Source organism: Falco cherrug, chromosome 2, assembly GCF_023634085.1.
Source record: "Falco cherrug isolate bFalChe1 chromosome 2, bFalChe1.pri, whole genome shotgun sequence".
Lineage (NCBI taxonomy): Eukaryota > Metazoa > Chordata > Aves > Falconiformes > Falconidae > Falco > Falco cherrug.
In genome coordinates, this window is record NC_073698.1 from 53,782,827 (window position 1) to 54,769,665 (window position 986,839).

The following is a 986,839-nucleotide window of genomic DNA, read 5'->3' on the forward strand; positions in this document are numbered from 1 at the left end:
ACAAATAAGCCTAAACATCATCAAACCAATGCAACATAATTCCTTTCATTTAGAGTGCCAATAACCTGATTCATTAAGCACATCTAATGTGTGTCTCCTCCCAATTACTACTGCAATTATTTAAAGATTACAGCTCCCTAAAGGTGCACAATATGATAAACTATAGTAATTCCTCTAAAATTTGTGGTCTGAAGTTATCCCACTGAACTACGGATAATGATTTATGGTCTATTGGTAAGAGATGCAATTTAATTGCACTTTGGAACATTCCTAAAGCAGCAATCATCATGTCACAGAGTACCTGCAAAATGTCAAAATCTAATTATTTCCATGACAGTGTTTTTCAGATTTTACTCTGGTAATCCTTCACTTTGAAGGCTTATCCACATAAAATGAAACATCAAATAAATTATGCTCAGCTGTCATCTTTACCATGTGCCATTTTGTCTAAATTTTACCAGAGTGTGAAAACAAGGAGGTGATCTGATCTGTTATGGAGCTAATCCTGATTCCCTTCATACTTATGTAGCTTCAGTTGGTTTAGAAAATTGTTCCTGGGAATTGATAGGTAGAATAGAAACTATTCATAGAAACTATGTTTATTTCAGGAAAATGATAAACTCCTAATTTTTAGCCCTGTGGTCAGATTCCAACATGCTTTCCTGTATTTTGACACCTATGGACCTGTACTGCTATTAATGGAATGAAAGTATACGCCAATGTATATCTGGTGAGAATGAAGTCTACCTTACTCAATTTCATCAGGAAAAAAAAGAAGAAAACAACCACCAAATTAGCTACTCCATGAAATTCTCATCCCCTTATCTCAAAGTCCAAGTTTGCAAATAAATGAATTCAGTCTATAGTCTTCAAGCAGGTTCACTGGCTCTCTCCCAGTGCTTCTCTAATAGTTGTGGTGAAGTCTCTGATGCTTTTTTCCCCATTTGAAAGTGTCCCAGAGATTTCCCCTCTATCTCACAGTTACACTTTGACCTTTCCCTCACAAGATTAGCTCCTCAGCCAGTGCTGCAGGTCCATGCTGTGATTGTCTCTGAATACACTCCCAACAGTAGGCACAGAGATTGTTCTTGGCTGTCCTAGAGGCATGTTACTCACACCAGTGCAATTCAAACAGGAGCCTGAGGGCAAATCTTCATTTGAAATTCAGTAATTGTGAGTCTGCATGAAGTTACTCCTCATTGTTGTATTCATGTCACATGTCACCAAAAAACTACTCTTGCATACACACCATAAAATTAGAACACAAGAATAACAACCTTGAAAGGCCTACAATCAGAAGAAATGGAGGAAGACAGGAAATACTGTCTGAAGGTAGGAACAAAAAACTGTGGAAGAAAAGCGCTAGGACTTCACTGAAAGCAATAGTATTTTGTGTCTGAGCAGTGCACATGGCTCTGGGATGAGACACTGCCCCCGTACATATGCTTTGCCCCGGAGTCACTTAATCACAGATCTCAAAGGAAACAGAATTAGTCCTCTTTTCTAAAACCAGTGACAACTGTGTAATTCGATTTTTAAACTATTGAATATTACATGAAGAACTGGTGGAAATGCAGAGGTCTTTACTATAGAGACATGTGCTTATAACAGTTTATGCAAGGAGATCTCCAAGAAATGCCAGAGTCAATTTATACTGTATTTCTTATTGCATGTAATACAGCTTGGTTGCAAAGGCTTTGAAGTTATTTTATATGTAAAGTTTTTTGTAATCAAAGATAAGCAAAATAGTCTCTTTGCAGGGCTTAATGCTTAGGTGCCACCTAAGGATTCTGAGTGAAACTTGCATCATTTGTTAGTACTCTACCACTGGGAAACTGAAGACACACGGGAGGAAGAAGCAGACTCATTTCACATTTATCTGAGAGGTGGGCTGACTCACCTGGTCCTTGCAGGTGAGAAAAGTGGAGAAAGGGTCCTGGTTTTGCATTCCATGGTGGTTTAGGCACTGTGCTGGTCCCTAGTGAACTGCACAGCCATAGAAACGCAGGAGCACAGAGAATTTTACCACTGGCTGCATACTGGGTATTTAAGGTGGTACAGATATTAAACAGGAATTTTGAGAACCTACCTTTTGCATATGAATCGCCTTATTTTCTTTGCGATTCTTCCCTTTATTTCTTACTTATGGCACTTAAAAAGACCTGGTCTTACTTCCTGTATGTTTATGTATAGGGAGAGAGAAAGCAAGTCAACATTCTCAGCTGTACCAAACAATTGGCTTTCTTACTATCCTTTTATGGATGAGCTACCATTGTAACCCTTAAAAGAAGCAATTAAAAACAGTTTGAGGCAACAGAGGTATGTTGCAAGACAAGAGGATATGTCATAGAAAAGTGTCCTGTAATGTAATGTTAAGCTTTAGAATTTACGGCTGTTTTCTTCCTTGTGGTGTTTTTCAATACACTTTTATTACAGGCTCTAAATTATACTCTTACAGAAAAGGTCTCTCTTCAAACCTTTAGGTCAGAATTGTTCAGATCTTTTCACAATGAATCAGTCAGTTTTAAAGCTGGCACAATCCTTGGCAGGCTTGTAAATCTTTCAAAAGATCTTATCCAATTACCCTTCATGGTCCACAAGTTTCTACGGTGTGACTGTTTCCTTCTGTGTGAGGAATTAAGTGCTCGTGAAAGGTTAGGACCCAATGGAGTTGAAAAGTAAGCCAGCATATTTTTCTACAGTTCAGATACTATGGCTATATCTACAGAGACAGTGTAGAGATCTATAAAGAAATTAAGTCACAGTCAACAACATTGATGGTCCTTTCAGACCAGAACAGTGCAGCCAAAAATTTTTAGTTTATTTGTTTGTAAAAGACAGTCAGTTATGTTACAACTGGAAAACTCTGCATACACGTCTAAGGCCTTAAATCTTGCCTAGGACCACAAAATATATTTCAATGTATCTGTACCTATCATAAACCTTGGTCTTTGTTATATGTAATACAGCTTCTTCAGGAAAAGTGACAAGAGGTCATAGACATCCTAGGTTTTTTAATATGAAAAGAAATATTGTGAAGGGCAATCTCTGAAGAAAGTGCTTTTTTTGGTTGTTACTTTATATACTTACTCAACACCTTTATTAACTAAGGGAATATAAAAGATAAATATTTACTAAGATGTTTGTTAATATCAGAAAGAATTTTAGATCTAAGCAGTTTTTAAACACAAATACGCAGTGACATATAAATTGCAATTACCAGGCTGTAGCAGAATGGGAAGAAAATCACTAAATCAGTTTCACATGTAGCATAAAAATATTATTTCATCTTACTCTGTTGGTCAGGATTACTAGAAAAATGCCCCTTCAAAAACTTTATATGGGTAATAAAATCAGTTAAGAACAAATGAGAAAATGCATGCTGTCTCTTTGGGAGAGAGCTTAAAAAAAATCTTTTCTTTGTAATGCAGAAAAGGGAGATTGCAGGGAGAGAAATCCAGCTTCATCTTGAACCGGTGTTAGTGACATGCAACTAAACTTTGACATGCTGTGATTTCCCTAATTTATATATAAATACACATATTAAGGTATAAACATTCATTTTGTTGGTACACACATATATATAATGTTCATTTTTTTCTACTTCTCCTTCTCACAGTGAGGACTTTCACTTCTCAACTGAAGATCTGAAGAATTACATTGCAAACAACTGCTGCTCCAAACCCTTTCTATGTCTGTTTTTCAATTATATCTTTTGTAATTATTCATTTATGTTTGTGCAAGACAGAGGGATCTTGAAATGTGAAACTTCACACAGTGGAACTAACTAAAAAGCAATCAAGTCAAGCAGAATTAGCCCCTTGTTAGTTCAGTTGTTTCTGATACACTCAGTTCTGAATAGGGAAATTAAGTTAAAAGGAATTTTCCTGTGCAGCATTTAAAAAGCTTTCAGTTTTACAGCTTGTGTGCTTCATTGTATTGCTACCTCAACAGATTTGTACTCATTTTGAACAACAATCTGAAATGGAGGAAATAAACTAAAAGCTTAATATGATCCCAAAGTCTATGATTAAAGGGTTCACATATGTAAGGAAAACACTGTTAGTCATTAAAAAAATAATTATTGAGATGCTGTGGGTTTCTGCAGAGTTCAACCTTTCTGTGACTTTCATGTTTATAGATAAAAAAGTATTCCATTTAGTGAAATTTTGTCCAGTTCAGATTCCAGAGAGCTTTTCAATGTCATGTCTCCGAAGACTAAATTGCATTTATAAACTCATCTGTCAAATAAATAAAAGGTCGCTGCCTGGTTTCCAGCAAGAAATTGCTTATTATTTAAAAGGAAGCTTCCAGATCTAGTGGGAGAATAGTGCTGCATTCTGAAGAAAGTGCATTACTAATTCTGTTGCTCATGGTTATTTCACAGAATTACAAATTACAACACAGAGTTAGAATGAAGCAGGCAAGTTCTTTGCTATGCTTTATTTACCAGTGCTGTACTTCTTTACATTTTGAGTAGCCACCGTAAATTGCTGACAATTGCACAAGGGTTTTTTGCATATGGTGTTTCACCATAACCTTGGAACTTTTCATCCTGTTCAAACCAGGATAAGAACAAAATGGTGTAAAGAGATTTGCATGGGAACAGCAGACTCAGATTATAAATTTGGTCCTATTGGCTAGATGAGGTATCTGAAACTTCTGAATACAACTGCACTTTGCTAAAATCACTTGCATAAAGATTTCACCAGCTAGTGATACGTGTTACAGTAGGATCAAGAATTAGATGTATGATAAATGTAATCAGTCTGGTAAAATGTAGAGTTTGTTAAAGAAAAAAGAATATGAAGAAAAATGTTTCACTTTATGAATTCAGAAAGGAACATAATTTAAAAGCCAAAAAATATAAATACTTCTCCAAAAATAATATGTTGATGGTTTTATTCCTCTTTTATTTCCATCTTTTTTTTACTTTGAAAAAAGGAAATCAGTACTGCATTCTGTAAATATTTCTCCAGCATCTTTCATGGGTTTGATTTTTCAACAGATTATTTGAATAATGATCAGTTAAGAGAAAGAACTGAAGACCAAATAATCAGTTTGATCTTCATACTATTTCAATGTATAAAAATTAATTCCATGTCCTGCATTTTGAAGGCCAGATATAACCACTCTTGCTTTTCCTCTGACCAGAGATCCTTAGTAATGAGTCAACGAACCTTGCCCGATACTCTCTATAACAGAAAGAAGCACTACCATGAACCTGAGATTAAGTCTCGGACTAGTAATTCACTTTACTGTCTTCTATCCTACTGACTCTCTTATTGCTTCTTCAAGTTTAAAATTTTAACAGACGTTTACTCCTTTAGGAGTGGTTTGCTGAAACCAAATGTATCCGGATGTTTCTATCAGTGTTCCTTTCCCTGCTATGGTATCATGTATCATGAAAGATTGCAAGAAAAGATGGGTATAAGATGACAACTTTGCTGACTTCCTTAAACATCTTTCTTTCATCTTTTTTAAGTTTGGACTTGGTTTTCATGACAATGGGTCAGCTCAGTTTATTCAAAAAATCTTCTTAATTTATTCAGAAAAATTAGGTAATATTTTGAAATATTTTTGTAAACATTCTTAAATTTATTTCTGTTATCTAAGGCTATGAAGATTATGGTTGAAATCTAAAAAAGTATCACAGAGAAAGCCATCAGAATGAAGTGAGCAACTGAATATTCTAGCCTATTTTTTCTGTTTTCTATACTCTCAGGCTCTTGGTCAACTGATTTCAGTAAATGTGGAAGCCTGAAGTGTAAAGAATTTACATCTTACATCTATGGTTGTTCTAGTCTCCATACAAACTGCCTATGTTAAGACATTTACAATGCTCAGTTATCTGACTTCCACTGTGCAGATTTCAAGATTAATTTATCATCTACTAGATATGGTTTGGGGTAATAGCTTTTATTATTATTTCATCTCTTTCCCTGGCTTTGATTTGGCATTGCATAAATACTTACTATACTACTTCTTCTGGTCATACACCCTGAAATTACTAATGCTTGATGTAAAATCATGGTGCCATTCCAAAGATCATATAACCATGTCAGTCATAAAGATGGGAAGTGTCTGCTCTTAATGTTAGCTTTTGCTAACATCTCTAATCATTTGCAGCATGGGGTTTTTTTATTCCACTGTGGGCTGACAGTCATTGTTGATGAAAATGTATAAACTGCCAGCTCAAGCTACATGCAGGTATCTGTATGTCATGGGAAATGCTCTACACCTTGAAGGATTAGTCAATTATGACGAGAACATACACAAAAACAGAGGCATATCTGGCCAAGCAAATGAGAATTATTGCAGTTCCTAGTACAATTCAGAATGTATTTTGAGCTAGTCCAACTTCTAAGTGGTTACTTATAGCTCTAGAGGCATTCAATGATGGCTGGGGTTTTGGAAGACCTATTTGTATGATCCCTGGCCCAGTGAAACAGCAGTTATTCCTGAATTATTTCTGCAATGTGAACATTCACTGTGAAAATGAACTGAGAAAATCTAGTTATCCCCCAGAGACTATTTAAGAGGTACAAAGCTTTTTATTCACACCTGCTACAGTTTTGAACTGAGCTGTCATTTTTATTGTCAAGTTTGAATTAAATTTAAGATTTAAAAATCATTCCATATTTTGCCAAAGTTATGATTGACTTCAGTAATTACTCTGTTGGTTGGTGTTGTTTCATTTCATCTGTCTTTTTGATTTATTAAACTGTGACTAGTACAAAATAGAGTAAAATTTATAAAATGTCAAACAGCTTTTAAATAAGATCATTCAGGTAATCAGGATCATTCATTTATTTAATCGTTAGTATTTCAGAAGACCTGAGGTAATTTATTTTTAATTTAAAAGTGTTCATTTCTTGTGAAATCCTGATTCTCTTCCTCATGCTTGTCAATAAAAATCTTTTACGCTTCCCAGGGCTCGTGTGAGTAAAGACTCATCTTCACTTCTATATCACAGAATCACTCAATGGTTGAGGTTGGAAGGGACCTCTGGAGGTCATCCAACCTAATCTTCCTGCTCAAAGCAAGGTCAGCTAGAGTAGGTTGCCCAGGACTACGTCTAGGTGACTTCTGAATATCTCCAAGGATGGAGGTTCCACAGACTCTCTGAGAAACCTGCTGCCAGGGTTTCATGGCTCTGACAGTGACAGAGGGTTTTTTATGCTTAAATGGATTTTCATGTATTTCAGTAATGGTTGTGGTGAGTTAACCTTTGCTGTCTCCTAGGTTCCCACCAAGCCACACTCCCACTCCTCCTCCTCAGCAGGACAGGGGGAGCAAATAAGATTTAAAAGCTCAAGGAATCAGATAAGGACAGAGAGATCACTAACCTTTACCATTACCATCAAGGGCAAAACAGACTCAACTTTGGGAAGCTTATTTGAAGAAGCTTATTTAGCTTATTTATTGCTAATTAAAACCAGTGTAAGATAGTAAGAAACAGAAACAAAACTCCCAATCTTCTTCCCAAGCTCAGCTTCAGTCATTCATTGCTGACTCTTCTGCTTCACCTCTCCCACCCCAAATGGTGCAACAGGATAGGCAGGGAGGGCTGCAGCCAGATCTTAGCACTTCATCTCTGCTGCTCCTTCCTCTTCATGCTCTTCCCTTGCACCAGGATGGGGTCACTGCTACATGATATAGTCCTTCACAGACTGCTCCAGCATCAGTCCTTTACACAGGCTGCAACCTTTCAGGAACAGGCTGCTCCAGTGTGAGCCCCTGCCGTGGGCCACAGTTCCTGCCAGAAAATCTGTTCCTGCATAGGCTTCTTACCACAGACCACAACTCCTGTCAAGAGCCTGCAGTTTCCTTCAAGATGGATCCACCTGCTTCAGCATGGGGCCCTCCATGGGCTGCAGGTAGATATGTGCTTCACCATGGTCCATTATGGACTGCAGGGGCACAACCTGTTGTGTCACCATGGTCTTCACCACGGATTGCAGGGGAACCTCTGCTCTGGCACCTGGAGAACTTCCTCTCCCTCCTTCTCTGGCCTTGGTGTCTGCAGGGCTTTTTCTATCACATTTTTCTCAATCCTCTCTCTCCCAGCTGCTGCTCAGCTTTTTTTACCTTTTCTCAAATATGTTACCACAGAGGCATCACTGGCTTTGCTGACTGGCACAGCTTTGGCAAGTGGTGGGTCCACTTTGGAGCTTGCTGAATTGTCTCTGCCTGACATGGGGGCAGTCCCTGGTCTCTTCTCAGAGTCCACCCCTGCGGACCCCTGCTACCAAAACTTTCCCACGTATACCCAATAAACTTTTCTTAATGCAGCCCAGGAGAACAATGTCCTTCTTTGTCACAAAAGCAAGTTGTAAGCTCATGTCCAACTTTCTGGCCACCAGGATGCCCAGATCCTTCTCTGCAAAGCTGCTTTCTAGACAACCAGTCCCAGCACGCTGTGGCATGGGGTTGTTCCTCCCTAGGTGCAACACTTTACACTTCTCTTTACACTTTGAACTTCATGAGGTTCGTGCCTCCCCATTTCTCCAGCCTGAGTTTCCCTCTTCACGGCAGCACAACCTTCCCGTGTACCGACCACTACCCCTAGGCTTGTGTCATCTGTGAGAACTTGCTGAAAGTATACTTGGTCCCATCATTCAGGTCATGAATGAAGACGTTAAACAGAAATGTCCACAGTATCAACCCTGGATCACTCCAATAGGACCTGGCCTCCAGTTGGACTTTGTGCCACTGATCATAACTGTCTTGAGCCCAACAGGTCAGACAGTATTCAATCCACTTCACTGTCCATTTATCTAGCCGATGCTTCATCAGTTTGTCAGTGAGGATGTTATGGGAGGCAGTGCTGAAATCCTTGCTAAAAATAAGGATAAAAATTTCTGCTATTCTCCCCTCACGCACCAAGACAATCATCACATCATAGAAGGCTACCAAGTTGGTCAGGCATAGTTTTCTCTTCATAAATCCATTCTGACTATTCCCAGTCCCCTTCTTATCCTTCACAAGTTTGTAAATGGTTTCCAGGATTAGTTGCTCCATCACCTTCCCATGGATCAAGGTAAGGCTGATTGGACTGTAGTTTCCCACATCCTTCCTTTCACCATTCTTGAAGAAAGAAGTGACATTTTCTTTCTCCCAGCCCTCAGGAAGCTCCCCAGATTTCCATGACCTTTCAAAGATAATTGGGAATGGCCTTGCAGTGACATCAGCCAGCTCCCTGACGGGTGTACCCCATCAACTTCCACAGACCTGAGTATGTACAGGCTGTATAAATGTTCCCTGGCTTGGTTCTTCTCCAGCAGGGGTAAGTATTCTTTGCTCCAGACTCTCCCACAGGTCTCAGGGGACTGGGATTACTGAATGCAAATCTCACCAATAAAAACTGAGGCAAAGAAGACAATGAATACTTTGGCCTTTTCCATGTCACTCGTTACCAGATCCCTTGCTCCATGCAGCAGGTGGTCTCTTTTCTCTTAGTCTTCCTTTTGATGTTTATGTATCAATAGAAACCTTCCTTGCTGCCATTCACATACCTCATGAGGATTAACTCCAGATGGTCTTTGACTTTTCTTATCCCTTAACCTGCATGCTTGAACAGTGTCTCTATATTCCTCCTGGGTCATCTGTCCCTGTATCCATCCCTTGTATGCTTCCTTCTTGTATTTGTGGTTTGTTCACCTGTGCAGACTTCCTGCTGCTTTTGCATGACTTCCTGTTTGGGGTCATGGACTATTCCTGAGCCTGGACAAGTTGATCCTTTGAAAAATAATCAGCTCTTCTGGACCCCCATTCTCTCCAGGGACATTGCCCTGTGATTCATCCAAGATGATCTCTGAATAGGCTAAAGCCCTTCTCTGCTCTCCTGAAGTCAGGACTGTAAAGTCCAGGAAAGCACCTTCTGTCATCAGCTCCTTGATCATCTGTGTCAAGGAAGTTCACATCAGTCCACTCCAGAAACTTCCTGCATTGCCTCTGTCCTGCTGTATTTTCCTTCCAGCAGATGCCAGTGAAATTCAAGTCCTCCATGAGGACCAGGGCCTACAAACAGGAGACTTCTTCCCATTGTCTGAAGAAGGCTTCAGTCACTTTTTCCCGATCAGGTGGTCTGTAGCAGGCACGCACTACATCACCTGCAATGGTCTGCCCACTAATCCTGACCTCACTTTGTCAGGTGGATAATGTCTCTTACAAGTAGTCCTCAAAGAGGTTTCCGTGGTCACAAAAAACAAATCCCTGTTGTTGACACCAGTTGCACAACTAGCTGGATATGCAGGATCCATCCACTCTTCCACAAGCCTTCCCCCCTTCACCAGAAAGACTGAGAATACCAAACTTTCAATTAACAAATAAAGCACTACTAAAATGGAGACAGAGATTCTAATCTGAGTTGCGAAGCTTCAGATCTCATTTTAATAGAAATGCTTTTGAATTATGCTGTTGTAAATCAGAATCTTCCCCCTGAACTACTGAATGCAACAAACCAACTAGAATTTCTGTTTTCCTCTACTGTCAGTTCTTTGTTGTGAATTTTCTTCTTGGACTGTGAACTTGCTATTGATTTTTCACTATCTGCACCGCTCATTCAATAAGCTTATCACAAAACTTGGCCCTAAAAGATGCTTGAAGCAAATGAGAAAGTGCAGTATCTATTCTCCTTCAGTAATGACTAAATTCTTTGTTTCAGAGGAGTCCTTCTGGAAAAAATTGGACTCCAGCAAAAAGTTGGAAGATAGATTCAAGCATCATATTCACCAGCATGAGTACATGGGAAGATCTAGTCAAAGGACAAAAGAAACAATTTTCATGGATATATCACTGAAAGTAATAGGCTGATAATTAAGGTTTACTGGTTCTCCCAAAGGTTTAAAAGCTGAAAATGCAGGAGTCTGTCTCAACATAAGTGGGTAGATTCTTTATATTATGACATAGGCTTGATCGTCTCATAACCTAAAATGGAAAAAGCAAGGAAAGGCCAAGATCTCCTTACAGGGATCCTCTAGGATCCCATGGCAAGGGAGATGATGTACTGTCTCCTGGTGTGTGTGTGTGGGGGGGGGGGGGGGGGGGAACAACCCACAACCGAAAAAGTACCAAACAAATACATGGAGAGCCCCTTAATTTTAGAAACACCCCAAAACTTGCATGCATTTGTGGGTCTTTTGCCTCCACACAGGCACTCATAACCCCCCTGTGATATTATGATTAAGACTTTTGGGGGGTTTATGTAGAGTATTCCTAGGCTCTAGGTTTTCAGTGTGTGACTGTGTATTTCAAACCACATTAAAAAGAAACCCTCCCAAAATTCATAGTATCTTTAAACATTTTTATAAATGTAAGATAGCATCAGAAGTATCAAGATGCTAAAATCTGACTTTGTGGTCACTTTCAGATATTAGACAGCATCACAGAGTGAGGGATGTGTGTTAATTAGAAAGAAAATGATCTATGACTCAGTTTAGTTGAAAAAATGTGATTTGACTGAAAGGAGTTGTAAAAGAAGAAAGAAACCAGAAATAGACCATGTCAGAGAGAAAAGCTCAGAGGCCCAAGAAACTTTAAGAGATGGAAAGGGTGAAAACTCTTTGATTTTTACCAGTAGGGTGATCAACTGATGTCTCCAAAGCCAGAGAAGCAAGCAAGGAAACAAACAAAAACTGTTCTAAGTGGCTAAAACTTCCAGCCTACATAGAGAGAGAGAAGAAGATTTTGAGAAAGAGATACTGATAAATACGAAGCAAGGAGCAGAGGGGTGGGAGCTACAAGCCATCTGCAGCAGCTTTGGCTTGGTAATAGCGGAGGTGGTACAGAAGAGATGCAAACATATCCAAGATGTGTACTCTGTGGTTATAACCCAGTGTCGTTGGCTGTGCTCCTTTGGGTGGATAAACAGTACATCCATTTAGAATGAACTAATCTGGATCACTTTTAATCAGCCCACAGGCTTCAGGAAAGAAGCATCTTACAGATGATAATTACTGTTAGTAGGCAGATATGGTCATTATGTGAGAAGATGGAGGAGGGCAGTCATATTTGGCATTCTTTCTGTGTAACCCTGACAGAAGAACAAAATTACTGGGTTTACAGATATGTGCTCCAGATTCATCTCATCTACAAAACATACAGGTGGAGATTTGACGGTTGTAGGTAGTGTTCAGGTGGGCTAGGGAGAGTTCATACACTAAGTTGTCCTGTAGGTGGTTACATGAACTAAAAATATGTCTCATTTGTCTCTATTTCTAAAACATTTTAGAACTCTAATAATCAATTATTTAGTATGCTTGGAAAAAGGTCTTTTATTTACAGAAAAAAATTCTATGCAGGTCTTTTTGGATATCTCTTACTGTTGAGTAGCTTCTGTGTTCAATAAAGCACTGATTCAGCAGCAAACCCTCTATAGGAAAACTCTCTGGGATTTCTTTATGTGGGGCTTTCTGCAAGATTAATTCTGGCTTCTTTTTGTGACCATTTGTTCAGTTTCTTGAACACATCTTTATCTACAGACAGTATTTGATTAAAAAAAATAATACTCTGAAACAAAAGCATTTCTCATTTAATCCCAGAAGTTGAAGGAAAACAGTTTTAGTGTTTATTTCCATGACAGTTAGACTCAAAATTTGTTATAAGTTATTTATTTTGAGATCCCTTCTATCCAGTTTTTATTTCTGGATACAAACATTTTAGACATACTTATGTATATGTGCAAATTTATGTTAAAAAAACAGAAAATATATGCATTCTTAAAACTGGACAGAAAATTATAGTTGTGAGGAATTCGGGTAGGCTTTTCTACATAGTAATTGTATTTATTCAACACAGTTCTACTGGTATGCTTCGGAATCAGAGGCAATAATTAATCCAAAATACCAGTGCAACAAGTCTTGCTTTGATGCTGTAGAGGCAACCACACATTCAGGAAGTTAAAAATGCAGAGCTAAGAAGTCCAGTAACAACCTACATTTAGGTAATCATTACTACACCTCCTACTGGCTTTCACAACTTCAAAGGAAAAACTTCTATAAGAACTTAGCTAGGATTCTTTTGTGCTGGTCAATGACTTGCTTATGTGTAGACATGGAAATCTAAAGAGTTACAGATGTGTGACCCCTTGATTTCTAAAGAGTTACAGATATGTGACCCCTCGATTTCAGTACTGAACCAAATTTGACAAGTCTATTGTCAAAAGAAGAGTGAGTTGGGTAAACAGTTCTAGCACATACAAGTAGCATAGAAGGTTTAGGGCCTGCTATTAAGACTTTTCAAGGCCCAGACACTCCAGCTTAATAACATGGAAGATTAATGTTCAACATCTTTGGGAAAAAGGGCTTTTATTGTGGCTAGCAAGGCAAATGCTGGTCTATTTCTTATCAGGCATTTGCAGCTCGCTCAGTGTCCAAAGATGGTCACACATACGAATACAGATTTGTGCAGGATCGGTTAAACTCTCCAGAAAAAAAAGAAGGGAAAAAAAAAACCACCAAAAAACAAAACAGTGAAATGAAGCAGTATCAATATTTTTTGATCTTACAAACTTTCTGATAGCTATGCTTCCGAGTATATAATCATTATTTGTTGTACTGTAGTGTCTAAAATCTTTCTAAGGGATAATGAAAGGAGGAGTCTGTTGTGTCAGGAGCAGTCAAATTCAAAACAAAATACAGCCACCACTCCAGAGAATTTTCTACTACAAAGATTAGATCAAAAAACTTTAATCTATTTCTCTTACCTTAGTAATTTTTTTGAAAACATAAGAAGAGGAATTACATACTTATAGTACCAGAAGTAAACCAGCTGAGCTAAAGTATCCTGTGGCATGTCAATCATTTTCTCCCAACAAAGAAATAACCCACTGCTGGAGTGTCACCTGTGATCCAGGAAACTACTATCAAAAAATAAGGCACTGAATATGGTACATCACAGTGGACAGAAAGAGCCATCCAGCAAAGGATACCTAAGGAAACACAGATAAAACCTCACTAGAGATCATCACGTTCACCTGTTCTGATGAACTTGCCTCCTTAAGCCATTTTAGCCTTGGATAACTTGTTTTATTCCCTACTGGATTTAAAAGAGATCCAGCTGGTGTTAAAAGAGAAATGTGAATTGTTCATTTACTTGAAAGCCCTAAAATAGCAATGTTCTCATGGGGTGTAAGGAGAATGAAAACTCTTTTTTTCACTCATTGCTTCAGTAGGACACATTTTCACATTAAGTCATTTAAAATTCATAAACCAACAAGATGCTAACAGTATGAGTTACTTCTTTATATGATCTTTTCCAGATCACCTGACATCTTCCCTCAACAGTACGAGAAAATAGTCACTCAACAGTATATCCACTTTCTCAGGACAAAAGAGTATCACACCTCAGATTATATTAATTATCTCTACTAGTTATCTGTACATAATGAAGATAGTGGCATAGAACATGGTAACAGCATTTTACTTCCCCTGGATTTTTTACTTAGTCAGCTCTAGGATTTTTCTTAGGTAAGCTGGAAAACTTTCAAATTCACAGGAATAGATAAAGCCCATGATTTTTAAGAAGGCTATAAAACTCACATGCAGTCTTCATTAAGATTTTCATTTACCTTAATGGAAAACAGATTATGCAGAGGAGGAGGTTATGCAAATCTGCAATATGGAACATATCCTTCCCATGCCCATAAAATATCACTATTTTGGGGAAATTCTTCAAAACTAGAGGACAAATGGTCTGGGGATACATTTTACTTTCCAGAGAGAAGCAGTGGCAAAGACTGTTCATACCTGGCCAGTTACAATCATGACTTAAATCTATGGTTATCCCTTGCAGCATGATTTTGCTTGCTCATTATTCTTGTGATAATCTACCCTTAATTTCATTTATCTGAATATTTCAATGGTCTTTAAACATTTTGAACTACCAGAATTGGACATTGGGAGATTCATGGATTTTAAGTCCATACGTGACAACTGGATACAGCTTTGATCTTTCCTTAACAGACCACTAATTTTCACCTACTTCTTACAGATCTTAATAACCTGCCTTCATTATATCACTTTCTTGAAAGTTTGTTCTAGCATTCATCTACTCTTGCTATGCAAATCTTCTGCTTAACCTTCCCTTTGGACTTTCCTGATCATCTGCAATAGGAAACTGCAGAGCACGGGCTATCGTTTTTCATGTGCCTAGGTGAACAGTGCCAAGCACAGTATACATGGTCAGCACCACTGCAAGTCTGTTATCACCAATAATAAAAAGTAAAGCTCTGAGCATGTGGTCTACTCCCCATACCAGCGCTGCAGTCTTTTGGAGGGTTAACTGATGCCAAAGAAACCTAATTTAACACAATGAATTTGTGGGCACGCTCATTTCCTAGGGATGAGCATCCTCACTTAGGCTGTTTCCTTGAACACAAGGCTACATTCAGGTTTCTTGTGATCAGACCAGTTCTGGAGAGGTCAAACACTGCTGCAGTGTCAGCCTTTGAAATTCGAAGTGCAAGGGAAGCTGCAGGGAGTCAGGCCTCTCCTGCAGTGAAGAAGGCAAAACTGCCTTTGCTCTGTATGCGCTACGGTTTGATTATTGTTTCTTTTGTTCTCATGTTGGTGAGCCTGGTCCTCCCCACCTTCCCAGAGACAACTGCCTTAAAGTCAAAGAATTTTTTGCTTTTCAGGACCAACAGGTTTGGGCATAGGCTGTCTTAGTGGAGTGAAACAAATGATCCTGCTTTGCAACACAGTGATCTGTTTTCTGTATCAAATGTAGGTTTATTTTATTTTCCTTGGGAATATATTAAGGCAGTATTTAAGGAAGTGATAGAATGATTAAAAACTAATGAACATTTTTTTTATAATGTGTAGATTCATTACTTTAAAGAAATGTATATATTCTATAATATAGATTACATCTAAAAATCGTAAGTTTACTGACATATTAGGAAAACTTTTTACTAAGCTTAATGAGACATGAATATATCTGTGTGACAATATTTGAATTTAGACTTATTTGTCACTAACTAGAGTTAAGAGAGTTAAATTATCTGTTACCTTTGTTACAACCAACAATAAATACTCATGAAGTGACAAGACTACACCACTTCTAACCTAATATTTTAGAAAGGGTAGCCCTGCAGCAAACTAGTAAAGTAAAAAATGGTAAACTGTGCTAGTATGGATTACTAAATGACAGTGATTCAAAAATCTTACTGGACTATTCCTGTTGATTTGATGGAAATCCTGAAGTATTTTACTACTTATGCTGAATTTCTAAAAAAGTCTACATTCCTCCAGAAAAAAAATGCACAGAGGGGAGGGGAGGTTATCTTAAAGTAGATTTGAAACTACTTCATCTGGGTTTATCTACAAAATGAAAGGTTTGCTTTGTGCCTGGAGACTAAGCACTAGTATGGTAGTTTTTCTGTTCCTCAATGTAATGCAAAGAGATTGATACTAACATTAATGTAATTCAGAAGAGGCAGCATGAATAAAAATGAGAATTAAAAAATGGAAATACATTCTACCTAAACTCACTATAATATGTTTTTGCTTTTAGAAGTCTGCCTTAGAAAGATTAATTCACCTCTGTAACTGAGCAGCTCTGTACAGAAAACAAGGCATAAGTACACACAGAAGTTTATAGTTCATCTGTGGAAGGAGTGCCAGGTGCTAGGGAGTATCTTTTCAGACTCTCTTGGCATGCAGGAATAAGCAGGAGATCGGACGCTCAAGGAAGTCAGCAAGGCAGAATCTTAACCTTTTTGTCTTTGCTCCCCTAAATGGGAAAGTTTCAAAGGCAGCCACCATTGTAAACCTTGTTTCCAAAATCAATGTGAGAGGATCATACCACAGGCCCCTAAAAGAGTAAGAGGTTTTAAACTGAGTCTGATGTAAGCCAACAGCACATATTTGGAAATAGATGATTGCACCTGAAAACCACATTCTTACATTTTTTCAGCTGCCAATCTCTTAAAAAATGACATTGCTTCTGACCTGAAGTAAAAGCATCTTGAACGTGAACTTGACCTGAGAATAACAGAGAAGACCCAATTAGCAAGGTATAAGCAACCTGTTCTTACATGAAAATTTTAAAGTAAAACTGTGTGTTAGTTCATCATCACATATGCCCCTTTTACCAAATGAGAGAAGTAAGCATTTTCAGGAGCTGATATATCTAATTTTAAGACTGATGTGAGAGATAGATGTATGCCTTTTAGAGGTGACATTTTTTCTCTCCATTGATCACTAAGGTGACCTAGGATGAACTAGATCATGTTTTGATGTCTGCTTTGTAGGTAAGTTGAGAAGAAATGTTTCTCAAGTTAGGTTTTTGCCATTTCTTTCTGAAATAAAATGTTCCAGTCCTTGCAATCACAGAGGAGTCATGAGAAATATTTTTCTTTAAGACGTATTTCTCTTTCCTGGCAATATTTTTAAATGCCCATTTGCCCTTCAGGAAACAAATCACATAAATTACCAAAAATATAATGAAAATGCTTAAAGATAATTGGAAATAAAGAAACACCTTTCACCCCAAACCCACAATTTTCTCAGCAATAATAAAAAGCCTCTCCCCATCTGTCTTCTTCCACAAGCATATTAACAGTTTTAGAAGACCAGCTGTGACAGAGTCCTGAGATATTGCATATGGTTCCTTCATTCATTTGAGAAAACACAAAGGATTCTTACCATGTTGCTGTGTCTTCATTTTCCCAAAAGAGTTATATAAAAAACAGCAAGTCCCATTGAATATTGAATAGGTTGTTCGCTTACAACAATCATGGATTCACTAAAAAATCTATTTTAAAACAAAAATCTGATTCCCAAGGAATCAACAAGGAAATGTACAATATTTACTATATGTAAACATTTTTCTACCTAATTTATTTGCTAAAATGGTGGTGACAGAGAGCTAAGGGATCATTTGCTATTGTTGCCCCCTTTCCCAAATTGCTGAAGGAGGAATTGAGGAAACTCAGTTAATAACCTCAGCTGATGTTTGGTTGTTAGTGTAATGTGGTGTGCTGGTTTTGGCTGAGATAGAGTAAATATTCTTCATAATAACTTGTATGGGTCTATGTTTTGGATCTGTGCTGAAACCAGTGTTCATAATATAGAGATGTTGTCATTATTGCTGAACAGTGCTTACACAGCATCAAGGTCTTTTACGCTTCTCATGACACCCCACCCCACCAGTGAGCAGGCTGGGGGTGCACAAGATGTTGGGACACAGCCAGGACAGCTGGCACCAACTGACCAAAGAGTTATTCCATAAAATATGATGTCATTCTCAGGACACAAAGACTGGGGGGTGGGGGGCATCCAGAATTATGGCGTTTGTCTTCCCAAGTAACCATCACATGTGCTGGAGCCCGGCTTCCCTGGGGATGGCTGAACACCTGCCTGCCCATGGACAGTGGTGAATGAATTCCTTGTTTTGCTTTGCTTGCACACGCAGCCTTTGCTTTACCTATTAAACTGCCTTTATCTCAGCCCACGAGTTTTGTCACTTTAACCCTTTCAGTTCTCTCCCTCATCCCACTGGTGGGGAGTGAGCAAGCACTTGTGTGATGCTTAGTTGCCAGTTGGGTTTAAACCATGACATGGGGCTGTGTGGCCCTGTGTGGATTACAGAGGCTTTGACCATGTTTCAGTTTTCCCCCTCTTCATTCTATCAACTTGTTCCAGTCTGGGCTGAAGTGAAAACTAGGTCAAAACCACAATTCTTGCTATTTCTTGGTTGTTGAAAATGACACTTTCAAATTAATCTTACTTCTTGTCTGAAACGGTTTCTTTTAATATCCTAGGATCGTTGCCAGAGCAAGTTTCACCAAAGGAAAACATCTGTTAGGAAGTCGGAGGAGTTTTAGACTGTCCTTTTTCGAAACTAGTTTCTAGTGGCTGAATCTCACAGGCAGTTCAAACTCAGGTAAACTAAAAAGCCACTTTTGGTAAATGTAGTATAAACTCACCACAAGCTGGGATCGTGAAGACCTTTTCTGATTAGCTTTACACTTGAGACAGAGGTGTACTAAAACAAAATGAAACCAAACAAAAGCTGTTTCCTGCCATTCATTACAAGAACCTGAGGGCTTCACATCAGAGTCAGGCTACTAGACCTTATTAGTTTCCTCTGTGGTGGTCACTTTTGTCATGTTTGATAGTTCCGTGTCAAAATGCTAGTGATGACAATGGGAAGTCTTCATAAACTACAATCAAAAAATAAGGTGTAAATGGTCCACTGATGTAAACTGTCACCTCTATAGAGTAAGCAAAAAAAATCATGAGCATTTGTAACAGCAGAAGAACTGCTTCCAGTAAGTATGCTGACCTGCTTTAAAATGGCTTGATAGGATGGATGAACCCAGTATTTCCTTAAATTTCTGAATGGATGGATTTTCCTTTCATACGAACAATTTATACAAGGCTTAAGAAAGAGAAATGGATTCTATCCAGACTCAGGTCTTTATGGTAGGTCTTCAACATGGTTTGAGAGGCTTTAACTACTGAATAAATTCTTATGATGAAATTATTTACTTAATTTAGAAAACCAAAGAATGTAGCTAGTTGCTTTTGATTTCTTTATTTAGAAGGATCATTTCACTGTGTTTAGTGCAGAAAAGAAGAGTAGTTGTTATTCCAGCAGCTGAAATGTCCTGAGGAGAAAAAAATGTTAAATGCTTCTTTTTTCCCTAAGAGAATGCCTATGGCATTCCCCTCACCAAGCTACTGCTTTTCTTAAAGGGGGGGGGGGGGGGAAGAAGAAGAAGAAAAAAGAAAGAAAAAAGAGTAGTCTATGTGTTTGAAGAATTCTGTGCAGTTCTTGGTTGGTAATGGTTATATTCAAATACATTCAAATGACTGTAAATTTTCTTGGCATGAAAAATCATGCAAATATTGCCTAAATGTGAAAAAGAAAGACTATATTTAATGGATGTCTGCCTTATTTCTGCATACACTGCTGCCACTGTCCTTTGCAATGATACATTATTTATTGACACACTTTTCGTGAGAAACTTTAGCTTGGTGTTTTCAATATAGTAGTCCAAAACTAAATTTTTTTTGTTTGAAAATTTGTATTCTCTAGAGACTAGGCATTTTTTATGGAATTACGATAGATAGCATATACTGGAGAGCTCTTAGCCTGACTAAGAGAAGGAAAGAAAAAAATATAAAATAGGGGAATCAGTAGCAGAAAGGAAGGACAGACATTAATTCTTATTTTCTTCTTTCACCATGCATTCTAACTTTTTCTTAGCCAGAGGCTACAAGTGATGAAATAGGTTGCCTTTCTCTTCCCAGAGTATGGGAAATTGAATATAAATGTGAATATTTAATTTTAAATTTTAGAATTTAGTCATAAAATGTGTGATTTGTAAAAGGAAAACTACTTTGCAGATTCAGTTCATCCTAAAGTAGACATTTAAAAATAGTCAGCTAAACAGACCCAAAAAGTCTCAATCATGGAATTATAAAATGGCTGAGGTTGGAAGGGACCTCAGGAGGGCAGCTGGTCCAAACCCCCTGCTCAAAAAGGGCCACGTAGAGTCAGTTGTCCAGGACCATGTCCAGATGTTTTTTTAATGTCTCCAAGGAAAGGGACTCCACAACCTGCCAGGGCAGCCTGTGCCAGTGCTTAGTCACCCCCCCCAGTAAAAAAGTGTTTCCTGATGTTCAGAGGGAACCTCTTGCATTTCAGTTTGTGCCCATTGCCTCTGGTCTTCTCTTTGGGCCCCTCTGAGAAGAGTCTGGCTCTGTCTTCTTTGCACCTTCTGTTTAGGTATTTACATGCATTGATGACATCCACACTGAGCCTTCCTTTCCCCAGGGAAACAGTCCCAGCTCTCTCAGCCTTACTTCATATGTGAGGTGCTCTAGTCCCCTCATCATAAGTCTATTTTCTCTATTTTCTCTCCACTTAATCTTTAAAAATTCTAAGATTATTAACTCAGACATATACAATTGGGAAATCTACAGTTAGTCAGACTCAAGAGCTGAAATGACTATACTTCTTAAGACAACATTGACTTGATTGTATAGTGCAACTGTTAATTTCTGCCATATACTTTAGACCTATTACCATGTTCAAGAGAGAAAGCTTTACTGGAATCTTTGGCATATATAACATACAGCTATTCAACCGGTTGATGTTTTGAAATGTACGACCCTATTTCCTGGCTCTAGAGAATTTGTTTTCTCAATGTTTCAAAAATGCTATCTTTTCATACAATTGCCTTCTGATCACCACAAAGAATACTCACATAATTTCTTAAAAAATACTAGTTTGTTCCACACCAGTGGATGATCTGGTCCCTTTGAAACTCGCAGGCTGAGCCATAGACAAAATCCAACCAAGTAGCTTAACATGACCGCTGACCTTTCCAGAAGTTCCACTGTAATAACCTGGTCGTGAAGACAGTGTGAATACTGATATCAGCCTTATAACATCTTTGGACTTGACAGTCTGTATAAAGCAGAAAAAAGGAACATATCAGTCTAATATAGAACTTCTTAGCTTTGACATTTAAAAAAACCTGAGGGATTAATAAATCAAACATATCAGAAGAAAGTAGATTGCAATTAAAGAACTTCACAGATACAGGGAAATTAGATTACTAGCAATGTGATATTACATTTTTTAAATATTAAAAAATCTAAGAATATTAAAGCTCAATCACATTGAGTTCTAAACATTAAAATGACACCTTTTTTTTAATGGTTATTGTTCTTGCATTTATGAAAAATCAGATGAGGTAGTGATGTGCTTTTGCCTCATGCCCCATTACACCACTAAGATGTGCATAAAACTGCACTACTTGATGCTTTGCCTGGCCTTGCCCTGATTACTTAAATGAAGGTTTATTGAGAAGACTATAGTAATAAAGACTAAGCTGTATCTCTGAAGCAATCCTGCAGTGTATGACATTACAGGAAGATGCTCTCAGGGGGTTTTGATATGCGGTTTCTTTTAACCCTGTAAAAAAAAGGAGAAAAGTGATAAAAAAGTAATGTTTAAAATAAGAAATAAACGAATGTATAGAAATACACAATGCCTTAAGGTTTCCAGCGGTGCTGCAAAGGTACTGTCATGTAAACAGTGCCATCTAATGGGGTTTTGGGATTAGTTGGCAAAAGCATTCACGAAACTTGATTTGAGCAGCATCCTCATGTTGTGGCAGAGCAGCTATCTGAACAGTATTAGGAACATTAACAATACAATTTTTGGTAGAATCCTGCACTGTCATAATTTCAAATTGAAATATAATTGAAAATGTTATTTTCAGTATAATCTTGTCGTTTCAGGCACTGTTCTTATTTGAGTGTGTAATGTTTAATCTTGATTTCAACATGAAACAATCATACAGCTATTTATTTGTTTTAAAAATAAACTGCACTCATTTCAATATTGAAACTATAAAAATAAATTAAAAAATTTGAAACCGTAAATAATTATTTTTTTAAAATAGAGATTAAAAAATAAAAGGTCAGATTGGAAAACAGAGGAGGTATTGACAAAGCAGGACAACAGGGAGAAACCTCTGAATTTTAGTGGTTTATCCCATTCTTAGCTAAATGTAAGAAGGGAACCACAATACCCGACAGCCACTTAGTTCTTCCCTACTCCTTTCAGTCTCTCGCTTCTTATTCTATCTTCCTTTAACCCTTTGACTCTTTAAAATACATACAGGGGTGTTTTTACTTCATTATTTTATTTCAAGTTTATTTTCTCTGTGCAACAATATTTTCAGTGTAGTGATCTTCATGGAATTTAATATTAAAAAATGACCTTTATATACAGCAAGAATTCCACAGCAGGAATATGTCTTCATTGCACTAAAATGTCTTAGAATGAACAGAACAAGAAGCTTCCCAAGGAGATTTAAGCCACCCTATAGAATCCAGTATTCCTGTCACTGAATGCTGTAAAAATCTATAGGGATGATAACAGACTCTTAAGCCATACAGCATTTTTTTGCACAGGAGGAGAAAAAAAAAAAAAAAAAAAAACGGAACTGTTGTCACAAAGAAAACCAAGGATGATCGCTATAATAAAACTACAGGCCATGGTTTATGAAGCTATAAACACAAGCTTCAGCCACAAAATAAGCTAGCTGTCTTTAGACTACTCAACAAACAGATACATTTCCAGAGCCTATAAAATATCTCTGAGATTCTAATTAATAAAATTCCAAGCTATAACCTGTGCAGTTCAGGTAATTCAGTGCACGTGTAATAATGATGTGTCCTCGATGCTACTGATACCTATATTACAATATCTAGAGGAACTTTCACAGCATTTAATGAATTGTAATTATGGATGACCTCGTCCTTGACAGCTTGAGCTGTGCGGGCATTGTGCATGCATTGTAAGACAAAATGCCATCATAGCATTTCTATTAATGGACCTTCAGTGTTCTGCTCTCCTTCCACTAATGTTAAAGGAATATGAAATAATATGTACATAGACACACAAAAAAAAAACAAACCAAAAAACAATCATAACTTACTTCGTATCTTCCATACTGAAGAAATGAAGGTCTGGAAGATATTTCAAGAGACTAGAAAGCAAATTCTTCTCTAAACTTACAGTATGAAAGTTCAGTGAAGTACATTCCACAGCCTTACAGTGTCACACCATTCTCAAACTTAGAATAATTTTTCTCATACTAAATATAAAGCTGTTTTTTCCTACAAATTAAAATAGTGTCATACTCTTCTCTATGCTTACCTGCTACATACAGGGAATAACTGATCATTTCCTAGTAATTACAATCTTAAAGATCTGAAAGATGAGACTGTGCAAACCAGGCTTCCCCTGCACCCACACCCACACACCCCTGGCCCCCAGCAGCTCATGCTTTCCAAACCTTTTAGTATTTTTTACTTCACTGAATTCTGCCTAAACCGTCTATGTCTTCTTTAATATAATGTCCCCAAAGCGGAAAGAGTACTCTGTCTCCCATTCAGGTTAAAGTGTGATAATTAATTTCTCCCCACGGTTCACATGCAGTGTTGCTGCTAACACATCTCAGAGTGAGAATTGACCGTTTTGCAGCACACAGTGCGGCTGTTTCATTTTTAATTTGTGTTCAAGTATGATTTCAAAATTATTTTCTCCAGTATTGCTGCCAATCCAGGCTTTCCTCATGGCGGTGCTGATCAGAGTGGAGGTCCAGGACATGGACATTTGCAATCCCACCTGAAACTAACTCCCACTTTGACCAGAATTGACCAGAACCTCCTCTTTGTCGATGTTTTTGTGACACATTGTCCACTAACTTCATGGTAATTTTATCACCATAATGAAACTTTGATTCATCACCACAAATCATTTTTTTGTGAGAAGAAACAAGATGGAGAGCCTTGTTCAATCAAGAGAGGGCATCTCTTTTTTGCCCCCTATTGAACAAGCAGGTTGTGTTCATGAAGGACGAGGTTGCCCTGGTGTGCAGTTGGAAAGTCTTGTTTATTAGGGTTCACCTGCTCAGAGGCTGATGTCTTAGCAGGTTGCTCTAGCATCTTGTTAGGAATTAAAATTTGACCAGCAGTTGTGTGATGGGTATATAGTCAGATAGATCTTGAGGTAAAAGGTCCTCCTGAAGTAAGTGTTGCTAAGATTTGGGAGTGACTCAGCTGGGCAAATTGTTTTGCTGTTGTGCATCAGCATCTCATGAGTCAAGCAAATAAATTGTCATGACGCATTTTGAAAATGCGGGCACCGAGCAATGACTGCATAGCTTATTTCATCATTGTCAATTACAGAAATAATATGAAGCTTGAATTCAAAACGACTAGTAATTTATTTTTTTTTAAATACTAGTAAGTGGCTGAAGGTGAGTCAGTTAAATGATCAATATGTCACTAATCCAGATCCCTAAGAAGTGAAATCTGTTGTTTTGATGCCCGGATTCTTTACTGAAAACTCTACGATCACCCATGCTTTTACACTAATCTCAATCGTTTTTTCTGGCATTCCCTGTGACCTCTTCAACTTTTACTCCTCATGCTAAAATTTGTATATCCTTTATTCCTTCTACCTATATTAGTATTGTATCAAGACTTTGTTCCTTTTCCCTGTCTTCGTTCTCATGGGGTTTTATTCATCTCTGTTGTGGAAGCATGATTTGCCCTTGCCTTTATCCCTTACACAAACAGAGATCATTTTATGAAGTCATACGCCCTGGAACCTCCATACACTTCCAATAAATATTTAATCTGAATTTTCCTTCAAAATAGGAAAATAAAACCTAGAAATAAATGTTTCACATCATTTCCCGAGGGTCTTTTTTCCTTTAGTAAAAGGCAGTCTTAAATCTCTTGATTCATGCTGCCATCTAGCGTCCTTCGGAGAAATTAAAAACCGCTTCATTCAAACAAACGCACTCTCCCAGCTCCCTGACCTATTTAAGACCTATTTAGCTTTTTTCTTAGACTCAATTACTTCAGAGCAGACATTCAGTGAAGTGTGTAAAGAGTTAGCTCCAAAACTGTCATTTAACATTATATTCTGGTTTCATGTGATAAATTTAGGTTTTGTGCCAAATAGTGCAGTTACTAGAAATATTTTTGGGTTCATCTCCTGTAAAGTAATATATAGACAAAATGAAAATACAAGAAATCAACAATTTGCTATTTAACAGGTATGTAACTATGCTTATCCTAACGCTTTGTATATACTGGGTTTTCTTGAATGTCTATCTTTCCCACCATCAGTTTATATGCAAAAGGATTTTTTCTTATAATCTGTGAAAAGTAAAACTACAGACAGATAAATACCATTGATTTCAGGGGATCAATAACAAACTTATTTCAAAAGATATAAAATTATTGCAAACATTTTTATTTTAGAATAAATGTAAGGCATGATTGTTCCAACTTTTTCATGGTAAGAGATCTGTTTTAACAATTTATTAATTGTATTCGTCTTCTCCCAGGATAACTTCATTTGTGTCTACATTTGAAATTAGAATACCAAACAAATAACTCCCAGTTGTCTTTCAATGACATCTGCTTTTCTGCATTGATTTTATAGGTAGCTAAACATTTGCTTTAAGAGGACTGGTTCCTAAAACTTAAAATGCCTGACTCCAACAGAATCCCTGTTAGACTGTATTTACCACTAAATAGCTCTGGCATAGGTTAAAAGCATTTGCCTACCAACCAGTACTGCACTGCTTGCAAGTGTTTATGCCTGCACATGGGTTGGCAGGCAGATAGTTTGGTGGACTGAAGATAGCTGAAGTGCTGAACCTCTTCTTGGGCACAAACTGGCTGAAAGATAATAAAAAGATTACATCTCTGAATGAATATGCAAAACCTGAGCAGAATCTACTCGTTATCCTCCTAAAGAAGTTACAATTTGTTCATTCCAGAACTTTATCACTAAGAACATTATTGGTCTTTCTCCTGTATTTCTGTGTTGACTTCCCTAGAAATCCAATCTTTACTCCAATTGCTGTATTAGTAAACAACATAAATAATGCTAGTGCAGCTGCTTGTCATCAAAAAGTCCTCTTCCTGAATTCATACAGTTCTGGGATGGAAAGGGGATCTATTTTGTAAAAGCCTTGTTTCCATACACTTCTGTAATGTAAATTGAACAGTTTTATAAAATTATACTATGGGTTAACTTAGCTATAAACCTAACTACTTTAGATACTTTTAGACCTAGTCATAATACCATGAAACATTATCATTGTGCTAAACAGCTCCTAGAAACTAACAAGGGTAAAAGAGTTCAGTACATCTAATAATTAGATTTTCATTCAGATATGTTGTTTTATTCCTTCCTTTCTGACAACCATCAAAATAAAACTAGCAGTAGGCGCAGTTCATAGAAAAGGGGATGGGGAAATGGCTGTTTCTATACTTAATTCCACCATTTTATCTGCAATTATGAGAATCAGCTGTCAAGTGAGAAAATTGTGACAGGCTCAGAGAGAGGACTGGATGAAAGGGGTGAAAAAGATCTCATCGAAAAACTAGTGAAACCTTTGATATGATGCCACATTGAAAAGTTGTTCATTTAACCAAGGACACTGAGATTAGCAGATTAATTAGTAAATTAGTCGAGCTCAGTAAATAAATTCATAAATTAACTAAGGGACTGGCCAAAATGGAGGGGGAAACAAGTTATGCAGAAAGGGAATTTTCACCTGCCAGGTTGAAAATAGGTGAAAAATGGATTCTTCCACATCACTCTTGAAGTTTATTTTATTTAATATTTTGATTGTAGGAGCCTCATGCTAAAAGTTATGAGCTGTAGATGGAATCTGAACATGGTGTAAAGGCTGGAGATGTTCAATACTGGTATCAATATCAAAGGCTGGACTAGTGAAATGGGAAGAAGTATAGAAATAAGAAATGTTAGATCATGCATTTAGAGATGCATACAAGGAAGCTGATATTGTGAACTGAAAATTTAGCAACCTAAAATGACAAAGGAAGAAAACCAATTATGTCTCCCTGAATCCTAAGGGTTGGCAGTGTAGTGTAGCCAAAATAACACTTTTCAGCTATTAAACTATTATTTCTGCCATCCTGCTGAGAATTCGAGGTACTGTACATAATTCTGATAAACCCATTGAAGAAGGATGAACAAAGTTTCAAACAGATATAGAGGAGATCATGTGGGCTTAAGAAAACAGGAAAAAAATCCCAGAAGACCAGGTTTACCTAGTTTGGTGAAACAAAGGCTGAGAAAGGATATAGTTCATGGACCTTTACTTCTCCTACTGGAAAAAAGTGAACAACGAGAACTTAAGTAAGTGTCATTCCTTTCTGATTAAAACCAGATATATACTTCTATTCTGCTTAGTTATCTTCTACTGAAGAGAGAATTCAAGGGGAGAAGAGGAAGTAAAAGGCTAGCAGTTTTGGCCTGACAGAATGATCCCTGAGCTATCATTCCACCTGGCATCACATTAAAACTAATTGTAGCTTTTCTTTAAAGCTATTTTTTGCACTGTGCTACTAGGATCTTGGGGCTTTCATTTTTCAGCTGTGCCTACCATGAGCTGAATCACAATGTATACGCCTAACTATATCAACTAATGCCATGCATTCAGATTGCAGATGTCTCAGCTAGTCACTTAAGGCTCCCTTTACAGTCAACAGAAAGAAGTGGGACTTACAGGCACAATTTTTATCTGCCTTATCTTAAATTCGCGCTGCAATATCAGATAAATGGCACCCCAGAAGTGCCTACTGAATGATTAGCTCTGAAATGGGCTTCTAAAATACAGTAGTTGTGATGAATCTCACTCTATGTTTCTAACGTACACATACTAAAACAGAGGCTGTGTGGAGTATTGCACTCCCCAGGTACCACAGACTCAGGAGAAAATGAAAGCCATTCTGTGGTAAAGGTGGAGATAGAACTCAGAACAGCTGTGGTTTGAGCCATTTATTTAGTACATACTATAGTAAGAACTGCACATGCTATCTGCAGTTCTCACAGAATAAAAAAATAGCTCCAGAAAAAATACAAGGACTGAAATTATTTAGAGAGTCGTTTTATCATCATAAGCTATCATTATGAGAATACAACTGAAATTAGTTTATATGAATCAGCAAATCCAAAGCAATTAATGTAGCTATGCATGCACTTTGGGAGTGTATCGTGCCTTTCATAATTTTTGTTTACAGCTTGTCATTCTGAAGCATCATATAAAAGCAACAGCCTTTACTGTTCGCTATACAGGGCTCTGAAATGCCATGAAACACTAAATTGAGCAAGAATGAATACTCCCCATTAAATTCATTGATAGACACATTCTGTCCTTGCAAGACCATTACATACAGACTATGCTTTTGATATTTTTCTTTTTTTACGCACCGCCTGCAAAGTGATGAACATTTTCCTGTGTTTATAGCTGTGATCACAAATTATTTTAACCTCCTTTTGTTAGCTGTATCTAAACAACAACGCTAATGACTATGGGTTGACAGATGAGCAAAGAAATGAAAACCTTCCTCTGCTATTAATAGTTGTTTAATCAACTCTAAGAGAAATTAAAAAAATTACACTGAAAAATAGTCAGTTAATAATCTAAGAATTTCCATAACTAGTAATTTTTCCTTTGTATATGCATATGAAATGTGGGTCACTGGAACTCTCATTTCACAATGGTTTTACTGAATTCAATGCAGCTGGGGTTTTTTACTGGATACAAAACAAAATAATCACAATTATAACTGTGAAAGCAGCGCATCCAACCACATACACCTGTAGATAAAAGTGCTTAAGTGGGTATCTCCCCATTATCTGTTTCAAGAATTCTGGGGGGCTGTAAAACCAGATTTTCTGACACTCTATTTTCTATTTTGAGTAGTACACGAATTTGCTATTGACAATTTTGCTGAGTTAATTTCTTGTCATGTCCAATGAACCTCAGAAAGAAAAGTCATGGTTTTGTGAACACAGTGACTGCCTAAGTCACCTATGATACATTTAATTGAATAAAATCCCACAAATAAGGGAGCTATTCTTAAACTTATTTTCAAGCACCTTATTGCCTTTTATTGAATTAAGTGCATTAAGATATACCACTTCATGCAGTTACAAAATATGTGTGTCTGAGTAGCATATGACATCTGGAACTGAAAAATTATATCTTCAGCATCATTTTTTATAATTTTTGAAAAAATGGGTTTCTGATATACTGGCAATGTACGTAAGAGTTCAGCCATCAAAATAACATATGTCAATGTGAGATACTACTGTACTATTTTAGAGCAGTATATCTCCATATACAAAATTACCTAGGCATTTAATTCCTCTGAGATCAATAAAAAGGAGCTTCTTTATGTCAGCTAAGGAGTTGATCTAATATATGAAAGTCATAAATTTAAATATTCAATTGTCTTATCTCTCTAGTTAACAATGACCTCATATATTTAAAAAATAACAATTTTATTTTAATTTCCTAAAATTGTCAGCTCCTTAGCTTCAAGGAACTTAAAGACCAGCTGTGCTTCTGATACCAACCCAAATAGATTTATATGCACATTTCTCCAGATTTCATGTTAATCTAAGATGTTGAATGACCAATTTTGGTAAGGTTTTCTGAGATTTTTAGGACAAATAATATTCTGAGTGTGAGGATTTTCTTCATCATAAAGTATTTGCTGATTAATGGAAAGAAATTTAGGGAAAAAATATTTCATCTTGTAATTGCATTATTAAAGAGTAAATGAACCAAGACTCCGCTCATCACAGAAAATTAAAAAAAAGAGAAACTTACATTTTGATATCCTGAACTGACTGTACTAAAGCTATTGATATATCTTAAATCCAGGAAGTTTTCCCACGTGTACTTAAAGTTCTGGTGTTATGCTTAATTTATTTATAAAACTATAATGATGTAAAATGTAACGTATTATCTAGCTTCCATCATTACTTTGTTGTTTTTGTATGATTGTCCCAAGTTTTAATGGTAAGTCAATGTTAAAACAAAATAATCCAAAAAAAACCACAAACCCCCAAAACAAACAAACAAACAAAAAAACCACCCAAAAAGCAGAGAGGGAATAAAACAAAATAAACCATGGATCAAGTCAGTTGGTTTTATATTTCATATGAGACCAGAGCCGAAACCTAAGCAAATTCCTCTTTGATCTCCTCTCTTGCCCAGGTTACCCTGTCTAGAAACTGCATAGCCAGGAACAAATACAAGTCCGTGATGTGACTGATGTATGGGCCATCAGTTTACATGATATGAGCACCTTAGGTGGACTTTTTTGGTACTTGTATTGGAAAAGAGGAAAGAGGTGAACTTTTTGGTATTTGGTTTGGAAAAGAGGAAAGACTTCCTTTCCTCAGCTTCTTTTCAGTTCTTATTTACAACTTGGAACAGTTGGAAATTATGTTTAACACAATCAACTACAACTATCCAATTCAAGCATTAAATTATTATACTAGCCTTTCACACCTGGAAATGCAATTTTAAAGTCCTGTGATATAAAACATGAAAATGGATCAGTAGATGAATCCAGGGACTATTTCTAGCTACAGTGCAAAAATATCTAGCTTTTAGGTGTAACTGGGAGTTTTGTTAAGTCAAGACTCAGGAATAGACTAGAATTCAGTTATGTCAGGACTGTTAGCACAAAGTGCCAGCTTACAGTGGACTTGGCCATATTCATAAGAACTCCACAGTTTGTCTATGTTTTAGTTGTTTCCTCCTTTAAAATAGGAATGCATTTTCAAAAGTTTATAAAATAGTAAAAGGAGCAGGAAATTGTTCTCCAAAACATGCTTTCAAATGTCTATTACACTTAGTATCTGTATAGAATTACGGTAACACAAAATATTTACTCCAGAGAAGCCAGGACCAGCTTTTCAGCAGCTCTCAATAATGTAACTTCCCTGGTCTGCAGTTAAAAAAGGACAATTTAGAAAGAAAATTTCTTTCTTCTAATTCTCCCAGGACTTCAAACCAGCTAAGGGACTTTGCTCTTGGTATATACACCAAGTATGAAACACTTCAGCTCCAAAGGGAAATGTTTCAGAAAGTTATGAGAACACTGGGATATCATGGAAATTGTTCCATGACCTTCACAACAGTAGAGACAAGTAACAGCTGCTGCAATTAAGGAGTCCAGTGGAAGCAAAGTTACAAAAATCAAACTGTGTCCTTTTTGGTCTCTGTACAGTTCTGATGCAGAGATAATAAGCATGTAGACCAAATTCTATCACTGTGATGTTGAGTTTCTGAAGAAACTCCCATTATACATATCTGCAAGATAGTTAACACTTTGGGTCACACTGCCACCATCAGCTCTGACTTCAAGATAACTATTTGGTCCATTAGCACACATTGTGTGTGATGCATTATGTTCACTTCCATGAAAATAGATTTGTACACTGACAGATCTCTCAACATGAAAATCACACTTCTGTTTGTTGTTTAACTGCAAGTTAGAAAAATTCCGACAAGTCAGAAAATACTAAAAAGAGTATAGGATAGATGCAAAATCTAAGCAGCTATGTCAACATCTACCTAAGAAATTTTTGACATTCTTTATATTCAAGTTACTCATGTTTTGATGATTTTTAGTAATTTTGATGATTAAGTTTTTTTCAATTGCTAAAGAAGCTTAAACTGAACTCTGACTACTCTTTTTTTTCAATTCCATCACTCTATATTGTGTTATTTTCTTGAACAAAATTGTTGATATTTTCTGTACTCCACTTCTTGGATTTTTTATCACATACAAAACAAATCTATCCAGAAGTATAAGATGTATTTATTCTGCATATTATAACTGGAACGTTAGTATCTTTCTTAACTGCTTAATTGTGAGTATGGTCCAGCTATCTATCAAAACTAATAACCCTAATAATATCTAAACCTGACCCTGAGATCCCACAGCTGAGACTCTGTGCAGGTAGTGCCTGAATTGTAGTTATTACTGCAAAGGATGATTTCAGATGTGCTGAATATATGTGCCTTCATGCATAACTCAGCAGCTCTAGAAGATGTGATGTCTTACTGGCATTTGCAAATGCTAAAAAAATTGTATTTGCAAAAACTTCTATAAAAAATCTAGAGTCCTGAACTGACAAATGGATTTTTTGCCAGTGATAATCCAGAAAAGATTCCCAAACAATAACAGGAAGAGGAATCCACCTGAAGTGTCTTGAAATATGAAAAATTATGAAGTTACACCACTGATGCAATGGATTGCCTTGTTGTGTGATTCAATGTGTTTTCCCTCTGTCTCACTAGGTGGAAGACTCAAGTGGCTCTGCTTTGAAAGGATCATCTTTTCAAGGGTCAGAAGGGACTTTAATTGTTACATAAAATATTGTTCAAATACCCAAATGTAAATGATTTTTTTAAGACATCCACTTAAGCTGAACCATTTAATGAATACTCAGCCTCAGGTTACTGTGCATTATTTAGCAGAGTAACTTCCCAAGACAGTTTATTACATCTGGTGGATTTTTGGCACGTGTCCACTTCACAAATCCTGTGCAAAAGGCACACTCTGTACTACATCTTGCACAAAATAGTCAGTCTTACCCTTAAAATAACTAGACATGCTTCCAGCATTTTGTTAAGGGCTTTCAGTCTCATGTAGAAAGACTGGCCTTAAATGACACTGAAAGAATAAAAATAACTGTGGCTACTGTCTTACCTGGAAAAACACAAAGAGCAAAACTTTTTCTTTTTTTCCTACTACTGTACCAATTTTCACAATCTTTTTCAGGATTTAAAAATCTTGAAGAGAAAACACATTCTGCTCTTAAAACAAATGAGAACTAATAAATTAGTTCCTTGCAAAAACTGTGGGTCTGAAAAGTTGTTGTGTTAATTTAGTGTTCCCATGCTCCCACTCCAGGCTTGCAACCATTATCTGATAAATAGGTTTTAAACTGAGGATTTTCAAAGCTGTGAATGTGCCCAAACTCCCATTACTGCTAATGGAAGCTACCTACACACTCCCTGGCTTTTTTTTTTATTATTATTTTTTAGTTTTCTTGAAAAGTACATTATCTAAAGCACTTAGCACTGTGGTAGCTAATAGCAAACACAATTTAAAGAGAGAAGCACTAATAATGTGTAAAAAGGGAATTCAGTCTGTCTGCTCTACATGATTCTGTGCTTCCACCATCTTCTGTCACGTTTTTTCTATGATATGAAGCCTTTTAATTTACACTGAATGTATAAATGATACAAAAAAGCAAAATTACCAAGAGAAATAGCTTACTGCCTGGTGAGGGAAAGTGCTAAGATTTATGGCCATGGCTTAGATGCTTCCTGTTACCTATTTTAAAATTGCGTAGCTCCACTGACAGCAGAAATTTATAGCATTATCAGTGGGATGGGAGTCTGAACCTGTTTCTTTAAGCAGATAAGTATTGTCCTACCAGCCTCAGCCAGTGTGACCCAAGACGCTGTATCCACATGGGGAATGTCCTCCCAGTAGTACAGGGCATTACCCAAAAATCTTCATACACCTTGTGCAATGCTTCAGCCAAGCTGCATTACTAGAAGGACATGAAAACCCTGTATCATTAATATGAGTATATGGCAAGGTTTTTGTAATAACTACATACCTCTAGATGTACCAGCATAGGAGACAGACTACCGCATCACCTACACATAGCCTTCAAGAAACCACTTTTTTTTTTCTAAAATACATAGATGAATATATTGAGTTTACATGTTTGTATGTATCCTCCCTTCCTGTACACAATTTTCTCTCATCTTTCTGTTTACTGAGGGCATGTATCATGAGGAAGCAATCCCCCCTCCCAAGGCCATAACGAATATTCCTTGCGTGGCACAGCAAAGATGGTAGTCTTTTATTGTGTGGCAATTTCCCATGTAAATCTTTAAAAGACCATCATAGAAGCTGGACTGGCAGGCTTATTTCCTCCCAAAGAATAATGCATATCTCTTTAAAGAATCATAATGTGGAACCTGTGTAAGAGTGGAAAAGAAAGAGGTACAGAGACAAAAGATTGTTTATTCAAAGGAATTGTGTATTCTTTTATGGTGTGCAAGAAAGTGCTTTGATTCAAAGTGCAATAATTAAGCATGTATTTTTTAGTATAAATTATCTTCAAGTCATATTTCTAAAACTGCTCCTTTGCATCTTAATCTAATGTATGTGGATAATCTCAAGATATGCAAAACTATTTACAAAGATAACATCTCAAATGAGCTGTTGGTGCTGCTGGAAATGAACCAATATTAATTGCCGTGCCAGGCTCTTCCCAACAAAACAAAACAAACAAACAAAAGCAGAAACAAAAAATCTTATTTCAGGTATCTCTTTAGTACAACACTGCTTATTTGCAAAGGAAGATTACAGAGTCTCCTTTCTTCAAAAAGAATAAACAATAGGAGGCCATATCTTTATTCAAAACCCCACGTCTGTTTTTGCAGTCAGCTCTCTGCCTAAAAGAAGCTCTGTCTCTCTTGGCTTCCTCCTGGAGCGATGCTCACACTGCTTCCCTCACTGTTGAGTTCATTTCAGACCCACGTAAATATGCCCTGGCTTCATACTTGCTTACACATGGATATGGATGTGTGAGCACATGCATTGTTTTGTTCATTTTGATTTAAATATTGCAGTTATTGTCTCCATTTATGCAAAAGAAAACACCTTCAGCTACTCGTGCCAGCTTCTGTTCACAACTTGTGATGCTGACCTATGTCTGGGCACAAGTGTCCTAACATTTCAGGCACCAGTAAAAAAAAAGCACTTAACTGTACTCTCAAGTAGCTTGAATAAACCAGGGATTAACAAGTTATTCTATGCATGAGACTAGCAGCAACATCTTTTAACACCATGATTTCCATCTTTCTGTCTTTCCACCATATCTGTCTGAAGCCATGCATTTAAAAAACATTATTTATTATGCAGCACGTATGAAATACATCTGTATGAAATTCAGCCAGCATACAACAAAACAGCTGATCTAATTTTTGCTTGATTATTTCATTAGAAGGAAAGGTGATTTACTGGAAATGACAAAAAGGTATTTTCTTGGGGGAAAAAATCTGGTTTACTTTCCTTTGCATTCTTTATTACTTTTGTGGAACAACAGTGGAATGAACAAAGGTCAAAAGGAGTTTGTTATATTGTTTAGCTCTCACTTAATGTCTTTTACTTAGAATTAGTCATTTGCTATGGTGGTGTGCATGTGTGCCTAGAATGGACACTAACTGCGGGACACCTCACCTATCCTGTCTGTTTTCCCCAGATGTTTTTCATATGCTGCTGTGATAGTTTTATCTCCGTCCTACCTCTTAAGTCCCTGTACCTGCACAGAAAGCACTGGCCTCTGACCCTGGGCATATCTGCTGACTTCAGGATGTTTCTTTTAGCCTAGTTATGCTGTCTTGATGATGCCATGTAACCTTTCATGCCTTCTGAGGAAGGATGTCTCTGCATGTGATAGTATTCTGAGTTTGAGATGTATTGAGACATTGACCCACAAGGGAAAAAAGGTAATTTACTGTTAATAATGTAGAAACAAAAAAGAAACAAAAAAACCCCGACAACTATATTAGTAACTGGAACCTCAAAGCTGTTACTTAAATAGTTGACTTTGACATAGGCTTACTTGCTTTTTCACGTTTATTTGGTTTTATTCCTGTCTTATCAGTGCTTGATCTTGGTTACAGAATTGAACTATTTCCTTGCCAATGTTTTAGCTCTAGCCGTCTATTTTATTTGTTTTCATTCAACGTCAAAGGGTTTGAAAACATTGGAGTTTTCAGATGATCTTGTAGATCCTTTAGCTCAAATATAAATCACCTCCCCAAAAAAATCTCCCTTTCAAATACTAAAACTCTTGTAGTGAAAAAAAGAAAGAAAGAAAGAAAGAAAGAAAGAAAGAAAGAAAGAAAGAAAGAAAGAAAAAGAAAAAAGAATTATGACAAGTAATTTTTTAAGTCAGTTTTAAAAAAATAATTTTAAAAAGGGCCTGAACTATTCTCTGAAGAATACTTGAGTTAGGAATGAGAGAGCAGGAGATATATTTACTTTTTGTTATATTCACATGCACAGCTCTCCTCTTCAGCATGTCCATGAAAGCCAGACACTTTCTTGACCTCATTTCAGACCTTAGTACCTCTTGTTCTATTGCTTTACAGCTGAGAACTGTGGAAAATGGATTAGAAGACATGGATGAGAATTGCTCTGTGTCTAGAAGCAGCAATGGAGCAACGAAAGAAAAAAGGTAATTAGCAGGTAATGAAGAAAGATTTGGCAATCAGCAAGTTGGTTTTATCCCTTTGAGTCTTGCTGTGATGCATGTATCTTGCATGTGATGCTGTATTGATTTTCCATCCTTAGCAAGCAAACTGCAATGCAACACATTCAGAATCTACCTACAGGTAATACTATATATACTTCCTGTGACACCCTGGGCTGAAGAAATTCTAGAAAGGTAAGTTCTACATCTTGTCAGTGGTGCAACCAGCCAAAATGCCTTTGCTATATCAAGTGACAAGAGCATTTCCTTACTGGAAGAGAAATTCATAGCAATCATCCCTTAAAATAAGCTGTCTAGCGAGGACTGAAATAAACACCTTCATTTCTAAGATCACCAGTGATGTTTTTCTATTATCATATCACTCTGTTAGGAGAATCTGACAGAAGATGAGCACAACTTTTATCCTTCAAACAAGTGTTGTCATTCAATTCTGAGAATTTAAAATAATCAGTAGTCCTGCCTGTTCCTTGAAATTGCCATTGGCTTTCTATTTCACTTTAATTGCCTTTTTTTTTCTTCCTTCTCTTCTCTAAAACATCAGTTGAGCCAAACAAGTCAGTCTTGCAATTCATTCAGTTTCCAAGGTCCAGTAATTACCAGATATCTGGGCATGGTCCGCAGATTGGTGCCTGTACGGTTTAGAATTACTCACCAGTGCTAGGGAGAAGTCCATCTGGGTCTCAATCTATTTAGACACCAGTGCACCGAAGACCATGCCTATATAGACACGTACCTATGTTTTCATATGCTGCAGTCACCTGTTAAACCAGAGTAGCCCTGGGGCTGGAGCCATTGAGCTAGCCCACACTGAGATCATGCAGATCAAACATGCTCTTAAAAGTTCAGCCTGCTATGGAATAGTTGTTACTGTAACAGTTTCCTAATGAAATATTAACAGAGGTAATAGATTATTATGAAAGTCAATGAGACCCTTCACATTAAGCTATTAACATACACTTTTCCCAATGGAGTTCCTATGAAGTGTATATGACCTCGACTGTTCCTATATAAAAGTTCTTATTATGCTATTTAATTTTTCAGTACTAAATTTGGTTTATTTTTATTTCTTACTGTTACTTAAAATACATTTTCCCTCTCTTTCACAACCTGGCACTGCTGTTGCAGGACAACAAAGTTCAAAGGAAATGGGACAAAGCCAGGCAGATTTAAAAATATTAATAGTTATTTAACAGAATATTTAGCAGTCAATACTGAATCTATAATAAGTATAGTATTCAAGTCACTAAAGTTTCCTGCATCAGTACAGGTAATGTTGACATGTGAACATACAATTATTTAATCCAGCTCTCAGTGATGAAAATTTAATTTTTCCCCTTATCTTATCTGGGAATTGGAATTGGCCTATGGATAAAATTGCAGTTAAGACTATCCTGATGTGCCTTTTGCCCTGTCAATCATTTCCTGTATATGTGCACACATCATTATGCAGATACACAGACAAAACCTATCATTTTTCAGTCTGTAAAATGGAAGAATGAATATCTTCTCATCTCATGTGGTACCAGGAATTTAGGACTACTGTATCTTAATTTGTTTTTGAGAATCATGGATTCTAGTAATGTAAATGAAATTACTGTGTGTACCCTACATCAATGAGGTCCTTAAACTGATCTCATCAGGCCTCTACTGATTAAATAGGTAGTAACATATACATAAAATGTGTCTCTCTCTAAATAATAGGATGTACACAGAGGACACAAAGTAGTTAAAAAATCCAGCATCAGATGCTGACTTCTCAGTGTTTTTAGAATGTACTATTGTACTTGGATTTTATAAATTCAGCTTCTTTTTGTGAGCTAACACCATCAAGTTATAGTAATTTTTATATACTGTTGAAAAACAACCATTACCTTGGTTACTGTAGGTAACTGTTGGATGCTATATTCATCAAGAATGTCCATTATCCAAGCTGCATTAGTTGATTTTACATAGATAGACTAAATATGTTGTTGCTTCCTTTCCTATTAGCTAAATATACAGGATGTACGACGGATTATTTAAAGGAATGAGCAACACTGGACAAGCTTGTGCAGTCTTGATCATTTTATGCACAGTTAATAAAACACACAGTTCTTAAAAGTTGCTAGCTAGTTAAGTGTGGAGAGTCCAAATTCACTCTTATTGAGAGAAGTACGTGTAACACTTCTTTTAATTTCCTGTGAATGCACTGATCTATTTTCCATTCAGGTCTTGTCAACAGTAGGGGAGGAAATTAAAAAAAGAATTTTGAAATTTTACTTCTTAGATATTTTTTAATTGTTCTTTGTCGAAATTATACTGAAACTCAACATTTTTAAGGTATTTTTAAAACCAAATCTTTTTTTCTTAACTTTTGGAGATTTACAGAAATATATTAATTCAACAGAAGAAAAGACTGAAGTGCTTGTTTAAAGAATGTCAATAGGTAACTTTTTTGTCTTTTCTTTTTTTAATAGGAGCTCATGATTCTTCACTTAATGTATCTGTAGAAAACCTATAGTTGTTTATCACTATCTAATTCTGAACATACAACATGAGATGCAACAGGAGTGCAGTACCAGATACACCTAGCACCCCTATTTCATTGTTAACTAGTTTATGTAGCAAAAAGAAGCCTCATGAAGTTCTTTCTCTCCTTCTTTTTTTAAATTATAGACTTACAATATTCTCCTACCTTTCAAGACCCTGAAATATAAACTACTTTTGCTTTGTCTATAGAATATACATATATATATATATGTAAATGACTAGCCTGCAGTTAATATAACGTATTTACTCTAGAGCAAAAGTCTACATACATACACCAGCAGTGGTTTGGAGCATTACAGTACTAAATTAAAAATCTGTATAAAAAAGGAAAAGAATAGCATTATTCTTTAATATCCATGCAGTTTCTTTGAAAATGTCCCTGGAAAATCCCTTCTGTGTGTCCAGGTCATTGTCCATGCCTCAGTTCCTTCAGCTTTAAAAACGAAACAATAGCTGCTGCTGTGCTATGTTCGGCTGCGAGTTAAAAAGCCTAGTTTCTCATCTTTATCTCTACTACTGTATTAAAATTTTATTCAAGTCCTAAATATTTATCCAGAGGTTGTAAAAGTTTTCTTTCTGAGTCAATCAGATGTGACTTGTACGTAATATAACTGAACTGAAACCCCCTGTCCTCCTGGAGACAACAGCCAGCAGTAGTCAGATCCGGTGGTAACAGTGGTCTTCTGGTTGTGATTGACATGCTTCTCACCACATCCTTTAAAGCTTCCAGGTTATAAAATTACTTGGTTTTGAGGGTTCAGTTATGAAATTAAAACAACAGTCTTCTTTTGTGTTTACATAGTTTAGTTGGAGATGCTAACTAAGCTAGGTAGCTAACCAGCTAACTAAGGCTAAGACTGTTAACACCTTCAGGATTAAGAAGATCAAACAGTTTAAGTATACATAAATATATATATAAGTATAGATATATGTAGTTCAAAAGCAATCTAAAGATCATCATGGTACGTGCTTAACAAGACCAATTAAGTGTACTTAGCTTTAATTTATTAAGCTTCATTAAGAACAATGGAGAACAGCCAATTATTGGTTTTATCAGCTAGTTCTAATTACAATAACTAGGAATAGGTTCAGGGAGCAAAGAGATAAGGGTCTTCAAGGACAGAAAGAGAAGTATACACAGATCTTATTGGCAAGTAAACATGTCAGAAACGAAGAACAACTATAGTAAAAAATCTGACGCTTTAATTCTTTAATGAATTCAGCTGTGAAAAACTGATGGAAAACAGTACTAAATTGGAAATGAGACGATTTGTTCCATTACAGTCAGTAAACATAACAGCTACAGGCTTCCATAAAGCCATTAACTCATCAAATGCACAAACTATTCATCAAGGTACACAGCAGTCCAGTCGACAGTTGCAAACACTTCAGATCCACAATACTGGTAAACTCTTATTGCTATGGAAACCTTAATTTGCATTCTCCATTTATTTTTATTTTAGGTTTACAATGTAAATAGCCTATAATATTTTCTATTACACTTTTTCTGCACCACCCTCCAATTAAATTACAAGGAAAACAAAAAAATTACTATAAGGCGGTTTACCACAGCAAATTATACAAGTATTACGTTTCCATACACTTTTCTTCAGTCTCAGCCCACAAAATATTAGTTTTTCTCTTCTTTATGGGCGCAAGTCTCCCTCTTAAGATGCATTTCCCCCACTTAAAATAAAAAATATAAGATTTAGAAAAAGGAGAGAAATGGGAGGTATTTCTTTAAATACAGAAAAATGACAGGTTCATGAACAAAGGTGAAATTGCCAGCTGGATTACTAACAGGCCAGAAAAAAACTGAAAAAGCTATTTCACATAAAAGATAGAAAGATGGGTGTAATGGGACTTCAGAATCAGTGAGGAATGCAAAATTCTGAGTTTAGATTACCACAGATTTTCCCCAAAAATATTGTTCAGGAATATTTTCAAGGATTTTTTGTATTTCAACAGACTTTTGGATAAATTGCAGATAATGTACAGTAGCCCCACCAATATATGGCAGACCCAATTGTCCATACTAGGTGGCTGTTTCCATTGTAAAATCCTCAAAGGCATAAACTTGCTGTGCAGGTGGGTATATTGCTGAGTTACAGACTGATGCCCCCAGGAAACTGTTTTTTTTGTGTAATGCACAGGTTGCCTGCACATCCACTGGAAGTTCAGTGCTTACAAGTGTGAATTCACCAGCCATGAAGAGAAGCACCTGTGCGCTGCATACACGGTACCATACATTGAACTAATGCCATCTGTAGCATCCAGATTTATTGCACATGATTTTCTAAAGCACTCAGCACTGTTTCCTTCCGGGAATTCTCACAGGAAACATTCTAGCCTTAGCCTGTGCCAAGCACTGTTGAACACATGCAAACAAAAATCTATCGAATTATGCCAATGTAGGGACAAACCCCAGCATCTCTTTATGTTTCTTATTTCATTAATTAGGGCACATCCCTAATGTCCTCTAAAATCTGAGCATAACTTAAGATGGTAAACCCTAATCGCACAATTCACTATAACACAGGTTCTTGCCACTTATGGACAGCTTACGGCCAAAAATAAAACAAACCAAAAAAAAATCAGGTGTGTCTGCTCCATGTTCCCAGCACTTTTGGTTTTGGCCTGAAGATAGTCAGAGCTTGCTTTCATGTCTCTGGCTTGGTCAGTGCTATCTTTTGAATCACAGTGATCTGGTTTCACTGCTTTCATGTTAACCAATCATCAGGAAAGGAGGAATAAGTACATCTACCACCATTACAGAGTCCTTAAATAAAATCATGGAATGAATCTGCAAGTCTTATGTAAATCTTGCAGTCTTTTTACATTCATAAGAAAAGGTTTATTTTTTCAGTTAAATCAGATAGACCACAACTGTGAAACTCTCATTTTATTGTGACATTTTGTTTTCCAGCCAAAACTGAAAAATCTACGACTTGTGAAAGAGAAATTAAAATATTTTCCAGATCTTTGGTATTTTTGCTTTCTTTATTCTCATTGAAATTCACATCCCAGCAAGAATTCTGTTCCACCTAACTGCCTGCTACTTCTTCTAATCATTTCACAAGTTTCCTTAACCTGGAATATCATAAACAGGAAATGCCTTGCCACTCTCAACTAAATGCGTTCTCGGATCTGGAGGCAATGATGTTAGCAGATAATACATCAGAGCAGATGGCAGTTGGTGTTCAATGCAAACCACAGGTCAATGTGGTATACTGTTAGTAGCCATAATAAATCATTAAGAGGAACTACCTATGACACTTCCAGGATGTGTGTTAGCCCTACATGGAATTTTTATATCACAATCCATAAATATCTTCTTAATTACCTGTAAAGTGACAAAATCATGTGCAATAATCTATAGCTGTTTGGGTTTTAACTAGAAATTACTGGGGAACAGAAAAGAAAAGCCTTTCTGTTTTCTGCCGTTTTAACATTTCAGGCTAAAATGCTTGACCAAGGCCATTTATCTTAACTATTAAAATGAGCTCTTGACCTATGTGCGACATGTACAGTCCATCTCTTAATTTCTGCATGAAAACTAATTAAATGCAAATTGATAACAAAATTGCCAGTAATTCATATAAAAATCTTGTGTATAAAGTCTTCCAAAGCTGCCATCACATTTCTGTAGAAATTAAATGGATTTTTTAACACCAGGAAATGGCATTCCTAGGTGTGATATTGTAAGACATGATGGTTTTATAAAATAAAGCTTTGTCTGAGCAATAGCGAACACTCAGCAAGTTCCTAGACTCTAAGCAGCTCAACTTTATCATTAATGCAGTGCAGAAGAGCCAGCCTTCACCTAAATTAAAGGGCTTTCCAGACACATGTACTTGTGCTGTTCATTCAGTGTTTGGTGTGTATGCTCCCGCATGCATACTGTAACCAGTCGGGGTGGACTACCCTTGGTCTGTGAGGGACATCCCGAATCTGTGTTACCCAAGGGGATCAACAACCCTGTAACCACTCTGGTAGATTTTGGCATGAACTAAATATTGACTAAATACTTTTTATAACCATTTTTAATGGATAGAGAAGTTTCATCATTTTGGACTAGTTAAAAAACTTTTGGCATACTACTTATATAGTAGTTAATTATTGCAGACATTTGTATTTCAGTTATATTCTGAGATGCAGCCTCTGCTCACAGGGCAAGTATTCACTCCCAACCTTCCTGTTGGCCATCCTCTAGGTTTGCCCCAGTCTGACAATGCCTTTCTTGCTCTGGGAGAGGATCTGTATGCAGTAGTCTATATGTGGCCTGAAAAATGGAAAACAACAATCTCCCGGCTACAGTCACACGAGTATGTTGTTAGCCTTCACTGCTGCCTGGGCATGCTGCTCACATCTGTTTAGACACATATCACTTCCAGAGCTCCATGATTTTCCCAGAGACCAAAGGAAAGAATGTTCATCTGTCAAAGGACCACCCTCTAGTTCACCAGATACTGTCTTTTTTCCTCTTTTAGAAGATGGGTGCAACAGTTACCTTTACCAATCATTGGGCACCTTCCCCAGTCTCCACAACCTTTCAATTACCATTGAGTAAAAACATCCCAGATGTTGCAGAGCAACAAAATTCCCATGAAATCATGTCTGGATGGCAGATGGGTGCCTCCATCTCCTGTAGGAGGAAATCTCTGACTTCTATTACCCTCCACTTCCTTTTGGAGCTTGTGCTCACAGAGTGCTTTGAAATCCTAGTCAGCATGCAAAAATTTCGAAGTATAATTCTTTTTTGAAAGCCTTGAGCTATGGCTTATATCTGTTGCTTTTGAAACTGAATTACAAAACCTACATTGACCATGAGAAAACGTGTTAGATCAAAACTAAGAGCCCTTTGCAAATTCAACTCTGTGTGCGCAAGCCTCTTCTATCATTTCAGTAAAATAGTTAGCAACTACTTCAAAGAAATTATCATTATAATTTTAGTCAAAAAGTTTTAACTAATTCTCACTTCAATGATTTCACAGTAAAAGAGGAAAAATCACATTTCCCTGCTGTTTGCCAATGCCTGTGTAGTGTGACTAACTAATGTTTCTCCATGTGTTCCATTTTCAAGTCATATTGAGCCCACAATGACTAGCTATTCAGACTTTTCTCCTATCAGATTATTGTTACCTATACCTTTCACTAAAAAAACTGTCAGGCTCATAACTTCAATGTGCCACAAATTTTACTTTATAATCTCCACAACTGCTGTTGAATGGCTTGACTTCAATGGTCTGTAGAATCTGCTTGAATTCTCTTTGGAGAACGTTGTATCAATCAAATACAAACACTTTGTCTGCGCAGGTTGTCCTAGTAAGATCTATGAGACTATTCATATTAGTAAAGGAACTTATCCACAGATCCTGATTAAAATGAAAAACATCTGTTTCATTGTATGCATTGTAGTCAGTCACATTCTACAAATGCATAATTTAATATAAATGGTGCCTATTAGCTAATTGGTTTTATTTAATTTTGTACCTTTTTTTCTCTCAGTTTTTTTTACAGCTATCCAGGACTATAAAATCTCTAACAAATGCAGTTCTGGTTTCCCCACTCAATGAGTATATATTCAGTCACACTATCTAAACCCTTCTAAACTTCTAGGGTTATTCTTCATTTAAATTGTAGGGTTTTCAAAATATAAATCCCCTTCACTGTGTGCATGCATAGGGCCTCACAAATGACTGCCTTAAAAATAGGCATTTTTTTCCTCTGCCCAAACAAATCTTTCTGAAAGTGAATTCATCCCATAGATAATGACAGGGCATATTTCGTCTTCAGTTTTTACATCTATTGCTCTCTCTCAAAAATAGCATGATAGAAATATATTTAAATTGAAGCAAAGAGAATGTTCCTAAGAGAAACAAATCTTCTTGGCTCCATAAGGAAGCAATTGCACTGGGAAACAAAATAAGAGAAAGAAAGAAAAAAACCCTGAAAAGAAAAAAAAACCCACACAAATTTCAGAACATTGAAGATATAATATATACTACATTTCTTCTTGGTGACAGTGTCTCAAAAATATTAAAACCATATATAACCAAAGAAGTAGACAGAGTAAGAAGTATTCTAAAAAAAAACCAAACACTCTGATAGTTACAGTTTTCCTACTTCTTAGCCTTCTAAAGGCACCTGGAGACATATCATCTGGAATACCTCATAATCAATATATAGTGAGTTTAATTATTTTTCCAAATCAAGATTGTTCCACTTACCCCTGGGATTTCTGGAGGTAGCCACAGTTCTAAGGTCACACTGTAATACATAACTAGAGTTTATATAGTCTAGTTTCTTACTGGTTTTCTTCATTTCGTATTCTATTTAATGCTTGACCTTCAGGTTGAGAATATAGCTCTATCCATTTCTATGGATATCGCCTCCTGCAAAAATAAGAGAAAGCTTCAGAAAGGAAATGTGTATTGGGTTAAATATTACCTAAAAGGTTGTATGTCCCATTAAACAGTTTATCAGATGAATAAGTAAACTTCACCAGCTAAGAAATGGACTTGCAATTTTAAAACTTTCCCATTTGTCTTCATAACTGTCACAGCTACTGTGAATTATTCAATTATTTGTTACAAGCACAAGTTTATCCAGATATTTATATGGACTCTAAATTTACTGTGCATACACCTTAAACAATAGGCTTCTTAGGCACTTTCCTGGAAATCATTATTATTTTTTTGCATCTCATTATTTCATTATTTTGAACCCATACATTTAGCCAAGATTCTTCAGATCTGAAGTACAGATTTGAAAAGGATAATAATGTAAAAACTATAATTCTTCCAGAACCGTATGGAATAAGGCTGAGCCTTGCCTTCAGTGATTTTGGTCTTTTGTGACTCACAGACAAAAGACTCGCACAATGACTACAGCCAGTGACTGATCAAAGTCCTAAACACATTGTGTTCTTGCAAAGACATAAATATGTTCTGTATTCCTACTTGCTCTAAGGATAGTAAGTATAATAGGACTACTCATGTACGTTAATGCAAGCATTTGCAGTTTCTTAGCGCTCTCTCATTGCATTAACCCTAATTAATATTCCCTTCTTTTACAGGACTACTTTTCCTGCTCACTATTGTCACATTCAAATTGAAATTATGGAGCGTTTGGATTTGTTTGCGTACAATTTAGCAAATCTCTAAATTCTCTTGAACTACATTGATGGGCTTTAGATCACATCTTTTGCTCCCAGTCCCAGCCCAGCTAAATTTGGTATAATACACAGTACATTGCTTTCCTAAAATATCCCTGTCAAATCAGTAAAAGCAAGATATAATGTCAGAAAAAAGTACATTTTTAACTGAAGGGGTTTTGTTTCTTAGTCCATGAGATGGGCTTAAACAAATAAATAGAAAGAAGAACTTGTGCTGAAGAGCCTTTTCAATTTGCTTCAGTTTAGCTAAAGTGGCAGATGGCAGCTATCTCTGTTCTTCTCCCAGTCCTGCTCTCTGTATGGCTTCTCTCTGCTGTTCAAAGGAACTCCACACTCTATACAAATTATTTCAGAAAAAGGAATATTAAGGTGCTGGCTGAAAGAAGGGCTTTCATGAAAAGCAGGAAGCTGCTTTGAGGAGAAAAAACAAGCTTGTTGTTAGCAAAACAGGACAGGGCAGGGGGCAGAGCCGCGTGGGTTTGAGTGGCAACAGAATGTACCAGAATTTTAGTATCACCCTCAAGCACTTACTAGTGCTTCTGAATAAGCCTAAACTACAATAATATTGAAATAAAAATTGATGCAAACATTTCTGAGTCTTTTACTACATTAAGAACAATTGCTCACCTCACAAGATGCTATGAAGAAAAGAAAATTCAGCTGCTTCTTTTCTCAGGACCACTTGTATATTATTTTTTTGTGAATGTTCATTTGATTTAAAAAAAAAAAATCAGTTCCATGTGCTTCTTTGGTTCTCTTTAATTGGTATCACAAATCCAAATTCAAGGCATTTCTTTCAAAGCAAGTGTAAAATTCTGATACGAGTATGTATTGGCTTTAAATACTAGCTCCTCAGAATTTGTTTAAGTAAAAAAGTAACTAAAGTATTACAGAATTTTTTATATAGATAGTTACATACATTTTCAATAGGTAGCTTCTACCTTACTATTTCTACCTATTTTTTTCCACTACAAAATAATTAAAGATTTCCTTTTCTACTATTGTTTCACTTACTAACAGTTTGCTTCTGGCATATCTAAGGTTTTGAACATCATCCAGATTCCACTGTGTTGAGTGCTGTACCTATGCAATAATAAGACATCCTGAACTACCATGCTTACACTAAACACAGGAAAAAGCTAAGAGAAGAATGGGAAAATATTATTTTTAAGTTGCAAAACAATATAGTTAAATATCAATTATGCAAAATGAATTTGCAAAATATTATTGTTTTGAATTATTTTGTTTCTGATTTTGAAACAGTAATGCTTAAAGGGGATTTTTTTCCCTCCCATGGTCACATTCACTTTTCCATTAGAAAGCTATGAGGCAATTTTAATAAAAATGAGAGAACAAAACCAAACCACTTATTCTTTCCCTTTTTCCTCACCAAAAAATAAAAAGTATAACGCTCAAAGAAAACTGAAAGACAGGATAAGGATGAGAAGTGAAAGGTAAAAGTGGGATCTGAAAGGAGTGTTTATAATCAATTTGTCAGGAGATAGAAAAGGGAGGTAAAAGCATGGAAAGAACACTTAAAATCTTCAGTTGGTCTCTGGTTATGTTTTCCCACAAATGCAGCTTCTTCTCTAAGCTAAAGAAAAATAACCATGAGACAGAAGGAATCAAGAGAAAGACAAAGAAGCCCTGAAATTCCAAAAGGAGTTATGGTTTTAAAAATAAGTACATTTCCCCATTCCAAATATTTTTTTCATTTTTTTCCCCATTTAAAGCAAAAAACAATTTAAGATCAAAATGCTGACTAGAATATCTTAATGTGATTTACCTTTCTCATTAAGTTTATACAGGTACACTCATCCAATATTATTTATGTTTGCAGCGGATCAGGACATACAAAGCTGAAGGAACAAACAGAACTGTTTCATCATTCAATTAGAAGACTCAGAGGAAAAAAACAAACACAAAACCCACAAAACCAAATATGTTTATATGTCCTTTTATGTTCTTTTTTCCATATGAAATTTCCTAAGACGTAATTTTCAGGAATCACCTGATGAGAGGGATCAGATAAACAAATTCTGAAATATCAAAGCATCCCTTTTTTTTTTTTTTTAAAGACATTTAAGAAAAACAAGCATGTGTTACCAGTGTTTGAGTCCACAGCTTTGTCCATAAAGAAAATTTATCCTTTTTTCAACCCGAGCTATTAGCCAAACCTAAGGTCTTATATGGTTTTTATTTTTTCTAATAAGTAACATAATATTTTTGTGGTACAATAGTCTTTATTCCTAAATTATATAAATAATACCTTTTCTCTCTAAATATCAACAAATTAAAACAACCATTGCTGCTTAGAATCCTAAATCTTGTATTTGCTAGCACTCCAGTCTCTTGTAGCTAAGCAGTGGGTCACAAGATAAAGGCTTATGTGTCTGTCTCTGGGTCATCTGTGATGTCTTCCTTATGCAGGTAATTTTTCTAGCTTGTCATACATATAGATCCAGCAAATATTGGCACAGTGCCCCATTTGAATTTCTGTCTTAAGGAAAACCTTCCAGCAACAGAATTTACTTCCACTTCTGTCAGCTGGTCTGTGCTTTGAAAGCTGGCTCCTACTTTTTCTTTTATCTCTTCCACAAACCGATGTATTTACCTCTCACATTTATCCTGAATATATGACAAAAGTTATGCCCATAAGCTTCAGAAACATTTCTATTGACCCTGGGGGCAATAGTTGCCCATATTTCAGGGTATGCTTTTGCAGTATGGCCTGAACTGAATAGCTTTCTCTTTCCGAAAGGAGAAACTTTTACTTTTTGCTTCCATCTGCACTACCCCACACTCCTATAGCTTACTTAGAACAAGTGCTGGTGTTAATTTGATCACAAGATAAACTGATTCACCTCATTAAAATGGCAAAAACCCCTAACTTTGCAGAAAAGAGAAGATAACAGGGGATGCAGGGAAAGGGCTGGCCAGGTTAAAGATTTGAATCTGCTGCAATCACACAAAATGCTAAAGCCAGCAAAGGCAAGAGTAACTAATGTAGCTGGTAGCAGGGACAAGTAAAAGAAGGAACCAAACAAAAGATAAACCAAATAAGCTGTTAAAAAGGGAAAGATTTTTTTTTAATTTCTTTTTTCTTTTTCTGCTACTGCTAGCCAGTAATTTGGCACAAAGGTAAAGAGAAATCAATACAAATTAAACGGAGCGGGCGTTGTCAACTCATATTTAGCTTTGAAGTTCGTTGCTTCTACACCAGATTTAAGAAGGGTTTGTATGTTCTTTTCCCAGCTATACAGGCTATTCTAAGAAAAGATATTACCTCTACCTACAAGCCATGTTTTTTCTCAGCACAACTGACAGCTTCATTTGGTGACCATGACAGGACTCCTAAGGCTGCCTGTGATATGCCAATGTACGGGCAATACATTAAAATTATTAATTTTTGTTGATGTTGTCAAGAGTTTCAGCTGAAGGCATTTAGGCAGTGGCAGTTATGTCTTCCTGATGAGAGACAAAGCCTAGGAGTCAGATTTTTTATGATTAGGGACTGTGACAGTTTGCAGGAACTAACCAGTACTGCTTAGGGCGTCTGTGAAACGATGCATGTAGCACTACCACTGTGTTAGAGAACTCAGGGCTGATGGCCCGTTCTTAAAAGCTCTGTAAGCAACCTTCCATCCTGTCTGAAATGTAGGAGAGGACATTTGGGTGTCACTAAGAAAAAAACAGGTGTAAAAAGGTTGAAGATGCAACTGAGGTACAGGGTTTGTTACAAATGAAGAGCTAGCTGGGAAACTACAATAAAGAAAAGTGTGTCAAGCAATTGCAGAAGTCCTGGTTAGCTGAAAAGACCTGCCAGTTCATCTCACCACAGGGAAACTGTTGATACTTTTCTATGGGAGCGTGTGAGAAAAACTGCATCTTGCTGTCAGGCAAAAGAAACTGATGGTTCTGCTTTCACTGATAGGGACTGAAGTCTCACTGCAGAGAAACAGTGACCGTCTCAAGTCACCTCTAAAATTAACTATTTTAACCAACTATTCAACTTACCTATATTGCCAAATTCATTTGATGTATATTCTGTTCAGGAAATGTCATGGAGAACAGTGTGCCAGTGATGAGTCCCATTGCTCTCCCCTGTGGTGAGAGGCCAGAAAGGTTCCAAGGTCCTTACTATGGGAATGCTAAAGGTCATCCTTGGAAATGCATGTTTGAGAAATGTTTCATAAATGGATTCTCAAAGCATTGCAAAGGCAAGTTCAGGAGAACAGAAGGAAACCTCAAGTTTATTGATCTGGGACAATAGTCAACAACAATCTTCTGTGACCCAGAGGGAGTGAAAGAAACAAAATGTTGACAGATTCTGCATGTTTTTTTCATATGTGTAAAAAAGTTCTGTGTTCCATTTGATCAGTCCTATCCATGCTATTTCAAAACTGCAAAACTCTTGACTATAGTCTCAGAATTGCACTATTTGCTCTTAGTTGAGCAAAAGATACATGCTGGGGCCAGCGTTAACAGAAACTGACCTCCTCCAGCTTACAAGATAGCATTTTAGGTGACAGTTACAGAGCCTTTCCACTTGCCAAAGCAGTATTGTTTGCTATTATACATCTACTACATATTTGCCAAACCTACTTTTAAAAATACCAAGTATTCCAGTTTTTGCAGCTTCCCTTGAGAGACTTTTCAGCAGCTTAATATATTTAGCTGTCAAGAGGTGAAAGATTAATTTTGAGTATTTTCTGTTTCAGGCTGAATCGTTTGTACAGTTCTTCCAACATTCATATGCAAGCCTACACTGGCCACTTTTTATCCTGAAAATTTGTTTCAGAGTTTTTCTATACTAACATTGCAAGTCCTAAATAATACATGAGTAACCCACATCAGGGACCAACTGGAAGTACTAAAGCTGGAACTGCTGACTGTTTCTAAATATTGTATAATCTTGAGAGAATGAGAGGAAACACATTTTCTTTCAAAGGCCTCTGCAGAGGAAGACCTCAGTATGTGTCAGATTACATCTCTGACATCCCTCTGGGTGAGCCTCAACACTGTTTAACTTCCTTCCAGAGCAGTATGTAGTTTGATGTAGATGTTTACTTTTTTATAATCAAACTGTGTGCAGGTTTTTTTCATAAATTCCACTATAGTGTCTTTTTCAGTGTATTAAATTTAATACACGTTGAGAGTCATTTGGAAATTAGGTCCAGTCAACTTGAATGAATTGCTATTTCGTATTTTATTTTTTCAATCTAAAAATAATAACTAAAATTTGATACATATATTCAACATAATCTTCCACAAGTCATCCTCTCAGTAATCCTTTAGACATATGAAATACACAGAACAAATGACCCTTTTTTTTTTTTGATCTATTTTGAATAACTTTGTTCATTCACTCTGTGCTTAGCTGTTTTGCCTTTAACAACTTGGCATTACCATTGTCACCTATTCATAATCAGGTATTATGTCTTAAAACTTCACTTTTGTAATGGATTATTGGGTTTTTGTACACATTTAAAAAGCAAACAAATTACTTTGTCATGTGATCCTTTCAACAAGTCAGAAAAATATCATCATAAATTAAAGGGATTGACTTGTACCATCTAATTCCTGTTTTCAGGCTAGCTGAAACATAGTACTGATAAAGTGTTGTGTCACTGCCAGCTCTTTGGAGCCTTAGTGGCATGTGAAGGTTCAAATTTCCAATCTGATAGCAGCTAATGTCTACAAATGAATACATTCTAGTTGATCAGACCCCAAGTTTTGTTTCACTCAATTTTAGAAATAAGAGTTTGCCATGAAATGCAGTTTTGGGTTATCCAGAAGGAGCTGACCCAACCTCAGAAGATGCAAGGAGATCTATCTGCTGGTTAGCAGATGACTTTCATCATTGTCAGTTCAATAAAGTCAGTAAATGAGGTTTTTGGACCCTTTCTTGAAAAGTTCACTGTTGAACTGCTCGTTGCTTAAAAACAATTGTATCTTTTCTGTGGGTAGTGAGATAAGTGTTCCCACAGTTTCATTCAGCAACTTAAAGTTATTAAATGTATTTTGATATACTTGAAATACTAATATTACATTAATCCTTTCAAGGATTTCTATCTTGTTCTAAATGCAGAGAAGATTGTCTTATTACTTTTTTGTGAATAAACTGAACTTGTACCTTCCCAGATCTGTGGGTTTGGACCTATATCTCAATATTAAGTTTAACTGGAGGAAACCTAGAATATTCCTATAGAATAATCTGTCCTAGTACCCTGTGAACAATTGTAATTTAAACTCTTGCCAGTAACTGATATTAAGGTTAACCACCTCCTCAGGAATTGCATTAAGCCTGAGGTTGATAGATATAGATATAACCAAAACCAATTTGAGTAAAGTAATTTAACAGGCCACAGATTATACGCACAGATGGGATTTCCCAATTGTGTCACTTTAGGGATAGACCTAATGTTATGAAAAAAATAAATCACACCTTTTCATGAATGCTTTCCATAGGAACTCCCCTAAAGAACACTGGAACTGACAACATTTTTGTTTCAATACATTTAATCAATGCTTTTTGACCTGGAGTGGAGAGAAGAGTAGAGAACCTTTCCAAACAAATCAGCATTTAATCCAACTTAATTTATGCCTTTACTTTGGGACAGTAATATGTCCAAACTACAGATAAGCAGAGAAAACATATTGATTTAGTTGCCTTCTGTGATTACTTTTTTCAATCAAATTGTTCACCTTTGCCTCACACGCTAATGAGCAACTGTTTCACTTAAAACTCCTAGCAGATCACCTGTAAGTAAAATTAACATCTAAAATTACATAGTTTACATGTAACAATAAAAAAATCTGTTCCAAAAACAAAACCATACTTTATTCTATTTTTTGTTTATTATATTCTATACAGCTCATCCTGGAGGTCATCTCAAAGCATGTGGACGAAAAGGTTATCAGGAGTGGTTAACATGGATTCACCAAGGGGAAATGTTGCCTGACCAACCTGATAGCCTTCTGTGATGGATGGAATGACTGGCTGGGTAGACAAGGTAAGAGCAGTGGATGTTGTCTACCTGTACCTCAGTGAGGCTTTAGACACTGTCTCCCACAACACCCTCATAGGCAAGCTCAGGCAGTGTGGGTGTTGTGAGCAGACAGTGAGGTGGGTTGGGAACGGGCTGAATGGCAGAGCTCAGAGGGTTGTGGTCAGCAGAACAGAGTCTGGCTGGACGCTGTGGCCAGGGGTGTTCCCCAGGGCTCAGTGCTGGGTCTGGTCTTGTTCAACTTATTTGTCATGCTGGATGAAGGGACAGAGTGTGCCCTCAGCAAGTTTGCTGGTGATACAAAACTGGGAGCAGTGGCTGACACACCAGAAGGCTGCGCTGCCGTTCAGCAAGGCCTGGGCAGGCTGGAGAGCTGGGCATACAGGAACATAATGAAGTTCAACAAAGGCAAGAGTAAGGTCCTGCACCGAGGAACAACCCCATGCACTAGGACAGGCTGGGGATGACCTGCTGGAAGGCAGCTTGCAGAGAAGGACCTGGAAGTCCTGGTGGACAGCAAGTTGCCCATGGGCCAGCAGTGTGCCCTGGTGGCCAAGAAGGCCACTGGGATCCTGGGGTGCATCAGGAGGAGTGTGACCAGCAGGTTGAGGGAGGTGATCTTCCCCCTCTCCTCTGCCCTGGTGAGGACACATCTGGAGTGCTGTGTCCAGTTCTGGGCTCCCCAGTTCAAGAGAGGTGGGGAACTACTGGAGAGGGTCCAGTGGAGGGCTACAAAGATGATGAGGGGACTGAAGCATTTCCATTATGAGGAAAGGCTGAGAGAGCTGGGCCTGTTTAGCTGGAGAAGAGAAGACTGAGAGGGGATCTTATCGATGCCTGCAGATCTCTTCAGGATGAGTGTCAGGAGGCTGGGTCCAGGCTCTTTTCAGTAGTTCCCAGCAACAGGACAGAGGGTGATAGGCACAAACCGCAGCACAGGTACTTCCATCTGAATATGAACTTCTTTACTTTGAGGGTGACAGAGCACTGGAACAGGCTGCCCAGAGAAGCTGTGGAATCTCCAGAGGAGACATTCAAAACCCATCTGGATGTGATTCTGTGCAACCTGTTCTACAAGAACCTGCCTTAGCACAAGGTCAGACTAGATGATCTCCAGAGGTCCCTTCTAACTCTGACCATTCTGTGATTCTAGGTGTATAAGTACATATACAGAAAAGTATACAATTCTCATTGACTTTCAATGTTCTTGTCGTGTAAGGGTATGATTGTAAATATGATCTAGGAATTTGTACCATCAAAACCAAAATATAAAGGACATAAATATTTATGGTCCTTATATAAATAAATACAATTGCTTATATGATACAGCAACAGAAGATCAGGGTCCCAATCCAATGTGCACAGTATTCAATGTATACAGGAGAAAACATGGCATATCCCCATTCCCCAGAAGCAAGGATAAGAGCCCTCCTCATAACTTCCCAATTTTGAGTATTTACAGTTTTGTCAGCAACTGTCTTTGTTTCTTTGTTTGTTTTTAAAATCACACATATAAGACAAGGATATTGACTATAACAGTACAATATATCCTAACAGAAAGACACACACATCCCTCCTTGCCCTGCTAGCTGAAACACACATGTTTCAGCTTACAAAAAACTTACAGTCTAGGGCTTGTTCACACTGTGGGTTGTGCTTGACCCCAGGCTTCACACAAAGTGTTCCATACAACACAGCTGGAACCCACTCCAAGCCATAGCTAAGATTTACCTTTAAAATAGGCTAATGTTTGGTCAGCAACAGGGACTTTTAAAATCATTATCACAGTCCAATTTACAATGATAATATTGACAGAATATACCAAATCATGGGAAAGCTAGTTTACCATTACCATCAGCTACGTATGGGCAGCAGTAGATTATTCATAAAATCTTGAGCGACTGCTGTTTTGTTGGTATTTCAGATAAGGTTACATTACTGTACCTGATTCAACCTTAAAATTCTGTTTTCCCTCTCTCTGAAGTAGACTGAAATATTGGCACTGCTTTGCAATATGCAATTGCTCTTTAAGCATCCTAAAAACTTTACCACCCTATGAACTGTAGAGTTTGCTTTCCCTGCTCTGTACAGCAGGACAAGTCTGGATTTTTCAGTGACAGAATATAATGAGCCTGATTTGTAACCACATTTCCCAATTTTATGACAAATAGGGCTTCACTGAAATCAATGAGAACCAATTGCAACTCTAAATTGTTCTTTGATGGCACAGTGCCATCTGGAACAGGGAGGTATAGGCTGTAAATGCCCTGTTCCTAGCTATGCTCACCTATAAGGGGAAACAAGGCAGGTAAAGAGCCCTCACAGTGTATGTAATTGTGAACTTGAACTGAAAATTTGGTGTGTTATGTTTACACTTGATTGTAAACTACACCTGCTCAGGAACAAATGCAGTTCTGTTCAGTACAATGCCATGAGAATGGCAGGCTTTGGGGAAAAAAAAAGTGGTGTAGACCCAACCCAGCTAAATCCACCCACATATTTGAGTCACTGTGCTGGCAGTTACAGCTAACTCTAGAACTCACACTGAATCTCTCTCATTCTGATTCTCTTGCAGGAATCCAGAGGCTTCTTTTTTAAAAAGCCATAATACACAGATTACCATTCAGTTTAATGACTAAAACAGAAATCTTATCAAGTTGAATGCTGGTGTGTGGAGTGTGTAATTGGAAGGTAATGTCTATAAACACTTCTTTTTATCACATTGAACCTTATTATTTTTCAGATATAAAACAGAGGGGAAATAGAAGAAGAGTTAAGTACAAAAGAAAAAAGGGACTAAACTGATAATTAAAAGGAACAGAAGGACAATTAATTAGCAAATGCTTTCACTGTACTGTCTTCATAACAAGAAAAGAAGACATGTTCATATGACTGAGGCGTTCATTTTGCCGACCAAATTACGTTAGGGATATTCAGTAACCTTTTTGCACAATGGTGTTGAAACTGGCATTAGTAATAGACAGTACTGCACTGTGCCATTGCAGCTGGGTATGAACCCGAGTGCTAGCTTTTTGAAAACCTAACAAAGCTTCTTTTGGACTCTTTACATTTCAATTTAGCTGAATTGAAGTACTGACACATTCCAGTTCATCTGCCATCCTTTCTGCCAACATGGAAGCTTTAGCAATAATGGTTATTGCATTTTCCCTGGGTAGTTGCTTAGAAAACTTTAACATTTTCCCTAATTTTGGCTTTTAATAATGTATCAAGCAAATAAGTTAGAATCAAGAACTGCTTTTAAAAGAATACCAAACAAAACCCACAATGAAATTCTGTGTACTAAACATATAAATGTTATATAAACATATAAATCATAAACAATGATGCTAGAAAATTTCCCCTCTCCCTTAGCCATATCGTAAAGAACTTCATATACACGATTGAAAAATTGTTCTGATAATGTTTTCTAAGGTAGTAAAAAAAACAAAAAAACTTTTTAAAATAAGATGTGGAAAAGATACACATTAAGGACAAGATTGCAACACCCTTACTCACTCTGAATAGTAATGTTCATCATAACTGGTTCCACTGTAGTCAAAGGGGTTGCCTACCAAAAAAAAGGCAGTTTTTATCTGAGGAAGAACAATCTAGACCTAGGAAATTAATAAGATTATGTGACTGGAAAAAAAACACATAAATACCATGGTGACATTTACTATTTTCTACAAATTGAGTCATGAAAAGCTCTTTCTATAGGCAACCAAAACATATTGTGACCAAAACAGATATTTAGAGAAAAACATATACTCCATATACTCATCAAAGACAACACAAACACTTTATTTTGTTTTGTTGCATCACAGAATGAGAATGAAAGTATAATGGGGGGTGTGTGTGTGTGTGTGTGTGCCACCCAAAACACAGACATGTGCTCTTAATCTTTTAGTCACAGCAGCCTCCACATGACATCTCTTACAAGACAACTTGTCTTCATTTTGAAAATGATTATATCTAAGGTGTTGCTCAAACACAACTCCCTCTTGGACTACCCTGTGTTCAGTGCATTCTTGTCAGCAAGATGCAATAAGCAAAAAGCTGATGTTGAGTACTGCCAACTCATTTCTTGCATGGCAGAGCACTGTAATTCCTGACTGCAGGTGTAAATGCACAGTTCCCTGGAGTAGCTACATGGATGGTAGCGACTAGAGGTAGTTTAACTATACCCAACCCAGCAGATGCTTCTTGCTTCCTCACTCTAAAGGAACTGAGCTAATAGCTAATCCTAGAAAAAGATCAGAAAACATTTATTTTTATTTTTATAATTTTTATAATTATTTTCATCTTTTTTAAATGAAGTTTTCTAACACTTTGTGACTTGTTAGCACCTTCCTGTAACACCCTGGCATTGAGAAATGCAGCCCTTGCTGATCTATGCTACAAACAGAAAAAAAACAACCAGCCTTATAAATTCTAGCTACACACACTTAACTGTATCATCTTTCTGTCAGGATATGCTGCACTGTTCACTCATAACAATCTCGTAACGTTGACATTTTCATCAAGTTCCCTCTGGTTCCCTAATCACCCTGCAGCAAGTCCACATGATACACGTATCAATGCCCAAACATCTATTGACAGCAACAGATTACTTTTTAGAAAGCAGTCTCTGTCTTATTAGCTAATCTCTGTTCCTGTAGCTTTGTTCTCAGCCACACTGATTATTGGTCGTTCAGACAGTTCTTACAGACCCATAGGAGCAGGCTCAGAATCCAATCAGTTCTTGTAATGTCACGTTATATACTCAAATCAGCCCTTTCCAACATTTTTGCAACTAATGGCAGGGCTACTCCTGCTCTTACATGTTCCCATTATGTCTCTAATAGATCAATGGCAATTCTTCAAAAAAACATGAACTTTTCCAGCTGTAAAGAGGAGGTTGTTTCAAAGTCCAAATTTCTTTGACCCCTTCAGTACCTCACACAGAGTAGTTGATGAGTTTCTTTGGTCAAACTCATGGACTGGGAGCAGAGTGGCACACAGGGTGTTCTTGTTGGCTGTATACTGGAAACTCAGTGGAAAGAAATGCAGCATACCAGCCCTACAAACACATGCCCTCTTCAAGAGGAGGGGTCTGCTCAACCATTCAAACCCTGCTGAGCCTTTTTAAGCACCATCACAGTGTAATGTCAATGTGAATTAAAAAAAAAAAAATCAAACCCTAGTGATTTCTAGGTGACTATTTGCCAAATCACCTTCCAATTTTTTTAGCACAATCCTGTCTTTGGTAAATTTTGATTTCTCTGAACACCATTCCTGCAGCCAGCAAAATGAAGCAGAAAAATTTTCAATTCTGAAATTGTAGGACAAGAATGGAGCTTTTCTGTACCTGTGTAAACATCTCTTTCAGCAGTTCCTCCCTTTCTTGCTCAGAGCATTACAATTAGTGTCCCAACAAAGCGAACCTTATATCAAGTCTTTATGTATATTTTAATCATTAAACTATAGGTTTTTTCCAGTCTCTTCATGAATTGCCCTTCTCATTATTCCTGTATTTAAAGATCCATACTGAGATGCATGTTTTCCCCTGACCACAAACCTCCTCTCATGCAAACAGCAAAAAAAGTGTTCCCCAGCTTTCAGAAGGGCTGGGAACTCTCTTTCATAGCACAGTTTAAGACATATATTAGGACAATTTAGAATTGTGTTATAAATATCCATCATTCTTGCAAATGCTTTCAAACTATAAGGAACAATATTTGTTTCCAATACAAATTCCTGAAACAGTCACAGGAGTACTAGTAGTAACAGTCAAATCCAAAACTCTTACCTTAATCTTTTAAAGGCATTGTCTCACGCCCACCTATGCAATGGTTTTGCCACATGGACAAATGCACTCTGTCCATTTCTGTAACGTGTTCAACAAAGTGTGTTTGAGAGTCTTCTTGTGCTGCCCAGTGTCAGTCTTTTTTATATTATTTTTTCAATATGTATTAATGACTTTTTTTCTTGTAGATTGCTCCTTTTCCTGAAGCAATTTACACTGCAAGGATTAACTCCAGGTTAAACAATTGTCTGTGATCAACAGTACGGTACTACACTGGGCCACTACTAGCAGTCCTTTTCCAAAACTGTAAAAATACCATGATCTGATAGGTTGCAACAAATACTCTTTTTTTAAAAAAAATAACTGCAGCTAGTAAAAATAGTCAGAGAAACAAAAAGTGTAACTTGTTCCCCATTTCACACCTGTTAAGGTTTTGACAGATTGGATTGTCAGAGATTCCTGACCTTAAACCAGAATTTCAGCATTCCAGATAAGGAATATATAATAGCTCCTGCTTCCCTGGACTCATTAAAGAAAGGTAGGGGAGTTTATACTTCACCTTTTCAACATAAAGATGACTTACTAACCAGTTAAGTTTAGGCAATAAGGAGGAAAGACAGAAAGGAAGAAAGGTGGAAAGGAAAAATGGAAGTAAGAAGGAAAACAAGAAGGAAAACAAGAAAGAAAAAGCATTAAAGAAGGAAAAAGAGAGAGGAAAGAAAAACAAAGACAGAGAGAAAGAAAGGGAAAAAAAGAAAAAAGAAAAAGAGACAGAGAGAGAAAGAGAAAGATTCCACATCTTTGAATCAGAAACAAAACCTAGTTAAGAGGAGGGTCAGGCTGTCTTTAATTGCACCCATGAAAATATTTTTAAGAGGAGATTGCCTGTAAGAGCTGGAACACTTGACATCATGAGGAAGGCAGGCAGTCAAGCAAGAAGGTTGAAGGTAAGGACCATCATGTTGCTGAAGCAGACTTTACATAACTGTAGTGTAACTAGATTAATTTCTTCCTTTATGTCTTTTATAAAGAAATGCTGCTTCTTTTTTGTTTTTATTTCTTTATTTATTTCTTTATTTCCTTAGCCTGGCTTGGTTTAAGAGAATTGGGTAATAATAAAATATTCTTCACTGAAGGGAGTAACAGAGGTACGAGTTGGAGTGCACTGGCTCTCCAGCACGTCTCGCACTGTAGCCACAAGGTGAGAGTGGCATCTCAATTGAATAATATGAGCCAGGAGAGCAGCAGGTACTATGGGCATCACAGAGGGCACAAGTATCTTCCAGTGACTGTGACAGGGAGTAGAGAACATCCACAAACATCCCACTGAACCTCGAAGATCCCAGAGGACACTGTAATATGGTTTATCTTATCTGCTCAGATTTCCTTTCAAATATGAATTTTCAGGCAGACCACGCTCTAGCTTTGCTCTTTCCACGTATGACCAGTTGAATGGTTTTCTTTCATAACTATCATTGAGCAGGTCATTAATAAAGCAGGATCTAAAATCTTCATTCTGAGCTTGTCCAATATTTTTTAATCTTTCCAAGATGCTGCTACGTATTTCTATCATTATCATTCATCTATGAGAACTTAAATAAAAAAATAACAACAGAAGGAAATTACTTGGCCAGCCTCTGCTCCTCCAGGTTTTGCTGCTGTAAGATTTCTTAGAAGCTAATAATGTTCAGGTCTGGCTGACTCTCTATTTTTAACAGCCCTTTTGTGGATATATTTTCATCACTTACCAACTCTCAACTGTTATGTTTCCATTACTGCTACACTCCCTTGTTCCACAGATTTGATTTAACATGATTTGTATACTCACTCAAAAAGCCAAAATAATTTTGTCACAGGGCTGCACTTCTAAGGTTCGTTACTTAGCAAACTGCACAACTCAGAGTGATCTAATCTTATTTTCAATCAATTTCAAGTGCAATTCCAGTTCTACCTAAATATTTAAAATTGATTCACTGCAAATTGAACCTGTTCCAGCAAGGTCTTAGTCTACAAAAAAAGTAGGTAACAATTGCAAAATACCCAATCCTATGCAAATTCTTTGGGTGGTCCAAATGTCAAACCAAGTAGCACTTTTTCCATAAAGATCTACGACTCCATCTTCCAAGTCTGTCAATCTTTCCTGAAGTTCAACTTTGTTAGCAAATTGACCAATTTTTTTCTTTGGAGAAAACTTTTCTAAATGGTTGTTAGATTGCTGGCCACCTATTCTATCTGCCTGGTTTACTGGAATTTTTTCAGTTGTGCTTCCCTGGCCAGCTAAAGGAAATGCTTACTGTGGGCCAGAATTTTCAAGAGATTTTTTTCTTAAAGATAATACATCTCCAATCTCACTGGAACACCAAGTCAAGCAAGATACCTCATGAAAATGCAGAACCCATCCAATAGGACAGATAAGACACAGTGTAGAAAAGTGCCTACAATACTTTTCCAGTCTTGCTTTCAATCTAGAAACTTCCAGTGGTTTTCATCGGTTGCAAAAAAATGTACACACTTCATCTGAGGTCTTCACACCTAGGAAAAGCCTCTTGACCAGTGTGTTGAGTCTGACAACTCACCTGCTCAATCTAGCTTTTCTGGCCACCCAGAGAATTTTCTTTGACAAAGCATGAAGCAAAAAGCATCCAGCAAACAAATAAAGCAGATGCCATTAATCATAGTGCTCCAGCAAAGACTTTATTGCACTTCTTGGGTTTTTGGGCTGTTGTGGGGTTTTTTTGAGGAGGGGAGGGGAACTGTCAGATTGCCTTTAATTTCCTTTGGTCTTCATTTGGATAATTTTTAGCTTCTTTTGCCCATTTTAGATTTCCCCAGTCATTTTCCCTGAATTACTTGTCCATTTTGGTTCAGCAGAACTTGCTTCCAGGTCTGTATTTTTTAAATAAGTCAGTGATGGTTTTGTTATCCCTTCTGTGAACTAAACAGGTAGAAAAAAAAATCACAAAAAACCCTGTTGACATTCAGAAAAGAAACTGATAGTAGAACCAGTCACTTCTTTGGTGTAATCCTGTTTTTTCTTATAAAGGATGTACAAAGTCTTCCTCTCTAGAGTTAGAAAGTTGGAACTATTAGCATTCAACATAAACACTCTCTTTCTTTACCTTTTCCTCAATGGCAGATACACTATCAGATGTTTCATACCACGCTTTGTTACTTCCTTCTTTTATGCTCTTGGGGATTTTCTTTCTCTAAGGGTGCGGTTCCCTGACAGATATGTGCCCGTTGCTGCTACAGGAGACGCTGTGGACACCCAGCCTTTCGCCTTGACTTCTGCCAGCATACTCAGCTGTGGAGCTCACACCCCCTTTCTGCCATGTCTCTGGCTCTTCCAGGAAGAAGGTTCAAGAATCAACCCTCTTGGCTGATTTCAGCCCCTAAAAGACCTGAAAACTACTCTCTTCTTTATTATGTTAATTTATCAAACAATCTGTTTAGCATGTTTGATAAGTGCCAGAGTGGATGCAGAGGATGGAACATCCCACTTTGGTGGCAGTTGGATATTACATTAGTCATTTTGTTGATCTGTATCATGTGCAGCTTTTCACTAGAACAATATTCACAATATCTATACCTACTTTATTTACATTTCTGTGAGATAACCTCACACTTGTGTCCATTCTGGGTGCTAACATGCAGGTATGTTTGAGCTGTGGGCTTTTTGTTTTATTATGGGCAAGTAATTATGAGGGATCCAAAAAGGCCCTTAAAATTAAAACTTTTTTAAATGAAAGACAAAGCCTTCACTCACACACTTCATTCAGTGCACATTAACATATCCAAAATTTGCTATGCTCTGATCAATGAGGCCAACAGTAGGCATATGTTACAAACCTTTGTTGATAACAAACTACCACCACCACAGGCATTAAAAAGATTAAAATAGTACCCCCAAAATAGCATGGAAATAAATATACAATGCCAAAAATGGATAACAGTAAAGACAAAGTGGTATTTAATGGCAGTATAAAGGATGATTTGCAGAATTCTCTACTTGGCCACGATATGAGATACAGCACCTCTCCCATTTACTTCCACTGGGAATATTTTATCTTTGACCATGTTTTATAACCTATTCTGGTTTTGGATGTAGTCCCTTGTCTTTTATTCATTTTTGGACCATATTACTCCCTCCTTGCTGTTGTTATTTTCTTTGAATGCTATTGTTTTTCTTCTTCTGCCAGCTTTAGCTCTTGCTTGATGCAAAAAATTCACTGTTTTGTTCTTTCTATTTAGCAATAAAATACAGCATTTAGCTAATGTGTTTGTGCCAGATATAGGTGGAAGAAGCTAGCTGCAGGCTGGATTTTTGTTCCCTGAACTGACAAACTGAGGGCTCATCTGTGTGCTTTTGAGCTGTGTGGTGTTATGCCATTATGTATAAAACCATACACAAATAGAATTTTGGCACAGCATTTCATCCATTGCTTATATTGTATCCTTTTCTTTTGATATTTGTACTGATTTACCTTTTTCAGAACAGGATTAACATGATAAAAATAAAGTAGATCTCAATAACTAGAAAACCAACATTTGTCTTGGGTGGTTGTTGTTTAACACTCTGTATTTTGTTTTCCTCAACTTTTGCCTCTTAAAAGCAGGTAGAACAGATGGGCTTGTTGCTAGCACTGCTTTCTTCTGCTTTAATAATTGGTATCTTTCATAAGACAGATTTAGCAGCTGAGGCACTGTGTTAGGAATACAGTCAAATGAAGAAATACAAGTTCCCTGTGCACAAAGTAGAGAGAAACAGGCAGATTTAAAGGGTGATTCAACCCAATTACAACTAATCTTGTCTTGAGAGAGATTTACTTCTTTTAATTGTATATTCAGCGAGATTTGAACAATTACACTCTCAACTAGGCAATTCTTTTAAAGTTAGCTGGGTCAATCTGTATTTAAGCACTGTTAGAGATAAAAAGCATCTTTGCCTGTTCCTTTGCTAATCAAAGCAAAACTCTTTTTTTACAATTATGTGTTCAAATCTTGTCCCATGATGGTCTGTTCTGTAAAGAAATGAACTTCTTTACTGTCTCCTAAAAGAAAAATCCATTCTTAACATATGGAAGATGAAGTTTCCTTCATAATAATCACATGTCATGTAGTTTCTGTTCTATATCAGGAGCATGCCACTCCATTTTATGTCAATTTAATTAGTTTCCATGATGTACAAAGTTTTACCAATTCTCAATTTGTTTTCACTTTTACAGATTGATTGATACTTACATATTTGGCAGAATATTTTGGCAGAATATTATCTGAGTAACATACTCAGCTCTTTGGAACACTATTCATGTAACACTAACTTGAAAAATTTTCCATCTGTGGATTTCAAAGTATTTCCTAAATATTAGTTAATTATGTCTCTTTATACCTCCATGAAATATCATTCTCATTTTACAGCTGAGGAAACTCAGGCCCAGATCATTGCAAAAAAACTTACAGAAACACATTCAAGTATTCTGACTTTTAAAGTATGTGACCTTGAAATAACAGAAATTTTTTTCTTCCCTCCACTAAGCAAGAAAGCAGCAACTGATAGCAACTCAATTAAAATAAATTGAACTATTCCAATACGTTTTATTTACTATCTAAATCTGATGTTAGAATAATTTGTATTTTATTATCTGGCTCTTACTACTGGGAACAGAACCCCTTGGCATATAGTTCTCTTAAAAAAATATCTGAAGTTATAAAATTTTCCATCACACCTTCTAGGCAGTCCTAATAATCTGTCATATATAATTACCATAGGAAAGTAAAAGTTGAGTATTAACCAATACCAGTAGACAGACAGAAGCTCAAATGGGAAAAGAGAGGAAGAGGTTGCTGTCTGACCCACTGGGTTTGGGTTTTTTTCTTTAAATTAGAAGTATATTGTCAGAATGCTCGACTGATTTATCTTCCTTTTAAATGTGCAAAAGGACATTATTCTGAAAGTTTTAACACTTTTTTTTCCACAGGGAGTTTTAGTAATATGATGAGAAGAACACACTGGCTGAGTGAAACTTTGAACTATGCCAGTACAGACTAAAGACAGTTACTTCAATCTAAACTAAATTGACTTTGCTAAAGAGAAGGTCATCCTTCCCTCACTCCAGCTGTCTTCCTTGTGCATACACAAGGATTTAGGCACAGAGACAGCTCTGGGAACTGACAGTGCTGCAGCCAACAACAAGCCCTTTCTGTGTGGTGCTAAGCCTCTGCCAGAGTTAACTCTCTGATTTGGCAATGGTCTTGAAAACACTAGTACCAGCAACAGCAAAGCAGTGCAAATTGTGGTGCAGGCAGGGGAAAGAGGAGAAAAACCACTTTTGGAGGAGAAAAACAAACCACCGTTTTCTCATCAAAGATGTTGAAAAAGAAATCATTCACAATTTGGTTTAATACTCACACAAAGCAAACTTCACATTTAAGCATCCAGAGTACACACATAGCATAAATTGGGCCATACTGTACCTTATCTACCTCTCTGGGTGGGGATAACTGCATGCAATCCTCTGGCTCAGAAGCTGGTATCATCTGAAACAGCTCAGCTGGGACACTGTTACCCCAGCCTCAGAATTTCACAGACTCTGGTCAAATGCCAAAGGCAAGTCAGTCCACTTTAAGTTCAGTTACTAGGTCAAATGAGCCTATAGGTAAAGTATAGAAGGAAAAATCCTTTCCAACTTGGGTTGCAGAAAGCTGTCTAGGACTTTAAGTATTTTTTTGAATCTATAGATGAATATTGGTACAGGTCACAGTCCCAACAGCAGCCACCTTCCAATAGCATCTGCCCCTCAAAAGCAATGTGGAATTTTACTAACACCTGTGATTTCACCCATATGTTAGTATTACACATAAAGTTCAGCATCCATCTTACTTTCCTTTTAAATTAGTCAAAGATGTTCCACACTTTCTAGAAACTACAAGTCCCTAAATATGTATAGATACTACATGAGACCTCTAAAAATATAGATCAGACATTGTGAATTTCAAGAATGATACATTCCCTGTTGTGTTAGATTTAATACAAGAAAAAAACAGTTCTTCAAAGGGAATCTACACTATGAAATTATCAGAAAGGATTTTTTTAAGGGGAAAAAAAAATAAGTTTCTCAGTCTATAACTGTATGATAACTATTCTAGCATTAACATAAAAAGTCAGATTTCTTAAGGAATACTTAGTTCACAAAAGTAGTTTCTCCTCTGAGTATGGAATAAAGAACCAATTCTTTAATTAATTAATTCAGTTTTGTACAAGCTTTTGCAGCAAGGTGATATCACTGTTATCTTTCTTGCCCTTTATGTCATTTACTACCCCTCTTCAAAACAAGCGCTAAGCGAGTAGATATTGCTGTTTTACAGCATTTTACACTCAAACTTAGCACAGATGGAAATGAGTTTAAAAGCTTCAAGGCAGTGCAGTATTATTTTCACTGCATATAAGGGTCTCTCTTCATTAGAGAAATTTGCATGTGAAAATATCTAACAAATTCTGTTGCCTTAATGCAAACCCCAATTTATAACAGGTTAGCAAGCATGTATTACAAACTGGTACTATTGCAAGTAAAATAGGGTGACTTTATTAATGTAGCAGACATTATGACAACATTGCAAGCCAGCTCTTCCCCAATTTAAACTGCTGTAGCTTTATTATAGTAGTAAAAAAATTTCTCATTTGTGTATATGTTAGAGCAGTTACAGATACATTTTTTTTGACAACACATATCAAGTCAGACTAGGGTTGTTCAGAGCAGACACTGAGTGAGATTCACTTCACCTAAATTTAGTGTCTAAAATTAGTCAATAGAGAGAAATCGTCACTTTCTTGTCAAATCTGTCCTAAATGATTAATTTAAGATGAAGTTCATTACTTTTTTGATCTTTCTGTTTTTTCACAGTAACAGTTAAAGAAGCCTGAGGTAGAGTTTCAACAATAGATGACTACCTCTTAGAAATCCAGTTTATCCAGATGAATCCCAACCACCACTCCTATGCAGCCACCTCTGGTTTATAGCTGAATTCCAAATAATATATTTTTATAATTATCAATTAACACTTTGGCATAATAATTCCCTGATCTAATCTCTCTAAGTAATATAAATGCCAAAGATGGTGGCGATAAAGACACTTTGATGTTTTTGTTACACTGCTTATTAGTTCCAGAGACAGAAAAAAGTGACAAGGTCTCAGTACCGACAGGAGAAGCCTGAGACTTGCAACTTACCCTGCAGGGCTGATCTAGCAGCTAGGGATCACCACAGTTCAGGAGGTCTCCAAATACATTTCCCTTAGGCTATGAACAAAGAAAGGCTGTATTCAAAGAGCTGCATCACACCTGGGTATCTGTACCACCCTAAATCCTGAAGAAAGTAGTCTTTTGAATCACGGGAGGAAGAAATGAGACAGTGGAAAGAACAAGCACCTGGTAGTTATATGTCTCTATTCTAGACCAGCGATGGACATTTCCTTTATCCTAGTCCTTTTTACTCTCAGACTTGCTTTCCAGTAATCTTGGATTTCCAGTAATCAAGGATTTCACCACAGAGCTCAGCTCCAGTATTGCCTGTACTTGCAGCACTTAGTTGCTGGACACCACAAACAGGCTCCAGAAGTCTGCGTACACCACAGCAACTTATTATATTCAACAGTTTCCTAAACTGTCACCATTCGGGGGGGGGGGGGGGGGGGGGGGGGGCGGGATTTTGCATTCTAACTAGCTAAGAGGGACCCTGGAGTTCCACCTTTTTCCCTTCTTCCTGCACTAACTTCCCTGCTTTACTAGCATTTTGTCCACAGGAAGATACATCTATCTCCCTATGCTTTACCCTGAACAGCTCAGGCACTCCACTAGTCTTTTAACCTTCAGGTTTTTATCTCACAGAAACCAGGTAGCAAACTCCAAACTCCTCCACTCTTAACTCTTACATATCTGCAGCTTTTATCTGTTTGCTGCGGTGAAATCAGCTAGCATTTTTTCTACTCTTGTTCCTTACTTGAGTCATCTTAAAATCTGTAGTCAACCGTTAGGTCCTCTTCATCTTTTTGCCATCTCAAAGCAAATGCCCACAGCTTTCCCACTATCAGTATCCACCTGTGCCTTCTCCTTCTGTATTTATAGCCTCAGGTACCACCTGTTCCTCCTAATTAGATCCAAAAACCAAACAATACCAGTTCAACACAAGGGTTTTAGACACATCCTTTTCAAGAGGTCAAATATAAAGTGATGAGAAATCTAGCCCTAAATCCACATGTTTTTCCTGAGGCAAAGTATATAATAACTTACATAAATTTGCAGACACATTGCCATAAAACTGCCATTTCAGCCACCTTTTCCTGCCCCTTCCCATTCTGTCTTATGGCCATACTTCACAGCTGGTTGACCTCCTCAGCTGCAGAACTTGTCCTCAGTGTCCTCATAATCATGCCACCAGGTCGTGTCCTTACCTAAGAGAAATGAGGGAAAAACATTTCTTCTGAGTAATTCCTCAGGAATCAGTACCAGAAGTTTCAGGGGAAGATAAACGATGAATAAACCTTCTGGGTTGATTTACTTCTCTGACAGACTCTGCTGAAAAGAGTGAAGGAAAAAATCTTCCAACAAAGTATCAGTATTTATATTTTTACAGAGAAAAAATCAAACAAATTTATGTATAGAAAAAAGGCTATCTCAAGTGAGTTAGTATAGTTGAATTTAAATAATGTCTCCATTTATTTTTCAGTAGGTGCAGGCAGTATTTTCGAAAAGCAGACATATAAACATATAAGCTCCAGATTCCTCCTATATGCTGGTGCATTGCTATCATGAAAATCCTGAATTTCTATTTAACATTTTCAAGACAATACAGTCTATTTTTTTATTACAGTATGCTAGAACAGAAAAAAAATAGCCCTAAAATGTATGGACAAGGGGAAAATACAGTGTTACTATTTTTGACTGAGATGCCTGGAAACATGTTTATTTTAATGCCCTGCTTATATCAACTGGTGTAAGAAAGATACTACCCCTCTTGACAGATTAGTTCTTGTTATATTCTTAAATCATCACATCTACAAAAACATGGCTACCTCTAATATATTGCACTTCATTTTCCATAGAAGTATTAATCACAGTTTTGGAATATTACTTTTGCTATACTGTATTTTAATTGGTGATCAAAACAGAACATTTAATGAGACAATATGGAATTTTGAAGTCTTGATATGGAAACATAAAAGACCCATTTCTTCCAGTAAAAAATGTGAAAAATAATAATACACCTGGGAAATAAATATACAGGCTACCTTGATGTAAAAGTCCACGTGACCATTGGTTATAGCTAAGTATTTAAGTATTGCATGTACTATATCTGATGGTTTTAACTCATTTACTTCTTCCAATTTTTAATCTATTTTCTTCATTATCTAATGTGTTACATTTATCAACCCTAAAAACAAAATCAAGTGAAAAGAAGAGTATTTTCATTTTAAATACCTTCTGGAGACTTTCAAATTCAATGCTTAAAAGCACTGCAAGCAGATTGACAATATTTCTTGCAATATATTGCCATCTAGAGGAAAAAATGTATGTTGCGGCAAAATAAATACGACGGTTTAATTTATAATTCCTATATTTTCACGTGAAAAACATATATTGTGTTTTCTAGGCGACGTAATGTGTCATAGTCACAAAATCAGCTGGATATAAAAGTATAAGCATAAAACACACAATAAAACACATGCATGCATACGTTGAATACCGTATGTGACCCATATATGTATAAGCCAAACAAATGTTAGTGGAATTTTCAGTTTGTTGTAGCAAATAAAAGAAAAAGCTGTTCTAAACAATTCACTTTGTGCATCCAAAACCTGTAACTGAATTTCTAATTAATACTAAGTAGTACTCTTTTTAGATAGTGGCACCAAAAATATTAAACTTGCTGATTAGATGAACAGAAATAAGTGAGATGCACTGCAGGATAGCTGTGTAGCTACACAGTTGATTGCATGTAGAAATAAATGGAATATGCAAGTCTAACACAAATAACTGAAGGTATTAGGTATGAGTTCTGATTCTCATATGACATATAATAGGAATATACATTTTATAATACTGAAGCAGTTTAGACACTGAATTCATTTGGACTGTCAAGGCCTCAAAATTAAATTATGTATTTAAGTACTTTCCTGAATCAGGACCTCTATTTTCAACTGTTGTTCTTAATCATAAAGGTGACTACCCTAAGCAGATTTAGATATGAACTAATGGTAAAAGAATTATTATGTTTCACTTACAATCCCTTTGTATTAAAGAGTTCTAGTTATTGTTTTAAATGAATAAAAATTACGTTCAGAACATGTCAGGAAAATAGCAAATGGAGCATAAAAACCTCTAAACCAGTATGAGGTCAATTAGTGCAACCTAACTCACGTGTAGCAAACTCCATTGCAAGTGCTAATCTCAGACTCCTAAAGTGCAGTTAAACGCAGGCTGATCTGTACATGCAAAGCAGTGATCCTACTTTCTCAACATGGCAAAAAGTACAGGTATTAACCGTCTCAAAGAAGCAAGAATGTGAATTGCTTCTACATGAATAAATAAAATAAAAAATAAATTAAAAAAAAAAAAGAAAATACAGACACTAACATTTAACCTCATAAGGTTCCACAAGGGAAAGTGTAAAGCCCTGTGCCTGGAGAGGATCAGCCCCTGGCACCAGTAGAAGCTGGGGTCAACCAGCTGGAAAGCAGCTTGGCAGAAAAGGACCTGGGAGTCCTGGTGGCCACCAAGTTGAGCCTGAGCCAGAAGCAAAGGTGGCTAACTGTATCCTGGGCTGCATTAGGAGGAGTGTTGCCAGTAGCTTGAGGGAGGGGATCCTTCCCCTCCATTCACCACTGGTGAGGCCACACCTGGAGTATTGGGTCCAGTTTTAGGCTCCCCAGTATGAGAGACTTGGAAGTATTGGACAGAGTCCAGCTAAAGGCCACAAAGGTGATGATGAAGGGACCGGAGCCTCACTCCTATAAGGATGAGTGAGTGGGGACTGTTTGGTCTGGAGAAGAGAAGGCTCTGGGGGATCTCATCAGTGCATACAAATACCTGCAGGGAGGGTGCAAAGAGGACAGAGCCAGGCTCTGCTCAGTGGTGCCCATGACAGGACCAGAGGCAATGGGTACAACCTGAAACACAGGAGGTTCCCTCTGAACATCAGGAAACACTTTTTTACTGTGAGGGTGACCGAGCACTGGCACAGGTTGCCCAGAGAGGTTGTGGAGTCTCTCACTTTGGCCATACTAAAAAAACATCTAGGCATGGTCCTGATAAACCTGCTGTAAGTGGCCCTGCTTGAACCAGGGGGTTTGACCAGCTGACCCCCGGAGGTCGCCTCCAACCTCAGCTATTCTGTGGATTTGTGATATGACTATGCATAGCTGGTATTCTGCCACTTCAAGAAGAGAAGAATACATACTGACAGCCAGCGCAGTGGGGGAAACATCAGCCCTCACTGCTTTTTATTATTGTCTTAGTATCTCTCTGAGGAGATGAGAACTCACTAATTTTCACTTTTGCCTTCCTTCTGACACATAGCTTATAAACTTACTAAATTCTTTTTCACTGAGGCAAAGCAATACAAGCATATAATTTTATATTTTGTCAGGAAATAAAGAAAATCATCCATTGACAGCAAGGAGTTTGGTCAGAGGCCATTTTGCTCCTGAAAAACAGAGTGAAAAGAACTGATGTCTTTTATAGATTGTTTCCTTGCATTTGAAGCTGTTTGACTTTCAAAATTAAGAACCAGGCCACAAAGCAGTGTGAATCTGGGTAGTCTAGCAGGAGACAAATTTAATGATTTTTGGATTAAAACACTTAAGACTTTTTCAAAACAAAGGAAAAGAAAAACTTTCCTTTATTGACATGAGTACTGCATTTAGAATCTGGATGGCCTCTGGAAACTAAATTATTCCAGTTATGTTTCATTCACTTTTCTCAAAGTTTTTATTTTTATAAGATAATCAGCATTAACTTAGGTAATAATATAACAATAATACCTGTAACAGAGACTTCATGAAGTTTGTCAGTATCTGTTTGTATTAAATATTAATGTTGTTATTATTATAAAAGACTTTAATCATAAACATCTTATTGTTTTTACTTAATTAAAAGTCAGATAAAATAAAATCTTATGTTTAATTGTCTAAAAATATCTCCAAAAAATGACATGTAATGGGAGTTTTCAGTGAACAAATATTGTAGCTAGCAGTACAGCTAGCTGAAAGAGATGGGGCAGGAGAAAAAAAAGCAAATAGAAAGTCTAAATATTTATTAATTTCTTGTACCATTAATAAATTAAGTAATTAAATAATTAAGTTTAAGACAGAGGACAATAAATAATATACTCAAGAAAACATAAAGAAGAAGACAAATGAAAATAGAAAACTATTTTTTAGACAATATGCAGAGACTTACTGTCAGGTGATTAATACATATTTTAATACAAACCAGAAGTCTAGGAGACTAACAAAAGGCACAATTTATCTGAAATAGTTTATTCTAACTGTTAGATCGTGTGTCTATTTAGATATATTAGACACAGCTTCTGTTACAGGTCTGTGGACATGAATGAACACAGTACCCACCTAAACAAGATGACAAGAAAGTACATTTTCATAAATGGTTAATATTGGTTTCTTAACTTGCTTATGTGTGTTTTGGCATTGCTAGTAACTAACTTAACCATGTCCTGACAGCAGTTTTGAAAATACCAGAATTGCCATATTTTGTGATCCTTTATAATTTTCCATAATATTATCACCTTGTTTAGAAAATATATATTGTATGCGCATTGTATTTATTCCTGTGTTGTTATTACCAAATAAAAATTACAGCTGTATCTAAACTGAAGAGAAGTTCACTCACGATGTCTCTGCAGTCCTGATCCTCCGCCCTCCAGACCAGGATGCCTGCTGAAAAGCACTTCCAGCCATGCAATTTTTTTCAGGGGCATCCAGAAGGATGTTAGGAAGTTAGGGGTGATGTATAATCAGTTCTTACTGTAAATGCCATCGATCCACTGAGACTTGTTAAAAACAACACATGATTTGTCTTGATTGCTGTAATTTGTACACATGAAGAGAAACATAAAGAAAATAAATGGTTTATATTCCAATATTGAGTGATTGGCTAGTCTTGGTAATACCCATGAATTTAAATGATTGGCTAGTCTTGGTAATACCCATGAATTTAATACCACTGGTGTATCATAAAAACCAAACCACAGCCATTAAAAGCATTACTTTGCCAAGTTTAAGCAATCTTTGCTTGCAGAGCATATTCTGATAGTCAAATCCAATTTTTTTCAGAAGTTACTTTTGGCTGTAGTGATGTGGCTGTTCGGTCCTGAAACTGAGATGCTGTAACAGGATCTAACTAGAATAGATAGAGAATTAATTCTGACACTGAAGGTGCTGCCTAAGGGCAAGCAACCAAACATATGGAAAAAGATGCACAGCGTTTGAAAAACTAGTACTTAGACAACTTGTCCATTCCTGAAAGCAAAAATGTATATAGTGTGTGTTTATGTGTGTGTGTGTTGGGGGGTGTGTGTGTGTGTATAGGTATGTAGTGTGTGACTGAAGCACACTGAGACTAAGTGCAATGGAAGTTCCTTCACATTGTTTAAACCTCATCTCTAAACTTGCGTCATTTCACTGGGTCTCCAAAAGCACCCCTTACTTCCTCATCAGTTGTTTTAGTGATTTGAAAAAATAAGACAGCATGCTTGATATACATAAAAATAAGCAAACTCATTATATTCCATATATTTCTTCTTTTGTCACACCAAATCTAGATTAGCACAAAGGAAATATTTTCTTTTTTTTTCAACTCAATGTAAAATATAATGGTAATTAGACATTTGATAATGAGTAACTGGCTATCATATAGGGTGTCAGTGAAAGAAGTGACAGCCAAGAGCTTCAAACATTTTTCTAACAAAAACTTCCTTTCCAAGAGTCCCAAGTAACTCATGAGGTCTCATTCCCTCATATGTCACTATAAGCAATCTTCCCCTTCTTGCTGTCTCTGCATATTTTTCTTCAAAGTGTTTCATGGCAACATATATTTTGTTCCTTGACTTCTTTTCTGTATCTTTCTCATGTTTTGTGTGCCACCTTCTCTTTGTACTGTCACTGTTCCTCTGGGACTGTATTTGCTGTAAAATTTCACCTGCACTGCTGCTCTTGCTGTACATGTGTAATTAGGGATGGCCTACTTCAAAATTACTGGAAACAATTGACTGCAGTAGCCATTTTTCCTAGTAGAAAACCAATTTCCTTCTCCTTTGAATTGAGAAAAAATGTGTCAGTTTTAGCTGAAACCTCGTTTCAGTTCAACTGAAGACACTGCAGAAGTACCTGCTCTAGTAAAGGCACGCAGGAGAGATCCTGCCACTTCTGATACTACATTCAAGTTTAAAGCAAAACAAAACCCCAAAGCCCACATAAAACCATGTCACTCATGGTAGCAATGAAGTATTGTCCATTTTCCAGCTAAATTTTACTATTCCACCACTATTTCACCACTTGGTATCATTATAAGCATTAATATGGACCTCTTCAGAAAAAAATCCTCCGAATTTCATAGTCAACATGAAAGGGCAGAACATAAATACCTTTTAGATAGATAAATATACTTTAAATTACTACTTACATGTCATTGTTGTTTTATTTAGTACTATATTATTTTAGTTGCAGGTTTTGAATAACAATGAAAAGCTGGTTTCAATACCAAAACTGAGCTCATCCTTGTTGCTTCCAAGTTAATTGACATTTGTGTGCACCATGAGAGGAACTGCAGGTGATAGAGGACGTCTTGATTGAAAGAGAACGTGGGACTAAATACCTGGTTTTAACAGTCACATATAAAAAACCATGACCATGGCAGGGATGAAAGAAAAAAACAAAACCAAAACCAGATTAAAGGAGAAATATCAGTCACAACCTTACTTACAATGAAGTTTTAACACTTCATGAAAGCTCTTGAGTCCTTAAGGAAAATCTAATTTGCCCCTTGTAACAGTTTAATCTAATCAGGCCTTCTTTGTCCATAACTACAGTATGTGAGCATCTGGCCCTCCTTTCAAGGAAACTCAGTAAATAATATGGTAAAGCAAGTAATTAATACTCCTTTTAGCATTAAGGTAGCCAAAACCACAGAACAGCTGCCTGTAGATTTTGTAGAAACTTAACCTTAGTACAGAAGCTATCCCAGATGTTATCCAGTGCCCAGATACCCTTTGTTGGGCAAGTGTTGGTGACCAGACTTCAGTAGCTTCTGTCTTTATTCCTTTTTGGTCAAGGCTGAAGTGGGGACATACCAGAATGAACCCCTTGTGTTGCATATTGCAGGTGTGGAGAGACACAGTCTGAGCAATTTATACAAATATATGGGAGGAAATGAAGAAGTGCTCTGTCATGTGGGTTTTCTTTTTTTGTTTGTTTGGGGTAGATCCCAGAATATATGCTTCTTTATGCCAAAATTCTGAAGTTTTGAAATTAATATTTTATGCAATCCTACATACTGCATAGCATGCACAGCTCAGAAAAAGCATGCAATCAAAAAATGTTTAAAAGCACCCATAACAGAGTGGAGGATATAGCTCTTTCTTGTTCTATGCTTCCTGTATATTCTTCACAATTATTTTTTTGCCTGAGAGAAATAAGAAACTCAAAATCAACCTTTAAACTGAAGGAGTGCTACAGTTTGGACCTAACTGACGTCCTGTAAGACAGCTGCAGTAGCAGTTACACTTTCAAATAGAACTGGAAACCTTCAGGGACATTATAAAGGTCCCAATCTTAAACAGAAAGTATTTACTGGTTTGGAAAATAATCTACTTTTCTAATATTTTATTTCATTCCAAAAATGAATGACTAACCAAATTTTTTCAAATTTTAAGTTTACTGAAAACCTGGGAGTGAAGAAGCAGGAGAACTGTTTCCAAAGTGAAATACTAATGCTTGTGGTTCCTGGAGAGTCAATATGGTTCTGCTGTCCTGGGGCCATAGGAAAACTGGGATTGCTCCAAAAAGGTCATTCTGTAGGGCTCCTCAACTGCTGTTTCTTTAATTCTGAGTCAAAAGTTCTGGTACTCAGGATCCCAAATCAGCCCAGGTCTAAATAGTTAAGAAGCTACTTCCAAAATTGCCAGAGAGCTAAAGAAGCCAAGTTATACTGGGGCAGGGCAGGGGGGGAGGTGGGGGGGGTCTCCAAATGGCAGGACATGTTACGTAACTACTTATCAAAGTGTGTCAAATTTACTTTTATCTTGAGCATATTCAGATCAAGAGGTAGAATCCACCCCCTTTTTTCTTCTGGTTTCCTGTTATTGTTGCTGCAGCTGTATATTTCTTCTTCCATTTCACTTTTTGCTTTCAATAAAGAACAAAGTTGTGACTCGGCTTAAAACTGTGTTAAAATTCTGAATGTTGGTTTTGAATTACTTTACTGGCGGAAGATCATTATCAAAATGACTGCTTCTTCTTAAGAAAAGAGGTAAGAATGTATCTGTTCTACCTACATCATGTTCAGATTCTTGAAGTTCCAGGAAACTCTCTTGGATTTGGCAAATTGAATTTGGAGTGATTGATGAAAAAATATGCTGACGATAAAATGTCTCTCCTCATAATATTTAAAACATCTTTCTTTAAAGTTTTCAGTTTATTACTAGAGCAAGTTAAAGCTTTCTTCTCATGAGGATTTTTTTCTAATCCTACCATAGAACCATAAAAATGTGGTTAGGTTGGTAATATCCATAGGAGATTGCTCTCATTTCCACTGTATTTTACTGGCAATTCTTCTACAAGATAAATAAGTTTGGTATAAAGCAAACAAATATACATATGCAATCTTCCTTGCTACACGTTTTTTCAAGGAAAATCGTTACAATTCATTCTAGACTGTTCTTTTGTAATATAACCTAGACAAATTCACATTCTTCAGTTTATAATATAGACAACTAAAATTGCCAACAACTGAGAAATTTTTCTTCTTTCACAGCATCATTGAAAATACATCTCTCAGTTGTCAGTTATGGCAGACATCTTCAAGCACATGTCTATACACAAATGTACATGTACATTATACAAACAAGAACATTTTCCACATTAAAAGTTTAACCATTGTAGGAAATGATTTATTTGTTATACTTTCTTGGGGGGGGGTTGTTTGGTTAGGTTTGACTTTGGACGGGTTGTGGGGGTTTTTTTTGTTTTAATATCTTTGAATATCATTATACCTAGAGCTTTTTGTTTACTGTTCTCAAATTAAGTAGAAGTCATTTGCTGTGGAATGCTGTGGAATAAAATATTCCAGGTTAATGACTGGTTGAAAATTATTTCAGAAGAAAAATAGTAGTACTTTCTAGGGAAAAAGAATTACTATGTATTTCCTCAGTGATCAGGAATTTGGAAAAGCAGTAACATTTGGAGTCTAGAGTAAAAAGCATACCACCTCCTGTTTGGTTACAGCTGAGGACTCAAAGTCTTTTTTTTTCCCATTCCTTCAAATCTATGACTTTGATTCTCTTCCAGATTATTCATCCCAAGGGGAAAAATACAACTCCTTTTAAGTATAATTACAGCTTGGTCTCCTACTTCAAATGCTTTCAGGCATAATATGACTTCCCCTGAAGAAGACAAACCCATTGAAATCACCATCCCTCTTATCATTTCACATTAGTCTGGATCCACATTAGCAGGCATACTGTGAGAAGGAATGATTGTCTATCTTAATACTTATTAAAATATTCAGAAATTCAAATTCCATGCATGTGAAACTCAAGTGCGATACATATGATGAGGCTGTTCTGTATAGCTGATACTTTGTTAGGTGTGTAGTAACTGGTACCTATAGATGATACAGGTAAAGCCAACAAAGTTAGGAATACTGAGCCATGAGAGGGTCTAAACAGGTTGTTCTCTAACAGGCAGCTGCCCTCTGCATCATGTTCAAACCGCCTAGCCTAGACTCTTAATTTTCACTTTGCAGGACAAGAAGGGCAGCCATCTAAACCCAGCAACCCGAATCTTAGCACGTGAATTAGAAGCCTGTATTCTGAATATAATCTGTAGCAAAAAAACAACACAACTGGTTCTTGAAGAGGCTTTGGTTGAAATTTACCACCCACTATAACCAACTATGTGTTGTTCGTTAACATCAGAAGCTGGGATGACTAAGACATCTTTCTCCTCTCACAAGCCATTTTTCCTGAATGTTTTTTTCCTACTGCTGTTATGTGAAACATTCATCAGAGTTAAAAACATTAATTCAAATTCTTTACTAGTCTATCCATGAAGAAAACTCTACAGCCTCCTCTTAAGGCATCTCTGAGATCCTTCAAAGAGTAATTCAGTGTTTAAATTAGGAGACAGTCTCTCTCCGCTTACTGTAAGCATCAGTGTCTGCAGAAGGATGGAGTGCTACTATGCTGCACAGCGAGTTTCCCAAAGCAGGCCAGAAGATGCTAGGAGCAGAAGTGCAAATGAAAAAAGTCCTGACTCCAGGCTTCACAACACTCCTCTTAGGAGGCAAAATCTTCCTCCCAGGGTGTGGTGTAGGAAAAGCAGAAACATTGGGGGGGGGGGGGGGAGATGGTTACACATGGTTAGAGCATCCACATGGGGAACAGGGGACCTGCAATGCTGGCCAGCCTCCTTCAGAAGGGATTTCAACCAGTAACTTTTCCTGGAAGGTACCTTAAAAGCATGTATGGAAAGGCTGCTGGGCTGCCCCATGGGAGACAGTACCATAAGCTTGAGAGAGAAAGCCAGTGAGAAGCAGCCTCGTTCTCCAGTCTCTGGGAAAGCGGAAGCCCTGGGGTCTGCTCACAATAACTGAAAAGAGCAAGTAGCTTGTGACTGGTAGTAAAAACATGATAGCTGGCAGCGATGGTAGCTGGCATGAGAAATGTGAGCCAGGGGTATCGGGGAGCGTAAGGCAGGTTGCAGTTGTGATTACAGGGCTGCAGGAGCCGAAGTAGAGGGTGAGTTTTGGCTTCCCTGGGTTCCCAGCTGGTGATGGAGTACTGCTTTGCACTGCAAAGGGGTGTTAAAGAAGCTGCACCCCTGTGGACAGTGAAAACTGTGTTTCCTCCTCCATCCTGAAGCTTGAGAAAGGTCTATAAGCTCTTTCACACCACATCACAGCTTGCATGGGAATAAAACAAATCATGATGAGCCTTCACTGCAGTCATTCTCAAGGGTTTATGAAAAAAGAGGGAAACATAACCCTAAATCCTTAAGTATACACAAGCTAGACCCTGACCAAAATTACAAGTTTTGCTTACTTTCTCGAAAACTACCTTTTCCCTGAACTGTATACATAGATTTCTGAATTAAAAAGAGATTTAAATAAGTGTAGGTAGTAGAGCGAATCTGTGGTTTCCCTATTACAGAGGAATAAGGTATCATAAAACACCTCCTACTTGCCTGCTGGGCAAACAAGAATACGTGAGGCAACTTTCCCTTTTCCCATGCATGTGGGCATTGGGTGGGTTGGCAGGGAAAAAATAGGAGAACAGCTGATTGATACCCTACTGAAAAGGCAAGATAGACTAAATAGGACCAAAAAAGCAATTAGACGAAAGGTAAAGACAGACAAGTCTGCCTAGTGCATAATAGGAAGAACAGAAATAATCCATTGGATAATACTTATCAGACAGTTACCAGAAGCTTTATTTAAAGTCTGAGCTTGTTAAATAAAACAAAAAACTTCCATCTAAGTAAGAATTATAAATGAGTTAAATATTGGTGGTTTTATCCAGCCACTTAAAAAATAAAAAATTGTACAAAGTGAAGCAAAATATCATGTGGACAAAATTCCTCCAACAAACTCCCTTAACAGTAATATTGGTGTCCAAAATTAATGTTAATTTGAGTAAATTACTATATGGTAACACCAACGTTAGGTGGGACTCGTGTTTGATTTATGCCATCTGTTCACAACTCGGGTGTCACTTTCTCCAGCTTTCAAATAGGGAAAACAAAACCAAAACTTACTCTTCCCTACCTCGATTAAGGTTATTTAGTGAATTTAGTTGAATTTCCAACATTTACTGAACTGTTTCTTTGAAAACAGCACTGATGCCTTAATGTTGAGTTACACTTAACACAAAACGCACACTCAGCAAGGTATCAATGCTTTAAAGAGAAGGAAGGAGTAAGTATTGTAATTAGCAAATGTTTTGCTATACAGCTAGAAATGTACATCCACTCTGTAGACTTGTTGGAACGTAAACTGCTTTTCCCCTACATCTGGTATCCATAAAAAAAAAAAAAAAAAAAAAAAAAAAAAAAGTGACCTAGCAAGCAGACTTTACATATGGCATTTTAAAGAGGCAGTGCTCGGTAAGTGACCCCCCTCTCTCGGCCGTGCGGGACCCTCTCCCTGAAGCAAATACGTAGAAGGAACAGACCGGTGCTTACTCGAAGAGTCGACCGATTTAGGTATAAAACCGCTGTAGATTTTCATTTTGTTGACAGCGGTTTGAGTCAGCGATTACTGGCGATCATAGTTTGCACGCAGGATTCCCTTCTGGCTCAACTCCTTCGACTGCATTTAGTTCCCCTGATCTCATCTGCGCCGTTTCTCCTGAGGAAAGCCCGGTGCCCCGGCAGCCCTCCCCTCACCGCAGGCGGGGAGAGACCGCGCCCCGTGAGCAGCACAGACGCCCGGCCCGGTGCCCTCCGCACCGCCCGAGGGACGGGACGAGCCGAAGGGGCCGACCGCCCCGGCCTCCCCGCCAGCCCTCCGGGGCCCGCCGCCCCGCCCGGCCGCGCTTCCGCTGCGGCCCGACGGCCGCTGGGGGGCAGCAGGCGGCGGGCCGGGCCGGGCCGGGCCGGGCCGGGCGGCGGGAGGGGGCTGGCTGCGGTCTGGCCCGCGCCTCCCGCCCGTTGTCTGTACCGGCGGCTCCCCGTCTAGGCCAGGGAGCTCGTGTCCCGGCAGGAGGCGGGCTGTGGCGAGCGGAAAAGGGCGGCGGGGTCGGCAGTGGGCGCCGTTTCCCGGTCACTCTCGGCAGGTTACAGCCTTGGGCAGCCAAGAGCGAACATCTGCCACGCCCGGGGCACCCCATGCGCCCCGAAACAGCTCGCTGGTGGCGCAGGCCTACCACCGCGCTGCTTTCTGCTCCAGGAACAAAGAACTCTTACATTCAGACAGGAATCGCTTAAATATTTCCCGTCTGGTAATGCTGCTGGAGTAGTTAGCGCTGTGTCAGGTCACAGGCCAGAAAGCTCCCAGGTGTGGTGGGGCTGACAGAAGCCCCCTGGGGCTCACCCAGGGGAGGGCAGAGGTGGGCACCCAAGATGGCTTCGCCCCTCAGCCCCACTGTGCCCCGAGCAGCTGGCCTGCGCCTGGCCTGCAGCAAAGTGTCGGCCGTCACACCAGGTGCCATGGCCAGTGTGAGCCCAGGGCGTGTTTCCATGGGCCAGCCACATACTAGGCGCCATTACGAGAAGGACAGCCAATAGGTTGAGGGAAGTTGCTGTTCACCTGTACTCAGCACTGGCAGGCAGGAGCTGCCATACCACAGCCAATGTTGGAGCGCCCTGCTTATAAGAGAAACTGGGCCAGTGATGGGTGACTGAGATGGCTGAGGCCTAAAACATACCCTACCAAAAAAAAATAAATAAAGGGATTGAGGGACTGGGCTTTTGTGGTCTTGGAAAGAAGAGGCTAAGGAGGAACCTAGTAATTGCTTCTAACTATTTGAAGGGCCATTACAAAGATCGCAATAGTGCCAGATGGTGTAAAGAGTGGACAGAAACAGCACATTTTGTCTTGAGAGGTTCAGTTTGGACGTTAGAGGAAAAAGTCAGGAGGGCTGTTCAAGACTAGAAGAAGTTGCCAGCGACATCAAGGATCTGTCCTTGGATGGTTTCAGACATCATAGCTGACCTGGGAGTGGGGTAACGGTCCTGTTTCAAGTAAGGGATTGGACTCAATTTTCTCCAGAAACCTCTTCCAACCAATATTTAGCAACTCCATGATTGGTATGCTTGTCAAGTTTGACAGTTCTGGCTTTCTACGCAAATTAAGAGTACACAGAAAAGCACAAAAATGTACTGCAATTTACAAATAAGTTTTTGTATTTTTGTTGTACAAAGTATACAGTACAACACACGGTTTATTACTGTTGCACATTACTGCTCTATGTCCCAGCATCTATAAATGCATTTGTAGCTGGGTGAATGAGATTAAGCATTCATTTGTTTTTATGCTGGAATAAAATTCCTTTGGGATAAACCTTAACACAGGAGTTATTAGCTTATAAGCATCCCTGTCCTGCAACTACTTATGAAATAAATTAGTTGACCTATTTTGAATCTCTCGGCTCAATAGGTATGGGTAGCATTTTTAAAGCACTTTAAATCTTAGTATTAAAGAGACCATACTTTGCCTTAGACAACACATGCTGTTACAAGATATTAATTCTGTGAAATAGGTGTTATATTATGCCTCTTAGTTGCAAGATGTACATCTCTGAATATTTACTAGGAGTAATCAAATGGTAAATCTGAATCCAGACAACACAGAAATTTTACCTCAGTATCATCAAGGACCAGCACTACTGATGAGAACTGTAACTATTATCTCAACTACAGAGCCTAATTTATCCAGGTGCCATATAAACCACAAAATTAATTCAATTTGTGGTAATACACTTGACTATATTCAAATGGCCTCCTCCAGAAGCAGATGTGAGTCTTGAACAACAAAAAGTTAATCTAGCAAATTCCAGTTTAGTCCTGAAAGGTATGGTTTTTCATGCTTTACATCTTATGAAGTAAAATTGAGTCAGTTTTCTCAAAAACTGTAGCTTCAGTCAAAAGGAAAAATTTGAAGCATTACTGTTGGCACCTATAGTAAAAAATATGCAACTGCAATATTTAGCAAAGAAGGAAAGGGTAAGCAGCTGAAAACTCATTACGTTTTTTGCAAATGGTGCTTAACTGACAGTCAAGAAAGTAGGGTGTTTTTATCAAATCAGTACTGATTGATAAGTAATAGTCAATACATGAAAAGAGCATCCCAGGTTTGCTGCGTTTTAGCCATTTAGTGCTCTTTTGTAGGATCCAAAGGTGTGAGAGTTCATTATTAAAGTAACAGATTTGATACAAAGATTTAATCTGAAGTTATCTCTTTATGATTCAACAGTCATGGACTAACCATACATTTAAATGTGTTAATAAAAAAACCCAAAAAACTTATAAATTAAATCTACAGCTCAGAATATCTTTTTTCTTGTTCTTCAAAAAGCTCATTTACATTAAGTGACTTAACATAGCTTACAGTATTTGTTTCTTCAACATCAAAATACCTTCTGATAGTTTTTTTAGGATTCATGTCTCTGTGTCAGTTGTAATGACTGGAAGTAAAAATTAACTCATATTGAATCTCATGCTAAATAATGTTTACTGTTTCATTCTACATCATCTCTGTGTTCTGAGCCCTCAGTTTGCTTCCATCAGGAATGCCATGGCTTAGTCTGTTAATGTCACCCACAGAAGATCATGAATATCAAGTTTTCCTTAGGAAGCAGATACTACCTACAAAAGCTCGTTTTCTCAATATGTAAGATAACTAAGCAAGAAACATGTACTAACACATTTTTAAGGGGTGAAGAATGGCCTAAGGGAATTCCTTACCCATGGATATGATGCCAATTCTCAATCCTCTCTAAAAGCAAAGTGGCAACAGAAAAAAAATAGCATGACTGAATGATGTTTTTCTTTGCCTTAGTGACTTACTACTGTTCTACAGCCTGTACTGAAGCACAAAAAAAAAATGCATGCAGATTTTATTCAAGCACTATTAGTGGTGTTAAGCATTTTTGAGGAAAGACAAAACCTTTCATGCTGCCAACATAAATGGAGATATATGGGAATATCTGAAAGCACAGAGTAGCATCAGAGAATGATAAAGGGTGGAAGGGTTGTGGTCCCAGGCACACAGCCTCTGCAGGGAGCCAAGGAGTGGTTCTTCTTTTGCAGATGGTGGGGTCATCTCCCTCAAACCTTTATAGAAGCCTTGGTAAAAACTTTATCATGATGTCTCACTTCCATCTTGTGCTAAGCACACGTGCCAGCAACAAGCCTGGCACAGCAACACAAGGTAATGAGATGCAAACACCAGAGAAGGTGTGTACTGTCCTCCACAGGGATTTCGCCAGCTGTTTCTAACATCACAGAGAAAGGCACACAGCAGCTTAAGCTAAACAAGAAAAAAGGGAGCACAGGTAGAAGTTATCAAGCTTTTTACAGGATAAAGGACATTTTTTATGTTTTCCATGTAAAACAACTGAATGTTCTCATTTTGCTAGTGTTTTGATAAAATGAATAACCAGTACCACTTGTGCTTTGTACAGATTTGTTTTCTCAAACCTCTGGTGTGGATACATATTCCCATGCATGCACAAGTAGACTACAAAGTTTTCTGCTAACAGCCATATAGTCTTACACCTAAAAAACATTAGAACTGCCAGTAGAGTGAACTATCTCCAAACCTGTATCTGGCTTTGTTTCAGAAGAAAATGGGTGGTTTTGGTGTTTTGGTTTTTTTTTTTTCTAGAAGAAAGCCTATAAATGAGCCAACATTTACATTGTGTGAATGATAAAGAGATAAAAGCTCAGTAGTGGACTGGGGAGGTATGCTATTTGATACTGCAGATGTACCTGTTAAAAAATTTCCACAGGCATCCAAAACCAAATTTAAATAAGGTTTAATGGTTTACATAGTTGGGGGGTTTTTTCAGCTTTTCAAAATGGTAAGGAAATACCAACACACGAATGATCAAGTTAACACATAACTTTTATAATGGAGAATAGTTGAGTGCTTCTGGAATTAAACACAGTTGACCTGTAAGTAGCCTTAAATGGGTGCTTTTAATGACATTTGGGCAGAGATCACTTTCCGAGTTACACCAAATGGCAATTTTTGCTATTGATAATGTTGGATTCTACATTTTTTACATTAAAGTTGTGGTTTTGAGGCAAGTCTGTAGACAGAGTGCTTTTATTTTAGAAAATTTCCAGTGGTTACTTAATAATTGCAACATCCAGTCATACATTAAACTTGGAGCAGCTTCCTGATAATCAAAGGGTTATTCTTCATATTTCAGAATGTGCCAAAGGCCTTATGTTTAAAGTTTAAGAAATTAATGTAACAAATACCACCTCATGGGTTTACTGAAATACAATATATACATATAAAGATGGAAGAAATTAGGTTTAATGAGAAGTGTAATGTTGGATCTCTTCCAAATATAAACAGAATATAAATAATTTTTAAATGGTATAAATAATTTTACAGACTATATTATGTATTAAGACACCAAAGTTGTGCTAATGCAAATTAACTAAACAGTCCTTATTAATTATGTGGACCAAGTGGTAATTAAAAAGGAATTTTAGAAAAAGACATATTTGAAAAAATTATTTCAGCTATATTTAACATTTCAGTGTTAACTGTGTAAATAAAACAAAGCTAATATCCCCACTTCATCCCAGCTGCATAGAGAGCGTCATTATACTCCATACATTATGTGCATTGCTTTGAAAACAGCTGGAAAATAGTACGAGCTTTTTCAAAATAAAAATAAAAAAATATTTTTTTTTATTAAAACTGGAAAACAAACTATTCTTTCATTAATTGGTTACTTTGCATGTTAAATCAATCTCTGAATTAATAAATTCAGGTTTCATTTGAAACCTTCATAAAGGTTTCAAATTTTTTACATTTAAAACTTTCAAGTATATACAACTGAAAAAGCTTCATTCCATAGTGATTGTCCTCTCAGAAGACTTTAGGCATCAATTGTGTAAATGATTGCATCTGAGCTAGTCATCCTAGGCTGTCCTCGTAACCAAAGGAGAGAAGAACTTTTGGGGTACAATTAATCTGGCCATCTTAGGTTTCTTTATTAATGCGTGATAAATTACACCAAAGAATCACCTGTTTCTGTCCACTGATTGCAAAAGAAACGACTGGAGCACATCCTGCCCTTTGTCATCCAGCTGTACTTTCGAGCTTTGCCTTGCATTTTAATATAATCAGTAGAGTGGATTTTGCCTGTTTTTTCTAGAAAGCTAGATTTATTGGATTATGTATTTTAATGTGTAACAGTTTCACCATCATTTGAGTTAAGTCTATCGGAGCCTAAATTACTGTGAAAATACACCAGCATTAATTTTATCTACAGTACTTTGGATTACTGAATGTTAGACTTTCTTTTTTTATTTGGCGGCTTGTTTTTTTTCCTCTGTGATTTTCAACAGTTGTTCTGAAATATTTACAGATACTATAAAGTCATTTCTATGGATGTCTGTATGCATCAAATGGAAAACTTCATCACTTCAAGAGAATGAATGCATGCACGAAACCCACAATTCATACAGAAATAGCTGAACAGCAAGATCTGTGTATGTAAGTGGAACTGTGCTATATGAACTAGCATTTGAATGTGTGTTGTACTAAATACTGAGTTTGGGAAGGACGTAATGTAACAAGAGCATGTTCCAAAGCTGCATTTGCCTGGGGCTCCTCTGTGCTTGGAAGATGTTACTACCTCAAAAACATACATATAAAAACAATACAGCACTCACAGTGTGTAATTTAAGGTATAGCTGATCAGTATAACTGATAGACATATCTGTTTACAGAATTTTACCTCATAACTTTATCCTCACTAATCATGTTCAGCCTTCCACTAATAAGCATGAGAAGCTGTTTAAGTTTTTGGTTTACAATACATCCATTCTGTTAATATTTCCCCTAGTGGAAAAAACTGCAATATCAGGTGATTATAGACTGAGATCTACTATAGACATAGTCATAGCAGATGTGGAGTGATCCATCAGATGTCAATTTGAAACAATGATTAATACATTATTAATATTTTCATAGATAAATACATATATCTTCTCAGGGCCAAACCTTTAATTTCCCACCCTTGCAGCTCTAAAATTTTCAGTAGCTCTGTCATCTTCAAGTGACATCTTTATCAAAATATTGCCAATAGAAACTTTAAAAAAAACTTTAACTTACTAGTTTTCCTATTTTTAGAAAGTAAAATTATAGAACTGACAAAGTATGTGCAGTGACTGTTGCTATGTCTGTTTGGAAAAGTCATTTCATTTTGGCTGGCTTTGCTTACTTCACTTACCCTAAAATTTCTGTCTTAAACAAATGGTTGTCCAGAAACCAAAAACTCCATGGATCAGTTTTACTCCACTTCAGACTGCTTGAAATTTAGAGTGGCACTAGTAAATAGTTTTGTCTGAGGAATTAACAGCCTAATATCATATGTATCTGTTAAGGATGCTTGAACTCATTAGAGAAAGTATCATGTATATGACATTACAGACAAAACTCTGCCAACCAAAACTGAATTCTGGTTGAATAATTTGTTAGCTGTTCCTTTCCAATGTGTAAAAGAGAGATCCCAGATATTATTGAAACCTTATATAAACGCTGAGTAAGATTAAATCCTGATTTGTAAGTTAGAATCTCAGCCTTCAAACAGCATTGACAGTAGAGGCTCATCTGAACAAAATTCTTTAGAAACCTGTGATGAGCTAAAACTTTTGATTTTGGTTTCCAGCCAAATATTGCACTACTGAACATACAGTGTTGAAAACACAGACCTGCTTCCAAACACGTCTGTTCTGTGTATTTCATTACTTTTTTCCTAAAGTATAGAATTTGATGAATGCAGCCACTTGTGAATACTTTAAAATATTTTAGGTATTTTGTGACATACCATCGCTAAGACAATTAATATGTTGTACATCATAAATCAAAGTGATTATTCTGAGTATCTTAAGAATACAGCTATCTATAATGTAATGTAATTTAATATGTGTGGGGTTTTCTCTCAGTACCACTAATTAATAAATCTGGTCTAATAAATCTGGTCTTTTTAGTATGTTTTCAGTGAGACTTTCTACATAACTCCACTGCTGTTCTTTTTTGGAGGTTGATTTTGGTTTTATATTAGAAATAGTGACTCTCTATATTAAAGATCACTGTTTCACTTTATTTTTTCCTAGTATGCCTTTGGAAGAAGGAGATGGAGGGGAAAAGCAGGCTTGGAAGGAACCCTAAAATATTCTGTGGAAAAGTGAATGGTATTGATATTTTTCTTTTAGCTCTACTTAGCTACTAGTATGGATTTCTATTACACAATAGATACAAAAGCTGTAATAACTTATGGAGATTAAGGAACCAGAAGTGTTAAAAAAATGCTGTCCCCTGAATCATGCCTGGACCTTGCTGCTATGTCTGTACTAATTAACAGAGTGAGGCCATATAGCACTTGCTCAAGTGCTACTGGCACGCAAACTCCTGTACAACGTGTTTTGCTAGCATATAAGCTCCTATGCTTTTGGTCCTTGTTAACTAAGGCTCTATCAGACAATATCTAGGTGCTGTCTAGGGAATACCACTGGGCAGAGACTGTTCTTTGCTAGGCAGTAAGCAAGAGGCCACCCTGTGTGGGAATGAGAAATGGTTTTAGCTTTATGAGTGTGTTTGCCATTGGCATTGCCTTGTCCTTTTTGTTTATTCAGATAGATGTAGCCTCAGGGTTTGCCCTAGATGATTGGTAGCCGGAGGATAACCAAAAGAAAGAGCATCACTTTAATAGGAGTGCTTGTGACTTGTTTTTCTGCAATTCTGCTTGAAGTTGCAGACAAGCCTAAAGGAGGAAACAAGTTAGTCCTAGCAAAGGAGAAGGATAAACTGCTGAACGAAAGAATTTGAAACAAAGTTAAAAAAGCCATTAATTATTTTTTTTAAAAAAAAGGCAAATTTAAACTATACCTTAAAATAACTTCTTGAAGTCTTCTCATGGTTGGCCATAAGGATTTCCTAATGTGTGTGTTAGCCATAAAAACTGAGGAAACAATTCAGCTACAGCCCATCCTAGAGTATTGCCTTTTTGGAATCAGTTTCAAGCTTCCCCAGGGACAGGAAAATATTGCCATTTCTCCCAAGCCTCCACAGTGCTACAGCCTTGAGCAATTTTGTTTCCCTTTGGTACAAATGTATCCTCTCTTTCTTTTCTTTCTTTTTTTTTTTTTTTTCTCTCATCTGCTGTTATTCTTACCCTGACTTATCCTGCAGTTCAGAGCAAATTCATCAAGTAGACCTCATCTTACTTCCAGGGAGGTTGTGTGATTCCTACTGTATTATTTGTTTACATGTTGCTTCTAGCTTAAATGACCTTCTAGTTAAGATGGTTTCAAAACTCCTATAATGTTTTATGAATGTACCAAAATAAGTATTTTTACATATATCTATATACGTGATATGTAGCTGTAGCTGTGTGTATATACATACACACACACAGCCTGACATTCTTAAACTTTTGTTGAAATCTCCACAGAATAAATTATGAAGGTGTGCCAAGCAAGGGGCCTTATTGAATATAGCACAGTTTCTTCTCTACTTATCCAAAGGCCTATAACTGCTGTCATCCAATTGGGAAGCAGCTGGATTATACACCTGGATCCACTAGTTGGGAAATGTTCCTAGATTCCTCAATTTAGACAAGTCATTAATGTTAATAATACAAATTATGTTAATGATATGGGTGAAAAATTGGAAGTTTTAGAATGTTTTGTTTCTTCCTGCATGCCTTTTGTCATTTTTTGATCTTCTGCCATTGTGGTAACAGATGGTAAAAAATGACAGTATAAACATTAATTTTAATACTACATATTAAACTTTAATAGTTCTAACGATGTTAAGGTTCTTCACTGAACACCAGAACTAATGAAATCTGAAACAGAAATCTGTTCAACTTCATTAGACATCTTACACATAAATGCCCCGAGTTTGTTGAAGCAATCTTTCTAAAACAAGTGCTTAGGTTTCCTGGATAGTCAACAGTAAGGGTTTGTTTCACGTAAAAGTCTCAAGAGGGTGATTCTGCCTCTGTCAGTTTAATGAGAAAAGTTAAGCTAATTGGATTTCCTTATGGTATCTTCAAAAAAAACTAGCCTTCCTCATTGACTGTACAAGGAACACAGGTGCCCTGAGAGCAGTTCAGTAGCTTACAGGATGGGATTAATCATACCTAATTTAAACTGTTTAAAAGCTGATTGTCTAGTCTAAGCGTATTGCTTACATTTCAACTATGATCAACAGCAGAGGTAAGTCTTTCCTGGGATAATTCATCTCATCCTCTGGAGATGTCCGTTAGCTCCACTGACTATAGATACTGTACTGTGAAATAAAAGATTGTCAGGGAATGAGCTCAAACACTGGATACCTACTTACTCACACTACTTAATTATTTACTGTGTTCCTGGAAGTGCCTTGGATTGTTACAACTTGTTTTCTCCCAGCCAAATCCACTGTATAAGATGTGGATGCAATTAATGACATTTAAGTTGTTCAGTGAGCACCAGAATCAATTAAAATCTGAAGCAGAACTCCATCCATCTTTATTAAATATCTCACACCCAAGTATCATGTTTGTAGAAGCAGTCCTTGTCAAACAAGTACCTAAGTTTCCTGGAGAGCCGACAGTGCTATTAGTCATGGCTATTCAGTGCTACTCACATTCAGGGCTGGGGGCTTGTCCAGAGCTCTGTTTCATTCAGCACTACAGACATAACCTATATGACTAGTTTGGGTAAATAACTAACTCTCAGATGGCCGGTGCTGGTGAGGTATAACTCTTATCTAAGCTGCAGGTGGAAAGAAGTTGTCCAAGTCAGGTAAATTTCATTCTTTTACTGACAAGTTTGTAGCTGGCAGTGAATTAAGAGCCCTTCCCAGAGCTGGCTGGTTGGTTTGGTTTTTTCCCAGTGGTACACACACATCTCCAATCATACATCTCTTTCCCCTCTGCATTCCCTGGCCTTTATGATGGGCTGAGTTCATGCTGCGGCCTTTCTTCTGTTGAGATTAATATGGTCTTCTCTTCACAAGTACCTATTGCTCTGAAAGCCATAAGAACTTACGTATTTTTGGTACTTGCAGCTCTCTGTCAAAAGTGACTGACATTCAGCAGTAAGTGACTGAAATTAAGTTAGTAGCATACACATTACCATACCCACACAGGGAGTCTTGTTTCTTAGGGGTTCATATGAAAACTTTTTACTAATAATCTGTAAAGGCAGTAGCGATGTAATGTCCTGCTAAGTATTGCAACTGTTTTATTGTGGTAAAATAAGTACCCTTGTTCATTTTGGAAACTTTAAAAAGTGTTATAGATGTAACTATTAAAGTGACAGTAGTCGAGAATCTATGGCCTTTTGTTGGGAATGATGACTTTCTTTCTGGCATTTCCTCTTTACTGATAGCCGGTTTCAGGTATTTGTGAAGAAATAAGTGTTCTTTCATGATGCCTCCACCTTTTATGAGACTGCATGCACAGTTGCCCAGATAATTATCATGTCTCATGCTCACTTACTTATACCAGTATTTTTATAAACTGTGTTTATTTTGAAAGAATTGAAGAAAAAAAATTATTGGAATAGTAAAGCATGTTAAACATACAAAAATGTATCAGGCATTATATAATAAACATTTCCAAAAGTTATCATCATCCACCTCCACCTGTAGAGTCACAGGATGGGTCGTTCTGAAGGTTTTCTATATATATTCACTTAAGCTGAGTGTTTGCAAACTGTTACAAGTGACAGCCCAACAGGGTGATAATAGACTCAAACAGCAGCAAAATTTTTCCAAGAATTACAGCAAAATGAAAGCTTCATAAGTATAGTTGTTTTGCATATCACAAAACACACAAAAGCCCTGAAATGTGCTTTTCTCTCAGCTTATCATGCTGTGAGGTTACTGACTCTTTGAGACCTTTCAACTTCAGCTAGTGTCATTTATACCATTTCATAAGACCAAAGTCTGAAAATGTTGTAACCAGCTGCAAGCAACAATGCTTTAACATAAACAGATCGGAAAAGAATTTTTTTGCTTCCATTCCTTCCCATAAAACTTCTGTCTAAAACAATTAATTTTAAATTCTCCTAACTTCAGTTTCATGGTTTATTCTATGCTGGCTTTTATGTCTGGAAGAAATTAATATGAATCATTGAAATATTTCTTTCAAACAAAATTTTATGCCTTTCAGCAGAAAACCATGTTATAATCAAATCTAAAATAAGATGCACACCAATTTCAAACTTGGTCTTTATACTGGAAATCTGGGAAATTTTCTGTTTGGACTGCATTATCTGTCTAATTGAACTGCTTTCTGGGCAATGCAGACTGTGGTGAAAGGTGCCCTCTAGCAAGATGGCATTTCTAATTGACTCATCTGAACTGTAGCATCATTGCTGTCTTTCATTTGATTGGGTCATGGTGAGTACATCAGGATGCTTATGATCTTTAGGGAGGCTGGATCACCTTCCTAAATTTAGGATGTTATGAATTATGGGCTACAAAAGTGTCGCTTACATACTACCAACCAAATGAATTTCTTCCTGACATGGTCTGTTACTACAGAGACATTAGAGATGCTATTTTAAGTCACATGTGCAAGCTGCCGGGAGACTATAATCAGGATGAATAATCAGGTGGCATAGCAAATTTGGACTGTTGTATGGTACATTGAGTCCTCTATCTTTGTATTCAACTCTAATATTTTTTACTTACTAAGAAAATAAAATCTCCTTTCTCTTCACTTCCATTTAAATTCAGTTCATGTAGAAAAGTGGGTATACAGTTGCACTAAACTCTTGTCAGTTATGTGTAAGCATCAGGTACAGGATAAAACCTTGTAACTAGGGGCTGTTATAAGCATTATTATACTGCATCTGCTCTTATTTCAGAGCCTTGAATAAAGATAGAATGAAGTCTGTATTGCTAATGGTTTGTTGGTTTGTGGTTCATTTGCTAGTTCTCCCTTTCCAAAATATTGCTTGCATATTTTGTAGTCCCTGATTATGCAGAAACAAAACCACAGATGTATTACTGAGGTTTCCCTTTTCTATCTGCATACTCTCTTTAAGCATGTCCTGTGAAAAAGAACACGTCTTACCCATTCATTTCATAATCATGTTAGAGGTCTTCTGGAAGCAGCATTTTATGGTCTTTTTGTGATTCTCCTCAATCTCTTTGCCTTCCACTCTTCATTTCATTCTTTCCTTCATGCCTCCTATCTCATTGGCATGTCTGACTGCTGGCAGCACTGTCAAGTCATCCATCCTCTCGTTGCTCTGCTTCAGATCCATGATGCAATTGCTGGAGTGATTATCCAGCGGCCAAACCTTGGCTTGATGTTCCTCACAATGTCAAACCAGTCCCAAGTGGCACAGTCATACCAATGGTAGATACTTTGGAACAAAAAAGTTTTGTTGTCATTCTCCAGAAATACAATATGAAGACACATGAAATTCATTTTTGTCTTCTATCTAATCAAAATATTTCTGGAGGGAAAAGGGTTTGGGAAGTGTAATAAATAGGAGTCTAATTCCTGAGAATGGAATTAACACGGTCCAACTGTAGCAGTCTAAACCTGTAGCTGGCCTATACTAGTCATCCAGGCTTGTCTGTGTAGAGAAACAGGAACATCTAAGGGTGCTGCATGCCAGTTATCCTGGCTGTCTTAGAAGACAGGAGTCATCCATTTGAAAGACCATGCATCACTGGCTATAAAGGGAACTAGCTTATATTTCTAGTGGCATCTGCAACCTTAAAACAATGTTCTCCTTCAAGAACCAGTGGAGGAAAGGCTAATTATTCCAGACATCTTATATGAGTCTTGGGAAAAAATGTAACAGGAAGGCATTTCAAGTTAGAGTGACAGCAAAAGGAAGCTTGCTTTATCAAATAATTTCAGAATTCATGGATCTCTTACTGAGTTAAGAAAGCGTATTTTATCACTGTCCAGAAAACGGCTAGAGTGAGAATAATGACAGAGCAACTGCTACACTGGCAAGAGGCTGTTACATTATTCAAGGAGCCTGAGATAATACTGAGTGTATTTAATCACACTTTTCTTGTAATTTATTGTTTTCTAAGGACATAGCCATATACTTTTAAATATTTATATATTATTGTTGTTCTATATAAATATTGTTGTTCTTTCCATTAAAGCATTATTTTTCTCTTTAGTTTCATAATAATCTTGAACTACATTTTTCTTTCTCTAGACTGAACAGCATAGCTGAAAGAAATTAAAGGAAGTGGAGAAAGGACAAGCTTCTCAGTACCACAGCTACCCCCATCTGATGTAAAGATTGCAAGTTAGTAACATGCCATATTTTGTGTAATGCTGTCCACAATAATTTTAAAGAAAATCCCTTCTTTTTATGAGAATGAGGTTCCAAGCCGCTGCCATATTTTTCAGCCTGAACAATTTCTAACAAGTTATGTCATACCACATCTTCACAATCATTCAAGTTACAAAGCTACATATTCCCTTGCTTTAAGTGGAGCGATCTGCTCACCTCAATGTTCTCCACAACTGATCATAAAACTAACAATGGTAGGGCACCAGAAGGTCATTATTTCTGCCTCTACTCCTTTCTGGTAACATACCTTGAACCTCTTTATATTCTTTCTACAGAAGCATTCTGTCTGTATAGTCCTAGACTGAATCTGCAGTGGTATACTTGGACATGATTCAATATTCCCTTTTAAACTTTTAAAACTGTATGGTTTCCTCACTTCAATTTGAAGCTCTTCAAAATTCTTCTATATGCAGACATTAAGTACACTGATGTAGCAGCAATGATCCTGTTGCTTCAAACTAACAGTACTGTTGGTTCAAACTCTAGAGACAAAAAACCTGAAGAAAGATGGAGTGAAATGGGAATGTAGACACTAAGGAATTTGGAAGCTGTATCATATTTAGTCAGGGTTCAGATCAAATATAGTATATTATACGCCAAGTCATAAAAGAGTGTTGTTCAACAGGTGTCTGGAAGGAGTTTGAAGATCCACGATATATCACTTATTGTGAATGCCTACACACAGCGTTCACCTTTTGGGAACAAAGTGTGTTCAAAGGTACTTGTGGCTTGCAGGGCTGAAAGCTACTTTTTTAGATTAGATCTTGGTTGCTGATATGCAGCTATATGAACACATGCTATTTTGAGTGGAAAACAGAACAAAACATTTTGCCAGTATGCAGTAAATATGTCTCATGCAGTTTTAGGTATCTGCAATACCTAAACTTAGGCTAATCAGCGTAGACTTCCTTTATAAGTAAAAGAAAGGCAAAGGCACTTTTAGGATTTTTTTATGGACTTCAGCATGTAAAAAGTTCACTCTAGAAGAAACTGTTCTTCTTTACTGCATAAAAAGGCAACCTAGATGTCTAGAGCAAGTGTAGATACCTACAGTTTACATAGATGTATTTAATAAGGTGAATCCCAGCAACAGTGTTGGAGCTGACTTCACCTGTGGCCAGCAAAGGTCTTGACTTATATTGGCTGACCACCTGATAGTAACTAAGTACTGGAATTGTTTCTCACTTAGTGACTGATGAGGAAATGGATTGGATTTCACATTAACTCTTGATATATTTTGGTGCAGGAAATATTTAACAGGTGGTTGGGGGTTTGGGTTTTTTTGTTTGTTTGGGTTTTTCTCATCTAGTTTGCAGGATGAACATGAGCAGATAGTCTTTATTAAAAACCCACAAATCTGGCATATATACAGCTAATGAACTTCACAAGAATATTAGGAGGTAGAGATAAACCCTATCTCTAGATTATAGAGAAAACTTAAGATAAATTCTGCACAGGGTGGCAAAAGATCAAGAGAAAAAAAAAAAAGATCAAGAGAAAAAATACTTGAATTTACCAAAAATTTGGGATGTATTAATGGCAACAAAAGGAATCATTCTGTAAAAACCAAACTATAGTACTTCCCAGTTTGTGCAGCAGGATAAAAAATGGGCAGTATAAAATTCACTGAGTATTCAAGATCCACATTGAAAAAGTAACTTTATGTGGCAAAACTTAATGTCTTCATATCTAACTATTAAATGTGTGAAATGGTATTGAATGTACTAAGCTAGGCTCCCTCGGTGCCAATCAGAAGGACCTATGCTCCTATGAATGAGCTAGACTATCTTGTACACTGAAGCAACATTTTGACAATAGACATGGAGGTATGTCATACCAGCACTATTCACTTATGTGGTAGTTCCTTTCTTTTTTATACTTTTTTCTTTTTCTCTCCAGAAAGCTGAGGATTAGATTCTTACTAGACTTAAGAACCCAAATCTCTCACTCTGTCTAGTCTCTGACCACTGACTAGTGGTGTAATAATGTAGCTTTAGCAACAGGCAGGAACCAGCAACCATATTGAATGATAGAAATCACGCTTGCAACCATTTCTGTTAAAGGTAGTGCCATCCATGTAAGTATTCTTCTGCAATGTAGCTGTGGAGACACTTTGTTTGTCAGTCTGAAGCGGTGGTAGACAGGACAGGTGACTAAATGATTTCCCCTGAACTTCAGTGTTTTCAGACTTCAGCATTTCAGCTACAGGAGCACGTCTGGCAGCAAAATGAAGATACATTTTTAGACTTCACCTTTATCTCTGATGGTGCTTGCAAGAACTCTATTTTATTATCTCTTGTTCCAAGCCAGTAAAGATAGGATCTTTATGTTGGACATCCAGGTTCCTTTCTGTGAAGCATGACCCTGAGAGGCCCCACGTTGTCTTTTGTAGCCAACTAAAATGTAACATGCCAAAAGCTAACATTAACATAATTCATGATATGGATACTTATAATCAACTCAACACTAACCACACTAACACTGCACGAAAGACCCCTCCAGAATTTGAGCCTTGCTGTAGCCTGGAGATATTAAGCCCTGGTGTACTGAAGCTGTGCAGTCCCACATATTCTGAAGCTTTAAGGGTTAATTTATTTCATTTGTCCACTTATTTATCCACAAGTAGAGATGACTCTAGCACTCTTATTTTCAGTTTCTGTTGAACAAATGTCAAGAGAAGACAAAACATGCTTTGAAAGTGCCATTCCGCAAAATGCTAAGTATGGACTAGAATCTGATTTGCCATCAGTTTTTACCAAGTACTTTAATAATGGTCACATTGCATTGGATAAGGTAAATGTGGACTCGTGCTTGCATATCTAAACTTATATTTCAAATCAAAGAAAGCAAATTCATGATCATTAAATCGCAATCAGTCAAGCATCTATAACAACAGGCCAGATGTGCACTCACCTATTTAGCTTCTAGTTGAGCTACTGCTTGAAAATGAGAAATAGTCTAGAACAAGTAAAATGGTCAGGTTTCTATTCTAGTTTAAAGAAATGTGGAAATTATGTATATGCTTTGTGAGCATTTTTCTTCTGTCATCCACATGGATTCTTTCACCTCATTTCACTTGTATGTGGCCTTTAGATTCTGTAGCTGTAACTATGAATAAACAAACTCCATATTCTCAGGGTACAGCAAAGCATTTGCTAGATCTTCTTTGGCAATAGTGGTAATTGTTTTCTTATTAAAGTCAGTTAATAGCACATGTGTGTGTCCCCCCCCCCCCCCAAATAAAGAAGCAGAAAGTTACATGCGTGAAATAAAAAACAGAAATTCTTCTCTATTTCAGCTTGTGGATGCTCAGGTATTGTTAATATTGATGCATAAGCCATGTGTTCTATTTTATCCATACAAAAAGGAGATGTTTCTAAGCATTCCTGGAGTCATCCAACAGCAACTTAGGGAACTGCATACATTTTCATAGTAGATCAGCATTTGGACATCTAAATTATCCCTTCAGTTTCTCAGCTTTTCCTAGCTGAAGATATGAATCTTGCTATTTGCTTTTCATTTTACATGTATTTATATGTAGCATCCAGTACGTGATGGAATACAATGTGCTTGAGAGTTATTTTTTTATTCTCTATCCATTTCAAGCTAGGTATGTATAAGGACAGACTATTCAAGCAGGCCGTCCAGCATGTCTGGGAAGCTCAGTCCTTAATGGCAGCCTCCAGTATCATAAGCAGCAGTCTTCTCCTGTTTTTTCCATTTTCAGGGTTTATAAGTTTTCATCTGTTATCAAGCTAGATATGCATATCCATATATCAATTAAATCATCATTTATAAGAGGTGAGACATCAATACCAAACAAAAGACATAAACTCACAAAGATGAAGAAACATCAGTCAAAACCTGAAATCATACTGAAAGCCCAAATTGTTAAGAAACCAAAACATTGATGCAAATAAGAAGTAATGTTCTTTTTTTATTTACATTCAGTTTTACAGCATATAGGGCTTCAAGTTTTATTCTGCATCCAGGAAGATAAGAACTTTTTAAAATGAAAATTGAACTATCATATGATTGAAAAGGCACCTAAAAAAAAACTCCTACAAAAATTGTTGTATTTGGGAAGCCATGGAATAAATCAATGAGACAGCACACCGTACACATTTCAAATTCAGCTTTACTTAGCAGCAGTTTGTAATTGGAGAACAGTTAATTCTCAAAACCATGGACTGAAAACACAGTGAATTCAGAGAAAAGCCATAAGTAATTTCATACAACATCTTCCATACATTTCAAGGAAGTAGGTAAACCAGAAATGATTATGTAAAAGATGCAGGAACAAGAACAGCAAACCTTACATATGGGAAATGAAAATACATATTGGAAAATTTACCGTTGAAAACCTCGAAAAGTAGAGATTTGTTGATACTAAAAAATTCAAGGATTTCAAAATAAACAATATGAAGACACCAGGAAAAGTAGCAGCATCAACAAAAAGGGCTAAAGGTGTTGAGACAGTAGATGATTTTTGGTGATGTAAGGAAAGATGACAAAAATAAAAGGACTAAAATAGATAATTCTGTTTACTGACTTTTAAGGTCAGGAACTTGCTTTTAACCTCCATGCTTGCTATGAACGTAGCACTTATTTGTTCTGCAGAAGATTCGTTATAAAACAATGGGGAAGCATATGCTGGTTTTGAACTCAAGGAGAATATCAAAGCAGAATGTCATAAAAATAGGCTGTTTGTAAAGGTCAAAACATTTGAGTTAAGAAGACAAAAATATATTTAACTATTTGAATATAAACTTTGTTTACAGAAATTTATAGCAATTTCTGTATGTGAAAGGAAAAACCCCACCATTAGTACCTTCTGAAAGCCAATGCTCTCATAATGTCTTGTGTCTTTAAGTTTAAATGTATATATGCATATGCACATATATAATTTCCTGAATAGATTACTTTGGAATTTGGTTTCCATAAAGCTACAGCATGGCCATCTGAAAAATTTCCATCCGTGTATCATCGTCTTTTCAGAGAACAGTAGAGGTTAATGTTTCAGTGTGTGTATACATCTATGTTTGGTGTTGATTTTATTTGTATATATTTGTGTTGGAGACCCATAAATGCTGTCATTGTAGCCCATTTGATGCATCTAGCCCATTCTATTTGCCTTCGATAGCTGGCAACAGATGTTACAACTTGTAACAGATGTTGTATTTCCTGTACATTAAAGTAGAACTGGTGCTGAAGAAATCATCAAAACAGAAAGAGAAGGTAGAATCTGCCATTCCCAAAGAACATTTATTGAGATCCACAGGTCTGGATAACAGCACATGCCAAGGGAACTATTTAGCTTTCTGTTGTCGATCTCTTTATAACAGACTGTAGCTCAGTTCTAGCCTAACATTCTCATCTTTGTTTCCTATCTGGTCACCTCTGCTGTTTTAGTTTGGTTGTCCCATAGCATGGGATTTTTGATAGGATCATCTTGTCTCATTGTTTTACCACACTATAATCAGAACCAAGAATTCATAATTGTAATACAATTCCAGTTTAACTAATTTATTGAGCTTCTGCTGAGGTTGGAAGTTTTGGGCAGGGTTTTTTGGTATTTGTTTGGGGTTTTTTTTGTAGTTGTTTTTTTTTTCTTTCACTTGTATAAGGACAAATAATTAAATGCTGGTTTTTTAAAACAAAAACCTGTAATTAAGTGGGAAATTTCTAGAAGACACATTTCAACAGAGTTTTCCAAAGAGCTATCTCCTCATTCTTCCTCTCCCCCCAAATCAGCATACTGGAAGTATGCATTTGTTCTGTAGTAATGAGAAGTTAATTTACAGTTTCTTCATTCCTTATTTGGAGAAATCTATATGAAGAGGGGAAATTATTTTTGGTCTAGGAACATATGGGAGAAATGGGAGAAATCACATCTCACATTAACCATGATCTTCTAACTCAGAATAAAGACAAAGATACTAAAGAGGAGCTATCTGATCATCTTTGTATCTTTTGAAAGTATAGTTAAATAGCATCACGTTTCTCCCATTGTTCTGTCTAGTTCTCCTTATTATTGTGATTACATCTTCAACATTCTTATTCTCTTCTGTTGTCTATGCAAGTTGATTTCTCAGTTTGATAGAGCATAAGGACTTGGGCTGTAATTCACTTTATATTGTCAATATCAGTTTGACTACACCCTCTTCTACATTCCACAAGGAATTTATTATCTTCAGTCTTGCATTTGTTGGATCAAGTTGCTAGATACCATAAGGTGTTAAAAGTCTACTAAACTTCTTCTATTGATAAATCTGTTTCACAGTTACTGCCCAGAAAAAGCTATTGAGAACAGTCAATGTTATACTAAATACTTTGCTTAGATACTGGGTTGTGGAAAAAAATAGAGCGTGCAACCTTTTTTGGAAAAGCGGTATCTTAAAATGGTTTAGATTACAAATTTCAAAAAAACCAATTGTTTGTACATATTGTCATTATTTCATATTGCTTATGCTTCTTATTCACAAAACTTTGAACCTCAGGTTCTCAGTTCAGGGGTCCTAAAAAGCTTCTATCTTACTGTGATAAAAAGTAAACCTTTTTGCAGCATAGGTACATTTCAAAACCCAAATATACCCAGTTCCTCCTATACAAATGCAAGAGTTTAAGTTCAGATTACTTTTAAGCTGTTAATATTGCTTGTCTGCTCACCAGAAAAACTTACTGGAGGAAATTGACTGGTTTAACTGACCAAAGCTGAAATAATTTTGTAAAAATAAAAGGTATGGATAATTTTCTGTGCTGCATTCATCAGAGAAAAATGAGACAGTCTCTAAAGAAAAATTCTGCTTTCTAACCACAATTATCACTGCAGATTTCTTGTCATCAATGTAAGTTTATCAATAACATATGCATACACGCATTGTGAAAATATATTTTTGTATTTTTCATTTCAACATTACATCAAAATACCATTTTCAATCTCCAAGACTGAAAGGCACAATCAGACATGCTGATCATATCAGTGTGCAAAGACAGCTGTGTGATAAATATTCTAAGTAAATTTCTGAACTTCATAATAACAAAGATGCTGTGGTCAAATTGTTGTGCTCAGATTTCTGAATAATTCTTATTTGGACACGCAGGGAGGCATTGAGTGTATTCACACCCCGACATGAGCAATCAGGAGCAGGGTGCTTAGCACCTTGCAAGTTACTGGTGCTCAGCACTTTTGGAAGAAAGTGCACTTTTGCAAGTGTGTCCACAGGGTACTATGATGCAGCATGATGCTGCAATACCTAAAGTAGCTGTTACTAACTTAGTTTGTGTACCAGAAACAGTACTTCCACGTTCATTATGCCTGGGCTAATTATAGGGCTGAAAAGTCTTTTGAGGGAAAACCCTAGAAAGTGTGATGCACCTGGAAGGAGAGAAGATGATGGAATAAAATAAAATCAGAAAATATTTTGAAGATAAGTAGAGGAAGTATAATTTGAGACTTTTCTTGACAACTTTTTTCATTGAACACCTCTTATCTTACAAGGTGGAGCAAGATTTGTTCATTTTAATTCATGGGGGGTTGTTGGTTTTTCTTTTAAAAAAAAAAGAGGCCAGGGTATTTTTTGATAATTAGCATTTGATCAGAGCTGAAAATATAGAATATAATATTGTTTCTCATGTAGGGAAATGGTGCAGCCAAGGTTAAAAATAGCTTTACCGTTGCTCAAAAGGAACATGACTAAGCTGAATTAATGTGTAATTCTACAAAACATTTTTTAAAGGTGTATCTAACAGTCATAACTCTTATATGTGTTAAGGACTAAAATAATTTCTTAGAGAAGGATAAGATATTTTTATTTCTTTCTCTTCACAAAAATTCTAATTTTACCTCTGCATTTGTTTTGTATTTTTCCCATTTAAATCATAATGTTAGGTTAAAGTATATCAAATTATTTGGCACACCAGCCAAATTATTTAGGGCATTTTTAATTTTTAGTGTATCATTCCATGACAAAAAGAAAGATGCCAGATTTCTTCACTGTGTAATGTCTATAGCTTTTTTCATTTTAATAATTCTGAGTGATCATAGTCTACTTATTGAACTTAACACTACTGTCATATTTTTTATTGTGAAAATGACCAAACAACTGAAGCTGCAACAACTCATTTTCAAAGCTGCTTGATATCTCTTTTCACATGCACACGTGTAATGCTGACAATTCATCATTATTAGCTTCATTTTTTAATATCCCAGTTAAGATTAACAGTTGTAACACATTGCTGTGCAAGTTTCTAACTTTACAAATGTGCTTTCTTTAAGAAAAATCATCACTTGAAATTTACATAGTTAAATTTTCCTAAATAAAAGGATGAAGATAGCAAATGTAATTGTTTGCATAAAAGTTTGAGGGTACTTTTAATCTTAAAGTAGTGGCTTGTGATTGTTGAAATATATGAAACTATGCTGTTGGTTTATTTCCTGAAGAAGCAAGCAGCTTTTACAAATTAAACTCATTTAACAGCTCTGTTGACAATGACAACAAAATTGGGAAAAATATACCACTATCTCTCATGGACACTTTTTTCCTTCAGGTTTAACGAATAAGGATTATATCAAACAGATCTTGTTAATCAATAGTGTAGATATGACACGGATGATATACAAGAAGCAGATCCACTGAGTAAGCAGTCTATTTCTACAGTCACACTTCACACTGTAAAATAGATTGGTCAAATTCAATCCTATTGTAACGAGAACTCCCTGGCAGTAGAGTTTTGCTTTCTTCCACTAAAACAACAGGCTCTCTCATCATTTTGGAAGACATGCATAACATACTAAAAAGAAAAATTTTAAGCCTATGTTTAAAAGATATTATTTGCCACAGAATTTCAAGGAGTCTCTTAAAGCAAAACAATTAACAATATGTTTGAATAAATTACATTTGTTTAAATTTAATTAAGGCATATTATGGCATTTAATAAAAATATATCTGTCCTCTCAACATGCAAGTTTTCTGCGATTTCTGAATTTTTAATTTTCAAATACTATTTCTTGGATCCTTCAAAACAGCATTTGTTCATTATAATTATATCTGTAGTTTCGTTCACTCCATACATTCATATTTGTAATTGTTCCTATATTTTGCTATTTTCAGATAAAATTATGAGATTAAAAAGTGTGGATTTATTTTGTTCTGAAAACCCAGTAAGATCTAGATTCAATTTTTTTCAAATTTACTCTGCTAATAAACACCATATGTAAAGGGCACGAAAGTGACTTGTAGTATCTGAAAGCTTGTGGAACGTGACATTTGTTTTGCTGTAGTTCAATATTTTAAGTTGCATGCTACAATTTGGCACAGCTCTTGAACACACATATGATATTCAGTTAAGATGAATCTCCGTTCATGAAAGAATCTGGACTAGCTTCTGCTGTCTGCAGACTGTACTGCAAAAATGTAACTGAGACACAGCAGTGATGTGCACAACTGGAGAAGGGTTTGCTGACAAAAGGTGATAAAATTTGCCTAAATGTAGTTGAAAATACATCTTTATTTGCTACCGATACATACGCATCTATCTGCACAACTAGACTGCATGCCTAAAATATGTGTCACAAATGGTTGTCAAACTCATTAATCAAAGGTGCTGACACTGAACCACTTTTTCTCCTTTTTCTCCACTCTGCTACTGCAAATGTTAGCGGACCTGATAGCTCTTGTCCAAGCCTCCATCTCTGGCAGACATTGAATTACCTTTTCTACTGAAGCAATGTGAATCATAGAAAAGGAGACATGCAAAATGGCAAGTTGTGTGTTGTCAGCACAGTGACAGCATCTAGTTCAGTATCTCATTTCTAAACTTCTCAGTGGTTTCCCTACCACTTTGAGTAGGAGGAAAAAAGAGCAGGTAAGGAATAGTCATAGAATTAGGCAAAAAGTTGTCACTCTACACTTACTGAGGGTGTGGGCTAGTCAAGAATACCTTCCAAGCAACAGAGCATTCCTCAATTCAAGTCAGGTGAACTGAAACATACAGACAACTTGTTATTTGCAACATCTAGTGAAAATCACCATTAGAATAATAAAAATATTTTTAGTTCAGTGCCTGAAGCCATCTAAAATGGGAATTAAGCAATTCAGAAGCATTTCCTCTTATGAAAGGTCCTATCATCCTCTCTTCTAGAACCAGTGTATTCAACACAGCTTGTAACAGTTCTAAATTCTCACAAGTTGATGACCTGACAAAAGGATATTCATCTATGTGCACACTGATGTCACCAAGAGCCTTCAGTCTCACTAACACAAAGCTAGAGAAATCTACAGTCTTGACCAAATATTCCACAGTAGACTATGGCAAGCTGAACGCTTATGGCGTGACTACCATTTTTTATTGGTGTATACATGCATCCACACATATGCTTATTTTAGTATAGTATTTTAAGCACAGTCCCATAATGAAGGATGGAGTCACCTGTGGCCTTCGATATATATGTATGAACAGCCATCCACTTGAATTTACTGTGACATTTCTCACTAACAAGAGTGAGTGCTTTTGAAAGTCTGCACACAGCTAGCCCAGATGCCCAGGTGATGCTGAAAAGAATGAAATTACTGTATTTCACTGCACTAGAGTAAGATGGTTGAACTAAAGCTACATTAAAAGGGGAGGAAATAAACACCTGAAGTTTGTTCCTACCTTGACTAAGGTCTTAAAATTATTTAAAATAAGGAGATACAGTTGCATGTATATCCTTTTCATCTATACCCTTCTCACAACTCCCTACCTCAGAAAAAGGGACGGTTGCATCACAGGGCTTTGCAGGAGCTGAGGATGGAGAGGACAAGAAGGACAAATCATCTGCAGAAGTGCAAATTAAAGGTAGGGAGTGACATGATGGAGAGCATGCAGCTCACAGAGGCTGGCATGCACTTCCAGATGCACCCCTAAGGAGGGGTTGTCAAAGGATGTCTTGGATGTGTAACAGTCATTGCCCATAGAGATGCAAGCAATGAGTGGAAGTATAACATTTAATACTGCCTGTTGTCTGTGAACAGATGTTTGTTAAGTCATCTCAGTCCATTGTGCAACCCTAATATTCAGGACTCTGGTTGGACAGCAGAGTTTGGTCAACAAAGTTGTCAAATGCTTCAAGAAACATTAGCATTGGCTCCTCTCAGGCATTACTTTGGTCCTGGTGCCATGTGGTGCTTTACTCATTGACTAACTTCAGGGTCAAAGGCCACCAACAGAACAGGGATCTCAGAAGGACCTGAAGTACAATTTAACATCAGTTCTGCAGATTCAGAGGACAGCCAGAAGCATAAAATTCTTAAATATAAATATGAAAAAGTTTACAGATATTTTTCTGAAGAATATCTATAATAATATCTACAGGTGTTATTGTAACATTCAAAAGATCCCACTGTGTCTTAGTATTCAGCCAATGCTCTCACATGAACATCTAGTGTCTCTGAAATCCCCATTCTTTTCACTACTCATAATTTTACCTTCATTACACAGTTAAGTCCCTCTTCCACACTAATTCTCACTCTCCCTTAGTCTATTTCTCATTATATTCCCAAATCCTTACAGTACATGTGTTGTCCCAGTCCTTCCATATACTGTTTTCATCATTTCCACTCCTTCGTTATTCATCTTCATTCTCTAATTAATCCAAGAGACGGGTAGCTGTATGAAGCATAAGGGTTAGCTAACCCAGGCAACAGAATCCCCCCAAAATAACGTCTCTGTAACTGCACATATTCCAGTATTGTTCTTACATACCTGTGAAGGTATATTACATAATTATATGCGTTAATGCACCAGGATTCATTCGTATGCAACAGTGGAAAAACTATGCCATGAAGTGTGGAGAGGGGATTTTGGGAAAGGGCACAACAGCCATTTTGTTTTAGATCTCCTGGCATGTTCTTTATTTAGCCTCGATAAAGCACCATGAGGCTTGAAACCATGCTCTTAGTCATTTTGAATGTTCACAGAGCAGAAAAAAAAAAAAAAAAGGAAAAAAAAAGCACATGCTTTTTGCATGGATGCAATGGGAACAGAAGGCAAGAATTACATCTACCAGTACCTAGAAAGTCTACGGTATGGATGGATTTATTGGACATTTGTAAAAACAGTGTCAGAGCACAATTTTATCCTGGAAAGATCCTGTCCCCTATCACTCTCAGGCTTTTCCTCCCTCTTTTTTTGAGCCTCCTCTTTAGCATCTTGTTCTTACTTTCAAACTACTTCTTTTTAAAGACCACTCTTACACTGTGCTTCCCCCCCCCCCCCCCCCGTTTTTACATTCAATTTGTTCAGAAGTAAATCCCGTGGCTTCTCCTATTTTCCAGCTGTTTAGTGCATGCTACCTCTCTCTAGACTGAATATTTAAGAGAGCACAGGGAACTTAGGTACTGAGAAAAGGAAAGGCAGTGAACAGCTTGAAACAGTAAGCAGTGTGAGAGTTTCAATAGCCGAGAAAGTAAAATTGTGAGACAGAGGACGGCGTGGTTTAAGACGAAGCAGCTTATTTTCAGTCCTCCTTTTCCCAGCAACACGTTTGCTTCCTATAGCTAAGTCTGGATTGCACTAACAGTACCATCTCTCCAAATTATTTCGGAATAGCCCAATATCCTAAGAAGGAGTATTTCTGTAAGAGTTTCTCATCAGCATTCTCAAGAAACCTAGAGAACACCTTGCAGCAAAACCTGGATCCCTAAAAATCACATAAGCAGATGCTTTTGGCCAGTTTAAGGGGGTGGGTGGGGGGTAAGAGTCCTTCTGCCTGTGCCCAGCCACTCCACCCTCAGAGCACGCAAATCTTGAGCCACAGAGGACAGAGGTAAGAGAAACACTGCTGTAAATTTAACACTTTCCAGTTATAAACATTCCTTCTTTCCATGCCGCTTCATCTCTGCAGATGCTGAAATATACCTGTGAATTAAGAGATTTCTATACCTCAAATGAAACTGATGGACAAAAGGAAACATTTTTACAAGTGAAATGAATAGGCGAAGTCTGTGCAAACACAGATCTGCAGATAGGATAACATTATAAACACCAGGAAATAAAATCAATGGTTGAATGACAACAGTACCAAACTCCCCAAAAATAATGGTCAGCTATAGCTGTTTAACTGCCTGTGACTGAGGACTCTATCTTGTTATAACTCAACTCCCAACAGAGTACATGCCTCCTTCTAAATATAAGTAATCAAAATCATGATTTGTGTGTACTTGTGTATGATAAAACCTGCAGGAATTAAAGGCTTGATTAAAAAAACGGTATGACTGGAAAGTGTATTTTAATCCTAAAAACAGAGAAGTCTCTCTACACCACTTTGTTTGCTGTGTTGTCAATTCTATTTAGCGTTCTTGAAACTTTAAGTGGAATAACAAGAATTAGCTCTGAAAAATCAGTTAATTCCAAAATGTTTTGCTTTTAGACAAGTCTTTTTTGAAAAAAATTGTAACTGGCTCATGCATTAGCAGTGATAAGTAAATATAAAATGGCATTTGGGTTTTTTTTCATCCTGTTTTCCTCTTTCTGACTGAAATCTACTAAAGCCGTCACCTCTGCTAAAGATGAAGTTTGTAAATTTCTGAAATAATAATACAATTTTTAAAAAAAATATTTTTTTTAAAGTTGGGAGTAAAACGCCAAACTAGAGCACCTTCTGTTGGTCTGTCACTAATCAGTTGTTATTTTTTAGAAACAAACAACCCTAAAATCACCCAAAAGAATGTTGCAAACTTTTTTTTAATAATTCTCGCTCCCTTTAGTCTAGGAACTGCAAATGGACAAGGAGCTGGCATCACTACTACATATCTCATTAAATAATGATGTTTGTTTAACAAACTTATGGAAGTTTTTACTTCTGATTTTTTTCTTTTCTTTTTGGGGGAAGCTTGCTAAATTAGCTAGTTCCTAAGATTTCTTAGTAGCATGTGACTTGAGTGATGTACAAAAAATACCGATTTATTCCATATTCTTTATAACAACTAAAATAGAGAAGACTGGCCTTGGCTAAGGTGTCAGCCTTGGCTTAGAAAGATCTGTTCTGCTCCTTATTATAGCAGATTCTTACTCTGTTACGAGGGAATAGTAATTGCCATGTCACAGTGTGCTGTGAAGGTAAATATTGTGATAAATGTAATGTACAGCTACCGTCGTAAAGAAAAATAAGATGGGCAGCACTCTCATAAAGGACCAACAGATGAGTTAGCACATGCTAAAGGAGAGTGGCCTTAGGGCCTCCATTTCTGAGTATTTTCTGCAACCTACGAAACAGTGTTCACTGCTTAAGGAACTTCCACTTTAAGGAAATTCATAGTTGTGTCAGTTTTCCTCTTTGGAAATCTGTTCACTTAGTGGAATCTACTCCCAAGTATTCAAAGAAAGTTAGCCATAGGAGAACCCACTAGAGCTCTGAAACACAAAATTCAGCCACATGCGTGCTCATGGATAACCCATGTGCCCAGGGGCTTTATGAAGACCATTCCACTGGTTTCAGTGGAAGCCAGACTGGATCCTAGAAGCTTCTGGATCTGTCAAATACTACATTTAATTTTCTTCATCAATGCCATGTTTCTTCTAGGTGTGGTGAGAGGAACACAGACACCTAGGTCCTGAATTTAGTGTATCCCTTCTGTTGCACATGAATAAAGTCACAGAAAAAATATCAGTCTTGTATTCTTTCTCACGCTTTTGTTGGCTCAGAGCACAGTTTCGTATAAAGTGATGCTACTTTCCCTATCACTTAACTTAATCTAGATTCTGAGGAGACAAGATACTTGCCCAGCTCTGCGAAAGCAATCTGGAATCTTTTGATATGAGAAACAGATTTAAATCTTACCTGTTCAATCAGCAGGACTATTGCCACCAACTTTGGTAAGGCCTGGAGTTCATCCAAAGCAGTAAGAACAAAAATATGCTTATACTTGCAGCTTATTGATTACCTTTTGTTGGCCTTTTTGCCAAAAGTTACAAGAGAACAGAATGAAAGGACAGAGAAAGAAAAAAAAAGGGAAAATAAAGAGAAGGGGTGGTAGAGGTGGTAAATCGGGTTGAGGAGTGAGAAAGGAACATCAGCTGCATGGGAGAATAACTTCAGTATTACTAAAATACAATACAAAGACTACATTTTGTACTACTGTAGTTTTAAAAAGCAGTTTTTTCAAACTTAAAAAAACTTTTTAAAAAAGGTTTTCAGTTCAAATGGTCCTTTATCAAGTATAGTATTATAAAATAAATGTTTGTGTATATCAGTAAATATTTGAGCTAAAAGAAAAAAAAAAATCCCAAACTAGAGGATGTGGATGAAAAAAACAAACAGTCAACTTCCAGGACATTTGACATCCCATATACATGCTAAAAAAAAAAAAAAAAAGAAAAAAATACCCTCAAGTGTATTAGTTATTGAAGGCTCAAACAAACGCAGCAAAGCTACCTAAAAGATGATGATGCAGTTTTAATGAAATGTAGTTATAAGCTTAGGAACAACTAGCGATGTATTCTGAACAACTACAAAACAAAACAAACTGGGAACAGGCACACTTTTCCTGCTATGTACTGAAGGTAACTAGAGTAACTGATAAAAGCAAACACTCTGCTGCCTGCAGAAATCATTGGAATGGTACGACAACAAACAAAACCTCAAAGCGCTTTGGAAATGGTAAATTCATACAATTTTTCTGGTTGTTTTATTCGGAAGAATAAGTGATTTCTCCATCTGTAATAACATAAGGAACTGTAGAAATGTCCATCTGCAAGTATTGTCGTTGTATAAATCACTCATAACTAAAGGCACTTTCACCTTTTACAATACGAAATGAGCCTTTGTAAAAGCATCACCTATGTAATGGAAAAAAAGTAGTTTGATCTCTTTTTCTATCTGTTCCGAGTCCAGAAAACCGCGGCGAAAGCAACGATGAGAGAGGGCCATAGAAAACCTAGTAATTCTTTTCGCACACGTCACTGAACACAGTTCCCCCCCCCGCCCCCCATCTACGCAGCTTCGCCACAAAGAGCATCCCACAGGTCCCGGCACTGCTCGCCGCGCTCCCGCCGCACCGCGCTGCCGCGGCCCCCGCCCGCGCCCCGGGAGGCCGCCGGTAATGGTGGCTGCAGGAAGGGCACGGCGCGAGGGGAAAGGCGCTGCCGCCGGGAGGCGGCCGGAGCCCCGCAGCCCACCTGGGCTCCCAGGCGGGAACGGCGAGGCACGGGTGGGACCGGCGGCCCGGCCCGGCGGGACCGGGTGCTGCCGCTCGCCCACCCGCCGGCCCCCGCTCGCGTCCCGCCACCCGGCTCTCCCGCCTCCCTTCGGGCCAGGCGCAAGTGCAGCAGCTTCCCCCGGACAAGTGCAGCCACGCGCGGGACCACCCCCCACCCGCTCCGCGGGGGCCGAGGACGCGGGCGGGGGCGGGCAGGCAGCGGTGCCCCCCGCGGTCCCACCGGGCGCAACTTCGCGGGGCGGCGGTGACGGGCGGGCCCGGCCCTGCCCTGCCCCGCCCGCCCCCCGCGGCCAGGCCTCCCCCCGGCCCTCCCGCGAGCGCGGGGCCACCATGTGCATCCCCCACCCCGCTCCTGCCCTCCCCTCCCCTTCCCCACCGCCTGCGCAGGCAGGCTGCGCGCGGCACCGCCAGCCCCCAGTGCGAGCCCTGCGGGAGCCCTCGCACGGCGCGGCGGGCGCCACGCTCCCCCGCCGCGGCCCGGCACCCGGCGGAACGGCGGCGATAAAGTTTGCGGCGGCGGCGGTGCCCGGGCGGGCCGGGCGGCGCGGCGCAGGCCGGGCGGGCGGCTGGCTGGCTCGGTGCATGCCTGGTGTGTGGATGAATCGCAGCAGGCGGTGGCGGCGGGCGGGGGCGGGGGGCCGCGGCCGGCGATTGGGCGGCGCGGCGCTCGGAAGCACTTTGTTTTCTATTCTAATGAGGGCGGAGCGGGGCTTGTGGATATTTACGTTGAGGCGGGAGCCGCCGCCCTTCATTCACCCACATGGTCCCCGAGCCCGGCCGCCGCTGCCGCCAGGACCTGCCTTCGCGCCACTTCCCCCCCTCCCCCCACCCCCCCATCCGCCCCGCCGGGGAGCGGCACGGTTCCCTGCGGCCGGCCGCGCCGCGCGGGGCGCCGGGGGCCGCGGGCGGAGGGAAGATGGTGGCGGCGGCCGCCGCTGGCTGGTGAGTGTCGCTGCCGCGCGCGTGTCGCTGACAGGAAACCTGTTGTGAGGCGCCGGCGGCCGCCCGGCGCGGGGGGCGAGCCCGGGGAGGCAGCGCGGCAGGGGGCGGGCGGCGGAGCGCGGCGCGGAGGCAGCGGCGGCGGCGGCGCGGGGGGTGCTGGCGGGCCGCTGTGAGTGGCCGGGGCGGCGGGAGGGGGTGTGGGTGGGCGGTGGGGGGGGGGGGGGGGGGGGAGCGGGAGCAGGGCGCATGGCAGCGGCCGCCGCGGCGGCGGCGCCTCCCGAGCTCGCACACGGGGCGGGAGGGGCCGGAATGAGGGAGATTTGAAAAAGCGTGCGCGCCGCTCGCTGCTGCAGTGAGTCCCGCCGCCCCCTTCCCGCCCCCCACCCCCCCCAACGCGCTCCGGGCCCGGGGCGGCCTGCCGGGCCGGCGCGGGGAGCGGCCGGCGGCGGCCGAGCCCCCGGGGCGGGCAGGGCGGCGCGCGGCACAATGGCAGCTGCCGGGGGTGGGAGCGGGCAGGCGGGGGCTCGTGCCCCCCGCGGGGGAAGGCCCGTCCGGGAAAGTTTGCGCCCTGCTCGCGGTGGCTGCGGGGGGGAGTTGGCGGCACCAGAACAAAGCCGCACGTGGGGCAGAGGCCGCGGCGGCGCGAGGGATCCGCTCGCCGCCCACGCCCAGCTCGGGGAACGGCAGCGGCGGTAAAAGAGGCGGCGGGCGGGGAGGGAAGGGCGGGGGGGCTCTCGGGGAGTTCCCGGTGGAGGCGCTTTGTGCTCCGCTGGCCCCCGGGGGAGGGGGCGCGGGGCCCCGGGGAGGGGGCAGCGCCGCGGGCTGCTAGCGCGTCCCGGGCCCCTCCGCATGGGCTTTTGTTCGCAGGAGGGGCGGGGGCGGCGGGCCCTCCTCTTCCCCCCACCCCCCCCGCCCGCCCGCCTGCCCCGCTCCGCTCTTTCCTCGCCGGGGCGCGGGCGGCCGGTCGCGGGCTCCTGGCCTCTCCCGGGCAGGCGAGCGGGGAGCGGCGGCCGGGCCCAGCGCCGCCGCCGCCGCTCGGGAGCCGCGGGCTTCATTACGAAATCGGCGCGGCGGCAGCTGCGGGGCCTCGGCGGCGCCATGTTGCTGGGAAGGGGGAGGAGGCGGGGGACATGGCGGCGGCTGCGTGCTGGGGCCGATTGTTCCCTGTTAGGCCCGGAGCCGCTTCCCCTCCCCCCGCCGCGACTCCCTCGCGGCCTGGACGGTCCCCCGGAGCGGGCGGGCGCGGCCTTTCGCCCCTCCGCCCGGCCTGCGGTGCTCGGCGAGCCCGGCCGGGCGGTTGGGGGCGGGGGGGGGGGGTGGGGGGGGCGTCACGCCGTAGCCGGGCTGTGACCTCCGCGCTGCTGGCGGCGGCGCCCCCTGGCGGGCGTAGGGCACGCGGCCGCCCCTGTGTTCTCGCAGGAGCACGTGCTGCGCCGTGAGGGGAGCGGGCCCGGGCCGGCCTGCGGCGCCCCCCGCCCCGGCCTGCCTGCGTCGGGCCGGGCTGCCGGAGCGGCGGCGGCAGGGCCGCGGGGGTCTCGGCTGGGCGGCGGCGGGGTCACTTCTCGGGGAGCGGGTCAGCCCACGTGGGGGGCTGTCGCACGGGGCGGTTTCTGGCCGCCTGAGGGGGTACCGGGGCGTTCGGCGCCCTCCCCCGTGGTGGAGCGGGGATGGCGAGCCCCGGCCTCCGGGAACTTGCTCGGTGACTTTGTTCTCTACTCGGCAACAAAAAGCAAATAATTTGGTGGGTTTTTTTGCAGTATCGACACGTGCAGCAGGAAATAATGAAGCGTTCTGTGGATGCTGCAGCAGTGTATTTGTGGAGGAAGTTACTTTTTACGGGAAATGGTAAGTTTTTAAAATTCATAGTAGTTTACCTTTTAAAAAGGTAGAGGCAGAACCAGTGCTTTTGAAGATGAGCCTGAGACTTCGGTTAGGAGCACTGAATTCCAAAGAGTTCCTTGGGACTGGAGGCACATGTAGCAGTCCACCGTTTAACTCGTTCAGAGGAGAATAATGCAAGTTTTGCAGACGCTCATTTGTCCGACTAAAGCAGCTGGACAGTGAGGAGGTCTTCAAAATATTTAAATTCTGTACTTGAGGTATTTTTTTCTTTTGCAGCAAAGCTCCTTTTTCAATCTAACAAAGTTAACAGTTTTCTTGTAGTTTCAAAGTATTATGTTAAACTTGCTCTAAGTATCAGGTAAAGAGAGGCTTTATGTTACATGATCCTTCAAATCCATATTCCTATTAAAGAAGGTATAAAATGTGCTTTCAGATTTTGTGTATAGCACTGTCCTGCTTTACTGAACTTAGGTCCTGTTATAAGTACCTGTAGTTTGGTTGCAGTAGTATATTTATTTTACAGCCATCACTAAAACTTGTTTTTTGTTGCTAGGTAGGCCGATCTGAATACAATCATAGGAATTGTGTTTGAGGCAGGGTATCCGTGGCAGTAGCAGCAAATGTTCTAATCTGCCAGCAAAGTGAGAATTGGAAAACTTGGAGAGCACCTGGCATGTCATAAGGTGCCTTCTGGACTTCAGAAAGCTGATGGTGTGATCTATTCAATATAACTTTAAAATTCTCATTACCTAGAACTAGGCACAAACTTTGTTTAAATACTTACTGGCCTTAACTTTTTTTTTTCCTTATTGAGGAGGGGCGGTGGGATCTCTTAGCCTGTTTCAGATTAGTCTTTGAGAACTAATAGTGATTTTTATCTCTCCACAAGTTGTGATGGCATTCTGAGAATCATATGGGAGAAGCAGTTGACTTGTTTTCACAATTGGGCTCTCCTACTGTCCATCAGCATTGATTTTCATACTCCTAGTGTTGTGGATGAGAGTCCTGGATTGGGCTAATGGCACTACTTCAGCTTACTCTGGAAGTCTTAGCCCAGAAACAGCGTGTGAATATTTGTTCCAAAGCTTGATTGTCAAAGGTGTGCAATTTGAAACCTGATCAAATACTCACTTTGTTTTTTTCTTTCAGCAGGTACAAGGTAGACAACATATGTTGAATTACTAAAAATGCTGGTTGCGTCAGAGTAATGTCAAAGTGCTTACAGTGCAGGTAGTGATATATAGAACCTACTGCAGTGAAGGCACTTGTAGCATTATGTTGACAACTGCCTCAGGAGATCTTGCAGGACTTCAGAGATTGGAAAGGTACAGTGTGGTGGTGTCAAGTGCTTTTTGTACTAAGGTGCATCTAGTGCAGATAGTGAAGTAGATTAGCATCTACTGCCCTAAGTGCTCCTTCTGGCATAAGAAGTTATGTCTTCATCCAGTCACTCAGGTTAAGACTGTAGATGTTCCAGTAGTTTTCTGCTTTGCAGTCTTCTGTTAGTTTTGCATAGTTGCACTACAAGAAGAGTGTAGTTGTGCAAATCTATGCAAAACTGATGGTGGCCTGTTATAATCTACATCAAGGAGTTTGAATGCTTTCTGCTGGTGTGGGATACTTTATGGCCTGCCTTATTTAACAGCAGTCTAGTGAATGACAGCTCTTGTAGCACTAAAGTGCTTATAGTGCAGGTAGTGTTCACTAATCTACTGCATTATAAGCACTTAAAGTACTGCTAGCTGTAGAACTACATATTCAGCATGTCTGAAAATTTATTTGTTGTTTAATTGAACACTGTTCTCTGGTTAGTTTTGCAGGTTTGCATCCAGCTGTATGATACTCTGCTGTGCAAATCCATGCAAAACTGACTGTGGCAGTGACAATTCAGTCAGTGAGTGTGGAAAAACTGTACCCCTTTCTACACAGGCTGGGATCAGTTGCAATGCTGTGTGTGTCTGTGGTATTGCACTTGTCCCGGCCTGTTGAGGTTGGTGGGGATAGAGGCTGAAAGACCTTCATAGTTTTGAGGAATTTCTTCTCCTTCACTGATCCAGGAAAGTTGGTGTGTGTTTTTTTAAGTTTCTTCTTGAAAAAAAGTGATGTAATTTTCTGTGTAACTAGACTTTCATTTTCTGTATCTGGCTTGTTTGTATGTACTAGATTTGTTGCTGACAATGTGTATTTACTGAAATCCTTGAGTGTGATTTATTTTGTTCATTTAAGGCTGTTGTTAGCTTTCTATTAAACTGAGGTGGATCCCTGTTTACAGTTTCTTCATGAATTTGTTGGGAAGAAATGGATCTTAGGTATCAGAAAATCAGATGAAAGTTCCAGCTTGTTCAAAGTAAGCTTGCTTCTCAAATTCAAATTACAGGAAGGATTTAGCAGCCTTCTTTTGTAATGTTTTTTAGTATATTGAAACTCTTACCTTTGAGCGCATTTTTAGCCTTAGTTCTTCCATCCGGAATTTGTCAAATTCAACAGTAATAAATGATGTTACAGGTGGGGCCTTAACCATTCCTCGGCTATGGAATTTTAATACTAGTCAGGTGTCCACTTCTTGTGGGGTATCTGCATTTGTGGTGAGTTTGATAGTGGTCGGCTCATAACCTTTGGAGTGAATCACTTGGCATGTGATGCATAGCAGTGAAATAAAACATCTTTTGAGCTACCTGAAGAACTTACCTGGGGGAAAACTCATCCATGTAAGTGCTTCAAGGAAGCTGAGATTGGTTGGGGAAGATGGGGTAACTGGCTCCATAAGGAAAGTGTCATTGTGAAATCTGCAAGTGGAGCATTCAACACACCTTGTTTTTCAAATGAGCTGTGTGTTAGTAAACTATGCTTGTAGTCAAATGTTAATGGTTTTATTTTCTAGAAGGGCTTCCAGAGGACTAATGCTGTAAATTCAAAGTACTCAGTCTGTCACTTATAGCTGCTGGAGCATATATAGTATTGTAAAGATCCTTTGAGGTAGGAAAATTAAGAATATTTGGGTCAGTGCTGCCCGTGCTTCAAATTAAAATGCGGTACTAAGCTAAATGGGTCGTTGTTCCTAAGAGTGTTGAACACTTCCAGAGTCAGTTAGTGTCAGTTAGTCAGTCAGTGCTGCCTTGGAACATGATTCTGTTTCTTAAATGGATTTGGCATCTCCCAAGTTTCTTTCTGAAGTAGCCAAGCCAGCTTAGGTTTTACTATGTGCTACTCAATTTCTGCCTCTTTTTTTTTTTTTTTTCTTTTTTTCACTATTCCTTCAGAATGTACTGCTGAGATAGATTTCTTACCCAAAATACTCTTTACCAAGCTTTTTAGTCTTGCTGAGCAGAGACTTGTGTCAGTGAAGTCAGCAGATGAAGACACCTGTCTCCTGATTTCCATACAATAAGTTTCCACAGTAGTCTGCTGGTGATGGCAAGTTTAATGCCTTTTTGAGTGTAAAAGCAAATCTTCACAGGAAGTATTTTAATATGTGATCATGTCTATGCTGCCCTTGTAAGCATCAGATTTTGAGATACCTGAAGATACATATTACATTTACAGTGAAGCTGGGTCAACTGAGTGTGTGCAGAAGCAGTTTTTATGCCCATGAAGCTTTAAATTGTCCATCAGGGATGTTGGAGTGTACCTAGATTCAGTATCTTTGTTTGAAAACAAACTTTTGTATCTGTTAGCATTTCCATCGTTTAATCTTACAATTGCCCAGACTCCAAAAAGTACTTTTATGTGGTGCAAGTCTGTGAGGAATAATTTTGTAACTGTCTTAAAGCATTTTGAAGATGTGGTAAGCTGTGCTTCAGTCAAGGGACAATTACAGCAATGTCTCTGTAAATGTAATTTCAGTATTTGCATGCTTTACGTAGGGCTTTGGCTTACTAATTATATAATTTACGTTATCGGAAGTTTCAAGTTTATCATGCATGCTCTTTTTTTCAAAAATATCTGATACTTCTCTGTTTAAACTCATTCTAAAGTATTAGTAATTTTTTCCATGGGTATGTAATAAGTATTCATGCCTTGTACATGAAGTTCCGTGTAAATTATTTCTATGAGCATCTCCTAAATGGTCATTAATCCTGTGTTGTGTTAGTTTCAGGGTAGCTGAGACATTGAACTCTAGTTGACAGAAAGTGGTAGGGAGAGAAGTAATGCTGCTAAGTTCAGTTGGTTTTGCTGAAATAAGCTGAGCCTCGTAAGTGATGGCTCTAGAAGGCTGACTGGAGTAGAGTGGTTAGGTAGCTAAAACATGGTGGTTTAAAAATCTTACGGAAATAAGCATTTTCTGCACATGTGTTCAGCTGAGTGTATTAAAGCACTGTCATGTGGATGAGAAACTTATTTCTACTGACTTTGATACAGGTAATAATTTTTCAAGTGAACGGCTATGACTTGGTCTGAGCCATATGAACTTCTGTGAGCTTAGCCCTAATGAAGATAAGCCTGCATGGATTTTTAGGAATGGTCTAAAATGAAAGGGGCTTTTTTGTGTGTATTATGCAGGAAGAGCATAACTTAGTCTCTCTTTCTAAACCAAAAGCAAGAAATTCCAAGCAGTATTAATACTTGCCTGAGGTTCTAGTATGGAGCCTTATAAGGAAAACCTAGTCTGTTTAACCATAGAAAATTTTCTCTGTATACTCTTAATATCTGAAAGCATGCTGGAAAATTAAGCAGGTTTTTTTTCACTAGTTTGTCACTGGATGATACTGAAAAAATCAATTCTTCACAATTTACTTTCTTGTGTTGACTTTAGAATATCAAAGCAACTGGTGAGATGACTGTCGGGAGCAGACATTTTGAGTAATAGCTAGTTCATAGGCATTAAATGAATATAGGACTAGGAGGGGACAGCCCCTGCTGTGGTGGCACAGAGTTGTATTCCTCCTGCATAGCTGACATACTACCATGAGAAAATGAATGCAGTAGTCAGTGTTCTGCTTTTCACTAATTCTTATCTTTAAAATATATCACTGGTACTTGTGTAGTGCGTAAGTGGTCTTGACTGCAAAATCTTACAAAGAGCCACAGCTTTCTTCAAATCTGAGACTTGGCTTATGAGAGTTTGTGTCCACACCACCTTTCTCTTCCTTTTTCCCCTCCCACTAATGACATCACTAGACTAGATTCCCTGAAGCGTTTTCTCTAAATGTTTGGGTTTATTAGCTTCAGAATAGTAGGCAAGTAGCATTTGGTATATAAAATGTACAAATGTGGATACAGGAGATAAAGCAATTGATCATAAAGCATCATGTTGCGACTCTTCGCTGCAGCCTTGCTATGAAATCTACAGTTTTGTTCTCAAGAATCTAAATTTCTGGTCGTTTGCTTTCCTCTTTGCCTTTTTGGATGAGGTCTAGATGAGAAGATAGTGGGGGGGAAATAAAAATGTGCCATTAGAATTCTTCTCCATTTACTGCATACTATCCTGATGGATCATCTGCTGCCCTTGCCTTCCATGTCTCCGTAGTGATGTTAACAAGCATCTGTCTTAGTTGATAACGGTCAGCAGGAGAAAGAGTTGAGACTGGTACCTGTTAACAGAGCCAGGTAGTCATCAGTCTGAAATCAGTGAGGCTAGAGACACATTCCTGTATTGTTGCATGATACCAGTTCTGAAGCATCCCGTTTTGGAAGGTGGTTTGAAACGGGACAAACAACAAATAAGTGCATACACTGAGTGAAGTTAGGTTTTTAAAAGGCTTTAATACAGGACTGTTAATTGCTACAGCCTAGGGTTCCTGGCTAGAGATGAGCCGACTAACTAGTGGCTTTGTGTGTAGAGACTAGAGTTGCAAAATAGATCTCTCCAGTTACTCTAGATTTCCACCTTTCTAAGAAAAAATCAGCAGTTAGCAACCCAGGCGTGGCATTTCATTCTTGCTGTTAAATAAAACTTAAATTTGTGTAGTTTAACAGTTTTGTCAATTCAGGCTGGTTTTGGGCTCACCTGTTGGTCTTGGGCTTTGGGAGGATTTTTTTTTTTTGTTTCTTGGGGTGGGGTGTTGTAGCTTTTTTTTGCTACACCTAGCTTGGTGACGTGACACATGAGTAATTCTGATCTTTGGTATCCAAATACAGAATGATTAATAAGCTGACCAGGCTCCTGGGGAGCTGGTTCACGTTCTTTAAATGGTTAGTAAACCGTACAGACAAAGCTGCAAATGCAAATAGCTGCAATTTGGGTAGTTTTAGATATCTTTTTGTGACTTAATAGATTGGCAATTTCGTTCATCACTAGAAGGACTGATTCCTTTAAGCATCGGTAATTGTACCAGTTTTAGGCATTCAGTGTGGCCAAGGGAAGAAATCTTCCTAGTTATTTTTTTTTAAAAAAAATACTTTTGGGTGTGGCCAACATGCTTAGCATGGAACAGGATTTTTACATGTCTGGTGAAAAGAGCTGAGACTGTTTTAACCGAAGAAATGCTTATTTTGGTGATGGGTATTTGTGCATACCTGGGGTTCAGACCATGGTTTTGATTACTGTCAGCTGGGCTAGCTGATTAATACTAGCTGTTAACCTATAGTTTGAATGAGTGGAGCAGTGTTTGAAAAGACAAAAAGTTGTCTTATGACACAGGCTTGAGTGCTGCTCTTTGTATATTGTAGTCCCTGGAAAATGGGTGCTGTCCCAAGTTCAGTTGAGATGTTTTGGGGAATCTGACCTGCAGTTAAGTGGTGGTTGGTCATGTCCCACTTGAGCAGAAACGGGCAGGCCTGTTCTCTGAAAAAGTGTGATATTCCCTGGGAGATGGGAAGCAATTGAGTGTTACGTTTAAAGGTAGAGATGACGAGAACAATAGTGGAAGGGAAAGAAAAAGAGAGTAGAAAGCTCAGTTAAGGCAGGAGACTAGTGTAACTTGGGTTACTTAAGCTGTATTTTCTATGCCTTGTACACTGCTGTGGCTGACAAGAATGTTAGAGCAACTGTCCTGCTGTGGGGCATGTCAGCAGTTTGGATAGAAATGGCCTGGATTTAACAATGGATAAGGCACTGTACAACAATAGGAAGTCCTTTGGGTGACATGTTATAGAATCTTTAAAAGATTCCAGATACCCACATCTTTTAAGTGTGTTTATGGCAGTGCTTTTTCCTGCTATATAACAAATTAACTAGTTCCTGTGTAGTGTACTTGATGGGGAAGAAAAGCTGCTTGTACTGTTGTACAGGACTGGTACTTTCTAGTCACATCTCTAGTTCTTTAATTGTCCTCTGCAGAGATGTAAAATAGAAGCACTTGGGAAGTATTGAGTCAGTAGTTGGTTGTTTTGATATGTGTGTATCTTACCCCCACCCACCCCAGTTTCGCAAAGGCCCATGTTTTATATGAGAGATTAACCTTAATTTTGTAGTTTCTGAACATTGCAGTAATGCTTGGAAAGCTTATAAATGCTTTGAAATAGAAAACCTTTATGTGTTGATGTCTGCACGCTTTACTTTCTTAGTTGTTTTCCAAAGACAGACAAAGTACTGTGTCTTAAAGAGAGGCTTCTTTTAAGTGTTTCATTTTCTACAGTAAAATTCTAGAAATTGGCATTTAGTAGGTACTGACCAGATTTTTCTTGGTAAAAACATTGAAACAAAAGGCTTCATAATGAAACAAGAATGGCTTAGGGACAACTTCCTTCACTGCCTAAGAGTGTCAGTGTGTGTGTCTGATAAGCTCTGCTAATGAATTTTTAAAGTAAAATCTCCTTAATTCTCATCTAGCAAAAGCTTTTAAAAACATGCTAATAGAACAGTAATTGATACCTAGATTTTATGATTGGTAGTCATTACATACAGGGTGGAGCTTTGTGGTTTTGCATTATGTTAAAATAGTTCTTGATACGATGTGTAATGAGCAAGATACTATAGTTCTGGGATGTGTTTTCTTTCATATGCATAAGTGAGTCATGAATGTGTGTCTCTGGGTCTATCAAAACAACTTCCATTGCAAGTCGTGAACCTCTTTGAAATTACATTACGTTTAAGTTGTCAAGATGTGTCGCAGGAAATAATCTTTCTTAGCATTTTGTGTTAAGAAGTGCCCCTTTTCAGCTGTCACATAGAAATTCCGTAAGCCGCTGTTGCAGTATGATATTGCACAGGGTGGTTAACTTTCATGAGCAAATTTTGCCCTCTGAACTGCTGAGTTCGTAATTTGGTTCCAGTCTGAAGGTCACACAGCTGGTTTTTAACATTCTTATGTATGTCACCAAATAACATGCTCCTTGTATTTGTCAGCATGGTCTGTTAGAGATTTAGCCCTGATCTTGTAGTAGCAGATAACTAGTGTTCCTAAAAGTGTTGGGCTGGATTTCTCTGCAGGTGAGTATGCTGTGAGAGCTGGTTAAGTTTTAGAAAGCCCAAATACACTTACTGACGTAATTGCAAGAATGAATGTAGAGAGTATTTTGGAGTTGTCATGATTAACAAAAATACCAGGGCTCCTTGGAGTATTTTCAACAGTCAGCCTGCAAGCTTGGAACACCACCGATTTTGTGGCAGACTGGGGAGGTGCTAAAAAAAAATTTGGATCTTAATTCTTTCTGCCTTGGTCTCTGTGCTGTAATACCTAGGTGCTTGAGGAAGCAGTCAGGGAAGTAGTTCCTTCACATTCTCCCCGCTTACATCTGCATTTGCAGAAACTTGATGATGCCATGTGAAATCAAATGGTTGAATTACAAATAGATCCTAGTAGGCCGCATTTGAGAGGCTGCTTTAGCAGGGTAGCAAAAGCAAGTTTTGTTCAGGGAGGCTGCATGAGCAATCTGTAATATGGGTTATTCACAGACATCAGTGCAAACAAAAGTGAGCATGTTCTTTGTCTGGCCAGGTCTGAGTCAGCTCCTGTTTGAAGCTGTATTCTGAATTAGGATGTTTCTTTTTACCCGTATTTCCTAGCAACTCATGTCTAAGGATTGTACCGATCACTTTGACAACAGATGTTCACTTGCTGGTATCTTACTATTCAAGTTATTTTTGTCCCTTCTTAAGGTTTGTTTATTAAATTCATCCAATAATTAAAACCCACAGTCAGTAGAAAGATGCGTGGATACAAATCTGTACTGCACTTGGAATTTGCAGGAGAAAAATACATTTATTATATTAGTGTTAACACTAGTGTAAACATGAGAGGAGGTTGAGGTGGATGGGGGTTAAAACTTAGAGTTTTAACTCAGAGTAGGGGAGGAAAGGGGAGAAAAATAATCACTGGAAGAGAACCCTGTGTATTGGGAAGGCTAGAACTATGCTTTGTCCAACAAAGTATTGAGGTAGACTGGAGTGACAAGCAGCACTTTGCCACTCTGGGTTTATAATACTGCAACAGTTGTATATGGTGTAGACCTGGTTTCATTAAAAAGAGATTGAAATTTAATTTTGTGCTCTTAGTTTGGGTGGGTTTGTTTTTCCAGAGAAGTAAGGTGAAAAAAGCTGGTAGAGCCACTGGTATGCTGGACCAGTGGACTATTCTCAGTTCTTATTGTCATATCCTAACGTGGCTATTGAGTGTGCCCAAGAGTATTTTGACTTTTCTAAGGTATGCCATTCTACTCTGATTTATTATACCCAGGGAGGCTTAGTGGTTATGGTTTTGGGAAGGGTGTTTTTGGCACTTAAGAGGAGGAAATGTGGGAGCATTGTAGTTTTGAACTATTCCATGAAGAACGTAAGTGAAGAGTTCCCCTTCCTTGTGATGTAAGCTGGTTTAGTTTTTTGGATACTGAAAATCTTTATAGATCACCTCTTCAAATTGCTTGGTCTCAGATTTTTATTTTTTTTTCCACAAAATAAACTTTTGTCTTCATATTTCTATACTGTGAGAATGGAGGGTAGTGATTAAAAAGGTATCAAAGCCTTGGAGAATTCATTCTGCAGTATTTTGTGATGGTGTGTTCTAAGACTGTCCTGGATTCCAACTGAAGAGAACTGTATTCTCGTATTGATGCTACTTTCTCACCAAATTGTCAAGTTGTTTCCTCGCAGCATAGCCTAATATGTCAAAAAGTAAGCCTTACACTGATTGGATGCTTCTCTTGGTTACTTTCATTTAGCAGTTGTCAAAATATCATGTCTGGACACAACCTGAAATTTGAGCTCTACCCTTCATCTACTGGTATAATTCCCACCCAAACTCGAGCAACATCACTGGCCTTGACAGACATGCTTCATGCTCAGGCACGTGAGTGATGACCTGGGGAAATGGTTTGTGGGCACTATGAACAGTACTGTATATACTGAAGCATTCAGTATTGATGCCTGGGTAAACAATGTTTGTATCTGAGCCACGTTCAGGTGTCTGCAACCATGTGGAGTTAAACTTTAAAATTTGCTCCATCTATGTGTATGTGTACTTCCACTTGGTAAGTGCTGCTTAAATATTAAATTGATTTGGTCTAAAATGTATATTGTTGTGTAGGCCTGTTCCCCTTTGGGGATAGGGAAGCTATAGTTAGTATATTGGTGGTCACCTACTTCTGAAAATCTGTAGATTTCTAGGACGTTTAAATTAGATTGCATTCTACCTTAGCTGCTTTTATAAGAAGCATGGGGAACCAACAAGAATGTAAGCATATTCTTAGAGGCATTGCACAAACAAAAGAACTGTCTAGCATTCAAGAAAATGCTTTATTCTAAAACATATGGACTACATATTTCAGAGTTCTGCTAGTGATAAACTGAGTCTTCCCTCTATAGCCTGAAGGAGCTTGGAAAGTCTGCCTCTTCCTCTCTCCTTTATAAAAATTAACAGCAAGGGAGCCTTTGCCAAAGAATCTAAACAAAAAATGGGTAAAAAGGCAGTTTACTAGTGATCCTCTAGAGAGTTCTGATAAATCACAGTGCAACAAAATCTTGATCAAAGTTGTAGAAGGTAGTAATTTGTTTCACCATTTCTGGTAAGTTTCAGAGAAGCGTGAATTGGCCAGTGACTCCCATCTGTAGAAGGCAAGGGATGGTTTCACCTCTGACAGAAACAGCCTGTTGGTTTGTTGTTGTTTTTTTTTTTTTTCTACTGAATTACTTTGCTGCTGGTTTAGTGAGTTAAATTGACCCAGGGCAGGATCAGATGTGTGCCAGAGCTTGACTGGGACCATGTAACTGGGAAAAGGAGAGAAAAAACTGCATTGGTCACATGCGTTTGGGCAGCAACGAGCCACATGGTCAGCTCAACTGTAACAGGTGATCTCATCCAGTGCAAGAAGCTTGTTGGGAACAGTTTCCTGAAAACTGTATGTAGTTAAAATAAAAGGAAAAAAACCCCGCAAAAACAACTAAAAACAAACCAAAAAAAAAACCCCAACCCCAAGCTCTTGCTACCAGGGTTCCCTGGCTAGGTCAGACAAGATCTGATGACATCGTGTGGTTTGTTTCTTAGATCTAGCTTGGCTTTGCAAACGACTTGCTTTTATTTATGTAAGTCATAGGAAGTCCTTGGGGCATCTGGGTAAAGGAAGGTGTGTAGGACTGGATTTGTGGAAAGCCTTAAACTTTCCTTGCTCATGGCAAAAAATCGCACCGTCTTGGTTGAATAGCATGTCCCATGTGCACTTTACAGTAGGCTGATTATAGCCAAGCGTCATGAAATAGATACATTTTGTAATGCAGAGCCTTCACAGGTACAAATAAAGAGTGGTGTTAAGCTCAGGAGGAAAGGATGGGCTACCCAGGGAAGTGGTTGAGTCGCCATCCTTGGAGGTATTTAAAAGACATGTAGATGTGGCACTTAGGGACGTGGTTTAGTGGTGAACTTGGCAGTGTTAGGTTTATGGTTGGACTTTGTGATCTTCAAGGTGTTTTCCAGCCTAAATGATTCTATGATTCTGTGAAAAATACGCATCTGTATTTCTTCACCATCTGCTGAGAGAGAGGGAAAGAAGGAAGTAAGCTAGATGTTGTAGTGGGGCTACCAAAGTAGTGTTAAGGCTACTTGGGAGTCTGTCAGCCAGACTCCATGCAGAGCCACTTTTCTTGTGGGTGGGGAGGAGGATGCAGGGGGGATAGTAAAGGTACCTCCTTGGAGACTGGATTTTGTTTGGTTGTAGCAAGTCACCTTAATGTGCTGGAAGAAGAGCTGTGAAATTAAGCTGAGAATTACAATGCCTGTCCCTTTGTTGCTTCTCAGGTTTGTGGTTTTGGTTTTGGTTGTGGTGGGTTTTTTGTGATTTTTTGGGGGGTTGGTTTTTTTTTTTATATTGGCCTTGGGCAATGAGCAACAGTGAGGAACCTGTCAAGTTTTCTTTTGTGTCCAAAGCAGAAGGCTTCAGAGCCATCACCCTTACAATTGCTGTTGTAACAGCTCTTGTTACAGCTTCTGCCAGATGGTACTCACAGACCACTACTCTGCATTGGGACAGGATGCTGCTGTGGCAGAAGAATTCCTTCCATTTAATTGGACCTTGCTGTTGTGAGACCAGCTCCATGCTTGGCAGTGTGACTTTTCAAAGTCTCCTGCTCACCCAGGTTGCCTTGAATTTCTTGTTTGCGGTGTTTTTCAGGCTGATGATGTCCCGGTTCACTGGTATTCAGAGAAATAAAGGCAGCACTTCAGTATGCCAAGCACTTGAGCTGGTGTACAGTGTGCTAAAGGTACCAGAGTGCCCCTTTCATAGGGCAGCAACACCATCTTGCGGTTGGCAAGCAGGGCATGTGCAGTATTCTTTGATCTGGTAGCTGTAACCTGTAGAACTGGTGCATTAAACAGTAGTTGAATCTCCCATATCATTTGAGCGCCCTGTCAGAGCCATGAGAGATCTATTGCCGTTTTACTCACTGGGAACATCCTTGTGTATTGGCTTTTTATGGCCCAAATAATATCAGAACTTCCATGGTGTGTGGTTCTCTGATGTGCTCCAATGTATTGTTGGGAAGTTTGTGTGTGCCTTATTCTGAAAGTCTCATGAATGGTAGGGAAATAGACCTTAATAATCCTGATTGACCTGGTTGTTCTAGTATCACAGTTACGTTTGCCTTTTGCTAGGTGTTCTCAGACTTCTTTTCTTGTATCTGCCAGCAAGTCTGAAAGTACAGCATTTGTATCGGTCTTCCACAATTTTATGTTTAAAAGTGATGAGTCCACTATGACACTAGTGTAAAAAGGAGGCTTTCTGCCTAAAATACTAGAATACTAAGGATGCTTCTTGGGCAAATGTGGAGGGAGCCTAAGGACCAGTACTACTTTTGTGTGCAAGTGCAATGGAATGTTGTAGCACTGTCCTAACCATAAAAATGAGTTGGGGGGGAAGTTGGAAAAAAAAAAAAAAAAAAAGGGCAGGGGGAAACTTGGAGGGAGCGTGTTAAGCAAGGGAGTGTTGATAAAGAGGAGTATCTGTCCCGTTTCTTACTTTGCTGAACAACCTCTAGCAAAGTGTACATTAGATCTGCTGACCTAGAAATGATGCTGAGATTCCTTCATTCAGGCAGCCTAACGGGCAGGTAGAATCACAACTGGCTGGTGTCTGTCTAACATGTTGTTTCCGATGTAAGTACCTTTGGAGCTTCCAGTCATCCCAACTAATATGTCTAGGGAAACCAGGAATGAACTCGAAGATATTTAGGTATGATCCTACATACTAAACACTTGGGTCTTCATCAAAAAAGCACCTTTTTTGTCATATGGTTCCAAAAATGCGCTCTGATTCATTAAGGTGAACCTAGAAAGATGCAAATAGCATATGTTGTAATAAGCCTACTTTTATTTAATGAAACTCAGTTACTTCTAAGTTGATCAATCCTTTTGATTAAATGCTTGATAGAAAGCTTTTACTTTACAGTTACCAAATTGTCACATTGAGTCACAGCATCCAAAGTTGTCCAGTACTTGGAGCCAGTGGTTTTGTGTTCATATATGGGATTTGCACAACAGGAGTAACAGGCTGCAAGGTTGTAGATTGGAAGGTTCTGTATCAGCTGTATGGAGGTGTGAGCTGTAAATTGTTTGGTAAAGGTATATATCTCTTCCCCACAGGTTGTGACTTCAGAATTCTAGGATTGAGGTTGAAAGGCACAAGTAGAGAATTTTCTTTCTGACTCACTGCTGTGTTTGGTTTTATTGTTTGTTTTTAAGATATTGGGAATCTTGATTTTAAATTCAAATACAACTTTAGAAGTTGACCTTCAATTAGCTTCAAGTGAATTAAATTATTGGACCTAGGCACTGCTACCATTTCATACTCCACATGCTTCTCATGCCACAGCCATGCTGCTTCAGAGTCAGAATTTCTCATTGCTAGAAGTGCTAATGTTGTTCCCCTTACCCATAGTTATTTGTCACACTGTTCGTGTATAGAAAATTAAGAACTTTTTATAGCATTGTTTAGTAGTATTAAAATGTTAGTTTAAACTTGATGTATGTTAGACTTTTTAATAACTACTGCGGATTCCAGACAACGCTTTGGGGAGGCATTTAATAAAGCTACAGATACTTGCAGTTTCTCTGATATTTTTTCTTTTTTTTTAATTTCTCAGATTTCCTCTGATTTTTTCAGGGCTACCCTTTCCCTGAGCATACCAGGTCAAAAAGTAACTATGCTCAAAATAGGCGTTACATGTTTGTCCTTGATGGGCCTGAGAAGTGTGCTATAAACATGCGAGGAGCTTTCCTACTTTCTTCAGACTTCAGGACATGTTCTTCACAGCTGCTTCTTGTTTCCCTAGTCTAGTCTTTTTTTCTTTCTTTACAGTATGTGTATGTGTTTCTGAGCTTTTTTGCCTTGGCTGGATTGCAAAAATGAAAGATGCACAAGTGTGTTGGGAGTGGTGAGAGGTGAATGGGACAAAACTGGGGCAGGGGACAGAATCCATTGAGGGATGTTTAAAGAAAGGGCAACCAGCAATTCAAGTAGTTTTGAAGTCACAAATAGCTGGAAGGACATAGAGGTGAAATGTTACATTGTTCCGTGGGAATCTGCTGCTACAGTTGGGATACTGAATGAACAGAGCTGTAATAATGACTTTGTCATAGCTCTTATAGGCTCATAGAGGAGTCTTGTTTCTCCATCAAGGAACTAGGTGGTCATGCAATAGTAACAGACCTAGGATGGCTTCAATAACTGAAGAAAGATTTGTATCTTGAAACTTCTTACAGTTGATCTAATAAGGTATTTTTTTCTTGCTGTGGAGTCAGTTCTACTTATATTAATTTTTCTTAGATGCTGAGCTATTACTTCATAGTACTGACTGTGCTGTTGTGTTAAGGCAAACTAAAACTGATCTGGTTTCTAAGCTCTGGGCTTCTCATAGCTGAGGGGTATGGATGACTTACCTAGTAGCTTCTGCAGTTTATTTGTTGCCACGTCTGCTACCTCAAAGACCACAGTGCTGTAATATAAACTTAGCTTGTTCCAGGATGCTTTGCAAACTGGAATTGGCACTAGATACTGTTGTATACTGGTTAAAATTCTCAATAACTTTTAAAAGCTCGCATTGTCCAGGTATTCCTTCTACTGATTGAATTCTGGTGAAAATAGAATAGTTCAGTTGGAAGGGACCAACAACAGTCATCTAGCCCAACTGCCTCACCACTTAAAAAAAAAAAAAAAAAAAAGGTGTTATTAAGGTCATTGTCCAAATGCCTCTTAAATACTGACAGGCTCAGGGCATCAACCACCTCTCAAGAAGGCCTGTTCCAGTGTTTGACCAGTGCTTCCTAATGTCCAGTCTGAACCTCCCTGGTGCAGATTTGAACTATTCCTAGATGTCCTGTCGCTGGATCCTAGGGAGAAGAGATCAGCACTTCTCTCTCTACTTCCCCTCTTCAGGAAGCTGCAGAGAGCAGCGAGGTCACTCCTCAACCTCTTCTCCAAACTAGACAAACCCAAAGTGCTCAGCTGCTCTAATAGGATGTTCCTTCCAGCCCTTCCACCAGTTTTGTTGCCCTCTGGATCTGTTCAAGGGCCTTCACATCCTTCTTAAATTGTGGGGCCTAGGACTGCATGCAATACTCAAGGTGAGGCCGCGCCAGCGCTGAGTATAGTGGAATAATCACCTGGCTGGTTATACTATGTTTGATGCACCCCAGGATGTGGTTTGCCCTTTTGGCTGCCTGGGCATGCTGCTGACCAGCAGCCTCGGATTCCTTTCTGCAGGGCTGCTCTCCAGCCGTTCCCAATTTATTCTGGATCCCTCATTTGGACTTGTTAAATTTCATTCCATTGATTGCTCGGTGCTCCAGTTTATCTAGATCCCTCAGCAAGGCATTTTGTCCCTCGAGAGAGTAAACAGTACCTTCCAGTTTGTATTGTCAGCAAACTTGTGAACGGTGCATTCAGCTCCACAGAATGGCAGGGCTTGGAACAGCTGAGATATTTGGCTGCCTCAACTGAGTTGGTACAGCTCAGTGACAGAAATTTATGGTTAAGGCAATGAAATGGGAATGAATACATATCTAGGTTTGTAGATAAAAGTTCAAGGTGAACTTTAAAGGGAAATTATGGACAATTGTGTTGAGGAATACTTTGAGCATAACATGTAGGGATTTTTTACCAGTATGCTCTGAAGTGAATTTGTTTCCATTTTGCTGATTATTAAGTAACTTTTAGTAAGTATTTGAAAATTATAGATACAATTTTTTGCAGTGATATATGTGTAAAATTCTTTATGAAAAGCTTGTGTAAACTTATTTTTATGAACTGGTTCACAAGGAACTGCATGTGCTGTCTGTCAGTAACTTTCATTTGAGTATCTAATTGAAGGAAGAACTGGAAGACCTTCTTAGGTTCATGACATACCTTTAGACATATATAATCATTTGACATAAATATACTTTTTTTTTTTAAATACAAATGTGTCTTAAGTAATGAAGGAAACTCAGTGGTGACAGAAGTTACTTTGCATGTTGTGTTTTGTATAAACTACTCTGGAATAGAAGTTAGATAGCTGTTGCCATGTTTGAACAGTTGGTGGCTCCAATGCTTTGCAGCTGTCACTATACATAATGCCAAAACAAGTTAATTCAATTCTAGCTGTATTGAACTAGTCAGAAATTTAAAAAGAAAATAAGAACCAGGAACTTAGTAAGTAGCCAAACACTTCCAATTTGCATTTTAAGCCACTATGTAAATACTCTTCTTAATTCTTAAATAAGTGTAAACTCCACTATTCCTGTCTAGCTTAAGTTAAAATATAAGGCTCCTTTGCAAAGTGCCAGTTCAGAATCAGTAGCAATATTCTTGAAACCAGCGTAACTGACAGAGCATTTATGCTCCATATTGCAGGATTATACAGGCAGCTCTCCTTACCAAATCAAAAGAAAAAAAAAGAGGGGGACAGGTATAATCAAAGAATGAATTTCTGGAAAAGATGCAGAGATGAGCAAATACCACATTTTAAAAAACTGAGACTCACACAACTGCTTCTGTACTTAAAAAGGGAAGTGCTTTTGTTTAGACTTGGAAGTAAGTGGAGTTTGATACAGCATGATAGCTTAACAGAAGAGCAGGTGCTGATTGAGTGTCTTTTCAGTCATTGCAGGAATGTTTTATAGGCACAAGAGCTGAATAGGATGGACAACTTTGTAGAAAGCTTGTCCTGGAAGTCTGGAGAAAGCCTTGGATAAATACGTAGCAATGAGACCAGAAACTTCCAGTGATTACTCTTTCTGACTTTTTTTGACCCCAGAAAATATGATTGGAGAGGTGGAAGATTCCTCTCTGAGTTTTCCATGTTCTAGGGAAAAGGAAAATGTAGATTTCCTCCCCCCGCCCCCCCCCCCCCCTTGTTGTAAAACTACAATTTTTCTATTTTAAGTGAAACGTTTGTATTATGCCATCATGGACTACTATAGGTACCCTATGTTACTGTTTTGCTTTGTGCCTGATATCTCTTCTGGATTGTATTACCATGCTTGATTCTTGAAACTTCTGTAGCTGATGGTGGGTACAGTGCTGCAGGTACAGCTTAGATTTAGGAATTAGTGGGGTAGAGAACAGCTTGAGAAGACACAGGCCAATAAAAACACATAGTGATGCAAAATTACGTCTGAGTGCAGTCTGTGTGGCGTTTTGTTTTTGTAGAGTTGGATGTGATGGGCTGGTGAAGTTCCATCTAGGACTCAAAAAAAAAAAAAGGGGGGGGGGGCAGGGAGAGAGGGTGTGAGGAGTATTTTCAATATGCAAACAAAATTCCTTACCAAGACTCTTCATTTTTGTTCCCCTCAGTCTCCTGGAGGAGACAAAGGAACAAAAACAGCCCTGCTGATAAAAATTTGTATGTCAGTTATGACTACTCTATAGCATCATACTATCTTATCAGTGTTTCATCAAACAGTACATTCTAGCAAAGTGAAGCCAAAAAAATGTATTATTCCAATACCTAGCTTAACTTTTCATACCTTTTAAAATTAAGATTTATTTTTTTTTAACTAAAGTCATCTAACAGTTGCACTTGAAGACAGGCTGGAATGTAGTTAGAGGTACAGTATTTACTGGAGAACTGCCTTTTCTTCTGAACCTATAAAATACTTTCCAGATGTGTTCTTTGATGATTTTTGTTTAGTTATTCCTAATATTTCTGTTGTTTTAAGGTACTACATGTTCATAATACTACATAGTTTCAGTAGAATTTAAGATTAAACTTACATGCCTGTGTTGTCCTTACAGTGCTCTGGAACAGTCAGTGAATGACAGCAGGCTAACCTCTCAAAATATTCACGTGCTGCAGTGTCTAATTTTTGTTCCTATAGTGGACTTCTAAGCCTCTCACATGTAATACACAGTTTCCGTGAAATGTATGTTAATGATACGGCTAGACAGGAAAAAAGTGCAATTTGGACATCCTACTCTAGGATATGCCTTGAGCTATGACCGGTCAGCTCACTAACAAGGAGCAGTCTGGCTCTAGTTTGTAAACAGATTTGTTCCTATGTATGAACAAGTATGGTTTCTTTGGGTGGGGGTAAGATGTGATATGAAAATTGCTGGTGTCTAAATATCTCCTTAAGCACCCTTTTTTATCTTTTTTTTTAATGAAAACCTGAGCGTAGCTGTTTTCATACACTAGTTTCTTCTGTTAAATATAAAGTGGGAAGTGAACTTGAAGCTTCAAGTAGTTCAGGGTCAGCAGAACTCATGAAACCTTGTTGTGTGGTGATTGATACCCAAAGTAGTCCAATTTCCACATGAAGCTTTTTCTGTAACTGGGACATTTCTGTTAGCTCATACCTTTTAACACCAGAGAAATACCCATTAACAAGGTGTTAGGGGCAGGTAGGCACTAACACTGTGAACACAGTGTGGCCTTTTTTTTTTTTTTTTTTAGATGTAAGGTTGAAAATTGACTTTTTGTTAATGAAATTCGCAATACAAAATTCATAAAGGTTTTGTGTACTGATGGAAATTGCATCTTACTAAATATAGAGTGATCTATAAAAAGAGCATGTGATGTAGTTAGGGAGAAGGTTCAGCAGCCTTTCAATAGGAAGTTATAGCTGTGTTTTGTGTATTTATAAAGCAGAAAGGTCAGTGCTAGCACTTTAAGCTGCAATTTCTTGGGTCATCTGTAGAAAGAGATTGGAGCCCACTACTTCCTTCCAGTACCCCAGCTTGGTAGACTAGGGTTCTGCTTTCCCCTACACCAGTTGCTGTAACTACTGCAGTGCATGTTGGGATAACCTCAGAGACTTTATTGTGTAGCTGTCACTTTAAAAATACATTAATATCTTACATGTTCACCTGGGAGAGGTGTGAAAAGTTTGAATCTGTCAAGCAGACAAACAGCCAGTCACTTGCATCTTGAATGTGTGAATGATATACAGGAAATGAGGGTGTCTGCATCAGTTCTTTTTTGTACTAATTTACATAAGATGGGACCAAATTACTGCTTTTTGGCCTGAATTTGAGATTCGGTAGGCATTCTTTCACTTGGTTTGTCAATTCAGGTGGGACCTATCGGCGAGGTAGGTAACCTGCTCAACACTGACAGCATGTAGTTATTAATGATCTAAAAATAAGTGCTTGACAGTCATTACTGATGGAAACTTAAGCCCTTACTGACTTGTAAGAGTGCCCAGGTTTGCCCTGATCTTTAAATGACTGAATTCTGGACTTAGTACCAGTGAGGCATGCACCTTGGACTGCGTGGATTACACTGCATGAATTGAGAACTAGAACTTGGTGGAAAAAAAGTGAAGCTCGGTGCAGGATTAAATTTGAGAGCTGTGGCAGGATCATTTTCAGTGCTGTTCTGTGGACAGTAAACAGCACTTTGAAAAATGTGAGAGCTGAAGGAAAACAACAGTGTTGTATCTCTCTTGGTAAAGTTTTTCAGTGAGAACCGAAATAACAGTATGGGCGAGCACAGTGTCTTCAAACAGCTGTTTGGGGTAGCTGTGTTTGAAGGGCTGCAGGGACATGAAGAAAGAACATAGACACCTATCTTTGAATATCAGTTTGTAAGACTGTATATGACTAGTAGAAGTGGCACGCTAATTATAGGGTCTGGAGTTGTGAAGGAGGCTGTAACCTGCAAATGCAGGTTACTGTCTTACAGGAATGTCCCAAGAGGCGTATTTTTTCACTTTACTGTTACGCTAAGTAGAATGAATGTGACTTAAGCTTAGTACTTACCTTGGAGCTTGTATAGTAAGATTCACACATAAAATTGCAAGGCAAAACTGAGACATTTGAGATTTACAGTTGTTCAGAACTTAGTGAATCAGTAAGGACCTTTCTTTGCATGTGTGTGCATCTTTTTGGGTGCTTTGGTGTCCCTCACCTGCTTGAGGGAAAAAAAGAAAACTAAAATCTGGTACACTGGAAACACTTCGTTGCTCCAGTTGCAGGAAGCTGAAGCATCAAGTATGTTCTGTTTAGATGCAAGTCATGTGGTTTATACCTTGTAGTCATAGTGTTTAATAAGTGTTTTACCCACCAACAAAAACTGGGAAGCTAGGCATCAAGAGTTAGAGTAAATGCTTCCCAAGTTGCAAGGGCATGAGGTATAATAACAGAAGCTGTGAGTGACACCATTTAGAGGAGGAGTGTTGACATGTGCATATTGACTTACCTGCTAACTTATTAAGGTGGTGCCTGGTTGTCTTGTTGAACAAGTAGTTTCTGATTGCAGGGTCTCCTGGGATTCATTGTTCTGATGAAGGAAAAAAACATTGTGAACATCAGATATGGACTAAGAGAAATGAATTTACATCTCTAGGCATGACGAAACTTGAATGTGAGTTCATAAAATGTGCACAGCTGTCCCTTTGTGGCACACAGGGAAAAGAACATTACCTCAGTATAATCTGTGTTTAGAGATGACCAAAATAGTGTTGACCTTTTGTTGTTGCTTCAAAGAGTATTTAAATATCCATAAAAGTCTGGCTTTTTTTAATACTGATGATGCTAAACTGAAACTGATAGTATAGATTTCTTTCATACTAGGATCAGATTGCAGAACCATACTTCCAGTTACACAACAGATTCTTTCTCAGTGTTACATGCCAGTATTTTGTAGAAGTTGCTGCTTTTCTTTGCTGCAGTCTCCTCTACTGAGCATTCCCTCTTAGGTGTTCTTTCTGTTAATGTCTTCGTTGGACAGCCTGAGATAACTGTATCCTGCAAGGAAGACAAATGATTATAATGAAAAAAAACCCAAGAGATTAAGTATGTTCAGCCTAGAATATCTGAGAAAGCAGCCATGGAAACAGTGCACCTAGCAGTTTGAAAATTACTCCCCCTTACTGCTAAGCTATATCTGAAGTATGAATTATTAAATAAAACCTTTATGAAAATACATGTGCAATTACATTCTGGATACGGTACTCCGAAGTGAATGCTTGAACTTACGCAATTCTTACTGTCAAGAACTGAAGCTCTTTCTATGCAGGATGCAGCGTCTGCCTTTTCCAAAGCTTTTCCCTTTCGCCTGAAGGGGAAAAGCAGTAGTGCCGAGCTTTGACCAATACGCTTGGGGGTGGGGGGGTGGGGCGGGGGGGAGGCGGTGAGGGGACCCTTCGTCTGCATGGGGGTGGTTTTCCCGCTGTCTGCCGAAGCGGAGCGAACGCGTCCGGCGCAGCGGCCGGGGCTGCCCGCCCGCCCCACGCTTCCCGCGGGCGCCTCACGGGGGCGGCAGAGCGCGGGCGGCAGCGGACCCAGCGCGGCGGCCGGGCCGGCACCGTTAGCGGGCAGCGGCGTGGCCGGTAATGCTGCTTCGGGTCTGCCAGCGTTCATCTGGGCTGGCAATGGCTTGCGGATTTCACCGGGATGACGAAGGACGTGTGAGGAGTTACACAGAGGCAGGGAACTGGGACGCAAGGGATGCCGTAGCCATAAGGCACTGGGGGAAGCAGCATGTAAGTTTAGATTGGAATATAGAATAACAGCAGCATAGCCTTTATCATGTGCTAGGGAGCGGGGGCAGGCAATGGTGATGGCCTGTGATACTACTCTGTGACCTGCAACTCCTTCCCCAGTGTTCTGCCTCTCATCTGTCCCTGCCTGAGGCCTCTCACCTGACAGTTCTCTGTAATTGCAAGCATGAAGCAAACTACTGTTTTCTCATTAAGGCTTCATAAAGATTTTCAGTTAAAATTCATCATTTATTTAAAGGGAGGGGAAAAAATGCTCTTTGAGACTTTATCACCAAATTAGGTCAAACTTTTGTAATACTAGTATCAAGTCTTTCTGAGCACTACAGGTAATGGACCCTTCGATCAGTTAAACTTAAGAGTTGCCTCACTATGAGTTTATGGGGTCACTGTGTGGTAGTGTTATGAATCCAAATGCTTTTAGTCCTAGTTTACTAACTTAATTATGTCAACCTAAATAAGAGGAGTTTTTACTTACCATAGTTACTATGGAATAGTTCTGTGTAACTGAAAAAAAACTTGGTAGTTTGTTGTTTTGGGTTATTTTTCTCTTCTGTGCTGTTGCTGTAATTTCAAGGAGTTCCATTTGAATGCTAGGATCCCCACTCTTTTCAAAGCTGTATAAAAAGCAAAAGAGTAGTATCAGAACCAAGAGCTTACAGAAAGCATACATTAGACTGGAAATAAATGGGTAGAATTTGCCACTGGGACATGATGTGAACATACTAGTTGACCAAACAGTCCATGTTCCTAATGAAAAACTTCCTTAATTGCTATGATACATATAAAAATGATAGTGGAAAGATTCATAGTAGTGAAAACTTTGAGGAATTACTTAGGAGAGTGAGGCAGCTTAATGGATGTTTGCACTACTTTTAGATATGAGATGAAATAGGGAGATAGCATTAAAGTATTTGATAATTTCCGAAGCTGGAGATTAAGACAGGTGCTGTAGTCCTCTGGAAGTGCAAATTCCCCTTTGCATCCTGAGATGGGAACAATAACAGGATATGCAGTCAAAGTTAAGTGACTTGTGTTTGACACAAGGAAGAAGATGTCGTCAAAGCAACTCTCATGGTTTAACCCTGGCTGGCAACCAAGCACCACGCTGCTCACTCACTCCCCCCTCACCCAAAGGGGAGGAGAATCAGAAAGGAATGTAGAACTCGAGGGTTGAGATAAGAACAATTTAATAGCTAAAGGAAAAGCCGCACACACAAGCAAAGCAAGGGAATTCATTCACTGCATCCCACAGGCAGGCAGGTGTTCAGCCATCCCCAGGAAAGCCAGGCTCCGTCACGCATAATGGTTACTCTGGAAGACAAACGCCATAATGCCAAATGTCCCCCTTCCTTCTTCTTCCCCCAGTTTATATACTCAGCATGATGTCCCATGGTATGGAATATCGCTTTGGCTGGTTCAGGTCACCTGTCCTGGCTGTGTCCCCTCCCAATGTCCTGTGCCCCTCCAGCCCTCTCACTGGCAGGGCCCAAGGAACTGTAAAGTCCTTGATTTAGTATAAACATCACCCAGCAACAACTAAAACCATCAGTGCCCTGTTAGCATTGTTCTCACATCAGAGCTGAAGCACAGCACTGCACTAGCCACTAAGAAGAAAACCAACTCTATCCTGGCTGAAACCAGGACAGCAACAGGTCAGGAAGGGTTATTTTTGTAGTAGCTCCCTGAAAGGATAAAAACAAGGAAGATGGCACAGCCATATAAAGTGTTTTCAATAGTTACAAGATGATTGTCCGAAGGAGAACGTCATCTGTGTAGCTGAGCAGGAGACTTGGTGATGTGTGCCAAAACAAATAGAAGATTTCATTTTAGCTTGATGGGATTCAGAGGGGTAGGTTGAAGGTGTAACCTCTTCCAGCATTATTTGTGCCCGCATTTAGGTAATATAGTGGTATTGTTCATGATGATTAAGAAAAGGAGGCATAGGGAGAATCTGTGAAAGTGGGATTCTTTAGTCATCTTGAGCTGACAGCTAGATATCCATGAGGAGCCAGCAAGGGCGCACGTTAAGGCCTTGGTCAAGAAAAGAGACAAATCTGTAGTCAATGTTAATGTTATCTCATAACGTCCATATATATATATATATATTCACATGTTAAAATGGGAGAAGTCCCTTTCTTCTGCATATGGCTGCAAATACGCAGGAACATTTTCCAGGATATTTGATGCATTAAACTTGTTAGCTAAAATACACGTTTTAACACTAAAATCAGGGAAGCTTCAAAGCATAAAACCAGGAAGAATACTAAATTTAATCTCATAATTAAGCCAAAGTTAATTATTTCCTTTAGAGTTCCTATGCCAAAATTATTAAACCAGAAACCAACCCCCCAAAATCCCCCAACAAACAAACAAAAACCCACCCCACCTTTTGGACTAAACTAGAATCTTGGTCATCTTGAAAGAGCTACTTAAAACATATATATTGAATTTCTTAGCAAAAAGCTCCCTTTTTTTCCTCAGGCTGTAGAATTGGAGGGTAGAAGTTTCTCTGAATTGCTGCTAGTGGAAGATGGGAGGAAGTACTGATTCAAATTAAAGCCATGAGGTTCTAGAGTTTTCCCAACACTGACTGTTGCTGTTGGCAAACTTTTGTATGGTTGTGAGGTAAATGGGGAAAGCTTTTTTTCTTTTAAAGTAGGAATACTTGTCTGTATTTCTTAACCTGCAAAAATGTCCCTGTCTCCTAATACTTTATTTTCATAAGTTTTTTGTGGGTGCTGCACATTTTGTACTAGGTGTAGAGGTATGATTTCCAGAACTTCCTCTACGATATTTAAGTTGCTGAATAAGATCCTGTGTTCCCTGGCTCCCATATTTTGGTTGTTTTTTCCCGGTGACGTTGTTTAATATTTAAAAACAAGCGTTCTGTTTAAGAAAGGGTGTTTTACTGACTGACAAGGGGTCTGCTGCCTACTACCATTTTCCATACAAGGTATTTAATTTTCCATTATTTCTATTTTTTTTATCTAAACCAAATCTTTTTATTTGCAGTGGGACTCCCTGGTCTGTTTTCCCCACTGTTTCCTCATGCAGGGCCTAAAATGTTTCTTTTTTCTGTACTTTGCTTTATCAAGAAGATTGTAACCTATCACCCATGTTCCCTTTTTATACATCAACAGTATAAGAACAGTAGAACAAATTCTATTAAAGGATATTTCATATTGTATGTGTTGGAACTTGCTGACAGAAGGAAATTGCCAAGTCTGGGATTACGGATGATTCAAAAAAAGGGAAATGCTAGTCCTCTCCACTTCTTACAAACTGTCAGTTAGTAAACTGGATAAAGTTACTGTAATGCCATTTTTCTATTGCTTTGCTCAGCAGGGAAATGCTTGATCTCTAGTGCAAGTTTGAATAACTTACATGTCAATTTGTTACTTGTATTCAAATGGATGCATAGAACAATTCACACTTAGAACTGCTCTTACAGGCTTGTGTTGAAATTGCTGCCACAGGTGAAAGATTTATTTTGAAGTGAAAGCTGGGATAGACTAACACTGTACAGTGCTGCATGACCACCAGCAGCTTCAAAATAGGCTAGGAACAATTTCCAGCTGTAAGGGGTAAGGTGTGACATTTAAGTTAGCGCATGGAGGTGGTTCTTTACTCTGGTACCACGAAGCTATTTAAAAGATAAACTGATGAGTCCCAGCTGCATCCTTGGCTGCTCTGACAGACACCGTAGCACTTTGGCTTGTAGGCATGAGAGGGTTCTGTAAACAGGTCCTTTGTCGCTTTTGCCTAGGAAAACGGAATCTTTTGAAGACATTTGGAAGACAGCTGAATTCTTGGAGACTTGTCGGAAAAGCAAGTTTGGCGTTTGAAGCCAAACTGAATTGTGTGTGTTACTGCCCGTTTGTAAGCCTCTTGGGATTAGTTCCTAAAAGTGCCGCAAATTATCTTAGGGTCTCTCTTTTTTCCGTGCTTTTTCGGGGTTGCTGCTCACACACCAGTACCAGTGCATTTCTCCCCTTCCCTGCAGCTTTCCCCCCCGCCCCGGGTGTACGTGGGGTCCCCTCCCCTCCCCAAACGGGCCGTGCCCACCCCCACGCCCCGAGGGGGCGGCGTGGAGGCACCGGCACACCGGCGGTGGCAGCGCCCTCCCCCTGTCGCCCCGGCGTCGCGGGCCCCCTCCTCGTGCGAGGAGGGGCGGCGGGCGGGGGCCGGGCCGGGGGAGGGTCCCGGCGGGGGGCGGCGGGCTCGGGGGCGCCTGGGCCGCGCTCCCTGCGGCAGCTGCCGGCGACCGGCGGGCCATGGAGGGGAAGCGCCTCAGCCTCGGCGTCCTCGGCGTCCTCGGCGTCCTCGGCGTCCTCGGCCTCCTGCTCCTGGCCGCCGCGGCCGGGGGTGCGGAGCCGCCGCCCAGCTGCGAGGGCGTCCGGAAAGTTTTCCAGCTGCGGCAGCTCGGCCCCCTCAGAGGCATCCCGGAGTCCCCGCGGGCAGGTAAGGGAAGGCTGGCGGGGTCGGGGGCTGCGGCCGGCGGCTGCCGCGCTCGCCCGGGGCTGCCCCGCCTGTCACCCCGCCCGGGCCGGGCAGCGCCGTCGCTGCTGCGGGGGTTGACGGGGTCGTTCTCGTGGCGGCGGGGGATGCCCGGCGCCTTACTCCAAAGAGAAGACACTCTTCTTGGGGTGCGGGAGCTGCAGAAGCTGGAGCACCCCAACACCTGCCTACAGTTCCCTTGTGCCCGCTCCCTGCCGTGCGGCGTGGAGGGGGTGAGCTTCAGCCGGGGGCACCGTTCTGCCCGCCGTCCGTCCGTGGGCGGGCGCAGTTACCTCGGTGCCGCTGCGGGCGCTGGGGGAAGGGGCGAGCCGCCCAGCTGCGGCTTGGGCTTCTGGAGTTACTCTTGTGCGAGATGCGGATGGTTTACACCGCTGCAAGTGGTGGATCGGCACGTTTTCTCTAACGGATCTGAACGTCCCCCTAACTGAATAAAATTCTCGGGGAAGAATATTGCCATAACGGCAATCTCTGTCAACAATGAAACTTCTAAGCAGATACAAAAACGTATTGCAAAGCCATGTATGTAGTAAGATGTACCTTCTTAGAGTTGGGGTTTCGTTCCAGCCTTGTGAGAACCTCGTTATTTCCGTGGTGCTAATCACAACACTAAAATTAATCGATTTTTATGGTCAGCAGTATGGCAGTCCTGGGTTGGACTTGATGATCTCAAAGAGCTTTTCCAACCTAAATGATTCTGTGATTCTGTATAGGGTTGGAAAAGACTTTTCTTTTTTTTTTTTTTTTTACACATGCGTAAAGTGTGTTCGTGTTTAGATGGTAAGTTAACTAGTAAATGTCAGTGCTTTCCTGACATTGAAAACGACATCTCAAGGCAACTAAAGCTGAATTAACACTCCCCCTCACTTTAAATATCAATAGCCTCTTCCTGTTTTTAAGATAATCTGTGCAGTTTTTATTAACTCTGCAAGTTGAGATAAGGCATGCTATGTTTATTCCTAAAGGAATCAATTCAAAATACCTTTTTAATGACTAGTTTTAAATATAATAGATAATCCTAATCTTAACACACTTAATATTGCAGTGTGCAGTTTACAAAAAGTACTATATTAAAGTTGCCAGTACATTTGACAACATACGTTGTCTTCTAACATTGTCCTGAGCTAAAGATTTTTATTATTGTCTTCACTAAAGAGAAAATAAACACTTTAACGGGAAAGCCTGATTGGGTAGGTACTGTGCAATCTGAGTCAAAGCCCAGTTAGTGATGTAATAGTGATGTAGGTTTTTGTGCTGATGATTTGGGCGAATAACATCAGCAGGAATTATATGGTATCAGTTTGTCTGTGTTCTTCTCATTCTGTAGTCTAGTGTAACTATTATACTTTCTCTGCAAATGACATTTGATACCATACATTCACTTGTATACTGGGGATAAGGAGAAAACATGTTGCCTCAATGGGGAAGAACTATGGTATGTTATGCATATTTCTTCTGCCCTGCTCTCTGATCTTCTCCCTTCCCCTATATCTCTTACAGCACCACTCTCATTTTTTTTTTCTTTTGACTTTTCTGTATTTCCTGTTCCTGAAACAAAAGCCAGTTTTGAATTGTAAGAGTAATAAAAGAATTCCTCTCTCTGCTGCTGCCCCTGCAAGCAGTGGTCACCAGGAGGTGCGGTACAGCTGCGTGGTCAGCAGCAGCCTTTCACTCTCTGGAGGAATGGTATTGCTGTGGGCAGCCCGGAAAACGCCAGCCCTCAAGGAGCCGAGTACAAGCATCACAGTTCTTGCTTTCAGTAGCTTTAATCTCAGAGGTACACGAAACAAAAAATTGTGAACAGTAAAATCTATCCAGAATTGGAGATGACAAGAAAATTAGGATTAAATGAGTATTTTAGAAGGTTTAGGTGTGATTAAAAGTATTTGTAGGCTGCAAACAATGTGAAGAGGAAAGAAATGTCACTGTTACTACTGATCTTCTATATTAAGCCTTCTTTTGAGGCAAGAAGTGAAAAGTATTTTAAAACCTTTTCTGATGGCACTTAGCAATGTGTTTGTGCGTAATATACACTCTCACTCTTTCTGTAGGTGTCTGCTTGTGAAAATAGGTGTCAGAGCTGCCTTTATAAAGTTTAATTCGGTTGCTTAAATGTAGGCATCTGGCATCATCTGAGTTTCCCTGGAGTCTCTGGAATATTCCTATGGGGCTGGCAGATGTGATACCTCTGGGAGACTTGCATCTTTCTGGAGTGGCAGTGGGTGGGATACCTTTAGCATCTCAGATGTTCCCTGTGAGCAACTGCACCGCATGGTCAGTACAGCCAGCGGCATCTAGGAACTACTCAGCTATGAAATGTTTCATGTCAGCTTCAGAGTGAGCTGCGTAGGTCCTTTGCCTCTATGGTATTTGCTTATATTTCTTTTAGTGGTACATAGTTTGTATAAGGACATCTTCATTTAAATGTCTTAAGCTGAACCACACCTTTTATGTGGAGAAGGATCACTAACTGAAAAAGGGTGGGAATGTTAGCTGGTGGTGGCTTATATACAGTGGGAAGCTACCCCTACAGTCAATAAAGTTAAAGGGAAGAAGTTGGCTTATTGGCCTTGTTTATATTGTGTATATTAAAACAAAAACTATAGCATTCACAATTGTATTTTTTCCTCTTCATAGTGGTAATAAAAACTGAGCAGCCTTATATCAGTAAATCATGCAAATTGGAATTATTTTTCATTTGGGGACTGCTACATGTCCGTATTTTGAACATACATTAGCTCAAAAAATTACGCATTATTTTATATAATTAGGTTTGCAGCTATTATATGTAGTTCATGTCTTTAAATGAGCAAAAATATCTTTATCATCATGTGCAACAATGCCAGATACATGTGCAAAGGTGATCTTGAGGGATATGGGAACCACAAATTTGAGTTTGTGTAATCATTCATATAAAACAGGATGTCACAGTGTTGAAATTGGCAACTAATAATCAAGGTAAATGAATATCCCTAACACAACCAAGATTTTTATTTTTACTCCCCAGCAATGAAGATTTGACTAACTGTGCTCAATCTTTTGTAGCAGTGATTTGTGAACTATCATACAGAGTTACGCTCAGTCCCATCACAAGCTATATTGAAACATTTACCACCTTCATACCAATTTTAAATGTTAGTTGCATAACTACTTTGTTTTTTCCTGTTGGGTTCTGTGCTACAAGTGCAGTGTTGTGTCTGTGAAGAAAATCCTCAAGAATTAAAAATCATAGAAGACCCTTTTCATTGTATGGAGAATCAAACAATAGGCAATGCATGAATCAAATATAAAAAGGCCTCGAAAGTTTGGTTTGGGTTTTTTATTTTGTTTTTGTGGATCTGTATGAGTTGGATTATTAAAAAAAAATCAGTGTCTGCAAAATACTTTTTTTGCATATTTTTATTTCCTGTCCTCGATTACTAGTGTTGTAACCTAAACAATTTTCTTGAAGAATTCCACTCTTTTACCCCATATGTGTTAGTAAAGCTAGAGTTTTTAACTGGTTTCAGCAGCTCATTTTTCAGACAGATTACATGGGACCTCTCAACTCTCCTTGTTCTCTTGGTTGCAAATAAGATTTCTTCTCTGGTTTCCTTCTCTTGGAATATGTAGAAGAGCAGAATAGGATGGGCAGTAAACCAATCACCCTTGCCCTCTCGACAAAGGGCTTCCAGTAGGTACATCAGTGAAAAAACTGTCAGGCTTCTGTTGGCACCAAAAAGCTGAATTCCATGGCTTCTTGAAAAACGTTACATTTGCTGGAACTGTAGAATAAACCAGTTCCCAACAAAGTGGAAAAAAGTGATGGAGATATTTTTCCAGGTTCTCAGCAGGTTTTTTTGCTCCTTTTTTTTTTTTTTTTTTTTTTTTTTTTTTCCAGGAATAGATCTAGGCTTCTTTTCAGCAATGTTTGGGAGGTCACGTATGTGGTTGTGAGAACAAGATGCACAAAAAAGAGTGAAGACTGTGATTGGTATAAATTTTATTGCAAAGGCTTCTTGATAGAGAACAATTATGCATATTGTCGTGGTTTAATCCCAGCTACCAATCAAGTACCACCCCCTTGCTCATTTCCCCTTCCACTGTGGGCCTAAAATAATCAGTGTGTTATCAACATTGTTCTGATAGGTCCAGAACAGCACTGCACCAGCTACTAGGAAGAAAATTAACTCTATCCCAGCCAAAACCAGGACACATGTGATATATGTGAAATTGAATAAATGAGACAAACTGCTTGAAGGATGAGGTAATCTCAGAAAAAGCTGGCGTGTAGTACTCTTCAGTTCACCCTTAACTTTAATTCAACTTAAAATATTCTTGCTAATTCAGCTAAAAGTAACAATAGAAATCAGTTTAAAATCCAGACCAGATTACTTTGATGCAAATCCAAGATAACTTTGAATTTTAATTTGTGTTTCTAGTATGATTTTCTTTCAGGTAAGTGGGATTTTGGTTCTATCTGAAATCAAATAAATTTCTTTTTGGTGTGTGTAGGCAGGGACACTTCTAATTACTCTATTTGTCTAACTTGTTGCCTAAACTCCCCTCTTGCCAAACTCTGAAGTAGTTAAACAAGAATGCTCACAAAGTTTCGGTGGATGACCCACCCTCTCAGGTCGTTAATGCTCAAGTACCCACAGCCTTGGGAAACAAAGAACAGATGAGGGTAAGAGCACCAGTATATAAATCATGCAGGAAGAAGTCTCCAGGTGAAAAAGTTCTGGCTGCAAGAGGAGACAAGCTGGTAAGGAGTTGTAATCGTTGATTGCACTAGAAGGGAGAAACTTGTAGCCAATCCTGTGCGTGAATGAAAATACACCTGCTATCAACATGCAAGTACTCCACTGTATGTAATGTGCACCCTCGAGTAACTCGGTGTGCCCATTAGGAAGAAAGATCCCATATGCACCCAGCTGCAATAAACTAGTGTTGGGTTTCTGAACTGTCCTTTGCTGTGGAGTTTCCCTGGCTAGGATTTTTGGTAACAAACTGACATTAAGGTCCTTGGAAAAGAATTTAAGCAGAGGCAAAAAGTGAGTTGCTCTGTTGTATCAGTTATTGATGTTCATTATATCATGTCTGTTTTTATAAAGGACTGTTGCCTACAACATAATTTTTTGTCTGCATGAACATATACTTCTGGTCTTGGAGGATGTTAGGAAGGAGCCAAACCTGTACTACAGTGTTGCTTACAGTGTCCTCTGAAAGCAGTATACAGAAAGCACCATCTCTAGAAGTGCAGCTGAGAGAAATACTGGTGCCTTCTGAACAGCGCCACAGAAAGAGGTGAGGTGGTAGTTCAGCACTGTGGACAGTCAGGGCCAGGTGCTCGAGACTCATCCCTGCCTCTTTTAGGCAGCAATGCTGAAGTACTTTACGGGTAGTCGGGTAGTCGCAATGATGGTGATCAATGCCAAGTCTGGAGTGTCCTTTGTAACAAAAGGGAATTAACAGATATTAAAGGCGAATTAACAGATACTAAAGGGTGAGCATGGGAAAGTCTCATGTCTGATACAGGTTGCAAATCCATTTTACAATAAACTGCTGCTACAAACAACTGATTCCAGACTCTATGGCTGCTTGACTTTTAAAAGACCGTTTATCCTGACAACCCTAGGCCTGTTTCGGTTTTTTTCAGACTCTGGATTTGATCTCTTGGAAGTATTTGTCTAAGCAGATAGGCAGAAATTTACCACACATCTGGTATTTTTGCTTCCTGGAAATTAACATCCTCATCCCGTCAGCACTTGTTTATCTCAAGGTACTGAAAACACGGATTTGTATGGCTGAGACCATGAATGAAATTTTGAAATCAGTTCCAGATCATCTGGAAATAATTAAACCTATGCCTTAGAATAATCACATTTTATTCTTGCTGAACTGTCTTTTCTGCACCCATCTAGATTGTTTTCAGTAGTAATCCCTTTCCTATACTAGAACTGTTTATGTTCATTTTTATTTTAATCTATTACAGGCTAAGTTATTTCACTTCTTGCTGTCTTGTGATCTTGTCTAAAAATAGATTGCAGTGTAGGGCCTCCAGAATTTGGTACTGAAAAGAGCCAATATTCCTTACTGGAGCAGAAGATGTTTTTTCACTGTATTTCAAAATAATTGGTTATCAACGGAAGATTTTTAGATATGAAAGCACAGAAAATGTGTGTGGGTTTTTAACATTGGTTGTATTGAAATGGAACGACCTGTTTCACTTGCTGGTTTAAATACCCTCTTCTGAAACATTATCTGTAAGCTGTAGGCTGTCCTGTAGCTCTGTAAAGAAACAACTACAAAGCCACTCTGGATGTTGAGTAGCTACTCCATTTTTAGTCACTTGGGTTCTTTTGAATGTTGTATTTGGTTACTTTTTCCTGGCCATTGAAAGCAGCTGTGTTTAATGAGCTGGAGTAGAAGTAGGTCAATAAAACGTAGTTTATGTGTAAATGATTAGCATTCTTAAAAGTTCCCTTAGGGTTGGGAATTACATCCATGTTAAAAAGATGCTGCTTAAAAAAAGACATATTTACCATAAAATCAAGGGAATAAAAGGATATTGAAGAGTCATCTGAAACCATGAATAAATATTCATTATTATTTTAGAGTTTTGCTAAAAGTCTAAACATCTTGAAGCTATACTAAAGCCCATAGTAAGCCTAGTTAAAATTTCATATTAGCTGCTGCTTTACAAAAGGCAAAGTAACAAAAGTGTGAAAGCTGAGTAGTGCCTAACATTTTTTTAAAACATTAAACACTGTGGTACTAGAGCTAATCTTTAGGTTATTTAATTTTAATACTAAACAAGTATTATGCATGTCTGTGCCTATATACACATGGAACTCCACATAGGCAGATGCTCTGTATATTATTTGTTAATAACTAAAATGTAGTAGTTGAAAGGCTGTACATACTGGAAAAATGACACAAAGGTTTTGTGCAAGATCAGCTTTTATGAACCTCATAGGAGCAAGGGTATCATTGCTTCTAGGAAATGAAGCTACTGTTTACTTGCGAAAGACACACATGTCAAGTCAGTAGGAGAATGAGGAATAGTGCATGTTCTATTTTTTGCTTGGTTTGACAGCTCACCTACACACTTCTGATCATGAAATTATGGTTTATTATAAAACAATGACATTGACTAAAATCATGCTATGTGCAACACTCTTATTTGTGTTTCAGGCAACTTGATAATAATACTTTGCCACTTCTTCTCTGTTATGTTTTCAGTTTCAAGCAGAGGGAGGACATTAATATGTTGTTACTCTCTGCAAAGATTTGGAGGGTAAAGTAGATCATCTTGACATAGATGGCAGTGATGTGTTTTTTTACTTTTTTTAAATACTTGGCAAAACAAAACAAAAAACCCCTCCCCAAACCCACCACAGCTATATTCTTTATTGGGAATAGCTGTAAGTCTCCTGCTGGTATTTGGGCCCATATACAAGCTGTGTTGAAGTTTGGAGCTTGAGCAGTTGTACTGGGGAAGCTTCCATAATGCACAACATTTTGTCTTTCTAGTAAGTCACTTACCAGAAAACAGTAAGACTATGCTGATGTCAGAGAACAGTAAGAAGTTTTGTACAGTCCCACAAGCCCCTTGTGCTATACATATAAGTTTCCCTGAGTCCCAAGTATCCAACAATGCTTATTAGTCTTGTTTCAGCTTCCTCATGAGTTACGATGTTCAGACTGATCCTCTCTTAAAGGCTCTGAGTTCCTTTATAGCCCATCAGTCAGTGGCTGACAAGTTCTGGTCTTTGTTACCATCCCTGTTACCACCTGCATTTTAGTGTTTGTGTGTCTGTGTTTCTTGAATTTGTCATTTTACTTGTTGCTTGCCATTTCTTTTATACTGAATAGTCCATAACCAGGCAACTTAACAGGCCATATACCATTACATTCAGATACCATTACATGTGGGCTGTGTGCATTTGTGTACCTGCACTGGAAGTGGGTCCCCTTTCAACCTGCTTTAGCCTTCCTGAGGGTGCTCTTGCACCCGTCTTTGGGCTACATGTACTTACCATTGCTGACCTCCCTTCCCATGGTTGTTTGCAAACTCTTATCAACATCCCCCTGACGTGCCTGTATCAGAGCCCTCCTTGCCAAGTAGGCCAGCCTCTTGGCGAAGGTGTGCCTACTCTGCTTTGTTAAACAGATCCCATCTTTCACTAACTTGACGTTCCTTCCTTAAAGAGGCACCCAGGTTCATAAAAGCCAAAGTGCTGTGTGTGATACTTCTAGGGAAAAAACTGCTCAGTACAAGTAGCCTATGACAAATCAGGATGAGAGTGGTTTGCTGTTTTTTAAAAAGACACCTGGCAATCAGTTAATGTTCAGGATCAGTGTCAGTAATACAAGAGATAAACACAGTACTAGGCACAAAATGTTAATAGACACCTGTAAATTTCTAAGCACTTTTTTTTAATTCCAAAACTTTCTAACCTCCTCTCCCCACCATGGTTACCTGCAACCCCCACACTGGCTGTGCAGGCTCCCATGGGTGTGCACCCCTTCTCGGGGAGACATGGCTGCCCCAGATTTTTTTGCACCCCTGCTGCTCCCAGCACCCCACTGACGCACCCCCCAGCACCCCGAGGTGGGGTCTCTGTGTGCTCCACCAGCCCACTGCTGGGTGCAGGCTGGTCCTGGTGCCCCATGGGGAGGCTGTGCTGCCCAGACTGGGCAGGGGTTGGGGTGCTCCACAGACACTGCTGGCAGGGACAGACTCCCTGTGATGTCTGCTGCTTCCTCTCCAAATGTTTGTGCTTCTTGCCAAGGTCACTCCTTGGTTTCAAAAACCTTGTAATTCCCCAGTTCATGTTTGGTACAGCAAATTTTTTTGTTCAGCATCATGAGTTTTGGGCAAATGGTTCTGTGGTTTTGGTGCACCTTCCTGGTATTAGCAGCTGCTGTTGTCACAGATCACAGAACGGCTGAGGTGGGATGGCACCTCGGGAGATCATCTAGGAGAGTCTCCTGCTCAAAGCATGGTCATTTCCAGCAGGTTGCTCAAGACCATGGCCAGTCAGGTTTTGAGCACCTCTGAGGATGGAGACTCCGTGACCTTTCAGGGCAACCTGTTACAGTGTCGGACCATCCTCATGCTGATGTTTTTTTCTGGAGTGGCTGCTTTGCCAAGGGTGATAAAACATGTATTGCATATTTAAATTAATAAATAGGTTACAGGAAAAGCAATACATTAAATTAGTTTTCAATAATCGTAAGCTGCATTAACTTAAATTACAACACATCACATATTGCCTAAATTGTGCTTTGCTTGTTCTCTTTTAGGTAAAATTTGAGACAGATTGTAGTTTCAAGAAATCTGTACCTTTTAATTAAAAGAAAAAAACCCTAAAAATTTATTAACTAATCTGATTCAGCCCTGTAAAATGTGAATGCTTTTATGTTGTTAGTAAAACAAAACGGTGTGTGTTACAACTGCGGGTAGCATCAGGAAAACATGGCGGTTTTTTTCATCTTTTTATTCTGCCTATGAATAGAATTGAGTTAAATGTAATGACCTTACTGTGATAAATGTATTCTCAAATGAAAGTCAAAAAGAAGAAAAATTAGTTTTGATCAGGAAATCTAGAGCCTAAAGCCGCTCAGGAGGGTATATGGTTTAACATTGTACATTTTCAGGGGAGAGGTTTGGGGCAAAAGCACAGTATCTCTGTGTATATTTAATGTCACTGACTTTAATCAATGCTAGAAGCTAAACTACTATAGCATTTTCCCCTTTTTAACATCAGTGAATTAATCTTCACTACAGTAACAACTATATATAATAGTCCTGAAATTACACAAGGAGAGAAGGGAAGTAGAGAGGCTGTGTGCAGATATCATGGCAGTTCTGTTCATCTGCTGGCTGATGTCTGCCCCAGCTCCGTCACAGCCTGTGTGCGTGACAAATCTTCCTGCCCCTGTGCTGGAGGGGGATGTTAAGCACCTGGAGCTCAGCATGGAGCTGAAGTATCGCCAGCATGCATGTGAGGACTCCGTATCTGCAAGTGCTGTTGGATCCCACAGCTGAGATGTGCCCAGGTCCAGACAGAGCCGAGACCAATAATTACCTAAGAGAATTTGTGCTTGCCGAAGAAATCGTGAATGAAATTATCCTGAGATCCCACTGCTGTGGTGCTCGCAAGGTTAAAATTCAGGAACCCCTTTTTTCTACTGATGTGCTCCGATTACTATGCATTGCCCTTCTGCACACATCTCAAAGCAGAAAAAACAGGAGCAGGAACATCACAGGTTTTGAATTATCAGCTTCAAATGAGTGCTTTGCATACTTTGAAGGGTTGCTACATTAGCTGGGTTTTTGTTGTGTTGTCTTTCTTGCCTTGTGGCTGCTGCCATCCTTTTTCCTAAGGGGCAGCAAGCCAGAAGTTTTACTCTGGTTCTTCAGTAATAGTAGAAGCAATTTAGCTGACTGCTGATTTTATATAGCTGATTACCCCAGCACCCATATAGACACACACACAGAGAAAACCCACAGAGGAAAAAAAAAAAAAAAAGAGAATGGTTACAGATGTCATTAAAAAAAAAAAAAGAAGAAAAGGCATTGTCCATGTTCCATTTGCTCCAGACTTACTCCAGCCACCTACAAACCTCACTTCTTCATTTAACAAACCAATGGCTTGTTGTAGTCAGAATAGTTGTTTGTAGTACTTTGAATGCCATGGAAACACTTGCCTGATGCTTTAGAACACATATACTTGATATTTCATAGTAGTATTTAAGATCATAGACCTAGTTCAAAACTAGTCACTAAAGACCGTAATCAGTCTCTTTGTATGTGTCCCTAGAGAACAGCTAGAAAATTTTTGATGATGTTAATACAAAAATGTCCAATTTTAATTTTTTTATTATTCTTCTGGTTCTTACTGCTTTTCACTTTACCTGGTCCTATACTAAAGTAGCTCACCTAGCCCTGAAAAACAGACTTGAGTGTATTCTTTATGTTCCACCTGCAAATTAACAGTCCTGCCTTCACAGTTTTTCACTTTTAAGATCTCGTGTGCTTTATTAATTCGTGAATTCTCTTTGTGGCCTTGAAAATGTATTCCATACTGATATGCTAGCTTTTTCTGTCTAAGTTAATCTCTGAAAAGTATGTATATTGGACATTCCATCACTGCAAGTTGTGAAAAGTGTAGCGTGAGCCTTCAGTGTGACCCTGCATAGTTCTGCTTTCTTTGTAATCAAGTTTTCAGCTTGTGAAGAACACAAGAAAATCCTAATTTAGACAATGCTTAGTAAAATTAGATTAATTTATCCTTCTCTTTGTTGTTTAATTCTGGTTCAGACTACTGTGTTTCTTATTCTAACAGATTTGTTAGGCTTTCAAAATTGTGCTTAAAATTTTCTGAGGTTAGGAAGAAATTAAGGATAGCTTTGCATATTAAACTTAAAAAGTGAAATCAAGAAATACAAAAATTACTGAGAATTGTGCTAGAAGAAAAATATTTGGTTTTTTTTTTTATAAATATATACTTATATTAAATTGTTATGAAAATAAGAGGTACATGAGATGAGTGGATTGGGGTTCTCAGACTGCTTTGTGGAATTGGAATTGACAGGAGCATGTTGAGAAGGATCACTGCCAGCATCTGGTAGAATAAAACGGGTTTGGAAGCCAAAGCTATCATGAGGAATCTCTCAGCACTAATGGTAAATTGAAGGAGCACATTGCAGGAAGAGCGGAGAGATCTTTTTTTTGAATAATGTAGGAGCAGTGGGTTATCTTCTGGATATCTAGAAATGAAATAATTTGTTTAGTGGTTTTGTTGCCATAAAACTGATGTAGCTTTGAGGGAAAGCCAAGCTCAGGGTTGTTCTGAGTTAGCTTCTGTGTCAGTCTCTTAGAGTAGGTGCTGAGCATGTTTATTGACAAAGATGGGCTTTGGGCAAGGTCAGACATGAATTTATCATACAGTAAAATTGCTAATAGCTCTAGAGGCTTCAGCAACATAGTAGTTCATAATTTAATCCAGATGTTACTCTGGTTAGATGAATTGACTAAATGATTAATTTGTGCCTAAATGTTCAGCTTCTATTTCTTGAGGCTATCTTATAGGACAAAGATATTCTCAATTTTAATAGGATATTTCCATTGTAGATTCCTAATTCAGCTATACTTAATGGATATATTGGTTACTAAATGTAAATTTGAGCAGCAGTATTAATAATGATGTACCAGACACTTCAAAATTCATGCATGTGGGTTAAAACCTCTTTCTGTCTTAGATCTGTAGTATCACAAGTGACCTCTGTCCCCCTTGCACTCTTTCCTCATAAGTCGTGCTGGCTAGAACCTTCTTTATGAAGATAAAAGACTTTCCTGAAACAGCAGAATTGGAGTTTTAAGAAAATACAGGTACTGCAAATAATTGTAAAACTGCTTGGTTTGTCACTTTGAGACAAACACTAATGGATCAGGTTATATGACTAGTTCTTTCTTTCTGAGCTCTCTGCTGATTTGTTTGAAGGTTAGTAAAGAGAACTCATGCACAAATAATAAAAAAAAGAAATAGAGAATATCTTTTTAAATAAGCAAACATAAATAAAACCTTTCCTTTTCAGAAAAGAACCTAAAGAACCTATATAGGGGAATAAAGTATACAATAAGTCTGAAATTGGTATGGCATCAAAATGTGTCTAAACAACTTAATAACATAGTTCCTCTCTTTTAAACCGTCTGTTACATGACAAACATGCCTTTTCACAACAGTAGTGAGTCGGGTTTTGTTACAAGCAGAAGATAGCATTCAGTAACCAAGTAGGAAAGAGCTGTTTTAATGCAATACTGTGATACTGCTATGGGTATGAATACTTTTCCTCTTGATGTTTGTTGGGTGTATTGCTACTGGCATAGTACAGACTACCTTGGCTTGTCTTGTACTGTGGTATTTTTTGTGTGATAAACTCTTTGAGAATAAAAAAAAAAAATGGAGAGAGAGAACTGCCTGTCATACCTGTGGATAGACTTTTCTGGTATGATGAGTAAATATTGCTGCAGGCTGATTTATCATTCCTTTATTTATTTGTAGGTGAGTGGTATATTAGTTCAGTTTGCTGCTTGCTGTTTTAACAGTATGTTATTTAAAAATTCTCATTTACTGTAGCTAATATTTAAATTAATTAGTACAGTGCATCAGCATATGGACCTAATCACAAGGAAGAGGTTTTAAAAGGATTAATGGAAACTTGCAGTGTTGTATTTCCTTAAACAATGTTAATTTAGACATGTTTTGCATTAAGAGTTATTGCACCTGAAGTTATATGTGTTTTATCTACTTTCAGCATAACTCATCTCAGGAACAGGTAGTATTAATATAGCTTTAATCCTTAAGTTTCTTGAGTCATGCACCACTGATTTGTTCTCTTAACCCATACATTCTCTTGAGTAACCTGCTTTGTCTTTCTAGAACCAGTTTGCTGAAGCCATCGCCACTGCCCTGATAAAAAGATTTAACTTCTAAACAAGTGTTGTAAGAGCTACAGCTATAGGTTGCAGAAAAACAAACTTTCACGTAGTTCAAGTCCCAGCTTTGCCTGTTTTAAATTGTAGATATGGCCAGTCTTAAACACAAGCGTCTGAAGTGGTTTCTTGTGTTCCCATGACTTGGTCCATTCCTGCTGCTGGTCCTTCCCCACTTTTTAATGCGTTTTAGCTGCACTGCAGCAATTGCCCTCTGCAGAAGAGCCTGTAATGCAGTTAATCTGGAAAAGTGGGATGAGAGGAGGGGAGTCAGCAGTATTTTAGAGGTAGTGTCATGGTGTCTGAGAATGGGAATGTGAGAATGCTGTAGGAAGGTAGGGATGGTCAAGCAGTGCAGGGGCCTGAGTTTGGAGAGCTGGTATGGACTGGGAGGTTGGAGTCATTGGGGTCAAAGGCTTGAAGTCTGGCTTGGGGAAGTGTGGGGCATGCAATGGAGATTGAGGAAAGGGAGGCTGTGTATAGGTAATTACAAGGACTCTGAGGTTGTAGGGCACTGGTGAACTGTATTTTTAATACTCAAAAGTAATTTTAAGATGCTCATTAATGTTGCGTGGAGGTAGGCACCTTTGTTAAAGGATGACTCTGATGCTAAGCACTTTCTTTGGCATGCATAGTAGTAGCTAATAAATCGGTAATTTAATAGACCACTTTAATTTTGCAGCTTTGTTTTCATTCTTTTGGAATGTCAGGGTGGAATATTAAAGTTTTCACATGGCAAGAGATTTGTAAAGGCAGCTGGCCAGGATAAATTAATTCATTTGTAAATTGTAAAAATGTACATACTGAAGAACATGGAAATTGTATTTTTAAATAAATAAATGATGAAGATAAATAATGTTCAAAACCATCAAGCTCTATGAAGAAAAAGGTATCTTGTAGCAATACTGAAACACTTAAATAAAATTTCTTAATAGTCTCAGAAGTTCAGAGATTTGTACCTGCATTAGAATAGTGTTTTAACTTTCTCTTGTGACTGTGAAGGTGTTCAGCTTCCTGGGCTATGGCTTGTAGGTGTACTTACCACTGTGTGTTATGAACTACTACTGGAAACCACTTCAAAGAGATATACAGGGATATCACTTGCCTTAGTTCATTTTCACACCCAGAGCTTATGTTCTTACTTTTTCATGCTACCATGAATGCAATCTTAGATTTGTGAATTCTGTGTGGTAGCAGGATTTCTTAAAAGTATCTACTGCTTTTCCTTTTATATGATAATATTTACTGCTTCTTATGTCTGTGAAATATAGTTATTTCAAGGCACCAATTTTTAACACAGGCAGTAAATAGTTCTTGTATATATGGAGTCAGACTTTTGTCTTCATGATTATGGAATTATATGAATTCCTGAGCAGCACTCCTCACTAAAATTAATTAGTTTTGCCTGAAAACTTACATTTATGACTGAAAGCATGAAGCAGCAAAGATCCTTTAAAAATCAAGAGAAATTCTCTGGTATTTTAATACTGAGGGTTCAAAGTTATCCTCCTTCCACACCTGCTTTTGGATGGAGGGACCAGGAATTATGAAGATGGAAACCACTGATACCAGAAGGAAATGTTAGGCAAATCTGAGACCATATTATTTTAATTTGTTATGGGAGTCAGATTACTTCTGTGTAGTGTTGTAGCAACACGTGTTCATCAAGGACTCTGATAACTCCCCCCTCCCCCTTTTTTTTTATGTGCCATATAATTTACCTGTATCGTTTTGGTTTCATGTTTTTCTAAATGTGATTCCTAAGGAATCATATGGATATATTCTACCTGTCTAAATATTACACAGTGGATTCCTGCTTCAGGGCTGGGATTGCTGTATGGAAATAGTAAAATTTTTTCCTACTCTGAAATGAAGTTCCAGGGCCAGGAATCCTTTCATTAAGAGTTCTTCAACCAACACATGGATAAAGGGATATGAGTTTGATGCAAGGAATTTTTTGAAATTTTGCTGTTCTTCCAGAATGCTCTGATCCAGCCCTCAGTAGCTTAACTTTTCTTTCTTAGCTTTCTGGAATATATTATTTAAAATGCCTAATTCACAGAAGATAACTAATGGAATATTTAGGGTTCAAAATGTCTCTGGGCTCCCTTTCCCCATAACTATATTCGTACTATCTTAGAATGATTGATCAGAGAAAAAAAGGGGGAAAAAAGATCTAAAAGGAATGTTAAATCTTGTAGGTTTGATGATAGGGCAATAAAAAGTAAAGTACAAAGAGGTGCTGTAAGAGCTGAAAGCAAGTTTAGAGACAAGGGCAACGTGGATTTAGGTTTTGACTTCTTGATTTCTTACTTTTTTTCTGCCAGTCATGATCTTCTATTTTTACCTATTATGAAGAAAGAGTAATGCATGTACACACAACCACATAATTAGAATTTAGTCCACAGAGCAGATAAAAAAAAGTTTCTCACAATGTTTGCTAGAAACCTTGTGACATTTGCAGTGAAACAGGATATCTGAGAACAGAATTTGGATTGGACCACAAAATTTTGTATTAATATAATTTAAATTATCACATCTTCCTTCTTTCATGAAAAGTTTGTTTTCGCATTTTAGAAAGCATTGTTTAGATACAGTGTAATACCACATCATAACAAGGAAGCTGAATAAGGTATTTTCACCCTTGATTATGCTCCAGTTATATATATATATCTATAAAGCTATAAATACAGATATTATATGTAATAGTATATGTAATATTAATAATATATAAAATAGCAGTAATATAGCTATTATATAACATTATGTAACTATATATATAGTTATGAAAAAAGATAGCTTTTATAACAGTACTGAATTGCCCGTTTTGAATTCCAGCATCTCCAAAATTTGAAAAGGTGTTCCTTTCTAGGAATGTTTCCTGACCTGTTAGTGCAGTAGTAAATTGGCATGACAGATACATGGGAATGTTAGACATTAGAGAAAGGCACAGTAAGAGAGATTAGACTGGAACTTAGGACTGCTCCATATAAAAGTTAATATGAGAATATTAATTATAAACCTGTCAGGAGTGGGCTTTGCACTGGTGTGTTTGTAATACTTAGCAGTCGTTAGCTTTTTAAAGACCAAGAATTAAGATGAACAAGAGTGTCAGGCATGAGCTGGCTCAGCAGTTCAGTATACTAGATGATCACAGAATCATAGAGTAGTTTGGGTTGGAAGGGACCTTTAAAGGTCATGTTCCAACTCCCCCTGCAATGAGCAGGGACATCTTCCACTAGATCAGATTGTCAGAGCCCCATCCAACCTAACCTTGAATGTTTACAGGATGGGGCATCTACAGCTTGTACAATGATGTACAATGCATATTCAATGTATTTTACCAACATCAGTTAATAATATTCACAGCTGGATAAGATTACAGTGTCAGGGAAGAATATTAACTGTAAGAAGTGTACTCTTCCCATAAAATTTTAGTTAGTAACCCCTTCTGTTTTTTTGTGTAACCAGACAGATGCCTTTAAAGCTTTGGGTATTTCTTTTTTGTGTCTATACCTATGTAAAAAAAAAAAAGAAGTAACTTTTTAATGTATTTGTGTATTGTCTACTTGTGTTTTGTAATAATCAATGTAATTATCTCTTTCTGTAGGAGCTGATCTCCAGGTTTGTACTTCTAAAAATCCAACATGCTGTACCAAAAAGATGGAAGAAAGGTATCAGACTGCAGCAAGGCAAGATATTCAGCAAGTGCTTCAAACATCAAGTGCTCCATTAAAATTTTTAATATCTCGTAATGCAGCTGCTTTTCAAGGTACGGCCTTCTGCTTCTTATTTCGAAACTTGTTCATACTTTTCTTGTTTTTCATCTTTGATTAGTTGATACATGTAATAAAATTTATCTGTTAATTTTTAGTTTCTATGCTTTTATGCTTTCAAAGGAGGATATTAAATCATGGAGATGATTAGAAATGGCATTGCTCTTAGAATTTGTGACTTCTAAAAAATTATATTTGAGAAAAAGTAATAAACAGTTTTAGTAAGATTTTTTGATCTGATTGTAAACCAGTAACTTGGTATTCCTCTTGAACTTCTTTAACTTGGACAACACTAAAATGCCAAATTATTGCCTGGAGTGTTACAAAGGAGAAATTTCGTTATTCTAGTATTTCTGCCTGCTGTATTCTTTGTCTTGTTCTAATAGAAATACTTGGGTAGTTTGTTTCTGACATTAATTTTTTGGATCTAGTTTTATAAGCTTTTTAGTTCATAAAATTTTTTTTCTGAGTTTCTAAGAATAAGAAAAAAAAACATTGGAGGTTGAGTAACAGTTGTTCCAATGCACAATAGGAAGTGACCTGATAAACTAATAGTTTGGGTTGCTGGTGGGATTGCCTTTTAGCAATTAACCATCATAGCATTCAGTTTTCTTTGAAATAATAAGGGGTAAATTAATGCAGAATTTGGTTAGGAGCTGAGAAGATGTGAGAAATAGTGGCAATATGAGGTTGTATCTGATAGAAAGGGTTATAGACTTCACATGTGCTGATGACAAAGCCCTGCAGTCTTGTCATTTGTCTGTTAATGTGTAGTTATGGCCTTAATGGCCACTTGATTGGGCAGGATAAGATGGTAATTTCGTACAGGCTTAGGAAGTTGTGCTTCTGGTGACTTGTTTTTAACCTGTGAAGCCAAAATGACTAGGAGAATGAAAACAACTGCTTAGGTTGGTAAAATGGGTAACAAAGTTGGCTCTGGGGCTCTAAAGCCTTCCCTTTTTGAAATTTAGGCTGTCTAATGTTGTGTTCTACCTTCTGGGAGTATTGCCATTTAGCTTGCCTAACAGCTGTCAGTGGGTGTCATGATCGGGAGATCACTGGTAAAATGTACAAAGAAATCTCTCCCTCCCCGTCTTCTGTCTGTTCTTTCTGCCAACTTCTGTATATTAACTCTGTTTTTGCACCACAGTAGTACAGTATGTTGTATTGCTTTGCTGACCTACAGCTGTAGACCCTGTAGAGCTCAGTAACCAACTGTACTTCCCTTAAGTGAGGGCTGCACTCTTTTCCCCACCCCTAGAAAAAAACCAAAACACACAGAAATCTCCTTAGGTATCTAGATAACATACTTGTGCAATCCCAGGATTTCTCAGTCTTCACAAGCATGGGATTTAAGTGACATTTAAGTGAAGGTAAGTGAAATCAGGACCCAGAAACTACATTTCTGTTGCTTTTAAGTCCTGAAGGGCTCAGTCAGTGGGGTATTTTCAGAGTGCGTGCAGTGTACATCTCCCCCGTAGGTGAGTCTTCCCTGGAAGACAGGGACACACGCATGGCTTTGAGGATCAATGGTTGTGCTTTCCTCAGGTACAATCTGAGCAGTTATATTCAGGGTGTGGGTTCTAGGCCATTCTCAGCTTGTAAAGATTGAAGTTGTATTGCCTGCCAGTCCAGGAGGATGCCCTAAACACCAGTTTGGAGGCTAATGTGGGACATCGGCACTTTTCACTCTCCCAGTAATGCTATTTTACAGTGCAGAAAGGAATTCAAGAAGCAGTGACCCAAAGAAAGGAGCCTGCCTCTGTAGCCTAGTCATGATACGTCCTTCCTATAGAGAGATGGTTTCAGGACTGGTTGAGAATTACAGCTTTTCATCTTTTTTTGTGAAACATGTGAGCAGTTCTTGTTGCAGGAACACAAGCCATCTTTCCCAAATATGTAGCCTAACAATAATTACTTCTTCCACTGACTCTGTTTCATGATTTGCTTTTAAACAAATATTTTTCAAAGCATATACTTTAAAATATTTCTATTTTCCGTATCTTACATATTTCATATATTTTTGAAGTATATGCTTTAGTACTTTTGTCTTTAATTTCCTTTTATGTAAAGAAGTATAATTCAGAGAGAATGTTCCATGGATTATGGTATTATTTAGATTTTAAACCTTTTTTAACCTTTAAGTAGTTATTTGTGGAAAAACATGCTGTCGATCATACCACTCATTTTTAAAGAATAGTTGCCATTGCTAATTAAAATTCAAGCTAAATGATTTCAGATTCAGAAACTGTAATAAGATGCTGCTGATGTAATTTGGGGTTTGAAATCTAGGGACATAATAAGACATTACACCCAGTCTGAATCCAGTTTTGACCCTGCTTTATGCAGGAGTTTGGTCTGGAGGCCTCCTGAAGGTCCTTTTCAATGTGAATTATGGTATGACAGGGTGTCTACTGGCCTTCACCACCAAGTCTTTATACATCCCCCATGTTTAGCAGAGGCTGGGATGTGCAGCTAGGAGTGTGATTACCTCTCTTACTACTTTGGCATCTGGGCAGACATCTCAGCAATTACGCAGAAAGTGTGAAGGGGATTGTTGGGGTGTGTACAGAGGGGAGGGGAGCAGGTGGTGTGGTCTTTGCTGCTGTTCTCACCTGCCTCTTTTTGAAGTCTTCTGGAGTTGAGTATCTTGGCCTAAAGGAGGTGGACTGGATCCAAACTGAAAAAATAACTTACGTTTTCTCTCAGTTTCTTACATATTCAGTAGGGAGAGGCAGACAGTTAAAATAAGTAATCTGTATATGCCTCTGGAGATATTCAGAGGTGTATTTTCTATCTGTATTAGATACAGTCTAGAAATCCTGAGTACTTCAGATGACCCAGTACTTTAGGATGGCTGTGTTCATTAAATGAGGCATCTGTCTACCTGTCTGATCTGTCTGTTAACAGTATGTTTGTGCATGTATCTTTATATAAGAGCAAATATAGATATTGACATATTTTTGTCACCTTCTAATGTTTGTTAAAATCCTGTTGTCTTTTTCACTGTGAATCTTACTTCTTTTTAATACCTTTGAGGAGTGGTAAGGGAACAGAAGAATAGGTGAGAGTGAAGTTAAATAAGGATTTAATCTGGTAAGTGGGAGATATATTATAGAGAGCAAGAAATAATTTTTCCCTTGGGAAATGTGACTAGAGAACTTAAGGTGTATGATAATCATGTTTCAAGACAGTTCTTTTGGTAGGATAACATTCATACATGTCACTGCATTTTAATATTTATTATCTTAATGATAGCTGAGGAAAAGATTGTGAATGCTGTACAGGGATTGCTGTAACATCTCCGTTCTAGCGGTAACCATAAAAACAAATGCTTTTTTAACCTTTAGACCTAGCCCTGCCCCACCCCCCCACCCCCCATTTTTGCACAGTTTCTTAGATGTTACTCAAAGTTCACACTTAACCTTATCTATACTTCCAAACAAAAGAGGAACAAGCACCACCAGACTCAGCTCTTGTGTAGTCACAATGCAGTGCCAGTTTTTGTGTAGGAAAAAAAATCCCTATGGTTTGTAACAAATTGGAGAGGAATTGAACAGTCACCTAAGAATCTGGTGATTTGGAATGGGATGAAGCTCCATGCAACAGAATAGCAGATCTTGTGTCATTTCACTGTTTTTCCACACAGAGAGCTCATAACACTTTAAGAAGTGTCAGGATATGACATAAAACAAAGTAGTATGTTGTCTGGTTGAATTGGTGCAGTGGTTTAACCCCGGCCGGCAACCAAGCACCACGCAGCCACTCACTCACTCCCCCTCACCCAGAGGGATGGGGAGGAGAGTTGGAAAGGAGTGTAAACTGAAGGGTTGAGATAAGAGCAATGTAATAATTGGAATAGAATAAAAATGAAAGAACAGTAACAGCAATGATGACAACAACAATTACAATGAAGAGGGTGGGTGGGTGGGTAAGAGCAAAATCAGGAAGAAAGAGCACGTAATGCACAATGCAGCTGCTCACCACCTGCCAACCAATGCTCAGCTGGTCCCTGAGCAACGACCTGCCCGCCCTGGCCAACCTGGCAGGTATATATACCAAGCATGATGTCTCATGGTATGGAATATCCCTTTGGCTAGTTTGGGTCAGCTGTCCTGGCTGTGTCCCCTCCCAATTCCTTGTGCCCCTCCAGCCCTCTCGCTGGCAGGGCCTGAGGAACTGAAAAGTCCTTGACTTAGTATAAAGTCAATACTCAGCAGCAACTAAAACCATCAGTGTGCTATCAACATTGTTCTCACATCAAAGCCAAAACTCAGCACTGTACTAGCTCCCAAGAAGATAATTAATTCCTTCCCAGCTGAAACCAGAACAATGGGAAATTTAGAGGTAGTAATTGGGCTGTAGAGTCTGAAAGAAAATGGACTTTTCTTTATGCTACTGTATTTGGCAACTCTAGTACTGTACAATTGATTTAAAAATATTGAACTGTGAATCATTTATTAATGTGGCAACCTGTCACCAGAACAGTGGACTTGGCAAGTGTTCCTGTTTAAGAAACAGGTAATAAACTGCATTCTTGAGTGCGGCGTTTTCTGACACTTTTCATACTGTGTAGGAAAATTCTAATGACTTTGTGATGGAGTATATTGAATCAGGTTTTCCTGATGTAGTTTCATGTTTTTCTGTGAACTTATTATTACACAATAGATCAATATCCACTTTATCCTAGAGCAGAATTAAGTGAAGTCAAACTGTTATATTGTTTGAGGTCACAGTACAATTACTACATTTAAATATGATAAAGTTGTAGTCAGTAGCTAAAATAAATTGTGCGAACTAGAAAATGTGTTGGAATATTCTGAGCTGCTTTCTCAGGTAGCATAGTAAGCCATAATAAATAATGAAATATTTGTTCATCCTTGTAAAACTACATCTACCCTGGCACTAATTCAGTTGTTTTCCATTTATGAAGTTTTCTGAAGGATGATTTGAAGATCAGAAAACTTTCAGCAAGAGCTGCTGTATCTCATTGTTTGAAGTGATACATTGCCCTCTAGATCATTTGCAAAGCAAAGAACTACTTTGAAGTTCTAACATTTTCTTCTTTCTCGCCTCCATAATCCTTTATATTTCAAGTGTGATATAAATACGCTGAAATCCAAATACCTGTGAATCCCAACTTTATTAATTAAATGAATGGTTCTATTAAAAGTAAAAAAAAATAAAAATGGACATGCTAAGAGACCTGATTGTCACTCTGTTGTTATATCAAGAGGTGAGGATCTCAAAAATGCCTCTGGTTCACCAGAGTTATGCGCCTTGTTCTCAGTTGCTCTGCAGACCTTCCCCACAGCTACAGTCGTGTTTCCCTATGGGACTGAGAAAGTATGGAATTTTAATAATGCAGGAAAATGATTATACCCAGTGGTTGCTGTAAGGACAAAACTGTTACACAAACCTTAAGTTCAGAAACCATCTATTCAGATGGTATTTTGATTCCTTTATAATACACAAGCAGGATAAATAATATGCTAGCATAAATTAGAATTGGAGCCAGTATGTCTGTATATACATAAAACAGCATTAAGGCGCTGCTGTAAGTGCAGAAATCTGGAGATTCAGATTAATACCTCAAATTCCAATATTAATCCTGAGTTTTATTTCTGTATTATTATATTGATAAAGTCTTTTATCATTCTGGAGGGATTTACTTCCATTGTATCTCTTGTCTTTTAGATACTTATTTACATGCATGTATGCTGTGCTACAGGCATTCCTGGGGTACATATGCAGAGGCATTTAATGGGCTTCTGTAGTTTCCACCAAACCAGTCTTTCCTTAAATTGTACATTTTCAGCATGTACTTGTGCTCATGGGTTCTTGTCTCAGCCTATGCTTATTTACTTAACTATCTAAATAATCACTTAATTATTTCTCCTAGTTGCAACAATACCTGAGTTACAATTAGGCTGACGTAGGTACACTGTTCAGATTCACATACTCAGTGAGGACTTAAGATTTTTTCATAATCATATTTTTGTTAGTACCCAGATAAAAAATATTTTGGTTTACATCTGTGTAACAGTGATTGATGTAGACATGCTAATTTTGAAATTTTATACTTTAGATAGTGCTCATACATTAGAAAAAAATTGAAGTACAAATTTAAAACATCATTCCCTTGGGAGCAGTGGCTATGGAAAGTTTGCCTTTTCAGAGAACTGTGGATGCCTGCTTCCTGCTTATTCTGAAAATTTTGGGATACTGTTTGCTTGTGTAATGTAGGCGTCTGAAAGAACACTGAACTCCAACAGAAGTAGCCAGTATAAAATTGGTAGTTTTGAATGAATTTTTGGTGTTGTTTCAAAGATAGCATTTTCTGAAGCCTTTGGATTTCCAGGTTTTCCAAGTACATATGGAAAAGTTTTCACTCAATATTTTTATTCTGTCAAGAAAAAAAAAGAAGTCAGCAAGTCAAGTCCTGTTGAAAGACAGAACTCAATATTAACAAGTTGGAGGGAAAGTCTGAAAAATGTGTTGCTCAGTAGGAAAAAATGCAAAGTGCTACGTTTAATTGGGGAGAAACAGTGGAAAACATAACAGGCTGGGGGATAACTTGCAATGGATCTATTCAGTAGGAAAAGTTCTGGGAGTAATGACGGATCAAGATAGATCAAAAGCTGACAAAAGTCAGCAGTTTCATGCTGTTGTGAGACTTAAACAGAAAGACAGCAGAGACTTGTGAACTGAAAGTTTTCTGTTTTGCACTGGTAAACTGGAGAACCGTGTTCAGTTTTGGGTAGTTTACTTGAAGATGGACATGGACCAATTGGAAAAAAGAGAGCAAAAATATGCTTTGAAATCTAAACATATAACCTAAACCAATGGACAACCCTATCCCCTTTAAAATGAGAAACAGGGAAGAATTACGCTATTTCTTAAAAAAAAATAGGTGACAACTACATAGAAGAAAGTAATTATCTGTACTCGCTCATGTAGCAGATGACAAACAATAGTTTTGTACTGTAGTGAAGAAAATGTAGGCTCAATATGAGGAAATACTTCCCAGTGACAACATTAAAATGCTTTTGATTCAACTTCTGTGTAAGCTGGACAAGGTAACAGCTGCCAAGAATTAGGTTGGAGATATGACTGATTCTGCTTTGGGGCCCGGGGTTAGACTAGACTGCTCAACAGACTTTTCTCAGCCTTATGACAGATTTAAAATGTGATTTACAAAGAAAGGCTGAATTAATTGAATGTTATAACTAGGTTTAAGCTTAATCTGTGGTAATATGCTCTAAGAAAAAGGGTTTATTCTTTAGTTTCTCACCAGGAAGATAACATGGTTCTTTACTATAACTGGATGGACTGCTTCAGTCATAAAGATGCTTGCAGAATGATTTAAATTTAGAATGTGGTTTAGAATTTAGAATTCCAGTATTAAAAGAACATGAAATTGTTCAAAGATTTGTACATGTTTTTTTTCCCATTATTTATTATTCTTACAATGGAACTGTTGTATAGACCTACTGTCACTTGAACACATACTTAGTCATTATGCTATTACGGACTACATATTTCATATGGGAAATTCAAGGAATTTTGCAGTCTTTATTTTTACCGCAGTTTTTTTCAAATTGCGTGTCAGTGAACCTGGCATACTGCTTAGGAGAAATGGAATCATGTAATGCATTTTCAAAGGTGCTGTGGGAGGTAAAACTGATTTTCTTTCCCAGCAAAAGTAAACTGAAATTGTCTGGGTTTAGGTGGAATTTTTAAAGTAAGATGTGTTTACATCTAAAGCAGGTGAATCTAATAGCATTTCAAGTGGCCTTTTAAATTAGAAAACCATCTTGTCAAAACGGCAAAAAGAAAAAGTGAGGGAGACTACAGTTGCATCAAATTAGAATTAATCAAATAAACATTAAAATAAAATATTATAAAATTTTTCAAACCTAGTACTGATTGTCAAAACAGCAAAAAGGAAAAGTGAGGGAGACTACAATTGCATCAAACTAGAATTAATCAAATAAACATTTAAATAAGTATTATAAAATTTAACAAACCTAGTACTGATTTTTCCTGTAAATAACTACCCTGTACTTGAAAAAGTAGATGATGTGCAATAAGGAGATATTTAAACCAGGAAATCTGCAGAAAAAGAACTGTACGAGTAACCATAAACCTGGGAGTAGAATTTTGCTCCTATGGAGAAAAAAATGTATTTTAGAATTTATTGCTAGATACCTTGGGGCTTCTCAAATGTCACTAGAAACTTATGGTTAGGCAACTGAGCTGAGCCAGTGTCACCATTGACTGCAGTGAAAGCTCAGGCACTTAGTTAAATTGAAAATATTTAAATACCTGCACTGAGGTGTCTGAAGCTGTACACCAATGTGTATATTATACACATCAAAGTAACAGCCCTCAGAAGTTCCCTAGTGTCTGAAATCTTACAGCCACCCTGTCTAATGTAGCTCAAGGGTGTGAGTAAGGTCTGGGAACACAAGCAGGTTATTGAGCAATAAGCTAATATTTGGTTTCCAGCCTATCAACTACTGGGAGGTGATTGCTTTTATCATGAAGTAAATGCAAACTGCTTGGAGCAAACTGCGTCCCTCCTGCCAGAGAGGTAGAAATATGCAAGTAGTTTCTGTGCACATAATGCAAAATCTATTGTTCACCCCTTTGGTTATCATGTGGCAATTTTCTTACGTGCAAAATAAGGAAATGTTTACCTACTTTTCTTTCTGTTCTTCTGGAATCAAGTGAAACAGTATGGCTGTGTCATGTAATGGAGTTGGTGGCATAGTGATTTTAACAGTGGTAATGAAACAAACTTTTAGTAATACTAAACAGGTCATCAGTAGGTGTAGGTAACTCTACTTTGAATCTTGAAAGAGCTGTTGATACAAGTAGTGTCAATTTTTAATAAATGTACGAATCTCAGCTTGCATTAAGGGCTTGAACTTAGGTCTGTGCAGACTAGAGGAGTGCCATGATAGAGATGTGCTGATCCTGGAGTTCCAGAAGAGAATGTTTTATGTTCACTATTTTAAGTGCATTTAAAATGCATATACGTAGCAGGTCACAATACAGAATGGTACAGATTTACTGTAGATCGGCTGCATAGCCATCAGCACATGTACAGTAGCCATTTTTGTAGGGTTTTTGGATAGTTTCTAAAAGACCAACAGATTATTGAGGAGAGTTGGCTGTTTTCTGGGTTATTTATTTCGCAGTGTATAATTCTTAGACTTCCCTCTTGCAGCTGTTCTGGTCTGTATAACTACTTAATATTCCTTGGGTCAGAAGCAAAGTGAAAAATTAGGTCTGTAGTTCAGTGGTTAGGGTAATCATCTGCCACAAAGGAAGGTTGCATGCCACTGCTTCAGTGAGTATTTTTAATTATTTGCATCACTTATAACTATACTCTGCACTGGCATAGTTTCACCTGCCAGGCCTGAATCACTTTAGAGCAAGTGTTTTTCAAGGCATGTATGAACTCTGGGCTGGATATGCTTCCAGTTGTCCATATTTCATCAATTTTGATGCCCTTTTCAATGGATCCTGTGTGGTCACCAGGACTTTAAAAAGAAGGAATTATGTGCTGAATGGGAGCCAATTAATTAACTTCTCTTAAAGAATGAAGAGAGGTGCATCGAAATTCCCGTGGATGTTCCCCTTCTTTACCACCACTGTGATAGCTGTGGGCTGGCTGCTCGTTTTGCCTGAGATAAACTTGTGCAAAGTGTAGCATAGGTATTTTGCAGGATCAGGCTTATTATTTGGCTGAGAAAAGTTCTTTCAAATCAATTTGATGTGGTGTTTTGATACTGGAGTACAGCATGTCTTTGTTCTGTGCTTGTGTAAAATGCATTTTGTATGTATAAATACATTTATTTATTGTTAGGTGTCTAAACATAATTAATTATTTGAACTATTCCTTGCTCTTTATGTTGTGCCAACAAGATCTTTATGATTTGTAAGATGGAGTAATGTAGTTATAGTTTGCAAGGCTTGTAGATATACAGAATGGGACTAGAAATTTTAAGTTATGGCATGGCTTTGCATTGTGCTCCCATTTTGCCATGACAGTTTTAAACTTCAGTAGTTTGTACGTGGGTTTTCTTGCTTTTGCTTAACACAGTTTTAGCCTCATGTTATTTTAAACAAATCGCTGGTAACATAAAATATCTGATTATCACCAATGAATACTTGGTTTTGTCACTCCTGGTGTGTTACTTAAAAGCTGCAAGCAAGAACCTGGTAAGCGAAGTAAGGCCTAGTTCAACCATATTAAAATTCTATGTACATTTTAATTTGCTTTCTGCTATGTGACTGTGCTGTACTGAAGCTATTACCTGGCTCAGTGGTCCCCACAGACAATTTCCCTTTCTCATTCTGATTTTATTGTAAATGATTGTGAGCACAGTAGAGGAGACTGCAAATTCAATTTTGATCATTCCCATGAGGACTTGATTCTTCGTGACTTATTCTTGCTGTTTAAAAAAAATATGGAAATAGCTATCTAATTTAAGGGTTTCCTTCAGAGCAGAGGATTAAGATCTATGATTTTTTTTTATGCAGGGGCTTTTCATTTATTATGTTAGCAGGTAGAAGCTAGTATTTAAGGAATTTTTGAGGTGACTACCCCCTTGGGAAAGATATATATTCTTCATTAAGTATTTCCATTTTATATTTAATGGTTCATTAAGTTGCCTTTTTTCTTTCTTTTACACCTGGTGATCATAAACCTGCTGTTTTCTTTTAAAAATAAGTATTTATTATGATTTAAGATTTAAAGACAGCCCTTCCTGCACTTATTGTTCTTAGTCCTTACTGTGAAACAGATTAATGACGCCTTTGGTTTAAAGAACTTTAATTTTGCTTCCTCTTTCTGTGCTGTGTTGCTGTAAGACACAATAGCCAAGAATGTGGAAGATGAAATAGTGAGAAGGGGACCATGAGGAGAAGAGAAGGTAACTGCATTAGAACAAAACAGGTTAGTGATACAGTGCAGTGTGACCCTCCCAGAGACAAAGGTGTTAACAGTAAATAATTGGGAGGTGATTCAGGGCTTGATTCAGCTGCTCAACAGGCATCTATCTAGTGCTGGTTTAGCTGTTGTAGGGTTTCCTGTCTGTCCTCCAGGCCTACCTCTAGAGAGAGGTGGTGCTAGTCCTGTTTGTCGTCTGTCGTATCTGCTGATCCTGTGGAGGGTGTCCTGTATAACCACGACAAAAGGAAATGACACATTATTTTGGGCAAAAGATTCAAGTTCACTCTCTCAGACTGTAGATGTCCGCATCTAGTATCTACATGTGAGGTAGAGGCATTTGGTCCCATAATGGTCAAAGGGAATAAGATCAAATATGTTTATTTTAAATGAAGTAACTCCAGTGACTACACCTAGATTAACAGTTTTCAGTTACATAAACTTTATATAGTATATATTTAAATTTAAAAAGGGACAAAGTGATATTAAAGCCTTAGATGATGTCACTATTATAGAACAGTCACTGGAGCCTGAGGGGGAAAAGATAACAAAAATTACAATTAAAATTTCTGCGCTTCAGGAGCGTCACATTTTTGGTATTAGATACAGAACAGACAAGGTAGTAGGGTGAAAAAAAGTCATGATCATAGGTTTGTTCTTGCTTCTAGCTACAGATTTGTTTCCCTAGCTGAAGTAGTTCTTTGATAGTCAGCTTCCCTCTCTGCAGTTGCTATGATACCTAATGCAACTGGAACAGGAGCATACTGTTGAGCAGATTTGGTAAGATGCACTGAGGCTCAAGCTTTTTGAATATCTTCTTAAGACTCAACTCCTCTTATAAAACCAATCAAGAGCACTTATACTAGTGACATAAATAAATAAAAAATCCATGTTGATTAAAGATCTTTAAAAAATATCCAAGCATCAGCTTATCCCTGTGTACTGATCAAGGCAGTCAATTGGGGAGTGGATTAAAAAAACCAAATAGACAAGCCAAAAATGAAAAATCCTAAAAAGCGAAACCTTGGAGCAGTAATGAGAGAATATAGAATTGAGGCATTAGGGAGAAAGAAGCAGCAAGAAAGGGGGAAATAGGTGTAGTCTTTTTCATTTCTTCTTTTCTGTAGACCATGACACCCTCAATTCCCTCATCTGCGCAGCATACAGCCATAACTAACAGTCCTTTCTTGAGGAGATTACAACCTAAAATCACTGTAAGCGTCAGAAGGAAAGGGGGAAGTCAAAGACAATTGAGAATTCAGTGTATCCAATTAATCAGCTGGTGGTTATGAAGAATCTGGAAAATTCTGTTTTGCTTTTCAAATGAGGACACGACTGCTTATGTAACCTGAAGAAAATACAATCTGATTGTGTTTTAGAGACTATGATTCCTCTCCTCTGCATCATCTAACTTTAGATGTCAGTGAAACCAACAGTACGGCTGGAAGCTGTAAGTAGTAGTTCCCTAACTTAGTCCATTTACGTGCAGGTATCTTCTGTAACACCGAAAGAAGGCCAACCATGGCATCTTCTCACTGTGTTTGTTGAGAATTAGGAACAAGTGACAGTTTTTTGACTTATAATTTGAAAATGTAAAATCTCATATAGTATGAGAACAGCATTACAACATTTTCCTGAAAAGTTGAAATGAAAATTCGCAAGACCAAGAAAAGTCTATTTGATGTTCTAGCAAAATGAAGCAAGAAACCCATTCTAAATACAGCATGTCAAGTTTAAGTCAAAGCATATGTAATTTCTCAAAAAAAAAAAGAAGCTGCTAACCTGCTTTTGTTCCCATAATAATACAGGCGAAAGTAGAAGTGGTTACTCTGACTCAAAACCTTCAGAGCTTATACACATTCTGGTGAAAAATGTGCTGTTTTGCTCTGCGGCCTGCATCTAGATTTTCCATTACCTTAAACTTTAGAAGTCACTGCTATCTATTTATTAGGGAGATGCAGTGTTAGTGGCATTCTTTTGCTGTCACTTTGTATCCACTTTCACAGAGTAAATACTCAGCAGAAGGGCGCACCATATGAATCCAGTCAGTGTGAGCTGTTAAGTAAACCTACACTGGTAAGTGCATCTTCTGGGCAGAGTGATCTCTGGCCGTGGGGAGATACCCTGCTTGGTTGAGGTGCATACGCAGTACCCAGGTGTAAGCAGTTATCTAAGCCAGTGCTTCTACAGCATACTAACCATGTCCCTGTGCATAGCATTAAAGCTGTACCATTTGCTGCCCTTATGTTCTGTAATGTGATGTTCTTTTCACAGATTAGGATAGTATCTTGTAATAAAAACAGAGTTACATGAGGGGATAGGACCCTGGAGGGAACAAAGCAAGACAGCCCAAGAAAGCTGGTTGATATTCAAGGATCACCTCCTCCCAGCTCAGGAGCAGTTCATTCCAAGAAGCAGAGAGTCAGACAAAAATGCCAGGAGGCCTTTGTGGATAAACAGGGAGGCCTTTGTGGATAAACAGGGAGTTTCTGGTAAAATACAAACACACCAAGGAAGTATACAGAGGGTGGAAACAAGAATTAATAACTTGGGAAGAATACAGAAAAACTGGTGAAGTATTGACTAGATGAGCAGCTAGTGAAGTGGATTGAAAACTGGTTGAACATCTGGGCCCAGAGAGTGGTGATCAGTGACATGATCTCTAGTAGGAGGCCAGTAACTATCAGTGTACCCCAGGGATCCGTACTGGGTCCAGTCCTGGTTAACATCTACATTAATGACCTGGATGATGGTGCAGAGTTCAGTTTTGCTGCTGATACAAAACTGGGAGGAGTGGCTGATATGTGAGAGGATTTTGCAGCCATCCAGAGGGACATGGACAGGCTGGAGAAATGGGCTGATGGGAATTTCATGAAGTTCAGCAGAGACCAATGCCAAGTCCTGCAGCTGGGGAAGAATTATGCCATGCACCAGGACGTGCTGGGGGATGACCAGCTGGAAATCAGCTTTGCAGAAAAGGGCCTAGGGCTCCTGGTGGGCAGAAAATTGAACATGAGCCAACAGTGAGGTGTTGTGGCAAAGATGACCAGCAGCCTCCTGGGCTGCATTAGGAGGACTGTTACTGGCAGGTCAAGGATTCTGATCATTCCCCTCCACTCAGCACAGGTAAGGCCACACCTGGAGAGTACTGTGGCCAGTTTTGGGCTCCTGTGTACAAGAGAAACATGGATGTACTGGAGGGATTTTGGCAAAGTGCCACAAGGATGATTAAGGGACCGGAGCACCTTTCATGTGAGGAAAGGCTAGCCAGAACTGTGTAGCCTAGACTCAGCTATAGCTAATATTGCTGTGTTGTTTTATGCTTTTAAGGGTTCAGAACTGGAGGAAGTGAATCTTTCCATAACATCGTTGGTGATTGCACAAAATCTGACTGTGCTAGCATACCTAAACATAGGGGTGGGGTTCAGATGACTCAGTAAAAGGTCCCTTGTGTAACTGTCCCTCTGTAACCCCCTTGGTTGCCTCCTCTGCAGTCCATGGTTTGGCAGGCTATGTGCCAGGGACTCTGCTGTGGCAGAGTTGTGCATAGTCTTAGCTCTGACTTCTGAGGATGTTCCCTGTACTGGCAGACCCCTCCTGTAGCGTGCCACTGCCATCACTGCTTTGGCTCCAGCAGTCCCCTGCATGGTTTCTTTCCATCCCGTCTGCCAAGTCCACGCTAACTGCCCAATCCACTCTGGCATGCATTGATGCCAGGGCTCCTTCTCTCTAGTTCTCCCTAGGCATTTGTGGAAGAGGAAACCAGACACAGACCTGTTCTGCCCTGCTAAGATTGCAGGCCCAGCGGGGAACTTCTTTTACTGTCTGGTGTCTCCTAACCCAGCAGAGATAGACCCACTGTGCAAACTCCTATGTAGGTTGTAAGTTGATGGTTGGGGTCCAAAAGGGACAGAAACCCCTTAGCTGAGGTTCCCTTCAGAACAGACATGCCTTTTAAACGTAATGAAGAAACTGGAAGGGATTTATTTCTGTATTTTGATGCTTGAGGAGCATGTGTCTTTTACGCACTATGATAGTTTGACTGGTGAAGCACAGCCAGACATACACAAGTTGGTCCATCTTTATAGCTGAGCTGTCTTCTGGTAGGCTTTAGTAATGGAGGATTTGCAAAACCTATCAGTTAAGCTTGGAATGGATTTTAATAATAACTGAATTTACTGTCTGTTAAAACAGAGAGAGTCAGGAACTGACTGTAGCAGTGCTGGAAGAGTTGAGTTACCCTGTTGGATTGCCTTTTGAGTGCAGATTTTTTCTTAGCATGACACTGTATGTGCAAGACTCCTTAAGAGCAAACCATCATATCCCTGGTCCAGGCACTAGCTCTTCAGAACAGACCTGTGACTAAGTATGGATTTGGCTTAGCTTATCATAAACCAAAGGAATTTTTTAAAAGGAAATTCACAGAAGAATCTAAGTATCATAAGCTTCAGAAACCACAGGACTGATTGCCATGACAGCTGTCATTTTGGGAGAGCACAGCTGTGACAGTGGTTATATAAATATATATATATGTATGTATCAGGTGTTACGGAAAGGTCTGTGAGGCCTATGGGCAGGTAGAAAGATGAAAAGGAAGGTTAATGTATGAGAAGGAGCTGGCAGTGGTCATAGGGAACTGTAAGATGACTTTGAGGGGCACAGAGCACTTATCCCTTAATTTGGGATTCAGGAAAAAAATATTTTTTTAAATCAATATTTAGGTTTTTGAGTGTTTTTAATCATTTTATTGTGTTTCCTCTGAGTGATGCGTGCAAAGAGTTAATCCATTTGTCTTGGTTTTAACGTATCTTCAAGAAAACAAGCCATGTTTTAGGTGTTTGGTATTGTAACAACATGGACATCCAGATCTCTTCTGTTGCTGCTTTTTTTCTGTGTACAGCACAGATACCATATCCTTCCTTGCCTGAGGAGGCCACAGACATCTGGCTTGGCTAAGGACAAAGCCAGGCCCCTGCAAAGAGGAGTGCTTGAACAATGAGCTAAAAAGTGATTGAAAGGCTAGTTGCTAAGCTGGAGGGAGAAATGTGTTCTTAAGGGAAGATTAAACTTCCTTCCTAAATGCTGTCCTCAGAAACTCTGGCATATCCAGCTTCAGGAGAACACTGCAGTGTGTGTACAGACCCTTTGTTGTGATAATTTTCCTTTGTTTCTAACGATAAGGTTGTTGTGTTGGTTTTTTTGGGGGGGTTTTTTTGGTTTTTTTTTAGAAAGAGGTTGTGGTCTGTCTGCGTCATCTTTACGCCACTTTCTGAAAATAAGTCTATTGCAAATATAAAGCCCATTATATTGCCAAGGAAACAAGTGGTAGTAACTCTAAGGTTAGAGAGATTCCTTGATAATGCCTTTGATAGATGTGCTGAGTTCCTCAGCAGAAAATATGGGAGGACCAAAGACATCTCCAGTCACAAAAAGATAACAGTTCGTAGCCCACTCACAGAGCATGAGGAGTCCTGGTTCTTTTTTTAAGTACTTTCATTTTTTTATCTCAGTTGTACTTCTTCAAGTTGAATACTTCATTTTCTTGCTCATGCATGTACATTTCCTGTCTGATTTTATGTGGTGTTCCTTCTTACGCTCTTAACTTTCTTTTCTATATCTATTTTTATTTTGGTTATTTTTAGTTAATACTTTCATTTGACTCTGAGATTAAAATTGGTAGTATTAAAAGCAGAGCTGTTCTGTTCTTGTATATTAGACAAATAAAGCAGGTTTTGTGATTTTATTTCCTAAGCACAAATATCTAATACTATATCTGGTGACCTGGAACTTCTCACCTGGCCTCAAGGATTCTTCTGGAGAAGCGCAGGTCTCCTGTGGATCCTGTGCCATGTCTTCCTGGCTATCAACAGATATTTTGGGGCCCTTCCAGTGGCACTGTATGCAATGTTAGATAGCTGAATCCCATTCAAATTGCTTTTAAGGAGATTATATTGACAGTAGTGTTGATGGCAGTGGAACTGATGGATAATAGCATTTTTAACACAGATATTTAGGAATTAGCTGAATGCAATGAGACTGGGAGAATAAGCTATTCTTTACTTGGCAGGCATGAAAGCTTAGTATAAGTCTATAGTTTACTGTAATGCATACAGGAATCTGGCTTCTCAAGGAAGGACAAGAAAGATATATAATACAGTGTCATCCTTCTATGGTGGTTCCTGAAGTTACACATTTGTTTTGCCTCGTTAAGATGCCAGCAGTCAAAGGCCCATAATTTCTAGAAGGTATTTTGGTACCTGCAAATAGAGATTTGATGTCAGAGGTAGCATTGCACAGACAGGCTGATACCTAGTCAGATATTTTTAGGAAGTTTTCCTTTTCCAGATATTGTTGCTCATTAAAATACCTAGGAGCCAGATTCAAATCCTGTCAAGGGGAGGGTTGGACAGTGCCTTGATGTGGATCAAGAATTGAAACATGAATTTTGTTTGACGTGCCTTATGTAGTAATAGAATCACAGGTTCTTAAAGTTTAGTGTTGAGGTATCAGAAACTCACAGTAGCGTAACTGTATTTTTGTTGTTTCACTGTACTTTTTTTTCTAAATAAACACCATTTTGTTTCATCATTTAGGTAGTTCTGGTGGCAGTACTTATGGTTGCCTTTTCTTGCATCCTCTCTCAATAACGTTTAGAAGTCAAAAGAAACAGCATTTTCTTAGGTGCTTAGCATTTTCTTTAAAGAAAATAAAGAGCTCTCTTTTTAGACTATGAGAGCATTTCAGTCAAAACTAACTTGATCATACGTAACAGGTGACCGAGATTATAGCTGCACTTTCACAAGACAGCTTTGTTGATGGTGTGGAAGTTGAGCAATAATTAGTTTGCTTTTCAGACTTCTCAGCTGTTATTCACAAGGAAAGTATTATGAGAATTTCTACTCCTGCCTTTGACCCTTTAATTCACACTTACAAGTACATGAAAGTGAAAACCAACGTTCTCTGTTCTTTATAAAATTTCCACTTAAACCTCTCTTAACCATGAAAGTTTGCATGTAATGGTTTATATGGTTTCTCTAATACTGCTGTTTCGAGAGGAATAAAGAAAACCATTGTGGTTACATTTGCTTCAAAAGTTAAAACTATTTGCATTGAATGCCTGTAATATCAGTCTGAAGGAGAAGTAGTCTGAGGAACATTTATAGCTGAACAGTTTTTCCTACTGTATCTCTGAATCTACAAGCACAGTAATCCAGCAGTGTTCAATTTATATTGTCTCTTCTGGTACAGAAAAAGTGGGAGTTTTTGCAGCATACATGGTTGTGTTCAGGTTATATCTTTTTTTTTTTTTGTTATTTTAAAAAAGCCCTAGTAGAAAGAATAGGTTTTTGTCGTACCCTCCTGTTCAAACACTGAATGTGTAAAGACTTTGAAGTCCAGGATTTGTATTTTTTCAGCTGAAAGGTGGTAAAGTGGAGGGTACACCTCACTGAAATTGGTTTGATAGTATGATGATTTGGCATTGAATCACTCACGACAGCTGAGTGGTGGAATCACTGAGGTAATTAATTCATCTTGTGGATGTGCTGAAAGGCTTTTCTGAGACAAGTAATCTTGATTTTTCCATTGAAAGGTACCTTTCTCTTACTGTTGTCTGCTCATACCTAGTGATTGTAAGTTTTAGAAAATTTACTAGAAGTAATTATGCCCTAAATTAGGTGTTTTAAACTCCCATATATTGTGTGGAGAGAAAGGATAATGCAGTGCACTGAAGTCAGACTCTGAGGGATACCTTTCTTTATTAACAACAGAAAGAGCCTAGGGCCACTAGAGTCCTTACTGTCTGTACTTAAGTGGGGTGCCTTTGAGTGGCTTGGCTAAATCCACAAAGGTATCAAAACCCACCCTCCTTCTGCTTAACTTGGATACCTAAGTTAGGAACCTTAGCTTTCCTGGGCTGCTTTGTAGTCAACAGTGAGAGAAAGCTACTTGTAGAGAAAGATCAGCCTAGTTCTTCATCTCCTACCTCAGTGCTTCAAGTGGTACCTGAAGTTAGACAATATGAATTGAAGTATCAAGTCCCATCAATTTCAGTAGGAATTGGGTTGCCATTGTAAATTTGGGTATTAAGAGACCTACTCACTGTCTTCAAGTATTTTGGTTTCTAACATCTATATTCAGACTCTTTGTGCAAATAGAGGTTCAGCTGATTCCGTTAGGAACCTGCTGCTCTCTGTTGGCTTTGTGGGATGCCCTACAGTCCTGACTTCCTTATTTAATATAGGTTCCAACGCTGAAGTCAGTGTGGGTTTCATCCTTTTGTAAACATGGCTTTTATTTTCAGTTTCCATGCTTGCATATAATACCTCCTTACCTTGTAAGTATCTGTGGCACTGGCAGGATGAAATACATTCAAAGGCTTGTGAGTCAGCAGAGTATTGGAAATGTCTTTTAACATAAGTAGTTAGTTTTGTCTCATTTGACTTGCTCCACTTCATTGTCATTGATTTGTATCAGAAGCATTTAAGCTGAGGAATAGTATTCTGTTGAAACAGGATAGGATAGCTTTGTCTGGCAGTTGTTCAGTTAAGTACCAGTTTTGATAATGGATATTCATAAAGCCCTATTTAATTTTCTATTTATTTATTTTTAGCATCAATATGAACTTTAACTTAGTCCTGTTCTTTGCTTTATACTCCTGCCTCTTTGACAGCATGTGCTGTGTTCTCTGCTCTTTGTAGTAGCCCAACCACTTTTGTGGCTGCTTTGTGAACTAGAGTGGGAAACTAGTGTTGGATAATTTTTCCTTCTTTATTATATTTAAATTGGATACTTCCCCTGATCTGCTTCATGGAGCAGCTGCACAAACAGTTGTGTGCCTGTCTGGTACTGCAGCCAAAGACTTGTGAAACCATAGCCTAAGTCACAGTGCTTTCGAGCTACTTCCAGTGCTTATAATAAAAAGGCAGCTGTGATTACAGGTCTGTCATAACTTTTGTTTTTTCAGTCTTTCATATTATAATAGATACTCACATGCATCCCAAGATGTAATTATTAACCACATCTGTTTTACAATAAATCAAATGGGCTACTTTCAAGTTCAGGTAAGGGAAGCAGAAGTCTTGCCACTTCAAGTGCTTTGTATAAATAATGCTAAAATGTTTTTAATTAAAAGGTTTACATAGTTTTTCTGAGTATAGTATAATTTATATTGAATATTTATAATCAAGTAAATGCATCAGAACTATATTCTGCTTCATAAGGATTCCTTTGCAGATTTGTTGCCTGAGTTCCATACAGTACAGACTGAAAATATAGTTGTGTTATTAATTAAACAAATTAATTATACGAATTTATCTTAAGGCAGTAGACAGCAACAATTCTAGTATAAAATGTGAGTGATCCACAAATTAGATCTATAAGTTACTATAGAATTTCTGAACTGAACTCTGAAATTCAGCAGAACTTAAACTGAGAATAAATACTAAGGTGCATTGAAGTTACAGTGATGGAAGATATGACTGATGTTTCATTTAAAGTATTTCTTCTACCCCTCAAAGCTGCATCCATCTGAAGATGAAGATTTTGAAATTTAGCATCTATCTAAGCTTAAAGGTAATAGAGATCTGGGTTATTCAATATAAATATTCAGATTTAAGGTGATAAGTAATAATTCAGAAGACAGTTATGAATCATAGGAAAAAGGAAGATGTTTCTTTACTCTTGTAGGTGACCAGAAATATCTCAGAAGTGGCTATTATTCTATAACCTTATATATATTTAGAAATTAGCCCAAGTAGCTGCAGTTCTTTGTTTTGACTTTATTTCTGTTTTATACATTTGTTTTCTTGTAAGTCTTTCCTATCTACCTTGGTTCACATATATTCTAGACATTCTGTGCTGGGAGCTTTTGGACAGCAGAAGCTTTTGAACATATATATGTTAAGTATCTTCACTTTTTGCATCAGGATATAAAAGAGTTCTTATATTTTCATTGTATCAGTAAATAAGCATACATGTGTTGTCCTTAGTTAAGGTATATTGCGTAATGTGACTATCAGCAGATTTGTAATAATCATTAGTAATGTTGTACCTGAGTCTGCTTGGCTTTAGGTGTCTTTGTTTTCATAAGATTGTATTCAGATTTTATTTCTTACAAATGAAGAGTAAGAAAGATGGCTCCCGCCCCAGGGGGAGCTAGTGGTGTAGGGAAGCCTTTTTCTAGAGAGATATTAAAAGCAAGGGAAACGGATAGGCAGATGTTTATACTAGCTGCTCTTGTAAACATCCTTTTTGATCCAGATGTGGCATCTCCTTCTAGGTGTCTGTTGTCCCAACCAAGAAAAGTCTCTGCTGCTTACAAATGCACCAGCTCTCAGCTCTTTGCAAACAAAACTGTACCAAATGACTGAAATACGAAATCTGCAGGCTTTCAAACAAAAAGAAGCATCATTCATCTAGAGAGCACAAGGGTGGGTTTATGTTGACAATTCTCTGTACGGGAGAGGTGCAACTCAGACACATACTCACACATGGTCACAGAGATGAGCGATCACACCATGGCCATGCCTTCAGCACCCAGGTGAAAATACTGTGATCTTTGGCTTATGTTCATCCTCCCTAGCTTTTGTTTGAGCTGTGTCTGTACTGCTATATGACATATAGCCTGGAAAGAAGATTGAGACTGTTATTTACCTGTGTTGTCTGAGTGTTAGTATTTTCTCTGGTAGTGTTTTGAGTCGTGTTATGTTGTGCTCTCTGAGAATGTTCATCACAGAGACCAATCCCTAAAGGCCATTTGGGTGAGACTGTAGTAAGCTTGGCTGTCTTCACCCTACATAGACCTCAGACATTACTGTCATAACACATGCTCTGTTATATACTATGAAAAGGCACTGCAATTGGCTGTGATATACCTCAGACACTTTTGAACAAAAAAATGAAAATTAAGTGCTGATGCCATAGAGGTCACCAGCTAGTGGGTGGCCAGGGCCTGTGCTTTGGAGCTTTGGACCACCCAAAGCTACCTGCTCTCCAGGATGCCTCTCTTCCTTCATTGGTGCAGAGGCAGTCTTGAAGTGGCTCTGGTCTTCGTTTAGGTACCCCAACCCCTATTTAATGCCAGATCAACTGTTTTATATCTGAACTTGCTTAGCTTTATGAAGAGCTTCCAGTGTATATAAAACTTGGAAGACTGAGTGATACTGGCATATTTTTCATGTGTGTGCTTCCACCCTATTATGTATAAGAGCTTTCTGGTTTTCTGTAGAGGTCTGTACTTGAGGTACCGACTAAAGAGGAAAAAGTATATTACCATGAATACCGGTTTTTCAGAGTGACAGGTGGAACTTGTCAAACACTTTAGGTTGACTTTAACATCAATTTCCAACATTCCACACACCCCCCCCCCCCCCATCCTCTGCCCTCTCCCTTCTCCAAAAAAGGCTCAGTTCTAGGTGAGTTCTAGTTCTGCTAGATAGAAGCTGAGATGCCTGTTTCCATTGATTCTGCAGGGTCTAAAATGACTTGCTCAGATGTAGTTGTCTACACTGGAGGCTTCTACAATCAAATAAGAGGGATCACATATGATACATCTGGGCATAACTTTTTGTCATCACATTGGAATTACTGTTGCTAGTGAGAGAAAAGATAATATGTTGTGGATAATACGGATCTGCACTTGAAATTGTAGTTACTGTGATGTTAAATAACTTAGCAATTCACCTGAGAACAATTGCATGGTATTTGCCTTTATCTTTGTAAGTCAAATCAAAGAGACTTTACCCTGAAGCAGTGATAGGTGGATTCTTATCAATTAATAAATAGGCAATTCATGTCAATATCTGTACTCTTAAAATTATAAACAAGTTGCAAGCTTTGCTAAACATAAGGGAGTAGTGCTAGATAAAACAAAAAAAAAAAAAATTGGCATCAGACATCAGAAATCATGAGGACCTAGAACGAGCTTATACGCTATGGTGATGAGTATGAATAGGTAGAGAACTTGACCTTTCTTTTTTATCCTTACTGCATTTTGTGGTTAGCATATTTTAAGTATTCCATTAAATATTTTTTTGTTAGGTCAGGGATATCTGATTTCTTGCAATCACCACGTACTTTCATTTTCCACTTATTCACAATCACACCTTAACAGATGCATTCTTTTTTTATTATTTCTGTTAAAGTTTTTTCCCCTAGTCAGTTAATTTTGTGACTTTTACTGAATCTAGCATCCTAACTTTATTAGTCTTACTGTGCACTATGCAGATTCAGTCACACTGCAAAAATTGGTTGTAGAGCTGCCCTCCGAATTAGAAATTATTCCTAGACTAGTAAAAAATACACAGGATCTTTTTTTATTCGTGTTAAAATCCTGTGGATCAAAATACATGAATGAATGTTCCAGGGAATGAAATATCCACATAGGAGAAAAGGCAATTAAAGAAATACTATGAGATGGATTAAATGTGATAAGAACAAGGAAGTAAATTCCTATTTTCTGTTGTAGTAACTACAAGTGTTCATTCACTTAGAGCTGTAGTGTTAATGTACATTTTCTGGACTGTGAATTTGAAAGGACATACATGCTAAATGAGGTCAAGCCTTCAAGGCTGAATTATTCTTCTTGTGACCATTACTGTTTATACAGAAATCCAGATATTTTAAGACACATATTTACAATACTCCCTGTGTCAGTTTGGATGTGTTTCTCCACTATAGTACTAATGCATAACTCTGTGGCATGTAGCTAGTTTGCACTTTTTGAAGACCAGCTGTAAGTTCTGGGGAGTCACTACCACTTTCACCAGCTGCATGTGAGAAAAGTGTATTATTCTCCCACAAACCTGCTAATGTAATTTCTTACTTGTAGTTTTTGACAGCTGGAGCCTTGTCTGAGCTGTGATAAAATCTTTCACTAAGGTGTATCGGTGTATACCAGACAACATCTAGTCAAACATTATGTTTTTATATCTATATTGAGTTTAATAAGTAAAATTTAGCAAAAACTGTTTTCTGGAGAGGTGTCCAATTTTGGTTTGAAGTTGTCAGGAGGAGATAATGTACCCATTGTTTTCTTTGATAATTTGATCCAGTAGGTAATCACACTGCATGTGAACGTCTTTTTTGTTAAAGAGCCCTTTAATATCCAGCATGTTCTCCATATGAAAGCAATTATATCATTCTCAATAATAGTTTCAGTAAGCTAAGCAACTCTCTAAGTGCCTTATTGTAAAACATTTTATCCTATAATCAGATAGTTTTACTGGTGTAAATTATGTGTGATTTTATGATACAAATCACCATAGTGCTATATATAGAAGTTAAATTTTCTCTATGCTCCTACTGCATTCTTATTAATACATATTTGTATATACCTGAGCTTCTTCCTGAACCTGCCTGTGGTATTTGTTACCGTATCTTGTATTGCAACTTTTTTTTCCATGATTAGCTGTGTCATGAGGGGTGGCTGCATTTCTTCCTGTACAGTGTCAGCTATGGTGGTTTTGTCTCAAAGACTTAAAGCTCTCACCTACTGCTCAGTGGAGCTTTTGAAGAGCTTATAAGGAACAATGCCTGCAAAGTACAGATAATGTTACTCTGCTCTGATCCTGAAAATATGCAAAGCAGAACTGACACTAATAAAATGTCAAAGGTGGAAAGCTGAAAACCCAACCCAGCTAAGTTACATACAAATGAAGTTACTATCCTAAGTCAAATAAACTGCATTTTTTTTCCTCTAACCAAGAAGTAATAAGCCCCCTGAAAACATGGTTGCTGTGTGGGTTTAATGGAAGACTGGTTGTGAGCTTTGTGCATTCAGGGTGAAGGGAAGATGGGATGACAGTGTCCTTTCACTGTCGTTAGGGGCAAAAATTCCCGTTGTCCCTTCCTGACATGAGAAATTAAGTACCCTTGCAATGCATCCATGTTCTTCCAATGGCAAGAGAATGAGAATTCCGTTTCTTGGCAATGTTTCCAACTTCTTTGAAGAGGAACCAGCAGGAAAATGGGACCTATATTCTTTTTTCTAGTGGGTGTGAGGAAAGAGGAAGATCCCACATCAGATGAAGAGAAGAAGGCAGGGAATCTGCAGGACTTTTTACATTGAAAATATGTAACAACAAATTCTGGCACCTCTAAGGTATAAAGGAAATCTGTATTCCTGGAATTTTCTGCAAAGGTGGTAGGTGAGAGGTGAAGAAACACTGCTTGTTTTTTACATTTCATGCATGCAATGGAGAAGAACATAGACTAGGGACCTTGTGAGGAATCAAGCTGAAAGTCAAGATTTTTGAAATAAGGACAAATATGGAGAGCAAGGAAGGGTAGACCTGGTGAGAGGCTACCCAAGCAGTTGAACAACTTTTGGCTAGAAGCCAGCTCATGTCGTATATGTGTGGGCTCCATCTGTAGGCAAAGCAAACTCAGATCACTCTGCAGGGTCCTGTGTGGATGTATCCTTCCACTCAGATTCATTCCTCCCAACTGTAGTCATGTAATTTATCAGTATAAACACAGTGGCTTTAGTTGTTCAGCCTAAGGAGAGAAGTAGACAGGGCCATTAGGGCTGTGGGCAAATGGCTAGTCCCTGTTCTGAGGTTGAGATAATCAAATGGGATGTTAGAAACTACTGGATATGACATGAGAAATAGGCATTTGTGACAAATGACAGTGTGTGAAGCTGACAGAAATTGCAAAGAGGGATGGCTGTATTTCTTAGGTAGTTAAGGGGGAGTTAAGTGAGAAATGGCTGAATAATTGGAAGGGAGCACAGTGAAGTGTTAGAGGAGCTGAACCTTGCCAGGCTGGCCGTACACAGGTCACTGTACCCGCTGTGACTGCCTAGGTAACGATATCAGGTGATCCAAATTTGGGAAAGGGATGTAGCAAAACGGGGATCAAAAGGAAAAACTAGGGATGAGTTGGGTATGTGGGAGGAGACTGGGGTGGAGAAAGGGAGACTCAAGAGTCGTGAAAAGGAGTGCAAAGAAATGCAGAAGGGATAAGAAGCCATGCAGTTCATGTCATAGATGGTGGCCGGGGGCACCTGTCAGACACCCTGTGCCAGGTCACTGCGGATGGAGCAGGACTGTAAACCCTTTTTTTCTGACAATACCACAGGCCAAACTTCTGTGGCGAGGAGGACTGGACTAGGGAAGCGTGCTGATATATTCTGTTTAATTTTTATTTCTCACGAACCTTTCATGATGTTTGCAGGCTTTTTATTGACAATTCCCTTCTGCAAATTTGGCACACTGAAATCTGATTTATTTGATGACTGGTCTACCTCTGTGAACAGTTATGCATCTGTTGGTCTTGCACGGTAATACGTTACCAAAAGCTCTCCTTTTTAGGTTCCTATTACAAGTTTTTCTTCAAAGAATATATTCTGTCTGCGTCTTAACACATTCATCTAATTCCCATTCATTTACACTTCGTTTTATTGTAAGTGTAGCCTTTGCCCTTAACTATTGCTCATCTTCCTTTTAACAGTCTGAATGAAAGGCATTTATACATACATCATAGTAAATGAAGAAGCCTTTCTTTTGTAGGGGAGTATTAATGTCTTCTATTTATTAATTTACAAAGCTCTTCTAATCCCTTTGGGAAAATATGATCTTTTATTTTCATTACAGTCTTGCTAGGTCCCTTTATCTTCTGACAGCTTTAATCTCTAAGGAGAATATTGTATAACAAAGTAATGTTTGTCTGTAAAACATTCTCATAGTCATTTCCTTCTGGAGTTTCTGGTAGTCTATATTTATTTGTCAGATGCAGGATGATTTAGAAAATTTGGATCATAAGCTAATTGATATTTCTGGTAACAGACTTATTTTTGTGTGGTTTTTTATAATTTATTTTAAATTTTTAAGTTATTTACAGTAACCTAATTGCTCAGGAATTCACACAAAGAGTAATAGTTGGTAAGGATCATACCTTTAATGGTGCGTGTATGTTTATGCTTTGCATGTCTGTGAAGAATTCTTTAGGTATTCGAAGGGATAAACCATTTATCCTTACAAAGGTCAATGAATATTCATTAATAACTAAAGAAATGTTTCTCTGGCATCTTTTTCTTCTGAAATATTATATATGCTAGAAGTGACCGTGGTTTGGCTGTTCATGGAGATTCATTTTTCAGTTAACAGAAATCTCAGAGAATAGCTAATAATGATTAAAGCCAAACAGGATGGAAGAATCTAATGTTACACAGGATATATACATACAGGATGTATGTGCAAGAAGGTCTTGCTTGGATTTGGGTATACAAATATCCTGTGTGTATGTATTTTGTTGGCTTTGACTGCAGTGCTGGCAGTTAATATAAAAGGTGGCTTACTATCGTAGACACAAATCCTAACTCTTAGCCTTAGATCTTCCCTGTAAGATAGACCTTTCAGAGTTTCAGTGGATTTCTGTTTTTTGTTCTGTCCTTTTCAACCTGTAATGATTAAACAAAGTATGTTTTAGCTCAATGTTTCATTTTTTAGAGAACATGTCAGTTATTTCCATAGAGGGCTAATGAGGCCATTTCCAAAATCTTTATTATTTTTAGAAAACATTTTTGCACAGTGGAAGAAAGCATGCTTGAACTGATAGTGGCAACTGGGAGTTAGCTTGCTAGCTCAAAATTCACTGAGTTTGTCCTGTTTTTTATAAGTTAAAAGACATTCATTCATATGAAAATACTATCCTATGAGTGTTTCTATAACAGAAGATATAAACAGAAGTGATGCTGCATATTTATGCAAATCTCAGTGAAGGCTGACAAGTTACATTTATTACAGTATTTTCTAGTCACTGTGGAAATGAATTTGGACTGAGACACAGAATTTTTGAAACCAGTGATAATGTGAGTGAGATGCTGTTAACACAAGACAGAAAGTATTGTAGCTTTCCAGAAAATATTGCAGAGGGAGGTGGCAGGTTTTAGTTGGAAATAGTGTGAAATCTGATAAAAAATATGAGGACTTTTAGTTGCTGAATCAGAAGAAGGGGGAACTTCATTTTTATATTAAAGTTTAATCAAGATGAGCTTGAGGAGCTATAAGGAAATGAATGTCAGAACTGAAAACTTGTTGATTTCTGTTTTCTGTCTTCAATCCACTTGTCTTCTGTTGGAAATCTGCCACAGTATTTTTCAGTGATTTATGGGATACTTCTGGAAAGCTGGCTGCTGTTACCAGTTAATGAAGGTACGATCAAGTGCTGATATGTATTTTAGAACCACATAAAATAATGTGTGAGAAGCAATTCTCGGTGTCTTTGTACTGAATCGAGTACTGTGATTTTCTGACAAAACTACAGCTGAGAGTCTTAGTATAAAAGATGGAGAAAACATTGAGATTTAAAATGACCTGAGGTTTCTCACTGTAGAATACCATTTTATTTATAGATTGATTTGTGATTTCAACCTTTTAGTTTGAAAATAAGTTAGTCTGTTCTTTTAATATGGGAGCATAGGTTATAGCCGCCCTGAGGGAATTAATTAAGGGCAACTTAAGTAACCAGCCTTGCATCAAACAGTGTATGGAGTTATCAGTGCAGTGCAGAACACTTTCAAGAAAGAAATACTTCACATCAACATGTAAAGAGAATCCTGGATATTTTCATAGAAGTGCTTAACACTGTGCTGTTAGAATGAGCACATATTAGCACTGTGCCGCTACAGTTGAATATTTTATTGCTTCCACTGGACTGTTGGTTTGGGGATTTTTTTGTAGTGTTTTTTGTTGTTGTTGTTGTTTACTTGGGATTTTTTTTACAAATAAATGTAAGAAGAATGTGTGTCCTTGAATTATGCGCTGTAAAGTTTTATATAGTTGTATCAAGTGTATGTATAAGAACATGTTGGCTCCATAATAGGGTTTCATTCACACTTTTGGTTTTCAGCTTGTTCTGTGTGCCACCAGGACTGATACAATTTGTGAAACAGGGAATCAAGAGTCATATTACAGAGCTTGGAAAGTTTTCTGTGTATTTAGGGTCTTCCACAATCTTTTCCATTCAGCTTAGGGTTTGCAGATACTTTTGATATGAGAAAGACTTTCCTGGGCAAATTAGTAGATGCTGTAATAAAGAACAGAATTAGTGAATACATAGATGAGTAATGTCGTGGGAGAATCAACATGGATTTGTAGAGAGGTCATTCTTCACATTTATTGCAGTATTTGGAAGAAATCAGCAGCTAACTGGATAAAGGAGATAGAGTGGGTATAATCTGCTTGGTTCTACGAAAGACTTTAGACAAATAACTCAGCCATAATTAAAATGCAGGTTCTTGTATGGATAAATAATTGTTTAACAGATGAGGAATAGGGTATAAAAATAAATATTTCATTCTCAGAGTGGAGAGAGGTTATCAGTGGAGTTCTGCATAGATAGTTTTGGGATACATTTAATCATATTTCTAAGTAATCCGGAAAGGGGATAGCAAAATGACAAATTTTGCTTATGATACCAAGTGTTTCAGGGTAGTAAAAACAAGGGCTAACTGTGCAGGTCTGTGGAGGTGTCTTTTGAGAGGTAGAGCAACTGAAGTTAGAAGCCCGGGTGGCTCTCAGTGTAAGTTTAATAGCATTACGGAAAAAAAAAAAAGAAATGTGTTTTATGTAAAACATTAGTGGCTCTGAGCTGTTTCCACTCAGTTCTGAGATACTCGATTCAATATGATAATTCTGTGAGTATGTGAGTTCAGTGCCCCAGAGTGCTTGGGGGGGAGGGCGGGCAGCGGGGGCACTCAGAACAAAAGAGAAAACACAGCATTAGGATACTAAAGAGTAAAGCCATAGTAGGTTTGCATTTTGAAGACTTTGCAGCCCTTTTCTATCCATCTCAAAATGGATATGTAGACATTAGAACTAGAAAGGGTCAGAGAGAGAAACGAAGTAGTCACAGTTGTAGAAAGGCATCTGTATGAGGAATGACAAGGTAGTTTTGGAATAGCCTTTAGTAACAACTCCTTGGCCTAGAAAATGAATTAACAAGGAAGAATATGATAGACATGTCTAAAACCCTAGACAGGATAAACAGAGATTAATTTTTCACTCTTCTCCAATACAAGAGCTAGGGGACATTAAATGAACTCCTTAGAAGGTGGTTCTTCTCACAACACATAAACTGTGACACTAGTGGCATCAGGATGGAGTGGTTTCAAAAAGTTTACATCAGCTCAGTTCCACAGAGTAGCTGACTAGTAAACGCAAAGTTATTGCCTCTGGCTAAGGAAGACTTCCAGTCTTAAATTGTTGGAAACTGGGAAAACACTGGAGAATGACTGCCCTGTTTTATGAGTTTGAGTAGGGATCTATTCCACCACTTCAAATAGGATATTGATATAGCTGGGTCTTTGTTCTGATCCTGTCCATATAGTACTATAAACTGATGCAAATGGATCATAAAGTTTAATAAACTTTAAGTAGATTAAGGGTAAAGTTAAGGCAATGACATTGTACTTTGAAATTGAACTATTTAAAGACAGGAAAATAAAAATTGATGGAGTTCTTTCTTACAGAGGTCATTAAAAGATACTACTTTTTATTTAGCAATTTTGATAAAAAATTAGTTACCTTAAGGTATATAATAATTGAATATCCGTTATATAATTATTTACACACTATAAAAAATATTTTCCATCAGGGGTTTGTAATTATTATATCCAGCAGATTAACTTTTCTTTTAGTTACCAGCACTATTACCCTTTCTCCAAAATGCAGTTATTTTTGCTCGCTATTTTGAAAGACAAGCATGCAAAATCTTGTAAACTCTAGCTAAATCCATAGTCTATTCCAGTAAAAAGGTATGTAACATCTTGCACTGGCATGTTGCCAGTATTTGTCAAAAAGAATCTTTTAGAAATTTTAGCAAATTATAATCACAAGAAGATTTGTTTAATATTTAGTTTGAGTGCGTACTGATAAATATTTTTAGATTTTCATATTGAAATATTGATTGATATATAACTTGTTGAAAAACTCACTTAAATTTATTCGTTGGGGTCAGATCAAAAACAATGTGCAGCCCCTACTTACAAATCAAGTTCTTCAGTGCCTAATGTTTTTACTCTAGCCCTTAGAGAAGACTTAAATACAGTTTGCCTTATGGAGTTGAGAAAGTAAATTTTGAAAGTGTATGTATTGATTTGGGACTGCCTCATATTTTTTGCCATGTGGGTACAAGATACCAAAAAATATGAAGGAGATGTATCTGATCCCTTGCCCATTCAAAGTATCGCTGGTGAAGTGAAAATAACAAGAAGGTATCTCAGTCGAATAAGATGCAGTTTAGACTTCTCTATTGACAGCAGAAACCTTAATCTTTCTTTTTTTTTTATAAAAAGCATCACTATTCATTTTAAAGAAAAACAGAAATAATAAGGGAAGGAAGATCTAATATTCTGCGTTGTGGATGAGTGCCCTAACCGTACCCAGCAGATCTCCCTTGCATTTGTATTTTCTATTTCATGAAGCTCTTGTTCTTTTTCTGAAGCTTCATCCAAAAAGTTTAATGGACTTTTCACTTTCCCAGCCCTTTTCTTTGCCTCTCTGAATGTCAGAGGTAAGAAATTAATGTAGGTTTTGACATCCCTTTCATTGGAAAAAGGTTTTACCTGTTATATCAAGTATAATGCGGTTTTCTAATAGACCTGTAAAACCCCAGAAAGCAGGATTCATAAGTTCAAGCTGTTTTTCTTGTAATATGATTATTAGCTTACACATTGAAATACAACAATTTAAAATATCAATACTATGAACTGTTGGTTTTAACAAGGATAACTTGTTTTCATAATCATGTAGAATTCATTTGGATCCATATGCTTGGCTTAAATAATGGTAAAATGGGTAGTTTGATACAGATTTCAAATCTGTTTCTTGCAAAACAGAACATAATAAACAAAGAACACCATTAGTTTGTTACTGGGAAAGGATAATTTATTCTGAGGTGAAGGATCATTTCTGTTAGCACAGCTTTGCAGGAAGGATCATATGTCAGATGTTAAACTTACCAGATCTTCGTGATTTGGGCAATATCCTTTAAAGCTCATAAACCCCTTTCCTTGGAAAAGCAAGAGAGTCTTATTCAGCCTCTACATCAGCAGCAAGGGGAGCATTTCAACAAAGATATTTTTTTTTTCTGTAAAAAAACACTTTACAGAGCATAAAGCAGAGTCAAGGGGCTCCCCACTGACATCTTTATATGAGTATCTTAGGGTGGAAAAATATTTTAGCAGCAAATATGTGAAAAAGAAAAGGAAGATGGAAGTGTTGCATTTTTATTAATAAATTAGTTAGTCCACAACCCCTTCAGTTATGATAGAAAGACTGGAGCCAGTCAGGCTGTTATGAGATTAAATGGAATCAAGATGCTATTTATGTTCCTCTGAGTGGAAAAATCATTATTTTCCTGTATCACACTTGTGAGAAATACACTGAAAAATTAATTTAATCTTCTTTCAGATTAAGTATTGTTATGTTTGCTACATGCTAATTGGGCACTTGCACTGTAAGTTAAAATCACAATATGTTAAAACAGGAAGTAATCAGACAAAATATTTATGATTTTAAAATAGATACAATTTTTAAACGATACATTTTAGAAATTTAGGTTTAAATTCGGCTTCTTCAATGTCACTGTATTCAGTTGAGGGCTAATTTGATGAATTCACATGGAAGTCAATCACATGTGTATATTTACCATAATTTACGCTTCATATATTTTGCTGAAGATTTTAAAACTAGAATATGGTAGTCATAAGTCATGTTACAAAGATTTTTTTTTATTTATAAGCATTGGGTGGAGTACTTACTAAGTACATACTACATTAATGTACTTTTTGTCAAGAATACCTAAAATTAAAGTACCCTTCAAGAAATTTCAAGGGACTGTTGTGGTGAATGATACTTTCTCTTGCATTTACGTGCTAATTTGTAGTGTTGTAGGTGTTCATAACTGTTAAGCCAGATATTATTGTGAACTAACGAGATTCTGTTCTATAACAAAGTCTGTCAAAGCATGACTTCTCTCTTCATTATGTCAGAGGTCGGTAGGTGCTTATTAATGAAAAAACTCAAGATGGCAAGTTAGAATGCGTTTGGATTGCTGGTGTCATGCTTTGATATGTTTGTCCTTATTTACTTATCTGTTTTTTACTAAATTAATTGTTTCAGCCTACTGACTATATCCTGTGTGTGTCCTGTGAATAACTAATTTTCTTGGGTAGGGTACATACCTTTTTCTTTCTCTTAGTGGTCAGTAAGGACCTGTTTCCTTTTTGGTATATTTCAATTACTTTATTTAAAATTAGCTGTATGTTTTAAGTTGCAGATTTCTCTGAAATGAGAATTAGAAATATAATGCATTGTCTCTCAAATAAGTAATGACCAGTCACCCCAAATTTATTTTGTTTACACAGTAAAAATTCTCCTTTTCCTTGAAAATTAAATCATAAGAATTTGGAAATGCAAGCTGCTTTTTTTTTTTTTTTTTGAGCACAGGGATTTAATGTCATGCTGCTTTTTCCCTGAACAAGGTAGAGGGTTTGTACACTGCTACAGCCACCACCAGTGTAATTTTAAGGCTTAATCTGTTTGATTCAGAATTTCAGAAAGTGGTTTTCGGTTATGTGGCAAATATTTTTGGCAAGTAAGCAGAGATACTTCATACAAAATTCTGAGTCACTGAAATGCCACAGAAGATGAGAACTCAAAAATATTTTTGTGTTCCGGGTTTTCCAGCATTTACTCAATATAAGTTACGTTTTGTGGGTTGTGCAGCAAAGAACTCGTCTAATCAGTATTAATAAAATATTAGATCATTCAGTATTAAATCATTGTGGAGTTGAGAGGTTTACACCTATCCCTATTTGTGTGTGGTCTTGGTCACTTACTGCTGTTCCTGTGAATCACCTTTCCAAGTCAGGGACCTGACTTTTAAATATTGTGTAGTCTTAAGTTAAAGAAGCTGAAGCCTAAAGCAGTTTTTCTGGATTCATCATGGGTGTATGTTTACTAATGGTTTTCCACTTGTCAGTCTTGACCTGTGCTCCATCCAAGTCCCAGCTAAGAACTTTAAGTCTATGAAAATTAAAGCTGTGTTTTTATTAATTGATCAATCAGAGAGTATCAGGGCATGTGCCTGTGTTCAGGCATTGACTGTCTGTGCTGTTTAATTGTCTGAACAGTCCCTTGATTGCTTCTTAGCCATGCTATCTAGCAAAATACCAAAAACTTCCCTGGGTATAATTCTGCTGTTAGTATGGATCAAGAACATCTACTGTTGGCAGTCAGCATGCAGGTTTGGAGTGGATGTGGGTCATTCCACATAAATTGTCTTCAGTGACAAAGGGAAGTCACAGCCGTGTTTAATTCATTGGTAGAGGTGTAGCTTAAGTGTCACAGATACCTGTAGACTTGAAGTTCTGGAAATTACTCTTACACCACTTCGATCAATCTATTCATAGTCTGCTTTTAATAAAACACTGTTATACCATCACAGAATAATTTGAATTCTTGGAAGTTTAACTACTAGCATTTGCATTTGGGGCTTGTTGGGGTTTTTTTTGAACCGCAAGAGGTTTGAAGCCATATTTTAATATGTGCTGAACTGTGCTTTCTTCTTGCCTGTGATATCTAAAGCAAAAAGCTTTTATGTGGATTTTTATCAGAAGCTGCATCTGATTAGCAATTGTGCTAATGCAAATTTCAGATTAGGTCTTTTCTTTTTTGCCTTTGGTCTCTTGACTCACTGTGGTAGAAATTGACTACAATGATGAAATGCTCTAGTTTTAATCTTCCCAGTAAGAATCAAATGATCAAACTGCTACCAAGCAACATCTTGGCCAATTGAATAAGTCTCCTAGACTTCCCAAAAGAATGTGCTGAGCAAACGTGAAGGGTTCACAAAGCCATTTAATAGCAAACTGCTTGCAGAGCTGTTCATTATTGTTTGAAGTAATCACTGCTGAAGTGTACTGGTCAAAAGCTTTGTGTTTCATAAAGGCTTTTAAAACAATCCTCAATCCAAAGGTGAGCCTGACATTGTTCAGAAAAGATTTGTGAAATAGCATGTGATAAACCATAGCTCAAAGTTTCATTAACTTTAGTGGACTCCTCCTATCATTCATTTCTAATATAAAAGTGATTAAGTCTTAAACGTAATCCTGATGAAAAAGTAGTTCATTAGCAATGGCACTACATTCTGTCTGCTTCAGAAGTGAAGAACCAGTCATGGCTGAGAAAAGTAGGGGAACAGTCAGCTTGTTTTTTCTGGTAAGTTCTTGGAAGTCCATTAATTTCTATTTATTTAATTAATACATAGTTAAATATTAAGTTATATATAATGATTTAATTATTTCACAGTAATTAAATGATGGCTTAGGCGATTCTTGAGCCTCTTGGGAGGCTAGAGACTATCTAATGGTAAATCACTCTGCAGTCTTTGCCAAAGAGATGGAAAAATATAAAACTTGCATTACACTGAGAGTGTAGAAAAACAAACATGAAAAGTACTTGGGTTTGCCATCACATGTAGAGTGTGTCTAAAAAGAAAACATGTAGCAGTCTGCAGTAAGTCTTTTCAACTTCAGCACATACAGGATCCGGAATGGTTGCTTTTGTGCATATTCTGTTTTCCATTGAAGTTAGCTGAGGTGTTGGACATGACTGAAGTAGGATGAAGTTACACATTTTATTTATAATCAAAGGATTTGACCTCTGAAATGAGAATAAAGAAAAACATGGAATTGAAAGTATTTGCTCTCACATGAGGATTCTCCAGGTATATATTAAGCATTCTTGAAAATAATTATATACTTTTATAGCCTGTAAGGCTTAGATGATATGGCTTTTCTGTTTATTAGTTTCTTTATGACATACTTGTGGCATATATATGTATGTTGCATAGTTGTGGCACCTCAACATTTTATCAGGACTCACTTGGTTTAATATTTCTATAAAATATACAATTAATATTGAAGCATAATACTCAGAAAATAGTCTAACCAACTAGAAGAAAATGTATCCAAATAGGGTGAAGTTCATAAAACAGTGTTTGCACTCACAAACTGTTCTTAATTGTCTTGATTATTGGTAAAAAGTGACTGGACAAGGAGATTTTCATACAGGTTATTTTAATGAGATATATTTGCACTGTTTAAAAAAAAATCAATCCTGCTGATAAAGCAAAAAAAAAATCAATGATAAAAAAGCATAAAGAAAATAAATTTGCTTTTTAAACTTGGGATGAGAGATTAAAAGGAAAAAAAAAAAGAGTAAAATTAGATTGATCAGGTATTGTGACCTCAGTCCTTGACTCCCTGTCAATACTACGTGCAGAAAGAGTGATGACTTAAAATGTCTTGCTTGTTTTCTTTGTACTTGAGATATTGAGACACTGTGTTACTGTCATCTGCACAAAGTAATGTCTACACAATTGATCTCTTGTCTTATTTCTGTATGTCTTTGACAATGATTGAAGCAGAGATTTCTATCACTGCAGAGAAAACACGGGACTTTGCAGGAGAGAATGTCAGGTACCTGAGTTATATCTATTTCACCTCTCAACCCTGAACCTCCAGTTTATTTGTAAGCTTTGTGATTAGTAGCAAAACTTGGACGTAGCCGATACAGGATAAATATGTCTCCTTGTAGTGTGAATTAAATGTCTGGAATTGATTGTTTAGGTTACATAGTTGTATATGCTTTATCATAACATGGTTAGTCTTGTATATGCATATAAAATCTCTCATAGGTTACCAATATTAAATACAACTTCTAGGAGATGACATTTCACAAGTTATTTTGTCAGGTGTTGCTGTAGTTGTCATTGTCCTTAACGCTGGCAGAGTAATTTATTTTTTTCCCCTTCCTACCAAATCCTTACAAAGAGTCATTTTTCTCTTTACTTGGAGGAAAGGTAGTTTCAGTTTGTGTTACAGCCTCATTCATATCACTTCTAAGAAATTCCAGATTCTAACTGCAATCTTGTATCAAAATGCACCTTAAAACAGGAAGCAGAAAAAAATATGAAACAGACATATGAAACAATTCCATTGAAGAGTACGTAAGCATTCAGATATATGTAAAACATTTTAGACTAATTTTGGTATTACTAAAGGATCTGTTAATCTAAAGGAGGTTCATATCTGAGCTACATGTCCAGACCATGTAAAGTCACTGGAGAGAAAGAGGCACTTACGCAGAAACATGTTTTCCCATATTATTTAGGAGGAGATTAATTGTGCTTTAAAATGCAAAGTTCTCCATATTGATTCTACCAGTCTAGTATGATTAGTTCAGATGTGGATATTTGCAGCAGGACAGATGATCCCAGTATATCTCTCAGTTTCCGTATTTCTGGAAAAGACTCTGGAGCTGCAGAATCATCAGAACTTTCCAATGATCAAGTCATTTAACCTGTTTCAAAACAGAGTGAATTGTCTTCTGGAGGCATCTCTTTCCCTTTATTACTATAAAGTGAATGTATATGACTGATTTAGATTAAAAAACCCCTATTAAACAGCTATATTAAACTAGTTGATATGAAACTCATCCTGTGCAGCTGATTTCTGACAAGGATGGAGATAGTTTGCATTTTTTTCTTAAGACAGAGCTAATTCAAATGCCTGGAGTGAAGGCTGTTGTTCTTTGAAAACCTAAAAATCCAACTCTGTTCAACTAAAATTAGTCTAGTGGTAAAATGTAGCACACCATGCTAAGGCAAGATCCAGAGGTATCAGAATGAGGAGAAATAAGTTAAAAGTACTCTGCAAGTTGCTACCATAGTTCATGTTGTGGAGCAGCAAGAGATAATCACTCTCCTCGCTGATGTTTAAGCTAGGAAACTGCTATTTCCTGCAATCAAATACTTTTTCTTACACTTTTCTTACTTTAAAGTACTCTAAGGTAAAAGGAAAAAGTTGGAAGAAATCATCAGAGAGGGCAGAAGCTGGCAGAACATCATTACAAGTAACTTTGATCTGCTGTGGTTGGACGATAATTACATGGTTGCCACAGAGAGGAGAACAGGGGAGTTTCACTTATCCAGCACATGTGAAAAGATACTCAGATACAAGAGATACAGCGATACACATAGGGTTCAGTATAGTATAGGCCCCTATGTACCCAGTGTGACCACAAGCTGTGGCTTCAAAAAGAATCTGACAGGCACTGTGTCATACCTGCCAGTCTCATGTGGATTTCACTCCTAAAACAGCTTCTGTTGTTGCTTAGTGCTTTAGAGAACTGGACATACTCTCTTGGAACATTTTATTAAATGTCCTTTTTCTGTTGCTCAGGTCATAGTCAAACCCAACTGAAATAAAGCCAGAGATTTGCATTTAAATACATAGCATGTCAGATTTCATTTGCAGGTGCTGTAGTTAGGCTTGTTGTGTCAGTCTTTCCAGTCTCAGCAGGCAGAACTACTTAAGTGGTGGGCTCCTATTAAGGATCTTACTGATCTATTTTGTAGATTGTTTATAGATAGGGAATGAACATATCCTTGATTATACTACTTTACAGGGCGATACTTACAAAATATGAAATAAAAATTATTCTTACTGTTTCTCACTGTCCATGATAGATTCACTTGATTGGTCATTCTATAGCCTATCCTTCCGTGAGGTTTCTGGGACTGAGATTTTTCAAAACCACATTTTATTGACTGAACTATCTGTTCAGACAGGATGTTATTTGGTTTGGTACCATGGGCAGAAATTTCCTTGTCAGTCAAGACTGTCATGCAGAAAAATGTCACTGACCAGAATAACTCACTTTTCAATCTGGAAGTCTCCAAATACTTAAGCAGGATCTGGACTGGATGCTGTCACTAATGTCAAAGATCCATAAATACTTTGTGCACTTAAAGCGGGCCAGGCTCATCACTAAGTACTGACAAATTTCTTCCTGCGTGCTACTTACCCCTGTAGTTTGAAGAATGCCTTGCTTTGTTTATTGAAGGATTTAAGTGTGTGTCTTGGAGGTATAATTATCTTAATAGATCATTGAAAGTAAACACTTCTCATTAAATTACTCAGTATCTTCTCCTCTGTTAAAAACATGAAGTATTCTCTGTTCAAAATCTGGTATTACATGTGATGTAAATCATTATGATCTGTGCAAAGATTCTGTTACAGGGTGAAGAGGGAAAATGTGAACAGCACCTTGGCAGTATGCAGTAGCCATGAAATTTAACTATTGAGTTTTTAAGTGATATTCAACTCTCTTTATTTCTTTAATCAGACTTGAGATATACTGGCTGCAGTGGCAGTATGGCATGTCTAGATTTTTAAAAAATGAAGTGTATGCTAGCAAATACTGAATTTTGCATCTTATAGGTAGGTTTACCTGCCTGATAATATAATATTTATGGTAGGAGTCTAGTTGAAACCTAGATTGACAGGGAACAAGCTTTTCGCAGGGAATTTTATTTTTTAATCAGCCCACAGATGATCTTCCCAGTGTCATCCTTATTAATAAATCTACTAGAAAAACACAAAATGCAGATTTGCAACACGTAACAAAAAATTGGGAGCAGGTAATTTCAGGAGAGAAATTTGCAAGTTCTTTGCTTTCACTTCCATATCAGTAAATGTTTTATCTGACACCAGTGGTGTTTTATCTGTTCTAACAGTATTGAAGTTTTTAAAAGGATTCTTACTGTCTGTGTACATGTCAGATTGCACCTTGTCTGAAATCTTGATGTGAATTCTCATGAGGTTCATAGTTTTTAATATTTCTTGTAATATTCCTTGTATCATTTCACAGTTTTCTTAGCTGGAGCAACCAAAGATTACAGGCACTTAAGGCTGATACACCCTACACAAAAGTTTACAGAGATGAGAAAATGCTAACAACTAACCTAATTGCAAAAATGGTTCCTGAATTTAGAATCATAGAATCTTAGAATTATTTAGTTTGGAAAATACCTTTAAGATCATCAAATCTAGCCATTAACTGCCAAGTCCACCACTAAACCATATCCCTAAGCACCACATATTTTAAATACCTCCAGGGATAGTGACTCAACCACTTCCCTGGGCAGCCTGTTCCAGCCCTTGACAACCCTTTCACTAAAGAAATTTTTCCTGATATCCAATCTAAACTGCCCCTGGCACAGCTTGAGACCATTTCTTCTTGTCCTGTCACTTGTTACTTGGGAGAATAGACCAACACTTACCTGGATACAATGTCTTTTCAGGCAATTGTAGAGAGCAATAAGGTCCCCCCTCAGCCTCCTTTTCTCCAGGCTAAACAACCCCAGTTCCCTCGGCCGCTCCTCACAAGACTTGTGCTCCAGACCCTTCACCAGCTCTATTGCCCTTCTCTGGACACGCTCCAGCACCTCTGTGTCTTTGCTGTAGTGAGGGGCCCAAACCTGAACACAGGATTTGAGGTGCAGCCTTGAATCTGAAACAAATGATCTTCCCAGTGTCATCCTTATATGTTTCATTCTGTATGTTATTTCTGAAGGTACACTCTTGATGTCAACAGAAGTTGTTTGTCCTGGTAATTTCTAGTTCTTTATGGCACAAGGTCAAAGGATCCACACTGTTCATGCTTTGTTTTTTAGCTAAAGGTTGACATTTGGAAGGTGAAGTCATCTTACTGCAGATTGTGAAGCACCAATTTCCATGTAACTTATGTTTGCTTGCTCTTGAGTGTCTTTCCTCAAGCAGATTTGCTTTCCCAGAACGTGAGCATTACACTTTGGACTCAACAGAGATTTGAGTTGAAAGTGTAAAAAGTTGTTGAAGCAATCCCAAATTCACAGTTTAGGCAGCTGCTGTCTCATTTTATCATCTTGATGGGTACTGTACAACAATAGCATGTAATTAGCTTACCTTTTCTGAATATATATTGAAGAAAGAGAAATTATCACCTCTTGTATCACAGTGTGGCATCTCTGTTCATGTTTTTCAAAGTCCCATCACCACCAGGGCTTCAAATAATGAAATAATTAAGGGACACACATATGTGGTCTGTTCTTTATACTCTCAAGACAGTTGCATGAGGTTGTTATGAAGAGACAGTGCTATTTAGAAAACTGTGATCACGTTATTTAGAATCCACGTGAGAAGGTAGGTAGTAATTTATCAGAACAGTGACTCCCTATAGGCATAATTAATGTTGAGATCACAGTAAATCAATTGCAGTCAGTTACTGACAAAGATAATTGCTCTCAACTGGAAGCTCAGGGAAAACGTTTACTGTATTTACATGGTCTTGTACTTCTTGGTGTTAAGGAGACCTCTGTTGCATGCTCATTAACTGAAGAAACATTAAGGACACTGTTTTCACCCTGCAGTTATTTCAACAGAAGTAATGAGTAAAGCTTGGGCTTAGAACCTGGCTCATGCAGTTGTTTAGAAAAATAACTTGCATGAGGAAGCTGATATATGGGGAAGATAATTAAGGAGGTTACTTTTCACTTGGCAAGAATTATTCAACAAAGTTGGGTTTTGATTTTTGTTGGTGGTCTTACTCTCTCATTTATGTCATAAATTGAGATTCTTCAGTGTTACATGAAGGAATTAGAATAGAGGGATTTAGCCTGTAGGAGATAAAAATTTTCAAATTAATTAAAAATCAAGTAATTAAGGGAATTTATGCTGTTTCATGTCACTCTTACCTGCCTACAATTCATCCTTGAGTAGCAAAAAACCCCTTTGAAAGCAATGAGATTTTTCAGTGATGACTACAGGAAAATAATGACATTTTATAGGACTTTGATGTTAGAGGAATTTGTTGTACAAAGTATCTGGGAAGTTCTTTGAACCACTTAAAAAAAATCCAAAGAGCGATAGGAGTGCTGAATGTCATGCAAATATTAGTATTGTTATTTCCTTCCTTTATGCTTTTTCTTCTCTGTTCCAGATGGTTTCTGAATTTTGCGAGGTGGGAGTTTTAGGAAATTCAAATAAAGCAAAAGCTCCGCATATAGTTGATGACTAAAATTAGGAGAAAAACAACCTAGGGGTCTCATTTTATTTTACTCCTCATTTCTTTATTCATTGTGATTGGGGGGGGGGGGGGAGGGAAACAAGAAAGGTTTTAGTCAAATTAGCGGAATATTATAAATTTGGAAGGTAGAGACATAAACCTTATTTGGTGGAAACTTACAATTAAATGACTTTAAATCTGCTTCATTTTCGTGATCATAAAAACTTCCAGTGACTGTACAAATACTTAATCTTCAGTTGGGTTGTCAGGCCGCTGTACATGAGTGATTTTAAATTAGGCTGTATCTTCAGAATTTTCTTGATGTTAGAGGTAGCACATGTATTGGTCTACACTTGGCTTTACAGAAAAGATTTATTAATATGGCCATCTCAAGCATGAATTAAAATATTGTTTAATTAAAAATCATTGTAAACATGGTATTTTTTATTAGTTTAAGTGATTGCCTTGTGGTAGAATTAGTTTGATATGAAAATTCTTATTTTCATTATAAACATGGTGTATTGCAAAACTGACAAAAATCAAATTTTCTAAGATCTTGCCCTAAATTTTTGAGGTCATTATGGGTTAATAGGGGTTGATTTAGATTTGTGGAAGGTGTTCTATTTGCTTTTTAAGAAACCAAAGAGGAAAAAAATGTTCTAACTTTTTTTACCATCAGCCCATGTAAGCCCAGGTTTGTTACGTATCTTTTCCTTTTTAAGTTCTATTACAAAATAAAAAATGGTAGTAAAAAACCCGATTGCTTTGTATCAGGTAAGGGTGAACCTCCTGGAATGTGATTGTAGCTTGCTTTTGTCCTGAGAGCAGGTGAGCACACCAGCTTGGGGAGTCGTCCAGGATGCAGGGAAGGCCAAGCTGAGGAAGAAATATTCAGGAAGTAATAAGTATACAGAGAGGATAGGAAGTGAGAAGCAGGTATTCAGCCAGACTAAAAAAATTAAAAAAAAAAAAAAAACAAACAAAAAACCCCCAAACACCAAAAAACACTTTTCTTGAACTGTTGTGGCAGTAGACCTTTCTTGCCAATTCTTTCTCTTTCATTGAAGAGTTATTCTATTTTATAAAGTACACTGCTGTAGTAAAATAGACGTATTAAGATTCAACCCCATTTTGGTGCCTTTGGGATGTTTACTTTATGGAAAAACTACTGGCAATCCAGTCTCAAGACTATAGGTCACCTAACTACTGTAGAACTCAAATGTAATCTGTCTGTTGGCATACTGGGCTCTATTTTAGCTCACATAAGTTCACCTGTTGCCCTGTAAAAGTAAAATCCGTCATCACATAAAGAGGTTTATAGCATGTTGCTGCGAATATTGTATTGTCCCTACTAAATTTTCATCATTGTCAGTTACTCACAAAGTTACATATTCAATATAAATTTGACAGTGCAATAATGCCAGTATCTTTTTTTGTCCTGATTTGTAGCCTTTTATATTTTTATGTTTCCTGGCTTCCCTATTTTCAATTTCAGTTCTCGCTGTTTTCCTTTTGATATTTTCTGTGTCACTTTTAGAAAAGCTAAGACTTAATCAGATTCAGTTACACATTATCTGTGGCTTTGAGAAACTACTGTGTGCGCTCTGACCTGTGTAGCAAGGACTTTGACATGTGATATGTTTTTATAAAACGAAATAAAACTGAAAGTTCAAATCTTTATGTTACCTTCTTTATACAGTTTTGTATACATATCTTTGAGATATACTAGAAGAGGACCTGGCATTTGTTCTGCTGATGCTGAATTATTGAACTGCTGATTCTCATTCCTTGGATAATAAAATGAACCTGAACCCCTTTAACTCTTGTAAGGCCATGCAGCACATAGCTCGAAGTTTTAATTAATAAGGTAACCTCATGGAAAAGAGAAAAGGTCACATAATAGATACAGATTCAATACAGTTTGTCTAATTTAAGATGCTAAGCTAGGCATTGTCTCACTTCAAGTTTAGGTTACTTAGTCCGGGAGTAGGGATAATCCAGTCTCCTGTGGAAAACTCTGTATTTCTTACATAATATGTTAGGGAGTTAATGGGGTTAATGGAGACAGTGGCCTCAGGCAAACAGTGGAATCTGTCTAATTTTGGTTCTTTTTTCAGTTAAAAATACCGAGTCTGTGTAAGTGTTCAGGGTCCAGGAAGATTCATTCTCCTTCAGTTTGCATAGGAGTTGGAACCTATTTCTGACATCAATAAAAAAATATTATGGAAAATTTAGGTAATACCTGTTACCCATCCTGCTGCAGATGACACAAGTTTTTGGGGTTTCGCTAGGGATCTTTGCTGGAGTGTGGATGCCTGTCTACCTAAGCATGTATTGAAATTCCTTTCTAGGCAGGAGAAAAGTGGAAGACTAAGAAATAAGCAAATGCAGCAGATTGTAATTAAGTGGCAAAAGAGCTTCCAGAGCAAGAGGCTGCTATGCGAATTGGCACTCACAAAGTTAAGCAGACCCAGAAAGCAGGGGCTTGTATCATGTTCTGAAATATTTTTGGTAACTTTGTAGAAACATAGAGAGGATTTACATAAAGTAGTTCCCATATCCATTTTCTGTCATTAGGTCAGTGAAAAATTTTCATTTAGGAAGCAGATGAATCCATATATGGTAGGCGTTTTGCTTTTATTTCAGGACTGGTCACTTGGCTAATGTGAGCAATAGTTAGTATTCATGGCCATCCTTTTAGTAAGTGACAACTTTTTAGTTTCCAAAGACGACAGTACCATGGAAAACAATGTCCCTCACACTCTTTTTGCTTTCCATTCTCCTTTAAAATTTTCCAAATATTGAAGGCGCATCTGAAAGCAAATGATAAATTTTATTAAGAGAACTGATGAAAAATGTCTTATAATGAAAACAAGCTACAATGTTGTTTTTTGTTACTTAGACAGGTCTGTAGTCATCTGTGGCAACCATCACTCCTCAGAGTCAGTTGGCTCACAAAACTGTAACGACAACATGTTTACAGTGCCAGTACTTACATTTTGTGTACCTTGACTGAAGCTAAATGTAAGAGAGAAAAGCCAAAAGCTATGCTTAATATTATTATGAGGATCTATGTAAAGAATTTCACTTCCTTGCAGACTTTCAGATGTAGAATTTTGAAAGAATTTGATAATTCTTGCAACATTTTTCACTCACTTTATTTTTCAGTATGCAACATGATTACACAGTGTATATTTTTTTAAGTTACAAAAAGTACACTTCAAAAGTCCATGATGAGAAAAGGCTTTCAATTTGTTGCATTATAAAAAGTAAGGGGTTATACAGCAATGCAGATGCTGTTCTGTCAGAGTTTGGTACAAGCTCATAATTTTACTTGTTGGCGATTAATAACTGTAATATTTTTATATCACTTTCTTGCTGACCTCAGGCCCCAGTGAAGCTGAAAGACATCAGCTGTTGTGAATAATGCCACGATAAAACCTCCACTGGCTCCAGCACTGACACTGAGACCCCGCTGGCTCCAGCAGCTAACATCATGGGCCAGGCGTGCCTACACCCCTGCTGTGGCTTTGGTAGCTGCCCCCAGATTTCACCGGCTTGCACTCAGGTCTCACCAGCAGCTGGCACTAAGTTCTTGGAGTGTGCACACGCACACAGAGACACACACGCAATACAGTGAGGTTACACAGAGAGAGTTAAGAAAAGTTTTAATAAGAAGATAGGACAGACTGTGGTGATGAGGTACAAGCCTCCGCCAGACAAGCATACTGACCAGCTCTAATTAACATGTAGTTGGCCCCTTTTATAGGCCTTTCTCCCTACCCCCCTTCTTCTGTTCTTCCCTGTTCCCCCTTCCCCTGCTCATTTGCCTTATCAGTTGGCAAGTCACAGACTCCCTCTAACATGCAGGACCCCCAGGTGATTGCAAAGTCCTGATTTGCCTGCAGTTTCTTGATAGCCCATCAATTAGTATTACTGACCAGCTTTGTTTCTGGTTATTGTTTGTTAACAGTAATTGGCCAGGTTTTATGTCTCTGTGTTTTGTCTCCATCTTGTTCCTAATTCTCCCAACTGAAAAAAACCCCACATTCTCACACTCTAGATATTCTTATCAATTCATGCCACTGAGCAGCTGCATTCTTACCATCACCTCCCTTGTCATGTGTTGGTCAGGTCTTTATGGCTCCTTTGGCCAGATACTCTCAAAGGAACAGAGACACCCCCCCTTCCAGGTACCCCGACAAGGGCATCCACCTGAGGTGGAGAATTTGTGTTCAGACTTTATCAAGCTGAAGAATTAGAATACAGTTGTCTTACTTCCTGGGAAAATGATCTAAATCTTGGTGGTTAAGCAAAATTGTGTCTAACTTGCATCACTTCATGGGAGGTGTAGGTGTGAATAATGGGGGTTCTTTCAGGCATTTAGGTAGGAGGAGGATGTCATTTGATTTGACATTAGATTACTTCGGAATGTAAGTGGGAAACAGCCAACTGTGTTCTTGGTTCAGGATGCTTCTGACCTGCAAATATCAAATGATAGCTATCCAGAAAACTGTCAGGAAAACAGAGGAAGCATGTAAAGGAGTGTCTGAACCTGTAAGATTAGGCAGAGCTGGAAAGTAAGTAGAAGGGCTCATTTTGACTATAATACCTATTGGATGACATCAAAGTACATATTTCTCTGGGATTCCCATGCTCCTGGTGTTGTGCAGACATGTGATAAGGGAAGTCTTAATTGTAAAACGTTAAAGGTGTAACTAAATGAGAAAGAGAAGCAAAACACAAGCAGTAAGATTGCTTCCTTTAAGTCCCACAGGTCATCAGTGGCAGATTAAAGAATAAAGCCTGTCATTTTCTGAATTTCGATCTAGTGTCCATTACTTACATTTCATTATGTGTACGGTCTTAGTGTTATTCGATTCTACACCTCATATTCTTAAGAATGATGCAATGTAGTATGAAATGCAGTAGAGGTTCCCCCTAGCAATGCTGGGTCATTCACTTCTTTCAAAATGTTGTTGCATGCATATTAAAAAGTGATGTTTTAATAGCAGCATAGTTTGGTCTTTTGCATGTCTTTGTAGTAGGATTTTTACTAATCTTTCCTGTCAAAGCTTGGCTTATACCTGTCATGCTTCATGTAGATCAGCAAAGACATTCTTGTAATATTGCAGAATCCCTAAGCATTTCTTTGCATCTTTTGAAATGCATCAGGCTGGGTTTTTTTAGTTCTTTTGTTCTTCAGATTTTCTATTGAGCATGGAATTCCTTGAGTAAGCAAAGACTTTTGTCTAATACTGGAGGGTAGTAGGAAAATTCACATCATTGTGATTAACCGTGAGAACTTCCAGTAACAGTTTGTGACTATGTCATTAGAAAAAAGTCTTAGTTTGAAAATGTTGATGTTAGTTACTTGTAAAGAGCAAGCTTATTACCAGGTTGTCCTTTACATGCCAACACAGCATGCATCAGTGTTTCCCTGCAGTGGAAACTATGGCTGCCAAGTCCTGTTTCCTGCAAGACAGCAGACGTTCACCTTCTGTAACTTGCAAAGATGTGGAAGTTCAGAATATTTATGGTTAATGCAAAATGCATGGTATACAACAAAAGATTCTTAAATCAGATATAAATAGCTAGACTGTAAGCTAGACTCCAGTGTAGCTGACTGATCTATACTGTGGTAGGCTTCTGTATTTGACAAACAAGAGGAACACATTGTGACCATGAAAATAATTAGCTGTTAGCTTGTTTGTGGTTTTATTTTTAACATATAAGTGAATTGCTGAAGGTGAAATTTTATGGAGTTTTCATTACAGAAATATGAAGGAGGAGTAGAATCAATTTTCAGTGGCTGATAACATTTTGGGTGTGTTACAAAATATTATCCCTCTTTTGGCTGTTAACTTGTCATCAACCACAAAATACTAGTAAGCTAGTACTGGAACTGAAATTGTAGTATATATGTGAATCAGTTCTCCAGAATACTCAAAGTGATAAATAATGTCCAGAATGTCCTAGAAAGTAAAAAATTATATTGAGTCCTGTACTCTGTCTGTGTTCCTATGTGCTTGGGAAAAGAACAAAAGAAACAAAATTATTTGCAGGTCCTTCCCATACTGTAGCCTTACACCATCTGGCAAATGAGCCAAAGGCAGCACCCAGAGATTTCCACTGGTGAATGTATTCTCCCTGATGTGGCTAACTACTTTGGAACTAATTTTTACTTTTGGTCTTCACAGCATCCTGTAAGAATGAGATGCAATTATGGACTGTATGAAAAGCACTTGCTTCTGTTTGTTTGATTGTGCTCTGTGGGGCATCTCAGGAAGAAGTATACCCTCATGTCTGTGTTAGTAGTTAAGAAGACTCATTCTTTGTTCATCTTCTCATGATTCTATACATCTCTGTTTGTTCCCACCCTCGTCTTGTTTCTCTTTTCTAGATTGAAGAGCTCTGGCCTGTTTAATCAGTGTGGAGGACAGTCCATACTTGTTCATTATTGCTCTCCTCTCTACCTTTTCCAGTCCTACCATTTCCTTCTGTATATGTGATGATTAGCTGAGTACAGTATTCATTATTTGTAATACTTTGTACCTAATAATTTATGCTGTGAAATATGGTATTAGTTGGTTTCTTTCTTAATATCCCATGTTTGACAGTTGCCAAAAAACTAGTCAACACTTCTGGCAAATGCCTCACAATGATTCCAAGATCTCTTTCCTGATGTATAATCATTAATTTAAAGTCCAGCAGTGTGTTTATTTCCCTACATGCATATGTTTGCTACTTGAATAAATGACATTAAGATTTTGAAATAATTCTGACACTTTTGTATCAGTCATGGTTTTGTTTTCTGAGTGAGGTCCAGGGGCCTGGACTGTGCCATGGCACGTATCTGTGGAGGCTGCAGCTACATGTCTTTTAAACTTAATTGACCTCAGATATGGTGCTTAGTCCTGCCAGTCTGGCACTGGCACACCCTGCACTAAGGGCAAACCCTCTGCTATAATGGGGCTGGAAGGAGGGGTGGAAACAGCCTTAGCTTGGGATCACAGGATCCCTATCCTGTGATTGGGAATTGGAGCCTGAATGAAATTCTGAATGATTCAGAGCATTATAATAATTTTATTTTGAGGTGATTTTATTTGACTTGCTTTTCTAGAGAGAAAGAATGATGCTTTGCATCTCTGGAAAAGCAGTATTAACATATTGTTTCATGAGGGAGAAGTGTAAGAGCATGGCTAATTTATGCTGTACAGATGTACTAGTAATGTAAGATTCCTACCTATATATTTACTGTCATCTCTCATTTACATTTGTAATTTCATCTTTGGGTTTGTACATCTACGTAAATCTCTTGGACGTAAATAATTCTTTGTGCTGTTATTTATTGTGTGTCTTTTTTACCATTTTGTCTCATCTTCACACCTGTTTGAATACCGTCCAAATGCTGTCCTTTATGCATCCTTTCAGTGTCAATCCTATCTTTCTGCCCCACAGCTATATTACATTGTTTTTGTTGCTCCTTATGACAGCAGCCTGCATATTGGTTAGAAAATGTTACTTTTGTGGTGTTCTTCCGGGAGTTCTGGTGGACAGCAAGTTGCCCATGGGCCAGCCGTGTGCCCTTGTGGCCTTCTTGGCTGTCCCCCCCCCCCCTCCTCTGCCCTGGTGAGGCTACATATGGAGTGCTGTGTCCCATTATGGGCTCCCCATTTCAAAGTTCAAAGGTAATTTGGGCCTATAGACAAAAACACTGAAGAAATGTACAGTTTATTCTCATAGTCATATTTATGGAAAATAGAATTGTTTTTTCTGGTAGGATTATACTTCAGTAGAACTGTTACTGTTGAAGCTGCACGTGAAACATTTATATGCCTATTTCTGTACATGAAATCTCATGTTTTTTTGCCATTTTCTATTTGAGATTTATACAGCAGTATACATAAATTCTTTGTATCAAGCAGGTGCCATTACCAAGGCACAGTGAGGTCCAGCTTCTCCTTAACTGCACTTGCAGTTCAATGCTGCAAGTTTTTTTCCAAGGAGAAAACAGTCATTTTACAGGCTTGCAAGGTTCTATAAGTGTCTCTTAAAAATGGAAGAGAAAAAAATAATTTCATCTTGCATGAAGATTTGGGCTCTGTGCCCAGAATATTCCAGGTGTAAAATTACACTTCAAAGAACAACTGTTGTGTAAACTACATCTTAATTCTTGGAATCAGCATACATTTAAATCTGCAGAGTTCAAATCTGCGTTAATTTCATGCTGCTTTTCATCACTTATATACTTTATATAGGTTTTGTAAAATTACTGTGATTTCCCATTTTATTTGTTAAAAGATACTACTCATTTATTTATAATTTGCTTGAAGAATGAATAGATCCACAATTAGATCAGAAAAGGAACTGCCGTAACTGAAAGTTGATCAAAACTGAACAAGAAAACTGCAAGTTTGTTGATTCAGTGTCACATTTCTCAGCCCATCTTACTGTTTTTATAAATCTGCAGCCCCAAAATCATCTTGTTGCACACAGGCCTTTCAAACCATCTGTATCAGCTGCTTTCAGCTGCTCAGGCTGCAGCTATTTCAGCAGGTACTTTGCTGGGTGACCAGCAAGTGGGTAATGGGGGTAGATGCTGAATGTGTAGAGCAGTAATGCAATTGCTGTGTATGCAGTCTTTCACTCTTTTATATAATGCATAAACATAAGACTATGCAAAAAGGAAGCAAGTGACATTTGCTTAGTCCAGTCATGAGGTGCCTTTGCATGGACACAGTGTCCTTTAAAATTCAGGGAAAAGGTAAGGATAGCAAAACATAGAGCAGATTAGTGTCAGCCAGAGCAGTTAAGAGTCAGTAAAATTTTTACAAGAATATCAAAGGAAAATGAAGGACTTGAAAGTAAACTTATTAATAAATGAGAAGGTAGATTAAATTAATGATTAATAACTCTTAAGTAGCCAAGCGCCAAAGTGATGTTTTAAAAAAATCAGTTGGAAGGGAGTGGGGAGGGAACAAAAGGAAAGTCGAGCAAACAGGAGGGGGTTGTCACATGGGGATCTACCCCAAGTCTCAGACGAGACACAGTTGTACAAGCCTGGGTGAAATCAGGTACTGAATCAGGAGGCCAAGATCTTTAGTCTGGCCTTGGCTTACTTTTTGTTCTCAAATCATGCTCATGCAGTGAGCACTGCCAGGGCACCCTGTTTCAGCCACACTGATCTGCATGCAGTGCAGTAAGGAGTGACAGCTGATGAGGTGGCCGCAGCCTGCTGTTCAATACCTGGGTTTGGTTGATCAGGCAAATTCCTTACACTGCTTTTCTCTCTTGCTGCCGGCACTGTGGTCTGGCCCTTAGCAAACAGGAGGGATAAATGGCAGTTATACTTAAACCAAATCAGACAAAAAGAAATTTGCAAATTGTGTAAATTTGAACGGACCCTGTGAATTTAAACACAGTTTCTTACAGGTGTAATTTATTCTAAAAAATAAAAATACCCAACCTGTGAAGGCACAGAGGATTAAGACAGAAATCTAAGGTGGCATTGATCTTCAGAAGGAGAAGGGATAGGAGAGAAATGATCCTCATAAATCCTGTTTGGTTAGACTAAATTAAATCCTTATGGGTGAGAATACCCTTAGAAACAAATAGTAAATTAAAGAGTAGTAGGCAGCTGGTTTAGAAAAAAACACATGTGCGTTAAATAGAATGATATTTTTAAGTAATGAATCACATTCCTAGAATGTTATTACTGTCAGTCATTAAAAAAGAAAAGAATTAATTAGGAATAGATGTAATGTACGTAGCCATCTCCCTCTCAGATGGCAATTCACCCTAGCGGTAATTTTCTTCAGAGCTGTAAGCCGTCCATAATGAAATAACCAGAAGGCATATGTCACCCTTTATTCACTCAAAGCATTTCTTTTTAACACAACTTAGTTTTGCATTCATGTATGTATATATACCTATGTCTACATATAGGTTAGCACTGTATACTTGCCGTATTTCTCAGGCTGTGCAGCTGGAATGGGACAGTCAAATTAATAATATTAATAAGTTGTAATAAATAACCTGTTCATTTAGTAAGGAAGAACACAGAATAAGACAAATAGGTTTATTTTAAATCAACTTTCAATTTACATATTTATGAATATTTAGGTTTAGAGTATGCTAGGTTATAAACAGTGCAGTGGGACTGAGAGAGGTTATTTTGGAAAGAAAAAGAGAAATAATAAAAACAAAACCAAAAGAAAATCTCAAACACAGTCAAGAGTGAGAACAGTTTTATTGGAATTGGCATAGGAACTATGCTTCTCCTTAAACATTAACTTACTCCAGTTACATCATATGGTTTGGTGCTTTAAAAAAACTTAAACCTACATTTCTTTCTGTAATATTTTATTAATCTTAAAAAATATTTATTGAAACAGACATGTCTTTTTTAGCAGATAATACTGAAGATCATGTCTTTGCAGATTTCACAAATATTGAGAAATATTTCTAGGAATAGTAATAATCAAGGAAATTCAAGTATCTGTGAATTTTCCAGAAATGCTTACTGTGCCAAGTTTTACAAGAATGTACTGCTAGTTTTCTTGTTAAGGCAGCCAAGTGCATGACACACTGGGGAAACCACTAGCTACAGTAACTAGCCAGTCATTTAAGGGTAAGTCCTACAGTATTACTAATAGGTCTTTTTGTTTCGTCTTCAAATAGTGAAGGCAAAAGTAGAAAGTTGTTAAGTCTTTCGTTTCCTGTTTCTTAAATTCAGTTACTCCCTTCTTCACTTTCTGTGCAAAGTGCTCTTCATAACCAACAGCAGTGCTCATGCTGCTGAAACTAACAGTATTACATGCTTAACCTCACTTCAAAGTACAACATGATATACTTACTACATACGCTATTATACGTATGTATCGAATGACTAAAGCCTTCAGGCACTTGGTTCTTCTTACCTTTCTCGATTACTATCAGTTTGCATCATCTATACGTCCTTCTGAATGTTACTGGTGGGCTTAGGGTCATTACCTTAGGATAATATGTATTCACAGTAGTTTCAAATTCAAAATAGACAGCAAGCATCAGAAATTAAAATAAACAGCCTTTGTTTTAATGTACTTAAAATACCTTTTTTTTTCTTTTAAACTGCTGTAATTAGATAATTAGCTATTAAAAAACCACAATGAAATAACTTGAGAAGGAATATATCAGTTGCTTTCCATACTGAAAACTGCTTTCCTGCATCATTCTCCTGGAGAAACGGGCCACTCATGGCTTGGACAGGTGTATGGTATGGTGGGTAAAATCCTGGCTGGATGGCTGAGCCCACAGAGTGGTGGTGAGTGGACTAACATCCAGCTGGCACCAGCTCACAAGTGCTGTTCCCCAGGGCTCAGTACTGGGGCCAGTTCTGTTCCATCTCTTTTATCAATGATCTGAACAAGGGGATTGAGTGCACCCTCAGTAACTCTGCAGATGACACCAAGTTGGGTGGGAGTGTTGGTCAGCTTGAGGGCGGGAAGGCTCTATGGAGGGATCTGGACAGGCTGGATCAATGGGCCGAGGCCAAGTATATGCGGTTCAACAAGGCTCAGTGCTGGGCCCAGCGTTTGAGTCAGAACAAGCCCACACAACGCTACAGGCTTGGGGAAGGGTGACTGGAAAGCTGTCTGACAGAAAAGGACCTGGGGGTATTGGTTGACAGCTGGCTGAACATGAGCCAGCAGTGTGCCACAGTGTGCCAGTGTGCCCAGTGCACCCAACATCATCCTGGCTTGTGTCAGAAACAGTGTGGCCAGCAGGACAAGGGCAGATGTTCTGCAACAGCAGTCTGAAGGGTAGTGTTATGGACATAAACACTAATGGATTAAAACTTTTTCCAGGGCTATGGTTTTAAGTTGTTGTACCAAGTGTCTTCTAGGAATAAAAGTATGTAACTTTTTTACATCAATCAACTATTGTATTACAGTTCTCCAAAAGAACAAGCAGAACTCCCAAATACTTTGAGACTGACTCAAAACACTTGTCATGAAACTGAGTGCAGCAATTTTTTTGAGCCTTTGCTATGCTGTTGGATCACAACCATCAAACCATCAGGCATAACCATCAGGCTTTTTACACAAGCTGAGTTGCTTAAGTATTCATATAACTGCTGTCATATAGCTCATGCAGCTTCTCAGATTGAAACTGCAGAAAAAATAGCCAATACATGTAATCTTATCACAAACCCTGAGAAAACTGTGAGACACAGCAAGAGTTAATTGCTAGAATCTTAATTGTCTTGCAAATGCTTTCCCTAAAGGAAGCAGAAGAAATCAGAAGAGGATTCAGTCTGTGTGTTGTTTAGGCCCCTAGTTGGCCGCTAAATTTTAGGTGAAGTCTCCTTGTTGTACTTGTTACCAGTGAGGAAGTCTATCGCAAACGTAGATATAAAGGGTGTCAGTCATTGAACAGAAAAGGGTAATTCTGGTTCAGTAGTTTTGCACTGATTCAGTCATGAATAGTTTGTTTGACTTTACTTTAAAGACATTATTTTACATTAACATAACTGGGACCAGACTCCGGTCATTTATCTTTGATTAGTATTTCTTTTATTTCTGCTGCCAATGTTCTCCTCTAGATGTTTTTGTACAAACATCCTCTACATTTTGGGGGACATGACAAATAGCGAATTGCCCCTGTTTTGCCATTTCAAATGCCATAGCATCTAATTAAATTAAATTATATTAACATCAAGTGTGCCATCAGTTTAAAACAGAGAGCAAGCTGATCCCACAAAATCAACTCTGATTTGGAAAAGGATGCCATATTGCCCTCAAAATAATGCTGAATTAATTTGTCTTATATAACAATATAAAATAAATATAGTGTACAGTATATGTAAATATGTAGTGTATAAATTTATTTATTATTTGTAAAGACAGTATTTAGAATAAATACCGAGTTTAAATGGAAAGTATCTATAGATAGCCTTTTGAAATTTAATTAATATTCATCTGAAATTAAAACTTCATTCTATGTATCAACCATGCAAATCTGGGTTTCTGTGTATCATGACATGTATAGCATGCATATCCTGTTTGTATAGACCAAAAAGATACATAGCATATGCATGCTATAGTGGAAATATTATTAGTAACATTTAATAGAGCAAATAAACAGTGGAAATTAATTGTAATAGGACACGGTAAGTACATTATAGTATCACCGTGTTCGTGAAGCTAGTGTTTGCATTATCACTGAGGACATTTTCCAAGTAATTAATTTTTTTACGTCAAAGTTTTTTCTTAAATATCTTAGGTGCATTTTCCTTTATCAGTTGAGTTTACATAGCTAAAAATCCATTAACTGTATTCAGGAGAACACATAAAATCTATGTGGAATTCAATGAGGACTCAAAAAGAAGCATAGAACTAAGTGTTTTATATATTTAGATTATATACTGCACAATATTTTGGTAATGAACTGTATCTAACGTCTATTTAATATTGCTTAGCATGATGAGACATTCTGATTGAGATGAATGAGTGCTGTTGTAATAAAAATAAAATTTACTTAGGCAGTACAAAAATACTACCGAGAAATTTAGAATGAGAGAGATGAACTATGTTTCATCTTGAATGATAATATTGAAGAATAAAATGAATCGATTTAACAGAGGTAACAATCCAGTTTTTTTCAAATTGTGCTTCAGTGATCTTATTACTAAATCATAGTTGTCAAGGCTTCAAGTTTATGTTTTTTAACAACCTTTAGCATGTTCCTGTTAATGAATTAAAAAAGAATTCATGTATGTCAAATAGATCCCTGTTCATTTACATAGTAAGCAAGATGATTCTTATGGAGCTACAGAAGTGATGTTTTTTTCTTAAATAACCCAGAGAAGCTAATAAAAGTTTCAGATTAATGGCTTTGTTTAATTTCTGTGTGAAAGCAAAAATCTCATACTAAAATAATACTACTGGGTTTATTGTAAAACTGTTAAACTGAATTAACTTATTACAGGGGGTCCCTCAGAGCAGCTGTATATATAAAAAAACCATAACTGAGTCAGTAGTTCTGTTTTCTTTGTTGCATGTTAGTGGAATTTCAAATGAAAAATTGAAGAATCTCTCAATTTTGTCAATTTAATTTCTGTTCATGTGTCGGTTTGCTAAAATCTATTCTCTACAAGATTTTTTAAATGATTCAGATATGGGGCAAGAGGACACTATAATTTTGTTCTAGCATTACAGTCAACATCAGAAGACAAATTTTTAGAAATCAAGTTGTGAAAAATGACGTGATGAGTTATACTACTCATTGAAAGATAGTGTATTTTCAATATATAATTTTATAACTGACCTTTACTGGTGGAGATCACCAGTAGACAACAAACCAATTTTATTTGCCCTGGTGATTCAAGATGTGAACAATTCTGAGTTTATGCATGACACATGCTGTATAAATTTTGTAGGATCCCAGTCTGTGATACACACTTAATCAAACATACAGAAATTCAAGGGACCCATTTGTGCAGTGAAAGATAAACTAGGTGCTTTTTTACTTGCTTGAATGTTGGATTATTTCTAGAACTAACATTGACTTGAATTTTTTGTGAGAAAAACTGTATTGGCCAAAATGACTTGAAGATCTAAAAACTAAAAAGAAACTAAGATCTAAAACTACAAGCTAAAGCAGAACGAAAATAACTCCCTTTTCTTATGTAAAACCACTTACATTTTGGCTTTTCAGCATATGATTTGGGTTCTGTAGCTGTCTTGGTAGCAGCGTGAAAGAGTGCAAATAAATGCTGGGAGACAGAGGTGGACATAAGGGAGCGCTTGTATGTATATATTTGAATTTTGTCCCAGCTCTTGATCAGAGAGAGTTCAGATTATAAATCTGAAGCGCTGGCTGAGTAATGTGTAACACCTGAGAGACAAAAATACACAGTGAATATACGTTGAAGGAAAAGGGCTACAACAATAGCATACCCTGGAAAGAAAAACAGCTAAAGGTAACAGAACCTAAACAACAGAGGTACTTAAACTTTTTCATGAAAAGATAGCTATCAAGTGGACTTGAGAAGTATATTCACATCCAGAAGCAAAGAGTCAGATCCTACGCGTGGAATTATACATTAATTTGGCATCTTTTAAGCTCCTAATCGTGCAGTCAGCTCATGCAAAGGACTCCATTAAGTTAATGATATTGCTCAAGAATTTTCAGGATTGGGACCCTAATCAGCATTTTCCTGCTTTCTCGCTCTTGCAGCATGTGTGCAGCTAATTGGTGTTTTGACTGAGTCAACAAAAGAATAGTAACACCAATGAATCAAAGGAAATTGTTCTCATTAGAATGTGAAGCTGAAGAAGTACTGCTTTCCAGAACAAATATCCTCAAAAAATATTCTCATTAAAACAAATTGCCCTTTGTGGCATAATAAAATGTGTGTAAAGAGAAACATCTGGCAGAATCATATAACCTACTGTAGTGTATAACATTTGGAATGAATTAATTTATTTTATTGTCATAAACTGCTTTTTGGGCTTCTCGATATTTTGTCCAGATTTAAATGTATTGGTGCATTGCTTCATGTCATTTTATCATACTCAACTTGTATTTTTTTAAAACCATTTTATTCTGCACGTAGCAAACCCTGGAAGATGGGATACGTTGGAATTAAAGTTCAGACAAGGTTTGTAGACCTGACAGTGTACAGTAGCACATTTCATCACTAAGTGTTCTACAAAGCTTCCAGAATGTAGAATCACTAAAGTGCCGGTGTCCCAGTGTTGAGAATAAAGTTTGCTTTACAGTAAGCAATAGGAAAAATTATGTTCAGGAACTTAATCTAGAATTTCTCAATTTTACCCTTCATGTTTATAATACAAGTAGTCTCCACTCCTTTTTACAGTCAATAGAAAAAATGAGGCATATTCCAGACATACTCCACTGGAACTACGTTAGATGCCACTGTAAAAAAAATCCAGAATTGGTACTTGAAATGCATGTCTGTACTGCAGATCTCTATCCTTGCTTAGATTAATCGCACCATGAATTTGATGAAGAGATGAGTTAAAGGGGTGACTTTGATTTTTAACATTGTTGTGAAACGTGCTCAGAAAGGTCACAGACTTTTCACCATGTGTCTCAGTTGCTGGCCACTTAAAAATACTTAGCTCCTACAGATTAGAAAGATACCAGAACCGTGTGTTGAGTAGATACCTGAAGTGTTTATACACAATAATAATATGGAAAGTAAATAATGTCGAATAATACAGATGCCAAAGAGATGCCAGATTAACTGACTGGATTTTATACCTAGTCATCTTGGTGTTTCAAACCTGAACCTTAAATCATCAGGCTACCCACTTCCCAAGCAGGGGGGAGCAAGACACATTGTTTATCCATCTCTGCCATATGAGCTGCTGGTATTGTGAGTTAAGCACTGGTTCATGATACTAAGTGCCAAGAGAAAAAAAATTATTTAGAAGAAAGAATGATGGGTTGAGGCAGAGGTGAGAAATCCAGAAAGATTTAAATTCCGTATAATCTAGAAAGCCAAACAGAGCAATGCTTTCTGGACCCCTCTGCTCCATCAATACCCAAGGACAAGAAATGTTAGCTACATCTGTTAAGTGGAGGTAAAAGGGTATTATTCAGAGCAAAAGCACTGCAAGGTAATAATAGGTTGTCTCAGTAAGAAAAATACATTATGTATAGTGAAGCCTTTCACACAAGGGCAGTACTTATATAAATGAATAAGTTGACATAACCAGCATATATACAAAGGCATTCCTCAGCACAAAATTAATTTCAGTTCTCTGATATCCTTGAACATGCTTTTAGTCTGCACCTCTTAACCTTTTATCTTACCTAGAACAGCCTGTTTTACAATCGAAATCACTGCTCAAAATATATGAACATAGTAATTAAGATACACAAAAATATTTTCTGAACTACATTTTATAAAAGTTCAGGTGTTTGTCATATTGGTGGTGGTTTACTTCAGTTAATAAAGTGCTATAAGCTGTGTTTCCACTGAGTGTGTGTATAGTAGTTCAGATGCTGTAGAAGTTATACTTACAAAGCTATTTTTTGAGAGGAAGGAAAGGGAGTAAAATAACAATATTACATTATGTGAAGTAGAACTCTTTGTCTATTGTGTTTTCTAACAAAGTCAGATCAGACATCCCACCATTTACCTTCTCAATTAAATTGGCCATCTATTTTCCTTTCAAGTGTTAAAAAAAAATATTCCCTTGTTAACAAATCTTCAAGAACCATAGAAGCTTCTCATCATTCAGAATATTCATCTAATAAAACATTTCTTCAAAATAATCATATATGCCCAGATTCTAAATAACTTTTCATCCTATAAATGCCTTTCATTTGCCGCAGCTGGCAAAGAAGGAAGTGAGTGTCTGTTTTCTCACAGTTGCTGTCTGTCAGGCTCCTCTGAGCTCTTCAGCCAGCCATGCAAGGAAATGAAGAAGCATGATGTTGATAAAGCAGCTGTGATGCAAGAATTTAGGGTACAAGAAACCTCCACTAAACAACTCATATAATTAAGACATACGTGCAATTATAATGTCATAATGCTGTTCAAGGACATGCCAGTAGATTAAATCCTGATTTTTTTTTTTTTTAATAATTTTTATATATACATACATACACGTGCTTTTTTGGTGAACATATAAAATGAGTTTAATACATGAAATTTTGTGCACTTTGCACGTGAAAAAATATTTTGATATATATTCATGGAAGAAAATTTTGTCTTCTAATAGTATTCCTCAGTGTGATATGTACACACTACTTATTCAGTGTATACAGAAGGTAAAAGCAATTATAATGTCTGGTCTGAAGTCTGTTTAAGTCAGCAAAAAGAATTCCGTTAGCTTGAATGGGCTTCAGGGACAGAGCCCTTTCCACGTACATTTGTAATGTGACTAGTTAGCATATACAAGCCCTGTTCAAATCATTCTTCCTAGGAACGTGAGTAATTTCTGTAGGAATTGTTCAAAGTTTTTTTTTTTTCAGTTCATGATAATTTGACCTTAATCATCCTACTCCCCATCTTAGAAGACCTAAGGAGTATTTTGAAGTAAGTAGTGTGAATCCTTTGTTGTTGGCATCTTTAGTAATTGTAAATGCTTCTAGCAGTCTCTGGCATACTATGTCAACTAGTGGAATGTTGTGTGAATCTGAAAAGTTTGAGGTGAAAACAGATAACTGCTTTTTCAGTAACTGAGTAATTTTAAAGCTAATTTTGTCATGCATTGAATATTAATTCTGAAGCAAACGTGTTTGAGATGTTCAAAAAGTAAGGTAATGATGTTTTTAACAATTTGTTGGATTATCTTTACTGTTACTATACTTATTATGCCTTGGCATCAAGAACATGACTGCATATGACATAGAAATGAGGAAAGGAGAATGCATGTTTAAAAGATCTTTCAATATGAAAAAAAAATCAGAGTATGATACTGAAAATGGTATCTGAAAACAGCACTTAGGCTTTATGATTTGCCTGTTGTAGAAAAACTCTGGAAATACAATTTTGTGAATTCAAGATGTTTCATTTAAAATGCCTTATATAGAGGAGTAATTTCAGATGAAAGATGTTATATTATCTTGGATTTTTAAAGTGCAGAGTAAGTAATAAAGAAAGTATGTCTAGTAAAGAGATTTAACTAAATATTGTGGTGGCTTTTCATAAACATTTCTGATGATTGCTTTGCCATTTTCTGACAAAAGTAAGAAACAGGTGTGGAAGGGCAGAAATCTAGCTTTACAAAGTGGTTGCCACCCATTGAGTAACTGAATACACAACTGATTCTGCAAAGCACAGCAGAGCAGTACTTCCAAATAACAGTAATAAAGCAAACGACATAATGTTATTAGTTAATGAGAGAAATTTCAATCCAGTATTGTAATAACAAATGCATGAGGGAGCACTAGCAGCTGCTGTTGGAATGTGAAACAGAACAGCTTCTGAAGCACGATTTACTTACCATCATTAGCTTTTCTGGGTGATAAGCAGAAGTCGTCCTATACTCTTAGGGTCTCACAGGGATTCATTTATTGGCCATGTGAGTGAAAATTAACTCTATTAATACAACAAAGAGCAGTAGCAAAGTTTTACAAATCAGCTTCTCTAATATGAATTTTAGGTACCCAAGTCTAAAGGCAGTCACTTGTTTGTGCAAGATTTGCCTCCATATTTAATCAAGACCTAGGAGCCACTTGTGGTTATGCAATTATAGATAATAACCAAACTAAGTTCACATCAAAATACGAACATAATAATAAATTTAGCTTAAGAAAAAATGTGATCTTTGACCATGTACTCAGACTACAAGAATCTTACTGATATTTAATTTTTATGACAACCACAAAAATACACCTATGTAATTGTAGCATGAATTCATGCATTTTTTAGGCACATAGCTTAATAACTAATGTACATGAATGATTCTAATAACATTTTTAAAAGTGGTTTTATAATGTAAACAGCTGGGATTCAACTCATGTAATTATAGATGTTTTCAGTTCAGTCTAGGTTTCTGCAGCTGAGGTAATAATTTTTGTAGTTGGGGAGAGAAATAGACATCTGCAAGTCATGATTGATGTACTCCATGTTAGTTGTACATTGTAAAGTGGGAGGATTGATACAGGAGGGTTTTTTTATATTTCTGTCCATAACTAGAGGCTATACAGCTAACCCGTATCTTGAAACCCTGAAATTATTGGGGGAGAGAAATGTTCCTCATAAGTTAAAAGTTCAGCACAGAAGCTTTTGAAATTGCGGCATCCCTCTGAGAGTGCAATTCAGAGTCCTGTATGAGGTGAAGTTATCATATTTCCTATTAAGGGGAAAAAAAGAAAAGGGAGGAATGTGGAAGGAAGGTAAAGGCATGCACAGTAGTTTTATGCCAGCTCAAGGAGGAGCTGTGTGTGTTTGTGATCCCTCTTCATACCAAAGTCTTGTTTTGCAGATGGTTAGAGGGAGACAGAAGTTTTAAAAACTCATTATTCTCCTGACACAGAGCCTTTCACATACCAAATCATGATTATTCTGCCTAGAATTGAATGATCACCACAGTTGCTCTAGAGTCTTGAAGACTTTTTAGTGTAGAGGTTCACTAAGTCTCATGTAAGTCTCACTGTCCTGCTGGCTCTAAAGCCTAGGTTTCTCTAAATTAAAGCCCCGCAACTCTTCTTAATCTCCTCTCTCCCAGACCACCCAGTCTGTTCTGTCCTGAGACCTTATCCCACATTCTTGTGAGCCCTCTAATACATCACAGGGCTTCCCCAGTACTCCAAATCCATGCCCTGTGTTTGTACAATAAGTACACATGCTTATTGCTCACCCCAGGACCAGCAGCAGGGCTGCTCAGCTCCTCCTGACTCTTGTGCTGCCAGCATCCATGTCTGTGCCCCCGTGCACCACTGACAGCTGCTGTGCGCAGCCATTGAGAAAAATCATCCCTAAATTTGGTTCTACCAGCTCAGATTTTGGGGCAGGAAAGGAATGCAGAACCATTGGGGAGAAACAGCCAAACATCTGTGTGACCCATGGCCCAATCAGCCCCATAATTATCTTCACATGATAAGTGACATGAATAAGAGTGGAGCATCCAACATTAACAGTCAAAAATGCTTTTTCATTTCTTTACTCAAATGTTACTTGCATTCACTTAACTGAGACTCTTGTCGTACCTGAAAATAATAAAAACTTCATTGCCACCTAACACAAGTCTTTAACCAAGAAACACAAATCTTTTAACAAGAGCTTGTGAACTGGTATCTTTCAGACACTTATTAAGGCTTAATTAGCAGGAGTGACAAAGGTCCCTTGCACCTTGTTGAGATCTCATTCCACTGCAGAAAACTGCTTTTCAGTCTTTTGGTAGGGGGAGCAGTTTCACTGGGAAGTGCAGAGCCAGTGTTGGTTTACACATTCCACAGTCACACACTGAAGAAAAACTTTGACATCAACCCCAGGAAGTGGCCTTCTGGAGTTAACCTGTTTCTGGTCTCATTTTCTACAAGGCTACTGCAGGTTCTATGGACTTTGGATCTTGTGACTAATTTGCTCCCTCTTTAGTACTGACCTGGCTTCCAAGCTCCTCACTGTCCTGTGATTATCCATACTGAAGAGTTCATTTATCAGATGTCCTGGCTGTCAGGCTGCTGAGCTCAGGCAGACCCTTGGTTTTGTATTGGCTGGGCCATTTGCTAACCCACCTGTCAACCTCTGTTTCTGATCTCCCTTGACTTTGTGACCAACAGGCAGCATTTCCTCCTAGCATTTCCTTCCCGTCTCTATGTGCTCTTTTGGATCACCAGAATTCTCTCCTGGTTTATTCATGAGGGTACTGAGCACCCCAACCAGCTCAAGAAGTCAGAAAACTGTAGTCTGGGAAACAAAGACAGCATTATGTTTTCAAGGTAGAATCTCTCAAAAGTTTGTAGGTTACAGAAAACAACAGGCAAAACTGGGCAGCTTTTGTCTAGCTTGTTTTTTTAAATCTCACTGATGGATACTCTTCACCCTCATAAGGGAATCTGTCCAGACCATAGCTATCACTTCTAGTAAGCTTTTCTTTATGTCTAAATTAATCTCCCTTTCCAAGGTAAAAGCTTATTATTATTGTACTACCCACAATGGACATGAAGAATAGTCTATTATATTCCACTCTGCAGCTACCATTTATCATGTCCTTCCTCAGTTTTAGGCTCGATTCAACTTCCATTACTTACATTTTTTGTTACAAGTCATGTTTAAATCATCACCTCTGATGATTTTTGTTGTTTTGCCCTCTAGTACTTATAGAGTATCCACATACTTTTGGAATTCTGGTACCAAAATCAAATACAATATTCCAGGGAAAGATGTCTTAAAACCAGCTACAGCATAAAGATTATTTACTTATTTTACAGGCTATGCTCTCATTTTTATACAACTAATAGCAGTCTTTTCCTTTGTCATGTGGCATGGAAGACACATGTTCAGCTTGATGTCCAGTAAAGCCTCCAGATGTTTTCTTTCCTGCAGGCAATTATTCTAGAGCTTGGATTTGTGCCATTGACTACTTTTGCCCAAGTGTAGTATTTTTCACTTCTCTTTAAGGAAATTTATCCCATTTTTACAGAAGAAGTGGCCAATATGCAGTGGTCATTTTGAATTTTAGTTCTGTCTGCAAAAATGCTTACAGCTAGCTTCAGCTTGGCAACACCTTCAGATTTCATAATTTCACATTTCTTAAAACATTCATTTTATCGTATTGCTTATTAAGGGAAACACTGATTAGGTCAACAGTAAATCCCCAGGAATCTCAAATTGTTATATTCTTGTTTAACAGGGAACCGTTGACATATCTCTGAATATAGTTTTCCAGCTGGTTGTGCATATAAGAGTAACTTCATTTAGACCATTTTTAGTCAACTTATGAGAACAGTATGTATTAGAAGCTTCACTAAAGCTTTTTGCCTACTAAACACGTAAAATCTTAGTTTACTCTCTCTCATGCTCACCCCCACACCTACACCCCACCTCACCCCCCACTTATAGAAATTGTATTTGAAATATTATTATGGCTCTTAGTCGGCATCCCTTTTGCTGAGGCTTGCAGTCTTTTTGTTCGCTAATATATTCCAGTGTTTTTCTAGAAAGGGAAAGTAGTCTGACTGATACATAGTTTCCCAGCTATTTTTGCTTTTCCTTTTTAAGGATAGATAGGTGACTCGTTTCATTTTGTTCCAATCTTCCAGAATACCATTCATCATCCATGAGTTTTTTAAGTGTTTCTGAAATTGCTTCAGCAAATTCTCTATAATCCCTGAATTTCATCATGTCTGAATGATTTAAAGCCAACTAACTTATGTTTTATTGTCTAACCTCTTTCCTTTTTTCTATCTTAAATGCTTTGTTATTTGTGTTAATTTTATTATCTGCCTGGTTGCATCTAACCTTTTTAGTGAAGACTGAAGCAGTAAATGCATGAAACATTTAGGTTTTTGTTAGTGCCATGACTTCATAGCTTTTTTCCCTGTTGAGTAGTGGACTGGCTTTTTCCCTTTGTCTTCCTCTTGCAACTAATGTACTTACTGATCTTTTTCTTTGTTTATCTTGCATGTTCCTTACTAGTTGCTTCACATTTTGTGCCTTCGCTTTTCTCAGTGTGTTGTTCCTGGTAGTTGTGCTATTATTTGTTCTTTCATCTCTCACGTTAGTGATTTGAATAGTACTCATCTTCTGTACATATTCTTCTGTGTCTGAAGTAATGATTTTGTGACTTTACAAAGTTGATCTCACACAGTTTCCATCTTTCTTCTGTGCTCGATAGCTTGCTGTCACATTTTAAATAGAATTTCTTCAAGGAGGTTCTTAGTTGAATTTTTTCGCAGAGGATCTGAGTTTCCTGAACGAGTTAGGTTGCTGTTTGTTTGGTTTTTCTTAATGTCTTATGTATTTATTTTGTTGTTGTTCCTCCTTTGCATCCTAAGAATTGAAAATGCTATTATTCTATGGACACTAACTTAAATCTCTTACCGTCTGTCTTTCATAAGGTCTACGTCTTTTCGCTTTCTATTTTGTGTAACAAATTATCAGTCCATCCGAACAGTTTGTTGGATAGCCTGCATTTCACTATATTCCTTTCCCAAGAAATATTTAGGTAGATAAAGATCAAAATTATTTGGTTTTATGTTTCAGGCAGTATTTCTTAAATGCTTGTAAGAATTATTTTTATCTGTTCTGTCTTCCTGGTTTGGCGGTAGTGCAATAGCCCCCCACCTTCCTTTCCTCGTTGTTAGAGAAAATAGCAGATAACAGGAGAAGCATTTAATAATAGAAAACTTGATAGAGACATACAACAAGTCATATGCTTTATTTATTTAATATGAAAACAAAGATGAATATTAATGATGTCTCAGAAAAATTTCATGGTTTCTTATAGTCATAAGAGTAACCAGAATTTTTATGGCACTTAATATCTGGAACATGCTGATCAAATAATAAATAATCCTCACAGTCTCCTTCTCATGCAAGTAAGTATATTATCCTGACATTGCAAAGGAATAGAAATAGAGGGAATTACAGGACTTCCCCAGATCTTCACAGTTAGCCAACCTCTGGCCAGTTTGGAGTTCCTGGAAACTGAGGCTTCACAATTCCCAATACTATTCAGTCATCCAAAATACCCTGCATTATTGTGAGAAATACTATTTTACTTTTGTTTCCATATCCTGAATTCTTATTGCTAGGCAATATATCATACATTTCAATCTATTATCTCAGAAGATAGCTTCCCGCTGTTAACAACTATATTGCAGTACTATGAAAAAGATTCTGTACAGTACCCTATTGTAACAGCATATATGGTAAGACTACCTACTAGTTTTGTATAGTATCTGCTAGTATTTCTGTTACTGGAACAAGTAGTAAAACTTACTTGAAAATCAATCCAGTTTTGCATGATCCAGAAGTCTCCTTTTGTTGGAGGTGGTTTTTTACAAATTAATTGCTGCTAGCACAAACAAGGTTCTAATGTATCCGGTCTTAGATTTGGTAGCTTTTAATAGTATAAGCAGTCTAACCTGTTCACTCAATGAAATACACAGTTCAAAATGCCATTTAATTGCTCACTAGCTGTACCTATGACTGAGAAGTGATTTGTGTACTGTATTGTTTATTATCACACAGTAAGAAAACCAGAATTTTTGCTCAGATTTTAGTACTTGACATTCAGTGAAAGTAAAGCTTCCAAGTCTGTAAATAATTTTTAAAACATTGGATCAAGAAGCCAAGTCCAGAGAAGCAATTAAACATCAAATGTGGTAGTTAAACACCAGCCTCCATGGGTTCAGGCTTCTTTCCCATATTAAGATCTGACACACAAATTTTGGTGTGATGTGTGACAACCTGCTGAAGCATATAGTCTATAATCAACCTGTAAACTGGCAGACATTCTTGATACAAGTGAGTGGATGGGCTTAATGTGTGTAGCTGATAACTGACCTTCATGTGATGCCAGGAAGAAGTCAAGTCACATTGAACAGTAATGTTTGTGGATGACTTATTCACAAACTTATCTTTGATAGTGAATACCAGAAGCTGGATAAAATTGGATTGTGTACATTCAGCACTGTAATCTTAAAATCTGCTGTTTAGACAGTACCTAACTCTATAGGTGTTGCAGCTTCTAAATTCCTGAAGGTGCTTAAAAAGTATACTTCCATAAATATGTAGAAACACTTCTGTTTCTAATGTTTTAAAAGCTTTAACTTAACTGTAGTGGCATACAAAAGTGAGAGGTCCCCATGTCAAAACCCCTGGTTCTCACAGAATATGCAGCGTTAGGCTTACTGTGAAATACTGTAGCAGCCCTGGCTTTTCTTGGAGACTCCCATGGAACTGATAGTCTTATTTTGTGTACTAATCCATAACACTGATCGGAATATAGGAGATCCAGGTACACTTGCTTTCTACCTGGAGGAATTAGGGAAGTTTCTTCCACTATTTTTGACTCATTCAGCATGAAAATGCCAGCTGGAACTCAAGCAGCTTTGAAAACTTTTCAAACTGCATTCTCCAAAATAGATTTCTTTCCTGCCTGCTAAATAAAAGAACAACACTGTTCTCACTATTAATCCCAATAATTTATTTCCTTCAGATGAGCATACTTCACACATTATTTGAAAATACAGTACTTTTTCTTGTCAGCATTTGATCCAGGATCTCTCTGGCTAGCATCCCATGCTCATTTTATTATTCCTGCTAATAAGTAATCACTGAGTTCCACTAACACACAACATGAATGAATTTCCTGTGTGTTTCACAGTCAAGGATCAGAACACAGTACAGCACCACAAAAAAGATCAAGGGCCGGTAGCATCAATAAACAGTGACTTCCTTATCACTATGAACAGTATGAGATTCCAAGCTCATTCGCCCCCTGGCCTTTGAGATCAAAGATCAACAAATGATTATGTGATAAAGCAGAAGTAGATGATCCAACCCAGCAATGACTTGCGTCATTTTTCTCAGAGGAACTTAGAAACTGTTACTGGGTAATTTCTCTTCTGGTCTGAAAACCATTATCTACAGAGCGTTAGTGGATCCAGGCTATTTATTCTGTCCCATGCTGTACAGGAGGTCACTGTGCAAGACAGATGGATGCCTCAACCTTGGCTACACTTAGACATTAGCAATACATTACATCGTGTCTTATTTTCTACTGATGCACATAACTAACAGAATATCTTTGGGATATTAGCTTTTTAATAATAAACAATCACCCTCAAGCAAGGTAGAAGTGATGATCAGAAAAAGAAATAGTCTGTAGAATTAGGCAACTTTTTACTTCATCTTCCACTGAAGGTAGAAATCTCTGCTGGCCCAAGTGTTAGTAAAACTCGCAGTCTTCTTCAGATTCTTGCTAAGTTAGAAAGACAAAGTAAGTTTGCAGAAAGGTTTTATTTCACCTTCAGTGTGCTAGGATGCTGCTTAGAAATCTGTCTGTATAGCTGGCTCAACTCTAGTATACAAGCATTGCTGAAAAGTTGAAGCATTACTGTTTAACAATCAGTGGCTTCCTGCTTTCAGGTCTTGCCATCCTGGATGTTTTAATCATGGGTCTTGTTAGGCAAATAATTTGAAGTTTATTTTCTGGGACAGGGAATTGCTGCATACCTGGATTTTCTCCCAACACAGATTCAGGAAATAAGCTGGTCATGCAACCAGACCCAGGAAAAAAAATAGTTCTGGAGTCTTAATGCATATGGAGATAAAGATACTCAAAATAATTAATTGCATGTAGATGTTTTGGAAGTAAAGAAGTAGTTCAGAAAGTCATTTCAAGTTGGACTACAACGGAAATAATTGCTTGCTACAAAAGGTACCTTAAATAAAGTCATCACAGTACAGACTGTTTTTTTTCACTGCAGTATTTCTTTTCCAGTTACCTGTTTCTGTGGGGTGAATCAGAAAAAATCATATCAATATGGTAGAGTGTTCCTTAGGAAAAATATTGAAATAACAGTGTGCTTCATCCTTCCTTTGGGAATGGAAAATGGGTATTATTAAATTCTTAAATGGCTGATAATTGAACTGTATATAAAGGAACACACATGCATTAAAGTTGAAAATAAACATAATACTGGTAGATATATACTAAATAATTACAAAACACTAAACCTGCTAGGATATGTTTAATAGTATATCACTGAGTTGGATACATTTAATAGGATATCAGTAAGAGTTTCCTCTGCCCTCTCTCTATTGTAACCAACATTTCAGGGTTTGACTGAAGAAATTGTTAGGGGTAGGATATTTTATTAGTGCCAGACAAAATCAGTATAGCCAGCAGGAGCAGATTTTACCAGATTTTGGGTTTTTTTCCCCTTATGATTCCTGTGTTTTGGGGAATCTGCTGCAAGTAATTAATCGATGGGCTAGACCTTTTAGTCTTCATCAGGAGTTAGCATATAATCAGGTGAGAAGCAAATTTACATTTTGTAATTGTGTTAGTCATTTGCACTTGAAGGCCCTTGCAAAATTAATTAAACACCCAAAGATTACCAAACAGTAGAGAATCTTACAGTAAAATATTTTTGCTTTTTTGGTTTTTTTTTTCCATACTTTAATTCAAAGAATATATCTTTGTGGCAACTGAAGACCCATGAGGTAGGTAAACTCAGTACTAAATTCACCTAGCACCTGATTGAATTTGCAGACCCTATGAGTGAGATTTATCTTTTCTAATTTTAGCCACCTATAAAGTAGCTAAAAGAGTATCTGGTCTATTGCTTCATTTAGGCTCAGCATAGTTCATGAAGGAAAAAAAAGGAACTCCAGGGTGCAATTCATCCCATCCTAAGGTGGATGGTTGCCATGATCAGGATGAATTGCCCTTTGAAGTTGTCTGGCTGAGTGGGTACTATGGCTTGCACAGTTAAAGCATCTTTTAAATTAATTAGTAGTCTTAGATTTACCTCAGGGGTAAAACATGAGGAGGTGCCTATCTGAGTCCACTGATTATCTAAATAGCTAGGGTAGATGAAGTATTTGAATTTTCAATGGCCAAAGTAAGGTGAAATGAATCCAGCTTTATACTTTGAAAAGATGACACTTTGGGAGGAATTGTGTCATTATTATGATAATACAAATTATCATTCTCAAACGTATGGAAGGAGAAAATATTATCTACTTGATCCCACATCCCCCCACACTCACACCCACACCCCATCTCATAACATCACTAAAGAAAAGTACAATTGTCTTGTTGTCTTACATACCTGTATAAACTATGCTATCCAGGAGAAATAAAGAAACAATACTTATTTTCTTATTTATTATTGAAGACTAGAGATGTGGTGGGATTGTAGCAGCAAGTTATTAATGGTACTTAAAGTACTGCATCAACAGTTAATAGGCAGAATAAAGCCAGAGCTTTGCAATTTTTAAATTGTGTTGTTATTTATTGTAGATTTAGAAAAACTCAAACCAGTAAAGTCCAAGAAGCAGGGAACATTCTACCTGAAAGAGAAATTAAAAGAAAAAAAATGCAATTTTTCTTTTGTATAGATTTATGGGTTTTTTTTGTCTTTTTTCATTTTTCCTCTGAGTCCTTTTTTGTATGTGCCATCTATAAAGACATATGACTGTAATATGAGTGTTCACAGACCTGTGTCTGCTCAGTGGAATGTTTTATGTTATGGTGCATTTTTCCACAAAAAATAGTTATGGGTGTCATCTTTCCCCATGTAGATGAAAGTTTCCCAAGTACCATGTTTCCAGTTGATCCATAATGGTTCTTAGAATACTACTTTCCTCCATGGGTCCTAAATGTCCAATGATTATTGCTCATGCCATACAGAAAGTCAGTTAATTTATGTAGCTGTACCAAACCATGCAGAAAGATGTCAAGTTAAAAAAAAATAAATTGAAAAAAATCCTCATGGTAGCAATAAGTCAGAGAATCTAAGAAACAGTTGTTTAACAAATGTTCTGATGCTCAACTTCAGATCAGTAATGCTCATTGCAGCTTCAGAAGCACACTTCAGTGCTATTCATTGCACATATGCTCTGTACTTGAGCCTCCTAGCATGTGACTAGTTACGTATTTATTACAGAACAGCATTAAGGTATGTTGAGGTATATTAATTTGCATTGTCTGCCAGCTAGAGGAAAAAGGGATTCCTTCTGTGCTGTTTGCTTCAAGTCAAATGACAGCATTCTGAGGGCAATTTCCCACCCTCAGGGAGAGTCCTTTATCAGCAGTCACGCTAGTTTGAGGAGTCTTCTTGAACCATTGATAACAACACACAGGAGTCTTAAGAAGACTGAGATGGTCTTACATCTCTGTCATAAATGTCATCCCACTAAGGCCCACAAATAAAGAGAGAGAGGAAATTAGTTCTGACAGAAGAATATTCTTGTAATATTTAATATGTACAAACCTCTGATATGAACTCCTGGCCACAGAAGAGAATAGCAGGGCACTTCTGAGTGTCTCAGGAGACTGAGAAGTTCCCTGGCTGTTCACCTTCCTCTTGTTTTCATAGTGTATTATTTGCTAATTTGATAAATGTCCTGTGTTCAAGAGTAACAGTCTGTCTTCAAGAGCTGCAATTGTTGCTCATCCCTTAGGATTAAAGCAGGACTAATTTACATGGCTTTCTTATAGGAGAAACATACCATTGGAACTGAAATGGAAGTTTTCTTTCCTTGGGTGGTCACAGCAGATCAGTGTTCTTGGTTTTCTTTCCCCCACCCCATTCTTCATGGACTACAGTCTGGAGAAGGGTTGTGGTCACATACATTTTGTCACTGCTCGGCAAGTGGCCAGTTCAGGAAATAGTTTAATATGTGATCTTCTTGTGAAACTGGATTTGGCAGGGGATTAAAAGGCATCTGCTAAATTGAATCTAGAATAGGGCTGCTACTTTCAGTCTTTAGTAGATGGCACACAACTTCTATTGCTTTTTTTCTGCTGTAACTGTTTAATCTCTTTGATCTCTATTAGAGTGTGAGGGAGCTCCATCAGCAGTTCTGGAACCACGTACAAAAATTCAGAAGCGAGAGGAAAGGTGCACAAGAGGGAGAGGACATTACAGTACTGTCTTCCAGATTATAGAAGGAAGATTGCCCAGAACTGGACACATTAGCTATACCAGCGTTGCTAAGTATGCAGGTCTAGGGAGGCATTATCAGACTGCAGGCCAACTAATTGTGTGGCTTGTGTCCACACCGCTTTAGGGCTAGCTCTTTCTAGAGCAGAATGACCACATCCTTTTCATGTACCACTTGGCTGTGTATGCACTCTTGATTTTACATGACCTCTTTTTTTAATGCATTTTTTCAGTCGGCAATAATACGAAGGATGCACCTCACCCACCAAAATGAACCCAAGGTGCTATGCTATATGCCCAGGTGTGACAGAAGGATAAATGGAATGGGAAGCTTTCTGTAACAATATTGGAAGAACGTGAAGGGTGCCAAAGCTTCCACAGTTTCAGCTATAGTGGTTTTTTGTAGTGGTCCCTGTAGTAGACCTGCCTATAGCACCACACAGCTTATCTTGGAAAGAACTAGTAGGAGCAATCTGAAGCAAAGCTGGGAGTAAGCTGTTAGTTATGGGTCCAGTGGTCAATATGCATATATAAAAGAAGATATACACACACATCTTATGTGACTCTTCGGTCAGCATTTAACTAACTGTAGACATAAAAAAGAAATGGGACATCACTTCCAATTTGCAGAGGTATATTATTCAGCTTCTGTACAGGATGTATATATTTTCTCTAAGAGCTCATTACTTCCATGAGAAATTTGTTCTGTTGTGGATTGCATTCGTGCAGTTGAAGTTAGATGAACGCATCATTTAAAATACATATCTTAACTGCAAAAAATAATCTCTGGACAAACAAATCAATGGAGGAGACAGTTTGATCTAATTTTCTACAACGGAAATTCAGATACAGCTGTTACAAATCAATACTTTGGAAGTTATAAGTGAATTTGTAACTAAGATAACCAAGCTGCACAGGTGAAACAGCAAAAACAACTGGTATATTGGAATGCATTTTTGAGCTTGTCACCATCAGCTTCCTCAAGAGAAAATTAAGGGAGAGAGGCACTTTTTTGACATGATTCATCTCCCCATAAATATTTTGGCATGATTCATCTTCCCATAAACATCCCAGATAGGTCAGATGAATCATATCTTAAACATCTCCATTACTTTCCACTGTTGAATAAAGGACGGTATGGTATTTAGCTGAGGTGGTAGTTGAGATGAATCACCACCCTGTATACTTGTATGGTAGGTGTGATAAGCTGATGTGATCTTTCGCTGCCCTTTTTTTCCTTGTGCATTTTGGGTTTGGCATTGTTATTGTTTAGCAAACACCACTGCTTTCATCAGTATCGACATGCATGGTTAATATATAACCATGGCAGGTTATATATGAACTGAACAGTATAAATTGGAAGGCTCCATAATGAGGCTTGTGTTTTGTGTTGCAGAGGTAAAATAAATCAGATTCTTACTCAGAGTCATTAAAAAATGTGGGAAAGGGCAAACTGTTCTCACATGGCCTACCAGGTTCTGCTGGAAATAGTTAATTCTGCTCAAGCCCAGCTATCACCAAAGCTGATCAGACTGTTAAGAGATAAAGGACCTCTTTGCACAGCTATGGAGCAGCCTTGGTAAGATGTAAAGGATGGTCACTTCAGAATTGTTTTCCACTGTGTTTTTACCGATTTGTTTCTTTTGTCACTATACACATTCTGAAGTGCACTAGTAGTTGTCTTTGGATTTGTAGAGGTAGTAAAAGACTGAAAAGGGAAATTTTTGTTGTTGTTCTTCGTGAGCATTGTAGGCTGCGTAGCTTAATTTCAGTTATTTGGAATAAAAAGCTGAAATATTTAGAAGCCAAATACAGTAACATACGAAGTTCCTAACAATGAAATGGTATTTACTGGGGATAAGTTTGGTCAAACTAATCTAATTTTCCTGTATGGAAATGGAACCAAAATGTGGGTATGTGAGAAGCACAGATGTTAAGTCACTTGTTCTTTCCTAACTCTTTTTACACTATTCAATATGCCATTCTCAGAAGTAAGTGGGGAATTGTCTTGATTACTACTGAACAGCTGCAAAATCTTTTGGAAACCTGCATTTGATTGGTTAGCAAGTGTTCACAGTCAGGATAGAAAAACACTTCAGTTGCGGCTCTTGGGCAAGTACAGCCACTATTGTCACTGCTGGGTTGAATGGTGAAATGATCAGTGTGCTTTCAACAGGTCAGGGAGGGCAATAAGAGCTCATGTGCAGGCTGGATAATAGAGCTAGAATTCAAAATAGCAGGACGCTGTTTGATGGGGGTATATGCAGGTTCTGCATTTAGGTGGGAATAACAGGAGCTGAAGATTGGAGAAGGACTAGCTCAGTAGCTGTTCTGTTGAAATGATGTAGAGAGTTAGAAATGCTATTCTGAAATAGGTTAACAAAACATTTTTGAAGTACCTAGTTAGACAGAGCTATACATGAATTTGGAACTCCTAAACATATAGCTTGTCCTCTTAAGCACATAACTGGGACAATTTAGACTTCCCCTTGGAAGTCTTTAGGATTAAGTTCGACTGCATAGAAGCAGAATGGACTCCCTTTATGACTGAAAGAAGTGGGACAGTTCATTTTAATAAAAAGAAGAGAAAATAAATTTATAACAGTTTTCAGGAGTAGATTCATCACCTAGCTTCTCTGAACTAATCACCCCCTTTCTCTGTATAAATAGAGGAGAAAGGCAGCATGATTCATCTTATTTCCATTTGGACACCTAAACTAGGTCAGATGAATCATGCCATCATCTCTCTGCTGATTAGCTGAGATGCAGACTCATCTACTTTGGAGATGCATTTGGTCTTGGAAATGTCTGCAATCAGGTGGGGAGGATCTAATTGGAAATACCTACCTGAAATACCTCTGAAATATCTAATTAGTGAGAGCAAGTGAGAGTATGGTGAAGCACTGGAATGATGTTCTTTGAGGCTGCCTTTATTACTGTGCATTTTTTAAGAATAGGTTAGATAAATATGTTAAAATACGAGCTCATAAATATAGTTGAGCCAGCCCTGGGTTCAAAGGTTGTATTAGAGAACATCTCAGGTTCCTCCTAGCCCCATGTTCCTGTATGGTTTAATTATTTAGTGTCAGATAATACAGTCCTACATAAGCTAGGATACATAGCTGTAAAGGAAATGGGGAGGTAACTATCCAGTTTTGAGTGGTGCAAGAGATGCATGTGCCTTGTCACATTACGTGATGGGGCAGATCACATCATAGGGTGGAAATCACAGTGGGGTTACAATGTGGAAGAGACATATTTCCAGCAGCTATTATCTCCGTCTCTTTCCTGGAAAACATTACATGCCGTGAGCATGACATGTGAGTCAGCTGTGCTGCAGCAGGAGTTGCAAAATAGGGTTTAGCAGGCCATCTACAAATAGACATAGGATGAAAGGCTATTAGCACCTCCAGTAAAGCTGTATAGTAAAAGAAAGTAATGTACTCATTATACTCATGATCTCTGAAAGTAAAAAAATGCAGCATTTAAAAAGACAAATTATCTTTTGTATATTTGGAAAGAATTTGGTGAAGGTTGAAGAGCATTAAGATACAAAGCTTTTCAATTCCACGGACCCATATTTATGTAATTATTCATACTACAGTAAACATAATTGATTTACATTTAAATCTAACGTCTGTTGTTCTTTGGTCCACTCAATGAGCTCTAACTAAACATCAATAGTCATTAAAAAGTATCTTGCCAAACAACGTCAGAAAATAATGAATGAGACAATCATGGAAAACATTGGATTGCTATTAAAGAAGAAGTCTTCAAAATTTTTCATAAAGTAGATTGCGTCCGGCCAACATACGTCAACTATAGAAAGAAATCCAGACTATATAAAGAAATCCAGGTTTTGACTTCTTGTTCATTGGTCCCATGAGGCCAGAGAGCTGGACTGAAAAATCAGATGGGATTTCTCCTTGGCCAAAGCTGTTCTAGCTGATACAAGCTACAAGTGTGGTGGCTCCCCCAGAAAGTATAGGGAGAAACATCGCTCTGCCAGGTGTTTTGTTTTTGTTTTGTTTTTCTTGTTTTCTTCTTTTTCCCTACAGATATGCTCAGTGGGGTATACTCAGCAGTCTTAACTGACTACATGGGAACCTTACAATATGTAATGTGCAGTATGTAGTTGTGTTTTTAACTTTTTCATGGTAAAAGCCAGTCTGTTAGAACAGTTTGAACATCATGGAGTGTATCCACAGCTTTCACCTCAAGAACTTCTGTTGCAGGTTTGAATAACTGCACAAAAACCTGTAAAAGTGTTCGTGGGGAGCAAGCAGAATAGAAACGAAGGGGATTAATCTGTTTTTGCCCTTCAGCTGTATCTACATTCAGAAGTGTCTATGAATTGGAAGTGGAGCTAAAGGCAAATCTCTCATAGGAGACTCCCTTCTGAAGGGAGCAGAAGGCCCAATGTGCAGATCAGACCCACTTCTCAGGGAATTCTGCTGCCTCCCTGGGGCCAGGGTTAAAGATGTGAAGAGAAAGCTTCCTGCCCTGGTACGGTCCTCAGATTATTATCTATTAGTGATTTTTCAGGTAGGCAGCGATCCTGAAGTTTGAGGACAATCAAGAGAGACTTCAAGGCCTTGGGACAACAGGTTAAGGGATCAGGAGGACAGGTGGTGTTCTCCTCCATCCTTCAAGTTGCAGAGAATGATGAGGGAAGAACCAGGGAGAGCCAGCAGATCAATTCTGAGCCTGGCGTCAGCAGCAGAATTTTGGGTATTTTGATCATGGCTTGGTGTACGTGGCACCAGGCCTGCTGGCAGCATGTGGGTGGGGTACACGTCTCAAAAGAGGAAAAAGATCTATGCACAGGAGTTAGCAGGGCTCATTGGAAGAGCTTTAAATTAGAATTGAAAGAGGAAAGGGACAAAACCAGGTTCACTAGAGATAAGCCTGGGGGCAGCACATCAATATTTGAGGGACAATGTGCTAGCAAGGTCCTTCAGTCTGTCATCTCAGTGGAAGTAGGAGATGGAGAGTATTCTGGTTTCAGCTGGGATAGAGTTAGTTTTCTTCTTAGTAGCTGGTGCAGTGCTGTGGTTTGGATTTAGTGTGAGAATAATGTTGATAGCACACTGGTGTTTTCACTTGTTCCCAGGTGATGTTTATAATAAATCAAAAGACTTTTCAGCTTCTCAGGTCCTGCCAGTAAGAGGGCTGGAGCGGCACAAGAAATAGGGAGGGGATGCAGCCAGGACAGCTGGCCCGAACCAGCCAAAGGAATATTGCATATCATCTGATGTCATGCTGAGTATATATAAGCTGGGGGAAAGAGAAGGAAAGGGGGGGATGTTTAATGTTATGGTCTTTTTCTTCCCAAGTAACCACTATGCGTGATGGAGCCCTGCTTTCTTGGGGATGGCTGAAGACCTGCCTGCCAGTGGGAAGTAGCGGATGAATTCCTTGTTTTGCTTTGCTTGTGTGCATGGCTTTTGCTTTACCTTTTAAACTGTCTTTATCTCAACCCACAAGTTTTCTGACTTTTACTCTTTCAACTCTCTTCCCCATCCCACCAGGGGAGGAGTGAGCAAGTGGCTGCATGATGCTTGGTTGCTGGCCAGGGTTAAACCACAGCAGAGCACCATGCCGCAGCAAAGACACAAGGATTATTAATCTGTTAGAAACCATGGAAGCACCTGAGAATGTTCACGTAGGAATTAGGGCTTCCCCTACAAAAAAGGTGGTGGGATCAATAGCCCAAATGAAGTGCATCTACACCAATGCACACAGCATGGGCAACAAATAGGAGAAGCTGGAAGCCATTGTGCAGCTGGAAAAGTATGACATAGTTGTCATCACAGAAACATGGTGGGATGACTCATACAGCTGGAGTGCTGCAATGGATGGCTATATACTCTTTAGAAGGGATAGGCAAGGAAGGAGAGGTGGTGGGGTAGCCCTGTATGCTAGGGAGTGTTTTGACTGTTTAGAGCTTAGTGGTGGTGATGATAGCGTTGCGTGTTTATGGGTAAGAATCAGAGGGAAGATCAACAAGGCAGATATCATGGTGGCAGTCTGTTATAGACCACCCAATGAGGATGAAAAGGCAGACAAAGTATTCTGTAAACAGCTGGGAGAAGTCTCATGATCACTAGCCTTGTTCTCATGGAGGACTTGAACTTACCATCTGTCTGCTGGAAACACAGTACAGTGGAGAGGAAACAGTCTAGGGGGTTCCTGGCGTGTGTAGGAGATAAATTCCTGACACAGCTGGTGAGTGAGCCAGTGAGGGAAGGCACCCCGCCGGACGTGTTGTTTGTGAACAGAGAAGGACTTGTGGGTGATGTGGTGGTTGGAGGCCGTCTTGGGCATAGCGGTCAAAAAGTGACATTTTCAATTCTGAGAGAGGTAGGGAAGGGGGGTCAGCAGAAGTGCTCCCTTAGACTTCTGGAGGGCAGACTTTAGCCTGTTTAGGAGACTGGTTGACAGAGTCCCTTGAGAGGCAGTTTTGAAGGGCAAAGGAGTCCAGGAAGGCTGGGCATTCTTCAAGGAAGAACTCTTACAGGCGTAAGAGCAGGCAGTTGCCATGTGCTGAAAGACAAGCCGGTGAGAAAGAACACTGGTCTGGCTGAACAGAGAGCTATGGCTGGAACTCAGGAAACGAAGGAGAGCTGATGACCTTTGGAAGAAGGGACAGGCCACTCAGGAGGACTGCAAGGGTGTTGAGAGGTCATGCAGGGAGAAAACGAGAAGGGCCAAAGCCCAACCAGACCTTAATCTGGCTACTGCTCTAAAAAATAAAAAATGTTTCTATAAATATATTAGTAACAATGTAAAAAATAAAAAATGTTTCTATAAATATATTAGTAACAAAAGGAGGACTAAGGAGAATCTCCAACCTTTACTGTGTGAGGGGACAAACACAGTGACAAAGGATGAGGAGAAGGCTGAGGTACTTAACACCTTCCTTGCCTCAATCTTTAATAGTAAGACCAGTTGTTCTCTGGGTACCCAGCCCCCTGAGCTGGAGGGCAGGGACAGGGAGCAGAATGAAGCCCCATAATCCAAAGGGAAATGGTCAGCGACCTGCTACACCACTTAGACACACAGAAGTCTATGGAGCCAGATGGGATCCACCCAGTGGTACTGAGGGAGCTGGTGGAAATGCTCATCACTTTCATTCATTTATTAGCCAGAAGTTGTGGCTAACTGGCAAGTCCCAGTTGACTGGACATTAGCAAATGTACTGCCAGTCCACCAGAAGGGCTGCAGGGAGGATCTAGGGAACTACAGACCTGTCCGTCTGACCTTGGTGCCAAGGAAAGTTATGGAAAAGATCATCTCGAATGCCAGCACACAGCATGTACGAGAGAACCAGGTGATAAGGCCCAGCCAACATGTGTTTAGCAAAGGCATGTCCTGCTTGACTAACTTGATCTTCTGTGACAAGTTGACCCGCTTAGTGGATGCAGGAAAGGCTGTGGATTTGTTTACCTGGACCTTAGTAAAGCCTTTGATACTATTTCCCACAGCATCCTCCTGGAGAAACTGGCTGCTCGTGGCTTGAATGGTCGTATTCTTTGCTGGATAAAAAACTGGATGGATGGATGAGCCCAAAGAGTGGTGGTGAATGGAGTTACATCTAGTTGGTGGGCCAGTTCCATTTAATGTCTTCATCAGTGATCTGGATGAGGGCATCGAGTGCACCCTCAGTAACTCTGCAGATGACACCAAGTTGGGTGGGAGTGTTGATCTGCTTGAGGGTAGGAGGGCTCTACAGAGGGATCTGGACAGGCTGAATCAATGGGCTTAGGCCAAGTGTATGAAGTTTAAGAAGGAGCAGTGCCGAGTCCTGCACTTGGGTCACACCAACCCCACGCAGTGCTACAGGCTTGGGGAAGAGTGGCTGGAAAGCTGCCTGGTGGGAAAGGACCTGGGGGTGCTGGTCAACAGCTGGCTTAGTGTGAGCCAGCAGTGTGCCCAGGTGGCCAAGAAGGCCAGCAGCATCCTGGCTTGTGTCAGAAACAGTGTGGCCAGCAGGACTAAGGAAATGCCCTGTACTCAGCACTGGTGGGGCTGCACCTCAAATCCTGTGCTCAGTGTTGGGCACTTCAGTACAAGAAAGACACTGAGGTGCTGGAGCGTGTCCAGAGAAGGGCAACAGAGCTGGTGAAGGGTCTGGAACACAGGTCTTATGAGGAGCGGCTGAGGGAACTGGGGTTTATCCTGGGGAAAAGGAGGCTGAGGGGACCTTATCGCTCTCTGTAGCTGCCTGAAAGGAGGTTGTAGGCAGGTGGGGGTCAGTCTTCCTTCCCATTAAGAAGTACTAGGACAAGAGGAAATGTCAAGCTCTGGAGCAGGCTGCCCAGCGAACTGATGGGGCCACCATCCCTGGAGAGATAGGTAGATGTGGTGCTCAGGGGCATGTTTTAGTAGTGAACTTGGCAGTGTTATGTTAACAGTTGGTCTCAATGATATTGAGGTTTATTTCCAACCTAAATGATTGTATGATTGTCTAGGTGCCAAAGCTGCTAGTGACAGTGGATCATTTAACATGCATTGTTTAGTTCATGGTTTGTAAAGAATGGGTTATGAGTTGGTGCAGAAATGAGTTGTATTAAAATCAGGAGTAGTATTGGGTGAGCAAGAGTGCGTTAGAGTGGACTATTCTAATCTATATCAATATTTGATACTAAGCTGTTATAATCAAAAGCAGGTACACAGAATATTCTGTACAACTGTCTTTTAAAAAAAGGTTCATCTAGAAAAAAAAAAATCTCTATCCTGAGACTTCTTTAGTGTTGAAATATCTTTTGAATTTCATCTAAATTCAATAGGCTTATATAATAAAAGTGTATTATCTCTACCTAACCAGTTTAGAGATCTGGATTTTTATGTTGTTTTTGACAGGTACTGTTTTCCTTTTGTAATTGGGAAAGAGTGTGTTTGTCCGCCTGAGTATCCACCTCCTGAGAGTTTCTATCTTGTCAAGTTAGAAATGGTAGTTATTAACCTCTCTGAAACTTGGAAGCGCATACTTCAAATTCATTCCTTTTTACAGCATTATGCAAGCTAAGTACTGAAATATATGGCACAAGCAAAAATGCTTTTGCATCACCTACATTAAGCAGAATTTTGCACATATCACCAATCACTAATACCCATTAGATCACTAATCACTAATATACCAGAGCTGTGCAGAGAGACACTTTTTCTTCTTGATAACTGGTTGTTAGAGAGAAACATAGAGCTACCTCAACACAATACAGATCCAGTCATAAACTTAATTGTTCCTGAATCTTCTATGGAAGACATGGATGCTTGTTTAAAGAAATGCAGTCTTAAAGGTAATTTTTTCTCCTCTCTTTTTTCTCAATAATAATGAAGTGAAGGAAAGCAAAGCAAAGCAAAGCAAGATGAGAGATTTATGAGAGATAATGAATCTAATCCCTTACCAAACTCTTTGGAGGCTCTTTGAAACCCATGGCATGTAGTCATATGTTAACTAAACAAACTCTTCAAATTTCTGTGACTTGGTGTGAGGATTTTTACTGTGGAATTCCTCAGACTGTCAGGTGCAGGAATTCACCAAACCTCAACCAACACTTAGAAGAAAGCTGGCAGATTAAATATTCAGTGATACAAAATAAATACATTTACTTGTTTGATGTGCAAGACATTTTGATCTGTAGTGTGGCATCTGTTAGAACCTGATTATCATTTCACTTCAACTGGTATAAATCAAAAAATTGGCTCACTGAAGTTTAGTCAGTATTGGCAGCATAAAACTGGGATAACTGGGAAAAAAATTTAGGTTCTAAACTTTCAGATACAAAGACAAAAGATTCGTCTGATGTCAATCTTCATCATAGCTATATGGAAGTCTTCCTGAGGTTGAGGTTATTCTTTCACTTCATGTGTAATTCCTCTGTGATTCTCTGCTTTTCATTAAGATCTAAAAATCAATGAAGCTGCAGAGAACTCGAAAAAAGATAACTTTATTCCAGCATTTTATAAAAAACAAATGCAAGACTTGGAGATCATAGTGTCAGATCAGCTGAACATGAGTGCTGTTATAGTGCTGGGCCTGTTCTTGAATGTATAAATAGGAAGATGGAGAAGAAAAAAAAATAAAACCTGAATTTGTTGATTTAGAAAGCATTTTAAGTTCTACATGGCAAAATAGTATCAGGATTACTAAGAAAATATTAACACTGAGTGATGATATTAAGTAGATTATAAAATAAGAATAAGAAGTGCAATTATAATTTCAGACTAGCAGAAAGATGTGCCACAATTGTGAGTGAAATTCATCTCATCTTGCTTTGGGACATGTTTTTCTAGATTCTTCAGCATATTGAATTTCCAACTGAAAGTTAGATGACTTTTTACATTGATTAAATCAGGAATGAGTTTCATATGAATCCTCACAATTTAATTATGGGCAAAAAGGAGAACACACCTTACACATTGATCCAAGAGAATTTGCTTTTTCTCTGATTAATGGTTTAACACCCTTTCAAAGTGCAACAGGTCTTTTTAGTGTAGTTGTAGTGACACTAATGCTTGTAGCCCAAATTATCTATAATTGCTGATTCCTATTAATATTCCAACTAAAATTGTCATACACCACCTTCCTGGTGTCTTTGTTTAACTGCTCATGCCTCCTGTGCATTGGTCAGATGGATCATCAGTGTTGAGCTGTCCACTGAGAGGAGTATGATGCCATTGATGGAGGTTTCTTCCATGATGGTCTTGGACCCACTCAGGTTTAATTTGGTTTGTTTCACTCCTGCTAATGGGGTACACTATTACCTACCTTCTGGGCCCCTGGGCTTAGTTACACCATGATTACTTCATTTTTTTGTAGTCCTCGATGTAGTAGTTTGAAGAGAGTTATGCAGTTTCACAAAGCTAAAAACAAACAAACAAAACACCAAAAAACCTCCACAACTAAAAAAAAAAAACCACAATATAACTAAAGAAAGCTTCCAATCACAGGATATGCAAGAAGGTCCTGACATCTGAGTACCTGAGTAATTTGCTATTGAACACAGGACAACTTAGGCAATGGTCAACTGGTTCTAAGTCAAGTGTCTTTTTTTTTTAGAGAGCCAAAAAAAAAATGCAAGTCCAAACAAGACCTGACAAATTCTAAAGTCTGTTATGAGTAGTTTTGGCTATAAAGCCTGAGGTGAATTACTAACACTTGGCAACACAATGTTGGTAGGGCTACAGTTTTAATCTGTTCTACCTGTTTTCTTCCTGACTTCATTAGTGAGTCTGTAATCTATGAAATTGATTAATTTGAAATACGTAATAATGAGGAGCAGTTGTAGTGAGTCTCAGATATCTTCTGCTGGCAATTATCCTTTTGATCTCTCTCCCATATAACCTTCACAGACAATGCCCTAATGAGTTCATTCTTTATAATTCATTTATGTGTCTTGAAGACTTTATTATTCAAGCTCATTTTTCTGATATGATAAATGATATGGTGATTTTGCAGTATTATCTGGCACTGTGTGCTACTTCATAGTTAGGAATAACTACATTGAATTTTCCACCTATATGTATTTCCCTGTTTGATGTATTTTAAACAAAGATGTTATGTATGTAATACTGGGTAGATTAATTTATTTTCCATAATTATTATTTTCCATATTTTTAATGGCTTTTGTTTAGTTTTTGAATGCCTTTTGTACCTGAGACATTCCCCTTTACTGCAGCAGGACAGTGTATGCAAGATACATTTGATTGGACTAGAAAATGTTAGGAGACAGAGTTTTATGCTTCTTGATTATTTGCACTTCCCACAAACAGGACAATGTATGAGATCACTGAACATTAATGGCAACTGGCAACAGGCTAATACTTTCCCACGGGATTTTTCAACTCATGATAAATTCATAATATTATTAGGTTTTTCAGCCTTTGCTTGGATTTAGTTATCTGGATTCCTGTGTATTATGGGCAGATAATTAAGGTAATTCAGGCTCATCAGTTTTGGATTCCCTCTGGACTTTGAAAGGCATTCATGCTAAATACTATGTCCATAGTTCAAGGAAGTATTTAAACCTGTCTGGTTTTAATTTATTGAGTTTTAAATGTTACCTTGATTAAGTGTGAATTAATTATAATATGTAACATAGGCTGGTGAATTATTACTGAATTATAAGACTTCACAACTTGTTGACCCACTCCTACTACTGGATTTTTAGTTTATTAGATTATCTTTGTGTTAAGTACTATGGATATTTCAAAAGGTAATACTCAGAATGTAAATTTCCTCATTTAGCAGCTTGTATAGAACATTTATCTGTGTGAAGAAAGGGTAAACTTAAGCAAATGCAGTTGCTTTTGTAACAACATGATTCTGTAGAAAATTTGTTTTAAATTAATTTTCTAAAGTACCTGTAGTAGAAAGACATTTTGCCAAAACTGTTAAGGATGAGAATTGCAGGTTTGGTTTAAAATTCAATCCAAATTCTATTTCATTCTTTGCAATATTTCCAGTAAATCTGATTGATTTCCAGGAAAAGAAAACAAGATTTCTTTTTTGTTCTGTCAATTGTTCTAGTAAACAAGATATGTGTATACTTTTGTGTTGTCTTTTAAAGCAAGTAATCCACTGGACTGATTACTACATTGTGGTCTTTATGATTTAGAACTACCCATGGCTCTCAGAAACAGAAAGGTTAAAAAAAGTAAATGAAAGATTGAATATCTTTTAAACCATTATCCAAGGTAGTGCTGCAGAAGGCATCTGTAGGATATTTTATAGTGTTTACTACTGAAGATCTCAGAAAGGATGGATATAAGAGGCACTGATACTGCAGATTAAAATATATTGTAAGAACATATAAAGAGCTGGTGTGGCTCATCTTGGTTACATTTAAAATGTAGTTTATATTTATTGGATTTATACTGATTAAAAACTCACCAGTTCTTTCATGTGACTGAATAATTAAGACTGATGGTGTTAGTCTGGGCCCATAGATGTAAAAGATAGAGAAGCACATTGTTAAATCTATGATAAGCTTGCAGTATTGAACCAGCATATCTTGATTTGTCACTGGAGTCTCCAAACATGTTGTAAATGACATAGATTGCCATTGTAAGGTGTTCACAGGAGCTGTTCAGTATTGAAAGTAAACAGGTCTGCTTTGCTGTCATTCTTCAAGCTGTCAATGAGCAAACCAAATCTCTGCAATAGCTTTCGTGGTTGTAGAGTAGGAAAATGCCAGCAGTATAAACCCGATCAACAAATTTTGTAAGAAATCCTAAATTGATAATTAAACATCATGATGCAGAATTGTAAACACAAGTGGCCATTATTATCATATGCTGTTTAGAAAAGCACAAATAGCCGATAAATCATGCGGTCGATTATTGTACTCATTCATGTGTGTGTTGCTGGGGTAGTAGCAATGTAGTTCAATCTTGAAAGTTTGTTATTGTTTAGATCACATTATAAAATCTATTGATTATCTATGTGCAGTGTGATTTATTACTTCATCCAGTATTTGTGCTCTTGGTAATATGATACTGCAGCCATGGATTGTAACAGACATTTTGGATTGCATACTTTATGGTTTTTATCTAGGAAAAAGTAATAATAAAAAATAGAGAAGGGTCATAAAAACCTTATTCATGTCATTCTAAAGAGATTATTTTAACATGATTATTTTACTAACATTACCTACTTCAATAAATTTCATCTGAAGCATTGGCAATATCTGTGTAAATGACTGAATCTACAATTACAAAAATAGCCATTTTCCTAGGAGGCTTCAATACTCTTCACACTTTATTATTTTAAACCATCTAAACGAAGAATCAATTTGACTTCAATTTTTGTCTTTGTTATTCTGGCTGCTCCAAGCTTTTACATGAAGGACTCTTGAATCAGTGGTAACTAGGTATCTGGAATTTAGTTCAGTTCTCCAGGCACAGCCATCTAGTGCCATTCAAAATGCAGAACATCCACACAAGTCCTGTAGATGTGGCACAGGACCTGCAGGATACCCCTGCCCGTCCAGACAGGTAGATAAATGGCATCTACCATTGAAAATGGTATTAAACACTCTTAGGCAACTAAATAAAGCCTCCGTAGTAGGCCTGTACTTTCTTTGCATTCCTTGTTCCCTCCAATAAAAATAAGACATAAAGTACAGTAGGATATTAAGGGCTATAATTTGGCTGGCCAGGTATATGTGCCTTCATGTGAACTAGGTGTCCAAACTGCCTTTATAGCTGGTGGAGATCTCATCCTTAGTTCAGTTCGCCTTAAAGTGGGTATCTTGACCCATCTAATAAGCCCTATCTGGTATGTTGTATCTCATCTGCAGCTCCAGAAGGACATGGGTCTCCCATACACATGTGCATACCTACAAACATGGGGTGCAGTGCAGGTGTCTCTGGTGTGATCTGATGTGGGGTGCTGAGGTTGAGAAAAGTCCCAGAGCCGGTGGTCATGCAGGCAGTTGTAGTCTGTATACAGAGTTATTCAGCTGGCACTTCTGCATGTCAGCTCACAGGATAAACTGAAGAGCTTTGCTGTCTCGAACAGAACTCCACTGGTGGAGCCTAGCTCCATGCAGGGTCCTGACTTTAGGAGTCTGACTTTTGAAACAAGTCAAAACCTTTGTTGAATCACTGTGATATTTGGCATGTAGGAACAATGATAGTGAAATTTGCTTCAGGAGAGATGCACATGTGTACGTCCTGTAGACAAATGGGACGCACTTCCCTACTCTTTACTGTGGGCAGCCAACACTTTTTTTCTTATTTAATGTGAATGTTAGAGGAATGGAAAAGAGAGAGATAGTAAAATCAGTCTTAACGATTGTGTGAAATATGAAACTAGGAGTTAATAGACAATAGCAGAGGAATAGAGGTAATGACTGATTTATAAGAATGTGTCTCATTTTTGTTGGATAAAACAAAGAATGCATAGAAAGTATAAGCAGATTAGTTCAATATGTCTGTGATCTTTTCACAAAGTGTGCATTTCAAACCCACTGAGGTCAGTGAGAATCATTTCACTGACCTGAACAAGCTTTTTATCATAATAATAGTAATTTATTCTTATGCATAGATATATTAAAGGTGTGATAGCCAGTCTTGGTTATTGTATTAAAAGTATTATGCAATTTCTACTATTCCTTTCAGTCAGTGACTTAGCATCAGACTTCAGATTGCTTCAGTAATTGCCTGACATAGTTTGACACTATTTGATTCTGCCTATTTTTAACATCACTGTTTGGACAGTATGAACTGTACTTCATGCTTTTCCTCACTTTATTTCTATAGAGTCCCACTATTAAAAATAAATGTGAAAACATAAATACATGAAAACTTGTAAAGCTTGGATGAATAAAAGTTAGTGAGTCATAGCCGTTCAGTGCTTAAAAGGAGTTAATACTTATGTGTTTCTATGTATTTTTATGCTCATCTCTAAGGTAAGTACTTTTGATCTATACATTGCTCCTTTGCCTTCCCTGAAGTGCAGGCTTCTCAGGTGGATATAGGAAATTCCTCAATGTGAACACTCTTTTTCTGTTCTGAAAACCAGCATTTTTCCTTGCCTGCAAGTCATAGATAAGTCAGGAGAGAATACTTGTCCAGTATACTTTAACTGTTCTGTTAAAAACTACTCAATGTACTTAATGATTGCCACCTAACACATGAAATTAAATACGTTTGTCCATTCAGGCGTTACCAGTTATGCAGATCTTGAGGCTTAGTTAGGGTGTATCCATCTCAGTGCCTGAGGAGAGCAGTTCTGCACATTCACACACTTTGCTTGACCATAGCAATTGCCAGGTTGAACAGTGCTGTTCAAAGGCACCTTCTCATGTGTGTTTGGTACATCTCCTTCCTTTGCAAGACAAGAAGACAAAACTAATCTTTTAAAAGTTAAGTTTTACTGGAATAGAAGAGTTGTTTAAATAGTTTAATGTTACTTTTGCCCATTGATGTAAGAGGAATGACTTGGAGTGGCTGACAGCATTTAACTTTCTGTTGCAACTTGCAGAATGAGTTGTGAGATGAGAGAGCTAATGTATGTATATATGTAGACAGATATAGTAGGGCTTTGCTGTATTTTCTAACTTAATAACTCTGCTTACAGTTTATTTCCTTTTATATTTTTTTGGACTCTGTTTAATATATCCTGCCAGGAAAACATATAGATTATTAATTGTGTTGTAACATAACTTGTAAAGTGTTTGCCTATATACGAAAGGTAGTTGTCACGCTTTGTGAGAAGTTTGTCTCCATAAATCCTAAATACATAAATGCATTCGGAATAAATGTCAAGATGTCCTGATGTAACTGTTTTAAGCTCTTGCTCTAATTTCTTATTTTTTAAGTCTTAAAAATAATGAAGTTCTTTTTTTTATTACAGAAACCTTTGAAATGCTTATCAGATTGGCTGAGAATTACACAAGCACACTTTTCTGCAATGCATATAGAAACATGGCTGCTGAGGCTACTACACGTGTTCAGGAGTTTTTCACAGATGTTGGACTCTTCATATTTGGCACAGACGTTAACACAGAGGAATTTGTCAACAGATTTTTTGACACCCTGTTCCCAGTAGTTTACAACCACGTGATTAACCCTGGTCTGACTGACATTTCACTGGAATATGCGGAGTGCCTCCGAATGAAGAGGAGAGACATCAGGCCCTTTGGTAACATTCCCAGAAAGGCCATAGGTCAAATGGGAAGGTCACTGTTACCCAGCCGGACTTTCTTGCAGGCTCTGAATTTGGGGATTGAAGTGATCAATACAACAGATCATCTGCATTTCTCTAAAGACTGCAGCAGGGCTTTACTGAGAATGCAGTACTGCCCCCATTGCCAGGGGCTCACATTAAGTAGGCCCTGTATGGGCTACTGCCTCAACATCATCCGAGGCTGCTTGGCTAACGTAGCAGAAGTTGATCTTCACTGGCGGGTATATATTCAGTCCCTGGAGGAGCTCTCAAGTGCCATGAGTGGAACATACGACATTGAGCACGTGCTTCTGAACTTTCATTTGCTTGTTAATGATGCTGTCGTACAGGCTCACATCAATGGGCCAGAATTATCTGAGCAGGTAAGAAGCTTTTTTTATCTACGCTTACTGCAAATGTGACACTAAGGAAAGTAACATTGTTAAGTACTACTCGTTTGGTCATTTTTATGGTGATGAACACATCTGTGTCCAAGTTCAGCTTTGTTTGACAACACATTTTTCCAGCACTGCCAGTTTTTATTTTAATCATGCACATGACCTGGTAATTTCCCATATTCTATTCACAAGTTTAGCGTCACATGGAGATTGAATATTTTGGCAGCATTTACAGTAAAGGCTTTTGAAAATGAGAAGAATTCTGGTGTGGAGTTTATCTTTTCCCATTTCCCATGAAATCACAGCTTTTTTCAAAATTGTGCTCAGTGAAAATTATTGTTGCACAGTCCAATGGAAACTTCTGTTCCTTCACCCTTTTTATTTAGTAGTTAACATTTTCAGTAGATGCACTGAATAGCTTTAAGTTTTAACTTCACAAATGCATCTGTTAAGTTCTGCTGAGCAAGAGTGAACAATGAAATGTGTCATTAAGTTTGGAAACTTAGAATATTAATGAGAGGAAAGTGTTTTATCTGGTGAAAAATAATTCCACAAATATTCTATAAAAACAGAATAATACCCTGACATTTGTGTAAATGACAGTGTTAAATTTCAGCAATAATATTTCTTTGCACATTGGAAACTTGTTATACGACAGGATAATTTTTAGGAGCACAAAAAATGTTTTTCATGAATATAAGAAAATTGTTTAATCCCTTCATTGTGATCTTATACGCACATAATGATAAATTTAAACCATACTTCTTACAGATACCAGTGGCCTGTCTTAGTGAACCTAAGACTTTGCATATATTATTTGCATTATTTTGTAGGTGTCAGGGGAAGTAGCACAGTTTGTTTATAACATGAACTAAGTCCTTCCTTAGATATACTCAAGAGAAAAAAACAAGTTATGTGAGAGCTATGTTAGCTATGAATGCATGAATTAAAGATTTTTAAGATACTGTTAGGGAAAATATGTGTTATTTAGCTATACATTAGAAAGAAAGCTAGTATATCTGCAAATTTTTTAAAAACTAAATCTTCCTATGTTACATCTAATCCACAATAAATTTTGTAATTGTGTTTTTCTCTTTATTCTTACATGCAGACTTCACTGACAGTGACATATTCTGTATTTAATGCTGTATTGGATGTCTTGTTCTGGGGAGATGCTTTTAGTTTTACAGTATACACAGACATAAACAGGGTGTCTGGGTGTCACTGGGGTGTGGCATCGGTTGAGGTACAGTAATACTTCTAAGACTGCCACAGCCTGTCTCTTTATGTGACTAGCTGAAGTTGAAGCAGCATCTTTTGCTAAGCTGCTGATATGACCTCTGACAATAAACAGCTTGACCTAATACAATAAGTAGAGGATTCTTCATTTTGTACTAAGACCCCACAGTCTATCAAAATGGGTTCTTCACCCTGCTTGTAGTCAGTGAGTAACAGGGAAATTGCCCATTTCCGTGAATTTACTATTTTATTTCCTTTATACTAGCTAGAAACTCCAGCTGCTGTACTTCCTTGAGAAAAACTGTGGGTTTTTTTTCAAAGGGTTTTTCACTAACAGTTTGACTCAAAAGTGGCTCACTGATATCGGTCTAATTCCTACTATTTTTTAGAGCAACAATTGCCTTTTAGGGATATTCCCTGTTCTTCCTCAGATTTTGCGGGGAACATTTTTCCTGCAATTTTCAGGATCAACCTAGAATACAAAAGTAAAAGCTTAAGGGGAGGATTTCTGTTTCCTATTTCATCCTGGGTCTTTTAGTTTGAAAAGCTTTAGACTTGGATTTTCAACAGTGAACTGTCATTGGCCCAGACTTAGAAGTCTTTCGGCACACTCATGTTTTCAAAATGAAAGTTTTTACTCTCCAAAATAGTGTATTTCACTCAATTTTAGTAAAAATTTAAATGTGTGAAGAGCCTTCCATCCAGTGTTTTGGCTTCATGAAAATTTCAGATTGACCCAAAGAAAAATGCTTTATTTTGATATTCCTGAAAACTCTATATGCCTTCCTTCTCCCCCTCCCTCATCCAATGTAAGGAATACTAACATTTCTTATGTAATGATATTATGTGCCACTGTCTTCATCTGAAGATCAGATGTTTACTTCTGTTGTGTTAAGATCTTCTCATACAGAATCACTTCCAAACTCTAAACCTAAATATTTCATTTTTCACTTAATCTGCATCAAACCTATGCATTTAGACATGTCTTTCAGTTAAGCTCTATGTTATAATTGACCAGTCCTTTCTCTCTTTGATCTATAATTTGGTCATAGAAGACTATGATGCATTCATCCCTTGAAACATGGTGATCTACTTAGTCAATTCTGATTTGCTGAATATGGCTTGAACATGTTTCATATTTGCCCATACATTAGGTATCAAGAACTAATTCTGGTGTGTAGTAAATACAGTCTTTCAGCTTTAAGAGGCAGAGGACATGAATTCTGTTGGAATTGGTTCATTAATATTTATTTATTTTATCTTTAGAGTGACTCATGAACTGTTTCAAATTCTGATAAGCAATTAATGCATCAGTGATTCTGACAGACACAGAAAAGATGATTATGAGCCAGCAAGTAATGGCTTGCTTAGGCACGCAGCAGTCTCTGCAGTTTTAAAAGTGAATTTCACCATAATAAGTACTTTTATGAGTTTTAAAGAAGCAGAGAGAAAAAAAAATTAAATGTTTGGAAGTATTTTTTATTTATATATGCAAATGTTGTCATGAGAATCAACAGTCTCTTTAGCGATACATGTATTTGTAGAGCTCTATCTAATCATGTTATGTTTGTGCAAATAACTATATGTAAAGGATTTTCTTCTAGTGTGTTGCATGGATATCTATATTTAAATCTGATGTATGGAAAGACCACTAATGCCTATATAACATGCCTTCCTTTCACAAAACTTTTTTTTTTTTTTTTTTTCCCAATAACTTACAACTTATTCCCTTTTCTACTTTGGTCAGCAGAGTAGTGCCATACTGTCTTCAGCTGGAATGTCTCTTTCCCTTTGTTCTTCCTGTTTCAAGTTCACACCTTTAATTTCTGCCTCACATAGCTCCGCTGACTGACCAGTAAGTGAGCAACCGTTCATCACCTCTATATCTGGGCATTATTTTACACAATTCTGCAGAATCTAATGGAGATGTGTGGGCTGTGCAACTATCCACATTTATATATATGTTTGCATATCTATATACACATAGTCATATATTTAATAACAGTTCTGTGTTTCTGAAGTCTATATATATACATTTTTGTTACTGTTTATGCTCAGTGTATAGTGGACCCTATGCTTTTTAGCTGGTAAGAATTGGAACAGATTTTTTTTTAGCAGACGTGCATATACAATGTAACAGGTTTAAGAGAGCTGCATGGTACAGAACAAGAACAGCATTCGTCATTAAGATAATCTGAAAAAGGTGATATGTAGTTCTTCAGCATTTTCACCTCCTAAACAGTGCTTATTGCTACAAAGGACCTTGTAGATTCACCCTGTACTTCTCTTTGTGCTCTGCCTGAGTTGCCACAAGCTGGTCCTTGAGCTTGCATATATAGTCAGGGAAATCCCCATTGAGGGCAACTGTGCAGGGATGAATGCACAAGAATGTTGCAACACATTTAAGCCTTATTTAAGAAAAAACAAAGAAGCAAACAAAAACCTATGGAAACCTTTTACAAGTTATCCTAAATCATTTCATGTTACCTCTGTTCTATTATGCTAGTCACTGTCAGTGTTACGACAGAAGGAGAAAGTGAGATTTCAGCAAGATTTACAAAGATTGGTGTGGGTGGAGCCTGCTATCCCCAGCATCAGAGCATGTTTCTGTTCCCTTTATGCTTGGGTTAATGGCATGGCCCTGAGGCATGGAAGAGCAAGTTCCTGTGTCACTCACACTGTGGTTCAATGGCAGCTTAAGCCAGTCTCATCCTGGGTTGCCCAAGTGCACCATCCTCAGCTGTGTGTTTCTGCCCATTTCCCTGTGTGCATGCTGCTTTGGCAGCTGCAAGTCAAGCTGGTTGAGGGAGCTCTCTGTTAGAGAGAATCTCTCTCAGCTGTGGTTTCATTTTGGTGTGTGAAGACTTGTGCGGTAACGCGTTGGATAACACAGCAGCTGAGGGGTCCATTGCAGTGGAACAAACAAGGAGGTAAATAGGTCTGAGGCAAGAGCTGAAGGACAAGGGGAAAGAGACAGAAGAGAAAAAGTCACAATGCTTTATAATTAAATCATTCCTCCAAACTTTACATTAAACTATTTTTCTTGATTCCCAAAAGACCAGTGGTGTTTGGATTAATATTGAATAAAAGAGATGAAAAAGAATATTGATTAGTTGTTCATTGTGTATTCTGGGCACTGATGATTGGGGGATCTGGAGGACAATCAAGTACGTGACCATGATATTAAAAGCTATATATGCATGTAAAAATGTGGGAATCAGAAACACAGCAGAAACAATTAAAATCACACAGACAAATTCTGGCATTTCCTGATTTTGAAAGTGAGGAGTTTATACTATGGGTTTGGTAAAATTCTTGTATGTATTTTGGTACGTAATATTAGCCTACAAAATTTTGGAATGGAATTTTCAAAACCAGTATGTCTTCACTGTGTTCTAAGTTGTGGACTTTCATCAGATCAGTTTTCCAAACAATTGGAGATAATGAAAATGTTAAACTTCTGCAAATTCTCAAATCCTTTCACTGATCTTAATCTAATCCTGAAAGAAGATCTAAGTTACGTGTCTAAGGTGTGTGTTATAGCAATAATTATATTGTATGAAAAGAGACTTTTGTCTGACTTTTTTTTAAAATCTGTTGTTAATACTACAAACAAAACAAGATCTTTCTTGTGTCATAGAATGCTAGCAGGAAGAAGAATTTAATAGACTGTATTTAGAGCTTTATTTCCTTATTGATTATTTTTCCTTGAGATGACTAGCTATAAACACTTCAACAGTCAGAACTGCTGTAATAGTGACATTTTAAATGTAATGTTCCCATGAAGAGACATACTCACAAACATTATGAATAGAATATTTGTGTGTGGGCGTTCTAAGCCTTCTAGTATCTGTTTTCTGTAACTACTTTTTATTGGGATCTCTCTAGTGAAAACTCATATAGCCTTATTCCAAGCCATTCCAGAAAATGAAATGCTGTAGAAGTGCACTAAACCAATTAATGTCTTATATTTAAAAAAGGAATGGAATGAAAGTGATGAAAAAGATCCTTTGATAATCCCAAATACATACAAAACATACACCTGGAAGCTATGGTATAACTGCAGGTTTTAGTTTTGGAAAGGAGTAAGCTTAGTTGTCAACAAAAGACCAGATTAACAGCATTTCTAACTGGGGAGTGCTGTGCCTGGGTATTTGGTAACTTTTATAGCTTTACAGCTTAAGGCACTTAAAGAGGTGCATGAGGTGACCATCCTTTGAAGTAGCTAACCTGTGAACCCAATTTCTTAGTATCTAAAATCTAATTTATTTACTTACATGGTTATATGCCTAGAGATACAACAGCTTTATGATCCCTGCTTCACAGCTACTGCATTTTGGTTGCTTGGTTAGAGTGCATTAGTCAATCAACTGAAGTAAGTTCACAAGCTATTTGAACTTACATTAAAAAATAATTAAATTTGTCACTCTTTTAAGAAAAAAAATAATATTAGAAAATGCTTGTTATAAGCCTTTTGTATAAGTCAGGTCATGAAAGAGATCTGAAATAACTTTAAAAGAAAGTTGGAGATATCATAAAAAATTGTACTCAGCACATCTGAACTGGACATCTGTATTCTTTATGCATATTAAAATACGCAGTAAAATGTTATCCAAAATATTTATTGATTTGATAACAGAAATATAATTACAGTATTTTGCTGTAAATATTAGGCTGGACTTTCAAGCATTATTTATAATGATTTTTCTTGAAAAACTTAGGAGTTATCTAATAAAAATTCAGGAAAACAGAGGAATGGAAGTAAAAAATAAGCATTTCCATTAAAAGTGAAAATTCAGGAAAATAGAGTAAAGGAAGAAAATAAGAAACATTTCCCCTAAAATAATTCAGTCTGTCTACACAATGCCATATAAATGTCTTCTAATGTTATTTCCATGTGTTTCAGTGCCCTTAACAGTACATACACAGAAGGGACATACATTCATTATCAAATTCAGTGACTGTTTTACCACTAGCTTATCTTATTTTTCCTCATTAGTAGAGGAACCTTTCATCATTCTTTGATTTTCAGGACTACGAATGCTACATACTCTTTAGCAAAATGGGTAAGGGCTTTAAAATCAATATTGCTTCTTTGGATTTTGTTTTCTTACTTGATAGTCTTGGTATTATTCATGACTCCTTCTTTTGGATTTTGAAATTTTATAAATGGAAAAAAATTACATTTACTCTTGCCACCTTAATTTTCTTATTAACCTAAAATGAAATAAGAAATATAACATTCGGAAGTGATGCATGCAAATTTTTGTTATTTATTAAATAAATATTAATACAGTATTTCATGAACGGGGAGGTTCAGACTTGATATTAGGAAACATTTCTTTACTGAGCAGGTGGTCAAACGCTATGGCTGGTTTCCTAGAGAGGTGGTCGATGCCCCAAGCCTGTCAGTGTTTAAGAGGCATTGAGACAGTGCCCTTAATAACATCCTTTAATTGTTGTTTGGCCCTAAAGTGGCCAGGCAGTTGGACTAGATGATCGCTGTAGGTCTCTTCCAACTGAAATAGTCTCCTCTATTCTTTTCTATTCTGAATGCTTTTATGAAATGGCATAGGCTGAAAATCAAAACCCCGGTTAAAAAGAAAGAAAAGCTATCCACATAAGAATTAATTACATGAAAACATAGTTTCACAGCCTAATTTACTGTATGTACTAAAGTGAAACTGCCAATTGTTATAAAATAACCTAATCACTTATTATTTTACCATTTAAGGAGATTACACAGCACTGTATAATTTATGACTGCTTTGGCTTGTTGTCCATATTGTTTATATTTAAACTGCACAGTAAATTTCTCTATTGCAGACATTCTAGTTATACTTTATCTGATTGGCAGGAGGTAAGTTTAGACAAATATCTAGCTGGCTCTTCCAGATAGCTGACTGCATTTGTCTGTGATTCATCTGCTGCTGTGTAGAAAACTTTTTCCAGCATTTGTACAATTCAGAGACATACAGGTGGCATCATTCTGAGGGAGCTCTCCAGTGCTGCATCAAAAACAAGGCAGCTTGAGGGCACGGACAACTTACCCTGTTTGGATCTAAGACTTCCCTCTCTTTCATGCTTCTGTACATACGTGCTCCTGCTCCTTTGTCGTGATTGCTATGATTACCTTGGAGTATCAATCACTCTCCCTTCATAAGAGAGCCCTGTTTAACACAAGGCACCAGGTGCACTTGACGTGGGCAGGAAAGAGAAGTACTGTCGGTGCTGCAAGCAGAGTTGTGTGCCTTAGGATGGCCCCAGTATGGACAGCCCACCTGGCTCCACTAGCTCCTCTCAAACTTTGGTCCTACTGCAACCAGCGGACAGGAAAGCAGCAGGGAGACATGATAATTAACAGTGGCCTTTTGGCATCAAACAGCCAAGCCACTCTATGTATATGTAAGTATATATGTATACTTGTGTAGTGTGTATGGTGGATTACTGGCTTGCAGTTTCTCACTGGGAAAGAACAGGAAGATTATCTCTGAAATAAGATGCAGAAGAGTGGGGAGAAAGGGTGAATGAATAAGGGCGAGGGAAGTGTATTTGGGTCCTGGGTAAGATGTGCAGGTCCTCCACACTGTTATCGACCCTCTAGCTTTTATGGGCTTTGGTTACAACAGCAGCACAGGAGCCAGAGCACTGCCAGGTTTCACTGTCGACAAGACCGCATAGCTTATAAAAATGCAGTGTACATTGCAGGTGGGGTAAGTTGTAGCTGGTTTTAAGCACCTCATTGATATCAGCCAGGGAGAATCCATCACTGGCAAGTCTCTGTAACTGCCGGGGAGAGCAGGAAGGCTGGGCAGTTGGTAATGGGGTCAGCAGAGTACCCAGCACCAGGATCCCTCTGCCAGAGCACACAGCTTCCACAGGGAGATGATGTACACACTGCTGGTTTTCAGAGAAGACCCCCCATCCAGCTACAGACTGCAGTCTCCACTGGCAGAGACAACATGTGATCTGAAAGTTAATAGTAGCTCAGATGTGCTGCATCTTCTTCTTTAGCTATTCCTCTCATTTTTGAGATTATATGTGATACAAACTACTTCACTCGGCTTTTGACTCGTCTCTCTACCTGTACTGTTTCCTTTAAAAGCAGACACCTGGTTGTTTTCATGCCTTGTTTCCATGGCAAAGTGTGTCACGCCTTTTTTTATCATCCACCATACCAGCTCTTGAGTAGCATTGTGCTGCTGCCACCAATGCTCTGCTACAGGATCTATTAGGACTGCAAGGGACTAATTGTTGAGCCTGTCCCCGTTCACCCTTTCTTGCTCCTTCTGCCTGGACTGTTTTCACCTTCTTCCTTGTCCTGGTTTCATCTGGGATAGAGTTGATGTTCTTCTTAGCAGCTGGTGCAGTGCTGTGTTTTGGATTTGGTAGCACACTGATCTTTTCAGTTGTTTCTAGATAATGTTTGTACTAGGTCAAGGACGTCTCACTTTCTTGGGCCCTGCCAGTGAGAGGGCTGGAGGGGCACGGGGAATTGGGAGGAGACACAGCCAGGACAAGTGACCCAAACTAGCCAAAGGGATATTCCATACCATATGACATCATGCTGGGTATATAAAGTGGGGGAAGAAGGAAGATGAGGGTATCTGGCATTATAATGTCTGTCTTCCCGAGTAATCGTTACACATACTGGAGCCCTGCTGTCCTGGGGGTGGCTGAACACCTGCCTGCCCATGGGAAGTGGGGAATGAATTCCTTGTTTTGCTTTGCTTGTGTGCACAGCTTTTGCTTTACTTCTTAAATTTTCTTATCTCAACTCTTGAGTTTTACATTCCTTTCTGATTCTCCTCCCCATTCTTCTGGATGAGGGGGGAGTGAGTGAGTGGCTGTGTGGTACTTAGTTGCCAGCTGGGGTTAAACCATGACATTCCTCTAGGCATAATGCTTTTGTTTCTTGCTGGAAACAAGTGTACAGAATGCTGTAACCACTGAAGATGTCATTGACACTTTCTAGACCATTTTTCAGGGCACTGCCAGGCTGATGCAGCCAGTGTCATTGTGTTTTCAGGATGCCAAAAGCCTTCATTTTTATGGTGATGAGGGCGCAAGGTCATAATTTCATTTTTAAATAGGTAAAGAGGGTGAAATATCTCAGCTGGAGGGAATAGATAGAGTCTTCTATGGGCAGACTTTCTTCAAAATATGACATGAGAGGACCTGCGGATAGATGACACTATCCTGCTGATAGTATTCAAGATAAGTGTGCTGCCTGTCAACCTTTTCTTGCTTCAGATGTTGATTTGGAAGGAACACACATCATGGGGGAATTATAAACACCCTGGTATCTGCTAGAATGGACAGCACAGTAGTGAACAAGCAATCTAGCAGGTTTCTGGAGTGCGTTTGCAACAACTTCCTGGCATAGTTACTGATAAGGAAGGGTGCTCTGCTGGACTTGACACTTAGAAACAAGGAAGAATGTGTAAGGGATGTGAAAGCTGGGAGCAGCCTTGAGATGTTAAGAGTTCAATATCCTAAGCAGTGCAAAAAGGAGGACCACAGCCCTAGATTTCAAGATACCAGATTTCAACCTCTTCAGAGATCTGCTTGATAGAATCCCGTGGGGTATGACCATGGCGAGTAGAGGGATCCAGGAGAGCTGGTTGATATTCAAGGATCACTTCCTCCAAGCTCAAGAAAGCTCTGTCCTCATGAGTAAGACATCAAGCAAAGACATCAGGAATCCTGCATGGTATAAGCAAAGAGCTCTTGACTGAACTTACAAAAAGAGTGTTTAAGAGGTAGAAGCAGGAGCAGATGACCCAAGAGGAGTATGGTGTTAGTGTCCAATACTGAAGGGTTAGTGTTAGAAAAGCCAAGGCCAGTCTGGAGTTGCATCTAGCAAGTAATGGGAAAGGCAGTAAAAAAGAACTCTACAAGTATGTAAAGAGTGGAAGTAAGACAAGGGAAAATGTTTATCTGCTGCTTAATGGGGCAGGGGATCTGGTGACCCAGGACACAGAAAAGGTTGAGGTATCTATTTCCTTCTCACCTCGGTCTTTACTAGTAAGACTGGCCTTCAGAAATTCAAGGACCTGGAGACCAGGGGTAAGGGGTAAGGGTAAGATCAATGAAGACTTACCCTCAGTGAAGAAGAACAAGGTTAGGGCAGTAACGTTAGAACACTTAAACTAGACACACACAATTTTATGGGACCTACCAAGTAGCACCCACAAGTGCTGAGGCAGCTGGCTGAAGTTATTATGAGGTCACTCTCAATTATCTTTGAATGGTCTTGGCAACTAGGAGAGGTTTCTGAAGACTGGGAGATAGCAAATGTCACCCCTATCTTTAAAAAGAATAAGAAGGAGGATCTAGGAAACTACAGGTCAATCAGCCTCACCTCGATCCTTGAAAATGTGATGGAGCAACTAATCCTGGAAACCATTCCAAACACATGGACAAGGAGGTGATTGGGAGTAATCAGCATGGATATACAAAGGGGGAAACCATGCTTAACCAACTGGATGTCCTTGATATGACAGCCAACTTGCTAGGATATGGATGCGATGGATAGTGTTTACCTCGGTTTTACTAAAGCCTTTGATATTGTCTCCTACAACATCCTTAAATATAAGCTGACAAAGTGCACAGTGAGGAGGACTGAAAACTGGATGAGTGGCTGGACCCAGAGGATTGTGACTAGTGGCACAAAGTACAGTTGGATGGAAGTCTCTAGTGTTGTACTCAGGGGTTGATACTGGGGCAAATACTGTTTGATAGTTTCATTAATGGCCTGGGTGATGGGACAGAGTGCACTCCCAGGAAGTTTGGAGACAATAGAAAACCGGGAGGAGTAGCTGATGCACCAAATGGTTGTGCCATACAGAGGGACCTTGGCAAGCTGAAGAACTGACCTGAGCAGATCTCATGAAGTTCAACAAACAGAAATGAAAAATCCTGAACCTGAGGAGGAATAAACCCATGCACCAGTACATGCTGGGGGCTGACCGGAAAGCAACTTTGGAAGAAAGGTCTTAAGGATCCTGGTGGACACCAAGTTGAACATGAGAAATGCACCTCCACAGCAAAGGAGGCCAACAGCCTCCTGGGTGGCATTAGACAAAGTGTTATGAGCAGCCTGAGGGAGGTGATCCTTTCCTTCTCCTTGGCACTGGTGAGGCCACACTTGGAATAGTGTGTCCAGTTCTGGGCTCCCCAGTACAAGAAAGATATGGGCTGACTGAAGTGAGTTCATCCACGAAGATGATTATGGAACTGAAGCATCTTTCATGTGAGGAAAGGCTGAGATAGCTGCCACTGTTCAGCTTGGAGAGAAGAGGCTCAGGGGGAATCTCATCAATCAACATGTATAAACACCTCAAATGAGCCAATGAAGGATCCAGGCTCTTTTCAGTGGTGCTTACTGACAGGACAAGAGGCAATGGGCAGAAATAGTAAAAGAATGGCATTCCATGGAGCAGGTTGCCCAGAGAGGTCGTGAAGTTTCCATCCTTGGAAATATTCAAAACCCAACTAGACATGAATCTGGACAACCAACTGCAGCTGACCCTGCTTGAATAGGGATGTTAGACTACATGTCCTCAAGAAGTCCTTCCCAACCTAAACAATTCTTTGATTGTTTTGAAATTACTTGCAAGGTGGGTGCATGAGGGCAGTATTCTTACGGAGGAACCAACCATCTTTGAATTGGTAGCTGTGGTGGGATAGGCCCATAAATGGGTGTCGTGGACAAGGCAGGAACCTATCAGGTTCATGGTGTTCTTCTTCTAGTGCAGGATGTGGGCACTGGCTTCATGTTAAGGCTGATGAACATTGCCATGCAAGGTATTCACTACCATGATGTTAAATCCAAGTCTGCACAAGTTAGTACGCATTGTCTATTTCACAGATCTTTGGTCAAAGCAAAAGTGAGTGAATTGCTCCTTACACAATCTGGAAGCCTGGATGAAATTCCTCAGGATACCCAAGTTAACAACATGCCATATAGTTATTCATACTTTTTCAAAAAAAAATTAAAAAAATTAAATACATAATTTTCAGCAAAGCGGACTTTGGAATAAAATGTGAGGTTCTGCCTGAAGCTTTTGACATTATGTCTCTGCCAAAGTTACTTTGCTGGATTTAAATTACTTGATAAATTGACGAATTTAAATTACTTCACAAGATCGATACAAACTGATTTGTGGAAACTGCTGAACAGTAATTGGATTTAAAGTCCTCATCTTATACATGTCTGTATTCTAGTATCATTGTGTTCTAAAGGAAGGTTTGATATCAAACCTAACACACGGTTGAACACCATCACCTTCCATTTCTCTTCCTTCATGGATATGCATCCAGCTGTAGCTGTGAAAAACTGTAGTGCTTATATAATAAAGAACAACATATTTTTATACGTCTTTTTTTTTTTTTTTTAAATGTAGCATGAAGTAACTGTACTGCAGTCATGACTTCCGTCTAATTCAGATTCCTCTAGTGTTATATTTCACTTCCCCATTGTTTTGAAGTGGAAAAGCTCCTTGCTGGTGTCAAAAGGTTTTCTTCTGAGGCTAATCTGGGCTTTGTTCATCAGAAAAGTGGATGGAGAACTTTGAAAACAAAGCAAAAATAAAACAAATGTTTATGGCTTGTTTCTAACTAATGAGAAGTTGTTTTCATTAAATAGTAGGCTTTCTTCCTACCTGAACATACTTAGTGGTTTGACCATCTTTTCTGGTTTGACCTGTCCTTGCTATGTATTCCAGTAGCTTGGACCTACTGAGGTCTGAAGTATTACCCTTATTTCTGTAGTCTTGCCCCTCTTCCACACACTATATACTACCCCTGTAAATGCCCATGTGGTTTTACAGATTTTGTAACTAAAATAGGTGTCTTCCAAATAACAACAATATATATGCTACAACATTTAACATAAAAATAGTGGTAATCCCATCCTGGAGCATCTCTTCTATGTTGGAATCCCTGTTGTAAACTCTGTGCTGCAGAATTCTGCTCAGAATTGGTGTCCTTTTCCAGTGCAGTTGGTCCACTTGCTTCTAATGTGTAGAGAAAGGGGTTTGAATCATGCATAGAGTATTGGCAGAGGCAGTAATATGTCCATAGTTATTCCCACATTTTGGAGAAATGTGTGCTAGTGTATGATCTGCTCCTTTTTTTTTATCTGGGCATTACTTCTCAAATTAGAAAGACAAAAATTATACATGTTGCTGGGCACACACTTGCTAATACTTTGTTAGTGTCTTTATTTTAAGGTTTGTGATACACTGGCAAATTTGTGGCAAACACTGAAGCACTCGTTTCTGTCAAGAATTTCTTAAATATAATAGCAGAACACGAAGCCATGAAACCATGTCTGTCTAAATAAAGTTAATTGCTACATTACTTAGCTTCTCAGCATTTGAGTATGTGGTGGCACAGCTTTTGGTGCCTGTTTCAGGATACATCATTCCCAATTCCTCTTCTTTTGGCCAATTATCCTTTAATTTATGGAAATGAAAGGGGACGCATTTCTCACCTGTGCTGAGAAGAGCTTCAAATCCAGCGTCAAGTTCATGTCTCACAGTTTTCTGAAAAGTGCTTTTCTCAATTAATTTGCCAAATTGCCCAGGTTCCTCCCAGCTCCTGCAGTGGAGTTACTTGTATGGGGCGCAGGTGCCCCAGCGCCGGTGGGGGCTGCATGGCCGGGGCTGCCCCAGGCCGGGCACGGCCAGCTCCAAGCCACCCACCTCAGGGCCAAGGCGGCGGAGGCTTGGGGAGAGCATGTGTAAGAAAGTAGAAAAATGATATGTGGCAGTGAGGAGCGAGGGGGGAAAGTAAGACAGACAGCCCTGCAGACACCAGGACTGGGGAAGGAGGAGGGGGAGGAGTGCTGCAGGTGCTCAGGGCAGATGCCCACCCTGCAGCCTATGGAGAAGACCATGGTAAAGCAGGTTGTGCCCCTGCAGCCCATGCAGTAGAACATGGTGGAGCAGACCTCCACCCTGCAGCCCATGGAGAACCCCATGCTGGAGAAGGGGAAACTGTGAAGATGGAGTGGCAGAGAGAAAGTGTTATGGACTGACCACAGCCCCCATTCCTGCAGCACTTGGAGGGGCTGAGGAGAGGCAGGGAGGTTGGGAGGGAAAGAGTGAAGCTGAGCCAGGGATGTTGGAGGAGGCTAGAGAGAGGGTGGTTTTAGTTTTATCTTTGTTTCTCACCACGGTACTCTGTTTTTAACTAGCAGTAAATTAAATTAATCTTCCCCAGGCTGAAGTTGTTTTGTCCGTGACAGTAACTGGTGACTGATCTCCTTGTCTTTATCTTGACACATGATCTTTTTAATCTTATTTTTTCCCCCTGTCCCGTTGAAGACGGAGAGTGAGGGAGCAGCTAGGTGGGGGTCTGGCAGCCAGCCAGTCATAGAATCATAGCATCATTTAGGTTGGAAAGTACTTTAAAATCATCAAGTCCAACTGTTAACACAGGACTGTCGAGGTCACTGCTAAACCATGTTGCTAAGCACCACATCTATGTGTTTTTTAAAACACTTCCAGGGATGGTGGTGCCACCATGTCCCTGGACAGCCTGTTCCAATGCTTGACCACCCTTTCATTGAAGAAACTTTCCCTAATAACCAATCTAAACCTCCGCTGGCGTAACTTGAGGCCATTTCCTCTTGTTCTGTCACTTGTTATCTGGGAGGAGAGACCTACCCCCAAAGGTCAACCCATCACACTTGTCAACACACACACAGAGCTTTGGCAAGCAATGATGAGTGCAGGTTTGCATAAGGTATGTTCAGTATAGACTGCCAAGTAGATAATGTAGGAACATATCATAGCATGCATTATGCATTCCTGTTTAATGTATTTAGAGCAAATCCACTTCACAAATTGAAATTACCTGAATCTTTCAGTTTGCTGCACTTCCTTCTTAAGATTGAGATCCCTTTTGTCAGGAAAGCATAGGATCTTTAATATAACTCCCTTTTTTTCTGTCTTAATAGAAGATTAGGCAAAATTTGGGCAAAGTACACAGATCCAAAATGGCCGCCTTCTTTCCGTTGACTGCATAGGGACCCTGAGACCTGTGGAGTAAGCAGTCAAGGCTGCCATCATGTTCTGGTTTTAGGTGATGTGCCGGATGTCTAACTGCTTTGGCACCATGGCAGGCTTGTCTGAATGTGTCCACTGGGGACCTGAACTGAAGGTAAGGAAGATGCTCAAAGAGGCTGAACATGCTGCAGTCTGGTTCTCTGTATTTGAAGAAAGAGAATAATAGAGGCTTTTCACTCCTTTCCCAATGTAGAGTAAGAGGCACAAACAAATGTAAAGGACGAAGTCACCTCAGAATCCTTTCTGCATGCTATGTGTTTTTTCTGTGCTCTTCCTTTTCATTGTGAAACAGAGTAACAGTTCACTACTGAGCTCAGTAGACTTATGGTGTCTCCTTTGGCCCTTAAAGCACTAACAATCCTTTGTATTGGAAGAGAAAAGCTTTGTGATTTTAAAGCAAATGAGTTTTTCTGACTGAAATGATATGAACATGTATGATTAAGTGGCAGTCTTGTACATACAGAAGATCTTCAAGAAAAACTCATTTGTCCAGGTTCAAATAAGAGGATGAGGAGACACTGAAACACTTAATGTAGAGATACAGGAAGCAAAACCACCATCTCATAAGGTGTAGTTTGGAATGGGGGAGAAACACATATGTTGTCTGAAATGCGGACTAACTACATAGTGGTTTTTTTCCCTCATCTCCTCCCCAGCCCCACCCCCCCACCCCCCGATTGTTTTTGATTCTTTATTATCATGGAAAAGTGACCCTCTAGTTACTTAAAGAGTTGTTGACAGTGCCTTATGCTAAATGAAATAATATATTATGACTGTTACTGTAAGTGTGCATGATTTCATTGACTTACATACTTTTGTTGCAAATATTACATTCAAAACTGCTCTCCTTTTCACAATTTTGGAACATAAATCGCAGCTTGCCACAAAGTGTAAATACATCATGCAGATATGCTGATGCAGCCAACTTGATTTGCTTCCACAAACTCTTTATGTATTGTAAGTTGTAATATGCTTTTTTTTTTTTTAAGTGAATGACATGCCTGGTAAAGGTTATAGAGCCCCATTTCTTCTTTCATTGATAGTCACATTCCCACTGCATTTCTTTTGGTTTACACAGGTGACCCTGGGTAGACTTAGATTTAATGAACAATTCTGCCTGTATCAGACAAGAAGGCATAATACTAGCCCTCTACGTCAGACCTGTACTTGCAGGGCACACAGAAGTAAGGAGCAATAAAGTGTATTTTAACCACTAAAGAGCACAGATAAATCAGTCTAACTACACACAGGCAGATGATCTTTGGAAGGGGCTACTGCCAGTTTTATATAATTGCATTTCAGAGAAGAATCACAGAGTGTTTTCACTGAACATAAATGAAACACCTTGGCATCCACTGAAGCAGACTTGGATTGGGAGAGCTGGCAGCCTCTCACAAGAAGCAGTTTTTGTTGAACTGCCTTTGAAGAGTTTGAACTGGCAGTGCTGTATTCTGGCTGCAGGGTAACTTGGCTGAGAACATTAGGATTTCCCCTGACATTAAGACATTAAACAAAAAAAAAATAATTTCCTTTCCTCCCACCCCCATTCAGAAGGATAAACTATTTTTACTGGCAGACTTGCTGAGTGTTAGTCCCTCATGAAAGGAGCAGCAGAATTAAAACCATTTAAGGTTTTAGTAATTAAAGAGCAGAAGACACAAATTAAAAGTATATTAAGTAACTAATATTTAAGGAGCTATTAGATTTTATTTTACAATCAGAAGATGCAAAATTATGAAGGAAATCAGAGATAATTAAAAACTGACAAGATATGAGGACAGTCTCAAGAACTTGGGCTGGAGCATTGGTTTTGGTAGATGGAGTGGTAGGAGGAGGATACGAATTGCACTCACATGAAAGTTGTGGATGGTGGCTCCCAGAATCCAACAGCTTGGACAGCAGTCTTTTGCAAAACTGTATAAAAAAATAATCACTGATTAAAAAAATCTAGTTTGCAAACTCTTCACATTTTTGTGTCTTCCTTGTTCCTCCATCTTGACTGTAGATTTCCCCCAAAAGGTCTACATTGATGCCATTGATACCACACTAAGTGCCAGAGTGAAATAATTAGTTCAGTATCTCAAAGTTGTGCTTTTGTTTATGTATCACAGGAAACGTTTTTCCTTTTTTTATTGCAACATGTAATCCTCTGGTTTTTCTGGTGAGGCTCCCACCGGTGGGTCTGCATTTTGTATATCTTGCAGTTTGCATTTGTCTTTGCTCAGTACCATCTGGTTCTGTGTGGGGCAAACTACTACATTTAACAAGGTTGCTTTGAATTGGGTTCGTTATTTCTTGAGCTTGAAACAACTTCCAACTCTATATCACTTGAAGAGTTCTAAATGCACTTCTTCATGTTTCACCTGAGCTTTTAATTACAATTTTGAATAAAATTGCTTTGAAATTATCATCATTTGGCAAGTCCATTTAAGGTTTGTCTTGCAGGTGATTATAAATTGAGTGTTTAATAATTTGTGCAAGCATTATTCTAAGTATCAGCTTTACTCTGTAATTCTCTAGGCTGTCATTCACAGTGTTTGCCCCTTTCAGCTTGTCTTGGACTTCTCCTGCAAGTTCCGTAAAATTATTAAACCCATGTGTGAAACTTAGCAGTTGCCCCTGTAACTCCTGAGCTTGCATAGAGTTCTGGGTGCCTAAAATATGTTGCCAAGAGGCTACAGTGGAGAAAGAGACAAGTAGTCACAGAGAAAGAACACAAAATTTACAAAGAAAACAAAGGAATTAATACAGAATTTCTGCATGGTTTTCCTGAGTTGTAAACACTGGTAGTACTCCACGGCTCTTTCCTAAAACAGTCTCATTAACATCTTGTTTCCTGTTCTGAAGGGAAAACGGCCTGTTGTACCAAATGCTTGCTCTTCTTGTTTTCAAGAACTTTTAATTTTGTCTCAGTAATGAATACTTCAGTCTTCCATGCACATGTGCATGCTCTCACATGTCAAAATACATTTTTCTTTGCAACAGAAGCCTGATCCTAAACAAACAGCCGTTTCAAGCAGCAAACGGTGACAACCTGCACGAGTGCTTGGAAATACTGAGATACCGGTGCCCCCTCTTGCGGTGTCACTAGATGAAGACAGAGGAGGGAAACCCGTGCTGAGTGGGGGGTATATTGCCTCCTGCAGCAGGAGCTCGGCTGGAGAGTGTTCCAAATTAAAAGGAGCAGCTAATCTTACTTTGAGAAATCTTTGTTTTCACCTGCTTAGATGATCAGAAGGTGCCAAGCCCCTGTGTTGGCTGGTGACAAGGAAACTGTCTGCTCCTGTGCTGCTTGCAGAATGAGGTGCAAGAAAGAGCATGCTGTATGGGTCTTCTTTTTCTCTCCTGTTTGACACACAGCCAGCTATCTGAAAGTATTGCACATCCACTTGCAAGGATTAAATCTGAAATTCATAAACATTTAATGCATTGTTTTTCTGGATGAATATTTTGGGTAGTTTGATTAGTAATCTATTGCTGGAAGTGCTTGTGACTCATCAAGAATCTGTTTCTCAAGAAAGTATTCACTTGTGTGTTCCTAGAAAATAAAACTCAGCCACAGGGGTTTTTTTAACAAATGTCCATCCCTGCCATCAGCTATCCATTTGCTCCTGAGTGTCTGAGGAGACTTAACTGTAAGGGACGATGACAAGATTGTGATCTGATAGCTAGAACTGAAAGCCACAAGACTAATGACTAACTAAAACATGCATTAAATAAAAGGAGTTTTAAATGCCTGCATGGTCTATGGCCACACTGATGGCTTACGGGTCTGAGAGACCGTGTCAGTCTAGTGAATACTTGACACATACCCCATTTACAGGAAATCCTATATATGTATGTATCAAAAACTTACACTGTTTGGTGAATGTAACAAAACAAGCATGAAACAGTTAAACATAGAAGATGGGCAATTTTCAGACTCCTGATTCTGGTACCCAGCTAGAGCCGAGTCTGAGCCCAAGAGGTTTTATATCTGGAGAAGCATTTTCTTCCCTGTTACAATGCACAGCAGTAAGAACTAGTGAAACAGACTACAGGCTGCAAAACTAGAAGATGCTCATCTTTTCTGTGTATTTCACAACAGCCTGTGACCTGAAGTGGAGCAGAGAGTCTCTCAGGACTCCTGAGGCTTATTTCTGGCACAGTGGCAGCGTTTAAAGATTATGGTATAGCTAATCACTGAGACTTGGCATATCTAATTTGAAACACACCACAGGACTGTGCATTCAGTCTGCTTCAGTCATTTGGCATAAAGTCACTTCAGCAGAAATGCAGAGGTCAGAAGGAACCGTTTCGATGATGGAAAAAAACCCCACAAACAACAAACCAAACCTAAGAATGTGACTGATTTCTTTTGAGCGTGTGAACTTAAGAGGACAGTGTCCCACCATTATCAATATGATGCTCACATAATTTTCAAGTCCTGTGTAAATGCAAAGGTTTATGATGCTCTGGTTTTCCAAACTGTAAGTAACCGTAAGTAGATGTTATATGGAATTGCACCAAGCAAAATCAAACTGCCATAAAGTTCATGTGTGGCACTAATTGGAATTTAACTGCATGGTTATTACAAGAGCTTTTAATTAACCCAGTCATCATACTGTGGCATACAAATTGTGCATAATAACAGCATGCTGAGTATAATGAGAATAGATTCGTCTGAATTGTGAAAATCGGGAGTTTTATCATTTTTTGAGGTTTCTTATGCCTTTAAATAGTACGCAATATTGAAGAACACTTGACCAAAAAAAAGAAACCCCAACCCCTCAAAACCCCTACAAAACAACAGACTCCCCCCTAGTAAGTTGCTGAAGCTTGTCTGTTTTAAAATATTACAGCAGTCTTTAATTCTTCCTGAAACTCAGTGAGGTGTGTAATTCTCTCCTGAGCAATATTTTTGGTCATTTTTCAATCTCACTTTTCCCAGGGTATTTGTGCTCCCCTTTGAGAATAATTTTATGCACTCTTTGAGGATTTTGTGTTTGAAGCCAAGAAAAATGCTCAGTTTGTGGAAATATTCAGTGGGAATACCCTTTCAGTGAAACTGGAAGGTAGTAAGAATACATTCCCATCAGATATTGCTGCAAAATGGTCATTTGTTAGATCATTAGTGTAATGAGAGCATTCCCCTTCTCTCAAAGTTTTGATTCTAGTCTGTGCCTCTCAAGACTGGTGGTAATAGCACTGAACAAATTTTTACTTGGAAGGTAAATTTTGCAGCCCCAAGACTAAAAATTTAGAAACAATGTAGCTTATGGTTTGTAGTCTTTCAGAAAGCATGGGAAATACAACTAAGTGGTGTTACATTTATACCATCTACTTATTCCTGGAGACATAAGGAATGCATTAAAAAAAAAAATAAAAAGCAGCAGACTTTATTATGGGAAGTATATTTATCTATTTTTTAGACTATCATTAGCCATGTACTGGGAAATGAGATACTGACATTTTGGTTCTAAATTATTTGGGTCAGAGACAGAACAGGCACCTGAAGGCAAGATCAGACTATATGACCTTTTTCATGTGCACAGGTTTACTGAAGAAGCCAGGTGACAGGGAAGACTGGGCCAGTGAGGGAGACAAAAGTTCATTTGCCATGCAAGTACTGTTAACGGTTTAAACATGACACAAAAGTGATGGCCACTAGTGAGCAGTTAGAAGATGACAGTGGGTTCAGCTGTGTAAGTGATACAGGTGTGATGTACCAAACACAAAAAAGAAGAACCAACACCACACAAAGCCAGTTGGTCAGTTAGTGGTCCCAGGGGTTTAAATATCAGAGTTATGAGAAAGGTAACAGGTGATAATGTCATCATTTTACATGCTGGAGTAGCTAATCCTTCAGAAACTGTGTCTGAAGAAGTAAGTGACTTTGCTAAAGACTGCTGAGCTAACCTTCAGCTGTGAGAGCTGCTGCTGTCATAAACAGAACTGAGTTCTCAGCAGTATGATTACTGACGTGCACTTTGTGGGAATGGCAGAGGTGTACATGGTGCTGTACGCGCTTCGGGATAAAAAAAGTCAGTTCTTAAACACACATTTCAGATAATGACTGGATTTTTACGGTATTTATATATGTAAAGTTTACCCAAGATTAATTTTTTAAGGAAGATTTTGTATCTGAAACTAAGGTTTATTTTTAAAAATACCAGTGAATGCAAATTTCCCACTATAGCGCAATGCATTTCTTGAGTCATTCACTCAAAAAGCATAAACAGGCAGAAAGGTCATTACACAGTATTTTGAAGCAAATGTATAATACATATAAAACAGCTATCATCCATATTCCAAGCCACTATGACTGTAAAAATTATATATTTTCTTTATTTGTTCATTTAAGTCAGAGTAAAATACAATGAAATTTTATTGTAAATTCAGGAAATAGAGGTAGCTGTGGATTCTCCTGCCTTCCTAGTGGGGTTGAATAAATATATTTTTTCCACTTTACTGTAACTGGTGCCAATTTTTTTCCTTTTTTTCCCTGACACGAAGGAATGGTACTCATCCGCTTAGGGTCTGTATTAGCCAGTGAATCACCACAATCTTTCTGCTCCCCTCACAGGCTCCCTGCCACCCTGCAGTCATTCTCTGGAGTGCCTGGACACCTAAGGCGCCTCTTTCGGGTATGCAAAGTGCCTAAGACCTACAACAGTCTACATGCCTAACCCATGCCTGTCATGAGACAGAGCCTCCTTCCCTCTCTTAGAGCCAACAGTGATCTCCTGTCCCTTTTTCTTTTAAAAAAGTTGACAAGTTTTCATAAATCACATACAGTGCAAGTTTCTCAGTAGTGCATGCATGCTGGCTTACACAAAACGTGCTGTTCAGTCTGCTTAATATCTTGTCTGATGTGATCCCCAGCATAAGGTATCTCTTATTTAAGAAATATGTATTGCCCTAATTATTTTTATTCAATGACTAGGAAGAATAATGAGCTACAAACATGAATTGATATACTCTATCATGTAAAATAATCAGTATCACATTTTTCAAAGAAGAAAATAGGTTTTCATGTGAATTTGTATCTATTGACATCTAGTTCAGAAAGCCAGACAAATAAAATCCGTTGATATTTTCAACATCTATGGTCTGAATCATTAAACTTACATCTTGGATCATTAAATGTACATCTTGCAACATTGTAATGCAAGTTTCCACCATGCTGACTGTTCACTGTATGCTCTGGGTAACTGTGCTGAACATGCCATAATAATTCATCAACCCTGAAAGAAATCACAAAATTCAATGCATATTAAAAATGTGATGGGGGTATGTTACAGAAAAGATGGAAATGTGCTGCTGTTCACAACACATCATGTTCTCTGAGGTTGCTGTTACTATCTGCATGACAATACACTTCCCTTACAGGAAGAAAAAAAGCCACAATCACTAAACTACATGTGGTGTCTTGCTTATACACCTGGTATTCCTTCAAAAGGAGTGATTTTGTTGGGTTTTTTTCCTACTGTAACTGTGTTTACTGCATTTATTATGGATATAGTGTTAGAGAAGTATGATGATAAATTTCTTATATTAATGTCCATGGAACTTTCTCTCTTATTAAAATGGACTTAAAGTGACTTGAGAGAGACATAATATTTTTTTGTTTACATCTGTTCTTTTCTTCTTGTGGCTTTTTTTCCTTTTAGGTGAGCAAAGTATGTGGTCCTCCTGTAAGGAAGCCTATACAGTCTCCAGGTTGCTCCTTTGATCAGAACAAAGATAATCAAGTATTGAAGATGTTCTCAAGAGACAGTGAAGAGACCCTCACCAACAGAAGAAAGTAAGACATTAGTTTTACAGCCAGAAAGACATACTGAAGTAAGCCAATAATTTTACAACAGAATAGATTATATTCAATGCAGTGGCATGCATTACTAGAGAATGAATTACTAAATACAGACTGCAAAGAATGAAGCATTTCAGCGATACAGTCTGTTACATTTTGGAAAGAGTAATTTCATGATTAGATTTTGTTTTCTGAAATAACGGATCTATGAGCAGAGTCATTTGGTGTGGGTTAAAGTATTTAAAAGAGTGGGTAACACCGATAGATTCTGAACGTTAGCTCTATCTTCATGTGTGAATTTTCAAATTACATTTAACTTGCACATCAGCAGACATTATTAGATCTGTCAAAAAGTGATTGTGACTTTTGTCAGAAGACTTATTTGTACAAATTGATCAGACAAAAGAAAAAGAATGTTCAACCATACCTCTGTACTGTAAAAAGTGAGAAAAGTAAAAATTTGGGGCTAAATACTGAAATCCTCGTTTAAGCAAGTCCAGTTGATTTTTTTTTTCCCTCTGGCTCTTTTGCCAGTATATAGTGAATTGAGGTGATTGCAAAGACATTGGAGATTTCATTTATACCTGGCTCAGCATTACAGGGTAAAATTTGCCTAACTGCGTATGAGCTAGGTGTTAAAACTGCAAGTGTAGTGGATAGGGCTGAATTCAGCTGCCCACAGAGCTACAATCATCCAGTGCCACTTGAGGATACCCTCTGGTATCCCAGCTGATGTTCCGCTGCCAAGAACGATGCAGGTGTCCTGTAAGTTGTATCATATATTCCAGCCTTCTGCAGATATCCCGGATAGCGGAGGGCATCTCAAAGGCCAGTCTATCTTTAGACAAATGAATCAAGTATTTCATGACTGTAAGGAGTAATAGCACTGTAAGGAATAGGGATAGTCTCGTTGCGTTGAGACAAAAGGCCCTATTACGCACGTGAAGTTAAAATCAGAAATTTCATTTCTAACACAGTGTACTAAAACACAGGTTTTCTTTGTCCCTTCTTCCTTTCATTTCACTGTGCAGTGCAGAAGGAAACTGACGTGAGAGGATTGCAGGGAATAATTTCTCACTCCTTATGTCTGGAGAAGAAAAAGTGCCTCTGAGGTTCAAAGGCAGACCATTCTTGTTAGTGAAGGTCCTTCATGTTCCAAATAGTGGAGGAAAAAAAACCCAGACAAACACAGGATTTAGAGAACGTTGTGGGAATGGAAAGAGAGGCAAAACAGAAGTTTGCTGTAGCTAGCACAGAAGTCCATCAGGGAATACCCATTATATAGGAATATTTTCTCTTTTATGTAGCTAAGCAAGTTCTTGATGTTCTGATTGCTAGCACTCTGCAAACATGAAACTGTACTCTAAAATCTGGGGCTGTTCCATGTTTCAAAATAAATGGTGTCTGGACTGACCTCAGGGAGATTACCCAAGAGACCTTAAGGGGCATGAGAGGCAGTGGGCAGCACAAAGCAATGTTGTTTTCCCATGATTTCTGCCTGCCTGAGATGCTGGAAGCGCTTGTTTTATGGCATGCAACAGGCGCTTGCTACACTCAAAAGGCAGAGGAGAGGGGAGAAGGTTTGAGATCCACTGACACAGATTTCAGTTTAACAACTTCATAGTTCACATCATCTTCATTTGCTGCCTCCGGGATCACCTCCTTCCTTATTAGTCACAATCACTTTGTATTTCATGTTATATTCCCGTGGCAACTGTAACAATTCCTCACATGGAAGAGTGACTTCAGCAAATGCTTCCAGCCTGCTTTTAGGAAGCGCTGTTTTCTGCGTCTAATGCCACTTTATTTACCTCCCGTGGACTTCTGGCAGCAGGCTGCTCTCAGCATGTTTCACAGGCTTTAGCAGAAAAGAACAGGTTTCTCCCAAACAGCATAGACTTGGTTGATGTCAGTTATCTGAGGGAAAACAAATGAACAAAAATATTCCATTAAATGTGTGACTCCCACGAGTTCCTTGATTTTCTAATATTTTTCAAATGCATGTCCAGACTAAAGTTTACATTTTGAAGTACATACATGGTGAATTGTCTCTGCCTGAACTTTTCCTAAATTATTATTACCATCAGACCTAAGCTAGTATTTTCTAGTACTGCATGGTACAAGAGGAAAAAGAAATTTCTCTGTGCTTTTGACAACAAAAATTGTCAGATAAATTTAAAAAAATTCTAAACAGAACCTTCCATAGTAACATACAAACTTGAAAGTATATAATGTTTTTTCCTCCAGAACTTAACATTGCAGACAGCTTTTAGCACAGAGAATAAAACTGTAAAAAAATGAACAGATAAGAATTTCCGAATAAACAGATAAGAAGTATCTGCAGTTTCCACTGACTGTAATTGTACATTTGTGCTCAGCTGCCTATAATTACATGCTATCTGGTCTCGAAGATGATGATGTGAAAATTGACATTCATACCATCTGCCCTTCTAACTATGGTCAGACATAAACAGGGGCTGAAATCAGCTATTACTTCTGTATTAACTTCAGCTCTGCCTCAGGATGTATTTACTCATAAACTGAATGACCTTTCTGTTAGATTGCAGTTTGTCACAAGATATTATGGCAGCTATATTTATTTTAATTTCTGTGTTATACATGGACTGATTGTGCAGAAGAGGAAATTCCAACTGTTTGCTGTGAGAGGACTCTCTGAACACTAGTTTTCATCCAGAATGTAAGCCCAAAGCATAGACAAAATCAAAATCAATCCCACTCAATGGGAAATGGAGGAAAATAGCAAACATACTGTGCAGTTTTGGGAATGGAGAAATACAAGATATGACTATTCATATATGGGAGAGTGTGAATGAATCATATTTACATATTTAAAATATATTGCGCGTAGGCAATTATATGATGTATACTCAAAATTCACCTGACCTGAGACTTTCAGTACTGCAGTTTTAGACTTGCACTTTTACCAAATTTAGAAGGCATAGTAAATCTCAGTCACTGTGGTTTGTGTAAAATATTTGCCCTACAGTTACAAGACAGAACATGTGGCTTTTAAAATGACAGACTGTGTATAATCACTCATGTTTTATCTGTTTTAATTTGGAGTAAACAATACTTAACAATTTGATTCCTTATGCCTACATTAACTAGATATAGAGAAAGGTATAGAATATTTCTGGCATTTTTTCACAACTCCATACACCGTACAAGAGGATAACATAAAGTGAAGCTTGCTGGCTTACAGAACAATGAATACAGCATCTACTGGTGCCTGCTTTGTGCCTGTGGGTCATAGATAACTCAAGAATAGTGTGATGTTCTAAACCAGAATTAATAAATATTTAAATTTTCACAGCAGGAATGGGTCTCCCAGAGGGAGATTTTTTAATACATAGGCAAAGAATTTATAAACATAAGTATCACAATCCAGTTAAAAACATACTAACCAGAAAGTCATTAATTTGTTTTAAGTACAAAAGCTTATCATTAGCTCTGGGCATCTTGACATATATAATATAGCAATACATAATTTATAACCTACCAGCACAGCACATGATAAAACTGATGTCACTTCTCAGAGAGTTATTTAAATATCCACTAAATATTTAACACCTACATGTTAAACCCATCTTACCTAAATCTTGAGCTGCTCCATAACTAACAGATACTCTCTGTAGTTTTTACAACACTGTGTAGGGGACTAGTTGATCGCACTTTTGAAAAACAGATGACTTATTCATATGTACTTACTTTTTTATTTGCTATGCATTTTGGGGGGACATTTTTCAGTATATTTGTGTAAGTGTAGCACTGCAAACTGTATCACAACCAGGCAAGAAAATTTCTGGTTTGGAGGAAAGTAATTTGTGTTGCATAGCATGAATAAAGTATTATTTTGTTTCTACTTTGACCAATGAGAGTATCAACTTTGCAAACTACTGAAGAAAATCAAAGTTATCTAACAGGAAATTGACAAATTGATTTAAATAATCATTGGAACCATTGAAGAGTAATAGAATAAGCACATTCTTTATCTTCACGTAGAAACATACAACAGCAGTACTGCTTAATGTTATGGATTGACACTGTCAATTATTTCCCGTGTTCCCCTGTGCAGAGAATTTATCAGCCACCTCCGGCTCTACAGAGCCTTTTACGGTGGCCTGGCTGATCAGCTGTGCGGCAATGAGTTGGCAGCTGCTGATGGACTCCCGTGTTGGAATGGAGAAGATGTTGTAAGAAGGTACCTTTCTGACTCGCTATTGTCTTTTGTTTTCTGTGTTTCTCTAAAAGTAGCTTCCAATTCTAGTCAAGTACATTGTTTCCCTAGGTATGTGTCAAGGTTAGTTCGAAAAACAAATCAGCATGGGATTCCTTCTCTCAGGCTTGACCTGTGAACAGTGAAAAATATCTCCCTGCATCTCTGTTTTGAGAAGAAAAAAAAAAATCTACTGTTCTTCGTTTCATTCAGACATTTTTATTTCAAATTTATGGCACCTAAACATATACTGAAGAAGCTGGATTGGCATTTACAAAATACAGTTGGAGAAAAAGAATATGGGTTTTTGTTTGAGCTTGATAGTTATAAAATGCTCCTTTTTATACAGATTGTGTGATAACAGACTAAGCCATTTGCTTAAAACTTCCTCTGGCTCTGAAGAATGAGGTGATCTCTTAATATGTATGGTTTCTCAGGAGAGAGTTAGAAGTTAAAACACGAAGATAAAACATTTTAAAGGTGAAACACATACACTGTTTTATGTATGCAGTGGCTTGGGAGACATCATTCAGCAGCAATGGCAAATAAGAGATAATAATAAACTGCTATGCTTCTGGATGTATATCTCTGGAATCAATATATTTCACAGCTTACAAAACAGTAGCATTTGTGGATGTCAGAAGGACTTCCAGAGACCTGATCTCTGTGTTTTTGCTTTACTGCTGTCATCACCAAAACAAGTATTTCTCTGAACTGGAAGTCCTTGTGATGACAGAGACCAAAATATTAAAAGCTTCATAGCAATTTTTTTTTACAAAGGTCGTGCTGTTAGTACAGCATTTATTAGTAGTTAGTATCAAAGGTCATATCAAAGATGGTGGCTAAAGGCTGTCAGGTGAGTTAATAAAGTGGGAGATGGCTGGTACCAAGTAGAAAGAACAGTGAAGCTTGCACCTTTAGGAATCCCTAAAAAAGTGAAGCGGGAGCTGTAATTTATTGATTAACAATACCTAAGGAAACCTAATGGACACCCTTTCAGCAAACAACTACAGGCTTACTTTTGTTTATCTTCTTGCATAGTCCAGTGCTCTGACAGCACAAAGTCCCAGTGAGTGCTTGACTCCCTTGATAGTCTCATTGGGAACATTTGTTCTAAGGTTTCAACAATCTTCTCAAAATGCCTTGTTCCTTCTTTAGATATCTATCGTTGAGATTTAATCTCAACTTCACCTCTGGCTTTTGTTTTGCTGCCTTTCCCCAAATCTGTTATACTATTCCTAACAAATGTTTCAGTAACAATTTGAAGTAAGCATCTTGTAATTACAGATTACCTAAGAATAGGGTTCTTGTATCATTACTTTTGGCTGCTTATAATCTTACTATTAATATATCTTTTCAAACCTATATTATTGTGTTATACAACACTATAATATTTTAGTCATTACTATATTATATTATTGTACTATTACTATGTTTCTACTGAACAAGTTTATTTTTACTGAGGTCGTCATACAGAAATGAAACGTTCTACTAAATTCTAGACCGTAGTGTTTTTAAAAGTAATTTAATTTGACAAAAGATATTTAATGAGTGCAATTTATTTATTTGTGGATAAACCTAAAGATATAATTGGTGACAAAAGCACTGTATCTTAAAAGTAAGACCACTTTGGTATCAGTTTAACTTAAAAATTCCCTTATTAAAATATTTTGGTTTCACATGTGTATTAATATATATATGTATGCATATTTTTGGTCAGTAAATTTTAGTGTTAACTTCCTGAAATAGCTGACATGCAGATAATATTTAGAAGTACAGGGTGCTGATTAAAACCAAAAGAGCAGGATACTCTGAGTTGCTTTAGGTTACCAACTGGAGCTGAGACCTGCAGATTAGTTCCTAGATCTCAATGCATCTGCTTGTACACTAAATATATGATGGTACATCTTCTCCTGCTTCAGTAATTATATGAAGGTGCTCACATCTGCCCTCTTGCTGCCTTTCATTTTTCCTTGTTACTCGGTCAAAATGTTCTTTGTTCAATTTTATTTGTTTATATTTGCTCTTTTGTAACTGAAGGTGTGGGGGAAATCTTCCCTGCACTTTGAGATTAGGGTGGTTTTTTTTGCTGCTGCTGCTGCTGTTGTGATTATTAGCGTTCATTATTATTAACTTATTATCATCATCATCATTATTATCATTATTATTATTGAACCAGGGAAAATGGGCAGTCTTGTCTTTTTGTGCTTAGGCACATCTGTGTGCCTATTATGAATGTAAGGCACATGTGACATGAGCATGTTGGAGAGGAGCACAGACACTGGGTGTGCATGCATGCAGTGCCTGGAGATTTCTGTTGGTTATGGAAGGTCAAACTCAGCCTCAGAAACACATTCATAAATAAAATCTACAAAATCAGAAACAAGGAGGTTGTGTTTGAGCAAGAAAAGGTCCTGATCTGCCCCCCAGGTTGTGCTGGGAAATGACATTTGAAATGGATGAATGAATGAATCAGTTAGTGATCTAACGGGAGATGATTAGCATTGGAAGTGATTGTGTTTTAGGATTTGTGGAGGGAAATGAAGATGTCAGAATTTGGGAACGTGGACTGGAGGCAGTGCGCCTCACCACTGTGCAGGCAAACCAGATTAGAAGGGACTAGTAGCATGCAAAAACCAGGGCAAGGAATTCAAAATGATCTTGATGAAACTCATCCAGACCCCAATTTTAGCATTTTCAGGAAAAATGCAGCATACGCTTTGAGGATTCCCAGAAGTATTATGAGATCAGTCAAGAACATAGAAAACTCGGTTTACAAAAAAAGGAGACAAAGAATTAGATTTGTTTAACCTGGAAAAGAAAAACTGTTAGGAGAAAATGCAAAGTGCAAACAGGCTGTTGTTAGGGATAAGAAAAGTATCTGTTATCTTGTTATCTACTTCCATAATGGCTAAGACACATAGTAAATATTTAAAATATGTTCTGATTAAATATTTGGGAGAATTTTCTAGTGACAAGAACAATAAGGGACAAAAATAGGTAGCTTTGGGGTCCAGCATCTGCCTGAAGGAGGATGTTTAGGAACAGGCAAGGCACTGAGAAATGATTCAGCAAAAGCTGATTTTTGCTTAGAGATACGGAGATAAATTGAATAACCTCTTAAAATTTTCTTCAGCACTCTGATTCAGGATCTAGGATTATCTCAGTCCTATGTTGCTCATCTTCTGGTGTCATGATGCCAGGATACTGTGACTTTTTAGACGCCATAATGACATGAGCAGGCATCATTGCTTTTCTCCATAAATACTGAAGAACACCTGAACCTGTACACTCACTCTCTTACTCTTTTTTTCTTCATTCCCCCCACAACTAGTGTAAGAATAAATAAATATATTGGTGAATTCATCTATGCAGTGTTCCTGGCACAGATGGGGAAAAGTCTGTATTGTTCAAATTAATTAAAGATAAATAGTTTTTACCTGTTTTGGGATTCTTCACCATTTCTGTTGCCTTTGCTTTCTATTTAAAAATCATGTGCCATAGCTGGTGATGACTGCAATTTTGGGCCTGACATGGGAAAGCAATGTCATAAGCTACATAATGATGGTGTGAGTGTATCAGGACCTGAAGAGATTGCCAAGACTGTTCGCTGCATCTGTGTTTCAAGCTGCAAGTAGCAATAAGTCCTGGAGACAGAAGATAGATATGTTTTTAAAAAAAACCTTTGCAGTTCTTCTTTATCCTTTTCTGTGCATTTTTCTAAAGGCAGTAGTTCAAGGTTTTAACAGTTATAATATCATATCTCAGATAAATCTTATAACCTTTGCCATCTCTGATACCATCTAAGAGATTATGAAGCCTGGATCGAAAGGTCAGAAAAAGGAAAAGAGGGTATTATTGAAATGAAAGCTTACCTAACAGTTTACATTTCATTTGCTTCAGCCGTTTCCTTTTTGGTTTAAGCCTTCCCCCCCAAACTGTAATAATAGTAATGTCATGGCAATATGGTTCTTGATTCTGAAACTGGAAGTTCTTCTGAATCCAGTCTGTCACACAGCGCAAGCTCATGCTTTTATTGAAAGCTGAGACCAGAACCTCCAAACTCCTATATTCATGTCACAGAAGTTTGGTAGTGGGCAGGACTTACAGGAGCAAGGCTACTGTTACAAGGTCCACATCACTGCAGGATGAGGGAGACGATGTCTCAGGAGTCTTCAGCTCTTCCACTGTTTTACTCAATTGTGTGACTACAGTGGTGGGGCATGACATTCAGACTTCAAAGGCATAAGTGAGCGCCACAATGAAGTACCTGGAATTCAATGTTATGGGATTCATTAGGTTCAAAGGAAAAAGAGGAATTGCAATTAACAAGCTATGTACTACCAAAGCATGCAAGAATTGCATGAATCAGTTCAGAATTTTAGTGGCATCTTGGCATTAAAGCTAAAATAATGGGAGTTGTGCAAATAGACTGAGATTGTTCTCATTCATGAACATAAAGTGGTTTAACTGACATTTATAGAGTCTCAGTAGTCCAGTGTGCCTGGCTAGAATGTGAAGAGAGATGGATTAAAAATCCACAGAGGAGAGCAGAGTATGTACTGTACATCTTAAGACCCGTGATTCCACTGAAATAAAAATAGGTGTGACAGAAGAAAATGTAAAATTATGTGTGTTGGAGGATTCAAGATTAATGGAGATTATTAAAAACAGCTAATCAAGTCTGGAAGGAAGAGTTTCATACGTAACACATAGCTAAAGTATCCAAATTAAGAGGCATTAAACAGCATGATTGATTTTAATTGCTGAGCAAGTTGTGTGTTGTTAGAAAGTGATTATAATAAGCATCTATCATCAAGTAAATGCTTAGCTTTAGCACAGCTCTTAGGCTGGGGAAAGGAATTATCTCCTTTGATTCTTAAATATTCTGAAACAAGAGTACAATCCCAAATCTGTTCTTAGCCAACAAAAGAAGATAAACGGTGATTTAAGGAGTTCTAATGAATTCCTTTTCGTTTCCATCTATTTGGGCTAGTCTTCACTTTATAAGGAGGCAGAATGTGAACTGCCATCAAAGCACCACTTGCCACCTATGCAAAGGATTTGCCTGAGCAAATTGAAATGTAGGAACAGCCCATTATGGCTTGTATTGCTTTGCCTAATATGCTATGGACAACAAGGTTCAGCAACAGATGACAGATGGGTAGAGAAAAAAAACAATTGTAAATACATACTTCCTCACAATATGCAAATTTGGGAATGCCTGACCCAGAACTGTGAAGGTTCAGTCTTCTCGGGAACTCATACCTTAACACAGATAGCCTTCCACAGCAAGTTCACTAGAAGTTTTCAAATACCAAAACACTAAGTCACCTTAAGAGGTAGGTGGTGGACAAAGATATTTGTAGGCTGAATGTTTTGTAAAGAAAATGAAGATTAAATAAATCATTGAGTAGAAATGCCTGAAATCTGAAGTATTTTTGTTTTGAGTTGCTGCTGCCCCTTTAGGGATGCTTGGAAGTGAAGTCACCAGCATACGGCATATGGGCTGTAATGGAGAAACGGGTCATCTGGCCTATAAGAACATGGGTCTCCAAAGATCCTCCCTGAATTCAGGAGGATTTTTTCATTACAATTTATACATTTTCGTTTGGAAAATTGCTGACATCAGGACATGTTCAAAGACTAATCACCAGCACCATTGATTTTGCCACTGCATGCCCCCAATCACAAATAATTTCTTACTAGTCCTGCTTCACTTGTCAAAGGAATGAGAGGGCCTTATGATATGTTTTTATGTGTTGATGTAGAAGACAAAAGGCATTTCTACTTCTGGCATCAACATGTAATTGAATAATTAAAAATAATTATATTCTTCCACTTACTGGTTTTCTGGAGGTAACTTCTTGTTGTCTTTTTCTCTGAGAAGCCTTAAACATTACTTTTAGGTTAGCTTAATAAATTTAGCAATTGTAGGGGAGAATATAATCTGAACTATTTATTCCAGGAAAAGACAAATATTTGGAGAAAGAGAGATACTGGCTTGGTGATAGATTATGTAAAACCTAGGTAGTTCATATAAAAGCTGAAATTCAGATTGCTGTGTCAGTTGGCTTTAGGACATCCAAGTCTGACATTAGGGGAAAAAATGAAATGTCATATAATCCCTTTGTTTATATTAATTGTGGGGTTTGTTCTCTGTCTTGTCATGAGATATAAAAGTAAAATCATTCTTGCTTTAATAATGGTAATATCTTTTTTCAATGTATGCTCAGATAAATCTCATGACACTTCAGGATGGAATTTATTTAATTAAATAAAAGCAGCAAAATAGTATTGCATTTGATTACCTCAAATGAGGTAATAAATGAGGTAAATAAATGAACTATTATTCCTTTTCTTTGCTTGAGCAAATACATAATTTTCTCTAGTGTTTGTCCTAGAAACATTTGAGTCATTTATCATGCACAGCAGGGGTTATAATAGAAGGGTTCTTTTTATTAAATCGGTAGTAATTCACAAAATGTATTGATTTTTAAATTGAAAAACATTATTAGAACCATGTTAAATAATTGTATTAAAAAAGAGCATTTATAAAGTCACAGAAGAATGTTGAAAGATAGGCATGAGAAAGAACATGACCAAAGATATTCTAAGAGTTTAAATTATGGCATCATTGTATCTTCATTTTGGAATGTGCTTTTCTTTCATTGTACACAGCCATATAAAAATAGACTTACCTCAGAATTTCGTATTAGTGATCTGATAACTCTTAGAGTTTTTCCTAGGGAATTCAGGACTACTTTACATAGTTTATAACATGAAACAGGAGGCAAAAAATTAAAATAAATCTATAATTCCCTTTCTGTGTATTAAGGTTTCATATTAATACCAAGGAAAACTCATGCAAGAGGCTTTGCTGAATAGTTAAAAAATATGACTAATACGAAATAAGTAACTATGAATCATAGTGGATTATACTGGACAGAAGATTTGTGTATACGTGCCTCATTGAAGTTCTTATAAAAGAAATATGATCTAACTGAATTCACCTTTGATATACAAGATATCTTTCAACTAATAAGTTTAGTGATATTTCACAGTGTGTCCCCTTTCATACAGTGTTGTTCTGAAACATTTTGTATTTCTAAAACCAAATTATTTATCACCTCTATCCAGGGCAATTTAATACAGAAGCTCTCAGTAAATAATTTAAACAATATTTTGGGTTGTGCAATATCTTCTGTGGGGTCCTATTTCACTGTAACGTTCACAGCAGTCCTCTGTAAACACTGCAGGCTAACCAGCCCAGACAGGGAACTTCTGGTCAGCACTACAGCATTTACCGATGACCCTTTCAGCCTTCCTATTGCTCTGTTGCATCTGCTGAAGAATTTTCTCTTGACAGCTATAGGTCAGATTTTCATTGAGCATCCTGCACTGACTGTGAAAATACACTACAGAAACTTAGACTATGCTGGGAGGTTTTTGGTTTTACATTTTCACAGCTGACTTCAATACTCAAGCTGGGTGATTTTAGAGATCTGGAAATTGGTTGAATAAACCAAACCTGAGCTACTTTAATTCGGAAAGAATTTGAATTATTAAAGTGTAGTATCCCACAAAGAAATTTAATGATGTTTTGCTAGCCCACTAATACATTTGCATCTTTAATATGTCCCAAGTGATGTATTGAGTTTAGCCATGTAGGCAAGCACATGTCTGCTATGAGTGCTTCAGTGACAACTGTCTCTGGGAAAAGTCTGAAGTAAGAGGTAATGAAAAGGCAACATGAACATACATATGTATGCCATGCTGCAGTCTTAGTAAATGAACCAGTCAAGCACTTGTGTGAATAGTCATGTCCAAATCGGAAAGATTTTCATGTCTATGTAATGCCTAAAATTTCATATGAGAAGTTATCACGAAGAACTGATCAAAGCAGTAGAAATAAGTTGTTACAGTCATACAACAAGAAACTGCAGATTCCCTAATACATACTTGATGTCTATGAGGCAGAGAAAGAAAATCTGAAGCATAAAACACAGTCCAAACTCACAAATAACTGTTTTTTTCTTCCACAATAAAAGAGAGCTCTCTGCTGCTTCTGATAGGCAGGAATACCAGCAAGGAATTATTATGTGTATTTGAGAAAATGCCATCCCTACGGTTGGAGAGATTGCACTATCGCATACTGCTGTGTCTGAAGATGTAGCTTCTCCTAAGGAGTGTGAGGAACACTTTATGTCTTATGTTAATAAGAGCTAGCCATGTTAAAACTTGTGATATTCTTCATCTCTTCTACTCCAGTTTGTGAAGAAATGCACATCTGCATGGGCCTCTTGGCTTGTTTTTCAGTAGAGATAAATGGATCCTTGTTGGATGCAATTCATTTGGTGTTCACGTAGTTGGATAGAACTTCTTAGAAGGACTTGTTTCTCCTCCTTGGCTGTAAAGGCCATCAGTCTAAAGGTAGGGGTAGGATTTCTGTCATCTAAGTTTAGTATATTTAGAAACTCTAACTAATACAAAGTATCTATGCTAGGATTAAAAACCAAAATACCCAGAACACTAAGTGTTAAACCTGGAAGATTGATCCAGACCATTACACCTAAGTCTTTGAGATACTTCACCAGAAAGCAAGGTGTGCATGTTGATCCATATATTGAAAGTAATGTCATATAGCAGTGTAGAAGAATGGCTGCAGAAGCATGGCCTTAGAATCTCTGAAGATCTGCACAATCCAGGCCTGGTATTAGAATAGGCCTGTAATCAGAATTGTACTGAAGTTGCTGTGCTGAAGTTAACAAGAAAGGTAGCCTTGAGCTATTCTTGAATCCTGAGACCAAGTAATTATGCTGTGCCAACAGGCCGTGGCTGTAACAAGCTACAGCTGCCGGGAAAGCAGGTGCAGGGCCAAGAGAGATAGGGAGCAGTATGGGAATATAGGGAGTAACAAACTACAAGGCTGAAGCATAGCAACACAATTAGCTACATGGATAGAATGCTTATTTTAGTCATGATAATTAGGGGTGTGAGAACCGCGCGTGTTTAGAGACTAATAACCAATTATATTTCTGCTTTACGAATATGCATGTGTATCGGTTCTATATAAGTAGTGTTAGAAACTAATAAAGTTGAGCAAGATGCATAACTCATATTGAGCATCTTCTTGACTCTGGCGAACCCTACTTCCAACATAGCAGTGTTGATCAATTTTTGCTAGTGCTGATCTTTTGGTCAAAGTGATATTTGAAGGTAACTGGGTTAAGCAGCATGAAGGTTTGTGCAGGACCAAGCATGACTCTGGCTCTTTCTTGGTACCTTTGGTCAAAGATGGAGCATATTCTTCAATAAGATATACAACTTTCTGTTTTGCCTTGTTTCTTGAAGTTGTTTTATTTTAAAGGTTAGACAAAATTGGGAATGGATTTAGAGAGAGTTAGGTGTTTCTTTATGGAAAGAATATGAAATTTTCCTTTCTTTTTCCCCTCTGCTTCCTAAGCCAATTTTCACTGTAGGAGAAGCTATGGCATCTAGAACTCTAGGTTTTATGTCTCTCGTTTTCATAAAATGCTGTAAAAACTGTTATGTTCATGTCCTTTTTCCAAATATGATGACAATATTTCAGAGAAGCTTATGTTCCTGTACACTGTGTATTATGTTCCTACTAATCCTTCTTTTAATATGTCTCACTTTCATATCCTGATGTCTTTAAAACCTCTGAATCACACGTAAGTACAACTATGTAACAGAGGAAGTAATAAATCTATCCTATATTACAGTCTAATAAAACTGCATTTTTTGATTGTTTAATGAAGTACTTCTGGAATCTACAAAGACAGCATGGCAGATTATTACCTTTAGTTCAAACATCAAGGCAACATGTTCTGTTCTACTTAGGGAGGAAAAATATAGTATTCATGCCTCCTGAAGTCCTTGTAGAGAAGCTATTTAAAATAAATAGAAACTAATTAAGAAATCCTAACAAACAGCATTTTTTACAAAAGGATGTTTCATTTTCCATCAAAAAGTGTTAAACATGGTCTGTTAACATGCTGCAGTACTGAAAGGTAGAAGAGCAGTACTGAATGGTACAGGGTTCTAGGCAGCAGCTAATGGAAAGAGACTGCATAAACAATTATAGTTCTTTTTTGAGCAAAAGCCTCTTGTATTTGCAGATTATCACTATATTTTCTATAATTCCTTGAACAGGAATCCCAAGGTAAGGGCAACTGACTCTTGACTGCATACATTTCTAGCAGAGGGAAGATTTGACTATGATCCAAACCAATGAAAGCTTGTTTGGGAACACTGCCCTTCAGCCTTTTGACAGCACAGACTATTCACAGAGATCTTGGCAGTAATAATTTAATTTTAAATCCATATTTTTATATCTAGAGAATTAGTTTTTCAAAGGAGAATTTTTTACCAACCAGTTCAAGATCTGATAGCTAGACTCTGCCATCTCTTCTGTATGTTGACTTGCTTAGTAAAAACAAAAAAAAAAAAAAAAAAGTAAAAAAGTGGGGTCAAACATTCAGAAGTTTTTTATTTATTTAGACACCTTTGAAAGATTTAAAATGAAAAATAATTCAGCTCATGGTTCAGTCAGTACAGTTGATTCTTTTGGATTTATAGGATGATAATGCCATATTTGAGTCTACAAGGAAGACTTCATTTTGGGAGTGAGGTTCAGCTGACTAGCTATGCAGAACTTAGGGATCCAACCTGGAGTACTTGTGTCTGTATTGTCAATGGGGAGAGACACGTCCTACTTAGTGCTCGTGGACTGGCTGTTTCTAACCACTCTAATGACTTGGAGTGAGCAGCTCAGAGGAGCTGCGTAGCTTAGATGATCTCAGTCTTGCCCTCAAGGACATGTAAGCCTGATGGAAAAAGGTTTGCACTGTAAAACAAGTTTTCTGAACATAGCTGAAGCTCATTGAATTGCTTTTCACTGCTTCCTTCTTTCAGATTCCTCTAGGCTTTGAACTCCTCTGTAGAGAGGGCTTACGTGGCAGATGCTTCAACACTGCTATTGGAACAGTTCACAGCGATAGATACAGCACATATGATGAGTCAAACAGATGCTCATGACAAGAAAAACTCTTGTCTCAGCTGCGTACACAAATTGTAGTGGAATACATGAAGAGAAGCCATATGTAAAAAGATCCTACAGTTGTTCAGATGAGCAGTTTTCTCTAATACTTCTATCACCTCCAGAAAGATTTAAGCTATGTGGGATCTGCATTGCCTTTTTTTTTCCCCTCCCATAAACATGACGTAGAACTTGACTAGATAAGATTATAATTTTGTAGAAAGAGAACAGATTCTTTCTCTAGGGACAGAACAACTCATGTCCTAGGAAATCTCATCTCCTGATAAATAGGCAGTGTAATAAGTTCATTTTTCTCATTTATACACGTGTGTAAAATAATTCTGAGCTTATGTGTTTAAATTTGTGTGCACCTGGGAGTAATGCTGCTTCACCTTCACCTGTCTGCCTGCAATGAAGAGGTACAGATATGTAGTGTAGTAATATTTTTTTTTTCCTGTCAGTTAGGTGTTGAACACAATTAAATTCACTCCATTGGGAGGAGCTTTTTGGGAGATGTGAAGCTAGGTGAATTCCCTAACTATTAATTTGGGGGAGGTAAATGTGGAGAATAAATGAAATTCATCAACTGGAATCTGCTGAGATGATAGGACAAAAGTAAAGATTTCACTCTGAATTTAGTTTCCATTTGGGAAGCTAAGCCTGAGGACAGACATTGTCAAATGAATAGATGCCAGCTATGGGAAACTATATTAAAAGTCTTGAGATCAACTGGTAGTTGAAGGGAACACTTGGAAAGCAAGCCAGGTTTCCAGTAAGGCTTGATATTTTTATTACCCACATCTGTCTCAAGATATCATTGCTGTTCTATAAAATATGCATTTAGTAACATTAAAATACATTTTGCTTTTACCATAGTATTTGTAGTGAGTTCAAACTAATTATAATACCTTGATAACAACAGAAAATTTTGGACATAGAAAAACTTGCTGCTGCAAAATTTTGTTTCCAAACAGACAAAAAAAAATAAATCAGCACCACTGTAATCAAAATTAAACTAATCCATGATGGATCCACATTAAAAGGTGTTATGTTATGGCATGTTAACACTAGCAACCCTGAGGCATGTTTATTCATCACAAAAAAAGGCGGGGACACACCCCAGGACAATAATCTGTTCTTCTTTGACAATGGTTTTCTGTTCAAATGAGACCACTTTCCTGGAACATTTGCAGATCTAACTCCAAAAAATACTTCCAGCACATAAACTTGAAAAAGTGAGTAGGCAATAGTCCTTCCCAGTTACCAACAATAAATGATGTCTGGCCAGCAGACTAAAAAAGGAAGGTACTTACATCATTAAATCACAGAATCTCTGTCCCAGGATATTGTGGAAGTCCACAGTGTATCTGCATTCAAAGAATGGCTAAACAGATTCATGGAATAATTAATCAAGGGCTCTTGATGAAGTTACAATATAATACTGCTTTCTATATATTGCCAGAAACTGGGACTGTACCCAAGGGAAGGGGAGAAAGAGTAGCAGTGATGTTTATTCCAAGTCCCTGCTGGCTAACCCTAGAAAGTGGTTACCTGGAGAGTGGAACTTTTGAGTGGAGACATTTCTCTATTTGAACTTCTTCTCTATGGTACTATATTGGGTATTCCTGAACCATTTCCTTCTTACAAAAAGAGAAAAGGTATTGTTGGGCACTCAAGTGAATATAAAACAGCTGTAATTAACAGTTGCTCACACTGGTGCATTCACTATAAGGTGTATGTACCGTGGATCCACAATGTCCTGCTTTGCAGCAGTCCCTCAGAACTAGAAGGAGAGCCAGAAGTTATAGCAGAAATGTTTTGAAGTTTTATGGGCTTTGCCACTGTGACAAAAAGATAGAAACTTTTTGTGCTTTAATTTCATACAGTATTAAGAGCTCAAACTTATATATTATTTCCTGTTATTTCTCTGGAGGAAAGTACCAGTGTGATTTTTTTCTTTCGCTCCCTCTAATCTGTCATACTTCACTCATTTTTCATAATTTTTTACTTTACCTTGTATTTGCACACCTTTCTCATCCAGTATTTTTCACATCTTTTCCCTATTTATTTCCATATTCATGTCTCTACTTTGTCTTCCACTTCAAGCCTGTCTTCTTTGCACTCAATTTCTTTACTTTCACTTCATTGGAGTCACATTAATCATAGTACAACAATGACAAAGTAGACATTGTCATTTTATTATTCCTGGGTTTTTTTCTTTTGATAGCCACAGAGTAACTTCAGAAAACCAATTGAGTCTGCTTACAAGTATTTGGGGGGGAGTCCTTGTTCTCAGGAATTTTGTCAGCAGAAGACCATTCTGTATTTTAAACAAATCAGAGTTGTAGCGGGTTTTTTTCTCTCTTTGCGTCTTACATTTTCTTACTATTAATTCAAGTGACTGTTAAAATCATTGATTCTTAAAACATTACAGAACTGTAGCCATGATGCATGTAGAGAAACCACTTATCACAAGTCAGCATTAGGTTCAAACCCTTGTAACGGCAACCGTAGTTCAAATTTCATAACCCTATTACGACCAAAAAGAAACAAGCAAAAAAATGGGGTTCTTTGGGAGCTGTATTAATGCTTGTTTGAACTGCATCCAATCTGATTAGGCCATAATCAGTCACCTTTGTTCAAAGTTTCTTTTTTCCCACATGTTCATAGCGTTGCCAGCTGCTACATCAACAGAAGCAAAAACTTTTTTTTTTTTTGGTGGTCCTCCGGAGAGCGCCGTTCTTTCCGTTGCTGCATCCTAGGTTGCCACCCAGTGGAGAAGACTGAAAATGCGCCTTGTCCCAGGCCCAGAAAGAGATGCCGCATGACTCGGTGGCCGGCAGCTCTTTATTCTACAAGGAAATACCTCTGGGTGGTCGTTTGTGAAAACGCTGCTTTCTTTTGTTGTTTTCAGTTGCTTTAACTTAGATTTAAAAGGTGAACTAGCAGTAGCGTGGTATCTTAAAATAAAAGTCTCTGGGGTTTGCCTGTTTTCTCTAGATACTTGCTGGTTTTGACCAGGGTGTTACATGTCATATAACAGCCTGATACAACAATGCAGCTCCATCTATATTAGTGTATAAACTGACTAATATGGTCAGTGGATCAGAGCTGTGATTTGCAACGTCTTGAATTCTACAGAACGATTACATTATTTTCAACTTCTTGGGATATGCTTTTAAAATCTCTTCTAACAAACTTCATTTGGCCTTTTTTTTTTTTTTTTTCACCTTGTGTGTAGAACTTCTATTCATATTCAGGGCTCAGAAACAGAAAAAAAAACCCCTGCGTTAGGAAGGTGTTGCCTAAACTCCCCTCTTACCAAACTCTGATGTAGTTAAACAAGAAAGTTTTGCACATGTTTCGGTTGATGACCCACCCTCTCAGGTCGTTAATGCTCCAGTACCCACCTTGTCAAGTCCTCAAAACTGGTGACTGCAAGGACTTCTCATCAAGGGAGTCAGCCTTGGGAAACAAAGAACAGATGAGGGTAAGAGCACCGGTATGTAAATCATGCAGGAAGAAGTCTCCAGGTGAAAAAGTTCTGGCTGCAAGAGGAGACAAGCCAGTAAGGAGTTGTAATCGCTGATTGCACTAGAAGCGAGAAACTTGTGATCGGTCCTGTGCGTGGATGGAAATGCATGCGCGGTGTGCGGTGTGTGGTGGCCGTGCGGGTGTGCTCGGGGAGGCCCTCAGATCCCCTGGCTGGGTGAGTTTCTGCGACAGCTCTCTGGGATGTTAACAATGTTACTCTTAAACACTGAGGTGGTTTACAAATATGTCGTATTGGCAGGGGCTAAGAGTCCCCCCAGTGGGTCAGAGCCCTGGAGCCGGGGTCCTGGCAATGTGAAGCTGCTAGAATTTGAAACTTTACAAATATTGTTTGCTGGGGTTTGGGTACTGGGAATTTGAAACTTTGTTGGGTGTTGGTTGCCAAATCTTGTGTATTGGTAGTTTGAAGCTTTGCTGGGTTTTGGTGACTGGACTTTGTCTCCGTCGAGTTTTGTGTGCCGGATTTTTCTGTCGGATTTTAAGTATTGGGTATTTGTGGGTTTGAAACTTTGTAACGTGGGAACTGGGCATTCTACTGGGAGTAGGGGTGTCCTTAAGAGCTCTCCTTTGGGCTGTATATTAAGATATTGGAATAAGTTTGGGGGTGACCCCCTCACCTGGAAAAAATAAACTATTGGTAGAATCACTGGTGGCCCTTGTATACCTTAGATGATCAGGATAAATGGGTTTAAAACCAGAAGTATAAATTCTAATACAGTATTACAATTAATGTTGCTTTATGGATGCAAAGGAAAAGGAAGTCTCATGTGTGGATTTGGGTTTTTTGCCTTGAGAAACTATCATGAAACAAGAAAGAAATGCAAGTTGATGATATTTGATTCTAATGCATTGATGATGATGGAGGGATAAAACGAAACCACCTCAGTGTTTTTCTGCTTGTAGTACTAGGAAAAGGTGTTGAAAATGAAGAAGAGGGTGTGCAATTAATGGTTTCAGGACAGTGTTGTTAATAATAGGGTGAGATTTTTGCCTAAGGAAAAGGAATGGTTTGGAGAAACCTCAGGAAGAGAATGAGAGGACTTACGACTTTGTGGGACAGTCTGCTCTAGATAGAAGAAGAAATTTGTGAAAAGCATGTCTGGAATATCAATATCTTAGTTGATAGAAATTGTTTATAAGGTTTATAATAACACAGAGAAATTGGGGGGGACGGACAGGGGTTCAACAACAACTTGTAACCAGTCCTGTGTGTGAATGAAAACGCATATGTGAAGTGCTATGAATACACAAGTACTCTACTGTATATAATATGTACCCTCAAGTAGCTTGGTGTGCCGGTTAGAAGGAAAGATCCTGCGTGCACCCAGAGCTGCAATAGATTAATGTTGGCTTTCTAAACTGTCCTTTGATGTGGCGAGTTTTCCTGATTATGATTTTCAATAACAAAGGGACCTCTGGAATTGCTGGTTCCAACTTCAGTAAGAAGCCAGGGCCATCGACTAGGTTATTTAGGACTCTTGTCAAGCTGAGTAGTATCTTCAGTGATGGAGATTTCACCAGTTTTTGGGCAGCCTATTCCAGTGTTCAGTTGATCACAGAGTGCATGTTTTTATATATATAGCCAGACAGTACTTCCCCTGAGCAACTTGTGCATGTTGTGTCTTGTTCTTTTACTGTGCACCTTTGTGAAAAAAGTATCCCTTCCTCCTCTGTACCTATGTTTTACGTACTTTATAAAGTGTATTACGAGATTCACCATAAACCTAGTCTTTCCCAGGCTGAACAAATGCAATTCATTCAGTTTTTCTTCAAATGTAAGTTCTCCAGGTCTCTAAACATCTTCGTGGCATCTTAATGGATTTACTTTGCTTTTCAGGCCTGTAAAGACCCATATGTTACCATCACACTTGCAGTTACTGTTTTGATTTGGAAGCACGCTCTGAAATCCACTGCTTGTCTTTAACATGACCTCTGTCACACTTTGGACATATATCTGGATGATCAATCATTTTATTACTCTATTTCATTAATTGCCAGAACTAGTTAAATCATTATCCAGCATTCAGACTATTGTTATTCATATATGTACTTTAAGATTGCAATACAGTGAAAAAAATAAAATAAAATGTGGGACTTATGCTTAATTATTTTGTTTTGTTTTTCCCCTGTGTGCTTATAAACACAGCTGTGTAAAGTATGGCCAGATATGATTAAAGTTTGATATGTAAATATATATAGTAAATGATTAGTAGAATGCAACTGAGAAATTCAACAGTCCACAGCTAAGATGTGGGAGAGTTCTCAGAGGAGAAAAAAAAATTTAATCCCACCCATTTTAAATCTTGTGTATATGTACAGAAACTGTAGAAAAATTCTTTCCTCATAAATTATGGACATGTTACCAACCTGCTTTCTACTTAAGATGCAGATAGAGATGTATCTACATTAGCATTTTAATTTGAATCAGGAGAGTGCTTTTGATGCAAATCTCTCAATCATCTTCAGTTCATGTTGTGGAATAGTCTTGGAGCAAATAAACGGGATTCCTTTCAGGTGAAACTCAATGGTAAGGTGTACCTCAAGACTGCACCTAACGCACCCTAACTAATAATGGGCATTCAGTCTGTTGGGATTAGAGTAGGTCTGATGAAGTATTCTTTCACCTCCAAATACAGATATTGTCGATATTGGGCCCTAAGCACCAAGTTTTTACAGAAACAAATTTCTCTAAATTTGTGGTTACAGAATTTAACTACTTGCTGATGTTGGACATGACGTGTTATGGCTCACCACAGGGAGCTGTGCATGTGTGCGTGAGAAAGGGAGGCTGGCAGGAAAATCAGTGTACAAAGCCTGGCAAAGCCAGGCACGTAAGGGGAATTATGTGGATTTTTTTTTTTTTTAAAGTGGGGGGGGATAACACGTGTCTTAAACATTTCTATTCAGAATACTGCCTGTTTATTATTCTAAGACTCATTAATTAAATCGATTATATGTAATAATTATCAAGATTCTTTTAAAAAAGAATGTTATTTGTATGGAGAATTAAATTGTTAAATTACGTGCTTGATTTGAAGGCTTGTAATTGTTTGAAATATTCCTGTTCATAGCAGCACAAACCTTTTAACAGGCGTGATGGACTGGGACATATATTTCAATGTAAGAAAACAAAGTGAAACACTTTTCCTCCAAATAGGATACATGATCTGTTGTTTCAGTGGGGCAATCATCATGTACAAGCAACTGTATTGGCATGTTTTTCAGCCTTAATTGCCCTGTCAGTTACAATTAGAGGTGTTAATGTAACTGGGAAATGCTACAAATTACTTGTGGCTTTTGCTCCTTGTGCATTCTCAGCTTGTCTTGCAGAAAAAGATATCAGAATGACTGAGATCTCTTGCTGAGTCCGTTATTAAGGTTTGTTTGTTATACTCCCTGGGTACAGTTATTCTCTCAGTGTGGATTCAGTATTATGGGTGTAAAGATGCCTGCAGCAGAATGGTTTAATCTTTTAAAGTAAGGGGGAAAATCTTAATGTATTAGGCTTTTCTGTTTTGTTTTGGGTGTTTTTTTGTTTTGTTTTGTTTGTTGTTTTTTTTTTTTCCCCTGAAATAGCTGCAGCTGTAATAGCAATATATATAGCTGTTCTGGTTAAAAAAACATGTTTACTAAAGTTGTCGTTAGTGTGAAAACCTATGATTTTCACAATCTTATTGGTGCTTACTGTTCTATAGATATTTGCCACTGTTTTTTTCTATTATAGTAAAGGAGTTGATGCTTTTCAAAATCCTGCCACTGTGCTCATCTAGAATAAGGGGATCGTCTTAGCAGAATGACATAGAAATTTTTGACTGTTGGAGGAAACATGAACTTGAAAGTGGGGTACTGAGGGTAGTGATTTGCTAGTCCTTTTATTTCCGTAAGCGGTATCAAGGTTACCCAGTCCAACACTAATAAATAAAGCAAAGGAAACAAATCAAATAAATGAATGAACACTATGATACTGTACTCTGTAATAGACAAAAAGATGAATTGCAGGAGACTCACAGAAGGGTGGCCAAGTGCTGGTGGCTCTGTGGTCTACTGGAAAGCTACCAAGTGCAGTCATTCAGTGGAGTAACAGAATCCTAGAATCATAGAATGTTTTGGTTTGGAAGGGACCTTAAAGATCACCTAGGTCCAACCCCCTGCCATGGGCAGGGACACCTTCTACTAGACCAGGTTGCTCATAGCCCCATCCAACCTGACCTTGAACGCTTCCAGGGATGGGGCATCCACAGCTTCTCTGGGCAACTTGTTCCAGTGCCTCACCACCCTCACAGTGAAGAATTCCTTCCTAATACCTAATCTAAATCTACCCTTTTTCAGATTAAAGCCATCACCCCTTGTTCTATCAGTACATGCCCCTGTAAAAAGTCCCTCTCCAGCTTTCTTGTAGGCCTCCTTTAGACACTGGAAGGCTGCTATGAGGTCTTCCTGGATCCTTCTCCAGGCTGAACAATTCAACTGTCTCAGCCTGCCTTCATAGGAGAGGTGCTCCAGTCCTCTGATCATCCTTGTGGCTGTCCTCTGGACTTGCTCCAACAGGTCCATGTCCTTCATATGTTCAGGGACCCAGAGCTGAACTGAACACAGTACTCCAGGTGGGGTCTCACAAGAGTGGAATAGAGGTGGAGAATCACCTCCCTCAACCTGCTGGCCTCGCTTCTTTTGGTGCAGCCCAGGGTACAGTTACTTCATCTTGTCTTGAAACAGTTGCCCTGCATTTCTGAAGTCTTAGAAATTGCATTGCTTTTTGAAAGGTTAAATGTTAAAGGTTAAAATCTCTGACGGTGGATTAGACTCCCTAGTATTTGCTTCAGAGCTGGAAAAAAACCCCTTAAACTATGGGATGGTTTTATCCTCTTGCATGAAATCTTGGAACACTGAGTAAATTGTGCACAGTGAGGGGCCCTTCAGTGTAATCGCCAAATGATGGATTACTAGATAAAGTAATGGATCACCTGTTTTTTCAGTTTTGAAGTATATATACTACTTAGTGAAGCAATTTAAAGTATCGCTCATCATTGTTTCTTTGGTTTAACAACTGATTACTGAAACACATAATTTTTAAGGCAACTTTTTAAAAGGGATTAATCCAGATGAAATAGTTTCTCCTTAATATCTTTTTGTTCTTTGACCCATGCAGTAAAAGTATCCTGCTAAAATAAATGTAAATGTAATGACTGTAAAGCCTGAGTGCTAAGATCTTTTCTTTCAGCTTGTGCTTACAAGAGGAGATGTCAGGGTTTGAAAAAGTTTTGAAAACAGGAAAAAAGAAATGAATCAAAGACATTAATGTTTTTTAGGGGTTTTTTTTGAAGGCATGTTTGTATGTTAGGGAAGTTTTTATCTTATGTAATTTTGTCATTTTTCTGAGCCAATCAAATAAGCAATTGATAAAATTTTGTAACTGTTAAGAATTGTAAAGAAAAAATTGTTTAAAACAATTATTTAGGCCAGGCGTAGTAGTGATACTTCTATAAAATTAGTAACTACTAAGACTTTATTTTTTGCATAATGACAAGTACGCATTATTTTAGAGATGGAGTGGCACCGAGTCTTTGTGTGCCCGGTGACACATCTGATGTAGGAAAAAAGGCAGTTCTGTAAACTGAAAGCATTAATATATTCACCAAGTAGACTGAAATGATTGTATCTCTGTGATGTGACATAGTATATAAATGAAATCTGATTGATACCTCAGAAGGCTGTGCTGCCGTTTAGCGAGACCTGGACAGGCTGGAGAGCTGGGCAGACAAGAACCCAGTCAAGTTCAACAAAGGCCAGTGTAAGGTCCTGCACGTAGGGAGGATCATCCCCATGCACCAGCACAGGCTGGGGGTTGACCCGGTGGAACGCAGCTCTGTGGAGAAGCACCTGGGAGTTCTGGTGAACAGCAAAGTTGCCCCTGACCCAGCAGTGTGCCCTGGTGGCTAAGGAGGCCAGTGGGATCCTGGGGTGTGTTAGAAGGAGCGTGTCCAGCATCTGCTCTGCCCTGGTGAAGCCACATCTGGGGTACTGTGCCCAGTTCTGGGCTCCCCAGTTCAGGAGAGGTGGGGAACTACTGGAGAGGGTCCAGTGGAGGGCTACAAAGATGATGAGGGGACTGAAGCATTTCCATTATGAGGAAAGGCTGAGAGAGCTGGGCCTCTTTAGCCTGAAGGAGGCTAAGAGGGGATCTCATCAATGTCTGCAAATCTCTTCAGGATGAGTGTCAGGAGGCTGGGTCCAGGCTCTTTTCAGCAGTGCCCAGCAAAAGGATAAAGGGCAACGGGTACGAACTGCAACACAGGGAGTTCCATCTGAATAAGAGGAAGAACTTCTTTACTTTGAGGGTTGTCACCCTCAGAGCACTGGAACAGGCTTCCTAGAGAAGTTGTGGAGTCTCCTTTTCTGGAGACATTCAGAACCTGCCAGGACGCCATTCTGTGCAGCCTGCTGTAGGTGAACCTGCTTTAGAGGGGGTTGCACTAGATGATCTCCAGAGGTCCCTTCCAACCCTGACCATTCTGTGAATCTGTGATGATACTTACCAACAAAAATGTTATTAGATGAATATGTAATTTCCATATATGTGTGTTTGAGTATATGTTTGTCAACTTTGCATATTATTAAAGACCGGGTATGAAGTTTATCTGACTTACAATATGTAGGAGTTAAAATTGCCTAACATTGTAGCTTTTTATATTGTAACACTTTTTGATTTTCAGTATTTCTTAGCTATATGAAGTGTTTTGAGGACTAGACTGCAACACTGACAGTATCATCATAAATATACTTTCTGAAATATTTTTCACACTGAAGGGAAATGTTTCACAAACTGACATCTCTGTATGCCAGGCCAATGAGAGAAAAAGAAAGCAGAATTTTCTGTTTTAAAATGTCTTGGGAATGAAGCTTTCATGTTTGCTTCTCTAGGACATTACATAGTCTCTAGCCTAGCCAGAGAAGTAGGCTTAAGAGTCTAAAAAGGCTACATTTTTGTACTACCACAGAGGGGTTTTTTATGTGTTTCAGTTACTGGTCTGCAAACACTAGGAATAATGGAGAATGGTTTTAACCTGTGCTTTAGGCATCTGACTTTGGGCATTTTCCTAGGCTAATCTTCTTAGTCTACCTAAATAGCAGAGAGCTGGACAGACTCTGCAGGAAGGTGATTGGGAAGCTCCAAGTTAAGCTTCTTCTCGAAGAAGCTCTTTTGAGGAAGCATCTACCTTTCTCCTATGGTAAGATAGGAAGCGTTGCCCAAATCCCTCCGATTCCTGTTTCTGGCAGGCTTCCTTTCCCTTGACTTTGTCATCTGCTTAAACTCAGACCACAGAAGGGCGTTTTGGAAGGTAAAGGCAGTCAGAGGAATACTGCTGAAATCAAAGGAACTGCTTATGTGTGTAAGGACACACACACAAAAAAAATCCTTGCAAAGCTGGGGTGTTAGACAATGAGGTCTTTGAGGAAGAAGCTCTCTTTTTTTTTGGAAGAGTTATTTGTTAAATAAATAGTAACCAGCAGGCTGTACTTCTGCAATCAATACCAAATTGCATTTCTTTTCGTGTTTGTGTTTAGATAGAAATGTATTTATGCTGAAGCTCTTGCAAAGATTGACTGAAATTTTAAAAGCCACACAGTCACTCAAATATTTCACATGTGCTGTTCACTAGAGGATGACAGTTTTACATCGGTGTAAAGGGTCTTATGATAAACAGAGAAAGAACTATGCTACTGTATTTCATAGGTATGGGTGTATTTGTAAAGAATTTGCAACTATAATGCCACGTCAATGTGCATATACATAAAGACATTACTTCCGTTTATTTAACACTACAGTTTCAGATACTGGACAGTTACGCTTGACCTGTTTCTGATCCCTAGAGCAGAAAGCAATTAGCTGCAGCTTTTGCTCCACGTCTTGCTTGGAGATATCTAGAAGAAAGCTATAAAAAGGCCTATTCAAGGGAAAGAAAGAAGGTCAGGCACTGAATCAGACTGTAAGGGATGGGATTACTGTCAAACTGGAAATCTTTACTATAAGATATTATTTTCTGATATGTTTTTTCTATTATTCATATAAAATTAGCGTAGGTTTTGTACCACTTTCCTTTTTTGAATCTGACAGAAAGAGCAGATTAAGCTGTGGAAGACTAATGGCACCCTGAAACGGGATGAAAGATGCAGAATTGATGTGCTTCTGGACAGGAAAAAGCTCTGTATTGAAAACATGACTACTATGGATGTTTTGCTACTGCAAGGACTGGACAAATTGATCTATCAGAAAAACCCCACTAAATTACTGTTTTATTTTATGTATTTTTTATAACAGACATTTACTTTCTTACCAGTTTTAGATGTGCTCACTGGAGCCAATGGGTGCTGCAAGCAGAGTGTGAGGCAACTAAGTCCTGATGTGATACAATATTAAAGGAAAGCAATCCTCTCCTCTGTGCCCCCTGCCTCCCCCAAGAAAATTAAGAGACCACAAGAAAATGTTTTATTGTTAAATGCATATTTTTTTCACTTAATAGGTGTATTTACTTCTCTGCATTGAAATTAATAATCATGAAACATTTCATATTCATTAGCATCTGGCCTGAAATTCTCATATTTACTCATAAAATGCATGCAGAAACACATCTTTTATACTGTGCCCTTGGCATATGCTTCATCCACGAAAGTGAAATTAGGAGTGAGATTTTCTAGGTCTACCCCATAGCTGGGCTGCATGTTGACACAGGAGATGGCAGGAAAGAAAAAGTTATAATGAAATAGGAAACTCAGTGGGACCTGTACTGCACACACATTCTGTCTCAGTTATGTAGATCAGTTAACAATGTTGGTCACAGTACTAATCAATTAGATAAGATGGAATTGAAAGGTCTCTAATCCAAATTACTACACTCTGAGCCTTCCTTTCTTTAAATCCTGCCTCAGCTTTCTTTTCAGATAGGAGTTTCAGATCTGATATTTTCTTACATTATTTTTCAAATGTCATATTCTTCACACATAAGGTGGCATCTCTCAATCATCAGGCTTTATCTGATATAGCTACTTTTTTTTTTTCCTAGTGTTTTTGCATCTTCGTGTTGTCCATGCTTTGCGTATTTGTGTAGGATCCCTAATGGCTCATGGAGTGGAGGACACCACCAAAAACTTTAAATGACCTTGGCACACTGGAGAATATATCTGAAACAGAGAATGAAATTTAATACAGAAAAATCCAGCAAGCTACAGGTAGATGGGAGTAAGTGCTGTGTACATACTGGATGAGCTGATGAAGTAGTACTTCTGCAAGAAAAGGTAAAGAAGTTGTGCTGGATCAGGGTCAGAATATATTCCAAGAGAGACATGCTGTTGGGAAAGCAGCAAGCGTGTATCACGGTACTCCAAGCTGTTGTGTATTTTCAGCTCTATTCATCATTATGAAAGGCTCAGTCAGAATAGTGTGGCCATCCAGGGTAAGCAGGGCATGAAAAGAGCAAGTTCCTGCTGACATCTGTAAGATTTGATGTTCACACAACAATGTCAGGTAGTGGCATGCTCACAGAGTTTTGGGCCTGTTTAGTAGTTCGCTCTTTTGTGTCATTTTGTTATGATACCGGCACCATAGATACTGACAAGTGAAGTTAATGTAAGGGAAACAGAGAAGGGTTACTGTGGGAAAGATACGGAAAGAAGTAACACTGGTTATGTTGGAGATAAATAATGGTAGTTATGTCTGAGAAAAAAGTGGTGATTTATGGAAGCTTTACATATCTTAGTTCCATGTAATTTATTCTGGCAGCACTCCATTTACTCCACAGTAAATTAAGTATCACTGTAATAGAGTTAATAGGTATAATGGCACACTCTTTGTATAAAAGCAGAAGTCTTCTCTAAGTTCAGAATATCAGAATATGCAAAACATTAAAGGTACAAATTGCTGTATTTTGGTAGTCAGTTATTATCCCACAGTTATTTGCACAGGTCAGAAAAGTCTTTGTCTGATTTAGGATAAAAATCATTGTTATTTCTTCACGTTTTCTTTGCAAAAGAAAAAGCCAGCAGGAATCCTGTACTGGCAGCAGTTGCTGGTGAACAGCACAAGAAGTCCTTTGGAGTCAGCTGTGGCTCAGGGTTTTATAGCTATATGGCAAGTGACTACCCTGGGGTCATCACAGCCTCATAGGGTGGTTGAAGTGGCCTCTGGAGAGCATCTAACCCAGTCCTCTGCTCAGAGCAGGCTCACCTAGAGCTGGTTGCTCAGGGCTGTGTTTTGCCTGGGTTTGAATATCTCCAAGGATGGAGACTCCACAACCTCTCTGGGCAACAATCTCCAGTGGTTCACCATTCTCATGGTGAAAAAAGTTTTCCGTATGTTTAAATAGAATTTCTTGTGTTTCAGTGTGTGCAGATTGCCGCTGGTCCTGTTACTGGGCACCACTGAAAAGATCCAGGCTTGACCTTTGCACCCTCCCTTCAGATATTTAAAATACATTGATAAGACCAATGGTTGACAGTGGTCTGTCAACCACTCCCAGTTCTATCAGCAGACTTCTTAGGGATGTGTTCTGCATCATTGTTACGAACATCAGTAAAGTTGTTTAAACCATATGGGTCCCAGTTTTGACCCTTGGGTGTGCTCTGCTGGTGACTGCTCTCCACCAGGACTTCATGCCACTGATCGCAACCCTTTGAGCCAGTTCAGACAGTTTTGAATTCACCTGACTATTCACTTACCTAGCCAATACCTCTTCAGTTGTTCATTGAGGATGTTACAGGAGACAGTGTCCAAAGCCTTGCTGAAGTAGGGATGAACAGAATCCACTGATTCCCCTTATTCACTAAGCCAATCATCATAGATGGCTAATGGGCTTCTCTATGTGCATTTTGTTTAAAAGTCTGCATCTGGCCCTTCTCCACTGAGGGTAAGCCATCCTTGCTATAGATTTTTCCGTAGTCCTCGAGGATTTAGGACTGCAGAAGGCCAGTGTTACCAGTAAAGATCAAGGTGAGGATGGCACTGAGTGCTTTGGCTTTTTCCATGTCCTTTGTTAGTGTGTCCCCCACCCCATTCAGCAGCAGTCCCATGTTTTCCCTAGGCTTTCTTTTGCTCCTGATGCACCTGTAGAAACTTCCCCTGTAGCCTTTGTGACTCTCCAGATTCAAGTCCAGGTGGGTTTTGACTCTCTTACCCCATCTCTATCTTTGTCTGTGGTGACATGACTCTGCTTCCACCTTATATAGAGTTTCTTTTTGCGTTTGAGTGTAGTCAGGTACTACTTTTCATCCGTGTAGGTGTCCTGCCACCTTTGCTTTGTTTCTTGTACAAGGAGATGGGCCGTTCTTGAGCTTGGAGGAGGTGATCCTTGAAAACCAACCAGCTTTTCTGGATCTGTTCTTTCCCCAGAACCATTCCCATGATAATTGTCCAAGAAGATCTGTGAATGGGACAAAGTTTGCTCTCTCTTCCATTCTCCCCCATTAAGCAGGGCTCTTGAGATTAACAGAAAGCATGTTTTAAGCTACTTTGTGATCTTTCAGGTGCCGTACATGGGAGCTGAGCTTCAGATGTTGCTACGCAGCATGCAGGATTTGAGTCTGTGTCCTGTTTCTTCTTGTGTCACGATCAACCCCACTTTTAAATTGTGGTTATATACCTCATGTCCATTCACAAGCAACTATCTTCCCTTAGCCAGTGTGTTGCCCTGCTATACTAACGAAGGTCTTTAAGGACATACCTTCACTGCTCAAAGGAGTGCAATGCAGAAAGATCCCAAGCTAGTGCCTAGTCAAGGTGTCATGTCTGCCCTGCACTGTATGGAGATGCCGATCCCTGGCAGCAGTATAGCTTCGTGCAGCATTTCCTAAATTATTAAATTTCTTAAAGCCATGCCTACTGATGTTCTTTCCACTGTTGGATCTGAAGATCAGATTTTCATGGCTGCAACATTTGGTAGCTTACTGTGATTGTGCGATCAAGGACAATTGATAGGGATCTAAAAGAATTTCTGTTAAGTACCTGACCCTAAGCTTGGGAAAAATACAAATATCATGAAGTGTAATAATATGGAGCTCTATTACTCAATTTCTGACTCTTTCTACTATACTAATATTTATCACCTGTGACACTCTCTGGTAGAAATATCTGACACACAGTGCAGGCAAACCAGGCAGAATAAAATTAATGTTTACGTTTCCATTATGAAATTGTATTTATGTGGCATGAGCTGATTGAGATTATCCAAAATATACCTATTAGGCTTTCTGTCAAAACAATTTTAAAGCACTTTAAAGAATTTTCTTTCTGTTGTAGATTAAATATCCATTCCAGGACTCCAATGCCATTAATTTCTCACAAGCTTTTTAATTACAATGCACATTAGTTTCACAAGAAGAGTAATTTTTTTTTATTGTATTGATACAGTTGTCATATGTAAAATAAAGATTTGAATATTGTTCTGAAAGCATAACCTCTATATTTTGTAAGCCCCGAAGGAGACTTAGAAGTGATTAAGGTGATAAAGGATCCAGAAGTTAGGATTATATTTGCCCAAGAAGATTAATCTTTTTTTCTGTTAAAATCCTGTCCTATTTGCTCTTGCTGTCACAGAAAGCAACGTGAGTTTTTCCCAGTGCCTTTACTAGTAGTTAGATGGCATCCATATGATTAATTCGACTTTTGGAATTACTGTTGGTGGCAAAAATATTAGAAGATGAAGCATCTTTGAAGGCAGATGAAATAAACATAGAAATTATGGAATTTAAATGTCAGTCTCCTTGAAATAAACGCTAAAAATACTAACTCATGTGAAGGTGCAATTAAATTCTTGAAGTTGTTCTAAGTGTTTTCTATGTGGTTGCAGGGAGTGAGGTTCAGAGAGTAGTGAAGTATTACCTGAAAAATTGCTAGTAGTGGGAAATTGTGCCCAAATTAGAACCTTGAGAATATTAAAATTGAAGTTGGTGATTTGCCAATCTGTGGGAAACAGCTTAAATGTTCTGTCTGAGATATTAAAATGTGCTCAAAAGATTCCTATTCAAATATTTGTTTGAAATCTTTAGGTTTTGAGAATTCCATGTTCCTTTGTTAAGTCTATATCTTTTTATGAATTTAGGATCTTTCTGTGCTGAATTGCAGTATATTGCTTTTTGTATTTTGTTATTATTTAATTTTCAGCTATAGGTTTTCCTCCATTCTAGAAGGAAATGTCAATCTCTAATTACAAAAGCCAGCCAAGAAAACATTAAGTCATAAAACCCAGTTCTTAAACTAATTTTCCTTATCTTCTTTCCGTTCCTCCTGCCTACTGAATCTGTCAGTTTACCTGGAGAAAAATATTTCAACATGTACTAATATTTCCTGATCATTTTCCCCAAAATGCTAACTATTATCTCAAGTAATAGAGTGCAGACAAAAAAAAAAATCAAAATAAAATCAAATACCTGCAAACTTTCAATCTCTGCAATATACTTGCATACAAGTGTATATGAACATTGGGAATGTGTATAAAACTGTTGTGAAACATTTGCCTGTTCATAGCTGAAATAGCCAAGGTTGTAAATTTAATTTTTTTAATACATAAAAGTAATAATTTAATACCTGTATGTAAATTATTTACATATTATTTATGGTTAAGCTTGTAACTGTCAAACATGCAGAATGGGGACCTATACTGGGTTCCTTAAATTATTGGATTAACTATGGATTAAATCCATCAATTGAACAAAAAGGTTAATGGAAGTGCTTCCTAGATTCACTTGTAAATATCAGCTGTTTCCTACCTCCCTGACAATAACATAAAACCCCAACACAGATACTGATGTTGTGCAGCAGTCACACAGCTGCAAAACTATGTTTATATCTATCTATAGTAATTGAGGCTCAAGTCACTGAAGGTTTTTGGTCGGAGTACAGCTGGATGTGGCATCTCATATGTTTATGTAAATTATATTTACGTGCACTAACTTTATTATTCTTGCAGAAACCTCCATAAGTCTGCTGAATATCATACCAGACGCTATTTGTTTTGAATAAGTTTGGTACAGAACAAGATGTTACAAGTGGACTGAGCAGAACCAGAAAGCATCTATAAGGTCCAACACCCCCAAGCTGGCTGCCAAAATCCTTGCGGTAGGGTGATGTGTACACACAACGCCGTAGCCTGATGAAATCCCAGGCCAGTCAGAGCACTCCAGCACCTGAGTATGTGATCAGTGGATCAGCTGTGGTCATGCATAGTTCCAGTCATTGGATGGAAATGTCCTGCGGGAAGACGCATGGCTGAAGTTACAGCAGAACTTGCATAGCAAAACTACAGTGGGAGTTAGAGCAGAACTGGAGACTATTGTCATGCTGTAGCAGGTGGGAAAAAGAACACATACGTAGGTTTTCAGTACTCCTGAGATGGGGTACAAAAGACGAAAGATACTCTAAGACAAATTATTAAAAGGTTGGAGGGACCACTTATAGAATGGGGAGAGAAGAGGAAAGGAAATTGGCTTGAAAAAGGCCCAGAAAGTTAGTCTCTGTGTTGAAAACTGTTGTAAAGTGGCAACTGTTCTTTAAATCAGTTTCTCTAAATCTGGCATCCTTTCATGGTTTTAACTAGCTGCGTGAAACAAGGGATCGCATACATATTTTTAAAACTACAGAAGACTGGTGAGAAATCAAATCAACTTGTCAACATCTTGTGGAGTTCTACATACATACACTATATATCATAATTTCCCAGGGAGTACCAACAAGAAGAAAAAGTACAGGTAATGCAGAGGCCATTAAGCAAATTTAATGACTGAACAGTCAGTGATGCTTACAATGTACAGCCTACCAAATACGCTTTTTCTTCAGTATTTGTGTGAGAGAGTATTTTGTAATGATTATTTCTTCTTGCAGACAAAGATTCCTAAAAAGTAAGAACAGATGTCCCTGTATATATTTAAGCATTGATGTGGTACATTAACTCTTCTGTATTAGCCACGTCAGTGAAAACAGAATTGTGCATTACTTTGAAAAATGAGGGGGTTTGTTTCCTTACTGACTTAAGTCCTATTAATTTCTATCAGTTTGCATCTTTCAAAAGTAGCCTTTTGACAGTCAGCTCAGCATTTTAAGTGCCTTTCTGCTTTGCTTGGTAGCATCCATGTTTGCTCTAGACCTTAATGAATCATTGAAGATGACCATCCAGTCATCTTTTAAAAACATACATTGTTGGAAGTTTTTTAGCACATTAATAGTTAGTGGTTCTGGCTATTATACCTAAATAATAGCACATTTCATACAGTAATTTAAAATGTGAGGGATTAATATATTTCTGTGGATTTGCACATGTAGAACATCTAATTCTTTCTACAGCATGTTCAATTTTTGCGTTTCTGTCTTTATGGGGTTTTCTTCGTAAACATAATTTTTTGAGTTTTATAAAAATAATCATTTTTTTTCTTGTATTATTTTTCAGTTGTAACCTGAAAGGTATCCCCGTGTGAATATAAATTCTTGTAATACACTACATATGTGATAGATGTGAGAAATGGGAGTGTAGAACACATGATGTACACCTGTCCCAGTGAAGTATTCATCTTAGCTCAGTTTTTTTTTTATTTGAAGCAGTCTTTAATGATACCAGGGAAAGGATGATAAGAAGGAAAAGGAAAGGATGCATTCCAGAAAATGAAAAATGTATTTAATGATTTGTAGCTCATTTATGTTCAGTTTCCTACAGTGTCCTCTAATGTTTCTTTTATATCTGAAATAACATGCTAATGACAGTGCTGCAAGCTACAATATGGAATTCTCAAGTGTGCAATCTCAGAATAGTCCACTTTTCCCCCTTCTCTCTCTAATGTAATAAATTCCCAAGAGAATTGGGAGAGGGTACTTTCAGTAACATGATCTCCAAGGTGCCTTCATTACTAAATGTAGTGCAGGCATACATTTTAAAGACTGGTTTACTATTGATCAGTATTTTCGTTATATGTTTCCAAGCAGTTCTGTATATTTATATTGCACCTGTCATTCTGATACCGAAATAGCCAACAATATTGAATACTGCTAGTTCAAAGTATTAAGTAGCATTTTCATCTTTTCCTGTTGTGAGAAACAGGGAATGGTTATGTCTGCAGTTTGCTTAGTTGCAATTTTTGAAATAGCAGCGTTGGTCTTAGGGTTGAAAGCTGGTTTGAGGTTGTTTAAGGATGTAGAGTTAGGCCATTCTCAAAGAATATTTTGTGGATAAAGATGGATGCAGTAGGTCTTTCAGTGACCATTGAGATTTCTAGGTCCTCCCTTTAACCTGGAAGAGAGCTCACTAATTTTCTGAGAAAAGTTGCATTGTGCTGTGATATCCTTTAAAATCTGGATCTTTTATAGAAGTGTGACAAGTAGATACGTTCAGTGAGAATTTGGTGTTAAGCATCGCAGTAAAGTGAGAAACAATAGGCACTGTTGGTGAGATTCATGGAAATTTTGATATAAGAATGCCTGAAAACTAAATAACTTCTTGTTTTCTTTCATGGAATTCACTAGTTATAAAGTAACAGCAATGAAAAAAACACAACCTATGCAAAAAGAAATGAAGCTTATTAAGAAACAGTCAGAGAATCCTTTAATAGTGTATGTGTTAGTACCAAGTCATCTTTCTATCTTGTCTCAGCTGATGAAATCAGGTGATTAAAAACTTAAGGAACCTGGCATGCCTCTAGGTGCATACCTTTTTATTACTGCATGATAGATGTTATAAACTGTCATTTCAAATAGCAAATAGTTCAGATTCTATTGTTCTGCATTTAACTAAAGGCTTAAAACTGCATAATCTGAGTTTTGTCAAGCAGTATGTTTGAACAATATTACTGCTTCATGGGTTTTATACCTCTTGAAATGATACAGGAGATAGGTAATAGCTTGGTATAACTTGTCCTCATGTATTGTTTTCCTCCTTGCTGCTTGGCAAAGCCATTTTTTTTTGTTTGTTTTGTTTCTCTCAATGTTATACACCCTTCTGAGTCAATATTGAAATTCTTCATCGTCCTATGGGTTCCTAAGTTACAATATTTTCTATGGCATGAAATGTGATAGAATGATAATATGAAAGGAAGTTGATCTTGCATGGTGCTTATAATTAACTTTACATTTACCACAGATTTCAGTGGGAAAATACCTCTAATCCATGTGTTACGTTGAATGATGACAGTTGCAGGATTGTTCCTAAAATTGCTTGTGGTTAGCTGTGGTTGGTTTATTTTTGAGTTGAAGGGCACTATACATATGCAACATGAAATTCTTAATGAAATGAAATTGTTTAATGTAAACCGATAGTGCATCATGAGATTTGTCAGAATGTTATGTTTTTCATAAAATAGTATATGGAAACTGCCTTTGTAATCGAATGTGATTTCCTGCTAACATCTGCATTGATAGGTTTTGTAGTGAAAGTCTCTTCCCACACATTCGTTTATAATGGACATGCTCACATGCATGTCTGTATGGAAATATAATAGTAATGGTTAATTTTTCAAGAAGGGTTAAAAATAAATATTTCGTCACTTAGAATGGTGGTGTAAGATTTAATTTGAAAGGACTGTGTGGGAAAAAGTTAATCATGATCACTTGGGCTAAGGGGTACATAATGCACTAAGAAAGAGTATACTGTTTGGTAGGACTCTGCTGCAGACTGTAGGTTGATGAAATATTACTGTCTTTCTTCTTTTGAGTGAGTTGAACCAAACTCCATTGACTGTATTAACTAGAGACCTGGTTCTGCAGAGTAAAAAATGTAGGTACCACATACCGATTGAGGTGCCAAGGGTATCCAAAATATTGCATGGGGCTGGCAGGTACAGAATCATGCAAATACCAGCTGGAAAGGACCTCTAGGGCTTGCCTGGTGCAAGTCCTCTCTTGGTGGCAGAAACCTGATAGACCCAGGCTTTTTTGAGTCCTCCTGGTAGCTGGAAGCCATGCATGATACCATCAAATGGCACTAGGTGCTTCTGTTCAGCTTTCTGAATTGAACCCTAGATTTTCATTTACCGTAGTGGGAGTGTGGATACCTACCTCCAACACTTGTGTGTCTGCAGTCTGGAATTAAATCCCTTCCCCACTGTTTGAAGTTGGCAGTGTTGGAAGCAGAAGAGGGAGGTAAAATTGTAGGCAGGCTACAGCTGTGGTAAGAGAATGGGAAGAACAAAGGCTCTAAGTGAATTTTGGGAAATACACCTTGTGTTAAGAACAATCTTCTAAGCAAAATGATAAAAAAGTGATTTGTGGCTTTTCGTGGTTTCATGGGCACCTAATAAGATAAATTGATGACAGGGAATAGTTCTGCAGTAGCAGAACACAAATCAAGATAACCTAATAGTCTTTATTATTTTCTGTTATATTGCTTTTTTATTTTTCTTTTCAGTTTCTATCCATCTTTCTCTTAGAAGAAATAATGTTTAAATATCAAGCGATACCTGTGTTCATGTCTTCAGAGTTGCTTGCGGAATAAATGTACTAAATAATTTTTGCCTCAAGGGCTATCAAATTAAAAAATACATGAAAAAAAAATTCATTGGACAAAGAAAAGTTGTGGAGATGTACTGCTGTTATTACTTTAGGTATTTCCTGGTTCGGATTCTGATATATCAGAGATCTCTGTGAAAATTGCTTTGTAATTAGGTTATTTACCTGTACGGTTTTCAAGTACCCATCAGTATTATACTAACATTTTAAGAATTTGTTCTCTTATAGTGGCACCTGGAATTTCTTCAACTGTCTGTCCCCAAATATATGTTAGTTTTTTGGTTGATTATACAGTTCCTTACAGAAAAACTCAGTCAGTACAGTATTATGTGCATGTGGAAAACTTAATAAGGTTATTATTTGATGGTTTCCAACAGTTCTGTTGTGCTGGTGTACTTAATGTATTTATATTTGTAGCACAGCAGAAAATTTAACATTTTGCTTATTACTGAAACAATAGCTAAGAGTTTTGTTAGAAATTTTTATAATGTTTGACAAAATCTTAAATATATAGTAGCTAGAATATTTTCTTTACTTAGAATGTTGTGCATACTAAAATTGATCAGGATGTAAGAGGTAATTAGACAAATTCTAGAAGATAAAGCCTTTGAATTATAACAAATATTTAGAAGCAGATTTGGGCTTAGTAGTCTGCGCTGAAAGCAGACAGAAATGTTGGGGGCAAACTGATGATATATGTGTTCACTATGCTTATTCGTCCCTAGTCATCTGTTTAAGGCCACTGTTGGACAAAGAATAATGGACTCTGCCTTCATTCAAATGGCTGTTCTTATACTCTTACACTATTTTAGGAAATGTTTTCTTATATGTTAAGTAATTCTTGGTACTCTTAGCCCTGATTTTGAAAAGTTTCATATTTATTTCTGAATTTGTGGAGGTACATTACTGTGTTACATAGTGGAGTCCTACTATTTCCTTGGAGAATGTTGTAAAACAGTGATATATATTTTATCCATTTTTCTAGCATTTGGAAAAGCATCCTCTTACTTGATTGCTGTAGGAAGGAAAATTCTATACTAAATTATTTTTAATAATATGTTAATATTTCTGAAGATTGAAGTCATATGTGGTATTCAGAAATGGTATCTGTATCTCTGAAAGATCTGAATGTCTTCTCTTTCAGAAGCCAGCTGACACTGTCAAGCTTTGTATGAGTCTGTGTAGGCCATAAACATGTTGTCGGCATTTATAGTTTTTATTACAGAAAGGCAGTAACCCCCCTCAGTCGTAAGGTGCCTCAAGGAAATCCTCCCCTACTGACTCAGGTTGATAGGTGTCCGCCTGACCCATGTGGCTGTTAGGGGACAGCCCTGGAATGGCTGGGGCAGGGGCTTATATCTCTGGACTGGGCTATGGGGGCTCCCCTGCCTGGCCTCACTCCTCTTCTGTGCTCCTTTGTGTTGGTAGAAATGACTCTTTAATTATAGAACCTTACATGAACCTTACACGAACTGAGGAACTTACCTTGATTTTTTTTTTTTTGTAAGTTTATACTGCTGTGCTCTACAGAAATAATTCATAGGTTGTAGGATTTTTGCTTTGTCTCCTTTTCCTCTTTGAAAATAGCAGGGGTGGGGGCTTTGTGTACAGTTATATAATGCTTGGAGCACTTGGATTCAGTGCTTTCTTTAGCTTTAGGAATTTAAGCCCTATTTCTTCTGCCTGACAAGGAGAGTACCCTAAATCAGGAGGATGGAAATCTGCTAGATTACAGACAATGTCCATTCTTGTATTGGAACTGTGGGGGGAAAAAAAACCCAACAACCCAAACCCAAAAAGCCAGGTTTCTGAGGCCAGGAGGAGAGAAGGAGAAAATAAGCATGACTGTGTTATGTTGATTTATGAGTGAGGAGACCAAGACTGTGCTATTTTGGTTTATTTTTTATTTGTTTCCTTAAACAGATGATTGGTAGCGATGGAAACAGGCATTCTGCTGTTTTTCTCTCTTGCTCAGCTGTTTTTCTCCCTTGCTTGTTCTTCCTCTGACCTCAGGTGCATTAATATCACTCTGCTTGGGGCCTGCTCTGCGTTAACTGGGTAGCGTAGGGCCTTCGATGTTCCTGCATTGACCTTCTGGCTCTTGGTAAAAGCAAAGCATTGCTGAGGCAGTTCTGGTCAAACTGGGAAGAAAGCCACTGATTATCTTTGAGATCAAATGCCATATTACAAGTATTTTATTAGAGCCTTGGAGAGGACCTCCCACACACCACCACCCCCCACCACCCCCCCCCCAAAAAAAAAAAAAAAGCCCAAACAAAGCAAACCCTGGAAAGGAGCTAATATTGTTAGGCAGCAGAATAAAATAATCTCTTGGAAGTAAAAATACGTCTTTCAAAAAATCACTTTTTGGTGGTGGTGGGTTTTGTGGGTTGTTTGGTTGTTTATTTTTTGTTTGTTGGTTGGTTTTGTTTTCCACCACAAATAAAGTGATAAAGGGCATAAATTTGGATGTTGAGGAACAACTAGTGAGAGAATGCAACAAAACAGGAGATGTATTTGTTAGTGTGAAATTCTGTGCTGGATCTCAGAGCTTGAGAGAGGTGAGGCTGCTGCAGCCCCGTGCCTCCAGCCCAACCAGCAACAAGACAGCCTGTGTTTCCTGTACGCGCACACACGGAGCACACATCTACGCATGTATCCAGAGCATGCCATGCAGACCACAGGCAGACACACAAAGCGCTCACGTGGACACAGGTAGCACCAGGAGGAACATCCTGCTTTTCTCTCTGGCTAAGCAAGGTGGAGGTCTACTAGTGAGAATACATATATATGTGTATTCTGTGTATTCATATACCTGTATATAGATCTGTATGTACAAAGTGGACCGCTCCAGCATCTGTGCTCAGGCACAGTCTGCCCAGCAGCTGCCCCCAGATCCCCTAGACATAAAAGCCCCTGAGGCTGCAGCCCAGCTCCAGCAGTTGGTACAAACCTCCCCACCCCCTCAGCGGGACTCTCCTGACCCTCAATGGCCAGACAAAACAGGAGAGGCATTAATGAACCTTGTTTCAGTATCATCAGGAAATACAGTCTCTGGAAAGAAGCAGGGGGAAGGGTTTGAAAGTACAAAAATGATCCATATATTAAATGGATTCCAAGGAAATTAGAGACAGAATAAAAAAATCTGAATTCCTCATGTGTCTTGGTGTTCATGATGGAAGAGCCACAGGCAGAGTATTCACCCCTGCACTCTAGCAAAGTGCTGATGTGATCATGCTCTGTTGCAGGTGGTGCAGTTGTACTTGTTGCTTAGGGATGTGTTGGTGCCAGATAAATGGAATGTGGCAAATGCAGTTTTACAAATGCCTCCAAGCTGGAGCCAGGGTTACTTCCTCAAGGGGGGAAACCAAGTCTGTAAATACCTCTGTGCAAATAAAGGAAAGCAAATGTCACAACAGTGTCACATCTTACAGATAAATACAGAGCTTCCCAATCTTTTTGAAAACTGCTGACACTTGTCTACAAACTGTTTACATGTCTATAGTTAGACATAGAAATTTATTTATCCTTCTATATATTTGTAGATCTATGAATGTATTTATTTATATATCTACTTACATCTTGAAGCTAATAGAGAAATATTTTCCTCGCTTCACCAAACCCCTTCTGTTCTTAGGGAAGATAGCTGTTTCTGTGAGAGAAGTTTTATTATTTTGTAAATTATGCATTTCAAAATAAATAAAACCTATTAGAGCTAACAGCAAGTGTGTGATTAATCTTATAAACTTTTGACTTGCATGATGTACACCATTAGCCAGTATTGATGAGGGTACCTTTAGAGTCAGTGGATGAGTGGTATTGCAGAACTCAATTCACCTTATCTACTTTCCATATGAGATTCACTTTCCTAAATATAGGCACCCAGGGTACCATTTTAGATGCCTAAGGTATCTTGCTTGGCCTCTATGTGCTACTCAGGTGTTTGATCACTTCTGTGTCATGTTTGCCAGCCTCATGGAAATGTCTCAAGATACCCTATAGCATCTGGAATGACTTCACAGATACTTATGGTTAGGCAACTGAATTCCACTCTATATATCAATTCCAGGATAAAAAGCACCCTCTAAATCCCCTCACTGTTAAAAAAGCCTAGACAACCGATTTACTTGGAGATACTCAATTTGTAGACATCTAGTTTTGGTCAGATGAATCCTACCAATCTGTTTTTAAAACAACTATTTTAACAATTCTTGACTTTGTACTATTGTGAAGAAAATGAAGGGTTGATTTAAATTCTGATGTAAATGGATACAGCTGTACTGAATTTTGGGGTTTTGTTGTAGATGCTGGCTTGTTTCTGAGTCTCATTTTCTGCTTACTCAACTGGAACATTCAATAAAACATACTTTCAGTGGTACTGTACATATGGAAGTCCAATCACAAGTATCCATTTTGTTACTGTGTGTGAATCACACCACTTCCATTTACTTTTTTTTGTTTCATCATAAAGATAAGGTATGTTAAATAATAGAAAGATATGGGGCTAATATTCAGAAGCTGGTTAATGATATTGTAAGGTATTTTCTGAAATATGCTTTGAAGTATATTCAGTCTTCTACTGATACCAGCTTTACATTTCCAAAAGTTAATACGAAGAAGTTCAAGAATTCTAGATGGCAGAAGGAAAACTATTAATGCTGGTATTTTATCTTATGCTTTATATGTTAAATAATGAAAAATAGAGAGATGGTGGTGTCTTAGCCTCTTGTTATTGAAATCTCATCTTAAAATTAAAAACCTATGCCATAATAAAATTAGAATACTTCAGGGCATTTTTAGTGAAATGTTAAAGTGCTGTGGATGGTTGAAGACAGCTGTTTTGTTACTTTATGTCTCTGAACCTACCCAAGGCATATATAAATAGATGAGCCAAACACGCCTTGGGGCATCCTAACAATTTATAGATGCTGTATTAAAATGTTGTTGGGGGAGCAAAATGGTTATTGATACCCAATCCAGACATTGCTCAAAAATTAATGTTGTTTCTTTACAGTCCAACCTGTATATATTGGTGCTGATGGGGTAATATTTACTCTGTAGGAAAAAGATGGGACAGGGCATGTATGTGATAAGGAACACTAATCTAGGCATGATTTCTTCTCTAGGTAATCTGCAGCACAAGAGATAACTGGTATGACTTGCCCTTATATGAGCTCCCTCTTTTGTCCACTTTCCAAAAACTTTATGGGCTTTCTCTAATATATAATATAGCTCAGGTGACTACAGGTATAGAAAATACAATATTTATTTTAGAGTTGATAGTATATTTTTGAGGGAACTTGAAGAAATATAAGCTACATGTATCCTGCACTCTACATTTTGAACTCTAGTTATTTAATAAAGTGCAATTGAAATCAGGAACTAGGATGCAAATTCTAATTTATTTTATTTAATCACTTTAAATCCACATTCTGCCTATGAAAATGGAGACATCATTAAAGGAGTTTGTGAACACTGATGGAAAAAAAGTCAGGATTGAAAAGAAATATTCAAAAGACAGTTTCAAAACTAAATATAAATAAAAGAAATGCACAAAACGAGTAGCAGAAGAAAGTCAAGTTTTCATTTGCCTATATTCACAGTCAAAACTGATTTTCAACAGTTTGATTCCTTCAGCTCTAGGTAAAGTCAGAGAAGGTCTCATGATTGCACTGCAAACTGAACCTTGGAAGTCTTGTAGTGAAGTTCTCAAAATATGAGTTTTATCCATGAGCAGATAATTTTAAAGTCAACTAGAGTTAAACCTGTGAGGGGATTTGAAGTCAGATGAATGCACAGCAGGAAAAAAAATGACAGAAACTGAGAAGAGTCTGAAGTAACTAAGTGCTAGAGATTTTAAAAGAAAGGGAGGAAAAGGAAAGTCATACAGGGGACAAGAAGTCCAAAGAAAACACTGTATGACATGAAATGAAACAGGGATGAGTTGAAACTTCTAAGAATTAAACATATGAGACAGGAGAATAACAATGTGAAATAAAAATAGAGGAGAAAAGGTAATCTGTCAAACAGATCAAACATTAAATTACCTGTGAGTGGCATAGTTTTTGCTATTTGGAAAAAAACCTTCTCTACATTCACTAGAAGACACAGAATAAATACGCCTATTTGCTCAAATACATCCCTCCTCTGGCCTTACTCGTATCCCCAAGCGTATACAGACAGCTCAGCCGTGCTAATTCTGCTGAAAATATTTTTCACTGTTCAAGCAAGGTTGTCATTTCTATCCCCCTGCCAGCTGGCCCTCTACTGATACACTGAAATAACCTGTCATCTGAATGACAGCTGGCAATAAGGGAACGTCTGGTGATTGAGTTGATTACTAAGCTTCATTGACAGAAATACATGTTTTTGCTCAGTCTTTCTCCAGCCTCCCTTCCGGGCAGGAGACTAAAGATAAATATTCATTGACAGACTTGTGAGTTTAATGAGAATACTCAGCCATGTGGATTTTTTCCCTCCTTCTCCTCTCTCTTTTTAATTGGGATGATTTGGGGGGGCAGCCTCTACATGCTTTAGAGAAAATTTCCTTCTGTGATGCTGTTTTTGTGCTATTTTACAGATGAATATATACATGCTATATTATATGATAATATAATATAGTGAAGGTTATCTCTTCCTTTTCAATACATTACTTAGATACCTCCTGTCTCTAAAACACAGAAACAAAGCCTGATTTGATATTTTTTCATGCATTCCGAATGAATGCATGAAAACCCAAATGTTTAATTATACAAAGTAAAATACAAGGCATATTCACAGCCTTTGAAGGCATGAAGTAACTGTGGAAGATAAAAGGAAATTATCCACTCATTGCCACTGAAAGATGCTCCCAAAAACATGCAATCAGAGAGCTTATAAAGAAGGGTATGGATGTGATTATCAGTGGAGCTTTAAAAATATTAGACATAGTTTTTAATTACTTCAGCAGCTATCTTGGGTAAGTAAATCCACAGATACAAAGGTAATAATATTTTAAAACTCAGCAAAGCTAGTGTTTCCTTTGCTTAATATTGAGCTGGCAACCATTACATCCAAAAGAATACTAGTGCATAATTTTGAGGCTTTTCTTTTTAAAACCATTTGTCTTTCTTTCATAATCTTATCTATCTTCAAAAAATAATTCATTCTTTCTTCTAGCTATACTTGATTTTCCTAAAAAGCTTTCAAACCTGAAATTGTTCAAGCAAATTCTTCAAAATGAGGCAGGTGGGAGATAGTGCTGTACCCCTTACATCAGGATGGTGTGCAAGAGGGAGCCAGTCCATAGCAAGGAGCATGCTGCAACATGGCGGATAAACAGTTCTTGATAAAGCTTAACTCCAAGGCAGTGTTTTTGGCATCATATGAACTGAAGTGAAATGTAGTCTGTGACTGTGTTCTTGTAGTCTGTTTTTGTACAGCACATACATGTGTTGAAATTTTGTTAGGTATTCTAAAAATGAAATTAAGAAGTTTGGACACATGATTTAATGTTTAGGATCTTGGATGTCATTCTAGTTATTAAATACACTGTAATCATAAAAACAGCAGAAAGAAGACAGCATTTTGTTATAATGCTCCTGCTAATGGCATTTTCAGTGATGGAGAGGACATCAACGGGTTCAGTAACAACAACTACACCCAAAGCCCCCAAAGTGCTCTCAGAATGAACAGACTGGCTTAGAAAACCGATGTTATTTACTATGGTCTCTTTTATACACAGTTATTTCAGATGATGATTGGAAGGAGTATATGTTTTATGTTGCTGGTGTGCTTTTAAAAAGGAAATTTGAAACTGTAATTCAGGCCCAGTTTTTAATTCACTGATACCAATTGCAGAACTAAACATGAACAGGAAGGTATCATCTCAGCGCTAATGCACTTACATTTATATGTTGTAAAAATATTATCCCTAGTATCAAAGACTTTAATATGGAAGAATTATGTTACATTGTAAGAGAGACAAAAGGCAAAATTTACTGTTGTTTCATATAATTCATTGTTGTGCACAAATTTAATACTGTAAATGACAAAAAGTAAATTTACTTCGTAAAAATTATTTGCATGTTAGTAAATGATATTAAAAAGTATGGATGACTAATAAATGTGGGAGGAACTATAATCCAGGAGACTGCATATAGGGTCATTTCAGAAAAGGTCTGGTTTTAATCTTGATGCAGTGTTAATTCATTGTACAGCCATTCACGACTCATTTTCCCTTTCTCTTTTGCCCTAAATAAGGATAACAATACTTACCTATCTGTCTTAGGGGGGTATAATGAATGTTGATTAAATCACGCTCATAAAGTATCATTACTCTTTTAGTTATTGTAAGGATAACCAGAACCAGGTGACCAAAATTTTACAGAACATTGTCAACTGATACAGGAAAAGACAGGATAAAATTTGTCATTGATCCTTAACTTCATACCCTTGTCAGACTTTGCAAGCAGACTCAGGATAATGTGTGATATTTCTTATCTGGACATAGCAAGCTGAATGAAGAACAGATTGTCAGCCTAATATATATCACAGTTGCCCCAGGGCAGAGCAAATCTTTATGGTCAATTTATGAATGCCTGAAAGGTTTAACTAGGAGTAAAATAATGCAAACTGGCAACCTTAACTGTATTGTAATTTCCCAGTTGAATTTTTTTTTTTTTTTGCTTGAATGGATCAGTTTGGCAAATGGTAGCACAGAATTAACTGTATTCCTAAACTCTCAGAACATTCATCACTTTTGCAGTTAACAGTGAAGGAACTTTTAAGGCATTGATTCTAATAGGTTGTTTCAGTAAGTCCTTATATAGAGTGAACAATGGATCTGTATTATCTCCAATCACCCTCGGGGAATATTAGGATTTAAATCTGTAGTCCAACTTTAAATTAAACAAGCCTTGTACACACATATAGATAATAGAACAAATAGCCTGAATGGATTTACCTTTAAGCTTCTAAAAGAAATAACTCACCATAAGAAAATAATTGTTTGTAAGAGAATTTAATGATCAATGATATGTAATTCAAAGTAATACATTTATCTTGTTTAGCAGATTGTTCCAGCGGAAAAAGCAATCGTATTTACATATTTTACGTATTTAAAATATTCACAGATTCTCTCCTTATCAGTCCATGAATTTGTCTAAAAATGGAAAGCTGTTCTACTAGGCAGACGTATCTTTTATCTTTCTCAATAGTATATTAATTGTATTTACTTATTTATTGCGGTATAGTGTTTTATAAAGAAGTATCATCTCACAGGATATAAAGAATCATTAAGCTTCTTGAAGTTAATATTGTTAAGTTCCTGACGTTACATTGGAAAAAGGTCAATTAATAGATTCCGTTAGCCTGTGATCTTTTCTAGTGGAGAGGAGGCTACGGCCAAGGCTGTTGATGCCTAACTGGGGAATGTCTGCACATAGCAACTGGAAAATCATTGGAAATGTGTCTCTCTCCTTCAGAATATTCTCACATTGGCCACATTGTGGAGCTACAACTAAATGAGTCAGAAACTTTGAAGCACTGTTCCAGGTTCACTGAAACAGCAGTACGTGAGGCAAAGCATTAGATAATGTGTAGTGTGTGCAAATGCATTTTAATTTTTTTATGAAGTGTCTTTTTTTCTTTAAAATCATATGGTAATATAAATACCATCTACTATTTTTAAGACTGAGATAAAAGACTCTGGAAAAGTAAAATGCACCTTAACTTTCCTCCTGACTCATGCAGCTATAGTTTGAGAATAAGGCATGTTCCCATAAACAAGCAGTGTTACAGTACCAGAAGAAATCTTCCTCATATCATCAGTTTATGCACAGAGAAAGAGAATTAACAGTCTCTTCCTTAATTGCTATAGTTACCAAAATTGCAGTTACTGTTCTTACTCAAACATTTAGTCAGTTTTAGAGAAGATTTTCCTGGAAAATTCCTTCAGTTATTTTCCAGAATTGTTTGCTTTTTCTTGTTATATTTACTGCATTTCAATATATGTGCGTTACTGATTTTCTGAGGGTATACTTGAGGTCTTTAAACATCTGCTTCAGCTTTCAATAAAACCCACTTCAACCTGAGATGCCCTGGCTCAGTGGCCAGGTTGTTGGCTGAAGTGGTAGCAGCTTGGAGGAACTCAGGTCTTTTAAGAAATGCCAGGTGTTTGTTTTCAGAAGGTTCTGGGTTTTGATCTGGAGGTGAAAAAATTATTTTGACTTACCAGACAGGTTTTTTGAAGTATTTGCCATGAAAAGTCATTTCTCCCCAGGCCGACCACTTCAAAACATTGTTCCCTCAGCAAGCCCAACTTGGCTTGAAGTCGATGGGTTTGTAAAGATCCCAAAGTATGCAGGTTATAAATTATTATTATTATTTTTCTAATAAATAACTAGGGTTTTGGGATTTGGCTTTGCTTTGGTGGTGCTTTCCCCCTCCCCAGTCTCTGATAAGACGTAGTACCTTCATTTTCCCTTTTTTTCCTGTCTTCTTTCTTTCAAGAGTCAGAAGTAAACAAAGTGGTTAAAGTGGTTAAAGTTTGTGAAAACCAAGGGGGGAGCTCTTGCTGCACTGGCTGTGATACAGAGGCGGGAGGCTTGTGCTGCTGTTAGCACCACGGGAGATTTTGGAAGTGTTTTGGAGTGATTGATCTCTCTGGCCACTTCTCTACTAACCCTTACCTTGCCAATGCGAGTACTGATGAAGTTACCAAAAGGTTCATGCTTGAGACAATGCTTTGGACCAGCTGGAAGCACGCCATGCAGAACTGAGTTTTCCCTCGCTGTTGGATTCCTTCCTGAATCTGGCTACTTTGTAAATATTATATAAAATACACATACTTATATAGAACTGAAAGCATTGGGTTTGATTATGTTTGTGATTGGTCATTTTCTTTTCAAAATTATGTACAATAATAGTATCAGAAAGCTTGACTTGCGTTAATTTGGAATATAACTTTTTCTTCACAAAATATAAGACATAATACAAGACCCGTTTCTTAAGTGTATTCAAGTCTTGCATTTTAGGTTAATAAACCAGACATTTAAAAATCATCATAGTTAAAAATCATCATGACATCAATCCACAGGTACGTGGAAATTCATATAATTTTGTTGCAATTTTTCTGGCGGTACATGAGGAATTGTAAATATACAACACAGTACCTATGCAATGTGGTATCTATCCAATTCCCTTTGCATCTGCAGACTGAAAATATAGCCCCCTTTTTAAAGATCAGACTGTGGAACAGCTAAATATTTGCAGTTCAGGAGGCATTTACACTGCAGGACACAGAATGCCATCCGTGTTTGTGTGTTTACTCTTCAGTCCTGACAGACTCTTAAATGTTTAATGTGAGAAGTATTTCTTCTGCCCTTAGGAAAGAAAATAAAATCACTTTCCCATCTCTGCCAGTTCCTTTAATAGCAACAACCTCCTGAGCATTGGAAAGGACTTTTTATCTTAAAATACATAAACACTATTCATAAACTTTTAGTTATCCCCAGAAAAAAAAGTTTGTGATGGTTTTGGTTTTTTTTTTTTATTGGTGGTGTTTTCCTTTTTACTTAAATGCTTCTGTTGTGATCCCACTGACAACCCTGTCACTTTCTACAGCTCAAAGAAGAGCCTTGTACCTTTGAAATTTTCATTAACTTTTGTCTGGCTGCCAAGATTTCTGCTACTGTAGTCTGGTGATGCAATAGCAGTATCTTGTACTGCCAGCCCAGAGACTCCAGATCAGAGGGAGAGAAGCTCCAGAATGGAGCAAAGGTATCAGCATTCATCATTTAAAAGTGTATTTTCACTGACTGATTGGTTGCAGGGGCTAGTTGCAGAAGAGGGAGGCACAGCTTACTACTGACATAGTTAGGCACCAAAAAAACCCATGAAGCAAAACAAAAACAAAAGAAGAAAAAAAAAACCCCAAAAAACCCAACCAAAAACCTAAATCTTACTGCATTTAACAGTGACTGAAAAAATTTTTGCTTTGTCAGATGTGAAAGGAAGGAAAAAGTTGAGGACATGATGCCTGCTAATGGGGATGGACACAGTATGTAGCATTGAATGATGTATATATTTAACTACCTTCTTGAAACAGATGAATGAAAAACACCAGTGGTGTTATTGATGGCTATATCTGTATTACATTCAAGGACATGACTGCAGTTCACTGTCCAGTATATATATATTTGTATATATACTGAACTGGTTTAAAGCTAGGCAGTGTGGCATCCAGGACATTTTGGATTTACCTGGGAACCTGGATGAACAGGCCAACTCCTGCAAAAAAAACACTACAACTGCATTCCTGTCAGGTTTTGGGTCATCTGAGTCTGTGAGCTGTAGACATGCCTGTGATTACACCAAGTGGTAGCATTAGATTAGATAGTTACTTGCTAAAAAGCATCACATGCAGATTGCCCTCCACATAATGCCATTAAACATGAGTTGCTTCAGAGTGCCTTGTCATTCAGAGGAAACACAACCACTGTTTAGAGCAGGATTACGACCATGCTTGGAACGGAGAGCAGCAGACATAGCTGAGGCAATGGCCGTGCAGTCACAGTCCTTTCATCTCTATGTTATAAGGAGTAATGATGCTGATAATGGCCTTGCAAATGGCATATGCAGTGCAAACTTGGTGAAATCACTCTTCGAGGACACTATCAGTAAGCTTTTGTTTTTCTATATTTTAAAAAAACTTATTTTTTTTTAGTTTTAGATGGTCCTCTCCAAAGATTGCCAGTCCAGGTTTTGTGTATATCCCTTTTCAAAACACAAGAAAAAGCAGGTACAAAACAAACTTGATCAAGCCAGCAGCTTTTTGCTTTCCTTCCAGCCAGATGGTACTCATTAGCAGTGAACTGACTTAAAAAAATTCCCACTGCATCCCTTCTTTTTCCCAATAGGAATTCCACCCCAGTGCAGGCTTGAGAAGATGGGCTGCGCAGCCTTTTTGAAAGATTGTGGGGGCTGTTAGATCCAGGTATAAAGGGAATCTTTCAAAGGGAAGGGGATTGCATGTATGAAGTTGCCTTGGCAGTCACCTCTTTTACGTGTGCAGGGAATCTTTTACCTCCATTGCTTATCATAGCAGCGATGCTTAAAGTGAGGAAAAGAGCAGTCTGTCAAGTGAATTGCAAGACTTTAGCGAATTTATAGATCAAAAAAGAAATTATGTGCTCTCACCAAGATCCAGATCATTTACGTATAAATATTCTTGCAGAAGCTGACATGCACCTCCCCTGCTGATAGTTTTCTTTTTTATTTATTCACGGTGATTGCTCATTTGGTATTTAAAAAACGGAAACAGATGAGTTCATATTATTGTTATATTCTATACCCGTCACTCTGTTCCTCACCAGATAAACTATGCTTCTATAAATAAAAGTTCCCAGTTAGAACAGGCTGAGCTGATATCTGTTCCCAAGTGTCCTGCTTCCCTGTTGGCAATTCCCAGTGCAGACTGACAGAAGAAGGTGAGTAAAGCAAAATAATCTTTTGAAAACTTTCACTGGAGTTTCTGGGATGTTAGGAGCTCCTGGCCACGCAGAACTTGTGGTCATGTGAGCAATATGTATTTTTGTTTGTACAGATATATATATATATATTTTAAATATATAAAATAAATAGTGTTCAGAATGTACCTCAGTATTGGAAAATGATCATCTATCCTGTTGAGTTGTTAGAACAGTCCCTGGAAGGGTTTTGATTTGTGTCAACTGGCATTTTCCCAGATAATTCCCAAGCATAATTTGGGTGTTAGAAGGTTCTAGGCACTGTTCCCAATAAGCGATATGCTGCGGTCACCCTGTTTTGAAGGCTAAGAGACCTCACTAGCACAGACAAGGGCTGTTCCACACCTGTTTATCTCGGTGTCAGGGAATGTTCATAGCACACAAATGTTGATTTATTGTAATACAGATAGAATAAGTATACCGGAGAGTGAATTAAAATGTTCAGGCTCTGTGTGTGTTGAATACTCACTATTTCAGAGTAATTCTCTTTCCTTCAGTTGTCCATTTCCTAAACTGGCATTGTCTTCGCTGGAGACTAACATTTAGTTTTCTAATTTTTTTCATTAAAGCATTAAAGCAGATGATTACAGTGTATGCTAAATTGAATATAACTAAACAGATGTGTTCTAAATTAAGATGGGGCAACACCATGTGGTAACAGCAGCCATGGTGTCAGTATTAGAAAACACAAAATCTTTTTTTCCCCCTTTTATTAGCGATACAGAGAATAGAATTGTATGATAACAAGCTGATGTAGTATGTTTAGAATAATGAGCTCCTTTTTGCTTTGGAAGTTTTTGTTTTGCACCCATCTTTTTAGCTTCAGAGCTATATTTGTAGCAATAAAGTAACTGTCTACATCTGGAATTTGCTGGAAAATGCCATGATTGCTATCTTGGGACATATTAATGGACTTCCTTTGGGAATGGTCACAGAGGGAAGTAAGAGGGTGGACAGTGTGCCCTTTTGTCTTACCTTGTAAACATTTGCAATTCAAATACTGAACTGCACTTGAGAACACACCGGTGTTTGTGGCTTGCATAGTCAGTCAAAGGGTGTATATATATATATATTTAGGCAGTCATTTTCCCGTTAGCTGATTTGTCTTCCCAGCATTTCAGTAAGAGAAAGACAGTATTAGTGCCACTCTACAGATGAAAAATAGAAACAGGAAGAAAATCAGTCCCAGGTCATGGCTGGACATACTTGGGATAATTTGGAGTTAGCAAGGGTGGAGAGGACTATTCAGAATAGTGAGTTTACATATGGCCACTTGCGTCTTAGAGCTCGAGACAGCTTCATCCTACAGATCTGACTGTTCCCATACTGGAGGATCAGTAGGAAGAATTGTTCTATTAATGCTACCCAGGTACGCTTACTGTTCTTGGTACTGTTCAAGGTACCTATTTCAGATGTCTACCTCAAGCTAAGTTAAATTGAACCTTAAAATATGCTACAGATGTTTAAATACCTTGCTGATTTGGTCATATGTATAATCTTCAAAACTAGATATGAATGCAAACTTTATGGCATACAATGTCCTTGCGTTTATTAAGAAGGAAGTATTTAATACTTAAATTTAGCATGAGATGCATAATATAAAAGTAGATTATGAACTTTTATTTTATGATTTCAATTGTGTAGTATGTGTTTAGGAGGGCAGTTAGTACAGTGGCTCTTTATAGGCATGCTAATACTTCCTCAGAGTATTTTAGACACTTCCATTAACACTGATTCAGACAGATTACAGAGGTAATATTCCTCTGAATGGTTTTAAATGACTTTCAGACACTGATATATATGTATTTTTTACAAACATTATTCAATCTATATGACATCTAGCTTCAAGACCTTGTTAAATCATACTTGTTAAAGACTAGAAAATAGCTGGTGCAAAAGCTATGCTTATGTCAGTAATCTCTTTAAGATTTAAAATATAATTGAATGCTTACAGTAAAATGATCCTGTATAATAATACAGTTCTGAGAAGTTCAACTCTACAAGTATCTGTCTTTCATTCAAATTTACAAATACATTGATTTGGATAGAGTATGATGGTTGTGGTCGGTTTGTAGCAACCATATGAATCTGGGTATTTAGAGATATGAAATCACGAAATTGTTGTCGACGTTTTCACTTAATGTCTTCTTTTTTTGTATCATGTTTGTCTTTCCTCTTAGTTGTTTTGCTGCATCTTTTTTGTTTCATTTGTAAATTAAACATCAAATTAATCTGAATAGGAAATTTTCTAAGTAATTGACCTTTTATAATTTACTGACTGAGGAGTTTTCTGCCTAAAAAAATGATTATTGTTGAAAACCTTGGATTTAAATATTACATAACAACTTCAATCATTTGAATTTCAGAAAAAAGCCTCTCTTTCTGATCACAATGATGATTTGACCAATAGAAGTGTCAGTTTGCAATCTGAGTCTGCCCAGCACAGTAACTTCAGCCTTCACTTTGTCATTGTGCAGGTCACAAGATTATTTTGCACTTCTGTCTTTAAACAAAGGCTAACTCCTTTTTGAGTTCAATCTAAGTTTCTTCGATTCTTTTGATTTTCACAGACTTTATTGTGCAAATGGGCACATCAGTGCTCTGTTCTCAGTATTGCTCCTTACCAAGATTTTGTCTGAATTGTTCAATTACATAGTCATTTTCCTGTGTTTTCTAATGAACTGGCTAGCCAGTGCATTTTTGGGGACAGTTTTTCCTTTTCTGAATGCACAGTTAAGGAAACCAGGGACTTCACATTTGTGCTATAGTAGGTTTTTATACATGCACGCATCAGCTGATTCTCTCTGTCTCTCCAGCAAGTATATCCCAGTTGCTTTTCATCATATGAGCTGTAGCTCTGACAGCTATCTTTACATCTTTAGCAATATAATGTGGAAAAAAGGAAGAAAATAATTTATGCTCATAGCCTTTTCTTTTATAATATATATTCTAACTACATACATATGTCTACTCAAAAAGCTTTACTAAAACCTATCCAAAGTGGGAAAATTTAACCGTTTTCTTCTTTGCTCTGCTATAGGAAACAAAATAGCCTGTTTCATAGCTCAATCATTTAGCAATTACAAAAGAGGGATGTATTAAGAAAGTACACACTTCTTCATAATAGTATGCTATAAAGAAATGGCATTATTTGGGTAGTAACTATCTGAATATCGACTTTTCCATGTCGATGCACTCAAAGATTAAGGGTGCAGGATTTTTTTTCCTTTCAACCAATTTCAACAAAACGTTAGTTGTCACGACCACGCTATGAAGAAGTACAGGGCAAGGGTGGAACAGCTTGTGCCTCTAGTAGTGCTAAGGCATAGACAGCTCCTACTTTGAAGCTGTAGGCACCAATGCTTTCTGTTACAAAAAATGTGTTTAAAGAAAAATGTTACCTTCACCTGCTTATTAGCTTTGGACATTTCACTCTGTATTTTTATGTACTCTCTTTTCAAATCCTTTTTATTTAAGAACTTTCTTGGTCTGTCTCACAGAATACATCCTTACAGCTCCCTACATCATGAATGCAGTTTGTAAAAGCCTCTAATGATTCCTAAAAATGCACTTCCTTACAAAGCCAATCTGTTAATGAGATCCTAACCCCTCACCCAGGTCTAGATAGCCCTAGCCTATAGTGCAAAATGAGGCTTCAGCTTTGAAGCCACTTTGGCAAACAAACATGAGAAGTGTAGGATTGGAATAGGTGACTTTGATCACCGTATGCTTTTTTTGTCAGCAACAACTCTGATAAGTTGACAACTGAGGTAAGTCCTTTCATAATTTTAATAAGTTCTAGTAAACTAGAACTTATCCTTTTTCTTGCATTTCATGTTTGGAATACTATTATTAATTGTGTTTTACTAATGGTTAATAGCTAATTAATTTTTTTTTATGACCCAGTTAATTTTTTCTTTTGCCAACATTTCCCTTCTGTTTAAACAATTCTCTCTTTCTATAGATACAACTGTAATATCCTATAGGATGTTTACTCCTTCCATCTTATATTGTTTCTGAGGTTTGAAGAAATATCTTTCTTGGCTGTATTCTTGATTTAGTGGCATTAATCCTCACTTCATCATCCTGGCAGCCATACTCTAGCACTGTTCTGACTGGAATTCATCTCTCCAACATGGTGATGCTGTTAGGTACTCTACACATTTTTCCAGAGAAGGACTTCTTCATGATGAAATGTTTTTTTATCTCCTGTCTAATGTGTCAGAGTTTTGTATGTCTTTCTTCCTAATTGCTTTGTTTAATTTTCTTGTGTTCAATTGTATTCAGTTTTTTCTTTCCTTTCCACCCATGAGATCTCAGTTTATATGAGTTGCTTATTTTCCAATACCTCTTAAATCCAGCAATATTTTCTGTTTTAGTGATCTCTGTTGCTACTTCCTTCTTTCTCTCCTATATTCCTTTTGCTTTCCTTTCCCTACCCCACCTCCCCCCCCACCCCTAGTTTGCTTCTCTCGCTTTCATGTTAATGCCCTTTTGGCTAATCATGTTCTTCCTAACAGCACATGTACATATACAAATACGGTGTGTACCTCTAGCCAAACAATCACCAAACATTTATATTGACCAGGATCACACTAAATAGTGGTGTTAGATGCAGGAACTGACTCTTACCTATTTGAGATACCTGACATAATGGAAAATTCGTCCAGGTTTTAGATGTTACTAAAGTATCAGTAGAAATTTTCTAGTCAAACTCTTGGCTCACATCTTGCTTTATGTTATTGTATGTATTTAAAGGAGAAATTTAAATAAACAGTTCTTAAATTTCCATATATATCCAAAGTAAAATCTTGAAAAATAGCGTATTTAGCTATAATTTTCTTTTCTTAATAAGCTACAAATCAGATAGTTGATCACAGTGTCTATCTGTGGATTTCTGTGTTGTGTAGGGGTCACCTGCATTATTTGCTGTTAAACTCAGCCAGGAGTCTCCCAGAATGGGCCAAACAGTTTCATGAATTCAGGTTAGTTCAGGAGATTAGGATTTCAGGGTTTTTTTTCTTCTTCTAGTTTTTAACCTGCTAATATGAATATTGGATTTAATAATCAGGAGTCCTGTATTAAGATATGTGCTTGTTATACTACGGCTTCTCACAGTAACAGCTGTATGTTCAGAATACATACCAAGAAACCAGCTGATCCATAGAGTTGCCTAGCTAGAAGTGTTAGCAGAAATGAAAGCATCTCTGTAACAGATAAAATATGAAAGAGACGCATAACAGTGAAAAATTATGTAATGGTTTCCCTAAATATAGGAGAGGGTCATTTGATTCTGTTTAATGTACAATAAGATCCATGGACTTTGTGATACACTAAGACTAGTTTGAGGTGTTTGTAAGCCACAGTCATTACACAACCTAGGAAATGGCAGTGAAATTAGGTTGTGTTTTCCAGATATTTTCACTTTTATTAACACTTGGATTGTAATGACTTTATCTTGCAACAACTGCACTGTTAAGCAGTAGAATAAGGCATATTAAATGTGAAATAATTATGCATGGATAAAGTAAATGCATGTACAGTTTACACAGATTGGGGGTACAAACAACTTTGTTACACAGAAAAAATAAAGTTTCATCAGCAAACCCATGTAAGAGTCATGGAGTAATTTAGGTTGGAAGGGACATCCAGAAGTCCAACACCCAGCTCTGACCAGGGACAGCTTGTGTCAGGTTTTTCAAGGTCATGTCCATTTGAATTGTGAGCATCTCTGAGGACAGAGTCCACAGCCTCTCTAAGAAACCTGTTCATGAACTTTTTTTTGTGTGTGTGTGTGTAATGTCCTTCACTTCACCATGCATCTGTTGCTTCTTGTCCTATCACTATGCATTTATCAGAAGAAGCTGGGTCTATCTTCTCTACACTTTCCCATTAGGTAGCAGTAGACTGCAATAAGATCCCCTCAAGCTGCCTCTTTACCAGACTGCACAGACGCACCACCCTCAGACTGTATTGCATGTCTTGCATCCTAGCTCCCGACCATCTTGTAGATCCTTTACTGGTCTTCTTCCAGTATGTGCCTGTCTCTCTTGTGCTGGACACAGAATTCCACATGTGATCTCACAACTGCTGAATAAAAACAATCACTCACTTCCCTTGCTGCGCTGACTCAGTCTTGCTGATACAGCCTGGGATGCTGTTGGCCCACCTTGCAAGGGTGCACTGCTGACTTACTGACCTTGTCCACCAGGACCTCCCGGTCCTTTTCTGCAGAGCTGTTTTCCAGCCCATCAGCCCCCAGCCTGTACTGAGGCATGAGGTTATTCCTCCCAGGAGCAGGACTTTCATTTGCCTTTCTTGAATTTCAAGGGATACCTGCTGACCCATTTCTCCAGTCTGTAGGGATGCCTCTGAATCACAGCTTTGCTTTCCAGCAGATTGACTGCTCTTCCACAATTTGACATCACCCAGAAACTTGCTGAAAGTGCATTTCCTTTAATTGTTAAGGTCATTAATGAAGCCATTAAAGAGCATCAACCCCACCATTGACTCCACTGAAGTGGTTCCCAATTTTGTTTGTTCTACTGATCACAACTCATTAAATTAAGGCTAGTGATCCAGCCAGTTTTCCGCCTACCTTACAGTCCATTTACCCAAACCATATCTCACCAGCTTGGTTATAAAATGGTATGAGAGGCCTTTTCAAAGGCTTTGCTAAAGTCAAGTTAAGTAACATTTGTTGTTCTCCCTGCATCCGCAGAGCCATCATCGCAGGTGACTACCAGGAGGGTCAGGCACAATTTGCCTTTGGTATACATGTGCTGCCTGTTCTCAGTGCTGCTGTTTCTTTCTCATGTTTCTACCCATACAGAAAAAGAGGTTGTGAATATAATGCCTTTGAAAAGTTTGACTTTGTAAGCAGCTCATATCATTATTAGTAATAAAGGATGCTGAATATATTTGCATAGTTTTGTTTAAAAGAGTACAACCTCAGAGCAATGAGAACACTACAATTTTGTTCATGCATTCAGGTTTCTGATATAATGACAATTTCACTAAAAATTGCAAATAAAGAGTCTCTTTTGTGAACGATCTAGTAACTCTATCTGGGTTTAGGATGGTATTTCCAGAAATAAACACAGCTATGGTTTTTGCAGTGCAAAGTAGATCTAGAACAAAATGTTAGTGACAGGTGAGATAATGGAATTGCCTAGGGGATGTAATGAAGGCTAAGAGAAAGAAAATAAAAGCCATAAAACAAAATCCAAACCAGATCAGACTGCATTTGTTTAATCTTAAAATAGAGATAAGTGAGCGGAAGAAGAACCTTTCAAAGGTTGGGATGATCTGTGAACATAAAAGCAATGCGGGTCTGTGCCTGAGGGTATGCATTACAGGGCTAGTCTCTTCTTGGCATTTTTCAGGTAAAACTGTTCTGTTGAGATAATCTCAAGTGAGAGACAGTGTGCTGAAATGATGTATATGATGTAGCAGAACAGTTTACCTCAGAAGGGTTTGGTCAGTCTGTACAAAGCAGATGAATTGAATCGTCTGTGCAGGAGGGAACAGTTTGTCTTGTGCAGCAGAATTTGAGGAAATAATTTGGTCTGCAGAGGGGTGGGTGTTTTGGGGGTGGGTGGGTGTTACAAAACCGAAAACCTGTTTCAGAGCCTGATTCAGTCTCTGCTGAACTGGTGTGAGCGTTTTATTTTATTTCAGTCAAGGGGGATCTGATCTCCATTGGCTAAGCTATTAGTATTCCAGTCATAGTCAGTGAAAGAAACATATTAATTTAAATCCAGGAGAGAAGCTTCAGAGATTGAACTGGATGTATTTAGGAATGCTTTTACACATGTCTGTAGATGGCATCAGTGTACTGTATGCAAGGCAAAAATAATTATTTATGCTGATACATATTTCTTCCCTGACTTCTGTTACCAAGTAATCAACGTGGAGAGTTGAGCAAGTGCTCTAACATCTAGGATACCAATTTTCTGAAACAGAATGAAGGTAACAGGAAAACTAATGCATTCTTTTTTTTGTTACAGATAAGCATGGACTCCCTCCATATTGTTGGTGTCAGCATTTTTCGTGAACATTGTCTAGCAGGCACTCAGAGAGACAAGTTTAACATTTATTGATTTTTCTCCTGTTGCATTATAATACCAAATTTTTCCTGGACTCTGATTTACAAAACCAGAAGATAGACTTGTTCTAAACTACAGTCTATACAAATATGTTTATAGAAACAAATAAGAGAATAAATGCTTTTTGTCCTCTTCCTACCCTCCCAAAAGTGAATATTTTTTATAACGAGTAAAATATCAGGGAAGAGCATTTTCAAATGAAGCTTGTAATAGTAGAGATTATGTTTAGGTAGAGTGTATATTACCCCCTAAGCGGGCCCCAGGCATAAGTCTTTTTCAGTGGCAGCTGTGAAATCTCCTATAGAGCACATAGTACAGTTTACCACCAAGTGGGAACTAGTGACCTGTCAGGATCTGCACTTTTGACCCAACAACAAAAAGATTTGCAAGCTTTAAAATAGGCTGAAACATGCTACTTAACCCCTTAAGGGCACTGAACATATGACCCCTAAAGTTGTGACTTTAGAAAGTGTACATTAATGTGCAGCTCATGTTAATTAAGTCTCACAGTACGGAATCTGTACTGTGAGATGTACAGACCAGTTTTTCTTAAGGAGAGGACAGATGCTGCAAAATGCTGGAAGAAATAATCAGTCTTTTTATATTAATTGGATTATTTGGAGAGTCTTCTTAAGCAGTCGTAGAATCAAAGAACTGTTTAGGTTGGAAAAGACCTTTGAGATCATCAAGTCCAATACCGTAAACCTTTCAGAGCAGGGTGCACAATATCATCATTATGCTGTATTAGACTTAATGCAGTTAAAGCACACAATTAGTAGTTGATAGTTAGGATTAAGGCTCTTTGCAGATTAGTATAGCAAGGATTTCCACCCAGTATGGTAACAGTAAGCAGACTCTGGAGAAATACTCTGAACTCCATGCTTGCACTGTGGACAGCCACCTCACTTTGGGAAGGAGGAGCAGATAGCCATATGGACCTGTGTCGTGCTACTTTTTCTGAGGACCAGAGGTAGGTTTTGGTCCAGTTTATTTACCAGTAGGGGGATAGTCAAGATGACTGGGATGCCCATATGTTCTCAACTGCATCAAGGAGCAAATGCTTTTTTCTAATACATTCAGCAAATCCAGATGCCCTAATTAGGGTGAAGTCTAAGAGGTAGAAAAGTAGGTATCTCTAATTGTGCTAAACTCTTATGTTTAGGCATCTTAATCAAACCCCAACTATCCAGGCATAAGAATGTAGTCGTAGAAAAGGTTTGCTGAACCTCAGCTGTTCCCTGCCATGAAAACAAAATCACATTATCACTGCTGTGTGCTTATCAAGGCCTGTGCTGTGAGTGGTTAGGCAGTGTAATCTCTCCACTCTCTTGAAAAGGTGGGGTTTTTTGTTGTTTTTTTTTTTTTAATTTTCATTTTCTCATTCAAGTTATTTCCAGGAATTTGTCCTCAGCAAATCAAACTATACTAAAATATAGTATTACTGATGCGTGTTTCAGTGATCAGAAACACTGATATTTATACGCCTTCCTGCCTCCTGTGCCTTTAGCTTTTCTAGCTGCCCACCATTTTGATTGATTTCCTATGCACACGTGGACTTACCCTTTCTTTTCAATAATAAATACTCAATGTTGTAACATGACTTAAGTCATAACCATGAGCTTAGTTTATGTGACATCAGTCATTCCAAGTAGTTTAAGGTGATACTTTTTGCTGTTTCAGGTGGTGATTTTTAAAATAGCTCCCTCAAGTAGTAAATCCGTGACCTTAACTAAGTTTATCTGTTCTAAATGAACTAGATTGTGTCTGTTCCTTTTTCTATAGTAGGGCTGAACAGTATTTTCTAATGCCAGAATTTTCCATTTATACTTCCATATAGTTTTTGCCATCCTGAAATGTCTGAAGTGCTGGGGCATCTTTAATCTGCTTTTGATTTTCCCTTAACTGGCAGTTAACAAATGACTATAATCTACCAAGGTTACTAGGAGGTAAATTAATTCCTAATAGTCAGCATTTGCTGATGAAAGTGAGGTGGTGTAGAATCTATTTGTTTTTTTCATTGTTCCTTGCAGATGTTTTAAGAGTTTTTGAAAAAAAAAAATACTATACCACTTTCTCTTGAGTATTGCAAATATACCTGTTCAGTGTAGTGTCAACAAATGCCTAGTGGCTTATACAGAACACCAGCTGTGTTATATAAATTTGTAATAAGTAACGCAGGGACAGAGATTGCTGTAATCTTTACAGAAAAAAACGAAGAACTTACATACAATCTCTATGCACTCTCCAGCATAATGGAAACACAGGTATTCCAGTCACAAATTTCAGAACATTAGAAGCAAAAAAAAATACTAAATAAGTGTAGCAATTCCTTTTACATTTGGCTTTGACATTTTGTCACAGCCTTAACCTGCTTGCAGCTATCAAAATACTGTTGTCCTAGAAGCTGCCTGCTTTATTTAGTATGCTCAGGATTTTAAGAATGTCACCGTTACGGAGAAAGTGGGGCTTCAGTCACACTTGCCAGGCTGTGAGGCTCATAGGGGATTTCCCAATACATTACTTCCACATTTTCCATAGAGCAGTCTCTTGCTCAGGTTTCTGTTTAGCAGCTTTATTCACATTACACACTTCTCTGTATCCTGAGATAAAGGACTGTTTTCACAGGAAAGTATCCAAGGTCATAGATCTTATTTTCCTGGCTAATAAAGGGAATGGAATACACTCAGCACAGCAAACAAGGTTAGCCAAGTAGAAGGAATTTGCTATAACGAGTGGACTACATTATTGCTTGGTGTAAACTGGCAATGTGTGTGCTCAGAAAGTGGCCTAGGTATTGCAGATCTCTCCTAAATGTAGTTCCAGATTACTAACGAGACTGTAAGACTAAAATAGCTACAATAACTAGGATCACTGGACTAACATGTCTTAATTTTGCCCTAGTAGTTCATTCTGCAAAGATCATTTTTTTAGATTGTCCGTCAGCTTTGGTCACTCTTTCTTGGTCTTCCGCCTTCATGTCAGGTCCAGTTACTCCATCACCTCTCAAATGGTGCATGCATTCATTAGTACTGATGTGGAGCTTCACAGCGAAACTGAATATGCTGGTTCCAGCAAAGTACCCAAATATTTAAATAAGCGTATCTGGCAAGCCACTTGAAAAACCAGACGCACCAAAGTCCATGGTTGGGTCTTTTTCCGTGACCATACCAATACCTTGCTGATGGCACATCTGTGCTACATCCTGATGAAGTCTTGTGAGAGACCAGTCCCCTCAGAAATAAAACTGGGGGACATTACCCAGACAGGCTCAACACTGTGCTCAATTGCATGAGTAACCTGAGTAGCCAGGGCCCTGGACACACCATAGCAGGTAGGCACAGGCACATTCTCCTTTAATAGCATTGGTGGCTCTAAGAAAGCTTGGCTATTAAATTGATATGCAGTCTCGGAGAGAAACAAAAGAAAATGTGAATTAGGATTGAGGGGACATGTATTTCATCCACTGTTTAAAACCATAGCGGTTCTGCTGCTGTCTGCTCTCTGTTTGTAAGGAAGGCAAAGGGAAAAAGCGTTTAATATTGTTAGCGTCTTCATTGCTCATGCTTTAAAATCCATATTTATGTTGAGCTGTATGTGTTTTGGGTGTTTTCTTTAGCTCTGTCCCCAGCATTTTGCAATACTGCTGACATGAGTATGTATGGCTTAATGAAAAAAGTATGAGTGGATCTGAAAAGTGAATAGTATGACTGAGTGTTTGTCATTAGCAGTGAATGGACTGTCTTGGAAATGTAGAAAATAGATTCTGTTTGTGCATTGTTTCAATAAGGCTTTCTGATGAGTTAAAAGTTTTATTGTAGCAATGACAGGAGAAAACCTATTTTTTTCATCTACTATACAGTGAATATTTTTCCTATGTTCTGACGAGTTTTGCTTTGATATATAGTAATAGGTCAAAAGGTATAAAAATAATGCTGCGCAGATGGTGTCACGATGATTTAGTGAAAAGAAAAATTTTGCATGTTCATGTTTTATACAGCAGTGTGTGTACTACATAATGGATTTCCCCCTTGCTTCAAGATGCCATTAAAAAAACATTGGGACAGAAGCGACGAGAAGGATCTGGATTGATCTCACTGCATGTTTTTTAGCCCTTTCATGCTTTTCAACAGTTTTGAAAAGTGAGCCAATGGAAATCTGTAGTAAAATGTAAAAGTGTCTAAGTGGATTAAATTAGCAAATTTTCTATTGAAAAATAGCTGAGTCTACTCAGAGGTCTTCAGGCAGCTTCTTTTGAGCATTGCTGGTCATTTTCCAAACTAGGACATAGGGTTTTGTGTCACTTAAACATGGCTGAAAATTACTCTTGGATTTGTGTGCGTCATAATTATTTTTTATAAAACTTTCTGTTCCAGCTTTTGCTGTCTTCATTCAATGATCAGGTCTCTAGGGACTGAGGAATATGCACAAGTGCATGAACATGCATATAAATTGATTGGTGCTGTGATTTAGAAAGGAGGTCAAAGTTGGTGCCTATCAGCAAAAAAAAACCCAACAAAAAACATAAACCAAAAAATCTTTGAGCCACATTTGTTTATTTATGTTTATATTTTTATGGATAACATCTGTAGCTCATGTGATTATTGTTCATGCTCAGTATCATCTTTCAGAAATAAGTTAAATTTTTCTCTCAGTCTTCAGATGTTGAGCTCAACTGATTTAATAAAATATCATGAGGTAGCAATAATCCAAAGAAATTTCTCAAGTGCAGTGGATGGGTTTAGATAATACTGCGGTTAATATCTATTATCAGGCTGTTGTTTTGGTGGGGGTTTTTTTGTTGTTTTTTTTTTTTTCTTCTGTGATACTTGCTATAGGACAAGATCAAGTAAAATAAAATCTGTGTTAATGCTAGGTACTGATGAAAATTATCTTGTTACATTTTGAAAAGGAAAGAAGCTTTACAGCTATTCCTATCAGGAATGCATTCATCCTTTGAATATCTTCCCTGGCATGAACAGTTTTTTAATTTAATTGGCAGATCAAACTGCACATTTACCAGTGGAAAAGGTTACTGTACAGCCTATAAATTAAAGGCCATCTAGCAACCTGTTTCAGGATCAAGTTTGGTATTAAGTTTATATAAGATTTTGAAAACTAATTATTTCAGCTGATATTAATGTTTCAGCTATATGTAAATTATGCATTAGAATGTAACTGCAGAACAGGGAGAGATCAAGTCTTCAATTTTGGCTGAACATAAATTACATTTACACTCACTGAAAGTCCCTTTAACACTGTCAGTAATGTGTAAATGGCCTTCATTATAAATGAGAAACAGGGTCACTACAGAATTTTGTTATAAGGAAGTCAAAGCTTTCCTTTTTTTTTTTTTTTGTTTAACTTGAGAACCTTAAAGATAAATATTTAAAGGGAGGAACTAAGGGTACAAACACTGTTACTTGTTCAGGGGTTGTTTCACATACATATACTAAATATATTCAAAATAAAACTTTTAAATGTTGCCTTGCACTGGTAGCCAAATCTTTTCACTTCCCCTTTCCCCCTTGTTAATTCATGAACTTTAATAATATTATTATAGGAAGAGTATTTTAAGATAGTCTTTCTAAGAACCTCATTATGTACTCTACAGCACTCTGAAAGTGTTTATTTTGAAACTGAGAAAGCCAAACTGAGTAATACAGTACTGCATTATAATATGTAATGATGGAGTTACAGCTTCATGTGTGTCGAGTGCTTATTGGAAATCCATCAGGAATTATTTTTCTTACACAATTTTAATGGAAGAGAAGGCTTCTTTTTTTTTGGGAACAATTAGAGCAATTTAAAATACGGCTTTTCCCAAGTTTGTGCCCTAAGGACCATACTGTTTTGTTTCTTTTTTCTATGATAACTTACAGATTTTTCAATGTAAGAGTACATTGTGAGGCGCTTTCAGTCTAGGACAGTTTGCTAAAATTGTATCTATTTGTTACATAGATCCAAGAGAAGGGGTGTGCCTGTTGGTCTATCAAGTAGAAAGAGTCAAAGAATTAATCTTAATAATTGCAGTCCACATATCATAATAGAGTAAATATATTAATTTAGGACAAGCCCAAATGTTTCAGAAAATTCTTGTCAGAGTTGTATGTAAAAAAGAATATGCTGTACTGATAACAATTTTAAATGGCTTTCCTAGGAGACTCTAGTTTAGCTAATTCTTCTGTTTAATGTGACTCAGAAGACTTAAAATCGAATATTCACTATACTGTGTGCTGCATTTTACAAATAAATAATATCTCAGATGAACAAGTACAAACACGATTCAAAATATTGATAAGACAGTTTGTGGGCAGAAGTGGTATGTTCTTTTAAATCAAATTATATACCTGATAAAATAGACATTTTTTGAGGGTATAGATATGAAACAGTTGGTCAAATAGAAGTTGTGTTGTCCTCCAGGGAACAAACATGGCTGGTACTCATCAACTGTCTTGGCCTTGACCACAGTACCACTGTAATATGTGAAAGGGTTAAGGCCCAAGAACAAGGAAAATGTCCTAAGCACCACAGATACTTACCTGAACAAAATAATACTTACTTGAATAGAAAAGGCTCTGGATGGTTGTAAGATAAGGGATGGGTATAAGATAAGGTGTCACCAGGATAATCAGATAATCTCAGGGTAGACAACTCAATCATGAGAACTTGAGAAGGAATAATTTAATAGCCAGTTGTTTTTAAGAATTACCTGTCTTGTAGTCAGAAATAGTATACTTTTTTCCCTCCAAAATGTTAAGAAAATTCATTGTATTGTGAATATTACTTATAATTGTCTTATTTATCTACTTATCAATCTATGTATGCATTTTTAATAAAAGCTGAAGAATCATTCCACAAACATTTTTCTGTGGGATTCCATTTAAGGTTATTGTATTTGTAAATTAAAAATTCCTTCCATTTTGTTGTCTTCTTTCTGGTTCTCAGAAGAAAACCTTTTTTCTGTCAATTATCACAAGCACTTTTTCATTTGTTTTTCTGGTGTGAACAGTTTTAAACATTTGGAGACAAATGCAACAACTTTAATAACTGTAGATATTTAATAACTGTAGATATTTATATATCTACATAATATAATAGGTTAAATAACTGTAGCTATTTAAAGCACATGCAGGCTTCTTTTATGTAGAATGCACACACATTTTTTGCATCATGGCTACTTTTCTAAGAAAAATGAGCAGCAAGGAGTTAATTGTCTGCCAGCAACAGCAGTGCAAAATGTTTCAATTTTTCAGTGCAGGATGAACACTAGGTTTGTGGAATTTCATTATGCATACAGAATTATCCATTAAGGTAGTCTGAAACAGCGTATGAATGGGGCTTCTCAAAGAAACAGATCAGTTAAGGTAGTGTCTAACAGGATTGTTGTTACACTTCTGATAATATAAATGGATATTTAGTGCAGGGTTGGAAAATACATGGTTTTTGAAATCACAGATTAGGGTGTAGAATTCAATGAGTTTTGTCATAAATTGAATGCAAACCACATCTAACCATGCCTTGCAATAGATGAAGTGGAGATAGGGCTCTGTGACAGTAGAGCGTAGTAGGTAAAGAAAAATGTTTGGTATTTAGAAAAGGTGACTTTGGAATTAAGGTAAAAAATTCTATGTATATATTACACTCTGCTTCATGTGTCATGGAATTTAATTCATTAATGCTGGCCAAACGCTTTTGGATCCTGCATCTAAAAAGCGGATTTGGTGCTTAAGCAATGTGGTTAATGCTGCCTAAATCAGAAGCCTGTGCTCACCGTTGTGTTGGTTTTTTTTTTTTTACCAGAAAGTGAAGTGCCTCTGACAACCTTTAAAAAAGTAAATCAGAGAACCTGAGGTGGGAGCTTTCTTCCCCTGATTGTGTGTTAAGGGAGCCTGGGCTCTGTGGGAAAATTCAAGGCTGCTTTTCTCTCAGTGGGGAGCCAAGTGGCACTGGACTTAAAGAACAGCAGTAATGATAAGCTTAAAACAGCTATGCATTTAACCCTGAGCTAATGAACAGGATGCATATATTTCATTAAAAATTTAACAGAGGTGGCCGCCAGATACCTGTGGTACCTTATGGAGAAGGATATACTGATAGGAGATGAAATGGGAGATGGTTAACTATGGCACATCAAGATAAACAGCATGACCTACCTATGCATGTAGTGTTACTACTCAGGGCTGTGGAATGCTTGTTCTTGTGGAAAATGTGTTGATTGGAACATGAGATATTTTCACAGGAGCATAATAGTCTATAGAATCCTTTGTTGAACTGATTAAATATATATACACACACACATATATACATAAGAATTGTATATTAGATTTTTTGACCTGAGATTTTCTCTTCTCACTCTACTTCCTCTACGCTGCAGAACAGTCATCTACTCTTAGTTTTGTAGTATACAGTGGTACATTTCCTATCTTCCACATGGCCCTAAATAAGGAAACTTGTGAGTGGGCTGCTATTTGATATGACACTCAACTTTGGTATCTATGTACATACATGTCTACAGGTGAGTTCAGTACCTGAACTTCTGTGTTAGCCAGATGAACTGTCAGCTTGGTCAGTGGTACCTGGAGAATGATGCAGCTGGTCAGACACCTGAGACTTTACTGAGTTGTCCAAAGAGAGGTGTTCAGCACCATTTGAGTTAGTGTAGTGTTTCTTGCCAAGCCTCTAGCTGTGGTTCATAAGGGTACAGGTTAGGTTCTGGGTCCCATTTGACAGTCTCATGCAGGTGCATTGTATATACTGGCTCTCACATAATGCCTAATGCTTGTATTTGCACAAATGAATGGAGATCCCATTGTCTCTAACATAGCCTGCATATAGGCAATTAAGTTTACCCATCCTGATCTCAGGCTGAATCCCAGCCTTGTAACAAATGAGTTATGTTTTGAGCTGAATCTGAGCCCTGAAAGTGGTGGGATTATACATACGTAGCGGAGCAGTCAGTATTGACAACGGATAAATGGGCAGTGCAAATACAGGACTGATCATGGACTCCATAATGCTAATAGTTTCTTGCAGCCCAAACAGAGCTGGAAAAATCTACACCTTGGATTTTAGGCTTTGGTAGAAAGTCCATAAACAGTAACGTTAATAATAATCTATAGATCACGCAGGCAAATACTTGTCATATACTAATTAACTTTCATTTATTCATTGAAAGCAAGCTATAAAAGTACCCTTATGAAGTTTTTCATTAAACAAAGGAAATTGAAACACTGGTGGTCAAGTAAGACTCCAGGTTCTAACTATGCGGAATTTTGTGAGAGTCTAATGAGAATAGAACTGTCTCAGAAAAAGCCTTATTTTCCTGAATAGTAAAACATCATTTATTTATACTGATTTAAAACAGGGTTGTTTAATGCCTCATTTACCTGTCTACTGAGGTATGATTCTGCTTTCTTTAAGGGGACAAGTTGCTCTTGAGTAAGACTGTCTTGCCTTTACTTAGAACTGAATGTAATGTAAATCTAAGCATATTTAAAAGGTGTTAATGTATTTATTTTAATAAAATCCTTTTTTATCTATGTAGAAAACATACAGGTGGAATTTAAATTCATGGTGTTTTTTTCCATAATGCAGAACAACTGTGTTGGGTTTTGATGACCCCAGTTTTTACATGGAAGTGGAGTGATAAACACCATATTACATTTGATCACAATAATTATATTTGTGATGGAGAAAACTTTGGTTTTGGATTTGGGAAAATATGCCAAGACCAATGTGACTATGTAGCCTGTATAAACAGAATGATTTACTATACCACTGTATGTAGTCACAGAAAAGCTTTCATTTCTAAATATAAAATGATAAACACATCATTTATAATAAGTTTGCATTGTAAGGAGTTATAATTAATTTGTGTATATTTTACGTCTATAAATATGCATCTTGTGGCTTATGGAAAGCACTGTGCAATAGATGATTACTAGCATTGTGATGATGTTATTTGCAGCCTGGCATATGATAAACAATACTGTAGTTAATGGTATGTCTGTAGAGTATAAATCTTAAATTTACTTTTTTATATATGGTATTGTGCAGGACTTACAGTTGTGCTGTAGTATGTGTGGAAAAACAAAACCATAATGATTGTTCCACAAACTTATGCTGTAAAAGTCATATCCTATATAATGAACATCTTTTTTTAAACTCCAGGTAGAATCTGAGTTGAGAAAACATAATAATCAGAAGGATGCAATTCTGTGTTTATTCAGTTTTGACTTTTTTGCAAGGATGATAAGGATGATATTTTAGACAGAAGGTATTTTTATGCATATAAAAATCGTGATGATAGAACTATCACTGAATAGTCTTGAAAAGATGTGTATTTTTTTATAAGCAGAATAATACAAAGGGTTTGCAAAAAGCAAAGGCTGGTAGCATAACGTGGGCCCTAAGGTTTAGGAATATAGTCGAGAAAAAACAAGTTCAGGGACATGATTCAACTACCGTAGGAATGTAAAGAAAATCTGAGGGGAGTGGGTTGAAAATGCGTCATGTAGGCAGGAAGTGACTGTTGTGCTCTATGACCATGTTTTTTTTCCCATGTGGTCAGAAATTCCAGAGTTCCAAAGGCTGCTCATGTGGTATCGCCTGTAATGAATAGGTCAGAGAGGGACAGAAGAAACCTTTAGAATTCTGCACCTCATTGTAGTCTGCACCATCAAAGATCCCTGATGAAAGATGGAAAGTTTCAATTGTTCTCTAAAGACTGGAAAAGGTCTCTGCAGGCATTTGCAATGAATAGAACAGGGGGAAATTACAAGTCTGCTAAAGAGAAGATTGCAAACTGAAAATCCTTGCTAAAGAACAGTTAAAAACATGATTTGACCCTGCAGGATATATTCTCTTTTATGTTACATTTCCTACCTAGCTAATTATGTATTACCTTGCAGTTTGACATGGCAGAAGGAATAATCTGTTATGGTTTTCTAAAACGCATCTGAAGAGAATATGAACATGAAGCAGGGAGGCTGTATCCTTCTTTATATAATCCAGTGATATTCTGTTCCTTTTCAATACCCAGACATCAAAAAGATATGACCAGTGTACAGAGAGTTCAGTTTCATTTTGACTAATTGGATGTGATAACAAACTTTGGTATTGAAAGATAAAAGAGATTTGTTTTCAATGTATTGTAAGGAATATAAAGGCGATGAAAGTAAGAAATGAAAGATACTCCTATTGAGAGAGAGATCCTCTTATAATTTATAACAAAATGGAGAAATTTCATCAAATAACATACTGTTAACTAGCGTCAATATGCTAGAAGAAACTGTATAAAAAGTGTGTTCTTGCATTAAGTGGGAGATATACTAAATGTTATGACAGGCATCTCCTGTTACTTTTTATTTCATTCTGTTTTTCTTTTTAAATATGGTTTTGTGTTTTGTTATTATAAGATAATTTATTTTGATTTAGGTTAATCCAGAAAATGTCTGTCAAATGACATTTACCAAGACAGACCTGGTATAATTAATTATGATCTTGGCTGTAAAACAAGTGGCCATTCAGATTTCTGCTGGAGCACTGAATGCAGAATAAAAGACGAGAAAAAAGCCAAGTACCTGCATAACCATATTGAGCATGATCTCTTTTAGCACACATGATTTCTTCTGAGTATCTAAAGGAAAGCATGTGATAAATGTCATTAGGGTAAAGATACACTGAAGAGCTGCTTTGCAAATGAAGCATTTTAAGATATAGATACTACCTTGATTTTTGGCAATATTGCAAGTAGTTGTTTCAGCTCTTAAAGATTTTATTGCCAGTTGGATTAATTTTGTTAATCTTTCAAGTACTGGAAATGAAAAGCAGATGAATACATGATGTGCTCAATTATCTGTTGCTTTAAATAGCTCTGTTAGTTGAAATAATAGCAAGAATATTTGATAGCTGTTCTGTTGAAGCTGTTGCTTTATGAGGATAAGATGGCACACTGGGACAACTTGTGTTCCCCAAATGAGTCTCCCAAACTTTAATGTGGGGCTGGAGGAGTATTCATTTGCTATGTCTTTTGCTTAGCAAAGAGGATAACATGGGCTCTTTGCATTATAGCGGATGACACTTTGGTAGTTGAACAAAAACAATGCAAAATTTTTAGATAAAATCTGTAAACTTCTGTACCATTCATAAAAGTCCATTCTGCCATGTTTCCTGTGTGAAATTCTACAAGAGATAATGTTGCCACACTCTTGTTGGCAACTTGTATGACTTTACAGTGGCAAAACCAATGCCAAATTAGCCCCCATACAGTGTTCAGTACTAAACTGGCTACCAGATTGGAAATTATTATGGAAATTACCAAACAAGTGTTATGGAAACCAGAATTCTTAAAGGCTGGCAGTCTTTTTCAAAAGTATTTGTCAACTGATGAGCCTGCAAAATTCAGATTATCACCCTTGTTCTGTAAAATGGCAAAATAACAGAAGGAGAAGCAGCTGGAAGAGGAGGAGCAACAGCAGGAGAGATCATAAAAGCACCAGTTTGGGGGTGATTTACACCCTGCTCACTGGCTCCAACATACTAGTAATTGCAGAGGGGACTTGAAGTGAGAACATGAGCATGAGAAGAGCAACAGAAAGCATTAAGCCATGACCATAGATAGAAGTGTTCTGAACTGACAGGTGATACAAACATATTTTTATAATGATCCTCTCGGGTGCCTATTTTTAGACAGATCTTTTTGCAACATACCTTAACTGTTCTTAGCTTGCATGTTAAGGTTGGGATATATGCAAATGAAACCTTGCTGTAATTAGAAGTCGTAATTATTTGGGGCAAGGGTATCTCAACAATTCATGATTAATTTTGTAGCATATGGAATCTGTATTTACTTTGTAGCCTATTAAGTCTGGAAATTGAGTTTTTCTTGCAGTAGGATTTGCTGTACTTTTGCTTTTAAACCAAAAATAAGTGATTTGCAAGGTGATAGGACTGCTTTTACATGTGAAGGTACTTTTTCTAACCTAACCTCTGTTTTACTTTAGTTATGTTTAAACATATAATGCATTACAAGGTGGAGATTGTAGTAAGACCTTTCTGTCTTGATGGAATATACTGAAATATAATGAAGACAAGTTTTCTCAGCCAGTGTCTGCTTTTAGGGATGCTGCCACCTGGGAGAGTTTTGAGGTTGTGTCTAAGTGGCTCTTGTGATGTTCACTTCTGCTTGGGTTTGTCATCCTCAAATAAAAACCTGCATTAAAAAGTATTGGCTTAGCTTCAAGGTCATACAGTATGTACAGGCTTTATATGGGCTTGGTCTCAGTGTCTGTAACACATCTAAGGACCTTGTCTCTGAAATGTATGTGAAAATTTTGGTTCTCAGACCATAGATCGGCCTAACTGCAATGTCCAGGATCCTGCAAAAATCTGTAGTGCCAGTCTGTACCTACTTGGGGATTTTAGCAATGATTATGATGATGATAATAGATAATAGGTAATTGATAATATAGAATAATAGAGATAATAAAGATTAGATCATAATAGAGAAGAGGTAATTTATAATGGATAATTGGTAATTGTTAATGGATGCTTAATAAATAATAATGTGAGGCTGAACTGGACAATAAGGTAATTTTGATGAAGAGGCAAAATTCACAAGCTATCAGGAAGAGCTAACAAGGCATAGAAAAATGCTAAAAAGTTTCCCCATAATAGTACCGCTTCATCAGCCCACAGCAGACCTAAACTGTAAATAACCAATTGTGCTGTATTTCAGCCTAAAATACCTCTAATGTTTGGGGCTGAGGTAAGCACCTTATGAATACCCTCTTCTTTCTTCTAATCCTTATCCCTGGTTTAAACAAGAAATCTGGTGTATTATTACCTATATACATAAATACATATATATATACACACACACATATATAGGAGATATATATACTATCTGCTGGGCTCTAACAGAATAATTTCTCTTGTTTTTATGCTTATTTCTTTATGAAAGACATTGCCTGTTCCTTCTGCACTACCTTTCTGCTGTGTTTGATGTTCACCCAGGTGTCTGTCCAAACCCACACCACTCAGAGCAGCCACAGGGGTGCCCGATAGTAACGCAGATGTTTGAGATTCTCAGACTTTGCTGGTCCTTGAGTGCTCTGCAGTATGACTAAGAAAAAGTCAGCTGTACTCATGGATTGGGCTGTGTCACACAGCCTTCCACTTCTGGAGTGTGTAAAGTGCTAAGCAGGGGGCTGCTAGGAGGAGGAGGAGGAGAGAAATGATGACAAGATGAAAGATGAGAAGACTATGTGGACTCCTGTGTACGGTGCAAGGACAGGGCCCCACATACAATGGAGAAAGCGTATCAAGTGTTTGAGAGAAAAATCCTATAGCAAGCAGTCAGCTAATCAGAAAAGGCTGGCAGAGTAGTTGTTCACATGGCCTGAAGTCAAATAATTTTCTGGCATACTGCTAAAAGATAGGATTTAATGGGCCTTTAGACAACATGCAAATATAATTTAATTATTACAAACATAGAAAGAATAGTGAAAAGCAGAAATATACAAACAGACCAAATGTGGGGTTTTCTAGTCTGAAATATTTATTGAAAGCAGTAAAGAAGAAAATAATCAAGTTAGGCTGGAAAGTTACAGGAGTATCTTATCTGCCTTTCTTGGCAAGCAGTACTTCTAGCAAGGGATGCAAATGCAGCAGGTGAGAAATTAACAAGGTTCAGTCAGCAGTAGATCCATGCTTGGACACGAGCAATTTCTGCAACTTGCTATATATATGGCTTTAGAGACAGAAGTGGAGTATGAACTATTTGGAGCAGTCTTGTAGACATACTTTAAAAAAAAAATAATTAGAAGAAACAAGAAACAGTCACTGTCAAGTCTTTTCCCAGACACTGAAGAAGCAGCTCATACAGTCTTTTATCTAGATCGGGCTGAGCGAGCAGTCATTCTTTACAAGCTGCAGAACAGAGCAGTTCCTGTGGATACAGGTTGTGGGCATGGCACAAGCGATGGAGGAAAGTGAAGGAATATGCAGGCTTTGGCTGTGAAAATTAGAGAGGATTAAGGCCAAACTGAATAAGAGCTCCTGATGGATGCATTCCACCCATGCAAAACCTGCTTTTGTGTTTGATACCAAAACACATGCAAAAGAAGAAAAGTAGCAGTTATGGGGTTGTTGCTCTTCAGTTGTTCAGTTTTTTTGACTCAGGAAATGAGGAGTCCTGAATACCTGACCAACATACAGCACTTTATCAAACAGATATCCCATCAGAGCTCTAGGATTGGTTCTTTACCTGTTTAACTGCTCTATACAAATACCCTGTGCATATCTTCCTTGTCCTGAGTGCTGTGTGCAACCTCCATGGGTATAAAAGGGTCTGTCTGGCATTAATGTGAAAAGAAAAAGGCAGATGGGTAATTTGCAAATCACTGACTGACTACCTTCAGGCTGACTTTTCTGGGCCCAAGTGAAACATTCAGTTTCATTGAATCCTTTCTAATGATGATTGTACTCATATAATCAGGTTTATTCTGTTCTTTATTATATATGCTATTTTGCACATGACTTTTTAAAACAAATTTTACCTAATTAAAAGACACTCCTTGCTTCAATAGGTTTTATTTTATCTTCACTGGTAAAAGAGTACATGAAAGAGAAAATGAGATAAATCACATTCTTGGATTTATCAGACCAGTCTTGATGTTTCACCTTGCTGTAGTGCTGAGGGCTTGCATTGAACCCACTGGTTATAGCTAAGATCCAAGACCAAGCATGTGCTTGAAAATCAATGATCTCATTTAGTCTGAATTTGAAATAAGGTTGGATGATACTTAAGATAATGTATCCTATATTTATTTACGAGCACTTCAGTGTTTCTACCTTTTATCTTTAATATTTTTCATTATCAAGCATTACATTTTATCATGACTCAAAAATAATTAAACTTATAGTAAATTTAACTGGAAAAAAATATATTATTTGTTTGTATTTCAATTAAATATTGCATTTTGGCTCAGCAGGAATGAATGTGCCATGTAGAACTTTGTTCCATGGTTTGGAACCGTGAACATTGCATTCACAGTGTGTCCTGTGAGTCAGAATAAGCTACAATACAGCTCAGACATAATCTGCTTTTTTCACAGCAACAACTGATAAAGAAGGCTATTTTTGCTTGAGAATTTGACTTAGGTATGTCTCTGAGCAGTAGGAGTGGATGGTGTTTTTTTTTTTTCTCCCTTGCTGACTTGAAGTTAATTACTGGCATAGCAACATGCATGAATTGACTGTGACAGCCCATAATGTCTTCAACAGCTAATGAATGAACACGAGAGTTTAGTCGGGTATGGTTTTAAAGGGTCTTGCATGGCATTTAAGTGCCTTTCGGCAAAACATAATTTTCCTTGCCTTTATAATGCCTGTGCTCTTCAGCTTGCAATATTTTATGGATTTTTAATATTAAACGCTTTCTGTTAGATGAGTTTTATAATTTTCTGAAGTATGTTTCAAATGGTCAGTATTTAGCTGATCCATGTTGGAATCAAAAATATTAAGACATTCAAAGGCCTGTACTATAGAGAGTTGTTTCTAGGTCATAACATTTTATTGTGTACAATCACAAGATGTGGTGTGGTTGGCAAACCCTGCATTGGTTTCTGAAATTACTGTGCTACCAGTATGTTCCAATCAATGAGAACCTCTGAGCCATGAACTTTTATTGATTTGTATTCTCCTGGGTAACATGAATGGCCTTCCTTATGTCTTCCATTTTCACTATCATGATTTTTTTTTTTCTGAAAACACAGCTGAAAAGAATGACAGGTTTATTTATGCAGTTGCTTTCTTGTTCAGCTCTTCCAGAGCCTGAAACAAAAGTGCTACAGTAGGAACAGAAGCACAATGGTAACCATATTTTTGATTTCAAGACCATTGGTTAGGATACCTATGCAGCAGTATCTGACTTCTAGAGATATATAATTGCAGGAGCGGGCTGGAAACTAGGACCACGCGTGGCAATCAGTTAGCTGAGGGGAATGTGCTTGAGCTTGTCTAGACAACAATTAACATGATGAGGCAGGTTTACAGAGCACGGGGGAGGGGGAGGGGGAGACGGATGGCGCCAAGGAAAGGTAACACCTTGCTGTTAATTGCTGGTAGTTAACCACCAATCAGGGATTGCCTAGGATGCAAGGCTTAGCTTCAAGGACCAATCTGTTTAAAACGCGCAGCTTCTGAAAGTGTATAAAAACGCGTGCTTCTGTACAATAAATTGACATTTGCTTGCATCAAGCTGCGTCCCGTCTCTTCATTCGCCGCAAATTGGTGACCCCGACGTGATGCGTTTAAGGATCTGACGTGAAGGGCTCTCGAATCGCCTATCTGAGCGACATGCAGCGAATCCCACAGAACTTTGAATGATCTGCTGAAAGGAAGCAGGAGCCGGCCTGAAATCCCTCCGGAGTTGAGAGGAGAGCTGTGGGAAATCCGTAACGGGGAATCGGGCTTCGTCCCCAGAAAGAGACGTATATGGACTCATGAAGGGTCTTCTAGTCAGATCAGGGAGTCCGTGCCTCAGTCTCCTCAAATGGTGACCCCTATGGTGGTGTCCCGAAGCCTTGGAAGAATAAGGACGGAAAAAAGACAGCTCGTGGAAGAGGGCTGCGTTCCGGAGGAGACGGCTTGGCTGAACGATCGTCTTGCTGTCTGGACCAGGCGGACAACCTAAACCCCGAGGATAACGCCTGTATGCATCGAGACAGGTGAGCAGCCAAGAAACCTTAGAGACTTTGAAAGAATGAAAGTGTGTACATACAGCAGCCAATTGTATGATGCTGCCGCGGAGGGGAACTCCGTGTCGGGAATGCATTTAGCACCTTGGTGGCAAATTCTGACTCCTCTTTGCCAAGTGTGGACTAATTCTGCTAACGGTGCTAAACCAGAGGAAGCTGTAAATTCCACCGACAGCGCGACTCTTCTCAAGACACCGTCAGCGACGGCGAGTCTGTCCACACCTCCTCTGCCCCCAAAGCTTCTGTCACTGATTGCAGCGACCCTCACAACACAGGACCAAGCACGGGAACAGGACAACTCGGACAATGATTCCATTGACACTGATAAACCTTTTGATCCAGGTCCTATAGATCTGGAAAAGGAGCTATTCCTTTCCCCCACCCCCTTGTCTCTCCTGATGCATTGATTGTATTTTGGGGGAGGGTGAAAGGGGGTCTGAGGGATTGGTGGCAGGAATGCAAGTGGGAAACAAGCGAGGGGATTTGGGAGTCGCTAGGGCATGTTCAGTATTTTGTCAGACAAATCAACCTGCAGAGTGGCAGCCTGTGCAATACGAGGCTGTTACAGAGTTAAGCAAAGCAGTGCGGGAAGGGAGGATTCATAATGAGAGAACAACTAGGTATTGTGAAGGAGACTAGGAAAGATAAACATGGTTATCTAGTGTTTAATAGGTGTCTGCACACTTGTAGAGATATAGTTATGTAACTACATGAATGGTTTCTGCCCTGAGCCTGGTGGCGCATACAGCTGCGGTTTGTGTCCGGGCTCAGAGATGTAAATAGGGGCTTCTCTGTTATGGTAAAAGTGTTTCTCTTTGCATAAAAAAGAGAAGGAATGAAGGGAATGACCCCGAGGTATGTTCAGAGAAGGCATGCGATGTTTCGAACTTTTTGACTGAACCAGTTCTTGTTTGGTGTGCCCTTCCACCCATGTATAATGTTAATCCAAAAGAAGCTGATATTCTTTACACTTTGTCGATAATTGTCTTTCTGTAGATGCTAATGTAGTAGGAGGCTATGATGGGAACGTGTCATTCGGTTCTTCTCTTATCCAGAGTGCAGGGAAAGCATTAAAGAGTTAAATCACCTTGTTTGGTAGGCAGTTCAGAATGTGAGTCAAAATTGCCACTGCTTTTTGTTGTTGGCTCAAGGGCATGGCTGTGAGGATTTTGATGGTATGCGCTGCGTGGATTTTAGGCGCCCCATTGCAGCAACATGTTATCAAAATCTGAGAAAATTTCAGCCTTTTTGGCATCCATTCACTCAGTTGGCAGTATTGTTTGTTTGCTATTGCCTTGGTTGCTGTCATGTTTGCAAGGGCCCTGCAGAACATGGCAAACCTGGTACTAGCTGTTCAAAAACAAAAAGGGGAAATTGTAAAATTGTACGGAACAAAGACAGTGGGTTATTTTGACATTGATAATGTGTCTTAGTTGGTTTTTTATTTGTTCTATTACTTGTGCCTTGTTTTTGCTCGGTTTCAGGTGTTCTTTTGTGCAACAGGAAGGGGGAGATGCAGGAGCGGGCTGGAAACTAGGACCACGCGTGGCAATCAGTTAGCTGAGGGGAATGTGCTTGAGCTTGTCTAGACAACAATTAACATGATGAGGCAGGTTTACAGAGCACGGGGGAGGGGGAGGGGGAGACGGATGGCGCCAAGGAAAGGTAACACCTTGCTGTTAATTGCTGGTAGTTAACCACCAATCAGGGATTGCCTAGGATGCAAGGCTTAGCTTCAAGGACCAATCTGTTTAAAACGCGCAGCTTCTGAAAGTGTATAAAAACGCGTGCTTCTGTACAATAAATTGACATTTGCTTGCATCAAGCTGCGTCCCGTCTCTTCATTCGCCGCATATAATATCACATTAAACCTGTGCAGCCTTTTTGGAAACGTTCAGTTCTTCATTCTTTGACTTTCAATATGATGTTTTTATGACTTTTAACTGAAGAAATGTCAAAAAAAATTCTAGTCATCGTACTGCTTTGTTTTTATTAAAGATATTTAAGCAGCAAATTTCAGCTTCACAGCTCAATCCTAGTCAATAATGCCAAAGACCAAGGGAACCACGGCTATCTACTATGGGAATGAACAACTTACTGTTCTGATGTACAGGACTCAGCGGAGCCACCTTCCAAGATCCCATTTGCTAGACATACTTATAATAATGAAGTAGCAGCTCTGTAAAAAGTAAAATTTAACCAGAAATACCATCTGGGTTGTGTCTGAATCAGAATGATGGAATTGTCTTCAAATAATTATTTGGTTCATGTTGAGCAGAAAAGAAGCTAATTAAATTGCTTATTTTTTCATTGAGAAAGATCTCATAGCTACTAGAACTTTATTTAGATATTTTCAGTCTTGGAATCTGGCTGATGAATTACTGGAAGAGAAATGGAGTGAATTAGCTTCCAGAGAGTTCTGTGTTTCACAGGTCTGTCTGGGTGTGTGCAACTGCACTGCTTCAGAGTTTGCTCTGGTTCATTTAAAAGAAAGCTGGAGACAACGACACATAAAAATAGATCTATCCAGCAGGACTTGGTGAAGGTCACAGAAAGTTTGTGACAGACTGGGGAATTAAACTAGCCATTCCCTTAATTCCAGATCAGGTCTATAATCATGAACTGCCTTTGCTTCCGGGTATCCAGTCAGTCCCTGCCTTTGCCAGAGATTTTCTGCATCACAGGTCGGTTAATAAATTTGGTTCTGATCCATAGAAGGATTTATGTGCACGTGTAAGAATCTGTGATCATTAAAATACCTATATTGGCACAACAGTCATCAGAAAATTTAACTGGGAATCAGAAGTTCTGCTTCTGTGCATAGACAAAATTATCTTAGGCAATTTCAAGCTGAGCAGCTATGTGATTATCTCATGTCAAATCCAAACAATGATCATTAAATAAGGTTTTCTTCTCACTAAATGCCCTACGGGCCCTATCTGAAGACATGTTCTTACACACCTATCAAACACGTTCTGGATGAGATCCACACCTAACATGATAGTGATAACCAGTTTTATTTTTTAAAAAAGTGGTAACTGCCACTAGCTCTGTTAATTCTCTTAAGTAATAGTTCCATAGCTCAGTACTGTAATGAAATTCCATTTTTAGTTTGGGAATAAAACTTACAGTAGTTTCCCCATTTACTGTTATAGCTTATAACATCTTTAAGCAAAGTTCAATCTTGCTTTATTTTTGCTTTATGCTCTATATAAGAGAACAAAGACCCAGTTTGCATTGAATTATTTAAGGTGCTCTAAATGGTTTGCTGAAACACATTATGACAGTAATACTCAGTCTGAAAATTGTTTGCTATAAGGTGTGTAAGGCAGCGTATATATGTAAGCTTATATAGATGTGTATCAACAGATAGATAGTTTCTGTGCCTTAAGGGAATGTAATAAAAATATAATACATTTTTAATTATCTATAACTGTGGGCTTGAAATAATGTCACAGATAAATATATATATTTCTTTAGCTTTTGAAGAAGAGAAATGTAAAATTTTCTTTGTCGATGCCATGTTTTTTAAAGTCTTTTAATAGCATTTTCCACTACAAATTACAACTGTTCTCATTTACATATCTGTCTTTGGCTTTTGAGTTCTTATATGAGCCAGCTTTGTTTCCATTACTCTTGAAGTTCGTATTTTAGATTTTCTTTTCAAATAAGAATTTAAAATATAAATTTGTCTTTTATTTTTACTTGTTTGGTAACCATGTTGATAAATCCTATATAAATTTAAGAGTTTGTCATACCATAGAAGAAAAATGTATTACTGCATCTTTATTCTAATCAGTATTTTAGCTAAATTATTTGCTTCTCATTTTAAATGGCTTTTAAGGATATTTTTAATTGAAAACACAAATCTACCTAGAAAAGGTCCTACATCTATTTCTTCATCTTTCAGCTGTTTTCAATGGTTTATTTAATCAAGAATTTTTCATTTCTCTATCTGTTTTCCTACCCAATAGTCACAGCCTGCTGATAGGCCTAGTGCAGTCTTTAGAAATGCACGTATGCATGGGGCTAAATTCCTTTAAACCTTGTAACTGAGAGTTCTGTAGATCTTCATTATATGAAGTGCACAGAAGTGGAGTGGCATATATGCGAGGTAACATATGGTGTTGGTATGAACTACAGTGGTTGTACTGACTATAGATAAAATTAAAAATTCAGGAATCCGGGGCAATCAGTTCATTGGTCTGTAAATTACATGATACTGTGATGATTTTTTTCCCTGCATAATATATGGTTGCCCTTTCTTTACTCCCTTGAATCTTCATATTAGAATAAGTTATTTTGACAGCCAGAAATGATTGCTAAAGTGCAACTCCTGTACTGATAGTAATGTCTGTCTTTTTTTATCATAACATGCAGAACACTTCCATTTTCTTTAATGGGATTAAAATAGTTACACATTCTAGAGTGTATATATTGGCCACCATTTGCTCACATTGCTATCAGGAAAATGTCTATTACTTGATAGGGGTAAGCCCCAGTTGAGACAAAATGTCTTTTTTTCTCATTTTTTTCTTTTTTTTCTTTTAGTTGTTTACTAAAAGATAATCACCCACATAACATCATAAGCTCCCCCAAAAATGCCAGTGTACCCAGTATAGAGGGAGACATCCATTTTAAAAAATGCTGCTCAAAGTGTCATTATATTATATTCTTTCCTAAATGACTGTACCTATTGATCAAACCCAACTATGTGTAGTCCCTCAAACCCTATTAGCACCATGCTACTTGAATTCCAGTGACCTGAATCCTGAAGATCTCATTTGGCCCACATTCATCAAATCTTAATTAAATGACTTGCCTGTCTCCTAAAACAGGAGCCTATGTGTCCTCCTGCCTCTGAGTTCAGTGGTGTCGGAGTCCAGTACTGTATAACCAGGTTCTTTTAGATATTCTGCATGAGGGGAGTTTGATGTTTAGTGTCAGATTTACTTATCTGAAGATATTTGGCATTACATGGGATTTTGATTATTAAACCAAATTATTAAATCAAAGTGATACAGCAATATGCTGAAATCACAACACAAGCATAATGTAGTGATTGTAATATACAGCTGAATCACAATAAAAGCATGAGTCCCAATACTGGTCCCTATACGCTCACCATCAAGACACTGGGTGTCCCCCGTCGCTGGGAAAGAGTATGTGGGTAAAAGCCCACATACTCTTCAAGCCTGTTTCTCTCTTCAAGGTTCCTTGCATCAGTTGTCCAGGTTTTGTACTTTATGTTGGGTTTATCCACATATACCTTTCCCCCTTGCCCCACGCTGGTCTGGCTAGCTCAGGAAGACATTACTCACTACTAATTATCTCAGGGAAGGCTGGTTATACAGCCTGCAGACCCACCGGTACAGTCATATCTGCAACAAAGGTTACCCTTCAGTCCCCTGTGTGATGGGTATGTTCAGCTTTCGCTGCCTTCTTCCCTGAGCTCATCTTTCTTGCCTATGTGTTTTGAGTCTTACATTGTGGGGCTATGTTGATTCTCACAAATGGAGAGACAGAAGCACTTATAAAAGCTGAATCAGACTTAGATGCAATGATTTTCCCTTCAAAGTTGCCTCTGTCTTCACTGACTACAGGGGGACTCACGGGCAACTGGGCGTATAGCATTTGCGTTTTTGACCAATTTGTAAGGCAGAATTAACCCAGGCCTATGTACCTCCAGGTAGTGGCCTCCCACTGGCGAGCTGTCTAATAGTTGGTAATGGCAGTTTTTTAAACACGTCAAAAGTAATTTTTTACTCTATATTACAATCACTGTTTGGCTGCTTTATTCTATACTTTGTTCTGTTAACAGTACATTCTAGCAGCGTGTAAAATCACAAACAGTACATTCTAGGTGTGTAAAATCCCTCTTAAGGTATTTGGTCAATTACCATATTTTTAGTTTGTTAGACCTGTGTGTCTATTCATGAATATACGTATGCATTCCCCAGGTATGTACATGTTCACTGTATGTGTGGGTATTGGACAATTTTTTTATATGCTAGATGGTGAAAATATCATAGGATTACATCACAAGACATCACAAGCTTCAGTGTAAGAAGTTTGTGAGAAACAAAGGAGATTCAATATCTCTGCATTTGAATAGATGCATATTTTATTTGATACATTTCCTGGGATTACTAATTTATATAGGAATCAAAATCTGATAGCTTTTTTTTGCCTGCTAAGTATGAAGAAGTTGATTGGCATAAACTTACATAATTTTGCTGTAAACATAAGGAACTGTTCAGCTGGATGTTGATAATATGAAATCGTCAGGTGTTAAAAACACAGTTGATTGTTTATTATGTTCCTTCATACCACATTTAAAAAAAATATTGTATTTTGACTTTTTGACATCATGCTCATATAAGGAAAAAAAGTATCTTGTACCATTTATTCCCTGTACCCAAACCTGTATAGTGGCAGATGAGAGCAGGAAAACTGCCTTTTTGTATGTAACAGAAAGGGCAGCATCAATAGAATTAATGTTGATTAAGTTCTTAATGGATTCTGATTAGGTTAGCTAGAACTAAAAATTTTGGCTGTATTCATCCTTTCTCAGTCACTAAAATTATTGTAAAATGTCACAGGTTTCTTACTGCAGAAATCAAGTAATGAGTTGATGTTACTTTGAGTGTCAGGCTGTTACCTTCCATCAAAAAACAATGCACAGCCACAGACAAAACCTTCTCAAGTCCTGTTATTTATGCTTATATGCAAAATCTTGTTTTCTCCTGTAATGCGGGTTGAAAAAATGGGTTGTCATCAATGGATAAATATGATTTCTAATAACTGCCTATTGCATATTCAATTTCCTGCAAATTTAATTTTCCAAACATTTATAAACCGTGTAAGTACAAAATAAGGGAATTACATTCTCCACAGGTCATTCAATTATAATTTTTGTCAAATCTGTATAAAATGTTGTCTAATTAAAATACATTATTATTTTAACTAAAGTGGCTTTTAAAATGCCCACTTGTGAAATAGTCCAGATATCAGGTGCACACATTCTAATAAATAAGCATTTTTATCTTTGTACCTCATCCCCAGTTAACATAGTCTCTCTGGGTAAAAAAAAAAGCTTTATGTGTAATTCTTATATCAAGCAAGCACGTTCCTAGATCTCACTGAGCCTTTATTTTTCCTTCTTGCATTTCTGTAAAGTTAGAAGTGTTATTATGTCAACAAAGGTCTCTTGATATATGCCATATTTATTCAAACATTAGCCACAGATGTTTTCAGAGCTTTTGCCCTTCAACACCTGGCTGGGCAATTTATGAAGTGCTGGGAATCTGGTTTGTTGCAAGTTGCAGCATATCTTCTTGGACTTTTGCAGACAAACCTATACTCATTTCACTTGTGCTCAGAGCTGGCGAGAGGCCAGCAAGCTTCCATCTGAAATTGTGCATCTTTGTTAGCATGGTGCTGTACTCTCGTTAGGATTACCGTATTAGCTTGAGCCTTCAAATCAGGGCTGGCTGGCATCCATCCAACTTGGAGCACAGGCAGAAGAGGTATGCAAGACCCAGAGGGTAATACTGAAAATTAGAGAAATTCTCATGTGAAGGTTACACAGATATCTACAAGCAATACAAACGAAGAAACAAACCCAAAACAAAGCAAGGGTTAAATTTACATCTAATTTATTTAAAATTGTTCCTTGAGTGCTATCTTTTTAAATAATAAGTAAAAATCAACCATCAAGTCCAATATAGATGTTTGAAACTGCTGAATACATTAATGTTAGTTTAAAACTATGTTTAAACATGTCAGGTTTTCCCACTGTAGCTTAGGGATTAATAATACTGAGGTTTTGTTTGGTAAGGTTTGATGCCTGTGAGGTGTTATTTGCAGTAGCTGGAATCACTAGAATGACCTGCATGGAGCAGGTAGATATACCATGGGAAATCCTCACTGTTCTGGAGCAGCAGGTGTTGCTCAGATGTGATACCTGACAGCATCTCAAATAGCATTGGGCACCCATGTTTAGATAATTCAAACAAGTCCCTAATCAGTAGAATTAGTGGTGCTTACAAAATGGTTCAGCTGATGAAGTGTACTTTTGAGGTGTGTTGCTTTCTTGATGCCACTGAGGGTGTCACTAGATCTCCAGGGCATGATTTTGTTCCTACTCGGCGTGATAGTGGAGGCAAGTACAGGTTACCAGGTATGGCATATGGCCTGTAAGGTACTTCTGTGTCTGGAACAGCAGCAGGAAGATAGTCGTCTTACCTAAATTTTAGTGTCTCAATCAGAGGCTGACTTCCATCAAAATAATTTAAAGCTGCCAGTTAACCATTGTGTTAGTATACAATATTTAGTTTCATAGAGTTAATTTATACTATGGCTTGTGTTTTAAGTGCAAATTCATTGGTCCCAGTTCAAAATGTTAACTAAATTGATCAAATTAAGGAGCATTTTGGGTTAACTTGAATACCCTTTAATGAGCTAATTTATTTGACTGTCATGTGTCATGTCAGCTCATCTTCAGGCACTAGGAATGTCTGCAGGGTACAAGTTCAGTTCAGACATGTAAGCAGGTATGGCGTGGGGCCTACTAAACTGAGGTAGTCTCGTGCCTTTTTGACATTCTTCCAGTAGTCTGTTACCTACATTGGTGAGATCTACAGGGCTGTCATGCAGAGTTTGCTTGAGGTACCTCATCTTCAGTGCCTTGTACCCGTTGGAGGCTCTCTGAGTAGCCTGCATCCATGTGCTGTGCCAGAAGGGTGCAGGTCTCTTCTAGCACCTCTGTCAGATCTGAAATCTGGTCTGTTGATGTAATGAATCCTAGGCTTTCAAATGACACTAGGCAAATGTGTGTGAGGATTTGAACTGCATCCTGGCTGTCTGCAGATGAGCTAAGGCACCCTAGGTATAGCTGAGGAAGAGAAATAATACTTCTGGACATGGTTGATCTTCTAATTAAAGGAAAAGGAAACAGTTAAGTGAAGTGGCCTAAAAGCTTTTCAGAAAGAGTTTAGCTCTTTAGAAAATCAAATCCTAGGTCATTGTACAGCCAGGATTGAGACTGCATGATCCATGCTGTTTGCAAGACAAGCCTGTATCTGGTATCTTTAGAGACTGTGAAACTCTCAAAACTTTTCCATTCCTCCTTGATTTTATTTTCCATATGTCTGTGGTGGGCTGACCATGACTGGATGCCAGGTGCCCACCAAAGCCGCTCTATCGCTCCCCCTCCTCAGCTGGACAGGGGGAGAAAATTATAAAGAAAAGTTTAAGGGATGAGATAAGAACAGGGAGAGATCACTCAGCAATACTGTCATGGGCAAAACAGACTCAATCTGGGGAATTTAATGCATTGTCACTCAAATCAGAGTATATAATGAAAAATAAAACCAAATCTGAAAACATCTTCTCCCCACCCTTCCCTTCTTCCCAGACACAATTTCACTCCTGGCTTCCTTCCCTGCCTCCTCCTCCCGAGCAGCACAGGGGGACAGGGAATGGGGGCTGTGGTCAGTCCATCACACATTGTCTCTGCTGCTCCTTCCTCCTCATGCTCTTCCCCTGCCTCAGCGTGGGGTCCCTCCCACGGGAGAGAGTCCTCCATGAACTTCTCCAACGTGGGTCCTTCCCACGGGCTGCAGTTCTTAATGAACTTCTCCAGTGTGAGTCCCTTCCACAGTGTGCAGCCCTTCAGGAACAGGCTGCTTCAATGTGTGTCCCCTCTTGGGGTCACAAGCCCTGCTAGCAAACCTGCTTCAGCCTGGGCTCCTCTCCACAAGAGGTCCTGCCAGCAAACCTGCTCCACTGTGGGCTCTCCATGGGGTCACAGCCTGCTTTAGGTGCAGCCACCTGCTCCAGTGTGGGGTCCTGCACACACTGCAGGTGGATATCTGCTCTACTGTTAACCTCCATGGGCTGCAGGGGGACAGCCTGCCTCACAATGGTCTTCACCACGGGCTGCAAGGGAATCTCTGCTCCAGTGCCTGGAGAACCTCCTGCCTCTCCTTCTGTGCTGACCTGGGTGTCTGTGGAGTCGTTGCTCTCACATATTCTCACTTGTTTCTCTTCAGCTGCAGTTTTTCAGCAGTTCCCCTCTGCCTCTTTAAATGTTATCACAGAAGGGCTACCACCACCGCTGATGGGCTCAGCCTTGGCCAGTGATGAGTCCGTCTTGGAGCCAGATGGCACTGGCTCTATCAGACATAGGGGAAGCTTCTAGCAGTTCTCACAAAAGCCACCCCTTTAGCCCTCCTGCTACCAAAACTTTGCGACGCAAACCCAGTCCAAGATCACAATGTGGGCTGCAATATAATAAGGTGACACAAGTGGCTGGAACAATTCTAGAAGCAATTAAAAATTAGTTAATAACCACATATTAGAGAAAGGCAAGCAGAAATGCTCAATCCATGGTTGGGAAGCAGAGTTCATGTTAGTAAGCACTTCATTTTAAGTTTCTCAAGTTGGTCCCTCAAAAATGAAACTTTTAAATGTACTCTTGTCAGAGAGAAATAGAGTCAGTCTGACCTTGCCTTTCCATCAGTTTCCATCTTTACTTGGTCCTGTGGCAGATCTCCTTCACATACAAAATTTGCGATTGCTTTGGCCCTTGACAACTTTGCGAAATGTGTCTCCTGGTCCTATTTATTCATCATAGTCTACAATTACTAGTTAAACAGCACGAAGCATAAACTAAAGAAAAAAATGTTACGTTAATTAAGCTGATGGCATCCTTAGGAGCAAACAGGCAAAGACAACTAATACATAGTTAACATGACATGTACGATATATTCCTGAAATTCAATATAGAACTTGACTTAGTTCAAACATATTTAGAAATCATAGAAACATATATATATATATTCTATATATTCTATAAATTATATTAAAGACTGCAGTCAAGAAACACTTAAAATCTTGATCCATTTTTGTATTTTGTATTCTCTCAGGGCTTGACTATATTACATCCAGGTTAAAAATAATAAAAAAAAGGAAAAACAAAAGAAGAAAAAGTTCCCCAAAGAAGATAGAAGAAGAAAAGGTAGCACACCTCACTTACTTGGTAATAGATTCTCTTTCCATTTACAAGAATAAAATAAAAAACAAGTGGAAAAATACATTCAATGTAACCATGCCTGAGAAGAAAATCATGACCATACACCTAACTTTTACCAAATGTCCAATTTTATCTTAATATTTGGTAAATGATTTCTGTAATTAATTTCCTTTTTTATTGGGGAAAAAAGATTTTCAGTCGGGTGATGATTAATTTTTTAGACTTCTATCACCTCATATGAATTTTAAAACTACAAAACCACTTTTCTGCAGAGATAAAAATTAAATTTGGTTTGTTTGGTGTACTAGCCAGTAGTTTTAATGGCTTTTCTTTTTTTCTATACCTGCCCCGCCCCGTGGCCTCCCCCTCCCCCCAGTAAACTAGTAAAATCACAGAAAACAGAGGAATAAATGTCCAATGCTTAGGTCGCAGCTTGAGAACTGAGAAATTTGAGTTCCATTCTTCATTTTATTCTCACTTTCTTTCAATCTCTTTCTTCAAAATATTTTTTGGTGTTTTTTTATGTATACTTCTCTCTCAAATATCGCCAAAATGAGAGTATTCAAAGGCACTGACAGTACCCTCCCTGCGGGTCTCTGCTGAGGGTTGGTAAAGCTATTTGAGACATATTTGAGGTAGAAGATCTAAAGCAGAAGTCTGAAACTACTTCTTACCATCTGAAAATGGCGTTGATTTCATAAACTTGGGTGATACCGGTCAAAATTCACCTAAGACAACAGAAAATTGGAGTCCTAGGGCAGGACATGCATATACCTGTCTTGGTGGGCAGCACACTCATTAGTAATATCAGAGGCTGTTTAGGAAGTCCCTGTTATATCTTCTGTTTTATAATATCGCTGTTACATTTTAAAAAAGCACTCCAACAAATAAAAAATCAGAATAGATCAGCATGTCTTTATTTCAATATTTGTCTAATATGTCTAAAACAGTGATATTGCAAAAATAATCTTATTTACAATCAAAGTCTACATTTTCCACTCTCTGCTTGGAGAGAGGCCTCTTTGAATAGAGTCGTTGAAAGATCAGGACCTTAAATTGAAAATACCTTTGAATCAAGAGCATAAGATTGGGTCTTGATTGTGTCAGAAAATATAGATTGGATTAATACCACTCTCTGTGAATGCTACAAACTAAAAAAATTATTCAGTGCTATTTGGGGACTCACTCCTATTCTGAAAACAAAGTAGGAAAATCAATGATCTGAATAATGAGTATTTCTGAGATGTGTTCTGAATACTTTGACCCAGGTGTTCTTTCTATGGCTTATTCACTGTGTTCCTTCTACACTGGTTGAAATGGTATATCCTAATGAAAAATACATCCCAATGCTCACTGAAAATGTAGGAAGTAGCCCAAAAGGTTGAAATAACAGACCATGTTACTATAATACTTACAATAACAGGCACATTGGAATTTTGCCTTACTGTTTTGTGCATAGAGCTTAGCAGTACAGATGAAACTGCTGCTTCCAAGCCTTGTTTGTTTACACCAGACTCGTGGCAGTACAGGATTGTCAGATTCAAATCACGAATGGGAACTTCAGAACTTTTCCAGTGCTTCACAGTACTTGTGGTGAAGTTTCCCTAATAGCTTATGTTGGTGTTTTAGGCTTTCTTATACTTCAAAGTGAAATGTCTTTTGTATAATCAATAGAATCAGGTCTTATGCTATAAGGAGGATGCTAAAGGGAAAAAAGAATAATTTTCTTCATTTCTATACAAATAATTTTAAATAGTCTGAATAATGTTGTTTCAATTGGTATTTTATTGGCAGCCTACAGTCTCCTAAGGAAAATATAAGCTCAGTGGAGGAAACCCCCCAGTCTGAAGAACGGCCTTAAGATGGTGGGGACTAAGGCCCACTTACACAACAGTTCTAGCCCCAGGAGAGGGAAAGATTGTCGGTAGTGCTGCATTTAAAGAGGAGAGCACAGCAATAGGTAAATGTAATCAGAAACCCCGAAGCAGGAGAATAAGCATGGAAACAGCAGCTGAAGTAGTCTAAAATGCAATTGGGTTTTCTTTCACACACACTGACTGCAGTATGTGTTACCCTGGTTTGAAAGGCCTGTGTTGGTGGGGTTATACCAGTGGGTAGTGGGACAATGAAAGGAAAAAAGGTAAGATTGAGCTATCAGTCTACAGAGGTGTCCTGGTTTCGTCTGGGGTGGAGTGAGCTTTCTTCTTAGTAGCTGGTGCGGTGCTGTGTTTTGGATTTGGTGTGAGAACAATGTTGATAGCACACCGATGGTTTTAGTTGTCGCTGGGTAATGTTTATACTAAGTCAAGGACTGTTCAGTTTCTCAGGCCCTGCCAGTGAGAGGGCTGGAGGGGCACAGGGAATTGAGAGGGGACACAGCCAGGACAGGTGACCTGAACCAGCCAAAGAGGTATGCCATACCATGGGGTGTCATGCTCGGTATATAAACTTGAGGGGTTAGCTGGGTCCTGGGGATCATTGCTCGGGGACTGACTGGGCATCGGTCATGGGTGGTGAGTGGTTGTACTGTGCATCACTTGTTTTCCTTTCTCCCTTTTCCTTTGGATTTTATCCTTTTCCCCACCTTTCCATTATAACTATTATTATTATTGATGTTGTTGATGTTGTTCTTTCCTTATTTCTCCTCCCCACCCCTCTGGGTGAGGGGGAGCGAGCAAGCGGCTGTGTGGTGCTTGGTTGTGAGCTGGGGTTAAACCATGACAAGAGGCCATCAAGTAGTAAGAAGTTACCAGAAAATAACTAGAGTACATTCACATCACTAAGTAAAAGATGCCTAGGCAGCAAGGTGGAGTACTGTCATGCTTCCTCCTCATGGCTAATTTGTTAGCCCACTCTCTGACTTTACTTTGAACCACTCAGATATGCACAGTATACGACAAAGTTCACTTCAGGGACCATTCCTAAAAGGGAGTAAGGCAGCAAGTCTGCCTATGTCCCCACACCCCTGAGGAACTACCTCATCAAGTGTTGTGTCATTAAATGCCTCCAGGTACCCTGATGGTACATCTGTTGCATACCCCTGGTTTCATGAAATAAAATACCTCTCTGGCAGGTTGCCACTTAGTACTCACAGGGTTCCCGGTCAGTCTTATTTTAAAAATCACACAAAATAACAACAGACCCAAGGACCCCAACAGACCAAAAAGAGGCTCCAGGATCAAATTCTGTGTAACGTGGACATATACAATGTGCTCTAGAGAGGGTGATCCTTAGACTTTTGGCTACAGAAACCTTAAGTGCCATTGGGCTTACGGCCAGCAGTTGGTCACAAGCCTCTATTATTTAACAAGTTATGTTGAAGAAGTAAACTCCTTAAGGAATGAGAAGAAATGCCCTTTGAGTATAAGAAAAGATGAAAAAACTTCAGTTCTTAAAAAATTGTTCAGATAACACCCAGGAAGAGTATACCAGCAGTCAGATGAAAAGCCACACCAGTATGATTTTTAGGAAGGAGCAAAATCTGATCTGGAAAGTGAAGGCCTTCCATGAGCTTTCGAGGCTACAAATAGGAATTTTGGTGACAAAATGGGATTTGTCCTCACCTACTACTAAGAACTTAAATAAGATAATTCTGCTATCCTGGATTTTGGCTATCCTCAGAATGGCAAGCATCACCATGCTATTCAGACAAATTGGAATATATATCACAGAAAAATTTCAAGTCTGTGCCAGTGGACCTGTGCAGTAAACACACATATACTGAAAGAAGACCAGGTGACCTGACATAAACAGAAAATATTTATTTCCAGGTATGAAATGAAGAACAAACTCATGAGCAGGAATGGGGAAAGCATGTTTTAGAAAAGTAGAACTGCTATATGGGACAAATAAACAAAAGACTGAATAGAACTAGAAGATACAATTCAGATCTCTGTGAAGCATATTCAAAAGTATCATAATTAAATAATAACCAGAAGCTCTGAGGAACTTTTGGAGGAAGAAATGTAGAATTCAAAGTGATGTTTTTCTGAGAGACAAAAGTTTTCTTTATGAGGTAGTTGTGGACTGACTCTTTCAGAGAATGAATGAGAAATGAAACTTCCTTATCTCATATTTGCATTCTGAAAAGTACTGTATCAATATTGTGAAGTTTTCTAAAGATCTGCTAGTTGCTCTGAAATTATTTGGTAGATTTATTCATAGTGAGAACCTCAAAAACAAGCAGAAAATATGCACTGTTAACTTATTTTCTTGAAGAAAGATTTTAGGGTCTTGAGACAGGGACTGCGTTACTAGCACACAAATGTAGGTGTTTTCCCAAAAGCATGCACCCTGCGGTTCAGAGAACAAGCATGAAATTAAGGGTTTCCAGGGATTCTGAAAAGAAATATGATTTGAATATGATTTTTTAATATTTTTTTTTAGTGAATGTATCCTAATTCCTTCTGTGTAGTTGCAGGTTAGATCCTCTGTATATTCATAAATCAAACTGAGAATTATATATTAGTGATGCTTTTGGGTTCAGAGTTTTTTTCATCTTTTGTGTATAAAACTTGCTGTCAGTCTATACTACCATGGGAAAGATGCTTTCAAGTTGGATGGATTGAATCAAACATCCTGTCTGCTTTGCTGGAGGGCTTAAGGTAGTGTTTAACAGCATATAGGAGAGTTAAGGATAATTTAAGGGGAATTGAAGAGTTATGCTTAACACAGAGCTTCAAGTATTTGAATGTCTGGTTGAACTGCAGCCAAAAAACTTAATTAGTGCACAGAGTCTGGCCTAATTAATGGGCAACATTGACAGGGTATTGGAGAGCTGGCAGTATAATTTTCTGTTCTGTGCAACCTGTTCACCAAATTCTTTGTGCATCTCAATTACTATTCGTAATCACAGAATTACAAGCTAGCTGATATGCTAATACATGTTTGTTATTAGCAACAGGTAAGAATAAGCAAAAGCTGTCTGATGAGGTAATTTTCTATAGGAGAAATATGGTTTGTCAGAAATGAGACATTCATAGAGTCTAAAATTTCTTCTTTGTGACCTAGTCCATTGAAAACCCTGTTGACCAGCTTTCTGCTCTGTTTTCTGATTTGTGGGGTTCTGGGTTGTTCTTAGTACCTGTGTGATTTGACAGGCCATTTTTCTGTGCTCTGACCTCCCAGACAGAAAGAATTAGTCACTCTACTGTGACAAGGATGCCACTCTACAAAACAAATAATTCAGTAGTACGTAGGTCCTCGTGTCGTAGAACTTGCCTGGCAGTTACAAGAAACCAAAGTTCCTAGACTGTTTAGCATCCCATTTTATTATTTAGGATAATTATTTTCGGCACAAATCCCCTTAGCAGAATAAACTGTAAAGTGATCTGTTTTGTGAATAGGCTGTTCTATTTTCTGACTGTATCAATTACTAACAAAGTAGCCAAATAGTTGGTAGCAGGCCTAGAATTTTCAGGAAAAAAAATCTTTCATTAATAACATAGAAAGCCTATATTCTTTTAGTCTTCTAATCTGAAATAGAATTTATGCACACACAAAAATATTTTTTCTGCTCAGGGAAATCCCAATTACCACATGGTTGCAATGACTGATCTGAAGATTGCCAATCAATAATGAAGAAAAAAATTAGTAACTATACATTCATATAATCACAGAGCAATTGATGTTGGAAGGGATCCCTGGAGGTCATCTGGTCCAACCCTTCTGCTCAAGCAGGGCCATCTAAAGCCAGTTGTCCAGGACCACGTCCACAAAACTTTTGATTATCTTTAAGCAGAAAGACTCCACAACCTCCCTGGGCAACCTGTGCCAGTGTTTGATCACTTTCAGAGTAAAAAAGTGGTTCCTGATGTTCACAGGGAACCTCCCGGGTTTCAGCTTGTGCCCATTACCTCTTGACCAGTCACTAGGCACCACTGCAAAGAGCCTGGCTCCCCGCTCTTGGCACACTCCCTTTTTATTTACGTACCTTGGTAAGATTCCCCCTGAGCCTTCTCTTCCCAAGGTTAAACAGTCCCAGCTGTCTCAGCCTTTTTTCACGGAAGAGATGATCCAGTCCCTTCATCACCATCTTTGTGGCCTTTTGCTGGACTCTCTGGTATGTCCATGCCTCTGAGGAGCCCAGAACTGGACACAGTGCTCCAGATGTGGCCTCACCAGTGCTGAGTATAGAGGAAGGATCACCTCCCTCAGCCTGCTGGCAACACTCCTGATGCAGCTCACTTTGAGCAAGGGTGCATTGCTGTTTCATGTTCAGCTTGGTTTTGGCCCCCAGGTCCTTTTCAGGGAAGCTGCAGATATGTTATCTTCCATTACAAAATACTTGCTAACAAAAAGGGATATATTACTAAACAATTGTTCATTCTAGATAGATTCTGAAGTGTTATTGAAAACACTGATGGTCAGTTCAGGTTATTAGAAGATACTGAATATCTGCCTTTCAGGTTATTGTTCATCTCAGTGCATTCTATAGACAGTTGATCTAGTCACATCAGACCTTCAATAAAATGAACGTAAGAGTGTTCCTTGAGATTATTATCACTTAGATTCATAGACAAATGATAATATGTTCATTTTAAGCACTATAAAAATAATAAGAAAGTTATATTCTGAATTGGGAATGCATGTATATTACTTGAAATGAGTCTAAAGAGTGGCACTTAAAATTCTAGAGTAATGAGGTCATCTTTAGCAATCGCATTTTTAAATATCAAAACAATTGCTTCTGAGCCATATATTACTGCTGACCCATGTGTTTGCCTCTCAGCCAATAAATATATGACTATATTTATCTCACTGTATAAGCTAGAGACTTGAAGGGGTGGAAGGGAAATTTGCTGGGAACACAAGCTAAATATGGTTATATTTGTGAGATGATGACCTGAATATAAAGGACTCAATATATATTAAAGACTCAATATTCTACTTTTCCTTTCATTTTTACTGTTTAGATCCAAATCTATAATGACCATCCTGGTTTTCAAAAATCTCCATGAACTTAATTTTGTGTTGCTTCTTTGATGCAGCCTGATCATTCAGAGCTACTCTGTTTTCTTCCTCAGTACCTCAGAAGTTGCATGGCTCCATCTGTTTTTTGCTTGCCTTTATACGGCACTCCCTCTTTAAACCATTTGCCAAGTTCCGTTTCATCCTTGGCTATTAAAAACCTATTTCAGGGATAAGAGTGTGGAACAGCTGAATTCTGGCTCAAGCACCAACCTATTTGGGCTTCACAATTTAAAAAATTTGGCTGTTTTATGTGCTGTATGCAGTATGCAATCTGTTAAGTGTATCAGAGCACGTGGAACTGATTAGGATGCATTTAAAATAAACAACAGAAAACTGAGGAGGATCTGAAGGTAGTTTCCTACTTCCTTTAATTCAGCAGTTAGGAACACGCCACCAGGGCAGGGAGTACAGGTAATTTCTAATGCGGGTGGGGTGCGGACCACTGCTTGTCTCAAAATCCACAGGGATATAGGCCATTGCAGGCATGAGAAAAGACAGTTATCAGCCTGTCCCACTGATATTTCTTCAGTTTGTGTGGAGTAATTTGAGATTCATGACTTGAAAAAACATTGCAGAAATGACCATGGGCCTCTAGCCTAATGATTAGGATGGCTTGCTAGGAACTAGATGTCAGTCACAGTACTTGCTGTCATGAATATTTCATCATTTTATCAAGAAAAACAAAGAATATGTACCTTTGTATAGATACAGAAACTTTTATCTTTCTCCATTTCCTCCCCAACTGCTAACAACAAGCCACAGTCCTTTTTCTCTCTGGCCAAATTAGTCTCTAAATGAATGACCTACTGATGTGACTGACTGATTAACGCTCTGTCAACAGAGAGGAGATTTTCCTGTATCTAGCTCTTTCTTGTGTTACAGCATTGAATAAATCTGAGACACATCAGTCACCTGAATCATTATGTTTAATCATCTCAGTTGACAATGAGGTAAATTCCATAGAACGAATAGTATTTGTATAAAACAGCCCAGTGAAGAGAAATATTTTTCAGGTGGCTTGAAATTTGTGTGTCTGATACAGGCAAAATGATGTTTAGCTCAAGAAACTTATTAATTCCTGTTTACCAAAACTGACTGTGATGGCCATTGTGAATCCCTTTCTTAAACTGATGTCTTGCCAGAGATTTTACATAAGCAATTAGGGTGTGGTTTTCCTGACGTCAGCCACTGACCTAAAACTCATGAATAAAATGTTACTGCAATACTCCTGTAGTGTTGAAGACCTAGTTTCCAGTTGCTTGTTCAATGTTAAATCAGGAATACAGAGATGCAAGTGAAACCCTACTTTCCCAAGTCCTGTGATACTGAAGCATCTTTTTTTCTTTCAGTGAAGGTCCTCATTATTTCAATGTTATTAAAATCCAGCCATTGTTCATAAACATTCTGATCATTTCATTAAGGTCTGTGATGCAGGACAAAGATACTTAAGTTTTGTTCAGTATGTAGATCATAACAGAAAAGTACATGTCTGTACCTATATGTGTATACATATACATGCAAATATGTTACTATACACAGGAATTATATGTATTTTTGCAACACAAGATTCATTTAATGTTTTCAGACATGTAATACTTGCTGCAGGGTGCTGTTTCCCAGAAGAATGTTTTTAGCAACACTTTGACCCCATTTTCTTGTCTTCTTTTGACAGTTTTTCCCATAGCGAAGATAGCCAGTTTGACTTATATTATCCTTGACCCCCTTGTTACTTACTTGACATTAATTTCTGTAACCAAGGCAATATCACAAGTAAAGTTAAAAATCAAATCTCTGAGAACAGCTTTGTCTAGATTGATTCTTCTCTCAGACTGCATACTAAGCAGTCACACAGAGCTTCCAAACTTAAAATAGACAATAGACTTCCTCTACTTCTGATCCTAAAGGAAGAAAGTAGAACCCTTCTTTTCTCAGGAAAAGCTTTAGCTTCCAGCAGTCCATTACAATCTTTATAAATGTCTCATAAATTTTGTCCTTCAATTTTTCAGGTTCTATTGAGTATTTTAGTAAATGAAATACTTTGAGCTCTTTAGGAACAAAAAGAAAGATATAAGTTTGTCACTAGCTGCACTGTTTTCTAGAATGCACTGAGCGGCATGTTCCAGAAAAAATGCAAAGTTCTTTGACATCCTACTGATGCTTATGTACGCAAAATGGCTCCCATTACTGCAATAGCTAGACACATCATATTTGACTCTTGTCTTTTTGTATTATCTTCAGTGATACAGATAAGTAAGAATAACAATGACTTTGCAAATGGAAAACTGAAACCCAGGGGGAATAACAGGCTTGATGCAGCAAGCTTATGTCTTCAGCAGAGTACCCCAAGGCTAATGCAATCTCATTTCAGTTTAGTTATTTAAAAGTTCAGTATTGTGTCTAGACTAGTTGTCTAGGAGGCATGTCCAATGGGGATGGCAAGTCATTATTTCATCCTACAGTAGGTGCTGTATTTCTCTCAAGAGGCCCTTCCCTCTCTTTTCTTTCTCTGCCCCTACTCTGTAAGGCAAGCTTAGGCAATAGACACCTTATTTTTAAACAGCTAAAGACAGTAAAGTGGAATACAATTGATAATTATTTTGTCATCTTCCTTATTATGGGGGCATTCTCAGGGGAAAACTATGTCATATTTGTCTAAAGTCTCTATTAAGATTTGGGTGAACGAGCAGAAGGGGAAACTGAGTCACTGCCACATTTTCATTGTAATTTTGTCACAGCAGGGCAAAACAAAGATTGCTTACAGAGATTCATGTGACAATGAAGCTGAACCAATTATTTTTATTAGGACGTGGAATTATGACCTTGTCCATCCGTTAAAAATATTTTTACATTGTCCAGTGAACCCTTATCCTCTGAAGAGAAAATAAAGGCATTTACATCCACTCATTTATATCTAAAACAAAATAATAATTCTATGTGAAAACTGAAAATTGTAAAAAGAAGACACAAAAAAGGGTGGTTGGGAAGAAAGAGAAACCCAGAAGTTTATTGAAGCTCTTAAGCCCCCGATACAATCGCTATTTTTAAAGACTTTAACATTAGCTGTGAAGGCTTTCTCAGCTCATATATTTATTGATTGTACCAACAAAGGGTAAAGGAGGAGTTCATCTGTTTAAAGAACCATTAAGAGGTATTGCTACATCGTACCTGAAATCAAGAACCATTGGGCTGAAATGTTGCAGAAAACAGAAACATTCTCAAATGTGTTTTTATCCCTTTTTATGTCCCCCGTACCATGATGTGCTTTGTGTATAGTGTTTACATTATTCCTATTTTGTCTTGATATTAAGAATGTGCGTCTAAAATATGCTTTTGTAGTACTGATACAATTTTGTGTAACAAAAACTGAAATGAAGAATACATGTCTTAATAGGCCAGTTCAAATACTTTCCTAGTGGCTTCACAAACAGCCCTTCAGCCTTCTCCAGACAGTTGATTAGGCTGCTACAAGTGGCTTCTAAAATGTGAGCTCTTCATGCATATGCTACTGTCTTTGAATATGACTTTATTTAAAGCCCGTATTCTTTGTGAGTTGTCCTGAAATACTTCAAAAATTGCCCATCATGCCTGTCATGGAGGGTGAAAAGCATCAAAGGTTATGGCAACCATATTTGTCTTTGGTATAAGGCTAGTTAATGACCAGTTCAGAATGAAACCTTTACTCAACTGCAATTGATAAAATACGGCATTCTAGAAAGCACATAATTTCCCATAAAGATTAATTAACACTAGCACATAACTGGCATTATACTGTAGTACTTGTTTCTGTTTTTTAATAAAATACAGCATGCTGTACAGCTGCTGGTCCTTAACTCTGTATTCATTCTTCACATGAGCTATTCAATGCACTCTGAAAAGAGGCAATGCAGATATTTTGCAAATCAGGTCATATGAGTACATCCAGCAAAGGTGCTGTGAAAGAAGAAAACAGTTACGAGTTAGTAGCTGAACAATCATCCAGCTGCTGAGAAAACTTTTTCAGTATAATACCTGGTATCTTTTGTATAAAACCAAAACTAAACCAAATTGTATGGTAATATAGCTGGGGACTGATTTTCCTCCCACACAGATGTACATGAGGTAAGCATGCTTGCATCAATGTAAAACTGGTTTGAACCAAGAGAGAATTACACCCTATATCTCCTCAAGATAATGTTACATTCTCTAGTATTTAACAGTACTGAAAATGGGAACAGGTTAGAGGGAAATGTTTTATTTGGGAAAACCAAAAAAACAATCAAAAAACAACAACCAACCAATAACTCTGCCACCCCACACAAATGATTAAGCACATAGATGTCATAAAACAATTAAGACAAAAAGCCTTAAGTGTTGGATACATGTCATCGATTCCCAGTTTGCAGCATCATCATTCATGCACATTTAGATAAATTAGGAAGATACAGTGAATCCAAAGCCACAGAGATGGATTGGCCACTTACATTGATTTATTATTAATTCACCAATCTTTTGCTAACTCTGAGTGTACTCTGACAACAGAGAGGGCCAGTATCTGGCAGCAGCATCACCGCCAGAGGGAATTTCACTGTTTAGAATAAACAGGAAAAGATCTATCAAGTGGCTCATGTCAGTGACTTTGCTGAAACAGCATTTCACTCTTGGCATTGCACAGCAAGTTAGGTTGGTTCCTTCATCTGACCTTTATTTGCTGCATGACCTTCTTTTCTTTTGTCAATAATCATATTCAGGTTTATTATCTGCTTGGTAGTCCTTCACCATAACTTAAATGTCATTTTGTGATAATTTTCCATAAATTACCTCAGAAAAAAACCCACCACTCAATGAAAAGGAATGGATTGTGAGAGTGAACCTTTGACATGATTTGTAGTGGCATAGTCCCCGTGTGGCTGTGAGATAAATACTGACTGTGCAGGCACTGTGTCAGGTATCAGTCCCAAAACTATCAGGTGCATTCCCGGTCCCTAGAGGATACTTGGTTTGTGTGCTGTAGCATTATGTTGGACAAAATATGCAATGTCAGGCATCTGTCTCCAAGGTTTGGTGTCCTACATACTGCCATATTCACGTGACCCTTTTGCCATTTCCAAACAGAGATGTTTTAGTGTCCTATAGGGGAAGCAGGTTTCTCAATTTGAGACTAATTAGGCTTGACAGCTTTGTGCTTCCAAGTTGTTTGGATTGTTTTTCCAAGATAATTCCTTTTGTTTTGCTAGCTGTTTGCTGTAAACATTTATGTGCTTGTTTATGATAATTAATGTCTCTCATTTCCTTGCTCCACTAAATGAAGGTGCAAAAGAATTATTAAGGTTTTAAGATTTCAAGAATACTATAAGAAGGAGAGATGTTGTCCTCATTTATCTAGATTTAGTGTACTTGCATATGTCTGCTATTTAGTTATTTTCTAATGTAATAAGAATTTATTTTCTCAGTTTTAAACATGTGACTTACCCAAGGCACCTAGTTTAAATGACATATCTGTCTCAAAGCTCCTCTTCAGTTCCGTTCTCTTCAACGGAGCTTGCAATTACTTGAACACATTTACTTGTTGAGGTGCATTACAGATTGATAGTAGCTCCCTCTCAGATGCTTTTTCTTTTGCCTCTATGGAGATTTTGTACATTATTAGAGTGAGGAATTCCCCCTACTAGTGTGTGATGCTCAACAGACTTCGTTTCTGTTTGGCAGAACAGAGCTGTTGTCTGGGATGTTTGTCTTGCTCTTTGTGGCATTAATTTTGATTCATATATAAAAACAGTGTCTCCATCTAGAACTTAGCAATGTACTGCGGAGCTACATACACATAGATTACTATTACGGTGGTTGCCATTAACCACCATTATGAAGGCTAATTTCCATGGTATCTTTCAAGTACAAATTCTTCAAAAGTTCTTGAACTTTTGAAACATTGTAAAGGCTAAATTTTGAAGCAAAAAAATATACATTCTCAGATGTTGATAACATGATATAGATATTTTCTTTACAGTAGGAAATAAAGAATAGTTATGGAGAAATATTTTTAAGTTTTCATAACATTTGGGCAGAATTCTTCTAGAATTCTTTGAGTTAATGTGGACTACTTCACTCAGATGATATCCAAGAAATGGAAGAAGGAAAATCAGCAGAAAAAAAAAATAGTATTTAAAAAACATTTTACCTAACCTTAGCTTGAAATAGATTACCTGAAATAGTTAATGCAGATCCAGGCAAATTTGGAGTATTTCAAACTGTCACAACTGTGCTACTGATCGATTTTTAAGTGTGATCAGAATTTATTTGTTGTGGTAGAAGAAAGCTTCAAAACATAAGTTTTCAGTGTGTAGATTATAGCATTTCTTCTGAAGAAGAAAAATTAGCTTTAGTAGCTTTCATTTAGTAGAAGTTGCATTCTTTGCAAAAAAGGATACTTTTAACAGACACATATCCATACCACATTTCAGATGCTTAGTAAAAGAATCCTTCTAAATCCTGGTTCCGTACAGAGCAACTGAAGAGAAGTTGGTGATTTTGGAGGTCTCCGGAGGAAGACCTCTCTGCCTAATGCCTGACCAACCAGATAGCCTTCTATGATGCAATGACTGGCTGGCTAGACGAGAGGAGAGCAGTGGATGTTGTCTACCTGTACCTCAGTGAGGCTTTAGACACTGTCTGCCACAACACCCTCATAGGCAAGCTCAGGCAGTGTGGGTGTTGTGAGCAGACAGTGAGGTGGGTTGGGAACGGGCTGAATGGCAGAGCTCAGAGGGTTGTGTCCAGTGGCGCAGAGTCTGGCTGTAGGCTGTGGCCAGGGGTGTTCCCCAGGGGCCAGTGTTGGGTTCAGTCCTGTTCAACTTACTCATCAGTGACCTGGATGAAGGGACAGAGGGTGTCCTCAGCAAGTTTGCTGGTGATACAAAGCTGGGAGCAGTGGCTGATACCCCAGAGAGCTGCACTGCCATTCAGTGAGACCTGGACAGGCTGGAGAGCTGGACGGAGAGGAACCCAATGAAGTTCAACAACAGCAAGAGAAAGGTCCTGCACCTGGAGGGGAACAACCCCATGCACCAGTACAGGCTCAGGGTTGACCAGCTGGAAGGCAGCTCTGCGGAGAAGGACCTGGGAGTTCTGGTGGACAGCAAGTTGCCCATGGGCCAGCAGTGTGCCCTTGTGGCCAAGGTGACCAATGGTGTCCTGGGGTACATTAGGGGGAGTGTGGCCAGCAGGTGGAGGGAGGTGATCCTCTCCCTCTCCTCCGCCTTGGTGAGGCCAAATCTGGAGTGCTGTGTGCAGTTCTGGGCTGCCCTGTTCAAGAGAGGCAACATCTCCTTTATGAGGAAAGGCTGAGAGAGCTGGGCCTGTTTAGTCTGGAGGATACTGAGAGGGGATCTTATCAAGGACTATGAATATCTTAACGTCAAGAGAACGGGGCCAGTCTTTTTTCAGTAGTGTCCAGCAATGGACACAAACTGCAAGACAGGCAGTTCCATCTGAATACAAGGAAGAACTTCTCTACCATGAGGGTGCCAGAACACTGGCACAGGCTGCCCAGAGAGGCTGTGAAGTCTCCTTCTCTGGAGACATTCAAAACCTGCCTGGACACAATTCTGTGCAGCCTGCTGTAGGTGACCCTGCTTTAGCAGGGGCTGGACTAGATGTGGACTAGTCCCTTCCAACCCTGACCATTCTGTGATTCTGTAATGAAGCCTTTGGGATATCTAGTTATCTAGTTATATCTAGGGATATAAGTAAATACACTTATTATTGCTTATTAAAAAAATTATTCTTGGAAGACACAACTGACGTCAAAGCTATGATGAACTGGCTTCCAACCACTATATATAAAATTCTCTCAAAAATGTTGGTCTTCAAGTTAAGATCATGAAGGATTGTTGGGTTTTTTTGAGCTTTAGAGGAGTGATTGTAGGATTAGAACATAATGGAAGTTATTATTGAGATGATAGAATTTGTGCTGTATAAAATAACAGAGGTCTGGGTCAAACTTGCAAATTCATTAGAAGAGATATTCTGACAGGCTCTGTAATAGTTACTTCATTACATACTTCAGTGTGATTTGTCTTATTCCCATAAACCTAGCTCCAAATAAGCAAGTTTTTAATGAAATACCTATTTAAAAAAGAGTATTCCAAGGACATGTCACCTAGTTTTCAAATGTAGAAAAGCCCTCTATTTATATTCTCACTCTCTTTCTCTCTCTCTCTCTCTCTCTCTCTATATATATATATATATATATATAAAGGCTGACCTGCTATTTTTTCCTTTAACAAGGCAGGTCTGGTCAGTGATCAAAAGTTAAATACATATCTTTTATTAGATGTGTTTCAGGCTAACTTACTACAGGAAGTAGTAAGCACAAATAACAACTTTTACTCAGCTGTTTTTCTACACAGTATTTGCTGTAAATGTAACAAGTGCATATGCAATCAATTTTTTTTCAAATATGTAACAAATTACACATCTAAAAATAAAATCTAATTGAAGAATTCAAAGGCATTTTATTTTCTTTTAAAATAAATGGTGATCAAGTAAAAAGAACTGAAAATGTCTAGGACAAATGGAATCTGTCCTAGAATTACTATAAATACTCTGTTAACTAGGTGTAAAATATTTTTGACAAGTTTTCTGAGGATAACTGGAATGTCTACTTTTTAAAAACTATGTAATACTAGACAAAGATAGCCAACACACCTGTCCAAGCTCCAAGCATTTTTTATGATTATTGTGATTCTTTGATTTTTTCAGCTTTGTTAACTAAAATTTGCACCACTGAAGGCTCTTACTCATTTGTTGCTGCACATGTTTACTTTTTACTAGTATTCAGGTAATTATTAATTTCTTGAGTAGGAGTAGCAGTTACCCAGAATTTTGAAATGTCCAGCAGCGATGAAGATGCTAGCAATAGCAGGTGTAAACCAGCAATTATCAGCAATCATAAAGCAAGCAAGCTGAGAAGGAGGTATTAAAAATTATATCCCAGGTTTGAAATCAAAGAAAATGTAGTGGGCACAGTGGGCTATTTTACCATTCTTAAACACAGTGAGACTGTGTAAATACAGGTGCTTGCTTGTAACTTGTAAGTGCCAGCAGCCTAAACTGTGAAGTAATTTAGAATTCAATTAATGTAAGAAGTTGAACAAAACAAATCCCTTAGCAATGCCAGTACACAAATGCCTACTTTTCCAAACTAGAACATACAAACAAGAAAATAACAGTTGTGAAGGAGAAGCATACTGCAAAACTTGCATCTTGGTTACTGCTTCTATGCTAGTTAAAGAAGATTAATACAGGATAGTAAATACAGTAAATAGATTATTTTTAAAATTAAGTTATTTTGTCTCTTGCATATTATACTCTTTGTCTGGACCTTCCCAAAGAACCCACAGGAAGTAAACACCCAGTTTCAAACTACTTCCCTGGGATTTCAATGCTTACTTCAGAGTCAGCTGGTAAAAATCAGCACTGTTTCATTTACACCAAATTAGTTTCAAATAAAGACAATTAAGTCAATGGAGAGACTCCTGCATTGTTACCAGAATGAGGAGTTAGTGGTTGTTGTCTGCTTGGTCTCATGGAGATTATGGTAATGCTATCAGTTAAGATTTCATTTGAGATGAAACATCACAAATGGAGGTGTGAATCCTATTGCCACAAATTGACAAAAAGAGTAAGCTTTGTCAGGCAGTGTCTCTGTACAGCTGCAAGAGCTATGAACCACCTGAACCTTCTACAGCAGTGTGAGTGCCTGATACACATGAGTATTTCAGAGGTAAAGCAATGCACCCCATTGATTAAGCCCTTCACAACCAGAGCAGTTGTCTCAATATCAAGACCCTGTAACTTGACAAGTTAACATAGAGATTCCTGAATAGCTCTTTATAAAATCAATTAAGCCAAGCACTGAAAAGCCCAAGAAGGTGGTAGTAGAAGGTAATGGTAGCAGCTTGCAGAGGGACATCAAGATGGGGCAAACAGCTAAACTTGCTAAAGTACAGGACATCACCAGGTTTCCTGGGAGAAGCTTGACTGCCAAGATGCTTAGGGTTGTTCTGGAGAATAGTATTTACTGTGATAATATACCTTTATTTTGTGATAATATACCTATATTCTGGGTAACTGCTACTTGAGAAATTAACAATTATCTGAACACTAGTAAAAAGTAAACATGTGCAGCAACAAATAATATACCTTTCGCTAATTTAATCTACCAATTGGAACATTGTCCCAGTGCCTAAAAGCAGCTCAACAAAATTTATTCCAAGAAGTAACAAGTTTGAATCCCACTCAGTATCCTCAGTTCTTTTTATGATTTGCTTGCTTGATGTCCTAGTGAACCTGAAAACATTAAGGGCAAAGTTAGTTCCTCTGTCTTTCACTTCTTATCTTCAGCATTTGAAAAGTAGCAGGTCTGATGCAAAACACTTGTAGCACTGGGAGCTGAACTCTGAAGTTTGGATCTAGATCAAAACTTCATGGCTCAGACCCATTTTTAGCATTGATTTCTTTATCTGTTCTGTGCTGATATTACTCTACAAAGCTAATGTGAAGCAATGGAAAATCATATCAGTTCCTGACAATTATTTATGATGTATTAGTATTTGTTGTCATCACAATATAATATAGATTATTTGTGTCGGAGGGAGAGGTACAGATCTGCTTTAAGCACAATGTTCAAAATGGCTGATTCGTATGAGAATGAATATATTCATTACTTCTAATAGCTTTTCCAACTGCATGTACCAAGAAGCCAGTGATAGCCAATAGAACATCTTCTCTTTTAACAGAGATATTGATACAATCAAATGTAAAACCCACTGACTGTACTCAGAGATACAATAGAGAGTAATAGGAAATTTATATGAATATTCATGTATTAAGCTCAGAAAATGGGCACCTTGTTATTCATCACTTTAAAACATGTTTATAGAATACAAATATATTGGTACTTGGGTTTTTTTTTTTCCTAGTGCTGATGAAAATGAATAGTACTTGGGGACCAAGTCTGCCTATTAAAGTGATGTGATACATTACTATGCTTGTACAGAAATGAGCACAGATGGCGGGTCTATTACTTCTCTAGCAAGAAATTCGTCATTTCACCACACACACACCCCCAGGATTCAAATCTAAGCAACACTTGCTCAAGTCAGGCTACCTCTGCAGGGATCCTTAAAATGTTTTTTTCCATTACTGGTACATTAAGGGTAAAAGAAACAAAGGCGATCAATGCTGTATTAAAACTTTATAATGAATGAAGTCTCTCAAATCAAGAGCCTGAGATTTTTATATTTTTCCCCCAACTAAAGGGAAACATTTTGCATGTAAATGTAAGTCAACAGGGATGAAATTTTGTGTACCATGCTCAGATTCCCAATAGCCCATTTCACTCTGACAGATCATTTAGTTCACATTAGAATGTTTGAGGATGTTAGATTTATAGATGTTTGTTAGTTAAACACAATGATATATAGAAAATACCAACATAGAAGTAAGTTTATATTTTTCGTATGCAGAAGACATAATTTCAAGCAGCAAAAGAGTATATTAAACAGAATTTGACTTCCATAATCTTACTTTTATGATAAGAATCAATAAAACAATACTTTATAAGGCTTTGTCAATGCCTTACACACCTGAAGGAAAAAAAAAAAGGCTTTCAACCTGCCTTGTGACTTGTCAGAGCCCATAATTACGAGAGTTGAAGTTATATGGTAGTTTTTAATGTCAGTTGATCAAAGCCAGATCACCTTGCAATGAAAGCAAATTTAATATGGGTTAGATTTTCCAATAACAGAAAAAAATGCAAACATATTTGTTTATTTACTTCGGTATGTTGAGTGTATTCACATTTGGGGGTTCTATACTGAGACCACCATCATTTAGCAGTGCAACATAACGTGAAAAATGTCATTCAACATTTATGCTGTGAGCTAGTACAGAAAGCGTTTACTGACCCTGGCTGGATGCCAGGTGCCCACCAAGCCGCTCCATCACTGCGCCTCCTCAGCTGGACAGGGAGAGAAAAATATGACAAAAGGCTTGTGGGTTGAGTTAAGGATAGGGAGATCACTCAGCAGTTTACTATCATGGCCAAAACAAACTCAACGTGGGGAGTTAATTTATTACCATTCAAATCAGAGTAGGATAATGAGAAATAAAACCAAATCTGAAAACATCTCCGTACCCAAACCCCCCACCCCCCCATCCCCCTTCTTCCCAGACACAATTTCACTCCTGGCTTCCTTCCCTGCCTCCTCCTCCCGAGCAGCACAGGAGGACAGGGAATGGGGGCTGTGGTCAGTCCATCACACATTGTCTCTGCTGCTCCTTCCTCCTCATGCTCCTCCCCTGCCCCAGCGTGGGGTCCCTCCCACGGGAGAGAGTCCTCCATGAACTTCTCCAACGTGGGGCCTTCCCATGGGCTGCAGTTCTTAATGAACTTCTCCAGTGTGAGTCCCTTCCACAGTGTGCAGCCCTTCAGGAACAGGCTGCTTCGATGTGTGTCCCCTCTTGGGGTCACAAGCCTTGCCAATAATATAATAGAGTTCCTCTACCTCAGAAGCAGATACGTATTTTGCCTTTGAGACAATATGAAAAGAACAACTATAAGAGTGACTAGGTGTGGGGGAGAGAGAACCAAATTAATTGCTAACACTTTTTACTGGTAATTAAATCCAATTATTCCTTATGAACCACAGCTGAAGAGGAATTTAGAGGATGACAGGTCTAAAGAGGTGGGGGAACGTGACTGAAACTCTTTAATATGTGGTCCACTTACAAGAGAGTATTACTTTCCCAGCTACTTTCTCTCATGTGAAAGAAGGGAGTTAGTTAGTCCTATGGTAAATACCAGCTGTGCAGGGGTGTGGATTTTGTTGTGGAAACAGCTGAAAAAGGAATGATGGTCAGCCTTGAATGAGTCATTGCCAGATAATTCCCAGATGAGCTAAATTAATGAAATTGTAGCCTAGGCAAGTCTCAACTTCTGTATGATTTATTTCTTCCTGCATGGATAGAGAAATGAGTATTGTCAATTCAATGAAAGAAAGAGAATAGGTATTATTTTTCACGTAGTTATGCAATTCACAGGAAAATGTGTCATAGTTGGGTTTGCAGCATTTGAAAAAAGGTGTTACTTGAAGAATTCTGAGTGACAGAAAGTGAGACCATGGCTTTTGCATGCTGTGAGACAGAAAATGAGAGCACTGTGTAGAAAGGATAGCCGTAACATTTAAGATATTTTTTTCTAAATAGTGTTACACAATGAAGGGAATTTGCTGTATTGTGCTAAACCAGTGTGTTGAGTTAAACATGTTGTCCATCTGGTGACTGTAGTATTATTCGGCTGGAAAGGGGAAGGAAGGAAGTAATTATGTATTGAATTATCTATTTTGATTTAGACAAATGACTGTGAAAGAAGGATTTTCAAGGAAAACCTTGGAGAAGGTTTTTGGGTTTGGGGCAGGGGGGTTATCCTTAGAAAGAAGCTACCAGAAGATTTGTTGACCCTACTCAAATTACTGTGTTAAACGTTTCCCCAGGTCTAGCAAGCAGGCTGCAGATTTTGTACACGCCCCTATAAGAAGCATTACCCCATCACTACAAGCTGGCAAATTGCCCTGTCAGTGCAAGGCAGCACAAAAAGCTGTCGGCTATAAACCAAAATACCACTTTGTGAAGAATATGAACCATTCATATTCTCAAGGTGTTAAACAGTGCTGTGAGGATTTTTTTAAAACTCATTTCAACTACCATGTTCCAGTGAACTACATTAAGTACATTAAGCCTTGCTGTCCTGATTGTGCAGCATTAACATCCATTACAAGTAATAGTATGGCTAGTGAATCAGTAAAGGGTTCCATAATGGTGTTTAGTAATGAGCTTATTATTTTTAGTATTTACCTTTAGCTGATACAGTGTCCTGAATATTGGATATAGCTGACTATTTTCTCAAATGAAGAATGAATAAAGTAGAATCTTTAACATGTGACTAATCCTAGGAGATGATTGCTGTGGTATCTTGATACATAATTGATTTTAAATTTTATATCTGTTTTAGTGAACTTGATTGCTTGCAAAAGAAATATAGTACACTTGTCCTAAATAGCCCGTGAAAAGCTGTATGTAGAAGGTCTAGAATTTTAGTATTTACTGTGTAAAACTGAATGCTTTAAAGGACAAGCAATGCTGGATCTTGATACCTTGAAAGTCTAGGAGAACGTGGCTGGGCCTTAGAATTAGTTCACTTTTGCAGCATTTTGCAGAACATGTAGTCCAAAAAGTGTCTTTGTGTAATGCCTAAAGGAGCTACTAGTTTTTGTCACACATATAGAAGGCAAATCATGCTCTCTGGGACCTGTAGAAAACTTGTTGTCATTTTGTATGACAAGGTTAATTTATATGTATGAGCATAGCCAATGTCATTTTAAGAATGGTATCTGGTCTGTGTATGCTTCCTTAGGAATATCTTCAACCTCACTTAAGGTGATATTTAAGCAAAGATCAAAGACAAAATATTGTTGCTATGTGGCAACCTTGTTTTAATAAACAGTATTCACTGTGTAGCATACATAGAAGGTTTTCTGCAGAGCTAAGAGGACCTGCAATATTTTTTCGTAAAACAGATTCTGCAAAATTTGAATAGGCTGTGTTGTGTATGCTCATATACAGGTCTAACAGGCAGGAATTTAGTCACCACTTCTCACCATTCCTGGTAGGGTTCTGTCCATTATTTTTCTTACAGCATAACAGCTGGCAAAATATTTTTGAGACAGAGATATATAGAGCTATCCTCTTTAGGGTATGCAGACAAAACATAACATATGGAGGGTATTTGCATAGTGCACAGTATCTGTGATGAGAAGGTAGATACTCAGATTTTCTTGGCTAACTTGAGTATTACATATAACATGGGAAGTTGAATGAAGAATTGTATCTTAATAAGCCACAGAATTCTGCTAGGTGGTTAATTTTGGTCTCTGTATCTTGTGTTTTGATGCATTAGAAATAATGTTCACAGCAGTTCTTTCTTGAATGAACCTATATCAAGTTTCTATTGTTTCTTTTTCACATATCTAGCTACTAAGTAAATTTTGGCCTACTCTACTTATATCAGTTATGTAATTCTAAATAATTTATGCTTAATTTGTCTGTTGTCCTGCAATAAATATTTTATCTGTATCTGTGTTCGCAAAAGCTCTACAAAACTTCAGGTGTAGTTCTGAACATACAGTGTGTATACAATCTGGAGTTTGTTGTAAAAATCTGAAATGTCATACATTTAGGCAACCACCATGTAGTTATATTTAGCAAAAGAAAAACAGAGGACAGTCTTTGCACACACAAAAAAACATCATAGGGCTGAATGTTTCTTCCTTCAGAATGTAGATAACATTTTTCTTGTTGAAGTTTGTAGTAAAATTAAAGCTATAATAAATCATACAGCTCTGTGGAATGTAGTAATTCTATTATGCTGTATTTCCTTTCTGTGAAAAATATGTGCATGAAATTAATGTCTCTCATTAAAGTGGAATTTTGGTGCCATAAGTGTTGATACAAACTGGAAGATGACCCTCTGAGAGCAGAATAACTTACTAAACCATTTTTGTGTATGTGTTTATGTATTAAACTAGCTATACTCATCGTGTCGTTGGCAGTGGAATCAAAGCTCAGTCTGCAAATCCAGAAGTAAAAGTGAAGGGAACAGATCCTGTAATAAGTCAAATTATTGACAAGCTGAAACATGTTATTCAGGTAAGTTGCTTTTACATATAGATGTAGAACAGTACTAAAGACAAGTCTAGTAATGAAATTTTAAGTTACTTTATTAGTTTACTGTACATTAAAGATTAATTGTTAATTCAAGTTACTGCTCAGTGCACATCAACAGCAAAACACTACTTGCTCTTCTTTCTCCCTTCAATTATTAAGAATTATTTCGTTAAAAGTTTCGCATATGGTTGATGAGCGTAGGAAGTCAGACTTTGCCACCTGGGCTATCGGTACCTGTTAGTACTACAGCTCAGCATTACAGTAAATGTACAGAAGCACAAACAGTATAATTTAGGGATCTTAGCTGGGTGCATATGTTTAAAAAACAATAAAACATAATTTCCCTCTTCCCACTTTACTAAATCTAGGTTCTTTCTTAACTAGTCTTGCTGTGAGGTTTTCTGCTTAGATACCACATAGAAGACCTAGGAAGTTTGAAGAGGAGTACCATGCTTGCTAAAGGAGTTGGTGCTCATTACCTGATGTACCTATCTGTGTTACTAATTTAAGGTTTACAAGGCATTCAATTTTCAGTATGTTTATGCATAATCGTAGTATTGTAATACATTTAAAGGATTACAGGTATATTTTATTACATGCTGTATCTATATGCACAGATAGCTAGAACTGTGGGAGAAAAACCTGGTTCTGTTGAAACCAACCATTATTTTGCTGACAACTCTATATTTCAGTTGAAAAATATAAGTTTCCATTCTGGTACAAAGACTCAGTGATAAGATATTTCTACTGGCATTTCTTGTCAGTGACCCATCTAACTCAGTATCCTGTCATCTGCACTGGTAAAAGTAGAGGCTACTTAGAGCATGCGAGCTTGACAACTTTATGGTCTCTACTTCCCTTCTCTACCTTATTCCCCAAACATGAGTATTAGATGGCTTTTCCTTGCCTAGTGCATTTCGTTCCATCTAAGGACTTGCTTTAATTTTGTTTTTCCATCTTCTTGGCAGCTTTTAAATAGTTTCCCAAACGGTTTCTGGAGTTGAAATATTACCGATAGCTTCATGGTAAACTCTCTCAGTCTTATTTCTCTATTTGTGAAAAATAACTCCTCTCTGACAGCCAAGGAAAGAGTGGTGAAATAAAAAAAAAAACCCAAAACCAAAACATAACAAAAAAAAAAACCAGAAAAAAAGCTTTTCTGTCAGTAGGGTTGTTTTCTGGGAGAAGTGGCATCCAGATTGAAGCTCAAAGGCAATCATTATTCCTTCCTCCTTAAAATAAGTATCTTTTGTAGCCCTCCAGCTTCAGTATGCTTTTGTCTCTTTTTCTTCATTAAAATGGTGAATACAGTGGTGAGAAAATTAATACAATTTTCCATCCAAAGAGATACTATGTCTTAATTAATTACACTGCAAGGAAAAACATTGCAAATATTACTTGGGTAAGTCTCAAGGTCTTTCATCTATCAGGAATGCCCTCCTCCTTTGATATTAGATCTGCACTGTATAGTTTATTGTGTTGTTTTCCTCTAGAGACTAGAAGTTGTGTTGTTTCCTCATTGAGTGAGGATCTAAAAGAGTGGAATAGAACAATTCCATTATAAGGTATTTCATTTTGAGAGCTTATTTGCCCTTGTCCCAAAAGACTAGAGTGGGTCTTGGGGGAGAAGGACGTATAATTTACATACTGCAAGTCTTACTATCTTCCAAATATGTTATATTTCTATGGGATATTTTCCTTTCTTGCAGCTCAAAGTATGGAAATAGGGTTGGAGGATAAAGAAAGAATCAAATTCCTTAGAGACCTAACATATATCCGCTTTTCCTCAGATAAAAGAGCTGAAGAAACTGCAGAAAAAGCTTTCTTCTTTACCATTTACTGCTTCGGAAAGGAGGACGGGGAGTGTAAATTAGAGATTCAAATACAAAAGATCACCTTTTTGTCCTTTGTGATATGAAAAGGAACAATCACATATTAAGCTTACGATGAACAGATTAAAGGGGAACTTAATGGATTGTCAGAGGTAGATGGCGTCATACTGAAGTCTGGCACTCTATCCAAACAGTATTATTGCACTGCAAAAGTTCAAATAGCTAATCTAGTAGAAAAAAACCCACATATTTGTCCTGTTTTCCAGAACTAATCATTCCTGAAATCTGTAAAAGTTTATATACTTTAATTTAACTTAAGGTGACACAGATTGGCAGGTTGATATATAACTTGCTATTCATGGAGACAACTATATATTTTTTTATTTTAATTCCATGTTGCCAAACCCGTGCGTGCTAAACAAGTACTTTTTTGTTATTTAGTTGTGTTTTGTACGTAGTTATTTAATCTGTATTAGGAGAAAGGAAATGAGTGGTAATTCAGGTTTATATGACTTTTCACATCAGTTTTGGAATATTTCAAGATACAGGACATCAAAGCAGCATTTCTCTGTCTCACGATGTCATGATAAGATACGGTCCTTCCTTCTCAACCACAGTTGGAGCTCTGTATATCAGTGGTAAATGGTCATGGAGCCAAGGTCTTCAGGACTGAACAGTCTCTAGCAATTTGTAAATATCAATATGCGGCAAAGAGACAGAAGCTTTGCTTCTGGTACTTTTCACAGTAAAAATGGTGAAATGCGCTGAAAGTGTAATTTCATCAGTGATAACCTGTGGTGTTTATCTGCAGCAGGGGTGGAGTTCAATTCTTTGATCAGACATCTGCATTTAGGTGTTTAAGCTTTCTTGTATGTAGATTTAATCAGTGGACCTCAGAGAGTTGTTCATTTGGCCATATGTAAATGTAGGCTTCAGGATAAGAAGACTAGTTCTTTAGTCTTGCATAATATAAAAGGAGTTTGGGTACATTGCTCACATGTGGGCCTTACACTGTAGACACTTGCAGTTATGTGTCCGGTCTGAAGAATTTCACTCATGTCATGTTTCTGAGCCCTTTCCGAGAGGTTGTCAGTTTGAATGTGCAAACTAGAAATGTATCATTTTCTAAGGAGAAATATTTAGCATATATAAACATTTATATACACATACACATGCATTTGGGGAACTCTTAAAAAAATCTCATTTTATTATATATTATTTTCTAATGGTTAAAAATTATTATTAAACTATAGAAGGACTAATTTGGAGAGGATGACTGGTTTTGCATTTAGGATACATAATTTAAGTCAGATGATTGAAATAATCAGATGATTACATTTTGTCCTGCCAGCCAGAAAAAAGTAATTCTCTCTGGTAAATCCAGGGTAGAAAAACTCAGTTAGAAAGCTTCATTGTTTTCTGAAACCTTGTTTGCTTCTTGTCGTCAAAGCAGATGACCCCTTTTCTCACCAAGTACACTACATTTCACTTTTTTCTTTCAAAAACCCCAGCATGAGGGCAAGAAGGAAGTGAATATTCTGAGATGTAAAGGGAAGGCCCATTTAAGGGAGCATCCAGTGAGGTGACAGAATATCAGACTGTACATACTTACTGTACAAATTGCTAAACATTATCAAATAGGGAAAGAACAGATATCTTAAAGATCCCTTCCTGCTCATCTTTAATGTATACATACATAAGAAAACAGATCAAAGACCATTCTGCCCTGCATGCAGAAGAGATGTTTCCTAGTATCTCCTCTTTTCTTGCAAGATAGATATACAAGTCCGTGAAAATCCCAAGCAAAGAATCAGCTTTAGTATGTAAATGTGCAATACTTAAACATGCACTGTTTTCTAGGTTCTATTCTGTTAAAAACTTTAAACCAATGAAATTAAAATTGTTGCATAAGTGACAATATCTCTTTCCAGCAGGCTGTGGTTTCTGGACCCTTCTTTGTGAAAGCCTCACAGTAATCCTTTTTTTTCTTAAATAATGGATTTACCAAAAATCAATAAAACTTTTTGATTTTATTGGACTCTGACTACTATAATCTGTGCTCTGGTCTCCACAGGTTTGTATTCACAGCAACAAAGTGCAATAAGAAGAACTAACACGAATTCTGCTGAACCAGTCAGTGCTGAAAATGGCTTGACAAAGTCACCTTCTTTTGTAAAAATCCTTACTTGTAAAGACTGGTGTTTTGGAGAGTTTTAAATTATGGGCTCGTCTTCATTCATTTATCTTCACGGTAGGCAAATGATGGGTTCAGTGCATATTCTCTTATGAACTGCAATCTGCAACTATCACTCTAATAGGCAATCATGATAAGCGAAGTCAGTTGCATATGGCAGCAATAATAATGGTAATTATTTTTCTTTCTTCCCCAATAATTTAAATACATAATTCATTTGTCTTTCCTGCAAGTGCAAATACTGAGGTTATGAAGTAAGTATGATATTTTGGTGCTGCGATTACAGGCAACTGGACCTTGGTCATTTCAATGTATTTCTTTCAGAAGACAATCTCACAAAGACACTGCTTTTGGAAATAATAGACATTACTTGGAGCTCATATTTAAAGGTGAAATAAAGACTTCCTGATTTTAGGAAATCCTGCCATAATAGAAAATACCCTTCTGTCTGTCTGTCTGTCTAGGCAGACCAAATCTCCCTGTGGAGATCTCCAGAGGCACGTGCCACTCTATTGAGTATACCAGAAATTTAATTGCTTCTATTAGGATAAATTATTTCCTATTTCTAGGTGCTACAAAAGATGTGCCTGAACTTACTTGGAAGGGATTCCATCTTATGCTGCTATAGCACTCAACTGCTAGCTGGTATACATGGAATAATATTTACTTTCTCCACAAAGGGCTGAAAATTGTCACTAATGAAAGGGTTGCCTGCATCTTTTAAGTGAATAGAGCCCACTACTTCATAAGACATTAAATGTAGGTCACAGTCCAATTTTTCCTTTACTCATCATTATTATGGCCTGGTAAGCACTGTGTTTTACCATGCTATCATTTGCCCATTTACATGACTCAAAAAGGTTACAAAAATTGTGAGATGAGATAAGGTTTTGTTTTTACACTGATTTGGCATACTAACAACGAAACTTCCCAGCTGTGTTTTTTAAAGCTTTTATCAATGTACCGCTGCATGGGCAAATTAATACGTGTTTTTGTAAGAGCTGTCCGAGTACATACTGGAAATAGTGATGAAATATATTACCTGAGTCCTCATCTGCACATACAAAGAATCATGTTTTTAAATTATTCATATGCAAGATGTGGCACTTGCAGTTGTGCTTCCCTTTGATCACAGATATCAAGCTTGTGCCTTCTTTAGTGTTACGATAATCATCTAATAGTTAAAATCCCTCTGCCTCTTAGAATAGTTCAAACTGCTGTATAAATTTAATGAATTATACATTCTGATGACTCTGTTGATGACTGAAATGCAATTCTTGGTCATGGGATGAGAGAATTCTCAAGAGTACAGAGTTTTAACAGTCACAGATTCTTAGGGCCTCAGTTTGATACACTGTTCAGTAACACACTCATGGAGACTCACTTTCAAAACATTTTTTTTTTCCTTTCTCCTCTTAAATGTTTTTTTAGTTGATATATTGTATCCTGCACTTTGCACCATTCAATAACAAGTATCCCATAGAGTTAATTGGGAAGTAAAATTTCAGTGCACTTTGAGCAACAGCCGTTCAACATTCAGTGGTGGTAGAATTGCTTTCAGCTGTGTTTGCTCCTGAACTGCCTATTTATTATTTTTGTTGCAATAGGAAAGGCTGCCTCACAAGTTTTCTTTTGTTTGGTTTTTCATATTAGAAATGCATGTCTGAATGTTAATTTTGCTTTAGATTTCATTTTTACTGCCTTTTTCACTTTTTAGGGTTTTTTTTTCTGAAGTTAGAACAATCCTGCAGGTACAGAATAGCTCAGTATCTTGATTATGTTAATTTCCCCCCCAGTGATTTGTTGGCTCTCCCTTTTATATTTGATGTGTTGGCTCCTCTTGCTTCACTTCTGGAATTAATACAATGTTACTGGCTTTTTGAAATCAAACCCTTGGACAAATTCTGTCTTTGGCAAGACATGATAGCAGAGTATTAGGGTGACGTGTTGTATTAGGATATTCCTACTTGACAGAGAAGCCTATTTCATGTGCATTGTGTGAGCTGTTCCTGTCTTTTGGCACATCTGCGGGGAGCTGGTTTATCACACTGTATTGACATGAGCTCCTTCTGACTGCTAGCTGGTACCCAAGAGTACTTGAGTATTACCATTGCATGTAAGACATTGGCATGATTTCTGTAAAGGTATTAATCACCTAGAAGTGAGATGGTAAGTATTTTCTGAGTTTTGTCCTCCTCCTTTTAAAATACAGTTCAACTTCCAACCCCCCAAATACACTTTAGAGTGCAGGATCGCTGATGCTTTGTTTCTTTTGAGAGTGAAAAGGTTTTCTTCACAGTTCTGTGATAATAATGAAAGTATATGCCCTTTTTGTTGCTATCAAAGGTGGTGTTTTGGCATTTGTAAGTCAAAACACTAAAAGTTATATGAACATTCTGGGATGACTGTATGTCCTGGAAAATTGTGTGTAAACTCAAAACTAGATATGATTTACAGGGAAGGAAGAGAAGGCAAAAGTGATTAGGAGGGCATGAAGTTGAGCCCTTGTGTCTCCCAGTGTTCACATGCCTAGGAGGTAAATTGAAAACAGGTCACCAGCCAGATAGTTCTTTTTGTCAGTAATTTAAATAAAAATCAAATGATCTTTTTTCCTGGTTTGTTTTATTTTTCACTAACTAGCTCTACCAAAATTATTGAAGGCTAATCAGAGTCCCATTCATTTAGCACAGATGATCCTCATTTTTGTGTTCTACCTTTTAAAATAGGATTTGTGCTTAAATGAAAAGCTTTTGATCTCTCTTGATGTGAATAACAAAAGGGAAAGAGTGTATGTTGTACGAAACTAAGTTTAAGGTTCAAATATGTGTAAAACTAAATGATGAACTAAGTAAAAAAATCCCTAACATTTATATCTTTGCTATTTTTTATCTTCCATTGCTTATAAAGCACTGCACATTACACAGTGAGAAAACATACACATTGATGCAACAGGGAGATACTGTCAGTTTGTATCATTTTAGTGCAGACAACAGTGGCACAGAAAATAAGACAGTGTTTTCTAGCTACTTAGGTGAATAGTGACACTAACTGAAATATTCATTATGGGGCAGATGCTCTCTACAAAAGCCTATTTTGCACCTAAATTGCTTGCTGCTATAGATGGTAAAACCTGCTTGTGTTAGGGTTCCTTAGCAAAACGGGAACATTGTTCTGTCTTCTCATTTTTAAGTACAATATTAAGTGAAGGAGAGATTTGAGATTTTGTAAGAGTTATAGCTATGGCAAACAGTATGATCTGGGACACAGATTTTGTGATGCTTACTTTAGAAATTCTTATCTACTTTACTGTTTGCTAAACTGTGGAAAGGAAATTATTTTTTCATATTTATAATATATCATTTATGCTCCTTCACTCTCTTGAAAATTGATTTTTATCTTATTTTTTAATACTTTCTTTCAAACTTCCCACAATTTTGGCTATAGATCTTAAAGAAAACAAGCAGTTTTATCCCACTACCCCATGGAAGCAGTAGCAATTCAGAAAATGAAAATGAGCTTCTGATGCCCTTAATTCTTAATCACAACTTAGAAAAGGAAAAGAATATATATATTGATATGTAATGGAGACAAAGTAGAGAGTTCACGAGGGTTTCAGGGCTCTGATACAGCAGTCACAACAGTATTCACTCAACTTCTCATTAACTTTGGTGGCTCCACAGAGGCATAGGGGTCAGTTTGTGAAGGCTAGACATTTTTGTTTTCTTCTATACTTTCATCATAGAATAGAAAATCCCTTCTTTTTGCAGTGATGTAGTACCCCATTAGTTGTTAAGTGGATGTGACATATTGCATAATATCTGACAGTGGATACATTACCAGGTTTTTAGCTAGCTACCTGGTTTGGGATAATCTCCCATTCAAAATATCTTGGGATTTTTTTAGGGCATGTGTGCTTTTTGTTGCTATAAAAAAAGGCAAACATTTCCTTAAATTTATTGTCTATTTCAGTTTTATTAGAGGGAGAGAAAACTGTCAATACCTGATTTAGTAATTTAATTGGATAACAATTTATTTAACCTCTGTGATTTCTGTGAGGAGGGAGAAGAAAAGTGGTATAGGAAATGTGCTTAACTTTGAACGCCAGTTTAAAAATTGGCTTGTCTTTGAATACTTTCAATAGAGGATTGTTTTAGGCAGCAGCATTGCAGATTACTTTTGCTGTTGGCCTTCTCATTTAGACAATCAATTGTGCAATGGCAACCATACCACTTAGTGTATAATCAACTAGAAATAAGTTCAAGAATTCAACTTGCAAATGTCCTGCCTAATGGGATCTGGATTTATGTAGAGAGACTTTCTTATGATTGAAGAACCACATCCTTTTTTTCTCATGTGGAACAATAATTGGACTTTGTAGAGATGCATACAAGCCTCAGATATTTGCAGTACAAACAACATTATTCATTCTTTTTACATTCACGGGTCAGGTTGACAATGATGGAAGTGATGTGCCCATAATAGAAAATAAAACTGGAAGGACATATCCTATTAGTAGGTATTTACTGGTATTTTTCACATTAAAAATAATAAGAATATCAGTAATAATCTGATTAGACTTCAATACAGTACAGTGAATCTTACATAAACTAAGAAGTGTTGGGACTGCCCTAGCTCATTCAGCTACAATCTGCTAACTACGCTGGAATACATACATGCCCAATATTGTGGAAAGGGAATATCTGAGTATCAAGTCGTAGTTGTACTGGCTTGTGCTGCTCTTATACAGCAGTAGAACCATTATTTAGTTAGTTTCTTTGCATAACGTATTTTGCAGTGTGATGCAGTTTGCTATAAAATATTGTTATCCTAAATGTCTTCTGAAATATTAACCTGGTTTGTTTTTCAAATATGTTATATACAACTTTGAATAAGCTTGATTACTCTTAAAAAGGTTGGTTCATCATATGAAGAGAGTTTAAGTATAAGAATTCAATCAGTCTTTACTTTTGAACTGTTTTTCCAGATTTGGCCAATAAATTAACAGAAGTGATTCCAGAGGAAGTTGCCTTAATTGAGGTTGTTATTTGCATCCAAGCAAATAAAATTTGTGGTTGTTTGACTTTGGCTGGCTGCCAGATGCCCACCGAGCTGCTCTCTCACTCCCCCTCCTCAACAGGACAGGGCCAGGGCTCATAAGATGAAAAAACTCATCAGTGCAGAGAAAGACTTGGAGATGGCTTACCTATTACTGTCACAGGCAAAACAGATTCAAATGAGGGAAAGTTAATTGAATGTCTTGCAATTAAAAGTAGAGTAGGATTCTGAGAAACAAATATAAGAACTAGAAACACCTCTCCCTCAGCACCCCCCCCCCCCTCCCGCTTCTTCCCAGGCTCAACTTCACTCCTTCATTCCTGGCTCTTCTACCTCTGCACCCTGCGTGGTGCAGGGGGATGGGGAAGGGAGTCTGTGGTCAGTCCGTAACACTTCATCTCTGCCGCTCTGTACTCCTCATGCTTTTCCCCTGCTCCAGCATGGGCCCCTCCCATGGGCTGCAGTCTTTCAGAAACAGGCTGCTTCTGCGTGGGCCTCCACCAGCCACCGTCCCTGCCAGGAGCCTGCGTTGCCATGGGCAGACCCACCTGCTGCAGCGTGGGGCCCTCCATGGACTGCAGCGTGGGTATCTACGCCACTGTGGTCCTCCATGGGCTGCAGGGGGACAACCTGTGTCACCACGGTCTTCACCGTGGGCTGCAGGGGAATCTCTGCTCCAGTGCAGGGAGCCCTGCCTCCCTCTTCTTCTCCGTACCTGGTGTCTGCAGGGCTGTTTCTCTTGTGTTTTTCTCACTGCTGTCTTTCACAGCTTCTGACGAGTGTTTTTCACCCTTCCTTAAATACACCTTCCCCAAGCCTCCATCACCCCCTGCAGCCCCTGCCCCACCAGTGCCAGGCCACCTGTGCCCCGTACACCATTATAATACCTACTTCTGCTTGCTACATTAATAAAAGAGGAATATTCCCAAAATGGCATGCTTGGAACAACATATTTGGTAAAAAAGGAAGAGAACTGTAGACTGATATCAAATGAAACTCCGAAAGTTAAGCAAAGCAGGAAATCGACTTTCTAGTCAGGAGTGAAAATCAAATTAGAGGTTCTAATTTATGAAATCTGATACGTACCACAAACCCATCCCATAGTTGGCTTCAGTGATGGCCTATTCTGTGTAGAGGCTCGGCAACTAAACATCACATTAGGATGGAAGTTATCAACAAAAATTGGAGAAGCAGCTTACTGTTCCTGTTAGTTCTAATTAATGACAGATATAGAGTGTCAATATCATAAAGACATTAACAAAAACCTTTGTATGCAAGCAAACACATTAAAAGGGAAAAAAAGAGTGCAGCAGTAACTGGAATTAAAGTAGGTACCATTAATATCTAAGTGTCATTTAGGTGGTCTTGTAGTACTGGTCTCACCAGTGCTATCGAAATTACTGAATGAGCAGTTCCTCTAAGCTGGTATCTCAAGGGAATGAGAAAGGTGACTGTACTGTATGTACATTTCTATATTAGCACTGGCTGATTGGTGCATTCCCCATATTAGTGTACTTGGTGTGGATTCTGTACAGCAGCAGAGATTAATTCAAAACTAATCAGATTTCTTGAAGTGCTGATAAAATGGAAATGCATTGCCTCTTGTCAGTCCAATTGAGGAAAAAACTACTGGGCGGTTGGGGGTCGTAAAAGGTGACCTTTAAAAAGTCCCTTCCAACCCAAAGTATTCTGTGATGATACAGTGTGATCTCATACTTGATAACAGGTAATACATGTGGGTACAGTCGTCATAAATGCTATGGCCATGAAAACAGGTTGTCATAAACTACAAACCACAAAGCATTAAGGAAACAGGCTACTTTATCACCAGTGATCATAAGACCATTTCTTAGAATACGTGCAGTGCTCACTGTGCTAAACTATGATGTCTAAACCAAAACAAGTACCACAGTAGTACAAAACACTGTAAAAAGGAAATGCAGCAGTATTTCAGTGGTGTGCGGTTAACTGCCCAGACAAAAAGTTGATGTCTGCAGAATCTCTGGCTTGAAAAGTGCTATATCCTTTTTGAACATATTGAATGTTTCCTATTTGAGACAGGCTGTTTCCTTTCAGTCTCAGTCCTGGGAAATCCTCCGAGTCAGTGGCCTGTGGACAGCAACCCGCAGCAAGGCATTTGCTGCAGGTGTCATCATAATTTGTTCTCCTTGTCAGTTTGTACAATAAGCAATGCATTCTGCAGGCACAAGAAATAGCGGTCTGGAAAACAAAGTGTTGCTCGGAAGTCTTTTAAACAGAGGTTCTGTGTTGTCTATGAGGACTGTCTGTTGCTTAAAGAACTCATCTGCTTAGTCTTCTGCTCTCTGTAAGTGTATGAAATTGTAGAAAACAGCAGTGTAATATGGTGGATTAAACTGCTTTTTACTCCTGTAGTGTGCATTTGAAATCAATGTGGATAACACAAACCATATCTGAAACTGTACTATATATTTTAAGGGCACAAATTTTGCTCAGCAAAACCCTGGTGTTGTCTTGAGGGAGTCAGCCAGCAAATGGTTGAAGAATCAGAACCAAAGGGGAAGTATGTAATTAACATGAAGCCTCAGCAAAACTGTTCAGCACTATGTATTAAAGAGAAATGTCAGAAACAGGCTGTGCTATGCAATTGTTAATTTAGGTTTTGTTTCAAGAGATAATACAAGCAAATACAAATATGTCCTGGCAGAGTATGGTTGGTTGTTAGGTTCTTCCAGAAAGAAAAATATTACACTGCTCTGTATTTAACTGACTAAAAAAAAACCAACCCAGACAAAACCACAAAAAAAGCCTGATTCTAAATTCCTTCTTAAATAAGCACGTAATAACAAAATGCATTCATAGAAGAAAACTTGTCAAGATTCATTGCATATATAACAAATCATAACTTTGACAGTAATATGATTGAATAAACATTTATGTATCTCTTTACAAGGCAGATTAGTTACTACTTTTGAAAAATCTTTTTCAGATTTTGTCTTTAATATGTAATCAGACCAATCTTGATCTACTTTATTAAACAGATGGTGCACTCTCATTTAAATTTACTTTAATGCAGTCATTTCTTTAAATGACTTTCCAAGACTTTACATCCTAAGAGTAATATTATTTGTTGGCTTAAAACCAGCATACTTACCAGTTTCTTAATGCTCATAAATTTTCCTGTCTCTTGCCCTTCTTAACCCTTCTCTGTTTCTTGTGGGCCTTAGCTTTAAAAGCAGACAGATGTAAGTTTTTGGGAAGATCTAGACATTCTACTGTCAAGGACCCACCCTAAGTTGTTTGCAAAGTTAATTATCTCCATCCCTGTAGGTTATGCTTTGTAGAGAAAATGGAGATACCTCTTTTTCCTTCCTACCCAGGAGCTTGTGGTAATTGTAGGAAGTGCTGTTCTGGTAGCGGGACATTGATGAGGCACCTCTGCTTCCTCTTTTCCCTGGGCTTTTTTTATCTTGGGGGCTAGTTCAGCCTGATCTATAGTCTGCCTCACTGCACTGACATGGAACAGCTGTAGGAGAAAAAATCCAAACAACAAACAATGAACTGGATGTGTAAAGAGCCCTAAAACAATCCTGTTATCTATCATTTCTTAAACACAATATATAGACCCTAGTTTTTCATGTATGGTCACCATTCTGATTAGAAGCTTTTCTTGTTCTAACTTGCATGTTACTTCAATTAAGCAAAATTGTTATAAGTAATCGCTATCCATATCTAGTGTTACTTGACATGTAATTACCACATAAATCTGCCCATCAGTAAACTGGTTGTAAATCCTGGCTGTGCAAATCATAAAATATATTTTTTGGGAACTAAAGACTTTTACTGATAGACTTGCTAAGTTAATTTTAGGTAAATGTCTTTTCTTCTCTGCCTGTTGGATGGGATGTATATTTGCAGTGAAGAGAGGAATGTCCTACCCTTCTCCCATATTCCTTAAAGGACTATTTTCCCAGATCCAGTCTCCCCTTACCAACTTCTTGGTTTTGTTTCCTGACTCTCCCCAGTTCCTTTTCTCACCTTCTTAAAGAATCCCAGGGTTTTCACCTCACTCCGTAAAATATTCAACTGTCTTACACATTTCTTTTAAGGGTTTTCTGCCCTTCTGTTTCCCGTTGGTATGCAGGTCTGTAACAGTGACAGCTCAGCTTGAACACAGAGATGTTGCTTCTCAGTCAGTCACGACTGTTAACAGGAAGAACTACTTTTAAATATCTGAATTAAAGTCTTACCGTTAGCTAGTAACTATTCATACAGGAAAGCAGGAGAAAAAGTGTATTTTAGCCTCTGAAAAATTTGCTTTGATTGTGGTGAGAGATAGGGAGGCATTTTGAAGTGCAAATAATGAATGACTGTGATAAAACCATAGTGATAAGTTTGAAAGAGGTTACAAAGTTCAAATTCTGTTACAGTTTAAATGGTAATTTCCTTCTTAACTCTAGCTACTTTGCCCTGACTCTGCCTTGCAACATAACTATTTACTCAGGTCTATGTTAAATTTGTTCTCTTTGAGCTTTAATGTCAAAGCACACAGATCTGTGCAAACACAAAATTGCAGCACAATATGTCAATAAATAGAACAATATTACTTTTTTAGTAAGAATATGCAAACTTCTGTAGCAGACCTGTATGACAGTAAGGCTGCGGTTCATAACACTAGCCATCATTACTTTCTGTATTTCTTCATGGCGTGATTTAACTCCCTTGTAATATGCAGAGATGTAAGAATCTGCTTTCTAAGTAAGACTCATACTGATTTTAAACAGTTCGATATCATCATAACCCTGGAGCGTGACATTCAATAGTGTCATGGAAGAACTTCAGGAAGTGATTTTATTTATTATAGTAATTTGATCCATTCCATCTGTTCTTCACTTTCCATTTAACTATTACTATCTGTCTTATCCATCACCAGAGGTCCTTCTCTAAACCTCTGCACCTCTGTGCCACAGTTCAACACGTTGTATCTAGTACATACTTTTTTGTAGCTGTCAGCTTTTCCCCATTCTTCTGTTTCAGAATTCCTTTACAATCTTTACGAAGCCTTGTTTGAAGTGCCAGCCATCTGGTTCCCTCACAGTTCAGCTGCAGTTAGTCCCTCCTGTAACAGCTCCCTTAATTTCTGAAGTGTCTCCTGTTCCTGATTAATCTGAATGGTTTTGACTGGCGTTCTTTCTTCAATTGTAGATTAAAGCTTTGCCTCTCTGCTTCAAGTTTTGGCCCCATGTCTGGTACTGAAAGTATGTCAGTAAATGCTACTGTGGAGGGCTTGGTCTTCAGTTTCGTTCCTAACAGCTGAAGTGTTGTCTCCAGACCCTTTTTCTTTCTTCCTTCACACACACCACCACCATTCTCCCCACCCCCCCACCCCCCCTAAAATCTACATGTACCATTAATACTTGTTCCTCTCTAGCAAATTTTAGGTATCTTATTTAGACAACTCAAGGGTTCCCCACAGCCAGGTAATTTAGGCATCACACACTGAACTGTTTGCCCACCATGTTAGCCTATGTCTAGTCCCTGTAGGGACCCTTTCTTCCAGGGAGAGGATGACTGCAAGAGGATGAAGAGGATCTATCATTCATCTCTCTGAAATTCTTCAGTTCAACAACTAACTCTCTTTTAGGTCTATGGGTTACTTAGGCACTACATACTCATCTAGTGCCTACCCCAAAAGCAGGTGATCATGTAGACGTATGATGGGTACTAAATGCAGTTCATTAGGAACTCTACTGCATCTTGCTGGGGGTCTGTCTGCCTGAGGGCATGAATGGCTTAATATACTTCTGTATCTGATTGATTCAATTGACTTCTCTGTTTGTGATAAGCCTCTGAGATTAAAGAGAGAGAATTTTTTTTCAGAAATTTGTTTGCCTAATTCCTCAGGTGTGGAAGTGCTGGAACACTTCTTCCTCAAGGTAGTTTCTTTAACTGCCTTTCCATTTCTAGCAGATTAACAATGATCAATCTGAACAGCTAGCTCTCATTTATCCTTTTTATTTTAACTGTTTCACTTTCCTTAAAAGTCTTTTTAGTTTTGTTAACTCTGTTATGGTCAAGGAGACATAAAGCCTGTGATGAGGAAGACATATGGCTCATTCTGTGCAAGACTGGTTAAGAGCTCTAAAGATATTGGAGTCACCTAGGAATTTCAAGAATATTTCTTATTTTCTCAACCATTAATATTATGAAATGGGTCACTATGGCTAAGAGTCAAATGAGCAGTCAGCTTCTTCTGGAATCCTTGATATGTTTGCAGTGAAGAATATGCACTTACTGAACCTTGTAAGCCAGAATATGAACCACAAAATGCTTAAGAGCCTTTAGGAGACAGTCCACATATTTTGTTCATGCACAGAATTCCATTTACTTAGTCAAAGGGGCTAAGATCAAAAAGAACCTAGGGTTTTCAAATCTCAAGCATTTCCGATCAGGAGTTCAGTAGCTACAGACTATAGCTGGAAAAATGCTAGGAACATCCAGTCATGATATTCTAATACCAGTATCACAATGCAAAAAAAGTAGCATTGTTTATCTAGATATCATTGGAATGGTGGGGAAAAAAAATCCCCAAAGAACTGGTGAAAGCCTTGATTGCCAAGGATTAATTAGTTACTATGTATAATAGTAAGATTGCATTTGTGATTGCTTATATTTCTTATTCTGGCATTTTGTGCAGGTCCTTCAAGAAACCACTTACTATGTTAGATTTTCTTTCCTCTCTTTTAAGGAAGTGTTTTTTGAGGAAGTTGCTAAAGTCAGAGTCTAAAGTTAGGATTTAGCTGGTGAAGTGCAGACATCTCCCTTTAGCTTGTTTCCAGAACATGCCATAATAATCAAGGAACAGACTTGTCTCCTTTAGCAGTTCCAGGGCACTGGTCTGATCAGATTAAGCTGTCCTTTTCTCTTGCATGTAGACAAAGAGAAATGTGTATTTTTCACGTCTAAAATTAAATAAAATTAAGCCTAATATTATACTCAGTTTGATATATCTTGAGGGCATATATCTGGAAAGGTCACCTCAAAAAACTTCAGTTGTAAGAAAATTTTCATATGCATCAGTAGAAAGATTTGCATATTCCTATATAGAGGGACATCTCTTCAGTTAGAAGTATTTACAGGACAGAAGTTTTATCAAGAAATGACAGCGTATGAAAACTTAGCAAATAATAAAAATGACACTTTGGGGGAATTTTTTGAGGAAGCTTTTATTTGGAAGTTTTTAAAAGAGAAAAATTATTGCTTTTAAATAACACTTTTAATTGAAAAGATTGTTTTCACTTCATCTACTTTTCACTGCCGCCTTCTGTTTCCTATTTAATTCAATTTCTAATTTTTCTGAATACTGTCTTTCAACATGAAGGAAAAAAATCCCCTCACCTAGAAATAAATGATTGAACAGAAACAAAAATCTATTTAATATATTTCTTGAACAAAAGTAAGTGAAAATGTTAATAATAAAAAAAATTGACAAATAAGAAGCTGTGAATATTTAAATTCTTTATTTGATGTTTGTATTATAGTTTCTTTTAAAACCTTTTTCCCTCAGCCATTCTTTTGGGGTTTTTTTATTCTGTATTCAGTTTTAAAAAAGAAATAACTGATGATTTCTAATTTTGACAAATTTACATATTTTAGCCCGATCTTATAATGAATTGCATGTCAGTATAATTCCCGTTTTATGTGTTTTCATTATTATTTTCACAATAGCAGTAGCCTGCATTTTCTTGAACATTCCAGAATTTTCAGTTGAAGGCCATGTGAAAAAACAACAACTTTCTATGACTTTTCTGGGAAAGATTTCAAATAGTTGTATTCTTTTTTTTTTTTTTTTTAACTATTATTCTCAAGAAAGATACTACTGCTTCCCATTAGGATGTTTTATTTGATGCTGAGACTTCACTAGTGCTGTGTATGAAATGCCCAGAATACGGACAAGATATAGTGCCTTTGAAATTCTGAGTTCTAGTTTTCCTTGATATGCTGTGAATTACTAACCTTTTCAGTTTGTTCGTATGGCTTAATGATCTGTCCTTTGTGTTCTGCCAGTTTGTCTGCCTACTAAATTACTATTCAAATTTTTCTGAACTGCCCAGCCTGCACATCAGGCCTTTAAACATACTCTTTAGGTCCCTTGCATGTAGTAAGTTGTGTTTACCCATCTCTTTATGCCCCAGGTATAAAATTTTCCACCTTAAGCATTACCTTAACCTAATGTGAGAACTGAAAGCATTACCCCCTGTGGTGGTACTTCTTTGTCTCCTGGAAATGCTATTCAGAACCATCCCTCATCCCCTTCACTTCTGTCACCACCAGGTTCTCATCTTCACTAGATTTCATTACTCCCCATTCCCTCCCACTACAAACAGCCTTTAGTTGGAAAGAGCGTAATCAGTGGGATGAAATGCAGCTTTCCCCATGGCAGTAGTGGCCAACTGCTACAGAGCACTCGCCTGGCTCAGATAATTTCGAAATTGTGGGCAATGGAGAAGTAAGGGGAAAGAAGTATTTCTCAAGAACCTAGAGGAGATGTTTCTGGGCATAAAGGTCTGTAAAATAAATACATAAATAAAAAGCGAGGCAAGTGGAAAATTCCTTTTTTCATCTTTAGTGTTCTTAGATGTTATTTGTAAGAAAACCCCTCAAATGGTTTTGAGAAAATGTTTTTGCATTTTTAACTGCTGGTGATCTGTGTCATACCAAAATAGTATATTCTTCAGTTTTTCTTGTTGTTGCTACTAAATACGTTAATTTTGCTGTCCTTTGTCTAAATAAGCCTGCAAATATTCTGGGGAAATGGAATAGGTCTATTTTAGGAGTGAAATTCATGGTGTAGATTTTGTGGAACTGGATTGAAGTAGTGAAATTTAGAGGATATGTCTGTAATAATTTAAAAAACATTTTAGACAGTTTTTCTAATATAATAAAAAAAGTGTCTGTTTACAGAGCACCACAAATGATAGGAAATTATTTTCATTACTATATATTATTTTTAGAATTTATAACTAAAATCTCATTTGATTACTTTCAAGGCTATTGCTCATAAGACATTCTGGTATTGCAGATCATCTGTAGACCCTGAGATTTTATTGTTTACCTCTGTACTTCTATATTGTACAGGAACTGGTGGCAGAGGTGAAAGGCTTAATTTCATAAAATTCTTTTTACTGCTTTCTCTTTTCCCCTTCCTCTTCTTCTCCTTCTCTCTTTTGTTTGCCAATGTATTTAAAATAATAAGAAGTTTCAAGCACTACAATGATTATTTTTGAGTCTTACCTTTATTGCTTTCTAACTTGTATGACAGTTCTGTTATTAGGGGTGTGAAATATGCAAGTTCCTTCAGGATAGGAAAATAGTATATTGGTATTGTGTGCATGTCTAGAAGAAAAAGAAAAGTAAAAATTACATGAATAGCTATCATTACTTTGATACTGAAAGCAAAATTGTAGCCTGGGCTCAAGCCATTTTGAGTCATTTAAATCAATTGCTGAGACTTTCCCTGTAACAAAGGGGAAAAGAAACCTCTAGAAGCAATTCAGATTTGAGATGGTCTGAATCACACTGTAGAATGCTTCACTTTTCTATTTTGACATCCTAGAATGACCCCAGTCCAAACTGGGATATCTTTCTTAGATACATTTGACCAGACATAGAATCTCATTGATAGTGGGCAACACCAAGTTCTGTTTGCATCTGTTCATGTGGACCTTAGACACCATTCCAGAACAGACTGACCACTTTTCAGCACTCCAAAAGATCTGCAAATTCTTAAAACCTATTAGCAGCTCCCCAGACATGTAAAGTTTATTAAAAAAACCCTGATGAACTGATTTCTTGGGAGTAATTTGAGTGTACTTAATTAATTCAGGATAAATTTTCACAACACAAAGCTTTAGCAGAAATACTAGTCTTAAGGATTCCCATCTGCAAGACACCTCAGTGCTCTTTTCCTCATTCTGGTTTGCAGAATCTTTTGTATAGCTGGCTTGGGGTGATAGGCAGGAGAGGACTGCTTTTACCCAGCTCTGATCTGCTGTGCAGTATGGGACCCCAGTTAATTCAGAACTGCTGACATAAGAAAATGATTTTTTTAAACCAATAATGTTGCATACTACATCCTGTGATTGTAGTGAATTAATTACAAAAACCAGGAAGAATAGGGTTGAGATCACATTAGGTAATTTCTGCTAATAAGTTGGTTGTTACAGTGCTTGCTCAGGAAATGTAAAACTGCAATTGTAAAGATGGTAAAGAGTGAATCCCAAAGTCATTCTATAAAGAGCTTGGGGTTCTGTAAGTCCCAAATGGAATTGATGGAATTTATTATGATGGAGTTATTTAAAAAAAATCATAGCATTTATAACAACAGAAGTTTACAATACTAATCCAGTAATGTATGTATTTATTTAGTGGCATGTGTTATCTGGTTTTCAAGAAACAGTAATTATGGACGAAGGGTAAGCAAAGATAAAATGTTATGTCACTCTACTAAGGTTTTTGTACAGTCTAAACCCTATTCACCTAAAAAGATGGCACACAAATGGGCTCTTCTTTACTAAAACAAATCTAAATGTAGTCCTGCACGCTTTGCTGGCAGTGACATCAGATGATCATTTCCCATGTTACTGAGGAGCTTTAGACACCTGAAAAAGTTTTTTGACATTTTACATTAACATCTTGCCAAAAAAGTTAGAAGCCATTCATCCACAAAATCTCTGTAGCTAACATATTTCTTTTTCAAAAAGCAAACTGAAAAAATTAGGGTTATGAAAGAACTCCACTAAGAAATTAATGAATTTGAATACAAAATTTATCTGAATTATAGAAACTGTCTCTTATTTAAATGTCAAGAAAGAAGAGGAATAAATAAAATAACAAAGTGGACATCCAAATCAAAATTGATAAATTAAAATGCAAAAACTTATTGGAAATCAGGGACCTGATGGAAGACTGTTAGAAAGTGCAGGGTTTACCTGGAGTTGCCAAAAGTCAAGTTGAGTTCAACTTGTAGAGAACAGTGGAACAATTAGTAAGAAAGATCTTCAGCAAGATTAGAAAAAGCCAGTATGAGAGAACTGAGCTTCATTACATCCATTTCCACTAACAAAGGCAGTGTTGAATAAGGAGTATAAAGGGGAATAAATGATAGGAATGTGGTCATGGAAATAAAGTGTAGATGATCCAGATGAAATGAAAAATGTTAAGCCTCATTTCAGGCTTCTATATACCTAAAAGATGGACCACACCACCACGAATCAACTTAGGGAAAAATGGGGAGGCAGGGAGAAAACAGAAAATATGCGAAGTGACAACATAAATTTACAGAGAGCCTATTGTGGCAGAGTAATATAATATCTTGTCAGTATTCTATACAAACATGTTGTAGAAACTTTGCTTGCAGGAGTATCATAGAATAACTTCTGGCTGTCATAAAATAGTCGCTAAAATATTATATGAATTAAGTTTGGCCTAGTTGGAAGGATAAGTATTGTAGAGTTTGTAATTAAGAAATTAATTTAAAAATAATAGTAATAAAAAAATAAAGTCTGCTGTTTGTGTTTAAAGAGCAGTTACTGGACTAGATTAAGATTACTTGGAGAGTTCTTCAGGGTTGGTACTGCAGCCAATATTAAATGATCTTGGCTTAAAAAAGTGGTGTTTTACAAATTTGGAAATGACATGATTTGGCAATCAGAAAAAAATTCAGATCATGTAGAAACGATTAAGGGTTTTAATAATAAAAATGGGATGAAATATAAAAATGTGAAATGAGAGTCTATGTATAAGACCCAGCCTTACAGTTAGAATTAAGAAATTCTCTGAGGTTGAAGCACATCAGCTGGAGGCAACTGAGGAAGGTAAGACCTGGGTCTTGTAACTGATCAAAAGATGAATTTGAGCCACCTACATTCCCCAGTAACTTGGATTCATAGAAGGTTTATTATTTTTGGCACAGCTGTAGATCCAGGGACAGATTCATCTTCATTCCTCTTCCCAATTATTTTCAATGTAATATTTAAATATGATGACATAGACATTCAGGGAAGGATGCGATTTCATTGCTTTCTTTAAAGTTACTTCATGTTTAAATATTCTTTTAGAATTACAAACCATATAAGATAAAATTAACTACATTTTCTCTGGAAATTCCATATGCTATTCTTTATAGTTTTTTATTTCTATACCTTATTTTATAAAAGATTGAATAGTATTATTATTAATATAGTAGTATATTTCGGTGTGATGGGTGAACTTTTGCATAAACATACTGATTATTTCATAACCCAGTTGCACTATAGAATTAATTTCAAAATTTCCCAATTGTTTTTCAGATTCTGTATTTGAACTTTCCATATTATTACAAGGAAGAGTTGTTAGTATAAATTTATACTTTCAGTTTTTTCTGCTTCACTTAAATATTTAAATTTTTCCAATCCATATATAAATATTGAAACTATTTTTTTCTATTCTAAAATTGGTTATGATAGACTGCCTCCTGAAAATAAGAGATTACAAATCTTTTATCTGCTTTTCCATTATTAACAATGAAAAAAATGTTAAAATGAAAAATTTTAAAATTAATTTTTTTTTTTTTTTAAACTTGGGTAACGATGATTGTGTTACTTTGAGGAGCTTTTCATGAAACCAAGAAGATAATAATGGCTGGGACTTAGAGCAAAATCAATACTACTTTAAAAATGACTGTAGTAATATCTTCCACATTCTATTGAATGGTTTTGAGATGCTGTTGATGAACTGATTTTATTTCGGAGTTTATTGCCTTGACAGAATCAATAATCCTACTGTTAGGAAATTCAGTAAAACTAAAAGGCTCAGATTATTCCCCAAACGTCACACACGCACCCCCCCACCCCCCCAAATATATAAAAGGTTTTATTAAAATTGAGTACCTGCTGACTCTTGAATAGATGTGTAGATTTATTTTAACCATTTTCTGCTCTATTGATATTTCTACATGTAAATTCACAATTACATAGGTAGAGAAAGGTAGAATTGAACCATAAGGAACTGCTTCTTCCTCCATTGATCTTTTCATAGGAAAGAATTGCAATCAGAAATATCTCATAAAAGCTTTTTGTGAACATTTAATTTCTTTTGCTATCTTGATTGGCCGTGAACATTTTAAACTGTGGGAGTGGTGAGATTTGAGCCATATTTCTTGTAAGTGATGTGAGACTTTGCAAAATGAAAAAGAAAAAAAAATCGTCTTGCTTTTGTCCCATGTCTTGATAAGCCAATATATGTTTTTTCCTAGCTGAATACAGTCTAAAGGCTTCAAAATAAAAATCCTCCTTTGTCTTTGTAGAAATAGAAATATCATCCAAGGGGAAAAAAAAATTACATTATACTCCCAAGGTACTTTCCAACACTTAATTGTTTGGTTAAACAGTTATGAGATGGAAAAAAAGTGCAAACAGGCTTTGAAAGAGATGCTTAAGTATTTATCTCTTGTGTCTTTTTTCATTCACATCAGACTCGATTAAAGCTTTGTCTTTCTCACCCCTTATTAAGCTTAATAACAATGAAAAGGATTAATTATAGTATCTACTACTATTAGCTATGGCATTCAATGGTGCTTTTATTTTTCAGTGGATTATGCTTAATGTAAATCTGAATCTCGATTATTTTTTTCAAATGCTTTCATAACTACTAATTATGAATTTAGTATTAGAGAAAAAATATTGAAAATGCAATTCTGAAGTAATTGTTTTGAATTATGAGTGTCTCAACTATTCGAAGTTCATTCAAATATTATTATGAATACTATAATGAAAAACATCTAGTAGTAATCTTTGTTTTTAGTAGCAAATATTCTGTAGATTTACACAATATCAAGTCTTAAACATTTACGAATGTTGACAATTTTTTCTAAAAATGTTTTTCGGTGTTTCTCTTCTTACATTTTTTTCAAACTGCTGGTGAATTTTTTTGTTTATAAAGAATGCAGGAAATTAATTCATAAATCCCATTGCCACTGAGGGTTTCCAAACTACTGATTTGTAAAATTAGCATAGCTTAAAATGACTGGTTTTGCAGGCTATTCTCAAGAAGACCCTGAAATCTAAAGTAAAGTAAGATAAATGGAAACCTTTTTCTTCTGTAATTTTTTTTTCAATAAGTACTGACATCTTACATGTATTATTACCTGTGTTGGAATAAAAATTACTCGGATCTATATAATCACACTCCCTTTACCATATTTTTTTTCTTGAGAAATAATATTTGATATCTCACTTTAACACAAGGCAGTTATTATTAGACAATTAAGTTAGTATAATTATTGTTTTTATTTTTAAAATGTGAATATTAACCCATTATTTATGAAAAAGCATGCAGTTTCTTGTGTCTTTATTGCAATTAGTTTTCTACTGTCAAGAACAAACTTGGTGTTTGTCTTTAATTTCTGATTTTAAAGGAAACTTAAAGTGTATTCAGTAAGACAACATAATGTGTGTGTAGTAAAAAGAGGCAATAAAGGACAGTGTTCTTAACATGATCTGGAAGATGGAAAATTATTGGTTCCTAGTAGTTTGTGGAATTCAGTTTATTGTCTGTGTGTAAAGCTTTGATCTCTTTTGCCATATATTTTCATTTAAGCTTAGTTCTGTACCATCATTTAGCTTAAAGGTATATGGTGTTTACTCCATAATGATTCATATTAATACTTCTTTCTCCTTACTTTGGTTTGCTTGTTGTTCTAAGATGCTGTTTTTTCACATTGAATCTGTTTAGACTGTGAATTATGTCTTTCTGCAATTTGAATTTCTGTTGGGGCTTTTGTTATGGATGGTATTATAGTTTGGAAAGCAGTTACCTCATTAACATAAAAGGCAGTGATGACAATGTTGACTAAAACTAGATAAACTATTTTCCTCCTACGATGTATATATAAGGTGGGCACGTACACACTAATGAGATAGGATTATACTGAACTCAGAAAAGTTATGAGAAAGATAAATGGTAATTCAACGGCTCAAAATGTGCTTTTACACACCACAGCCATCCCTCAAACTGTATTGCCACAGCACAGCAATACGCACCATCCAAGTGGAACTCAGACTAAAACCGCTGGAGCGTAAGACAAATTGCCGCAGAATCACAGAGTGGCTGATGTTGGAAGGGACTTTGAGATCATATGGCCCAACCCCCCCGGCTCAAGCGGGGTCACCCAGAGCAAGTTGCCCAGGACCATGTCCAAACCACTTTGAAACACCTCCAAGATGGGGACTCTACAACCTCTTCAGGCAACCTGTGCCAGTGTACAGGCACCCTCATGATAAAAAAAAGTGTTTCCTGATGTTCAGAGGGAACCACTTGTGTTTCGGTTTGTGCCCATTGCCTCTGTCCCTGTCACTGGGCACCAATGAAAGGAGCCCATCTCCCTCTTTACACCCTCCCTTCAGATATTTGTACATATTTATGAATCCCCTGAGCCTTCCATAGGCTAAACAGTCTCAGCTCTCTTAGTCTCTCCCTATACAAAAGATGGTCCAGTCACTTAATTGCCTTAGTGGTCCATTGCTGGATTCTCTTCAGTAGCTCTCTCACTCTTTTGTACTGTGGTGCCAAGAATTGGACCCAGTACTCCAGGTGTCACCTCACCGGTGTTGAATACAGGGGAAGGATCACCTCACGTGACCTGCTGGCAATGCTTCTAAAGCAGCCCAGGAGACTCTTGGTCATCTTTGCCACAGGTGCACATTGTTGGCTCATGTTCAACTTGGTGTCTACCAAGACCCCAGGTCCTTTCCCGTCAAACTGCTTTCCAGCAGGTAAGCGCCCAGCCTCTACTGGTGCCATGCTTTATTCCTCCTGAGGTGCAGAACTTTGCACTTTGCTGAACTTGCTGATGTTCCTGTCAGCCCATTTCTCCATTCTGCTGTTGAGGTCCCTCTGGATGGCAGCAAACCCCTCTGGTGTATCATCTGCTCCTCCCAGTTTGCTGTCATCAGCAAACTTGCTGAGGGCACACACTACCCCATCGTCCAGATCATTAATGAAGATGTTGAGCAGGATTGGATGCAGTGTAGATCCCTGGGGTAAACCACTAGTTATATCCAGCTAGACTTTGTGTCACTGATCCCTACTTTTTGTGCCTGGCTGTTCAGCCAGTTTTCAATGCTCCTCAATTGTCATTGATTATACAGTCCTCTGACAGTGTGGTTCTCCTGTTATTATAATGAAGTCCTTCTGTTTAAATTTAAAATGTTCTCACCAAAAATCTTCGCACTTTACTATCGCTTTTCTTAGATTTTTTTTTTATTGTTTGTTTGTTTGTTTTGTTTTTGTTACTGTAACTTTCACATGTTTTGGAGCAGGGTATAGCTGTGAGTTCATAGGTTCATATAGTCATGGCTTGGCAGCATGTCTAATTGCACTGTATTGTTAGAAATGGATCCACATACTTAATAAATAACATGAACACTAAATGTAACTCATTTCAAATTTACATTAAAATATTTTGGAAATGGTGAATATAGATGTTGCATCTTCAGAGAGGAAAATATCTAGGTCAATATTCAATCTAAACTCCACAGGTTATAACTGTTCATAACAATTGCAGCTCTACCTCTCCAGTCCATTGCAGTCTTTCTCTCAAAGAAGAAGAAAAAAACAAATGCACACAATTTCCAGTGCATTAGTAACAGAAAATAATGAGAGGTGTCCTCCAGAAGTGTTTAGTAAAGCAGTTGTCTCTGCAATATGGTATCTGACATGAAGAGGGGAAAAAATGCGTGCCTGAGTGTTTATAGCACTGTTCTCTACTAGAAAGAGCCTGATAAAAGTAAAAGGTTATCTTTAGAAGACCTTTATTACAGTGGTCACAGAGAACATTCTATTGCTGTATTATTAGCAATAAAAAAAAAAGAATAAAATGAACAGTAGGAAACAAATAAGATAGTGAAACTACTGTTAAAAGATCTTTAACAGTATTCAATCTGAAAAATCATTAATTCAACAGTTTATGCTCCCAAATTTTCTTAAAATGTACATCTGCTTCACCAAAAGAAGGGGATTTGATTCTTGCTATGCCATTTTTCTATTATTGTAGCACTCTCTTTTTATGCTTTTTTTGATATCTGAAAGCACCCAAAATGTAGGTTTCATTTTGCATACCTTGTTAGTGAGAAACCAAACGATGGTGAATACTGAGGTGATACCCAAGCTAACCAAAGTGCAGTCATCAGTGGCAGCTTGCAGAGTAGTCCGCAAGGACAAGGCCACAATGGTCTCAGTACAGGCTGCCTTCTGTGGAGTGTTGCACAGCATGAAGTCATGGGGAACAGAGGTGACAGAATATTTAGAGGTTGGGAAAAGGGCACCTGTCCAAACAGCATACTTGACAGTTCACCAACAATACTCTTTGACCTAGAGTTTGAAAGATCCTTTAGACTTTGAAAGACTGTTTCTCAGATGTCTTAATGACATGGTTTGACAGAATTGTAGAGATCTGCAGGTACTTGGCAAAAAGTACCTCTGCAACACCCACCAGCTCTCTGTAACTTTTGTATTACCATTTGTAATGCGGTCTAGACATAATTTTTTCTAAATAGCCTAGCTGATTGGAACAAGATTTATAAAATACACTGACAGAGTAAAATAAAGCACACCACGATCTTCATATAGTTCTTGTCTTTTTTAGAAAAGCAGTTACAAGAATTTTATTTTTGGGAGTACATCTGCATTCTAGTGCATTTACAAACAATGTTCTACCATTTATCTTAAATTGTAATAATTGATACTGTGTTTAATGCTACCTTGTAAAAACCCAAATATATTCAAAATTTTTAAAGAAAATGCTCTAAAGACCTCTTCCTTTTAAAAGCAGCTACAAATTATTCTCTTCTTTTAACCCAGAACCTCTTCTAAATACTATATTGGCTGTTGTGCCAAATATGAGTGGTGATAAATTTGACAATTATCTGATATGTTCAAGGGAAAAAGGAACCATTTTCATTTTCACATGTGTGATTGCCCAGAGATGTATGTTCTTTAAGAGTGCAAAGAACTACACAGGGTTCTCTCTGTCTCTTCCTACAGTTTTCTTGTGCTGCATTTGTGAGTGCTATACATGACTTTTCCCTCTCAGGAACACAGGAAACACCAATCGGTGACCCAGAAAACTCTTGTGCCAATGTTTCTTTGCGCTTAGTGCTGAATCTGACTGTATATCTATCTTTTTTCATTAGATTGTACTATTATTACATATCCAGCTGATGCAGGAAGAGACCAACTAATGTAAACAAGCTTATTTCCTCCCACCTGCCTAATCATGACCTTTTAAACAGAATGTATTCAAAAAACCTTGTAGTAACTACAGAGCAATGCCAGGACACACACACACACTCCGACATAGTTGTTGCATTCATCACAATAACTGATTAATTATACTTGTCCATCCTTCTTATTTTATCCTGTGTCTGATCTCCATTACAATATCGACACATTAGTTGTTTTCTGTGTTTGATGTAGGCTGTTTGCCAGGATCAAGTTTTCTGCTCAGATGCTCTGATGTCACAATATCATAGCTCAAGATCTTGAAGCCGTATTTTACTATTTTTCTTAAACTATGATATCCTGAAGAAGACTAATTTCTAAAAGGGATTAGCTGTTCATCAGCAGTTAATTCAGCTTCAGGAGCCAGATAAAATACCAATTTTGAAGCCATGAGTTCATGAATTATTATTACAATATGTGCTATTATTAACGAAGTTTTATCATGCAAAACTATTCCATGATTGTTATATTCTCTTTCATTGAAACTAGCTGTCTCACAGACTCTTATGGGATGAAATATATTGTAGTATATACAAGCATAAAGAAATTATAGTTAGTGTCTGTTTCTGTAAAGGTTATCTTCTTATCAAGTTACTTCTCTTTATCAAGTTATATATATATATATACATGCATATATAGAAATAATTATAGATACACACTCACATATACTATACAATCTGCCTGCTTCTGTGGCTAGAGATATATAGGTATGGTGGAACTGTCCTCTGCCTGAAGGTAGCAGATAACAGAGGCCTCTTATGTCTTTTCTCTGAGGGAAAAGAAATCAGCATTATTTGAAGTTTTACATATATACTTCTCTCCTGTAGTAGTGCCAGTCCAATAGCAAAAAATTAAATCGTTTTGAGGAATTTTAGCACAAAAATCCACTTCCTGTAGTTCAGCGTTTCCTGAATAATTATTTCTAATCAGAGAAGATAAAGAAAAAAACTCTTTGGCTACTTGTTCAACTCAGTACCCAATAACTTCTGCTTCAACCACAGCTTTACTCAGCAAGCCTAATATCTTGCACCTTGCCAAGATACCATTTGTCTGCACTGGGGGGAGGAAAAAAAGAACTTAAAGGCCAGGAGGGAACAGCTTTATGTGGTGATTCTTGTCAAGCCAGTACTATGTACATTGGAAGAGTGTTGCTTGCTAGAGTACCTGCCACAAATACCTGAATACATGTCTTTATGTATTGCCCCCTAAACAATTCTTTCATTCTCTGAAGGCTGATTTCTGAAATAGTTCTGTCTCTTTTCTGAGCTGTTTTGCCTGGAATGGAAAATGTTTGCATTTCTGCTTGTTTACTATGTAGGATCCTGCATACTTTCTTAAATTAAGTTTGACTGTTGCATTTAATTTCAGGAAGGCTTTAATACTGGTGAGATGGCCTCACTTTTCAGTCACTCCCAGTTAGAGTCATTTAATCATTCACCTCAGTGCAAACAGTCCATCAGGTCTTTAACAACAGAACAATGACACAAAAAAATGGAAATCCATATTATGAAAGAGGTCCTAAATCAACCCTTACTGATTAATTTCCCCTTTATTCACAAAGCCTAACTCATCCTGACTGAATCAATCAAAAAGCTATTACCTTCATACTTGCAAGTGTTACTTTCAAAATCAATAAAAACTGAGTTCATTTTTAAGATGCAATATATTACCAGAATAAAAGTTCGCATTTACTTTGCCTAGAGATTCATCAAAAGCTGTGGGAGTTGGTAAAATCCTGTTTGTTGGCCCTGTATATTTTTTAGTGTTCTGTAATTTTCAACTTTGTCCATTTTTTTCAGTTTCATTTACTTCAATAGCTGGATTACTAGTAGTTTTGTGAATGCTTTTTTCTGCTTCTGTACATGAGTTCTCTTGATGATTTCACAGGAATTCTTTCTGCCCCATATACCATGTTTTCATTCAGTTTTTTAACAAGGTCACAGTAAAAATGGTCCAAATTTGAGGACTGATGGTTAAAGACAGGACCCACCTGGCAAAGCAGAGCAAAAGCATCTTTTTCCAACAACCTGACAAACCTGGTGAGGAGAGCTTTAATCTATAACCAGTGGTGGTGGGAAATTACAACCCAGTAAAATGTGGAAGCAGTGGATGGGGTGGAGAGCAAGGGGTGCAAGGGGACAAGAACAAGAGATGCTCCCAGATCAATAAAACAGGACAAAAGTAAACCCTCCCAAAATACATGTGAATACATATATCCTTGGAAACAAGCAGGAAGGACTAAAGCTCCATGTGCAGACGCTGAGTTGTGACGTTATTGATGATGCACTAACAGATGTGGTGGGATAGCTTGTATAACTTGAATGCTGCGATGCATTGATACAGTCGCTTCAAGAAGGGCAGGAAGTGAATAAGTGTGTAGAAGAGTTGCCCTTGATGTTAAGGAGCACCTTGAAGGTTACCTGTAGCTATTCTACACAGCAGACAGGCCAGTTGATGGCTTGTTGTAACCTGGAATTAGAGGAGAGATCAGTGAGCATGACACAGGTGAAAAATTGTTCTAGATCACCTGGTCAGTGTCAGGAAGCCAACAAATTCTTCTTTAGAGAAAGTCTACGTATCACAGACCCTGGCTCTTACAGGAGAGTTTAGACTCCCTTCCAGCTGCTGGAAGGGCAAAATGGCAAAATGCAAGCAAGACCTCCACAGGGTGTCAGGGATAGCTTCTTAGTACAGGTACCAAATACACCGGCTAGGTATTGACTCACAGCTGGAACTGCTATTCAGTAACAAGAACTTCCTAGGGATATGGCATTCAGTAGCAGCTTTGGCTGCAATACCCATGAAATCATGGTGTTCAGGATCCTGAAGGGAGTAAGGAAGGACAATAGCATACTACAAACCTTGGACTTTAGTTGGACAAACTGTGGTTTATTGAGGAAACTGTTAGGTGGAATTCCATGGGAGGCAGCTGTCAAGGGCAAAAGAGGTCAGGAAAGATAACGGGTTTTAAAGACAGGATTTTTCTAGCACAAAAACAGTTTATCATGATGCTCAGTAAAACAAGTATACACCACTCTTGGCTAAACTGGGAACTCATGAGAGCTCCAGTGCAGAAAGGCAGCAAACCAAGGGTGTAAACGACCAGCTGCAAGAGAAATTTACACACCCTCCACATCCTTGAGACCCTATAGCAGGCGTCCTCAAACTTTTTAAACAGGGGGCCGGCACGCAGATTAAGTGGCAGGCAGTCATCTGTGGCTGCTTGGTTTCCCCCCTCAACCCCTGGCAGGTGTGTGTGTGTGTGTGTGTGTGTGTGTTGTCTGTAAATACCGGGGGCTGGATTGAGGACCCTGGGGGGCCGTATCCAGCCCGTGGGCCATAGTTTGAGGACCCCTGCAAATTGTTATGAAATTTGGCTGATGTCCTTGCGAGGCTGCTGTCTACCATCTTTCAAACATCACAGAGACTTGGGCAGGTACCCAGTGACTGGAAAAAAGAAAAGCCAAAAGGTCAATCCAAGGAACTAGAGGCTCAACAAGTCTACTTTGTTCCCTAGGAAAATCATGAAGTTGTCTTATCAGGAGTAAGTCATGCCTGACCAACCTGATTTCCCTCTGTGATAAAATGGCTGCATTTTCAAAGGGAGAGTGGTGGATGTCATTTACCTCAACTTCAGCAAGGTATTCAACACTGGCGGCCATAATACTTTTGTATCCAACTTGGGGTAATCTGATCTGTAATGGTTGGGTACCAGAGGAGACTTCATAGCTATTGATCCAAGCTTAAATGTAACAAATATGTGAAAAAAATATTTAAAGTGAACTGGAACAAAAGGAAAAGAAACAAAATGTTTAGAAGTTACCTTTACATAAGTTGAAAATTATGTTTTCAGGTTTTGTTTGCAGAAGTCCTATTTATATTTTTCTGCGCTGTTGATAACAAAAAAATAAATAAATATAAGAACTTCCTGAGAAGAGGCTTTATATTTTGACAGGGTTTAATCTAAGTTCAGGATCCTAACTGTTTTATCCTTAAGTCACCAGTCACATTCTTAAACAAATCCACAGATCTATGCCATTAATCATGAAAGTGGATTTGTCTTTTTTTTCCCTATCTTCTCATGGCTGGAACACCTCTCCTATGAAAAAAGGCTGAGAGAGTTGGGGTTGTTCAGCTTGAAGAACAGAAGGCTCCAGGGACACCGTATTGCAGCCTTTCAGTACTTAAAGGAGACTTAAAAGAAAGATGTAGAAAGACGTTTTGCCAAGGCCTGCAGTGACAGGACCAGGCACAATGGATATAAATTTCAAGAGGGTAGATTTAGATTGAATATAAGGAAAATACTTTTTGTACAGAGGGGGTCAGACACTGGAATAGGTTGCCCAGAGAAGTTGTGGATGCCCCATTCCTGGAAGTATTCAAGGTTGTGTTGGATGATTTCTAGCGCAACATGAACAATTCTAGCGCAACACGTCCCTGCCCATGGCAGAGGAGGTGGACTAAATGATCTTTAAAGTACCTTCTATTCCAAACCATTCTATGATTCTATTCTAGCCATTGGTATTTTCTCCACTGAGAATATCAGAAGCAGCAAAAGATAATTTGTTAGATCAACAGCAATAGAATTCTTTATAAGACAAGGGTTTGATTGATTTGAAATGAAAAAGATGTTGATGTCTCCATCTGTTCCTCCAGTGAATTCAACCAGTGTGGGAACCCATGCTGGAGCAGTCTTTCCCTGAGGGGCTGCACCCCATGGAAGGGACCCAGGCTGGAGCAGTTCATGAAAAACTGTAGCCCATGGGAAGGACTCACTGTGGAGAAGTTCACGGAGAACTGTCTCCCATGGGAGGGACCTCATGCTGAAGCAGAGGAAGAGTGTGAGAAGTCCTCTCTCTGAGGAAGAAGAAGCAGCAGAGACAATGTGTGGTGAACTAACCATAACCCCCATTCTCCATCCCCCTGCTCCACATTGAGAGAGGAGGTAGAGAAATTGGGAGTAAAGTTAAGCCCTAGAAGAAGGGAGGGGTGGGGGGAAGATATTTTTAAGATTTTGGTTTTTTCTTTTCTTATTATCCTACTCTGATTTGAACGGTAATAAACTAAGATCCCCAAGTTGAGTCTGTTTTGCCTGCGATGGTAATCACTGAGTGCTCTCTCCCTGTCCTTATCCTGACCCATGAGCTTCTTGTTATATTTTTTCTCCTTGTCCAGCTGAGGAGGGAAGAGATAGAGTGCCTTTGGTGAGCACCTGGCATCCAGTCAGGGTCAAATCACCACAGTCCTAAATTCATGCATACAGGTGGTATAGCATATTGCATGATCTGACATGCATGACCTATTATGATTTTATGAAAACTAAAATGCCATGTTCAGTAAAGAAAAAAATAAATGCATCATTTAAACTTCATGTTCTGCAAGCTTATTGTTGCTTTAGGAAGAATGTGTTTTACTTATTGATTATGCTTCTTTAAAAGGAAAAATGCTAAAAATTAAGAATAAAACCCAGCATGTTTTGTATTATCTCCCTGCTGGATTTACTTCCAGTGTTTAGAGAGAGTTTCTTTTCACACTAATAGGGACAGCAGGTTATTTAGTTCTATATAAGAGTATATGCGAGCATCCCAGAGGAGAAGGTGAGGAGATGCTTCTCATTGCTGGCCCCATGTCCTCTTTCTGTTGGGTTTAGACAAGGTGTTATAGGCTAGTTTCTCCTATTACACCAAATACATATGTGTAATTACTGTCCTCATACACCTATCTATATTGCACTTAAAGTCAGAGTACTCTACGCTGGCTACATCGTATGTTACTATTTAAGAAAGCTATTTTCTGCATTATATTGTGTTAATATATTATTTTTTAGGGTAAAGATAATCTCTTAGCTGTTTCAGGGAACGCACATACATTTTCTATTGCCTACTGTGAACACTTAGGATCTTTAGTCATACTGCTTACAAATGGCCACAAAATGTCACTTTTAAATCAAATGAAATTATGTGCCCTGGGATGTAAATGAATCATTTCTTCTGTGCTCTCAGGCCTTTCTAGTTTGAGGAACAAGAAATACAGTGAAGCATCCAAAATTAGTTTTCCTGCTGTGCACTAAGAAAAGAAAGCACAATTAATACATGCTACACATTTTGTAAAAAAAAATTGTGGTGACTGTGGTGAGCAATTTCAGTGTATGTTTTAAAATGAAAAACCTAAATAATGGAACCTATAGGATTTTTAATTTTATTTGATTAAAGGCTGTAACTTCTCAAGTGAGGTGCTTTTGAGAAAAGTAACAGAACTATATATATCTTGTTACCTCTCAAACAAAATTTAAAAAAATAGGATTCTTTAAGAGTGTGCTAGCTTTCTTAGGTCTCAAGCAGGGAGGAACAGACTAGAATTCACTAATGGTTTCTGCCTCTTGCACATTCGTGCAACCAATGAGTTTTTTACAAAAACTTACATCAAAAAGTCTGGAAAACTGAAATTCAGTATCCCCTGACCACTTATAAAAGAAAATGTTCAGAAGTCATTTCATTTAATTACAGTATTAATTCTTTTGTAGCTGATTGTTAATGGCTTCTTTTAGCTGGAATTCTGAAATTACCTTACCAAAGCTTCAGAAATCACTTTGTGCAATTGTATGGACTTTGTAGCTTCTTCTTCTTTTCCTTTCCCTGCACAAAAGTGAGCAAAAAGCATACAATGAAAGTATAGTTATTACTGTTGCCTTTTCTCTGTAGATGGGAACTGGATTGTGTTTCTCCTGTCTCTACCCTGATGGAATCTTAGGGCTTTTAAAAGAAAATAGCTGCTGTCTGGTACTCAGGACCCACTATCCTTGAACTGTCCAGTGGCTTTATTTGGGATAACTGAAAAAAAGAGAGTATGTCAAAGAGTTCTTAATAGGTAAGAACTTTTAAATACTTCCCTTTACAGAGAAGTATTGGGGTGGGGGGGCAGGGAGAAACAGAATATGGCTTCCTTGAGGTTGCACGTATTGTCAAACCAAATTATCTCAGAGCATATCTACAAACTAGGACTGGCTTTAAGGCTAGAGAATAATCCTGTCATTTCAAATTTAAGCTCATTACACTTCTTTCTATTTTCTTTAACAGTACTATGATATTTTTATACATAAGTATGTGTATATACACGTATGTATATAAGTATCCATATAAGTATATATACACATATATATATATATACTTGCATCCCTAGCTAACTCATCAAAGCTCTTTTTCCTAATTTCAAATAGCAATGATTCATGTCTCTAGCATGTTAAAGCAGTAAACTGCAGAAATTATGCCATTATCAACATCATTAATATCCGGTTTCTAGAGGATATACAGACCTGCTTCTACACCCAGCCTTTATCCAGCAGTGTAATCCTATAAAGCTGAAATGTGAAGGCCTTACTTAATTCTCATTCAACAAAAACTTTCATTAAAATCTCTAGGGGTCTGCCTAGTACAAACTGATAAGATTCTATGAATTTTTGACCTGTGCTGGGAGTATTTACATGATAAGAGCTTTGTGCAAATAGATGCAAAGTTAATTCCTTATTTATTGGCTAGTGAAATGAAGGTATGTAGGAAAGAATACTTGTTTGCTTTTTCCTCTCAAGATTTTAAATTTCTCTTTCATTTTGTATTCTAAGTTGTAATTGTAATTAAAAAGAAAATGCTTTTATTTTTCAGTGTCAATATATTACGTTCAAATATAGATGAATCCCAGGAGCAATAAACATGAGCTGCTGTCCTATGCATCCAAATGACTTTATACAGTTTAGGGGATATAGAAACCATGTAGGGAAGACAAAGTTGTAACATAGGAACAAACAGACATGATACTGATGACACAGCTCATTGTGGTGTTAAAGGAAGAAGTGACAGAAATATGCACCAGATGTTCCTTTGCTCTACAAGGGCACAAATGAATCCAATGCTGCAGCAATTAGTCTGTCACCTAGCTGCTCTCCTGAATAGAATTGATGAGCAAGACCATACCTTGTAGGTTTTTGAAACACTTTAGGAAACTGCTGTTCAGGTAAACAGAACTATCTGTTCCTTCCATTCAGTGAAAAGCATGTCTGATTCCCAAACTCCAGGCAGCTCAGAAGACAAATATTTTACTTAGCTTTGCTCAGTCATCTGTGGGTTTTTTCCTGAATAGCTTTTCTGCATTGTTATAGTAGGTTTGTGAACTTACCAGTCTTATTGTTGCTTTTGCAATTTTTCACATTAGAATTAAAAAAAATGAAAGAAAAGAAGAAAATGACAGAATTTTGTTTTTTTCAACTTATGAAAAAATGAGTAATATTTTGTGACGTGATGGTGCTAAGCATTGAGTAATGCATTATTAAAGGGGGTTCAGGGAGCAATCCTCTGCAAGGCAAGGGACTTTAAAAGGGGATGTGATAGCAGAATATAGATGGGATACTGGAAAGGAATTGTGGGTAATGCACAACCCAGCATAAGGTATTTGAAGTATATAAAATTATTATAAGTATTTAGAAGTCCTATTCATTCCCTCAGAAAGAAGGTGAGAAAAGAAAGCATAAGAAAAAATATCACTGCCTTAAACTATGAAAAAGCCAAGCAGGAAATACTTTACCACTTGATTTCCAAAAATGAAAATATTTTAAGGGTTTTTCTTTGTTTTTTTAAATCTTTTAGCTCATTAAGATTTGTGAAGCATAATAACCTCTGTACTTTCCAGATTACTGAAGTTTCTTGGAGCAGCCACTGTCAGATGGTAGAATTTATAACCTTTCTATGGAATATCAGAATTTGAGTGAAATGCTGTTACTTCAAAATGCATTGCTAAAGCTGATACATGACCCAGTATCCTTCCATGTTATTTTAGTATATGTAAACAGTATGAGACCTCACACAGCTGATAAGCACAGATGTTCCAAACATTTATTATTTTTTAAAAAGAAAATATCTCCAGAAGATTCACTGCAAAATTTCTGCATGAGAAATTTTTCTTCCATGAGAATTTTTTTCTCTGGGATATATTTTTCCATTTTTTTCTGTAACTCATTTTCAAGGCAGACTATGTACTTTACAGATCTCCACAAGGACAATTATTTAAATCCTGAAACTGAATTCCCTAATCAAAGTGATTTAAAAAAAAAAAAAAAAATCAGCAGAAACTACTGAAAAATTAATGTTTTCCATATGTTGCCCAAGATAATATGTGGTTCTAATAGAGAAAAAAAATTAGTTTGATTTTTGGCACACAACCAAACCAGAAGTATTTTGGGACACATAGCCTTCATGAAACAGTTAAAAGGAGACCCCTACTCACAGTAAAGTTTGGCCAGAATTTAAGAGGAATGTATGTAGTATGCTTATGGAATAAATACATCTTTTCCTTGAGGAAGCATTTGGCTTAATGTAAGATACTCCTTTTTTAAAAAAAAGGAGTATTAAAGTCTTGTGTGTATGTGTATCTGAACCAGCTTATGAGTCAGCTAACAGATTTCAGCTAACAAGACTCCCTTTTACCTTAGGCAGGGTAGTTCCCTTCCAGCATGCTAAACCCAAGTTTTCTGGTTTTAAATAAACACATCCAATGTCCTTAACTATTATATATTCTATATAAGTTTATTATATTTAATTCCGTTATAGAAACAAAATAGATACAATAGCATTACCTTGAATATACAAAATCACAGCTATCTGCTTTTATTGCAAGATGGTAGAGAAGGGCAACTATGAGTAAACAGTATCTCTTGAACTCTGAAAGAATCACCTGTAGGGTAAGTGAAATAAATTCTTCTGACCAAAGCTTTGAAATAGAGCAAACTCTTGCAGAACCTGAATTTCAAGCTCATCAGGTGTAGAGGAATGAAGGCAGTGGGCTGATCAGCATTGCTAACATGCAGCTGTGGCCTTGCCTTGAAGGCAGTGGATTGACTGACATGGATGATGTGCAGCTGTAGCTCATCCCTACTAAGCGGTTAAATAGCCCTGAGGAGTATTGGAGGAAGTGGGATGAAATAGGATTCTGGAGAAGAACAAATCCAGATGTAGCAGAGACAAGGAGCAGAGTAGTCTGGCCTTGGGAGGATGAAAAAACAGCATGGACAGTAGAATCTGACCTGCAGTAAAGCCTTGTGGCAGCTTGCTAGTTTTGTTTGTGCTGTGACAATTGGGAATGGGTTTATTAGTGCTGTCACCTTCTGCCTCACCTTTAGCACGCATCAATGTGGTTCTTCTCCTGCTGCATGGGACTTGTTGTGGGTACTGCTGCTGCAGGTGTGTTCAGAAGTTAAAGTTCTAGATTTGCAGCTGTTTATCTCTGCTGGTATTGCTCCACTGAGGAGGGCAGTTTTTCTTCCCTATCACAAGATACTGAGTAGCACTGAACAGAGCATTCCCTACAGATTTGCCTATGCACTAGAGGCATCTAATCTATGTTCACGTCTGCATTCATGCACAAGGCAGCAGGAACATAGGCAGCACTTGACTTCCTAGAAGACTTCTTATCGGATATTAAATTTCTTTGCAATTTAGTCATATCAAACTCTGACTGGCCTTTTGGTGGATTCTAAGAGTCACAAATTAATATTCAATAGAGACTTCACTAACCTTGTTGCTATCTTTTTCTTTTCTTGTCTCCATGACCAATTCTGAGGAAAAAAGTGACTTTCTAATGGATAGAAACTTGTGTTCTAAACAATCTGATACTGAATTGATGGTACTCAAGCCTAGACTTCTTTAGAGTGCTAGTCTGAAAATATAGAAAGGCTGACTATATTTACTAATTAGCATTCACTAAAGTAATCTACAGGTCTACCTTCTGCTCCTTGATCGGGAATTACTTGAGTTACATACATTCAAGAATGACTGCAAAGTGTGTTTATCTGAAGATTTTCCAGTGGATGGAGGAGGGAGAAGGAAGGTTAGAGTGGTAGGGATTTTGCTAAGAGACTTATGGTTGAGGACTTATTTATAATTAATGTCAAGAATGCTTCTGGATGTTTTAGAAGATATCAACACTCTTTGGCAATTCGAAGTATTAACAATCTATACACATTTTTTTCTTTGTGCATCTGGTTTGTTTTTGCATCTGCATTTTTTGTTTGCTTTAGGAGTCTACTGGCTCAAACATACATAAGTACTTGTTTTAAAAACTTCGTAATTATTCCCATTCAAGAAAGAATACTTTTTATTATTTTTTTTCACAAGGTCTACCTCCTAGATTCTTTATACCTCTAGTTCCTTTGCATTTCCTGGTTTCTTATTTATTATGACTGTTTTATACCTCCTACTACATTTTTTCAGACAGTATTTTGTAATGTGTAGAGAAAATAGAGTGATATGATGACATTGTACAGTGATAAACATGTATGTAAGATGAACTGGGCAAAAATCAGAGATGCTTTAGAGAACAATGTTTTCCTATTTATGTGTCTGCCTATTGCTGTAGAAATGTTTTAATCTAAGGAAAACATTAGAGATAGACTGTAGTAAATTTATTTTCCTTCTGGGGTTCTTTTGAAAGAGCACTGTAGCAGAGATTTTCTTAAGAGGAATTAAACAGTCACTGATATTTATTTTATTAAGTAGAGGAAATACTGTCATGTATATTTTCCTTCCCATGCCAATGCTGTGCTGGTTAACTTTAGTTTTTAGAATACTAGATGCTGCTGTGGTTTAGTGATGCTGACTGAACAGAAACTGCTCATTTCTTTGCAAACCTTTTGTGCCCTTTAGGAAACATTATTCTAATGATAATAATAAAATAAATAATAATATACTAGTTTCTATTATCAATGTTGTATGACATTTACTATCTATAAACCAGATTTGAATTTATGTGAAGAGCCAGCAAAGTCTTGGTCACTCTTTATTTATTTTAAAAAATGACTTTTGGCCACCCTAAAATGGCTTTGGTCACTTCTGAAAAGAATAGTGTCTGAGACTCCTGGCTCTTGTTATAAGCTTTTGCAGAAAAATTATGGAATATGCAACAGCTAGGTCTATTCTTAGATAGTAATATGTTTCTACCAATGAATTGGCAGAAGCAAACCCACACATTTGGTTTGTGCATACAGGATTTTAGCCAAAGTAAATGAATCAGATTTTTAATTCACTTGGGTTCAAATTCATTTAGGCTTGTCATATTGAACAAAAGAAAACCATCAGCCATAAAGGAGCAGTCAGGCATGATATTAAACAGCTGAACTTGTCAAAATAATCAGCATGTAGTTATGAAATTGCATTCAGTACATCACTGCTTTACAGTTATTGCTATTGTGTTTGATTTTTACATCCTTTAGACAAATTGATGTAGGTTGTTGGGGCCTTTTTTATTTTTTTCTTCCTTTACTTGTACAATCATCATGGAATGCAACCTTTACTTAGCTTTTGTCCACTGAGCTAGGGTATTGTTAACTGTTTTAAATTTGTCCTGTTTGCATAGTTCTCCCATTTCCCCAAAGGCACACTGATGGAAAGATGCCCTTTTGTTATCTATTGTTAGCTATGGCCAGTAGATAAGGTATTTACAACCAGTTTTTCTGAGCTTTGCATTTACTTGTCATAAAGTCATATTACTCTGCTGAATTTTCCAACCAAATAAAAGTGTGTCTTATGTGTGCATGTACAATTTAAAATTAACACTTTATTCTATATAGCTGTACGAGAAATAATTAAGTTCTAGGTCATGTATTACTATTCTTTTTTGATCTCAGTGCCCTGTTAAAATCTTAACGTTAGACTTTTCTTGTTAATACCATACTGAAGAGTTTCATAAGCAGACAACTATTATTAGTAAGTTACTTCATGAATGGTAAACGGCTTCGCTGCAGTTCCAAACCATGTATTTTCCTGTCAATACTGTTTACAGCATGTTGTGCTCTGCCTCATCAGAAGAAAGGAGGACAGCTTTATGTAATATTAATAAGAAACTCATTTGTAGATAGGAAGTTGGTAATCTTTGAATATTAATTGGAATCATTCTAAAGGAATGGGTATAAAAGACAGAAAGAAGACTCCTTCCTTCGAGTGTTGAATAGCGCATTATTTTTTTGGACTATAAATTATTTACATGGAGTTACTGCTTAGAGCCAGGAATCTTTTATCTTTCAGTCCTTGTTTTAAGCCCGATCATCAAAATGACATCTAACGTCACATTTCCCCTAGAGCTTGACAGTCATGAAAGCACAGCTTTTTTTAGGCAGATGTTTGCAGTTGATAAGATGCATTAAAGCATGGACCATTAGCTGAACTGTTGTGTAAGTCGTCAAAGATTCGGGTTGTTTAACAAATTGATATCTATGCAGAAAACAAAAGACAGAGAAGGTCTAGAATGCTGCAGTAGTTCTTACTGACTGTCTGTGGGATCAAGAAGAAGTGCTTGGGCAGAGTACGAACAGAATGACAATGGGGCATGTTTCAAAACAAGCTTGAAACTGAATGAATTAAGTAATATATCCCCTCACTACAACTCCCAAATATGCTGAAGCGGATTTTTTCTGCCTAGTCTCATCTATTGCTATTATATTTAAATGAATTCAACTGTTACTTAAGCTTTGCAGAGAAACCTGTCCTAAAACTAGCATGTGATACATATATGTATGTGCTACATGCAGTGTACAACTGCACAGGAAGAACTGCATGACCCCCTAGGAAAGTCTGGTGACAATAAATATTACAAATGAAAACTGAATAGTAATAACTAAGTAACTGAATGCAAGAGAAACAAAAGGGAACAGTGTCTAGAAAAGCATAAAAGATGAATAGAAGTGAAAAAGACTTACAGAAAGGTAGATAAAAAGTGTGGCGAGACTCAACAGAAGATCTAAGGGCAGAAGGGGAAATAGGAGGTAAATGCTGTAAATATTTAATGGGGCAAGACAGAAAAAAAGAAAAAACACTGGATAAAAATGGAAGACAATATATGCCCCAAAAAGAAAGAAAGGGATGAGGTTGAAAAGAAAAACTGTGCAAGAGAGGCAGGGAAAAAAAAGAAAGAAATAGTTAATTATGCTGTGTGCACGTGCCTTCAGGGATGAGAAATTTCCTAGTAACATGCTGACTGTGCATATACACATGCACATGTCACTTCATGACAGTGACCTTGACTGTATATAGTTTAATTTTTTTAATGTCATCATGCAATTGCCCAATAGAGCTCAAAGATAAATTTGTTCTGCCAGATATTTTGACAGATCAAGTTATTTTCCTGTCCTGGCATTTTTGTATTGGTGATCTTCAAGTATAGTTCCAAGTTGGTGTGTGTATATAAATACCTTCCATAAGAACCCACCTTTGTAAAGAATGGAACTGGTTAGGAGCTTAAAAAAACAATAAATAAAAAAAAAATTGGACAGGGATCAAATGGATCTTTGCAATTGTAGATTAGTGAGGTCATTATGGTAGTCATGCTAAGCTCAGCAATATCAGCCTAAAGTTTCCTGTTTATTCCTCTAGGTTTTGGATTGGGGCCTGTATCTGGTAAATAATATATGTTAGCTCTGGACTTATTCTTGTCTTATCTTTTAACACTGTATAGTTTTTCTTCCTTGTCTTTTTGCTACTAGAATCCATGATTGTAGATAAGGGGATAGATGATTACATTGGTTAAACATTCATTAATGCTGACGACACTCATTAAAAACACTTCGAATTTTACTGCTGCTTTCAGCAGGAGTAGAATGGGACCCCTTATACTATTGTTATGAAACTTTGTTTACCTTAATAGAAGAAATATTTTTTGAAAGGGCATATACTTAGCAGGTTACTTTGTTCTAACTCAGAGGCAAAAGAAACTAATTCTACAGTGTAAACATTAGGAGAAAAGCTGAGGAAGGTATGGAGATGGGAAAAAAGTTCAGTTTAGGGTTGCAGAACAGTACTAAGGCCTTCCTTCCCCCCCCCCCCCCCCCCCCGCCATCTTTTCAAATCTGGACTATTCCTACTGATGCAAATGTGTAAGTTCACCCAAGCCTATGTTCCCCTCCTCTTCACATTACTTTTGTTCCTACATACTATCCTAAAGCTTCTTTAGGCTGCCTCTAGCTGCATGTCTGCCTCAGTATTTTTCCTCAGTTAAAAATTATATAGATTTTATACCCTTCACATTGCTCCAGTCCATAAAAGTTTATCCATCACACAATCTAGTTAAAGACATTTGCTGTGTTAACTGATTTTCTCTTAGCTCCCAGACTTCTCTGAAAAAGGTTTTCACTGATGTCAAAGGCAAAACTCCTATTAACCTCAGTCGTAGAATGCTCCATTCTAAATAATTGTGTTAATGGGTAGTTAATTGGTTGGGGAAAGCTTCTTATAAATTTTAGAAGATTTTAAATGTAATTTTCTGGATTAAAGTAATTTGCTAACTCAAATAGCTCTCAAAGAAATGGTCGCGCTAGACAGCTAATTTCTATAGCAAGCCTCTTAAAGAAGCGAACAGAGGAACTTTCTGTCTAAAACATCATTCTTCCAGAAAATTTCAAGAGAAAATGAAATAACAGCAGAATTGGATGCAGAGTAATGTAGTTGTGAATGCAATTCATAAAAACTGCCTGGGAGCAGATAATATGCAAGCCTATGTGTTAACATTATTTTTAGTTGTATAAAAAAACCCTCAAAGCAACAAAAAAACCCAAACCTTACACAAGTTTTCCAACAGACTTCAAGATCACTGACTGAGCATTTAATTGTATAACTGACAAGGGCTGTACACTAGAGGCTATATATCAAGCATTAATTGTCACTTTGCAAGCAGACGAGATAACAGTCAGACTTGCACAAAAATTACACTGTCTTAAAAAATAAATGATTCCTTGGAAAGCATAAATGAATTGATAATCAGGCAGCTAGACATTAGTGTGAAGAAATAAGCTCCTTGAAACATCTCTGCACACTGTGAGAGAATTTTAATAAGATATTACAGGCTTCAGTAACAGAAAACCAAGCACCAACAGAATGGAATCTGCCAGAGTGATCTTCTTAGTCCTAATTGTGTCTAGAGAAAATCTGCTGGGATTCCTCACAACTTTTCTGCCCCTTCCTTTAAATACATAATTGAAAAGAGAGTAAGTTGCTTAGCTATACCACAGCAAGACTATTTTCAGATTTCCATTCACTAGACTTTTTATACTCTAGCATAAAGTCATAAGCATTGCTAATAGTAGGTGTGTCAGAATAAAGCTAGAAATTTGGTGGTAAATAAAAGAAAACTTGTTTTGTTTAACCTCTGCAATGTCATCATGTAAAATGGCTTAGAAATCAGTATGATTCCATGACTACTAGAACTATTATGGGCCAGATTCAGCCTCACTGAGGCAGAATATAAACCTTTTCCCTGATCTGATATAAGCTGTAAGACCTTCTATACAGCCACTTGGCTGACACAATAGCAGCCTTTCCCTCAAACCCAGGGTGGTGTAACCTCCCAGAATAAAGGCATATGCTGGCAGGCATGGAATAAAATTTTCTTTGTCCATTTTTTTGGTGGAGCTCAATATTTCCCAGAAAAGAAGAGGGCTGAAGAAAAAGAGAGAAAAGGTAGTAAGACTGCAATATAGAGAGATCTAGGCAAAAAAGATTTTGGATCAAGTGTTGCCTGAAAGAGATTTGATGCGAAATACAGAGTGTCTCCTTTGAATTCTGCTGTGTCCAGGGAAAGAGAGGTATGTATATTCTTTGTAAATAAACATGTTTGCATAGGGCCTGTTTGACCCCACACAGCTCCAACATTTGGATAACCAAAGAGATCAAAAAGGGCAGTACTGATGTCAACTTTAGGATTCAGTTTCCATGGAGACAATGCATGAGCTTGTACACTGATGAACCAAAATGAAACAGAAAACAGAGGATGGAGAATTCAGGTATTTCCCAGAAAAGTTAAAATAAGACTTAAAGTTAGTTGAAGGCCTCACAAAAGGAATTAATGCAAGGTCTGTATATTTTTCAAGGAGACAGCAATAACTCCAGACAAACTCATTCTTCACACATTTTAGAAGGACATTTCCACCATCTCTTCTCCTGTATCTTTCTCCAGAAGCTGTCCAAATGAACCCAGAGGTGCCAGATGCAGGTACATGCCAGCTACTCCCAGTTCATAGTTTGCTATATTTATTTAAAGCAAAATCAGTGGCATAGGAAAAGGATGTGCCAGGCTGTGAATCGGAATGCTTCAGCAACCAGCACACACTCTGATTGTCAGTAAGTTAGGAACGGTAATCTCTTGCACAAGGACAGATGCAGCTGGGTGGAGAAGTTATTCCAATCAGTCAAATCAAAACTTGCCTGGGAGCATTCTAGGAGGTAACTTACAATCAGAGATGAAATCTTTGTTGAGACAGCAACTGTAAAAGTCTAGTCACTTAAGGACACTCTAGCTGCAGCAATGTCAACCAGGAAGCCAGGGTATCTGTAACATGGACTTACAGAACTGAGAAATCACTGGGAGAACAAATCTTAGAGGCAAAGGTCAACATGGAAGTCAGTTTTAGAATGAGAAATTGAGTCAGATCACATATATGGGTAAGATGTACTATTTACAGCATTTTTTTATCCTCATAGTCTCAAAAAGAAGAGCCTTGCCAAGTGCCCTAGCTTTTGAGAAAAAGTGCATAAAATGTTTGAAATTATATTGATAAAAACAAAAAATTGTAAAATGAGGTTTCCATGTTCCATGAAGCAAATTTTTAGTGTTGTACCTTACCCTGAGAAAACAGACTAAGCTACCTTGTCCATATATAGGTTCTTAATATGTTATCTAAAGCTAACCAAAAGTCTAAGTTGCCTAACCCACTGATGACTGATAGAAAAAAGGCAGGAAAAAAGAATCCTGAATTAGGAGATCTTAATTTCTCATATAACCTGACACTAATGGGCACTTACTAGCTATAGACAGCTAACTCAACTTGGATATGCAGCTTAAGCAAAAAAATACAGAGTGCTGTAAACCTTTTGTTTCACAATGAACCAGCAAGGAAGCAGTTATGAGTGAAGAAGATGGAAACTAGTGCCCAAGAATGTCATGGATACAACTGTAAGTCCAATATGGAAGAGGGGGATTCTGAAGACACTTATCTTGTGATAAAGAAAAGCAATGCATTTAATTTGTGGAATAAAGGAAGTAGGCATTAATCCAAATATTAAGATAAGAAGTTCAGTAAACTGAAAACTCAGCAATTCAGTTGATATTTTAAAGAGAATTCCACCAGGAACAGGATCACTGCAAGTACAAATTCAGCTCAGTTAGCAGAGCTTAATGACAGTTTCTTTCATACTGTAAAAAAAAGCCCCAAACAAACAAACAAAAAATATGGAGAAGAAAAGCCAAAGGGGCAACCTTGGTGCTTGCAGAATAAGTTTCAGAGTTCTTCTTTTGATCAAAAAGGTTAAGGGGCAATGAAGAAAATTTTGCTTTTTAATATATAAAATATTGCTGGCACTACGTCAAATATATGTAGTTTGAATAGTTATACTGCAAAAAGAATGGATTAAGGCATCACAAAGTGTATCACCTGTTTGCAGTCAACATAAAGAATGACTGAAGAAGTTTTGCTTGTCCAAAAACTAAAAAACACTTTTCATGTTGGATCTTTTAACTTTTTCATAAAAAATCTGAATAGTTGAAACAGCTATAGAGAAAGTAAAAAATGCCCTGAATTTTGGCTAATTATTTGAATCAAAGAAGTACTTAGCAAAAAGCAAGGACATGCTAATTAAAGGAGAAGGTGGTATTTTCACAAGTCATTTAAATTGCCTGTAACTAACAACAAGTTTCATCTCCAGATTCAGATATTATAAACATGGGCAGGTACACTGCAGGTTTCTACATAAACCTGCATATAATTGGTGAAATAGCTTTGTCAGCTGCAACGGGCAGGATTCGGTTACCTGAAAATACTTACCTAGTGATGTTTCAAATGCCCTCTTTAAGGTAGTATCTGCATGGAGCTCAGACACCTTGCGAGTGCAAATCCTGGAGGAGATTCTTATATTTTTGTAGGGACAGCTGGGGCCTGGATAACCTCTAGCACTTGAGGGGACAGTAGACATTTAAGTTCAGGCTTTGAGTTGAGAGTGAGTTGAGCTTTAAGTCCCAAGTTCAATTCATTTTACTGCATGTAGGTGTCTTGTGACATCTGAAATGCCTGGCCCCTAGCTACCACGACAGAAGTTCGTGGGTAGGTCACACACCCCACAGCATGTCTGCCAGACCTGGCAGATGTTTTGGATATGCTAGGGCACTCTTGGATATCCTAAGGCATCTAAAAAACCACAGTGCTTTTGCAGTAACTCCCATTGTAATGGTGCACAGTGGACAAATTACCATTAAATAAAGAATCACATGAATTATTATAGGTTGTCTTCTTTTCTCAGAAGCAAAGGTAAACACGGCCTTTATGTTAAATTTCTCTTTCCTCCAACATATTCTTAAACACATTCTTAATTCTATTATGTTGGTAATGCTGAGCATCACTACCTAATCTAAATACACACTCAGCAATATTTTAGGATGAATAAAACAATATTTAGGTAATTTTCTTGACATCAGCATAAAAACATCTTTTATATTTTTTTAAAAAAAGTAGTTTCCTTTATATTTAAAAAAAAAGTAGTTTCCAAGTCCTTTGCAGATACTGATTCTGCTTTTATATCATCAAATCTGAATTAGAAAAAACATATTAAACTCTAATTGTTAGTGTCATTTATAGATAAATCTAGTCCTTGCATAAAAAAGTACACTTTTAGACCCTAAGTCAAAATACTTCAATTAGTCATTTTGTAGTTGAAAGTGAGGCACAGAGCTAGCAATTAAAAGACTCAAATATACATAACTAAAAATAGAATTGATTAGTTTCTTTTCATTGTCATAAATAAGTGGTTCACAAATTGCATTACTACTAAATGAATAAGGCTTCTGAAATTAAGTTTTAATAATCTAAAGTGCTTATTATACTGCTTTTTTGCATGTTAGATTTTGTAAAATCTAATAATGAGGGTTATTTTAATGGATGTTTTGGGAAACATTAACTTAATCCTGTTTTGCTGGTTTTAGATAAATACTCAAAGCACACCTAAAGCTTAGATGTTTAAAGTTATAAAATTTACAATTGAAGGCTGCATTTTTAAAATCCTCCAAATAAAAATCTGCTGTCATGTTAATTTATACCTGTGACATAGAAGAATTTTGTTCTTACCTTGCCCAAGCTTCCCAGCTGTAAAAGATTAATGGCTGCCTCACGTAGTGTGTACAATACAATTCCCAAATATAAACAGCTAAAAGCCCACTTCTGTATGTTCCAAATCATACTGCAAGTAATTAGAGCAAAACCAGTAGAAATAATTTATTTACTTAATGGAATAAAAATATGTAATTTTTGTAGTAAGTTCAAGTCAGTCTTATCTATGGTTATGACTGCTTAATTACCGATAGTGAATATTTCTGCATCCCAAATACATTATTGTCATGCTAAAAGAATGCTAAAAGTGTGAATATTATCAGTGACCTTGCTTTCTCAGGCTATGTCTAAATAGTGGTAGTTAATGTCTTAGTTTCATACAGTAAACTATTTTCTGGGACTGTAACCAGAAGATAAATTTTTCCCCTTGCCTCCCAAACTCTGATTTAATGACAGTACTTGATAATGAAGCAGCTTCACTGTGTCCCCAGATCTTTTGGTCTGGGTGGCAAGGGGAGAGGAGAAGTGTGAGGGGGAATCAGGGTGTGCCGTGGAATTCACCTCCTTTGCAACTCAATTACCAGTGTTACCAATAACCAGTGTGGACCACCAGACAGTGAAGCCTCAGTTTGCCTGCTCAGAAACAGACTTCTGAAATGACTTAGCATATCTCATACCTGCATGCGCCTGGCAGATGTGTCATGGCACCTGCAGGTGTCATACAGGAGCAACAGCTGGAGGCCACAGAGGACACACTTTGCCATTTCAGATGACACTAAATCAATACCTGCGGTCAAGTGAATTGAGCCCCTTGTCAGTACACCAATAGTGTCTGGGGAACCAGCTGATCAAATGTCAGTGTCTGGTTTTACAGTGACACAAATAGCTTTGTAGACTCTATTGATTGTACTTATAGGATCTTCATTGGCTGTTATGATAGTTTGGATTCCTAGCTGAGAAATAAGCACTTGTCTGTGACGCATGCGCTTTTAGCGAGATCTGAATTCTTGCATAAGTGAATTTTCTCATGCGGAGGATGGAGTGAAGAATATTGCTCTAGCTAGGGAAGGTATTGGCTTCTCATGTTAGTCTCCATCTTTGCTCCATGCTGTAACACGAGCCGGGCTGCTTTTTAGAGTTTTACAAAATCTCAGTGGCACCCAAAATCTTTTAGATTAAGTTGAGCATCTTAAAAAATTCTCATTTCTGACCGACCTGAGAATATGAATCATTCTGTGGCAGTGAACTGGTAGATGCAAGTTACATACTTCCATTTCCTCCTTCCTCTGACTTTGCCCAGGAAAAAACCAGAAATTTGTTGTGTATTGGTTTGCAGCTAAGGTTTTTTGGTTTGGATTTTATTTTAAATGATGTAGTGACATAAGCAATAATATAAAAATAAAATATACAGAACTGAAACATTAAATTCATCTTAAGAAGCTGCAGAAAGGTGAGTTATTAGGCCATTACCCTTAAAACATGTTCTGATGTATTACTGCTACAAGTAATCTGTGAGTGAAAATGAATTGCAGTCTTTTCACCAGCTAAGGTCATTTTATTCATTGCTAATAGAAAGAAAAAACCCAAATCATGCCTTAATGTGTCTTGGTTTTAAGTAATATTAAGGAAACAATTAATTGAAGCCAGTGTCTCACTTTTGTGTTGTATAATTATTGAAAAAAAATACTGATATACATATATTCTCAGGAAGTAGACCATACCCACAGAACAGGTGACTATGCCTTTACAAGTGGTACCCCTGGAAAAAATGTTTCGTGGTCTTAGATTACAGGAAGTGCAGGCAAGTTTAATGTTATCCTTGAAAAATAAACAAAAGTGTGTACAGTAGACAGGAAACAGTATTTTCCATTTAAGTGTGTCATTAAGGAGACGAATACTACAATGCAGAGCTGAAGTCAACACTTGAAAGGGGTGTGGAAAAGTACAGGATACAGAGGAAGTTGTGATGTTTAGAAAAGATGACCCTCGAGTAGAACCTGTTATTTAAAAATATTAAGCCTGCTATTTAAAGCAAACAAATATGAGGGTGATTTGGGAATTCTTTTCCTAGTGTATAACCATTTTCAGAATGAAAATCTGGTGATTCAGCTTTAGTTTGGAATTTTTGAAAAATAATAATGAGAAAAAAGGAGCCAGACACTTTTGAGGGGAAAATAATGTTTAGTAGTAAAGGTGGCTGATGAATGCAGTAAAGTGAAGATAATTCTTCATACTAAGAGATGAGGAACTTGTGAATAAATGCTTTTCTGCATTGTATACTTCAGTCATACTGAAGTTAGTGGGTTTATTCCAAGCTCAAGTGGTTGAATCTTAAAAGCCTGGTTAAATAATTTTTTTAACTACAAACCTATGCATTGTGATGTTATAACTATTGGTTGCCAAAACTGCAGAAAAGGCAGTGTGAAATAACTTCTCCAAAGAAATGTGCTCTATCTTGGTTTTATTGGAGATTCCTTTCCTTGCACTTTAGTTCTCTCAGCAGTGTTGGCTCATTACCCAAGAATCTTCATTGCCCTTGATTGATAAATCATTCTGATTTCTTAAGTTTTAAGTAGTATAATTTTGAGATCAGTAATCCTTGTGTTTAAGCTGACCCATATAGCTTTCTACATTTAGTGCAGGAACCAAAAATGTAGTGTGTGAAAGGTTAATCTAAAAGCCTGGGGGGATCAGTAAGAGAGCTAGCTGAGCTCTCTGTCAGTGTTGGGTTTTTTCCCCAAATATTTTTACAACACTTTTCTTGTTTTGAAAACTGTTTTATCATACTTAATTTAAAATATCAATAACCTTTTTTTGACCTGCCCCCCCCCCCCCCTTTCCCCCCAAGAAAGCAGATCACAGCACTTTACAAAATGAAGTTAATATCAGCAGTACCTCTGGGATGTTTTTAGCCATTCTCTTCTTGGGATTTTCAAACTTCAATATTGTTTTGCCTATAATTACCATAATGTGTAAATTTTTCAAGGTCTGTCTTTTCCACTTTCTCTTTCAAGTAATCATTTTTAAATTAAATAGGGTGCCCCATTCCACACCCTTATCTCATGGCTACTTTATTTTGTAATGGTTCACCTATTTTCTTTACAGATTACTATGAAAAATAGTACTTCTCTCAAGCACCGCTAGTGACAAATCCCACCCTTCTGACATTCACTTCTCTCTGGCATTACAATTTTGTCACATATTCACAGCTTGTCTTCTATGTAATACATGAGCTTCCACTTAATACTCAGATAGGTGAGCCAGAATGAATGTCTTTCAAAACTACTGATCTCTCATCTTGTCCTCACAAGTCTGCAAAATGCACAAGAATTCCAACTTGAAAATTGTTGAAAAAATAGAAGCTGAAAAAAGTAGCAAGAGTACACTGATGAAAATATGTAAAGTTGCATAAATAATTTAAAGTAGGTAGAGCTGTGTTTGCCCTAGGGACACTGAAAACATAGGAAATCATAAGTCTTAGAAAAACTATGGTAAATCCAAGGAGCAGGCAACTTTACAAGATACCACCTGTGTATTCAGCAATCGTGAAAGATTCCATTTGATCAGATCAAAAAGCATAAAGATGATGACACATGGGGGATGCCCTTGGGAGTTCACTCTGGCTACCACGGAACAGGGTTTTCATTAAAATTAATATTTCCACAGCTAACTGCGCCCTACAACAAATCCAGTAGCAGCTCTGACACATAGCTAGAAGTTTCATTTTGTTAAACTTGTCACATTGAACCATTTCATTTTTCTAAAGGTTCTGCTGCTTTTTGAAAAACCTAAGGAAAGAGGTAAATAATAGAGAGGGAAAATCCAGGTCTATGGTGTCTATCACCTTTTGAAAGACTTTGAAAAGTGTTTTTGATAATTTCTCATTCATCTAGTATATCAACTGGTTTTAATAGAACTGAAGCGTAAAGATCTTTGCAATTATAATTTTTTTTTTTTTTACCTTAAACATACTACTTGTTTTTTACTTCATTTTTTCAAAAGGAAACAATTTTCTGGGAAAAGAAATAAAATAATTCTTAAGGAAATCTTCCTTTTTCTTTCACAAATATCACTCATAGAATCATAGAATCATTTAGGTTGGAAAAGACCTTTAAGATCATGAAGTCCAACTGTAAACCTAACACTGCTAAGCCTACCACTAAAACATGTCCCTAAGCACCACATCTACCTATTTTTTAATACCTCCAGGGATGGTGACTCAACCGCTTCCCTGGGAAGCCTGTTACAATGCTTGATAACCCTTTCATTGAAGAAGTTTTTCCTAATATCAATCTAAACCTCCCCTGGTGCTACTTGAGGCCATTTCCTCTTGTCCTATTACTTTTCACTTGGGAGAAGAAACCCACATCTACCTGTCTACAACCTCCTTTCAGGTAATTGTAAAGAGCTATAAGGTCTCCCCCTCAGCCTCCTTTTCTCCAGGCTAAACAATCCCAGTTCCCTCAGCCGCTCCTCATAAGACTTGTGCTCCAGACCCTTCACCAGCTTCACTGCCCGTCTCTGGATGTAGTGCAGCACCTCAGTGTCCCTCTTGCAGTGAGGGGCCCAAACCTGAACACAGGATTCGAAGTGTGGCCTCACCAGTGCCAAGTAAAGAGGGGCAATCATTTTCCTGGTACTGCTAGCCACACTGTTCTGGATACCAGGATGCTGCTGGCCTTCTTGGCCACCTGGGCACACTGCTGGCTCATGTTCAGCCGGCTGTTCTCCAACACCCCCAGGTCCTTTGCTGTCAGACAGCTTTCCAGCCAGTCTTACTCAGGCCTGAAGCGTTGCATGGGGTTGTTGTGATCCAAATGCAGGACCCAGCACTGCTCCTTGTTGAACTGCATACAATTGGCCTCAGCCCATTGATCCAGCCTGTCCAGAACCCTCCATAGAGCTTTCCCACCCTCAAGCAGATCAACACTCTTACCCAACTTGGTGCCATCTGCAGAGTTACTGAGTGTGCACTCGATCTCCTTCTTCAGATCATTGATAAAGAGATGGAACAAAACTGGCCCCAGTACTGAGCCCTGGGGAACAGCACTTGTGACCAGTCACCAACTGGGTTTAACTCCATTCACCACCCCTCTTTGGGCTTGGCCATCCAGCCATTTTTTTTACTGAGCAAAGAATACCTCCATCCAAGCCATGAGCAGCGAGTTTCTCCAGGAGAATGCTGTGGGAGATGGTGTCAAAGGCTTTACTAAAGTTTAGGTAAACAACATCCACAGCTTTTCCCTCATCCACTAAGTGGGTCACCTTGCCATAGAAGGAGATCAGGTTAGTCAAGCAGGACCTGCCTTTCCTAAACCCATGCTGGCTGGGCCTGATTGCCTGGTTGTGCTCTATATGCCTGTGGTCGGTTGACCTTGGCTGGATGCCAAGTGCCCACCAAACTGCCCTGTCACTCCCCTCCTCAGCAGAATGGGGATTGGGGGGAGAAAATAAGAGGGACACCCCCCCCCTTGTGGGTCAAGATAAAAACAGTTTAATGAAGCAATAGCAAAAGTCACACATGCAGAAGCAAAGGAAAACAAAAGATGTTATTCTCTACTTCCCATCAGTAGGTGATGTTTGGCTGCTTCCCAGGAAGCAGGTCTTCAGTACATGTAGTGGTTGCTCCAGAAGACAAACATCATAAATAACAAATGCCCCCCAGCTTACTCACCCTTTCTCTTAGCTATTATATCTAAGCAGACGTCACGTGGTATGAAATATCTCTTTGGTCACTTTGGGTCAGCTGTCCCGGCTATGTCCGCTCCCAAGATCTTGCCAGCCCCCAGCCTACTGGTGGTAGGAGAGGAAGGTTGTAGAGATGGCCTTGATACTGTGCTAGCACTGCTCAACAGTAGTCAAAATACTCATGTGTTATCACCACCTTTCCAGTTACCAATACGATCACAGCGCTATGAAGGCTGCTATGGGGCTCAGCCAGACCCAATACAGTTGCCACATGATGGCACTCAAGATGATCTGCTTCATAACCTTCTCCAGCACTGAGCTCAGACTGACAGGCTTGTAGTTCCCCAAATTCTCCTTCTGGACAGTCTTGTAGATGGGTGTCAACTTTGCTAACTTCCAGTCAACTGGGACCTCCCCAGTTAGCCAGAACTGCTGATAAATGAAAGTGTCTCAGTGAGCTCTTCTGCCAGCTCCCTCAGCACCCTTGGGTGGATCCCATCCAGACCCATAGAATTGTGTGTGTCTTGGTGTAGCAGTCACTGACTGTTTCCCCTTGGATTATGGGGGCTTCATTCTGGTCTTAGCCCCTGTCTTTCAGCTCAGGGGGCTGGATACTCAGAGAATAACTGGTCTTACTATTAAACATCAGGGCAAAGAAGGCACTGAGTACCTCAGCCTTTTCCTCATAATTTGTCACTATGTTTGTCCCCACATCCAATAAAGGATGGAGTTTATCCTTAGCCCTCCTTTTGTTGTTAATGTATTTATAGAAACTTTTGTTTTCTTTTATGGCAGTAGCCAGATTAAATTCTAGTTAGGCTAGAGTTACTTTCCACATAAAAAGATAAAGAACATTTTTGTAGAGGAATTTTTAAAATACCGAGGACATATGTTACCATTGTCCGATTTGGACAACCCAGGCCTGTTAGTTGAAACTGTAGAGCAACTTTAAATTGTCCTTGAAACAAGCAGTGTGAGAAAGAAAACAAGCTATGCACAAACAAGAAGCCAGGTGCAGAGCAAGTCCTGGGAACCGCGAAATCGACACATTCTCATCGGCACACTCTGATCAAGCGCCTGCAGCATGCTCACCAATCAGCGACAGGGACCCCACGTGGCCAGAGACTTTTATCCAATCACCTGTGTGTAGAGCCGCGTGAGCGGTTGGTTTAAGTTATAAATATGGCCTGTTTGTTTAATAAAGTGAGCACGGCATGTAGCCATATCGGTGTGATTGTCGTGACTTGGCTGACTCTCCATGGGGGACCCTCTTTACATTTTCATGATCCTTTTTCTGTTATGCATAAAAGGCAAAATATTCCAAAATTTTCATTGCTTAATCAGATTTAGTTTACATTAAACTAGCTCTGACAGAACCCCAGAAGAATAGAATCTATAGTACTGATAGGTGAAATTCTCTAGACAATTGATATTCTTAGAGCTAGGACATTTATCAGCAACTAAAATTTTACCCTTTTTCCTCTCTTCTTTATAATTTTAGTCATGATTGACTTTACCTAATTTTTTAATGCTTTATTGACCCACAATTTTGAGTTTCCTCTGGGCATCATAAAGTGTATGCATGCCCAAAGAGTCAAACCGAAAGGAACACATCACTTTCCTTTGCTATTACTACATATATTTATGGATTCTTGCTGTCCTAACTACCTATATAGTTGGCTTAATCGGGTGGTTTCAGCCTGCAGTACATAATCACAATGAGAGGGATCATAAATTATTAAAATCAATGCATCTCAATACTCTATACAAGCATTATATTTTTGTTCATTTTTTATTAAAAGTATGAAATTACTGGAAAAGTTAAATTTCTTATGCTTTACACCAGATTTAATGGAAATAGTCTTGTTGGTTTCGCTAAGATCTAGACTAGGGCCATTGGGAATATATGAACATGAGTACTGTGTTTGTGTAATATGTATTCTGAACCTAATAGAAAGTTTTATTGTGTATTATGCCATCTGTCAGCTCTTATTTATCCATGCAAGTATTACAGGGAAATTATTCCCTTCCATGTTATAACCATGGGGAATTTCTAGTTGTAAAATAAGTAGGATTATTTTTTAAATAAATTGAAACAGAATATCATAGTGCTTTATTTTAAATTACAGTGATTTAATAAACATCCCTTGGTGATCCAGCAAAAAATATGTATCTGAAAGTTTCCCTTCTTGTTCACTGTGATGCAATATAAAACCAAAAGTAAACACGGTAATTGCTTTTGACTGATGTACTTTCATATTTTGTACCTTATCTGATAGGGTGACTTGTGTCATGCAGATCAAGCACCCTTTAGAGGAGGTTTCCACTTTACTATGGATTACAGATGAAGTGTATCATAAAATACAATATGGCTATCCTGGATCAGACCAAAAGGTCTGCGAAGTCCCATATCCCATCTCCAATATTAGCTAAAACAAATGCCTAAAGAAGAGCAAGAAAAAGAAAAATACATTTCCTTAACACGCACCCAACTGCAGTGTCTTTTTTACATATTCAGTAACCATTAGCTTCCATTAACTAGTCATGTTTTCCCTCTATCTAACCCATGTAACTTCTAGCATTCACAGCACCATGCATCAAGTAGCTCTACAGTTCTATGCTTCATTCCACAAAGTGCCCCTTTTGCTTATTATGAAACTGGCTCCAGCTAACTTCATTTGATGTACTTGATTCTTGGTGTGGAAGAGATGCTGAACAGTCAGTTTCAAGCTGCTGTGTCTATGCCAGTCATTTTTTAAATCTGTTGTATCTGTTCCCCTAACAATCTTACTTTTCCTTATTGAAAAGGCCTGCTTAAGTAATTGCTCATAGTACGAAAGTCTTTGTATACTTTTGATCGTGCCACTACCCCCTCCAAATCTCTTCCAGTTCTTTTATTTTTTTCTGAGTAGGAGTGACAAGAGCTGCACACAGGACTAAATATGCATGTGACTCATGAATTCTGATGTGGTGAACATTGTTCTCTAAGGCTCTTTGTGTATTTTTTAATCTTTTTCCTAATAATTTCTAGCATTTGGTAAGTATTTTTGATTTATACTACTTATTGATCTGGTATTTTGATGGAACTAGCTGTCATAAGCCTAATATCCTAAATTGGTAATAAATGTGTCCTATTGTCCTAGATACTAAGTTAGATTTTTTTTTTCCACAATATGAACTAATTAACCTTTGTCTACATTACATTCCACCAGTTATTTTATTGGAAAACCGCTCATAAGATACTTCTGCAGGTCATCATAGTTGAGCCTTGACCTTATAATTCTGAGTAACTTTATAAGATGAACAATGCTTTGTCTTTCACTGGCCATACGCTTTTCAAGGTATGTATTAATGAAGACATTTAAAAAAAATCTGTAATTTAGGTTGGCAAGGTCCTCCAGAGGTCAGCTCATTCACCTGCCTGCTCAAAGCAGGTTTAATTGGACTGGGCTGCTCCTGGTAACATCCAACAGGGTCTTGAATACCTACACAGACAGAGATACCATAGCCACTGCAGGCAATCTGTGCCAATATTTAACCACCCTCACAGCATTTTTTTTCCTTTGTATCTAATCAAAACTTCATATAACTTCTGTCCATAGCCTCTTGGCCTATCACCACATGCCCCCAAGAACAGTCCCCAGTTTCATTACCTCTGTATCCTAAGATCAGGCAGTTGTAAACAACGGTGAGGTCTTCCCTGAGCCTTCTTGTGGCTGATCTGAAGTGTCCCCTGAAATGTCATGGGATCCAGCTCCCTGGCGATATTGGTGGCACTCTGCTGAGCTTGTACATCCATGTCATTGTTCTTGGGAATCCAAAACTGGACACAGCCCTCTAGATGTAGTCTTACATTTGCCAAATAAATGTGAGGTATTAAGGTTCCAGAACCTAATGACATTCTTACTAACACAGCCCAGGATGTGTTTGGCCTTCTTTGTTTCAAGGGTGCATGGCTGACTCATGTTCAGCTTGTCCACGAGGGCCCCCAATTCCTTTTCTGCAAAGCTACCTCCTAGAGTCTACCATGAGCCTGCACCATTAGATAAGATTATTCCATTCCATTTGCAAGTACTTGCGCTTGCTCTTTTTGAACTCCACAAGGCTCCCATCAAGCCGTTTCTGAAACCTACTGAGGCCTTTCTGAACAGCAACTCTGCCTTCTGACATACTGATTGCTGTCCAGTTTGGTGTCAGCATTGGTGGGAGTGCCCTCCATTTTGTCATCCAGGTTAAGCAGTAATGGTCCCAGTATTAAACACTGAAGGACTCCACCAGTTACTGGGCCCAGCTGGACTCTGCACTACAGGTTACAGTTCTTTGAGCCTGGCAGTCAGCCAATTTTCTGCCCACTTATTGTCCACTTATCCAGCCCATTATCTCACACGTTTGATGATAAGGAGGCTATAAGAAGACTGTGTTGATGATGTTGCTAACCTCAAGGTATTAAATATCTACTGTACTCCCCTTGTCTATAGTGGCAGTCCCTTTGTCATAGAAAGCACTGAAGCTGGTCAGGCATGATTTGCTCTTGGGAAACCTGTGCTGGCTGCTCCTAATCACCATGTCTTTAACGTGTTTCAAAATGATTTCTCAGAGGATTTGGTCTGTAAGTTTCTCAGGCACTGTGATGAAGATTATTCAGTTCCCTAGGTCCCCCTTGTCTATCTTTTCTCCAGTCTCCAGGGACTTCCATCAATTGCCAAGAAGTCTGAAACATGACAGAGAGCAGCCTTGCAATGGCATCAGCCCCTTCAACACCCTCAGGTGCGCCCTGTCTGCTCCCATGGAATTCTATACATCCAAGAAAGTTAAGTGATCCCAATACTTTTCTTCCTGTACTGTGGGTACTGTTTCATTCCCACAGGCTCAGGGACCTGTCTTACCAGTGAAAACTGAGGCAAAAAAAAAAAAAAAAAAAAAGCATCTGGTATCTCAGTCTTTACCTGTAACTTGTCACTAGCTCCCAAGCTGTACTGAAGGACAGAAAGCTAAAGAAAAGTGGGCTCTCTTTTGCTACCAATGTATTTGTAGAAATCTTTTTTACTGCCCTCCACCTCCCTTGCTAGTTCGAACTACAGCTGAGTTTTGGCTTTTGTGACTCCATTTCTACATTGCAAGAAATGTATCTACATTCCTCCCAAGCAGCCTGTTCCTACTTCCACCTTCTTTTTGTGTTTGAGCTCAGACAGGAATTCAGTGTTTATCCATTCTGGTCCTCTGTCATGCTTGCTTAACTTTCTACACATTAAAACGGACTGTTCTTATGCCCTGAATACATTGTTCTTGAAGACTAGCCAGCTCTCCTGGGCCCTTTTGCCTTCTGGGACAGTCTCCCACAGGATTCTGTAAAACAGGCCCCTGAAGGTGCTAAAATTTGCTCTTCTGATGGCCAGGGTTGTAATTCTGGTGTTTTGGCTTGCTCACTCCTCTCAGGATATTAAACTCCAAAGTCTCATGGTTGCTGCAGTCTAGGTTGCCCTTCCACCTTTAAATCTTCAGTAAATTTCTCCTCGTTTGTGGTTAGCTGCTCCAGCAAAGTATCTCCTCTGGTCAGCTCACTGATTTCCTGCATCAATAAATTGTCTTCAATACATTCCAAAAACTTCCTATATTGCTTTCACCCCATCATATTATCCTTTCAGCAGGTATCATTGTAGTTTAAAGTCATATATGAGTATTAAGGCCTTGAGACTGTGAGGCTTTCTTCAGCTATCCAAGGCAGGCAGGCTTCATCTGCCTCCTCTCCTTGACTGAGATGCCTGTTGCAAGTACTTATTACAGTACCAGCTGTGCTGATCTGTTCTTAGAGCCTCACCCACCCCTTATTAACTGCTTCATCCTAAAGCAAAGCTACATACATTCAAGTCACTCCTTTGTATGAAGCAAAACCCCTCCTCCATACCTACCCACCCCATCTTTCGTGAGATGGTATCCCACCACTGCAGTACTCCCACCATGTCTCCGTAGTCCCAGTGACATGATAACTCTGCAGTTGTACATGAGTTTCTAATTCCTTGTGTATATTTCCTACGTTACTTTCATTGTTGTACAGGCAATTGACAGGGGCCAGATTGTGCTGCTTTTACAGGAAAAGTGTCACCTTGTCCCCTGCACACATCTGTGGTGCAGCTTATACTCTCACTTCAGGTTATGGTAACTCTCCTTGGTGTACCTAGTTTAATGCCTTCCTTCCTCACTAGGTTGCCAAGCCTAATTTGAATAGAACAGAACAGAATAATTTCAGTTGGAAGGGACCTACAACAGTCATCTCTCACACTCAAGCTTTCTTTTTGCTGTCCGGGTAACACTTTCTCTCTAATACAGAGCAGCTGATTCTGTCACAGACAGAAAAAGTGTCTGTTGTTGGCATTTTAAGGACTATAAAAATGGAGGGAGAAAATAGTCAGAAAAGTGTCAGAAACGCCACTGATGAACAGTGCAGGTTTATTGCAGTCTGAAATTTGATTCTTTTCCTAACACTTGGGTGTTTGCTGTCATGGAAACATTTATAATGACTCCATTTTAAATAACCAAATAAGAACTACTAAGGAAGCATGTCAGAACAATATTTGGATGTTCCTTGGAAAACTATGATCATGTGACTCTACAAAGCTTGAATAGATCAACTTGGGATCATTTGTAGTTGTCCAGTGCCCTAATAACAGTCTTTTTTTATTAACTAAACTGTACTACTGGCTATATATAAGTGAGGAAAACTCAAAAGTAGTCTTACTTTCCTGTCCTTTGTACTTTGCATGGGAATCAAGGTGCACAATATAAACCTATTTATGATAAGTAAATATCTTGCATTATGTGTGCTATCTAATGCCTTTAATGTATGAGTAAGATCAAAAAGGAAGAGGAATGGAAAAGAAAGCAGAATCACTAGGATGAAATTGGTCGGTGTTTTATGTGCATGTAACAAGCAGTAATGTAGTCTTTACCATTAAATAAATTAGTGCTTGAAACAAGAAAATCATGGTTAGTTTTAACTCATTTAAATAGCAAATTCAGAAATGACTGCTGTACAACTCCTCCCTTGAGTATGTTAATCAGTAAGAAACAAGAGTCATGCTTGTTCTAGCATAATAAATATTTGTGTGTGTATGTTAATGCATGATGAGCTTCAGCTGCAGAAGTACAAAGTACCTTCCCTCCCACCTCGAATACTTAGACCTGATCATTACAGCATTGTTAGAAGAAATGTATATTTAAAACCCTAAGATGAAAATAAAAAAGATGACTTAACATTTTCCAAAGGATGGAGGAGTTCTTCAATCACTTCTGGATTTTGAATAAAAATGAGCAATGGAGTTTCATACAAGCAATCATCCTGTGCTACCAATTTATTCTGAATGAAAGTAATGTTTCCTTTTTACTTTGTGAAATAAAAGGTTTAACCAAAATCCGGCTAAGGGCTTTGGGTTGAAATTTCAAGTAGGAAAAGAACACCTTCTGAGAGCCTTGGGGAATATGCCTTTGTTCAAAGACAGGGCTGTAGATGAGCAAGAAATCAAGGTGAATGAGCCAGAGGGTTTCAAGATAAGAAATTATGTTCTTTGGTGTTGAAAGTATTGAATGGGATTCCTATATTATGGAGGTGTCTTCTTGGCCATGTCATGGACTCTCATTTTAATTTTTGTAAGATGATTATGATCCATATGCAGTAAGAAGCTGAATTAAATCAATGTGGCAGCCTTAATTCTGTTTGCCTTTGGAACTGTAACATTTAAATAAGGTTTCTAATGTATAATGTTATGTACAATACCCGCTCTAAGAGCAGGTGAAATACTTGACTGCTAACTCTGGAGAAGAGTTAGGTAGTAAAAATGCTAATTTGTAAATGTGAAATATTCCTTAAACTCTGCAATGGAGCCAGTCTTGAAAGAACTGAGGAATTGGCAAGAGTGATGCACTGAATTCTTTCAGTGTTTTCCCAAGGAGTCTGGAAATTTGCCAGGCAAAAAGGAAGTATTAATTCCTATATAAAAAATAGCCTCAAAATGTCTTTGCTTATGTATATTGCAACAGCAGGTTCATCGTGCCCTGCAAATGTATTAGAAAACACAAACTTCACTTGGAAGTGTTGACATATATTATATGTAGGCACAGAACAGTCTGTCATTTTTCACTGGAACCTTTTGAAACTGAAAATCACAGTTTCCAAAATGAACTTTTCAGGTCTGAGATTTTGGGGTTTGTCTTCTGTTTTTTATGTTAAAATACCACTTGATGTAGAAGAGTTCTTATTCTACAGAAAGCCAAAGCCAGTAGTTGGAGGCCATAGTAATGGAATGAAAAGACTCAGTTCAGTTCAGTTCGTTTTGTCCTGTGGAATGATGTGGTGCATACTGATGGAGATGCCCTTGTCAAGTGTGTGTTGTGTCTGAGATAGACTGTTGGAATTCAGTCCTTCTTCCTCCCAGAGATTAACTTTATTTTTAATTGGCCTCATGTCACTCATAAAAAGTTACTGTTTTAATGGGCTGAGCCTATCCATTACAAGTATAACATTTATTACAGAGTATTAAGTGGATGTAAAGTATAATTAACTGTAAGTGAATTTGATAATTAAGATAACTTTAAATCCAAATTGCATTTTATAAATAGCATGATTTGCCACCATTGATTTCGGCAGAAGAAACCCTCCCATTTTCAAGGTTTTTTTACTTAGTTTGGGGCTTAGTTTGCAGAATACTGTTTTGTCTCCTTGCTTAGTGAAACCATTGGAGTGGCGTTAGAATTAAATATGATCCAAAAAATGTAATGGAAACATGCTTACGTGCTAATAAAGTTACAGTATCGTAATAGTCATATCAGACAGAGACATCATCATTGTCTGTCAAGGAATGTTCAGCATTGCATGTTCATAAACACAAACTAAAGTGCAATAAGCTGTAATAAAGCATGCTTGGTTAAAATACTCTCCGTAGACACTTCAATCAATCAGCTCTTATCTCTCCTGAGAGTAAGTTCTTTTCCAAACAGCATGACTGTGTATACCAAATATTTTCTGAAGTAGTGATTGTGAAATGCAGGATGGTTGCTTTAATTGCCTCATTGTTCAACCTATGTCACAAAATTATGCTAATCACGCACCATAGGTGCTTCTATGCTTATCATGTGTGCACAACACATTGGTGCTTCAATCTTTCCTTTGACATATGACATTCAATATATTTCTGTGCTGGCACTATTAGAGCTGTTCAGGTAGGGGACAATGTATTGCATAAAGACAGACTGATGAAACTGTTTTTTTATGCTGAAGTCATTTGGAATAACACAACAACACAGTGACTGGAAGACACTGATGAAATGACAATTTGTTTGTTCAGGTTTCCTATCAGCCTGTCCCTCTGCTTTTCTCAGAAAAGGAAGGTATATAGGTAATAGCTGGTTGTGCTTCAGGAATTCCTAGTTGCCACAAGAGTGTCTAGGGAATTATTACTGGGTGCTGTAAATCTGAAGACTTTTAGCTGCTCAAGTTGATGCTGTGCTGAGCTGCCTTCAGGTAGCCTCAGAATTTATGGGAACATAAACCTACCTTATATCCGTTTATTCCCTCAGCCATGCCAAATGGAGTAAGTCACTCTGGCTTTTCTTGTCCTGTGCATAATCATTCTCTACATTGTGGCATAGCAGAATCCAGGCTATATGGGTTACAACAGGACAAAATGTAGTAAAGACGTGAGTACTACTGTCTGTTGTCTCTGTCACTTATGGAGGAGAATAGTCGAGGAAATTTGACAGTGGCTTGGATTATTTATAGTATCTTCCTGTGCATGTGGTTAGGAAATTCTAGTCTTTTGTACTTAATGTATTGCTGTATGTGTAACACAGGGAAAGACTGGATACTGTTATGGCACCTTCCGGATTTGTTCTCTCTTCCTGCATTCTCACAATTTCCGAGACCTAGTGACATTTGCTCAGGGTAGACAGGTTGGATGTAAGTGGGCACAGCTGTACAAATGTGTGGGACAGGTGATGTTTGAACACCAGAAGAGCAAGTGTGTATAACCTGTAGGGCCTTCACCCCCAAATTTTGCCTAAGGTTGTCTTTGGCTCCTTCCTGTCTTACATTTCTAAGCAAAAGCAGAGCAGGATTTATGAGGATGTCAGGTTTAGTTATACACACTCTACTCTGGAACAATATGTCTCTTGAACCTTTTATTTCTAGTGGTCCATATAGATACAACTAGGTGTAGAGAAGTTGGCTGCGTACTTTTTTGACTCCTGCAACCCAATAATATTATTAGTAATTTTTCATGTAGAGCAGATGTATGTTAGGCAATGCTGATAAAGGAAATATATCTTCTCTTGAGTTATTTCACTAACTTACTGATGGTCATCTCTCAACTGCACCTGGTTGGTTCTACCAGCATTTCACCTCAGTTTAATGCCTGATTTAGCAGCCACCACATTTTGACTACCACCTAAAAATTCCTTACTAGAAAAAAAGGTGGGATTTTTTTCTGTTCCCTCCCATGAAAAACTTGCTTTTGGAATTGCACATCTTGTTTCTGAGCATCTGTTCTGGGACCAATTTATTTATTTCAAGTCTGCTATGTTATTTTAACTTCTGAAATAAAACCAAATAAAAGTGCACATACATAATTTAATGTGTTATTTTACTAGGCTTTTTGTAAACTTTGGAGTAGGTAACTTTGTATCATATAAGCTATAACTAAAATATAACTTTGTGTGGAATAAATTACAACAATTAAATTCTATGAAGAGGAGTTGAATAGTACTGTTTAATGAAGTATTAACAAATTCAGCTTATCTTATTAACTTTCTTCTAAAGGATATAAAATACATCAAGGTATATTTATACGTAAAAACCTGGACTACTTTAGGTGAATGTACATATACAGAATTCCTGTTAAAGTCTTTCTGTAACTCAGTAAATATGATTCCTGTTCCATTTCTGCAACTGTCTCATTTTTGTTTGCACTCTCTCTGTTTTTCTGTCCAACACAAGCAGAAAACCAACGCCCTTCTCCTATAATCAAGTTGTTAATGGGTTTGCAGTTATAATCAGCAGTAATCAATAAAACAAATGTGTTTAAGTCTCTTTTTTTCCCTTTTATGACTTAACTCCCTGCTATTCCTCACTCCTACCTGAAATCAATGATGCATTTTCCATTGATTTACTATAACAGGGAAAAGATCTAGCTGCATGTTAACAAAGTGTGGCATATTGTAATGGGGGGGGGCGGGGGGGGGGGAATGAATTAGTTAAAGAGACACTATCAAAAAAAAAATCTCTTTATTTTTATGTGATATTTTAATAAGAAAAATAATTTCATTATCATAGCTGTATGTCTGTACTATATCTTTAACTAAGATTTTGATTATTTTTTCCATATTGCTGAATAAATAATTAACACTTTTGGGGAAAAAATGGATCTTGCTGTTCTTACTGGGAGTCTTATTGGAGCTCATTGAAGTTAAGTTTTTCCAGTTGGCTTGAATGGCTTTCGATCCATCACGTTTATGGAGTTTCTGGTAGTTGTTAAGAATGTTGTAAATACCAGAAGGATATAAGAAAAGGGTGATACTTTCAAAATATCCATCTTGATTTGCCTAAATTAAGACAGTCCCAGCTTAACACTCATTGCAAGCCACAGTGTATCCAATTGTCCTCAATCAGGTGAGCCTAAAATCAGAAGGCAATGACATGATTAAGTAGCATCTTCATTAAAAGGTGTCATTATTTGACTTACAGAGAAACAATTGAGGTTCAGTTTGCATGGATATTTCTTATCTTCATATTTTTAAGGTTATTTAAGAAATACTATGTTAATTGAAAATAAAAGGGAATAATTGGTCGATAAAATGGATGCATGCAATGTGCAGTGAATAAAATATTACATTACTTAACATAAATATAGCAATACTTAATTGGGCTGATTTTTTACTTTTGCCAATAAAAGGAACATGCAAATTCATAGTCTATAATACCACAATTAATTTTCAATTATTTGTTTACATTCTTAAAAAAAAAAAAAGGTTAAAAACAGCCCTGAAAATGTGTAGTAGTCTTACAAATTCTGTCTTTTACATTCTGTCTATTGAAAGTGCATGTTCCCTTCTCCAGTAAACATATTTTATCACTTGCTGTGCTGGCAATGAAGATTTGTTTGTCCTTGTAACATAATGATCTTCACTACTTACTTAATGCTATGGAGATTTCTCTTAAGAATATATATTTATTATTGCATGACCACTTCTTAATGTCTGTCCACAGTCAATACAATATAGAAATTGTGCCTGAGTACGGATCATTTACTACATTTAGAGTTTTTATGGATATGTGATTTTTTTTCTTCCCCCCATCATTGCTCTACCAAACTTTTCCCCATGCTTCTGCAGAAGAATAAGAAAAAGGAGGGAGAAAAGAAAGTTTTGACATTTTCCATATATTTTTCATATATATTTTCATATATTTTCATATAAATATTTATTAATGTAACCTGGTATTTTGAAATCTATTAAAAAAATCAAACTCTTAGTTAGATGGTGGCACCTATCTCTAGCTTGAAATTATATATACAGTATAATAAATCTGAAGGGGAAATAATGAATATTGAGAGGGAAAGTAAAGCATTCTTCCAAGTTTAGATAGCTCAGTATTTTTAATGGTTTAAATAGCATATTCAGTAATGCCTCAGACATAGTTTAAGAAGTGAAGCAAAGAACATCCCAAGCAACTTTGTCCACAACTAAACCCAAGCATTATCCCAGTGTGTTACAATATCTCATGCTTGCAAGTCATTCTTCTTGATGTGTTGATTAATAATAAAATACTTAAACTGCTTAAAAAATTCTTAAAATGTTTCAGGCCTAGAAGGGTTATTACAGGTCCTCATACCAAACCAACAACTCACAATTATGAAGATTTTCCTTTACATCTGTAGAATTTTGTGCTGAATTATGCGGCATATCCCTAGGCTATGCTCATGGAAATAAAACCTGAGAATATAATTATTGATACATTTTGCTGCATTTGTGGAACAGAAAAGTATTGTGCATGATGTGGAAGGCACTGAAGAGCTTGCAGATGAGTAGGTCTATAGGGTAAGTAAGGTATCAAGCCAAGGATAATTCCTGGTTCTGTAGTGAGTTGTAGCCAGTCTGCTCTAGAAGAGTCTAGCAACGGTTAGTACCGAAGCAGTCTGTAACTAATGAGCTGCAAAGAAGAGATACTTTTGTAGCGGTTGCAGGGAAAATACAGATGGAGGCAAAGAAGCTAAAAATGAGTTCAAACCAAAATAAAAATTAGTATTCATTTAAGAAAAGTGGGTTTAATAAAGAAATTGTGAAGTTCTGCTAAACCTAATACTTCAGGGATTTCAGATTACCTTTAGTGACACTGAGTGATCATTAAAGAGGTGAGATTTGTTTCTCACACATTAAGTAGTGGACTAATGAGAGCTTACAAGGCTGCAAGGTATATCCTGTACTATTCCTCATTATTGGATGAGTTGAAGAACTGGACTTGTATTCTATTTAACAGTAATATGAAGTTGTGAAAGATATGCTATGTGAGATTTATGTTCAACATGCTTTACTGGAAGCATGCATGGAATTCTGTCATTCCATGGTGCCTTATTTTTTGCTTCCAAAAATTTCTCAAGCAGAATACTGATGTATGGACTATAGGGGAGGCAATTACACTATGTCACACATTTGTATAGTGTTCAGTAGATGTGTTTTGCCAGTCATTCCATGAAAGACTGTAAAATAATATCTACATTTTGGCTGAAAAAAAAAAGTATGGTACATTCACAATATGATCAAGTCTTTCTGGTTTTTATAAATATCTGTTGGTGGTAAAGGGAAAATTGGAAAAGATTATCTGTCCTCCTGCTATTATGAGTAAGTGTATTCTCATTAAGAACCTTCACAGATCAGTTTCTCATTTCTATTAAAAAAAGTTTAAATTGCCTTTTTGAGGCAGACTGATCCATTATGCAAGTCACTTTAGCACTTGTTCATAGGGAAACAAACTACATCATTCTATATGGGATTTTCAGGCATAAAAAGAACCTTGCAATGTACATGATTGCAGACTTTTGAAGCTTTGTGTCATATTAGTACATTTGTCCTCATGTAATTCACAGATTTCAGTTGTGAACCAATGCTTTATGATTTCTAAACATACACTTAAAAAAAAAATGAACAGAAACCGACACTTACTAAAGAGGGGAAGCATAGAATAGGAAAGATTACTTAGTTGATCTCTACATAAGTTTCTTACTCAGGATGCATTTCTCTCCCCAAAGCTTTATAGGTCAAATCTTGTTCTAAATGAAATAGAAATTTCATATGTACTTTAATGAGACTACAATTTGGATCTATGTAAGGCATTTAGGGAGGGTGAGGAACAACCAAACTTAACATTCTTCTAAATGAAGATTTAGATCTAATTTAGAATTTAAAGGAATCATAAAGAGAAGGAGATGAAACCCTTCCTTCCTCCTGCACTGACTGCTGGAGAGAACAACTGTTTGATAAATCAGCATATGTTTAATTTCTCCTGAGCTGATAATCTTTCTCCTTTTCTTGTGGTAAATTCTGCACACCTTGTTATCTACATTCCCTGTTGTTCTAGCCAAACAATAAGTTGGATAGTTGTTTCATTATAATCGTGAAGGTTTTCATCTGCACACACAACCTTAATTCCCTGTTGCTCCTTCACCTAGTCCTGGGCAGGAAATTCCCAAAACCATACAGTATTAACTCTTTAGCAAGAAAATCATGTCTGGCCTCTACAAAGCTGTATTAAAGTTTTGTTTTTCTAGCAGGAAATAGCCAAAATATAAATTTATCTTGTTTATACTTTATTGTTTTATGAAAGCAAATAGGAAAGAAAAAAAAAGGAAACAGAAGCCCATAACACGTTTCCCTCCTAAGAAAGAAAAAAAAGCTCCACATAACTATCACACAGGATTTCTTTGTCCTGAGTCTCAATAGACAGTTGAAACACTTTTATCCCTGAGATATCAGCATAAGAACTTTAAATGTTATATTGCTTTGTTTGAATAGATGATTCATAGATTTAAAAGATACGATGAAAATTTATTTAGTATAAGCTTCTTGTTATAACATGCAATGCTGAAATGAATGGTAGGTATGTTAATAAATACCTTTAAAACCGAAGTGGTTTATTCTCTGGAAATTTTATTTTTCAGTAGTTTTCTTTGTCTTGAATGGTGATTATGCATAAGAATATATGTACTCATATAAACGATCATATGTGCATGTAAACTTGAGTGCATATCAGAATACACGTACATATTATTATTGTCTGAGAAGACATATGTATATAAACTGTGTTAAATGGCAGTGATTTGGCTGCCATATGTGTATTTATAGATTATATCAGCTATCATTTTTTTCTTCATTTTCTATGAGATTGGTTGCCTTGGTCAACCAATTTCCCTTTCAAAATGTTGGGGAGAACATTAGCTTTTCCAAATTCCCCAAACTCTACACTGCAGTCTCAAATTTATTAAAGAATCAACATCAGTCATCCAGATTGCTTTTTGATCTGTAATTTTAATGTTCTGTCCTGCAAGCTGGTCTGATTAGCTTGCACATATATTCTAACTTCTCTAAGACAGCCTTTGATTTAAACTATTGTGAAATTCAGTGAAATTAAATTAAATTAATATTTTATAATTTAAAAATAAGATCTAAACTCTATTTAAAACATTTAACAAGTGTCATTTAACAGAATTTATTTAGTGATGGGTTAGACAATCTTTTCTTATCATTTACGGAGGAACATTTTATCTGGATTTGTTCCAAACACAGAAATATTCTTACACTGTTTTGACATGGTATATTATGACTGATTGATGGATTGACTGTCTGTGTCAACTTTAGGTCATATATCAGTGCTAAGATATTTTTCTGTTTCCAATGTAGTGTAGTACTTATTAGCCTTAATATTTGCCTTAGAAGTTTCATGAATACATTTCCTTTAGCAATTTCTTCTATTTCCCAGTTGTCAATGTATACATGTAGCTGTCAGCTTCTCCATTTTTCCATTGGTGATATATGTTGTTGGTGGTTCCTTGTCATTAAGTCAAAACTGAATACAGCTTCTGGAAAAGTGCTTATTGCGTATTTCTCTGGTCATGTTTTCCCTACAGAAATCCTGGAGAGCTAATGATAACACTTACCAGGCTTCTACAAAAGCAAAGTATTGAAATGTGTGGGTGATTTGCATGCCAAAGGAGCCTGCAGAATAATTGGACATAGAATCAGTTTTAAAAAGTGTGTGTTTACAGAGCACTGTAGCAATTCATCTTCCCCAGTCTACTCAGTTATCGCTATTCCACCTTTCCTTAGTTTCTTTTCAATTGTGATGCCCTGATAATTTTTGTAGAAACAAGTAAGATTAAATCAAACATTGCTATTATTATTTATTACATTTAAAACTGTTGTGGTTGTGAAAAGTGTATGCGATCAATAGTAAACTATAAACAAAAATTAATCATGATCTCATAACCAATGATAAATTCTGTTTCCAATATAGGCAAATGTGTATATTCCCAAGTAAGAGTCTGCACACAGTTTTAATGATGATATTTATTCCGAGTAGCACTTGACTCTGGAAGAAGTTCCACTGAAACTGGGGGACAAAAATATATAGAAGTTTGATAATCAGTTGTGATCACACGTATTACAATCTTGTCTTCTGTTTTTATATGCTCATTTGGACGAAAGAAATAGCTTTAAAATACTGTTTTGTGAAACTTGCAAAAATATTGAAAGCTGTCATGTAATGTCATTAGGTTTTTCTGTATACGTACACCTGCATATATTAGTATATTATAGGGAAATTTAAAGTGAATGTGATAAGCAGACATGAATCATAGATATTAAAGTTAAGATTTAATTTGATTGAATGTCTAATATTTCTGATTAGGTAAAAGAATCAGCAAAAAATTTCTGGGTCCCGTCATGTCAGCCCTTTGTGCATTGAATTTGTTTTGAAATAAAGGGAAGCATAGCGTGAGAGTGTGAAAAATCTCCAGAAGCTCTAGCTGTTAAGAGTAGCATAGACTGTTATTACTTCTTTATTTGAATATTCGTCCCATTGATTAGTGGTGGATTCCTGCAATTTGGCTAACTGGATTATTTTTGACAAGTGAAAGACTAGACGTACTTGTTATATTATTAGTTCAATAGCCAGAGAGCATTATATTGTGCAAGAATTAGGTTGTTATTCTTTCTGTTTGAAATCATAGTTGTCCCATAAGTGATGAAGAACAAAGCAGTTTAAAGTAGGTTAGCAAACAGAATGTGAAATGGACAGGAAAAGTAAAGGATTCAAAATATTTCAAGAGGCAATAGATTTTAATGTATTTTCTTGCAAATGAATTCTTATGTTCTGCACAGTGATGTCTTCCATTGGGATTGATCTGATTGCCTTAGCATAAAACATCTGCTAACAACTGGGATTTTCTGCTGGCTTCCAGCTCTATTTTACAATAGCCTGCAAGTCTCATTTTCCTCCTGTGTCGTAGCTTCCAGCTCAAGGTCTATGTCTTGGATACCCTGGAACTTCTCAAATAGTACTGGACGCTTAGTTTGGATTGCTGAGCCCTAAGTACTGGCCTCAACAGCACTACTGGTTTATAACTTTTTAGATTTTTTTTGAAAGATGTTTTATGAAAGATTTTATTCAAATAAGATTAGAAAAATAATCAGGGACAGGAACCATCACATTACATAGAAACAATACTGATGGGGACCTTTCAGAAGGCAGTAGTGACCTGCCAAAAAAATTGATTGTGTGAATCATGAAACAATCTTTAGCTGCAAAGGTCATAGTAAATATAGCAGTGAAAGGCGAGCCAAAGAGGGCAAGACAAAGAAGTATACTATATTGTCCTTACAAGTATCTGGAAATTAATTAATTCCGATCAAAAGGAATGAGCTTTTTAAAGTGAATTAGGATTTGATTTTATTTGTTAGCTTTTTCTTGACAAGATTACAGAAAGGAGTATACAAAAAGTCAACAGCAACAAAAAATAATAATAATAAAAAAAAATTAGTGTAGTTAGTGAAAACGAAGATAGTAGTGAGGTCTATATATACACCTGAGATTGAAACGTTCTGCAATGAGTGATATCAGAGCTACGTGAGTCAGATATGATTATGGAAATTTTCCCATTGTCCAGTCTTTTCTCTATTTATACCAGTTTGTTGTTACTCTGTGGGTCAGAAAACTTTGAGCTGAATGATGACAAGTCTTCAACGCTGTGTTATTTTACAAAAGTTGTATTGTCTGCTCCCCCTCTATTTTATATAGATGTGAAATAATTTAAAAAGTGTTATTTTACAAGTTTTGGTTCCATGCTTACAAGTATCTGAGACAGTCCTCTCACTGTTGTCATTTGTTCTTTTGAGGTAAAGCTGCTAAAGTGTATGGGCTGGAAGAGCAAAACAGCCAGTCCCAGAAGATGGGGATCAGTGGCATGAAGTCTACTTGAAGGCCAATAACTAGTGGTGTACATTAGTGGTGTACATCCTGCTCAGCAACTTCATTAAGATCTAGGTGATGGGGCAGAGTATACCCTCAGCAAGTCTGGTGATGACAGAAAGCTGGGAAGCATGAATGATACACCTGAAGATTTTGCTGCCATCCAGAGGGACTTCGATAGGCTGGAGAAATGGGCTGGGAGGAACCTCATAAAGTTCAGCAAAGGGAAGTGCAAGGTCCTGCACCTGGGGAGGAAAAACCCCTGGCACCAGTGCATGCTGGAAAGCAGCTTAGCAGAAAAGGACCTTGAGGTCCTGCTGGAGACAGTTGAACACGAGCCAGCAGTGTGCCCTTGTGGCCAAGAAGGCTAAGGATATCCTGTGATGCATTAAGAGTGTTGCCAGCAGGTCCCTCTACTCAGCACTAGTGAAGGCACACCTAGTGTCCTGTGTCCACTTCTGGGGTGGTACAAAGTATCTGAAGGGAGGGTGCAAGGAAGAGGGAGATGGGCTCTTTTCAGTGGTGCCCAGTGACAGGACCAGAGGCAATGAGCACAAACTGAAACACAGGAGGTTCCCTCTGAGCATCAGGAAACACTTTTATACTGTAAGGGTGATGGAACCCTGGAATAGATTGCCTGGAGAGGATGTGGAGTCTCCCTCCTTGGAGATACTCAAAATCTGTCTGGACTTGGTCCTGGACAACTGGCTTTATGTGACCCTGCTTGAGCAGGGAGCTTGGACAAGCTTACAACCACAGGTCCCTTCCAACCTCAAGCATTCTGTGATTGTGTGAAAATGATGATTTTCAATATTAAATCTTGAATTCTGAAACTCTGATACTCTAATTATATCTTGCTTTCACTTTATCCCATAGCAAGAGGATGCTGCAGAGTTATACTTACTAGTCACTGAAACTTGAGACCTTTCCTTCTTCAAAGTAGAGCGTTCTACACTGTCGTGAAATGTGGTTTCTTTATTCCAACATTGCTTGTATCTTAATAATGCTCTGTTAGCTTTTTCATTACACTTTCTGGTATGGTATTCACCAACACCTTTCACAACTTGCATGCTTTTTATCCGGTCCCATAGTCTGAGAAAGAATTACATGTTTAATAGAGTATGATTACCAGATGCTTCTACAGGAAAGACTACAGAAGTCTACAGGCATTATGCTTCTAAGCCAGTTCAGTGCTTCAGAAAAGACCACATTCTTCCTTCTAACCATGGAAGGCTAGTTTGCCTGAGATACTAAAAAAATATTTTTCCTTGAAGTTTACACATACTATTCATTACAATCTTTCCAGTGTAATTGCTAACAGTTTAGATAATTGGAAAACAATATTTTAAGACAAAGCAATTAAAATATTTTTTATCTACAAACTTTCTTCCATGTCCATATTTTTTGCTGAATCCGCAGTTACTGCAACCAAATCCATGAAGTTCAACTGTTAACAGCACAACCGCTACACAGGGCCACTCCAGCGGTAAAGCCTCTTCTGTGATACTTATGCCTGGTCAGTACCACAGGTAGATTCTCTTCAGTGTTTTTCCCCTTATCCCTGGAGCTCCTAGCCACTGTCCCATCACTTCTTCAGCCATATCTCATCTACTTGTGTCAGGGTCAGTTCTGCTTGCAATTCTAACAACTGAGAAGAACAGGGTTTGTTGGGGGTTTTTTATGTGTGGGTTGGTTTGTTTTGTTTTGTTTGCTTGTTTGTTTTTACAGAAGCAAACAGTAACATCTGTGCAGTGTTGTTCCAAGATCTCTGAGCTAGCTGGTAAATCTATATAGCACAGGGCTGTGCAGAGTCCCATAAACGTAGTAGTTTAAGTCCCCAAATCAGAGTAGGTATTAGCTTTCTTCCTAATACAAATATCAGCAGCTAATAGTATGCAAAATAAATTGATTCATCAAAGCTTATATTAAAAAAAAAAAAGATAAACCCAGAGTGGTGTTTTTAGTCTATAAATTTATTTAGATTCATTTTCAGTAGGGTTGGTTCCACTAGGAATTTTGAAAGCAAAGAATGGCTAGAAATTATGTGAATATGTGTTCACATCCCAAATACATGCATTGGGTCAAAGAGGGAGAAAAAGTTTCTGCCCCCCCAGAAGTTAGATCATTTACCTAGCCAACATGAGAGTCAACTATGTCTCCCTTTTCCCAATGAGGCAAAGAACACCAAACAGAGGAAAGAGAGCTCAATGACTTTGCGTCTGGGTTATTGTTTTGGAGATGAAAAATGCTGCTTCTTGATTCAAATAAACCAGGCCATATCAAAACAGGGGTTTTGAAAGAAAAGAGTCATTTTCTTGTTGTTAGGGAGGGGAATCCTGAGCTGATGCTACAATTCCTAAATGTTACCTCATTGGACCTTAAGCAAAATATAAATCCTGGGCATACTTAGGTGCCTTAGAATAACCTCTATTATATGCAGCACAGAGACAGAAGTGCCTCAAACTACCTAGAGCAGAATATGTAGGCTGACAGTACTGTGGTTTCAGTCTAGTCTTTCCCACAGCCTGGGGAACCATATTTATGGGTTGAAAGTCTGCCCTGGAGATAAAGCTTGCTCTGTCTTTCAAGTCAAGCAAGAGAAATGGTCCTTTCTCTCTTCTAAAACACAACTCAGCCTCTGTGGATGTCTCCTGTGGAGTTCTGTAGGAAAGTTATTATTTAATCCTCTGATCACAAAATACATTGCAACCTACAAAGATGAAAATGTACATTTAGCCTATCTGCATTTTAATCATATGCATTTCAGTAAAAATATTCATCTTTGCACACGCTGGCATGCAAACTCTAGTATGTGGCTATGCTTCTACAGTCATGAATATTAATTCTTTTGTCCAGAGAAATGTGTATTCTCTTCAGAGCCAGCAGTTAATAAATAATTCTCAAACCTTCTTATCTTGAGCCCTAGACTATTTTCAGAATTTCATGAAAGAGAAACTTCTGAAATAGAAAGGTCTTCTTGAGAAGTATTCTTTGTAACTTACATAACTAGGTTTGCAACAAGTTATCATAAGGTATCATAAACTCCTGAAAAGCAATTAAATTGTAGATGAACTAACAAAAATTCATGGTACTTCCTCAGCCATTTTTGTGTACTTTTCTATAGTAACTGCAGTACTATGGGAAATAAGATCCCTAAACAAAAGTAGTCAATGCATGTATGCCTGACCCGAACATGAATGATGATGGATGTCAGTACATGGTTGTAACTATATCTGAAATATGCTGTGACTTGCAATATGAATTTCACTTTTCTGATCTAAACCAGTTAACTCACTGACATTTCACAAGGATGAAAAGAATGAACATTGTACTCTGAACAATAGTTTTTTGTAAATCTTGGCTGGGTTCTGCTAAGTAGCCATGGGATATCTTCCAGCCATCTGGCTAGCATCTCAGCTTCAATGAAGGCACATTCAGCATGACTGCAGGAGCATAACTAATCAGGAATTAAAGTACTAAGTATTTTGAATATTAGGGGAGGTGGGGAATTTGGAAACTTTTAGTAAAACAAATATCTTTCTGTGAACAAGAAGGTATTTTAGTATCAGAAAAACACATCAAGCCTTTTGTTTTTTTCTGTTTGGAATACCACTGATGTTTTTCAGGTGAATGCTTTTTTTAAATTCCTAACTGTGGAAGAAGTAATTACATACAGTGTATTAAAGATGCTTTACAATATTCTCATTACCTACTAGGATTAAATTCTAAAGTACTAGGAGTCTTCTAATTTTATTGAACTGGTGTAGTATTTTAAAACATACCTTGCAGGAACAGGCTAGAGTTTAGCCTGTTGTGGTGGGAGATTTAATTTGCAAAGAAAAATCAAGAGTATTCTTAAAAAGCATTAAAATGTATTCAATCTTGCTGCTAACTTTGATGAAACCATTCTTGGAATTATTAACCTGAAAGACAGGGAACGAGCAGTACCACTCAGTGTCCTTGTTGCTGAGGAAAAAGATCCTTGATGTTGATACTAGGTAAAGGAAATTTTACTCTCTGCATTTTGCTTTCTTAGTTGGTGTGCTTTGGTTTTGCATACTGTTTGTAAAGTAAGTAAAAAAAAAATAAAATGTTGCTTTGTTTTTAGTAGCATATATATTTCTAGCACTAAGAAATGCTTTCCTACCTTAATGAAATGCATTTCAACTTTAAACTCTGATTTTACCCTAAAACCCCACTTCCAGCAACTGAATGCTTTATTGACAAACAAGAGCCAAAAGACCAATGACCACCCTGAGGGTTCTTTTTCTGGATATTGCAGGAAACTGAGTTTTGTAGCAGCAGGAATGGGAGGCCAGAATAAAAGATTTGCTATCAGTAAGACACAGATAATTTTTGGCCAATCAAATTATCTTCAGAGTTATCATAATTATCTCTCTCTCTTTGTGCCATGGTCAGTACAGCTCTCATTCTGGCCTACTATTTCACAACAGCTTTCACAGCCTACAAGGACTAGGTCTAGTTTGCAAGTTTCAAGATGGATTTCTTCCAATGCATATAAAGCCTTCATTTTGAACACAAAATTAAGTGCAGAAATGGAAAATAGGGACCTTACTTGGTTCTGCTCTGATTCAGTGGAAAGTGGTCCACTGACACAGTTAGACTGATCATCTGTGTTAAGAAAATTTTCAGCAGGAAGTTATATCTTCATTGTAATCTGTTGTTTTGGGGGTCTTGTTTGTTTGTTTGTTTGTTTTTTTAATATCTCGATTAATGTTTTAGCTGCTTTATTGCCTTTTTATTCAAAGAATGACAGGTAGCTGAGGTTGGAAGGAGACACTGGAATCATCTAGTCTAACATCCCTTCTCAAAGCACAGCCAACTAGGACAGGTTGCTCAGAACTTTGTCCAGTTGGGTTTAGAATATCTACAAAGATGGGGACTCCAAACCTGTCTGACCAACATGTTCCAGTCTTTGATCACAGTCACTGTTAAATGTTTTTTTCTTAGATGGAATTTACTGCATGTCAGTTCATGCATATTTCCTCTCATCTGCCACTGGGTGGTACCAAGGAATATCTAGCGCCGCCTTCTTTATCCACCCCCATCAGGTATTTATATACATTGTTGTTAGCCCTGAAACTGAGAACTATACACTTTGAATGCACTGGGCATTTCTATGTTTTCTAGGCTATATGGACTGCTGCCATAAAAACAATTAGTTCATCTGGGCAACTTGCTTGATCATTTTTTAAAAATCGATGACCAAATAATTTTAAAAATAAAGGTGATGGACAAGTTAAAATTAAAATTTCTATAATATTTTCAAAGTTAAACACCTTAATTTCAGGTGGGTTTTTTTTTTTGGCAAAATCACTCCAGGTCTTTAAAGTTTCAAAAATGAAATTTTAGTTTGCCTTGAAATGAATTATCTTTCTTTACAGTTTTCAGAACTCTGAACGTAGATAGATTGAATTACTACATTCTATCCAGTCTGTATCAGGCAAAAAAATGCAAAAGTACTAAAATCTGAATCCTTATTTGCTTTAGTAAAAGCAAATCATACAGTGATCCCACATTCCTGGAAATCAGAAGAAAAAGAGAAAGTTATCAGAAGTTTGGGCTGTCTTATACCAGTAGGTAAACACATTGCAAATGTAAGACATTTTAAATCATTATTATTATTACTATTATTTTACAGAAAATGCTCTTTTACAGTTCAAATAAAGTGTCACAACCATGCTCAATGAATGTAAAAAGAGTGACAGGCTGAAGTGTATTACAAACACTACTAGCTCATGGGGAATTTGCTGTCCACCAGAACTTCTCCGCAGAGCTGCCTTCTGACAGGTCAACCCCAAGCCTGTACTGGTGCATGGGGTTGTTCCTCCCCAGGTGTAGGACCTTTCTCTTGCTGTTGTTGAACTTCATTGGGTTCCTCTCTGCCCAGCTCTCCAGCCTGTCCAGGTCTTACTGAATGGCAGTGCAGCCCTCCGGGGTATCAGCCACTGCTCCCAGCTTTGTATCATCAGCAAACTTGCTGAGGGCACACTCTGTCCCTTCATCCAGGTCATTGATAAGTTGAGCAGAACTGGACCCAGCACTGAGCCCTGGGGAACACCCCTGGCTACAGCCTCGAGCCAGACTCTGTTCTGCTGACCACAACCCTCTGAGCTCTGCCATTCAGCCCGTTCCCAACCCACCTCAGTGTCTGCTCACAACACCCACACTGCCTGAGCTTGCCTATGAGGGTGTTGTGGCAGACAGTGTCTAAAGCCTCACTGAGGTACAGGTAGACAACATCCACTGCTCTCCTCTCGACTACCCAGCCAGTCATTGCATCATAGAAGGCTATCTGGTTGGTCAGGCATGATTTTGCCTTGGTGAATCCATGTTGGCTGTTCCTGATTACCTTCTTTTCCTCCACAAGCTTTGAGATGACCTCCAGGATGAGCTGTTCTATCACCTTTCCAGGGATGGAGGTGAGGCTGACTGGTCTGTAGTTTCCTGGGTCCTCCTTCTTGACCTTTTTGAAGGCTGGAGTGAAGTTGGCTTTCCTCTAGTCTTCAGGCACCTCTCCTGTTCTCCATGACCTTTCAAAGATGACGGAGAATGGCTTGGTAATAACATCTGCCAGCTCCCTCTGCACTTAGGGCTGCATTCCATTGGGGCGCATGGATCAGACTGTTTTAACATTCTGGTGAGACTTCTACCACAAGTTTCTATTTTAATTTTCTGTGCTTACAAAAGATTAGATTTAAAAAATAAATTTAATATTAAAACATTTAAACTTTTTCTATTATGCTGCTAGAAATTTCAGGTCAGTGATTGTAAGCCTACAAAATATGAGAAATATAAGTGTGAAAGATATGCACCTAGCAATGGGAGCTACTGAATCAGGGATGTAGGTGAAACCATGTGTCTATGTATACCAATTTAAAGCTAGCTGTCTGAGAATCAGTTCAAGATTAGAGAATTCAAATTACAATGGATTTATCATAGTGTATATATGTGCAGGTAAGTCCCATCTCTGACCATCTTTGCTACAAGGCTCAAACTTATAGCTTGTCTGTATTCTGTATTGCAGCCATGTGGAAGAGACATGGTATTAAGAAACAAGCTGTGGTTTTGTTGTGGTTTCACACCAAATGGCAGTGTGAAGACTGAGTGGATCCAGATACCTAAACACTTTCATCACAGATACACACAATTTTACAGATTACATGACTTTCCTGTTCTCTGTGAGGGAATGTGAAGTCTAGGAGGGACTGGTGGTGGGTCAGCACGGGGCTTCCAGATGTGCCTTGCATCCTCCCTTAACTTCAGGTGCTCTTCTCCTCTCAGGCACCTCTGGAAGTCAAAGAGATAGATGGTCCTGACCCTGTTGCAGGGCTGTAGGGTCCCTGAGGTTTTATCCCTGAGCAACTCTGGGCACTGTTTATGCTGGGATGGGGTAGGGAACACCCAAATCTTGACTGGCCCAATCAGAATCGTTGGATGCCCAGCAAATGACTGGTGCTGGCATTCAGTCTTCCTCTCTCAAAGAATCCCAACAGTCACAACTTTCATACTGTTTCAAAGGTTTATGTTTATGTTACTTCTCTGTGTAGCTACTCCCTTATCTTATAGGACGAATTAAAGCTTATTCACATATGCTAAAACTGATTTCAACTAGGCCTAACTTATGCTAACTGCTGCAAGTTTCCATACCAAGCAATTTGAGAATGCCAGGCATTAGTGCCGGTAACAACTTAGAACATAATTAATCTCAGTTAGCATTAAAAAAACTAAAGATTAGTCATCTAAGTTGTCTTTTCAATACCTATTTCTCTTCACTGACTGCAAAATGAGTATTGTTCTGGTATAGATAGCATTTAGGTCACACAAATCACACTTCCAGTCATCCCTTAAGCTTAAAGGATGCATTGAGGTTTTCAGCTAGTATCCAGTATTAGGTTTCTTAGGCAACAGCTGGATTTTTTTCTTCTTTGCAGAAAACCAAAAGCACAGAATTTACATGCTGCTATCTCCTAAAGATACTAGCCCTCTGACAGTTCAGGACAGTAACGAGACACACACAGTAATACCATAATTTGTCATTTATACACATGCACACATTTGTCATAACCTACAAAAAAGAAGAGTATGATAAATCACATGAGCTTTCTAACCACTATGACCAGCACTCACCCTGTGCTGTTACTGGTAGATATTCTTTCTCCTGAGTTGCTGAAATCTTTTTTGAAGCTCTTAAGTGGGAAACATTTAAAACTTTTTTCTTATCTCGGTGGAGGTATTGAAAGCCTATGCATAAGAGCTTTCGTGCTATCCCAGAACCTCATTTACTGTATTCTCCTGGGCATAATTCACATTGTAGTATTCAACAAGGACCTTCTCTAATTCTGCAGTAGTGCCATATTTTTGCACATAAAAAAAGTGTTAGTCATTTATTTAAACAATTTAAGGCTGAAAATGTCTGGGCTCATGTTATATTGCAAGTGCATGATTTGATATTGAATTCTTACCTTACTTCATAAGATTTAACCTTATACCTTGTGCATATATTATGAATTTGCTGCAACAGAAGAGAAGTTAGTGTCTTTATATATTTGATGTCTGTGGGTGTAAAAAGTACAACTGCACACATTAGCATTTAATTTCCTCCAAATGTCTGCCAGTTAAAGATCCCTGAGGATTTTGTTTAATTTGTAAGTGAAAGCTGGAAGCCATTCTGCTTTCTCTGTGTCTGTCCCCCACACCAGAGCTCAATTAAACATCTCCCCTATGGTTTCCTTCACCTGCAAAAACAAAGCAAATGTACTAACAGAAAAAGGACCTGCATCTGAATTAGACAGGTGCATGTCGGTTAGGTGGATATATATGCAAGCGGGTAGCCAAACTATCATTCCTCACCCTTGTCTCCAGTGAAAATAAATCTCCTCTATTTACTTTCACTCGCTGAATCATCCAAAATAACCTTTTCCTGTTGATTAAAACAACTAAATCTTTCTTCTTTGTGTGTTGTAAGGTCATGGTCAATATTTTTTTTTTGTATTTGTCATATGCTTTCTTAATCAAGAGAAAAACATAAAATGTTTTCAGCATGGAAGTACAGCACTTTTGCAGATCAGCCTTTTGTATCCTCAGATGTTGAGACAGAAGTGAAAGTTGTTGTGAGAAGCAATGAAAGGAAGACAACAAATATGTACCAAAAATCCAGAGATGTTTTAACAGTGCCAAAAATTATCATGAAAGTTGAGCATGAAAAGACATATGTACCTCTAAGTTGATAGCTCTATTATATATCAGCAAATTACAATTTTGCAGATAAGAAAGCTCCTTCATCTAAAAAATAATCTGATTCTGCTAATAAGAAATAGAAATAAAACTTGTAAGATGATCAAAAATATGTCTTTATGAACCAGTATGTCATGTAGCACTGGCAATCACCCAAGCCACATAATGACAGAGAATTGCTTACCATTCTGTTTTGTCCTCTAGTGCTAATTTTTTGAAGCCTGAGTTTAAAGCTCTCTATGTATGTACAAGAGCAGAAGTGTGTGTGTAAATATATAGCAAGACCAAAAGGGAGAAATTAATGTAAGTCAGAAGTTGAAAAAAAGGGAAGTTAGAGATAACCTTCAGAAATACGTAGTTAATTTGAGGTGTATGGACACTGAAACAGTGAGTGGAAAAAAAGAGAATTATATTAAGAGCATATTTTTGAAAGAAGACAGTATACTGATAACACCAGTATTTTTCAAAACAGTAATTGGGTGCTGTAAGCAACTGTCCTGATACTGAGTCTGGACAAAGACCTGAAAGACTGAAAACAGATACAGGGGAAAAAATAAAATAAAATAAAATTTTAAAAAATGCTGGTTTGAAGTATTGATAAGAAAGAGTAGAGTCTGAGTAAAAAGAGATCTTCAAAAGGATCTTGGCATAATTCAGGAGATTAATATTAGTGCTGGAGAAGGTTATTATGTTACATATGCCAAATGCTGGATTTAGGTTCTAGGTTAGAGTGCTGATACTTTCTTTCAAAAAGGTTGTCAGAGATGGGGCTTGAACAAAGGCGATTTCCCAGATTTTGAGAGATGACATGGTATCCAAAGTATATTGAGTCAAAATACAAGGAATCCAAGGTTAGGAGCAAATTTTCATGATGCTGATTGATCATTTCTCATTGTTCAGTGGATACTTTACAGCACAGTCTTATTGCCCCGACACTTCCTTAGTCACAGCTGCTTTTCTTTTGGGTATCATCATCTCAATCAAAATCTTATTTGGTTTAAAAGAGGAAAAGATGCCATCACTTTTTTTTTTTTCGGTTTGCTATATACCTGCAGAGCCAGGAACCCAGTGCCAACCAATTCGGTCTCCCTACCAGTTTTGCTTGACATTTGTATGTCTGATGGAGATTTATCATCATGTTTGTTTACCACCCTTGACTAAAGGGCACTTGATCTTTTTCTTCACCTTAGGTTCAAAGGATGAAAGCATCTCATGCAGAGCCCTTTGCAGCTTTTTTTGTGATCTTTTCTACAGGGACCCATTAAAACAGTTCAGAACGTGGTGTAATCAACTCTAGCATTAATTCTAACTCTGACCTTAGTGTCAGCACCTTTCAGTATCATGTTCTTTCCTCATTAACAATGTCCCTGATAGCTTCCTGTTTTTTATACATTATAATCATTCTTGCTGAGATGCATGTTAACAATCAGCATGGGATACACCGCCAAAACATAATCTATATCTGAGGAATGGAATAAAATTTTCATACAAATAATGTATGTCCTTAATAGACATATAAACTAAATGGCAAAAATTAATCTGCTTATACCCCTTACTTTTTTAAAAAATACAAAACGCCACAAACAACAAATGATCAGTTTTGAATGTTATTATGGACGATACGAGATGATGTCTAACAGAAAAAAAGTTATTACTAAAAAATTACCTATACTCTGTAATATATAATAGATAAACAGTGGGAAGTAGAGCAAAATTAATCCAGAATGTAGATGGACGTTTGCATAGTCACAGAATCAGGATCATGGGATGGTATCCAGAGCATGCACACTAACAAGAGAGATAGGAGGAAGACATGATTTTAACTAGCTTGCCTGCTACATATGTTCCTGAAGAGAAGTTCTGTGTAACTTTTACTTCTAAGTCTGGCAAAACTACCTGTATTGGTTTTTATCTACATCTTCATACAAACAAATTGGCACATTAAAACCCATATTTACAGACACCAGTTGTTACTATGACGGTCAGGCAGGCTGTGTTATTTGCAATTCAGATGTCAATCTCAAGTCTGGCCTCTCTCGCCTTTTCAGTTCTTGACAAATTTGCTTTGTCGTATAGTTATTTTGAAAAAGGAAACAGAAACAGCTCCATTTTCCATCCTCTTAGAAATAATCTCACAGTAACATCATGAGATTCTTTAAGTCTACATACAGCCTCCCATGCAGTGAACTACATAAGCGACAGCAATAGACAATAGGCTATCCTCTTCTCTGCATAATTTGAAGACTTAATCTTTCCTAAATGATTTCACTGTTTATGAGTGAGCTGGCAAGTAGAGGAACAGTTACAGGCAGGAATCCTAGTGTCAGCTGAGATTTCTGGAGAGGAAACAGTGTCTCTGAAATGGTAGCATGGGAAGAGGAAGCTGTGCAGTTGAATGGCTGCAAGCACATTGCAGGACTGAGAGCAAATGCATTGTTATTGGGTGATGCTTGCAACAAAAGCTACAGATCCTCTAGCTCCCTTTTTTATTTGGGGCACTCTGTACCTAGAAGTGATCAGAGTCCCAATTGATTCTAGTCATCAAATTATGGCAGATCTTAGAAATTTGAACATGATCTTTAGGCTAGCAAGAAGTAAACATTCTTTGATTTGCTTTATTTCTTTTACTTCACAGACAAGAACAGCCAACCTATAGAGTGAAACTCATCTTTTAGGAACCATGTAGATTTTTGAGAAATAAATATGCAGACAAAGAGAATGAAGAACTCTTCTCTCTCTCTCTCCCCCTTTTTTTTAAAAAAAAAAAAAAAAAAAAAAAAAAGAGAACCAGAAGCAAGGTCCAAGTGGAACAGTATGGTTCTTTTTCTTTTCCATCTTTTGAGAAATTATTCAGATACTTGCTCTTCTGTTGTTCCCTTGCCAGCTTCCTTCTTCCTGTCCTTACACACCAAGCTGTAATTTATATAATGGGAGAATGAGGACATCCTCAGCTGTGGAAAGAGGGGAAGTATAAAGAAAGGCCAGGAGAAGGTGTGATGCTGTACAAAATTTTGTATATCAGTGAAGAAGCTGCAAAGTGAGTTGGAAAGGAAGTGCAGAAGAAAAGACTACATTATTCATTCTGATGTGGTACAAGTACAGTTAATTTTAATTGAAAATTAGAAGGCAGTTATGTATTCATGATTTAAACTTTAAAATCCTTGATAATTTGTAAGACATTGTGATAGTCTGAGATTGAACTTGGGCATCTTTTGATTTACATTGACAATATTGACTGTATGAAGGATTAACATTTGCCAAAGTTATGAGTTCTAGAAAAACATCATATAAAACCAAACAGAATGTGTAAGAGGTGATAAGGCCAAAACTCACTTTGATTATATTTGATTATGTGCAATCCAGACACCTAAGCAGAAGAACTTGTTTGCTTGTGGGAATATGTAGGCTGTAATGAATACTGCCTGTACTCATAGCATATGCATTTTCCTCATGTCTTGAAGATCATTCATTCTGCGTAGGTAAATGACAAACATAAGTTTTGCACCATGGGCACACCTGCTTATTTTCCTTTGGATTTCCTTGAAGAAGCAAAATTTCAGTAAATAAGTATTTGTCTGCCAGCAGGCTAATGAAATTTAAAAGGAGCTAAATTGAATTTTTAAATTGATACACAAATGCCATACCAGGTATATAAGAATGGGAGGATTTTTGTTTCTTTTTTTTTATTGTAAATTAAATATTTTATATGTGACTTGTTATACTAGAATTGAATCCAAGATTTCTACTACTAAAAAGAGAAAGTCTGAGAAAAGTGTAGCACATTTCTGATGATCTAACTATACATTTTTGGATTTCTCATAGTTCTTTATTTTGACACATAATGTGTCTTACCAAACACTACCAAAACTTACCAAACACTAAAAATCATTCTAGGACATCCTTCAGAGATAACTTTAGTTTTACTGTGGAAGTTCTATGTGAATAGTCTCATAAACATTAATATATTAATTGTCTTTTGCTTATAGTGTACTTGTACATATGAACTTCCATCTTGGTGCACACTGCCTTTACAAAGAGCTCTTAACTATAAAACAACACATAGAGCATACAAAATGTTGCAGAAATAGCAAGGGGAAAATCAAAAGTTCCTAATTGCATAGGTCCAGCAGCCCCCCAGCATTCTGAATTTATGCAAAGGGTTTTCTAGCTCAAACTCTCACATAAATACTGGTAAGTCCACTCTGCTGGAGTGTTGTGACAACACTATGACTATAAAATATATCTCAAAAATAGTACTCAAGAGTTCATTAACATACAAAGAATGAAGTGGGCTGTTTTGTTGTCTACAAATTAAAAGAAGGTGAAGGAGAAACATAAGACTTTTCAGGTCTTATAGACCTGAAAGATTATTTTAAGGAGGAAGGAAAATGTTTGTTTTTGATTGCCATGGTGGGTAAGACAAGAAATGATAATCTGTGATTCCTATAAGGAAGATTCTTATTACACATTAGGGAAAACTTCATGGTGAAGTTAATGAAGTTCTCAAAAAAGACCAGCTGCAAGACTTGCATCTCTTTATGACTAAAGAACCACCAGTGCTAAATTCCATGTGTCTCATACTGTAGTGTCATTATTCCCGACACATAGACCTTCGTAGGAGACTGTAGATTGTTATAAATTGGGACAATATTAAAAAGCCTCCTCTCATATATATTGAGATTTTATATGAAAAATTTAATGCATTTTAGAATACAATTATCGGGTTTTTTTAGAAGAAAGTGCCTAAAAATAAAATTACCTGAAACTTAAATGGAATTTATATCAGAATAATTTAATAATGTCATATTATTTTATATTAAAACTAGAAATGGAACTATACAGTGTGCAAAAGATACTTAGTTGTAAACAATGTAAAAAGCCCATGAATTGCAATTTGCAGCAAATATATTTACTAGCTTGTTGTCATCATGGTGATCACCTCACAGTGGTGTCCATATTTTCAAGTTCCTCCTTGCTTTCCTTCTTCTTTTTGGATAAATACATTCTCTTTTCTTTTACAGTAATTCCTTTTAGGGTGAGGAAGGGTAAACACAAGTAACCTGCTGACTGGGTACGTGATATCTCATTGAGAATGGTTACTTTAATTTAGAGGACATGGTGTCTGACATAAATAGAGAACTACAGCTCTTACAATGCAGAAAAGCTGGAATATCTCCCATAATTTATTACTGATTCTCATCTCTGTGCATGAGACAAGAGGAAATGAGAATTGGATAGACACCTAAAAGATATGTTTTAACTATATGATATAGTCGAAAAAATTTCTATCTAGTATTAGGGAAAATGAAAACACAGATCGTGGGTGGGACTAATATGAAATATTTATCATAGAACTAATTTACTAAATATATAAATCCTTAACTAGATAACCAAAGAGTTAAAATGTCAGGATTATAGAATAACTACAGAATCTGAAACTGAGTGTGTTTACTCCCATCTAACTACAGTTTTATATGATGGAATTGTTTCCTGTTTTAGCAGTTTAAACCAATGTTACCTTAATTTTTTTAGGAAGTAGAAGGATCAAATCAGATTATTTGCTGCTACTCATTGTGTGGCTTCTGGTAAAGTTTTAAAAGATCAGTGGAGGTGAAACTGCCTTTGAAAGTTTCAAGATTGGGCATAACAAGAGTAATAAACCTCTCCACTGCTGACGACCAAGGCATTCTTTAAAGTTAATAGAAAGCACCTAAAATTGGACATAATTTCCTTTATATTACATATTTAATTTCCCAGCATAGCTAACTGCAAGTTCAAGAGACAAATTTAATATTACAAAAGCCATTTGTTTGTGTAGGAGAAGATAGTTTGAGGTATTTCTTGACCTTGATTTCCTCTGCAGATTTATTCATGCCTCTTACAGTCCTGGTCTTTTGAACGACACCCTAGTCTTCCTTTGAAAAGTGACCCGTATGTGTAGGAGAAAGCTGTGTAGTCCAGTGTCTTCCAAAGCATTCCCTTTGGGAACAAAACCCCCAGGAGCGCCATGAAGCAGAGAATGTAGTTGCCCTGTAGCATAGACTCTCTTGCTTAGGTTTTGTGAATAACTAAAAAAAAGAGAAATGGATTTCTGCTTTGGTTGGTTTGACCAAGTTGAACATGAGCCAGCAATGTGCGCTTGTGGTAAAGAAGGCTAACAGTATCCTGGGATGCATTAGGAGAAGTGTTGCCAACAGGTTGAGGGAGGTCATCCTTCCTTTATGCTCAGCACTGGTGTGGCCACACCTGGAGTCCAGTGTCCAGTTCTGGGCTCCCTGGTACAAGAGAGACATGGACATAAGGGAGGTAGTCCAGTGAAGGGCCACAAAGATAATGATGGAGGGACTGGAGCATCTCTCCCATGAGGAAAGGCTGGGAGAGCTGGAACTGTTCAGCCTGGAGAAGAGAAGACCTGGGTCAGGGTGTGTGGATCTCATCACTGTGCACAAATATCTGAAGGGAGGGTGCAAGGAAGAGGGAGATGGGCTCTTTTCAGTGGTACCCAGTGACAGGACCAGAGGCAATGAGCACAAACTGAAACACAGGAGGTTCCCTCTGAGCATCAGGAAACACTTTTGTACTGTAAGGGTGATGGAGCACTTGAATAGATTGCCCTCCTTGGAGATACTAAAAATCTGTCTGGACTTGGTCCTGGACAACTGGCTCTGTGTGACCCTGCTTAAGCAGGGGGTGGATGAACTGACTTCTACAGGTCCCTTCCAACCTCAAATATTCTGTGTTCTGTGATTCTTTAGCAATATTTTTTGCTATTAATTTTCTAATAATGCCATCGTCCTGTTTTTCTTTTGATTTCAAGAATCAGTCTATCCATAATTACTTACAATCACTTTTGTATGGGATAATAGCTAGTATAGATCTCAGAGTGACTTAGCAGCAAGTCTTTTTAAAATGTATATTACTTTGCATTTTTCAATGCTTTCATTAGCTGTTTGGTTCACCTATTCATTCACCATCTTCAATGTCTTCTGAAGGTCTTCATAGTCACTTCTTGTGGCTTGACTAGTTGAGGAAAAGTTGAAGAAATATGTGACTACTGAATTTTTTAATAGTAAACATTTTGCCATTTCTTAGTTTAATAGTTTTACACTCAAACACACAATACTTCAAAAGTCTTATATCCTTCCTATGTGAATCAAATTAGCTGATTCAAATTTTCAATAAATTTTTCATATGATGATAGTATTCCTGTGGTTTTCAATCAAAATTTTAAGTATTTCCAAACTCTAAAGTAGACACACGCAGCTAGTTCTGTACTAAATTTTATAAAAAAAGGTTGGTCTTCCACCTTTTTGGTAACAATCAGTTTTATAACATACAAACATATTTTTGTATATATATATATAAATACTTGCATGTAGAAAGACAATTTTTAACTGTTAATAATAAAACTAAATAATACTAAATGCCCTTCTGTCTCTACATATGTTTAGCCCAATAAGGTATTAACCATAATTCAAAAAAATAACTTCCTTGAAGAAAGATTATTCTTTCCCTTTGCTTTATGAGCAAACATTGAATTTTAAAAAGTCCAGACACCCCTGTATCTCAAAGAAGGAAAACTCAGTTTTTCTTCCAGGTACAAAACCAGAATCAGCTGAATCTTGAATGCCTAGGCAACACACACTTGGTCTGCCTTTGACTATCAAGAAATAATGATTGCTGGTTTTGTTGTCATCGTTTTTTTCCCATCCAGAGTTGAATAATAGTTCAAAATTGCTTGTGAGATCTGTCAATATCAAATTAAATGCCATTGAGTTAAATGATTTCTTCACATTTATTTTAGTTTCTCTTCTGAGTAGACAGGAAATTTTTCCCCAAGAATTACATTTAACTGAGTGTTTCTGTGGATTAATGCATTGGTTTAGGTTTTATTTTTTAGATACTGTTATTATCTGAACATAGTATGAGAAGATATAAGCTGATGAAATAATCAGCACACAGTTAAAGTAATTTGGGTAATCCATAAGCACTGCTTTCCTTTGTGAGGTGGTATATTTACACAGTGAGGTGGTATATTTACACAAATTCTAAAAAAAAAAAAAAAAAAAAAAAAAAAGGAGATTTTCTTTCATTTTTCCCCTGGGCAGCAAGAGAATATATAACCATTGGAGAAAAAATTGCTGCTGAAGGAATGTATTTAGCCCAATGCAGCTGTTAAAACTGTGATCTTCTGGTAAAATTTTACGAAATACAAACCACCATCTGAAATTGCCACCTCCGTTGTGTTCTTAGCTTTGGGATGTTGTCATTATTTTTATGTGCTCTGTAGCTAACTGCAAGTTTTCTACAGTTGGCTTATTTATTATGCTGAATTCGTTTGGTGAACCTGCAAACCTGTAGTGGCATTCAGAGTGATTGATTATGAAGAGATCTGAAGGAGGAACACCTTCATGTAAAAGAAGTGTTAATGGCTGTGCTACAAATACTAATGTGACCATTTATGGTGAACCTTTTCCTGTTCTCTGCTTTCCCTCACCCAAGTCAATTAATGAATTGATGAGGTGTCTCAGCAAGACACAAGGGTGGTGGCCACTTTTCCTTAGAACAAGCCATGCTGATTTTACCCCCAAAAAGCCTAAAACTTGTGTACTAGAGAGGGAACATAGATAATATGCTTGTATACATAGAGAATGAAATTATACAGCTTTTAAGGAGTTATGAGCATTAAAGACTTCAATAACATGTGGATTCATTGTGGATTTAAAGCTTTATACAAAAAGGTGAGGGTGTAATGGTTGAATTACTTTTTTGTAATTCAGGAAACATGGGTTACCAAAGTTAAAATTCACTTTGACAAAGGTCTGAAGACAGTAAGTGTAACATAGCTACAGTTTAGACACCTAAATCCAGGCATATTCTTCTCAAATCCATGTCTAAATGTAGTTTTTCTTTTATGTATCCTAAAACCATATAGATTTTGAATGGGCTGAATCCTCACAGTAAATGCTACTATACGCTATTGTGATAGCAGTCCTTAAAACATGCATGCCTAGACCCCACAAAAGGGTATCACTCTATAGACATTTCTTCAACATTTCTCCATGGGTGATTTCTGTGGCACTGAATGTCTTTGGTGATTTCCAGCCTCTACAGTAAACTGAGAAACTGAGGCATGACTAGGTAGAACTTACGGAAATCAGTACACCAGTGCTTTAGACTCTGCATGGATTTAGCATCTAGGCCAGAATGATTCATTTTTCATTTGTACTTACTGACATGAGTACTTCACAATTATTGTCTTATTCTAGTAAATGTTTAGCTGGTTACAGAATCTCACTGGATCTAAATTTAGAAGTTCTGAAAGGTGGATAGTAGTTCTTTTTTCTATTCTTCTATTACATAAGCTACCTTTACATGCAGGAACTTTACAGAATAAATATTTTTATGTCTGTAACATAATAGAGTTCCAGTTCTGATATTTGAGGTATACCTTTGGAAAAATACTTGAATTTGAAATCTGACTACCTTTGTTTCATCTCATTGTACCTTTTGTATTTATTGCAATGACTATGGGTACTAAGTGGTTGGTTGATGTTTCTGCATTATATTTGTAGCTGAGTTTGTGGTTAAAGGAAGCTGGAAATACGATCAAACTGACCATACAGACTGTGAGTTATCATTCTTAAGAATTCCTACACCATGGGGTGCTATAGAATAAGCCTTTGTACTACCACCACTTGAAAGGGGCAGAGATGCAATTAAAGCATCACAAAGTATCCAACACTATGCACTCCACAGGTGAAAATAAAGTCTGTGTTTCACAGTGCTTCCTACCAGGCTGGTCTCTGCCACTTTCTGTAATGTTTGACAGATAGCTAGTCCACTTTCTGAGCTGGGGTATGTTTTTCTTCTCAGTGAACTTTTATCAATTTTAATAATATTAATAGGAGCTCAGATTATGGTTTGGGAAGAGCCTGCTTGTTGTGTATTTTTAATAAGAACAGTTCTATTTATTTTCTGAGTTTAAAATCAAACAGAAGTAGATGATTATATAATTGCAAGGAGGTACTTCAGAGTGTGTTTGATGTTGCTGTTAGTAACTGAAGGTTGAAGGTCATTGACCCTGTCTCATCTGGCAATCAAGAATTGTAATAATGACCTTTTAAACTATGCACTGTTAGGCTTGTATAAGTCCTAATTTCCAAGTCTAATTTTTTTTTTTTCTGTAATCTAATAGAAAATTATTTCCTTTTAAAGTGTTATGGTTTTATTTCTATTAGACTGGACTTTAAAGACAAGGAAATATAACACTCAGTTGTGCACAACTCTGCAATGTGTTTTACTTATTACATTTTATCTCTCACAGTATCACAGTCTTAGGAGAAAAGAAATAGGCTTCTGCTATAAATTCTACTTATATGCTGAGGCCTCTAAAAGAAGATGCCATGTGAAAGAGGCCTCTGCAGAAAACTGAAATATCCTGAGGTCAAAACATGCATTGTTAGAAGATATGGTATGATTCATTGATATTTCTATGACATGGATTTATAGGCGTATCATTCTGTCTTTGAGTTTAGAGGGACTACTACAATTCTTTTTGAAAAAAACCACACCAGAAAGCATGAAGTTGCCAATTTAGAGAGCAGGAGAGAAACCATGCACATTATAAAAATGCCCACTTAAAACCACAGACTCTGTGTCCTCTCTGTTCATGAAGAAGGGAGTTAGTTATACTTCCTTCCCTAGCTTCGTTAACCTTCAGGAATTGATAAATGTGATTTCAGGTCAGTTTGTAGCAATATGCCTTGAGATCATTTGCAGAAACTACCACTGAAATCCTTACAATATGTATTTTATATTTATGAAGCCTGTGTTTTTCTCCTTTCTGGTTTCCTTTCAGATTATTTCAATAAATTTTAAATATGAAAATCTAAAATAAAAATAGAATTCTGCCATTTACTAATAATCTTGAGATTTAATTTTACTTTAAAAGAATGCAGACAAATGCAATTTCACTGTTGATCTACAACTGCAGCATGTTGAATGGTGAGAGTGCTGGCATAAATCCTTTAAATGGATTGGTTTCACAAGCCATTGGCAGCAGCAAGTGATATAGGTATTACACAGGAATAAAAGCCCAAATTTTTTTGTTACACAAGTCAGTGAAAAAAAAAGGAATAGCTGTTGTTAAAGGCTACCTACAGTTGTAGCTGGGTCTAGAGAAGAAATACATATTTTGTGAAAAGTTGTTATCCACTTATGAAATTGCAAGTCTTCATTAATGAGCACAAAATCAAAAGATGTGTTGAATAAACCTTTTTCTCTGAAGCTCTCTGAAGACATAAGCTGCATTTCTACTGTTATGCTCTTTGATGGAAAGTGCTGCAGAAGGGTTGGAAATATTTTTTGTCATTGAATTTCCAAGCCAGTAATTTAAGAACATCTAATTTTATAAATTAAGATTTGAGCTAATTTTGCTCTTTATTGTAGGTGTAAGTTAAAACTCTATAGGACTGCTATTTTTTTATATACAGAACTTTTCTAAGAGGAAAGTTGAACTGAATTTGGTTGTCTTCCTTTGGGGTGATAATGTTGAATATAATTTTAATATAATTTTTTTTCAGGTTAGAAAGATGCAGAGATTAGGTAATATATGAATACATAAATCTCATTTTGAACAGCTATTGAGTCTGGGATTTAAGTGAATTTTGCTTTAGTCTGGAGTGCATACACTGTATTTGTATGGACACATAAATATAACCTTTAATATTTTTAATTCTTTAAGTGATTGTTTTTTCTACAGATTCTTTTCCATTTTTCTGTTTGATCTAACATTTTTCTGTAATTGCAGAAAAGACTAGATGTGGCAGTAGACATACTTGTACTAAGGGAAGATTTTCAATTAAAAATAGGTGGCTGAAAAGCACAAGTTCCATTGCCTTGCAGTGGGACTTAAACTCCCATACTCTGATTTTGAAAACTCCATGTCATATGTATTTTTTGTAAGTCTGTCAAAATTATTACTTTCAGAGTAAAGTCACAAAACCAGTTAGTGGCTTTCAACATCTTGATCTGGTCTTCTGCGCAATTAATCAGTCCTTTTTTTTCCTTTAGTCAAAATGGACACACTGCTTTTGAATATTATAGTTACTTCTTCAGTATACACAGAACTATGTATCTTTAAGTACTATTTCTTCTGGAGAGACCTTTATACCTGGAAATTTGCTAGGGGTACTTGGCGATCTCTTCTTGTAATCATTTTAAGAGCTCTTATATGCTGTGTTTATTTTTTCCTTATAAACAGACCTCATGTGTGCAAAAAGCTGCTGCAAGTGAATGGGAAACACTGTTTTTCATGTTGTCTAACACTGTTAGTATTTGATGACCCCTTTAGTATACTAACTTGGAAAAATCTGACAGCTAAGGATAAGTTTGTAGCTTTTGCTTCTGAATAAATGCAATTACTTTTAATTGTGAGATATTTTTTAATATATTTTCTATGATATTTGGTAATTTATTAACTTAAACTGCTGAGTCTGAGTCCCAACTTTCTTTCGCTAAGAGGTTGTTGTAGCTAACTGCTTCACTACACAAATAATTTTTAAGGGAAACATTTTGTTATTATGTATGAGGTTTTAATTATCTTTTAAAGGGAGACAAAAATGTTTTGTGACCTAAGGAGCAAACTGTGATTTCTATGGTGGCTTTTTTGTTGTTTTTATTTTCCAAATAGCGACTTTAATCAGGACACCAGGTAGGAGAATTCTGCAACAGAAATAACTGTCAGTTTATCTTCCAACATACACCTGAAATTTAGGCCTATTTGGCTTATGAAGTATCCTACAGGCTAGCTTTTACCTCCACTGACTTCTAAATCGCCTCTGACTATTTTCCCTCTTAACACAGATGTGAAGCCCATGGCGATTATGAGTACCAGCATGTCGTAATCTAAACTGAACTTTAAACCACTAGGAAGCCTGCAAAAGTAAAGCACAGAACTGTAGCAAAGTTAGAAAATGATTAGCGAGGAGGTAGGAGTAAGAATTCAGAAGCTTAACTGTGACATTTCTCTTTGGCCTCCAGCAAACCAATCGCTTTTCTATAATGTCATCCTGCTTTTAGCTTCTTTGTGATTAAGGAATTTTACATTTTTCATATGTATAGGCTGATACTGTAGAACAGGTTTGAAGGCTATGGTCAGTTCAAATTATATTATAAGTACCTAGCTTTCATCCTGAAAAGTCACATCCTCAATTGCTTCCTTTTTTTATAATTGTTGAAAAGAGAGTTGTAATATTGGTCTGAAGTTTGGCACTACAAAAGTAACTATAGAAGTTACTTAAAATAAAAAAAGCATTAATGGCTGGTAGTCAAATAAGTGCTCTATTCCATTTAGCAATTTAGCCTGATTTTCCTGTTGTTAAAGTGTAGATGTATGATCACACATGTAAATGCCAATTACATCACTTCAGCTTCCTTTGTGTAGACTCACTGAAGTCAGGAGAATTTGCCTATTAAATTAACACGGTTTAACTGAAAGCATTGTACGTAAATGTATCAGTTAGATTCTGTAACCTACTTTCATATATCACAATCAAATTACAGTGTTTTCCAAACAAAGCTTAGCTGATGTGAATACCTGCAGTTACTTCATCAGAAGGACTGTGATTCCCAAACAATACTATTACAACATTTCACAACATTTTGACGTGTCTGTTCACACTGAACTATGTGTACTATTTTGTTTGTTATTAATGTCTCTGGTACAAATCAGTTTTGTACACTAATGTAGACTGAAACTGGGTTTCAAATTAAATAATTCAGCATCACTCTCTTCTAATCTGATATTCAGTGTTGCAGAGGCCATAATGCAAAATATGTGGTTCATGGTTTTTATAAACTTTTACACTAAGACTTTGTGGCGGTAAAAGGTCAATTTGAAAGTGAGAAGTTGAATAAAATAATCTGTTGTGAAATGTTTGATTTCATTTCTTTTGACAAATTTCTAAAGTTCCTGTCCCCCGTATATATTACACAAAGACTGAAAGTCAGAACAGCTGTATTAGTTCTTTATTTGCAAGGAAATCTCTCTTGTATGTACTCATTTAAAGCATTACAAGTCTTTCATACATGAATGCTATTCCATTCTCTGTTGATAGCAAAATTTACAAAATTTGCATCTTTTTGGCAGTAACAGAAACTTTAGTACTATTACTTACATGATATTTGCTTGGTCTTTGTACAGTTTCTCTATGCAAATATGGGCTAGGAAGGTGTCATGTGGATCATTGAGTTCTGATGCCCACAGCCCACAACCATACAATAGATGCCAGGGTTAGAAGATCTCAGAGATCATCCGTTTCACTCTCCACAGGACCCCAATACCATATTAGAAGTGGATGTTTTCTTCTCTAAAACTCTGAGGAGAGTTTCACTATTAAGTCATTAAAACCAAAATTCTATACCCCAACAGCTGGAAATTAACTGGGTTTCTTATGACTGATTGAAAGTTTCTGTCATTTCAGGAAACATGCTTACTTCTTAGATCTTCTGATGCTTGTCTTCCTTATCATTAATTAAATAGTACAAATAATCCAGCTTTATGTTATACTGGAAACGTTAGTGCAAACTTACACTCTGTCTGAATAGGTGGCTTTAGCATCATGGTGCCTGCCTTGCAGCTCTGCACAGTCTAGGGAGAATCTTTAACTGATGCTTCCTGGTTTGAGAAAGCTTTGATCATCTTGTTTTACTTTTTATTCACACATGTTCAAACATAAAACCCCAATTTGTGCACAGATATATTGATGAACACAGGGACTACCTTATTTATCTTTAAGGTGTTCTTGGGGTTTTGGTTTTTTTTGTGGGTTTTTTTTTTTCCTTCTTTTTCTTTTTTCTTCATTCTTGGTAAGGAATTTAATGAAAGTTTAGTAGAAATTTCTAGTTTCCAGTATTTCTATGTATATGAGTGCATGAATTTATTGCAAAGTTTTTTATGATCTAAAATACACAGTATGTTTAGTACTGTGCTTTGAAGTTTAGGAAACAGCTGGGAACTTCTGTCATTTATTCTGTTTTCCTCCACTTGACGTTATTATCAGAAGTTAGGAGATGTAATTTGTTGCTAAATACAATACTAACATATTGAATGCTCTGAAATGAGACTTATAAAACAGAAATCATGTCTTTTGTTTATGTTACATAATATTTTGTGATTATCTTCTTCAGATAGAACCGAAGAAGTACCTCACAAAAATTGCCCATAATTTTAGCCAAACCTATCTGAAAATACCTGCAATTTGTACTCAATCTCTATAAGGTCATTTTCTATTTTATTTTCTGTCTCCATGTGTCTGGTCAGTTACCCCTCTAGGTATAATTCTTTATGGAGAAAAACTGATTCATTTTTGGTTATACAAAATATTTCATCATTTGGTGCACAGTTCACACTGACACTTTACATTTCAATTTTATGGACTTTATTACTTTCACAGATTATTGGGGTGTACAAGATTGTAATTTTTACCTAATATTGTTGAATATTACATATTCTCATACAGCAGAGTTTCATAAGTGAGTGCAATTTTTTCTCCAAACTTATTGACAAAGTATGAAAACTCAGCATTAGTCAGTTTTGCAAATATTTATGAATTTGAACAAACTTCTGATTTTTAAGAAAGGAATAAAGGTAGTTTGATATTTTCAAAATTAAAGGTTATAATTTCTCAGTTTGAAATTGCTTTTATTTTACAGTTTTAGTTAACTTCATTAATTTTAACAGAAACCACAGAAAACACAAAATTGTTGGTTTTTTGAAGTTTGTCCACAGAACAGATTTCAAAGAACGCTGCATACTTTTCTACTTTTTTTCCCAGCAGTTTTTAAAGACTTTTCACTGTAAAATTACTTTATTTTAAATTCAAATAACCCCTAAATTTAAAAATATTACTCAGCTCTATGATACATATTTCCATAGAAAATTTGTTTCACAAGTACACTGTTCTTATTCAAAGCAGTTACTATCTAAGGATCTGGTTCGCTGGACTTGTCTGCACCGTAGAATATGCACTGACTTCAGATGAGATATATGTGTGAACTTGTTTGAAAGCAAGGCCTGGTGATAGACATTTCACCATTAAAGAAAGTATACTTGGAAGGATGGAAAATCATATCTGGTGTTGGTATGTTGGATAAAAAAAAAAAATATCTTTGAGAGAATTTCTGGAAGAAATCAGTTTAAGAAGAAACTTGAGAGCTTTTAGGTTACATTTTACAACAAAATCTTGCTGAAGTTATCTGTGGAAAATCTAATTTTATCATAAAAAAGCAGGAAGGGTGGTAGTATTCTAAACATTTTGTTATTGCTGTTATTATCAAAGTCCAGTGTTTAAAAAACTTGAGCAAGAGCAGTCAACTGAGGATGAAAGGGTATGTACCTTCTACCATTATTACGAGTATTATCTTTGTCAGTAGAGCTTAGGGGTTTTCCAGTGCCCATAACGATCTGTTACATACTTGGTCAATAAAATAAGCAACTCACGCTTGAGCTTATTAGTATCACTGTGATATCAGAGTGATTAAATATCATATCATTTTCAGTAGACTGAACAGGTTTTCACTCTTGAAAATTACATTTGGCTCTTAGGCTTGTAATGAGATGCCAGTGTCTAACCATATTTTCCTACACCTCTTGGATACATGTCCTTCCTAATTGCTATTTAAAAATACGTGACTAGTACTTGTCTTACCCTGCCTTTAATTGGGCTGTCATGTTTTGAGTTGGTATCAACTGAGACAGCTTCCAAAAGAGACAGTTTTTCCTCTCCCCTGCACGGTGCAGCTGCACATTTTGCACCCGCAGGCACATTCATCTGACCATGTGGTGAACTGGATCAGGCAACCGATGCGAGTTAAAGCTGAAATATTTGAAGGGTTTCTTTTAGCAGTAGTTTTCAGATTCAGCTCCCTGCCTGGCTGCACAAGCTCTGTGAGGGCAAAAAAAAAATAAAAGTGGGAAAGTCATGGGGAAGTTAGAGGCAAGGTGGCATCTTTTAGCAGCAGTGCAAGATTATGACAATTGCTACAGTGTTTGTGATCATGGTATCAGCATGAAGATCTACAAGGTCTGTATTAATTTCACCTCCTTTCCTCTTGTATTTTACTGAATAGACAATTACATCATTTTTTGTAGGGACACGGCGAGCTGCAAAATCCACAGCAAATAGGTGAAGCACATGGACGAAATCAGAGGGGAAGGGACAGGGTGGGAGCAGGGCTTTCTCAATCTTCTTTCTTTCATAGGAGCAAACCGTTATCTCAGGCATATCTTGTACCTGTCTTAATTCGGGTGTCAGAGGAGGAGCAGCTCTATGGCTGTCAGAGCACCACCACAACCCTGCCTGTGTGCCCTCCTGTTTCCCTGGCTCTGCAGCTGATCATCACAGGGCTGCAAGGAGAGTCTTTTCAGGTGACTAACCGCTCACCCTCATCCCCTCAAAAAAAAGGTTTCTGTCAGCGTGGGCCAGCTTTTCCCGGGGCCAGGCTGCCAGCCCTGGCAGGGTCCCCCGTGGGGTGGCAGGGCAGGGCCTGGCAGCCATGGCCTGTCCCACTGCCAGGGGCACCGGGAAGGCCTGGTCCCAGCCATCCGGCACCCCTGTGATGCCACCCCTGCTTACAGACCCAGAAAAGCTGCCATAAGATGTCAAAAAACAGGAAATGAAAATATGAGGTGTAGAGTCATCGATGTCTGTTTTTCTATAATAAATGATAATTATAATAATGATACTGAAGAAAAGGGGGTTTGTTATTTGGTTCTAAAGTCCTTTTTATGAATCTACTTCATAACCTTGTGTCCTAAAATGTCAGTACATACGTGCACTTGTGACACGATTAACTTTTCCCATAGACAAGAAAAAACCCTGTGGTATTTTCTTCCATTTAAATCAGAGCTTTATCATGCTTTGTGTTTGGTCTCAGTATGACCTGAAATGAATGTCAGGCTTGTTGTGTGGCATTGAACCATTACAATCAGGGAAATTTCTGTTTCTGTCAGTCATACAAAAAGAAATTGTTTCTCATTTTTGTCATGTAATTGAAAAGTAGATGAAAACAAAGCACGGTAAATCATAATCATCCTGTTCTGGGAGCTGAGCTGGGTGTCATTTATCGAATTGAACCTGTAGGTTTTATTCTATGCTAAATAAAAACAGCCATACATCTTGAAGTTACCCAGTGTGAAAAAAAACTGTCCCATCTAAGCTGTTTTAAAAATCTCACTAATCATAATACAGGCACAAAATTAGTGCAATTATTTATAAAGAACAGATAACAATCTTTTAAAGAGCTATTTAAAAACTCAAGTGTTTTCATTTCATAAAATGTTTCATACAAAGATGTAACTGGTGTTAGATGTATCTGTAGGCCCTATAGTGATGTAGTGCCTTTCTATATGACTTGTAATTACATATTTTGCAGCCACTAGATGCAAAAAAACCCCCAAAAATAAATTGTTAATGGTGATTAAATTCCAGTGCAGAAGTTTTGTCAACTTTGTAAAAAGAAAAAAATGAACAATTTATCGGTTCCTTGACATCTACAGCTTCAGAGATTTTGTCAGAATGAATTTTTATATACTCTGCCTGTTCTAAGACTTTTATTGAATTCATACATAGAGGTTACATACAGGATCCTGGTGAAGGGAACCTTCTGCTTTGGGGATGTAATTTCTCTGAGAAATGGGGGATAAATAATAATTATAGAAAGCAGAGTAGACTGCAATATGTAGGCCCTGTGATCATAATCACCAGGACAATTATGGGCCTTTACATGTTTGAAACTAGAACTCATCCAGATTTAGTGTAAAAAGTGCAATAAATCAGTTCTGAAAATGTCAGGTCAAATTATCTCTGCCAGTGATTAAACTCCATTTACTTTGCAAATAACCAGAAACAGAATTACTATATTTATTCTAGACAGAATCATTTGAAATTCCATAAAAAGGAAACAGAACTAGCAGTATGTTCAGAAAAGCTAGCTATATCGGGAGAGAAAAAGAGTGTGACAGAGAAGGAAAGATAAAGCTGCATAGGATGATACCATTTTTTTCTGGTAAGTCATCACATCTCAGGGACTTTGTGGAGTCAGACTTAGCTGAAGTTCTGTATATGGTGCTTACCTATCAATCTTTCCTGTAGACTTTCAGGTTAAGTGGCTAAGGGTTTTAGAATATTTGTTACAAGTTGGATCTCTTTCTGCTTTACTTTTTGATGTGGGGACTCGAGTAATTCACCCTACGTCTAATTTAGCTTTCTTCCCTGGCTCCAGTCTGGAGTGGCTATTTAATTCCCACATTGCAGGCACAGAGAAGAACTTCACTCAACAGTGCCATGGCAGAAAGCAGCTAGTGAGGTCCAGACAGGATCAAGGCACTGTTTTCTACAGGATGAAATCTCATGCTTCCCCAGCCTTCATGACATATGCAATTTCCTGGCATCTGGAAACTCAGCCCTCATGGCCACTGTCCAAGGGGCAAGGTATTCCAATTCCAATCTATAAAAAGTTGATGGCTGCAGGAAAAAAAAATCCACCCCAAAATTGCTCTTTGATATAGCTAGGTATATGTGCTATATCAACCATTATCAGGCTTTTCACAGTAAAATCATTGCAAAAGCCCTACCTAGGTCTAGAAACACTGGGAATGTAAGTGAAGTATCACAGGAGACCCAGAGGCAAGAAGTATCACAGGAGACCCAGACGTACGGATACTATCACTCACCTCATTTCAGCAGTCAAACTAATGTATTATGTGCCTGATGCAGACAGGCGGACTGTGCCTTCTTTCCTCCTCCTTCCCCTTTATTTTTTCCCAGCCAGACTGGCTGATCCTATTAGTCAATGACAGATTAGCTAGTGCCTTAATTTTAAGCTACACTAGCCTTTTAGAATGGTTTATTGTAAATCAATTTGCATTGTGATTCTATGTGCTGTGCTGTGTTTTTCTTCTCTGGAAACCTGTGTGACTCATTGCTTGCTTTCCCTGCAGTTACACTTCCATGCATGGATGGGCAGCCTTCTTGGAAGGCATGAGCCCTCAGGGGCTTACTGCTACATAGGTGCATAGGTAGGAGAAGTAAGCAGCAACAGAGAAATGCTGGTCACCTACCTTGAGGGTTTTCTGATTTGTCATGTTCCCATTTGAACAACATTATGACATCAGACTTCCCTGAAATCCACCTTCAGTCTGACTGGGTCAAGCTGGGTGCTGTGGGGAGGCCGAAATGCTGTTGACTTTTCCCCTTGAGAGGTTTTGAAGATCTGGGAGGAGGGCACAGCTTACATGGCACATGGGAGGGGATTCCAGTGAGCTCACATCACTCATATCATCTACCTGTGTGCATGCACATATGTATATTGATTATTTTTTTTTTAAAAGACTTTGTCTGGTAGGTGTAGGGGCCTGTTCAAAAACAGCTTGATTTTGTTGCCTGTTTGTTTTGGTGTGGATGGGAAAAGCAGAATGGACTTCCTGTTCTGGGGAAGCATAGAAGAAGATAAGGTTTCAGGGCCATTGATGTCAGCTGCAGTGGTGCTGCTTCCAAACTACCTACACACATTCATTTCATGGTGTCAGTCATTAGTCTTCCTTCCTGAGTACCAGCGAGCTGGCAGCCATTGTCCCAGGGTTTATGAAGCTGAACTAGATATTCTGATTTTTTGCACGTGGTATAGGTCTTCAGACTCCTCTCAGAAATAAAGCGAGGTGCAATAAGCAATGGTACTCCTCATGATTTTAGGGATGCAGGCATGACAGATGTCCCTAAGAGTCACTCAGCATTTAGTCAGTTGTCTGAAGGTGTATATCTATCTTTAACTTCACAGGAGTTGAGCCTTAGCTGAAAACTTCAAGTATCCAGACATGGGTGTATGGCTCAAAACAGCAGGAGGGTACTGTTCACAGTGCACACTGGCACTCTGATAACATGGAGGCTGATGTCTTTTGATGGAAATTGAATCTGATGTGTCTCTGATGGAAGACCTAAATGCTGAAGGAAACCAGATATCTTGACTTTGGCAGTAGATTGTCCTACTGCCTACTCAGAGTTGAGGAGTTCGGCTTGGACAAAGTCCTGCCTGATGCCATGGATGTGATTGATGCAAACCGTGTAAGTCTGGTGCCATGAAGAACAATCTTTTTAGACTGTGGCTACCACTAGGCCCAGGTTGAATTTGGTTACTGGAGAAGGCTGTCCTTTCCCATTAAGAATGTATGTCTGGTAGATTGCAACAGTGGGGAGGATTTTCTCAATAGGCAGGGGTTCTTGGAAAGTGGATGTTAATGCTGAAGAGTGTTTATTGGCTCCTAGAAAATTACTTTAAATGTTGCCATTCCTAATTTAAGGCCTTGCAATTGCTCTTTTATTCTGACAATAATAGCACAGGATAAGATCCTACATGTAGGTACAGATGTTCCTTGTGCCAAATCTCCTGTCAAGAATGGAGGGAATTCCTGACAGGGAAGGTTGTTACTCAGCTCTGCAAAAGGGAAACGCTGCTGTCTCTTGGGGAAGGCTTGGGATGTACCTGTCATGGGCTGAAGAGACGAATATCTGGTAGGACAGTAGAAGTGGGATGCTAAGCATCAAGCTCTAGCATGTGTTGGGAAGACAATGATGTTTGAAAATGGGATGGATGATGTGGAGTTCTAGATGGAACTCAGATGTGATTTTGAAAGGAGAAGAGGATGCTACGTATTTCAGAATGAAAAAAGTAGAGTTTTATGTAAGTCTTGGATGTGATCTCGCATTGCCTAGTACTGTCCCTGATTGCCATGGTTATTTTTTTTTATCCATTTATATGTCCCAGAGCAGTTTTTCTGCAGAAGAGAGTGTAACTTTTCCTTTTCTCAAGACCACAGAGGGGAAAAAAAATATTAAAAATTCATATTTGCCTCCATAGACTCATATAATTTTATCCAAATGGGACCTATTTATGTCAAGCAAATGCTATTTATTTTTGGGATCAGTTTCTAAAAAATTATTGTGATAAAGAGAATGAACTGTATCAATAACAAAAAGCTACTTGCTTCAAGCATAAATAATTTTAAGATCATTATTTGTTTTTTCCAAACAATTGTAACTCTGTTGTGTTTCTTTGAAATGACTACATGAAGTTTTTTAAAAATTGAATATGCAGTTTCATTTTACTTCATATTGAGAGGATGCAATCAAACATATAATACACAGTCTCAGATTCATATTAAAGATGACCCAGAAAATTGAGACATTTTACGCTGTTGTTCAGTTGCATTTTGTGCTTAAACTGCAAATCCTTATTTGAAATGATAATAATTTCAAAACTTTCTTCAGGATTTATGTCTTTGCCAGCAATCTTGGATGTGATGAATTGATAATCAATGGTTAAAACAAATAGCACGAGCTCTAATATTATTTAAAGCTATTTATATATCTCTAGCTATTAATTTAATTTTGTGTGCAGTGAAATGATAAGAAAGGTGTGCACAGAACATCAGAATTTTTTTTTACAACTATAAAGAATAAGTAAGAGGAACTGAGAGGGGCAAGTGTGAGTTTAATTTACTGAATAACACCCTTGGGAGAAAATCTGTTCCTTTGCAGTTCTGGTAATGTGAATGGGAGTTATTTACATGTATTAGGAGGCCTGGTTTTTTTCCTGTATTTTTCCAAAAGATCATACACTTTGTATCGGTTTCTGCTTAAATAGGCATCTTAGAATAGGTCTTTCTCTTTATTTAGATATGGGAAGGCTGAGAGGAAAATTAATTTCAGATGGCTTTAAGCAAATGTTAGAAAGGTTAACATTCAGAGACTTCCAAATATCTTTTGCACAGCTGACATTTTTAAATACTAAACCTTTTCCTTTAGCTGAATTACAGTGCTAGGCAGAAAGCAATGGATGTGTGAAATGAAATATGCCATTCAAATACAGAAAAGAAGGGAAAACCTCCTTGTAACTATTACAGAGAATAAAAGGTAAAATTGAAAGCCTCTGCTACAAGCTGAGTGTTCTGTTTGAGGCATTTCATGTGGACTTGATATATTTTATGTATGAGAAATGCTTGGAAACTTTTTTCTCTCACCAAAATATCTCCAAGAGTAATTTATTTTCAGATGAGGAAATTGCCTATTCAAATGAGAGAAAGATGTGGTTTAAATTCCACAAAACCACATTGCAAGCTGAACCTCAGCAGCAGGCAATGTTACTAAATGCACTAACATATCTGAGTACCACTTTGGATTCAAGACAGAGTCCATCTGTTAATTTTTTTGCTTTAAAACTGATATGCCTGTTTCGCATGAATATACAAACACTGATGACTCCAGTAACATTGATTTGCTAATCAGTTGTGAACATTTTTGCAGCTACCTAAGAGACTGGAGCCTGTGTAGTGACACTATGTCTACCAATTCTCTTTATAACTTCTGGACTTTGTAGCCTTCTTCAGCCACATTTAACAAAGGAATAGATGTCACTCAGTGATGGGACATTGCAATGATTTTGACTAATTTTATTTGTGTACCAAAAAGCAAGGGAGTGAGCTAGTAGTACTGAAGCCAGAGGAGCTACTGCTAGAGGAAACTGAGCGCATCGCAGGGAGGATTTGGTGATGAAAGTCTGCTAAATTATGACAAGCAGGTGATGTGGATATAGGGAGAACCTGACATTACTGTTATTGGAAGGAAACTGCTAAAGAAGAACAGAATTGCAGTGGGGTTGATGTTAGGCTAGGGTGGAGGGGAGATCTTGCTTTATTTCAATGAAAATAGGCAGAGGGAACATATGGGAAGGTGGACATAAGTCCATGGCAAACCAGGTTTAACCATAGTTTTATGGTTAGTGGGGCAATTCAGAAGCATTTAATTCATAAGATAGCAATAACAATGGCAGCAGCGATTATTGATAGCAGTAAAATTTCCATCATCAAGATATTGTCTTCTGTAAACAAAATAGAGTTTCTCTCCTACATTCATGAATTCGAATGTAATATACATGTCAAATCTAAGAACCATGGGCAGCTCATAAAGACCATGAGATAAATAACTCGTCACTTTATTTCAGGAATGATTAGTTCTTGTTTTAAACATCACTGCATAAAAATGTACATGCAGCCCTTGCATCAAGAACTCATATCAAGTATCGTCTCAGACATAACTACTAGGCTACCAAAGTGACCTTTTCATGTGTTTACTCACCCTGTTCCTTGAATTCTTTGCTGAGCAGTGAAAGTAGTTCCAAGAGGACAATGAAGAGCACTGTACACATAGGGTGTGGTATCACAGTCACAACCTAAGAGTGGGTGGGTGCTTTGGTTACTTACTTGAAAGAATGGTTGTGATTCCTGGTGATGGAATCCGCTGTAGTTATTTAAACTCTGGAAAAAATGATGGGATTTCACACTCCTTCATTTTTCTCTACACATTTCCTCTATGAGCTGTGCCCTCTGCCAATGGACATCTCCATGCTCAGTGTCTAAGACAGCAAGTAATTGTCATGAGATCTATACAGATCCCAGTTACTCAGCTTGGTGTTGACTCTGCTGGAGGCATAGAGACCTTTTTAAAATTTGTCCCCATATGTCTTTTTCATAACTCAATTTCTCGTAAAATCAGAAAAAAACTGTGAGAAGAATATTGTTTTCTATAAATTCAAAAATGCTTCCAATTACTTTTTATAGGAACCTTTTAAGACTGTTAAGCTTATGAGACCAGAGATTACTGATTTCCTTTCTTGTTATATGTATCAAAATGAAAGATAAATCGTGGTGCCTATAGGCATAAGTGCAATACAATTAATAGTTGTCCAGACTTCATCTTCATTAGTTTATATATCCCTTCTTTTTATGGCTGATCATGATTCAGTGTCTGTGTGTTGACTTCTTTGAGATTAAAAAGTCTAGCTTTTGGCTGTGATTTGACAGTATGTCAGCTAGTATTTACTCTTCACACAGTGCTACCTGAAAGGACTAGATTTGATAAAGCCATTTGTTTTTTTAAAAAAATATTCATATAAAAGCTGAAGATTACTGTGTGTAAAACCTGAGACATACTTTAAACCCTGTATCTTCTAAGTTATTTAATTACATCACTCATAGCAATAGATTTAAACATACACTTATATATTTTGTTGAATTATGCTCTAAATATAACTGAACATATGTCTGATTCTTGGAAGCAGAAGCGTTAAAGAGTGGCAGCAAGCTAGACTTAGAAATCAAGTGCTAACTGTCAGAACAGCATAGCTCAGTGAAAAAACAATGTACATGTTACATTAAAGCAGGGTTGTGTGAGAAAAGCCTCTGTGGCCGTTGCTGGGGACTGAAAAGGAGAATTTATTCCTCAGACTATTTTGGTCCTATGGCAAATGTAGATTTTTTAATAACTTGCTAAAGCTGAAATACTCAATCATAAAATGTCCAAGATAACAGTGAAAGTTAGTATCAGTTAATCTACTCTTCAGTAAAAAATAACCAAGGTAATTTTTCAAAATTAAAATGTTTTCTCATTCTGTACTGGAATAAAAGCAAATCCTTTCATGGGATTTATTTTCAGTAACATGACATGGAATGTCTGACTTGAAACTAGTTATCCTAATTAGCAGAGCACTCAGCTGAAGGTGGGCTGTTCACCTTCCTCTTGGTGCTCTGCTCATCCCAGAGAAGTCTGGAACCTCTGTTCACATTCCACCTGAACACCATAGTTATCAGCTCATTGACTGTGGTAATTTTAATTTTTAAGGTCCACAGTGAAACCTGAATAAATTCATTGTTGTAAATTATATATTTGTTTTCTTTTTTAGAAAGTTACTTTGACAAAAAAAAATGTACAGGAGGAGTTGCCAGTCAGGTGTCTACAGTTATAATTTTCTTTGTTGGCTCAGTTGCCTATTATAGCTATAATTTCAGTTCTGGTCTCAGCTGCCTCTGTTGAAATAGAATATGGAGTTCTATTTTTCCATTTTGGGAAATCAGCTTTATGTCGGATGGTGGAGACATGAAGCAATCAAACACTACTTCTGATAAAACAGTGCTGCTGTCTAATGAAACTGAAATATTTTAATTCTTCATTTTGCTTGACATTCTTGGTCTTCTAAATATGTTTGGTTTTTTTAATCTTTTAATAAAAACCCTCATTTTCTGTTAGAATGTATATTGAAGGAATAACATGAGTTTAGGAAACAGGAGTAGAATCAAATGTGAAGCAACAGATGTGAAGTAACAAAGAGATGAGGGAAAGATTAGATAATCTAAAATGGAAACTTTCCAATGTAGTTAGGGATCTCTGCAGGTGCAGTTGACCCAGGATCTCATACATTTTTTGTGGTATCTTTAGATGTATGGGTGTATGTGTGATAGATGTATTTGAATTTCATGGGTTTAGATTATTTTGTTGTAAAATTATTCTTTTTATGGCTGAAATAATGATTTGCCTAAAATTGATATGGGTGCAAGAACTCATAGGCAGGATCCTATGATCCTGCCACCAAAGAATGCCATGGGAAATATCTTCAAAGCAAAAGCATTGCCATTCGATGCATTTCTTACCCACTCTCAAAACAGCTCAATTAAAGAACTTTTATCCTGACTGCAACACCTTTGGGTCTCAAATGTTATCTGATCAAAAGCATCAATACTACTCTAAGAAATAGATGTGCTGTTAATTTTGTGTATTGCTATATCTAGCCATTGACAGGAAGTCATAAATTACTCTTTCTGAAAGTTTAGAGCAAGGTGGCCATAGCTATCTGTGGAAAGGTCTGATGAAAGAAATCACTGTTCTCCAGCCCTGTGGCTCAGGTTTACTTATGCAGATGGGTACTGTGCAGTGAAAGCCTGAAGCACACATATGACCACTAAAAGCCAGCTGCCAACTTGTGTTTGCTTTCATATGATGTTTTCACTGAAAGTTTATATCATTTATTATAAAGACAAGTAATGCCATGCACAATGTATCTGTGATGCTGTAAAGTCTTAAGAAGCACATATATCTTTTACAGTGAATGATATTTGTGACTCTAAACTTTCCCTCTAAAGCACCTAAGAAAAACTGTCATTGAAATTTTTAGGAAGAGTGATAACAGCTACAGGTATGCAATCATTGTTATGAGAAAAGTATTTGCAGTATACTAAAGGGGAAGGAAAAGGACGTATTGGAATTAAAAGAAAGCTGAAGGAGAAAATGGGGGAGGAAAGGAAGGGAGGAAGGAAGGAAGGACGGAAGGAAGGAAAGGAAGGAAGGAACCATGTGGGCGATAAAACTGAAACTAAAACTAAAACTAGAAAAATATAGATGATAGGAAAAGACAAGAACAGAAAATACTAAAGATTTAGAAATACATACCATTAGTCTGAGCTGTCTGGGACAACTAGAGTTTTCTTCCTGGTGCTTTGAGACAGGAGTACAAAAGAAAGAGAGAGAAAAAAAAAAGGATTAATTTTCCTGGCTGAATAGAGTATGTATATGCCATTTTGTAGGTTGATATCAAGAGGAAGCAGTAAGGACAAAATGGTTTATGCGTTCAGATTTTTTCTTGCGCAAGTAAATGTAGATTTAATAACTACTGGGGACTTACAGTGAGGTCACAAGCTGTACTAGTAATGCTAATTAATAAGGAGAACAAGGCAAGGAGCAACAGAGTTCTGTAAAGTTTTCTAGTAGATCAGGTGGCACCATTTTAGCAGTCGTTTTGTCTCGGTAGCTAAGGTTGGTTATGAGTTTTGTGATAAAGTCTTACATATGGTTTATAAAATTCAAGGATATGAAAGTGCTTGGTAATGGGGGAAGTCTAAGTTTTGAGCATAGTGTGTGAGGCTTGAGGGCAGGGAGTCGTCAATTTTTCTTCCAGTCCATCAGTTGCGTTTTTTATTTTCTTGAAATTTTTCTTCCCTTTTTTCCTTTTGCAGGTCTGTCTCTTTGGTTGGATTTCCTGTACTACAGTGACCTTACTTATTGCTTCAGAATATCCTCTCTGTTCAGTGGTACTTATATTTTGTCAGACCTGTTATACTCACCTGTAGTACTTGAAAACATTATATAAGGAAACATGGAGCTTGACTTTGCTCTACATGTTGCTAGAATTCTTTCTGAGATAAGCAAGAACAGATGCACAGGGAATGCAGCCTCAGAAAGAAAAGGACTTTCACTCTGCACTTGCCTTAAAACTGTTTTGCTGTTGCCCTAACTATGCTAAGATTATGGAAACTGAATACATGCTCTTTTACGCTGGCAAGAATGCACTGTCACTGCATATATGAGATCACTTAGTAATTGTGAACTGTATTCTGCATAGTTTTAGGACCAGACTTACTGGTTTTTTATACTTTCTGTTCAGCATATATCTGTCTTGCGCAGCCTTTCAGAAGGCTTTTTCCTGTGCAATAACTGCTAGAATATGCTTATAGCTTAGCAGAATACTATCACTTTTCAAATCTTCCTCCTGCATTTTACTGCTACCTTTGCCAATGGCACTGCAAAAATGCTGAAATTTTATGAGACTCAGGGAACAACAGTTTGCTTTGGAATAGGTTTTTATTTCTTGAAATACATTTGTATCAAATTAATAAAGTCTTGTCTGACAAGAATCCTCTAGATGAGTCTGGTAAGGAACTGACATGCAGTGAATATACTGTCTTACTTAATTTTGAGTTGTAGCATTATTAAAACAAATTTAACTCTTAGTTGACTAAAGATCTGATACAGGATTTCTTCTTGTCATGTTTTACTTCATTTACTTTTTATAATTTTTATTTCAGTTGAGCTATTATAACAAGTTTACATTATCTAAGTCCTTTCTTGCCATTTCTATTTCTGTCCAGATTATTGCGTTTGTATATGTTATCTGTAAGAGTCTGGGGAGACTAGAACAGTTGAGACACTAAGAACCAAGCATAACTTTTAAGTTAAAATGACTGCAATACACAAAACTAGAAAACAATAATTTAGAAGCAGAAGTGACTTCAAATTTATTTCCTTTAAGAATATCCAAGATAATTTTATTGCATTATAGTTTGTACTTTCACATTTTTTGCTTGTCATTAAAAATTGTTCTGATGTCTGCCAGGTGGGATGTGAATGGCATTAGTCACAGGGCTCTAACATTAAGGTGCCCAAAGAGTCCCGACTTCCCCAAAACTTTGAACTGCCACAAAGTATATATGCCTGGAATACTCTATGTGTGTGTGTGTGTGTGTGTGTGTGTGTGCGTGTGTGTGCATAAAATTTATTTCTGAGAGGAAAAAAGAACAAAAGACATTAATCGCCTGAAGTGGGATTGTTACCCTTTTTGCTTCAGAACATAGGTTATTGATTACGTGGCTATACTAACTGCCATTCAAGTCAATAAATAATATTCAAGTGAATTTGTATTTTGGCCTAATTGCTGCTTAGGGATAGGCTAGAGACCCTACTAATTCTGATTTTGATGTAAAATTTTGAGTTCATTTTATGCAGTCTGCAGCTCCATGCTTTTCTAAGTTATTACAGAAAGACATTGCTATGTGCTGTATTGTTGACCAAATGTGATTGGAAGATCTATTTCAGCTCTCACCAAAGAAAGTATCTTTGCTCCTGGCTTAAGGCTATAAGGAAATGTCTCCTATGGTCACATTTTTTGTATGATTGTCCCTTGTACAAAAAATGCTTAATACTTCAGAATTCTGTAAGCACAGATGATTGGTTTTGTCATTTAGTTTAGAGTCCAAAGTTGGGAACTGACAGATTGCTTTGCTTTGGTATATGCAATTGCTAGCACTCTCTTAGGTTACTGACCTAGGTAGTATTGTGTTATTAATTTGTCCGTGAGCTTGCCCACATATTGACCCCAGGCTTATGCATCTAGAGATTGTATGTGACAATAATTCACTCATTTTCTTTTGGGTATTTGAGCACTGCCGAGATGTGATTTTTCTGCCTTCACTGATTTCCAGTAGGTGGCATCCGTGCCTAATAAAACTCTGTCAGCCTTTTCTAGTCGGCATGGTTTTGTACTTCATTCAAGACAAAATGGTATTTCAGTACCAACCTGGTTTACTAATTAAAAAAAATTAAAAGATTGTACTTGAACCACAATCTCTCAACATACTTTTTGTTTCTCTTCCTGCTGGACTTCGAAAGTTTTTTGAACAAAGAATTATTTTAAGCAAACCTTGTAATCCTTCTGGATTTGTACAACCGGATCTGCCTGTTCTCAGAAAATACTCTTGCTTTCACTTAATGATGCCTAGATGTATGTAGATATTAGACACTAAATGTGTTTTTTAATGGAAAAAAGCAATGAATCAACGGAAGTAAACATCTGCAATTTCTAATTTGAAATTAGAGTTCTGGAAGGAATAAAATGCATTAGTTCATTAGGATGGCTAAAGTTTCTGAATATTTCTACACATTTAATTTAATAATCTAGGCACAGTTCTAACCTATGTCTGTTGTAGGCATGTTACTAGTGTATAGGGCAGATATGTCCTCTGAACACTTCCTTCAGCTAAGACCTGTGCTGTTAGGTTGCTGTTTCCCTAGCTGGTTAGTTGATCATGGCCAAACACAACTACACTTTCCATTCTGTTTTTTGAATCGGCTGTTACTCATTGATTTCCAAAGACATGTACAGAAATGCTGGACTCAAGTCCATCTGTCAAATTTGTCTGGAATTCACTAATGCTTTTAAAAATTGTTGAGGGTGTACTGGCAGACAGGCAATGAAACAACATGGTCTTTTTTTCTTCCAGGACAACAAATTTCTAGCTTTCCTGTCTTTGGGGAAAACTTGAAATATGCAAATACAGCTCCCCCCAAAAAACACTTGCAAACTATTATTTTCAGTATTCCAGATTGTACTACTCTGGTCCAGGCGTGATTATCAAGAGCAGTATCCTGACTAGACTTTGAAACTCTGGTAAATGAGAAGAACACATGGCACCAGTGATTTATAAATCTTTTATAAAAGCTAATGGTTTGGCTATGCTACAAACTTCCCAGCCTATTTTATCCCTGAAATGGTGTTACAGGAAACAGGTCGGTATGATCCCACTGCTTATGTGGAGAAACTCACCTTAGTTGCAGGGTAGATCCCTTAGGTAATAGAGATATCACTGTTTAACAATTGCCTTTGTGGAGGTCCTAAATCTAAATTTCTGAGGCTTGGCAATCTCAGGGTAATAAGTGACTGTCTGGAGGTGCTGACTTCTGCCTGTGCGATTAGATACCTTCCCATAGCTGATTACAGCTATCAGTGACATGGATGTTAAATGGATAGAGAGGGTACGAGTTTGAAGGAGTAGTAGGAAAAACTGGTGGCATGGGGTTAAATTCTACATGGTGACCATAAAGTGGAGGCACTGTTAGGGTCCTAGTGCAGGGATCAGAGAGTGTAGGGTATGAAGGTTATGGTTTCCTCCTTTATGGGAGAGGGAACTGATCTGGGATCCGTATGCTCATACCTCCCAGTACCAACAGCTGTGAGCACCAGTGTTACCTAGGAAGACTGCAGTGCTTACCATGGGTTTTTAACTTAGAGGAAAACTTGGAAACATGCATTAAAATTATTTAATTGAACAAGTGGTATTTTTCTCAACTTTTCTGATTACTTCATGGTTTGACATTGGAAGTTTTTGACAAGCTGAAATTTAATCCTTGCAGTTTTCAGTTGTGCTAACAAAGCAGAATAAACCAAATCATTGTAAAAGCTGCTGCTTGCTTTATAAAAGCTATCCTAAAGCCATTTCAACTGTTATTCATGGAATAAGAGGAAGTTTTTAAAAACTGTGGTAATAGTAGACCTATCTATTTCTTGTCCTGAATCAAGTCTAATGCAGCAGAGGTGTCACAGGGAGTATGATTTGGAATACAATATGAAAAAAAGATTTCAAAGAGCATTATTATACTCCTGTATGGATATTCCCGTACACTGCTGTGCAGCTACCTTGTAAATTATGAGCACTCAGGAGATAAATTACTGTTAAATAATGAAAATCCACCCTCAAGTGCATGCAAAGTATTCAGTGTAATTAGGAATAGCAATGGCACTATCCAGAGACAAACTAAAATAAGGATGAAAAAGGAAAAAAACCCACCCCAACACCACCAGATACTGTATTATAAATGTAATGCAGTATCTAGCAGAAAAGGCATAGTAATTCTGTCTAGTGCCCTTATGTTGCAGTGATTCCATTTGAAAATCAGTCAAATGGTAAAATGTAAAGTGAATATGATAATGCAGAGATTGATTACATTGTTCAGAGCAAAAAGATGTGAGCAGGAGAACCTCACTGAATAATCTGCTGACTTTTTCCCCTCCATTTCCTCCAGCTGGAATGGATTTTGGTTTCCATTTTTATTTTATATTTTATTTTTATTGTTTTGTTCAAGAGAATTGATAAGAACCTTTTCTTCATTTAGAAGCGCAGAAGCTGTAATCCTGCTGGGGAAAGGTTGCAGTGCTCGCTTGGAGCACTGGCTGACTGATTGCTCTTCAAAGTATCTGTATAATGGTGTTAGTCTTCTGCTAGTACGGCAGACTAAATCAATTAAAATTCACAGGAGTGCTATCTGTTGCACAAGGCAGTTTTCCGCATAAACTGAATTAACAGAAGAGATCTGCTCTTCCACGTCTTTGAAGATAATGGTAGTAAACAAACAAACCAACCAACCAACCAAGCAAATAAACAAACCCCCGACAACAATATTGACTTAGTTTGATACAGAAAAAGTTATGGAGTTGGTTAATGGATCATTTTAGATTTCTTAAGATGTTAGACTTACCGGTCTTCTAAACGGTGAGCAACATAAGATTGTATTAAGCTTTTTATTGAACTATACTTTACAGTCTTAAAGAACCCCACGGAAAAAATGTACAATCAGAGGCGTATTGTCAGAAGTTCAGTCTTTTAATCATAGGGATTATTTGAAGTTTAAAATGAGGTGTAATATATGAAAATAAAATCCTGCTATATGGTTGCTTGGCAGATTTCTGACAAAAATCACATATCAAGAAGATTAAATTTGTAATTGGCCAATGAAATATGGAAACTATTATCTCCTGAGATGGAATATACATGCAGTTTCAAGCAGGATATCTGGAAGAATTAGTTTGGTTGTTAAAGTAAATAAATGTTCATTGTAATTTCTGAATATACCTTGCTGGAGTATTGGCATGTAGAAGGCCATAAGCACAAACGTACTCCAATGAAACCAAGTCTGAGTGTATTGTTATTGTGCACAAACAGCAGTAGTATCACCTGTGTTAAGTCATACTCTTGTGCCTAAAAGCAGAATAAAATAAGGCTATGGATGTATTTATAAGCTGGAGCTGCCAGAGGCAGGACAGATCTTTGTCACCAGATGATTGCAAATATATTTCTTTTCCATGAAAGGGTTTTACTTCATCTGTAGCATGAACTCAACATCAGATATCATCCCCAAGGATGGAGACAGTATGGCTGGTGTTAATGCCTATGTCCAGGAAATCAGAAGCACTCCCGTGTTACGTAGTTTTGATATAGCCTAAATGTCTGTGGACTGTGTGGATGAGATAACATAAATAAAACTGTTCTGTGCTCTTCAGCTTGCTTATCTGATAAAGTATAAGTCAAAAATCTCTAAGCAATTAAAAAAAAGAGTTGCAGTTCAACTGCTGAGACAGCATATCGTGCCATTTCTTAAAGATGAGCATATAAAACATGTAAATGTGCTTTAATCTTTGCATATAAACAAACAACTGAAACACCTAGTTGGAATACTCGTGCAAGCTTCTTAAGTAGCTGTCATTCAACAACCATAACCTCGTCAGTGGTTTCTATCACTGTTTATTCTCATTAGTTGTTGCTCCAGTAGTTTCAATAGGAGGACATGCCTCAGAGCATACTCCAATAATTAAAACTTCCATTTGACAGAGAGTACTTCTCTGTTCTTTGATATCAGAAGTGTGTGCTTTTCATCAGTAGTGTAGGGATGAGTGACAGTCCCTCAGCTTTCCTTGATCCCCCTGAGAAGCTTCTCAGCAATCTGTCCAAAATCACACTACCAGATGTTCTGCTCCCTGGAGCCATTCAGGACTCCCCCTCAGCAAACAGCCAAGCAGGGGATCTGACAAGGTGGTTCAGCCTCCCACATGTAACTTCTACATCACCTGGTCACTGATATCACAAGATGGTGTGTGTTTCTCTGCATTCTCTACATTGAACTCCAGCTGCTCCACCACCGGGGACATTCTTTGCACAATTTGAGACAGAGCTACTCATGTTTCCAAACCTCACAGGTGTAGTAACAAACCTTCGTGCCTGATACGGGTTTTGCAAGGTGGTTCCTCTCAGATTAAATTCCATCTGTTGCTTTCCTCACCTCTAGCTCCTGCTTGCTGCTTGGTTCTTTATTGGGGAAGAACAGGACCTAGGGATATGTTGTCATATTTGTACCTTTTGCATTCATCCGTGGCTTCAATTTGTTACCTACTCCATTGCTCTCCACCTATAGGCAGAGGAGTCACCAGAAAACCATTTTTCTTCCCAGTTGCCACTCTCCATTTTCGTAGATTATAAAGGAGAAAAGCACCAAACCCACAACAGTTAGCTCAGCATGCAAATCACGCCTGATCAGGATAATATTTGCAGTGATTATGGAACTCAGTTTTAATACCTAATGGACCTACCTCAAAACTTTTTGCATCTTCTCTCAGCTTATTAAAAATTCTACATAGCACCATATTTTTAAAGATGAGAATACCTTCCTGTTTCCTTTCTAATGACAGCACTGGGCATAAAGGCACTTCATCTTTTTTTTTTCTTCTCTCACTGCATGGGTGGGAGAATTTGGCTTTAAAGGCTGCTGCAGTTCCATTATGGCAGATTGCAACAAAGGCTTTCAGTAAAGTGACTGCACAAATGAGTTTGTACTTGAACTTTCCAGGAGGGGACTTCTGTGGGTGCAGCATGCCTTTCCTGGTTAGATGAATGGTTGCATAATTATAGTGTGTTTACCTTGATGCCAGCAAGATGCTCAGTTATGTGTGGCTTTGGGAAAAAACACACAGTCTCTTTAATGTTTTGAATGGATAAAATGTCCAAAACAGTCCAACTAGCTGCTCTTTCTCCTGGGTTTGTGGACAGAAACAACTAAATCAATGGCAGTGAGTTTTAGGCTATTGAAAGTCCTCTACATGTCTTTTCTATCTCTTCTTTCCAACCTAGGTTTTTCATTGCATTGATCTAATTGTCATTATTATGTTCACATAAGAAAGTATGTTATTCAGAAAAAGAAGATTAAATCCTCAAATTCCCCACAATTGAGAGAGAATGAAAATGAAGATTCTGATTACAATGACTAATATTTATACAGTAGTAGTCCCTAGATTTTTACTTGGTCATTTCTAATTGTACAATAAAGGCTATAATTTCAAATCTAAAGTGTGGCTAAGACACATAAATAGTGCATTAGGTTGAAAGGAGGAGCATAAATTTATAATTAAGATAGCAAAAATAAAACCTTCTGGATGCATCACCTCACCCAATGTTTTGTAGGTCACTTATCAGAAGTGAGCATTACAGCTACATTTGAAAATTTTGAAGAATGCTTGCATACAGTGTGATGAAGGGAAAATGCTAAAGTACTGTGTTTTCTCTGAGTTACAATTCTTGATTCTGTTTTTCCTGTATTCATCTTATAAACTGTTATGAAGCAGTGTGTGATGAAAACAGAAAAAGAGAAAAAAATTAAATCTATGTCTAAATATATGAAGTTTTAATGTAAACATTTTTGGATGAATTTAATGTTTTAGAGCATTACTTTGTTCAATGGGAGTTAATTTTGATAAGGAAAATCTCATGTGGCAATTTGTGATGGCCCAAAATTGATGCCAAGTTAAGTTTTCTTTCAATTTGAACACTGACATGCAGAATTTTAGCCAGATTTGATTTTTTTGTTATATCATAATCTTTTGGACTTTTCAAAGTTTACATACACCATATGGGGAACCATAAATAAGGTTGGGTTTTTTTGCATTCCTGTATCTGATCACACTAAATGAGACTCTGTTCAGAGTGTATGTTTGTGATACCTAGAATCACAAAATCACAGAATGGTCAGGGTTGGAAGGGACCCCTTGAGATTATCTAGTCCAACCCCTGCTAAAGCAGGGTCACCTACAGCAGGCTGCACAGAATCACATCCAGGCAGGTTCTGAATGTTTCCAGAGAAGGAGATTCCACAGCCTTCCTGGGCAGCCCGTGCCAGTGTTCTGGCACCCTCAAGGTAAAGAAGTTCATCATATTCAGATGAAACTTCTTGTGTTGCAGTTTGTGTCTGGTGCCCCTTGCCCCATTGCTTGGTACTACGGAAAAGAGCCTGACCCCATCCTCCTGACACTTACCCTGAAGAGATCTGTAGACATTGATGAGATCCCTTCTCAGTCTTCTCTTCTCCAGGTTTAACAGGCCCAGCTCTCTCAGCCTGTCCTCATAAGGGAGATGCTCCAGTCCCCTCACCGTCTTCATAGCCCTAGGAGGGCACCTCTTAGCATGTAACTGCTAACACAAATCCAGAAACACTTTCCTTTTCCTGTAGTCTAAAAATCAGTAATTATTGCAAGCAAATGTTAAATTTATTTGTTAAGCTAATTTAAAGAGTTATCATTGCTGAAAGCCACTACAGGTTTCATACATGAAATCATCCAGTCTTTTACCCAGACCCAGTAGCACAGCTGGTGACACAGAACGTTTCTGTCTGTTAGTACCCATCTGGCAGTGAAGTAAACCAGATAAACTGCTCATGAATCTATTATTTCAAACTGAAATAGTTTAAAGCATGCATGACTCTAAAAGTAGCATTTTAAAATGTCACTAGAGGCCAGTTCATATATTTAATCAGAAAATAAGAAAGAAAGAAATTCAGAGTAGATTGCATTCTCTAGTGTGGTTCTGCAGACAGTTTATTTCAATGCTTAAATAATGTATTTTTCAAATCTCTTATTTTATTTTCATATGTTGTTAGGTCCTTTAATGTTTTCAAATCTTTGAGGAAAACTATAAGATGACTGTTAATAGCTTAACTATTTTTCTTGATCTTACTATATTATGAAATTTACAGAATCTGTTGGCTTGCTTTTAATAGGACATTTACCTTATATGCTACAAAACGATGGAATATTATCACAAAGTAGTGTGTAACCATAAACTTACTAATTTTCTAAATTATCTTTCCACTTTCTTAGAGAGAAAATGATGATTAAATGGTTACATTTCTTCCCTATCTTGCATTTAAAGAATTTTTAGTTACCTATTTCTTCAATGACTATAAATCTGTGTAGTTACAATAAACTTAGGAGATAATAGCAATTTACACTTACTGAGAATCATGTTCAAAATGTTTAGGGTATTCATTGTTCTAACTGTTCAGTGGTATAAAATGTTCAATATGCTTATTTAATCCTGAAAGTATTTGAATTATCTCATTGTCTTTGATTTACTGACTTACTCAAAAAGCTAAGCATGTAGATAGGCATTTTGCTGTAGTAGTTGTGCATTCAGCCTGTTTAAAATCAAACCCTTGTAAAAGAACTATCAAGTAGCTGTTTTCTTCTGGACTTGCTCCCTTTTCTGCCTGGAAGGAGAGTAGAGTTTTGCCTTTTAGTTGTACTGTAACTACAGCAAAATATCGCAGTAGACAATATCTTTCTTTAAGTTAAGGACTCTAGCTATAAGAATGACTTCTGTGTTAAGTTCTGCATGAACTACTAGCTACTGCATACCTAAATGCTGTATGGCCCAAGCTGTATCAAGAATTAAAGCTCACAGCACAAATGACTTCTAATAGAAACGTTTTACCTCAGATGGCCATTTCACTGTGTGGTTTCTTTCAAAATGAAATTGGGCCATATGTCTTTGAAAGCTATTATGCACAAAAACTTCTAGTTTTAAATGACTCTTTTCTCACTGTAAATGTGTTCTTGGTACTACACAGATATGTAGCTGCCTTTCTGTGACCGAGAGCCCTGTTATGCATCATTAAAGACAATGTAAGCTTTTTTGTGGCATCCAGAATATCTTTCATTTCACCTTTTTTTCTTTTTTTCTTTTTCTTTTCATTAGTGATATAACTAGTTTCACTGATAACTACCACTCTAATGTCACTGACAAGATATTCGTTAGGGAAAATATTTTCATTTATAAATGCCTTAGATGTTTTAGCAAAAGCATAACCTATTCCATGTCTTGCATGTCAGGTTCTGCCATCCAGCAGTAGGCCTGTTTGAAAGGTCTACATGAACTTAAAGCAATACTTTGTCATGAATGGCAGCAGCATGTTCTGTCTGCATTACTATCAATGTCAGAGATTATTCTCTATCTTTCAAAGATCATTATCATCCCTTACAGATACCACCACAGTGGGTATAAGGTTTAGACAGCACAGGTTTTATTTTTATACTTGAAATGCTTTTTGTTCTGTTAGTTGCTGTACGTGATATGTGCATGTGAAGACAGTGACCAACAGCAAACCGAAGGATGCCAAAATCATGATTTGAGTATTTCCATCCATACTGCTAGCTTTTAATCTGGTTGAAGCACATTCGTATTGTACTTAGGAAGAGTAAAGCTTAGAATATCTGCTGTACAGTCGATCAGCTGTAGTGTGCTTGGCCTTGCAGCCAAACGCTTGAATCATCCAGAAGGAGCCTACAGAGAGGAGTGCGTGGACCTTCAGTATTCCCAATGCAGGGGAAGGCAGGAATTGTTAATTCCTAATTATTATACCATAATAATCTTTTCTAGATGGGAAAATGAATTCTTGTAGGGATGCTTTCTTTTCTTCATTGTTGCATTATGATAATAAATATTGTGTTTGTAGGAAAATAAAATATGATTGCTTTTTTGTATGACTAGTCACAGATTTGTTAGAATAATACCACGGAATCCAATCCCATTTAAAAATTGCAAGCAACTTAACCTTTATCCTGTTACTTCTTCTGGCCTTTAATTCAGACTTTTCGTGCAATGTAGGTGTCTGAAGAGATAAATTAATAATGTTTTCTTAAAAATATTTCTGTTAATGCAGATGTGAGTGCTGTACAGTAATGAGCTTTATTGCTTTTTTTAAACTTCAGCTTAAAAACTGGAGATGGATAAATTAATGTGAGGAAAAATGTGAAGTATTCAAATAATGAAATTCTTAAGATCTGATCTTTTCTTTCAGTTTTCTCAAGAGATAATGCCACCAGTGAAAAGTATTCATAGAATTCACAAATGGTATGGTTATATGTTGCAAGGCATATTACGGAAAGACAATTGACTCTGGTCTAATCTGTCTTCATCCCTCCCACTCAGCTTTGGTTCCTAATCCAAATGCTCAAAAGCTATTTCAAATACAAATATTCTTACTGAGTCACTTCTATGCAAATGTCTGCCTTGTATTTGTGTCCCCATGTGCTTATAATTCAAATGCCTAAAGCTCAGTAAGGTGCTTATACACAATTACAACTATGTCATCAGATGTTGTATGCATTTGGAGAAAAACACTACAGCAAGCCTGTTTATACCCCCAGGCTGGCAACCAGAATGAATTTTACTCAGAAGTAGGCTAGTAACACTGACAACTTTAAAATATTAAAATATATGGAAATATAGCATCATCTTTATTCTAGCTGTAAATCAGAGCAATTCCTCTGCCTTTCATAGTTTCTCTCTTCTATTCTTTTTTTCTTCACCACAAAGTAATATAATACTAATTATCTTATGTTAGGATTTTCTGGTGTTATTTTCCCCAAAATGCCTATTCCTTCAGTGCCAAACGATTAAGAACACCAGAAATCTCCTTTCCATTTAGACCAGTGGTCCATTGAGTCCAGTACTTTATCTCTTACAGTAGCAATAGGGGATGGTATTTAGGGAGAATACAATTCAGGTCATCCTCTGTCCTTCATTTCTGTTGTACTCTGCCAGCATTCACAATAGTTGTATTACAGCTGTTAGAAGATACATTCCCACCTGTCTATTTTGATGTGGGCATATTGTCCATTTCAGGTCATCCATGAATTTGCTGAAATCCTCTGCGATACTTCTTATATTGTTCATCTTCACAATCTTCTACGGCAAAAAGTTCCACAAATTAACTTCCTGCTCTGTGCAAAGTACTTTCTCTTATCTGTCTTAAATTACCTGTTATTAGAATTACCTATTATTAGTCCCTTCACCTGCATCCTTGTGCAACTTTAATGATGCAGAATTAGGTAAATATCATCTTTGCCTTCAGCATATCCACCCTTATGCTTCTGCCACCTCAGCCATATCTCTATTTATCACCTTAATGCATCTCAATCACACCTCTGTTCACCTGCCCTGCTTGCAAATTGTACAGTACCAGCTTATTCAAGCTGTCTCTCAACAGGGCAGTCACTCCATCCTTTTGATGCCTTATTTTTTCTTACCTGTACCTTTCTGTGCCTCTATTTTTTCCCCAAAGAGCTGGAGATTAGAACTGCACACATGCAAGATGTTGGAGTGCCAAAATTTGATATATTAACAAAATGGCACCTTGGTCTCAAGACCCTTTCTGATGGTACCTGATATACCAACAAAATCTTGCTGACTTTTTTGAGACAGCAAATTTTCAGGAACTGTAAAAATTAACTTCAAAATCTTCTTCTTGAATTGTAATTGAAAGTTCTGAGTATCATGTAGGCATGATTTAGATTTTTTTTCTCTAGTGACGTTACTTTCTACGTTGAATCATAGCTGCCATTTATTGTCTTATAAAGTCTTTCTGGAGTGCCTTGCCATTGACACTGAATTTGAATGTCAGAAACAGTTTATTATTATTTACACAACTGAAAATTAAGTACCTGCTCTATTACTTGTTTTTCTAGGAATTGTCTGAATGAACAAAAGAAAAAAAAAATTGCCATTTCTTTGCAGTAAGATGATACCTATAAGTCTTGTGTTTTGATGAAGCAATATGATTCTGAAATACATAAATCCTGAATGCTGTTGAGTATTACATGCTGGCAGATATCAGATACATGTTTCTAGCTTTATATTTCAGGCATGAGTATATACTCCCAATTAATTTTCAGTGCACTTAAGAGTCTTACTTTTTGAAGGACCGTATTCTTTAGCAGTTTTCACAAGAATTGTTGTAGCTAGGTTTCTGATTATGTTTTCCTTCAGAAATCCTTTCTAAAGAATTTTTCCTTTAGGCACTTCATATTATGCCTGCTGGATACAATAAAAGATAAGGAAATTCTGACATCGCAAGTAAATCCTGGCAGGGTGTAGAGTCATCTCTCATCAGTTTTCTTAAAGAATGGATAGCAGCTGTGCTCTTCACACAAACCATTCACGATCTATAGAAACTGAGAAGTCCAAATATATTCTTTCTTATTATTAAAAAAAAAAAAAGTATACCACAATATGTTATGTATATACCATCTAAGAATGTGCTGCTTAATGAAGACCAAACCCTGTTCATTTCATATGGACAGCTTCTTCATGACTGGTCTTGTAGTCAGCTGTCTACTGCACTGTACAGATTTATTATGAAGGCTGCCTGTGCAGACTGTTAAACATAAAAATATATGTGTAATGCCATTGCATGAATGTAATTTTTACATAGGTAAAAAAGTCTTCAGTACGTAGTCCAAGTTTATGTCACTTCAGGGAGTGATGCTGTTCACCTATGGCTGGCTCCTTGGGTCTCTGTGGACCTTCAGCAGTGCCTCAGCACCATCAGGCACCATGCTGCATGTCACAGGAAGTTGTCACGCATATTTTCTCTTTAATTCATAAACCCCACAAATCTGATGGGCTGGCACAGCTTCCTCATGTTATTCTGGACACTGAAATAAAAAAAAAAAACATGAAAGAATTGTTATGTCTTAGCGTCAGAGCTTGCTTAAAGCAATATGGAGCTCAAGGAGGGATTGGTTCTTTGTCCTCCTTTAATTAGCAATTCCAAGGTCAGAGACATATCTCTTTTTCAGGTAATTTTTCAATCAGTTCCCTTTCTGTGGGAGATTCATTCCTTCTCTGTTTGCCTTTTCATATGTCCTGTGGGAAGACATGCCTCAGAGTAAACTCAAGTGAAGAAGTGCTCTCAATTTTTTAGTCACAGTCATGTAGGAACTGAGGGTTGGAACTGGGATGCTGGTGCAGCAGTTTGTCTCACATGAGTTGCCCACATTTTACTGCACTGTCTGTGCCATATGTTTCCAAGAACTAGGTCAGTTCGGAATGGGGCAAGAAAAGTAATTCTGTCTGCCTTGACATGCAGCCTGTGCCCTCTGGTTGTGCCTCTATCCTTATGTAATCACTTTATTTGATGATTCCTAAAGTGTGGATAAACCAGGAAAAAGTAGCAGTGTCAGAGGTTAAGTTAAAAATTTGTACCTGCACTGAACCATAATGTTAATTGCCAGGTGAATTTTCCAGTGTTTATTCAGAATGTGTTTGAATGAGTGATTAGATATTTGTTTCAGTTGTGTGTACATGCACATCATGAGAGTTTATGGTTGCCTACAGTGGGATTTGTTTTCTGTCCCTCCTGCCCCTTTGAGCGCTAGCAGACATGTAGAAAAAATGCTTAATACCTTGAAAGGCAATTCAGAATACGCAGAACTCTGGAACAGTAACCATAGTGTCTGCTCTCATATTTTAAGTGTTTGTCTCTTTCCTTCTGCACTCAGGAGGCAAATTGCTATTGGAACATATGTTTCTCCTCCAAAAGTTTTTTTCGGTAGTAACATCACCAGTGGTCCATACTTTTTCCTTAACTGAAGCAGATGGTTTAAAGGTCCTGGCATTAGCTACACTGATTAAAATTAATAAATAAATACATTCTACTCTGCTGATTTCTTTGGCTTTGTGCCTATAGGCAATAATGGCTGATTAGGAAGTATTTCACTGAGAACAATATGAATCATGAATTCCAAACTGAGTTGTGCTGTGGCTTACTGGGAGTTCAAACAATGAATTTGAAAGTGAAAAGCTTATTTGAAAGTGAAAAGGAAAATAACAGCTTTCACTGGTATTTCCTTGTGTTTTGTGTAAACTACTTTCACATAACTCAGTTTTCAGCTCTTCTTCAGGGAGGCTGTTGCACATTGTTAATATTACGTGTGTCTCTCTGTGATTCCTCTCCTATTTATTGGGGTTTATTTGTGGCAATTACTTCTAGTCTGAGTTCTGCATAATGAATCATTCATTTGCTTTTACAGAAGATAGATTTAAAACAATTATGGTCTTCTGCTTAAAATATTCACTGTCAGACTACTATTTCACACTTTGATTCAAAAGCCTCTGTAATCAGATAGTCTTTTGATTGATTTCAACAAGCTTTGTATCAAGCATTTTGCTTTTAATTTTTTTTAGGAATAGATTCTCAAAAAGACTTAAGTATTGCATTAAAAAGTGTCAAAATTTAGAGTAAAGTTGCTATTCAGTTTCACCAAATGCTTTTTTCTAGGAATTTGAGATTTGAAACTTTGGGCCATCTAATCCTGGGTATCAACAGCTATGTGGTAATTACTGACTACCATAGTCATCTGTTTGTCAGTATTCTTTTTGTAAAATGGGATTCATGCTGATACATGAAATATCAACCTGCTAGATTGGATGGCTGTATCCACACTAGGAAATTGCACAGAGACAACTTAAGCGCTCACATGAGATCAACTAGTGTTTGAATTTTAATATGCTCTTTGGAAGTTATGGCACTTGCCAACTGATACAATCTGGAGCATAATGTTCAAAAAAGCAGAATTCTGGGGGAAGAGAGGAAATGAGTATAGCTGTGAACCGAGCAATGGCCACAGCTTATTTATTAAATGTTGTGGAATCTGCCGGATACAAGTAAATTACACAAGTAAATCCTCACAAGACTCTGACTTGGGAGAAAATTCTTAAACCCAGAAGTAAAACAAGTACCAAGACAATACGTATTTCCCAGTCTTCCAAGTATTTTTTGTTGGATCACAGAAGTTATTCAGATTTTATTGATTTCAGCAAAAACCGTTCCATAGATTCCATGGCAGTCTTTGAAAGTGTTCTGTTTATTATCTGTGCCAGCATTAAAATAAGTCTTCAATGTGTAGACTATTTAATGTAACATTGATACAGCTAAAATTCAGCTTTGTCAAGATGTGGTGAGTTTTCCTTTATATGTAGAATAACAAATAGTATAACAAATAGTATAAACAAAATGCTTAGTATCAGTGATCAAATACTAACTTTTCATAGAATTCTATATATGCTGTCACCATACATACTTTCTACTTTTGTCTCATACAAAAATGTGATCATTCACTTTCATACCTTGCATTCAAAGCAGAGAAAATAAAGTGGCTCTGGTCTGGCTGCAGTCTTTAATGGTTTTCCATAATTTCCTGATGGAGTAAAATCAGTCCTATACCTACTGGTTTTGTTGAATCTGTCAGCATACTGATTTTTTTTGCAGAAAGACTTTGAAGTGAACATGGGTCAATTTCAGGAAAAAAACAGGGTTATACTATAGTGTTCAAATAGGAAGTTGAAGATTTTTGGTAAAATCTAAGAATTGTTTGATATTAACATATTTCATTTGGTTTTGGGGGGTTTATGAACTATGAAACTGCCTGGCAGGAATGCAACCAGCTGTTTTGTCTTCTGTTTTGTTTGCCAAGAGTTCATTCTGTTGTTAAATCAGACTCCTGAAATAAACACAGTATCCCAAAGGGGTTAAGCCAAGGTTCTCTGTACGTTTTGTTCTAGTAGCATGTCACACGAATGTTTGGCTTATTTTTATAATCCTCACGTTGCAGGAAGAAATATCTGAATAGTATGATAGTACTTTGTCACAGAGATATTACCAAAGCAAACTGATGGCATTTTAAAGCTAGATAATTACCTAGAAATAAATGAATAAAATTAAAAAAATATCTTCTCTCAGGTTTTGGGCTGTGTTTGCCCTTGAAGTACTGCTATCGCTGTTGAAAGAATTGTATCACTCATATTTGGCTGGTATTTGGATTTTTTTCCCCTATTTACTTAACATTTTCTTCAATTTTGTTTTGAATCATGAGGATTAACAATTCAGAACTAATATGCTAGACCCATTTCTGTTAATCCATTCATGTCTGGGACGATTTTGTTGTCCTTACTGCTGAAATGTTGCTCTAATGTCACTGTGCAACTTTGGGGATGTAAGCAGCAGTCCTTTCTCCACCTCTTGCGCTTGAAAGTAAATATACATGATTTCTGTGTCTTTACCTCAATTGCCCACATCTACTGCAGACTTTGAGGGTATTAGTGCACATTTATTACTGCTCCTACAGCACTCTCTAGCAATCACTTAATGAAGCAGCCAAACAAACTGCTGTGTAATCTGTTAATATCAGCATTTACAATGTAATTAAAATAAAGTGTTTGAAAATAAATGTCTTATAGTTTTATGTCTAATTAGTTTCTGCTGATTACTACAAAACACTTAAAACTATAACAGCTAAATAGAATAATTAAAATCATAAAATGTGGCTCCAGTGTCTAAACTACATAGGTGAAATTATGTTCTCCTAGATCATCTATTGCTTTGAGGTCTCCTGATAGAAAATATGTCTGCTGTATTATCAGGCCTTCATTTAGATATTCCTGACTTATGCTACTTGCAAGTTGTGAATCAGAGTAAACTGGTCTGGCAAAAGATAAGGAGATAGTGACTCAGTTAAATAACAGAAGTAGTAATAGTGTGAAAACAGATGGGTTTTTTTATGCCAGAATAAATTATATCTCAGAATCTGGTGGGCTACTGCAAGCTGCACTCTGCCACATTTCTGATTACTGTTGCAGCTGAGTATTTGAAACTGCCCCATATGAATGACTTTTCTGTGTATTTCATCATATATAACTTCAGCATCCTCTGCTAATAGAAATTTGAGAGTAAAAGCTTTTTGTTTAAACACAGTAAAAGATGGCAAAACAAATATTCATTACTTCCAAGTTGTACTTGTTTTTGGAAGACAGGAGAGATTTTGGTAACTGCATTATCATGCCATTCTCCTTGCTCTTTTGATTTCTTCCTCCTCCAGTCAGTATTACAAAAACACCCTCTACCAACATGGATGGCTTCTGTAAAAGTATGCAAATATCAGTTTCATGGCTATTTGTGTTACTACAAATGGGTGTACGCTCAGTGCTATTTTAAAGCTTTTAAAAGCGCATCTGCATTAGTGTTTAAATTTGTATCAGGACTCCAGTTGTTTGTCACCACTGAACATGCAGAATAGTCTTGGAACATACAAACTTGATTCATCTTAGATGAAATTTAACTGGAAGATGCACTCCTGGAGCAAATCTAATGCAATGCAGCCACAAAGGGGAATGCAGTCCAAGGGACTACACCAGTTTCTCAAAAGTAGAAAATTAAATGTATGAAGAGTGAGGAATAGGTCATCAGCACCAACTGCTTTGCTGTTTAGGTCTATTTCTGTTGATACTGATATTCTGACAGAACTTGCTAATGTAGATGCAACTTTACAGCAGCAACTATAATCAAAGTTGGGGACCTAAGGTTAAATACAGGATCGAATTGCTATATGCAACGGAACTACTTACTGTATGAATGATTATCTGCATACATATTCTTAATCCTTGGCAAAAGTGAGATAATCTGTTAGTATAGCCTTTAGTTATAGAAAGCTAACCTAATTCAAGTAATATTGCATCAGCTAAAATCATTCATATAGACACCTACCACGGATCTGCTGATAGGATGGGATTCATCTCAATTCAGCAGATTGCAGTTCTTGTGAGATGGAGGCCTTAATTACAGCAGCAGTTACCATTTAAGAGAAAAAGATATAATCACTTCATTTGTTGCAGCTCATAGTCTTGCTGCTGGTATAATGTTTGTAATGGGCATACAAATCTAAAACATTCAGGTATTATCACTTTGCTGACCTGAATATGATAACTGCTCACAGGTGGGTTTGTTTTTTTGTGGTTTTTTTTTTTTTTCTTTTTCTCTATTATTGTGTCTGTGAATAATAAGGATAACCTTCAAGAAACTGTTTTTTATTTATGTTGTGATTTATCAGGAAATGAGGTGACATTATCTCTACCTGAGGAAAATGGCACTTAATTATGCCTATTTTTACTGTATTGACACACTTGAACTGAAAGAAGCTCATGGGCATATTAAAGAGGTCTTTAGATAATAAAGATAATATTGAAAGCTAGGGAGGTAGATTGTAGTTTTCAAATCTAAAAAATGTTTAAGAATGGTACTGAAGATATAAAGTTGACCGGAAAGACACCCTGGCCCTATGTACTCTAACAAAATTAACATGCTTGAAGTTGTTCTCTGGTGTTGAGGCTAATTTCCATGGAACAGCTTGGTTTCATACAGATACTGTTACTCTCCTCAGAACAGGTAGGCTACACCCCAACTGACAACTGGGATGTGGTTTCTGAGTGTCCTAACTGCTGAATGAATCCCAGGGTTGATACAGCCTCTTACCAAAGAGGATATTTGGTGATTATCATGAGCCAAGACCATACTAGCAACCACAGTATACAGACGATCACATTCTAATGCCCAAGATTGTCTTCTGGGCTGCTAAAGACCTACTCTATGGATGAGTACTGGCATAGATGTAATCTTGGTGTTCTATTGTTTGCTTCTACTAGACGTGAGACAGTCAGGCCACCAGGACTATGGGGTGCACCACGCAATAGATCTTCTTTGCATCTTAGAAGTAGCTACAAGGATTAGTCTTGGTTTACAAGAAGTATCTTTCAGAGCTTGTGACAGTTTATAAAGTATTGTCAACATTTATTAGAATTCATTGTGTGGTGGTAATGTGCTTGGAATCTTTTTTTAAGTTACTGTGAACATTTTTACATATTTTCTTTATATTTATTTATTACATGATATTTTCCTAATAAATGAGACATTAATAAATAGCAAATATGAAAGATGTTATGTCATTTGAAATGGAATATATGTCCAGAGTTAAAAAAAAGTTTTTGTCAGGTCTGCTCTGTGAAATATATTTTCTGCATATGTCCCTAAGTTTGAAAATATGCAGTGTCATTTGTGCATTTATAGGCATCTAGAGAGTCTTTTTTTCTCAATACCTTACTATGAGTAAGGGAAAGTACTATTTTTTAGGTCTTCTATTGTTTTATAAAAACATTCCTAAATCACAAGCTAATGTAATCATTATTATGATGTTGTTATTATTTATTTCTCATTTATTTGTTCAATAGACAGTCTGGTTATTTATGTAAGTGGTGGATGATGCAGAGATATGATTAAGAAGCATGTTAGTTGGATGGCTGATAAAATGTTTAGGCTTCTTCTCACTGCAGACTTTATATGGAAGAATCATTCTTTCTATGTCAGGATCCAAAGCAATTCATTCTTCATGTTTGTATAATCCAAGGACTCTCCAAAGCAGAAACAACACCAACTTACTGTATATTAAATTAATTTAGATGTGAAGTAATATAGATCAGTGCCTGAGCTGAACTGTGGACACTGACAAAACTATAGGACCAGAAATCTTCTGCTGAACAACACAGTGTCACATCTCTATATATTCTTTTATAATTAGCTAGACAACAAATGCAAACAAAAAGCCTCTGGAGCCCTTTGTTCTTCATTTTCTTGAATTAGAAACTGAATATGTATTTCAGTCATGGGTAGTGAAGTGAATTTGTACACTTGACTATGTGATCTCTAAATTTTATACCCAGGGCTTTGGTTGATCACACCAGTAACTATGATTCAATGATATTTTTATTGTACATATGCCATTAAGTATAAAAGAACTAAAACTACTCTAATACTTTGATAACTGCATTTTATTTTTCTCTATTGCTAACATAATATTTAACCATCAAACATATGAAATATACTTAGAGAACTACTTGCAGTTAATTGATAGTCACGCTTTTAGGAACTGATGTGAGCACACCAGAAGTTTAGGAAACATTTACTTTAAGCTACATCTGTTAAATCCCTGTGTAGGAGGGAAGGGAAGGAATCTATAGTAAATGTTAGAAATCTAACTGTGAGCCAATTGTCAAACTTGTAGATAGAAGAATAAATGTATAGCCACTGTGCATGGAAGTAGAATGTGGAGTAGACTTTCTTGTATATTATTACATCTTCAAAATGGTCTTAATGCATTTGTATGTTTAAAGAAGTTGCTTGGACAGTTTAGGAATCATATAGCAGAACCTGTGAGTGCATCTTATCACATACATTTTCTAGAGACCAGTGTAATACACTTGGGGAGAAAATTGCATTCCTAGAGCAATGGAGGGAAAGTAGTATGTCCTGAAAACAAAGACTTAAGTCTGCTTTACTTTGCAACCTCTGCCATAAATGTTCCACCTAGAGGATGCTCTCCAGCTGTAGTTAATACAAAGAAATATAAAAAGTAAAGGTTACAGAATGCTTCTTCCAAAAGCTGACGGGGCTGGAATCATGAAGGTCCAAGCAGGGAAGTAGAAGATCCATTGTAAAAGTCAGGAAGGACAAAAGCTAGGCTTCTAGAAGCAAATAGAACCTGAGATCTTTAGCTTTTGTTCCAACAATGTGCTAATTCCGGAACTATGCCTATATTTCCTCAAGGAAAGTGACAAGCTAGATATGGATTAGACCTGTGTCCTTCATTTGAACCCTATCATCCTCTACTTGCAATAATGAGAGCTCAATTTCATTTATAGGGGCAGAGGAGAGGAAGCTGATAATGAAATCCTACTACACAAAGAAATTTGTAATTTTTTTTTTCTTTTATACCAACTTCAAACAGTTGAACTTTTAATGGAGTCACACCACTGAAAATTTGTACAAAGCTAAATTTAGAGAACTAATTTTTCTTAGGTAAGGGAGAAATCTGGCCGGCTACATATGCAAAGTATATTTTGCAAACTGCTAGAAAAAAGAGAATTGGAACAAGTAACCCATTAAACACCTAACTTGGACAGCTTTAACTTGGCTTACAAACCCAGAAACACAGTTATGATATTTTTTCAATAAGCAAGGTTATGCTTTATTTCTGGAAAATACAGCTAGACAAATATTTCAAGATGTTTTGTGAATCTTTGAAATGTTTGAATGAATTGCGCCAAATACCTGTAGCCTTCTTATATTTGTTTAGCTAAGACTCTACCTAACAAACTTAGTGGAAAAATTATTAGGAACAACAGAAAAGATCTTTAACACGCCGTATCTTTATTCTTTCCCATTTTATCATGTTGAGTCGCACAGCTGATGTGGTACAGGCATCACAGTATCTCGAAATATCCAACTAAAGAAAATGAACTTGTATGTTTACTTATTTTATAGCCTTGAATCATTAAAAATACTGTAAACTTACTTGGCAGTAAGAGAAAGATTTTCTGAATTTATTGGTGTTACACGTGTGCCAACTATTTATTTTAAAGCTTATAGTGAAATGACTTGTGAGGTTCGTCCAAAACTATGTGTAGATGATAATTGACAACAATACCGTAATCTCTGGGCAATAATATAATATCATTGCTAGAAATAAATGCTAGAACTCTTATTTGGAATAGTCCTGTTGAAAAGTCATAGGTCAACGTTTAATTTCAATTTGATTATACAGATTCCCCCCGCCCTGATTAAGAACTCATTTTCAGTGAAGAATAGATTATCTAGGTGTTATATAGTAACAAAAATCAGGAAATTCTCATTAACAAACTACACAATTTATGATTGTTTGAGGTTAAAAAGGTACCAAATAGTGCACAGTCTAGATTTTGCTTGGGAAACAGGAAGAAAATGATGAGAGTACAATGTAGAGGAGAAAAGAAACTGTTAGAACTCTAGCATTAGTTTATGCTTTTTTTTTTTTTCACCGTTCTTTATACAAAGATGGGATAATGATTCCTCTCACACTACTTGATACTATAACAAGAGTGATGGTTTATATAAAAAAAAAGTTTAAAACAACAGAGTTATATTGAAACATACAGGGGGGCTAGCCAACATGCAGACATTATCATATGACAGACTTGTTAACAGTTTGTATGAACTCTTCAGAAATTTGGTTCTGTATATGCATTTCATCCTGAGGTTCAGTCCTTGAGCCTTTGAGCCTTTGCTTATTTGTTTACATTAGGGGGGGGGGGGGGGGGAAGGAAAAAATACTTTTGAATTTGAATCTCAATATCAAGTATGGAAAATAATTGCTCTGTGGAATGAAGTCTGACAAAAGCTCTAGAGGTCAAGTCAGGGGGAAGGTAATATGCTTCACAAAGAATGGCCGTTTTTCTGGTATTGCCTTTGTACAGTCATATTTGCTGATGTACCCTAGGCTCCAACAGAATCATTAACTTCCGCAGTGCTGACCAGAGACATGTATCTGCTGTGATAATAGCCATTCTTCAGGGTTCTGTTCATCTTCCCTGAGGGGTAACCTCCCTGCACCCTGAAAAAAATTAAACAGAAGGTGAGAATCTAATTTTTTTTTCCTCTATTCACTTTCTGTTTGCCTCAGAATCACCTAGGCCACGTTGACACTTCAAATTTTCTCAGGCTTCCAAAATGAAGTTTTGTGCATTTGTGAAGTTGTCCTACCCTGAAGAACTTTGTGGCTACCCCAAGGCTTTGCTCATGCAGATCCAGACATAAGATAACTCTCTGCATAACTGTTCAGGAAAGCTCATTTTAGCAAGCATTCTCAAGACTGCTGAATACACATGGTCTGAGAGTGAGGTGTCTTAAAACACATGAATGCAACTGCCTTATGTTAGAGGTTGTGAAATCTGCTGCAGCTTCATGTCACCAGGTTTAGCCAGTAACAAGGCTGAGCATGTATTTCCAAAACACAAACATGCATATATACACAACAGGAATATATGCAACATATCAACACAGATGGAAAACACTGTATTCATAAACACAAACAGCACAAAAGTGCCTCATCCTGTTCACGTCTCTGACTGGTCAAAATGAAAGCCTATTAATGGAAAATACACATGTATATGTGTGTGTGTATGTACATATATACATATATATACACACAATGTCCCTCCAATAGCTGGCTTCCAGACACCTAGCCTGTCCATGAACTGACTCTGGATCTTTGGTCTCCCCAGCTGCTGGCACTTGGATGTGCTACTCCGCCCCCAGGCTGACAGCCACACTTCTGCTGATGATACAGGTGCCCTTTGGCCACACACATCCCCAGATGCAGAGACTAGGGATCCCTTCAATATTTACCCTTAGACACTCATCATGTACCCAGCAGCCTTGGATCCTTTTGAATTTGAATCTCAATATCAAGTACGGAAAATAATTGCTCTGTGGAATGAAGTCTGACAAAAGTCTAATGGCCTCACAAACTTACATGAACATGCAAATGGCCTCTTGGCCCCTCCACTGGCCAACTCACAGACCCTCTGATCTCTTCAGTATCTAGACCAGATTTTTGTCTGCTTCAGTAGCTGGCTTCCAAGCATCCTACCTGACTTTTGAACAAGTCCAGTCCAGCAATCACACACTGACATATGGACCCATACAATATCAATGCATCCAGTCCCTCCAGTTGCTAGCATCATAGACACATGGACCTGTGTGACTGATGGTCCCCACATCAGCAGCTGGGACTCAGACCATCACACGTGCACATACACACAGACTGTAAAGTCTCTCACCCTAAATAGTGGTTAGAGATGGAATTTGAATAAGAAGACAGGTCAAGCTGTGCAGGTCACATGTAGGGCATGGCCAGACAACTGTACAGATGAGACCCTGTTTACAGAGGACTAGTACTTTTCATCACTTTTATCCTTTGTTTTCCCGACCTTGTTCCTCCTCAGATCCCCTTGACCTCTCCCTTTCCCCATCTTTGGTTCTTCCCCTAATCATCCCATATTAAGTCTTGTATGATCCAAAAATGGTCTTCCCCTGCATCCCATAATGTGTCCCACAACCCCTAGGAAGTAACCTCACATTAGAACTGCTTTGTTTTCTTTGCAATTATAGAGTACTACAACCTGGCTATGGATGTAAAAGAACACTACAAGAAAACAAAAAATCAAATTTTATTATATCTGATAGACTGGAGAGTGTATATTAGTTTATAGATGCAACTGTATTTTACCAACATCTATACTATGCGTATCCAAGTAGTGTATTATTGAAATGATTGTATGCAAAACTCCTGACTTGGAACATCTTCTAGGATTATAATTTCATTAATCATTCAATTTTTACAAGATACAGAGAACTGGGAAAGAACACTGAGCTCTAGAAACTAAACCTCAGACTTAATATTTTTATATTTTTGACTCATTTAATCAAAAGCATTCTGTATTTTTCTGAATTAATATTTGATCTCATAATGAATCTTATTTCTACATAAATTTACATTACAGAACTGTGCAGAAATGAATACGTTGCAATAATGAAATCCTTGTCAGGTTAAGTGCAATATATAAATTCTACTGTCATTTGAAACAAAATTCAAACTCCATCTGTCATATATTATCCTCAGAGCAGCTAGGACATGCACATATGTAATTGGATTATGATAAACTGAAAAACACCCAAAGTGCCTTACAAAAAGTCTTATGATATTTCTTCTACGCTTTAACAATAATTTCTTAATTTTGTATTAAGTCTTTAATCTTGGAAATTCATACTTTCAGTAAAATGAAAAATATGTAAAAGCATTGAATAGGAGTTTTTAGTATTTTCCCACTTAGATGCTCTATGTGAGAGAAAGTATAATACAATAACATGGTTCATCTCAAAGGAATTAAAGTTTTTTATGTTTCATAAAAGCTTTAGAATGCTGACTCATGTATTTCTGATGTTTAGTTGTTGGCATGCTTTGTGTGAAATATTTCTGATATGAGGAAAAGAATTCAAAGCTTACTATTTCTGTGCTAAAGAAATGAATAAAACTTGCCATAAAAATCTATATTAATTGTAAGGAAAATGAATAAACCAAATTATTTTATAATTTACTCTCAGCTAGAGCTTTCAAAATGCCTTTTCCCTCCATTTAAGATAGTAGGAAGACTGCCATCAAATGACTGCCATTTACTTTCTTTCCTTCTCTTCTGACTGACCCTGTCACTGGACTTTCAAGGAAGAACTTATTGCACACCCTTGAAAGGACTTAGTATTCTATCATTTTGTGGTTACAATTTTTCCAGTTAAATGCTGAGGTTTCTCGTTTACCCTTTGTTCTTTGAAATGGTCACCCCCTCCATTTTCTGAAGGAGAGTAATTTGTGCGAGAATGATTTTTAGTGCAAGAATTCAGGGTGAAAAAATCAACCCTCTTTGGAATATGTAGTGCCAGCTAATACTCTTCCAAAATCAATAATGGGTATGTCCATCATTCTTACACGGTTTATTTTAGGATGAGGTCAGCTTTCTGAAGATGCTTGTTTCTTTTCGTTGACTAGTGACTCTAAAAGGGGACTGGTACCACTTAACTAGCCTGCAGATGTCTAATTGGGTAGACAAATCCTATAGTGAAAAAAAATTAAACCTTCTTCATGCACAGTTGCTTGCCTTTTTCAAACCTGAGAATATGAGCAGGGAATCTTGACTTTCGACGTCAATAAACATCTTTCAGTTAATTTAGGCTGAGATGAATTACACAGTGGACTTGCCTGTCTTTCTACAGAGACAGATGCTTAAGTTGAGATTGCTAAAGCTACATGAAGGGACTGCCACCCAAATAACAGAAAAGATACGTAAGCAGTTTTTGTGACTTGTCTAACTCCTCAGTCTTCACCTTATTCTTCAGTTTAAGCCTACCTGAGGACATCTTTGAAAAGCTCAGGAAATAGAATCAATTTTCTATATGGTGCTTTTTGTAAATGTTACTTATTTTCTGGATGTTTTGGGTAATTTTTTAATAACCAAGTTTTCATTATATGTGATCTAAATGAGGATGTCTAAGTTCTAGAAAGAGATATATGCACTAGATTCACATACCAATGAATGATATCACTGTATTTATCCTGGTTTTCTGCACTGCTCTTGGAGATTCAAAGGTTTCTATTGATATCTCCTATGTAGGTGGTCAGTGAAGATGGATGATTATGAATAAACAGCACAATGGCAATATTTAATGATTGTGAGCACATGGGCCAACACAATACAATGTACTGCTGAAAAAGTACTCTGATTTCCAAAATAATTAAAATTGTGTGTAATCTATGCACTATTCATAAAATAAAATGGTCCTATTTAATTCTTCAGGTAACCTAAATAGTAAAATAGTTATTATAATGGGAATCTTGAATTTGCATGTGCATATGAAAGGATTCAGAAAAGACAGACTAATATACCTGGATTTTTTGTGTGTGCTAGCTATAGGAGTACATGTGACATTATAAATATTTATGCAAGGTTCAAAGCCATCTGTCAACAATTAAAGTGTATGTCACGTTTAATAACATAGTCTGCATAGATTAGGATTACTATAATTAGACTATTGCGTACATATTACAGCTGCAAAATGGATGAGCCAGGCTTTCTCACAAATTTCAAAAAAGACTTCTTCCATTTGATAATATTCTGCATGGTATTTGATTGCATCTGAATAAGTAATGTCACAGAGAAACTAGCATTTCTGTGAAAAGTTATAAACTTATCATACATACAAAGACCCAATGGGATTTAAAGAATAGTTCTATCAAACTGTTCTGAGAAGGCTCTGATTGTAAATGGTCCATTTCTTTATGCACCATGAAAGCTTTTCTCAACTATTATATGTCCCCTCCTCCACCACTACCATACTTCAAGGATACTTTAATTCTCTTGAAGATTTTGAAAAACAGGCATGATGCATTTTGACAAGACTAGGCAATAGCAACTATTTTAAGAACAGTTTGGAGGCAAAGAGGATTTAAAAATACAGCCCTTCCATGATAACTCTCAATTTATGCAAAGCAGCCGTGCTACACAAGTATAACCAGAGTAGTGTAGTTATATAAATAAACGACAACTCAAGAACAGGGACTGAGGGCAAATTGTGTGGCAGGAAGGCCTTGTTTTAACCTCACTGAGAACTCACTTGCCTTCTGAAGAGTGCCAGCACACAGTCTCAGCGACTGGAAAACTTCCAGCGTAAGGCTTAAGTGGGGCATAAATGATGTACTAGAGTTTATACTAGCTTTCTGTCTAAAGAATATATGCTGGAATTGAAAAGAAGATATATTGGACCTTAAGAAAAACTTGGTAAATAATGCAGAAGACTCTGGATGTATGTTTTTGCTGTGGTGTATTTTGTGGCAAACTTTATTATAAGATTGGGCCAGACAAAGTCACAGGTAAGGACTGGTGGTATGCTTTTGTAATTGGTACTTGATATCACTAACATAAGGAGATTCCTGCTTATTAATTACTTTAAGATCCTGCTTAATTTCTTTTGTATTGGAAGGAAACTATTTTTGCATAGAGGGTCCCTCCCCACCAAAATTCTGCTATAGACAACATTGTTATGGTCTATTGTGAGATAAATGAATAGTGATGGGGTTTGTTTCATAGTAATTGAATTCCCTATTAAATTTTATAGGTGTTTACTCCCACATCATCTTCTAGATCAATTTAAAATGCTCTGATAAGGAAAAATTACATGTGCAACTGATGAAGAGGGAAATGTATTTTTTGTGTTTACATTTTTTTAAGTATGAGGGATAATTTTTAGTTTGTATTATCTACAGAAATATGACTAATGCAAAAGTAAAGACTTCTACTTTCTTCTTGTATTTAACTTGGTTTCAAAGGTTTCTGGGAGGGTACCATTTTTATAAAGATATACTAAGTTTGAAATATATATTTTTTCTTGCTGAAAGACTTTTACCATTTGTTTAAGAACCTAAAAAATTCTGTCATAATGGGATGCAATGTCACAGTTTGTTGTTAATAATTTAGTGATAACTGTCTCTTGGTTCTCAGAGTGCATAAATCACTTGTGGTAGCAACCTTTTTTATCTGTATATGCCTCGATTTTATTTGAGATAGCTGAAGTCTAAAGTATTCTGTAATCCTTCTTGTAGATCTAGAGACTAAGGATCAATGATTTACATGCAGATAGATTAGAAAAAAAAATCCATATTCCTGATAAGAGTGCAGGCCACAAGTCTTTTGTAGGCCTGTCATCCTACAGCAGTTATTAGTTGGTAGACATAAGGGTCTTGGAGGCATATGCTGTCCTTTGTGTGAGATTTCTGAAATGCTGAGAATCCCACAAACATGGGTCCTGGCTCAGCTGGCTGTTGGCCTGAGATGCTAATTTCCACTCTTCTGCTGTGGTGGTCAGTGGCATGTATGTATATCAAGCCTACTTTTCCTATGCCACTTGCTGTTGTAACTTATTTCCAGTATACATTACCTGGGGCTAAACCCAAGGTTTTTCTATCTCCTTGAGGGATGAAAAGATTTACTATGTCCTGCTTCTCAAGAATTCATTGATTATCCCCTCTTATGTACTAGGCACCAATGATAATGGTTCCTACCATCCCTCACTGATTTTACTGATAAACTATGGGTGAATTATTTCACAATGTCATCATCATTACTCAGAGAACAGGCTTTATAACTATTCGTTAACTTCATAACTGAACTCGTCATGCAGAATACCTGTTAGAACAACAGCTGCATAGACCTTGCAAATTAGTATAATATTAGATTGGCACGATATGTGAACAGAAACAGGCTTATTTACTTCTTTCTGACTCTTATTTCCTCCTCAAATAGTATTTTGATCAGCTTTCATTTCATTTAAACAAACATATTGTTTCTCTTGGTTCTTGATTTTGTGTATCTTCACAAAAATCTGGATAAATGGCATCTCTGAAAATGTCATAAAACTCTAGAGAGAAATTATACTTCAGAAAGTAGCAAAAATTTATCCTGTAACTGCTTCCTTAATATACCTGTATTCTCTTCCAGGCTATATTTTTATTACCCAAGCTCTAAGCACCTTCGTTGCTACTGTGTGTTAAACACACACAGCAGTTCAGCTGAATGGAACATACTTTTGACTTGTCATGTGAGATTATTCAATTTATAAGATGGTTTATGTGAGGCTCAATAATTATGTCAAAATACATAGAAAATAATTTCTTTCTCAAGCTGTATACAATCATAGAATCACAGAATGATCAGGGTTGGAAGGAATTGCTGGAGATCATCTAGTCCACACCCCTGCGAAAAGCACATTCACCTAGAAGAGGTTGCACAGAATCATGTCCAGGCAGGTTTTGAATGTCTCCAGAGAAGGAGACTCCACAGCCTTTCTGGACAGCCTGTGCCAGTGTTCTGGCACCCTCAAAGTAAGGAAGTTCTTCCTCATATTCAGATGGAAGTGCCTGTGTTGCAGTTTGTGCCCATTTCCCCTTGTCCTGTTGCTGGGCACTGCTGAAAAGAGCCTGGCCCCATCCTCCTGACGCTCACCCTTAAGAGATTTGTATGCATTGATGAGATCCTCTCTCAGTCTTCTCTTCTCCAGGCTAAACAGGCCCAGCTCTCTCAGCCTTTCCTCATAAGTGAGATGCTCCAGTCCCCTCATCATCTTCATAGCCTTCTTCTGGACCGTCTCCAGTAGGTCCCCATCCCTCTTGAACAGTGGAGCCCAGAACTGGACACAACACTCCAGATGTGTCCTCACCAGGGCAGAGCAGAGGAGGAGGATCACCTCCCTCCACCTGCTGGCCACACTCCTCCTGATGCACTCCAGAATCCCGGTGGCCTTCTTGGCCACCAGGGCACACTGCTGGCCAATGGGCAACTTGCTGTCCACCAGAACTCCCAGGTCCTTCTCTGCAAAGCTGCCTTCCAACAGGTCAGCCCCAAGCCTCTCCTAGTGCATGGGGATGTTCCTCCCCAGGTGAAGGACCTTACTCTTGCCTTTATTGAACTTCATTATGTTCCTGTATGCGTCCAGCTCTCCAGCCTGCCCAGGCCTTGGTGAACGGCAGCGCAGCCTTCTGGTGTGTCAGCCACTGCTCCCAGTTTTGTATCATCAGCAAAGTTGCTGAGGGCACACTCTGTCCCTTCATCCAGGTCATTGATAAGTTGAGCAGAACTGGACCCAGCACTGAGCCCTGGGGAACACCCCTGGCTACAGCCTCGAGCCAGACTCTGTTCTGCTGACCACAACCCTCTGAGCTCTGCCATTCAGCCCGTTCCCAACCCACCTCACTGTCTGCTCACAACACCCACACTGCCTGAGCTTGCCTATGAGGGTGTTGTGGCAGACAGTGTCTAAAGCCTCACTGAGGTACAGGTAGACAACATCCACTGCTCTCCTCTTGTCTACCCAGCCAGTCATTGCATCATAGAAGGCTATCTGGTTGGTCAGGCATGATTTCCTTGTGATGAATCCATGTTGACTGAAAAAAAGGACTAATAAGTTTTAAAAAGTTTTTTTTTAAAACATAGTCAATAACCTAAATTGTGGTGCAAAGACCCGGAGCTGACCAAAATTCAGTCAGTTCATTGCCTGAGGGCAATTTAATAATTCTATCACCCTGAATTAATTTATTAATTTTTCATGCAACCAAACAATGGTACAGATAAAACAGAAGCTTGAGGGTTTTTTCACTTTAAGGCACCATTCTGTGGTTTATGCTACAATGAGGAAAGTCTTTCAGTGGAAAACTTAGTCAGCTCACAGAGCTTTCATGGAGTTTTTAAAGCCAGGAGCAAAAGAATTACATCTTAGCAGTAGGTCTGTATATCTTTGACTCCCCAGGTCAAATGACAAAGCGTGATTTCCTGCTGAGCCATCTGTGGCTCGGTTTTGGCTTAATTGTTCAGGAAAACTACATTCCTTATGAGACACCTTATTTCTGTGCACCCCCTCTCAAAAGTGTTAAGTTTTAGGATTCATGTAGCCATATATCTACTCATATCTGAACTGGTCTTTCTTACCAGTAGAGAGAAGTAGGTGGTTCTAGGATGCAATCCACCTTGTCCTACAGATAAACCTAAAGCAAGCCAGAGAAAGGGGCCTTTAAGATTCTGCTAATCAGAAGGTATTAGGATGAGCAGCTCAGGTGTAAATATCTATGATTAATTGGCATGAATCCTACCAGCTATCAGGAAGCTCTTCCTTTTGATTCCTAAATTTGTGTTTGAATGATATAGCAGAAACAGTTAGAGGCACTGTTATAACATTCAAACACCTCTTTTAACACAGTATTATCCCTGCTGTCAACTTAGCCTTCATGAATTTTACATAGAAGCTATTGCTTTTCCTTACTCACTCCAGAATCCACTCACATGAGGGCTGGAAATATCAAGGGAAAGAAGAAAGTAGATTTATCAAGCTGCTGATGGAGAAGAGAAAGCAGTGTGTGAGTCAGCTCTCCCAGTGAGTTACCTCCACTGGCCATCCACTGGATTTCATTCACTGAAATCAGATCTCTGGATAAATCACCAATTATTCCACTCACAATGGGGTAGCAATAGGAAATGTAATGTACCTCTAACAATTTAGTACTAATGTTGCTCATGATGGGGGCACTGATTGTTATAATGCAGCTTTTTCTGTAACATCTTCTGAATGGCCCTCCAGATGAAATGCCAAGTAACATGTTATTCTTTACAAAGTGAAAAGCATTCCAGAAGATGTTCATATTTTTAAAATTCTTCCTTTAACTGGTTTAATATCATGTCCTTTTACCTGCAGATCTGTGAAGTATAAGGAGAAATCAGGCTTTGAAATTGTCTGCAATTTTCATTATTTGTCATGATGTTTAATTCATTTCAGCTGTAACTTCAGTCTTATGTTTTCACTCATATTGAGGGGAAGCTAGGGTTTACAGATCATTAACTCTTCTTAAGTAACAATTTATGTCATAAAAGTGAGGAAACTTCTGCTTTTGTAGGTATAAGCTCAGAATTGCCACAGACTGGAAATACACATATGACAAATGATGTAGTATAGATAATTTGCTGTAGAACCCAATCCTAGCTTATTTTTCAGCAGCAATTTTGTATAAACATGCCTGTTGAAGCATTAAATACATAGTTTATTCTTAAAATAATAAAATAAGCATTTATTGTTTTGCACCTGTCAGGATTTTTATTTCTAAGAAACCCCTGGACTAATTAATATCTGATTGATACTGTTACCAGTACAAAGCAGTCCATGATAATGAGCTAATTTTCATATATTTAAATCCATAACCATGAATTCTTGCAGACTGGTGAACTGTCTTCCATTCCACAGCTTCTTGGTGTGGTTTGGTTTCTTCTCTTTACTTGAAAAACTGTCCTGTGTAATAATAGTCATCAGATTAATTGAAACTGGCTGCATTCAATATATGTAATTGTGATTAATTCTCCATGTGGTTTCATAAATTCTAGTTAGCAATGAAAATGTGTGGTTGGAACATTTTTTTCAAAAATGTAATTCTTAATCTATAATCAACATTTTTTTCTCACAAAAAAATAGATCTTTATTCTTACTAGTAGTAAATTTATATATAAAGAGAACATGCAAAGAAAGGACATTTTCCATTTCATAGCTATGGCATCTAGTTAATGGTTGGCATCCCGTTGTGCTTTTGTCCACTTGTCCTAGTTGTGCTAGAAGCTGTGTTGTTACCAAAGAAACAAACAAGTAATGTAATGTGTGGCAAAAAAATAAATAAATAAATTAGGAATTCACTTAGAAAACTTTTTTTGTAATTATTGCTTTTCTACAAATCTCAATTTAGACACCTGCCTTTGCTCATTTGAATAGCTCCCTGCTCTCTATTGGATTTGATGACTAGGATTATGGTTCAGTTGCATGTACACAGATGCCTGGAGTGGCCCTTGGCTTCCAGCTGCTCCTCCAAAAGGTCTTCTGCAAAGTCTGTATCACATCTCTCCACCTATGAAGTGCCCCAGGTACTCTAGGCCATCTCAAATAGCACTAGACAACCATGTCCAGAAAGCTGAATAATACATTTAACATGCAAATTACTACTGAGGACACCTAAATTTTTTGACATCTACACTGAAGTGTATGAATCTGGAGCCAAAAGCCACTCAAAATCCTTTGTAAGGTTGTTGAAATGAGCTAGTATGCCACGTTATTTAAATCAATCCTTTTATTTATTCTTGTTAGACCTCAGTCATTCATCAGACCACTTGATATTAAGCTATCTAGTGTTTCACATAGTCTGTTCTGGAAAGACAGAATTTCAGCTTCTAAAGAATATTATTTCAGTCTACTATTATGACAGAAAAAAATGGTCTAATATATCATATTTATTAATATCCACTCTTGGCAAAGGAGAAAGGTCTAAAAATGCACATGAGGATAAAGTAAAGGATAAAGTTATTCACAAATTATCTGAAAAATTATTTGTAGTGTCTAGTGGACGGTGTTATACCAGTAGCCTTCAAATGAATACAATGAAACAAATTAATAGAATAGTGAAATAAAAAATCCAAGCAAATCCATGGAACTAAAGAGCAGATATTGAAGATGATCATACTATAGCTTTAGAAATATTTTTAATTAAATTTTACTCACAGTGTTTTTTCCCCCTGAAATTTATATGTTTCTCTTTCATTATTATTGTAATCTGTTTCTGCTTGTAGCTATGCTGTCTTCATGGATGGGTGAAATGGGCAAAGAACATTAATCTTTAAACATTTATCATATGTAATGTGACTTTGTTCTTTCAACCACCTAGACAGGAAGAAGAGTACAAGCTATTATTCTGGGGTTTAATTTTGTTCTCATTTGTTATCTTAGAAATGCCTGACTAATTTACTTAATTTTCTGAAGATGATTTAAATCTACAGGGAAGTGTTAGTAATACGTGCATTTTTTAAGGCCCAAAATACCTTTTTTAAACAAATCAAGTTGATAGTACACATAACTGTGCTAGCAGGGATTGTACCATGGGACAAGAGCTCCTGTATGTACTTGGAACTAGTAATAACTGGAAAGAAAAGTAATTGCTCATGGCAGAACTCATGTGAGAACGTGATTTGAGGGTTTTTAGCTGTAAAATGCACTCTCAGGTATAAAGCAAGACTTTTACAGCAGAGAAGACTTTGTCTCTAATGTAACAGATTAGGAAAAGGATATTTGTTGAGGGACAATTACATTTAGGAGCTGTATCTATATTGCTAAATAAGCAGAGGATCAAGGATGTGAGCACGCAGTGCTTCATGTCCCCAGTGCTTACAATTAGCCTTTTCTATTAATAAGAGATTTCCCTTAGGGAGAACTGGTTAGAATAATCCAGAACATGTAAATTACAGAGATTTAGAAAAGTTGATATTGCAGTATCTATTGCTTTAGCTCGTTTCCTGGTTCTCTTTTATTCAGCACTGTAGACATCACAAAGTTATATCTGTTGTATTAAATAAAATTGCCCAGGCACTGCCAGCATCCTACTTCCCAGAGCAGAATAACCGTATCCAGGCTGCCTGCTGGGAACAGTTCCTAGACTATGCTGAGGCTCAAATTGGGGTCAAGTATTTTTGTGGAGAGTGATAGTTGGGTCAGTTCCCAAATCTGTGTGGGCCGGGAAGCATGCTAGTAGTGGAACAAACTGCACAGTGTATACTTGTGCTGGGGCCCACAACCTGGCTTTGTTGAACTGTGCCTTCAGTGAAAATTATTAGTCATTTCTACCTAATTCAGTAGTTAGCTTTATGTGAAAATGTTGTTTGCTTACTAAGTGGTTTTGAATGCTACATAAATAACTACTGAGAGGAAGTGTCTGGATTTTGAAGTGGCATTATAATAATAAGCTGGGGTAAGTCCTATTTCTACTATTCAAGCAGCGACTGTTTTGATGCTGAGTTACTACAGGTATATCAAGAAAGCACAAATGGTAGGTTAGAGCTGTGTGATGTGGTGCTGGCTCACAGCCACCTGACTGATTCTTGCCCATGTTCAGTAAGCAGAATGAATGTCTATTTCTTTCTGTGTTCAGATGAGTTGGCTTAGACTAGAGAGATAGATTGTGTTACTTCCATCAGAATTTCAGGCTGCTGTTTGGTTGGTGATTTTATGGGTTGGAATGAGTTTGCAGGCTTAAAACGCAGAGTTTCAGGCCTGGATATTGGGCAGAAAACTGGATTTGACATAGCAGTGTATGCATTGCTTGTACTTTCTGCATCAGCTCAGGGATGTAAAGGTTATAGTTGACTAGAAATTTCATTCTGTCTTTGAAAATGTAATTGAAAAAGCAAAAATTGAGAAAGGAGCGGATGAACTTCACACAAAGCTACAGCTTTTTATTAAAAAACCAAACATCACAGGCACTATCATGGGGGACTGTAAGAGTTATAATACTAGTTATCTAAATACCAGTCTCCAATATAAGCTGGACATCTAATTCAGAATACGCATTTTTGTTAAGGATCTTTCATATTACTGGAAATGAAACCCAGGAGAGTCTGGTCTACAGAGGCTTTCAGTAGTTTTTTTTAATGAGGTCACTAAAGAGAAATGCTGTGTTTTCAAGTATTCAGGTATGCAATGCCAAGCAGTGGAATAAACTTTAGCATAGTTTCTTTCTCTCATTTGAAAGAGTCCAAAATAGTCATACTTCAAGAAATAGTTCTTCTAGGTTTGATTTGATTACATTAATTGGATTCACTGCTGGACTCCTTTGAGATTACCTTCACAAGTAGTTATGATATGCACCTAAGTGAGAGAGGAAAAACCATGACTGAGCATAGTTCACATTGACTGCAATAAAGTATCATCAAGATATTTTTATTGGAAAAGAATAAAATAAAATTAATATAAAATCAATGTTTCCCCTGAAGGTATATGATATGTAAGATAAGTAAATATGATACTAGATTTTTGTTGAAAGAGAACCAATATCACATCAGTTTAAATAATGTAAACAGAAGTTCCCTTGTCTTTCAGTGTTCACTCCTCATCAGAGATTGGTTTCACCTGGGATATAGTTAATTTTCTTCCTGATAGCTGGTATAGTGCTGTGTTTCAGATTTAGGATGAGAATAATGTTGTTAATACACTGATGTTTTGGTTGTTGCTGAGCAGTGCTTACCCTAAGCCAAGGACTTTTCTGCCTCTCATACTGCCCTGTCAGCGAGCAGGCTGGGGGTGCCCAAGGGGCTGCGAGGGGACACAGCCAGGACAGCCGACTCAAACTGACCAAAGGGGTATTCCGTACCAAATGATGTTGTGCTGAACAAAACAACTGGAGGGAGTTGGTCAGGGGGTGATGACTGCTGCTTGGGGACTGGCTGGGCATTAGTCAGTAGGTGATGAGGAATTGCATTGTACATCACTTATTTTGTATATTCTTTTATCATTATTATTGTTTTCCCTTCCTTTTCTGTCCTATTAAACTGTCTGTGTCTCAACCCACGAGTTTTACCTGTTTTCCCATTTGCTCCCCCATCCTGCTGCGGGGGAGTGAGCAAACAGCTGTGTGGTGGTTAGCTGCCTGCTGTGTTAAACCACAACAGAGATGAAATCACTTGCAACTTCCTGCAAGCATAGGAAAGTAAAAAAGAATCCAGTCTGCCAATTTAAACCAGGTTTACTTATATGAATTTGTAGATTTTTGAGAGCCAGAAGGGAACATTTTGGTTATTTAGTCTAACGTGCATATCCTGTCCTTGAACCTCTGAATGAATTAATGCTTTAAGTCCAAAAAACTTTTATTTCAGAACATATTTTTTTTAAGAACCTAACCAGAACTATTAGTAAATTGTTTTGATATAGAACAACCCTTGTGGTTTTTTAAATGTATGATATTGATAATATAGATTTGTTTGATACCCTTTGAATATGTAAATAAAATGTTTTGATTCATTTGCTATTTTCATATGCTTTGGCCAGCTACACAAATCTGTCAGATCTGTGTTTGCCATGAAGGGGTTTACAAGGCTGGTTAAATAAATTCTTGAGGTAGTTGGTTGGCTTTGTTTGTTTGTTTTGTTTGGCATTTTTGTGCACTAAAGGATGAGCTCGTTGGTTAAAACCAAAAGTATTTCTTTGTTCCATTTTAAGCACTGTAATAGAACTCACTTCTGTGCCATCCTTTCTGAACAGAGGAAACAAGAACTGGATTTAGGAGTAATATAACATCCCTAATCTGATTTAGAAGTCCTATCTCTGTCCCCAAAGATATCCCATTAAAATCTTTGGCTAGAACACTAGTCTTGATAATTCATAGTCTGCTGGCTATCCAGGACACTCACAATTATTTTGCAGAACAGATTATTTTATCTTCTAATATGCATGTAATACAATATTTAGACTTGCAAATTTACATTTGTCTGTATTTTATTATAGCATGTGTTTAAAAATTCATTCAGTTGCCTGGCTTACCAGATGAGGTATTTTCTTAAACAGTTTGTCACATCTCTGTTATTTAGTAGCTCACCAGCTCTTGTAGGAGTGAAAGGTTTATCATCACCATTTTGTGTTTTAAACTGCTTTCCAGGTCATTGATAAAAAATCTTAAACTCAAAAAATTATCAGAACCTATAGGACAACCATATATTCTTAATGATAATTTTCCAAATTATGCTTACATTCTGAGATTTGTCAGAAAGCTTCAAATACCCTTACAGATACCTCTGCAGCTGCTGTAAGCAGTTCATTTTCTTACTAAAATGTTATATGGTACAGGGTCATGTATTTACAGAACCCTGTAAATACTTTATCACAACAATGTAACTTGTCACGCACACCTGCCATTTCATTCTAAAAGATGAAATTTCAGAAAATGTATTAATGCTACTTTTCGATATTATGACATTTTTCAGAATTGATGTTTGTATCAAAGATAGCATTCCACAAAGCTATTAGTGAAGATCCCAAGGAGCTTTCAGGCAGTTGGGCACTGAAAGATCTAAACTGGAGGCCCAGCTTCCCAAAGCTACGTAGGCAAGGTGTGAAGCTGAAGACTCCCAGGGAGCTTCCAGTTGAATTACACTCAAATTGTTCACCTGTGCACATGTACCGCAGTAGTGGTAAAGAAATCACAATTTTCTGTGAAAATAAAATGCCACCAGCAGGGGACATGTTTTTGATATCAAAATCTTAGCTCAATAAACTTTAACTAAAATTAAGAGAAGGATCCAGCGAATCTAGCCTGGAATATTGGCATGCCTACTACAATCTCACAACACTGGTGACCTATTCCTTGCTGTAACTCAGTCAAACTGACATGGTTGCCAATATTTGCTGCTATTTTCATTGAAATTGAAAGACAATGATGCATGATTAAACCCACAGTATTTTTTTTTTTCAAAGACAGAAATTTGATAGAATGGAAGACCTTTTTGAACACCTAAAAGAAAGAGATTATTTTAGTCTGCAATACAAAGAGAAAAACATTGTACTATGTTTTTTGGGCACACAGTGTACAGCTAGTAATCCTCCTCGTTCAGCTGGAAGACTGTATACACAGTAAGTGTATACAACAAAATTCTCCAGTTACAACTTGTGTTTCTTTTCCTTTTAAATAAGTTTTGTAAAAACGATGCACATTAACAGAATTATAATTTTAAATACCTTTTATCTTTATTTCTACTCTGAATCAAGCTAGCTTTGAAGAAGTACATAGACTGTATAAATTTAATAAAGAATTTATATTAGATCCAAGCCATACTTAACAGAGAACCAGCACTAAGATTTATGAACTTGTAGGGAGACAATATTTCTTCTTGTACAATTAAGGAGACTGAAGAGATAACATAACCCAAATTACAAATGAGCTTGTACATTCCTTAATCTCTACACTTTCAAGTACAGTGAAAAGTTTGGAAAAAGTTGAAGGACACTTTTTCAATGTTGAACCTACATTTAAAGCGATTTAGTGGGGTCATTTGGGTTTTAAGTTTTCCAGTCGTAAGTCGATAAGGCACAATAAGTAGAAAAAGAAAAAAACGGGGAAAGAGTACATAACTACTTTGGGCTGAAGTTCAGAGAAGGAGCAAAATATAAAGACCTTATTAAGCCAAAGTATTTTTAAGACTGAAACAGATACAGAATGTAGAGGAGGATACTCTCAGGCTGAAAAAAATATATATACACTATAAGAACTTTGGCAGCAACTCTGATAAATTGTCTTGCTTGAGGTTCATTCCTACGTTTCCACCTCATAGCTCAGGTGTCACAGTTTGAATTGGGCCAACAAAATAGGAAGAGTGTCCTGTTTAACTGAGTATATTTCATTAAACTGGCGGTTTTGTTCCCATAAATACTGTGTTGGCAGTAGTACAGCATGGATTACACAATGAGCAGGGAACAGGGCAGCTACACAAAGGAACTTTTTCTCTCAGCTAGGTAGTTTTTCTTTCAGGTAGCATATAACTGTCTAATAAAACTTTTGAATCAAAAGTGCTGCATAAATTGGGTCTGCTGATTCAGTGGTGAATGACATTCTTCTTATACAGCATTGCAAGTGGCTTTTGTAAACCTACTGAGATTTATCTGAGTGATGTTTTTGTAGTAGTGATTAAAATATTTTTGCTGGGCACTGTAGAGCATTTAACAGATCAAGTAGTCTGGGAAGTGACTCCATAATCCATGAATAAATGGAGCATATTGACAAAAAATATGAAGCCAGTATCTTGCTTGAACGACAAAGCAACCATTTTTGAAGGTATCAAACAACTGAGCCTGTTTCAGACTAATTAGTAGTTACTTTGAGGAGAAAAACATCTGATTATTAAATTAAAGAATCTGAGCCAGCAAAGTTCTGGCCAGTGTAAAGAGGTCTTGCTAGATTGAAAAGCAAGTGCAATACATGAAGTTGCACTAGCTGATATTTTGGTCTAGATAAAGTTAGAAGATATGTAAGAACCTGTCTCTTTAGACATTATGAAGTTTATTTATGCCTGACAAGTAAACTGAACTGCATCTGGATGGGGCAGAGGGCACATTTTTTATGTATGTATGTATGTATGTATGTATGCATGTATGCATGTATGTATGTATGTATGTATGTCAGTCCTACCACTTGATATTTAAAAGCTGGGTAACAGCATTTATACATCTGATAAATAAGAGAGAGGAACATTATTCAGGTGATTGCTCAGCTCTGCTCAACAGAATGGAGAAATGAGTTAGACTTTATATTTCTACCTGTTGTCTTGTAGACCATGCTGGCATCATTGGCCATGTCTACAGTGATAAACGAAAAGGAGCCAGAGAACAACTTGTGTGTTGGACACAAATCACCTACACTGCTTAACCCAATATCAGCTATCCCCTTGCTTTGTTTTAGGTCACCCTTGTTAGTTCCAAAACAATACCTGGGTGTGATTTGGGAAATAGTTGTGTCCAGACTAGCACTGGCTCCACCTGTACTGTCCTGGTCTGCTGCTCCCTGCTCAGGCATTTGATATCGTCCCAACAGTTTTGTTTTTTTTTCCTTCAGCTTCTACCAGACACCCATATGACACACCAAGAGCACACAAGTATGTTTTGGATTCACCAATACAGACCTGCAGCACAGCTCTCATACAGATATTTCAAACTGAAAAAAATTACACAAAATAATAATTGTATATTAAGGCCATGTGGACACCACATGGGTCTTGAAAAGATCCAGGGTCAGCTGCTGTGTAACACGGATGCTGTCTCTCTGCTGTAAAGGGATTAGCCTGAAAGAGTGAGGACATGAGCCAGCAATGTGCACTTGCAGCCCAGAAAGCGGATCACATCCTGGGCTGCATTGAAAGAAGTATGGCCAGCAGGCGAAGGGAGGTGATTCTCCCCCTCTGCTCTGGTGAGATCCTACCTGGAGTAGTGCATCGAGATTTGGAGTTCTCATTACAGGAAAGACATGGACCTGTTGGAGTAGGTCCAGAGGAGAGCCACAAAAGATGATCAGAAGGCTGGAGCACCTGTCCTGTGAGGAAAGGCTAAGACAGTTGGTGTTGTTCAGCCTGGAGACGAGAAGGCTCCAGGGAGACCTTACTGCATCCTTTCCGTACTTAAGGGGGGTTATAAGAAAGATGGGAACAAACTTTTTAGCAGGGCCTGTTGCAATAGGACATGGAGTAATGGTTTTAATGTAAAAGAGGGTAGGTTTGGATAAGTTACAAGGAAGAAATATTTTGTAATGAGGGTGGTGAAATACTGTAACAGGTTGCCCAGAGTGGTTGTAGATGCCCCATCCCTGGAAACATTCAAGGTCAGGCTGGACAGGGCTCTGAGCAACCTGATCTAGTTGAAGATCTCCCTGACCATTGCAGGGGAAGATGGACTAGAGGACCTTTAAAGGTCTTTTCCAATTCAAACCATGCTATGATTCTATTTTTCTATACATTCCACTTGGCCTCTGGGCCAGGAATTGGTGCTGATTTATTTTTTTTTTTTTTTATCTAGCCATAAAGACGCAGACATCTGATACTTTTTTTTAATAGTAAAAATGAAGTCTACATCTCCAAATATCACACTCTTGAATCTGGCTGTAAGTTAAGGAAGAAAAAATAAAAGAAAATTCTTATTCTGTGGATCCTTTTTTTTTTTTTTTTTTTTTTTAATCAGATAATTGCTAGAGAGACATACATGAAATTTTGGGTACTCATTGAAGTTCTCCATCTATTCAGGTAACTTAAATACCATATTTTGTCTTCAGCTGTTGCAGGGCAAATCATTTCCTAACTACGATAAATGGGATCTCCGACAAACAGGCAGTGGTGGTGGTAGTATAGATGAACAAATCAGTGGAGACTGTGATGATGAAGATGGTTGTGGAGGATCAGGAAGTGGAGAAGTCAAGACAGTCCTGAAAATTACAGACTGTAAGTCCGTGATTTTGTTTCTTTCATGCATTTAAATAATGAATTGGCATATTTTCCACTAATAGATGCTACTGAATTATCTTGGAAAAGGTGTGGAATAGTTGTCTGTATAATGTTACCAGGATTTATAGGAATAGAAGGAATAGAACTGTGATTATAGAATCTCTATAAGCATGGTATGAATATGAGTATCACTTACATCATAACACATCTAAAAACGTATTTGGCATAATGTAGACTGGCTGCAACACAGTATCTTAGTCAAATAAAAGGTGTTACAATGACATGTTGTTGCGAGTTACTACTTTAACATAAAAGGTTTGGCAGTTAAGCAGAGAAATTGTTCTAATTTTTCATGGAACTGTGGCAAAATAAAAGTTTTAGTAGTTGTAGCTGAATTTCATAGAGAACTATTGGAACCAATGTACCGTAGCACTCAGCATCAATGCCATTATAACTTCTCACTTCTTTCTGCTTTTCTTGCTTTTTGGTCTTTGTGTGTGTGTGTGTGGGGGGGGGGGGGGTAGGGGTTGGTGTTTGGGGTTTTTTTTTCTTTTCTTTTCTTTTCTGAAACACATTTGTAACAATTTTTTTCAAAACATCATTTGTGTGCTTCAGTGACATGGCACTGCAAGCATGAGCAATTGTATTGAAGCACAAGTAAGTTAACTACTTTTCTGAATCATGACATTATTCTGCATCTCTTATTTCTCTTCCCAGTGTAGAAATATAGGCAGAGATGATGAGACTAAATGCCTGGTATCATCAAAATTACATTTCTGCATTTTGCATTTTTTTGCCTTCTACATTTTTCATTGCAAAATGCAATGCTAATAGGTAAGAAGTCAGAGTTGGTGTAAATCCCTGAATTTATCCATATTTACTCAATGTGAGTGCTCTCTGTATTTCCAAGCTTAGGTGAGAACCCAAAGTCCTTCTTGACAGTAAAACAGCAATTTAGAAATGTAGCTCTAGAGAAGCTGTGATGTATGGTTGCCCAATTCTGGTGTAAACAACTGGAGAAATGAGACTGAGCATTCTGGGGCATGCCTTAGCAGGTCAGTTTGGAATCAGTCTAAGATGCTGTTGCACTAATACCTAGTCTACACATTTTCAAGTCCTGCTATAGCTTCTCTAGATGGGATTTTAAGAGATCTGCAAAAAGGTTTGGACACTTCACTTCCTGAGAGTGCGTTTGAAGTCTTAACTTTGAAAAAAGAAGTTAGAGATCAAATATTTAAAAGCAGATGTACTTTGGAATATTGGATGTATTATATCTATTTGATAATGACACTTTATGGTACCAAGACGGTAAATATGACTAGGGCTAGAAAGTATTAAATGTCGAGAGAATTGCAAGAATACTATATTTTCTTCTACTCTCTTCTACTGCATTAGAATTTTCTTCATATTGATATATTTAGTGTAATCTTTTCAAAATGTCAAAAATATAATTAGCCTTCATAATCTTTTTATACTACATATATTATAAATCTCTAGAATTATAAAGTATATATTAGGCATACTGAAGTTTGCAGGTAATCCTGTTTCATTTGAACCTATTCTAAGATATTATAGAACAAAAGTATGAGTCCATACTGTTCAATATTATGACTTGTGCATAAATCTTTAGTTACTAGTACCTTTGAAGAGATTTTACAGATTTATGCTGGTATGCATTTATTACTTGAAATGCACTTTAAAAGGGGTCTTGAATGTATACCAGAAGGAGTCCTAGACGACACTACTTTGTTCTGGGATATCATACATGGCTACTGGACTTTCTGTCTAACAACTATTAAAACATTCCAGTTATTAAGAATTATGTTACAATGTAGGTCAAGAAAATATTTTTCTTCAGAAATCACTTAAGCGTATATTTAAAATAAATTAAACAGGATCTTGAACAATTCTTCTTTTCAATCATTGTGATATACGAGTAGGACTTTGGCAATTAAAAGTGAAATTGAAAGTGAAAAAAGTAAAATAAATATATTTTAGTAAGCAAACAAAATGATCTCAAGATTTATAATTTTAAGTGGGGAACTAGAATAAAAAAATCAGAAGATAAACATCATCCCAATTGAATCTGGCAGAATTTTCTTAGCTTCAAGTGATTGGTATCAATTTCAAGCTAAGTCAGATCCTGAACTTTTTTTTTTCAGTTGAAAAGCTACATTAACTCTGGTGATATTGCTTACTGCTCTTGGAAAAGCATGACTGAACTTCAGCTAAGCCTAGAGGTTGACTACAATATGTTTGATCCTCAATGTTAGCTTGTTAGTTTTAGTGCTTTTTTGTGCATCCCATATTTTTTTTTCAGTTGCATAAAAACAGCCGGAAATGTCTGAGTGCTGTTCTGTATTTTGTTATAGTTTGTGTTTTATCATATATGTCATGGAACACCAACAAAACTTGATATAGAAACTTTTATTGGTAGTCCTAAATAAACTGACATAAAAAAATAAACCCACACTTGCAGTATGAGCAAGATTGGAAAGTTAGATTCATTCAAACCCATCCCTTCATAAGCTTCTGATCTGCAAATGCTTGTAACCTTACTCAGAAGTCAAGCTCAAGAGTTGGTGTACATCTCTATAATATTATTTTGTTTCTTCTGGTATATAACAGATAATTCTTCAGGTTTTCCACTGTTACTAGCTGTTTCTATGGATTCTAAAACACTAGCTTATCAGTGTAACATGACATTCTTAAACTGAAAAACAGACCTCAGCTGCAGTAGAACTGGACAGGTACAGATGCAATGGACTTTGTTGCCCAATGTCCATATAGCAACTCACAAATCACGGCAGAAGAAAAATGACACACATTGGAAATACCAGTGGCCTAGTATTTAATTTCTGTGAACTTTCGATTTGAGAAAACCAGTAAGAAAACCATAAAGACAGGAGGCAGAAATGAGGTGGAGCAAAGAAAACATAAGTGTCGATCATACTCCTCTTTCTCTAGAGACTTAGTCTTCCAGCTATATTGCTAAATGGGTGACAGTAGACATGTAAAAGACACAAATGACACCAGTATTGAAACCAAATAGTTTGAATGTGAATATGAACTCAGCTTTTACTGTTGCAGTTTTAAACACATACTCTTGTTAAGTCATTTTGTCTAAGAAGACTTTAAGTAAAAAGAACTTTCAAGAAGTTTTAATAAACTCCAGAAACCAGATACTTACTTTCTCGTCATAGGTAAACATTATTATGCTTATGTTTAATTATTGTGGCTTATTATAGATAAGGACTTTATAATGCATTTAAGATTTCTGAAGCTCAAAACAGAATTATGACTTATACAATGGGTAAGTTATTTCATAATTATATTGTTTTAATGTGTCACATTAAAATGGGTGAAAAAACGTTATTTACGGGGTGTAGTAACATATACATTTTAACTGTATCCATTGTGCACATGATTAATTCACTTTACCTTAAATAGTTTTGATACATGGAAACATACAGATATTTTTTTTTCCTCACCGAAGAAATCTTTTGCAGTCTTTTTTTCTAGGCAACTTTGTGTTCTCTCATAATCAGTCAGGAAAGGAAGAGGGAAAAAATTACCTATTTTGTTTTATAATAGAGTCTAAAGGTCCTAGTCAAAGCCAGGGCTCCTTTTTGTTAACTGTTCCAGACATTTTCACCAAGGAAATTATCCTGTCTGCAACAAATTCATAATCTTAATAAACTGATAAGGTATGACACTGAAGTAGTCTTTTTAAGTACATGGCTTTGTATAAAAATAAAATGTAAAGTCACACGCACCTTTTTTTTCCGGTGCTATGCCATTACCTTCTGAACATGTGTAATATTCTCAGACCTGCAAAGAAAGGAGGGAAAGGGAGAAGATATGTTTCTGTCAAGACAAACCTCTAGCTGTTTTGTGGGAACACATACCTGCTGAAGTCAAAGGTGACTTATTTCTACACTCTGTGCTATGGGTGTAAGAATTGTTTTCACTTTGTGTTGGAGACTGACAAATATGTGGCGACAGGCTTTAGGCTTTGGAAGGCCAATGAAAAGATTTGGCATTTATAGCTCAGAAGGGCTAGTTTTAACATTACCCTGGTGCATAAAATATGTTATATTTTGAAAAATTCTAGTTTTCATATCAGTCAATCCTTACTTCACATTCAATATTTCAAATCGACTACTTTGCTCTTCATAAGTACTTTTAAAATATAGCAAATTGGTGCAGTTATTTGAAGGAATGGTACTAGAAAGGATAGTGTACTTTAAATGTATAAAATAAATAGTAATATAAAGTCTTGACACTTCATTTGCTAGTTTTATTCTGCTCTAACCCAGGAGCTCCCACAGGACTATTTCATGCGTCACAATGAATTACCTTCTCAAAAACCCCTGCAGAATGCAAGAGGTAATAACAAAAAATGCTTATCGCCTATATATTGATTTGAATCTGCTTTCAAATAGGTCTGTGAGGAAGGGCTCATCCTGATATAACTCCTCTGAGGTACTCAATACCATCTATCAAAATTCTCATAAGACTTTCAGTAAGACCACTAATTTTCTGAAAAGTACTCTACCAGTGCATTGGCTTTCTTTTCTCTTTTTAACATGCAGTACAGGTGTTTCTTTACTACAGCCAGAGAGCTCCTAGTTTAGGGCTCATATATGTGGAAATATCAAGGATGTCTTTGTGCTTAAGATATAACAGGCAAATCTTGTCTCTCTTGTTTGATTTTTATCTCACCTGATACTCATCCTGTCTGAGGAAAAAAATCTCCAAAATGTTTTGAGGACTACATAATTTGTAGATTACTATTTTCTTGTTCAGATTATGCAAAAGAGGTAAAATAACTTGGAAAAGGCTTTATGTTGTGATTGCCATATAAAAAGAGGGTACTATGTACGATTCAAATAAACCAGTCTGTGCCTCTTATCTGACATTATACTGCATTCTCAAGTCTCAAACATTCTTTGTCCTCATTCTGCTCCTTCACCCACTTCAATATAGTTGCTTTTTTCTTTTAAAAAATACCTGATTCTAATGGCACCTTCTGTGACCAAAACTGCTTAACACTGGCAATAAAATATCTGTTAAGATGTTTGCCATCTGTTATATTGTTTTAAACTCTCATCTGCATTCTGTGCTACCTCAGTAAAGGAAGAGATCCATTATGTTTGAGTAGGATTTCAGGTCTTATTTTGTTTACACACAATAGTATTCTTCCTAATTGCCCATTGTTAATATGAAATGTTCTTATTTGGGATGTCTTTGGAAGGGCTACACGAATTCACGCTTTACATGCTCAATCAGGTCAGAACAATTCAATTAAAAATGAATGAAAAAATAAAAGTTCTTGCTGTGAATCCCAAACTTGGTCTAAATATTGCACTAACTTTTAGCACTTGCTTTTATACTGAGATTTTATATTTTATTTTATGGAATGGGTATGATTAACCATTTCTTTTTTAACTAGAAGAACTGACATTTAATGAAGGTGCTTGACATATTTTAATGGAATTGAATGCTGTCCAATTCAAGACTGTTTTTTAACCTTAAAAAATTCTCTAGAAATAGACGATGTGCATTCCCTGTCTCATAATTCTGTCTATAGCTGGTGAGTTGTCTTTGAGGGAACATGTCTTAAGGATGCTTGTGGAGAAGAAGCAGGAAACACGGAATATCAGACAACAATTCACCCATTTTGAAATGCAAGAAGAGAGTGCCTTGCCCCACTATGACACTCACTGTGACTTTTGCACTAATTTCAGGCAAAAACATGCTTTCACACAGAAGGTGTTTTTAGCTCCCACATTTCATGAGAGTACCATTCAGAATTCTTTTTATAGTCCACAGTGGGAGACTTGATGTATTATTATTCACTGCCAGGTCTGTTTGAGCAAGGACTGTATCTGTAATTGGCTTTCTGGTCCTCTGTAATTGCTTCTGTGCTCTTTGGTCTGAAATTAGGTGAAACCAGCAAATGGCATATTCTTCATTCAGTACGTAACTTGGTTCAAACAGCTCAAAAGTGTCTACATATCTGGAAGACCAATCAGAATTTTGGGGTTTTTTCTCTCTATCCAAGGAAAGAGCTTGAAGGATGCACCTGCTTGTGAAAAGGAAAAGTTAGAAGGCAGTGAATGAGTCCATGGAGAGGAGTGAGCTTTCCTTCCTGCTCTGTTAATTAGAGCCGCAGTATTTTCCAGGCTGGCAAATTACCCTTTCATTTCTCTGTTACCACACGAATTGACTATCTCCGCCAGGATGCCAACTTTATTCCTGTGTATGGCCAATTAGTCTAAAGGTAGTTCAGATGATACATAGCCTGCATCATACCTTGACCACACAATACCATATTCTGTATTTCTCTTATTATACCAAAAAGGAGCTCCTGAAGAGCTGTAACCTTCACAGGAGAATCCAGATCAGAAAAGGACACAGCATAGAATATTCTCTGTGCTCAGTTTTTGCAGGCATAAAGCAGTAGGCAGGAGTGTTGTTTTTTTAAAAGTTGCTAAAAACTAAGAAGTAATAAGTTGGAATCTGTCCAACGATCAGATGGTGTACTCTTCGTAAGAGTGGCACTGACTACTTTCCGTCTACTGCTGTGGAAAGAAGATAGACCATTCTCTATCCGGATAAATAGCTATAACATCTAATATCTTGTTCTTTTTCCTCAGGAAATATTAAAGAATGAATAAGAAAGCAATATACATTAGTGCTTTTCTGGAAAGTTTGTTTCTTTACTGGTAACTGTGGGTATGAATATTTATACATCAGTTCAATGAAAGAATACATGCAGTAAAAAGCTCTAATTTTCTGGTAACTTCAGAATTAGTGGTATTATTATAGGGTAATTCCCATCAAAATATAACCTCATGTTATTTATGCAGGTCATTTGTAATAATTAAACTGCTCTGATGTGCTGTGTTTTAGACCAGTGAGTATACTCCTTAAATGCTTTTTGATAACTTAAAACCTTTACAGAGTACTTGTGCTTTGTTTATGGTTGTGGTAGGCTCTGTCATAACAATCTTCATGTGGAATGTAACATGTTAATATCAGGCAATGCACTGTTGAAAAGTACAAAATTTTATATTAGCTGACTTTATTTCTGCTTCTATGTGAATTCCCTCAGCAAATTTTATGTAACCCTTCCCCTTATTTGTTTTTGAATTACCATTCCAAGCTGACAGTATGGATTTAATCCATTACTCACATTAAATTTGTCACTCAGAAGTATAAATGTTGACTCCTGACAAAAGATTGTGTTCAAGAGAAAGAGCTGATACTTTTTAAATAGGAAACAACTCAAAACTGAATGTCATCATTTGTTTTTTTCCAATGCATAATATGAATATGTAGGCCACACGTATTTGCAAAATAAGATACAAGGAAGCTGTAACTTTTGTTTAGTTTATACACTGCATTCCAAATGAAATTGCTTTCTTTTTTCTCTCACTACTTCATGCCATTATACATCCAGCAACTTTACCTGTGCAAACTTCATAGGCTGGTGAAGGTCTATGCATAGGAGTCTACAAGTGATTTTTTTTTTTTTCTTTTTTGTGGAAATCATTGGAACTTGTGTATCACTGGAGCTTTGTTTATGTTTCAATAACTTATATCATTATGTATTTATATGCTAACACTTGATCATGCATACAAAAAAATCTTTGAACTTCATATGTGTTGACAATACGTGTCTTCTTGCTGAAAGAAAATGCTGATTTATTGAAATGTAAATTTTCCATGGGAATGTACCAATTACAATAAATCTTTCTCTTCAGAAGATTTTCAGTTCCTCAAAAGACAAGGGAAAGAGAGAGAAGAGCTCAGATTATAACAGTCATCCTGTGAGAAGGAAGGCTGCGATACCCCGTGCCTCTCAATTAATATTAGTCTATGAGAATGTTATTCGTGTTTTGTGTGATATCATCAAAGTTGGGTGATTTACTAATCCAATCTCCTCAAATAAGACAGTGGAAAATTAGTTAAGGTTGGTCCTTCAAAAAGTGACAGATTATGCCCAAGTATGTTGTCTCCTATACCTATTATAAGTCTGTCTCTGTTCAGTTCCAAAGACTCTTCAGTTATTTGGATACTGTAGGAAAAAATGGAGAAAGATAATAATCAGGCTAAATCCCTAGAGCTGTGTTAAAGCCATTCAGCTCATGTATGGGGGGAAAACCAGAATAACCACTTCACTAGTGTCAGACCTGAGTTGAGGTCTTTGTTTTCCTAAAAAAACTTTTAACAGTTTTGTATTCCATCCCATTAACAGATAAGAACTTTGAATATATCATGAAGGAAAAAGAAGATACTATGTCCAACTCTAAAAAAAAGAAGTGCACCTGTTAAAGAAGCTTCTCCACCGTAGTTATCCCATAGCAGTCTCAGGACAATAAGGTAATTTATTTGAGTGGTACAGCAGCAGAAAGAGCTCGAGCTGGGTGCCTCCACAGAGGGACCCTAAAAAAAGAAATTCCTGCACAATTATATCTTTACAATCTAAGTTCCTGACCCTTCTCATGGCAGTTCTGATTATTAGTAACATTAGGGTCTGGGGTCTTCCCTTTCCTCACTGAGTAATTTCATTGTCTCTAGGTGAGCCATTTCTTATCTCTAAGGCTGCAACTTCTGCTGGTGACTGTAGCAGCCTTCCTTGCTTCCTTATCTCCCAGCTCAAAGCAGCTTTTGAGGCCTTCTTTCAGGGAATTAGGTAAAAGTTCAACATATATCTGTTAAAGTTCACAGTTTGCGGCCTAAGCCTTCAGCAAATTTAGCTACTAATGTTAAGCAGTTAACTCCAGACAGTTTCAGTCTAATATTCCTTAACACACCTTTATGCATTTTTTTCATACAAAACAGTAAAATTCCTTATCTACTCTAGATTAATTTATGCACTATTTATACAGTCTGGCTAACTGAAAAATAATAAGGCTAATACATGTCACATTTTAAATGAGATCTGATCAAGTTTCTTCAGAAGTTAGAAGGCATCATTTCACTGACTTCATAGGAGCTTCTCTTTTCCAGAGTGACCACATAATGACTTTAGCAGGCATTACACAGTTCTAATTATGTTTTAAAAGGAATTACCTTTAATAATACCACTAATTCTGAAGTTACCAAAAAATTGGAGCCTTTTACTGCTTGTTTTATTTCATTGAACCAATGTCTAATAATTATATTTCTAAAAATTTCTTATTATTCATTGATTATACTTCAAGCAATCAGTATTTTTTATTAAATTAGTTGTTTAAAATGTGCTTTATAATAATGCTGAGGATCTGAAGAGATTATTCACATATTATCTGTAATAGTTTTTGTTATCCACTTTTGATGATTCTTTTACTTTTCCAGTGTATTTCTACTCTACTGACATAAAGCCTCAAAGAATACACAAGAGGCTTTTTTTCTGGTAGAAACTGACTTTTCTTATTACTTTGACAGAAAGGCAATAAAAAACTCACACAATGTAGTTTGAAAGGATTGTCATATTCTAGTAACAATTTCCTAAAAAGGTCAGATTAGCTATCAATGTTACAGTAAAAACTTGTAAAAAAATTTTCAACACCCAAAATCTAAACATGAATGTTAGAAGGCAGCTTTACACTACTGTTCACTTTATTTTACTCAAGATGTAATCTTACTTCAGTAACAGTAGATAAGGGGACAGGATTTTTCTTCATGTTGGCTAATTATAATGTTAACATCTGTGCTTGAACTAAGCTATTTAGACTTCTTTTATAATCACTGTAAACAAATAAATATTTATCACTGGAATTGAATAAACACACGTGAGCGCAATTCATTAGGCATATATAGTACCCTACAATCCTTATGTCTCTCAACTGATTGTGAAAGGACTCAGGCTTCAGTAGCTCGCATAGAGTTATCTATAGTTAGACAAGTCTTAACCTAAGATAGGTTCTTTTGCTTTGTTCTGGTTTTGATTTTATTTTGCTTAATTTTAGGTAAGGGTTAAATATTTTTCAGTGTACTTTACCATCCAATTCTCAAGCTCACTAATGATTTTTACAACATAAAGTAGAGGAGCTCCTTGCAAATAGAGCAAACAAGGCCTGCAAAATGGAATTCATGTTGTCTGAAAAGCCTTGTTTGCTAAAAGAAATCTTTCATTCTTCCTTCATCTGTGATGGAGAAAATGGTCACTGGTGCAAAAGGATGTGGGAATGGCTGTCAGTCCCATGGTGTGTTTGGTTATCAAACAGTCTTGGTATCTGTTTTATGTTTCTCTTTTTAGATTTGGAACACAGCAAAATAAAAGTTTAAACTACAACAAACTAAAATTTCATTATCATTATATTAAAAAGGAACTATTTCAATGAATTGAAAAGGAACTGTAAACCACTTTTTAAAACTGCTTATGAAAGAATGTGCTTATTTTTCAAAGCTCCAAATCACATCAGATCTTTCTCTTTCAATCTATTTTTTAAACAGATTGTAACCATGATAAATGTCACACTTCGGTAAACTCAAAGGTAGTTTATGATCAAAGGTAGTTCCTCTGCCTGTCACGTGTCTCCAGTCTTTATTATGTTCTTAAAAAAAACAACAGTGGGATCTCCTGAGAGTTCCGTTTATAACCTGTGCAGAACCTTAAATTAGATTAATTTCATATTTGTGTATTCCACACTTAATGATTATAACTCCAATGCCTTGAATAATCTGCTTCTTGATAATTCATGTTCAAATAATTTTTAAACTTTTAAGTAAAAGAGAATCAATTAATTTTATTTGTTACAGAAACTTAACACTATTTTTCCCCCCTAGAAATAATCTATATGGGATATGTGACTATGAAAGAGGTGATTCTTAAAATCTGCAAAATTTGTGTGAATATATATATAAAACAAAAAAAAACCCACAAAAGTTTCCCAAAGAAGGGTGAATCTATTCTAAAATACTCAGTTATGACCTGTATTCTCTGAAGCAATGTTTCTGCAAGGCAGAAACTGAGTTTCCTTTTTCTTCTGTTCTTCTAAAGGGAAGTGATTAGATATCTGCATAATTCCAGTCTGGCCTATGAATGCAATGCCTCTTTTCTAGAATTAGTCTGCTAATAGGCACAAGTACTGTTCTTTACTTTCTGTGAAGAAATGTATGGAAAGGGTAGTGCAAGGCAAAAAGTACTCTTTGTGCTCTCATCCTCTCAGGATTCCTCTCTAGATCAGACACCTAACTGCAGGGGTGGGGCCCAGCTGCCTAGACGTGCTGTTATTTTGGCGGATCATTTCAGGAGTCTGTTTCAGTATGTGCACACTAGTTTCTTTTGAGTGTATGAATGGTGTTTCCAGTGACTATAGCAGGAGCTAGTGCACGTTAAACCTTGTATTGTAGATACCTACATTTAGAAAAGGGAATTTGGAGATAAATTCCACTCCTTGTGTTTTCAAAGGTTGCCTAACTAGAACAACTCTCTGCCAGATGTTGGCCCATAGCAGTGAGAGAAGACGTGCTGGAACAAAAGTAATTTTTCTTACTTGGAGCCCCATTAAAGCAAATTCTGTTCAAGGTCAGTAGGCGTGCTTAAGGAAGGGAAAATCTCCTGCTTCCTTGTGATTTACCCAGTTGCAGAAACAGAGGGTTATGCCACAGCTCAACAGACACAGATTTCATCAAAGGCATTCTTCGTGGCACCATATAGTCACTAACGGTTTTTATGTCAAATCCATTACATCTATGAAACCAGGATCTTTTCTCCCATTTGGCTTCCTTTCTTAAGTACATAGTGCTTGCAGTCATCCCCGGGTAAATGCTTTTATAGCACAAGGTTAAATTAAGCCCCCCTTGAGCAGCTGGTACATTCAGACATATGATTTGGGCTTGTTATCAACATTTTGATCATGGACAGGTCATAACGAAAGCTGTGCCAGGTTTCCAGGAAGGGCATGGACCCCTTATTATTTTTTAATCAATAATGCCCTAAGCATTATGCACATAAGTTATTCAATGCCATTTTAATTCAAGGCCAAAAGGGCTCTGAGGCCATACCTGGAGGAGCAAATATATAGCTTTGACAACAGTGGTAGACTGAAATAGAATGTCTAAGAATAAGAAACTAGTCCCGAAGAGAGGAATTTTTTGAGGAAAAACTCTCATTGAGATGTCTGAATGAGAACAAGTCTGAACAGAGAAGGATGTATGAGAAATAGGCAGAAACATCATTCTTTGCTCCCTTTATAGTGTCTGCTCCACCATTTTTCATTTTTTCCCCAATATTTATAGGCTTAAAAAGATACCACAGAATCATTAAATGGTTTGGGTTGGAAAGGACCTTAAAGATCATCTAGTTCCAACCCCCCTGCCATGGGCAGGGACACCTTCCACTAGACCCAGTTGCTCAAAGCCACATCCAACCTGGCCTTGAACACTTCCAGGGATGGGGCATCCACAGCTTCTCTGGGCAACCTGTTCCAGTGCCTCACCACCCTCACAGTAAAGAATTTCTTCCTAATATCTGTTGATGTGTGTAAGACTCCTTCTCCAAGGCCAGAGTGTGGATCCTGTGACCAGCTTTAGGATGTAAGAAACACAGTCTGGGACACTTATATAGGTGATAATGATACAAAATTACAATACCCTTAAGAAAGTCTTACAGATTGCAACAGTGACATTTGGAAAATGTGTCAGTTGTAAGCGTGGAGACAGCTGGCTGTTAAACAATACTGTTTCTGAAATACCAGGAAGAAAAATCAGTATATGACAGCTGTTCTTAAAGGAAGAAGCTATGTACAAGCTAAATAGCTGCAAAATAATCGCTTAGTACATATTGTATTGATACCTTACATAGATAAATTAAATCATTAGCAAAAAAAAAAGAAGGAACTATTAATTAAGGTGAAGGTTTCCTAATCAAATATTTCAGCAAAAGCTAGTTATAGACAAAAATATCGATCATATATTGTTACTTGCAGAAGTACTTGGGGTTTATTAAAACATTTATTGCTTGTTAAATGCTGGCTAGTTAGAAGTGTACATCAGGGATTCTATATTCAATAATTAAACATGCCTGCTCATATATTTAAATGACAATAATAAGGAACTTAAACAGGTTGCCAGTTTATAATGTGCTAGTCTCTGGTAGTTCCAGGACTTAGAGACATAAGACATTAGACACACTTTAAATATTGGCAAACTAAGAGCACTGACTATTGTTTGCAGACTGATTTGTCTGAGAAGGTGGCCTTTGCTGCCCACCTTGCCTGTCCTCTGGAGCTGTACCTTCTCTAGCCAGTGTAGATGAACCACACAGGAAGCTGGATCTCCACCTTAACTATCTAGAGACCAGCATTTTAAGGCAAACCAAATGTCTTTCTGCTCTATGTTAGTATAGATGTGATGGGTTGATTTGGCTGGTTGCCAGATACACACCCAGCTGCATGATAAAAAAACACCAACAACATGGTAAAATGAAAAATGTTGTATGTTGAGATAAAAAATAGGGAGATAACTTACCAATTACCAACTCAGGGAAAGTTGGTTGAATTTCTTGCCAACTAAAATAGAATTGGATTGTAAGAAACAAACACTTTCCCCCCATCACCCACCTTTTTCACTCAACTTCACGGCTTCATTGCCAGCTCCTTTACCTCCTCCTGCCACACAGTGGTGTGGGGGTGACAGGGAAAGGGGGTTGCAGTCTGTTCATAACAGGTCCTCTCTGCTCGTGTTTTCTTCCCTGCTGCAGCATGGGTCCTCTTCATGGGATGCAGTCCTTCAGGAAAAGACTGCTCCAGAATGGGGCCCTAACCACAGGCTGCAGTTTCCTTCAGGGCACATCCACCTGCTCCAGCATAGTCTCCTCTACAGGCTGCAGTGTGGTTATCAGCTCCAGTGTGGGGCTCTGCACAGGCTACAACAGAACAGCCTACTCCATTGTCGTCCTCTCCATAGGCTGCAGGGGAGTTTCTGCTCCCATACCTGAAGCATCTTCTCCCTCTCCATCTTATCTCACCTTGGGGTTCAGAGGGTTGTTCCTCTCACTTTGTTTTTTTTTCCTTTTTTCTTTTTCTTTTTTCCTTACTGTTCACACTGCCAGGCAGCATTTTGCCATTTCTTAAATACCCTTTCCCCAGGGCACCACCATCTTGACTGATGGGGCTCAGCTGTGTCCTGTGGTGGGTCCAACTGGAACAAACTGTGTCCAGCAGGAGGCAGCCCTGGTGTCTTCTCACAGAGGCTGCCCCTCCAGTCCCCCCACCCCTGGCACCTGGGCATATAAACCCCGTGCAATAGCACCCTGGACACTGGTATGTCAGGTACCACAGAGGACTCCTCTGTCCTTATCTAGGGGAGTCGCTTTTGGAAGTGGGGCCAAGTGGACAGGTTCAAGAAGTACTTAGCTCAGTTTAATTATTTGCTGCTTAATCCAGCCATAGTCATGAGCCAGCACTCTGGAGAGCCCTGTGGGCTCAGCTGCGAGCCTACTGCTGTACTTACGCTGCAGAAAGGGTGAAACCCATAAGTCAAATGGCAAAAACTGTAAGATTTTTTACAGTTTTATCTGCAGTAAGTCAACAAGTTTATTGCTCCATAAATTCTTATTTTAATATGCTTTTAATTTGATCAGATTTTTAACAGGAAAAAATTAGAACATTTTTCTTGTAGATCTGCTTACGTACAGTCAGGACTTCAGCTGCTCCTGTTCCTATGCCACATATTTTTGATAAATTCAGGACTAGTTCTTTTGAGACAGTCACCAACTACCAAAATTCCAGTAGCTTCAAATTGTGAAAAATGGTCCTGTGATTGATACCTTTGTTAACAACCTCTACAGAAAAAGGAAAAATTCAATAGATACTAGAAATAAATGGTAACTTCTTATGACCTGTGCTGAGCGACAATGGTCCAGGACCGAGCTGCCAGTGATTGCACTTTAAGGCTCTCATGAGGGAACTGAGGAAGCTGCTGCCTCTGGTTCTCAAGATTCACTTTGAATGCATTGAGAAAGATGTGTGATGTATAATGTCATAGCTTATATCATAAAAAGGAAAATATAATATATAATTAAAGACATTATGATAAAATCTGTGAACTCGGTAACATTTTAATGAAGTTATAGTTTTCTAGTAATACATCAAATGTAATATTCAGTTCATTAACAACACTCATTATCCCCAAACCCACAAACATTAATTTATTTTACTGTGCAGTTATTTCTACGAAATGTAAGTAATAAAATGTAAATGAAGGTGTTTAGAGAGATGGATTTAAAAAGAGACTAATCCAGAGTTTTTCTCTTCCACTCAGTCCTATTGCCTTTTCCTCCTTTTTTTATTGCTCCTCCTTTTCCTAATTAACTAACATTTGTCATCTTATGTCAACCAATACAATTATGTCATTATTTAAGATACTAATAGCCCCAGAAGCAGTTGCCTTACACATAAGCTGTCATGCCCAAATGACCACTTACCAAAGACCTAGATTTTAATTTCTTATCATTCATTACTGTTTCAATTGGTCTAAACAGAATAATTGAAGAACAGCAGGTGCTTTTTATTTCAGTTCTTCAAGCTTGTATCTTAACTTACCCTTTTAATAGCAATATTCTTTCACAGCGAGAAGGCAATTAATTCTTCTGTATGCCAGAAGATGCCACTGCAGCACTCGCTGACAAACAGCAAAGACTGATGTTAGGGGAGAAAGGTACGAACATTATCAGGTACAGCATCTGATTGATTGCTCCTGAGCAGGTAGTACTGTGAGTATCCTGAAAGTATGGTCTCTTAGTAAGAGAATGAGGTTCTACAATATTTTTTATTTTTACAAAAGAAGAAATAAAAGCAACTAGATGTTGGGAATTAAAGCAAATAGTTATTTTATGGCATAATTTCATTATCTGAAATCCTAGTACAGCATTTGCCAGCTTGGATATTTATGTGCTACAACACTGCAACAATCATCAATATGAGTACATGTCCTTTCTCCAAAGGGTTTTTCTGGAAAGGATTTCCCTACTGTTTAATACACTGTATAAATCACTTAAAAAAATAGTCTCCTTAGGTTACTATTTCATTTTCTTCTACATCCAGTTAATCACAGAGAGGTTTGATATCATCTATCTACTGCAGTGTCACGGTTGTGTTTGGTTTTTTTTTTTTTTCTTTCTTTCTTTCTTTTTCTTTAAAAAAATGCTTGTGGTGAGCAGTACATCACTAGCCTTAGAAACCAGGCTTTTCCCCAGGCAATAAGGAAACAGGGCAGCCAAAAAATGCTTCCCCAAAAGGTCTGTCTATCTCTGAGACATTTTATCTCTCAACAGCTATACTACTTGCTGGTGACAGGGGACAAGAAGAACTAAGGCTATTGTGGAGTCCCATTGGTGGTCAGAAAAGCTCAAATTGGCAGTTTATAAAAAAATACAATAAGAGGGAGAACTTCTAAATCACTTCCTTTGAAGAAGTTCTCAATTAATTTTTTGTCCTCAAAGGTTGGATGGCGTCTACATAAGAAAGCAAGCAAATTATTCAAAGTGTGTGTGCATGTCTTCTTTCCAGTGGGATACTACAATCTGCTGTCAAATGTGAGTGTTACCAAATGGATGACCAGAATGCATTCCTGAAATTTAAGCTGTGCAGGGTTCTCTGCTATGAAATGTGGAAGAAAAAAAACCTAACCACAAGCAATGTACAATGCAAATTCTATGCCATGTATTATCAGTGATTTTTTTCAGTTACTATATACAGACTTCGTGTCTTGAGGTCAAAGTGGTTTAGACTTTAAGATAAGTCTGCCTGATTAGAAGTAGGCCCAACTTCATTCTGTGTGGAGTTGGAGGAAAGAGGAAAGAGTTTTAAGTCATAAAATCATGACGTATCATGAGCAGGAAGAGACCCATGAGGAACACTGATACCATACTGGGCAACCTGAAACTTAAACCATGTATCTAAGACTGCTGTGCAAATGCTTCTGAAACAGTCTTGAGGCCATGATCACTTCCCTGAGGAGCTTATGCAGTGCTTGAACATCCTCTCAATGAAAAACTTTTTCCTAATATCCAATCTGAACTTCCCCTGATGCAGTTTTAAGCTATTCCCTTGTATCCCATCACTGGACACCAAAGGGAAGAGACCAGCACCTCCCTCTCTGCTCCAGCTCATGAGGAAGTTTTAGACAGCAATGAAGTCACCCCTCACTTTTCTCTAAGCTGAACAAACCTAGTATCCTCATATCTGTAGCCACTCCTCACAAGTCATGCCTCGTCCTTTCACTATCTTTGTTGCCCTCCTTCTGACACATTCTAATATTTTTATATCCTTCTTATATTCTGGAGCCAAGACCTGCACACAGTACTTGGGGTGAGGCTGCAGCAATGCTGCATACAGTGAGACAATCACTTCTTTAGACCAGTGAACTACACTGTGTTTAGTGCACCCCAGGATACAGCTGACCAACCTAAGGGCACATTGTGGCCCACGTAAAGGCACGTCATGGAGTCATATTGAGCTCGAAATCCCAAGATTCCTTTCTTCAGGGCTGCATTCGTGCCTCTTGTTCCTGAATCTATACATCCATCCAGAAGTACACCCTCCCAGGTGCAGAATCCGGCATTTGTCCTTGTTAAATTTCATACAGTTGGTGCTTGTTCAGCACTTTCTCAAGACTTCTCTGTAAAGCCTCCCTACCCTCAAGGGTAACTTTTTATCATTACTCTCCATAGCATCTCATCTTTGCGTCTTTTGCGTTTGTGAATACTAAGCATACACTCTAAAGTCAAGGCTATAAAATACACTTGCATTGTTAAATTATATTCATACAATTAAAGGGAAAATTACAGCTTAAATGTACCAGCAGAAATGTTTTGATGCACAAAATTTCCTTGTATTTTGGCAAAGAAGTTAAATCAAATAAATCATGTAGCTCATCTGTTTCAGATGTAGGGTCTTCTTACCAGTAACTACAACAGTTCTATCTGGAAAATAGGATTTATTCTACTTTATGTACAACCAAAAACGTCTGTGAATAAAAGTATATTTGGATATAAAATAGAACCCCAGAAAATTAATTTTGATACTAGCAAGCACCTAACATAATTTCTACCATAGCTTATGGATTCCATGTTTACTGGTATTCCGTGACCCCTGTATTATTCAGAAGCACTGAACACTGTTACCTATGAGTCAGAGTACTGTGTGGCTGAGGCATTTAGTATGCAATAGAGAATTTTTTGGTGACTCATAGGTAGGGCAAGTGATATGGCCGGTGAATATTATGTCACTGTGCACCTCAGTTTTGCAAGGATGAACTGCTTGTTTCTGCCTCTGCTGCATTGGTTTAATCTTTATGCTTCTTTATAAAAAGTATAACGGATACAAATAATTTATGATGAAATGTTTAGTCACAACTGTGCCCATTTCTCAGTCTTTTCTCATTTGGAAAACAGCACTAGTAAATATTGTGAGAAAATGTTGTAAGTAATTGAAATTAAACATTTTGATGAACCACTCCTAAATATTCTTTTTTTGTGAAATTATCTACATTTCATTATGTAGTAGGTTGGCCTTGGCTGGATGCCAGGTGCCTACCAAGCCGCTCTATCACTCCCCTCCTCATCTAGACAGGGGGAGAAAAATATAATGAAAAGCTTGTGGGTTGAGATAAGGACAAGATGAGATAGATCATCAATTACTGTCATGGCAAACAGACTTGACTTGGGGAATTAATTTCATTTATTATCAAATAAATCAGCGTAGGGTAATAAGAAGCAAAACCAAATCTTAAAACAACTTCCCCCCACCCCTCCCCTTCCCAGGCTCAACTTTGCTCCCAATGTCTCTGCCTCCTCCCGAGCAGTACAGGGGGATGGGGAATGGGGGTTGCACTCAGTTCACCCCACGTTGGCTCTGCCACTACTTCCTCACATTCTTACCTTGCTCCAGCATGGAGTCCCTCCCACAGGCTGCAGTTCTCCATGAACTGCTTCATCTTGGGTCCCTTCCATGGGCTGCGCTCTTTCAGGAAACAAACTACTCCAGCATGGGTGCCCCTATGGGGTCACAAGTCCTGCCAGCAACCCTGCTCCAGCCTGGGCTCCTCTCCACAGAACCACAGGTTCTCCTAGGAGCCTGCTCCAGTGTCGGCTTCCTACAGGGTCAACAGCTTCCTTCAGGTGCATCCGCCTGCTCCAGCGTGGGGTCCTCCATGGGCTGCAGGTGAGTATCTGCTCCACTGTTAACCTCCATAGGCTGCAGGTGGATAGCCTGCCTCACACGGTCTTTAGCACAAGCTGCAGGGGAATATCTGCTTGTACACCTGGAGCACCTCCTCCCCCTCCTTCTTCCCTGACCTTGGTGTCTGCAGAGCTGTTTCTTTCACATGTTCTCATTCCTGTCTTCTGGATGCTGTTGTGCAGCAGGTTTTTTTCTCCTTCTTAAGTGTGGTATCCCAGAGGCACTACCACGGTAGCTGATGGGCTCAGCCTTGGCCAGTGATGAGTCTGTCTTGGAGCCAGCTGGCATTGGCTCTATCAGACATGGGGGAATCTTCTAGCAGTTCTCACAGAAGCCACCCCTGTAGCCCCCCTGCTACCAAAACCTTGCCACACAAACCCAATACACGCTAATATTTTATTAAAATAAAAGTGGTATACAAAGCAGAAAGCAAGAGCACATGCATGTACTTTTAGTTCATTTTGCAGTCTAACTGGGAGTTTTCCCTCCCACATGCTTTTATTTCGATAATTTGTGAAGGTTACTGGGAAAAAAAGAAGCAAAAATTGAGTTAGAAAGTAGAACATCTGAAGACCTAAGAACTGAGGTTAAGGTGGCTAAAATTAAGAAAAGAAAAAAAAATTGTCTGATTTTATCAAACTTTTATTTTTATTATTTCAATGTATACCTATTACCTAAAGAAAGGTAATATGTGGAAAGAAGAAGCATATTATCACTGCAACCTCTTTAACTTCCAAGTGGTCTGTTTTAAAACAAATGTTTACATTCATCTAATCACAGTTCTCAATAGCAGAGAACAATAACAATGAATAGTTTTTCTGCACATTCTTTTTTTTTAAACCGTATAATTCATAATAGCCAGAATAGTGAGACTTTTTACAACTAAACCAGTAGTTTATGTACAGTATGCCTACTGAAGTATTAGCATATTATATCCCCTGAAGAAGAGTTTTTCAGACCATCAGTATAAGAATCCGACAAAGAGAAAAGGGCGTATAGCGTATTTTATTGAGGTTGTGTGTGGCTATATCTCATTGCATTATGCAGGGAAGCATACTGTTTTTTTCAGACTGTGGGCCTTATTTTTCTGGACTATTGGTTTACAAAGGGTTCAATCTTCACCAATTTTCTTTTTCCTTGAAAAATATCCTTATAGCGTGTAGTTAGATTTTATCTAGTCTTTGTAATCCAGGAATTAACGAAAGCAAAATCAAAAATTTTAAATATCAATGAAATGATTGAACAGTATACTAGCAGACAGTATATGTAGTATATCAGCAGATTTAACAGTTAGTAGGTGGTAGGTCATGAGATCCTTAGTAGTAAGAATGACTATTCTCGTATTGAAATAGGAAAAAAAAGGTTTCTCCAGTTATCTATTTTTTGCGTTGCTTGTAAAGTGACTCTTATTTTTTTCTTACCATGGAAAACTGGAAAATTTATTCTTCAGTCTTTGACATGACAATTCTCATTGTATCATCTGTGTTTTGTTTCTCAATGTGATATAAGTATTTAATCATTCTTCAGGTTTGTATAAGTTGATTGTCACAAGGAAGATAAACTGATACTGAAATCAACAGTTGTTTTGGGTTTTTTTTTTTTGTTTAGTAGAAATGCACATCTCATTGCTTTCCTGAGTATAGTAGGAAGTAAATAGCAGATTTGTTTCATTTGCTCATAATTTAGAATGTCTGTCTTAAAAGTAGTCTATCCCTTGGTTCTTTTTCTGGAGTGTATTAGCAGTATTTTTTCTCACTGTATCCTTTGCTTTCCTACTGACTTCTTTGACTATTCTTAGCACAAAACATTTCAGTTTCAGTCATTTATCTGAAGCCAGCTGCTAGCTCTCCTTTGGTTTGGTCACAATCTCACTGCTGTCATGTTTTGAACAGAGTCCCTCATGCTGCTCTAACAAGTTTTCACTGAATATACATTGCAAAAATTAACAGCTAAAAATTTGAATTTCTAATAGGTTAGAATTTCCTCCTGAGAGTTTTAATGCATTTTGTGTCCTTTTATTCTGCTTTTATTGTTTACAACTGTTAAATTTTTCAAATTTTCCCCGCAACTCTAAGTAACACTAAAGATGTATTAAAGGACATTTTCATGTAATCCCATGACTCATGGAGCTCTGCCTTTACAAGGACAGGAAATATCCAGAAACTGTGATAAATTGAGACAGCTGGCACAACTTCAGCTACTCTAATCCTTTAAACAGATTTCAGACTTTGGGATCATATAGAAATCCAGTCCTTGTCATAACCCTTACTGTATTCATTCCCATTCCTATGCTTTCCTTTACAATGAGTGAGAGTAAGGGCAATAAAGTAGGAAAGGGAGTTTACATGCTGTGGTATTACCATGCATTCATATGAGGGAAACAAACCCCATTCCTAAGCCAAAGAGACCATCTCCAGCTTCAGTAAATATTGGTTTAAGAAGTTAAGTTATATTGATCATATTGATGAATTCAGTGCCTATGGAACACACACACATCTGTTCTCTTCCTTCTTTTGATCTGTATAAACAAAATAACAGGTTTCTGCCAAGAATTCAGGAACCAAAAAAATAGCAAATAGACTTCTGCTCCTTTTTTTCATACTTCTCTGAGGCAATGAAGATTGAAAAAGCAGTCAGAGGCCTGACTCTGTTTTTGTAAAAAATGACCATTTCTTGTATTTTTCTTTTATTAGTACAGTATTTGACTGTGAGCTGTACAGTATGGAGAATGAACACAGTTAACTTGTTTGGTCTGAGTACACTTATTTCTATAAAAAGAAATCAAATTCTTTTTTTTAGCACATGTCAAATATAGATTTCTCCACTAAATTCGTTACAACTACCAGGTTTTGATTCTTTGGTTATAAGGCCCAAGAAAATTATAAATAAATAAACTACTAAAGATTTAATTGAATAAAATATATTTATTGAAATTATTCTATTCTTTGAAAAAGAACAGTGAAATTTATATCCTATTTATAGTAGTGCTTTTGCAGCATATATACTGTAGTATACACTGACTACATATACCCTTCTTTTTGCTTTATATGGCTTAGTTACGCATACAGAAATAATTGGTATGATGACTTATAATAAAAATAAGACAATGCCTTGTTTTTTTAAGCAAAATAGACCCACACTGAACAGGAATGTGTTCGGGAAGGAAAGGCAGTCAAAGACCAGAAAACAAGAGCTGCCTTTTCCATGCTGTAAGAATTACGTGGAGTAGTTTTGATCACCTAGGAATGCATGATGTCTGAAGAAACTATAAAGGAGGAAACAAACGCTAAAAATAGATAAAAGATAATTCTGTTCTGGCTGATCATTGAAAGGAGGACTTGCTATGATTTTATCTTTTACAAAGGTTTCTGCATCATGATTATCACCACAGGGTCACTAGTTACCTTAAGCAACATGACTAATACTCTGTCGTATCGTATTTGTTTTCCCCTTCTCTCGTCATCGAAGAAGTATGTGTGCATTGGCATTTTTAATTCGCTACAAACCAAAGTCAAAGAAATACATCTTATATCTGACGTGCAAGTGACTGTGCTTCTAATGACCTTTATCCAGCTTAGCTAAGGACGTCAGTAAGACCTATGCTACTGAGGGATCAAACTGGAACTGCGTATTCCTCTCTAACATCTCTCTCCCCTGACCAGAATATAAAAAGTTACCTACCATACCAGTTTTGGCTGTGATAGAGTTAATTTTCTTCACAGTAGCTTGTATGGTGCTATGTTTTGGATTTGTGACAAAACCAATGTTGATAGCACAGCCATGTTTTAGCTGTTGCTAGCAGCACTTGAACAACATCAAGTGCTGTGTAAAGTCAGACCGCCCTTTCTGCTTCTCACCCTGGCCCCACCAGTGAGCAGGCTGGGGGGGCACGAGGGGCTGAGAGGGGGCACAGCCGGGACAGCTGACCCCAGCTGACCAGAGGGATACCCCATACTGTAGGATGTCATGCTCAGTGATAAAACTGGGGACAAGGGAAGGTAGAGGAAGGAGGGATGTTTGCAGTTATGGCGTTTGTCTTCCCCATTAACTGTTACGCGTGATGGAGCCCTGCTGTCCTGGGGATGGCTGAACACCTGCCTGCCCATGGACAGTGGTGAATGAATTCCTTGCTTTTGCTTTGCTGAAGCAGACAGCTTTTACTTTCCCTGTTAAACTGTCTTTATCTCAAGCCACGAGTTTTCTCACTTTTACCCTTTCTGTTCTCTCCCCGCTCCCACTGGGGAGGACTGAGCAACTGGCTGTGTGGGGCTCTGTCTTCTGGCCAGGGTTAGACCACACCACCTGTATAAAATTTGATCTATTTACTCCCTTAGTGAATATAATGATCTTCACTTACCTTCCACAGTTATCTACAAAATTAATATGGATAATTTGAAAGCTCAAAGATTGATAGGAATGAATCCATGGCTTTTAATTTTGCTCTGGGTTGTCATTAAACAGAACTTTTCAATGGAAGTATGTGCTTAGTGCAGTTTTCTCGGTTGAAGATAAAATTATACTTATCCCCAGAGTATATATGCAGCACTTAAAAATACTTGAAGTATACTAGAGCATGCTATCCATCACCCCTTCACAGGACCCTAAAAAGCCTAGTATATAGTTTGTCTCCCAAACAGAAGATACCTATATGTTTTTTAGCTCTCCCACAGCAGTAAGATGATTAGTGAAAAAAATAACATTCAGAACAGATTATTAGAAGTGAAAATGGGTAAAAATGCGTTTGAGGAAATGCTAAGGCCACACAATTTTTTATATCAGTGAAATAACTGTTCCTTCCAGGGTTTCCTACTCCAAACCAAACCCATCCAAATCCTTCAAATGCAGCACGGTATGTACTTGTCTAACCTACTTAATTAAAGAAATACAGTCTTGAATAATATGTTTTAGATTTATTTTTAACTTTTCTGAACAGATCTGGAGATATTTTCAAATCTTCACTTGCACAAGTGTTAACATTCATTGTCTATAAAATTAAAATCTGATCTTTCCTTGGTGAATAATTTAAGTAAAATGCTTACAAAGGAAAATACAGAAACAGATGAGGTTAAATTGAGTGGTAGATTTTTTAACCAAATCAGTGCACATATTTTCCTCTAGCAAGATTTACAAGCCACGATTGAGTTTTAGGAGCTTGACATGTTATCTCTTCCCAGCTCATTCTCAGCAGGTATTTTTCTGTGTAGGCTCTAAACAGTTCCCAATTGCAAGATACTAAAACGTGTTTTGCTCCTAGAGTAGTTTCAAAAATGCCCTTCCTTTGGCACATCATCTTTTATGAGTCAAGAAGAAATCTTCCAAGTGGATCTGCTACCAATAAGGAATGGCTCCAAAGAAATTCTGGCTTTTCAGGAGGAACGTTTGCTTTTCCTCTGCCCTACTGCATACAAAAGTGTTTTCAGAAGTTAATCAACCAGCATTATTAGGTCTCCCAGCCTTTCCTTTTTTTTTTTTTTTTAATTTAATTTTATTTTATTTTATTTATTGTTTCATCTGTTTGGACTTTTCTAGTCCATTTATTTAACACAGGATGTGCAGTGTGGCACTGGTGCAAGTGAGGCAATGTACTTCAGTGCTGTGAACACTCTAGTCAGAACATAGGCTATTGCTACTTTTAAATCACTTTATGGATCTCACCACCTCACCTGTAATTCCATTATCTGTGAATATAGTCATGTTGTTCCTTCCGAGAATGTTATGCATGCACACATGAATACATTCAAACTAAAAATAAATATACTTCACTCTCTGTGTTACACCTTTGTTTTCTTTTAAGTACAGTAAATCAGTGCCAATCTTGTACTCCCACGGTATTAAATCATGTTTTCTACTTTAAACTCCTGTGAATCACCTAATGCTTCAAAATCCTGCATCATTTATATTATCTTACTCTGCCTTGTCCTTAATAAATTACTCTCTGTTTTCCAGACTTTTCCTTATCTATCTTCCTTGTCAATAACCTCCTTTCCTATGTCACACCTTACTTGTAACAAAATATTCCTGATTTTAAATCCAGTTGAAAGCCTTCTCCTGAATCTAAGCTCCCATTTGTTTTATCTTGGATTCATGGTGACTGGCATGCCTTGGGTATTCTGCCATTTTTGTTTTGCTAAATCATGGCTAGTTAGAGAATCCTAGGAAGGAAGGAAGCTTTTACAGATTAATTAGAAGTAACCGCTAAAGGAATGGAACCACTGCTAGAAAACACCTTATCTTTCAAATTTACTTATTTAGATAAATTAGTTTGTAACACTCTAAAAGAAACATATAGTGAACTTCAGTAGCAGGATTTTATTTCTGTAAATTTTGGAAAGTAAAGATATGGCATTGTTGTACCTGTTTCTAGCGCTAAATAGTTAAGAAATATGAAGATGAAGCTTTCACAAGAGCCTCCAGAAAATGTATTTGGTAACAAAGATTAATGAATCTAAAATAGTTTTTTTCACTATACCAGAACTTTGCATTAATATTCTGAATGTTTAGCAGATGTGGGATTGAATACATGTTTGTATGATGGTAAAAGCCTCTTGCCCATCATCAAGCCCAGAGAGTATTAGATAGATCAGGTTGAGAGGCAGCAGAAATCTCTTAAGTATAAGTAATTGCGTAGGTGAAAACGAATTCATTTTATCTTATTTTTGTATATTCCTATATATCTTTATCCCTACAGAAATTTTATTGCCTATCCATAACACAGAGAAAGATCTTCAAATAAATGAAGTTATTGAAGTCCTGAATTATATCCCAGACTATATAGTACCACAAACATATTTTTCTAAAGTAATCAAACTCCAGAGAAAAAAACATTTATATTGACAACCATATCAAGAAGAATGAAAACTTATTTTTAGAATGAAAACAATTACTTAAGCCTGGGTAACCTGAAAGGATCTATGAAACTCATATGAATGTGAAATAATTCACATTATTTGAAAAGAAACATCATTACTTTTCAAAACTGTAATCAGACATAGTCCTATTATGCCTTATAACTTGAAGACAATTATATACTTTATCTTTTTTTTTTTTTTTTTTTTTTTTAAATTGAGCATAAGAATTATATCAGAAGAAAACCGGAAATGAAATAATGGTTAAATAATTTTTTAACAAATATAAAACATAAAAACAAATAGAAATCTGTAAATATTCATTAATTTAAGTGTATAAGTATTTTGTCTTTGGCTTTCAGAAACACAAAATCGTAAATGGGGAATTTTTCATATTTTCATTTACAGGGGTGTTTTTCTTACTCTGTTTTTAAGTGCTGGGGATTACATTATAAAAATGTGATGTGACAAGCAGTACTCTTCTTTTCATACGAGGCTTTACAAATTCTATCTTTCAGTTTTAAGTCTAAAGGCAAAGCTCAAGAAAAATATTTTATAGGCTTTCTGAAGGAAGAATCATACTTTTTCCATTTTGCCTGGAGTATGGCATCATGTGTATTTGATACATGTGCTAGTGCAAAAGGAAAGATTGTGTAACAACAAACAGAAATATATGAGAAACTGAAGTCTGTAACAGAACTATATATTTTTACTTACAAGGTTTGGTACAAATAGATCGCTTGTCATTTGGAGTCATGCTGATCTGTAGACTTAGTAGACTTAAGGACCCTGATATAACCTGCATTTTGCAAACATTAAAAAAACCACCTTAATTATGATTTTTCTGAGGTTGCTATGAATCTGTATAATTTAAATATGAATGAGATGGAGCATTTGCCATAGAGCATTTTGGAGTCTGAAAGGGGAGGTTTAACGCTTAATATGCCACCTTTAATATCTAAGCGTGTTCCGCTTGTGAAATTGTTTTCTTTCCTTTTATCCTTTAAAAGGGTAAATTAACAGGTTATTGTCACTGGTACAGTAATTGTCTCAGATTCTATTATAACGAGTTTTCTATTTGCTTAATATCTGTCAGGATTCTTTTCTAAGTCCTTGTCTTTGAACAAACTGATTTATTTTTTTTTATTATTTTTACCAGGCTTTTAAAGTACCATTAACTTCTGAAGAAACCAAAATTATGTAAATATATTAAATAATCTACTTTTCACATAAAAGAAATATTTCTGAATAAATAAAAATAAATTCTTCCTCGAACAGAATTTTCTGGGTGTCAAATCCCTTAGTATTTGCCACTGTATTATATTAGCCTTATGGGTGGCTTTCCCAGTTTTTAGTTGCTGTCATTTCTGTCAATAATGAGGGTGTTGCCTAAAACTTGAAACAAGAAAAAAATGGGTTTACAGTTACTCATTACTAGATAGTCATGTAGACTTTTCCAGGCACTGTGTTCAAAGAAACCAGTGTTATAAATTGTCATTGCCTTGAACTCTGAGCCTTCATATCTTCCTTCCATTTCTTTCTGTCCCGTGGGGGAGAGAAGCGAGTGAGAGGCTTGGAGGGTGTTTGGCTCTTGGCTGAAGTCAACATATATATATACACACAGACAGATATTTATACCTATACACACTAGTTAAACACACTATACATTTAATCTCTAAAATCCAATCTAATGACATTTCTAATTATTTTTTTTTATATGCTACTTAGCTTGTAAGGCCATTTGTCCCACAAGAAAAATTCTGACCTGCTTTGCATCAGCCCAAGACATTCTTATCACATGATTTCTTTGTATCATTAATGAAGCATGAGTCATTAAATAATGACTTAAGATCCCACATAATGTTATGCTATGTATTTGGCTACAGGGAAAAGATAATTCTCTTGCAGTTTTTATTTGGCTTACTAAGTAAATGAGGCCATGTGATATATCACTCTTGAGTTTAACTCTATGTAGCCACAGGACATGACACTTCAAAATGCTATGCCCTTGTGGATGCCTACAATACAGAGAAAGATCTTCTCCCTGGGTTGTAGAGATAACATCCAAAGTTGCAATGCATCACACTATAAACAGTCCAAAGTATTTATGCTCAGAAATAAATTTGATTTTTTTAAATTTTATTAATCCCTTTTCCAAATATATAACTGAAATACATGGTCCAAATTTTATTTTTAGCCAACTTATGAATAATTAAGCTTCAGTTCATATATGAAAGATGTACAATTTTTTTTTACTCTTTTCATGTTCAAACAATGAATATAAGTTATATTAAGTGGAATTTCTCTCCCATTAAAACTTATTTCCTAAATGTAGAGTAATCTAGATTCACTTTATATTCTATCAAGAAAATTGGATAAACCCAAATAAATTTTTCTTGATCAAAAAATATGTAATTAAAAAAACCAGGATGATTTTTTCTCCATATATAGCTATTTTTATATGATAACTGGAGAGACATTCTAGATCACCAAGAAAACTAAAAAAAAAAATTAAATATATTCAAATGAGTATCTAGCCTCAGGAATAAACCTGATTTTCCAAAAATAACTTAGGCACTTTAACCAAATTTCTCTTCATTCCTAAATGCCCAAGTTTTTTATTTTCTTCATGGTAATTCTGATTATTGCAGACTACATCCTCAGAGATAATTATGTGCCTAAATGTTATTTACATTTCAGGAAAGGAAGCTGATTTATTTCTGAAATTTTTTTGTAAATTAACAGGCACTGTATAGCAAAATAAGAGAAAGCACTGGAAATTATATATTTTAATTTCTGAAGAACCTAAGGAATTTTATAAAAGTTTAACCTGTAAAAGGATTGAATTTGACTATTAAACACAGATTATAGATATGTAACATAGAAATGCATTTTAAGAAAAAACTTGGGAGACTTGGACTTCCAAATGTATTATGAGGTCAGCAATACATATGACTGGTTTTGGGTTTTCTCTTTTTGTCAAAGGAGTTGATGTTGATGAAAACTACCTGATTTTAATGCACTGTCTCCTGGGTCAGTAAAGACAATAGAGCTAATAATAACTTACGCTTTCTGGTCAAAGACAATTCTTGTTTTTTTAAAAAATAATTACTCTAATACCTTGCACACAGTGTATTGCATGACATTTAAGTCTTCCTTTTATAAAAAAACAACTATGTTTGTATTTGTTTTTCTAAACTATGATAGTGGGCGTACTTGCCAAATTTTTGTTACTAACATCTGAGAAGTCCTTTGAGAATTCACTGTTTATGTAGATTTTCTTAGCAACACTGCAGAACTGAATCTCTAGTACATTCATGAGGAAAATTCTAAGAACATAAGTAAACAGATGAAAATTTATTAAAATATCAACTGTTTCATGTAGTACAATAATTACAATGTATTTTTCTTCATACTTTTAGTATAATTTTTCATTACCAGTTTTACAGTCTAAAGATGCATACATTCTGTGTTTTCCAGTAAGTACGACTATTACAAGAACCTAATAAATCAAATCCAGTCTGTTCCATTTCTTATCCTGGTCAATGCCAGTCTGTGCTCAGAACTCAAAGTGTTCATATAATTCATAGGAAAAAGTTTTCTGACTTAAACAGGAAACATAGTCTTTTATTCTTTGCAAGGATAAACTAGACATTAATATTACAAACACAGGAGAATGTTTTCAGCCTCTGAGGGGCTCCTACAGACTTGACCTGTCAACTACCTGCAGACTATTTACTATTTAAAACAATTCCTCAAAGAAAACATGTCTTTTACTTACAAGTTAGGATGCCCAATGGAGACAGTGAAAAGAAACGTGCCTTCTGTGAGTAACAGAAATTAATTGAACTATGAAAGAAATAATCTTTTAGAATGTGTTTATTTTTCCACAGGGTGTAAATTATTTTTATATATTTTTAACTTAGTTTTTTGTAGAATGCAAAACTTAGCCTGTAGAGAATTTGTTTCTCTAGTTACATAGATATGATGAACTTCTAGTGTCTCAAAAAAATGTGTATTAATTTTTGTACAGCAGCAATAAGTGATTTTTCTACTTAGAACTGTCTTATTGAAATGTCTAAGAGCAATATCTCACACAACAATTTCATACTATGAGATCAGGGGACAAAGAACATTCATAGGTATCATTTACATTGTAGTCAGATATCTTTAGCTCTGGAACCAGCAATTGGACTCTGTGTTTAGAATCAGAGTGGGGTTTGTTGGATAGAAGCTCTATTTTTATTGTATTTGCAAAGATTTGCTATGCTGTCTTTTTCTGGATGGACGCAACTTACTCTTTCATAAACCATTGCTCTGAGGGTATTGTTCTAAGTCTTGGCACTTTCCTCAAGTTTTCTGTTTCAAGGTGAGGTATTGACTTAGGTGCTCCTTAACACCCAAGGACTTAACAGAAGTTCTCCAGCCCCATCTCCTTGGGGCCGGTCACAGAATTTCTCAGTGATCCAATCAATAAAGGCATGAAGCCCCTCATCCCTTCTGAGCAGGTGTGTGGCTTTGCTGTCTACTGTGGAGTGAAGCGCTGTCATTTTTAACTCTAGCCATCAATTAAACTGGGAATCTTGTTTCTTTGTCCTGAATGTTTCCAAGTCTCCTGTAAGAAAAAAGCTCATCAACTAAAAATTGTATTTTTTTTCCTTTGGAACTTCAGTGTTTCTTTATGAAACTCTGTTTGGATTTGTTGATGTGATTCCATCTGTATCCTCAAAACTTTCTATAGCCAAACAGTTTTCTATATAATATTGTAAGGAGAAGTTGGATAGCATTTAATTAAGTTCTAAAAATCTGATTACATTTTAAGTATATTAACCTAAGGGTCTGTTCAACTGAACTAGTATGCCCGTGCTCTCCAATAGTGTACTATATAGACATATTTAATACTAGAAGCCTTAGTGCTCTGTAGAAAGGTCAAGAAATACTTTTAGCTTGTCACCTGCTTAGTGCAGTGCTTTATCTTCTGTATTCTATCAGGATTTGCTCTGTTCTCGTGCCTCTGGTCTTGGCTGGATCCAGCTATGCTTTGCAATGAGTTTGTAAACAACTTTGATGTGTCTGTGCCTTGCTTATGTACTCTCACTGCACTCCAGCAGCGTTGGTCTCTCTGTATCAATTTTTTCCATTTTGTAGCCAAGTGCACCTGCTTCCAAGAGCTCTCTCAACTGTCTTGCCATGCCATCATCGCTCCTGCTAGCTGTAGCGACTGCCTTAACTCTTCAGTGGAGAAAGGAATATTTAGTGTTATACTAGCTTGACACTTCTGGACATCAGTCTGAGGCACAATACACATTTACTGTTGCTATACACATACTGGTTGCTATAATAGATTTCAGTTGCTCTCTTCAGGATTACTCGTTAACCACTGAAAAAAAAAAGTAAAGTATTTTCTTTGTATTAAGTCAGTATCATCTACATACTAGAACACTAATAATGACAAGTAACCAGGTAGGAACAAGATTTCTTTCAGCCCCAAATGTATTTGTTTTAAACAGAGTAGATAGTCTAAGGTGAATTAGTCATCATTTATCCAGGTTTTCTAAACTGTCTGGAGACCTGCAGCTGCCGTGGGAAAAAATAAGAGTTCTTTTTCTGTAGTAGCTCTTTTATCATAGTAGCTTTGCTGAGGTGGAAAATTTGGCAATTTACCTTATTTTGTTATTACTAAATATGTAGCTTTGCTGGTTCCTAGTGGATATGCGCCCTGTGCTCAGTATGCTCGCTTAGTATCACTCCAAAGCTCAATGCTTCACAAAACTGTGTTTCTCCTCTCATTCATAAATTGTGTCATTAGACTTTTTTTTAAATGTTATTTTTCCTTGTTTCTTTTGGTGGAGTTGGTTGTGAGCTGATTCACATGCTGTCAGACGCAGGTAGAGACTACACTGTGAAGGGAGTGACCTTTGGCAATGGACAACACAAATGGTGAAAATTAAATTACATTTTCCTTTCTCAGTCTTATAAATCTAATGTTATTAGTAGCAAAGGAAATTGCATCCACTTTAAAAAATATGCCATTTATCCTGCCAATGTCCTTTTAACTTTGTATGTTAGAACTTTTTTTGTGTGTCTGTATTGCTAGAAGAAAGAAAGAAAGTCTTGTGGCCTTTCTCTTGGGAGATTTTTGAACAGTTAGTTTAATGCAATGCTTCAAATGGAAACTTATAAAGTAGCCTGAAATTAAGAATTAGTCTAAACAGTGTCCCTTCTTTAATGTTTGTAAGGTGCTTAAAATATTCTTTGCTCTTATGCAATGAAAAAATAAACTAAAAAGAGAAAGTTTATAATTGTGCAGCCCTTTATTTCTTTGGGGACACTGCAATGTAAAACTAGTTGAGGATGCAACGACTAGTGTGTTGTGATATGGCATCTCGACGGAAATGAAAGTGTCCTCTATACAGGATATGGGACTTTGTGGGTAAAAAAAGCTTGGAGCTCATCTCAAGTCCTGCAGCAGACACAGGTCTATGGTAGCAAGTGCCTAAATAAAAGGCACAGACTCACCGGGCTTTCACATTAACAGGAGGACAGAGGTGCATGGCTCTGAAAGAAGCTCCCCAGTGCTACTGACTACAACAGAGAATATATTTTGCTTTGGCAAACTGTGTTCATTGTCAAAGAAAAGGTCCCTTAATAATTTTCAGAGAGTATGGAATAGGACTAGACCCTTATCTTCGCCTCCTACCCATTGGAAGCCTTCTAGTGCAGTCAAGGCATCCACTCCTTGGATCAGTGAGTGTTTAAGGTGTTCTGGTTTCAGATGGGATAATTTTCTTCTCAGTAGCTGGTACAGTGCTGTGTTTTGGGTTTAATATGAGAACAATTCTGATAACACACTGATGGTTTTAGTTGTTGCTAAGTAATGTTTATATTAAGTCATGAACTTTTCGGTTTCTTAGGCCCTGCCAGCAAGAGGGTTGGAGGGGCACAAGAAACAGGGAGGGAGCAGAGCCAGGACAGCTGACCTGAACTAGCCAAAGGGATATTTTCTACCATTAGAACATCATGCTGAGTATATAAACTGGGGGGAATTAACTGGGGCCTGCTGGCTGGTCATTGGTCAGTAGGTAGTGAGAAATTGTGTTGTGCATCACTTGTTTTTTTATTTCCTTTCCCTTTGAATTTTATTCCTCTCCCCTTCTCTACCCTTTTTATTACAATTGATGTTGTTATCGTCATCATCATTATTATTTTTTTATTTTATTTTATTTCAATTATTAAATTGTTCTTATCTAGACCCTCAAGTTTTACCTTTTCCCCATTTCTCCTGCCCATCCTGCTGGGAACAGTGGGGAGTGAGCAAGTGGCTGCATGGTACTTAGTTGCCAGCAGGGGTTAAACCATGACACAAGGCTATATCTAACTCCTTGTAAGGTAATTAGTGACTTTATGTTGAGTTCTCATCGGTGTTTTGGTTTATTATATGATGAAGCTTTAGCAGCTCTGTCAGGGTCATTATGGCAAAATAATATTAATTTTGAAAAGCCATTATTCCTTCTGTAAAGCATTACATCTTTATCTCTGCCTTTACTTAGTGTATTTCATCTTATTTTATGGATAACTGAACATAAGATACCATAGAGACTTAAAGCTTTTATGGTCAGCCTTGACAAAACACCCTTTGTACACATGCGCGTTTATTAACAGGCTAAAAATCACTGCAGAATATTTGCTGACACAAGGTTGTGGACATGTGTAGAGAACTATGGACAACTTAAAATTCTTCTGAAAATTCTGAAATACTGTCAGTCTGACATGATGAACCTGTTTTCATTAAAAACCAGGATAACTATAAAAAGGCACACTAAAGCTTAATGTATTCCTTAGTTTTCAAAGAGTAAAATAATTTTTACACTACCATATCTATCTGAACTCCTTTGCTTTCAAAACTTGAAATTGGATTAACGCATTTTTCTTGATATTCGAATTACTGTTTTCATGACTGGTCTTGAGTGTCTGAAGCATGTTTGCCACAGACTTTTGAAGCCGTGAAACCAAGGGTTACAGTAAAACTGCTTGTTGGGGCTCTTGCTGTATTGAATGATTATACTGAACTCTGAAGCAAGTGGAAAAATACTGAAGAAATAAGACGAGGTTACGGCCAGAACAGTGGGATGAAGAAAAAGGAGCAAATTGCAGATGTTTGCTCAAAAGCAAGGCCAACGGGACGTGATAAGAGGAGCTGGGAAACCGCAGAAAGGAGCCTACGTGCCAGAGAAAGCAGAAACAGAAATCTTCCCAGTAAACAATTGTTAACCAATCATATTATTATACGCTTGTAAAATAGCCAACCACATTATTGCACGTTTATAGAATGCCTTATAAAAGTCTACCTGGTTTGTACAATAAACGGATCAGATCTTGAACTCTGTGAGTATTTGAATCTGACTCCCGCTCGCCCGAAATGCCCGCAGCAACTGCTGATGCCACATTAACTATAGCAGTGTGAATAATTTAATTACAATATTTTCTTTCTTATTAAAAATCCTTTAAAGGAATTCCTAAGACATGTAAAGGCAGCAGACCACAGACTGTGGGCCAAGGCTATGGACTTAATGCTCTTGCAGACTACAGCAACACCTTTGCTTAAATTATGACCTTCCTTGTATTGTTTCCTGGTAATTATTTTTCCTAATCATTAACCTTCTTGTATGTTTTGACCATAAGTGAATTGTTATCCTACATAATGAGCTTTCTTAGAAGTCTTTACACCTGCTTGCTCGGTCAGAATACTACCATGTGTATTGTATGTCTGTAGTTCTTGCCTTTATGGGTCATAAGAAAAAAACTTTTTATAGATGGTAACTTGGCTAACTTAAGGCATGTTGCCATAGTAGGAAAGACTGTTTTGACATGAGGTGTGCATTTATATCATCCTGGATGACATATTATCAGACCTTGACTGATCTTTTAATTTGGACAAGGGTGAAGCTACATAACGAAGAGACAGTGATTCATATTCTCAGCCCAAACACAAGAGGCTATCCTAGCCCATCACTACCCTTAGTACTTCAGAATTATATTAATTACTTTGTTAAGTTACAGAGTTAATAACCTCTTTGGATTCTAGAATGTGGTACATGTTAGTTATACATTATGAGTTGTTCCCAAACCCGGTTTTGTCCTAACTACTCTAACTGTTTTTCTCTGACACATTTTCCGGTTTCTCTTCCGATTTCCGTAACGCACATTATTATATTAACCGATCTGTACTGGTTCAAAATAGGTACTCTAAAGGCCAATAAAACTAAAATTAGAAAGAAAAGAAAAATGAGGACAGTACCAGAATAGTTCTGGAGGGAACTGTGTGGTCAGTAAGGTGTCTGAGTGGGAGAAGGAAAGGGAGACGAGGGGAAATGAGCCATAAAGATGCAAATCTGTTTGGTGCCGGGTGGGAGATTTTGGATATCATATTAATCAGTCTTGGTAAGTAAAAACAGAGCTAATTTCCTTTATTTTTTCCATGTCTCTATTCCTGAAAGCACTGGGTCTTGGAAACCTCATTGCAGGCAGATTATTTGAGCTTGTTGTGATATACATGATCAATCACAGGGCCAGTACAAAGCATTCCTCTCAGTAAAACTTCATTACTGTTTCTGTCTACATATTTCAAAGTATAGTCCAAGAAACACTGATGATCGGAATGACAAAAAGACATAGGTATGTAGAAAAAGGTACATATAAGATATAGGCAATTTACATCTGCTTAGTAACTCTTCTCACAGGTTTTAAAATTGACCTTTCTCCCCATTTTCTGCATAATTTCTCCAAATATTATTTTTGCCTTTACTCATCCTTGCCATGTTTTTAATTTTATGATTGAAATAGTAATATTTTTAAGTACAACTTAGACCACTTTACACTTGTTTGTTGTTCATTAACCTATGCTAAAATACAGCTTGTTTAATATCAGAAGAAAAAGCACAATGATAGATTGCAGGAAAAATATAACAGCTTTTTTTTGTCAGGAAACACATATGTGTCAGTGGAATAACTGTCAGCTCTTCTTTGTATTGCTGCCTCAGAAATAGGTTAATTAACCTCAAAATCCCCCACTCTCTTACTGCTGTGGCAAACCTTTAGTGGTGCACTTAGGGCCACTGTACGTAAAGGCATAATGTGCTCATGCTTATAGGGACAAGAAGGATCTAGGTTGAGGTAGCAATAATCCTGTGTCCACTTTGATGACTTGTCCAAGGGAAGGAGGCCAAAGCATTTCCAGTCAAAAAAAAGAGACATACACCTTCTGCATAAGCAGCAAAACACATGGGAGGATTGGTTACTGGTTGCTGCTACTATGATCACAGTTTCTCCCCCGTGTATGGCTTTCATAACTCCTTCTACCAGGTCTTTGATTCAGCCTATTCTTCCTTCTCATTTCCTTGAGTAGAGCAGCTTGAACCAAGAACTTACCTCTGTGTCTACCCCATTTGAGCAGCTCTGATCTGGGAAACTGAACCAGAAAATGTCAGTATTGTGTATTGGGCAGGCTTTGGAGAAGGGCAGGTTTGGGAGAAGAAGAGTAGGCTTTTGGGAGGATGTGGATCTCAGGAGAAGATGAGAGAATCACGTGCCTTGGAGATGCAGGAGGAGGCAGAATAAGTCCTGGGAACAGGGCAGCCTGGGGAAAGAAGTCCCATAGGCTGGGATCTGACTAGCACCTCTGAAAGGGCTCATAGCCACATGATATCCCACTTGCCTCAAACAATGCTTAAGGGAAAGTAGGAAGCACGATCTGTAGAAGCTACTTGGGATGGCAGAGCTCTTAGAAAGGAAATGCAAAAATAAACAAGCAAGAGAAACAGGCAGAGAAAAATTAAAACAAAACCAGAGACCTAAGGAAAGAATATAAATAATGAGCAGTGAGAATAAAATTAATAAATGTAGAAGCTATAAAAAGAAAGGAATAGGCCTCTAAAGAGGGTCAGATATTCAAGCAGGTGTGAGAATCCAATCTGCATTTTGAAAAAAAATATTCTTTGTATGTTTGAGACCCCAGTTTGTCCATGCAGATGAGGAAATTGCATACTCCAGAGTGTGTTTATATGATAACAACTGATTTGCGTGCAGTAACAGTGATTCTGAACACATACCAGGTGGCATACACTTGTGATTATAGGCAATATTTTACCTATATTGCTAGCTGGATGATGCAATAACTGTTGGGTTTTTCTGAACACTTTCTTCTTGTGCAAGAGGATATTATTTCATACATCATATTTTATATATGTATTATACAAGTCTCCTTCAGTTAGATATAATTACTGTGATTTTTTGGAAAACAGAGCTGGACCAAGGTGAGTAAAGGAAATTGAAGTAAAAGCAAAAGTGATTTGAGGTTATCTTTTGCTGGTTAGGCATATTTGTGCTTCTTCATTACCATTTTATTTACTGAAGAATCATCTGCCCTTAAACAAGCCAGCCTTGTCACTCTTTACAGGCACAGATTCCGCTTCTACAGTCACACCACTGAACTCAGTAAGTAATGCCCTCCAGTTTACAGTGGTTCCAGAAATGCTGCTCTTTAACACCATCTCACATTCAAATATGGTTTAGTATGTTGTTACAGATTATGCATGTTTTTATAGATTATATCAGCTGTAGCCAGAGCCAAAATCCGTAATAGAGTCCCAAATACTAATAGGCTAATTTAAACAGTGACAACAAAAGCACCAGAGCAAAGCAAAACAAAAGTAGTAACATAAAGTAGAAGTAAGAGAAGACAAGAATAAGGGAATTTTAGGTCACCTAGGTTTATAGACTGCTGTTTGAAGATATCTCAGAATGCAAGGTATATTTTGTTCTGTCTTTTAACTATAATAATGAAAAAATATGAAAGAATTCAGGACCACAGAAATTTTGGTATAATATGTATAGTTTCAGAGGTTCCTATAGTGCTCTTGATGCACACTTACAATGGTTTACTTCTTGTCCTAAAAAATTTTACAGAAAACATTTTGAATAATTTTTGAATATTGTAATATTTCAGTAAGAAACTATGTACTGCAGAAGCAGATAAGATAAAAGGAAATGAAAGTTACTGACCACTGAAAACATTTACAGTGGATGGGATATCAAGTAATTTCATTTCATATTTCTTTATTGATGTGATGTAGTAAGGAAATTCACTTTGTTCAGTGTCTCAAACATCTCATTTTCAGTGTACAGTGAGGAGTTAGATTTTCTTCCTATGAAATAAATCACAGTAAATTTTTCCAGTTTCTGCTTTTTCCTGTCACAGGGTCCATGATTTTATACTCTCTTGTCTCTCCCCCAGCTCCCCCCAGTAACTCTCCCCCCGCCAACCCCAAATGAAAACAAGCAATCAAAAAACCCCAAGCCATCTGAAATGGGTTTATTTTATGAGCTGACAATTTTAATATATTCTGGTAAAGGAAATCATTATACTTTCTTGTATTTAAAAATAAAATTAAACAGCAATACCTTTGATGAGGATCAAGTTGAAAGTATCAAGTGAATTAGACATGAGAAAAATATGTAGTTCTAAGTAGTCTTGTTCATCTCCATGCCAATATGGGAATGTTTCTTAAAGTATATATTAATTGGTAAATCCTGTTTAGCGTTAATAAATTTAGTAGTGTAATTCCTACTCTTCTCTTCAGGGATCACAGCATAGCACAGGCGATCTCTCAGGACCTAATTCTGCCAGTCTTACTCTGAGCAGTCACTTTCACTTAATCCACCATAATCCCATGGAAGTCATTTTAAGGATTTGCAGAGGAAGGTGTTACTCAAAATGAAAAATCTGTCCTATACCAAAAAAAGTTATGTTTGCAATTTTTAACTTTCTAAGCAATTTGTTGCTTCTAAATTATATTTTTAATTCAGAACATGTTGGGGGAAGAGGAGGAAGACAGTTTATTAACCTCAATTATTTACAAATCTTCATAGTTTTCACTTTAGCAAATAGCAGGTAATCAAGGTTATGTAGTAATTTCTGCTATAAATCATTTCTCTTACCTGCTTATAGCTTTGCCAAACATTTTACTTGTCTGATTGTTTATTTTTCCTGTCTGTGGAAATTTGAAGGAAAAAGGAACATCTGAGTCATTTCCAAGACAATGAAAAAATAAGAGATTTTTTGTTTCTCTCATTTATTCCTTAAAGATGTCTTAGAAGAATCTCCAAAATTTGAAGTAGCTCATGTGTTGATTATCAGCAGATTCTGTTTATCAGGCCATCTAGACCAGACCTACCTGAAACCTTAAACCCTTAAAAGCTGTTGAGTCCCTAACAAGTGAATTTAAACACAGTAGTAGGAGTTTTCTGGTGGTATGGAGTTAGTATCTATGTAGGTGCAAAGTTAATTCTCACAAATACAAGGGGAATACTTGGTGGATTAGAAGCGAGAGACTGGAAGAGGATACAAGATAAAAAAATTATACTTGCATTTCTCCTTTTACTACTCAGCAACAGCTCATCCTCTTTCATTCGAGAAGTAGACAAGTAGCAGTCTCCTGTGTTTTCACAGCACAAGTTTTCAGTGCTAGCAGAAATCCATTTTTGGCAGTACAGGAATAGAGCCCTATTTCTAATGTAGGAGGCATTTGTCATTTTTTTAGCCACAGTACCATTGAAACAAAGATACTTGCTCAGTACCTTCTAGAATATCCATTGATTGTACTCCCTTTTAGAGCTAAATGAAACTCGTTGACAAAATTCTGCTTTCTAGCAAAGCTAATAGTTTTAGAACAACAGTACATTTACATATGATGTACAGAAAGGAAGATATCCTCAGGTATATCCCTATTTCACAAGTTAAATTACAGAACACTTTTTCACTATCTCATAAATGTGGGACACAATGAAGAGGAGACATAGAAAAGCAAAAGAGGCAAAAAACCAAGAGTAATCACTTTTTAAAAGTTTTTTCTTTCTTTTTCTGATCTTGTGAATGAAGTTCTGTGTGCTTCCTGAAGGAAACAAACATGTTAAGTTTTCATTTAATTCAGCTAACATTGTATTTCCAAAACCCACACAACCTACTTCCTTCTTTCAGGCTTGAGTCCTTGTTCCTATTTTTCCTCAGTACAATATCTAATTACTTCTAAATGACTACAATGATTTCCCTCAGGAATGCTTGGTGGACTGTACCTCGTATTTCTCTGTCTCTATAGAAATGTGTGCAGAATTACATCTTACCTATATATTCATTCCTGTATTGCACTAGTACAGTGTGAGAAGTTTCCCCAGGCACCCCCATAAAACTTTTGCCTCCGTCCATTTTAAACACAACGCAGAGATTGTGAGCTTTTCTTAAATAAGAAACTTGATTGGCTGTTGATGGCTATTCACATTTTCATTACTTGAATTTCTAGATTATCTTAATTTAGTTTTTCATTTCAGAGGCTTTCTTGTCAAAACCTTAATATGCATGAATCAAATCGTACATTATTTCCTTGCACAAACAACAACTGAAATAATTAGTGGAAAGGCAGCTGACTGAAAAGACAGACCAGAAGGCTAGAAAGTTAGAAGGTTAAAAATAAGCATGAAAAAACCTCATAACTGCCTGTGACAAATTATTAGAATGGAGCTCAGAATCTGGCTTTCTTGTTAACCAAAATTAAGACAGCTTGGTAAGAATTTTTGGCTGCAGAACTGAAGGAGGTAGATTTAAGGCAGTAATGTGCCCTCGTTTCAAAAGAGTGCTGAAGTGCTGCATTGCTGACTTTACCTGTCTGTTTTTTCCTTTCTATGAACTATATTTTCCAATTTTGTTATTTTCAGTCATAGGGGCCTTCAAAATAGATTCTCATTAAACTAAATCCATTTAAATGAAATCACATGTGATATTTTGAAAATCTTTGTTTCAATTATACAAGTTCTTTATATAGATTACTTGTACACCACCTTTTAAAGGAATAAGTGGCATTGACCATACATTGGTCATTGCATATTCTTATTTTCTCTCCCAGAGGATCCGGATTTCAGGGAGATCCTGCAACCTTCCTCCAAACACAGGAGGGAATAAAAGTAAGCAAATTATTACTTGATCAGATTAGGTGGATGGAGGGGTAGGGGGAAGAAAAAGAAAAAAGCAGTGTTTCTGAATAACTCTTCCAGGTTATTTTTTTCCTCCAAAATATTTTGGGCTCAGATGATAACCTTCTTAAGTGCTGTCATCCAGCCTTAATTCATTGAAAACGTACCTCTGTAGGTGTAGTTTTGTTACAACCATAATGATCTAAGAACAGAAGAAAGACAGATTAGTGGGTAGCTATATTGTCTTTAAATCGATTTTGTAAATTATGAATTAGTTCACACATGGTTGATAACATAAAAGCAAGGACTTACCTTGTGACCTACTGTGTTTCCAAAGAGTCATAGTTTCAGATTTGTTGAAGCTAATATGTAGCCAGACCTTGGTACTATCTGACTTGGTGAAGACAGAAAGTTTCCTTCTTCATGTATCCATGGTAAGATGGGAGTCCACCTCACTTCTAGCTGTGGGTTTTTTTTCCTCTGGAGTGTGAGTGCTGTATTGCATTCAGATAATCGAGGGAACAAACTGAGGTCAACAGGCTGAACATGTGAGTCTAGTGAAGACTTTATTTTGCTTAATGGTGCGGCATCAGTGTCCATCCAGGAGTCATATGATTATTGCATTTTCTGTCAGAGAACCAGGTAATTGTCCCTAACATGTCTATATAGTTTGCTAGTCTACCACTGAAAAAGGCCAGTCATTGCTGTCGTTGACAGCATATTTATTTCAGGTCTCACAGTGTTTGAAAATTTTCTTAGTGTGTCTCTGCTGAGGACATGTGAGAAAATGAGTTTTCATTTGAAATGAAGGGGAAAGGAAATAAGGCTTCTAACTGTTATCAGGAGAAGTTAAAAAATAAAATTATTTAAGTATTAGAAATAGAAGGTAACCAAAAAAGGAAACATTATATCATTCAAATCTAAAGATTTTTGAATGGTTGCATGATAATTCAATTAAATTCATTAATGGTAAGTTTTGTTCAGTAATAGTGTGAGCTCTCCCTGCTGCTGTAACGAAAAATAAATTCAATTAAACTACTTCCATTTCTACATGCAAAGAGTGCCCAGGAGCAAACAAGTTGCTATGATGTAGTTATTATCTCCTTTGTGATCCAGTTACTTCCTTTATAATATATTGTATAAAAAAAGAAATTAAAAGAATTTAATCAAAATTTGCAAAGTCAAGCACCTGGAAGTTAGGAAATAGTAGAGGTGAACCTTAATTTTTGTCCTATGTGCTTGAATGAGCTTGAATGTGCTGGGATCCTGTGGAAATGCTCATAAGGTGGAAACTTACTACCCTGTGCTGCATAGCTTTAATAATGTAGATTTTTTAGGGCAATTTCCTAACAACTATTCTTTGAGGAAAAAAAGTAAAAATTTCCTAAGTGTAATTTACAAGTCCCCTTGCCCTCCCTGCAATGTTACTTTTCACATCTGTAACAGTGATATGACGTCTACCATCTGAGTATCTGAACCAAAGGACTATCCTAGCAACAGAAGAAAGATGGTCAGGAGAAAGTTTCAGTCTGCCCTAGTTTTTTTTCCTCTGACCTAAGATTTAGAGGAGTTCCAGCTTCCCAAAATCTATATGCAAACTGACTGGGACCTATGATGTCTGGAAAACACATGTTGTTCCTTTTGCACCTTACTACCCTCCCTCTAAGTTTCTACTTTATTATGCATTGCTTTTATTGTTTTATTGGAAATGCAAATTGAATCCTTAAGCTATGCTGTATTTTTGTTGCTTGGTATACAGCAGGGGTCCTCAAACTTTTTAACCAGGGGGCCGGCACGTGGATGAAGTGGCAGGCAGTCATCTGCGGCTGCTTGATTTCTCCCCCCCCAACCCCCAGCAGGGTGGGGGTGTGTGTGTGTGTCTGTAAATACCGGGGACCAGATTGAGGACCCTGGGGGGCCGTATCCAACCCGTGGTCCATAGTTTGAGGACCCCTGGTATACAGGTAGCTTTTCTATTAGTACAGAGACCAGGAAAAAAAAGATGGTAATTTAACTGCTTATGTGTTTTTAGACGCTCATAACATCACGGAGGAAAAAGGATCTCTTCAACAGAGGATCTTTGTGCAAAACACAGAAGACACTCAGTAGAGATATGAGATGAGGGTATGAATAGAAGGCTCACGCTTAGTTCCCCAAGCAACTTTGCATTCTTTTTTGCTAGTTTCTAGAAAGAAACAGCAAAATGGGCTACATCAGTAGGTTGAAAAAGAGAGAGGGGAAAAAGGCACAGTCTCTGTTATGGCGTTAAATAATAAGAAACATCTTTAATACCTATTCCTGCTGGTAGATATACCTGAAAACATTCCTTTGATTTCTCTGGAGTGCTTCTTAGAAGTAAAATCCTTAGCTCATACAAGCAGTGAGACTTTTAGATTATTTTTCTTGACTTTTATCCTATTAAGCTACGTTAAATATATATTTTGGGAAAGCAAGCTGACACTACTGTCTGTATGTATCTAATTTAGATACTTTAATTAACAATCCTGATTACTTCTAATGTTGATAGGGCTTTCAGGTGATTCCAGCTGTGACTCATCATTAACTCTTTTTGCTGTGTCTTTAATCCCGTGAGTCTCTGTCCCAACCCAGCTATCTGTTCCCACTACCATATCAGTTCTGTGCTAGCATGCGCATTTGTGCAGCTGTGCAGAGGATCAAGATTGGAAAACTCACTCATCTGAAATTAAAACTGTGCAAAAAAATGTTTTTTTCTATGCAGTCACACAAACAGCTTTTCCAGGTGGACACAGGGCACTTCACCCACATAAGCAGATGAGAGTAAGGGCCAACTATTTAAACTAGCACTGAATGTAAACCTACGTTTTCGGGGCACCTAAGATATATCTAGAGAATTCTGAATTCCTACATTAGTAAACTTAAAGCGTGCCAGTATCATGGTAAGTGTGTTATTAGCCCTCAGTAATTGTATACTTCGTTGTTCTTCTTGATATGACTTCTAGAGGTTCAGTAAAAAACGTTTTTTTTCACACAGAAATTATGAATTATTTGTATTTTTACTAACTCCCAATATATTATAATGTTTAAAACTGCATTTCAGAAATTAAAAATTGGTAACATTTCTTCTTAAATTCAGATAAATGTTTGTTGTAATGCTTAAAACTTCATTTTGGAAATTAAAAATTGGTAACTTTTCTTCTTAAATTCAGATCAATATTTTGCTTAGTTTTACATGTACATCTTTAAGCTCTCTAAACACCATTCTGTTAAATGTTCAGAAAATGCTAATTTATAAAATCTCTGGCTAGAAAAAGCTATTTTCCACTACATTTTAAGTTTATTACATTAGTTTTCATCACCGATTTTTAAATTAATTCATCTTAATTGTAGAAGATTTGGTACACTAATTCTTATCTTTTCATTAACTGGCAACACTCAAATTTTCAGTGTCTGGTGCATAGTTTATTCTCTGTGATAATGGTATGATGTGAATATCCCTTTTCTGTAAGGATATTTTACTGAATAGTCTGTTAAATTATCTTGCTAGAGTTTAATTCGTGTGCACTGAAAATGTTTAAGACTGTATTACTTGTGATTTTTTATGGTACTTCTACACCAATGCGGCCAGCATAACAAATATAATTATCCCTGACTTTTAAACATTCTCATTTCTGTTCTTTAATGTTATGATTACTTAAAAAAATATAAAAGCATAACTGTTCAATTTTTCTTTTAAGCAACTTAAAAATTTATGTAAACAATAAGGTGTAATGAAAAATTATAGTCAGGCATATAATATCTTCATTTAAGTCTGATTTACTTTGCTGTTATTAACCAAAATTATGGTGTACAAAAAAGCTAAAATAATAGAGAAAATATTAATGTACATACTAGAAAAGAAATAGAAATTAGCAATTCAGAATGCTAAATGGCGTTAACAGTTTATCACTATTTACCTGTGAGAAAGAGATTAGAATATTAATTCAAACACCACTGAAGCTGAGTTTCATTTTATGAATTTTTGCACCCTGCATAGATAGTTACATGCAGGTGAGATCACCGAAAATCTAATCTAGTTGTTAGAAATACCTATTTCAAATACATATACTTTTATCTAACTTTATACTGTATTGAGCAACCTCCTGTAACTTCCAGAATATAGGGAACTTGAGCTTGGTGTTTCATATATTGCAAATAAAAGTGTACAGCAACAGAGAAGGAAATAAGTAAAAGGGAAGATAGTGCAGTGTGCTTCTTACTATAACTTTCAATATACTTAGTACTATAATACATGCATCTTCTTCTGGTTATAGTATTTATTGAAAAAATATTAAAGAGGGTAATAAAAGGCTACTAGCATTTTCTAGATTGTATTCCCCACATTGCAGTGGTCCCCATATAATCAAACTTCATTCAAAGAACAGCTCCTCGTGAAATGGGCTGAAGTTTTGAAATTATATATTCTTCTCTGAAACTTCTTTGGCAGTATGAAACTGTACCTTTCAAAAATAATCTGCTCTGTGTTGATGCAGCAAACTAATAAAAGCAAATAAAAGTGTGACTACTTCTGTTTATGAAGGCGTATGGCAACCCTTATTCTTAAAGTTAACAAAACTTCCTATGAGTTTCATATGAAACTCATAAATTAAACTTTCATCAATGAAAACTTAATTCCAGGAAAATATGAACAGTTGAGCAGAAATAAAACATGTAACAGCTTAGATTTATAAAATCTGGTAAAGTATTATCTATTTTGAAAAAGTGGAAATGGAAACTATATCCCTTCCTCCCTCCATGATTCATATAATTTATATATTCCTGAATAAATTATTATATATCTTCTAATAACTGCTTACCTGTTAATAAAACAGATATGCTGTGCAAGTTGAAATTAGAATATATTTTCCATCACACTAAAACTTTTTGCACATTTCAGTTAAAATAGTGAGGTATATTAGCTCTTTAATAGTGGCAACCAGAAGCTAGGAAAGGAAAAGAAGTTGCTGAGATCAAATGTGACAAAAATCTTGGTATATATTTCTGTCCACCTGTGACACAGTGATGATTTTGTTTAAAGAACAAGCAAAATCTGCATTCTGGATTGTGCATATGCCAGCATTAAATGATGTTTTCAGTAGTATGATTTCACAGCATTTTCAGCTCCAGTTCTGCAAGCTGACTTGTTTGCCACATGCCAACAGCTATTTAGGCACAGATGAGCATGCTGGTGGATTGAAGTAGGCCAGTGAAATTTCGGGATTATGATCTGTATTTAAAAGTTTATGTTTGTGCTTTATAGGCATTAATAAAACTACACCACCATTAATGTCTGTTATTGAAAAAACATGAAAATCAGTAACTGTGATTCTTCCAAGAAATTTAAAGAAGTACTTAACATTAATCTAGTTTATCTCAGTTTACTTGAAAAAAAAGAAAGTAGAGCTGTGAGATTTGTTGTAATTACGCCACTTAGAGGCCAACATAAACAATTGTGTATTAATTTATTTTTATTTAATAGTAGAGGTGACTTAAGTTCAGTATGGAAGTGACAGCTCAATAGTTTTTGTATGTTAGCAATGCCAGATGAACCTTGGGATATTTTGCTAATCTGGAGTTTAGATGTTTGACAGGTTATGCAATCTAATATGAAATTGGGTAAACTTCATAATGTGCCATTTTGTCATTCCTGGCTATACATATATTGCATTACTTTTTTTTAATTTGCATCTGAAAGTGCTTTAATGATTTTTTTGATGTAATGATGTAATTATACTGAAAAGAGTATGTTGTTTTGTGATTTACAAAGCTGACCAAATTGTATTTTGCCTGAATGGGATGAGTTAAGCTCTTATCTTATAGGCAGAAGTTTGAGCTCATTATAAAGCCATCTACTTTCAGAGAAGGTGCAAAGCAGTGGGAAAGCTGACAGTTCCCGACAGCCTTCCTATATGTTTTCAAGAGTTGTCCTTTCCTCTTCTCCTGCAGAACAGTCATTTTATCTTCCAACTGACCTATCTGTTGGGAAAAGTCCTGGAACACCTTCAAAGAGAGAACCTCAGGTTATTCTCCCTGAACACAAATATAAGCTCTGAATTGATATGGATTCAGGGAGTATATCGATGTTTCTAAAAGAGGCCTGTGCTCTCCAGCATCCGGTTCAGGCACATTTTGGGAAGGGGCAGTCTTGGTCCTCCCTGAGGCGATGTGAGCGGTGGGAGTAGTTAGGCCATTTATTTGGCTTCAGAATTAGAGAATGGACCATATATGTCCATGTTTCACCTAGCAGTGTAAGCATGGCCAGTAAGGTGGGTAAGGTTTTTGCAGTACCTCATGGTCATGGTGAGCCAGCTGGGCAGGTGAGCAGTAGTGACCTGAGGGGACCTGAGGTGAGAGTAAACAGTTAAACTGAATCAAGAAATACTGTACAAAAATTGGGACTGGGGAGAAACAATAATAATGGTTTCTTGTGGGAAAAAACATTTAGGATGGAAATATTGAATGTTATGGAAGTATTCAGAGGGAAAAGTGGCAGTGGAAGAAAGGGTGACGGTAAGTGGGTAATGGGTAGAATTTAGAAACAATTAATCCTGCAAAATTTGGCTTTGTTTTTAATACCCATCTATTAAAAAAAAAATCTCATTAATTTCTTTAAAACAGTCACAGGTCTGGTTTACAATATTTTGAAAACAAATTTTGAAAAAAAACCCCAATTTTTCATATTTTTCTAGTAGAATAGTACACTGGAGCAATACATATTCTTAGGTTATTGATATTGCAAAACACAGAAGAGCCCATAATGGGAGGAAGAATATCAAGCATATATGTCACCCAGCATCTTCTTTTAGTTCATTTTATTTAAGTCATTTTGTTCAGTACTTCCTACTTCTTTTAATAGGGTTTTTATTATAGCAGCTCAAATACTTATTGGGAATACTTGCTCTAACAGAAAAAAGGGCAAATATTAATAATGCAGGTAGAATTCATGGGCTGCAAGAAATTGAAGAGATTTGCTCTTTGCTTTACAACAGAAATAATCTCATCTGTAATGGAAGAGGTTGAAGTGGTTCATGTTCCTTGGAGTTGGAAATTCATTACCTATACCATTCAACATGTGTTCCTTAAAGGATATCTCACCTTAGAATTCATTGTCAATTAAGCTGCACAGTATCTGTCTACCAAAGTCAGACACCCAGCATGTGCCTGGTGATGGAGGAACACAGATTATTTCCTTTCCAGTGTTAAGGGTCCATCGGCCCTCATCACTCATGGGCTTTCCTAAGTTACCAGCTACATACAGTAAATTGTTGGGTTTGACCTCTCTAGGATCTTCACCTGAACTATCCGAGGATTTTTTATAACAAGAAATTAAAGGCCAACAGCTTAACTAAAATTTAATATGAAACTTGCCTTCGTGTTTTATTTAGCTACAGCAGTGTCAGAAAAGCAATGATGCAAAAGAAAATTGAGCTCTGCCGTGTGCCTAACTATTGCACATCTCTTGATAAAGTGATAAGTAATCTTGTCATGTGTACATCACCATTCCTTTCCTTTACCTCATTCAGTCTAATGCAGACTCCTTAACTCTGGTGACGACATCCATCGATGTCACAGCACTCTCCAAACTAGCTGACTGCAATAAGGTCTTTTACCATCTCATACCAGCATACTCTTCATGCCAGTCCCTCTGCTGTCTTCTCCTCACCCCATCCAAGACCTGCTCTCTTTTTCTCTCGCTTCTTCCTCGGCTGCTCTCTCTTCATTGGCTCTCAACCACTTAACCAGCCACAGCTGCACCTTATCTACATCGCCAGCCTGGGGCCCCTGAAGCCAGCTCACAGTTGTATATTGTCAATGCTAATTAACCCAGCCTCATTCCTCTACACATTGAAGAATTAATTGGACTCTGGCAATACCTGTTTTTGCCAATGGACTGAGCAGAGAACTATCACAGAAATGTCTACAATATAATACGGGCATAGTTGCTCAGATGAAGCATTTTCAAAGTGATGACATAAAACAGTGACAATGCTCTTCTGCCTATTTTCAATTGGATATTTTGGGTAGGAAAAAAATGGTTTTGAAACACACTTGGAAAAAGACTTAACAGCATAGCTTTCAGTACCTTTACAGAATGATAAATGAGATGATCAACTTCAAGCAGGGCTTTGGAAAGTACTGAAATTATGCCAAAGAGGATGCATGTTTAATTTCAAGATCTTCTTAAGAAATATCTGATTGCACAGCTAACTCTAACCAAAATAAAATGGAAAGCTTTGACTAAATAAGACTCACTACCTCAGAAAATTGATTGTAGTTTAATTCTCTAAACTACTGCTGCAGTACAGAATATCTATATTTTAAACAAACTAGATTATTTTGTAATATATAGACATAAATAAGCAATTTAGAGAATGATTCATCTGACTTATTTAAAATCTTAAGAGAAAGACAAAGTATTAGCACGTTACTTGGAAACAAAGATCTAAAATTCCTACTTATTGTGTGATATGGGGCAAATTACTCGTACACCTAATTTTTCTCCTATAAAGTATAGCATACATCACTACTTGCCGTTTAGTATTTTTGTAAAATGTCCTATTTATTACTACTGTACCATTAAATACTTTCGCCAAGTATGGGTTTATTATTAAGATAAGTTGTTAAATTACAGCTGTTTGCTATTATCTTGGATTTGTATTTATTTTCTGTACACCCTCCTTTGTCAATGCCTTTTGTATGGTCTTTGGTAGAAAATATTTCGCTTACAAAAACTATTCAGCTGTTGTGCCTCCATTGAGCTATAGGGAAACTGTGTGTGACCTGAATAAGAGAGATCAATTTATGATTAAAGTAGTCAGACCACCCTCTATTTCCCACACCACTGATCTGTTTTACAAAGTTGTTTTTCACATGTGCAGCTTCACAAACTGACCTAATTTACTTAAAAGCTACTAAATTCCTTATCTTTCAAATATTGTATTTACTATTATTACTAGTTGGTAATTTTGGATTAAAAAAAAAAGTTTTCTCATCTGAGTTACTGCTTGCAAAGTTATTTGTAATTGCGCTTACACATATAGGTGCATATTATGTATTCTGGAATTTTGAATATAGCCGTCTGAGAAAAGTTACAAAGATGTAAATGGCTTATCATGTTCAAGGTTAGCTATTTAATTAGAAAGGAAATGTTATGGTTGATCTTCTTTGATTGTAGCTGTACTGTATCCAGTGTTGCAGAAAAGCTCCTGAAGATGTTAGCTATAAAAGTTAAGATGCTATTGAACATCCACATTCTTTCACTCACACATCAGTGATCTATTAAACTCAAAGAAGTGGTAAAGATACCAACCACTGAGCGTTCTGGCATGGCCTGCCCTTTTGCAGTTTCAGATAAAAACAATATCAGCTTCAGAGAAAATCATGCCTCGTTACTTGATGCTCTGTGTTTCTGTTATAGCTGCAGCTATGATTAAAGGCTGCTGTTTTGAAATTATACAGCAACTGAATGGTTCTGTTCTGTAATTTTTTTCTGTAACTGAATTATTTGGAAGAGTTCATTGCAGATAGCCTATTTTTGTGTCAACATGAAAATAAAGTGAAATTGAAATTAAATTCTGAATAAGTATTAATAAAATCAGTAGATGGAACACTTCTGACAAACACCTTTTAAGAAACTAGTACCATTGAGGTTATAAATTTATAAATTCTACATTTAACTATAGTTTACTCAAAATATAATTGTAATTATATAAATATTAAATATTTATTCAAAATAAGAATTAATGCAGAATTGAAGGTAAAAAAATTTCTTTTCTGCAAAACTGAAATATTATTACATTCTTTTTCTTCAGTGGGAAACAGTTTGCTTAATGTTTAAAATTATATATAAATTAAATCATTGATAATATTCTGAGGAAATTTTTATGCGTGAATTTTGACTTTGAAGAATAAACTCTACTATTTTAAAGGAAATAGATGTAACTGATACTTTTCTAAAGGTTGTTAACTGGAAATATGTTTTCACTATATTTAAGTGCTTGAAGTGAATCAATTTTCTGAAGGAGGACTAGCAAAAATGCTAGAAAAATTTTGTGGTTTCTTCACTAAAGCCTGAAGTATTTGTATCATATGCTACCATACAGACCTCCATAGCCATTTTATTGAACGTGAGCCAGTTAGCTGGATATTATTTATTTTTTTAAAAATTGTATTTGACAGGATGTTGTGTATTCCAAATGCATGTATACAGAGTATGCCAGAATGATGCTTTTAAATATTAATTAGCTGTTCAAACATGTTGTATATCAAAGCACATCTGGTCTATGGCAAAATATGAAAAGAAATGGCACATCAGCTTTTAAGATAGGTTGATAGGGTCACATAGATCAGCTTGTTCCTATCTCCACTCAGGGAGTTTCATCAGCATCTCACTTTTTATGACATAATTTGCATTTTAGGAGGCATTATAATGTATGCTGACATGCCAAAATTTTCTCAACAAACAGTTGTTGTCTGAAGTGGTAGTATAGAGCTTCAGGACTGGAATATCTGGAACTTTTTTTTCCTGTCTCCAGGGGCTTTAAGCTTGCATCCTTGTGAGAGTCTGACAGTTCTTGAGCTAGACTACACGAGCACATGGTGTTGAGGTCATGCCATTGCACAGCCAGCAATGTTAGGCAGAAAGGGCAGAACTGAAATCAAGAAACAGAAGTCCTGATAGCTCAGCCGGGTAGTGTTTCCATAGGAGAAGAAAAAGCTAGGGTTTTGTTTCTGTTCCCATGATGACTTCTTTGTCTTGTTTGTCCAAAAGTTCCTCAATGCAGCACAGAAAGGCAGATGTAGACACCTTTGCTGTAGAGTAGATAAACCACATAACATCATACACAGGTTAGGTGAAGGTGAACCCTCAGATTTTAGTCTACTGAATTTTACATAAACCTGTTTCCAATTTGATATCATGATATTTACGTCCCTTAGAGCCAAACCAATTCCCATAATCCTTCCACTTCCTTAGGTCTTGAATAAGTTTCAGGACAGGCAAAACATTTACTCTTAAATGAAGTCAGATTTTCATGTGATTTTTCAACTCTGGAAATCCTCATAAGATATGGAACTAGAAATTGCATGAAACATAGGTAAAGGCATCTCTGAAACAGGACTGCTACTACATAAATACTTTTGAGAAAAGTGGTAAATGATCATGCATTTTTTAAGGTAATATCATCCAAGATTATATGATACTAGAGATATATTTCAGATAATGTCCTTATTATCTTCAAATCAAAATTAAGTGCTGAGATACTACAAATAAAATTCTATCTTTAAATAAATGTTTCTTTTTAATTGAGATTATTTAATATTCAATAAGGTACTAGCATATTTTCTGTATGTCATTCATATGAAGGACTGCAAAAGAAGCTCCCTCCCCTGCCCCCCCCCCCCCCCCCCCCCCGCCCCACCTTTGTGCAAAAGGCCTCACGTAAGATGCACACTACTAATTTACATATTTCTTCTTTGGGCTTGCCTTTCTACAAGGACTGATTTTTTTCTTTAAGTATCTACCCTCATAATTCTTTCTATTTCCAAAAAGTACTGCACTGCATAGTCAAAAATAATAGTTCTGTGAATCTAAACTGTTTTGACAAAGGCAACATGTATTGGGGTGCTATAATGTAATCATACAAATGCTTCTTCTGGTAAGCACTAAAAAGATGTTTGGAACAATAACAGTTTCTCAGTTCAGGTGAAATCTTTGAGAACTGGTAATGACAAATGTATTAGTTACTCAAATAGCCCAGTAGCTTTATTGACTTTATATATCTTGTGCCACATATGCTTACAATAGAAAGAGAAAGTAATATTCAGACTAAGAAATCACAATTATGGCAGTATAAGTCCTATTTGAGGAAGGTTATTTTTGATTATTAGAAAATTGAACATACTGCAATACAGCTGAGTAGAAAAGCTACTCACAATTTTGGTACTATAAGGAGTCTTTAATTCAGTAGTCATTGTTCTCAATGACATTAAATCACCCCTTGTACTTTTTTGAAAACAGATGTAAAGATACAGTTGTTTTACTTTGTTTGTTTTGTGAACAACTGCCTTTTTAAAAAGTAAGTTAGTCTTAGGGCTCTTTCTGAATAGCTGCAAGTTGGATTTACAATATGACACTCATATGGCTCATAGGATATTTTCTGCTTGTATTAACTAAAAGTTTTGAAATGGGTGTTCCTGATGAGAAAAGTGAAAGGAAAACCCATTTACACTATTAGGCAGAACTTCAGAGCTCATTTCACCACTACAAAACTGAAGAACACTATAAGCTTTTTTAAGTTATTAGCATTTTTTCTTTTCCCACAAGGAATAATATTTTGAGGGCAGGTAGTAACATTTTGACTCCTAATATGGTGAATGTTCTAAAAGGAGTCTAGGTACTTCTTGAACAAAAATATTTAATATTCTGCATTATTAGCCACTTATCTTGGGGTTAATGATTTGTTATTTTCCCCTCAGATGCTTGGTTTGAAGAATTATGGTTGAAATGTATATTTCTTCTTCTCACTTTTTTCTACTCAAGCAACTAACTTGCAATATGTCACAGCTGTCATTATAATGAGAGAAAATATCATGATGCAGCAGAACTTAGTCAATTCAATTATATAGAAGATGCAGTGAAATTATTTTTGATAGAAATGCACCTGCTGAGGCTGCCTGCTAGGCTAGTCCACAATTAGATACTGTCTAAAAAATTGTTAAAAAGTTCATTTAGATGATTTGTTTCTCAAGTGCATCAGGGGAATATTTCCCTGAAGGAAGGGTCAAAACTCTGGACAAATGTTTATTTCAAAAGCAAAAGTAGATTATGCAGCCTTGTCCTAGTAAAAGTACAGTGAAGACAAAAACTCTTTTAAAAAAAGTAAAAGGTCTAAAAGATTTCATAGGTAGATGGGATCGAGCCACCAGTGGACTACATAGCTTTAGTCCATAGGTCTAAGACCAATAAAAAAAAAGATGAGGATTTATTAAAGAAAAAAACCCCAACAGTTCAAATATCAGAAACTCTTCAATTAGCACTTCACTGATACTGGATTCCATTGGTCAAAATAGCGTATAACAAAAGGCAAAAGAAACTTACTGTAGAAAATACTGAGAAAAATGAGTGAAGGCATAATCTGCCTTCTATGAAGACCCATACTGCTTGCATTTTGGAGACAACTTCTCCACCCCAGTACTACCAGGAAGAATAATGTATGTCACTGTGTGAATGCCTTTCTGACGCAGATGTCACTGTTACTGGTCAATGGTGTCACATCCAGCCACTGAGGCAACAGTTTATTGTGCTAACATGAAGAAAAAGTTTTCCATAAACTAAAAATTAGTTTACCACATGGTGCCCATTCACTGTCCCAAGAAGGCAATAAATTTCTGGAGCTTAGATCTTCCTGACTGCTGGAGTCATTACTTTGCGTTCGTTTGTTTGGGTTTTTTTTTTTCAGTTTATTTTGCTTACAAGTTAATATATTTGTGCCATTGTTCTCAAAAATAAGAGTGATTGCTATAGTAATATGACAATCTTGGGCAGTTCATATTTTGAGTTTAAGAATTGTTGATGGTTTTAACCATTAGTTTGTAAAACTGCCCTTATTATTATTATACATTGTTCCATCAGTGGAGATTTTGTTTCAGTAGTGTTCCTCAGCAGTCTGAAATAGATACACAAACCATTTTCTCTAGCCGCAAGTTTTAAGTGAGTTTGAATATTGCCATTGCAAACATCGGCTTGTAACTTTGGGAGCTGTTTTAAGTTTTCAAGAGCATTTGTCTATGAAGGATGTATCAGGAAAAGAATGATATCTTCTTTTGGATATGAGGAATGACAATTCACTTCTTAAAGCTTGACAGCAGATGGCCAACATGTCATTGGTATTATCCCTCTATAAAAGCATTAATAAAGATGTAGTAAAAAAAGATATGCACAGGGTTCTTCAGTAACTTCCCCAAAATTACTATACTAGCAACTAAAGAACATTCTTGTAGAAGATCTTCTAAGTGACCTCTTTTCATCAAGTATATGGAACAAATTAATTTCAATATATACATATACAATAACATATCTTAGGTATACATTTAGAAAACATATTCTCTGTGTGTTTTTTAGATAAGAACAATTTCAATGTGATACCTAAAAGAAGGCACCTGGTAACTCATATTAATGTGTTTGCAGGAGCCGTAGACTTTTTTTTTTTTAAAAAAAAAGTGTTCTTGGATTGATTTATTTAGAGAATCTGACTTTGAGTGTGTGAGTAGAAGATGGAGTCTGGATTCATAAGCTATGTTCTGAATAGTTTCCCAGAAGAATTCTGGTTCCATTTCAAATCATACATGGCAAGTATTTGAACCCCATCTTTTTTAAAATATTTTTTTTCCCCAGCTGTTGGCATAAAATGATGCTAGTCTTGCAAAAACTAGTGAACTTTTGAGATATTTGTCTTAGGGGGCTGCAGTTATATGAGAAAGTATCACAGTTTTTGGCCGTCTTAGAATGCCTCTCTGACACACGATATGTTTCAGCCACTAGCTGAGATCTGCAATTAATTTGTATCTGCAAGGTATCATGTGACCCATTTTCATATACGCATTTTATCAAATATTTTCATTTGTAATTGAAAATAAGAAATATCAATTTTCTGTTTATCTTAACATTCTTTAGCCCTGTTTTGTAACAAATATAAAGGTGTACATAACTGAAAAGAAGATTCAGTAAGGCTAGTGGTAGGCAGGAAAGCCTGATTTCTATATAGGGAAAACAATGGCATTTCTATTTGTCTATCATAGAATCATTTAGGTTGGAAAAGACCCTTAACATCACTGAGTCCAACTGTTAACACAGCACTGCTAAGTCCACCACTATACTATGTCCCTAAGTGCCACATCTACACATCTTTTAGAGACCTCTAAGGATGGTGATTCAACCTCTTTCCCGGGCAGCCTGTTCCAATGCTTGACAACCCTTTTGGTGAAGAAATTTTTCCTAATATCTAATCTAAACCTTCCCTGGTGCTACTTGAGGCCATTTCCTGTCTTGTCCTGTCTAATCCTGTAGTATATATATGGAAGAGGTTTGAATAATTATTTGTGTATATACAAAATTCAAAATTGTTCCTTCAAAATAATGAAGAAGTCTCAAACTGGCCAGTGAAAATAATGATGTAAATACTGTTAATGATTAAATCACATTTTCATCAATAACATGAATAAACCAACAGAAATGTTATGTCTTTTTGTAGCACAATATACACCCTTGTATTAATGAATAAATAATGTAAGCAACTACAACAATGACAAAAATAACAAAGACAAATTAACGCACAATATATGTTGGTTAATTCCTGAAAAGGTTAAGATCATCAGATTTTCAAATATCGTGACCTGACTTTAATGACCCAGTAATAGACTGACATTTTCCGTACCTTTTTAATGTAATAACACATCACATGCAAAGATCAGCATGTGCAATGTAACTGCTTATCTCAAAGGAGAAAAATAAGTAATAATGGTACAAGAGAGGTTAATAACAGGTATAGGTCCAGCCTGGCTTTTATCAGTCTCTTCAGAAAATGAACTGGGAATTGCTGTCAACTTGATTGGAAAATGGAGAGGAGAAATAGATACATGTGGGAGACATCAGTCAGAGTGGAGAAGACTGGTCTGTGTGAAGGTTGTTTGCAAGGTTACCTGCTCTGACGCAATGGAAAGCTGAAATTTGCATCTCAAAGCTTTGTTCCTTTCTCAACATAGTGTCACATAAATCGTCTGCCCTGGGGTTTTAATTTCACAGATGTCTAAGCTCATTTAGAAATTAAAGTGCAATAATCTGTGATCCACACTGTATGTCATCATTCTGATTTTTCTCAGCAAATGCTACATGGTGATTGCTTTGTTTACACATCAAAACTGTACTCCAAGTTAGGGTTTGTTTTTTTTTTTTGGGGGGGGGGTAGTACATCTGTGCATTTACATGAAGGTTAGAACATTGTCTAATTTTTCTCTAAAGTTTCTGGTGTATTTTTGTGTTGGGAACTTCTGATTATTTTTTTAATATTCTTATAATCTGTGGTCTTTTACAGTCCCTAATCACCAAAGTTGGATGACAGATGCTTTGTAAAGATTTTAATTATCTCCCTTTTGTTGTTAATAGAGATATTATCCTCTAAGGGGCTGGCTCTCAGTGAATAAAAACTTCCATATTAGTGTTCAGGAGGCTTTTCAGTATTGTGAATCCCAGTAAAATAGTATATTATTGATTTACTAGAGAAAATGATTTGATTAATTTTAGTTGTACATTGTGGTTTTAGGTTTACATCAAAATATAAACTTGCCTATTCTAGATTATGATTGGCAGGACTGAAGATAGAAACAAGCAAGCAATTCATCAGCAAAACTTCAGCCAATGTTAGCATGTAAGAATGTGGTTACAACCTCCACACATTAGGGACGTAATAACAAAACCAAAAAAATAAACAACAAAAAAGATGAAGATATTTATAGTCTTTATTCATGGGTGCCCCAGCTCCAAAAAGTCCAAGGAAATAAATATTCTTTGGAAATTTCCTTTGAAAGTCTCTTGATTTTGCATTTGTGGATTATGTACAACAGTTCTGGAGCTCCAGAAACTATTCTGCCAAACAGGAGCCTTGCTACTTTAAAACTAGTGTTCAGTTTGAGCGTCCCTCTCTCTTGCAACTGTAGCAACATTTCATGGAGCAGGCATGACCTGCCCAGTAATCTATTTGGTCATTCAAACTTCATCACCTGAAATTACATCCCCCAAACATAATACAGATTGTGGAACTCCGTTACAGTGCTCAGTTGGCATGCTTCAGTTTCAGAAGCACATGTGTCATGGATTCCTGTATTGTGGAGTTGCACAGACAGACCTGATAAATGTACCACTCCAGGTCACCCTCTAATGTCTTCCTAAACACCAAAGGACCTTTGCATAATTTTATATAGTCTTAAAAATAGTAGAAAATCAAAAAATCTCACATTGTCTATAAGCATGATAATCAGTCCCATTAAACTATGTCTGTTTGAATTGATTTCCTTTTTCTTTTTCTCCTGTCTATGTTGTTTGTTGATGGCTGGCCAGACAATCTTATAGGATCAACAGAACTCCATTAAAATACAATACTGATTAAAAGCAACAGTGAGGAGCATTGTCTTTAGTGCTGATTTACAGTTAAATTAAAAAAGGTAAGGAAGGGGAGAAAAAGAAAAAAGGATATTCTAACTGAAATTTTTATAGCTTTGTTATTGCTAGTAAATCGTCTGCTGCATTCTCGCATAACTGCAGATACAGTTTGCTTAATAAAAGTTTTCCTTAAAAAAGAACAATGCATAGTAATTACACATCTTATGGAATGATTATCGTGAATTACACCATATCAGAGGCAAATTACCCCCAAACCAGTTTATTCAGACACCCTATGATTTCTCCAATATAAAGAACTGGAAGTTCTGCAGTTTCAGTCTCTACAGCGAAGCTGCAGGCAGGGTAAGAGAGTAATGGAAGTGCTCCTATACCTTTTGTGATCAGTATTTTTCAAAGCAGTATCTAACTACCACTGAGAATGGTATTCATCTCGCTTAACTGCAGTCATCTGAATTACCCTTGATCTAATTACCCTTGAATATCTTGCTAAGGAAAGAAATAAGCATTCCTAAGGCACATCTTGTTCTGATATAGACACCTAGGACTAAACTCTGTTGCCTAAATTCAAGGACTTAAAGTTATCTGAGATGCTACAAGACATCCAAAGTTTGGGGACTGGCAGATGCTTGAAACTGTTCTGCTGATGTTTCAAAAAATCCCATATATTATAGGTTTTGCAGCAGATTTTTGCTCTTCTGGCACATCAGCAGAAGGCCATGTGAGGTATCCTAGCCTAGAACTCACTAGTTATGTTTAGGTGCTTTAGCTAAGTCTCTGGAGTTGCGGTTAAGTAATTTCCTAGATGAGCCCATTTCTCTCCATTGTCTGTGGAAGGAGCTTTCAAAGTTAGTGTGGATGTATATTTGATCCAATGAATCCCCCTTGGAAGCTGCACAATGTCATTCCTTAACACTCTTGGACATAGTGTTAGCCTGGAACATGCAACTCGCCAGTTATAGACTTTCTGTTCCTCAGAGTTGCCTTTGCATTTGTCCCTGATGGTTGAGCTGGGCTGTAAGAGTACTAGTGGCTGGACTACAGTGGGAACCTGCTGAGAACCAAGTGCTAGAAAACTTCTGTAATGGTGATGTGGCTGTTCAGCAGGATAGTGACAGGACAGGGCTACAAAATAACAATCTAATTCAATGTAAAAAAATAATGCCTGAGCCCCCAGCCTGATAATAAGTGCATTAAAGACTCTACTTTGAGCACCTTGTTTTTTCCTTGACCATACTGGGAGCTGTAAGACTCCTCAGAGCACAGTATTGTGTTGAAAAGACTTTTAATAAACATTTCAGCAATGGCTCCTACAAGATGTAGTGCTCTCAACTGCTATGGGAATTAGTGAAAGAAGGTCTCTCGGTGTTGTGAGAAATGAGCTTAACTTACCACAGGACCCTCCTACAAACTGAAGGATCACTTTTCCATTTTCTTCCAAAGGATTTATTGCATTTCAAGACAGCAGATTCTCCAGGCATTAATGAAATACTGAGTAGGATTTTTGTGTACTTTGGGTTTTTCATTTACACTGAATATAATAGTGAAATCTACAGTAAACTGAGTAATTCATTCACCGCTTCCCGTGGGCAGGCAGGTGTCCAGCCATCTCCAGGAAAGCCGGGCTCTGTCATGCACAATGGTTACTTGGGAAGGCAAACCCCATCACTCCAAACATCCCTCCCTCCCTTCTTCTTCCCCCAGCTTTATATGCTGAGCATGACACCACATGGTATGGGATGTCCCTTTGGTCAGTTGGGGCCAGCTGTCCTGGCTGTGCCCCCTTCGAACTTCTTGTGCCCCCCCCCGCCTGCTCGCTGGTGGGGTGGGGTGAGGAGAGAGAAAGACCTTAATGCTGTGTCAGCACTGCTTTGCAGTAACAAAAAAATCCCTGTATTATTAACACTGTTTCCAGCACAGATCCAGAGCATAGCCCCATATGAGCTACTCTGAAGAAAATTAATTCCATCACAGCCAAAACCAGCACATGTAAAACCAGAAAGATGGGATTCCACGTATAGCATAGCAGAGTACCGAGGATGTGCTTCCATTCTCGTTGTCATCAGCAAGAGCTAGAAGAAGATACAACACAGCATGTTGCAATATATGTATTTATATATTTTGTTCAGTAAATGAATAAGCAGAAAATGCTGTGAGAGAAAAGTACACGCTATGGCACAGAAGTTAAAACAAATACATTCACATTATATAACTGATAGCTGAAGGAAGAATTCACTGAACTGCTTATAGAGCAGAATAATTATTGTTTTTCATAATCCTGAAGAGCTACTGAAGTAAATGTAAAAAATATATTTTGAAAACAGATTACATACACACACAAATGCATGAATACATGTATGTGCTGTGTATGTATGCTTTAAGACAGGATTACTAGAATAGCATTTGTCTATGTCTGCAATACATAAACTTGGATAAACTAATGAATACTTACACTTTAAAGGGAAATGTTCCCTATACCAGTCCATGTATATATACAGTATATATATATATATATTCTTCCGTATATACAGTGTATGTATATGTATCAGTTCTTGTCCCCACACACAAGATCCCACATAGATCCCAACAGCATGACCAGTTTTTCCCAGTTTGTTAACGGGAGTTCTTAATGAGTAAGGACAACAAGCATCATAAGTATTAATTATAATTATCTCCATTGCTTATGCTTTACTCCTTCCCAGTCTCCAGGTTTAAATTAACAAAAAACCACAAAAACTTTCTCCAAGTACATTATGAAAGTTGGCAAAATTCCCTTCTTTTCTTTTCACACACTGTACTAGAGGACTCTGTAAAGATATATTTTAAACAATGCCTATCAGCACTTCAAAGCCATCTATTGCACGGTAGGCCTAAGTTTAGCTTAATCAATGTTTGATGTAATAAAAATCTCTTGACAGAAGTTGATATGCTTAGAAATAAGTCTCTGATGCTTCATTATGTATTCACAGAAAGGTGAAATTTGTGGTGATTATCCACACCTCTGAAATGTGTCTCATTGGATTAACAGCTATAATTAGCATTCACATTTATGAAAGTCATCTTAATAATATTACTTTTCCTACCACAGGTAATATTCTTATTGTTAATAATATTTTATTCCATGAACAAAAATAAAGAAAATACTATTATTTTGCAGAATAGCATTTACTGTACTTAATTTATTACTGATTTAAAAGGCCAAGCTTTTCTATCAGTCTGAAAGCCTTTGCTGATCTAAATTCACTGTATATATAAACATACATATTTTCCACAACACCACCCCTAAAACATTAGGGAAACAATTTCAAAAAGCTACTTCCTATGCTAAAGAGATACTAGAAGCAGAGACAGTCAAAGTAAATTTCCACAACCAAATCTGAAAGTGTGTACTTCACATTATTTTAGCTAACAAAAGAAACTCCATGCATGATAAACTTCAGGTAATGACTACTGAAAAGCATAGGTCAAATGCCTATGTAATGCATTCAAGAAACATGCAGTGACATAACATCAGCTCATCATGGTGTGGATTCCATGTTATTCAATCATGTGTCTAGTAAAGATACCTTGAAGGTATAGATCTATTACTTTGGTGGTTTATATATGCAAATGTTAATTTGGTTTTTGCTTGGTTTGCTTTAGTTTTAGAGCCTCAAAGTTTCTTGCTTAACTGTAAAGATTTCATAAGTTTCCCAGCAGACATACTGCTCCATTGAGAAGGTCATGGATGGAGTAGCAGCTCCTCTTTGTGTTGCAGTGTTAGCTATAGGGCTTCATATTCTCTGCTCATTATGTCTATGTTATTACACTAAAAGAAGTCAAAGCTCAGGCTGGAGGCAAATCTATTTGACTCTCCATGATACCGGATTGCTAGCATGGGGATGGTACAATTTTGGCTTGAAACAATTAATACTCTGTGCATTATTTGCATGTTAGCAAAAAGTCTGAATAGGCCATCAATATGTTAGTAATTTTGGGAGAATGGAGGAGAATTTCACTGTGTGTAGGTGAGCTGTGCTATGTCTGCTGTAATAAGAATAAGCTGTCTATTTACTCCCGAATCTATAAGGAGGGAATCAGTTAGTGACACTGGGAGCAGTCAAAAGCTAATTTATATTCCACTCACAATTCATTGGTTTTGTAATGCAAGTTTGCATCCACCACCTACCACCTATAGTAGAACTTTGTACCAGAGTTTTTTTACTTTGGCAGAAGCACTTGATTCCCAAATTATGGTCAGTTACTAATCAGTTGTTCTTGTAATAAAACTGATTTTTAGCTTAACTAGATTTTTGCCTTTAATTGTTTTTTATCCACTAGAAATGTTTATAGAAAGCTGTAATATTTATATAAGCCTGTCTTTTACCTTACTGAAGGAGTCAAACTCTTTTTATCCCTTTTATGTAATTTTATGTAATTCCCTCCTCAGTGAAGTACCTTTTCTGTACTAAGTCCAATCTGAAGAATTAATTTTTATATTTCAAAATGCGGTTTTACAGAAGCCCTGTAGAACTCTACTAAAAATACTTCATGTGATATGTCCAGAATAATACTTGCTATTCTCTACCATTGCCTTATCTTCATGGTTCATAGTCATCTTGCAGTTAGCTAATCATGCAATATTTCTTTTTTGTTTCTTTTCAGTCCCTAAGTATTTCAGTCTATACTGCTGATGATTTTCATCAGATTACTGTTTTTCAGTCATCAGAAACACCCAGTTACTCCTGTGAGGTATTCCAATCCTTCTCCATACCGATGAGAATGTCATCAGCAGAGCTCATGAGTACAGTGTTGGTTTTTGTGCCAAGGTCATTTAATCAAAAATGTTTAATGTCTTCAATCCTAAGAATGACTGCTGAGAAACTTAACCAAACAATTTGCATACATGTAGCATCCAGTTGTCTTCTTGATGTTACCTACTTGTTCAGACAGATCAGATGAAAAGAGGAAAACCGGTATGTACTTATATTTCCAGTAAGCCATTGATAATGAATTTTTAATTAACTCCAAGTATAGAATGAAATTTGAGGCTGTAGTAAAGATGTACTCTAAAGAATATTTTTCAGCATCACATGCTCATTGTATCACAGAGAGAAGATCGAAATACAGAGAGATGCTGGGGTACCCCATGTACACATTTCTACCTCTGTTGTTTAAGTGTAACAAATCAGATACTCAGCACTTAATTGCTATCACAAATATGTTGTGCTTATATTAAGTTTACAAAGGGGTAGTATTAGTTATATTCATTTCAATGTGAAAATAGTTCATTGTTTTTTTCCAGAGGTACCATCAAACAAGTTTGTATTCAAATCTGCACACCGGCAACACTTAATAAACCTTTGAACTTTTTGATTCTTATTGGACACTGTACCAAAGTGTTTCCTAAAATAAGATATATTACATCTGTTATGGTAATTCTAGATTAATCTTTTTGAGGCACCTTCATGAAAACTCTGTTAGAACAGTTTTTTCTGGTGCCCCTATAGGCTTTCCTCTTCCAGCAGAATAATTCCTAATACAAATTCATAATATTGTATCAAAAATTAACAACTGTTTGTTTAATTGTTTTAAATATTTCAGTTTGGCCCTTCTTTGTCAACGATATAAAGGCCAGAGGATTTGTCACTTTCCACAGGAGACTTTGCAGGATTTTGGTGTAAGTGACATTTGGCTTGGTAGGCTCCCTGCTATTTATCTTTTCTAATATGGCCTGTATTGTTATGTTTGCAAGTCAGATATCACCCTGTTGCACTGCGGTTTTGCCTAAAAAACAATCTCTGTATAATGTAACAGTCACCATATAAGGACAGATCTCTAATACATAAGGTGTTTAAAAGCCAGTACCAAAAAAGCAGTCTTGAAAGAGTAAAGCTTTAAGTAGCAGTTGTGCAATAACGTATTTGGGACTGTGTTTATAACTTTAGCTCAAACTCTAAAAATGCCTGCACTCTGTGAACAGAAAAGGTTCATGGATTGCTTGATCATACTGCATTAGGAAATACTCTTCCTTTTCTCTGTAATGCATTTCTGGACCCCTTGGAACAACAATGTTCATCAAGGTGCATTTAGATTGCACATTAAATTTACCATATGGAAAAGCTCAGCTCTCATGATATCTGTGAATGGCTTGCGTTACTCATCTCATTAGGAGCAAACAACTCCAGGATGGCTGGGTTGTGAAATCAATGGTATTTCAAGACCACACACAAAGGATTAGTTTCAGATTATACTTTTAGGAAGAGTTAAAGTGGGATCTGAATTTCAGTGCCTGATTCTTGCTATCACTTGTTTAATTTTAATGCCTTCATAATAATCTGACTGTAGCCTAAGGAGTAGTTTTCAATTTTGTATTTTGTCTCTTTTGGAACCCATTAATATAATACACTAGCTAATTAGATGACAATGTCATATAACAGTTTGGTTTTGCACTGCATATGTGCACTTAGTTAAAATGAGCTGCTGGAAATATATTCAGTGTATACTCACATTAATCTCAGTACAGTAAAAACATGACAAAGCAATTGTTGTGCAAATCTGTATGGTATTTTTGATTCCCAGAGTGCAAAATATCCTATTTTCTGCATTTCTTGGGTATCTTTCCTAGCACATTAATTCATATATTTTTGCTGTCTTAAAGAACGCTTCCATGATGGTTTTGTTTTCTGTCAAAAGTTAACTATTTCATACACCCTTGGAAGTATACAGTAACTTACTGGCATGACAAATTATATCGCCTGACCTTTATTATCAGTTATTTCTAAATGCATGCTTAGTAATGATGACTATATGATTTCGCATTGTTCCAGTACTACTTTAGAAGTTGCCGAAATCATCTTCCTATCAGGCATTGCTGACTACTGAAGACACTTGACCTGCCTGACTTCAAACAATTGTTGAACTTGGAAATCAGTGAACTCCTAAACCAGTGCATGATAAGAATATATATATATTTATATAGGGGTTTTTTTTCATTTTATATACAGCTTATTTGTCAAAGTATATGAAATTTTTTCCTGTTAAAATGTACAATGACATTTACAGAAAGCATGAATTAAATGTCCCCTTTTTTAAAAAAAATTTCTTTTACTGTTGCTTTCTGGTACAGAACAAGTTATGGTGAAATTGACTTTCTGTCAGCTTAATGAATATTAATGTATTGGATGCAGCCAAGCATCACCCTCTATGATCCATCTTTAAAGGTAAAGTCGTTTCACGGGAAGGTCACAATTTATTTATTGTTCATGCATTCTTTCATCCTTGGAGAGGAATCATTATGTAAACATTAAGCACATTCATGAATTGATAAAAAAAATATAGTGAATTCTCTGCTTACAAGTTTAAACTGGTAAAATCCATAAAGCTGCCAGCAATATAGTGAGGTAATATTTTTTTTCATTTTCTCTAGTGACTGATACTTTTAAATATTTTCTCAACATGGAATAATTCAATTCTATTGGATAAGTCTATGGAGACATCTAATTATGTGTTTATTTAAGTATATCCTTAAACACTTGTATTTAATATCTGTAGATTTGCCCCAGCGTAACAGTGGTCTGAAATTTAACTTGGATCGACATTATTCAGTTGTCAATATAATAGTACTTTCAAGACCGGCACGGTTATAAATTCTCAACATTTTGGAACAGTTTCAGAAACAAAATTTTGATTAGGCCTTCAAACTGAATGCAAGCCAAATGTATTCCACGTTTCAAAAGGCATGGTTCATCCCCCTTCTCACTCTCTCTAGATCTGACAAAGACAGTCTAAGTGATAGAAGAAGGACTATGACAGAAGGTGTTTCTGATAGGTTTTGTAATTTAATTTTCCAAGTACCTTCATTAATGCATATCCAAATTAATCAAAATCAAATTAATCCAGAGAGACAGAAACCAACTTCAAATTGGAATATAACAGCAGTGTTGCCTTTGGCCAGCAGCCTTTATATAACATTTCCTGCAAGCTTCTATTAAAAATGACCATTAAATGTCTTGGTTTGAATTAATCATAGAGTATCAGTATTCCAGGATAAATGCAAACGTATATAAAATAGTTGCAGAAAGATGAAAAATCTGATTTGTCCTTTCTGAGATTAGTTGAGCTATTTGCATTCATTTACTAGTATTTTGGGCAAAGAATTAATTATAAGTTGTCTTAACATCTTTCCACAGAAAACACAGCAATATTCCTATTTTCTGCACACACAATGCAGTATTCTCACTTCTCTGATTTCAAATCCAGCTCAGTTTTCAAGTGCAGCTCAGTTTGTCATAAAATGGTGGACAAGAGTCTTATTGAAAAGCGTGGTGCAAGAGGAAAGAGTTTTCAAATAAAACTTGTTTTCTTGCTAAAGAATTCTGTAAGATAAATTAAAACATTTTTTTCATAGCTTTCAGAACATTTTAAAATGCTTTGGTTTAGAATTAAGACTTTTTTTAACTCCTACTTGAGTAGTTATTATTTAAGAATTTTCCTTTAAAAGTAGTGTTCCTTAAAGTCCCATTTTATAACCAAATAGGACCTTCCTGTGGTTTAGAGATGCACTATCACTGCTGCAGGAACTTCCTGGGAATAGCCACAGGCAATTGCCTCAAAAAGAATCATTTATGCAGTATCTGGTCCTCACATCTCTGCCTTTGAATGGTATGTGCCTACTCTGGACCAGAGCCAAGCAGATAGAAGATGGCTCTCATCTGCACATGCAAACCAGAGTTTTGCACTGCAGAGTAGCCCGTGCCTTTGGAGGTTGTTAAAATAATATTAACAACACCTAACATAGAACAGTGAGCTGCTGAAACTAATTTGTTAGAAACTGTGAGGAGAGTGACAGAAATGTTTGCAGCTCCTCTGCAGGGACCGGAGTCAGCAAATCATATGTGAACCTTATTCCTTGCCTTAGTGCAAGCATTTGAGCCCTTTCAGAGGAGGAGAGCAGTATTTTACTTTAAAATAGACTCTCTAAAAATCAGGTGAGGCAAACAGTGCTGGAAGCACCCTTGTTTGCACGGCAGGCACTGGAAGTGTGAGAGACCAAAAAGTCCAAGAGCTGCCTCTTCCAGCTCTCAGGAGAATGTGCTAACCTCACTCTTTTGTCCTTCCTATTCTGCCTTTATTAGTTTTAACTAGAATTTCCTCCCAGACCTAGTAAACTCAGCATTTTGCAACTAGACATAAGTTTGCCAGGTATTCCCAGACAGTTCATTATTACAGTGCTTCTTATACTGACCACTGTCTGGTTTTCTTTCTGCAAGGAACAGGAATGTACTGTTTACAACAGAGCTTAAGTTGCAAAAGTTTCATAAAACCTTGATTTTTACGTCATACTTAGAGCTTAGTATATGCCAAGAGACATGATTTAATAACTTCTTAATATTTTTAGGTTGGGTTGTTTTGTTGTTTTCTTTTTCTTAGTTACTGCAGTAAAAAATGTTCCACAGCAATTTAGTTAGGCAGACTTTTTTCCTGTAATCATTGCTTACTGAACTTTATAGTTTATCAGCATGTGAAAAAAAATGATGGAAAAATATTTGGCTGTAATGTCTTCTTTTGGCTGGTTTAAACCTAGTTTCTGACTTTCTCTATGGGCAGTTAGACTGTAGAAATAAGAGAGCAAAAAAATGTGACAATTAATCCTTCATTAACCCATTTAAAAGTTGGTATTGATTCAATTTCACCAAATATTCTATCAAGTATCTTTTTAATACTTCAGGCAATGTAACCATTTGTTGTGATACTGCATTGCAAATTAATGTGTTATTTTTCATTGATATATATTGTATCATAGTATATATGGCCTTACTATAGCTTCAGGATTTTTCCTTCAATATTTATTCTAACTTTGAAAAATCTAAAAGCTTAATTTCTTCTGCATTTATTCTCTTCTCATACCGAGAGGGTTTTTTTAACCAATATTTTAACATGTTAAACCTTATTACAGCTTTCTTTCCTCATTAAAACTCTTAATTTAACAAGGCGTGACTTTCAAAACCTCTTTACTTCTACCTGTAGATAACTCTACCTTGTCAGAAAGAGCAAAATAAGGCTTGTAATGAGGTTCCAGAAATCCAACTAAAATCCTCAGGTTTTGGACACTGCTGAAGTTTGTGAAATTAGGCTTCATACTTAACAGTTGTGGAAGAACAAGGCAGAAAAACATTTCTCATTTGTCAGTTTGGAGACAGAAAATATCAAACACAAAGAAAAAAAAAGTGTGTTTATGTGAGAGAAACAGAACATGCAGAGCCAAATGATGTTTGAACAAATAAACCAGTTTAAATGGGAATTCAAAGAAAATCCTTATAACAAAATCTTTGGTAGTGATACATTTATAAACAGTTTTATTTTGTTTTCTTGAAATAGCACCTGTAAAAAAAAACACATAGAAGTTGAAGTACAGGGTTTCCTAAATATACGTCATTAAAATATTTTTGAACATAAACTTTCATTCAATCTGATCTCGAAGTATTTTCAACTTGCCAGCTAAATGACTGATAAATGTTTCAACTTAATGCCCTTGCTGCTTTTTTAGTGTCTAATTGATTTTTATTTTATGTTACAAATAATGAAATAGCACATTAAATGTCGGGAAAGAATGGCAAAACTTCTTACTTCAAAATTTCTTTTGCATGAGATGCAGTTCCCCTGTGAGTTAAGACCAAATACATAGTAAATAAAGCAAAGACCTTATTTCCTCCAGTAAAACTGCAAGATAGCCATTAATGGTACTCTTAAATTGTCATTGTAAATAAATGAGTTTCTCTTCTCATTTACCATTCTTTCCACATCTTTATAGATGTCATAGCAATTATCAGTGTTCTGCATAAAAATAATAAATATTCTCCTTGTTTTTCTACTTTTTTAAAACCCAGGAAAACATATACATCTACAGTGCTTGTTTGGCCTTAAAATAATCACTTTCTCATGTTCAGAACATATCTAGTTACAAAATGAGATCTTAGAGATTACCCTTTCCAAGATGAATATCCATGTGTTAAATAGTGATCCTAGCTGCCCCTCGATGTTCTGCTGCCTGGCCCAGAAAACCCCACCAGCTTAATTTTACTTACTTTGCCAGTTTTTCTCACATCAATTTGAGTTACAGTTCTCTAGCAGATGAAATCACACAGCTTTCATTCCAATCTAATTAGCTGTATTCTGCTCTTCAGCAGAAAAGCATTCCTCCAAGAAAAGGCTGCATAGAGTGAATGAACTTGATTACACCTGGATTAAAGTCAGAATAATTTAAACTTTTCCTGGCTGAGACTGAAAGCAATTCCTTCCAGGTATGAGGGAAGGCTGGTATGTCATGGTATTATTTTCCTTTTCCAAACGGCTAACTGGAAAAGAACTTTTACAGATCTTTTTCTCTAATACAGTGAACAATTTAGCATGTTCTTTTTCTATAGAAGAGGAATTATTATTGATATACAAACCCCAGAAATACATAAATGATTAAATATGAGCATTCGCTAAGTGTGTTATCTGTAATATGGCACATTTTGGTTGCTCTAATTCTCTGTAGATGTGCTTTCCAGAATGCAAGTATATATTCTATCTGTGGTTTTCTTAGCTAATTTTCCTTCTTTAGTATTTCCTCCATATTACCTTTAAATTGTATTGCACTTGTTAGTTTAGTTATTGAAACGACTGTGGAAATGTACTCTTCACTTGAATACATTTTTTTTCCCCTCATAAGTATTCTGTTAGGGTTGTAATGAGTTCCAGCTTGAGCGCTGTAAGAAGCTTTTTCTTATATATTGACCCTCGACACACACAAAAAAACCCCACATTGTCTTGAGTCTCTTTAATCAGCGGAGAGGCCTTCTCATTCAGCCGTTTGCCAAATAATTGTATGTGATCAGCAGCCAGATGAGCCTGAAGCCAGTGCATTAGGCAGATGCTCTTAAATGTTTGGCCCCCATCAAAGAACTAGTTGCTCTAGAGACTGCCACTCACACATGCGCACACACACACAAGCCACAAACCAACCCAAACTGATTTTAAGTGTTGAAACTAAAGTGAGAAATCTAAGCTGTAGGATGTTTGTTCTACTTGTTTTACTTTTTCTCCTTGGGTGAAGCACCCCATGAGAAGGTCCCTACCTCAGTGGCACAAAAGTGTCACTGAAGCCAACTTTCAAAAGGAGTGCAGATGTGACCTGATTTTTTCAGCCCAGGTTTAGGTAAAGGTCCCCAGTGGGCCACCAAAATGTCTACTGCAGTAACTACAGCAGAGACACTATGACAAGTCTTGAGTTGCTGGAGTATGAATAAGCACAAAGACTGATTTAAATCAACAGTTTCCTTCTCCTAGGATACTGTCTCATCCACATTCCAGGGGGCAAAGACTGGAATCCCACATCTATGCATCCCTTGAAAAAAGCCGCAGATAATTTTTGATTGCTCTGCTTCTGGTCCCTTGGCTGACCATATCAACAAAAAGGTGCCCCATCCCAGGAGTCTCTTCAGAGGTCACTTTTTGCTTTGTGAGGCAAAGAAGGACCTGGTGGCCCACTTCCAGAGTGAATGTGGCAAAAGCTGTGCAAATGTTGAGAGGGAATATTGCTGCTCTCTCCTCCTTCTAAAGGAACCAACCCTGATTTGTTGGTTACTGACCCTCAGTTAAAGATTTAAATCTTGGGTAAAGGTAGGAAATTTTTAGTTACTCATATGGTTAATAGCTAGAAGGAGATTCCTTACTTAAATTGACCGCATTGTAATCTAGAGATCTTCAGAAAGGCTATTTCTCTTTAATGATTGTACAGAAAATTAAAGTAGCAAGATTTTTTATGCTCTGAAGGGAACAACATCGTAATTTAGGTACATTATTAGTTAAATTATGTTCTTGACTTGTGGAGAATAAATCTGGGCATGTCTAAGACCATGCTCTTTGCTCTTTTTTTTATGACAGCTTATTGCTAGTGCAGTAATTTATATCCCTATTTAATATGTTAGTGTTTGTTAAAACCATTTGCACTGTTATTTTAATGTACTGCACTTCAGCTAGGAGATGGTTGCTGAGAGGCAGTGAGGAACTTTTCCTGACCATGTCTCTCTTCTGTAACTGTTTGAACTCTCCTAGTTCATGTGAAGGTAAGGCTGACTTACTCATTTAAATAAATGTACTTGTTTTCATCCTGATACAGACTAGAAATGCTTGTAGTCATTTACCTCCCCTAGGCTGAGAGACTCTCACAGCAGAGAGGCACCACGTTCTCAGCCTCTCAGCTTTCATGACTGTAGGAGTGATTTTTATCTGGTTCCCAGTTGAGTCAGGCAGGGTTAACCTAAATGCTCTTTTGCTAGAGTTGGTTTTGCCTTGACACAGGCTGCGGCATTCAAATATACAGTTTCAAAATTCTGCTGGGGTAGAATAAATGCAGCTGCAAATTAGACTAACTAATCAGTCATACAACTACAGCTTTGGTTTTGTCCTACTTTCAGTAAAGTTTCAGCCTTCTCCTGTGCTAAAGCAATGTACTTTTAGGTGCAAGGTCTCATAAGCATTCACCTGCTTCAACATTTCTGTTTGGATCAGGAAAGCGCATTTAAAACATACCTTCTGCTTGCCCCAGCCACTGCTTTTTTTTTTCTCATAGTTGAGCTGTCTTACAATACAAAACCTGGATTCCTTTCAGAAGAAATAAAATTGGAAGATACTCTCCAAGAGCACAGCCAATACATTCCAGCAGCTAGAAGGAAGACAGGCAAACTACACCTAATCCAAATTAAAACAATTGGATATGTGTATAATGTGAACTTTGGATACAGACTACCAATTCCACAAATCTACACTTTAGAAATCCCCCTTCTAATGGACTACAGTCTTTGCTAATGTAGATTCTGCCTTAAAATGTTTTCCTATGTTTGATGGTCTGCTGAACTGATGATGTAAATATGACTCAGGGCAATCATCTGTATCAGTACAGACTGGGGGATGAATGGATTGAGAGCAGCTGTTCGGGGAAGGATATTGGTAGATGGAAGAACAGATATGAGCCAGAAATATGTGCTTGCAGACCAGAAAGCCAACTGTATCCTGGGCTGCATCAAAAGAAGCAGGTCAAGGGAGGCGATTCTCCCTCTTTGCTCTGCTCTGGTGAGAATCCACCTAAGTACTGCATCCAGCTCTGGGGGCCACAGCACATGAAAAACATGGACCTATTACAGCAGGTCCAGAGGAGGGCCATGAAAACGATCGGTGGGCTGTAACACCTCTTCTATGAAGACAGGCTGAGAGAGTTGGTGCTGTTCAACCTGAAGAAGAGAAGGCTCCGGGGAGACATGACTGCAGCATTTAAATGTATCAACAGGGCTTATAAGAAAGACAAAGAAAGACTTTTTCACAGGACTTGTAGCAACAGGACAAGGGGTAACAGTTTTAAACTAAAGGAGGGTAGATTTAGATTAATTATAAGGAAGAAATGTTTTATGATGAGGGTGGTGAGATACCGGAACAGGTTGCCCAGAGAAGCTGTGGATGCCCCATCCCTGGAAGTGTTTGTTCAAGGCCAGGTTAAATGGGGTTTTGGGAAACCTGGTCTAGTGGAAGGTGTCCCTGACCATGGCAGGGGGAGTGGGGGGGGGGTGGGGGGGATGGGGGGGGGTGGGGGGGGCAGGTGAGTGGCGGTGCAGTAGATCATCTTTGAAGGTTCTTTCTCCAAAAAACATTCTGTTGTTCTATGATTGTACGAGTCCGTGACTTTATATACAGGAACACCTCAAGTCAGGATATGCAGTCTTAAAAGCCACCTTAAAAGCCACCAGACAATCATGATAGTCTAACTCATAACAGGTTCCATGCCCTTCTTGTTATCTTGCTATCTGTACCCAAGCTGTTTCATTATTAGGTGAGTTCACACTAAGACAAAGCTACCCCCTCTACTACTTCAATGTAGCTTGCATACTCAGAGAAAATCTGTGGTAATACACGGTGATCTCAGATGGCTATTTTCTGTTTGTCCTTGATTAGTATAACACCATACAAACAACTGTGCAGTAAATGACACTTAAATCTCTTCTAACAGATTACTAGTGACTGGAGAGGGAGAGCAAATATGGTTTGTAGGTGTTTGCTTCATTATCACATAGCTTACAATCCTCAGCCAACTAAATGATAATTACACATAAGTAATATAACTTAAGATAGTTAAGCACAAAGGGCTGAAATCAGTGAATTATGTCTGCTTAAAGTATTTGTGATTACATTTAGGAGCTTCTGAGATAAGTAAGCAGATTTCTTATTTTCACAGTTTGTAAAAACAGACAAAGATAGAAACATTATGTAAAGAAAAAAATCTGTGAAAAAAGGCTACTGAAGTACGCAAGTGCCTATTTTTCTTTTACAATAATAAATTGCTTGATGCTTACTATAATTCCCTAGCTAATTCTTTAGTTCAACAGGTATTTATTGAAACTAAATTTTATGTTAGTTCTGCTGTACTCTTCCAAATCAGCATTTTCCCCATAATATTATTTCCTGTGCCTTATGTATTTTCATGAACATTCTGTTGAGTTCAGTATTGTTTTCACAGAATCACAGAGTAATCAGGGTTGGAAGGAGCTTCTGGAGATCAACTTTCTAAGGCAGGTTCTTGTAGAACAGGTTGCAGACAGTCACATCCAGGTGGGTTTTGAATATCTCCAGAGAAGGAGACCTCACAATCTCTGTAGGCATTCTGTGCCAGTGTTCTGTCACCCTCAAGGCAAAAAAGTTTTTCCTCCTATTCAAATGGAACTGCCTGTGTTGCAGTTTGTGCCTGTTGACCCTTGTCCTGTTGCTGGGCAAAGAAAAAGAAAAACTACGGAAAAGAGCCTGGCCCCATCCTCCTGATGCTCACTCTGAAGAGATTTGCAGACATTGATAAGATCCCCTCTCAGTATTCTCTCCTCCAGACTAAACAGGCCCAGCTCTCTCAGCCATTCCTTATGAGAGAGATGCTCTAGTCCCCTCATCATCTTCGTAGCCCTCCATTGGACCCTCACCAGTAGTTCCTTGTGTCTCTTGAACTGGGGAGCCCATAATGGAACACAGCACTCCAGATGTGTCCTCACCAGGGCAGAGCAGAGCGGGAGCATAACCTCCCTCCACCTGCTGGCTGTTGTCCTCCTAATGTACCCCAGGATCCCAGTGGCCTTCTTGGCCACCAGGGCACACTGCTGGCCCGTGGGCAACTTGCTGTCCACCAGAACACCCAGATCCTTCTCTGCAGAGCTGCCTTCCAGCTGGTCAACCCCAAGCCTGTACTGGTGCATGGGGTTGTTCCTCCTCAGGTGTAGGACCTTACGCTTGCCGTTGTTGAATTTCATGAGGTTCCTCTCTGCCCAGCTCTCCAGCCTGCCCAGGCCTTGCTGAACAGCAGTGCAGCCTGCTGGTGTGTCAGCCACTGCTCCCAGTTTTGTATCACCAGCAAACTTGCTGAGGGCACACTCTGTCCCTTCATCCAGCATGATGAATAAGTTGAACAGGACTGGACCCAGCACTGAGCCCTGGGGAACACCCCTGGCCACAGCCTACAGCCAGACTCTGCGCCACTGGACACAACCCTCTGAGCTCTGCCATTCAGCCCGTTCCCAACCCACCTCACTGTCTGCTCACAACACCCACACTGCCTGAGCTTGCCTATGAGGGTGTTGTGGGAGACAGTGTCTAAGGTAGACAACATCCACCACTCCCCCTTTGTCTACCCAGCCAGTCATTGCATCATAGAAGGCTATCTGGTTGGTCAGGCATGATTGCCCCTTGGTGAATACATGCTGACTGCTGCTGCTGACCTTCTTTTCCTCATATGCTCTGCGGATGACCTCCAGGATGAGCTGTTTTAGGGTACTAATTGTTATTAATTACACTTGCCTAAAAAAACATTTCAAAATTAAGTATTGTTCTTTACATTTCACTTTTATATTTAGTAGAAAGTGAAACAATGAAGCATAGTTTGATGACCAGGTATTCTGCACAGATTTATTCACAGAGCTGGGAGAGAAGTCTCCGGTTCAGTGGAAAGACAATGTCTCTTATGTGAAAAGAACAGCATTTATGGAGTTACATTTATTTATTAGGAAACCCAGGTAATATTTTGAAAGTCCACATTTGTGTGTTTGAACTACCTAAGAGCACCACATATTTGATAAGTATTATTAATGGCAATATGGATATAACATTTGTACTTTCTGCCCATTTTGCAAAATTGTAGCTTCATCTAGTATTCAGATTTTCTTCATCTAACTTTTATGATAGTGTGCAAGTCAAGGTTAATGTGCAGCAGGGAGATACTTCTCTGTCTTTCTGCATTACCTTCCTCCCACATAATCATGCACATTTTAAACAGGAGAATGAAACCGTGATTTCAGAGAAACTGCAACTAATAAATTTGAACTACCTACAAAATACATATACAAACATACCTGGTATTGGGGAGGTTTTAATGGTTGGCAGCACTCCTGTTTTTATTTTGGAGAAGTATAATTTCTGTACTACTTTAGTAGTATTTAATGGTTTGCATAGCCTTAGAAATTGTTTATTAGGCATAAAGTTGATAGTGCAGGTAGAAGTCATAGACTGATTGTCAAAGTTACTATAAATCAACAGATCCACCTTTTATTATACATGTGCTACTTGAAGCAACTGAGTTACTTGAAAAAAAATATACCTAGTAATCTCTAATGGCTTAAAATATGCATTATTGCTTGAAAAAAATAAAATTGCTTCTTGGTTTTTTTTGTTTGGAAAACTTCCTGTTTTATTAAAATAAACTGAAATATTGCATTTTCAACCAGCTTTAATAAAGAATTATCATTATGACAGAGCATATCTCTGCATTTGCAACTTCTACTATACTGCTGCTAAAAACAAACACCACTTTCTGCTGAGTCAAAATATTTAAAGAATGGTGAAGTTCCACCCCATACTGTAAAAAACTGTATCTGGAGCTTATAGTATTCTATTTGTGTCTTTTTGAGGTCCCTTTTTGTTATTTCTCCATTTTAAAAGAGGATATTTACATTTCAGATAGATAGAAGGACTAAGTTTCAAGAGAAGTATGGTTGCTTTAAAAGGCATTTTCTTTTCCTACACTATCTTTTTTTTTTTTTTTTTTTTTTTTTTTTTTTTTTGCATTTTAGATTCATCCAAACTAACAAAAGAAAAAACAAAACTCAGGAAGCAGTATTAAGAGATGAACCCCTGATCGTCTTGTTTGCTTAATTCTTAGGTTTATGATGTTATTTTGGATATCCTCAGTTGATGCTCTGTGGGTGAGGCTAGTTGCAGGGGCTAGTTCTAAGCAGTTTGGATACAAGCCAGCCCATGCCCCTGTGTCTAAGGGCCACAGGTATTTACAGACATAGCTATAATAGATCATGCCTCTCTTTTCTGATTATTTACTATTCTTCTTAATATGGTTATTTCTTACAACCTTTAGGATTTCTTTTCACTAATCTACAGTAGTCTTTTGTACATTTTCGTTTCGCTTTTTTTTTTTTTCTAATACAACCCAGATATGTTTTTTTCTTAGAACCTTACTTTGTGGGAGAATGAATTTAATGAAGTACTGTTAAGTGGTGCTCTCTCTTTGACTGCTGCTACACATGCCCTGCTGCAGGAATATTCCTGTTGTGTGTTATGGTTTTGGCATCTCATAAATGACTCTCTAATGGCAGAAAACTCTGTATTTGCCTTTTTCAGCTTTATACTTACAGAGGACTCCCAAGAGTCAGTTCTGCACTTCACCTAGATGCTCTTACACAAGAATGTTTGGATATATATGTGTATGTAAATATTTATATATATATATGTATATGTACATATATATATATAAACAGGGAGATCTGCCAGGTCTTTTAACTCCAGCTTCTTCCGTTTAGAAAGCTTATGATCCTCCAAAAGGCTAAATCCAAGAATATCATTTGATTTCCACTGCTGTAAGAATTCTGCAAAAAACTGATACTCATACACTAAAAATAAATATTCAATAAAAATGAGATATAAGTGAAGTAATAGTTGTCTTGATTAATAGAGATGGAAAAGTTTATTTTTGACCTGTTTGTTTGTACCAGTTTGTTAGACAACTGGTCATTGACAAAGCAGTCAAATTTTTTTCTTTTCAAAACTGTAAATTGTTTAGATATTAAGACATTAATTGGGACTCACTTCTGGGGATGCTTCCGTGTTTTTTTCCCCATGTTTACAGAGTTTAGACCTGTGGACAGGATTGCTCATTTCACTAACTCTCTTGGATTGGTTTTATTTAAACTGAATTTCTCTTTGAACATTGTCTTGTGGTATGGGATTTGAGTAACAATCCAGTCTCAGCAGGTGGACAGAGAGATCTGCAGCCTCAGAGTGCGAGGGTATGTGCAATGTAAAGATATCTAGTTTGTGAGGCTAGCTTGTGAAAGGCTGCTTATGAAAAACAACCAGAGCAAGAGGCATGGGAAGGAATAAATTAAGCAGCCAGACACACAGACTCTAAGAACCAGGAGATAACAGAAACACTAGAAAAAACCAGAGCTGTCAGATCACTGCCGGATGGGCCTTTGTAGGAGTAACCCAAAGCTCTGAGGAGGTTCAGCTACAACTTTGTAACTGGTTAAAAGTGGGGAGCACGAATACAATGGATCTCATGGGAAAAAGCAAACTTGTCCTGCCATGTCTGAAGGGGCTTGTTGGACTGAAAAACACTGATTATGGGGTGCTTAAGTGAAAGGCCAAAGGCAAGGTGAAGGAGAGGTCAAAGTAGATTGAGGACAACAAATGTGGGAAAAGAGGGGATAAAGGTCGCCAAATGCATGTAAACAAACTTCTGATTGATACTTCTTTCTGGCCAAACCCTGGGCTTGATCACCACAGTCTGTCTTCTTATTAAACTCTATTCCTAAATTTTTTCCTGTGGGTGATACGTGCAATCTTCAAGCCAGAGTAGCTGCTAAGTAGGCTGAGAGGTCTGGGCTGTTACGGTTTTAGCAAAGGAACAGCAAAGCACACAGTGTACTTCTTGAGTCAGATATCATGATCCTTCAAAATAATTATCTGTTGGAAGGAAAAGTCTCAAAATTGTTTCTAAAGTTGGGCAGTGATCAAAATTGTTTTTGTATATGTGCCTTAATTCTCTACTACTTTGACGTCCCATTTACCCCCTTTTAATATCTGTATTAAGAGAATCAGACCTCTCATGTCTAGAACTATTTCACAAGAACATAAATACCTTTTCTGCTCCTTCTGATTCCCTTCCTTTTATAGTATTGGAGTCCATGTAAAATGCTCGTGTCTGGCTCTGGTTGTGAAAATTGTAAAATGAAGTCACAACCTTGCGTTAAGTTTAACATACTGAATGTAACCGGAAAGATGGAGCACTCGGAGTGGCATTGCAACCCTCATGATACAGAGATGGTTGCACAAGGGATAGAAGAGAGGGATATTTCTAGAAATGGTGGCTCACTTGGATTTAGCCCCAGAACTTGCAACTGCAAGTGTGAAACTCACTCCTATATTCAGACAGCTATGCTCACTGTTACCATTTCTGAGTCTAGTCTTTTTCACTGAAAAAGCAGTCTTATGGTCTTGACACTACCAAAATGTTGTGTAGTAACTTTGTGTCTAGGGCTGTTTTTCAAAATTGGATACCTGAGTTTTGCCTCTCCTCAGTCTAAGTCATGACTGGGTCAGCAACTCCTGCTATAGGTTAGGGTACAGTGGGTAGAAGATGCCTATAACCTGTTGAAGCCAAACCTCTTTGCATCCAGGAAGTTCAGATTCACCAAATACTGGGGAAAGCTTCGTTAGGCAACATGCAGCTGTTAATTAGGACTTTTAGCCATATGCCCAACAAGACCTCATGTTTTCATCACTATTTCTCTCTTTGTGCATTTTCTATAATTTTAGTGTTAAAGGTCAGTCTATAAGACCCTAAAATAATTCAGACTCATGAATTCAGGACCATGATCTCTGAGACGTTCGGATAATGTTATGAAAAATAAAAAGATAAAAACAGTGCAAAGACAGGACAATTAAGAAATTGCAATAATATCAGCTCTGTCTGGATGAATGAGGGTAATATATTAACATCCAGTACACTTCAGCATAATACTAAGCTAAAGAATACAGTACATCTTAAGCAGAACTCCAGAAGGGATAAATAAATGTGATACATTATCAAACACAACAAGAGAAAGTTAGCAAGGTAAAAATAGTAATTGCTTCTGTGCAAAAAGACAGGCAATGAGTCATTTTCTAAGCTTCACAATTAGAGACAGTTTGCAAAATCACACTTCTTCACTTGTACAGCTTGTCCTTCCAGCCAAAATAAAATGCCTTAGGAAACATGTAAATTATTTCATAAAGGAAGCATTGCTCTGAAGAATTCTTTTTGCTATTTCATTCCTTTTTTTATTGTGGTAACCTCAGGGTCTTTTGACTTATGCATCAATGAATATTTCAAATCTTTAAGGAATATTTCAAATCTTTAAGGTTAAAAAGAGACCATCACCTGCACATTTTGGTTTTTAAAATGGTAATTTTGAATTGAAGCATACTTTTTCTTAATACTGTGAAACTGTAGAGGTAAAAGGAACATTTCTCTTTTTGAAAATAATTTATCTTTTTTTACTGTTGAAGTACCTGATGAACATCATAGGCTGGATGTAGCCACAAAGATGATGGAAAGCTTTGCAGCAATCCCCTGTTTATAATCCTAAGTATGGTAAGAAAAAGAGTGGAAGACTGCTGCACTATTGTCACCTTCCTTCCTCATCTTTGGTCCTGCAGCGGACCCGCTTTTCCTGTAGTCTCCCTCTGTTGTAGGTACCATCAATAGAAGCGATCCTTAAAACTCCCCCCAGGTATAGGCAGTTATCATGCACATTACGTTTGTCAGCTATTATAACACCCATTTTCTGCTTAATGCACTTAGTGCTCCACTTGTAAGTGTCATGGTAAGCTCTTTTACACAGGCCGTGAAATCACTTAACTTCTACATTCTTAAGGTGAAGCATGTAACCAAGTGTGACTCAATCTTTGGGACAGCACAGCTCACTACTCCCATTTTCTTCTTTCTGGAATTGGAAACAGGACCTCTGCCAGTCACTGAGGAGTCCTTGACAAACCCATCCCAGCCAGGCTTCCTTCCTGCCAGAATTAAGCACGTTCTTACTGCCAGACCCAGTCCAAAGGCTTTTTTTCAAGTCTTTTGGGGTTTTGGCTTTGTTTTTTGTGCTAAAACAAATTTACCAAACTATATCATTCCCTACAGTTGGCCATTCTGTGCACTACTTTTCAGTAAAACAAAACACGTTGGCATGCGTGTTACTGTTCAGTGCCTGTGGAAGTAGAAGAAGAAGGATACTTTGCAACTTGTTCTGCTTAGACTCTTCAAAACCTGCGTTTCTATCAGTTCTGAAGGGCCACTCAAAAAACTGGGAAAAAAGTCACTGAGATGATCAACACTGCAGAGGTGAATGTAGGTGAATCTTTTCTGCCAGTTTCATACTAAGATGTGATGCCACTAATCATTGCTTAAGGGAGTAGAACAATGATGGTGGTTTTTTATGTACTATTCTTTGGCAAATTTGTTAAGAGTCAGTTCTGGGAGTTCCTGTTGAGATTTAGCAAAAACATTTGCCGTGTGACACATTGCCCTTTATTGCACACAGGGGAAAAATTGCAAAGTCATGTATTGTCTTTCAGTGAAATGAACAATTGTGACAATGATGAGGATTTAATAGTGCTGAGATCACGCATCTTTGACCAAATAATAGGATGTATGTCTCCTCTGATTTTTGTGAATAAAGAGGACAATAGGAATGAGATAACAACAGGAATGTCTAGAAGTCTGAACACATATCAAGTATTTGTTAAAGTTACTTGTTCCTAGAAAGTCATCTTCTTATCAATGAAAAGTATATTATGTACAATTTAGTTATCCAGTAGAAAGACTAGTGAGATACTTTTCTTTTTATTCCTCCTTTTTTTTTTTTAATAAAAAGAACTTTATAGTCTTTATTTTGAAATCTGTAAACCTAATTTCAAAAGTAAGGCAAGACTATAGTACAAGAACTTTCATATGGTATTTTATGTATTTATTGTGTGTGCTCTGACATAATAAATAAATCAAAGGGATTAAACAAGAGGAGGCAAAATATTTACAAAAATTGGTCAATGTATTTTTAGTTCTAAACTAAAACTAAAGTAGAATTCATAGTAACACTAGACTGCAACTAGAAAGGGAAGTTGTCTTTCTAGAACAAAACTGAAAATTAGCAGTATAATTCTTATTAATTGTTATAAAGTAGATTGACTGGTGACATTAAGGTCAAATAGTGAATTTGAACATAAACCTAAATACCAGATGTCCAGACAAGTATACAAAAATGATGATAAAATATACAAGTAAACAGTTTAGTTACAAACCATGGATATTTTTTTTTTTTTAATAATATATATACACACATATGCATATTGTGTACTATAAGACTTTAAGAGTGCTGGACGTATAATAATGTACTATTCTTAGATCTATTACAAGCTATCAATTTTGAAGACAGAAGTCAAATTAATTTGCAATACCCTGCAGTTATGAAGACATTCTGTGAGATCCAGAAGCAAAGTATTTTTTGAGCCTTTTTTAAAGACATTTTAAAAATTATTTTAAAAATGAAGACAAAAGAGTTTACATAAAATGTGATTTCATCTTTTTGTTAAATTATCCATGTTTTCATATCAGACCTTACTAAAAGGAAATCCTGAAAAAGATCAGAGAAATGTGGAAGGTCCTGTTTGCTATTTGTCCTTTAAACGCTTACATCTAAGCACAAGTATCACAGGTGTTTTGCAAACTTCATAGAACAAGAAGGCATGGTCTTACCAGAAGATTTTACATTAAATTTTAATGACGTTATCAAAAGGACCAATAAACAGTGAGAAAGGGATATTTCGTAATTAATTTTAAAAATAAGATCTTCCCAATTTTTTTTGTTTGTTTGCTTTTTTGTTTTATTATTATACACCATAAGAAGCATTTAAAAGGAATGTGAACTCTGAAAAATTAATGTGTTGGTTAACAAATATGATAATTAGCAGAAGGTCAGAAAGTCTAAATCAACATCGGGGAGCAAGCTAGACTGTGGAGACAGTAAATCAGATGAAAGAGAGTCAAAAAGTATTGAAAGCTTATGATTGTAGTCTATTTGAGCAGTCATTGACTCTTGAGATGTAAAATATTACAAAAATTGGGATCAAACAACTTCAATAGTAAAGTTGAGATCAAAATGCACTGAACCCTGCCCCACCACCACCCCCCAACCCTCCCTCCTTATTTAATTTTCCAAAATTCTAACTATTTTTACTGTTAAATATGACCAATGGAAGAGGATTATAACAACATGAATTTGTGGAATTTTGGTAAATAAGGTCTTCAGATCTTAAATCAATATGAACACAAAATATTGTTTCACAGATACCTGTGAAGAAAGAATATTTTTCACCAATGCTACCAACGTACGAGTACATAGAGTATGTATGATTGCACATAGAATTCTTGCATAACAAAGCTATGCATTTTAAATTTGGCTCAGACTGTAATTTATTATTTCAGCTTTGATCCGTCTTGTATACAGTAACTTATCATATAGAAAAAACATATGTCATAAATGAGATAAGTCTCTTAGTGGGAAAACACCAGGGATCTTCTTGTAATGTTTATTTTAAGGAGACTAAAATAAATGGTCCTCTTGAGTAAATTAGATCACTATATTTTCAGATGAGTTCAAGCGTACAGTCAAGTAGCAGGTACAGTTAAGAGTATTGCATATGAAAATAAGCAGATCAATGATAATCTGGTCATCTGTTTCCAAGAGAAAAATATTACTTATTTACAGAATATGTAAAACTGGGTTAAAAGTGTTTTGGATTATCATGGTTTAGGAGAAGTAGAAACCTTGGGTGATCCAAGAGGCAGGTAATGGGATAACATGCTGCTGCTATGTGTAGGGCTCTCCATCAGATCCAGTTCAAGTCAGCAGTGGTTAAGTATGTAAATTTATGTAAAAGAGAAATGAACTTTAACCTTCATTTCTTGAACTGTAATATAAAACACGTTCCTTTATGAGCTTTTACAAAATGAGTGAATAGTCTGCCCTTTTATTCACAAATGACTGAGTCGTGACCTACCTAACCTTTCCTCTGAGTCCAGCAGCAACCACTTTTTTTACCTTTGTGGAGTACTACTTTGCTGTACAGCAAGTAATATGGCTCAGTAGGAGGAGAAAAACATTTGTTTTGCAGAACCAGCACTATACATATCAGAGGGGTTTTAGCACAGTCTAACTCCAGTCTGGGTCTGCAGACCGAAGGATGATTAGCTGTCGGAGTGCATTAGGTGCACTCCTGGAGTGACTCATCCAGTTCAATTTCACACAACTGAACTAAAGCCAAGTAAAAGGGGATGACTGGAAAATTCCCTTCAAAAGTGCATTATGGGTTTGAAGAAAAAACCCAAAAGCTAATGGTAACCTATCCTTCAGATATCTACAGTATCATCTAAGCTTTCATCTCACAATGAAAGAGTGAGAAGGAAAAACTTGGAGTCTGATGGAGATATACTAGAAGTCAGAACTTTTCTCCTAACCATTAACTGGAAGGGGTAGGAAGATTATCCAATTTCTAACAAAATATAATTGTAAAAATGAACAGACCTGAATGAAAGGAAGACTTTCAAATGCATTTTGTGATATAACTGCCATGTTTTCTACACATGCTCTACTTTTATAGAAGTCTTGATTGACTGAAATAAGGCTGTCAACTGCATAGAGGGAAATAAATTAATGCAAACAGAATTTTTTCCACTTCTAGACTGGTCAGTTTTATCACAGGATCATAGAATCGTCAGGTTTGGAAGGGACCTCTGGTCCCTTGTCAGCAGGTCCAACCCCCCTGCTCAAGCAGGATCACTTAGATACAGTTGCTCAGGACTGTGTCCAAACAGCTGTTGAATATTTCCAAGGATGAAGATGCCACAATATCCCTGGGCAACCTGTACCAGTGTTTGATCACCTTCACAGTGAAAAAGTTTTTTCTGATGTTCAGAGGGAACCTCCTGTGTTTCAGTTTGTGCCCATTGCCTCTGGTCCTGTCTCTGAAGCACCCTCCCTTCATATATATCTACATACCGATGAGATCCCCCTGAGGCTCCTCTTCTCTGAGCTGAATCAAAACAGAATCTACTTCAGAATGCTCTCCTTTGGTAATCTGTGATTTTTAATACTTCTAAAAATATATTGATAAATGTCCCATGTCTCTCAGTCTTCTCTTGCTGGAGAGATGCTCCAGTCCCTTCATCATTTGCAGGGCCCTTCACTGCAGTCTCTCCAATATGTCCATGTCTCTCTTGTACTTGGGACCCCAGAACTGGACATGGAACTGCAGGTGTGGCCTCACCAGTGCTGAGTAGAGGGGAGGGATCACCTCCCTTGACCTGCTGACAACACTTCTCCTAATGCAGCCCTAGGTACTGTTAGCCTTCTTTGTGGCAAGGGCACATTGCAGGATCATGCTCAACTTGGTATGTCCCCCGAGTCCTTTCTTCCAAAGCTACTTCCCAGATGGTCAGCCCCAAGGATATACCGGTAATGTGGTTATTCCTCCTCAGGTGCAGGATTTTGGACTTTCCCTTGTTGCACTTTAAAATTTTCTGTCAACTCATTGCTCCAGGCTGTCGAGGTTCTTCTGGATGGCAACACAACCCTTCAGTGTATCTGTTACTTCTCCCAGTTTTGCATCAACAGCAAGCTTGCTGAGAGTATAGTCTTTCCCATCACACAGATCATTAACAAAGATGTATCTAGATCATTAACAAAGATGTTGAACAAGGTTAGATCCAGTCTTGTCTCCTTTTGTACAAAGCTAGTTACTGTCCTACCATGATCATCACCCTCTGGATGTGACTGTCAGTCAGTTTTCAGTCCACCTCACTGTCTGCTCATGCAGCCCATGCTGCATCAGCTTGTCTATGAGGACCGTATGGGAGGCAGTATCAAAAGCCATAGTGAAGTCAAAGCAAAGAATATCCACTGCTCTCCCCTTGTCTATGAAGCCAGTAGCTTCATCATAGAAGATTAGGTTCGTCAAATATAATTTTCCCTTGGTGAATCCATGCTAACTACTCCTGGTGATTTTCTTGTCCTTCATATGCCTGGAAATGTTTTCCAGGTTTAGTTGTTCCATCAACTTCACAGGAATCAAAGTGGTGCTTACCAGCCCATAATTATTACTGACTTCATTGCTGTGTTTGAAATATGAAAGTAGTGAGTTTATTGAAACTTTTTTTTTTTTTTTAACCATTGCATGATGGACAAGAACACACTAATCAACATGGGAGAGTTGATATAAGCAGAAACTGAAGTACAGGCACCCAGATTTCAAGGTATTTACATAACAGCCAATTTTTGTTGAGGCGCACTTCTCAGGAATAGTAGCAAGTATTCCATAGGTAGTGCTGAATAAGTTAATTGCCTTAATACATATGCCTAGTGAACAGAATTCCATTTAAAAATGTGCCAAGGTAAAGAATCCATCATTTTGTGAACTGACTTAGCATACTGAGTTAGCATTAAATATTACTTTCTAAGCAGGTTTTTAAGGGGGGGATAAATCTGGAATTAAGATGGCATTCTGTGATTAGGTTTAGGACCCACTGTGGAGTGATATATGAAAAAAAAAGGAAAAAAACATTATTGGTATGTCAGCCCTCTTTCCCACTTTACTTATTACTCTTGTAGATAACTGTTAGTCTTTAAAAGTAGGTCTCCAGATTTTCCAGCATTATACTTTTTAAGTGCACTGTTTAGTCTAAATTTATTTAGTCTAAATAAAGTAAAAATCACCAGGATGGTAAAATTGAACTTTTCTTGTCTCTAAACTGGATAACACAAAACTAGCTAGGAGAAAACACTTCATATCATACAGCTCACCAATGTCCAATAACATACAGGATATATTCTGAGTTTATTGAGTTAGGCAATAAAACTTGTAAGTCATTGCAACAGAGGGAATATTTTTATTCATCTTGTTTGAATCTGATCAGCAGAATATCTGCCACATATTGAAAGAATTGTTTTTAAAATAGCAGAAATAAAACACCGCCTAATCCTTAAGGTGCTGTAAAAAGAGTTCTGAATGCATCTGTAAATGTTCTGGGCACATAATACAAAGGGGATCGCTTTTTTCTACAGCATAATGAAAAAGAGAAAGGAAATAGAATGAAATGAGGAAGAAACAGGTGAGGTAATAAAATGAAGACATGCAAAATTTTTTTTCTTATCTCTGGGGAAAGCACTGGAACCCCAATGAACAGCAATATTATTGTGTAAGAACAGTGCATTTGGGTTCCATGTGTACTTTATATATGTATTTCCAAAACAGAATCTACTTCAAAATGCTCTCCTTCGGTAATCTGTGATTTTAAATACTTTTAAAAATATATTGATAAATGAGGAAAGGCTTACTAAAAATGGGTTTTATTAACTGAAAGTTACATATTTGCTGCAACTAATTACTGTTAAAAATAGTTTTTCTAAACCAAGTAAAAAATCAACTTTAAAAAGGAAGAAAGTTTGTGAGGGAAAAAGAGAATGAAATTTAATAGAATACAGTGTGCATAACCTCTAACTTTCTAGTGTTTTACTATTTTCTTAATAATGTAACAAGTATGTTTAAGTCGGTCAGTCATTCCTTTTTTGTGCTGATAAAAAGTTCTGATATCAATCCATCAGAATATTAAGTTAAATACAAGAATGCATTGACTTTTTAAAACTATCATCTCCCCAGCTTTATAAAATAAAATCTTTGCTTATGCATATCTAGAAAAACAAATAATTTTATAAAGCAACGCAATTTGAGATTAGTGGGTGAAAGTAATGAGAGGAAAATTGCTTCACAGTGTTTTCCTGGTTTTGAAGTTTCTTCAGATAGACTACTCAATAATAAGACCTTAAATAGTGCACGCACAGTTGCAGTTTTTCCTGCTGTGGAATAAATTTTTCCCAATTTTTTTGCTAGTGTGTTTCCCATATTTATAATTACTTTCTGTTAATAAACTTCCATGTTACGCTGAATTTTTCTATTAAAAACTCATATTGTGCTTTTCTTGTACAAATTAAATATTCATATAACAGCTGCATGAAGTTTTACAGAAAGAACAAAAAAGCTCTGTATGCAGAAATGATGTTTGGTACTTAGGAACTATCATTGAGAATTGGATAATTCCTAAATTTGATAGTTGATGATTTTATGAACATTTATCACATAGCAAATTTTTTGAACATTAAGTAATGTTTCTTTATCTTGAGTTTATAGACAGAACTTTGTGCCAAATTTATTTTTGTATAATTTCACTCTAGTAATACTATGAATTTGACTTCATATTTCCTAGCAGATGACTGACAGATTAATAGACTCTGACTAGTTCTGCTACTTTTGCTTTTAAACTCTTTAATGTAAACCAATTTCAGCTTTCCTAACACTTCCAAACTGATCATGCTGTTATTAAGGACAGAGATGAGACTGCTCTGAAAGATTACATCAGAATGTTTTGAACATGGGGAAGATCAAGATTCTGATTTAAACTTTGTAACTTGGGCACATTTTTTCTCAAGTGTGAATGCATTGATATAATATATACAAAAATGAGTTTCATGTCTTATTGCCTCCTATAAATTCAAGTGCTTATAGCACAGTATCAGAACTACAAAACCTTTTCTTCCAGAGTATTAGAAGAAGTTACGTGAAAAAAAATAAATATTATGGAATCCTAGTATCATGGAATGGGTTGGGTTGGAAGGGACCTTAGGGATCATCTGGTTCCAATCCCCCTCAAAACCCCATCCAACCTGGCCTTGAATGCTTCCAGGGATGGGGCATCCACAACTTCTCTGGACAATGTGTTCCAGTGCCTCACCACCCTCACAGTGAAGAATTCCTTCCTAGTGTTTAATATGTCTACCTTCTTCTCATTTGAAACCGTTACCACTTGTCCTATTGCTACAGGCCCCCGTAAAAAGTCCCTCTCCAATTTTCTTGTAGGCCCCCTTTAGGTACTGGAAGGCTGCTATGAGGTCTTCCTGGAGCCTTCTTTTCTCCAGGCTGAACAATACCAACTCTTTCTGCCTGTTTTCATAGGAGAGGTCCTCCACCTCTGATCATCTTTGTGGTCCTCCTCTGGACTCATTCCGATAGGTCTGTGTCCTTCTTATGTAGGGCACTCCAGAGTTGAACAGAGGACTCCAGGTGGGGTTTCATGAGAGCAGAGTAGAGGGGGAAAATTGCCTTGACCTGCTGGTCATACTTCTTTTGATGCAGCCCAGGATACAGTTGGCTTTCTGGGCTGCAAGTGCACATTACTGGTCCACGTTGAGCTTTTCATCCACCAGCACCCATAAGTCCTTCTCCTCAAGTCTACTGTTAATCCATTCTCTGCCCAGCCTGGATTGATACTGGGGATTGCCCCAACCCATCTGCAGGACCTTGTACTTGGCCTTGTTGAACTTCATGAGGTTTGCATGGGCCCACCTCTCAAGCCTGTCAAGACCCCTCTGGATGGCATCCCTTCCTTCCAGCATGTTGACCACACCACACAGCTTGGTGTTGTTGACAGACTTGCTGAGGGTGCACTCAATTCCACTGTCCATGTTGGCAACAAAGATGCTGAATGTTACTGGTCCCAGTACAGACCCCTGAGGAATGCCACTCATCAGCGGTCTCCACTTGGACACTGAGCCATTGACCACAACTCTTTGAGTTCAAGCATCCAGCTTGGATAAGGATTCCTTATCCACTGAGTAGTGCATTCATCAGATCCATGTATCTCCAGTTTAGAGATGAGGATGCTGTGTGGGACAGTGTGAAATGCTCTGCACCACTCCAGGCAGATGACGTTGGTTGCTCTTCCCTTATCCATTGGTGATGTAACCCCATCATACAAGGCCACCAAATCTGTCACACACAATTTGCCTTTAATGAAGCCATACTGACTGTCACCAATCACCTCCTTATCCTCCTTGTGCTTTAGCATAATTTCCAGAAGGACCTGCTCCATGATCTTGCTGGGCTCTGAGTTGAGACCGACCGACCTGTAGTTTCCAGGTCTTCTTTTTTCCCCTTTTTAAAAATGGAGGTTTTGTTTCCCCTTTTCCAGTCCAAGTGAATTTCACAGTACTGCCATGACTTCTCAAATATGATGGGTAGTGGCTTAGCAACTCCATCTGCCATTCCCCTCACGACCCATGGATACATGTCATCAGGTCCCATGGATTTGTGCACCTTCTGTTTCTTTAGATGGTCTTGAACCTGATCTTCTCCTACAGTGGGCAGCTTTTCATTCTCCCAGTCCATGCCTTTGCTTTCCATGACTTGAGAGGTGATGCTGGAGCATTTGCCAGTGAAGACTGAGGCAAAAACGTCATTGAGTACCACAGTCTCTGTGTACCAGGTAACCAGGTCTCCCGTTTCCTTCTGGAGATTACCCACATTTTCCCCTGATCTCCCTTTTATCACCAATGTACCTATAGAAGCTTTTCTTGTTGCCCTTGATGTCCCTGGCTGTAGAGGAATGAAGGCAGTGGGTTAATTAACATTGATAATATACAGCTGTGGGCTTGCTTCGGTAGCGATGAGTTGATTGACATGGACGATGTGCAGCTGTAGCTCATTCCTGCTAAGTAGTTAAATAGCTCTGAGGATTGGGGGAAGAGGTGATTGGATGGAGGAGGAGGAGTGTGGTCTGTCTTCTGGAGGAAGGTGAAACAGCAGAGACAGTGGAATTTGACTGACAGTAAAAGCCTTCTTGCAGCCTGATAGCTTGCTTGTGCTGTGACAATTGGTGCCCCATCTGAGGCTGAAACTCAGGACCTTCATATTATGAGACTGAGTGTAATGAGCGGTGATGGCTGTGCTGGGATACATTTGAAGTTTTGAGTGGTGATGGTGGTGCCCAATGTAGAGGAGACACGTGGGGATAGCCTGTGGTCTGGATCTCATTGAGATAGGTAGGGATAGCCTGGGGAACTGGGTTAGACACCAGTAGAGGTAAGCTGTTGGGATCAAAGAGAAGGAAGCCTGGCCACCATGGAGCAAAGAGACTGAGGGTAATGGGCAGAAGCGGTGGAGTGCGTGGCTGGATGTGATAGTGGCCCATGCTCTCAATAGAGAGCAGTGGTGGCTGTGCTGGGGAAAGGTGCAGGAACTACTTATTGAAGTTAACCTGGTATGGGGTGGTAAAAGCTTTGTTGCATCCGGCTAGTTTTGAAAGTGCTGCGACATCTGGCCAGATTTAATTCTGTCAGGGCTTTAGCTCTCCTAACCTGGTCCCTGGCTTCTTGGGTGGCTTCTCTGTATTCTTCCCAGTCTAACTGTCCTTGCTTCCACCCCCTGCAGACTTGCTTTTTGGTTTAGTTTGTCCAGAAGCACCTTGCTCATCTGTGCAGGCCTCCTGGTGTTTTTGCCCAACTTCATCTTTGTTGGGTTGTAAGCTTGGAGGAGGTGATCCTTGAATACTAACCAGCTTTCTTGAGCCCCTTTTCCCTCCATGGCTCTATCCCATGGTACTCTCCAAACGGATCCCTGAAGAGGCCAAAGTCAGCTCTCTAGTGGTTTAGGGCATTCATCTTGTATGCCCTCCTTGCTCCCCTGAGGATCTTGAACTCTACCATTTCATGATTGCTGCAGCCAAGGTTGCCCCTGAGTTTCACATTCCCTGACAGCCCCTCCTTGTCCAGCATGGCACTTCTCCTCGTTGGCTCCTCTAGTGCTCGGAGAAGAAAGTTATCATCAATGCATTCAAAGAACCTCCTGGATTGCTTATGTCCTGCTGTGTTGTCCCACCAACAGGTGCCAGGGTAGATGAAGTCCCCTGTGAGGACCAGGGCTTGTGAGTGTGAGGTGTCTCCTATCTGTCTATAGAGGGTCTTATCCACTCAGTCTTCCTGGTCGGGTGGCCTGTAACAGACCCCTATTATAATGCCACCTGTCCCTTCTCTTCCTTTAATCCTGACCTATAAGCTCCCAGCTGCTTATCCATCCCCAGATGGAGTTCCATGCACTTCTGCTGGCTGCTTTGAAAAAAAAGAAGCATTTCTGCAAACTCAGTGTCTGAGTGTAACAAATTGCTAATAAAAAGTACTAGAAGATCTCTGGGCTAAAGGCTATGTTCTGCCCTCTGTCTAAAGAGAGAAGGACATAGCTGATACTGTGATACGAATAAGAAAATTAACAGTTGGCCAACTTTGCAAAAGCTGTTCGGTTTTGGTTTTTTTTCTCAAATAAAATGCACACATTCGTACTCAAAAGCACTGAACCACCTGCCATGAATGAAGGGGGAAGGTGAATGTTAAATGTGTTTTGTTATGGATATAGTACTTGAGTAATTATCTCAAGGGCAAGCAACCAGTCTCAACTACTTGTGTAGCCTCCCTATATAAACAATAAGAATAATGGACACATCTTGGGACAGGATAAATTGGTCTCTGATTTGCCTGCTCTGCTCTTGTTGTTGGGGATGGTATCACCAAAACTCTATACAAATAGAGCTGAGTTCATTTGTTTTGTAAAGCACCTAACAAATAACAGGTGCTTAACACACTGAGAATTAAAGTGCTTACAGAGAATGATTTCTCTGATGCCTGTGTTATTCAGGCTTTTCTCTAATTAGTGTTTGTTGCATTTGCGTGTCTTAACAAATAACTGGGAGTAAATACTGCTTTGTTCTCAGGGGACACTTAAAGTATCCCCAGTCTGTATGTTCAGAAGTTTCCTATCCCAAGCATCTTAACAATAGTCCGTTCAGAACAGGCCAGGAAATTCACGTTATTACCTGTCCTCAACACAACAAGGTGCTGTGCAAGGAGTGAGAAAAGTATCATAGTAGACAGGATCCCGTAACATAGATGAGTGCAGCTGTTACTGGGAGTTGTTGACTTACTACGCTTGCAGTTAATTTTGTAATTGGTTAGTTACAGAAATACACCACAATTGTTGCAGCAAGAAGTGTTGCACCACATGGCTGTACAAAGCTAAGCTAACGCTAAAACAAGTTAGGCAATAGTCGCCTCTAGTTGTTCTCCAAGCAGATCCAGAATGTCCCACATAAAAATCTGGGAATTCTTGAGGGCTGCTAGCTATGAGAAGACTGCATTTGGAGCCTATAGGGCTGTAGAGTCTCACCTTATCAGAAGGCAGGTTTCCATTTTGTACTTGGCTTCTATCTCTGAATTCAGAGCAATGGAAAACATCACATTAAATTTTTCCCACTGATCAATTGCTTGTAATTTTTATCTTTAAAACTGTGCTACAGTTCTTAATTTTTGAAGTAAAAGTCATATGAAATACTATTTATAATTTCTTCTCTGTTACGTATCTCCTGTAAGATTTTACATATAAAAAGTAATGAATACATTTTATTTTTGCAAACTTTTTGGGGCTTTTCTATAAAGGAGTGAAGGAGAATATATTTATTTAGGTAACGTGATGGCCTGGTAGGAAACTCCTTTCTCTTCCCTCCTCCCCCTCCATCTGATCAAAAGGGCAGAGTGTTGAAATACCACTTAGACTCTCTTGCTAATTGATGCCTTTACTAACAATTTAATCAATATGTCTGCCTCTTCATCCCAGGATCCATAGAAGGTAGGAAATTGCTAACTGGTGATGCAGTTCAGAAGATCACATGAAATTCTCTGCCATAGGATAATGAGCACTTTTTGTTTCACTACTGTTGTGAGATTTGCTTGAGATTTGCCCTCTCAAACTAACCTGCAAAAGGCTTTTTTTGGTTGATTTTTGTTTGCAGATAGTTTTTTCATGTTATTTTCCTTGTTTTCTGTTGCTTGGTACAAGGAAAAGCTTATTTCTGTGGTAGCTCTGCTGTGTGATAAGCTGGGCACTTTTCTGACACGGAAGCTCCATGGGTACGTATTAATCCATAGATCTTAATTTATAGGCATTTCCTTAGAAGTGCTGTTGATGTTTGTTATTGACACAACATAACTTATTTAGTTACAAACAATTAACGTTGTAAGTGCTCAAGTGGTGCATATTCATTGCAGTTATTTCCTTCTCTTAGATCTCAAATTTTCCTTTAACAACGTCCTTCTACATAAGCCCTAAGTAGACTAATATTTCATTACTGTAGTGCATTCAACAAAAACTTCACTTTTCAAATTAAATTTGGGGATATCTGGAGACCTGAAATATTGCCATAAAAATTAGATTATATGATTGCATAAAACAATGATTAATTATGATGAAATATTAACATATCAAAATCCAGTAAAAGCCTTATAGTTCCTTAGTTTCAGATTGTATTTCGGCAGAATTTAAATGATGTTTCTGATTGTTCCTTAAAATCAACTCTGAAAACAGAAATTGAAAAACAATCTGCCCAATTTTGTCTGGTTTTGTACAGAAATAATCAGATTATCACATGATCTGAATACTTCATTGTAACAGTTTAAAAAAAGACTTTACTGTGTTGAAGAAATTAATTCAGCTATTTCTGCAGGGCTTACTGATAACTCTGTCTCAAGTGCATAAAGTTTACAGCTCTGTTCTGAAACAGAAATATTGGGGCAAATCTGGATCTATTTACTGTGCAAGTAATGCAGACGCTTCAGTAGGCTAGGTAAAATTAATAGAAATTGATCTGTACATGAAAATGCTTCTCTCAGATTCCTATTTGGAAAGTGGATTAGACCAAGGAATCTAGTATGAAAATTTAACTTTCTTTAGCGTTGTGAATGTTGTCCCTCTTTACATTGCCATGTGGTCTAGCTTCTAGATGGATGCCACACTACTTAAACTTCAGTTGAATTTTTTTGCCTGTGTTTCTCTTGGACACAGTGGTTCTCCATTGCCCACATACAAATATTGATTTCATGCTCTCTTATCTTGTCTAGATATTTTCTTGAGTATGATGATTGCACATATAGCATTTAATCTAATTTTTTACTCTAAATGTTTTGTTCTCCTGCCTGGAATTATAAACAGATTGTGACTCTTTCATTAACTAGAAGGATTTTCCATTAATAAAGGACTCCAATTATATAAAAATATACAATTTTGAGATTTCTTTTGCATTGCACTCAGCTGACTTTGAAGAAATTAGATTAGCTAATGTGAGTTAAAAAAAGAATCAATCTTGGTTCTGTTCATTTACTGGGCAGATGTTTTCTTGTTGTTGGTTTGTTGTGGGTTTTTTTAAACTGTGCCCTGAAGAATCAAAAGAAAGTTAGTTCAAATTTCTTAGAGATCAAGCAGTGATGGGAGGTGTTTTTATGACAGTCTTTGTCCTCAAAAATCTAGCACACAAGGTATTCACACGGATAATCTTTAAATATTCAGGTCCCAGTTCAAGATACTACTAAACTGAGACTTGAATACTGAGTGTGTGTGTGTAAAATTAAGTACTTAAATATGAGTCTTACAATGAAAAGCTTTGCGTGCCTACACCTATGCTACCTAGACCTATTTTACCCTAGAAAATGACATGACTTGTTTGTTTTCCACTGTTCTATTTAAAAAACATAATAATGGGTAACTGATTTAATGTTCCTTAAGTAACTGAAAGGTAACATCAGTGTGGGTATTAATTGACTAAAATTCCTTAGAATACTGCACCAATAATACTACTTACTTTTCCTCAAAGCCAAAGGAGAAAAGCACAGATTCTTACTGACTTGGGGAAGAAGAAATTTGCTCTATGCCAAGAACATTTTACCATTGATACTTGTTAGATGTCAGCTGTGTATTCTGGAAGATGAAGCAATCTCCTAGGTGTTAAGTCCATAGCAGTATGATTTTGTATACCTATATTTCAAAATTACTTGGTTACTGTCATTGGTTTTAGTATTTCCTCATCATGAAATACCACCTCAGAAGTGAGTCCCTGAAGGTATTAGTGGCTTTGTCAACAGAGCAAACTGGATGGCTAGTTTAGAACTGATGGTTAAATTTGGACATAAATCTCATCCTGTGCTCCTCAGGCATTTCAGCATGTTCTTCCTTGAGTTATATTGTACTCTTACACTCTGATGGCAATGAGTAAAATTCCTTTCACTGTCCGTTTCATTCCTTTCACAGTCATATAGGCTTGCTTTGTAGTCATAGGGAAGAAATAGACCCTTTCAGAGGATGATTTCTCCCAAGTATTTTAGATATTTATCTTCACACGGGATGAATTGCCCTCTGGAGGTGTTTCTCTGTCCTTCTGTAAAAGCAAAAAGCCATATGATAGATTTAAGTAGGTTACTAATTCTTCAGCAGCTAAATATATTTGCGATTAATTCCAGTCAAATAGGTGAAATAGGACTGGATAAAGGTCGGTAGCTAAAACCTGTATGCAATGCTGTTGTTACCTGTAGATGGAAAGATTACTTGGGCCAGCACATAACAGATGGAGTCAAAATGGGCTCACAGACTATACTCTGAAAAAAATGTGAATGCTAAAAAATTAATGCGTATCAATAAATGTTTTCTTTAGAGTTCTGGTGATGATTGAAACGTAACTTTTGCCAACTTCATCAGGTAAAAAGATGAAGATGGCATCTTTCTGTTAAGATCTGACTATAAAATCCTTGCTAAGAAGCAGAAAAAATTGTTTTAAAAAATATTATATTTAGTTGCAAATTATATTATATCACAGATACTTATAACAGTGTTGTCTGATTCCTTTGGATTTCCAATTTCTCAATTCGTCACAACAGTTTTATACCAGGCTTAAAAATTTACAGTCACCAGTCATTTCTTGAGACATGTCAAAAAAGCACAAAAGCAGTATTTTCATGACCCAGGCCTGTTTATTTGTGCACATTGCTTTTAGGACTTCTCTTGTAAATTGCATGTTTATTTTTTATCATGTATTTTGAACTTAAAATAAGAATATTTATATCTTGAGTTCTCTATGTAGCAGTAAGAATATTGAGATATGTAAATACACCTTTAAAATACAAAATTAAACCTAGTTATGTTGTTACATTAAATATATATTTATCATATTTAAAAGTGACATTGTACAAAAACTCAGTTTCACTAATCCAAATACTTTTCCCAAGTGATCATTAATCATGTGAGCTATAGACACACATCTGAAAGCTTTGTCACAAAACTAAGCTGTGATACATGGTGAGCTGGAATCACACTGCCACCTTCACTGGGATATCAAGACACAAACCCATGAAATTTATAAATGAAGAATAAAGAACTATTTAATTTAAAATTATTCCTGGAGATTGAGGGAGTGCATACCAAGGGAAAAAATGTGAAAGGCATGCAGAAGAGACAGAAAGGTAAGCTACACTCTGAAAGCACTAATTATGTGAATTATATAGGTAGTCATATGCTATAGACAGGCTGAATTTTGTTGACATACTGCTGAGTTAGGAATAGTCTCCTTCAGCTGGAAAATCTACTTTTCCAACTGAATCTACAAGGAACCTAAGGCAAACACTAACGCAGTGACTTAGACAGCTAAAGTTATCTATGATAAGTCCCACCACAGATAAGTAACATACAAGGTCTCTGAAGATGAAAGAAACTAATAAATGTGTTCATAATCCACTCAGTTTTATAAATAATGACTTTCTCTTCTGACTTTGGCCTCCTCTTCATTATTCTTACTCAGTTTTTAAATCTCCTAGAATCCCTCAAACTAAATGTTGATTAATGGCTCTGTGAGGTGTGTGTTGGGTTTCTTCCTCACATCCACCCTTGAAATGGAACAGCATAGATTTGCTCAACAAGCTCTTGTCTCTCATCTTTAACCAGACAAAAAAGCAAGATAACTTGGAGTAGTGTCATGACAATCCCATGTCCGGAGTCAAAGAAAAGCACCATGAGACAAGGATATAAAGGTTGCTAGATAAATCGGTTGATTCCTTAACATTTTTCATTCTCATTATGGTCTTTATAACAGGTCTTTTTAAAAAGGTTTCTTTTGAATATATTACTCAAGCTATTGCAGTCACAAGGACAAATAAAGGTTGTGGTTTCCTTTTTTCTTACTGCAATATTTTTTTGTCAGGAGAACAGATTACTTTGGTACCATTTGTCAATCTAACCATAATCTTAGCTCTGGGATAAAATTCAGAGTTCTTAAAACACAGGAAAAGGCACATAAGGACCTGAAATTGTCTGATAACAGTATGCTTTTCCCCAGAAAAATCTAACTCCTTTTCTTCCCAGTTATGTCACTCCTGTTTGCAATGACAGCAATTATGTAATTCTGACCACCATAGCCACACTCTGACAATGACCTGGAATTAAAAGAACTGATTTATCTTTTAAAATGTAATATTATTATTCTTTTGACATAATCATCAGAAACTGATGGCAGTATGGCAGGTGCAGCTTTCTTCTCTTTCTCTCTTCCTGAGCTCACTTAGCTAATTTAATCATTCTTTTTGATCTTGTCATTTTACCTCTGCTTATATAAGTATCTTAAAGCCAGCTTAGTATTCATTGCTTTCTCTGTCCTTTTCCTTCTCTTTAAAAAATTTGCTGGTGAAAGCACCAGTAAAACACAAATTTTATGTAGACTGCATCTGACGTGGAGCTACATCTTGCCTTCTGACAGTACACACTACCAGATTTTTTTCTGAAAAGGTACACAGTTCACTTGCCTATTTCAAAAATCAGTAAAATTTCTTACTTACTAAGAGCTAGGGGAGGGAAAAAAAATATTGTGTGGATGGGGTTTAACTCCAGATATTAAAGATCAAGATTTGTCTGAGCTTCTATGTACTAGGTCTGGTTCAAATGGAGGTGTGTGGTTTTTTTTTCACAGCAGCCCATATGGTGCTGTTTTACATTTTTGACTAAAACAGTGTTGATAACACACCGATGATTAAGCTGTTGCTGAACAGTGCCCGCACAGTCCAAGGTCACCTCTGTTTCTCATGCTGCCCTGCAGTGAGCAGGCTGGGGGTGGCAGGAAGCTGGGAGGGGACACAGCTGGAGGAACTAACCCCAACTGACCAAAGGGACATCCCTTACTATATGGTGTCATGCTCAGCAATAAAAGCTGGAGGTAGCAGCCCCTCAGAGTTCGCCTGGGTCTGTTGGTGGGAGGTGGTAAGAAATTGCCTTTGTATCACTTGTTGGGTTTTTTTCTTCCTTTCACTTACTAAACTTTATCTCAACCCATTATTTTTTCATGCTTTTGTTTTTCTGATTCTCTTTCCTATTCTGCTGGGGGCAGAGGGACTGAGCAAGCTGCTGGCCAAGGTCGACCCACCCTGTCCTGCTATAGTCGGTGAAGATCAACAGTGTAGGGTGGGATTTAGTTACCTAAGTATGCCATTTGAGATACCCTAAGGTACCCTGCCTAGACCCTGTTGGCTCTCCAGAAGGATATAGGCATGCTATACCTTCTTTAACATATCTGTCACAGCCTGCTCTCCTCGCACATTCCCCCTCTTCCTAGGTTGTTGTTTGGTTTGTTTTTTTCATGGAGCCTAAGAAAATATTACCAGTGAGCATGGCAGATTTTGGAGAGCTGCTCCTCCATCCATAAAGTAAGTCAACTGAATCTGGAGTCTTTGGCATCTATTGAACCAATAAGCCTGGATATTGTGGGTAACTACCACATATTAGACATGAAAAGGAATCTATGGTGACAGCCAAGCATGTCAAATGACACTATGTGCCCACATTTAAGAAACCGGATCGATTCTCGGATATCCCTTGACTATGATAGATGCATAGATAGTTAGTGTGTAGTCAACCTCCAGGCACTTCGATGTTGACAGCACAGAATGGAATCTAATGTTGTACATAATCATCACTCATCTGGGCCAAAGAATAGGCTTTGGATTGCTTTTTGTTATTTAATACTAGTTTTAAGGAGGTAACAGCTAGAATTACTTGTAAGGTTTAATATCTACCTTGCTAAAGCCTCTGCAAGGAAAAACCTACAGCACTTTCTTCATTGTGTGCTGACATATAACAATATATACAGCACAATAAATTGGAGAATAAAACTACAGAGGGTGACACGATGGCTACACATTTTATCTACATTATCTATGTCTGTTCTCTGGGCCACAGAGTGGTATTAGATTTTACTACTAAGATTCAAAATGGAAGAATATGCAAAGCATCTACCCTTGTTTAACAGTGCATTGACATCTTTTACTTTAGTGCAGATGAAAAAGGCAGATGAGAAGCATTGACATTGGTAAGAGGTAAAGGGGTTATAATGGGAAAGTAAAATTTGCTGGGCTGCTTGATTACCTTTTCTACAAAAAGTCCACACTACATGTATAGACAGGAGACTATAATAACAGGAAATTTTATCAGAGAAGGTGAGGAATTGGGCAGAGGAAATAAACTCAGTTATTAAATAATCACAATAACACAACTGAATAAAGGAGTGGGTAGAATAGTGGCCATGGCAGAGTTAAGTCATATCTTCAAACAGATAAACCAAGTAGGGGTGAGATAGTAGGAGCCTAAAACTTTTTGTCAAGTAGTAGTCCAGTTTCTACATGGGTAGTGTAATACCAACATCCCAGACTCTCTTTAGCTCTTAGAGGTCTAAAAGCATCCAGACCTAGTTAAGACAAGGATGTGTAATTAATTAAATAATAGACTGGAGAAGACAAGATTAATTTATTAAAAAGGGTACATGATTTTGACCCAGATTACCCAGAAAGGAGGAGGAAGAGGGTTTTGCTGGTGATATGAAGCAGAAGAAAAAGCATAGATAAAAATTAAAAGAGTGGGATAGATTAGACAGCAGAAACTGAAGTTTGCCATAAAGCACATGAGTGTGTGGTGAATGTACAGGGAAACAATGAAAGGTGGAAACTAAGAAGTTAATAATTGCATATACAGAAGAGTGGACTAGGCAAGCAAATTGCCATGCAGATCAGTTGTGGAAACTGATGCAAGAACATGGAAGACAGCAATTATGTCTCTGTTATTACCCAAATGACTGAGTAAATGGGATGCCAAACACTCTTCCCTGTGGATTCATACGGAGTCTGTTCACAGACTAAAATTTAATGTGCTGGATGGCGGGTAACACCCTGCTTTTTTGGTTTATTTAGGCAAGAGAAGTCAACAGGAATTAACTCTTGAGCTGGATGCCATACACAAAAATGTGATTTGTCTTCAAGATGAAGACACAAGCAAAAAGCAAGATGGCAATAAAATGACATCTGCTTGTTTGGAATGCCTTCTTTCTGCTAGACTTGCAAAAATTTAGCAGCATTTTTTGTTTTTTCCAAAGAAAAATTAAGCAGAATTCATTATCTTTTCCCTCCAAAATGTAATGACTTTCTAGAATATAGACTTCATCTGTGGAGGGACAAAGTATATATTATTAAAAATGCTCTGAGTTGGTTAACATATAGTACTTTATGTTCTGTAATTCCATGTTCAGTATGCATAACTTTTTGACCTTTGGAAACTTAGCTAATAATATATCACAAAAGCTCTTGCAATAATTATAACATTTTTGTGCCCTTTGTTTCTTTGCTGTGTCTGTGTGTGCACTGATAAATGTTAGTGTCTTGTTAAAAGGATAGTGCTCAGATTTCGATCTCTGGAGTGTGTGAATGGATAGATGCTGCATTATAGTGCTATTGCTGACATTTTTATTCAGAGCCAAGGCCACCAACACTTACAGCTACTGCTGTTCTATTAAATATTTGTCAGCAAAAGAGACTAAGGATTGCTTCTTTCATATTTCTTGTGCATGCTGAGTTACACCAAAGACAAAATGTCAGGTGAAAATCAGCACATAACCTTTTTCTGATAGCAAAACCCTTAGCTTGCATACAGAGACTGTGGCCTTTCAAGAATATGCTATTGCAATGCGCACTGTGATCCTTTAATTGAAAAGCAGTGTAGGTAGATAATTGTGCAGATTAGAGACATAGCCACGATGTGTGCCAATTATGCATGAAAAAAAAATGGAGACTTTGTATGACGAGGGGGATAAAATCAGTCTGATATAATCATAGTAGAGACAAACTTTCCTTATAACTCCCACATGAAATTAGAACTTGTAACTTTTAAGTGACGCAGTGGGGGCTGGTTTATTGCTAATGCTTTTGAATAGGCCCTGCAGGGCTTGTTCACTTTTAGTTTCTTGGTAAGTAGTTTGAGTTTAAATGAACTGGCATGATAGACTCTCATTTCTGTAACACCTGTAAAATTTCCACTACAGTCATCCCCTGCTCTGTCTCATTCTCTTGATAGTCCTGTGCATGACAGCATAAAATTCAGAGAAAGGAATAATTTATTTATTTTAAAATCTGCTAGAAGGGGAGAATGGGAGTTTCAGAAAACAAGTTGTTTAAAGGTAGTAACATTATCTTCTCAATGTACTGATAGCCTTCCAGTGAATAGCTCTGCTTTCTCCAGCATTCAGCATTTCAGCTCATCCCAAGTGCTGTTATCAATGCTGTCAGCCATAAGAATGAAGTACAGTAAAGTGTGTCTGTGGCACTTATGATTTGTGCCACTACTGATACTGAAGAGGTTAGACACAAGTCATTATTTTAATTCTTTTTATTTTCTAGATATATTTTACATTTCTTTTTTAAAAATAACTTTTTGTCTCTTCATCGCCCATTCAGTGAAAGTAGTATGTATTTTTCTCCTCTGTCTTAGGGGAAGAGGACTGAGTTTTAGTGTCTGCTCTGTCAGGGAAGGATTGAGTGAGAAGGAATCTGAGAGTCTCTCTGGGGTGATTGGGGAAGAAGCTGTGTGAGAGCAGGGCTTGGGGGGGAAATAGAACTCTGGAAAAAACAAGAGATTTATTATGTTCCTCTTTGACACAGTTTTAAGCTGGTAGTTCTCTGAGTAGATGGGGAAAGAAAGTTTTTTCTCCTAAACTTATGCTGTAATTTTTGGGAGAAAGAGAATTTTCAGATGTTAAGAACTGTAAGTTTTGGAATTCTCTGAATTTCCCTTTATCATTAATTGCAGTGAACCTCAGATATGGGCTTCATGAAGCTTTGTGAAAGTTCCTATCCTCTGTTTCAAACTTCTTTAGAGTGATTATTACATAGCGTGACATAGTATATTTTTTTCAGATGAATCTGTGTTGCTAAAGCAATAAGGAGACCACAGACAGATGGAGCATCCTTTAAGGTTAATGCTCATTCAGCACTACATAATATTTAAAAAAATGTTAGTTATTAATATGTTAACATCATAATTTGTAATAATATACAATTAATTACATAAACGTTTGACATAAACACAACCTCTGTAGTTGGTAACTAAGGCAATGGCTGAATGTTTACAAATAATCAGGAATGTCTGGGAAAAAAAACCCTCTCAATTTTCCATCTTAAAAGACTTTTGGAAATAAATGAAAATCATATTGTGTGGATCTAAACCTGTTAAAATCTGGTATGATATTATAATCTTTGAAATTTAGCTGAATGTGAATATTTGTACTACACTGTAATTCAGGTGACCACTGTTTATGCCTATCAACATGTTATCTACCCTTTCTTCATAGAAAAAAAGATAATTAGGCATTCAGAAGTAAAATTGTGTCAGTTATGTATAAGTGAGTTCCATCTCAGCTAACTTCAGTGCTTAATTGAAGTACAAAGATGGGAACCTATTTGCCTCTCAATCAATGAAGAAATTATATACCTCTAGACTGTAAGGAGCCTGACACATCTGGAAGTGTTATTTCTTCCCACTGAAAATAGCAGGAGTGTTCAGGATCTTGGAGTTTTAAACTCACAATCCATTTAAACTTGCTTAAGCCAATAGTTATATCAATAGGAAGTAAATGTGCTTCCCCTAGTCTTCTTGGTTGCTCAGCCTTGTCCCACACTCCACCAGATGTTGCACCCACACAGGCACACCAGAAAACATCCAGAGGCACTGGATCCCAGCTGGAGCTTACCACTGCAAGGTGAAAGGTGCTGTGACATTGCATTTGCACTTAGTGATCTGACTGTACTGGATTTCAGTACTCAGCATTAGAAATACCAAACTTTGTAATATAGACTAAATAACAGCAGAACCTGCTGGGGAAAAAAAAAAAATAAAATAGTTTGGATATGCTGTGTATGTACGCACTGGATATTATTAGTAACTCACCTATGAAAACCCTCTCTGAATCCCATCACCAAACAAGTTCTATGCAACTGCAATTTCTCAGGTTACAGCAGGCTTTTCAGCTTTTATTTGGATATTCTGCTTTGTCTTGATAACAATATACAAGATCTCACCGCCTGTCTATAGGATGGGCATTTACTCCCACATTTATCGATGCTAGTTACCCAGTTTTTTGCACATAAGGGAAAACAAGAGAGAAAAGTATCTGGAAAGAGCAAACAGCAATATACAAAATTCACTAAAATTAATACATCTTAATGAAAACAAAAACTTATTTTCTGCCCCATGCTTTGCAAGATCCCCTATGAAGCACAGTGGAAACAGTTGAAAAATAATGGTCACATACACACACAGAGCTTCTTTGGTATTTTTTACAGTTATAAATGAATAAGCAATTATATGAATAGATGGCAAAAAAGCACTAGATAAACATGCAATTTTTAGGTTAACAGCAACTTTAAAACTCTATGCAGACTGAAAACTTTATACTCCTGATATATAAAGAAATATGTGTTCTTCTTCATATGCATGCATAATTCCCCAAAGTTTTGTGCATGCAGATACCATGGCCTATATGCACATCTGTGATTCAAGATTTCGATGGGTTTGCTACTGTTATTACTTCAGGTACTGCCACACGTGGAAGTACACACATCTACCCCTATCCAAGACCAGAACTGATAGGACCAATCACATTTACTTTTTTACTTAAAAATGTAAGTTCCAATGTATATTCTCCCACATAAGATTTTTTTTCTCTTTTGGCATATTTTACTTTCATTGTATGAATTTATAAACTGCAATCATTAAATAAACCTGTGATTAAAGCATATTTTCCAGAGGATCATGATAGCTATCAGGCCCTCTTCACTTAAATTGTTTATAACCCATTTCCATCAGAAGTAGTTGTTTAAAATGAATAGACACAATGGATTATCGCTTAGCAGGGGAAAAAATTATCATATAGTGCATCAGGCTGTTTTGTATGCAGGCATTAATTTAAACAGGCATTATAAGATTTTGATGTGTCTTCTGACAACCAAAGTGATATGTTAGTAGGTAGCAGCAGAATAGTTGTACATTTGTTAAAAACTGATTATCATATTACTAAGCAGTAAACTAAATTTTTTTAGATATTTGTAATTACTTCATGAATAATCTTTAGGATATTTACCTTGTTTTCAGTCTTTAAGGAGCAAAACTTCACAATTAAGAGCAATTTTAACAGTGCAATATGTAGATAAGGAAACCTCACTCAAAACCTCTGCTTGTAATAATTTCCAGTATGCTCCAAATATGTGACTGTTTAAAAGCTGTTTCATCCCAAACCTCTCCCATTCTGTTCTCAGTGTTTGTTTCCATTATACTCACTGCTGTGACAACGTACACTGTAATAACGCTACTTTTAAATGGGTCACCTTTCATACTGATAGTCATGTGGCTGTGGTGCAACAGGACCATCTTCAGGGTGAAAAATCTAAACAGAAGCATAATAAATACCAGAGTGGGAAAAGGAACCTCACATAATGTGATTTGGACTATTGTTTTCTCCTGTGATAATCATGGAATGGTTCAGTTTAGAGGGACCTCAGGAGTTCTCCAGTCCAACCTTCTACTTAAAGCAAAGCCAGCCACGAGGTCAGACAAGGATTCTCAGGTCTTTGGCCTTGACATTCAGATGAAGGCAAAAGGTCTAAGTCTCTCTAGGGTCACTAAAGAAAGGTAGGCAAATTAATTAATTGTCCAGGATTTACAAATATTGGCTCGCTACAAATTATCAGTTTAAAATACTAGCAGAGTAGTTTTCATGCTGTAAATTAATGTACTTGCTTGCAAAACACCAATCAAGGTAAAATCTGCTTGTACAGTCTAGGGACTCTGAGAAAAAAAATATTTAGTCTTTAATTTTTTTTTCTTTTATGTAAAAAATTTGAATGTTTAAAAAAATTTATCAATGCTTTTACAAAATCTTGAAGAGCCAGTTGAGATCTTTCTGAACAAGTTTTATTATTTCAAATAGTTTTAAAATTAGATAAATATTTTGTGGTTTTATTGAACCACATCACATCTCAAGAGTGTTCTATTTTATTCTGTATCATTCCATTTGATCTCATCAGACTGCAGCGGTGTTCAAAGTTATAATGATGTATAGCAGAATTACTGTGGTCTCTGAGGAAAATTCATGGAGATGAAAAATTGACTTCCCACTCGCATACCATAACCAATCAAATTTTAATTACAATTGTTTTAAATTAATTGACTTCCAGTAACGTCTTTAAAACCTCATTTAAATTAAAAAATCTCATGTATCTGTGTCATAGATCTGTGAATCAAAGATGGTCTTGTATTGTAGTCAAAAATAGTACTTTCAAAGTACCGTGCAAGCTCTAGTTTTACCATCTTTTCTTCTACTGCCACAAGTAGAAAGAAGTTTTTCTGTGAAAATGCTCATTATCTGAATACAGTGAAAAAGACCCTGTGGGAAATTGTTTTTGAACTGTAACACATCCATTGTTAGGAATCACACAGCCACAATTTATCTTTGATAAATAAATATTTACTTCATCCAGATAAGTAGGCCTGTCAAACTGCAATTCATAGGGCTAGCGCTTCTGGAAATTGGCTTATGCATATACAAGTTCACTGGAGACTGCTTCTCCTTTTTTTTGCCACTACATTATTAAAAATAGCAATGTTTGACACATTTGTGCATAGAGCTTTTTATGTTACCCTGGCAAGATAAAAGAGCTGATACATATCTCTTGCTAGAATCTATCCTCAGCTTTGCTCAGAGTGTGAAAGGGAAAAATTTCTAGAAAACTAATTTTTACAATAATAAAGAGAAGAGAGGAGGTTCTTATTATTACCTTGAAGACCCTGAGTATTAAAATAACACCAGAGCATTTTTTAAACTGCAATAAAAATATCCCATATCACATTTAGAAAATAAATATAAAATATATATACGTGTTTAGAGAGTATACTACATGAGGGAAAAATAACAAAAAAATTCAAAGCAAGCATCCTGTTTACCCAAGTGAAGCTTACTCAGAATAGAATTTTCCAGTTTTGACCTACATCAAGTTTTGTTTACACTAGACAGGACTGAATGTGGGTCAAAAAGTCAGAGGGCTTGCTCCGATATTTGTTTATTTTTGAATACTCCAGTGAATTTTTGTCTCCTGGAATGTGCTTTCAATGCATTTCTGACGACAGATTTTTGGGCTGGTAGGTTCTTTACGGATGGGAGTGAAATGCTGAGATATAAACTTTCTACTCTACCAGAAGTGTTTGAAACACAAAATGCTAGTTTGTATGTACTGGACTGCAATGTTAACTTGCAATGTCAGGTATTACATATACTGCAATAGAAAATGTCCTATTTTCAACTGTGATGGTGAAACAAGTACATGCTTTATGGAAACAATCATGTTATCACAGCATGCTAGTATCCTACATTTATTTTGTAAAATAATAATTCTTACCCTCATTTTCATATATATTTTATCTTTTCTAAACAAAAGAGCTACAAAATTCACTTGCAAATAACTTCAGGCCATTCTAATTACATGTGAAGTTTGTTAAGTTCAATATACAAGTATGAGGGAGCACTCAAACAATCCGTGGCCACAACATAAAAAATCATGGGTTTTTTTAATCCATGGTCCACACAAAGAAGATTGGAGGGAGTTCCAAATGAGATATGAAAAGCATTAGAGATTTTGTTTCAAAATAGAAAACATTGCTGGAAGACATTGCAGAATAAGTTGACGAAAGGAACTGTACCAAATTACCAGAAATACATGGTAGTCACCTGAGAGTTTTAAAGCATTTCAGGGATAAAATAGACATGGATGATTTTTGTTGAAACTATCTTAGCAGTGGCCAAGATACTGCCAGAAAGGCGGCAAACGCCGATTTTTAAAGACAGTTTCAAAGAAAATCCTGAGATCTACAGACAAAAAAAGCCTGACAAATTTGTTAAGAAAAATATAGAGACAATTTAAAAGAATGGATTAACTAACACAGAGACTAATGTGATACATTGAGAAAGAGCTGAAATGCCTTTTACAAAAGAACCCATGACTCACAATGTCTGTGCACTTGGATTTTCAAAAACAGTTCACCAAAGTCCCCACTAAAGACTTGTAAAAAGTCTAGGAATTAAGTTACAAGAACAATAAAAAACATAGGGAACAAACAATTAGTTCTTCAAGATGAGGAGGTTGTTATGGGTCTGGATGTAGATATTCCATGCTGTTCAAAGTATTAATAAAAGTTTTGGAGAAAATAATGAGTGTTGAAGTGAACATGTTTATTAATAATACAAAATTATTCTCATGGTTGAGAGATGTGAAAGGACCACACAGCACTAAGTGACTGGTAATATTACTCAGAAGTTAGCTCTCAAGATTTTGATAGGTAGTTCTGTAAAACTAGCAGTGCTTGGTAGGAATGAACATGAAAACATAAAAGCAAACCAAATACTAAAAATAATTAGGAAATGTTTACAAAAGAAAGCAGAAAATATCCTTAAAGTTATGTCACAGCACTCTCCAAACTATCAAATTGCAACAAGGTCTTTTACCAGCATACCCTTCATACAGTCCCTCTACTGCCTTCTTCTCATCTTGCCTCATCCAGGACCTGCTCTCTTCTCTTGCTTCTTCCTCGGCTGCTCTCTCTTCATTGGCTCTCAACCACTTAACTTAACCAGCCACAGCTGCACCTTATCTACATCCGCCAACCTGGGGGCCCTGAAGCCAGCTCACAGTTGTATATTATCAATGCTAATTAACCCAGCTTCATTCCACTACAAAGGTATTTTGTAAACCATCGGATGACTGAGTGTAGTTAGGGAACTTCTCCCCACCTTACCATTGTAAAAGGTCTAAAAGTAGACATGTATTTACTTCTGCACAGGCAATAAGCAAATACACTAGAAAACAGGGAGGAGGCAAAGGGAGAGAAGACTAAAAAGGTGTCTCTCTAAAACCATGAGTGGCATTGAAGAGAGAAGGACATAACTGTGTATTACTCTCATACAAAATGTTTAAATTAACTACTAACAGTAACTAACATATTAACTTTTAACTGTGTTTAACTAAAGCATACATTCCAAGAAGGCTTGGAGTTGTAATCTGAAGACTTCAGGGAGTGGAGAATCTACCAGTTCCCTTATTAATAGCTAAACACCTACACAGTAGAAATGATGTCTCTGTCTCCTGTATAAAAAGATCTTTTACCACCTGTTACTTTCCCTGTATGAAAGTACAAATGCATTATAATCAGGCAGGGAAAACTATCATGGCACCAAATGTGGTAAGATAGCTCATAGTGCTGAGGGTGTTATACACTTAGGAATTCAATTAGCAGCGGGCGTAAAAGTCCTCATTAAAAATGACTTTTTATTTAAAGGTTACATAAAGTAGTCTTAAACTTTCAAAGATTCTGTCATCATTATTCCACTTCTTTTAATTTCTCTTGTTTCTCTGCAGATTTCTTGTATAAATTACAACATTTTCTTTATATATATGCTATAAATGTGTTATTTTCATGCTTATTAGATTCAAGTGCACAACATTATTTCCTTTCCCTTTTTTATATTTATTACAAATCAACCATAGATTGCAAAATTAAGAACATTTCAGTCCTGAATACCTGAGTTAACAAAGTCCTTTTAGGGTTCTGGACTCAGAAACTGGGAGAAGATGAAACCTGGAGAGTGAAATTGCTTTGATTGTCTAAAATTCCATTTTTTTTGTAGTACAACAAAGGAATATAAAGCAAGACCACTAGGAATTTGAACATATGCTATACATAACATTCTGCCAGACTGCAGACAGGCTTGTGAGAGCTGAATTGAAACGGGTATTTTTCTTCTTTTAGCAGAAGCCTATCTGAGATGAAATATGTGGCTGACCTATAGTAAAAGTAAGCATTTCCCAGAGGAAAAACATGCTAGATTTGCCTTAAAGTTAATTCCTTTGTTCTTTTTCAAGTATCTTATGACAGCTGTTTTGTAGTATGTGCTTTCATCTGTGATGCAAACGTGCTATAAACAATTGGCTTTAAAGACTCAAGTGATAAATATAAATCTTGCTAACATAGCTACCCAAGTAGTAAAATGAGTTTAGCCAATAAAGTAGTCCATTTGTAAAAAGGGCACTTAACTTCTTAGCAAGCTTCAAAGACGCCTCAGCCTAGATCTTACATTTGCAAAACTAATGCATGTCCTAGGCTGTCAAAGTAATGGTGGGCCCAAACTTGTACCAATAGCAGAAGAGGTGATGGGGCAGCTTTAATTGCTGAAAGGAAAGAAGATTAGTGTCTGATGTTTTTATTTAGATTTTTTTTTTCCTCTGTCATGATTTTCTGTCATTTTCATGCTGGAACAGGAAAGTTCTGGAGTAGGTTTACCACAATTATTTCAAGGCTTTGTCAGATAATTTTATTTCTAGAGAAGAGTGAACATTTACCAGGAAGAAAAGTGTGCCACGTGTTAAACACCAAGCAACTAGCATTACAAACTAGAGCAATGTCATTTGCTATGGATATCTATGAAACGTATGCTGAATAAGTGCCTATTAGTTCTTCTACTTCACTGTTTCTTATGTGCTACGTTTCTCTAATAGCAACAGTGCATATTTCTAGCCTTTCAGTGTTTCAGTCTTTGTCATCATGAACGTGAAGTACAAATGGTATAGGCATGAAACCCAACCTTTGCTTCATTCATATATCTTCATTCTACATACTAAGGATATCAACACTTTTGTCAAAGGATTATCACTTCGGAAAGAAAATGTGGAACAAAATCATAACAGTTAGAAAATTGCTAGTTTTTATAACAATGTGAGAAATAAGACAAACAGAAATTCGGAAACCTCCAGGTAACTTCATGAGTTGATGGACAGGAAACTGACCTTTGACAAAGTCATGTTTCAGCTCAGGCTGACGGATATTAGAACCTGAGAGAATTTGAACAAAAGTCTGCTTCCTGTACTCATGGCTGGTTTAATACAGGAAATGGTTTTCAAGAATTCAATACACAGCTTTTTCATTCAGTCTAAATCAATGAAAAGAGAGCACCTTAAGATACTCATCTTAAGACGTTAATAACAAAGAGCCTGAATGTTTCTAAATGAGGCTGTCTAATGATTTACAACTCACAGAGCTAAAAAAAGCATCAACGCTAAAGTCAAGAATAATCTGAACAAGGAGATTCTGCTTGCTATATAGCCCCTAACTGATAACTGGGACTGGTAGGTAGATAAAGAGATTTGTAAGAAGAACATAAAAACTTGCATTCATTAGACTTGCTGTATATACGCTCTTATATACAGAAATACTATCCTTTAGTGTTGTCAACAATGCAGTTTTGCTGTGGTTCAACTAACAAAGTCGCTGGAAAGATCTGACTTTCCGTGAGACCTTACAAGACTCAGTCAGAATATGTAGTGTAGTACTTCACTACAGACAAAAAGGTTTGGCCTCTGAAGACTTGGGGTATTTAGATAAATTTCTTAGGACTTACCTAATGGTTCTGTGCTTAAGTTGGTACCGTAATTTACTCCTTGGATGCATAATGGATAAAGCAGGGGCTAATGATCCTGGATCAGTACCTAATGCTCAGAAGAGATTTTTCACTTTTCTGATACAACTGTATGCCTACTACTACTACATAGGCATGCTGTGTGACTCTCACCCTGTCGCGACGGAGAGAAGACACAGTCGCTCAATATGAGTGATCAGCAGACTTCGTTTATTGTCTCTTACAGTCACCTTTTATGCCTTGTTATAATTAGCTCATACATATTACAAAAGTTAAGCTCATTATTGGTTAGTTGCCTAAATACCAAGCCCACCCCTAGTTTCTCTTCTGTAGTTTTCTGTTCCCACCTGCAACATTCTTTTCCCACCAAAATCTTCCTGTTATTGTGTAACAAGGACAGCCAAAGGCAGTGTATTTTGCTTTACTTCAGATAAGCTGAGAGCGATGTGCATTTTTGTCCAGCCAGCTGGACTATGTCTATGTGACCTTTTTCAGCTAGCCAGTTATCCACATCACCCCAGATTTGTGTTTCTTTCTTGTTTGAGACAACTTTCATACCTTATGATTGATGGGACTTGAGAAGTCCCTATTTCAAGAAATAATATTGTGGTGAAGCACTGGTCTTTCTTACATGAAAAAAAAAGGCAAAATATGAGTTCAAAGTCTGAGAATCATTCCTGTCCAAACACATATAGTAGACATGAAAGATAATCTTCAACTGGCCAAATAGAAGTGTCTACAAAGTAGTCTTTTATCTATGAGCTAATCATCTGAACACTCTTTACAGCTAATGAAAAGAAACAGGTTCTATGGGGCATGATTCGTCTTCTTCTAAAGCAGACTTAAAACTCTGACGGTAGATGTATGAGAGGTACCTTAATCAAGCTTATTACAGGAAATTGCCTAGTACACTTTAATACTGTAAGATAACTACAATTAAATTACTGTAATTGCTGGAGAATATGTCAAGCTTCTTGCCAAGAGCTATTAGACTTCAAATGATCTTAAATTTAGCAGCACTCCAGTTGTTTTAAGGGTTCAAAAACCCATTCTGCCTGCTCAGTATCTTTCCTAAGCTTTTTCTGAGGCAGTTTTAGAACTTACTCTATGTCAGCCTATATTCAAAGGGCTTATTCTGCATCCTTAGCAATCATCAATTAGTTTTGTGGTGTGTGATAGTACCGGTTCAGCTAGGTGGCATAAGAAATACATTTCGTTCCCCAGAAAAATTAGAATCTAAAATTGTTCAAATTCATAGAATCATAGAGTATCTTAAGCTGGGATTCATGAAGCTCAAGTCCAACTCCATGGTCCTAACAGGACTACCTAAAATTAAACTGTATGACTAAGAGCATTTTCCAGATGCTCCTTGAACTCTGACAGGCTTGGTACCATGACCACCTCCCTGAGGAGCCTGTTCCAGTGACCTACCACTCTTTCAGTGAAGAACCTTTTCCTAATGTCCAATCTGAACTTCCCCTGTCACAGATTCATTCCATTTCCTCATGTCTTATCACTGGTCACTGGAGAGAAGATCAGCACCTCCCCCTCCACTGTCCCCCTTGAAGAAGTTGTAGACTGTGATGAGGTCACCCTGCAGCCTTGTCTTCTCCAAGCTGAATAAACCAAGTGACCTCAAACACTTTTGGTAAGTCTTGCCCTGGAGCCCTTTCACCATCCTGGTCACCCTCCTTTGGATGCCCTTTAATCGTTTGATGTCCTTCTTATATTGAGGCACCCAAAACTGCACTCAGTACTGGAGGTGGGGACTTATCAGTGCAGTGTGGAGTGGGACAATGACCTCCCTTGACTGGCTGGCGAAGCTGTGCTTGATGTACCCCAGGACATGGTTGGCCCTTTAGGCTGCCAGGGCACACTGTTGACTCATATTCAACTTGCCATCAACCCAGACCTCTAGATCTTTCTGTGGGGCTGCTCTCCAGCCTCTTGTCCCCCAATTTGTACGTATAACCAGGATTACCTTGCATCAGGAGGAGAATTCAACATTTGATCTTGTTAAATTGGTGATTGCCCAGCTGTCTAACCTGTCCAGATCTCTCTGTAAGGCCTTTCTACCCTTGAGGGAGTCCACCACTCCTTCTAATTTAGCATCATCAGCAAACTTAAGGTACATTTGATTCCTGCAACCAGATCATTTATAAAAACATTGAAGAGTACTGGCCCTACAACTGAGCCCTGGGGAACCCCTACTTACTATGACTCTTTGAGACCAAACCGTCAGCCAATTGCTCACCCAATGTATCATGGATTTGTCTACCTGTGTGCTTGTTCAGAAGGGTACTGTGTCTAAACCCATTACATCTACTGACTTCCTATGGTCAACTAGATGGGTAACCTTGTTATAAAAGGGAATTAAGTTAATTAATTTGAACTTTCCCCTTGTGAACATTTGCTGGTTATGTCCAATGACTGCATTGTGTCTCAAATGTTTTTCAACAGCTCCCAGAGTAACCCTCTCCATAATTTTACCAGGCACTGAAATGAGACTGACAGACCTGTGATTACCTTGGTCTTTCTTCTTATCCTTCTTGAAAACTGGGACAACATTTGCCATCTTCCAGTCTACTGGGACCTCTCCAGACTCTCATAACCATTGAAAAATAATGGAGAGAAGTCCTGCAATGACATTGGCCAGCTCTTTCAGTACCCTCAAATGAGTCTCATTGGGCTTCATAGATTTGTGTGCATCTATCTGAAGCAGCAAGTCTCGAACAAGTTCAGCATCAGCTGGGAGTTTATCATCCCCCTAGTCATGGTCTTCCAACACAGGGATTCAGGGATCCCAGGGCCCATCACTGATGTTAAAGACAGAGGCAAAGAAGGCATTAAATGTGAAAGCAGGGAAACCATCAAAAGAACATATCCATTTATGTCCAATTTACATATATGAGCTGAGAATCAAAATTTACTGGTGGGAAAAGAAAAGGGGTTTAGCATTCCTTCTGATCCATTAGTGCTGTTCAGTGATGATGTTCTATACCATATCAAAAATACACAGAGTTGGAGAGACTTCTTCAGTCTTATCTCATACAGAATTTTTGCTACAATGAAGTCAAGTTATAAAAGATATTTTAAGAACAGGTTTTTGGGCATGTTTTGAATATGCACTTTTCAGAAGTGTTTACTTAAACATCTGAAAAATCATGGTTCCCAAATACTTTAAAATATTTTTGAAATTTAAGACATAATGATTTTAAATGTTAATAATAATGATTCCCTGATGGCCCTTCATATTTATTTGGAAATATGTAGTGTTCGTGTTCTCTTGCTTTATTAATTGCTTAAGAATACAGACCAATGATGTAATTACTGGGAATTTTTTAGGCACTGAATGCAGTTTAGATTCAAACCAATTGATCTTCTTGTGAAGTTCACAGATCTTCACCTTTACTACAAACAACAGTTGTTTAGCTGCTTCTTCTCTCTCCAAGAATTACCTATCAGATACCTCACTCTGTGAATATCACACTGCAAACTATAAAACATCACAGAAAGTTTCTGAATAGAGGAGAGGATAATTCTTTCCTTCCTATGTTTTCAGATTTCTTTTTTTCTCGTACCAGTATGCCCATCTGCTTTAACTCCGCTGTGTTTTCTTTTTCTTGACCCTTTCTGGTTACTTCTGTGTGTCAAAATCCTGCACATATCTGTGTGCTGCTTGTTCTTGCCAGCATCTCAGGACTACACTGTGAGCATAAGTGGTTACAAAAAACCACTGAGGAAGGAGTCAAGAAGTCATCACTGTGTTTCTGTAACAAGAGATTTGTGCAAATAAATATATAATCCTGAATTAACTTTTCTAGAGGAGAAAAAGGATTAACTAGTGTCAGCCAGTCAGTCACTGTAGCAATAAACTGAAATCCAAAACCCGTGATTCTTACCAGTATAGCTTAATACTCTGTGTTAGGGGCACGTGGTGCTGTTGTGTTTTCTAGAGGTACGTCTATTTTCTTAGTTGACTCATTAGTAAAGTCAGCTATTATTTTGTTTTTGTGAAATTCCAGCTTTCTCCGTCTCATAACATCTTTGTCTCAGAAATGTTGATCTTACCTTGTTGTAAACCTCCTTTTGATTATCTGTATAAAAATGAGTCTCACAATGAAATCTGTTATCTTGGCAATTATATATGTTTAAGTTTTGTGTGGTCTGTTTTTAGAACACCTAAAAAAAAAAAAATACAGACCATTACTTTTTTCTTTTCTTTGGGGAAAAAAAGGTTGGTTTTTCTTCCTCCTTCTGTCCTTCTAAGATAATTCGTACCTCCTATTTATTCAAGTAGTGCCCGGTCTTATACTCCTTATACAGCAAAAAGTCTACTTACTGTACAAGAATTTAATCTGAATGAAGACTGTAGTTCTGGTACTCACAGAATTTACAAACTGTCTGACATTGTCTTATTGGCTTTTTTATAAACACAATCAATCTCTTTCAAAATGTAATGGGTTTGATGTGGGGGAGGGGTTACAAGGTGAAGGTGCTTTCACTTCTTGATTAATTGGTGTCATTATTGGCTAACTGCCCTGATTAAATATATATTTAAATACTTCATTTTAGAGTTGGAATATTTTTTTTTTATTTTTATATACCAGTCTAATACCTGTTTGACTTGCTCACTTTACAACATTATAACTTACATTTGCATGTTAATTTAAATTGACAGTCTTTAGTACGAACGTAATTTTTTGAGGCTACATTAAAAATAAATCTGTATTTTAAAATAAAACTGTGCATCATGATACCTAGAGTACTGATTCATCTCATCTCACTTGAGGCACTATATGGAAGCAACGTATGTATATTTGTACCTTTCTCATACTTCTGAACTTTCTGGAAGGGTGTTAATTTTAATAGAGTGCCTGTCTCTCAGCAATGATAATTCAGATAATGTATCCTCTTAAACAATCACCTAAATTATATATCTAGAACTAGGAATAATGAATCTGGATCTAAAGTCAAATGAAATATAATCCTTATTCTGTGGGATTCAGTGCCAGACTGAGATATGTAAATGTTTTGACAGCATTTCTAAGTCTTCATGATACTTCTAAAGATGCCTGCTGTACCAAAGGGTATCTATTCATGACCACTGTATAGAGTTTGATCTTCACTCAGTGCTGAATTTTTAATGATTTACTCTTGGCTGTGGCCAAGTGCTGAGATATTTTATTCCTTACACTCCAAAAAGGGCAAAGTTGTAACATGATTTTAGGGACCAGTACTGAATCTCTTTTGAAAAGTGATCACTGGTGCAAAGCAACATCTTCCACAGGGATTTAAATACCTGAGCAGCACTTCTAAGTTAAAAGGCACAGATTAAGGATCTCAAAAGTAATGGATGCTAGAAATCTCTCAGGGAAAAAAATCCTCTTCTACTAAATTACAAGGCTGTTTGGAAAACAGGCAAGCACTGAAAAGAAGACTTCAAGTTTTGGAAAGACAAGGAATACAGATGGGATTTTTATGGGCATAGACTTACAAATGCATGAGATGATCATGGGCATTAGGGGAAGAAGGTTATAAAACCAAATGAATGACATTAGAACATACGAGTTTGTACACAATGAACCAACAAAAGGAGAGAATTAGACTGAAAGTCTGAGGAGGCTCCTGTCACTTTGACAAAATACATGACTGTTCGTGAATTTTCTGGGTCTACTGCAAGCTTAAATTACCCAGTTACATTGAAGTATACTGCAATTTATGTTGACTTCTAACATCATTACAGAGAATGCTTATGATCGCTCCAGCCAGAGAAAGAGTAAAACCGTATCAGAAACAACCCAAACCCCAATTATTTTAATATTAAAGCAACTATTTCTGTCAGCTAAAATCAAATAATTTGTTTATTCAGCTTTTAACATGGGGTGACAGGAAGAATGTGAAAGGTTGTGTTTTTCTCCAAAATACCCTATGTTATTTTTTTCCTTCATAATCTTTTAGCAGTATCTCTTCATAATGGGAAGAAAAAAAAAAAGCTAGAAATATTTTACTTGCTTATAAATGCAGTAAAACTGAAAGAGGCTAACTTGGTATATTTCTAGATGAAACAATACATATTTCAAGCAGGGTATGCATTTTCTAATCAACATCCTGACAGCAAGCTACCAAATAAACCAAATGCTGAACAGCAAGTACTGTCTAAGTAACAAAATATTTTTGGAGTCAACTCTTTGGTACATACTTTCTGTGGTGAAGCTTAACATGGAGGACAGAGGACACTACAAACACATCGAACAAAAATGGCATCGTTGCTCTGAAATGCACTAAAGGATAGTTATGCATATAAATTGTTGTCATTAATTCAGTTTCTAAAATCAATACAATTGCTCCCTCCTGAAACACTAGAGGTCAAGGGAACTGTATTTACTAAAGTAAATTGAAGGCAATTTTCTTTTTCTATCACAGAAAAACTTCCATTAGCTAAACACAAAATAGAGAGGAGCAATAGTTTTCCTTGGTGGGGAAACATCCTGATAACCCATGTGTGTCTTGCAGAACCATAGCTGTTATGTGCTTCCTCATCTGGATATTTTCATGGTTTATTATTTACATTTTTATACAGTCTGGTAAAGTGTTATTGTTTTTCCAAGTAAAATGTTCTGTGAATGTTGGAAAGGTTGGAGAGTTGTCTGCCTGTCATTTAGGTACTGTGTATGCTTAGCTGTTCTTCATTAACATTCTTGTGACAGCTTACTACTATTGAAAAAAACATATCTGTTCTGGCAGTGTGCTGTGGCCCAAGAGTGCACTGAACAGGAGCATACAGAAGCTCACTTTATGCTGGGGATGTACTGGGGCAGGTTTTGTTGGCACTTCTTAGGCTTATCCAAAGTGTATTTTACCCATCTTTTAGACTATTTCTCTTTTGATACCAGAAAGTGTGAAAACGTATACTTCATTGTTTCATTCTTTTTCCTCAATTCCCAAGGAACTGGTAAAATGGTATGTCACGATCCTTGAGGAATTGTTTCTAGGAGCTCTGTAGTTATTTTATTTTTTTAAAACCATGTTTTTATTTTCAGCATGAACATGCTCTGTTTCATGTTTATTTCAAAAAAGACTATCTCATCTGTCAAGAAAGAATGAATGTACATAGATCAAAATAAAAAAAAAAATATTTTTTGAAGTATTAATTTAATTAATCTTATCTTCCAAGACCCTGTTTTGTTCTCAGTATCTCTCATATATGGTATATTGTGATATCTATATATTTTTGTATTAATTCACACCTCAAGGTTCCCATCTCCAATAGGACCAAAGGCAATCCTTATTTAAACCCTATATAAGTTAAAATTCCACAGCCTTTGATGACAATGTCTGTTTGACTGTTATTTAATGACTTTGTCCTGGTGGACTGTTTCCTGTACTGGAAAACAAAACAAAACAAGACAATGCAAACCCAAAAAAAACCAAGTAATCTTGGAGTCAGGGGTCTTCACTTATACTCTTCTAATGTTTCTTTGGTGGTTGTTTCTAGAAGAGTTCAGTATTATCTGTCTGTACTTCTGATCTTAGCCTTGCATTTGTCTTTAAAAACCATGCATGTAACTTTAAGATGAGATAGTCTGGTCCTCTTTGAAAGAACTAGTGCTTGAAAATACTTTATTCAGAAGTCCAGACAAAATCAGAGATTGAGAGTTACTGGATTACATCACGGTGAAGTGTAATAAGATAGGCGGTTATATGGGGAATCCATGCTCTGGAGTGTAGTAGTAAGAATGCTAGGTGGGAGAGAGAGATCTTGAATAAATCAATCCCAAACAAATAAATCTTGAATAAATCAATCCCCTTGATAATAAGATGTAAAATAGCCCACACTCCTGTTGAATGACTTTTCATTATTGATATCTTGGGAGTCAAATGTATGAGGAGATTATGCTTTAAAAATAATATTGAAAGATCTTAACATATTTGGGTTTTATCTAAAGAAATGTAAAGAATAGAAAGCAATTCCAGAATCTGAGCCTGGATTTTTTTTGGTTTTGGTTGTTTTTTTTTCATTTGGTCCCCAGACCCTGGTCATAACAGTGGAGAAGGGAAAGTAATAAAATAAAAATTAAGATTACCTGCTTTATATATCCAAGGAGTTGGAGATCAGCTGTGCTACCCAGAATCCCACTACCCTCTTAGGTCTCTGCTGCCAGCACACATTTACATGCCAACATAGAAATTAACAGCTGATTTTTAGCTCTTGCTAACATAACATGGCCTTCTGCTTCAGTGCTGAAGGAGAAGCTGGGCAAGCAGGGTGACAAATACTACTGTAAGAGATAACCCTTCAAGCAGCAGGTCCCATTTTCCAGGCCTTTTTTTCTAAGCTTTTTAACTTAATATAGCTTTTTTTTTTTTTTCCATTTTTTGTCCATGAAGTGCAGTGATGAAAACTGCCTCCTTCCCTTCCCATCCAAGTAGCTCGCATAGATGTAGCAATGAAGGAGACAAAAAGAAAAGGAAATTGCTTATTAAAGAGTGTATGGGATGAAATAGTCCCCTAGTACCAAGGCCAGGTGTCATTCCAATACCTACAGGGACCTGGTGAAAGGAGTTTTGAGGACAGATAAGCTGAAAGAGACAAACGTTTGCAATGCTTTAGAGGGCCCTAGAAGTACAGATATGGTAGGATCTATGCTTTTGGATTTAATGCCATACTTTTACTCTCAAATACCCCAAAATCTGCTGAAACATTACAGCTTTTTTTTTTCTACTAAGAGTTCCTATACCCTTTACCAGCTATCCAAAACTTACACAAGTCTCATCACACCCCTATTTTAACCCCTCACAGGAGTCATACAATCCCTTCCAGTTCTCCTACTCAGTAGCTGCCTACCTAGGTTCTTGACCTCCGCTACTGACTTCATCTAGCTAGTATACCATGGATTGTTCCTACATCCATCCCTGTTATCAGCATCTGATCTCCCTGTTTTCTGTTAATTTTATTTTTTTCCCTTAATTTCATTAAAGTGACTGAGGAGCTTGTTGAACATGAGCCAGCAATGTGCCCCTGCCACAAAGAAAGCTAATGATATCCTGGGCTGCCAAGGTAGAGACTGGAGGAGCAAAGTCCCTCCCAGTTTAAGAGATCATATTCAAGAACACCTCAGGGACCTGAACATGCCTAAGTCTATAGGACCTGACAAGATTTTACAATTGAACTAGATCATCTTAAGGGTCTTTTCCAACCTAAATGGTTCTATGATTCTATAAGATGCAACCCAGAGTCTTGAGAGAATTGACTGATGTAGTTGTCAAGTCACCTTCCAACAACCCATTCTAAGATTCTAAGAAAGCATCTGCAGAAAATTCACAAACAAACAAAAAAAGATGAAGTTCCAGAATTCCATGATATGCTCTATCTAATAGAAAGTAAAAACAAAAACAAAACAAAAAAACCCACCCCCTAAAAAATACCCCTAAACCAATCCTTTTATGTAAAACATTGCATACACTTTACACAGTGGGTTCACATTACAGCTACATTCTGAATGCTGATATATATAATTTAATTTCTGCACATTTATGCATTATTTCAGAAAGCTCTTTTGTCATTTCTCTGTAGTTGGTCTTCATTTCTTCTTGATATTCCAACTGATCTTCCATTATAAGTCATTCATTTACAGCCACAGCATGCCCACAAGGTTCAACAAATTGCCTGATTCAGAAAAAATAATAAAAATTATCTCAATCAGGAATAAAAAATCCAAAAGATTAATTCAAAATGCAGCTTAGAGTATGCTTTTAATGCAGTCAGAATGCTATAGAAGTTAAAAGTATTTTAAAAATCACTCTGATTCTAAAAAACCCCACCTGAACATGGTCCTGGGCCCTGCTTGAGCAGAGGGGTTGGGCCAGATGACCTTCAGAGGTCCTTTCCAACCCCAACCATTCTGTGATTCTGTGAGCTTCATTTCTGTCAATCCAGGTGTACAGTTCACATTTGTGTATTCAGGGTATAAAAATAAATATCAGACTTTGTAATTCAGACTTGACACTGGCACTAAGGGTTTGTCTTGGTTACTCCACAGGCTTTAACCTGCTGATAATAATATTTCATTTTCTGATCCCATCTTGTCCTTTCTGCAGCTAATTGACATGTGCATGACTGGATAAGATTATTATATTAAACAAAACAATGATGCAATTCTACATGAAGGCAACTCATTGGATATACATGGCCAATGTAGTTATTTAGGGCTAGCTTCTTCTCCAGATTGTAAATACCTATGCAACTCTGCCTAAAGTATGAGCAGAAGTTATTTGGTTCATCCTGAAGTAGACACATAGGTTTTGTCAACTCAGCACTATTGAGGCTGCATTCAACTTCCCAGGTAAATTTCCATTTACTATAACGGAAGATTAGACATCTAGTTCACATGAATCCCTTGTACATATATAAACAGGACTGTTGAAAATATGGGACTGAGTCAACCCTGTAGGCTGTATAGTCAATAGTAAGATGTAAAAAATGTGGTTTATACTAAACAGGGTATCTGGAATGTGTCAGGAAAATGCAGCTCAAAAATGCATTCTGCATTCTCTGTAGGGAACTAGTGCAGGTACAAACATCCTTTCTGAAAACACACGAAGCTGAATGGCTGTTGTTTGATAATTAGACAAAAAGTCATGTAACTGGTAACCTACAAGGAAGCACATACTGTACAAAATATACTTGATAATGCTTGAAGCACAATATTATTACCAGACAAACAAAAAACAAGTAGGAAAACAAAACACCTGCAGTTTATGCTAACCATTCAATTTCTGAAATAAAACCACTGCAGGATAAATGTTTAAAACACAAATAAGTTTTCAAGTTATTGTTCAAAGAATACAATGTGTCAAACTGTTAAGAATTAAAAAAAGTAAAATCTGAGAGTAATTTACATGCATAATTGTTGTTAGATGTTAATGACAGGGACATTTTCTTTCAGAGTAATTTGTTTGATGCTATTTCCTTTTGAATTGTCTCATCTAAAGTGAGTATTCATCACCATGAAACTATTTACTCTATCCAAGGTCAAATCTAGAAATAGGTCTCTGCAAGATTTTTCTTGATGTCTGAAGACCTCTCCTTGTATCAGCCAAAGAAATGTCTTTGTTTGTCTTTGTACCAGCCAAACCATTTTCATCTTTCCTATATATGTGTTTCTTCATGCATTCCTTCCTGCTGTTCTTTTCCTTCCCTCATGGCATCCCTCAGGTCAGTGCCCTAAGTGCTTCAGGATTCTCCACTTTTCACTTATGCAATTTCCTTTTCCTTATGATTTTGGTGACTTGCATATGAGACATACTGTGTAACCTGGAAATTAATGCCCATTTATTCCTACTTCAAATATGTCCGGGTTCTCACCAAGAGATTAATGTTAGATGTGGAGACAAAGGCAGGAAACTTAAAAGGAATAGATGTATATAAATGAAAATTACCCCTGCTAACACAGAAATAAAACTAAAGAAGTGCAATGCACTAAAATTCAGTTTTCTAGAGAAAACTGAATTATATCTTACTGACTATTCTGAAGCAACTGATATTTGAAACCAAAAGCAGTTTCAAAATAATTATTTTAAAATCTGAAGTGTTATCACATGTCTGAAGATATGATATAGCAAGTGCTGAAGAAGTCAGGAAAAGCAATTCAGGCAAGCTCACTAGGCTGTCCTCTATAAGGTTAAGATTACTTTAGGAAGAAAAGAATAATCAAAGACCTTGAAAATAAAAATAAATTAAGATTAAAGACTGCATTGATTTACAAATTGAAAGAATGCCAGAAAAAACTAATATTTTTCCTTTTTATATCAGCTGACTCTCCAGAACAAGAAAATACAGCAAACTTTATAATCTGGATTTCAGCAACACTTTTTATTCATGTCACATAAGATTTCATATCTCAAGGTGGAAAAATGAGGATTCATTCAAGTATTATCAGATTGGTGAAGACCTGAGGAAATGAGTGATAGTAGTTGGTCCATCAGGAGAAATACGGAGCTGGAACATTAACAGTAGAGTTTCTTAGGATTGCTTTTTGGGAGTAATCTTACTTAGTATTTTCAGTAAGAATTTAAACATAAGATACAAGAAAACTGGAAAAAATCACTGTTGGCTAAGTTGGAGGTGCCGTTTATATATAAGACAATAGGAATATTACTGTCCTTGAGGACTGTAATAGTGATAATGTCATGAAACCTAATGTTAAACACAGAACTAAGGAGTATCTGCAAGGAAGATGTTCTGCTATAAACAGAGACTTGGTCAGCTAGAAATTAAAAAAATCAGACAAATATTTGTCATGATGTTTAATCTTGAACTTAATCAGTGTGATTTATCTGATGAAAAGTAAAATGCAATCTTCAAGTTATTAGATGAAGTGTTTGTATTTAAAACTTCAATACTGTGATACAAGGCATTGTTCTCAATAAGACATCATGTAAAGTCATGTGTTTATTCTGGTGATTCACATTCAAAAAAGGTTGATTTGAGAAGGAACAGATGCAAAAATGGCTCTTAACACAATCAGGAGAATGAAGAGCACTTCATTTTGTAAGAGGAGAGTAGAAATAATTTAATTTACTTAGCCTACCAAAATTAAGGTTAGGAGAAGAGATATAGTTACATTACAAAGACATTGGGTGAGTAAACACTGGGGAGACAGGAAGATGTTAAGCTAAAGGATGGTGTTGAATGAGAACAAGCATTTATCACTGGTTGTGAATAAATTTAGTCTGTAATTTTAGGAGATTGTTTGTCAGTGATGCATAAGCAAAATTCCAGTATATCCTTGCAATAGAAGCAGTAGTGACTGGAAGTCTAATTCATTGTCATGTAAGGCCTGACAAATCTTTGACAGGGTACCTGTAGCATAAAGGGACTGAATACAGCCATGAGATCATTTAAAATCCTATGATCATGATAAGCATACAGAAAAACTACCCCTTTCTATTAAATGTTATATGATACTTCCTTAGAAATGTTGCTTAATAAATGTTGATGTTAACAGCACCACAACGATGTCATCACAATTCAGACACTGGAAGACAAAACCTTTGCTGAGTGTAATATTGTGTTTTGAACGAATAACGTCCATCTTAATTTTTATAGAAGCTTCTTTGATTTCTTATTCTAAGAAAACAGTAAACCTTAATATTTATAGTATTCCAGTATGTCTGCAGTCCTTGCCTTGTCAGCATTAAAATTAACATGTATTATGCTAAAAATTTCTTAATACATACTGTTTACAGGAATTAAACTTTTCAGAGGGGAGGTTTAATTTTTAAATAACTAAGATTATTGTCATGAGCCATGTAGACTGATTTTCCTAGATAAACTGCCAAGTTTGTTCTTTGGAGGCTTCACGACAAAACTAAATTGCTAGCAAACTAAATGAAAAATAATTACATGTATGCTATGCTGTGGCAAAATAATCTGGTGCTCATTACTCTGTAGGCTGACAAAACTGGGGAGGATAAACGAATGTGTTAAAGTATCACTTAGCAGAAAAGGAAATATTCACCTATTCAAGGCAAATCTATACTAATATTAAACACAATTAAAATCAAATTGCTCTGGAAAGGAATTGTCCTAACGAATTTTTTCGTTTTGGAAACTGAACATTTCTAAGCAATTTTTGTTGCTTCTTTGCTTCCTTACTTAAAAGGATAGCTTTGTTTCATATGAAATAAGAAGGGGGAGGGGGGGGCGGGGAGGAAAGGAGGGGGTCAGTTATTTGCTTTTGTCAAAACAAAATTACCTGTTTCTGGTGATGAAGGGGTTACTTAAAAGTATACCAAAGTCAGCAGATCCCTATTGCTTGACATTCGTGAAAGCCAGTTCATCCTACCTAATTTTGACACTGAAGTGACCACCTGTTACAGGAGCTCAGCCTCCTTCTCTGCTATCCTTATTTGACAAAAAGATAATCAAGCTTGCTTATAGTTAGAACTACCTTACTCATTCTTTCCTTTGACAATGAAATGTCAAAAATATGAATGGGAAAACTCAGACTTCAGTAATTGATTCACTAAAATGTTTAATTACATCCCCCAGTGCTTTACCAAATGAGGCCAGGATACCTGAGGTTATTTAGAAGCCTAAATGCCCTTGAAATCCATGGGAAATACACAGTCACCCTCCTTTATGGAGCTCTGCCTTATGACAGATCTTGCAAAGAGATAAAATACTTTAACATAAAGCTCAATGCTTTAGAGTTATGTGGATCCTGAATGTAACAGAACTATAGAGCACCTTAGCATAGATGGGTTAAGAGGGATGGTGAATGTACATCTTTTACATAAAAATTGAAGGCTGCAGGTACACCAGGGCAGATCGTGTGTATTCCTTGATAGTATTTAGACACCTGAAAAATACCAAGTCTTTGAAGATGCAATCCTTAGAGCTGAAAGCACAGATTTTAAAACGTTTTGATCCCCTGCTTTTGCAGTCAGTTAAGATTTTTGTTGCTTGGTTTGTTTTTTGTTTGGTTTTGGGGTTTTTTTAGTCAAAATACTTTTGAGAATGTATCAATATATTTTTTTAGAATATAATTTAAAATAAAAAGTACAATGTTTGGTAAACCTACTCAGAAATCTTTATCCAAGAGACTAGGAATCTGTTACTCAATGACAATTTAACAAATGAGTTTCATAATTTACTTGGTACTCACACACAGAAAGCCTAACACAAGTAAGAATACCATTTATAAAAACTGTTTAGAGGTTGGTGCTCACAACAGTTATAGGAAAGGTGATAGCTGGAAGCAGCTGGCTTTGATAAGATGGAATATAATTTTTAATTACATCTGAGAAGTAGTTACATTATTTACTTGTTTCTGAGAAATGGTGAATGATAGGAAAATACCTCACAGTGGTAATTAAATAAGATACTAAACTAACCCAGCTTCCAAGTGTTGAAAACAGGCATAACTGTATATTAAATACATGGAAAGCCTGAAAATACAGTTCAGACATTCTATAAAACAAGACCTTGAAAGCTGACCAAACAGTAGATGAAGTTTATCTAAATACAGATATAAGGCAACACTAGATGTATTACTGATAGAGTATATGGTACCCCAGCAGTACCTTAGTGAAAAAAATATCCATCAACCACCTGACCATTCAATATTTTGGTCAAGCTTTTGGCCCAAAACAAGTATTTTCCCTTTAGTAGCTGAAATGCAGTATTATATCCACATGTAGTAGATGAAAAAAAAAGCAGTTTTACAGTACAAAGTGGCAAGGTGAAATATGTGCCACAGCTTCATACAATGCCTGTGAACAGTGGACGTATTTTTCAGGGGGGTAATTATACCCAAATTTGCCTTAAAGAGAGAAAATTATCCTCTTTATATTTTTGCCTCTTGTTCTCCCACTGGAGTATTTCAGTATCTGCATAGGCCCAGAATGAGGTAAAATAGTGAGACTGACAACTGATGGATGGTTTCTGTTTATGTTATTCAGTCTTGGGAGTCCAATGTACTGACTGCTCTACACTACTGAAAATGTACTGCTCAAGGGACTGTCATAGATATTTAGTTATTCCTGTGGCAATGCTCAGAAAAAGCCAGATGGGACTGAATTTCCAGTTTCCATCCTCATGTACGTGCATCCCCAGCTTAGGCTGTGGTCAGATTACTGCTGACTGTTTTGTTAATACAATTTAATAACATCTTCTGATTACTACTGTTCCTGAAAGCAGTTACCAAGTGTGGTTTTCTTACTGGCCTATTGCTTTGCAAATAAAATGCATTTATTTAAATTACCTTGGTAGTGCTCTGATCATCCCTTAGACTTACACCAAAGTACAGATACAACACCAATTCCATTGATAATATTCTAAAAATCAAGATTATCAAGAATTACTGACAATTTTATGGGGGTTCCAGACCAAATTCGAGGTATAACCCATCTCTCCTTGGAATACCTGCGTCTGTGCATCTTGAAGTGTCCCTATGGTTTTAGCTGCTCACAACAGAAAGCATTTTTTCAGTATTGCTTGCCAGATGGACCCAAGTAATGAAATACCAAGTGTTTCTTATTCTCACAGAAAAATAATGAAATCTAGAATCCCGGTGTTGCTCTGGAAGTGCATTCTTTAAAGGATTTCTCTTTTTTATTTTTGTTAAAATAGATGTGAACTATGAAGTTATCTACATTATATGATAGATAGAATTTGGAGGACTATCTTTTTTAAAGCTATTTTGTGAAGCAGTATAACCTTTTGGACAGAATAAAAAGAATGTTCTCAATTTATAAACAGAAGAAATAATTAAAACATTGTCCATAAAGTATAAAAAAGTTGAAATGGATAAAAAATATCTTTAATTTTTCTCTAAAATTAAGTGGTTTTGGCATACCAAGCATACAGTTCAAAAACTCTATTTCTATTCAGTACCAAGATACATATTGCTCTACAAGATAATAGTAAAGTGGAAAACCATGAGTATGTTGCTGTCAGATCAGACATATCTATTTTTACAGATAGGGATAGAATTAATCTGTCCTAATGTAGGTATCTGAAGTATCTAAAGTATAAAAATCCGAGCTCTCAAAAATACCTTTATTTGCTCAGTAGAAAGATACAGCCATTTCCAGAATAAATTTCATTCCATGGTGGGTCAGATGAACATCTACTGCAGAGTCTTCTCCACTGACTGTAAAAGGAGAAATTATTAACTTGTTCAGACTTAAACTACTAATTACTAGTATCTGTAATATCTAGTAGCTGGTAAATTCCTAACATAAAAATGTAATTCTTCCATTGAAAAACACATAAACTTTAAATATGGAAGAGAATAACAAAAGGCTGTATTGCAAATGTGATTTCTTACGTTTCTTTTCCTTAACACTCTGGCAACATAGATCCTTGGATCAAATGCAACCCCAAGAGGATAGGTATGAAAGATTTTGAGAAGTAAGAGCACTGGTGGCTATACCAAAAGTCCGTTCTGGTAAAATGCTCTCTCCTCCTACTATTAAAATTCATATTGTGCTACAGAAACTCCATATCATCAGCTATGTTGTATTAATTCCACACAGCAATGCTGAAAGTATTTTTACTTGGACTTAACCTCTAAGGAAAGATGAAAACATCTGACATTGTCTTCCTTTATATTGATGAAAATATTGTTCTGAGTTTCAAGTTGGGGAAACTCTTGATGAGCTCTTAATAAGGTTACCTAATTACCACTTCATGCTGTAGAGCGCTGCTTCAAATGCCAACTAAAAGGGGAGTCTGCAGAGAGATTTATAAGGATAGTCTTATCAGGAAGGCATTGGGCTGGGGCTTGGAGTCTTTGGTTCAGTTCCAGGGTGTGATGTAGCCTTAACTGTGTGGTCTCTGGCCACATCTGTGGAAACAGAGATGATACTTTCTTGTTTTCACAGGATTTTGTAATAATAAATGGACTAATGTTTGTGAAACATGGAAACGCTGCATTGATGGTGGTCATGCATAGTACTAAATAAAATGTCAGTTCATTAAAAAATGATTCTGCTCTAACCAAAATTAATATCTACATAAAGCCCAAGAAGTACCAAATCCAAAAAGTTTTGTGTATGGTCTAAAGAATATAGACTACATAATTGGAGTTAATTTGGGTTTATATTGTTATCACAGAGTCTATAGCTGTTACAGTCTTTTGTTTTTGTTTTGTTTTGCTTTTTTGGGTTTTCTTTGTATAACAGTGATGTTAACAATCAAGCACCTTTACTAACCTAACTATTTTAGCACAGGAATAGAAACCTGGTATTTCTTTAAAAAGGTAAAAATAAAGGATCCTGATGAGAATCAAAATGTTTCTTTACATTATACACATTTAATACATAAAGGTTTGGAGGGGTACTTGCTCACAAGGTTGTGAACAGAGAATGTTTTAAGGACTGAACATTTGATGGTTAATGTTTTATTCAAAAGGTGTAGCCACATTTTTAGTAAAGATGTACTCCTAACATGGCAGTGCTTGCTGTTCATTTCAAGTAAAGTTGTTCCTTTCCCATGACAAAGGCCTGAACAGCACAGAGGGGAATTACCCCATGTTTCTGTAAAGCAAAAATACCAGATTCCTCTCAAAGAAAATACAGGCAATTTTCTTTTCCATGAGCATCAGAAACAATGAAGCCTATTACCTACAGTTCCGTGTCTTGTGGTTGATTGCAGTTTCTGACTGAAGTTCCCATTGTTGGCTGAAGTATTTATAAGGTGTCTCTGCTGTGTCTAGATGATGCATGGTCCAGCAGCCAGGAGGTATTCCAAGATTACAGACCTGGGTTCCTCATCTGCCTCTGTCAGGGCTATGTCCTTTCCTCCCTCTGTTATCCACACAGATGAGATCTTGCTTACACACCAGAGAGCTTCCATCATGAATGACCAGAGAAGAAGAATTCCAGAGTTATGTGCCAAGGTGCATCAAAGGTCAACTGTGAGATATCCTGAAGTGTGAACTTGTGAATAAGGTATTTGGGCGTACCTCAGCTTCTCTGTCAGATAGGGCAGCTGTACGCTCCTACTTCTCTCTCCATTTGCTACTTTCACAAAACACTTAAACAATACATTTTAAAAATCTTTCAACATTTTTTAATTGAAGCTAAGATTGGATTAAAATAAAAGCATTGTACATGTACACGCACAAATGTACAAGATAACTGCATGAACCTAGTTTCTATATGACACCAGACTGCAAAGTTGGGTGGTGAATGAAAAAACCAAAATACATATCACTGTGATCAAACACTTCCCATTTTCTACTAACTTTGACATTAGTGGGGTGGAAAACTCCACATATAGGTCTAAAAATCTTCTGTAACCAAAGAAATCCACGTAACTCCATCCAGAAATCTGGTCATACAACTGAGCAGTACAAAGAAATGGAGTTCAATGAAACATGCAATTTCAAGTACCTTACTGTATGAGAAAAATATAGGTATATAGTTATCCACTGCAGAGGAAGTTCCTGAAAGAAGTGTTGAGTCTAGAGACAGATTTTAATTACACTTATTTTAAAAAATATACTAAAAAAATATCTTCTGTGAAATCGTTCAGATGAAGTTCTTCACTGTCTCCTTGATGGATGAAATTGACTTTAGGCTTTGTAACACAAAGACTGCGAAAGAAACTTGAGTATGTTTAAATTACAGGTGCTTATGCTATCAGCTCTAGTGGTGGAGCACATATTGTGGATATTTACTCAATTTCACCAGTTATTACTTAGATGCAGATCTTTCCATTTAAATGGACAGCTGTGATTTTTAAATCAAATACTCAAATAGGAGTGAATGCTTCTGGAAAGACAAGTGCTAGAGTAATGCAATTTCATGCAAAATGGACAGAGCATTTACAAGCAGATGTTGACATTGTTGAAACTGTATCAGTCTCATATATTTGTCATATGGGCCTACCAATGAGACAAAAAATTCCTGCTGGGTCATAATTTTCTAGAAGGAATATTCCATTATTAATACAGGACTTTATTCATTTGGCAAGGATTCTTAGGAAGATAGACAAATGAGTGATACAAAACAAACCGTGAACTTTTCTCGTCATCGTACTGTAACTCTAGAAATTTTTCATGATAAAATCTTGTAAATGCTTGTGGGCTAAAGAAGATTAGGAGTAGGCTCTCTGAGAAGGTGCCCATTTGGAGTTTGACCCATGAATTCTGCTGGTTTGGCTGTAGTCCTGGTATTTAACTCTTTCTCTCTCTCTGGTAAATTCAGTTAGATTTTATTACTATCAAAGGGAGATTTTGACAGGAGCATTTGAGCCTACAACCAGGGTTTGGTCCACATAATTTAAAGCAAAATATAAAGTGAAAGAATAACGTAAGAGTTTGAAAAGGAGACATGAACAGTGTTCTTCATTCTCCTAATCTAACAAGCATTGCCAAATTCTAATTAATTTTAATGGAAAGCAAGGTAGTGAAACGGCTAACACATTAAACATTTTGCTAAAGTGCTTTAAAACTGTTTTCAATGTTAATGTTGCTCTTTCTGCTTAGGGGAACAAGACTTAAAGTCTGTCACGGGAAAGTTATTTTATTTCTCCTCAGAAAACCATTACAGTTCTTTCCCCACCAATGAAGAAAGTGAAAACAGAAAAGAAATTTGTCAATTCCCATGAAAATAAGGAAAATATTTCTTTGGACTGGGCAATATGTCGTCACAGTCCAGTTCTCACCAAATTTTTGTGGAGTTAACTGTGAGAAAAAGGACAGGAGATGTGTTTGTACAGGTCACGATGGGTTCATTTCTCTCCAAGGGGAGTACAAAAGCTGAATTAGGGAAAGCATGTTAAATTGAAACTCTAACCGATATGATAGAAAGCCCCTATGATGACACTGTTTGTTACTAAAAGTAGGAAGAATGTACCAAGGCCATACATTTTAGAGGAAGCTTCTCCACGTAGAATTACAATCTGTGACTGTCCAGCTTCTTTTGCATTGTTTTCTTAATGAATTCATACGACGTGTGTTGTATTAAGACCAAATATAGTTAAGCCTCAATAAATTCCAATGCAGTTCATGGGATATGATTTTTTTGGCCTTGTTAATGTCTCCCCCAACAAACGCTACAAATGTTTCTAGCTTTTTTAATAGTTCTGTTGGTAATACTGATCTCTGCGAATGAATTCATCGTACCCTTTCTACAATATTCTCCTTAATATTTTTGTTTAGACTCACCTGTTAATATTGAGTAGAAAGCGTGTGGAAACTTTTATAAATACTGATCTTAGAATGAAATGCTATTTTGAATCAAATCTGCAATCCCAAAAGTGTACATTAAAGTTCTATATGTACCTGCTCCATAAACACTGCCACATTGCATAACCTTTGCAGGCAAATCAAATATTATCACCACCTAAAAACACATAGTTCTTATTAGAAAGGACCATGAAGTGTACATCAATACAGAATTTGGACCATACATAAAGCTTTCATTTCTGTTACAAGAATCTAGGATTAGACTTAGTGCAGACCTGTACAATTGTTATCTGAATTTGAAAGCAAACTCATTACTTCTTTGCTTTGCTTCAGAATCTAGGGAGAGATTAACCTGTCAGATTAAGATGTTCAGATTTAGGTGTCTACATGTAAATCAGGTGCCTAAATCAATGGAGTTCTACAGTTTGATGAAGTAACCTCTATTGAGGCATCTAGTTCCATTTGAGATATCCTAAGGTAACCTTTTAGACTTTAGGTTGACCTAAGGTAACCTCAGTCCTTACCTCAGAAAGGCTCAAATTCCCCCATAGGTCCTCATCAGCCCTGGCAGCCTTACGTGGATGTCTTGAAAACCCACAGACATCTCAAATATCACTGTATTTAGGCAACAGTCATTGATGTAGAACAGTAATATGGCATCTGGGTAACGTGTCAACAAGTAAGTTTAAGGTCTGAATCAGCAGGTTTTCCACTGAAATGCCTTGCATGTTGCGCATACTGAGAATGCCTAATGAAGATTGGTGGGATCAGGTTCCGCAAAATGTTGTAGTTTCTGCTTTTTTCCCCTAAAGGTGGCCAGGTGATGTGGTGTTGTTCCTCTTTTATATAGTACCCTAGTGGTCAGGGTAATATGAAAAAGGAGAGCTTCCTGCTTCAGCACTGTCTTCAGTATGTAGGAACTTGTGCCTCCTACTTCCTGCCACCTCGACCTCCATTTGATCGTGGAGCTCTCTTCAGCCATTCTCTTTAAGATATAACACAGAAATGAAATATTGATTTGGCCAAAAAGATTCAATATTGCCGTTAGGAAACTCATCTGACACCTATTGCAGATATAGCAATTTATATTGCTAATAATGAACCAGTGAAACACACTTTCTACCTTTCCTTTAGAAAGAAAATGCCCACAGCTACAGGCAACTGTGTGTTACTGATGCGTATCAGGAATTCTTAAGAGAGAGAGGCAAAATAACATGTAAAGGGATATTCATTGACCAAATTTACAGTGTAAGGTATCTACACCAAAGTCATCTACCTGAAGTTCTGTTTGCAGTCAACAGGAAGGAATAGGTTGATCTAAGGCATAACTCATCTCCTGATAAAGTAGATATTTATAAACAGATTATGACAGATAAATCATCCCCACAATGAGATCCAGTCCACCTAAATCTAGAAATCTAAGTTAGGAACATAAAACCTCCCTCTGGAAGCTTTAAAGGAGACCCGTTAGGCTGACTGTTCTAGGAATGTAAAAAACTTACTGTAATAACTGTCTTCATTAGGTCCTTAAATTCAAGGCACAAGTTAGGCAGTAGTCTATTCCCCATTGCTACATCCTAATGTAACCCATTTGGATGGGAAATAAATATTGAGACTTTTATATTGGGACAGCTCAGGGCATATTCGGAAGCATAACTTCAAGTTTTTCAGGAAATCCAGTGAAATGGGAGGTATTTAGTAAAAAGAGAGTTTTTCATCTAAGAGAAGTTTTGGATACAGTTTTGGACTGTAGTTTTGGACTCAGTTCTCTCTAAGAGTTTTATTAGCTATCATCTTACTCTCCCAATACACTACAGAGGGAGTTTATTGCCTAATGCAGGATTCTAGATTCTATCCCAGTGGCTGACTATCTAAAATATGAGATGTTGATTTTAGGTATTAATGTCTTTGACTAGCTGTATTTCTAATATCAAGAGACTGTTATGGAAAACCTCGGTCAGTGACGAAAAAAATACAAGACTATTGCATAAAAGTGAAAACAGGAGGCTCATATAAAGCACCGCTTTAACTATAATTTTTGTTATCACAGTATGTAGGGTATTTTGCCCTCTGGAAATATGAATAAGGGTGTCAGTTTCTTCCTCTGGCAGTCACTCATGGGTTTGATGATAACACAGTGACTGTTTACATATAAGGTCCTTTGGGATGGTTTCTTGAAAGGCTCAGTTGCTTGTAAGGGCACCAAGACTTTCAATAAATTACAGTTGCCATGGCAGTCTATTTCTAGGATAGTATGCCTTATATGTATACATTTGTACAACAAGCTGAACTCTATGTAATTTCTCTGCCTATTATATTTTAACAACCATTATGAACTGGAGCTACAGTGTAGATTTCAAGCTGTTATTGCCACAGGTTGGCTATATATGGAACAGCTGATCAATTAATATTTACTCTTCTATGTATATTGCCACCTCCTACCCACTTGTTGATTGCTAAAACAAGTCTTGACTTGAATAATTTTATTCTGCAAGTAGGGGATCTTGTTTTCCAAAATGCCTACCACAGTCTTACAAAAGTGAGGAAAGTATCCATTTACTCAACTCACAAGTGTATTAAAATAATAGATGGTACTCCTTTTGGTTTTGGATCATGTTTGCAATTTTTTTTCTCCAAGTAATTTTGCAAGGAGGAGGCTCTTTGTAGTTGCTGATCTCTTCTGTAAAGGGTCCTAGACATTAAATCCACCCATTCTTCTCTTAATTCTCAGTATGGAGCACTGACCTGACAAATTAATTTTGCCTGGTTGTTGGCCAGTAATTCCTTGTGTACCCTTGAGGTTATATCCTTTGTGGTGGTAAGAATGAAAATTGCAAGCTTCCAGAACAGCCAGACTTAAACATCTGTCTAAGTAACACAGGAAATTATCCATCTCCTCTTGTTTCTCATAGTTCTGGGTAAATTCCTGAGATGGATTTTCCCTCTAACACCTGGAGTGCATTTGTAACATTAGATATGGCTCTGCTCCAACAGTACAACTACATCATCTTAGAGGAGTTCATGCAGCTACATGTAACTACTTGTGATAATAAAAAATGCCTCCACATTTTTATTGGAACCATTTGTGTATACAACATTCAATTCTGTTGATATTCATATTAACTATACCATTATTTAGACCCTAGGAAATGTTTCCTTTTATACTGTGTAATAACCTTTTGGTTGATTTGGCCCCACTGGAAGATTCAGCTCAAAATGTATACTTGGAAAAGGTAACATCTGTGTCTGTAAAAAACTTGCAATATAACTTTGAGAAAAGGCGATTAAATAATATAGGACATTTGTGACTATGTAAACTCCATGAAGGATTCTTGCTAGAATCAGGACCTTTGTGACATAATGTTAATGGTAATGTATGGTCTTTAACCAGTGATTTCACAAAAGACTCAGAGCATGAGTCTCAATAAAGAGGAAACATTTCGAAGGAGCATTCATCCAAACAATTAGAATGTTAAAAGATTGTTTAGTTAGAGAAATTGGGAAGTACATATTGTAGTAGGAAGACAGATTATTAGCCTAATGACTTATAAAGAACATCAGATCCTCCTGACAAACTGTCTTTTAAAATATGGAGAAAAAGTGAAAATATATTAGCTTTTAAGATTACTTCACATAATTACAGAACATATGAAATTAAAATTTATAGTAGGAAATGGAATAAGTGACTGGTTTTGTCTCATGTGGAATTTAAACTGGTACTCGATGCTAATAGGAGTTAGATTCTAATGTATCACTAAGAACTTTAAGCCCATCATTTTATATAAAATGTGGCTTTTTAGATCTATAGTTCAATCTAGTAATTCCCTTATCCTAATTTAGATTTCAACAGAACAGATTCCAAGATGGTAGTACCTATTACCCAAGATCTCAATCTTGCAACATTTTACACACCTGATTAGCTTCAAGCATATAACTACTCATATTGCATATAAATAAACTAATGTGTGTATGTTGGATCAAGACCTGAATCAGTACAGTGGCCTAGTTTCTGTGTTATGATTTGGCACACAGTATATTTGCATATTATATATATTGTAGGTATATTTATGTTCATAAATACATGTCCCTAGCTAGAATTTTCGCAGCTAGCTGGAAAAAAGTTTATTCTAGAATCAGGGCTATCTGGCATCTCTTTCCTTCCTTTGTTGTTGAATACAGTCCTGTTCATAAGTGTTAGAAGACTTAGATAGGCCTATAAAATAGGAATTGCTAAAATGAGGACCTAAGCTTAGAGTTATACTCTTCAAAAAACTGTTCAAAAACAGATGAGATTCAGCTGTTTAAGTGTAAGTCTTTAGTATCATTTTTAGTGCCTTAGTGTATGGGCACGACTTCTGTAGGTCCTATGTCGTGTGTGCTGCCTGCAAACATCTCAGACACCATATATTACTTCAAACTGTACTAGATAGCTGTGGTTAGCTGGCTGAACTCACTATTACATGAAAGCACCTATGCTGAGAACATGTAAATGAAAGCAAGGTAAATCCCACACACAGTTATAACAAACTTAGAAGGCAGAAAATGAGGATCACCTCAAATTGGTTGTGAGTGATCCTAAGCAACAGCTACCCATGTTACATATCCTTAACCTACTTAGATGTTTATATGACACATGTTGTTAATGCTCGGATGGTACAGAAAGTAGGATTCAGTACAAGAGCCACTTACACCTGAAAGAGGCAAAATAAAGCTGTGCTTCCATGGGTCAATCCAATGGCTTCCTGCTGCCAACTGCAGGGGTTGTTCCTCCTCTCTCTTGCCTTGTTCCTTCGTCTTTCCACTTCCCTTCTGGCTGTGCGGTTTCATGTCTTCCTCCATGCCAAGTACATCCAGACACTGCCAGGATTTGATCAAAATTACTAATTCAGCTGAAAACAATACTGGTTTGACTTACAAACTAGTTTTCCATTGATTTTGTGTGTTGAAAAAATTCACAGAGGAATCCAGAAAGAGTCAAATACAGTGGCTGAAGTGGGGAGTGGAAGTGGAAGTGGAAGTGGAAGTGGAAGTGGAAGTGGAAGTGGAAGTGGAAGTGGAAGTGGAAGTGGAAGGGAGAGGAGAGGAGAGGAGGGGAGAGGAAGGGAGAGGAGGGGAGGGGAGGGGAGAGGAGGGGAGGGGAGAGGAGGGGAGGGGAGGGGAGGGGAGGGGAGGGAAGGGGAGAGGAGAGGAGAGGAGAAAAGCTGAAACTCCTTTTCCATAAATGTGACATTTTCAAGTGTAGTTTCATTTAACATGAAGGCCTGATCCTCCTGATTCTTAGCAAGGATACCCAGTTCACTGGAACTGTAAAGGAGAAGGTTTGCTCTTCCCTTCGTCTCTCCTCATTTTCACTTTCTCATTTGACCACATTGTGCACTGATCTAGTTTTCTAAAACTATTCCAGCAGTTTCCTACAGTTTTAGTGAGTTAAATCAGCTCAGTGAAGGGTCTGACAAGGGCCTAGGATAGCTAAAAGAAGGAAAAATATTGCTTGGAAAGAAGCAAGGGAGAGAGAGCAAAGTGGGATAGGGAAGGATGAGGACCAGAGGTAAGAAAGGAACAGGGTTCAAGAAGGAGGAACAGGGCTTCCTATTTTGTCATCAATAACCCATGTGCCTGGATCAGATGCACATGAAATCATAGACCTGTCTCAACCTATTTTGTGATTCTTAGTTTTCAATGGCAAAGGAAAAAGAGGAAAATGAGAATTTTTACAATTTATTGAGGAAATGTTAATTATTCACTACATTACAGGAGATATTATCTAATCTAATGAAGAGATATCCCTAAGCAAGTGAAATAATGCTTACTTTAATTAAGAAGAATAAGCAAACTGTCTCCTGGATAAGGAGGAAATAAAAGTTTCAGGAAGAAAGATTAGATTTTTCTGGACCCTTGGAGGATTTCAAAAGGGAGGCTGGTTACCACAATCCAGCAAGAAAATCTAATCTACAGTTAATGCAAAGTGTGCAGAAAGTGTGAGATAATACCTCAAAGCCATGAAAACCAGCAGAAAGTCAGATGGATACAGGAGAGGCAAAGTGTACGCAGGTCAGTTTTACTGCTCTTCCATTTTTTAGTTTATATGTTCCATATATATTTGTAATTTTAGATATTCTGGATAATTACTTTAATTTACATTGGATATTATTTTTTAATTAGGAATACTTTTTCTGTAATCACATAACAGCATTTTTTATGCTGGAATCTCAAAAATCTGTAGATGATATTTCTTGAACATTTTACCAAGTAAGATTACTTAAACAAATAACTTTTAACAATAAAAAAGTAACCTTATCTGGTAGTGTTTCCATAGAAATCATAGTTCTGTAAGAGTATTCTCTCATTTCCCTTGCATTGGACAGGTGGATAGTTGCCATTATACAAATCTAAAAGGTCAGAAGACCAGCAATAACAAAGAAAAAAGAATGGCGTTTCAGGAGATGTTGTGTTTCACATTTGAAATCAAAGGGTTCTCTAGCAGTTTGCTCCAGACTTTATTTTTCTTTCTCAAATTTAGAAGAGAAATAGAAAATCGAGTATGGAAGTAGTAGGACGGAGATTAATATGCAGGAACAGATCGATCTTCAGCTAAGTGCTCAATCCATGGTTTAGATGCTGTCTTGACCTCTGAAGAGAGGTGTTCTAGTTATCTGGCACCTGACATCCTGATTTTGCTATGAAAGCCTATAAATTGTACCAAGTTCCCAAGAACAGCACTCCACTCCTGAGAGAAACCAACAACCTTAAGGTCATTATTCTTTTTCATTAACTGCAGCAAGACATATCTGCACAGGACCTTATTACATGGGCACATGTACCATGCATGCATTACGGCATATCTAACACATCTGTTACTTCCTGAAACCATTTTCTGTTACAAATATTGAATAGTATTCAAGATCCATTCAATGGACCAAGCCAATGGTATATAAGAGTTCCATGTTGAAAACTAGGGATGAAATTTCCAGAATTCTGGCACTACGAAACCTCTCAAAAAGGGAAGTAATTTCTGCTGGGTATAAAATTTCCAGACATTCTGGATTTATCACCTAGTGGAGCTAGGAATTGTCAGAAACGTTGCCCCTCCTCCCTGAAAATGAAAGTCAGCTGCTTCCCAACATGACTTCTTCAGTGTCAGTGTATTTGTTTGCTGATTTCAGAGCAAAACAAAATGAAAAACATTCAAAATGAAGCAGCATGTGTGCTCTCCTTAAAAAGAGGATGAGAGAACATATCTGTGAACAGCAGATTTGTGACAGATGTTAGTACCATTGCTTAGAATACTATTAGACACATTCTGATACAAAGAAAAATAATATAAAATAGGGATTTCTACAGTACATAAAAAAATGTTATCATTGCTGCTTAATTAATTATTTTTTTTTACATTTAGTGGCTACATGTCTAAAACTGAAGACAACAATGGTTAATGGATTTAAATTAAAATCAGTTTATGATTCACAAAATTTCCTTCAACCTCTAAATCCAGTCTAAATAAACACTTACAATAACTTCTGATAGTTCTGTATCTAACAGTCACTTGTAAAATCTATTTTACACATGTAAAGAGATTAACAATACTGGCAGGGTTTCCTTAGGAGAAACTAACATCCATGGTTAGGATTATAGTTTGATCTCACTCAGGGAAATAGGTTAAACCTGAAAACATTTCTACCTGTTAAGGAAGTAGTGGTATGTTTATTTTTATTCCTTTTTATTCATTAATGTTTTTATTTTATAAATTTCCTGATTAAATTTTTCACCAGTTATGATTCCTACATTGCTACAAAAGCCAATGTTTTTACAGGTTATAGGTAAGCCCAATATATTAAAAACACATTTAAGTTGTTCAGTTACATCATAGAAAAAATTGCTTCTCTCTTGGTAGTCAAACCTTGTGTCAGTGGACAGGTGAATTCTTGAGAAATCTGTTTAGAAATTGAAAAGGTGTACTCATTGTCTTTTGTAAGTTCATAATCCAGCTATTTATTTTTTAAATAATTTTATAATATATTATAATTTGTTGGGTTGTGGGGTCAGGTTTCTTTTTTTTCCCCCTCATGTTGCGACTCACTTTAAATAAATTTCATAACTATTTTAGCTTTTATTTTGATCAAACTCTGTTATATAACATTTTAAGGTCAAAATTAAAGCGTATACTGCTTCTTAAAGTGGCTGAAACTAAAAAGCAAGAACCACTCTGTGTTCTTGGCTTGATCCTTGGATGGTTTGTCCTTTTTATTCTAAAAAGTCACTTGATAAAAGGTAGAAATTACTGACAGCACAAGAATTTAAAACAGTGCTGCATTTTTCTAAATGACTTGTTTAAATATTATGTTACTAAACCTGTTTCCACAGTGGCCTAAACCGACTGCTGCAGTCCCCTCTTCTGCTGCATCTCATTCATGTGTTCCACCTCCTTTCTTGAGCTGGCTTTGGGTTTTGCTGGGCCTTTTATTCACCTATTCGGTGTTCAATGCCACAAAAATCACTATTTGACTCTCAGGAGGAACCAACGATAGCTAAATTGAGTACCAATAAATATGTATCAACATGCAATTGAGATTTGTGTTAGCACAAAATTACAACAGCTGACAGCTATGAAATCAGCCTGCATTAGGCTCTTACTTCTTGATTTTTCTTCTCTCCCCTTGAAATTTTTGACTCTATGGTGATCTAAATTCAGCCAAAAAGCCCAATTTTCTATGTTATTAGAGAGAATTATCTGAATCTCCCCAAAGTGCTGTAAGAATTTAGCATAGGTTTTCCTCTTGCCAGTAACTACTTCTAGTCTATTTTATCATCTACAAGACCAATGATTTCTTTTCTTTCCCCATCAAGTTTTTAAATGAGAGGGGCTATGCCTTGTGTTGAACTCTGTGCTGTCAGATTTGCTAAGCCTGTTCAGAGCATGCTAAATGGATTATGTCCCTTCAGAGACTTAGATCTCTACCCGTACTTTGGGCCTGAACAGCATCGTGGCTCACATGAGAGCATCTCTCTTCTCAGACGTTACAGAGCTTATTTATTTAAATGCCTGATGCTCAGTTTTGCTGCCAAAGGAAATTGGCACCAGTTGGACATAATCTCCTCCAGGACTATGTGAAACCAGACAGTAAATTTTCTGAATATCTGTCTGACTTAGATACCTAATTCAGCCTAAGTATACAAATCTTCCCTATGCTTTCTCAAAGCAACAACGGTCCTGGATTTGGGACAGGCTGCAGCTGCTGCTCAAGAGACCCTTTGGAGTAAGAGCCACTGGCTGTATGAGGGCTTTGCACAGTGCTGTGCTGCACTCCCTCTGAAAGCACTGGTCTGAAACAATTGGTCCTTTCCTTTCATGAGTCATCCAGTTACAGTTTTCAGAGAGGAATTGCAGTAGAGATTATATCAAATTATTTTATTAAAAAAATTATTAAAGTGTTAAAGTGAAATTACTGACTACCTAAATCTTGGAATGACCAATAATTTCCTGTTCCATTGGTTTATGTACGGAATAATTACATTAGGTGAACTCTTACTAGTATAATGTTGGCAGTGTAATTGATATTTTTGTACAGTTTGTTTTCAACCTTTTCTCTGATATCTCTTTTTATACTTGTTACAGTTTGACCCACAAGTTTTTTTGGTTTTGGTTCTGCTTTTAATTTACCAGCCATATAAATAAAAAAAAAAGTTATGTGAGACAATTTCATAGAATTATCCCAGTATTTGTATTTAGTTATCTAAGGAAATTAAATGTTGGTTTATACAGCAGGATATAAAACATAGTGTTGATGAGCAAACAAGTTCATTTCATTCTAACGAGATAGCTCACTGTATCACTGATATTTATTTTACCATTTCATTATGACACACTGTAACAACCATGCAAGCTCACTGAGATGATCATGTTAGAAAAATGGCAAAAAAACCAGCACATATATAGATACTTAAAACTGCACAGGTAATCACACTTACACATATGTATTTTTAAATACATATCTATACACACACATATATATACACATACATTAGCATGGAAGACTGTCACAGTGCTCATTGCATCTGAACTTTGCTTGAACTGTGTCTGTGTGGCTCTTAGTGTTTGAGGACAAAGAAAACTGCTCTGCTCACAGTGTATTGGGTTTGCCTTTGAAATAATACCACAAAACTATTGACAAAAGGCTCACCTAACAGCAAAGCTGAGATTAGGTGTTGAGGGTTATTGTCCTCTCTAGTCTCAAAGCTGTGTGAAATGTCAGTTAATTGAAAATGGTAATTGTTCCACATAACAACATCAACTGTTTCATTCCAGGAAATGTGCTGCTCTTAAATTAATAGCCATTGATCCAGAGGTATTTCGCGATTCTTCTCCATCCTTTTCTCAAATTATCCAGCTATCAGTCCTTGGGAGAAAACCTATTTCACTATTTTTATTGACCATTCTTTACTGAGTGACCTGGCTTCCTGTTCAGATAGACTAAAATAGGTCTATCCATCTGAATGTACGTCAAGCAGACTGAGCCACCTAACTTTCAAAGCACCTGCTGCTTCTTACTATAAATACTCAAAATGAAAACAGTTAAGTAATAGTACAGAGCAGTTATGTGGTTATTACTGATTAATACGATGAACTACTCTCTCATGCCAGTAAATTGCTTTTGTGACAGTAAAAATTGATAAATTTTCTTTCAATAATACACTACAGTCAAACTTAAATCTCAGTTTGACCTCTTATGAAGGAATGTAGAGTATTTGGGGGTTTTGTTTTCCGGATGAATAGAGAATTGTTACAACCTATTCGAGTAACAAATGGCAATATGTCTTCATTATTACATAGAGAACAACGGCAAAAGGTTTTGCATTACTTAGTTGTTCTTTTGAAAGCTTAATAGAGAAATTAAGTGGTGCAAAGGTATTCTTCTGTTCCATTGTAGAGACAGTTTTCCTTCCTTGTGTATTGATAATCATTAAAATAATGAAAATATATAATTTATATAAGCTGAAAACATTTATAGATAAACAATTCATAATATTTTTTGTGTTTGTAGTTTTCTAAATTATCAGTCTAATCAACTTCAAAATTAATTTCAAAATCAATTGTAAATTCTATCAAGCTAATAAATTTTCGGAATAAAATTATTTTTGGTAGTACTGGTTAAGAAGACTTTTATTTTTCAAAATCTTTCATTCCCATTCTAACTTGGAAAAGTCACTCTTGCTACTATATTAAAAAGTATTGTCTATTTATTCATAATATTTAAATTCCAGAGAAAAATTTATATGAAAAAATATTAATGAAAAAAGCAGACAGAAATACAAAGCTTTTAAATAAACGCATATTAACACCTGCTTGTGCAGTGGCCTAGAAAATGCGTCCTTTAATCTCAGAAGAAAATACATTTCTGTGTTCAAGGGCTTTTACTTACAGGGCATTGCAATTTAATGTAAACTCCAACAATTGCTAACAGGAAATAAAAAGAAGTCTTGTATAATATACCTTTCTATTATTTCAAAATTAATATGTTGGTTGCAAAGAGCTTCCATATGTGATCTTAAGTTGCTGTATTTTTGTCTTCTCTTATTTATTAATAGACAGTTTTATATTGGAAATGGAAGACAGAAATCCGATTAAAGTTTCTAGGACAGCTACGGTATAAAATCAATTGAAATTACATTGCAACATAACATACATAATGAATTTGGTTGTTATATACCAGTTTTAATGCTCAATCTGGTTTCTAGTTAATCTAATAAAAAGGCAAGGGAGCCAGGGAATATTTTAAGAAAAAATTTACAGCAGCTCAGAGGGGATAGAAAAGATCCCCAGGCATATGGTGCTAAGCAAATGAAAATGAAAATGATGGTTGTGAAGAATCATAAAGGACTCAAAAGAACTAGTCACAAAAGGTGGGCACCTTTTTGCATCATTTTTGCCTGTGGCAGTGAGCATGTGCACAGTTCATCCCATTGCTTGCTTTTTAATACATACTTTCTCCTTGAGCAAATTTCAGCTGCAGAGTTACAAAGTAAATGTGAATCAAATATAATTGAATTAATGGTATGGTGATTATGAGAAGAAGGGCAGTTTTGAAATGGTTTTGGAGGCAAAAGTTCCTTTTCAAAATCAAAAGTTGTTGGTTGTTTGTTTTTTTTTTTCAGACCCTGTGTCAGCTATTTGTCTTCATACTTTATTTTGTTCTGTTTCTAAATCTAAGAGTTTGCCCATGTTTCTTTCATTTTATTGGTTAAGAACTGAACAAGTGTTGTTTCAAATTATTAAAACATCAGTGTCAGCCCTCATGTGTCACTCACTTTAAGTTCAAGTTATTCCATCAGGTTGCCAGTTTACTGAGAGCTTTTGGAAATTTGAACCACTTATGCAAATTTGTACAGCCTTGAGACTCAGTTTGGATTATCTGAAAATATTTGGATATGTAAGCACAGCTTTAATTGCGTTATGCCCATTAATAAACCTTGACAATCACAGCCATTTCCAGCCTTTGGACCTTTAGCTCTTTAAGTCCTATATTAGCAGCTAAAGGATGTCTTTCTCTAACTGATTTCACATTCAAATATCATAAAAATAACATTAATTAAAGAGCTGAAGATTACAGATGTAGGTAACAGCTAAACATTGAAAGTGCTAAGCAAATCTACAAGATAATAGTAATGACTTAATTAAAACAAAATGTACCTGTATTGGAGCACAGCAATAAAGGAAAAATGGCAATCCACAGCAAACAGGAACAAAACCATGAACCATTCAGCTGCACTAGTGTGTAATAGATTGGCTCAGGTAAGTGTAATTTATGCCAACTTTAAACATTAGCATTCTAATGGCTGCCAGAAATTTAGAATATGTTGCATTTTGAATGCCAGGTAGTTTAGAGGGTAACTACCAATTACCAAAAAACTGAGTCATATTAGAAATGGCTTAATGTTTTATTTCCTTCCATGGCCAAGCTGGCTATGACACCTTTGCAATAGACTTCATTAACTCTGCTCTCTGATTTGAAGGGAAGCTGCCCTTTCCCAGTTATCAAATGGACTGAAATGACTTCAACAGGGATCATTGCAAAGCTGGTGCTGAGCAGCAGAGTTACGTGAAGGCCTGTTCACACTAGGTGATGCGCTACCTGGTGCATATGGCTCACACTTGGCCAGCATACAACTTGCCTCCTGTTCAAGTCAGTTTTGAAGAAACCCTCTTATGTCTTATTCCGTATGGGTTGAGAACTCAATCATTGGCAATGTATATGCAACAATATTAACGTTTAAAAAAATAGATGAAAGTCCTATAACAAAGCTCCATGTTGTGGAGGGGATAAAAAGCAGACTGCCCTTGTGCCAACTTTTTCTATGCAATATTTAGATGGAAAAGGGGCAAAAAGAACAGAACAGTTCTCACTGGAGCTATAAACAGCAATACTTGCAGTTGTTGTAATGATCATAACTACCACATTTGCTGCTCTACTCCTTCCACAAACTTGATTCAAGAAAGTATATAGTTCTAAAAAAATGTTGTTGTTTTTTTTCTTTTCTTTTTGGAAACATCACATAACACTTGCTTTGTTTTAAACAGGCACTTAGCTTCCTGTTAATGCCAAAGAGAAGGAGTAGTAGCCTGACTCTGAATTATGGTAGCAGAAGGCTTGTGCTGCGTCAGTCCGCACTGTATGTAGCCTGTAAGCAAACTGAGTATCTGTTTTATGTCCCATGTTGATGTGGGTCAAGTAGAATGGACATACTCTAGGAACATCCAGAATGTATGATTCTGCATGGATATATTTTTTTTTGTACATAAACATTAACATAATCACTCGAAATCATAGAAATTAAATTAAGATTAGGAATTTATTGTTGGTGGAACTTGCATCACTTTGATGGTACTCGGTAGCTGTTTAATAAGTAGAAAGAAGAAAAAGGGGCTTTGATTTACATGTTGTATACATGTTACATTTATTTGCATTAATTAGCATAACTGTATTGAATATTATTATTTATATAGAAAATCGTAATGATCAAAATTATTTTTAAGTGAAGAAACTACGCATTCTATCCAGCTCACAAATTATCGCTATAATGCTTATTAATATATTTTCTTCCCTGAAATATTTAGATATCTTCATCTGAGAAAAAAAAAAAGTCTTTGCTTGTGTATGTCTCTGTCTATTCATGTTCTGGTACTATTAAAACTATCTTTATATGAGAAATATCTAATTACCTTTACAGAAGATAATGTAATTTGCTTCCCCTGCTATAAAAAAACTTCGCATTTCTATTTACAAAATTCTGTTCTGGAAAATGGAAGTGTAAAATTACAGAAAATTTGTTTCATGCAAAACAGGCATTACCTTAACTTAAAAAAGCAAAAAAAACCCCGAACTTTTAGTTGTTAATCTTGTATAAAGGTTAATCTTGAAGTCATTGTCTAGTCATACACAGTTGTAAATTCAGAGAAAAGCTCTGTATGACTGGGTGAATGAAAAGGAAGTTCAGATCACTAGCTAGAGAGAATAGTGCATATGCAGCCTGGACAGCTAGGTCTGAGTTTAGAGAAATAAAGAAATATGAAAACCAAGAAAAATATTTTAAAACCTGTCTGTAGATGGATGAGAAGTAAATGAAATCAGCTCTGTTGAACATGTGTCAAAAAATAATGAGAATTAATGGTAGGACCCATCAGTTTTGAGGAGACTGAATATGCAAAACATGCAGCATCACCACTGCCACTGAGAACACCCTCCCTGGAAGCTACCTTCCTCTCAAATAAACTTCAGTTTTCCATCATTCTTTATTGTTGAGCACAGTTACTTTGCCAAGGTATCTGAACTGCATGTTCTTTTTCATACTAAGTAAAAAGATCCTATTTTCCTATCTTTTTATATTCAGAGTGTCATCTTATTGAGAGAATTAAGTTTATGCTATGGTATACTCAGATGGAATATTAAGTAGATTCCATTCATTGCCTACTTCAGAGCTACTTAATTTCCAAAATATCACCAAGGCATAAGTTAATTAAATTACATAAATTTCAGTCAGTAATGGAAGAAGTAATATTTGATATAAATAGCTGTAAGTTTTTACTGAAAATCTTATTAGAAAAAAAAAAAAAAAGTGTGGTGATATATCATCAGTGTAATTAACAGTCTTTTTATAAGTCTAGGGGGAAGACATATTCTTTTCCTGGGTTGAAAAGAAGGATCATTGTTGTTTCTTCTTTCCACACCTGTAGGGCAGAACTCATTCATAAGTCAGACAGGAAAATTTAATGATGTACAATCTGATATTAATTGTGCATATACTCATGGGTCACAGTAAAGAGTTTGTCAGAGGTGGCAGTTTGCCGCAGGTGTTTAATGTCACATGATTCATAGTAATGACTTGAAGCTCCCAAGTATCTGCAACTAAAAATAATTCTGCTCTGTGCAAGTTGCCCTCCAGAGCAGAGTGGCTATCTGTCAGCAGAAGACAGTAGCTAGCAATTGACTTTAGTTAGCACCACCTATGAGCCATTTCTCAAGGATAAAAAAGTGATAATGGCCAACTTCATCATTAGAAACTATGTTCCTTACACTGGGTTAATTTTTAATATTTTTCCTTAGTAGCATTATAAAAAAAATAGCATCTATCTTTATCATAAAACTGCAAAAAGCCCCAAAGGCCAGACTTTAAACAGTAGCAATATTTTTCAGCTTCTTCAGAAGTACTTTCGAAGACAGAAGCTCCCTTCTTTTTCCCATTAATTCCCTTAATTGAAACTGGAAGCTTTTCCTTGGGCTTCAATACACATCATGCCCAAAGAAAACAATGGGATGAGGGACATTGGAGATTATGCCTTGTTGACAGTGCTAAGCACGTTTGAAAATCCAGTGCTCTGAGATTTCACAGTTGGCTTAAAATCTTCATGACAGCTGTCTTGCTTGTAAATTTCTAGGGTAACTTCTTGCTTCCAGCCCTCAGAATTGGGAAAAGATGCAACACAAAGCTGAAAAAAATGGTCAAAAGACCATTTTAAAAAGATTTTAAAATATTTAAAAATAATTTTTAAAATATTGATCCTTTGTTACTTTATTTTTTTAATAGGAACTATATGAAACGTATTCTTATCTCACACGAGCTAGCTTGTTCTGCCCAGCACAGAGAATGGAACAATTTATGAAATATATTCTAAGATTGCATTTTCTAATTTATCATTTTAAATCTAAAAGAGGCTTCTCAGCATACAATACATTTGAAATTGTAACTATTTATTCAGAAACAACACAACTATGTTTAAAAACAGGTCAAGTGACAGAAGGATTTTCCGTGTGAGAGTTTCTAAAGCACAGTCATGGTTAACCAGGTTTCAGTGATGTGCCTACCTAAGGTAGACGAGGACCCCTTGGTGTTCAAACAGCATAAAAAGGGATCTCCCAGCACCTACGTGTGTCCTGCCAACACTGGTAAGTGGAAACACAGTAGAACTGCTGCATCTTTAGCAACTAACCTTAGTGCCTGCAAAAGTACAATAAACCTAGAAGATGCTATAGCAAGACTGCATATCATGTTTGTGGTGAGATGGTGTGTTAGTGCCCCTGAAGAACATGAAGTACCTTTTCCAGCTGTGCACCATGTCCATTCACTTGAGGTTGTAGGAAATCTGCTTGTCTTGTTTCCAATGGAAACCTGGACATCTGGACATCTAGAAATCTGGAAGACTCTTTCCAAAGGTCAATGCATGAAGTTGACATTCTGTTAAGTCAGGGAAAGTATTCAGGGATAGATTCAGACACATTTAGGTGTCAGAAGTTGAATCTCACTGCAGGTGTCTCAATTACAAGATTTGACTTCCGTCAAAAAAATAAGCTTCAGTCAATGGGAAAGAAGTACTACCAGGAGGGGATTTGGAGGTCTAGTTTAAATACCCTGAATTGCTCTGTTCTGACTTTCTTGAGCAATGTTTTAGTACTTACTATAGTAAGAATACAGAGAAAGATTATTGGCAACAGGCAATTGCCTTTCTCCAGCTGGGAAGGAAAAATATAAGTTGAACATTGTACCACAAAACTCCTTCAAGCAAAGCAGACAAAGAGATACATGTTGTCCTTTTGATATGAAAGCATGAACTCATACTACTCCTTGTACAGTGCATGTAATTTAGAAAAGTTTCCTCTTTCAGCTACCTCAATAGTTAATTTGAAGAGATAAACCACTCTAGAGATTTTAGGTGGAATAAATTATTCCCTGGAGGGATGACTGGCTATGGAGGAAAACCTTGGTAATTAAGATTCTGAATTAGACACTTCAGTTAAGAAGATTGCACACAAGCTAAGGAGATTTTTAAAAAGAAAATCATACAATATTACAGCTATGAGAAGGTATTAACACCATATATGAAAAAATACACATCAATTGGAAATTTTCATCCCGATTGATTTTTTTTTTTCCTGATATAAGAATAATGCATATGTTTTAGACATCTCTTAGGCTGCCAGAAGTTTTGAAATTAGATCTGTATCTGTATTAAAGTTTTCATCTGATTTGTGAAATACTTGTTACTAGTTATTCTAGGCATTCTTTCCCACCACTGTGAATTGGGTCACACAGACCATGAAATCAGTCTTAAAAAGGTTATGGTCTGAGAGAGAGTGGAAAGGTAAATAAGTACTGCTTGGTCTTTGCTAGTGAAGTTGATGGCATGAAACATGTTACTCACAGATTTTGACAAATTTTTTATATGTAAATATACAAATATTTAAGAAAAGGTCTTTTTTGATGTGAAACCAAACGTGACCTTTAAAAATAAAGAGTGGAGGCAGGAGAAATGATTAACGGTCTTAATGAATATGTAGAATAGGAGAGCTGGAAATGGTTACAAGTTAAATAATTTTTCTGCCTTTAAATGCAAACAGTTCCTCATACAGTTGGTTATGCCACACTGATGCAGGAATATTTGCAAATATTTTCTCAAATCCTATCCAAAAGCCACAAAATACCAATGCATACTGTCAGTCGGTAAACAGATTAGAAGACACAGAGGGCAGTGTGCGATTACAAGCCAAGGAATGAGCCAGAAGGCAGCTGAACTCTCTTAGCTGCTGTTCGGATAGAGAGGAGGCAGAACAGGGCCAAGGAACTGAAGAAAAATGATAGGCTAACACATTAGAGACCTGTGGATAAAAATCTTGACAAAGTCTGCTTTCACAGCTTCTACGTCTTAAACTATACCCCAGCCGCCAGGCTGCTAGTCTGTTGCTGTTGGAGAACTTGCTGCTTCTTACAAAATCTTGGAAATTGTGTGAAGGTGAAAGCCATCTTTGTTCAGTGAAACACTTTAAATAGTTTTTGATAAGAACAATCTACTGAAATAAACCAACATACTTCACCTGGACCTCCTTTTGTTCTAACACTGTAATGTTTACAGGCAGGCTTTGCAGATGTGCTGGTAATCTAATATCAGAAGCAAAAAGTTGTATAGACCAGCTGTACCACAGAAATGTATATTAAGCATTTCTGGCTATATTAGTATCTGGAGAAGTGTATGACAATTTCAGAAATATTTTGAAAAAAAGAAGGTAGGAAATACTCTTTTAAGGCACATCGTAGACTGTGATCTTGTCATAGTCTTCTGCAAACACAAATTATGGAAAAGGTTTAAAGAACATCTTGTAGATTATCTTTAAGGGTGCATACATTCCAGTAATTTAATTTGGGAGATACTAGGTAAACAACTTTCTTCACTAGAAATGAGCTGTTTCTTCCATTAATATTCTTTTAGTGAATTTACTCTACTTGTGTAGTTCTAGCTACATGTGTAGTTCAGCGCACCTGCATTTAACAGTTCATTCATAGTCCCTAAGGGTAGTGTTTAATCTGCCCATGACTGTTCTCAGAATCTTGCAGACAGTTTTTCTTTGGAAGAGGAGGTTCTACAGCGACCTAGTCTACCATTTACAAAGAGTCAGAAGGAAATATGTAAGCCTACTCTGGGTTCAGCGAAATCATCTGGCAAGGAAATATTACCTGGGAGCAGCTATCTATTGGTAGGAAAAGTAAAGACAGAAAACAGAAGGCACTGTAATTTAACTTCTAACAGATGCTTGTAACAGACACATTCATGGCTTTGATCATGTTTGGTACATCCTTATCCAACCCACCTCTCTGAGGAGTTAGACCACTATTTCATCCTTGTACATTTGCCTAAAACAATCAGGTCAGTCTGAATAATAATCCTAACAAAATTAATAGAAAACTTACATGTCGAAATAATTTCCCTTGTTTCGTAAAATTTGCATTCCATTTCCCCTGCAGAGAATTTTTCCACATGACCAAAGCAATATGAATTCTTCATTGGATCAAGCTGTCCCTTCATGTAAAAGAGGCAAATAAATATTCACAGACAATTTATGGTGTTATGAAACCTTTTCTCTTCTGAACATCAAAATGAGAGAGCAGTATGAATAATAAACATCTCAGACTTGATATTTCTATGATAATAGTTCTGACTTCACAGTTACTAACCATGGCTTTGAATGTCAGTCTTCAAACCCCACATTTCTAGACATACGTGAAAGCTGCTTCATGGAACAGCATGCACATGGACAGAACAGTTCAGTTTAATCTTTGGGTGTCCTGATAAGGACATTGCTATGGTGGTGCACCAGCTTTTGGAATCACTTCACCTCATAATTGTTTCGCAGAAGAAATAGATGGTTAAAACATTATACTTGCAGTACCTGCCTACACTCCATTAATTATTGTATTACGTGTTCTTAACTTACCCTGCAGATAGAGCACTTAAGTTTGTACTTCATAATGGCTATGTGGAGGAGTTATAGAAATCACAATTATATGACATAAAAACTAAATGAGGAATAACATTTTCTATTATTATTTCTCCTTACCTAAACACACAGTAAAGTCTCAAATATAATTCACGGTGAGCACCCTAAAGGGAAAAACTGATTTCTATAGCTGAGGGAAAGCTACAGTGAGAAAAAAAAGTTTTTTGTTATAGACTGTCTGTATTATGGCTTAATGTCGCAATTTATTAACGGTTGCACAAAACCTTGGAAATGTCAGTTTAATAAAAAAAGTTTTACAGACTGTGGGCAATGCTGAAGCCCAGAAAACTGTCCATTATAATTCTTTAAAATTATTTTCTAATTAGTTAACAGAATTGGTACAGATTTTAGTGGCTGTTAGAGATCTAGTTTAATAGCATCAAATCATATTGGTTTAAAGATTACCTACCCATTTCAGACGTTGTAGCGCACTATAAGCTGTTTATGCTGCCATTAAGCATCCAGAGGTTTGGCTGCAATGCATTTGCAAAGTCTTCAAGAAGAAACCGAATCTATGATGATACTCTATTATGACGACAAGCAACATTTCCTCTTACTGAAGTGAACTTGTACATGCTTTTACAGTTTGTGAAGGATTTATTATGCTTGGCCAAACTTACATGGATAAAGTAGGAATCAGTCTGAATTGTAGCTTATACCTGAACTGGATCTTCTGCTTTTCTTTCTCACTTTAACTCCAATAAAATTTTCTACTCTGTGCATATTGTTAATGGTCTATATCTATTGTGGAATCTATGCTTTTCTGCTCGCTACCATTACATTTTCCAGTTGAGATCTGATGTTTCAAATTTGCTGACATCGTGGTCTAAAAAATACTGGATAAGCCTTCATATGTGTGGCAGGGCAGTAACAGGAAGTCTTAGAATATATGTGTCTTACCACTGTGGATCTGTATATCAGTGAATGTTGTGGGGCACAAGGAACAGGGAATCCCTTGAATGCTGGCAGATTTTCTACACGTTTTATGTTGTGTCAAAAAGGTGGAGAGCAAACTCACTGTACTTCCTTCCTGAAAGAGGCAGAGAGGAAAGGTCCAATAATGATCATACAAATGAATGACGTTTCTGCTTGAAATATTTTCTAGAGAGCACTATAGACAAGCAACAAGCTAGTATAACTGACTGCAGTCTGCACTTTAAAGAAATTAATACATCGTAAAGTGGACCTGTCTTCTAAAACTGAATGAGGAGGTCACTGATTTAATTTTTCTCTAATGACGTCTGTGATAGGTATTTCTGACAGACAGCCGGTAATATTATCAAATCCAAATATTAACATTTAACAGGTTAGCCTAAATTACCATCTTTTTTGTTTCTTAAAGTAGGCATCTGTTTCTTGTATGTTGTTTTTAAGCAACTGAGAGGAAAAGTGGTCTCTGAAGCTATAGGATCCACTGCCATTTATAATCCTTTTCAGACAGATAACTTTAAGGCAGGCATTTCTCCATTCAGTGAATCAAACATTTATTTCAGTCACTTTTTCTCAGCAGTTTACAGAGTTCTCGTTTCCTCCGCCATTCCCAGACACCCTTCCCAGCTTCATTTGAACCCGTACAAACATGATGGGCTTCTGCTGTAACATAAGTGAATACAACCTTTCGCTTTTCCTCTAGATGATACATTTCTAAGCTAAACCACTTCGGTTACCTGATACTGATTCAAAGCATATATAGCATGTTGTAACAAACACTAGTGCCTACTAAACTAGAGGTGGTCTCTCAAGTGCAGTAATAGAGGAAAACAAATGTGAAACTATTTCCCCATCCAGAGCTAACACAGTTGCTTTTATGTAGTGTTTTTAGATCTAATGATGAAAAGGTCTTTCAGTTGGGAAGTATTTTCAGAAGTTTATCAGAAATTGTTGGATTTTGTGTTACATTCAAGTCGTTCTGTCTGTAGTGAAAATCTGCAACAGCATCCATAATATTATTATTGTCCTTATTATAATTATTAATACATAATAAATGAAAGCAGATAACAGTATTCTAAACTCATTTAAGTTCAGAAGCTGAGGTTTTTAAGAAAATGCAGATATTTCCATAGTCACATTATCATTGTCTGAGTTATAGGTATTAAATATCAAGCATTCTCCTTGCAGTAGTTTCAGTTATCTATTGACTATTGAGATTGTAACTATCTAGCCACAACGTAGTCAAGTTCAGGTAGAGAGCTCAAGGAAATATGTCTCCACTGCTGCCCTGCTTGATTAGGGATTAAACAAAATCATGATCAGGATCCTGGGATCATAATACTAACATGTCAGATGAGACATGGACACAGCCCACTGTGCCCTTCCAGAATCTCTCAGCAGTTCTATGGTCCATGTTGCACCTTTCACACAGGGGTTTTGAGCCGTGTTTGTGCTTTGCATCAGACAATGCAAACAGAATGTGCTCTGAATTGTCTTCTCCGACAATTGCAGCCTGCACACTGTGCCAGTTTTGTTGTTCAGCTTGTGTCAGTCTGTATAAGACTTAGTTAATGGGCCAGAGATTCCAGTCAGTTATTCTGAGAGCTGATCATCCTAATTCCAGAGTAATATTTGAGTAGAATGTTCCATAAGAAAACAGTATTTTTGATTAATTTTCAGCTTATTTTTTATGCTTGAATGCATTTCCTTGGAACACCTCTACTAACTCCAGAGATCCCTCCTGTGTCTTGCAATCTTGTATTGAGAATATGCAACCCCTTTTAGAACCATGAACCACGTAGGACAGTGTTTGTTTCAGAACTAAACTCGTGTATGAATGAATTAATGCTGGGCAAGCTGGGCCAAGCATCTCAATACCTTTTCTCAGTTGTGACCTCATTAACCTTTCTGAAGATGTGAGACCTGTTTCAAAGTTCTGATTTATTTGTTATTTTTATTGCTGATTGAACATACCGTTTACCTTTTTGTGAGTGTGTGTGTGTCCCCCTACTGACTCTGAGGATTCCATATTTGGGACAAATTCTGTCACATTAAAGAGCACAGGAAATTGTCATAAAAGAATAAATGTGCCTGATACATATATCATACATATACATAGACTTATCTGCTATGTATCCCATATCTGGGAGGCACACAGCTTCATGATCATTTCCATAACAGAACTAAATGGATATTTTCTGAGACAAATTTCAGCAGAAAATCTATTTCCTGAGCTCAAAATGTTTTATTTTAATTTCTACATTTTATTACCATATTTACTTTGATAGATTTTATAATAATCCTCTGAAGTCTTTCTTGGTTACATTCATGCCTAGCTACCCTAGAGCCAGAGACTCTGGTGGTATCTGGTTACCACAAATTGCTAATTTGTGCAACCCAAAAATTTTGGACTGGTGACTTTAGAGCAGACCACCTAGCAAGATAATTTTGGATAAGCATGCCAGATGAACTGCTTATAAGATGCCAGAAGCAAATATGTCTAATACAGCCAGGAATACCAAAGTATTTTTTGTCATGGAGATGGGAACTTGAAGTACTTGACAGACTTAAACTTGGCTCCGGGTTCTGTCACAGAGAGCCGGGACATTGAGTTTTATCTGATTTTCATCACACTATAGAAGATATTTTGTGTGCTCCCTATATGGGTATATGTATATACAACAATAAGGAAACTGGTCGTGAATTATATGGAAAATACATTAGTTGAGTAATGCTAATGCTCTGATCAATTAGTGTTAGATTTATGTACAACCATGTAGGTATGATTATGACTAGAAAACACTGAAAAGGTAGAATAAAAGTACCAAGGACTTCCTTTTGACCTACAAGGTCTGGTATATAATGCAATTCTTGCAGTGAAGAAGCAGAATGTCTTCACTAAATTGAGCAAGATTAGAGGATGGACAGATCTTTGTAAAAACAGATTAACGAGGCAGTAGCAAATATCTTCACATTATCAGTATAGCCTTGACAATGGAAAAGAACAAATAGCACTCTCTGAATTTGAAATTGCTTTCCTACTGTTACTTTCTAAATGTACCTGTTTATCTCTTGACTGTAGGAATTAACACCACGCTACTTAATAGCAAAAGCTGACCTGTTGATATACTTGAGGGATTAAGGCCAGTGTTACCATGTCTTTTCCAATAAAAGGAGGAGGTGATAGAGTAGAGGAAAGACTTGCCATCCTCAAAGTCAAAAATAAAGTAATCTTAAAGGTCTATAATCATCCCTTAATAGTTGTTGTGGGCAAGTTTAAAGGAAAAAAATATCTTTTCAGGATTGGCAGTCCGTTAAGAAATCAGGACTTTTTCCTCTGTCTAATTTTGATCACCAGTCTCTCTGGTTTGTTTGCACTAGGGTGGTTTATTTAGAAGAATTTAAAATGTATGGTAAAGTGAAAATTTGATCTTATACATGTGGCCCGAGCAAAAATCTAATTCTCAGTGTGATCAGGGAAAATGGCTTTTTTGAAGTCATAGGAAAATGAGGCTCTGAGGGTTTATACGTAGAGAAATAGTGTACCCACATGCAATATTTAGAATGCTGAAATGAAATCCATGAAACCAGATAATTCTCCCAAAATCCTTTACCCAGGAAGACTCATAGTAATCAGTTAACTCTGGCACCTAATGACATGCTGGTACGGAGAGGCACAGGCATGACACATGGTCTCCACCCACATTTTGAAGAGGCAGGATATAAAAGAGATCCAGTCCAAATATATATATATATTACTCCAAGTCTGTGCCTGCATATAGGTCAATCAGACTGACCTTAACAGGTTACTGTTGTGTCTATCACCTGCAAGAGTGCAGCTACAGGGTTTCCAGACTGAAGCCAGCGTGTATTCTACCACTTCGGGCAGCTATTATCTTTACTCAGCTTGACCCATAGTGATACACTTTAGATAATCCCTTCAGATACGGATAGCTAGTTCTCTACATTCACTATATGGCCACACAGGAGGAGAACCTTGTGCACAAGGCAAACTGTCTCCACTTCTCACCTTCTATATTACCACTCTTTCTGAGGGACTAAAAGGTCTGGGTCCAATGCCTTCTTTAACTCATACACATGCAATTCCTGCCTCTCTGGCTGGAACACAGGCTGGGAGAGATGTACAGCTCAGATTGAAGCTGGGCCATATTGCACAGCCAAGAATGACAGGAAGGTCTGGATTTGGGAGAAAAGTAGGAAAGCATAAATACGACATTCTAGACAGGTCTTGTGAGCATATGAGGAGCTAGAAAAGGTCATGTGTTGTGACTGGTTCTTTAAATCCATTTATGAATTTTACCTGGTTACTCTTGTGCAAACTATGTGAGTAATTTGACACAGTAGGAATTGATGCATCTGCAAAGCCTCAAACAAAATGTAAGGTGAAGAAGTCTGGATCATATTTTTAAGTGTTAAATTTCACATAAGTTGCATTTCATGATTATAACACGCTTTTGAATCTAGCCCTATAATCCTTCTGAAGAAAACTGTGCTCAGAAATTATTTTTAAGCTATGACTTTCTGAGTACTATTCCACTCTTTCTCCCTTCACCACATCTGTTTCTGAATTAGAGCTCTTCCTTCTAGAAGTTACAAGTTCCATTTGGGTTGGCCTAGGGTTTGAATTTTTAAGGGAAAAAGTAAATGTCCAAAGTTATTATTCAGTAATGTATACAGAATTGTTTTGTAATTTTGTGCTGCTGCATTTTTTAAATAAAAATTCTTGTCATTCCTTGAAAGTTACTGTAATACTTTTGGTACGTATAATTTAAAGGCCTCAGGTCTCTGAAGATTTATCGTCATGATTAATTTTAAACATCTGCTTAGCTCATTGATTTTTATGAGGTTACTTGTGCTCAAAGTTAAGCACGTGAATATTTTATGTAAGAACAAGGCCATGACTCATTACAGTCTAACGGGGTTAAGTAATCAAAAAAAGTTTAAAATACAACAACAGATCTAAGAGCTACATTACAAGAGCCGCAGTACATTAGGTTACCATAGTATCTGAAGTATTTGGAAATAGTATTACTTTTTTTAGAAGTGGAAAAGCTAAATTTTCACTATGTACAAAACGAAATAAGAAATTAAAATGTAAGTATAAATATATAAATTATGAGTGTTAAAATGTTGAACCTAGTTCATACAGACAAATAGGGTTATCAGATGATCCCAAGAACTCAAGAATTTACCTAACATTCTTTAGGTCAAAATAAGGTCAGTTATATATATCTGCATGCACATACAGAGACATGTCATAGAAGTGAACATTTTGTTTACTTTTATTGCCTGTTTGTTGGGTTTTCATTACTCTTGCTGTGGGTTAAATCCTATAGTCAGCTCAGCCCCACATTGCTGCTTGCACACTACTCCACAGCGGGACGGGGGGAGAGAATCGGAAGAGTAAAAGTGAGAAAACTCGTGGGCTGAGATAAAGGCAGTTTAATAGGTAAAGCAAAAGCTGCAAGTGTCAGCAAAGCAAAACAAGGAATTAATCACCGCTTCCCATCAGCAGGCAGGTGTTCAGCCATCCCCAGGAAAGCAGTGCTCCATCATGCATAACAGTTACTTGGAAAGACAGGCGTCATCATTCAGAATGTCCCCCCTTCTTCCTTCTTCTCCCAGTTTTTATCATAGAGCATGATGCCTTATGGCATGGTATACCCCTCTGGTTGGTTGGGGTCAGCTGTCCCAGCTATGTCCCCTCTCAGCTTCTTGCCCTTGCCCATCCCTAGCCTGCTCAATGGTGGTGCAACGTAGGAAGCAGAAAAGAGGGTGTGTTATCAACATTGTTTTCAGCACAAATCCAAAACATAGCACCATAACAGATACTATGAAGAAAAATAACTTTATCCCAGCCAAAACCAGTACAATACTACATCTAGGAATCTGTCTGTGCATGCTACTTCAAGACAGCATACATGCTTATACTCAAGGTATACCATGAAATATAAAGTCCCAATAGAACTACAATGCACAAAGAGGGGTGATTCAATTAACACAGATTTGACTGTCAGACAACTGCCCAATTTGGGTTCTTTTTATTCCATAGCATTTTAGTTTGAAGCTCATTTGTTCTTTCTGAAGCTTCAGATGGTGAGCACCCAAAAGAGACATCAGAAGGGCACCATGAGAGCCGGCATCTGTGCCACATATCCAAGTGGCACAGTGCAGCTGGAGCTGGATGTGGCTCTCCATGACACATGGATAGGCAACCCTGTTGTCCTTAAGTGCCGTGATAGCACAGCATATACCCAGGCATCTGTGCATGGGCAGCATACTGCCTTTGGCAGCCTGCAGCCTGTCCATGTAGCAGCTGGGTGTTGCAGACAGCGATGGGGAGAGGGAGCCCTTCCTTTTCCAGCCTCTTGTGGCATTGCTGAAGGCGGCGCAAAATCAGGCTGATCTTGGAAATGGTCCCAGCCTGAGCTTAGTGGCCAGGAGGGCCAGCTATGTCCACAAGCAGCACATATCCACAGCACCGTGGGGGACACCAAGGATGGCCAGGCTCTCACCAGTGATAACAGTCCTGCAGGGCCTGAGCTCAGCAGGTAAATCTGGGCCTAGTACCAGGGCCGCCAGCCCCTGACAGTGGCCTACCATAGGGGAGACAGTGCCATAGGTGAGGCTGGAGATAAGCTGTGCTGTGGGACCAGGAGGTACATGAGCTCCTCACAGCATCAGGTTCAGGCCTGGCTAGAGGTAGCACAGAGGCAAGACTGTGGCCCAGGAGAGGCAAAATGGAGTCTATGAACCCTGGTCGAGGGTCCCAGGGAAGGTCTGTCAGGGACAGTGAGTCTGGGTGGTGCCCTCAGGGTCCTGAGACTACACGTGTCCTCAGTACATTTCTGTGGAGCTCTCTAGATGCCTGAATGAGAAAGGAATAAGGGAGAGACACCTGCCCCTGGAGAGAATGCCCATGTCCTTCTGCCTGCCATCACATGGCTTTGGTGCATGCTGAAAGGAAATGTAAACACATAAGTGTGACACTGTCAAGGGCTTGCAGTTCACAGAAGTGACACAGAGAACAAGAGGAAGGAACAATTGTGTATGGCTAATAGCAGGTAACTAATGGCATGTTGCTTCCATCCCCTCGCTCACGTTCTTTCTACATTTGTTGCTTGGGTGAGTGTACCTAAGAAGGAGGTTTTCTCAGACCTTCCAGAATTTTTGTCAAACATGATTTCTTTATGCATGCTGGTGTGACAGCATTTGTTGTCAGCCTTCTCCCTTCTCCCAACACACAAAAAGGTGGTGTTGCCAAACTACATTTGCCTTTACATGAGTGGGGGAAGACTTTCAAGAATGAGTCACTGAAAACACAAGAAAACAAATAATTTAGACAGCAAGCTGAAGCTTTAAGATGAAAGCTTTTATTTATTTAAAAAAAAAACCAAAAACCAGGCTACGTTGTTCAAAATGAACAATGATCTGTATTTCTTTTGTTGTTGGTGATGATGATTTTATATTTAAAGACAGCTTAAAATGTCTTCTAGGATATTGCTAAAATAATATTTATTCTTCTTTTTAGAAACAACTCATGTGAAGGCTCTTTGGAGAAGGAAACTTGTCTTCTTCATTGCCCATTACATTACAGTATTGGTGGAATGTTTAACTCAACTGTAATAAAACCTGTGATTTTATCTGAAAATCTTAGATTAAGAGGTCAATCGCACAGACACTAATTGACAGAATGTTTGCTGAAAGAAAATTAATTTATTGGGATCTTTTACAGTAGGTAATGCTTATATGGGGAATCTAATCAACTGAACAGGACCTTCAGCTGCTGTCTGGATGTGACAGCATTCTCCATTGCAAGGGTCCGTGTAACCAGATTTTTAACTTGACTGAATGAGATTCTTCAAACCTGTGTTTTGCTGAATTCTTATAACCCATCTGGTCAGAGGTCCTAAATGATTGGTCCAAGACATGCTTGATCCATTTCTACTGAATATTTTAAACTACTTAAAAAAACATGTCAATTATCTCAGCTATGTACAACAGACTGTCCTAAAGGAGCATTTCCTTATCTGCAGGAGAAAAATCTGCTAACTGTTTAGAAATACCTTAGCCACGTGCATATGGACCTGTCTGGGAGAGTCCCTGTGACTGCATGACACTGTACCCAGGATGTTTATCAGTACATCTATCCATAAAAACGGTCCCTATCAGTTGGTCCAGGTCCAGCAGGAGCTTCCTAGAGGAAGGATATGATGCCAGCACTATCTGAAATTCCCACCTGAAGAAGCCCTGTGACGAGTCAAATGCGATGTTTTCAAAACAGCAGCTCCGTCAGCCACCTTTAAACATGTAAGTCCCTGGTCTCATCCTTGCTGATGAGACCGTAAAGTTCCCGAACCACTCAGGGAATTGATGACTAAGCGTGCTGGGTATGTGCACAGGCACAGCCCTGACACTCCACTACTCCACAAAGGTAACTTGAATTTCCCCATTATACAACAATTATAACTGTAATTCCATAAATTTTGCTCAAGGGTCAGCCTGTTTACAAGTAGCAATTTCTTTTTGAAGAGATTGATTTTTTAATGAAAATGAGCTAAAAAGCTTATCTCCATGTAAAGATGTTCATTCTCTTTTGTGAAAGCTGAACGTATGGCAGGTTTTAAGCATTAATGTCTTTCCAGCCATGCTTAACACCATTTTTCCCTGTTGCTTAATAGGTATGTGCAATCTACTCCCAGGTGAAATAATGAGCTACAGTCAGAGTTACAGTAGTTGGAGAGGTATCCTTCCACTTCATTGAGTTAATCTTTATCAACTCTAGGAAGGTCATTCCTGACAGATTTTGTTAAATCTCTTCTTAAGGGCTGCCAATCTTGAGTCTCTACAGTTTAGCTCAGTAACCTATTTAGTTCTTAGAAGCCCTTCTGATAGAAAATATTTCTTAAAGTCTAGCCAAAATTTTTCTTGCTTTATTTGAAGTCTGGTACTTTTTTTCTTCTTCACTATGGACATTGAGAACAGAAGCTTTTTACATACATTAAGACTGCTATCATGTCTTCAGGTTTTCTCTTCAGGCTTTAACAACTCTTACTGAGCCATAGGACCTAGAACTGTGTCATTTACAGCTTTTTTGCTGGATTTTCTGAAATAGTATCACATTTTGGATCAGCAAATATCATGAAATGCTATCTTTACAATAAAGAGCATGTATAGGAATAGAAGGCAGATTTCTAAAAGGTTGAATTGCTAATATGAAACTCAAGTGTAAAATGTATCGAGTTTCACATGCAGAATTGTCATAAAACATATGGATAGAAATAGTGTTGATTGTGTGGGTTCTGCCAAATCCAGCTTTGAGTTTGAGTTTCATTCAGTATGACAGATATTCAGGGAGCATCATACTGTAGTCATGGATTCAGCAAAGTTATGTGATCATGTACATCAAAAGTACTGCGAGAAAGAAGCTTGTTTTTCATTAAGCAATTGAACTGATGAACTGGTTCAAAAAAACCAGGTCAATGGCTCCTGGGTTCCATATTCTCATGGATCCCAAGCTAATTGGTTTGTTCTTGTATCTTCACCACTCTTTCCAGCACAGAGCTTGCACATTATCACCTTTGATCATTGTCCTACAGCCAGTTGCTGGTTGCACTTTCTGATTTAGAATTGAGTTCCCACATTGCGGTTATAGAAGGAATGAAAGTTAGAAGGAAAGATTTGTGTTGTCCCCTTCTCCTGCTTACTTTCTCCCAATTGTTTGGGGTCACAGAAGCAGCAGCATCTTGTACAGCAATGATGTCAGGCATATAGTTTATTGCATGAAAGTCTTACACATAGTTATTCTTCTGCCTAGCAAGTTCTTAAACTATCATTTGTTAGATTTTCAGAGGCAGTCTAGGGAAGGATCAATTTATACTTGCCCTGTGTCTTATATTCTTTACCTACCATATCTGTAATTGAGCAGAGAAAGATTTTTGTTCTGAAACAGTATCATGGTTCTTGTATTGTTATGTTATGCATTTGTTTTAATGATCACTTTATTTTGTCTCATTAATTTCTTAATGGCAAAACTCAGAACCTTTATCTATTGCGTTCCACAACATCTTCTTGTCTTCCCTTCTATCACTAAATCCCTTTCCTCGTTCTTTGCTATTTTTTGTCTTTAGCAACTGATCACATTCTGAAGCTTCCCTTTTTCCCATTACGTCTCCTGTTTTGTTTCACAGATAAAGAAAAATAAAAACAAGGACACAGAAAGCCATTTCCACTTTTTGTTTGGGTTTATGTGTTTGTGTAATACTCTTACCATCTTCATTTTTCATCTGTTTATATTTCTCATGTGGTTTTAGGACAGTGACTACTTCGTTTGCTAGTGCTCTTAATGTTTGTAACAACATGTCTGAAGTTTTACTTTCCCTGTTGCAGTTCCTGTATTAGCAAAACTGCACCAACAAAACCTTCACACTTGTACTGCCCTTTCCACCTGGTATGTCACTGAGATTCCACTCAGATGACAGCTTGAAGAAGCATTGTCACAATACATAAAATTCAGCAGGAACCAGTAATAATGAGGTTAATATTGTTTATTTCCCTGATTACAGTATTTTTATTATTGTACTACCAGTGTTGGGATATTTTATTGTTCATGTGTTCAGCCTCTCAAGATGATTTTGAGTAACTGAGAATATTTTGTTAATCTGTAAAATTAGATGGGAACGTGTGCTTTTTTTATGGCTTTTTATAATTATCCACTGCCAGTATTATGTCCCTCATTTTGTTTAAAAGTTTGTCCTTGAACAAATTCCAGGCAACTTCTGTTCTCATGGTGCTTTGTGATGATCTTTGCCTTTTCATTGATTCAGCACTTACCTTTGAGCCTTACTTTTCAAATATGTTGAATTTGCCTTTTATCGGCTTAAAAATGTGGATCTCATGCATATTTACATTGCAAGCTGTGACAGCTCTGGAAGAGGTCAGTTGTGTCAGCTGCTCCATACATCCACAAGAAACTCTATTATCTGTTGAACAGACACAGCTTCACAATGTGTGAAACTAAGCATATTTTTCTAATAATATTACCTCCTTATTTTGAAACTAACAGTCTGGGGGTTTAAATATACCATTTTAAATAAGATTGATCTCCAGTTAAAAATGAAAATAAATAAAAGTAAAGTTTGAGTGACAAACCTTTGTTTCACTGTAGTTTTGTGGCTGTTCACCAAGAAACTATGTTAGTTTTAAAAAGACAGCTGTGACTTCCTTGTCACTGTAATATCAGGTTTTCTGATTATGGGATAAGAAGGGCAAAGAATTTTTACAAAAAAATCAGGCATTTACCAGTGTTGGTTAATAAGGCTGTTGAATCAGATACTTGATAAGCTAGAACCTGATTCACGATTTTTTGCAGTACAAGGAGGACATAACGTATTTGCTTGTCTTTACTTTGAATTTTATTTCTCCTTTTATCTACCTGCACTAAGTCTGTGATCTTATTTAAAAAAAAAAAAAACCATGCATCTGTTGAGGATGATCAACACAGGTGTCAATTATTGGTGAGACTGGATTTTGGCTTGAACTGGATTTAAAGCTCATGGGGAGAGTCAGGGCAAAGGAAAAATTACAGTTAGCCCTGACCTTCGTTTATTTCAGAGTAAGAGTCACATGAAAGAGTAAGAGATGAAGCTAGGACAGCTGAAAAGCTATGAAGAGGAAAAACAAGGCAAGGTTTTACAAAAATATGTAGTAACACTGACTCCTGGTAGGAACTGTTTTCTCTGCTTTAGATGAACCCTAACCTATCCATAGAGATGCTCTTAAAGCAATTGCAAAGTAAAGATGGTTTTCACTATCAGCAAGAGTATAAAAAACTGGTCCTTGCACATCTGGCATTTGTTTTTAAACTACTCACTACCCTTAATTAGCATAAAAAACGATTAAACTTTAACCTTTTTTGTTGCCTTTTTATTTATAAAGGAGTAATTCTAAATGGTCAGAAAGCATAAGGGATACTGTCGTTGCCAATCACATATGCACACTGCACCATAAAAATGACATGAACAATGAGCCAAGTACAGCTTCAGAAGGACAGCTACTTGAAGGTCACTTCTTTTGTTCTATAATGTTTATTAACACTTCCACTATGCTGCATGCTTTAGAGAATAATAACAAAAAAGAAAGGTCATTTTTTTGTTTGTGTTAGGAGGAAAGCAGAAAGGGTATTGAAAACTTTGCAGATCTCTCATAAGAGCTCCATTCATCCACTGCATCTTTTCAGTCTGTTTCTTTCTGCATTTGTCATTTCTATTTTTTAATTTTTCTGGGCACTTTGAAATTAATACTTCAATGTGAATTATTCATCTACTGGAGTTTATACCATATGACTTCAGTGAATATTATTGTTTGTAGCAAAAGTTCTATTACAAGGCAAAGGAGTTTTATTTCTTTTTGTGTGTGTCAATTGAAACAATTTATTTGAAGACTCTGAGAGTGAAAGAAAAAGCTAAAAGCAAAAGGAGGCTAATAAAAGTCAATATCTCCCCTTTGAGCAATGTCAATCAATTTGAGTGAAATAGATTCCCTGTTTGTTCTATAAAAAAAGCACTTTCTGTCACAAATGACCTGGAGAATTCTTGGGTGTCCTCATTATCACGAAATATTTGGTATTTTGGTCTTGTATTACCTATGTAATTGGTAATGGTATATTCATATTAAGCTATCTTTTTCTGTTAGAAAATTTAGAAGAAAATATAATTTTATTAAATTATGTTATACTGCAAGATAAGTATAAGTTCCCGTAATAAAAAGTGCTATGGTAAATCTGGAATTCATTTGGCATCAAAACAGCATGGTAAATTGAAAGTGTATAGTGGATGTTTAATCAACTCAGCAAAGACATAAGATTGAAGTTTTTATAATTCTTTGTTCTATCCAAAGACAGATTCTATTATATTTTTTCTCTTATCCGGCTCATATTTTAGTGGTAATTGTAGTAGTAAAAAATAAATAGGGAAATGTAAATTTACTGTAAAGATCTTTTTCATTTAAATGGTACCAAATGTTCAGTTTATATATTGGATCCAGCTTTCTTGAAAATATTTATCATTTAAGTCACACTGAGCCTTTAAAAAAAGCAGTAATATAAGATTTTAATAAATTATTCTAATGAATAACTTATATTTAGGTAACTAATCTGCATCTAGGTACCTAACAAAACTCTTCTTTTTAACATCACGTATATTTACCATGTAGTTAGGACATCATGATACAATGGACTTAAATTGGGGAATGCTAAGGACTACTTTGAACTTTCATAACAGGCTTTTTTTATCCAGCTTTTGACTTAACATTTTTTGATTCTTTTGCATTTTCAATTTCCATTATTTAAATTTAGGCTTAGTTTTTCCCTCTTTATTTTGTTGACCAATAAAAACGTACAGCCTCTATGCAAAACATTGTTAGAAAAGGTTCCTCTGAGGCATCTAATGATTTTTTTTGTTTGTTTATAAGGATATGTAGAATGATTTTTAGTCCTTATTCATACCAATCTTCTTAACCGAGTCAGATATTAAAAACCCACAACTTCTTTTTCACCCCTACTATAAATATTGTACAATACACACACTACAATACTCAGCTTGACTATAATTTGGTCCCTTGTTGGTGACAGGCTCCTAACAGCTTGCTTCTGCCTACAACCCTTTGGCAAATTATCTTTTTCCTACGTAGCCAACAGTTCTGCTAAATACTGAGGTGGGGGCAGAGAGGAAATAAATGTATGGTAAAATTTCCTTATAGAAAATTGAAATAGAATAGCATGCCTGCTTTCAGGAATGAATAACTTTTATATATGGGCAATTGCAGACAAGATTTGAATTATCAGAAATATCTGTGCCTGTTGGTGAAGCACTAAAAAATGTATTCTTAGATGACTTGACACTTTATATTCCCTTCTCGTGATGCTGCATGAAGGATGTTTTATTCTGGACTACTTTACTGTTAGTCTTTTGCTTTGTTATTCCTACACACTCAAGACAGAGAAAGACAACCGACCTGCACAAACCTTTTTATACAGACCAAAAGTATATGAAACATTTTCAGCTTCAAATTGTTGCTGGAAAGACTGACATTCTTAACCCATGAGACTCCAGCTGCTCTTCTTATGGCTACCCTATAAATAACAGAAGTAGATTAATGAGAAATTTATTTTCGCAAGCACTCACCTTTTAAGGAAAATTCCAAAGTGACATTTATAACTCATCTGTCTCTTTACCATTGACAATGCCTTACAGAAAACTCTATTCTGTCATTAGCTTCTTCACCTACAAATACAGATGTAGTTTGCTGCATATGTGCTGTGAGTTTTAATTTGTAGACTTCTCCAGAGATGATTACTGAAAATAGTATTTGATCCCTCCATAAGTCAAACGATCATTCTAAATGTTACCTTTTTTCGATTCAGCTGAAATATCCTACAGGCATTCAACATCTGTAGAAAACCAGTGTCCAACCACTATTAATTAATTTGGTATGTCTTGCAATAACATTACTTGTGATGAGTTCATTTGGTATTACTGTAATTGTTCTAAGTACTTTGGTAGGATTTCCAGAGTAATTCAGTACTAATTAAGTGCTTCCATGCTTTTGAGAATTCCTTGATACATGGAGTATCTCAGTATGTTGGAAAGCATCAAAATCTACATCACAGTGAACAAATCCCTTATTGTTTAGAAAAATAACAATGCAGAAAGAGAAATAAAGAAGTCAGTGCAGATTAAGCCTTCCTGTCCTATGATGGGCTTCAGACTTGCAGACAGTTTTTTGGAGTAGGCATTATGTTCTTTACTTGTAGTGACAATAAGGTGGTCTTTATGGCTGAATTCTAGGAAGTGCATCTGGATCAATGCTGTTGCCATAGGGTGTGCTAGCAACACTACTAGGTCTTACTGACAGATAAAGAACCTTTCAATGAAAATGGGAATAGCAGGATCAGGTCTTTTATTCCATAAATCATACAAGCGACTATTCTTTTGTCCTGTTTAGATGTAAAACACAGAAAATACATTTTTGTTTTCAAGTTGTTAAATTACAAGATACTGTACTCCATGATTTTCACAACCAGAAGGACAGGAGTTTACAGGCAGTCTAGAAAAAGCCAAGTCAGAATTACGTCTGAAATAATTCAACTGTTTTTTGGAAAATGGTGACTTGCAACTCAGTAGACAAATAAGGAGCCATAAAAGAGAGGGGGAGAGGGGATGAATACTCTTGCACTGTTATTGTGAGTTATATGAGTATTTCAAGGAGCTATTAATATTCAGAACAAAAGCTCTGTCTTTATTCTAGTTTTCTTTAGGGGAAGAAAACAACAACAACAAACCAACCCAAACCAAACCAAATACTGCCACTCTTTGCAGAACCTTAGAGAGAGAAAATGCCTTTCCAATAGTCTGCACCTACATTTCCCAGGGAACTGAGACATGTTTTGCTTGAAAAGAAAAATCCCTTTAAATAAGCTTCTTGTGGCTATAGTACTAGCATGTCTCAAACATTCTTCCAAAGCAAACCCCAAAGCATGGTATTTTAATATTTATTATTGGCTTTTTTAACTGTATGCTTTCCTTCAGTACTTTAAATTAACTTTTGTAACAAGGGAATAATAACATGTTGCTCTGTTACATTGACTCCAGTTCACAATAAAAAATGAGCAGTTGAGTATATAAAATTAAGTGATTCAATTACTATTAGAAATTGAAGGGTGACCCTGAAACCTGCCATAAAAAATGAAATCCCTTTGTTCTGTTCCTTTTGTTAAGACACTTTTGACATGGCTTCTAGAAGAATGAATTGCAGGATAATATTTACAATCTTTCTGCCTGAAGCTTGAGAATAAAGTAGAAATTATGGTTTAAAAATATCTGAGGATATCATTATATTCTGCTTCAAGCAAATAAGCAAACTATTTGACAAAGGAGAGATAGTATAGTGTAAAAGGACACTGACAGAAGTCATGGATTTTCCAGGAACTAGAAATTAAGAAATTGATGAGAAACAAAGTTTCCAGGAGGCAAGTCACATGTCTCTGAATGTACCTGAGAAGAGTGGGTGTAATGATGAAAATGTTGAAGGTGACTGCACAAAGACAAATGTGGGTGGATGACAATATACCCTTATCAAGTTGATAACAGAGATGGAAAAGAAAATATTGGAGGATGAAGGAAAGATTGTAGAACATTGTAGAACAAATAAATCAGAAAAATAAAGTGCTTTCTGGGCAAAGAGAGCATTACCTAATACCAAAGAATATAGATGATAATGGCAAATGGACTCAGGAGCTGAGAGTTCATGGAGTGATAGTAAGCAGAAAGAATAAGAATTTGAATATTTACAAGTACTTGAAGAGATTGCATGCTAGACAGCTATTGTGGTTTTGGGTTTTTTGGTTTGTTTATTTTTGGTTTTGGTTTTTTTTTCTTCTTCTTAAAGGGACATTTCTATAATCACACAATTACAATTTAGTGAAGAATACTGGCAAGTAGTAGCTACAACCTAGTTTTTGTTGAGCTGGCTTCCACCCAGGGAGTCTAAAAAAGACACATGGTGAAGCCTTTCGATTTGATTGAATTTGAAGCCTGCCTTTTGCAACTATTACACTATATTTCTCTTCTGTTTTTCCTTTAGAAAGCATTGCATGAACCTGGGTGGTATATAAGAGTGCTATAAATCATGGAGGTGAATAAGGAATATTATCACTATATCATACAGTATGAGACCCTAGAAGGTTCTGATGAAATTCTCAGGTAATAGGTTTACAATAAGCAATTTTAATAGTTTTCCTCTCAGCGTACGATATTATGCTTACTAAAAAGTCAAGAAAGGATTCACCAAGTTCTTGGAGGAATGGTCTACCCGTGGCCATCAGACATCACATTTCAGATACAATTTCCAGCTATAAGAGTCCTACACTGCTGATTTCTGGAAGTGGATGAGGAAGGCCAGCCCTGTACACATCCTGTTTTAAATTCTTCCATACATATAAGTTATGGCCTGCTATTAGCAGTGCTGTACTTTACTGTGCCTGCTTTTATGGCTTTATGCCATTAGCTTGGTGAAGCTTAGGTAGCCCAGAGTCTAAGAAATAATTTCTTTTGGAAATAACCAATCTTTGATTTCCAGATGACATTTTTCTGGTACTTTTTTTTTTTTTTTTTCTACTACAGGAAGTTTTTCCTGTTAATTTCTGATTTAATTCCCTTCCTGTTTTGACTTAAAATAAGCTCTGTTTCAGTAGTGACTGATCTCATGTTTAAACCCTTTTTATTAATAGTTGTGTTTTTATATCTGAAATTATTCTCAGAACATGACTTTAGGAAGGAAAAGCCTGTCTTTCACATGTAATATTGGAAATCTCTAAAAGAAGAGCCAAATCAGGTCAAGCTATAAAACACAGGCAGAAGCAAGCTTTATATTTATAGTTCCATTATTTGAGGAATTTATAGCATAAAGTTCCTATCATTCCTAGGAAGATTTAAATGTACATTTGCAAGTATTCCAGGGACTGTGAAAAACTTAGCTACTCAATAGAGGTTATTCCTGTCTTATGAGTTACAATATAGTGATTCAAATTTATAAAAAAAATGTTTCTGAAGGAATCATCTTAAGGTTAATAATGATTTTTTAATTCAGATCTCTTCCAGAAATGTGGATGAATGGCTTTCTTAAAACGAGAGCAACAACTACAAAACAAAAACCCACCACATGCGTTATATTTTCTGGGTTCCGATTGTCTTTACTTAACCAGTAAGTAAACTGAGTTTCCCTTGGTACAAATGAACAAATTTATGGACTCTGAATGTGCCTGGACTGTATATGCTAAAACATAAATGAAAAATTATGTAAGGCTTAGCAAAAAGTTTCTCACACTAAACCCATGGTCATGCAAAGCTAAAGTCAAGAAAGTGAAAAAACAGTCTAACTGAGCATTTTGTTTTCCAGCTGTAATGCTTAACTGGTACAGAGAGAATATATTCCTTCGAAAAGAATACCTCATTGTTTTACCTCATCCTTTCATTACCTTGTAGAAAGATCAGTATCAACATAAATCTTAGCAGGAAAATAAGTCACTTTACTATACATTTTCAAATTACTTTAAAAGAACTACATATTTCAAGCAACATCTATTTCCTAAAACTTTTCTCGTTAACAACTCCTCATAATACCTCTAATTATGCTAAAAGGATGAATGATTCTCTTAAAAATAATAATTCAAGGATCTGAAAAAACTCCAAACATATACAGCTGCATTTGATGAAGGGTGAAGTAAAATGGTACAGAATATGACTGAGAAAGGTGCCCTAATTTATGCATATACAATTTTTAGATAAGGACTGTTACTTCTGTTACTACATTGTCCTTGAGAGCTAAAAGACAGATATTTTTTTTAATGAAGTTATGTTTGTAAATGTCTAACAAGGTAATAAAGTATTTCAAGTTATTTTCTGCATTCAAAAGACCTTTAGATACCTGAACACACAAAAAAAGTATTTAAACAGGGAACAGACATAAAATTTAATTTAACTTTCTCTTCACCATCTCATGATGAGGAATATTACAAGCTTTGGGCTGATTTATATTTGTTCTGATTTTCCTTGGTAAGAACTAGGAGCAAAATACAAAATCCTTAGTACCAGTATTGGATAGAGAGATTCTCTGGTATTTCAAGTTAAAGACTTGAACTGTACATTTTGTTCAGGAATGTTTTTAGGTCTTGGTGCATTATGTAACTGAGAAATATAGGGTAAAAATCACTATGTAGATGTCTTTCAGTAGTCTAATCCTTCCTTTTTAGGAAAAGTCACATATATGTGCACGACCAGTGTTTAAACAAATAGTGCTGGGAACACCACAAATGTGTTTACCTTCCTTGGAACCCTGTCCACCCATATTTAAGGCAGGATCAGGAATGTGTATTATGAGAAACAGAGCTCTGAGAAGCCAGTAGACCCTGAAACACTGTGGTACCCTTTCCAATGGACAGACTTCATAAGGTGACTTCCTCTGACCTCTAGAGGATGATCTGAAAGGACCTAAAACTGGTTTAGATAGATCTTTAAAATTAATACTTGACCAGAAGGCCAGACCAATTACCCCACTACATATAACTTTGTATTGGGTATGGGTGGTACGGTTTTGGTAGCAGATGGGCTGCAGAGTGGTCTCTGCCCTGTGCCAGACACAGCTGGTTCCATCTGGCTCCACAACAGACCCACTGCAGGACACAGCTGAGTCCATCAGCCAAGTGTGTGGTGCCTCTGTGTAAACATATTTGAGAAAGGGGAAAAATGGCAGGGAGTAAGCAGAGTGAGGAGGGGTAAAAAGGGAGAAACAGCAGTACAAACACCAAGGTCAGAGAAGAAGCAGGGGGAGGAGGTGCTCCAGGTACCAAAGCAGCAATTTCCCTGCAGCAGGAGAACACGGTGTAACAGGTTGCCCCCACGCAACCGATGGGGAACCATGTTGGAGCAGATACCTACACTATGGTCAGTGGACAACCCCATGCCAGAACACATGGATATTTCCTGAAGGACTTCAGCCCCAGAAAGCCCACTCAGGAGCAGGGGAAAGGTGTGAGGGGGAAGGAGCAGCAGAGAGGAGCTGCTATGGACTGATAGAAATCCCCCATTCCCCATCTTCTTGTGCTGCTTGAGGCAGGGGAAGGTAGTGGAGTTGGTAATGAAGGAGTGAAGTTAAATCTGAGAAAGTTGGGGGGAAGGCGTCGTTTTAAATTTTGCCTTTACTTCTTACTATCCAAATCTGTTTTAATTGCCAGTAAATTCCATTGATTTTCATAACATCATGGAATTGTTTGGGTTAGAAAGAACCTTTAAAGATCATCTAGTCTGAACCCCTGCCATGGACAGGGATATCTTTCACTAGTTCAGGTTACCCAAAGCCCCATCCAACCTGACCTTGAACACTTCCAGTGATGATGGGGCATCCACCTGTTCCAGTACCCCACCACCTCATCATAAAAAATGTCTTCCTTATGTCCAATCTAAATATACCACTTTTCAGTTTAAATCCATTGACACTTGTCCTGTCACTACAGGCCCTGGTAAAAAGTCTTTCTACATCTTCTTTATAAGCCCACTTTTAAGTATTGAAAGGCTGAAATATGGTCTCCCTGGAGCCTTCTATTCTCCAAGCTGAACAACCCAAACTGTCTCAGTCTTTCTTCAAAGGAGAGGTGTTCCAGCCCCCTGATCGTTTTCATGGACCCTTCCTTAAGCAAAGTCTAGTTTTGCTCAGGACAGTAACTGGTAAGTGATCTCCCTTTGTTTGTCTCAATCCACAAGCTTTTTCATCCTATTTTCTCCCCCTGTCCTGTTGAGGAGGAGTGAGAGAGCATCTAGGTGAGCGTCTGGCATGTTTCTGTGTTTGGGGACATTAAAGCTACAAAATTCCAGTGCTGAGTTCCCCTACTTTTCCATTTATTATGTGTAACATAGACTTGTTATTTATAAGTACAAATGAATCACTACAGTAACCAGCCCCAGTCTCAAATGCAAGTGGAAATCACAAGGCAAAAAAGAGAGAGAGAGCAAAGAACGCTAGTAATAAAGAGGTTAAACTCTCCATTGTAAGGTAAATTTTAAACATTTTTCCCTCTGGATGAGTTCTACATGTTCTCTGACAGTGGTCTTTCCAGGTTCTTCTACCACCGCCCCTGCAGTTAATACAGACTAGCATTACATTTCTGCCAGCAAAGGATTAGGTTGGTAAATCAACATGTTTTATTTGAAAGCAGAGGCCATCCAGGGACAGAGAGACTGATAACAGAACCTAGTTTTTTATTAGGGCACTTTTAGGTTTAGCCTTCAGTAAGGACCTTACATAAATAGAAATATTTTTGGTTGCTCCCTATGGGAGTCATAAGTTGCCTGTAAATGGACAGAGCTTTACAAATGAGAATACAGGGGAACTCTGAAACAACTGAAGGTTTTTTCTGCAAAAGGTGCAGAATATTCCTTTTATACATTCTTCGAAGTTAAAAACTGCAAATTAAACATTACAAATTATTAAAACTCAGACTGTAAGAAAAATGACGGTAAGTGAAACATAAAATTTCATTCTAGTTTAAATAATTTGATTGCTAGCTTAATGAAAACTTCTTTCCTCACTGGCTTTGTTTCAGCCAGCATGAATTAGACAGCTTGGTAAGCTACACTGGAACCCGTATTTCTTTCTGCTTGTAGGCCTTTTTTTCCACTTTACTGTGTATATGCCAGTGCAGGAGGATGTGAAGGGGAAGGAGGTATGGGCAAAGGCTAAAAGAAAAGACATTAGCTAACCTGCCAAATGATCAGCAGCAAAGCTAACACGTGGGACCACAGGCAGGTCAACACAAGCCTGAAAGTCTCAAAGCACTAATTCAGATCCATTCATATTCTGTCTCCTCCATCATGTAAGAACAGCACATTCTTTCTGTAGTGTTGACCTTATTCCAGACATCTGGAAGATAGCAGCCTGCAAGAAGAATTAACCTTGTCCTTTCCTTGCTCCACCTCTACCTACCCCCCACTGCCACCCCACACCCCCCATCCCCTTCACCTACTGTATGCTGTATTACTGAATTTCCTTTCATGTTGTCACAGCAGCTAGCATGTGGCCACATCTTTTCTAGTTCTGCCTTCAATGTTCTGCCAGCGGTATTCTGCATTAAACATTAAAGAACTTCAATGTGATTTAGAGGAAGGTTTACATGCTATGGATCTTCTCTAATGCTAGAAGGGCTCTAGGTGGCTGTTACTATGGTTTCACACTCCCCTTTCACTGCCAGAGTCAGTATAATGGTACTGCATTGCACTGATTTTTACCCATCTGTCCCTTCCTATAACACACTCAAGAAGTACTACTTACCTGAAGCTATAATAATTCTGACTACATTGCACCAAAAAGGCAAGACTGATTTTCTTCGTTGCCAGTTTTCATATATAAGGTTAAATCTTTCATGTGCAGAAGTATCAAAAGGAAAGCCTATTGCCAAAACAGACTCAAAAGCAGATCCCAACTGCTCATCCTTCTTAACTACAAGTAAAGAAACAAAATAAAATGTCTTGCAAACACTGAGGAAATCAGTTTCTGGATCTGAAACCAAAATGTGAAACTTAAGCCCATTTCACCTAGTTCTAAGTGTTAAGGATGAGGAGATAGGTTCCTTGTTTATTGGAGGGGGTACTTGGGAAATTCTCTTAGTTGTGTCAAGAGTACTCAATTCTATCTGAATTGGCTGAATTGTGAAAAGAAATCTAAAGAAAAAATATATATCATATCACCTTTTTTATATTGCTTAATTACAGCCTATAGCCATAGAAGCATTTCAGCTACACAAGCCTTCAAAAATACCCTTTGTTAGCTAGATATTTTTCAGCCAACAGTTTTCTAGTCCTCCTTGTTTCTGTCTTTGTCATCCGTTTCCAGCCTATTAGAACATCAGTAGATGTATTCATTGACATGCTATTTGAATCGCTATTCCTAACCAACATCGATGATTATGAGGAAAGAGCAGATTAGTGATGTGATTTTCTAGTTGCTATGTGAAAAGCAACCACTTAGAATGAGGTGGATATTTTTGGCTGCAGCTCAGTGCTTATTAATGTATGCTTCCTTTTAGGTATGGTTAAATTACTAACCCTGGAATCTATAATAATGAGCAAAATGTTGTGAAATACAGAACTTTCACATAATTAATGTCTCATCTAGCAGCTCTGTAACACATTAATCTCTGAATAACCTTCAATTCATACCATAACATGGATGTTAATGGTAGAAATTAGAGCTGAAAATACCTATTTGGTTGTCTATTTCATGTAGTCATTTGATTGTTCCCTAAAGAATATTTTCTAGTGCTTTGTCTCATCTAGATTTAAATGTACTTAGCAATAAAGCTTCTATTACTTCCCTTTGGAGACTATGTCACCATGTAATAGATTTTACTATTGGGAATCTTTACCCTATTCAATCGTGGTAAAATATTTCACCTTCTCAGAAATAAGAAAGAGGAAAAAGCAAAAATATTTTGGGGCTAGAAGCTAGCAAGACAGTTCGCTACAAACCAGAGATGTTACTTCTCTTAAAAGCTTATTCCTTCTATGATGATAATTTGATTTCCTCTAGTGTGAAATCTGTGGTTGCATTTTTCATCATGTTTCCTTGAGGTAAAGGCAAATCCTACCTGCTCCCTTTGACTGTGTCATTTAGCTGTCATTTAGCATTTCTCCATTATAGTTGCAAGACTGTCTTGCCCTTGAAAAAGAATGGCTGAAATATCCATATAACTATCAAATTTCTTTAACTCATACTTAATAAAACAAGATGGATTTAAGACAAATAAAAAGACTTGTTAAGTGCATCAAGACGTTGTAATTTTAATGAAGCAGTATCTTCTTAGCCCCCAAGGAGGGAACAAACTTCCATAAGCAACAGAACATGTTCTGGCTCTGACTGACCTGTCACTTGCAAAAGAGGGTTTATGAAGACAGGCTATTTTTCAAATTAATAGGTCAGGGACAAACACAAGATTAGTGGTTACACACATTACAAGGACCACTGGCTAGAAGATACCAAACTGACTGCCAGATATACATGCAGTCACACATTCTTAACAAATTCCTGATATACAGTGTGTGAAATATTTTGACTGGTACTAGGATTCAAGAAAATCCTTTATTCTGGGATGTAAAATAGCCTACTCATTGTCAAACTAGATAATAAAAGCCTACATGAAGAGAACAGAGTCAAGTAAAAGGTACTGAATGAAACAATAGAACTGTATTTGGGATTGTGTGTAATAAGGCTTTACTAGCAAGTTAGAGTGTTACAGCAAAGTACATCGCATTTGCAGGGAAAGACAGAAACACACACACATGCATGCACATGCACATGCATACACCCACACACCCCTCCATGCACAATCCTGGACAATTGCCTTAGCAAGTCAAAAGGCTCTTGAGGAATGAAGGGCTCCAGGAGCTGGCAGAGAGAGGGAGGAAAAGCAGGCAGCTCCCTCAGTACTCTGGTGATATCATACTAATCTGCAGAAACAGCTCCTGTGATAACTACTTCTTTTTCCTCCCAATCCCCATTCCAAATCCTGTCATTTTATACAATATTGCACTTCTAGGCAGTTTTAGCCTTTAGTCTCTGCACCCTAGACTATGCACTGCACAATGAGGGTGTTACTTTCCCAGATGAGTGCCTTATCCTGTTGCTCAGCAGTTTTTTCTTGCTTACCTGAGTCTATTCTTTAGCATGCTGAAAGCAGTCTTTTCCCCACTGTCAAGATTGTACTTCTTCAATGGCCAGTAATTAATTGACCATCTGTGGATTGTTTATAGGTCTAGGTCCTCTGTTTTGAACTATAGTTTCAAGCCACTTGCTATTGTCCTGAGCTTAAACTCTACATCATAACAAGAGACACCCCGTACCAAGCTCCAGTTCATACAGCAAGTTCTCATAACAAGTTAATAACATGCTTGAAAGGTCAGGACAGAGCCTTTGCACAGTTAGCATAAGCTTTCGTTTGCATTTTTACCAGGCCACTGTGTAGCGTCCCCACTCTCTAAACTAGCACTTCTTTTTTGCTGGATAGGTCGGTGGTAAGGTGTGTGGGGAAAACAGAGAAGAAAAACTAAGTCACCTTCACTACCAGTGAGTGCATACTATTTGCCAAATTTAAGCAAATGGTGCACCAACTTGTCTAATCAGGTCAAAATATATCTGGTCAAAATAACTTTACTTCTGCTCTTGGAAAAGGCAGTTTCTTCAGGATGAAGTTTTTGTATTCTACGCATCTTGTACCTTAACGAAGAAATGAAAAAGAGAAACTGGTGTTTCAGAAACATGTACAGTTTGCATTTTCAGCTTTCAAGGAATTAACTGATAGCCCTTTGTTCTCCCATTATAGAGAAATTTTGCATTTAAGTGCAGATGAGATTATGGAAAAGAAGCCTTCTGTTACTATGTTTTTTCATAAAGCTAATTTATTTCTTTTTCTTCCTTGGTGGTTAAATAGAAAATAAACTTTCAGCATCCCAGATAATTGTGTTCCAGCCTTGATATTTTTGTAGCTATTAATCCAAACTCCTTGACATAACACTGTGCATGTCAGTGAAGTTACAGCTAAGGTAAATGTGCATGTTTTCTTTTCTAATTAACGATTCTGTGGTCATGAGTAGATACAAAACTTATAAATGTATCTGTGGAATATAATTGCGAAAGCACCAACTTCTTTACTTTATAAACAAGAGGTTGAGAAAAGTTTCCTGTAGAAATCTGATTATAACTAATTCTAGTAACTTCAGCTGCTTCAGTGTGCTGCTAAATGGAGCACAAAAAAATCTGACATGTTCAAATTACCTTTCCAGTGGATATTTAGATAATTAAATTAATCCTTTAAAATGTCACATCTGTTGGAGAATGTTGTTGTTAGCTTCACAATTACGTTTCCAATGTATTTGGATGTTTGTGACACTTTAAATCACTGAATAATGCTTTTTTCAATATAGCCAAACTGCTGATATGGATTCTGAAAATATGAGAAACGTGATTTGCCTTTTTAGATTTTCTTTATTAGTCTTTGATAAGTGTATTATTCTTTCTAAATAGTTTTCCAAGTACTTTTGTTAATTCATTACCTCTATATGGTTATCTTCAAAATCCAGACAAACTGGTTAGAAGCAACCTGTCCTGACTTGTACCAGCTGATGACTTTTGTTTTTCCAGGAGACAGAATTAATTAATTTTTCTGCAGAATTAAATAAGTGTGGAAAAATAAGGTGTATCTTTGTATGGGCATATTTGCTATAACTTTTAGGGGGATTTTATTTAAAAAAATGTAGGCTACTGTAAAAGCAATCAAGAATTTGTCATGTGGTAGGCTATGACTTATCTCTTTGTTATCTGAGGAAGACAGTTATAAGGTCTACAGTACAAAACAGAATAGATAGTGACAGTTGAGTTGTGGCCTTGGATGCCTAGCACTGTTCTCAAATCCAAAGAGAATTATTTAACACATTAACCTGGTAGCTGTGCAGGGCTGCTAGAAGATACCATAATCTGAGGACACCAGGCATAACAGTTTTTAATAGGGTGTGGGCTGTAGGTAGGACATGGTTCTGTGGAAGCCAGATTGGCTGTGCTTTTTAAGCAGAGTGAAATTATGTGCTATGCCTGCAGAGGCACAATCTCTAGGATTTATGATCATGTATAAACTACCATTATAACTGCTCAGTTCTAGACTGTTCTGGCAAAATTGGATGTATTGGCTAACTAGGTCCCCAGAACAATCTTTGGAGTAAAGCTGCAGATTTTCTCTGTGATTCAAAGCACCAAAACAGTTTGAGGATATTTTGTTCTTGAGTAGCTTTTACAATCAATATGAATGAGACAATATTCACTGATGTCCTCTGGTTTCCAAGAAATACCTCTAGGCCCTCAAAATACATGTTCTTTCCAGCCATCTCTCCAGTATATCATTCATGTCCTCTGTTTCGCGCTGTAACCCCCACCTTGACAGGCTTTAGCACGCTGCTCCCAGAGCAACAGAGCATTTCAAGGCACACACAAAATAATTACTGTATCTCGAGCCCACAAGAGATCCAGGAGAAGTGTTGGACAACAGAGAAATACCTAGTGCTGAACAGCATGGTAAAACACTGTCTGCAGGATTAAGCTTGTGTACTGACAACTACCTGTAGCATAGATGAGGTACAGCAGCTGCAACCACCCAGGAGAGTGCTCTAGTGAACAGCTGTGGCCCTGCTCACTCTTCATCCTCTAAAGCAGGTCGTAAGAGCAGAGGCTCTCTAGAACTTAATGGATGTGCTTCATAATGTAGCCGTGGAAGAAAACATCTTGAACTATGACTTCTAAAAGCTCTCTTCCAGTTTTCTAATTGAAAACAACAGATACCTGATTCTTGTGGTTTAAGACCAAGTCACAGTGTGGATACTAAATGGCCTTGGATTCCAAAATGCCTTAATCAAAGCCGTATGTAATTTTAGGAATTACACGATGTTCCTGTTCCATGGGAGATATGATGCAGTGGGGAGAGAAGTCAGGCAGGTTAGTGCAGCAGTCCCCGCTGTGTGTTGTGCACTTCTGGACCTGGGCCACAGAGTCGGCTGGGGTGTTGGAGAGATGGTCCCAAATCCTGGTGCAGGGTCATAGGTTCCCATCAGAGTCTCACAGGTTCTCCTTTTTCTGGGTCCCCTCTGGAGTCTCTTCCTCTGGCATCTCTGATATTCTTAGGTGTCTTCATTCATAGGGTTGGGTAGAGATTATCTCATTGATGATTTGTCTGAACACATTTCATGGTCTTTTCCCATCTTTCTGTCACTGCTGTTGGCATTCACAATCTGCTTGCTCTGGACACTCCAGGGCACATTTGCACATGATGATCAGCAGGTTGTTTTTATAGTTTGGCTATCTTTCTCCTTGAGCTCACAAAACAACATTGTGTTGTCTGGAACAGATGTTTGATCATATTTTGTTTACCTCTACTGCACCAAAAAAAGTTGGTACACTACTTTATGCCAACAGTTAGGCTAACTAGGCTAAATTCATGCTGACTGCTAAGTCGTTTCACTCTGCTGTGAGGTCTAAGACATAACACTGGGTAGAACTGGAAATGAGAGATTGCTTCTGTATGAAAAATTTTGAAGACTTTTTCTTTTTATTCTTTTTCTGTAACAAATGTATATATACATATACATACATATATATATATATCTTTCCATAAGTTGTGTTCCCACTCTGTCTTCTTCCCACAAACAATTGACAGTTCTCTCAATAAACAGAAAGATTTGCTATAAATAAGTCTGTCCATTAAATACTAAGTGAATGAGCAGCTTTCTGACATTCAGAACTCTTTTTTGTGGTTGAATGTATTATTGAAGGCACCGTTGTATATCACAATAAGACATATTCCCAGTTCTTTAATACCCCAGCTGTTAATGCACTTTATGATCAAATGTCAATAAAATGTGAAATTGAAGAGCTTTTCTTTTAATGTTTGAAGAATTAACCTTTATAACCTGTGCTTCTTCACTTTAATTAGGCAAGGCATTGCTTTGTACCCTCTTCTTATATCTGTGTAGCACATGTAGGATAGAAGACTCATATCTTGGTCTTACAAAGTTTATATACACTAAAACTAAAAAAAGAGGAAAGTTTATGAAACTGTGCAAGAAAGCATAACATTCCCATTGATTTAAATTAGTTGTCATATTTAAAAAGACCATGCTGATATTAACTCATGTAATTAGGTTTGAAAACAGAAATTTTCTCACACTAGTGTTTAGCAATTGTAAGAAGGATATTTATCAGTTTAGAAAAACAATTATCTAATGCATTTGCTTTTAATAGCAAGGAACTGAATTTGAGTATGCATAATATGGTCTTTATTATGCACCTAAATACCTTTTTCCACAACTCTTCACCAACTGTTCAATCTGCTACAAAAATCTATTAATTAACTTGGTCAGGTAAATCTCTAACTTTTCTTTTCTCCCATTTGCACTCTGTGATACCCCTTTATGATCCAAACTCTGAAACTTCAGTGGGAAATGTTGTCATTGTGCCGTTATATTTAAATCCAGTATTTTTTTAAATCAAAGTATAAACAGACCCTTTGTAAGTCTAGAACTTTGATGGCATCTCTTTTATTTTTTAATTCCTTCACTTAAACACATGGCACATAATGTCTTCTTTTTAGAGTCCAAGATATGTAAAACTGTATGAAAATATAATTGAAGCATGGAAAAAAAAATCAGCATGGCCTGTGTATGATTTGTGAAAAATGTAGTACCTACCAGTCCCAAGCAGAAAACATTTCGGCAAATAGACTCCATGTTCAATTTCATCCCAGTGGCATGTTGCATCCCATTTGGACTATTGGGAGTTAATAAAATGTAGCCATTAGCGTGAAATGGCTGGAACTAAAGAACAGTCCAAGCAGAGTTATGATTTAATCTTCCTGAAAGCTAGATTTTCTATTAATCATTTCTATACTTATGTGAAATTTGACAGCATTACTTGCTAAATCAATGGGAATTACAGTACCAAGGCAAAAGTACTATAGCTGGGCTGAGCAGTAAATATTTTGTTTCCTTCAGTTTTTGTGAGATGAAAGTCTAGTTATTGATTCTAAAAAAAAAACAACAGCAAAACATTTAAAAATTACACACTTCTCCGAGCACTAGTTCTAACACATTTCAATGTTATTTCTATTTGAATACTGATTTCCAGAGACCAGTCACCCAAGAGTAAAGGTAAATATTAAATGAACTTTTATATCCAGAATTTTTAAACCTAGATTTCTCCCATTTAGAATATACTTCAATTTTTTTTTTCAAAGAGGAAATCTTCAGAACAGATCTTGAATGCCTGATAAATGAGCAGAAAGGTAAGAGTAAAGATTGTTTCCTTTTTCTGAAAAATGATGAAGAAAAGTGAAAGTATTGTTGCCATAATAAACCTCATACTTAATATAAATCCCAGCAGTTATGAACTATTTTTTTTTTCATTTCAGAATAAAGTGTTTTGATGCAAACACACAGATTCTACCATGTATATTGTACCATATGATGGAAAGCCTTGATGAGTGGTGTCCCTCAGGGGTCTGTATTGTGACAGGTATTATCGAAAATCTTTCCTGAGGACATGGGCAGTAGGATTAGGTGCACCCTCAGCAAGTCTGCAGATGACACCAAGCTGTGTGGTGTGTTTGTGTCCTTGTTTCAGCTGGAATAGAGTTAATTTTCTTCTTAGTAGCTGGTGCAGTGCTGTGTTTTGGCTCTGATGTGATAACAATGCTGATAGCACACCGATGGTTTTACTTGTTGCTGGGTGGTGTTTATACTGAGTCAAGGACTTTTCAGTTTCTCAGGCCCTGCCAGCGAGAGGGCTGGAGGGGCACAGGGAACTGGGAGGGGACACAGCCAGGACAGGTGACCCAAACTAGCCAAAGGGATATTCCATACTATGGGACATCATGCTCAGTGTATAAGCTGGGGCACATTGCCCATGGCTGCCGATCGCTGCTCAGGGACTGGCTGGGCATCAGTCAGCAGGTGGTGAGCAGTTGTGGTGTGCATCATTTATTTTCTTTCCTCCCTTCCCGTTGGATTTCATCTTTCCTTCCTCTCCCTCCTTTTCATTATGACTGTTATGGCTATTATTATTAATGTTCTTTAACTTTTATTTTATTTTCAATTATTAAATTGTTCTTATCTCAAACCTTGAGTTTTATATTCCTTTCCAATTCCTTTCCTATCCTCTGGGTGATGGGAGAGTGAGTGAGCAGCTGCATGGTGCTTAGTTACTGGCTGGGGTTAAAACACAATGGGGTTGATACCCTGGAGGGAAGCAATGCCATCCAGAGGGAGCTTGACAGGTTAGAAAGCTGGGACTGAGAGAAACTCATGAAGTTCAACAAGGCCAAATGCAAGGCCCTGCAAGTGGGTCAGGGCAATCCCAAGCACAAATACAGGCTGGGCAGAGAATGGATTGAGAGTAGCCCTGAGGAGAATTTACGGGTGCTGGTGGATGAAAAGCTCAACATGGCCCGGCAATGTGCACTTGCAGCCCAGAAAGCCAACTGTATCCTGGGCTGCATCAAAAGAAGTGTGACCAGCAGGTTGAGGGAGGTGATTCTCCCCCTCTCCTCTGCTCTCAGGAGACCCCACGTGAAGCACTGCATTCAGCTCTGGGGCCCCCAACATAAGAAGGACATGGACCCGTTGGAGCAAGTCTAGAGGAGGGCCACAAAGATGATTGGGGGCTGGAGCACCTCCCCTATGAGGGCAGGCTGAGAGAGTTGGAGTTGTTTAGCCTGGAGAAGCAAAGGCTCCAAGGAGATCTTGTAGCAGCCTTCCAATACCTAAAGGGGGCCTGCAGGAAATCTGGAGAGGGACTTTTTCTGAGGAAGTGTAATGATAGGGCAAGGAGTAATGAATTTAAACTAAAAGAAGGTAGTTTTATTTTGGACATAAGGAAGATATCTTTTATGATGCGGATGATGGGACACTGGTGAATGACTTATCATTTGAAGTGTTTAAGGTCAGGTTGGATGGGGTTGGAGTAAACTGTTCTGTTTTAAGATGTCCCTTCCCATGGTAGGAAGGTTAAAATTTTATAATCGTTAAGGTCCGTTCCAACCCAAAATGTTCTATGATCTATGGTCTAGGCCACGTCCACCATAAAATGGCCCACTCTCTGGAAGCAGATGGAACATGGCAATTTAGGATATCATCTTTCAGTCTCAAACAGGGGTGTTAAACAGCACTAATTACCGTGTTACCAGTAATGCTGGTTATTTACTATGTTACCAAAGGTGAATTCTCAGCTGTCATTTTTCAGAAGCTCTGGTGCTGATGTCTCTAAAAGGTCAGGCTTGGAACAGTCTCTGAGCTTTAAACGAGGTCGAACCTTTTCTGACATAGATACTACCAAGGAAGCCATTACCTGCAAAGTCCACCATTTGTCAGGGGAAAACAGAGGAGTAGTATTAGATATTGAGCTCTTGGAGAACCCAGTGAAATACCTCTGTAATTTCATCATTGATCAATACTGATATCATCTGTCTTCACAAAGGTTATGCTGTCACAGTTAAAACTGGCCATTGTGCCTAAAGATAGGACTCTCTCTGCTATGTTATACTTACCTTCTCTTTTTCTTCTGTCATCTCTTCATCTGTAGACAGTGATATACTTGAAAAACAGGGCCAGAATAGATGACAACCCATTACATCTGTACAAATTTACCATCACTTTGTTACAGTATTTACAGGAAATTTAGAGTACTGAGGAAGAATAAAGAATGTACTGTAAGATGGATGAAGATCCATATTCTCTACTATGTGTATTCATTCTAAGCAGCAGCTACTCCTTCAAAATTCTGAATGTTTTGTCATTTAGGTACTTGTGGACAAATACATAAAGGAAATGCGAGCACTTGGTTACTTTAGCACAATCATAAGAAAATAAGTGATTTTTCCTGTTGTTTTGGTTTGGGGGTTTGTTGTTTTTGGTTTTGTTTTTTTTCCAGAAAATAGTCAACATTTAATCTCATAAAGTCACATTCCATTCAGCTGCCTATCTTTCTCTTCAATGACTATTTTTGAATTCTTTTTTGTCTTTATATAGTCAGAAAATTTTGAAACTTTCTTCCATGGAAGTTCATACTATGAAAAGCTCAAAAGCATTTGTGTGCAAAACATTAGCTGAAACTTGACATGTATTGGAGTGTTTTCTCAGTATGTAATTGAATAGAACATATTATTACAGTTGCTATTATCATACCCTGCACTATTGCCATCTAAAACAGCATTTAAAACCAACAGGCAGGAATGTCCTTTGAGCTAGTAGTCTTCATTTATCTTGACTAAACATTTAGATAAAGATTTTAAGCAATTATAGTTCACTTTCTTCTGCAGCTTAAGACCCCTAGTGATTTCTTGGCAATTTTTGTGTGTGCTCTTTGAAGTGGGTTTTTTTTCCCAGATCCTTCATTAGCTTCAGAAATTATAATGTGTGTTTTAGATTAAATTACATGGCATATAATTTATTGCAGATACATAGTGAATATTGTACATAAATGGTAGCTTTTATAACCTTGACATAAAAGAACATTTCATGCTGGGTTTTTCACTTGTTTTCTCCTACAGTTTTTATCATTTGCATGCAGTTTGGGGATTCTGGTATAAACATTCAAGCAGCATCTTGATAACCTTTATGTTGTATTAGTGTAATCTTTCTACTGAGTTTATGATTGATTCTGGATTTCGTATCATATTTATTTTGTTTCCCTGATGATTCTATAAATAGCATTAGAATCCCTATAGCCATGCAAGATATGAATTTTAGTTTTGCTAAAAATGTGACAAACTTTACTTCCGTCACAGAGTAGGGAAATAATGTTAAGGACCAAATGCATTTTCATAACAGTAGATGTGTACATTTGTGTACAAAGGTATGCTTTTAAACTTTGTAGAAAATTAAGTTTGTAAAACAGTGTAGGACACAAAACCACTTCAGCTTTCATGTTCTGCACTAGCAACTGTTTAAAAGAACTTCAATCACATTGTGTTGCTGTTCACGCACTGTTCAGGAGGCATATATTTTAAAAATACTTTTATGTCTTCTTGGTGATGAAAATAGTTTTTCTGATTCTTGCAAAAAGGAATTACCTACTGGATTGTATTAATTTATCTGAAGACTTGTCAGAAACTGAATATTTATAATGGATTTCAACATAGTTCCCTGAGGAAAAACTGCCTTGCAAAGCATCAGGCATCAGGCTGAATATGCATGTGAGGTAGATTTTCTATTCCTTAAAAAGTCTTCCGATACATAAAATTTCCTGCCTATGAAGAATATGTCACAGGTTTATCAACAAGTGAGCTTGTTCCCCCATCTTCAGACTCAAGACACTCATTAATTTATTTGGAGGTTTGACTACTATTTTGAAGCACCAAGCAGCTAACTACTAAGGTCGTCAGCAAATTAGTTGAAATACCTTGGCTTCAGCCTTGTGGATGTATCTTTTAAGAAAGCTTTCTCTGCAGTGTCATGTTTTCCTCTAAATCCTTTATTTGCCAGTGTACTTAGGGGCAGTTTGAGCTACAAAACTGGGGTTTTTTTTCTCAATAAGTTGTGAATGTGCTTGTCCAACTGTTCATATCACTGGAAGCACTTAATGGGACAATGACTAGATATGTAGTACTTGCCTGTGTTTATGCTGAACAGGGCAAAAACTGCAACACAAATGAGATGTAATCTAAAAGAATTCCCAAAATTTAAACTGCTTCTGAAACTAAGCCAGCAATTTTCTGTGTAGATTAAAGGGAAAGGTAAAAGGATGGAGGGAAACCAAGAGGGTCTTGCCATGTTCGGGTTCCTGATTTAGGAACAGCTTTAGGATGACCGAGAAGTACGAGTAAAGCAGAAGTCAGTGAGGCCTGTAAGACCAACGATTTGTTTTCCAGGCTTGCTCCTCACCTGTACTGTAAGCTATACCCTCTCTAAAAGGGCATTTGTTCCTCTGAGAAAAGACTGAGTGGCCTTTAAAACGCACATATCACTCTCTTGTTTTCTGGAGGCTACAGGAACAATATGATTTACAGGCCAGTGGGGCTTAGGCAGACCTTTGGCCTTAAAAACCTTTAGTCACAATGCTTGCTTCTGTATTTTGTGGCCAGGACATGTTTCCACACCTTGCTACTGTTTTCCTGGCACTAGGGAAGGAGGATGGTAAAGGGGGTTATATGTCATCTTCTGTGCCTCATTCGTGAATGGGAATGCTCTTCCTGAGCCTGCCAGTTACAACTCAATAACCCAAAAGTACTTTGGCCACATGGTTCACAGTAATCATGTGAAGATTTGCTCCTAGGAGCCTCTGGTAGAACAACAGATAGGCCGTTTTGTTAATTAGCAAAATACTTGGCAATTGAATTTGTAGGTGTCTTTAACAATAAAAAAGAAATACAGTTTACAGTCATTGCATTCTTGGATGCATCAGGGTTTCTTTTTTGAATTTAAAATTATTTTTGCTCAAGAGAATCTCAAGACTACATGCGTAGAATGAACTAAATTTGCGTTGAGACTAAAAGCAACAATACATCTCCCACATGGATCTCTAAATTATTGAACACAAAGAAGGATGTTTTGCAACTTTGATTAGGGAATTGTTAATCAGGCCCATAATAGAATGTAGGTCAAAAACCAATTAAAAGAGTCTGACTAGAGTTTATGATTAGGCAAACATTAAAGACACTGCTTATTAAAGAAAATAAAAAGATGAAACAGATCCATAAATTTGAATTCTTTTTTTCTGTGCTCTGGTTACAGTATGACAGTTTGAGCAGCAATAGAGCAGTTAAGTTAGCAATCAATTACTAACATCAGGAACAGAGAAATAGTTTGGCTGATGAAAAGCTTATTCAGCCATTGACAAATACTTGTCTGTCACAACAGTTTATTTGAAATACCATTGTAGCAACCCCAGCTCTGGCTTTTATTTGTGTATCTTCCAAACAAATAAACCATGTATGGTATTTTTAATCAGGCTTTGAAGTTCAATCTCTTCTGGCAAGTCAGTGGGACTTCACAAATAGTAAAAATACAATTGCTGCTGTTACTTATCCGGCAGAACCATTTTCTTACCAGAAAGGCTTGCAAAACAAATGAGCAGTTGGATCTCTGCTAACTGTGAAGTTTTGTAAAAATGCACCATTATGACTATAAAGGAACATAGTGACAACTCCAACACGTCAAAATGCACAATAATTCTAAAGAAGAAATTATATATCTCGTCTGATTTTTGATCAACAAAGAAAAGTGACTAGCATATCTCTTCATCCCATCTTCACTTTTAACTCCAAGAAGGATAAACACAATTTCACTCTATTAGTTTGTTGCAAATAAGACCTGGGCAGTCAAACCTACCCGTGTATGAATAAAGCACTTACAACTGTATCTTTGAGATTTAGTAAACATAATGCATTTCACTTAAAAAAAAAATATTTTTTCCATTCAGTTTTTTAAAAAAAGAATCAAGGAGAAAAGTAACATTTGATATTAGGTAAAGAATGTTAAAGATGAAACATTATCTTAAACTACAAACTGAAACTGAATTTCAGGTAAATCCAGATTAAGAAATCCCAGGTGGAAGAGGGGCACTGAAGAGACTGTCATGCATAAATTATACTCAGTTTAACAGGATTACCAATAATGATGTGCTCAAGCTGTGAAGAAACCATTTCAGAGGAAACTAAGGGAAGCAAGTGACTGTTAGAAGAATTATAGGGTGCAACGTGCATCTCATCTGTTTCCAGCGCAGTATGTTTATTCTTTCATAAAAATCCAATAAGGAAGGGTGACTATGTTGTCTCCTGATAGATCCATTGTGACAGTAGGTATATGAAACTTCAAGAAGGTTCTGTGTTTTACAGAAATAAATATGCTAACAGGAAAAGAGATATTATGCAATCAGGGGTGGGGGGAAAGAATTGTATGTCTGTTGAGCTTTTAAAAATTGTCTTGACAATAAGCTATACTATTTCTGTTACTGATTTCTAATGGATACTTATATATTTTTGTTCATATCTAAATAGTTTGGGAACCAAATCAAACTTTCAGAAGAAGGTAGCTTCAACTGAATTATTCAGGAAGAATTGATAGCAATATTTTTGGACATGGCCCTACAGGTACCTTCACAAGATCTGAAATGAGTGCAGCAGTAGTGTTTTAATTTGCATTATAAAGAAGGCAGACACAAGCATGGTATACACGGTGCTGCTTTGTCAAGAATAGAATAGACTGGAAGCTAAAGGAGAGGATCAACAGCATTTGAGCATACTGCTAAAAGTTAAGGCTCATGAGCTTTTTTCTGGCCTTTAGGTTGGAGGGAAAACAGATTTGCCATGTTCCCCCTTCACAGCATCTAGTCCTGGACCTCCTCTGACACTGAAAAAGAACAAATATTTTGTACATTTTTTCATTTCTAAGGTAGTATGAAGACTGTCTTGTAGCTCATCACAATGAGATTTTTCACATCATGAAACTGAGGTTGGGTGTGTGCAGGATGTCCTGGATATGGCATGAAACATGCTGGAACAACTGACGGGGCAAAGCATGCTATAGTAATGTTGGAGGCCTGGCAAGGGTGACAGGATGCCAGTTTTGACCAAAGCTGACCATAGATAGTAACTTCTTCCAAGTGCTTTCCTTTGAACGGTGTCTGAGCATTGCCCAGAAGCATGTTGACCAGAAGCACCAGGACTAAGCCAGGAACTTTGACAGAGAGTCAGTGTGGGTAAGCCCTGCTCGAGGTTCCTCCTTCCTTTTTTATGTATAGGTACAGACATGATTAAAGGTACTAGTGCTAATCTCAAGCAGTTAATTACCCAGGCTCCTCCTTTGATTAAAGAAGAGTTCAGAACTGTTACAATAAATTTCTATTCTGGATCTCTGGAAAAGTCTGTCTTTCTCCATTGACTGTAAGGAACAGCATTTGCATGTATTTTTCCACCTCTCTGAAGTGGCCTCAAGACATATTTAAATAATAAATATAACCCCCAACATTATGATATTAACAAAGTAATTTACATTTGCAATAACAATCAGACAAGATAGATCAGTTTAATGATATCCCCTGTTTTACCATGAGGAAAGCAGCACCATATTTACACTTTCAGCGAATTCAGCTGTCACAACTAACAAGCTAAAGTTCAAGGAAACAGCTAATCTTTTACATCAGATTTCAAAAACCCTGCCTATATTGTCACTACATCTATGATGCCTAGGACAATTCTGAATAGGAGATGGCCCAAGTTACTACGCATTGTCTTAAATTTGGATGTGGTGATTCCAGGATTTTATGTAAATCCTAGTAAGACATGTAGAAATAGAATATACTCCACACAATGTAAAGACGATAGGTGCCTATGTGTATTTGAGAAGCTCCAGGTGTTTGGTTTCCTTTTTTAAACACTAAATAATGGTATATAAGCTTGAAAATAGGCAATTTTCATTTTAATGTTTCCCTCTGTTGACTGTGAACATTCCTTTTATGTCCTTCCAGAGACACAGCTGGAGGCCGTGTGGACACCCCAGGGCATCTAAAATGGGATTCAAAACCTATTCTTAGGCAACTGAACCCCCTCCTGGATTCACTTTATTCACAATTAGAATTTTACAGGAGGTGCCAAACAGACTAGAGCAACTACCAGCTCAGAAAATTAGCTATATATTTCTATTGATTCTTTTTCATGCACACACATTTTCCAAGGGAAATGTTTTGGTAGCAACCTTTTGGCCATGTAAGTAAATTTCCAAACCAGATTTTGGCTGCCTTTGACCTTGTAATAAAATAAGGTCTGTCAAGTCACACAGAACTCTATTGTATTTCATTTTATAGTATCAACAGTAGAAATAGGTTTGCTCCTTGAATTCTTTACCATACCATTCATTTCTGTCTTAACTTAGTTGATTCTTTTTACTATTTCCTCCTTCAGCTTTTTTCTCAATAATTGCATTTTTTGGATCATTAGCCATGGCTCTTTACCTGTAAGAATCCACAAATTACCTCTCTGCTTTTATTAACCAGTTTTAAAAGTCAGCTTGAAGTTTTGCTACCACTGTCCTGGAAAATATGTGTAACTGTTTCAGAAATAATTATACTCCCTTTTGTAGGTATTATGCTCCCTATTTAGATAGCATGGTCTGAATAGATAAATAGGTAGGTGACCTCTTAACTGTCACAGTATGCATAGTAGGCTAAGGGAAGGACATGGAGAATAGATCACCTGATTCAGTGGGACCACATTTTTTAATTCCCAGTAAAGATATATGCATGCCTGTTGATTCAGTGAGTTAGGCAGAAAAAATACCCAGCTAAGTCAGAAGCTATTCAACTTCTTGTATCTTTTGTGAAGTGATGAGCAAATTTCTGATTCCTTACCATACACTTATTCTTAAAAAAAAAACTTACATTAAAAAATAACCTTGACAAATCAGTAGGTATGATCTGTTTTATATGAAAAATAAAGGGTATTATACTGACAACATTTCTGTTGCAATAAATTAAATGCAGAAAAAATTGGTTTAAGGTTTGATTATCTGTAGCTATTTATGTTAATTTTCAGAGATGTTACTGTAGAGACAAAACCACCCTTTTAAAGCAATTTACTTTACAGATCATATTCATATATCTTTTGATGTCTGCCTGTAGGAAGACTGCATAGTCAGTCAGCTCCATCAAATAGTGCACATTGAACCTGCCTTATACGGCTAGGTTCCTCATCTATAAAGAGAGGAGGAACATGGGCCCTTTTGCTTCTTAGGCCAGTATTTATGGTGATATTTAGACTTGTTAATGTAGAAAGAATGGAACACAGCCAGAAAATTTCTCTGGCGTCCATAAGTGAGCCCAGAGAAACATCACATTTGCCTCTGGTACATGCTTAGAAAGTTCATAATTTTTAATATAGCATATGCACATGTACAAACCGAAAAGGTCAAGTTTACATCTGGCAAGAGGCAAAGATGTAAATATAGCAGCTTGGATCCATCTAAATAATAGGTATCTTGGGGATAATCTGTAAAAAAAGAAATGCTTTCTGCTCAGTGTTATGTAAACTCTCAAGGCACTGTATGGCACTATTCTATGGACTCTTAAGCCTTGCATTTTCTGAGTTAGGAAACCAGGTAGACACCTGTAACACTTGAAATCATTGCAGAGCTATTATGAACTCAAATTTTGTTTTAATAACAATGAGAGATTCACAGATAAAAGTCACAGTACTACCTATCTGCTTCAGTGCAGTTATTTATACCGATCCAAAGGCTGCTATTTATCATACTATACTTAAAACCAACATGCTGTTAAAATAATGATTCTGATTCGGTGGACCATGGTATACTTTATGTGTGCTTTAATGATACACACACTGGAGCTAACTACAGTGCTACAAATATACTGTGAACAGTTATGATCCTTGTCTGAAGTTGGTAGGAACTGGCAAAAATCCCTGCTGCAGGCAGCCCACGAGGAACCAGGAATTAAACTATTTAAAGATGAGCAAGAGCTACTTCCTATTTATAGCATCGCAGAGTTAATACCAATATGCAATTGATTACTATATGGGTACACTCGCATCTTCATCTGTATTGAGTCACTTACCTTATGTTTTCTTTGGGTTTGGATTTGTGATACATATCCTTGCAGTGTTGTTATGCCACCCACACCCATACATACACATATTTATACTTCCTTTTCCCTCGTGAAACTTTAAATAGATACCCTCATGCACACCCACAAATACCAGAGTGCCATAAGCCATGGCACATACATTTACAAGGTGCAAATGGAAAAACTATGAAGCCACATATCCTTAGAAAAATTGCAGTATGTAAGATCAGAGAAACATAGTGGAAATTGTTTTGTAGATGTAATTTTGCACAGCATCCTACAGACTACTTAACTAACTAATAATTTTTGCTTTTCAATATATATTAAAAACCTGGTAATTAATGTCTAAATAAAATAAAATAGCAACACTTAAGATAATTAACTTGAAGCTCTCTGGTTTTTAAGTGCTGAAGATGCTGTAATGCTATTCTTGTATTCTCTTTGTTGCTTTTTTTTTTTTTTACATGACAACTGCTACCACTTGCATATAATATCCATAAGATTTTATTTCTATATCATGGACCTCTAACAGACCAAAAAGCAGAACATCCTGCTCACTGTGGCCTGAAGTATGCACACATTTGATCTCTCTACAGTCATAGCTGTCAATAGCAGATGATGTCTATCTGGTTTAGAGGCAGCTGTTTAAATTAATTCATGTTTTTAGAATCTGTAGGCTAGGTCTCTAGCTGCAGTGCCAGCAGAGTGTGGCGCTGCCGTAAGACCTGTGTGATATCTGCCAGCTTTGGGCAGATGTTTTGGGTACTATGGGGTTAGCTGCCTGTGTTTAGAGGCATAAATGCCACCTCTGTCGTCAAAACTGTTGCCCTGTTTATCCAGAAATCAAAAGAGCTTGTATCCAAAGAATTACATAGAAGTCAGCTACTATGTCTCCAGTTTTTAATTTAACCATAAACAAGTTTTTCTTCAAAAAAAATCAAGCTTTTGACCCTGAGCTTGTAGGCATATTAAGTGTTATTCAATGAAATATCTTCCTGTCTTGAAAGGTTTAGTTTAGTTTTTCTTTATGAAATATTCACTTATAAAGCTTTTTTATTTTCATGGAAAACCAAAAGGAAGAATATTTTCATCTCAAATCATCTTTATGTGTATTAGACAGAAAGTAACCCATCTTTGCTTTAATAAAATGCTAGATCAAGGCTGTTTAATGTCCAGCCCTCATGTAGCCACATCCAGTCTGCATAGTGTCTCCAAGACATCCTTTGATAGGAAGATTAAAATCCCACACTGATGTGCTTGAGAAGCAGAGGAGGTGCAGCACATTGTTGAGAAAAAGGGAGTATTGCTGACTGTAGGAAAGTTCACAAAGTCTGCTGAAGCACAGCCCCTGCAGAGGCATCACCCCTAGGACTCCAGGCTCCATGACAGCTAAATGTCTTCCTAGGAGAGTGCTCCTGGACATTCAGCCTTCAGCTAATCCGTGTTGCAAATTTAGCTCTGAACAACCATACTTTAGGAGTTTGTGATCATATTTTGTTTTAAATGTGAAACATATTTGATTTTCAAAGAGGGAGGGAAATCAAATGATCTTTTCTTTTGTCATTGTATGTGGTAACAGCCAGCCATTCCACTTAGTTGTGTAAAAATCACAGAAACAGAATCACAGAATGGTCAAAGTCGGAGAGGACCTCTGGAGGTCATCTGGACCAACCCTTTTGCTCAGACAGGGTCACCTAGAAATAGTTTCCCAGGATCACATCCAGACAGCTTTTGAATATCTCTAAGGAGGGATTCCACAACCTCTTGAGGCAATTGGTGCCAGTACTCAATCACCCACACAGTCAAAAATTGTTTTTTAATGTTCAGAGGAAACCTCCTGGGTTTCTGGTTTTGCCCATTGCCTCTGGTCCTGTCACTGGACACCACTGGAAATATTAATAAGATCTCCTCTGGGGCCTTCTTATTTTCCAGGCTAAATAATCCTAGCTCTCTCACTCTTTCTTCATAGGACAGATGCTTTAGTCCTTTCATCATCATCTTCATGGCCCTTCATTAGTCTGCCTCCAGTATGTCCATGTCCCTCTGGTACTGGGAGCCCAGAACTGGACACAGGACACTAAGTGTGGCCTCACCAGTATTCAGTAGAGGGAAAGGATCACCTTCCTCGACCTGCTGGCAACATTCCTCTTAATGCAGCCTATGATACCACTAGCCTTCTTTGCAACAAGGACACATCACTGGCTCATGTTCATCTTGGAGTCCAACCAGAACCCCCATATTCTTTTCTGTAAAGCTGCTTTCCAGCTGGTTGGCCCCCGGCCTGTACTGGTTCTCCTTGTTGAACTGCATGAGGTTCCTGTCAGCTTATTTCTCCAGTCTATCAGTCCCTGTGGCTGGCAACACAACCCTTTGGACTACCAACCACTCCTCCCAGATTGGTGTCATCAGCAAACTTGCTTAGAGTACACTATACCTCATCATCCAGATCATTAATGAAGATGTTAAATAGGATTGGACCTCTGGACTTGGCACCATGAATTACTACCCTCTGGGCCCAGCCATTAAGCTAGTTTTCAATCTATCTCACCATCTCATGACTCAGCTGCTCATCCAGTGCATACATGAACAGCTTCTTTACAGGCATCTTATGGGAGACACTTTCAAAAGCCTAACTGAAGTCCTGGTAGACACTATCCACTGCTCTCCCCTTGTTGTCCTGGGCCAATCACTTCATCATACAAGTTTATTAAGTTGATCAAGCATGACTTCCACTTGGTGGATCCATGCTGAGTATTTCTGATGATTTTCAAGTTCTTAATATGCCTGGAAATGGTTTCCAGGATTAACTGGTCCATTACCTTCCCCGGGATCAAGGTGAGGCTGACCAGCCTGTATTGTCCCGAGTCTGCCTTCTTGCCATTCTTGAAGACAGGGGGTGACATTTACATTCCTCCAGTCTTTGGGCAAAATAAACAGTTGGATTTGGACCTAAAGAAATATGTGCTCTGTATCACCTTAAAGGAATGGAATATTATTCTGAAAGCCATACGCTCAGACACTAAAATACTACAAAGCTTACTGTTTTGTAGGCATTACATTATCATAAGTGATTTTTTTGTTTGTTGTGCTAATTTGCGTCTCAGTGCTTCTCTTCTCCCTGTATTTCCAAATTATCAGATTTCTTTTGCAAGCAGTTCTGTGTGTCGCTGGACACATTATCAGAAATCCTGAAAATAAATACATTTAGAGAGTGCTGTAGTGTCTTAGTAGCTATGAAAAGTATACTGTATTATGTATTTTTATGTTTAAAACCATATAATGAACAAAGCAAATATATCATCCTTGCACAGTATACGCCAAGACTTTTTCTTGCAAATGTCTGAGTATGTGTTTAACAATACTGGCATGAGAGCAAACATTATCATCTGCTCAGGATTCATTTTAAGGGTAAATTAGAAGATTCCTTTCTGAACAAGTAGTTCTGAAACAGCCTTCTCATCAAATAATTAGCAGAGACAACAAAGGCGGTTGGTTTTAAAAAGTCTAGATGATTTTCCGATTGACTAATATAATTGCATAAGTGTGTTAAAGTACAGAACTCAGTGACTTGGCATCTCCTCTGCTCTTATTTAGCTAGACTTATGCACATAAATGGAAGATAGATTTCTTTAGGTATTAGCATTTGCAGGATCAGAGATTAAATAGTTATTAGCGAGTTCATTTTATAGGAAACCCGCTGTCTTAACTTAAGAATAAATTGAAGAATTTGTCCTTGCTTGTGTATGTAGATTCTTTCTCATTACATTTTTAAAAATACTTTTCCAGCTACTTCCAAAAAGAAAGCATACAGAAGGTTAATATAACACTTATTTTTAGCTTCACATTCCTATGAAAAAATGGCAATTTGACTGTATTCATTGTGATTTGAAACCAGATAAATAATGAATAGTTCAAGTGATAATTACCTTATTTCAATATTTACAGAAAACTGGCACTTCATCATCATCAAAGCACATTGAGAATTGTCTTATTATCTACACAAGTGCCTGGTTTCTATAAATATTGAAATTTGGTAATTATCTCTAGCACTATTTCTTCCTTATCTACTTTTCAGGATTGAGCAAATAGAAATATCGTTTAGTCATTAACATTTTCCAAATACGTATCTGGTTTCTTTTTAATGAGAGTGCAGAAAGTAAGTTGCAAAATAAGGTCAATGAAATGGAATGAAATATCTTTGCATCAGAGACATCCAAAAGAATGAGTTAAGAACATGTTTTTCAAATATCTGGATTTAGCTTGAGTCCATTTCTAACAAGAAAGGCCACTTCATTTAACAATAAGAGTCAAGTTGCCAAAAAGGATCCATTAGCAATATGCATCATGAAATGAAAACCTCCTTTTTTTTTCTTCTCTAACACATAATTAAGCCAGGCTGTGCAGTGCCATATAACCTTCTTCACTGGGTCGGAAAACAATATGACATTTCCCCAGCTTGTTATCCCTTGTAAGTCTGTTTGGGAGATGGTAGACAGGACCAGATTGAATCTCTCTTTGTGTTGCAATTGTGTTTTTTGCTGATGTTAGTCTATGACCACACTTACATGCACTTCAGATAATCAAGAATTAACCTGTACTAGAAAACGTATGGCAGTCTTTGAAACTCTCGTCCTCAGTAACATACTGTGAAAAGCCAAATAATGAGACATTGTGAAAGGAATTTTGTACGGACTTTAGGGAACCATCCATACCCTGGAGACAGGTAACAGGTTATTCCACATCAATATTAGCTGCATTTTGTTGTATTCAAAGAAAGGAGGCATCAGTAGATCTGTTCAGTGTCTTAACTTCACAATCTTTTGTTTTTCCAGCGTATTCTGGCATGCTATGGAGTCTAGCTCTAGTCTGGAAGAATCTTTAGTTATGTCTGTACTAGTGTACAAACAGGGCCTGTCAACAGGCTCAAGCACTGTCCAGTGGTCGTCCATATAATTTGTTCACCTGTTCCCCAACAGGTTTGGCCCATGCCAGCTTGCATGCTCCCACACAAGCTGAGGCAAAACATGCAGGGAGTGCTCCTGAGAGTAATTTAGATAATTTTCTTATCTCATTTACTGTTTTACTTACTTATTGTCCGCATTGACTTGTCTTCCTCTTAAACTAGATACACTGACCACTAAAATTTTTAATGACGCTGGTTGGATGGAATTCACATGATCTAGTTTGAGATGTCAAGAGACTTTATTATCTTAGCATGGTATGAATTGTGACCAGAAACGTTTCTTTCACTGGTTATAGATGGAATTAAAACAATTCATATGTAGATATTGATGACATACATTACATCTATAATACATATTTTGGGGGTGGATGAGAGGAATCCCACTCTTCACAGTTTTCTTAACTTTTTCTTCTATACTCTAAGTCTCATTATGGTACCTACAGTCCTTACAGAGGAACTTGCTGAATATACTTCAAATAATTCTTGATCATCTGCATTAAAGAGGATCTCAGTCAATCTGATTTTTTCAAATGCTTCTTTCTCTACCAAAGAATCTCTTGAAATAAAAGAAGTTGTTTTTTTTTTACCACATTCCACAACACAGACATCATAAGCAGTCTGTAATATAGTCACAGCAGTGCCTGATGTTATAGGAGTTTGGCATGAAATTATGCTATAATTAAGACCCTACAAAAGAACATTAATACCCCTCCTTCTCCAGGATTCAAGTAACTGCAGACCTAGCTGAGACAAATGTGCATTTTTCGGATTTATTATATCTTCTTGTTGGAAAAAGCAACGTAAGTACAAACCCCATAATCCATAACTCAGAGATACATAGCCAGTCCAAGTTGTCTGAAGAAATACAAAACTATGAAATTATTTTCCCAAACTGCTGTCAAGGTGAAAATAAATGAGATGTCCTTATGCAAATATTGTACTGGTAAAACTGGTAACAAAATTATTGGGTATCCCTTTGCTATCATTTAATTTTCAATCTTCTGCTGAGGAAAGGTTGAGAGGAAAGTTACTTCCCTATATATTCAATATATTACAGAAGATAACTACTAGTGTCAGTCCCTGTGCACTTTTCAGAAGGCAGTAGGAAAGCTATGAACCCCCATTTTCTTCAGTGGCCTTTGAGGTAGGAAGAAGGAAATCAGGAAGGCATAATTTTGACTCACTATATGGAGAACAAGATCAGAGGTGCAATTTATTAAAGGAAACTAGAAGTGCAGAACACAAAGGGTGCTTATCCTTTGAGTAAATCCTGTTATTAAAAGTGACTTAAATATAAAAATCCTGTAATATACCAGGTCTAGGTTATGACAGTTTAACAAGAAATAGGGCTGAAAGCACCAGCACTGTGAAAAAAACTTGTTACGTTTGTGTGACACTCCTTTTTTCTGCCATGTTAGCGGTAATGCTCCTTTTTTTTCTTTTTTAATAAATATATGGCTGTTATTCTATAAAACAGCAATAACACCTCTCTCAAAATGTATGACCTTCCTTCCATTTGTGGCCTTTATCTCCCAGTCCCAGAGACAAGCATAAAAAAAGGACCCTAGACAGAAAGTAGAAGATGGAAAACAACAGGAAAAAGCAACTCACTAGGTAATGTTATATCTTACATGCAACAAACATAAGATATGCTACCTTTTGGTAGCATAAAGTATAAAAATTGTTCATCCCTATATTCAAATATGCAAATTCCTCAGTCCTGATTCTGAGATACTTGTGTTGGTCAGAGTCAAGCAGCTGCTCTGGCAGGCAAGCCTCTTTGTCTTCAGAGTCTCGTAAGTGGGGCTTTACAAACACCATTTCAACACTTTAAGGGCTTGGTCAGAACAAAGATCTATCTCCCACGGCAGGCAGCTATATCATAGAAATTTAGTCCTGAAGCATTTACACAGCATCCAGTTCCTGAAATTCTGCATCCACTGTAATCCACAAAACACTTCTCCAGTCCTACTAATATACAATATCCATAGAAAAGGACTGTAAAAGCCATAAATTATAATGTGCCATAAAAAGAGAAAGGAACTTGGGGGTATATTCAGCAAAGTCACCTAATAAAATGTGACATATTCCAGATTTCTATATCATTTTCCAGGGTTCTCAAGACAGTTTTACAAATATTGTGGGTTTATTACTTTGGCAAGGGAAGTCAGCATGTCCAGATAAAGAACATCACAAACATTCTGTATTTTTATAAGGACTGAGAACAAGGTACTCCAGAGTATCTTGAGATCAGAATCTCAGAATTTATTATCATTCTATGTATTCTTCAGAAGTGGAAAATTGGATCCATACCATGAAAATTATGACAGAAAAATCATTTGTTTTCAAATTACAATTGCATTATCTTCCTTGTTATAAATAATTCAGAAAGGTGTTCTAAGTTTCATATTTCACAGATTTTTAAAGTAAGGAGTATTAGTTCCAAGTAATCATGCCATTTTAAAATGTTATAAAAAAAACAGTCTTGCTTGAACTGTAGAAGATAGCAGACATATCAGTAACAGATTTCTCAATGTGTCTTAAAGGATTGTCTGTCAATGACTAATGAAAAGTTAATAAATTTATAAACATGCATAACAACAGGTTTACAGAAAAGAATAATGTTAACATATTAAGTAGTTATTTTTATTTAAAAGATGCATATTTCATTATAAATGTCTTACTGAATTATGAGGTGGCTCTTAAATCTGTCTTTTTGAATGAGTTACAGTTTACTCTAACTTGCCAGCAACTCCTACAACTCTCCTTACTTCATTTTCAGAAAATGCCATTTTCATTACTCATAGATTCTAAATATATTTAAAGCATTTGCAATTAATTTTGAAATATTGCATTATATACTGTGCTATCACAATGGAATTTCATGTCAACTATATGTGCACTGTAAGTGTTTAGAATTATAGCTTTTAGACCTTTGTCTATTTTTACATTTGTTAGCTAATGTATACATGTTACTAATACTGTAACTGCTCTGTGAAGAGCTGGCTGAAGGTCAGGGCTCAAAGGGCTGTAGTGAATTTGGCTGACACGTTGTCACCAGCAGTGTTCCTCAGGGCTCAATTCCAGGGCCAGTCCCGTTCAATATATTTATTAGTGATCTGGAGACAGGAGTTGAATGCACCATTAGCAAGTTTGCTGGTGATACCAAACAGGGAGGTGCTGTTCACTCTCTTGAGCCATGAGAGGCCTGGCAGAGGAATCTGGATAGATTGGAGCATTGGGCAGTTATCAATAGCGTGAAATTTAATAAGTCCGAATGACAGATTCTGCATCCAGAATACACTGGGAGAGGAGTGGCTGGAGAGCAGCCCTGCAGAAAGGGACCTGGGGGTGCTGGTGGGCAGCATGCTCAGTGTGAGTCAGCAGCGTGTCCTGGCAGCCACAGGGGGAAACTGCACCCTGGGGTGCTTCAAACACAGCATAACCAGTCAGGTGGTTATCCCACTGTACTCAGCATTGTTGTGGCCTCACTTTAAGTACTGGGTGCAGTCCAGGGCCCCACAATTTAAGAGGGATGTGAAGGTCCTTGAATACATCCAGAGGAGGGCAAGAAAGCTGGTGAAAGGGCTGGGAGGCATGCCCCATAGGAACAGCTGAGGACTTTGGGCTTGTCTAGTTTGGAGAGGAGGAGGCTGAGGGGTGACTTCACTGCTCTCTGCAGCTTCCTGAGGAGGCGAAGTAGAGAGGGAGGTGATGATCTCTTCTCCCTGGGATCCAGTGATAGGATGTGAGGAAATGGTTCAAAACTGTGCCAAGGAAGGTTTAGACTGGACATTTGGAATTATTTATTTATATTTTTTTTACCAATAGAGTTGTCAATCACTGGAACAGGCTTCCTTGAGAGGTGGTCAATGCCCCAACCCTGTCAGTGTTTAAGAGACATTTGGACAATGCCTGTAATAACATGCTTTAACTTGGCCAGCCTTGAATTGGTTAGGTAGCTGGAATAGGTGATTGTTGTAGGTCCCTTCCTGCTGGAACAATTCTATTCTGTTCTGTTCTATTCTGTTCCATTCTATTCCATTCTAGTCTATTCCATTCCACGTTATACTATTACACTTTACTGTACTCTATCGTTAATGAATGAAAATATAGTTGATATTGTTGATGGAGTGTAGAGATTGATCACCTCACCCTCAGGGAAACAGGATGTGATTAAATTGCTTAAATATATGAGATGCTTTCGTATATGCTGCCAGACTTCCAGCTGTGAGTCCAGAAGAATACAGTTCCATTGTAGGTCTAGTATATGTTACCTCTGAGCAAATGCTTTAAGGGACTTCAAATGTCATGAGATGCTTTCGCTTATGTATATGAAGAAAACTCCCATTAGGTGAATCATTCCCTTACTTCTCATGGAGGTATTCATTGAGTCTCTGTTGACTATAATGGTAACTAGAATGGACAAGTATAGCGCACATGTAAAGATCTGTTCTGCACTTTTTGTATTACTGCAGGTTGAACCTCATGCCTGCTGCTTGCCACTGAGTTATTTCTCTAGGATTGTACTCTCCCATGGCACCTACAGTTGAAGTTAGAAGACATTTGATTTCTTTATCCCATGAATACTGTTATCATTAATCTCCCAAATATCTACAATACAATGTAATTAAATGAAAGACTTGGCTGGGTACTAGTAATTATCTATATTAGATCACAAACTTTCATTCTTAAAGCAATTCTATAGGAACAAAGTGATTTGAAGATAATCTTAGGTGAAACACTTCACTAAAGATAGTTCAGAAGGGAGAGAAAAGATGAGTTCTATCATTTTGTTTCTCATAAATGCCTTCATTTTCTTCACTCTGTTTGTAGTTGTCCTGTTAGATTTTGTAGTTTGGCATCACTGGGGAATTGATACTAGGATATCAAACAAAACTAACCAAAGGTTAAGTTAGCACAAAAGCTTTTTCCAGCAGCAAATAAAAGTAAATGTTCAGATTAAAAACATGATAGTGTATAGGAATACTTTTTCTAGCCTACAAGACTACCAGAGACAGAAATGGTTTGTATGGATTTTTCTGACATAAATTTGTCTAGTCTTCCTATGAACCTATTTACATTTTTATCATCCACAATACTCTGTGTCAAGGTGATGCACAGTCTATCTGTAACTGCTTTTTGAACCTGACAGCTGACAGCTTCATTTGATGCCTGCTGGTTCCTTTGCTGTCAAGGGGCAGAGAACAATAGATCAGTTCTCTATATGCTCTATCATTTCCCCCTCAGTCATTTCTTTTTCAAGCAGAAGAGCCCCAGACTACTTAATTATTCCTTGTAAAGACACCATTTCATACTTTTCCTATTCTTTGTCACCCTTCTCTTAAACTTTTCCAGTCCCTTCCCATCCTTTTTGTTTTCTAGGGACATGCACTACACACAGTAAACAAAATTATTTATATAACTTCATAATGACATTCTCCATCTTATTCTGTGTTCATTTCTAATAACTCAGTAGTTCTTGTTACTGAGATTCACCTAATATCTTCATGATTTCCTCTGTTATAACTTCAAGATCCTTTCTCTGATTGATAGTGGTTGATTCAGAGCTCAGGGTGGAAGATGGTTCTTTGCTATGAACCTCACTTCATATTCATCTATACTGCATTTTATTAACTATTTTCTTCCCCAATCCCATAACATTCTTTGGTGGATCCTTCATAGTTGACCCTGGTCTTTGCTACTTCAGATGGCTTAGTATCGCCAGCAATATTTTCACTTAGCTTTTCACCTTTTTTCTAGGTCATACCCTTTTCTTAAAGATCATCTGGTTCCAACATCCCTGCCATGGGCAGGGACAACTTCCACTAGACCAGGTTGCTCAAAGCCCCATCCAACCTGACCTTGAACACTTCCAGGGATGGGGCATCCACAGCTTCTCTGGGCAACCTGTTCCAGTGCCTCACCACCCTCACAGTGAAGAATTTCTTATTAATATCTTATCTAAATCTACCTTCTTTTATTTTAAAACCATTACCGCTTGTCCTATTGCTAAAGGCCCTACTAAAATTTCTGTCCCCATCTTTCTTTTAGGCCCCTTGAAGGTCTTTATAAGGTCTCCCTGGAGACTCCTGGAGAGTCTTCACTTCTCCAGGCTAAACAACTCCAACTCTCTCAGCCTGCCCTCATAGGGGAGGTGCTCCAGCCCCCAATCATCTTTGTGGCCCTCCTCTAGACTTCCCTCAATGGGTCCATGTCCTTCTTATGTTGGGGGCCCCAGAGCTGAATGCAGTGCTTCACGTGGGGTCTCCTGAGAGCAGAGGAGAGGGGGAGAATCACCTCCCTCAACCTGCTGGTCACACTTCTTTTGATGCAGCCCAGGATACAGTTGGCTTTCTGGGCTGCAAGTGCACATTGCCGGGCCATGTTGAGCTTTTCATCCACCAGCACCCATAAATTCTCCTCAGGGCTACTCTCAATCCATTCTCTGCCCAGCCTGTATTTGTGCTTGGGATTGCCCTGACCCACTTGCAGGGCCTTGCATTTGGCCTTGTTGAACTTCATGAGTTTCTCTCAGTCCCAGCTTTCTAACCTGTCAAGCTCCCTCTGGATGGCATTGCTTCCCTCCAGCACGTTGACCACACAGCTTGGTGTTGTCAGCAAACTTGCTGAGGATGCACTCAATCTCACTGTCAATGTTAGCAACAAAGATGTAAAACAGCACTGGTCCCGGTACAGACCCCTGAAGAATGCCACTCGATACCACTCTGCACTTGGACATTGAGCCATTGACAACTCTCTGAGTGTAACCACCAATATGTTGAATGACACAGGGCCCAGCACAAACTTATGGAACTGCACTGATGACCACCATCCACACTAAACAACTGGCCATTTACTACCACTTTTTGAGTCTCCATTTTTAAATCAAAGACCCATTACTCTTGTACTTTACCTAATAACCATTTGTGATAGACATAGTCAGCCAGATCTTCTTCAGCACTTGCTTGTTATAACCATAGAATGTTAGTCAATCATGACAATATAGGAGTGAAATAGTGTGGATATCCACCTCCAAGAAGTGAGGCTAGGTGATAGAAGGGCCTCCTTGGCCCAGAACTCTGTGCAGCTCCAAAGACAGCTGCCACCTGAGAATGAATAAGAATGTGAAAGGCACAAAGATAAGGGATTCAGTCATCAAGGCTTGAGAAAGGGAGGATCATATTTATAAACTAACGAGCTCATGAAGTATAACGACTAGTACATTTTATTATTAAAATGCAATAAAATCATCCTGAATCTTCATATTTTTCCCTATGTCCCAGTAGGCATTCTACAGAAGGAACACAAGAACAGCTATGAATCAAGTATAATTCTGGCTGCAATAAATAAGATCAACAAGCAGCCCTAAGGGTAGCTCCAGCACAGCAGTTTAGCATCTTTTTTATTAGTTATATAAACAGCCTCAAGATATTTTGTCATATGATATCCCCATGGCATCTTTAAAAAAACCCAAAACCTTTTAATCTGCCTGTAAAAGCTTGTAATGTGTAGCTCAGCCCTGCAGCCCTTTGCTTTATCTCCATGTACAGCAAAGGCTAATTTGTCCCCTTTAAACCTTTCGCTGCAACCTGATGCTCTCCTAATCACCCCCTGAAACTCTGCTCTGTTTATCCTCTTTTACAGAGACAGGTGCAAGGGATTTTATTAATGCAATACCTTCTTAAGTGGTTTAGTTTTATCCTTTACTATTGATCTAATGGTTTAAATCCATTAAGAAGGTGTGAACAGACACTTTATTCTTTGCTTAATAGAATCCACTCTAGAAAAGATAGGTCATAGTATTCTGTCCTCTTCTACACCTTTATTTTCTTCTGTAAAACCTGAGACCAATAGCAGATTACAGAACATCTAGCTGCTATGTAATTTTGGTTGACATGTTTGCTCATCTATTACTCTTTAAGTGATATATTCAGATTTTTAAAATGTATATATTATATTTTTGCGATGCTTTTAGTATTCCAAATATGACTACATCTCCAAATCCTACTGAACTTCTCATATGGACTATATGTTACACTGGATCCTTATGTTTCCAGACAATAATGCAATGGTGATAACATTTACACTAATCCTGTGATAGTGCTTCTCAAATACATAGCATTTTATATATGAGGATATTAAGGGTAATGTGCATGATGGGGCAAAGCATACCTTCAGAAAGTTTGCGGATAACACCAATTTGGGAGGAATGGCTGATATGCCAGAGGGTCATGCTGCCAGCCGGACAGACCTTGACAGGCTGGAGAAATGGGCTGACAGGAACCTCATTAAGTTCAACAAGGAGAAGTGCAAATAGTTGCAACTGGGGAGTAACAACCCCAGGGACCAGTACAGACTCGGGGAGCCAACCAGCTGGAAAGTAGTTTGGCAGAAAAGGATGTGGGGGTCCTGCTTGACACCAAGTTGGACATGAGCCAGTAATGTTACCTTGTCTTAGAATCATTTAGGTTGGAAAAGACCTTTAAGATTGCAAAGAAGGTTAATGGTATCCTGGACTGCATTTTAGGAGTGTTGCCAGCAGGTGATCCTTCACCTCTACTTGGCACTGGCGAGGCCTGTGTCCAGTTCTAGGGCCCCAGTACAAGAGACACATGAATGGACTGGAAAGACTGCAATGAAGGGCCACAAAGATGATTAAGGGTCAGGAGCATATCACACATAAAGAGAGGCTGAGAGATCTGGGCCTGCTCAGCCTGCAGAGGAGAAGGCTCAGGGGAAATGTCATCACCGTACATAAAAACCTGAAAGGAGGGTGCAAAGAGGATGGAGCCAGGCTCTTTTCAGTGGTGTCCAGTGACAGGACCAGAGGCAACAGACACAAACGGAAACCCAGGAGGTTTCCTCTGAACATGAGAAAACACTTTTTGATTGTGAGGGTGACTGAGCACTGGCACAGGTTGCCAGAGTGGTGGTGAAGTCTCCATTCTTGGATATACTCAAAAGCCATCTGGAGATGGTCCTGGGCAACCAGCTGTAGCTGGCCGTGCTTAAGCAGCAGTGGTTGGTCCAGAAGACCTCCAGAGGTCCCATCCAACCTTAACTGTTTTTTTGAATCTGTGATTCTTTGAAGGATTTAATGAAAATTCAGTTTTAGGTAATTTGAACATGTATTACTAATCATTTTTTGGAGAAAGCTCAGAGGTCCTATTCTTTCAAGATAATACTGATTTTTGTCAACCTGGAGAAGTTTTTAATGTGTGCTTTCTACATAAGTTATGACACATAGCAGAGGCAATCCAGACTTATAGTGTGTACTGCCCTAGAAAGAAATGCAACGATAGTTTCCTGCCACGAGCATTGTAGCAGCTAAAGTAAACAAGCATAGTAAGAGATGGCAGTAAACAAGACAGGAGTAATTTTTCTTTGACTTTTTAATACCAATAAATAAAGGTAATGAGGTTTTGAGTAGTATCTAAGTACTTACATGTTTAGCCATGGAAAAAAAAAAAAAACAAGTCTTTATGACAATGGCAGTGGAACCAGCAAAGCACACTGTCTCCATTAACATGACCTCAGGGATGCAGGCTGGTACACCTCCTTCCTTGATGATTTGTTAAATACTTATTTCAGCATGACTGTCAAGGAATGATGCACATATATGTGTAAAGAAAGAGTTTTTACAACAGTCCAGGCTGTCTTAATGAAAAGCAATATTCAATAGTGGCAAAGAAAAATACTAGTTTGCTATTTACACATTCAGTGGAGATGTATAGGAGTGTGCAGTTGTTTGCAAAACAGAGAAACATCTAGTAAAGTTAAAACAGTCTGCATACATAGCAGCAGGAAAATAGTTCTACTATAAAACATTTACGTTTTGAAGGCTATCTTTTTTTTTCTTTTTTTTTTTCTTTTTTAAGATACTAACTTGCTGTGTAGAGGGGGAAATCTTGTTATTTACCCAAGTTGCATATTTATCTAAGTTTTCCAGGAGTTTTAAAATTCTGTTTGTTCTGTAAGGAATTTAATGTCCTCCAGGTTACATTACTTAGAAAAAAATACAGTTTTTCTACTGAAAGAGTAGTACTCCCTTCCTGTAGGACAAGAGGAAGTTTGCAGTCTCTTGCACTTTAGCACATGCTCTCAATGAGGTTATTATGCTGCTATTGGCTCAGCGACAGACTGAAACCTGGATAAGCACAAAATAGTCCACTTTAGCTTGGGTTGTGAAGCTAGATTTCTGAAAGATAATCTAGTGGTATTTTACGTCCCTGCTGTCTTCAGGGAGCTCTGTTCTTTCTTTAAAATCCTCTCAACATCTTGCAGTCTTGGAGATGAAACAGCCATGTATTTATACAGGTGTTCTCAATACCAGAGTATAGAATGACCTAAAAGTACAGACAGAAGCAGCTGAATAAGATGACAGCCAGAGGTATTACAGATATGTTCTTCTTTTCCCTCTCCCCCTTCCATCTTCTCACCTTGCAGTCTGGTTAATGTCAGTGTGAGCTGACAACACACAAGTGACACATACAAACTGCCATGGAGTCTGTCACGTGACTGCTGACTGTAGCTTGTGCCAGCTCTCACTGAAGGCAGCAGAAAGGTTCCTTCCAGCCTTTTTCTCTTTAAAGTCTGGGTTTTCTGTCCTGTGAGGATTCACGTACTTTGAGCAAAGTCCAACAAGTTGCAAAAGAATGTCTTCCAAGGACACTGCAAATCTGAGTCATTAATAGACACAGAATAAAATGAGTGGAGGCTTATGCATAGAGCAGCTAGTGAAAAGGTTTAAGGAGGAAGTGCAGGTTTTTTTTTCTCCCGGTACACCACTTCTCAGGTTTCTGTTCTTCAGTCCTGCAGGATTTTTGTAGAGTGCTGACAGCGCAGTGCCAGTGCAACTGTATGAAATCTTTTTTTGCTATGCAGGAACCAAGCACTGTATCACCCTTTTTTCTGGGTGTCAAGGGTATTTTGGTATGCTCCCAACTATTGGTAATGGAGGGGTTACTGCCTAGTGTAATTGTAGCCTTCCTCCATTCTGTTCTTGCTGCCAGTTTCCACTGAGCCAAATCAATCCTGACAGCTGGCCAGATGCTTCTTGTGCCAGTCAGCAGGACTCTGGTCTCAAAAGAGCATCTGGTTATAAGGAAATTTTGCAGCAAACTATACAGTCAGTGCTGTTTCTAAAAATACCATCATAAACACTGTAGAAAAGGTATTTAATTACTTCACTAATACATCTTTTTTTAAAGGTGGGGGTGAGCACTTGACTTTTTCACTACAAATTCCGTTGATGTAGAGTTAATGGAGACTTGTACAACATTTTTTTAGTAGGTAAACTGTATATATCATAGCTTTATTACAGTCTGTGCAGCCTACAGACTCAGGAGCAACTCCTTAGAGTATAAGCCAACAACACAGAACACATCTTTCATTGTTATTTGTTTAGTGAGGGCACAACATTCATTTTAATTTGGAAGGTCTTTGGGGCATGGACTCTTTAGCTGCCTTAAGCATTTTTTCTACTACAATATAATTAACAAATAATAGGGTTTCCTTTTTTTTTAGAAAATCTTCCAGAGAAGATAACATTGTTCTCATGCAGTTTCTTTAGATAAATCCAGACTTGTTTTCTTACAGCTTATTTTCACTTTGCTCAGAAAACATTTTAAGGGAACAATGAAGAATGGGTCAGGAAAAAGGAATCCTCCTTTTTCAATACTACCTTCACTGCTTCTGCTTGATGAAATAGAGTGCATATTTATTTCTGAACACAGTAAAAATGGTAAGTATGGATAGGCTGCCTGGTTTTCATGTAATCTTTTTTCTTTCCTCAGTGGGAATAATTGGGATTATGACTGAAAATATCTTAATTCATCCAAGGAGTGAATAAAAGGGAATAAAAGTTCCATACTTGCAAAAGCTACTGATGTGGTCACAATCAAGGTTGTTTGTTTTTCCTATTGTATTGGTCCATATGTAAGCATATATAGTTTAGATGTCTCTGCATACACTGAAACATACTCATATGTTTCTTGCAAAATCAGAAAGCAGGTACCACTAGTGAAACTCTACTAAGCCCTCTAAAAGGCCTCCCACCACCTGCTTGTATTCAATTATTCTAACAATAAAACATAAAATGGCTTGTTTTGCTGTCATTTTCTGTCATGAAAACAAGCTGATATTGTCTATATATAAATTCCAGCATCTGGACTCTACATACTGGGTGTAGTCGCTTCTTCTTTGCTGAGAATTTTTCTACTGGGGAAAAAATTCTGCCACAGAGACAGAGTATTTCTGGTGCAACTTGTTTACTGAATTTACATGATACTTCTGTCAACAAAGGTATTTACAAATTGGAGCCTCCTTCCTATAGGAACTTCAAGTTTTCAGCTTTTCCCTCTGTTGGGACTTGTTCATTGTGGCAGTATGAAACCATCCTTTAGAGTAATTATACTAAAGAAACTCCCATACAGTTCTCATACATAGTGCACTTCAGGTCAAAGTAGCGGAGAGAGAAAAGGTGTTAAAATGGGGAATTAAAGCTCCTGGCTTCTCACTGTTCTTAAAAATAAGTGCAAGGGCCACTGGATAAAAGTAGAACTTTTGTCATCACCTTAAGTTTTCTCCACTTATTTTTACCATACACAAAAGCCAGTTGACATTTGTCCTCATTTTTTTCCCTCTTGTCACAGGGCTTATACTGAGAGCACAGGTTAGGTGAAAAATTTCGAGGTTTGTATTCATGTTGCAACTGCTTATTTGTTTTTATTGTTATTAATTGTTATGTCACTATAAAGTACGTTCCCCACACTTACTGTTTTTTCCAGTTAATGGAGTGTCCTGATTTGCAAAATTTAAATATATCTTGCATTTACATCAATTCAGAAATAAGGGCACAGGAGTAAATATCCTGATCAGCAAACTACGTCTTTATTTCTCCATTTTCATTTTCCAACTGAAAGGCTGGAAATATTACATCTGTTTACCAATGGCCACACACCATTTAACATGATAACACCAGCCAAATGAATCTCTCTTAAGTGTAATGCTGTTATGTATGTTGGATATGAGCAGTAGTTATTACTACCCTTAGTTTTAAGGTAGCAAAATTAGCTTCTGGGGATAAATTCCTGTTAAGCACCAATTAAGTGTACAGCTCTTTTCTTTGCCATTCCTGGCGCAGTCTACTGTGACCAGTGGACAGTGGTTCAGAAGAGCTGAACATCGGCCCAGACTTTCTACCTATTGTGCTGGGAAATAATGATTAAGCTCTTTGCATTCCCTCTCCTCTTCAGCAACGTGATTCTGAGCTTTTATCAAAAAAAGCTCCATATGAACTGTGTATCCTCATTATTAAAATTACCAGGAGCTGTTTCTGTTTAAACCTTTTGCCCACAATGTGTGTTCTTGTTTGTTCTTTCCATGCCCCAATGCTGCGCTACCCTTTTTGTTTCACAGGTATGTTCCCTGCCCATGGTAGGATTAATCTATTCACATTTTTTAGGTCAGGGCCAGCAGCACTAGCTGATTGGAAAAGCTGGAATTTGTGGCTATGGAGACCCAGTTAAGGAAAAAATACTGGTGATTTGGTGTCACTCAGAGCTGGAGGAAGATCTATGTGCATAGACTAATAGGCAAACCAGCACAGGGAAAAAGAGCACCTGTGACTTGATCCTGGACTTGAGGAGGCTAGGAAGTATGGACAGAGGGCTAGAAATGCTATACTAGTACCCGAGAAAGCAAGCAGTGCTTGGGAGGGCAGATTGTAGCCTTGAAGAAATCTGAGGGATCCTGAGTAAAACCTTTCTGAGCAGGTTTCAGTACTGTTGTAACCAGCTGAGTGAGTATGACTGACATTTCTTTCCATGTTCTTAACCATTTTCCAGCTCTCTTCTTATGATCTCCACTAATCATAGCCATTTTGGAGAGTGTGGTCAGTGAGGTGGCTGGATTTTCTGCATGTATTTCTGTCTCTGTTTTCCCCAGGGCTGTCTGATTCTGGCAGAGCATCATGCTTTCTCCCTCTCTTGTTCAGCTGACTGGCCTGAGTGCGGAGGCAGGTCTCTGCAGCTATCACACATGCTTTGTACAGCAGCAGACAGGCCTGCTAACTTTCTTTCAGCTTGTGCCTTTGCCTGCTGTCTAGAAATCTGGTAACAAACTCTGCTCCCTGTAGCATTGTCAACAATGAAGTAGCATGCACAGAGCATAGCTAAGGATACAAAATCAGTTGCCGCTGTTCGCTTTTAACATCTATGCAAAACTTCCTGCCTATGGATATTACCTGTATTTTGTAAGAGAAAAACAAAGTGAAGAGACTTACAGAAAGAACTAGAACAATTATCTGGAAAATCACAGGAAAGATAAAAAACAGGCTTTCCTTTTTGCTGGGAAACGGACTTTTCTGGGTAGCATAAATTACGGTATAAATTACCAGTATGCTGTGTCTGGAGATGAGTCACTATGTACGATGCAGTTTAACTTATTCATGTTGATGTTCTTTTCCCTAAAGTGAGAGTTAGAATGGCTGGTGAAAATACAGAAAAGTTAAACAGGCATGTTTGCAAACAGTATGTTTTTTAATATTTTTTTTCAAAGGCAAATCCAAATTCTGCTAAGTGATTGATGGTATACCATGACCTTTATTTGTGTATTCTTGTTCTGAGTTACAATTCATAAGAAAGTTTAAAATAACAGGACAATAAAGATATTTTATTATTGGTAAATATAGTACTTTAAAGCTAGTCTTCAACTGACAAGTGAAATATTTCTGAAAGTTATGATTTCATATTGAGAAGTTTTTTGTTTATTTTTATATTGACTCCTTATGTTATTTCATGAGCTTTATATTATATATACAGTCACTAATTAACCCCCAATATTGATTTTAAGTCTGCCTGAAGATGAAAAAATCTTGTAGAAAACATTGTGGAAAATATAAAAAAACATTTATTAATAGGCAGAAGCTAAAAGTATAAATAATTTTAAAAAATAAATCAACTGTTTCCAGTTGATTTCTGTGCTTAATAAAGTTTTAAAATTTAAACCTATGGTTTATAAAACTAATTACTAATTACAGTCATACTTCCTTCTGTATTTATCATGTATGAGCATAAAATCCTTGGCTGTTTTTAATCTCAAAATTTAATTTAGCTTTAAAATTAATTAAGATTTGTTTGCCCCCCAAAAAATATTAGAAAATAAAACTATTAGACTCAAAGGCACACCTCCAATACAGACAAAATATTCCCTTGAAATTAATGTTGACTGTCTGCCACAGATGAGATTTGGCTTTCTGTAACTGAGGAAAAGAAAATGCTGGGCATAGAGAGGTTTGTTGATGGGCATCCAAATTCTTGTTAATGAATCTTTCTTCTCTATGTCTTGCTGGTTTTTTCCACCTCTCATCTTCTTTTGGTTTGCTTTTTTTTTTTTTTTTTAATTGAAGACTTTCTTAGGATGTGGCTTCTCAGAAAGGTATTCAGTTGTGGAACTGAAAAAAAAAAAAAAATCAGCCCTGAAACTGTCAATACAATCATATGCCTGTAATCAGATGGCTGAAGTGACTTGTTAGGCATCATAGCCCCGTGAATAGCAGGATCTAACAGAGCACAGGGATGCAAAGCTGTTTTGATATGATTAATGTAGAGAAAATAGCCACCTCTAAAAAGTGGTTGACTTGTGTATGGCCACCATGAGTTTACCAACAGCAACCAGAAAGAACAGGAGCATTTCTGACTGGGAGCTGGCTTGGGGTCTTCACGATGCCTGCAGCCATGCACCTGGGTCCCACAGAGCTGAAGACAAGGCTTCAGCTTATCTGCTGGAGACAGAAGTGAAAACCTCTCCTCCTGCCAAATTGCTGTAGTGAGATTCAGGAAAAGGAGGGTGGGTGTTTGAGTCCCCCAGAGGGATTCTGCAACCACTGGCTAGGTGGCAGTTGAGTTGTATGCAGTGAAGAATTCAAAAGATACAGAGGCAAAAAGGGAGAGAGAATAAGAGCAGTGGTGAGAAAATATTTACCCTGCAACACCTACAAGTCAAGCTGTGTTTCTTCCCATGATACTACATCTATTCTGGACCATAGCTTATTTCTCTTCTTGCTATATTTTTGTGAGGTAAGTAAGGAAAAACAGCTTTGGCTCAGCTCACTGAAGCAAATTAAAATGCAGGAATGCTTTGAATTTTATGTCTCTATTTTAGCAAATATTTTGAGACATGTTTTTGCCAATGACCTATTTCATATAAATCAAGCAAGAAGTGAGTTTCCTATTCATATTCAGATATGTTAACAGATCAGATCTCAGGATTTATATTCATCTCATCAAAGAACAGAAATATTCCCTGAGACCTATCTAATCTATACAAAATAACTTAGCAACTTGCTGAAATTCCCACAGATGACAGAGCAAGAATTATATTCTAAATTATTTGGGTAATGATTTCTGATAATTTATGTCTTAAAAAATTACAGATGATTCATGTAGCAAAATGGTGACATTTGCGGGAATTGCTCATCTGTCTTAACTTAATATGCCGTTGGATTAAAGTCATATGTTCCCAGACTGCTAAAACAAGAAATTTATTGTTAGGAAAAGTAAACTTAGCAAACCACAAATTTTTAATACAATCTCTTGCTATTTTTTTTTCTGTAAGTATATTTTGCTTTAAGAATATAATTTTACATTTCCAGAGATTGTTGATTTATGTTGCAATTCATTTCACCTAAGTTTAGACTTCCAAACTGGTCACCCTACGATTTTACAGCCAGAGGAAAGGGCAATTCCAAGGCATCTAGCCTATCTCATGCATACTTCTCAAAACCAGATTGTCTTGGGAGACACTTTTCCTTACATTGAGATAAAGGTATCTATGAGCCTAGACAAATTGACTCAGATATCTAAATTGTAGACATGAGTTAAATTTGTTTCTCAGCTGCAGTTGAAGTGCATTCCTGTGAAATTAATTAAAGAAATTTTTTTCCCTGTTCTGCAGACAGGCTTAATGTGGTCTCAGTAGTTTGAGAAGACAAGAGCAGGATGAGTAATATCCATGCTATGTCTGATTCTCCTTTCCTTTCCCTATCCCCATAATAGATAAGATAAACTTATTTTCCTTGCCCACTCTTCTAGAAGAGTTCGTCTACATTCAAATGTAAGATCAATTTTCATACTACTGCAATAAATATAGCTCCTACAGCATGGCTTTCATAAAGATTAAACAGAAGCTGGGCCATTCAGGAGTGCCAGGTAGGATGACAAATGTATAGTCCAAAGGCTACATACATTCACCCTTAAGTCATAGAAGACAACTTCAGGAAGCCATATGAGAGAAAAAAGTATTTCACTCCTTAATGTAGACCTGATCTAAAGCTTTATGATGCTATATTGAATCTTTTAATAAGAGTTTAATGACAATCCAGTCATAATGGAGGAAAACTCATTGAACTGGAACTGGGCTTCCATTTTCCTGCACAGCAAGAACTCACAGAGAAGATTAAAGGCCTGAAGTATAGATTTATCTTAACTAAAAACATTGTTTGACTTTATTAGTGTTTAGTCCTCATATTCTTTGTTATAACCTTTTCTACTATAATTGAAAATGTAATGAACGTTAAGAAATAGATTTAGGTGATTGACTCCTTTTCTCATGGAAAAGGGCTGGAGCTTTTCTTCAAGCATCTCCTGCTGCCTTTGAACACTGAGTGCTATCACTACTGAGCTTCTTACAGTTGTTGAAACAACTGTGATCTCTGATTTGAAACAAATGAGCCTCCAAGCAATTGGAACTCCTTGTTCATGTCAATACTACATCTGTTTATTGCAAGTTCAATTAAGAGACAAAATTAGATAAGACAAGACCCAATTTCCTGTTTTCCAAAAGTTTAATATACTGCAAGATCGTAAGGGTAAATGGCAATCTTTAATTCCAGAACATGTTTTCCAATGTCTCTGCTACTACACATCTACTGTATATAGATTTATATTACAATTTTAAATAGTGACAGAGGCTGATTTTTTAAGGACATAATTAAAGAAAGTGTTCACTAAGGTTTGTAAATCCACAGATACTTCACAGCCATACATTTATTGTTTCAACAGTAGCTACAAATTACCCAACATTTTTTTGTGAAACGGGGTCTGTTGACCCACACTGGACTTACATTTTCTGAAAAGTAACAGCAATGGCTGTCATGAGGTTTTACAAGGTGGTCATTATGCTTTGTAATATTAATTTGTCTTTGTGGATATGATTCTTCCATTGCTCTGTTTTCTACAACTGAACCAGTGGCGATATAGATAGTTACATCCATTGCTAGTAAAATGAACAACATAAAGCTGCTTTACTCTAGGTTTATGTAGGTGTATCCTTGCTGCTGTCAATGAAATTACATCAATATAAATCTGGTTTATCACCATCATGAATTATTCTACATTTTTAACTTAGATCTTATGGGATAGTATTTGTAGTTGAAAATGCATTATCTCCTATTAATGGTAAGCTTCTGTGTATATGTATTGAACTGATTTTAGTTCTGGCTAGCAATACTTAAGATTCACTCAATGCTCTCTGAAGTTTTCTTTGTCTGCTTGTTTTAAACTTTAATATTTAACATCACTAAACTTATTTTTATAGACTCATTATAGAGGGATAGTAATTGTTCGTGGTGAGGAGTCTATGAAAAGATTAATGGGTTGTGACTCAGTACCTGCTGAGGCTTCAAGCAAAATCATTTATGCATTCTTAACACACTTATCTTTGAATTTACTCCCCAGTAAAAACTATTATCTAAGGTGAAAGCATTCATTGACTTGTAATGGTAATAATGCTATCTGGATTTCCAGGTAATATTATGCATATTATTGGTGTTGAGGATAAGATAAAGGCAGCAAAAAATCAAATGTGTTGAGGCTAACCATAAAGGTCAATGTGAAAGAGACAGTCTTATACAAATACATCAGTGGCAAATGAATTACTGGGGAGAAAGTAGATCTACTAAAAGGATAAAATAGTGCAGACAATGAAACAAATGGTAATTTAAAAATAGCTGACATGTTATTTTCATTTGAAAATTCTCTTCAGAAAAGAAGTAATATGAATAATTAGCAAGGAAAAAACCCCTGTAAAAGTAAGGTTGAACATGTGCAAATCAGCCAGCTGAGATGCTGTGCTTCCCGATATGTTAATGGATCTGTTTAATAGGTAGCAGAGATTTTCAAAGGTGTGAAGGACAAATGGTGTTCTACTCTCTGCAAGTTAGCGATAGTCAAGAGACCAATGACTGAACAGAGACACGAGTTAGGTTTATTCACTCTAAAAAAGAGAAGGCACAGGAGGATCTTATCATGGTTTTGCCATACTTAAAGGGTATCTACAAAGATGACAGTCTTCACAAAAAGCCACATGGAGAGGACAAGAGGGAATGGGTTCAAGTTGCACAAGAAAAGATTTCATCTTGATATAATATGGAAACTTTTTACAGTGACAGCTTCCCCAGGGATGTGGTAAAGTACCCATCGCTGGAGGTTTTCAATACACAACTGAACAGGATGCCAAATGATCTCATCTAGGCCCCCTTTTTCCGTGAAAGGTTGGACCACATGATCTTCCAAGGTTCTTTCTGACTCGGGCTGTTCTATGATTCTGTTTCTAAGGAGTCATTGGTAATGAGGAGCAGTAGCAGCAAACTACATGCAAACCTAGTTAGTCTTTTTCCTTTTTATTCTTAAAAAGCAGAAGACATGAACATTGTAGGCAAAGTCCCACACATGTGACTTCCATTCAGAGAATACTAGCACCAGTGCTCTAGGGCAAGAATCACAAACAGCTCCAAGACACTGAAGTTCTGGTAAGCAAGCAGCATGGAATTACAGAGTCATTTTGTTTTGCAAACTACATTTATTTCTTATACAGGATTTGTAGATAAAGCATTCTTATTTTGTAAAATTATAGTGACCAGCAAAGGTCATAGCAGAAACAAAACAAAAAATTCAGCCACACAAGAAGGAAGACGTGTGAGGTGAGAAATAAGTCATCTTTTATGTGTGGCATAGTAGTTTAAAGAGCTTGTTTTCTTGTATCATTTAATAAATTAGCTTTCATCAGGTGAATTTGTGTGACCAGCATCTTATCACTGACTGCAGTGCATGCAATGGGTATCCACATCTTGCTCTCAAGAGAGTTTTTACCTGTCCCTTCCATGCCTTCTGGTAGCAGTGTGCATACACCACATTTATAGCACTGCTCTGGATGTGAGTCTAGCAGAGGATCTTCCTGAGGGGAGAAGATGAATTGTCACACAAATCATCTCCTATCATGCCCAAAGGCCTCATTTTGAATAGATCCAGAAACTAATGCAATCCCCAAGATACTTTAATGATGAATTGTCGTCTTATTCTCAGGTTGTTCATAACCTCTCCACTGAAACAGTTGTCCTAGCAATCAGGGTCTGAGTACAAATGACACTGCTAAGAACAAGACAAACGTCTGTGGCCTGTTCTGAAAAGCAAGAGCTCGGTCCATAGCAATCCACCTTCCTGCAGCTCTCTGAAATGCATGCTTCCAGAAAGAATCTATAGAAATATTTAGAAAGATACAAAGGATTCTGAGAGGAAATATTTATTTGGACTGTTTAATTTAAGAGAAGCAGAAAAACTTGATAGACATGTGAACTACACAGAAGATATATTTTAGATTATATGATAGTCTGCTGTATGACCCTTTCTCATGGCAGTAAAACAATAGCTGGTAATGTCCAATCTAACTGAGGAGACAATATTTTAGTATCAGTGTAACTGCATCAAATTATATGAGATGCTTCTCTTCCATTTCTGTGAATGTTGCTTTCAGGAAAGCTGGGAATATGTGATGTACAAGGCACATAGAGTTAGGCTGACACATTGGGATGCACTTGAGCAATTGCCTATGAGCTGCACAGATGACCAGAACATATGCAGTATGCTTTACATGCTCTGGATGCATTGCACTGATTGCATATGCTCAGCAGTCTGTTATTCAGAACATTTAAATACTTGGACACTGATCAAAGTTTCAGCTACTGCTCAGACCAGGTCATTGATGTTCGTAAATTCTGAAGAAGTGTTCTGCTTTCATTGGTCTTAAAGAAAGGGTTAAGCCAACCTGCCTACTTTCACCTCACAGGTAGTGTGACATGGTTTTGCACAATAAGAACCTGTGGAACCCATCACTTCAAGTCATAAGGCTGTAAAGGCCAAGTGCTTCTGAAGATTCAAAACACATATGTATGTTAACTATTGACAGATGGACTCATTTCACTTTATTTTACTGATTAGACACTGACATTATTATATCAGTATCTCTACAGGGGAATGCATGAGGATACTCAAAATTGTGCCCTAGGGGTATGTATTTCTCCCAGTGACCCCAAGAATACTCTAAGAAAACTCTAGACTTAGCTAAGTACTGAAAGGGATGATGGTGAATCTGATAAGACATGAATAATAAAATCCTTTGTAGTCAAATTATAAACAATTTAATTTTGAAGAAAGAAATATTGAGCAAAGAAAGGTTCTTTGTTCTCTGTGTAATACAGGAATAACAGAGAATATTCCACGTGCGGGCCCTAACATTGCTCTAAAGCTCTTAAAAACGGCCTCAGTTGGACATGACTTATCTGGGTGAATCAATCCTATCACTCTAGAAGTTTACTGGTTAATGTAGTCTAAAATAATGAATACTGTTCATCAGTTGACTTAGTAAATTTGTTCCTGATTTATTTATTGCAAAAGAGAATGAGGATTGAAGTACCTAACACCATAACTGAACTCAAGTCCTTTTAAAAATTCCAGTGAGAAAAGCTCTGCTGTACCCTTTATCTGTTGTGATATAATCTTTTATTATATCTGTGCCTCACTTCACAGTTCTTTATTAACTCCCTGTACAACTATTTACTGTTCAGAATTACTTCAGGTGCCTTTCTGAATACAAGTATCCTGGCTGTAATGAAAAAAATAGAAAAAGTCAAAGAAGGTTGTTATTTATGTAAGGCATTTTAAAGAAAGATAAAGAAAGAAGGAAACCAACACATCAAACATATTGTTATAGAGTTATAAATCACTCAAAACAAGCATTTAAATATTCCTAAATTAATAATGAGGCTGACTCTTAAAATAAGGAAATTAAGGTAAAAAAACCCTGTTAAATCATTTTCATTACTCGTGATTGTCCCATTTTGCATTCATTAGCATTTTAATAACAAATCTGCATTTCAATTATTTTTTTTTTTTCCTTCTTAAATCTAAAAAACACTTGATTTTGCAGACTGGTGATTAAAGGAACTTCGAGTTTTGTCATAAGGGCCAATTCTTCCTGCTTCTGTAATTACAAAGCTGAAGGCTCGGCCATGGTAATTTTCATAAAGATCAGAGTAATTCGCAGCCTAAGAGCACTGACATTACACTCATACTTTACTGGGTATCTTCACTTATGCTTGCTGAAATCAGCATTGTTCCAAAAGTCTGGTCATCTTTCCCTCTCTGATGTACCGTGCAAAATCCTTACAAAGGGCGAATTAAAGGACTGATTTAAAAAGTTAAAGATACAGTAAGAGTAGAGTTTAGTTCTGCCTTGTTCTCAGGCAGATTTTGCTCACCTAGCCTTAATTTAAAAGCTGGTCATCTGTTCTAACATGATATGTGATTCCCATTCTCTATCCTAGACATCTTATTTAACACTTTACAGTCATCCAGTTATATTTTAAGAAACAAAAGGATTTGTGATTTGAACATCTTCTTTCACTTAATCACTTATCCTAGGCTAGCTTGATCAAATACATTTTTGATCAGTTCTAACCTTCTACCCAGCTCCCTGGGTAGGGATGTTCCAGTGGCAGTACCGGCACTTCTGTCTTTTGCCCACTTGTAGACGAACATCAAAACTACCTTCAGTTTTGGTTTTTTTGTATGATGTCAAGTATAATTTGAAACCTGAGAAGGTTATACATTGTATCTAGGATCAAATCCTCCATGGAGCTGTGCATGCCTTACAAAATGATTACGCCTTCACTACCTATTGACAGTGGTGCTTGGGGTGTTTGACATCTGATAGAAAACACTTATCTTTATAGATGGGAAAGGAAGGCTGCATATAATAATATCCCACAGGACAATTCTTAATTGCTCTCTTTATTTTTATGTCTTTACTGAATATATATAAATCCCAATGCATAGATAAATCTATTAAAAGGTGACCTGCTAAGTTTTTAATTTAAAAAATAAAATTCTGTTGTCCCCCACTCTCCCCTTTTTATGATCCTCAACTAAGAGAAAACAATACACCTGGGATTAGCAATATCATAATTACCCTTTAAATACAAAATTAACACCTGAATAAATTGAAAATGGAACAGCTTCTTATAAAAGCTCAAGTGAATGACTACATAAATATCTCAGTCCAAGGACAGCACTGGGAAAAAGAACATAAAATCATACATTTATATATTTAGAACACACAAATTATCAATTTATCTATCTCTATTACAGTATCTTGTGATCTGAACACAGAGAATATCTGAATGGTGAATTCATAGGATCTGAATCCTTTTTGGAGGGTCTTGCTCAAAATCTCAGAAAACAAACAGTGGAAAAAAAGATTTCTTGACATCATTAAGCTTTTGGTCTGTCCTTGCAATATAATCCCTATTCTTTACATGCTGTTCTCTGCTGTTAGTACTGTTCAAGTGTTTAGCATTTGTTACCAAATAAAAATGAGAGCTTTTGGAACATAGACCAGAAAAAAGATTTATTTTTTTTAAAACTGTGACATAGAAGCAAATCTGTACTTACTCATTATAACCCTGGATTTGTGCATATGGCATTTATTTTTGTACAGTCTTTCATCTTCAGTGAAAGGCTGAAGAGTCATCTCATTGAGTCTTCATCTTGGCCTAGACTTGTTCATACCAAGGAGAAGGGGACTTGAATCTGTTTAAGATTAGAAAGACCTGGAGCACAGGTTTTCCCACTTGTAGATTAGCACTAAACATTACTACTCTTTGTTTTTATTCCTCTACAGACATATTTATTATGCCTCTTTAATAATTGATAAAGCATCATTGCTGGAATGCATCTCTGCAAAGAAGGACCTGGGAGTTCTGGTGGACAGCAAGTTGCCCACAGGGCCAGCAGTGTGCCCTGGTGGCCAAGAAGGCCACCGGGATCCTGGGGTGCATTAGGAGGAGTGTGACCAGCAGGCTGAGGGAGGTTGTCCTCCCCCTCTACTCTGCCCTGGTGAGGCCACATCTGGAGTGCTGTGTCCAGTTCTGGGCTCCCCTGTTCAAGAGAGATGAGGAACTACTGGAGAGGGTCCCAGTGGAGGGCTACGAAGATGTTGAGGGGACTGGAGCATTTCCATTATGAGGAAAGGCTGAGAGAGCTGGGCCTGTCTAGTCTGGAGAAGAGAAGACTGAGAGGGGATCTTATCAATGTCTATGAATAACTTAAGGGTGAGTGTCAGGAGGATGGGGCCAGGCTCTTTTCAGTGGTGCCCAGCAACAGGACAAGGGGGCAAATGATACAAACTGCAGCACAGGCAGTTCCATCTGAATAGGAGGAAAAACTTTTGCCTTGAGGGTGACAGCACTGGAAACAGCTGCCCAGGGAGGCTGTGGAGTCTCCTTCTCTGGAGACATTCAAAACCCACCTGGACACAAATCTGTGCAACCTGCTCTAGGTGAACCTGCTTTAGCAGGGTGGTGGACTACATGATCTCTGGAGGTCCCTACCAACCCTGACCATTCTGTGATTCTGTGATCTTAGAGACATGTCTTCCATGACCTGAACTAGTCAAGCCAGTCAAATACAAATATTGTGTAGCTTGAATGGCTGCACTGAAGCAAATGCTGAAAGCTAGCCTGAAATTGTTTTGCTTACTGTCCCATAGACAACTGAATGAACATTTCTCATAGCTCAGATAACTACCAGTGGAAAAGGAAAAACTTTATTATTTAATCCCCTTGTCTTTATATTCCATATGGCTCACGGTATTTTGTCTCTTTGCCAGTGAAACATTAGTTTTTTTCTCAGCCTTACTTTTTTTTTTTTTTTTTTTTTAACTGTACGCTACATGAGACCAAAATCCTATCTCCACCCAAATAAGAAGAGGCAACATTTCAAGATACTAGAATTTGGGTGGAACCTTCCAGTTTACTTGGCAAATATATTATGTTAGTGGAAGTCCAGGTGACAATGAGCTGCTGGGTGTCTGTATGCATGTTTTATGAGAAAGGAAAGGAAGGTGGCCAAGTAGCAGGATCCTGGCTTGCTTCCATGGTAAAGCAGGAGGTAATTCTGGTACTGTCCAATTGATTTGCTCAAGGTGTTTGCTGGAAATGGCTGCTGTCTTACCCATATATTGCAATAGCGTGAACATTTGCCATGTATATTTGTCAGAAAGATTATTCTGGGTTTTCACAGTGCAGCATGAGTTCTTTCCTAAAACAACTGTCCTAGGTCTCCAAAGCAGATGGTGCCGTTTTATTCAAAGTTTTTTTTGTGGACTTTCACTAATTTTGTTTTGCATTTAGTAATAAATATTATTTCAAAACAGATGTTTGAAAAAGGGAGGTAAAAATGTCCACATCAAAATAAGTCCGTGTAACTAAAATCCTTTGTGCCAGGAAAGTGTTCAAATTAAAAAATTCAGCAGTATTATAGGCATAATTTGATCCTCTTCCTGGATGCAAAGTAATTAATTGCAAGTTCAGTTAATGCTCTCATACTCTTATTTGCTTTCTTAATGTAATTCTAAGAATTCATCCTAAAACCACAAGTGATGAGGTGGCCTGTTTTGAATGTCATGCAAATTAGGTAGGGGTTGGATGCATATTAGTAAGTTTCTGTAGAGGAAATTCCCTCTTTTTTGTGAATGCTTCTAAGGGAAGTAATGATTGCTTAGAAGAAGTAAAATGAAATTTCAAGTAGAAACATCAGTTGGTTAAAGGTTTGAAAGAAATGAATGTAGAACAAAGAAAGAAAATGGCTTACTGTATGTATTGGGTCTGGCTGAGCCCTGTAGAAGACCTCACAGTGCTGTGCTTGTATTGGTAGCTGGAAAGGTGGTGATAGCACACCAGTGTTTTTTGACTACTGCTAAGCAGTGCTCACACAGCATCAAGGCCATCTCTCCAATGCCCCCTACCACCACGACCAGTAAGCTGGGGGTGGGCAAGGTCTTGGAAGGGGACATAGCCAAGACAAATGACCCAAAGTGACCAAAGGGATATTCCATACCATATGACGTCTGCTCAGATACAAAAGATAAGAGAAAGGAGGAAGAAGGTGGGTGGCATTTGTTTTTTACGATGTTTGTCTTCCAGACCAACTGCTACCTGTACTGAAGCCCTACCTCTCAGGAAGTGGTTGAACATCGTCTGTTGATGGGAAGTTGTGCTGGATTAATCTTGGTTGGATGCCAGGTGCTTACCAAGCTGTTTTACCACTCCCTTCCTCAGCAGAACAGGGGGAAGAAAGTAAGATAAAAAAACCTTATGGGTCAAGGTAAAGAGAGTTTAATGAAACAATAGCAAAAGTTGTGTGTGCAGAAGTGAACAAAAACCAAAAGATGTTATTCTCTACTTCCAGACAGCAGGTGATGTTCAGCCACTTCCCGGGAAGTAGGGCTTCAGTACATATAATGGTTGCTCCAGAAGACAAACATCATAAATAACAAATGTCCCCCACCTCCTTCTCCCTTTCTCTTATCTTTTATATCTAAGCAGACATCATATCGTATGGAATATCCCTTTAGTCACTTTGGGTCATGTGTCCTAGCTATGTCCCCTCACAAGATCTTGCTCACTTCAGCCTACTGGGCGGGGGAGGAAGATTGGGAGACAGCACTGATGCTGTGCAGGCACTGCTCAGCAGTAGTCAAAAAACTGGTGTGTGTTATCACCACCTTTCTAGCTGCCAATACAAGCCCAGCACTATGAGGGCTTCTTTAGGGCTCAGCCAGACCCAGTACAGAAGCAGAGAATTAACATCTTTTGTTTTGCTTCGTTTCCACATGTGTGACTTCTGCTATTGCATCATCAAACTGCCTTTATCTTGACCCACAATTCTGGTTTTTTCCTCATTTTATTTCCTGCCCTCTCTTTTCTGCTGAGGAGGGGAGTGACAGAGCAGCTTGGTGGGCATCTGGCATCCAGCCAGGGTCAACCCACCACAAAGTGCCTAGCTTCTTCAGATGACAATTAAATGTGGATCTAAAGTACGTGTAATACAGGTATTTGAAACAACTGAAAGTACAGCTCTACAACAGTTTAAGATGATTTAAAGCAGTGATTCTGCAATTGCTTCTTCCCTCCTGTGATTGTGTATTTCTGATTTTCCTTCACAGTAGCTGGTGCTCTTCTGTCCTTACTTGTGGTTATTTCAGGGAATTAAAGCAGAAGAAACCTAATCTCTCTCAGTGACAAAAAAACACACTCTGAAAAGCCAGAATGATAATCAAAGTGTTGTGAAGGAATAAGATCATCTTGGAACAATCTGATTAATTAAATTATGGTTCAGTCTTAATTTTAAACCACCTAGGACTAAGTAATGACACAGATTATCTTCAGAAAGTCGCCTCATCCAGGATACGTTAAAATTTAACAAGTGAAAATAACCATCATGTAGAGAAAAATCCCACACTGGTTGTGGGAAAAAAAATAATGCTTTGTCACCATTTGTTACTTGGAAACATGAAAAACAGTAATCAAGACTTACATATGCCCCATCACCAGAAAAATGGTGGAGGAATTGAAAGTGGGAAGAAGTTCTAAATTTTTCATTCAGTTCTAAAATTTGTTATTAACTTTAACTTCTCTGTTAGCAATAAATAAAAATCTGTAAATAAAATGTGAGGGAAAAAACTTGAAAAACATCCTGCAATATATCCAGTACACAGCCAGTTACATTGATTATTAATTATTATAACTGTTATTATTCGCCTTCATATAGAAATTCACTTAATTAAAATAAATCTCCCCGGTTCCATGCATTAATATATTTATTTTGTGTAAACAGCTTTTTCTTATTAGTAGAAATGTAATACAGCATTGAGCATTTAAAGCATTCAGTGAAAACCAGTCATGGAGTTGAATGAAGTTATTCTGGATATATACAGATATAATGGATTGCCAATGAACACAAAGAGCTTGGAATTAAGCCACTAAAATCCATCTGCAGAGCATTAATTTAGTTCCTAAAGGGGAAACCTGGGAAATCCTACAAAGAGGGAGTCAGATGATTCTGTGTGAATGAGGACAACTAAGAAATGACTGATTGTGCTGTCCTTGAAAGGAAGGACTTACAGCTCTATTATACAGCTTTGAGATAGTAAGAATTAGGGGTTTTTCTTGTGAATGAAATTTGAACGTTTCTTTAGTTGCAGTTGCATGCAGGGAACCGCTGGCAAGCTCAGATAATTTAGATGTTTGTAAATAAAAGACTTGCCATTTCTAGCTGTTCTTTTTCTGTCCCTATTCCTTTGGCTATCTACCTACTTTTGGGGCTGTGCCACTGCTGGCTTCTCCCTGCTGCTGTGCACCAGGCACCTTGGAGGGTACCTTGGCCAGGGCTCCAGCCAAGCCTCCTGGTAGACACCCAGCAGGAGTGATTCAGAATGCTGGCGTGTGCATATTATAGACTAGAGCAGCACTTGTGCAGAACCCTCATTCCTCTTAAGACTCAGGAAATTGTAAAGGAATAAGCCATTAATTTAAGAGAAGGCATTCATTTCACTTTCCCAGAATGTGCAGGCACCATTTGTTTTATTCCAGATACCACCACTTACTTATTATTTGCATGACAGAGGGAAGTGTCTATTTTTTAGGTTTAGCTCTTTCCTTTGGTCTGCAAGATTTAATATTTTATTTAGGCTACATCAACAGCCTCAGAAAATCATCCAGTAAGAAATAAAGTACATCACAAGTTGAGTAAATACTTTCTTCAATAGACTTCACATGGATCTATCAAGAATACATGCTTAACTCATTCTGCACAGTTTTAGCTACCCAAAACTCATCAGCAGTAATGAAAACCGTGACTTCTGATCAAAGTGTGTTTTGATACAATCAAATTCAGATTCATAGTTGTGGCTTTTGAATGAATATTCCACCTTACTGCTACTGAGACGTATGAATCATTAGTCATCAAGGCTGATGCAGGTAATAACAAACAAATTTTATGAGTCAGAATAGTCACAGATTGTCCACATTATCACATGCATTTTCAGAGAGTGACTAGGTTTTATTAACAATAAATTAGCTTGAGCTGTTATTAAATAGTTCTCTTGGGCACAACACTGATAATGCCATATGTTATTTCTTTGTGCCCCTCTCCCTTTCAGCGTTTTTAATTAAGGGTGCATGGGTGAAAACAGGGAAGTCTCATTAATTTAATTAATGGATTGAAAGGCCATATGACTATGAATTAACATAAACTACTCTATGGAGACAACATTATTTTTTGAGGAAAGAAACATTTCAATGACCTCTAGTCACCTAACTAAAATGAGGAGAGATAATCAACATCCAGGATTCACTAATTAACTGATTAGGAAATTTAAATACACTTTAACCCAATGTTTAAACCTGAGTTTCTTCGGAAGTAGATACTTCAGGTTATAGAGATTTGAGAGAGCTCTCATTTAATTTCAGTTATCATTCACTGTTCACCAATGTATTTCCAAAGCAGAAAGAAAGATTGAATTTCAGTTGGGCTAGGAAAACAGAAATCAAGATATCTGTAGGAATTTTTGTTCTACTTTTCCTGCTAATAAGATGTGAGACTCGATGAGAGATTTTTCTGTGCTTTAGGTTTCTCATCTGAAAAATGAAGATGTTCATTCACAAGCAGGTTTATTAAGCCCATACAAATGAAGAATGTAATACATACAGAAAACTGAACACTTTAGCAAATAAACAAGGGCTGGAGCCAAAATGTTGCAATTTTTAAAGACACTCTTGAAGGATTTTCAGAAACTCCAGCACCTCTTTCTAGTGCACTAGCTGATACTAGCATTTGACAAATTAAATACCTAGGTTTTGTTTTGGGTTTTGGTGTGGGGTTTTTTTTCTAAAATTTAGATGTGATATAAATTGTAGCTGCAGAAAACCAAACAATATTTTGTAAGGGATGAATATACACTGAACAGTAAAGTGGTTTATTTAAATACTTATTTTAAAAGATTTTTTTGCAGCTAATCAGCAGTAAGTTATAATAATATTTAAGATGTACAAAGTTCTGAAGTATGAGTTATGTATTTGCCTTCTCTTTGTTTGACATTTTAAATAAATAGTTTTATGGGATTTAAACTGTTTTCTTGAATGTGTGCAACATTTGTTGTGGATTTTGAGAGATGTGAATGGATACAGTTATCATTTAGATTTGCACATCAGAGTTTTCTGTGCAACTGGTCACTCACTACAACATGAGAATATGTCTGAAGTAATACAAATGCAACAGACATGAGATTTATATGGATATAATAAATATACCTGGGTCATGTCCCAGAAACAAAGAGTAGTAATATATCTAATTACACAACAATAAGAAAGCATCTTTTCAGGACTGTGATAAAGTAATTCTTCTAAGTTTGTCTTACTACTTGAAGTACCTTCAAAGTTTGAATCAGCTTTTATCAGAGTGCACGTGGTCTTGACGCAAGTGTGTGTTGGGTTTCTTTTGTTTACAAAATGCTACCAGAGTCACTTGTGGACCACTTACAGATGTATAAAACTGAAGTTACATCTGCCTGTGAAAACAGAGAACTTAGATTTAAAAAAATAAAAGATACACTTGCTCTGCTACTAGCACTGTTTTACATGCAAAAAACTGTTGCACCAGTCCTGCAACATTTTCTGTGTCTTCCTATTTTTTTCCAAGTACAGGTGAAGGTACTGTGTTTTGCCCATAAACCCCTGAAACATTTGACTCCTAGGTATCTTAGTGACCAGTTCAGTCTCTTTGCTTTATATCAGTAGTTGAGATCAGCTGGGACATTTAAAGTGATAGCCTCTATATTTAATGTAGACGTCGTGGGGCTGGTGACGCATTCTCCTTAGAGCAAAGTCAGAGATTTCTACAATCCACTTCTCCTGTTTTTACATTAGAGTTAATTTTAAAGCAGACTTCATTCACTAGTTATATTCAAATACAGCAGGTTGCTTAGGAGGATTTCTAATGGACTGGGGAATTCTTCTGCATCATTTTCCTTTCTCACTGTCAATCTATATTGTTATGAGACATGTCTTCAAGAAATTTTGCTGTATTTGTGCCTACACTTTTTTCTCCTCCACTGGGAAAAAAGCAGCTGTACTGGGAACCTGCGAGGTCAGCAAGAATGGCCTCATGGGTGGGTACACAGAGAATTTTTTGTGAGATCTTTGCTGAATGGAAAACAGTAGTAAAAAGTATTTTATAATTTTAAATTTATAGAATAACTTAAAATATTCTTTGCAATAGGCACAGAGTATGCCTCACAAAAATGAACCTGTCATTTCTATTTTGATCAGACTTCCTTATCTATAATACATTTTATCCTCTCTTGTACCTTCCATTAGACTTTGGAATATATGAAGCTCACCAGCATGTGAAATATTCTTCATGATACTGAGCTATTTTAGTTATGCTATTCAATTTTCAGCTAAAATACCAGAAGCAGACATGTTACAAAGGATTTTTGAAATTCTCTATGCAGTCCACCTCTTACCACCATCTGCAGGATGTCTTTTGGTTTGTCACTGTCCAAATCTCATTAAAGTAAATGAGGATGATATGATCAAAACCTCACAGATTTAAAAGTTTACCCCTGACTGTATTTCTGACCTGCAATTTAGGGCATTACTGTATGCTTTATGAGTAAGTCATTAAAACAAACAGCAATTATCTTCTCTGTCTACTTGTGTAAGTCAATTTATTTCCACTTGGTGTTGTTTAATATAATGAATCCTTACATGAGTTCTGATGTTTACTGCTTAAAAAGATCAACTTTCAAAATAATTTGCCCCAAGTTATTTAATCTCTGCACTTAAAAGATATGACACCTTAACTCCTTAACAGTTAAATGGGAACAAAGTTGAGCTGGGCCAAAACTGAAGTCTGTAAATCTGTCTGAAAATCTAGCAAGTCATTTGAGACACATAGTATCAAAAAAAGCTTCAAAAACTTCAACTACTAACTAATTTGGCTAATTTATTTTTTTAATTAATTTTTGGTTACTTTTGACATAATTAATTCTGGCCCTTCATTTTAACTGTTACATTGATTACCTGCATTATAAACTTCCACCTGCCTTTGCTCCCTCAGGGAAGATTAAAAATTCCTGCTGATTCACAAAAAAAAAAAAGTAGAATTCCTTCAGAATTCCTTTCACATTAAACTGGATCTTTCCTCTTAAGTATCTTCTGCTCTCCAATAATCACTTTTCTCTCCTGTTTTCCCAGCTGTTCTGGTATAGTTTGGTAGGTAACATAAGAGGTGGAACAACCAGGAGAGAAACAATGCTGATTTTTGCTGTGCTGGTGGCATGGTCTAAAAATATGGCAATTAAAATCAGGAATGGTGAGGGGTTATGAAAAAAGTAATTCCACATATCTGTATGTGTTTATACATACATACATGTATATGTGTATACATCCTCTCAAAATAATCTGAAACACGTTTCCTAGCATTTCAGAAAAAAAATTTATATATACTATATAAAATCCACATATGTTTATTTTAAATTATAATTTTATAATGAATAGTATGTAGTAAATACAGTACAAAATGCAGTTAAGAAAAGACACAAATATAGCCTAATGACATTTTAAATCACAAATCAATTTGCCAGTGGAAAAAATATATTTTTTTAATTAAATATCCAGTGTAACACAAAGTTATGTTTTGGGGGGTTATAGGGCAGATATAGAACTGAAACTGTGCCACAATAATGCATATGGGTTTTGAATACAGTTACAAGCATATCTGCAGATATTTCTCCTCTGAAAGACAGTAGAAGGTTAACTGGAAAGTTGTAATACAGTCACAGAACTCGATCGGTTAAAAAGCTTTTTATAATGTCCTGTTTAAACATACCTTATGCATAGTCCATTTTTCCATATGTTCTTCAACCAAAGTACATCTTATCATCTGAAGTGTTTACCTGTTTTGCATTCCAAAGTATCTACAGACAGCAAATATACTTTACATTTTTTGTTATTCTATAGTACAAGTAGCTATCATTGTATTAGCATATCTGCAAAGTGCGTATAAACACTATGTACAGCACTATGATTTTCAGTTTAAGTAATAACACCTCCTTCTGTAGTCAATGGAGAGAAAAAATCCAAATAAATTCTAAATCAGTCAGAGCTGCCTGTCTCTCTGCTGTGACAATGGAGGGATCTTAGTGCAAATAGAGTACTAAAATAGGCACATTCATTAGATTTATGAATTTAGGTAATTTAGGAGATGAATACTTACACTTTGGGTACTGAAAACTGACTCTTGCAGGCCTAACCAGGCATGTGTCTCAAACCTCAGCTTTTAGTGATGTTGGAGATGACTAAAAGTACCTTGCTTCTATCACAGTCTGCAAATTGCATCTTAGATGCAAAATAATGCCAGAAATAGTGCTGTACATCTTATAAAGTTAATTTTGCTGTTTCCCACCAGCCCTATGTTTGTCTGATTTAAAAAAAAAAAAAAAAAAAGTACGCGTAACATTTTAAATTTGTTATTCTGAACACCAAGGCAGAATAAGAAATTTCTTAAAATGGAGGAAAAAACATCATTAATGAATAATGTAAATTCTAACCAAACATATTTCTATGCTGGAATAATATGTTTATTGTCTCTGCAGGGTTTCAACTTTCCTTTGGAGGAAAGTGTTGCTATATCAAGCACAGTGCTAGAAGTTATGATTCCCTGGACAACACCTTTGCTTTTCATTTATTGTCTAAGCTACAACAAGGTTTCTAACCTGTTTTCTTCTTAGACCCATTCCTAATACAATTATATTCTAATTAACCTTAATTTCCATGCAATGTGAGAAGTAAGAAAAATTGAGATTCTTGAGAAAAGAATAAAGGCTGCAGGATTTGTCACCAAATAAATTCTGAGATTCTGTAGATTATAATGGTGTAAGTCAACTTGCAAATAAATTATTTTGGAAACCTCTAAAGCAGTTCCAGCCCTAAATCATTAGACTACTGTCATGAGGCACATTTCATTCATCATAGTTTGTAAAGCAAGAAGATAGCAGACCTGAGCTAGCTCAGCAGCATTCTGATGACAATCACTAATGGGTTGACTCTAGCTTAGAAAGGGGTTGACTCCTAGAAGATAAATGAGCCTCCAGAATGAAAAAAATTAACCAGTGACACTCTCTAAACCAACATGATTGTCTGACCTATGCAACACAACAGGCATTGTTCTTTAAGGAAATTTGCTGTCCACTGCCACCTCCCAGAGTAGAATGCTTTAGAGAATAATAATGAACTGTATTTTAAGATACAATTCTTAACTCTGCCAGTGGGATTCATTAGTAGCAACATGAAAATCAGATAACTGAAATGGGTTTAAAACTGTGGGAGTAAAGCTGTCATTGAACGTCAAGGTTGTCTGAATTTGCTGACATTAGGATTCTACAAGAACTGTAATGTGATGTTTCTAAGTGTCTACTGCTAAGCCTGCTCTGATTATCCTGGGGTTAAAAAAAAAAAAACACAAAAAAAACAAAAACACAAACAAAACCCAAAAGAAACAGGGTACAATTTTTTATTCAGTAAAAGTGGCAACACAGTTTAGTTAACATACTTTCAGCATCATAAAAGCATTAGGCCATCTGAAGCAGTTGCCACCCGAGCTGCTTCCCCCCACACTTGAATGTGTGCCCTTGTGGCAGGAACAACCAAACTGCAGATGAGAATGCAATCTCAGGGCAGCCTACATGAGCTTGCATCAGGCTTTGTCCTTGCTGCATTATTTCCTACTTCCTAGAGAAGAGGAACCGTCGTACCCTGGAGTGACCACTTCTGATGCCCCAGTTCAGTCTGATGTCAACAAATGTTAAACGCCCAAAGTCTCACATCTTCTGGGGTGCATGGAATTATAACCATTTTACTCAAGAGATATTATAGGCACAATAAGCACATACCTAAACATCCAATACAGAAAGATTGACCTCAAGTTGCTTTCCCAAGGTTATGTACAAAATCTATGGCAGACTTTGGGACAGAACACACGAATAAAATCTTGACTCATTTTAAAACAGTACCAAAGATCAATCGTCTTTAACAGGATTATGATTAGTATTTCATAATAGGTCTCCTTCAGTTCAGTCCTGGGCCTCAGTTTTAAACTGCATATGACATCTACAAAATCACTATGCAAAAAGCAAAAGGCAGTATACCCAGACATAAAATGAAATTACCGCTCTGGCAGTCTTCCCAAAGCCAATGTGGAAATGCCAAGGTTGTCAAAACCTGCTGGTGGGATATTAAGGAATCTTTCATCTTATATTTCCATGCTAGCATTACTGAGTGTCTTCTAAGTATCTAGGGAAAGCCTAAACACATGCAGTACAATTTCATATACCATAACAATGACAAAGAGTACCTACTGCATTAAATTAAATGTGAAGACATGTTTTTTGTACATTTTCTAGATGTTACCAAATACAGCCTTGAATGTCAGTATCTTAGAAATAAATAATTATGCCCTATGCTAAATTATCATTTAATGCCAAGAAAAAAATGTTGAATTGGACTGTATGAATTATTAATAATCTCCAATTCAATATGAACACTGTTCTATTGAGTGTTAAGCACTTTTGAATAGTACCATCAAAGGCGAAACTTGTCTGACAACAGAATACCAGGAGCAATGACCTGACATTTATAGAATACAGGTCTCAAAGAGTCAAGATGATGTATTTCAGGAGAAGAAACAAACTTAGAGCTAAAGATAGACTTTTTTAATAGGGTCATATAATTATTTGTAAAAGATATTTCAGATCAAATCCGTTCATAAGGGGTTAAGACTCTCAAAAACAATGTTAGAAATATCTTAATACATAACATCTCTCCACTCTAGCAATTTTTTCAATTGTGTCTTTGGAGTTAATGCACATAGCCTCTTTTGCACATGCCCTTTAGAAGACTAATCTCTTCCTTCTGTGAATATTCCTAGAGCAATTGTTGCTACTGCTCTGATTTGGTAGCATTTTGCCTGTAAATTGCTGAGGATACATATGCTGGAGGAGAAAAATGGTGAAGTGGGCTGCTGCTCTTTACATTCATGCATTGTTACAGCAGCTACGTTTCCCAATGTTAAATGTTTAATGTCACTTAATGATGGTGCTATTTAGATAAAACATTATTTTCACATGACTACTCTATAAACTTTCACATTTCATACTGCACACTTCTCAAGCTCCTTTGCCGATTCAAACAGATTCAAGTCTCACAGATCTCCCTTTCCAGACTGGCAATTTAATAAGTGTTGGCATTGGAGGAAAAGTGGGGCAAAAAACACCCCACCCACAACTCAAAAAGAGAAGGTAAATCGCTGTTGTCAAAATCCAATTACTAAGTGAGGAATGGAATTTAAAAATCCCATAGTGACTTGACTCGATGACCAGAAAATCCCATGGTGACCTGATGACCTGAGAGCTTGAAATTTCCTATCCAAACTAAGGTTATGTGACATGCTTTCTTAAACGTATTAAAATATGTTTAGTTTATTTTAGCTTATATTTGAAATTAATTTTAATTTATGTTTAGCAAAGTAATGTATACTATTATATAGGGAAAACATTAGATCTCCTTAATTCACCATAGTAAATACTTTTCCACAGAAGCTGCTTTATGTAATGTTTAGAAAGTGACTGGCCTTCAGCTGACCTTTGACTCTGCCAGCTGGGAGGAAAAACTATAGAGAAATGGAGGGATACGTACAGCCATATGAAGTATGGCAAGAATCTTTAGTCCAGGAGAAAGTAATAATGTCCCCATAATGCTTGTGTTCTGTCTGTGTCATACTATGTATTATTCATGTTCTGAAGTTTTCAGATTTTTCCTACTAGTTAGTTAGTAGTTCTCTTTTAGTTTATTACAAAGTTGATTGTAAGTATCAATGTGATAAAGTCCTTCCTTTGCATTTCCAATTACTGTGTCCAGCACATGGTCACTGCTTAATACAAAGTAATAATAAAACATTCTTGTGAACCCTAAATTGAAAATAATATCATCCCATAAGTTAGGAGTAGACAGGAAATTAAGAGGTCCCCTAAATCATCACTTTTCTCGGAAAAATCAACAGTCAGCTATATCCGACATCTAATTTTCTGGTAGAAAAATCTGGAGATACAGAGGAGGTATAGGCAAAGGAATATTTTTTCTCCACCCCCCCTTCCCCCCCCCCGCCAAAAAAAAAAAAAAAAGGACTGACATAAGTCTGTGGTGCCTTCAGCTTCCTCATGGAACTGCTAAGTAAAAGAGAGTCAGGGAATGAACTTGGATGCTTGATCATACTTGCTGCTTAACTTATGTCCATCTATCTTCTTCTTTTTTTTTTTTCTTTTTGACCACTCTGACTTAGCTCTTGGAAGAAAAAAATGTTATAGAAGAAAACAGGTCTAAGCAGTGTAGGTAGGAGATAGTAGTATGGATGGGTCAAGTCTGTTGCACTGGAGTCCAAGCCTCGGGATTGGTGCTTGGCCTCTTTTTTATTAAGTGGTCCAGACATAATCACCCTCTCTATCTGGATTTCTAAGTGCAATACCAACTTGAAACCAGCACTTTGAAAGCTGGATGATCTTACTTATCTATTCTGCTTACAGAGACAAGACCTGCAGAAGACAATAGATTCACTTACTGAGGAATCCTACCTGAAGATAGATCTGTCTCTAATTTAGTATGTAAAACAAGATGGGATAAATTTAGTGCCTAAAACAAGATGGGACAACCATACAATATATATATTTACACTCGAACTTTAGCAGTCATGCTAGTGCTTCAAAGAAGCTCGTTTTGTAAGGGAGAGAAGAAAGGTTTCAAACTGCCTTGCTCTTTAAAATAAGTAAGTTTTTAAAAATAAAGAAAACATAAATTAATTCAAAATTTTGATTAAAAAAAAATCACTGCTTCTATTTTATCTTGGCTTTTCCATTGTCTACTTAATGGACTTGTAGTTTGTGAAAAGTTTTCTAAAATATTTTTAATTAATCAAGAAACAGAAACATAAAATGAGGGACTGTCATTCAGATGATAAGCAGGCACTGCACGATGCACACTGGCAAGTCACTGAATCTGTTATAGGTGATTGTCTGAAACCAGGGTTATGTAGCATAGGCTAACAGCACATCTGCTATGTTTTATAGCTACATGGATAAATATTTATCTACAACTAAATTCTGGTACACTCTGAAACTTGAACAGTGTCAAAGTAAAAGTTCTATATTAAAAGGAAAGTGCCAGAAAATACATTCATGAGTAAATTTATAGTTATTTTTTGCTTTAAGAGTTCAAGGGTTTAAAAAAGCAGGCATACATGAAACAAAAACATTATGGTATTTCAAGCATATCCTGTAAACAGAAACATGTATACACTGATCTTTATGTGATAATACAGTTCTGGTTGTCCTCTCAGAACTTCTGTACAAAAGGGTAATAAAAGCATTCAGTTAAGAAGGAATCTGGAAGTTCCAGAATTGTGGGAATTGAGTGCAATATCCTGTACTTACTATTATGCAAGAGTGGTTCAGAATGGTAGAGAGCATCTTCTCATACAATACTGAAAAAGTTGTACCTTCACAATGTTTACTTTCTTTATGAGGAACAATTTATTGATACATGTACACAGATCCTTGACTCAGCTGTCCATACGTAAACATCTGGTATTACCTGAGACGCCCTACAGAAGACGGTTCAGCTGAATAAGTTTACCAGCTGTGACACAGGATATGTAGGAGAACCTACCATCAGCTCTGTGTGGGCACCTGAACTGAGCCCAGGGTTATGCCATTAAATAACAATCCAATAATGAAAAACAAAATTTAGGAGGGGACAACTTATTTTCCTGATTGTAGATGCATTTTTAGGTATTGAGAGTTCTCCCACCTAGCTTCCATCTCCAGAAAATCGTAGGTCTCCTATAGCTCTCAGCTCATATCTGTAGTAGATATCTAAGCAGCCTTCTCATGTGTCCTAGGTCAACAGACACCTATGCTTGCACAACTGAATACAAGTCCTAAAAACCTGTAATCACAGAATGATTTTATGCCAAATCAACTCTGATGGCTCTTATTTCCACTCCCTCTTTGTTTTTCAGGTGGTCAATTACTTATCTCTGTGTGTGAGCTTTCTTTTCTGAACTGAGACATCTCTCCAAGAACTGGAGGTGATACATAAATATGCCAACCACTAGAAAGATTTTAAATTTTTCTGTGATGCAAGAATAAAAAAAATGTATCAAAACCAATGAAAATTAGGAAAGTGAAAAAAAGCACCAAATTTATCTAGAGAGCTATTCTACTTCATTATCCAAAGGGTTTTTTATAAGTATGCTGATAAGAAAAAGACAGAGCGATGTGTGTTTCCCATATCAAATAGTGCTTGTTATTCTGTTCTTGAGGCTGCCCCAGCAACCAGTGACCTGTGTGAGAACCTGTGCTGACAAGCTCCACAGGTAGCCGAGCTTAATGTAGCTCTGGAGTGCTTATAATAGATAAGCATACTCTATCTGTTCTGGCAAAGAAAAATAGGGCAGGCAATCAGACAACCATCTTCACTAACCTGAGTGGAATACTTAACATAAGTCAAGGGTAAAGAAAACAGTCTTCTCAGAACAATGCCTTCAAATGCTATTGAAAGAAGATCATCTGTGTTTATACACACATGTATACATATATGTATGTATGCAAACATTTATAGCAATAGGAATACAAAAATGAGAGATTGCTCCTTTGTTTGCTTAAATATATTATTTGACAAGGCAGAAGCTCTTTCTACATAATAGTCTAGGGATTGTATCTAATAAAATGGCTAGAAAATGTCATATAAAACAAGAAAAAAGTAATGACCCATGAGAAAATGAAGTTTTCCTTAGTCATTTTAGTTGTCTAAAAATGAAAATTCTAATGCTACTGCATAAGATAGCACACACAGAAAAAAATACTCATAAGATTTTATTTTTTTATCACGTTTTCCCTTTTACTGAGTTTTATTCCCTTTTTATTACCAATAACAATCTATACTAAGATGATTCTGCTGTAATACTGTGTATTGCAAATTTCCTGCTACAGAATTGCTTTTTTTCTTTCTGTTGATTTTTACACAGATCCATCTGAGAATAGAGTGGAACACAATGTTTCTCCTAATTTGTTAAACATCAGTAGTAGTAGTAGTAGTAGTAGTAGTAGTAGTAGTAGTAGTAGTAGTATCAGTATTAGTATTAGTATTAGTATTAAAGACCAAAGTTCTAGAGCTACCTGTTCATCTTTAAAATTTGCCATGTACGTTATGAACAAGTTTATATAGAGAATAAAGTCTAGTATAATAAATTTTAAAAAGCAAGAAAAGAGCTTAGTACCTTATTGGTTAAAAAAATTTTAATCACTTTTGAAAGACAAGACATCCTGCCAATTGGAAAAAATATCTCCTTGGACCAATGGAGCTGGAGTACAAATGAACCGATAAAAAGACAGAGAGGAATGAGAAATTGTTTGGGTGTTTCCATTCTCTCTGAAATATCATCTCACATGTCATGATCCGTATCTTAGTAACATCAGGGTGAATGTACAATGAATAATTCTGTGGAAGTAGAGACTGGCATCCAGTCAAGTTTTTGAAGTGTTACTGAAGGAAAATTGTATAGGGAGAAAAAAATAATTAATTATAGGCAGACAAAGAAGGCATCCAGGAAAGAATAATTAAGTCAGAATCCTACTGAAACAGACCTTATGGTATAGGGGAAGACTGTCCAAACACTCGTAATTCCTGATCCCAAATGTCTAAAAATCATGGGATTTGAGTGCTTAGCAAGAGGATCTAATTCTTCTTTGTGAGGTGAGGCCTACGTAGGCCTTCAGAGCTATAAAGATTAGACACTAGACATGTTTTTCTCTCTAATGCAATCTGAAATATTTACATAATCATCTCTTTCAAGAGATAGATATTTATGTAAAACATTAGCTATTAAGAGATTTATATCAACAGCATGAGAGCTGGCAATGCTGTCTGTACAAGTTTGTTAAAAACAATGAACAAAGGGAAAATTATGCATTTGAGTTGCTGAAGTCCCTTTGCTGCTGTAATAGGAAAATCAAGTGATATAGAATAGTGTTCCTAAAACTCACCATCACTCACACTTATTTACTACCACTTACGAAGCTATCATGGTAAAACAATGTATGCTATCACAACCAAAGATGTAAGAAGAAAAGGTGTGAATAGCACTTTGTTAAAAAACATTAAAAGTTTTTTTAGATTTAAATATTACTTTTCTCTCTGACATTTGCTTTTATGATCCACCCAATATTTTAGATTCCTTTTTAGTGCTCCCTTCAGTGAAACAAGGAAAAGTTAAATATCGATAAGTAAAAACGAGCCTGAAGCCTGCATCTGTGAAGAGCAAAAGATGTGTTTAATGTAATGCTCTTTAGTTGTCTCATTAAAGCAGTGATGAAATTCGCACTCTGCTGAAATCAGACAGGGCTTTGCTATTCTTTTCTGTGGTGCCAGCATTTCACTTACAGATACAACACCTGCTGTATTTCAGACAGGGTGTGTTAGCTCAACTTTTCCCTTTACTCTGTCCCATCTCCTAGAGACTGCTATGCTCATAACAGGAGGTAATGCTGATCCAGAAGCTTCCAGTCTAATGTATAGCATACAGTGGTCATAAATTCAGATTCTTCATGTATGCATTTAGGTTTTTGAAAGATATGGGCTTAAGAACTTCATCTGTTCCTAAAGTTATTCTAGCACAGTACAAAATCCACACCATTTGAGATGGAACACATGAGTGAGCTAGTATAGCCTGCTTCAAAAATAAGATGCGGTATAAGCCAGGAATAAAAATTACCCCCAAAAAAACATTAAAAGAATTATTTTTTTTAAACCAGAGAATACTTTCTGTTTTTCTTTACCAGCATCACTTCCTGTTCCTCTTTCAGACAAAAAAACCTGAACAACAAACAATCCCTCCCTCCGTTCAACCAATCAATCAAACAAGAAAACAGACAAAAGGAGAGTAGGAACCTAGGAGGAAGAAAGACAAAAAGCAAAAAAAAGGACATGAAAATATTCAAAGCTAATAGATGAGTAAAGAAAAAAAATCAAATTTTAAAAAGGAGAAAGAAAAATCTGAACCACAAGTAAAAGCTCTTACTTGTCTTAAGCTATAACTCAGAGTTACATCTAGACACTCAGATACCACTCTGTTGTCCACCAAAATGTGCCTGTACACAATTTGTTATACGCTAAAATCCAAGAGTAAAAATATTCTCATCATAGTTTCCTTTCCATCACATATATTTCAAGCACAAAGATCCTGAAATGTAATCATTGTTCTTTGGTGGGACTTTCAAGGAGTTGTCATGTTGTCTTACTCACCTGTCACTAGAAGGAAGCAAGGTCTGGTGGCAAATCCCATGCTGTTTTCCAGAAAGGCATTCACATTGTGTTTAAAACAGTATATATATTCCGGCTGAATATCTGAGATAGTTTTGATTAGTAAAAACCCTGAAACATTTCAAGAACTCATTTGCTTATGAGCATATGTCTGCAGGAATGATGGAAGTTTATGTGGTTTGTTGTAAGGGGAGGGAAAGTTGCCATCAGTTGCTTCATGAGAGGTTTATTCAGCCAGTTTCCGCTGTATCTGTTACCAAGTTCTCTATCTCCCCACCTGGAGTATGGTTAGTTTTAAGCTGTCCTTTGTTATCTGTCTTTTCATATAACAGTTTAATCTGAGGTCATCCAGAGGTCAAACTAATGTATGTGCTCTTGAGATAAGGCTATAAGCCATATGGAGGAAACAATATGTTAGTTCATGATTATGGAAAAACACAGTATACTTTCTTCTTATTATTCTTTCAGCTTTAATGAGGGTGAGTGAGCTAGATTCACAAGAGCTACATTTTAGGCTTCTCCTTGGGGAAAGAAGTGAAAAAAATGAGATTTTATGCATGAACAAAGGGATTCATCTAAAGTCAAAAAAGCAAGATTTTTCCCTGACTTACATGGCAGTCAAATATTAATGTTAAGTGTGATGTCTTAGTGTTTTTATAGCATGTGATCTTAAGGATTTAAGATTCTCAATGTCAAAAATGCGTGTAGTTATTAACAAACCTCATAGTATAAGAAAAAAATAAAAAAGAAAATGGTATGACTTTGTTAGATGATTTTGTGAACTATATGTAAACAAAGAGCAAATACCATTTTATTTCTGTATGAGTTTAAAGTTATTAATGTAATCTGTGGGGTAGAACTGATCATGGATTTAGATCTTTTGGTGTTTCTTTCCTTAATAGTCAGGCAACTTTATTCTGACACAATGTAGAAAGAAGCCAGCTGTCACTACCGATTTATCTTTCAATTAGATTGTACGGCACCTTCAATTTTTTTTTAAAGTTCTTTCTCTGCTGGCCCATACTTGAACAAATATTGTCATTCATCTTGCTGATGTTAATGTCCTTCTTGATAAAATGCAATGCATCCTACTTTGGAAGTGAAAACAATATAAAGCACATTTTGCCACCATTGCACCCTGACATTTGAAATTACATATTCCAAATCATATTGTGTAAGCCCATTATGATCAGAAACAGAATTTTATCATTTTTTTCTCCAAAGGAACTATCCAGAAACTGCTTAGATCACATGCACTGCTCAATTAGTTCATTCTTAACTATAATAGCAACATTTTCTTTCTTGTCAATAAAATCCTTGCAGTCAAGTCACTCACTTGGAATAAATGATTGGTCGACTTCTGATATTTGTGGAAAAAAAATCTATCAACATGAAGATATCACTTATGCCTGAGGAAGTTCCTGAATTGTAGATTGTTTAAAGCTTGGAAAATAACCTAAAAAGTACCACACTTTCCACATTTTCCCTAAACATCATCTACAAGCTATTATTAAATAAAAGCTTCCATGCTACATGAACTTTGGTCTGACCTACTTCACTCATGTTGTTTGCTGAGTGATCTGTTCCATTTTCAAGCTTCTCTTTCTTTATCATTTAATTATTAATGTAGTATCAGTGGAAGGGTGGTGGTGTGGAAATTAGACCCAGTCCAGAAAGAGTAAGTTCAAGTTTCCTATGGTATCATGAAAGACTAAGAAATAGAAACTTAAACTGCATGTATTAAAATGTACACCAAATAATGAAGATGTCAACAAAGTTGACCACACACAGGAGTCTGGTGCTACTTGATGTTCCTTAAGGCATTCAGGATTCCACAAGGGGCTGGCAGATATGATATAGGAGGTCTGTGCCCTTCTGGAGTTGCAGCCCAGGGTCAGGTAGGATAGGCTAGGGTAGCCGAAACAGCACTAGGCATCTTTAGTTAGGCAAGGCAACTGAGCCTGTAGTATCTTCGTGTTGGTATGGCACCTACTTTTACTCATTTATCACAATGAGCTTGAAGCTTTGCTCTGCAATCTGCCACTAAATAGTTCTTACCCAAACCACATCTTGGAAGTGTGAATGTTTTTGTGGGATTTATTTTTTTTTAGCTTCATTGATTTACTATTACTCTTCCCTACAACTTCACCTCACTTGTATCCTTATATTATCATGTCCACAGGTTATTTCAACAAGGGTACTGCATATTGCTATTTTATTCTCCATGACAAGTGCAATATCCTGCAGTCTTGAAAACACTCGTTTTTGTCTGTGGGCATTTCAAAGAAGGACCACCTCTGCTGAAGCTGTATAATTGTGTTAGAGGAGACTGCACTGATCATATAATCAATAATAAATTTTTACTGTCTATTTTTATATCTATTAAAAGATGAGAACTTTGACATTATTATGTTGCCAAAGCTCAGCACAGTTGTAGAGACTTTTGATAGCCTCAGATATTTCTATACTGAATTATGCTTTTGCAATGCAAGTATCTTTACAGAGAGGAACTTGAGCACATTGTGTAAATTTTTTGTAAAGCTAACTTTATTCCCCTGCAGAGAAAGTGAGCTCCATTAGAAATCTGATATGCAGGATTCTGCCTTGCTTTTTACTTTCATTTTAAATTTCCCTGTGGTTTCCTTTACTACTTTAGTGGGTTTAATTGTCTTTTTGCTTAGCTTAAAACACCATGAGCTTTACAACAGACAGCATCTTTTAGTGACAGTGTTGTTTTCAGTTTTGCGTGAATAAAAGGTGGCATTTATGTTCCATTGGAAGAAAAAGTCCAGAGGATAAAAGGAGGCTTTCTTTGCTTGTTTGCTTTGTTTACATTTGCCAGAGTCCATTCTGGGATGCAAAATACAGAACACAGTGGTAGAGACTGCGCTTAACACTATGTGGTGCATTATGAAAACCTTTTATCACATTGAGAAATAAAGGCAGGAGATTGTGTAGCACTTCAAGAGGCATAAAACAGTCAGCTGCCTCACTGTGATTGAGGGAATACAGTTAATAAGAGCAGGTTCTTCCAGGCCTGTTTGCCATGCTTTCTGTTGGAATGTCTTGAGCACTGGGAAGGAGAATTCTTCCTGCAGAGAAGCCTGACACCCTTTTGTGACTCCCCTATAGACTAAGGAAAAATACTACATCATGAGCTGACTCCTTTTTCCTTTTACCTCCTTTTACAGAATCTTCTTTTCTTCAGCAAACAAGTGATAGCATATTGTGCTAAGACAGTGCCATTTGAAATATCCCCTGCACACCCAAAGACAGTGGGATCATATAATCATGTTTACTCACCCTCTGCTACTCATATATGGGTAAGGTCAATGATAAGTCAGATTTGGGTGTAGCTCTGTTTAAATCCTGTTTTCTAATACCTGCTTACTTAATTCCCAGTTGAAAGACATGCCAAAATTCTGTCTTTTCAGGACTTATCAGAAGCATTACATGAAGTTAACCTCCAGGGCTATTCTCCATAAAACTCTGATAAGTACATTTTAATAGTTTACAGTCAGTTGAGTAAGACAGTCACAGAGAAAAGCACCATACTGTTTCTCAACAAATTAATGTTCACTGTAAATCAATAGCATTGAAAATACTAAGAAAGACTAGGATACGGAATTCACTAATTGCACTTGAAAAGGAGGTACAGTCGTTTTTGAGAAAAGATTAGACACAACATTTATTGGTATCTTATTCACACTCCACCTGCATTTATCGGTCGAGTATAACACACCACTGCATGCTGTCAAATGTTTAAGGAGGGAACAGCTGTATAGGTTTCCATCTTGCTCAAAAAATCTGCTGTTCGTTTCATGCATTATTTTCTAAAAATTCTTCTTTTCAGATATTCTGAGAAGAAGGGATAGCTTTTGTTTTCAAATCTTTTTAAAAGCCTTGCTCATGAATTTGACAAGTCAAAATACATGCTGTCTACTCCACATTTGATTCAATGTCATGGTAAAACAGCAAGTACATCATCTGAGTTTTAGTGCCTTTTTGACAGAGAATGTCCAATCCTTTTTTTTCTTTTTTCTTTTTTACATGAAGAATGTCCTACCCTTTTTCTTGCTAGATTTGAATTAATAATTATCAGATTATTCAGGAGCTTCATGAAACACTGGAATATCTGCCTTTTTGTGTGAACAGTGGTTTACTGACCAGGAGTTTTCCATTTTATTATTTAAATTATCTTTGACACAAGATTATCCTTTCTTTTTTAGTTACTGCAATTTTTTTGGTTAGTTGGTTTGGTTTTTTTTAATAAACATGCCATTCTATTTCATCTAGAAATTACTATTGGAGAGCTTTGCAAGCAGCTCAACTGTAAAATTTCTCTTGAGACAAAGTTTGGCTCCCGAAGACTGTATCAGCACAGGGGGTTGTAGTCAAATTAAAACACAGCGGTAGCTTTAGTTTCTAATGACCAATGACTAACTAAAAAGCTAAATAGAGAACAGTGGGAGCATACAGGAACTGTTGACCTGATAGCATACAATAACCACAGATTAGGTTTTCACAAACTTTGAGAATGAAAACAACCCTCATTAAAGAATCCTTCTGATGTTAGAGATGTTGTGTCATATGAAAGTTAGGTATTTATTTAATGAAAGGTGAGATTGTAATGATTATGGAATTGGAGCATTAAGGAGATAGCAAATATCAGCCTCTTGATTTGGATACTTGGACATAGTGTTGCTATCCCTAGAAGAGGGATTGTATGTGATCATGCCTTTAGGTGTACCAACTTGCTCATTTCAGAGTCAAAGTACTTGTGTAAATATGAGACTTAAAGAGCAAGAGTTTATACAAAACCCTGGGCTTAATTTATTTATTTTGTTCATGAATCTGCAATATTGCCCAAACTGTTGTAAAATTATAGAAAAGCAGAGATAAAGGATATAGATAAATACTATGTAAAGTATTTCTTTCCTCTAATAATTGGCTTTTAGCATTGAAGCCATATTGATTTTCTTCTTAATATTTAAATAAGTCACCTTTTTTTTTTCTGTAATGTGATATGAATGTTTCTCTGCAGCATCTGTTTGACACAGTATTGTTGTGTTATGTTATCCATGTTTGTCGTTTGATACTGCCATATCAGCACAGCAGATTCAGTTACAGAAATATTGCATCCATAGCTGAACTAAGAGTATATTAAGTATAGAATATCTGACTTAGTTTCATATTGTAACATTTTTTTTTAAAATTGGAAGTAAACCTTTTTGCTATTACATGGGTATCATCAATGATGTAGAAACAAGGATTTTGCTGTATAAAACCAGTTCATAACTCAAACCAGGTTTAGAGTAGTGTATAAAGCAGGAACATAAACATGCAAGAGGGTGCAAAAAACCCAGGATGTTAAAAACAAGTAATTCTTGTTTGTTGGGAAGAAACATCAGCCACGCTTACGCTGCATAACAGAGTGCAGTACAAGAGCAGCTGAGCTAACGCAGCCCTGATTGAAGTTGTTAGGTTCGATGTTACACCAGGCAGACATAACAGCATGCACCTTAAATGCCTGCTGGCTGTACCAAGCTTTTGCTACACCCTGGCAAACACACTGAACCCATTGTTACCTGGGCACTACACCAGGCTACTATCATGTTAATGAGTATGTTACATGTGCAGCTTATATTTGGATGAAAGCTGGCTTACATAGAAACTGTTTGGGTTTTACATAGCCAGTTTTATACTTCCAGTCTGGGGTGTCTTCCTCTACTTTTTGCCAGCAAGACAATAAACAGATTGGTCCAAACTGAATCGTCATGTGAAAGCTTTGCACCAAAGCTCAGTGCAAAATTACTGAGGTCAGAGGACCTTGCCCTTAATGAACAGTTTGTCCCAAAAGGCCATAAATCCTAAGGTGCAGCAGATGTTTCCAGCTACCAAAATAGATGTAGTGCAAGGAAATGAATTCTTAGGTATTTTCTTAGCAATTGCCATCTGTGAAATAGACAAGTAATAGAATTTAGTCTCCAAATTCATTTCAGCCAAGAAACATGTAAGGCCAACCCTGTACCACAGGTTTGTTGCAGAAGTGCTCCAAAGTAGAACATTTATATAACACAAATATGGATTCACAATCTGGAGTTTCATTTGCTTATGTTTCACTTTATATGTCCATATATTTATTTTAACAATCATATATATATATATATATATATATATAAAATCCTACATTGGAAAAGGAAATGGAACATGATTAATGTTGAAGAAAAACAATGTTTTGTATTAAACATAACAAAATTGAGTCAAAGAAAGAGAGGCATTAAATGGTAGATTTAAAACAGAAGAAAAGTAAGGCTTCCTGCTCTGGTTCCTGCCTGTAATAAGTACAGTTAAAGCAATTTTGAATCAAGATCTTTTTTCCAGTTTAAACTCAGGCAAAAAGAAAGATTCATCAGTTGTTCTCACTAAGCAAGAAAGATAGCATTTGTCTCCCAGTTCCTGAGCTGCAGTGTTGCTGTATGTACCACCTCCTGCTTAATAAAGTGAGAAGACTCACTGAAAAGAAACTGGCTTTTTGTTAAAAGAACCAGCACTGCAAATTCAAGCAGCTTCTCACTATGTCTGCAGTTTTCTTTCTGTTGCGTTTGCTCCAAAATCATTGCCCCTGTAATTTGGGAAGCTTCCAGTGGGCAGGCTGTTATTGACTGCTTTCTGCAAAGCCTGTCATCCTCAAAAGAAGGGAGAAGAGGTCATTACATACAATCACTAACATGTGTTCTGGTATCTATCCTTAAAGGAGGAAACTTTTATAGCCAAAGCACTTTGGTATTTTTCTTTGTGCTCATAAAGAGGGCTCGTGAAGCCCTCTAATGGGGGCTTCGCTGCCATAGCACACAGCCAGCAGTGAAAGGCTGCACAAGACTCACCCTCAGCACTGCCTTAGATGTTGGAGGACATCCTAATGCTCTACAGCTGCCTTCAGGCACGCTAGATATGCTTTCAGACCAGGGGACTGGGATATAAAAGCAGCTTAAAATCAATGGTGCCCTGAAATGAAAAAGCGTTGAAGATCAAGTAATAAAAAGAATAAAAAAGGGGTGTTGAATTTGACACCAGAATTGCCTTTTACTCCCCTAAGGCCTTCAGGGTGCTGGATCTGCCCAGAGATGTGACAAAACATCTGAACCAAAAGTGGACAGTTCATCACCAGCATCCTTTTGCTCCCCTGAAACTTATTCCTCAAAGACAGGATGTGGTGGATAGATCTTTGGTCTAACTCTACTATTGCCATCATTGAACTATTCCCTGATTGCAGGTAGAAATGCTTCTACAGCAGCTCCACCAGCTTTATAGACTTGCCCTTCTAATCCAGTAACTCATTTCTTAAGAGGGTCCTATGCAAAGTTTAGGTAAATGTAAAGAGCAGAATGTACAGTGATGCTTGCCTGCAGGAAACAGCTTCTACTTCCGGTGATCTGAAGCAGAATCCAATGTTGTTTCTTAATATTTAATAGCTGCTAATGTGTTTTTCTTTCCTGAGTTTAATCATTTCTTAAAATCCTGGAATGATGGATGCAATGGTTTAATTATGTATGCATTTTTTAAAAAAACTACACTACCCAAAAAACTCACATTGACCTCACTTCTTGCACTGTAAGCAACTGAATGAGCATTTCCAATTCCATTTCTCATGTGTTTCTATTTCTTGTTTTTCTCCAGCTCTCTCTTCCAGTGAGTTAATATATTTAATTTTTCCTTACACAGAAATCATTGTAGAGAAATCTTCAATAAAATGTATTTACTTTTTCTGTATCTCTCTAGTTGTACTGTACTCTTTTCACAAAAGGGAATCAGAAAACCATACGCTCAGGATTCAGCACATTATGATATGAGGTTGCTTTCAGCTTGTGTTTTAGATTCATTGTCTAATAGTTCTTAAAATTTGCTTTTTTTAAACAAAGAATATTGCAACAAAATGTTTATAGAACTATCTTTAGTAAATCATAGCTCTCATCCTTCTGTAGCAATAGCTACAGAATCAGTCATTGTATATAGTTTGGCTTGTTTTCCTATGGGTACTAATTTGCAGTAATCAACACTGAATTTCATTTGCCACATTACTGCCTAGTCAGTCAATATTTTGACATCCTTTTGCACATCTTCACAGTATTATTTTTTTTTACTTTTACTATCCTGACTAATTTATCAGCAAATTTTATTCTCACTACTTACCTTCTGTTTCAGAAAATTAATGAGTACGCTGAACAACACATATTAGGAGAAAGAGGGACCTAATTTGAATGGCTTCCATTGGGAAAAAAAATACTTTTTTTTTATGGTTTGTTTTGTAATTTTTTTCCCTGCTGTGACAGACATAAGGGGGTTTGTGTTTGTTTTGGGGTGAGGGTTTTTTTGGTGGTAGTTTGTTTGGTTTTTTTTTTAAATAGCCTTTCTAGTATACCCTGAAATTTCTCTTTGAATATTTAAAATATATGATGCCAATCTTTGTTTATGTGATTTCTTTATGCAAGATATCCTCCTTCTAGAAAAGCTTTGTTGATTTATTCCTGTTCAAACATAATTTTTACTGTGATTTTTATTAGTGGGCTACAAGAGTATTCAGTTGTACTGATTTGTAACTGTGAATCATCTCTGGTTTAGTAAAAGTGGAGTTAATTTCTAGCCTTCCATTCTTCTAATCCAAATGGTCATCTAAAGGTTAAGATTACACACTGCAATAAATGAGTGGATTAACATTCTGAGGTCCCAGCAATTTATTAGTGTTCATTTTTTCAGTTTTTCCCAAAACTTTTCTCCTGCTTCTCCAGTTTAGCCAACTCTGAGTTTACTCATAAAAAAGATGGAAGTGTGGGTGTTTACCTTTCTGTCATAGTGAACATCAGTGTAGCACATCCACCCAGCTTCTCAGCTACTGCCTTTTGTTTTTGCTTTGAGCATCACTTTTATATCTTTATCATCTATTAGGTCTCCAGATCCTACTTTCTGGTTTTGAGGTTCTTTAAAGGATTATTTACTCTATGTGGAATATTCAGATTCTAAGCTTCAGGCTTTAACAAGGTATTCCTCAAACTCATTTTTCGCTTACCTTACTTTGGGTTTTTTTAACTTGTCATAGTTTTCTTTACATAATAATTTCCATGAAGAATTTACCAACTAGCTTAGATGTACATATCCACGCTCTAGACATAAGATACAGCTCCAGATTGTGAGCACCTAAATGTAGGTTCTTATCTGTGACTGAGATAACTAAACTCCCTTGTAGTTAATGTTTGTCTAATTAATATAAGCACTAGTACCTGGTGAATTAGTTTACCAAATTCCCCCGGAACTGGAGCAGCTGAAGAACCTTTGATATGCCCATGTTGATTCCATAGCTCACATAACATCCACTGTGGATCTCAATCTCATCACGGATACTTGGCTCAAAATAATACCTTATGTTCTGGAATAATGCTGTTTTGCCCATGCAATATTCTGCTGCTATAGCAACTTTTCAAGACAGCTGAACCTTCAGTTTTCAAGACAAAATATTGGACAATAATAGTTAATAATTATGTGGCATTCAAGACTTCATTCCAATGGGTCTCAACTGGTTTGAAATACATATATATTGAATTATCCAGTTCCAAGACTACTGTTTTCTAAAATAATAAAGCAATTCTGTAGGTACAGGTGTTTCTTTCAAAATTTGCTCATCAGATTTGAGGAATGGTAACTTAAGCAAAGGTCATTTAAAGTGGATATCCAATGGTAAAACTACTGAATGTAAGTTTGTTTGAAGCTATGATTTACTTGCTGACAAAATAGTTCCTGAACACCATTCATAGGTATAGGTAGTGTTGCACCCTAGGAGAGTATTACTACTAATTTCTCTGTACTTGTACTAGCTGTCTTGTAGCCTTAAGTGGTGGAATGTGTCCAATGCTTGCAGTGAAGAGAAGACTGAATTTGTGTAGATACAGGCAGTGTACTCTCTCTTCTAAGCAAATGGTAATCTTTGCTTGATAAACTCATGTTTGCTTAGTAAGCACTAAACTACTGCGAAAAAATCATCACCTCAATGAGGAGGGAACAAGTTAAAGCTAAGAGGGAGGGAATAGTATGTTCCTATTTAACCAGCAAATCAAACAGAAGAGACAGATTTGGAAAAACAACCAAACACATTTTTAAATAGTAAGACCAGTGAAGCACTGGGATAAGCGGCTGGGAAGGTTGCATGGCCTCCATCATCAGGAAGCAGGCTAGGCAAGTATGTCAGGAATGATTTAAGGATATCTGAGCCTACTGCAGGGAGAGGGGATGGACTATGTGATTACTTGCATTTCCTACCATCTATTTTCTTTTTCTGATTATAACATAATTTTTAGTCACCACCAGTAAGGTCTATTTTTTTATGTTAAAAGTAAAATTATCATCGTAAGATAAACAATTTAGTAGCATGTTAACAGGGAGCACGTGCATGTCACTGCTTCTGCTTTTATCTGTAAGATAGCTGTGATTATGTCAGATCTCCTATTCGTTTTGAAGTTTAATTTTTTAGCATTTGTTTCAAACTGCACATGCCAAGCTTTTATAGACTTTTGTTCTGTGCATGTATTAAGCAAACCAAATGAGTTTTATCACACAGCTGGAAATTCATACACTCATTTTAGTTTTGCAAGTTTTGCAGTATTTGCTCATAATAACAGACTGTAGACTCCTGGACTGTTTCCACAGAAAAGACAACCAAAATCTGTTTCAGGTCATTTTGCTGAGGACTGAGTCATTATTCAGATAAAACATTTACCAAAGTTAAACCCTTGCTAGGATCAGAAGTCCAGAAGTCTTTTACTTTGCATTTTTCCCTTTTGGTTTCACCTGGTATTTCTCCTTGCAGAGGTGTATGGGTGGAATTCAGCTCAGATAGATACCTGAATTAATTTACCTAAACAAATATGCCATGTACCACTTTAGATGTCATAGTGTTTCTAAGGTATCTACACAAGGCTGGCAAAAATGACACATGTGCCCTGGGAGTTCTGCAACCTTTTGGAAGCAGCAGCTGAAAAGCCAGGGAGGATATCTTAGGGCATCTCAAATCATTAGACATCTGTGGTTAGACACCAATTATCTGATGATAACTGAGACATGCTCTTCAGGTCTTCATTTTACCATAAAGTTGATAACCAGCAGTCAAATAGAAAATTCACCAGATAGATCACTCACAGATTTTTGCTTTTCTTGCTTCACGCTCTCATGCTACTTGTGCTAACAGTTTTTGCCTTGTTGGAAGTGCTTTTGCATTTTTTACAAACAAGTCTTGTTCTCTGCTACTTACACGCTTGTTTTTTGGCTTATTCTTTGTGACCAAATGCATTTTACTGCAGAAGCTCTCTTTAAGTATCCAAATATCCATAGTCATTTGCAAGGTGCAAGTGCGATCCACTTTCACAATAGGTCTGTGGTGATTTGCTTATTAATTATATGCAAACAAATAAATTCATATACCCTGTAACTAGCCCATGCTCTAAAAGTTTACAGGACTTCTTAATGTCAGGGCAGAAGCAGAAATGTTCTTATGCATCTAGCTGAAATAGTTTATGAAATTATCCCTTGCAGCTGCTTGTTACCAGCCTCACAGCTGAGATGCCATAACTGATCATGGTAATTTCCAGTCCATTTCTGTGCAAAGTGAAATAGATTAGTTTAATCTACCACTGAAGCTATTTTAAACAGATTTACTTCTTTGCATTGAAATGGAGGAGGTTTTTCCAGTGAAACAGCTGGGACTGAAATAGTTATTGTTGCATGGAAAGGAGTAAAGCTAAGAGAGGAGGAGACATTTGGGTGAACAGTACACTTCAAACTGAGATTTAGTCAAAAACAAAAAGGAAGTTTAACTTTGGGGAAAAAACCTCTCTGGTTTCTTATATTGTTTGGTACGCACCCTGTGTTGTCTAAACCGTTTTCTGTTTTACTAAATTGTTCACTTTATTAAGCCAAAATTAACTATGATTAGCTCTCTGAAACACTCCTAACCCCACCAGTTCCTTAACAGAACTGACATTTCCAAAGTCACAGAATAATTACATCAGAAATTTTTTCAGAGCTGTAAAAAATTGCCAGTAGGTGGCCTGAACAACTAGTCATCAATTGCTTTGCAAACATGTACTACAACAAATAAATCCTCGGGGAAAAAGCTGATCACTATTTTTTCACATTTCACTTATTTTTCCTTTCCCTCAGGCTGGCTTGAATCATGTTTCCTGTGCTAAGGCTATACACTCAGTTGCTAAACTTCTCCATCTAAGATCAAGGAGGCTAAGGAAACTGATTTCCTCATTTTCTTTCTTCCTGGCTTATTTCATACACTCAGTGACTTCCCTTTTGAAGCTAAATTTCAATTTTTTTTCTGTGGAGGAGGCAGCATGGGTTGCATACATCCTTCATCTTAAAGACTCTCTGTACCTGCATGCATTTATATTCACAAGCATGAACACACAAGGCATGGCAGCGGAGACAGCACCATTGGGCACTGAGCTGGTCTGAATCTCTACAATATCTGACATAATTTGTATTGTGAAGTACTACGGACTCCAGTGCAAGCACCTCTCGTGCACCACCTCCCCTGTCTATTCTTCATCAAACATATCCAACACCACTAAAATAAATGATTCCTTACCAGTTACCAGCTCCTAGATAAAAAAAATCAAGCAGCTGATACCGATACAAAGAGGGCAGAGGTAATGTCAAGTGCAGGAAATACTTGGATGTGTTTGCAGCTACAGGTGGTTGTATCATGGCCACAATTAATTAGACTGAGAGGGCTTCGGGATTGCTCTCTGAGAGGTACCAGCAGTTACAAGAATGCACTACACCCAGTTGTTCAAAGCCTAGTAGGCTATGACCTGCTCCCAGATGTATGTATTTGACCATCTGAGCTAAGGCAATGCAACATACCTGGGCAGGAAACCAGCTGCTTTGCTGTTTATGGTACATCCTCTCACCAAAGGAATTGATAACTGCAAACACACCCAATTCTCTCATCTGTCTTTGCTTTCTGAGAATATTGAACTATGATGGAGGGTGAATTATGTATGCAGTAACTCCTAGAGCTCCAGAAGAGACACTGTATCTGATGAACTAGTTTTTTGGGAACTTACTGTGACGGATCATGGAAAAAAGCCCGAGTGACAAAGTTGTCTTTCTGGATGCAAAGTTATGGGCTTTAGACTACATAGTAGTGATCTGGCAGTATTTCTGAGAAGCTAGGAATTTTACTAGAGCACTGGGTCCAATACGCTGCTACCTTCATAAATATACGGGGTGTATATTCTTGGGATCTTGAGCATTTCTTTCTCTGAAATTTTGTTTCTTGATTTCATTTTTATATGAATAAAAGCATTTTTTTCCATGTTCACTGGAGCTGTTTAGCAAGGGAATAATAGCAGTAAAAGTGAGTGGCTAAGGTTATCTAAACACTGTTTTAATCATGATATGGATCAGCTAGGTGAAAAGGGCTTATTGGAGCTCCCTTACATTTCCCTTTCCTCTTTGTTTTTTTACTTTTCTAAAGCCTTGGAATAGAAAATAAGATGTTAGACTCGGATCAAGCCTAATAAAATGCCTTGTTTGTTTGTTTGTTTGTTTGTTTTAATGGAACTACTTTGAGGATTGCTGGGCCTTTCCTCTTAATGACTCTTGGCAGGTAGATTACAAAGACAACATTAATATATTAAAGTATAAGGGATATAAATACCTTCCTTTGAAGTTTACATCAATGACCTCAGGAATGAGCAAGCCAAAGGGGTTTTTGAGCACAACTATTTTTCACCTTTAATCTACTTTTTTTACTTCCAGGTTGCATCTCCTCTGTGCTAGCCCAAGAAAAAAGAGAAACTGTCTCTAAAATCAAGCATCCACTTTTGATACACCTTTGAATAAAAGCACCCTAGCCATTGTATTCTGTTTCTCAGGCTGGTAAAAGATTCTGTGATGGAGCTTTGATCTTGAAATTTTACTTTCCCAATTTGTCCGTCTACTTTCATTCTAAAATCAAATGCAGTTATCAGGCAAGTCCAAGGCTGCTTTTCATCTTTGATATAGAAAAGTGCTCAATCTGCATCTAAAAGCATGCTCAAACCATACAGTTTGTTCCCGTTATAGAGACAGATACTGAATTATGCAACAAGTTCCCAGTGAGCAATTACATTTTAATCACTGTAAAGATTTTTTCTGCAAAGACACTCCTATAGATGATTTATTTCAAAAGATAGGAATTGTGCCCATATAGCTTAACTGGGAAAGTGTTCAGCTTCCCCAGACAAATTTCCTGGCAGGCAGAATGTTTGAGGAGACCAGTAACTAATATTTAAACCATGGGGGTTTATATCTTTTTTTTTTTCTGGGTTGGTTTTTTTTTTTTCAGTAAATCTTTAACACAGCGTGACCTTAGAGTAACTAAGTCTCAGTCTGCAGTTCCATTTGGTCACTCACAGCTTTCTTTCTTGGATTAGAAACTCCACGAATTATTTTTACTTTTCTTAAATGGATTGCGGTGTTTACAGTAGTTACCTTCTGTGCTGCTAAATTGAATAACCATATAGAACTTCATAGAATGGCTGAAAATGGAAGTATATTATAGGGGAATGTTCCACTGCAGTTAATATTAATATGAAGGTTCCACTCTAGGTAAATAGATGTGATATTGTTCAGAATTAGTGATTTATTTACTATCATGCATAAGATATAAATTGTGTAAGCTAAGATTTAAATTCAAAAATACATTAAAGATGCTTATAAACTACATCCTTTAATTTAGGTTCTGGCTTCAGATAAATTTCATACTGTGCTGCCACAGTGCTACCAGGAACATTTGGTACATTCATCATGGAAAAACATAAAAGAGATAAATGCATTAAAAAAGAGATGAGAACACTTATCTTGTTGGTTTTTCCACTGAGAATCTGACCATAGTTTATAATTGTTGTTTGTGTTACCCTGGTAAACAGAAGTCCCCACACTCAGTTGCCTGCACAGTCAGTGAAACTGAAAAGCTTTTTTGTTGTTGTTTTGGTTGGAGAAAAATTACAGAACATTGCAAGAAACATGCCAAATGAAGCAGTCCTTTGCATAGAATATGTTTTTATAGAAAGTAGAAGCAAGCCTGGCTGTGATTGCTTAATCCATTTTTGCCAGCACAAAGGAGCAAATTCTGAAACAGCAAACACCTATCCATGTAGGGATTTACAGAGCAGACCCAAAAATTACAGCTCCACTCAGGAAACCACTGTCCGGTGACTGTTGTTCACGGAATGTAGATTTCTGCCAGGCTGCTGCAGTCTGTACCATCCCAAGGCTGCAGAAAGACTTCTGTGAAGTACTTCTTAGCTACCATAGGTTGTCTAACTAGTTGCCTGAATCCATGTGTGTAGCTATTTAAATACATAAATAAATGCTTAACATGGATCAGTGTTATGCATTGCATAACTATGCATTTTTCATCACAAGAGGATTCAGGATTTATGTTTTACAGCCTGCAATCAATTTTATTAAACTCTATAAAATGTAAATAGATGAAGAAATTTTATAACCTGGACTGTAGGATGTTTTCTGATCTTCTCTAAACCCTCAATATTTCTAGTGGTTTTGTACAGGGGAAAAAAAAAAAAAAAAAAGAAAAGCTTTGCTTGTTGCAATGCCTAGCTGTAAACGAAACGCACACTAGGACATTGGGGAAATCACTAAACCACTTAACACAGCTTGTTCCAATTCTTTTGTATCCTGGAAGAGGTAGTTAGAAAGTGCAACATAATATTATTTTAGCATTTCCTTCTAAAATAATCAACCTCAATATATAATTTTGAATAATACTATACTAATATTAAGTAATAAGTAGAATTTAATTATACACAGATGTATAACAACTTCAGGGCAAGATACTTTTAGCAATACACATTGACCTTAACCCTTTGAAACTCATATGCTTGGCCAACTGTTAGCCAAAGTCTTCACATTTTCTTGATCTTTAAAAACCTTCAATATCTTAAAGAACTACCCAGGAGTAAAAATAATTATTTCAGTAATCTATATTACTCACACTCACAATTTTTATGTGTCAATAAAATTAAATATCTTTCTTCAAACCCCAGCTGCTGACACAGTAATCTAGGAATCTCATCTTTTATCTATTATTTTTTTTCAGATACACTTAGAGCTCTCATGATTATGAAAAAAGCCTAATGCATAAAGCAAGCGTAATATAACAGCTCAGAAATGAGATGGCAGCCTACAGAGAGACCTCAAATTTATTTATGTCATTTCTTGACTATTTAAAGACAATGTTATGATTTTTGTGCCGGATTCCTTATTTTTTTGAGTGCTTGAGTTTGTCAATATAAAACTGCAATAAAGCTGTGATTAAAGATTTTCCTGATGAGGCCCATAACATTTGGTGTGCCAAATAAAAATAAGCAAAACAAACAAACAGACTTTAGGAGATAGCAGTGTAAACAAAGCAGGGGAATTGAAGCTAATGCACTCAGATGTTTAGCAGGGTTTGTTATGAACAGAAGTGTTGAAATTCTAAATAGTACTTTTTTTCTCCTGTTTGCTCAAACTACTGCTATCACAATTATTTATCCACTCACGTTTTTACTGTTTAAAGTCACAAACTCCATGCTAGCTGAGAAGTATAATCCTCTTGTTTGAATTTTTTTTCTTTCCTCTTCTACAGTCATCTTCTCCATCTTACTTTTATAGAGCCTCCATTTTTGACCCTTTTACATAGCTGACACTACTGTGGCAATTTTCCTTCCTAGCCCTTGCCAGAAAAGCTGTTCGTTCACTTAATGCAAATCTATCCGCATACCTAGTATACTTAGTCAGTGTTATCTCAAGCCTTTGAAGACAGAAAGTGGTATGTAAAGGCTTAGTGCACCATGTTATACAGACTCCATTTGAATCATGAACACACTATATTTATAGAATAATTAAAAGGTGCTTGGGTCCTTGAAACAAAAGAAGCATGTTTCATTTTCCACCACCCTAATTAGAATATGTTATATTATTATTGGCTGAATATTCTATTTAACTGAAATGTGAGGAAATCTCAAGAGAGAAGTCAACACAAAGCTTTGTATTACCATAAAGCTCTGATATAGGGTTATATTGGTAATATTACAGTATATCATCTTCTCATTATGCTTTCATAATATGCATCTTTTCAAAGGTCAATAATAAAGGGTAAAATACTAGCTTCTTTAAGATTAATGACAATTTTATTTTTGGGTTTAAAGGGGCAGGATTTCATCCCAAAAGTTTTGCTGTGGAAATTAAATCAATGAAGATAATGAACAGTTAGTTTCATTTATAAAATACATGTATTTTACAAGTGTGCATCCGATTAGTAAATATGAGGGTTGCAATCAGAAGGACAACCCGAAGAGGTACAACAATGATGTTACCTTATTTTATCAAGAGTATGAGGATGTTACCTCAGAAGCTACAAATTTTGGTCAGTCGCCTTAGTTTTGTTTCAGTTTTCCATAGATGCTTGCCTGTATTAAAAAACAGCCCAAGGAAAGGGATATTTAAATGGGGTTCCTTCTAAGATTAAAAGTTGAATCACCTTAGATTATTTATTCTTTTTGTCTTGTCGGCTTGTGAAGCCATAGTAACCCATCAAAAAACTTGCCCTTGCCATGGATTGCCTTTTTCCCCCAAGTCCTGCTGTATTTATTATACCCTTGGCTAGTAGGCCCTTTAAAATTGTATTCACAGACACATAACAAAAGAAACTATGAAATCTCTTTGTCTCTTCCCCTATTTTCATTGTGATCTTGTAAATGCATTGAAGACATATTTGGATAACATCAAGTACTTCGATAGGAACTTTTTTGAATCTGTACTTTTTCTAAATGTTTTAACATTTCAATAGACAGCATCCCTTCACTTGCAAATATTAGTTAGAGGGAAGTGATCATGTCACTAGGCACAGCAGCTTTTGATTAACATTTAAAACTGATGAGAATAACTGTATGGAATTCATTTAAAACAAACACACACACACACCACACACACACCCAAATAGTAAACACTCCAAAGTACATCAAAATACATATTGAATCCCATAGAGGCATGTAAAACTGGCATGGAAAGAACTTGTAATAATAGATAGAGTAACCATTACAGTTAATTTACTTAGAAAATTCCATTCTGAATTCCCCTTTTTATGTTAAAGCTAAGTGCCTTTACTCTTTCGTCATCATCTTAGAATGAAGCAGAACATAGCATAATGTTCTCAACCACTACCAAGACCTTGGATGAAATTCTTTGCTCCAGAAAAAGTACAGGAGTCCTACATTCAAAATTCAAAAACTGTACGCAGAAAAGTCATGAAAATAAACATAGCAATGAAAAGTTGTTATCCTTTTTAACAATTGAAAACAGCAATTATCAGATTAATTTGCCAACTATTCCAAGCCTTGAAAATAATAGAAATAAATCTGTTAATTTATTTGCTTACCTTACAATTTTAAACTATTGTTTTCTCATAAATGGCAAGGTTTAAAAAATGCACTCTTTCAAAAAGCTTTGTCAGAGGACTCTGCTGGGCCAGCATTCTGGCACCCTGATGACACAGAATTATTTTCCAACATTCTGAATGTTGTTTGAAGGATTCTGAGATGGCTTATTTCTTGTACATTTTCTTTTTTTTAATACTGCTGACTTTGTGAGCAGTTTGGATTTCAGGGCCACTCTCTAACTTCCAAAATTTGCTCTGTGTTTTCATTATGAGATTAAAAAGGAATTTACAGATTGCTAATGATGCAACTATGCATCACAAATAATATCAAGGTAACGAGTCATTGAGCTTACAGTAATATTTGTTTTCTGATATTTGTGATTTTCTTTCTTTAATCGGGAAACAATCTGCTCAGGTCTCTCAGAAATGACCATATTTTCTAGTAGAGTGTGGAGATCAAATATCACATTTCCCATTCCTGTTCAAAATCTCTTCTGCATACTGATGGCAATGGAAAATGCACAACAGTACCTGAAACAAAGGCCAGGACCTGGTGCTGTCTTCCTTCAAATAAAATCTTAATCACCAGGTGACAGAATGACGCTCCTTATCTGTGGTGACCCACCCATCCTGGGCTATGTTATGCCTGTCTGCAGTAAGGAAAGGAGAGTGTTTAGGCTCTGTGCGTGCAGCTCAGTGTGCTCCCAGTGACCACAAATGCAAATTCCTTCAAACTGAAAGGAGGTAGGGCAGAACACCGATTTTCTGTTTCTAGAGTGCTCGTCTGAACAGGTTTGTTTGAGAGTACTTGCAGCAACTAATTTAGATATTTTTAACGGTGATGTCTGAAAAATAAATAGTCTGAATTGCCTTCTGCAGCTTTGAATTTAGTTTGTCTGTTTTCTGAGCTGGCTGAACTTAACTCAGGTCTGGTTCATGCTCCACACACGTTAACAGCATGCTGTACAGAGTGGATGTTCTTTACTGAGGCAAGATGCACTAGCTCAGGGTCAGGAGAAATGCAGCTGCATGACTTCTGAGCTGGGCTGTGGTTGTTAAGCTCGAACTGCAGCGAGAGAAGTTTGCGTCTGTCCTAACCCATCTGTAGCCGAGGCAAACGTGTCCAAAGTCTGTCTGTACTATTCTGGGGCAGAATATGATATTCTAATTGTCACCTCTAGAGTTTTGGAATGAAATTCTTCCTTTTGTAGGAGTTAATACATGATATCCATGGCTTCACTTAAACTTCTAAAAATATGGGATTTTGGAAAGGATAAATAGGATTCATGCCAAATGGTGTGCATAATTTCACTCAAAAATCATGAGGGTAGAACTTCAAAATTGGGGGGGGGGGGGGGAAGTACTGAAATACTTCAAATTTATGTACAGTGTGGAAAAACTAGGTATGTGCAACTGATATAAGGCAGAATCATGCAGAAAATTGTTACATACAAATTATCCAGACTGAAAGTGCTGTGCCATAACCTCACACAGGATCCTGCTTTAGGTCCAGTACCATTTTCATTAATAGCTTTTTGGGGTGAAACACAGAGGAGTATAATCTAAGTCAAAGAGGAAAAATGTTGAGAGAAAATGCAAATACTTTTGAAGTAAATGCTTTTGATGACAGAACTTTAGAAAAGTATTATCTTGGTAAACTGGGTGAATTGCTAATGTTGTTGAACCGAGATTCAATTACAATTTTATAACATCCACTTTTCTTTTAAAGGAAGAACAAACCCAGGAAAACTTCATTGCAGGGTAAGTCAGGAAGCAAGGAATGATTATAAATAATTTGATTTTTTTCTTCCTTAACTCATATTTAATAAACATTTGCTGTAATTGTGATCCAGATTTCATTTTTTGAGTAGTACTTTATAGTGAGGTACCATGTAGACAATGGATACCACAAGAGCAAAATCAGGCCCTAAGAAAATGCATGTAATACCTACCAATTCTAAAGCAAGCGCTGGTTTTACACTCTTGCTCTGTTAAAATAGAATATGTATGCACGTGTAACAATATCATAGATGTTGCCTAAAGGACAGGTCATATTTCTTTGTTTTCACCTTTTAAACACTAAAAATTTGCAGCAAATTTTGAGGTACAATATTGACACCTCTAAAATTAATCTTACTGAATTGTGATAGAGTAGGAAAATGCTCATATTTTAACAGAGCACACTGCTTAACTTACAGAGATTTCATATATATTGTTTCAAAACAGAAAAAAATCAGGCTTGTATACTTAGTACTGTACTAGAGAAAGATATATTTATAGCTAATAACATAACTTTTTTTATAAACCTGCAGCAAAAGTTTTGTATTATAATGTCGGTGATTACAAATTCTTAACTGTGGCATTGCAAACATAGCTTTAATTTACTGTAGCAGTAAAACACCTGATCAATAAAAGCTTGTTAAAAATAACCCAGACAACAACAACAACAAAATATCTGTTTAATCGGTGAAATCTGCGTGTTTTAAATAGCTAGTTGAAGGTCTTGTCCATCAATGTCTGTTTCAATTCTGAGGGCACCACTGACAAGCAGCTCTGTGCTCCACCAAGAGACATTGGTGTGTGAACTGATTTGGAGGTCACCCATCATTTTAAAAACACGATCAATACAATCCTGAAACGATCCTCAGATTCATTTAATAAGTGAAAAAGGAATAGGTCAGTGATACCCCAGTGAGTTCCCTGTTATTTTGTGAAAGACTTTTTTTTTTTTACCAGTATAAATCAGGTTCTCTTTGTGCTTTTAAAAATAATGGCATTTGCATATTTTCGCACTGAGAAATTCCCTAAAGAAGGTATATTAACACATTCATTAATAAAGTATGAGTGAGACTTCCCATATTTTCACATTCATGCACTTGCTTTTACATCTAAAGTAAAAACAAGTCCTTTTACTGATTATTGAATGGTATGTCAATCTTACACCAGAGAAAATAGCATGCAATTAATATTGGGAGGCAGTAGGATTGTAAGTGGTATTTGTGATTTTATGTTTGAAACAACTAACCTGTGTAGGTAATAGTTGGTATTTAAAATAAAGACGACCCCGTCTTGCTTGACCTATTGTCAAAAACATTGTTTTCTCTTAAATGTACTTGATAAAAATAATTAGGTTTTTTCATCTGAAAAAGTTAATTCAAGCCCTTTGCAATACAGTATTTTTATTGCTGCTTTGTGACAGGAGAAAACAGAAGTTGGCACAACAGTAATGAGAAGTGCCTTTCTACCCATTAAGCTGATTGGTTCATGTATTTTTGTCTACCAGTGGAGATTTTAAAATTGCTTGTTTTCTTGGAAACACAGAATCTATTTTTGGAAGTACTGTTAGAAAATAGCAGCAACAGGTTACCGGGTCTCACTGGGGGCTGTTTCTCAGCAGAGAGAGCAGCCTGGAGTGGTGGCATCAGCAGCACAGGTGGCCCCAGATGAGGACAAGTGAGAGTCCTCCCTTCCCACTGGCTCTGGGTGGTTCAGCAGGCTCCAGGCATAAGGGAGGAAGGAATATGGGGAGAAAGCAAAGGAAGGGGGAGAACAGCTTGTGCAGCTCCAAAATGGCAGAGCGCTCTGGACTACTGGAAGATAGCTGGGCACCGTGTGGTCTCCTTCCTTCTTCTTCACCTTGCCCCTTTCAAATATAAATGAATCAAAGCTCACGTGCCCATAATCTTGGCAGATGCCAGAACGCCTCACTCACAGCTAGCCATTAGAAACAGCCTGCCTTCCATCTGGAACTCGGCTGTCTCCTCTTAAATCCAATGAGATTTCTTGTCAGCAACTTTTTAGCAAAGTCCAGTCTTGTACACATCCATCATTCCTTATCTCCTGTGGCACTTGCTCCTCGCAGTTTGACCAGCCCTGAACTCCTGCTTGCTAGATGTTTTTCTGGATTGTCTGCCACACGTCAAAGGTGGGAATTTACTGTGGCACAGTGTCAGACCTGCCCTTTGTTCTGCAGAGACAGCAGTTTAACAGTGTGGAAGAAAAGATGGCACGCACAGTATGTCTGCCACCAGTGCTGACTTTCCTGGCCTCTGTCCCTCAGATTGTAGCTCTTCGGTTCCAGTGACAAGCACTGGAGCAGCTCATATACATGTCCTCAGCAGCAGCTTCATCCTTTTGGGCTTTTGCTCAGCCTGCCCTGTGATGTAGCACCTATGGCAGTGCTGGCAGAGCCACTCCGTCTCGGTGAACCCAGCACATGACCACCTCACTTGGTGCACGGTCCCCTGCATGCGTGGGAGATTACTGACCCAAGTGCTAAGGGCTACTGAATTTGGCTCAGAAGTACTTTTACATTGCTTTCTAAACTACTTCATGGTGTCTGGGGTTGTGTTGGAAGGATGTAAGATTTTAGAACTGGTACTTTCATCCTGATTTGCTTAGCTTTTTCAGATAAATCTTTTTGTTTCTCTTTTCTGCATTATAGCAGCACATATTAGCTGGCTCGGAGGTTGCTTCAGATGCGCGTGTACTGGGAAGGATAGCTTAGCATCCTTGTAACTCGCTGTATTCTCTCCATATCCCATAGGCTTTGCTGTTCATGTAAGCCAGAACTTCTCTACTATGTAACATTAATGAGCATTTGTCCTAAATATGATCACAGATTGTCTTCAATAGGTGATAATGAAGCAGCACCTCTTCTTCATTGTTCTACAGAGTGATCTTGAATCCATGCACATCTTTTGATCAACTGTGAAGTTTCATACTCTTTCTAGCTTTCCGGGTACACTTTGATAATTTTTAATAGGTGAAGTAGTGTTTCTTCTTACATTTCCCAGATAATCCTCTACAAAGGTGGTGATAGAAGTCATGGGACACTTTTCCTGGCCTATGCCTAACTCATTTTCTCTTGTAACCTATGCTCTTTTAATGATTTCCATTTAAATTGCAATTCAAATAAAAAAAATCCAAATAAAATAAGCCTTCAAATTTATTGAAAATTCTTTTATTTTAAAAACTTTACTAGGTCACCTATCCATACATTCTTGCAAGTACTTCCATTAAGAAAGGAGACTATGGTTGCCTTGTGAGAAGAAACTGATGCTCTGACCCCAATAATCAGACCGGATTGTGCCTTGGGATAGGACACAAACTGTTGCCCCATGGCATATTTTTGCCTTGCTAAACTGTCTCATTTGGGACCACATACCAAGAAAGATGAGATAGATTCATGGCCAGGGACTATAACTGTACAGTGTTGAACAAAAACAACAACTCAGATTGAGACATTTATACTGGATACAGTAGTATTTCTTCTTTTATATCCATGTCAGTAAACACATGAGACTCCATATGGCAACCCACACAGCTGACTCACTGGTCTCATTTAATACTAAGCCATATTGCAAGCAGGTGCTGGTGTTCAAAATTTTTGTCCACATGCAGTAATACATGGTGTGGTTAGACTATTCAGCAGTAGCAGAACTTCAAAAAGCTTCCATGTTTAAAAAATGTTGTTTCTGTGTGTTTTTACTTTCACATAAGTTAACCTACTATCCTAGTAGGAAGAAATTATATTCAATCTGGTGGGTTTTTTTAAAGTTTCTTCTGAAACTACTGATACTAGTAGTAATTTGGCTCTCATAAGGAGAAAAGGAATCTAATATGTAAACTGACAGTTCAAGTGAGATTTTTTGATTCTCAAAGCATTGGCAAAAATATATTGCTTCATGCTTGTAGATCCCTGCATATTGCAGCATTCCTTTTCTTTGTTTACTAGATAGGCAAAGCTGAAAGCCATATTAATTTACTGAATAGATTGATTTCTTCCAGGTTCAGCGGAAAACTTTCTTATCTTGGAAAGTCTTTATCAATTTCAAGTGCCATTCATATTGCTAAAGTAGGAATCTTTCTTCAGGTGACTACAATGGCAATATTCTGTTTGTTATTAAGGAAATTAATGTGATTTATATTGACAATTTTTTGTACTTGCTACATTTCTGTGTTGTAAAAATACAAATATTTTAACTGACAAAATAGCTGTAGCCATTTGCTCTTTCTGTATAAAATAAAAATCTATAGACACATTTTCACCACAGAAGTCTTCTCAGCTAGTGGTTTTCCCAGATAAAACGGCAGGATGAAAAGGAATAAGTGTTCCCTAAAGAGGGGCAATTGCACCAGGAACAGCACAGCAATACCTCAGCCTCAGACCTATCTATTTAAATGTACTAGAGCCAGACAGAATTCTAAAGATATAGTAAAGCTGTGCAACAGCCAATATAGCTGTTCAGGCAGGCAGAAGTGAAAGGGAAGAAAGGGAGAAAAATAAGGCTGAATGTCATTATTGTGGATTTCTTTGCAGTGGTAGTTCTCATGACTCTTACCTACAATATCAACATTCTAAAATATTTGTGAAGACCCACTTCTGTAATGCTCTTGCACCCATCTCTACCTCTTTTTTTTCTCTTTTTGCCAGCATCTGAAATATACTAACAAATTACACAGTTAATAGTGCTTTCTGGATAGCTGATGAGCCTTCCTCGGAACACTTGCAAATCTATTCATGAATTCCTTATCCATGATTCATAAAGTAAACTCTTGCTCAAAATCTGAATACTTTATTCATAAATAAAATGATATGAGATGGAGAGAAAATAATTTGGTTTGGTTTATTAAAACTCCAGGTGGCACAATATAGCCATCTACAAATTCATTTCAGAAGTTTGTCTCTACGCATGATGGAGAGATTGTTGTTCTAAAACCAGTATGTGTTAATTCAGAGTCGATTTTCTGGTGTGAAGCATGGGGGTTTTGTTATTGTTATGGAAACCTGGAGACTCTTCATCCAGCCATAGTCCTAGCTAGACTCATCCTTGCTTTGGCACCTAGACTACACCAGCACCATCCCTGAGTTAAGTGCCATGGTGCTTCACATCCCATATAGCTTTTTATCAGATGAGGATGGCTGTACCCAAACTGCTGTCAGGAACAGGCAACTGACTTGACCTTTTCCTCTGCCTAGCCATTCCTGAGGGACAGCTAGTTTCATGGGCCAAAACTATGCCAGGTTATCTACGAATAATTAACGGGAGATCTATCAAGCATTTATAATTTACCAGTAATTAATGATTTCCAAGTAAATAATGATGACTATGGATAGTCCCACCCCCGTAGTGGAGCCCATGCACTGGTTCCGCTCCTGGCACTGGTGCAAGACAGGAGAAGCAGGGCATGCATGACCTTGCCCCCACTGAAAGGCTGCAGGAGCAGGAGGCTGGCTGATCTGAAGTGAGCAGGAGCTATGGCAAGCTCTGACATGACCGGCAGGTCATCTTGTGTGCTCTTCAGCCAGTGCTCCCTTCACCTCTGCTGCAGAGCCGATGCAGCTGGCTAGGGGCTGGCAGGTCAGGTGCTCCTTGCAAGAGCCTCAGAGCCCCTTTTGCCCAAGCCCTTAACAGCTACAAGCAATGCTCAGTTGGTGAAATTACACCAGTACCTGTTGCTTAATGTATGGTTACATAGCATAACACAGGAAGGATCTGAATAACTTCCTCAGCATAACAATATTTTCTAATGGTAGTGTTGTTTTAGCTGTGATAATATAAGCACAGATGCAAGAGAGGCTGTAGGAGGAATATCTATTATCATGCCAGGTGCTACAGCTAAAAAAAAATGGCCGGAATACAGAAGCTGCCCTTTAGTTATTTCACAGAATCCTAGTGAATCTGGATGTGCAAAAAAAATCACTTGTCCATTATATTAATTTCAAGTTATTATAACTAATGCAAAAGGGAATATGTTCACAATGTTTCCTCTCAAAAAAAAAAAAAAAAAAAAGCTTTTAAATTATATTCTTTGGTTTTAAAATCCTACTGAAATACCCTCCTTCCCAAGATACACAAAGCAGAAAACACCTGTCTTGAAATATGTCCAATGTGAGTAATCTCCTATTAAAATGCCTCTTCTGTTGTTTGTTTTGAAAAAGGTTGAAGGGGCTGGTAACCAAAAGAAATACTGAAAATGGAAAAAGATCTTGCAGTTACTAAGTAAAACATCTTTTTCAGGGCCTTTTAGTGTGGGGTTTTTTCCACACTTTTTTAGTACTGTGCTCACTTTAACTCTGCTCTTGACCCATTGCGTCTTTTTAAACCGTGTTGTGCTTTGCATCTCATGTGTGACATCCAGCACTATGTGAACATTTCCCAACTTCCCAAAGCAATTTCCACTTTAAGCATATTTCATGAACATTAATGTTATTTTGCAAAACTACTTTTATGTTTTGTCTTTGATTTTCAAGGCAAGATTTTTTTTTTCTTTTGCAGTTTTTTCTTTGCTGCTTTTAAGCTCTAATGAAGTATCACCCTGGCATTATTTTTTTTTTTTAATTGGAGAATTAATAGATTGGCAAAAGGATCAGAGGTACTCATTTTATACATTTTCTAAAAAGCTTACTCCTTTGTGGTGCTGACTTACTAATTAAACTGGGATTGTTCTCTGCCTTTTTGGAAGCTCATTTGAGGGGTACCAAGAAACAAACAATCTTTACAAGCACAAGTAAAACGGGTCACCAGACCATTGCAGATTCCTCCATTTGGGCTTTTTCTGTTATGTATTGAATATTTCTAGTGATCTGCTGAGTAACTTGATTTTCCACTGCATTCAAAGGGAACTGAAGAGACTCCACACTTTGCTGGCCTGATCATTTCTTTGTGAGTCTTTGCCATTCTCACTGAACAGCATTAATAACATTCTGGCTGGGGATTTGAACTCAAATTTGCCAACTGTTTTCTACTAACAAGATATTTCTAGGCTGCTTGTAACTTGCCAAACAGATCTATTTAGAAAAGAAAGGAAGAGCTAAGTTCCTAAGTCTTAACAGCCTAAGATGGTTCCTATACTTCCTGAATATAAATCAGTGCTTCGGATAAGAGTGGATAGGCTTCAATGCACACCGGCAGTCAGGCAATGAAACAAAGCAGATGTCCAATGACACTTTGCATTAAAACTGGCAGTTTATGGTAGCTATCTTGCTTTTAGCAAAATAAAATATAAATTCATAAATGGAATTAAAAAAAGGAAATGAACCAAAGACTATCCCTGTGCATATATATGCATTTATTCCTAGGTTTGTGTAGATTATACAAAATAAGTTTTTCTGTGGCTATGAACCAGGGAACTCATTTTCCTCTACTATTTGTCCAGCCTTGTTGTTTCAAAAAACAAAGGCATTACACATTATTAAATACATTTCAGACTCAAGTGTCTGAATGTATTCACACATCATCAAAACATAGTAATGTGGTGAGATTGCTTCAGGAAATATATATTCAGGTAAATTCTTCCCGCACTATTTCTTCAAGAAGATATAGTTTCATGAAAATCTCCACTAGGAATATTGTATAAACTGTTGTGACTTTCATATCTGGCATTAATGTACTTGAAAATGTTTTACTTTAAGTTGAATCAGCTTCTGCTTTTTGCAGTACAAAAATATAACATAAATCCATGATAGATGCTTATTCTTTTCCCATTATGTAACAGTATGAAAATCACACGTTTTTATAGCACGTTTTTAATTGTTATTGCTAAGACAAATAAGGATATAAATGCTAATACTAATGCAAGTAAAGTAGGAACAAGGAATATTTATGTGAATATACTATTATGCATATTATACTGTATTCTTATTATTCATGTACTGATGCATTTATCAGGATAGATTATAGAAACCTCCTTGAGATGGCTTAAACAAGATTATACACTTCCAGTACTTTTTTGGCATATGGGATGACATCTGCAAAGAAAATCCTGAAGCAAAGCATCATAGTCCTTCCTCATGGATATGTAGCTTAGGTCTGAGAACATAAAAGTCTTTCCTCATCATATGAAGATAAATCAGAAGAAAATTGAACTCAAGCAGTAACTAGTACATTCATACCACTTTACTATAGGGATTTCATTTAGGATTGCAGTCATGTTAGGTTCTTAGATAGGTGATGGAGAAACAAAACAAAATGTACTGTTGCCTGAAACATTTTATATTTTTTTTTTTACAGTATCCTAATTTGCTCTGGTAAGGTCTTTACTACCTCTCATTAAATATAAATGGAGTTGGGGTGACTACAATCCCGCGTGAGGGATCTATGTTAGGCGCCACAAATAGGTGGAATGAACCAGATCAAAATAGTCAAGTACAATGAAGCAGGTAGCATGTGTTGAGATTCCTGAGAATATTACACTTATATATAGCTTTTGGGAGCATTAAAATCAGACAGGCAAGCAGATCAATCCATGGGGTCATACAAGGTTTGGCAAGTGCTAGAGAATAAGGCAAAGACCAGAGCAATAGCATGAAAGTGTCACAAGAGTGAATTTGTGCGGTGAATACTGCAGTGCCAGAGCAAGTATTAAAATGATGGAAGTGACGTCAATATGTGAGGAAGAAAAGCAAATATCAAAATGTTGTAGAATGTGCCTGAAGACCCAAGGAAATGTTTAGTATGATTACTTTAGTTAATTTTGAAGCGGGCAGAAGTTATAAATTAGAGGAAACACAGCCCATATTGATAGAAGACCATGAGTAATGCAGCAACATATTCTGTAACAGAGGAGTCTTTCAGAGCTACAGTCAGGAAGGAGCTGGAGGGAACCTTCAGAGGAGATGCCAGCAGTGACTGGCAAGTGATTGCATGCTCTAACCTTCTAGCACTGTCCTCACTGGTCAGTAAATGTAAATAGCCAGGCCCATGTTAAGGAAATAACACCTAGGACTGAGTTTCCTACAAAGTGGTACATTTATAAAATGTTGATTTTATCAGCCCAGCTTGAAGACTTTATTGTGTAAACCAATTGGGCAAAGAGCATTACTTGCAATATAACATACCTACTTTCAGTAGCACATTTTCTTTGTGAATTAACTGCTCCAGAATACAATGCTCAATTAGAATACTATGAGTGGATTCACTTTGAGGTTGTGAAGAGTTAACTCCCTTTGTTGACTTAGGGCATGATTTCTTGGTTCATTTTCCTAGTATCGATTGGGTTGGTATTTGTTTTTTGTGCTTTCAGAAATCTTACTGTTTGCATTAAAGAAGGCAATATTTTCCCCCTCCTTGCATTGCCCACTCTCATCCACCTCCAACCCCAGCAAGAGGCTGATTAAGAAAGCACTGTTTACAGGGTACACAGGTATAAATCTTCTACTTTTAGGGAAGTGCCCTCAGGAAAAAAAAAAAAAAAAAAAAGTGTTCTACCATCAAATAAATGAGTCACCACTAAAAATAAGCTGTTCAACATACATTTTTTTAGAAGTTCTGGGTCCACTCTTTCCTGCTGCAAACCTCTATTTCAAATATGAACATTGGAAACAACAACTTTTTGGAAATGCTGACTTTCCCCAAGTTACATTCATTTAGCTGATACCAAGGCATAAGTGCAGTCAACAGCAGGAATCTTGCCCCAAAGCTGCCCCTTTTGCTTTTGCCAGAAGCTTCAGGTATGAGATGCCCATGCCTAAAGAGCTGATCTCTGTTTCCCTTTGTCATGTTTTTTCCAATTTTGCTGCTGCTGCCAACAGCAATACACAAGTTGTCTTGATGGGTGTCTTGGTGGACTGGAAGGATCAGGGGCCCAGGCTGAGCTTAAAGGAGCCCCTGGGCTATGGGCAGAGGTCCCAGGGGAGGCTTGGTGTCCTCAGGGACCAGTACCCTCTTTCCCTGCCGTGAACATCCTCAGTCTTCACAGCAGCTTCCCAGCCTGGCCAAGAACCTCTTGGAATCTGCCTGATTCCTCTCAGCCATCCTTCAACGTTGCCCACCCCCTTCAGCTCTATGCCTGGTCTATAGCCACAGATTTTTACTTTGTTTCCTAGAAGAGAAGAAAAAAGTTTGTTTTGCCTTCATGTTAGGGAAAGCAAAACTCAATTTTGTCTCACAGTGCTGAAAGAAGCTTTGTATTGTATTTGAAATTAAAAGTAATTGATCTGAATCTTGAGTTAGCACTTCAAGGCTTAGTTTAAAATAAACAATTTTCAGCAGATGACACAAAAGTAAAGGATGAAAGGTTAAAAAAAAAAGGTAAATTCATCTTGACTGAGTAAAATATCTATAATTTTTAAATAACTTGAGTAGACAGGTTAAAGCTCTTTCGTGGCTTTTTCAGATGCCATTTCACTGTTAAATACAAGTTTCAGGGATACCAGTTATTCCAAAGGATCATTTGTTATTTAAAAATATTTAACCAGGCTTTCCCAAAACATTGAGGTAAAGCTCTTCACATCGTGAACAATTTTCTGGAGCAAAAATACTATGGCACTGAAGGAAAATCTAAGCTTCCAAAATATATATATATGGTCTTACAATATCCAGGTTTAATGATCCCAGATTTAATTAATCGTTTTATACAATCAGACCTAACAGTTCCTTCAAAGGTTCTGCTATTGTGGAAGGGATATCCTGGGAGTGAAATCCAAAGAAATCAAAAGAGAAATGACAAATTATTTGAAAGAGGCAAACACTTCCTCTGAGGAATCAGGCTTTTTGGAAGGTTTTATGACTTATTTTGTGGGAGCAAGTATTGATTCCTTAGACAGTGCTCACTCACAGAGTTCTCTGTTATCTCAAAAATGTTCTACAATTTTGAGACATGAAAAAAAGCTGAAAATTCTAGTGGAGTAGGCGAACTAGCAGTATAATAACCCTGCCCTAGGTCTCAGTAAATATAGCCTGATTCAGCTAAATTAACAGCAGCTGTGAACTTTTCTGCAATTATTCTGTGCTTATGCTTGTGTAATTGGGAGCAGGAATCAAACCTCAGTTTTGCAGCATCCCAAGCATTAGCAGCACTGGAGACTACCCACCTGGCAGCTTTCTGCTGCATCAGCCTACAAGAAGGTTACGTCTGTTTTTGAAATGCAACCGGGGTGAAACTTACACTATATCCATTGTTCTGCCCTTCCCACCTTTCCACAAGTGAGGAATCTTTTCCAAGGTATTAAGCCAGTTTATCCTGATATCTCATTGCCAATAATCCAATGTCCTTCACTTTAAAGGTTTACTGTGCTAAGTAACCTTCTCTCATTTTGAGATGTATATAGAAATCTAACAGGATTTTCCTATAAATATCAGTAGATACATTTTTTTTCCTATTCAATTATAACACCTATTAGCTTTTTCAGTCTTGCCACATTAACCATCACCTGAAAACTCTTCACTTCACTATTCTTTCTTAGATCCTTATCAGATGTTGTTTCAAAATAGTTTCCTGTGAGCTTAAAATGATATGGGTGAATGTAGTATAACCCCAGTGGTAGGGAACTTCTGGAGGGATAACAGGATACTGCTACACTTCTGTATTTGCATCTCTTTTGTTTGCATGCCATGTTAAGCATGTCTTAAAACAGAAATGAATAATAATTCAGATTTTGCAAGCAATGGTCTTAAAACCAAAGAGGTTTGTACTAGCCAAATCCAATTTAATTGGATGGTTAAAGCACTAAACAGTCAGGGTGAGATCCACAAAGATTGGTTCTGTGACGTTGGTAAGAGATTCACCTCACCCACCTTCAGTCATCTAACGTTAGTAACCTCAGTCTACACTGATAAGCCATTGATAATAGAAAAAGATAAGATGGAGCTACAGGGTGGTTCACACCACTTACCTAGTGTGCCATCTAAGGATGCTTCCTTCTTTTCTTGTCCATCCTGGGTTATGCTCATGGCTCATACTTAAATGTGTAATCTTTATTCAGCTGCAAGTGAGCTGGGGATTGTCCTAAATATCAGGCCTTTTACATCTGGCTCCTCTTAGGCCCATTTTAGGCACCAGGGTTCCTAATAAAAGGAATGGGGGAATTACGCCTTTTCTAGCAGACTTTCAGCAGCTAGGTTGCTGCAAGATGAACTGCAAATGACAGCAGCAAGAACAACGAGGAGAGGGATGTGTTTCCTCATAAAGGCAGTAGAACTTAAGTCTCCTATGCGTTTACTGCCAAAAGATTTCACCTCTTCAGCTGGTTTGGGGCTTCTTTTTAAAAGGTGGGCGATAGCAAGATCTTCAAAGCATTAGTAACGTACCCTCTGTATACTAAACTGAGGACATGAGTACTGAATGGGAGTCTAGGAGGCTGTTCCCTCTTCTACCTGTGGGAGCCAAAATGACATGCCCTCAAAGGTTTTTAGCACTTGTCTGCTTAAGCTGTATATGAATGCACAGAGGGAAATGGCCCAGAGGAGCAGACAGAGAGATGAGGGATTGGCAGTAAGGACAATAAGCTACTGCAGGAAAGTTTCCCTTCTCCCATTGCAATATCAGCATTTTATCCAACAGCTACTGGAAACAGAGTCTGGGTTATATGCTCTTTTTCCCACATGTAACTGACATTGAAATCCAGGAAAATATTGTTGGCAGTTGGACTAGATGAACATTGTAGGTCCCTTCTAAATTAAATAGTCTATTCTATTCTACTAAACAAATGCTTATTTCTTACTGCATTCATCGAGCATGTCTATGACACAATATTTATAGAACCACAGAATCATAGAGTCAAACAGTTTGGGTTGGAAGGAACCTTTAAGGATCATCCAGTCCAACTACCCTGCCATGGGCAGGGACATCTTCCACTAGACCAGGTTGCTCAAAGCCCCATCCAACCTGGCCTTCAACATTTCCTGGGATGGGGCATCCACAGCTTCTCTGACCAACCTCTTCCAGTGCCTCACCACCCTTATGGTAAAAAAATTCATCCTTATGTCCAATGTAAATCTACCCACTTTCAGTCTAAAACCGTTTGCACTTGTACTGTCATTACAGGTCCAGGTAAAAAGTCTTCCTCCATCTTTCTTATAAGCCACCTTGAAGTATTAAAAGTCCAATAAGATCTCCCTGGAGCCTTCTTTTTTCCAGGCTGAACACCCCCAACCCTTTCAGCCTTTCTTTATAAGAGAGGTGTTCCAGCCCTCTGATAATTTTTGTGGCCCTCCTCTGGACCCATTCTATAAGTTCTGTGCTTTTCTTGTACTGGGGACCCCAGGACTGGATGCAATCAGTATTTAAGCTTAAATCAAACCTTGCTTTTGCATCAGTTGCATTGCCTGTATCTGATGTGACTCAATTGGGTCTTTTGGTCAGAATACTGAGGTATGGGGTGGACTTTCTAATGCTTTGTCTTTAAATGTTGTCAGGACACAACTGTATTTCACCAGCTGGCTCTGAAAATTCAAGCCTGAATTTGAAAACAGTTACCAAAAATACTCTGTGGTGCTATATAGTGCCACAGCTTTAGTGTTTTCCTGCTATGGAACTAGCTTGCCCTGTCCTATGGGGCAGGAAGGCAGCAGACCACCCACAAGAGCTGCATCTTGCCCATGAACCTTACAGGTGAATGAGAGTCCTGTGGAAGGAATGCACAGAAGCGCCTGACCACTGGGTGGATGGATGTAGTTTCAGATCTTGACAAGATTTTGGAGGTTTTCCACTTACTGATGTGCCAGAAATAGAACAAGGACTGGGATGGAAGGATAATAAGAGGATAAGGATTTTCACTGTGGTCCCTCAAAAAACTAGGGAAAATTCATTGGTGTGCTTTTTCATGTCCTCACCTTCTGAAACAGGTTTGCAGAAAAATTTAAATGTTTTGATTATCTCCAAGTTGCACTATCAAATGCTTATAGCTGTTGCAGCTAATCAGTAGAGACCTAACAAAGATGAAATGACAGCATTCTCCATTTTCTTGTTAATAGGGAAACTGAACAGTACAAAGCAGATATATATATATCTAACTTTTTATTTTTATTTTTATTTTTATTTTTTTATTATTTTTATTTCTTATTTACTTTACATTGAGAACAGACTTTTAATAGTATTTTTTCTGTTTTTATTGAGTATATCATTGTCTTTACCAGTAAGAGGATTTTAAAAAACCCACATCATTAACTGAATTCCTATAGGTGTCAGCACCCTGTGATGTGTGAATGCTGAGCTGCAAAATGCATCCCATGAGCAGCAGAAAAGTACATTCTTTCAGGTACCTTTGCCCTTGTTATCCACCTTGTTCAGATTCATGTTTCGTGCGCTGTGAGACTGGGCTCCCTGGGGCAGGCATTGACCTCTTTCTAGCAAAGCATAAGCAAGGCATTCATTGGAAATGAAGCAAAAGGAGCATCTTTTTCCTTTCTTGTGGGATCATTTTTACTTAGGAGGAAGCAAACATAGAAGTATCTGTGTTCTTTGAATAAAAAAAATTTTTAGTTCTGTGCTTGCCAGCTCTTAAAGAGAAACAGACTGAAAACAAGAAGCAAAATTAAATTGTTCTGCTCTGATATTTTTTAACAGTCTCCCAAAATAAGCCATTTATTTTGGTATTTTTACTAACAGAACTCCCAGCATTCTTCTTAAAAATGCCTGTGTTTAGGATGCGGCTTCTCACATTTTTTCATTACCACAACGATGAGTCCCCATGCAAATCTGGGAGATCCTGCGTTACCAGGCAAGGCAAGTTGCCAACAATTGCAAAGTGTAAAATTTTCATCCTGTTCTTTCTATGATGGCAGTTTTCCCCAGAAAGCCTTTCTGAAAGCATGAAATTCTCATTTGGATATGCCTAGGCAGGAAGGTAAGGAATTTTCCCTTACCTGCCAGTATCCTTTCCCAGCCTGTGCAGCATTTGAAAGTATAGCAAAATAGGGTAGGACACAACTCTGGTAAGCTGCAGATGGCTCCAGCAGAGCTGGAGCTCTGGGAAAATGTGCTAGCAGCATTGCTGGCCAATGAGACTCAACTTATTGTAGCATCTTCATCTGAGAGTGTAGGGCTGGGCCATAGGCATGATGCCCTTAGATCCCTACCAAAGTCACATGGAGCAGGCCAGGGAATAGTCAGGCTCTGTCCCTTCTGCCCTTCATTTTAATCCAACAGCAAATGGCTTCCTCGTGCCAAAGTTTGAGTGGAAAAAGAAAGCCTCGCTAAAGTCTCTGTGAAGTACAGCTGCATCAGTAATGATGCAGTTCCCTCACTATCTATGGCTCTGCTTAGAGTCACCACCCAGGTTTACAGCATCTTTTGTGTGTTCTTTACGGATTTTTTTAGCAAAACATTGCTTTGAGTTACAGCCTCCTTTTCTCTGTTACTGCTGATGTTACCTTCAGTGTTGCATGAGTAGATAAGAAAAAGACTGAAGGCACACTCCTGTTCTTTCTTCCAGCTGCTTCTGCATGCCAGCTGGCACTGCAGCTGATGGTGCACATGGACATCAAGTGCTATGACATGAGATGTCTTTGAATCTTCAGGGATATTAATGCAGCTGGGAAAAATGACACATAGGACCTCATCATTGACAGAATATGACATCACATTGTATGATAAAATAATTCAGACTTTAGTGTAATAGAAGGAAGTTGTTTCAGGCCTTTAGCCAAAGATTCTGCAGCTAAATGAGTTCATAGGAAGTCTGTCTTTTGTATTTTTACTTTCCTTGGAGTACCTCTAATATAAATGGTAGTTTATCCTTGGATGCTGGTACCAGCATAGTGTCAGCAGAATTTATTGGTATTCTTTACTTCTAGTACTCTGCACAACAAAACTTTTTCACCACTAAGAAAAGCACACATCATAGCAAAAATATCACATACTTTGAGTTACATCTCAGTACTGATTCACACAATATGTTAAATTGGAAGTATTTTGTAGAGAAAAATACAGTTAGTTGCAAGTGAAAACTGAATATTAAATGAACTAGTGTCAGCACTCTGTACTGATAAATTGGTTTTAATTCAAAGGAACAGGCAGCACTTTCAATTAATCTTTACCATATCAAATAATTGTGCAATTTAGAATTCCATTAAATACTTCCAGAAAGCATGAATTTCCAGAAATACTGAACTTTGCCACTCTGTAATTGGCAACAATGTAGATATGGGCAGAAACTAGAGCTCTCCAATTAAATATCCATTACATTTTAATGCATGCTGTGGACAAAGGAGTGTAGTGTTGTTGTACATCTTTATTTTAGAAGGGGTTTAGAAGTTATCACATGACAGTCTTACAAACAATCAAGGGAAATACTGTCCAGATTAAACAACTTTATCATGAACATGAAGCTGGTGGAAAACTGTTTTGGGAAAGAATTAACTGTGGCTTATTGTCAGAGTGAAAAGATGTTTATTGTGTGGTATCACAAAAGTCTGTCTAAATCTCGGCAATATTTTTCACTGATGACAGTGGAAGCAAGAGCATCTTTATTAAATTTTCATACGTTATGAAACTCTAGGTCTGCAAGTACTTTGGAAGACAAGATAAAATTAAAAAAAAAAAAAAAGACCTGCTGTTTTAATATGCTTAAGTAAAATATAACTCAGTAGCAAAAAAGGATTTTACTTAGGCGGGAACAAACTAAGATACAAATGCAAAATGGGAAATAACAGATTCTGCAGAAAAGGACTTGAGGGTTATTATGGGCTGCAAAATGAACATTTGCCAACATTTATTGTTGTATTATGAAGAAACAGCTTCTCTGTTGGGAAACACAAACCACAATGGCATACGAACTTTTTTTAAAAGAGTTTTCACCTTCTTTCCTTCCCTTCCAATTCCTTACCTTGAGCACTCATCCAAATTCAGATTGAAAGGGAACTGTAGTCAAAACTCCTGCTCAAAGCAGGGTCTCTGCAGGTCTCCACTTGTTACCGGCCTCCAGGTAGGGTGTGACCCATTAGTCCAGTCATCCAGATGTTTTTTTATCCATCTGGCCTTCCACTATGCTGAGTCTAGTGTAGTGTGATTTTAGGAATGGGCATGGGTGGGACAGGGCATGCGAATATTGATAATTGTCCAAAAGGAACCAACAAGATCTAGAAAACATGACCTACAGGAAAAAATGAAAACATTTCAGCTGGAGAGTCAGAGAAGGAAAACCAGGAAGGTGCTATAATAACAGCCTTCTAATATATTATGGTAGCTCACAGAGGAACTGTAGAAAAACTAGTGTAATCAAACTCAAAGCAAAGTCTTCTAGAGAAGGAAGGTGATTTCTTTTTCCCCACAGAATGTGTAAATAGATTGATTTTTCACACTCGTACTCTCATAGATTTCATTCACTCGGCATACTCACACATTCTAAGCCTAAAACAACTATTGCTTTTCAGTGATATGGGAGACAAAGTATAAGTAATTTGGTATGTCCCTGAAAAAGCTTGCACATATGCAAACAGTACATACCCAAATTCCTTCCAAAGATATGCCTGTGCCTCTGTGTATTGTGTAGGTAGTACTGACATATATCTAGGAAAGATATGGAAGAATTCCCCTCTATGCATCTGTTATGAGATGATAATTACACAATGTCTGTTTAAGTGTACTTGGGGATTTTTAGGTTTAGTAATTTCTGGTAACTTTTTGGGAGGTATTAGATTTAAATCTGTTCTAAATATTTTATCCATTGTGCACATTTATTTTCAGAGTTCTGTTTGATGAGAGAAGTTCAGATTATTAATGTTTCTAAAATGTCCTAACCCTACATGCTGAATAGGACAATCAATACAGCATACAGGAGGAAAAAAAAAAAAACAAAATAAACAAACCAAAAAACCCAAACATGCAGTACAATTTAAAATTAGGTTTTTCCTCCTTTAACAATTCAAGCAAACCTATTTTTTTTAATTGGGACATTCAGACTATTTATGAGACATATCAAAGAACAGTAAGTTTACCACCCTCTGTACTAATTTGGCACATATGTACATGCCATCAGTTTTCACTGGTTACTTTCATCTCCAAAATCTGTTTTCTATGCTTAACATCCAGATATTTATGTAAACTAACATATGACAGATTAATTAATGTAATTTTGTCTGTAACTTGCTGCATTATGCCTATTTATGTTTTGCAGTGAAAAAAAAAAAGCAATTTTGCATATACTTTGCTAAGCCTTGTAAATTGAAGCTATTTCCTTTGGAATTAATCTCTAGCTCATTTTAGGTCTGCTCCTCTGTTGACTTAATAGGTGGTTTTTTGCCAGGAACCAGCACACAAACGATTTAAATCACTAGATATCATTATTTAAACACAACTTACATATTTTAAAGGGCAAAAGACTGTATACTGTAGCCTGCAGGTCAGCTACACCAATAATGCAACTGAATGTTAGGAGCAACGCTCCTTATACTCTAAATTGCCTGTTACTTCAGTTTGGACTTGATATTGTCTAGAGGAAATACCATTTAGCTAGTTCTCCACACTGTTTCTCCTTTTTTTCTTTTAATCTCTTTTTCCATAACGTGGCTTTCACAAAGAAAGAAATGTTAAGCGTATCTGATAATGTTTGATTCCTTGAAAGCAAAAGTAACCCAAGTTCCCTGTGGATCCAAAAGTGCACTTAATTAGTCCAACCACATAATTTCTCAAAGAAAATCATTATTCCAGTAGTGTAAATGAAGGTCAAATGAAGGCAATTCACTAGGATTTTCTATCTCAGAATTTCAGTTATATCTGCTTGCAATTTTTATTTTGCATAGGCATGTTGTAGACCTTGCTGAAATTAAAAACTGCATGCAGTTTAAATAACTATTGACAAAAACAGACAAAAAAAGGATTGTGACTTCCTTTGTGTACAATACCTTCTAAAATATTTGCTACACGCAATCATATGAGATACAGTTCAAATCATTTATCATACAGGGTCAATCACAGACCCTGTTAGCCTTTAGGACACAGAAGGCCATAGAAGCCACTGCATATAGTTGGAAACTTTAGAAAAACATTTAAAAAAATTAAATGGTCATGTAATAGGTCCCTTAGTGTGAATTTAAATGCAGCTGTCTTATATCTTCCAATCCAATAAATTCCTATATTTCTTGAGTGAACAACCTGTGGCTTATGAGAGTGTTCTTAGTAACAATCTGAGGAATTACTTCCATTATGTCAGGGGGTTCAGATTTTAACTCATTCTTTGCACTTAAAAACTCATTGGAAATATAAAGTTTTATTTGCTACTGTCAAATATGCCCATGATGATTGCAAAAATGTATTTATAGTTAATGACAGTCTATTTAACAGATTAATGATTCAATTTATCATTGAATCATACATATTAGTATGTAGAACCAAGTGTACACATTGGTGTTGTAGTACAGCAACTGCATTGATTTGTTTCATCTCCATTCCAGTGGACATCAGTGAGTTAGGCAATTTATAAGAAAAGAATAAAAATATGTTGTTTCCCCAAAGAGTTTGTTCTTTATACTTCTAGAGATAAAGATATAACTTTTCTTGTTGCACACTTTTCTGAGAAACCATGCATTATTTACAGGAAATACCTTGTCTTTGTACTGCATCATGATGCAGCTGTTATTAAAAACCATCTACCCTTGTGGGAAGAGAGGATTACAGCAGAAGAATTCATAGGTTCTGCATCTGAATGCGTTGCTTCATAGAAAACACAGTGGGGTTTTGTAGGAACACCAAGATTGATGTAACCACCTGAAGCTCATGGTAGGATCAGCCATATAGTTAAAATATAAATGTGAAAATAAGCACAAGGAAATCACAAAGGTAAGAGAGAAAAGGATAATAAACCTATGATATGTGGTGCCCCAGGACAGCTTGGAGCTTTGCTTGAGGAGCGGTTTAAACAATTTCTGAGAAACACCACCACCATCCCATCTGTATTAGTAAATAAAACATGATAGGTCCTGATTAGAAGATGAATGTTAAGGTATTTTGAAGTCAGATGGGTAACCCTTTTCACCGCAAGGAGAAAAAGGCATCATTCACCCTGCCTGTTGAGAACAAACAGCCTGTGGTATATTCTCTTCAAATGACTCCTAGGGTCTGTCTGGAAGCCTGGAAAAGTGGATCAAAGTCATGCTGGTGAGTGTGCTAGCCGTTACCAAGGACAGATAGTCTTATCCAGTGATCAAACCTGTGCTCTTGGTCTGTGTAAATGGAGACTGAGGGAACATGTAAAGAAAGTGTTGGAAATAGCTGTGAGGTAAAGACACAAAATATTTCAACACAGAGGTAACTTACAGGACAGAATGGGGAAGATAATCTGTTTCAGATATGTAGACTTAGTAGTACCTTGATATTTTGCATGTGTTCATGCCTTCTATATGAAGTAGATTAAATAATTCAAGGCACTATCTGAAGCAAGTAGGTCCTTTATTTTAACAAGCCTCTAGTCCTTTCAGGAGGATCAGTTTGTTTCATACAGCAGACATTTAAAACCCTTTCTTCTCTATTGATCTCACCTGAATTTCATTGTTTCATTGAATTTCCATCCTCTTTTTTTGTGTGTGGGTTTTTTTTTTTTGTTGTTGTTGCTGTTTGTTTGTTTGTTTGTCTGTTTGGTTGGTGTTTTTTTTTACTATGCTGACTTAATCTTTGCTCCTAACAATACACAGCACACTATGTTCCCAGAGAACAACGTAAGGCCATCTATATTGCTATACTAAGACAGTTCAGAGTCCATCAGTCATCTCATCTACTTTACCTATCATCTGTCTCCACTGGGTAATAGTAGCTGCTTAGGTAAGGATTTACAAAAACAACAAGAATTCAGCAATCATTGATCATTTCCTGGAATATTTTCCCAGTTCTTGTCAGTGTGCAACTCAGGGATTTCTTGAGCCAGAAGTAGCTGCTTTTGGTATTCAGCAAAACATTAATACACTTTCATTTGCATGTCTCCATGCAACTGCTTAGATGTGAGCTAGAGATCTAAGCTTTAATTACAGTTAATGGACTGACATATAGTTAATGAACTGTCTAGTCAAGACAAGGCAGTAGAACATAGAGATTTAGTTCATGCTAAAGTAAATATCCAGGGTTCAGATGCATGAACACGAATGCCTGGTGTCTTCTGAAGTACCCAAGTTTATCCCACCAGCTCTGGTCAAGAAAGGAAAGGTCTCTTTCAGGTTTAACATCCACCTGCAAGTTTCTAGGGTGTCTGAAATGACACTAAATGCCAAAGTTAAAGCAAATAAGCTGAGCCTTTTGTATTTACTAGTTACAGCTGGACTTCCCTGCAGCAGGTTTACCCAGCTGCTTCTTGAACTTCAGTAACCTGTCAAGTCCACAACATCGTGTGGCAAGGTGCTGTATACAGCTCATGTACGCTTTGTGTGAGAACATGCTTCCTTTTCTTTTTTGTTTTGTTTTTGTTTGGTTTGTTTTTGTTTCACTTTACAATGTTTTGCATCTAACAATGACTTCATTTAATTCTCTCTGATTCTTTTTACCAGGAAGATTGAACAACCATTTTGTATTCAATTAATCATGATTGTTTAGGTTGATTTATTATCTAGCCCCTCCAGCTACTAGGACTCCACACTGATGACCACATCTAGAATATCCCAGACATAATTTTTTTAAAAAAACTTTAAAACGCATCTTGCAGGCTAAATTGCAACTTTCCAAGCAATTTAGTTGCCCCAAACCTCTGATCATTCAGCCTTGGCTGATTTCCATCTGCTTGATTTTGAGGCTTTATTCTCTTGCCAAGTTCTAACGCTCTTGGGATCTTTTACTTTTTGAGACAGTCTTCTACATTGTCTCATGCACTATGTACTGTACTGTCTGTCTTGAAGTTACTTTCCTTTTAAGCACACATTAAGTGCTTTTCTGAAATGATGCCCAAACTGCCAGTGTTTTCAACCAACATGCTTTCTTTATTTATTTCAATAAAATCATCATTACAATCACAAAAATGAAAGAGATATATATGTGTATAAATATATATATATAAAGATATTTTAAACGAAATTGGAAATCATGTAAAACTCAGTTTTTGTTAAAATATGGGCTAAGTGTTGGACATAGTTTAAACAAAAAATTTGGGAGCCAATGCATCTTTTGTGGAAATTTAAACTAAGAAAAACATTTTTTCGGCCTTTTTAAAAGAGCATATGTTTTGAAAACAAGTTATTGACATTCTTAATAATAATTAAAAAAAATCTGGCCAGAAAACTTAATTAAATTAACCCAGGCAAATCATTAGGCACTCTCATGAAGACTTGTATTCAGATAGTTAGAAAACTTAAAGCAAAAGCTAAACATTAAAACCATAGAACCTGTGATTAGAAGTGAAAAGAAAGGTTTAAAACTCAGAAAATCACACCTGCCAAGTTTTGTACAGATCTAGTAAGAATTCATGCTGATGGTCCTTTGGATGCCTATCACTCGAACTACAAATATTTTTTTAGAATACACTATTTCAGTTGGAAAGGACGTACAAATACCATCTAGTCCAACTACTTGACCAAATTCAGAGCTGACCAAAAGTTAAAGCATGTTTTAAGGGAATTGTCCAAATGTCTCTTAAACACTGACAGGGCTGGGACAATGGCCACCTCTCAAGAAAGTCTATTCCAGTGATTTTCTGCCCTCTTGGTAAAAAAATGCTTCCTAATGCCCATTTTAAGCCTACCCTGGCACAGCTTTGAACCTTTCCTACACGTCCTATCACTAGATCCCAGGGAGAAGAAATTGATGCCTCCCTCCCCACTTCCCCTCCTAGGAAGCTGCAAAGAGCAATTAGGTCACCCCTCAGCCTCCTTCTCTCCAAACTAGACACTCAGCTGCTCCTCACAGGACATGCCTTCCAGCCGTTTTGCCAGCTTTGTTGCCCTCCTCTGGACGTTCAAAGACCTTCACATCCTTCTTAAATTGTGGGGTCCTGGACTGCACCCAGTACTCAAGGTGATAACCACCTCCTTTGACCAGCTGATGATACTGTGATTGATGCGCCCCAGAATGTGGTTTGTCCTCCTGGCTGCCAGGGCACATGTGTGCTGTTTTGTGCTGCCCTGATTAAATATCTGACAGGGCCATTGCATTCATGTTCTTGTACAGAGATTTTTGAAAAGTATTTAAAGAAATACATGATAAGAATAAAATATTTTTTGAATAAAAATACCTTGTGAAATTATGACACGGTGTACCACCTAAAGCAAAACCCAGATGAAACGTACAGACTAAATGGCGTATATATACACATATGTGTATACACACACACACACATACATGTACATACATATACACACACATATGCATATATAAGCATATATACCTACCTAGTTCTATACATTTCAATAGATAAGTAAGTAAGCAGGTAGGTACATAGATAGATACAAAAAAATCTTATTGCTGAGAGAGACGCAGGCATTTTTTCATTCACCTTCCTCTGTATCATAATATTCTGGAGAATTCTAAGGGCTCTTCACAAGAAGTAGTGTTTACCCTGAAGAGGCAGAAAGCACAGCTATACCTAACTCCTTAGAGGTGTATCTTGGTTGGCATTTTGTACCAAAACATTTCAGAAAAAAAGTACAGCAAAGTATAATGAATACGTCCTCTATCCTTTTGACCAATGCTGAATTACATTTCTCACCTAACATTCTGTTGTAGCACTGAAATCAATAGAAACTATTTTATTTCAAATAAATGTCTAAATTTATCTGAAGAAATGTACTTGTCTTGAACTGTAAATATTTTGCTTTAAATTTCCAGATGCAAATTGGATGCTTCCTGATGAGTAAAATTAATTGAGAGTAAATGTAATTTTCATGTGTTGAACAAAATATAAAAAAATAATTGTTGTGGTTTAACCCCAGCCAGCTACCAAGCACCACAGCCATTTGTTTGCTCCTCTCACCCAGAGGGGTGGGGAGGAGAACTGGAAAGGAATGTGAAACTCGTGGGTTGAGATAAGAACAATTTAATAGTTAAAGCAAAAGCCGAGCACACAAGCAAAACAAAGCAAGGAATTCATTCACCACTGCCCATGGGCAGGCAGGTGTTCAGCCATCCCCAGGAAAGCCAGGCTCCATCACGCGTAGCTGTTACTGGGGAAGACAAACGCCATAATGCCAAATGCCCCCACCTTCCTTCTTTCCCCACATTATATACTCAGCATGACGTCATACAGTATGGAATATCCCTTTGGCTAGTTCAGGTCACCTGTCCTGGCGGTGTCCCCTCCCAATGTCCCATGCCCCTCCAGCCCTCTCGCTGGGAGAAGAAACCAAAAACTCCTTAACTTAGTATAAACATTACCTAGTGACAACTAAAACCATCAGTGTGCTATCAACATTGTTCTCACATCAGAGCCAAAACACAGCACTGTACTAGCTACTAAGAAGAAAACTAAATCTATCCCACCTGAATCCAGGACAATAATAAATCACAGAAGTTTTGCACAGCTGAAAAATATCCATTACTGTATATAAAAACTTGTCTTCAATGTTTCTTTTGAATATTTTTTCTTTGATAACACAGAATTGTAATTAGCCATATTTTTGAAGAGTACCCTCAGTAAATGAGCAGAAAAAGATGATAACATCAGCTTGAAATATTTAACAAATATTTGAGGTTCCTCCAGTCAAGAATATGACTGGGGCAGAATCAGAAGTATTAGAGACTCTCAGAACAGAAAAGATTGATTCAAAAAATAATGTACTTTTACAAAACACTAACCAAGTATTCTAGCCACAGAGCACATGAAAAGCTTAAATTAGGAGTTTTTCCTATTTCCTATTTCTACTATAGCCTCCTATTTCATCTCCTGAATAAGACAACAGCAAGAAGAAAACCCACACAAACTTAAGGAAGTTTTCATTATATCACGCAAGTTCCTTTCATGAAAGTGCTGTGTATTTTTCATTCTTACCAGACATGAAGTTATATTATTGAGAGCAATGCATCAAACCACAATAAATCTTTGACTACTCATTCTTACTGTTCCATGAAGGTGGACTACAGTATAGAGAAAGAAGTTTTGTGCAGCATTATTTTTTTTTCCAATTCCCCGTTTCGGACAATCTTTGTCTTTTTTCATTCCTGTAGCCTTAGAGATAGAGCGAAGTATGACTCCATCATCCTAAAGGTGATGGAAAAGAAAGTTACATTGATTAACTCACTTCAGTGGCTGATAATGAAAGAAGATGCTTTAGTGATTCTGGGTTTTTTGTTGAGGCTCTAGGGTTGTCAATGTTGTCAAGGCATCTGTCAACTGCTGTTGTGTGGTTTGTTTGTTCTTTGTGTATTTTTTTCTTTCTGCATTAAAACACATCTTAGATGCCAGCACATCTACTTACATTTAATATCTGTTTGGTTTAAAAAGTCATCAGTTTTCACTGGAATTTTTTCAGTTTATGAACCATCTCAGAAACAGTAAGATAATGAGAATTAGTCCCTGTCATTTTGTTATGATTTTCAAGATGTCACGGCCGTGGTGATCCATTTCTCTATGGGGTTTAGCCGCAACAGTATTGCTCATGTTGACTGTTTTACCACTCTGTTCCTAAGGGAAATATAGTCATAATCTAGTTGCTTCCAAACATGCTGATATTTCAGCCTGTGACTTGCTTACAGAACAAACTAACCAGTCAGGAAGATGAAAAATTGTTACTTTTCTTTCTGGAACAATATCATTCAGTGTGACAGGGGAAATGATAGTTCACACATGAGAAGTTACTTTTTTTATATTAAGGCAAGTGTCACAACACAACTTTTGAAAAGCAATGTAAAAAAATGCAACAATTAAAATAAACAACCAGGAGAATAATCCCTTAATTTTCTGAAATATGCACTTACAAATATTTTTATTTATTTATTTAAGTAATTAAGTATTACTCAAGCTATAATGAGTAGGAGAAACAGGATTTCTTTATAGAAACCTGTTATCAGTGATCATTTTATAGGAGATGTAGGCCTATCATCCCTACTACTTTCTGAGAAAAGTGGTTTAAGATTTTCCATGTTGCATTGGTTGTGATAATGTTATTCTCCATGGTAAATGCTATTGTTATGAATGAAAACATGATTGGAACTGTATTACTGGAGTTTTCATAATGGTTTAGAAAAAAAAGACAGAGAATGGAAGAACAATTGCTTCAGATTAGGGCTCTGTATGGACTGATGGATGCTAAACTTCAAGTCCCTGTTGTATCTGGGGCAGATAATTAAACTTGGATTTCCCTCATTTCAAGTTGTCTACCTACCTATATTTATCCTGGCATTTATGCCTTTGCTACTTTTTGTGGGAAAAAAACCCAAAACACAGAATCATAGAACCATAGAACCATTTAGGTTGGGAAAGACCCTTAAGACCATTGAGACCAGTCATTAACCTAGCACTGCCAAGGCCTCCACTAAACCATGTCCCTCAGTACCACATCTACACTGTCTTTAAAATACCTCCAGGGATGGGGACTCAACCACTTCCCTGGGCAGCCTGTTCCAATGCTTGACAACCCTTTCAGTGAAGAAATTTTTCCTAAGAGCCAACCTAGACCTCTCCTGGTGCAACTTGAGACTGTTTTCTCTTGTCCTATTGCTTGTCACTTGGGAGAAGAGGCCAACACACCCTGCCTACAGCCTCCCATGTAGTTGTAGAGAGCAATAAGGTCCCCCCTCAGCCTCCTTTTCTCCAGGCTATATGACCCCAGTTCCCTTAGCCACTCCTCACAGGACTTGTTCTCTAGAACCTTCACCAGCTCCATTGCCCTTCTCTGGACACGCTCCAGCACCTCAGTGTCCCTCTTGCACTGAGGGGCCCAGACCTGAACACAGGATTCGAGGTGCGGCCCTACCAGTGCTGAGTGCAGGGGGACAATCACTGCCCTGGCCCTGCTGGCCACACTGTTTCTGACACAAGCCAGGATGCTGCTGGCCTACTTGGCCACCTGGGCACACTGCTGGCTCATGTTCAGCTGGCCATCAGCCAGCACCACCAGGTCCTTTCCCACCAGGCAGCTTTCCAGCCGCTCTGCCCCAAGCCTGTAGCGCTGCGTGGTGTTGGTGTGACTCAAAGTCAGGACCTGGCACTGAGCCTTGCTGAGCCTCATATATTTTGCTTCAGCCCAATCGATCCAGCCTGTCCAGATCCCAAAAACCTTTATATTTCTTTCATAGCACCATAAGAAAACGTTGTTAAACTTGGAAATTTTTTAAACAATGCAATATTCCGGTCAGAGAGACTGCCCTCCATTTTTTGTCCACCTTGAGCTTATAGGCAGATTTTTAAAGGCATTTAGATGCCTGACTCTGTTAGGCCCATAGGGGAGAGATATTGCATAACCGATAAACCTATTATTAGGTTTCTTTTCTTCTGAAGTAACAGACTCAGTTGGGTAGCGATGAGCAATTATTCCTCCCTGAGTTTAGAAGGTGGCTCCCAACCCATTTCTGAGCTTTGCAGATGGAGTCCAATCCATGCTTTCTGTCACTGTTACAGGCATATTCAAATTGGATGCAGTTTTTTCAGGCAGATTGGTGTCATTGATTGTCACCTTGTAAGGGCATACAGGACACTGTTACAAAAAGCACATAACGGAGGAGCAAATTTATTCGAAGTACTATAAAGGAACTTCCAGATTCTAAATCTGATCTGACATCTAAGGCTTTGGGATTCTTCGTGCTTGTCATGCACATCTGACAAACTAGTCTGATCAGTACTACTCCAAATATACTTGTCTTTGTCTTTCTAAGCATGTTTCATTGTTAAATATAAACTTGAATGAGTTTGTTAACAGTGAAAACTTTAGAAACACTTTCATGGTAAGCTGTACAGGCAATTGATTACTTATTGAGGATAGGTAATATTACTTAACCTTGTGATAATGGACAGTTACAACTGAATTTGGGCAGAGGAAAAAAAGGAGTAGTATGTAAATTTGAACTTAAAAAACTCTTTTGCAAGATAATAAGGCTTTTCCTAGACCCATAAAATGAATGTGTATAGGACTTTTCCATAACACTAAAGCCAGCTGGCATGGAAAATGTAAACCCTCTTGCCCTCCAAGACAAGGTGGCCATATCCTTAATGACTGTTTGCTTACATGTCTCTGCTTCATACAGCCTTACAGCCTGAGAATGGCAGTGGGTTTGGAGAGTTCTGGTCAACTCAGGGCAGAAATTGCCAGGGGCCATTCTGACAATATAGATTTGCAAATGATCTCTTTTCAGCGGCTCAGGACATACCTTCACAGTGCTTAATTACTAATGAAGATGTAATAAAAGATCCAAATCAATATATTAGAAGCAGCTTTGATTCTTACATTTTATTTTTTAGCTGGTTGACTTTTCAGTCAGACAATAATGCTTAACACACTTTTTTCTCTTATGCTTTTTGCAATTAGTATTTTGCCTAAAAAAAAAAAAAAAAAAAAAACCACCTAAAAAAAATCTACTGGAAGAAACCATCCCAGAATAAAAAGAAATCCCATAGGTGTTTTCCCTCATTTTTCATACAGCTACCTACATGGACTGTCAGTGGGTCCTGAAATTTCAGATTTACTGCAAAAACTCTGTTGTTTGAACTAAAAGATATAACAACATGAGAAAGAAATCAACAGATTCTCTATAGCAGCAATTAGACAATCCCACTGTCTCTCCAATTCCAGAAGATAATTCTCCTTTCTAGTGCTCATTTTGGTATGCATTTAACCCAGTAGTAACTGATTTTGAGCTCTGTTTTCAGTCATTTCCAGTTAGTTTCAGAAATTAACATTTTTAATGCACTTCTCTTTCAGCTCCCACATTGTTCCCACTTCTTCACCTTTTCCTTTCTAACTTCATGTTGAAGCCAATCTGCCCCACCAGCTGATCTAGTCCATTTCATCAGATTCTGCTCTATCACTGTTTGCTCAGCAATTTTCCTCATTCGCAAGTCTGATTTTCCTGTCAATCCCACCACCTCCCTTGTCACTTCATTTGAATGGAATGCTCTTTTCCAGGCAAACAGTTTCCAGTCTTTCCCGTATTTCCTTCAGGTTCCAAGTTCTTCCTTCCTCTTCCCTAGTTTCACAGTCTTGGTATCAGTTAATACCTTTAACCAGTGAATTCTCTTCTCAACAGGATATTTATTTCCACTGCATTTGAATAGGACTATATCTGTGCTGTTTGAAGCCACCACTGCTGTAGAAAAATGAAAACCACTTGTTTTCGTTGGTGGTGCTCAGATTATGGTATGCAAAAGATACCTAAGAACAGTAGTTTTGGAAAAAGTCTAGAGGGAAATTTTGAACTTGCACCCATGTTAAGCAGGGAGCACAGTCAGTTACCTGACTGTAATGGTGCAGGCAGAATTTAGCCATAACAGGGAGAACCCGAAAGGAATGGATTCTTCAGAAATGTTAGGTGAAAAAAGCAATGTTCTAACACATAAGCATACTCAAAGTTATGTAATCTGGCATGGCTATAGACTTGCAGTGGGGGAAAAAAGAAGACATTGCAAGTCACTAAAAGTGCAGGTTTTCAGCCAGTGGAACCCCTTCATAACAAAACTTGACTGATGATCCCACAAGAGAAGATGTAAATGCAAAAGTTGTAAATGTTTGGGAATGAATGTATATTTTATTTAGTCTCTCAGCTATAGTGGAATCATTATGACTGAATATTTCCAAATACATAATTGAATTGGAATTCGTTCTACAGCCAATGCTCAGAGATATTTGAGTCTATAACTCAATTCTGGCAAGAATGAAGGTTGTCATCATTACTGGGAGGTCTAGAAAACCTTAATTACAGGGGGTATTGCCAACATCAGTGAACAACTGATGGCAGACAATATTAAGTTCCTTTCAAGACATGTATTATTATTCAGGAATTATTCAGGATACAGAATCTTATTTGATATGTATTCATGGAAGAAACTTTTACTCAGTTTTAATAAGTGTGTGAAGTTTGGTATCTCAGTAAAGGAGTTCTGTTAAACTTGAGATGTCACATATGCTCAAAGTCAGCACATGATTCTATAAAAACAGTGTGCAAGACAGTGGAAAACGAAATAACTTTTACCCCCTGCAGAGATTAAATTTACAGGAAATATTGAAGAAAATACTATAAACGCAGGTTTGACCTGTATGTAGAAGCAATTGGAGCAGAAATAAAACGCAACCCTCAGATGCTCACTTTGCTCCTGATAGTCCTATCATACACTGTTCTTGATGCATGAAATATTTTTACATGCACTTTAGAGGGAGAAAGCAGGAAGTAAATCAGTTACTGTAATACATACACCACAATGTACTTTAAAAAAAAAAAAAAAAAAAAAAAGAGGAAGAAGAAACAGATGTTTCTTGTGCAGGTGTATAATTCAAAAGGATTATAAAACTATCAAAGAACATGTAATGAAGTGTAGATTAAAGAGCACAGTCTAGTCATTACAGCTTATGTTCTGAACTTTCATGAGATAGGATTGCATAACACTAGACATGTACTCATGAAAACAAGGAGATTGAAAACACCTGCAAAAGAAGTGTTCTGTCCTGAAAGGTACAACCTGCAGAAGTGGATGAATAGAGCATTAATATGCTGTAGACTTAGACCGATGCATAAGCATCTATTACCCAGTTCTCTGCAACTGAAAGTCACTTTGACTGAAGGTCATTGTGACCAAGATACAGGTCTCAACGATTCTTGGAATATTTTTGGTAGAAACAGTGCCAGTTCCATCACACCTCAGTTTATTTTGCTTAGCACTAAAAGAAAGGGACTCATTTCAGACATCTCATTCTTTTCTACAGCTTTTGGGTAGGATTATTTCAATTACAGATGGCAGGATGTGCCAGTCCTTGATTATTTTGCCTAAACACATGCCCTCATGTACTTCTGTGCTAACCAGACACAATAAACCTGAGTTTGCTTTATCGAAACGTACATGATCATAACTGTAACCATGTGATGTGTGATTTACAGCAACTCCTCATAAAATATAGACACAGAAAAATATTACATAAATACATTGCAATCCAAAAATGAGAAAGAATATGAGCTAAAAAGATATGAAAGAAAATAGCTTTGTTATGTATGAAACATTAGAAAGTCAGTCTTCTTGTACACACTTCCATATGGATACAAGTGAATATCTTCAAGCTACGACGTAATCTTTGAAATAAAGAAAAATAGAACCCACCTTAACTTTCAGACAGCCAGTGTGTTATTTTCTCTCATGACTTTACAGATGCTTCATCAATATCCATCATCATCCCATTTACGAAATCCAAGGACAGCAGACAGTCAGATAATCAACAGAACTGCACATTCTCCCAGACAGATACTGGATCTTATAGTCAGACCTGGAAGAAATTTAGAAATATTTTGCTTCTGATAAATGTTCATTTAGATATTCATCTGGATGCAACATCTCTTCAACTTAATTGTCATTTGGTGAAATTTCTTTGTCCATGGCAAAGAGCAAGCCCAATTATAAACTAACCATGTAAAAAAGCATGAATATCTATGATACCCATCAACAGTGGTAACCAGAGGTGGACCATGCAGAAAATGCACATTAAATACAAACATTGTCGAGATGCAAATTCAAGCCAATTTTGGTTAACACCAGAATGGAAGACAACTAGAGTGGGATTCTTCTATGCCTGTATTGATAGGTATGTAGCACCTTCCAAGATATACAAGGCTATCCGAGATGTGAGGCTGATAGTTACAACACAAGTCTTAGGGGAAGTCAACATTCTTCTAGATTGACAATAAGTAGCTAAGCAGGGTACCTGACAGTGCCTGAAATAGCCCTTAGTATCTGTATGTAGGCAACTGAGTCACATAGTGTGTGTCTGCTTTCAGGAGATGGGTGCTATTTTATCAGATGAATGATTCTACAGCGGGGATACACATAACATCAGAAAGGTCCTAGGGACTTGTTAACTCCCCAGGGAGATTCATGTCTTACCCTAGTTTCTCCCCTGCTGTGTGGTTCTACATGCTAGGTACTTTCTTTGGTATTAGTCGAAAGGCCTTCCTCTGTAGTTGTTGGTCTATTCATCAAGACCTTTTTTCCAAAAGCACACGAGGAGTGTGGGAATCTGTATTCTGTTCAGTTCCATTCTGAGCTCTGTTCAGAATCCATGTTCTATCAACTCCATCACCATTCCTTCTAATCACAAAAGGCTGCTTGGAACGTTTAAGGTGCTGCTTATGAAATTAGAATAGTCACTCAGGAAATGGCAGAAAGCAAGCACACAAACAGATATACTAGGAAAAAAAAAAGGAAAAAAAGAAAACAAGAATAAAAAAACACAAACAAAACAAACCCACCTAGCAATGAATCGCAGGGAAACTATATACAGCTGGAGCAGATATAAAAGCATGTATAAATCTGAAGCATGTATCATGTCCAAGTTCAAATGTGTGAAGCAACAAAAAGATTGCTTAAAAGCACTGTCTAGTATCTTTGTTTAGGAATTTCAAGAGCTGAAAGCTTCCACTGCTATAAAGGTCTGGCAGAAAGGTACGTGGTAGTCTTTGGCATTGAGGCATAAGAACAGCCAGACTGGTAGCAAAAGCTTGAAATAATTTTTGAAGATCCTATTCATCTAAAATATTCTCATCCAAAACCAACTCCACTTGGTACTTATTTCCCTTTGCTCTGAGCTATTATTTCCCTTCATTCAGCCCCAGATGTGCTCACAAGCATGTTTCCTTGATGCTTTCCTTCTTTTCTAAGTACTTCATTTTTACTTCTACATATACTGATACGTCATTTCTTCTTATTACATTGAATGACCAGCGTGATCTTTCTATACTGTCTCTACAAGTCTGAGAGATGATAAAAAAAATCTCTCATGCACTGAGAAGAAATGCTTCAAGGCTCTGGTTTCTCATTAGGATTCTTTGGCTACCGTTAAATTCAGCAGTAACCAGAAACATTGCTGGGCAGTAGAATTCGGAGATCAGTTTTGGTAAATTGTTTGAAAATACTCAAAACATGTTTAGCTTGTACAAGACTTTCCCAGTAAATTCACAGGTACTGGGTTGGGCTTGCTGTGCTAAAAATGCAGGAATTACTTGTGTCATGGAAGAGAGGGCATAGGAGGCTGAATCTATTCTGGCTCCCTATAAATGATTTAGATAGTGCTGGGCTTCTGTGCAGCTGAATACATCTTTCAGCTGAATACCATAAAACTTCAATTTATTATTTTTGTTCTGTTAGAGGACCTTCTGTTGGAAGTTCGTCCATCTTAGCCTGCAATGCCTGCAGTTTATTCAGAAACTGCTTTAAAAAACAGTGGACTGTATACAAGGCTCCAAGACAACTCCATCATGCAGACATCCCTTTATTATTGATACTAAAGGTACCCTCAATGGTCAGGGTCTCTAGGCACAACTGATCCCATCAATTGGGTTATCTTTGAATGTCTGAAGTTTTGAACCTGTCAGCTGTTCAGATGTCTCCCTGGTCTGTACAGTTTTTAAGTGTGGATGGACACCTGTCCCCTTTATCAACGTGGCACAGGCAGCAGGCAGCACTGGGGATGTTCGTGTTCTCCCTGGCTACCCAGCTCTCAGCAGTCTAGTCTGATTGCACCTGTACAGAGGTGCTCAGCATCAAGCTCACAGGTAGCTTATCAGTTTCTGTTTGTAAGTATTTGAAAGCCTATCTTCCTCAAGGAAAACAAACAAACAAACAAAAACCCAAACCAAACAACCAACAACAACAAAAAAAAAACAACAAACAAACCAAAACAAAATCAAAACAAACAAACCAACCCACAGTATTCTTCTAAGTTGAAAATTACGAAATTTCTATTTCAGTTGCAGGGTGGTTTACATCGAGTTTCATTTAGTACTGAAACAAATGCAAAAAGAATTATCCAAATGTATTTATCTTTCAGCCAGGTATATAATTTGCCTAATGTACGTGTATACTCCCAGGAGTCAAGGTAAACATAGATTTACACATTTGCCTGGATTAAATATTAGAAATCCCTCTTTCCCCCAGAATTTTTTCCCCAGATGCTCCGACATAATTACGTTCAGCTGAAAGTATCTATAGTTGTTCTGTTGGCTAAATTGGTTTATTGTGTACTTTGAAATCATTGAATACTATTCCTGTTTCCTCCTCTGTGTGAATCCTTGGGTTTATATTACTCCGTGCCAGAAACAAATTGAAAAAGATGTGTTGAACACATGGATACGAAGCAGTTTGCTCAGTAATAATTGCTTCGTGACAGTTTTCTATTCTTCCAGTTCTTCTCCCTTTGGGATAGTTTAGTGGTTTGCATAGCATTAGTAAGAAAGAGACAAAGTACTGTCTCAAGCTAGATATTATTGCTGCAGACTGGATAAAAGCTGAACACTTCTGAAACAATGGTTCTCTGAATAACTAAGTGGATTCTAAGAACCTCCAAACATTGCTGATTTTTACTATACTTCACATTTTTTAAAAGATCACAAAAGAATTCCAGTCTTGGAGAGAACTGTTTTGTACTGCAATTGAAAATTTTTCAAGAGTACCAGACATGCAGGGCAACAGTACTTTTTAATACACTACATTTCAACACTGTCATAAATAATTACATAAATGTTACATATAAACAGAAGTTTTCTTAGAAGTAACCTTTCCACTTTTATTGACCTCTAACAGAAACATTTTAGTTAGGAAATTCTCTTGTTTATATTTTAATACAAGACAAAAAGCAATCACTTAGCCTCCAAATAAATAACTAAATAAATACTAGCTGTTAACAATTCTTGCACTTCAGCTAATCATTGCTGTGTAAACCAAAAATAAATTTTGGCAGGGAACTATGAAATCTATTTAATACAGAAAAGTTTAAAAAAACTTACTTTTTTTAAAAAAAAAAGCTTTCTGTTTCACTAAGCTGTAGTTTGGCAGCTTCACAGCAAGTCTGTTTGTCTAGAAAGCTGAAGAGAGTTTTTCAAGTGTCATGTTTGCTCTACATTTAGATCTTGATATTAATCTCATTCTGTAGATGAAGGGGTCGTTTAAAAGAAATATCTTTACAAATAACACTGAAATACTTTGCAGTAAAGTTTCCATCAGCAGTATTTGACTTACAATTCGGCATGGAAAGCAGAACTTGGGTCAAGTTGCATCAGGTAATGCAAGAAATCCATTATCCCTGATAGATTTAAATTACTTAGATTTAATAAAATGGAGAGTTATATGTAGCATTATGATATTTCTTAATTACAGTGAATCTACTATGAAAGGTATTAATTTTAACATTATTTTGGTTTACTAAAAATTCTTTCCAAAACAAAAAATACTTCAAGAAAAATGCCCATCTCATTGTATTTTCTGATAACTTACATTAATATTTTTTAATTGAACTATTTCTCTTAGTTGCTTTTTCGGTGTCTGTGAAGAACTGGCACAGAACGTTACATCTCTAACACTGAAATACAGCAACATACACATGGAGATGTCTCAGGCTGAGACAGAACACCTTATGCATGCTGTTATGTGTATTAGAAGAATATAAATCAGAATAGATTGCATAATGTTTTGCAGTACAATATTTTAGAAGTGGAGAGTATTTCTATGGATAAATAGTAAAATATTTCATACTTACATAATTTATAACAACAATACATAGATGTTGAATTTCTAGCTTTTTTATGGTGAATAGATCATATCCTTTTTTCTTTGTTTACAGAGCTTATAAGAAAGTTAATCCAATAAATACAGACATATAGAAACCTGTACTATGCACAGAAATTACTTCAGAATCCAGATTTTTAAATGTTAATATTACTATTTCAATAGTTACAGAACGGTAGATATTGAAAGTATATAACGTGGCACAAAAATATATCTGCTATTAATATAACTTTGACTAAATGTGTGCATTAAAAAACCTGCAAATTTTCTGTACTTCTGCCCAGCGGCAAATTTAGTTTTGCTCAGAGGAGGAATGTTAGTGCACCTCAACAGAGAACATTATATATTTCTTTTAATTTCTTGCTAAAATATCAGCATTTTCACACTTAATGCTCAGAGACAGCCAGTATATCACTGACCTTGTAAATCCAGTCTTGCCATCACTAATACAGTCAAAAGTGGATATAATGAGTCCTATGGTATGCTTACTTGCACATGCTCTGCTTTCCTTGACTTTCTGTGGACGTAGAGTGACCATTGGGCTAGGTTTTCTGGGATTTCAGTCTCTTGAATGTCGTGTAAAAATGTTAAAGGCAGTATGTCTGTATATGTCTGTACTGTTTCTTTCAGGGGGGAGTGTCATGGGGGGTAGTCATAATTAAACCAAGTGATGTGAACATGAGCAAGCTAGGTAATCATGCAACTCTTGGACCTTTCCATCATACACCATCCTTGCTACTAATCTCCATTTTATATAAACACACCTAACTTGACAATTATAGGAACTTTTTTTTGCCTGCTTTTTTTTTCTCCTGGTTGTTTTTGTTTGTTTGTTTTTTGGTTTTTGGTTTTTTTATAAGGAAGATGGTTCCTTCTTTCTCTTGCAAAATGTCTGGAAATATTTTGGGAACCCTGAAATAATTGTGTATTTAGAATCATGAAACTCCTTAAACCAAATGATCACCTTTAGTCGCATTTTAATTTGAGCCAAATATTTCAGAAAACCTGGGCCAGATTCTAAATCACACTGTTATGGTGACATCACAGTATAATGGAAACGATACTAAAAGAAAATAAATCATGTGACTTCTGTTATACAAGCTGAAAGTTTGGTCTAGGAGATGCAGGTTTGGGTAAACATTTTTTCCCCCTTTCTACTTACTCCAAAGGGCAAACGTTCTGAGCACAGCCTAGCTGTAGTTTTAATACCATTATTGAACATTTATGCCATGGACTATTTTAAATCACTGCTTTAAAAATGGAGACAAAGAAATAGAACTGTTACGCAATAAGCGTGGAGGAATGGTACCCCTATCTAATCATCTGTTTCTCAGGTTCTTAGCACCAATAGAGAACACACAGGAATCCCAGGGGTACAGTATCTTTCTGGGGAAAATATTTGCACAGAGGAACACTTTGAAAAATGTCATCTGAATACAAAGCATTGGGAAAAGACTAACTACAGAACTTCTAGTGCCTAGGTTATGCTTGGGGATTTGGCTGTGACAGTGCTGAGTGCAGTGCTTCAGGTAAGTGTCTGTCAGCATTCAGCTTGTAAAGCTCTGTTTTCAGAAATTTATCTCTTTAGAACTTATGAGTTCATTCTGACACAAAAGTGCTCCTGACATAGATAATTTCTCATTATAGGAAATATTTTAAATTATGTTTCATTTTGCATGGCTTTGAAATGATTTGATGATTGTCATATGCAATTTTAAAAGTTCAACAAAATATGTCAAAGTAAGTAAACATAAGAAATTTATGGTAAACTTTGAATATTTAAAATGTCTGTATTACTTTCTATTTAAAAAAAGAAAATTGTTTTGAAGTGCTCCAAGAATTAAAAATCAGCTCCATGAGTCTGCTCAAGACAAGCTCATCAGGTCAGGTTTTCCCATTTGTGAGCACTTATATCTGATTTCATATAATTAGAGTTTTCAGTTGAAGAGATAATGCAGGAGTCTGGCTAATAAGTATTAATTCCAGTTCAGGAGGATTTCAATCTGCATGTAGATTAACAGGTCTACAGCCAAAAGTATTCAATTCTGATCATAGTCTGATGTAGTGCATAACACAGGCCACTGAATTTTCTCATCTTCACACTGTATTAAGATATCCATACACATTCCAGATATGCCATCTAAAAATATGCTTGGGAATGTATAATTAATTGGGTTTGTGTGTCTGTTTTCCTGTTTACTATTTTTTTGTCATGTCAGACAAAAATTTGAATGAGATTGACTAACTGTCCCTAACATGCTATTTTGGGTATTGCAGTTCAAGTGTAAAACAATAGGCAGCTTTAAATACCACACAGCCAAAATAGAATGCATCAATGATACTTTTTTCTTAAATTTTCTATATGCCATATTAAAAAAAAACCCTGGTTTACTGATGCATTTCAAAGGAATAGTAAGTTTGCAATTCACTGAATGTAAAAGTGAAAAAAAAAATTAAATTATTTACATTCAGAATTAAATCAGTCCATAAAGTCCCTATTTTGTAACAATGCTAATCATACTTCCTCAGGATCTTGATTGATATAAGTTATAAAATGTAAATGTATAATAATATATACTTATATATAAAATATATAAGTAAATATACTGCTTATTGATAAATCAGACCACCTGTGTGGAGAAATTTTTTTATATCTTCTTTATTTATGCTTTCACAGTCCATATGCAGAGAAAACCACTAGAAATAGTTTGCATCTGGTGGGTTGATCACTGTGACAATAAAAGGATTGAACAGAAAGATATCTCTCTGCTTTCAGCAATGCCTAGCAATACAGAGGATCTATTTTGTTCATTGTGTGTACATCATTCAATGTTTTCAAACATTATGACTGCCACACATTTCTTTCTTTTGCCCTTGAAAAACCACTATACTATTACTAAATTTGTGGCAGGTAGTTTTATGGGAAGCAAAAAACATCACTGAAAATGTAGAAAATTTACACAATTTGCTTAAAATAATTATTTCAGACATTGTTTTTCCCAATAAAATTATTTTTAAAGCCATTTAGTACATAATTTTTTGCTGTCATTTTGTCAAGAACTTTTTTTCTATAAACCAAAATTGTAACAGGGATGTAATACTTGATTATGCTGAAAATAATTGTGAGGAGGGGGTGTTTTCTTTTGTTTACCACAACTTTCTATATATATTTATATATGTATTGTGTGTGTGTGTATATACATATATATATATATATATATATATATATATAAAAACCAATGTTTTTTGAAGCCTACATAGCCTTGCCTGATCTCAATTCCTTATATTTTAATATTAAACTCAAGGTTTATATTGAACAAAGGAATAGGTTCCCATGGAAAATAATGGATTTAATCAAACAAGAAGTATTGTATTATTTGCAATATCTTCATCTGCCTTTAATCTCAACCAAAGATATACTATACTATAAACCAGATCTAGACTGAGTAGTTTAAACAGAGACTTGGGGAATGGAAAAACTACAGCATGGGATGATTGGATCAAGTGGGAGGAGCACATTTCAGTGACAATATCAGCACACATCTGCCTAAACGGTCAGGTTACTAAAAACATTTTTTGTTATGCATAAATCTGAGGAATTTCAGTGGTCTTGCTCAATTGGAGTTACATCTTCTGACAGGGTTGTGTTCTCCTGCCCATTTGGTGGAGTAAGCAAATCAGTGTAAGATTCTGGAATGCAAAGGGTCATGCCCAGGTCACTCACGGAGGAGCTGGCTGCATTCACTTGCTACATTCGTACTGAGGTCATCTCCAGATATGGTCCTCTCTAGCAGTTAATGCTGTTATCCTTTTTCCCACACACTGAGTCTTTGTAGCAGGGAACAGAGACACACAGAAAATTCTCCACTCCATTCCTATGGAGGAAGAGTTATGCATCCTTGAAATTCCTAGCATGCTTTGTATATAGAACTGGAAATAAAAACCTGGCCATCCACTTACAAGAAAGGCCTTGACTACTCCCTTTTCCTCTTTCAAAGTTGTGTGGTCCCAATATAGCAGCCCAACTGTGAGGCTGGCACCTAGAATGGTGAGAGGTCACTTGGGCTTCAATTCCTCAGGAGAACATAGGCAAGATATATTTGGGGGCAAGGAAGCGGGGAGAGAGACCATTGACAAGTTAGGAAGAGTTCATAGAGAACAACTTTCAAAAGGATAGCTTGAAATAGCTCTTAGTCTCTTTCCTCCTACCCCCAGACTTTCCTGGAAAGAGGTACTGATTCATTGCATATTGGCAGCAGGCAAGTACCCCAAAGACCTCCATTCCATTCAACTGGGAGGACTGTGTTCCTCAAACTCCTCTGTTGAACGTTGAGTGGGAACACAGATGCAGTGCAGGAAAAGCTGGATACAGGATATCTCCTTCATATATATTTGAAGAATTAAAACCAGCATGTAAGTCTTTCATAATGACTGACTACTGTATTTCTGTCCCTAGATGCTTTCTTACTTTCCTCCCAGTAGGTTTATCTGGAGAAAAAAGTTCACAGCAAGATATATTTCTCAATGAGTGGACCACAGTCATTCACAGGCAGATTGTATTCTAGAAAAACAGGTTGGAGAGAATCCCCAGGGAATGCCCTGCCAGCTACTGGCACATGCCCCCAATGCCAGCAGGAACTCCCTAAGGCTGGCTCCAACAACCTGCCTCACTTCTAAAGTCTGTAGTTGCTACTGCAGCAGGAGAGGGCTGAGGCACATGAAACAGGAGGAATGAAGGGAGACTTGAGCTGTGTGAGGGGCACTGTACAAATCACTTGTCCAAACTGTGTCCCTGTGCCATACTCAGAGGAACAAGTGGAACAAGAAGCTTTTGCAGCATTAGGCACTCCTCTGGAAAGTGGATGAAGTCATGGGGTGTTGTTTCCTGGGAGCTGGGGGTGATGAGAAACATAGACAAATTAAGAACTACTTTCAGACAGTTGCTACCCTTAATGGTCCTGACCAGCCTCACCTGTGGTTTCCACCCATGCCTTCTTGGCCATGGACCCAAGAACCTCATCTCATCTCAGTTCTGCACACCTAGGCTTTCCCTGAGCTATTCTGTGGATATAATTATCTACAGTTCTGTGTTCTGGATGGCCCCAGAACAATCTTGAAGGAAATATCTTTTCCAGTTCTTTCTCTGGCCTCATTTCCTGCTGTTTTTCATGAGTGGTCTTCCTGGATGAACCTGGATCTGACCCAACACCTCACCTTGCCTGGGGATCACTGGACAGTCAACAGAAACTTACTGTCACCAACCCACACCTGCTCAGTTTCTGCAGGACTGCATCCCATCAGCAAAAGCATGGTCTGTGCTAGGGTCACCCTCATTGTCCAGATAGACACAGCAACAACCCTGGGAGAATTCATCTCACCTCTCCACCTTGCAACCCCGCCCTCAAACTCAGTGCTGTGTTTCTGGACAGCTTTCTTGGCAAAGTGAGGAGACACCTTCTTGATCTGGTGTCCAAGAAGGTGCTGGATTTTGATACTGTTTTCCTGCTATACACATTGAGCATATCTACTTCTCCTTAATTTCCTGCTGACTGTGGAAGCATGGACAGTGTACTGAACATGTCCTGGGATTGTGTGGAGGAGGAGCATGACATAATACGATTCATCCATGAGTCTGAAGGAAAGAGAACGCACAGAAGGAGGGCACACTACAAGGGAGGAAAGAGATGTCATGACTATCACTTAAGCTTACATGACATTCCCAGACTTATGGTTTTATTGACTTATTAAAAACCTAGAGTCTGCCTTTTCAGCAGTTTAGTTCATCTGCTTATTCTGCTGAACTATTTTTGGAGAATTTCCTTTGTCATTTAACTTACATTAGTTTTGAATGCATTCATTCATTCTGCTCCAGTTCTGCCTTTTTAGTTGTTGTAAGAATTTCCACCTTTTCATGCCCAGTTTCTAATTTGTGTAACTTTAGTCTTGGTCTTCCTACACTGGTGGTGGATTTTGATGGTACTACTTCACTAGTCTCCATTGCTGCTTTACCTTAAGGCATGACCTCATCTACCAATTTTACCATAAGCTTTTAAAAAACGTTTATTGGTGGTAAAATGAAAATAAACTCTGCTTGGATATAGTTCCCAAAATCAAATGCTTTGTATATACAAGAAGTTATTTTAACACTGTGTGTAAACAGAAGAACTAAGTAAATAACTCACTTTTTCCTAAGACATAGGCTTTTGTCACTGTATAGTAAACTTTTTTTTTTTGTTTTGATTTAGGACTCGGGCACTCTGATCCTTCACCCTGTACACATGCTAATTTCCCTCAGAGCTCCCATTTGGAGTCCCTCAAAAGGGAAAGGCCTAATGTCCTAAGAAGACAGCTTGATTCAGGACTGACTGTATTACTAGAAATAGTTACAATCTGCACCAGATTTTGCTTTCTCCATCCTGAACAATCACTCAAACATATGCCAGTGACTTCATGGCTTCTAGTCCCTTCATAAAATCACAAATCCCTGGTGTTGGGATGAAAACAAATCTTTGGTGGTCTGTGAGGCAGTCCTCTTATTATTCAGCTGCCATTTTCTAGAAAAGGACTATCTGAAAACAAAACCATTTTCAGGACACCAAGAGCTATTATATGCTTTGAACTGTCTCATGTCCGGGCTCAACTCTACTGGGAGGATTTCCCTCTCTTACTTATTCCCAAGAAATGTCAACTGTGCTAAGGTAGACACCTCAGCTTAAAAAAAAATAATCTAGGAAACACACAAAAGATAGGGATGTGAATTGTTGTTCTCATGTTGTCTGACATACATTCATAAGCTTTTAGGTACAGGCTTCTTGCAAAACTTTCTTTGCTGCACTGCCTGCAAGATGAGTCCAACCTTCCTTCTCTTCATCTAAAAGAAGATGAGTAGTGCTGTCTCCCAAGGCCACGCTGTTATCATCTCCCCTTCTCCTGACAAACGCTGATGTTTCACCAGAAAACAGGAGTGGGGTGGAGGAGGTGGTCTTGGTCTGTTGATACTTAGGCTCAAGAGGAACTTTTATTCTTAAAGGACAAGGAATGGTCAGGATAAGAACTTGGTAGCTTAAAATGAAAAGAAAGCTCACAGAATGACTCCACAGTGTACCTACTCTCTTCCCAAGACTCACCCATGCATGAAAAACTAGCGTCTAACCTCTTCATGTGCCTTTTAACTGACAACGGTACAGCTCAGTTTACCATGCCCCACTGGAAGTAGCTCTAAAGCCACAATTAGTGCCTACCAACCAAAAAAAGCGCAAACTTACAGTGTCTTTAACTTATATGTCCACACAGAGTTACTTTAAATAGAGGTCACCTTTCTTCTCTTCTCTTCTCTTTGCTTTTCAACCCTCATTCATTGTTTACGCAGTTCTTTCTTTCCTGGATCACTATCTTCAGGCTCAAAACTGAAATGGTGAAAGTTCAGCTGTTTCTCATCCATCTGTACTGCAATTTCTTTTTTTTTTTTTAAATACTGTGTTGTGACTAAAAACCTGTTTTGAAAATTTATTTAAATTATCAAATTAACCAGAAGTAGCAGATTAGTTACTTTCTTTATGGTTTTTAGTTAGGTAAGTTAAGTTAGATGAGCATTCCCCTTCAGTCAGAAGTAAAGAGCAGCTATGGCTTATGCATTTTTAAGAAGAAATTCTTGAAACCATAGAGATCTTATTTTGGCTTCCCTCATATCCACACTACCAATACGGAAAACAAAGAAATCACCTTTTTTTCTCCGTCTCCCTTTTCCTTTCTCCCACATGTTATCTTGAGACCTGTTATTACATTACTTGCTTTTGTTGTTAAAGCCTGGAGACTGGTATCTTGCTTTTGTTAGAAAATTTCACCCAGTCAGTCAACCAGAGCCAGCCAAGTCAATGGTCAGCCTTGTTAGGCTGTGGGAGCATGAAGAGGAGAGCAGTTTTTTTCTGCTTGGATAGATGCTTGGAAGCAAAACAGAAGCAGCACTATGTGTGTGTTGCTGAATGGGAACCGTACATTTGTGTGAAACCTGCATATTGGTATGAGTTCTGCAAGGCCAGCTTTACTAGGGAGAAATAAAAGGTTACAGGTACCAGGTTTATCTTCGAACTGCCTGACAGTTATCTCTGGACTTCAAGAATGCACTTATTTTGATGTTTAACTGTCCATTTTTAGTTACTTCAAATCAAAGATCTTGAACTTGTGAGATGCACTGAGACACAGGAATTCCCATGACATTTCATAACACTGAACACATTGAGGGATGCAGATCAATATTCATCAGTAAGCACCAAAATATTTACCACAGATGTTCACCTAGCCTGAAAGAAATTGAAATACTTTGCCAGAAAGGACTGTCACTCAAATGAAAATCAGAGAGCAAAAGTTTCTGTGAAAACTGTATTTTTTAAACCTCATAATCTGATTAAAAAATGCATTTCTAAGAAGACATCAGGAACTAGATTCTTTTGAGTCATATGCTTTTGATACATTTTCAACGTAATAGCTGAGCTAAAACTTGGGGAACCAAAAGTTATCCCAGAAAGGAAGAGAAAGCAATGAGAAGAGAATCTCTGTGTTGCATTCTTATTTATAAGGAGCAAAGCTTTGCTTTTGTTTACAGGGAAGGAATGGAGACAAGGACATCTATCTTCTTTACTGCTCCGCACTTCCTTTTTTTGTCAGTACTCTAGTCTTTGATGTGGGTTCAGGTCAGACATCAACAGTGGATTATACCTTTTTCTCAGTCTGTTTCTGGGTGCTTTATGATGTTATGGTTAGCTGACAGTTTAAGTCCTTTCCCACATTATAACAGCATGATCCTTCTTCCTCACACCAGCACTTATCTGATCCCACTGTGGAGTGGTTCTAAAAGTAAATTCAAGCTGCAGTAAAACTAACTCAGCTAGAAAAATCACAGATTTGATCGCTCACGTCTGGGAACAGGTTCACTATGGGGATCAGGCATGTTCCAGGCCATGGCAACAGGTGGGTTTATAGCCCCCCACCTGGCAGACATGACGAGGAAATGACTGCAAGCAGTCTTGCCTTAAATCAGCTTACATTGTGAAAATATGTCATTAAATATGCTTTGCAGCAAACGTTAAGAAGGACGGTTTAATGTATCAGTGTTTGGGGGGATTAAGCTAATCTACAGGCTATGTTTCTTTTAACAGAAAGTGGAATGAGTGGAATTCTAGGTGGACTGACCTGAAAAAAATTATCAAAGTTACTTCATCATCTTAATAATGGAAATTGGTTTAGTTCAGGTTTGTCTTCTGGAAAAGACTGATTTTATACTTTCATTTTAAAAACCACATGCAGACAAATAGTAAAATAATGAACTGCTACAGTGAAATTGGGGCACAAAACCTGGGACACTGTATGATTAAAAAAAACAAAACAACAAAACAAAACAAAAAAACAACACCCAAAGAAAAATATTTTATTTTCTTACTGGGACTAATTGATAACATTCCACCTCAACTCAAGTTCATACACTACTTTCAGGAGTTTCAGTTCAAATTCATCTCTGTCTTCTAGATGGTAGTTTTGTATAAAGCGGAATTGTTGATTATAAATCTCCTGCAGCAAATTGAAAAAAAAGATTAAAAAATAATCACGTGGGCAAATTGTTTCAAAGGACAGTAATTTATATGGGACATCTGACTCATAGGAAGGAAATTAATACTAATCAACTGAAAATTCAAAGAATGAAGAATTTGCTTACTTTTACCCAGTCTGATTTATAGGACTTTAGCCCTGTTATAATTTTATATTGATTATGAAGCCTTAGCATAGGTTAATGATAAAGGTTAAAAGTTCCTCAGTAGTGAAAAGGATTGAAAAGATGGATTTCTTCATTTAAAACAGGCATTATTGACAATGCTGATTCCAGCACCCTAGAGCACTGACATTATAATGAACATATCTTATAATGAACATGGATTCCGAAGCCATTGTGTGAGAAAGCAATAGGAATAGATCTAATGAAAGTCACTGTGGTTCTCAGATGAAAAATACCATCATGTTTTTGTCTTTTAAACAGCTAACGCTTTGCTATATGCTAAAACTGACCTACAAGTAAAAAAGTATACATTAACGATTTCAACAAATGTTATCTCGTTCTGATTTTTAAGAATGTGAAATAAATGGAAATGTTTTGTTTAGGCTTTTTTTGTGACACCATTTGTTTGTGTTGCACTAACTCATAAAAGCTTTGTTTTCTAAATGGAAATACTGAGTTCATTAATGTATAATGTGAAACAAATGCCACCATCAACTTTGAAAGAAAATTTTCAAATACTAGACTAGAGACAATGTCTGCTGCTGTCATTGTTGAAATGACGTGACAGACTTATGATAGGATCATTGGTTACACTCTATTTCCAATATATACAGATTTCATAAAATATGTGCAGTTAAACTTGATATGTTAGACTAATTTCCTAATATATGGCTAACCATGCAGAATTCTCTTAGCTAATGCCAATAGGCAGACTTCTTAATTGCTTTCTGTCAATAACAGTAATACTACTACTTTGTTTATAGGTGAGATTACTTGCATCTTGATTTTCCCTGTGCATTTATAACTGGTATTTGTGTTGATTTGTGTACTATTACAATGATCATTAAAATATATGAGGTCAAAAAGGAGGATTTTAGATCAAATTATTTCCTCCAAATAAGTACCAGTTACCTATTCCAGAAACTTTCTTCATAACAGTATGTATGTTTAGTGCATAGACAGCAAGAAATAACAGCTCAGTATGTTGTGTTTCAAAGAGTTCTTACTTACATCACGCTATGGCATACTACATTATATGGACTGTGACATAATTTTCCCTGGGGAAAATGGTGAAAACTGTCGCTGAAGAATAGAGTGGATAAAGCACTGTAAAGTTACTCTGAGAGATAAAGAAATCTAACGGTGGCTTGATTATCACCACACTTTACATATGGGCACAAAAGTCCTGCTCATTGATGATCTCCCTTTGTGGAGGCAAGCTAAAAGTAAATTTGCAGTTGTCTTGGCTCCTAGGTGAGCATCATCTCTCTGTTCCACATCACCTTGTGGCATATAGGTCATGTTCAGTCCTTTGGTACTTGTACTTAAGGTCCTGTCTGGGATCTGATACAGATTTCCTCAGGCATGAAAACCCACATGATTGCATTTCACTGAAATAAATGTCTGGCCAATTGCAGACGTGAGACTCATGAAGACATTAAGAACTGGCTTATACCACAGTACAGAACCTTCCTATGGTATTAACCAATTCTCCAAATTCAAGTGATTTCACTGGCTATGTCTATGCTGTCAAGTAACTTAGCTTGTGAGTTCTCTCTTGGTTTCAGTTCCCGTTATCCACATTGCACAAATGTTAGTTCACTCCATGGCTTAGCATTAAAGAAAACCATCTCCGTCCCTCCAAAACAAACCTCAAGTTCTGTGGATAACTCATCCCAAGGACTGCTTCCAAAAGGCTACAGAAACCAGACAGCCAAAGGCTTGGATATCTCTGCCCTACGAAGTCCCTGAACCACAGGCTTTCTATTTTCAAAATACTTTCCCATGCCTGGATATCATATCCCAAGAGCCTGTAATGTGCTCCCTCAGTTTCATGTCATAAAAACACCACCTGGTGGGTTACAGCAGAGCCCTCATGTTTTTTTCAGGCTTTTTTTGAACTAAAAGCAAACAAACAAAATGATAACTGGGGTTTTGAACCAAGCGGACCACTGTGTGTGGCTTAAAAGAGTTGTAGGGAATTGTACTGTGTAGTGGAGATTTGTTTAGCAGTTTCCTTTAGGTATTTCTATCTCTGAGCACAGTAGACATAAGGCATTCAACACCACTTTGCCTGAAGGATCTCTGTCTGGGATGTGTATTTACCTATGTAAACATAGCTGCAATGAGTCTTTCTGTACTTTACATGAAACACTTTCATGAACTACTGTCTTTTTAGAGATGTTTGCACACATCAGATATTCACAATTTTCATGGCAATATGGCAGCCCTTCATCCTGCCCTTCAACACCAGATGCTGAAATCAGAAATGATTAAAGGCAGGGGTTTAGGTATAAAAGTGAAAATATAAGACTACAGGTGAAAAAATATGAACTAAATCAACACCCACCTTTTTTTGGAGTGGTTTTTGGGGGTTGGGTTTTTTTTGTTATTTTTTGGTTGTTTTTTTTTACTTTTCCTACCTACAATTTCTAAAATTTAATCCATTTTCCAGAGCTACATGGTTAAGTATTTAGTTTTGTTTTTCTACCAAAGATATGAAGAATAAATGACAAGGAATATGTTGGGAAATATTCATTGGTCATTCAGTGGTGAACCTGTTGTGTGATTAAGTGTAGGATTTATCTGTCCAAATTCAGACTACAAATTACATCTGAGTACTCCGTTTCCTTCTGCATTTACTTATTTCTCTACATTCACTATAATGGGAGCTTCAAAAACTAACTTTGAGGCAGGGCAGGATTGAGTTTTCTAAACAGAAGTGCCAAAAGCCACTAGAAATGCTCTAGGTCCACAGGGGTCCTCAAACTATGGCCTGCAGGCTGGATACGGCCCCCCAGAGTCCTCAATCCGGCCCCCGGTATTTACAGAACCCCCCCGCTCCCCCCCAGCCAGGGGTTGAGGGGTGGAACCAAGCAGCCGCAGATGACTGCCTGCCACTTCATCTGCGCGCCGGCCCCCTGGTTAAAAAGTTTGAGGACCCCTGCTATAGGATGTCCAAGAAATCCTTAAAGGGTTTTATAAGAATCGGGTTTCTTTCGGATAGGCAGCTGTATGCCAAGTGTGATGATCACCTCATCTGCATCTAAAATATCTGTAGACAGCTATGTTTAACCAGCTGGACCCTAGTTGTAGAAGTAGACTGTACAGGTATGAAAAACTAAGTGGTATTAATCATGCCTTATGTATATTCTGTTATCTTCTTAAGCTCACCACCTTAGCATCAGCACAATGCTACTTTATGCTGCATTCAGGATGGTGCTCACACTTAAGCTTATCATTTCTGACACAAACTGACCCATATAAACACTACAGCAAAGCCGATGAAGTTCTGCTCTGCCAAAATACGAGCTCATCTGTGATTTTAGAAAAGCTGTACTGAGTTGATTTTAATGGATGTATTTTAAGGCCTTCATAAGTAAAAATGATCTCATACAACTGAGAATGTGCAAGCACACTTTCAGTTTGTCGTATTTTTATTTTGGGGGTTTTTTATTGCTTTTGGTTTCATTTCTTCTTGCATAAGGCAAAGTGGATGTAGAAAAAGTAGTGTGAATTTATTGCACCCAGATTAAGATTTTAGACCTCACAGAAAGACACAAGAGGATAGGAATCAAAACCATTTTACAACACAATTTTAGTATTAATGAAGCATGTTTTCTGTGCTAATTCATTAATTTCATTGACAGGGCAGCAGTTTTATGTATGCTATGCAACAATAGGTTCCATACTGCAAAATCTTTTGTTCATTCTAAATGAATAATGTTGCCTTTTCTTTTCTCATGAACCCTGTAACAAATGGAGCTTCACTGAAAGACAAGTTTGAAGTATTAAGAAATTCAGCTGACTAAACTGATTTATAATTCATATATGGCAAACCAATGCTAGAAAATTTGTTTTTCTTTAAAATTAAAGCCTAAAACCCCCTAAAGCTTTATTGGAAAAATGTTTGAAAATTTTGACATTTCTTTAGCCTCTCTGAATCGGCTGTTAATTTCTCCTTCATTAAATGAAAACTAAACACAATTAAGCAGTGATACATTTTACACTAGGTTGATTCCTGACTGATTCTCAGCAGAAGTATCTCTTCTATAACTGTTCACATCTTCAAAAGCAATGTAGTCAAGGAATGGTATTACTACCCTCTGTGCTACTTGTTAGTGAAATCCAGTGAGTTTTCTTTGCTTGTGTGTTTGTTCATGACTAGTACTGAATTGTGAAATATTTAAAACTTAGAGAATCACAGAATGACAGGATTGTTGAGGTTGGAATGACTTCTGAGATCATCCATTCTACCCCTCCTGTTCTTTTTCCGTTTCACTTACTGTGCAATGGAGAGGGCAAAAGTTACACTACATCACAAAACCACATAGATTTCCTGAAGGCAGTAAATATGTGCACTGTTATATCTGTACTATAAGAAGGGTATATGTTCAAGCACAATATATGCTTTTCTTTTAGGGACATCCCTTAGCTTTCCCAAGTATAGATGCAGTCATAAGCCCATGAAAATGGCTTCAAGAAATTAGTCCTTTGCCAGGTGCCCTTCATAATATAGCTCTTCTGAGACGTCTTTTTCTCCCCTCATTGAGATGTCATGGCCAGCGTCACATGAACTTCACATGGAAGAGTCTTTGAGTAACAGTAGAGGTAGTCCATTGGTTTTACTTTTCCTTCTAAGCTCCAGATATTCATTAAGTATTTTGTGGTTTTTTTAAGATTTATGGCATCAGGGGGAATGATGTCACATGTACTGAATATTCTTTTCTCACATATAGATACGTTCAGTAAAGAAATCTATATATTATTTAAAGTAGGAAATCCAAGTTTTCACAGCAACTACCTATAAACTGAAGCCTGTCTGAGGTATTTAAACATAGCTGTGTGATCTACTTAGTATAACTATGTTTTGAAACGTTTTCATGATATTATGAAGTTAGGAGTAAAACCTGGCAAAAAACACAGTAAAAGAAAGGGAAGAGATATCCATTAGAAGCTCTAAAAGTTCCACATGGCAAAAGGTTGACCAATCAAAACAAAAAGTTTTAGTAACTAATATGTCATTTTAATTTATGGAATGGCAATGCAAAGTAAAAATTAATTTTTTTCCTCCTCTTCTTTTTTGTTAAAATCTATTAATGAATATTTTTAAGTTTTAAGTGAACAAAATCATTTTGGAGACTTCATTATTTTGAACTGCAGGAATCAAACTAGTATTATGTCTTCCTTCATACTACAATAGTATGTTTCTATTAGTCAGCACTGGTGTTTACTTAGGGATTGTCCTAGCTCTTGCTAGCTGCAAATTCCTGAACCCTTTGCTCTGATATCACTGTGCCCTCATTCCTCTCAATCATTTTGCTATTCTTCTTTTTGCCTTTGCCTACAAGTTCTTCAGTTTACTTTATCAGTTGCATCCAAAATTATCTTCTACCTCCCCAGATTATTGCTCCTTACTGACACCTATAAATTAATGACCAACATGCCTACATGTCATCCTTTTCCAGGTATCTCGTTACTGTAAATTACATATCCAACTTCATATTTAAAGATTCATCTACAGAACATCAGGGTTTTGGTCTATTTATCTGACCTTTATACATTTCTTTAAGCTCTCATAAAGCTTCTTCATGATCTTTCTTATGAATTTTGGGACAGAACTTAACTAGTTATCAGTCTTTTCATTATAGCTCATGGGCTACAAGATCCTGAAATTTAGCTTACATATAGTAATTGAAATAATTATTTACCCTTCTAAGAATTTTGCATACAACTTCACAGGAACGTTGCCTTGTAAAAACACATTCTACATTTTTTTTCCTATCTGAAAAACTGACCCATCCTTACTCAAGTTCATTCTCCTGTTTGAGGCTCATAGAAAATGCTTGTGCCATAGAAGTTGTATTTTGGATCTTCCAGACCTTCATTAGAAGATGCACAGATTCTTCCTCATCTCTAAATCTTTGACAGAGTTTGTATCCAACAGGATTCCCACAGCAGCTCATTTGGCAGCTTCATTTTCCCTTGAAGACCAATGTCAGTTCTGATATGTTACCCAGCAGATACAAGATAAGACAGCAAGGTGTTTGAGGTTAGACTACAGTCACACAAACACTTTTTGTTTTGGTTTTGTTTCAAACTAGGCCATTGTTAGAGGATGTTTAATTTCAAACTTTTAAAATGCTCAAAGTCCCAGCACGCCCCTTGGTAGGCAAGCACCTACTGCTCACAAGTCATAGCCCATTTCTGTAATGTTTTGACAGTCTCAGTAGAAAAGCTGCATATCAAATGAAAATCTTCCATGACTCCAGGTTTGACTTTTCAAATCAAGGTTAACAGCTCTTGCTGAATATTGGAAGGAAATTGTATTGTTGCTATAGCTGTTCTGGAGAACATAACAGGTCAGCTCTCAAGGCTACCAGTACTGTTAACCGCTCACATATTTAAAGCTTTAAATATATTTAGAAGATGTTAAAAACCTTTAGAAATACTCTGTAGCTAGCTGTTATACTATAATGAGATGCTGTAATATTTATCACAATGTTTGGTGAAATTCTTTTACTGATGATTTTTTTCTAAACCAGAGCAAGACAATACTTTAAATTGCAGCCGCTAACTGAGTTTCACAGCTGACACTGGGGACAGTTATGCGATACTTGACAGCTTTGTGTTATAGTGGGTCATGCAAATGTTATATTTGGATTTTAATTCCCAAGCAATTTATCTCCCGCTTTGTTGCAATTCTAGCTTTTCTTCAGAAAAAAAACCCCTCTGAATCTCAGCTGAAACCTCTGAATTTTACCATTTCTTAGTCAAAATATTAGCTGTTGTATGATTTTGATAATAAACCAGACATTTATCAGAGATGGTTTGAAATATCAGGGAATATTAAATGCCTTTTCTATAACATAATTTCAGCTTCTAGCATATGAGTTAACTAAAGGCAAAGAAGTTTGCTTTTGATATTTGTTTGTTTTGCTACAAATGTTTGGACAGCTCTCACTTCAATTTTGCTGTGAACTATGGAAGTTAAATTAATTTATAGGACAGGATCACTTCCATTACTGATTATGATATATGAAAGGTGACATATATGTTTAAATCCTAGTGCATAATGGACAAGAGAACCTTCTTTTTTAAATAGAAAGTATAGCCTAGGTGTAGGAATTAAATTTATAGTTATACTTATTAGAAGTAGCTAAAAAAAAAAAAATTAACAAAGGACATAGCATTCTGGGGGGAAAACCACACTTCTGTTAAAATAGGCTATTTTTTATAAGTGTTTTTCTGTTCAGTGATTTTTTCACAGGATCATGTCTAAATATATTTTTTTAACTTCTCATTTCAATAAAGTCAAAGTTGTGGCATAGACCTATGGGGCTGAATAGGTGAAAGGTTTGCTGTGTGTTTACATGGCAATTCTAGCAGCATATTTATTTAACACCAGTGATTATAGTAAATACTTCATGGCATTTTGATTGATCAAAGGAAAATATATTGGTAGGTTTCAACATTTAAAAAAAAAATTCTTCTTATTGGGACTTCCAAAGTCTACAGTTTTTATTTGAGGCTGGAAAGAAAAGAAAGAAAGACAAAGATACATTTACTATAAAATTAAACCTATTTTTTCCTGTTTTTCATAATATTGTCAATGAAATTTTCCTTAGAAATTAAACCTGACTGTCCAGTCAGAAATTAACATTTAGTCACATTGCCTTTAGATTAGATCACATACTCTAACTGAACCTAATTATTTCTCTAACTGCAAGATCTAGGAATACTTTCCTTTTATGATAATTATCTTTTATAATAAGTGATATTCTGGATGTTTAAGATAAGGCCGTATCTTTCCTGCTGTGGTACTGTAAGCACACTGGGAAAAATCTGCTTTGTTATACCTAATGCATTTGGTGAACTGCTTTGTTGTATAGGTGAGAATTGGATTTTTCACTATCTGTTGAAATTAGCCTTTTTTAATATAGGAAAACCTCACTAATGCTCTCGGGAAAAGACCCAACCCATGTTTTTGTCGTTGTTCTATTTACAAAACTTCCCTGAAAAAAACACCTTGATAACCCCCTGTCATGATCCACCAAGCATCCATTCAGTGAAGTATTGAGTGACTGATCTTTTTCTAGACAGGTTACTCAACGTGTATGATGAGGAGAAGTTGTATTCCCTTCTCAACATCTGATGTTAGTCTTCCACCTTGTATGTCCACTTACATTGTATTCATCGAGCTAATTTTTTACAAATTCCGGGCAAGAGCACTGGATCGATAAACCCACACAAAATAGCAATATATTTTGCTGTGTAAGTACAGCAGCAAAGAAGACAAATTATTTCTAGCAGGTTTTTCAGACAACATGATTGACTTTAGCTGACTCTTAATGCATTTTTTCAAAGCTACAGGAAGGAGATTTGAGTACATACAGCAAGTCCACAAAGAACAGCTTTCAAGCGGCTTTTAAAGAAAAAAGTATTTTTAACACAAGCACCAAGAAAGTTTTTCCTTTAAAAATGAGAATTCTCTGTATCTTCTGTTAAACCAGCTTAACAAAGAGGATAACACCATGACTAAAATATTTATAGTTCATCACAGTCCCTTTGAACAATAATTAATTAAAAAAAAGAATCACTAGTTTATTCATCTTTACCTAGTGATACAGAGAGGAAAGAAGTACCTAAACAATGAATAATAATGCAGAAACTGAGACTGTAAAATCAATGTCAGCTCAGTAGAGCTGAGCTTCTTTCTAATGCTGCTGTTCCAACAGTAGAGTTTACCTTCTGAATTATATATGTATTGACCTAATTACATAAATATTGACTTTGCTTTCTATGAAGCCTTTTTCAGTCTCAGTGTAATTACAATGTCAATATTTGTTGCATGTAATAACACTGAATTTAGACTTGTTAATTTTGATTGATAGTGGCATGCCACAAGTTATTATATGGGATAAGACAGTTAGTCTAGAAGTATGCATAGCAAATACAAGCAGCTGACAATGCTACCAAATCTGAATGTGTCTCCAAGACTTTCTGTTTCCAATTGTTTAGCCAGACAGAGGAAATATGATGGGTGATTACATCCTTGTTCCATACAAAACACTGTTTTGAGATGGAGAGGTATTTATCCTGGTCCAAAAAAGTACAACTATTCAGCTGGGAACCCAGTAAAAGAGTTCCTGTTTAAAGTTAGCTTTACAATTTTGCCTTATAATGTCATAAAGTCTGTTTAAACTGTGCCAAAATGGAGGTTTTATATAGCAGCAAGTACACTTTGCTGCATGCCTTCCACCAGGTATATGTTGTATTGGAACAATATTGGGACCCAGACGCAAGCAGTTTCACATTAAATTATTTCCCTTTTCCTTCAAATCCAAAAAAGATGTGAGCAATGGGCTTTTGATACTATGGGGACTTGCAAAACTGTTCACCTCGGTCTGCAAATGTTTGTTGTGATATATTTCTACAAGAACAACTTTGTTCAGAGCTGGTAGACCTCTGAACTACTTTCAATGATGAGTAGTCTTATATTATAATGTATGTTTCTAGATGTAATTATAAAGGACTTTGAATTTGGCAGTAACATGAGAATCAGAAACAAAACTGTGACAGTCTGTGTGCTGAGGGTATTTAAATTTGTTCTAGCTATAACATGTTGCCAGTAGTGACAAGGCATGCATCATACTATATTTTCTTATTTGTCTCAGCAGGGATGCCAGACAAGACGAACCTCAGTGACGTAAAGCATATCCGTCAAACCAACGATGGCAGCACTTCAGACACAACTGGAGCAGGATGTACAACAAAGACTGATTATATGACATTTGTGCTGATTAGTCTGGTAACACTATTATTTCTCAGTCTTTGGTAACTGTTTATCTCTGGCTTGATATATGTGTCTCATTGTCATCTGTTCATCCCCACTCACAAGCCTGGAATAAGGGATCTGGTGGATATAGCAATATTTATGATAGCTTGTATAATATCAGCCTTTCTGATCTTAGGCCTGAATATTAACGAAGGGTTTTGTGTAGTATTTTTCCTGTGGTGTTTTTTAACACCTGTAGGGTCACACAAAATCATGAAAATTGGTTTTATTTTTATAACATTTTATGTTAAAAATAAGTTTAATATTATAATCTTTATCTTAAAAACAATTTGTGAAAAAGAGATCACAGAATTGCCAATCATAGAAAGGACCTCTGGAGATCATCTAGACCAACCCTGTGCTCAGAGCACACTCAGCTAGGTCAAGCTGACCAAGGCCAGGCCTGGCTGGTATTTGAACGTCTCCAAGCATGGAGTCTCTACAGTTTCTCTGGGCAACTTGTTCTAGTGCTTGAACACTCATAGCAAAAAAGCTTTTTCTTATATTCAAAATCTATTGTATTTCAGTTTGTGCCCATTGCCTCTTGTCCTGTCATTGGGCACCACTGGGAAGAGTTTGACTCCATCTTCTTTATGCCCTTTACCATGTATTTATACACTTTTATAAGATCTCCCCTGCATCTTCTCTGCTCCAGGACAAACAACCCCACCTGTCTCAGCCTCTCCTCATATAAGACTTGTTCCCATCCCTTAAAAGTCTGCATGACCCTTTGCAGGACTCTACCCAGTATGTCCATGACTCTCTTGTCCTTGGAAGCCCAGAGCTAGATGCAGCACTGTAGATATGGTCTCATCAGTGCTGAGCAGAGGGGGATGATCCCCTCCTTTGACTTGCTGCAGTACTTTTCCTAATTCAGCCCAGGAGGATATTGGTTGTCTTTGCTGCCAGGACACAGTGTTGGTACACGTTCAACTTGTTTTCCATCAGGACCCCCAGGTCCTTCTCTGCAAAGCTGCTTTCCAGCCAGTATGCATCAGCTGGGGTTATTCTTCCCTAGATGGAGGACCTGGCTTTTCCCTTTCTTGGACTTCATGAGGTTCCTATCAAGCCATTTCATTCAGGGTCGCTCTGAATGTGAGAACAACTCTATCATGTATCAGCCACTCCTCTCATTTTTGTATCCTCTGCAAGAACTTGCTTAGAGTGCACTCTGTTGCATCATCCAGGACATCAATGAAGAACTACAACAGTATTGACCCTTGGAGTAAAGCAGGAGTAACTGGTCTCCTTGTGGACTTTGTGTTGCTATTTACAACCCCACACGTACCAACTGATGAAACGGTTGCTCAGCACTTTATGAGTTTTGTATTTAAAGTTCTGCCTTCTGGGACATGATTCCTGTAAAACAGAAAATGTTGAATTTGCCCTTCTGTCTTTCTCCAAAAAAGAAAAAATACACAGTGTAAACTCAGCTAATTTTAGTAGGAATTACTTTTCATAGTTCAGAAAACCTACATATTAGATAGTATGATGTTAATGCAGATATGTATATAACTTCATTTTATCTAGAAATAATAGCAAGGTTAGGATTCAATGTTGGATTAAGGTATCTTAATCTATATGTCTACATACAGATATTTACGTATGTGGTATTATATACGTATTCTATATCTCTAAACTGTCAGTGGAAATACAGTGTAGCATTCAACTGCTAAAATACCAGCAACAAGTGCCAGTTAAGATGCTGTAAAAAAATCCACCTGGTGTCTAGCTACTGCTCTGAAGGGCCTCAGCTCTTTCTGTGGGCAATTGACCAGAGGCCTTTGTCACACAGTCAATAAAACCCAGTGCATTATTCAGCTCATATGAAGTCAAACTCCTGAGAAAGCAACTCGGTTGCTCAAAAGTAGGTGTCTGGTGCCACCTAAGATTTCTTGGAGTATGCAAGACATCCTCATGGGACAAGCATATATGAAGCATGACTTATGGGAAGTTCCAGAGGCTTCCTTAAATGGGAACTGTCTGGAGTGGCAGCTGGTATCTAACTGGGATATCCTTGTATATCTCACATACACCTAGTCATGGATAGGTGGGCCCATGAATCGTATGCCAAGTCCCCAAGTTGAAGCAGTGACACATGAATGCCAATGTGAATCGCAACATGAATCCCAGCTCTTATGCTTTGTAAGCTGAAGCAAGCTAAAGTGTTCCACAGTACTAATGGTACATTATATATTACGTTTATAATATTTTATCATCCTGCTATCACTAATTCCCATATTTTTTTAACCAGAAAGTATTTCAGACTATTTTGTAGTGATTTCTCTTTTACAACCCTATACAAGAGAAAAAAATAAATAGTACAGTATTGTATGCACTCATATTATACATCAAACTCTTCCCAGACTGTAAAAAAGGTAATTTTATATGAGGCTAATATAAAGAAACATGTAACTGTTTTTATTCCCAAATGCATGCATTAGTCATTAACACACACAGTATAACATACAGGTAAAGAGATACAATATTTAGAAAAGCAAGTGAACGTTCCTAAGAGCAATTTCACGGGCAGATAAACACCATGAATAAGCATGTGTGCCAGTGTGTACATTTTACTTGACCCCTTTTTTCTTTTTCAGGTTTTGTAAACCAGTCTTTCAAATTCACTTGTCATCTCGTCTCAGCATACGCTGGAATTACCACATCAGTAATCCAGGGAAAGATAATCTGATTTCATTCTTTTCCTTTTTCATGCTAGTTGAAACCGATAATTAATCTAGTCCAGCAGTATTTTTTTTAATGACCAGTATCAGTCACTTAAAGGAAAATACAAAAAAAAAAAAAAAAAAAAAAAAGCTTTGAACAGGAGATACATAAATGGAGAAAAAATTCTATCAATACTTATTACTTAGAAATTTATTTCTATCTTGAAGCACTTTGTTTCCACTCCTCACGTTCATGTGTTGTTCAAGACCTTACTGATGGTGCCAGGTAGTCAAAGAGGTAACAGTTTTTTCTATAGCACTTTGGAAACACAAGCCCAATTTTCAAATAATGGCAGTAATTAGGTCTTAAGGCCACTTCACATATATGTTAATTACTAGCCTGTGTTATTACTCAGTTTTTTTCATGGCCTGTTCCATTCATCTTCTACACTGCACCTGCATTAGGAAAACAATTTCTAAGATTCCTTCTGGAGTGGAAAATTAGGTGTCTCTTTCCCAGACACATATGAACAAACTAGCAACAACATGAATATAATAGTGGCAGGTTTGGAGATCCCTCACTGTCCCCTTGGCCATGAGACCTCATTCACCCTCCTGTCCCATCTCTCTCTAGGCACCACCACACACTTCATATCATTGCTTAGATGCATGCATCTGCCAGGCTGCATCACAGTTCTTTCATCACATCTACCACACTATAAAGAAATCTTGTTTCTTAAAAAAAATAATTTAAAAAATCATTAAAATGGATCAAAGAAAAGGGAAGGAAGGCGAGGATGTTTGGCAATCTGTGTCAAGGTTACCTTGCAAGGGAAGGAGCCTTGCAAGAAACTCTGGGAACACGGCAGGGTGTTGAAGTGTAGCTCCAAATTTGGCAACTGAGGGAAAAAAAGCCTGACATTTTGCCTGTGTTATTTTGCTTTCTTTTAAATAAAATATTGATGTATTAAAGCTGATAAAGTTTAAAGTAGGAATGCTTTACTTGACGTGTACCATTTTTTCAGAAAGCCACTCATTCAAATACTGTTTATACTAAAATTGCAATGGATATCACTATTGAAGTTGTGTAACTGGTCTCAGTACAATTAAAAAAACCCTTCAGCTGTCAGGTGAGAGAGCTTTGTAGGGAATAATTTCTTAGAGCACAGTGTCACTACTTGTAAAACAATATTTCAGAAAAAAAAAATCTAAAAAATACTACATTTCCAAAATCCGTAATATTTTTACCTGGTGAGATCAAGCTATTCTTCTTGAACGTCTGCTTTTTATTTTCTTCAGATGTACCTGTATGATTAAATGCACCTGTACCTCCTGGGAGGAAAGTACTAAAGTACTTTTTCTGATAACTACTGTCCTAGCACTTTAAATAAAAGTTTCAGTTTTCCTCAGTGTAGCTGGTGAAAGACAACAAAAATTATTTATTTCCTTCAGGAGCAAATATTGTTATTTTCATTGCTAATAAAAAGATGAAGCCTAACTATAGCCATGTAACAGGCTATCTTTGTCTTTTTCTCTTTCTGTAGGTAGATAGATACACACATACATCATTTATTTCTTTATACCTGTATTTTTTTATGTTTATTAAAATAATATTCTTGTTGAGATTATAACAGGGTTTAGACTAATCTATTAAAAATTTCAGATTAAACTGAGTATTTCCATAGCATCTTCTCAGAGGCATGCATTAAAATGGTTGAAGTTATCTCTGATTAGGGTTTATTTTAAGTTTAATTCTACTCTGAAATAATTGTGTAAACATGAATCTTATTCAGCAAACGGTGCTTTTTTCCATGTGCTCTGAGTCACAACCGATTATAATAGAAATAATAATTTTTTAAAAAGACTGAAAAGCTAATGTAGCTCTACTAAAACTCTTGCAAATCTCAGAAAGTTATAAATAAAGTTCTAATTCCTAATTCTTTCTTCCTGGTGATGCATGAACAAAATAGCTGGGTTGACAGATTTTGCCAAACAAAATTTACGTCTGGCAGTTGAAAACTGTATTTTTTACTTTATTTTGGAACTTGTAAATGTGAAATGCAATAGACAATACACCTGGTACCCCACGAAGCTCTTTTACCAGCTCACATTGAAGAGGAATAACATGCTGAGCTTCTGTGGTTGGGAGGACTTGGTCGATGCATCTCATCACCCCTTACAGAGCAGAGAACTGTGCTAAGATCACCTGCTGCGCATGCCTAATGTAGGTGTCTCAACTAAGTGTCTCCAGGTTTGTCAGGCAGTCTAAATTAATTGTTAGTCTCTTGAACTTAAGTCACATGGAGGTTTTTCTCAGTGGCAATTTCTGATTTTCTTGCTTCTCTTCAACATCACTCTCTCTTAAACAAGAGTTTACAGGACCATGCAGTGAAACTGGTCGGGGTGTTTCTGACCCAAAGGATCTCCTTGATCCAGTTCACCTCGCATCTCCAGATAACAGCACTGGTACAACAGATGAGGTGGCCATAGCTCTCATGGCAGTTTAGTCACACATTTATAGCAAGTGGACACAATGCTAGGTACAACAAAACATTTAACAACATAAGCACATAATGCAAAAAAAAAAAAAAAAAAAAAAAAAAAAAATCATAGTTACACCTTGTGCAGGGATGCATACTTCAGTATCTGAAGCAGGATATGACCATTAAAAAAATAATAGCAAAGTATGATTTTTTTCATACATATACCACACATGAAAGACTGTGACAGATCTCTGTTGACAACGGGCAAAAACATACTGCCCAAGACATACATCAGTATACCTTACCCTGACCCATTTCCCTTTCTTTGTTCCCTATAGCTGTGCCTGTAGGGGATTGGGGTTTTTTATAGTAGGAGAATGTGCTTTCCTGTTTCTTGTGTTTAATTTATTGATAAATATAGCTAACACCTTTGTGCTGGCTGTTAAAAATATTTTTCATGTCTGTTCACATTCCTACTTTTTGGCAGACAGGAATGTTTGTGAAATCCTTAACTTTCACCCTTTTTATTTTTAAAAAGAACAGAGGTTTGTCAAGTAAAACAAAATAGGGGATACCAGGCCTTCAAAAAGGTAAAAAGCAACATGATCCTGAAGAATAAATGTCATGTATTCTTTACTATGCTAACAAAAATATTGCATTTATAATTTCAGAGCATTGATAGGTCTGGAAATTAGTGCATGGGCCAGGTTCTTCTTTTAGAAATTTGTGATACTACTGAATTCCATAGATATAACTGCAAACATAGCTTAGCTTTTTATTATCTACATGCAAAACCGAACTGATATATTTAATACAATAAGATTGTTTTCAAAAAGGCATCAGAACATTACAGGTAATAGCACTTTGTATTTCTTTGCTCTATACTGGTTAAGTGTATACAATGATAAATAAAAAATAATTTAGCAAATAAAAATGTATATTGTGAACAATTATCTATATGACTCTAAGGGAAAAATATCATGTATTTTCCTATGAAATGTGTGACTTGATGATAAAATTTTTACCGTTTTAGTAATCTAAACAGCAAGGATAAGACAAAACTACTTGTGCTTAAATATGTAAGTAGACTTGCACTAATACTTGATTAAAACAAGTATTTTGAAATACTGTCTTAATTTCTTTGGCTTCAGTCTTTTGCCCTGAAAATGCTGTTTGTAATACTTCAGAAAACTAAGACTGAGGAGAGCTGTTGACAATGGAATTTCTATGAGAAATGTTGAGGTAAAACTCTTGACAGGCAAAAAGGTTTCTAAACTGTATCATGTTAGTTAGTGTCCTATGAACAAAAACAGACAAAATATCAGCTTTATGGAAGACTGTAAGTATCTATGCAATTTCAAATCCTAGGAAACACCACAAACCTGCTTATTAAAATAAACAACATATAGTAAAATTCCTTTAGACCTATCTGGTTTTTTAGGTAAAGGGGAAAAGTAGTCTAAACTCATGCATCTAGAACTTATACTCTCACTAAATGATCCTTTTCTGCACTCTGGACTAGTCCAGTTGCTGAAGCATAGGGGGCTAGTTTTACACTTAAAGTTTTGTTTATGGACAGAAAGGAAAAGCACCATATGTATAAAGCCAAGAATTTACTGTTAGTATAGTGAAAATCTTAACAAGCAAATTTAAGAATTATTATTAGTCTAGATCTAATTATTACAAAAAAGGAAAGAAAGCATAGTTACCTGGTTAGAATATTTCTCCACAGAATAACTCTCAATAAGACTACTAATACAAACAAATTGTAAGACATGAGCTAGATAGTTTCTATCTCTTTTTTCATAGTTTTATGCTTGGTTTTCCATTGCGTGTCTGAGCCTTAAAACTGATACTTTCAGACTACAGAAAGGGGATTATGTTGGGTCATCAACATCTGGGGTCCTTCAAAGGGAGGAATATGGTGTCAATGGTTTATTCTTCCTCACCTCAGGATTGACTTTATGCAATTTTTATACATTTGCTAACACACTTTTATACCATTGTTCTTCCTTTATCTGTTGCTCCAAATTACATCTGAATTTACTATATTTGGTGTTATTTACATATGTTACATACTACCTCTTGGTTCTCTTTGTTAGCCTTTAAACCAGCTTTTGTCCTGCTCCAGGTCTGCATTTCTTTAACTGACCATGGATCTGTTGTTCATAGCCATGGAGTCCCCAGTAGCAACCCTGTGCCCTGTTCTTTACCATCCTATACCTGTGCTCCTCTACACCACATCCTGTGCCTGCATTTCTCAAGACCACTGCTATTACACTAAGCCTGTATTTCTCTACATTACACTGTTGTGTTAAAATCATAAGTGCCTCATTCTACATAGAATAACTGCTTGTTACTGCTAACTGTATAAAATGACGGTTGTCTAATGCAAAGATACATAAAAGTTAAGCAAAAAAAGACCCAAACAACCCCAGGCCAGTTAGTAAAAAACATGTTTGCACAGCAAAACAAAGCTGCAGTCAAGTAAAGAAAAATACAGATGGCAAATCTGACAAGAGTCAGTCCAGAGGACTTGAAAAAGTACAAATCTGATGGTCAGTTGCTAGCCATGGCAATGCCATGTTACAAGGCTACGCAGTTACACCAGATCTGTCTGAGACACCTGCTCCTTTCTGTCACTGCAGAGAGTCAGTGGCCTTCTCAGCCATGTCCTGAGTTGTTTCTGCCAGCCCCTCACAGGTGCCTTCAGCCATCTCAAAACCAGCCTCTATATGGCCAGCTGAACTGAGCCCTCAGGATCAACGGAGTACCTTGAAAGAGTGACTTCTCTCATCCTGAGAAAGGTGTTCCGGGTCACATAGGTCTCTTCTGGTGATGAAGAGATTAGTTCAAGGATATTTAGTATTTAATATGTGAAGTTACAAGAGATAAATTTCACCTTTAGCATGGGATTCAATCCAGCTAATTCCTTTCAGCTTCTTCTTCTAGAATAAAAAAAACTTTTGAAGTGTTACCTCTCTTCACTGCAGAGGGGATTTGGATACTTGCCCTAGCGCGGCTGGTCTTCAACACCACCCAATACTCAGGCACCAACTGGTTCTACTGCCTGGTCTTCAGTAGCACACAACAGGCATGATATGAAGGGCCTCTTCACTAAAACTGTGTAACCTGTAGTCTTAAAGCTGAGTAAAAGTAGTTAAGGGAGTGTTGATTTCTTTTTAACTTTGGGGAGAAAGCCAGGGAGAGACACCATTCTTGGTGAATAAAGCCTGTTCATCAATTAACCCTTTCTGAAAGAAAAACTCAGCATGCACAGCCCTGAGAGGGCTGAGCAGATCTGAAAGAGACAATTAAGAGAAGTTGCTGTGGGAGCAAACAGAGGTGAAGGCAGCACAGGCCTGTCCAGCCAAACGTGGCCTTGGAGAGCCCTGGGCCAGAGGGGAACTGCCTTAGTCAGGTGGAAAGTCTGCTTTCAGAATTTGCTTACTGACAATAACTCACATCTAATGAGCAGTTAACACTAAGCGTGCCAGCAAAAGAAGTTGCAAGCAGTTCAGGCTGTTACCACCCATGAGACTTCTCTGCTCATTGGGAAGGTGGGCACTGTTGGAGCTGTGAATGGTGGGAGAGCCCTTTAAACCACCTCTTTTGCCAGCAGCAGTTGGACTCCTGTGATTCATGGAGGGAACTTTGCTAAGAGGAACACTTGGAGCACTACGTCAGTCAATAAACTGTGAATAAGACAGAAATGGATTGATAGTAGTGACTGCCTTCCTCACCCACCATGCATGACTTTGCAAGCAATCTCTGAAGAACAGTAACTCTGTCTTTCAATGATTTCTGAGGTTTTCCAAACTGCAAAGTTTTATTTATGCTTTGTTTCTACCCTGACCTTGTTAGTCCTACTTAAGTAAACTTTTATGTGACTTTATTGCCCTGTAGCAGGCAAACGTTGTTCAGTGGGCACACAAACAGTGCAAATCAGTTTTCCATTATCCTGGATGGGGTTTTAGCCACACTTGCCTATGAGTTTAACGAAGAGTACTATAAATTGAATCTGGACCTTTTTCCTTGGAATCTTGTTTCTGCCAGGTTAATATTGCTGTAAAAAAACATGAGTGCTAAAATAATTTCCTCCTATTAGACCACAAATTTCATCCTCACCCTCATTTCCTAAGTATTCTCCTCAGCTAGTTTTGCATTTGGATGACCATGTTTGTATTTTTTTTGCTCACGAAACCCCCAAAATTACAGCTTTTGGCGTACAAATTGCAGATCAGTACTCACACAAATGCTTTCTGATGTGTTTTTCTTAGATGTCTATTTTTCCTTGCAGCAATGATGGGTGCCACACATACAGAGATGAAACACATCTAATCCCAGGGATTTACTGCATTAAGAATGAAGCTTTTCAGGTACCACACACATGACAGCAGGAGGCACAAAGGCTAACCACCCTATCAATAAAGAGCAGGAGAAAGGATTCCAGATTATTCTCTTTTCATTCCAAATTTTAAAATTAAGATGAAGATTAGAAAAGTTTGGGAAATAAACATACTGTACAGAGCAAATTGTGTTTTAGCTCTACAAAGTCTTTTCAATTTTTGAGAAAATTTGAGTGAGAAAACAAGGCTTCTCCAGTAACAAAATTGTACAAGGCATTTGTGACAATGCTGTAAATTATACAAAAAACATCTACTTCTATGTTTCTCAAAAATTACTGGAATTTCAAATCAGATTATTTGAGTTTATAATCCTATAAACATACTTGCTAACCTGAGCAATGATTATACCTCTTTCAAACTTAGATAGTGTAATAACAAAGAAAATAGACCATGTCAAAATCTGTGCCTTACCAAGGAAATGCAGATGAATTTGTTTGTGCCTACTGAGATTTTCTCTTTAGTTTCCTGTTAATTTAATATAAAAGCTTGAAGGCAAATTCACTGGTTGTCGGTCAATAAAATTGAAGCCAAAACAAAAATCTACAACAACAAAAGAAGGAAAAAAATGAAAAAAAAGGAGAATATTACATTAGTCCAACATTTAGAAATCTGTGATGGAAGTCCTGAGAAATCTCATTCCTACTCCCTAAGTGGTTTATGCATATTAAATGTAATTCTTCCCAGATAAAGTACTGACACAATCCAGAGAGAAGACAGTAAGATTTCAGACTGTCTGTGAGTAAACCTCACTGTCTGCGAGTTCTGATGGTGGAGAAGTTTCTTTGTTCTGTGCCTCTAAAAGATGTTGTTGTTCCCCTAGATGTTATTGTGTCTGCTCCCGAGTTGCCACAGCTTACAGCCTAACAATCTGCAGAAACCCATTAGGGTCTAAATTGTTGTGCCAAGGACAAACACTCATATCACTGCTGAAAAGGCAGCAATCTCCAGGCGAGAAGAGCCAAGACCAGTAATAGTTTTCCTAGTCCTTGTCGAAACTGCTAATGGGAGTCAGAATTCTGAGTGCTGAAGCTCTTAAGCAAGTACCACTTTCAGCTAACTGTGTGCTGGCTTATATTCATAAATATAAACATGCATCTTTACATAAACAGGGATGTTTTAATAGATCAGCTAAGGATCACCAACACTTTTATTAATTTTTTTGAGAGATGTGGTTTCTTTTCCTTTGAGTTGTAGGAGGATTTTGCAAAAGCATCAAAAAAGGCACGTACAACTGACTGAATGCTCAGGAAAGAAAGACAACATAAACATTTACTTTTGCATTTTCATCTCTACAGGAATAAGCATACTTCAGAGCTATCTCTGTCAGGTGCCCATGTACCAATCTTCAATCAGGAATATTGGTTATCTGTGCACTAAGATGTTCTGTTTCAAAGACTATAATTTGACTCCAAAAAGATCTAATGTCATTAATATCCACTGTTCATATTTTTCCAGTTAAACTTAAATCACACTAGGGCAAAGTAGTAATTAACATGCAAAACAATATTACCCTAAACAAGCTATAAACTCTGTCTAGTTCTCTGGCAATACAGATAAAATCACAGGTGTATAATCACTGACTAGTATGGATATAGTCCACCCCCACAACTGCAAAACAATTTTCTTGTCTCTCTCACATTATACCCTACCACTCCTTTTGTTAATTGTATTTAGTATTCTGTATATTTGTCAGTTTTCTCATTTTATTCCTAATCTGCTGTTGATTTGCAGAGCAGATCTGTTTCTTTGTAGGTTTAGTCAGGCCTGCTGAAGGGGAATCCCACTGTTATTCAGGTCTCTAGAGCCTACTTCAAAAATTTATGCTTAGAATATTATGAATATGAGGGAAAGTCAATCAAGACATAAGGTACAGGATGTTATTGCTGGTATGCAAAGTTCAGTCTTTGTTTGGAGACACATACTTTTCATTTGGCATCTGTTAGTATTTTTAACAGACTTCAGACCAGAAATTAGAAGAATCTTCTAAATTCATAGGACTGTTAATTTCTTCAGCAGGTTTCTTAATGAGGCAAGTGGGGAAAACAACAAAACACAAACCCCAGATTTTGGGCTTTTCAGATAGATCTGGGTATGTTTAGGAAAGCAGTTATGTGACTTGTATTACCTGAGACAATGGGTAACTGCACGTCACGAATCAAGAGGTCCCTCCCAGTCCTGTGTTCACAACTGCTTTTCACTCCATGATGTGGTATTAGCAGAAATTCTGCAATTTCTGATTCTCCTACAATGACTGTCACAAGATCATTTATTACTCATAAATGCTAAACCCCCCCATAATTAAAATAGGCATTGAACCCTGGAAAGCAGATCAAGTAAGGCTGAGGAATTCCAATTAGTTCAGACACTTTTCAGTCTCAGAAGGAAAATAACATTTATTCATCCACTGCTACGTGACTAGATAGGTTACAGTTTCCATATATCCATCATACATATTTTTGTTGGCAGTAATGTTTGGCATTTTTGTTTATATACACTATCTATATTCTTCGTCACATTCATCTTTTCCGCTTTCACTCTGCTTTGATTTATCAGGGTGATAAGACCTATATTACCAGAGACCTTACCATCCAGCAGGACAAATTAACTTCTACAATATACCAGGCTTTTCTAGGGAATTTAGCCCAGTTATCACAGGAGATGGATAAGCCAAGGAACTGATGAGGTGCTTTTAAGATGTTTCAGTTTTAGACTAGTTGTACAATTTCAGGCAAATTAGCAGCAACTCCATTTCTTCTGCTTGCTAGCTTTTTGCTAACACTGCAGTGGTAGGCATAGAATCATAGAATCCTTTGGGTTGGAAAAGACTTTTAAGATCATCAAGTCCAACCATCAACCTTGCAACTAGTGCATTTGATTGGCAGTTTCAGCAACGAGGCTGAGGTTTGAGCAAGCAGAAACTGAACTGCACCAAACTCTATCACTGATTCTTCCAAAATGGAGCTGAAGACAATGCTTTGACAAGCCAATGTCAGGAAGCCTGCAGTGCTGTTGCAGGTGGTGTTCATTCGGTGTCTAGATAAAAGACATCAGATCCTCGCACTATCCCTCTGACACATTTCAGAGACACACAAATGGCTTGTAGAAAAGACTCATAAAGCTATCAAATGTTATGGTAAAATTAAATCTACATTTCATGAAGGTTAGTAATCATTATTTCTCAAACATTGCTAGCTGGTTTAAATAAAATGTTCCTGAGGATTTGTTATCTACAAGGCATTATACTGAAATAGCTTTACATCAAAGCCTGACACTGTTTTTTCACCAAATTAAACCTTTTCTGTACAATGTATGTGCATGGAGAGTCTCTCAGACTGTGAGGTTAAAAACAAAACTCTTTCTTGCCGACCTAGCTCTGCCCTATATTTCCCTATCCTTCAGGCTGTATCTCATTTATTCAAAAAACTTCAAAACAGTGAGTCTCTAGATGAAACTGGATTTGCCAGATTCAAATATCCCATTTAAATGTTGACCTACCCTTTATGACAGTGTAAGTACATTTTGAGATCTTATATTTTCTCTTTCATAGCAAGGATCAAAAAACTCAAAATAGAAAATTCATAGCACAGTGTAAGCAATGGCCAGTTTCTTGTGCACAGAACTTCCAGCAGATAAAAATTCTTAAAAGACTCCATCTTACCCCCTCCAAGAGATGACATACAGGTACATGACCCAGGTTTGGACTTATTTAGGAAGTTACCCTAGTCAATCATGAATGCTATAGCAGATTTTTTTTTTCCACAGATTGAAAATGGTTGTACCAATAACTTGTAATGCCTTGTATAAGGACCTATTAATTTCAGAAAGCGTGAAGTTACTAAAATGTTATGTTTAGGATATGGAATTTTACTTAACTGATTAAGTCTTTTGACTGAAGTATGTAACACTTGGTGGTTCCTCCCATAGAAAGATTGAAAACGTATTATGTGTCGCTGTGGTGGAGATCATATTTAATCCATAACACTGTGTGAGTGTAGTCCATACTCAGGATTTGTACCATACCTCCTAATCTGTTTTATGTTTCACTTTTTAATTAAAATTTTGAAAGTATGCTAAGGCTTCTCTCTACCTTTGCATGTTAATTTACATTTATGTCAGGGCATTGTGAATGAATGCCCATTTTAGAATATCAGAATATTCCCCTCCTCCGAGCTACAACTAGAAGTTTTTTGGAAAAAAAAAAAATATTTTTTTTTAAAACCTTTATCTACTACTTCCTTTGAAAATAACTTTATAAATAACTTACAATAACAGGATCAATGTAAAAGGTTTCTAGCTCCCAGGTCTATGTGAACTAGATCATACTACTCTCAATCTTTCTAGATATTCTTAAATCCAGATTTGCACCAATGCACAACATGCAGCCCAGCTCACTCTGAACCTTTTGACTCCTCTATCAGCAGTGTATACAAACTGTGAAAGGCATATATGTTTCCACTGGCACTCCCCAAAAAAATGAATGAGTGAAAAGATCCACAGTCACAAATAAGAAATGTCACCTTAAATTAGGGTTGGTTTTTTTCTGTCTTTTCTTTTTTTCTCAAAGAGACAGTAACAGTAACAACTAATAGTGAAGTTAAGAAGGCTGTTAATTTTGAGTAACAAAGGCGGGTGGTGGGGGCGGGGGGGAGTGGGGAATAGCTTCTAGCACTAAAGAAATGTCTCATTCTATGATAATAAGCTCAAAAATGGTGAGGAAGGGGGTATTAGGTAAAAGGGTTTAATTCTTCTGGCTAATCTTCATAGTAAAAACAATAATTAACATGGCCATGAATGAAAGTAAGTCTTTTTATCTCCAGCTCCATGCAGTAGGAGACTTGAACTCTATGAACGGGAGCATGTCACATTCACAAGCAAATACCTAAGACTATACCAGAAGAGGTAAACATAGATCTAGGCATTTTTCTGATGTGTTTTCTCCAGTTGTTAAATCTTAATTTAAAAGATACAATCATAATACTGAAGGAATGATCTAATAAATGTAAGACACAAAACAGATACCGGTATTCTACTGTAACCTTAAGGACTCACCTGTTGAACTTCCACAAGTGCTGACAGCTGTAAGTTCCCACAGAAAGAAATAAGGATTTATACTAACACTTTTCCCCAAGACTATACAGAACAAGCATCACCATTTGAGATCAGATTATGTATGTTGCCATTGATTGCAGAAGTAGCAGCAGTCCCTGCTTCCCCTGCAGGGAACTTCTAGTGTAAAGATTCAAGCATTTATAATCTGTTTTGTCAAAAAACATTGGCAAGAAAACAAAATTTTCTAAAGTTCTATGAGGTTTTCATCAAAAACCTAAGTAGTATATTGAAATCTATTAGTAGCTTGGAAAACAAGTACCTTTCACTGGACAAAAACTTTGAGCTATTGAAAAAAAAAATCGAGAAATCAATTCTGAAAGGAGAAGTCATATCAAAAAAGGTGGTTTGGATTTTTTTTGTTAGGATACATGTATGCTCAAAGGAAGCATACAGTTCACAGAAAACTACCTCTATAAACCTTATATTTTGAAGTTTTTGAATGAATACCTAGTCAAGGACCTTGATGGGAATATAAAATAAGTTGAACTTGTAGGCAGAAGAGATAGAAGTCACCTCACCTAAGATCAGTCTTAGAAAAGAACAGTGTTTGGTCCAAACTTGTTCTCTTAGTCATCTGTGAGATATTCACAGTACATCTCATTTTAGTATAAGCTTCTATGACAGGAAGAACGAATTGCCCTTTAGAGATGCATGTCTTCCTGAACTCTCTGTAAAAAGAGCTCAGATGACTAAATAACATAAGGTACCTAAAATTTTAGATAGTGAATTACAGGACTCATCACCACCTCAGGTGTCCAGCAGGAGTGAGAGAAGTAACGCTATCTTAATAAACTCTTTCATTCAACAAAAGGAATTCTAAATACAGTTATGATTTTGAAAATCTTTATTAGAAGGTTGATGAATATTATTATTATGCAAGGCAATTAAATTGATGTTAAATACACAGATTAAAAATTATGGTCTTTCCAAGGTCTAGAGACTAAATAAAAAGCACAGTCTTAATTGTGTGCATCAATACAGTTATTTTTCCAAAGTGTTGATTTCAACCAACAACACTGCAGCTATATCAGCCTTGTGGCAGGAATGAACTGGCAATAGGACTTTGGTTTGATTACACTCATAGGGCCATGATTAGATCAGGCAAAGAAAAATATTTTTTAGAGAGCAGAAAGTATCACAATCTGGCCTTCCAGCTAACAATTAGCATTGTTACAAACTCAATTTGACAGGAGCACACATAAATTCAGCTTTCTGCTACTAGCTGTAAACATCAAAAACCCCAGTCATTTCCAAGGGATATTAATGGAGGTGGTCTGGACCTGAAAGGAAAGGTTTGTGCATTTTAGATCTTTGCTAATGAAATTAATGAACAAAGCCATAATCTAATGGATTAAATATTACATTAGCAGTCCATTTCCAAAGGATTGATGAGTTCCTTGCTGGTTTCAGCTGGTATTTAAAAATTACAAGTAAGACTGGCTAGCAATCTGAAGATCTCAACATCTCAGATTTTCTTTACTAAAATGCAATATAAAAAGCACGAAGTCCACCACCATCACCACCACCACCAAACATCAAAACAGCAATAAGAAAAGGATTTTGTTGGTAAAGTTCTGCTTGAAGGCAAGACAGCGGAGTAATGTTGCCTCGGGATATGACTCAGTATCACAGATGCCTTATACAAAAGCTAATGAGCCTGTCGCCAGTACTGAAAACACTATTTGCCAGTCGCAAAGCTAACAGTAAGCCTATATCACCACTAATTTGATGGATATTTTTCTTCATTCAGTAGCTCATAAATTCCAACAGTGTTGCTTCTGGGGAAATATCAATTCCTATTAAAAAGGTATGTAAATATGTCATAATTCTAAGTGCTTTTGTGACAGGATTATTAATATTTGCATTTCACATATATCACTGAAAATATGAAAGTTAAACTTTTCTGAAATATCGAGTCAAGGAAATCTGTTGATTGGATTTAGAAATCAAAAGTAAAGAAGGCTAGATGGCAATAAACAATCCAAGACTTGTTATATCTTCAAGTGATTCCAAATTTAGTTGCTTGAGAGGAAAAAGAGCTAATGGCATGCCAACCTGTAAACATAACTGTTTTTTCTGAAAATGCTGCTGTGTAAAAATCCTCTAATAATGCTCAAAGGGTAAATAAAATATTTATTTCCATGGAATGTGCTTTTGTCAACTATTATTATCTTTATTGATGGAGAAGCCCTTTTAAAAAAGAATATAAAATTTAATTGCTGGAAGTTTTGACTATATCGAACAATTGACTTTTTACGGTGACAGAGTAGAAGGGAGCAAAGGGAGCCTTGTAGTTATTTGCATTAGCTTGTGTTTTATCTCCAAAATTTTTTCTCTGAAAACAGTCAAGATAAACGTAGATAACAAACATGATGTGAATTTAATGATACCTAGTCAGGTATAGATTTTTTCATCAAAACAGCTTGTTTTATGTCTAAATTTAGAGAAACATTTCTGCCAAAAAGTACACTTTACAATGTGTTTTCTTCATTACCATAAAAGTTACTGTATCTCTAGGGAATTTTTCTTAACAGCTGTTGAAAAATGAAGGGGGGGGGGGCACACAGGCAGGAGGAGGGGCTGGAAGGAAAGAAACAGAGGGAGGCAAAAGGAAAGAGAGGAAGATTGAGAGATAGGATGGGGCAGAGAAGGAAAGAAGGAAAGGGAGGGGTGGACAGAGGGAAGGGAGGAGTGAAAAGAGGAAAATAGGATAGAAAAAGGAGAAGAGAGAAGAGAAGAGAAGGGAAGAGAAAGAGAAAGAAAAAATAAAAAGGAGGAAGGAAGAAAAAAAGGAAAGAAGGAAGGGAGGAAGGACAGACAAAAATTTCTTTTCTCTTGACCATCTATTTCCAAACACTGAACAGAGCTGTTTGTATAAACGTCCTACTCTCTGGATTTTGCTAAGATTTTACCTTGGTGGTATTATGGACAATAAATTCCAGTGGTTGATAGTGCATTTGATTAAAATAATTATTTCCTTGACTTTAAAACTAATGACATTGTATAGGCAACAGTAATTTTTCTTTTCTTTACATTTTTACACTGCCATAGAAAGGAGTTAAACCTCCATTTTCCTTTTACTGCTGCCTTCACAGGCAGGATAGGCCTCTTAATGAACATGTGCTGGCATCTTTTAAGTATTTCCTTTTTATATCTTCACTGGCTGGCTAATGTTGCAAAATGCCAAGTAACATGGCACTGAGAGAAAAATTCATAATAAAAGTATTGCAATAATACAAAATAAAGTCTAGCAGTTTTTAGAGAGAAGGGAGACTATATTTAATATTTTTGATGATGAATTTACCATGTGTATTACGGTTCAGATTCCAAACTCCTGTAAAAAGCAACCATAAAGTCCTATAGCTCCCTAATGAAAGAGAAGCACAAAACTCTGCCAGAAATCACTGCAATAAAATCATTTATCCCTGGATAACAGGCAAAAAACTTATTTTCAGGTAAAATAAAAATTTCTGTTCATTTGCTCAACACTTTAAACAACGTGTGTTTTAACTATTTTCCATTTACTTGAATAATGGCTTTTAAAACCTTTGTAAATCCTTCTGTTTGGATTTCCTGCACAGAATATTCTGATACAAGCAAGCTGTGATAGGTAACATGATGAATCTTACAAATGTCCTCCATTTCTTGTAACCAAGATGTCTAGAGATTCCTCCAAACAGCAGGCTAAATGGAGATCACTGATTTGATTGAAAGCATACGGGGCCAAAACAGACTACCTGGAAATGCATCACAAGTGACACTAGTGAAAAATACTGCTAAAAGCATTTCTTTCTCCTGGGTGGCATCAATTTTTCCACTAGTGCTGGTCAGCACACTTCAGTATATTCATCTACAGATCTGTACTTCTTGGAAGAGCGCAGCCACCATATGGCATATTAAAGATCTTGCTAATAAATCTAGCTAAGGAGACCTTTCCTTCAAGCTGTTTGTTTGTTTGTTTGTTTGTTTTATAATACAGTTTCCTGGTTTTGCAAACATCTGGGTCTGACAATGAGGACAGTGTACATTTTGCAAAGAGATTCTGAATCTCTATTATCTGCATCATTGACTTTCAGTACTGGGAAGTATATTTTTCTGCTGATACATATCCCTCTATGAGATTCTGAAAAAATGAAACGTAAAATAAAATGTGGTATTGGCAAGCAGAGAAGGTATGTAACATTTGTTTGCTTTTCTTCCTTTCTTGTTTTAATTTTTTTTTCTTATTCTAGTGTTATTCAGAAGGAAAATTTGCATTCTAATTATAAAGCTAGAACTTCAAAGCAAGTGACAAACTAAAAAGCAAAAGAATATTAGACAGGATATACACTAAGTGTTCCATCAAAAATAAACAGGTATCATATTTAACATTTCCAGGACAGTGGCCCTTTCATACAGTGTCTGAAAAATATTTTTTTATATGAATTCCAATTTGTCATATACTCAAAAGATGTGCATGCATCTGTTTCATAAAAACTAAATATCCTCTAAGCAGTCATATGATGTCCATCTTACATGAGGAAACTATAGCTCAACACCTTTTTTGCTACAAGTAAACCTTTATTTCTTTGGGGTTTAAAAAATAAATTTTATCAATACAATATGCAAAATGAATACTATGTGATTTTATTGTTTAATAGAAGCCACAAATCAAGCACCATAAACCAAATAAAAATGATTTACAAACAATAACGCAACACAAGGGCCTCAGGTAGTAAGAGCTCATGGGTCTTTTACAAATGCTGCTACATACTTGTGTATCTTCATATTCATAGACTTCCCTACACTCTGGTATTGGGTGTCTCTCTTACACCATGAAAGGAAATCTGTTCTTTGACTTTTATTCACCTATCAAGAATACAGCAAAGTATGTATTTCTGCAGATATTCTCAATTTCTGACACACAAACATATAAAACCTCTTGGGGTTTTTTAGTGGTTTGTTTTTTGGTTTTTGGTTTGGTTTGGTTTTTGGTTTTGTTCCTTTTTCTCTGTAGGTCTTGCTTACTGAAAGATTTCAAGTTGTGTGACACTATCTTTTGCGCTTACCTCTATTTGCAGCCATAGCAGTTGCTCCTGGTAACTATCCACCCATCCCACATGTGCTCCCTCATGCAATTCTGTTGCTCTTCAATAAAGCATAACACAAAATACTTTTGTTAAATATGCTGTTCAAAATACACAAACTTCTAGGATTTTCTTTGTTGGTTTATTTCTGTTTTACTATTTACCTCAATCGTTCTTTTCTATTTTCCTTTCCCTACTTATTAAACATGATAAAACATGATCTGCTATCTCCCTGTCCCCAGTGGCAATGAGGGTTCCTGAGTGACTCAAGCCCATGTGGGACAGGGGTATGCTGAGAGTGCCAATCTCCCCCCATGTGTGTAACTGCATATTCCCACTGCCTGCTGCATTTCAGCCAACGATGCAGTGAGGCAGATCAATCTGTCGATCTCACTGGAAATTTATCCAGCAAAACATCAAAATTTGTTTTCAGTCTCAGCACGACTTGCTCTAGCAGCAACTGCTTGCAGGAGCACCTTTTCAGGTCAAGAAGTGCACAGTATTAAGATCTTAGAAGTGGCTGTAGCTTGAAAATTAGGGTGATGAGGATTCTCCCGGATCTTAAAAGAAGTGGAATTGAACCGTCTTAGCCTGTAGAGGCAGGGATCCTTCACTGATCAATCATTTCAATCACTTCACTGTCACATAAGGGTGAACAGGTCTGCCATCACCACAAGTTGTTTAGCCAGGTGGTGTCCAGAATGCACCTATCATCTGTGGCTCATGAAGACATAAAAGTCTTCATATACAGCACATACACACAGACATGTATGCTTACAGCCCTACAGGACAGAGGGATTTCTGATATATCTATACCCACATCATTCCTGCCAGGCAGTTCCCTGCACAATATGTGGGATCTGAGGTCTTCATATATATTGAACAGGGAAATCAGCTACTCAGCAAAACCTGCAGTCTTAAATGTCAGGTCTTAGAGAGAACTTTTAAATCCTTAATTGAATATTTTGTTTCCTGGCGCAAGAACCTGGTGTTATCTTTGACTTGTTACATTTATTATTCTTTATATAAGTCCTTTACTAGAATGTGATAAAATTTTCTTCAAAACCTGAGGGAGGAAAACGCATTACAGCTAAAGCAGCTCTCAGTGAAGCTGTAGTTATTTTCTGTCTTAAGAACTGTGATCTTTTCATCGGTGTCTATCTTTTGAGGTCCGACACGCTGCCATTAAGATTATCTTCTGGTTTATGATTTGGAATTTTTTTCTACCTTTCTGCAATCTGGTTGCTGACTCCCCTAATTTAATTTCATTCACCCTCTTTAAAGCACTCTATAGGTCCACCTTCTCTGCTATCTCTCATTTTGTTTCTTTCTGTTAAACAGGAGAATCTTCCTGACATAACCCACCATGCACTTTCTACTGAATAACCCTCTGTGTTGCAAGAACAACCTGATAATCACCTGTTATATGACCTTCTTCTATGTCAAATTGCTCCCTCAACCCCACTTAAACTGTGAGAACTGCTCTCCCTGCTCAGTACATTGTTATGGGTTTCCATTGTCCATTACTTGCATTCATTGCCATGAATGTACCTCAATGTTATATAAAGCAGTACTGTAATGATCACACTTTGCATTTCTTGGCTTTCTCTGTGGTTACTGAAATCAGTTGCTTGGTTTTTGTTTGTTCATTTTTATCTCCAGAATTTCAGTGCTTCAATGGGCTTTGAATTAGGTTGGGTTTTCATAAACAGCAGCTTTGTCTTCTGTGTATGACCATTTGCACTCAATGTGCTGTTAAACACTGGGCATGTCACCAATGTAAAAGGGGCAGGTCATCTCGATAGAAGAGAAGGAAAGGGAATGATTCCACATTTTCAACTAAACCGTGTTAAAGAAATGGCTGAACTTGCAGGAGGTTTGTAATATCTTAGAATATGAAAAAGTGCTGCTTAGTTAGTAAGAACGATTGATGATAACATTTAATATCAGACAAGTTAGCAGCAGCCACTGTAGAAAAGAACAGTTTCTGTAAAAGTTAAGCATCTTCTTGATGTACTAGCTTGGTACCACTGGGTATTTTCAGCAGCTCATTGAAATGTTGCTATCATTTTAAGTGTTGGTACTGATGGTATCACTGTAAGTGCTACTATTTGTAACATTCCACAATTTTTCATCAGAAGAATAGTGAAAGAATTAAAAAACAGGAAGGGAAAAATAGTTATTTAGTGAAAACCTTAAGAAATATTCAATAAATAAATAATTACTTAAATGAGTGATGCAATCATCATTATTTTAGCTATAACAATTTTTGCTTACATTAGAATTGTCTACAAAACACAGAGGAGTTGTGTCTGATATCCATTGCTAACATATGCCCATATTTTTTAATAGATATAAATCCTTTTAAGTGTGTTTTTAGGAAAGATATATTTTATATTATGGTTTTGCTTGTTTTGTTTTCATACACACATTTTAAAAAGGCTTGGACTGGCACCTAGTAAATCTTCCTTGCTTGAAATAATTAATTACTAGATATCTACTTTATATTACTAGAAATTACTATAATAAGTGATTTTATTTGATGTTTTATTGGAATGCAATTTAAAATAAGCCCCAAAGTAAATTATACTTAACTTCAGAAGAACTTAAAATCAGGCTTAAGCATTAGGTCAATACCGTAAGACAGTTTCTTCCTCATTTTCAATATCAATCATTTATTTAAATTGAGTGTAAAGTGAAATTTCTTGTATCATCTGTGCCTACAAACAATCTCTAGTGAATAAGATTGTTTATCCAAATCCCCATGTTTTCCTTGTCTGTTTTATTTTCCATGCTTTTGGAAAATTATAGTGGAACAGTTTTCCTGAGAGAGATCTAGTTAACACTTTATGAGACAGACAACTTCCAGAATTCCTTTTGAGCTTTGCAAAATTGAACATGTGAAAATAAAATTGTCAGGTGTGAGAGCAGTGGAACATTTTGCTCGTCTGGTTTGGAGGATGAAATCACATGGTAGTGTCCTGGGAAAAGTGATTTTAGTCACTGTAAAGTGCATCATTATTATTCAATCTGATTGATCAAGGAAAGTATTCACTTCATTTAGATCAAGTAAAGCCACAACCAAATTATTCTGTACACAGTCAGGTGCATGCCATCTATCTAATCTAAACCAATCTAATACATTTTTCCATTTTGTTACAAAAAGTAGACTGGTTCCAGCAACTGAGAAGTAGTAAGTGGATGATAAATAACTCAATGATTGTCAGGCTATATGAGCACAGGAGAATGCAATAATAAAAAGAAAGACAATTTTTAAATCTTGCAAGTTACATGGAAGGAAGGACACATTTCATTTGATTTTATTTCAAATACTGTTGGTATCAGAAAAATTAGATATACCTTCTGCCAAACTGTTCACTCAGTTTTGGAAGCAGATGGAATATTTTTATATTGTCAGACTGACTAGGTGAGAAATATTCCGCTTGGGCTATTTGTAAAGAGCTTTAAGTCATTCCATTATTTTATTAGACAACTGTCAAGAGGCTTAACATGTCATGTGATTTGGGTTTGGATATGAAGAGGAAATTTTTGAGCTCCTGGAATGCTGAAACAAGACACAGTTGAACTTAAAAATGTTTATACAAATTTGTTTTTCTTATGTTCTTTAGATTCATTGTCAAGAAAATTACTAGAATGCTCTACCTTTCATAATTCACAACAAAGTCTTATTTTCATTGATATTATTTCAAACAAGATTGAAATGTGATGATGCCAGTGAGAAAATGTCACCTGTGTGGCACCTGCACAAGCATTTTCTGAACTGTTTAGAACTCTAGTTTTAAATTAAAAGGGTAGAATGCAAATAAAACATTATAGTTTTTTATATATTGACTCTGTCCTTAGCTCTGTGTGAAAGAGCACAATTCATGCTTTAAGAAGCTCACAATCAATAAGCTAAACCAGATCATGACCAGAGCCAATTTCTGAAGAAAGGGAACATCTCTATAGATCAATATGAGATTTGATCCCAGACTTCCAATCACTTATGGAAAGAACAGTATTTGAACCATTTTATCAGATTATGCAGCTTTTGCTTTTCTCCATTTTGTTGATATTGCTACACAGTACAGGGAACAGGAACACAACCTCACTTCTTGCACCTCTTTAGGGTTCTTCATGGATATTCCACATAAATATACAATGCTGATCCTCAGCCAGTGTTTTTTAGTTTTGCATCTTGAGACAGATATTATAATATCCCAACTGGCAGACTAATAATGAAACAGCCACAGAAATAAATTCTACCAGAAAGTAATTATCCTGTTTTCAGAACAAGCTTCTGAACTTATTTAAGTAGTAAATGTGGTATAGGGCACACCCTAAAGAACAGTAAGAATAAGATAAATTATCAAATCGTCATTAGAGTTCTGTGGAAGGTTTGTTTCTGTGGCAGTTATACAATATTAATATGACTGTAACGGTTGAGAGGATGTGCCAAGCACAGTGAAACCTTTCTAGGTACTTATCCACAGTGCTGGCATAAAAACGCTTTTGTACAAATGGATTTCCTAGCCTAACTCATTAATTTTCCCCCCAAAAAATGACCAATAAAAGATTAAGGGATAGCAATGAACTTTATAAGATTGAAGAAGTCATTCAAAAAGTTTGAGGAGATTATTTTTTCTCCTAAACTTCAGTTTTATTCTACACCATCTTCCATCTCTAATACTGAAGTAAAGTGTTGGGGAAGTTGGGAGTGCAAGATTTATGAGCACAGAATAAAATACAGATCCAGAAAGCAACTCATTTTTACCAATTATCTTGGTCCTGCTCCCAGGGTTTCTACATATTCTATAGTGAACGGTCACTGAATACAATACTGTTACACCTCAGAAGCAAGGACCAAACCTCTGCCTGCCATGCATATTCAAGCCCATAAGCACACATTTCTCCAAATACTTTTAAGATCTACTACCTGAACACGAGGATTTGGTAATTTTTAGTGGATTTTTGGATTGGAATTTAGGCATTCCATTCCACTTTTAAATTCCTACACTTCACTTTAAGCATCTTTGTGAGTGGTAAATTTTCTGAATAATAGAAAACTCCCTGTACGAACCAGCAGTTATATACCTCAGTGTAGTGGACCGAATGATGACCCACAGGCAGCTTTGATTCCAATCATTTGTATTTTCTTGAGTTCTTGGTTTTATATATAACTTCATCATGCTTTTAACATAAACATGTAAATATTTAATGTATGTATTTTTGACTGGTAAATAAAATAATAATAATAATAAATCATTACAGGAACCAAATCCAAGAAGGATTTATTTGATAATCCCATTTTATAAATAATAGATAGGTGTCTTTTATCCATCCATCCTATTATCAATTCTCTCATTAGATAGGAATATAAGGCAGGGATATTCCAGTCCCCTGTTATTGCAGGCAATTTGCTAGCAAGGTAGTTCAAAAGGAAACTTCCTAAATAGATTATTCCTTCACAAAGATTAAGGAAAGTGTACTCAGTGAAGCAGAGAGATATAGCAAGCATTGAGAATAGTGAAAAGAAGGAAAGGATTTAGACCTTGTAAGAGGGCTTAAAGTGAAAATGCCTAGGAGATATGTGATAGAAGTCATAGGTAACTTAAATTTATAAAAACATGTAAGAATCTTACACTTTCTTAAGGATATTTAAGGAAAGAAGGGGTTATTTATGCTCCCCTGCTTGGCCTGGAATGTTGAAAAAAAGAGTTCTTCTGTTTCCACTGTAAGGAAGATGATGTGGGTTTACAGGAACAGAATGGGAAGGGGCCAGAAAAAAACCTTATAAATGCTAGGAAGTGTAGCTGGTGTAATGTTTAAAGAAAGTTAATCAGTCCAGGAAAGGATAACCTCATTTATTCTTAACTGAAATGTGGGAAAACTGGGAAGAACAGTGCACAGTACTTCATTCCAGACAGAGAGTAAAGATAAAATCTATAAACAAAAGTCCTACTTGAACAATTAGTTTGTGATTGGTCAACAGTAACTGGGTGGCTGGTTTTATTTAGTTGTGTGTCTTGGTTTCAGCTGGGATAGAGTCAATTTTCTTCCCAGTAACTGGTATAATGCTGTGTGTTGGACTTAAAATGAGAAAAGTGTCAATAACACATTGATGTTTTTAGTTGTGGCTAAGCAGCGACCAAGAACTCTTCAGCTTCTCCTACTGCTTTGCCAGTGAGTAGGCAGGGGACACAAGAAGCTGGGAAGAGACACAGCCAGGACAGCCGACCCCAGATGGCCAAAAGGATATTCCATACCATTTGATGTCATATTCAGTATTTAAACTCGGGGAAAAGCTGACTGGGACCTGATGCTCAGGAACTAGTTGAGCATTGGTCAGGGGGCGGTGAGCAATTGCATTGTGCATAACTTTTTTATATTATTATTGTTATTTTCCCTTCCTTTTCTGACCTATTAAACTGTTTTTATCTCAACCCATGAATTTAAAATATTTTTTAAATTCTCTTCCCCATCTCACTTGAGGGGGTGCAGTGAGCGAATGGCTGTGTGGTATTCAGCTGCCTGCCATTAATCACAACGTTTGCGATATAGATGTTACCTTCTCCCAGCATCGACAGCTGGTTATGATCCATACGCAAAATTAATATCCTACAATATACCTCATCCCCTAAAACTTATTTTAAAATGGAAAAAACAATCAAAACCCGCAAAACAACACAAAAGCAAGTTTATATAACCTATGCAAAAATACCCCCAAATAAGTAGTTCTACAAAAGCCAACCAAAGAGATATGGTTTATAACAGATATTCTTTAAAACTTGATAGTCTTTTCACATTTAACATTTCATATAATCAAGAGGAATATATAAATGACTTCTTGGATTATTTACATTTTCTTGGTTTTCTGGCATGACATGACTACTGTTAGATATAAAGCTTCTGTTACAGGACTTTTTCATGAGGTTTATCATTCTGAACTTGCTGCTGCAACTGCTAGAACTACCAGTGAACATCAAAATTGAGAACGATACAGCTGATAAGTTTTACCCTTTATCAGCCTCATGCTAATTTAATGCAACACAGAATATTATTTGCATTACTTCAAAAGTAAAAAGATGCCTCCTGTGGGATTACATTACTATTAGACATTTCTTAGTCTATTATATGTGAGTCAACACAGCATTCAAAATGAGGATTTTACAAAATTCATTTGTGATAATAAACTTAATGAGCAGCACTGAGAAATGTCTAAGGAACTGAATTATGATGACATACTATTTGCCAAATAAAGCTTTGTATTTTTTTGTGCATTGTTTCATGAAAGACACACTAGCTCTTTTGGCATGTAATTGAAATCGAAAATAGCAATGTGCATTTTAAACATCTGCTGTGCTGGGCAATCACTGGAAGGGAAACAATCTCCAAAACAGATATAAGATGTAAAATTAGAACACTCAAACATGTTCCTTATGAAGTAAGATGGTTATAGTGGGTTTTTATGGTTTTTTTGTTGCTGAATCAGTAAAATTCCCATTTTAGGGAGTATCGACAGGAAAGGGAGAAGGGATCACCTATTTCATTAAAAGAAGTAATTATAATAGCCCAGTTTAGTATCAGAGGGAATGGTGGTACACCAGCTGAAGTGAATGGCACATAACTTGGTCATTATATGTGACCACAGCAGAAAACAAAGGAAAACTCTTAAAAGTCTTACAAGGCTTCATACCTACAGACTGGGTTTTGCCTGGTACCCAGTAACCTTTCAGGACACAAACCTGAAAGAGATCCTCTTCGCTAGCTTCCATGTCTGAGAAATGTAGCACCTCAAAGACACCATTTTGAAGAGCTGCTCTAAAAGAAACTTACCCCAGGAAAACAACACAACACAAACTTAAAAATTAAACCAAAGACTTCACAGGAAATAGATTTGCCTGAAAAGAAACATACCACCTTTTGCCCTAAGGGTATCTGGGACTTCTGTATGAGTCTAACAGTTATGTCAAAAGACATACAGGAGACTCTTACCCATCCAAAGTGGCATTTAAGAGCATGGAGATACTCTATACAATCACAAAAAATTGAACTAAACTCTTAAATGTAAAATTATGCAGATGGTGAGGGGAAAGGACACAGTGATAAGCTATATTCTGCTATGGACTACAAGAGTTTCTATAACCTCTCTAGAGAACAATAATGGATGTCAGGAGAGAGAATGTCATAAGATATCAGGATGTCATGAGAAAAAATAGGATAGATAAGCCACTGATATTTCAGAATTCACACTGGAACTATTTAAAGTTGAAAATTTCAAAATATTTTTGCTTCTATTTTTCATAAATTGGAACTTTTTTTTTAATCCATTTAACTTTTGGTTTGCAACATCCTTTTTTATTATTATTTATTTATTTTTATTTTTGCCTTACCATGCCTGACAGTCTTTATTCTGTTTTCTGTTTTGATATTTATCACCACACTATCACTGTCCTTATCCTTTTGTTCCCATTTCTGTCAGCATGCTCTCTATAAGCACGTTGTCACCTATTTACTCTGAAAGAAACAGCCATCATAACGAGCCTTTGGCATGTTAATAATTCATATTGCACAGTAAAGAGGATTTGAGAAATACTTGTGATCTCTGTAAATCACCTTGAAAATTGGTTATATCTAGGATGATAGAGGTCAAAATGACCTATGAAACACTGCATTTAGGGACAGAAAGGTGAGAAGACATTTTTCTTAGTCTTAGTATGAAGGACAAATGCATACGTATGTATGTATTTATTTATTTATTGGAAATGCTGGTGCAACTTCATCCAGTATGGCTTTTTTTCAATAACTTCCCATGACCAATATTCTATTTTTTCTAAAATAAATTATCCAGTTCAAAAAAAAAAAAAGATAATATGAAGGACGATTTCACACTACACTATTCACCTGGGATTTTGCTGCTGGATAGGTACATCTTCATTTTTTCTATTTATGCTAGCTTTGCTCCACAGAAATTTGACAGGGTTTTATATGCAGAATCAGTGTCTGCTGTTCGATGCCATGTGTGTCCGAAAATTATTTTTTTCTTTCATTTGTTAAATCCTTTAGGCAGTTTGCTTAAAAAAAATTGGTCAGCGTCCTAGAGAATGTGCTGAAAATAAAGAATCCTTGAGTGGGATGCACACAAGTTAGTCCTACTGAAACATAGCAGAAGACTATAGCAGGTATTCCACAGGGAAAATTCTAAAGAAACAAGTTGTGAGTTAATGGAACTGTGATCTATAATTATGTTCTACAAAACCCAGAAAGAATATATGTTATAAAGTAACAATCACAATTAACACTGTTAATGGCAATCACAAAAGAAAAGCTAAAAGCTGGACAGAATGATGGGATAATTTGGAAAGTTTGCTTCTCTGATTCAAGTTTGAGATCATTTGGCAAGTGTCCCTTGTTATTTGTATTGTAATTACCTCTGCTTGTGTTATACTGATAAAGGCCTTAAACTGCAAATTTGTTACGTATTTCATCAACAAATTCCACTATGTCAAACAAAAGCTATGTCTACACTGCTGTACAAGACAGCATTTCTGTGGTTCCTATGTCTTGGTGAATGCTCAAGCCACATCCCAGCCACACGTTAGGACAAGTTATCAGTATGTAATAGTCCTTTCCTGTGCTCCCAGTTACACAAGAGTGGATCTTTGGAGCATGGGAGCCACCACCTTTGTTAAATGAGAACAGGTCTGGATGTCTAGTATATGAGACCAAGGAGTGTATCAACAGTGAGGCTAGTGACAACCATAGAAATCTACAGCACCAATGCTGAAAATCACAAAGCTTTCTTTTTTTTTCCAGGATTACTACATAGACTTTGAGTCTGTTGTAAGGCAGCAGGAGCTCTTCAGAACTCCACATTCAATTACTTTCAGTCTGAAAATAAACGAGGAATGGATATAGGGTGACAAAGAGCAAAAGTCAACAGCTGTGGACCAAGGGTTAGCTAGTTAATCAACTGATAATTTAGAGAGACCTGTGTTAAGTATTTCTGCAGTGCAGATTTCTCTAGTTAAGGTCTCCCAGATGCATGAAAGTGGAAAATATTCAGATGCATTTTATCAAGTAAGAAACCATTTCAAAGAGGACTCACTGTATGAATGTCGTACCTATATCACTACTTTTGCCATTATGTGGTTAGCTGAAAAATAATTGTGTCCCAGTCCAAATTTGTCCTATACAATTAAGTACAATAGTTACCCCTTAACTTAATATTTATCAGCTGTTTAACCAACAGCTGCCAAAACACTGCTGTTACTTTTTTGTGCTCATATTTTTTTGGATTTTATAGTATTTATATAGAAAATATTGTAATTCCCTTCCTGCTTGTGCCTAACTTATTTTAGATGTTATATAAATAAATATGTTCTGCAATATTTGAGACAATTAGTCTCAGGATAGACTGCATTTTTATCCTTAAAAATAATTATAGTATTCCAACCACCACTTGTGGTTTAACTCTGGTAGGCAGCTAAGCCCCACAGAGCCACTGACCAACAGCAGGATGGAGGAGCAAATCTGAAGGGTAAAAGTGAGAAAACTCATGGCTTGAGATAAAAACAGTTTAATAGGTAAAACAAAAGCTGCACACACAAGCAAAGCAAAACAAGGAATTCATTCACCATTTTGCATTGGCAGGCAAGTGTTCAGCCATCCCCAGGAAAGCAGGGCTCCAACACATAATGATTACTTGGGAAGACAAATGCCATAAGTACAGATGTCCCCCCTTCGTTTTTCTTCCAGATTTTATTGCTAAGCATGATGTCATACAGATGGGACATCCCTTTGGTCAATTGAGGTTAGCTGTCCCAGCTGTGTCCCCTCCCAACTTCTTGTGTACCTGCAACCTGCTCACTGGCAGGGCTGAGTGGGAAACAGAAAAGCCCTTGACGCTGTGTAAGCACTGCTAAGCAATAGCTAAAATATCAGTGTTTTATGAACATTGTTTTCATCACAAATCCAAACCATAGCACCATATGAGCTACTATAAAGAAAATTAACTCTAGCCAAACGTATCAAGCAACACAAGTACACCACTATATAATAGTTAATGATAAGCCCTCACTCTTCGGTGGCGACCATTACAATGCTGCATTAGCAGGATACAACTTTTGCAGCCTACACTGTGCTTAGGGACTGTTGCTACAGTCTACCAGGAGCTAAGCATTTCAGACAATATACAACCTACTAACTTCTTGGTCCCTCTTCGAACCTGGTTAGAGGAAATGTTGACAAGAACATGTAGTATTGCTCTGCTGCAGTCCACATAGTTGTTTCCAAAGAGCTATTGTCTGTTTTGGTGCTGCATTGCGATGTTTGGACAGGTCAAAGAGGAAGATGGAAAAAAGTGATAAATCACTTCTAATTGAGCCTGGTCTTTGAAAATGACATTTAAAAAGGTTGTAAACATAACACAAAGCTTATATCTTGTTTGAAAAAAACAAATAGGTAATGAAAAAATGTAAAAGGGAGAAGTGACTAACTATTTTAAAACTGTTGAAACTATTTTAAAATTTATGTCAATAACTCTTTGACAAGATGTTTGAAAGAATCTTAATGAAATGGTACAAAAAACATCATAACATTAATTTATTTTTCAAATGACCATAATATCAGGCTTTTATAAGGAGCATCTCACCAATAAAACATATAGTCTTATTTTCTGCTATGAATAAACACTCTTTTCGCTTCTGTACAAAGATAATCTAAGGCAGGGGTCCTCAAACTTTTTAAACAGGGGGCCGGTGCGCAGATGAAGTGGCAGGCAGTCATCTGCGGCTGCTTGGTTTCCCCCCCAACCCCCGGGGAGAGGGGGGGGCAGCGGGGTATTCTGTAAATACCGGGGGCCGGATTGGGGACCCTGGGGGGCCATATCCAGCCCGCGGGCCGTAGTTAGAGGACCCCCGATCTAAGGGGTTTCTTTCATGTCATTAACATATGTAGAAGTATTTAGATAATCCTGATGAGAATTTTTCAGCCAAAATTAATGAAGCTGACTTTTTCATTCTTGGCTTTTATTGAAATAATAATAAAATTTTTACCCAGCAACCTAAATATGTCAGTTTATAAGTTTTTGCTTTCCAGCACATAAACCCATTTTTTGGCCCACACAACTATACGTAAACTGAGCTACGCTCAGTATAATACAATTCTGGGAAGTCATCCAAATCTGGGAATGTTGTTTCATGATCAGCACATAAAAAATAGATAGATAACTCATCTCATAGTCAACTAAGAAAAGCATATAACCAAGGAGTTTGAAGCTTAGATTTTGTATTTTATAAAAACGATGCAAGAGACTTTCCTGTTTCCTTACTAAGAGTTCCAGAGATTTTACTCTTTGAAAGACCCTTTTCCATTTACATTTGTTTTATTAACAGGAAATATAGTTCAAATGGCCTTTTATGAACCCAAGATTTCTTCTATGCAAATATTAAAGATTTGCAGACAGAACCACAACACAGAGTGGTGTTGTCTACTGCTTAAAAGCTGCCATTGCATAGCTGCAATTAACAATGTCTCATTACTTGGAAAATCTTTCCAGTCTCATAGTCTTTCTGCTTCAGTAGTTTACTGGTTTCCTTACCCTGGAATATGAAGGTTATTTGAAAAGAAACAGACAGACAATTTGTCTTTGCAGGAGCAGTATATTAGGGAAACAGTTTAGAAAGGATGAAATCTGAAAGTAGCAGAGCTAGGTGTCTAAAATAATATTGGAAATTGCTTTCCAGTGCTGTTTATGTTCTCTGGCTTCAAGAACATGCAGTGCGGGATGATGAGTGTCAGCTAATAAACATGACAACTCCAAGAGGGAGTCATGAAATGACAGCAAAAACATCTGGTAAGTACAGCAGTACCCAGAAATCCCACAACTTCAAAATCACAGATATGTAACGGCTGAGGAAGGTAGCAAGATATTAAATGTGCAGCCATTCTTTCACAGGTCTGTAGCAGGTTACTTGTCATGGGAAATAACCTGCAAGTCAGGTTTTCTTGCTGCTGGTCTTTCCACCTTTGTGGTTTTGGGGCTTGTAGGGTAGTCAGAACATAGTCCCACATTTCAGGTTACATTACCATTTATGGAGCATTTATCAATGAATCACCTACAATAAATAATACACTTTGTTTTAGGTAAAATGCACACTGTTTGGCAATGATCCTTTTAAAAATCTTCTTTTTAACCTTTAAGTTTTTCTTGCACCTAAATGAGTCATTTCAAGAGTAACGTCCATTATTCTATCAGGTAGAAGAAAATGCTTATTTAATCTTCTCAAGTACAGTTTGCTTTATGCTGATCACCTCTAATGCTGTTGCAAACTGAAGTGCATCACACAATTTGTGTTATTTTTACTAGCAACTGAATTACAAAATCCAGGCTTAATTACAGAGAATAAAGTCCTCCAGAACTGAAAAGGAGAAAAATTCACAGGTTGTCTATACCCAAATATTTTGGTACAATAGCTTGAGCGTAATCACCCCACACCCAAATAATCCAGAAAACAACCTCTGATGAAGATAAAATCTGAACTTTTTCTTTGGAGAAGTTTGATAGAATAGAAAAGAGCAAACCAGTTGGATGATTTGATTTAAAACATCCTTCTCTCCTTGTCATGCAGTTTAAATTAAATTCAAATCAATTTCTGATCTCATCTGCCCATCACATTCTGTGCAGACATTTCAAACCTGAGGCTAAAATTGATGAAACCAATAATTTGTAGAACAACTTGCCTTACCTTTAAGAAGGCTCATGCATATCAAAACAATAAAAAGAGATAGTGCAAGGGCCAGAGGCAGACAGAAGAAAAGAGGCAGCAGGGCAAAAAGCTGTGTACTTTGCTGTTCTTCAGGAATGTTGCTTCTATATTAAATTTCAACTCCCATAAATAAATGTCATTCAAAATACTGAAATGATGGACAGGTAATGAAAAAATGTGTGAGCTGAAAGGGCTATATGACTACAGAAAAAGAGGTGAGATGGGACGAGGCCGGGGAAGAAGAAAGGACGGGACAAGGCTGGGGAAGGGGAAAGGATGGGACGAGGCTGGGGAAGGAAGCCTTTTTAAAGTGAGAACATATATTGCTTTCTAATTCTACTTGGTTGAATTCTGCACACGACAAGATGCATCTAATGAAGTCATTTCATGTTCTATTTGAGACTATACAAGACACACTGACCTCATTAGAGAGGAAAAATCATGAATTAGACAGCTGTATGGTGAATTACAAGGTTGAAGAAAACTGTGGCAGACACTATACAGCATAACATGGGTGGAATACCATTTAAGCAATATAATTAAAAGTGCAGATACTATAGTCAAATGGAAAGTTAAGTTACAATTTTAAAGGGACAGAAAAAAGTTGAACCTGAAGCCTTTATTTGCACATTTATTTCTGAGTAGTTATCTATACAATGCAGGGGGTGTGCATGAATGCAGGATTCTGAATCATGTGTTATGAATCGTTGCACGTCCTGATAGGCAAGGTAAAGATGGTGACAAATTATGTTTAAATTCACGTCTTTTTTAGTAAGAAGTAATAAAATACATATATTACTGAAAATACAGGTTGTCATGTGGAAGATACAGACATCACTAAAGGTAAATGACAATGGAAGTTACAGTAGAGAAGGGAAACATGACAAGGTATGTGTATCTCAGAAATACACTGAAGAATGAAATAAGCAAGATAGCAAGTGAGCTGAATATATTAATGGTAAATAATGTAAGTGACATCCAAACTGCTGTTTTACATCAAAATTACTTTTTCTCTGCTTATCTCTTCCAGACTTGTCTTTATCAAACACTCATATGTACAGTTTCAAGATGCTGAAAGAGGAGTTTCAAACTTTTTTACTGGAAAGAATTTCAAGATGTAACTACAATAGTCCAAACTGTTAATTTGTGTAAATCAGTCCATGTTCCTGAAAAATAAAATTAATTTATTGTGTACTGTGTACTTTGCTGTTCTTCAGGAATGTTATTTTTATATTAAATTTCATCTCCCAGGGGAAAAAAAAAAAAGAAGTCATGCAAAATACTGAAATGTTGGACAGTAATGAGAAACTGTTCCATTTGAAAGGCCAATATGACTAAAGCAAAAGAGACAAGAGAAAGTCTTTCAGCAATTTTGTAATTTACAGTACCTGAGAATCTGACCCAACATAACAATTTTTGCCTGCTTTTGTTTGCATTTACTTGTGCTATAAAGAAGAAAGTATGGCAAGCATATGGAAAAATAAGAATTTACAAGTCATCCAGACTTGTTTTCTCCAGATGTTGCTCATGAACGCAGAAGAAAAAGAGAAAGAAAAGGTTTGTTAGCAATGAGGAAATAATTTACAAACAGAAGAGCCAAAACTGCCATTCTTATATAACCCTGCTGCAGAAGTTTGGCCTGGACACAAACTTCTGGGTAATCTGAAACTGAACAGCAACTTCAGAAATACAGAAATAAACATCAAAGTATACTTGAGACCATAGTGTTAATCATGCTACCAGTCTTATTTATATTTGTCTGTTGAAAAGCTTTAATGGGACTGAAGTTATTATATTCTGAGAGACATGTTTTAGTGAGTAAATTCAAAAGCAGCTGAGCTTGCTCAAAATCACTACAAAAATGCTTTTTCTTTTTTCTGAAAGCAATTGGATTCAGTGGGTGTACTGTTCCCATGCCTTGCAAAACATTACAATAAGTATAGCTAGCAGACAGAGGAAATGTGTCTAGAGGCAGAAAAGAAGGCTGAATCACTTCTCTCCATAGGAGCACTGTCCTAGTTCAGCATAAGCTAGTTATAAAACCAAACCCTAAGACAAGCAGGGAGCACTATCTTCTGAAAGTGCTTAAATTTGTCTGTCAACTATGGAAGGTATGTACAGTGATCTGATTCAGGTTTCACACAAGATTACCTGAGCCAAATTTTGTTTTCCACCTCAAAATCAAGGTTAAATCCCATGGTTTGCAACTGAACTGCATTTTCCCCCTTTCTGTGCAGTTTGTCTTGTCCTCCACCACATGTTTGTGATCTACTCAGATAATAGTTCACAGAGCATTCAGTCCTGAAAAGAAAAGGGTTTAAGACAAATTTTTCTCATCAATATTTCCTATTCATTAGTTTGGGCTATACATTTAGCACTCTGGCTGCTGTAGTTTTTAGTGCGGGTCATTGGTAAAAATAAAAATAATAATTAAAAGCTCTTCTTTCTGCTTATAAGAATGGGCCAAGGTGAAGAAAACTTAATGCAGCCCATTTTGTGTTCATAAGTTAGGTACTGCCATATTTGAAAAGTAGATGTTAGTAGAGCCATGGTGATTCTGACAATCTAACTCTGCTGCCCAGATTCCCTGTAGAGTCAATATGCAGAAAAAATAGCTTTGATGGTTGATTGTTTTGGGAACTTAAGCACCTAAGTTAGATTGTTCAAATGGAATGACCTGGGTAAACACCTCTAAGAAATTAAAACTCAGAAATCATAAAAGTTGCTAAAATCTCAAACTGACATAAACCATTTTGGTAAAAATGGTTTGCTCACTTCTTTATCATTGGGAAAGAGATTCTTTCATGTTACTTAGTAGTTTAAACATCAGTGAGGGACATGTTAGTCCTTCACCAAGGACTGCATCTTGCTCTCTTCCTGATGCTGCAAGTTTTTTATTTTGATATGTGTATAAATTATATATATGCGCAGCTTCAATGCATGGCCTGTAAGGAATAATCTCTTGATTCTGTTGCTTTACAGACTGCTAGTCATCTAGAATGTAAGTGTTATGATGTTATTAAGTAGTGTTATAAAGTTATTATAACATTAGACTAATGTGAGAATGTTAGTTAATCCAATGCTAGTCATTTTATCACCTGAGAAAACTTACACTACAGGTGACTTGAGCACTTCTTAAAATGCTTGCAGCAACAAGAGAATTTTAAAGCAGACCAGGCTGTGTCCAAAGAGGAGGCAGTGTGTGTTGTTACCTAGGGCTGAACCTTCTACCTCTGACCTCAATGCAGTCAGAATTAATTTGCCTGAATCTAACCTACTGGAATTAATCCATTTGATGCTGAAGCAATTGACAGTTCAGAATTCTTCTGAATGAACTGGAGATGCTCTAAATCTTTTTTAAGATCTCCAGAAATTTACAGGGAATCTGATTTGTATTGTTTATCTTTAAAAAAAAACTGGAAGGATGGGCAAAAGAGTACTTGATGTCTTGTTTTGGCCCCATATTTCTACAATGCATTGTGTTTTTTATTCACCCAGTGCAACAGGAAAGGAAATAAAATGAAAATCTCACATGTCTCTGAAGGATTCTCCTTATACTGAAGACGGAATCACAGGCTCATATAGGTCAGAAAAGACCTCCAGAGGTCATCTAGTCCAATCTCATACTCAGAGGACAACCAGCAGATTGCTCAAGACCATGTCCAATTGATTTTTAAATATCTCTAAAGATGGATGTTCCACAGCCTCTCTGGGCAGTCTGTTACAGTGCTTGACCACCTTTGTGGCATTTTTTTCTTATATAGAAGGATTTTATTTCATTTCCTTATCCTGTGTTCTAATTAGTGTTTATTACCTCTAGCTCTCCACAACTCAGAAGTTTGGCTCTGTCTTTGCTAATTTCTCACATTAGTTGCTTGTAGGTAACAACAGGATCCCCCTTAGACTTTTCTCCAGGCTAAACAAGCCTTATTCTTTCAACATTTCCTCAAAGAGTATGAGGATTAGCAACCTTAATGATCTTGGTATCCCCCTGCTGATCTCACTCCTAAATGTCTTTATTCCAGGTTTACAAACAGAAGCTGGTATGTACCTTTGGCCCATTCTATGTATGCATCTGCAGCAATTTTCTTAATTCAAGCAGAAAAAAATATTTGTTCTTTTAATTTGCTTCCTGGATTGTTTACCACAAAGATACTCTGCTCATCAGTCCCTCTAACAGAACACATGCTTTATTATTATACAATCAACAAAAGTCACAGAAAAGTCTTAGCACAACCACCTCACAAGGTACTTCGAACAAATGTTGAAGAATTACTTACTTCTCTCAACACTGTGTACTTTTAGTCCTCCAGTTGCTAGGTATAGAGAGCAGAATATATTATTCCCTACATATATACTACATGGACAACTTTAATTTACATTTTCCTTTATTTCCCATGCAAGTAAGCTAGAATAGCTCAGACTTCTTGGAGCCAAAGTTTAATGAAGGGCTATAGCCTAGACTACTTTGTTCATTACTTCTAAATTTAGCTCTTGCATTAAACTAAACACTGAAGCAATGGGGATTATTTTTTTAAAATATATCTTAACTCTTACAAAAACAATTATTTGTACCAATCTAGTCAGAATGCAAAACAGAAAACAACTAAAAAAGGCTCCTTTTTACAAGTCAGAATTTATTTTAATTACCACATTTCTTTAAATCAATACTCTGTTCCCATTTTGTAAGATTTCCATATTGTGAATGCTTGGCACGTTTAATGAGGTATGAGACTTCATAAATTACAGAATGGAATCATACAATCACAGAATAACGTGAGTTGGAAGGGACCTTAAAGATCATCTAGTTCCAACCCCCCTTCCATGGGCAGGGACACCTTCCACCAGACCAGGTTGTTCAAAGCCCCATCCAACCTGTCCTTCAACACTGCCAGGGATGGGGCATCCACAGCTTCTCTGGGCAACCTGTTCCAGTGCCTCACCACCCTCACAGTGAAAAATTTCTTCCTTAGATCCAATTTAAATCTGCCGTCTTTCAGTTTAAAACCATTGCCCCTTGTCCTGTCACTACAGATCCTGGTAAAAAGACTCTCTCTGTCTTTCTTATAAACCCTGTTTACGTATTGAAAGGCCATAGCATATGAAGGCACAGACCCCAAGTGAAATCCATTATTGCATACATAAGTGCTGGTTATATACAATCCCTTATCTACCCAGGTTCTGCCCTAGAACATGCCTTCATGCAGCAAAGCACCTTTGCAGCCAGTTCACACTCCACCAAGCTGTTTTTTTCCTCCATAATCATATAAGGAGAGCTCTTGTTCCTAGATCAGGATTTAAGCTGTGGGAGGCTTTGGGCAGCCCTTCATTGCAGACAGGTGTGCACAGAATTTAATTGCAGGTGAGCTCAGAGGGCCAGATTTTGTGCTAGTTGCTTCCTCACTACATTTTAAGGCATAATCACTCTGCGGCCTGGCACCTAGACAATGAACAAAGCTTTTTCTTTATCTCCACATCCAGGGCTCGGGAGCAAGCAGGAAAAGCCTGCACAGATTTCAGAAAGAGCCCTTACAAAAGGTTGCAATAAGATCTTTTGGGACCTTTTTTTTCTCCAAGCTGCACATCCCCAGCTCTCTCAGGATTTCCTCATAGCAGAGGTGTTCCAACCTTATGATCATTTTTGTGGCCCTCCTCTGGGCCAGCTCTAACAGGGCAATGTCTTTTTTGTACTGGGGTCCCCAGAGCTGGGTGCAGTACTCCAGGTGGGCTTTCACAAGAGAGAAGTAGAGGGGAAGACTCACCCACTGGCCATGCTTCTTTTGATGTAGCCTGGGATATGATTGGTTTTCTGGGCTGCAAGTTCTCGTTGCTGGCTAATATCCACTTTTTTTTACACCCTTATCACAAGTCCTCTCTGCAGGGCTGTTCTCAATCAATTAATCTCCCAGTCTCTACTGATATTGGGGATTGCCTAGACCCAGGTGCAGGACCTTGTACTCAGCCTTGTTGAACTTCATGAAGTTTGAACACACCCACTCTGCAAAGGTCCCTCTGGATGGCATCCCTTCCCTCAAGCATATCAGCTGGAACACTCAGCTTGGTGTCACCTTGTGGTGGGTTTACCCAGTCCCATTATCTATGCCATTGATGGAGTTATGAAATAGTATTGGTCCCAGTATGGACCCCTCAGGGGCACCATTTCTGCCTGGTTTCCACTTGGACATTGAGCTATTGACTGTAACTCTCTGGACATGGCCAGACAGCCAGTTCTTTGTCCATCTAACAGTTCCATCCAAATGTCTCCGATTTAGCAGCAAAAACTGTTATGTGAGACAGTATCAGAGGCTTTACAGAGTGCAGGTAAATGACCTCTTTAGCTCTTTCTTTGTCCATTGGTGCACTCACTCCATTGTAGAAGGCCACCAGATTAGTTAGACAGCGCTGGCTGTCTCTAATCACCTCCCTGTCTTCCATATGTCTTCTGGGGACTCTGCTCCATGATGTTACTTGGCACAGTGGTGAGTCTGAGTGGTCAGTAGTTCCCAGAGTTGTCTTTTTTTCCCTTTAAACAAATGGGTGCAATATTTGCTTTTTCTCCAGTTACTGGAACTTGTGACTGCCATGACTCTGGAATTAAGACAGAGAGTTGCATGCTATCTACATCAGGCAATTTCCTCAGAACCCTGGGATCCATCTTCTTGGCTCCCATGGAGCTGTGTACATTCAGATTCCTTGGGTGGTTTCGGAACTCATGTTAGAATAATGGAATCATTTAGGTTGAAAAAGACCCTTAAGATCATTTAGTCCAACTGTCAACCTAACACTGCCAAGTTCACTAAACCATGTCCCTCAGTGCCACATCTACACTGTCTTTTAAATACCTCCAGAGATGGTGACTCAATCACTTCCCTGGGCAGCCTGTTCCAATGCTTGACAAATACTCTGGTGAATACATTTTTCCTAATATCAACCCTAAACCTCCCTTGGTACAACTTGAGGCCATTTCCTCTTGTCCTATCACTTGTCACTTGGGAGAAGAGTCCAATACCTACCTCGCTACCACCTCCTTTCAGGTAGTTGCAGAGAGTGATAAGGTCCCCCTCAACCTCTTTTTCTCCAGGGTAAACAACCCCAGTTCCCTCAGCCACTCCTCATAAGACTTGTGCTCCAGACCCTTCACCAGCTTTGCTGCTTTTCTTTGGACTTGCTCCAGCACATCAGTGTCTTTCTTGAAGTGAGGGGCCCAAACCTGAACATAGGATTCAAGGTGTGGCATCATCATTACTGAGTAGAAGGGCATGATCCCTTCCATAGTGACACCATTTCTGATACAAGCCAGGATGCTATTGGCTTCATTGGCCACCTGGTCAGACTGCTGGCCTCTTGACCAACACCTCCAGGTCCTTTCCCACCAGGCAGCTTTCCAGCCACTCTTCCCCAAGCCTGTAGTGCTGTTTGGGGTTGGTGTGACCCAAGTGCAGGACCTGACATTTCTCCTTGTTGAACTTCATACAAATGGCCTCAGCTCATTGATCCAGCTTGTCCAGATCCCTCTGTGGAGACTTCCTATTGTACCTTACCTTTCCTGATCCCATCCCTATATATCTGGACCGTATCTCTATATTATTCCGGGATACACATCCCTGGTTCCAGCGCCTGTGCATTGCATTCTTATGCTTTAGTTTCACCAGAAGTTCCTTTCTCAGCCATGCTGGTTTCCTGCATTCCTTACCTGATTATAAACATACATGTTATGTTGCAAGAGAGCAGCTGGATGTTATGCAAAGGGAGAAAGCTCATAGGAAAAGGTGTTCAACAAAAATGTTTCACCAACACAGTTAATAACACATTTGTGGGACTGTGATTCCGAGTATCAAAAAAGGGAGTATGCCTAAAATGCTCTTATGATTTAAATGGCAGATATTTAATGGAAAGACAAAATTTGCATCAAGGTCAGGAGACTATGCTCAAATTTACTGTATTTCAATATGTTTATTTGAACAATAAAATGATTTGGTAGGAAATGAGAGGGAAAAAAAAAAGTTCTATGATTCTGTGATGTTTTTATTCTGAGAATTTGTGAGCCATACACTTACACACACACACACACAATTACTCCTGTCCTCCTGTAGAATTTGTATAACTTTCCTAAGAACAATATCATAGTTTTCCATTACTCCAGTAAAATGCAGCAGAAAATTGAGGTTTTATAAAACATATTTATTGCGGCTTTTTTTAAACATATCTAGACTGTAGACCCTCATATTAATAATACTTTATTCTACTTCTACTGTACAGTTGCTGTTGAAGATTTTGTCTACCCTCTGTTTTGATCAGTCTGTTACTGTCTCAGAACTGATGATTAAAATTTGTTCTGAATTTGCATGTCTGGTTGGTTTTGTCTTTTTATTAACTGACTACTTCTGTAATTGTTATCTGCATGAAATTAAAAAAGAAAAAAAAGAAGCATTTTGTTAAAATCTTTTATCTTTCTTTCAATGCATTAGACACTGTATCAGTCAATGAAGTAGTATCATCATCCCATGAGACTTTGGTTGAAGTTCTGTATCTCAGACAATACTCCAGTTTGATCACAGGTTATAATGTAAACCTCTAAGTATTGACTATTAATTAAATATTGTATTCATAATACTGTGTCATCTGTCATAACAGAAGATCTTCAAAGAGTTCAGACTACAGAAGAAAATCCGAAAGTTTGATTTCAGTCTTCATACTAGTTGTGGGCAGGTATAAGGTTTTACTCCTCAGTAATAGGCAACACAAACGATTCATCAGCAAAATGAAATAATAAAAAAAAAAATTAACAATGCTGAAAACATTGTTTAAAAGGTTTTAATTTTTATGAAAAATGTTGTATCTTCCTATTTGGTCAAGCTTCACGTAATCTATAATGGCAACAGCACTTTTTTCTATGTTAATTTATTCACTGTACAGAAACTTGAACCATTGCCAAATGATAACTCAATCATTTTATGCAAATGAAGTATCTATCCAGTCACTCCAGATGGTTAGGCTGGTATACATCCCATCTAATTTTGGGCAGATAATCAAGGTGCTCCCTCTTTTGTTGATGATGATTCTTTTCATGACTATACATGAAAGAAGCACAAATCTGACACTAGCAGAAAATGTTAACTACCTTTGGCTCTTCTTCAGTGATCTGGACAGAGAGGTGAAGCCCGGAAGACTAAACCCACAAGAGTATGATCTATAGACAAGACTTGGCCAGGAGAGCTCAAAAGACTTCAGTTTCTAGGAAACTAATTAAGAAAAACAATATGAAAAGCAAAATTAAATGTAATAGAAGTTTAGGGACCTGGCACAAGAGCTTGATTGTCTTGGATATCAAAGCACATCTCAACCCAACTTTTCTTTAAAAAAAATTTTCAAAAGTATAGGTCTTATAATAAAAGCATGCATCTTCAAATGTCCTACTTGATCTTCAGGTCCAAATGAAAAATCTCTAATTCAAAGACAAACTCAGTATTTCATGAGACCAAGAAATGAAAGAACACGTGATAAAAATAATGAAATAATTTGGATACACAGCAGTTTCAAAGCAGTAATGTTCAGACATGACTCAGAAATCTCTCTGAGAGAAGCAAACATCATTCTTTTCACCACCTGTTTCTTCACTTTGGCTTTGGAAAGGACAGGTCATTTAGTACAGAAGGAAGACATTGTACTGCAGCTATGCCACAGAGAATATATTGCAGCTACTCCCACCGGAGAAATACCTAAAGCTAGTTGCACACTACTAAAGCTCAGTATTTAATCTTTGAAGACCTTAGTTAATTGAAGCCAGTGAAGAAGCTGAATGCTTGATATAGCTAAATATTAGGTTACTGAGTCATGTTTGAGAATGTTTATTTAATTAAGTAAATATTGTGCGCTATATATTGTAATTATTAAAACTATGATAACTGTTGTAATGAAGCAGCTTAAAAAATTCATATCTATACTGAAACTATCATTTATATATCTAAGTACTGATAAAGGATGGGAAAAAATTAAATTAAACAGACTTTTGTATCTATGAATAAGCTATTTGTGCCATTTTCTCCATAGATCTATTTCAGAGATTTCATGGAATTTCAATGCTTTTTGGTTTATTGACATGTATTTTGAGATATAAAAATAAAAAATAAAGAAAAGCATTTAAGATTACTAGTATTTTATGGAATGTTAATTTGATTTTATTATAATTATGTCAATTTATTTAATACAATATTATGTCATTTTTTTATTTTTGCAGAAAGTAAAGATAGATTAGCACTAAGACGGAAATTTGTAAAGTTATTAGACAAATGAAGTAGCCATTTGGGTTTTATTCCCGTTTCTGTTTCTAGAAATATCTGTCTTTTTCAGAGCATTCTATCTCACTATATTACCTGCTTGCTCTTATTTTGCTCAGTCCTGCAGTGAAGTAATCATACAGGACTGAAATTGTATATGTATAAGCTGACTATTATGGGACTTACTGTAGACTGCAAATAACACTGGTTAAAATCAGTTTTGTGGGAGGAACAAGAAGGCAGCAACTTCCTTAAGTATCATATAAACATAGCAACTTACCATTATCAGGATCTGTGTGAGCCTCCTTAAGCAAATAAGTGTTTCCTACTTGGATATTGAAAACTTGCAAAATAAATGCCTGTGTAACAACATAGTATCAACTGAAAGTTCATGATTTCAAATTAAAGTAATTCAAATTACTTCTAGGCTAATTCATGTAAATAGGTATTAGTCTGTAGATTCCATTTGAACAGGCCTTTTTAAGAATTTGAGCCTTGCTAACTAGGTTTTGACAGGGAAGAGTCACTAAGAGATTTTATTTTCCCCTTCAAATGAACTCAAGTAATTCATATACTGTTGCTTCCTTTCATCCATTGTAAGACCCAACCAATCTCACTTTTATGAATATGTACAACTGCACGTGCTGAGATCAGTCATATTGAGTCCAACTTGTACTATTTACAGCATATGACTTAAGTACAAGGAAACATATGCAGCAACAACTTTTTTTACTTATAAATTCAGTTACAAGTTTAATTCAAAAGTTGTCTTCCATAACATCTTCCTACCTACAGCAGTTTCCAAGCCACACATATGAAGATGGCTGGGAGGCAGCTGATAAGGAGACAAGAGGTCAATACAGAACAAATAATTTGATTAAATTATTAAAAAAATGAATATATGCACTATGTGTTCCTCATGCAATTTCCCATCTTTTGTACTGTAAGCATCTAAGAAAACTCATCATTCAATCCAATATTTAAAAACATTATTGTTATAGTTACCTTTCTTCTTCTTGTATGTTTCTGTCCTCGGCTATTGGCAGCTCCTCAATTATTACAAACAGTGTTTGTTTCAATGAGTGATCTGAACTTTTAATCATAACTCCGATTACTCTTCTTACAAGATATTGTTACTGCATCTATAGTAAGGGACTTGCAGTTTCACGCAAGAGCTGTCTAAGACACTGATGTATTGATGATAAAAGAGCAAAGCTTTAAAAATCTAAAGCATTCAATAGCAGGAACAATCTGTGGTTTTTTAAGTAGCATGTCACACATTTTTACATTATTAACATTGCTGTATGGGATCATCCAGGTGAAGAGCAGAGACAAAGTATGTCAAATAACTCTGATAATTGGCTAGAGTAGCAAGGAAATTACAAAACCCCCAAAAAACATAACAGAGTAACTTAAAGCAGTTTTAGAAGTAGGATGGATTTTAAATTGCCCCCTAATTTGCAATTCCATTTTCTAAAGAAGACGTACAACTATCCAGGTCCCCAGGTAAGAAACAAATTTAATAGTCATTGCAGAAGTCTTCAGTTGGGAAGCAAAACTGATATTAATATCCAAGATTAAAAACAATGAGCTTCAAAAAATTACAAAATCTATTTGCAGAGGTTAACAAAAGTTACTAAATACCTTTATACAGAATGTTTTATTTCTGTTCAATAAATTTTATTCTATCATCATCTAGTTTGTATAATTATAAATATTATAACCATTTATAGCATTATAAATGTTATTTGAGCAAAGGAGGTTTATATACATTTTTTTTAAAATAAAACCTTTTAGTCTGTGCTTTGATCAATTTTCTTTAATTAGTTCTAGGGAAAGGAAATATGTTTTCACTCATGAGACTTTTTTCCCCAAACAGTTTCAGAGGAACCACTGTTTGCGTGAAGAGGCTGTGCCTGCTGTGCCAGAGTGCTGAACATCTTTTGCCAGATTTATAATCAGATAGACAAAAGCTGGTGCCTCAGCACTGCAGGCAGGACAGAGGGTACCTGGTTGTGATGGGCTCAGGGCCCCGCAGTGCCTGGCATCTGGCTGTCACCGCAGCTGCTCAGTGCCCACCCCGCGGAAAGCTCTCACGTGGCCATTTCCAGCTCCCTTATGGGGAAGTGGTTGGGGGTACAGGGTTGTAACCAGTCCTGGACCTGCCAAACATCTGCGTAGGCATGGTTTGCCCTTGGTAAAGCCTTATAGGCTTTTCCTGATATCTTCTTATCCTTCATGTGCCTAGGCAAGGTTTCCCAGAGAATTTAGCCTATAACCTTCCCAGGGATTGAGGTGAGGCTGGTGGCTGCCTTCTGGCCCATCTTAAAAAGGAGTGTGTGATGTCTGACTTGTTGCAGTCACCAGAGACCTCCCCCGGTTACTAGTTACACTTGAAGATCATGAGAGTCATTTTGTGATCGCAGTCAGGTCCCTCAGCACCCTCAGGTCCATTCCCTCCAGTCCACTGCTTTGCTGTAATGGTCCCTAACTGGATCACCTTCCACTGTGGGCAAACATGCTTTAAAAAAATCTGGTAACACCCTAGCTAGGACAAGACAAAACATTGTTTTGTGTGATTTATGCTGTCTTCTGCAGCAATGCCTGTTAAAAGATGAGAGCTATCAAATCTCCAGAAAATTTGGGGTTTGCAATTCTAGTTAAAGAATCTGTAACTGGCAGGTAGGAAGCCTGTGAATATAAAAGGCAGAATAAGGACAACTAGTAGTTCTGAGTAAGCAGTCCAGTCATTCAAAGACCTTATACTGAAGTAAAAAATAGAAAATAGAAACTTGATTTGCAAGCTTATATTTCTGGTTTACAAGACCTAGTAACCACAGAAGTCACATTTGAGCCACCTGGGAATGTGTACTGGAAGCCCCCAATGCCTTGCATTGATCACTACTGTGATGTTATAAAGTTCTCCTTTATTAACACCTCCCAAAAGCTCAGAAGCCATTTCAGATTCTGCAGGTATAAACGCCTATCAAAAAACATTTCCATGCTAAAACATAATAAAATATAAAAGCTTAATTTCCCTCTCTTTTTTCCTGCAGTGGGTAGTAAAGGTGAAAGCAAAGCCTCTCTTCTGTCTGCCTGACGTTACAAAGTCTCCTACAGTATGCTAGTCTCAGTGAAACCCTTTTAGGCAGAAACATTTTGCAGAAAAGTGCAAAAGAAGTCCTTTTCCTCATCTTTCAAGATCAAACATCGGTTTGAACTAGAATTAAAAATGGAGACAATTCTTAGCAATGGATATTATTAAATTCATGGTTTCAGACCCTGTGGTCTATAGGTTTCAATACCACAGGAATTTCTGACACATTTTTTCTGATCCTCAGAGCTACTGCAAAAGCAAAACCAGTGTTTCAGAAAGTCCTACTTTGTTCTGTGAATGAGCCCTTTCTGGTAACTTAGGAACACATGAACAGAACACAACACAATTAAATTCTGTCCATAGTATGCCTTGGCTAATTCAAAAAAACAACAACAACACAAAAATGAAATCAAATTTTAAATCTAATGATATGAAAAAAAAAAAAAAGGAAGTATTGGTAAAGAAAAATATTCTTGTCCTACAAGTTATTTTTGTAATGGATTTTAGGAATAAAAGCATCAGTAAAAATCTGGACATCTGTCAGATGCATCAGTACCTCAACTCATTTCAAGGACCTCACCTCCAGAATGATGCAGTCGAGAACTCTCTAGTCTACTTTTTTACTTTTTAAGGAGCTGTGCTAAAATGTATGTACTTATGTAATAACTTGTTAATTTTATATGGAATCTGCATAATGTGTTAAAGAAAACAATGCTTTTAAATCATATATAACTCAGTGATACGCTCATACATCTAACTTTTAAGAAAGTGGCATTACATTCATACTCCGTCTTTTAGCATATACTTGATTTTTTAAAACATTTATTCATCTAAGTGCCAGGAATATTTAGCTTGATTGCATATCTCAGTGTATTTCAGATATCGAAAAGTTATCTCATGGTAACTCCACTGGTAAGTTTTTCATTCTGCACATTTGTTAGGTTGGAAAATAAAGCTGATTTACTTCAGGCAGACAGAACATCTCAAACTGGACAAGTTACTATCTAAAGGTTTTGTGTGTCTCACTTTTCTACGGGATGTTTCCTGCCTCCAGGCTCTTTTCTGTGCACAGTCCTCTTTACATCTGACACATCCTCCTCTGACACTTCTTGAGGTAGTTCTGCATCAACAGCACACTCTTATGAGAACTATTAGCATTCTTATCTCCTTCAGAGATAAGCCTGCATTTACTCACCCATCTATCAGGATGGGGTATTATTGTCCAGTCATTCTTCCAAAAGGCTTGATTCAGCAAACTCTTGAATTACATGCATAACTGAAAATATTCATCAAATCCAGTTCTAAAGTTTTTTTTAATTTAAGTTTTCCAATTATTATTTTTTCTTAAAATGCATTTTTGCAAAAAGATGAGTGTTATCCCAGTCACAAAATATCAATAAGTACTTTTACTGATCAGAAGCTAGCTGTATTTATAGATGCCCATTTGCAAAAAAGAGTAAAATAGAAGTTTGAGCTGCCTGGAAAGGAGATCATCTAGAAAGTATTATTTTTGGCTACAGACTAATCTAATATTGCTTGGTTTCTTTTTTCTTTACCTTATTTAATTTCATTTATAAACTGTGATAGCAGAAGAAGAAAATGTGGGTAATGAAGATTAGAAGAAAAGGAACAGGGAAGAGAAGCAAAGAAGAAAACAAAGAAGAATAGACATTTGAGTCTTTTCTTTTTCTTAAAAGACACTGACTACAGATGAAAACTGAGAGCACAGAAAAAACAAATATAACGATGATGCAAGAGGAAACTGAAAAATCCCAAACCATATTTATTGTTTATCTTATTGACTACTAATACAAGCAGCTGCATCAGCATTAAGTAGACTTTCCACCGTATCCATTATTCTCAGTGTTGAGCATTTATGATTGAATGTAGAAATTTCAATTCTGAAATTTAGCTGCAATTTCACCTTACTGACCTTGTCTGCAGCCACATTTTGGAAATGGCATTATGAAGCCAGTACTAATTGCAATATTCAGTATATACATACTATGGTAGCAGATGAACTGAAAAAGCAGTAGAGAGACAGTGTCAGTCCTAGATTAGATGTAAAGGTATTTTGATTAATAAAGACTGATGACTATTTTTCTTGCCTGACACAACTGGAAGCAACTCACTGAAAATTTTCTGTAAGATTTCTAATTGTCTCATCCCCAAGGAGTTTAAATTTTGAAAAATGTAGAGCATGGATACACAGTACACCATAAATCATTTCTGCCTTGTTTCCTTAAAAATAAATAAAACCTCAAATAAGTATAAATGTGGAAGCCAATGGAAAAAAATTCTCATCCAATTCTTAATTTCTTTATATGCTTTCTACAGGATACCAGAAATGTAGAGTACTGAAGAACAATTGCCCAGTTCAGGGTCTAAAATGAAGAACACTCTAAAATTTGACTGTTGCCCACTAAAAGGTAATGCATTTGAAAGCATGAATCATTTGTTGTATTTGACAAGTACTGTGGATAAACCCCGTTAAACCCTGAAATACATCATTGTGCCATGATATAGAAGTTATTGTGTTTCTAAACTATTTATCTTCTTAAATCAAAGGCTGTTGATTTGAATTCCACCTCTTTGTTTTATCAGTCTACATTGTTTACATATCAAGCTGTTAAAAAAAACCCAAACAAACACTAAAGAAGGAAATGGGAAGAGTGTTTAATCTTAATATAAATATTATGTGTTTTCATATGTATTTTTACTTCTAATTCTTCACTTTTTTGCCCTTTACAGAAAAAGAAATTCAGCTCTGTTTCAGAATTTTCTAATATTTTTGGTCCAAAATTTTCCATTTATTAAAAAAAAAAAATGAAAGTTTCAGCTCTTAAAGGTGTCTCCCTTTTGAAAGCATCAGAGTTCTGAAATCACCTGTTTTACTTTTGACATTTTCTATGACACATTTAATTTTCTGATAAAACCTAATTTTTCTGTTTAAAAATAATTTGTTTCTGAACCGAAAAAATACAAAACCAAAGGAAATTGAAAAAACTCAATTCCATGAAAGTATGTTGCAGCCACTTTTTGGTTCAGAGATTTATCAACAGCTTGAGATTTTGACCTTCCATCTTTCACATCAACCACAAGAGTTGTGGTAGCAGCTGCAGCTGGGTCAGAGAAGAAGGCTGAGTTCAGCTAGAGGGTTTGACATTGAAAATGTGATTCATTCATCTAAACACAAATACCTAACTGATTCCAGCGGGTCTTGTATGTTCATACCTCTCCATATGGGGTACTTCTGGAGGCAGCACACACATTCAGTATCAGACTACAAAAACTGAAGCAAAGAGTGATGTGAAACATAGTTCTCATTTTCTTGGTCATCTCATAAAGAAATATTATTCACTGAAAAACCCGAAACTGAAGTTACTGCAAGTGAGGGGATTCCTCAGCCACCTGCAGGAATGCAGCAGAGTAGCTGCCACATGGTGAGTAGTTTGAACTTGACTATTCAGGCTTGCTGACTTCGTCACCTGATAGACTTGGCTGCTGCAGCTCCTTGTCCCCAGGTCCAGCCACTAGTCAGGCTGAGCATCAGTTCTCAACAGGTATGCCTGGATGGCCATGCACAATCGCACAAAAAATTCACACACACACAGCCAGTCACTCCATGCTAACTTGGGTGGAAGTGCCTTCACCAGCATGCACATAAACTCAAACAAATACAAATAGCATGGAAAGCCTATGCCACTTCCCCAGCTGATTTGGACTGAAGTCCAGTAGTGGACTTCACACACAGACACACACACATATACATAATACATATACAAAAAACCACATGGATCAGCACAGCAGCTGGCCTTAGACACTCAGTCACCCCAGTGGGTAGCCCTTGGATTCCCTGCTTTTCCCAGTTTCTGACACTTGAGCCTATGAGCCCCCACGTTTTTTGTCTCACCTCTTACATGCTTGTTAATTAATCCGTCTTGAAGTTGGCTAGTGTTTGCATGCATGCAATCAGGATAGAGAGCATGCCCACACAAACATAGTTAAAATTACAGTTCAATGAGAATATGGGCTAGACTGTGGTGATGAAATGCAGGGTGCAGGTGACCTGTTTACACTTCTACCTTTAATCACCATTTCTTGCTGTTTTCCTACGTTTGTTCCACCCCTTCCCCTGCCTTTGGCCCTTCCAATAAAGATTATACAACAAGCCTTGCACATTCTCACAGTCTTCTGAATATATTCCACAGTAAGTTTTAGACAGTCCTAAAATGTTTTGTCCCTGCATCCCATAATTAATCCTATACCCCTCTTCAGCAACACCCCCATTCAATCCACAAGGCATGTGGGGAGGAAATTTCTTTCCATGACTTATCTTGGGGGGTGAACACCCCGACACTGGGCTCAGTGTTCTTCTAGGGCAGCCCTGGAACAAGCAATCTTCTTGCACTCATTCATACTGGGGTCCTCAGCTGGTCATTGTTCCTCTGCTCCTCACCAGGCCTTAGTGGCTGTGGTGATATATCAACCTAACACACTCCAAGTAGCAGTCAGAATACTACAAACTGTAAGATTATTTGGGCACATTTGAAGCATGGGACACTCAACATGTGACCAACATGCTTGGTAGTCTGGGGAGCAGGAAGGTCAGCAAAGGCCAGTGCTTTAGCAATGAGCTAGGAGCCATTCCCATGAAGAAATGGCTAGCTCATTTTAAAAAAGGCCTAAAAGGAAAAGAGTTGAAGCAAGGTACTCTGAAGCAAATGACTCAGGGAATGAAGATGGTTCCCAGTGACACATAATGAAGCTGACAGAGGAGGTTGTCACAGCTGGTACAACTGTCTTGGAGGAGCCATCTACCTCCCCTTGCCCCTGTCCTCCGTATGAAAAATGGGAACAGTAATATTGCCCTATCTTAAAGGCTGGAAAAAATGCATAATATCTGACAAATACTCAGAAAGCTGGTTAAGATTCAAGGATCACCTCCTCCAAGCTCAGGAGTGATGCTTCCCAACAAAGAGAAAATCAGGGAAAACCTCCAAGAGACCAGCATGGATGAACAAGAAGCTCCTTGACAAACTCAAACACAAAAAGGAAGCCTACAGAGACTGAAAGCAAGGACAGATACCCTGAGCGGAAAACAGGGAAATTTTCCAAGCAGCCAGGGATTATGTTAGGAAAGCTAAAGCCCTGACAGCTTTACATCTAGCCAGGGACATTAAAGGCACCAAAAAAGACTTCTATAGATACGTCAGTGATAAAAGGAAGATTAGGAAAATGTGGACCCTCTCCAGAAGGAAATGGGAGATGTGGCTACCCAGGATATGGAGAAAGCTGAGGTACTTCCTGTATTTTTCCTCAGTCTTCACCAGTAAGAGCACTGGACACACCACTCAAGTTGCAGAAGGCAAAGGCAGGGACTGGGAGAATGAAGAGCTGCCCACTGTAGGAGAAGATCAAGTACAAGACCATCTAAGGAACCTGAAGGTGCACAAGTCCATGGGACCTGATGACATGTATCCATGGGCCCTGAGGTGAATGGCAGATGAAGTTGCTAAGCCACTACTCATTATATTTGAAAAGTCATGACAGAACTGTGAAGTTCCCATGGACTGGAAAAAGGGAAACATAACCTCCATTTTTAAAAAGGGAAAAAAAGACCTGGGAAACTCCAGGCCAGTCAGTCTCACCTCAGTGCCTGGCAAGATCATGGAGCACATCCTCCTGGAAACTGTGCTAAGGCACATAGAAAATGAGGAGGTGATTCGTGACAGCCAACATGGCTTCACTAAGTGCAATTGTGCGTGATTGATTTGGTGGCCTTCTGTGACGGGGTTACAGAACTGATGGATAAGGGAAGAGCAATCAACATCATCTGCTTGGAGTGGTGCAAAGCATTTGACACTGTCCCACACAGCATCCTTGTCTCTAAACTGGAGATACATGGGTTTGATAGATGGACCTCTTGGTGGATAAGGAACTGGTTAGATGTTTGAACTGAAAGAATTGTGGTCAACAGCTCAATGTCCAAGAGGAGACCAGTGATGAGTGGTGTTCCTCAGGGGTTGGTATTGAGACCAGCACTATATAACATCTTTGTCAGCAACATGGACAGTGGGATCGAGTCCCACCTCAGCCAGTTTTCCAACAACATAGAGCTGTGTGGTGTGGTCAACCAGCTGGAAGGAAGGGATGCCATCCAGAGGGACCTTGACAGGCTTGAGAGGTAGGCCCATGCGAATCTCATGAAGTTCAACAAGGCCAAGTGCATGGTCCTGCATGTAGACCAGGGCAATCCCCAGTATCAATCCAGGCTGGGCAGAGAATGGATTAAGAGTAGACTTGAGGAGAGGGACTTAGAGGTGCTGGTGGCCAAAAAGTTCAACATGGACCAGTAACATGAGCTTGCAGCCCAGAAAGCCAACCAAACCCTGGGCTGCACCAAAAGAAGCCTGGCCAGCAGGTTGAAGGAGGTGATTCTCCCCCTCTACTCTGCTCTTGTGACACCCCACCTGCAGTACTGCATTCAGCTCTGGAGCGCCCAACATAAGAAGGACATGGACCTTTTGGAGCCAGCCCATAGGAGGGCCACAAAGATGATCAGAGGGTGGAGCACCTCTCCTCTGAAGACAGGCTGAGAGAGTTGGGGTTGTGCAGCCTGGAAAAGAGAAGGGTCCAGGGAGTCCTTGTAGCAGCTTTCCAGTATCTAAAGGAAGCCTACAAGGAGGCTGGAGAGGGACTTTTTACAAGGGCATGTAGTCACAGGACAAGGGGGAATGGCTTTAAACTGAAAGAAGGTAGATTTAAATTAGATTAGGAAGAAATTTTTTGCTGTGAGGGTAGTGACACACTGGAAGAGGTTGCCCAGAGAAGCTGTGGATACCCTATCCCTGGAAGTGTTGAAGGCCAGGTTGGATGGGGCTTTGAGCAACCTGGTCTAGTGGAAGGTGTCCCTGCCCATGGCAGGGGGGTTGTACCTAGGTGATCTTTAAAGTCCCTTCCAACCCAACCCATTCTATAATTCTAAATCACGCCACTATTGCAAGAAAAGTAGAAAACATTTCTAATGGTGAAGTGTTTTTTATCTAGGTTGTAAAGGCTATTTAGGTCTTTTGCACTTAAGTGATAAAATGTCCCATGTTTCATTCTCTGTCTGCGTGTTTGTTTTCCGTCTGAAGAACAGCATGGGACAATGCACTTTCTCCATTGTTATGTCAATATACAGTTGGTGTATATATATATACGTTTCTACTGGCAATGTCAAAGGATTTGGAACAAGGAAGCCCTCCCAAAACCCAGAACTTATGATGTGCTCTTCAGGAACTTAAAACTCCCTTGTATATGTAGTAAGTAATCAAATGGCTCAGCTTCAAGATATCTTTCAGAGAAAGTGAAAGCCATACTAAAGCTGGGCTCCACAATTTATTTTTTTTCCCCAGCTAGAAAAGAAAGGATAGGAGACAATATAATCTTGCTTTAAACTACAACCTTGAGACACCAAAACTTTCAAAGGAATGATGACAATTACGATATGCATTGTGAATACACAGACTTGTTTAAATTACTCACTTTCTGACATGCTGAAAAAATTATTTCCTGTCAAGAAAGATCAAACAACTTGTTATAGAGAACTACAGAAGACAAATACAACTAAATGCCTTGCAAAGTAGCCTATCAGGGAGTTTCTCTGCCCATAGCAGTTAGAAAAGCACAATAGGGAGCCAGGGAGCCAGGAAGCCAGCAACTGTTTTTAAGACAAAACCCATTTTCTTTGAATAATGAAATAATTAAATTAAGTAGCAATAGTTATGCCATTAGAAAAAATATAATGTTAGCAGTGTATATTTCACACATACTACACTGAGATTTATAAGACTCAGCTGGCGTCCAAGTTGATATAACATATGCCAACTCAACGACATTAAAGTTCCTTCTTTGCATCTCATAGAAGCACTCTATATTGTGACATCTGAAAAAAATATCATAAATGGAAACAGTGACACATTTTCATGTGGAATTTTTCAATATAAAATTCATGATTTATTGAAACAATCTGTTAGTAAGAGAATGGCATTGAATTTTCTGGGTAAAAATAAATTTATAACTGTCAAAGCTTTTATAGCTTTTTAAAATCTATTTTCTGTTCTTCAGAAGAGAAAGACTTTTAATATTAAAACACAAATACATTTATAAAGTGAAAAATAAAAGCCAATACTGAGATGAAATGTTTTAGAAATCACTGCAGCAGAATGTTTTGATTAACCTTTACAGATGCTTTTCTTCCTTGCACTTTCATTAAGATACATTTCTCATATACTCAGTGTTTCTTTGCAACTCAGAAAGAAGCAATTTCTTTGCCTAAAAATGGGTAACTGATGCCATTATAGATGCTCTCATGTTTTTTCAGATAGTTGCATGTAGTTAGCATGTCTGATCAAGGATCATGACAGGTGAGGGACAGCAAATGGGTACCTCAAAGAGCTCTGCATGTCTACATTTAGGCAACTGAATCCTGCTTTTTGTGACCCTGAAAGCCAAAATTACTTGGTGAACATATGTAGACACATCTTCACATTCAACTATGCCACTTTTTTTGATTTTTATTTGCTTCTTGACAGAAACCAAGTGAAAAAAACCCACTCTTCTTAAGCCTAATGCAAAATGAACAAGGGAATTTGCAAAAAAGATTACCTGCTTCTACTCTGAACTTATAAGTTACAAAAATGTTTCAGCTGTTTGTTTGGTTTTAATAAGTACATTTTATTGATCTCAGGCTTTGATGGGTAAAACTTGCAAATGGAAACTTTAACATCTTGAAGTATTGTTCTTTATAAATTAAGAGTATAAATAGTAATTAAGGAGAAAAAAGAAGCTAAACACTTCCAGAGTGTTGCTCTGATTTTACATTTCATATCTATGCATAATTTGATATCGTTAAATACTAGAATTTGAATGCACAAGGAAATCAGGTATTGAACATTTCTTAGGTGTTTATAGGGAGAAAAAACAGTACAAGTATTTCCATTAAATCAAGTAAAAAACCCAAAACAACTGGCATTTTTGTATTTAGTGGTTACTGTTCTGATCCTTGGTTCATAAACCTTATTTTCCTTATGAGTATCTGAAACTAAAATCAGGACATTTTACAGAAAGAATTATGTTATGCTTACATTCATGCTTGCTACAAATCAAGATTGCCTGAGGTCAAAACTCATATTTCAGCCATAGCAAAGTAGAACATAACCCAAATACAACATAAATTGTAGAAACTTGTTTTCATTTTATCCTTAAATCAACTTTGTTTCTAGTAGCTTATCTTTTTAAGGTTTTCTCTAAACCAAATTCTAAATGTATCCTTTCTTTCTTTTTGGATATATATGTGTCTCAGAGATAGACATGGATAGACATATACTGCCTCAGTAAAACATTTACAGCAGTGCGATTAGAAAGAGTTACAACAGTATTCCCAGAGTACCTGGATCACTCAGGAGAATAATGTAGTTGCAGAGACTAACATTATAGTGCCTTAGAGCTAGAGAAAGCATGAAAACCATGGATAAAATATGAAAAAAATGTTATTTTTTTATTCTTCTCAGTCTTTGGAAAAAAAATACTAATTTTTTGAACATTTATTCATTTTTTTCCTAAATAGTTTGGGGACATCTAGTGAATGATGCACTAAAATAAAGTGCTTCCTCCAGATTTGTTTCATTCAAATTAATGATTGCTTTGTACCAAAATCCCAGACCATAATATATATATTGACTTTTATTTTATATAGAGTTACAACTTGACAACGTAGTTCCTAATTTCTGTCATGGTCCAACCCACAGTTCTGTATCTCAGCCCTTACCAGCTTTGGACAACTGAGGGCACAGCACAGTTTTGCATGTCTAACTCCCTTTGCAAACTTTACAATAGCGATACGTTCAGAGATCTCCACTAGTTTTGAACTAACAACAAAAAAAAATCCCATGTATTTTCTAAACAAACAAACCTTTTTGTAAATATAGCCCCTTTTCTAGTCAGAACATGGTTTCAACCCTACTAGCATTTATGACAGGTTTTATATATTAATGAAAATAATGAAAATCTTGACTGTGAACAATAAAAGGGTAAATGCTTGACAATATGCAATGCCTGTAATGACAAACAAGTGTTCCTACAAGTGCACTGTAACTGAACGAGCTTGTTGAAGGAATTGAAGGTCAATTCAGGGGACTTTGGTAAATGGAAGAAGTTACGTGAGTCACAGAGCTGCCCTGTCATATGAAGCATTTGCCTCCAGAACTGACTCAAAGACACTTCCTATCCAACACAATGCATTCCGGATTTGTCAGGGATATGACACACTCTATTAAAACTGGATACTGGTAAGTGTCTTCACAGAGCAAGTTCTGCTGAGCAGCCTGCAGAATTGTCACATTTTGTTAGAGACACTGCCCTGACTTCATGTCACATTATGAGTGGACAACTACACTGGAGGGTATCAGTTAATGAAATTAATGCTGAAAATGAAACAAAAGCCAAGATGCATGACAATGCCACAACATATCTGCCCACTTTTGAACAAGTTACAAAATAAAGGCACAGCTCTCACTATTTCATCTGGCTTTATTATATTATAATTGTTTCTGAAGTACTTGCAAATCACTTTAAATGGCTGTGGAAGGAACTATTTTACTTCTGTTTAATTTATGCAAACATGTCTGAATTTACTATTCTCCTTGCCCTCTTCCTTACAGCATTCTGATTTTTTAACCCCTTGTTGTGAGTCATTAGGGAAAGATTTCTTCCAGTGTGTGCCCTCCTTATCTTGTCCGTGCTGGTTTGAATAATCTATAGATTCATCGGAACCCACAGGCACTATCTACGATATACATAACAGGTAACAACAGAGAGGAACTGAGAAAATAATGTAAAATAAAGGAATTAGGGGTCCATCATACAGTTCTAGTGACCCTAATGTTTTATCTGAATATTCTACATGGCTGTTAAGAAGTTTTTCATTCTTGAAAAAGGATCTGTCACTAAGGCATCTGCTAGACCATATCTGAGACAACATTCATGCCGTCTTTAGTAAGTAATGCCAGAATGTTACTAGAATTCCTAAACGAAGTGGCATTCACCAACAGTTGCTACTCTTTGGAACATTTAGGCAAGGATGTGTCCTCCAGCACCTTTAATATAACACTGGGATCCCAGAGGAGTATAAGGGAGTCCACTGTTTGCACAAAACAGGTTGGTTTGTATGGTCTTCCTAAACGGCAATTTCTACTTCTACTGCTCTTGGAGAAAAACAATGGGCAAGATGAACCACTGGTTTGAAATGGGGGGGGGGGGGGGGGGGGGCACTTCTTCTGTTCTTGTGATAGCGCCAAACCCAATCCTCCCAAACAAGTTCCTTTTTCCTCTATCCCAGTCTCCATTTGGAAGGTTATGTAGGACAGGAAAGAGCAGCATACAGAAGAGTTTCCTGTTGAAAACTCAGCATTCGACTACTAAGCAGAAGAGATTTACAAGATAAAAGTGATCTTGACTTCACAGTCTAGTGCTTAAAGCACTCCATCAGGCTGTGGAGTCCTGGATTATGCTCCCTGTTTTGTGTTCTATATTTAAAAGTCATTGCTTTTAAAACAGCCATAGTAGTACAAAGGACTGATTCCCATCTGGGTTTCCTAGCCACTAGGTTAGTTAATAACCCTTTAGGCCTTTGGCTCTTCAGAGGGGCAATGAGGTATTCTGGGACTGTTGTTAAATAGCAATATAGATTCTTTAAGTTTTAAACCTGGATCCTACATAACTCAGTCCTACAGAGATAATAATTTATGATAGTCATAATCTTTCTTATCCTCACCCAATTCAGTTCATTTTCCCCTTAGCTCAGCACTCATGATTATAACTTTTATACAGTAATTTCAGTCAATATTCTGCAGGACTTTGATTCACAAGGGCATATAGGGATGAGGAAGAGGATATCACATAAAGAATACTAGTTATATTTTTCTTTTCTATTCCTTCAAGATATGTATTCTGCTGGATTTTTTTTTCTCTCTTTGTGACAGATAGAATGGTAGGAAAGTCATTTCACAGTATGCAACATATTTTCACCTGTTGTTTCTCAGGTAATGAATAATGTTATGCACATTCGGCATTCATTTAGCTTGTTCATATGTTAGGTTGTACTTTTCTGAATAATTCATTCTGCTCCTTATACTCATGTAAACAAATTAGGGTAGGTAAGGGAGTGTGGGAGAGAGTCATGAAACTGTTGAGGAGTTGTTGTCATCTGAGCAGAGGTTATGAAACAAATCTGAACCTCTAGGAAACTAAATACATAAAAATGGTGTAGAAATGCAAGATCTTTCCTACAAAAGCTATACATTTAGGCATTCACAATATAAAAATTCCAGGATTCAATTCTGTTAACAGAAAGGTAATAAGAGATTAAAAGACGGCACTACAGAAACACTACACTACAATTGTTAGGCCACTGCCTCAGCCTTTTAAATCATAAAGCAACCTACTCTTCTAAAAATGCAAAGGTTATCTTGTGCAACATTGGCAGAACTGTTTTTATCTGTATCCTATTAAAAACTAAACTAAGCATGGAATGCTCAGTTTGTTTGGTTGGTTTATATTTTATTTTCCCACTTTGATTGTTTCCTTGGCTGTATGTGGACATGTATCATTTTCATGAACCACTTGCTCAGATCCTACAGATCACTGATAATCCAGAGATCAAGAGCTGGAAAACAGCCTTAGATCTGGCTGCTCCAAAAGCTTCTTTGATAAGTCTTTCTACTTGGATGAAATGCCAGGAGTAACTCTAGCTGCTCTAAGTCTTTAGGACTTCATCTGTTTCTTGCTAGAAGCTGTCTGATAAAGCAAGGGACCAAGAACAGTGTTCTGTTACATCGTTAATGTATACTGTCCATCTTCACACACACACACAAATACACAGGCACATATGCACATATTTTACAATGTTTTCTCTTGAGGTCTGAGGGAAGTTGGTTAGTTAAAAAGATAGTCTTTGTGGCTCAATGCAAAGACATTAATGGTCTCTCTGAAAATGTTAAAGACTTAAAAGTTGTAAAACACTTTTGTATCATATAGCACCTGATCCTGTGTCTTGAAATGTATTTCTGCAGCCATGAAAGCTGTGATTTTTCCTGCTGACTTAATCGGAAACTGAACTGTACCTTTATATCAAAGTAAACAGGGTTAGCCGAAAGACTGATATTCATATGCATTTGTAGATGACTAGAAACTAATAATTATTTCATTCAATACTCAATATATTATGAGATGGGGTTTTGTACTGTTTTAACTAGTATGAAAGAAATGGTATGAGGGAAATATTCACTGCTAAAATCCCCATGGAACTCATTATAAAGATGAACTGATTACAAAACTGAAAAAAAATAATGAAAAATTAGACTGAAAACAAATGTGAGTATCACAGGTTTTGGCCTTATGTTTTAGGCCTTTTTAAAATATGCTCTTGTTTCATTGCATTTTGACATTTTTGTTACTTGGCCATCATTGAAAATTTATTTGTGGTGCCAGAGAGGATTCAGAAAACAGCTGAAAGGCTGAGAGAAGCATAATAGAACTCAACGAGTTGAACTAATGTTTTTTTGGGGAAATGGATTTTCTTGTTCCTCTTCAGCAAAACTTTTATTGGATAATTCTACAAAATATGATCTTTATCACAGCCACAATGTCAAAACATGAGGGAAAAGATGAGAAACAGAAAATAAAGGTCCTACAGAATTTTCCAAGCACAGATCTAACTCCCAGGTGTTAAGGGTGACGTATTTATAAACTTTTTCTCTGTTTGTAACTTTGGTTACAAAGTCTTGGGCAACTGGCTCCAGATGACCCTACTTGAGCACACAGGTTGGACCAGATGACCTGCAGAGGCCTTCCAACCTCAACTATTCTGTGATTAAAAATGTTACCATCTGTGTTTGACATGTTAATGGACCAGAGAATAAAAATCCTTTTATTTCACTTTCAGTTAATTGTAAGGACAAAGAAGAGTGAAATCAGATTTGTGTAATTCACTTTGTTTCTTCTGAAAGAAGTGAGCATCTAGGCAGTGTAGCTGAGCTTATTTTGAAGATACCTGTCAACTCCATAAGAGATGGATTTTGGTAGGCTACAAACATACTGTTTTCATTCTTGTGGAATAGTGAGGTATTATTCAGCAAAGTGAAATGGTTTATGAATGAAAGAATCTTCCTGCCCCGTTCCCTTCCCTCAAAACCTTATAATGACTTTACATAGATTCCTGAATTGCAGCAATGTAGGTGAAATGAAAATCAATCTTATAATGCATCTATACAATCTTCAGAAGACAAACATAGCCATCATCTGCCACCTTCTAAATCGGTGTCAAATTTTGTAGGTTCAACCAGTCCACATACTGTGTTGCTGTTGTTAGTATAATAATTTCTCAAGCTAATGTGATGGTGAATATTTATATATATATATATATATATATATATATATTTGTATATATATACACACACAAGCATTTAATCAACATGAAAAAAAGTAAAAAAATGTTTTGACTCAAATGATGGGTTTTCTTCTTATGCAGATTTCTCTTTCAAATCATCTATGGGAATATTTTGCTTAATTTTAAATGATTCATTCATAGCATATAAAATTGTATTTATTATATTGTATTACAGTTACCTGGTTATGAATGAAGATTTTAATATGTTTAGTCATAGCTAAGTCTACTTTTTCCTTTTTATTTCCTATCAAAATTGATTTCCTATAAACACTAAGGGAACCCATGATAAATAAGATCCATTCATACTAACATACTAAGAATGTATTCTGTTTAATACATTGTAGTAGAGTATTAACTCTTGTCCTATATCCAGGTATTGAAAGATTTTATGTAAGTGCAAAATGCAAACTCTTAGGGTCAGAACCAGTTGACCAAACACAGATCTGTAGTGCCATTTGAGCTGCTTTGGAATATTACTTCTGGTCTACAGACACTTCTTTAAAAGCACATGGGCTATCCATAGATCTCGTATCAGCTAGCCCTGTGCAGATAGCTGAAATGTCCATGGGTTCCAAAATGGTACTTGGCACCCATGTACAGACACTCAAATCTTACTCCAAGGTCGTCAGACACCTAAGTGCCTACTTTCCCATTACAGTCAAATGAGAGCTGGTGTCATTTCATCAGTTGGACCATTCTGTACACTTTATTTGCTACAAAGCAGTTGAAAAGACATTGATGACTGGCATCATATGTTATTTTATTTAGCCCATACTCTCCCAGAAGTACATGGGACTTCTGTAGATCTTGTGTAAGATCCGACATCTCAAAAGACACAAAAAGCCTTTGAGCGGGCACCTGAACCAAGTCTAAAATCTTCCACAAATACAGTGGCACCTTGGATACTAGCTTACAAATGGACACTTAAATGTACATCTCTAAATCTGCTTTGCAACTTTTCCACATTGGCAATTGTCTTGCTTTCACTATAAAGGAGAGCACACAGAATAGCTGTTTTAAAATTGAGGATACTACATTTAACTTCCCTACAGCGCATGGTGTTTGTGTTACTTTTGTGTAGTCACTGGCTAGCAAGACCCTATGAATTGAAAACAGAGCATCAGCTGTAAGCTGACATTGCATGAAATTATCTAAAGGACAAAAATTATAGTAGCATCAAAACCCAAAAGATAATCAAAACTGTTAATAAAAGTATCTTTTTTGCAGAAGAAAACTTCTGTGTAGTGCAATCCAAATTGAGATATTGTTGATTACAGATCCAAGGTGACAAGAAGCATTAAACACAGAGATCTTCTCAATTACTTTGCCTTGAAGTCCCTATTTGTAGTTCATGGCATTTGTGCTTAACAAAAATTCTTGCTTCCTTTTTTATTTTAAATAGTTAAAATATAAAATACATTGACTAATATTTTAAATTTGTTGTGTAATTCAAAGTAGATAGGAGTTTGAATTATTTTATTCATTATGCTAGTCACCTATTTATATGCACCACAAAGCTTAAGTATAGTAAGTACCTGCAGCTGTTTTGTAGCAGATGGCTATAGTCAGCATCTGATTGTATTTTTTACTGCTGTTGAGTGCATAGCACTTGATTCAACGGCCCAATTAAAAAAAAAAAACCAAAAAAACACACAAACACCAAAACCCAACCAAAAATCTACTGATCATTTCAGAAGATATAATTTGTCTTTTCTCTCCATTTGCCTTATAACTGCCATATAGCTTTATCATACTATTTCCTCAACTTGGTTAAGATTTTTCGGGTTTGGTATTTTTCAAGACTCCTGCTTGATGTTTTTTGGATTAGCACCGTATGTATCTGCTGCAGACATTCTGTCCTCTGAAGGAAACTTATGGTGATAATCTTAAGACTTCATTTCAGAGCTTCAGAAAATTTACAAACATTTCAATCTTGTTTAGAGAAGGTCTGGGAAACAGGAAGGTAATAATGAGGTGATATTTTTCCAAGCACACTACAAACTTAAAAATTATCTACTTGATCTAAACTGCCAGAAAGTGAGACAAATTAGTCCAAGCTACCTTAGGCAACTTCTAGCCCATTCCTCTCAGAAGGGGAGATGGAACCAGAGATTATGAGGGGTTGCTCTACAGGTTTCTTAAACTACAGTCTGTAGTCCACTGCTAATCATCAATAACATTAAGTTGATCAGAACAGTATTGTCCTCATAACTGCTTCCCCCCACCATCACCCCCCCCAAGAAGTTTGATGCACAACTCCTATTAAAGTGTCTATATGTACACACACATATGCAAGTCATTAAGAGTCTTTACCTGGACAATAAATAACCCCTCTATTAGACTGTATTTATTATTTCTAACTTCATAACAACCCTGATTTTTTTTATGCTAAAGCTATGGAGATATACCTTTTCATTGAAGTTCCTTTACTGTTATTTACACAGGATTAGTAGGCTTTTCATGGAGAAAACTGCTCAGGTCTGGCACTTTGAATTTCCAAAGCTTTGTTGAAGGTCACCAGTTTCTGCACTGCACTGAAGAAGGAACTGCTGGAGCCTTTTCATCCAGGAGTCATATCAAGTACAAGGAGACAACTGCTTCTAAAAAGCTACGTTCTGCCTCTGTAAATTTTAGGACCTTCATAAGAGCAAAGTCACTATATCCCAAGGGGACATACTAGTGAATTCTTCATGGATCTCTGATTAACTTATAGTTTCTGTTAATAAGAGCTTAGTTAATCAGCTGTCCACTTGATTCTAGAATAATTCATTCTGGGATAAATTGAGAATTATCTGTCTTAGAAACCACTCATACTTTTCAGGTTGATTGGCAGATCCATAAGGCAGCCTTAGGCTTGTTTTTGCCACTCTTGCAAATAGTATTTTCCCTTTCTCATTTATACTTTACAACTTGTTCTAATGCAGTCTAAGATGGCGCAAGCATCATGAGAAAGGGCAATGATGGCAGCATCTCCAAATGAAAATTCTGCAACTGTTTTATTCTAGTCTGTAGCATACAGAAGTAGAGGGTTTGATAAGCACAGAACTAAAAGTGGAAGACAATTGTAGAAGAGATGAAGTCATAAGATCTATAAACCATACTAAATAAAATATCTGGTGAAGTTCTTGCTTTAATATCAATTTTCCCACGCAGATTGCTAAATAGAACAATATCTTGATAGCTGGAACCCAAGGTATCTTAACTGTATCTCTTTAGTTTCAACAGCATCTTTTATAGTAATTTTTAAGTTTGTTTGGAGAATTGAATTATTCTTTCCCCCTCCCAACCAGCAGCTGACCTAACAGAGAAATCAAGATCAGGGCTCCCTTAATGAAAGCTGCTGTAATATAATTTGGGAAGAACTACTTTAAAAGACAGTTGTCGTACTATCACTTGGGAAAACTTGGCCCTGCTTTGAGTGCGGTTTTAGACATGATCTCCAGAGGTCCCTTCCAAGAAACTAATTCTGTGAATCTGTGATTCTAAAGCCTATTTTATCTTTCAAGGAGTTGGTGGCTTAATTGAAGACAGATCACAACAACCCATCCTGGAGAGGGAGTAAGGATCAAAGCAAAACAAAACAAACTATCATTCTACTGTATCATGCAGTGGTCCTCACAGCCAGATCAGGAGGAATGATTACAAAGAGACCAAGCTACAAGAGTAATTTGTCCAACTGTGAAACTATGCCAATAACTGTCCCCTACTTAATTCAAAGCTTACACATAGCTGAAGGGCAGACTTCAGTGCAACATCTTGTGACAGAACTACAGAGAGCTGTCAAGCTTCTTACCTCACTGCTAAATCCACTCAAACAGAAGACTACTGCTTCCAAACATGTACCCTGGTAGACATCACTGCATTGTCTGTCCTTGGTACAGGTTTAGGTTTGAGCTGTCCTTACTGTTGTGTGGGTTAGAAACTGAGCACGGTAAAGGCAGAATTTCCCTTTTCTTCATACCTTTCTTTTGCCTTCTTTAATCAAAGGTAAACAGTTCAAAAATCCTTCAGACCCAGAAGGTAAGGCCTGAGCTTGAGTTTTAATCTGCCTTTGGAATTTCAAAACGTGATAAAAGCAATAGATTTTTTTTTCTCTAAACTACCTATTGTAGTTATGCTGTTCTAACGTAACATAGTCTTCTATCTTCCACAACAGCACTAAACCATATTGATCTGCTTGCATTGTATCTCCCCATCACTGTCTAGTTAAGAGTACACTAAATAATTTCATTCTGCAGGAACATACTGTTATTTGAACATGCTTCTCTGAAATTGTTATGGGTGCTTGAGTGATAACTGATTGGATGACCTACCTAGACTCTAATAATGAACAGAATATAGAAAGTAATATAGCATATTAAATTGAGGATATAAATCTCTTTCTATTACTACTGTCTTCCACAACACTAATGGAAAGTTCAGCTTTTTATGGCAGCTTAAACACGAACTGGAAAATGATGAAGCAGGCAGGATTAATTGAATGCCCAGGAGACATCGCTGTTGCTGGTCTGCTTCCTCTCTGTTGGTCTCCTGCACTCACTTTACAGTACATCTATGCATCAACCCTCCATTTAGATTGCGTATTTGTGGCATATTTGGTTTAAGGGTTTTTCTGCTTTGTTTGATAAGATTAATTTTCTGCTAATTACAGGGACTGTTGCCATTATGTTTGCACATAAAACTCAGAATTTCCAGTTAGAATACTTGCCCATTCTGTAACTATGACAAATCAGCGGTGTCAGACCAAGTCTTGTTGCTAAAAAGAAAAAGGTGGTGCTCATTCTGTGTCCAATACAAAAGCATGCCTCAATCATTTTCCTTAATCTCACATGTATAGATTCTCTTCAAAACTCAGTGTTCTTGGGTTTACTTTGTATAATATCCCACCTGATGTGCATATAAATTAACTCTGCAAACAAAGACTCAATTTACAAAGTTTAAAAGAAACAACTATGTCTGTTGACAGTTTGCTATTTTATAGAAGTCCTGCAGACCTGATTTGTTGGGTTTTTTTCAGAGTGAATATGGCTTTGGTAATAAGAAACAGAGGTTTTTGTTGGCTTATTAAACTGTTTTGTGAAGTATATTGACATAGGGTTTAACACCAACAGTCAAAATACAAGTTAATTACTATTCAGTACCTTTAATTGCAAGCTACAGTTCAAATACTTCAGGACAAGGTAAAGCAAATAACACTTGTCACCAGTAATTACAGTGAGTTTTCACCACTCTGCCTTGAAGGCACTGAGCTGCTGCTTTCTTAAGAGGTCACACAAGATAAATGAGCAAAAAGGAGATCCTAAAACAACCAAGTAACACTTCACTTTGAGAATTCTTTTCTTTATCCTCAAATATTGCTTGTTGTGCACAATTAACATTGTTTAGACCCCAGAAAATGCATTTAATTTCTATTCTTTTGTTGTTAGGCATTCCAGGAAGTTTCCATGTCATTTACTTTTGCTCAATGTGTAATACTCACAAGGTCTGAGGTTAGGAATGATTTGGTTGGTTTGCTTTTTTACTTTTTTAACAAACTCCCAGAAAGACCTAGCAGCCAAAGTACACCCTTGTAAGCAAAATGTGCAAGAGAAAAATAAACATAAAGCTCTATAAAAATCAAATGGTCAAAGGGAGACTGTGATTGCTTCTAAAATTCATAGATACCTCTTTTTCTCCTATGCAGCATATGTGGAAAACATAAACAAGTAAATGGAAGAAGAAAATCTACATCAAGCTGTTTCTTAATTGAGCTTTAATAGATCCCCTTTGAGACCCATCATAACAGAGAAATTCATATGTAGTCTGTGCGCTGAGCTGGCTCACAGGTGTTTACCTTTGCTATCTAGCAATAACAACCATTTTTTAGGACTAGCATGTGATCCAAATCCTCCTCTCATCTCTTCTAAGCAACATATCCCAGAGCCTCAAAAAGAAGTGTGCTAATAACTCTCTGCAAAAACAATATTTGTATCAGCCCAGGCCCCATTGTCAACTTTCTGCACCAGTTTCCCCAATGTAAGTTATTTAATTTAAAAAAGAAAAAGACAGGAAAAGAAGTTAATATCTATAATGAAAAATAAGAAAATTTGAAAAACAGGGGATGCTAGTTAAATCCTTACATACAGTTAGCAAAACATGGCCTTGGGAGAAGGAACAGTCCCCATAAATATGTCAGCCTGGAGCACAAGATAAACTCAAGGAGAACCCAATGGTTAATGAGATTAAATGGAAAATTACTGGAACTATGTGTGAACTACCCATAGTTAGCATACTAAAAGATCCACTCTTGAGCAAAGAGAGCCCCCTACCAACAAAGGCTCCTCCCCCTACAGAATATGCTCCGTGAAAAAAAAACAACAACACTGTACCTTTAAATGAAGATGAGTCGTGTAAGAACCAATGAGAACTGAGTGTGACTAAAAGTAATTGTAAACAATTGTTCAAAGTGTGTTAAAAGTTTTGTTGTGTTGAGAGTGTACTAGCTTTGTGGATTACCACCTTGCACCCAACACTGCACAGATGTGCAATAAGCAAATATCTCGGCTCTGTGTGTGGATGGGCTCTTGCACACTGGGTGAAGAACCCTGATTTGGAATAACACCCCTGGTATTGCAGACTTTAGTAGTTTGTGTCCCGCTCAGAGGGAGATGCTGGCAGCAGCCCACTGTGGTCCAGGAGAGGTCAAAAGGGTCTTACTTTAGGGCCGCTGTTTATAAGGCTGTGAGATGAATGCCCTCAGTCATCAGCAAATTTCCATCACAGCCACAACCTGAGCTGTTGATTTTCTAAAAAATTCCAGGAACAATGGGTTGTTCTGCTCAGTTGCCACTTGGGCTATGACCTGCAAGATAGTTCAATAGATGCTTTTCTTCCTGATGGGTCTCCAGAGGGAACTCCGTGAAGCCTCTATATGCTAGCATGAATGAATTTAGGAGTAACAGGACATACTGATAGGTTCAGAATCAAAACGTGCTTTTCTTATATGGGATCTTTTGTGTGCTTTTTCTTCAAAGTTCATCATCTAACTTTGTTTTGAGATGAGTTAGCTATTTAAGGTGTTGAAATGTACAGTCGATACTTTGTTAGAAAGGAACTCATTTCGGTCAGTTAAATAATCCCTATGAAAGACTTTTTGACACAAATGTGAACTGAATGTTCAGAAGAATTGCTGTCCTCAAATTAATTTCATAAATGTAGACTTACAGTGATGTGGAGTTCTGTAGGTCATCAAATGAATAAATAAATAAACATATCTACATATGTATATGTGTAATCTTATATATGTCATATATGTATATTCTTCTCATTTTATCGAAGTTTCCCATCAAAAAAGAATAACCATGGAGGATTGTCTGGGGACAAATGACTATGGAAGAAGACACATGAAAGTGTGGGAGAAAGGAAAAGTCTCTTACCTTAATAGGCATTTCAATTGTGTCTTTTAGGGAAAGGTGCAGATGATCAGATGCTTACAAGTCAAATGTGAAGTATTCAAATGGAACAGTTTGTTACAACAGTTGTTTCAACATGCTAGTCCAGGACTATGCCTTACTTCTCTTGTATCAATTTTTACACGCTGTAGGTTTCTGTGTATCACCTCACCTGTGTGAGACAGCTCAGCACCCACAGCAGGGTAAAAATGAGGGGTGGCAGTACATCAAACGTGAGCAGACAACAAAGAACAAAGCTGAGCTGATGTCTTCATCACTGGCTTTGTTACATCAAGTGCTTTGTCGGCAGAGCCCCTAGTGTATATGCAGAGCATGGCCGCAGAAAGTGCTTTTCTGCCATCAATCTCACTAATCCTCTGAATGACATAAACGAAATATGACAAAGACTCTCCTCTATCAGCATAAATTCCTCGGCATAAGGTATTTTTGTGAAATAACAATGTCAGTAAGGGGTGAGATTTTTTTCACACCCTCAGTTATGAAAAGTTTACTGATAAAAAATTTGAGTGTAATTTAGACTGAGACTGCAAGACTAAGAAATGAACATTAAAATCTCTAAGAACCGTCTCTCCTTTGTGTCTGTGTGGAGGAAAAGCTGAGATGGCAGGAGCAGGATTTGTGAGCCACAGAAGGATAACATCAGGATGAGCTTGATGTGGGGTTGTAAAGTTAAGTGTTCATGTCACCCTCATTCAAAGATGATGTCAAGGAGTTTGGGGAGAACTAAGTAATGTTTGAGGACTATAGTGATGTTAATCTGTGATGTGGTTATCAAGACGCCACTTTCTGTACAGTGGTATACTGGAAAGTTGTTTCTAGGAAATAGTCCATATAATGGAGGCTATTTTCCTTTGCTTTCTAAAGGATGCTGCTTTGCTCTTAGTTCAGTGTCAGTGACAGTGTTCTGCAACATAAACTGAATTTATTATGAATAATGTCAGAAATTATATTTCATGCTTTTCCCTTCTCAGTTACCAGAACTGTGCTACAATGGATAACTAACAAAATAGGCAAATAATGTGCCTTATAGACCGTGCATTATACCATGCATACAGGTACATACATACCTGTAGTATATACCACTGTATTAGCTATAGCATATGTAAACATATACATATATATATATATTCATGTTGTATCTAATCCATGCCTTCAGATGCTAAGTTTTAGCTGATTGTCTAAACTTATATAATGAAGCATAAAATGCAGTTTTCCTGGAAAAGCCCTGATATTCCACTCTCTCCAATAAGAGATTATGATGCCATTAGAGATATTCTGAGGTCTTATTCACAAAATTTGTGCATGTCAGTTAGTGAAATCATCATTACCATTATACCATTATACACAGATATACAGCCTTCTACCAGTATATTCAGGATAGCATAATTTCTTTATGAAGACAAGTTCTAAGTTCAGGTAGCTTCTTCTTATCTAACTCTTACATTAAATTTTAAACATATGAAATATCTTTGGAATAATTCTAGCAAAGTTCAAGCATTTTGCCCTTATTGTTTGCAATAATAGTTCATAATTAATGGTACTATTTTAAGACATTTCTTTACTCATAGCATTCATTCTAAATTTCAATTCTCTTCAGCATTTGCTTTTGACTTCAGGTGCCTTCTATTAACTATTTGCATTTATTTAATTTGGCATGTCTGTTTTATGTGTAATTCTTACATACTTTATTACTGCAACTAGGTAACTGAATTTACGAATGTGGGCAGTAACTAACAGATTTCCTGGTTTAAATGTTTTTTTCTTTGAATGTTTTCTTCTGGACTGCATATTTATTGCCTGAGTAGTTGTTATCTTCATTACTATTCTCTGAAGAGCCTGCTGGCACTACTGGCAAAAGTTCACTCACATGCAGATCTGACCTCTGATGCCTGTTCACTAGCACTCCTCACTTAGAATCATAGAATCATAGAACGATTTAGTTTGGAAAAGACCCTTAAGATCATCAAGTCCCACCGTTAACCTACCACTGCCAAGTCCAACACTAAACCATGTCCCTCAGTACCACATTACACATCTTTTAAATACCTCCGGGGCGGTGACTCAACCACTCCCTTGAGCAGCCTGTTCCAGTGCTTGATAACCCTTTCGGTGAATAAATTTTTCCTAATATCCAACCTAAACCTCCCCTGCTACAACTTGAGGCCATTTCCTCTTGTCCTATCACTTATCATTTGGGAGAAATGACTGACACCCACTCATTACAACCTCCTTTCAGGTAGTTGTAGACAGTGATAAGGTCCCCCCTCAGCCTCCTTTTCTCCAGGCTAAACAACCCCAGTTCCCTCAACTGCTCCTCACAAGACTTGTGCTCCAGACCCTTCACCAGCTCCGTTGCCCGTCTCTGGACACGCTCCAGCACCTCAGTGTCCCTCTTGCAGTGAGGGGCCCAAACCTGAACACAGGATTCGAGGTGCGGCCCCACCAGTGCCCAGTGCAGGGGGACAATCACTGCCCTGGCCCTGCTGGCCACACTGTTTCTGACACAAGCCAGGATGCTGCTGGCCTTCTTGGCCACCGGGGCACACTGCTGGCTCATGTTCAGCCAGCTGTTAACCAAAACCTGCAAGTCCTTTCCCACCAGGCAGCTTTCCAGCCACTCTTCCCCAAGCCTGCAGCGCTGCGTGGGGCTGGTGTGACCCAAGTGCAGAACCCGGCACTTCTCCTTGTTGAACTTCATATGAATGGCGTCAGCCCGTCGATCCAGCCTGTCCATCCCCCTCTGTAGAGCCTTCCTGACCTCTAGCAGATCAACAGTCTCCCCAAACTTGGTGTCATCTGCAGACTTACTGAGGGAGCACCCAATCCCCTTGTCCAAATTATTGGTAAAGATATTAAACAGAACTAGCCCCAATACTGAGCCCTGAGGAACACCAGTTGCGACCGATCACCAGCTGGAGTTAACTCCATTCATCACCAGTCTTTGGGTTCTGCCATCCAGCCATTTTTTTACCCAGTTAACACTACACCCATCAAAGCCATGAGCAGCCAGTTTCTCCAGGAGGATGCTGTGTGAAACAGTGTCAAAGGGTTTACTAAAATCTAGGTAAACAACATCCACAGACTTTCCCTCATCCACTAGGTGGGTCATAGGAGATCAGGTTAGTTAAACATAATGACTGGGCCTGATCAGCTATTTGTCCTGTATGTGCTGTGTGGTGGCACTCAAGATGATCTGCTCTATAACCTTCCCAGGCACCAAGGTCAGACTGACAAGCCTGTAGTTCACTAGATCCTCCTTACAGCCCTTCTTGTAGATTCTTAGCACATTTGCTAACCTTCAGTCACATAGGATTTCCCAAGTTAGCCAGAACTGCTGATAAGTGAGGGAAAGTAGTGTCTCAGTGAGTACTTCTGCCAGCTCCCTCAGTACCCTTGGGTGGATTTCATCTGGCCCCACAGACTTGTATGTGTCTAAGTGGTATAGCAGGTCACTGACCATTTCCCCTTGGATTATGGGGGCTTCATTCTGCTCCCTGTCCCTGTCTTCCAGCTCAGGGGGCTGGGTACCCAGAGAACAACTGTCCTTACTATTAAAGATTGAGGCAAAGGCATTAAGTACCTCAGCCTCTTCCTCAGCCTTTGTCACTGTGTTTACCCCTGCATCCAATAGAGGACGGAGATTCTCCTTACCCTCCTTTTGTTACTAATGTATTTATAGAAACATTTTTAATTGTTTTTTAGCAGAGTAGACAGATTAAGTTCTAGTTGGGCTTTGTCCTTTCTTATTTTCTCCCTGCATAACACCATTGCAGTCCTCCTGAGTTGCCTGATCCTTCTTCCAAAGGTCATGAACTCTCCTTTTTTTTTCCTGAGTTCCAGCCATAGCTCTCTGTTCAGCCAGGCCAGTCTTCTTTCTCACCAGCTTGTGTTTTGGCACATGGGGATGACCTGCTCCTGTGCCTTTAAGAGTTCTTTCTTGAAGAATGTCCAGTCTTCTTGGACTCCTTTCCCTTTCAGGACTGCCTCTCAAGGGACTCTGTCAACCAGTCTCCTAAACAGGCTAAAGTCTGCCCTCCAAAAGTCTAAGGGAGCACTTCTGCTGAACCCCCTTCACTACCTCTCTCAAAATTGAAAATGTCATTTTTTGACCGCTATGCCCAAGACGGCCTCCAACCACCACATCACCCACAAGTCCTTCTCTGTTCACAAACAACACGTCCAGTGGGGTGCCTTCCCTCACTGGCTCACTCACCAGCTGTGTCAGGAATTTATCTCCTACACACTCCAGGAACCCCCTAGACTGTTTCCTCTCCACTGTACTGTGTTTCCAGCAGACAGATGGTAAGTTCAAGTCCCCCATGAGAACAAGGGCTAGTGATAGTGAGACTTCTCCCAGCTGCTTATAGAATATTTTTTCTATCTCTTCATCCTAGTTGGGTAGTCTGTAACAGACTCCCACCATGATATCTGCCTTGTTGGCCTTCCCTGATTCTTAGCCATAAACACTAAACCCTATTGTCACCATCATTAAGCTCTAGACGGTCAAAACACTATCTAATATGCAAGGCTACCCCACCACCTCTCCTTCCTTGCCTATCACTTCTGAAGAGTTTATAGCCGTCCATTGCAGCACTCCAGCTGTGCGAGTCATCTCACCATGTTTCTGTGATGACAACTATATCATAGCTTTCCTGCTGTGCAATGGCTTCCAGCTCCTCCCGTTTGCTGCGCATGCTGCATTCATTGGTGCAGATGCATTTCAGTTGGGTTATTGATCCTGCCACCTTTGAGAGAGAGAAACCTTAATTCCTACATGAACATTCTCAAGTGCTTCTGTGGTTTCTCAGACATCAATAACCCTTGCATCTTTGCTGCCACATGGATCTCCATCCCCTACCTCCACTGAGACAGCAGACCGAAGGACCTCAGTAACACACTTCCCTCAAACATTGTTATTCTGACCCCAGGCTTATCTCTAGAGACCCTGGTTTTGTCCCTTTCCCTCTTCAAATCTACTTTAAGCCACTTCAGACAGTGCCTAGTTGTATAGAAGTAATTTTTACTATTCTGTTTGAATAACCTGGTCAGACCATATAAGCAGATCTTCTGTCCTTGCTGTCTATCCCTCTGGATCAATGTCTTTTGTATTGCTGATTACAGAGGGAAACACACGTTTTCAAAAGTGGAAAATGAAAGTTCTTTCTCCAAAATACTCTAATACTTTGGGTACTGCCTTAAAAGGTGAAAGAAGAGACTGCAACTTCTCTAGGGAAAGCTGTTATTCAAAAGGTGGGGACTTACATGCTTTGTGAGAGTTATTTCAGATGCTTACTCTTATGGGCAGACCTAAATCTCCAGAGCATGAATGGTGCTTAGCAGACATCTCTGACTTCGAATACTGAATCTGGGACAAGCCCTTTTTGTTGGGTGTGGGAGGTCCTTTCTCAGCTGGAGGAATTCCAGCATCCTCTGAGAGAGGCTCCCTGGTCTCTTGCTGGTCTCTACATGAGACCCTGAATACCAAACTTCAGAGGTCTGAATCATCACCTTGTGACATGTTCTGTGTGCCTGTGCCTGGTTACATAAATGAACGTCACCTTGGGCTGATAGAATACACTACATAGTGTCGTATAATGAAACTTAACTGTAGTATTCATCCAGTTAAATTAATATATAGTTGTCAAGAAATTATTGCCTTTCGGGAAAAATGTATGGTGTTGAATACAATTCCTAGAAGTCCTGAGTAAAATATTTGTTTTACTATAGCAGCTTTTCAATCTATAAGTCTCCTTATTTTTTTGGTGTGTGTTGTATTCCTAAATTAAAAGACATTATTCTTTTTGTTCTCATCTACAATTAATTAGTGTAGCAGTTTAGATAATACTGCTTTTATTATTAATATATAATTATTTTAATGAAATGTTGCACAGCTCAGATCTTCTTCAGGGATATATAGATGCTTTCTTTTTTATTAGGTTTACCAACAATTTTAACATCAATAAAATCTCAAGTGCACCAAGACTAACATTAAGTTTCTGTGGCCTGTGTTCCAGGTCCAGTTTTGAAGTTACATGAAAAGAAGGGCTGAATTAGTCTTTTCAGAACCTGGGGACAGAAAGAATAGCTAAGGGCTGTCCTTAGATCAGGGGCCTCTGGTGTTTGAAGGCTGTGGATGCTGCTGCTACAGCTTTTAAGCACATGAGCACAAAGGGCATGTAATATATGTTACTTATCCCCTAAACAGAGCTGAACAGGAGGGTCTTCCTGAAGAGCTCCCCACACAAAATCCTAATTTGTAATTTGTATTTGGACAGCACAGCATTGTACAATGCCAGGCAGAGGCTGTGCCCCAGCTAGTTCTGAAACCGACGGCACGCTCATGCTGTGCCTGTACCTGCAAGTGATTATGTTAGTGTGCTTATGTTGCTTCCAAGGTCTAATGGAGCATAAATCTGGAATTGTAGTGTGATACTGCACTGTGCAGCCACATTGCATCATTTAGAGCTAGCTGAGGTGTTTCTAACAGACTGTGGTATTACTTTATGTAAGCGTGTCTTTAAAGCCCTAAAAGCTTGGACTGAAATCAATTCATCTGAGATACTTGATGCCTCTATTGGCTACAATGACAATGTTATGCTATAGTGGTTAAGGTATTGCTGAATGTAGTTTCTTCCTAGAAAGCAGAAATGGCAGCTCTGTGGATGGACATTGCTCTTTGGTTCCCAAAGGAGCATGTGCCACATAAAGATGAATCTTCAAAATCAAGGACTGCCACGGCAAGTGTGGTTTCCAGACTGTGCAACAAGGATCTGAAAAAAACTCTCAGCTAATAGCTTCCCTGTGACTAAGATCAGACACATTTTTTAATGCATTTCAGTAATTTCTTGAAAATATGCAGATTGCCTCCTCTTTATTGTGTGCCTGCAGCTCTGAGATGTTCATTCTGTCAACGTCTTTTCTATTTCTTAAATTTTATAACTTTATTAGACTCACTTATCTATATGTTTTGGCTATTTACAATCTCAGCATTGCAAAAGCATTTTGACTTGTTTCTTCTAATCACAGTTTTCTGGATATTATCCCTGTTACCATCTCTGTACATGAGACAGTCAGTATTGTCTTGAATTGCAACAATAAAATTTCAGATAGTTCCCTTCCAATACTCTCTTTCAGGCCTGATTTCTTATAACAATTACTTAAACAAATGTAATATTAACTTTCTAGATTTATCTGTGGTTTTTTATGTATTTTCACTCTGATCGACTATTGTTCTTTTTCAACTAGCATTGGAAACATAGCAGCTGGAATTTCTACATATAATCTAGGAATGTGATACCGATGATCATGAAACAGATTTTTGTATGCATAATTTCAGACAATAAATAGCTTAGCAGCTACTAAAATCGTTATAAAAATTACCCAATTGTTTATTCAAATGCCATGCAGTAACTTTTTTAAATTACTGGTTTTCAGGAAGCTGAATCTCTTTCAATATGTCCAAACATCAACAACTACTACTATTTGAGACTAGGTGAAACATTTGCACAGAGTTGACAGATAGAAGGATGGGAAGGTAGAGGGTATATAGCAGACGTGTGACTCTCTGGAGAGGCAACAACAAGCTGGGTAGCATGCTCTAGAATCATAAAAATTACTCCAGGCACCCATCTTTAAGCACCTGAAACAATCCCTGCTTGAAGTTTTGTCATGCATGGAAAATATTTGAATAACAGTAGTTTCAAAACAAGACTTAAAAGTTTAAATCTCTCACAATCTTTTACATTAAAAAGCATTAGCATTAAAAAAAAGTGTGTTTTTTATGCACTTAACACTTATTTTTCCTACAGATCTTATTCAAATATACAGGGCAACATGTAGTAGAGTCTTGTGTAAGCATATGTGTTAAACACTTCATTGAAAAATATGCACAGACTATTTCTACAGAAAAAAATTACACATCAGAAGTAAGGCCCCTTTGAAAATTAGAGATAAAAATAATGAATCAGGCTTAGTAGCTATTTAGGTCTGTGCAACTGCACTTGTACAGGGACAACTGAGAATAAAGTCGTTCCTCTGAATATTAATTGGAAGGTGATGAAGTGATGAGATACATTATGGACTGAACAATTATAATTAATTTTTTCCATCAGTTAAAAAGAAACCTCCAGAACAAAACCCAAAAGAACAAAAATAATAATAAAAAAACAAACCAAACAAACAAACAAACAAAAAAGCTGGGGTAACAGTACAGCTCTCAGCTCCAACAAGAAAAAAAATCTTTGCCACAATAAATTCAGTATTTAATCTTGCTGGCCCATTACTGCACTGAATTACACTTGTGGATCACTTAGCACTTCTGGAATGAACACCATTTATACCTGCAACAATAGTCTGTAAGTAAACTATTCCTCAGTCTCTGTTATGTGCCTTACAGAAAGGTTCAGGAGAGTAATTAACACTCTTCATTACAGCAAAAAGAGTTACTAACCAACACTAAAATAAAAATATGGAAACAATTGTAAATCAATGGGTTTGTAAATTAATAGGTTTGCAATGTGAGGATCAGTAAAGTTTAGCACCTGTTTGAGAACCTACTGTAAAAACATCACAGTATTTTTATGTTCCTAACAGCAAAGGTGAACTTTGTCTAGCTTGTCTTAGGTAGCTAGATAAACACTTCCAACCTAAAAATTTCAATACAGAGGTGAGCATCAGTTTGAATTTGCCATCTGATTTGATAGCATTATCTCACCTGTTTTATTTGCTAATACAGAGGATAATTATTGAATGGTTCTTACAAGTCTTAATAGTCAAATGGGATTTATAATAATTTTGAACCAACCTGTTGGTATAATTGTAGGTATAATGAAAGTATCAGAGAGTTCAGTCTCTGACTTGACATATCTGATTTCTATTATAAAGTTCATTTTGTCAGGATTTTTTATAAAATCATAGCATTTCTAATCTACAGATTTCTCCTGATTTTTTTTCTTGGGTTTTTTTGGAGGTTTCATAGAATGACAGCGGAAGGTACCTACTAGCCACTCACTGGTGTTAAGCTTTAATGCTACCCTGAGTCCATTGCCTCTTACAGGAATATGCCCCATAGTTTCATTAGTGTTGTTATTGGAGAAAGGCTAAGGGTAGTGCCATGGGCCTCAATTCACACGGGAGGTCTACAGTCCCCCTCTCTCCTGGGGGTCAGGCTGCCTGTGCTCAAAGCCAGTGTTGATGTGGCACAGCCACCTAACCTTGCAACAAACCACTAGGAAAACAGCTTGGGTGGCAGAAGGACCTCATGGTCCTATCGCTCCAAAACTTCACTGCTGCTCAGACCCACAGCCCTGGCCCTTGTCTGAGTGAGCTATGCTGTAGGTATGACCATGCCTGACCTGCTGACTTGACTTCTTGGCTCCACCTCAGGCTTGACGGGTTACTGCACACTTGCCCAGTGATTGCAGGACTCTTGGCTGACCATGGTGACCATCCCGTGTCCTGCTCTGCTCTTCTTGCTCACATGGTGCCGGGTGGTGCCCTTCCCAGCAAGAGTCTCTCTGTCCACCACATTGTTGCCCTCAGCACCACGTAGGGGAAGCAGAGACAGTGACATTCAGAGGGACCCACCACTGCTGCTGGTTTCCTCAGGCACAGCAGCATAAGCTGGACCAGGGCTCCTCTCCTGGAGCAAAGGGGCTCCTCAGCTGAAGGCTGAGGGCAGGCACAACTGCATGGATGAAGAGTGAGGGCAAAGGCTTAATTGCAGATCCTGAGCAGAGGAATAGGGAGTCCCTGATGGGCTAACTGGTAGGTACCCGGTTCACTACCTTGAACCGGGGAGCACCTTTTCTGTCCATAATGATTTACCAGATCTACTACTTTTTCTTTTAAACCTTTACTGAAGATCTGTGCTTGTTTTCTCAGCTCAGGATGAAAGAATCAGGTATTACTGTTGGTACAGGGTTGTCATCTACTGGCACTCAAAAAATATTCTGAATCACAAGGTAAGTTTAAAACCAGCTCTGTTAGCTCTCCCTTTGCCTTCAGTCTTCTTGATTAATGTGTTCAGGCTTTTCTATCTGATAATTTTATAATTTCGTGATTGTTTACCTCTTCCTAATTAAAAGCTCGCATTACAGAAGCTAGGATATATGAAAAGAAAATTATTGATTGTGTGAAATCTAGTGACTCTGAGCAATGGTTTCATGGACTGTCATCTGAACCAAGGTTGTTGGTATAGTGAGTTTGGAAAAATCCTTTGCTCACTGTTACACAATGCTTCCCCATCTCTTCTATGTCATGTTGTTAACGTTATGAATGAAAACCTGAGAAACCTTTCAAAATTTTCTTTTGAACTACTTGGCTCTCTTACGCACTGGCATTCAGCTTGCACAACTGTTGGTATTGCAAATGATTCCTTATGCTTCTGTAATTCAGCTGTAAGCCAAATCAGTTGAGTAGGCCATATTCATGTAGACCAGCTGATGATGTTGGCACAAAGGAACCTATTTTTGGTTCCAATCTCACCTCATACATGAGCTCTGCCAGCCAATACAAATGTCATGGAAAGGAGTGTAAAACTGGCAGTTTTTACAAAAAAAGTTTCCTTTAAAATGTCCTTCTGTAAGGAAGGAGAGATACACAAAGAAATGAGATGTTAAATAGCTCCCATTACTTCTCTTTGAGCGTACAATCTATCAGTTTTATCTCCCTGGAGCAGTACAAAAAGAAAACATAAAATGGTTTTAAAACTCAGACAAACACTATAGATATAATTACTTGACTTTGTGAACACAATTATTATCCATTATGAACATGTCATACTGAACAAAGCATTCACCCCTCTATTTTGTTTTTTATAATAAAGGTACATACACAACACATAGGTTTCTGTTTTCCTAATTGTGTTTTTTATGAACAAATAAAAAGTTAAACTTTTATCTGATCATGAAGAACTAGGAAAATAATAGGGAAAACAACACATCCCCCACAACATCTAGAAAGCAGCAGCAACTTTGCTCACTCATGTTTTGTTTTTACCACTAACAGCAGTCCAGCATTCTGGACTGCTTTGAGTTTGACTGCTTTTAGATTAAATGTTCAAGGCACACAAGGAACTCGAGGTCCACACCAAGTCCACACTGAGCAGGGACTGGACTAAGAGGGGAACAGAGAACCTTCCCATTATGATCCACTGGTGCAACCACTCTCTGCAGTGCCCTTGTGGCCTGGGGCTGCATGAGCGTTCTCCCATTTTCTCACTCCTGCATTAAGGTCAAGGCTGTATCTGCTTATATGCTATTGAATACTAGAAATCGATGCCATATAGAAAGTCCCAAAGGACCTATTATTGCAATTCACCACTGAAAGGGCATAAATACATGCAGAAGACAAAACAAAACAAAACAAACAAAAAAAAAAGTCAGTAACTGTAATCCACAAAAGTAAAGCCTTACATATTCATCTGTGCATATTGTAAAGATGAAGCAATGTGTCATGATTTAAAATAGATTGCCAAGTATTCTTTCCATGATTTTTTATCACTGCAACCCTCTCCAGGCAATACCAAATTTCTACACACTATTCAGATTGAGGAATTTCCTGACTGGGGTATTTGGTTTGGTTTTTCTTTTGTTTTGTTTTGCTTGTCCGTTTGTCTTAAGAGAAATGTGAGCCTCCTAGATCACTGCTTATGTAACTTTTTCTGAGATGCAAAAGGTATTCCAGCAAAACCTTACATCTGTTTAAGTTGCTTTCTTGTTTGTTTCTTTGTTTTTTGGGGTTTTTTTAATCTTTATGGGTTTTTTTTGTTTGCAGTCTGTGGGAGGTTGTTTTGGGTTTGGGGTTTTTTTTGTGTTGAATGATCTGAAATAGCTGAATATCAGAGATACTCATTAAATGCTTTGGGGTTTCTTTACAGGAGACTTTTCCATTTTCTATAGGACTGTTTTATAGTGTATATTAATATTTATTTCTTTTTCTCTAGAAATTACCTAAAAGCAATGTAATGTCAACGTGGAAGTACAATTGAGAAAGCAATGGAATATTTATTTCATATGATTAATGCTTGAGCCCTTTTCCTTAATACAAGTAAAGCCAATGGTAAGACTCCTAATGAATGTAAATCTTATCTAAATATGAACCAGAAAGTTTCTGGTCCTGTGACTTCTAAAAAACTTAAAGTGTTTGACCAATACTCATAGATTTCTTTGATCTCTTAAATTTATTTTTCTTACCAGAGAGGTTGCTTTGACACAATAAATAGTTTAGGGGTAATTTAATCTCTTATTCTACCTGGAAATCTTTAATGATTTACTTCCTTACAAATCATCTGATGACAGTAGACACAAATTAAAACCATTAATCTCTGATTAATCTGAGTTTGGACTGTATCCAGGATGCTACTTAAATATACTGATCATGACAAAAATCTTTGAAAATTATTCTGACTGCAGGTTGGATACAATAAAATAAGAAGCATCTGTCCCATTTCCACAAGTTAACAGCGAAAATGTATCTTTCCAAAATCTTCATGTCTAAATTCAGATATAACTATATAATTTCAGTGTCTTTCCACTTTGCCTTAAAAATCCCCCTTTTATATAAAAGAGATGGGTAAACAGTTAAATAAGTAGCAACAGAGACCAAAACATACATCAGATGCAACAATGGTCATTGTTGCAAATAATCATCATCTGGATAAATATATTCGTACTGCTCTATTACTTGCCATGCTACTTAAGTCAGTTGAATATTTCTTCACTTGATGGGGTTTTGGGGTGGTATTTTTTCTTTTTTCCCCCAGATTTTTGATTTTTTTTTTTCCAGGAATTTCTCTCCTAACTCCGTAGGTCAGTGTAAGGTATCTCTTTCCAGGTCTGGGATTTCTAGGCTCCTGTGACAGAAATGATCAAGTGTTTCTGGCTGCAGACATTGAATCTTTGAGTTTTACTTAGCCTTTACATATGGGCATGCTCACATTTCCGTATGCTGCTCCCCACGTGTTTTATAGAATCTTCCTGAGAGCAAATGGAGGAGGACAGTGTGTTGGCTTTGGCAGAGTGCAGTGCTAATGCAGTTGGACTGCTTCTGGTGTATGAGGTAGCTCTTTCAAGCTGTATTTTTTCTTGATGCACAGATATTTATAAAGCTAAAATGGCTTATGGGTTTTGTTCTTATTTCACTTGCAACAGTCTAACTCGGACTTACTTTGGGAAATTTATACCTGCATTTATGACTTTTCTTTCCTAACTAGTATTCTCTTTCTTCCTCGCTCCAAGTTTACTCCTGATAACCTCACAGTTTATTTTGCAGTCAGGAAAGGCCACGATACCTTTCCACAAGATTTTTCCAGGATGCTGATCATTCTTTTGATTGTGAAGGAGTCCTGGAATTTCTGTGAAACAATAGCCCTACCTCCTCTGTGCAGCATCACAAATTCCCTAAATTCATTGAAATCTGACCACTTCAAAGCAAAAAAACATTTGTTGCTGAACTCCTTTTTTTTGGTTGGTTTTTGTTTTGTTTTGTTTTGTTTTTTTCTGTAATAATTTAAATTGAATGATTTAAGGTTATTTTCCATAAAATCCCTACAAGGATATCCAGATCAATATAAACCTAGCGCCACTTCTTGTTGATTTATAATGACTTAGCAAAGAAATCTACCAGCTGTCAAAAATCTGAATAGCCAAGGCTTTTCAGCACTAATGCCATTATTAGTTGCATTTGCTCTTCAACACTGTATTTACGAAGTTAAATACTTCTGTAATGATACCATCCCCAATTCACCATCTGTTGAATGATTATTGAACTTCATACAATGCTTACAGCAAAATTAATATTGAAGTTTTCTATGGCGATTAAAGATTACCGTTTCTTGATACATCAGCTATACTGTTTCATAAATGTGTCTTCAGAAAGATAGGAGTGGGAAAACAGCCTAAAACCTTTAAGAAGTTTGTAAACAAATTAAAAACTACAGAGGAAAATGTAAATCAGGAAATGCTGGTGAATAAAACTAGGAGACCCAGCCTAAAAAAATGAAGAAACTGAGTACGATTATCCAAAAGCCCAATCACAGAGAACTAGGAATCAAACTTGTACAACAGCAAGTAGAAGACTTTAGCTTAAATATGTTAGAAAGAAAAAGACAGACAGACAGCTTCCTAAACTACTTAAGAGACACTGAGGTATTTCAGGAACTACTTTAAGGAGATCTGCATTTGTATTTTCTTGCCCTAGGGTTTCTTTTGTAATGTTTTCCTTAGCATAATGATATGTTTTAGTTTTACTCCCTATCAGAGAGCAATTGTGGGGAGACCTGGCAATAAATGGGCAAATGAAGAATGGTGGCTGGGTAAACAGTGGATCCATTCTCCAGTAAAGGATTGATGAGCTGCTCAAGAGGTTTTTCTAGTTCATTTCTTTGTGTGATTGCAGGCTTGTGTGAGAAAGGGGGGTTCTGGAGACCTGGCACATCTGAAACCAGTTGCAAAGGCTCGTTTTGGGGTGGGACCTCCCAAATGTCTAAGTTCTGGAGAGTTTTTACTGCTATTGTGACAGACAAAAAGAGTATTAAAATGACTGTTGTCTGCATTATTTTCACGTTGATCATCATACCTAGATCTGAATCAAGGGACAAGGGAAGACTCCCAAATGAATCCAGTAAAATCTCTTTTATTATTTTTTTTTGTGGTTTCTCCCCAGAAGATTGCCCACTATCTACATCTTCTTTGTGCTGATGTTTCTATGGCAAGCAGGATTCCTACAAAAGGGCTTCTACTAAAAGGAAAGGAAATATTTAACAGAAGCATTCATTGGAATGGGCAATAAAGGAACATATATATTTTCCAGAGGTAAATCTTTCAAGCTCAAAATTCCTGAAACAAGCTAATTTTCCTCAAAAGATGCATAAAACATAAGCCTGTACTATTTTCAGGACTCAGCCTTTGTGTCAGACATAGATTTTCTAACCTGCTGTGATAAAGCAATTACCTCAAGCTTTGAAGTCGGCTATAAGAGAAAATATTTAAGGATTCCATAGTCTGGTGGAGACATCTGGCTGGAAGACAGAAACTAGTGCAAATTTATTGCACTGAGATAAGATTCATTCCAGCCAATAACCTCAACAAGGCACCTGATGCTTTATAAGGTTGAAAATATATTTTAGAAAAGAGAATGTCTGTGAATACAGTGGATGTTTAGGCCCTAAAACCAAACTAAACTATCCACTTCTTTTGAGTTGTCTAAACCTCCTTATGTTAGACAACAAATGCACTAAAATTAATTTTTTAGTAGAATAGTAGAATATCATTTTTATTTATTTATTTTTTTTATCTTTTACCTCTTGCATTGTGTCTGGGTGAGATAGAGTCAACTTTCCCCATAGCAGTCCTCATAGTGTTGTGTTTTGAACTGGCAGTTAGAAAGGTGTTTTGGCTATTGCTGAGCAGCGCTTGCACAGACAGCAACTGTGCTGTCTCTCCAGCACTCCCCTCTCACCCGTAGGGTGGGGGCAGCCAAGACCTCGGGAGGGGACACAGCCAGGACAGCTGACCCAAAGTGACCAAAGGGATATTCCATACCACACATTTGCTCAACAATGAAAGCTAAGAAAAGGAGGGGTGGGGTGGGAATGGGTGGTATTTGTTATTATGGTGTTTGTCTTCCTGAGCAACCACTATGCATACTGAAGCCCTGCTTCCTGGGAAGTGGCTGCTGATGGGAAGAAAAGAATAAATATTTTGTTTTCCTTATTAAACTCCCTTTATCTTCACTCATGATTTTTTTTTCCATCCTATTTTCTCTCAGACCCAGGCCTGTTGAGGAGGTGAGCGATAAGCAGCTTGGTGGGCACATGGCATCAAGCCAAACTCAAACCCCAACAGTTCCTTTTTGGCACCCAAACAGGGGCATGAGAAACTTGAGATAAGGCAGAGGCATTGATAACATATTTGAGAGTGGAAAAAATGTTACTTGTGCAACTGCAGCCAGAGAGAGGAGTGAGACTGTGTGAGAGCAACAGCCCTGCAGACACGCAGGTCGGCGCAGGAGGAGGCAGGAGGGGCTTCAGGTACCAAAGCAGAGACTCCCCTGCAGCCTGTGGTGAAGACCATGGTGAGTGAGGCAGGCTGTGCCCCTGCAGCCCATGAAGGTCAACAGTAGAGCAAATAGCCACCTGCAGCCCATGGAAAGACCACACACTCGAGCAGGCAGATGTCCAAAGGAGGCTGTGAGCCCGTGGGAAGCCTGCAATGGAGCAGGCTCCTGACAGGACCTGCGGACCCATGCAGAAAGAAGCCCAGGCTGGAGAATGTTTTCTGGGAGGACTTTTGACCCCATCTGTACCTGAAGGACTGCTCGCTGTGGAAGGGACACGTGCTGGAGCAGCTCATGACGAACTGTAGCCCATGAGAAGGACTTATGTTGGAGAAGTTCATGGAGGACTGTCTCCCATGGGAGGGACCCCACACTGGAGTAGGGGAAGGGTGTGAGGAGTCCTTCCCCTGAGGAGGACAGAACGTCAAAGACAATGTAATGAACTGACCACAACCTCCATTCCCTGTCCCCCTGTGCCAGTAGAGAAAACTGGAAATAAAATTAAGCCTGGGAAGAAGGAAGGGGTGGGGAGAAGTTGTTTTAAGATTTGGGTTTCTTTCTCATTATCCTACTCTGATTTGAGTAGCAATAAATTAAACTGATTTCTCCAAGTTGAGTCTGTTTTGCTCATGATGGTAATTGGTGAGTGCTCTATCCCTGTCCTTATCCTGACCCATGAGTCTTTATATTTTCTCTCTCCTGTCCATTCGAGAATGAGAGTGGTAGAAGAGCTTTGGTGGGCACCTGGCATCCGGTCAGGTGAACCCATCACATCTGTAATTGTTTTGTCCTTCACATTTATTAAAAGCAGATCAAATCCTATTCATAACATAAGTGAAAAGCCTCATGAAGTATTCAGTGATTTTCAGATCCTATAGATGGGATACATCATTCTGGATGACCTCACTATTTGCATCACTTATGAAGGTAAGCCTTCACATATAGCTTAAAATAAATGCATTATTTTCAGGGAATCAAAACTGATTATATGGATTGCATCTTTACTGATTAATTTGATATTTGTAAAATTTTTCAGCTTTCCCTTTACATTTTCATTAACATTTTTCCAGATGCTTAAAACAATGTATCTTAATTTCTTTCTTTCAAAGAAAATTAAGAGCCAAATTATGCCATTTATAAAAGGTAATTTTCAATTTAACCTGTTACTCCTTATCTGTTAAACAGAAATTTCAAACTGTGAAGAGGCACTAAACCAAAACCTAAATAAACCCAAAACAAAAAGGCCAACATTATTTTCTTAACCTGCAAATACACTCATGGGAAACTGAAAGGTTTTTCTTTCATGAACAGAGACATGAACCATTTTATCTGAGCAAATGTATGGGAATGATGACATTACTACATGTAACCTGCTAGATTTCCTCTTTACCTTCAAATTTTAAATCTTCAATCCTTATCATAATCCTAAAATCATGTCCTTTTAACATTCACTTCCATGTTACTATTTTTTCCATTAAATTATCTAACCCATTTTCCTTTTAAAGCTTCTGACACTCAGTGATTGTGACAGGACTGTACTAGAGCCTTCAAAGAGATTACTTCCTTTGGGTGGTGACGTCTTCAGAAGTAGGATACTTAATTCTTTACTTTTTAATATAGTGATCAACCTTAGGGTTTTAGATAGCAGTTTTTTAAAAGGTTAATTCAAAGTCCTGGAGTTTGCTCTATTTTCAATGCACAATAAATTATTTAATCACACAGTTCTGACAATTTTGATGGAAATTATTTTTTCTTTAGGCAAAAAAATCTATTAATTTAATTAAACATAATAATATTCATAAGGTGCTTGTTTAAAAACTATATTTGGTATGATATGCCAGCTAGGTGATATTGTTGTTAAGTATGCTTCTTTCTTTCTGATGGCAAATTATTTAATGAACTTTTCCTCTGGAACTTTAGATCATCTATTTTTCCTTTGAGCTGCATTTACACAGTCTTTGCTGGCACAGAGAACAGCTGATGTGCAATTAGTTGCTCACTTAAGACACCTTTGAACTTGTCACCTTGCTGTCTTAACAAGAGTTAAACAATAGAATAATAAAAAACTGTCAGTTTTTTCATGCTGTTCGTAACACTGGTAGTAACAAGAGGTGCACAGACTGACCGCTGTGAAAGAAACCCCGTTTTCAGAAGTGACTGTTTCATTGACATTGAGTCATAATGAATAGGCTTGATTTCTAAAAATTGTTATGGATATTTAAAATAAATGTTCATCACTTCTGAAAATCTGTGCCTTATTATGAAGAGCCTAATGTGCTTCCTTGAAATTAAAACTTTTAGCTCTCCATTTTTTTGATTTTTAAATGTGCATGTATACTGTGACCTCTACTATTCTAAGTGCATTAGATGCTACTGGCAGGCTGAAAAATACAAATAGTCTAATATAATTTGACCTTTTAAAAGCAACATTCATTTTTAGATTAAGAAGAGTTAGGTATTTTTATCAATTGTAGAGGAAGCATGTTATAAACTTCTGACCTTTTGTAACAACATGGTATTTCTCTGTTTATAGGGAAGACTAGAAAAAAAGAACAGTGGTAAGGTACTTACAGGTTAGTAAAGTGACATCTGGTTTAAACTAAAACTATAGGGTTTGACTCCCTACTAATTTCTAAAGAGAAACTCTATCTAAACCCTCCGTATTTACATAGTGGTTTAGTGTTTGTATTTCCACATCACCTAACTTCTAAATTCTGTGTACCTGCCTTGACAACATAAGTTCTATATTTGCATTTCCATGAAGTATGGAACCAGTAAAAAGATAAAAATCTTCCCTCAGTTAACTTTTAGATATAGGGAAAAAAAAGAAAAGAAAAAAAAAACCCGCAAGCAAATGAAGAAAGACAAGGAGATGAGACTAAGATGGTTTAGCAATATAAGCTTGCTTATATGATTAGCAGATCTTATTGTATGAAAATCCTTTTGCCAACATCAGAAAGGTTTGTGAGGGCTCTGGCGTCTGACTGAAATTTCCCAGTGTACACTGATCCCATTTTTCTCTTAAATGTTTTGGGCTTTTTTCCCCTTGATTTCCATCACTTTAAATGATACTCTCTGATGAAAAATAGGCACCTTTTTGTACTGAAAGGATGAATATGTACAGTGATGATACAAGTGACTGTTACTGTCTACATGGAGGTAATAGCTCACAGAATAAAAGGTGAAAAAAGAAAAGCCTGAAGTATGCATAAAGACTGGAATCAGGGGAAGGTTTTGGACAAGCCTCTAATGTATTTTACTGTTGTCCACTTTTGATAAAAGGCAAGTCTTCAGGGAGTATCTCAACAGTGCTAACAAAGTCCAGTCCCTTTTATAATTGATTGAGGAAAAGCAGGATCCTGCTTTGAATCATCCTCTGGAAGAACCTAACTTTATAGACTAAATTAGCAGCGGAGAAGCCTTTGTCTCTCTCTATTGACTATTAAAGAAGAAACACAGATCAGTCCAAGCACAAATTAATCCTTAAGAAGACCTTTCACTTAATTGAATCATGCCTCTAGATGACGTCATGTTGCAGGATGGTTCTTCAGTGGTTCCTTAATGCAGGCAGCCCTGTGTGGTAGCTGGCTCTGACAACAGAGCTGCAAAGACAGGGGGTAAAGAGAACAGTTAGCAAGCTGTATCATGGATAGAAAGCAAAGGAAAAACCCAGGATATTTCAGAGTGAGGAGAACAACAGAGTTCTTTGGAACACAGGGCTCATTTAGAAACATGGGAATCTTCTTTGTCCAGATTGTCAAGTCTTTCTGCACTTTTATTCCAGCTGTGTAGAGAGAAGTAGGAATATGAGCATATTTTTCTAAATAATCAGTATTGTACTGAATAAATACACAATTTCTATTTCCAGTGGATCCAATCAACTACAAAATAATTGCATAGGCTTATGGCCAGTATTTTCAAGATAGCTGATAATTTTAAATTTATATTCAATAAGATTTTATGAACTTGGAGCTGTATGGAGGTAGGGTTTGTTTTCCTACATGTTTGGATAGTTTAAAAAGCTCTGTTTTGGAGGTTGTTTTCTTCTGAGACAGCCAGAATCAGATGCATTTCTAGTCAGTGATACAGATATTTGGAAATGAACTGAACATACACTACACTGCATAGAAGGGTGAAAACTGCTTTCAGATGGAAGCAATTTTTTACCAGAAGCACTCAATTCTGCATGCGAAAATACAAAGGTAAATGCTTAATGTCCATAACCAGTCTCCTTATTAATCATCTGTGTCTCTGAGATAGATACCAAATTTTTATACATATTTTTCTTCTGTTAGCATATTCTGTCAAGGCACTGATGACTTACTTTCAGAAAATAAGCATTTCACTAATGGCAAGGTCACTTACATAGAATTGTCCATATTTGGTTAATCAATGCTACTGTAGCAAGCTTTAAAGCAAAACAATTTCACTGGATCATTGCATCCATGATTCACCAACCAAAATGTCTTGTGGAATTGTACAATTACTGGCAAAATTTAGAAAGTTTTGTGTAGAGGAATTATAGAAGAATGAAAGCAGGTTAATTATCATTGATAATATAGAGCTGTGGGCTGGCTTCAGGGGCGATGGGTTGGCTGATGTGGATAAGGTGCAGCTGTGGCTGGTTCCTGCTAAGTAGCTAAATAGCTCTAAGGGATATAGAAGTGGGGTACTGGATGAAGAGAGACCTGGGAGAAGCTGAGAGAAGAAGGGGGCCCAGATGAGAAGAGGCTGGCTGGAAGAGGAGTTAGGAGAAGAAAGAATCCAGATGCAGTGGAGGCAAGAAGCAGAGTGGTCTGGCCACCAGAGGATGAAGAATCAGCACAGACAGTAGATGAACCTTTGAAACCTTATGGGGGATCGGTGGCTATGCCGGGGCAAGGCATGGGAGCTCCTTATCAAAGTTAATGTGGCATGGGATGGTAAAAGCCTTCTTGCAGCTGGCTAGTTCTGCTAGTGCTGCAACAGTTTTCCTTGCCAAAGACATAACAAAACCAGCCAGGTTGTAGTTGGGTGTCCCACTGTATCAGGCTATGGCTTCTAGCCACCTGCTGTGGGAGGCACAAGCGAAATGTCAAACCTGCAGCACCTGAGGATCCTGTTTTAGACTTGTGGTTCTGCATCAGCTGGGACTGCCCCCTGCCCAGAAGTGAGCTTCTCCTTCTGCTTTGAAACAGGGTTGCATTCTGACATCCTGAAGTGCTCCTATTGCTCTTTTCTGCTCAGCTCTATTAGCAAAGTAACTTTGTGCCAAGAGAATAAACTCTCACAACATAAGTTGCATTCACAGCTGTTTAGAACACATGTATATGTATTTAAACTTGTAATTGTACATGAGATGTATATACACTGCAAAATGATGATTTACATACTTCTGATACTAATTATCTGACACAAGACCAAGTAAACCACACTTGAGCCTCAAAATGTGTAAAGGATATAACGCTGCTAAAACTTAATTACAATTATTTCATTAGTGTAGGACTTCTTATTTTATGTAGTTCTCTATGTTTCTCAATACATCCCTAATATGCTTGCACCTTCACCAGCAGGAAAAAAATACTGTAGAAAACTAGAAAATCATGCTTTTAAAAGGAAAGTTGTGGCTGAAGCTCAAAACCAGATATTTTTCTGTTCCAAACCTGTTCTTTAAATGGTGTACGTGCTGTTTAGCCCAACAATAAACATACTCCTACAACGAATCTCAAGTGAAAATTCCAGTTATGAGTAATGCTTATACTTACAGCAGTATTGTGAATTTTCCCTGATAATGAGTCAATTTGACAGGAGTGGATCAGTTAATTCAAGCATGTAACCATGGATAAAACTGGGAAGCATTACATACCAAACAAGTCCTCCTCTAAAGAGATAATGTTTATTATTAACTGATTAACCAAGATAAATTCATTGAAATGTAGTAAAATGACATTTGCTGAGTTTATTCATGGACATTGATTTGTTTATCTACTTCAAATACCTAATGACAATTCAGTTCTTAAGTAATTAAATAACATTTGAATAAAGGAAATAATTGGAAAATAATGGTCTAAATTCCCATTTCCCTGATATCCAGATTTCAATTAATATCTTCTGTATGTTTGTATGAGTGTAACTGGGAAAAAATAAGACAATAAGGTTAGAAATAATACATGTAGATAGGAGGAATATAAAATGGTATTTGATTCTTGGCTATTTTATTAAATATATCCCTAAGCCAAAACAAAAGCTGTAACAATGACCATATTAAAAGTAGCAGTCTGTTCCATTTGTAAATTTGGATGTTAAGATTTGTAATAAAGACAATCACTTTATGTCTAAATATCAAATGTTGTATAGTAATATCTTTAACAAATTTTAAAATGACTATATGTAAAAGCTCTTTCTGGACTATTTTCTTTTCACAGCAGCCACAAGACACTTTTTAAGAATTTATGAGCACAAAAAACCCCAAAGATAATAAAACCTGAGTATATCTCAGTGGAGGTAAGTAAAAGTTAAGCTAATAAAACAAACATTGAACTAAGTACAAATTCAAGTGCTTGCATGCTGGGAACACTTGGAAATACACACAAGAAGTACTTCAGTCTTCTATCAGTCTCTACTGCACTACCCTTGATAATGGTGGAAATACTGCCTTTGGGATTACTGTAGGGTACCAATTCTCATACAACCAGAGTCAAAATAATCATGACTATTGCTGATGTGAAGATAAACCATTTGCAAGCAACCATTCACATACACATCAGGCAACAATGTTCTTATAAGGGAAGACAATAACATCATGAATCTCCATGCCATGATTCAACTCATCCTAACACAAATGTCAAAACCCAGTAAAATAGATTCATTCTAAAAGTGTGCAGCTTGGGCTTAGACATCCAAAGTTAGTAAAGATATTTTTCATCCTATGTGATTTTGAAACATGTTCTGTTTAGGCAGTTCCAGTTGCTGAGTCTCTACCAACAAGGAAGATTTCTTCAGTAGTGAAACATTTTGTCCCCATTGGTAGGATACATCTCACTTAACTTTAGACAGCTACAATCAAACTAGTTTGCAATGCTCCCTTTAGAGTTAATAGAGATAAATAGGCATCTTGAATTAGACTCATTGTCTACAAAGACAGTCTGGACAACTAATCAAATGTAGACATCCTAATTCACTTATTTGAATCCTAAAATACATTGCTAATTGTAGATACAATGTTTTCGGTGGCAACCAAAGACATCTCTCTTTTTCCCTTTTCCCTCCCCTCTCAATTCTTATTCCTCGCTATATTATGAAGATACTTTCCAGTCCTATTACAAGTGATTAAATACTAGTTTAAGTAGATAATCAATGTCTGGTAAGACAGATCACCTTATTAAAGAGAAATTTAATTTTAGCCATCTCTAAAAACTGGGACAGAGCATAGAATAAAAACTCAGGGCAGTTCATCAAGGTCAGGTTCAGAAAGAAATGTATCAGATCAAGCAAGAGCAGAAATAGCTACACACAAACATCCAAGGAAAAGTAAAAATCACAGACACGGGGGTAATTTATGTTTCAACATAGGCAGAGCAGTACTATGTTTTATGAATCTATTGCTTAACTTTAAATGACCTCCTGACTCTGCACTTAAATTATCCAGAAAGAGGAAATGTTTACTTCGTTCTAAGAGAGATTTTTTGGGGCTATGTTAATGATAAGGCCTGTACTGAGAAATAACCTGTTACTTCAGTTGTCTGCTTAAATTCTAAGTATTTTCTCCCTTTCTGACTAATGGAGGCTCCACTTTTCTTCCTTTTTTATAACTTCATATATCATCTGATCTATTTCTTTAATGATACCAAACTGATGGAATGTTTTGCCACCTCTGACGTACATGTGGCTCCAGAAGAAAACTTTCTAATAAACTCCAATCTGTATTTAAAAAGCAAACCTGAAATGATGGGTAAGAATTGGTGCACCATGAACTGGAAAAAGCCTGAAATTTTCTTTGTGCGTGATCCTTCATGGCACTAATAATACCACCAAGAGAGACCTTAGCAGCTAAAAGGTGGCTCTAGCTAGAGCTAATGTGAAAGGTATAGGTGTCCACACAGTATCCTACTTAATCCCATAGTCAAAAAGAAAGGAATGGTGGATCAAAGAGGATGTGCCAAGAAATCAACTCCCAGCTGCTCAAGTGGGGTCACTGGCAGGTCTTCATCTCTTTGACCATTGAGCCCTCTTCAAAGGATGAGAACTTGTGCAGAGAGAAGAAACAAGATCATAGAATCATAGAATCATTTAGTTTGGAAATTTGTAAAAGACCGTTAAGATCATTGAGTCCAACCATTCACCAAGCACTGCCAAGTCCAACACTAAACCATGTCCCTCAGTACCATATTACACATCTTTTAACTACCTCCGGGGCGGTGACTCAACCACTCCTTTGGGCAGCCTGTTCCAGTGCTTGATAACCCTTTCGGTGAATAAATTTTTCCTAATATCCAACCTAAACCTCCCCTGCTACAACTTGAGGCCATTTCCTCTTGTCCTATCACTTATCATTTGGGAGAAATGACTGACACCCACTCATTACAACCTCCTTTCAGGTAGTTGTAGACAGTGATAAGGTCCCCCCTCAGCCTCCTTTTCTCCAGGCTAAACAACCCCAGTTCCCTCAACTGCTCCTCACAAGACGTGTGCCCCAGACCCTTCACCAGCTCCATTGCCCGTCTCTGGACACGCTCCAGCACCTCAGTGTCCCTCTTGCAGTGAGGGGCCCAGACCTGAACACAGGATTCGAGGTGCGGCCCCACCAGTGCCCAGTGCAGGGGGACAATCACTGCCCTGGCCCTGCTGGCCGCACTGTTTCTGACACAAGCCAGGATGCTGCTGGCCTTCTTGGCCACCTGGGAACACTGCTGGCTCACGTTTAGCTGGCTGTCGACCAGCACCCCCAGGTCCTTTCCCACCAGGCAGCTTTCCAGCTGCTCTTCCCCAAGCCTGTAGCACTGCGTGGGGCTGGTGTGACCCAAGTGCAGAACCTGGCACTTCTCCTTGTTGAACTTCATATGAATGGCATCAGCCCATCAATCCAGCCTGTCCATCCCCCTCTGTAAAGCCTTCCTGACCTCTAGCAGATCCACAAAATGAAGGTAGGAGGCAAGATTATCATTATCTTTACCATCAGGATTGCTGACCTAGTGTGAAGAACTTTAAACTAGGTTCAGTGGCAATGGAGGCAAAAAAACCCCCAAAGAAATGAGGGAACAGGGATGAGAGGAAGCCCACTTTGCACAGCATGATGGAAAAGGGTCTCACACTTCCCTGGAGAGGGCAAGGTGGCTGTGAAGTCATCTGAAGTGCCAGTAACCTAGATGTAAACAGAAGAAATTAGAAGCCTTCCACAGCTTCTGAGCTCTGATACCACTGGGATGAGACAGATGTAGCAGAATAGCGTCGTCACCCGGAGTGCAGCAGTAAACGAACATGGACAAGCTCTTACATTAACATAGGTGGAAAAGATACAGTGTGGACTGCTCCAGCCACAAAGGACCAAATATAGAGCACGGCCCTCTGCTCTGGAGCAGCCTATGGTTCAGATTCAGAGAAAAGCCTGTATTTGGTCTGGATGGGAAGGAGTTAATTTTCCCCATAATAGCCCTCACAGTGCTGTGCTTTGTATTTGTAGCTAGAACAGTGTTTATAACACACCAGAGTTCTGGTTACTGTTGAGCAGTGCTGCACAGCATCAGTGCTGCCTCTCCAACAGCCCCACCCCAAAGGCCAGTAGTCTGGGGATGGGAAAGATCTTGGGAGGGGACACAGCCAGGACAGCTGACCCAAAATGACCAAAGGCATATTCCATACTATATGAAGCTGTGCTCAGCAACAAAAGCTAAGAGGAAGGGAGGCAAGGGGAAATTCATTATTAAGGCATTTTGTCTTCCAGAGCAACCACTACATGCACTGAGGCATTGCTTCCCAGGAAGTGGCTGAACATCACCTGCTGATAGGAAGTAGAGAATAAATCTTTTTGCTTTCTTTGCTTCACTATATGGCTTTTGGTTTTCTTTATTAAATTGTCTTTATCTCAGCCCATGAGTTTTTAATCTTGTTTTCTCTCCCTGTCCTGCTGAGGAGGGGCAGTGATGGAGTGGCTTGGTGCGCACCTGGCAGCCAGCCAAGGTTAACCCACTGCAGAGCCAAAAAGCAAGAAGCTGGGGTGGGCATCTGACATAGTCTGAGCAAATCAAGAAGAAAAGGTGGATAACATCATCTTAAACCAGCAGATAAAGTGTTCCCTCACAGGCCCTAGTTCTCAGAAATGATGAAGAGTTGTCTGGGTGTGTGGTAGTCACTGGAAGCTTTGGCTGTGGTCACTATGAAATGGAGGAGTTTAAGACAATGAAGAGTAAGGAAACCAAGTAGCTGACTAAAAAACTAGACTTTGAGTGAGTGAATTGACTTCTTCAGTTAACTGACAGGCAGTGGTAGCAACTGGAGGATATCTCAAAGGGTGAAGGAACTCTGGCGGATTGGTCAGTCTTCAAGGACAGGTTCCCCCAGGGCACAAGAATGGTTCACCCACATTTGCAAGCAGAAAGGAAGGCAAATCAGGAAGCCAGCTTTGCCAACTGTGGAGCCCCTTGTTGACTCCAATCAAAGAGAATCCTAAAGGAGAGATGGGGTTCACAGGTGGAGAGTAAAAGCATCACCTCTCCAATTTTCTGGGATTAATGATGACACTTATGCACAGGATTGAGTATTCAAGTGAATGTAGATGAAAAAATGCTGTACTTCCCATGTGTTCTTCTTGGTCTACATTGTTGGGATGCCTTAGTGATTTAGCTCACAGTAAGAGTCTTTTTTAATGAATGCACCTTTGTGGCCTTTCTTGCTGCGTGTTCAGAGCACTTACATGCACCTCAATGTGTTGATGCTCATTTTCTTTGTGTGCAATAAAGTCAGAATGTGTGCATTTCACTGTCATGTAGCTAGAAGAACTATTGACAGGGACAGAAGATATAGAACATGATATGGATTGTATCAGTGCTGAGGTCCACCAGAATCGTCTGATGGCACATGATTTGGCTGCTGTTCCGTAGGACTTGTGATTTTCAAAAGAACAGAAAAAGACATAAAAGAGATTAGTCTTTTACCATTGTTTTGGCATTTTGGTTGAGTTAAAGCATTATATACCTGTATCACAAGCACTTTCTCTGATTTTTTTTTTTAATTCAACATTACTCTGCATTCAGTACTGCCAAATTTCATTCCCCAAATTCTCATCTCCTGTGTACCCCAAAGCCTTGCAGCTTCTACACCTGCAATTAAATATGGCAGCAAATGAAGAAACAAAAATCAGGAGAGGTATCTCTGTAGAGCCACCCAGACACCATCTGATATTCTCATGCCTGTAAACCTTTTCAAAGAGAGAGTGTTCAGGAGTAACAGGAGAAGAGAACACAGCTCACAGGGAAGGATGCCAAAAAAACTAAACAACTGACTACCATTGGCTACCTGCAGACAGGTATTACATACAATTTAGAAATAAGAAGACATTTTTTCTAAAGACAGAGATGGCATACATGACCAAAAGTTCTAGTCCACAACTTCCCACATATTTTGGCATAGATTGCAACAGCCTCTGGCACTTTTAAATGACTAAGGTAAAGTTACAAAAAAGCCACCTTTTTGTCTCTGACTTTTGCATAATCAATGATATCCTAGAACATGGGTAGAAGTTTTTAAAGGGTGAGAGGTAGAAAAGAAACAGCTTTTTATACCTGGCTGCTGTTCCTATATCTTATGTCTATAGGGACATGTATCCTATCTATGCTTCTACCTTCAGAACTACCACCTTTACACATATTTCCATGATACAGAGCTGTGTTGAATGGTGGACCCATTTCCTTCCAAACTCATGTACAGCTGGGGCAGAAACGTTTCCTTTGTTAGTTTAATGCTGAAAATAACAATATCTTATTTGAATCATACCAGAGTCACAGAATAATGTGGCCATATATGTACTACACAATACTGGCATTTCCTTCTTCTCCTTCCACCCCACCCCCTACATCTCCTTAATTTATACCTTTATTTCTGTATAATTTAGTTATGTTGTTACCAAGAATTAGACCTTGTCTTCTTTTAGTGGGCAGAGGATGGGTGAGATGGAAAAGACTCAATCTCTACAACAACCAGGCACACAACACATTTTTTCATAAAGTTAACAAAAGGAAATATTTGAACACATTTCAGTATCATTTATGGGTAAAAGCATGTTGAGCAATAGACAGCTATGGTCTGTTGTCCAACAACTGAATAAAATAGAGGCAGATGGCAATACATTAACTCGAACGTGTTTGTTCCAAGGCGCCCAGTGCCAGCTGCGCTCACCAGAACTTCCCAACATTAACTTTCTCCTTCATTGCCACATGCCACCTAGTGACTTAACACTGAATCACAGTTTAAAAGCTGTTAAAACCGACTGGGAATCACAGCGTATCACGAGGACAGTCTTGGTTTTGAATGCTTAAGGACGTAAAACTGGCCGAGGAGACAGCTAAAGGTAGAGCGCGAAGCGCAGCCTTGCTTCTGAGCACAGCTTCTGCCACAGACCTGCAAAGACAAAGCAGCAAAACAACAACAACAACAAAAAAATCAGATGTATCTGAATGATCCAGATTTTGTCTTCCATTATTTGTGCCCCTGAAACTGAAATACTAAACCACAGATCAGGTCATTCAGACCTTAAAATAAAAAAATCAAATTGTAAGACAATATATTTGCTAAATGATCAAACAATAAACCCAGTTAATGTATAAAAATAATGAACATTCCCTTCTTCTGACTTAGACTTCTTAAACATTTTGCTTAACTTTCTTATCTATCTCCTTATATTTTCAGATTTTTAAAAGTCGTGGTTTTATTCACATAAGTTCTGGAGGTTTATTTTTTTTTATTTTCTAAGAGAACACAGACAGTGGAAGAGAGCACCTCTTTCTGCCTGTGATCTAAGGCCATGTTACAGAGATGTTTTGATTTTTGAACACAGCACGTATTTCTTACACAGAATGGTGAAAGTAAGGTCTTTGTCTCAGAAATGAAAAATACGGGAGACATTATTTTAACTGCTTTATCAGTTACAGCAGCTCTAGAAACTCACTAAAAGATGTAATTATAATAGCTTTAAAATTAAAACTGCTGTGCTTGAGCAGGCACTTCTAAGAAGAAGAGACATGGTGATCTCTGCATTCTTCCTACTTAGGAAACAAAAAACCAAAACAAAACTATGGGGTACTCATGTTGATTATCAAAATACTGTGTCTGCTTTCTCTCAAGTGTATTTTGATTGAACACTGTCTGAGAGGTTCTTCATTACACAGGCAGTCCAGACATTCAAGATTCAGCATGACTTTATGTAATACAGATCAGAAAGCATTTGATGGCCATTTAGTATTCGAAATGCAATGAATAATTCACTGTGTGGATCCAGAACATCATTCTCTAACTTGCTACATTAATAAAATTAAACTGCAAAGAAGTATCATCTCAAAACAAAACAGGATACCAGACCAAATCAAAATTACATTTATCACACAAGACTGTTAAAAGATCTTGTAAATGAATACTGCAATGTATTCTCTTTTGAGGGAGGGTTACCCTGTGACTAGTAACATAATAATTATGCCATGTTTGCCTAGAGTATTTTTTTTCATCTGATAACCCTTGACCTGTTTCCCCAGAAGAAACTTCCTCTAATCTGCTTTGGGAAAGCTGAAGTCAAAAGAAACAAAAAAAATTTGTTAATGATTTAACTGTTGCCTTATTCACCTGCAGCTGTACAATATTAAACACAGCCTTTCAACAAGATCTAGGAATTGAAATCTGAAATGTATTCCCTGCTCTGTAAAAACTTTTTTAAGGTTCATATATAGCATGACTCTATAGTTTTAATGGTACAAGGTATTCCCTTGCCCAGAAATTGAACGCTTACAGAGATTTCAGACTGAATTCAATGAACAGCACAGATCAAACATAACTGCATTTAAGAATTTGATCACTTGTTCTATTTGCAAAGGATAGGACCAACCAAAGTTTCTTTCATTATGGTGTTTAAGCTCCAGTCTTCCTCACTTATGAAGTTCAAGACTTACAGACACCATTCAGATGTAATTCTGAAATTAAATGAAGAAGTCTCAAACATCTAAACAGAAAGCATGTTTGTAATGCTGGTATTACATGAAAACAAACCTGGACTGGTGCTACAGACATGAGTTGGTGCTTCATCAGTATTGGACAAAAGACAGAGCAGGCGAAAGGCAATTTTGGGTAGGCTTAGGCATTGATAGCAAAATGCACTCTTAATTCAGGGGCTAAGTATTCATTTACAACCGTTGGTTCTCCTTTAGCCTGTCATGGATATCAGCCTTGATAAATGGGAGGATAGTAGTGATTCATCCTTCCTAATGCTGTGCACTACGGCTGACCCCAGTCTCTCCTGAGCATTCCAAGTTTGCTAAATTTATTGGTATAACCTATGGCTCATAACTAAAATTTAGAAATAATTTTTTACTGCAATTTACATATATGTATGTCAGTGAAGTGATATCCAAGAGGGTAATGAGGGCAGCCTACACTGTTGCAAAGGGAATCTGCCTTTGAAAGGCTATGTGATTGTTTGGTGCTTAAAAGCCATCTGTTTCACAGGGGAAGAAGGGAGCACACAGTGTAATGCACCACAGGCTGTCAGTGCTGTATTTACTGGACAAGGACAATGCCAGCCAAATTGTAATGATAACCTATTCTGGCTGCAGCTAGACACAACAGATTCCTCCAGCTTCTTTGCAAGTGTAGCAGTTTGGAGGAAGTCTCTTGGTGTTCGACAAAGTAACTGAGTTGTTAATAATATCTTCCAGAGACCTCATGAAGGCAAAGAGAATGAGAGAGAAAGAATAAGGAGGAAGAGGAAGAGACAGGCTTTGTGGTTTAATGACGAACCCTGGCAGGAAAGTAAGATCCTGAGCTTCTTGAAGGACATTTACCTAAGTATTAGAGAGTTTTTCCAAATAATAAAGAAACTGGCAACTGTTACTTGGGATAGGTTATTTTTTTTTGTTCATGACAGTAGCAGTTTGCTAAACTGAATCTGCTGAGTGTTCCCTGTGCATCAAGTCTCATTTATGCTCTCAGAGGGATGAATGATAATCCCTGTGGTAGTGTGAAAGTGTATGTGAAAGCTGTCAAGGAATCACTATGTTGGCCTAAAAGGGTTGCAGACCTTTTTACAAATGGGTAGTAGGTTAATAGCATGAGTCAGGCCACCTAGATTCTCCCAAGTCCTAAAGAAGAACTGAATGTTGTCTACATTGCAAAGCAAAAGAGGGACCACACTCAAGCATTGGCTCCTGATTACCACGCCACATAATTGTAACTCCTCAACTAGCTCACTATTCAACTGTCCCCACTAGCTTTTTCCAAGATTAAATCTGAGCTGGATGAGGGATATAGTCAATTCCCCAAAGCGTAAGATTATATTGGGATTACTTTCCTCTACTCTCCACATCCTCCAGCACGATCTAAGGATATCTTGCATTCTCAAACATACCTGAAGACCCTTATCCCTTCCCCAAGACGTGCAACTAACACGCTTAGTTTCACACACAGACAGCATTCTGGTGAGCTGTATCACAGCCGTATATTATTTCAGACATTCCTAATGGAAACAGAAGCAGTTAGTGCAGACTGTATGTGTAGACTGCATGTATAGACTATAGGTCCATACCTGACAAGACAGTCCAGTCGTCTTCACTTTCATAACACCAACCATGTCCAGAGCATTTAAAACAATTGAACATCATGCTGCACTTCAGGAAAATGGGCATGCTTGAGCTATGTTGCAGTTCAGTGGCAGAAGTGGAGAAGCCTAAAGTACTCTTTAGCCTCTGGTAGGGTAAAACTTGCAGGCACAAACATGTTCACACGAAGTCTAACAGCCAGGCAGCACAAAAGGCACAAATGACTGCCAGTCACTGAGTAAACAGGGTCAGAGTAGTGTGGGGAAAGCACATCCTAAATATCTAAACTTTGTTCAGGCAGTAAGTTTGGACTTAAGGAATAATTCACTCTACTGCTAGTGACCTGCTCTGTACAACTTGTCCAAGGAATGTTACCAGGCTGTGTGCTAAAGAAATAATAAATTGAAAATATGGGTTGTGTGTGATCTAAAGAGTATTAAATTAACTACTTCTAACCTGACTCATTATTAATAATGAATGATATATCACTACTATATATCATTCTACACACACATTAGTAATCTAATACTAAACAAAATCAGTAATATAAATCAGTTAAGAACTTTAAGTGAAATCAACATAATTCCGTCATGAGTGTGTGGGGTTTTTTAAAGAAAAATGCAGTAGTTTAATGCACTTCAGCCAGAGGAAACTGAACAGCAAAATTTAAGCAGAGAAATAGTCTGTTAACTATGCTTTTGCAACCTATGATGCTTACTATATCAAAATACAGTAAATTTCAAAGTGCAGTCAAGGGCTTATACAAACAAACAAGTCATTGTGGTGCACCAGCTCCACACACCTCAGCTGATTTGTGGCAGCTGCCTGTATGCAGGCTCTTAGCTTGTGGTAAAGTAATATGAGCTAGCTTAGCCTTCTTTCATTAACTTCTTACCCTGTGGGAATATTTTCATGTATTTAAGCTTTCTGGCTGACGTCTAACTTTCAGACTAATGCACAACATTGACACATCACATCCAGACTGGTGCAAAAGCCTATCCAGATTTGAAAATGTGCACGTCATTTTAACCTGCACTGACGGAAAGAAGACTTCAGGGGATCACGCAATTTCCTTTGTATGTGAAGAACATAATCAAGCCTTATGACAAAGTGAAACATCCAAAATAAAGTGAAAAAAGTCCAGATGCATACATTATATATATTTTACCAAACCAAGAGATAACTTAGTAAGAGCAGTGTTCTCTAACATTGTTAAAACTCTTTCACCTTATGAAGCTGTCTTCAAGGACATATCAGCTCTTAATCATTTTATAGCTGACTGATCTGTCGAGAACCCTTTCCTTCTGATCCCTTCATAGTGTTTTGTAAAAGATAACTAAAAACATTAATAATCAGTTAAACAAAATAATTACATTTAAAATATTCTTAGCCCGGGGGGGGGGGGGGGGGGGGGGAGGGAGGGAAATGACACACAACAACACACGACACTACTTTTTCCAAATGAACCCAATACTTGTAGTTTTAGTTGTATTAAATATTTTATAAATATTTCTATTTTTTTTATATTCCCTCAAAAGAACAATTATTTTCTGCTCAGCTTATCCCATTTTCACAGATGACTTAACTATTTTTCCAAGTTCTATTCCTTTTATCTGGTTCATGGAAGAACTAGAAAATGCCTCTTCTGAGTCCTGTTAAAGCTCTTTATTCACAGATCTGCTCCTCTGTGCTTCATGGTGCAACCAGCTTTGGAAGGGTTGAAAGCAGAAATGTTTTTGCTGAGGGAAAATATCCCACTTTGAAGAATGAGATGGTTGTGCATACAGTTCTTTATTTTATGAATATGTGTGGGAGTTGGAGGGAGGGGTATTAATCTCACCTGTCTATAGACATCCAAAATGTTAAGTTTGTTAACAGCAATTTTTATTGATGACAGCAAGAAAAAGAGCTCCAAAGATCCATTTAGCTCACTTTAACATAGATACCCAAGACAGGGCAGCTTAATCTGAAGGTGCTTGGTTTTTTCCATCATCACCAAAAAGAATTTAGGCTGACTACTTCCAGCTTAGACATCTAACTTTCAGACATCTAAACAGTGAAAGAGGCAAATGTTCCCTTTAGAATTATTCAGCCTTACTGAACTGATTAATTTAATACTGCTGAGGGTAATATGCAACCAGGTAAGAACAACTCCCTTTCATAGGCATTCTGTAATGTATATGCTCCTAGTACTTTAAATAGCTCATGTTTTCATCACCTATTAAGCCAAGTCAACAAGTTACCTTTTAGACTGATTTCTATAGCTTCTCTTTCTTGCCCCATAAATGCAATCTTTTTTTTTCCTACCACACTATTACATCTGAAACAGTTTTCAGTATATAGTACCCTCCTTTTAGCATCCCTCAGTTGAAATACATTCTGTGTTCATATCCTATTTGAATAGGGCATTCTCTGCAATATTCTTAAACTGGCTTCTATCAACTACCCAAAGAAGTCTGGAATTTTCCCATCATAGCTAAACTATTAAGACGGCATTTAGCACTAAGTTAACTATATTTTCAAAATGTATTATTTTAACTGCTTCCTCTTATGATATCAGGAACTATTTCTTAAAGATAACAGTGTTTCAGTGTTACCTCTGTCAAATATTTCTGCAGCTATTCCTTTAAGTATAACAGACACCAACCAAATGAAAATATTTATGCGTAAGCAGGACCTCACAGAAATATATTATATATGACTAGGAAAGGAAAAATGAGCAGGTCTTGGAAGAATAACAGCAACAAGAGATATCACTATCAGAAATAAAATTAAATGTGGACAGGAACATCAAACAAGAATGTTGTATTATAAATAACCATGTCCCTAACTGAAACCATAAATCAGACTTTACTTATCTTTAATCTCTCTCTTGAGCATTGTAGATGTAGCTTCAGCTGCCTAACTACAGCCCTGACTGGCGTTTGATCCCTGGGACAGTCCAGTCAGCCTTGAAGCAATGCATTTCACCTCACATTAATCCACACCCCGGACCAGAGTTAGGCTTCATTTCTACTCTAAGCCATATCTCTTCCCGGGCTGCTTTTAAATGACTTCCCTGGTTCACCTCGAGGAAAATTTTGAGAATACGCATTCTGCACCGTTCCCTGGCAATTGTCATGCAGCCAGCATCATGCAGCCTGGCACCGGCCCATTAAGGCTCCAGTCATGCCTCCAAGGTCCATCCCTGCCTGCATTTCATCTTCAGCTCCCACTTCAGCCCAGCTGCCTCAGCCAGTTCCATGAAGCTTTGAAGGTCACCTGGTCAATAAAAAGATCAAAAGTGAATATTTTAAGGCAGCTAAAAATCATGAAGTCTAAACGTAGAAGAAGGCAGCAGAAGAAAGCAATACAATTGTATCACCAGAAATAAGACACATCTTTTGCAAGAGAAGTGATATAATGTCAGTTATAGCTAATGAACATATGACTGCCTTTATGACTTACAGATTTCTTATGCATAATGTTTCTCTGTCAAAGCCTATCCACCTGCAAAAGAAAACAAGTAAACAACTTGATTTTTTTTCACCTCTCACTTTGATTAATGATCTTACTTTGCCTTGAAAATTGCAATATTGGCCAAAAATATCCATTCAAAATGCTCTTACAAAGATTACTCTCCTTGTGTTCAGCTTCATCATATTGCCTGTTTCTCCAAGTCCCTTATCTGACTGCCCATTCTTAACTATAAGCTATTTGTCTTTAAAAGAGTTCCATGTGTACACTCAACTACATCTTGCGCTTTCTTTAATATCTACCCATTAATATATCTGGGCAACTCAAACTAAACTTTTTAAGAGACTCCTGTTTGTTTCTTAACACCATTGAGCTTTCAAACTGCTTACAACAGTTAATTATTGTTGAAATATGACCAGTTAAAATTAATAACAAAAATAAATTAAAACTGGGTAAAGGACAGTTTACAAGACAATAGAGCTGATGAAAAGTCAAATCCAAAGATTTTAGTTCCTGTGGTGCACCACCTACTGTAGAAACAAACAACACTGACATGCTGTTTTTACACACAAAAAAAATGGAATACTGTACAATCTTTGGTATAAAATTATTTGCACTAATACCACATTTTTTGTAATACACAACTATAAAAAACCACACTGAAAATACACCAAAATAAATTAAAGATGAAAAAATAATTCTGATTTATAAAGTCTCTAACTAGTGAACTGCTATGAAATCATAGAACAGAAATAATGACCAAGCTCATAAATAAGAATGAAGTATGTTAGAATTTAAAAGAGAGGAAATCAAGATTAAAAATGATTAGATATATTACATCTAGGCTCATTAGGTTTTAATATAAATTGATAAATATAATATGCATGGATTTAAAATAATAATTTCCCCAAGTAAAACAAAAAATAGCCAGCAAAATCTAGGTGCAAAAAGTTTTTACCTCTACGTTTTTTCAGGAGCTCCTCCCTACTGTCCCAGCTAATCTGCAGCATCGTTGTGATGAATGAGCCACAGAAGGTAATATAAAAGCAAGGTATTAGTTTTTGAATAGTGTTGTAAGCAGAAGTCATATGAACTGTGACATGTTGATGGAAGAATTTGAGAAATAATTGTAAAGAAGAATGGCAGTACTCAGAATCTTCAAAGCTTAAAAAGTTGGGGGTTGAAGAAAACAGGATGTAGAACAACACTTAAAATCTCTTAGTTTTATCAAGCCAAGTGCTAATGAGAAAAATTCAAACCATGTTAGATGCGTACTTCAGCTTCAAGTATCAAGAAAGAAATTTAGAAGCAGGATTATTCTGTGGTTTAGCGTGTGCTATGACCTTTGGGGATTCTACTTAACTTAATTCTAAAGTCAAGTTAGCCATTTGCTTTCCTAATTAAAGCTTTACCTGTATTGTGTGTATCTTCCACACAACAGAAAACAAAGATGCACTTTACAGGTGTGTTTGAGTTTTATCAATAATAAACACTCAGTGATCAGTTTTCTGCAATTGTTACTAAAGTGACATAGTAAGAAAGACTGCCTAATGATCAAAGTAGTTCATCATTAGCTGGTTTAAAGTAAACACATGCAAGAATAAGGCTTTCAGAACTGAAGCTGTTGATGAAACTGAATGCTCAGGGTTGGACATCACCTAAAAGTGAATTGGAAGAATTATTTCAGGAAACCAAGTGTTCATTAACAACACTTTGACAGCATGTATGTGAACATTTGCTAAATACATAATTGAATCTTCACTTTTGCACATTCTATGGAGCAGATGACTGCTGAAAGATTGAAGATTACATCAGTCAGAATAAATTGACTGGTCATCTGCAGCTATATTCCTAGCTTGTAACATATTATTTCACCTAAAACACAAGTAGAAAAGTATAATTAATTTTTTTAATGATTTTGCTTGATTAATGCAAAGTCTTGCATTGCTATTCAGGACAACATAGATGAAGAACCTCTGAGCCAAACACGTTTCCACGACAGAGAACTGCAAGAGAATTTAATCCCTTCATGAAAAAGCATGCGAAGAATTAAAGAAAGATTTCCACCAAGTTATTTGACAAGTGAACAGTAGTCAACTCCTGACCTTGGAACTCAAGCATTGTAGTTGCTGTCTGGGCCTTAACATCCATGACTGCTGAGTGGTCGTTCAGTTCATTTCAGAAAATACAGGACAAAAGACCAATTCAGTTCTCTTACAAGCACTTCTGACAGTTGAATAGGTTTTATTCTAACACAGACATTAAAATCAACTTGGAAAATTGCATAAAAGAATGCTTTTGACTGTCACATAGACAGTTGTTCTCCGATGGTTCCAATTCTAATTTGCAAACATCCTTATTGCAGACCCTCAGTTTCGTTACCATTTTATTTTGAAGATTAATTAACAAGCACATATAACAAATGCATAATTAATAAATACATTGGCTTTTATGTGACTATAGGTACAAAACCTGAGTACAAAATCATAAGTTTATTGTAAATGTTATGGAACAAATGGGTAAGCACATACTTAAATGTCAAAAATTATTCTCAGTATGTCTCAAGGCAGTTTTAAATGCCTGCTTTTTGTTAATGTGATTGATGTGCCACCTTTGAAAAGATATTCACAGAAGAAAAGTGTGACAATAAATTTGGTTACAAATAACAAGACGTATTTCAGGTTTTGTTCCTGATTTTTATTAAAAGAAGTGATAGTTTTTATAAAGTCTACCTATAATTCCTGACCAATGTATGACCTTTGAAACCTTTAGAATTGAGATTCTTTAGTCTCCTCAACATGTAAATTGGCATCTTTTCATAATACGTAAAATAAATCTTCCCTTTTTGAAATTAAACCGCAGATAGCCTGTGTACAACAAGCACAGAGAATGTTTTTCTTCACATCTAAAATTCTACCTTACCATGTTTTCATTGCATTCCGGGAACATTTCATTACAGGAGCATTACAACTGCAACCTTCTGGACACTCTCTACCTGGTGTTCATCTACCCTACATTGCAGGTAAAAGCACTTCAGCCAAGACCATGCAAGAAGGAATTCCACCAAACAAAGCAGAAAGGTGCCTTTGAGACAGTGTTCCTATTTGTATATCCTGATAATAATGATAGACATCTTTTTTTTCAATTGCATTACATCAATCAGTGTTGTTTGGCACTGAACCTCATCCTTTTTTGCAAAATGCTACCAAGGCTATCATTCTGATCTTTCTGAAATAGTACAGAAATTTGTTGTGTATTTGCAGAGGGTCTTTTCCCAGTTTGTTCAACCAGTTTACGAAGACAATTTTGAATTTCTATCTTACCCAATAGTCTGCTTGGAGTACCTCCTAGGGGATAAAGATATATTCTCTTCTATCATCAAGTGTTTCAAGGCATTCACATTTAAACACTTAGGAATTGAGACTTTTTTTTCCAAAATGAGATATTCAAAGAAGATTCTCAATAGCAGAGGTTGAAATGAATCAGAAAGAATTTTATTTTGCTGAACTAATGGCTTATTGTGTTGATGTACAATCATTGTAAGTGCTCAATGACATTTTTTCAAAAAATACTTAATTCAGCAAGAAGTGACATTTTGGAGTAATCAAAATAACTTGCAAATTTAGTGAAAAGTTTAAATAAAAATATTAAAAGGTATATTCTGAGAATGAGTTGTTCTGTCTCCAAAATGAAAAACCATTTCTCTTTGATATTTTTAAATTAAAGTTTTTAATATATTATTTCTTTTGGATATTTATCTTCATTAAAGCCAGAAAGGGCTCAATAGCTTGAAAATGAAACTAATATTTTCATATGACAAAAAGGAAGTGTTTGACATTAGTCAGATCAGCAGAGTTTTCACGTTTCAAAAAGAAAAAGAAGGTGTGGTACTTTGACCAACAAGGAGTGTATTTATCACAACTATTTGGGGGAAATATTTAGTATTATTTTTTTTCTTATCTTAATCATGTTAGATATTCTGCTTTCATTGTCAGATCATAGTGCTGAAATCAATCAGAATATTTACTTCAATATTTTTAAAATACTTATAATTGTAAAATTAGTCTTTTAGTACTTATTTATACACTTGTGTCAGATACTTTAAGTAATTTTTTAAATAATACAGTTCAATTCTAGGATCAAAGTTAAGCCAGACATAAACTAAAATAGTCCTCATATTCTTCTTCTCAGCTCACCCAATAAATATTCTACCTCTGCTACTTCAGGATAAATGTCATTGTTAAAATTAATTTTTAATAATTAACAATACATGTTAATGTATAAGCAATTGTATTGGAATAAATAGAAAAAATACAATAAAATCTGCCCAGTGTGCAAACATTGCTGCACCTTTTCTGATTAGTCTTATTTAACCATGGACTGACTATTCAACTCTGGACTGTGATAAACAACAACCAATTCACCACAGCAGTAGTTAATTCCTCCTCATCTGTTCCTTTCATTCCATTTCCTCTGACCGGAGAACTTCACTGCCTGAGCACCCAAGCAACTATCTCTCCTTCCACTGTTACGAGGGCTGTTTTGGCTGACAAATGATAACAGTGCTTTTTCTCCACCTAAGCACAGTCACGCCAGTGACCCAGCCATGTAGGCTGCAATCCCACTGTGAGACCCAGGAATCCAGCATCTTCCAGTTGAATGCCTGGGCAAGAGTTACATGTGTTCACAGTCTCTGGTCCTTATGATTGCCATTGGAGGACCATCTTTTGTAACCACAGGTGCAAAAAAGAGACTTCGGTGTGCTCTATCTATCTAGGTCTTTTGGAGAGAGGCTGGGACTGCAAAATTAACTGGGCAGCTACACTACCAAAGAGCTCAAAAGCAATTGCAGACTTTGGAGTTGGTCAGTGCATTCATTTATGTATTTTAGTTTTACAACTTCAAGCCAGCATTTTGAAATTCCAGCCAAGATTGTCCGCATTTAATAGTTTCAGATGTTTGCAAGATGACTGCAATGTTTCTCTCTGGTGACAGTGAAGAGAGGAAGGCTGTGGGAGAACCAGCCAGTTCTATCTACCACTATCATCCAGAACTAAAAAAACTTACCACAATTTGTTTACAAGAGCAGGTGTTTACCAAGACTTTAGGGGACAAGTCCTCACATAAAAACTTGAGCAAAGACTTTCACTGCAACAACACAGGCTGAGACTTGACCTGGGACTGTATATTTACTGTATTATAGACAGTAATATATGGTTAGTCCCAAGACGAGCAGTCAGGGAGCTTGGAGACACACTGTACCACTGTGTTACAATAATTTATTCAGCTAATGTCTTGTCTGAATTGACGTCCTGTTCTTTTCTGAGTACTGCTGATACTGACTGCTTTGGGTTGTTGTCAGGAAAAGGACAAAGGACCCTTATAGTTAACCAGTTATGGAAACGAACATAGTGAAACCATGAAATTAATTGCTGTATTCCTACATTTCGCTTCTCAGATTTCAACAGCACCCTCTTTTGAAGCTACCATGAGCTATGTAAGAATTTGTAGCTATCATCAACAGATATATATAAAAGGCAGAACTATTTTCCATTATGATTTCCTCCTGGAAATACTCCCTGCAGGAATATAAACATATGGTAAATGTGAAAAAGTTAATTGGCTATATATTGGCTGTAAAAGTTAATTAGCTGCAGCGTGTTGCATATATTGGTATTTTAACAATTTACCTTCAGATGTCAAAACTGGTCCTTTCATTTTCCTAGGTCTGTTACCTCAAAATTAGCTTTCAAAAAAGTTCAATGCAATAAAAAGATCTTTCTGTCCAGAGACTGAGTGCACCTTAGAGAGTTGTTATACTCTTCTGTTAGTCATCACAGTAGAAAAAAAGTGCATCCTTTGGATTCTTGCCAGCTGAATTTGCGAATGGCCGGTCAAAAGCTAACCTGGCAAAAACAGACGTTTTAAGCCAAACCAGCTCCCTGAAGTAATTCGTTGCCTGGCCACACAAGCATAAGGGCTCAAAAAAAGAGGTAGGAAGATAGCATCCAACATGATTTGTGTGGCCTTAACCTGCCACAGTTTAATTCTTCTCATATTCTGTCTCTATAACTACTCCACTTTTTAGCCTCCTGTGTTCAAACTTAAATTTGTTTCATATTCAGGCTTTGAGCAAGCTTCAAAACGTGTGTGTGGGAGACAGGGGAGTTTAAGCTCCAAAACCCCCTTAGGACAGTGCATCAAGGACCTAACGAGGATGTACAGGCACCTGGTTAATGGCTGTAGAAGCACTCTATTTCTATATTTCTCATGCTGCCTACAGATGCAACACGTGGCTGATGTCAGGCAGAAAACCAGCCACGCTTCTTCATTAGAGGCCCAGTAGGACAAACCAGAATTTTTAATTTCTGGGTAGCTGACCATTATTGTCCACATTACCATGCCCTATCATAGTCCTGATTTTATTATCCTGTGAAAAGCTGCTCATATAGAAAGATGTGGATTCTACTGAAGATGCCAGATAATTGAAAATCATGTGTTAAATTATCTAACACTAGGCCTTTTGTTGGGTTTAGGCCCTACCATACTCTAGAGTCTGAATTTTGCTACAAGGTCGGCACTTTGAAGTGTGATATCACAATGAATGTCACACTGGTTGAAACTCTGGGCACTGGTAAGAAACACTGTCAAGACAGAACTCAGGACCTGAACCCTTGACCATCCACAGTGCTTATATTTTAACTTACTGCTTCGTGTCTGTTATGGACTGCTCCAGCTAGCTGTTTCCAAGGCAAAACTGTTGTAGAGACAAAACCAAGCACTCTGGAGGCAAGACAGTCTGTGTCACTTGGCTTTGAGGTCCTCTTTAATTATAATAACTTATTATAATAGTATAATAATCACTTGGTTCTCTTTTACATGCTAGAAACTCTAGACCTGACACTGAGACCACTGAAATCTTCAGCTAGCAAAAACAAGATGGCCTTGAGGAAGCCTGGTAAAATTAGATCTATGGGAAGATCCTTCAATTTTCTCTCTTTTGGGCAAAGGTAAAGTAGGAAAGAGGTTTCCATTAAAAAATGAAATAATTTTTGCATTTACCGAGTTTTATTAAGCAAGAACCTTACAGTACTTATGAATTGCATGTAGTCATGCAACTTCCCTGTGAAAGTTAACTTTTTCAGGTGGCTAAGGGCTCAGAAGACAGCTAGCTTGTCAGTGGCAGAATATGTACTAGATCACCAAAGACACTCTCCCTGATGCCTGTTAGCTAATTATTTCAGAAGGAAGAAGACACTGGAAGGTACAAGTTCTTAATTCAGACTGTGGTGTCAACTTTAAGCAATGCTGGAGATACATTTGTAGTAGAATTTTTTACTATTCAGTAGAAATTCCCTTCATTATGTCTTCAACTCTTCTTCATGTGTATGATTCCTTATCCTATTGATAGATGCTTCTGCAGTTACTTTTTAAATAAAAACTTCCCTCCATCAGAATCTGAATGTTCAAAACCTGAGAATATTTTCCTTTTCATTAGATGTCTTACTTGTCATGAAACTGAGAAAAATAAAGTATTATCAGTAAATGACTACCAACTACTCACCACTGCCTCTAGTCTGACTTAATCGGCTAGTAATTCCATGATGAATTATTTTTTTCAAATTTTAATTCCTTCTTTCTATGCAGATTATTCCCCAAAAGCCAGTAGAGTTTTCTAAAGCATTTTACCTCTGTTTATTTCTGCATAATTGAAACAATTCTCATTGGATTTTATACACAATTCCTGCAAGCCTTTAATTTAGAATTTACATAGCCCAGAAAATCTGCCTTTTTACTGCTCCATTGGGAAAACTGGGGTAGTGCAAAATGATCTTCTGATGGTCAAACAAAGCATTGACCTGTTAGTTCAATCTGTATTTGTCTTTGACAAAAATCTGAGGTCCTAGATTAGAAACAGTTGGGTAAAAAGACAAATCTGGACCAGCTACAAGAAACACTCATGCTTCTTATGTCAGTATAAGGCAAATTTTGAATCCCCAGGTGCAAAACTAACAGATGGCCATCTCTACAAGCATTTACAGCTGGGCATTTCTTTGTCTATGTCAAACAGTTTCACCATCAAGTTTGCTTTGCAGCAGCAGCACTTTAGATCCCTGCCTGATAAAGTAAGTGTGCTTTAAACACATCTAGGGCACAGTCCTTATTAAAGGGAAATTGTCTTCTTTTTAAAAAACAGAGGTTGAAAATGCCCACTATCTTATCAAATAGATGTAGGTGATCTAGATTCCTGTCCCTCCTCAGACTAAGAAGCCATCGATCTACATCTTAAGACTGCTATTGGAGCATCAAGACAGAAACTAGTTTCCTTTCTATGGGATGAGGCTGTGGCAATGTGTGTTGAAGAATATAAAGTTCCAGGGGCAAGAAAACAAGTTATTCAATGTGTCCACTGGGAGATGATGCTCCAATTTCATTGTAGCTAAGCAGGGAATAGAATCCAGGCGTTTTATTTTGTGGTTGAATATTTTACTAATTTTGTAAACCAGTCCTGAAGAACGGAAAGTATGTCACTGCCATGTTCTCCTGATCCCTCAGCTCACTTGAGTCTTCCAGTGCATTGTCACATATATGATTTCCAGGACCTGGATCCTAAGTGATGAAGATGCTTGTGTTTTTTTCTCTTAGTTTCCTAAGAAACTAGTAATTCTAAAAGAATTGAGTTTTCAGTTATGGGTAGCCATTGGCTGCCTTTTTAGGCCTGACACTGCATTAAACATTTAATTTTTAATTCTTTTTTTTTTTCTTTTTTCTTTCTTGGACTTGCTGCTCTTGGCTGTATTTGGATTTCCTTTCTGAGTTCTTCTCCAGCAGCAGAGGTTGGAACAGGTCTTCATGGGGTTTGGCCTTCATCTCTGGGAATAAAGAATTCAAGGACTATTTAGTGGTAATACAGTAACTGAAAATATGACTAACAGTCTTTCTGAATGAAAGGAAACTTCCCTTTAACCTGCCTCTGTAATCAATATACGTGCTAAAATCAGCGGGTCTCTGCATGCACATCTGTCCCAGTCTGTAACATTTGGAACCTCTTCCACCCCAGCTACACCCTGAGTTCATCTCAGATGCGCATGCCATTTCTCTTCTCCAAAGCCTGGGGGGTTTTTTACATGAAGAGTTGCACTGCATTCAGGTGAGTCCCCTGATCTAGACAAAAGGATCAAAACTGTAACATGCTCAGAGAGGGCACCTGTCTCACCCTCCTGATACAGGGACAAAATCTGCCAACAGTGAGCCTAGTTAGCACCTTTACAAAACACCGATTAAAAAAAAAAATCCAAAATATAAGCCCCTATACCCTGAGAATGTATACAATGCGGTATGTAAATACAAAACCCCTGAGTACAAGCTACCTATCCTACAGATAGGCTGAGACATCCTGTACGTCACTTGTGAATTGCTCCTCACAAGCCTACCTGGAGGAGTCTCCAAAATGCTAAAAGCTGCCCACAGTGTTTAGATATCCTGTATTTGTACGTGCCGATGTTCTCCTGAAGAACCGGAGGCTGGTTCTATCGTTCTGGTGAGTGATGTGTGAGGTCTTGCAGGTTTGCCAAATCAATCGGGCCATCTTCAACACAAAGGAAAGCTCTCCTTTTTCAGCCTAGATGGAATCCTCAGATACAATTGTATAGATTTGTGACTGACGCTAGGGACTTGACAGGAGCTTTTTAACACCTCACATGTGTTGTTAGATTTTATCAGTCTCTCCACAGCTGGTACACGCTTACGGAGGGCGACTGAGCCTCATTACCAAATCCGGCAGGCAGGCAGGGCAGCTAAGCCTCCAGTCTAGCTAACAAGCCCACTACAAAAGTCATAAAGGATACTAGGCTGGGAAGTAAGATAGAAGGATGCAGATCTGAAATGTTGCCTGAAGAGGCCAGAAGCTGTGTCATGAGGGAGTTATTAGTAGACACTTGTACATTGTTTATTTTCCTGGAACATAACTGAAGTTAGTAATGCTAGATACAGCTGGACTAATGCTTGGAGACTTTGACACTGTGAACTTCAGAAAGCTGCCAGTGGACTCTGGATCTGCTATTTCTTTCCTTGCCTGTCAGTCTTAGTATAATGTAGCTATTGACCCTTGCTGGTTTTCCTTATTATGGATAAACACGATCTTATTATAAACTGCAGAATATTTGGCTCAGCCATCTTTTCAGGGTGGAAGCTGATTTTTTCAGTTTAATATCCTTTCGTTGTTTATACTTGTATATGCTATGTGCGTTGGACAATACAACCACATAGTACTCGAGTTATGCAAAAGCAAATAGACCCATCCCAAGTCATCCAGCTGTAAATCAGAAAATACAATTTGTATTTATGCTGAGAAACCCTTGCATATTCTTACAGCTGACAAGCATAATTGCTGAAGTATCGTTACTTTCCACATTGTCTTTTTAACACCTATTCTGTCATTTTATTGGTAGACAGTAGTGAAATGGTTAGCAGCATTGAACAGAGGTTCCTAATGCTTACATCCCATAATCACTCAAAGAAACGTATTTAAATCTGATTCTCTTCTTTACTGTCTTTTTGCCTTGTCATGTCCTTCAAAGCAGCCACATTTTCCAAAGACATATGTAAATATAATGGCAGTCATATTGATCCTCTGTTCCAAATCCTTAAATCCTATAATAATTCTAAGAAACATGTTGAGATAGGAAAAGATTTCTGCCAGCCCCTGATCTGATTTGGAGGCAGGTAGTCTGGGATTTTTTCCCAGTTCAAGATGACAAAAAAATATCTGAAATATCAACATTTCATAGATGTCTAAATAAAACACTCTCATTCTAAAAAAAGAATGTACATATGCAGACTTCACAAAAATGGAAGAAAAACATGATTTCAATTCTTGTTAGCTTAACAAACCAAAAATAAGTCACTCTCAAGCTAAAATTGTTTATGTATTAGTTAGGGCTAAAATCAATGCAGAACTGTGAGTAGCAAAACCCCAGAAGCTCAGAACTAATTTCTTTTCCAGAGCTGAAGAAAATGGAAAAGTGAAATAAGGGGTAGCTTATCATAGACACAAACTCGTTTTTAATTTTTTTTTACTTTTCTTTTATGGGGATATACAACTCTTCCACTCTATTTTAAACCTGCTGACCTCAGAAGCTCACAGAATTATTATGGCAGGCTGTTTTTTTATCCACACTTTTTGAAGTAGCTTTTTGGACAAGAAAGTGGCATCCACTGGAACTAGGTATGTATTTGGAAATTTAAAGCTGGCAGACATTGGAAGGAACAGCTTCATTGTTGATATACTGGTTTATCCTTCCTTCTATTTATAGGTAAGTGAAAAACTCATTCTGTTTCCTGATACAAAATTCCTAGGGCACATCTTTGAGACTATGTGTCTGAGATGAAGAGGATTAAGCTGCATGTTGTACTTCTCTTATTTAGGGGTTTTGGCAGTTCCTAGAGCTGGGATCAACAGTTTTTCCAAAAAAACCCATAGAACTGATACTGGAACTCAAACTGAATTTTGCAACGTTGTGGCACACTGCTGATGCAAGCACATTGATTGCTTACTGCATTACACATCCTTTTTCATGCCGATTTTTTTCCAGGTCTTTTAAATCATAATGTGCTGTATTTACTCCTGTATATCTTTTTTTTTTTTTTTTTTTTTTTTTTTGATAAATGGGGAATTTATAAAGCTAAAATAATAGATATAAGAGAGCAGGACAGAAAGTTTGATTTTAAAGGTCAATCTAATGGTCATTTCAAGTTTCAATAATGTATCTTGATTTTGAGGTTTTAATCCAAATTTTCAAAGGAATGACACTTTCAAAACACTGATTTTGTACTTTCTGAAGCACTGTCTGCTTTTAGAAAGCTCAAGATTCAGCAACCAAAATTGTTACTCTTTACAAAATTTAACACATATGCATAAAAAGTCATCTTTGAGTTAAATACATTATCTCCTAGTTTTTCTGCACTTCCAACTAAAGGCAATGAATGCATGAGTAAAACAAGCCTGACAAACTTCTGTGAATATTCCTTGATAATATGGTTGTTAAGCCAGGGAATTAACTCAATATAGCTATTTTTTCATCTTTTTCTTCAGGAAGGAGGATATTGTTACATACTGAACTCAGAATTCTGATGAGTTCTAGCTGTTGTAAAGATCAGATTTATTTTATTTAAAAAGTAAACTGTGTTCCTCCCTTCAGAGGATGGGTTTTGTCAAAGAATTTTCATTGATTCAATATCAATTCCAAACGGCAGGAAAATGAAGTTTTAAGGTGACTATAAGATTAGTTTTCTTCATATACTGTTCCTGCGCATTGCAAAAGAAAATTAGAAAGTTTTCTCCTTTTTTTTCATATAGAGTCAATGTTTTAAATGAGGTTTTCTGCTTTCTAGAGATAGACTCAAACTAATAATTTATTGAGGTTTAATTTATAATCTGGTTATGTCCATTTTGCATATTTGGATACTATTTGCATAAACAATGCAGCCACTATTATCAACTTTTCCCAAAAGATTACAAAAATACTAATTAATCTCATTTACATAAGGATAAAGATAGTTACCTGAGCTAATTTTCTATTATTTTTTTTCCTTTTTTAGCCTTTTTTTACCATAGTAAAATGAAAAATGCCTTTTATTTTTTTAGATTCATACTGTACCCTTATAAAACTGTGTTCCTATAAATATTTTTTGAAGTTTTCAAAGATAGGGCTCAGTTCCCTCAAAATGGATTATTCTGTGATTATATTCCCTGGATATTAACTGATACCGTGCACCCATTCAGCTGAAAATGAAATCTTGGAGTCCTGAGCACTCTCAGCACTATAAATAGCCTCCTTTTTAGTCTTATATTCTCACATGCATGCTCATAAATTAAGAATTCGTTGAACAGGTTAACGCCACTGCTGTGTTTCCCTTTGAACACTGAATTCCTCTTTTTTTTACCTTTGTGCTTCTGGATATCTCTATATGCATGTTTTCTTCTCAAAAAGGAGGTGCAAGGCTATATTAAAATTTGTGTGAGTGAAAAAGCATTTGCTTAGCTGAGTGGCTAGGAGGGTTAGACAGATTTAAATCCCTAGGTGATTGACAGGTACATGCTTCGCATTCAGCATCATTGTAGTCAGTGAGCTAAAGGGTTTCAGAGAGAGTGAAAACAAAGATCATACCCAAAGGATTGCTTCTCCCAGTACCAGTAATAATAACCCTGAGTTTTATCCTTAGGCGACACAGATGAAAAAAAGGAGTACATAAATAATTTACAACTATTAAACATTAAAACAAAATTTTTTGGGGGAGGGTATGATGTGTCAATAAAATAACACAAAAGGGAATACAGCATACTTTGCTGTACTCTCTTACTGGCATCCAAATTGAAGGGAGGTTTTCAAGGACTGAATTTCCAAAGATGAGCTGTGAGTAGCTGCTTGAGTTATAAATGTGAGCATAAATTCGTAAAACTCAATTCTTATCTGTGGTATAACTTTTTCCATGTGGTATACAGGTCACATTGTCTTGTGGGTTTATGGGATCTCTCATCATTTTCCTGATATAATAGAATCACTATGGCTGAATAAGTACATTTTCCTGATCTATTACCGTGTCTCATTGATATGAAGCAATCATCGTGATTTATCATGACATCAATGTGGAACAGTTGCACATGGCTAGCTGCATGCAACGCCATTTGCAGTGGCACCAGCTACGCTTCCCTTGGCGTCAGGTTTCCTGCTTTTGCCTACCAAAACCTCCCAGTTCCCTTACTTTTGGGTCAGACCTTGTGTACAGTCTCTTGCATTGTACATCGCCACAGTTACTGTGATGGTCTGGGTCTGGCACCTGGGATTCTGCAAGCACGCTGAATGAAGCAAACTGATGAAGCGACTTTCCTAATGCCAGTAGAAACAAGGTTTCCTGAGGATGTGAAAAGAAGGAAAAAGCTTAAAATATCAAAGTGCATGGCTATCTTATCTTTCCTTAAAGGTGAACTTATTTCTTTAGACTGTGTTCTTGTTAGCTCAGGCTAGTTCCTGTGACTTTCTGGGTAATTAAGTGTGAATATCCTCAGTCTTTGTCTTTGCCTTTAAATACATCAAATGTGTTTTCTTGTATGGCTCTCTTCAAAGCAGCAGCTTGTAATTCCTGCTGTTTTCCTGAACTTTCCATGGACTCTTTTCAATACCACATGCCGTAATATGGCATTTCAGTCTCAGTCCTTCAGAGATGCTGCACTCTTCTGCCTGTTCCCCCCCGACCCTGCCCCAAACCTCCTCAGAGCCCTCCCTTTTGCTGGCACTTTTTCAGAAGGAAGATGAGGAAACTAGTTTTCAGTGGGAACAGGTCCCTGAATAAATAGGCATACCGCACTGCTTCTGAGGGACTAATGCACAAAGAGGTAGGAGATGATGAAAGAATGATTGGGGTTTGACAATTATGTTGCAAATAAACTATTTTTTTAGTTAATAATTTTTCCATATGGCATTGTGGAGTAGCTCCATGTTTGTCAATAAAGTATTCTCTTGTCTTCTCAGTAAAAATACTGATTATTTTTTCCTTTAGTTTAACATTGAATGAAAACAGCTAAAATTAATTTGCTTTAGAATAAATATGGATTATTTTATTAGAATAAAAGTGCAGCAAGGATTTTGAGATGTTTTAAGACTGCCTTTATTTATAAGCAATGCCTTTTCATGTAGCAGATATATTTTAACATTCATGTGCTGTACAAAGACTTGTCTCGAAAATGTTTTCTGAGCTTACTTATTGGTCTGCCATTTTATTTCCTGTTTTAAATGCCTCTGAAGTTTCACAACTTGAAAAAACCAAAGCATTGAAGTCAAAATTTTATAAAATATGAAGATGAATAATATATTGTTAAATACCAACAGGGCAGAGTAAGATTCAGCTTCAGTAAGATTCATTTTCTCGTGTTCTTTTCAACCATAATTTTAGTCATGCTTTAATTGATTAGAGTTTTTAATTTTTGGTCCTTGTCTACATTGTATGTTAGAATGAAACAGCCAAAAGAAAGAACTCTACATTTATCATGATTTTTAGGTGGCATTATTTGAAAAAACAAACAAACAAAAAACTCAAAATAAAACACAAACCACTACAGCTCCATGGCTCCTTGGAGGAACTACAAATGTCATAGTCATGGATTCTGGGGTATTTTTTAATGCTACATTATAACGCTTTCAGAGTTATATCTTGTTCTGACCCTAATGGTTGCTGCAGGAGAGTAGAGAGCAGCACAATACCCAAGGCAGGCCAGAGCTTCAATCTCTTCTCTAAAATTCTCCCTGACAATCCTGATGTTGTCAGACATTCCCGGGAAGTTGCCATTATCCGTGTCAATTGGGCTGCAAATGTTCTCAAGAATGCATATACATTACGCTAGCAAATAGCACTCTGCTTCTAAATGTGGACAGTACAGTCATGACTGTACCCTGAGCATCAGCTGCAAGAAGAATAACTAGAAGGCTTTGAAATACTTAAGTTCCCAGGCATGAAGCAGGAAATATGTGGTCTGAAAGCCAGAAAAAATGCTTATGGCTCCTGAATTAGAGGAATCATCAAAACTAACAAAGCAAGAGAGAGAATGTTAATTTTATGTTTTATACTGCCTTAATTATCATTTTATTTATTTAAGAGAAAAAAAAAAGGCAAGAAAAGGTCTGAAAATTTCAGATTCAAATGACTTATACAATATTTGAAGGGTATTTGGACCATGAGAAATAAGGCATAGCTATGTTTTTCAAATGTGCCTGTTAAGTACTCTTTTAAGAGAAAAAGACAAAAGAGATACTGATTATTATATAAATAGTCTTCTAGTCTTAAAAGCATGAGGCACCCATTAGTGCCTCATTTACTGATTTCAGTATGATAATTTCATGCATGCAATGTGTGACTTGTAGACATACATTTGCTTGGAAATTAGGCAGAAACCATGTTGTCAACTGTTGTTGACAAGATATTTTTTACGACTTGGTATATACACTGAGGTGGCTGCAAGTTTGGCAGCCAGAGTGAACATTAAGCTTTTGAGAAAATCGCTGGGGTGTTTGAATTACAAAGTTTGAGAGACTTTACTTGGTATAATGAGATGATTTAATAATGATTTAATAATGTAGTTTTGCAATTATAAGCATGAAAACCATAGCTTTTTGTTCCCAGGTTTCCTACCTGTCCCAGTGAAAAATAAAGTCCTTGGTTTTACTCACTACAGATGCTGTGTATTTTTACAGAATTTGCATTATGCAAGTAGGTCACCGACAACCTCAAAGTTTCCATGCCATTTGAATGGTGTTGTGTGAACACAAAATGGAATTTCTTTTGAACATATGCAATTTGCTAAAGGCGTTTGGAGAAAATTATGAAATTACACTAAACTACTGTGCTGCATCCTTTTTTTTATATTCCCTCTCCATTAGTGAAATAAGCTTGAATGGTCAGCATGTAAATTATCTGAATCAGCTAATATCAAATTTCTGTTAATTAAACTAATTTATAACTTTACCTAGTGATTTTTATTAAGGTCAGCTCTTATTTTTCACCGTTGATTAATATTCTATCTCCCCATTTACTAAATCAACTCTGAACTGTTAGTAAAAGGAAGTATTTCAAAGTATTCTGGTTATATCTTTTAAATCCCCCTAGTGTGTTTAACTGAATCCACAATGTATTTTATGTCAACAAGTGACAGGCTTTACAACCTCACAATACAGTCAAGGATAACAAGTTGCATGGATATAAAGTAAATTGATTTGAAATATCGTTCTGTTATGGCAAGAATGAGTTACTGCTGTTTCTCTCAAGGGTTTGCTTCTGTACGTTGTCTTATGCTATTGATGTATTTTTACATTACGTACTGCCCAGTGAGTTGTTTTCTGTTATCTTTTTATTACTGACTGAAATATAGCAAGGGCTGAGTTAAAATTTTATCATGTCAGACTGCATCAGGTGAGTGAATAGTCTCTTTGTTGTTTCTGCTGTACTGGCCACATATTTGAACCTGAAGTGGTAAGAAAAGGATAAAGAACCCCCAGTCTCAGAGTATGGTATATAGTCTGAAAAAAGTGTGGTCTTGAAAAGCAAAGAATCTGAGGCTGACTGGGTGGTTTGAATCTGGCTCTTCTCTGCAGACAAAAGGGAAGCAGTACTATTCAGGATAACAAGGAGTAGGTGTGGAAGGACGTATGTTGAGTTTTCTGATTTGGGATTATTGGTCACTCCAAAGAATCTTTCCTACAAATTTTTAACACATTGGTTATCACACTTCTGTTCAGCTACTGGATCTTTTCATAAAGCTATATTCCATGAACTGATTAATCTGATAACATCTGTTTTGTAAAGCATAAGTACTTGCTCTTCTAACCTACTATCTTTAACTCTGTAAAGGTTAGTACATTAATATGTGACACATTAATGCAATCTGATAAGGCAAGCTGCAGCCACTGAGGTTACAGCAAGGACAGATGCTGCCTTGTGGGAAACAGCTTAGGGAGGTAGGACACCCATGTCCAAAGCACACTCACTTCACCAGACCACCCAGGGCAGGAGAGGGTAAAGCGTGCTACAGAGCTTTGAATGGGAAAAGGATTTATCACCACTCTCATTATAATGGCTACTGTCTATCACATTTTCCTTCTGATTGGCATTTGGTGACAAAAGAGGAGCCAGCGTAGCTTGCTGTCTATGCGTGAAAATACAGCCTACATAAATTACAAAGTATCCAGTGCAGTGGGGTGTCTGCATACCCCCATATTTTCATCCAGTTTCCTGGATAGAAAAATGGGTTGCCGTCCCACCCTCTGCTATCTTAATAACCCTTTTCCTTGCTCCTACATTGTTGGGTTGCCACCACTTCTTCCCCCAAAGCATGGTCAATGTTTGGGTCATTTTACATTTAGTTTGTGATATTATGGAACTGGTGAAGGACATCAGTGGAGAGTGCAGGTTGTGTTGGTGACCTACAGAGTGGAAAGAGCATGAAAGCAAATGGGATGGAAGTAATAAAAACTCCCTCTGTTGATCTTCACCTTGAGGTAGATAGAGCTATATGATTACATCCTTGGGAAGGATGAAAAAGAGACACTGCAGAAAGATTTAGATATCTAAAAAGCCCTATCTAGCAGAATTTGCCCAGGTTCTCTAAAGTATACACAATACGATGAAAATAAAAGCTGCTGCTTCTGAAAGACAATAAAAAGTGGGACAACTCCCAGAATAAACTATGCTCAGGTCTCCCAGGCAAAAGTATGAGGAAGGGCATTGCACTATTTTGCATAACAATCACTTTGTATCAAGCTGGATTAAACAGGTTGTAAAACAGTGTCAGGAGCTTTCTTTCTGCTGCTGGTGACATGTTTCCTGTCACTGATGCTCCCTCCTGCTCACTGTGAGCACATCAGAAGACCTCACTGTCAGGCGGTAGATGCATCAGGGAAAAAGAATGGGTTTACATTCAATCTGATAAATCACATGTATATGACAAATTGTTTTCTGCACGTAGAGAGGACTGTTAGGTTCACTGACAGTTTCTGCCCCAGCTCAGTTATATGCAAACGAATGCTTAAAAAATAGGATGCATATTTAAATATCAGCACCCTGACACCAGCGTAATCTCATAACTGCATAAAATCCCACCTAATAAACTCTGAATCCAGTCTATAATTTCCATCATATTTTTAAACATATACAACTGATTAAATGTTTTCAAGTGACAAGGAATGACCACCTCCCACTGTAAACTTCTGAGGATTAAATAACCTCATCATAAAAGAAAAATCTATGCCCTCTGTTTTAGATTTGTCCAGCTTCCGTACCCCATCATTGCACCTTGCAATGCTTTTGTCTCTTTGAGCAGCCAATCTAAAATCTTTTCCTATATGGTTATAGGTAGACTGTAATCCAACATTCTCTTAACTTTCCCTTAAAAAAACTCTCACGTCCCCTCCCCAATCCTTTAATGATTCCATAGGTATCCCGATGGGTGAATACCAGAATTACAGATGGTGTTCCAGAGTCATTTATTCCCAATAACAGCTTCATTGCATAAGATATGTTTGTAAATGACTGGATGAAGTATTGTAATAAATAACCCTGTACGGTTAGAAAACAGGGAAGTTGTTACCGATGTTTGAAAACTGCAGTCTTGCAGTTCTACTAAAGCCTATTCATTTTATGAAAAGGGGCTCTAGAACTTGTGTTAACATACTTTGTATATATTTCCATTTCCTTTATATACAACGTCTTAGGGTTTGGGTTTCATCAATCCAATAAAAGTAAGTAGGTACAGGAGAGCAGGCATAGTGTACCAAGTGTGTTTTTTGTTCAAATGAAAGATAATGAATGATTTTCCTGAAAATAGGAATGTTAATTTATGCTTTTAGAATCTTCTTTTCCTGTTCTCTGCGTTTTTTAGGGATCACTTAGAAGACGTTTGAATAATGGTAAAAGCAGGAAGAGTAATGCCACTGTAAAATTTACATACTGTACTTCCTGTATCACAGGGATGGGATGTAATCTTTGAGACTTGTTCCTGCATTGGAATTCTAAATGTTTTGTAAGCTGGGATTCAGCACATTAAACCACCTCAAATAAGTAATAAAATTGAGATGATTAAACACTATGTACTTTTGTTGGCTTCTTTAAACAGGTAAATATTTGTCAGTAAAACTCTGTCCTTTTCCAGCATCTGGAGAATTATGCTGTGACTCAAATGGCATTACTGCACTATCTGCAGAATGCTTTTGCTCAGAGTTCACAGAGATTGAGATGATGAAAACATATTCTAGCAGTGAATGTGTTACAGGAACATTTCTATTGCAAGGATGCTAAAAGTTGAATCAAAAGAACATCTACTTTAAGCACTTTTTTCAAAGAAGATTACTTCCTTCCTTGTTTTCTGTAAAGATCTGTAAAGAAAAGAATTTACTCATCCTGTATAGTATTATTGTTGTGGAATAAATATTCTTTTTCCCATTTTTCTCCTGTTATTCAAGGTTTTGGTCACGTGCTGTGAATATTCATTCTATATGTTTTCAATTGTAATATTAAAATGAATGTTGTTATTACTTTGTCAGCATTTCATTCCATCAGCTTACTCCTTATTGAGAAACAATGTCTTGGGTGAATTCAAACCAGTCAGGTTTATAAGGGTTTTTTCTTCCTAAAAAGAGCAGCTAGCTTTGTTTTCTTTAAGTTGATGTGGATGAAATTTGTACAGGTGTACTCTGCCTTACGGTTTGTGGCACCCACAGAATACCATACATAGGGAAACCAGAAAGGTGAAAACAGTAACGTGATGAGGGGTGGCCCCCGGAAGAAATATTAGTTCCATGTATATTGTGTTCAGTCTTTTCCCTCTCAGAGTAGCAGATGGGATAGCAGATACCGGGGGCTTCATAGGTTGAATGTTTTCAGGTTTATATTTTGTTGGATTTTTAGCTGCAAATATCTGGCTTCACTCATCAGCTACAATCAGTAACATTCTGGATTTGCCCTTTTGGAGATTAAGATGTATTTAGTGGCTAAACAGATAAGGTAAAGCGGAAATATATGGGGTCACTGAATAGGTCACTAATGTTTTGTTAACAATCGTTTAAGCTGAGGTCACCATCTTTCTATTTAGAGACTTGGTAAACAACATCCTCCTCTGTTGAGCTTGAATATTCTAGTTCCTTTGGAAAGCAACTGTCTTGTAAAATTCTCAGGTTGTAATACCTCGGCCAAGATTTCCTAGGTGCAGAACATCTCGCCTACTGCTAAATTAATACCTCCATAAATATGCCCCTGGTACAGGGCTGATGGTTATTTTACACAGAGAATTTTTGCAGTGATCACTGTCAGGAGAGGTGAGGTCTGATTAACACTAGCCACCTTTGCTAGCTCTATCTTTAATCACAGGCTCTACAATAAACAGAGAAATGTAATCAATAAAATTGCAGATACAATGAAGAAATATAGATGGGGACTAAAAGTCTATTGATAAAATCTGGTGATTATTTCCCCTCAAGACTTTAGCCTGTTATCTTTACCTGTAACACAACCCAGCAGAACTGAGTGGCCAATTATTAATAAACACTACTAAGAAAAAAAACACTGAAGTTCCTCTCAGGCATGTTTCTTAAACCTTACTTTTATTTCCTTGGTGTATTTTTTTCTTTAAGTATTTCTTACGTCCCTTACTATGTGATTATTTGGTAGACAAATAATTTATGCACACTAATTTGAAGTTTGCATCATTCCTCAGTATAATTTTATTGTAACTTAACCTTTCAGGTAACCACATAACTTAAAGCACTTCTAGAATGTGATTAAGTATTTTCATTTAGCAAAAGGATCACATTTGTTTCGCTTTCCAATTAATAGATAAAATTACTGTTGTTCTGAATGTTACAGTACCCCACCTTTTTATGAAGGCACAATCTAATTCCCTTGTGTAAAGTTCTTAAGCCTAAATTTTCTTTTTCCCCTCATTTTTCATAAACCTTGGTGGAAAAAAAGCCCAAACCCAAACAACAGCAAGATAATCAAACAAAACTCCCAAGTATTAAATGTGATAAATAAGACTTTGAGTTACAACTCTTTTGTTTTTTTCTTGTAGAAGTTGCATGCAATTCTCAAGGATTTCCAGGGAAAGAAAAAGGATACTTGCCGTGTTTGACTTCTTTATCAGCCATAAATTCAGTAATAAATCTCTCTATGTAACAAATGCCTAAGTTCAAGTCATAATACAAAGTGTATGTGTATCTTATATAGAATACATGTTTGAAAATTAAACCTAAACCATCATTTTAAACAAGTAAGTTTATCATCAAATCTCCTTTCAAAACAAGGAATGGCACCATTGCTTTTGATGGTCAGGGAACAGATCCAGCATTTTCTTGATTTTTTTATCAAATAGGATAAAAGTATGATAAACATGTCAACTATCCCATAAATTCAAGATAAACTGTCATTCTTCTAAAAACAATTTATCATTCATAAATTTAAGCTAGCAACTTTGGCATAAACTTCTTGGGTATGAGCATAGCTCCTATAAAGATACTTCTATGCTTATTTGCAGTATTCAACACCTTGTCACTAATTATCTTTAAAACAATATTCTATTTTAATGTTCAAAAACCTGACCCTATCTCTGCAAGTGCAAACTGTTATGAGTGCTTCCTTCCGCATATATGTTGAAAATTATGAAATAATTTATGGTTTTCAAATTCAGATGAACTGCCACTTTTATGAGAGCACATAAACATATTTCTAGAAGCTTTGCAAAGGTATTTCAGGGCTGAATTCAAGATGACAATGGAGTTAGTGAGTGAAATCTTTCTTACCCACCGTAGCAGAAAATGTACACTGCACAGTATTCATCCTGCTCTCTTTCACTCCAGTAATCACGCTGTATTTCAAAATGCCAGTGTAACTTTATTAAAAACTGACAAAAATGAGAAGATCATGTGATTCACAGATTGCATAAGGGGTATGGAAATGTGCTCTTCAGTTAAATATTTGCATGTGCCTTACATATCCCCTGCATTAAGACTTAAATCATTGAGTCTCTTGCTTAATCCTTGCATTTTTGCAAAGTGTGTGGGGTTTACTATTCAAGTGAAGTTCAGACTTTTAGATTACAGATAGGATGCAGCAAAGGTCTGCCCCAAACTTCTCTGACAAGATTGCATGAAGTTATTAGCTTGCATGCAGTTTAAGACCTTGGATAGATGCACAGACAGTAATCACTAGGACACGGACAAACAGAACTTCAGAGGCTCCTTGAAACGCTTGGGCTGTAAAACTGAGTACTTGAGGCATGAGTCTTCTTCCTTACCAGAAGCAAGGGCTGCCTTCTGGACTAGTTTGCAACACTAATTTTAAATAACGTGAAAGAGTGCACAGACTTACTAGTAAGAGGAATGTGCAAATTCTAGCTACAGCAAGGAATCTTTTTGTGTTTTCCTTCACTTGTTCTCTTCACATATTGTATTATAGGGTCTTGTTAGATATCTAAGGTGAATTAGTCCATTCTGTACCTGTCAATTGTTCTACTTGTTTGGCAATATGTTTTTGCACATTATCAGTTACCTGAGTTGCTTTTCTGGCTATTGATCTGGAATTTTTCAGCAGCTAGTCGTGTGACTCCAGTAAATCTAACTTGAATTCCAGACAAAAGGACTCTGCATGTGGATAGACTATGCATGTTTAAATGCAGTCTACTGCACATGGCTAGACTAACTATACAGTGTTTAGTTAGCAGAGCCATTTAAACATATGCAATCTGCATACATCCATTAAGCTACAAGCAGGGACAGTACGTGTGAAGAAATCAATTGCAATAGTTCTACTGTAATGTAATACTTTTTTTTTTAAACTCATGGGTTCTGGAAGAGCTTTGCTTAGTTTATTGAGCTTTGCATTTAAAAACAAGTACATGATGTAAGAGAAGCATCAAAAGACTGTTTTGTGGCTATTCCATGGAAAACAGGGAAACCAGATTTACAAAAGGATCTGCATAGTGTATGTGCAAAATACTAAGGCTCACCTGAATTCACACTATAATACCTGTATTTTTAAGAAGGTGCCCAAAGACACCCTAAGAATTGCGAGTTTTGTCAGATGTATGTTTTCTAAATATTTATTGTGTTAGGATTTATACATGTTTTAGCTTGAAAACAAGCAGCAGGAAGCCATTTTAGCTAAAAAGAAGAACAGACTTATGAAAGAAACAAGAAAGTGTATGAGCTAATGCTTCTTTTTGAGCAGAGATGAGTCCAGTAGCTACACATGCTTGAGAAGGCTACAGGAGTCAATTAAAATGTTCAGGGAGAAAAGAATACAGAAGATTGCATTCTCAGCACAGACATCACAGAGCTGCTGTTCTGCTCAGCCTCAAAGAAGTATGTTTTACTTTCAGTCCTACCAAGCCAGCTTCATCATTTCATTTTGACGATCAGCAAGAAAGGAGTCACAGAATCACAGAACAGTCAGGGTCAGAAGGGACCTCTGGAGACCACGGCAGGTTGCACAGAATCGCTTCCAGGCTGGTTTTGAATGTCTCCGGAGAAGGAGACTCCACAGCCTCCCTGGGCAGCCCATGCCAGTGCTCTGTCACCCTCAAGGTAAAGAAGTTCTTCTTTATATTCACATGGAACTACCTGTGTTGCAGTTTGTTCCCATTGTCCCTTGTCCTGGCGCTGGGCATCACTGAAAAGAGCCTGGACCCATCCCCCTGACACTCACCCTTAAGATATTTGTATACATTGATGAGATCCTCTCTCAGTCTTCTCATCTCCAGGCTAAACAGGCCCAGCTCTCTCAGACTTTTCTCATAAGGGAGATGTTCCACTCCCTAACCATCTTTTGTAGCCCACTGCTGGACGCCCTCCAGTAGTTCCCTGTCTCTCTTGAGCAGGGGAGCCTAGAACTGGACACAGCAGTCCAGATGTGTCCTCACCAGGGCACAGCAGAGAGGGAGGATCACCTCCCTCCACCTGCTGGTCACACTCCTCCTGATGCACCCCAGGATCCCGGTGGCCTTCTTGGCCACCAGGGCACACTGCTGGCCTATGTGCAACTTGCTGTCCACCAGAACTCCCAGGTCTCACTCCACAGAGCTGCCTTCCAACAGGTCAGCCCCAAGCCTGCACTGGTGCATGGGGATGTTCCTCCCCAGGGGCAGGACCTTACACTTGCCTTTGTGGAACTTCATTGGGTTCCTCTCTGCCCAACTCTCCAGCCTGTCCAGGTGTCACTGAATGGCAGTGCAGCCTGCTGGTGTGTCAGCCACTGCTCCCAGTTTTGTGTCATCAGCAAACTTGCTGAGGACACCCTCTGTCCCTTCATCCAGGTCACTGATGAGTAAGTTGAACAGGACTGGACCCAGCAGTGACCCCTGGGGAACACCCCTGGCCACAGCCTACAGCCAGACTCTGCGCCACTGGACACAACCCTCTGAGCTCTGCCATTCAGCCCGTTCCCAACCCACCTCACTGTCTGCTCACAACACCCACACTGCCTGAGCTTGCCTATGAGGGTGTTGTGGCAGACAACATCAGAAGCCTTTCTGAGGTCAACGTAGATGACATCCACCACTCTTCCCTTGTCTACGCAGTCAGTCTTTCCATTGCAGAAGGCTATCAGGTTGGTCAGGCATGATTTCCCCTTGGTGAATCCATGTTGACTACTCTTCATAACCTTCTTTTCCTCCACATGCTTCTAGATGAGCTCCAGGATGAGCTGTTCCATCACCTCCCCAGAGATGGAGGTGAGGCTGACTGGCCTGTAGTTTCTGGGTCCTCCTTGTTGCCCTTTTTGAAGACTGGAGTGACACTGGCTTCCTCCAGTCCTCAGACACCTCCCCTAACCTCCACAATCTTTTAAAGATGATGGAGAATGGCTTGGCAATAACATCTGTCACCTCCCTCAGCACTCAGGGGTGCACCCAATCAGGGCCCATGGATTTCTGGGTGTCAGGTTTGCTTAAGTGACCTCCAAGTGACCCTCTTCAACCAGGGGAGTCTTCCTTTCTCCAGACTTCCCCTCTTGCCTCCAGGGTCTGGGAAACTGGAGGGCTGGCCTTGACAGTAAAGACTGAAGCAAAGATGGCATTCAGTAAAACCGCTTTCTTTGTGTCCTTTGTCATCAGGGCACTCACCTCATTCAGCAGCAGGCCCATGTTTTCCCTAGTCATCCTTTTGCTACTGATGTACTTGAAGCTCTTCTTTTTGTCCTTGACATCCCTCACCAGATTTAATTCCAACCAGACCTTAGCCTTCCTGGTCACATCCCTGCATGTTCTGACAACTTCCCGATACTCCTCCCAAGTGGCCTGTCCCTTTTTCCACATCTAGAAAAATTGCTTCTTCTGTTGGAGGTTTGACAGAATCTTCTCGCTTATCCATGCGGGCCTCCTGCCCTCTGTGCTTTGATTTCTTACTCCCGAGGATGCAGCTGTCTTGAGCTTGGAGGAAGCAATGCTTGAATCTTAGCCAGCTCTCTCAAACCACCCTACCTTCTAGAGCCTTAACCCATGGGATCCCTCCAAGCAGGTTCCTGAAGAGGCCAAGAGTCATTGTTGCCAATAGCCATGCTCATGACTCCTATAGCTGAGATCTGAACCACAAAGAAAGATGGAGCTTGGCGCCAAGTCATTTTCAGAAATCTTTCTCTTCTTTCTTTGTTTAACTTTATTTCTCATCCAAAAATCAGCATAATGCATTGAGGTCACAGAGTCATACAAGAATTTGTTAGAAGGGACCTCAGAAAGTCATCTGGTCCCACCACTACTGAAAATAGCAATACTAAAGTGTAAGAATTCCAGCTTTTTTCTAGCAATCACACAGAAAAGTCCAAATAGGCTCATAAGTGACCTTCTGCATATTCAGCAATCTTCATATTCAAAGCTCCCACTGGAATTTCAGATAACACAGAAAAATGTCTTTTACATTTCTCCTGTTTATTCTAAAGGAATTGATATCCGACTTGATATTTGGATTCTGCAGAAAAACTTATCTTCAAAGTTGTGAGGCTGAGCGTGACTCCCCAGCCACCGACTTCCAGGCTCTCTCTTACCTCAGCTCTTCTAGAGAAGGCAGGGCACAAGCCTGCTGTCTTCACAAAGACACCACCCTAAGACTATCAGATAATGGAAATGTGCTAGCCAGTTATCTGCAGCTTGTCAGATTAGGCAAATGGTCTTTCAAAGGCTGCCTGGATGCAGCTGGCCACGTGCAACACTGCCCATGCCCACAGGGTCATATGCTTCTTAGGTATCACTGGAGATCAAGCCATGCACGAGGAGCAGGTGGGCTGCTGGATCCTCCACAAACATGCACACCTTTGTCTGCTGGGTCCCCACAGTCACTCCACTGTGTTTTACCTGCTTTGGAACTGATTTTTTTTTATTTTTTTTTTTTTTTTAAGAATCACAATCTTGTAGTTGCTGCAGAAGAAACTGCAAAGAAGTACTTGTAGTGGGAAAAGAAAGTGTCCCACTTGTTTTTTTTCTTGCTTTTTTGCAAATAATCTTCTTCCCTTCCCACTCCTAGCACTTCTTAGAAATCTTAAGATTAAAACTCTGAGCTTTTGGGGGAAAATAAATAAAGGTGGTGATATGATTATCCTAATGATAATTTTGCTGACAGAGGTAAAAAGTATCAAAGGAAGATACACTGAAGCATCTTGATGAAGGGTTCATGGTGGGGTAATGAAAATAATCTCCAGAGAAAGAGGCATTCTCCTAAACCCTGTGAGCCTGGAAATGAAAATAAAGCATCTGAGTTACTTAACAAATACACATTTTATAATTAAAGCCAGCTACTGTCTGAAGATTGGAGGGAGGCCGAATATGATACCTAACAGAAGAGTTAAAGGTAATGCTGGGAACTACAAAGCAGTAGTAAAGGAGTACAGGAAAAGCTAGTTGCCACAAAATTAACCAACAAAGAACTGAATAAGAACAGATCAATACCCATAGCTGATTTTTCCTCTATCAAAATTGTAAATCAACAGAACTCCCTGAACATGAGTATTGTTAAAAGAATACAGCCCTTTCTTTTGTAATAACTGCAAAGAAGTCTCCTGAAGGAAGTGGGGTAAATGTCTCATGAAAAAACAGAGGGTTTTTTCCCCCCTAAGCTTGGATTTGTAGCTTGCTGAACATGAACTTAAGGCTGTAGCAGACAGGTATTTTTCTGAACAGTAGGTGGGCAAATATAGAAGAGGGGTTCTGTGATCTTTCCTGTCCCTAGGAGGAGTGATCCTTTTACTCAATTAAATGTGTGGAATTTAGTCTCCTGAAGATAAAAATACCCAAAGACTTGTACACTGATATTAATAAAATTTTATCAGTTTTGCCATTTAAAGGTCAAATGGACATGAGCCGTGTTGAATCAAACTAGAAAATACTGCTGGGACTGAAAAAAATTTCCCTCCCATGGAATATCACTCAGTAGCAAGTCAGGGGGGCTTACTGGGAGGGAAAGGTGGGAGGGAGGCAGCGAGGGAGGGGCTGTGCTTCCCTGTGAAGCAGAACATATTCTTAAAAGGACAATACTGTGTTTGTCCAGCCAGTGATCTTGCAGAATATGGTAATTCCTGCTGTCCTGATTGTGGGAAGTGTAAAACCAAAATTTTTTTTTTACAATCTTTGCAAAACTTGCAGTGTGTGGTTGGTAAACTGGAGGTTTAGGAGGTATTTACAAGGCATGCACGTTTATGGGGGGCCTGCCCTGCTTACTGCTAGAGATCTGAATTCACCAAATACACTTCAGAAACTGATATGTTTTTCCAGACCCAAAGAGATAAACATTTACTTTATATTTACGTTATTTTTTGTTCTAGGTACATAAGATTAAAACCAAATTAAGAATGTAACATATGAATGGCTGTAATGGCTTTGACTGAAGGGTAGACCTAGCAGGCTGCTCCTTCTCTGCCAGTGGCCCAAAGCACATGCTAACAGAAAGCACAGAATAGGACAAATATATAATCTGTCATCTTGAGCAACTGGTTGCTCATGTTATTCCCGAGCCAGGTCAATTCTGCGTATTTAGCAATTGTCAGCTAACTCCTTTAGCATCGGCCTGTCTAGTTTCTCTATGAACCCATGCAAATCTCTATTAAAACATCCATAGAAAAGAAAGCAAAGTATCAATTCTATACAACACTCTATTTTGATTATGAGGCATACCATGCCCACCCCATGACATAAAGGTGATGATGTCATTCTATTAAAAAAGCCAAGAAAAAAATGAATTATATAATTGTGCATGAGGTATATTTTCCTTTAATCCTTACACGAGTTTTCTTGCCCATCTTTACCTAAGAGCTCAGCTGCTGTAGTCAGAGTCCAACTCAGCCTCACACGGGGCACCAATTGTTGCAGCACAAACAAACCAGTAGGCTACAACAAGGCTTTTACCATCAGTCAGATTCTGCTGTCTGGGCTGTATCTCCTTCCTCCAGAGGTCAGACCACACTGCTCCTCCTCCATCTGACCCCCTCTCCCACACTCCTCAGGGCTATTTAATCACATAGCGGGCAAGCTACAGCTGCACATCATCCATGTCGATCAACCCACTGTTAGCAATGCTAATCAACCCACTGCCTCCATTCCTCTACACCTGGCATTTCCTTTCTCACAGCCTTCCAGTACACTTGCATGCTCACAGGAACGAGTGCACCATTGCAACCTCCTTGTACATTTCATTCGCTGATATTCCTTAAAAGATACTTTGTTTTAGAGAACTAAATCACCCAAGAAAGCTGACAAGGCAAGCATGCCAAGAAATGAAAAGAAAATTTAGTCTCCAATAAAATCTTAGCTATTATCATAGCGCACATTCCAAGTCAAGTCTAAGATGTCCTGTATTTTTGCTGAATGTATAAGCTTGTGTGATTCGTTAGGCTCCCATTCATTATGAAAACAGACCAGTAAATTACATCTTTTGCAAATGGAATCATTATAGCTGTAATTTACAAAATATATTAAGCCCTTTGATCTTTGTCAGAGAACATATCATATACTTTTAAACACATTGCTTGGAAATTATAATTTAAAAACAATAAACCTTACATTCAAAGCTTTAATGCATATATTAGACTGTACTTTTCTACCAAAAATAATGTTGTCTATTGCATAACACTGCCTCAACTTTCAGCTGAACAGAATAATAAATAAATAAATAAAAAAGATACTGCAAATTGATAATGAATGAAAATTGTCACCAATGGACACCTGTTGACATTTGTATTACTCAGGCCTATGATCTAAATAGAGCTAGATTTTCTAGTGACAATCTATTGCATATTAAGTATTTTCAACTCTGCAATATTGTTACAATATAATCTGTAGTTTGGCATTTTATATATGCATGTTTAAAAGTAGTAATGCTTGTCAAAAATATAAATGTACAGTCTAAATGCTGTTTGGAAATTAATGTTTTTCTTTGACTTTATATATCAAGTCATTTTTTGGTTTTACTTGTTACTTTCTAATGATAGTAAGATGGTACAAAAACAAAGATAAAAAGATGCTTAGCCATTTCTAGGAATCTTTAATGTAATCTTCTTGAATCAGAACAGATGTTGCATCATATCCATGGATTAACTGGAGAGGAACAGATTCATAAAAGTATATGTTTGAAAATGAACCTGATCTTGTATATATCTGTTCTTATGAAAAATGGCATTTTTTCTGGAAAGATCTAATATAATGTTAAAATCCTGCCTGAGCTGGAGAACAGTCACTTAGAAGGAAAGCATCATAACAGCACAAAAGAGGCAGTACATAATATTTAAAATGGTATTTCTTGGTCAGTGTAAGATTGACACCAATATAGAAATAGTTGGATTTTGGAACTTTGCCAACATTTATTCAAGCTTTAAAAATGTTTTGGACTTCAGTGAAATTGAGCATAAGAACAGAATTTGTCTATATATGTGCACTTCAGTCTGATGGATTCATTGCTTATTGAAATGAAAAGTTATGGTCTTAAAAATACTTTCTGTAGGCTTTTTATTTAAGAGACAGTGCCAGTGTGGTCCATTGTTTTTATTAAAAGCAGGTTAAATGACACTACCTTAAATAAATAGAAAAATATATTTAAAAAGTATTATTATTATGAACAACAGCCCTGGATTGTTTGCTGTAATCCTCACCTAAAAGGAACAACGGTTCTGTCCAGCCTTCACGTACTGTTGCTGCAAAGCCCAGGCATTTCGACTTACCCATTCAGTTGCTATGCATAAACTTCTAGCATTTCTTCACAAAAGGTTTCATAAAATGAACAGCTAAAATAAAATGCCGCTATTTGACCAAAATAGCATAGCCTGCAGATTTCAAGAGCAACCACTACTGCTTATAATTAATATGATATCACTGATTACCACTTATAAACCTTTTTTATGGGAGCCTAATCCTCCTATATTATGCGTAAGTGAGCATATGGAATCTTAGATCATTTTTTTACCTTCTGTCTCTGAGCATTTTCAGAGGAAAGAAAGCTAGTTGTATTTCATTATTCTGTATATTTAGCAGGTCTGTTTTCTTGGCCATGAGTCTGAAAACCTTTTCTAAGAGGACTTATCTAGCAGCTGTGTTGACAATTCTATTTTGAGCACAACTTCAAGAGCAAGATGAGTTCTTCACACCTGTGCCTCTAGAGCTTACTTTTCGGAAAGAACTGGGCTTTGCATTAATTTTGCAGCAAATACCGTAAGTGCAAAGAAAAAAACAAATGTCCTCCCTTCTAACATAGAGTGATAAGGAAGAACAGTTTGTGCTGTGTGGAGAAAGTTTTTCTATGAAGGCTATGGACGCAAGGTGAAAAAACAGTTAAAAGGGACCTATTGATACTGCAACGTATGCCTTCCTTGAACTGGTCTTTGGGAAGTTTTACTGGGACAAACTCACAGCCCAGTTTCATTCAGAGCGTTACCTCATCACCATACAATTAATGATTTCTGGGCTTTTAAAGAATCACACCCACCTGGAGAAGACACTGTAGATCTAGAATAAGAACATTTTCTTCATTTAATTTCTTCACATTTGTTCACAAAGTTTTACGAAAAAAAGGAGCGTGTTCAGACTTCTCTTTTGGAGCGTACAGCTTGGAGTGGGGGCAACTTGGTCCTCAATATCAAGAATGTCTTCTGTACTCTAAAAAAATGCACTGGAAACCTGTACGGGGGTGGACCTCCCCTGAAGATGAAGGCAGGATCCTACCAGCCCTCCCTCCCCGAGAGCTACAGCTTCTGCAGTGCTCCAGGGCCTGGTGGTGCAGACAGGGGCTAAATGCACAGAAGCAGTCCTTCACCTGCAGAAATAACTGAAACATCAGAGTCACTTCACTAGCAATAATTCTATTGGACATCTGAGAATCTCGCCGATTATTGCCTCAACCCATGAAACCTTCTTGCTAGAAATCCATTATGTGAAAGCTGCAAATCTACAGCACACATAGATTAACAATGAATCTAGAAGTCAGCTTTTTTTTTTTTTTTTTTTTTTTTTTTTTTTTTGTGGAGTTATAGAGCATTTTGACATTTGCCAAAGCTTTATTGTCAAGCCACGTGAAAGATGTTTTTGTCTATGCAGTCCCCTTAATACCCATGACATCAATGAGTTTTTTGATAACACCTGATAATAAATCAGTCTATCTTTCAACGTAACATCATTTATCCTGTTTCTAAAGGGAAATAATGCAAAAACATGAAAACAAATGAGCAACACTTCCCTGTAGAATTTCAATCTCATGCCTATGTACTACACGTTATACTGTTTAAAATCCATAACCATGTGTTTTTCCACCATGTCCTTGAATCATTCTGAGCTCAAGATGATGGCTGCTTGGCAAATGACGTAGCAATTTAATATTTATTTTTGTCCATATTGTTTAGAGATTCCATAGCTCCTTTACTGCACACCATAAAACTGTCTCAGCCATGGGGGCAGAGTGTTCCAGTGGTTGAAGGAATTAACGTTGGCTGCTGCTCCACTTTGCTTTGACGTTTTTATTATGATGGGGTGTGAATGATTACTTGTAATCCATTTTTTATAGAAGTATTTGGAAACAAAGGTTAAAAATTATTTGTCTTCCACACTTCTGGCACAAGTTTAGGAAAAAGTTTGCAAAAAAAATCAATCAGTAGAACTTGATACGAATGAACACCTTTTATTTGGAATAACTTGGAAATAAAAGGCCCACTTGTGGTAAACCTGGCCAGTAGATGTATTGCAAAATCTTCATTCTAAGCAATCATCTCATGTTAGTACATTGAATGTGTTCAGTGGAGGGAGCTCTCCAAGAGGGTAAATGACTGATTTTCAGTCTGACTGCCAAGCAAGCAAAATTATTAAAAATATTTTTTTAAGTGCTATTATTTCTTTCCACAGAAATGCAAAAGAAGAAAAAACATTCTCTGGTGATTAAAATGTTCCACTAAAATAAAATTTTTCATTTTGGTGCTTATGCAAATAAATTGAATGTGTTGCTTCACAAAATTAATGTAGGAAAAACCAGCCTTTTACCCAACAACTTAGAGCTTTGAGCATTGAATGATATGTGGCAACTCAGAATCAAGTCCGTCTCTGCCAGAGAACACTTGAACCTGGAAGAGACTAATCACCATGCCAAGACAGGGAAGGAGGACTTTATTCACCATCTTATATACATTAAATTGTTTCTAGTTCAGCAACCAGTGGTCACTTGTGCCTCCTCCTGAAAGAACAAATTAAAGAGGTATTTTCATGAGCTGTGAAACATACTGCTTACAGGTTTTAAGGTACAGCTGAAAAAAGGATGACTATGGTGTGTCCACCTCAAATAGCTTAATAGTGTGGGTCCTGAAATAGGAGAGCTTTTAGCTTGTGCCTATGAGTTCCCTGGCAGAAGGTGTTATGTTTCTGAGGGATTGCTAAAGCCACTGACTTTGAGTGTGTTCTGACCTGGGCTTTCTTTGGAGCTTTTCCACTTTGTACAAAATTAATTACATATGTACTGAGAACACACAATGATTCTCCCATGTGATGAGTAGGAGATTTGTTGGAGCGGTAGAAATACCTGTGTTTAAACATGAGCTCTTGGGAAAGTAAGGTGTTCCTTCAACACACAGGACTACAATGCAACCAGCTACCGGGCCATTTTTGTCTGAGGCAGGGTTCAAGGATGGAAATAAACCTGATTTTCCCATAGCAGGCTGCCCATGTTATATAAAGGTCATATCATGCTGTCATCACCTTAAGTAAAAGTGCTATCATATACCAATGGTATGAATTCAACCGGTATTTGCAAAAAAACGCAGGGTGAATAAGCCCCACATTTTGTATCGTTTACAATTTTCTTAAAACATTACTACCTAAATGTGCTCCTGACTTAATCACAGAATCTCTTTTGCTATTTTATGATGATATCTGCACTTCAAATCAGTTTGCTGATTTTCTCATTTGCATCTTTGAATTTGTGTCAAATAACTTTCCTGTGGGTTGGAGAAGTGTTGAAGAAGATTGGATTGTGGGGGAGTCTGTCATGCTTGGTACACGGTAAGCTAATTCTCTGCTTTGACCACAATGTAGAGGAAAGCTGGAGCAATCCAGAAAAAATGAGGTATGTGTAACATTTGTAACACTCCTGATCCTATCTTCGGGTGAACTATATGTACCTTTCATACAGTGAGATCTTACAGACAGATCTGCCAAACTTTTCCACACAGTAAACATACAGACCTTGCTTAACTTTCCATTAATATGGGGTCACTAACACATACTGAAGGCTTATTATTTGTAGGAGTTCTCTATTTGTGGGTTGCTATCCTCAGAGACTTCCACCCTGCCCTCCAGGAGATGAGGCTGGGTGACAGTGCCTGATGCTGTTACAATACCTACCCACGAGCTCCCAACTTCCCCAAAACTAGTGCTAGCAAGGATTATGGTATATAATTAAATCTTGCGAGGTAGCAAGTCTATGGAGATTTAAATGGCTGGTGGACTAGGGGAAAGGACGGAAACGTCTCCTTTTAGTTTACCTCCCTCCCATACCTTTGCCTTAAAAAGTGATCTCACTGGGACCTGGCACCTGTCCCCTAGAGACATCACACCTTAGGGGGAGGTTGGAGGGACAGGTGCTAACCCCATCTTTTTGAGCAGATTGCAGCAGTCTAATAAGATCCACGACTCGCTAACCCCTTCCTGCCCGCCCCCCCCCCCCCCCCCCATCCCACCCCCTGCACATTCATGCACATTCCTGCACATGGAGGAATTTTGCTAGGAAGGGGGAGGGCAAAGGCTGCACATACAATTGCTGTTTCTCTGCCGTGTACGCGAGCAGTGTCAGGGTATCATCACTGAGTTGGCAAGGAAAAGGGGAGAGAAGAAGTGAGAAGATGGAAGAGGGAAAATGGTAAGGAAGGCTAAGGGAACACACAACGTCAGGTGGGACCAGGCTGCGTACACTGGCCCAGACCCAAAACTAACACAGCAGTTAATGTAACACTGCACCAGTATTGGCACCTAATAATTTCGGTCTAATTTGAATGCATCTTGAATGAGGACAGTGTCATGATACTGCTCTATGGCTCCTCACTGATAAGTGACTCTCCCAGCTGATGGTCTTTTATCTCTTCTGTTGGCCGCCTTCACCTCATCCTGGGCCTGACACCTCTGTCTTATACTATTGAACAAAACATCACACTTCTCTATAGTAATATAAAGCACTGCAATAAATCCTCTAAAAAGAAACTTTGGGTTTTACTATCATATACTGAAAAATAGAATATTTTCCTCTCTCTCTCTCTAAACAGAGGCTGAATTCACCTTGCAGGAATTTTCTCAACTTCCCCCATTCAGTTCTTTGCAAGTACTCATTTGCAAGAGAGAATTTATGGGGTTGTCCCCTGCTCTCCTCTCTTAGGGTGGCACAAATTACCTGGGTCAAGGACGAGCGTTCCTTGTTTCCTCCTCATTCTTTGTCTGATGCACAGAATCATCCTTCCTTCTCTCTCCTTTAGAAGATGGACTCATCCTGGTTCCAGCTCTTCAGCTTGGGTATTTACGTGTGCAACAAACAACAATTAATTATAAAAGGTATTTATGGGGCCCACCCCAATCATGGCATTACAAAGAGCAATACCGCCCGCCAAAGAGTACCTTCTCTGACTTCCCACTACCAGGCAATTTGTGATTTCGGGGCTCGGAGCGGCTGGATCCGTGGTGAGGGGGAACTTTTAGGGGTCTGTGGGTGCTTTTCCTTCCTTCTGCCAGCAAACAGCGATCCACGCCAGGATTTGCTTTCTGCTCCCGTATTTCGGCGATGCAACGTGTAG

At 37.4% G+C, this 986,839-nt stretch overlaps 1 protein-coding gene and 1 long non-coding RNA gene across 2 annotated transcripts; both read left to right on the plus strand.

Annotated features, from left to right (window-relative positions):
* Positions 1-76,632: 76,632 nt before the first annotated feature.
* Positions 76,633-109,308, plus strand: LOC114017189 (uncharacterized). The gene is made up of 4 exons (XR_003562090.2): positions 76,633-76,742; positions 86,542-86,669; positions 88,295-88,372; positions 94,367-109,308. It is a non-coding gene; the product is annotated as an uncharacterized LOC114017189 (long non-coding RNA).
* Positions 109,309-111,085: 1,777 nt separating this feature from the next.
* Positions 111,086-853,162, plus strand: GPC5 (glypican 5). Its single transcript, XM_055702313.1, has 9 exons — positions 111,086-111,648; positions 113,406-113,493; positions 157,388-157,549; positions 245,875-246,569; positions 269,554-269,687; positions 273,790-273,915; positions 380,031-380,151; positions 531,675-531,840; positions 846,762-853,162. The coding sequence occupies exons 1-9, from the start codon at positions 111,289-111,291 to the stop codon at positions 846,920-846,922; spliced, it is 2,013 nt and encodes a 670-aa protein (XP_055558288.1). The 5' UTR covers positions 111,086-111,288; the 3' UTR covers positions 846,923-853,162.
* Positions 853,163-986,839: the final 133,677 nt, after the last annotated feature.

Bases quoted from the DNA above. Each gene is read 5' to 3' on its own strand.
- GPC5 (XM_055702313.1), top strand. From the start codon at position 111,289: ATGCCTGGTGTGTGGATGAATCGCAGCAGGCGGTGGCGGCGGGCGGGG. The intron at 157,550-245,874 runs GTACGGCCTTCT...TTTTTATTACAG, and splicing joins TAATGCAGCTGCTTTTCAAG to AAACCTTTGAAATGCTTATC. The intron at 246,570-269,553 runs GTAAGAAGCTTT...TTTTCCTTTTAG, and splicing joins GGCCAGAATTATCTGAGCAG to GTGAGCAAAGTATGTGGTCC.